This window comes from Drosophila persimilis, unplaced genomic scaffold, assembly GCF_003286085.1.
Source record: "Drosophila persimilis strain 14011-0111.01,24,50 unplaced genomic scaffold, DperRS2 tig00000002-arrow-pilon, whole genome shotgun sequence".
Classification (NCBI taxonomy): Eukaryota; Metazoa; Arthropoda; class Insecta; order Diptera; family Drosophilidae; genus Drosophila; species Drosophila persimilis.
Genome location: NW_020825289.1, coordinates 19,641,696 through 20,676,144, shown reverse-complemented (window position 1 = coordinate 20,676,144; position 1,034,449 = coordinate 19,641,696). Strand labels below are relative to the sequence as shown.

Below are 1,034,449 nucleotides of genomic sequence, written 5' to 3'. Positions count from 1 at the left end.
TACCCCGTCCAGAGAACCTGGTTTGGCGGGCAGCACGCCGCCTTGGCATTAATATGTGCCCTCGCAACTGTGTCACGGTGTCGTTTAACTTATTAGCCTCAGTGTGGGTCTCAGACGAAACCGAAGTCGAAGTCTCAGCCTCACTCAGGGGAAGGCCAGCCCAGGCCCGGCTCTGTGGCCTATTTGCATTAGCCGCAGCAGTTCATGCGATTAAACTGATGGCAGGGTATATGAGCTATGAGGTAGCGCTTAGTGGCACCAAGAAAAATCAACGAAGTAGAGGATCAGCATGGGCATCCTTCTTATAGCCTCCTAACTGTTGATTCCACACATTTAAGGCGTGGAAAAGCTGATAGGAGCCTGCGTTGAGCGGGTTCCGCTGCGATAGTAAGTGTGGGTTAGAAAGATAAAAAGAAACATGGTAATGAGTCAGGGCTTGAAAATCATTTCCCCTGATATCCCTTCTACTACATTTCCATAGTGTATCTTGCCATTCGTCGCTCGCTCAATTAGCTGCAAAGAAACTTTCGCCAGGCACTTTTTTCCGCCCTCCATGATGGGGTTGACAAGTCGAGCGCAAAAAATGTCGGTTAGCCGAACCGAGTAAATGTTGGCTCGCCTTGCCACTCGCCTCTCCCCTCTCCCCGCGCCAAGTGCCAGGCGAGACGATGTGGATGGGGCTGAGGGGTGGGGGGTGGGGGATAGATCCAGGGGCGTAGATTAAATAATTCATTAAGGAAACTCAACTGTCGTCGACTGCGGCCACATCTTCTTCGTTCTTCGAGATGTTGTGATAAGCCAGGGGTAATTAAGCGCCCAGCCGAAGGGCCGAGAGCCGTGAGAGGCATGAGGGGCGTGAGCGCCCTGAGTGTTGGCCGTAAAATTTGTTGCACGAAAGTTTTCGCGCGCATAGATGACATGAATTTAAATAGAAATTAAATTAAAATGAGTCGCAAAGAGTGCGGCCGAGGCAATCAGCGCTTAAATTGTGCAACAAATTTTGGTTTTAAGAGTGGTGTTGGGGGGAGGGGATTGAGGGAGGGATTTATTTAATAGCCGCGCGAAATTGGCACAGCTTGTAAACACACACAGAAACCCATCAAGAGAGTGGGGAGAGTGGACCAGAGCAGAGCAGAGCAGAGCCGAGAGAATGTGCCACTGCAACGGCAACAGCAATTAAAAGGCCGCCAGACAATGTAATGCATGCACATTCATGCACGATACACACTTGCTGCCACTTCATACATGCATTCGAATGTCATGGAAACTTGTAAGGCAACCCTACACCACTTACCCTACGGCCCAACAGCCCAACGGCCCAACAGCCCTACAACCCTTCTCTTTTCCCTCTCTCTCTCTCTCTGCCGCCGATCCCCTTCCCCGTCCCTGCCATCCAGTGCAGATTTATGGCAGCAGGAAAAGACCTTCTCTTACTGTTTGACCCTCCCCTCTGCCTGTTGGTCCCCCTGTCTCTCATCAGCTGATGTTATACGATACGTTTTCCACCGTAATCCATGTAACCATGTAACCGTCGATTTTTACATGATTTTCTGTGCATTTGAAGGTTCAAAAGTACCGATACCGACAGTCCAAATGCGGGCCGTCAAAAACCTATCGTGTAACATAATTTGTGTGTTTTTGCATGTATTAGCTTTCAGTTTTTTTCAATATACACATTTTGGAGATGGTCCATTGTTGGTTCCCCAGTTCTCTCTCCTTGGAGGATGTTAAAACCGCTGTAAATAACCAAGTTGCAGTTGCCTACTATTTCGTTGCAGTCGCACTCTTTGGCGGTGGAAAAGTGTTAAATTGAAGTGCATTTGTCTTGAAATAGTCATAGACATACCATCGATTGTGCAAAAGCTAATCAACGTCAAAGTGAATCGACGTATGGACCATATAATTGCTAAATGCAGCGCAAAATCGACAATTAATTAAGCAACTATATATGGATATGGTTTCCTCATTAGGCAACTATGAACAAGGGCAGACAAGTGCCAAGGTAAGGCATTCGCCCTATCTTTCGTTTCAAATATACCTGGTGAAAGGAATATGTAAGGCATTAAATTTAACAGGGAGCATCCTGGGAGATGGGGAAATGGAGCGGCAGCTAGACAGATAGTCTTTAATAGGATAGGACTCACACAAAGAGAGCATGCATTGATTTATTGCCTTTCGGGGGATCCCGATCCCGATCCCCTGTGACGCTCTGCTCGCCGGTGCATGAATGTCACTGCTGAGCCCATTGGACAGCAAACAGGGAATCTCGGATGAGGGCACAGGGAAAAGAAAAACAGTGAGCAGGGAAAACGAAAACACCAAACGGGGAGCATGGAGCAGGGAGCAGGGAGCAGCGAAAGGGTTAAATGGCATTGAACAGTGGCAGAAAGGCAGACCGGCAACAAATAACAGAGAGACACAAACAAAAGCAACAAAGAAAATACACAAAGAGAGCAGGAAAAAAGTGTAGCACAGAAATCAGCGCACGTTAGCAATTAATAATGGGAGACCAAGTATTCAGAGTCGCAGCTCCAGTCCCAGTTTCAGTCCCAGTCCCAGTCAGAGTCGGTGTTGGTGTCGCCTCCCGAGAACTCCGAGGAACTCCGGAGAGAAAACGGGCCAAATATTTTGGCGGACGGCCTGCGTATGGGGACCCAAGCGCCAAAAGAAAATCCCCAATAAAGAAATGCGGAAAATAAAGGATTGGAAGATACAAATGTGATGTGGGATGCCCGAAGCAGAGCGGAGAGCCCCCAAAAAAATAGAGCCCACAGATGTAGCCTGTCCGAAAGAGTTGTCGCCGCACCACATGCGATACAACAATGGTGGAAAACGCTGGAAAATGTATGGCAAATGCTGCTCAATGGTCGCAATTTCGGTTCATAAATTATCCTGGGGAAAAAAGCAATAGGAAATGTGGCTGAGAGAGGAAGAAGACTAGAAACAGGTAACACAAAAGCAAGGTGCAAGCAGTACTGCAGTCTTTGCGAACGACTGATTGCTCTTCCTCTGTATCCATAGCAAAATCTATAGGAAGATATTCTTCATTCGCTCTACAAGTGTCCCTGTACTCCAGATAGTTTAACCATGGATCCAACCAGCGGTTAATATTCTTCTGTTCAATAATGAAGTATAGTTTATTCTGCAGTTTCTTTCACTTTTGAAAGAAATCGTAGATAGCCAGATTAGGCACAGTTTTTCCTTACATTTTCCCTGGCTTGCCCTGCATTGCCTTCTACTCTACCGTTTCTGTTTTACTCCTCCATTGGCAGTATGCATTTTCATTTGTGCAGCTATTAAAGCCGTTAACCCCGCCACTCGCTGACAGTTGCATAAAATAAAAATTAAATGCCACGTACACGTCCCCACCACCCCCCCGCACACACACACACACACACACATAACTGTCATGTGTAATTATTAATTTCTAAAAAGCCATTCAAAAATAATATAATTTGAAAATGCGCTCGCCGGCGCCGATGTCGACGTGCCCGTGCTCTCTGTTTGAATGTCTCCTAATGTCCGTCCAGGGGAGTGTGCAGGACAAATGCTCAGTTACAAATGTTGTTAGGACATTAATTCATGTGCGTGTGCGTGTGCGTGTGTGTGTGTGTGTAGCTCCAGAACCGAATCAATATTCCCGCGGCGTAAAGAAAAATATGCCAAATGGCCAAAAACGGTCCCCCACCCGGGGCGCCCGCCCGCTCCCTCATTCTCTATTTGGGCCCGTTTTGATTTAAAAGCTCTCGCACATATGGAACTAATCCTAATTTAAATGTTTTTGCTGCTCTCCCCCTCCCATCCCCCATTTCTCACACTCTCTTTCGCTGTCCTGTCGATTGAAGCGCAACATTTAATTGTCGGAAAAACAGAACAGGAAATAAAGGGGATGGCGGCATACGAGATACCCTTGAAAACGGCTTATGAAAACTGAGTGCTCAGCTGCTGAGCTTTTTCAGCAGCGTAGTCTGCGATCTATTTAATGACAATTCGATGATGTTTAGTTTATTGTGGGGCAAAACAATAGCGAAAACACAGCTTTAGATGTGACCAAGAGTCAGTTGATCAATGCAAGACGGGTTCGGGTCGAGAATGGAGTCCAACCAAAATACAAGGGCAGGCGGGTCGAATCACGCAAACAGATGGATGCTGAACAGGAATAATCTACACAGTATATTCCTCCTTCTGTCCGTTGCAAACCTCTGGGCGAAATCATCAAATCCTCTGAAATGGTAAAAATGCTACAGAAAAAGAGAGAGAGAGAGAGAGAGAGAGAGAGCGGTAGCAAGAAAAGCAAATCGCTTTGCATAACAAATTCAATTAAATAAGCTAGTGCATGAATTAAAAACATATTAAGCTTAATTGGAAAATGAAAATTTGGTTAACATACGAATAATACGATGTATTAAGAGAATACAAAAATACAAAAAAAAAGCCAGCTATAAAAAAATGTTAAATAATTAATTGCCACCGGACAATGAGCACAAAGGATATTTAAAAAAAAAATTAAATTACTGCTATTATGTCAACTAATTTGGACTTTCGTTAGAATAAATTTTGAGGAAAAAATCAAATCAATTCCCAACAATGGATGGAAGTCCCCACTTGACTTGCCATGAATTGTGGCATGATTGCCATAATAATTCCGCATGCTGCCACAAATCTCCGCAATTCCCCAAATAGTTTTAAAAGCGCGTCAACAAAAAGAAAACCGAACAAACAAAAGGCAACAGAACTACAATATGTTCTGTTCAAACAAGTTAAATCAAATATATTGCTTCGATTTGTTGCAAGCTCCTGTTGTTGCTGCAATTGCTGAAATGGGTTCGCTTCTGTTTTATTTCTGTTTTTGTTGTCGGGGAAATTGCCAAACACAAAGTTCAACAGCAATTAAAATGGCCAGAAAGGCAGAGGAGTAGAGGAGTAGAGGAGCAGAGGAGCAGGAGTGGAAATGCTTTTGACCAACGACAAGAGAAACATTTGGGGGCTGCTTATCTTCTAGTTGCCGCTAGTTAACAAACAACCCAAACAACACCACACCAGCGAACATACGTACTACGGAAAGTCATTGCGAAAGGGACATCATTCCAGGGAAACTTTGCACAGAACTCGCCTTTCCGAAGAAGCCATAAAAATGTTGCTCATGAGGCGGAGAAATGGTACCCCTACATTGGGTAGAGTTGAGAAAACGGACAGCAGGATCTGAAGTACAGTGAAGGATCAAAAAGATGGACGGCCAGTAACTGCGTGGCGAACCCAATCTGAATCGAGAAAAGGCCGAAACTTGTATTGTTCATTGGAAATCCCCTATGATACAGTACTCCAATCGGGACCTAGTTTCATTCTCTATGGGAATGTCTGGCGTTCAGGAATAGCCCTGTTCGTTGATGGCCATGTCATCACTGTGCCTCTGTGTGTCTCTCTGTGGCACGTAAATCGCTGTAATAGAAACATTGCATTTTATTGCAGTTGTCTTCGTTCTGCTGGCTGTGCTTTCCTTGGCTTTTCCTCTGTTCTCTGTTCCCCTCTGTTCCCCTCTTTCCCCTTTTTTGTTTTTGGCCAATAACATTCTGATAAATGGTCAAAACGGCTTTCGTGTCGATGTCCTTGAGGCAGCAGCAACAGCACCAAAAGGAGGACCAGCTGCCCAGCACTCGGAGATATTTGTCTAAACAGGGAGAAAGAGAGAACTTTTCAATTTCCACTAAAAGTGTTTTCCTTTCCTGCCGGCTGCCGGCTGCCTGCTACTGGCTGCTGGCTGCTGGCTGCCTGCATCCCAAGCAAATCCCGTGTCCCCAGATCTTGATTTTGTGGCAGGAGTGAAGCCTTCTACCTGTCGCGGTTGCACTTGCCACAGCTTCTGCAGCTTATAAATGGTGTCAACCTTACGAGTCTCTTCATCATGGCCTTGCCGCCACCTCCTCCCATTTGTCTTTGGCCCTTTTGCTTTTTTTGGGGCAGAGCACAAAAAATAAACTTTAATTAAGTTAAGTACATGGCTACAGGCAATTTGATCGGGTTTTTGTGGAGGGTATCGTCCGGAGTAGTGGGTATGCACTAGATTAGTCGCTCCAGAACCTTGTCCGTGTGTCCTACGATCTCTGGCTAAAGTGCTGTATGAAGTTTTAGTTTTGGGGTAGCTTATTTATGAGATATAGATGCAAAGATTTATAGATAGTGTTTCTAAACTTTACAGATATGTAATGTGGTATGTTTGAGTGACTAAAACAGGGGTACTTTAGGCTTCGAAAGCATCCATTAACATTCCCTTTAGAACTTTTTTCCCTTTGTTGAAACCACAATGAATAATGCAACTGTCCAGCGGTCATTGCGGAGACACATTTGCATGGACTCGGCCGTAGTCCTGGGCTGAGTGGCGCCCCAGGACTGCGGTTGCACTCGCCAAAAGAAACACATGGGAAACACATTTGGCAAGAGCAGCCACGGGCAGCCACTTCTCCACCCGCTATTTGGTGTTCTCCTTTAGCCAACTCTTGTGCTGCGCCAGATTAGCATAGACATCGGGCTTCCCGGCACAGCCTACCGTCCCCAGAATGCCGACCAGGAAGCCATTTACTACCAGAGGAGCGCCCTCGTCGAAGTAGCAGGCGCCCGTGTCCGTGCCAGTGCCCGCAACCCCAATGGTGCAGAGGGTCAGCTCGGAGAGGCCTTGGATGGGGCTGAACTGTCCAAAGATCGAACGATCCGCTGCACACTGCTGCCAGTTGAGGATTTTCACGTTGGCCTGCTGCAGCTGCTGCGATCTGGGTGTAAGGCAATCTATCCAGAACAATCTTACCCGACCAAGAATCGAGATCATTTTGCTCCACAAGAGGCACAAGCTGCTCGACGAGGTGTAGCCCCAGCCGGAGACGATGCCCTCCGCACTGTCATTGGGAGTTTCCGAGGCCAGTGGTACCACCTGAACCCTATTATCGGTTAGGGTCACATTCTCACAGAGGTACAGCAGAGCCAGGTCATTGTCGTAGCGGGTCAAAGCGTAGTGCGGGTGGATGTGGACCTTACAGACGGCGATCAGGGATCCTCCAGTGCTCCGGGAGCTGGTGCCTACGCGCACTCTCAGCTGGGAGGTGGGGACCCTGTGGACACACCAGCCGCTGGTCAGAATGAGGTTCTCCATGATGATGGCTCCGCTGCATAGGGGTTAATTTTTGATCACGATCGACGCTTGCCAAGGAGCATCCTGAATCTCCACGGTAGTGCCACCAATCAGGCGAGGAGCGTACTGCCGACTAAGTACAGTCACGGGCAGTGCTGCCAAAAGGAGTAGTAAACGGCACATTTTCACCAAATGAATTTTCATTAAAAAATGCCCTTCTTTTATGGCAATTTTGTGGAATTTACTAGCTTAAAGCTCGAAGAATTTTGTACTTATTTGCTTGCCTTATCTCTAGGGTCATTCATCATATGGAGTTATGGTAGGAAGGAAGTTAAAGCTACTAATATCAGGGAATGTCAGGGTCAGTGTCAGTGTCTTCAATAAGAACACATTTGTTTTATGCTTTGTACACAAAACTCTTGATTGGTTCCAACTCGAAGGCTTTGAAGATAGTGTTACTTGAAACATATTCAAAAGCCGATTATTGAGTGTCTGCCAGCTGAAATTGAGCTGACCGAAAAAACAACTATCAGATAAAGTTTGTTTATTTCCATTTGCTCTGTAGTTCAGTACATATGTGCATATTCCGTTTCATGAACTTGTTAATCTATGTATATTGCCAAATCAAATTGTATAATTTATGCCACCGCAACAGATTCGTTGCTCTAAGACCCGATGGTCGGCAGCCATTACACTAAGCCGCTAAAATCATTCGTATATTTCTCGTTTGGTTTGGTGGAAAAAATCCTGTGACATAAATATAGCTGGACATTTCCATCATTCCATCAGATAGTCACAGTGCCTGGGTGTATGTAAATATTTGATTTGTCCTGAATCCGCATCGCATTTAAATCTCGGAAATGTTTAGCAAAACGGCGAAATAAATAGATTGGATCCCGCGATTGCCAATGGGTTAACAAACAAGCAAACATTTTGTTGAGGGATGTCTGCCAGATTAAAATAGATTACAACTGAATTATTTGATAATGCCCCAGCAGATGCAAGCCCCATGCCCGCCCTCGATTCGGATTCACTCTCACTGCATTTCAATTTCGGCAATGTGCAAATTATTTTCGGCTTTTTTTTAATCAATTTTTTTTTTTTTTTTTTTTTTTTGGTTTTTATACGCTATGAATCGTGTTTGCCCACTGAAAATGAGTATTTTTTCCATCAGCTATGGGGGTTTTTTCGTAGTTTTCCAGCACTCCAATTTCTTTTTTTTTGGTAACACGTTTTAATGGATTTATTTCGTGAAAAGTCAGGCAAAAAGATACTGCTATCGGCTTGAGAAGACTCGAAACTGTATATTCCTGCACATGAATATAGATGGTAGTTTAATTAATTTCCATTTAATGGGAATTTGGCAACGTTTCAATCCCATTTGAAAGTAAATGTCGAGCGTAATGTTAAATTTCCCATCCACAGTGATTAGTGAAATTTGGCAACGTTTGGGGGCCGCGTCATAGCGGAAATAGCCATATATATCCATCGATGGCCGTTTAGATTCAGAGCTCGATCCAGCTGCTCCTTCATCTCAATCAGAGTTTGGACCATACATAACCCAGCAAATCCTTTTCCGGCTCTGTGTCAGCGTTGCCAAATTTCACACCAACGACAATTACTCAAACAGTTGACAACAACTGGGCTCTGTCCTTGTGCCTGTCCCTGACCCCTGACCCAGGTCCCCAACAGCCTCTCTCGCTCTCTCTGCTGCACTTTCAACTGCAGTCAAAGCTCCTCATTCCGGGAGCAAAACAATCGTTGACAAAAATATTTGCATGCACTTTGCGTTTGGGGGGCACTTGCCTCAATCGCTGAATTGTTCCTATAGATGTTGTTTTTGCTGCTGTTGCTGTTGCTGTTGCAGCACTGCTGGTGTTGCCACCGGGGGCGGCGCATTAAATATGCAACACCTATGACAGTAACCCGCTTGACATTTAGATCCCTGCCACCGTGCCGACGTGGCGCCTTGCCTCCGTGCCACCCCTTCTGTAGCCAGAGCCTGAGCGTGAACTTTCGCAGTAAAGTTTTTCGGTTGGTGTCGGAAATCTGCCAGCAATTTGCTGCTGAATTTGTCACAGGAACCGACGACCCAAAAGTTGGCACAAGGAAAAAAATTAGGAAAAATTATGACTTCCGCAATTGTTGCAGGAACAAAGGCATCTAATGTAATGCGAAAGTGTGACCCGAAAGGAGGGGCAACTGTTGCTCCAGCAGCAGCAGCAGCAGCATCAGCAGCACCAGAATTCGCAAAAGACACACGAGCAAAGTTTTCAAATAGAAAATGTTTAATTTCCCCAAAGACTACGCCGATGCTGCCTGGTTTCCCCGGAAAACGCTGCGTTTTCCCCCGGCCCAGCGCCAAGAAAACTTTCCTATGCTCGCACATACCCACCTACATACACACATACACACATACACACATCTTACAATAGAGATGTATGTGTGTGTGGGTGTCCAGGTCCATTGCAACAGTGCAGCGCAAAAGTTTTCCTTCTTTCGGGTTGGAAAGTTGGCTAAGACAAACCCCGTCTAGCTGCTGCCCCACAGTCGTCCCCAGCCATCCCCAGGCAGGGCTTCCCGACAGTCGAACTTGTTAGTTTGCCATATATACACAGCTATATAGCTATAGCGCTGAAAATTATATTATTTTAAACTTTTCAAATGTCACCAGAGAGTCGGAAATTTCACCCTCCAACCCGACCCAGTCAACGCCAACGTCAGTGACACACTCCTCCATTGTGCTCGTTAATTAAACATGGTTCGCGGCTAATGAAGCGCTCAATAAATCGAATATATTGGAGGGGGAACAAGTGCAATTGAAATTAAATAGCACTATCTGATCGAAAGGGGTAATTTAATGAGCCGTTTATCATCCAAAAATCATTATCGAATGCCTGACTTAGAGATCAATCGAAAATTGTGGCCAAGTGAAAAGATCAAAGAATAATTCCATTCACTTCTTCTGCCAATGCCTCCCTGGGAGTCCATTACAATCCTAAAACTGTCGCAGAATGTTTCAATGCGATCAAAGCAGAACTTCAGACACTCGAAGGGAATAGGAGAAACAACACCAAAGGAAGCGCCACATAGAAACTGCCTTCAGTTATGGCACACAATCAAAGCAGTTGCCACTGCAACAGCAACAGCATCGGCGACTGGGGCTGGCACTGCCATTGCAACATCAACAGCAAATGGCACAGCAGCTGCTGCTGACGGGCATGACACGACACTGCACGGATTGGGCTATGTTAAAAGAGCTTTGACGACACCTCGACCGGGAGGAGGCATAGGAGGCATGCCACATCAGCAGCAACAGCAGCAGCAACTAGCTGGAAGGCAGCCAGGCGGCAGCCAACAAGTGTTTAGCATTTTGTTTCCAGTGCAATTAAAAAGCGCCTACGCCCCTGCCACACTATCCGCCCTCGAGTGTTGCTGTCGCTGCTGTTGAAAGGCCTCAAAAGAGACCCACACAAACACGGCGAGGATATGCCAGGGGGAGCTAAAACTAGTGGCATGGTGTGGCTGTGCATTCAACACTTGAGTTCTGTTTTTTAACAGCCGCCAAACTGACAGTAAACTTTTCTGTCCCTCTCTTTTTTTCTTCCGCTAACTGCGCCTGGGGATATGCACCAGAAATGGCTCGCGTCAAGCATTGCGTATACGTAATACATGATGGGGCAGCTGCCTGTTGAGCGTGGCACGGGACGGCCACTATCCTTGCTGAAATATGCTAATAGGCCTGGTAATAATATGCAATAATTATGCGATAGTTGTGCAACAATCAGGAGTTAATGGACTGGACACAGAGGGGGATGCGAAAGAAGGCTGCGAATGGAACGCTTTAAAATAATCTAAAAAAAAAACAATTTGCCTGGATATCCCGACTTTTCGATTCCCTTCTAGTGTAATATATTTTTCTGGGTTTCGGGAGAAAATAGCACTGTGTTCTTTAGATTGTAAAAGAATCATATTTGGGGGGGTAGCTGAAGCTCTTTAGCAGCTTCAGGTGTTCATAGAGAAAGTAATGGGTACATCGGGAATGTATATATGATGTATATTTGGAAACTCTTCCTTCTGCTTTCCGAAGACAATTAATTCCGTGGATCCAACATACCCTGCAATCGCTGCTCTCCTAAAAACACACATTTATTGCAAACAAAAATGTATAAAGAGAAGCCAATATGATTTACAAAAAATACTTTAATTACTTTTGAGAGGCAAATTCGAGTACATATAAGCGCCTTTATCCATTCCAGCGAGGGATATGAGCGATGACTGGTTAGAAAAAAACAACATTTGCTTTTTTTGACAAAGGCCTACTTTGGGGGAATCCGAAAACGCTTGAATTATTCAGAGCATGTAACTGATGAAGCAGAAACGAGACGACAGACAGAGAGACCGAGAACGAGAACGAGAACTCCAATTTTCAATGTTTGAGTATTTTTGAGTGCTACGTGCTATAGATATATGCATACGACTTTGCTTGTGCAGCAGTTGCCAGCCGCAAGTGCTTTTGTGTGTGTGTGTGTGTGTGTGTGTGCATGGCCTATTATGCTACCAAATGAAAGTGGTAATAAATTGGACAAGATGTTGCCATAAACCACACCACGACAAGCCACAGCAGAAGGCATCGAGACAGGCTCACGGCCTATCCGGGCCCCCACCCCCCTCCCCCTCCCCTCGCTTGCAAATGCAACGCATGCAACAAGAACAGCAACAAAGCCCAACAAGAACCAACATCATTATCATGTACGAAATGCATTCGAGAACCGAATCCAGCTGCTGGCCAACAGCTGACATGGCTGCTGTTGCTTCACAGCCAGCCCAGCCTGGCCCGGCCTGGCCTGGCCCAGCTCCAGTTCTGGCCCCCGTGCGGCAAGAACCTATCAACCACAACGCATTTATGGCCATCAGGATCCAGGATGCAGCATCGGGAGGTCACCTTACCCCACTTAATCTCTCCAAGTGACTTGCAATTGAAATTGAAACGAAAATATCTCAAAGTGAATATCATGTGGAGTGTAGAATGTGGGATGTGGGATGTAGGATGTACGATGTAGGATGGGTACCCAGGACGACACGTAAATGCTTCTAAATGCATCGAATAGCTTTGGCTGGATTTGGTCAAAGGAAGAGCGTTTCCCGTTTCCTATTTCCCATTTACCAGTTCCCATTTCCTGCTCTAAGTTATTAAATACGCAGAGCTTCTGCAGACTTGCAACATCCTGAAATTATTGTTCTGGCCTGTGATTCATATGCCAATTAGTTGTCTGTGTGCTTCAATTTCAAGTGGAGCTGCTTGCCAGTGGCATCACTATTCAAATAGATCCCATTAATCAAGGAAGGCTTACCGCTTACCGCTGCTGCCTGTTCTTTCAGAGGTCAACCAACAATGGGTTCCGCAAGACTTATCCGCTGTGAAATGTATTGGCAGAAGTTGTTTTTCTGGAGCTTTTTCTGGTTTTCAGTAAACGTGAACACTCACATATACTTTATTTTCTCAATACTTAATTTCATTACGTAATTAACAGATTTGATCAGACCTTCTGTTTCACCTGTTGCTCTAAATCGTTCAGTCCATCGATTCCATCCCCACTCTCTCTCTCTCTCTCTCTCTCTCTCTCTTTCTGGCTCTCTCGATATGCGAATCCCTCTAATTAGTTGTTATTATGGCCATAGTCTATGCCACTACCGGATGCGGTTCATATTCTGCTCTAAGACCAACTTGTGTTTGTGTTTTGTCTTCTCTCGAACTCAAATTGAGATTACAAATTTAATGCGTATACGAAACGCTTGCCAGAGATGAAACTGCTACTGCCAATGCCACTGCTGCTGGTGTTGTTGCTGCTGATTCTGATGTTGCCACTGATGCTGCTGGTGTTGTTGCTGCTGCTGCTGCCGTCTGTCCGTTAATACGCTGCTTTGTCTCTGATAGTTTTCCCAGTCGTCCTTGTTTTGTCCTGGCAAAGGGTGTTCTGATTTTAATCGAATGTTTGCAGTGCTGTGAAGGAAGTATTTCCAAGCCTATACTCCTATTATTCTTGACCAGCATCAAATGGCGTCAGTCTTTATTTGATTATAAATGACAATGTATCCTTTAGGGTATCAAATGCTTCGGCATTCGAATCTACTGTTCTGTTCTCTCTGTGTTTTTGTTGTTGTTAAATATTTGTATTTCGCCGGCTATGGCTATCAGAGCAGGGAAAACAATCAGCGCCTGGACAAAGTTTGTGAAAAGTTTTTCCCTTCACACTCGCTCTTCTTCGGTCGCTCCCTCCCTCTCCCTGACACACGCTCTGTTGTTGTATGTGATAGGATTTTTATGTAAAACATAATTGCAGATTAGTCGCAGCGGAAATGTGCAAATAGAAAAAAAATAAGCAAAAGCGCAAGAGAAGAAAAGGGAACAAAACATCAAATTGTAATCGTTCTGTTGCCGTTCTGTTAAAGAGGATTAAACATGAGTGAAAGAGCGTCAGGGATTTCTCAGCAGAGTCCAGTGATAGAGTGTGGGGTAGGGGTAGAGGGAGGGGGAGTGGGAGGGGGAGAGACTATGAATGAAAGAGTGGAAACAGCATGAGTGCCACTTGAAAATTGCCGTATGAATACGAATCCTGCAACTGCAACGGCAACTGGCTGTCAATTTGTTTGCCCCTTTCTGCCACTCTCCACTGCTGCCGCCGCTGCTGCTGCTGCTGCTGCTGCTCTCCCCCTTCTCATAGGCACACACGTAAAAGCAACAGTACACACACACAAAAAGGATATTTTCAATTAATTACCAACTAATCGAAAATGAAACGATACCTTTGACAGCTTTGGATACCCTACCATATGACACATATGTATATGCATCCAATTTCGATTATTTTCAGATAGATATATTGAACAGATCAAAAGAGCCGAAAATGGCAGGTCAGAAGGATGCTTTCATCAGCCTCAAAAACACTTTTGGATCGTCTGCTCGAATCAACAAAATATGGCTTCAAATTAAAACGGAAAAAGAGAGAGGGCTGAGGGCTCTTCCGCTGGTCAGGGGAAGGGGATATCGAGGGGGCTACGACACTCAATGGCAATAAGTTTCGCATATTTGCACAACAAATGAAGTTGAAAATGACTCCGGATAGGAGGAGGAGTTCTCTGGAAAGTACCTGCATTCTCCCCACATTTCGTGGCATCTCCAGCTCCAGCTCTGCCAGCTCTAAATGGAAACGTAAATATTTGAGCTGCAATCGAGATACCTGTGTCCGACCTGTGCCCAACCCCCAGAGCCCCAAAACCCTACAACCGTCGGTGCACTCAACTATTGGTTTGTTAAGCATTTCGTCCTGACCAAAAATGCTCGAAAACGTCTTTATTGAAATGCAATTGGGGAGACCTGATGGTAAAAGATGGTAAAGGCACAACTGAATGGCCAGGAAAAAGACATTTATTGGCCAAGCAGTTGAGAGAAAGATGAACAGTGAGAGCAGGAGAGGAGTGTAGAGAGAGACACAGAATCGGTAATGGGAGTGAAAGCCTTGCTAAAAGAGACTCCCGAAGCATTGCGAACATTTTAGGGAAATTAGTTGTCAAAAGAAGTAATTCTAAACTTATTAGGCATTGAAAATAGTTCCCGAATTCCTAACGTCTTAATCTCATAGTCCTTAACCATATTGTCCGTATTGGCCTTAGGTCCTTAACGTAATCCTTTTTGTATTGACTTTCTTCTTTAAAAGACTGATTGAAAGCAATCGTAATTTGAAGATGCTCTTAACCAATTAAAAGTCGTCATAAAAGCCATTCAGCTTAAATTTCAGTTCAAATGAATACTTGATCCACTTTTATTTGGGAAGCCTTTCCTGCCTTTCTCCTTGAAGTGAAAGCCTGTGGAAGCCTTTCAACTAGTTAGAGGACAGTTTTAGCCTTCAGTTTGTACTGGTTTAGGCCACTCTTTTCAACCGTTCAAAGGCCTCTGCTTTGAACCATTCGAATTCCGCTTTAATCCGGATCGAAATCGATGCCTCAACAAGGTTGCAAATGCCAAATGCAAATGGAGATGCCACTGGCCCACCATGATAACTATAATTATTACATTCAACAGAGCGCCGGATGGCCCCCGCTCTTCTGATGTCCTTGAGTCATGTGGCGACCTTATAAATTAGCTGCCAGGCGAGAAGTCAACCAGCAACGGCGTCCTGAACTTCTCCTATGTCTGCTAGGTCCTGGATCCTGGGTCCAGGTCCTCGCCGCTGGTCTAATGAACGAACGCACCACATAAACATAAATTATGGCCAGCCTCGGTGGAGGGTTCTTCGCCTGCCCTTCCCTTCAGGCCTTCTGCCCGTCCCCGTCCCCGTCCCCATCCCATTACCATCCCACATCCCACAGCGTCAAAGCCCCATTGCATTTTTGCGCAGCATACTTTTGGGTGGCGGGATGCGGCGCGTTGCATACTTTTTGGCGGCGCTTGGTTTTATCCTGCAGTAAAAAGCATTTTTGGCACGCTCTCGTTTTCTCTTTTATTTCACTTGCTCTCTTTCTCACTCTCTGTTCACCCTCTGTCTCTGTCTCTTTTACATATACATATATTTTTGTTAATATATTTTCACTTTTTTTATTGTGTTTTTTCCTTATGCATTCGTGTGTGTGTGTTGTGTGTGTGTGTTTTACTTAAAATAAATGTTACTCTTTAATCATAATATATGTATATATTCACAGTTTTGTGGGTGTGGGTGTGGGCGTTTGAGTGCTTAAGTGTGTATGTATGTATGTGTTCAAGTTAAACTAATATTTATTTATTTATATTGTAGGTATTTCCATATGCTTTTATCAATAACTTTATCAATTTTTGTGTACGCCGAAGGTATTTACACTGTGTGAAATAAATAATCGCTAACCACTAGTGAGGTCTATCAAGAATCTACAAAATAGTAGAATTTTCATTCTAAGAAATGCACATTTGTTTGCTGGATTCCGTGGGGGTAGAATAACTACATTCTTTGCGTTTGCAGGGGAGTGTATATGGAAGAGTGGGGAACTTTTAAGGAACTTACTAACTTAGAAACTAAATTATTTCCAACACTTAAAGACTTAAACAAACTCAACGAAACTCAACTCTATATATTGCACGATCGACAAAGTGTGGGAAAGTAGTGATTGCGGTAGTGGTAGTGGGGCCCGAAACAAGCAACACTTTTTGCGGCACACTCAACACTGGGACTAACTACAGCTAACCTATACCCTTTAACTAGAGGCACACGACCCCTATAACATAGGACGACCTTAGTTATAATCTCCTCCTATCCTCCTATCCTCCTATCCTCTTCCCCGATATATCCATATATCTATATAGTATACTGGTATACATAACATACTTATCATTTAGCTAATTTTACGGTTTAGTTCAAGTTTTTCCTGCGCTGTGGCCTAAATTGACTCCCAAAAGTATGTAACCGGGTGTGGAATTCTTGCTGTGTGTCTTGTGTGTGTGTGCGTGTGCGTGTGCTTGGGGGGAAACCTTAACTATTTAGCTCTCCTTTTGCTGTTTTTCCTGTGTGTGTAAACTGGTTCTAGAATTTTGAACTTAACTGTAGTTGTGGCCAAGTATTTATCTGCTGCTTCGGCTGCTGCTGACCAGCAGGGGCACCAACGTCATTGTCATTAGAAGGACCAGACTGGTCTGCTGTAGGTCCCCAGGGCCACCATTGCGCGCTTCGTCGCGACAGATGCCCGGATTACGGGTAAAGTCCTCGCAATAGGTCTGCGAAAGTGAGAAAAGATCAAGTTTGTCTTACGTAGAGCGGTGATCGCACTCACCTTGGTCAAACTGTTGGCATATTTATCGACCAGCTCCCGCGTAAACTTGGCCGCCTCATTGCCACAGATTCTTCGGGCCGCCATCTCCGAGCAGTCCACGAGCTCATTGATGGAGCTGCGAAGGGGGGATTTAGCTATAGGAAAGAAAGATCAGGAAGAGATCTCTACCCACCAGCAAATGGTTTTGATGTTCTCGTTGAGAGTGCCGTTTTCTGGATTCTCCTGATTCTTGTTGGGCTTCAGAAAGACCATTGTTTCCTTATAGCGAGTGGCGCACACCTCGAACTCCTTCTTGGCCATCTCCGAGCAGGGCACATGCTTTAGGTACTCTACATTGGGTGTTGTCAAGGGGGTATATCAAGCTTAAACAGATCTGTGGAGTATGTTTCTGGTCGCATCTTACCCTCCTGGAACTCTCCCTTGTTGCACAGATCGCGGATAAACTGGTTGGTGCCGTGGTAGAGCTTGTTGAACTGGTTCCTCTGCTGCAGATCCATGCAGCGTCGCGTGTAACTCTGGATGCACCGCACTCCTTTGCGTAGCTCGCTGCAAAACAATCGGAGAGTATCTCTGGATCGAATCGGATCGGAACTTTCTCCGGGAGCACACTTACTGGCAAAGTTTGTCCAGTTCCTCCTTCTTGGCGGGGCCAATCGAGAACTCTGGCGTTAAATGCAGCATTTCGAGTGGTTCGGCGCACTTGGTGAACTCCTCCTGGCCGCACTCCTCGGACCGTACCTGCACGACCAGCGCCAGCATCAGGACTGGAAATTTGAGCAGTGGAAAAACCAGAGGGAAAACCAGAGGGAAAGAGCGCCAATGCCAGAGAGTGTTGGAGTGGGAGACAAATAAACAAACAGAAACATTGAAATAGTGCTCAAGTTGAAAGCTAAAAGGCAATCTGAGACTCTTGGCCGGCCAGTGGGTGGCAGTAGCAGGAGCAGGAGCAGGACCAAGAGCACGGCTGGCTGTGTGGCACACACAAACAGTCAGTTGCAACAAAGTTGCAAATGTGCGTCAGGGGTAATAAAGTTAAGCGTAAGTGAAATTGGCATTTCATAAATTTTTCGCCAACTTTTTATTCCGGCATTCCGTGAGATGCAATCTATTCGACGCAGAACTGACAGATCGGGTCAGGTTTTGACGGTAAGATAACCCCCTCATCGGATGATTTTTCATACATAGCTCCATGCATATATAGCATTCCATAAGTTCTATCTATACTTTATATATATGTACATATGTATGTACATAGGTTCCCGTTCACTCACCCGACATCCAGACCAGAGTCCAGCTCCAGTTACAATTCCAACTGCAATGCATGTTCGCGACGATTTGTTCTTCAAGTTCCGAATGCAATTGCTGATACACTTTTGACGTCAGCACAACTGGTTTTGGTTATAGAAATAAATCAAGGGGAAAAGAGCTTTTTAATATGCAAATATTTATGACAAATTACAGCTTTGCGTCGTCTCAATGGCTTTGATATGTTGTTGGCACAGTTTTCATCTCTCATTATTCATTACTCATTTCTTCATTTACCCGATCGAGACGAGACGATCAAGACGCAGTAAAAGGGGAGACTCTGCTCTTCTCGGCTAGCAAATAAAACAGCAACAGCAAAAAAAAATAAAATAAAACCTGAAAGAAGAAAAAAATTGATCTAAAAATATTCTCGAAAAGCGAAAGCACAGCGTCAGAGGTTGTTTTGCTTTCGATCGGAGTGGTTCGTCCCGAGGTCTGGGGGTGCCTTCTAATATTCTTTCTTTCTAGCTGCGGACAGTATTTACACGGGTATTTTTACCCTTTCTTGTCGCCAATTATTGCTGCTAATGTGCCGTGCACAGGGCGGAATGTAGTTTCTGTTGGGGCAGATCCAACATTTCTACTTCTTCTTGAGAGAAATGGTATATCCCATACATAAATCATTTACGAAAAATAATAAAATTGGTTCACGAAAGTCACTTGGAAACTCTGAAAATCAGGCCTTGCAAATGCACTCACATAATTGATACGCCCCCACGCGTACCCATTCTCCTGCCACCACTGCACAACCCTCTCATGAACTCCCCTCAAATCAAGCCCTATTCAGTGCCCATTAGGAGGAGACCAAAAAATTAACAGCGAGTCAGTAACCAGCGAAAATCAGTGTTGATTTAAATGTTGGTAATGTGCTAAACGGTTTTTTCAATGTGGCATTGAAGTTATTATTTGCAATATGTAAATGCAAATAAATATGAGAACGATGAAAGCTGTGACAGATGCATTTAATGTCCATAAATACACAAGCAAACACAAAACACTTTTGAAATGCCTCGTTGAGGGGCATTTTATGCATGCCCGATTGATGGGAGTACATACTGTGGCAAAGGTCGGGGTTTTAGAAAAATACCAGCTATGGAAGTCGAGGGCTTAAATGCTCTTCGATAGCGATAAATTACTAAACTTTTGGATATTTTCGTCCTAACTCAAGCAAATTGGGCTGAGATTTCCAATGCATTTTTAGGTTCTATTTGTACAATGACAAAACTAGTTTTTGATCTGTGCAAACGAGAATAGAAGCGATCATGATTCCCATGTTGTATCTTTGTGGTAAGCTTCTGCTCAGCTCCAGCATACCTTTACCATACCCTATGCATTTATACGAAGAACAAATCTGCATAAATATACGGAAAAATATAATGCAACGAAACGCCCAAGTACGTAGGTAGTGAAAAATTAAATCAAATTGACTTTGTGCAAGCAAGCAGGCATTTACATCATTGTGCATTGTTTTGCACATATAATTAATCAATTTCATGTGCAACAGCACCAATACCAGCCACCACTAAAGCAAGAACAATAGAAGCAGCAATAACAACAAGTACAACGACTAAAACAACTAAAACAACCATTAAAAACACACTTGTCCAATGTTTCGATTGAAAGTTTGCCGCCACTGATCGATCGCATGATTTTCATGAATTTCTACTGCTGCAACTGCGTCTAGCTGTCTGTCCCACTGTCCGCCTTCGTCTAGTTCCCCTCTCTCTTGACTCTCCTGCACCACTCTCTCTCTCTCTCTCTCTCTCTTTTTCCGATCATTATGTGGATCCCAGCTGTTCCCTTCGCCTTGTAGTGGTTGGAAGCCGTTCAATTGAGAAACGAAAACAAATCACTTAGCGCTCGAAGAGGCAACGAACGAAGAGAAGAGACAAAGAACAACTGTAATTCGGCTTTTGCTCTGCCTGCAGATCGCCGCGCAAAATTTCGCCTTGAAAGTGGGGTGGCGAATGGTCGGTGATGCAGTTTCTGCAGCACGTGACGCAAGAATGCAGTCGGACGAGCCTCTCCCTGGCATCGTCATGGGATCGTGGAATCGTGGGGTCGTACGCTTGATCGTCGCCCCGTGCGAAATCAGGTTTTCTCCTCTCATTTATTTATAAGTTTTAATGATTTTGTTTGGCTTTTGATATGCCTTTGGTCTTAATTTATTTATTACTTGGAAGATTGGAAGATCGCTTCGCTGCACGAGAGACGAAACACCGCCAGACGAGACGACGACACTTTCGAATGGCACGGACAGCCGTGCGATGCAGTGCAATGGACAGAGGCAGAGGCAGAGACGCAAGCGCGCCGCGTTGTTCACCGGTCGAGTAACAGAAACGTACTATGCGGCAGCAGCAGAGGTAGCAGCAGAGGTCTTGGTCGCGACCAAGCGACCAAACGACAAGCGCCAAAAGCACGAACAAATCACAAGCCGAACGCCCACAAAATGTGGGCCCGAACCGATGTGGCGCTCGGGCTCCAAATGTTGCTGAGGTTGGGCATGTTGCTGGGGAACATTCGGCCATGTTGCTGTGAAATTGCGGGTGCACTTGAAATGAATGCAAATGCAACAACAGGTATTTCTTCGCCCAGCACCCTTCCTTTTCCTCCGAGCTCTCCGAGTGTCTGTCCATTCAAGTGCCCCTTTGTGTCCGGCTATCCGCCTATCCACCCATCCACCCATCCACCTTTCCGCTTGTCCGCTTGCGTGCAAAATGATAAGCGACTGGGCATTCGAAGGCCAATCTGCACTGATAGACGACTAAACGGGCAGCTGTTTCCATAACTTTCATACGATTTGTAGCGCCTCTGGTTCCTGTTTTCCAGCTGAATCTATATTTGCCACTCAATTAATTTAATTCGGAGGAAATAGGGGGACTTAGATAAGATTATCTACTAAAGAATCCACTGAAGCCACTGCACGTTTCCAATAATTCATTTTTTGTTTGGTTCTCTGAAATATTTATGTGTTGATATTTGTCGAGTGCCAACACAAAAGACACTCTCCTACACTTGACTACAGGTTCGAGTACACGTGTGTATATGTACACTCCCTTCTGTCCTTCCGTCCTTCTGTCCTCCTGTCCGTCGGTACTTCGGTACTTCGGTACTTCAATTGTTGCCTGAGTTTCTGTTCTGTTTGTTCTATGCCAATTTAGCGGCTTGTTTGCATATTTACTGTACACACTGTCTAAATTAGGCGGAGATTTCCTTTCAGCCATGTCCTTGGCACCTTGTTTGTCCCTGGGAAATACCCGGAATGCTAAAAATGGAGCAGCACCATCTCCACCCCCCTTGGATAGATAAACCGCTATAGACCCCGTCCGGGAAATACTACCTTCCATAGTGTAGTGTATGGTGGAAGTGCATTCCAAATTAGATGAAATACTTCCAACCAAAGGAATAGTGTGGGCCAGCAGTCAATTAGGAGAACAAAGGACATGGTAAATGTCAGCAGGAAGCCAGCCAAATGCTGGCCAGGAGAGACTTTTAATGAACATTGCATAAGTCAATTTCAATTGAATTTCATATTTTCAATGGCAAGAATAAAGGTCAACAATTATTAGCCTTTTGTCGAGGAAACGATACGAATTTTCAATTGAAAATGAACGAATCATTTCTGTCTCTATTTTTTGTTTTATATTGAACACATTTTTGTTCGAATTCTAGTGCATTCTTTGCCCTTCGGATGGATACTTTACCTGTTTTCCTATGAAATATTCCTATAAATTATTGTATATACGGAACTATAGAGGAGAGCAGCTCATATAAAACAAAGAACTTCAATCTATGCAGTTATTCCACCCAATCGAATACACTTTTAGTTTTATTGTCGTTAAGTTTCCATTTACACCACACGAATCGGCATAAGAAATATTTTCATTAATCAATATATGTAGTTCTTCAACTTGATTTATAGCCCTCATAGATTTAATTCCAACAGACTGTCTATCTATACGAGTAGATCCGTAATTCATTCAAGAGGCCACTCGAAGAGCGAGACTTATCAAACCCATTTCTCTGTCTAGATTAGATACTCCTACGGTTTATGTTAGTTAGTTCTTACGTTACGTGTTTCAAGTGATTTAAATGGAAATATTAGTTGTTCCATTTTGATTTCTTAGAAGATTGAGAGAGCGAAACGATTCCAATCACTTTTAACTTCCATTCTCTTCTAGAGAATACTATTATCTAAAAGATTGAATCCGTTTAGCCCCGCGCTGACTAAAAGCTTATCGAATAATAATATCTCACTCTCAACCTCCATATATCCCAATTATCTTAAATTATATGCGAGTTTGTTATTTTCGCAGGGCAACAAAATTAAATAACCACAAGGAAATGGGTTCAAACGGGGCTAAAAGCGGTGCTGGCCAGAAGGTAAGTAGCTTTAAGTGCTGCTCTGTGGATTATTTTACATTTTTACACTTTTACACTCCCAGTCCCAGTCCACTTCCAGTTTCATTTCATTTCGTTTCGTTTCGTTTTTGCTCCACTTTTTCATCCATAATTATCAGAACTTAACCCTCTGCTGGCCAACAACTAACAAAGTTGTGCAACTGCAACAACGCTTTTGTGTGTGTGTGTGCTTAGAGAGGGGGGAGTGTGGACCTGCGGAGGTCATTACCACTGGCCACATGCGTATAGTCTCAGGACGAAGGACGAAGGCGTAAGCTTTAAGCCATTGCGTATACGACAAACGAAAACAAAACTCGAGTTTATTTTATTTCATTTTCTTGGATCGGACGGAAGGACTGAAGGATAGCAGCAGGAGATGGTATAGAGGCAAGGGTCGGAGAGGGACAATAGAAGGAAGCCGATGGATCCAACACCTAGACACAACACACACACACTCACAGACACACACACGAACACACACATTTGGCTATCGCGCATTAAGCGTACCAACAACAATAACCCGAACAAACAGAAAGAAGGGATATCCGTTGGTGAACGAAGCTTTGAATACCCTTAAATATTGATCGTTTCTATGAGGTAGCCAGGAGATAAGTTCTCATAGAAACAGACGGACAGAGCAGATTATGAGATCGGAAATGCTTCCTTATTTACAGTACAAACAATTTCGTGAAAACCGTAATACCCCCCCAAAGGAAAGCGGACGACGACGGTGGAATTGGCCCCAAGTAGAGTGTCGGTGGCGGAAAGGAGAGTCTAGCTAAAAGTGGTCTATAGTAAAGGGTAGTGTAGGTTGTAGAGGATACTCTGGCCCGGTCCCCATCCCCCCTTTCACACTCCTTCACGCTTTGGCTTTTGTTCCTCCTCCCACTCTTGGGCTGGGCTGCTGCTGCATTAGTTTGTGTTTGAACTTTGCCAGTTTTCCCCATCATCATTGTTGTTGTTGGAGTTGTTGCTGTTGCTGCGATTGTTGTTGTTGTTGTTGTTGTTGTTGTAATTGTTGGTGTTGCTTTTATTTTTGTTGCTGCCATACAAAAGTCCCTCCCATGGACGCGCAACTGTTGATGTTTACATTTAGCGCTTGGATTTATGAACTCCGCATTCGGGGCACGTAGCATTTGGACAATTTAAAGTTTAGCCAACACACACACACACGCATACACACATGCCCCCTCCTACACACACTCTCCCATAAGCAGACGCTTTAAATAGGCTAAAACGCAAGGAAACTCGCCACAGCCCCCCTCGCAGCAGCCGCCAGCCAAAGGTCAATTGTTCTTTGGCAAATGGAAAGGGCAAAGGTACCAGGACTACGACTAGGGACAAAGAATCAACTCTTCTCGCAGCATTCACACACTTCTTAAGTATTTACGCTTAGTTTATTTTTATTTATTTAACAAACAATGAAAGCAGAAGGAGAACAACAAGTTGGCGAAATTAATGGTCTGCGCATAGGATTAGGCACCTCTGTTGAAGAGAATGAGCATGTTGACCGCTATTTGGAAAGTTCTACCTAAATCTTAAAATCCTTCTGAAGCTTTTGCCGGCTAACTTGACACCGGAGGCGATCTCCTTCACAATGCGAAAGAGTTATGGTTGTACTTGGCCAGAAACTCGGAGCGGCATGGTCTCGATCTGCCCTGGTGGTTCCCCAGCCGTTCTTCTGGGCCAGCAGAAATCCCGTTTTGAAATATTCATGTCTTTCAAATATATTTTCTTGTTTTCCAGCACTGTTTCATGCCCTTTTTAGGCAGTTGTATCTGCTAAGTGCTGAGGTTCTTGTCACCGCTACGCCTTTTTTTTTATGAAAATGTAGTGCTTAGTTTACTGGCTGCTACGAAACTATTAAACCGAAATACGAACGCCATCTCTCAATCTTCTTTCCATTCTCAGGAAATTAACATCACCATTTCGCGATGATCCCCACAAGAACACGCAGGCTTTCTACGGGACTACAGGGGCTGTTTCCGGGCTTCTGGATCCCGCACCCGTTCCCCAACCGCCTCGACAGCCTGCTGATTCTGATGTGCCGCCAATGGTTCAGCTGGGACACCCTGGTAAGTGCTCATAGCTCTGACGATCTCTCTCTCTCTCAATTAACGCCTTATTCCTCCATAAGCCATACGGGAAAAAGTCTCCACTCAGACGCTGCTGACGATTGCACGATCTCCCAGATCTTGGGCAAAAAGCAACTCACAGTTACATATATTAACGCAGGGTGTTGGTGGCTCCCCATCTTCATTCCTCCCCAGGTGCAAAGCTTTACTTGACTGACCAAAGTTTGCTATGCTAAATAATGCAAATAAGGCAAAAATGCGAGTACTCATCAGGGGTAAATCCCATCTTCAATCGTTTCACACCATTTGCTGGGTGAAATTTGGTTTGTTTTCTCTTCTCTTTGTTTGTCCACCGCTGCGGCAAAATCCCCCCATTCCATAGGCAGATTTGTTTAAAAGCCAAAGTACGGCTACAGATTCTCATCAGTTCGTTGAGAAGTCTTGCCAGAAACATGAAATCTGTGATCGCTTTTATTGTGCTCCTTTTGAGCGTAGTCGGAGCACTTCCCGCTCCTCATGTAGTAGTTGTTCCACTGCCACTGGGAGTGCCGCCACCGCTACCACCGTACTATCCACACCACCACCATCACCACCATTCTTCGCCAGGCTATGGCTATGGACACAGAAATAACTACTATGGATGATACCTCAATCGATGCGTATGCCCCATGGAAGGATTTATTTATTTGTAAAATAAGACTATTTCTAGACTTTATGCCCTTGAGGCTGTCACAAAATCTTGATAAGTGATGTAATATATTAATATTATGTTAACAAACAATAAATATTGTGCCACTTCAGTCATATATCCATTTTATATTCTTTTGTGCGTTAAAAACGATCCGTTTGGATCATTTTATGGACTCGATTCTATGTAGGCTAAAGCTTTATATAAAGCTTAGCTCTGGCTGGTTCCTCAATTGGACTTTGCAGAACGCAAGAGTTTAGTACAAAGCTCTCAAAGCTTCTTCTCAAAAAGCATCCCCTTCCATATGTGTAAATATGTACGTATGTACATACGTTGCAGCAACGACCTTGAAGGCTGCAACAAGCGCAACAGCCACAGCAACAGCAGAAACAACTACAACAACAAGTAGGAGCAGTTAGCTGCAAATCAATGCCGGGGACCGGGGAAAATTCAATGTCAGGGGCAAAAGCTTTTCGTGCAATTTGGCATTTGGCCGCTCCGCTCTTCTGTATCCGTTGCATACTCTGAGGCGGGCAACACATTACGCATACGTCGATGGCCAGTGCAAGCAGCGATTTATTAGAGAAATAACTAAATATAAAGGAACCATTTGGAACAAACAAAAAAGTGGATTCGGGGGCTATTGAGTGCTTCTCGCGAGCGAGAAAATTGCGACAGAGAAATGAGGCAAATTTAGCCGAACGAAAGAAAATTTTTGGTCGCCAGAGCAAACTGTTGCTGCTGCTGTTGTTGTATCTCTTGGTGGCTGGGGCACCAGGGTGCTTGCTGCTGGTGGCAGTTTGTGTTTGGTGGGTGACGGTGCCAAATGTTGATCATGACCGCGTAAAAATACGTATAAATATAATTAAAACCGAGAAACAGAAACAAAATCAAAGCAAACAAGTTCGCTTCACACGATATTCAAATAAAAATCCCAAACGAAAATTGTATAACGGCAGCGAGATGAACAGAACGATATTGCACTGGAGCTATCTGAACTTCAGGGATGTGCCGATGGACCTGTTCCTGTATGAGGATCTAGAGGAGGTGTACCTCAAGGAGAACTTCATTTCGGCGATACCCCAATGGCTGCTGAGCATCACGACCCTCAAGTTTATCCATCTAGCGGGGAACAACCTGACCGAATTGCCCAATGACATCTATATGCTGGAGAACCTTGAGTTCCTCGATGTCTCCAACAACGAGCTGAAAGAGCTGCCGCCCACCCTGGGTCTGCTGCTCCGTCTGCAGCAGCTGAACGTCTCCGGCAATCGGCTGACACAACTACCAAAGGGTAAGAGTACTAGAACGCCCCAAGAGCGACTCCGGTATCCACTGCATTGCCCACCCCACTGTCAACCCTTTCAGAGATGAGCAACTTGCGCAATTTGGAACAGTTGAACATATCCAAGAATCGGTTCCGCCGCCTCCCCATACAGCTGTGCGAATGCGTCCGCCTCAACGAGCTGAACCTGAGCGACAATGAGAACCTGCTGCACATACCCGAGCGCATCGCCAACCTACCGATGCTACAATCCCTCGCAGCTGATCGTGAGTACTTCGAATACAATACCAAGCCAAAGAGCGAGATGAGTATTGGGTACGGTTCTCTTGCAGGCTGCGCTCTCATCTACTTGCCGGCTGCTCTCTCCAAGTTTATGAACCATGTGCGCATATTTCACAACACGTCGATCAACTACTTGCCCATGATCTACGAGAAGTTCTATCAGAACTTCTACGACAATCGCCAGAAGTTCACACCCATGTAAGTCATAGATCCACCTCTACATGATTGCAACTTTACCTACCCTTCGCTTCAAATGCAGTACCATTAGCCACAAGGGTCTGTTCTGGGTGCGGGAGCTTGCTACATACAAACGCCTGCTGCTTCCGGTGGGCACGCGAAGAGTCTTCGAAGTGCCCTCCAAGGAGAACCGGATCACGCTCTACGACGACTGTTTGCATGCCATCCAAACGCTGAACCGTCAGGTGCCTGTCTACGAGAACAGTGCCCTGCACCGCCTCCTCCCCGAGCCTTATATGAGCTCGCAGATCAACAATGGCGCCATCGCCCGCTGCACGACTACCCAATGCTCGAGGTGTTTGTACACTACCTACTACTTCATGGTTGTCAAGAGGTGAGTGTTGATGCAGGGCCTGCCTGCGTCAATGTTTTGATCTGACACCCAAACCGGTCCCGAACGCTTTCTAGGTTAGGCAACCGAACCTTTCACAACCATAAGAACCACTAAACTGAAGTAGATTGGGGATTGGGGCCATTTTTGTGTATCTGAAACCATTTTCACATTGCATCTTTACAGATTTGGGAGCTCTTCAAAGCAACTTTTCACCTGTAACTTCTGTTCTCAATCTTGCGCCAATTTCTGGCTTGCAGCCAACAGCAGAAGATACTTTCAACTCCCCTGGAGAGTCTCTGATGATGACGACGAAGACGTCGACAACGGTCCTAGGAAGTAAATTTTGATGGAACGTCCGCCTAAATGTTGTACAAATGCACTCATATACGTACATGTAGAATTGTTTAGATACTATTGTACCTTTAATTAGTTGTGTAAATGTTGTGTGTTCTACTGGCAACCAGCGCCTACATACTCTTACTCTAAGCTTAAACAAAACTCTGCATTGGTCCTCGCTCATGCAGGTGGATATAGTCGTCAAGGAGACAGTGCGACGCCTGCGGATATGCTCGGCGACAATTCACTCCGTGTCGTCCCATTCTATAGGCATCCAGATATCGTTCGTCCAGCGTTCGATGGGGTCTAGCAGATGGAGGATAATAGATTAGAGATTTGCTTCAATTTGGACCTGGAAATTCTCTTACCTCAGCAGTCTGTGCAACAGCTGGGCATAGAGGCCACTGTGCTCGTGTACTTGTCCATTTTCGCAGATCAGACGCTCCAGACAAGCCGTTCCATTCTGCCCAATCTGCGACATATAGTTCTCGGCAAACTTGAACAGCAGAAGCTGCGGCTCATCCACAATAGGCAAAGCGGCAGGAGGATTAGCACCTTTTAGCTCACGAGCACTGCTCCAAAGATTCCACCAATAAATTGGTGTCTGCGGCTCGTTGAATTGATAATGGAAATTCATCAGCCAGACCAGCTGGCGCCAGGCCTTCTTCTCTTGAAACGGAACCGGAAATGCGCATCCAGTGACCAGCTATGCAGAGAATATGTATTACTTATTGATGTTACACTCTTCAAAAATATTCCTACGATAGTTCACCTTGATAACTCCTCCATTTTGGTAGATCAGGAAGCGTTTCTGCCTCCGGTGATGATGCCAGGACGTGAGATTGGCGCTCATGGCCCGCCCACTTTCCACAGCCAGCAAAAGCATCGAAAGAATCATTCTATAAAAAAGTTGAATACTTTAATTGTATATCCTATGTATGTGTGGGCAAATCCGTAAATTGTAGGTCAAATCACTCACATGAGATTCATTCTGCCGCTTTTCGTGCTGTCCGCTTGGGCTCTGGACAGCGTATACCATACCTCTTCGATTTTACGACAGAATTTTACATAAAAGAGAAGATCAAAGATGAAAGATGGAAGGTGAGAAAAAGCACGTGCTGTCGGTGGGTTTCCTGCTTTTGCATGTTCGACTAATTAGCGAACAACGCGACGTCTGCGCCGAAAGTAATTAGAGCCAGAACTTGTTACCAATCTGGCTGAGTAAATCAAAGGCAGGTGGTTCTGGCAGCCAACGAACAGCAGAAGAACAGCAACTCTCATAAGTATATATCCACCGAAAACTGAAACCAATCTCGTTTAGATCTCTGTGTAACTAATTGTGATGTGTGTTTACGTCCATTCGAAAAACAAAAACTTGAAAATTCAATTTTAATGTTTAGTGGAAATCAAAACTTAACCAAACCAAATATTAATCAACGAAAATTTATATGGATGTTTATATCAAGCTATCAATTTTTATTGCTTGTCCCCTAATTGGGTGACCTCAGATGCTAATTAAATAAAGAATACTTGGGCCCCCTAAGAATCGATGTTGTGGTGGGATGGGATCTACATATGCATCTCCATAGATACGGCGCTACCAGTTGCAAATGATTGACTGGATAGTGCGGCGCTGCCATGACGAGACCCCGCCATTGCCATAGCAGTGTTTGTTCCATTTATCGAGTAGCGGTACGGTGGAGAAATGTCGAACGAAAGCACAGTGCAATCTCAGCTGCATAGCATTACCTGCCATAGATTTGATTTTCTTTTCGACACAAATGTAACCAAAACGCTTCGGCAAAAGATTTCGCTAGTCAAAATTCTCTAAATTTCAAGTGTATTTTATCCCAAAGCCATCAAAATTATGCTGCGACTGCCAGGGATGCCACTGCTGCCGGGCGCACAGTTCTATGATGTGAGTAGGTCCTAGATCAGATGCATGACTCCTCCTCTCTTTTCTCCTCCTCGTAGTACGGCAAGCGTCGCCATCCCCGACAACAGACGCTTATGCACTATCAGGGCATACAGATGCTCTCCGATCGCCGGGAGCCGGAGCTGGTGGAGCCCAATGGCATTGTGGCGGATCCCAAGTGCCCGCCAATGCCCGCACAGATCAACACCCTGTGGGCACCGAAGGTGACTACGAAGCTGCCACCGTGGCTGGCCTATGACAAGCAGGTGCTCTGCTTCAACGCCTACTTCAAGGAGAATCTCACCGAGATTTACCATGCCCCGTACCAGGTGCGCAAGGTCAGGATCTACTTCTATCTGGAAGATGGCACTATGCAGGTCACCGAACCGAAAGTAGAGAACTCGGGCATTCCGCAGGGCTGTCTGGTGCACCGTCAGCGCATACCCAAGGCGCCAACCAGGGACCGGGAGTTCATCTCTATCTTTGACCTCAACGTGGACACCGATGTGCAGATCTTTGATCGCGTCTATCGAATCAGCGGCTGTGACATTTTCACCAGGCAGTTCCTCAATCGAGCCGGGATTCATGTGCCCGAGACGCAACAGGAGCCTAGTGATCCCACCACGGAGATACGCAAACGCTCTGGGTTAAAGCAAACATTCAGTGGTAGCAGTGCCGTGCCCAAGCGCCATTCCTTTGCCCAGTTCCTGGAGTTCGACAGACGCGTGCTCAAATTCCATGGCTACTGGAACGATCGGAGCGAGTTTGGTGACGTGCGGAAGCTGGAAATCTGCTACTATCTGGCCGACGATACCATAGATATAAAGGAGAAGTTTCCCCGAAACTCCGGACGCGAGGGACCCAGTACTTTCCTGAAACGAGGAAAGCTACCCAAAGAGTTCTCCGGGCCGACGCAGCCGGGTCAACAGACCTCGGTGACGCTGCTCAATGTGTTGGGCTCCAACATGCGGGATGTGCGCTACGTGGCCGATCCCTTGAACACGGGCCAGAAACAGGTACATTACTACACTGACCAGGATCTGCAGATTGGCGTCGTATTAAATGTCTTTGGACGCGCAGTAGTACTAACCGCATGCGACCAGTTCACGCAAAGCTACTACAAAGAGAAGGTGGGTGGGAGAGACCAGAGGTCAAGCCAAAACGATTCACACTTCACCTCATTTTCAGTACGGCATTGAGGATTTCACGCCTCAGTCCGTTCCAGAACGAAGTGATGTGCTTCCCCACACCCATGGTGGCGGAACAGTGCGTCGTCTGCCGCCCTACAACGGATGGGGCAGCTACGAGGACTCCGAGGGTAACTGCATCACCGTTGAGCCAAAGCCACCGCAGGCCGACTTCAAGAAGCTGATCAAGTACGACGGCTGCATCTTGCGCTTCGGGGCCAAGCTGGTGTCCGCCATACGCGACAATTGCGAACGCGTCTTTATTATTAGCTACTTCCTGGCCGACGACACTATCCAGATCTATGAATCTTCCCGACGAAATTCTGGCTTTCTGGGCGGTGAGTTCCTCAAGCGGGCACGCGTTGCTGTGCCAGGACAGGAGAAGTTCAGCGCCGCACGGCCAGAGTACTATCGGCCCAATGACTTTTACATTGGGCGCACTCTCACTCTAAAGGATCACATATTTCGCATCAATTCAGCGGATGAATTCACACTGCTCTACATGGAACAGCATCCCACCGAGGTGAGTGCAAGACAGCGAGCTAAGGCTCAAGGTGTTCACTTGATCTTCCCTTGATTCCTGTTTTAGTTTCCGGTTTCCGACATCCGTGCTATCATGCAAAAGATTCGCACTGCAGTGCGTCCAGAGTACAAGCAGTTTGTGCTGCGCTGCAAGCCCGATGGCAATCTTGGGGACTTTGCCACCGTAGACTTTGAAACTATGCGATCCACTCTGCTGTCGTATCTGTCGAAGGAGAGCCTGTTGAGTCACGAAATAGTGACCGTGTGTCGCTATTTCTCGGCTGAGCAGACAATGCCTCCCAGCTGCGATAGGAACCAGGTACGGGCCGCTGCCCAGCTAGAGCTGAAGCGAGCCCTGTGGAACAATGTGGAGGAGTTGTCGGGACATTTGAGCCACATTAATCCGACATCCAAGCAGTATATCAGTGAGGCCCAGGTCAGATCGACTCTGAGGGGCTGTCGTCTGCCGTTCAGCTTAGAGCTGATGGAGGACATATTGCAGGTGCTGCAGCGTAATGGACAGGGCGAGATCGAGGTGCGCGATATTCTGGAATTCTTCAATATGCGATGCGACCAGGTGCCCGACATAGCGCCACTTAACATTGCCTTTGAGCTGTGCCCCAAGCTGCCTTTCTTACACAAGGGCCGGCTGGTGGACTTCAACTGGTTCCTGGACTTCTTGGGCCTGGAGGAGGAGCTGAAACGCGCCAATCAATGAGGATCCATCGTCGGTGTTATCAAAATTGCATGTATATACAGAAAAATTCGTGGCAATAAAATTTTCGGAATGGTGAAATTTGTGCTTAAGATCTAGACGATTGTATCCTACAGTTTGGACTCTGTGAGCCAGTTAAAAGACTGTGGTTTGCGATCCGAGGATGGACTGATCGCCACATTGATGATGGTTGGCCTGTCCGTAAGCTGGTTGGCAGCCTTGATGGCCGTCTGCAGCTGCTCGATTTCCGTGCAGAAGTAGCCCTGCATGCCGAACATTTTCATCATTTCCTCGTATCGCACTTGAACCCCCAGCGCCGAAGGTGGTGTGCTGAAGGAGATAAGATTAGCATTGAGTACAGCCCAGATATAGTACGATAAGATCTTCTCACTCACATTTGGGTCAGATCGCCCTCGCTGCGAATGGCTTCGAAGGTGTCCTTGTCGAAGCCTCCGTAGATGCCATTGTTGTTGACAATCACAATGGTCACTGGCAGCTTGTACCTCACCATCGTCTCAATCTCCATGCCCGAGAAGCCAAAGGCGCTGTCGCCCTCAACGCAGAGAACCCGCTTGCCGGGAGCAAAGTCACGGCAGAACAGGGCAGCGGCCACTGCAAAACCTGGACCCACACCCATGGTGCCGAAGGTGCCAGCATCCAAACGATGACGTGGCTGCTCGTTTAGAAGCATGGAACGTCCAATATCCATTGTATTGGCACCCTCGCTGACGATAATCGTGTCCTTGGGCAACAGCTCTCGCAAATGATGGAAAACAGCGTAGTAGTTGAGCGGCGTCGAGGTATTTAGCGACATCTGCTGCACTGTGTCCTTGTTCTGCTTGCACTTGACGGCCAACTGCTTCCACCAGTCCTGCTCGTAGCCGAATCGGAAGTTCACGGCATTCATCTGCTCGAACAGCTGCTCGGCGAAGGGACGAATGTCCGATTGAATGGCCACCGACGAGATAACAGAGTTGTGCAGCTCCTCGGGGCAAATGTCTACTTGAATGAACTTCACATCCTTGTCGTAGCGTGGCGAGCGTCCAAAGTGCAGAATCCAGTTGAGGCGCGCGCCAAGCAGCAACACCACATCGGCCTTCTGCAGGGCCAGTGTTCGGGCAGAAGAGACGCACTGTGGAGCCGTATCAGAGACCACGCCCTTGCCCATGGGTGTGGGCAGGAAAGGCAGATTTGTGTTCTCAATGAAATGCCTTAGCGTATTCTCAGCGTGAGCATAAGCACAACCCTTGCCCACAATAACGAGCGGTCGCTTGGCCTGTCGCAGAAGGCGGGACGCGGCAATCACATCATCGTGAGGTGGATAGGCCACGGGGGGAGCTGGATGGGCCAATGCCTTGTAGATGCGGGCCTCGGGGGCCTTCGATTGCAAAATATTTCCGGGGAAATCCAAATAGGCTACTCCGGGCCGTCCATAGGTGGCATATCGCACTGCCTTCTCAACATGGAGGGGGATAAGGGCAGCGGTGGGAGGACGTGCTGCATACTTGCAGTACGGGCGAGAAAGCTCCACCTGTGGGCACTCCTGGAAGCCACCGATTCCTTCATGATCCTGATTAGTAGCTCCGCCAATGACGATCAGAGGCCAGCAATTGACCTGGGCATTGGCCATACCACCTGTAACCAATGCATTGTGTACATATGTGGGATTAGCAAATTCCATACCGAATTCCTCTGTTTTCCATACCTGTCACATGCAGGAGTCCGGGTCCAGAGACCACCAAACAGACGCCCGGCTTTCCCGTTAGGTAGCCAATGGCTTGAGCTGCATAGCAGGCGGCCTGCTCATTCCGCATACCGATGTACTTCAGTCCAGCGGCCTGGAAGGCCATAGACAGCTCGATAACGGGTATGCCAATGATACCAAACACATAGTCCACACCCTGTTAACAAAAAGCAGTGATAGATCATGGGATGAGTTCAAAGTTCGAGGATTGAATGCGATAAGATTTCCTTTCCTCTTAAGCTTTCAATTGCAAATCCAAATATGTACACAGTTTGGACAATCATTCATCGCTCCCTTATTTGTTCAGATAATAAATAAATAAAATAGTTTAGTATAGGCCAATTCATGTTCCAATTTATTTCCCTACATCAACAAAACATATTAACCAAAAATGCAAACACGTTTTCCATTGAAATGTTTGGAATCCGGTTAAAGTTTTATTGATTTTAATCCGGGCCCCCAACGAGATTATCGAAGGTATGTGCACCACCAGTATGTTTGAGTCGTGTTCGTAAACCTTTGGAACATTGTCTTTATCAGAAATCCGTTCGACTTTTATTAACAAGAATAATCAGGTAGCAAGAACAACAACTACTTAGTGTTTTTGAACTTTGCACAACAAACAGGTGCTAGATAAGACTCCGTTGTTCTTGCTGCTGCCACTTCCACTGGACCGACGACCCACAGTTATTTTAATCAGCGTCCATAGGTTAATATCTTAGATATGACCGCATGGAGATTGCACATTTGCTGCAGAAAATGCATCCCATCCCAGACTTGCGTGCGGGGGCAGTCTCGGCCTCTTACCTGTTGCTTCAGCGACTCCGCAATAATTTGCACTGCTTCAACATCGGCCATTTTGTGTGAGTTCTGTTTTTATTGTGCTAAAAAGTCACAGGCGCCGCGTTACTCCGCGTACTGAGCTAAAATTAGTTAAACAAATTAAATATAGTCCACGGGACGCGGTCAGTGTGACCGCGGATTTATCGTTGAAATATATCGCCCTGCCCTCAGAAACATACCGAAATTGAAGTCTCATTTGAAGAATATACCGACTAATTTAAGCTCTACATTCCTCGCTTTTGATATTCCCTCCAATATTACTAGCTATCTAGATCTCTCAGCCCTGCCCACATAATTTTATCCAATTAATGAATCTATTTTCAACTCGACAGGCTTATTTTAAATACTTGACTTTGATTTTTGTGGCTCAATGTTGGTTCCCAACAACAATAGTGTCTCGTATGATGAAAAACCGACCTTAGCCCACTAAAGCCCCCCTATTTAAATAGTTCAACTACTTGAGGTAAATGGCGGAAAATATTAACGATTGTAAATTCTTCTTGTAGATTCATGCAATCTTTCATCTGAACTTAAAAAAAACCACTATATTTTTCACCTGAACTGCGCTAACATTATTAAATTTGCAATATTTTCGGTGGAAAATTGAGATACCCCCTTGGCTTTTAATGGGTTAATAGTTCTCCGTCAAGGGTTGGAGACCATATTGCTCAATTTAGAGAGCAAAAAAATAAAACGTAATAGCGTAATAAAACGTAAGAGGAAAATCGTTCCTATTGCTCAATTTTTATATTCCGTTGAATAATGCTGACTAACTAAAATCTTTAGCTTCGCCCATATAATTTTAGTCCATTGATGAATAAATTCTCTACAAGATTGGCTATTTTTAAGTTCTCCTTTTTATTGTATTTTGACTACAGCAAGGCTTAAAAAAATGCAATGCCGTAGCTAAACCGTTGTTTGCAGCTATCGCCGGCACTTTCCACTTCGGTATCGGAAGAAATGTCTGTAAATAGTTATTAATTATAATTTGCCGAAGCAGCTGGATCAGGAGGTGGAGACGGTTGAGTCGAACACTTACCATATGAGGGATATGATACTCATCTATCATGATGAAAAAAGGTTCGTTCTTGAAATATGTCAAGTGAGACACGAAGTTAATTTTTCCCTCCATTTCCGGCCGCTTTAAATAGTCAATACATTTTTGGAATGTTTTAAAAAGATAGAATGTTGGGCAGAAGTGGCGGGGTGGAGCAGCAGCAACAGCAACGTTAGATGTTAGCTTCCTTCTCCCACGCTTTGCCGGCACAGGAGCCTGCGCTAACTGGTTGTTGGTACTGCATTTCCTTGTTGGCGATGCCGCAGCAGGAGGCCTGGACAATGCATCTGGTATACCCAGCGGTTGCTGCTTGTGGTAGCAGTGCTCGAGAAAGACTACATAGCCATTGTCTCCAAAAGCTAAAATAAGGAAAAGAAACCATGATTAAATATTGCTCCTTGCAAAGAACTGCATTTAAATACACACTTGTTGCTGCTGATGAGCTTGTCGTTGGATGTAGTACCAGCGGCTGGGTTCAATCGTGGCCGTCTGCTGTTCCTTGGGCTTCGGAGTGGGAGTAACTTTGCGTCCTTTGTGGGGGCGGAAGTGGGCGGGGCGAAGTTTTGAAATATTTTTGTAGCAGTGACATATCACAGAAGTCTGGATCCAAAACATTGTTGCTCTAGCTCTTATAGTCTTTGAGCACTAGGCGCTGAAGGGGACGGACAGACGGACGGACGGACAGACGGACAGACAGACATGGCTCAATCGACTCGGCTATTGATGCTGATCAAGAATATATATACTTTATAGGGTCGGAAACGATTCCTTCTGGACGTTACACACATCCACTTTTACCACAAATCTAATATACCCCAATACTCATTTTGAGTATCGGGTATAAAAAGTATTTGTTCCTCATGCAACATCTTGGTATTGTATAGTCTTTGATTCTAATCAATTAACTTATTTGCAGGCCCTCGTATCGCAGGAGGTGTTGGGTAGCCATGCCATCGACTCCGGTTTGTCCTTCGTCCTCGACAACATTCGTCGGCGAGGATATGGCCCGCGATTGATGTGCATCATATGCGATGGCTGCCCCGCCAATAGACTTGCAAAGACGAACGCCGCCCAGGAGTACCCTGTGCTCTGGGATGTCTTTCACCTGCGCAAACTATTCGCGGAGAAATTCGAGGGTCATTTCTAGCCAGGTGCACAGAATAGTCCGACATATGGAAGTCGTGCCTGCATATCGGCGGGAGTTTGACAGAGAACTGTATCGGTTCATGGCGACTGTCATGAAGCCGGGAACCGGCCCTGTCGACGTTGGATGACGTTGCCATGCGTCAACAAATCGGTCCTTTTCAGGACCACCAAAAATTCATAGAGATGGAAATATTTTCATTTATTCAATTTCACATTTGCAAAGGCTGGAAAGGTTCTTGGTAAATTTAATTATATAATTATATAATTAAATAATTCGGCAGAATAATTCCGGTAACGTTAACGGCAGGACGCTCATGTCTCTTCCGCGGCGCCGACGATCCAACCGATCCTGATTATGAAGATATATTAAACATTATAATAGACTAGGTATGTATTTATGGTATGGGTATACATATGTATGTATTTAAAACTCTCAGTTGCTGGGTGGAGCCGGACTCCACCAAACAAGTATGAATTTCGCGAGAGCAGTCTCACCCCACCCCCTCCCATGGACAGAAACCCCCTCCTGTATATAGTGATGGGAGTTGGGTGGCGCCTCCGTATCAGTTGGAGTTTACCTGGCCAACTCCCATCACAAGAAATCGTCTTTACAAATTTTTGAGAAATATGATTTTGAGGACATGATTTTGAGAGAGATGGGGAAGCGACAGATAGTAGCAAACATCGATGCTCCCACTAGGAGGTTGAAAATTTTCGGCCACACTGGAAATATTCAGAATGTTGCTAATTTTGGAAATGCGAAAATGTTCAAACAAAAAGGTTTAGCGAAAAAGGTAAAAGCAAGGCTTAAACAAAAAAGGTCAAGCTGTTTTAATGTTGCCAGCAACATAAGACTTAAGAAAACGCAAGTAAGTATGGAATGTAGGGACATTGTTGAACTGAAAACATCGATGTTTTTAGATTTCATTAGATTTACAATGGAAGAATCTTCTGGGCCATTTACACTATTATGTATGTATATGTTTGATCTAATGATGAAATTAGTTTAAAGTATTAACTGGAAGGATTTAAATTTGCTCCTTTCCCCTCAGCCTCAGCAATAGGCAGAACAAGGATAAAACATTAGGAAAAAACACAAGAACTAAACACTAAAAACCAAAAACTCAATAAGTAAACGTTGTGTAAAAGAGGTTTTAATAATAAATTTTATGTTTCATTTACAAATATTACAAAGTTTATTTTACTTTTAGCTATCGATTGCAAATTATCGATGCTGACAGCAACACCTAGATAAAATTTACCTTCAACAACAGATGGCGCTGTGGCGCAGCTGCTTATATGGGGAAAGAAAGATAAAATTTGCATCGACTCCGTGGCGCAACGGTAGCGCGTCTGACTCCAGATCAGAAGGTTGCGTGTTCAAATCACGTCGGGGTCAATAGACTAATTTTTTTAAATCATTTTTTTTTGGATGTGTAATTTAAGGGTAAATAAAATTAGTTTTCCAGACATTTTTTTAAATATAACTATCATTGACCGCCCACCCAATTCACTTGCCTGTGAAAAAGAAAGTGTGTTTCACAATAAAATTGCCTTCAGAAAAAAAAATAAAAACGAAAAAATGGTACTGCATCGGCCGGGAATCGAACCCGGGCCGCCCGCGTGGCAGGCGAGCATTCTACCACTGAACCACCGATGCTTGTGACAAACTCAGGTCTAAGCCTGTATGCATTCATACGTAGTATAATCGGCCTTGACAACCTGTTGGTTTTGTCCAATATGGGACACTGGACACCCTCCCCTCGGCAAGACTCCGTGGCGCAACGGTAGCGCGTCTGACTCCAGATCAGAAGGTTGCGTGTTCAAATCACGTCGGGGTCAATATGGGATAATCTTTTCCCCCCAATTTTTTTATATTTTAAACACACTATTTCAACAATATTTAAGATAATTTAGATAATTTATTGTATAATTTATAAGCAGCTTTGATTCGATTTACTACAAGCAACAACATGTACATAATGAGCATTAAGTTTTAACATTTAAAATCGCCAATATTCACGATAGTTTTAAATTTAACTTTTATGTTGTATATATATAAATACAGATATGAGTATATAGGTATTCGATTACTTGTTACGTACTCTGTATACGATAATATTGTAAATTCCCTAAATGGTTTGCGTTGATTTATTATCAGTAGTTGTTCCCTTATTGCGCGATGCACTTACGCATACACATGTATGTATGTAGGCTGTAAGGCGCATCATTAAAGTGCCATAAATTTCAATATAAAATTCAAAATAAACCTACCCAACACCAGCATTAAATTCTGTTCTATCCATCCTTCTTTTTATATATTCCTTCCTTTTTCTAGATAAACGTATTTGGCTAACAGGATTTTTCAACAATTTTTACACGAGTCAACAATTAAAATGGCTGCAGAATTTGCACTAACTATGAAAAATCAATCCTAAAAAAACATAAGCTTGTGGACCCTGTGTTTCTTTTTCTCTTTTCGTATGTTTTGTAGGTATTTTGTAAGTATGTATGCGCCTCAAAAAATATTGTAGGATTTAGTTTATTTCGTATTCCAATTCCTTGTTCTCTCAATGTCCCACCATTTCCAGTTTATTTGCTATTGACTAAGTTCAGGAATTCCTCGCGGGTCTTGGGATCGTCCCGGAACACTCCCAACATGGTAGAGGTAACAGTTTTGCTATTGATTTTCTGCACGCCTCGCATCACCATGCACATGTGTCTAGAAAAACGAAAAAAAAGAAAGAAGACACGAAATAATTAATCCAGATCTCTTCATGCATTGCTCAGTGGCTTTGTAGAGCATTCACAGAGCGGTGATCATAAGCATCGGTGGTTCAGTGGTAGAATGCTCGCCTGCCACGCGGGCGGCCCGGGTTCGATTCCCGGCCGATGCAGAAACTTCTTTTTTTTATTGTACTTTTTTTAACTTACACTCCTTCAACCACAACGGCAACGCCTGCAGGCTGAACGGCCTGAGTTACAGCCACTGCAATTTGCTTTGTCAGACGCTCCTGCACTTGCAATCGACGAGAAAAGATCTCCACAATACTGAAAAAGGTTGCAAATTTCGTACATTTTGATAAATTATAATATTCTTTCTAGGGTGTTGTGGTGGTCCGTCCTACCGTGCAAGCTTGCTCAGTCCCAGGATCTTGTTGCATGGCAAATAGCCGATGGACACTTTGCCGTAGAATGGTACCAAGTGATGCTCGCACATGGAGAACATTTCAATGTCCTTGACAACCACCATCTCATCATGATCCTCATCGAATACGGCGCCGTTCAGTACATCTTAAAAAAAGAAACAATACAAAATAAAGAAGGAAGACGAACAGAGGGGAGAAAAAAGACGCTGCTTCGTTCTAAATGACCCCGACGTGATTTGAACACGCAACCTTCTGATCTGGAGTCAGACGCGCTACCGTTGCGCCACGGAGTCGTTGCGTTCTTAGACGACAAATACCCAATTTAGAGAAAAGCACCACTCTCTGGGGCTTACACGTGATTTATGGCGCGCTTAATTCCTGTTGCGATTTATTTGCTGCATAACTGAATGTTAAGTTCAAGTGTGTGTGCGTGTGTCCATGCGTTGGCGGTGGCCGTGGCCATGGGCGTTGGGGTTGTTAAGGAGAGGAAGCTTTCGCAACACTCACTTTAAATGCTTTAAGTAGCCCATCCACCCACGCACTCCTAGCGTTCTCTCTCTCTCTGCCCCTCAACATACATGCAGAAAAGCTCAAGTTCTCTAGTGTGTTTCCGGATGGAAATCAAAATTTCCCCCTCCCCAAAACATCTTCTGGGTCTTTTAATGTCAGTTTCGCAAGTCACGTTGAAACAAAGTTAGATTTGGCTGGAATATCCACAAAATTCGAACTCTATTTTCGAAGGCTATTCACTTTCGCTTCTCTCATTTGGCTTTCAAACGGCCAACACACTCGCTCGTGCCTTTACATGCGATTTTATTTGACAAACTGTAGAACCTGATTTTCATCTCGAAGAACCGGTCCGCGGTAGCACGTATCAGTTTATTTGCAATGTTGTTTCGTTCCAAGCATTTGATTACATGACAAGTTCAAATGCAATTCCAATTTGAAGCGGAGAAACCGCATGAAAACGGTACGAAATTGGGCCATCCTATTATCGAAAGTACTATATAAGGCAACTATATGGTTACTCTAAACAACGGTTCTAACATATGTAGATCCGATACAGCTAAGGCCATCTGAATAAGGCCTAGCTACTGAAAGCAACAATGTATAACTTGTTCAACATAGGTTTCTACTGTATTACACCGCTATTTATGTCGTTCTCTATAGAATACTTCTACATTGATTGATAGCAGTGTGGTAGGCCCCATTACAACCTATGTCAGCCAATACGGCATCCCTAGCTTAGATTAATAATTCATAAATGTACGGCCAGTCCAGGAAAATAAAGAAGACACGTCCACATGAAAAGAATGTAGATCGATACTCGATCATTCTAAATAACTCAGGAGAATCTTTATTCGTGTTCGAAAAAGTAAACCATCCAAAATTATTCCTATTTCACTCTCACAGCTGTAGATTAACCAACTAAAGATTACCTTGCAATACTAAACCATACCATATATGACCTTTTTATGCTCTTCATGCATGTATGGAGCACTACTATATTGCTTTGACATAATACAGTAACATTCCAAGCACTCCCTATAGATGGTGGAACTGTAACTCAGGGGGACAGCAATTAGACTAATGCACTAACGGACTCAGGAATCCCCGATAAATGTGAAGCACCTCACAGACCAGACCAACCCAAACTCATGAATCACGGCACTGTCCACGAAACTAGTTTTAGATCGCACTTTTGGGAAATGCCGTGGAACGCATGACGCACACGGCACAGGATAAACAACAGAACGATCAGTGACCTGGTGCTAATTACCAGAAAGAGGACGGACAAACAGGTGAAACTCGTAAGTGTGGGGCTTCACTTACCCTCCAGACATTGGTCGTAGCCCTTGGTGAAGTACAGCATGGCCTTGGCCGCTCGCTCGGGGGTCTTGATCAGGCCCTGGCGATCGGGATTCTCGCCCAGGCCGCCCAGCAAAAGGCGGTAGGAGCGCGCCATGTCCGGCAGCAGCGCCTCTCGTGTGGGCGGCTTGTGGTCCAACTCCAGGTCGTGGTGGAAAGTACACTTCTCGTGGCCTGCAATGGCAGAAAGGAGAGAAAAGGAAAACTCAGGTTAGATTGCGATTGAGCCCATCATCATCATCATATATCAGTAAACTATGGGCAAGATAAGGAGGCAATGCCCCCCTTGGCGGGTGTGTGTGGGCATAGATGGAAATAATGAAACTGTTCTAAATCGAAGCACATCTCTAACCCTTGACCCCAAAACCATTCACTGGAACGCCGTATCAGTACGTATTCTGCTTATCGCCAAAGAGTTTTTTGTTTTGGTCTCCTCTCCGCCTGGCTATACTCAGACGCAGCCCCACCACTACCTGGCGTTGTCGATGTACGTGGTGTCATTGGTGTTGTCGGTTGTGTACCATCGTTTTCCGGAATGCTGCCGTTCGTCTTCAGAATCAGGCGGGGGCGATTTGTGGCTCCACTGCTCGGCACCAGCTCATCCGTGGGCGTGCCCACAGCGGATCCTGGCTGCGGAATAGCAGGCTGCTCCTCCGGCTGCGACAGGGCCCGGTCCGCCAGAGAGGAGGTGCCCGAGGTGCTACTTGTTGAGCAGACGCTGTTGTTGCGGCCGCGCGAAAGGATGTGGGCCTGCGGAAAGTTGGTATCGTCGATGGCGTCGTTCAATTCACTGGCACTCATCTCGGACAGTTGGCGTGTAAAACTCATCGTGAAACGCGGCGGCGGCGGTGGGGAGATTGGAGATGGAGCTCAAATATTTGTCACTTTGAACAAAAAGATGCGTCTCGATAGTAAATACACAAATTCTTTAACTTTTTCACTCGATTCTTTCTATTATACGTTGAACTTTGTCTTTAGCTTTGGTCTCCGTCTTGTGCTGGCGCGTTCGAATGCTCTGCTCCACTGAGTGGCTGCTGGAGCCCGCAGTGGCAATAAGAACCCCCAAAGCAGAGCTTTGAGCGCCAGAAAGCTCCCCCACAGCCTCGTAAGCTCCACGCAGCAGCAGAGCACACAGTCTCGCACTCCCACGGTTTTTTGTCCAGTGGCTGTCCAACTGCGCAGCTCTCTTCTCTCTCTCTCTATCGCGGACTTGTTGCTGCTGCTAAGAGCATGTCTCTCTGGGACTGGCGCCAACTGGAAACATTCAAGGTTCTTCAAGGAGTAGCATTTGTCTCCGTCAAGTGTTAAAATGTCAATCTACTCGACTCTGCCACACCACTCGATAGGAAGCCTTTCAACAAACAATTCCAAATTCCTTGCTCCATCCCATCCCCCCGAAACAGTCTGCCACATCATGACCTTCCGTGCCCAGCCGCGCTGCGATGATTTCGATGTGATTGGCGCCGTTCCGCGCGACTTGTCCGTCATCAAGAACTTCCTGAAGCGGGATTGCGCCGTCAAGCGGCTGATAGACATCGAAGAAGACTTCCTTCAGGAGTGTGTGGATCGTGGCGGTGATCCTTTGAAGCCCAAGAATCAGCAGCAGCAAAAGAAAACGAGTGGCAATGGGAGTGCGAATGTGAACGGGCACGACACGACAAAAGATCCCCAAACGGTCCCCAACTACTGTGATCCCTGCGAGCGGCTCAAGACATCGGTGGTGCTGGAGGAGGTTAGTCCCGAGTCTTTCATGCGAACACAATGCCTTATTCCATCTGATCCCCTAGTTAACGAAGCCAGCGACCACCAATCCGGTATACAACCAAATGCAGTCGACGTATTTCGACGAGGAGACCGTGATGGGCACTTCCCTGCCCGTAAAGTTCCGTTTCCGGCGCAAGGCCAACGGAAACGACGTGGAGAAGAGCAGCAACCTGATGTGCACCTCCACGAACAACACGAACGTTGTCGTCCTCACCAACTGTTGCGACATCATGGTGTGGCCTAGCCAGCGGGTAGCCCAGATGAACCGAGTACCCGTGACTATGATTTCGGGGCCCGGCGACCTCACGGAGTACATGCTAGAGGAGGAGACCATCATGTGAGCCCGGGTAATGGGACAGTGAGGAGCTACATATGTATAGACACATCCATTCCTGACTTCAGTGGCAAATAAAGTGGAAATCACTGGCCCGAGAATATCCCTCTCCCCGGCTACCGCCTTATCCTAACCTAAGGGTCCGGGAAACCTTCTAATGGCAAATGAGATGCTTGAGGGGCTTCAAATGAAAGCAGCCTATGCCGCGATGGTTAGAGTGTCTTGGTTAGAGTATTCCCTGCATAAAATCCGAATTAATCAATTTATGCCAGTCAAATCCCAATTCTAAGAGCAGCGCATACTAATTCGGTCAATCTTTGACTCTGTTCGATTCGTACTGACAATGTGACTGACTGACTGAAATTCAATCGGAGACAGTAACAGTACGGAATAATTCATCTGGAAATTGCTTAAGGCGGCGGTCTTGTTTACATAATCTCGGAACATAGCCCCCAGCTGCAGATGACATAGGCATTGGGAATTCTAGTTCTGATCTGGCCACAGTGATGCCTCCCTTGAATGATAATGAACGGGCCATATTGTACTTTACTTTTGCATCTTGAGTCATTCATAAAGAATGATCCATTCTAAGAAATAGCCTGTGGGAGACCCCTAAAATACTTTCCCTGAACCTCGACCGAAAACTCATAAATGTGATCTTTATGTAGGAGATGGGTCACCACTCGACGGGGTTGTCGTTTCTGTTACAGAGTCAACCTGTTGCTGTATGTTCTATGCAATTAAGTCATTATTCACATTTTTCAAAGGGCAGGGCAGGTGTTCCTCGCTCTCTGGCCCTGTCTCTCACCCTCTCTCTCTCTCTCTCTCTCTGTCTATCGATCTGCTTTACGGAACAAGGAATGCCAATCTCTGGGGGATTCTCAGTGGCTAGGGTTGCCACCGCCACCGACCGTGCATGGCATTTTCTGAGAGAATTTTTAAATGCTACAATTAGCAGTGCAGGTCTCTTTTTCATTTTTATACAATATTACTTCTTTTTTTTTGTATTGACCGCAATCGCTCAAATGTGAAGTACTGGCGACTGGGCCGGGGGCTGGGGCTGGGGGCTGGGACTGGGGGGCTTATTAGTCACACAAACAAAGAAACTGAAAACGGCCACAGAAATATCGACGAAGCCCACGAATCGAAACCGTTTTAGACTCTGCTGCTGGCAAAGGCCCGTGTGTTTGGCCGGTGCGGTGCGGTGCTCGCAATTAAACGATTTTTAACCTTCACAAAAGTAGTTCAGGTCTCCCCACTGCTCCCCCTGAACACTCTGCACTACACGCTCCCACTCCGATTGGAAGACCAAGACCGTTGGCCAAATACCGGATTAAGACGAGGAGTTTATGTCATATCTGCCATTGCCTCTGCCGTTGTGGCTATGGCTTTGGCTCAGTACTTGTACATGGCTCATGGCCCATGGCCCAGAGATCTTATCGCTGCTCTCATTGAACCTGCCGATCCGATCCGTTCGGCACCGATCTGCGGTAAGTGCGAAGCAAATCTTTCAATGTCAATGTCAATACTCGTAAGGTCCATTCCCATTCCCATTACCACTCCCGGGCAGTTAGCCAGTGGTATGCATATGCTCCTCCGGCATTCTGTCTGTGTGGTTTTTGTATATAATTGTTTGAAGAAGAGTACTGAAATTTGAGTTTTCAGTCTGCGGTATATGTAGTATGTGTGAAGACAGCGGTTTTATGTGTGGCACATGCAGCATCGCCGGAAATCGGAGTCGGCTCATTATACGCATCGGATTAAATTCCAATTTGCTCTAATCTATGCCTCGGATGGAGTGATGCAATATCTTGGCGAGATTGCGATCAGACGCCACCTGCAGCCTTGAACGCGTGACGTATCTCTCGGGAATTACTGGGAGATCAAGATCAGATGGGATCAGATCAACCATAGCTTCAGTTATCTAAGGGAGCTCGATAGAGGAGTATTTGCTACAGGAGCGGTATGCAATAGCTACAGATTGGGCTTAGATTTGGTTTATTCAGGAAATAAATTCAATTCAAACTCTCTCCGATCTCTGACTCAAACAGGAAGAAAGAGTTAAAGGTTCATCCCCATCTCCATCTCTGTCCTTCCACACTCAACTCACCGTTGTTTCCGTTGCCCAAGTTGAGCATTTCCAGTTTCAGCTGTTGACTGTTTTTGGTGCCTAGGACAGGAACGACGGCGCCGGCGGAAGCCGCTGTCGGGATCGCGGCGGCGGCAGCCTCAACGGCAACGGAAGCTGCATCCGCGGCGCAGGAATCCCCATTTTGATGGCTGCCATTTTGTTCACTGGATTGGGGCTTCATTTTGTTGGATTGTTTGATTGGAATTGGCTTTGGATAGTAGTAACTAAACGATATAGGTGTGAATTGATTTGGCTTTTTAGCGTATACGGCTAGGATGGATCACAATGATTGTTGGAAAACGAACTAAGAATTGAATTGTTAATTATTTTGATTTATTTATCGGCTAGTGTTCAGTGTCGCGCTCCTTTCCTTAGCATCTACCCGACTAAACGGCCAATGATTTAGTTATAACCTTTTTATTATGAAAAAATCGAAAGTTCTTTTGTCGGAGAGCAAGCGCGTGCGAGAGTGAGCGCGAATGCGAGTGCGAATGCGAATGGAGTGCCATGCCAGTAAGTTTTATCTCACTTTTGCGGTTGTTTTGTATTCAAGCTTCGCTCTGCTCTGCTCTGAGTAATGGCCGTGGCCGTTCGTGTCTGTTTGCAAAAGCTTTCGATTTGGTTCTCCCCGACAAGCTCCCAGTACGAAGCGCCCGCCCCCCGCCACACGAGGACTTCAGGAAATGCGAGTGCCCCAAAAGCTGTTTCTTTCTTTGCTTTCGGATGGGAAAAGTTTCAGTTTCTGTTTCACGAATTTAAATTCAATTAAAAACAATTCTGACCTGACAGAATAAACCCTTGAAAAAAACACACATACTCATTAAGCAAACGTGCAGTACTGAAATAATGCATTGATAGCCTGGAACCAGGCTGGAACAGCATTATTAACGACTCACACTGGCAATTATGGATACGGTTTGATTACCAGCCCCCCTAAAACTGAATTATAGCGGGATCATGTCTGAAATCAACTTAAACGGCAACTTTGCTGGCCAGTGTACGTGTAATGGCTTTTACAATAAATGCAGTTTATAGATTTTTTTTCCTCGCCTTAGTCTTAGTTTCCATCCAATCAATGATAATACAAATACAAAAAAGAGAAGCAAAGCAAAGCTGTCGGTGCGCATGCGCTGGCGCCGTTTCGCCGCCTTGAACAGCTTGGAAGCGATGTTAGTCATGCCCGCGAAATTATTAATAATATTAATTAGCCATTAATTGGACATTTACGTCTCATTTGCATGGCGGCCAAAAAAAAGGTTCAGTTTTGAGGTTTTTTCTGCCTGTTGCTCCGTTTTTAATGGCCATTCAATGTCATTAAAAGGTGGCGCAGCAGCGTGTTTAATTATTCCCGGAAGGAAGTGTGACTGCGAGCCGGTTGCCGTAGCCGCATTTACAACTCCTGAACCTGGCCGCCCACGCCCTCTTTGCCCTGCGCTTGCCGCTCCAGTTTCTCCTGCTCCATGTTCTCCAGCTGTGCGAGCGTCAGCAGGGAGATACCCAGCTGATCCTCGCGGCTGAATGGCTGGGCCATGCGTCGCAGCCAGCGCCTGGCCAGCTGCACAGCCTCCTCTGTGCTCAGGTTGCAGAAGCTGTCGACCAGATGCTCCTGTATCCATTTGGGCAAACGGGAGCGCTTGTCCTGGCGCGAGAAGCGCTTGTCTGCAAAGATCATGATGCCATAGTCCGTCTTCCCGCGCAACGCCCGACCCACACATTGCGCTGCATGCCGCATCGCATCAAAGGTCAGAAAGTCGTTCTCACGTATCTGAAACTGATCGCGCAGGTAGTCGAGGCGGGCCTTGAGAATGCGCGACTGCGTGTACACATAGGGGATGCCGAACATGAGCACAGCGCGACCATAATGATGGTCGAAATCCACACCCTCCGAGACCTTGCCACGCGCCACAGCCAGCAGCACGGCGCCGCGACCACAATCGCAGGCCTGAAAAACAGTACGAGAACGCATGAGAGCATGAAAGGCCAGTGGAAATATGGAAAAACAAACTAAGCACATGAGTTGGATCTACGACAGATCTTTGATACCAATGATCCAACCAATGCCACAGCACCCCTCTATGCAAGGGTATGGATGAAAATGAGAGCGAGGCAAGTGTGTCAAGCTCAGTGGAGGAGAAGCCATAGCAGTAGCATACATTGATCTCACCTTAACATAGTTCATCAAAGCATAGCTGGTCTCGGCGTTGTCCTGGGTCTCGATGAATAGCAGTTTGTAGCGTAGCAGGGTGTCGACAATGCCCTGATCGTACCAGGAAGCCACAACGGACTCCAGGTACAGATATGAGGTAAAGAAGCAGACAACGCCATCGGGAACTGTTTTAGCCACCTCCACTAGCAGCTGACCGTAGTTGCGGATGACAGCTGTATCTTCCCGAGTCTCGAACTTGGAGGAAATAGTCACCTGATCGTTGCCCTTGGATACAATCTGTGGAATATCAGCAGGTAGTAAATTTTTGTTTAATTGGCAATAAGGCTGTCAGCTATCACCATGGGGAGAAGGCAGGGGCGAGCCAGTGTCATGGTGAAGCTGCTCATGACCACGGGATCAAAGTCGAGTATCTTCGGGTACATGTCCATCGGAGACAGGGTGCCTGAGGTGATGACAACGGTTTGAAAGCGGGAGAAAACCGGAGCCATGGCAATGGAGGAGTCCAGACAACTGAAGTGCAGTATTGGATTCGATACGGTGGGTGTCTTATCGTCAAAGGGCTCTATGATAATGGTGAAGCCCTTGGTGTAGGTGGAAACTAGTGTGGCAAAATGTGTGATCTATAAATAAAGAAGACTTTATATGTGATAGGCAGCGCAGCTCGTAATTCGAATAATAACCCACCAGAGTCAGCGCTCCGTACTCCGTCATGTCGGTAATCTCGAGAGTGCGCAGCAGACTGGACAGACGTTCGGCACAGAAGCGCAACGGCTTGCGTTCAATGCATATTTTAGCGGATATATCCTTGAGGAAGCCGGCTGGGGACTCCTGCACCACGTGATGGACACGCAGTCGCGTCTTAATGAACTCAATGAAGCGACGCAGAAAGCTGAGGAAGTGGTCCGCATTGCGTATGTTGCCAGGTACCACCTCGGTCAGTACATCGTTGGGCAGAACAGGATTGGCCATAATCATGTCCGTCTCTCGTTGGACGCTGGCATCTTTCAGGCCCTGTACCATCCGCTGGTACTCCTCGTTGAGACGGTTTGTGTCCTCTTCTCGAATGCTGAAAGAAACTTTAAGGTAGAGTAGGGAAAGGAATAGAGTGGTCGGATTGGGCCTCACTCCTGCACCAATTTGGTCAGCTGATTCAACGCGTTCGTACTGCGCTCCACTGTACGTCTGTTTATCTTTACACTCATCGAATCAATGCAAACGTTGTCGATGTTGTGGGCCTCATCGAAGACCACACAGGACTCGCGCGTCATTTCCTTGGATACAACCTGCGCGATCTTCGGATCCAGCAGATAATGATAGCTGTACACCACAATTTGGGCATGGGAAATCTAGCAAGAAATATGATGAACCAATGTTAGAAAATGCTACCTTACTGTTTTGTTCACTCACGGCATAGCGGGCCAGGAAGTAGGGACACCAGTTGCGCGAGCGTCCATATTCCTTGAGATCATCCAGGCTGTAGATGCCAATGGGCAGGGTGGACTCCTTGCCCTCCAGACTGAAGCCCTCAAAGTACTGACCTGCAAGTCAATAAATAACAACGCGATTATGGCATACAGGTGTACTCCACTTACAGATGGGCGTATCGGTGTCCAACTCATGCTTATCGCGTATGTAGCTGGCCGTGAGGCCATAGCATTTCCCGTCCACAGCCTTGCCCTCGCGCTCCTTGCTTACCTCCGGATGGATGCACAAGTTCTTGCGAGAGCTCAGCACCAGGCCGGTCATGGCGGGCGGCTTCACACATTCCCGCTCATAGTAGACCATCAGATTCTGCAGCTCGGCTATTACTTTCTCGATTTCGGGCACTGTGCGGGAGCAGTAAATTAGCTTGCGAATCGTCTCTGGATGCTCTATCATGTAAGCCACAATCAGCGAGAGCAGCGTTGCCGTCTTGCCCGTGCCCGAGGGCATCTCCAACAGGCAGTGCCCCTTGGCGTCCAGGGTTCGCTTGAGTTCCAGCATGTACGCATACTGTTCCGGGTAGATGTATTCGTACGGGAAGTAGACGAGCAAGCCGTCAATACTGATCCTAAGGGTTGGATTTCCAATGGTTTTAGCAACAGTTTAGTTCAGTTAATCACAAATTTACTTCATGTTCCTGCTATTTCGATTCAATTTTCAATTTTTCAAACTAATGGTGGCCGCATGCCGGCTCAGCTGCTCGATAACGTCAACAATCAAAAATATCGGTGAATCGATACTTTGCATCGATATTTTATTCCTGTATTGTGCTATTGAGGAACTGCCACCACCTGCGATCACTGTCGCGTGAATTATCGAAGCACTGCCATCTCTAAGAAAGTATAATGATATTTACAAATTTTTTGAAAAAAAAAATATCAGCTTGTGCAGAACACTAATTGACTTATAACCAGTACACCAACAACTTCCATTCTTTGACTTGGCAATTTCCTGCTTCGCATAGGCGGGTGGCCAAATAATCCCACGCTACTCAAGGGTAGCAAGAGAACATAAAACCTCAAAAAAAAAAAAACACATTTAACAATAATTAAGCGAAAAGTTGAATCGAAGTCGTTTTTCTACACACAATCAATCACCCACAGTCTGCACATGGACGATCTGAACCCTTTAGCGGGCACAGCTCACCTCCTGGAAGAAGTAGACAGTGAGTGGCTCCGGCCGTTTGTTTGGATGACAATGAAATGTCTTAATTTCAGAGAAACTGATGGTGCTCCTGCGTGATGGTCGGACCCTGATTGGCTACCTACGATCGGTGGATCAGTTTGCCAACTTGGTTTTGCAGCGCACCATTGAGAGGATACATGTGGGCAATCAATATGGTGACATTCCACGTGGAGTGTTTATAATCCGAGGGGAGAATGTTGTCCTATTGGGTGAAATTGTGAGTAAACGAATCCAAACTTTCGAATAATTAATAGCCCGGATCTTGTAACATCCCCAAAACAGGATCGTGAAAAGGAACAGAAGCTGCCGCTCAAAGAGATATCTGTGGACGAAATACTGGATGCCCAACGACGCGAGCAGGAGCAGCGGCAAGAGAAGCATCGTCTGGTGTCTAAGGCACTCAAGGAGCGCGGCCTAGCCGTCAACGCAGAATTAATCAATGAGGATTTCTGCTAGAAAAGAAAAAAAGAAGGAACTAAAGTAAATAGATTAAGCTTAAAATGATTTTTCGTCACTTTGTATATTTGTACTGCATTAAAAACTATTTTAAAACCTATACATCAATTGCTATGTAACCTGTTCACCCCGACCCTGGTCTCGAGCCCGATACCACGCCTCGTCTCTCCTCCTCGAGCATAATGTATTTCTCCAGTATTTGGAACATCTCCACCTTGGCCTTGATCTTGTGCACCCGCGACAGCTGCCGCAGATAGGCAGCCACAGATTTACAGAAGTAATCGTCCTCGGTCTCTGTCATTGTTGGCACGGCCATAGTCGGAGCTAGTGACTCTTGGGAAAGATGCTTCCGTTCTTGACTCATGCTGGGCATGCAGACCATGTAGTTGATGTCGCCCTGGGTGGGGTGGGCTGCGTCATCGGCGTGAGGAGAGGTTGTTGTCGTTGAGTCCATTGTCTTGTGCTCACACTCTCCATCCCCAATGAAGTCTTCCTCGAAACTCTCCTGCTCGGGCTCTTGACCATCATCGGCCTCCACTAGCACCGAGTACGTCTCGGAGTGCGATGTCTGCACTTCTAGCTTAGTATCGTAATTGTGCTCATCGGTCTCCTCGTAAACATGCGAATCCTCAATCAGGGTCTCCGTTTCGGTCGACATCTTCATTAGTTTGTTTCTCCTCATGTCCACTTTGAGCCAACCAGTAGGCGTCTGATCTCTTCTGTTGCGCTCGCGCCGCTTTCTTACAAATTGCCGCAGAAAATCCATTTGTTTGAAGAAATCATTGCGGCCGAATTCGCTGGTTGGATGGAGACGCATCTGTTTAAGCTCCCGCGAATAGCGATCTCGTAAACAGGTCCAACGCCGCCGAGCATCTACAGTAGAAATTCTCAACGTTTCAGCCACTTTCAACCAATCCTCCTCTTTGCGCTGCGAGAGCCGAAAAGAGGGGAGCTGCGGATCATACAGCGAGGGTGTTTCACGAATAGTCTGTATCAGCTGGATATCCGATGCGTCCAGGGGTCGATGGTTGGAACTCATGGTTTTAAAATAATTTTAATTTTTTTAATGCGTTTACAGTGTTTTCGTTTTGGTTAGTGATGGTACCATTGATACTATCGATATGTCCATTTCATACTTTGCTATACTATTTTTGTGTGCGTGCTGTTAAGCGCATTTCAATCCTGACACTGTTAACTAACGTTAACATTGGAAATTTCAACCGCTATAAGAAAACAAGGAAGGAAGACAGGAAAGAATGTCTGGCATTTCATTGAGAATTGATCACGATGAAGATGAAACCAAACGGCTGCTAAAACCTTTTATTTTCTCAGCTGAATAGCTTTCGTGTGTTTAGTAGGTAAGATAACACAAATTTCAATTTGTTCCAAAAATCCTATCGAATATATAGTGCAGAGCAGTAAAGTGCGCTATAAAATTGAAACAGAAAGTTTCGTTGAATGCGTACTTAAAATAAACCCTAAAGTCAAAATTTCAGAAACATTGTGAACATTCCAAAAACAATGGCATTTCTTGACGAATCGCGAATCTTGAGGAAATATTGGAATATTTGAATTGCGGCCATCTGTTTTGAGTCAAAACTTCTGACTTAAGTCTTACTTTGAAATATGTTATCACATATCATAATATCGTATCACAAACACAGCAAGTACACATGCGTGCACACACACACATCTACGTTAAGTGTAACACCAACTGTGCAAGGATTGATTGCAGTTGAAAAATGTTTTCAAACGACAACGACAACGGAAGCGGACGCCAATGCGTTGGGAGGAACCGTATCGAGATCGGAATGGCGCTGGCAGAACCTCCAAGCGAAAGAAAATTCACAGGAAGAGGACGAAAGCATCACTTTGTTCCCCTTTCTGTTCGAGGCATCCATTCGGTGGTGCTGATCCTTGTGTTACTCTCACTTACAATGCAAAATTTGGCCCAGGATCCTGATGCAGAAACAGGAACAACTGGAGCCAGTGGTACTGAAAGTAATAATAAAGCTGATATCGTTTGGCGCGAGGGGTACGCGGGCGACGGTACGACTCACGAGCAGCTCGGACAGGACCACTGGCCTTCCGTCGAGTACAGTCCATACCTTGGTTTCGGCAATTATTCCCTGGATCTAACCTCTTCACAAAAAGCTCTGAGTCCCGTTAATACATTAACGCACTTCGCCTTGCGGTTGTTTTTGTCCGACCTGCCTCCCGGTAAGTACAACCAGATCAACTAGCACCAGAGAGCCATCCATTTGAGGCCCCTCCCGCCTTCCTGCAGGCTATGTTACGACGACGGCCAACAACAAGTTGGTTCTCGGCCCTAAGGTGTGGAAGAACGATTGGGCTGCTCTATTGGCTCAGTACTGGTTTCTGCTTGTTGTCGTGATATCCCTCCTCTTCTGTATAATTATCATTCCGTTTATTGGGTAAGCAAAGCCTCTACAAAGGCGACCCATAAGATCCTTTTTTCACCCTTTTGATGACATAGTGTTTGCTATTGCTGCTTTTGCTGCTGCTTACGTTGCAAGCAAAATAAGAGATCGAACGAGTTCCGGAGGCGTTGTCTTTGCAGCGTTTGCCTTGCCCTTCTCGTTATTGGCCTTATGTGAGTTTGGGTCGAGGTCGACCAGCCTCAATGGCTGCAAAATAATGTGCCTCCGATTACGATTGCCCACAGGCTTGGTCTTTTCATAATGTTTATTGCGAACAAGTTTGTGGATCGCGGACTAGAAGACAGCAATATGACAATGAAACGTGCTAGCAGGGACACTTGCACCTTTTTAAAAGATGTGGCTGATCACATCTACCATTTGCTGGTGTACAATTACCAGGAGCTGGAAGCCCACCTCGAAGATCAACTTAATAGTGAGTTCGACTCGGGAATTGAATCTGAAACGATATATCTTCTATCTGCCACCCTCCATCTGTCTCCATAGACGCACATGATCACATATTCCTGGACCTGGGGGATACCTCCGAGAGTACTGCGCTAGCAGAAATGGAGCGCATCTTGAACAACATGCCGAAAGCCCTTAAGATTATGTTGCAAGTGGAGGCCTTGGAGAAGGATATCCGTTTCTTTGGGTCCCAATTTAGAGACGGTAACTACTAGAAGTCCAGAATTTCTCGCACCGGATATCTGATGGATAGTCGTCGATACAGCTGTGCCCTTACCTTTTCGCCATTTCAGGTATGCGGGGCCAGAAACGAGATCTTAGCTACGCTGCTTATGCTTTGTGCCATTTGGAAAAATGCTATAAGTTCAACCATGATATGGGTGTAGTGACTTACGATGTTTCAAAGTGCCTGCATTTAGACCTGGTATTATATTTTCCCTACAAAGCATCCACAAAACCCAAATGTAATCAGTGTAATTTCTAGATTCCTAATACTACGATCTTTGTCGAAGCTATGAAACAAATTATTGAAGACAAACTTTATCAGATCCCAATAAGGGGAATGGCCCGCTTAAAAAAGGTTAAGGACATTATCCTTAAACAGATGAAACTCGTTCTTCCGCCAATATTTCGAAGCCTTACTAGATCAAGGATAATGTTTCTGAATGAAGCTATAGAAATCCGCGACTTGATTGATTCTATGATCAGCGATATTCACCTAAACACACTGAGGACCGCAAGGACATTTGACGACGTCTACGAAAAGTTTGGCGAAGATCGCAGGACTATTAACATCGTCATTTTTTTGTTAATCTTTATAGTAAGTCGAATGAGCTTATGCATATTTTATGCAAATTTGATGCATTTTGTTAAACCTGGTAGTCGAACAGTTTCGGACTACATTAGCTTTGTGGTGAAAGAATGTGTATGTAACACCGAGAAGAAAGCGTTTAGGACCCTATTAGTATATATTTTCGATAAAGCTATGTCTGTCTGTCCGTCAGTCTATACTTCCTTTTTGCTTGACGCCTAGTCCTCATAGGCTATGAGGGATAGAGCCCCCAAATTTTGTATACAGACTCCTGTGATGACACATGGAATTAAGTACCATCCTCGCCCACAACGAACGAAAATCTGTGGTTCTACTTGATAAAACGGCTAGTGTCGGATGCAGATGTAAAAAAATGTGTTTTTATTATATATATACATATATATAACTTTCCCAAACTGTTCGACCGATTTTAATTAAATTTTTCCCGATTGTAGATTATAGTAATCTTGATATCGGCACTGGTATGCGGCTTCTTAGGGCCTAACCGGACAATGCCAGGACCCCCTAGAGTATTCTCAAAGGGAATGGCTGCCTCATGTCTATTTATGTGAGTAATCTCTAGTTTTTGGCATACCGAGAAATTTGCAGCAACAGCCATATGTGTCACTATTTCAGCGCCATCATCATGATATTTTGTGTGTTCTCGTTCATCACGCTAGTTGGACTGTTCTACTTGATAATCGGTTTGATAACTTACACGAGCGCATGTGCTCCATTAAAAAATGATCAAAACATCTTCCGATATCTCGACCCCGTGATCGATATCAATCGCTACATGTCGGGGAGTACGGAAGTAAGGGAACCGTTTTCCACGCTGCCAGTGTCGGAGGCAATCAGGGCCTGCAATGCAAATGAGTCCGTATTTCAGCTGCTGAGAGCGAAGAATATTTACGACATAAAAAAGTTGTTAAATTTGGAAGTATTCGTCGACGGCTTTGAAGATCCCCCTCTGTTCACTGGGGATTTATCCAATGTGGAGCTCATCCTGGAAAAGGAGAAATTACTTCTCACTGACATGCGTGAAGGCAATTTGTCCGAATACCACAGCAGCTTATACAGCGAGCATCTTTGCACCAAATTTATCCATACGGATTTCTCCATAATAAAGAGCAAATCGATGGCATTTGTTTATGAAATAAACACAAAATATCTAAAAGGGTGGTCAGGCGTAATTGCTTACTACCTGGCTGCCGTAGATCTAATAAGATACGGAAATTATTTCTTGGACCCATTGACGAGTGCCGTAAAAAAATTATTGGAAAAAGTAAAGGAAATTGATAAGCTCATTCTATACGACAACAATAACTTTGGCGACTCTTTTAAAATACTGATGGACGCGGTTGAAAGGTCCGAGAACTTTATTAGGAATAAAGGCAACGATTACATCAACCATCTCGCCAATAACCTTTCGACTTCGGTCAACCTTCAGATTCAAGAATATGTCGAAAGAGTGATTAGGGAAGCGGAAAACAACGTAGGACACTGTAAGCCTCTGGCCTACATTTACCATCAAGGCGCTTCCTTAATTTGTGAACGTCTAGTCGATCCGATAGTGAGTACAGATTTCATCTGAATTCTCCACTCTGTTAATACTGTATTTATATTTTTTTATTTGAAGAACGCATTTTGGCTGGCCACTATTTTTTGCTGCATGCTTCTCCTGCCCGTACTGCTGGTAGCCCATTGTCTGATGTGCTTGTACTCTAAAATCTATCCGTCTCCGATTGTCGCTCAATTAGCAGCAGTAGAAGCAGCAAGGTAAGTCTTTCCCAGCAAAAATGGTTCATACTCAGCCGGATAACTAACTATCTCCCTCCGATCCCGTCCTTACTTCCTCTAGATGTCCAGTTTGCACAGGTCCGCCGGTCATGCTAGCGCCGGCAAATATTTTGTCACAAGATTTCCGCGGCAAGGCTGGGCTCACAGCTCCAGAAGAGTTGGACAGGCCGCTACAAGTTGTTCCAGTCAGAGCGGAATCTGTAGCGATCAGCAAACGTAAGAAAGACTAGGTAAACAAAATGAGAGATCGGCTTAAATCAAATTCTGCAGTGTTTGAATATTAAATGTCTTTTATCTGTTTTATAAAGCATATTTTTTAAGCAGTGAGACCGACACGGCCTAACTTACCCGGAGGCAGGTCGGACAAAAACAACTGCAAGGTGAAGTACGTTAATTTATTAACGGGATCTTTTAAATGTGAAAGCTATTCAGCTGAGAATATAAAGGGTGGTCTTAGCGGTAAATAATAATGGGTTGAAAATATCTGCTGCTGCCATAAATAAATTTAAGAAATAATAGCTTTGCCATAGCAAGTTGTGATCTCTATTGTTTTCAATTATCTTTCAACAGGACTGGTCTTCGACTCTGTCGTTTTTTCTATGTTAAACAAAATTAGTATATAAAGCAATTGCAAAATAGCAGTTCACATATTTTTTTGAAATATAGTTTTTAATTTTGTCTGTTCGCTCGTTTCATGTTTGAACTGGCGTATACCGTATGTTTACGGTATATCGGTATATAATTGGTATAGAAATCCAATATATGCAAGCATTTAGAATAGGCCAGTCAAGTTGAAAATTTATTTATCATCCATATAGTTGGTAATATTCGATGGATGATCAAAATTGAACAATAGGAACAACTATCCCTTTCGTTATTTTGTTTGACTATTTTCGTTAAAACCTCTTTTTACGCAAAATGCAATAAAAGCAAGTGTATAAAATAAACCAATCAATTAGAAAATAGATTCACTAATCGGACAAAATTATGTGGGCACGGCTAAATGTTCTATATAGCTGGTAATATTCCGCAGATTATCAAAAATGAGGAATATGTAAAACAGCACTTAAATTCGTTAGTATATTAACGACATATTTTTAAAATGAGACGGTATATTTTGGTATATTTCTGAGGGTCCGACGGTATATTTTAACGATAAGTCCGCGGTCACACTGCAGAGTAAAACCTTTAAAAAAAGTAATATTTATTATTTCGTCAAACCTGAGCAAAAAAAAAAATACATTTGCTCCTTATCACTAGGATAGTACTCATAGTACCCATAGTAATAATATTGAAAAAAAGTATAGTAAAGAAACATGAAAAAGCAGCTATATGGAACTCCGCGGGAGTCATCGCCAGGATTCCGCCGGCTATGTGCAGACAGCACGCAAAAGTCTTTTTTTGGCGGGAACTCGAACTGCTCTCCACTTCCAGGGAGCTTGAAAAAAACTGCCCTGCACAACAGGTAACTAACAGGAGTGTCTCGCCTATTTAAAGATGATTTCAAACACTTTTTCCCAACAGCCGGCATAGTTTGTCCGGGCGATCTACCCAATCGATACCCGGCATCCGGTCGGACTACAATGTTGTGGAGAGCTTTGGTTTTCCCCTGCCCGTCGTAGTGAACGAGGCCTTGACCTTTGTGGGATCTGCTGCAGGAGCCGTTTCTGCGAAGGTTGCCCAAAATGGCTGGGCTTGGGTACGGGCATAAGCACGGATCGAAAAATGATTTGGCTGGGTATTAAATTTCCGCTCTATTTCAGGTTGTGCACGGCCGCCGACTTTTAATTTGGCAGTACAAAGAGACGTCCAAGGGTGCCAAGCAACCTAGACGGGGAGTTGGCTTGTCCCAATGCCGCGAACTACAACTGCCCTACTCCGATTTAGGGTACAACAGTGAGTTGATTAGTGTATTCCAGACAGACGGCCAGCAAATGGCATCCTGCATAGCAGTTTCTGCAACGGGAGATGTGCGCTATTGGCCATCTATTGCCCACGACGGGAATAACGTGAATCTACCGATCCTAACCGGTCAGGACTTCGTTCAGATCATAAATCTACCATTGCAACAGGGCTACCTTGCTGTGACCTCAACTTGCACATTGGTATTTCTCAGCGTAGGCCTCACCAACGGCCGATACTCGTTGCACCACAAGACCATAAAACCGGCCACCAGTTTGCTTGGTGGCTTTGGCAAGAAATTTTCGTCCATGCTTATTGGAATGAACACGGGCAGCGACAAGGATCCGGTGAGGCTTGCATTTCCATCAAAAAAGGTTCCTCAAAAATTATAAAATATATTTTCCAGCTCTTGGTTGGCATGTGCTGCGAGAGAAATTCTCCTGAAGGTGAAACCGTGGTGGCTGTGCTCTCGGATCGTTCGATCCAGCGCTGGAGTTTGTCAAACAAAGGGAATACAGAACATTTACTCCACGAGGATGAAGAGGTGGTGCGCCGGATTCGCGAAGAGTTTAAGCAAAAGTTCTGGAATCTCCGTACTCCCGCGGACAATGTGGAAATCGAGTTGCATCTGCTGGACTTTCATATCGTAGATGACAAGGCTTACATATTGGCTGGAGCTGTTAACGCTGCCCACGCTCCACAGATGTGCTATGCCGTTGGTAAGTATTGAATTTGTCATTCAACATGAACAATACTTAATACTATTTCTAGCTGTGGCCAGTGTCCAACCGAACAGCATACTTTTGGAGTCAATCACACCCCTTAAGTTGAATAAATTCTACAACGCCAAGACCAAAGAGGATTGTGTCAGCCTTCGCTTCATAATAGGGAGTAGCCACATCTACCTCTACACCCCAAAGGTGGTCTATCCGTTGCTCTTGGCAAACACCGTACCCACAGCCGAACTTGAGGCGGAGAAGATTGAATTTCATTTGCACGACGATCGAATCCTATGTGCTGCCGTCTGCAGTCGACTTCCGCTGTTCTTTAGCCGCACACACGGACTGGTTTCAATCACACCCGGCGACTTTGATGCCAACGAGCTGCACAATATGAGCACCTGCAATACACCAGATCTGTTTGCACCAGCTTTGCTCGGTAGTTTCAGTGCACCCGATCAGTCTACACTGACCGCAGTAACTGGCAGCAGCAACAATCTGCACATGTTCGAACTGGATCCGGATGAGCTATACAGCGATCTAAGTGACGAAGTGGGCCAGTTAAAGGCTGCCTTCGTGTACCACCTGAAGCGTAATAACAACATGGTGAAGACAATTATCGGGGAGCTTCTGCGCACTGTCAATGAGCCCGATCAATATGGTGCACCCTTGGATGCCTACAAGTTGGATAGGTATGAATACTTGAATTTTGACTAAAATACTATAAGCTATCAGATACTTCCATTTCCATTAGAATTGTCATCACAATAGCGGAGGACTTGGCCGAGGATCTTCCAATCGCCGATCCACGCTGGGAAGAGGCTCTGGGCGATCACGATGGCAATCGTCATGCGTTGGGGAGCTCACGCTCTATGCAAATCATCAATCAGCTACGGGACAAAACCCTTGCCTTCGATCACTTTGTCTCATTTCTTCATGCCAGCGGCGTTTGGGAGAAGGTGATTATTATTGCTCTTCTTTTTGCTATTTTTTTTAATTTATCTTGCGTCATTCTTTTCAGCTCAATGCCATACCCTGTGGTAGTAATGTGCTGAAGCCGACCAGTTTTATATTGTCCGATATTAGCGAGAAAATAGTGGCTGCCATGGCACTCCGTTCCTTGCAGGCCAAACAACCAAAAATCATCGAGCATGCCATCGATGCCACTGTCGCCATGTGGGATGAGAAGCCCAATGGCAACCTAACCACCCAGGATATATTCTATGTGAAACTGTGCAAATTCCAGTTTGTATTCGAGGCGCTAGCCGAAATGGCTGACAATCAGATTTCAGCTCAGAGAGATACCACGGTAATGGTGGCCCAATTTCTCAACGATACCAATTCCATCGTCCTGGATACACTGGGCCAGGTGTTTATGCATCGTGAGCAGCAGGCGAACAACTTCACACCGCACAATGACAGACTGGCCGCCTGCGAAAACCTTCCCTGGACGGCCATGTCGGGAAGTGCTGGAGTTCGAGACACTCTCAACCGACTTATAGACCTCAGCCTGCGCTATGGTTCCCAGTGCATCAGTGAGACGGAGCTAAGCCAGAAGTTGTACCAGCAAATATACGAGCTAGTCGATTTGGTGCTTGAGGGGCGCAAGAACTACTTGGATAGTGTTCGAGGATCGGAGAAGGCTAATCTATTGCAGCAGCAGTTTGAGGCACAGCGCAGGGAACTCATCTCAGTCCTAAGTAAGTAGGTTTTCAGTATAACTGGGACGTATTTCATATACATTCCCTTTCCAGTCAAGGATCTTAAGTACGAGTATGCCGCTAAGTTGGCTGAAAAGTATCTGGACTTTCATAGTCTAGTGTTAATATGCGACTTGACCAATGACAAAGAACGTTTGGATGATTACATGCGCAAATACGAGGAGTTTAACTTCTCGCAGTTTGCCATCAGCTGGCATCTGCGGCAGAAGCGGCATGGCGAGGTATTCGAGCGCTTCAAGGACAACCCGATAGCGCTGGCACAGTTCATGCGTGACCATTCATCGCTGGTCTGGATTCAGCTGATATTCAACGGCGACTACGAGCGGGCGGCAAAGGGGCTGTACGAGCTGGCGCAAAACGAGAAGGAGATTGTGGCACGCAAGAAGTCAATGTTGTCTCTGTCCAAGCTGGCTGCTTTTGCGGCGCCCGACACCGACCTGACGTCGCAGATGGAGAAGATTAATGCTGATCTAAGGCTCATCGAGTATCAGCTGCAGTTGAGCCATGACGTACTTGAAAACTTTGGCCTCGACCCAGTAGAACAGAAAGTGCTCAAAGCTGAAGATATTATCGATGTAAGTCGATCCGTCCCTAGGTTCCCGTACATTATTTAACAATATTTAATAATCCCCAGTTATACATCGCCGATAAAAACGATAGTGCCACCGAAGCGGAGTTTGGCAAGGCCTTGGAACTGCTGAGCTTTGTGGAGCAGCCCTACGATCTGCGCCACAAGATCTGGTGTGCGGCCATACGCCGCGACAACTGGGTCGACTATGACCACAATAATTCCGTGGAATACATGCAGAAGCTACTATTCTACAAAATCATTGAAATCTCGGAGCTGATGGGCAAGGAAGGCGACAATGTTCTGCCGCCCATGGAGGAGTTCCTGGAGAGCACAGAACTAGATGACCTGCCGCAGAACAAGTCGTTCCAGTATCTCTTAAAACTGACCTACGAGTATGTGGCCGATATGTTCAAACAGCCACCAGACATGGAAGTCTAATTATGCTTTGCATATACAATCATTTACATTTATTAAAGTTTAAACCAAAAGCTGGAGATGATGTGTGGGTGTTTGGGCTTTTGTGAACCGCTGCCAGGTGTCCCTAAAAATTCATTGTACTAGCTACGATACGGACTCAACTTCACCGTGATGCTAGCGGTCTTTGGCCGCTTCTTTATTCATTACAGTTTGGAAAACAGATACTGTTTTAATTTTAAATTAACAAAATAGGGTATAAAAATGCCCATAACCCAGAGATATGTATAAGCAACAAGTCTTCAAATGACAGCAACACTGCGACTAATTTTTTGTTGAACTTTTTTGTTTAAACCTTGTTTTAGTCAAAATACAATAAATGGGAGTACTTAAAAGTAGTTAATCTTGTAGAAAATATATTCATCAACGGGATAAAACTATGTGGGCAGAGCTGAGGGTTTTAGTTAGTCAGCATTATTCAACGGAATATCAAAATCTAGCAATAGGAAAGATTACTCACTTACATGTTATTTTTCTGACCTTTTTCGCTAAAACCTTTTTTTAGAGAAAATGCAATAAAAGCAAGTGTTTAAAATAAGCCAGTCAAAAAGAACATTGATTCAGTAATCGGATATAATTATGTGGGCACAGCTGAGGGCTCTATCTAGCTCGTAATATCCAACCGAATATCAAAAACGAAGAATATGGAACTTGAATAAAAATTATTCGTCAGTATATTCCGGTATATTTGTAAAGTTCTGTCGTATATTTCGGTATGTTTCTGAGGGTCAGACAGTATATCTGTCCGATAAGTCCGCGGTCACACTAATCTCTACGGGCAGCCATTTTTTTCACGCTTTGTGTAAAAATTCGTGGAAAAAGCAGGAAAGTTTAAAAAATAAAGTAAAAAGGGCTGTAAAAGTTTTCTGATACTTGTAAAAGTATGCAATATTGAAATTTGTGAGTGTTCGAAGTGCGTGAAACCAACAATTGAACATGGAAACTGTTGTGGCTTTCAACAATGAGGTAAGTCCGAGGCAGGGCAGCCGCCGCTTGCTGATTGCGTGAGAAAAACTCGCTGCAAAGTACGCAAATTGTTTGAAGCGTGGTGGTTATACAACGCCAACCACTGATCCGATGCAATTGTTACAGTGAATATGTGCATACACAAAAAATAGTTATTTCTAGGCAATGCCCCAAATTTGTTCGTACAAGCGCAGCACAGCGCCGCCCAGGGTTGCATGTTGCCTTGCCCGTGATACTCAACCGTGTACTCGATTGCGATAACCACAACCCCATGCCCACTTGTTCTTCCCATTCTGTCCTTTGCAGCTCTCCGGACTCTATGACAGCCGACCGCCCATATCCAAGGCCAAAATGGCCGCAATTACGAAGTCGGCAATGCGAGCCATCAAGTTCTATAAGCATGTCGTCCAGAGCGTGGAGAAGTTCATATTGAAGTGCAAGCCGGAGTACAAGGTGCCGGGCCTGTATGTTATCGACTCGATTGTGCGTCAATCGCGCCACCAGTACGGGCCCGAGAAGGATGTATTCGCCCCCCGCTTCCAGCGAAACCTCACAGAGACCTTTGCCAATCTCTTCCGCTGTGCTCCCGAAGATAAGAGCCGCATCATTCGCGTCCTCAATCTCTGGCAGAAGAACAATGTCTTCAAGTCGGACGTCATCCAACCCATCTTCGATCTGGCCGACCCCAACCACCCCATTTACCATCAAATGCAAATGCAAATGCAAATGGGCGGTGGAGCCGGACCCGGTGGCAATGTGGGGCCTGGTCCCAGCAGCAGTGGCGCCCTTAGTCTGGCCGATATCTCCAGTGGGCCTAATGGCCTCAACACCTCTGGATTGAGCAACATGGACCTGAGCATGAACAGTGGCGCGGGAGACGACAAAATGGGCGGGGTGCCCGATTTATCGGTGAGTTGTTGATTCGGTACCGCGGATGTTGGGCTTGGAGAACACACTCCACACAACATACATACTAACCGAATCCGAGGGATTCCACGATGGGTATCCTGTATCCTTTGTGTATCCCTTAACGCATACTAACTCGCAATCTCTTCCAATCGTTGTTGTTCCGCTGTCTCTTGCTTCATGTCTTGCCAACCAACATCTTTCGTCCTCGTACACGCAAACACACGAAACACCCCAGATGGGTCATGAGAAATCCTACGGTGGCGGTGTCAGCAGCAGCAGCTCAAAGCGTCATCATTCGGATCAGCATTATATGAAGCGTCAATCGGGATCGTCGAGCAAGTCGCATCATCACAAATATAGCAAGACCTCGCACGAAATCGACTACGATGTGCGCTCGATCATGGACGACGAGGAGGACAACATGCAGCGGATGATGGCCGATGATCATCATCATCATCATGGCCATCACTGCATGGGCGACGACTCGCCCCCTACTTCATCCAATCTGCTAGACGTATGGCCGAATCCCAATCGATCTCATTCGCTTTTTTGTTTAGTTTTAATTTCTTGTATTAACACTGCCCGCCCTCTTCTTTTGCGATCTGTTTTGCTTAATCCCTGGTTGGTCTTTTGCAGAACAACAATCTCAAACAACTGCTCAACGATCCGAATGTGCTGCGACAGCTGCAGACACTGCAGAATTTCCAGAAGTTCAAGCAACAGGAGGAAAACCAAAAGATGCGCTACCAGGACGATGCCCTCCAACAGCATTTGCAGAACGTGTTGAAGGTATCGTATATCGTTTATCCCTGGGTTACATTCCCTGGTAATCTGTAATCCAATCCAGGGCACTGCTGGCATGCCCCCTGGGATGGGAATGGGCATGGGCATGAACCTCAACCACAGTGACGGGCAGGACATGAACAAGGACGTGGAGTTCATATCGGAGCAGCAGTCGATTGAGGTATACCACCGAATCTATTACTTTCTTTCTATCTTAGTTGTTTGTTTCGGCCTCGTGTATCTTTTCGATCCCCCCACCCCCACGGGAGGACTGCATTGTTGTCCGTTGCGTGGGTCGAAAGCATACACGAGTCGCCCATTCAACCTGCTCTTGTTGTTGTTCCTATCGCGAAGATACATACACACAAACAAACACTCCCGGAGTGGAGCGGAACGGACTGTGCTGACGTGCAGGTGAAGGTGCAGTTGAGTTTGAGTTTGTCCGCAAGAAGCGCCCAAAATGTTGTTATAACCGAGCGGAGCCGAGCGTAGCGGTCTAGGATTGTCTCCAATTTAAAATTAATCTCTAACTATATCTGCGATAAAATTAAACTTTACCACAATATGGCTCAACAATTGGTTCCACCCTACCCTTGGGGGGCTGAGGGACGTTATTGAGCCATAAGTAGATACGATACTATTTTTGCCACCAAAAGTAAAAAATAATACTACCCTCGCCTTGCCTTGCGAAGTTTTAAAGAGCGAAAAGTCATTGAAAAACACTACAAATATTTGAGATCAGAGCCTAAGAAACGAATAGTTGTTTTAAAGATTTAAAGATTAAAGATATGTTGTACAATATATGACAAAAAAGAGAAGCCAAAGGTAAGGTTTTTAAGAAAAACAATGTCCGGCGGACCCGCACCCGATGCTATAACAACGTTTGGTAAGTGTTCTCCTAAATATGTAAACCATTCAAAACAAAGAATCAAAAACTTGCTCGAAAACGCAAAATGCCAACGAAATGTCAAGAATCGTCGAATCGAACCACACGTCAACACACGCCAGAGAATGCAGTTTATCGTTTTTTTTTTTTTTCTCGTAGTCCTTCAATCGTCCTCGAATCACTCTCGATTCCCTCTACTAATCCCTAACTCCCCACTCCCACTTCGGCCTCTTCCCCACCCAACTCTTTCTTTTACGCTTACAAAAATGTTAACGTTTTTATATCACAAAATCAATTCTCTCAAACTTCTTGCCAACACTCCCGACTCCAATAGGTGATCAATCTGGATGGGGCCGATTCGCGGAGTCCAACGCCCGACCGGGAGAGGTACAAGCGGAGCCGGAGGAACAGCAGCCGCAGTCGTTCTCGCTCACCACGTGGACGAGGTGCTGGAGGCGGCGGTGGCGGCGGCGGGGGTGGAGGCGGCAATGGCAACGATCGACGTCGTCGCGGATCCCGATCGCGCAGTCGTTCACCTCGTTCCAGTAGACGCCGAGGATCGCGGGACCGCGAGCGCATGGAACGCAACAATCGGGACAAGGAGCGTGACCGGGAGCATGAGCGTGAGCGCCGCAAGAAGGGGCTGCCTGATATTAAAAAGGATCACCTCAGTGGTAAATATGGCGTCGAATTATTAGCCAAGAACCGTTCCCTGGGAACAGTTTCTGGAGATGATTTTTGGTCCCTTTTTTTTCGTTTCTTTTCTTCTTTTGTGTTTCCTGCTAATCCGGAAGAGTTCTCTCCTCTCTATTCCTGCAGCTCCTTGGCTCGTGTTGACGTGTGTGTGTGCGCGTGTGTGTTTTAGCTTTAGTGTTTGTTGCACTTGATTTTTGGCATAATTTAAGACTACTCCAACCCCAGACTAGACCCACTCTAGACTCCCCCTGTCCTGCGTTTTCGAGCAATGTTTTTGAAGATAATATACACATTTCATACGATACGATACGATACCTAATAAGATACAAAACAATACGTAAAACCATATGCCTTCATATATATGTGTTGGATGAATTCAACTAAAATGTGGCTTTAGGTTTTTTAAATTGAATGAAAAACTAACTCAACTGACACGCGCACCGCTCAACGAGCGAGCTACGGGGCCACCTACTCCTTCCCACACTGCTAGCTACTCGGCTACTCGTTGATATATTAGATCCGATCTATATGTGTGTCGTTTCCCTTACAGTATGCAGCACCACCTTGTGGGTGGGCCATCTGTCCAAGCTGGTCTACCAGGAGGAGCTGTCCGACACCTTTGGGGAGTACGGCGACATAGTAAGCATCGATCAGATTGTGCCACGCGGATGCGCATTCATAGTGATGAATCGTCGCCAGGATGCGCACAAGGCCATGCAATCGCTGAAGAATCACAAGCTCCAGGGACGGGCCATAACCATCTCCTGGGCCGCCGGCAAGGGGGTGAAGAGCAAGGAGTGGAAGGACTTTTGGGACCTGGAGCTGGGCGTTACGTACATACCCTGGAGCAAGCTGAGTCCGGAGACGGATCTCGACACCCTCGAGGAGGGCGGCATGTTCGACGAGGACACCATGCCCAGCTGGATTAAGCAGAAGATCAATCAGGCCAAAAATGTCGGCAAGGAGAAGAACACGGCGTCAACTCCAGAGACCGCTACGGCATCCGTTCCTGGCCCACCGCCAGGACTAATGTTCGGCATCGATACAACACAGCCGCCTCCAGTGGGACCCGTGGGTCCAGTGGGTCCACCCCCACCGCTCGGCCCCGGCGCACAACCTCCACCCGGACTCATGGGCATGGTGAGAGGCCAGTACCCCATGGCTCCCCCCATGGGGATAGGCATGCCGCCTCCGATGATGATGCCACCGACAAATATGCCGCCACCGATGATGATGCCGACGACAACCATGCCTCCACCAATGATGATGCCACCGGGCATGATGCCGCCCGGTTTTCCAGGTACGATTTTCCCCATAAATCTGCCCAACTGAATCTCTAATGATGAATTGGCATCTGGTATTTCCAGGAATGGGTGGACCCCCTCATCCTATGGGTATGCCTCACGGAGGGCCATTTCCGCCGCCCGGAGCAGTGCCACCTCCTATGGCCGGAAGCGCCCCACCCGCGGGCAACAGTGGTAATATAAGCGACGATCAAATGGACATTGAAATGGATCTAGAGGATGCCCCGCCCCCGATGCCACCACAGCAACAGCAGCAGCAGGCCAGCTTCAATCCGCCTATGGCCAATCCCAACAATGTGGAGGCAGTGGTGGCTGCCGCTGCCAACGAGATGTTCCAGAGGGAACGGGAGCGTTCCCGCGGCCCAGGCGGCGGCGGCGGCTCACGTTGGGGCGGACGCGATGACGTGGCAGAAGCTGCCGAACGCTGGAGAGCCGAAAACGGCGGTGGACCGGGGGGAGCTGGTCCTGGACCTGGGGCTGGACCAAATGTCGCATTCAATGAGGCGCGAGCTCGACTCAACCTGAATCCACTTGAGCATGGAATGCAGAGGCCAGACTTTATGGGCGCGGGTAAGTGGCGACTGCAACTAAAAGTATGCGTACGATTTTACCTGACTTCCATTCCCTTTTCAGACTTTGATAATCGCGGTGGACCGGGTCCTCGTGGAATGGGGCCACGCAGTGGGAACCTAAATGGAGGCGGAGGACCGGGTGGACCAGGAGGAGACTTCTTCCCGCCCAACATGAACAACAGCCGATTCAATCAGCCCACCAGCCTGATGCAAATGCGTATACCGCCGCCGGCGGCCTTTAATCAGCGTATGGGTGGACCCCCTAACAATGCTGGCAATGGCGGTGCCGTGGGACCAATGTTCATGCGCAACCAGGGCGGCAATGGCGGTGGTGCCGGCGGACCTGGTGGACCCGGTGGACGACAACAGGGACAGGGACCAGGTGAGATGAAAGAGTCAAGCAAAACTCAAAGCTCAAGATATTCAAGAGTTATTCAATGGCAAACCAATTCAAGACATCTACCTTCTATTGACTCTGATTGAAATTGTATTGCCATAAACTCGGTGTTCCACAAACTTTTTGTGTATTTCTTGATTACCTACTAAAATCAATATCCCTAACATGAAAATATGTTTCGTGAGAAATATGAGCACAGGCGATCAAAATTTTGACAAACCGTTGATACGGCTGGTTTCATCTGCTACTTCATTGAAAATCCGAATTCGCATAAGTAGACTGTGGCAAATGGTACTAGAATTGCAACAGCACGCTTTGCCCATTTTTCTTTTTGAAACACAGAAACAAAATCTGAATCCTGGTCCACTTATAGCAAGCTAATAAATCCGAGATAGCACTTTTCCGATAGCGATATGAAACAGTAGTGACAGAATCTTCACAGAAAACCTTTACCTTTTTACGAGGCACACCAACTGTAGACCACGGCACACACTTTGCGGAACATTGCCATAACCCATTGTGTTCCAATGGTACCATAAATGTGTGATATGTAAATAGATGTGGAAATAGCTAGAGGTTTTAATTAATTACTTAATTATTAATTTATTTATTTAATTAATTACCATTCGAATCCATAATCTGCAGGCTTCTTCAATCCCCGGAATCCCTTCAATGATAATCAACGCGGACGTGGAGGCCCTGGTGTGAATGCGAGGAATGCCACAACCGGAGGCGGCGGGCGAGGACGCTGGAGCGACGATGAGGATGAAGTCGGCAACAATTTCAACAAGCGTCGTGCCGGTCCTGGAGGTCCTGGCGGTAATCGCTTCCGTGGAGATCGAGAGGGCGACATTCCCGACGATCGCCGTGGCAACAACGCGCGTGGCGGGCGCGGACCAAGAGAAGAACGTGACCGTCCAGGTTTTGGAAATAGACGCGGCTCGCGAGATGACAGTAGTCGACATTCAATGAGTTCCACGGATGAAGGAAACAGCAAATCCATATCGGAAACGGATTCCAGGGAAAAGAATCAGGAGACGCCGCTGTCCAGCACTAATACGCTTTCAGTGCCAACACCAGCCCAAGCATCAGCTCCAGCCCCAGCAACTGCTGAGACGGCGGACACCGAGGAGGACTGGGACCGTGAGCTGCAGGACTATGAAGCGAGAATGGAGGCAGAGCAAGCAGCTAAGGCCGAGCGAGATGTACCAGATGTTACTCCAGTTGGTGCAGAGCAAAGAGCGGCCTCTGGGTCGCCGGTGGAGAATTTCGCAAGACCAGCGGAAGTGGCGAACGATTTTCCGGCACTAAAACAATCAGATGCTTCACCCGCCTGCACGCCCCTCTACGATGAGCTGCCACCACCCTCAGCCCCAACCCCAGCCCTAGCTCCCGCTGAGCCAGAAAGCAGAGTAGAAGTACCTGCAGAAGCAGAAGCCGAAGCAGCTCCTCCACAGAAACCTGAATTTATTCGCACAGAGGCTGTGCCCAAAGACGAATCCCCTTCAACTCCTGCTCCAGCTCTGGAAATACAAGATGAAGCTCCAAAAATGGATGCTACACAGTCAGAAGCTCCATTATCGGAGGAGTCATCCAATCCAGCGGTGACTGTCGAGGCTGAAGCATAGAAGACAGATTAGATCAGCAGAATCAAATTGCATCTTTGTGGTGAATTCTGATTGAATTCCCATCAGGAAAAGTGTAATTCATGATTTTCCTTACCCAGTAACTTATACATGTGTAAAATCCAAACATACGAACCTATTTAAATCTTTTCAACCTGAGATTTCGTGGCATTTCACGTACTTTAAGCTGAGTACCAGCAACGCAACCAAAATTTTTGAATGAATTACTCTACTCGTAAAATACAATAGGAACGCAAGGACCGGAGGGACTACGTGTTCGTGTACGCATTCATACACGGATATAGAAAATACTTAGCAAAAGCAAGAGAATGTGAGAGTTTGGAGGGAAATTGACAAAGCAACGCAGAAGCGGAAAGAAAATCGGCAATCGCAGAACTTGAAGTGTTTATAATTTTGTTATGTATTTAGTTTTAAGGGTCTATTTAACACTCGGATTGTTTTCAACGCGCAGATTCTAGGTACATAGATTCTAGTGTACAATTCAAATACAATTATATTATATCAGTACTATAAAATAAAAAAAATTTAAATGTGATTGCTTTTAGAAATGAATTTATCAATATAAAATTTTCATATACATATGTACATATGTATATTTGTTTAGTACTAACATTTCCAATATGTGATGTGTTGTGTTCAAAAAGAAACAGTGCGGCTAACAGCGTACTGTTAAGCGCAAAACCTAATCGATACCATCTCTACGTATAGGAAAAGCTACGTTAAGTCTTCTCTGTTAATAATAAATTTAATACAGGGTATAGAAACATCCATACGCAGGTTTTTTTAATTTTCGCTCTCTCAAAACGTGCTTTCCTGCTTCATTTATTACATTTATTACAGCTATAGTTTCAGTCAACATACAAGAAATGGGTTAACTTAAAAGTCAAGTCAGTAGTCAAGTCAAGTAGAAAATTGATTCAGGAATTCAGTATGGTTTCCAGTCTTCGAAGACGAACGATTAGCCCATTGCTTGCAAAGGGGGTATTTTAATATTCCAACGAAAATAATAAAAATGTAATAATTTTAGCGCAGTTCAGGTGAAAGATTTTAGGTTTTTTTTTAAGTTCACAGGAAAGATCTACAAGAAGAATTTACAATCAGTAATGTTTTCCGCCATTTACCTCAAATCGTTAGACTGTTTAAATAGAGGGTGGATAAGTGGGTTATATTGTTATTGAGGCACCAAAATTCAGGCAAAAACAATCAAAGCAATCGCCGTAGCATGAAAGCGAGTCAAGTATTTAAAGCAACCCAGTCAAGTAGAAAAATCATTCATTAATCAGGTAAAATTATGAGTTCAGAGCTGAGGGTTCTAGCTACTTAGTAATATTCAACCGAATATCAAAAATGAGTAATATGGAACTTGAATACAAATGATTCGTCGGTATATTACGGTATATTTCGAAATTTCTGGCGTAGTTTCGGTATATTTCTGAGTGTCTGACCGTATATATAATCTGTAAGTCCGCGGGCACACTGTTCGGGAGTTCGGTGTTAAAAAATACAAATCAAAAATTTGATTTTTTGTATCAATAAAATAAATAAATAAATATAGTAAATACCCAAGAAATTATCCACAACAATTTCAACTAAATATAATGTTATGCTAATTCAATGTAAGCATCAATGCAAACAGCGCAGTTAACCAAGTGTTAAAAATATTTTTCGGCTGCCAAAGAATTCACTCACACGCATACACAAACGTAAGCAGAGGCACTCACAAGCATGCACATACACACACACAGCGCAGTTGTGGGAAATGTGCAAATTGTATAAAATATCAATATAAAAGTAAATAAATGGAACATCAGAACGTGTGAAGAGCTTAGTGAAATAATCAAATATAAATCGAGTGTGGCTAAAAGCGCAAAGAGTAACGAAAATCGGCTGAAAAACGTGTGCAATTTTTGTCATGGCTTGAACTAGTAGTATAAGTATATTTGTGTAGGTGAGGAGTGTGAAAAAATATACATAGGTGTCCCTGTACGTGTGGCCCAGCCGCCAACAAACCAACAGCAGCTCTGCTCTGCTCTCCACCAGTGCTCCCACAAACACACGCACACATTCATGCGATGGAAAGAGCGAACGTAACCGCTGTCGATGTTGGCAGAGACAGCAGCATATCCTTGTTTTCTTTCCTGGCAACCTTCTCCTTTTCCCTCTGCCTGTGCGACTGTGGATGCTGTTCGAAAGCTCACCCTCATCAACATGACCCCTACCCCAAGAGCAAGTTTTCGCTCGGTTTTGCTTACACATGCACACAAACTCACACATTAAAGTGAAGCTACACACAAATGTTTTGGTTTATTCCAGGCGCTATTTTTGGAATACGAAGGTGATCGAGAACCCGGCATCATCAATGAATTGAATGCTTTTCGACTCGTACTTAACTTGTACCCATATTAAGTCATTATTCTCTTTAGTGCTTCGTAGATAACGTAAAAGTAAACCGCAAACCATTTTGGAGCATCGTTTATCAGATCCCCATCTCCACCGCACGTTATGCAAAAAAGCAGCCACAAATTGTATGCAGCAATTCGTACGGCATTTTTTGTAGAGTTCTTTAGCCTTTTCGCTTCGTGCTCCTCTTGTTGTAGTGGTAGAATTCGTTTCTAAATGCGAAGCGCGCGCGACCGAACAGCTGTAAATCTACACACACTAAGAAGTCTGCCTATTGGTGTAACTGTGCCTGTTCGATCTTGTTTTTTTTTTTTTTTTTTTGCCAAAATACACTCTTTATGGATCTGATCTACTCGCCTTTCGAGAATTTTCAGCAAAAAATTCATTTGGCATGAACCTTTTTCGTTAGTTATACACATACATAAATTGGTATATTAAATGGAAAGAGCTTTCCCATCAATTTGGTTACCCTTGAATTCCCCGTAAACGGTATGATGCGCATGCATTGATATGAGTTTGAGTGTGACTCTGCAAATGCAATTTTAAAGTCGGGCAACACCGGCACCATATTCTCATTAGGCCACGAGTTGTAAACTCCTTGTTATTATTTCAAGCCCAGTTTAGACTTCCACTAAAAAATGGCGGACCACATACAGTTGCCTGAATTATGGTCTCGTGTCTGGGTCTTGTTTATCTGTCACAGGATAGTCAAGACACAGCAACAGTGGCGTCCCGACGTCATCGGTAAGCGGAGCTTCCGCTGCCGCCTGTATGTGTTTGTGTCCATGTATGTAGATGCGCTCCACTTTTGGATGCTATTTATAAACATTTTTCAACCGTATACATACACACAGCCACAGAACAGTTCTGAATCTCTGATTCTGCTGCTCTGCTTCCTTGAAATCTGCATAGTTCCGCTTCCGATTGAGCTGCTGCTGCTCTGCGCTGGGACTGGCGCAGTCGCAGTTCAATTCCTAAACATGTATTGGCGCAACAGCTTTCGTGTGTGTTTGTGTGTGTGCTGCGGCTCCACGTTCCACTAGCTACTTTACCGGGCAGCATCCACATCCACATGTTGAAAAGCGTGCCCATTATGTACGTATGTCTTCCCTTCATCTTCCCTGGCTGTTACTGTTACGTCTGTCAGTTCAACTCCCTTTCTCCTCTTTTAAATCCTTTATCCGTCGTTGCATTGATTTGTTTACTTGAGTGGGTGTGCGTGTGTGCGCAGTCTGTATTTGCGTTATGAATGTTCTGTTGACATTGGCTTTAACTTGAAATTCGTTTAAATTGGAAGAATGAAAATTAGATTTTTTGTTTTATGCATTTAATCATGCTCTTAACACCACAGGTGTCGTTTTGTTGCCTCATGTATCATTTAATTGTCTGCAAATATTTAGTATTGAATGATTAGTGCCAGATAAGCCGCACTTTTGATTACTTTCACATAATTATGAAATTGAAGGAAGCCGTTGTAAGGGATGCTTTATTTGGGGAGCATTTTAGATAGTCGGCAAACGTCGGTGGCAATTTCGCATGCTGAATGTTAATTTTTTAAAGTTATGGTTCAAGTTGAATGTCAAATTCTGCAGAAATCAGCACCCCAAAGAGCAACGGCACATCTCACACATGTTTTTGTCTGTTTTAACAGAATAAAAAAATAACAGAATGCTAGCTGCATTTTCAAGGTGTATTAATATAGGGTGAGCATCTGCAGCGTGAAAAAAAACCAACGCATGATCAGGAATGGCTATTGTTCTGTCTGCTATTACAGTGACAGTGATTAATATGCAGCTTAATGCAAAACTGATTTTTCTGTAATTTAGTTAACTTTATTTATAAATAATCAGTATAGTCTGACCTGACCGCATTTTACCCGCCTACAACAGCCATTAGCCAGCCAACGCACAACAAAGCGAAAGTGCAATCAACAAAATAAAATGATTAAAAATAGTACTTTATTGCATATATGTACATACATATGTACATATGTACACATACATATGCATTTATGTACATTACGTATACATTTAAATAACAGTCGCGCCATCACTTGGCCACTTTGCTCTGGGTTCCTCTCGGAATTCAATGTTAACATTGTGCGCGCTCTCATTATCGCTCTCCTCTCCTCTGGGATTCTTTTTCCATTCTTATCACACATCTTTCTTCCCCTTCTCTTGTTGTTTGCAGTATAGAAGCCACTCAGCAGGAGGTACAAAATTGTGTGTTGTCATATGCACGAGATTTAATGAAATGCCGTCGCGCCGGCAGCAGCAGCGGCAGCACCAGCAACACCAGCAACAATTAAACCGAACCCATCGGCTAAAATCTAATAATTAAGTGAAAAGTGAAATGCAAAATCTGTTCGATAAAATATTATAAATTGATACGAAAAGCGAATCTAAAAAGCAATAAATATACAATTTACGACTGGAGTGGAGTTTTCGAATCGAACCACAAAAATGAAGCGGCGCAATGCAGACTGCGGAAAATTACGGCGTCCGATGAAACGCAACAAAATTACAGAGGGCATGTACGGCAGGTGAGTGTCCACAGAATGTTTAATCCTCTCATGGCAAGAATAAAGCCTAAGTCTAAATTACTTTAAATTATAAATGTGCGCTACCACAAAACAATTAAGAATTTTTTCATGCGCAGCCTATACAAGAGTGTGTGTGCTTGTCAGTTTTAGTGTGCCTTCTCCTCTCCTGCTCTCCTCTATTTTTGATTACACTAGTCAACAAAATCGATCTTTTTTTAGAGGTACATAATTTAATCTCTTATATCTGGTTGTAATTGTGAAAAAGCCGATAAATGCAGCTATAATTTGGACCTAAATATTTTTTAGTTTCAGCCCAGCGTCTGGGAAATATTAAGATTTCAAATGCATAATTTTTCTTGACATTTTTTCATATTTTATTAGTATTTTAGAGGTAATCCCGAAATCTATTAGAAAAAGTAGTCTGTTGCAGAGTGTTATTTATATGTTTGTTTACTTTTTGATTTCGCTTTATTGCCGTTGTTTTATGATGTTATGAGCATATGTATGCACATACATTCATACATGCATATGTATGTGTTTGTGTTGTATTTGGACGCTACTCGTTTTTGGCGCTTGTCCGTCTCCTGTTCGCTGCTTCGTCACTCGACGCGGGCGCCTCGTGCTAATCCCATTTTACAATTATTAAGTGGTTAATGGAATGTTCATTTTTGTATGCAGTCGGAGGAGAAAAGGGCTGCCAGCTCTCCTGTTTTCGGATGTGGTAGTGTAAGGATTGGAAGCAGAAGCGATCCGTGGAAATTAAAGCCGTTCAATTTTCTACTCTAGGGAATGGCTTAAAGCTGAAGCTAAATTTCTTAGCGGATAAATGCCAAAGAGTGCCATCACTTGGGAGAAAGAGACTTTAGTCCTATAGTTAATTATTATAATTATTAAAACTTTTTTGTCTTTTATCCCATTTTCCATAGCACGACTGTTTTGTACATGAAATTTCTAATTCTGTGGGCCATTGTGATGGTGGCCGATTTCATGTTCATGTTCCGTTTTGAGTTCTTGTGGCCATTCTGGCTGCTCCTGCGCTCAGTGCACGATTCCTTCAAGTACAAGGGCCTGGTAAGTTGTGGATCACTATATATGTGTGTACATAGTTTAATATATGTTCCGATTACTTGTACAGGCATTCTCCGTGCTATTCGTCTGTATTGCGATAACATCGGATCTGGTCTGCTTATTTTTCATACCCGTTCACTGGCTGCTCTTTGCGGCCAGCACATACGTCTGGGTGCAGTACGTCTGGCATACAGGTGCGTCATCCATCTCCGGCTATAAAACAGGAACAGGCAGCAGCTATGTACATACTCGTTTACTCGTTTCTTGCAGATAAGGGTATCTGTTTGCCGACCATCATACTCTGGATGTTGTTTGTCTATCTCGAGGTGGGCATTCGATGGAAAGACAGTCGCCACATGCCGCACTTGGATCTCTGCAGGCCGTTCGCGGCGCATTGGTAAGCTCCGAAGGGTGGAATCCACACCCACTAGATCCTCTGTGTTCATATATGTAACTTTTCCAGCATTGGCTATCCGGTTGTCACGCTTGGATTCGGCTTCAAAAGCTACGTGGGCTACCGCATGCGTCAGCGCAAGCAGCGCGAGGTGGCCAAGGAGAACGAGTTCTACATGCAGCTCCTGCAGCAGGCCCTGCCTGCCGAGGAGGCCACCGATGAGGCGGCGGCTGCGTCTGGAGCCCCAGCATCTTCGAGCACAATTGTGGTCGCCAATGGGTCGGTCACAACGGCGGCGCTAGCCGCCGCTGCAGCCGCAACGGCCGCGGGGCATCCCAATGGCATTTTGGGATCTGTAACGCAAGCACAAAACCATCATGAGCATCATCACAGCGGCGGCGCCGGCGCCAGCAGCAGTTCAAGCAATAGCAATCACCATAATCATCACCATCACAACAACAATAATAACAATAGCAGCAACAGCAAGGATACCAGCGCGAATGACAACAACAATAGCACAACGGCGTCGTCGCCATCGTCAGCCGCTGCAGGGGCAGGGACAGGAGCCTCGACGGCGGCGTCATCCACACCCTCATCCTCCTCCTCGTCGACAGGAGGCAAGCAATCGGCGACGGCAACAAGCACAGGTGCAGCAACCACTTCTACCACTTCTGTTTCATACTGCTACCTCTCTGCTGCTGCAACCACAGCAAGCTTGGCGGTGACACAGAATCAGCAACCGGGAGATGCAGCAGCAGCATCAGAACACCCATCTTCTACTTGTACTTCTTCTACTAGCTCCTCTACTTCCACTGATGCCGATGGTTGTTGTGGTGGTAATAATACTTTACGCTGCTTTCTGACGTCCCTTCCTCACCACGGCAAAAATAAACCAAAATCCATTAATCTATGTACCAGTACTAGTACCAGTAACATTTCTGATTTATATTTGTGTATGCGCATGACTTACGAATCCATGAAGAATAACAACAAATTGAGGCTGAGCTGAACTCACCCACTAACTGTCGTGTCCACTAATCCACAGCAACCAGTCGGCAAATCAAACCTTCATTTCATTCTTCATATCTTCCATCTTTCTACCTAACCGAAAAAAGCCCAAACCCCAAATGGGAGGGAGGGAACAGCGCGCAGGAAGGCCAGAGCGACTAATTATCCTGCCTGCCGACACTCCGCACCACTCATTCAAGCTCAAGCCCCTAGCTCAAATTCGCCCGCATAAAAATCAATAAAGCGCTATTATGTTTGATTTCAAGCTTAATATATATATATAAATGTATACCCACTAACCTTTCTAAATATACACTTGCAGCAACCTCCAATGGTCACGCTGGGGGAGGCGGCGGTGGTTCAAGGAACAATCGACGCAGCACGGACAAGGATAAACATCGGAATAAGGTTGACGCTGGTGATAATGAGCACAACAATGGTCCGCAGCAGCGGCATGGGGGTAAAAATAGCAGCAGCAGCAGCAACAGCACCAACAACAACTATCACCAGGTCGATGGCAGCAGTACAGCAACAGGAACGTCAGCTGCAGCAGCAGCTTCCACAGCAACAGCCCCATCAAGTAATAGTAAGGATAAGGATAAGGATAAGGAGAGGTCAGACTGGGATAGTAGCACCAACTCTTCACAACAACAGCCACAGGGGGGACAGCCAAAGGACAAACACGGTGAGTACACTACTGCACGTAGGAGCGGAGCTGTGGGAAAAACCAAACTGATTTCGCTTTTTGTCTGATGTCTATTCGCAGACAAAAAGGCCAACAACGTGATGCCTAATGGGAATGCTCTACACGCCGAGGCAGAGGAGGCGGCCAGCGTGGAGCCAGCTCCGCAGGTTGAGAAGGCGCCCAAGGGTATGAATGATTTGTGGCAATGGGCTAATCCAATGGGCAATCCATACAACTAATCGCACTGATACCTTTATAGGTCGTCGCAATCGCGGCAAGAAGGATAATGCGACCAAGGACAATCACAGCCAGCAGCAGCAGGTTGCTCAGCAGCAAAAGGAGAAGGACAAGGATAAGGAGAACACGGCCAGCAACAACAACAATAATGATGCCAGCTCCGTATCTTCGTCGGCCAGCTCCAGCTCGAGCAATGCCATTGCGCACATTGCCAGCAAAGTGGTGTCCAAAATATGCGAGACTTGCCTCAAACTGGAGGCCGATGTGAAGAAATATCGCGCCGAAATCAGTCACATGAAGCAAATCGAGAACGAACTCCGCCAGAAGCTAGACACCAATCTCACCAGCAAGTCCAGTCTACAGGCCAAGCAGAAGGAGTGTGAGGAGCTCGAGAAGCGCAACCAGGAGCTGAACAATGTGCGGCATGCGGAAGCTCTCAACCTTCAGACAGTGGAGCGGCGCCTTAACGAGGAGCGACGGCAGAAGCAATCATTGGACGCCCAGTTGGCCAACGAGAAAAAGGCACGCAAGGCAGCCGAGGAGAAGGCAGCTCGTCCCGAATGCAGCTCCCAGTGCAAGCAGCGTCGCCAGCAAATGGATGATGAGCTGAAGCGATTGCGGAACGACCTCAAGCTAACGGAGGAGACCAAGCAACTGGCCGTAGAGCATGGCCTCAAATACGAGCAAGAGGTATGTGATACAGAACCTTCCTTAATAACCAAAAAATGTACTCTAATAAAACATATCCTTTCATGTCTGTGCTACTGATTAGTACCGCATGCTGGAGGTGAATGTGCGCAACCGCGAATCTTCGCAGCCCGATGCTGAGATGCTTATGAAAGCCCTCGCTGCCATGCAGGAGAAGAACTCGATGCTGGAGAAGAATCTATCCGCAGAGACGAGAGTCAAGCTGGACTTGTTCTCGGCTCTGGGCGCAGCCAAGCGCCAGATTGAAATATCCGACAGTGAGTACTGAAGTGACGATTTTATAGGAGCGCATCAAACTCGAGTTCTAATAACGATTACGATTTCATTCAGACCATCGTCGCTCCAAGGAGGATGAGGTCATCGATCTCAAGGCCAAGATTGCCCAACTTCTGGCCGTGATGCCAGACACAATGTGCATGAACACGGGCCCCCATGGACCGGGCAGCAGTATTCTGCGCATGAATGACACTCCGCCACTGCAGTCGGGCCCTGGACCGTCATCGCCGATGCTCAGCCTAAGCGGCGCGCAGGAATATCAACAGCATCAGCAGCATCTTCAGCAAAGGAGTCAGCTGCAACAGCAACAGCAACAGCAGCAGCAACAGCAACAGCAACAAAACAATCAGCATCAGCAGCACCTGCAGCAAAGGAATCAAATGCAACAGCAGCATCAACAGCATCTTCAGCAACGGCATGAGCAACAGTTGCAGCACCAACAACAACAGCAGGGGGTTCCCCCCTGCTCCCAGCAGCAAATGGTGCCGGTGAGTGTGGCTGCTGCTCTCCAGGTGGCTGCTGCGAATGCAGCTGCCGCAAATGGGAACGGCAACAATGGCAACTCCACACTGGATCCCAATGCCAGCGTCTACACGCCCAAGACAGGCAACATGATGGTTGTGTCGCCTGTGGGAATGAACCCCAACGGCACGGATGCCTGACGCCAGCAGAAGCAGCAGCCCTTGACGGTGTCGTCGTCGTCGTCATCGTCTTCGCATCTGCATCTGAGACGACAACTCTGAGATTATATTTTACATGAGGGAGGGAGAATACGCCGCAGGCCGCCGCAGCCGCAGCCGCAGCTGCAATCGCATCTACTGTCGAAGCCGCAATTGCAGTCTCAGCAATCCAATCGGCCAATGAACACGAGCAGAGAGATCCCCGGGCACGACCCGAACCGAAGGCTAAAACCGAACCGAGGCAGTTCGCCTGCAAATATCTGAATGTCCGTAATAAGAATAAGAAGAATAAGCAGTTTCTTACAAACACTGAACACATCCCCGCGCCACATTAATCACATTAGAACGAACCGATTCCTAACCTTACCACACTCAAATTGGCATTCCAATTGAAATTATCCAATGGTTTACTCTGAACAGCCACTGATCCCATCTTAGTCAAGCCACTGCTTGGAGTCAGTTGCTCCACCCCACGTCCGCATCCATATCCGCATACGCATACACATCCGCATCCGCATCCTCTCCACTCAACACACACGAAACACACCTTTGGGAGAGTCTGGCTCGCCCTTGAAATACGGAAAGTAAAACATTACTTTAACAAAATGATTAAAAACTTAAATCACATTTAAGAGAAAGCATAAGAAACACACAGAAATTTCTAAAAATAATAACAAAATGAAAAACGCGATTCGTATTTTTAATTGATGATCGAAGTATGGATCCGATCCTCTGAACCATGTATTTTTCTTTTTACCAAACGCTGTGAGAGAGTTGGACGAACCTAAGTGATGGCCTTTGATAAGGGGGACCTGTACCCCCCGACTCAATGGAATATTTTTGAAGTCTGCGCCTTTGATTTATTATCTCATTAAATTATTTTTTGTTATAAAACCTTAAATGTACGCTATAATTTAGAATTTAATCTTTTTGAAACACCCCCAACATCCACAACAACACAACTATCAAACAAAACTATTTTCTATTTAAGTTTTAATTTATTTTTGTTTAACTTTTTTTGCTGTTCCTAAGAAAAAAATCGAAAAAACAAAACACATTAAGAAGAAAACGCTAAGTTCATTAACGAAGAAGTAAAACGACGAGACGACCATTTTGTTCAATAATAAAAGAAGAAACAACAAGTTTTATTTGCTGCAAGAAGACAGTACACATAGATGAATACATATATCATTTTTATTACTTTCGATTTTATTATTATTTTTCTAACACACATACTGCTCCCCTTCGAAGAATATTTTCTATTATTTAGGAAGGCCTTATTTTCAAAAGAATTTTTGTGTTGAGCTAAGCATGACTCACACTATTTCAGCCTACATAATCTTTACAATACATAGTAAGCCTGACCAAAAAAGTCAGTGGACGGGTGCCTTGCCCTTACAGATTTTATTTCTCCCATAAAATACGAGTAAGGTGAAACCTAAAAATTAAATCATGATTTACGGCATGCTGGTGACACTCTCGACGGCAGTCTATACTACGGTGGCCACCCTTTTGCAGTTTCAAAGTGAGTGTAGAAAGTGGAAAGATGATTTGGTTCGAGCGTATGAGCTGTCTGACTGTCTGATCTGATCCCACAGTGACCCTAATCAATTGGATGATGTCGTTTAGTCTTTTCATCTTGGGTCTGTTCTGCAAGCCGTATTTGATAGTTCCCATGTTGGCAGCTGGGTTCTTCATGGTGCGCCGGATCTTGCTGCGGCGGGCAAAGCGGACCCAAGCCTGGAAATCGCCGGCTAACAACGAGTCTGGGTCGTCCATGCATTACTCAAAGAAAACCCCACCATCACGCGACACGGAGAACTCGCTGCCCAATAGCGTCGGTGACACATCCCAGAAGTAGTCGAGCAACGGATGATCACATGATTCACACGGGTTTATAAAACATATAACATACGTCTGAAATACTGCATACACATTCCATGAGAAGACTCATACATGTGCACGGGTGTGGATGGATCCTAAGACTAAAGCAATTAAAAAATACTGCACTGTACAATCGTTTCATCCAAAAGAAAACTAGGACTTGAGCAGAGTGGGGATGTCTACTTTGCGCAGAGCGTCTCTTGCTTTGAGGAGCATAGTGTTGTGCGGTTGGCCAGTGAGTCCGGCCAGGTGATGCATATACCTGTCAATGTTGCCAACGCTCGGACCGGACGGTTCCAGCGGAGGCAATGGGACACCATTGAGGGCTGCAACCAACTTCTGGCGCAGACCTTTCACGTACGCCTCCAGTCGCACATTCTCCTCCTTCAGTTCGGCCACCTCGCCCATCACCTTGGCATACCCAGCCTTGGTGTTGTCCACGTGCTGCTCCAGCACCGCATTTTGCTGTTCCAGATCCGTTTTCGTCTTGCGCAGCGTTCGCAGCTCGTTCTCCGTGCTGCGATTGTGCTCGATGAACTCGTTTGTGTAAATGGGTATCTCACCTGGCTGAAGCGGACGCGGTGCGGCGACAATGTTGAGTGCTATTGTTGCTGGAGTTTGCGCTTGTGCTTGTTGAGGTGGTGGTGGTGGTGGTGGTGGTGTTGGAGTCGGCGTGCGTTTCACCTGGGACAGCGGAACATCATCTGGGTCAGGAGAGTGCTCGCTTGGCCTCTTTGTTGCTGGGGTCTTCGCTTTCGGTTTCTTGCCTTTGCCGACGGCGACATCGTTGTTGGCTACAGCTTTGGGTGTCTTCTCCTTCGAAGCACTGTCTCCTTTGGTAGCTTTTTTTACCCTGGCCAACTCTTTAGCCACAATCTCGGGGTGGTCCTTGAAGAATAAGTGCATCTGCTCTTGGTATCTACAGAAAAATCGAGAAAACCCGATCAGAAAAACATCTGGTAGCTGATCAAAGATCGTCACTTACAAAGCCTTGTCCTTGGCAGCCGCTTCCATGTACGGAACCTTGCGCTCTTCCGGCAGCAGGTGCCATTCCTCACCAATAATCTTCGTGTGCTCCAGGGCCGTACGCTGCGGCTGCTCGCGGCGCAACTCCTCTCGTCTGTCGTTCATGAATCGCACGTAGCCATTCAGTGGCATTTTGGGTGCTCCAGCTACATTGATGCGCCGCTGAGTGAGTTTCTTTATCTCGGGATCCATCACCATGTCTGACTGCGGGCCCTTGGAGTTCTTATTCTTTTTATTTCCCTTGCCGGCGGTCGTTCTCTGCAGCTTCTCTCCTTCCTCGTTGTGAGCTTCTATGGGGGCCGAATCCAGCGACTGTGAGGCTATGGGTCGTGTTTCGGGTGATCCTACGGCTTCATCTGGGACCTCCTTGCTAGGTTCGGTCATCTCTGTTTCCTCTGGTTGCCTTTTTAGGTCTTCCATGGAAAAATTTATAAATAAAATTACACCTTTAATTGTTTATGCCTCAATTTTGGTTCTATATCGTCTCGTATGATGAAAAACCGAACTTAGCCCACTTAAGCCCCTCGATTTAAATACTTCAGCTACTTGAGGTAAATGGCGGAAAATATTAACGACTGTAAATTCTTCTTGTAGATCCATGCCATCTCTCCTCTGAACTGAAAACAACACGAAATCTTTCACCTGAACTGCGTTAAAATTAGTAAATTTGTATTATTTTCGGTGGAAAATTAAAATACCCCCTTGGCCTGTAATAGGTTAATCGTTCTCCGTCAAGGATTGGAAACCATATTCCTTAATATTGATGTTCCGTCAAATATTATAAGCTAGATAAAACATTTAGCCATGCCCACATCATTTTTTCCAGTTAATGAACATATTTTCTACTTGACTGGTTTATTTTAAATACTTAAATTTATTGGATATTGTCTAAAAAAGGTTTGTGAAATAAGTAGAATATGAAAATTATATATACAGATAAGAATATATTGAGATTTTCAAAAAAAAACGGAACCTATCGACCAGTTCGATTGAAAGAACGTTTACATGGAACTAGTTTAAATCTGAACCACCGGTTTGCGTTTTAAATTAATAAATATATATACAGTGCGTTGGTGTTATAGGAATGACTCATGGAGGTTTCATCACATATGGGACTTTAGTCGTCATATCGTAGGAAATGGGAGTCCAATTAGCAAGGACACTAGAAATTAGAGACTATATGTACTGTATATGTTTACGTAGGAATCGGGTGACTCACCTATGCTATTATTATAAAGTGCGCACCGTGAAATATGGCGTGTTCAAAAGTAATGAGATAGTGGCGCGATTCTGATTATCCACCAACCCACTCCAAGTCTTACATCATTTTGCTTTATGCGAATAATGCACTATAAAGAACTCAGGCCATTATTTTGTGTTGTGGTCTTTTATATATTTTGAATATATTGTAGTTGTTATTTTTTTTTGAATGTTTTCGCATAATTTTTTGAGCACATTTCAAATGATTAGCCTATGTGGTTAGAGTGTGTTAAACATAAATGGAAACTTACGGATTACCTACGAGTTTCAGTTAAATATCATTTACAAATAGAGCCATCGATGACGAAATTCTTTCTATACAGCTTATCAGGTAAAACACTTAAATCTTAGGGCGGCCGGCCAAAATTAACAATACATATTAGAATAGAGAGAAACTTTGTGGATCCAACAGATTTTTCAATTTGAAAAACGAATATTCCATTCCCAGTTTGGGAGCTTAGATCAAGCTGGGGAACAGCTCATCGAAATTGCTCTGCCAGGGAAAGTCCTCTTCCGTGTCTGTGGGCAGAGTAAGGATCGTGGATGTGGGAGAGCCCAGTATGGACTCGTAGCCGTGATCGGAGGTGGCTGAGTGTAGAGACAATGCGGGAGATTTGGCCAATGGGGAAATGGCTTTGATGCGCGGACAGAGGAACGACTCAATGCGATTAAAATCGCACTCGTCGTCCGAGTCGTCGGTGGCATTCACGACGTTGAGATAGACCTGCGATGGGGACGTTGCTGGCGGCGGACACTTCATAATTACATCTGTAGTGTCATCCCCAGCACTGACGCCATCGCAGTATATCTCCTCAACGGCCTCATTGACGGGAACTGCATCTCCATCCATTACGATGGTTATTGAGTTTGTCTTGGCATCGTAGGTGCCATAAACTGTATCCGGAGTGGCCTGCACAAGTGTAGCGGCCGCCGCTGCTGAAATGGTTGCTGTAGTCGTCTTAATCGTCTTCGTCTTTTTTGGCGCTGCTGTGGCTCGCTGTGAGTTTCCATTTATCTTCAACACCGGCACATTCAGGCTCTGTTTGGGTTCGTTCGCGTCTAGGCCATCAGCTCTATGCCCGCCGGATTCCAGGCGCTCTGTTGGGGTCCCCACCATTGATCCAAGCAGTCGCTCTTTTTCGCCTGAATCTTTGGCAGCAGTTGGGCCGCACGCTCCAGAGCCAGCTTCCAGGTCTGCTGTGATATCTGCGAGCAGACTTTCGGCCAGTTCTTCAAGTCGCCGCGCGTCGAACTCTTCATCGTCGACGAGCAGCATGTCTTGTAGAGTAGGCAGAGAGCCACAACCTTCCAGAGCGAGGCTATGGTCTTGCTGCTTTTCAGCTGTTCCGCCAACAGACGCGCTGACGACTGTGTGTCCACTAGTGTACCCTGCGGCAGAGGGTCAGCATTGGATGCTGCGGATCCAAGGATTGTGGACGCACAGCCCTCAGCGCCTGTGTTGGCATTGGAGCTGTTGCAGGTGATGTTTTTGGCGTGCTGCTGCTTCTGTTGTTGTTTCATCTCATCAAGTTCCTGACGCAATAGTTCTACTTCTGTGTCCAGCTTTTGGTTTTTGGCCAGCAACGACTCATTGATGGACTGTAGACTTTCGCATTTGTTTTGTAGTAATTCTGTTTTGTCAGTTAGCTCCTTGATCTCGTACTCCATTTCCTCCATGCGAGCCTTCTTGCGGTCGCGTGATGTTTGGGCTGCAACGCGATTCTTTAGCTTCCTGGTGAGTGAGAACAAACATGCGATTAAGTATTGATTTCCGTACCGCGACCCATCGATTTTTACCACTTACTTTCTCTGTACTTTTTCCTCCCAAGTGAGGTGATCCAGGCGACGCTTCTTGGCCTTGGGTGGTGAGGCCACCAAAGATTCTTCCTCCTCCATGTTATCGTAGGAGGACGAGGCGTACCCCGAGCTCGAGCGTGTGGGCGAGGCCGCCCCCTTGAGCAGAGCCGCTGTCAGGGGTGCGGGCCGGAGCTTGGGCAACGTATTCGTGGATATAGCCACGGGCGTGTCCACCGTTATCAAATAGGCATTCGCGGTCGGTGCCATATTTTAATGTTACTCGGACAAAAAAATAAACTGTTGTTTAGAGTGCAACCTTTTGAGAAAGCGTTGCCGAAATTAAATTTGCATGGTTTCCGTGTGTTGTGCTCGGGCACCGAATTTTATCTGATTTTTGTTTTGCTTAGATCGTCTCGTTTGCCGTAACCGCGCTTCTCAGCCTAGCCGTCTTCAACTTCTTCATTTCCTCTGCCTCAGGCTTTTCGGTCTCAATCTCATGCAATTTTTTCATTCACCTTGTAATGCTGGACTCTGTGTGCTGGACTCTTTGCTTGCGTGTTCTTTTTTGGGTGGCTGGTGGGCCTTGGGTGGAAAAGCTGACGTGGCTGTTTTTGGTTGGTATACCGAAACATACGTTTCATTTTCAAAACATACCGTAAATATACCAATAAAAAAATAACCTTAGCCCACTTAAGCCCCCTCCATTTAAATAGTTCAACTACTTGAGATAAATGGCGGAAAATATTACTGATTGTAAATTCTGTTTGTAGATCGGAGCCATCTTTCCCCTGAACTTAAGAAAAACCACGATATCTTTCACCTGAGCTGCGCTGAAATTAGTAAATTTGTATTATTTTCGGTGGAAAATTGAAATACCCCCTTGGCCAGTAATAGGTTAATCCTTCTCCGTCAAGAATTGGAAACCATATTGCTTAATTTTGATATTCCGTTCAATATTACTAGCTAAATAGATCTCTCAGCTTTGCCCACATAATTTTATATGATTGATGAATCAATTTTTTTCAAGCTTAACTACTTTTAAGTACTCGCAAGGGCGGACTATCCTGGCTTATAGAGAAAGCCACGCAGCGAGGACACCGACAAATGACTGGCCTGGGAAACAGTTTTCTTAGAGAATCTTCAAGATTTTCTTCACAAATATTGTATTTCAAAAGAGTTTTACAATTAAACAGAAATTAACCGAATGTAATCACCGCGGATCCGGTGAAGGCTACCTTGTCGACATCTACGTGATGTACGTGATTGGCCACATTGACTACTCGGCTGGCTTTAGGAAGATGGTGTTGCCGGTTGCCAGTGTGGATCCCAGTTTCCAGACCATCATCAGAATGGGGAAGTTCCAGGGTTCCAAGTGCCAAGAAATCACCTCCCATGGGGATGATCTTGCCATGGTTCTTACCGGCCCAGTCGGAAAAGTAGCGCAGATTCTTGATTGCCGTTGGGAGATCCATTTCCAGCGTTGGTCTGAGGGCTGAGGCAGGGCGGAGCAGGCCACAACTGCGCCAAAGGGTGCCACTATGTTGATGTTTCTTTGCTGACATTATTTCTTGCGCCCCTGTTCGGCCTGAGCTTGTTCGGCCTGTTCTTTCACAGCTGCAGCCACTTCATAGATTGTCCCCTTATGCTAAAGTTGTAAGGAAAACAAAAGTTATAGAAGCCAATATATTGATAATCACCAGCTTTTACCTTCAGTTGGTTAATATAGAATGTGTAGGGAATGTTTCCAGTAATCGGATCAATGGCCACCGGCCACATGTCCGCCATTTCTTCTTCAGTGAAAGGCTCTCCCTCCTCTGACATTAACTTTTCGAAATACTCTTTGGTAAGATATTTTTTGTTTTCTGGGTCAAGCACCTGAAAAGCCGCATACAGCTTTTCTGCTGACGCTGGCTCCATACTGTGGGAGGTAGAATAACGATGCAAAATGCAATTATTCGTCCTTTAAGTGTTCTTACTGGTTATTCATAAGCAGTTGGGAGACATGAGCCATAAATTTTGGTAGCTGCAATTCCCCGGGGTACTCTATCGACTCAGTGACGGCAATTATATCATTGACTTCCTTCTCGGTCGGCACACAGCCCATAAATCTGAGAACATTTCCCACATTGCGAGTGTCTATGTATTTATCACCATGAGTATCAAAGACGCAAAAGGCCTCCGAGATCCGAACCTCAAGGTCGTTGTTCAAAGCAACTGTAGTATTTAATAGGGCTGATTAAAGTAAGAGAGAACCTAGGGCCCCCGATTACTTACCGCCAATTTCCATGGTGAAGGTAAATTTTAATACTTATGTAGATTTTGGTTTGTTTTCCTTAATTTTTTCACTTTTAATTTTTGATAAACTTTGAAATTTGTTTATTTTTTTTGCTGGGTTTGTAGTGTTGTTATTTTGGAGCACAAATTTTGAATAAATTTACATGATTTGGCGTTTTGGGATTCGAAATCAAGTGTCCCCGCCAACTGTCTCCGCCGTCGTAATCACAAACTCTCCATCAACATACGATATTTTCACCAAAAGTCTTTAAATCTTTAAAAAATGGATATGCCATGCATTTCGATAGTGTCCTTGCAATTTAATTTAACTTGTCAATAATGCAAAATTAGTCATAGTTTTTATCCTTTTTTGAGCTTAGTCGATTTGATGGCGCGATTTGATTGAATTTTAATAGATTTCGACATTTGAATCTGGCGCGCTGGCTCCCGATGAATGACGAGAATGATACGATGATTACGTTCAAAGTGTGACCACCGTCACCAAAAATACTATTTAAAAGTGTGACCGAACGGAATGACGAATAACTCGCCAAAACTACCATAGCGCGTTTCATTGCGTCGCGTCGCGTTGTTTTGTTTTTCGTTCGGTGTTTTTATTTTAATTTATAGTGCCTTTTTATCAATTAAAGTTCTCAGTTAGAGGAATGCAGCCAAGCAAATGAATTAATGGTGTGTAAATTTGTATTCCAAGTAGTTTTACACTTATATTCACTGCAGTACAACACAGTGCATTTGTTTTGTTTGTCGGTGTGCATACTTTCCTGTGCATGTGTGTGAGCAACAGGTTTGTAGTTTGTATCGATAGTTTCCTTACACTGGAATTTTATTTCTGACCGATAGTCTCGGGCATCTCTAGGCGCTTGTTGCCAAGCAACATTATTCAAACACCAGCAACATCTGCGGGCGGTTTTAAAGAAAATGTATCTCACAAATGTATCTCGGCCGCGGACAAGGAAACAACATTGTTTCCAAACTTGTTCAAAATAAAAAATATCACCTGCAAATATAAAATCAAAAATATATACATATATCTGATATATCAAGGTATCAGCATCCGTAGGTAATATTCGAGTCTCCGTAGTTTCTTGTTCGTGTCGCGGTTGCGCGCTTGATTCCAGCGGGAAATTCAAATTGCAAATTGAATGCAAGCCTAAGAGCCATTAAACACTTCGAGTGATTTGCTTCCCTTGCCCCCTATCGCTGGGAACCCGTTTTTCTCCACGAGCGTCGCGTCTCGCAGGTGTGTGGCAGCGCGCGCGTCTCAGCGTGTTTTCAAGAGGCACGAAGCAGCGCCAATACCAATAACAAGTTCAAACTTGGCTATATTATCACAGTTAACAAGTGGGACCGCTCCGGCATCAGCATCAGCATCTGAATCTGAATCTGTGTGTGTCTGTTTCGCGCGCGCTTGTATTTGTGCTGTTTGGAAAACGCGTTTGCGGTTTTCATCGCCTCAAACCAAAACAAAAAAACCAAATAAAATGGAAAGTGTCCGTGCCAATCGCCTCCCAATACTGCTGATCTGAACGAACAACAACAAAAGAAGGTGCGAACTTTGAAAGTTAATTTGTGCGGCCTCAATATTGTTTATCTTGCGTTGACAGTTTTCCAATTTCTGCCCAATGGCAGACGGCAGATGGCAGTGACCATTATTCGATTCATTCCCATGCAGAAAGTTTATTTATGGATAATTATTGCATGCTCATCGATGATTGATGGCAATTAGGTGTTGTGTGTGCCCAGATAATTCCATTTTGCGGCAAGTCTGCTTTCCACAAGCACGATCTTTTCCTTATAAAAACCGAAATCGCTTGTTTCGCCCTCTGGTTCGGCTTTTAAACGTGCCATCTACTGCTTTTTTAGCCGCCTCACAGACGGCTTTAAACGCTGATGATGAATTTCACCCATGAAGTGAAATGATGGCTTTTGTGTTTTTCCTTTTTTTTTCGGTTTTCCATCTTTGCGGTTGTTGTCCCCGCCCCGCCGCTGCTCTGCTCCCTTGTTAACTGCAACTGGTCTGGTCTGGTCGTGCGCCGCCTGATTGCAGTCGAAAGTGGCTTTGGGCTTTGGGTCTGGAGCGGGGTTTTCTCTAATGCAACGTGAAGTTTTCGCCAACCGCCAGACGACGACGGCGACGACGACGACAGGTGGCTGAGCGATCGGTCCACTCCAACAAGGCTTGAACCGCAGGTCGCCGTTGCGCAGCGCCTACGTGCCCCGTGTGGCAAGTGGCAAGTGCCTGAACCACCACCAGTGCCTAGTACCTAGTACCCAGTAACCAGCACCAGCACCAGAACCAGAGAGTTCTTGCCTGTGGTTGTTGGGGGGCTACCTTTCGGTTTTCGTTTGCCGCGATCTGGTGGCATGCCATGCTCTGAAAAACTCGTTTCTCCCCGCCTGTTGTTGCCTGTTGTTGCTGGCATTCTTTGTTGGTGAATGTCAGTGCTACGCTGCTACCCGCAGAGTTCCCTCTGTAGAGCAGAGCCTCGCCTCGGTTCTTCCACTGCTGCTGCTGCTGCTGCTGCTGCTGCTTCTCATTGGAGTACATTTTTCGCTTGAGAGGAACTGAACTGAATGGTGCTGCCGTGCTTGATGCCCATTTTTTCGCACAGTTAATTTTCTTGCGCCCTCCTATTCACTTTTCATAATTCTGTCGTGTCCGTGAGTCAACGTTTTGGATACACTATTTCCCTACGTTTCATATTCATAAACATTTATGGGAAACCTGAGTCCAGAAACCCCTGTTTGTTCCTACGGCAGCGCTTGGGCACTGCGAATTATTAATGAAAGAAAGTCTTTCAGTAGAAAACATAAACAGCGTGCGCAGCTTAGCAAGAAAAACACTTTCATGACATGACGCACTCCTCAAGGCTGGATAAAAAACTTTAAACTATTTCAACGGCTTTTACTGTAACTGGCGAAAATCATAAGAGAAAAAAGCTTGCCTTGGCACGGAATGTGCACTGAAAATAATTATATATGTATGTACCTGCCATGGGAAAGTCCGACGTTGATTCTTCGATGAATGTCAACAATGCTGCAGCAGCAGCGGGGGGACTCCTCGAACCAAACGGACTCTCGATGGCCTCCACTTTGGGAGCTGCAGTCTCTGCCACCGCCGAATAATGATCGTGTCTAGCCGGGAGATGTCTAGCTGGCGCTGGAGATGTCGTCTAACTGGATGGCTTTGTCTTTGGATTTTGTTTGGGAAAGGAATGGCGACTGCAGCAGTGTTAGGATGCTCAAAGTATCTGACGACTGTCTGGATCGATTTTACTTTGGGGTTTCATATCCATTTTCATAGAATTTCGATGACTAATTGCAGTGCCAGGGCCTTCTACAAAATTATTTCCTAAACTATGCATAAAAATATCTTTCGATAGAGTAGAAACTTTGAGTGTTTGCCATTGTTTGTTGTTTGCATGGTAATTTGATTGTATTTTGTATTACTTTGCGTGATGCTAATTCATGAATTCTCGTTTAATTCTCGTTCCATCTTGCAGCTTCTTGCCATTGCGATGCGTTGCCTGCGAATGGATGCTCAATGACAAATGAATTAAGGCCCCAAAGCGAAGAGGCGATCAGAGTTTAGCGAAACATTCCCGCAACACAGAGAACAGAGCAGAACAGAACGAACATTGAATAGCCCCAAGCGAATATCAGCGATCGAATGCAATGGCGAAGCAAACCGTTTGTGGTTAGCTGTAGAATATAGAAAAACGATTTGGACCAGCGTAGAGGAGGGGACAGCAGATAGAAGTGCAGATTAAAATGCCAATAATAACAGCCACAACCACGACGATAGCTGGCGGTGGGGGAGCGGGCGTGGCAGCCAGAGGCGTACCAATGGCCAAGACAGCAGCAGCGTCGTCATCGTCTGCCGCTGATTACCTAATGCTCCAACAACATCAGCAGCAACAGCAGCAGAAACAACAGCAGCAACAGCAACAGCACTTTAACAATCACTTCTATCAACAGCCGCATCAACAGCAACAGCAACAGCAACAGCTGGCGCCTCTGAATGCTTCCCACCAACTCTCGCACTCACATCCACATCCACATCCACATCCTGCTGCTGCCAGTGACAGTGCCAGTGCCGGTGCCGGTGCTGGTGCTCCGGTCTCAACTAGTTTTGCAGCATTTAACGGAAACTCGAATCTGAGTTCTAGCCTGGCCAACGGAAGTGGCAAGAAATTCATTTGCAACAACAGCGACAGCGTCGATGATAATTGTGAGGCCGCTGCAACAGGCTCAGACGTGGCTGGTAACGGCAATGCGGATAAGTCCGCAATGGCGCCACCCGGCAGCGTCCACCACCTTCTGCCCCCGCCGCCGCCGCCGGCAGTGAAGAAATCATCCGCCCTTGCAACAGGCACAACGGCAGCCGCAGCCACAGCCACAGCCACAGCTGGGAACTCTGCCTCTCGCGAAGATGCTGCCTCGCTGAACAGCCAGATGTCGACGGTGCACAATCAGTTCATCGCTGGACTGCCTGGAAATGGGATAACCAATAATGGAATCAACGGAGGCCCAGCAGCCATAGGACGACCGCCAGGCCACCCGAGCAGCATTCTGAAAGGCAGCAAAGGTAAAAGCCACTTAAATGATAGCTAACTAATTTATGGGAACAACAAGATCAATCATGTACATAATTAGTCAGTGCAGAGAGACTGTGTGCCGCCGAGCTGTGCCCTAAGCTCTGTCCCCAAATCGAATTGCCATTTTCGATTCGCCTCATGAAATATGAATTTTAATTAGTGCCTCTCGAGACACCACCACCGAAGAGTGACTCATTTCCGCCCGCCGCCAGCACACACACACACATGGCCTCCAATTTCCCCACGACCACTTGCAGTGCCACTCCCACTCCCAGTCCTACTCCCACTTCCACACCCACTGGTACTCCAATTTCCATTCGTTTTCAGTTTCAATTTCAAGTTGAAAATGCACTTGCAGTGCCATGAAATTGGTTGCGATGCCTCTCTGACGTGACGAATGGAAATTACCGAAAAACTGGAACAACGGATGAGAGGGGAGGTTGGATTGGAGCTAACGGCAACAACAAATGTTCTGATGTAAGCCAAAGCCCACTTTTGCTGGGACCTTCTTCTTCTTGGGCCTTCTTGTGCTGCCCCACCGTGTTGTGGGTCTTCTTTCTTAGCTGCTTCTTAGAGGACTAAGTATTACACCCTCAATATAACATTGGGTGTTTCTGTTGTGTGCCTGCTGTGGCTGCTGCTGCTGATGCGAGTGTCATATCATACTCTACTCCCGTTACATCTAATCCACTTGTCATCACTTTCCCACACACACGAGTCACGAGTCACGAGCCACGGAAGCCCCTGGTGAACCCCAGTCGATCCATCCATATCATTGTGGTGCCAGAATCAGCCTCAGTTTCAAGCTCAGAGTGAATTCATAGTAAGACCACAACTTCATGAATGAATGAGACACGCAAAGAAGCGAAAAGCTGATTCAGAAAAGTGGCTATAAATACGAGGAGGCAGAGATGCGATGGAGGGTGCGCGGAGGTAGCCTCGTTTCTGTCGTTGATTGACTTACTTTACTCTATTCGCCCGTGCTCTCGATGGGCACTGTGTCTGAGGGGGCGCACTTAATTGGTGGGTGGTCTAGAATCTACATACCTGATGTGGGAAATTAATATTTATAGAGCAGGCCACACAGCCGATAAACTGTAGGCTGTAGGCCATTAAGTTGTAAATGTTTAGCCCAATCGTTGCTGGTCTACTAAAAACGTCCGTATTGGAGATTATTTGGCTACGATTTAACACAGGGCTGCCTAATGGATAACAGTCAGGCTATGAAACACTTTAAGCAGGGGTTTTTGGAAAATGGTATGTATTATGTGAATAGGTTCTCCCATCATTATGAATATTAATAGAACAATACGTATATGGCATGTGTGTAGATTGAGCTGTTTTGTGGCTAATAGCTTTGTGAATCTTCAGACAAAGCTCTGCATATCCGAACAATAACCTTATAAGAGCACAAAACTTGGCCCCACATCTAAAATTAGTAACACAAGCGATCTCCGAACGAGTTCAATCTTATTTTCTATGCAAACTAAACCCACTCATCTCATTCATACATATATCCATTCGAAAAACATATATGTATGTATGTATGTACAACACCAGCTGCGTGTGGATGGAGAGTGGAGTGGAGTGGAGTGGGGGGAGTCGTTTTCGGAAGTTGGGCAAGTTTGTGGTTTAGTATCTTGTGGGCTCCCTTCCATTCTGTCATCCCATTGTTGGAGCGGCCGCTGTATTTGGCAACAACTTTTCGGGGGCAACACCTGTATCCAAAGTACCTCGAGGCGTTGGGTTTCTTTTTTGCAACTCAATTAGTGGGGAGACGAGGATTTGATTAGACGAACGCAAAGCTCTCTTGGAACGGGGATGTTAATCTGGCGGATGCCCGCGGAAGCAGAGTGTGAGACTCCTTCTGCAAGTGGCGGCAATGAACTACTCGCGTAGAGGAGGCGAGACCCTCAGCGACCCTCAATGTTGTTTTCTTCTTATCATTTACGCCTCACGTCAGAGGCAATTAGCAGGCAGCGTGTAGAACCTTCAGGCGGGGGCTTTGGAGTTGCAGTGCAGCCTGTCCCTGCATCATATGATGCGATTATTAATTTCTTGATTACGACAGCCAGGCAGGGGACCCGGGGAGATCCACTAGTTTATGGCGTGCCATGTAAGCCAAGTTAACGAAGCAGCAAAGCCAATTAGATGCAATCATTAGGCGAAGGCACCCATAAGAAGGAAGAGAAGGAGTAGAAGGAGTCATGTCACAAATGACACACAGCATGCCCGACGTCGCCGCCCTTTTTCCCTGCGAGAACAAAGACAACGTTGGGTTCATGCTGCCCCCAAGTGGGGCACACATACGTCGATGACATCAATTGCCACGCATGCGGCAGTTGTTAATCTAAAGTTGCAAGTTGCAAGTTGCAAGTTGCAAGTTGCAAGTTGGAAGTAGCAAGTAGCGGACTCTATTCAAACCAATGCGGGCGGAGTAATTCCTGAGTGTAGGTCCAAGCAAATTACGAGTCTTGTTCTTGCTCCCCCACAATGGAACCCCGTCGTATGCTCAAGTGGACATTCCGTAACTTGGGGGAAACTCCAGTTCCAGATACAGCTTCAGCGTCATCTTCAGTTCAAGCAGTCTAGCGGTCTAGACGGGATATCCATAGTAAGCAGTGCTGGAGTGGAAGAACAAGCGGCTCATTACTGCCTCTAATTTATGTTCACGTTCACGTTTATGTTACTCGGGAATTATACAAATTAGTGCTGTAGCGGAATGGGTCTTTCACTTGGCTAGACTTTCAAAAGATATGTTTGTGTTGCTTAAAGGAACATACGTATGATATATATACGACACTCCAGTTAAAGAAAAACTTTGACCGATTTTATAAACGATTTCTTTGACTTCTTCATGCTGTTGTATGATCGTGTTGAAAGACACACGACTCCCGGTGACAGCTTACAAGTGGCGATATCCGAACAGACACGAACTTTGAAGTCAGCGGAGTACGTCGATCTTGAGACTGTGATACTATTTTTGGAGATCGGTGGAACCTTGAAACAGTGGTTCAAGTGGATGAAGCCAAAGTGGGTAACATTGGCAATTAGATAATGGCGTTTTTAACAGCATTTAGGTTCAAAATGCGAAATAAAGAGCTGAGGCCACGACTCCGTAACGAACTGGCCAAGTCACGCCCCCCTACCTTGTCCGCTTGGCCCGCTCTCTGACCCACATTCGCCCAGTCCCCTCTTCCCCACGCCGCTACGACGCGTGCGTAACTCTGGGTTTGACTTTTGTTTTCTGTCAATGGGCCCCAGAGTCAATGACCGTCCGTGTACTGCCGTTCAGCTTTTATGTAATTTGTGTGCACTCTGTTGCAGATTCCGGGGGATTGTCGGTGTCTGTATCTGTGTCTGGATCTGCTTCAATGGTGGCACAGGCCGCACACATGTTCGTCGAAAGTCTGCCTCTGTTCTGCTCTGTTCTGATCTCTTTGTTTAGAGTTCTGTTGTTTCTGTTTCTGTAGTGCCATCATTATTTTTAGACGTTTACCAAAGCATTAATGCATTAGCCAATTACCGATCCGATTGATCTCTGTACAGAACTAAACTGTTCGAATTTCTCTCACTAAACTTCAAATGCAATTAGCCACAATCTTTGGTACCGATCCGTATGCCAATCATTATCATCATTATCATCGTTCTGGCAATCCCTGTAATTATGAGTAATGGATATTCTTTGTTCGGCTAAAGAAAGCCTCCAACTTGAGGCTCTCGCTTCGTTTTCTTCTTTACTTCACTCTTTTTTTTGGGATCCATTCAGGCCAACATTCTCAGAGGATGAGTCACTTTTATGAGCTGTCGTACAAGGCTTACGATTTGTTCTCTGCCCTGGAAAGCAACAATCAAGCAACATCTCTGAGGAAAGTGCTTCAAGAAGAGATTCGAGTGTACATAGATTGTTGAAATAGATCAGAGAAGCTGAAACTTAAAGACTAGAAAGACTAGACTGTTCCCTATTATACCTGTAGCTCCAATCCCCTTCTTATAGTATGATATAGTTGTTCGTAAAATAATCATTTGCACGGCCTTATCTACCCATGAACGTATGCAAATATACCTTTAGGATACATTTTCAGCATAGATAACAGCGTATATCTACGATAGTAACGTAACGGCGAATGTGTGTCGGAGCTATGTAAATATTAGACCAAAAGAGCAGTAAATATTAGAGCAAAAGAAGGTGGCTGGAAAGCAATAGCCATGAGTGGGTGGATGTGGGAGTGGGTAAGGTAACTAAACTGCATTCCATTCGGTTGGGCATCCCTAGTCGAAGTATTAGTTGAACACATACACACACACACACACACGTGCGTACAGCTGTGAATAGTATTCTGTGCTACATCTGGCGATCAAATACACCCGGCCCCTCTCCCTTAATCGCTCTTCTGCTCGTACAAATATTTACACAATGCAGTGCAAGCAGTGGAGTTGCGAACGAAAGCAGCGCAATAGCAAACGATGAACCAAAGCGACGGTGGGGGAAGGAACTGGGAGGGAGTCAAACTGTGCCGCAGCAGCCGCCCAGCAACTTCCGCGCTGGCAAGGTGTATCTAAGTAAGGTCCACACCTTGCCATACACACAGCACTGCTTAATGCCTCACCTCATATAAGTCTAGCATGCACGCTGGGAGAGACTGCTTGTTCTATCCGTCTCCCTCGTTTACAATTTGTGGCTGCACTTTCTGAGACTCCATACTCGCACACATTCACACACACACACACACACACGCGTTTTGCATCTTCAGACTACAGCTATTCAAACGAGCTTCCCGCTCAGCCTCTCCCACTATATCCCTCTCTCGCTCTTACCATTGAGAGTAAAAACTAATCTAAGAGAAAGAAAAAGCAGAATAAAGCATCAGAAGATGGCGCGCTTTTACCGTTTAGCAGTGTGTCTGTCGCTCGCTTCTGTCTCCCTTCGTTCCCCTACCCCCTTCGTTCTCTACCCGGCGGCCTGTTCTACTTGCCTGTGTGTCTGGCATGGCATAAATATTCATCTTTCTATTCAAATGATTCGCAATACTCGTATGTTGTATGTTGTTGAATATGATGGCCAGAGGTGGGTCTTTCGGTCTCTGGGGCCCCCGTCATTCGATTAGCCCTATTCCACGGGTGCATCTATGTTTAGTATACATATGGAGTACAACTGAGGGGGCATGCACCTTAAAAGGGGTTAACGATGAGTGGTCTGGGGCCCGGCGACATTATCGATGTATATTTTAGCATAATTATCATGCCAGCATCATGACTGATTCGATTATGCAGAGGCGTGCTTTGAACTAAGGTTTTCTAAAATCCAATAGAGTTTTTCTTATCATGATCTCTGCTCAAACAGTGTAACCTTGGAAAATTGCATAGGCCATTTCATTTTTCCGCTTAAAGGGGCCCAGTCAGAGTTGGCCATAATTAAAATTTCTCCATTACTCATCGCCGCATCCAACCAGAGTGGCGACTCATTGCGACGGGAGCTCCGCTCCGACTACCCACAACTCATCCCATGCTATGCCATACCACACGATTCCATACCACTCTCTCTGGATGTGGAAAGTAGGTCATTAGCCTAACTAGAGCCTGCCTGGCAACTGTAGTCGTGCCCTGACCACTGAAAGCACAGCACCACACAGCACCACAAAGATGCTAATAATAATTATAATTCCGGCTTGCCCCAATCGAAAACTCTTAACGCTTCAATCAACCGAGAGTCGTCGAATGGATGGGGCAGTGTCCAGTCAGTGGCAGTCAATGGCAGCATCAGTGTGGAGGGGGGGGAGGCTTCAACAAACTATTTTCGGGTGGCTGGGCAATCAGCTCTGTGACTCTTTTTCCCCAATTGCAACCTGCATTTGGGTTCAATGAACGATTTGAGGTTGGTTGAGGCTCTAACGAACTGTTTCCCTTTTTCCATGCAGAGAATCTCCTGCAGAACACGTACTACAACGGCGAGGCTGGTGACAGCAGTTTGGGCAGCGAGTGCGGTGGCGGAGATGGTAATCACGAGGATCCTGGCGACGGCCTGGGACCACTGCCTCCTAAATGGGAGACGGCATACACCGAACGTGGCGAACTGTACTTCATCGAGTAAGTAGAATGCTATCAGATCTAAATCGTGCTCTTCAACTTACGATGATCTCTGTCCCATTACAGCCACAACACTGGAACCTCCCACTGGCTGGATCCTCGCCTGTCCAAGTACCAGAAGAAGTCTCTGGAGGATTGCTGCGAGGACGAGCTGCCTTATGGCTGGGAAAAGATCGAGGACTCCATGTACGGCATGTACTTTATCGATCATGTGAATCGCAGGACGCAGTACGAGAACCCTGTTCTGGAAGCCAAGAGGAGGGCTGCAGAGCAACGTCAGCAGCAGCAACAGCAACAACAACAACAGCAACATCAGCAGCAACAGCAGCTTCAGCTCCAGCAGCAACAACAACAAAACCAGCAACAGCAGCATCAGCAGCAGGAGCAGCGTTCCAAGACTCCAACGGCGGTGGATGCAGAGGTGGAGGATGAAGCGCCAGTGAAGCTGCTCTATAAGTTCACCCGCAATCCCGCAGAGTTGCAGGGCCAGCGCATCAACACCACTTTGCTAAAGTCCACCCGTGGCCTCGGTTTCACCATCGTTGGGAGCGATGGCAGTGCTGGCGGGGATGTGGAGGAGTTTCTGCAAATCAAGACCGTTGTGCCGAATGGTCCCGCCTGGTTGGATGGCCAGCTGCAGACGGGCGACGTCCTGGTCTATGTGAACGACACCTGCGTCCTGGGTTACACGCATCACGATATGGTCAACATATTCCAGTCGATACTGCCCGGAGAGAGGGCTGCCCTGGAGGTTTGTCGCGGCTATCCGCTGCCCTTCGATCCCAACGATCCCAACACGGAGGTGGTGACCACCATGGCCGTGGCCGTTGCTGTGGATGGACGTGACTCCGACAAGCAGCGGCGTCTCAACATGGATGGCAACTACAACTTTCTGGATCTGTCCGGCGAGGGGGCCGGCAAGGCAAGTGGCAGTGGCAGTGGCTTCATTCTGATGAAGAAGCCGGAACTGTACACCTTCTCCATCATGAAGGGAGCCATGGGCTTCGGATTCACCATTGCCGACTCCGCCTGCGGCCAGATCGTGAAGAAGATTCTCGATCGCAGCTGCTGCACCCAACTAATGGAAGGCGATGTGCTGCTGGAGATCAATGGAATCAACGTTCGGAACAAGCCACACTTCTATGTGGTCGAGCTACTGAAGGAGTGCAGCCAGACGACACCCACAGCAGTGAAGATCCAACGCACGCCCCCCGACCAGCCTGCCAACCCGCTCAGTCAGCTGAATCAGCTCAATCAGGTGGGGAACGTGGCCAAGTTGCGCAAGAACTTTGTGGGCAGCGGGCTCTTCCGCAGCAAGACCCCCACGGCAGACCTGTACAGCACCCAAGTCAAGGAAGTGCTGCCCATGCGGCCGAAGACTCCACTGGTGGACACACGACGTGCCAGGGTCCAGACGCCCAGCAATGAAGTGGACGGCGGTGACGCACCGTCGGACGAGACGGAGGCGAGAAAGCCCCTTCAGATGCACTCTCAGGGCAAGTCGAACAGCAGTCTGCAGGAGCTGGACGACATACCTTTCATGGATCCCTATCCCAAGATGGTCAGTCGGCTGAGCGAACGTCTGGCCGAGGCTTCACTTCAGGCGGATAGTGGAGGCGGCATCTATGGGCTGCCTCCCAGCATGCAGCCATTGCCGTTGCCGCTGACGCACCACGAGTCCTGCTACTGCTACGACTGCCAGGCCCAGCGCTACCGTCCGGGCTACTTTGTGCAGCCGCAGCACTCCACGATCTCGGGAGGAAGCGGCCAGTACTCGCCCCTGCAGGCGGCCCACATTCAGAACGAGCGGATACAGCGGCGTGTCAACGAGCTGCTCAGCGATCGGAGGCGCGTGGGCTTTGCCAACCTCGATCCTCCCCAGCAGCAGATGCAGCACTCGCCCAGCTGGCGCAACGGAGCCCTACTCGATGCCTCCGAGGACGCGGACCAGTGCGAGCTGACCGAGGTGACACTGGAGCGTCAGGCTCTGGGCTTTGGCTTCCGCATTGTCGGTGGCACCGAGGAGGGCTCTCAGGTGACCGTCGGCCACATTGTGCCGGGCGGGGCCGCAGATCAGGATCAGCGCATAGCCACCGGCGATGAGATACTCAGCATCGATGGCATCAATGTGGTAAGTGGCAGTCGCAGTGCATCGTGTGACTCCATAAATTCCTGTGCTAATCTGTTTCCCCCAGCTAAAATCTTCGCATCACAAAGTCGTCTCTTTGGTGGGTGAATCTGGTCTGCGTGGCCAGGTCACGATGATCCTGCGGCGACGACGGGGTCCACTTCTGCAGCAGGCTCCTCCGCTCGTATCGCAGATGCGACGGTATCCCTACGATGTTATTGTCAGCCGACATGAGAACGAGGGCTTTGGCTTCGTCATAATATCCTCATCGAATCATTATTACGGCTCGACCATAGGTAAGGCGGTCTCATCTAGTCTAGTCGCTAAATCCCATCCTAATCTCATCTCAATTTCCCTCGGATCCCTAGGAAAACTGATTCCCGGCAGTCCAGCGGATCGTTGTGGGGAGCTCAAGGTGGGCGACCGCATTATAGCCGTGAATCGGATCGAAATAGCAGGCATGTCACACGGCGACGTTGTGAATCTCATCAAGGAGTCTGGTCTGCATGTGCGTCTCACCATCGGCTGTCCCCTGAAGGAAGGCGGCCCCAGTCCCGGTGGAAGCAGTGCTGGTATGGGCAGCAATACACCGCTCCAAGCATCTCCCAGTCTGCTTAAAGCGCCATCACTGCCATCACATCAGCAACAGCAGCAGCTACCACAGCAAAATCAGCAAGCCATCCAGCAGCAACAGCAGCAGCTGCAGCATCAGCTCCACCACCAACAGCAACTGGAGATGCCCATGTCAATGCCCATGCCCGGACAAGGGGGCTACGTGGAGCGACCCAGCAACAATATTGCGGCCACTCTGGCCCTGCACCAACAGCAGCCACAATTATGACTCTGAGATCTACGAATCCGGCTCTACAAGAGCTTTCTCTAGTGTTAGTTCTCGTGCTCGTATGAATCGGAAGGAGACTTGTTTGTAATTAGTACTTCATTAGGTAAACCCAAAGACTGAATTTAGTAAGCCTCTGTAAATCTATCACTTTACGAATCTCGAGACGTCTCGTGAATGCATCTTCTATACCAGTTTTTATTCGAAATACCATTCAGTGGCGTAGGCTTAGACTATATCCAGACATAGGCATATCGGATTGTGAGATATTTACTGCATTTTAAACTCGTATTCGAAAATTAGATTGTAAATGTAAAAATGTAAAGGACTTCAATATTTTATTCACAAGTATTTTATAAATCCAATTTAGACTTATTTAAACGGTATTTGTTTGTATTTAATTTACTGTATATGTACGAATATATATAATATGCTTAAAAGAATTCTTCATTTGTTTTTCAAAGATCAGACGCAATGGAATGTGATTCATCGGCAGCTATTGCTTCTTGTTTGAATAAAAGATGTGTACATATGTGCTTTGCAAATTGCTGATGATACATTTTTGAAATAAGAAAGAAATAGTGAAAGACGCTCGTTACAAAATTCAAGAGATATGGCCACAAAATATCAAATATTCAAATATTTATTGAAAATTCAACTGAAATGCGATACAATGGGGATTTAACCCGTGGGTTGTTGATGAAGCGAAAACTAAAGATATCTCCAGTCCTGCAACTCTTCTCCACGCTCTTGGCTTATCCACTTGTGGTATGCGGGATCCTTGGCCAGTTCCCGATCGATGGCATCAACTGTGGCCTGGGCCCGACGTTCATAGGCACGCTCTCTGCGAGCGGCAGCACGCGATACCGATTTGGCGGCACCGTTTTGCTGGACGGCTGGGTAATGGCTGGCAGACCCGCCTGCTCCGTCAAGACACTTGGCGTCTCCAGGACCCGTGTGGAATTCGCGTTGGGTGACCGTGACTTGATACTTCGTCTCCTGACAAAGCGCTCCGCGCGAATTAGAGTTTTGACCCCTATTTTGTTGCTGGGCAGGGGCATAATCTCCAGATTCGCCTTGATAGTCATTGTTGGGATATGACTTGTATTCGCACTGGTATTGATATTTGGTGTTCCATGGATTTCTGCGACTCATCTTGAATTCTGCGCAGGGAGGACAGGACAGTGATGAGGATTTCACTATATGTATGTATAAATCTGTAATCAAGGAACCAACCAAAGCTCTTTTTACACGACTGTTCACTTCCAGCTTCCTCAGAAAAATGAATTTTGGCTTCACTTCAACCGATTCTCCATCCCCACAACTTGCCGAGTGCGCAGTTTTATGGTACCCATACAGAAACGTAATATGTATGTGATACATACAAGCATAAACAGGCTGTGTATATGTTCATATGCATGTATGAGACCCTTTATTGTTTAGATCTCGGGTTTCTTTAGTAAATTTGAGCTTCGAGCGCCTCTGACTCTCCATGTCTGAGATTTATAAAAATATGTGATTGTAGTCGATAAGCAGAAGTCGTAAAGTAGTATAGAAGCAATTAAGAGGATCAATAGGCAAAGACAGAAACTACGCAGTAGAGTAGTCCGCTATTTAAATGTGTTGCGGTAGTGGTGGTGTCTCTGAGGGAGAGAGCAGTAGAAGGAGGATCAAAAAGGAATTGATGATAGAGAGCAATAGGATGATCCATGATGCAGTTATACAAGGTGGTCCACCCCAAGCGGGGATTATTTTTCTCAGTGACAACATACACAGCAGCAAGCTTTGTTTTGTAATTTGAGAGTACAAATAAGACCCTGAGGAAAAGGAGTGGACCCATGAATTGCATCATCGACTCGCTGCACTCAAAGCATACAAATTGTAAGAGAAAGAGCAGCACAGCTGCCCGGCCGGCTGTACACCCATAGACATGTATGTATGTGTGTATATACAAACATTGCGAGGAGTTTTTCGATTCAGCAGCAAATATGAAACCAAAAGACTCAATCATGATGTCATTTCCTAGTCCCCTAAAAAAGCCATTTCCTATAAACAAACGTACATTTATTTTATGGTCATTTATTCGTTACACAGACTCCACTTCATTCAGTTTTCCAGAGCGTTCTCCAAACTGTACACAAATGTTGTACTAAAAGCAGAGGAGCATTAGGGCTAATACAAGTACTAGTGTTGTTGAGGCTTTGTTACAAAAATAATGCGTCTGTTTAAATAGACTTATGCGTAAAATCGAATATGAGAGTGGGCAGCTTATATGGGCTTGATCTTGAAGTGCAGGCCGATGAGCGAGAAGACCAAACACTTGAGATCTTGCACCAGATAATAGAAGCAGCGCAAGCCCTCGGGGTCCTTTGAACGATTCACGTCCACCAATGAGCCAGTTTTTGAGGTAGTAAACGATATGTGCTCGTCGCCAATCACAATCTCTAGTTCCTGAAAAACGATGGGACGAGGTAAATACACTTTCACTGGCAGTCATTCAGGTGGTGGCACTTACCTGACGACCCACGCGATCTGGTGGCGGCCAGGGCAAATCGTCTTCCTGCATTATCTCAGAGTCAATTATGATGCGTTTCAGCTCTTCCATGACGGACTGGTGCACAAACGCTTCTTTGCGGATCATAGTGTCGTTTTTGTAGTTGGAATTGTTGGCGTAGCGCAGCTTGCCGTCCGGCCGGAACTCGAACTCGAGAAACTCGTGTCCGAACTTGCCCTTGTGTCCAACGTAATAGCGCAAATAGAAATCCTCGGAAGACATGATGGTACTACAGCTGTATTTGTGATGTTTTATTTAATGTTTTCAGGAAAAAACACAATTTTTCCAACTTTTGCTAAAACGCGGCCAGAGGTGGAAAACACCTATCGATACAGTCGCGTTTTTAGGGTTGTTCACAGCCGATAGGTGGTAATATTGGTCAGAATGATGGTGTTATGACATTAGACTGCGGCAACTTTGATGCGAAGAGATAAAATACAAGATAAAGCGCAAAATTTGTGTTCGAAACAGTCTCTAGACGCTATCAGTCAAAGAACTGAAGCACTGTTTGTAATAAAAAAATGTTTTGAAAGCCAGCAAGGCAGCAAAATCCGATGTGAAAAGTGTAACCATCGGTCATCTCTGCCGCAGTGGCGCTGCTTCCAGCTCAACTGGAAAGCCAAGCAAGTGCATATATTTCTCCCGCTGTCACTGCATGCTCTTCCCCAAAGACTATCCCAGTTGTTGCAGCTAGTCAGTTGGCACAGTCTAGTGTCATACGCCCATGAGCAAAGTCTAGTGTCATATGGCCATGAATGGCAGAAATGGAAGAAGCAGCATGTCATCGGCATCGATACCTCAACAACAAAACAAGGCTGAGTCGAAAGTTAGAGTTTGTGTTAAAATGTAACTTTATTTTGCTAAAATGAAACTGCATCAACAAGTAAACTACTAATAAACTACGGTAAGGAGATTCCGCTAACGTTACAACTAAAGCCAACCTCGTAATTTCCCCAGCAACATTGTGATCATTGCAAAATTGCAACAAAGTTGGTGGATTCGCATTTGTTTGCTTGTGTGGGTGTGCGGCCGCCGCTGGGACTCCGTTGTTGTAATGGCGTCTCGATTTCCATGTCCATGTCAAAGCGCATGGGAGAGGACATGTGGAAGGCTCTCGAGCGCCAGCTCCCCGGCGTATCTCGGTCAAAGTAATTTTACAAAAACACAAACATCCATTAATTTCAGCAGAGAGCCGGAGAGCGCATCGAGAGCGATAGAGAAAGCCCCGAAGTGAAAGTGCAAGGATATCAGAGCTCATGCGCCGCAATTGGCGGGAAACCAGAGCACGTGCAACACCATCCTGGTCGTCGTCCTTCGGGAAAACTCGGTCGTGCAACAAAGTTGCGCTCAGCTGCGACTCCAAAGCCTTCTCTCTTTACGAGCGCTTACTTCGGTGGTGGTTTGTTTTGACTGTCCGCCTCGAAAATCGATGACATTGAGCGCAACATTGTTGTATGCCTCTCTATGTTGCATCCACTCCCCATCTTCATCTACATCCGCCTCAGCATGCCGATGTGCCTCGCCTAGTAATGCTCACGTTCTGGCTCCTCCTCCGCCTTCCATAATATGTAAAACACAAACAAAACTCTCTCCGACTCTCGCTCACTGCCTGCAATTTTGCATCGCTCTCTTTGGCCGTCTCTCTCCGTCCGTATATGCCGGCCCGCTCTGGTCTCCGTCTCCGTCTCCGGGTGTTCCAGCGGCCGAGTCGCTGCCTCCATTTACAACTTTGTTAACTTCGGGCCTTTTGTGTGTGCAGTTGGTATCGAGGACAGTAACCGGGACGAAGTTACTTTGTTGCGCGCTAATTGATTTTTCCACAATCAGTTTTTGCTTCCTTGTAAAACCAGCAAGTGGCCATAAAAAGCCGGAAGAAAGTCTGCCATTAAAAGCGACCTTTGAATAGAAGCCAAAAGGTGTGTGGATTCAAGGGGACTATAAAGATGAGATTTGTGTGAAAGTAAGAAAAGTATTTCGGTATGTATCTATGGTTCTGGGACATATGTATTCGTATATAAGTACATCTGTGCGTGTATACGACGTACATGTTACTGCAAAAAGTAACTGGAGTATGTATCTAATAGAATCAGGAGATATACCATGTACTTATCCCTGGGGAATTATATCAAAGCATACTTTTAAGAGTGTCTTCCTATAGGGAAATCTTATAGATATGGGAACGGAACCCTTTCTAAAGATAGTATTTAATACAAGCACAACTCTAGATAACTGAGATGTAAGCTATCAATTTTCTAACTAATTTCCTCCTTTTGTATACCATTTATTTCCAGGCCATGTAGACCACCCCGAAACCCTTCCATAGTACAATCAGGAAAAGCCCTACATGCAACATTCCATCGAATGAATAAGCAATTATGGATACATGAAACGTTTCACGATTTCACGAAGTAACGCGAAGTCAACATGTCAATGAACCCCAACCCCAACCCCAGCACCAGTCCGCAGTTGCCACTAGTTCAGCCAGCAGCAGCCTATGCTATACCATGCAACCGTAACCGGGAGAGAGAGGTGGTGGTTAGAGGTAGCTCCTCGCAGCGGAATCTGCTCGAGTTTGTGTGCATCTGCGTTGCGTGCATCGCCTGTTATTACAACAGCACCCAGTGCGGGCTCGTGTTCGACGACATCAGTGCGATAAGGGATAACAAGGACCTGCGGCCCCACACGCCACTGCGTAATGTGTTCCTTAACGATTTTTGGGGCACGCCGATGCGCAAAGAGCAGTCCCACAAGTCCTACCGACCGCTCACAGTGCTGACGTTCCGCTTCAACTACTTGCTGCATGCACTGGAGCCGTTTGGTTACCATCTCGTCAACCTGCTGCTGCACTTGCTGGTCTGCCTGCTGTGGCGTCGGGTCTGCCGGCTGGTGCTCCGGCAGTGTGCGGCCGTAGGCAGTAATGCACCGTCGTCCTCGCTCAACACATGCGCCTTTGTGGCCTCGCTGCTCTTTGCCATTCACCCGGTGCACACGGAGGCCGTTACTGGCGTCGTCGGCCGCGCTGAATTGCTCTCTTCCATCTGCTTCCTGGCCGCCTTTCTCAGCTACGCGAAGTCCGTTGGCGATTCCGGCTGCACTCGGCGCACCAATTGGCTGGGACTGTTCTTCTGCTTTGGCAGTTGCCTTTCGGCATCCATGCTGTGCAAGGAGCAGGGAATCACCATTGCCGGAATATGCGTCGTATACGAGCTGTTCGTCGTGCATCAACTGCGTCCGCTGCACTTGTGCAACTTTGTGCTGCGCTTCTTTGAGGAGCAGCCCGAGCAGCAGTCCCCCAAGCTGGGGAGTGTGTCGGGCGCTCGTCGCTGGTCGTCGTCGACTCTGTGGAAACGCTTGTTCTTTCTGGGCGGCATCACGGTGGCCCTTTTGGCAGGGCGTGTCTATGTGATGGGCTCACAGCTGCCCATTTTCACGCGCTTCGACAATCCAGCTTCGGCGGCAGATACGCCCGAACGTCAGCTCACCTACGGCTACCTCATCTACCTAAATTGCTGGCTTCTCCTGTGCCCCTCTCTGCTCTGCTGTGACTGGACCATGGGTGAGTGCAATACCTCATTAAAACGAGTGTCTTATTAACTGATTCCATTTTAGGCACTGTTCCGCTGCTGGAGGGATTCTCGGATGCTCGTAACGTGACCACTCTGTGCACCTTCCTGGCCCTGGGAGCGCTGGTGGCCAAAGCCTGCTTCACCCGCAATCTGGCCCAATCACGGACGCTGCTCATGTGCCTCGGGTGGATGGTGCTGCCCTTTCTGCCGGCCTCCAATCTGTTCTTCCCGGTCGGTTTTGTGGTGGCCGAACGCATTCTCTATATGCCATCGATGGGCTACTGCCTGCTGGTGGCCTACGGCTTCGAGCAGCTGCAGCGACGTTGGTGCCTCAAATGGAGAATCGTGGGGCAGGTGGCACTCGGCGTTTTACTGCTTTCCCACGCCCTGAAGACCCATCAACGTAATCGGGACTGGCGGACGGAGTACTCTCTGTTCATGTCCGGCGTGCACGTGAATCAGCGCAATGCCAAGCTGTACAACAATGTGGGACACGCCCTCGAGAACGAGGGAGGGTACGAGGAGGCCCTGCTCTACTTTCAGGAGGCGGTGCGCATTCAAACGGACGATATTGGTGCCCACATCAATGTTGGGCGCACGTTAAATAACCTCAAGCGGTACGCAGAGGCAGAGCAGGCTTACGTGAAGGCCAAGGCTCTCTTTCCGCAGGCCAAGCCTGGAGTCAGCTATCATGCACGCATAGCCCCCAATCATTTAAATGTTTTCATCAACCTAGCGAATCTCATAGCCAAGAACCAGACACGGCTCGAGGAGGCCGACCATCTCTACCGCCAGGCCATCAGCATGAGGAGTGATTACGTTCAGGTGAGATCCCTTGATCGCCCCTAGACTGACAATTGTAATATACTATATATTTCGCTTCCCTGCAGGCCTACATCAACCGCGGTGATATTCTGATGAAACTCAATCGCACAGCCCAGGCGCAGGAGGTGTACGAGCAGGCTCTACTGTATGACAGCGAGAACGCGGACATCTACTACAACCTGGGTGTGGTCTTTCTGGAGCAGGGCAAGAGCCAGCAGGCCCAGGTGTACTTCAACAAGGCCATCGAGCTGTACCCGGAGCACGAGCAGGCGCTGCTCAACTCGGCCATTCTGTTGCAGGAGCTGGGTGGCGAGGAGGCGCGTAAGGTGTCCCGCTCGCGCCTGTACAAGGTGCTGGCCAAGGATGATCACAACGAGAAGGTCTACTTCAATCTGGGCATGCTGGCCATGGACGAGTCGAGCTTCGAAGAGGCGGAGCAGTTCTTCAAGCGAGCCATCCACCTCAAGTCGGACTTTCGCAGTGCGCTCTTCAATCTGGCCCTCCTGCTGGCGGACACGAAGCGGCCCCTGGATGCAGTGCCGTTTCTCAACCAGCTAATACGCCATCACGCCTCGCACGTCAAGGGCCTCATCCTGCTGGGCGATATCTACATCAATCATATGAAGGATCTGGATGCGGCCGAGAAGTGCTATCGCAGCATCCTTCACTACGAGCCCCAGAATACCCAGGGCCTGCACAATCTGTGCGTGGTGTTTGTCGAGCGCAAGCGGCTGGCCAAGGCGGCCGCCTGCCTGCAATATGCCCAACGACTGGCTCCCGCCGAGGACTATATTGGTCGCCATCTGCAGATTGTCCATTCGAGACTGCAGAAAATCAACAAGTTACCTGAGTCGGCGCCAGAGCGGCAGCTCGCGTACGAGGACTACGACCCGCACGAGTTTAAGCTCCCCCAGGATCGCGCAAGCCCACACAAGTCTCGCAAACGATTATAGCAAGAGCGGGTATAAGTCAGAAGAAAGATATTATATGTATAATGTATAAAGAGAAAACCGCAACTTAACTACTTTATGTTGAGTGAAAAGTATCGCATTATGTGAAGGGTTCAGAGTCTGATTAAGGATAAAAGATATCCCACGCTATTCCAGAGTACTCGCTCCTGTACTTATTAGTTATTAACAAAACCATCCGAGGATATTTATACAACTATTGGTGTATTCTTTGTACACTTCCAATGTGATGGAGCCGTCAAATGAGTGAAAATGGTTTAATTTTTTTGTAAATACGAATCTATGATTTCTACGATTATGTGAATGGCCTTGACAGCTGGAAATTTGCATTTGACATGCAACAGATAAAGTAAATGTACTTAACGATATTAACATATTTACGAGTAATAAATAAAACATTACCTAAGCTACACCAGAACTTCCACGGGTTTCTCTGAATAAAATAATATGTTAAATATGTATTGCATTGTTTTTTATTATGTATTTGGTGTGATATAGAGTCGTAAAGTAAATACAATACATAAATACTCGCAGAATCGATACTTCTTGGGGCCTTAATCATATTTCGAGCTCAGCAAAAGTTAGTATGCTCTCTTACCGGCTAATAGTAATCGCATTGAATATAGTCTGCTCCTATATGCGGACTATCGAATTGATCAATGATATTTAACTTTGATGACATCTACATACATGTCTCGATATCGCTTACAATAGAACTTACAGGGCGTTTACAGGGCACACATTTAGAAGTACAAAGTTACACGAACTCAACTACGTACTATAATTCTTCGGTATAATTCTTTACAAAATCGGTGAGCAAATTCTGAAAAGATGTTGTACGTAACATATGCATTAAGTACATTATCGTATCTATACACACACACATATATCAACGTTGTCCTACTTCGAGTGACTAGATTTCTGAGGCTATCATCAATAATGCGTCTTTGTCTTCCACGACGGCATGATCCACGATCCACGATCCATTATACATCTATACATAAGGCAGCGGGACAGGTCCTGGGGCTGGGTTGGCTCACTCGCAGGCTATTTTGCCATCAAAACTGCTGAGGGCTATGGCAAAGGCTTGCATGGCGCACAGGGGATAGCGATAGTCCATGGTGAAGACATCCTCCGAGGTGCGGCCGAACTGCATCACAATGTACTCGGGATCGGAGTCGTGCACCAGCTGAAAGTTCTTCACCGACGCCTGGGTGACGCGTCCATGGAAGTTGAGCACATACGACTGCGTCTCGTCGTTCCACACGGGCGTCTTGTTGTGCAGCTCCACAATGTTGTCCATATTCTGCAAAGATTGTTCAATTCCTGGGATGATACATAAATTCGGATCGGATCAGTGAAGAGTCCCACCTTCATCTTATACAAGTCGAGAATGCCCGTCTGCTTGGGATCCGCTGAACTGATCTTGACACGCTGATCGTCCTCAGTCATGCCCGGCAGTATCACAGTCATGTTGCGGGGTCCCTTGAATCCCAGGATGTTGGTGTCCTGTTGGAAAGTAAAAATCCTTTAGGATTGCAACACCTCTCTGAATGTTGTACTCACGTAGATGATGACGGCCAGGTCGAGACGCGGACTGTCCGTGCTGTCCTTGTTGCCACTGTCAAAGACCGTGAAGGATGTGCCAAAGACATTGGATCGCAGTTTGCCGCAGAAGCCATCAGCGCTGCGGGACAGGTCCGTGGGGTCGCAGCTGACAATGTAGTTCGATGTCTTGCTCTTCTTCCGCTTGCGACCTGCAAAGGAATCGGAAGATTAAGCAGAGAGTTCCCGGAGTGAAGGAGTCCATGGTTGACCCACCTCCCAGCAGAAAGATCTTCTTGCCGTAGTCCCGCTCCAGGTGCAAATAGTATATGGGGAACAGGCCGCGATCCATGCCCTTGCGATCCCGTGTGATGCGACATTTGTACAGGACTCCCTGGGGCGCTGGCTGCATCACGAACTGATCGATGTTACCGATCACATCGCCCTCGGACTCCCCACCGGCTCCGTTCGATGTTTCCATGCTGCTGCCGTCCAGACCCGCCTCCTTGTAGGGCGAGGAGGCCAGTCCAACGGGACGGACAGGTGCCGCACCGGCTATGTTGCGGTTGGTGTAGTCATCCTCGTCCAGGGTGTCGTTGAAGGACGGCTGGCGGGTGGTGCTTGGCCGCTGCGAATGCGTGGAGTTGGCGCTGTGCGGGGCGGTCTGTTGCTGCTCGATTACCGTCACGGGGCTGCTCTCCTCGTCCTCCAGCTCATGCGATGAGATCTCCTCGATTAGATCCGCTGTGGATGGAAGAACGCACTCATTACCTCCTACATTTCTGATTGGAGCTAGGGCTGTCATACCCTCCTGGCTGATGGTACTCAGGGTTCGCATGTTGTTCGAGTGATTTCGAGTGGAGTTCATGGCAACTGTTCCACCGACGGGGCTGCCGTTGGTGAGTATCTGGTCGGGATTGTGTGGCGAGCTGATGAACTGCATCGGTCCGTCGTAGGCATGCAGCTCGCGGCTGTTGCTGCGCATCCCGGACATGGGTCGACTGATCTGCAGATCACTGGCCTGGACCATGCCCGGCGACGCCCTCTTCTGTCGGATGTAGGCCTCCATCAGCTGGCGCTGTAAGCAAACGGACGATAAGATTAGCTACTTTCAAATCTTATCTAAGAATAATTTATAGATGGCTTCGATTGTGACCTTTGATAATTAGAGAAACCCACAGATGTGTACCCTGTTATATGGATCCAGCATTGCAATTACCATTCTTGATTTACTAAACGGCAATTTGCACATTTGTTTTTGAATTCAACATTTTGCATATCCAATTATTTGTGGCAATTCTCTCCTTCCCTGCGAGCATGCCATGCCGCGCCAAATTGCCGAACAACATGTACACCCACCGACGGCGAATCGGATACATGGCTGTAATAAATGCCGCGTATTTACATATGCATGGACACCCCTAATCCCCGTCGCAGCGAGTGCAAAGCGAGACCAGAGCTGCAGGTAATTGTCTCTAGGGAAAAGCGTGCGGACCCATAGCCCAGCCATCATCCAACGTCAGCAGCCCCCAGTTGATTGCTTGCGAACGGGTATGGGTATGGGTATGGTTTGGGGTATGGGTATGCAAATGGAACCCAGCATCATCATCCCCACAAACATCGGTGGGATATGGCAATGATTTCATTAAAGACTTAAATTTTCAAGTTCACGTTTACGTTTACTTTTGCCAGCACACGTACGAGTATAGCTGGGAAACCGTGGCGCATTTACGGCACCAATGCTCAGGGATCCACGCCCAACCATTACTCAAGGAGGAGGAGCAGGGGTAGATCAGGGGCTCCTTTCTAGCTCGTTTATTGATTGACGTAAATATGTATAAGTAAGAGTACTACAAGAAGTTAACGTTGCTCAGGATGCTCTCGATGGTGGCGTTCACCACGCGCTTCTGGGGCGCCGGCTCGCACTGCAGCTGGAAGAAGTCGGGCAGATCCTGCTCGGACTCGAAGGCACTCGTCTGGTTGGGACTGATCCAGAGGTCCATGCGATCGTAGATGACGGCCGTGAGCCCCATCTGGATGAACGAGTCGATGGAGACGCGGTCCTTGAGGTCAGCCCCCCAGGCCAGGACCAGCTCGACCTGGTCCTTGGCGCTCTGCACCAGCGCGGGATTGGCCTTGATGGGTACGGTGTTCGGGGCGATGCCGGCTAGATCGAAGGCCTGCACAAAGTTGATGGTCTCCACGACGCTGGTGCGGGGATCCGAGTAGTAGTCATTCGTGCTGCTCGAGAGGACCAGCACGGGGTACATGTTCTGCTTGAAGCGCAACAGGGAGCACAGGTCCACGTCGAAGCTCTTCAGGATGTTGAGCCGCCCGCAGCCGTGCTGCTGCACCACCTCCAGGATGCGGTCCACGAACAGGTTCTTGTCGATCGTCTGCTCGCTCTCGTACTCCCCGTTCGCCTTCTGCTGCGGCCACTTCAGCTCAATGTCGAGGCCCACGCTCTGGTTCACGCGCTCGAAGAAGTCCTGCAGGGTGGGGAAGAGGCGCTGCTCCAGCTGCTCGACGTTGTTGTGGGCCGGGTACTCGACGATCTTGTTGCCCACGATCTGGTAGGTCTTCAGCTCCTTCAGCTGCTCGTAGGTGATGTCCTTCAAGAGGACCTCGGTGAGGTCGTCGCGGCTCGTCGGCGTCTTGGGGTGGATGCACACGTGGATGCTCCAGTCGTGGTGTATGATGGCCACCAGGTCGCTGGTCAGCTGCACATCGAACTCCACGAGATCGGCGCCCAGCTCCACGGAGGCCAGCATCGAGGCCAGCGTGTTCTCGATCAGAGGCGCCGCATTGGAGGTGACCGTCAGGCTCTTGCCCAGTCCCCGGTGCCCGATCTCCAGCCCCGTCCAGTTGCCCCTCCAGTAGTGGGCGAAGCTGGTGCGCAGATCGAAGCTGTGGTTGGCCATCGGACGGATGAGCAGGTACTCCATCCGCAGCTCTCCCACCACGCGCTGCCACAGGGGCGAGATCAGGCTGAGGGTCACAGTGCCCTCACTGCCCGTCAGCGATGCGGGCTGCAGGTGGGCGTAGCCCAGGAGCCGCACCAGATCATCCTCCGTCTGTTCTGCATAGACCTCCACGAGGAAGGCCACCTTCTCCAGTTCATCCAGGGCCGCGTGGTACATGAGGATGTCGGGGGCTGCATACGGCACTCCGTATTCCGGCTGGGCCCGCAGCTTGCTGTCGGCGTAGGCCATGCGGACGTACTCGATGTTGGCGCGAGCGGAGCTCAGGATGGGCGACAGGGTGGCCGGATCCACGGGCTGCACGCGCAGACGCAGCGCGCCACGCCCGGAGTCCACGGGATCCTCCTCCAGGCGCAGGGCGTCGCGGAACACCTTCAGCTGTAGAATGCTCCCGGATTCCTGGAGCCAGCCCAGCGTCAGCTGTCGCTGGCCAGAGATGACCCCAAACTCGTCGCTCCGGTTGCCCGGCAGCTTGGTGACGTTGAAGGTCCTTGGCAGCACATGCGACTCCCAGCGACGGACTTGCACGTTCCCGGAGCGGCCCACGGCGGCGGCAAAGTAGCGATACTCCACGCTGCTGTTCTGGGGAATCTCCACCGATCCGCTCCACACGTTGTGGATGGCCGTCCGGTTCAGGAGCAGGGCTCCGCTGGCCTTCCAGGCGCCCAGCACCTGCAGATTGCCGACGAGGGCGGGCCGCTCGTGGACTGCCAGTTGGGCTGAGTCGGAATCGGTGAGGGTGAGGGTGAAGTTGAAGAGCAGCGGGGCATTCCGCTTGAGCGGCACGTAGCGGCGGGCAGCGTAGTACTTTTCGTAGTAGGAGGTGTCGCAGAAGGTCTCCACCGGCAGGAGGCAGACCATGCTCAGCCAGGTGATGGTCAGGGCGACGAGTGTCCTCGACCAGGACGCGGACGCGGACGCGGACATGTCTACGCTCGACGGCAAACGCGTTGCAACTGCCAGTCAGCTCTGAGTTTGGCGGAGAGCTCTTATCACAATCGCAATCAGAATCGCAATCGGAATGGCGGGATTTATGGCAACGCCAACATCACATCTGAGTGGTCAAGTGTGGCGACGCGGCGACGATAAGGTTCCACTTGCCACTCGGGACTGACTGATTATCAGATTTCGAGCCGTCGCGTCCGACGAGACCAGGCCGTTCCTATTCTCACGCACGTGTGGCCTAGACTCGTGCACAGCTCTCTCGGATGCAGATGCAGATACAGATACAGATACAGCCAGAGCCACAACTACAGCTACAGCTACAGCATCAGCATCGGCATCGGCTTCAGATACAGATACGACATGCTCAGGCAAGAGAGCTTTTCGGTGGGGGCTGTGGTGCCTACGTCATCAACGAATTGCTTCTGGGGGGCAGTTTTTAAACGAATTTGATTTCGAGCGTTGCGCAAAAGCTTCACCTTGCTCTAGGGGGAAGGGCGGTGGGGATCTCTCATCTCTCATCTGTCCCCCTCTCGCCATACCCTCTACCCCCTTATGTGGTGGCTGACCCACAATTTACATGGTGAAAGTTTGTCGGCGTCCGTGTAATTTATCCGCTTCGCTCAATTACAAATTTCGTAACATGCGGCATGAGGCCGAGCGGTGGAGAATGGGAAATGGGGGGGGAATGGGGCAAACTGTGGGAGAGCCACCAGTTGCTAGTCGAGTGGAAATAATTCCTGATTGTTGTAAAGTAAAACAAAAAAAAGCGAGTACAGTTCCCACAGTAAGCAAGCGATCCTGGCTGGGTCTCGGACCTACAATGGTGGACGGCGCACCAGTCCCGAGGGGCGTGTGGGGTCCCGACGGGCTGGAGGGGACAACCTGGTAGCCCTTTTGAAGGTGGGGGCGACCAACTGGGGGCCTGGGGGAACCACCTCACGGGGCGTACAGACGAATCTCGCCGATAAGTTTTAGGTAACTACCTCGCCGAGGTAGGTCGCCAGATCTCGTTTTCGGGGTCCTACCCCTGGTTCGAATTACCACGGAGGTCTTTACCCAGCGAGGATATCGCTGAGAGTGCCGGGCTATCGCCGGATAACACTTACGGGACCCTGGGGAACTACTGGGATCATGCGGGACACAAACAGACGTCACCGGGAGCGCTTAGGCAATCGCCGGATAGCGGCCTCGGGATCCTGTTGGGCTACGAACTACTGGAGGGAATCAGCAAAGGTACCGACGGGCATCTGTATCGAATACGGATCACCACGTGGATGGGGGAAAAGGGGGACTAGGGCAGGAGGCGTAAGGATGGAGAGAGAAGACGAGGCCCCTGACATCCAGGAAAACGCAACTTAATTGGAATGTATAACGGAATCCGAAACTTAGGGTCCTTCCAGGGGAAAGACAATGGTGGGCGGAAAAAATGTTCCCTCACACCACAAAACGACGGCGTAATCAGGCTAGTCTCAAGCGTTGCTCGACTCGCTGCAATCACAATCAAAGCCACCCCGTGACTCCTGTCACGATGAATCTCCGGTCTAATGGTAATCACCCCAGCCGACTCGTTCCTTCAAAGAGCGGCGAGACTCGTTACGCACACGACGTGTATTTTGTTTTTGGGCCCGAACGTGTTCCACAGCTCGGGCTCGGATGCCCATCGCTGCTTTAAAGTTTCAACATTGCTCGGTTTTTCTTTGCTCTGTTTTCGTTTCGTTTTATGAGGAAAACGCGATTATGTGAAAATTTGAAATCAGCTGGCAGAGCGGAAAAGCCAGAGGAGAGGGACAGGCGGAGGGAGACAAAGTAGAAGTAGAATAACACAATTCCAGGACACGTACAGCAGAAACAGGAAGCCGAAGAGGAAATGCTGCGCTTAGGAGGGGCTTGGGAGGCTGGGCAGGCAGTCGAACGGGGTTCGTTTATGGCTTGACATAAATAAGGGATGGAGGGCAGGGAATCCACAAAGTAAACCCCAATGAGGGCGAGACGTCACTCCGCCTTCGTCTGCCTGATCCATGCGATCGTGTATCATCGCAAAGCCGACACACTTGGTGCTTTATATTCATATTGTCTAGAGACCCAGAATGTGCATCTCTTTCTGTGGCTGTTTCCGTGAAGTTCCTGCAAGTTGTGCGGTTCTATTATCTTTCGATTTTCCAAACACAATAATGTGCTTCAGCAACTTTTGCGCTTTGCTTGGCGCATTTATTTTAATTTGAGGCCAGACAAATTTGCGTATGCGTAACGTAATAAAGAGGTCTAACACTGAGCCATAAAAGCCATGCCCCGTGCACGCGTGTATGTTGGCAACACACAAAAACCCACCACCGAGCCCCTAACCCTAGTGTGGGGCACATTAAAAGAAGGTCAACATCTGTGCGGCATGCTCTTTCGGGGGTCGCGTAATAAAATGATTACTCATACGCCCCCATGCCCCGAGCCGGAAAACAAGAAAGAAAATTGAGAGCGTCAGCAGCCAAAAGCCAGCCAAGTCTTTGTCTCCCTTTTTGTGGATACCCTACCAGAAGGCAATTCAAATGTTGAATGTACTCCTGCCACGCAGCATCTGTCTGCTTGAAGGCGGATAGTCCTCTTCAGGACTTGCCAGGGTATCCAGACCATCGGTGCCCCCGCACCTACAGCTTTTCTTTCTTGTTTTAGCTTGTTTACTGTTTGCTGTGTGCTGGGGAAAACCAAATCAAGCCCTGAATCAGCCAGAAAGAGGCTTTTTTGTCGAAAGGATTATGTATATGCGTGTATTACAGCGGCTTTGGTGAGATGCCTGGAGGGCATTGGAGCATCCGCATCCACCCGCTGTTCTAAAACTTACATTGATTTCGGCAGAGGGGCTGTTTAGCCAACTATTAAATGCCCCACACGGCCACACACGTACCGGGGCACACGCAAAAGCGAATAAGCGATGGCCTGGAAAACTGCTCCTCAATTTCCAGGCTGGTCAACACCCAGCAGTCATCGACACGATCCGGCCATTAACCCCCGAAGAGAGATGCGGGAAAACTATTACGAGGGACAGCTTTTCGTGCTTCTTCCTTTGACATTGCCCTGCAGTCATGGCCCTGGCCGCTGGCCCCTGGCCCCTGGTTGGTTTTTTGGCCCATATTGACAATCATTTACGTGCTCGCTTCATTAAGCCATAAGCCATGGCCATGTCGAGCGAGTCCTGTTTCCATCCCCAATAGAGGCAATGGCCGAAAAGCCAGGAAGGGCAAGGTGGTTGTGGTCCCCCGATTTGGATAAAGAGATTGGCGCCTTGCGGGCCATGGATTTGGGGAGCAATCAAAAGCGTTTGTTTCCTGCTTATCTTCTGCCCAAAATAGTCCTGTTTGAAGAGCTGGCAAGACAAGAAAACCGTTATGATTTGTCATAGCCAAAGCTAGCAGGAAAGCGGCGTTTCCTCTGCACTGAAAACCGCCGTGAGGAAGTTTTCAAAAATTGATGCATGCAACAACACAAATGAGTAAATAAAGGATGTGCAAAATTAAATGAAATTTGCAAATTGAAATAACATTTCAAATGATTTCCTGCAGGGGAAATATGATTGCAAAACACATACAAATCGCTGGCCCATTCGCATTCGGACCGAATTTGGTTTTTTCTTTCCCTTTTTGGATTTTTAATTAAATAAGGATTATGAGATTGCTTCACTCTTTCGAGCGATTTTTCCGCAGCCTTTCGGCTCCAGGGCGCACGTGGGCGTGGCACGTGCGCGTGTGTGTTTTAGGTTTAAACGTTTAAACGTTAAAGCCATGCAAATTCGATTTCCGGCTCAGCGGCCATAACATTTGCACTGTGACCTGCAGGGAGCGATCCACAATTGGCGGAGGGGTGCCAGGGGAAGCCATTAGAGGAGCATACTCTTTTCTCTTGGGGCGATTCTGTATCGGTAGATGTGTATATGGTCATGATTAGATGCACATCCTTCTCCGGTCCTGCGGTTGCCATCGAGTCAACTGGCTTTTGTGCTTCCGGTGCTGTATCCTGGCCGTATCCTTCTTCGCAGAGGCGAAGGCATCGCCGCAAATGGGAACAAGAAAATTGCTGCGGTCTTTCCTTTGCTCCCAGCTGTTGGCGTTTCTCTTGTTTCCCCCTCTCCTCTGTGCTCCTCTGTTCTCTGCGGCTCAATGTTGCTGGCAAGTGGCTTTGATTTCATTTCTCGAGTGAAAATTCCTCTGCGGCCTGCATGGCCTGCGCACAAAAAAGTTGTTAAGACTCGGCAAAGCCACTTTACGGGCTCACAAGTCCTTCTTCAGTCGCACACTCCCCCTTCACTCGAGTCCTTCAGGGCCCTGCGCGTGTGTGCGTGTGTGTGAGTGTCGCCAAATACACGAGATCCTCCTCGGGCACAAATTAGTTACGTTTTTAGTGTGATTTCCCCCTTTGCAGGCGCTTTGTATGCAAATTCCGAACAATAACGAGAGTATCAACAAAAGCCAACACACACACAAAAACAAATGGGAATCATATAGGATATGCTGCGACTATGGGACACCCTTTACAGGGAGAGATGAGAATACCGAGACAGCCCTCCGGGAGAAGCATGCAGTGAGAGCGAGAGAAATATATGCGTTTAGCCGGTCGACGTGTCTACCGTTCGTGTATCGTGCGAGAAATGTGTATCAGTAAGAGAGAGAAGATCCGCAAAAGTAGAGACAGCAACTGCCCAGCAGAAGTAGTCCGTTATTCCTTCGATTCGTATACGCTGAGAGCGAAAGAGAGTCATCACAGACGAGTGCGTCGCCTGTATATTGTTGTTGCTGAGAGAGCAACGGCATGAACCGATTGCGAGAGAGGCGGAGCAGGAGATCAAGAGATAAGAAAACTGCGACTGCACTGCTTGACGCACTAGAAAGGCAAGGCACTCGTAGGCAATAAGGTAAGGTAAGAAAGGCAATGGAAAGAGATCCGAATTCTAATGGAAACCCGACTTAAACGTATACAACCTCTAAGGTCGGTTCAGTGCACCCTGGCTCTCCACTAGTGGCAGGGTATTACAATGAATCGACATTGACTGCGGCTCTGCGCGAGTGTGTGTGTGTGTGTCATATATGTGTCAGTATGCATGAGGACCACAAAGCACGCAGAGAAATGAGGCGAGGCAGGGGCAAGTGTGTGAACAAGTGACAAGGAACAGAAAACAATCGCGCGCCCCACACGCTGCCACCTTGAGGCATGCCCCTTTGTTGCAGCTGTGCAGCAGTGTGTACATGGGTGGAATGTAGGTCGGAAATTTCAAGAAGTTCCCCAAATACAACTTTAGACGTTTCAATTTGCAGAACAATAACTGAATAACTGACATCTATCGAACAGCTAAACAGAAATTGGCAACGCACTTCTCCCTTGAGGCTTCTGTGGAGAGAGGAGCCACTAGTTTCCCTCGAAAGCAATCTACTGACAGCTGAGACTTGTGGCTGACTTTTCGCCCAGTTCGTTTTTCCCCACCGAGTTGACCAAGTTGTGGGCCACAAAACTTTCCGTTCCGTTCCGGTGCCCGGCTGCCAGGGTGCCGGGGTGCCAGGGTGCCAGGGTGCCCGTGAAGTCAAAGTAACAGAGCCTTCGGCACTGTCGGGGCTTTGTTATGTTACATATTTGTGGGTTCTCCACGGGGCATGTGTTTGTGTGTGGCAAGGGGTGCACAAACAAAGAGCTCCATGAATTCACTCGTTAGCACCCAGGAAACAGGGTACGGTACACCCACACTCCCAGACTTGCGCCATCTGCTCTGGGAGATCCAGCAAACACCCGGAGGCGCCTCGTACTCGTACTCGTACTCGTGGAAAGGTTAAATCAGTTTGGACTGTGGCCTGTGACTGTGCCCGTGTCCTCCTTCTGCTCCCGAGAGTCTCGGGACTCTCTTGATGCACGGAGTCGTCTCCCCTCCCCAGTGGGTGCTTGGCGAGAGCTGTTTGCGGAGCCCAAACAGGGCACAGCTGACAGGTGGGCCTGGCTTTTGTTGCCATGCAAGCATATCCGGTGCGGCTCATAGGATGGCTTGTCTGTTTGGACAATGGCCGACCCCGACCCCGACTCCTACCCAAATATGTAATAATGGGAATAATTAAACGAATGTTTGCCAATCGAATCGGATATTCATTTCCTAATTAGGTCTCGCAGTAGAATTACCTCCAGCATCCTCCGATCTTCCGACTTTCCACCTTGTATTTCCTGCCATAATCTGAAATTATGGCTTTGGCTAACGATTTCTCTGCATTGGAGTGGCGGGAAAAAGCAACAAATTACAGCCAGCTCATATTTCTAAATCAAATGTGCTATTTTTCCCATGTTCCGCGCGTGGAAAAACCGAGCGAAAAATGTAAAATTGAAAAAGTTTTCCCTTTGCAACTGGGCGAAACAATATTTTCTTTATGGGAAAAACTGCTCATTGTTCGGCGGGAAACGCGAGTGCCAACCAGCTATTATTTCCATCTACTATATGAATTCAATGGGGTTTTCCCGAGCGAGAAAAGTTCGGGTTTGGGGCGTCCAAAAAGTTGTTGAATTTCGCGCAAGAAATACTTTAATTAATCATTATGTTCTTAGGCCTTTGCGTGGATTTAAACAAGAGGAAAGGGAAAGGGCATTGAATGCGTAAAATTCACCTGAAAGGCCGTTTCCACCGGCATTTTCCGACGCCTCAAAGAGAATTGCATTCGCTTTTGGGGCTTAAAGTCGGCAGCAAAAAAACTGCGGCTTTTTAAACACACACATCGTATATTTTCTTTATATGCAGATGAAGTATCTGCCAGAATCCGGCCAGACCCATCTGGTTCGTGGTCCGTGGTCCGTGGTCCCTCGTCCGGGCTATTGGCAGTAGTTTTCCTCATTTTATTTCTTCGCCTTTTTATGGAAATCCTCGTGCCACACACGCCTGTCTGTGTCAGATCTGAATTTCCATTTCTTGCTCTGACTTTGCCACACATTTATTTGCTACTTACCAGAGACCATTTTCCAGTTTTTCCTTTTTCGCTTCCTCTTTTCCCTCTTTTCATACAAAAATATATTCCAGCCACATACCAAAAACTGGTTCGAGATAAAGTTTTTCCGTTTGTGGGGGCTACCTGCCCGGGGACCTGCCACAGGACTACGCGCAGAGTTCCTTAAGGTGACACAAATTGTGTGGCATAAAAACAAAGTAAGCCAGGAAAATCTTACAAATGGCAAGAAACTTGAGACTGAGAGATGGATGGATGGATGGATGATGAGAAAGATGCACACACACACACACACACACGCAGCAATGGGCAAGGAGAAGTCCTTGCTTCAACAGGGTTATATTGATTCAGTGAAAGTTCATTCGAAAAGAACTCGCGAATGTAGGGAAAAGTTTTTGTTGAATAAAAGAAGAAGCGCCAAAGAAAAAGTTAATACTTGCATCTCTATATATACTCTATACTCTATACTCTATATAGATTTGTAGGACCCTCTTTATCACAGTGTCTTTTAAACTCAAAAAAACTCTGAAATTTTCTATACTTTTCCAAGAATTATATATGCCACAAGTACGATCAATATGCAGGGTATCTGCCCCCCTTTGCTGCATTAATTATCGTTTTATGTGTGTAGTTGAGAGGATCGTAAAGTGGAACTTTTGCAATCATTGCAATCAATAAAATAAACTGCCAATAAAACGTACAAATAAAAATAAAACTACAAATGGCTCGTTTATTGCACTATAAATTCTCAATAAATTCGATTTCCGAGAACTTTACGCAGTTGAAGACAGAAAAACAAATCTGTCAAATAATTCGCTGAAAAATGGCTTAAAGCGACCGCAGAAAAAGGGTCGTGTCGTTTCGTGTAACCTTCTTAACTTAATCGGCTTTTGTTCGAATTTACTTTTCACTCTCCTTTCGCTCCTCTTTTTGGGGAAACCCGGAAAAGTCAAAGAACCGCTTACCGAACTCTTTACACACATAAATGTGGGGCGGTGGGCGGTGGGCGAGGATTGGGTTAAATCTGCTTCGGCTTTGGCATTCTGCAGGCAATTGGAAACTTGCAATATAAATGCCTCTCTCTGTGCCTTTGATTGTGGTAACTGGGAGCTGGGAATGCCAGTGAAACTTTCTCCCCCTCCCTATCCCTATCGTTTTCCCTCCGGAAAGACTGAACGGACCGGAGCCCGGCCGGATGGGCGAGCCATCAACGAGCCACAAGGGACTACGAGAAGTTTGTGTCTGTGGGGGCCTCAAGGCATAAGCTCTGGCAGGCAGCCTCTTCATTGATTGTGGGACACATACTATATATGTAAAGCCTCCTGTCATCGGCCAAATTACTCGATTGAATATGCAAGTGCCCCTTCCTCCGGCAGCTGTTGTCCGATGCATCTGGCGGCCCCAAGGGACAGTGTTTGTTTGCTAATTCCCTGCCAATTACGATGGAGCATTGTTTTGTTGACGTGATTTGACCAATTGTTATTTAATTAGAGCCTTACAGCCTTAGCCATTCTCCGCTGGAAAAGAGAGGGAGAGAGGGAGATAGAGCTACATTTCCGCTTCTTCTTTTGGGCTGAAAACTGTTGCCTACTTTTCAGGGCTGCCTGCCGAGTCGAGTGCATCTCTTGAATGGCAAAAAGTTTCCTTTTCATCTGCATGCCATAGTCTTGATTACGTATCCTTCGGCCGGGACAGACGGACACGGCTTAGCAGTCGCATTAAGAGCGCTTCTGCTGGCGGGGGGCGGGGGGCGGGGGGGCCTGGGCGTGGGCATTCATCAAGTGCTGACAGTTTTGAGCAGACAGCAATTATTTTAATTGCATCAGGAGACGACAGGGGGCAGGAGGCTGTAGGCTGTAGGCTGGGAGCTGCGGGCTGGGGGCAGGATACTCATGTACGAGTATGTGTGGGCGTGGCGACAGCTGTGCCTGTGGCTGTGGCTCCTTCACTAATTAGTTGCACTTTTCCAGTGCTAATTGGACATTAGACGTGCTTTAATCGAGTTGTATCGAAGGTCCATTAAAGACCTCCCGCTAAACGCGACAGCTATGCCATAAATCATGCAAATCAGGACCTAAGTAAACGCTGTCACTAAAATATAGTTTGATTGATGGGCCCAAGGATAATCGGTGGCTCAGAGACTCTCCGTCCGAAAGGCAAATATGCACGCGGGACAGCCTCTACAAGGATACCGTTGCCTTGGCACACTAACTCCAGCGATGCGGACGGAAAGTTTTATCAATAAAAACTCCTCGAAAGTCGCTTGGCTGCAACATGCAACGCTTTGTTGTTGCTGCGACTTGCACTGCTGTTGTTGTGGCAGCTGCTGCAATGCCAAGTGCTCGACGCTGTCATGTCGAATGTTCTCCACTGTTTGCATCCGCATTAAAAAGGGAATACAATTTAATTTACACTTCTTTCCACCGATAAAAGGAGCCAGGGAATGGGAAGGGGAATACCTTTCCATAACTCATTGTCTCTGTATTTGTGTGTGTGTGCACCAGATTTGAATAGTTTCCAATCGTCAGAGGGGCGGCATCCTTGATGGAAGCAGCAGACCTTCACAGTGTCGATATCGTGTATTCAAGGAAGGACAAGAATTCGATTAAAATATGCAAATGTCATTAAGTCGAAGGGGGTTTTTGGGAATGGGGATGTACAGTGTACACACCCTATAATCTATGGTGGAAAAGGAGACACTCTATATAATAATGATTTCCCATGCTCAAATGTCTAATAAATTACTCCGACCGTTATACCTGCCCCCGACCAGTGGCAAGTTCGATCCGTAATTAATGGAATTCCCCTCGGGTCATATGTCACTGGGAAATCATTAATTCTGATTCGATATTTCTGATAAGTAATCAAGTTTTTCTGTTGTGTCTATCTGTCTGCAAAGAGAGACACGACTAGAGGCAGGGAACCAATGTGTTTGCTCTTGCAACTGAATAAAAAAGCGATTAAAGCCATGACACACGACATGTGGCACGTTGAGACTTCAAAGGGGGGGGGAGGGGCGAAAGGAGGTGGTTCTCGATGTCAAAACAAACAGCAGAACAAACGCCACGCACAATCGATTGAGCACACAGAACACAGACGCAGAGCAGTAGTCGAAGGGGGCAAAAAACGATCTGTAATGGAATGAAATGCCTCAACTGGGGAGAACATCCTTGCACTGCTCTGGGTAGTCCCTTCTGGCAGTCCCTTCTCCAGCCATGCCTCTGCAATGGTCGTTCGTCAAAGACCTCTAAAAGAACAGTCCCCACTGCAGGTGCAAAGTGGTTCGGTGGCGGAGGGGGGAGGGCGCAGCGGGGAGCGGGGAGATGTGGCCTAGCCAATCCAGCTAGAACGCTGATATGCCTGAATGGTTGCATGAATGAATACATGAATGAATGGGTACCCACCGCCCTGCCTCTGCCACCTCCCACTCACACACACACATGTGGAACATTCGATTTTTCCTCACTCGCAGGACTTTCCAATGAATGGCACTGGCCCGTTCTGGGGTTTCTATTCAACCTTCTTCCCGCACTTTCGGCGCTTGTAATTAAGGTGAATGTTTAAGGCCACGGCGGTTCCAGGAAGCCAGGAAGCGGTACACGCGTTCCTAATGGCTGGCCATGGACTTGGAACCAGGACTTGCACTTGTTTCTAAACGAAATGAACTCGAGTCAAGGCTAGAACGGAAACATAGTCCAAAGGGGGTAGAAGGTGCTGGGAATCTTGTAGTTCTGAGTCAGGAATCATTGTCTTCCCTCAACTACCGCTCGAAATGAATCTCAACAGAAGACAAGTACAATATTTGTTCCCAACAGAAACAATAACCCAAACACTACCGCTAATTAGGCTGGGGAATAGAGGCTGGCCTGGCTGGTTGGCGGCCACAAAGTTCTCCGTTTCGGCCGCTTTAAGGTTAACCGCAATTAGTGCCAGAAGAGCCAGAGAAGCACAGAGAAGGGGGCGAGGGCGAGGGCGAGGACGAGGTGTAGGCCAGCAATCACAATCATCTGCTTGCCGCAAATTAGGAATGCCTGGCCCGGGGGCGTGCCCTGGGACACCGAATTAGCCACGAGGCAGGGCAAAACGACGGCCTGGTTGACGAGTGAAAGTCACAGGTAGAAGAGGGGGAGCGGCACATGCCCCAAGATGGAGCACTTGAAGCGAGTTAATTGTTGCCTGCTTCGAGGGGCAATCAAAAGTTACTGACCGGAACGCTCCAACGCTCCATAAACACACAAATAAAACGGAGTATAAAACATACATTTCTTTGCCTTTGAAATGGTATAATTTCCAGAGTTTTAACCGCAGCCTGCGGCTGCACCCGGAGCGGACAAAGCCCCATTACGGATGTCGACAGCTCGCCGGAGAGCGCCGGAGAGTGGCGCTGAAAGCGTAATTAAGAAGAGCTTAAAGCCCAATGCAGCGGACAAGCCCATTCTCCAGAAGTGGTTAACTATGGATCCCGTTTGATGGATCGCCCCTCTCGGGAATCCCTCTCGGCTGGACGCCATTTTATTTGGAATGCCTGCCACCAGCCACCAGCCACCAGCGCCGAAAAGTCGACAGCAATAAATGTTTTATGGTCATGGCCTGGATTTCCATGGTTCCAGGGCTCCCCTCCCCCGCAGCAAACGTCTCAATTGGAGAAATACAAACAGTCGACTTTCAACAGCAACAACTACAGTCGTAGGGCTGTTGAATGAGGGCTGAGGGAAACTGTAAAACTGTCCGTCTGTCTGTCTGCCTGTCGAGTGTTCGATGGAAAATCGAATACGTATACGTATGTATATTTTCGGTGAAGGGGAACTTGAAGGGTGGCGAACACTCACTGATCGAATCGAAGTGCGCTCTGGAGGGTATACTCTGGTTCCAGGAATATTTAATTGCCTTAATTCCATTTTGGAGATTCTTTTGTGTTGCCTTTCGATTTCCACTAAAACTCTCCACTCCAGAGTGAAGTTTAATTAGACCCAGATGAAAATGAAATTTTATATGATTCTTAAACGCTGCGTTTAATTAAATTTCCAACGAGAGGCAACCAGTGATGGCAACCAGCAAGTGAGAGGAGGGCAAGGAGCGACCATCCAGGCGTTTGATGAACATTTAATTAGCTCCAAAACTCCCCGGAGACTGCTTTTTCTAGGGAATTCAGAGCCAGAAATAAACACTGGACGATGCGAGGACTGTCCCAGGAGTTGTCATCACTTTGCTTTGGTCTGGTGAGCGCATTGGCATTGAGGCAGTCGAAAACTTTGCTTTTCACAATTAATTTCGATAAACAAATGCGAATCAAGTTAAATAAATACAGATATTTGCTGGTGACAGCTGGAGAACGGAAGGAATAACACGTGCCTTGCGGCTGGCAATGCGGGAAAGGTCGGAGATTGCCATAAATATTGAAACAGAACAGAACCGAACATATATTGTGTGAATGTTTAGTTTTGTCTCTTTAAATGCACGATTTATATGCAAATTGAAGTGACGCCAAGGTCCTTACTTCTCCGAATCTCAATCTTTGAAAGTTACACAAAAAAAGGCACAGTGTCGTAAAACTGACGACTTGTGCAAGATGGCAGCCAGAAATAATCTGACTATTAAGGTCCTTTCGGACATTTTCATTTCGTGCGACAACAGAAAGCAGCATAAAGCAGAAGACAGAGCGCAGACAGCAGAGCACGGAAAAACGCAGGAAAATGTGAAAATCTCAGTCGAGTGGAGGCCCTCAAGTGCCACCCAGAGCAGAGGGGAGGGTCCCGGAAGAGGGAAGGATATGATTTTGTAATAAAGCAAAGTAAGTCGCGGCGACGGCGACGGCGACGGCGACAAGCATTCCCCATGGGCCACATGACGTATGAGTGATATTAAATAACGTTATTTTTATTAAGGCCACTTTCCCGATTCAGTTCAGTTGACGACTCTATAGTCTATAGCCCCTCTGGGCCATTTCCATGCAGGCCCCCACACAATTGCACTATCGGATTCCTGCCAGTGTTCGACATAGTGGAGCGAGGCTTTTATTAATTTTTGCAATTAACGTTCATTGGTTTATCGAAATGGAAATCCTTAATCCTTTCCGCACTCTGCCTTTATTAAATTTTAATTAGTATCCAATTTGAAAAAGACAAAAACAAATACAAACAGCCGGCGGGGTGTTGGCCAAATGGAATTTGCATTAATATTAGAGCGGACCGGACGAGTCATAAACAATTCAGAGAGACACATAAATTAATGGAAAGCAACAGCATTGGGCAGGCACGTGTCCTGGCAGGTGTCCCGGCCCCGTAATTGGCTCCGAAATCCATGGCTGAATACAAATACTCGAGTGGTCGAGCTCCTACCCGACTAACCGACTAACCGACTAACCGACTAACGACCTTGTTAATTTGCAGAGCAGACAAACGGCTTAAGCCGGGATTGGATTGAAACGAAGTGAATGTCACTTTCTGCACAGACTGCTCTGTGGGTTTCCGTCAATGGCTTAACCACAGAGTCACCGCAACCACCGACCGAGCAACCACTCAATCAGTGATGGAAGCTGGCTGTCAGCTGCAGCCAAACCGCATATGAAAAGTCGATTCAAGAACTGCAATTTCACATACTTTTGCTCTGGAATTTCCTGCAATAAATTGCTAAATTCCCATCGTTGCTAATTGCCGTCCAACAGTGTGGGGGAACCGATGGATGGATGAGCCCACACGGATGACAAACCCTTGTCGAAAGCTCACCAATTTAACACGATTTATTCATATTTTTCCACAAGAGTGGAGATAGAGAAATTTATGCCGAAAGTTGGAGCCTTGCAACGTGTAGAAACAGTACCAATTCCCAAAGTTGTAATTAATTTTCAGCAGCCCCGCTCCTAGTGACGGTTCCTAGTCCTCCAGGGCCCTCGCCCCGGGCTGCATATGCAAAACTTTTCCTGGCGTTGGGGCCTGGCCGGGCTTTTGTGCCTGATAAATTGAATCAAGTTGGCAGCGCGTCTCGCAGGGAAACGGCAATTAATAAAATCTGCAATGGAAATGCGGTCGCCCTCGCACTTTCCCCTCTCGCACTTTGGTGTACTGAAAAATGTCGCAATAGTGTTTATGGCGTCACTCCCATATTTTCCCCCTAAAAGTTATCTCCCTCTGTGGAGTGCTTCTGATGGGCAGCTCTCGTGCAGCTTGACCGAAAGTTTCCAGTTGCCGGAGCGAGATGTGAGCCTGCCATTTGAGAGTGCAGTTGAGCTCTTAAGCTGCCAGCTGCCGACTGTCGACTGCCAACTGCCGACTGCCAAGTGTAGTTAAAGCCAAACGAAAAGTGTCAGAAGCAGACGCAGGACGCGTACCCGTAAACTGAAACAGGAGACGAGCTCCAGCCCAACCCGGAGATGGGGACAAAGCTTTTAGCCAGAAAATTGATTGCTAGGTATTAGTACGTACAGAAGTTGTGAGCTCTAATTGAAAATGAATTGCTTTTTGGGCAAGGAGCTGCCCGAGACTTCTCCTCTGTGTGCAGTTTTCCCATTAGGTAGTTTCCGCTTATTCACGTAACTTTTCTCGCACTCGCATCGCCGTTTATTCCCTGCCCTGCCTGTTGATTTCTGAGAGATTTTCAGCGGAAAGACGTCCGGGGATTCGAGGCGCTTAGGTGCGAAGAGTTGCCAAAGAAAGTCATCTTTTGGCGCTTTCCGCATGTGTCCCGGGGGGGTTTTCTTTGAGCTGCTGCTAAGCCTCCATCACACCACCAACTGCTCATCGTTTTCCCGGACTTTAGTCAAAGAGAAACCACGGAATTGTTCATCAAATAGTTGCGAAAATCTTGAAAAGTACTTCAATCCAGGGAAAGTATTTTGACCACCTTTGAATCAGTTGCTAAGAACAGGCTTAAGTGCCTTTCGGCATTGGGCATATTAAATATTTGAAGCCCCCAACTTTGATGGCTGGCATTCGATTAGTCAGTCGTCTGGTGGTCTGGTTCCATTCGACGACCCGACAGAACTCTCCACTCCACCAGCATTTTCCGTCCCCACGATTGGGTCAAGAACCTCGGCCTGGGGCCCGAAGCAACAGAGCACAAATTACAGGCCTGGCCTGAAACCGCCAAAAGGTAAAAGCCAAGAAGGCCAAGAAAGCCAGTTAACACCCACACCCACGCCCCCACACACACACAGCCACAAAAACGGAGAAAGTGAAGGTGCGATGCGTCATTTCCGTTGTTTTTGGGACTCCTCGTGTTTGATGGGGATTTCGTGTGAGGCAAAGCTCGGAACAGTTCGCGGAACAATAGAGTGGTCCTTGCGCTGGGGTGAATTATGTTCACATGTGGCAAACCATCCAGTGACTTATCACTCCGCTTTACCACGACAGAGCCAGAGCTCCAGAAGCCATCGATTTTATACCCCCCGCCACCATCGTAATGACATTCCATGGGACACCAGCAGACATGAAAACAATACCAAATATTGTTTATACATATATGTATTTCTAGTTCTCTCTGTCTGTCTCTCGGCCCGTGTCCTGTGTATCCCCTTCTGAGGGCTTGTTGTGACAGTTGCCCCTGGTTACACAGGACACAAACAACCGTGTGCGGCGAGGGGTCTCGTTTTGTTTTCGGGAGTAGTCCCGGCCAAAGGCTTTATTAATCCTTTGTGTATATTTAGCCACCGCTTAAAGCAGTTGAGTGCCACACATACATACATACATACCCGTGCATCTTCGTGTTGATTTACGAGTATACCATCGCATTCCAAGTGCAAAGTGGCTCCACTCTGTGCGTTTTCCACTTTTTATTACACCTATAAATTTGGGGGTTTACTTTAGCTCTAGCATGCATAAAATATGCTTAATATTAAGGCGTGTGAATTATTAGAAGTGTGAAAGCAGATCTGTATTCGTACACAGCCCTGTAATAGAGTTTTGTTATACCCGATACTAGATTTGTGGTGAAAATGGATGTGTGTGTAACGTCCTGAATGAATCGTTTCCGACCACATAAAGTATATATATTCTTGGTCAGCATCAATAGCCGTGTCGATTGAGCCTTGTCTGTCTGTCCCTATGAGCCCTTCAAAGACTATAAGAGCTAGAGCAACGACATTTTTGATTTTTATTGAATAATTATTATTATAATTATTATTCCTGATTTTTATTGAAAAATTATTATTTTTGAATTTTATTGAAATACCATTAATTTTGGATCAAAACATTTATTATATAATTATTATTTTTGATTTTTATTGAATAGTTTTGAATTTTATTGAATAATTATTATTTTAGCTTCTTAGTGTATGTATGCATAAGTATATCTCCAGACTGCATAATCTGAACCAGATCGTGTAATTATTATAGCCTGAATCAAGAATACAATTTCCTTCTCTCTCGCTCTGTTTATTTCAAAATTTCACCACACCCCTCTCCGCCGCCGCAAAGGACGAAAATCGTTACATCCCCAGATCTCAGAGACTAATAAGGCAAGAGTAACCAAACCACTAAGTATCGGGTATAAATGTAGAGTTGCGGTCTCCGCAGCAACTCACAACGTTCCCCCTCGTTTTTAAATCTGCTTTAGCTTCCCCATCAAGTTTTCCTTTTCGATCATTATCTCCTTCCCTTTCTCTGTTTTTTGATATCTTAATATCCAAAAAGAAGAATCGAACATTTGCTCCGCGTAATTTCATTTGGAGCTGAAATTGCTTGTAATTGTTGTACGAGTATGTCTTCGTGATGTCATTCCATTAAGCAGCCGTGAACAGCTGATACATATTTTATAAGCAATCTCAGCCCCCAAGTGGAAAATCGAACCAACCAAACACTTGGCAACGATTCGATTTATGTCTGTGTGGGGGCGGGCGTGCTTGCTGGTGTTCTAGGCGCTTCTTTGCGGAGCTCTTGCCTCTCCAGCGCCTTGCCACCCAACATAATTAGGGCCAATGACAGTCGTCGTATTGAGCTGCAGCAAATGCAGCAATACCCAGAAAGGACGGCACTCGGGTGGCCTGGCGGTGGAGCGAGCCGCTCAAAGGCTTTACTCGTAGAGGTTTCGGTGAGTTTCGATTTATTTGGACGCCGTTGCCCAGGCAACAGACGGGCCAGGTGGCCAGGCAGCACACGTCACAACAAAACACCTCGACAATGGCCATTGAAGCACTCGGGGCCTTAAATGGCCAGAGTTGTGGACGAAAAGTGGACAATGCCTGGGATGTGATGAGTGGGCGGTCTTTGGGCTTCCAAAATGTATCAATGAAAATTCCAACTTTCCCAACCAATTGATGATTCACTCTGAAGAGCGAGGATGTTGAGAAAAGGGTTGTTTGAAGAGGATTTTTAGTTGGTCCATCGTTCTAGGGAACACGGTATTTACACCGTAATAGAAATGCGCCCTATACTCTTCGAGTACCGCTTCACCCAGGGTAACACATCTATACTAGATACATATGTACATTTTATCGGATTATGTATCGGATTAAGCTCGACCTAAGCAGGAAGTCAAATCGACGGAGGCCCTTCTTTCAGCAGTTGATAAGCTTCTGATTGAGTACGTAACAACATGTACATATGTATGTACATATAAGAACGTTTTTAGAAAAGGTCCGTCGATGCGTATTCCGCCTATTATGCCTGATCGGGAGCAAAGCCAGGGTACTTTTCCTGTCCTGTGCGATTCAGAGCTGGCCGGCATGGGCTTATTCAGAGGCGTCAGGATGGTCTGACCAGCTGGACCGGTTGCATGCTATAACATCGTTGCAACCCTTCGAGCTGTATATAGAGCGCTTCAAGGGCGATAAGAAATTTGCAAAATAAGATGAAATAAATCTGAGCGGCTGAGCATTGGCGGCTACCACAAGGGAAAAAGTTTTCCACTTTCGATCGGGATAATAGTAAACACCTGGCTGGTTGGTGGTTCTTGCATGGAGAGGCAAGTAGAAGAGTGCATCCAAATAGATCTGAAAAGTATCTATGTATGAACCATATACTTCGTACTTGGACTTTGTACAGAAGGGGATATAACGGCAGCCTTTTCACTTGCAATTATTACTTGATAAATATAGGAAAATTCCATGATTCTCGGCACACCAACCTGTTGTTCCATTTTCTGATTGCGACTGCTAATTGCGGACATCTTGCAGCTTTGCTTTTTCTGGATCTACAGTAACACGCTTCCTTCCTTTCTCCACTTTTGTGTTGGTTATCACTTAGCGACGAGATATATATCGCGATATGTGTGTGTATTCCTGTGTGAACGAATGTAGCAAAACAAAAACCGAAACGGGGGTCGACGGCGAAGGGGATTGCATCTGGCAGAGTGCCGCCAGAGCATGCAAAAACGTGAAAAGAATCAGGCGCTCACCCAGACCCGCACACCTGGTTCGCCTTGTAGCTGTAGTTTCAGTTGTAGTTGGAGTGTGGTTCTCCCGGCGACGGCACACGCGACAAAAAACACAACCCCGAAGCGTGCAGACCAGCTGTTCTTGCACTTCTCTCTCTCTCGCTCTTGTCACGATCAATTTATGTTCTTCTCTTCGTGTTGCTTCCGCCTTCGTTTGCTTTCGATTTCTAATACACGTTTGATGCTAATGCTCAATTTTGTTATCGCACCTTCGCGTTCTGTGCACTTTTCGCGTGTTGCCAATTTTCCGTGTGAGAGTGTGATGTGTGTCGTCTGCATTGAAACGTAAAATTTTGGCGCCTCTTTTGGTAGTGCCCGGGCGAAGAAGTATACCGTGCCGTTGTTGATTTCGGAATGACGACGATTTCAACAGCCAAAACGCTAACAAATGGAAACGAAAGTAAGCCCGAACCAGAAGCCAAACGACGAGCGCTGTCGCTGTGGTTTCTGTTGTTCTGTCGTTTGCGAGAGCGAGGACGAAACGAAACGGCTCTCTGCTCAACGTTTCCTGTGCTGCTTTCTCACCCTCATGGTTCTGTGTTGTTGGATTCGCCAAGGCAAAATATCTAGAAGGTAAGCCAGCTCGTGGAGAGCGCTCAATCATGAATGTTTTAGTACACAATAATTTATATAATTATTTATGTTAGAATATGTTTTTTTAGTTAATGTGTGTGTGTCTGTGATGTCGGAGCAAAAAGAAAACTAGAATGCTAGACTGCTATACCTCATATTTTATATACCTTGACATTCTCTTCATGTCTGGTTCTCTTCGCTCTCTGTCTGGCACCTTTGCTATCCTTCCCTCCTCTCCTCTCCTTCCTCTTTCAACCATGCCATGCCCGACAGATGTGCAGCTGGCGAGTGAGTGCAGGAGGCTCTTCTTGCACTTGGATTTATGCTGTCTCTGTCTGCTCGCAGGCATTGCATTTGGATTATCAGACACACAAACACATGTAAGTCGACATGCAGGAGGAGGGAGAAGGCAAGATCAGCCATCTCTCCAACAGTTGCGACGACTTCTAATCGCAGTTGGCATTTAAGCTGCTTTTACACGATAGGTTTTCCACCGCGCAAGCAGTATACAAAAATGAACCAAACGAAAGTGGGAATGTTTTTTGCAACCCCAAAACCCGAATCGAATGGATTTAGGAGGGGGCTCAACTTTTGCTGATGCGAAAATGGCAAATATGAAATATTTGTCTATAATCTTTAATCTTTAACTTTAAGCTTATCCTAGAATGATGGGAAGTACAATTAAATAACAAATTCATTAAAATGTGTATGTAATGTGATGTATAACTGCTCTCACAGAACAGCATACGTGTTATTTCGACTCAAATTTTCCTTGTCATTTATGAGGTTTTCTAGTATTAGAAAACGTGGGATCACGGTTCCGGCGACTCTCACGATCTCAGAGCTTTTAGAAATAGTTCTAGAAGAACCTGTGCTTCTTCTTCTTCTTTTCCCCCTCCGCTGGCGGCTGGGGATCCACAGACACCTGACGCTTGGGCATCAGAGGCGGAGGCACATCCGCAGCCTGGTTTCCATTCGTATCCATTGGCGACAGTGGGCGCGGTGCCCGCAGGATGGACGTCAGGGGAGGAGGACTGGCTCCAGAGCCATTCATAGCTGGGTGGGTCAACGACTGCTCTTGGCCATCCTCCTCGATGCGGTCCAGTCGCGAGCCGTGCACCGATGCCAGCTCCGAGGGGGTCTTCAGCTGACTGCCGCCCTCGTCACCGAACTCGCTGGCCATGCCCATGCCGATGGTGGCCCCCACCTTGGCGCTGGCCCGTTTGAAGTGATCGCTGAGCTTGATCTGCACCACGTTGATGAACATGGAGGTGAGGGCCAAGCCGAAGATCAGGTATATCATGCTGACCATCACATAGAAGGGATTGCTGGGCACCAGGTCGCCAAAGCCGATGGTGGACATTGAGATGAAGACGTAGTAGAAAGAGTCCAGCAATTCCCAGTCGGACTCCAGCATCACGTAGCCGGCAGTGCCCAGCAGGATGTAGGAGATGAGCAGCAGGGAGGCCACCGAAACGGGCAGATTGAACTCATCGTCCACTTCATAGGTCTCCGGGTACGGCGATGTGGGTGTCTCCGGGTGCGATGTGCCCAAAGACCTGCCCGCCTCGGCATCCGCCTGTGACTCGGCCTCTTCCTCCGCCGACTTGCCGAAGAACATGCTAGGCCGCCGCATGGCCATGTCGTAGACCGTATTGAAGCCGGTCATCGCGTCACGGATCTGCTGCTGTTTCCGGATGCGGCGGCAGGAGCGAGTGTAGTACACCCGGCGCACATAGGCCCACAGGAACTTGACGCAGCGCGTGAAGAGCTTGCCCAGATCGGCCAACACGATCAGGAACATGGGAATGCCGATGATCGCATAGATGATAGTCAGGGACCGTCCCAGCTTTGTCTTGGGTGTTATGTGGCCGTAACCTGCGGAAGAGCGAAAGAAGAACATTAGTTGTATAATCTCAGATGCATATCTGGGTAGACTACTATATGTAGATACTAGAATTCTCTATGGAGCTATGGTATTAAAGGATTGCAAGGAAGGGATCGCGATATTCCCCCGCATCCGAGGACCCCCGTTACCTATGGTCGTGATTACGGTCCAACAGAAGATAAAGCAATTGACAAAGTTCCAGGACTTCTGGCCCGGATACCGACGCAGTCCCATCTCGGCCAGCGTATTCAGCTCATCCTCGAATTTTCGCAGCTTCTGACGGGCCATAGACTTCCAGTCATCCTCTCTGGCAAATATAAAGCAAAAGGGTTCACCACTGGACCACTGGAGGAATAGGGTAGGATCCGTGGTTTCAGTACCTCATGTTGTGGCTGACGGTCCACAGGTTGTCGATGAAATCGCGCTTGACCTTGCGCACCTCGCACTTGTAGATGTTCTCGGAGGCCCCCTCCGTGTAGCGGAACATAAGGCCACCGAAGCCCAGCAGGAGGGCCAGGCAAATGCAGTGCGAGATGCAGGTGTTTCGCAGGCATCGCAGCTCCTCCATGCGCCGCGGGTAGTCCATCTTGAGGCGTCGCCACTCGTGCCGTGCCTCCAGCCAGAAGTGGGACACAAATGGACGGGAAATGATATTGTCGGGCAGCGGTTCTGTAGCCAAATCTTTCACGACAATGCTTTCCACTTTGTCCACCTTCTGCTTTCGCTTGAACAGATTGCGCAGGCGTTGCAGGAACGTCGCTTTGGGTTCCACTTTCGAAATGGTGTCTTCGGTTGTGGACAATTCTGGTTCAGGTTCTGCTGGGGGCTCATCCGATTTGGTTGGGACATCGATTTGTTCCGCTTCCTTGCCCCTTTCCAGGCTGGCGGATCGCTTGGATCTCAGTGGCCTCTCAAGGCTGGAGCTGCGTTTGCCCTCCACCTTGCGTCCCGGCTCGAGCTCGGCCAGACGCAGGCTGGCACTCCTTCGCACTCCCTCCCCCGCCAGGGTCTGGGCCAAGGCTGCCTCCGCCTTGGCCGCTCTCTCCGCCGCCTCCATGTACTTCTGCATCAGCTCCGACTGCTGTTCCGCCTCCGAGGGTCGCGCCCTGTAGGAGTCTGTCTGGGATTCCCCCACTTCGACATATTCGTGCTTGCGACTGATCTCCGCCCGCTGCTCGGGGGTCTTGGAGCGCCGTTGAGGTCGCACCGGCGACAGGGAGTTGTTTCGACTGACGGTACGACGATCCTCCGGTTTTGGGAGGGCTGACGGTGGCGGAGGTGGAGCTCCTCGAATGGGGGCAGCCACGTAGCTCTGTGGCGGCTTTATGGGCCTTCGCGTGGGTATCTCCTCTACCGCATCCGCTTCGGAAGAGCTGAACTGCGTGGAGGATTCCTCATAGCCGCTGCTTCGGTTCCGACTGCGTACCTTTGGCGTCTCGTGCCGCTGCAGGCGCAGACTGTGGATGAGCCGGCGACGCTCTTCGTCGTCCTGTGGCAGCTGGATGCGATCGCTGAGCTTGCGGTAGTTTTGGAGCAGTCTCTTCCGTTCCTCGTTGTCCAGCTGCTGGCGATGGCGCTGCTTGTGCTCCCGCTTCTCTCGCTCGAAGAGCCTTTTCTCGGCCTCGAAGCGCCTGCGCTCGTCCTCGAACCGTTGCAAGTTCTGCTCAAGTCGGCTGAGCGTGTCGTTGTGGCCACCACTGGCGGGGCTCGGCTGCGGGATTGCTATGGGGGTGTAGGAGCTGCCCGTGGTCAGCTCGCTCTCGCTGGACTCCTCCTTGTGGCGGGGCGAGGACAGGCTGCGATGCTTGATAAGCTGCACGGCGTCCGGACTGCTCAGCTTTTCTGCCTCGCGGGGCTGCGATTGGCTTCTGCTCGCGGCACTGGCAAATGTCTTGTCCCTCCGACGCAGGATCTTGCTCTCGTGTGCGGACAGAGTGCCCGGCGGACGTATCTGCATGCGCACCATCTGCGGTGAGGGATCAGGATCAGGACCAGGACCATCATCCTCCCCCACCCCCACCCGCTGGTGCTGTGTAATGGGTGTCTGCTCGCGCTGGCTGCGTCCTAAGCGGCGACGGTGGCGCTGGTGCTGCCTGGCCTCGACAGATGCTGCGGCTGCCTGCGCCGAGTCCATATCCATGTCCAGTGTGCTACTTTCTCGTTCTATCTTTGGGTTAGCTCTGGCTCATGTCGTCTATTTATAACTGGTTCATATTTTCATTTTCCCCATCCAAAGCAAAACGAATTTCTCGATGTAATTATATCACTTTCGGGGTGCAATTTCTTTTTATAGTGCCTCAACGGATCGTTCGTGTACACTTGATCCGCGTAACGGAAATTGCTGCAACTGTAAATGAATTTGGAATTGCTCGATATCTTTTCTAGGTACATACATATATGTACATATAAGAATGTATCTACATATACGGATGATAGATGTTCTAGAATCGTCACTTTTCTCGTACACTGGCCGCAGAGACTCGACCACGTCTGGTATCGCACTGCTGAGAGCATGTGGAAGACTCAAAATCTTCAAATTGTTTATATATATTGTCTATATTTTTGGTTGGTTGCCACAACAGCTGTTTGGCTTTATGTGAATTGTGAATATATGAATTCCTGTCTCTCTAAATATTCTCTCTCTGAATATAAAAGTACAATTTTGTCCACTTATTCGCTCAGCGTCCGAATTTTGTGGATATATTTCGTAATAAGGTAAACTTTTGAAATTACTCTATATATTAAAATATAACTCCTTTAAAAGAAAACAGAACCAAATACCATAATCTAATGATATTAGACTGTCAAAGCAGGCAACTATAAAACCATTACAGTTTGTTGCTATGAAACTATTTGGCCTGGCTGTCATGAAAGTAATATACCAGTCTGCTATGGCAACAATAAAGGTGGTTGTCTGCTATACACTCTTCTGGTTGATATAAAACCTGTTGCGCGCACATCAACAATACATTTTCAAGTGGCGCCACTTAAGTTATTCCGTCCAACAGAGAGCGCATGGAAAAAAGTGACGTGCAACGAATTCAAATTAGAGACGTTACCAATAACAATTTAATTTCTTCGTTCATGAACAACTTTTAATACATTCAAGCAGTTTACATAACATATTTCACTAAATCAAAGCAATACATTTCCTTAATAAAAGAGAATGAAGGGATCCAGTAATGGCGGAAGGCCGTGCCCCACTCTCCGGGTGTATAGTAGCACACCCCGGGGGACATAATGTATCCGATTTATCTATGCGTTCAACTCATTCGATTTCTTCTGAATTCTCAGCGATTTGTTTAGAATGCCAAACTTTTGTTTTGCATGGGGGTTTCCTTCCGTTTTTCTTTCGTAAACTATAGTTTGCTGATTTTTCGTGGGGATCAAAACGAAAGTGTTACAAATATTGAGTAATATTTTCCATGAAATGCGAATTCATGTTCGATCAGTACCACTTGTGACGTCACTGTAGCCATATAGTAGCACATTTCGCCACTCGAAGGTATCGAAATAAAATGAATTTTCTGCTGATTCTGATTTTCATCAGATACTTACCAGAGAACGCCCCTCTCGCAACGCCCAACTGGTTGATGACGGATCGTATTCGCTTTTATGGAATTTCGCTGGGCACCAGTGTTTGTTTATTATTCGCAATTTCATTCAACATTTCTGCCTTCGTGGTTTGTTTTCCCAGTTGAGCATGCACCATAATCGAGATTCTGTTTGGCATTTGCCGGGCCCGAGTGGCAAAGTCCCACAAATCGGTATTTTAATCGGAGCAGCAACAGCTTTACGATTCCCAGACATACATATATATGTATATTCATTTTTATTCGAAATTATGAAGTGTGTCTGCCTGCTTATTGATTACTTCAGAGAAGGGGGTGTTTACATCCCCTGAAGATCGATCTGAGTGTAGTTTTCAGACATTTCCCATTCACGAAACGTCTTTCAGCATGAGATACATATATTTCATGCTGAGTCAGAGGTACCAGGTTGGGTAATACTCGTATGTACCTATGACATTCGTGTGCCTAAAAATACACAAATATTTCGAGCAGCGGTTCTCACGTGTGCCACGGGGCGTATGATAAAAATCTATACGACTTTACGACGATGAAGAGGACTTTCCACAGACAAGTTTTGTTTACATTTTGTGCCAATTTTAACAACTTGATTGCACTCGGAACACTCATAATATTCGCAATTTCGGTTCACTCCATCCCCTGTCATCGTTGAGGGGCGAAAATGACTGTGAATTTGTGTTAATTGCTTTTGCGGCAATGTGGGTGGAAAGTGTTTTCCACACTTGCAGATTTATTATTTGTCTCTTCTTTTGTTGGAAACTTGTCAAGAGCGGAACACAAACTGGCAGATTTATTCGCTAGAAATAAATATTTCGCCGAACGAGAAAGAAACAAGCCGGAAAACAGGAGGACAATAAAGTCGAGCCACGAAGCATGTCGATCGAATAAAAGGTGCCATTAAATCATTAACTAACCGCCACATGAATACATATTAAGCGTAATGCCCCCCGCCCCCCTTGGCGGAATATTTATTCGGAATATCTGCGCGGACAAAATACTTTAATTTTCTCGGTATATTTATGAGTAAAAGTGAAAATAAAATAAAATGTAATTAAGAGTGTGTAAGGAGACGGCGATTCGGGGAAATTCTTGTACAAGGTGCGGGCTATTTATAAGTCCCAATTAAGAACGATGACAATTTTCCAAAGAATTCCGCACCACCGCCGCCACGAGAGCCTCTCTAGAGAGATCTCATAACTGTCTGCGCCAGAAGAGACACAAATTTGTTATCTCACATCGCCAAAAAAACATTCGAAACTATTTCCATCTTTTGTGTCACAGATTTCTAGCGCTTAATGAAGAGGAATACATATACCCGCACATAAATAAATAGATTCTTTGCGTGGGCGTTTGTGCACCTACAATGCCCTTGTAGCCGCAAGTGCCCCACACCCCACACCCCCCTACCCCTACCACTCACCTATGGTCGTGTAGATGGTGCAGCTGTAGACCATCGCGTTCCAGAAGGACCAGGGATCCGTTTTCTCCGCCATTCCGTTCCGCAGGAGCGACTCGACAACGGACGGATGGTTGTTCATGATGCGCAGCACTTGGCTGTCAAAGTCAGTCTTGGACAGCTGAAAATAGCCAAGTTAACTCTATCTATCTTGTTGAGGGGGATATGAAGCATCTCTTACCGTGCTCAGCTGTGTATTCCTTGTCATGTCACGCATTTCCTCGAAGAACTGCTTCTGCAGTCCCTGCAATTCCAGTTTCTCGAGAGTTCCCTGCCGCACTGCAATAAACAGATTTGACAGAGCTTTAGACACAAGTTTAAGGCGGCCTTGACCCCTGCGGGAAGGCCGAATGAATGAACTTTGCCGTCGCAATCGCTGTGGTCGATTGCAAATTGGCAGCACTGCCAAAACAGCACTTTCAGCAGTAAATCAGAAGGATTTTCCACTCGAGATGGGAGTCCCGCCTGACTGGGAGTCAAAGGCATTCCAGAAAACAGAATGCGGAGCATAGCATGTTCCCCATTCGGTCACTGGTCGAAGGTGGGGGGCTCCTATTTGGGACTTCTCCATCCGCCTGTTAATCATCTTCAATTGGATGTCTGAGTTGTTTATACGATACGATACATCTCCCCTCTCTCCTGTGTGATTCACTCGGTTGTATGCAATCTAATTGATTGTTCCCTCACCTGCTTCAACGTCGAGCGCAGGTACAGATACTCGTACAGATACAATTTCGAGGCGTTGAGCAGGCCAATTTGATGGGGGCTTGTTTTATGATTACAGTACAGCGGAATCATTCAACATGTGTGCTGGTCTGGCAACTGTTTGCTGTTCTCCAAACAATTCAATTGCCAAGAGCTTGATAAGCAAACAAAGACGTTTAGTGCACTCTTACTTCCGGACCGGATCGGGATCGCGATGGGTTAACTGCAGGGGGACTCCTAATGGGATCAACCCGATGATGATGATGATGATGATGATGTTGATGCTGATGATGATATTCTCACCTTCGACTGCTTGGAAGATCAGGGCACCGCCCACGCTGTAGAGTGCGAGGACGAATATGAGGAACATGTGGGTGAACCAGCTCCTGGACCACCTGCTGAACTTGTTGTAGAGGCCGTAGGTGAACTTCTCGCCGAAACTCATGCCGGACTTGGTGAGATCGAGAAATCCTTCGTATCCCTTGGTCATGAAGTTGCCGGAGCCAAACGGATTCGCCACTGGCGGCCAGTACGGACCGTTGCCCGTGTAGTTTGACTGCGAGGTGTACGGCGGCTGGGCGGTGGGCGGCATAGATCCCACGGACATGCCCATTGCTGACCCGCTGTTCAGATTGTGGATATTTATCCGCGGTGGTCTGTGAGCCCTTCGCGACGCTGGCGGTGTGCTGGGTGTGGGGCTCTGTGTCTGAGACATTTTCCACAGATGGGTTCAAACTCTTCCTACTATTTATATGATTTATGATTTATGAATCCGTTGGTTTGGGTTTGGTTTTGCACTCTCAAATCATTCGACACTTTCTTCACATCATTTCACAGTTTCGGTCACTCTTGCTGATAGAATTATTCCATCTATATGTATTTATATATTTTGTATTATTTTTAAGATTATAAGTAGAATTGCCGTCGCGATTCTTGGGCGCCGCGCATTTATTTATTCTCTTTTTATTTTGAAGGCGGCTACCGCTTCCGTCCGACTGGTTCTTGAATTCAATGGGGACTGAAGCGAGCATTCGGCCAACATTAGTGTCGTGTTTGGGGCTGGCTACTGCCTGCTGCCTGCTGGCTGCTGCCGGCTGCCTACTGCCTGCTCTGGGGATATGTGTGTACGACAATGACGACATCGGGCCAGTCGTGAGCTCACTCGGAGAGGAGAGTCTTCTGGCCAGGGAAATCGCCGTCTTAGCTGCTCACTGATCTCCACATGGGGGCTGGGGGCAGACGATATTTTGCCCCGCGCTGATTGTATTATAATTGGGGCTGGAGATCCGACTGAGCCACCATCGGGCTGGAAGCTGCTGCAAGTAAGTAACGTGCTTGCCATTGTTAAATGCGTAGTTCAAGCGCCACTTAGTCGGATACAGACGTACACATGTACCTACATAAGTATAAAATAAGATCCATATACTAGTGTTATTTATACAAATGTTTTCTCATTCGCATTTGCTTGGCTTGACACTAATGAATTTAACATTTTTCCCCCCATAATTTATCATCTTCGAGACTTTTTCTCGCGCTTTTTGTTTTTTGTTTTGTTTCCCAAAAAATTTGCATAAATTTAAGCCACCAACTGTGTTCCGTAGACGAATGGACCCATGGAAGGGTTACTCACATGTTCGTTTGCGTTTTCGGAGAATTCTTTGTAATACTTAAATTTGGCCGCTGTCATTTGGCCAACAGTTTTCTGAGAAATGGAAACACTCGAGAAGTGGTAAGATTCAAAATTAAAAATTAAGCGAATGAGAAAGTGATCTAATTTGCAGGCCAAGCAAATGTATAAAAAGCCAGTAATTCGGTATTTTTATTGGGATCAATCATCATAGAAAACATTTGAAATGCCAAGACAAATAATATTTTAATTTTTTTCTCTCTTCTGGCAATTTGTTTGCTTTTATTCTGCACATATCTGTTGTTTCTTTGCAAATGAATAATTGGGCAGTTTATCAAGAGCAGCTGTTCCCTCTGCTTGCGAAATAAGCCTCGTGGTGTTGGATATATCTACATAGGTATCTGGAAACTGGGAGTTTACTTTGAGATATGTCTAGACAAAGAGTGGTAGTGGTAATAGTATCGATTGCTCAGTCAATGACCAGGACCAACGTGGAGCTACTCAGCTTTTTCAGTAGTTCATGACAAGTCAGTTGGATGGCATCGATGCAAGACTGTGTCACATTGAAGACCTATTCTCGGTCCTAAGTGAAAGGTAATTCCAGACTATTTCAGCTCTAGAACACAAAGATCTCTACTAGCTCATGGACCCCTTGATGGAGCTAATACACTTCATAAGCTGGTGCTGCAACTCCTCCGACCCTATATTGGCATGGATCAATTGTGGGGCATGGTAAAACCAATGTCACTACACTCAGCAACGATCAGGAAGGCCGGGAACTCGTCCAGCTCTATCTTACAACATTCTGCGGCAGCCTCGCGATTAATCACGGCAGAGGACGAGCGAGCATGCAAATCATCTGCATGGTGCTGCTGTGTTACATCCCAGCCATAAAGAAGTGCTCATTGAATATCTGCTGGATTTTTTCGTCTTTCATCACTTGGCTGCAAAAAATATTGCACATAATACTGGTACCCATTGTACATGAATATGGGCGGCACCTTCCTCTGAAAAAGAACCAATAAGATCTTATTCAATAGTTCTTTAATTCAAAGATACGGAATTCAAACCTCTTTAAATGGCTTCACGAAGATCTCATTCAGGGCATTCTCCATTTCGCCCACATAAAAATTGGGATAGGGTTCGCCAAACTTTAGTTTGTAGTTCGATATGAACTGAACGATCCCATCCATCTCATTGTGAGGATAATCGTCTATTAGACTCCTGCGCCGAAAGGAAGAGTCCTCGGGTACATCACTCAAAAAGTCACATTGAACGGAGGTTATTTGCTTGTCAGACTCCATGGGTGTTTCCGTCTTGGAACAGTTTAACAATCAATGCAATAGAATCAGAGGCCTATTCTGTTCGGGGATTTGAAGGATAAGAAGATCTTATGTAAGATCCAACTATTCTCGACATACTTGATCTGAGTATGCACTTAAAACCGCATTCCTCTTACATTAAATGTGTCCGAGAGCCAGATGTTCAAAGAGCCAAACGAGGCAGACGGCTTGAACTTGTTTGCTATAAGATTTCATCCCTAAGAATTTATCATACCATGGATGCACTAATTTCTTACAGAATATTGACCTTCAGAAACTAAGGTATTACACTTTAACAGAACTATGGATACCAGGCAATCAAAACTGTTGATAGGTTGTTTATTCCATTCATTCACTTTCAAACAATTTGCTTTTGGGCGCTCAAGTTTGGTGGGACCTAATCCACAATGTCCTTTTTCAGCTCAACAATGTCCCTACTCCCTTACGTTTCTTAGGAGTACTAAAGTACCCAATCTTGTAGAAACTTTATTCATCAATGGTCAAGAATTATGTGGGCAGAGCTAAAGTTTTAGTTAGTCAGCATTATTCAAGAGAATATCTAAATTGAGCAATTGGAACAATTTTTCTCTTGCGTTTTATTAGGTTTGAAACTTTTGTTTAGACAAGAGGAAATTAAAGAAAGTATTTAAAATTAGCCAATAAAATAGAAAATTGATTCATTAATCGGATAAAATTATGTGGGCAGGGCTGGGGGTAATATTCTAGCTAGTAATCTTCAACGGAAGATCAAAATCGAGGAATATGTATTATAGAACTTTAATTCGTCAGTATATTTACGGTATATTTTGAAAATGAGACGGTATATGTTGGTATAGTTCTGAGGGTAAGACCGCATCTGATTTTCTTGCCACCACGTCTAGCTCACACACCTCGCAATTTTTATACTTTTCATAGTATTTTCTAGTATTTTTTTAAGTATATTTTGACCGACCGCCTGAAATGATAAAATAAACTCAATAAATACAATTTAACTGAACAAAAATGGAGGAAAATGAATCCCCGACAGACTCTAGGGTCTCCACAGTGGCGGCAAATGGTGAGGCAGCCGACAAATTATGGTCGGCCCGGAAATAACCGTAATAATCAATGAATCTTGTGTTTCAGGTGACGATGATGACGCCACAAACCAGCATACATCAATTGAACAGACTGAGATCCGTAAGATGCAGAACGAGTTTAATACGCAGCGGGCAAAGATGCGGGAGCTGTACATGCAGAAGGAGGCCGAACATGCCCAGAGCATGGCCGAGCGCAAGAAGCTGCAAGATGAGTTGGACGAGCTCAAGACGCACCTGATGGTGGCGGATCTAAAGTCCGAGAACGAGATGCAGCTGAAGGACATCAAGGCTCAGGAGGAGATATCGTCGCTGCAGCAGTTGGTGCAGGACACAATCGAAGAGTCGTCAAACTATAAAAGTGAGCTGGAGCGCATTAAACTGGAGCTTAATAAATACCAACAGCAACAGCAGCAGCTCCAGCAGATACAAGTGCAGGTCCAACAGCCCCAGGCTGAGTCATCTGGTGGCTTGGCCCCGCAAATGCTGAATCAGGTTAAGAGGACGCTGGGGTCTGTGCGAAAACTGGGAAGCGATTCGCTAAACAGCAGCTTTCAGCAAGAGGACGACAGTCTTCGAGGGTCGAGCAACAAGGGAAACGGGAAACAATATGTAAGTCCGCCCAAACAGCAGCCAATATCGCTGATCAATGTCTCTTTTGCAGGCATCAGAAGATGCGGAAATGCTGCATTCCATAGTCGAACAACTGCAGGAGGAGATGAAGGCCTTGAAAGAGAAGTTGCGGGAGCAAGATGGCCAACTGCACTCCAAGTCAATCGCAAAGGCGGCCGTTGTCACCGATATGTCTGCCATACACAAGTCGACATCCATGGATGTGGCAGAGTCAAGCTGCGAGGCCTGTAGTGTGGCACAGAAGACAGCTGAGGACCTAACTGCAAACATTAAAAAGCAGCAAAAGCAGGTGGATCTGCTACAGAAACAGCTTGTGGAGGCCCGTGAGACGTTGGGTAGAGAAGCAGCGCTTCGCAAAGATCTGGAGGATCAGTGGCAGGAGAAACGCGAGGCACACAAGAGTGAAGTACAAAACCTGCGCGAGAAATCCACGGCCAACGAGCAGCACCTGCTGGACATGCAACAAAAGTTTCTCGACACCAAGGATGCGGTGATGAGGCAGCTGCAGCGCATCACCGACGATCGGGAGCGTGTCAACAAGCAACTGGAGACCCTGCAGGCCGACAACGACTTTCTATCCGGTCGCTACCTGGCCACGTCCGAAGAGATCGAGAACCAGTACATAAATCTGCCCAACACAGTCGTCGAACTTCAGGAGCTCATGCTGCGCCAGCAGAGCGAGCTGATTCAGGCCCGCGTCAGCAGCGAATATGAGAAGCAGAGATGTGTCAGCACTTTAGACGAGATTCAAATCCTACGCGCCCAGCTGGAGGAGAGCAACAACGAGCGACGGACCTACAAGCGGCAAACGCAATTAGATATCAAGTCCCTGCAGTAAGTTTTTTCGGCACACTCAAGTGCGCTGCAAATGGTTACATATACGAAATCACATTCGCAGGGATCGTCTGACAGAACACTTGCTGACGGTGCAATCGTACGAGACGACCAAAACACAATTGGAGCGCAAAGAGGCTGAGCTTAACAAGCAATTGTCCGAGAGTCGGGTGGAGATCATTGAGCTGCAGGAAGCCAATGTAAGTAAAGAGCTTTCATATCCACACAAATACCTCAATCCCATTTCTCCTCATTTACAGGAAAAACAAAACAAAACCAATGCGGACTACAAAACAAAGATAAAGACTCTGCAGGAGGAGCTGTCTACCATGGAGACGGTGCAAAAAGATTTTGTGAAATTATCTCAAACCCTTCAAGTGAGTTTCCATATAAAAACATACGTTTATTGACTTAAAAAATATAATTTTCAATAGATATCGTTGGAGGAGCTGCGGCATGCCGATACGGAGGTGCGCTGGCAGGACGACGAAGATGTGAACAACTGCCCCACGTGCCACGCAGGCTTTACGGTGATGGTGCGGAAGATCCACTGCCGGCATTGCGGCCACATATACTGCGATAAATGTCTAACGAAAACGGTGCCATCGGGACCACGCAAACGGGTAGCCCGAGTCTGTGATATCTGTCACACATTGCTCACGCCAAACACCGCTCCCTACTTCAGTCAGGGACAGCCGCCGCAGCAGCATCACAACCAGAATCCGAACCACAGTCAGGGCCAGCAGCAGCAGTCCAACTAGGCGAGCAGGGGAAGGCTGGGTTCAAAGCCTATATTTATTGTGTATTATTTACGATTATGTGTGAACTAATTTAGTTTTTTCGATTACTATTTAGTTGGTATATACTTCTGGACCTTATTGCTCTTTGTTTGTGCTCCGATATTATGTTACCATTATGATTACGATTACGATTCTAGGTGCAACCTTTCCAAGTCATATCCGCTTTCTGTTTGTTCGTCGATGCCAGATAGATGTAATCCTTTGTGCTCCACATTAGCTTTTCATTATTGAATTGAATTTAACTCAAAGCAAATATACAAAATAAAATCAAAATACGTTTGCTCCTCGATTACTTAAACCAACCTTTCCTGCAATAGATTTAGATATAGATTATAGTAAATGCGAGTAGAATGGTGCCATGCAACAGATATACGAATAGTTATTTGTGTTGTGTTCTTGTTTATTCAAAGAATCCAAGCAAAAATTCCCAATTTGTTAACATTTTTTGTATTTTGTGTGTCTTCATTTGGTTTCAAGGAGCTAGGATTGGTTTTGGGTATGTATATTCACTAAATATTTATAATTAATAACAATTTAGGGCATGCCCATATAAATTCCGTATGTACAAACAACTCTCACTTCTACTAACAAATAGTGACAAAATCTAATACTGCAATCTCCGCGCATTCCGACGACGGCACAGACGACAAACCACAATTACGGAGACAAACACACACAGTACGGGTACGGAGGAATCACATTTTCGTTGGGGAAGCAATTACGAGTTTGTTTTTGGCACATAGTAATATGTCTCTGAAAGTAGAATGGAAATTGGATTGCAATTAGCCCGTCAGTAGATAAAAAGTACGTCCACGTTTCAATACCCACCTCACCATAGAACACGACCTGCTATCAGAGCCACTATGGTTACAGCTGCCACGCCCACAACACTGAATAGGCGAGAGGTGGCTAAAGTGAAAGAGGGAAATACAATCCTTCCATTAGTCGTGGTATATATAGCGAGTGTTAGATTTGTAGGCACAGGGGATACTGCTAGAGTCCGAATTTTGTTGTCTTGGTTTTTAGTGAATTTCGATTAGCAGCTACCCTTGAAAGCCATTCATTCGCATGCAGGGATTTGAGTATGTGATTAGATAATACGAGCACTATGCGAGTATGTACAGAAAATTGACAGACAACTGAGAAGAACAGATTTGCAAGACGGTATACAAATATAGAGTGTGCGTGGATTCTTCAGTTATAGTATGAGAGATTATCCTGGCAGTGGTGCCTCATCTGGTAGTGGTAGTGGTAGTGGTACTGGGATGCTCTGGGGTTAGACAAACATGCCTCGACATTCACCAAACACACATCAAACAACAATAAAGAGAAATGCAACCCAATTGTGGACACTTACGCTGAAATCTGGAACTTGAGGCGGCTTGGAGGACAATCTATAGTACATTCACTTTGATTTGATTTGAATTTTGACAAAAAACACGAATGCGTAGACGTGGACGTAGATGGCATATGGTTTAACAGACACTTTTTGGGCGATCGTATTCCTTCTTCCTGCTGTGTTGGTTGGTGCTTTGACTGTGTTGCTGTGTCGTTTGTCGATTACTCTTGTCGTTTGTTCGCGATGTAGTAGGTATAGTTACAGAGATATAGCGAGATAGCGGGATAGATAGGTGTGTAGATAGAGAGCCTTTTCTTAGCCTAGAGATGAGCAACATTTATGGATGGATGCTTATACAAATATATCAATTTGATTTAAGGAGACGATTGGTGATTGAATTGATTTGATTGATGTGTGATGTATAGCATTTTGGGGATCTTCATTCTACTGCGGCTCTTCACCTGCTCCACCGCCGACATAGCCCTCCGAGAGTTCGCGTCCGTGCTTGCTCAACCACTCAATGATCACGCCATTGGACCAGCCGAATCCTGTCTGAACGCCGTATTCACCGCCACCGCCATGGCCGCCAAACTCCTCAGCATTGTACTGCAGAAAACAAGAAGATGCTTGGGATTTTTGGAGTATCACACAATATGCATGGAAATCACTTACCTTCTCGTACATGTGGAAGCTGTCGGTGTAGGCCTTGAAGTTCGACTTGACCCAGCGAAGGGCCCACTTCTTGGAGAGCTCCTTGGCCGCGGGTGTGTTCAGATTGGCCAGTCCCTCGACCACGATATACTGCATGGGCGCCCACACATTGGGGAAGTCCCACTGCTCGCCGGTGTGGTAGAGCGTGTTGGGCACTCCGCCCGGGAATGTGTCCAGTTTGTTCTTCTCAATATAGCTCAGCACCGAGGCCGAGATCTTCTCCGTATCGGAGATGTTGTACGCCTTCACAAACAGAGGCGCTAGATTGCTGGGCACGAAGTAGTCGCGTGGCTTCTCATTGATCATATCGTAGTCCAACCAGCAGCCTGCCTCCTCGTTCCACAGAACATCCTGGATGCCCTGCAGGAGTGTCTGGGCCTTCTTCTCGTATTCGGTCATCTTGTCCACGTTGCCGGCCTTTGCGTGGAACTCGGCTATCAGCTTGGCGTTCCAGTATAGGATGGCATTCAGGTCCACGGGTACAATGGAGCGTGTCCGCAGGTGGCTGAGATTACCGACATTGGTGCCATTCTCATTGATGAACCAACGGGAGCTGAAGTCCATGCCAGACTCGGCGGCGGACTTGAGCTCGCTGTAGTGATCCTCCTTGGCCTCGGGCGTGTCGAAATTCTCTGCGGTCTCCACATCCTCGCGGTAGGACTCGGGCCGCGGACCGGTCGACGAGTCGCGGTAGACGGCCAGATTGTGACCCTTGACCTGGACCGAGTGATTGTTCACAAAGTACTCGAACTCGTGCTCAAGCACCTCCAGGGCGTTGATGGCGAACAGATCGTCCTTGGTGAAGTCCACGTACGACTTGACCATGCCGGTCAGCAGCGGGGGCTGGGAGCGGCCCCAGTAGTAGACTCGTCCGCCATTCGGAATGAAGCCGATCCTCTGCACAATGGACATGAAGTTCTCGATCATGCCACGGGCCGTGTCTTGCATCTCGCTGTGCAGCAGTCCGCGGATGATCCAGTACGAGTCCCAGTAATAGAATTCTATGAAGCGGCCTCCCGGAATGATCACTGGATTCGGCACTGGGATGATCGAGTAGTACTCGGGATTCTTCATCACATCTTCGTTCATCTTGCGTCCCAGATCCTTCCAGATATTGTTCAGCTCCTGGCCCCATTGCTTCAGGTCTGGATCACTGATCAGATCAAGAAAAGCGGGATTCGCCTTCCAGTCTGTCGGTGTCCAAATTTCCAGCTCCGTGCCCTTCGGGCTGAAGTAATCCTGAAAAATATAACACAATCTTCACTGTGCCTGTGCCTGCCATCACTCGAGATTGGAGTGGTATCCGTTCCCAACTTACATCCACAAACTTCTGCAGATCCTCGCGGCTGGGCGTCCGGTTCTTGGCCTCCATCAACAACTCAAAGTCCGCGAGGGTCTTGGCCGGCGTCTGCTTGAGTTTCATGTCCACAAATGTCTTTGAGTCCTCAAACAGCTTGGCCATTTGAATGGTATTCAAAAGGTCGCCATAGCAGTAGATTTCACTAGAAAAAGAGGCATTTATATTGTATGATTTGCGAGCTCTACAAATAAAGAACAGATGTGTTTCTCTTCTAGCAAATAATATTATTTGGCCCAGACCTTCGTAACAATAGCATTAGAGGAATTTGGCTTGAGTTCATATTAATTGAATGAACGATATATTTTAAATATAGCCTTCCTTTATTGTGTTGAGTAGCTGTGTAGTAGCGGCAATGGCTACCATTAATTAGTGACGTCATTAATTAGTGCAAATAATTTACAAATTAAACTGCCACAAAAACAACTAGAGTCCATCCAGGTGGCTGTCGTTTTCTGGTTAAGTGAACAGTGAACAGTGGAACACCTGTCTAAAATATCATTGTCGAGATCGTATCGTGTAGTATATCTCTCCAGATCTGTTAAAGTTAATGCCCGAGCACGAGTCTGTGGCTAACACGACGTCACGTTTAAGTGTCTGTCTGTCCGTCTGGCTGTCTCAAGGGAAAGGAAACCACTCAAGCAATGGGAAAGATCATGTAATGTAATGTATTGTAATGCTTTGCATACGTTATTCGTAAGCAAAGATTAAAGATCACAGAGAGAGAGTCCGGAAACTTACCAACTTTCAAAATTATACGATTCCACATCCTTGGGAATGGCATTGGCATTGTCAATGCGATAGTCGATGAAGGATTTCGCCTGGGACAGAGCCCCAAGGCAACTGCATATCAGCAGGAGCAGCTGGATGGCCACTAACCTGGTCATATCGACACTACTCTTTTCAACTCTTTTCACTTGGGTTCTCTAATTGTAGGATATTGTAGTGGGATCTAAATGGTGTTGTATAAGTACAGAGTGCTGCAGTTCGCTGGCTGATATATTCAAGAGAACTTCACTTCAGGGAATATAATATATGGTATATATGTATATACATATATTGTATCCCTAAATTCGACCTGCCACACGCGAAGCACGAGCACAACCAGCGCCAGTCAGCGCAAGAATACTTCTAACTGTTTCCCCCGTTTCCAATTTTATAAAAAAAACGACGACCTACAACGATCTACGACGACGACGGGCGATCGATCCACGAACGACTCACGAACGATCGTTGGAGCAAGGTGGGAAACTGGAGGAACGGAACCACCGCTCGTGCCGCTTTGGGGGCGCGTTCAATCTATTTATAAAATCGTTAAAGTGGCCCCAAGCCGAAGCCGAAGCAGAAGTAGAAGTAGAAACCGAAAGCGAGTACCGTATTCAAATCGAGTGTATCATGTAATGCAGACCTAACCTATCTGTGTATCTGTCAGATTCATTTGCTGTCGCCTGTTTGCTGCACCGATATTGTTTAATCTTTAGCTTTTCCTTCAATTAAAAGGGTTTTTGGCACACTCAAATATTTTGCATACTACAGATAGCTGACGAATGAATGATTGAATGAATATTCATGAGAGTAACGGCAGAGCCTTGAAATACATATCCATATCCATAAATACAATTCCTACAAAGTGGTGCCCTGCCCTGCCCGCATCAATTGATGGATTATGGAGCATAGAACAGAATAGAATGGATTATATATTTTGTATGGTTTAGTTTTAGGACGTTCCACTGTAGTGTCGAGGCTTTACAGATAAGGGACGTCTTTCTTTTCTTTGTTTTTTTGGCACTTTTAGGCCTAGTTAAAATGCTAATTAAAACCCATTAAAGTCACTTCAATTGTTCCACTTTTAAAGATAAAGCTGCAACGTTCTCAGCAGCGTTTATCAGGAATCCAGAACGAGCTATAAAAATGGAAATTTCTTGACAGATTTTCCATATTATTCAGAGCTACCTTGCTCCCGATATGAAGATACAATTAAGGGAATAACCCGCCGATTCTACTCCACTTTTGCTCCAGTATTTACTAATTCACTAATAATATCTTAGTATGCACATATGTATGTTCAGCTCTATAAATAGTATGGGATCGGGCGATCGGGCAGCCGACACGACACGTGTCTGGCCACACAAATATAGCAATGAAACGGAATTGCGACGTTTCGCTGGAACCTGATGACGTCTCTCTTTCTTTGTGGGTGGTTTGTGGTGGTGGCTGTACCACTAACAAGTCTTAATTGAACTGATTTGCTGAATAAGGATTGCATTTGTGACATATGTATAGCATATGGATTTATGTGTACTCTCGTTAACGAAAATCAAGATCAAAATCTCTAAACTGCGTTGCAAACGTTGCAAATCTAAAGATTCATATAACAAAGAAAAAGGCTATACTCGGCAGCAGATTGGGATCTGGGTTTGAAGATTCACCCAAACTACAGATATTCTGAACGAAAACGTTCTTCTACGATATTTTCCTGATCAATAACCGGAAAATTGAACAACATTTTAAAGTGATTTATTGCATATTCGGAGACTGAACTCGACACCAACAAAATCACATCTCGTTGGGTTAGGCAGCATTATGATGGATCGCATTACGATGATATAAGAGGCCCCCGGCCCCCCCTGCGGAGTCTATGGGCATCTCTGGGGGATGCGGAGAACAGAAAACAAAAGGCAGGCAAATGGAAAACTAAAAATGCCAGCAAACGGCACAATTGTGCTTTATGGGAGAGAGAAACAGATCCCCGAACAGAAACCATTGTTTCGCTACGTTTCTGTGACGACAGCGCACCAGCGGACCGGCGGACCGGCAGACCGGCGGACCAGCGGGAACAGCAAACAATTGCATCTGAATCAATGATGTTGCACGTCACACGGGCACAGGTGGCACTGGCCATTAGCAGTCAAACCTATTCGAATCGCAGTTAGTTTGAGTGCAGATTGTAGTCACAGTAGCGTTACAGCCAATGAATCACAAGCAAAACGGAAGCAGATATGGGGCTACCAAACGTTGAAGAACAAACTAGTATTAGTTCTCAGTTCCGAACAGACTTGATCAATATTTGAACGGGTGTAATGGCCTTTTTTCAATCGATAACTAAGGCTCCGAACCGCACCTGCTGGATGACAAATGGAAACAAAACCCCAACTCTTCTACATACATATGTATTTATGTACGTGATAGGCGTTTACAAATATTGTTAAATTCCATTTTTTGAAAAGGGAGCTTCCGATTCCGCATAGCACAAAAAAGAATTTTGTTTAACGATTCCGGATTGGCATTCTATATAAATCATACGAAATGCAACAAGAGACTCGACTCCCACAGATAATTATCGTAAAACTATTATTTTTGAGGGGTTTTTTAAGTGCGTGCATAAAATAATGAGATATTTCTTGAATGGAATCGGGTTCGGATTCGGATTCGGATTCCCTCACTCCCACCATTCATCTGGTTTTTTATTATGTTTACTATGGTCATTATACATCTTTTACGATTGTCGTCATCGGGCTAGCAAGTGCTAAATGAAAATGACGTCCCGTTCCCAAAAAGCCACCTGTTCCGATTGAGAAACGAGCTGCCAATTCTCGTTCAAGGACAATCATTAATCATTATGTGGGCCATGCCATTCACAATTGTATGTTTTATTTGACTAATCATTATAATAACTACAATATACCTCAGTTCAGTTCAGTCTCGTTCATTCAATATGATTTGTTTAGGCGCACAAAAGACACGAAAACTGGAAAAGTAATTAAGAAGCCCCGTGCATCAGGTGGAATTAACTTGTTTTTGCCAGTATTTTTTGGTGCTCCCGAAACCTTCGAGAGGTCATTGATGTGCCGCCAAATCGCCAAAAATTTGCCAAGAATTTTACACAAGAAACGCCTTGAAAGAGTGTTTTGCAGAGAGTTGATTCTGTTGGGAACTCACAGTCCCAACAACTAAATGTAGTGGCCTGGCCACTCAACTCGAGTGTCCCGAGTGGATGATAAGCCGATAGGCCTTTATCGTCTTAATCTCCGATTTGCGATTGTCCGGACGTCATTGACGAAAGTTTGTCAAGGTAACTTTTAGATCTTGAATTCAATAATTTGCCAAAGGTGAAGTGGTGGAATTATTGGAATTTCCAGGGCAAGACCCTCACGCTCTTCAGGTTGATAGGAATTCCATTTCCACAATTGCCAATTAGAATTACTAACTCAAGTTCGGGGGCAACTGATAAACGATTAAGAAAAACTGCCTATCGATGGAGGAGTTGGGGAGGGGAATAAACGTGTTTCGGAAATCAGGAGGAGAGGCAGCAGCAGCAAGTACTCCGTACTCTTTCCAGTCTGTCTGGATTTGCGCGACACTTTTCGGTTCATAATGAGTCTACAAAGAGTCTTCATTAACATACACTCGGATCGTTTAAGTCTCCGAAAAGGTGGGGATCATTGGATCATTGACATTTAGTACTAAACAAAATACAACACGAGTAGCCGTTTGGAAACGAGATCTAAGCAGAGTGTTGGGGGAAAACAGTAGTAGTATCAGCGAGGCGAATAGGTGGAAAAACTGTCAGCGAACTGTTGCAGGGGAAGAACAGAGGAGCAGCAACCACAACACAACAAATTGTATGGAAAATTATACGATAATTGCTGCCACTGCTCCGCCTGAGAGTTTAACTCAATTACGAAATTAAGTTTCAATTCAAAAACGAGGGGGAACGTTGTGAGTTGCTGCGGACACCGCAACTCTACAGTTATACCCGATACTAAGTCAGTATGGCTTTCCTCCGGCAGACGCCGCTAATATTAAACGATACGACAAAGAGTGCGTGCGAGAGAGACAGAAAATCAGTCTGAGCGTGATGTCACGCGCTGCGTAGCCACTGCAAATTGATTTGTTCCTTTTGGCTACAAAAATTATCTGATCTGATCCAGATTCAGCAATCTGATAGATATGGTCGTTATCTATGATTCTCCGTTTTTAGTTTTCTCGAATCTGCAATATTGTGGATGCAACAGATTTTCGTCCTTTGTGTGGGCGGAAGGGGGTGGGGCGAAATTTTGAGATACACGTTTTATAGTGAGATCTAAGAGAAGTGCGGATTCCAAACTTGGTTACTCTAGCGTTAATAGTCTTTGAGATTTGTGAATATCCCCAGATTTGCATCCTTTGAGGGGGCGGAAGGGGGTGTGGCGAAATTTTGAAACAAACTCGTCTCGGTCTGATATATTAGGAGTGTGGATACCAAATTTGGTTGCTCTAGCTTTTATAGTCTCTGAGATCTAGGCGCTAATGTTTTACTCTAAGCAAAGCCGCCTATGCTACCTGTGTGTTAGAGAGAGACAGGGCGAGAAAAAATGAAATTGTTTTCTTGATGCTGGCTATAATAGTAATACGATCCAATTCAGATTCTGCAGTCTAAAAGATATGGTCATTCTCTACGATTCTGCGTTTTTTGTTTTCTCGTATCTTTAAAATTGTGGATGCCACAGATTTTCGCCCTTTGTGGGGGCGGAAGTGGGCGGGGCAAAGTTTTGAAATATTTTTGTAGCAGTGACATATCACAGAAGTCTGGATCCAAAACATCGTTGCTCTAGCTCTTATAGTCTTTGAGCATTAGGCGCTGAAGGGGACGGACAGACGGACAGACGGACAGACGGACAGACGGACAGACGGACGGACGGACAGACGGACAGACGGACAGACGGACAGACAGACATGGCTCAATCGACTCGGCTATTGATGCTGATCAAGAATATATATACTTTATGGGGTCGGAAACGATTCCTTCTGGACGTTACACACATCCACTTTTACCACAAATCTAATATACCCCAATACTCATTTTGAGTATCGGGTATAAAAAGTAACAATTATTTATATTATTCTTTGGTTTGGAATGAGTTTTCACTTTGTTCGCGCATATCACACACTTTTGTTATTGGCAGTCCGCCCCGATGTGTGCGAGTTTTTATAACTCTCACATTATCTCGGTTTTGCGGCACTTGATTATTATTATACTACATGTATTATATACTATATGTGTATGCAGGCAGGGACTATATATGTACAGCTCGTACGAGTAGTAGTATTTCTTTCTAATCAAAATTCACTGCTCGACGGATAGACAGCTCTCCAGCTCCTCCGGGAACAGATGTTGAGCGTTTGAGGGCAGCTGTCAGACTGCCTTTAAATGAGATTTACATACATTTTTCCCCAGAATCCCCCGGACCAGATCTGACCAGAACAGATCGGAACAGAGTCGCCGAAATCTTTAACTGTACCCACTGGTTAAATAATCTTCTCAAACTTTCAGCCGTTACTCCGAATTGAAATGTGGTTCGTTCCTGGCGAAAAGTTATTGTTAAATAATTTCAAGTGAAGCGTAAATTTGCTTGTTTGCTGAATGAGTGATTGGTGGATTATGAAAGTGTTTTGCCATTTCCTCCACACTCGGTACACGTCGTAGTACTGTTCTGAACCGAATTGCTTTCAGTACTTGACACAGCTTTAAGATCGTAAATACTTCAGTTAAATTTCCTATAGCTCTCCTCTAGTAATAAATAAGCTACACCGATAAGGTTCAATTGTACTTATGAGAAGAGTCAACGTGGTAATTAAGAGCCAGTACTAGAACACGTACTATTGTTGGTAATAAATTTCTGATAATAAATACGAGTATTTTTGATTTAGTAAATAAGATTAATTAGTTCAAAGATAGGATAGGGCAAAGAATGCGCATAAGGAATACTCTATCGGGAGAAGTGAAAACATACTATACCCCCAGTGAAGTGCCATTCTTTCAGTATAGAGTATACAATGTTCGATCGACACACCAGCAGTGCCATAAACCAATACTTTTACTAAGGTTAGCCAAGGTCAGCCGTCTCTTTAGTGGCAACCGCAGAGCAGAGTACAATGAACGCATTCGATCTGCCTTGACACTCACCTGGCTCTATGCCGAATACTCCAACTTCTAATCGCAATCAGATTAGATTTAATCAACGCCCCAGAGAACCGCTGAAGGCAGCCGCGCCCTTTGGAGCGCAATATAGTGATGAGGTGATGCATACGAGCTCTGAGTATTATCACTTTTCAACTGAGACTGGGAATGGAGGGGGATCTGTCTGAAAAATATGCCCTGGTGTCTGTCTGTCTGTCTGTCAGAGTCAGAGATGATAACAAGGGTGCGCTGATAATAAGCGTATTGTTGCAGTAGCTGGACCAACAAAGTATGCTCCTCCAGTGCGGTGCCCTATGGCAATCGATGTGCCAGGGGAATTGAGGAGGCATGGCATAACCTGTTCCCCCATTACATATGAACTGGACACACCGCCTGGAAAGAGCCAATCATCGATCAGCTGCGACGACCACACGGAAAATCCGTCAGATCCAATGCGAAACGTGACTAGAGGCAGCTGCTTATACAGTTTAAACAATTCCCTGTAATGAGTATATATTCTGCATGCATTTATGAGCAAGTAATTGAGAGAAATCTAGGAATAATGGTAGCTATCAACGAATATAGAGACAGATTTGCTGTTAAACAGGGTTTGATGTGACTAACAAACACTTTATTAAAACTATTCATCACTTGAATACTATAGATAACAGTACTATAGATGCCATACATCCAGCAGCAGAAGCAACATACATAAGTGCCAGGACCATTCCTTATTGGATCACCAAATATTGGTCTTAACGAGCTGAGCTCGTTATGTCTCACTAGCACTGATCTGTTTCACAGAATTACGTCTACATTAAGTATACGTTGATTACTGGAAATTAGAACTGAAGCCGTTAAATCTGTTGCATACTGTTGGGCGGGTAGCAATGTAGAAGATGCATGTAAAAACCATATACATGTCAAGTGTCAATTCGTGGCGTGTAATAAAATAAATACATGTACATATATGTACATATTTGTGATCTATGATTTGCTGCGCTGAAGAATTAGATTTTAATAATTAAGTCTTTACCAGAAAGAATAAAAACAAATATGTACTGTAAAATTGACTGGAACCGGAATTTTAAGCGTCGCTGCCAACTTGAAAATGCAAACGGATGGAATTCGTCAAGCGTCGGAACTGGAAAACTGCAAAGTACGAATGTCGATAGTCATGCAATCAGCTACCTGTATTACCGGATTTTCCAGGGCAATTTAGATTCGTAGGAAACAATGAAGGGGCTCGCCTATCAGAAGATGGGGGCGCGTTGTTCTGATAGCACTGATAACACCAGTCCTTAAGTTCAGTTCTTACAACTCAAAGTGCACATGCATTTCTTCCAGTGATTCATATTTCCCACACCTGTTGTACGTCGGGTACTTTTTGCCCGTTGCCAACTAAAATTCCAAAGGTGGCACCAACACAAGGTCGTATGTGACATCGGGTCCGACACGTGCTTAACAACTCTGCTGGCTAAATATTGATATATTTTTGTACTGCTTTTAAATGCATTTGCAGTGCACATTTGTCACGAAAGTGCATGGAAATTGTCGAAAGTATTACACTGTTTACACGTCCACTTAACGCTTATACCCGCTCGAGAACTGCTGCTACCAGAAACGAAACCCTTTAAACCTCAGCTATAAATGAAATAGTACGAGACTTAATCTCTTCTTCTTGGTGTACGAGTATTATACCATTTACTCTCTTTTCCATTTGGAGACCACTTGAGAACACAAATATCGAAAAGCAAAACAAAATGAAAACAGTTGTCAGCTAATCGAAAGCGAAGTTTAAATACTCTCCAATAGCTGCATCGAAGGGAAGTACTTAGTTTTAGTACACAGTAGTACATCCTTACATCGATCTCTTTGGAGATCGAAGATCTTTTGGCAGCTACAGATTTTGTGAATATTGATCGACAAAACTTCTGATGATGACAACAAATAGCCTTTCATAGGGTATACAAACAACGCATAGGACAGAGGAAATTTTGGCCGGCTGGCACCACCAGTGTGCGTAAGTAAGCGATAAAACAAAACAAAAGCGAAAAACAGAATCGAGAAAAACAAAAACTATGGCATTGGCACCGAATCACAGAATAGCAAAATAGCAGCAGCAGCGATTTAAAATAAAACTATAAACTATATGTATCCCTATGGGATACGATACCGATTGGCGAGACATTTTGGCCAACTCCTCCGCTGGCCCGGGGGCAGGACAGGGGAGGAAAGTGAAAGCACTCTTCTAGACAGCAGAGCAGATGGCTTTCCTTGGCAATCGAATGCACATTTCTGCAGTTCTGCCAGCTTATGCAACCGCAGAACCGTATCGAAAAAAAACATAATCACACCAAAGAAAACTACTCACCCGTTTCCGTTTATTTTGTGATTGGTGGTAGGACCCGTTTGAGCAGCCATGGTGCGGATAAGGATGGTTTCTGGAGTTGCGGCGAGCAATTTGCAAATAGCCGCAGCGCAGCGAGTGGCACACACAGATTTTAATTTGGCTAAAATATTCTTGCGTTTTGTTTTTGTCTTGTTTTTCCTTTGCCACTGAACTTCGATCACTTTATTGCTCCGTTTTGCCGCTTTAGCTTCTCTTCAGCGTTAGCGTTTTTGGCCCACTTGTTGTTTGTCCGAGCTTTTTTCGCCACCGAATGACGATCGCGCTAACTTACGGTTTATTAAATAGTTTCGCTTCTACATACAACCTCTCGCGTGCTCTCCACACCACACCACATTAGCATTACATATCCAAAAGTGGCCCCACAGGCAGAGAGAAGAAGAGAGAGCAGAGCACATTGGTTGGTTGTGTGGTTTTACACTGTTCAACAAACTCTTGAGCGTCGTGGCTTGGCTTCAGTTATCACTCTCGAAAAGGGAAGAAACGAAAGCCAGCCCATGTCGGATAGTATAAATATACCAGCTGTTGTCGAGTGGGAGAGAAAAAGAGAAAAGAGAGGGGTCCGGTTCGTTCTCATCGTGTGTGACGAGCGTCACGAGTGTATATTCCGCCCGCCGGTTCTTTTCCTACACTGTACCCTTTTCCTCTCCCGATATATGAATACTCTTCGTTCTTGCATAAAATTTCGTTGTTTGTACTTCTCGCACTCTGACGGCCTTCGTGTTTTATGCAATTTGCAAGAGAATCTGAAATCTGACGTGTTGACAGTAAAACAGCAAGAAAGACCGACCCCCTAAATAAAATGTTTAGGAACATTTCACAAACATACTATATATTTATGTCACTTTCAAGGTGCCCTTGCCAATTGCTGAGTACCATAAGTAGGTACCTTTGCCAGACAAACCGGTTCCGTTCCAAAAATGATGTGATGTGAGTGTAGAAATGTTGTCAAAACAAGACATTTTTCTCTCAAGATATCAATGTACAATGTACATGGTACAAACAGCCACGCAGCGCAAAAGAGAGACGCAAAAGATAAGCAAAAAGTTATCGGAACAACTCCATTACCAAGTGCGAATCACATTATTCAGAAGTTAAATATAACATATCAAAGGGTTCCGAATTCACAGTAAATCAGTTATCAAATCAACTCGAAAAAAAAGGTAAATCTCGGTAAGTCTCAGAGAGTGAGAGCAAGGGAAACCAGTTTTTCAACCTTTCAGATATTCACCACAAAAGCATATACACATAGTATAGTCGAAGGTCCAGACACCGCTTTATATATAGGACATACATACATACATATGTACATAGTTTTTTAAAAGTGTTCAAGTGTTAAGGGGCTCGTCAAGAGAAGAGCATACACACAAATCTTTGCTTAAATTTTGAGATAAATATTTCATAAGAATTATTTATATTTCACGTGAGCAGATACATTTGAAAACAATGTGGCCAGGTTTTCAGTGTATTAAACTTTTCCTTTCGCTATTTATTCCATTCCTGTACATCCATTTATCTATAGTCCATATATAAGTGTTGAGTTGATTGCCCTAGGGCACTTTAGTCTCAATTGTCTGCTCCTGCTCCCTCGACACTGGGAAGAGGAGGCCTGTCTTTTAAGAAATTCTAGTGGCCGGATTGAAACTGAGGGTAAATTGAATCCAATTGAATCAGCCCATACCCATCCCATCCCATCCCATCCAGCCTGCGCGCAGATTTGCAATTGTTTTTGAAAGTGGTGCAAAGCACAGGAACGGAAACCCTAATTTAATCGTGTTAATTTATTCCAATTTAAAGAAACAGAGAAAACGAAAATATTCCCTAATAGAATTGCATTTGAGTGCTGTTCTGTGCGGGTCTGGTGTTACATTCCAGAGGTCAAGCTGTTATGCAAATGGAACAATAAAGCTAAATGGGAAAGTGTAAACAAAGTTAACTTGTTTTTTTGCCCGCTTATCTGCGTAGTTGGTTTTTGGGGGCTCGTCAGTCTATAAAGTGCAAATCTGAACGATATTCACATATAAGATAAGGCTCCGATGATTACTCATCCATACGGTATTGTACTCTCTAAGCTACGAGTAATGTAATCCGAATCCCATCCAGTAACATGATCGGCCTACGTTACCACCAATCCTAAACGGTATACTGTAAAAGCTTTATCGAGCCAAGCACCATTTATTGTTTGTTTATTCGTCTGCCAGCCATATGGTTTGCCATGCGATTACATGGGCGAGTATGTAAGTCTGTTCAGGTGTCTGGTCTGCGATATAAATACACCAATAGTACGAGTCTGTGGCGGAATGAGCAATTAATCGACTCTTATCACAAGAATTGGCACTGCCTGGCACTTTTTTGCTGTTACTAATAGCACAATTTGTTTATCGCATATTATTTTCGTTCCGATGAAAAGCTCTGCTCTGTCTGCACGTGTCTTTAAAAACGGAGACGCAGGAGCGCGGCCAACCGGCGAAACGGAACGGCATCGACTAACATTTGAAAACTCCAAGCGATAAAAGGGGATACCGAAAATAAATGACGCAAAAGAAAGATAAGTCGCGCAACCGGCGCACCCTGCTAGGAGGGGGTGTCCAGGCGGACGGCCCCAGAAGGTGAAGTCATATAACCATTTATCCTAAAAGTATGCTTCATAATTGATCCCAGATTTGAAATGGAAATAGTTAATAATTTTCACATGTTGTTCATATATTTTAGTGCCTCGTCTTGTGCCTCTGCGGTGAAGTCATTGCTCTAGAACTTTTGGTGCTCCGGTTTGGTAGGTTTGGTTTTCGCGCATGTGACAAATTCAAATAAATCCGACACATGACGCCATAAATGACGAAAGCACAACCAAAGAGACTGAGAAGGGAACGTCTAAAACGGTCGTTGAGCGTTAAAAGTACCCTAGGAAATCAAACAGACTTTAGCAATATTCGATAAATCATCGATGCTTATCTACTCTACGTATTTACTTAATCTTCTCAAACTGACTAGAGCGATATTAAGTGCTGTGTCCGAAACTAATATACCCTCTTTCGCTCCCTCTTAAGCTTTCGCTGTGCTTGATGACATCAGCAGCAGCTTTTGCTAAACTCTGACTCATAGAAGTGCCGAGAGAAACTAGTTACGAAAACTACCCTTGAAACACCGAAGTCGTCATACACTCTTTCAAGTCTAAAATGACTTATATTTTTTTTTAGGTGTACCATATACATATATATATGTACTTATGCTATACATAATCATGGAGGAAATGATTTTATTAGTCAACCTACTGCAGCAAAAGGCATGCATATGCATGCAGAAATCAAAAATAGTTACCGGCAGGTACAGTCGTCTACTTTCTGGTAACCAGAAACAATGATCGCACACCACAACACAATGCCAGAGCGAAAGCTGTTGGAGCTTTTAGTCTGTTTTCGCACTGATGCCGCTCTCTCACCCATTTGGGTCGTGTGGGGCTTACTTCGCCGGCAAATTAGCTCTATGACGGCAGTTCCAATCTGAATCTCAATAAGCGAACAACGTAAAGTGAAAAACAGCAATCATGACCATTGGTGAGTACCTTGGAGTGAGTGTGGGTGGAGTGCATAGAGCTATTGGATAATGGAATATTATTAATTGGGTAAGCGTTGACACAAAGAGACACAGCGGCAAGTGGAATACAGAGAAACTTTTGGCCCAACGCCCAAAGCAAAAGCAGAAGCAGAAGCAAAAGAACTGTGTCAGTATTCTCCTAGAATCGAAAACATCTGAAGTAAACGAAACATATAAATCATCTGGTGGGGAAGATTTCTGATTGTTAGGTTATTTTTTATAGTGTCAATTGATTTATGCCCTGGAAAGATGTAAAGTAGTTTCGCGGGACTGGACTGTGGAAAACGTAGGCAACTTTCACCTTGTCATCATCCAGATTCAATTATCGTGCAAACGAAGAAAACATCTAATTTTGTTGCCATTCAAATTGTCCGAAAATCATACATAGTATACAGCAAATCAGACTGAGTCACACCTTGAGTCTTCGCCTTGAACTCTGGCAATAATCAATAAGAATGTGCTAGGGAGGAACCAGAACCTGGGGGTCAGACAAGCGAGATGCACCTAAATGATGTCATGGGACTAATGTTGCTTAGGAAAACTTTTCGTGTAACAATCACACAGATCCAAACAGATCCAGTCAAATGTTCGTATCTGTTCGAGTATGGGTTACAGACACCATAGACCTGGCTCACCTCACTCTTGAGCTATAAGCTGGGCTCGGCCGTAGCTTGAGTGCTAGAACGGGATAGAACATTTCAGAAATAACGAACAGCAATCGGAATGACATCACGCCGAATGCCGCTAATAAAGAAGCGAAAACAAAAACAGACGCTAAACATTCTGAGAAACATTCTATATCTGTCGTGGTATACATATAGAATATATAAACATAAAAATAACAGCGAATTCTTTTGCGGTACAGCCTGTTCCAGTTCTGATATTTCTGATAGATTCACTCTGTGGTTTGTGGCAGATATTTGGCGATCAAACCTCCAAACCTTCCCACCACTCAGATGTGGTTACAGGTACAGCTGCAACAAAAGCTAAAAGAGTGCCTCTTTTTTTCACAGAAATCAACACACCCGATAAATTGGAGTACCAGTTCTTCCCGGCCAGCGGTGGAGTGTTCACCTTCAAGGTGCGCTCGCCCAAGGATGCCCATCTGGCTCTGACCCCCTCCCCACAAGAGAGCGGACCCATCTACGAGATCTTCCTGGGCGGATGGGAGAATAGCAAGTCGGTGATCCGCAAGGACCGCCAAAAGCCCGAGTTGGTGGAGGTGCCCACGCCCGGGATTCTGGACGCCGGAGAGTTCCGCGGCTTCTGGATTCGCTGGTACGACAATGTCATTACTGTGGGTCGTGAGGGCGATGCTGCCGCCTTCCTCTCTTACGATGCCGGAGACCTGTTCCCGGTGAACTTTGTCGGCATCTGCACGGGCTGGGGTGCCAGCGGTACCTGGTTGTTGGATGGTGAGTTTTGGGACTGGAGGTTCGCAAAATGGCCCTGAGAGTAACGATCCTATTCTCTTACAGACTCTGCCCCATCGGCCCCGGCCATGGGCTTTGCTGCTCCAACGGGCAGTGGTCCCGGATGCTGGGTGCCAGCCGCCAACGGAGAGGTGCCACCAAATTCCATGCAGGGAGGATTCGACGGAAGCGAGCAGTTGTACATTGCTCGCGCACGCCATGAGGGTGATCTGATTCCCGGCAAGCTGCATCCTTCGCACGGGGTCACCTACATTGCCTACGGAGGCGGCGAGCACGGACACGGCGAATACGAGGTCCTGTGCGCCGGCGGCGGCCAATGGGTCCCCGTCGAGGCTGGCAACATTCCACCCAACGCGCTGCCCGCCGGCGAGACTGCCGAAGGTGAGCCCCTGTTCATCGGCCGCGCCACCCACGACGGCACCATAACCGTGGGAAAGGTTCAGCCCTCTCACGGCTGCTGCTACATCCCCTACGGCGGCGAGGAGCTGGCCTACAAGGAGTTCGAGATCTACGTCGCCAACTAAATCTGGGATACCCTTTGGGAATCTCGGAATCTCTGAGGAAACACGCACTGAATCACAATTGTTTATCTGCGCGGCTTACAGTTCAACTGGACGCATAAATTATGGATTATATTTATTCTTGCATTTCTATTCAATATTGTTAACGAATCTCGAATCGACGTCCGAAAGTTTATAATTTTGTTCGCACAAATTGCTAAAATAAACATTGTATATGTTTAAGAAAAATAAAAAACACGCCCTAAAGTAGGCAACTACATGTTGAATTGTCTCTGATGGAAATGCTTGGACGGAAAACTGATACTTAAATGAGAAATCGGGGTAAATATTTTCTTTGAGATCTGTCCCTAACGACAAGAGATTGTTTACGAAAGAATCCTTGGATTGGACTGTCGTACTTCTGTGGATGATAATTGAAATGCTTTCCAATGAAAGAAGTTATGTTTTGCCCCTCGGATTCCATTTATCTATGAAATACCAATGAAAGTATAATTAGAACGAAAATTAATTGACAAATTTCTTATCCCCTAATTTAATGGGTCTATAAAGTTCCTTCACCGAAGAGCTAAGTGATGGGCAACAGAAATCAGTTTGAAATTGAGATACCGAGACGAGAGTCCCATAAATATTGCACATTCAAAACACTTTCGAGTACATAATCTTCAATAAATTTGTCAGTCGAGTGGAGGAGCTATCAGCATACCTACCTAGATAAGGATAAGGATAGGGATAACGATAGGGCCCATGGCCTATGGTAGGAAGGTATAAATACAGTGAGGGATTCGATCTCAGCCAGCATTACTGAAATGGGAAAACTATTGACACTACTCGTGGCCCTCTGCCTGAGCCAGGTGATCGGTGCTGAACGTGAGTGCAACTATAAGTCGTGTTGTATCCGATAATATCCTTTTAACAAATCCAGGCATCGTGAACTGCTATTGGGGCACGTGGGCGAACTACCGCAGCGGCAATGGAAAGTTCGATGTCTCCAACATCGACGCTGGTCTGTGCACGCATCTGAGCTATTCCTTCTTCGGGATCAACGACAATGGCGATATTAACTCCCTGGACACGTGGCTGGACTACGATCTGGGCTTCATTAGCCAGGCCGTCGGTCTGAAGCGTCAGAATCCCAATCTGAAGGTCCTCGCCGTGGTCGGCGGCTGGAACGAGGGATCCACCAAGTACTCCTCGATGGCCGGTGACTGGTACAAGCGCCAGAACTTCATCAACTCGGCCCTCAACCTGCTGCGTAACAATGGATTCGATGGCTTGGATCTGGACTGGGAATACCCCAATCAACGTGGTGGCAACTGGGACGATCGCTCCAACTTTGTGACCCTACTGCGAGAAATCAAGGAAGCGTAAGTCCACAGTCCCAATCACCTAAGAATCACCCTTTATCTGAAAACAACCATTTTCTCCTATAGCTTTGCGCCCTACGGCTATGAGCTGGGAATCGCTGTCGGTGCGGGAGAATCGCTGGCCAGCGGCTCCTATGAGATCGCCAACATCGCCCAGCACGTGAACTTCATCAACGTGATGACCTATGACTTCGCCATGGCTTCCGATGGCTACACGGGCTTCAACGCGCCCCAGTGGGCTGTGGAGAATGCCATCAACTTCTGGCTCAGCCAGGGTGCTCCTGCCAACAAGCTCGTCCTCGGTGTTGGTACTTACGGTCACAGCTACCAGCTGTCCGACTCCTCCCAGAACTGGCCTGGAGCACCGTGCCGCGGAGCCGGTAATTCCGGCCCCTACACTGGCGACAGCGGATACATGGGCTACAACGAGATCTGTTTGAACAACTGGTACACCGTCTTCGACTACAACAACGCCGCTCCCTACGCCTACTCTGGCGACCAGTGGGTCAGCTACGACAATGTCCTCAGTGTGCAGTACAAGATGGACTTTGCTCTGTCCAAGAATCTGGCCGGTGCCATGATCTGGTCTCTAGAGACCGACGACTACCGCGGACAGTGCGGCGAGTCCTATCCGCTCCTGAAGACCATCAACAGGAAGTTGCGTTGGTAAATGCTTTAGGATCGAGTACAAGTACTATAAATAAAGAAATTATGTATTGAAAACAATCTGGCTATTATTCTTGGTTCTCTTAATCATTGGGGTATCACGCACAAGCAATCCTATATGGCTTACTTCCCAAGTTGTGGGGCTTATTGGTTTTAGATGAGTATTGCTATCCCAGATGATGGGGAAACTGGGGGAACGGATCGAGGAATAGTTCATTGAATGCTTAAGACTGATTAATTCATAGTCATAAAGCAAGCATTTGTTTGGTTTCCAATCCAAAGTCTTGGTAATGGAAATCAATTGTCCGTACTTTGCTGATCTTTGTGTATATTTATAGTAATGGCCACGATCGTATGACACAGACATTCCATAAGCTGAAAGATCCAGCAGTTGTGACTCTCTCAAGCTGTGGCATATTTTGGGGGGCTACAGAGTCCAATCAATCTACTTGAGATCCGATCCCTTGAAAGGTGAAAGAGTACTTACCCTATCGTTAGCTTAAAGGCGAGTTTTGAATTACTGCCATGCCAAGCACGAGCTCAATTTCAAGATGCACTCCAGAGGAGACTCCAAAATGTATATTTATTAACATAATTTAATCTCAAATACATGGAGATATCGACGTTGACAGGTGTTTTGTGTCGATGGGCACTTGAATAGTTGAAATCTCGTTGGTGGATGCAATATATCAGGGAACTGTTTTGCTTTACGGCGATTACGATCACTAAGAGACTTATCTACGCCACAAACAAACTTCATGTTCCCGATAGATAAGAGCTCTTCGGCAATCGGAATCGGAGGCACTATATAAGCCACGCCAGAGCAGGCCCTAAGCCATAACCTCTTTAGAGCGTGCATACCATGAAGCTATACTCATTCTGGGCATTTGCAGTGCTCTGCCTCTGCCTAGGCCAAGTGGCCACCAGCGAGAGTAAGTTCGTTTGGAAAGGGAGCTGGAAGATCTCTGATCCTAACCCATTATCGATCCATCATCTCCTGCAGAGCTGGTCAACTGCTATTGGGGCACCTGGGCCAACTATCGTCCGGGCGATGGCAAGTTCACGCCCTCCGATATCGATCCCTTCCTGTGCACCCACATCAGCTACACCTTCTTCGGGATCGGCGATGGGGGCGAGTTCAAGTCCCTGGACACCTGGCTGGACATGGACGATGGACTGGGTAAGTGACCTAAGCTGCTGAAGGTGTTAGCTTTCCTCCTGGAGATCTCTCTATTCGCTCTTTTTTGGACGAAAAGGCTTCATCAGTCAGACCATTTCCCTGAAGCAACGGAATCCCAAGCTTAAGATCCTGGCTGTAGTGGGTGGGTGGAACGAGGGCTCCATTAAGTACTCGGAAATGGCCGCCGATCCAGGCAAGCGTGCCACCTTTATCTCCACCAGTTTGGCGTTTATCCAGCAATACGGCTTTGACGGTCTGGACCTCGACTGGGAATATCCCGGGCAGCGCGGAGGCAATGAGGAGGCAGATCGCGTCAACTTTGTCACCCTTCTCCGTGAGATCAAGGAAACGTGAGTCTACGATATATCCAGAAGAAATTAGAGCTCAATTCTTAGATCTCTCTCGTCTAAAACACAGCTACGATCGGTATGGCCTGGAGCTGGGCATTGCTGTGGGCGCGTCTGAAAAGTCGGCGAAAATCTCGTATGATATTCCGGCCATTTCCCAGCACCTAACCTTCATCAATGTGATGACCTACGACTTTCACATGGCTCTCGATGGCTACCTGGGCTTGAATGCCCCCCTGCCCGAGGTGACCGAGTCCATTGACTACTGGCTGGCTCAAGGTATCCACAACAGCCTGCCTTTTCCGACTCAGAACTAGCCTCTTAATCGGTACTCCTTTACTTTACAGGTGCACCCGCTGAGAAGCTGATCCTGGGCATTGGCTTCTATGGTCACAGCTACCAGATGGCCGATGCCTCACAAAACTGGCCTGGAGCCGCTTGCATTGGCCCTGGCTCCGCTGGCGTGTACACGCGAGAGAACGGATTCATGGGATACCACGAGATCTGCTTGAACAATTGGCAGACTGTGTTCGACCAGGAGAATGGTGCCCCGTACGCATTCCAGGGCGATCAGTGGATAGGCTACGATAATCCCGAGAGCATCGAGATGAAGATGAAGCTGGTCGAGTCGCGCAACCTGGGCGGTGCCATGATGTGGTCCATTGAGACGGACGACTTCCGCGGCCTCTGTGGAGAGTCATATCCCCTTCTGAAAACCATGAACCGCGCTCTCGGCAAGGAGGTGAGCGGCGGCGGCGGCGGCGGCGGCGGCGGAGGTGGTGGCAATGTGACACCAGCTCCCACTCCTGGTCCAACTCAGGGCGGTGGCGGTGGCGGTGGTGGATCTGGATCCCCAGCTGGAGATTGCTCCAGCGATGGTTATTTCCTGCACAGCAGCGACTGCAACAGATACTACCAGTGCGTCGGTGGCCTCCGCTACGATTTCGAGTGCACCCCGGGCCTCCACTTCGATGTATCCATCAACACCTGCAATTGGCCGGAAGAGGCCAACTGTCCCTACTAAAATTAATGCAAAAATACAACCAAATCAGAGTTTAATCAGACTATAAACAGAGATCTTTAAGTGGCCAAAAATACTGGCCGGACCCCTGCAACGATTGAAAGATAATCCCAGATTTATGACTAAACAAATTACGATTAGATTCCATGAACAAAAAAAAACACTTTCGACACTTCGTGCCAATAGTGCTCATAGTATTCAAAATTAGTCACTTGTCCACCGCCCGGCGATCCGGCAGGTCTAGTGATAATGCCTTAACAAGCCATGAGTCAATTTCAATATTGCATTATTGATAAGCGTAATAATAATGCAATTGTCCTCGAAACTCTAATATTTACCCCCTACAAGGCTATTCCATTGAAATGTATGTTACACATTTGGTACACATTACACAGTATAGTCTCGTAAACTGCTGTCACTATGATTCATACACGACATTCTTGGATTGCCTACTACCATCTGATATATTTTTAGCATTACCAGCAAGTTTCGATAAGAACATTTAGATCAAGTTTGCTTTGGACTCGACATTAAATTGAGAATACAGAATAGGGGCATTACAAGTATTTTTTTTTTAATTTCTATATTTTTAGTCTGCGAAATTTCAAGTTTTATTCTATTCTTTTGAAGTGTGCTCATCATGTGGTCACTTAATTGTGCGTTTTTGCTGATCATCTTTATGATCCACGGCTGTGCGGCGAAGGATTGTAAGTACAAGGGGGGAAAGAGAGAGGAGTAAAGGGGAATCCCAGAGAGTAAAGTATTGTTTGCGCAGTTAAGGTATTCTGTGAATACAATTTGGCGTCTTTCGACTATTTGGACGATAGCAAGTTCAGTAGCTGGGAAATCGATCCCAGACTCTGCTCGTATTTGGTCTACGCCAATGGCGTGGGTGTGGATGGGGAGACTGGTAAAGTGAAGATCACGGACAGACATGGAATATTAGAAAATGGTGAGAATACTAGAGCATTTCGATAGAACCGTATCTAAACACCACCACCAACATACTTAGACCTTCTGAGCTTCGCTTTGATGACTCGGAAAGAAAACATTAGGCGTTTGCTGGTCACGATCGGCGGATGGCAAGAAGAGTCGAGCGACTTCTCCAAGATGGCAGCGGACTCTCGCAAACGGGAACAGTTCATATCCTCGGTGATCGACTTCATATATGAGTGGCGCATGGACGGCATCCAGATCGACTGGCGCTATCCCACGCAGCGCGGCGGCAAGCCTGAGGATCGGAAGAACTTTATTTTGTTGCTCAAAGAGTTGAAGACGATGTACGATAAATACGCTCCACATACCGCTCCGCTGCTGTCAAGACACTAATCAATATTCCGTTCTTCCCTAGGATCGATGGGCATGAATTTATTCTGATGGTGGCAGTTTTGGGGCGAACGGACAAGAGCACCCTGGAATACTATGACATTCCCAAATTGGTCCAGCATGTGCATTATGTCAACCTGATGTTCTACGACAATCGGGATCCGTATAAGATGCATCTCAGCTACAACGCCCCACTCTCTGGCAAAAATGGCGTGATTGAATCCGTAAAGCTCTGGAAGAAGCTGAGCAAAGCGCCAGGGAAGCTGATTCTGAACATTCCCCTCTTCGTGCGCTCCTACATTATGGAAAAACACAAGACCACCGTCGGTTCTCCCTGCAAGGGTCCGGGCCTCAAGACAGCCCTGACCCGCAAGTCCGGCTTCATGACCTATAACGAATGGTGCGTACAGGCAGACACGTGGACGCAGAAATTTGACGAGCAGGCACAGGTGCCGTATGCCTATAGGGACGACCATTGGATTAGCTTCGAGAATAACCGCAGCATCACGGAGAAGTTGAAGCTGCTGAAGTCCCAAAATCTTGGTGGCGCAATATCCTCTACAATCGATGCGGATGACTTTTCGGGCAAATGCGGAAAGAAACACGCCCTGGAACGGGTGATACTGGAAACCCTCGACCCCCAGACAGTCCTGGTGGATATGGAGGCTCCAACAGAACCACCACCTTGTCTGAAAGATGGCGTGTTTCGCGACATTAATGATTGTCAGCTCTACTACGTGTGCTCAGCTGGCCATCGATCCGACTACGAATGCCGCTGGCAAGAATTCTTCGACGAGGCCAAGTCCGAATGCAGGCCCATGAAAGAGGTCAAATGTGAGGTATTGGAAGCCGCACTAAAAGCAAGAGAGTTACGCGCTAGTACCCGTTCTATGTAGAATTGTTTCATCACGGATGCTAATACCTTTCCGCCAAATTGATTCTTAAAATTGTGGAGTAGCCCATACCATCCCATACCAGATACTGAGCATATTATATCTAATATCTGAAAGAATTTGCGCTTTTCTTTTCAAACAACTAAAGGGTCCCACAATAGTTTTAGTCAAAGCTGAACGACAAGACAGCATATAGACATACTAACTTTACGACCTCATTCATGCTTCATTTGGTGCACTTCAAGATTTGTATACTTCTATTCTCTTCTATTTGATATTTTATCCAGAACACAGCATACGATGCGAGTACTGTCAGAAAAGCGTAAAAATGTTCATTGAAATATTTCCCAAGCAATCTGGTTGCCTTTCTTTTCTTTGCCTTTTAGATTCGATAGAATTCACTATAACAGAATCGCCAGGACGGTTATTCAGAAACACATAATACTCCAAACTTTTCAACTCGCCTGATCTAAAATTTACAGAATATAAAACGGGAAAGTTACAAATACATCGGTTAAATTGAATATATTTGTTTGTGTTGTTTAGATTATTAATCCCGTAAATTTCAAGTTTTAATCTTTTGAATTGTGTTCATCATGTGGTCACTTAATTGTGCGTTTTTGCTGATCATCTTTATGATCCACGGCTGTGCGGCGAAGGATTGTAAGTACAAGGGGGGAAAGAGAGAGGAGTAAAGGGGAATCCCAGAGAGTAAAGTATTGTTTGCGCAGTTAAGGTATTCTGTGAATACAATTTGGCGTCTTTCGACTATTTGGACGATAGCAAGTTCAGTAGCTGGGAAATCGATCCCAGACTCTGCTCGTATTTGGTCTACGCCAATGGCGTGGGTGTGGATGGGGAGACTGGTAAAGTGAAGATCACGGACAGACATGGAATATTAGAAAATGGTGAGAATACTAGAGCATTTCGATAGAACCGTATCTAAACACCACCACCAACATACTTAGACCTTCTGAGCTTCGCTTTGATGACTCGGAAAGAAAACATTAGGCGTTTGCTGGTCACGATCGGCGGATGGCAAGAAGAGTCGAGCGACTTCTCCAAGATGGCAGCGGACTCTCGCAAACGGGAACAGTTCATATCCTCGGTGATCGACTTCATATATGAGTGGCGCATGGACGGCATCCAGATCGACTGGCGCTATCCCACGCAGCGCGGCGGCAAGCCTGAGGATCGGAAGAACTTTATTTTGTTGCTCAAAGAGTTGAAGACGATGTACGATAAATACGCTCCACATACCGCTCCGCTGCTGTCAAGACACTAATCAATATTCCGTTCTTCCCTAGGATCGATGGGCATGAATTTATTCTGATGGTGGCAGTTTTGGGGCGAACGGACAAGAGCACCCTGGAATACTATGACATTCCCAAATTGGTCCAGCATGTGCATTATGTCAACCTGATGTTCTACGACAATCGGGATCCGTATAAGATGCATCTCAGCTACAACGCCCCACTCTCTGGCAAAAATGGCGTGATTGAATCCGTAAAGCTCTGGAAGAAGCTGAGCAAAGCGCCAGGGAAGCTGATTCTGAACATTCCCCTCTTCGTGCGCTCCTACATTATGGAAAAACACAAGACCACCGTCGGTTCTCCCTGCAAGGGTCCGGGCCTCAAGACAGCCCTGACCCGCAAGTCCGGCTTCATGACCTATAACGAATGGTGCGTACAGGCAGACACGTGGACGCAGAAATTTGACGAGCAGGCACAGGTGCCGTATGCCTATAGGGACGACCATTGGATTAGCTTCGAGAATAACCGCAGCATCACGGAGAAGTTGAAGCTGCTGAAGTCCCAAAATCTTGGTGGCGCAATATCCTCTACAATCGATGCGGATGACTTTTCGGGCAAATGCGGAAAGAAACACGCCCTGGAACGGGTGATACTGGAAACCCTCGACCCCCAGACAGTCCTGGTGGATATGGAGGCTCCAACAGAACCACCACCTTGTCTGAAAGATGGCGTGTTTCGCGACATTAATGATTGTCAGCTCTACTACGTGTGCTCAGCTGGCCATCGATCCGACTACGAATGCCGCTGGCAAGAATTCTTCGACGAGGCCAAGTCCGAATGCAGGCCCATGAAAGAGGTCAAATGTGAGGTATTGGAAGCCGCACTAAAAGCAAGAGAGTTACGCGCTAGTACCCGTTCTATGTAGAATTGTTTCATCACGGATGCTAATACCTTTCCGCCAAATTGATTCTTAAAATTGTGGAGTAGCCCATACCATCCCATACCAGATACTGAGCATATTATATCTAATATCTGAAAGAATTTGCGCTTTTCTTTTCAAACAACTAAAGGGTCCCACAATAGTTTTAGTCAAAGCTGAACGACAAGACAGCATATAGACATACTAACTTTACGACCTCATTCATGCTTCATTTGGTGCACTTCAAGATTTGTATACTTCTATTCTCTTCTATTTGATATTTTATCCAGAACACAGCATACGATGCGAGTACTGTCAGAAAAGCGTAAAAATGTTCATTGAAATATTTCCCAAGCAATCTGGTTGCCTTTCTTTTCTTTGCCTTTTAGATTCGATAGAATTCACTATAACAGAATCGCCAGGACGGTTATTCAGAAACACATAATACTCCAAACTTTTCAACTCGCCTGATCTAAAATTTACAGAATATAAAACGGGAAAGTTACAAATACATCGGTTAAATTGAATATATTTGTTTGTGTTGTTTAGATTATTAATCCCGTAAATTTCAAGTTTTAATCTTTTGAATTGTGTTCATCATGTGGTCACTTAATTGTGCGTTTGTGCTGATGATCTTCATGATCTACGGCTGTGCGGCGAAGGATTGTAAGTACAAGAGCGGAAAGAGAGAGGAGTAAAGGGGAAACCCAGAGAGTAAAGTATTGTTTGCGCAGTTAAGATATTCTGCCAATACGATGTGGGGTCCTACTACTATAAGAATTCGAGCAAGTTCTTTTCCTGGAACATCGATCTCAGGCTCTGCACGCATTTGGTCTACGGCACTGGCGTGGGTGTGGATGGGGAGACTGGCGACGTGACGATCACTGACAAGTATCTGCTGGTCGAAAATGGTAAGAATAGATAAATTCTACATGTGTACATGGGGGGATGTTATTCAACCTAACCTTCTCGGACTGTACCCTCAGATATGTTGAATGTCGCACACCGCCTCAAGCGAGACAACGTTAAAAAGGTAATGTTCACAATAGGCGGATGGCTAGAGGAGTCGAGCGACTTCTCCAAGATGGCAGCGGACGCTCGCAAGCGGGATAGGTTCTTCACGTCGCTGGTCGAATTCATGTACGAGTGGCGCTTCGATGGCGTCCAGATCGACTGGCGTTATCCCACGCAGCGCGGCGGCAAGCCTGAGGATCGAAAGAACTTTATTCTATTGCTGGAGGAGCTGAAGATAATGTACGTAGCTTTGAGCCACGGCACAGCTCTTGTGCAACCACTAATAGCTCCCGTTCTTCCCGTTCTCTAGTTGCCAGGAGCATCAATTTATTCTGATGGTGGCAGTTTTGGGGCGAACTGACAAGAGCACCCTAGAGTGGTACGACATTCCCAAACTGGTCCAGTATGTGCACTATATTAACCTAATGCACCACGACAATCGGGATCCGTATCAGATGCATCTCAGCTACAACGCCCCACTCTCAGGCGAAAACAGCGTGATTGAATCCGTAAAGCTTTGGAAGCAGCTGGGCAAAGCGCCAGCGAAGCTAATCCTAAACATTCCCCTCTTCGTGCGCTCCTACATCATGGAAAACGACAAAACCACCGTCGGTTCTCCCTGCAAGGGTCCGGGCCTCAAGACACCCCTGACCCGCGAGCCCGGCTTTATGACCTACGGTGAATGGTGCATGTACGCAAGCTCGTGGACGCAGAAATTTGATGAGCAGGCACAGGTGCCGTACGCCTACAAAGGCAACCATTGGATTAGCTACGAGAATGCCCGCAGCATCTGGGCGAAGATGCATCTGCTGAAGTCAAATAACCTGGGCGGCGCCATGGCCTGGACGATCGATTCGGATGACTATCACGGCAAGTGCGGAGAGAGCCACAGCCTGGGACGTGTCATCCTCACCGCCCTTGGTGACGTCAGTATTCTGGCTCCCGAAGAGCCCACAACGGAGTCAATGGGTCTCTGCCCGAAAAATGGGTTCTTTCGCCAACTCTGGGATTGTCAGCTCTACTACGAGTGCCGCAATGGAGAGCGCATCGACTACGAGTGCCTGGAGGGCTACTACTTCGATGAGTCCAGGATCGAATGCATGCCAAAGGCGATGGTAAAGTGTGATCAGAACTTTGTCACCTGGCGACCGGGCCAGCCGCTCTACAACTTCGAGAACATGCCTGTGAATCTCAAGATTGTCGAATAGCCCGATAAGTATTAAGTGTATCAAATAAAAAACATCGAAACGGATCAAATGTGGGCATGGTTAGCACTTTACTGAGGCGGAGTAGTTACAGCCGTCAGTGTGGGGGTCGAAGCTGAGCCCAGTGGGGCAGTCGAAGCTGTGGGTGATCCCTCCATTGCAGTAGTAGAACTTGGAACAGTTGTGGGGGTCACGTACAAAGCCAGTCGGGCCATCAGCCAGGCAGCTGAATCCCTCTTTCTCCTCCTCCTCATCCAACTCCTTACTCGGTTCGGGAGTCAGACCTGTGGGGGTGTCGCTGCCGAACAGCACTCGATTGATCGCGTGGACCAAGGGGTAGCGTTCCTGGCCGCAGGTGCCATGAAAATCGTCGGATTCCAGGGACCAGATCATGATGCCGCCCAAGTGGTGATCCACCACATACTGGGCCTTGAGAGAGAGACTGCGTGGATTCTCATAGCCCACCCACTGACGCTGCCTGTAGGCATAGGGAACCTGCTGGTCCGTCTCCCACTTCTCGGTCCAATCCTCCTGCTGCATCAGCTCGCAGAGCTCGTTGTAGCCTAGAACGCCCGGTTCGCGGGAATATTTTCCAGCAATTCCGCGTCCAATGTGCGGAGAACCCGGCTCATGGCTATCGGCCGAAGCCAAGGTAAAGGAGCGTCCATAAAAGGGGACACCGAGAACCAGTTTCTCAGGTGGAGCACCCGCATTCAGCCAGTACTTGAAGATGGCATCCACATTGAGCTGCTTCTGGCGTTCGCTTTTATCGCTGGCAGCGGGATACAGGGGGGCATTGATGCCGACCACCTCATCCCAGGGCCCATGAAGATCGTAGGCCATCACATTGATCAGGTCCAGATAGGGAACTATGGCTGGGATTTCATAAGATGTTTCGGCAGAGAACTGAGCTGATCCGACGGCGGCACTGAGAATATAGCTAAAGGGTTCGAGCCTGGGAAACGTGGAGTGCTCGTGTCAGACAGCAGAACAGTCTATGGAGATACATCCCATATACATTACCCCTCTTTAAGTTCCTTCAGCAAGGTAATATAGTTGGTGCGATCCTCGTTATCCAGGCTATGACGCTGACCCGGATATTCCCAGTCCAGATCCAGCCCGTCGAAGCCGTGTCGCTGAAGAAAGTGGACCACATCATTCACAAAACGAGCCCGCTTCTCGGCATCTGCGGCCACGATTGAGAACTTCTTTGAGCCCTCGTTCCAGCCGCCAATGGCCGCCAACGTTTTCAGTGTGGGATTCTTGAGCTTGAGGGCGTTGAAGCTCTTGATGTTGCCACGGCCACTGTTGTCCTCCAAGTCGAGATAGGAGTCGATGACGCGCAGTTGTCCGCTCTCCTCGATGCCCAGAAAGGCATATATTAAGTGGGTGCACAGAAACGGATCGATATCCTCTACACCGAACTGGCCTGTACCTGGTCGGTACACTGACCAGGTGCCCTGATAGCAGACGACGTGCTCTGCAAACGTTGGGATTAGGCATCGTTGGCCATCGGAGGGTAGATAGTGGGTACTTACTTGACACATTGCCTTGAGCGACTGACGATGCAGCCATCAGGACTGCCCCAAGCAGCAGCACTAGAATTTCCGATGATCGTATCCACATTTCTCTTTGTGAAACTCGTTCTGCATTGATCGAACTTTCCGTCGAGATTGCGACTTTTATACGAACGAGATTATTGATAAGGAGTGCAAGTCGTTGTAAAATGTATTTACGTTATTTACTTTAGCAAAGAACATAATCGAAGTGTTCATGTACTTGCGCCGGACAGCAAGGCAAACACAGGTCCAACACGATTACACACTTAAGGAGGTTGAAGGCCAATGCCTAGTCTCCGAAACAATAATAACTAAACGCTAGCGCTGGCCCAAACCCAGCGACGACGAAAGCCTCTAGAACTTCTTCAGCTTGGAGAGTTGATTATTGCGGCGCAGGGCCAGCTTTCGCAGCCGTCTCCAGTATTGCTTCGAATTGGGATCGAGCTCGTCCAGGGGTATTATCCGCTCTGTGTTAAGGGTCCACAGCCAGTCGGGGTATTCTGCATCCGGTTTGATCTGAAGGTACACCAAAACGATGAGAGCTTGATAGTCTCATACCCTCTCTGGGGCACTCACCTTGACGTCCTGGCCAGTCTTTAGGTAGTTACTGCCACACACATAGCCCACCAGTTTGTTGGCGTCTGTTTCTACTGGAATGACCTTCTTTTCCATAATGGGTCCAAGCTTTCCCAGCTTCTTCTTTTTCGCCGCTGCATTGCACGGATAAAGGTAGAGTTGATCTGATTTACGATTTCTGAGATTGAGGCTCACCTGGTGCCGCCGGCTTGACAGCGTAACAACGTGTTGATGTTGCCAGTGCTGGAGCGATCACACGCTGTCTAAGCATAGCTAATGCCGCAGTTAAGCTACTCATATTTATGCACTTCCGGTTTCGCTTCAATTTAATTGAAAAATAACCATTTAATTGCTGAAACTTCTGTTTTGTTGTATAATCTGCGAACGCGGCAACACTCCAGCCCTGGTATGCGAAGGTATGGCCACGCCACAACATAGAGATGGACACTCACGAGATATATCGCTAATCAAATTTAAACTCCGACATAAATTTGCCTTTTCCTTCTTTTTAAGTTAATACATTAAATCACATGCCAAATGGGAATATATAAAGGGAAGTAGTACTAAATGTCTATGATTCTTTTTGATCAGATATCCCCTAGTCAGTGAACCATCAATACTATCGGATAACCCCAATTCCACCTCTATGTCAGCGCCGGTTATAACAAATTACACAAGTGCAAAAAAAATAATATAATCAAAAATGCCGGGATTTCGAATGCCCTCCAACAAGACCCTGGGAAACATATGCGTTTACGGCGCTGTTGCATCCATATCAGCGGTCATGTACATGCGCTGGAGGATGGAGAATCGCGTCAGATCCTGTGATTACTACAAGCTGGCCATCAGTGCCCTGAGACACCACAAGGGAGCTGTGAAGCTGTTGGGTGAACCTATAAGAGAGTCGGGCATTGATCTTTCCAACGCAAATAATAACTGCAATGCAGAGAAGGCACAATTGGAGGTCTCAGTGCATGGCAGCAACGACAAAGGTAAGCTAAAGGACCAGAAGATGTACCTTTACTGAGAATTTTACCACTTCTCTGCAGGAACCCTGTACTTCTGGGCGACCAATCTACCAGACAAAGGCTGGCTGATTGACCGACTGGAACTGGAAACAAAGCGTAATCCAGATAAGCGTTTTCTCCTCAAGAAATCCGAAAAGTCCGAGCTAGACTATCTTCTGCCCGAGGCTCATAGCCCACAGCAGTGGGAGAATGCCACATTGCCCAATCCGCCACAACAGACAGAAGCCTCGCAGCAGGACAACGTAACGAAGAGGATTTATGAACAGCCCCTAAACGAACGACCACAACCACAGGAGGCAAGACACTGAAAGAGCCATGAAATGGGTTATAGAAATGTAGTAACAATTTCCGATTTAGTTAATTTATTCTCATTAAATTTTACTAATTCAAGCAATCTTAAATGTTTAATATTTAAGTTGTTTTAATTACACATTTATTGTTGTTGTTTTACAAAAATTAAAGTCTTTCGTTATTGAAAAGCTGGCTAAAATGTCAATTATTTTGCTTCCTATGCTAGTAATCGGGGAAGTGTTTGAGTTGAGTAAACTTGACGGGATGAATGTAGGTAGTACTATTGAGGTGTTACTGTGGACTCTAAAAATAGTTGAAACACATTCTATCGGAGGCGCAGTTCCAAGTGCAAGTGCAGTCCAAGTCAAGCACTCTTGCAATTGGACGGGACGGTCACGTGCCCACACACGAGCTGCTCATATTGTGTTTGTCTTGTCTTGTTTAAAATTAGAATAATACATAAGTCAAGAGTACTCGTACCGTACATGATAAAAACCGCGTTTAATGCTCATCTTAAACGATAAAGGCGACAATTGGTGGCGACTGACTGACTGTGACCCAAACGAGGCAACAGCGCATCGTTCATTGTCCAAATCCATTTAATTGAATCATCTCGGATCGTAATTAAATATATCTATATAGCTATGCATGTGCATTCATCGTTAGTTTAGTTATATATAACACATTGTAAATACACGTTGTATATATGCATGTATGTATATGTATGTATGTATGTTGTATATAGGCAAATTACAGACATTTAGTTTAAAGTTGTATTCGTGATCGTGTTCTGTTCCTTCTGTTCCTCGGATGTTATAATGTTAATGCTGCTGTTTCTTCAGTTACATATCTCGACGCTTGGCCATTGCAAGTGGAAGACTGTTGGGCCGCTTAGTCGAATGCTGCTGTGTCCCCTCCGCCTCCGCCTCCGCTTCCGCTTGCAGCTCCTGGTCTTATTGCGTTTTCAGCTCCTTGCCAATGCTGTACGAGACGATTTTGCTCCAGTCGATCTTGGTCCTGGTTATGGGCAGTTGGCGGCGCATTGCCTTGAAAGTTGTGTCCGACATCGTTTGATAATTCTCCGAAATGGCCAATTGGTACTCGTTTTCGGCCTCCTCGATGAGACGCATCACTTCCTTGGCCATCTGCTGCTCGTTGGTGACCACTACACTCTCGCGGCACTCCTTGGAGGACACTAGCTGAACGTTTCCGTCCTCGTAGTAGTGGACCTGCACCTTCAACACGCCCTTCAGCTCGGCCAGGCCACTGCCCGCCTGGAAGGTGACGTGCCACTGCGAACGCCATCGGCCGTTCCAGTAGTTCTTCGGCTGGAACTGGTGGTCCTCAATGCAAATGATTAGCGTGATCTGGTTTCCCTGCGACTTTCCAAAAACCGAGCTGACCTGCAAACCCAAAAATAACGTTATTGTGTGCTTTAACAATGGATTCGCTCCTTTACCCCGTGTCTATAGTGACAGGCAGTGTATGCAAGCGTCTCCAAGTCCAGGGCCGCCCTCCACGGCTCTGAATCGGCATCCGCCTCCACATCCTGGTAGTCGGAGGCCTCTTTCCGTAGGTGATCGTACTTAAAGGCCTTGTTTGTACGTGGATCATAGAAGCGACCGTTGCCTGAAAGATTATTTCGTTGCCTTATCAGTGGGTAAAGGAAAGTCTCTGGCTTTTGGTATGTATACTTCAGCAAAGACGAACACCCGAAAGATATCAACAAAGTCGAACTGTTTGGGGTTCGTGACTCACAATTAAGTATCAGCATTGCAGGCGAGGGGGGATGGGATCGCTGCTGCATGACTATGCCCATATATGGGCAGATTCACTGATGCCTGATACTAACCCAAATCGTTGAACTCCGATATAATGGCGCTATGGTTGCTGTTCTCGATGCGCACCGGTGTCAGCTGGTCCTTGTTGTACTGTGAGAAGGCGTGGCTGGCACCGTCCTTCAGCAGGGCGTCGTTCTTGAGGAGCTCGCGCACATCGTTGAACACCTCGTTGAACTCGCCGGGCGGAGCGTGCAGAATGAAGTCGGACACAATGCGCACCTTTTCTGCATCTGTAATCTGTGTTTGTTCCATAATTCCGTTGGTGATTCACGAAATCGGTGCAGGTGCAGGGGCAGGGGCAGTTGTTTGGTTTGTGTGTTCTTTTCTGCACTCCTCGTTGCTCGTGCTCTCGTTTCTATGGCCGGTGCTGCTGGGCTGCGTTTAGTAGTACTACTATACTGACAACTCGACTGTTTTTCTTAATGCTTTTCCTTTGATATGATATACAAAACTATGTGATCTTTTTTTCTCAAAATAGGACAACGATGACGATTCAGCAGGGCTGGAGAAACATCGATGGCACTATCGATGGTTTTGGAATTTGCGACAGATGGTTTTTCGATATATCGTTTGAGAGAAAATGAATTTAACCGCAGCGCACATAAAAATTAAAAAAACAAATACCCTAACGAGAAACTGTTATAAATGGCATTCAAGAATGTTCATAAATTCGATTTTAATATAATAGCTTACCGCTGCAGGTACAGGCGCATCTCTAAGAGAGTTGCAAGGTGAGCTACCTAGAGAAGGAACCAAATCGACTTAATTTACTATTCAGTCTAGTCTTGTCAAAAGTCTTGTTCATATTAAATTAACGAAATGGGGAGAATCACGCATCATCAAGAGAATGTGTTCATCAATGGCCCAAAATTGTGTGGGCAGAGCTAAAGGTTTTAGTTAGACAGCAGTTTCATTTGTTGACCTTCTTCGCTAAAAGAAACGTAGAAAATTGATTCACTAATCGGATAAAATTATGTGGGCATAGATAAATATTCTATATAGCTGGGAATATTCGACGGAAGATCAAAATTGAGGGAATCCTATTTGTTGAATCGGTAATGGCCCGGTTGACAACATTTAAATGCTTGTCGCTCACATTCAAAAAAGTTCGATTTGGCGCGCACCACTCGGTATATTTTGTATATTTCGGTGCTGTTCTGAGGGTCATACTGTAGAAACTGGTTTTCGCCGCGCTCCCATGTGGTTTTTTTTAGTGCTAAATGGTATTTTTGTCAATTATTAATTTCATTTTCAATGTTATATAAAAATCCAACAAATGCAAGTATTTCCAATAGGCCAATCATGTATAGAATTGATTCATCAATCGTACAAAAATGAATGGGCATGGCTAAATGTTTCATATAGATAGTATTATTCAACGGAACAAAGAATATGAGGAATGGGTCGTTTTTTGAATCGAATTTGAATTCGCCGCAGTTCGCTTTAGCAACAATGAGTCCCATTCCATACACAATGTTGCTGCAACATTTACTTGAAAACCGTTTTTGGTCAAAATAAAATACTTACAAGCAATTTAAAGAAGCAATCTTGTAAAAAATGTATTTATCTGTGCGATAAAGCTAAGTGGCAAAATCTATAAAGCTTGGCAATACCCGATTCGCCGCAGTTTCGCTATTGCAACAATGAGTCTCATTCCATACACAAATGTTGCTAATTTACCAGCAACATTGCAACTGTTTTTTTGTTGAACTATTTTGCTTAAACCTTGTTTAGTCAAAATACAATAAAAGCAAGGACTAAAAACTGGCCAGTTAAGTAGAAAATTTATTCACTAATCGTATAAAATTATGTGGGCATAGATAAAGGCCCGGTTGACAACATTTAAATCCTTGTCGCTCACATTCAAAAAAGTTCGATTTGGCGCGCACCACTCGGTATATTTTTCAAATGAGAGCGTATATTTTGAAATATTTCTGTGGGACGATATATTTTAACGATAAGTCCGCGATCACACTGCTATCGATAGGGGGCACCATCGTTAGTATACGATTGGTTTTCGAAAAACATCGACAGTGCAATCGATAGTGGGCACCATCGATAGTAGACGATAGGTTTTCGAAAAACATCGACAGTGCAATCGATAGTTCTCCACCTCTACTTCAAAAAACATCGCTGACATTTAATATTAATTTAATTTTCAATTTTATATAGAAATCCAATAAATGCAAGTATTTCGAATAGGCCAATCATGTATAGAATAGATTCATCAATCGTACAAAATTAAGTGGGCATGGCTAAATGTTCCATATAGATAGTATTATTCAACGGAACAAAGAATTGGTCGTTTTTTTAATCGAATTTGAATTCGCCGTAGTTCGCCGCAGTTCGCCGCAGTTCGCCACAATTTCGCTTTAGCAACAATGAGTCTCGTTCCATACACAATGTTGCGCATTCCATACACACTGTTGCAGCAACATTTACTTGAAAACCGTTTTTTGGTCAAAATAAAATATATTAAGGTAATTAAAAGAAGCAATCTTGTAGAAAATGCATTTATCTATGGGATAAAGCTAAGTGGGCATCTATAGCTTGAAATATAGGCAATACCCGATTCGCCGCAGTTTCGATTTTGCAACAATGAGTCTCATTCCATACACAAACATGTTGCTAATTCCATGCACACATACCCTGGGAGTAATGGATGATATAGAATTGCGGAAATGTGTTTCATCCCATGCTCTAATTAATGCAGAAACTAGTCAGTATCTATTTTAAACGATATTTTGCAATTAGTGGTCCTCTTACAGAGACAAAGAATCGCTACAGGGATCAGGTTTTATATACAAATAACTAATCAAATGCATGAATAGACCAAAAAAATGCAATCTAAAACAAGGCCTTTATTAATTACATTTGAAAGCAGCTTGGAAAACAGTATCTTTATATAATATTCACGAAATAGGGTGTACAACCGCTCATACCCTGGTTGACAACAAATGAGTCTGCAAATACCAGCAACATTGACGTCACAACCTGCGACATTGAACATTTTTGGTGAAATCGTGTTTTTGTCAAAATAAAAGATTTTTGAGTACTTAAAAGTAGTTAATCCTAATCAAAATTGATTCAGCAATCATATAAAATTATCTGGGCAAAAATAAGAGGTCTATATAGCTGGGAATATTCGACGGAAGAAAGATTAACCAAGAATTAGTCGTCATAACCGGTTCACAACAATGAGTCCCATTCCATGCACACATACCCTGGGGGAAATGGATGTTATAGAATTGTGAATACGTTTGTCTTCCAAGGGTCATTAGGTATCAGGATCGACATAAATATATACAAGATACTAAAATTGTACTTGAATATGTCTAAAGAATATCAATTTGAGAAAAGGTCTTAATAAATTGCGTTTGATCTACATATAAAATTAACGAAATAGGGTGCACAGAGGCCTATACACGCATCATGTCATCAAATACCAGCAACATTGCGACTGTTTTTTTTGTTGAACTTTTTCGTTTAACCCTTTTTTTACAATAAATACAATAAAAGCAAGGATTAAAAACTAACCAATTGTGTAGAAAATTGATTCATCAATGGGCTAAAATTATGTGGGCACGGCTAAAAGTTCTATATAGCTAGCAATATTCAACGGAAGAAAGAAAACGAGGAATATGTAAAATAGAACTTGAATTCGTCAGTATATTTGCGGTATATTTTTCAAATGAGACCGCATATTACGCTATATTTCTGAGGGTAGGACGGTATATTTTATCGACAAGTCAAACTGGTCACTCTGCAATTCACACTAGTGATGTAAATTTGAATGAAAACATCGATGTCGATGTCCATCGATGCATCGATGTTTTTTTACATCACTATCACTAGTTCAAAAAACATCGCTGACATTTACTATTAATTTAATTTTCAATGTTATATAAAAATCCAATAAATGCAAGTATTTCGAATAGGCCAATCATGTATAGAATTGATTCATCAATCGTACAAAATTGAGTGGGCATGGCTAAGAGTTCTATATAGCTAGCAATATTCAACGGAAGAAAGAAAACGAAGAATATGTAAACTTGAACTTGAATTCGTCAGTATATTTGCGGTATATTTCTCAAATGAGACCGCATATTACGGTATATTTCTGAGGGTGAGACGGTGTATTTTATCGACAAGTCACACTGGTCACTCTGCAATTTACTTTTGAACCGCGCGGTTGTCGCGGCGCGTCGATCGGAATAAATAAATAAAGCTGGATCGTGTTGTACGAAACTTTTTCGGCTAGATTCGGGAATGAAACGAACAGAAGAAACTGAAAATTAGATTTTACGATTAATTTACCAGTAATTTCGCGTTAAGTGTAGAACAAGTAATGAAGTAAGGAAAACAGTGCCTTGAAACACGAATGAGTTGGTAACAAGTACCAAATACGAAAAGACTGAAACCACGACACACACACAAACGCGCGCGCGCCTGCCTACAAGTGTGTGTATGGTAACCACTTTTTTTCTACCTGGTCTTACCTGTTTTGCGGTGTGTGAGAGAGCGGCGTCCGAAGAAGGGAGCGCAAAAGAGAGTGTGTAAAAAAAGATAAAAGTGAAGAAAATAAGAGAAAAAGCAGCAGATAAATCGGAAAATACCTGGAAAAATAATAAAAGCGCGAACTGTACGTGTTTGGTTCGATTTGTTTTGTTTCAATTTGTTCGATATTGATGTTTAGACGGTCTCCCGGCGGCTGTTTCTGCTGGTTGCCATGAAAATGCAGTCTAAACAAACGGTGGAACGTCGACGTCAGCGTTAGTTCGCACACACACACACACACACACACACATGCTCACATGCACCCATGCATTGAGAGATAGAAGCTAACAAAAGTGGAAATAGAAATACAAAAACAGCAGAGCAGAGCAGAGAGAACGTAAAAGTAAAAGGTGTGCGGTGAAGTAGTGGTAGTGATCGAGTGTGTACCGTGTGTGTACCCGTGTGTGTGTTCTAGTGGATAAATACTGGGGTGATTCACAAAAGAAGTGCTCAAAAGTTGAGATATGGCGGATGTCTGCTAAATGAAATTCCACAAGTGTTCAGCCAACTGCAATAAAATGTCGGTCAGCAATCACCTCAATCTAAACCCGAGTCCGAATCCAGCACAGCAGCAGACACACCAGCAGCACAAACGAAAATGTCGGGATCGGAGGCACAGCCAAATCCACATCCACAGCCACAGCCACAGGAGCAGGCTGCTCATGGCCGTGGCCGTGGCCCTCAGCATCATCTCACCCGCCCTCTCAGCCCAGACGCTGCCGGATAACAACAACTACACCGGCGACAATCGAAAGCCCGCCTTCAAGAACTGCGCGGGCTATGCGCCTTCCGTGAAGGAGGAGCAGCCCGAAAACACCTACGTCTTCATGGTGCAGGCCACGGATCCCGATCCCAACCAGGAGATACGCTACAGTCTCGTCCAGTCGCGCTCCGAACGACCCAAGTTCTTCATAAACCCCACCACAGGCGTCATTGTCACCGGCCACACCTTCGATCGGGACGAGCCCATCCACGAGAAGTTCGTGTTTGTCACCGTCCAGGCCACGGACAACGGCCTGCCGCCGCTCGACGATGTCTGCACCTTCAACGTGACCATCGAGGACATCAACGACAATCCCCCGGTGTTCAACAAGGCGCGCTACGACGAGTCCATGTCGGAAAATGCACAGGTAAGTGTGGACGACTCGAACTGTCCCGCACAACGGAGGACCAAGTACGCGGACCCTGGATTACTGCCGCTTGGTCTCTTCCTTCACTCTTTGTGTGCGACGGTCCACGAGTGACGTCATGCCACCGCCCCCTCCCCCCTTGAATGATGTCATGATATTTGAGCAACTATTTAATTGGCTTAGTGGCAATTTATGGGTCATTGCCATTGTCGCCTATCCGTCGCCCACCTGCCCGCACACACACAAACACCTCACAGAGGGTCCCGCGACTTCCAGCGATAATTAACAGCTCCGTGGGCTCTGTGGGCTCTGCTCTCTTCGGGCGAACACATCTTCTTGGGCGGAACAAGTTTTCCTGGCAGCAACAAGCAGCGTAGGAGGCTCTCAGACGGGTTTGAGTTCATTGCTCGCCCCGGCCCGATGCAGAGAACCTTGAAACCCTTTCCAACGCCCAAAGCCAAAGCCAAAGCCAGCCGCCTTTTCTCTCTGTTTTTCCACTAGTTTTTGCACGACGGAAAAACTGTCGCCAGGCAATGGAAAAGCTTAGTGGAAGCGAGAATAACGAATTGGTGTCCAATGCAAAGTACGACCGTGTACAGTTTGTCAGCAAAGTTTTGTGATACAATACAAGAAACCTGTGAAAATTCCCTTATAGTCTGGATAGTTTCTGATTCTATGCCGAGCCATAAATCTTGAGAATCTTTTTTCAAACACATGTTCCCCAAGGGGAATTAATGGGATCCACAAATATATATTATTCCAGGAAATTATCTCAAGCTTATGGAATGGAATACTATTTCCGCCAGCCAGTGATGCCATACAAATCGTTCGGGGGAGAACCCCATTTCCCCGTTTCCATTCCGCTTTCATTTCTGTGTAGTATTTTTAGAAAAGCTCTCTGAAAGCCGAGCATTTTCCTTTTAAAGGTTTCAGTTTAGGTTGCACTTTTGGTAAGGAGGGAAGCGCAGTGGATTTCGCGAAGGAAAGATGTGCCTATTCCTGATTTGGGCAAACTTGCAGGAAAGTGCGGTTTAGAGAGAGACCCCGTCCCCCTTAAACGTCTTTGTGATATTGTTCGAGGCCTTATACCCCATGTCTTTTAATTGCAGCCCGACGCGGTGATCATGTCGATTAGTGCCAGCGACTTTGATGACCGCAACAACAGCATCATCGAGTACGAGATACTGCGGGAGCGCGACTTTCAGTACTTTAAGATCGACAGGGAGTCGGGGATCATATATCTGAATCGACCGATTGACAAGCGACCCGGACAGTCGTACACGATCAATGTGCGGGCGTACAACATAGTGCCGGATCCGCCGCAAGACGCCCAGATCGAAGTGCGGATACGCATTGTGGAGTCCTCGATCAAGCCACCCACCTTTGTGGACCCCATCGATACGCCCATCTACCTGAAAGAGGACCTCAAGAACTTCTCGCAGCCCATAGCCACGCTGACGGCTGTCTCCAACATGCCGGACAAGCCTGAGGTGATCTTCGAGCTGATAACCGGCCGCACGGAGCAGACGAACGGCAAGAACACGTTCGTCTTCAATCAGCTCGGCAACGAGGTGACCATCAGCCTGGGCAAGCACCTCGACTACGAGGCCATCACGGACTACACCCTCACGATGAGTGTGCGCAACACCTTCGAGCTGGGGGCCGAGCACCAGATCAAGATCAAGGTCGAGGACGTCAACGACAACATTCCCTACTTCACCGAGGTCAAGTCGGGCACCATTCTCGAGAACGAGCCGCCGGGCACGCCCGTGATGCAGGTGCGCGCCTTCGACATGGATGGGACGGCGGCCAACAACATTGTGTCCTTCGAGCTGGCGGACAATCGGGATTTCTTCGCCATCGATCGGCACACGGGCAACATTACGGCCCTCACGACATTCGATCGGGAGGAGCGCGACTTCTACAACGTGAAGGTGATCGCCAGCGACAACTCCCCGTCGAGCCTGTTCGATAACGGGGAGCCCAATCGGGGCCACCAGGTGTTCCGGATCTCCATTGGCGATAAGAACGACCACAAGCCGCACTTCCAGCAGACCAAGTATCTGGCGGACAAGCTGCTCGAGGATGCAAACACCAATTACGAGGTGATTGAGGTGATGGCCGAGGACGAGGACAACGCCTCGCAGATTCTATACAGCATCGAGAGCGGCAACGTGGGCGACGCCTTCAAGATTGGCCTGAAGACGGGCAAGATCACGGTGAACCAACGCCTGGACTACGAATCGATCACCGAATACGAACTGAAGGTGCGAGCCTTCGACGGGATCTACGACGACTACGCCACGGTGGTGATCAAAATCGAGGATGTGAACGACAATCCGCCGGTGTTCAAGCAGGACTACAGCATCACCATCCAGGAGGAGCGAGCCTTCGACAACTGCATCCTGACGATCGAGGCATACGATCCGGACATCAAGGATCGCACAGCAGACCAGCACATTGTCTACTCGATTGTGAAGGACGACTACAAGAAGCTGCTGACCATCGACAACAGCGGCTGCCTGCGGCTCATCCAGCCCCTGGACCGCGATCCGCCCAACGGCCACAAGAACTGGCAGATTCTGATCTCCGCCAGCGACGAGGACGGCGTGGGCACCACCCTCAAGTCAGTGAAGGCGGTGACCATCACCCTGCAGGACATCAACGACAATGCCCCTTTCCTGGTCAACGAAATGCCAGTGAAGTGGCCCGAGAACCGAAATCCCGGCCAGGTCGTCCAGCTGCAGTCGAACGACTTTGACGACGTCCAGAACGGTCCCCCGTACACCTACGGCATCGACAGCGAAGCCTCGCCCGACATCAAGACCAAGTTCAGCATCGACAACGACTACCTCTTCGCCAACGTGATGTTCGACCGGGAGGAGCAGAAGGAGTACTACATACCCATACGCATCAGCGACTCGGGGGTGCCGCGGCAGAGTGCCGTGAGCATATTGCACCTGATCATCGGCGATGTGAACGACAATGCCATGACGGAGGGCTCCTCCCGCATCTTCATCTACAACTACAAGGGCGAGGCGCCCGACACGGACATCGGGCGGGTGTTTGTCGACGATCTGGACGACTGGGATCTGGAGGACAAGAGTTTCAAGTGGAAGAACGACATCTCCCACGATCAGTTCCGCCTGAATCCCAGCACGGGCATGATCACCATGCTCCAGCACACCGGCGAGGGGGAGTACGTGCTGGAGTTCACGGTCGATGAGGAGTCCACCTATATACCCTACCACTCGGTGGATGCCGACGTCACGGTGGTCATCCGGGAGCTGCCGGAGGAGGCGGTGGACAAGAGCGGCAGCATCCGCTTCATCAACATCACCAAGGAGGAGTTCATCTACGTGCCCCGGGACATGCAGTCCCCGGAGGCCCTATCCCTGAAGGACCGCCTCCAGCACTCGCTGTCGAAGCTGTTCAACACCTCGGTGTCCAATGTGGACGTCTTCACGGTGCTCCAGAACGAGAACAACACGCTGGACGTGCGCTACTCCGCCCACGGATCGCCGTACTACTCGCCCGAGAAGCTCAACGGAATGGTGGCTCAGAATCAGCAGCGGCTGGAGAACGAGCTCGATCTCCAGATGCTGATGGTCAACATCGACGAGTGCCTGATCGAGCGGCTCAAGTGCGAGAGCTCCTGCACAAACGAGCTGCACAAGAGCTCGGTTCCCTACATGATCTACTCGAACACCACCTCCTTCGTGGGCGTCAATGCCTTCGTGCAGGCGCAGTGTGTGTGCGAGGCACTGCTGTTGAACCACTGCCTGAACGGCGGGACACCGCGCTACGGGGAGAACGATGTCTGCGACTGCATCGACGGCTTCACCGGGCCCCACTGCGAGCTCGTATCGGTGGCTTTCTACGGCAGCGGCTACGCCTTCTACGAGCCCATATCCGCCTGCGACAACACAAAGATCAGCCTGGAGATCACACCACAGGTCGACCAGGGCCTGATCATGTACCTGGGGCCCCTCAACTACAATCCTCTGCTGCCGCTGTCCGACTTCCTGGCCCTCGAGCTGGAGAAGGGCTATCCCGTGCTGACGGTGGACTACGGCTCGGGCGGCATACGCATCAAGCACCAGCACATACGGATGGTGGCCGATCGCTCCTACCAGCTGGACATCATCCTGCAGCGCACCAGCATCGAGATGACCGTGGACAACTGCCGCCTGTCCACCTGCATGAGCCTGGGCGCCCCACAGGGGCCCAACGAGTTCCTCAACGTGAACGCGCCCCTGCAGCTGGGCGGCAGTCCCGTGGATCTGGCGCAGCTCGGACGGCAGCTCAACTGGACGCATGTGCCCACCCAGCAGGGATTCTTCGGTTGCGTGCGCAACCTGACGATCAACGAGCACACCTACAACCTGGGAATGCCCTCGGTCTTCCGAAACATTGACAGCGGCTGTCAGCAGTCGGTGGCGGTGGCCTTCAGCTTCGGCATCGATCGGAACTTCATTATTGCTATCATCGCCTGCCTGGCGCTGCTGCTGATCATCCTTCTGGCCGTGGTGGTGCAGAAGAAGCAGAAGAACGGCTGGCACGAGAAGGACATCGACGACATACGGGAGACGATCATCAACTACGAGGACGAGGGCGGCGGCGAGCGGGACACGGACTACGACCTGAACGTCCTGCGCACCCAGCCCTTCTACGAGGAGAAGCTCTACAAGGATCCCCACGCCCTGCAGTCAGGCATGGGTCGGGATCCCAACGACATACCCGACATCGGGGACTTCCTGGGCGACAAGAAGGAGAACTGCGACCGCGACTCCGGCGGCCTCACCGTCGACGATGTGCGCCACTACGCCTACGAGGGCGACGGCAACTCCGACGGCAGTCTGTCCAGCCTGGCCTCCTGCACCGACGACGGCGATCTCAATTTCGATTATCTGTCCAACTTTGGACCGCGCTTCCGCAAGCTGGCCGACATGTACGGCGAGGAGCCCTCCGACACCGACTCCAATGTGGACGACGAGCAGGGCTGGCGCATCTAGGAGAAAAAGATGACGTAGAAATGCAAAAGACTTTTTATACGCTAAGAGTTGTATGGATACTGACTGGTGTGGAGAGGAGGATGTGCAGGGGGACCGGGTGCCGGCCTAGCCGGGCCCAAAGTCGCCTCAAGAGCTACACATATGTATGTATGTACAAGAAGTATATATAGCCCATTTTTTTATATAGAAGAGTGGAAAGGGAAGGGGCACGTTGAGGACACGTTTTTGTTTTCTGTTTTGTAAATGCAAAAAGTGATCTTGATCTTACGTAAGCGTAACTTTATCTACATATATCTAGACTAGACCATAATCCTAAACCTAAGCAACTGCGAACAAAACACACAAATTAATGCAGAGTGCAGTGTATTCATTAAAAAAATCAAGAAGAAATCGATCCCAATTGGAGGAGGAGGAGGAGGAAACAAAATATTCCTATGAAGCGAATTCAGTAACAAATTGCATTTTACTTTGCATATTCCCAACATTAGTCCGTAGTTTATCTGATAGTTTATTATCCCATCCCATACATGATTTCAAGACAAACAAAACACTTCATTATATCAAAAGTTGAACTCAATTTGATAAGACAAGTCGATAAACTAAGCTAAATATTATCCTAACCTAACCGTTTACGTATATATCATCATTTATATAGAACCTTAGACCCGAACCCGACCCCATCAATATCAGCATAAGTTCTTAGGGTTGTCGTTGTCCCCTAGTACTACGTGTATAAATCAGCTTAAACATAAACATAAATCTAAATCGAATCGAGCTAGCGCGGGAGAACGGAGTACCGATTGTGCAGCCTATATCCATGCTATATAGGCATCGAAATATAGTTTATATATATAAGAAAATGTTCAATAAATCATTGCGATATGTATTTTTGTAAGCCTTTTTCCCGTATTCCCGTATCTAGAAGAGAGGAGTCTTAAACCATAAGGGGGGAACCCCTACTTTTTACATGCCAAGGCGAATCAACATTAAAGAAACAATTTATTTATATACGAGGATAGTACGTACTATATTAAACAAATGTATATCATTTACAAACCAACGAGAAAGCCACACAAACACACACACAATAATTGTGTAAAAAAAAACAAAAATAAAAATAATAAAATCGAAACATAGTCCCTCGTGTGTTATTCAGTTTGGCGGGTGAGAGATAAGCGCGAATACGGAAGCAATGGAGTGCTCATTGGAAATCGTGGATTAAATACCATACAAGTCGGAACAACAGCTGGTTTAAGGGGCTCTAGGGCACTCCACGTAGAACACAACAAATGGAATTGCTCTACACTAGACAAGTACCTAATACGTACATACATACGGTACCGGACTACTGGATACGTGGTGGTATATAGAGTATGCTCCGCTGGTTAATTGGTAAGCCATTGGCTGAGGGGGCACAGTCGTTGTTGGAGGAAAAGCGTCATTATCTTATCAGCGGAAAGTAGGTTACGCTTGCCTTTTGGATTTGTCCGTTCATCGCCCGTCGCCCGACAGTTCGGTTTGAACAAATCGATTGCGGCACAAGTCAATGAACAAAATTGGAGCAGTTCACGGGTAAATAAGCGGCAAATGGAAAATGGAAAAATTCTTGTTGTGTGTCTGTGTATCTGTTGGAGCAGGTGCTGCAGCTGCATCTCTCTACACAAGGGTATGACATCCGTTGCTGTTGAACTAAGATTAGCATGACTGATATGTCAGGAGTCGGCCCAGAGATCGCCACTGTACTGGCTTAGACGTACATTTGTGGGAGCAGCTGCATCAGGGACTGTCCGGCATTGCAGCTGTCGATCGAGGCTACTCTTGGAAGCTGGAAAATCTTCTCTACTTTGAAGTAAAAGAGTTGCAGATTCAGTGCCAGAAATCTGTTCCTTCAAGTTACTTTTCAATAGACTCTTAGTACAATATTTGAGTCAGAAAACTTCACAAAAAACCCATCAGACATTTGAAGCGCTGGGCCCCGCACTTCAACTTTTTGGACAAGATCCATTGGAATCGACATGGATGGATGTCAAGGGTCTATCAAATACTGAAATTTCAAATCAATTCAATGCATTCTCAAGTACAACAGCATATTTCGAGTACCAAAACAGAAAAAAACCCACAAATTTCTTAAAAATGAAAAAATTCTTTTTGCGGAAATGCCACACAGAAAACAAAAAAAAAATAGAGCTGAACTGCCGACGGACGACAGATGTCTTTTCAATCTTTGAGTTTCGGTTAACAAAAAAAAAAACTGCAAGAAATTTTGGGCCGGACATGCCGACGCTACGTGAGGGTTTCACCGGCAACATGTGGCATGGTAGAGGGGCTCGCAGTCGTCAGGTCGAGGGAGAGAGAGAGAGAGAGACAGAGAGAACAAATTGAAGAAAAATGGTTGAGTAATCAAATAACCTCTTCTGGCGGCGGCTACCTGTGCGCAGCTGCAGCAGCTGCCACCGCCACCGCCGTACACTCCTCAGGTGTGTATGGGGCCCGAGAGCATGGGACGGCATGGGATAGGATGTTTGGCCAATGGATTAACATAACAGACGAGAAGAAATGAAAAGAATCGGGGAAAAAGAGATTCAAGCAGTGGAGAGGTAGTAGAGGTAGAGGCAGAACAAGCCAAGCCAGGTCGAGAGCTACCTGTACAGTGTGGACTCTCTCAGATACATGAACACGAACACACACACAGGTGTGCCCAGACACAGATACTGCCTGCAAGTCTTGGCTCTCTCTCTCTCTCGCACACACACATGCGTACTCTCTGAGAGAGAGGTATCTCTCAGATACTCACGCACACACCCAGAGAGGCAATCTTTAACGGAAAAATGAAAGCAAATCTTTGTGCTGTGGCAAACTTGGCTTGAAGTAAAACCAGTATTTCCCAAGCGGCTCCAATCGAGGTGTGTATCTGTTGGATACCAGCACCTCTCTTTGGATTCTTGAGTGCAGATCGCAGAGCGCGGCCCCAGTTTGAGTTTGTTCATTCCTCGGACTCCAATCCACTCCACTCCACTCGACTCAACTCGTTCTGTCACTCACGACACCCGACGCCCGCTTCTTGTGACAGACAAAGATACAGATACACAAAACAGACACAGCTCCAGCTCCAGCTCCAGCTCCAGCTGCAGATACAGATGGGGATACAGGCGAGTAGTATTGATGGGGCACGTCTTGGCGTTTTACTACCTGTTGATGGGGAAGCCAAAGCTGAGGCTGCTGCCAAGGCCTCGCTTTGATTAATTACAGTGGAACGGAGTGGAATATCCATGGCTATGGCACCCAAAGTACTCATTAACACTCGCTGGCTATTCATCATAGTTTCAATTACAATAAAAACTAACCAGACAGGCCGACGACTACCTGGCTGCAGATTTCAGATTTCCTGCGAAAGGACTACGCATTGCAAATAACCTGAAATGAGAAAGACAATAGTTGAACCCAAGCCGATGCTGAAGAGGCGGGAAAAATGTTATTAAATTCCGCCTCTTTCCGTTTGGAATGTTTGTAAGCCGCAATATCTATTGCTGTCTAGCTGGCCTTTGCCAAACCTTCTTTTGGCTGGGAATTTTCATATAGATTTCCGAGTTTTCGCTAATGAATTCCTCCCTCTTCCGTCCTGCTTGCAATTAGCACTTCTTTCTCCTGGCCCCTCCTGGCTCCACTTGTCCAATTTGAGGTGCATTTGGCTCTGCTGCTGCTGCTGGTTCGCCTTCGGTTCTCCTCCAATGACCACAATACCCATGGGAAACTTTATTTGTTAGGTTGAATATTTCCTAGTTATATGCACTTGTATGATATATAGCATAGCGACCACAGAAACGGCCTCCTGCCCCCTCACCAAGCCACCATATAGGGCACTAATAACTCTATGAAGTCGCGTACGTGGCTTCTGTGCTAAAGCGCTTATTAGTTGGCCCGGCAGAGGATCCTCTCTTTCTCCCTCTTGTTCGGAATGCATAATGATGAGCGCGCAGAGCTCATAAAGGGAAATTTTCATAAAAGCCAGCAAAAGTCGAAGAAGACGATAAAATGCCGCTGACCATCGGGACGTGCCGCCATGCTCTTCTGTGGTCGATTCTCTTCGATTACCGATGCCCGGCACGTACTCGGGCCTGATTTGTGGCGATCAGCAGGGATTGTTTTGTGCTGTATTGTTGGTCGCAGAACGCAGAAAAACACTGGTGGCCAAAATAGAAGAGTAGGCCAGAGGGATTACCAATAATGGTATCGAAGGAACCGAGCCAAAAACGCAATTCTCGGAATGCAAAATTCCCTGTAAGCCAAAGCCAAAGGCAAAGCCAAAGAGCGGAATAAATAGAAATAAATAGAAGGTGAACAAATTCACACTCTGCCCGCAGACTCGGGTCTCGGCCACCTTCCATTCCATTCCATTCAGTTGCTCGCTCTGTGGCTGAAAGCTGGAAACACTTTGGAAAAATATTGCAATTAAGCAGAAAATATGGTCTTAAACTAGTTTTGCCACATTTGCGCTGAAACCGAAACGAGCGAGGCACCTGACAAACTAACGCTGAACCAACACCGCCACCACAGATGGGACATCTGCTAAAAACAAGCCTAAACAAAAGCAGAAAAGTGCCTAAAAAGTGTGCAAATATTCACTTGAGACAACTTGAGGCGTAGATATGGATAGAAGAAAGCTACTGTACAAGCTTTGAAATGAGCTATGAAAACAACAATATCGTTATCTGGAGAACTTGTTATGCAAATTTATAGAAAACGATTGAATCGAAGTCTTTATTTTACTAAGTTTGCTCCAAGAATGTGCTCCATTCCTATTGTAGGTTCATATGGGCATTTCCATGGTCTCTTTTTTCATGTTTTCCTTTACTATGCTCTCCTATAAGAAAGATGATTCTTGATACAAGTTTTTACTAAAAGTCTAAAAGCCTTGGTTTTTTGCAAAAATCTCTGAAACGCATAGCTGCCAGATATCGAGCCTAGCACCAATTATAGGGCTAATCCTAAAGCTACTTTATATTGGAGAAATATTTTTTCAATGAGTACAAATGTCCCGTTCGATAGCATGGAAATGCCCTAAGAGTCTGTTGGATCTTGAACTGTTTTGCTCTTGAAGAGGGCAAAGTTCTCTCCCATTGAGGTTTCTCTACCACTCATATATCATCCATCCAATGGCAACTATCAGGAGCTGCGAATCTAATCGATTTGCGTTGGCTCGAACATATTGTTCATAGCTGCACATTCATTAGGCGTGACATAATATTTGATAGAAACGAAAACGGAAGTAGAAGACTATTCAGGGGTAGTAAAAGTTATTAACGGAAGAACATATTTCATTTTTGTATATTTGCAGCGGCAGTTAAAGTTTGCCCGAAAATCAGTAAACCATTGAAGTGACAGTGCAGTGCAGTGCTGGGGGAAGTCCATCCATAAAGTAAATGCCGACCGCAGAAGGGTGGCCCACGCGGCATCGGTGGTGCGGGGTAGTCCAGAAACAACAGCTACAAAAACAAGAGGAATATGCCGAGCAAAGTAGAACAAAGGGGAAGTTCGAACTGGGGGGACCGACAGAGCGACAGAGCGACACAGCAATAAAATTCAAATGAAACTTCGCTGGAAACCCTACAAGAAATATGACCCTAATACAAATGTGTACGAGTGTGTGTGTTTGCCCCACGCACACAATACACACAATCAACCCTCCACGCGGAGAGGGGAGAGAGTGAGAGAGAAGCCCGAATTCCGATCAAAAGTGCAGTTCGGGGTTCCACAAAAACAACCCCCGAATCGGAGAGACAAAGGTGAAATTGTCAATGACAATTGCATGCTCGAGTTCGCATTGGGTTCGGTTTTGGGTTCGTGTCGGGGTTCGGGATCCTAAATAATTGATAAGGCAGCCCCTGAAATACGGACTGCATTCCGAAATTCCACTCGAGTGCGTTTATCTATGCGTCTGTTTTTGTGTGCAGATTGCACGATGTGTGCCCCAGATAGTGGCCACATCGTGTCCATAGTTTGATGAATTTCGAATGCTGATATGAGGCAAGAACTGGTATGCTTCGCGCTACAGCACTTCTCTTCCTCAAATCTCGACTTAGCATAAATATTTCTACAGTACACTAATAAATGTGCCAGCTTTGCAAAAAAAGAACTCCGAATTGTGGCTGTTCGAAGCGAAGGCACGTCCAAGCCCAGCAAAAGACATTTGAGCCAGCTAGAAAAGAGCACAGCTGAAAATGAGACAAGAACGGAAGACTAGCTTCAAGATACGAAGATTTAGACACCCTTGAAGATACATTTTCATAGGGAGTTCTATTGATTCTATCGAAATGATCCGATCTTATGATCTTTCTAAGCATACATACTCGTACTGTATGCAGAGATATTATATGTACGAAGACGCAGTCCTTTCGTTGCAAAAATCGTGTCAAAATTGTAATACTTTCTGCCAGGGTATAGTAAATATATAGTATCTCAACCAGCAGCAAACGGAGAACTGGAGCAACAAGCTGCTGTCGGCAATGGCGATGGCGATGACGTCGGGTCAGGCCGGGCCAACAAAAGCCAACAAAACAACAGCAACAGCAACAGCCAGCAGCAGCAGGCCACCACCACCACCACCACCAGTCGACATTTCCAATAAAATCAACCAAAAAAGAGCGGAAAATGCAGCCAACAAGAAGGCATTGACACAAAAGTTTCGGTTTACGGGCAAAAGGTGAAGACTGCCCCCCGCCTCCCATAGAAAGTGCAGCAGATAATGCAAAGCATCGACCCAGATCGGACTGGACGGGGTTAGAAATCCACTCCAAAAAGGAGCTAGTTGAGCAATGTGGCAATACGATATGAAAACGTAACCACAGCTGGAGACTAAGCGGCTTAATGAAGAAATCTGGCTGGAAATGCTGAACACATTACTCACTTCCCCATGAGCAATGGATGTTTCGGATCGGATCAGCGAAGACCACACATAGTGAGAATTAACGCCTGAACTGAACTGATGATAAAGACACGTAAAGTGCCTTCACTAATGCACTCGGATCTACTGCCATAACAGTTCATAAAAACATTTACCCACACAGCCAAGAAACAGACGAGACACAGCCGAGAGCAAACATAACAGAACAAAGGGGAAGTACGAGTTTATACGGCATAACCACGCCGTAAGACGATATCATGGCGGCCCTCAGAGCGGCTCGGTTCCGAGTGTAATAAACCACCAGGAGAGTGCCAGGCATTTGACAAATTAGTCGGTCATTTGGGAATTTCAGATGCATTAGAGGTACAAGAGGTGCAACAGTGGAGACGAGAGGAGAGTGCACACAATTCTATGTATTTTCTTTGTGTACCGCTCGCTCTCTCTCGTTCCTACCTTTAAGCCACCCAACAAAACAAACAAATTGCTTTTACAGCCCGCCTCTTGTAAGCCCTTCTTTCTTTTGCACTCAATTGTTTTACGTCCATGATGTTGGCGATGACGTTGGGTGACTGCAGAAGTAATTATTAATTGGATTTAACGCAATTTAAGCAATGAGTGCGAGTGCGAGTGCGTTCTCCCAAGTTAAGTTCAAAACTCATACAATGTAAGCAACAATCGAAATGCAGAGAGTAGCATCCTTGGCTATCGAGTGGACATCTTTTGTGGACATCTCAACGTCGTTTCTTCTGCTGCAACTAGTAAACCATGTCAGTGGCTACAATCTCCAAGGGTATTTATGAGGCAATCCAACGTTTGTTCTTTTGCTGTTTTCTATTCTCACCTTTGTGTTTGGTTTGCGTAAATTGCATTCTACGCAGCCCCAAAGCTAAGAACGGGGCCCCATACGGATTACCTCAAAGTGCAATTGTCTGTGAGGAATATTGTCCACAAAAGTGGCCTGACATCGTTACGAGTACCAGTAGCTGTCCCATCTTTCATGTTCGCCGTGGCCGCGGCTCGGCTGTGTTAATTTGGTGCTCGGCCGAACGTGCCGTCACAAAAGCTTGGAAAACGCAGCTGAAGTTCCAGCAGCCGGGGCAGCCACTGCGGCGGCGGCATCAAAGAGTGGGCCCAATCCGGGAGTCGAGCTCAAAACGGCTGACAGTGCATTTCCGCTAGCTCTCCGATGACGCTTCCGTGAGGCATTCGGCATGCGCATGCGCACGCTCACGCACACGCACAAAAGTCACCTTGGGGACACCGTTGGACTTATTTCGATTGCCTCCGAAAACGGCATTTAAACAAATTAGAAACTTTTGTGGCCGCAAATTGGGGCTGCTCTTGTGCCTGTCATTGAACCGGAAACTCAAAATTCGGTGCCCCACAACGGGGCAAACAAAACAAAAGAGAGAGACAAGTCCCACATCATTCATGGGAGTGCGTTTCGTTGAAGCAAATGAAGCGCGAAATTCAAACAAATCGCTTGAGGGGAAGGAGTACGAGATCACACACACCTACTCGAAGATGGAGGGGAGTCTGTTTTGGAGACAGATCTGATTCCGCTGCCAAAGCACTTAAATGTTTTCTATTATTATAGCTCTTTCCTGAACAAAAAAACATAGTGTAAACATTCTTTAGCGTAAACACAAGTGTTGTATAATATGTCAGTCGGCTGCTGCCTTGCAAAATCTCCCATCAAATAAACAGAAATGAAGCGTATCCCTGCGTGGATTCATGCTTTATTCCCAGCAACGCAGCGAATGTTTACACCACTGGAAAGGTGCCCCCATATGGTTGTAATTAGTTGGGATCGTCTGTCTCTCTGTCTGGGTTTTATGAGATACTTGTTACGTACTTGTTTTCTTTTCTCTTTTTTTTTTGTTATGCAAAACATTCATCAGAACTGGGGAAAATTAACATAATTTAGCTATTAAACAGTACTATTCTGTACTTTATGAATAGTTGTGGGTGTGTCCCAGCCATTGACAAGCATAAAGCTGAGCTGAGAGAAAATACCTATTCGTCGGGCCCTGGCCGAATCTATGGAAAAGTATAACCGAAAAAGGTCAATTACGCGACTTCCTCCGCGGCCCAGTCATTTTCCCAGGCCCACCCCGAACCCACCCAACCGGAGCGGAGCGTCATCCTCACGCGACTCCGTTTTACACAGTCGAATGAATTTGCAAGTTGGTAACAAATTATTTTTTCATACAACGAGTACGAGTATATGTACCTACATAAATATTTTTCTTTCTTTTTGGGTTAAAGTCAACGCGGGGGTTAGTTAGTGTGAGCGAGCAGCGCCCAGCACCGTCATTATCGTGATGAACAATCAACCTCGACCCCGGCACAGGGGGAACAGGTGTCATCCGCTTTGCTGTTTGTCCGTCCGTTTATCTAGAACTGCACCTGTACGATGGTTGCCATGGAAGAGCCACAAATAACCCTCTCTCTGAAGGCACATACTACATATATAGTTGAACATTTTCGAGAGTTTTCAGGGATAACCTACTCAAATTTCACCTTTTTCTGTTCCCTCGAACACTGCATACTGTTACTGTTAACTCTTAACGCCATTTGGGTAATTTGATCAACATTCTCGCATGTGCCCGTATGTACGAGCATATTGCAGACTGTTTTAAAAGCGTCAAGGCATTTTGCTGATTCATTTTCAGGCAAATTACACAATTTAAGCAGAAGTTGGCACAAATTGCTTTGCCAACTTTTCTTTTCTTCTTCTCTGGCTCTCTGGCTTTCTGGCTTTCTGGTCTGGTTTGCGATGGCTGATGGCGGATGCCTGATGAAACTTCCACGGAATAATTAAGAAATTAAAAAATTAGTTCATTATGTTGAATATGAATACGTTGCGAGAGGCAAAGCGGAGAAGAAACATTTATATGAAATGCAAATGAAGACGTTTCGAACAAAAGCAAAGCCGAAAGCGCGGGGTGCCTGGCCTGCATATAAGGTCGGAGATGTGATGAGATTGCTTACTTTTTGGCGTCTACCCACCATGAGACGGTTCCATTGTCCATTTTCACACGACCGCCTCTCATTCCATTCCTGTCTGGCGATTAATCAATCGCTTTCTGCTATCGATTGCAGTCGGAGCGATAATTATCGCTTTGGCTAGGGGCAATCGCATGACAGCACTTCTATAAATAGAACTAAGAAAACTTTTAACCTGACTGATGGAGAGGAGAGCACACAAGTACTCGTAGAATGTCACATCCCATCCCCACATTAAACTGAAATCATATCTTATCGCAAACATATGGTTATCTCAACAAACTTGCCTCCTGATAAGCCGGGCGTCCCACTCTCTGCTCCAGCGTTGCATGGGAGAAAGGTGTGCACCCACAGCGGCAACAACTCGTTGCCGCGCAGTTCATTCAACTTCGGCCCAAGCTCCCTACCCCAGTCCTCGGCCCCTGCCACAGCCCAGGGGCAGCTTGAGAGCAACAATAGAATGCAAAGCTCAAAGCCACTACAACAAAAACAACAACAAAAAAATGAGCTGACGGTTAAATTCGGACTTAGAGTCGGACTCGGGGACCTCTGGCCGCTGATCTGAACCCCGCCCTCTTGAAAACGGCGACAGCACAAAAAGCTGCCCACAAAAAAGGCAACGTCTAAGCTTCGGCCGAGGGTCAAACGTGGTCGACATGCAACATATGCCGTGTCCGTTCAGCGGAGCCTCGACTCCGATCCGCTCCGTTCCGATCCGCTACGATCCGCTCTGCGCCTTTCCATTCCAGTTCAAAGCCTGCAAATGAGTCACGACCCAGACGACGAACCAAACCCAAATGTTATTCTGGTTGAAAGTTGAAAATTGAGACACACACACACACACAGGGCAATTAGCTGCCGTTGCTCGCCGATCACGTGCCGAAAGCAAATGTAAAGCAATGCACAAAAGTTCCGTTTTCCTACTCTTGTGTCACTTACGTCCCCTCCCGCATCCCATCCGTTTCTCCTTTTTTTCCTTTACTCCTTTTCGGTGGCAGGCACACAGAATAGAAGGTAAGCTTGCGCTCTCTCTCTCGCAGCGCATAAGCGTATGCATATTGCAGCATTGTGGAAACCGGTTTTGGGTGCACTGCCGCCTTACCTTTCCTCCAATATACCCTCGTGCCAGGGGCTCTTTGTTCTCCCTCTTATAGATGTTGCTGTTGTTGCGCGTAATTAACAAAAATAATAACAACTTTTGCCTTTGCTTACTTGACAGTTTTTGCAATTCGCACAGCTGCCTGCAGAAATTTTGCAATTCCCCTCCTTCGCCTGCATTATATTTTGTACAGATTTTTGTTATGTACTGCTGCACTCAACCCCTGTTCCGTTCCGAGTGCTGATTGTCCGTCCACGTCCACCCCATGCGACATGTATTCCAGACAAATCGGTGAGCAGCTGCAGTTCCAATGGGTGGAGAATGCGCCGCCAGGTAACGGAATGTCGGAGACCTATGTGGTGTCTATGGGAAACTAAATGCGAGAGGGCAGTACTATACGTGGGTACGTCAGGGAGGGGATTGGAATTGTGAGTATTTATCCAGCTTCAAACCATTTCCTGCGGGCATTCCTTCGGATCTGTCAGAACTATCAGCGCATCAAAATGGTGTTCCAAGTAGAGATCTTCGCACTCCCCCGAAAAACGGGGTTTTTGAAGAGCAATCATGTTTCAAATGCATGAGCATTGGGGGTGTACAATAATCAAATTTTAAAGCCAGCCAAGACGTCACGGAGCTGTCAAAGTGAACCGATTTCTTAAATTCAATTAAATCTCTGCCCCTTTTCCAGGGGATCATGCTGATTGACAGCCGGCGTACTCCAGTTCCAGTTTTTAGGGAGTTTTCAACTCGAAACAACACGGGGGGAACATTCGGAGCGCCCGAAGTCCATTAACAGATCCGAACATGGCGGCCCATTGTTCGGTAGGGAGTGAGCGTAATCCCAAGATTTGCCAGCAACGCAATTCAAATCAAATTTAAATCAAATCAAATTTTTATTAAGGGTTCGTGCCTCGGAGCATACCCATTATTTATGTGAAACCAAAGACCATTCATAACCCAAAAAGTCTGGGTCCCAGGCTCAACCAAAGATTTCTTTTAATTAGAAAAGTTCAAATTATTTATGGGCTCTCGTTCGAGGGGGAGAGGAGGGTTTTGTTTACGCCAAGTCTAAGGCCACTATTTATTTATCCAACAAAAAGCTGAGAAATTTTAATACCAAACTTGTGGGATCTTCCCCGGTTCCACTCCCCCAACAAAGTTGCACCACGTTTTGAGATTTACAATCGCCCATAAATCTTCGGGCGGCGCTTTCCGCCTTCGGTTGCAGTTGCCCATTAAACGACACCCAGGAATCGGAGCAGGGTTGGGGTGGCATCGTGCCAAGTGCTTTCACTCTGAGACTCCATATATCTGCATCCCCATGCATCCCTATGCATCCCCATGCCCCATGCCATATGCATCTGTGAGTTCTGTTCTGTTTACTTGGCTGCCTGTCATAAAACTTGAATGCCTACTTTGGCGCTAATTTAGTTGACGTTTGATGCTCTCCTCTCGTCCAGACTCCCCCGCCGAATCCAATTAACTTTCCGTGTAGGGCTGTATAGGGCGTTGACGGGATGGGCAGCTACCGGAATGCTCCAAAGATGGGCGTTATCACGCCCCGAACGTAGTTCGTGCCTAGTTGCTCGTCGGAATGCCTATTTTGGGTAATTTGATTTGACTTAATGTCCATTGCCATCGGAATGATGACAGACAACGGGCCATTGACATTCTCTGGTCTGGTGAGTGACATCAGCATGAAAACGCCGAAAGGCAGCCATCTAGTTGTGTCACATAAATAAGTTCCAGCTTTCATGGCTCTCAAAACAAGCTGAGAGCTAATGAAGGGGCCTACAAGAAGAGGAATCTTTTACAATGATTTTTATTGGATTTCTGATTTTTGTTCATTGGATAGCAGAAATTCTATTAATTTCTTCAAAGAGAAGTGGCATATAGTACTTCCTGAAACTCTTTTGAAAAACATCCAGTGGTAATAATCGCAGGGACCACTTTTCTCTGATATACATAATTTGTGCAGGGAAATTTTGTGGTGAAGAGCAAAGTAATGCCAGAAATAAACCAAAGGAGAGCCAAGCGATTCTGCAGCCATATCTGGATGGAGTTTGCATTTAGCGCCGTCTGCCATCTGCTATTTATAGCCGATACTCTCCAGCCTGCGCTGCTATACCCCTAAAGTGGTCGGACGGAGAGGGAGAGGGAGAAGGAAAAGGAAAAGGAGACTGCCACGATCTCCAAGGGGTGGTAAGTGCTCAATGAGTAAACAAGCAAACAGAGCAAAACAGAGCTCCGGCGTCTGATTAGTGTCAAGACGAGCTATTTATGAGTGTCTCGATGGGATTAGCATTAGCCGGCACCAGCTGGGTCTGCCAGTCCCGACCCGACTGTCCCCGGGTACTCTGTCTCTAAAGTGAAGGCAACGTATTCCTAAGTCAACTCTGACCTCTTTTGTGGTGTGAGCAGGCCAGGCCTCATTTGATTGCCAACGTTTATGCTTATGGCTTAAGTCTTTTCATTTCTTTTCTTTTCTTTCCATTTCATTTTGGGCATTTTGCGAGTCTGAAAACCAGTTTTCCACTCCGGCCAGTTACCAGTTTTCAAGTTTACACAAGTTTACTGTTTGCCAGCAAGAAAGCGGCTGGGCTGCAACATTGAAGCTGCATTCGAGCCAAGATCCAAGAGCCAAGTCGCGACCAGACCCGGGCCAACAGTCGGCTGACTGACTAACTGCCTGCGACAGCCCCCGAACCCCGGGCCTCCAGCCCCACTCTGCTGCTGATTTTGTATCTTGCACCTTGTTTATGCATACAAATATTTCCAAGCTTGCAGTTTTTAGTTATTTTTTGTTCAGTCTCTACGAGTATCTTTGTTTTTCTCGTTTGTGGCATACATGAATATGGAGCTTTAATAAAAATAACTTGCTTATGAAGGGGTACGTATTGTATGTCTGTCACAATCTGGATCTCAGTCGCCATCTCACAGACTTAATGGACTCGTAAACCTCAAGGCAGAGATGGTCAAGTCTGATAAGGATAGGAATAGCAATTTATGGAAGGAATGGGAAGTACCTAAGAGAACTTCTGGGGAATCTCTGGATAAATATCCTCTCTAGATCCATCTAGCCATCTAGTATACCATCTCTTGCTGTCATACATGACACTATCGTCTCCACTTTTCTCATTGACACTGAATTATAATTGAGGGTGTAATTTTGCATGTCTCTTCGTGTTCGTGATCACTAATTAAGTTTACGAGCTTTTGAATGAATCGAAATTGTTTTGCTGCCGAGCGGCAATTATGCGATTCTCTGTACCGTACCTCTTTCTCTTGCGCTGGCCCCCCCGCGTTCGTTGATGATCGTTGGCTGTGTTTGGCTGATCTCGAGAGTTGACTGTGTCAAGGGCAGATATGTATATGTTAGCGAGTATATGTGTATGTATGTATGTACATATTTTAATTGCATTACGCAAGACTTGCATTCTCGGTGAACAAATGTGAGTTTGGAATGGAAATTAAGTTCCCCATTGAGATACTGAGAGAACACTGACGCATGATGCTCTACCACGTAAATGAGGTTCGCTTTTGTTGTTTTATTGTTTTCCTTTTGATTTGTAACTTGTGATTTATCAATGCCGCAAGCCATGAATCACACTTTGTTCATTCGATCCACCTCCAGCTTACACTCCTGTTGCAGTTACAGTTCCAGTTCCAATTCCAGTTCCTAAAGAGACCCACACCCACGCACACCCGTGGATACTCAAACAAACGTGACATTTACCGGGAAAGGTCTGTGGTTTATTTTACGAATAGAGTCGGGGAAACGGAAGTACGCAACATGAAAGACAAAGCAAACAAATGTAGATATCCAGAGAGGGAGAACTGATAGCGATGGTCACATACGAGTGTGCATGTACATACATACACATGTATGTATGTGTGTATATGAACGAGAGATGAAACCGAAAAAGGTGAAGCTTTTGCACGCCATTAGCACCCACCAAATGATATTCCCAACCGCATGCACGTGCAACAACACACATTCACAATCCACAGTGGGAGTATGGCCATAAATAAATGTCATAATGCTGTAAAAATGAAAACTTAAGTGGCACAGCACTGGGGGGACACGCGACCGCGACCCCAAAATGTACATATGTATGTACGAGTATATAATGGACATGGAATGGCAAAAATGAAATCTGCAACGGAATTGCGTGTAAAATGCAACGGGGAGAAGAAAGAGAAGAAAGATATGGCAAGATCTGAGTGCGTAGGCGCCGCCAAGGTAAGGCATGGCTTTCTAGAAGCATAACAACAATGATGATGTAGCAAAACAATAACTACACGCATGTATGTACATTTGTATGTATGCATGTGTGATATACGAAAGCTCCTTTGCTCTGCTGCTTTGGGTTCGTGTGCGTGTGCGTGTGCGTGTGTCGCAGTCACGCAAACGCGTTGCGACGTGTCGCCATCACCCACACGCCAATGCCAAACGAAGACAGAACAGACTCCACATTGTTTTCGTACGCTCCCAAAACCCGCTCAACTGTAACTAGAACCAGCACCAGAGCCGTGCCCCAAGAGCTACACCGTGTGACATGTGACTTCTTCAGACAACAATTCGCAAAAGTTTCGACACGCATACGATGCCGAAACAGCGTCGATTCCATGCAGAATGGAATCGTTTGCATAACGTAACCCCCAGGCCCAGGCAGCGCCAAACATGGTTTATGGAGCCAACAAATTGCAATCAACGCACACGATCGTGTTCTCATGGCAGAGATCAAGAATTTATGCACATGAACTTTAAACATTTACACTCCGAGCATAAGCCATGCGAGTATCTCCACAATTACATATATCACCTGTGTGTACCCGTCTCCCATGTACTCCCATCGCTGGCTTGGCTTTCTTTTCATTTTTGGTTAGATTTTCACAGATCTAAAAAGTTCATCGCAGTCTTTCCGGTCGCTGGTTCTTTTGTGTAGTGTTCGGGTTCGTGTTTTGGGTGAAAATGATAGTTTATTATCATAATTAATTCGGGTTAATGTTTATAGTTGGTCAGCGTTTTGCTGACTTTCGCTTATGGAGTATTTCTGTTCCGTGTGAGCGCTATTTTTAATAACGGAATTTTTAATTCGATAAGAATCCCGTTTCCCCAGGGGACACTCGCGCGGCTTGTTTGCTCTTGAAAAGAAATATTTGCCATAAACAGAAATCATAACTCCAGACACGAAAGTCATACAAGTTTCCAGGTCGTCCCGTCCCCAGTTAATAAATATCAGCGAAGAAGCGCTGGAGGGTTGACTTTTTTGTTTATTTTGGGACTTAACATCGGATAAACGAGGTCTTAACAGGACCGCCAACTTCAGAAAGGCCTTTCAGGTCCAGGGAGTGAGTAATGAAATCACGCAGCGGACGGGACGGGAGGTCCGCAGCCCTTTTCGAAAGTACGGTTTTATTTTTTGGCAGCTGCCGTCCCGGGGTTCATTACGAGCTCCTGGCAAGGGACGCGTGCGCCAAGTCAAACGCAGGATAACCCGTAAGTGTGTCCTTATGCCGAATACGTAATTCTATTTGTTTGTCTTCCGCCAGTAGGAGGATTTCCTTTTTTATGGTTACGCATTCACAATTTCCCCCAGACTTCAAACAGAAGGGAGAATCTGGAGCAGAATAGGGGGGTTTTTTGACAAAGCAAAGTCTGTTAACATTTTTTGTTTGTCTATGCTTTGCAGGTTATAATAATAATAAACCAAATAAGAGAAATAACTGGGAATTGTGGAAGGAATTCGATATTAGAACAGGAGAGAACTCCGAGAAAATACTTTCCTGGAGGCAGATAGAGAGAAACTAGGGATATGAGTTGTACAACCAGTTCCTCTGTCTAAGATTACCATAGTTCCACTTTTAGTCGAAACCACCCTTGTTTTAAAATATCTTTTCAAAGTGCCCTGCCCTGGGCCTGCGTTTTGTATTACAAATTGCTAAAAGTAATTCAATTTCGATAATGTTGTGACCATCTAGCCCTCAGGGGTGGCTTCCGCTACCATAAATTGTATCGCTTGACACTCTATAAACATGGAAATGGAAACGGCAATATATTTTGTAAACTTACATTAAGTGAAAAAGGTTTTGATTTGTTCCGAAATTGAGTGACACTCACAGTCTAGACGAGACTGCCATTGATAAATGGGAAGTACTGCTGCTCGACAGTGTAGATCATTTTGACCCAAATAGAAGTCTGTTCTGCCTCAGATACCGTCTCTGTGACACCCACTGCCACTCCATCCCCAACCCAACTCTCCCCCAAAACAGTCGTTTTTATGGGAGTTGTGCGTGATCTGAGCAATTATTACTTCTACTTCTCCGACTTGCAGGCTGTTCCCGAGTTGTCAGCGACAAATCTTCTCGGTTAGCCGTAAAATCTGGAGGCATGCGGCAAAGTGCTAATCGACAAGGTGGGGTGCCTCATAGTACTACACACGTCACAGGAAGAGGAAGATCTAAGGTTTTTTTTTAAATTAATTTTAATAGCGTTTCAGCCTCACAACAATAGAAAAGAGAACGGAATGAGCAATCTATGTAGAGGGAGCAATGGATATGCCAAAGATACTCGTACAAAGATGCACAGAGATACTGGCGTCGTATACTATACGACAATTGAGAAAGAAAACCACAAATTGGCGCCCCCACACGTAAAACGGAAACTTTCGTATCGTATCTGAGCGAAGCGAAACGATTCGGAACGATGGCCATGCCATCCAATAGATACAGATACTCGTACTTAAGAGCGCTGCAAACGGGACCCAAGCGATGACAACTACAAAAGTCGCAATTAAAGCTTTGGCGGCAGATGGGAGAAAAGGGCAGACGAGGCCAAAACCGAAAAAAGAGACATTCAATAGATAGATAACTGTAAATGTGGAACAGATAGACAACAGAGGGAAGGGCGGCACACGGACACGATGCCAATTGTCTTGCGTGGGGGCGTGGCAGTGGCAGGGGAACGGGAACGAGTAAAAGCGTAAGACAAATCAATCGAATGGGGAGCAAATTTCGAGATGCCAAAGCCCAGATATTGTTAAATATATAGACATGGACAAGCGCCTGCCTTTCGCTGGGAATACTGGAAAATTCTGTTGGATTTCTTTGGGACAAAAAGAAAACTTCCATTCGAGCAGAAAATCACTAATATCTGACTATCCAGAGATCAGAAAATAACCATGAAACGGTTTAAAAACAGGGTTCAGGGTTATATTATAGATACAACTTTGGAATACAAATACAAATGCGCACCCCACCCAAAAGAAAGAAAAATGGTAAAGATGATGATACTGATGAAACCCCCCAAAACCGTCGCAAAGTTTACAATTCTCTGCCTAATTAATCGATCAATTAATCATACGAACTTCATAAGCAATAAATCACAGTTTAGCCCCAATCGAGTGCCTCAGCCATGGACCAATTTTAAATATATACATATGTATGTATGTATGTATTGGATCGAATCGAATCGGAATCTTTGATTTGCTCGGCATACACTCGTAATTGAATCAATTGAGTGAGTAGGGGGCCCAAAGCAGAAGCCCATGCAGAACCAGAAGCCCCAGAAGAAGAACAAACATATTCATAATTAGAGCAGCGGCAAGAAATTCTAGGAAAAATTAATGGAATTGTTAATAATGCGCCAGCACAGATTTCCCAGAGGCCTGCATAAAACAGCCCAAAAAAAAGGGAGAATCCGCTGGAAAAGGGGAAGAAGTATAGCAATTGAAAGCTTCCCAAATTGTTCAGATTCTTCCCGGCTGCTTCTGCTTCTGCGTCTGCGCGGCCAATGCACTTTGGAAGTGGAATGAATATACTCGTATGCATATAATGTGTACTCGTATATGCTAATGGATCGATGGATGTTGGGAGCTCCCATTAAGAACACTTAAGCCTCGAATGCAGACTTGGAAATGACTTTTAAATGGTTCTCTGTCTTGAGAACGGCATTCTGCGTGCTTCCAGTTTTATGTCTTATCAAAGAGAGAGCGAGACTCTTATTGATTGGAAATATTGGAAGCAAAGTTCATATGCGTCATGACCAGCCCAGAGCTTGCTTGCCCTCTCTCTCGCCCACTCCCCACGCCCAGTCGGAGATTTATTATGCTGGATCCGAACGGAAGCAAGAAGAGCGAGAATGGGTGCCATGGCGGGTGCCGGAGGAAGAATGGCAGGCGAAGAATGCCACTTGAGCAGCCAACGACGCCGTCAAGCACTCGCATGATGCATATGAGAGCAGAGCTGGGAGAACTGGAGACTGGAATGACAGGGGGATCGGCATCGGCATCGGCATCGGCCTACGGCCCACAGAGTACGAGCACTCTTACGCCCAACAAAAGAGGAGGATCTTCGCGCCAGCCGCAGCAGAACAAGATCTGCTGCATCACTCAGCCTGCCTGGAATTGGAAATAATTGCCATTCCATCGGGATGCAACTCCGGCTCCGGCTCCGACTCCGACTGACGACTGTGCAATGGCATGAACCGAACCAAACCAAACCAAACCAAACCAAGCCCCAAGTTCCATGTGTCTCACTTCATTTACAACAAATGTTGCGTGTCTGGCAGGCACCGAAAGGGGAGACACGAGACGAGACGAGACGAGACCCTTCGGGGAGCTGTCGTATGTGACGAATTTTCATTTGATTTATGCACTTCCTCCACAAGTATTTGCATGGCATACCCGACGCACCGCCCTGATGTTTGCTTTGGCATCCCCTGCCTTCTCTATTCAGTAGTTTTACGACCAACTCAAATACAATTCGCCACAAAGTAAACACTGGTAGTGGCAATATGTTTCACATTCGAGATGATTCGAGCATAAACACATCTGTCAATCTCATCTCAATGAAATATGCGTTATACCGCATTTAATATATGATAAGCATGACCCAAGAACAAATCGATCTACGCTTTGGTAGTATGTAACTAAACGCTCATCATTAGAAGTAGAAGAAAAACTGCCTCCCAGCGATCCATTTTGATAGATTGTTTTGCTCCCTCCTTCCCTTCTCCCCCCGCGGTTACAAGAACATACGTATAATGGATGGACTATGTAAAAGCAGCGCCCCGAAAACATTTCGAGTATTCAGATTGTCTGAAGTGATGAACTCAAAAAGGAAACAAAAATTCAATCAATCTTTCTCTTTTTCACTGGGCAAACTGGGGACTCCACTCCAACGCGTGCTCTGTCATTTTGTCGATGTCTCCGCTCTCTCCTCCGATCCTCTGCGTTCGCGTCTGCGTCGGCGCAACGCATTCAATCACTTCATTTGTTTGGAGTTCGTCATCGTTTTCGTCTTCGTTTTCGTCTTCGTTTTCGGCCTCGGCTTGGGTAGGCACGTTCGTTGAGGCCGTAAAATGTTTTATTTACTCTGCACTTATGACCCCGATGCGGATCGGGTTAAGTGAATCTGATACCCATATACATGTACATGTACTCGTACATATACCCGTCCGTCGCAACGGAGGCTGTTGCATTTGCATTTGCATCTTCCACAATACCGAAGCGGCCGGCCGCTTTATGAGACTGTTGTCTGTTTGCCGGAAGATGGGGCTGGGGAGCGTAGCAGGAGCAGGAGGAGGAGGAGGAGGGGGTTATTGAATGTCATTGCAACCAAACAGAGAGAAATGTTGTGGCAACGTAGCTCCGCAGCTGGGGAAGCCGAAGCTCTCCGACTCGCGATGTTTTTGTGTCCAATGATGAATTGTGTCCCTGATTCCGTAGACACAGGCACAAACATGATCTCTGTCTGTGGCTAAGCACAGTGGCTGTAATACTGTTTCCCATTGATGAAAAGTTATGTTAAGGGAACTGGTACTCGTACATACAGATGTGCATATGCTCACAGCCCACTGTGCAGTTCCCTAAGTCGTTGGAGTTTTTGACACCAATTGAAGATGCCGATTAGTGCGAGTATGTACACTTAAAGAAAGAATCTTTAGATGCATAAAGTATACATATAAATATTTGTGTAGAAATATGTGAATATGCCTGTATCTTTTGTGTCTTTAATTGCAGAATTGTGGCCCTCGAGTGCAACCTTCGGTGTCTTGTCTGCCCGCAGATGATGCTGACACGCCGCAGTAAGGAGCCCGGAGCCCGGAGCCCATGCTAATGCAGAGATGAACACAGAGACGGCATCACTGTCGTCTTGGCGATGTGATTAATTGACAGTGGTGTCGCCTGAATTGCGCGGGTTTTATTGAAGGGATTACACGACAGCGGCAACGGCAGCGGCAACGGCAGCGACCGGGCCGACGAGTCGCAATTCCATAAAAACGCATCAGCCCAGTGCACTGCAATGGAGTGAGCAGTCGCATTGCTCGTAATAAGATTAATTACGAGCGTCTTGCTCCATCTCCAGACACGACTCTCGAAGCTCGGCGGCATACAGCTAGCTGCGTGACCACTTCACATTCATATGGCAGCGAGGCGAGGGCAAGGGATGTGGCTGGGCAACTCCTCAATTCAATATTTTGACATTACAAATAAAGTTACCATTTGCGAGTAGTGGCTCAGCTCAAGTGTTTCATTAATTTGAAAGCTTTTCGGGTACTTTATATTCATACCCCTCCGATGCACCAGGCAGGCAGGGGGTAAGTATTAATCCCTGCCGGAAATTAGCATATTTGATTCCTTAGCTCCTGGTGGCACGCGAGGCAGCCACCACTCCACTACCACTGGGAAATAGGGGAACAAATGAATAAGTGTGCTGATAAGGGGCTATAGGGTTATAATTGGAATTGAATGGAGACCAGACCAGACCCCAAGAGAAACTCATTCCATATTTATGGGATTTATGGGATCTCCCCTGTCTGCCAGGAAGCGAAAGTATGAAAAGTAAAAACAATTACATATTTTATTTTTAATTAACTTTTATCGTAGCCCGAGATGAATATTGTAGTACTCTGGCACACACATCTCTTCACAAGTCCCAAGACGAATTGGCAATGATGATGTCATTCCATTCCCGCAGCATTCATCTCCCATAAATCACCAGGCGAGGCGAGGCGAGGCGATCGCGAAAATCTTCAAGTTTATGCTCAAACATGCTGAGAGGCAATGACAGCAGTTGGGGCATCAGCATCGGCATCGGCATCGGCCACGGAGCCAGCATGCAATGCAATGGAGTGAAGTGGAGCCAAAGCCAGAGCCAGCTGCCACAGATTAGTCAGCGTCGGATTCAGATTCGGATACAGATTCAGCGCGAGTCTTCTCCGCTCGGCGCACTTTAATTTGCTTCGGGGCAAGCTGCTCGACTGGTTTCCAGCCTGAGGAGGGAAGGCAACGCCGGGCGGGGTTGTGGATGTGGATGTGGGCCACATGGACTAAAGATCAAGGTGAGTGGCGAGAGAAATGTTTGGCGAGTTCTACGATGCCCCCATCCCAGCCAGAACATTCATAACACCAGCATCATTATTACATACATCAGAATCACTTATATAAGGAGGGATATTGTCGAAACCAAAGATTTAACGGCTGTCGGCTTAAGGGTCACCAAACTTTCTTCTTTCATAACAGCCAACAAAAAAGCCAAGACCTGCCCAAGATGCCTTGGTCCGTCCCGAGGAGGAGGTATGAAAGGCGAAACGGCAAAAATAAACAGCAAAACAAGCCCGGGCCAAAGCAACAACTCTGCGCAGAGATTCTGAGGTTGGCAAAGGTTAAGGTAGAGGAAGTATTGGCCAAACCTCGCTGCACAAAGGGAATTTCTGGTGGTTGAGCTAAAGCAATAGATTCAGCAGGAACCCAAAACGAAAAGTAGCATTAGTATGCCCAAGACGTACACATGGACGTACATACATATGTACATCTGTCATGCGGCATGACTCACCTCATACGGCCGGCTCGACGAAAGCCGTGGCGTACATAAAGTGAAAAGGCCCAAACATGAGTAAATGCACATTCATGGATTTTTAAATGGGCCGTCGAAAATAAAGAAATAAACTGTTGGAACCACATAGGAGCGTGACTCGTTCCCCCATGCTTCTTTTAGTTTTCTGTTTTTTCTGCTGCGGCTCCCCAGGTCCCACCAAGTCGTTGGGCCGGCCGTCATTCATTCACGCCAAGAGCTGATAAGCTTTTTGTGGCACATTCGACTGGTTTGCATATCTATGAGGCCCACGGAGCCGTGCCTGTTGGCCTGTCTGTGGCACCATTTGATATTGGGAATGGACAACTGCAGATTGGGCTTCAACTGACATTATCACTTCTCACTTGGCATTTATTCGGCTGCAGCTGCATTCGGGGCGCACAGGAATTTGGCCTTATCCTTCACTAATTGAATCATTACACTAAACATAAGAACGATGACTCCACGTCTAGGACTGCTTCTCGGAGGTCCAGCCCTTGGGACGATCGGCCATAATGGTCCAATCGTTTTGGGCTATGTTGAGGCCGCCGTACTGCTTGGTGGGTGTGTCGGGAAAGAACTCCCAGCCCTGTTCGATGGACATCTTCTTGATGACACCAGCAATGCCTGTGGAAGAGACAGAGACAGCGTTGGGTGAGTATAAGCAAATGGGAAGAAACGCGGTAGCGGAAGCTCACCTAGGAAGAGACCAGCACAGAGACCGGCCACATGGTTGTGTTTCCAGGCCCCGAAGACGCTCCCAGCAGCGAATCCTCCCAGCAAGTAGTTAATTCTGCAATTAAAATAATCGTTACTCCGGGGAGTCAGTCAGTCCAAGCTTGTATCGCATCGCCCACTCACTTGTCATCCTTTCCGCGAGCATTGGTGGCTGCCAGTGTCGTGATAGTAAATGCTGTGGCCATACCTATCAGCGGGCCGGTGTTGTAGGCAAAGCGCCCCAGCGTGGGCAGGTAGCCCTTTGGCTTCGCCAGCGTCAGCACATCGACTGTGGACCAGGCCAGGCCGGCGGCGACGGCGTATTTGCTGGTGGCCACAGTCTTGCCAAAGGCATCTTCCCCCTCGGGATGATCGTAGTACTTGGAGCGCAAGATCGACATGGTGGCTGTTTACCACAAGGAAAAATACACAAATCATTAGCAACAAGCAAAATCATGGGAATCTATTCTACCCGCTGCAATTTAGCCACCACAGGGAGCGGTCTTCAGCGTTGCGGGACATGTCTGCAGCGACATCATGGACTATTCAATTATAATTATTGTTAAATACACTAACCTGCCGATATTTACGTAATTATTTCAGAAACGCAGCCAAGATTTTACTACAAACAGCTGATGGGCAGTGTGTACACATGCAATGGAAAAATAGTGCACGGAATGTGCTGTTAAGCGCTAAAGAGGCAACGAGGTGCTGTTAAGCGCGAAATGGAGCAACTTGTTTCAATCGAGCGGTTGATTCAAAATTATATTTAATGTTAAAGTGAATCTAAATGAAAAGATTTTAGAGCCCCCTCTCTAATATTAGATTCAATAATATCAGTAAATGAGCGTACATTTTTTCGTTTTCAAGTCCGGTTTATAATTTATTCTCTATACTAGCTTCACAAACGCTGTGGCACTAGTCCTTTATTCATAAGGTGCAATAGAACGCTTTTTATTAAGGTAATTTTTCATTCCCACGCAACGTGACGAGAGGAAGGGTATTATGCAAAAGTATTATACGAGTAGAGTGCAGAATAATAGACGATGCGATTTTCGAATTTATCGTATGCGCTTAGTTTAGTGGTAGACTAGTTCTTGCCTTGAGTTTCAACTAACATTATTCACATAAAATCAGGCGATCGAGGGCAAATCTGAGTACGTTTGACCAAAGTGGGGCACAATTTCTTGGAGCAGTTGGAGGGGGGCCAGTACATGTACATGTACGTGTTGGCGTTTTCGAAAGCAAAACGAATATATCAAAACATACAATACAATATGTATATATGTACAAATTAGATATCAAATTATTGGCAATTCTGTTTCATGTTAATCAGTCGTAATTTGCTAATTAGTTCACTCTGCTCCTGCAATAATTCCATCCAAATTAGGTCATCATCGATACAAATATTTGTATTTGTATATGTATGTAAGTATTAGTATCTCTATTGCTCGTCGTGCCCAATTATTTCGATATCATCAGCCAGGGGACTCTCGATTTCGGGTTTGCCCCAATTGCCATTTTGTTGATTTGCATCCAAATTAATCAATGATAATGTCATCTTACTGCTAAGAATGACCTGAAAGTGAGAATAGTCGAATAGTCAATTAGAAACGCGTATTCAGAAAGGAGAGAGTAGAGTGCTGCGCTGCTCTTACGGCTGGCTCCTCGGCGGATCCATTGAGCTCAGTGTCGTAGACCTCCTCGCGCTTGGTCTGGGCGTCGGCCACCAAAATCTGAGAATCGTGTGCCAGAGCGCCTTCCAAGTAAATGGACTGCGGCTCGGGTAGGTTTCCTTCCAATTTGGACTGGAATTGTGAAGAGTGTAAGCATTATTTTCTTAGCAAAGCACAATGCTAGTAGTTGGACAGCTATAGTTTCTATTGGATCTGTTCTGCGGGGGGGCTGGTGCTGGTGCTGCCGTGGCACTTACATGTTCGATTGGTGCTCGGAAAACAGGCGTTGGAGGGCGTCCGGTCCATTTGCGGCCGCCCTCGCAACTGGCTGTTACCTCCATGCCCAGTACCTGAGCCAACAATGGGTTATTTACATCAACAAATCTACAAAAATATATATTTTAGAGATATATTTTTACCGTTAGTTCCCGCTCAGCGCTCAGGTCCCGACGCTTTCGCTGTTGTTGCTGTTTGACTCCCTTTGCAGCCGGATCCGCACCCTGGTCGGTGGTGTTTACGTTTGCATGCCCATTGGAGGAAATGTTGTCCTTCTCCTTGTCCTTCTCCAGTTGATCTTTCGTTTTTTCGTTGTCGTTTTGCTAGGGATTGGGCATATGAAAAGTTCTGTTAGAGATGCACATAAATCTCCGGATTGGACTCAAGCATTTCTACAGCCTCAAACATTAAAAATCATAAATCGAGAAATTAATTACTTCAATTTGTGGTTAGGTGAAACGCAACGAAAAACTCAATTAGACGAAGGTTCTTGGTTAATTAACAGAAAGAATACGTAATTAGATATATTCAGGTATTCAGATAATCAGATATTCAGATATTGCATATGTATATCAAAAAATATTCAAAAAATGTTCAACGATTGCATTGCCGTGTGGGGACCCTTTGACGGCCTCTAACCTTATTCAAATCAGTTTCAGTATCACTCCTCTGCTTGTCTCGAACGTTCAATTGCTCATCGGCAGCGTCTATCAAACCTTGTATCGCCGTTACAACTATACAAAAGTTCGGGTTTCGTTTCGGTTTGGGTTTCGTTTATCATGGTATCACAGATTTCGTTTCATTACAAAACATTTCATTTTTCGATTGGTTTGATTACACATGAGAGTGAGATACATGGAAAACGTAGAAACGACAGATATGTGAATATTTATATATGGTAAATCCTATAGCATATAAAATGGCATGAGTACGAGTTTATTGGCAATGTGATGGTTTCAGTCTAGACTCTAGAGAATACTAGTATTAATTTCGGATAGAGATTGGCCAGATTGAATTGTAAAATATGTCCCCATCATAAGAATTTAGTTGAAATAGTTTAGACACAGAGGTGCAGGTATTACATTTACATTAAAGTTAGTTAGTAAAAGGAATCGTATCGTATCATATCGTATCGCATGCCGATAGACTGCAGACGAGCAAAATAACGAGTAGAACAGTGATAGAGCGGTGGAGGGAGAGAGAGAGAGTGAGAGAGAAAGTTCCGCTCCATGCAATAGTTACAGACAGAGAGAGTGGAGTGAGAGTGAGACAATGATATTATACACAGGGGTAAAGGTTAACGGTTAACATGCCGCTGCTGGGGGATAGAAGAAGAATTTTGATCGTGAAAAGGGGGAAGGGGAGCAAGGGGAACCATTCCAAAGGATTCAATTCAATTCATTTCATCTATCTACTTGAAACCGAAAAAACAAGAAGTAATCTATTGTTGGCTTGTACTTAGGTATGATCTTTGATCTGAATTTTGGTCTGATTGATTGATTGATTCTATGTGAATTGAATGTTGTTTTTGTTTTTGTTTTAGAAATTTGGCTGCCGCTTGAGAAACTTCATGGCAATCATCTTGAAAATGAGAACACAAAGAAACAGGATAAGTATTAATAAATGATATCGAATGGTGTCGGCGGTGGTGCCTGGCTGATTACGCTACGATCGTCAAAAATGATATAGAAAATGCTATTGTAATCTGTATCTGGGTCCCATATCGGAACAGTGCACTGTGGTGGTTGTTGTGACGATGCTAACCTTTGCCTCATACTGATCGGTGTTCATTTCGGCAATCAGCTTGGCCATCGCCCGCTCCGTATCCTCGAGCTTCTGGCGCAACTTCTCAATCTCCATCAGCTGCTCCTTCTCCATCTGCTCCTGGTGGTGCTTGAGGGAGATAGACAGATTGCTGGCCACCTCGGTGGCCGACACGCTGGCATTGTAGAGCTCCTCGTCGTGGCTCCGGCTCCGGCTTCGGCTCCGCTGTCTTCCATTCGTTGGGGCCTCATGCGCCTTCGCCTTAACTGCTGCAATTCCTATAAAATTTTCGTACGAGTTTTGCTTTGAGATTGAGATTTTGACGCCAAAAGGACAAACGAGACTAGAAAACTAATGTATTTACAGGGGGGGGAGGGGAGGTGGGCAAATCAGAACAAACTACATATATATTCATGTGTGGGGGGACGTGACTAAATCTGTGATTTCGTGATTGGTTTATGAGTTAGTAAACACTTACTTACTATATATACAATATACAACATCTAGAATACATAATAGGTACACATCTACACAATAAACAAACTATACATATATATCCGCAAAAAGATACTAAACCAAATGAGGAGGACATATTTCAAAACTCAAGAATGGGCGCGAAGTTTTCCTTCGCCATCATCCAATCGACTACGCAGTGGACTAGAACCGAAATCAAGAAACGAACAAAATTCTTCGGATCTTCTTATCCATATGTGGCTTACTTGTCTGGTGTTCTCGCCAGCCTTATCGCATATGTAGGCATAGGGCAGATGCAGATGCAGATACAGATGCAGATGTGTGCATGGGCGGAAGCAGAAAAGTACAAAAATGATTGGTTCGGTTAGGATCGGATCGACTGGTGGGTGTGTGTTTGGGTTACGGGTTGTGTGTTGTATATGGTGGATGGATATTTGGTCTGTGTGGCTGCTGCATTGTGGTGTGTAAGAACTACAAGAAGAATAAATAATAAAAGTGACTGGAACTAGTCTGGAAACTCACCCAATTTGGTGCCGCCCAAATCCTCCACCTGGCTGTGTTCCTGTTGTTGGCCAAAGACCTGCTGCCGAAAGCCGGTATCCGATGGTGCTGGTCCGTATGGTGCATTGGGGACTTGCTTCTTGAAAGCAATCTGTGTAGAAAAACAAGATTGGGACGAATTCTTTGAATGAGGATCTGCAGGATAAATCCTTACCTTCATTATCGTGTAGCCAAAGAAAACGACAATTCCGATTGTGTAGAGGGGCATTAGAAAGCACATGCTGCTGCCCCGCTGCTGGGGCTGTTGCAGAGCTCCGGCTCCCATTGGAGGACGCATTCCAGGAATGGGACCAGGCTGAATGAAGAAGCAAGACGAGAGCATTATAGGATATAAATTAAATTGGATAATCATTTAGAGCAGAATACACCATGAGTCCGGCAAACTTTTCCTAAAGCAATTGTTAAAAAACACCCATTCATGCTGTAACTTGTGGCATTCATATTTCTGTATCCGGCTCAATGGTTTCGGACAGGGGCAACATATAGTTCAATTCATTTATTCTCTGTGTTTGCAGTCCTCTTTTGTGTGCTACTCGTACAGATGAGAGCACAGACTACTATGAAATGAGATGAGATGAGATGGAACTGGCGCATTGAATTTGGCACAAGTTCAATATGTACTCGTACAACCCAACCCCACAGTTTTCTGTTCTCCCACTCATCCTTTACAGTTTTTGTTTCGTTTGCGCTGTCTTTTGCCTTCAGTTTGCGTGCAGTGTCATAAAAACAAAAACAAAACCAAAATAAAATAAACTTTTTCTATTTATAAATGACTTCCAACGAGAGCGATGATGTCTCATCCGCTCCATCGTCGATCCCATTATTACCATCGGGATTGGATGATCGAGTGTAATCATCGTTCCAGAGAACAATGCACAATGCAAGATGGATAGCATAACTCACCCGTCCGTCTACGATGCGCGGGGGCGGATTACTTGCTGAACTTTTGCGTTCAACAATGGGCACGGTGGATGTGGCTGGTATGGCGCGTCCACGCTCCCGCATCGCCTGGTATATGGACTCTGGATGTAGGTGGGCCGGACGCTCCTGTCGCAGACCTGGCAAGAACATTATTATATCAATTATTTCGGCTACGACTTTTCGGCTTTGCCTTTTCAAATAAAACAAACACAAAATGAGGTTAGGGTATGCGAAGAACAGACCCTTTATAGTAGGGATTTGTTAGGTAAATCGAATCGATTTAAAGTTAGTGAAAAAAGCCCTTTAAAAGTTAAAGCAGAAATGCAAATACCGATTTCGATTATTAACGGAGATATGGAGGGAAAGTGCTGTGCTCCAATGGAGGGAGCGACCTACTTATTTCACCCGTGTACAGGTTAATATGTTTCCGGTAGAGGTGGGGCCCAAACGGTACGGCAGCATCCGGCTTCGTTGCGTTCATGAACTGTTCCCTGTCGAGCACAACATCACAACAGCCTAAAACACCAAACAGGACAGGCGAACACACAAATACACACACACGCACACACAGACACAGAGGCGCACAGAGACAATAATAAATAAAAAGAAATAACTAATAAATTTTCGATTCTAATTGCGGAAACATTGCCACTCAACTCACCGCCCGGTGCCCCGCTCCTCTGCTCCTTTAAGTTCTGCTGCTGGGGGGGCGGCGGCGGCGCAGAACCGAACATCATGGGATGGAAGACCTTTGGCCACAATATGGCAATGCATCCAATGACGGTGACAATGATCAGGGCCGTCTTCTTGGGCGTCATACCCTCCTCCTCCTTGACAACGGATGGCCGTTTCTTCGTGGCTGCTGAAGGCATTTCGTAGTCGTTTCCTATTCGTTCCTCTCCTATAGTTAAAGCTAAAACCTAAGGCTTAAGTATTCCTGATCTGATTTGCTTGGTTCGTTGAATTGCTATGCTTTGCTCTCTGAATGCAGCTGCTAAATGTGGCTCCAGTTTGCGGTTAACTTTGACATTGGCTCATTTTTGTTAATTGTAGATTGTAGATGGGGTTTCTGTACGTTTAAAGCATTATCTGAAATATACAATACATAGACTTGGGGTACAATAATGTAGTAACACGCTCCAGTTCACCCCAGGTCGACGTTCACTGATCATTGATCTCGAATTAAGAATCACAATGCAAAGTCGTGTACATTAAAATATTGTTGTGGGACAACAAAAAAACAAAAAGACTTTATTACATAAATAGCAGTCCCGATATTTTTTATTTTTAGCTCGCACAATTCGGTCTTTTGGGTCCGTCTAATAATTTTTCATTATTTTCCTCTCCGTCTGCCCACAGAAATCACATCACAGTAGGCAGCGTTCAGTTTCGCTGCCACAATTAACGACCGCATAAATAATATTAAATGTTTCTCCAAAAACGTTTCAATTTCTTTATGGATATATGGATTTATCTGTGTTGCCCGGACGCAAAGGTTGCCCCAAGACTTGGGGAGCGAAAGATCTTACGCAAAGTTTGAATGTTGTTCCCGAACTGGCCAGCCAGGCAAATTTCTGAAACTATTAGCGAATTTTTAAAAACGGACGGCACGACTGCACGGCGCTCTCTGCCGTGTGTGTGCTCTTCTTCCTAATCGTCGGCGAGCATTGGTCCGTTATTTTGGCCGCTAAAACGGCAAAAGTCAAATAAAATAGAATAAAATCAAATAATGAGTGCGACAAAACGATTTGAAACGTGGGCCCCTGCACCGGGGGCATTTCTAGCTGTGGGCGAGCAGTGCGAGTGCTCTCTTCCCATTCCGAGCATTTTTGAATATATATTTTGTGTTTTGATATTTTTCCGTTTCCATTATTTCACAGCTTTCTTCTCTCTCTCTTTCTCTCTTATTATCACACACACGCGAACATTGGCACACCCATACTTGTATGCGAGTACTCATTTATACATATATATATTATGAATTTTCTGCGGGGTTTCTCCCAAACGTTTTCCATTTCCATTTCGCTTTCAAACGCACTGACTGCGACTGCGACTAAGCGAAAGTAAAATTGTTTGTACGCGCACTGTTTTAGCTTTGCCTGTCTTAACCGTTGGAGTCGTTGGACCTGGATTTTCGTGAGCATGCCAAAAGTACTCGTGCGCTTCGGAATGTTGGCTGTTATTTTATTTTTGGAGACACGGCATTGAAACAGGATTCAATGTCGCACAGCTTAAACCGTGTATTCATCATTTATTTTTAATACTTCGAATTTTTAGCGTCCGAGTTTGTTGTCCTTGGCGGTTTATTTGATTTTTTTTGCGAAGAAACTATACATATTTTGCTACAATATTTACCATTTTCGTTAGTGCATACATTGACTGTATTTAAATATTCGTTAACTTATCTAATTACTGCTAATTTAAAACTGCGAGTTTGTCGTTATGTTATGCGAATTTGAGCATTTTTGCATGCTATGGCCAGACTATTGATTTTTCAGCTTGATTTTTCAGTGCTGCCAGATCTTCAGAGACAATATCGACCAATTTACGGTGAATTTTGAAAATGAGACGGTATATTTTGGTATATTTCTGAGCGTATACTTTTAAGACGCGTTATGTACCCACCCTCTTGACCAAAGCACCCATGTAGAAACTGTGTAGAAAAGCCCCTTAGAGCCATATCCCAGGCCACATCGAATACCAATTCGTGATCAGCATCGAATTCCTGATCGTTTTCCATCAAAACCTCAATTTTTTCAAAAATGTCGGAAAAAATGCATATTAAATAGTAGATAACGGAACTTTTTCACACTGGCGCTGCCATGGGGCTTATATGAAAAAAAAAACGGGCAAAAATGTTTGAAACGTACACATTTTGCCTTCAGGTGTCGCCTTTGGTAATTACATGAAAATGTAGTTAATATGTAGCAAACGTGTAGTTCCCATGTAAGGTAATTAATTTAGTGGACATTTTTGTTGGTCTGTTTTGCTTAAACCTTATTTTATAAACAATCCAATAATGATGAGAACTTAAAGTTGACCAGTCTTGTAGGAAATTTATGTAATAATTGGATAAAATTATGAGTTCAGACCTGAGGGTCTTAGGTAGCTAGTAATATTCGACGGAAGATCAAAAACGAGTATTTATTGATAAATAACCGGTTGACGACAATGATTACCGGCAACACTAGTTTTCATACCCTAGAGAAAGGGGTATTATAGAACTGTGAACACGTTTGTCTTCCAAGGCTCAGTAGGTATCAGGATCGAGATAAATATATACAAGATACTAGTAATGTACTTGCATATGTCTAAAGAATATCAATTTGGGAAAATTTCTTTATAAATCACGTTTCATCTTCATATAAAATTAAGGAAATAGGGTGTACAAAGACCTATACACTCATCATGTCTTTAAATACCAGCAACATTGCGACTGATTTTTTGTTGAACTATTTTGTTCAAACCTTGTTTTAGTCAAAATACAATAAAAGCAAGTAATAAAAATAAGCCAGTTAAGTAGAAAATTGATTCATCAATGGGCTAAATTTATGTGGGCACGGCTAAATGTTCTATATAGCTAGTAATATTCCACGGAATATCAAAATCGAGGAATATATAAAATAGAACTTGAATTTGTCAGTATATTTACGGTATATTTTGAAAGTGAGATAAGTCCACGGTCACACTGGTCGCAATGTTTGTGTGTGTTATAATTTATAAAATTAACAATTTTTAAATAATACGCATATTCCGCTAAACGGTGAAATCTAGCATAGACCTTGGAAAAATCCTCAGAGATCGAGAATTGAGTTCGTTTTGGCCTGAAGTCTAAAGGAAAAGCGCGCCTGGCGTGGCTAGTTTTTTTTTATTTTGTCACAAAGAAAGTGGAGCAAACAATGGATAGCGAATCGTGGGCCTGTTCATCGGTGGAAAAGGATCTCGACCGAGTTGTTACCAAACTAGAGCAGCTGCGCGACAATGCCTCGGCCGATGTAGGGGATATTGCGATGCTGATGTCGGACTTGGTCAATGCCCTTGGAAATGCCGAGCAAATGGTAACGACTCTTAACTCGAGCACTCAGGTGAATGCAAATGCTCCCAGCGTAGACGACCCAATGGGTGATGGTGTGAGCATGCAGGTGGAGACGGAACCAACTGCGCCGCAGCGTCCCACTGATCGCCACATGGAGGTGATCAGAGGAGCCATTTTAAAATGTAATGAAAGGGTGCAGAAGCTGTCCACAGAGCATCGTGACTTGCACGGCTCGATTTCAAAGATTGGGAAGGCTATTGATCGTAATTTTAGCGCCGACTTTACATCCACCATGCGTGTCGATGTCCTGCAGGACGAGGAGAACCTGATGCTGCTAAACAAGGCCATTGCCAAGCACTATTGCCGCCAGGGCATGGACACGGTGGCCCGCACTTTGATCAAAGAATGCAAAATGACAGAGGATCAAGCCCAGGATGTGTTCGACTCGGAGCGGGAGTTCGCCGATATCTATAGTATTTGGATGAAGATACAGAAGCGGGAGCTGACCGAAGCCCTCAAGTGGACCAAGCGCTACTCACCACAGCTCATGGAGCGGCACTCTCTCATTGAGTTTCGGCTGCACCGCATGCGCTTTATGCAGCTTGTCTCGTATGGCGTGGAGTCGCAGAACGAGGCCGTTGTCTATGCCCGGACGAATTTCAAGAAGTTTGCCTTGCGCTATGAGCACGAGATAGCCAATCTGATGGCCAGCTTTATATATCTGCCTGCCGGGCTGGAGAACTCTCCGTACAAGCATTTCCTGGGCCAGGAAATGTGGACTGAACTATCGTTTATATTTCTTAAGGATGCCTGCCAGCTGCTGGGCATTAGTAAGAACTCTGCCTTGTCTGTTGTTGTGAATGCTGGATGTACTGCCCTTCCCGCTCTATTGAACATCAAGCAGGTGATGCAATCGCGCCAGGTCCTGGGAATGTGGAATGGCTGCGACGAGCTGCCCATCGAAATCGATCTCCAGCCAGAATTCCGCTTCCACTCAATCTTCGCCTGTCCCATCTTGCGTCAGCAGACCTCCGAGGACAATCCGCCAAAGAAGTTGACCTGTGGTCATGTCATCTCCAACGATGCCCTTCACAAGCTCAGCAACGGCCACATACTCAAATGCCCATATTGCCCCGTAGAGCAGAATGCCGAAGAGGCTGTTCGTATTTACTTTTAAGCTTATTAAGACCTATTCTGAATTCACCCTAAGATTATAAACATTTTGCGCTAGCGCTCGGCTCAGGCAGTTCGAGGACACGGGTTGGCCAGCTTTCCTTAACAATCACAACAGTTTTAAATATTTAGTTTGCTTAGATTGAAGTTTTTAGAAAAATTCGCAGGACGGAATCGAACTACTTGGGCCATGATATAGTGTGAGAATGCGACATATTAACAGGAGAGCCTATGCAAACCATTTAGATTTACAATATATCATGTATTTTAAACCAACAAAGAATGCGTTTTCATACAGAATTGATTTGAATTTTATTATAGTCCAATCACGACACACTCTAGTGCCTATGCTTGTGCTTGTGCTTTTCGCTACGATGCTTCGTAGGCGATGCCTCCTCCCGGCGGTCAGATCGCGACCTGTACGATGGCGACGGAGATCGTCGGGACCGAGAAGAAGTAGATGCAGGACTGTCGTATCGCGTACTGCGGGCGGATCGTTCCGTGTAGCGCTTTGGAGAATCGGAGTCACTCCGCGAACGATTGCGTTTGGACGATTTTGAACTACGAGAGTTATCCGGTGAATAGTCACGTCGCTTGCTATCTCCCCCGCTGTAAGGGGAATGAGACCGTTTGCGAGAGGCACTTCTGTATGGAACTGGACTCTGGCTGTGCTTGGAGCTCTTTAATTTGGTGTTCATGTAGCTCAACGGAGAGTCTACGACAGACTCTGATCTTAAATCCTATTTGAAAAGATTATAATATAAGCAAATGGAAGACTAATTGAAATGTTTTCGGCCTGCGCATACCTGTTTCAACAAGCGCTTGCGGTAGTGGTCTACTTGTTCCACGACCGTCCAGCCAACATCCACGCGTCGCTTACCCGACTCCAGTTCATCTTGGTATTGCATGGCCTTTAATTCAATGTCCCTCAACTGCTGTCGCTTCTCATCGCTGTACTGTTGCGAGCTGTCATCGTCAGTGTCCTCATCCGAGCTAAAGAACTTGGGCGGGTCGGGCGGATCTAGTGTGTCCCATTTGCTAGTCGTTATGGCTTGGGCCTCCACCTGCTGAGGATCAACTGTCTCCCATTTTGAAGGTATAAATCCAGGCAGCTTAACATGCGACTTGGCCTCCTTTTCCAGCGGCACACCATCGAGGTCTTCATCAACTGAAATTCCGCATAGAATAACATCGTATTCTCGATTACCTACTCATAAGTACTTACAGGGTATGCCATCGATTTCATCATGGTACTCCTCTCTGTTGGGCGTGTCACGCTCAGGAGTGAGAGACTCTGGCAGAGCCAGCTTCAAGGCGCTCTTGAGCAAAGCAGCACCGTCCAATGGAACACCATCCAAGTCCTCATCATCTTTATCGTCGCCAGATAGTGGTGCTCCGTCAATATCTTCGTCCACGGCCTCCTCAGATCGTGATTCCTCCATTTGTGGAGAACTGGGCGGGATAATGTACTAAAGACGAATCCACAATGAAAAACTTCATCGCAAACAAAGGGGGAAGGATTATACAAACCTGTTTGCCCAGGAATTTACATCTGAGCTGAGCCAAAAACTCTTTCGGATAGATGGTCCATTCCTCCCAGGTGCGTATGACATTGCAGACTCTGGACTTGAAGCCTTCCGCCTTGAGGCGGCTGTCAATATTCAGGCAATAGGCATGGAGACACTCAAACACGTCCATCAATTGCTTTTCCACGCTGCAAAGTACAGGAACAATATAAAGAACAACTTAAAAGCAAATAAATAACTGATTAACTTACGATTTCCGAAAGAACGAGGCATTGGAGACTTTCACAGTGCAGTTGTGCAGTATATCAGAGATCAGGTATAAACGTGCAATTTTCTTCGACGGAAGCGTATGGAGGCTTGCCATAGACTCGGTAATGCATTCGCATATCTCATCAGCAGCATCAGCATGTTCAATACAGAAGATCATGGCATCCCCGATGCGAGCACGTTCGGGTACTAGGTGTCTGATGAGATCCTCGAGTCGATCGCGTTGTGCATTGGACAGGGCTCCCTTGCTGACGACTGGTGCATCGGGATCAACAACTAGTTCATCGGGCATGCCTTGGGTATAAAAATTAGCCACTGGTGGCTTCCAAACGGGTCCATTCTTGAACATTCGGAACTCCTTCTCTCGCCACTCGCCGGGCGTGTCCCCTTGACACAGAGAGAAGAGTTTCCAGCGGTAATATATGTGGGCTGGACTCTCGTTATCAAAAAGGAACGAGAACAGCGAATTCTCCATTTCGCGAATCATTACCGATGCCTCGAACAGGGGTCCTTCGCGTATAACAAACTCAATCATACGATGGATAACGTTAAGCACAGCTCTGGAAGAAGAGTTAGGAGTTTTGCTCAGATTAGTTTCTATAAAGACCATACACTATCATGGGCCGCTCTTACTTCTCTGTAGGTATGAAGACTTTTACTATTGATTTGCTAAGAATCTAAAAATACAACATTTTAATTCGGGACTATTTGATGGCATGCCTCTTGCATGTGCTTTTTTACCCTCTCCATATTCTCCTTTTCCTCCTCACTGTCGTACTCTTTGTAGCTCTTTTTGGGTAACGTATCAGCCTCACTCGCGGGCGGTTGTGCATTGAATGGTAGTCCCGATGGCGGCGGGGGAAGGGTCAGCTCCATTAGCGCTTGTGGAACAAATATAGGCGTGTTCATTATGGGCACCGTCTTACCCCAGCCCAGACGCATCTCATAGCCCATGATGTAGCGGCCGTTGAGGGTCCGAAGTGCCCTTTCGGCGTCCCTGCGGCTCATGTAGGCGACAAAGCCGCAATTGCGCCCACGCGCCTTCTCCTCATCGGAACGTGGCCACATGATCTTGATACTCGCCAAGGGACCATAGCGCCCGAAAGTCTCCATAAGCTGCTGCTCAGATATCTTCGGATTTAGGTTGCCCAAGTAGAGGTTGGTAGTATTGGGATCCCCGGTGTCAAACGATCCCACTTCGCGCGCGTTGCTTGCTGCCTGCTGAGAGCTGGTGGAAGCACTACTACTACTGCTTTGTGATGCCGCCTGCTGCTGTGGCTGCTGTTGCTGTGCTGGAGGAGCCTGTGATACGGCCATGTGCTTGTACTTGTGCCGCTCCTCGCGTTCTTCTTGGATCCTGAAAGAAATTGGCATAACCATGAATGAATAAATGAATCGTAGTAGGAATGGTAGTCGAGCTTACTGTCTTAACTCCTCCTTAAACAACTCCAAGTTGCTTTTCTTCTTCTCCTGATTTTTCTTTTTCAGCGGCTCCTTTTTGAGATCTGAAGCCAGCGTCTTGGCGTATTCTTCGATTTTGTCGGGTTCCTTATCCAAGAGCCTCGACCAAGGCTTATACAGTTTTCCCTTCTCCGACTTGTCCTCACGCCTGGAGCCTGCATCGTAGGTACCGGCCTTCACCCACACCTTGGACGAGGGGGTGGGTGCTTCCTGGAACGTTTCCACGAACTCTTTGAAGGCCTAGAATATCAAATTGTATATCAATAGAGAGGGAGAGAGAGAGCTACCTATGCACTTACATGTGCCGCGGCAGCCGCATCCTCCTTTTTCTTCTGCTCCTCAATCTCTTTCTTGGACAAATGCGGCTTCGAGAATGTGCCCACTGTGAAAGCCTCTAGTTTTTTCTCGCTTATTCGCTGCAAATCAGAGTGAAATGTTATAGCGTGCAACTGAGGACTGCAAATGTGCCGTGCGGCGATGTTACCTTCGAGGCCGCTGCATCTTTGGGTGCTTTATTGGTTTGTTTACTCATTTTTATTTAAATACTTTTTCACGGATGCAGAGGTACAGAGAAGAACACGAACGATAGGCAGGCTATCGATTTTTTTGCTAGAGACTCCCATCGCTATCGCATTGTAAATTTCTATTATTTCTACAATAAAATTGAATAAATTTAATAATAGATGCTGTAATTTATAAATGCAAAATGGATATCTGCCGTTTGTGTTTGCGCGGAATCGGCGGGGCCCAGATGTGTCTACAGATCTTCGATGTGAATGCAACGGACAACAAAGTGGCCGAAGTGCTGCGCCAGCATTTCTGGTTCGAGGTGAGAACCATACTTCCTTTCCTATACTATACACACAATCATAGATACTACATCTAAAAACAAATGTGTATGGTTCTGGCCAGGTTCTGCCCAACGATGAGATATCAAAAGTTATCTGCAATGTCTGCTGGACCCAGGTGTCCGAGTTTCACCAGTTTTATATTTCCATACAAGAGGCTCAAGTTATTTATGCCACCACCTCGAAGTTCAAGCAGGATCCCGAGGCGGTGAACACATCCTGGCCGGAGGAAGTACTCATGCCAGCCGATGTGCTGTCTGTGGACAATGATGTGAGTGCTCAGATAAATGTGAATCCCCTGGATGAGCTAGAACTAGGCCAGACTCTGTCGCCGGAATCTCCAGTCGACAGTAAGCTGGACATCAAAACTGAGCGGCAATCCCCAGATTTGGAATTTGGCCTTGAAGAACCCAACAACGATGATGGCGAAGACGACGACGACGACGATGATGATGATGATGATGGCGATGTTGACTATGAAGATGAGGAAGACGATTTAATTATTACGAGAAGTGGCCGCAAACGGAAAGCGAGGGAAGGAGTCGCCAAGCCAGCCAAGACGAAAAAGATTGGACAGACGGGAAACAAGAGCAAAGCTAAAATTAAGAAACCTAAGCCAGTGAAAAGAGTATTTAAGATGGAACGCTTGCCGCCGTTTTGCAAGGAAGATGAAGAACTCATAAAACGATACATTGTGATGGGCTGTGAGCTGTGCATATTTTTGGCTGAAGACTTCGACGGTATTCGGGAACACTTCAAGGAGAAGCATCCAGACGAACGGCCCTACATCAAATGTTGCGGCCGGAAGCTAAATAAGCGCTGTCTCATACAAGAGCACGCAAGAAGGCATGAGAATCCGGAGTATATTAAGTGAGTGCTGGGCTTTCGATTTCTTATCCGTAGACAGTTTTAATTGGCTCGGTTCTCATTCCGTAGGTGCAAGGACTGTGGCAAGGTGTTCGCCAACTCCAGCGTATTGCGCGCCCATTGGCTGGTTCACCATGTTCCCGATGAGGAATGCGACTTCCAGTGCGAGGACTGCGGAAAGCGCTTCTCCCGCCGTAATCTCCTTGAGCTGCATAAGGGCTCCCACGTGCCAGTAAACGAGAGAAAGTTCATTTGTCCCGAGTGCCCCAAGCACAATGCGTGAGTATCTGTTTACTTTGGATGCATTTACGAAGAAAACCATATAGCATACGCTCCACTCCACAGCTTCGCAACGGAATACCATATGCAGGTGCACATCAGCATGCAGCATCGCAAAGCGGCGAATGTGTGCCATGTGTGCGGCAAGAGTATTAAGGATAAGGCCGTCTTTGAAAAACATGTTCGCCTGCATTTTGAGGAGAGTGGGCCACGCATCAAATGCCCGCGACCAGACTGCGAGAGTTGGCTGAAAGATGAGGATAACCTCAAGCAGCATTTGAGGCGCCACAACGACGAAGGCAAGCTTTTCATTTGCTCGGAATGTGGCAAGAGCTGCAAGAACTCTCGTGCGCTGATCGGCCACAAGCGATACTCCCACTCGAATGTGATTTACACCTGCGAACAGTGCGGCAAAACGTTCAAGAAAGATATAAGCCTAAAAGTGAGAACACAATGCGTAAAATGGCTGTTACTTTTTCTATCATTTGCACCACTTTTCAGGAGCACATGGCCCAGCACACTGGTGAACCTCTGTACAAGTGTCCCTTTTGCCCGCGCACCTTCAATTCGAATGCCAACATGCATTCGCATAAGAAGAAAATGCATCCAGTCGAGTGGGACATTTGGCGGAAAACGAAGACGGGAAGTTCTCAGAAGATTCTGCCAAGTGCACAAGTGGCCCAGATGTTCAGAGACGATGCCGATGCAGCAGCAATTGCCAATGACTACACTACAGCTTAGGTTTAGAATTGCTTTAGGAGCAAGTTACAACAGAAATAATCTTGGGTTTTGATTTATCTTTGTTTAAAAACCAATTATACGTAACCAAATTGCGAGCAACTAGTGTCCTGGACAGAGACAACTAACGATTAACCCACTGTCGACCAGTGGATATAAAAATGCAATCTATGAAAATTATGAATCTTGAAGAATTTTAGCGCATTTCAGGTGAAAGATAGGATGGATGGATCTACTAGAGGAAATATTATCATTAGAATTATTTACCGTCTAACTCAAGCTGTTCACCTGTTCAAATAGAGGGGGCTTAAGTGGGCTAAGTTTGTTTTGTCATAAGTATATTTACGGTATATTTAGAAAATGAGACGGTATATTTTATCGAAAAATAACAACAAAGCAGCTTGCTTGCGTGGAACAGAAACAAATATTATATCTCTGCAAAATGAATGTAAGTGTGTTTCGTTTTAGCCATATCATGCTCTCAAATGTGTTAAATGTTCGGTTTTCGAAAAAAAGGAGTCTGAGATTCCCATTGACATCCATACTCTGAAGTTGCAAGACTGGCTGATCAGCCGCAGGATTGTGCCCAAAAATATTCAACAGGAGATCAAGGAAATTCACACTAAGATCAGCAATGCCCTCCAGGACATGCCGTCTAATGAACAGCTCATTAAATTATTGTCGAAAGCAAGTGAGTAGCTTGTGCCCTGTTTTTATTTTTTATCAGTTTATTAAATTTAAAGAAGGCTAGAGAACCCCTCCTTAGACCTTAATTTCTCTCAATTTCTACATGACCTACTGTGCGGGTATCTCTTGATATTGAAGCCTGAAGATAGTGGCGTACATCACGTTGCATAGGGTTGGCGCAAGGACTGAGCCTTGGGGAACGCCTCATGTCACCTGCTTCTCCACGGTGCCGTTGTCGGTGTGGTATAGCAGCATGCAGTCTCTGAAGAAGACCTCGATGATGGCTATCAGATAGTCTGAGATTCCTATCCGAGTTAGGGCCCTGAAAATGACATGGAACGCGCAAGGTGAACGTCGCCGAATCGAAGGTGTTCTTTATGTCGAGTGTCACCTCGAGACAGTACTGCCTTCGTCATCCAAGCTACTCGGTTCCTTCTATAGCTTTAACAGCGATATAACCTACATATACCGACATATATATACCCTACATATACCTACATATATACCGACAACAGGTCACCTGCATCTAAAACTGCCTTTTGGAGTTTCCTGAAAGTGCATCAGGCAGATGAGGGTTGTCGGGTATTTTTTTACCACCACCTTGTAGGCAAGGCCATTGTGCTCTGGTGTCTTCATCCATCAAATTCGTTACAGATATCAACTATTACCATGTGAAAGAGATAATTGAAATCCTCAAGCAAACGGAGAAGGATACTAAAAGCGTTTTTGGCACCTACGGCAGTCAGCGTATGAAGGATTGGCAGGAGATATGCCGCCTGTACGAAAAGAACGCTACATATCTGGGCGAAACGGCTCAGATATTTGTGCGAAATGTAAACTTTGAGATACCTGGGGTGCGAAAGCAAATGGCAAAACTGGAACAACTTACCGATGAAAGCCTTAAAAGAGCCCAAGACATGCACAAGCCGGAAGGTCAGCTACTGGCCGAACATGCTGCCTTGCTGGAACAGCTGGGGGTCAAAGGAGACAATCTACATGCGGAGTTTATCGAGGTTCTTGCCGGCCTGCCAGACCTCTACACTAAGTCCCTACAGGATATTGGCAAGATTCAGAACGGCATCGACATGTATGCCGAGATCAGTGGGCACAAGCAGTCGCTACCCATTCTTCGGCATCTGGTCGAGTTTGGAAACACCACAGTGTATCAGTACATTCACAAAGAAGCACCCCTGGCCGTTGAAGAGCCTCCCATAAGCCTAGACCTCAGTGAAGGCATCGCCTCCAAGGATGGAGAGGGGGATAACGCTGTTACCGAAATTGACTTTGGAACGGATGACAATGGCGGAACATCCTCCACCGTTTCGGCGGAAATCATTGACTACGGTGACTTTGGAGGTGTAGATCTTCCGGAGACCGATGGCGGTAACATCGATTGGGGCATCGAGAGTGCCCCAGCATCGGATGCTGTTGAAATCAACTTTGACATTCCTGTCGAGGAGTATGGGATCGTGGTGGAGGGCACTGGCATGGATGGTGGCACGGCCAAGGGTAAGCTGATAGCTGATATGGGTTTCTCATCTCTCCACCAGCTGCTAATCCATTCCAAATCCATTGCAGGTGACCAAGCCTACACACTTCTAGACTCGCCCAACTATCGGGATCGTTTTCTGGACGAGCTCTTCGAGCTGGAATCGTTCCTGCGCCTGCGCCTCTATGAGCTCAATCAGTTGGAGTCCTCGAGCAACATTATGTACTCGCTTATGGACAGCATTGCCACACACGATGCTGATAGCATAAAGAAGATTCTCGGTTACATCGAGAAAATCATCCAGCAGACCTCCGATGAGCAAACGCGCCATCTATTCCAGCTAAAGCATTCGTCAAAGTACGCGAATCTACTTGCCACCAAGCTCCAGCAGATGACCAAGGCCGTGGAGAAGCTCCGATCCACGCGCGAGGGGCTCAAGCAGCGTGCCGTCGAGCTGCGGGAGCAACGGCTGCAGCTTAATCCCGTACTCGAGGAACTGATTGCCCAAACCCGTACTCTACAGACACACATCGAGAAGGATATTTCGAAGCGTTATAAGAATCGTATGGTTAATCTAATGGGAGGCGCTAACTAACCATATGCTAGGCGCTACGGGCAGATCTTGGGAATTGTTAAATGGTTATTAAAATAAATATACATCAAATGTTGGGCAGAACAAAAACAAACAAAAGTGCGTTTTATTTCATTTTTTAAAAGAAGTTTATTCACTTTTATTTTGCTATTTTTATTAAATATACAAATTGTATTTATATCGTGTTCTTTTTTCTTTTAATTGCCAGTTGTTTTTTTTTTTGTATACAGAATACAAATCTAATTTTAGTGAAGTTTTGCTGTTGGTTGCTGTTTGTATTGTTTGTTTGCTGTTGCTGTTGCATAAAAGTATCCTTAAACATTTAACGTTTCGTTTTAAACTTTCACTTAATGGTACAATTCTTATGTTGCTGGATCTGATGGATAATATGTAAAACAAGAACAACGCTATCCTGATTAACTTAAATGTTTGGGGGCCTGCCTGTCTTGACTCTAAGGAAATTCTCGAAAATAACTCAATTTGGAGGGGCGTAGAGTGGATTGGTGTGGACTGGAGTGGAGGGAGGGAAATGCTATGGGGTATGCATAATACATAGCTCTAGTCATACAAGGATTGGGTGTAAAAAGCCACAAGATGCTGAGGGTATACATTGGGATATATCAACTAGACTTAGGCACTAATCTAACAAAAGTGTGGCTGGCGGTGATCGTCGGAAAGGCTTTACAAGTGTAATCGTAATCAATTCATTAACTAAATAGAAAATAACAAGTACTATCGAGAGTACAATTAATTATACGGGAAGGGGGTGGTGGGGCCTCATGATATGGTTACAACTTTGTGTGGCGTTTGGCCCGGGCTATGAGCGTCATTTCTACTAATGTTGTGGTTTTCGTGATGCATGACCCAGCGACCCGACGAACCGACCCAAGCTCAAATAAATCTCATCTACAATATATAGGGGGGTCTTTCTGTGTGTCTCCGGATTACATATGTAGATATCGTACGAGTATGTGTATCGTATCGTAGTGTAGTGTATGCATGGATATAATGTTTGGATTGTTTTGATTATACATCAACGTACGTATTTGTGTGTGTGTGGGTGTCTGTGTTGCATGCAACATGCAACTGTATGATGCATTCATAGCTCGTATGGTAAATGTTAAATAAGCATAAAATTTGTTCGAAAGTTGCTCGTGGTCTGCCGTTATTGTTAGTAGTTTACTTAGACATTAGTGTTTATATGTTTCATATAATTTATATATGTATACGTAGTTATTATTTATAGCTTTTTTTATTCAATTTTTCGCGTTTCTTTCGCTTACGTTCTACTATTTATATGTCTGTAGATATACTATATATATATATATGTATATCCGTAAATATACTCTTACTTTTGTTTGTTTATGTACTTGTAAATGATTACATTTATACACGTATCATAGCGCCGGTCGGATTAGAATTCTGAGCACTTGTCGCTCTAATCTGTATTGTATTGCTCTAGATTCCAAAAATCATGTGGATTACCCTTATCTACAACTCTCTCTCAATCGCATCGCAAGTATTCGCGTCCATAATTTCACATTCACCTACTATCTAAGCGAACTTGTTCCGCTTTCGTGTCCTGTCCTGTTTTCTAATGTCTCTTGGTTTCCTCAATGAAACACATCGCCTCTCTTGGCTGGTTCCTCCGTCCACCAGCGATGATGATGGTGATTGCTCGGCTGCTGCTGCTGCTGTTCCTGAGCTAGAGCTGGGTCTGGATCTGGAGCTGGAGCTTGCTGCTGATGCGGATGGGAATGCTTCGCCTGTCAATCATTTTTCACTGGATAGTAGATTAGATCTGGCTGCTGTCCGTGAGGGGGCATTTGCTGCATCATTCCGCCCATCATCGGAGGCAGGACGGCCTTTGACTCGTCACCTAGCATAGAGTAGCCTACGCCCACCCCGACTCCTGTTCGCTCGTAAACGTTGCCATGCGTTGCCGCCAGGGGCAGTAAGTGGGGGTGCAACGGCGGCTGTTGTGCCTGCTGGCCATGCAAATGATAGGGCGGAAAGCTGTTTTGTTTTTGCTGCTCACTGACCAACTGGTCGCTCATGTGCTGCTCATAGGCTCCCCCATACACGGCGCCACTTCTCATCAAGGCTCCCGGATAGCCTCCTGCACTGTGATGTTGCTGTTGCGCTGCTTGCTGCTGTTGCTGCTGCTGGGCCGTCGGCTGCTGCTGATGCTGGATCAAGTCGAAGTTGTACTCCATTGTCGCGGGATTGTCAATGAGATTCGTGAGTATGCTGCCGATGTTGTTGTAATTGTGGGGATCTCCCGGATTGGACTGTCCCTGCGGTTGTTGCTGTTGGGGCTGCTGCTGCTGCTGAGGGCTCTGACTGAAACCTGGCGCTGGCCACATATGCTGGAAGCTCATCATATCACTAGCTAGAGCTGGATCTTGTTGGGGCTGCTGTTGTGGTTGTGGCGGCGGCTGCTGCTGCTGCTGCTGCGGTTTGCTCACATTTTGTGACGGCTGCTGTTGGGCTGGCGGCACATTCATTGGAAGCCCTAGAAACTCGGCCGAGTCTACAATATAGAATTTGTTATCCTTCAACTCCTGCTGGTTGTTAGGCGGATTACCAAAGTTCATGTTGCCCCAAGAGTCTGCGGTCTGTTGTTGCAGGAATTGTTGCTGCTGCTGCTGCTGTTGTTGTTGTTGTTGTACTGGCGGAGGTTGCGGCGACTGCAGTCTCGCATGCTGCGGGGAATGCGACGGCTGCTGGTGCTGCTGTTGCAGCTGCTGCGTTGAGGGATGGTGGTGCAATGGCGAGCGCTGGCTATGACGGTGTTGCTGCTGCATCATCAGCTGGTGCTGGTGGTGCATTGGCGGCATATGGTGAGGGGAATTAAAGTGCTGCGGTTGCTGCTGCTGCTGGATCTGCGACGAATGTGGAGGATGTGCAGGATGAGGACTCTGAGGTGTGTGACTCCTCAGGTGCTGCTGCTGTTGCTGCTGATATTGACTGATCAGCTGGTGCTGCTGATAGCTTCCGGCCGCTTGGCCAGCCTCAAAGTGGAACTGCCCCTCCTGCCCGAAGCTATTCATTCGCTGCAGGTGCAGATCAGCCGGGCTGGCACGCAGCTGTTGCTGCTGCTGCTGTTGTTGTTGTGTTGGAGGTGGCGTTGGAAGTTGCTGATGTAAAGCATTTGGTGGTGGTGGTGGTTGTGGCTGCTGCTGTTGCGGCGGCGGTGCTTGTTGGCTTGGCGGCAGTTTCTCAGCATTAAAGCTCTGATTGTAGATGGAATTCTGCTGAGATTCACTCGTAGAAACCGAGTGCTGGGACGTAGAGGCCGTCGAGGACTGCGAGCTGTTGCTGCTGACCATCGCCGCATTGAATTGATCCTGCTGCAGACATCCTGGGGTCGTTGAGACTGGGGGTGGTGGCGTGGGCGTTGCTGCAGCTCCCTTCTGCTGTTGCTGTAAGGAAGCCCCTGCTGCGCCTGCTGCTCCCTGTGACTTTGCCTTTCCGGCCGTTGACTTTTTGCTGGCTTTCACAGGCGGCGGACCTGGCATATCCGGCAGAGCAGCCATTTCAGCTGGCGAAAAGAAGGAAGGAAAGAAGCAAGGAAAGCAGTTAGAACAGAACCCTTCGAGGCGAAACAGATGCATTACCTTCTTCGTTAGCTTTGGGGAAGCGCTGTTTTCCCTTCTTAGGCGGCGGCGTTTGATTTCCATGCATTGTCTGCTTGTGCCGCACCAAATGCGTCTTCCATTTGAAGGTCTGTGAAGGGTTAAAGATTTAAAAAAAGCTTCAGAAGGATCCTTGGACGTAGAACCCACCTGATCGCAGTAGTTACAGCAATGCGGTCGCTCCTCCGAGTGAGAGGGCAGATGCCTTTGCAGCGACTTGGCCGACCCGAAGCGCTTACCACACAGCGTACACTTGCACTCGGACACATCCACATGCGCGTTGCTGTAGTGCTCCCTGAGTGCGGGATATGTGTAGTAGGATGAGCCGCACATGTCGCACACATAAGTGCGTTTCACCTCGGTGTGCAGCTGCACGTGCCGCTCCAGGTTGGCCTTCAACGTGAAGCGATTATGGCAAATGTGGCACTCGAAGAAGTTGTCTCGCTTATGCACGCGTATTATGTGCTGGTAGAGGGCATTCTTTGATGTAAACTCCTCGCCGCAAACCTCGCAAATGGCCCCGTCCGCCTTGTGGCCAGTCTCCTCGAAATGCTGCTGCAGCTTCTTCTGCGGAAACTTTAGCCCGCACTCGCCGCACGGAAAGGCTGTAACAAAAAACAGAATTTTAGATCAACAGTTTCACATACAGCTTCCATTCAAAATAAGGCTGATTCCATTTCAAGGGACTGGACTCCACTCCTCAGGAGAACTTGGTGAAATTTACATTCACGCCGACTCACTTTTGAAATCCTTCTTGCTGTGCGAATCGACATGGGCGTGAAACTGCTGCTGTCGCGAGTAAGACTCGCCGCAGATCTCGCACACGAACGGAAACTCCTTTACGTGCATCGTCCGATTGTGATGGATTATTTCCTGAGAAACAAACAATACAAAAGTTATTAATTGGTCAGCACAGAATCACAGAACCCCCGCCCCCCTCATTCATCCTTTATATTTATCTTTTTATATTGTTACCTCTAACGTGTTGCCATTGGGTTGGCCGCAATCGTGACAGAAGCCTGGATGCATTTTGTAGTGATCCAGCAGAGATTTTCGCTTGCGATAGGACTTCGGGCACAAGAGGCAATTGTAGATAGGCTTATCCTTTTTGCTACCGGGCGTGTGTCCCCCACTGCCGCCACTTCCGCTGCCATGCTGAGAAGGTGGCGCTTGCAGAGAGGTACTGCTGCTGCTGCCGCCATCGATCAGCTGCTGCTTGGCCGCATCCAGCTCATCCAGCTTGGTGTCCAACTCGTCGTCATCCTCGTCGGGCGACAGATCATTGTCGTCTAGCTCTAGCGAGGAGTTCATCTGGCCACAGACATTGCTCGAAACCGGAGATTCGTCTCCCAGATTTGACAAGGCAACAAGTGCAGGCATCTGACGATTGTTCATCATCGAGACCCCATGCTGTGGTAACTGTCCCTGCATCATTTGCTGCTGCTGGTGCTGCATGTTTACGTGCTGCTGCTGCATCATGCCACCCATCATGGAGAGGGGATTATTGCTCGAGTTGTAGTGATTTGGATGCTGATGCAGCTGCTGAATCTCATTGGCGTGGGTCCCAGAGCTTCCTCCACCCGACATGATGATATGTCCCTGCTGACTGTTGCCCTTCAGGTCTCTGCTCTCCAAGGTCATGGTCATGGGCAGATGAAGCGATGGCTTGCCTGGTGCTATTTGCTCCTGTACTGATCCCAGACTCTGTCCCTGCCCCTGCCCGTGGAGGGATATTGGCGGGCAGTGGAGATTGCCATTATTGTTATTATTATTGTTGTTGTTGTTGTTGTTGCTGTTGATGCTATTGCTTGACGTAAGGCCGTTGATCACAAGATTTGCACTGCTGCTGCTACTTCTGCAAGAAAGGGACATATTAGCAAGTATTCTGGGAAGCAGGCTGCAGCTCTACTCACAGGTGATGCGAATGATGACTATTGTTCTCCAGGACAACCCCGCTTACTTCGATTCCATTCCCATTACCATTACCATTCCCACTCCCACTGCTGCTGCTGTTGCTGCTGTTGCTACTGTGGCCGCTCGCACTGTTTACGCTGCACAGGGCACTACCGGCGCCAGCGAGCATGTCATCTATCTCCGGCTCCATTTCCAGACCATCGATAAGACGTCCTGCGCCTACACCGTCGTCAATGAACTCTTCAAACTTCATAATCTCTTGAGCTGCCGACGACAGCTGTGATTCCGTTTCCGATTCCAGCTCCGAGTCGCCAAAAGAGATGGCAGGCAGCTGTGGGGGCAACTCTTGCTCATGCTCCTGCTCACGCTCCGGCTCCTGCTCCTGCTCCCGATTCTCATCGTCGTGCAGCTCCTGTTGCGCCTGAATCTCTTGCTGCTGTTTTTGGATCTCCTGCTGCTGAATCTCATTCTGCTTCAGTAGGCTGACCAGTTGACGACGCTCCCGCTGTCTCCGCCACTCTTCCAATCGCTGGTCGCGGAGCTCCTTCAACACTCTCGTCGAAGGCGTGGTGCCCAGCAGCCGTCCATTCTCCACAAAGTTCTCATAGAACTGTTTGAGGAAGGGCTTGTGGTGCTGACTCAGCGCCAGGCGCAACAGAGTACGGAACTGAGCCTTAAAAGCCCGCTCACTGAACTCCCCGGTACTGTGGTGATATCGCAGCGTATATTGGCTGTCCTCGTGGAAGACGTAGCCCTCGCCTAGGCTGGATCTCTCCTCTTTCCTCCTCACACTCGACACTCCCACCCCCAGCGCCACAGCCACGTGCATGTTGTTGGTTCGCATTCGCTTGACCAGCTTACTGTCGCTGCTGTTGCCATTGGGGCTGCTGCTGGCCGCGTCCTCATCCAGGTGATCCTCCTCATCTTCCTCGGCTCCAAAAGTTGCCTCGTACTTCCGTTTGACCAGGAGTGAGCCACCGCCTTGTATTAGATCCAAAGGATCACCAGGCCCAAGTGCATCCACATGGTTGCCAGCGTTGAATTGCAGGGAAGACGAATTCTCTGTGTCCGCATCATGGAGGAATTCCTCCTCCTCCTCGTCGTCGAGGCCCAGAAACTCCTCTTTGCAAAGGATTTTCTCGAAATTCTGGTTCAGATCTGTAGAACCGGCCTCCTCTTCCTCATCTTCTTCCACTTGATGCTCCCGCTTGATCTCTGCATCGGCCCCGGCCCCGGCGCCGTCGAAACCGCCACCGCTGTCCGGCTCCTGCTTCTCCTTTTTCTCCTTCTTGGTGGACAGCAGCAGCTGCTGGAGCTGTTCGCTCTTCGCTAGCTCGTGGTGGGTGGCCAGCCCTCCGCCATTATCATTGGTTATGTGACTGAATAGATTCCTGACAACTTGGTCGCAGGCGTCCGGATATTTGCACTTGAGCGTCTGCAGCAAAAATTGTATAGCATCGCACCGCAATGCCGTATTGAGGCTGTCCAGTAGATTTAGTGACTGATCCACCTGGAAGAATCAAAGAATATTGGAGTTTGTAATATTTCGTAGAAGTATCATAGCAGAATCGTTTTCGCTCCACTGTGCTTAAATTATTGCGCTAGTAGAAATAAATTACCAACTTCCGTCCTGTGCCGCCCATTTTCATGGAAAGCAGAAACTTGGGGGAGGAGATATAGGGGGGTGGTGAGGTGGTGTTTGTAGAGTTGCCACATAAATTCAAAGTAGTTTTGTCCCAATTAGAACATAACATCCATATTTGTTTTAATTAAACACACACACACACAAACCTACACTTGCCAAAATAACTGTGATCACATACAATTAGAGATTATGATTTTCTAAACAATTTAATGCCATTAAAGCCACGAGAGGGAGAGTGGGGAGAAGTAGTAGCAGAGAGAGAGAGAGAAGCGCTCGCGTCGTCAATGAAACGGTTAGACAGCACGGCGACAGAAGCAGCGACGCCGGCTGCGCTGTTCGCGCAAGCGATTAGTGCAAAGCAAACACACGACCACAACGAAAACCAACGAAGATGGCAAAAATAAAGAAGCAAAAAACAGCAACAGCGAAGGTGGGGAGACAGAGAAGAAGAGGCAGGGAAATTAAAACAGCGAACAATTTGTGCTACTTTTCCCCCATTCCACAATGTTTCCACTATATATGCATGTGTATGTGTGCATTTATCTCTCTAAATGTATGTGTGTGTATGTATGTGTTTTTGCAGCGATTTGTAGTTGTTACAAGCACAATGTGGGGCTCTCTGTTCGCTACACGTTCCTCTCGCACCATCCATCCACCCACTGTATGAGAGAAGAAGAAAGAAAACAATACAGAATTACGGAAAAGGGAGTATTGGTGGACAGGGCTAAAAGCAAACGACGACGGGTACACACTCCTGAAATACTTTGAATACCCTTTGTTTTGTATTTATTGAATGATTACAAAAATTCATTGATCCAACTTGCAACTGGGTGGCAACGCTGCAACTCTCGCGTTTTATTTGTCAATAAAGTAGTTGTAAATTTAGATCGCAGATAGCTCTCACACACACATGCATACGCATACAGTTATAATCACATTTTTTGTGTGTGTGGTAAGAAAACGGAAAAGCGGAGGGAGAGAAAGAGCGCGCGAAGAGAGTAATGGGAAACGAAAATCAAAATACCACATTTAATTACATTTTATTTTTGTTCTTATTAAATGATCTCTAGTGTGTGTTTGCGTGTGTGTGAGTGAGAGAAAGAGACGTAGTGCACTTGATGTGATATACATATGTACATATTTATATGTACCTTAACCACAAAAATAAAATACGATGCACCTTTCTTTAGGATAAGAATATCATTCAACTCAATATAAATAGGATGAATGGAATCTCTTATAGGGTATTCAATAGTCGACTTTTGTGCGATGTCAGCTGTATTTTCCATCTTGATTTATGCCGCTTTAGTTGCAACACAGAAATATTTAGTTCGTTTACAATTGTTATATATGTAGGTTCATACAAACACATGTACCTGTTCCACAAAGCGCACACCCACACACCAACACATCCAAAGATAAATAGAAGCGGACTGACTACATATGTATCTTCAAAATATTTCTAAACACGTGAGTACATCCCCACACACACACCCAGATAAACATTCATATACTACTTACATATATAATATATTATATATATAGAAGAAACAGTCAAAATGGGGGCAGCAGGCGGCACAGGGAAGGGCAAGAAAGTGACGTTGCATGCATTTTTAGCTAAATTTATGTATGTTATACATTTTGCTTTTCCTCCCCCCCTCTCATACACACAACCAAAAGCTTTTAGAGCAGCACAAATACATAGGAATGCATCCAAATAGTTTTAGTAATCAAATAAAAATAGCTTTTACACTGTCTTTTGTCTTCCTCCTTGCCTTAATTAAAGAGTATTATTAATGAAATTGGCACAGAGCGTACGCTCTTTTGGTCTGCTGCTTCCCAGTGCAGCCCCATAGTTCGAAACTAGAAAAGGATAACTATTTTAACCCTCATAGACCTGCGTCCGGCTTTCAGACAGCATTCACTCATGTCGTAAACCCAATTAATAGCGATAAAAAACTTTAATTGCGTTTCTAAAGAGAGAGAAGAGAAGTAATTAAAACGCTGCAAGGGAAAACATGAGCTGAACTGCCATTCAAGAGAAATTTAGTTTCAGAGAGAATGCTATTTTATGTGTTTCAGGAGTGAGTGCATTAGTTCTTCATTAAAAAAAATTCCCTAACTTCTTTTTCCACCACCAATGGAAATACATGTACACAAATGAACAATTTTGCCCCACTGTGCAATGCTGTTTACCATTCTTCTTCTTCTTTCACTTGTGCTTTGCTTCGTACATTCGTACCGTGTTGTCCATCTCACTTCCACTTGCATACGGGAGCGAGCTACCACAAAAATTTATATGCATGCAGGAGGAAGAGAAAGGGAAGAAGTAGTGACTCCCTCCCGCTTTTCGCTCACACCCCTCTCACAAATACTTTCTACGAGGAACAACACAAACCACACACACACACATTCACAAATCCAATCATGCTCTTGCTCTTGGGGCTCTATTTCTATGTATGAGTGCGAGATGGAGTGTTGTGTGTGTGTCTGTGCTTTTAGATTTAGTAGTATTTTTTATGGTATTAGTATTTATGCAAATGTAAGTTTGTTTCTTTGTATGAGTGTGTAATCCATGTAAACGTTGTTATAAACTAATAAAAAATAAAAATAAATATTTCCTCAAATATAACGAGGGAAAACAAAACAAAAGTGAATAATAGCAACCCAGTAACAAGAACCATATTGAAATGGGTCGAAAAATGGGGAGTAGCATAGCACAAAAATATAGAGAGAATGTCAGAGGGGGAACTACAATTCATTTTAGAGGCAAATAGAAAAAACAAAAATAACATTATGTGGCACTCGTTGAAAGGAAGAAGGGGATAGAGAGGGGAAAGGGGAGCCGAGAAGAAGGGGAAATGGGAGTGGTATGCGTTTTGCCTTTGAATGGGATAGTGGGAGTGCGATGGGGATGGGTTGGGGTCTGGTTTTGTACTGGGGTGGTATGATGGGGGTTTAGAGATAGACTCGGCGGAAGTTCACAGACACACACACACAGAAAGCTTAATATGTGTGGGTGGAAATTGTGCAAGAATTCCCCCATCCATTTTGAATGGGTTGGGTAGGGAGAGTCTGCTAGGGGGCGTTTAAAGCTTTTAAAATAATAAACGGAATAGAAGAACAGCACACAGAAAGAAAGCGCCCACACAGCACTCTTCTTCTCTTTCAACTCATTTAACTGTAGTAGCTCTCTCTCTATCTCGCTCTTAAGATGACCGCAATTCCCGCTCAAAAATCCATTAACCGCTTATCTTTGTTTACTTCAGGTGTTTCGCATTCCTAATTGGAGAGTAAAGCAAAATGCTAAAACAAATTCAAATACTCCGTATTCTCTTTTTTTTGTTTTAATCGAGGCGACCTTTTAACATTACAACAAAAGCAAAGGCGGCAACAAAATACGACCAGTGCACACTGTACCTCACTTCATTTGTTATCTGTCGTCCTCCACCTCCTACTCTTCTATCACACGCTCTCTTTGGCTCACGCTCTCCATCTCACTGTCGCTCTCTTCTTTGCCTTTACACGTTGTTTTTCTCCTCTCTCTCTCTCTCACACACAATTAGACAGTCACACAAACACATTTACGGTTGTACCTATGTTTCTGTGTATATAATATGGTGAATGGAAGGAGTAAAACGGGGGCTGGGGCGTAAACATTATTTAATTACCAGTAATTTAAAATCCAACTGTTTAGTTTTGTTATCCATTTTGTTGTTGGCTTCTGCATTTGGCTGAATTTTATTTATACGTTTCACTTACACACACAGGCACAGAATCTCACTACACGCAAACAGCTACATATACGTGCATATGTATGCGTGTTTTTTTTATTATTTCGATTTTTCTTTAGCCCGTGCTTCGCGTTTCTTCGTGCTTTGCTATGGCTCAACTTTTTTTCTTTTCTTTTTTTCTGTTATTTCATTCTCCTCTTTTGCTTTTGACTTTTTGTACGTTGACGCTGGCAGCGCTGCTACCGCAGACGGCTACTGCGGATGGCGCTGCTGCTGCTGCTTCTCGCTCTCGCTGTATTGACAACATTGAAAAATTCCCATTGGTTTTTTTCACATTTTTCTGCTTTCCTTTCGGATTTTGATCCACAAGCTGAATTTGCCGATTTTATTATTGCATAAATCAAGCACATGAAATATAACTGTGCTTCTTGCAACTTTATGTGGCACTAACACACACACACACACACACATAACACACACGCGCGCGTTCAATGCCTCTGCTGCGTAGGAAAAAAATGTTTTTTCAATCTTCTCTCCACGCGTAACCCGGTGCGCACACTTAATTTACTCGAAACGTCATCAGGGAAAACCGTTAATCAATTTATTAAAATTTACAATTGCATTTTTCCACAGCAACGCAACAATTCCCCAACAATTCTCCCGCAATATACAAGTACATAAATATATATTTATATATATATATACATATAAACGAGGATGGGAGTATGGAGTCTACTTTTCTACACATTTGCTACATAATGGAAGGAAAAAGGGGGTATGGACAACAGGCAAAACGGCCCAGATAATGCAACGCATGCACGGTAAAATCCACCCTTTTTGCCCAATATACCTTGAATATACCCAATATACAAAAATTCGATTTTGTCTTCAAGGTATATTGTCCTCACAAGTGAGATGAAGATGAGGTGGGGGCAGTACGAAGCTTGCAATTTTTTCTTGTTGTCCATACACCTTCCTACAGCCCATTACGACTCAAGTTTTCGTTGCACGTCGGTAAGGCGTCTGAGCCTCAGATATATACCAAAACAGACCTAAATATACCGAAAAAAACGAGTTTAGCCCACTTAAACGTCCCTTATTTATTTAGATATATATATTCATATGGGCGATATATAATACGATGTATCGATAAAATATACCGTCCCCCCATCAGGTATATACCAAAATATATCGTATCATTTCAAAATATACCGATACAAAAAAAAAACTTAGCTCACTTAATTTGCCTTTATACGATATACATCGGACGGAATCATCTTGCTGAATTAATAATATTCCGTAATTCTATTCCGTATATATGTATCATAACCGATATAATTACATTATGTGGGCATTATACCGGAAGATGTTTTAAAAATAAACATCAATGTGTTTTAATCCCTGGTTTAATAATCACATATCGATGAGCTGTCATCCCTGGAGACAAATCATTTCAATAATAGCATGCGATGAATATCGGAGGATGACTATAGCAAGCCAACCGCCCGTTGGACCACCCAACAAGGAGGCGAGCCTTGACAGTAGAAGAATTGGAATCGGATTCAGACATCGAGGTGTGCTTGGGGGTTATCGGACAGCAGCGTCGGCCATTGAGAAGTTTCTCATGGTTCTGGAGCAGGACATAAAGAATGGCAAGCGGATCGACAGGAAGGCCATCTAAGGAGCTCGATGCAGTCGTGCAGAACGTGACGACGTGGGGCGTGGCCAAGGCGCTTTGCTTGGGCGACAGTACGCTGATCTTCAATCAGTAATTAGGATTCGACATGGATTCAGAGTAATAAAATATTTATTTCGCATGTTTGCATACATAATTGTAACATGAACTGATAATCGAAACTTCAGAGCTAACATTTTTTAAAATCGACACACTTCCAACAGCATTCGGGCCAATCTACTGTTGTGTCTACTCCATAAGTCTCACACTCTGCAAAAAGAGCTGGGTGTTGGCAGCTGAAATTGATAAATTAAATTAACACAATGAACCTGATATACTCTCAATTGTACTTACTACAAAAAATCAGAAGCTGCTGGATGGTGCTTATTAAAAAAAAAACAGGAGTGTAATCCACACACTCGGCTTGATTGCATTTGCCATCCAATGTTTACATAATCAAGAGCACCTGTTTCATGAAGTTCCCTAATATCACATATAGTTCTACTATTCGTACCATTTGGAAGCAGCTTTGTCCTCGTGAAGTAATAAGTCGCAGCATTTGCACCGGATACGACCAACATAATAACGAAGATAATTTTCAGGAAATTCATTGCAGGCAGGGAAGACAAGTCGGCAAAACACTCTCTAACTGAATGAACGGCCTAAAGCTACCGCTGCTTTATATATAAAAAAAAAAGAAAAATTCTGCTGTATGGGAGTGCACTTGCGGTTCCCATGAAAATTAAAGTTTGGCTGCTGCTAACTGCCAAAATTATAAAGAATCGAATGGAACAAATGAACCTGTTCTTATGGCATTTACTATATATAATTCGTACACTTCCGACGAATACAAATACTTTTACCCACAGCCCGCCGCAACAGTAATTCCTTCATAACTATAGACATGTGTACGTACATATGCGTATGTATATAAATTGCTCTTGGTAGAACGCGTGAAATGAAACATATTTCTTGGATGAGTTTTCAATGACTGCTCTGGTGCTCCTCCACTGTTACTCAACTGGTGAAATGCATATAATTAATGCAAATTATCTATGTGTGGCCACTTGGCCTCGTTGTAAAAAATAAAAAATCGACTCATTTGTAACGTTTCTCAGCATGCCCCTCCATTTACTTCATACCATACCATACATATATTAGTATGGACTCGAATTAGTAGATATATTTTATTATTATTTTAAATCAAAAGTGAAATACTAAATTCGTTTAAAACTTCCCGTTAATCATCAATGTGGCCGATACGATTTTCCTGTGTGCATTTCTGCATGTTGTGCCTCCTGTTCTTGGTAAGTACAGGGGGTTGCTCTTTTCATTTCTCCATGAAACACTGCGCAAATCAACACAATCCCAGATTATCCGTCAAAATGCGTCACAAGCAGCACCGGTCCAGCATCTGGCGCCGCATTCTCAAGGCGCACAAGAGTCACTTAAGGAGCCTGACGTTGAGTTTCAGTGGACAAATAGAACCGGATCTGGATCTCGGTCCAGCTTAGGACTGCTTACTAGCCTGAGCAGTAAGGCCTCCCAGCAAGTGAGGATAAAAATCCCACCGATAGTGCATTCTCCCCGAAAAAAGAACCAGGACAGTGACAAGCGGGTAAGGAGCCGGGACAAAAAGCGACCTATAGAAGATGTTTCCAAGCAGATATTTCCAAGCCTACCAGAAGCAGCGCCGGCCCATCGTTCGCAGTACTCTCGAGACTTTCACGAGTCACTCAAGGAGCCTCAGGTTGAGTTTGAGGGGTCAAATAAAACCGATGATAACACGGACCGTGTGGAGACACGGAAATCGGGATCTGGGATCAGCATGGGCCTGCCCACTGGCCTGCGCCATAAATCCTCCCAGCAAGTGAGGAAAAAAAACCCACCGATAGTGCATTCTCACCGAAAAAAGAACCAGAACAGTGACAAGCGGGTAAGGAGCCGGAAGAAACAGCGACCTGTAGAAGATCTTTCCAAGGAGATCTTTCCAAGCCTACCAGAAGCCGCGCCGGCCCATCGTTCACAGTTTTCTCGACTCACTCACGAGTCACTCAAGGAGCCTCACCTTGAGTTTCAGGGGCCAAATAAAACCGAGAATAACAAGGACCATGTAGGGACGCGGAGATCGGGATCGGGGTCCAGCTTGGGCCTGCCTACTGGCTTGCCCCATAACTCCTCCCAGCAAGTGCACCCACCGATAGTGCATTCTCACCGAAAAAAGAACCAGAACAGTGACAAGCGGGTAAGGAGCCGGAAGAAACAGCGACCTGTAGATGATCTGTCCAAGGAGATCTTTCCAAGCCTACCAGAAGCTGCGCCGACCCATCGTTCGCAGTACTCTCGACTCACACACGAGTCACTCAAGGAGCCTCACGTTGAGTTTCAGGGGCCAAATAAAACCGAGAATAACAAGGACCATGTAGAGACACGGAAATCGGGATCGGGGTCCAGCTTGAGCCTGCCTACTGGCCTGCCCCGTAAATCCTCCCAGCAAATGAAGGAAGAAAAACCACCGATAGTGCATTCTCCCCGAAAAAATACCCAGAACAGTGACAAGCGGGTAAGGAGCCGGAAGAAACAGCGACCTATAGATGATCTGTCCAAGGAGATCTTTCCAAGCCTACCAGAAGCTGCGCCGACCCATCGTTCGCAGTACTCTCGACTCACACACGAGTCACTCAAGGAGCCTCACGTTGAGTTTCAGGGGCCAAATAAAACCGAGAATAACAAGGACCATGTAGAGACACGGAAATCGGGATCGGGGTCCAGCTTGAGCCTGCCTACTGGCCTGCCCCGTAAATCCTCCCAGCAAATGAAGGAAGAAAAACCACCGATAGTGCATCCTTCCCGAAAAAATGAGGAAAGCGACAAGGAGGGAAGGAGCGATGGCAAACAGCGCCCCATAGAAGATCTTTCCTTTCGTGCCGGGAAAGAGGTAACGACTAAAAGAAGACCAAAAGAACTCACCATACCATTAGCGCGCAATATGATGGGCAACTTGGCCAGGCGAATGGATAACCCCTGGGCTGTAACCTATGGCGATGTGTGGCACGACACTCGTCTTGCTGTCGCCCATTTCAGTAGAATGCCCCGAATTCATCTGGCATCGTCGCCACGCGTTGATTACTATCCCGATGATGCCAAGCTTGTCAGCGTGTGCAACACTAAGTCGACCCTGTATTATTCTTACCATTTCCGATGGATCCAAAAGACGTCCTGGAAATGGGTGGCACGCCATGTCTACGAGAAGCCCTTCGAATTCAGACGGATTAGCTTAGAAGCAAGGGACGCCGCTAACGACGAAGAATGCCACAGCATTGGCAAAAAAAGGAAGACCACGGTCCTTGAACATCTTGATTGCACACTTAAGGCCTATCAAGAAATGGAATACCGTATGCCCCAATATCCAAAGCGTCAGGACGGATAATAGTTTAACAATCCGCAAAGAAAAAAAAAAAACGTAAATGCCAGACCTCTGATCCATAGATTACATCCGTGTAAAACAGTTTACTAAGATCAATCTTGGTACGCTTTTCTCGCGGTTTTCTATCTTTGAAATTGTGTTAAATTCTCTGTATGCTCGTTATTTCGTGATAATCTTATAACTTCTATATGTATAAAAATGGAGTGAAAAATGTACCTATGGGTCATGTTTCATGGGTCGATTTGGATCAATTTTTTTTTAGTTCGTATTTACCAGGAAAAGGTTTGCTAGATTTTTGCTAAATAAAAAAAAATGTATATTTTTTTAATAAGGCTTTTCGCCTGGGTTCTTTTCTCCATCCACGAAACAAGCAATTGAGTTATTTGCTTAACTAAGTGAAATTGATTTTATTCGTTTCTCTATGGAATCAGATTCATTCAGGCAACATTAGCCATAAACTAACAGCAAAGTAAGTAAAAATATAAGGCATACTAATCCAACGTAACAATTATTTCGTTTTTATTTGTATCTGCATTTTAGCCAACTAAATTTCTTTCACTTTGTCAGATAATTTTCGATAGGATCGATCTGCACGAATATGAAAATTTCAGCCCCTCAGAGCTAACAATCTTTATATTCTACGCATTTCCAACAACATTCCGGATACTCCAGTACCGTGTTTATACCATTCGTCTCGCACTCGGCGAAAGTGGCTGGCTGTTGGCAGCTAGAATGAAGGAAGGAGAGGAATGGAATTTTTCAGTAAGCTAGGAACCGGAAGTATAATTCGGGGGCTTACTTACTAGATAAGGTGGCCATGTGTTTTTCCTATATGCCATACGCACGAATAAATGCCACAATAATCTTTTGACTTCTTACTATACCCAAGGGCTACAGTAATATTGTCCTCATCCACAAGTGCGCAATGGGTTTTGTTTCTTTCCCACCGTCCAGGGATAATGTAACTGTATGTTTTATTTCTATAATATCCTCCATCGTGCCTTATGATTGTTTTGGGAGGGATCCAATACCAAAGCCCGGCATCCCTGTAAGCAATCAAAGTATTTACGACGGCAAAGACGACCATAAGGAGGATGCACTTTATGAGAATCATGATTACGGAACGGACCAGCCAGACAAGACTTCTTCCAACTCAATAAAAGATTCTACGACGGAAACTGCCTTTTATAGTAAATATTTAAAAAAATTTGTGCAACACTTGCGATTTACCTGAAAATATGAAACAAAACCAAGGCTCAGCCGTATTCCGCTTCCCCCTGAGTCAACCGTACGGATGGGTGCCTAACATTAACCAACTGTCACAATTATTCCGAATCGAATGGAATATACATATGTACATATAATCGCAATATTAGCGGATGCAGTTCTTATGGTCTGGTCCTTTCTAAATTTATGCCTAAACGTATTGAAATTGAATACTTTTTTACCCAATTGACATATATGTTAATATCATTAACTTTGATCTGAAAACCTATTTAAATAAGCAAAATCTCCCTTTTTGTTTTTAGTCATAGTCAGAATGATGATTCTTCACCACAGTTTTTCTAGTCAGAAAATGTTCAGAAAATTAGCCCAATCTCGGCTTGTGGTAGATTTTGTACATGAGAAAAGCAGTTTAGCTCCTTTGATAAATCCTACAAAAACATGCACGCATATCACATCATATATTTATGATCACCATGACCGCATTCAGTTTTGAAATTTTATTTCACGTTCTTCAAATACAAAATAAGGATCGCCCTAAAGTAATTTGGGTATAGTATGTATGTAGCTGTCTACCAGTCTACCTAAGACTTGGGTTGTTTGGCCTGCTTCTCCTTCTTGGCGGCTTCGGTTTCGGCCTGCAGTTTATTGTACTTTTCGATCAGCTTCTCCACATCGGGCTTATCCAGCACACTGTAGACGGTGGTATTATTGACACGCTGCAGGGTGGCCATCTCCACCTTCTCTGGAGTCAGCTTAGTGGTGTCCAGAGTCATGCTTAGCACCTTTACGGCCAGATCTTTCGCCTCCTCTAGCTTAATGGATGGTTTGTCGGCCAGTTCCTGTTTCAGCATGGATATGGCAGCGCCGAAGTTATTGCCAATGCAAGTAGCCTTCCAGCCACCGTAGTTGCCGCTGGGATCAGACTGGTACAGCTGATAGCCGTACTTATTGTCCCAGCCCATGTAGAGAAGAGAAACGCCAAAGGGACGTTTGCCGCCGTACTGAGTGTAAGCTTGCTTGATGTCGCACAAGTGGGACACCAGCTGCTCGCATGGAATCACCTCTCCATAGCTGAATTGGTAGCGTTGGGCTATCAAACGCAGCTCGGCGGTCAGCACATTGGCATCGGATGTGATACCGGCCACAGAGCAAACCATGTTCCTGTTAGTCAGTCATTTTCAATACTGTTTATAGATATAGACAAATGCCACTCACTCGTTCAGACGATAGATCTTCTCCGATGGTATGGCACTGTCCAGCAATTTGTTGGTGCTACGGCATTCAGCGGCTAGCAAAATGCCATCTTCGGCCAGTATGCCGAGACAAGTGCCGGCATGGGAGATGGCCTCCATTGCGTATTCGACCTGGTAGAGGCGGCCCTCCGGCGAGAAAATCGTGGTGCGGGAATCATAGCGGCGCGCCTAAAAAGACGAATATGTATGTGAGTGTAAGCTCAAGATACCCGCATTTTAACAAGTCAAATGCACATGAATGATGCACAACCGGCTGCGTGTGGCAGTTACTTACCATTGTCAGTTTCTAGAAATTTACGAGTTTACTTGCAAAATTGAACACAAGAAATTTACTTGTCATTCAATGTAAGGTTGCCAGAAAGTCTGCTTAACGCGTCCCACTAGAGCTGGAAGAACAATCGATGTCACTATCGATACAGGGCTGCATAATAAAAAAAAGCAATAGATAATTAAAATAAAACCTAATTTTCTTTAAACAGAGTTATTTTTGTACAAGCACAAAATTCCAAGCTGTGCTCCAATTCCCACTATTTCATATATCTGTAGTTGCAGCATAGTGGCAGAGTTGTATATTTTCTTATCGCTCATCCCTAGTTTGACTTCACTTGCTTGCGAATACGCGCGAATTTTTTAATTTTTTTTGTTTTTGTCTGAATACTTATTTGTTTGAACGTTCATAGAAGGGGCTACAGGCTACAATGGGAGACATTCTTAGCGTAAGTCAAAATCGGACTTTTATTGTTGACTATGCAGTTCGATTAAAGTCATACTTTTTAGAACTGTGACCTTTTCAAGAAACTGGGGATCGACAGCTCCAATCAATGGCTTCTCTACGACGAAAAACTGGAGAAGTTCTTTAAGTACCTGTCTGTGAGTATTACGGACTCCAACATCCTTACTGAGCAGGAGGTTCTGGAGCGCGATGAAATGCAGCATCGCGCGAACTGGCTAACAGGGTCGGAGCTCCAACTTAAGCAGCAGGAGATCGAAGCGGAAAACCCTGGTCTGCTCACCCATACGCAGCAGGATGTGGATGCTCTGAGTGCGGTGGGGGCAGCAATTCAAGAGGCATCAGCCGACTATGCCTCACTAATTGAGAATATGGCGTTAGTGACCCAATGTCGCAGAAATGCTGTCCTATTAATTCTACATGGTTAATCTTTGCAGAAACACCAAACAAACTATAAATAATAACCTTATCGAGTTGGAATGTGCCGCTTCTGCACTGCAAAACACGGAAAAGATTCTGTTAAGCGACTGCCAAGAAAAGGCCAAGCAGCTGGAAGAGCTGCAGAGTGAAAACTGCAAGCTGAGCAGCGAGGCCAAGAAGGCGTTCATATCAGAGCCGATGCCACAGCTCTTTATGCACCAGCTGCCGCTGGAGCATTACTTCCTCAAATGCGACTCCTTCATGCAGTATTTTACGCTCTATATTAAGGAGAACTTCAAAATCCAGAAGAATAACGAGTTCAGCACTGCTGAAGTGAATATCCTGCATGAGAAGGAAAAGTTAGAGAGCCTCGAGAGGGGGTCAGTAAGGACTGTAATGATAGATGTCATAAATTAACGATTTCCTTCCTTGCAGCATCCAGTATTATGCCCTCGCCTTCATCAAGAAGAAGGCTAAGGCCAAGGCAACTCAGGCCATTATAGACCACCTGGATCTTGGCCAGATCCATTGCCTGAGCGTAGCAGATATGATACGGGAAACGCATGAGTTGCAGTTACTCAACGAACATCATTTGAAAAATATCCACGACACACTCATGAACGATGTGACCAGCCTCGTCCAGCAACACACCGAACAGCGCATCGAGCTGGTCCTGTATGAAAACACCAAAGAAAAGTTGCAGCGGGCCCTGCGACGGCGTGAAAGCGACCAGCAACTGACCAAAATCATATCAGATGCCTTGTCCAATGCGGAGCTGGTTTGGATCATCATCCAGTTGGACTTGGAGAAGAAGCGCAATTCTCTGGATAATTTCTCCGAGGCACTGTGTAATCAGGCCCAGGCTACCTGGCAACGAGTTCAGACTATGTGCTCCATCAACACCAGTCACCAAGGCATCTGTTCCCAATTCTTGCAGGAGATTGCCAGCCAGCTTGCGGCACATCTTGGCCACAATATTCAGGCTAGCGAGGCCAAGAGTTGTCTCTATGAGTATGAAAAGTTTGGCCGTCTACTTTCGTACGCTTTTCAGAGCATGCTTAACAGAAAGTCCTCTGTCACCGCCCATGATCAGCTGTCGGAACTGTGAGTAAATGAAAAATTCTCGTGGATGGTAGTCACGTACTATTCATTTCTAGCAAACGTCTGGAGCAAACCCTAAGCCCCTACGTCTATGATTCCCCCCTGGAGCAGCCCATGTTAGATAATGTTCGCTATTTGTATGCAATATACAGTGTTACTCAGGAACAGACTCGTCTCGATGAGAAAGCACGACATCTGCGAACTGAATTTCAGGAGAACATCGTGGGGCGCATGGTAAGTTGGGTAGTCCCAACGTCTAAATATCGCTGATTTCTTGATTTCAGGAGAGAGACAAGTTCTGGCGCTACAAAATGCTTCTATGGATATGGTTCCTCAGGGAGCCCCAGCGCATGCTCTATGCCATCGACGAGGTGAAGAAGGGAGCGGCAAAGGTTGCCGCTTTAACCAGCAACCTGCGCCGACCCGGCGGAGGGCTTCAGCGCAAATGAATCCGATCATTGCCATTTAAATGTTAATGAATAAATTATGAATTCTTTTATACGGGATGCACGATATGAAATTGAAGGTCCATAAGCAGATACACGAAATCCATCATGCAGACGCATTAATTGCCGGCGGCACGCGACAACGTTTCCAAGCGATTGCTATTCAAGAGCCGCCAAGGAACAACAAGTGAAACCATAAAACCATGTCTCTTGCTCGCTTAACCTAGACCCATTCACATTCCCATTTCCATTCCCATTCCCTTGACGATGCCTGTTGGCCAGTAATTCGCGGGCCTCGTCCCATTGGCCAAACGAAATCGTATAGGGGTTCGGTTCGTGCCTGTCTGCCGAAGGGGTTTCATGGCCTATAAAAGGACGAGCAGCGTTCGCCTGTGGCTCATTCGATGTTCGTCTTCCGCGACAGATTTCTCTCAAAATCCTTCGGTAATTAACAACTGGAAAACAGTGAAAAAACGTAAAGTGTTTCAAAGATATGAACTTTAAATTGTTCAGAAAACACCCAGCTACTGGCAATCAAGTGTCCTTAAAGTTTAAATTTAAACGTTATATAGATCAAACCAACAAGTTCAAATCGGCGTAGTTTTTGTTTAAAGCATCAAGTGGATAATGAAATGATTTGCGAGTCATTACGCTTTGTTGTTGCTATAATTTGAATTAATTTCAAATTTGTATGTAGCCTCAGGGCCCTTGAAAGTCGAGTAAAACTCGCAATGTAATGCAAAATGAATTCAAGTTTTGGCTGCGAAATTCGGGTTGAATGAGTCAAATTGAATCAGTTTAATGGAAGGAATTGGAACTTTCCACTTAGTGTGTGTGTGTGCGATTATGAGGAATAGCCATTCATTTGGGAAACCATTCTTCCAGTTCTTTGGCAGCTCCACAATATGCATCTGTTGCTCCGAATCAGCGTCCATATTCTCTACCTGATGCTGGCCGACTCCTTCAGCACCCACAAAAATGCTAAGCGCAACGAGATCGATTCCTGGGAGGACCTGAACAAAGAGATTAGCTTCGATACGACCACCACGGTGGTTGTCAACGAAACGGGCGATATTCCTTCCAAGATCTTCGAGCGGTCAAGAGATCCGAAGCACCACCAGATGGGTCGCATGACTGAGACCGAGGCCGAATTCAGCCAGATGCGTGTCTACAATGTGGGCGTGCTGATGGCCTCCCACTTGGGTAAGCGACTTACCAGCTAGGGATTCGATTGATTCGGCCAGCACTGCCCGCAGATTCACCATTCGATCTGGAGCGCTGCGGACCGGCCGTGGACCTGGCCTTGGATCAGATAAATAAGGTCTTCCTGCGACCCCACAACATTACGCTCGTAAAGAAGAAGGCCAGGTGAGTGGACAGGGTCTTCTGCCTGCCGCCGCCACTCTCCTACCACACTTCTTCCATGTCTGTCTTAAGTTATCCATCCTGCTCGGGCGCACGGGCACCCGGACTGGCTGCAGACATGCACTTCCAGGACGACGTCATCGCCTTCATTGGACCAGCCTGTGCATTCGCCCTTGAGCCGGTGGCTCGTCTAGCCGCCTACTGGAACACCCCCATCATCACGGGCATGGGGGATCAGGTACGCGTAAGGCAAGACGACAGTGTAGCGATTTGCGTGTGGAGCTCGCACAGCATGCCGCTTTCAATAATGCGGAACTGGCTTAGTCCCCCCTCCCACAAGCTGTTTGAGGCAATCACATTTAGCCCTCTTAATTGTCGTACGCTTGACATTGGCAATTAAATGGTGTTCTGGGCTCTGGAGGGGCAATCGCTCAATGGGTCTTTAATTCGAATTTAAGTTTTCGGTTCTCCCGTGTTTTCGATAAAGCATCGCATTTCCTTTCTCCCACTTTTGCTGCCTGCGTCAGCCCCCATCCTCGGAGGGGGAGCTGACGGTGACCTCTGGCATCCTGGGCAGAATACACAAGTGGAAGAATGAGAATACGGTAAGTGGATGAAGTATCTGGCAGGAAGGTATTACTGCAACTTCTGGAACATGTACTGGAGAGATTTGTTGTTTTCAATGTCTTGGGGATCCGCGAAGCAATAGCAGGATTGTATATTCGTTGTAGAATTTCCAGGGAATGTTCAAGGACAAGTCAAAGTATCCAACTCTCACCCGCATGTCCTACTGCCAGTGTAGGCTCATTCTGGTCTTTGCCAGCGTCTTCCGCCAGTTCAATTGGAAGCATGTGGCCCTGCTGGTGGACAGATCGGAGCTCTTCTCGTGGACGGTGGGCAAGAATCTCGAGTACGGACTACGACAGGAGGGACTGCTGAGCTTTGTCCGTGAGCTAAATGGCAATGAGGAGGAGATCTATGAGAACTATCTGAGGGATGCGAGCATGTATGCAAGAGGTATACGTACATAGCACATCATGCTTTAAACTGATTTGTTCACCTCACTTATCGATCATTTCTTCTCACAATTTCCTCTATCCACCTCGATCCACCTCGGTACACAGTCGTCATATTATCGGTTCGAGGGATTCTGGTGCGAAAGTTCATGTTGGCAGCCCACAGCATGGGAATGACAAATGGCGAGTGGGTCTTCCTGGACGTGGAGATATTTCAGAGTGACTACTGGGGCGACAAGGGCTGGGAGATGAAGGACGAGTACGATGCCCGAGCCCGCAAGGCATACGAGGCCCTTTTAAGAGTGAGCCTCCTGCAGCCGACGAGTCCCAAGTTTCAGGACTTTGCGGACAATGTCCGAGAGAATGCTCTCTACGACTACAACTACACGTTTGGCGAGGGCGAGGAGGTGAACTTCTTCATTGGGGCCTTCTATGATGGAGTTTATCTCCTGGGCATGGCCCTAAACGAGACACTGACCGAAGGAGGCGACATCCGGGATGGGGTGAACATCACGCGCCGGATGTGGAATCGCACCTTTGAAGGCATTACCGGACACGTGCGCATCGATGACAATGGCGATCGGGATGCGGACTACTCGATCCTAGATCTGGATCCCATAAACGGGAAATTTTCAGTCGTTGCTCATTATTCCGGTGTTCACAAGTGAGCGACGGGCCCCTCGTATAGTCGAATTCGATTCACCAAACACGCTCTTTTCTAGGGAATACGCTGCTGTGCATGGCAAGAAGATACACTGGCCGGGCGGACGTGAGGAGCCGCCGCCGGATGTGCCGCCCTGTGGCTTCCTAGGAAATTCTCCGGACTGTCATGACAATGGTATGGCCTCCCCATCCCATACTTGAGAAAGGTTTAGATTATTAGATTCGAGATACGTAAATCTCTCCGATTCCAGAGTCCACCATTATGTATTCCATATTTGGACTGTTCCTCTTTCTGGGTCTCGTCTTCCTCGTCATTTGCCTGCTGCAAAAGTAAGACTCCCTCAACTTGGTCTATCTTACCGGTGCTTAAAAAAAATACTCCACTCCCATTCTGGCATTCTTGCATTCTTTTAGGCAGATGAAGCTTAGCAAGGAGCTGAACAATATGTCCTGGCGGGTGAGACCCGACGATGTCCTCATCGAAATGGGCGGCATGTTCGGTTCCAAGGGTGGCCTCCAGCGCCTGGACGTCGAGAATATCTCGCTGCAACAGTTCGGCATCCACTCCGGTCGCGCCTCCATAGCCAGCTTCACCTCGCTGCCGCCGCAGGTGTACACGACGATTGGCCAGTTCAAGGGCGAGCGCGTGGCCATCAAGAAGGTGAATGTGAAGAAGGTGGAGCTGACGCCCCAGCTGCTGTGGGAGATCAAGCAGGCGCGCGACGTGAGCCACGAGAACACAGTACGGTTCGTGGGCGCCTGCATCGACCTGCCACGACCCACTGTCCTCATCCTCACGGAGTACTGCTCCCGCGGCAGCCTCAAGGATGTGCTGGAGAACGAGGCCATCGAGCTGGATTGGAACTTCCGCATGTCCCTCATCCATGACATTGTCAAGGGCATGAGCTATCTGCATAACAGCGACGTGGCGGCCCACGGAAAGCTGCGCTCCTGCAACTGCCTCATCGATGGCAGGTTTGTGCTCAAGATATCCGACTTTGGCCTGGCCACGCTGACCACGCCCTCGGACTTTGTGCGGGATCAGAATTACTACTTGAGTGAGTGAATCCCAGAGGTGCCAGAGGTGTCTTCGCCAAACCGCATTCCATTGTCCTTCCTTATTCTAGAACTCCTTTGGATCGCCCCGGAGCTGCTGCCTCTGACGTCCATTCCTGGCTGCAGTCCGGCCACGCAACGTGGGGATGTCTACTCGTTTGGCATCATTCTGGAAGAGATTGTGAACCGTGGCGGACCCTACCAAGAGGCGCGCCAGCAGATGGATGTCCACACCATTCTGCACAAAGTGCGGCAATGCAATGGATTTCGGCCGCTCATTAGGGAACGCGAGTGTCCACCCGATCTCCTGGAGCTCATGGAAAAATGCTGGGCAGACAACCAGGAGGAGCGCCCTGCCTTCTCCACGATCCGCAGCAATATTCGCACCATAATGAAGTAATCACTTCCGAAATCATCCGAAGCCAAAGATACACCTAATACAGTCCCAATCTTCTCTTTTGTGGATTCCAGGGGCTTCTGCGAGAATCTAATGGATGACCTGCTGAATCGCATGGAGCAGTATGCCAACAATCTGGAGAGCCTCGTCGAGGAAAAAACGCGCCAGCTGAGTCTGGAGAAGCAGCGCACGGAAGAGCTCTTGTACCAGATCCTGCCGCGGCCCGTCGCCCAGCAGCTGATGGCCGGGGATCTGGTGGAGCCGGAGGAGTTCAGCAGCGTGACCATTTACTTCAGCGACATCGTCGGCTTCACGGAGCTTTGCGCACGCAGCAGCCCCATGGATGTGGTAAACTTCCTGAACGATCTATACAGCACCTTCGACCGGATCATCGGGTTCTATGATGTCTACAAGGTGGAAACCATTGGCGATGCCTATCTGGTGGTCTCCGGCCTGCCCGAGCCCAACGGCGATAAGCACGCTCGTGAGATCGCCCTAATGGCCCTGGACATTCTGCAGGCCGTCAGCTCCTTTAACCTGAGGCATAAGCCGGAGTACAAGATCCAGATTCGGATTGGAATGCACTCCGGATCCGTCTGTGCTGGCGTCGTCGGCAAGAAGATGCCGCACTACTGCCTCTTCGGGGACACCGTGAACACCGCCTCGCGCATGGAGAGCACCGGTCAGCCCGGCAAGATCCACGTATCCTCCGCTACCAAGGCCATTCTGGACAAGTTCGGTACCTTCCAGATGGAGCAGCGCGGCGATGTAGAGCTCAAGGGCAAGGGCACCATGACCACCTACTGGCTGAACAGCACCAGCGAGGCCGATGCTCGACCCCCGACTCCTCAGATCCTGAGCACCGACGAAGTACCATTCCCACTTCTCTTTGCCGGCATGGGAAAGTGAATGTGAATCTGATCTGATCCAGTCTTCGTTTCCACCGCTATCTATAATCCACATATGATCTCTGATGAATCAGTATTATCTACAATTTATCTCCAAAACATTTGATATTCCCTTCCCTTGAATATAATAAATAATCACTTTTATTCTTTAAAGAGTTTAGTGTCTTGGGTATGAGTACATACAACGTTATACAATATTTAATGAATTAATTTCCATAGTTTCAGGAATTTTTCCAAACATTGGCGCTTTCGAAAAGCCATCAACTTTTGGCGCAAAACTGATTTGAAAAGCTCTACCAAATATTTCTACCCTGATGAACCACCAAGCAACCCCCCAAAAAACTCGGCTGAAAACGGGGCTGCATATGCCATCAGCTGTTCGAGCTGAAGGAGCTTTTCCGGTGGGTCGGTGGGTGGGTGAAGAGATGGGTTGGAAATATGTCGGCATTTGCGCAGAGTCGAGGAAAAAGGAATTGTCACAAAAACAAAATTGAAAAGTGATAAAAACAGGAAACAGGACCTAAAATTACTGAACCGGAAGAGCGGAGAAAAATGAAAATCGAATCTAAGAATGTGCGACCAGCATCCGGAGGAGCTTTGGGGCTTTAGGATTCCTTTCGTTCCGCTCCTGGCAGCCATGTAGATGTATAAGTGCGTAAGTGCAGGTGTCTACACCCATCCTGGAGCACCGTACACACACCGTACCGTACACACACAGGGAGATACCTACTATAAATAGTGAATCGCGTAGAGTAGCAGCCGTAGCCGTACAACCTGTAGCGAAGAGTCCCAGGATGAAGGTGCTCCGACTGCGAATGGCGAAGCTGATGCTGCTGGGCGTCCTGTTGGTCAATCTGATATTCCTGTACTACACCTGGAACACGCTCCTCTGGCGCCGCATTAGTAGGGTGCTAGCTGGTGACGAGATGGAGCCCAAGGCCGCCCCTAAATTGACGCCCAAGGAGAAGGTGCGCAACGCCAACAAGCACATAAGGAAGAGCATCACCATCGTGTTCTATGGACACTACAACTTTGAGCAGGACCTGCGGGCGAGCATCGACAGCATACTGGACGTGATACCCAACATGCCCATCCTGGTGCTTCAGGAGGGCGGCACCGAGTACGCCTATCCACCGGTGAGCTATGAGCGAAACCTCACCGCTGGCGAGGATCAGACTGTGACCTTCCTCAATCTGGCCTTCGATGTGAGACACACGCGACAGGAGCTCGATCCGTTGGCCGCCATTCGCACCAAGTACGCCCTCCTCATGCCGGACAGTGTCCGGCTGAACAGCAAGAATCTGCTCCAGAAGATCCTGCGCGAGATCAACACGATCGGCGTGGCCGGGGCCCAGGCACAGCCCAAGGAACAGCGACTGGCCGTTCCGCCGGAGGAGACGGTGCGCCGCATGGTGCTGGTCCCCTTTGCGGGCAATCTCAAGTCATTCAGCAGCTGTGCGCGGATGAGAATGGATCTGCCCAACTGGACGCTGGAGATAGTGGCAACTAATGACAGTCGGCGCTGCGATTTGGTAGGTTGTCATTCCAACAGGATGATCCTAGCTCTGACAGTCCATTTCCGTTTCCCTTAGTTTCTACAAAAGCACGCGATCCTGTTGGATGTGGCCGCTCTGGGTGCGATGCCCGAACCTTTCGCCCTGCCCTTCCCAGAGATGCTGTACATACAGGCAAAGATTGCCAATTTATCGGTGGGTACACGTCCATGAAACATCTCTGCACTCCCATTCCCATTGGTTATCTTTGCAGACCACCGTATTCTCACATGCCTTCCAGGAGGGAAGACGTCTCTTCGCCTCGTTCCACACTAAGCAGCGCCGCATGGAGCTGCGTCGCCGCCAGTTCCGGGAGATGTACAAGCGGTTGCAGATTAAGAGGATCGTGCGACGGGCGTACACGGTGCTCGGCAAGCCACCGGCCAGAGAGAGCAGCTGGCAGTTCCACCAGGGCGTGCTGGATGCCCAGTTCTCCAGCTCCAACATGTCACTGCCGTTGGTCACGGACATCGATCTCTTCGGTTGCGAGCGTACCACAAAGTCCTGCATCGGCACCGTGTACAACAATCGGCCGTTCTACTCGTATCTGGACAAGCACACCCCACCCTGCTGCCTGGACAAGCTGCGGACCACTTTCAACCATGTGCTGGAAGAGTTCGAGAACGTGGGCATACGCTACTGGCTGGACAACAATGCACTGAAAAGCGCCGTGGAGACCAACGCCATCTCACCGGATGCCTACGACATTGACATCAGCTTCAATGTGCACGACCTGGAGCGCTCCAACGCGATGAAGAAGTCGCAGAGCAAGCCGTATGTGGATAACGAGGGCTTCTACTGGATCAAGGCCACCGACGGACACTACTTTCGCGTCCAATTCTCGAAGCCCAACCAGGTGGGAGTCAATCTGTTGCCCTACGAGATCAAAGGCGCCGAGGTGCGAGCCAGTGGCTTCTTTGGCTGGAAGGCAAGCACATTTGCAGCGGATTTTCTCCATCCCATGTCCACGGTGCTGTTTCTCGGCAAGAGTGTCATGTGCCCCAACAATGTGCTCGAGTATCTGGAGGCGAAGCACATCAAAGTCCAGTCCCAAGATATGGCCATGGACGACTAGAAGTTTTAGAGGATATAGAAGATGTCTAGTTACAATTTAGTTAAGGTTTTAGCATAGATTATGGCAGAAGACCGAAAAATTTCAGATGGATTTGATTAACATTTAATTTAAAGTTTTGATTTAAGATCTTAGCCCATAACATTATATTGTACAATTTTGTGATCTTCTGTTGTGTTTCAGAGTTCCTTTGGTTGATAGATCTTTAAGGACGGACATAAAACTAACATAGGTCGCACTACGAATCTTTTAAAACCAAAAAACTCTACATGTTTTAAAGTGAAATATACAATCAGACTCGGGAAGAGGACTATCAAAATATACATTATATTATAAAGTGGATATTTCATGTTGAGCATTTAGCTGCGCACTGTGGTGGCCGCGTCAGGGACGATGTTTCCTTCGGGCAGCTCCCGAACTAGGGATAGTAGTTTCTCCAGTTTGGAGATCTGCAGTGTGGTCTGATCCAGATACAGCTGCTTCTTGGGCGGCTTGACCATCACGCGAAGATTGGGCGATAGTTTAAGCGAAGTGGTAACTCCCCTGGTCAAAAGATAGATTAAGGTGAGTTAGGAGAGGGATCGGGGTACTACTTACTTTTCGTCGCCAACCACAATGAAGGGTATCTTCTCGTTGAAGGAGAGTCGGGTGAGCTTGTTCTTACGCTTGGGCACCACCGCCTGGATGCAGATGGCCTTATATTTGTTCACATTCAGATCGAAGACATGGACCTTGCCCTCGGTGGTGACAGCGGCAAAGACGGTGCTGGAATAGGGGGCCCACTTGACGTCGCCGACAGCAGATCCAAGATCAAAGATGAAGAGCGGATCGGGACGCATGTCCTCCCACACCTTGACGCGCCAGTCGCCGCCGCAGGACACAAAGATGTTGGAGTTGAATCGATTAAAGTCGATGCGGTAGACGGACATGTTGTGTGCGTTGTAGGTCATCAGGTACTTGGAGCTGAAGGCCGTGCTGCACTTGTAAATGTAGCCGCACTCGGTGCCGACCAGGAAGATCTTCTGATCGGTGGGGTGGAAGATCATGCAGCTTCCGCCGCTCTTGAGGCTGACCTTGGTGCCGTCGGGCCCATCCACAAGACCGTCCTGCAGGTACAGTGTTATGATGGTCGTCACCCAGAGCTTGTTCTGCATCAGAATCCAGTTGAAGACCCGTCCGTCGGAGGACACCGAATAGAAGTTGATCTCGCCATCGGTCATGTCCGGGCCCCACTTGATCTGCCACACGCACTCTCCATGCTTGCAGTTCACGCCCTTGGAGATGTACAGCGGATCCTTGCAGCTGTCCCGGAGATTGTAGACGGCCACGTTGCCGTCGTACAGGCCAATCACCACTAGGAAGGGGTATGTGGGATGGATGTCACAGCACATGATACCGCAATCGGTTTGTACTGTAGAGAATCAGGAATCAAGGATTAACACAGATTAACAAGCTCCGAGCTCTGAGAAACCTACTGATGTAGTCCGGAAAAGAGGGATTCTTGACGGTAAAGAGGCAGAGGTAGCCCTCGTTTGTCTGCTTCATAAAGTCATCTGAATTGCACGGAAGATGAGGATAAAGGACGTGGTTTTACTTTGTGTAAAGCTCTACTCACGTGAGCCAAAGCAAACTGCAAAGAGATCGTAGTAGCTCGGATTGAACAGGATATCGGTGACATTCATCTTCTTGGTCTTTTCGTATTGGAACTTCCATAGGGGCAGCAGGTTGCCCTCGCCCTCGCGGTACTCATCGGCCGGATCCTCCCAGTAGCGATAGTCATGAGCAATGTCGTCGTAGATGTTCTGGTTGATCATCCGCTCGAGGATCTGCCAGCACTTGAGATACTTTTTGTTGAGTTGCTCGGCAATGGCCGACTTGTCCTTGAACTTCTTCGAGCGCATTCCCCGCTTGCGGTCCTCCTTCTTGGCGGTTCCGTCCTTGGACTGTGCCTCAAAATCCTGCAAATACGAGTCGTAGATGACCCACTGCAACACATTGCCACCGAACTGCGAGCGGGGCGGCGGTATCGTCTGGGTGTCCACACTCTGTAAAGGAAGCGAAAGGAAGAGCGTGTTGAGACATGGTTCCGAGGGATGCGACTGATGGGACTGTGCAGTTAGCTCACCCTCGTAGGATTCGTGTAGGTGAGGGCAGCGCGCTCACAGTAGTTGAACTGGTTGATCAATTTGCGCTTCTTGCCGGAGGCTGTGGCAGCGGCCGGCTGGGCTCCGGCGGTCTCCTCATCTTCGGCACGAGTCTCCGCCTCTTCGACGCCCTCATCGGCGCCTTCGCCTGTCTTGGCCTCCTCCTCTTCTTCCCCCTCCTCGCCCTCCTCCTCTTCGGCATCCTTTTCGGGTCCACTCTTGGCGTCGTCATCGTCGTCGGCATCATCGTTTTCGCCCTCGCCCTCACCGTCCCCGGCGGATGTGTCGCGTTGCTCCACCAGCGAATAGTGGGGCATGGGCAGGGGATAGCCAATCTCGTCGGACTCCTCGATCTGGAGACGGGCCTCCTCCGAGTCAACGTGCAAAGAGTTTCCGGAGTAGCTCAAGAGGGTCACCGTATTGCCCGGTAGCGGCGCCGGCACATATTCCCCTTCCTTGAAGCTGTAGACCACCAGATTGTGGATCACGTTTGTGTTGGTGGGCGTCAGCACCTTGGTCACCTCCTCGGCCAGCTCGGCCTCCGTCAAGTCCAGCTGATCGTCTGGCTTGAGGAGCTGGCGCGATCGCATCCAGGCATCAAAGTCATCGGCATCACCGCCGCCGCCATCGGCCTTCGCTTTGGAGGCTCTGTTCTGCTTGACGGAGAGTGTGGCGGTGGGGGACGGGTACAGGGGACAGGGGTTAATTCACGAAAGATCAGGTCATGGACAGGTGGAAGTAGGGAGGAGGATTGTGTCAGGTCAGGTGGTCTGTGGTGCATGCAACATTCCATTGATGGTGCCTCGCAAAATGTTCTAAACGGGAAGCGGGACGAGGAACAGGATGGTCACTCACCTGCCTGCAGCTCTGCGGGGGAATATCTTTCGGTGTGCTACTAATGATGGAGTGCACTACGGTCTACGTTAGATAGGTGCTGTCTATGTCTATAGAGGGCACCAAGCATGAGGCATGCAAATTGAAACATGATACGAGTATTCGTGGTGAAGGGCCTGCGCCGCAACCGTTACCTCATCGTCATCGCTATTGCTGGCACCATCAACATCCTCCGGCGGATCGGTGGTCTCTCTGGCAGCAGAAGCAGCAGCCCAAGCAACAGCACCAGCACCAGCACCAGCACCAGTAGATTCTGACATACTTTTTCGACTAAAACTGAATGTGAACTGAGAGATGGAGGAGGAGGAGAGCGATCTGTCCTACTTTAAGCTACTACTACGAGTTGGGCTTTTGAAGAGAGAGAGATAGTACGAATAGATTGTATTTACAGATTGTACGGATAGATATGGAAAGATATCGGTTAAATGCATTAAAGACATACACATCTCTCAAAATTGTATTTACAAGTGCCTTCTCGGCCACAATGCATTTCAGAACGTTTCTTTCATTGGATGGGATATTCATTCTTCCACAGAGGAGATCATATTTACAGACCCACAGCAGTCATCGCTCTGAAACGCACTGTACTTAGACACACACTCCCACTCACGCGCACACAGTACTATACACAGCTCTACGCACACACACAGCTCTACGAATTGCTAGTGGGGATTACAATCAATCTGTGGGTCATATACCGCCATGGCTTTGTTGGCAAGCTTCCACATCTTGGCCAGAAACTGGATTCGATTCGATTCGATTCGAGGCGGGGAGCAAGGAAAGGACTCGTCTCCCAAAGCGGAACAATATAGTGTCTGTCTGTCCAGCGAGAGCGGCGAGGAAAGACTGCCAGCAAGAAAGGAATGCTACTGGGGGGCCACTGAATTATGCCCTGCCCGATAATACGGCAATCCTGATGACGTTCGCCATGTCAGCGGCCTCTTCACGACAGCCGAAAGCGAAAAACTTTTGCGTCCTGACGTCACAACAGGATTGGGGGCGGGCGGTGGCGGAATCAGAATAAACAAATTTTGCACACAACTCGATTAGTACGGGCTTCGTGGGAGGAGGGAGGAGGGAGAAGGAGGGAAGGGAGCTCCTCCCTGGTGTACATCCCTCCTTGGGAGACATTCCAAGTTACATATTTATTTTGATGTGCATCTAAATGAAAAGGTGAGCCTAGCGTCGTATTCGTGAGTGAGTGATTTATTGACTCTTTTATTGCGTTGCGTCTGATGAGGATTCGACACTCATCAGTCCCGTCCCCCCAATGGCCCCTTTTGCCCCAACTCCGGAACGCCTTGGACCAAGTACGGGTGTAGTGGGCTAAATAAATTGGTAGCTGTAACCAAATTGCACGGCCTGGGCTGGGGCTGGGGCTATGGGCTGGCTGGCACGCACATGGATTGCGCCGGAAATTGCAAATTATGTATCGTGACAAACTTCCATCAGGACTGCCATCCGAAGCGGAAGGCTTTCAGCGGAACTTATTAAAAAGTAAGCGCAAAACGAAATTTAAAAAGCAAAAATAGAAAAAGGACAAGACAAGGCCGTAAAGAATTCCGCTCTGGCATTACGTTGCCAGCTCTCGAGGCGAAAGGATGTGTGCGACCAGCAGCAAGTCTCAAGTGAGGTGTGTGGTGTGTGGTGAGGAGACTCTATATCTAGAGTGATTGGATCTGGGATCCCTGATGCTAGGTACGTTACCTTGGCCTTGGTCTGCTTGCCATCGCCCTTGGCTCCTTTTGTTTCCGGCATGGCTGACTACTCCTCGTTGCGGTATCGTTTATTTATATATTTTTTTAAAAAATGATTATTGGCTTGTGCGATTCAGTACTGGTTTGTTTTTTTTTGCTCCCTGACAGTAGTCTGAGAGATATCTTGTGTGCGTATTTCACTAAACCAAAGCAAACTAAACGAAAAACTAAAACTTTACGTAATTCTATTGGCAAAGGAGGGAAATGTGTTGTGTTGGGTTGGGTTGCCCGCAATTTGTTGCCATTTGTTTATTTCAGTTTCTATAGAAATTTGGCCGAAGCCACACGCACCAGGTTGCGGTTACCATTTGCATATCGATTGCCGCCGGGGTCTCGCCCGAAGGTTAGTGCCAAACCCAAGACGGGAGGCAATGTATTGACCAGCCAGGATATATATTGATCTATCGGTTTCTGTGTGAAGTCCTTTGTGTTCTTTACTTTCGAATGCATTTTTATTATACGACTATATACCGATCGGTTGTACATCATTATCATTACAAATATGGCTTGATTAATCTATGTACCACGGACTTGGCTTCAATGATGGCGCTTTATGTTTGCTGCCTCAGGCTTTTCACATATCGCACTGGAAGTTCCGGCAGATAAACGGAGACAAAGAACATCGCCGGCCCGAACAATATCATGCACATCAGCCAGTAGAGCAAGCCGAAAAATGTAATGGGGTCCATATGTATATTAAGCTATGATCGATCGATACTAGTGTCTTCTGTGCGTGTAAATTGTAAATAAATAACTAATATCACTAAACACCGGACTTGAATGTGGAGATTGTGCTCCGATGCTTCTAATAGGTTTACAGATATTGCTGCAGGTCACTTTAGATGATGATAACTTATCCAACGTTACGGCAATGCTGACAAAATTTCGTACAGATCCACATACGTAGGAATATATCTTCAAGCGCGCCACCTGAAATGAGATATGAAATCAGTTAGTGGTCCAATTGGTCCAAAGCATTTTGCGAGAGTTTCGTTTGCGGATCTTACAGCGTGCTGTTTCCTGCCCTGTTCGACGGTAACTGCCCCAGCTGCTCCACTGAATCACGCACTTTATACTCGTATATTTGTATGGTGGCCTCTCATATGCGATGGCTCACACCCAGTTGTTGTGTATTTTTGGGGCTATCCCCGGGCAAATCACATTCTAAATGTGGGGACTTTTTCAGCTGCTCTTGACGCCAGTTAATTCGTAACTGATCCCCGGACAGGCCTCCTCCTCCCCGAAGCAGCCCAACAGGTTCTAAAGTTCCAGTTCTCGCTCAGAACTTTGAGCTGAAAGCGTGACTACGAGTGTACGCTGAAAACTCATACAATGTTCAAGGCAAAGCAGAGCCAGATGGATCTATGACAACACAAACTGGTTTGTTTGCAGGCCCCACAACGTCCAGTGAACGATTGAACGTTAAGCGATTGTCTTTTAATTTAAATTTAAATTGAACGTTTTGATGGAGCCACAACACTGATCGTTTCTGGTTGGTTCCACACAATCTTTAATGGCAGGCATTGAACGTTTATCAGTGGTCAAAAAAATTGTCATTCCAATGGGTATATTATGTTGGAAAGATTACATATGGAGCAGTACGCCCATGTACAAGGACTGATACGTGATGGGAAAAGAAATTATAAATATCTGTAGGTAGACTCAAGAAACAAGAGTTATTTTCTAACCGCCCTAGATGGAAAGGGTACTGCCCTATTGATTTCAATCTTTATCTAATCTAAATTTACACAATTGTTGATATCTCTCCACTCAAACTATACAACCTTTAAGAACTCCTAAACTGCGAAAATGACGAATCGTTCCTTCTACTCTGCCTTGTAACAAGTTCTCCCCCAACTTACATGATATAGAAGTAGTTATCACTGTCCTTGCGTTTGGCATCGCAATGGTTGGTTTTGTTAATGGACGTGGAATTCGTGGAACTGGTATCCATGTGCTGGGAGCTGGAGTTCCAGTTCCGGCCCCAGCGATTGGTGCTCTCACTACCATGTCCATTCTGCTGCTGATGATTTCCGAGACTGTTGTTGCCCTTGCTGGATCCGGCGAAGAATGACTTTACGCTATCCATGATGCGACCCTCGTTGCGGATCTCGCTTTCTTTGTGTGGATCGTTTGGATTTGTGTGTGTGTGTATGTCGAGCCTCCGCAGAAACAGTCGAAAATTGATAAAGCTAAAAATATATATGTATATACACCATAATTTATTTATTTTGACTGAATCTTGTTTTTTTTTATGTTAGTCGTCTCGCTCGAGCCTGTGCGGGTGCGGCTGTTTCCAAGTGTTGGGACTCATTTGTTTGCTTATTTTGGGTGTCGTGTCGTACGATCTAAATTAATTTAATTTGTGATGCAGCTCAATAACAGGTCGCTTATTGATAAGATTTTCAATCAAAAGTGTGTGGTTGTATCTACTATGACGATGGTGCAAGATAAAGGAACACCATTTTGACTTTCATTGTTCTTTATGCACATGTAGGTATTTATGAGAAAGTACATAAACTGGAGTTCAGACAGCACAAAGCACAAAGAACAGAAACAGCCTGAGGTGCTGTTCAAACAAAGTTCGATAAAAAGGCACACATTATAGTAGAAAGTAAGTGGAAAGTGCGACTTAATTTAAATCTACGAGCCATAGCTATGTACACCTATATTATGACTATACATGGCGTGTGGGTATAGTGCCGATCCAGTACATATTATCAATTAGCGGTTCAGAACAGTTCACTGGCGGCGCTGATAGCCGTATCATGAGAATCCAAAATAACTGAAGCACGCGCATTCTTTGGGATCGGATCCATGGGAAATAGTTTTCATGGTTAGTTAGTTAGTTGGTTAGTTGGACGTGGCAAGATTAGGAGATGGCCATGGAAGCATATAGCAAGGCATACTGGGAGACGGGACTGATAAAGCCATTTATGGGCTGACAGCCGACCTACCTCACACTCAATTGCCGTTGTAACACGATAAAACACTAACTAGTGACGTGACTAGTTTCTGTCGCGGATGGTTCACTTCAATTGCAATTGCTTTGACACTATTTCGCCCTGCCCTGGACTTTTTCCAGCAGAAAGACTGAAGCACCGAAGTTCGAACCGCTTTGCACAACGCCTGCGATCGCTTTGAACTGAACGATGAAGTGAGGTCTTGCCGCCCGCCGCAGTCGACTCGACTGTTTAATAAATTTGAAAATTTCAGTGTTGCTATTCGTTTGTTTGTTGGTATTGGTGATCTCCGAGGCGGTTTTTCTAGTTTGTTTTGATCGATGTTTCTTTTCTGTTGTATATATATGTATGTATAATACCCATGTACGTATCTTTCGGCCGCTTTGTTTTGGCCTCTCCTACCTGTTAAACCATGGCCGTTCTACCTGAATTACTTGAAGAGTATATAGAAACCTTGCAAACGAACTTCCGTCTTTGTCTGTTTTCTTTCTCCCACTCTAGTTCTCTTTTTGTGATCTCTCTCCCCTTCTCTCTTTGGGTTTTGTTGTGCTCTGCACGCATTGATAAGAGTATATGTGCGGTACGTGCGAGTGTGTGTGCATTTTACAACTGTTCACACACAATGTTGTAATGTTTTTACATACAGCTGCTGTGGACTTTAGACTTTCGAGTTTTCGTCTGTCGTATATATGTACATACTGTAGTAAATGTTTATGTGGAGCTATGTACATATACATATGTATGTGCATACCGACAAACGTAAATATGTATGTGCTTACTTTACCGCGTTGGAATGCAATCGCAACTAAGCAAATACCCTACACAATTTCCCACTGAGTTTTCATCTGAAACATGTTGCATGATAGGAACGGAATTATATGATTCACTCACCTAATAAACTAATTATAATAATAATAATTTATATTTTATTTTAGTTTTATCTCTGTTGGCGATCAAAAACGAAGCGCCCAGAAAGCGATTGTGCCATAATTAAAGAAACGAAACAGATAAGATTTCAGTTCAACTAACAAACAAATTGTAATTCAAATGAGCGGTAAAATCGATTAATTTATATTGGTATGATAGATTTTGGATTTACTTTACGCCAATGCATTCACCAGATCTCCGTTAGCCTAGTTTTTACTAGGAAAAGGTGTCAGCACGCTAGGTCACACAATTGATAAGAACCGATTCCCTGTTAGTCATGAAATACAGCAGCACATTAATCCGGATTAGTCGCTGGGAACATATTCACCGGAATCGGAATGGCTATTTTGGATTGGCAAGTCGTTCTCCTATGGAGTGTACTGTACCTCCTAGCTGGCGGCACTACGGACAATTGTAGGTATACCTCCGCGTGCGCTTACAGTGTGACTTGTGCAAGATGAACCTCTTCCAGTGGCAGAAAATGAAAACTGCTTCTACTGTGTGCCCATTGACGAGTGCGGGAAACTGTTTGGAATCCTCCAGCAGGGTAAAAGTGCGCCATTTGAGGAAATCCGCTTGATATACAAATCCGGCTGCAATGATCATCGCGGTTTGTTCTGCTGCGATAACGATCCGAAAGGCATTGAGGAACTCCAAAAACAAAACTGTGGTGTACCTGAAGCCCTTCCAGGGGACCTCAACTTCCGCGTCGTTAATGGCAAGGAAGTGAAATTAGGCTCCAGACCATGGATGGCACTGTTCTTGACCAACCGCTCCGACAATGCCGAACACTTTTGTGGTGGCTCGCTCATAACGCAACGTATGGATACGATACCCTCCTAAACAGATAGCCACAGATTCACTATAGTCACACAATCTCTTGCAGGATTTGTACTCTCGGCAGCGCATTGTTTCACCAAACAGGAGTATGGGGACATGTGAGTTATATGTACAATACATAAATGTTGTATTGGCTTCATGTTCTATCTGAAATTGATATTGATCTTGACGCAGAAACTCCGTGGTGGTTCGCTTGGGAGAGCACGATGTGCGCCATACCAGGGACTGCAGGACTTATGGGGACAAGGAGATTTGTGCCCCACCGTCGGAGGATTTCGCCATAAAACGGATCATTTCTCACGAATTCTTCTCGTACAGCTCCAAGTATCACGACATAGCCCTGGTGGAGCTGGCCTCCCAGGTGGAATACAAGAGTGAGTTCTTTCGAGTATTTGATGATCGGTGATTTCCAGAGCCAGGCGATCTCTTCTTGCAGTACACATCAAACCCATATGTCTGCCCCTGAACGCCGAAATGCAAAAACTGGCGGAAACCCTAGATTCCTTCAGCGTGGCCGGATGGGGCAGACTTAATGCCTATTCCGTTCGTGGCTCCGATGTGCTCATGGCCGCCGATCTGCAGCGAAAACACCGCAAAATGTGCACCATCAAATTTAGTATGTGGGTGAAGGAGAGCCAAATCTGTGCTGGCAGCAGCACCACAGCACAAGATTCCTGCCGCGGCGACTCCGGCGGTCCCCTGGGGAGTCTCGTGAATTACCTCGGTCGACCCCGCTTCGTTCAATTTGGACTGGTGAGCTTTGGCACCGACGATTGCCAGAATCAGGCCGTCTACACAAACGTTGGATTTCATCTGCCGTGGATAACCGAAATTATGGCGGAATAACCAATGATTCGTATAGGTACATACATTTATTTGTAAAAAATACAAGATTCTTACAGTAAAGGACTAATCAGACCACACAATGCTCTCGATCCAGTCGGTGAAGAGGTGGACCTTGGTATAGACGCTCGGGAGACCCTGGGTGCCGCACACCAAGCCATAGGAGACGATGCCAATCACTTGTTTCAGGCACGGATAGAGCGGATGCTGCACAAAGATGGGTCCACCCGAGTCGCCGTTGCAGGTGTCGGCGTTGCTGGTGATCGATCCGGCACAGAACTGGGTGCGTGTCTCGATGCCCTGCTGGAGCCGCTCCAGACACTGCTCGTCGCTGAAACGCTGCAGGGTGACCTTCAGTAGGTGCGACGACTTCGTGCCCTTGTCTGAAGTGAACCCCCAGCCGGCGGCAGTCAGTTGGCTGTTCTCGTCGCCGCTGCTAGGTGGCAGGCAAGCGGGTGCCACATGTTCGTTAACGACTGCCGCCCTGTCTATCTCAATGATGGCAATGTCGTTTTTAAACCCGTCCTCGTCATCGTACGACGGGTGCACCACGTAATTGACTACTCGGAAGTCCTGAACTTGGGCATCGTCTGTGGTGCTGTTGTAGTCCAGCTCCCCGAGACGCACCACAAATTTAGGAGAGTCAAAGTTGGGATCAAGTCGTTCGGCCTTCGATCTATATATGCGGGGATTATTATCAGGCACATTACTGCCTCCGCTGATCTGCTACTTACTCGCTGGTTTCCAGACAATGCGCCGCAGTCAGTAAAAATCTGGGATGCACCAGAGCTCCTCCGCAATCCCAATTGATGTCGGCCTTATCGTTACCCTTTGTGCCAATCAGCGCCATGAAGGGGAACTCCTGGCCAGCCGCCTTCGAGCCGCCGACAATGAACGGCGTTGAACGACAGGAGGCTCTTGCCTCGTTGAAACGTTTGCACTCTGGTGAAATATCGTTTAAATATCACCTTGGTTATCACAGTTGTTGTTTACAGCTCACCTCGCTCAAACGGATGCGTTTCATCGGCCGGCTTCTGGCTCTGGTGATCCAGCTGTATTGGACAGCACACGATATCGTTGAACTCGTCACAGTACTTAATATCCGCTCCTATCAAGTGATGGTTGTAGAATATCACGGGACAGTCGGTGGCGGTCAGCTCCACGCACTCGCCTGTCCCATTGTCGCAGAACTCGGCCCAGATACGGGTCGAAAGAAGAAGCAGCAGCCAAAGCTGAACTCCGACTAACGCATCATCCATTTCCGACTGCGTCTTGAGCGAAACTGAGAGTTGATCACGAGGCGAGCAGCTCTTCGACCGCACAATACAATGATCGCCGAGAGCTTTCATCTCAGACAACTTCTCTGTTGTGACTCATTCATGTGGTTCGAGCTACCAGGAAGAAACACCTCCATAAACCGGTACACGTTCATATAGGATTATTGAATAAATATTTTAAAATCGGCTTAGACTTGGGAGCTTAACTTATCAGAGAATAATTTAAGCTATAAATGGTATTATTACTTACAAGATATGATGATTAATGCGAAAACCGGTACACGACAAGATCTATTAATACTACTATATTTAACTTATGCTAGAGCTGGGTATTACGTCTGGAAGGGCTTCTATATCTAGTTGTGGCGCATTCCCATACTTTGCATATGCTGTTGCTGTTGTTGTTGCTGCTGCTGTTGCATGTGCTGCATGTACATTTGCTGCTGTTGGTTGAGCTGCTGTTGCTGTGGATTGCCACCACTACCCAGTGGAACACTAGTTGTTTGCGCCGCATTCACTTGTTGCTGCTGCATAGGTTGTTGCTGTTGCATGGACTGTTGTTGCTGCTGCATGGGTTGCTGCTGCTGCATCATGGGCTGTTGCTGATGCAGCATAGGTTGCTGCTGCTGTTGCATAGGTTGTTGCTGCTGATGCATAGGTTGTTGTTGCTGCTGCATAGGTTGTTGCTGCTGTTGGTGTTGAGGTTGCAGCGGGGATTGTGTTTGATTTGTAACTGAATTGGCATTGCTTTCGGCGCTAAAATAAAGTGAGAATAAATATTCACGTACTTTCCTTTCTGGCAAAATGCTTACATCTTCTCCGCGTGGATATCCTCCAGATTCAGATACGATATAAAGCGCAGACGCATCTGTAGCAGGGGGCGCAGTCGTTTAATGATTGCCTCCGATTCGTTTTTGATAGTGTTCCCCACATGGATGTACTTGATGTGGTAGCTGCATGCGATTAGATGTTGATTAATGTTCAATCATTTTAACAGAAATGTATAATATTTACAGGAAATCGCATATCTGATCCACATATTGCAGGGGTCTAGATCCGCTATGCTTATCGACGACCTCCAGTATCTCATAGAGCAAGATCGCAATGCCCGCCACAGCATTTGGGGTCTCTAGCTCAATGCGTTTCATGAAAGGACCGAACACATGGCAGAGATAGAGCAGCTGCTGCTCTGTGTGGACGCAGGGTTTCAGCTTCTCCTTGATATTTCTGGTCATGGCTGCCAGCTTAAAAACCCCCATGTGGTGGAAGACCGAATGGGCCACTGCCAGCACCACAGCGTAGCTCTTTTCCAGCATGGCCTCGCGCACCGTCTTGAAGTTGAACAGCTCGAAGGCATTGAAGCGATACGTCCAGTTCAGCATGTTGGGTGTGTTCAGCATTTCCTTGAGGCGGTCGTAGATGCCGGTCCAGTAGGGTTCCGGCAGGGCAGCCATCACGATGCCCACTGCATTGATGTAGCTGTGGATCTCCTTCTGCGGAATAACCGCATAACCACTTACTATCACGTCGATTAGGTTGTTGGCCACCAGAGCGGGGGCCACTGGGAGACCCAGCAGCTCTACACACGTCACATAGAGCGCATGGGCGGGAGCATTGGGGAACTCGTTGAAACGCCAATCCGTGGTGTAGAACACGTTCTTCCCGCTGATGGCTGTACAAAGGAAAGAGAGATTAGCCTGAGTTAACTAACCTTCATTTTAACTTACTTTCTGATAGTCGCTTGATTAAATTCATGTAGTAACTCAGTTCTGGGTTCCAGAGCAAGTCTTGATTTTGGAGAAAGACTTTATAGGGCTCACTGACGCTCCAGTTTGGTGGCCGAATATCACTGAAGGCACCGGTAATCGTGCTCACCAGCTTCTTTTTCAACGGTGGTCGCTCCCGCAGGATGCGCTCATAGTAGTGCAGGGTGTTGTACAGATAGGTGATGGGTCTATCTGCAATGAGAGCCGCCAATCGTTAGTTCTTGTTTGGGGCTGCAGTGGCAGAGGGTAGTGGGTACGCACCATGAAACTTGTAGAGTATGCTCAGATGATCAAGTATGAAGCCCAAGATTTGGTGGACATTCGGAATGGTGAGCTCAATGAAGCGATGCACGACCACATCCAGCACGGGCAAGAAGCGCAGGCAGACATTGCTAAAGTATACTGGAAGGGCAAGGTGCGAGGCAGACTCGTCGAGGGCAAACTTTTCGGGATACTTCTGGTGGAAGGAAAGATGCTTGTCCTGCCTAAAAGAAACAGAGAGAGAATTTAAATAAAGTTTCCCTCCCTGCCTGGACGTTGGAAATCTCAAAATCTTACCAGTTGCTCTGCTTCCAGTGGTCGGGATTGTTGTCTTTGCAGAATTCCTGCACCCTATTCCGAAGTTCGCTGGCTTTTAGCAACAGCAGCTGAATGATCAGGAAGCAGACCTGCGCCTCATTGCCCTCGTGGGTGCGTAGGGCCAGGCAGAGCACCACGCGGTCGATGGTCACCACATTGAACTTCCAGATCATGTTGTTGATAGTGTCCACGCACTTGTGGATGAAGTCACGGCCATCCGAAGAACTGGCCACCTCTGCGACCAGGTAATCGCAGAACTTGCGCAAATGCGTTGTCAGTGCCCGGGCACTGATTCCCTCAAGGATCCTGAGATAAGTTCAATGTAATGAAGACCGGAAATATCGGCGTTTTAAGCTTACTCACTTGTAGGCCACCGGACTGATGCTCTCCGTTTCCCAAATGATCTTGAAGAGCAGGCATAAGAACAGGGGATTTGTAGTTGGGCGCAGGAAGTGGGCAATGATGTCGTTCTCGCTGGTCATCGATGTCCACGTGCGGTACTCCTCCTCCACGGACTTTTTCAGCTGCTGCTTGTTCTCCGGCGGCTGGGCGTTCTGTGTGAAGTACTCGTTCAGGGCTGGCGGGAAGCAGGCCAGCGACTGCAATGACCAGGAATGGGGCGTGTGCTGCATTATGTTTGCCAAAAAGTCCTTGCACCAGCTCTGCATCTCGTCGCCGCCACCATGCACATGCATGGAGCGTGCCAGCGTCAGGATGAGCACACGGTTCAGTTCCTCGCTCTCGTTGGACGCCACTGCTCCCGGCGACTTGTCGTTAAAGTAACGCGAGAACTGCGGCTGAAACTCCGCCGATCCAATGCTAGTAATCAGGCGCAGGCCAGTCGATTCGAAGCTACATTTTACAATTGGTAAGAAGTGATTAGATCTTCCCCATTTTATTTACTTACAATAGATTGACTTACCATAGATTGAGCTGCATTTTATTGGTCTGCGGCACCGAGGAAAGCGAGTGGAGAAGCGACAGTAGCTGGACACGGTAGTGTGTGGGCACATGGTGCAGGCGGTATGAGAACATTTCCATCAGAGTATGTAGCATAGCCCAGGCGTGGTTCTTGAACACTGTGGGCATTAGTTGGCCTGGGTTTTGGGGAAATGCGTACAATTTATCACCATCAATATCAATTCTATCTGTTGCTTAGCGAGAGAGAACTCACTCAGGAATCCCTTGACGCCAAGCGACTCGATTTCCGTATAGACTAGAAGTCTCGCGTATGTCTCGAGCAGCGCTGCTGCCGGCACTTGACCCTTGGTTTGGGCCTGCTTCAGCATTTGCGTGACGAAACTGTGGATCAGCGACATTTTGCTGTGCACTGTGAGGCTGTCTAGCACTGCCACCGAAAAGTTGACGGCTGGTATCTGGGCGCCATTGGGGGACTTAGAGGTTCCATTGAGGGCCTCCAGGAGAAGACCCATGGGTCGTCCGAAATACTCCTGATTGGTCGAGTATGCATTGCACACAAGAATGATGCGGAAGTCGTTGCCCAGAGTCATGTTCATCATGGTGTTTGGGGAGACCAGGTGCTGCAGGAAGCTGTGGAAGGATTCAACGGTTACTGCCTGTTTTTTACGACAAGACATGGCTGCTTACTCGTGGTGATTCTTCAGGGCAATGGGCAGCGGTCGAGTAATGTTCATATTCTCCACACGGGCCTTCTTCATTAGATGGATCCACACGCAAATTGGGGCCATTTGCCGGACCATAGACGATTTGTTGATGTCCGGTAGCTTAAGCGGCTCCTGCTCCGGATACAGCAGATCGAAAAGCCTAAACACGGGCAGAAAGTTGGTAATCTGGAATAGATTCGCAGTTGAATTCTGTTCGTTTTTTAAATTCTGACACTTTTCCTACGGGATTCTTTTGAATGCTGCCTGAGATGAATTGCAGAAGGATCCACATCAACTGGTCGCGTCCCTTGCGTAGCTCCAGCTTTGAGAGCTGCCGGGGAAGATACACATAGTAAAAAAAAATGTATTGTTCGTTCAGTGAAGCGTACCTTCTCGTGCAAAGACAGTACAATGTGCATAAAGCTGACAAACTGAAAGAGCACAAAGTAAATCAGCTGCGAGGAGAGATGTAGCCAGACCCACTCGTTGGATGTGATCTGTTCGTCGGAGGAGTTGAAGCCACTGCCTGCAGTGGTGTCATTTGACTCAGTCATTTCCATGGCATGGATGATCAGGTTGACCAGCTGCTCCTCCAGTGCATTGTACCGCTGCTTTTGGTGCTTTTGCAGGTTCAGCATTTGCGAGACCATCTCGCGCGAGTACGGCTGCTCCAGCACATAACGCAGCAGGGGCCGCTGTTCCTCCAACAGCTCCGGCTCGTAGGGGAGACTGCCCTTGAAGTTGAACTTCAGGGTATTGTGGTCCAGGCGCCAGGAGTTCATCATATGATCGGCGTAGCCAAAATGCTCCACAATGGGCAGCATGTTGGCGTGTCCAATGATCGATACCATCTGGGCCGTAGTGCGGAACTCCTCGACAAAATCAGTCATCAGCTTGTTCAGCTTCCAGTGATAGGGAAACGGCCGCATTATCTCGTTGGCAACGAAGTAAGCCGGCAACAAGCAATTATTCCGATCGAACAGGAAGCGCAGTATCTCCTCCACGGCTAGTAGCTGCGGCATGTAGGTCACATTGACGTTGAGGGGGAACCACTGCGCCTTGTCCCGGCACACCTTCATTATTTCGCGCACTCCCTTGTAGTCCACCTGCATGATCACCTTCTTAATGAGCCGAAAACTTTCTATCCAAAAGGTCTTGTGTTCGTAGTCCAGTTTTTCGCACATCAAGACCTTGTCGCAGAGCATCCAAGCTGTTATCACATGCGCGTCCACCAGCTTTACCAGCGCGGCCATCATTACTCTCATATGGTAACTAGACGCGCTGGCGGCCCGCAGCAGATACAGCCGCAGTACGTGCTCCCGATGCTCCTGCGCAACGTTTCCGAAGGCCGTAACTGCAAAATACATTGGTCAGACAAAACAAGACCACTGGTAGTCACTCATACCCAAATCATTGGAGAAATTTTTAGCCTTGTCCTCTTCGCCATTTGGCTTAAAGACGATGACGCTTCCAAAGGCCTCGTCGATCGAGTCTACTTTCTGTAAGAGGCAAAAGTATTAGCTCTGCAGATTTCCTTCTATTCCGGTGCTCCGGGCCTTACCAGGAAGTCGTTTACGGTGTCTATTATTTGCGTTTCCATTTCCATTTAAATATTTCGCATTTCTCGCCGCATAAACAAAATTCCCGACTGGCCCCGGCTCTGGCGACAATCGATAACGCACGCCAATTGATGTACGATAACGTTTGGTGGCCAGCCCTGGTGCACAGCTGCATGTAAACTTTGGCTGGAATTTTCCGTCTGGTCGGTGAAAAACAATGAAAAAGGTGCTGGTTACAGGTGGAACTGGCCTTGTGGGCAAGGCCCTAGAAGCTATCATCAAGAAACAAGGACCCACGGAAGAGGAATGGTTTTTTGCTGGGTCCAAAGATGCCGACTTGACGTGAGTATAGTGGGAGTCGGCACACGTTAGTGAATAAAGCAAACATCTTCATAGGAATCTGGCAGCCACGCAGGCACTGTTCACAAAGGAGAAGCCCACGCATGTCATTCACTTGGCCGCCATGGTTGGCGGCCTGTTCCACAACATGAACAATAATCTGGACTTTTTGGTGAGCAGCACGGGCTTTAAACATGCCAGCAAAATCTAACGTTCCTTGGTCACAGCGAAACAATCTGCTGATCAATGATAATGTTCTGCAAACGGCCCACGAGCAGGGATGCATCAAAGTCGTCTCATGCCTGTCCACTTGCATATTCCCGGACAAGACCACATATCCCATAGATGAGACCATGGTCCATAATGGTCCGCCACACCCTTCCAATTACGGATACTCCTACGCAAAGCGACTGATCGACATTCAGAACCATGCGTACAACGACAAGTACGGACACTTGTACACTTCTGTGATTCCCTGCAACATTTTCGGTCCCCACGACAACTACAAGCCCGAAGTGAGTCACGTCATACCGGGCATGATCAATCGCATGCACAAGCTGATCACGGAGCAACCCGATACGCCAGAACGCGAGAAAGTCTTCACAGTTTTTGGCAGTGGCAAGCCTCTGAGACAGTTTATCTACTCCCTGGATTTGGCAGAGCTGATGATTTGGGTGCTGCGGAACTACGACAGCGTCGAGCCAATTGTTCTGAGTGTCGACGAAATCCAGGAAGTGACCATCTTTGAAGTGGCCCAGGCAATAGCTACAGCATTCGAGTTTAAGGTGATGAGATAGGAGCACCCCAGGGGGAACTTTAATAATAATTTATTTTCCTAATTTAGGGTAAACTTGTCTGTGATACAAGCAAGGCTGACGGTCAGTTTAAGAAGACGGCGTCCAATGCTAAGCTACGCAGCCTACTGCCGGAGTACACCTTCACGGACTTTGAATCGGCTATTAAAACATCGGTAGAATGGTACAGAACCCACTATGAACAGGCCAGAAAATAGTTCTGATGAGAGGCTGAAACCGAGTTTCCTAATGCACAAGCAACAAATGTAAATAAATTCCTTTTTCTTCAGAAATTTAAGGCGATCAAACTCAGTATTTATATCCAACAAGCGACTGTAATCAGTAACAAAAGCACACGGTGAGTAGCTCAGTCTTGCCAGGAGTCGCCATATTTATTTTTATTCGGACGTCCAGTGGCTGCTTCTGGTGCTGGCTCGACAAGACGCTGCCGAACGGGCGCCTGAGGCTCGTAGGGCTTTGAGTATGGACTTTGCTGATGCGTCGCGTACCCCTCTCGATTCTTCTTGCGCAAATCTTCGTAAGTTTGTCCTGGCTTTGCCGGTTCCAAAGGCAGCTCAGTGTCCATCATTTGGCCAGATGCTGTTATTAAAGGAAGTTTAAAACATTTACAATGAAATCAGTCCAGATTACTCACAGTCCAGGCTGGGCCGGTATATGTCATCTAAGCCAGCCAAAGTCGGCCGTGATTCAGTGTCCAAGTTCAAAGCTGTGCTGCGTGAAGGGTTGAGTCCCTCATCGGTGTACACATCAGCGGAGCTGGGCGAGAAGGGAGCCAATGTAAATGCTCGGGTCAGACTCTCGTCTGGCGAGATGGTGTTGATGACACCACCACCCTGTCGGCGCTGGCGCAGGACTTCGCCTAGGCGGGAGTTCGGCAGCCGCATTATCTTTTCAGCGCACTTTTGCTGGTAGCTGAACTTGCCCACAAAGTAGCCCAGGATGACACCCATGACCACTTTGGGAACAGCTCCGTATTTGCCATTGCCCTGCAAGTAGCCGTTCTTCACACCAAAGTAGGCCAATAGCCCCAGACCAGTGCCAAATGGCAGCGAGCGCTGGAGGAAGGATTCGGTGTTGCACTCACGTAACGCCTTCACCTCCTCCGCGGAGAACTGATAATCTGCCTGAAAATTAACAATTGAATTAAATAATTGATACAAAAAAAACCCATTGTACTGACCAGTGGGTGCAGATTTTGTTGCTGAGGCGATCGGGAGCCATCACTCAACGGCGAATCCATGATGACACAATTTAATGGAGAATTTATGAAATAGTTTGTCGGTATAGAAGATTGGGGGCGGCCGGCTCAGGTTATTTGCCAGCCCTGGCAAAAAGCGGAAGCAGCACTGTCTAAATGCACGCGCTGTTTTAGCTCTTTTCAATTATGATGTATTAATGCGGAAATGATATTGTCATTTTGTAGTCAACCTTAAACACAGACAAAAGGCAGCGCAAAAATTGTCAAAAACAGAAAACGCATCTAGATACTGTAACAGATAAAATATAATAAAAATTGCTAGTATTTTTGCTATATTCGCGTGCAGGGCTGATGACAAGCACAACAACTAGTGCCAGGGATGCAACACGCACGCAGATTATGACATTTTCGCTGTCAAGTAAAGTTACAGCTGTGTCGTCTGCTGGCCCGATCCAGAGCCTGTTATTGTAATTAATTAAAGTTTTGTATTTTTTGGAAATGTTCTCCGCCACCACACACTCTGTGGTAAGTGTGCATGTGCGCGCCGCACGGGCCACCAACCACCGCCCGTTGCCGCTGATCCGTTCATCACTGACGCTCGTTTCCTCTTACGTTTAATGACAGCCCTACCTCTACCTTGGCAACTTTAGTAGAAAACCACACTATTACACTGTGAAGCGTACCAAGCTGCCAGGAGGAGCTGGGGCGGCGCGCCTTTTTGCTGACAAATCAAAGTCGTCCACACAGCCAACGACGACGGGCAAGTGCCATGAGCTCGTGCTGGAGTTCAAGAACCTGCTCAGTCGGTCGGGCGCCAACATACAGAGCATGGTGGAGAAGGCTGTCAGGCTGAACGGAATTCTGGACACGGTGCTGGTGAACGATGCCTTCGCCAAGGTGACTCGCATGCTGCCCGCCATCGGAAATGTTCACGTCACGTTAGTGGAACCAGTTACACAGATCACCCATGATCAGCAAACAAATTATCAGTTTGATGTCTCTTTGGACGGGGCAGCAGGCGCCCAGTCTATAGGCGCACACGTGTAAATCAATCCATCCATAACTCCACTTGTTCCTTGTTAATCTGTAATTCAATTTCAGCAAAATGTATCCAATCGTAACGCAAAGTCTTCTAAATCCGCTCTTCTCCTACCATCAACTGTGAGTACCAACGAGGCAGCCGAGGACACGGGCGCTTGTTAATTTTCATTTTCCAACAGGAGGCAGTTACGCGGCTTCAAGACAGATCGCTCCATAGATGCGGAGCAGAAACGAAATCCAACGATGACGTCCAGACTGAAGAACGCACTGGGGACGACATCACAAAAGCTAGATGGGGAAACCAACCTTCAGGGGGAGAAAATGAGAAAGCTACTGTCCAAAGCCGAAGGACACGGAGCCACCCACAACGCGGTAAGATGCAGGGCAGTCTTGATTGGCTAGCTCTTATATTCGTTGAATTTCCAGGAGAACCTGAAGATTGCATTTGCCGAGGGGTATTTGGCCGCAGCAAACTCGGAAGATTCACCAAAAACGGGCAAAACAATGAAGTATCTGAAGGTATTATTTAAGTTCGGCCAATTAAATATTTTGGCACATTCCCTGTCCGTTGGAACCTCGTCGCCTAATTTCTCAAATAATGCCCAGTAATTATCACACAGATATTTCAGACACTCATCGTTGTTGTCGTTTTTATTGGCATATTCCTGAGCTTCTTTACCACTTCGAACGGTTCCGTCTTTCGGTAAGTCGTCGCATTAATCCAGGCGTCGCTAGAGCAGAATTAATGTTGGTCGCTTTTAGTAGCATTCAGCTGGGTAACCAGGTGGAAGTTGATCCGGAGGAAATCAATGTCACATTCGACGACGTCAAGGGCTGCGACGAAGCTAAGCAGGAGCTCAAAGAGGTGGTTGAGTTCCTCAAGAATCCCGACAAGTTCTCGAACCTAGGCGGCAAGCTTCCAAAGGGTGTGCTCCTGGTTGGACCTCCAGGAACTGGAAAAACCCTGCTGGCACGTGCCGTGGCAGGCGAGGCCAAAGTGCCATTCTTCCATGCCGCCGGACCTGAGTTCGACGAGGTTCTCGTTGGGCAAGGCGCCAGACGTGTGCGAGATCTGTTCAGTAAGTACGATTTGCTACCTTTAGAGACTTCAATCTAATCCACACTTTCTGCAGAGGCGGCCAAGGCTCGCGCTCCGTGTGTGATCTTCATCGATGAAATTGATTCGGTGGGCGCGAAGAGGACAAACTCTGTGCTGCATCCGTATGCGAATCAAACCATAAACCAGCTGCTCTCCGAAATGGATGGCTTCCATCAAAATGCTGGCGTCATTGTGTTGGGTGCCACCAATCGCCGTGACGACCTGGATCAGGCTCTACTGCGTCCCGGTCGTTTCGATGTCGAGGTGGTGGTATCCACACCAGACTTTACTGGCCGCAAGGAAATCCTCTCTTTGTATTTAACCAAAATTCTGCACGATGATATCGATCTGGATATGCTAGCACGGGGCACCTCTGGGTTCACGGGTGCAGACCTGGAGAACATGATTAACCAGGCGGCATTAAGGTGAGGTAGATTTAACGGGAATGGCCAGTGAGTGGAACTAAGAATGATATCCCTTGCAGAGCTGCCATCGACGGAGCTGAGACGGTTAACATGAAGCACTTGGAGACAGCACGAGACAAGGTACTTATGGGCCCCGAGCGCAAAGCTCGCCTGCCCGATGAGGAGGCAAACACCATTACGGCCTACCACGAGGGTGGCCATGCGATTGTCGCCTATTACACAAAGGAGTCGCATCCCCTGCATAAGGTAACCATCATGCCCCGCGGCCCGTCGCTAGGACACACCGCGTACATACCGGAGAAGGAGCGATACCATGTCACTAAGGCCCAGCTGCTGGCCATGATGGACACCATGATGGGCGGACGTGCTGCCGAAGAGATCATCTTTGGATTGGACAAGATAACCTCGGGAGCCAGCAGCGATCTCAAACAGGCTACCTCTATTGCCACACATATGGTCAAGGACTGGGGCATGTCTGAAAAGGTGGGTCTGCGTACGATTGAGCCAAGCAAGGGTCTGGGCACCGGGGAGACCCTGGGACCAAACACCATTGAGGCGGTGGATGCCGAAATCAAGCGCATCCTCAGCGATAGCTACGAGAGGGCGAAGGCCATTCTGAAGAAACATACCAAGGAGCACAAGGCGCTAGCCGAGGCTCTCTTAAAGTACGAGACTCTGGATGCTGACGATATCAAGGCAATATTACACGACAACCAGACGTAGTTTCCTCTTTTAACGATTGCCCTTGGTGGGCATGGAGCTGAACTGCAAACAATTTTTTAGTTAAACCGCAAAACTAAAAGAAAAGATATAAAACTAGAACGGGACGCTGACGGACAGTTAAGAAATAAAATGTTATACATATTTTAGTAATGTTTTCCATCATGCACGTAGTATAAAATGTAAATTTTAGTTTGAAATAAATATAAAATTGAAGTCATTTCATCAGTTGTGTAGTCCATCGATAACATTTTCGATACCAAAACTGCACAAGTATATCGATATTGTGTCCAGCCCTGCGCAAAGGCCAGCTAATTGATTGAACGGGACCGTGTTTTTTTCTTCTTTTTAATAAATTCCTAAAGTGATCAAATAAAATGTGCGACTACAAGATATCCGAGCGCGCATACACGAAGCTGATATTCCATGCGGCCAAATATCCCCACCAGGCAGTGAACGGTCTGCTTCTGGCCGAAAAGACATCGAAAGGGTCGCTGGTGGAGATCGTGGATGCAATACCGCTGTTTCATCAATGCCTGCACGTCGCCCCCATGGCCGAGATTGCCCTTATGCAGGTGGGTTGCGGGCTACGCAAGCATAATTGCCCATTTCCGCGCATCGTGACATGTGTGGTGTGCTCACAATTGGGTCATTTCAGATTGATGCCTATGCAGAACAGGAAGACCTCGTGATTGCCGGATACTATGCGGCCCCAGAGAACTTCTACGACAACCAGATAGATAAAGCGCCGGCCGTAAAAATCGCTGACAAGATCCAGGAGAACTTCAAGAACGCCTGCCTCGCTTTGGTGGACAACAAGCTGGTGACTTTGGAGCATGATCGAGCCGCCATTCAGGTCTACAGCTGTGCGGGCGACTCTGCCCGATGGTCAAAGGCCAAGTTCACACTGTCGCAGTCGGCACAGACACTGGAAGGCGTCTCTCTGCTGCTGAAGCGAGGCGCCATGCGCGATGTGATTGACTTTGACAACCACCTGGACAACCCGGAGAACGATTGGACCAACGAATTCCTCAACCAGTCGCTGAACGACCTGCAGAAGCTTTACTAGTCACTGTCGCCCCGCCCCACTTGGTAAAAGGGTACCGTACCCCTATTGTAACAATATATGTATGTTATAGTTTAGCAAATTCGCATTCGAAAAAGCACAGAGAAGCAGAGCCGGAAATTCAACCTTGCAATTTAATTTATTGTAATTACAATTGGGTTTCAGTAATCTTTAGAATAATGCATATAAGTTAAATAACATTCAACTAATTAATAAATAATCAATTCTTTCATATTTCTGTCCCAGGAGTATACGATACGTCGCGTCGCGAGTCATTGTCCGTGTCCGTCTGTTACTTCAATTACGAGCATTCGTATTGCCCCGTTCAGTCCTGTCCGACTATGCTCCTGTGATGTTGTCCCACTATGCCCCTATCCCGTCTGAAGTTTGTTAGTAAACCTAAGCGCGTTTACAATTAATTTAAATCGAGAATAAATTCAAAATGAATAATATGTATATAATTTTGCTCTTGGTTTGCTTCTGGCATGTAAATTTAAATATTTTACAACAATATTGTAATTGTAATATCGCGATTGCTGATTATACATAGGGTATACTGTATACATAATACGTATGTGGATATATCGGAGATCAAGGGTATCGTATCGCAAAAACGTTTATTAATTTCAGTGTATTGTTCGAGTATATTTTTTCCAAACGAACTCTTGAACCATACAATATGTACGAGTATAGGGAACGTAATATAACGATTAAGAGATTATGGGAACTGGAATTGCAACTGGAACTGGCTGACATCTGCATCCGTCTTAGTATTATTTGATTCTCTTCTTGCTATATGTATATCTGTAATATCATTTGCAGTATTGATTTCTGCCTGCTTTTTTTTTGCATAGATTTGTATATTCCTCGAACAATTCACATCCAATGTTCGCTTGAGGATGGCCAGATGGGGATGCGTGTTCGTGGTATGGTGTGTGCCCGTGTTACTCATGTGGCTATACGAGGGCGGGCGCATTTTGATTATATCCTAGCTATACAAGTGCGTCCTGAGCACGCAAGAATTATCATTTTGTGTGTGGCTGATGTTGTATTCGAGTCGCAGGCTTGGTTGGGTTCTCGGTGTTGTGTCTTGTGTGCCGTCATCACATGCTATGTTAGTTGATCTATAAAAATGCAATGCGGATAAGTTATACAAACGGTAGCAAGGCTGCAAGATTGTGGGATGCGTATCAGAAAACGGAGTGAACAACACCCAAACTGAAAAACGGTTTTGCAATTTAGAAATTTCTAGGATGAGTAAGCCCCACTGCCCTGCCCCATTGAGATCTCGTGTGTATGTATTAATGTATGTGTATGTGTGTGTTGTCTGTAGATCGGGTGTAATCTATTACGTGGCAGACGATTATATCTAGAGCTTGTAACCTCTGATATTTACCATTCCCGAGGACAGAGAGTTGATGGCATCTTCCACGGTCGGCTTGTGACGATCGATTTTAGATGAGTTAATGGGCGAGAAGTTGTCTACGATTGTAAGCGTGAACGAATAATACATATATACAAATAGATATAGAAACACAAAAAGCGATTCAAAAGCAAATCTCAAGTGCCAATTACCGAGATCACCACTCGAACTGGAGTCCGTAAAACTGGGTGTGCCCTCTGTCCATGTGGGAGTGGAGCCCTCACCTGATGCCGGCGGCGTCCAGGCCAGTCCGCCGCGAGACCCATACTGGCTGCTCGAGGATGTGTCCACCGCCAGCAGTGTATCCAGATGCACCTCAGAGACGCTGAGCACACAGAGCAGAGAGATTGAAAAGATTGGAACGATCAATAGAAACAAACCAATCAGCGGCTTACCTCACAATATCCTCCTTGTAGGAGCCTCGATAGGCGGGTCCGATGTTCATTTTGCGGTCCAAGTACTGGGCCTGCTGCTGGTAGTACGCCTGCTGCTGGGACTGCTGATGATGATGGTGATGGTGGTGGTTGTGGTGAGACCTGCGCCCCATCGATGATGTGCTGTTCTTGTTCGAGCTGTCCTCGGAGATGTCGTCGAAGGCAGGGGGAGGAGTCGAACTGCAGGATGGAGTTGTGCCTAGCGATACAATGAGCAGAGCAAACCAGAGGAGAACATACAATGAGTGGCCGGCCGGAGAAGAAGTAACACAGAAATAGCAATAGAGACTGGGGTGACTGTGACTGAGAATGAGTGTGTGCCAAGCGGGTGCAAGCGTGCCTAGGCGGAGCATTTACTGCTGTCCCCCAATCGATGACCCCCTCGTGTCCTGGGAGCCTCGGGTGTCGCTCTCGGGTATCGTGGATGGAGCTGCTTTGGGCGCCCGTCTCTTTCCTCGCTTTATTGGCTGCGGCTTCGGGGGCTGCTTCTCGATGCTCGCTGGAAGAGGCGGCTCGGTAAGCTTGGGCTGTGGCCGCCTCGGGCGGTGCGTTGATTCCAGCTCCCGCTTCACCTCCAGGAAGGCACTAATCGACTGCAACAGATTTTCCTCCTGCGTGTCACAGACATCGTCGCCCAATGCCAGATCCGCGTAGTGCAAATAGCGGCTGCGCTTCTGACGCCGCTGCAGCTTATCCTGAAGATCCCGCCGGGGCGAGCGCTGGGAGGGAATGCTGCCCGAGGATCGAGATCTTGCAGAGCGATAGCTCTCGGGTCGCAATGGGTGGAATCCTCCCATAATTGAAGCCGCTGAGGAGCGCCTACTGTGCGACACGAAGCTGTTCTGCCGCTGAAAAATGTCCACGTGGTTGAGCACACGCGGCTGCTTTCGTCGGAAGCTGCTCTCCGACCGGGCTGTGGAGTAGACCGACTGCTGGGAGTCGCGTCGTATCTGAGAGGATCTTCGCAGAAATGTGACCGACAGTGGAGGGATCGCGATCGCCCCTGGTGGTGTAACGGTAGCAGCGGGGTCAGGGGCATCGAAGAGGTCATGCAGCTCGAGCCAATCCTGGACGTTACTGGGCGAGCGACGGTCGCCAAAGCGGGGCATGGTATCCCTGGGCACCTGCAGTGTGTGGATCTGTGTTGGGGCTGGTGGTGGATTAGTGTGCTGTTCTGTACCTGGCGTCGAGCGGTCCTGTCCATCCCGGCGACGAGGAGATCCTCGTGGGGGCACTGGCGGTGGTACCCGAGCCTTCAGATTGCTGCCACCCCCTGGAGTCCGCTGTTTGACGGGCGGTGGCATCCTCTCACGCTCACGCTCACCAAACCCACTCCCACTGGTCGTTGATGATGGCCCGGCACTAGCCGCTCCGGATGCCGCTGAAGCGCTGCCGGGCGTGGGCTCTGTGGTGGGCAGCTTAGCCGGCTGGTGGATCTTGCCACTGCTGTGGGAGTGCGAGGCATGCATTGCTGTGGAGATGAGATCGAGGATTAGGATCGGGGCGAGGTCAATAGACAACCGTACGCGGGGAGGGGATATGGGTTTCCACTTACGCCTGGTGGAAGCCTCGTTGTCGCTGTCAATGGAGCGCTGTATGGCCTTGGAGAGGCTTTTTCTCTTCGAGGGCGAATGCTTAAGCGCTAGAAGATGCAAGCAGAGGGTGGGATTAGAGGCGAGAATGCTACAAGGGGGTAGGTGGTAGGTGTCAAAAAGCACAGCCTCCAAAGCAACTACGCAAAGCCAAGGAGCAGTACGGTTGCCAGGGTATGCCAGAAATGGACACTAACGTGACATTGAGAGACATGCTTTTGCGTCCGTTTCGAAATCATACAAAATATAGTAAATGGTGAGTGATTAATAATATCAAAAGATAACTAAACCGTAAACCGAAAACTGAAGACTGAAAATTGTACAATATTTCCTTTACCTATATAACTGGTTACCAAGGTACGAAATTTTCTGTGATTTCCCTTGATCTCGGGGAGATCCACTATATGCGTAGGGTACGTAAGTGTGAGAGTGTGAATGCATTCGAGACATATTCAAAAAAAAGAAAGCAGAGAATAGAGCGGATATTGGATTTTGATATATGTACGTATGATTTTCGATCGCGGATCAGATCGGATCCGGAGTCTACGCAGGCCAAGGTGTACCATATTGCATTTTTGCTGCTGCACATCAATCGATCAATCAAAATTAGCAACATACTAGTGTACAGTGTGTGTGTATTAGTGGGTGTCGGTGTCAGTGTCAGTGTGGGTGTGGGTGTGTGTTTAACTATATATCTACGGAAAAACATCTAAGGACCCATCAATCAATTGCCCACAAAAATGCCATACAGTACGAGTACTCAGCCGAGAAGTATTTAGACGCGCTCTCTGCCCACTTACGGGAGGGTATCTTTCGGAACACGGTCTTAGCCATGAAGTTTTGAAATCTTTGAGCATAGAACGAGGGCCGGCAGACCGAGACGGTTTCCTGGGGAAAAGAGATGTCGGATTGAAATGCGAGCTACGCCTTAATCCCAACCACACCTCACCCCATCATGTATGATGCTTTTGAATGTGTGCTCCAGCTTCTTCTTCAGCCTGTAGGATTGCAGAATGTCGATGATTCCGATGTAGAGCAGGAGACGCTCGCCCTTTTCGCTGCGCGCCGGTATGCCACCGGGCCTGAAGATGAATGATCTGATCAGATCAGAGATCGCACAGGAGATTGAAAAATAACTTACGGAACATCCTCCTCGTCGTCGATGGGTTCGCTCTCCGCCTGAATGCTCTCCATGGCCGTGGAATGCGCCACCAGACGCTGCCGATTAACCGATCTGTATGCCACACTGGGTTAGCTCTTGAGTTCGTGGGTTTATCAGCGTGGAAATGGGCGGAGTACTTACTTGTTCCGACTGATGCCCGTGGCAGCGTCGCGATCCTTGCCATCCGCCTCCTGGCCGTCCAGCGGATCGTCCACATCCACGTCAGAGTCCTCGGCCAGCGGTGCCCTAAGGGGCTTCCTGGTCTCGCTCAGTTTCTCTTTCAGCGCCACATCCAGATTGTGCACGCCCAGGAGCAGCGAATAGTCCATGATCTTGAACGACTCCAGAACCGTGCAGTCCCGCTGAATGGTCTTGATCAACGCCGAATAGGTCTCGGCCTCTAGAAAAATCCCATTGGGGTGCTGCTCCATGAAGTCGAGGTCCTTGTAGGTGGGCGACTTCTTGGACCGCTCCGCCTTGTTCGCCTTGCGCTTGAACGTCGATCCCTTCAGGTCATACTTCAGGTGCATCCTCACCGACGAGGGCAGCAGATTGTTCATAACCACCAGGCGTATGTTTTTGGCATTGCTCGTCTGAAGGCAGTATAATCCGAAGAACTTTGGCAAAAGCGTGCGCGGATTTTGATTGAGATTCATATAGTAACTGAAATGGATTAGGACGAACGGATATGGTGAGTTAGCTATCTATTACGCCAAAATCAAAAAAAAGTCGGTACCCACCCAGGCAGTAGTTTCTGTAGGAATTCACCCTCCTTGTGTTGCACCGTCTTGATGATGAACTCGTCGTCGTTCGTCAGGTAGAATATAGAGCCGGAAGCACCAGGATTCGACAGTTCGCGCAGCGGAGAAGTGCACATGGACATCTGGAAAAAGAGTCTCCGTCAGTGGGAAGCGCCGGCAAAAGGGCTGCAGCATCGTTCTCACCATGAAGTCGTCTGGTTGGATGCCAAACAGATCGCGAAAGTAACGGAAAGCTATGGGGGCGTAGATCTTATATCGAAATTCACTGTAGTGGTGGGCAGGTGTAAGGCTGGAACCCTCTGGCGGAAATGTGATGCTCTCGATCTCCCAGAAGTCCATCATTAGCAGATCCCGCTTGGGCTTCGATGCCAGGCTGCCGACCTGTTGGGAAAATTCAGATGATATGAACACCCTGTCGACCCTTTGGATTAGCTGAATAAACGCTGGATAATCTCACGGTATGCTGGATGCCAAGTTGTATGGAGCCCATAATCTGCGATGTCTGTATCTTCTTGTACGTAATCTCGCCGCCCTCGCCAACACGTCTGTGCCCAATCTTTCGCTCCTTGTCCGCCTTGTTGTTGTTGTTGACCGTGCGCAAGGGTCGATTGCCCAACTGAAAGTAATTGAACCCATTATTGTACACGATTTACGAGAAATACGAGTGTATGGGGTGCGTTGCAGATATACTTACCTCGGGCGATGAGTTACCCACATGGTCGTTGGAGGCTAGTTTGGAAAAGCAGTTTATTATTAGCCATGTTTCATGTTTAATTCAGCCCGTGACGTATTTTAGGCCAATCACCGCTGGACAAGCCTCTCCCCTCCCCCACCTTCCCCTCGCCATAGCCGCGCCCTTGACCGTCCCATGCACGCAAGAAACTTTCCTTTGTTATCAACTTTCGCCTGCCTGTCCATAGGTTCGTACAAATATGAACCTATGAGGTCTGTCATTGTCCGTCCGCCAGTCAACCAGTCAACTAGTCCGCCTGTCCCTGGCTGTCAGTCTGCACGTCAAATGGCGGAGGGGAAGGTGCTGCTGCTTCATTCCTACGCGCGAGACACATGCGCCAGGGGCGCACACTTCCATTTGCCATTCATTGATTTTTTTTGTCGACTTTCTTTGGCCTTTTGTCTAGTGGAAACGAACTGATAGGGGGTACTGATGGGATATTTACCATTGCTAGGATCCACTGGCTTTGCCTGCGATGTGGAGGAGCTGTCCATGTCGATGGTGTTGATGGTGTCGCCATCGCCAGAAGCCATCGTGCCTGGCCGAAATTCTCTTCTCTCTATTTCCCCTAACCCTTAACCGTTAACCGTTAGTAGTACATGCTGCTTTGGCCTTGCTTCGGATTGAAACTGTATTTGGAGCTGCTTCTATGTTGGCCCTCGATCCTACATATGTATATTGTTATCCAATCCACTGGCCAGAGGACAGCAGGAACCTTGGCTTTTGTCTGGCTATGCTATGGCGTCAGTTTTTTGCTAAGATGTTGATTCCGCTGCTTCTGCTGCTGCTCAGGCTGCTGCCTCTGCTGTCATTTTCACTGCATACTCATGGGCAGCCTGGAATGCCCTTCCAGCCTGTATGTGCGCATGAACCACGAGCCCACTCCGCTCCAGGGCTGCACACCCACAACCCAGAGTTGCATTCGGAGGGAATTCAAACACCAAGTTTGAATTTCTAAATTAGTTTTCTTCCGCCTTTTCGAAGGAGTTCAGTTGATAAGAAGGCGTATGGTTTAATGCACTTTTAACGTTTTCTTTTCTTTTTGTTTTCTTTATTAGCGTTTCTGTACTCAATTAGACCTATACATCATATATAACTATTATATATATATATATTTATTTATGTGGTAAATATGTATATGAATACAATAATTTGTTATGTTTGTGAGTGTGTTGCTGTGTGTGTTTCTCGGGTTTGGGTTTCGCATGGAGTGTGTTTTGTTTTTTTGTGGTGTCTAGTTTTTGCTTCGTTTCGTTTCGATTCCCTTACAATTACATGCATTTACAAAATAAGCGCTTTTTTTAAAAATACCGCAAAAAATTACGTTTATCCGTTAAAATTCTATTAAAAATGAAAAGTCGTTAAACACGTCTATACGAAACATAAAAAAAAACAAATATAGCCTACACTACACCAAAGGACACTACCAAACTAACTGCTTAGAGCTAGGGATGCGATCGACATGACCACGGCGACCGTTGTCCACTTGCGTTGTATAGTTGAGGCCTTATCTGCTGGGGTTATCAGTGGTTAGTGATCATCGTTCCACGTGGGGATCGCACCAGCTCCGTCTTACCTCTACTTACCATAGAAAATAGTCTCCCGGCGCTTGGTGTAGTTCGTGCCGATCAGGATAAACGCACAGGTTATCGGTGTGGGGGATTCGAGTTGATCTCTAGGAATGCGCGTACGCACAGTCATGCTGTAGAGGCCACTGGGGTCCTGGTCCAGCTCCGTTAGCACCAAATCCAGTATATGGGTGTCGAACCTGCACAAATAATACAGAGAATTTTATTAACCGTCGCATGCCGCTCTCCAATAGATATATTCTTACATGACCGACAGTATCGGCTGTGGAAAGACGTGTTGAACCGCACACATTATGTCCACATCCGACTGTGGGCCGCCCATTCGTGCCTCCAGCATGAAATCCGACTCAGGAACTGCCAGCAGGGAGATGGTGAAAAATCGTGAAAATTAATCAAGTGTCAGACAAAACAAAGAAATATCCCAAAGAGAAACATAAAAGAAGAATATCAACGACAACAGGCGGTTACTGTTCCGTTCCGGCTGCCGCAGTGACTGCCACCTGACACGCATGCAAATATGAAAGGGGAATCACACGTGGCAAAAGCTCACACCTATCCAAACACGGTGAGGGGAGGATGGGGCAAGGGCAGCAATCCAAGTCGCCTCTCTATACCCATACCCACTCCAACACCTCCTCCCAGCTATAGCACCCGTGACACCGTGACACCCACCGATTATTTGTAAGCGGGCACTCCGCTTGTCCGTGGTCTCAAAGGTCTGCACGGCACAGGTGTACTCCCCCGTCATGTTCCAGTCGGGATTCTTTATCGATATAACACCGGGACTGCCCTCCATGCTGAATATTTTGGTGTCTATCTTCGACTTCATGAAGCCCTACAAGGATAAGTCGCAAGGAATTTTATGTTAATTAATTTTTGCCGCCCTCTGAGCGGAGGAGGTGGAGGGACAATGACTCACCATGGCGAACCCCTTCACAGAGGGTATCCATTGGTAGATGGAGTGATTGTTGAACAGCCACTTCAGCACAAATCCCTTCTCGCTCGGCTCTATTTCGTACTCGCAGTCGAGTACCAGAGGATCGGGTTCGTTATCACGTTCGAGTGTGTAGGTGTGCGGCACCCGCAGATTCGTGATGCGCACCGAGTGGGTGACTACGTGTTTGTCGGAATCATCAAAACAGAACGGAGAACGGATTAGTGACCGGAATCAAGTGGTTTTTGCGATAATCCCCACACTCGCGAGTCTGCATCCGCGCACTCACCTGTGAGGAACGTCAGCCAGGCCAGCAGCGTTGCGCACAGGACCCTCCCGCCCGCCATGTGCACTGCCTAATCTTCGACCTGGTCCGGGTCCGGAGCCGGGTCCTCCTCGTTGTTGTCGTTGTGATGCTCTTGGACGCTCCGTTGCTGCTCTGCACTCAGGCTGCAATCGGCTAATTCTGGACGTTAATTCTTTTTGTTTTTGTTGCCGTTGTGGGATGCTCCTCGGTCCGGGTCCGGGTCCAAAGCCGCCTAGGCACGGGGACAGCCACAGCCACCATTTGGGCTGGGAATCACACTTATTATCACCAACATCTCATCACAGAACAACAGTTCGACTGGAACCCGGGGGACTCTTGGTGGTTGTACAACTAGGAGGGTGAGGTGAGGAGGAGCTGTGCTGTGCCGTGCTGTGGCGTTGGCGGGGGTGGCGTGGCTGATACAAACTTTTCTCATACAAACGATGAGCTCAGCACTACGAGCGGCCCCAATGGTGGAGTTGGAGTGTGCACATCCCTGGCGGCTCGCCGTGTGCTCCTCTCTGTCGCCTGCTGATAGCGCTGCACTTCGTCCACCTTCGATTATTGCACTTGCAGTTCCATTTTATGGCTGGCAATTCAAAACTTTCCACATATACAACACTTTTTGTTGGTGAAAAATCGACTTTTTGCTCTGTGTGCGAACGGAACGTGTGCGATTGTGTGTAGAGTATAAGCAGCGGACGTGAGTGTGTGCGTGTGGGGGAGAATTGTGCCAAAACGGTGTGGAGTTCGTACGGAGTAGTACTCGTATTCACGGCGTATCCACCGCGACCTGCGTGGTGTACTATGTTCTGCTGGATACCAATAGTGTTGGTATCTTCTATTTAACTGTTGTCCTTTTTCCAGCGCAGCTTTTAATGTTTTAACACTGGAATACAACGGCCTACGGCCAAAGAAGAGCTTTTGGTGAGCAAGGTTTTCAATCGCCTCTCTTTGTGGCTGTCTTGCGCTGAGCTGAGCGGAGCGGCTGCTACTGCGCATGCGCTTTATTTGACAGTTGACAGCTTTTACCGTTAGACCACTGTCGTTTCTCGACTGCAGCCCTGGCTGCAGCGCGCGCTCGAATTCGATTATAAATGGAGAACTGCCTTTCGTTAGTATGTAGTGGTTTATTAAATTTTCAATAACATCAGCAAAGGTCTTAGAGTCTAATTAATATTTAATAGTATTTCTCTTTTTGTTACACGCACACATAAAGTACTACACATGTAATATGTATAGATACGTACTATGTATGTATGTACCTCTAGAATTCACTTTAAAAGTATGCTATAGATGTGCAATGGATCAGATTTACACAGTTATATATATTCCGATATACATGTAAGTGGACTCGCAACTATAGCGTTTGATTTGGTCGCATTAAAATCTTGTGCTCTGGCATTCTACTACTCCTACAGATACTGATCACTACTGGCTGTCGGACCTGGCTAGGTGCTAAGGCTAGGGACTAGGGTGTGTTAAAACGTGCTTAGATCGAAACAGAAATCACCGTGGAATGAAATATACATAAGCCAAGCGGAAGGGGTGGTGTGGTCCTAAGATCCAAAGGAATCGAGAGTCAGGACCTAGTCACTCGCCTCGTCGTGACTGACCGCGCGACGGTGCTGGTGGCCGATGAGCGTCTCGATGCGGAAGTCCTTGGCATGGCTCTGCTTGATGGACCGCAGGTTCGCTGGCTCTCCGTCGTAGCGGCTCCTCGGACTGGACGTGAGAGCCTGCACTATAGGGCTTCTGGAGGCCTCGGCATGCTCGAAAAGCAGCACATCCGCTGGCACGTCCAGACGGTTCGTGCACGCACTGTCAACGGAGTCCGATATGTGCGAGTCCTCCTGATCGTTCTCGTTGGCGCTCTCCACATCGATCTTGCCCTCGCATGAATCGTCGTCCGCCTCTGCCTCCGCCTCGGTCTCTGCATCAGCCTCCGCATCGTCGTTGTACACATTGAGATCCATGTAGCCACCACCGGCCGGAGCACTGATCCGCTCACCGTACTCGCCATGACCGGGAATTCCAGCGGCGGCGCTGGCCATAGTCGCCACATCAAAGGGGTAGGGACTTTTGTACTTGCTGGCTCTACTCCCAGCTCCGCCACTGCTGTGGGGCAGAGCATCCACGGCCCCGGCATCCGCTGCTTCCACAGCACGTGCGCGATTTATGAAGGAGAGGCGATCGAACTTGTTGCCGCCACTCTGGCTGTTCTGGTAAAGGGATGCCTCGGCGTTGGCGAAAAAGTTGAACTTCTTGTCGGCCCGCAGCGCCGTGTCGAAAACATCCGCGGGCGAGTGCATCACGTCAAAGTCTCGGCTGCTCCCGTTGAAGTTTGGCACATTGAAGTGCACGGGGACCAGGGGCACAGGCTTGCGTATCCAGAAGGGGGACAGGGTGCCGAACACCGCTGGAAAGGAGAATCGTTGCATTGTGGGGGCCCGCTTGTACCGCTTCCGCCGTCGCAGGAAGCTTCCATTGTCGAACATGTCCTCGGCCAGCGGGTCCAGGGTCCAGAAGTTGCCCTTGCCCGGGTTGCCCGGCTCGCGCGGTACCTTGATGAAGCAGTCGTTCAGACTGAGGTTGTGCCGAATGGAGTTCTGCCAAGCGGGGAACTTGTCCTTGTAGTAGGGAAAGCTGCAAGTAAATGGAAAATGACGCTTACGATTTTCCCGCTCGATCGACTGTTGCCGTCGGCACATGCCCCAGTTGCCTCGGTCGGACAGGAGGGACTACGACTACTTACCGCGACATGATAAAGTCACAGATCCCGCTGAGAGTCAGCTTCTTGTGCGGCGACTGGAGAATGGCCATGGTGATCAGGGCTATGTAGGAGTACGGTGGCTTCACCAATGGACCGCCTGTGTTGCCGCAGCCATCTCCGCCGCTACCACCAATGCCCGACGGCTCCTCGCTATCGTCACATGCTATGGACATGGCATCCACAGCGGCGGCGGATCGCGAGGAAGCACTGCCGCCGCCACTCCGCTGACTCTTGTGCAACGGCGGCGACAGAGAGACGCTGTCGTGCAGAGTGTGCATGGGATCCGTGCTGGTGTGCATGATAATCGTATGTCTAGATTCTATATGGATTCTATTCTTGGTTCTTATGTGGTAGAGGACGCAACACTTTCGCTTTGATGTTTACTCAGGAACTGTGTTCGATTTTGCTTATTCACTAGATTCACTTTGCGTTTGAATTTGAGTTTGAGTTTGAATTGGAGTTTGAATTGAGTTTGATTTCGATTTCCAATAGGCCATGTCACTACACTAGCAACTCGCACACTGTTTCGTTTCGTTTCGTATCCGTTTCCGTTTCCGTCGGGGCTTACTGATAACTGTACATGACGCTTGGGGAAACAAAGACTCGAAGGCTCGAAGCTCGAGGATACACGGATGGATACACGGGTCCGGTCGTCGTGTCTGTCTGAGGCGGAATCCGGTTGCCAAATGTTAACTGAATCGCAACGAAAACGAAAATCCTCTCGCCCAAAATGTTTTTCTACATAACTCAAACATTTATTTTATGGAAAACCGCTGCCGCTGCCGCTAACGCTTCCATGGGCTTTTGTGTCGCCGCTGCTGTGTTTTCGTATCTCGAATAACTGTGATTCTACGACAACGCGACGTCGCGTCGGCAGCATCCCTGCAGCAGACAGCCTCTCCGTCTCGCTCTGGCGGGGGATGAGATGAGCCGTAAACCAATCTATGGCCCAGCAGGCTATCCCTCTCTGGCGTATCGCTGCTGGGCTCTCAGTCTCCGTCTCTCTCTCTCTCTCTCTCTCTTTCTCTCGCTCCCACTATCGTTATGCTGTCTCTCTCACGTAATTTCATAAAATGGTGGAGAGTCCTCGTCCTGGTTTTGCTGCTTTTCCTTCTGCAAATGTGAAATTCGCGACGGCAAATTGGCAGGCGGCAGAGAGAGAGACCGACTGCGACTCGGACTGCAGAAGCCAAAACTCATGAGGAAGGAGCGGGTGGGGGGGGTGGAGGCTGTAGTAGGGATGAGGTACAGGAGCAAGGGCTAGGGTTAGAGTCTGAGGGGAGGATAAACATTTTGCGCAAATTTTAGATACCTTTTGCAGCTTTGACGTCGTGGCTCTTAATAATGTTTCATTATGTCAGCCACATGGAGGTACCGCCCAGCCGTCCAACTGCCTTGCCTTCCCTCTCAGGCATCCATTTACCAGCAAACGCCTACCCCTCCCTGCCCACATTCAAATGTTAGCATTTTTATGTGCGAATGTTTTTCTAACCGTATGTCGACGTTTCTCTCGATTTCTCTCATTCTGCGGGGGCTCTCGTTCTCAGGTCTCCTCAGCCCGCATCCCCGCCCCCGCCTTCGGGAATGCGCCATTTTCGCCAACATTCTCCAACACAATAAGGGGAGCGTTGGCGCAGGAGGACGGAACGGGACGAGTGGCTGCGGGAGGATATTCTGTGTACATGTGTTTGCTGCATTTGTATCTATGTGAGTTTTGTATTATTTCTCCTTTTCATTTTCGCTGTTATACCCCGTTTATCGCAGATCCCAGTGGGGATATGCTATTTTTAATGTATTCAAGTGGGTATGAAATGTGCATATATTCTCGATCAACTAGACATCATTTTAATTGACATATTATAATCCATTTTTTATAATGTTTAAATGATTTACAAAACCATTGATATCATATTAGTAGTTAGTAATTTAACCTGAATAAAGCCAATAAGGTAGTTTCTTTCATGTTCGCTGTTTCTGACAGTTTTGGGAAAAAAGTGAATTATCTAGGCTATTATCTAACTATCAACACTGAGAGATAAAGTATGTAATAGTATATTTAAATACACCCGTATTTAAATTAAACATTTGGGTTTTAGATACAAACATATTGAAATTAAATATAAAATATTAAAATATTAAAAAAAACTTTTGATCCAAATAAAAAACACTTTAAAATAAATAATTTATTTTATATTCAATTTGTTGGAGTTTTAAGTATAAAATATTTTTAGATAAAACAGCTGCAAATAAATGGCATAAATAATGCAATTTTATTCTTGGTGAAGAAATAAAAATTGCAGGTTCTTTTATTCATTAAGATCATTTTTAGAGGCAGAATAACGTTCCAAATGTTTTGCGAAGAATTTGTCCAATTAATGGGTATTCTTTAGTCGGTATATCGACTATAGGCTAGGCCTTTCACTCGTTTTGTTCCCCAGTTGTTAGACATTATTGTTCTTGTTTTTGTTGCAGAGTGTTTACTGTTCAGTGTTCACTGTTCAGTGTTCAGTGCCTTCTCCCTTTTCAAATTAAACATTCAGTAGTCACTTTTATTTGTTGTACTTTGTTCAAATTAGTTTTCCAGTTTTGCGGAAGTTACACACACACACACACACACACACACACACGGACACACACACACTCACACACACATGGGACAAAACACCAACGCACAAACACAAAGCAGAGAGACACAGAATAATGGCCGCCATGGCATCTTCTCATTGAGGACAATATTGATATCGTTTTTTTCACTTGGCATCCATTTTCATTATTTCAATTCTGTTCAGCTATGTCTCCCCACCTACCCCTCTGCTGCCACCCCTATCCCCCTCGCTATGAAACCCCTCCTTATTGCCCCCCTTCTCTTACATTCTGTTACACTAACGAATCAATGAGTTTTTGGCCAGCTCGAGAGAGGGGCGTGGCATTGCGTTTTGTTATGTATCTTTATCCGTTTGGAATTGTATTGGTATTAGATACATAGATAGAAAGCTAGGTGTGGTGGGAAGGGGCCAAAAGAATGGAGGGGCAGGGGGGATTAGGAATTGTGGCCGTTTCCAATTTTGTTGCCGAAAATTTATTGCGGCATTCCCTTTGTCTTGTTTATGCCCAAACAAATGGTCTTATATGTGGATTTCGGGGAGACTTTTTTTTACCAAATCAAAAATCAGAATCGGGTCTGTTCACAAATTTCCTACAATAGAGGGAGCTTACTTCGCCGTTTCGGAATAAATTCCACAAGTACTTTATGTAGTGGACCCAAAATAACAGAGATGACCACCGTCTAAAGGAATAAGTACGGGCACTGAATCTAAATCGATCTTGCAGCTTTTTATTGTTTCAATTATTCCTCGTGTAGCTTGAATTACAAAAAGTGTGCAGGTTTCGATCTACATCTCCACTCCACTGGCTATGTCGATGGTGTCGTAGATCTAATCCATCTAATCCTAATGACAGCCAGCTTGCATTTATCAAGAATATTTCCTCTGTCAATCCACTTTCCATCGTTTAGCCGCATCCTTTATACCAGTTTCCATGGCAATTAGAGTTTTGCAAACTGCAACCCAACTCCTCAGCGTAACCATATCCATATCCATTTCCATCGACAGCCATATCCCCTGTCTGTCTACGGTTAATCATCGCTTGGGCACAGCATGAGTCCTGAGGTGGAGGACGGAAGATGGAGGACTTTTTGGCGGCCAGTTGAGCGTGAGGATGCGGTGCACTCAAGCTTTCGCCGGCGAACAATTAACTTATGGGCAAACAATAACGCCCAGGAATGCACGCTGGCAATAACCGAAGCCGCACAGGGAAGAGCCACAGCCACAGCCACAGCCACATCCTGCTCAGGCTGAGCAGCGGCGACAGCGGCATGATCCAGCAATAATCCTTCTTTTGTCAGCAAATTTATTGCACGCAAACAAACGACCAAAGGACATGCCAGGAGCATAAAAGGGAGTGAAAATTTGCGAGGGGCTGGCTGCACTGGCTGAGAAGGATACTCGGGCTCGGATTGGGGGGACTGGGATTGTGGATTGGGCTTGGATGAGCGCAGACTTTGACAATACAAATTTTTATTGCGAAATCTGCAAAAGGCAAATAAAAGATTTGACACTTGAATTGCTTTGACTACAAGGAGCAGTACCAGGACCCAGTCAGGACAAGGACAATGGCTACAGTGACTCCTCCTTTCTGCGGACAAGGGAGTCTTGGCTGCCCTGCTACTAATTTGAGCTCGAGATGCCGCATCCTGTCGCATCGATGGGTGTCTGGCACCTGGAGAATCGCAAAGGCAAACACACTCGACGCGGCCTCCGACGCGGTACTCGTGAGGGGCGGCTCCTGGCTTAATAGCTTCGCTTCTTATGTCATTATTAAATCTTTGAAGTATCTGCAGGATGGATGGAAAACAAGCAGTGGGCTTTGGGGAGTGCGAGGGGGATGGGGAGGGGGACGGGGGAGGGGCAGAGACACATACAGGCACTTGAATACTTGAGTGACGCTCAATTTGATGGACAAGGACATCAGGAATCAGTCAGCACCCACCCACACGGCACAGGAACAATGGGAAAAATCACAGCAGGCAGCGAACAAATTGCGCAACTGCACCGCAAATTTCATCCTTCATCAGGACCCAGGATCCAACCTGCCAACAAGTGGAAAGCACAACAATGGGTTCTACATCTCCGCGTGTTCCCCTGTTCCCCTGTCCTCCTGTCCAAGCGGGTATATTTCACGCTCGATTTATCCTCATTGAGGGGTGGGTGCGAGTAAGGGTACACGGGTTGTGGCAGTAGCAGCAAGTGCCACACACACACACACACACACACACACACACAGAAAACTCTGATGTTTCGTGCCTCATTTCATGCAGTTTTGTTCATTTGATGTGGCTGCGGATGCGGATGATGATGATGAGGATGAGGATGAGGAGGATGATGCCTGGTGCCTTTGCCTCCGCCTTTTCCTAAGCCTCTTGTTTGGCAGCAGCGGCAATAAAAATCGAGAGCCCTGCCTAAGCCTCCTTAACGCCTCCTTCCCTTTTCTGGCAGGATGTCAATTTCTCAATTCATAAATAACCAGAAAAAAACCGACAACTTTGAAAGGCCACGTACTTAATACCCTTTAGATGGCGAAAATTAATAGATATGTGATTGTGATTACGATACAGTTTAACTAAGAAACACTTGGAACTACAGGTATTTGAGTTTGGGCTGGCTTATCTTTAGGAACAAAAAAGGCTCCGATTCCTTCGACACCAATAAGATCTAGTTTGGATTATTTTTGATTCTTCTCTGATTTGCTTTGATCCCACACAGAGCTGTGTGTGCTTCCATCGAATTAGTCGGCTTTGCTTGTTACTCAATGCCTTGGCCAGCTTAGAAGCTGGCGAGGCGCAGTCGGTCCCAGTCTCAGAGAAAATATGTCTCGTCATGCCAAAAACCTTCAATTGGTTATTGTATTATGGGACATTACGTTTGGTCCCATTGTATAGTCTTTGATATTACCTGCAGAGAAATAAAAATAGTGTGTGCCAAGTCTGGCCAAAAATCATAGCACCCTTTGCCAGGGTACAATGAAAACCCAAAGCCCTTTCAATGTGTCAGCACAAGTGTGGAAATTACAGCAGGCGTGGATGGGCTGGAAAAGTGTGGGTAGAGTGGGAAAGTGGGCATCGATGGCAGAGCAGAGTGTGTTATTGTTGTTTATTTGCTGCTGATGCTGCTGATGAAACCGCAGCCAAAGGATATCCCCACCCCACCTATCCATTCCTCCTCTCTCGCTGCGGGATCTGCTTGAGCTTTTGAATTGCTCGGCATCCTCTGGCGTGGCGTACTTGGATCGCATTAAGTTGATTTATTATGCAGCGCAGAATTCAATTAAGTGGGATGATTGTCACTTGTCCGTATGCCACGAAACGAAAGCCAGAACGTTGTGTCCAGGACGTTGGGATTCACTGCATTTTCCTCCGATGTGATGTGCCGTTTGCTCTCTTAACTGTTGGGGCGTGGCAGCTATTTGGACAGTTGGTAATGCCCATCATAGCCATCGCTGATTCCTGCCCATGCACAAACCATAAAGGATAATCGTTTATTTGTTTTGGTTTCGAGGATTATGAAGTCAGAGTTAGTTGGGATTTCCACAATACTCGGGGTATTCCCTTGGGGTTGATGGAGTTGATAGAAGACCTTTGAAATGTTGAATTTGAAATGCTAAAAAGGTGAGGCAAATAATGGGATCTATCTAGAGGGAATATATACTCGTATGGGGAATATCTATAAAAGGATATCTGGCATGATCTTTAGGTGGTGCTTCATCTTAAGCCCTTACAGAATGGGAATGATTTCTTAGTGGAAAGTATTTTCTCCATCAGATAGACCGCCCCCCGCTCCCTGTAGTACCAGGAGTGGGAAATCTCCACTAATTGCTCATCCGTAGACATGGAAACAATCCACAAAAGAGACAACACATCACACTTGAGCGGGAAGTTTAAATCAAACCAGAAAGAATCAAAACCCAAAAAAGAGGACACGCTTAATAAGTTCCCAGCGGACACGTGTGGCAGGCGTACACCTCGCCTCGCCCTGGAGTGGGTGTTGTGTAATTCACACTTCCTGCCCAGGACAACGGGGTCCAGAGGGGTGGCGTTTTATGTGGAATTTCATTAAATAATCGTTAGTGTAAATCAATTGGTGAGATCAAAGCGATGATGTGGGCGACATGGCGACAAATGAAAAGAAAATAGAGGACACAAGTCCGTACACAGCCCGTACATGGACCCGTAGAGTGCAGATATTACCAATTTGGGTGCTGTAAATAAAATGTGCACAGCAAATATTTGTCGGCATTGATGGAGATATCGCAAACAAGTTAACACGTGCCCGAGTACCAAAGTATCGCGAAGTGTGAACACGTGCGGGAGAGGCTATCAGTGTCCAAAATCAACAATATTGAATGTGCAATCTGCAATCGTTGTGGGAATGAGTCTGGGGATGGGGGGAGACCTGCAACTGAACAAAAAATCAGGCGGATTCGATTGGGTATCCACCAGGAGAGGCCCGGGCCCGCCTCCCACACTGCCGGAGTACCCATATGGAGCCAACAAATCTTTATTCCCATAATCGCATTAGCCCGTCAGTCTCCCCGTTGCACACTAAATCGAAAATTGTCAAGCCCTCGTCCCAACCAATCCAGCTAACGATTCGATTGTCATTGTCCTGTCGAGCAGGCTGCTTGAAGGAGTGCCCGTGTACAAGCGTTTGAAATTTAATTTAACGCATTTACATGCAGCTTAAGATCTCCCGCCTCTGCGCTGGCCTCGGGGCACTGGCACAGCAAACAAATCAAACGTATTTAGAAGAGCGAACAACTCAAACAAAGGGATGCGGATACGGCTACGGCTACGGATACGGATGATATTTCGAGACTCGACTCGCTTTTCGGCATCCATCCCCCGGCCGGTCCGGCTGTGACCCTGCGCACATGCACACACAGGGAGAGGAGAAAGGGAAAGCTGAGAGCTGAGAGCTGGGAGATGAGAGGGTGGTGGTCTGGCTGCGAGCGAGTTGGAAAAACTCAATATTTGAATAACTTACTACCGTGTGGAGAGCAAACTTTTGAGGCAGCAGCAGCAGAAGCAGTGGAGTGGCAGAAGGTGGGGGCACTTGAGGCAAGCTAAGGACATTGGCGGGTCGCAAAAGGACAATTATTTGCTTACGCGTTGTCATTCAAATTGAGTTTTAATGTAGAGCGGCCCGTAATCCACTAAGTCTCGTTCCAAAAGCACTCTGCAGCGGCCTGCTCCCTGCACCCTGCACCAATCAGGGGCTGCAAGTGCTCCGCTCCGAGTCCTGGGCCTTGTGGTCCTGCCGCTTCATGTGGGCACCATTATTTGCTCTATCACGTTCACGTACTGAAGTTATGAGGACATTATACATCCGTAGTAAACACAAATATCTATAATCCGTGCCCCAGAGGCGGGCATTCCGTGCGTCATGCGAACTTTAGCTGCAACTTTGGAGGGCTGCCTGCTGCCTGCTGTTCCTCATGGAACACATGTACGGCCGTAATTGTTTGTAGATGTCCTTAAACGTCGTGAGAATATTCAGTTGGTTTTCCCTCCCCTCCCCTCCCCTCCGCCACGGCTGTCCTCCCTTTTGTTTTATGTATCTTTGGAGGAGATGTGTATGGTGGAGGAGAGCCTGTTGCGCCTCGGCTTTCAGCTCTGATGATGGGTTCCGTTCCTCAATGAGTTTTCTACAAGTTGAAGTTCGCACAGGTCTCCGATTCGGATGATCGGAGGGAGGTCGAAATATGCAGAGTTAATGCAAGTGATCTGTGTGATGAAATAAATCAACAGAAATTCTATTTTCTAACCGGCAAAACAGGTATCCAGCTACAATTCAGTGGTATCGCCAATTAAGGATTAAATGTATACAAATCTACCATTGCGAATGTCGATTCATATTTTTTTAGAAATGGATGAAAAGTTGGTTCTGGGGGAATTGTGGAGCAATCGTTGTGTGCCTTGAAGGCGGTATCCAATGGCAACAACATTGCCGCACGTGGCCCCAATAGACACTACGATAAGAAGAGCCTATTCCCCATTGACCATTCTCAAAACGCATGCCCAGACTTGTTCCAGCAACAATATATAATTGTCCTGCTTTTAGTTTTGGTGATTCTTCTACAGTCTAAGCAATGGCTCCCACATCTGTACACACTTTCCCAGAAGGTCATTGCAATGGGGCCGTAATGCAGCCGTATACAACAAACTCTTTGAGAAGCGATACAATGAGAATCTCATGCTGTCGTTCAGACTGCACTGCTGGCTTTAAAGGATATGCGGAGAAGGAGCTCGAAGTGGAGGTGTGTGAAGATGATGATGAGCAGGGTCCAATACCCCCAGATGTTTCGAGTGTTTTGACTTTTATGTTTTTTTTGGTTCCTTCTTTTAAACGAGGCATTACAAAAACATAGAGAAAGAAAAGGTACGCCCCGCTTTCGTGGATATGGGATCCCTAACGCCTCTTGTAAGATGCAGTCATTGCATGTCAACGTCCAATATGAATACAAATATATACACAGTAGATCGAGACACTTTAAGGTCCCTTTTAGGTCGTAAGATTGATTGCTTAGGCATGATTAAATTGGTAAATTTTGGTATTGTATAATCTTTGATAGACCCTATGGCTTTGTAGGGATCATCCAACAAGATATCCAATGAACATACCCCAGAACGAAACAGAGTGTCTAAAATTTAGGGGGAATCCATCCAACTGGAAGGCCTATTCCTATGAAGGGATTCCTATGGAATCGCTTTCAACAGCATATCTACGCATATACAGATCAGAATTTCATTACTGTCTCCTATTAAAACGGGACTCCTTTACTTCGCTCACACCCATGTATGGGTGGTCCTTTGCCTCTCTCTCCGTTTCCCTGTCTGAAGGATGCAGGGTAGATGGTAGGATGGAACATGGAGGAACAGGCACAATTTCCATATTATTCCAAATCTTTGTGTGAAGTGTTTTTGCGCAGAAAACTGTAATTCTTATTCATTTCCAGGACGCACTCTGGAGGAGGGCTGCTAGACGATTATTAGCAATTTGATATAACTGCATGTAAGTACAACACGAGAACAAGTCAACAACGGATTCGCACACACACACGTGCACGTGTAGCCACTTACATAAGAGTCGTCCCTGTCCCTGTCTCTCCCTCTCTCCTCGCTCTCTATCGCTGTGCGGAAAATCACTTCAGTTAACTAAATGCGCCGACTGCGGCGCAGCAGCACACTGTTAAGAAGGAGCAGCAGGAAGGGAAGGCTAGAGCGAGAGGCCATGACTGCCGAAAAGCAGCAGCCATTGCGTGGGGCGTGGCCACAGCGGCGACCAATGGCTGTCCAGCAGCGCATCCTGAAGGATATGTGTACATCCTGCCAGCGTCGCTGTCGCTGCTGACAAAGAGGAAAGCGGTTATGAGGAGCAGGCATCGGGGGGGAAAGTTAAGCTCATTTTCACTGCTCTGTTTCTCGTTTTTCGCCTCTCTCTCTCTCGGGGCCTGCTGCCTGCTGCCTCTCTCTCGAATTTACTTTACTAACAAAACATGACTGTTGGGAGGCAAAAAGGAAATTGTTTTATCAAATGGGTTTCCTTACGCTTTTTTATTATGAAATTAATTTCCAACATCGTTCCGCAGTCGTTGACGTTTGCTGCCCTCCCTCCCACACCCCACCTCCCCCGCCACAGTCACAGTTCCCATTTGAGCTGTGGCCATTTTCCAGTTCCATTTTCCACCCGTTTGATGCCCGCTCTTTGAGCATGTGTTTACTCTAGTTTTGCTTTGCCTTTTTCCTCGCTTAGAAATTTTCTATTCGCCTTAAATGGGGAAATGTTTGCGTAGCCCCTCCTTCACTCCTCCTCGTTCGTCTGGCAAAGGCATTAAAATGCAAATCTTAATTATGAATTTAAGATTCGCACACAAATTAAATTCATTTGCCACTCGAATGACAGAAGTCCAGAAACTTTTATTCAACTGCTGCCCTCCCCCTCACCCTGCCCACAGTTTTCATTGTCCGAGGGGAATGGAATCTATCGCAGGAATCCACATTTAGTTCGATGTAATGAAACGAGTAAAATATTTCATTGGTTTCCTTTTTGGTTTTTGTTTTACTTTTGTATAGGATATTCTTACATTTGTCCACATTTATTTGAACGCAGAGATGAAGTCTTTTCCGACCCCATATCATGTCATAATTAGGATTTACACTTAAATATAGATATTGTATATATCTGTATCCAAGCATTAATCGGCTTAAGAGCTCAGCTTAAAGAACGATCCCTACCAAAGGCTTTTCCAAACATTCCCTTCTCTTTTCTACAGATTGGATCAATACATATGTACATATATCGTGCGTCGTGCGTAATCAGCACTAGAATTTCGGTTTTGACGGACTGCTGCTCAACCCTTGGACTAGTTGTAAGGCGACCTCAAACATATCAAGTAGCTATTCTTAATGGAGAAAGGATTCCCACCCAAACACTCTTAGATCTTCAGCTATTGAGTTTTCGACTTTAGAATCTTCGTCTGCTCGATAGAAACACTAAGGTAGTTCCTATTCTAGGTTCCTATTCTGCTTTAGGTGTGTGCCATATGTTGTTCTGTTGTAAGTGCAACGAAAGAAATCGCTAAAATCGATGGGCATTTGTAAGCAACACTTAGGAGGCTTCCCTTCCGCTGGCAGAGTGTTTCTGTTATGTTCAGCATGGACCTGGCCCGGGCTCGAATCGCCGAATCGAAATTAATAAGGTGTTATGGACAATAAAGGTAAAGACAGAGGACTCTCGCCCTGCCTCCAATATCCATGTTGTGACAATCTTCAGGGGGAGTACGCGTACGCGTGGTTTCTGCCGGTCAGGCGGTGATAGGGTGGTGTAATAACAGGCAGCGAAAGTTGCTCAATGGGAAGGAAGCACCTCTGTCAGGTCGATAGTGCACTCTGCTGCATGCAAAAGGTTAACCAAAAGAAACCACAAGTTTCTAAGACACGCGATTAACACTGAAACAAACATTCGATCTAAGATATTGCTTCAAGTGCACTGTGTGCCAATGTGCGCCGCAATCCCCTGAAGCTGAATTCTGCTCACTAGTGTAATCGATACGAAAATCATACTCAAAATAGAATGGCCACTAAGTCAGTTAGCATGAATGTCCGCCAACTAATTGTGAAATCAGTTTAGGCGCACTTTTCCATCGGCTCAAAACGGGCGCTGCCGCCGCGGAACATTCAAAAATCGTAAAAATCGTAAAGCGACAGCAATTCGAATAAAAATAAATTAGCATATTATTTCCCTCGATTTAATGTCCGGCCAGTGAGTGAAGTGTTTGGAGCAGCAGCAGCCGATCCAAGACATACGCGATGGTGCAGTTCCTGGGCAAGGCAGGCGCCGCTGGTGGTCAGTGCTAATAGAATTTGCCCCTATTTCCGTGAAAACTGAGTACTTGGCCTTGAAACGGGGGTCTGCATGCTCTTGCGGGAGCTAACCTCATAGAAATCTTCGCAAGCCGAACAGATATTGATCCTCCAAAACCTATTCTATTCCTATCCCTTTCTCAGAGCTCATTCACATGGTGACCCTGGACAAGACGGGCAAGAAGTCCTTCGGGATCTGCATAGTGCGAGGGGAGGTGAAGGACTCACCCAACACGAAGACCACTGGGATATTCATCAAAGGCATCGTACCCGATAGTCCTGCCCACCTGTGCGGCAGGCTGAAGGTGGGCGATCGGATCCTCTCGCTGAATGGCAAGGATGTGCGACACTCCACTGAGCAGGCGGTCATCGATCTCATCAAGGATGCGGACTTCAAGATCGACCTGGAGATACAGACGTTCGACAAGAGCGAGGAGCAGGCCAAGACCGATCCGCGCAGCAATGGCTACATGCAGGCCAAAAACAAGTTCAACCAGGACCAGGTCCCCGTTAACACTATGGGGATGGGCCAGAGCATGGGGCAGGGCCAGGGCCAGGGCCAGGGCCAAGGCCAGGGGCAAGGCATGGGCATGAACAGGCAGCCCACGATGCAGAAGCGGAACCAAACCTTCACGGCCTCCATGAGAAACAAGCACGCGGCAAGCAACTATGCGGACGAGGACGATGAAGACACCCGCGACATGACCGGACGCATCCGCACGGAGGCGGGGTACGAGGTGGGTCTCGAGTTCTACCCCCAATAGTATAGTCCTCGGATTTGATCCTTTTGTCTGCCCCACAGATCGATCGTGCCTCTGCAGGCAACTGCAAGCTGAATAAGCAGGAGAAGGAGCGCGACAAAGAGCAGGAAGACGAGTTTGGATACACGATGGGTGAGTCTGCTCACCACCATTTCACCAATGCGGCGCGTGCAGAAATCCTGTCCTCCCACAGCCAAGATCAACAAGCGGTACAACATGATGAAGGATTTGCGCCGCATCGAGGTGCAACGTCCGGCCAGCAAGCCGCTGGGAATCGCCCTGGCCGGCCACAAGGATCGACAGAAGATGGCCTGCTTCGTGGCGGGCGTGGACACCAACGGCACATTCGCCAGCGTGGACTTCAAGGCCGGCGACGAGATAGTCGAGGTGAACGGCAACGTGCTGAAGAACCGCTGCCACTTGAACGCCTCTGCCATATTCAAGAACGTGGAAGGAGAGAAGCTCGTATTGATCACGTCACGACGCAAGCCCAACGACGAGGGCATGTGTGTCAAGCCCATCAAGAAGTTCCCGACGTCGTCCGACGAGGCAAGCGATAGGTCCTCTGGAAAATAAATTAATTTTAATTCTCTGTTGTTTCTCCTCCGCCACAGACCAAGTTCATCTTCGACCAGTACCCAAAGGCGCGCTCAGTTCAGGTGCGTAAGGAGGGCTTCCTGGGCATCATGGTAATCTACGGTAAGCACGTGGAGGTGGGCAACGGCATCTTCATCTCGGACTTGCGCGAAGGTTCCAATGCAGAGGCGGCGGGCGTCAAAGTTGGCGACATGCTGCTGTCCATCAACCAAGACGTGACCTTGGAGTCGAACTACGATGAAGTGAGTAGCACCGGGCCCCCAGTCTCTTCTCTAACCAGACTAATTCCACGTGGTCTCAGGCAACGGGGCTGATCAAGCGGGCCGAGGGCGTTGTGACCATGATCCTTCTGACACTCAAGAGCGAGGACTCCATACGCGCCGAGAAGGAGGCGGAGGATAAGAAGAAGGAGGGTATGCAAGTGCAGAGGAAGCCCGGACACCATTAACATTTCTGCTCTGTTCTCCTACAGAGGCCAAAAAGGAGGCGGAGAAGCCGCAGGAGCCCGCGACAGCCGAGATCAAGCCAAACAAAAAGATCCTCATTGAGGTGAAGGTTGAGAAGAAGCCGCTGGGCGTCATAGTGGCTGGCGGCAAGAACAACCACGTCAAGGTAACGCACGGGTGGGGTGGCAACAACACTTGCTAAGCCTTGCTAATCTCTTTTGCAGACTGGCTGTGTCATCACACACATCTACCCGGAGGGAGCATTGGCCGCGGACAACCGTCTCAAGATCTTCGATCACATCACCGACGTCAATGGGAAGCCGGTACACGTTGCGAACATGACCACGCTGAAGGTGCACCAGCTGTTCCACGTGACGTACGAGAGAACCGTCAATTTCACCGTCTTTCGCGCCGATCCGCCCGAGCTGGATAAGTTCAACGTGGAGCTCATGAAGAAGGCGGGCAAGGAGCTCGGCCTCTCCCTCTCGCCCAACGAGTTTGGCTGCACCATCGCGGATATCGTGAGTGCTCGAGACGCTGTGAATAGTGCAAGCTATAACACAAAGAATCTCTTGACTTTGTAGGTACAAGGCCAATATCCAGAGATCGACAGCAAGCTGCAACGTGGAGACATCATTACCAAGTTCAATGGCGATGCACTGGAGGGGCTCACGTTCCAGGTGTGCTACGCACTCTTCAAGGGCGCCAATGGAAAGATATCGATGGAGGTGACTCGACCGAAGCCCACGCTGCGCACCGAAGCGCCCAAGTAATAGGCAGAGTCGAACACTCGCGAATACATCCTCCAGAGCTGCGACAGCAGTCCATTGAATAAAAGATCCGACAACTCTTAAGTGAAAACAAACTTCGTTCCGTTATGGGTTTATTTTTAAGGAAATTCCTTAGGCTATAGAGCTTGCATTCGATGCGATACGGGGCCACAGGTCAGCGCATTCCTTGGCCACAGGCCCGGTGATGGCCGACCCCTTCATTTCGCCCTTGTTGTTTACTATGACCCCGGCATTGTCTTCAAAGTATATAAACACCCCGTCCCTCCTGCGGAACGGCTTGCGCTGCCTGATCACCACGGCAGGCATTACCTACAAGAGAACATGAAACACAAATCAGTAACCAGCAAATAAATCAAACCACATGAGCATTCGACGAAAGGTGTGCGTTAGTATGCCGGCTCAAAACATTTTCACTGAAAGTGGTTCCACTTTGCAGCTCAGCACATTTCTCACACACCGTGCATCGAAGAAACTGCAATGCAAAAACTCACCTTCTTCCTCAGCTCTGGCTTGCCCTTCTTGACGGTGGCCACAAACATGTCACCGACGCCAGCAGCAGGCAGACGATTCAGACGACCACGAATGCCGTGCACGGCAATAACATACAAGTTCTTGGCACCTGGAATGCAACAAAGAAGCTGGGCATTAGCGGACGCCATTCGGATGCGATATTATTTTCATGCACACTTACCAGTATTATCAGCGCAGTTCATGACGGCGCCAACAGGCAAACCTAGGGAGATGCGGAATTTACCTCCCGCGGTACCACCACGTCCTAAACAACGAAAAGCACAAATAATTAGTCAAACCACTTCATTGCTCTACACTTATGCTCGTTGCACATTCGTTTTACGCGGATGGCCCATATTTAAGGCGCTTTAATTGGATTATTTTTATAGTTTGTACCTCTCTTCGACATTTTGCAGCGTTCGGGAACAGGAAGTTAAAAGAAAGAGAAGTCTGACGTCTCGTATATCGATAAGAAATCGAACTTAGCCCACATAAGCCCCCTCTATTTGACGGAAAATATTACGGATTGTAAGTTTTTCTTTTAGATCCATGCCATCTGTGTTCTGAGCTTAAAAAAAACTCGATATCTTTCAAACTGCCCTGAAGTTATAAAATTTGCAATTTTTTCGGTGAAACATTAAAACACCCCTTGGTTTACAATGGGTTAATCATTCTACGTCAAGGGTTGAAAACCATATTGCTCAATTCGGATATTCCGTTGAATAATGCTGGCTAACTAAAACCCTTAGTTTTGCCCACATAATTGTATGCCATTGATTAATCAATTTTATACTTAACTGGCTAATTTTTAGTCCTTGCTTTTATTATATTTTTTCTAAAACAAGGTTAAAACAAAATAGTTCAACAAAAAAAGACATCGCAATGTTTCCGTTAGTTTGATATGAAGACGAAACGTAATTTATAAAGACCTTTTCTCAAATCGATATTCTTTAGACATTATTAGTATCTTGTGCATAGTTATCTCGATCCTAATATCTACGGAGCCTGGGATGACAAACATTTACTCAACTCTTCATATCCATTTCCCAAGGGTATGAAAACAAATGTTGCCGGCAATCATTGTTGTCAACCGGTTATGACGACTAATTCCTGGTTATTCTTTCTTCCGTCGAATATTCCCAGCTATATAGATCTCTCAGTTTTGCCCAGATAATTTTGTTTGACAGATGAATAAATTTTAATCAGGATTAACTACTTTTAAGTACATGCATGATTTTTGTTTTGACAAAAACACGGTTTCAACAATTCTTTTTGGCTGGGATGACAGACATTTTCTCAATTCTATATCATGGAACATAACATTAAAACACCCCCTTGGCTTACAATGGGTTAATCATTCGGTCTCATCTTAAAAATATACCGTAAATATACTGAAAATATATTTTTTTTAACCTGGTTTGAAATATCGTAAGTTTACGAACAAGTATCGATATAATCTATCTTTCGATATTTGGAACCTGGGTGCTGCCAGACATTTGATGGAATAGATGTAGTTCTTAATATACAAAACCACTAACTAACTATAGAGTATAAAGATGTCACAAACCATCTTTCTGTATTAGAACCCAGGAATTTAGCAGACGAGTACTAAGATAAAAAAATCTTTACAATTTACATGAGCTGGCAGCCCTAACTAAATAGACCATATGGCAACCTCGAATGGAAGTCCAGTTATTTCTAAAGTTTCCAAGCGCGTCCCTTTAAAAACTAGCACAAAAGAATAGAAAACAACGGGAAAAACAGCTTTGAAAGTAAAGTTTAAAGTAAACAATAGTAGCGCTTATCATTTAATTTTGGGCGGTTTTTGTGCTTAATTATTGTGCTGGCTCTCAATATGGATACACGTGAACAGCTCAGCCTCGTAAAGAAGATTGTGCATTCTGTGCTGGTGTCGTCGCCGGAGATAATGACGATCCAAAAACTAAGTCGCGACTACAAGGAGATGGAGGGCTCAGAAGTGCCGCATCGGCAGTTCGGCCACAGAGACGTCGAAACTTTTCTCCGCTCCATTCCAGACGTCGTTACGGTATGAATCAAGCCATGTTTTCGTAGGACTCTTGTGCATAATCAAACTAATGTTCAAATCACATTCAATCAACAGGTGATCGGATCTGGACCTATGGCTCTTGTCCATCCACTGGCAACTGCAAAGTCGGCGCACATTCAGAAATTCGTCAGCCGCCAGAAGATTAAATCCAGAAAGTCAAAATTTCATGCTGGACAGAAGCAAACGTTTTTGTATAACCCGAAGCCATCAAATTTGGGTTTTATCAACGAGTCTGTAAGTAAGGCCTCGTCTGTGCAGATGCACAATCCGGTCAATACGTTTCGGCCGCAAATGTATCCACTTGTGCTGCTCCCAAACGGGCAGTTCTTTAATCCCGCCTTCCAGCAGCCTCCTGCTTACTGTCACTGGAAGAACGCCCAAACCAATTATCCAATGAATGATTTCAATCGCCCTCAAATGAGAGTGCGTCCGAGTTTCAATCAACCCGTTCTTCCGCAGAGAATGCATAACATGCATAACTATCTGCAACCCATCCGAAATCCAAATCTAGATCAGCGTCCACACCCACCAAGGCACACTTTGACTGCAATACAAAATCAACCGCCAATACGCAACCCAACTCGAGAGCTCGCTCCGTCTGCGCGCTTTGATTCCATAGTGAATTCATTCAATAATCTATCACTTGCTAAAGATGATAATGTCCCAACTGGTGAGGTGAAGAAACAGGAGAGAACTGTGACTGATGAGAAGCAACTGCCCATCGAATCCTACAGGTCCGACGATCATAAAGTCCTACCGAATGTCACGGTGCCTGAAAAAGATCCAGTGTCCGAAGCGAAGCAACTGCCCACCGAACCCTACAGCTCTGACGAGCATAAAGCGCTACCTAATGTCAGTGCGCCTGAAGAAGAACCAGTAGTAGAGCTGGGGGAACCCGATCGTGTTGTGCTTGAACTCGCCAAGCCGAAAGTGGCTGTGTCCGACGTATACGATTCCTCCAGCGATGATTGCAAAGATACTGATGCCTTTCCAGCGTATGCTGTGGTAAAGTTTCAACAACTATTTTGCAATGTTATATTTCGCTTAGAGGTTGCTTCTCTTCTCTTGTAGGATCACCGTGTTCTCAGTGTCGACTATCCGCGCGACGCGGTTCGCTCCGATTACAAGTTGTCTCGTCTCGACTTGGAAAAAACTCTCAAAGTGGATGAGCGCTACTGCCTACAGCTTGTGGAGGTGACCGATCCGCATAGTTTCCACTTCTGGATATTCGACGACTACGACCTATATCATACCTTGTCGCACAACATCCAGTAAGGAAAACGCTTTTTTTGTTGCTGAGTTTCTCTTACTTGCAGTTTCTTCTTGCAGGAAATTCTACAGAGACTTGGCTTCAACGACGTTCACGATGCCGAAGTACCTGTTGACACCCGGCCATCTGTGTGTTGTCTGTCCCAGCAATACATCGGTGTGGGAACGCGCCAAGATTGTCAGCCAACGTACCGACAATGTACGAAAGACAATCGAGGTAGAGTTAATCGATACGGGCATTGTCGATACCGTCTATAAAAAAGACGTTAAATTTTTAATGGAACAATTCGCTAATATGCCGCCGCAAGGAATGGAGGGGCGCCTGGCTTATGTGTCTCCGGTTAAAAGTCTGCACTGGCCATCGAAGGTTGTCAGCGCATTCAAACATCAAGTGTACAACCGCAGACTCTTCGGAAAAGTGGAGGCCATCAAGGTAGGATGTTAACCGAATAAGTTGATAGATATAAAAATGTATATGTTTCAGAACAACATAGCGTATATGGTGCTCGTCGATGAAGATTATGTAAATTTGAACCTTTCGCTGATAGACTCCGGCTTGGTGCGTCGCCGCTTGACGGCTTAGCAGACAATTCTTTTACATTAATTACCTAACATTTATATCTTATCTCGTTTTTGTTTTTTGTTTTTTTTTTCGACATGGAATGTCAAATTTGTTTCTTAATCCAGAATTATTGTAGTTTGTAATGAAACGAACCGTTTGTTTAATTTTAAGGCAAACGCTGTCCTGCTTTTCTTTTTATTATTTACGTGTAATAAAATACTAAGTTACATAAATCCCCCGACAAGTCGCCGTCCTTTGCCTGATTTATGCTTGAAAGTATGACAAACAAGGACGACTCAAAGACGAACCACTTGCGTTGAGAACTCACGCTCGTAACCAAATATTATTGTATTCCTGAACGGAAATTCTGAATCAATGGAAAATTATGATCCTGACCAGCGGCAGGCGGCAATAAATACATAATTGAAATATAACCGAAACTGAGGCTTTATAACAATTCCCTATAAAAGACAACAATGTCTATGTTTTGTATATATATGTCGTGTATATAGTTGGTTTCTTGTTTGTTCTTCCTTCTTTTGTTTTTTGTTTTTGTCGGTTGGGGACCGCTGAAACGACGGCACCCTGAGGTTGGTTTTCTTTTGAATATACTCGTATTCTTCTTTTGTTTTTTGTTTTTATTTTTTGTTGAGGCTTCTCTACTACGTTGTGTGTCGAGTGGTGTTATTTGTTTGTTTGTTTTTTTGTTTTGTTAGTGAGTGAAAAACTAATAGTTCAACTACTAATGCGCATTCGTTAAACTTGCTTAAATACATTTTGTTTTCTTGTATATTGCTGAGTTATGTTGTTTCCATTTTGCAATGCGTATTTAAATATGCTATATAATCGCAATAATACATAATTGTTTGTTTGTTTGTTTGTTTGTTGGTTGCTCGAGTACATAATAGCTACGCGCATAAATATGTGTGTTTGGTATGCCTTCACGATTCGCTCCGTTTCTTTATATCATAAGTTGATGCGTGTCTGCGGATCTGTTGGTCAGTCGGTCTGTATTTCGACTGTCTCTTACCCTGTTCCACTCTACAATCTACAGGTGTGGTTGGTGTCTGTCTCTGTGTGGGTGTCGGTGTGGGTGTATGTATGTTCTGTAGTAGGTCCATAGGACTAACGCTGTAGCAATTCACAAAAGTCTACTCACTTCGTAATCATTACAATATCGTGGGCATAAAACTTAAATGTAGATTCCCTATAAGGTATGTCTCTCTCTGTGTCTGTATTTTTGTTGTTGTTGGTTGCATGTGTTTTTGTGTGTGTATGTGTGTGTGGCAAACTCTTCTATTGCGGTATGTGGGCTAGGTCTGTGTGGATCTGATTCTGATTCGGATCTGTCTGCTGAGTTTCTTCTCTATCATATAATTTATATTTGTATGTAATTGTTTTTTTTTTCGATTCTTATATTAAAGTCATCACAGTTAGCGGAGCTGAAATTATGAATAATTATTGAGGACATTTTTGTGTAATTGTTTTGTTCTTTTTTTGGATTTTTTTGTTTTGTCTTTTTTTAATGTTTTCTACTAAATCGCAATTGCATATATAGAGTGTCTACCGTAAATTGATTCTTTTTAGTGTACTCTTCTTATCGCTTCTTGGGGTTTCATTTACTAAATTATTATATACGCATGTGTGTGTGTGAGTGGTGTTTTGTGTATGTGGCTGTGTGTGTGGGTGAGTGTGTGTCCTGCAAAATTGCCTTTCAGATGGATGCCCGATGCCCGCCCGCACCGCTCTTCATCACCATCGTCATCGTCTTCGTCATAGTCATCGCCATCGCCATCGCCTCGGCTCAGTGTCATGGGGTGTTGCCCTCGAACAGGGCTCGAAACTCCCCGCTCCGAGGCCTGGGCAGACCCTCGCGTATCGTTTGAACCGGCTCAGCAATGCTCGACTCTGACCCATGCAGTAAATTCTCCTTGAGATCCATGTCACTGCTTAGAATGGTAAGGAAGGAAAGGAATACAGAACGATGCAAGTCAGATCACATGGTCATTTCACACTTACTCATCTTTGCATTCATCGGCCTCGGCAGCCAGGGCATTCACCACGGCCGTGATAGTGTTCGACTCGGGATTGCTCAGCTGTTCGTCCTTCTGCTGCATTATGTTTGGATTCTTGCCGATCTTGTTCAACCGCTCTGCGGCCACAGTCTCCATGGTCTTGCGCATCAGCGGATACTGATCCAGCACGCAATTGAAATGATCCACGCTCAATGAGAATAGATTGCAATAGGTTTCGGCTCGCACGCTGGCCACACGACGCGCATTGGTCAGCAGACAGATCTCACCGAAGTAAGAACCGTCCGATAGTGAGGTGGCAACCTGCGAATCAGACAAAGAATTAGCTACATCTTCTGCGATATGCGGTCTGGGCAGGCAGGGCATTACCTCGCCGTTGGCCATGACAATGTCCACCACGCCCTCCTGAATGAAGTACATTTTTGTACCGATCGTACCCTCCTTTATGATAATATCACCTGAAAGACCGGAACGTTAAGAGTGGGACAGTTTAGAACAGACTTTGGATCAATCACCTGGTTGGAAAACTTCGTATTTCAGTTTAGTAACTACGTCGGAAACGAAATTCGAATCGGCATTAGCAAAAAAAGGCACTGACGCCACGAGGGATCTGTGAAAGGTGAAAGGAGAACGATTGTAATACAACAGACTGAGATGCAAGAGAACACAACAAGAGAGGAAGAACAACTCGACGACGACTCGACGGCTGAATGTAAATCTAGTAGAAGGAATAGACTGGACCGGTCACAGATCGCCCACCTGCAATTGTAGTTGATGACATCCTCGCGCAATTTCTCGCTCAACTCGCCAAGGATCAACTCTTCATCGAAGAATTTACCCTGGTACCGATGCTCAAAGTATTCCGTGATGCGCTGTCGCATGTCGCGCGGCAGCTTGCGGTAGGCCATGTACTCCTCCACCTGTTTGACCTTCTCACGGTACTGCCGCCTGCTGGAGTCCAAGCTCTGGATGAGATTGGTCGCATGACCCAGGAACAATGCGTAACACGTGGCGCCGGATATCATCGACAGCATGGTCAGCCACATGTCTGTCAGTGATTGAGGTGGAAATCTGCAACAATAGAACGTATGATTAAAGTTTTCATCACGAAAAGAGTGGGAGTGGATTTGGTATGAGACACATACCTGCCGTAGCCAATGCACAGCATGTGCGACATAGCCTTGAACAATGCCCACGAATACTGCTCCAGCCAGTAGGATTCCTGAAATCGAATCGAATTAGCCACCCGATAGACCGACTCTGCTCGATTACCGGTTCACCGATTCACGATGGGGTTGTACTGCACCTGCAACTCGTTGATGGATACCCAGGAGTTTGATGGAAAACCCTGCAACATTGGCACTAAGAACTGCAAGCAACCGCTCCAGTGTCCGATCAAGAGCATCATGCAAATTAAATTGAAGATCCTCATGAACACCGAGGCCATATTGAGGAACTGTAACCAGAGTTTACAATCAGATAGAGTGCCACCAATCAACCAGAGAGGTCCGACACCGCTCACTAATGTGTTTGTGTGTGTGGGTGTAAGTGTGTCAGTGTTTGTGTGTATCTGTGTGTGTGCGTGTTACATCTTGAGTGAGTTTCACATTTAAACAAATTCAAACGGTACGGCAAACCAAATGTCTCGGGTAAACGGGAAAGAAAACCCAAACAAAGAATAGAACTCATTGGGAACATTGTTGGAATTTGCGTATTTGGTGAACTTTAGCTTAAGCTTCCAGCTACCGTTAAATATAACAGTTATTGCAGTTATGCCAATCAAAGCAACTAAAACAAAATCGAAAAACCACAGCCATTAAACAAGAATTTACGCAGTCTAGATCCAGTCCATATCTTGCAACTGCACACTTCCCCTTTCCGGCTCTGCTCTGCCCTCAGATATCCTTAGAGATCAGAGATTGTAGCAGAGCAGATCCGTTCAGATCGGATTCAAAATCGGGAGAGTCGCAGAGGCAGGAGGTGGACCTTAACGCAGTCATAGACGCAGTCGAGAACTCGCTATCAATATATAATAAAAGGAGTAGTACATCTGCTGATAAGGTAAAATAAGATAAGATTAGTCTAATGTTAGGCAATGCAACAGTGTCCAGTGTACAGTGTACAGCCTGAGCAATCAATCCAAACTCAATTCAAATTCAAATTCAAACCATTTCTACGTTTCGAAATTAGTGCAAAATCAGCTGCTAAATTATGGTACAAGGTGCTCCATCTTTACTTTGGTTTTTGTAGTTTTTGTTGTTTTTTTTGTTTTTTGTTTTGTGTGTATTTGTTTTCAACACTAAAGCCGTTCAAACGTTCAAATTATTGAAAACGAAACTGGGTATTTTACAATGAAAGCGTTTGTTGGCTCTGACTTTCTCAGTTGTTAGTATTTGTACTACGTAATTTCTGTACAAAAGTAGTAGTTTTTTAAAAAAAACAAACGAACAAACCAACAACAAATTTCAAACGAACATAACCAACCAAAATCATAACAAATATAGAGGAAGAGAGAGAGAGAGAAAGAGAGCAGGAGCAGAGTTGCATTCAAGAAATCAGCTTCTGTGTGCGTGTGTGTGTGTGCGTATTTCGGACACTTACAGAAACCGTTACGACGCGCTTTTGCTGAAATCCTTTGTACAACAGAAACAAAAACAGGAAGAAAGGGAGGGGAGGGGAGAACACAACCAAAAGTACAAATCAAAGCGAGTAAACCAAAAAACCATAACCAGAAAAGAAACAGAAACAAAAACAACAGTAGAAACAGTAGCAGCAGTAGCAACGGTAGCAGTACAGTGGTGTCTGTTAAAAGTAATTGACAGAGAGAGAGAGAGAGAGTGATAAAGAGAGAGTACAGAGTGGGGGAGCAGGAAAGCGCGCAGCACAAAAATGGCGCCAAACAAAAGCAGAAAGCATTGAGCAGAGTGTCGATTAAAGGTGAGAGGTTAGGTTGAGTACGATAGATACGATACGATAGGCTTAGGATGTAGAAAGCGTTTCGGCATGGGCCCGCAAATGTATGCTATAGAATACGAGTATTACGTGGCTAGATATATAGTACAGTGTTCGTGTTCGATCTGATTGATCTGTTGATCTGTTAGCCCGCCTCAGCCTCAGCCTCAGGCAATCAGCATACAATCATCCCACAACTGTTGCAGATTTATTGATTGACTACTTCGTCTGTGTGCGTATGTGTTTTATGTGATGTCTGAGCCTGGGCTTCGGAATCTGTAATCCATAATCCGTAGTCCGGTATGTGGCAATGCGGTGCAGAAGCAAGAGCAGCAGCTGCAGCAGCAGCAACAACAAAAACTTTCTAATGGTGCAGCTTATGGGCGTTTTTACAGTGGGATCAACAGACTAGCTGGTGAGGCTGCTACTCTACTTCAATGGATATATTGGATATATGTATATAGTCGTAAAGCAAAAAGCATTGATCTTCACTGTGGAAAACACCGCTTCAGATTGATTTCTCCTGTGATCTGTCATATTTTCAGGCTCTTCACATCGCTAGAATAGAGGACTATACTTTCAGTGGCATGCCCATGCATGGAATCAAAATCTACGCTATCTAATGTTTCCTCAGGCGAGAGTAATATTACATTATCCCACCCAATTCGTGTGAAGAGCGTGAAAGAGCTTCGATTACGGACCGAAGATTTTGCTATCGATTTTCAGCGCTAGATATTATCGATTACTGCATTTGTTCTCTTTGTTTTTTTACTGTTTATGCATCAAATGAGAAATAGAGAATATGTATGTCAATATCAATCAATCAATCAATGTGTATATAAAAAGGCAGTCTCAGAAAATTTACAGAACGTACGAACGAACGAACATTACGATAAAATCAAGCAAACATGATCAACGAACAATCGAACAATCGAACGAACGAAATGATGCACTAAAACTGAATTTGAATGGCTCAAACATTCCTCAAAAGTGAGTCATGTTGCGCCGATAATACATAATTATAATTGGAATCAATCAAGGCTTTTTGTTTTTTTTTTTGTTTTTACCAACGAATGTATATTGAAGTTGTTGTGTTTTGTTGATTTTTGATTTTTGTTTGTTATTTTTATTGGATGGTGGTTTACCTTGAGAATTAGGTTGCTTTTTGTCAAGCCATCTTTGTCTTTTCTGTGCATTCTCCCTCTGCGATCAGCACTTTTTTTCTGTAGATTCTGCAGAATCTAAAAACCATATATATACACAGGTATTTTAGGCCCTGATTCAGCTTATTGGATTTTGTATACATAATTTATTTTTATTTCATTTTTGATCTCTTTACTGGGAATCTTAATCTGATTTTGATTTTCGTTTTCATTTTCATTTTCATTTGGCAATTCTTTGTTGGATACTTTTTGGTAAACATTTCATTTCTTTTCTTTTCATCGCTTCCGTTGAGCGGTTCAAAAACAAAATAAACATAAATCATAAGGTATGTGGGTTACCAAGTTAGGCTTGGTATATCCTTTAAGAAACTGTATTTGTACGTATCTCAAAACGGGGGTGAGGTGTGGTGGAGTGGGGTCTAGGGTTTGGATTGGATTGGGGTTATTCTTCGGAGAGATGGGAGAGAGGGTAGAGCGGGGAGAGAGCGGGGATAGAGAGGAGAGAGAGTCAAAGACATTCCTTAAACACCTGAGAGTGCCGGAGATGTCCTTCGATTCAAAGAAGTTGTACAAAGTGCAATGAAGAATTGGTTTGAGTGCTTCAAAGTCAGCAAGAAATGAACAGAAAATCGAATATCAGATCAACAGAAGCGGTAAATCGAAGACTCAACAGAAGAAATGTGGAAAGAAAGCAAAGGGGGATCTTCCCGTGAAGTCCTCAAGCTTGCCTTAGAGAGCGTTAGATGGTCAAAGGATAAGTATTCGATTCGATTCGATTCGGTTCGATTTGTGTGTGTATTTATGCTTGTTATGTGTGTGTAGTGTTTGTTTGAATGTGTCATAGATAGGATGTGTGTGTGTGTTCTTGCAGTATTTTGGCCTAGGCGGGATTTTGGATGGATCTGGTCTGGGACTCGAAGCGCAGCAGGCGCACAACACGAAACGAAACAAACATCATTGGTAGGGGGGGATGGGATACAATACACAATTGACAATTGTATAATATACAAACTGAGTTGAGGATTATGGTACAACGACTGTCTGTCTGATTTTTTGGTTCTATGTTCGTTCGGTTCGGCTTAATAGACATTTAAACGGTATTACGGTTAGGAGGTGGAACGGTACGAGAAAAAGTTTCATATTACTTGGTAAATAATCGAACGCATAAGGTTTTAAACGGAAATCAAAGACACAGAGCTTCCAGAAAACATTTCAAATAAAATAGTATCGTACATAGTTTGAACATTTCTTTACGGATATACAATACATGCGGATGGATGCACGCATGTGTATGTGACACATATTCATTCAGCAAAGAAAAGTGAGCACTTCGTGGACTAGTCCCCTGACCATCGACCCCTGCCCTGCCCTGCCCTGCCGTGCCCTGACGACTGTGCTAGGTGACATCTGTGTCACTGGGAACCTACACATACACAGATCCTAGATCCTCGAAATCGAAATCTGTTGTGGTGTGGTGGCGAGTGAACGAGTAAGGAGTAGTATTTTGCGAGTATGCTGATCTTACGGTCGAGAATTGGGTCGCAACCGAAAAGGATACTGAAAAGGAAACTTAAAAGGAAACTGAAACTGAAACGGAAACGGAAAAGGAAACTGAAACTCTAACTCAAAGTGGAACTAAAATGTGAATGACGAAACTCAGGAATCAGAGATACTCGTACATACATACATATAATAATGCATAATACATAATGCATATGATATGTAATATCGTACAATGGCATTGTAAAGACATTACAAAAGGAAATCAAGAAAGTAGGGTAGGGTAAAGTAATGAAATATCATCGTACATACATCGTACATACATACATACATATGTTATGCAAACCGAAACAATATAGTAGAAACGGTAACGAGAAACGTTTCGAAACGTTTGGCAAAATGTAGCCGTGAGTACTCACATAGACCTCCTCCCATTGGGATACGTAGCGCACGAGGCGGGAGAGCCGGAGCAGGCGGACGAGGGAGAGTAGTTTAGCTAGGCGCAGGATGCGCAGGGCGCGTCCGGCATGCAAAATTTGAAAAGAATCAGAGAAATCCTGCAATTTCATAATCTTAATCAATGTGTTGCGTACTGCTTCTCAAAATACATGGACACTTACTTGATTGAAAATTAAAAATATATAATCTAGCGGTATCGACGAAATCAAATCGAGAAAAAACCAAGTTCTTAAATAGTGTTTAGCTATAAGCTTTGGATCCAATATTACTTGTTCAGCGTTGTCTTGTTGCATAATTCCTAAGAAACATTCGGGGCGAGAGATCACATCATTGTTTAGAACAAAACAGAATGAAGCACAACCACAACCCACAACCACTCGGGCTCGAGGCCTGAACCAGCCCGAGGTGGGTGAGTGTCCGGAATAGGGTTATTTACATACATATGTGGATAGTAGTAGTAGTAGTAGTAGGTTCGTAAGATGATTATGTGCATTACCTGTTCTAAAATTGACTACAATATCTATTAAAAAAATAGTATCACTTAGGCAGTTGAAGGCAATCCATCGTGTGCTCAGATCATCGTTGAAGAATGATATTGCGACTGGCAGGATAATAAGATTTGCTACTAATAATAAAAGCATGCAAAGGTCCCAGTAAAACCTGTCGATCAGATCAAATCAGATTTGAATACAGATTAGCAAAAGGATAACACAACCATTAAACGATCTTTTTAATCCCTCATCCGAGCACAACTCACCTGAATGAACTGCACGGGTGTATGACCCAATGACCGGAAGTTTTCTGACGTATGCGCTCCTTGACCAATGCCTTGCGGCTGCCAAATAGTTTCATGGCCAAACGATTGTCCGTCGGCTGGAACCATGATTGCAATTGACTTTTTAGGAAATTCGCAGAGACTTTTTCCGACACGATCGGTATGTTCGGCATCGGCTCCTCTTTCGGAGTGCCGTACAACGACACGTCATCAAAGTGTACCTGCGGAGGCGTACAAAAACCATTAATCAAATACATCCAGAATCTCTCGCAATTTGCCTGAGTCTACAGTCTACAGTCTATAGTCTGTTAATGGCGGGTATAGTATATGTTGTGTTATATGTGCGTGATCAGTCCTGTGCAAATATTACAAATAAAACCTTTGCTCTTGCCATTTCGGTTCCTTGGTCGCATATTAGCAGTGCCTCATCATCGAAAGCGGTGACCAGCGAGTCGGTGCAGGTGTTTTCAAACGAAATTCGCAAATCGTTCTCATTCACATTCAAGACGGAGCAGTACGAGCAGCGCACCGATTCCTCACTATCGCCGCTCAGCAAACTGAAAGGGGGGAGGGGAACATTGTTACAATATATTGAACACATACACATACATATGTAGTACATATATATAAGAGCGGCATATGGTCGACATGCCGACCATATAATGAACGCTCCTCAGATTTCATTTTAGCTGGAATTCTTTCTAAACAAAACTCTCCAAATACGCGAAAGAGACATCCGACCCGAATATTTCGAAAAATACTTTGTGGAATTCCCGCCAACTGTATTACATTCCCGCTCCTCGGACTGCTCTAGAGTTCTCAGAAACAGACAGAATATCAATGTTAACTTTGAACACTTAATTCCGATTATCATAAAACATAACTAAAGCCCTGGAAAATCACTTCCTGAATGTATTCCGTTGAAAATGATCCCATAAGGTCGCGGTCCCCAGAGATAAAGTGAAAGTATGCTCCACACTATACGCGGGATGTCAAGGTGGTTTGGGGTGGGGTAGGTTAGCACGCCGGTTATTTTTGTTCCTTTATGTCGTTTTTTGTCGTTTTTAATTATGCCACACGCACGTTGCAAGGTTTAACAAAGTAGAGTGCGACAGAGAGTGCGCCTGGTCTGGTCTGGTCTGGTCTGGGTTTGCCTGGCCCATTCGATGCTGATTGCCAAGGTTTTCCGGCACCGGCACCGGTACCACCACCACTCCCCACTTCCCACTCCGCACGACGCTGTGGAAATGTTGTTGTTTGCTCTGCTTGCGTTTTTTGGAGCACCGTCGCGTCGCTGGCAGTCAGTGGCAGTGGCAGCGGGGGAGACTGAACGACAAATCGCGTGGTATTCAGCGCGGATCTATTGTTAGGAGACGGAGACGCGTGCAGTTACGTTACCCTGGTCGGGTCGGGGGCTATGAATGTTACGGTTATTCATACGTCGTATTCGGTTTCGGACTCGTAATCGCATTTGTATGTATTTCTATTTCTATTATTATTATTATTTCACTTTGGCATTTGTACTTTTTTTGTACTTTTTGCGCCTCTTCACACTCAATTGATGGTGGTTTTTATATTTCGAAATGGGAAAGTTTCATTTTAATTAAGCCTGATGAATGAAGCTGATTTAATTTAATCTTCGCCCTAATGAATTTATTAGTTATCATGATTCGGAAGGCAGACCAGAACAGAACAGACCAGACCAGACCGTTGAGAACAACCGCAGAACGAGCTCTAACATTTCCCAGATATTGGATTACACATAAATTGGTGATTACGTTACGATTCTTAATTGTGGTTTCACTGTCTGTTTTTTACATTTTTTTACATTTTTTTGGTTTTTTTTTTTGTTTTCACTGTGTGTTTTTTTTTCTGCCGTTCTGTTGGCAACTGGAAACGTGCCGCAGCAGATGTTTTGTCTCTGATTTAACGACGACTTACACATATAGGGTGTTGGCGGGGACTAGGCTGGACGAGTATGGGATGGGGTTCGGTTCTATGAGTACTCCACGTTGTTACAGCGGCAATCTTTGTGCGACTAGCGGCGGCACGGGCCGAGCACAGTGCTCACAGCTGGCCGGCCAACGCCGGCAGAGCACTCCGAGTGGCCGAGCGTCGTTTCGGGATCGCCTTCGGGCGTCCTCGAGAAGCCGCGGGAGGTACGGTACGGATACGGAGATCGCGAGAGACGGAGATGCAGACGCCGACGCCGACGCCGACGCAGACGCAGACAGAGACACTTTGCTTTCGATTGTACGACGAGACGAGTATTACCTCGAACATCAATTGCTGGCGATCCAGATCGGATCGGAGCGGGTCGTATCGGATCGGATCGGGATATGATGCAGTCGTTTCGAGAGAGCAGAAAGACCGAAATTGGCTGGCAATTGTCTAATTAAATGAGAGATAATTGAGAGATTGACACCAGCTTGTGCACTTGGCGATAGTTTCTTCTCTTCTGATTTCCCGTTGCCTTTTACTGTTACTGTTTATAGTTTTTCTGTTTTTTGTTTCGTCAGGGGCAGAGGCTGGAGCTGGAGCTGAAGCTGAGACTGGGCTGCCGCTGGATGCTGCTGCTGCGGCTGCGGCTGCTGCTGCTGCTGCGACGACAACTTGATAACCTGTTCTGAACCCCGCGACGCTGTTGCACAATAAATAAATAAAGAATTTGTGTAGCTTTTTAATTGATTTCGCGGCGCGACAAGACGAGCGGCGACGCAAATTATGGCTGGATTCTTCGCAGAAATTGATGCCAATAAAAGCACACACCACCACAGAACACAACGATCCGGCAAACTATTTGAAAGCGAAACATAAACAAACAAACGATCCGATCCGATCCGTTCTGATCCGATACGATACGTTTCGATTCGATTCGAGAATTTCGTTTAGATTTCATGCAAATGTATGCGCTCCGATCCGATCCGCTCTGCCCTGCCCTGCTATCTGTCTGGTCAGCGGAGATGGCAAGAAGGCAAGAAGGAAGCGAAGCCAGACGCTAGGTCTGGGTCTGGGTCTTGGTCGCCTCGCGTCGCGTCGCGTTCTCTCTCTCTCTCGCTCGTTGCTGATCTGGTGCAATAAATTACAAATATTATTGACTTTGCTGTTTATTCTGGCCAGTTGCCGTTGCCGGGCAGAATCGAATCGGTATGATAATGAAGCTAGTTTTCCGCATCGTTCACAAAAAGGAATTTCCCGTTTTCCGCCCTTGCCAGCGATACTCGATACGTGATACTCGATACTCGACTAATATCGTTGGCTAGTCGCTTATCGCTAATCGATAGCTACCAGAAACCAAATCCTTTGCTGCGTTGTCTTTTAATCGCGGGTGCGGGTTCGCCGCTCGAATAAAGTTCACTGCTCGACGGCCATTTAGAAGCTTATTGCGCGGACTGAGCCGCGACCAACACGAGCCAGGCCCAGACTCGGGCAGAGATGGCATTATGCAAATAGCGGCGATAAGCCCAGTACCAGTAACCAGCACAGAAAAAACCGGTAAGAGACAGTCGTCTCGCGAGTCGCGACTGTGGCAGCGCTTTGCATGCGTAATTTTCCACTTGTAAGTTTTGGAGCAATGGCAATGGATCTCTCAATCTATTAGCTATGGGATGGGCTTGTGGGGGGTCTACAGCACTATGAGTACTCACCGTTCGCCAAGCTTGCTCTTGTGCCGTCGTATGTGGCGTCGGTTAAAGCTGTTCGTGCACGAGGTGGACGTAGGACGCGACGGATACGGATACGGATGATGGACACCGAAGTTGTGCAGCTGCAGCGACGCCTTGAGATTGGCCGGTGCTGTGGCCGAGGCCTGATGGATGTAAGGATAGCCGTGGCCGTTTCCAAGCACTCCCGCACTGGCTACAGTGATGGTCGACTCGCCCACAGCCTCATTGGCCGCCTCGGAGGAACCCTCCTGCTGGGACCCGTTGCTGGAGGAGTGGTGCGTGTAGTCCGTGGGGGCGCTCAGCTGGCGATTGAACTCTGCCTTGCGGCGCGTGAGGTCTGTCAGGCAGTACTTGTTCAGGTGTCCGTTGCTCGACACCGAGCTCTTGGGCGATGAGGCCAGATGGTGTGCTTGTGCTCCCGCGTAGTGGCCGTGTCCGTGTCCGTGTCCTTGGGCATGCAGCTTGTGGCATGAGTTGCTGCTGACGCTGAGCTGCTTGTTGCCGGCGCTCTGCAGCAGATTGCAGTTCTTGCCGCTGCTTATCTTGGCCGCCAGCGAGTGCGGCACCGGTGGACTCTTGCCCGTCGTCGGAATGGTGTTGCTGCCGCTCCCGCGATACTCGCTCTCGCTCTTCACGGACGCTCTGTAGGCCGGGAAGGTCTTCGTCTTGCTCTTCAGCGATCCGTTGAGGAGCAGCTGTTGCTGGCGTGCGGCAACCGCGGATAGTGCTGGCAGCTGTTGGGACTGCTGCTGCGGACGCCCAGTCGTCGCCGTCGAGGATGAGGATGAGCTGGCCGGGGCTGATGCTGAGTGAGGATTGGGCGTGGATGTGGACGCGGATGTGGATGTGGCCTGCGGCTGTAGCGAGTGCTTCTTCTCCACCAGATACAAGTTGAGGTACTTGTCGCCCGGATGCAGCGAGTTGTCCGACACCGCGTTCGACTTGGAGATGATCTGGCCCTTCTTCTTGGCCGTGCGCGTCTTCAGCGAGAGGTTGCGCAGCTTCTTGGACTGCTCCTTGATCTTGTTGGTGCGCAGAAACGACGGACTGTTGGCGATGCACTTGAAGATGTACGTCTCGTTCACCAGCTGCTGCTTGTCGCTGCCGCTGTAGTCGTACTCGCTGTTCAGATTGAGATTGAGATTGGTCAGATGGCGTCTTTCCCGCTCTCGATCTCGATCACGATCCCGATCCCTGTCACGCTCAGGGTCCGGCTCTGGATCTGGCTCTGGCTGTGCTAGCTGCTGATCACTGTAGTGTCCCTTCAGCAACGATGCGTCCGCTCCCGCTCCCGATCTTGCTTCAACGGTTGGAGCTGCACTCAAGCTGCGCGTGTACTCGTGGCAGGCATCGTAGAGCGCCGAGTGGCCGCCAGTACTGCTCACGCTGTGCGTGCCGCAGCTGACCGGACTGTGGCTGTCGAGGATGCGCAGTCCACTGCGGCTGTCGCTGGAGTTCTGCTTCGAGATGCCGCTCGAGAGCCGGCTGCTGCTGCTGCGATGACGGTGCTGCTGCTGCTGCTGCTGGGCCCGCTGCTCATCCCCCGCTGGCCCGGATCCGGATGACGCCTGCCCGTGACTGAGACTGGTCAGAGACTGCCGCACCAAGTGCTGGTGCGAGTGCGAGTGGCGCTGCGGAGGCTGCTGCTGCTGCTGATGGTCGTCGGGGTACAAGTTGTCGCGGCTAGCTCTAGACTCAGCAAAATCCAGCATCCGAGGCGGAGGCGGCAGGAGGGCAGAAACAGAAGAAGGAGAGGCGGAAAGAAAGAGGAGACAAGAATGAGAACGGGTAAATGATGCTGGAACGAATGGCAAGAGTCGCCGCAAACACACAAATTTATCTATTTCGAATTGGCAGATATATGTGCAGCATTTGGGGGCGGGGCGGTGAGGTATGGGGGGGGGTTCGTACTGGACACGGGGTGTGGACAGAGGCAGTGATAGTGCTACGCTAAGTGAGCAGGAAACAGTGTGGAAAACCGCGACATACAAACAAAGAAAATTGTTAATTATAGATATTGATTGTGCAACATGAGAGGAGGCGGAGTCGGAGGAGGATCGAATTCCCCGCAACGAGCATGTGTGTATGTGTGTGTGTGTGTGTGCGTGTGAGTTCATCATGCAGTAGACACTCGATCCGGCCCACAATACGACAAGACTGCACGCCTCTGGTCCAGCCATCGAGGCCCCACTATGTTACCCGCGATGTGTGATACAATTTATAGAGACATCTATATAACAATGGTCATGCTCATCTGGTTTCAGATCGCGCGAACAAATTCAACTAAATTAATGTACAGCAGCACGCATGCCAGGCAATACATAGATACAAATAGCTACAGAGGCATAGATACAAGCGTAGATGCAGATGCAGATGCAGATATACCGATACCAGAATGATATACAATGTATGTATGAGCGCGTGCCCAAAATGGAACTGAACCGGTGGCCGGCGGCCGGCGGCGGAAGTACTCTAAATCAAATTTGCCCTAAAAGCTAGCGAAGGCGATAAGATAAGGCTGCGCCAGGCGGACCCACCCGGCTGATAAAGCGTGGGAGCAAAAGGCGACTACAGTGGCGCAGAACGGAAGCTGCGGATACTAAAAGCATTCGATGATGGTTTGTTCCGCTGCGAAACGGATTTGGCCCACAGTGCCTCGGGACGGGGGAGGGGCGGCAATCAATGCGATGAAACGTAAGGAAAACTATTGTTGACAGAACTAAGCAGAACCCTCGACGCAATGTCTGTGTGTGTGTGTGTGTGTGTGTAGATCCGAACAAAAGGAAAACAATTGAAGCGCTCCAAAGTGTGGGTGTGTGTGTTTGTGTGTGTGGGCCTCGAGCAGTACGCGATGTTTCTGGGTACGGATTTGGGACCGGCTCCCGATGGCAAAAATCGAGGGGAGTGGGATAGGGATGGGGAAGGGCAAATGTTGTAAAGCAAATATGTATATTCGTAATCCCCCCCCGCCGGAATCGAGTGAAATCAATTTCAGTCAATTAGGTGCTCCCCCCATCACGCCATGGGCGCAATTATCTCAATCTGGATTTGCATTTGAATCGGAATCAGAATCGGAATCGGAATTGGAGCTGGCATTTCTGTAAGCACAAGTAAATATATTTCAAATATTTGCACGCCAATGCGGCACCCCCCTCCCCCCCTCCCTCGATGAGTGTGCACTTCACAGATAGACAGCTCAGTAGCTCAGTCGTGCACATCCGTTCGTAAGCTATGGGTGTGTGTGTGTGTGTGTGTGTGTATCTGAGACCTAATCTGGCCGAAAGTCCATTTCGGTTAGAGCAGCCCAATCAGAGCAAAAGCATCGAGGGCTCTTGGCCCCCGGGGAATTCCAGCGCTGAGAGGCAGGCCGCAGGCCCCAGCACATACATAGATGAAATCTGTGGATAGTCTGGATAGGCAATCTCTGCTGCTGCTTTCCACTCGTTGATCTGATGGCTTTTTTCATTTCATTTGGTTTCGAGTGTTTGCCACCTGTCAAGTGCTGCAGTCAAAAGTATATGCCCCTCTCCTCTCCCACTCCTTGCAGAGAAACGGGTGTCCGAGTCGCCCCCCAGTGTCCCCCATTTTTGGGTGCTGAGCAAACAAATAAGACAACCTTGTTAAGTAATTGTATGGATGGGGCTCGAAACGAAAGCTCTGCGGCAAGGGCACAGCCACAGCCACAGCCACAGCCTCAGCTAAGCGGCTGCTGCTTGTCCAATGTCAACTTTGGTGCATTGGAGTGGTCTTCCAGCCGGGGGGATTAGTGGAGCACGTGCTGCCCAGCCTTGGGGCCGCACAGCGAGGCGGCTGTCGAAGTAGCACGACTCACAATATGCCTCAATTAATAATTCAAAAGCCAATTGAAGGCATTAAGCGTAAGTTCCTAATTGACCCGGCTGCGTCGCTGCCTGCATTCTGCCACTTCATTTATCGATCTTAAATCAGTGGAAGCTGTAAGCCCCCAAATAGGGGGATCTACAAACATATAGTACACATACATACTGGTAGCCATAACTTAGTATAAATGTACATGTGCAACTCAAATTGCTTTCGCTCCTATTTTTCATAGTCGATTTAGTTTTGAATGAACTTTAGAACTATTACCTGGCCCCAATCTCCACCCGAGCACCAAGCTCGGGGGGAACTATTTTTAAATGGATTTTGGCAAATATTTAGGGAAATGAATTCAATATGCAATATTTAATGACGCATGAGCTAGCTGGAAACTGCTGCAGGCAGGCAAAATCAAACAAAATTGAAAGCAAATTACCAAACATGCCACTCGAAACACACACACACACATTTCGCTGTAAACAAATTACGAAAATTTCCATTTTTAGTGCTTCAATGTTTACAATTCTGCCAGTCCACAAAAGGCAGCCTCTGGGCGGGGCGGTAGTTTATTTGAACAGAACTACATTTATCTGTGATTGCTGTTTGAAAATGTATCGACTAGGCGGGGGGCAGGTAATTTGGGATACATTAAAATACCTATTGAGTGTTTTATTCTACTGTTAAGACAAATTAAGCAAACGGTTTCAAAGAAATATAAGGCAAGGGGAATAAATATATGTAGTTATTCCAAAAGCTAGAACGCTAATGGCTACAGTTGGAACCGAAACAAGGAGCAATGGGACAATCGTACAGAAAGCCACGGAATATAACACTGCGCACAGTCTCGTAGTGAATTCTGGAGATTCACTAATAATATTAGGATCCGACATATCTCAGTTTCTGGTATCTAAGACCATAATAAATATGGTACACTGTCAATCGAAACGATTTTCAGACGACCTTTGTGAATCAGATCTGGCCGGTTTTAGCCATTTGATACACATTCAGATAGTCAGACTCAGGTCATCTAATGTCATTCAAATAAAGCACCAATCTGGCAATTATTTCATTTGGGACTTGAAAAGATTTCCGGCTGGACAGCCAAATGACACACAAAACTCGATGTGAATAATATCATTTTTGGCTAACCAGAATCGTAACAATATAATCCATTAATTATACGGAGAGCTGAGCAATTAATAAACCTTTTTTTACGAGCAAACAAAGAAATGCTATATCATTTCCATTTGTCATGCGATTCCAAAATATAATTTCGAAAAAGTTCGATTAGATTTATAAGACTACATACAATATGTACATTTAAAGGAATATGAAGGCTAAGAGGTATGGGTCTGAGTCTGGGTTTGGGTCAGGGGTGTGTGGTGTGGGTTGCGGGGATTATAGGGAGGGCTGGATCTTAAGCAGGCATTGTTATAAGTCATTAAGCGATGCATTTGGAATTCGGAGTTAATTTGGTTCTGGAAAGGGTTGTCGTCGTCGTCGTCGGACTCTGCTTGGAGAGGGGTAGAGGGGGGAGCAAAGTGCATCAAAGTTAATGAGTTTACTTTTACTTGCAACAAGAAATTGTGGAGCTCAAGAGTTTCAAACTTGCGAGTGTGTAGCGGGGGGGTGGAGGGAGGAACGAGCAGCAAAGTTAATAGCATTAAAAGTGTATCTTATTCTGTATGTTGCAGTTGTAATTGTATTGGTAGAAAGTAGCAGAGCAGTAGTATTAGTAGTAGAAGTACATAGTAGTATTAGAGAAACTACAATATATGTATGTATATTTATAGACAAAAAGAGAAAGGCAGTGACTGGGAGTCAGTCAAAGAGAGAGAGAGAGAGAGAGAGAGAGAGGGGGAATATTCGGAACTTGGTCGGCGGTACCTTCGCTGATGATGTCAGGGCAGCTGTCGAAATTTTTGTTTGATCTGATTTCGCTTCTGTTCGTTCGGGTTCGGGTTCTTGTTCTTGTTCTGGTTTGTTTTTTTTTTCTTGTTGTTAATGCTTACTTTATGGTTCAACTTTTTGTACTTTTAAGCAAAGTTTTCTGTAAAACAACAATAACAACATTGACACAAAATAAATCCCAGTTATTCACATGGCGAAAACGAATGCAATGCAAATAAAACAAAACCAAGGAAACAAACCGAAGACAAAACCAACTGAGCGAAACAAATAACTAAAATGAGATTCGTTGATGGGAGATAAGAAATTAAATTCCTGCCTGTGCATGTCTATGCAAGTCTGTGCATGTCTATGCGTGTTCGCAACTACATATGTAGTTGAATTCGAATTATCGAGCTTCCTTTTGCACATCGATAGGAGCAACAGCAACAATAACAGCCTGCCTTAGGGCGCCGACGCTTTTGATACTCTATCTATCGATATATACATATATGTACATATCCTTCGATAACTTGCCACTAGAGAGTGTTGTGTTTTTGGGTTAGTTTATCTTAATACTCGTATTATTTGTTTGGATTGAAACATATGGACGGACATGATATCTCTTCAAAATCACACATCTGAAAGAGTATAAAAAGAACGGCCGTTGTGGCCTTCTGCTGGTCGCTGTCAGCGTATGTGTATCTGCGTGAGTGTGGGTGTGTGCCGTGTCCATGTGAATAAGCTGTGTGAAAGCAACACAACAACGAAGTCAGCAAGCACTTATCGATACGTACATACAGGCACATAACACAACACATCACAACACATAAACAGAACAGCAGCCGAAATTCGGTCAGTGGTTAAATCATTTCGTTGAAGTAAAAGCAAAAGCACACAAACGCACACACAGGCAAAGCACAACTGCAATTTCAAGTACAGTGGCGCCCGGCTGTATGCAACGAAAGTGCTTTGACACTATTTTCCAGCGTTGCATTGTGTGTGGGAGCGTGTATGGCTATGCACTGTGTATGCTGCTGGCGTGCCTGGTGTGGCCATCCATTGTTGCTGCTATTGTTCGCTCGGCTTTTAATCTAGTTTTTGTAATTGCATTGACTAGAGTGACGGATGATGGGACCTCCTGTGGCCTCTGGCCCCTGACCAGGCATGTGAATGTGAACGTGAATGTGAATGTGAATGTGCTCTTTCAGCCGGTCAAAGGAAATGCTCCTAATGGAGGACAGTGGAACACTTGGCCATTGCCCGACCGACATTCTGCTGCGCACTCTCCCACATACATAAGCACACACACAAACATACACGTGAACAGTAACAAAAACAACAACAGCAGCAGCAACAACATTTACAACAATAACAGGGTAACGGTAACTCAAGAGACAAACGAACAATGACACCATCGACAAATAACAAAAAAAAAAACAAGGACAAAACGAAATCGAACAACACAAAAAATATGAACAGAATTACATACATCTCATCGAAATTTATGAATAATGGTGTGCGGTGCGAGTGTGGGCACAGGGTGTCACCACTCTGTGGTGATCCTTCGTAATCATTCCTTATCACACGAATCACCCCAATGCACGCACTCGCACAACTGTACATTGATCGTGCACAACACAACAACAGTACAAAGGACATAGACATGGAGAGGGCATACGTGGGTATATGATGGATGGGTTTTCTCATACCGTTGATCGTTGGTAAAGGTTCCGAATGCTCCAGGACCGCTGACTCGGCGCTGAGTGTGTTTCACGTGCATTTTCTGTCAACAACGCCGCCGTCACGTCGCCACCACTAGCACCACATCGAGTAACGGTGAAGTTTCGCCACTCTCTCGCCACTTTTGACTTTTACCCGCTATCTGCTATCCGCTATCCTCTAACCGTTACAGTTGCCGCTAAACTCCTGATGTGGTGGCTGTTGGTGCCTTTTGTTGGGGCTATTCCGTCCTATAATGGACGCCCCGCGATGACTGATGCAATTCTTAACCCTGTTATGGGCATTTTTTAGGTGTTTATGTGGGTGTGTGTCTGTGTGTGGAGTGGGGGTGCAACTTCCGTTTCGATTTTTGGCATTAACTAACACAGGTCCAATGCCAAAATAAATTGCTTTTCGTTGTGTGTTAGTCTATCTGTTTCACTCTCACTGCATTGCCTCCTGCTTGTTGTCCTCCTTCCGGGGTTTGGGGTTCGGTTATTTTGGTGGGTTCTTGGGTGTTAAGTAACGTAGGGTTGAATGTCTAAAAAGTAGCTCCTAAAATAGTTAACAGCACTTGCTTGTATTGCTTTCGGTTTTGCACGTTTCGCTTCGCTTCGTTTCGATTCGATTCGTTATTCGTTATGCGGGTGTTTGCTTGGAGGTTATGTGTTCATATCATGTATATCTGCCGGCTTGTACAATGTATAATAATACCATATGTTGCTATTTATAGTTTAGTTCGGGTTGCAGCGTTGTTTGGGGTTATTCGTTTGTACTTTGGATTATAAATGTCGTTTTTCCTCTACGGTATCGTTATTGTTTTTGGTGGTGGTGTAGAAGGTGATGGTGGGGCTGGAACTGGAGCTGGAACTGGAACTGGAGCTGAGGCCGAAGAACAAGAAGGGCTGGATTGGGTGGGCGGGATCAAGATCCGGATCCGGATCGGTGAATAATTTATCACAAAAAAACAACAACAACCGAGCCGGGGGATGATGGAGCGTTGTTACTTTGGCTTAGTTTCCTTACTCCGAAATGTATGCTATGGAATGGTAATGGGGGTTCGGATTCCTCCTTTTATCTTCTCTCCTCTCCACTTTCACTTCCTCCTGCTCTTTGCAATTTAATGTTTGGTCATGAAAGTTTAATGAACGCACAGCGGGCAAGGTTTGGCGTTTCTGGCGTTGCGGTCGCTCTTTGGAGCGATGGAAGTGAGTCAGGTTAAGGCGTTTCGGTGCTACTCCCTCCTCCTCCTCCTGCAGCTGTGCGGCCCAAAGTTACGTCAAGGCAGGCGCCACACAGGAAACCCAAAGCAGGTAGTTTTCCTATATATATATATATGATGTGTGTGTGTGTGTGAGCGCGTATATCTCCTTGGATTCTAGCACGAGCGGCACGACACGCGAGCGAGAAAGGATGCGGCTGGGCGGGGGCAAGGACCGGACCGGACCGGGTGGGGTCCCTCCTTGGCACGGCTTGGCGTGGCGGTGTCCTTCGCCACCCAATTAATGCATTAATCGACCTCGTTACTTATTCAGATGCAATTTGAAAGGCCTAGGTCGAGTAGGACTAGGGGCCGTGACTCTGAGTGTTACTAGAAGTGAGAGTGGGAGTGGGAGTAGTTCTGAGGATGCTCGGGCTCGTTTAGCGACATTATAAAAATAAATCCATATAGGTAGATATATAGATTGGCGTATATGTTCGGCTACAGCTAGGTATCTTGTATATATCTTTTAGGTGTATATATTATATATGTATATATTGTATAAGAGAGGCAACTACTTGGTAGTTTTAGTTAGTCGTTAAGTGCGTTAATGTTGCGGCTACGAGTATTTGATTTGCTTCCTACTTGCGGAGACGCACGTCTCTCTACAAACTACGAGGTTAGTTCCATATTACTCTACGATCCAATCCAACGATTGGATTGGGGGGTACTCTCTATCTCTATCGCTATCCTTATCCTCCCAGCAGTGAACAAACGTCAACGAACTACGGTTTATACGGTTTATGTACGGTAGTAGTCTTTATAGCATATGTTATATGTATTGCCTATCGTTTACGAGTATATGTGTAGCACTTTTCTTTGGTATATATCGAGTGTCTTTGTATATTTTTAAAAGTAATCTTTATCCTGGTGAAATTTGGTTTTTGGTTTTTGGGGTTTGTTGTTTAAGATTTGCTCAATTTCATTGTTGCAGGTACATTGGTTGTTTTCTATTATTACTTCCTATACGTAGTTTTCTCCTCTTTCCTTTTCGCTTTCTATGTAGTTTTTTTTTTTTCTTTTGTTTGAGGCGTTTCCAGGGGGCCTCTGGCGTTGATTAAATAATTGTGCACGTTACGTCGATTTTCGTTTCATTTTTGGATTAACTTTCTGTTTTATTTTTTGTTTTTTTTTAAGACTTGTGCTTTTGTTTATTCCTTTTAGGCTTTTGTTTTGTCTTTTTTGCTAGTCGTTCCTTTATTTGATTATGTAATTATGCTTGGTTTCTTATTGGATATTGAACTGTACATGTGTCTGTGTGTGTGTGTGTGTGTGTTCGTGTGTTACATGCGATTTTTTTCAGCTGCTGCGGCTGTTTGTGGTGGTTTCGTGGGTTGTTTCGTGGGTTTGCGATAAACGTAAGTGGGTTCGTCATCAACATTTTCGCACATACACACGCCCACAAACACACACACACACGGACACGGCGCACTGTACGTGTGTGTGTGTGTATCGTATTCTATTGAATGAATGAAACTTTAAACAAATTATTTAGGAAACACACACACAGACAACAAGCACGCATAGAATCACAAATATCCGGGAAGACAGGCGAGGCGAGCACACTATTAACAACAGTCGTGTCCCGAAAAACAGACCACCCAAGATAGTGGGAGATGAAAGAGAGGGAGAGGGAGAGCAGGAGGAGAACTTAAAGAAGAAGACGAAGTAGAGGTGAACTGAACTGTGAAGAGCGGGAGTGGGTGAGTGGGTGAGAGGGAGATTGTGAATAGGGGGAGTGGAGTGGGGGAGGAAGTGCACAGCACACGTTAAATCAATGCTTCTTTTGACCTCTATTACATTTCGTTCTTCCTGCTCTCTACCTCCCTGCTCTCTGCGTCTGCTGCTACCTGAAACTTTTTTTTCAACGCAACGCCCGTGTTACGGCACGTTTATCAAAAGCGTGCTGTGTTTTCGCACCCAGATGCCAGCTATACACCACTCTCCATAGAGAGAGCGAGAGAGAGTTAGAGGTAAAAGTGAGAGGATACACTCAATTTCCGACTTATTACATTGAAATTTGATTCGATTTCTTTGGGGGGTTGGGGTTGGGGTCGCGCTTCGTACTGCTTATCACAATTTGCTGATTTGGTTATTCCTGGAAAGTTTCACTGATCTATGCCGTCAGACAGCAGCGCACTTAAACTTTCTATTGGAATCTCTTCTTTATGTAACGAACGAACGAACGGTTAACGATATAACGGCACTCGCTAGTGCTTCTGCTACTGCTGCTGCTGCTGCTGCGACACGAACGAACTCAGCGCGACAAGTGAAACTTCGCTTTCGCATGGCACTGACGTGCGCCGTGAGCCTGTGAAATTTCGCTGAAAATCGATAAGGACAGGCAAAGTCGCAAAGGACGGCCCAAATGCAAAAGCAAAGTCACACAAAAACACAAAAAGCACATTCTTGTGTGTTTGTGTGTGGTTGCTAGAGTGAAATCGAGAGCATGCCGTGCGTGCGTGTGTGGGTGGCGTGGCAGTGAAAGTGCACATGTCCTTAGCACACTGCTGGCCAGGTCACATTGAGAGAGGTTTCACGATGCTGTACTGTACTGTGTACCTCAGAATGCTTTTTCATCCTTTTTTGATATAGATATACATATTATTATTTAAAATTTCCTAGCTCTATGCCGTATATAGCTCTAAGGCTCTACAGCTTTCGAAGATCAAATTATGTTCTGAATTAAACTTTCCATCATCATCAATTACTGCCGCCAGTGTAACGCACACCATTTTAGCTGAGAGAGCGCGAGTGCGCATTTGTGTGTCAAGCCTCGCTCTCCGCGCCTCTCGGCACTCTCTCCGGGCAGAAACCTAACCCGAAGCCCCAGCCGAATCCGAAATAGAGAATGAAAGGACAGCCGAGGCGGCCTTTGTTTTCTCGCTCTGAATGAAAGTCCGTCCGGCTGTGCCATCAGCTGGGCTTACGGCTGAGGCTGTGGGTGTGGGTGGGGCAGTAACAATTTCTCAATTGCGCTGCCACGCGAGGCGACGTCCTATGTCCAGCGTCCGAGTAAACAACTACCCGTACATGTGCGCGCGGCTGTTATAATGTGGCAGCGTGCACATGTTCGACCGTAAGGATAGAGAAGAACAGAGCGTGTCCTTACAATAAGCGGTGGCCGCAGACGGACATTTAATACCACGAATACCACAGCTTAGCAACAAACAACATGATAGCTATGAACACGAGGCGACACTCTCCGGTGTGGTGGCTAGCGGCGGCTGCTCCTCCTCGCACTTGGAAGTTTCCAAAGAAGAAGGTCCTGCGCAGCTTGAGCGACGGCAGTGGCTGGCACTGACCGGCGAACCACTTCCGGGTGTTGCCGTCGCTATCGCGGGACACGATGCAGATCTCGGCAGACAGCAGCTTGTCCTCGCCGTGCGACTGGAGGTCTGCGATGGGTATCTGGGCCGTTCGCTGGTTGTAGGCATAGTCCGCCTGGAAGAGAACTTCGTTGCCGCCGCTCCGGATGTACACGTTGAAGTCGGACACATCCGCTGTGGCAGACACATACCAGCTGAGCGTTAGATTGCCGGCTTTGCTGCTGCATGGAGTGGAGAAAGAGGAATCAGAGTGTCAGTGACTGAAAAGTTGTCGGACAGTAGGTTTTGTGCTTACGTCTGAACTTCACGGAACCGGACATCTGTCAGCTGCTCGTAGTCGGTGCCCGTGTACATCTCCCTCTCGTCGTCGGCGCACTGCAGTAACTCGTCGTCCAGCTCCAGGAGGTACTTGTCCTTGGCCAGCGATGGTGTGGTGCAGAGGATGCTCCGCAGGTCCTCGCTGGGTGTCGTCTGTTGCAGCATAAAGTGCTTCAAGGGACGTGCATTGCAGCCGCAGTGGAGTGGATTGCCGGCCACCAGGATCTCACTGCCGTTGCGCATGCTGCCAACCAGCGAGGCGGACACATCCTCGAGGCTGTTGTTGGACAGGTCGGCGAATGTCAGCGACTGGACCTTCACCAGATTGGCAAAGGGCATGTGGTATATCTGGTTGTGCGACAGATCGAGGCGGCTCAGGTTCTTGGGCAGGTCGAAGATGTGTTCCTCTGACTGGAGGTTCGTGAGCTCGTTGTGCGACAAGTCTAGGTGCTTCAACGAGGTAAAGTTGGAGAGGACGCCTCGTCGCAGGTCGTTGATCTGGTTGTGGGACACATTCAGGTGCAGCAGCTTCTTGGTGCCGAAGGTTATATCGTAGGTAAGGACGGGCATCTGGTTGTAGCTCAGGTCTAGGTACTGCAGGTTGTACGGTATGTACTGGTGCGAAGGGAAGGTCTTCTTGGTGACGAAGCTGATGCGGTTGTGGCTCAAGTCCAAAGTCTCCAGGCTAAGCAGGTCATCCAGGACGCCGTTCGTCTTGTTATCCAGCTTGGTAAGGGAGTTGTGCGACAGATCCAAAGTGCGCAGGGAAGGCAGTCCAAAGAAGATGTCGTTCTGCAGGTGCTTGAGTCCGTTTGAAGACAGATTCAGGTTGAGCAACTGCAGCAAGCCATCGAAGGCGCGTTTGCTGTGGGCAAAATCGGAGATAAAATCGTTCGTACACCGTAGAGGAAGTATAATGAGGTACTCACCTAATGTCCATGACCTGATTGCCATGCAAATTGAGTTCAAATAGAACCGGCAGCTTGCCGAAGGCACTGCGCTCCAAGGAGGATATATTGTTGTTCTGAAAGCAGTTCGAAATATACTCCAAATGACCATAATTTCCCTACAATTAACTAACCTCTAAGTACAGATACTGGAGCGTTGACATGCCCGCCACTGCCTCCAGAGGTGGCCGGCTTATGCCATTGCTCTGCAGCTTCAGCCGCTGCACCACCAGCAGCCCTGTAAAACTCTGCGAGTCCAGGCTGTCACCCAGCTGATTGTGGCTCAGGTCCAGGTAGATCAATGAGTTCATGACCGGCCATGTGCCCGCTGGGATTGACGTAATGTTGTTGTGACTCAGATAGAGCTCGTTCAGTGAAATGGGCAGCTGGAAGAGCTTCTCCAGACGATTGTTGTTCAAGTAGAGCTGCCGCATGCTGGTCATCTTGGCCATTGAACCACGCACCACGGACACCAGCTCGTTGTGACTGAGATCCAACAGCAGCAGTGTGGGAAGGGTACCAAAGGTGGAGGATTTGATTTCCCGCATTCTGTTATAGCTCAGATCCACGGTCCGGAGCGAGAAGAGAGTCTGAAACACCCCGTTGAATATGATGGAGATATTGTTGTGCGACACATCGATTGTGTGAAGCTCGTACAGCTTGGGAAAAGAGTTCTTGGGGATCTCCCAGATGTTGTTGTGCGAGGCATTCAGCACTTTCAAGCCCGTCATGTTCTGTATCGGTATCTGAAAGACAAACAAGATTAGTTACCAAGTCTGGGTCTATTCAAAATGGGTTATTACATGTGCCAGGCTGGTCAGACCATTAAAGCTCAGCTGGAAGGTCGTGGCAAAAGTATTCTCGTCGAAACTGCGGCGCGAGAAGTTGGTCAGGCGGTTGTGGGATAGGTCGAGCGTGGTTATGTTAATACAGTTCTCAAAGGCGGCCGTTTCAATCAGTTCCAAGGCATTATGCGAGACATTTATCACCGCCTGGTAGATGTCCTTAAACGAGTTCTTCTCGATCTTCGTGATGTTGTTCTCCGCCAGATCCAAGAGCTGAAAATATACAAGTCCATACAGTTTACTCATTCTTCGGTTGACATTTTGGTTGGGTACGTACCTCTACATAGTTCATTTGGGTAAACATTTGATACTCAACCTTCTTCAGCAGATTGCGGGCCAAGTCAATTGTTCCAATGCGGGCCACCGACCCGAATGTACCGCGACCAATCTCCGTGAGCATATTGTCGCTGAGAAATAGGCGGCGCAGAAAGCGCATGCCCCGGAAGCTGTTCGCATCCAGACGCGGTATGCGATTGTGGGCAAGATTGAGCACTTTTAGCACGGAGTTCCTGGCAAACGTTCCGCGGCTCAGCTCGTTTAGGGCATTGTGCGAGACATTACACCAGCCCAGTTTTGTGAGATCGGAAATGTGTTGCGCCTCCAGTTTCTTGATCCCGTTGTGACTTATATCCAAGAGCTCCAATTCCCTGAGATTCTTAAACTGATTTCGTTTTAGGTTCTCCAACTGATTCCCATGCAGGTCGAGAGTTTTCAGCTTGCGCAGAGGCTGAAATGTCTCAATGGGTAGATCGCTCAGCAGTCCATTGGTCAGGCGCAACGTCTCCAGTCTATTGGTGATCTCTTGGCCAGCGAAGAGATCTTTTGGAAGCTGCTCAAATGCATGTCCTTTAATCACAAGTTTAGTGGTCTTTCCCAGTATCTGAAATCACAATTATTGATCGACCATATTTCATGGTATTTTCGACTCCTATTTATATTTACGCCAAATCCCAGGGGTCCAACATGGCTCAAATTGGTGCCCAACAAGTGGAGCTCCTCCATTGTGTTGTTCACGCCATAGAACACGTAATCTTCGATGGTCGCCAGAGGAGTCTCCTCAATGATCAGGATGCGGGCTTTGATATTGGCAAACATAGGACCGTACAATCGAACTGGCAGAAACAGGCTATTAAGTATTCGAATTGCAAGTAAAAGAGTAGTACGCACCAAAGTTACCCCTGTAGATGGTCAACTCCTCGACGGGAAAACCGAAGGAGGCCAAGTTCTGCAGAGCCACGGAGAGCGTAGCCAGGTTGACCTTCTCGCAGCGCACAAAGATTCCCTCATCGCTGCCCTTAATGCAACTGCACGGATAAAGCACCTTGGATCTGGTTCAAATATTCGCGAAATTATTTTAAATTTATTATTAAGAGTTGAAAGACACCTACTTCTTGGGACACTTGAACTTGGGCTCGCCGTACACATACTCAGCGCTGGCCACGGCCAACAGCTGCAGCAGTATAAGACTGCGCAGGCGTAGCGTTACCATGATGAGGTGTGGTGTGGTGTCGTCAGCGTTTCACTTAGCCCATGGCCAAGGCAAAAGAAAGTTTGTTGCTCAAGTCTTTTGTTTGTCCTTCTTTCAAAGCTTAGATTCCTCTTTCCGATATTTCCCAAAGGCGCCAATAGTTTTTAAGCTAAGAAGAATTTCCTAGATTACACAACGGCGAACAAAGGTAAATTATTCATTGTTTCGACTCACTTTTACTTTTTGCTCTTATCGAGCAACAGGTTTTGTTGTTAGTCGTTGGACGAATGCCGTGCAGTGGCTGTGAGCAGGGTGTTTTGCCTCCGCCTAAGCGGAGCGACGCCTTCAAGGCAGGCCAGTGAGTCATGGTGCGAGGCCCAGAATGGTAATTTTATAACAATTCAATTTATATATATTTATTATATATTTGCAAAAGCGCGCATTTATATCGATCGACTTTCAGCGATTTGGCAGCCCCACGCTTCTAGCAACGATAGTTTGGCCAACGGTATATTTATGGTATATTGGTATAATGGTATATTTTATCGATTTCATCTATTAAACTTCATTTTTATAGGTAAATTTGAGAACAAATGGTATGGAAACTTCAATACGCAGGTTTCTTGAATTTTCTCTCTCCCACAAATCGTAATTCCGTGCGCCACTTATTCCAATGGATTGGATTAAGATCCTATTCACTCATTCACTTTCAAACAATTCGACTCAGGCGCTCAAGTTTGGCGGGACTTCCTCTTTTTTTGTAATTTGCTCTCTGTTTTGTGATGGGATATCCTCTCTTCGTGGAGGGATTTTTTCTCGCCACAATGTCCCTTTTCAGCTCAACATTCCGTACTCACTTAAGTTGCCACTGTTTTCTGTTGCTTACACGAAATGGAAGGACTTAAAAGTAGTCAATCTCTTAGAAAACTTATTCGTCCATGGGATAAAATTATGTGGGCAGGGCTGACAGATCTAAATAGCTAGTAATATTCGACGGAATATCAAAAACGAGGAATATGAAAAATTCGTCGATATATTTTGAAAATGAGACCGTATATCATTTGTTTGACATTTTTCGCTAAAACCTCTTATTGGGCAGAATCCACTAAAAGCAAGTATTTAAAATAAATCAGTAAATAAGAAAATTGATTCATTAAACGGAAAAAAATATGTGGGCATGGCTGAGGGTTCTATCCAGCTAGTAATATTCGACGGAATATCAAAAACGAGGAATATGTACAGTAGAACTTCGTCAATTTGTCAGTATATGTACGGTATATTTTTTAAGTGAGACCATATATTTTCATATATTTCTGGAAGCAACTCTGTTGTGACAAATCGCTCTGTGGGAGAAGACAAAACGGCGCAAAATAAATACAGTTTTCGCAGTCAATATCAAGAGTTTTCCCTGTAAATTTAATAAGACCACTGTAAGTAAAAGTGTTCCCAACCAATGTTTAATTAGTTCAAATGCACCAACTAGTGAAAGGCAACACTATTTTGGCATTTTTCGACTCACATAAGTGGGCATTATTCACGTTGCACGCCTCGCCGACAGGGAGAAATACTGACTTCGCCCGTTTTAGCCGCCATCGTGAAAACAGCCAATCACAGCGCTTGTTACTCACACGCAACAAAAATTGTGTGTACATACACGTCTATGTGCGCCTGTATTGGTGTTGCGGGAGAACGCGAGTTACTTGCGGCTTGGTTGATTTTGTTTTTGTTGCGCGGCAAGAAGTGCGTAAATATTCATAGCTGTCACACTATACAAAGAAACGCTCCTTTTCTAGTTCTAGCACACAATGAGCTACGCCGCAGACGTCCTGAATGCTGCCCATCTGGAGCTTCACGGTGGTGGCGACGCAGAACTGCGCCGCCCCTTTGATCCGACCGCTCACGACTTGGATGCCTCTTTCCGTCTGACACGTTTCGCTGATCTGAAGGGACGTGGCTGCAAGGTGCCCCAGGATGTACTCTCGAAACTGGTGTCGGCTCTGCAGCAGGACTACTCAGCACAGGACCAGGAGCCGCAGTTCCTAAACGTGGCGATTCCACGAATCGGCATTGGCCTGGATTGCTCTGTCATTCCTCTTCGCCATGGCGGACTTTGCCTGGTGCAGACCACCGACTTCTTCTATCCGATTGTCGACGATCCATATATGATGGGCAAAATAGCCTGTGCCAACGTGCTCAGTGATCTGTACGCCATGGGCGTAACCGATTGCGACAACATGCTGATGCTGCTGGCCGTGAGCACAAAGATGACGGAGAAGGAGCGCGATGTGGTCATCCCTCTGATAATGCGTGGCTTCAAGGATTCCGCATTGGAGGCCGGCACCACGGTTACTGGGGGCCAGAGCGTGGTCAATCCCTGGTGCACCATTGGCGGCGTGGCCTCCACCATCTGCCAGCCGAACGAGTATATTGTACCGGACAACGCTGTCGTTGGAGATGTTCTGGTGTTGACCAAGCCCCTGGGCACCCAGGTGGCCGTCAATGCTCACCAGTGGATAGACCAGGCGGAGCGCTGGAACCGCATCAAGCTGGTCGTATCCGAGGAAGATGTGCGCAAGGCCTACCACAGGGCCATGAACTCGATGTCGCGCCTAAACCGTGTGGCAGCTCGGCTCATGCACAAGTACAACGCCCACGGGGCCACCGACATAACAGGCTTCGGTCTGCTGGGCCATGCTCAGACTTTGGCGGCTCACCAAAAGAAGGACGTCTCCTTCGTTATTCATAATCTTCCAGTGATCGCAAAAATGGCGGCCGTTGCCAAGGCCTGTGGCAATATGTTCCAGCTGCTGCAGGGCCATTCTGCCGAGACTTCCGGAGGTCTGCTGATCTGCTTGCCGCGCGAACAGGCCGCCGCCTACTGCAAGGACATTGAGAAGCAGGAAGGCTACCAGGCCTGGATCATTGGCATTGTCGAGAAGGGCAACAAGACTGCCCGCATCATCGACAAGCCCCGCGTCATCGAGGTGCCTGCCAAGGATTAGATGTTTACTTTTTACTTGTATATGTATGGTATCTTAACGTAGCTGCCCCTCAGTTGTAAGGGTCTTTGTTTTTATGGAAAAGCTTACAGATTTAATGGACTTCGCATACCGAAATACGACTGTATAAAATAAAATACTTGATAATCGTATCGAGTAAATGCAGCAAAGAAAAACCTGGTTTATTCGCTATAAATGTAAGATAGGGATATAAAAGCCGACGCCGACGCCGTCGCCACGCGCATTTGGGCGGTCTCGCTAGAATTTTGGCGCGAACATGCATATGTACGTTTTCTGAGTGCAGCAGATAAGAGTAATTTGTGTTTGCTTTAGTTTAGAAGGTCAAATGTCATGCCAAGAGCGAGCATGCCACAAAAGAGTATACATGTTTCGTGGCACAAAACAAGTATTATTTTCTATCTTTTATACGATTAGCATTAGACGCCGTCGCCGTCCGAGCTGAAAGCTTTTTCGGCGAGCTTTGGAACTGAGAGGCAAGAGCAATGGATGCGATGCTCTTGGAGCCCCAGCCAACCAACCAGCAACAGGTTCGTCTCCGTCTCTCTGCTTCAATCGAATCGTATGGGGATCGGTGGTGGCAAGTGCGAAATCGAAAGCTTGTTTTGGACACAATCCAATACCAAGGAGTCCGATATCGATATCGACCATTCACGTTATCGAGACACCAAAGCTCCGGCGGCCGCCAAGTCAATTGAGAGCCAAGAGACGCGCGCAGAAGCAATTCCGTTGCCGTTAAGTTGTTTTGTGCTTGGAACGATCGAAGCAGATCCACATTCAGTGTTTCTCTCTCTTACGCGAAGGCGAATTTCCCAAGACAAACGCGCCGCGCATCGCAGCAGTTTTCTTTTTTCCGCCGAACTGTACACAACATCAATCGTACCGTTTTTTGGAGTTTTGGAAAATTGCACAGTGAGTGCGAGTGAATGTATTCACTGCTTGTGTTTTGTGTTTGTGTGTGCTATTTTTTCGATGGAAGTGTGGATGTGTACGTTGAGTGGGCTTCATATTGTGGTCTATTGAACTGGCAGACGAGCTTCAAAAGAGACAGCCCAGCCACACACTGGTGACAGTGGGGTGGAGGAGGAGAACAAACCAACACGCACATACTCTCGGTGCAAACGAGTTTTCCCTACGTGTCGTCGTCGTTACTTTTTATCCGCTATGCGCACAGACACAAACATACATAGATGGATGGATGGATGTTTGTATCTATTGTTGTATGGTGTTTTGTATGAGGAAGTACTCGAACGGGCGACCGACTCTCGTGTTTGGCAGCAAAGTGAAATTTCAATTGCGTTCGTTGAAAGAAAAAACGCACTCTATTGTATATCCGCATCCTCACATTCTGCCAGCCAGACGGCGGCCAGCTATGTATCTCTAGACTCTAGAGATACACTACACACGCCAGATGATTCATGTACGGTGGGCACTCAAGAACAGAACACCAGACCCGTACAATGTTCAAGCACGGACGGCGCAGTATTCAAATTGAAAGGCGAAAAGCCAAAAAGCACAGTGGCAGTGAACTATTTATAGAATTATTTGTTTTCATATACTCGAAGCCGTACAAAAATTGCTCAGCAAAAGTCCGAAAGGCGACGACGACGAATACGTTGCCTGGCATTGTACTTTTGGCGGTGATGCTTGGTCAGATCTGCCTCTGAATTTCCTTCGAATGGTCTATAGAAACAAAACATCTATATTAGCCAAGTTCAAACGGCGCCTGATCTTTTTGAACTGTAAGATGCGTGGGTGTCGGGGAGAAGCGTCACCAGCATGATGATCAGTCACGGACAGAACATGCTCCATATAGAAAATAGTACATACAAATGTATGTATGTATGTATTATGTATACACTTCTCGCCTACGTTTCAATTTGATTTTCGGTAATTTCGGAACGACAAGAACAACACCTTCGCTTTTTATTCCCCCGATCTCAAACTTGTTGTTCACTCGCTTGCGATTTGTTTATTTTATGTTTGCGCCGTAAATCGCCCCCCTTACGTATTCCCCCTCCACCCCATCTATTGGCGATTGGACAGAAGCTCTATGGCGTTTCGCGATCTCGATCCCGATCTCGTAGCGCCCCGCCTACTCCCCCATGCCCATGCCCAGAGAGACAGGCAGCAACATGTTTCCACAGAGCTTCTCGTTTCGAATACATGAGATCATTTTTGACCCATGTGTGCGTCTGTATGCAAAAACCTCCACTCTACTCTACTCTCCTCTCTTCTCCGCTCCTCGCAGTTCTCCGTGCTCCGTACGGTTTTAGCTGTTGTCGCCATAACACACACCAAACTGAGACCCAGAGCTCTGCTAAAAACGTGCTATGATCACTGGTAGGTGGGGCGGAGGCGGTGACGGCGGCATCAATTAAATTTGGCCTTTTATTCATATTATTGTATGATATTTTATGCATGATATTTTGCTTATGCGAGTGATTTTTTTGTGTCTCTATTAGCTCTCTACTCTTGACCATATGGCGAGCGTTTCCTCAGTGCTGGATCCCCGTGATAACGTGATTTATTTAGCTTCGTTTTGATTGGACTGCTTATGTGACAGGCAGAAGGCAGGTCCCCGTCCCCAGTGCAGTGGTTGTCAGGGCTGTCTGTCGAGTGGTGCAGTGCAGCCTCTGGGACTAGTACATATATGACATCATCGCCGGTCATCATTCTTGTGTGTGATTGACGAATTTTTTTGCATCACGCTCATTCGCTCTCCCACTGTATCTGTATCTCTCATTAAGTGAATCTCTCTTCTCAAGGTTATCGCTAAAACGCAAAACGAATCTTTAGGATATATGTATGTACATGTGTACATGTATAAGGTTATACATACTTTATGTGCATATGTATGCCTCGTTTTCTGTCCCAGTCATACGTAAAAGGAGTGTAAAGGACACGCTGAAAGTGAAAACCAGTTTGACATTGAATTTCTGTGACTTTTTGGCCTTTGAATGTGTGAATGTATGCGTGTGCTTTTGTGTGGCATTTCGGGAATCGAATCCAATGCCGTTTCGTTGATACCCTGGCCAATGGTATTACCTTTTTGTAGCAGGTAGCTACTGTCATAAGTCATAATTTGGCTGAAATGCAACCTATTTTAAGCACGAATACAATTTTAAATTGGGCTCTTTTAGATCAGCGATCGGCAAGGCCCTATCTTATGTGCATAGGAAAGTGCGCTGCTGCTGCGCTGCCCCTCACGTACACGTGTATAACAGTTGTTGGCCCCAATACAATATTCCGTTTTGCCTGCTGTCTACGCACACAAACGACTCCAAGACATGTGAATATGTGCGTGCCGATCACTGTTTTAGAGAGAGCATTGGGAAAAGTTCCCTTGTTCTCTCTGAAGCCTAAGAATATTGCAAAAATGGTACATTTTGTGGCATTTATAATGGGATTTCAGATTCGTATTATCTGCCACTTAACTGCTGTGATTCTTTGATCTACCCCACATGCTTTGTGTGTGCTCAAGTGATGCCCACTTCAGATGAGATGACTTAAGCCTCCATTAATGCGCGAAAAGTTCTCACTTTGGAGGAATGCCGAGTGCCGCCATTTCGGTGCGGGCATACTATGGGTGTAGGCGGGTAGGCGTAGGCGGTTGCCCGAGTAAACAGATTCAGAAATGTTTGAAATTCACGAGAACTGCCTTGAATCAACCTGCCTGCCATGCGGGAACCGAGATCCGTGCTTACGTGTACTACGTGTCTGTCAGACACCCACGGCGCCTCTTTCTCTCGGTTACTCACACGTAGAATTTGAATAATTTATGAATGGATTGAATTGGCTTTCGTTTCAGCAAAAACACTAATTGGAAATGCAGTACTCGAGCAGTTCGGAAAATTATTCATCCTCGTTGAGGGACACGCCCGCAAAATGGAACGGAAAGGTAAATACAATCCATACTTTCGCATTCCTATTCATCTACGTTTCCTCCACAGAACGACAAGAATTATGCGTACAAAAAGTCCTCATATCAATACTCAAGCTCTGGCGACAATAATATGTCCTATCAGGGCAAGTCCCCCGATCAGAATATAGATCAGTTGGACGCTTTGCTGGAGGACTTGAAGCAGGAACGCCAGATCACCAACAGAGATCGCGACCTACTGCCCACCAATGGCACTTCCTATAGAACGCTGTGAGTTTTCCCTTGGAGATATCCTATGTCTACCGTTGCTACTCTGCTAAAGCATGTCTCTACATTCCAGGGAACGCACTGATCCCGCCGGGACGGTCACTAGGACAACGCGTGTGGTGAAGACCACGAAACACTCGGGTCAGGGCGGGTCAGGCCAGCAGCCCTACATCGATGATGTGGAGACCTTCAATCCCACCGACTACAGCACTCTGCAGTCGACGGCCAAGTACTCGAGCCTGAAGCGGGACGATTACCAGACCAAGGAGAAGCCGTACACGCTGTGTAAGTCTTTCGAAGCAAATAGGGAATAAAGTGAGGCGTATATTCTTACAATAACTTTTTGTCGCCTTTACCAGCCCATTCACCCATAAGTGGCGGTCAATACGAGAGCAAGTCGAAGATCTACGAGAGCAACCGGACGATCAACAACAATGTGGAGGTGCTGCCGAGCTCCGGCATCACACAGACCCTGACTAGTGGCACTACCATCGACAAGGAGCTGCAGGACATCGCCCTGAGCGATGGCATTTTGCCGGCCCCTGGCACAAAGGTGACGACCACCGTGCGTACGTACACGTATGAGATACCAGCTGGTCCGGGTAGCGCAACCAGCACCATAAACCGCAGTCACACACTCAACAACAGCAACACGAACACCCTGAGCAGCAGTTACAAGCTCCACGAGAGCCACAACTCCAGCCAGAACTTCAGCCAGTTGTTGCCGCAGCCTCATCCACATCCACATCCGCAGCCATCGCAGGTGCCCCAGACGGTGGTATACAACACGGAGAGCTACTCCACGCTGAACAAGCCCGACCGGCCGCTACTGACCAACCAGTCGTACGAGATTCGCGAGCACAAGGAGACCACCACTCGCGGAGTGAGTCCCCAGCCGCGACAGCTGCCGCTCGGAACGGGTCCGGTAGGCACACTGCCGGGCAACAATAGCCGTACTGTGGTATACAACATCCACAAGACGGACAACGTGAACACGATCAACGAGCTGCCGCCTCAGCAGCGCTATCCCCCCCACAGTCCGGCACATAGCCCCAACTACGCTCAGGGTCCACACAGCCCACCGCTGCATACGTCTGGGCCAGGTGGCGTCAACCGCTACTACTACAAAGAAACGGAGACCTCCAATACGGTCAACACGATCCACGGTGCGCCAAATGGCGGTCCTTATGAGCCGGGACTGCCGCAGTCTGCTCCGTTGAAGCAGCTGCCGCCCAGCACGGCCTATCCGCAGCCACAGACCGGTAATGGATATCCGCCGAACACGAGCTACACCTACAAGTACTCTTCCACAACGAACACGAACAATCGTCGTGGTCCTGGTGGCGGTCCGGACTATGGCTCTCCTTCGCCCTTCCCTGTGGACGGAGTGGAGTATCCGGTGGGCAATGGCAATCCACCCCAGCGTGTGGACGATCTGATGCAGTCGTTTGGCACTGTAAGTAGACTGGAATATATCTATCTTATCGGACCTCTGCTTACCTGATTGTTTATCTCTTTTCCTCTCTCCTTTGCAGACTGATCATGTGGATCGCGGAGACCTGGAGACGCCCGTGCGCAAGAGGGAAATCGAGACATCCGTGGCCTCGCCCAACCAGCAGCATGTGCCGTCCGTTAACAAGCTCGGCAAGGAGGTCTACTATCCTCCCGGACACGATACCATTGTCATGAAGCGGGAGGAGATGCATGCCGGTTCTGCATCTGGTGTAAGTATTTGAGTCCCGTCGCTCTACTGAAGCCAAAGGCTTACAAATGTGTGCTCTTCTTTGTAGGGTCGCTGGGCCAAGGGCTCGGGAATGTACGAGTACGAGTCCGGGTCCAAGTCAAAGACGAAAACCAAGTCCGGCGGCGCTGTGGTGCCTTTGTGCCTGCCCCTCTGCTGTGCGATGCCCTGCTCCATCATGTAGAGGAGGAGCTGGGGCTGGCTCTCCAGCAACTGGAAGTCGTACTTGTATATAGGTTTTTAATATTGCCGTTAATAAGTCTAACGCTAAATCCTGCCCCGCGTCGAATTTGTGACTGTTTATGCTCTCTGCTGTCTAACTTCTATTGGGTTTGCTTATCCATTGGTGGCTCTGGCTCTACATGTTGTACTCGTCAGTTGTTGGCCAAATCTTATATGTATGTCTGTCGTCTACCCACATTATGTTATTGTCTATGTATATACTTTAATTTGTATTACGGCATCTGAGGATTGTCATATTGTTATATCTGTTATAGATTGCTCGAAATTGTTCAACTATTGCTCAAGCATTTACCAGTGGAAAACCCAAAGTCGAAATTGTTTTAACTGAATTTTTATGTCGCATACGATAACTAATAAATGTGCCCCAAGCGCCACTTGAATACCTACTAATCGTATACCTAATAAACGTAACTCCGACTTAAAAGGTAACCCAGTCGTTACAGAGCCATAAATACTATCTCTAATACACGTAGTAACCATAATAATAAAACGATATCTAACAAACGAATCAATGAACTCTCTGTTTTATGGATGGGTTGGGGAATGGAATGGGCAGCGAAACCATTTGCATTTGTTTTTTTGGTATAGTAAAAGTTTTTATAAGTTTATTTTGGTATAAATCGTTTCTGATCTCGATTAACAATTTGCATATCACAAAAGTAATATCTACATTTTCACCTTTTAGGAATTGGTGTAGGTGCCTTTTGAAGAGAATAGAATAAAATACCATAGAAGAGCCATAGAAAAAACAAACTTAACAAAAAACACAAAACAAAACAAAAATTAACAAAAAAGTCTATAAGTATTCTTGAGCACTTTGAGTATTTAAGGGAGGAGGGGGCGATTATCGCTACATTCTGTGACTGTGGTTGGATTTTCGAATTGGAGCTAAATTATGGATTAAAAGTATACTACATAGAGTTCTGTGAGTATATTGAGTGGAGATACTATGTACTACCTACCATACACACAATATGTGCGCTAATGTCTAATGTCTTCATCGTTTCGGCATAAACTTTCCTTTTTGGGGGCTTCTCTAGTAAAAGAGAGAGAGAGAGATTCTACTATTCGAGAAAGTAATGTTGTCCTTTGTACATGCACAATAATAGATCGTTTTGAAAGGTCACGTAAGGTTGGTTACGCTGTCTTTTTGAGTTGGGGTCTCGGTCTCCCCATTTAGGCTAACTCTTGCGCTCGGAGTTCCTTAGCTCTGCTAAATACCACGTGAAGGTCGGGAACTCCTTGATGCTGTAGATGCCATACTTGATTGAGTTGATGCCATCCATTTCAATCTTGTTCATGCCATTTTGTATATTCTCATAGCTGCAGAGGTTTTACAAGGAATTATAATTTTTCTAAATTTGGACACTTCTTCACTCACCGCTTGGGATTGGCCTTCTCCTTTTGATGCTTCAGCATCTTGTAGCGCGCAATGTTCACGGGGTACCTTGATATGAATAGATTCGCATGCTTCAATCTGTTGGACATATCATCGTCCTCGCCGCCCCAGCCGAAGAACGAGTTGGAGAAGCCATTCACGGCCTGGAAGTGCTCACGCGTCATGGCAGAGACTCCGCCAAATATTGTTCGGTAAGGCAACCTGGCACAAAAGCGAGTTATGCAGGAAAGATCAGGAGATTAGCAATGGGTTCCTTACTTGAAATTAAGCGTGTCAATCGCAACCGACATGTGCCGCGGCTGACGTGGACAATTGTAGAGATTACGATCGTCCAAAGGCAGTAGATCGACATCGTGAAATATAAAACAATCCCACTGATAAAGCTTTAAGGCCTCCAAGTAACCGATATTCATCATAGCCGCGCGATTGAAGGGCTTCCCGTTGGTTTGCTCAACAATGAATATGCGATAGGCGATGCGCTGCTTCATTAGGAACGGGTGTATGTTGCGGAGGAAGACGGAGAGATGGGCGTAGCGGTCGCGGAAGGGCACAACAATGGCCACATGGTGTTGTGGGTTGCAATTGTCGGGCTGGAAAGCTCCGCCAGGGCGCAGCAAAGGGCCCAGCTCGGCCTCAATAACATCTAGAGATTCCAGCGTTGTGTTGGGCGTGACGGGTCCACCTAGAAAAGCATTTCTTTAACCATTAACCTGCCATTGCACAAGACAGACCAGACTGAGAATATATCATACCATCTCGGGGATCAGGATCAGTGCAATTGGCATGGAGGGCGGACATGGTTGGTTTCATTGGCAGGGGCTTGTGTGTGCTCATGTTTGTGCTGTTGAAGTTCGCAAAGGGGTGCGATAAGTCTTGTGGAATGGAAGTAAAGTTTGCAATCGCAATCACAGTCGTTGAGGTGGAGTTCTGAGCGTTGTGCAGCTCTCGCTCCTTCGATAGGGCCAGGGGCGCAGCAGGCAGCCGGATGCCCCCACTGCTGGCGTTCCTATGTATATGCGCATATTTGTGCACGCGCCGTATGCTGTAATTGATATAGCCAGCAAATGAAAGTGCTAATTGGCTTACTCCGCTCACCGCTTGCTCACACTCACCTTAGTTTGCTCAGGGACGTACCGCTAGCTCCGTCAGAGCGGAAGCCCACAAAATTCAGCACCAGCAACAAGCATATTGCGCCGGCCAGGAAGCGGATGAGATTCGCCTTTGTAAATAGGATCATGGTCCATGCATTGCATCATTCCGTGATTAACTTGCTTCCTCTCCGCAGTGGCATTTTCAGCGCAAACGGTCGTTTTTATTGTTAACAAAACAAATTTTCCCCAGCAGCTGATGTTTTCGCTAAAAGGTTAAGGGTTGCCGGACTATCGACGGCGTTCGCGCTATCGAGTGCACGCGAAGATGCTGTGGCAATCAACTATCGATAGTGTTCGTTAGGAGGAATGGAATTCCAATTTGAACAAATTTCGTTGTTTATTTCGCGGATCTCAAAAGTATCCTTAAAAACAGTGAGTTTACAATGCAAATGGGTATTGTAAATGGGCAATATTATAAAGCTGTCTTAACCGTTCTTTTTGCCCCATCTCTTGGAATGGGTCTTTCCTATTAAGATTAAAAAACAAGTTACAAACACAACTGATGATTTATACTAAATACAGTATGAAGCACACAGACCAGACCACTATCATGGCAATGGCAGTCGGATTGCCTCGTTGTCCTTTATGTTGACCACCCTGAACTGGTTTTGGTATGTATACTCTATGCGTAGGATCTTATTGTCCCCGATGCTGGGGTCATAGAAGCCGGGAAGATCGCTCTGTAAGTACACGAATAACATCAGTTATATTCAATATTTCATCAGGTTCTGAACAAACCTTTGAGGAATCGTATAGCTGCAAGGTACTGTCCCTGACCAGACACTGAATTGGTATAGTGACATCAAGCGACAGCTCGGGCTTGAACTGGGTGCTGCTGTTCTCCGTTGTGCAGCCATATACGGCTCTTGTGACGACCAGGCCCGTCTTCTGCAGCTCCTCGGTCATGATGCGATGGTAGGTACTCTGCATAAGATGGACGGCAGCACTGGCCTCCTGCCGCTTGGCCAACAGGCGCTGCTCGTTCTGCCGTTTTGTCCGCTCCACTTCGACGCTCTTGCGCTCGGCATCCATTGGGTCCATAATGGTCTTCTTAATCAAGAACCACGCAATTACGGGGGTCACAGAGGCATAAAACACAGCGGCGGGCACTATCTCATCGCTCAGGTGGATAGGAAACACATAAGACTGATTCGATCGTAGTATCCTAAAAGCAAAAATCAAGCGAAGCCATCAATGTATTATAGTCCAAAATGCAGGACACTATATTGTACTCACTTAAATTTAAGGATAACTCCAGAAGGCACACCAATCGAGACAGCTGCTGTCACAGAACTGTACTTGGAAATCTTCTTCTCCAGTCCATATTCGCCCATGAAGCCAAATGTTCCGACCCTGCAATAAGGATTTCGTGTTAATCAACCCGATCTGCGGATGTGAGAGCTACTTACTTCACGGCCAGCTTCAGCTTCATCTCATTTTCTATCATCTTGCGCGTGTAGGAGAGACCAAAGTAGATGTGCGGCGAACCAATTACAAAGGATGAGCTCAGCGCGTACTCGTCCTTGCTGTGGTCGATTTGTGTGGACATGGACGACTGGGGGCCCGCGTTCAACGTCAGGCTGCCCACTGTGTGCTTGTCCAGCTGCACAGCGAGCGTGGAGAACAGGGCGGGTATCACGCCGTGTTCCCGGAAACTCATGTTGGTCCCGCCGTTGAGCGTCACCTTAGGGGAAAGTGTGCGTCCACCTGACAGCACATACTTTAGATATATTGCAGGCTGGGCTGGGCTTTGGTAAACTGATTACTTACCCTTGAGACCCACTAGGAAGCCGTTTCCCGCTCCAGCACAGACCTCCAGCCAGCCCTTGTTCAGGAGTCGACGTCCAGCTACCACAAACCCGCCACTGCCATTCCCGTTGGAGGAGTACAGGTTGCCGCTCATAATGATCATGTCCTTGCGCGTCAAAGGGGCCTCGATGGACTGTGCAATGCTCATTGACCCTATCTCAACGCGGGGCATTTCCGTTTCATCGTAGGGCGCGAATATTTCCGTTGCATTCACGTTAATGGTGATGTTCCCCCGCGGATTAGTTCGCTGTTGCAGGCGACGTTCATCAGCAGCTTGCGCAAGGCGTTCGTACTCTTCCCTGATCTCTGTCGGCGTCTTGGTCCGGTGGACAATCTCCCAGCCCTCGGTTCTCAGGCCCTGTACGCCCACCGAGTCGTATATGGCCCTCTGGTGGGGATCAGACAGCACCTCGTACGCGCGCTTGGTGCGGTTGAACATAATCTCCGCCTGCTTCTTGCTGTCCTCATTGTGGTGCTTGTCCGGGTGGTAAATGCGGCTCTGCTTCCTGTAAGCTGTATTAATCTGCTCTGTGGTGGCCTAAAAACAAATTGATAAGACTGTGACGTGCGAGTGACGATGCACTTACATTTCGGGGCAAATTCAGAAATGTGTAGTAGTTCTCCTCCAGCTCGACGTCAGATTCATTCTCCGAAGCCATGGCGCAGGCCGGTAAATACTGCCCCTGTTAGGTTAAGCGGTGCTTGGTAGTCAGACAGAATGGCAGCGCACGCACCTCACCGGCGTTCTCTGTGTTAATTTGTATTTCAAAATTTTTGGATAGCTTTACGCAATGATAGGCTGATATACATGTGTTGGGAAGGTCCGATAGTTTATGGTCACACTCACTCAAACATCGGTTCAAATAATCGAACATGCTATCAGCCCTGGGTGATATCGATAGCCGAACTTGAATCGGACCTCCATTACCGGTTGCCAACAATGAGTCTCTTTCAATACTTTTAAATTCTGTACTTAAATAACATATGGTGATGATTGGAACTGCATTTCCCAACAATTGACCAGGAAAACCCACCAAACCATCGACTTTTCCTGGATTTGCACACCTTGTTTTGTGCTCGAGGATAGAAGGTGTCACAATCGAGAAGTAACACTGATATATAAATATCACAGCAGCGATTCTGCATCACTCAAACATCAAAACTTATTGTATTTTAAATAATCGAACCTGCACAAGCGAATGCTGTCAACTCTGGGTGAAAACCAGTAAAACCTATCGTTCCGTTGGTGACCGATTACTTTTTTCCAGCCCTCGCCACATACGGGAAACGTGCTCGCCTGACGAAATTTTGCTTTTTAATTTGACATTGTGTAATTAAAGTAAATACCGAAAATGCTGCGTGTTCCTAGGTTGTTGCCACGTCTCGCACGCCAAGCCGGCGTTGTGCCCACAAATGCATCGGGAGCTTCTAGCATCTTCCGCGTAAGTACCACGGCCGCCGTCTTTACATAATAGCCGGAGCGGCATGCTCACGCTCGGCTCGTTGCGGGTCATGTTTTGCGCGAACATTCTATAAAGATCGATGCATTCTCTCCTCTTTACAGAGCCTGCCAGGTGCAAGCAATGGACTGTGGGGTCAGCAGCGCTACAAGTAAGTGATCTTTAATTAATTTACATTTACAATGAAATTAAAACGAAAAAGAGAGTGCCGACTGACCGACCGGTCCCCTAGGTAGTTGTGTAGTTGTGCTTATGTAATGGAACCTGCCAAAAAGATTTTAGCTTCCAGCAGACACTCGATGTTGCATCACAATGGATGCCAAGAGTTCAGCTCTTGATTGTTGGAAACATCTGGAGCTTCTTGCTCGAACAGAGATAGAGGCGCGGCCTAGTCGCTTATCTAAGCTCTTTGCTGGCGTTATCAATTTTCGGTTTTTCACCATCTGCTCACGAGCAATCCATATTTCACTCTTTTTTTAGGTCTGGCGAGGTCAAGGGTGCAGTTATTGGCATCGATTTGGGCACCACCAACTCCTGCCTGGCCGTCATGGAGGGCAAGCAGGCAAAGGTCATTGAGAACGCCGAGGGAGCCCGCACCACGCCCTCCCACGTCGCCTTCACCAAGGATGGCGAACGCCTGGTGGGCATGCCAGCCAAGCGTCAGGCTGTGACCAACTCTGAAAACACCTTCTACGCCACAAAGCGCCTGATTGGCAGACGTTTTGACGATCCCGAGGTGAAGAAGGACATCAGCAATCTGTCCTACAAGGTTGTCAAGGCTTCGAATGGAGATGCCTGGGTGTCGTCCACCGATGGCAAAGTGTACTCCCCCTCACAGATTGGCGCATTCATCCTAATTAAGATGAAAGAGACGGCCGAGGCCTACTTGAATACACCTGTAAAGAACGCCGTGGTGACTGTGCCCGCCTACTTCAATGACTCGCAGCGTCAGGCCACCAAGGATGCCGGACAGATTGCCGGTCTTAATGTTTTGCGTGTAATCAACGAGCCCACAGCAGCGGCCCTGGCCTACGGCATGGATAAGACGGAGGACAAAATGTAAGTGTACCTTGGAGTTCAATGCTTTTTTTATTGCTCTTGAATGCATTGTAGATGGTTTCATTACTTTCACTCTAAATTTTCAGCATTGCCGTTTACGATCTGGGTGGCGGCACTTTCGATATCTCCATTCTGGAAATCCAGAAGGGAGTCTTCGAGGTCAAGTCAACCAACGGCGACACCCTGCTGGGTGGTGAGGATTTCGATAACCACATCGTAAACTTCCTGGTGGCCGAATTCAAGAAGGACACCGGCATTGACATCCGCAAGGACAACATTGCTATGCAGCGCCTGAAGGAGGCGGCCGAAAAAGCCAAGTGCGAGCTATCCTCTTCCCAGCAGACCGACATCAATCTGCCCTACCTGACAATGGACTCTGCCGGTCCCCAGCACATGAACCTGAAGATGACACGCTCCAAGTTGGAGAGCCTTGTGGGTGATCTCATCAAGCGCACCATTCAGCCCTGCCAGAAGGCACTGTCCGATGCCGAGGTGGCCAAGTCAGAGATTGGAGAGGTCCTGTTGGTTGGTGGCATGACCCGCATGCCCAAGGTTCAGTCCACCGTGCAGGAACTGTTCGGACGTCAGCCATCGCGCTCCGTCAATCCCGATGAGGCGGTGGCCGTCGGTGCAGCCGTTCAGGGCGGAGTCTTGGCTGGTGATGTCACTGATGTGCTCCTGCTCGATGTCACTCCCTTGTCGCTGGGCATTGAGACCCTTGGCGGAGTGTTCACTCGCCTGATTTCGCGCAACACCACGATCCCCACCAAGAAGTCGCAGGTCTTCTCGACAGCCAGCGATGGCCAGACCCAGGTGGAGATCAAGGTGCACCAGGGAGAGCGTGAGATGGCCAACGACAACAAGAAGCTGGGCTCCTTCACACTGGTCGGCATCCCACCCGCACCCCGCGGAGTGCCCCAGATTGAAGTGGTCTTCGATATCGATGCCAACGGCATTGTGCACGTTTCGGCCAAGGACAAGGGCACCGGCAAGGAGCAACAGATTGTCATCCAGTCGAGCGGCGGTCTGAGCAAGGACGAAATCGAGAACATGATCAAGAAGGCCGAGGAATACGCCAGCGCCGACAAGATCAAGCGCGAACTGATCGAGATCGTCAACCAGGGCGAGAGCATAGTGCACGACACTGAGACCAAGATGGAGGAGTTCAAGAGCCAGTTGCCCGCAGAGGAGGTATGCATAGACAAGGAATAGTTAGGTTTCGATCTGACTGATCCGATTCGGTTTAATTGCAGTGCGAGAAGCTTAAGAAGGAGATTGCCGATCTGCGCACGTTGCTGGCCAACAAGGAAACCGCCGACTTGGAGGAGGTCAGGAAGGCCACCAGCTCGCTGCAGCAGGCTTCGTTGAAGCTCTTTGAGATGGCCTACAAGAAGGTATGTTGCCCAAATATATGTGACCTGTGTCTGTCTAATCAGTATATCAATTGATTCTTTCTTTTGGCAGATGTCCGCTGAGCGCGAGAGCAATGCTGGCGCCGGATCCACCGACAGCGCCGACAGCAGCAGTTCAGGCAGCGACGCTTCTGGCGAGAAAAAGAAGGAAGACAAGAACTAAATTAGGCAACCATAGTCATAGTTGTTCTCTTATTTAGTGATAGCCTTCCCTGGATTTTTATTAAGATTTACGTTTAACATAGTTACATCATATTCCTTTTCCAAATCATAAACCACAATCACACGTGAACAACCGGCATAGCGTTTACCCAAAAATGTGAAAGAAGTGACAGAACCCAGAAAACGAACACCATCCCATCCACAAATGGGAGCCAGCGATCAATTACATAAAGTTTTTATTGTTTATTATGGAACCGATCGATGGATTTCCCCTACCCATCTGGAGCTGCGCTGTCCTTTCAGTGCGTGGCCAGTGCGGTGCTGTGTTCCCTGTAAGATTTCGCTTATTTTTACGTTTACTCTAACTAAATTCTAGTTGTACGATAAGGAGCACAGCACAAATACGGCCGGAAAACGGCCACGCGACTGAATAAGCTTTACGGACACGGACAGTTGGACGCCTACTTCAAGCTACATTTGGTCGTTGGTTTCCAGTGGACAACCAATCGACACTGGGTAAAATGCAATTAAATTTAACAATCGATGTAAACTTAAAATACAAAACAAATATTTACAATATACAAGTATATATGTTTTAATTGGGTTTTGAATTAAATTCATTCAAAAATTCCTGGGAGGAGACTCTTTAAAATAGATAAATAATATTAGGACTATGAACTTATTTGTACAGGATGATACTACAGGGGGTCTTTGATCGCAGTGCAGATCCTTAAGCTATATCTAGATCTATGCTATGGTATCGTAAGCTATGGCGAATGGCATGGCGGTGTCTACATGGCCCCGCTCTGCAGCTTGTAGAGCGTGTAGTAGAGGCCGCGATTCTCCAGCAAATCCTTGTGGGAGCCGGTCTCGCAGACTACGCCGTTCTCAAACACAAATATCACATCCGAATGGACGACTGTGGACAGTCTGTGAGCTATGCTGATCGTTGTGCGACCCTCGGATGCGGCATCCAGAGCATCTTGGACAACCTACCAAAGAATAAAGCGAAAGATAATGATTGTTGAGAGCTCAGCTGAATGAGGGATGTACCAACCTTTTCACTCTCGGCGTCCAGTGCCGAGGTGGCTTCGTCGAGCAGCATGATCTTGGGGTTCCGTATGAGGGCGCGCGCGATGGCAATGCGCTGCTTCTGACCGCCGGACAGCTGGGCTCCCTTCTCTCCCATTCTCGTGTCGTAACCCTAGGAGGAAATCACGTATTTTACTTGAATCATCAGGGGGGGAGGGGGGGGGGGGGGATGTGGATTGCGGATTCTGGATGCTTACCAGCGGCAGGTTCGCGATGAACTCGTGAATATTAGACTTCATGCAGGCTGACATGATCTCCTGGTCGGTGACAGACCTCGTGTTGTCGCCATAGGCAATGTTCTGCCGGATGGTGCGGTCGAAGAGGATCGGCTCCTGGGACACGATGCCGAGCTGCTGGCGCAGATTTGACATCGAGACGTCTCGAACATCGTGCTCATCGATGAGGGCGGCACCCTCGTCCACGTCATAGAAGCGCTGGATCAGCTGGATGCAGGTGGACTTGCCGCACCCGGAGGGACCCACCAGGGCCACCTTCTGGCCCTTTTTGACTCCCAGTTCCAGACCCTTGAGCACCTGGATCTCTCTGCGCGTGGGATAGCTAAACTCAACCTTGTCGTAAGTGACATTGCCCTGGCAGTGCCACGGTTCGCGCGACACTCCCGGCCGGTCCACGATCATGGGCTGGCGCCGCAGGAAGGTGAAGATCGTCTTAGCGGCTGAGATTCCCTTCTGCATGTTGGGGGCAAAGGCCAGGGCGTTGGCAATCGAAGCCGTTCCCATGATCAAAGCCTGGGATACTCTGAAAGGGAAGGGAAGGTAACTTTAGGACTGGTCCTCTCTTGTTCTGCACTCTATTTGGGCACTTACTTGAAGACATCTCCGAACATGATGCCCCGATTTATCACGCACCAGGTGCCGTAGTACATGCAGGCGGCATACGCAAAGAACATCAGGGAGCGAGCGAGGCCGTAGACCAGGCCGCGGAAGTGGGTGTTTTTCTTCGCTTTCTGTGGGTATAGTGGATAGTCGGATATAGTCGATTAGGGATCGAGTCGGGTATGGTTCCAGCCTGGTGGCCACTCACATTTACGGACGGGATGAGCATGCCGATGTATGTCTGGTGGAACATCTCCTCGCGTCCCAGGGAGACGACGGTGCGGATGTTGGAGACTACCTCGACGGCCAGCTTGGTGCAGTTCTCCATGGTCTTGGCCGTGCCCATGTTCTCTTCGGCCATGAGCATGCGCTGCATGTAAAATGCGATGAGGATGAAGGGCGTGAAGGCGAGGGCGACCAGACCCAGACTCCACTCGTAGTACATGGACAGACCGATACCGAGGGCTAGCGTGGAAACAGACTGAATGATCGTGCCGATTCTCTGGCCAGTTGCCTGCGCGAATCAATTGGTGAAGAAAGCAATCAGGAGAGGATTCATTGTGGAATTGTGGTACAACTTACGCCTTGGACAGCGGCGGCATCGCCGGAGAGGCGGGCGCACAGACTCCCTGTGCCGTTCGCCTTGTCATCGAACCAGGCCACTTCCTGTTTCAGCATCCTCTCGAACATGAGGCCGCGCAGGCGCTCCGTGAGCCGCTCTCCGGCGATGCCAAAGAAGTAGATCTGCATGAAGGTAGCGATGCCCACGACAATGCCGGCGATCAAGAAGTAAAGACTGTACTGGTTGCTGTTCTCGCGGACGTACTCGTCGTTGTTCTTGACTGAGAGCACCTGCAGGATGCTGCCGAAGAGTACGGCAAAGATGGGCATGGCACAGCCCATGATCACCGAAGATATGCAGCCGACGGTGACCTGCGCCCACTCCGGCTTGTTCATCTTCATCACCTCCGCCATGGGCTTGACCTCGTTGGGGTCCTTGACCTTCTTCTTCTTCTTCTTGTCCTTCGCGACGGCCTCTAGCTCCTTCTCATCGTCCTCCTCCAGCACCTTTATCTCCTCCTCGTCCTCGTCCTTGATGACGAAGTTCTTGTAAATGTCCCCGCTGGGGCTGAGTACGGTACCGTCATCCTCGCCCAGCTGGGTGGTAACCAGATTGAAGTAGTGGCTCTTCAGCATCATCAGCTCATGGTGCGTACCGCTCTCCACCACCTCGCCCTTATTGATCACGACGATGCGGTCCGCCCGGCGTACCGTCGACAGCCGATGGGCCACAATGACGGTCGTGCGTCCGGCGCTGACCTTCTCCAGGGCTGCCTGCACCTTCGCCTCACTGGCAGTGTCCAGGGCCGAGGTGGCCTCGTCCAACAGCAGTATCTCCGGGTCGCGAATCAGGGCCCGTGCAATGGCAATTCGCTGCTTCTGGCCTCCGGACAACTGAGCTCCGCGTTCGCCCACCAGCGTATCATAGCCGCGTGGCAACTTTTTTATGAACACGGCCGCATTGGCGGCTTCGGCCGCCGCCTCAATATCAGCCCGAGTGGCGTCCTCGCGTCCGTAGCGGATGTTCTCGTAGATCGATGTAGCAAAGAGCACGGGCTCCTGGCCGACGACTCCAATGCGGGAGCGCAGCCAGTTGATGTCGATGTCTCGCAGGCTGGTGCCGTTGAAGAATAGATCGCCGCCGGCGGGGTCGTAGAAGCGCTGCAGCAGCTGGATGCAGGTGGACTTGCCGCAGCCGGAGGGTCCGACCAGGGCCACCGTCTGGCCGCGATGGATCTTTAGGTTGAGACGGTTCAAAATGGGAATCTCGCTGCGCGTCGGATACTGGAACTCGACGTCACGAAACTCGATGGTCGTGAGGGGCTCGTTGAGGTTCTTACCTTGATGGCCGATGGGATTGATGGTGGGGATCTGCTCGATGATGTGGAAGACCTTCGCGCAGGCGCCCTTGGCAATGCCGAATGCCTCGATGTAGGGCGCGGCCATGCCAATGTTCATCGAACCCATCATCACCGAGAAGAATACGGTGATCATCGTGCCGGCGTCGTAGCTGGCATAATACGGATCGTGGTACCCCTTGATTACCAGCCCCACGCCGTACCAGAAGGCCAAAGCGTACGAGGCATAGATGAAGAACCAGAGCATGCCGAAGCCGATGCCGGAGAACATATTGCGTTTGATGTTCAACAGCTTGGCGGCCACAACGCGTTCCTTGTAGGCGGACACCTCCTTCTCCTCTCCCTCGAACGCCTTTACCGTGCGAATCCCGGACAGGGCGCCCTCGGCCACGACTGCTGCTCCAGCGTACTGGGTAACCTCTTGCTTGGCCAGCCTGGAGGTCGCCACCGACACCAGTCCCATCGCGACGAAAGTTAGCGGCAGGCTCGTAAGGCACACCAGAGACAGCTGCCAGCCTTTGACAAAGGCCAGCACCAGGGATCCCACAAAGGACACAAAGTAGTGGACGAACATGACGACTTTTTCGGCGAGACCATCTTCCATTTTGGACAGATCCCTGGGGGAGAGGGAGAGATGGGAGGGAGAACAGTGAGCGATTGATGGGGGGATGGATGGATGGATGTTTGGGGAGCAACTTACTCGTTCATACGGCTGGCCACTTCGCCGCTCTGGTTGAAGTCATACCAGCTCATGTCCTGGTGCAGGATGGAGCGGAAGAACTTGGAGCGGATGGTCAGAATCTGCGAGTGGGCGGCGTAATTGAAGCAGGTGATGGAGAGATAGGAGCACACCAGCATCACAATTCCAATGTATGTGTTCTGCAGAGAGAACTCCCGCACCTTGTCGAGGAGCAAGTCTCCCTCGTCGTCACCGTCACGTTGGTACGTCCTACCCTCATCTGCCCCGGTCAAATCGATAAAGTTCTATAGGATGTAGGATTATATAGAATGCGTATGAGAGATGGAACCACACAAAAACTACTGCCACTTACGTTTGCCAGGTTGCCGAAGATTAAGCTGTTGGCGGGAGTCGTGAGACCAGTGGCTACGGCGGACAGAAGTCCGATGACATAGAGCATGCGGTCCTTGGTGGTGGCATAGCGGAACATCTGGAAGTAGCCAACCTGTTTGACCTCCTCTTTGTAGGAGCCATCGTCCTGCTCCTCCTCTTCCGCCTCGTCATGCTTAGAATTCTTTTTTTTCGTCTTGTTGGGAGCACTGCAATAAAGGGCGACGCGCACGCCAATCATCGGTCATTAACACAGTCCTTTCTATTGACGCCATAACCGCTTGAACATGAAACTATCAGTGGCGTGGCCCTATCGCCTGGCGATTGCAAATTCCTTATCTTCGAATGACACCAGTATCAACTCATATCAGCCGCCTACTACACGTCCGCATGCCCATATCAAAATGGCGACATACGCGCGTCCATATGTAGAACGTAATATAATATAATATTATCATGCTGTGCCGCAGACGTGCTTTATTGTGCTTTTTGTTGTTTTCTAAATTTATTGTTTTAGACATCGATGAACGATACGATACCCTAATCATCGATGAACGAATGAATGTTAAAAACGAGATACATTGCCTAATTATATAGTTGGAAATTAGAACTATCACTCTATATCACCGCACTCAAAAAGATCTCAACGAATCGTCTAACATTTGAATATTCAGCAGATCTATTAATGCCTGGAATCTATCGAAAACATTGTATTGGATATTGGATGAACAGAGAAGTGACACACTTGAGGCTTGAGAGGGTATCAACAAGGTCGTCACTTGATTTTTTTTATTATGGTATAATTTGCAATGTCATCGTTGAAGTGCCATTTTGGTAAAGGTTAAATACTTCTTTTAAATTTCTTGCACACAACAATGGCAAGGCAGGGGTATACATATTTCATATAAAAAAAAATTATAGAAGTGCTTCCTTTCATTATACTGGGAGAAACTCATCTCTTTCGGAGAAACTAAATGATCGCTCAGGTTCGGTTCTGAATGAGTAGATACTCTTCAGTCTATTTAACCACTGTTCTATTTGTTGCACAGTTAATTTTTAATTTCTTGCAGAATTGCACCAATGATTCACTTTTGCACTTTGAATGTCCTTTGATCTTTTCCGTGGCCCTTATTCCAACTTACAAGCTCTTTAAGTCTTTGTCCTGGTCTTCGAATGCTGCTGATCCCAGGACGATGTTCGTTTTGTACTGCAAACGCGATTTGTCATCGTCGTCCTTGACGATGACGCCGTTCGAGGCTGTCATCCTTTTTTTGTACCGAAGAAAAAGCCACACTATATCGATTTAAATATCAATCCGTTTAAGGTATCAGAGACCTCCTCGTAATCCTAGTGGTACCGCTGAGCGAAAGAGACTATTAAAATTTGTGCCCAGGTGCGGTCATTTATATGTATATTCATAATGCTCCGAGCAGTCAAGAGCCATATAAGCGGGCCTTATCACGTCTGATAGTGCTTATCGACCATGTTAATTGAACGAATCGAAGTGCCCAATTCTTAAGACTAACGGTGATTCTGGTCTGCTGGTGAAATGCCTGGCCAGCAATGCCATGGAATGAATGAAATACCTTAGAACATAAAGACGCGAAATCTGAGTGATCGATCCCATTGGAATGCCATTTGCTCCACCTGGTGATGGGGTATTCTTAATGGCAGCAGTTGGCAACTGTCTACTTTTTTATATTCCATGATCAATTGGTGGGATTTGATGGGATTTCAGGTAAATGCACTAAATCTATTGATTGCATATACAAAACTACAATCGATCTTGGCATTAAAGCATATAGTGTGAGTATATCTTCAACTGGTATATGTACATATATTTTCTAAGGTTTCATTGTGAATCCTGAATCCTGAATCCTGACTTGTCCAGCAGTAAGCCCATTTATATTTATATAAAAAAGGTCTATAAAATGTGGGATAAGCTGATTCATCGTACTAATGAGTAATTGCTGCTTTGATTCCTTTTAATTTGGGGAAACAGTTCGCGCATGATCCACCCTCAGCTATGAATTAGTAATAAATGGAAAAAATTCGTATAGTTATCGAATGATGAGAGGTGGACAGAGTGCGGGGCTGCCGGAGATAGCAGGACAAGTAGTATAGAGTACGAACACACCAAAACTGAATGTCTTGCCCTTATCGGGCCTTCCTCACGCGCCCGAATATATTGTACAAATCGAATTATGACGTGGGCGCGTGAGAAAGACGAACGATAGCATTACTCTGCAGATTGAATGGTACTGTTCGGTGATTCGGCGAATCCGATTGTGGAAATCAGTCGGTGGTAGACAATTAAGCAAATCCAGTAATGATAATTTATTTCTGATTTCGAAACAGGCATGCACTTGAGACCCCCTGCGAGAGGCTAGCTGGCACTTCTGAATAATTGCTGATTATCTCTGGACGACATGGGTACTCTGATTCAATTGCCGGCAACGGATTGGGGGGAGGCCAGCTAGGAGATCCTCATGACCATGCGCAAGGCATCGCGATTGATCTTGGCCTGTTTGAGAATGTGACCCTCCACAAAGATGTCCGACTCGTACTGCAGGTAGTTCACGCATTTGTCCACGTACAGGAGTGACTCCTCCAGCCGGTCCTTGGGTGACAGACTCGTCTCCAGGGACACGCGACGTGTTTGCTCGGCAATGGCCGAGTGCAGCTCGAAACAAAGCGTGCCGAGCGTGCGTACCTCACCTGTGGATACACATAATAGGATAGAATCACTTGAGATAACGCCCCCGCATACGCTGCAAAATATCAGTTATGGCCCTTACATGGCGCAATGGTCTCGTATAGTTGGACGAGATCCCAGGCGAACTGCAGCTTCAGTGCCAACTTGTCGTCGGGCATTACCATCAGCTCCTGCTGATCCTTGGCCAGGAGCTGGACCAGCAGAATCTTAACTTCACTCATGTGGTAGTGCCGCGGCGGCAGCCACTTCTCGTAGTGCTTCAGGTATCTGTAGAAGGGAGAAGAGTGCCGAGTTGAGACAACTTTGCCATCTGGAAATTACTCACTTTAAACCGTTTTCGGCCGTTTTCTCCATGCTCTGCAGGTCCTTGCCCGCACGCTCCAGGATCTGGTCTATATAATGCTTCTGTACCTGTTTCTGGCACTCGCGGCACCTGGAAAGGAGCACAAGGTTATTGGAGTATTAAAAGGGAGCGCACGGTACGGCGATACGCCGTGACACTCACTTCCAACTTCCATTCCAATCGTCGGTTTTGCTTGGCAGCATCAGACCATCGCACCGTCGGTCCTCACACTTTATGGCGCTGTAGTTGGTGCCCAGCTCCGTGACATCGGTACAGCGATCGCAGGCGCACTTGAAGAGCTTCGTCTGAACGAGATGCCGCTGTCGATCAGCAGTACCCCACATTGCGTCTGAGTAGCAGATGCTCAAGTGAGAGTTTTTCTTGATCTCGCGCGGGGCCCACAGGATGCAGTGTCCGTTCTTGTTGAAGCTCTTGGCCAGATTCGGCATGCAAGAGTGCTCCGTGAAGGAGGCCGTGTAGAAGACGGCCACGTGCGGGGGATCGGAGGTGGGGACTTCGTGGCCATTGATCTGGAGGGCACCCACTGCTCTCATGACTTCCTCCTCGCTGAACTTCTCTGTCTTGAAGAACCTGGCCGGAAACCGATGATTAGATTAGAATCGCATCATGAGTCTCCCCAAATGGTGATACTCACTTGGGTATGAACTGGCCAATGCTGGCCAGGTCTGCCTTCCACTGGTTGGACCCACGCCTGGTCGACTCCAGGGACTCCAGCTCCTGGAACTTGCTCGCCTTCTCCGGGCTTGTCTCACCGATGAGCAGACAGCGCACGGTGCTCACGCAGGTGTACAGCGGATGGGAGCCGTTGAACTCGTGAACGTTGACCTTCTGACCCCGCTCCTGGGTAAGCTGACACTCCGCCCTGTGCTCCCCGAGCGATTTGCACTCGGGTCCACACAGGGGCCATCCGCATAGGTCACAGTCGATGTGATCCTCGGGCTCGATGCTGTTCAGGCATCCCATGCAGACGGGCGGCGTGATCTGTGCTGGTCCTCGCACCAGCGGCGCCTCCTTCAGTATGATCTCGTAGGGCTTTATTGTACGCGTGGCCACCAAGTGTCGTCCAAGCAGATCATTGTGGGCAATCTGAAAATGAATGTGAGGTTGAGGTTATGTCGTAGCGGGGCAGGAAAGTTCGCGAAAACCTGCCTTGAATGGGTGGCAACTGGACTTGTGGGCTTTCCAGTCCTGCTTCTGGTGCTGCACGCTGCAGTAGGAGACCTGGTTGCAGTTGGAGCACTTGCTCTTGGTCGGCTGGTCGCACACATTGCAGGGATTCATCGCTGACGACATGGCGCAATCGATGAGCAGTGGACAACTGATGCTGTTCCACTCACAGCCTGTATACGTAAAAGTACGGTACGGTGTGCATCCACTGCTACACGATTTGCCGAGTCTCTTCAAAACTGTGCCGAGCTGTCGGGCATTAGAAGAGCACATCTCACATCTGTATGCCTGTACATTGTGATGGTGATGGGGGCGGGGGGACCGGGACTCTATAAATATCCCACTGTGGAGTGTACCAATGCTGTGCTAAAGGCAAACAAAACTCATGTGTGGATGAGGCACCGACCCTAAAAGTAGCCTTCAAAATATAGAATACATCTGTGACGGCGCTACGGCCGGGGTATGCTCGCCGCGTTGGGGTTCTCTGGATGTGGTAGCTGAAAGAAAGTCTCGTGGTTCAAGAAGGCGAGGATTAAGCAATACAAAAATAGAGTTGATTTGTTCTTAATGGTACAGAACTTAGTAGGGGCTCAGATCTTCCATCGGGGTGGCCGCAAGTGGGTGGTTCGAGTGATCGTCCGGCCGATTTTGGTCTAGATCGCGAAGGTTTAAGTACGCTCCGAGAAGATTTGTTGCGGAGGTTTAGGGCGCTCCGAGAAGTTGGGAAGCTTGAGTACGGTCCGAAAGAATTGGGCGACGGAGGATAAAATCCACTCCGAGAGGGATCGAAGGGCGAGGAGGAAGTACACAAATTAACCGTATTTTGGAAGAGGCCCTCTCAGAGCAAAGGGCCCAGAACCTGCAGCAGCGGCTGCAGTACTTGAATCAAGTACAATACATTCAGGGACCACCGCCACCGTCGCAGTACTTCCTCCAGCCCTCCTGCAACAGTATCAGCCAGTGCAAGCAGCAGCAGTACCAGCTGCTGCCTAAGGACTAGCAGCCCGAGGCTTCGTCGGTAGCGAACACGAATACGGCAATGTTGAGATGTACAGTAAAGTTTTCTGTTATTAATTATTAGTATAGGTATAAGAAATAAAGAAGAAAATAAATACTTCAAAGGTGTATATTTGCTTACAATGCTCCTATTGTTGTAGCACAAAAGAGACTACGGCGTCATAGGTCCCATGTTTTCCCCGTTTTCAACTTAAAGTCCTCTCCTTCCCATGAGTGGTCTTAGCGAAGTTTAGTTCTTCCGAAACAGATTTGATATTTAATTAATTTCATTTAAGTTTCAACAGCTGGACTAGGCCCGCACCTTGCACAAACATTTGGACATTTACAGCAAACAAAACTCATGTGCGGATGTGGCACCCACAATTAGTAGTCTCCAAAATATATAATACAACTATGACGGCGCTACGGCCATATGCTCCCGTTGGGGTTCACAGAAATTTGTTAAACCTCTGGATATGGTAGCTGAAAGAGTTTCGTGGTTCAAGAAGGCGTGGATTAAGCGATACAAAAATAGAGTTTAGTAGGGGCTCGTATCTTCCTTCGGGGTGGCCGGTTTTCGTCTAGATCGCGAAGGCTTAAGTACGATTTGTTGCGGAGGTTTAATTGCGCTACGAAATGATTTGTTGCGGAGGCTTATGAGCGCTCCGAGAAGATTTGTTGCGGAGGTTTAGGGCGCTCCGAGAAGTCGGGATGCGGATGTTTAAGTACGTTCCGAAAGAAATAAGCGACGTAGGATGGAGAAGGCTGATGATGATCGCTCTGGCGGAGGTTCTTTTTCTTCCCGAAAACCAGCAGTTCCGGTGCCTTGGCTATGCTATGGATGTGCTATGGGCACACTGTGGATATGGTTGTATATACACACACACTGTGTATGTGGTTGGTTTTATGCTTCTTCTGGCTTTCTATTTGATTTTTTTTTTTTGTTTATTATAATTGTAATGGCAGGTTTCAAGAATTTTGTGTCTTATTTACCAATAGTCCTGGTTGATGGATGCATGCATAATCTGATTTATTTTCCAATTCAATTAAATCATCCTACTGCATGTGCAATCGTTTGAGTGCTCATCTCGGCAAGGAGCGGGCCTTGCCTCTCCATCTCTGTCCCTGGGTCAATTATAGCTAATAAAACTAGAAAGGTGTATGCGTATGCGAATGCAACGGCGATAGCACTTCGATCATCATCAATACATAAATACAATTTTTACACAATTTATATAGCCTCCACCCAGCTATACACTGAGGTATATAAACTAATGGCGCTTCTGTCTGCGCCTAAACCTTGATTGTGGCCTGTTTTTCGGCTGGCATGTTGGATCCGCCCGCGCTATCGATCAAATCTCACTCTCATCCGTTGGCTCAGAGGGCTCGCGCACCGTCACAAACTTCTGCAGGGTGACGTTCTCCTTGTTGTTGTTTGACTTGCTGCCGCCGACACTGTTCCGCCGCTTGCCCTTTTCGCGCGTCTTTTCCGGCAAGCCGTTGACCTGGAAATTGTCACTTTGGAATGGTATCGATATTGGTATGCTGTATTCGCTTTGAAATGCAGTGGTTTTTTCCTTCTCCTCGTTATCCTTTCCCCTTTCCTTATTCTTATCCCGATCTGCTGGTGCTGCTGCTGGTGGTTCCGCATTGGTTTTGACATTGTAGTTCCCTGTAATAGCAGAACGAACATAAATAAGTAACTACTCTTTGTGACTGAGTTGTGACGTTTCTAACCTTTGGCTCCAAACATATCCGCGTGCTTGAAGCTGCTCCGATTGCGCTTCCCTCGCTTGCGCATGTTGAGCCGCAAGGTAGTCACGCTGGTTCTGCTGCGCTTTGATTTTGGGGTGTTGTGCTGCTCAGGGATGGGGGTCCTGGTCGTCTCCACGGTCTGCTGTGGCTGCGGCTTTGGCGAGGGGCCGGGACTCACACTTGGACTCGGGGTGGTGCGGCGTCCTCGGCTGCTTTCGGTGTCGGAATGATTACCCAGGTAACTATTGGCCGTTACATCTTCCTCTTCAGCCTCTGGCGACTCTACGTCATAGCACTCATCGTCCTGGTCTATGATTTCGATCTCTTCTTCGTCGTCGTCGGAGAGAGCCTGTCGCAGCAAGATCTCCGGTCCGCCGCCATAGATGCCGTGCAGGAGCCGCCATGAGCGGGCATTAAGCTGAGCATAATCCGATCCGATCCTCACACTGCGGATGGTACAGTTGCTATCCGTGGAAGAGGCTATTCCCTCATTCTTGATGGGGCCCGGCTCCTTGGAGGTCTTACCGCGGGAAAAGTTCTGCCAAGACCGCAGCCAGGGCATGTCGATGGCAAAAATGGCAGATGAGTCGAACTCGCTGTGAAGCCCGTTCAATTTGGTAAACTCGCTTAGCTCATGCTGCTGTCGCCTGGAGAGCGCCTCAGCCGCGCGCTTGCAAATCTCGCACTCAAAGAGAATGTTCACTGGCGGTCCACCGCCGAAAGTTTTGCACAGAAAGTCCCACAGGGGCTGGGAAATCGGCACTGCAATCTGGCTGATCATAGGCATTTTGGAATGTAGAACGCCGCCATGGGGACACAGCATTTCCTGGTTATTGATGGGACCCGGCTCGGAGAAGGTGGCCAGGCGGGAGAGCCACTCGCGCGTCACATAAAACTGAATGTCAGAATCGCAGAAGGGGTGTGAGTTGGACAGATGTTTGGCTTCCTCGCGGACGAGCTTTATCAGGGGATTGTGCTTTTGGTAGAAAAGTACGTAGGCCTGGCAGTTCTGCACCACATCGGGGCTCACCACAGTCACGAACTGGTCGTCGAACTCATACCAACGGCCGTTCAGAGTGTTGCGTGCATAACACGTGTAGTGGCCGCCGCCGACGGTGCCATGGTGGCAGATCACGGATGAAAGATTGTATATGGGCACCTCGCTTTTGCACTGCTTGTGCACGTAAGGCCGCATATCGAAGCCCTCCATGGGAAAGATAACGTGCGACGAGATCTTCGAGCTGTAGGACAGATCGTGTCGGAAGCGCTTCAGGTGGATGCACAGCACCTCGGGCAGGTTGATTACACGCGAGTACTTGATACCCGTTCGCAGTTTGTTGCATCGCGAGCAGCTGTAATGAATCACATGACGGATAATTGAGCAATTGGAATACACTTACTTCACTAATGCAAACTCTCACCTGTACATGTTGTCGCCTTTGAGCTCGTCCGCACTGAAAAAACTGGCCATGCAATCGTAGAGTGTTACCGAGGGTCCATACAGCCACGATCTAAACACGCCCCACATCCACGCCAACCAGCCGTCATTGGTTCTGCTTGATGTTTCGGCGGCGCTCAGACTCTGGACACTTAGGCTATGCGTTTGGTGCAGCACATTGAGGAAGTCTCTTGTGGGAATAGGCAGTGAAAGATCCTGGAATGTTTCCTGCCGTGAGGACACCCGATCGCAGGTGAGGCATTGAACGGCGGAGAGCAGTTTGCCGTCAAACACGTCACTGATGATGGAACGCGCCGACTCTATTGGTGGTTTTTGATCTGACGACGTTTCACGTTTTTTCTGTTTACGCTGCTGCTGCGGCTTTGGAGGAGCCTCTGGAATCGCAGTGCCTGAACCGATGACAGTTCGGCTTGGCGTAACAAAGAATTCGGTGTTTATCATGACTTCCCCCGCGATTTCGGACATGCTGCTCTCACACGTTTCATATTCGCTTTCAGAGCCTGTCGCCGAATGCGAGGAAGGCGGCACTTCATCCTCGTTTTCGTCGTCAGTTTCGTTGGGCTGTTTATTCTGACGCTGTTGCGATTGCCGCGACTGTGGAGAAACCTGCTCCGTGAGTTCCTCATGCAGCTGATCCATGAAGCAGCGAAGGAACTCCTGCGTGTCATGCTGCTGGTAGCCACGAAATATCGGATGCACCGATCGTATGCCATACAAAATGCCACGGGGGGCGATGTATTCTGTAAACAACACATTTTGTATAGCACTTTGTTCCATCTATCAGAATCAATGACGAATCTACCTTTGGGGTCTTCTATCTCCGACCAGATTTCCTGCATCAGGCGAATGTAGCTCTTGGCCAGACCCGCTGGCTTGCAGATTCGGGCATTCGCTCTCTGATCCGCAATGTACTCCACCAGATCGCTGCAGTTGATGAAGTAGTGAGTCATGGGCGGCAGATTACTCAGCGCTTGGAGTGCCGAGTTCATGTAGCATGTGTTGGCAATGTTTTGCAGTCCGACGAGGCCTGTCCCGGAACCGACAACATCCTCTTCCATGCTCTCGTCTTTCTGGGCAAGCGAGTTCAACGATCCACTGAAGAGCGCTTCGTGGGAACTCATGATTCTTTCGTTTAAATACGGGTCATGGTCGGCATCTGCCATAGCGTGTCCGTTTGCGTACTGCAAGAGGAAAGGACGAACAATTTCACACGATTGTCAATGTCACAAAATCGAAAGTCATGTAATAGAGTTCACTTCTGATTGGTCAAAACAATGCGAACGAAATACAGTCCAGCTCGTGGTCTCACACACTCACCTTTTGTGGCAGGTCCGACTCCAGAGTACGATTATTGCTTTCTACATGTGTACTTTGCGATTGTGTGTTAAACCCAAAACTCATTCTACTTATTCGCTGTTTGTATATTTTTTTACTATATATTTGTAAATTTTATATTTTGACTGAGGAATTTGGATTTGAGTAGGGGACTAGAGGTGTCAAACCAACGAGGGCACTATCGATAGTATCGATGTTATGGTGCTAGCCGCTAAAATCGATGGTTTGACAGGGGTATAGGGGACGGCCGGGCAGCTACCGATGTGGCCAATCGATGTGTAACAATCGCAGGTGATAAAGTTACAAAGTTACTGGACTCTGTGTCACACAATTGAATAGTCCCACGACAGTTCAATCAATAAAAAGGAATTAAATTTGGTTGTTTATGGTCGTATTCGACTACACTTCAAGACCACTATCGATTGGTGCTATTATCGGCTGCTTAAAATTCAATGCATCCCTGTCGCAATGTGACTTCAAAACTGTACGTAGCAAAACATCGACACCAATGCAACCACGAAATGTGTATACAAAGATTCTAAGATTCATTTTCATGTGTGATAACGGCAAAGTGTTTAGTTCAAGACCGTTTTATTAACAACGTAAAGGCAAGCTTCGACCACAGAAATTGCAAAATGGCCTGCATATTATAGTTTTGCTGCTGCGGCTGCTGGAGGCTCTGGCACTGCTCTGGTCTAAAACGGTAACAGCCCTGCCTTTCAACATCCATCCCCTTGTGTAACAGCCCTGCCTCTTAGCTGCTGCTCCTGGCTGGTGCAAAAGTCAAAATAAAAAGGATCAATGTGAATAAGAAATCAGTGAAGCATGAATTCGTGTTCAGCTACGCGGCTGCAAAACATTCGATTTGGGGTCGATGCTTATTAGAAAATATTCCAGTTGAACCCGCTTTTCCAACGAAAACTGAGGCCCGAAATGCTTTCCCATTTAATTATAGTTTCAGCTAATCGCGGACAGTTTTGCTCGCCGGATAGGCAGCTCAGCTTGTGGGTCAATAGAAAAAGTTGAAAAGCACTCAACTCAACATGACTCTGGAAACGCAGCCTGTAGGTGGCGGCCTGGGATCTGGGATCGCCGGTCTGTACGATTTGGAGGAGACACTGGGATCGGGCCACTTTGCCGTTGTGAAGCTGGCGCGTCACGTGTTCACTGGGGCCAAGGTGGCAGTGAAAGTCGTTGATAAGTCAAAGCTGGATGAGGTCTCTAAGGCGCATCTGTTCCAAGAAGTCCGGTGAGTAGAGTAGACCCTAAAAGAAGCCAGGGGTTGTCGTGTCAACTAATGTGCAATGTGTGACCTTGACCCACAATAGCTGCATGAAGCTGGTACAGCATCCAAATGTGGTCCGATTGTACGAGGTCATTGACACACAGACCAAGCTGTACCTGGTGCTGGAGCTAGGCGACGGGGGAGATTTGTACGATTACATAATGAAGCATGAAGCCGGACTCAGTGAGGAGCTGGCGCGAAAGTATTTCCGGCAAATCCTACGTGCGATCACGTACTGTCATCAGCTCCACGTTGTACACCGGTGAGTTCGCATTCACGCCCACTGATAATACAGTCCACCGATCAGCAATTTACGTAACTTTTCGCTTCGTTCCGTTTCGTGGCGCGGCGCGTCACACGCAACCCACAGGGACTTGAAGCCTGAGAATGTGGTGTTTTTCGAGAAGCTCGGCCTCGTCAAGCTCACCGACTTTGGGTTCAGCAACAAATTCTCACCCGGCCAAAAATTGGAAACCTTCTGCGGCAGCCTGGCCTACTCCGCTCCAGAGATCTTGTTGGGTGATTCGTACGATGCACCTGCAGTAGGTGAGTGTGTAGATTTGGTTAATTTGGACTCTACTCTAGCTGGTATTTGGCTTTATCTTTTAGATATTTGGTCGCTTGGTGTCATTCTGTACATGCTGGTGGTCGGACAGGCGCCATTCGAGAAGGCCAACGACTCGGAGACCTTGACCATGATCATGGATTGCAAGTACACTGTGCCCACGCACGTTTCGGCGGAGTGCCGCACTTTGATTGCTTCGATGCTGGTACGGGATCCCAAGAATCGAGCGACTGTAGAGGAATTGGCCTCTTCGGACTGGCTGAAGCCAATCGACGAGCCGGACTCAACATCCACCGAGCATTTTCTGCCTTTGGTCAGCCGCGAGCAACTCAGTGAGGAGGATCATGCCTTTATCATACAGAAAATGATCAACGGAAATATTGCGTCCAAGGAGGAGATAGTGCAGTGAGTAGATACCGCACAAGACCTGGCTTACTCCTGGCTAACCTTCGATTTCATACGATGCAGGGCTCTCGACAAGAATAAGTACAATCATATAACGGCCACATACTTTTTGCTGGCGGAAATGCGGCTGCGAAGGCGGCGAGACGAACAGGCACAGAAGCAGAAACTTCTGAATGAAGCAAGCATGAAGTAAGTGATGAATGGTAATGGCGTTCAAAAGGAATACACACAATTTTTTTAAATATCCTTTAATAGAGTGGAGGATGCGAGCCGCAAGCCGGTAGCTGAGAAACCCAGTCCCACTGAAGCCCCCAAGGGTGTCCCCATCAGCATCAACGTGACGCCCGCAGCCCAGTTAGTAAACGACGGCGGCAAGCCAGTAAGTTCAATACTATTTCTATTGTTTTCTGGAACTTCACTGCATTCGCATTCGTTTAGGACAAGCGGAGTCGCAAGTGCAGTATTGTGCGGGAGGAAGACGAGGAGGAGTCTGCCAGCGAGGATTCTGTGGTTGGAAATGACCTAAAAGTGACCACATCGCGACTGGAACCTACTGCTGAAGGACTCGTCAATCGAGCGGTGCAGGGCCGTACTGCCCCTACCGCTGTCCTCGCCGCAGTAGGAGTGCCTCGAAATTCACGCACAAAGATAGTCGTAGCCGTAGATGCTACGTTGGCTCAGAAGCTCAAGCAAATGGAGAAAAGTGCCAAGATAGACGAAGACACCCTGAGAGGCCTGAAGGAACTGGAGATTGGCAAGTTGAAGCCCCTGCCGAGCAGCAGTAAGAATCCGGTGCTCAGTCACCGTCGCACAAAACTTAACAAAGGCACGCCGTCGTGCAGCAGCTCAGAGGCCTCCGACGATGACACAAAGACGCGAAACAAGAAAAAGATCAATAAGTTCGTGGGCGATACTCCCACACGGTTTCGCATGCACCGGCGGGACTCTCACGATGACTCCAGCGACTCGCAGGATCAACTCTATCCGCCGCCTGGTTCGGCCAGCAGTGCGACAAATTTCATCTCGAAAAGCAGTGGCGTAAGCGGCAAGAAGGAAGGACAAGGACAATGCAAGGAGGTAAGTAAATCTCCTACCGACCAGCCTCTTCCTCTGTCTATCGAAATTGAAAATTATATTCCAATTGCAGCCAAATAAATCTGAAGAAACACGCAAATCTCACACACAAAAGAATAGAAAACAGCCGAAAGACCATGTAGACAAGCATTCACAAGCTGAGAAGCAGCAATCGGGGCTAATAGAGGGCACGACAGCCACATCGTCAGCCACAAGAAGGAGGCGTATGCGCGAGAGTCAGTCGCTGGATCGTATCACAGAGGCTCAGGAATACGAGCTGCGGTACCGCAGCTACGCCGAGGGCGAGGCTGCGACGGCGTCCACATCAACACAACATATCGATCAAAGATATTTGCAGTCCAACTTAAACACCAGCACATTCTCCGTTGCCGAAACAAAGGAAGAGTACGATGATGATGAGGAGCCCGAAACGAAGCCCAAGACCGTAGCTGCACCGGAACCTCATGATACCAAGGACCAAATCATGCACAGATTGAATGCAGCCAAAGCTACGCTTCAGCAAGAGCAATATTTTAGTAATAACACCAATCTTAGTAGGCACTTGAACAACAACAACCATAGCCAGAGCAATAGCAACAAAAAGAAATCCAACGACGAAACACCAAAAGATATTTATAATCTGAATTCAATCGAGGAGATCGATCTGATTTTGAAGGATAAAAGCCTTACCAAAGCAATACATGTTACCGGCTCTAAATGCTTTGTGACCATGAAGAAAATTCGGCGGCTGGGAAAGTATTTTCCCGTTGTGAATTTCTCTTAATAGATGCTGAAACGGAAACATAAACAAAAAACATAAATAGAAATATAAATAGAAACAGATACAAGTTACTTCATTGCAAAGTGCATTCTAAATATAAAACTTGGTTAAGCGAAATATATTACGTAGCAAATATGCATGTATTAATTGAACAAGTAAAGTTACCAATATATATATTAGAAATATCCAAAAATCCCAGGAATATGTCTTGAAAAAAGAGCTCATCCTCTAAACATATTTTTAGATGGACGGATGGACGGAGAGGAAGTGTAAGCCCTGTAAATTTATTTGCGTTTTAAAATCAACTCGTGCCTGCCCATTTGTGTGCCCGGGTTGTGTTATATTTTAAAGCTACATTTTATTATTTAAATTAAATTAAGTAATTTAAACTTAAATTAAATAAAATTAAATAATTAAATAAACTTGCATTATCACAGCAAAAACGTGGGTGAGATTTGCGTCGGTTTTTACCGCCATTCTGGCCATCTCCGATTGTGTTGCCGGTTGCCATGATAACAGACTTCTGCAATTACTTAACCGATGTCTTATTTTTAAAATAAACTACATCAGAACTTTGGCGCCAAGAAGTAGTTCTCCGACACGGGCAGCGTGAAATAAACTGGTTCTTCTGTTAAAGAATCAGTAGCACAGAGAACGATTAGCCCGTTAATGACCAGTGGGTGTTGATACACACACAAATTAAAAACCTAAATATCGTGGCTTTTTCAAGTTCTAAAGAAATATGGCATGTATCTAAGAGAAAAATTTACAAATCAGTATCATTTTCCGCGGTTTAACTCAAGTTGTTATCCTGTTTAAACAAAGGGGGCTTAAGTGGGCTAAGTTCGTTTCGGTCACACTGAAAGTCAGACCAGACCGTGCAAGAAAAAATTGAACAAGAAAATCTTAAAACAAATCTAAGGAAATGAATTTTTGCGAAAAGAAAATTAAGTAATTCCCAATAATAAACAATAGAATCTGTGCGGCAACTGCAGCCCCGAACAGCAATAATGTTGCGCATCTATCAGAACTCTTACCGGTAAGCATTGTTACGTCTGAAGGCTGCAAAACCTACATTCGCTGTTTTTGGTGTGCCGATTTCGTCATCGCCCCACTCTCTTGTCTTCTAGGCGTACCGCAAAAAGGGCTGTTGTCTACTCCACGAAGGTTGCCTGCTGTAATCATTCCACGCTATGCAGCATCACCAGCCACCCACGTCGTCCGCCCCACAGCCAGCATGCCAGTGGCAGCGGTAACGGGCGCTACGGTCGACATGAAGAATTCTTGCTAGCCGGTAATCCAGCGAGGGGCTGGTCGATTCCGCCTCTGTCTCGCGGCTACGGCATGCTGGTGGTGCGCATTCTGAGGGGAGCCCTCAAGCTGCGATACCTCGTGCTGGGTGGTGCCATTGGCGGTGGCGTATCCCTAAGCAAAGTGAGCTCACGCTTCATTGGCGGTTATATAATATGCAAAGTGATAATTATTTTATCAAAATGCGATCTTGCAGAAATACGAGGACTGGAAGGATGGCTTGCCTGACATGAAGTGGCTACAGGACGCCATGCCTCAGGGCGAGAGATGGAGCCAGTTCTCGAAGAATCTCCTCGAGGTCGGTGCAGTGGTCAAGAATGCAATCGATATCGGTGAGTACTAGGCTACTGATCTCCTCCCTGCCCTGCCCTCTCTGCCTTTCCCAATCTCTCTTTCTCTCTCTCTCTCACTTTAAATGGTCATGGTGGGGGCGGGGGCAACACCGCTCGTATGCTTCCATTATACACTTCACTTGGTTCGATTTGCACATCATTGCACGTTGAATGATACTGATATTGGGGTGTTTGTTGCTTGTAGATCCGGAGCTCAAGCAGCTTGGCGAGGATAAGTTGTCGGAATGGCGCTCGTGGTTCGACAGTCGCCTGGACGATGCCATCGAAGCAGCTGACTATCAAGGAGTCCAGATTGTCGAAAGTAGGTTACACACACATGCACACACAGACCTCCAGACATTGATCCAATTTAAAGTGAGAGAACCCAGGCCTTTGTAATCGAAACTTATTGCGAACTCTATTACAGCCAAGGAGGACCTGGCGTCCAAGACAACTGTCGCCGCCTTGGGTATCACCACAGACGAGAGTCGCAAGAAATTTGGTATGCTTGAACAAAGCCCTCACCACACAGAAGGATATTGGGAATAACGCTCTTACTCCAACAGAAATGATGCAGAACCAGGTGGAAACGCTGCAGACAGAGATCATGAATGTACAGATCAAATACCAAAAGGAGCTGGAGAAAATGGAGAAGGAGAACCGGGATCTGCGCACACAGTTTCTCTTGCTCAAAACCAACAAAAAGACCTCAGCAAAGAAGATTAAAAAGTCGCTCATCGACATGTATTCGGAGGTATTGGACGAGCTGACCGGCTACGATACGGGATATACCATGGCAGATCACCTGCCGCGTGTCGTTGTGGTCGGGGACCAGAGCAGCGGCAAGACCTCGGTGCTGGAGTCCATAGCCAAGGCTCGCATTTTTCCCCGCGGCAGTGGTGAGATGATGACTCGTGCCCCCGTCAAAGTAACGCTCGCCGAAGGACCCTACCATGTGGCCCAGTTTCGCGACTCGGAACGGGAATACGATCTGACCAAGGAGTCCGATTTGGCTGAATTGCGCCGCGAGGTGGAGTTTCGCATGCGGGCCTCTGTGCGCGGTGGCAAGACCGTGAGCAATGAGGTCATATCCATGACAGTGAAGGGCCCTGGACTTCAGCGCATGGTACTGGTGGATCTGCCGGGCATCATTTCGGTAATTATTCGAAACTCCGTTTCTCCGTTCCCCCAGTCTGAAGTGTAGTGTGTTTTCTCTCAGACTATGACAGTGGACATGGCCTCGGACACAAAGGACTCTATTCACCAAATGACCAAGCACTACATGAGCAATCCAAATGCCATCATTCTCTGCATTCAGGATGGATCCGTAGACGCGGAGCGCAGCAATGTCACCGACTTGGTCATGCAGTGCGATCCCCTGGGTCGACGAACCATATTTGTGCTAACCAAGGTGGACCTGGCCGAGGAGCTTGCCGATCCCGAAAGGATAAGAAAAATACTCTCTGGCAAGCTCTTCCCGATGAAGGCCCTTGGCTATTACGCTGTGGTGACAGGCCGCGGTCGCAAGGATGATAGTATAGAGGCCATACGTCAGTACGAAGAGGACTTCTTCAAGAATTCAAAGCTCTTCCAGTGAGTACACAATTCAATTCCTCGGCAAGGCTATTGTCTGAAACTAATGTCCCTTCACTTATCCCTGCCCTGCAGTCGGCGCGGCGTCATAATGCCCCACCAGGTGACCAGTCGAAACCTGAGCATGGCAGTCTCAGATCGTTTCTGGAAAATGGTGCGGGAGACCATTGAGCAGCAGGCGGATGCATTTAAGGCAACCAGATTCAATCTGGAAACGGAATGGAAAAACAACTTCCCCAGGTGAGAGGTGACCATACGATCTTTAATCCGTTTAACGAGAATTTCAATTTATATTTAGACTGCGCGAATCTGGACGCGATGAGCTGTTCGATAAGGCCAAAGGGGAAATACTCGACGAGGTGGTTACGCTCTCCCAAATCTCCGCCAAGAAGTGGGACGACACACTCAACACTAAGCTCTGGGAGAAGCTCTCGAACTATGTGTTTGAGAACATTTATCTGCCCGCTGCTCAGTCAGGTTCTCAAAGTAATATTTTGTAGTAGTAAGCTCTTAAGTTGTAAGCCAACGCCGTCGCAAGTCGTCATCGTCGTTGGGGGTTCCCCCGATTCACCTGCCATGTGCTTCGTCTCTCTGTGTATTTGTTTGTTGCTGGAAGCAGTGTTCCTGCCTGAGGTCTGCCCAGGGGGAAGCACATCCCCTCCCTCACGTGTGTGGTTGTGTCTGTGGATGTCGCACCGTTTTAGCTTGTTTAATTTTGCACTTATCACGCCCTGCATTCGCATTCGAATTCCCGCGAAGGGAATCACATGCGTCGAAAATTTCAAAACCGGTTTGATGGCTTCTCCGATGCTGCCCAAATTCCAATTGAATCATGCGTGTAAATTTACTGTGTGCACTCCCCAATTCTGGCTTCATTAACACCGATTGCCTCTTCCCTTCCCAAGATTCCCAAGTGATTCAGCAGCAAGCTTTGTCGGAGCAGGCTCATGTGCAGTCATGTGCGCTGTGCGGTGCCGGAAAGCGTAAGATGGGAAGATTTACGAGCATCTGTAACGAAACCAGATTTTGGGAGCCCACAAACGCGTTTTGGGCCGAACGTTTCTAATTTGTTTTGCATTTTATGACGGATCCGTTAATTTGCCCAATGATTTCCACAATTCAATAATTAAATCAAGTGACGGTAATCGATTTGGGATCTGTGTTTGAGTGCTTTGTGGCTCTGTTTACCATTCTATCATACTTGTTCCCTGTTGCCTCTTGCCTGTACCGATAAACTAATCTCTGATTATTTTCCGTCCCTTTAGATTCCTTTAACACGATGGTGGACATTAAGCTTCGTCAGTGGGCCGAGCAGGCACTGCCAGCCAAGTCCGTGGAGGCCGGCTGGGAGGCCTTGCAGCAGGAGTTCATTTCCCTGATGGACCACTCAAAGAAGTCCCAGGATCACGACGGCATTTTCGACCAGCTTAAGGCCGCAGTGGTAGACGAGGCTATTAGGCGGCACAGCTGGGAAGACAAGGCCATTGACATGTTACGCGTGATACAGCTGAACACGCTGGAGGATCGCTTTGTGCACGACAAGGCGGAGTGGGACCAGGCGGTGAAGTTCCTGGAGACCTCCGTCAATGCCAAGCTCGTGCAAACGGAAGAGACGCTGGCGCAGATGTTCGGACCCGGTCAAATGAGGCGCCTCACCCACTGGCAATACCTCACGCAGGATCAGCAGAAGCGGCGCAGTGTCAAAAACGAACTGGACAAGATACTCAAGAACGATGCGGTAAGTCATGAAGTAGTACATGCATCTGGAATGGAATTCTATTAGTAAAATAACTTGGTGTGTACATCCTGCATCCTTAGAAACATTTGCCCACCTTGAGCTACGACGAGCTGACGACGGTGCGTAAGAATGTGCAGCGGGAGAACGTCGATGTGGATACAGACTACATTCGTCAGACATGGTTCCCGGTGTATAGAAAGTAAGTGATGAGATATAATGTTTTACATTTCTTCGGTATTTATTTTGCTTTCCCTCCTTCAGACACTTCCTGCATCAGGCCCTGCAGCGGGCCAAGGAATGCCGCAAGGCATATTACCTGTACACTCAGCAGGGTGCCGAGTGCGAGGTAAGCGGGAAACATATCACATTCAATTTCATTATATATATATAACCTCTCCCATACCATACAGATCTCCTGCAGTGATGTCGTGCTCTTCTGGCGCATCCAACAGGTCATCAAGATAACGGGCAATGCGCTGCGTCAGCAGGTGATCAATCGAGAGGCAAGACGGCTGGACAAGGAGATCAAGGCGGTGCTGGATGAGTTCAGCGAGGATGACGATAAAAAGGCCCATCTGTTGACCGGCAAGCGCGTGCTGCTGGCCGAGGAACTGAGTAAGTGAAACCCAAAATCGATTTTCATTCAAACATTCGGACGTTCTTATGGCCGCTTATTTCGTTGGACAGTCAAAGTGCGGCAGATCCAGGAGAAGCTGGAGGAGTTCATCAATTCACTGAATCAGGAGAAGTAGGAGTAGAAGGGTGCCATAACCAAAGACACTGGCCGACGACTCGACGCGTTACTTATTTAATTGAATAATTTAAGCTAATCTCCTGGAGAATCGAAATGCAGCTGCAGCTGATGGAAACCACATAATAAACCCCCACAAGATTGTTAGTTTGTATTACTCAAATCGTTTTTATTGTTTTCTTGCACTCGTATGATATCATCATTTATTTAAATGTAATACGAAATAATAAGGCTTTAATTGTAATTCATAGAAGACGTAAACGTGCTTGAGTATGTGCGGTCCGTGTGGTGTGTATCCGTATATCCGTTTATCTGTCTCTTCAGGTAGTATATAAGTCTGTTTGATTAAGAGCACACCGGCAGAAGGGCACTTGTTCCATATTCATAGATGCCTCATCGTTTGTTTATTTGCTCTGTCCACAATCAAACGAATGCAGCGTCGAAGTGCATTCACCCCACGACCGGTCGCTCGGTTTGATTGATTGATAAATGTATATGTATCTACATCTACTCGTATGTACAGGCTAGGCTAGGAAACAACGGATAGTACAACCACAGAGCTGCAGTATCTCTTATAAAATAAACAAATGCTTCGTCTGTTACTAGCTTCATGAACTTCATGGTTCACATTCTCTATCATATCATACATCATGTTAAATAACTGAACAAACGATTCTTAACTTGGCAGTCGACTTGTGGCCCAGCCATAGCCATGTGCACACAGCTGCTTACAGCTATCATAATAATATTAATAATGTTTTAGGCTCTCCTCTCCTCTACTCTTCTCGCTTATGCATTGCATAGCCGCTAAATTCTAGTTCAACGTTGTCAACTCCACTCCACGGATCTAAAGCTTATAGAAAGGCGTAGTAACTACTGCACCACGCTGCACACGTACTGTGCTTGTTGTTGTATGGGTGTATGTGTGTGTATCTGTGTGAGGCACTCGATAAGGCTGAAGGCACGAACATTACACTTAGTCTAATCTTAACGTATCAAGTACTTGCGGAACGCCACGCTTCAGGGCTGTTCGCTGTCACCTGCTCAGCGCCTCCGCAGTCTCCACCCCCATCGACATCGACATGGACATGGACATCGATCTTAACATCGAGTGATTGGCAATTATTGTTGGATCCGAGCAGCAGCAGCAGTGGCGCGCGCGCCCGTGCTCGTATCAGAAGTTGTATCTGTTGTGACGTCGCCGGACGCCTCGTTGTCTGGCGGTTAATGCTGTCTATGCTGCCGGCAGGGGGGTGATCTTCTCGTTGCGTCCCTGCTCCCACCTGGCCACGTAGGTGAGGGGGTAGCAAAGGAAAGCGGACAGCAGGATGAGGCCACCGGCAAAGTAGAATGCCATGTCGTAGCTCTGGGTCGCTTCATACAGGGCGCCTAAAAGTTAGGACGGATCACATTCAGTACATGACGCTATAGTCATTTGGAGCGGAGTGGTTAGTGGAAGACGATGACTCACCTGCAATGGGGGTGCCGAAGGTGGCCGCCAGGCCCTGGAAGAGCATAAGGAATCCGTAGGCATTGGTCAGCTTCTCGAGTCCAATCAGTTCGACGGCAATCAGCGATCGCAGCGCCGAGAAGCAGGCAATGCAAACGCCGAAGAATAAGGCAAAGATCCATTGGCTGGTGGTATTGATGACCACTCCGCTGAAAATGGTTGCAAGTCCGCCGGCGGTCAAGGCGAAGTTGTTCAGCCAAAGTGGCTTGACGGCAGGAAAGGAGCTGATGGAGCCGCAAACGATCCTAGCGAAGGTGTTCACTAGGCCAATGGCAGAAAGTATAGCGGTGCCCTGATCCTGGGTCATTCCCGCGTGGACAGCACGGTCCTGCACGAAGCTGAAGGGCACAAAGAAGCCCATCATTGTCAGGAAGCCACTGACTGCCAGGCACATGAAAGACGCGGACTTCAGCAGGCTGGTGTCCAGCATGGTAGCCAGGGTGCGACGCACCGCCTCCGGGCAAATGTGGCATCCCTTCTGCCGGTCCTGCAGCATGTCCTGCTTGGTTGGCAGGCGCGTGACGGACATGTGGTAGGCCAGCGAGGTCTGGGACTGGTATTGCGGGATCCTGGTGAGCGAGCCGGAGAAGAAGATGTCGTCTCTGTACATGGGCCTCGACGAGGATGTGGCCTGTCCGTGATGGCCATCGTTGCCGGCGGCGGCGGCTGCGGCACGCTTGGCCAGGTCCTGGGGCCGCCGTCCGGAGACGGTGTGGCGGCGAGCCTGAATGGTCACTGACTTGGCATCCGTCTCCAACAGGTTATCGTTCTCTGCCTCCTCCTCGTTCTCGCCCACCGTCGTCAGCTCCTTGTGCAGGTTGAAGGTCAGCTGCTGTGGATCCCCGTTGGGTGTCGTCGGCTGCGACTTGCGCAGCGCCTTCAGCTCGGTGCCCTTGCTGCCGGCCGCCGTGCCCGAGGGACGACGCTCCAGGTTCATGCCCTTGAAGATCTCCTGGGCGGTGGGGTAGTGGTTGCGCTGCGAAGCGCCCATGTATGTGTTGTGGGCAGAATTGGGCATGGAATAGGCGAAGCGACCCTCGGGCAGCGGCTTGGTGAAGGCCGCCTGGTGGAGCTGGGGCGTGGGGGCCACTGTGTTGCCGTGGCCGTTGAGCTTGCTCTTCTCCTGCTCGTCGCCAGCCTCCTCATTGGTCGCCGACAGGGTGATCGGCTGGATGGGTCGGAAGGCCAGACCGAATAGGGCGCAGGACATCACAATGATGCCCTGAATAGCCAGAGTATGGCGCCAGCCCGTCTCAAGCATAGTCTTGGTCAGAGGCGCAAACACGAAAGTGCCCACGCCGGAGCCGCACATGGCGACGCCTGTTGCTAGGGCACGCCACTTCTCGAAGTAGAAGCCAATGATTACCACCGCCGGGATGTAGACCATGCAGAAGCCGATGCCGCCCAGCACGCCGTATATGATAAACAGGAACTCCACGCTGGTGGCGAAGTACGAGAGCCCGAAGCAGATGCCAGCAAAGATGGCTCCGGTTATGGTCACGGCGCGGAAGCCGAACCGATTCGCCAGGGCGCTTACAAAGGGACCGGCCATCAGGTAGCATCCACTGAGCAGCGACGAGACAAACGACACGTACGCCTTGCTCACGTGGAACTCTGCCATGAGCTGCTGCTGTATCAGTGGGGAGCAGAAGACTATGCCGTCGATTACGGTGCAGCAAAGGAAGGAGGCCACCATCACCACCCAGGCCCAGCCGCTGTCCGGTGGCACCACAACAGCCGCCTCTTCAATTTGCTCCTCATCCTCCTGCTCTTCGTTCTCTGCCTTCTTGATGGCGATGTCCGGCTGCTTGGGCACCAGGGAGCGGGCCGATGTCAGCTCGTCCTGTGATTTCGTTTGCTGTGTGGCCATTGCTGCGCTGTGGATGGACAGGAGAGAAGATCACAGAAAAAGAGAGAGAGAGAGGGAGGATCAGTAAAGATCTCATAGATATAGCCATCTGCCATATTGCCATTCTGGTGTTACGCAAATGTTTACCTAATCGAAATGGCCTTCGCCTTTGCCGTGGGCCGCATTGCGTATACGCCCCCCAATGTCAGTCAATTCCTCATTTCCCCGAAATATTCACATGGATATATCTATTTTTAAGTGTCACGTGCTCCGATACCCGCACACAATCGAACAGTTTCGAGCTCTATGCACCTGTCCGTGTATCCACGTAACATATCTGCGAGATAGCCGATAGCCGAAGGTGTGCGGATTGTGAAAGCAAAAGCCTTTTGCTTTTTATCAGATCGACGTCAATCGGGGAGATGGCAAGGCCTGAGCGAAAGGGGGGTATGGTATTGTCGGGATGTCAAACGTCAGGCCAATGCCAGGGCTATACGTGTGTACATATGCCTCTAGCACTCTCGGAGTGCGTCAACAGCCGTTCGGCGATTGTCTTGCCACAACACAAATATGAAATGGAATTTTCAATTATGTATTGTATCCAAATTCATCGGAGGAGTCTCTCAGACTTAAGATCGTTCTGTATGCCAGTCACACATAGAGTACATCTCTCGGCATATACTATCTATACCATACTCGTATGTATCTGTCGGAGTAGAGTGTGGGTGGATGGATTTTGCCTTTTCTTTTTGTTATTTTTCCACGTCTTGTTTGTCCACCTTCCGTGCATCTTGCGGCCAACAAACTTCTGGCCTTGAGACCTGCCCCGTTGCCTTTATCTAATCTGATCTAATTGTTGGGTCAGCAGTTGTTGTAGCAGTAGCTGCCAGCGTAGATCCAGCTGCCAGATCGGCCGGAAAGCTTACAAACACTCTGTAAGCAAGCGCACGCCGAGGTATCCTAAATGATCCCCCTGAAATCCCACGAAATGACAGGGCAATCAAAAAGTGTAGTGCAAGTGGCCCCGGGAGTACCCGGATAATACCGTAGATAATAGCAGAGATTGCTGCTGGCCTAAAGTTTAAAATCAGATAAATGCCGGATAAACGGCTGCTAACCGAGGCAGTGGCAATGCCGTCTGGGTGTCTACGCTCCATAAATTAATTGATTACACCTCCAGATTTGGTCTTATCGCAGCGGATTTGCCTTTGGCTGCTCTAGATAGAGAGAGACTCGTACCTGGCAACGCCCATGGCACCGGACTGGACCCACCACGTGAGCAGAGCACTCTGATAATTTCGTTTCCTTTATGGCCGAATTTCGGGTATGCCATTGACCAAGCCGAGCCAATTTATGAGATCCCATAAAGTAGCGAGTGCTGAGATAGGCCACACAGAAACAGAAACAGTCGCCGGTAACCATTGTGGAACTCTTGTTTGTTATGCAATCCAGAAGTGTGGCCTCCCCCTCCCCAACCCTGTCCAACCCAAGCGCCACCTCAAACAAACACACCCATCGAAGCCCGATCCACGCCTCGTATTTCAGATTTTGTTGTTTTCAGTTTCATGCCTAAATGACCACGTGGCAGATGGAGGGTACCGGTACCTCGTGGCACTGCTGGGATGAGGAAGCACTGCGGCTCGAGGCACGGCACTTGGAGGAAGAGAAGCCCTTCAAGTATCGAACCATAACTGGCTTGCAACAGCCCCCAGACCCCAGCCACAACACCAGCCATAGCACAGTGGAAGTGGAAACGCCTATTAATAGACCCTAGCATTTACTTGTTGCCCGCCCGATCCCATCCCATATTACGGCCAAAGCCATGTCGAAAATGTTTCTTGAGGTACAAATTGGTGCAGGACGCGCCCAGACAAAGTCTTTCCTAAGTTTGCCCTATGGCTGGGGGTATGAATACTATCTTCAGGGGTCTGGGTCTGGGTCTGTCAGCGTTTAATCTATATCCTGCGGTATAAAAATCGATTTTTATTTTTCTTTAATCCGAGGGACCTGATTCCCTTGGGCTTGGTAAGAGTATTCCAGTTTCGATCTACTGAAAATCCTATTCTCCTATTCATTCGCACTCTTTTCTGTTTTGTTTGCTCTGTGGGTTTGGCTTTGGCCCCGCATGTGCTGGATAATGTGACACGGCGGCTCCTGGCTCCTGTGACCTCCCGCTGCGAGCAAACAGTGCCTGCCTCCCGCCCATCCATCATCCGTGAATGGCAAAGCACTTGGCAGAGCAGGAGGTGGTGGCCAGTGAATGACCAGGGGGACGGAAGGTCGACAGTTGTCAGCGCCAATTGTGACTGTTGACAGCGTTTAAATTGATGCCCGATGTCGATTGATCTAATAAATGTTATAGGTGGTAATCCGCACATATGGTGTCCAAGTGGAAGGGCAGGGGCAGACACTGAGGAGAGAAAAGGCACACAGATAGAGAGACAGACAGACAGACCGACAAACAAACGGAAGGACGGACAATCAGTCTAAGAGGGAGACGTAGATGTTTTCCTTTCGTCGGGTTTTACTTGAGGCATGGCATGCACATCCATGACTCCGAGTGCGAGTATATCCAAGTATTTGTATCTTTATCTCTGTCTCCCCTTGAGTCTGCCTGTGTGTGAGTGTTTGTGTGCCGCACATACATATGTGGCACTATCCCGTCTCTTCATCCATCCATCTGTCATATGTAGTACATGGCTCTTTTATTTTTAACATGCAACTGTAGGCGTCCCATCCCGTCCGGTTCTTCGTCGAGTGCAGTGCGTGGCGGACCCATTTAGATGGTATGTTGCCATTGCCATTGCCTTCAAGAGACAGGTTCCACATCACATCCAGCTCTCGTTGCGGAGCGCCGCAATTTGTAGGTACAAGTGAAGCAATCGTTATACTTTATGCTCAAAATATTAATTAGCTGGCCAAGAGGCAGGTCCGCCCCGAAATGGTGCGAGCGAGCGCCCCTTAAATGGCAGCACCTCGAGTGCCTCGAATGTCTGGAGGAGCAACGGATACACCGATTCCAACAGACAGACAGACAGACAGACACATCACACCGAATCGTGTATGCCCTGGAAAGCTAGATAACTCTTAGCAATCCCACACTCCACTCCAATCGAAGTGTTCCCATTTCGGAACTCATTTGGAGACACTTCAGAGCAGCTGCTGCTCAAGTCAAGTTCATTGTACGGCAGGCGGCCTTTCACCCAGAGCGGGTCCAAGGAGAGTGCGATATCTTATAGTATAGTTCCACTGGAAACTTGTATCTTTCGGGGCTTCTGTTTGTCGCTGACATAGTTCTCTCTATCTCATGCGGGACGACAGACAGACAGCCTATACTATCTGCCGCCCGGCCAGCTGTTGGCGCGTTGACCACACACTATCGGCACGAACAAAGGCCCCCGCGACAATTAGTGGAGCGATCAATGATCGTATGGAGGGGTTCGCTCGGACGGGGTCTAGGGTCCGTGGTCCGTGATCGGTGATCGGTGGGTCCACTCTTTTGTCGGAAGTAGAGCATGGTGTATTCATAATCAATTAACATGTTTAAATTATGGAAAATAAGTGTAAGTCGCGCAATTACGAGACTATTCCTATGCCCAAATGCCTTTCAAATGGAAATCGAGAGTCGTCGATCGGGCATTGGGGGGCATCGAGATTGGAGGAGGGTAGCAGGTCGTGATTTGTTGTGTGTAGTATGTAAATTGATATTTATACACTCGTTTATTGGGTTATCTGCACGTGGCTTTGCTTTGTCAGGCACTTCCCCATACATACATGACGCACAGCCTCCAGCCTCTGATTCGGATTCCGTTTCACATCTCACATCTCACGGCACTGTTTGAGTTTTCAACTGACCCCGAATCGGGCCGATCTGATCTGATTTGATCCGATCAGACCCCGACATTGGCGCCAAAATGTTGTTGCCTTGTGTTCTGTTTGCTGTTTTTCGCCTCGGTTCGGTTTCAATCCCAGTTCCAATTCCAATTCTCCCATCTGATAAGCAGAGCAAGGAAGCAAACAGACTGCCACTGCAACTGCAGTCAAGAGCTGTCTTTAATCAGCTGTACCCGCAAATATTGACAATCGGATTATCTTGGGTGTGTGTGGAAAAATTTCCAAGATTCCCAAAACACTTGGTTGTGGAATCTTTCCTTTCGGAAATCTCCGAACTCTCCGAACGACTTAGCCCGGCACGGCACGCAAGCGCACTCAACCGAATCGCTGTGGAGTGAGAAATCCGAATCCCCAACCGCAAGAATTCTTCAAATTTTCTGTTTTGTGGATATTTGGCAATGAGTGGGGCATTGTAAATGCAGAAAACATGTTTACCGAATGCCTAATATCAGTATAATTCAGATTTCTATTTCTTTTTTTTCTGGCTCCTAATTAAAAGCAAAATTCGAGTATCGAAAAGTAGTTTTCAACATGCCAATCTCTTGGCCAGACCAGCGCTCTTAATATGACTCTGTCTCTGGCTCCGACGCATATTGATTAATTACCAAGAAACGCAATTAGTGGTTGGGGGGGGAAATTAGGTCATTGGCATCTTGCAGTTCTAATGCTTCTCACGCGGGCGTCACGGCCCATTGATATGGCTATTGATATGGATATGAATATGGATGTACTGGGGTTTTGGGTTTCGATTGCGTTCGATGTGCGGACGTGTGGGGGAACATTAGCCATTAGCACTGTTTTGTTTGCTTTTTACCGGCAACCGGTTGTCCAAATCGAAATCATTTGGAGCCACGCGAAGAGAACCTTGGGCGAATGCCAAAAACTGGATTGGATCGCTGACTCACGAGAGGGACAGGCCCCGCCGAGATCAACTCTTCGGATTTGCATTTGAAGTGGTTCTGCAAGCCAGCCTGTTCTTCTGTATCTTGCAGATACTTACGGGTGCTAGCTCAGAGACTTAGTAAGTACAATCGATCTAATGTAAGCTCATTTTCTTTGTTCAAGTTCAGGGAGAGGCAACGCAGCAGAAACAAGGCAACAAAGACACGGCTAAGAAATTGCGCCACAAAAGGCGCTCGAAAGCCATTTGCGTGTGCGTTGTGCTGCCGGTTCCTGGTATTGGGGTAAAGTAAAGCCTCATCGTTTCCCTTTTGGCCACAGCCGAACTCTACTGGTGACTCTACTGGAGTTCTGCCTCACGCTGTGTGCTGTGTTTTTGGCCACAAACCAAACCCGTTTTGAGCCAGGCCAGGCGAGGGCCTAGTGAGAGGGCCAAGAACGCGGCCAGATGGGCGTTTGGTTCGGTTCGCGCTGCATCAGTGGTTTGTCTGTGAGCGATCTTACCTCTATGTTTCCTCTACGTTGCGGCGTTGCAGCCCTCGGAGTTTTCTGGGGGACTCGAGTGCGATTACGAGTGTTCTAAAACAGAGTTCTGTTCTTATTTTTGGCGCGCTGCAAAGAATTTTGTGTGTGGTGTGAGAAAACGAAAGTAAGCGGCGGGGCGGTGGCGGTGGCGCGTCGCGGGGACGCCGACACAGTAAAAGCGAAAGTTAAAAGTCAACGGCAGCAGCACCAACAGCAGCAGCAACAACGTGCGGGACGGACAGAAGAAGAAGAAGCAGGATCGGCCTGAAGCGAAACAACACGCCGCTTATAAATACTTCTGGCACATATGTATGTACGCGGTACATATATGTATCAGTATCAGTAATTATACATATGTCCGCCTCTATATGTACATATATGTATGTAGGCGTGTGCGTACGGGTCGGTACTATACATATATGTGGAGCATATAAATGGGCGCTGCGCTACTGTTGTGTTCTGTTGTTGCTCTGGTGTGGCGTTGCTTTCTTCGTGTTGTGCTTTGGGTTTGGGGTTCGAATCGTGTCCGACTATTTGCTACTATTTGCTTTACTTGTTTCCTTTTCGAAATGCTGCCGCACGGGGGCCTGATCTGATCCGCCTCTTAAAGCGATGCGAGCGACGCGACGGACTGAAGATAACTGAGGGGAAAATCAGAATGTGTTGGCAGTATAAACCACACAGCACAAAAAAAAGCAGCAACAGCAGCGGTGGCAGCAGCAGCGGCAGTTTATCAGCCAGAGAATGTGTGTGTGTGTGTGGTGCTCAGTTTCTGCTGAATGGGGAATGGTTCGCTCCGATCAGGTCAGAGTTACAGACCAAAAATTCCCCGAGAGCCACTGCAGCACGAGCTTCAGGATGATGGCCAGTAGAAAAAAGAGTTGGAGAGAGTGACAGTGACAGAGACAGAGACAGAGACAGAGACATAGTGAAAGAGTGAAAGGAGTGAAAGAGAGCGCGCTTGCCGGTTGCATGTGTGTATTTGTGTGTGTGTGTGCGAGACTGAACTCTCCGAACCAAAATGGCACGAGAACTTCCCGACGTATACGCAATGCAAAGAAGCAACTAGTTGCTGCTTCTGCCTGTGTCTCTTTTTCTTTCTCTGTTTCTTTTTTGTTTTTTTTTCTGCTTCCCTTTCCTCTTGTATCATCATTTGGGAGTGTTTCTCGGTGTGTTCTCTCTTCATACCATACCCCGCTGCCGTAGAGCACAAGGGTATATTGAACATACATATGTACATGTGTGTCAGACAAATGATAGGTACAATTTTGGATCTATTAATAAAACAAATAAAACCGATTAGCGGGTATTTTAAAGTCGGAATGTTGATTCTTTGACTCTCTCACTGGTTAAAGACTTTTCCAGAGAAAACATCAACTTCAAAAACATTGTTTTTTCTGCCTCAAATTATGCCAAGCAAACAACAGTATGTGTATGTGTTCGTGCTTCTCCTGCTGTGATGGGCTGTGCTGGTGTTGGTGTGCGGCGTTTTTGGCTTTTTCCACTACCAAAAAGATAAACTCGAAATTGTGAATGGAATCCATTCATATTCTGGGTACTTCAGCACAGCGGCTTTGGCTCTCCAACAGGTTACCGGTGTCTTCGCCGCACTCCACGCGCACAACAAAGATGGCCGAAACCGGCAATTGGGCAATTGGGGAAATTGTTTCCACAAATTATGAAATAGATAAACTTTTTGGGTGCGATACAATTAGTCGGACGCAGAAACGGAGAAAAACCGAAAGTCATACATATGCCGTGTTGAATTCATTAAAAGGGCCATACCATTAACTGACAGTGGTAGACGGTTTTTTTTTGTGTGGCGGTTAGAGCAAGTGTACTAGCATGGGACTATGAATATTCTTTATCTGTCTGCCACTTATCCGGCTAAGCTAGTTTTATCTCGAATATTCTCGAACTTTATTCGCATAGGAAAGACGCAGGCGCCCCTTAATGAATTCTTCGCGGAGTACACGTTTAGTATCCATATCATTTCGGCTCAATTTTCTATTTCTCGTATTCATATCGCGGCAACGAATCATCCAATTTTTCGGTGACTTTGAGTTTTGATTGATAAGCCGCCACACTGCCCCGCCGGAAACCCCTTGTTGCAGTGATAAGCATAAATTATATGACCATGGGTGCCTGGAACGTCATAAAAATATACATTAGATTAGACAAATTAAGTATTTTCAGTAATGGCACCTAAAATCGTACCTAACCTAAGTGGATTTGAGTTATTTCCTAATCTTCTCATTGATTGAACCAACAAAGTGTGGGTACAATAAATATGTACATGCACGATGTCACCAGAAAACATAAATGTGTAAAAACAATATTTAAATATATTTATGCTGTGCAATATTCTGACGCATCGATCCTTTATCAGTTCAATGTCATTTTACAATCATGCGTAAGCTGTTTATGCATTAAATCGTATTTTAAGCTCGGATTCTGGACGTTGAATCGAAAACAACTCAGCAGCCCGATGCTACCGAACGACAACGACAATGATGAATCATAATTTGGTGGGGCTTAAAGAATTTCGGATCAGGATCCAGAAACTTAGTTTAAAAACTGGATTAAAGACGACTTTATGTGCAGCTCTATAATGGTCTAAATAACTTACGAGTGCATTTCATTTTAAATATGTATTTTGAAGATTGAAAATCTGTTATTTACAGAGCTGCATTCTGACAAATCTTTCTTTCATATCGATGATCATCGAAAGGCCTAGACCAGTGCTGAACCACGCCCGTATTTCATAATACTATTCTACACTTATGTTTTTTTTGTTTGACCTTTTTCGCTAAAACCTTTTTTTAGGGAAAATCCAATACAAGAAAGTGTTTAAAATAAGCCAGTCAAGTAGAGAATTGATTCATCAATCGTATAGAATTATGTGGGCAGGGCTGAAAGATCTATATAGATGGTAATATTCGACGGAAGAAAGAATAACCAGGAATTAGTCGTCATAACCGGTTGACAACAATGAATCCCATTCCATGCACACATACCCTGGGGGAAATGGATGTTATAGAATTGTGAATATGTTTGTCACCCCAGGCTCCGTAGGCATCAGGATCGAGATAAATATATACAAGATACTAAGAATATTCATGAATATGTCTAAAGAATATCAATTTGAGAAAAGGTCTTTATAAATTACGTTTTATCTTCATATAAAATTATCGAAATAGGGTGTACAAAGGCCTATACACGCATCCTGTCTTCAAATACCAGCAACACTGCTGTTTTTCTGTTGAATTATTTTGTTTAAGCCTTGTTTTAGTCAAAATACAATAAAAGCAAGTACTAAGAATACGCCCGTTAACTAGAAAATATTTGCATCAATGGCCTAAAATTACGTGGGCGAAACTAAACGATTTAGTTAGCCAGACACTACCCAAATCAAATCAAATGGAATATTGGAAATCGACTTCTAAGCAGCTGCATTTCGAAGTGTTTGGCAAATGCGGCTTTGAGGACGGGACTCTAGTTGAAATCTCGGGGCCAAGCAATAGCGGTAAGAGTCTTGTGATGCAGAAGCTAATAGCGCACTGCTTGGCTCCCTACAAGTACGGAGGCAGGCAATGGAGCGTCGCATTAATCAGTCTCAGCCACAAAGTTAATACGGAGTCATTGGAAGAAGCCGTCAGAGTAGAGCTGCGGGATTGGACTGGATCTGGATTGGAGGATGTACCCACTGAGGCCGAACAGGCGGAGATATCGAAGGAATGTGCCCGTAAAGTTAAGTTCATTAATTGCTTCTCAACCGAAGACGTGATAAACAGCCTCAGACAAGCTAAGTGGTCCCATGTGGCAGGCCAGAATATCGAACTGATTGCCTTGGATACTCTGAGTGAGTTCTACTGGCTAGACTTTCGCACTAAGAAAGAAAAACTCAGCAAATACAGGTATTACAAGCAGTGGCAGACAAGACTAGGACAGGCCTGCAAGGATGCTTTTGTTTGCGGCATGTACACGGTGGACAGCAGTTTTCTGGAGAACAGATATGGAGATTCAGGACTGACTATGAAAATTAACTATTCTGTAAAATTAACCAAAAATCGCGGGAAGCATACACTGAATGGCAAGCCAATTTCGTTTAAAGACAATGTGTGAAATCGTGTGATAGATATTAAAAAATTAATATTTTAATTATATTAAATATTAAAATCAAGGAATTGCGCAGCTTATGAGAACCATATCGTGATTTTTTTAAGTCAAGATGAAGGATAGGATGGATCTACAACAAGATCTATTGGTTATTTATTCCGCGGTTTAACTTAAATTTTATCCTTTTTAAATAAAGGAGCGTAAGTGGGTCTTCTAGAGGTGGGAAAAAGTTTAGTTATGGTTGCTTTTTCGATTTATCCCTGTCATCCCAACTATCACCACTTATTACTAGTAGTGTCATAAATTTGGCTGAGGGAAAATAAAAAAAAATCCTTCAAGCAAGTACTTTAAACTAATTTTATCATTAGCTCAAACAGTTTAATAATAGTGGAAATATAGCCTATAACATGCTGCTAGTGGTAATCTAAAACATCGATGACATCAATGTTAACATCGATGTTTCTCCACTCTAGCTGACAACCCTGCGACAAAGTTTTATGAGAAAAAAATATTAATTAAGTAGAAAATGTGGTTTAAGTTGCTTATTATTGCAACGTTCGTTGCGTTGAGCAGCTGCGAAATCGTTATTGGCCAGGACGAGCTGGTGGATGAGGTCTCAGGGCTGTACACAATCGAAGGCCGAGTTTCTCCACCAGACACTATTCTGGGACCAGGGCAAGGTGCAGGCGGTGCCCTAAATAAAGATGAGAATAAATGGCAAGTGGATGTGACAATAACCATCAATGATGGCGAGTACAAGGGTTTCGTGCGCGAAGATGGCCAGTTCATCATCAGCGGAGTTCCTTCCGGCAGCTATGTGCTGGACGTGCATCATCCTGACGTGTTCTACGAGCCTGTAAGTACTACTGTACCTGTAAACCTAATAGACATTCCATACTGTAACGAGTCCAATACAATATCTTTTTAGGTTCGTGTGGAAATCAATCCCAAGGGAAAGTTCCGTGCGCGCAAGGTGAACTTTGTCCAGCCAGCGCAAATCATGCAGGTGGCCTACCCTCTGAGAATGAAGCCACTGATGCCATTCAAGTATTTCCAGGCACGAGAGCAGTGGAAGGTGGGAAGCGATAAAGGCCAGACTTGAACAGAACCATATATTTTATTTTATTTATATTTTCCTGCAGATAACCGACTTTATGTTCAGCCCCATGGTGCTGATGATGGTTCTTCCTTTGCTGCTCATGCTGGTGCTGCCCAAGATGATCAACGACCCCGAAACTAAGAAAGAGATTGACAACTTGCAGTTTCCCAAGGTAACTAAAATGCAATGTTCAAATTGATATTACTGATGCAATCGAATTGCTTTACAGATGACCAACGATATGCCCGAGATCAGCGAAATGTTGACCTCATTTCTGACGGGTAAACAGCCCGAGCCCAAGGAGAAGAAGCCGCTTCCAGCCAGCAGGCAGACGAAGAAGCGTAAAGATCAATAAGTGTTCATGTTGAATTAAATATAAGTTTAAAGAGCCAGCCCGCACTCGAGTAATAGTCAATGTCAGTTCGAGCAAAATACAACATTTTCATACCAATTCAACGATTTTTTATTTAAGAAATCCAACCGTCTTGGGCCGCTTAGGTCCCACGCGCTCCTCCTCCTGCTTCAGCACCTTTGCGAGCAGCGTGTTTAGTTGTTCGCCAATCGACAGGCCGAGATTCAGGCAATTGCGCATGGTATCTCTGTGCATAGCGCCGCCGCCAGTCATGTGGGAGCCGGAAAGGAAGGCTGCCAGTATTTATTAGCAAGAGTTTCCTAGGATTGGGCTAGTCTGCATCTTACCTTCTCCATTCCGCATCGATACGGATACAACTATGCTGACAGTGCTGCAAGCCTCCTCCTCCGCTGAGGGATCAACAAGGCAATAGTCGCCGATTTTGCACACAGTGACCAGCAGGGGAACCGTATCAATGGTTAGTCGTGTGCAGTCGTACGGATTGTCTGATATAATGAGATCCGTGACGCCGGCATCCAATAGGGAGGCAGTTACTCGCGGCAGTTTTGTGTTGTGCAACGCTGCCTTGGCGGCCAGGGAAACGGCGTCGTGAAGATTTCCACCGCACTCGAGTATCTACAAATAAAAGCTGCATAAAACAAGGACATGGGGAACCAGCATTTACATACCAAGATGTCAATATAGAGCTTCCAGCACTGCTGACCCGGTATAAGGCACAATGTGCGATAGTCAAAGGCTAAAGGGGATTCGTAGGCATTTTCCAGAGCGAGCACTAGCTCCTGGGCCAGGTCTGAGCCGCCGCGACCCTCAAACTCTGGCGTGGCATTAGCAGAGCTGGAAAGATAACAGATTTATAATGCAGTCGGAGTATAGCAAAGCTATAGCTGAACGTACCAATCCACAAAGAACTCGAGTTTACCGAATTCCGGAGTCAAGGGATCGGGCACATCGATTTCTGTCTTGATGCCCACGAGGATGTCCGTGTTGGCTAAGCGGAGACGAGCCGATCCACTCGCATTGCTCACCAGCCCAGTCTCCAGCTCCATGGGCCGGTAATCCCGACGAGACCGCCCATCGCAGCGAAAATCCTCCTGGCATAGGACCATTCACATTAATTACAGGGCCCATTACTGCTGGTCGTAACCTACCTCTACGCCATGCAATATAAACGTTTTCTCGGCTTCGCTAAGTGCAACGTACGCCATAATCAAAAAATTATTTTAAAACTCAACCAAAACAAGCATGTGCCACTGCTGCTATCGATAGCCGTAAGTAAATAGCTATCGCGCGTGACTATCGCACATCTAGCACCACTTGTCAAAAACAAGCCAGTCATTTCGTGCCGCTTTTTCTACAAAAAGAATTGAATTGTAAATTGAACTGTAAGAACTAGATAAACAACAAAAATGGTTTACGAGATGGACTTTACCGATACACCCGTCAGCACTGGCGTAAGTAGCAACCCGAGTTTAACCCAAGGCTCGTGATAACTTAACGTTCCTTCAAACATTTGCAGACCACAATCATGGCCGTCGAATTCGACGGAGGAGTTGTGATTGGAGCTGATTCCCGTACCAGCTCCGGACCGTATGTGGCCAATCGTGTCACCGACAAGCTGACTCGCATCACAGACAAAATTTACTGCTGCCGTAGTGGCTCTGCCGCCGATACCCAGGCCATCGCAGATATTGTGGCCTACTCGTTGAACTATCACGAGAACCAGACCAGCAAGGATGCCCTGGTCTTTGAGGCTGCCTCAGAGTTCCGTAACTACTGCTACAACTATCGCGACTCCCTGCTAGCTGGAATCATTGTTGCTGGCTGGGATGAGCAGCGCGGTGGTCAAGTGTTTAGTATCCCGTTGGGTGGCATGCTTACCCGCGAGCCCTGCACCATTGGCGGATCGGGATCCAGTTTCATTTACGGCTACGTCCGAGAGCATTTCCACGAGGGTATGAGCAAAGAGGAGTGTGTGAAATTTGTCAAGACAGGTAAGCAGCGTAGGACTTCCATACGAATTGGAATTAATCATATTTCACCCTCTTAGCGGTTCAACATGCCATCTATCATGATGGAAGCTCTGGCGGTGTGGTGCGCGTTGGCATTATCACCAAGGAGGGTGTGGAGCGTCGTCTGTTCTATAACACCGAATCGGGCGAGTCCGAGATATCGGGCACTGGCAGCAGTGCTATTCTCGCCCAATAATCGAATAGAATGGATTGAAAATTAAAGTTAGATCTGCTTTGAAGGCGTTGAAAACGGTCGTCAGAAAAATAAAATTTGGTTTTTGTCATATGTAATTATATTTGTGTTTTTGTTTTGGCTCTTGCGGCAGTACAAAAGATAAGTCTCTGAGTGCTACATGGTAATATAATAAATAGTCGAAAAAGCCTTAATCCTAATACATAGCGCACATGGCACTGGTCTATGCTCACAACCCGAATACTATCCATCCATCGACGCTTTGAATAGCCACCAGGGCACACAAAGAGTGGCTCACTTTCGAAGCTATTTCAAAGCGTCGATTATCACATCATAAATGCCCCATCCCCTATCCTAGACCAATCCCACGAGATTCAAGAGTTCAGTTTGGCACCCTCTTCGGCGGCATCAAGTGTAGTCTCCATGGACTTGGAGGAGGTACGTTTCTGCATGCGGAAACGGTAATAAATCTCCGGTGCCCAGGCCAGGACCACTACTAGCAGGAGCAATATCTGGGCGTACAGGCAGATGACATAAGAGTCGGCGTAGTCGCGTACCCATCCAAGCAGTTGTCCCACTGTTATGACAATCACGCCCTTTGACATCATGCTCAGCCCAAGTCCGCCGGCCAACTTATCCGAGCGACAGTGCGCCGATATGGTGAGATTGTTGTTGATCACCGTGGCAGACTTCATCATTCCCATCAGTATGGACATGGCAATTATGACGCCCAGGTCTTGACTCTCCGCCAGCACGAGACGTGCAAAGAGTAGGCCAGCAGTACCGAGCAGGAACACCACTCGGTAGGGTATCCTCAGGTGATCTGTAATGCAGGGCAGCAGCAGGCGACATACGATATCGGCACCAGCCACCACGGACATGCAGAAGGCCACCGCTGTGCTATTCAGACCAGCTGTCTGGCCGAGAAAGTCGGGATAGATCATGGTAAAGTTGATGGTGGCCGTGTAGACCAGCGCCATGCCAACAATGATGCTCCAGAACACACCGTCCTTAAGGAGTTCCAAGTCCATGGCTTGGACCAAGCGGTTACCCATTCGTCGGCACAGGGACTCGCTCTTTAAATGGGCTTCATCCATCTTGCTTTGGGTCGCTACAACGACAATCTGCAAGGGGCTCGTTTGTCCCTTCTCCCCATCCGTTTCGGCCAAAAGGCGAATGTGTCGGCGGTTATTGTGTTTGACGGGAGGATGCAGGGGTTTCAAAAACATGGCACCAAAGAGCTAGAACGAAGAGTATAATTGGATTTAATTTACGATTGGATTAAATTTGTCGTTAAAGACGTACCCCGGTCAGGGAAAGCGCAGACATAGCCAGGACTGCAAAACGAAAGCCGTGGTTATCCAGGAAATATCGTACAACGTGAGGTATGAGCACTTGTCCAACGCCAGCACCAGCCAGGGAGACGCCCACGGCACGGCCCCGCTTGTTGCTGAAGTAGGAATTGATGGCCATAAATGTGGAAGGCGAAATAAGTCCCAGGCCGAAGCCCACAAAGAAGCTGTAGCCGACGATAAAATGCCAACTCTCTGTAGCAAACGAGCACAGCGCCAGGCCAAAGGAGACCAAAACGCAACCGGTGGCTGCCACATTGCGCGGCTTAAAGCTCTTGATAGCCGGCCCAACGAACAAGCCCGAGAAGTTCAAGGCCAAGCTGTTTAAATTCGTAATCAGCGCCGATGTAAAGGTGTCCTCATTCATCCGACGCAGCTCCCCCACAAAAAGTTGCCCAAATACGGACAATATGGACTGATTCGTCATCTGTGAAGGCGAAGAACGAACAATGGATTAGTTTATTTTAAATTCTAAAACGCAGTTGACGATTGCTTACATTGATGACGGCCACAGCTGCCACCACAACCCATCCCCAGCCACCGTCTGGAACAACACGGCTTGTCTGCACATCCATCTCTGGCTAAATTCTCTCCGAGTTGGCTAATATAATGGCTTTAGCAGCTGAAAATACGAAAACAGTGAAGATAAGCATATATGAAAAACGTTTGTCTTGTTTATGGCATTGATAGAGCGTTCAGATAAGCAGTCCATCTGATCTGAATCGGACTTACACGTCTATTCGCCTGAAGGTGAATGATTTGTGTGTTCATTGCTCATAAACTGCGTGGCCATTGCGTAAACAAAGCTCGGCGTATTAACAAATTAAATTAAATTGCTTAAATTAATCCCAAAGTAGCGACATTTTCAGTTTGGCATTAGTATGACCTAATTCGCAAGCCAACAAATATACTAATAGCCCTATGACATTAGAGTTTGCTAACTGACCACCTCCAAAAACAGAGACAGATCTGTAACACTTTTCAGATCCAATTTTGCTGTCACATCATCATCATTTTGTCACAGAAAGTCTCTTAATTCTTCGAATGACGTGTTGAGAGGACCTATGAACACTAATTTTGCGTTTTGTCTCTCATGCTGTCTCTCTTTTCACAGCAAAGTTAGCAAAGTCTAGTGTCATAGGGCCATAAGACATCTACCTTATTTTAGTTGTTTTGTTTATGTTCTTGGGCAATCAAATTCGCAACATAATTAATATGAAAAGTAAAAGTTACTGATCTTGAACCCATAGCTTCATTACCTATGGAGCTGATTAGAACTAGTCAATTTATTACTATTACAAAACCTAAGAAATGCATACATATATTTCTCTCGGTCACACGCCAGGTTTTTTTCTGATTTTGACATACGGTCTCACTATATTCAACAATTCAGTGACAGTATCAATCAGCTGTGCCATTTTTTTTAGTTTAATAAAAAACTTTGTACCACATTTTCGTTAATTATTGGCAATTAGAATCACAATGCCGTGCTTTCTATGCACTCATCGTGTGGACGACGCCATTAGCAATATAAAGTTCGATTCCGTCGAAGCTGACTCGCTCGGATTAAGGCAAATAATTGAAAAACACTTTTGGTTGCGGGTAAACAAAAACAGAATGAGCCGTCTGTGGCTTGACTTAAATTTCTAATGAATTTTGCGCTGAATTGCAGTTTAATGATTCTGTCGATGGCTACGTGTGCGGATCATGCTGGGAACAATTGTTGCTGTTTCACAACTTCTATTTAACCGTGGAGAATGCCCACAAAGCCCTGACCGAACTGGAAACAAAGCAGGCCGAGGAGAACGTCGCGGAGAATCAGACCACTCCAACAGCAGTAGTTGCAGCCGTTTATGGCGGTACTGTAAAGGATGAGAACGTGCAAAGCGTGGCAGCTGCCGTGAAGCGCAGGCGGGGTCGTCCCCGCAAGACCCGGGCTGCTTCAAGTGACGAAGAATTTCAGAACGTGCTGGAACAGATCAATTTGAACGAGATTAAAATTGAGTACCCCGAGGCAGATCTAACAATAGCTGATGTGCTGGAGGATCAGGAGGAGCAAGACTTTGAGTCACGCAGTGGCTGTGCCACGGAAGTTGATGATATTGAGGAACCTAAACCGAAAATCACTCGAAAGGTTCGTGGAAGGGGCCGCGGTCGTGGCCGAGTTCGGCTAGCGGAGAAGCCAAAAAAAACCCTCGTCTATAATCTTCAGAAGTCTAGCGAGTTCAATGACTACATCAGGCAACACTACAAGATGCAGTGTCATGTGTGCAGTGCCCCCATGGAGGGTTTCTCTGAGATGCTGGTCCATGTGCGAGAGAAACACAATCAGCGTGGATACGCCGTCTGCTGTAACCGAAAGTTCAGAAAGCGCGGCGTACTGGTCGATCATCTGCGACGCCACGAGGATCCCGACCTCTTCAAGTGCAAAATCTGTGATCGCGTAATGGGCCAGAGGCGAAGCCTTGAACTCCACATGCGAATGCACGACGTCAAGTCGCAGGGCCGTCACTACCAGTGCGATCATTGTTCCAAGAGCTTCTACAGCGCTGTCGTCTGCGAACGACACAAGCTAACGCACATTCCCAAGGAGCAGTGCCAGGTGAAATGCACCAACTGCGAGAAGACGTGAGTCTCCCTGAGGAGAGTTTCCTTTCCTTTTATTTATCTTTTATTATATTCTGCAGCTTCCCCACCAAATATACCATGCAGCAGCATTTTAAGCTCGTACACTTGAATTTATATGCAAAGATTTGCGACGTTTGCGGCAAGTCCATACGTGGGCGGGAGGCTCTCGCTCGCCACATGGAGGAGCACACGGGCGCTCCGCAGGCTACCATCGAGTGTCATCTGTGCGACTCCAAATTAACCACCAAATACGGACTGGCGCGTCACATCAAAATGATGCACACTGTCGAGAACCTACAGCCGATGCAGTGCGAGCTGTGCCTCAAGATTTCACCCAGCCTCCAGGCCCATCAGCACCACATCAAGTACACCCACAACACGGCCCGCAATCACCAGTGTCCGATGTGTGAGAAGGCCTTCAAGCGACCAAACGAATTGCGGGTAAGCCAAGGGAACGTCTTTCTCTGTTTGATAGCCTTTGAACCTTCGCGTCTTTTTTAGGAGCATTTGACAACGCATACGGGCGAAGTTCTGTACACCTGCCCGCATTGCACACAGACCTTCAACTCGAATGCCAACATGCATGCCCACCGCAAGAAAGTGCATCGCAAGGAGTGGGAAGAGCACCGTCTCCAGCGCTTGGTGCGAGGCCGGAAAAAAGATTCGATCATTGCAGCGAGCGTGCGAAAGACCACCGAGGCCAGGGAGGACTTCAGTGTAGATCAGACCACTGCTGTCGAGGCTCCAGCCGCCAACAGTCTTAGCGTCTTGGAGGAATGTTAACAAAGTGACATAACACTCCGTGGCATAATAAAAGTGAACATTAAATTCAAAGAGCTGCTAAAAACGTGTTGTAATATGTTTAATAGAAACCCCATACCCTGTAAAGGGGGGCTGGGCGATTGTTGGAGGACAGCCGGCTGTAACCGGTTTGCGGATTGCACCCTGATCATCTCGAACTGGTATAACGGACATCGATGCTGTCTTATCAGCGATTAAGGTCGAATCTGGTAGCGCGAGCACATATAGCACATGGTTCAGTCTGAATGCTGGCGAGCAGTCCAGGCGCTTCAGCTTCAGACACTCAAACCAGTTTGAGTCGGTTTTTAAGTGGAACTGCCTCCTTATCAACGGATTGGCATTATCATGCTCGGTTCAAAGGTACCATGAATCGGCGTGTCGTGTGTGTTTATGTCGTTTTTCTAGTCTCATGCAGAATCTGAAATCTGTGCCATACAAAAATGACAAAACAATAATTTCTTCTATATTGTTTTTGTATTCTTCTGGTAACCTCTTGTTTACCGATGGAATATTTTTCGATCCCCCTGATACTTTTCAAACAAATTCAAAAGTCCCCGAGATCTCTGACCTCTGAGAGGGGGTTTCCCTCACGAAACGTCTTTTTGTGAATCCCTTTCAGCCACTCAAAATGTTTCCCAGCTATAAATCTGTATACTAGTATTACTAAGAATAATATTAATAGAAAGGGGAGAGGATCTCCACCACAAACGAAAAACTCCTTCTGTCATGTTCCGTGTTATTTTGCAATAGAACCAAACGAACAAAGAAAGGAAGGAAGAATTTTTGCAATCAGATTTGGACTTACTTGGAAATTATAGACGTATTTTCATTTGCATAAAGTAACCGAGAGCAGACACTATTTACTTTTCCAAATCTTGTTTGTTTTATGTCCACACTATCACCTCTTAGAGTTCTTTTAGCTTTGATGATGCTTATCTCACGAGCAAATATTGTTTGAGTCGAGTGCCTGTCCCATATGCCTTTTTATAATGTTGCCGAATGAGAGCCGAGTCTGAAATAGAATACGAGGTACAATAAATAGAGTCAAATTGAATTTCGCAAGACATTTTGGCGCCAAAGTATCGATTAGTATCGATTGCTGTGATCACCTGGCAGCCCTGGAAGCATTAACATAAATATATCCATTCAAAAACCAAATTAAAACAATTTATAAGATAATTATTATTATTTAACATTAAATATAGATTTTTTTAAAATTACTTTTGATTTTAATTTATTTTACGAGGTTATGTGTGCGACTGCTGACAACTCTACACCGCACAGCTGAGTGCAGTTGTCTCTTTCGCTCACACAAACGTGAACGTGTCAACGAAGGTGTTTTCCTTCGGATTTGCTGTTATTTCTGAGCGTCCTGAACAAACATTGGCCAGAATGGTGGATGATAGCACTAGGAAAACACTGAGTAACATTCCACTGTTACAGATAAGGGCTGGGCCACGTGAGAAGGATGTTTGGGTGCAGAGGCTGAAAGAGGAATATCACGCGCTGATTATGGTGAGTGGCGAAACCACACCACTCCTATGCATGTACAAAAAATTTCAACTGTGGCGCCTCTTGCAGTATGTGAAGAACAATAAGCAGTCGGGCAGCGACTGGTTCCGGCTGGAGTCCAACAAGGAGGGCACCAAATGGTTTGGAAAATGCTGGTACATGCACAACCTCCTAAAGTACGAATTCGATGTGGAGTTTGACATTCCAGTGACATACCCAACGACGGCACCCGAAATCGCCCTGCCCGAGTTGGATGGCAAGACGGCAAAGATGTATCGCGGCGGCAAAATTTGTCTAACAGATCACTTCAAGCCCCTGTGGGCACGCAATGTTCCCAAATTTGGAATTGCCCATGCCATGGCTTTGGGAGTGAGTTGAAACCAATGATATATCAAGTCAAGCAAAGGTGTGGGCTCTAATCAGTAACAACTTCTTTTTTAGCTGGCTCCCTGGTTGGCTGTGGAGGTTCCAGACTTGATCGAAAAGGGCATCATCACATACAAGGAGAAATAATTAAAGTTTTGTTTCGTTACGAGAAACGTGAGAGCAAGAAAATGAACATATGCAATTCAATATGAAAGTCATTTTATCTTTGCGTTTATTTAGTCAAAAGTCAAATTGGAAAAGATCATGCTTCGTCTTAGTCCTCGTCTCGTTCCACATCGTCCTCGTCCATTCCATCGTCTATCGCGTAGCCTAAGTGTGTGTTTATGTGGTAAGAATTTCATTTGGTTGATTTCATTTCAGTTATTTGATCTGTGAGCTTGTTCCTCGTACTCCTCCTCCTCTTTGGATATAACCCTTCAGTTCATGTGATTGTTGTTGTTGTGGTTGTTGTTGCGTTGCGAGGACTGACGCCAGGTGTCCGACCATATTGAGCTTGGCGAGGTGAATGGATCATACTGAGTAGGCAGACTCTCGCCGTGTCCGGTTACCGCAGCTGCACCTGATCCGATTCCTGCTACTCCTACTGCTGCTGCTGCTGCTGCTATCTCCTGTTGTTCTTGTGCAATGTTGTGCGATGTGGCCAGCATCTGACTATTGTTGTAGCCCGTTGCAGCAGCTAGACCTGGTGGCGGACGCACAACATTCACCACACCCGTTGTCTGAACATCTGGCCAAGCACCATAGCCCAGCGGCGACCAGGGTGAGTTCCAGTTGTTGCTCTCCATGTTCGCCAGCAACAGGAGTTTCTCCTGCTGCAGCTGCTTTTGCTGCTGTTCCTGCTGTCGCTGCTGCATCTCCAGTTGTTGGGCCTGCTGGAGCAGCAATTGCTGCTGCATAATCAGTTCGCTGCGCTCCCACTGGGCCTGCTGCTGCTGCTGCAGCCTCTCACGCTCCCTCTGCTCGTATAGATCTGCAACAAAAATGGGATTCGCTATACATTAACCAAACATATGTTGTGTGTGTGCTTGTGGGTGCTTACCATCTACGGGAGGCAACTCAATCTCGGCATTGGCAAAGAGCGAATTGCTGGCGGTGGCCGATAAAGGCTCCCACAAAGATGTCATCGCTGGCGGCGTCGAGGTTTTTCGGCTTCCTCCAATCGGTCCGAGATCGCTAGATTGTGATGGTACTTGAGAGGATGATGCAGCTGCACCTACTGCTGCTGCTGCTGGTAGTGGAGCCACATGGTTTTCTATTACTGGTACTGTTAATGGCGGTGCTGCCGGTGCCGGAGTCAAATTTATTCCATTGTCCATGGTCGCAGGCTGGCTACTGGCTGTTTGGAGCACATCCCTGAACGACACACGACTGCTGGTCTCCCAGGGAGAGGTGATGCACTTGATGGTATCGGGCGAGGCTGGTGGTGAGGCACTGGTAGCCGATTGGCCAAAGTTTAGCTGCTTCTGGCGCTGTTTTCGATCAGATTTCCTCACTGCGACCACAGACGATGTACCATTCGTTGCCTTTTGTTCCTTGCGGCGCTCCCTCTCGCGTTCTCTCTCTCGGCCTGGAGTCTTGCCCAATTTCTTGGCTGATCCATTTTGTTCCTTTAGCACTCGTTGCTCTTGGGTCTTGATGAGGGGCTTGGGCGATATATTCTCCTGCTGAGGAGGACTCGGGGCTGAGGGCTTGGGCATCGGTTTCTCCTGGACCTCCTGGACGACTGGGGTGCATACAGGTGATGGCTCTGCTTTGGAGGATGGCTCTGTTTTGGGTAATGTCTCTGCTTTGGCGGATGGCTCTGCTTTGGGTAATGGCTCAGCTTTGGGTAATGGCTCTATTTTGGGGAATGGCTCTGCTTTGGGCGATGCTTCTGTTTTCGGCGATGGCTCTGCCTTGGGCTTGGGTGCAGGAGGCACCACAACCACGGGTGTCTGTCTGAACTTCTTCTGGGGCCGCACTGGAGCTGTTGGCTGCGGCGGTGATGGCGTTGCCGATTTCTTCACGGGCTTGATGGATTCCACTGGCACTGGCGCGGGCTGGGGAGGATTGAGGGTGGGGGTGACTATGGCTTGTGGCTTTGGTTTGGGTTTCTGCAGATGCTTGCTGAGGGAATTCATGTCCATGCCCCAGGTTGACCAGGACGGCTTGGATTTACGCGATGTTGTCGTAGTCGTGGGCGCAATAAATGTCCGCTTGCGCACTTCCTTCACTTGGCCTCCACCATTCCTGGCCCGTTGCTGGTGCTGGTGAGGGTGGTGGTGCTGATGTTGTTGCACTGCCTCCGCTTTGGCGGCCGCCTCCTCAGTCTGCATCTTAACGATATTCCGCAGATTAAAGGTAGGCTGGACGGGCCCCTTGTAGCGGGCCGCATCGTACGCACTCTGCTGGGTCATGATGGCCTTCGAATCAAATACGGCCGCAACCAAGACCAAACAGAAGCTGGCCAACAGCACCACAAGCGCAGCATTTCTCAGCGAAGTCTCCCAAGCGGGTCGCACCAGATGGGCGGCACATTGCTCCACACTCTCGGACGGCATCTGGGCCAGCATAAAGTATCCGATGTCGTAGGTCAGATTCGTGATCAGCGTCAGCGTTCGCCTCACACGCGACGTCGTCAGGTCCGAGCTGAATGCAATCTCCACCTTCCGCGTCTCGTTCTCGCCTAGATCGAAGCCGGCACAATCCATCACCTTGAAGCCGTAGTCCTCGCAGGGCAGCGATCCGATCAGGAATCCCTCGATCCTCATGGGAATGACACCCGCATTGCGGGCCGTAAAGCTGCGGACGGTAACCACAGCCTTGTCGCCGGACTGGCAACCCTCGAACTGGTCGGGCGGCACATCAAAAAGCAGTGGTGTCAGGGAGCCTGGACGACGGTTGCCGAAGCGGAACTGAGATTGCACGGCGCGGGCCTGGAGCCAGACAGCCTCGTAGAGCGTGAGATTACTCCTCACATGGAGTAGGGTGCAGTACTTTTCCGGCTGATAGGCGCTGAAGGTGATTGGAATGGTAAGACTCGAGCCGCCGGGCAGCAGGATGGGTCCGCCAGCTTCGGGCAGGGAGAAGACCTCGCGATCGGTGAGATAGCAGCTAGTGGAGCTGACATCGATCACCTCGTGAGGCAGAGAGAGCTGGGTGCGTCTGGCGTAGGCCGGGTCCGACAGGAAGTAGTCGAGGAGCAGCGGCTGCTGCGAGGGATTGGTCAGGGTGATCCACTGGCGCTGCACCTGACTGATCTCGATGGCCGGCGTGGGTGGTATCGGCTGGAACTGCACCAGCTTCGGCCACTCGACGGCAATCGCAAAGTCCAACTCCAACGGCGGGAGCTCGTCGCTGTGCAGCGTCAGGGTCAGAGCCTGCAGCTGTCGTTTGAATTGCCGATAGAGCTCTGTGCGTTGGCGCAGCTCGACACCGTCGTACAGGAGATTGTTGTTGATGCTGCTGGCGCCGCCCGGCTCCCCACCAAACGCTCCGCCACCGGGTATGCTGGGAAAGACGGCCTGATCGTTGGTGGAGTCCCTGATGTAGCACTGGCTCTGACACATGGCCGTTGGCTCAAAGTAGATCCGCCCTACCTTGGTCAGGGTCTGAGCAGCGATGGTGGTGCCCTTGGCATTGAAATCCTTGAACCGTAGGCCCGGCTTCGCGAAGCTGATGCTCTTGACGTGTACGGGATGTGTGAAGCTGGAGCGGATGCTCAGCACCGCAGTGCATATCTTTCCGGGGAAGCAGTTCTTGAAGCTCAACTGTTCCTGATCGATGTCCAGCTGTCCCATCGAGGCCTTGAACTTCACGGGCACACGCACCACCTCGTACGGAGTCCACACCTTGAGGGTGCCCTCGGCCGGGCCGTCTATGTAGGTTTTGACGGCCACCTGGAAGACGGCGCTGTCGCCCTGGCCTAAGTACCGGCAGATGTGCAATCGGGTGGCCTCGTTCAAGTCGTCCTGCGAATTCTCAATATCCTCCGCCAACAGGCAGCCAAAGAAGGAGCTGTGCGAGTAGACAGTCTTGGGCTCCTTGAAGAACCAATTGGTGATCTTGATGGGCATGGGATTGTCGTTGCGCAGGATGACATAGCCATCCCGCGACATCTCGGCATATGGCACAGTGCCCAGATCTAACTCCAAGCTGGGCACCTCCGGCTCCAGCTCTCGCTCGTGCCTCTTCTGTGGTATACGCAGCACAAACGGCTGGGCGGAGATGTGCAGCCGCCCACTGCAGGAGACCACTGGCATCTCGAAGGTGGTGACATTCGTATCGATCCTGAGAGAGGACTTGAACATTACCTCATCGTTGAGCAGATTGAGTTTTAGCAGCTCCACAGAGTCGCCCGGCTGCAGTAAAATCTGCAGTGGATCACCCATCATAGTCACCTCCAAAAGGGACTCGTTGATCGGCTCGCTAAGACTGACATTGTAGAGGATCAGGGGCATGGCAAAGTTGTTGCGCACTACCAGCGAGCGTTTCCTCTCCAGCGGAGTGGCTCCCTCCGAACCATCGGAGTTGGAGACAGAGCCCGTTAGAAATTTGGTGACATTGCCATCGAAGGACAGGCCGCCCTTGAAGATCTCTGCCCGGACTAGAACCGTGAAAGGTTGCACTGGCTCCGGGCTGGAGCTGGAGCTCTTGCTGCTGATGACCAGCAGATCGTTGATCGTTTCGCTGCTCTCGAACAACTTGGGGTCCAGCACAATGCTCGTGCTATTGGGATCGAAGAAGAGGCCCGGTATATTCCGCAGATAGCTGCCGAAGAGCTCGCGGCTCTGATCGTTCTGGTCGTGCATATCCAGCTTGAACTCCATGGCCTCCGCGTTGTGGGTAGCCACGCGGCCAAAGTCCGCCAGAGGATTACGTGCGTAGGGTGTTTGCTTGGGCAGGATCTCGAACTCGACGGGTATGACCAGGATGCTCTCCTCGAGCTCCTCGAGTTCGGATATCTTGATGCGTATGTAGGCGCTATGGTTGCCAGCGGTGCGGCCGTGGAAAGATATCCGTATGACTGGCTTCAGCGTGTGCGGCGGTATTTCCCAAAGATTCTGTGGTCCCTCGGAGCCACCGCTGGGCAGTTCCAGCTGGAACTCTCCGCCACTGCTGTAAATCTGTTTTATGGATGATGGTAGTATATCGATTATAGAGATCAGTATTTTGAAGTATTGCACTTACCTCGAGTATCTGTAGCGGACGCTCGTGGGGATTATACATGTGAATCTCTGGGGTTAGCGTTGCGTTTATGGGCGCCTTGATGCCCACCAGCGGCTTCAAGCGATATGGACACTCGCTACCCTCGCCGCGTACCTTCATCTCCGCACGGCCGAAGGATGTGTGTATTAGCAGATCCGTTGATATGGCACCAAGCTGCCTCGGCAGGAAGACCACACTGAATGTGGTGTTCCCCAGCGGCGGCACCTCGCGCGTTCCAAAGAAACTGCTGTAGAAGGCCGGACTGGGCCCCACCACAGAGTTCAATTGAAGAGTGCGATTCGTGTGCTGGTTAAACAGCGTCACCTGCTTCGTACGCGCCTGCCCCACAGACCATGTTCCAAAGTCAAGGTGGGGCGGCACAATCCGCAGGTCTCCCAGCATTTCGCTATGGTCGCGCGTGTGCGGTTCCGGGAGACTGATGAAGCTCTCCTGAAGTCCCTTCAGCATTTTTTCACTGCTGGGCTCCAGCTGCATTTGCATTTGCTGGTTGTTGTTGCCACTGACTCGGGCGCCGAGGAGCACGAACAAAGCTGGTATCAGCCTCAGGACGAGCCGCAGCGGAAAATGTGTGTACATTGTGTGTGGTTTGTGTTGCAGTTGCGCTGCTCTTGCTTTTCCAGTTGCTGTCCAGCTTTATTTCGGTCGTGCTTTCCTCTGCGTTGGGCTTTATTTATATTATTCAATATCGTCGCTATTATCGCCTATTTTCTGGACTCGTATTATCAGCTGTCTGTGGTTAGTGATGGCAGCACCGCTTGCCGATAAACGATATTATCGCATAGCTATACTATTTGCATACTCATGCAGCTGGAAATTATTTTCTTTGCTCAATTATTTAATTTTATTATGGTAAATTGTTGGTGGAATCTGGTAAATGTTCAGGTATATATTGTTGGAGATACTAGCAGTATCATCAGCAATATCACGCGTGCATCTCTAGAATTAAAATTATCAGCTGATCTTAATTTATTTAGTAGTATACTTTTAGGCAGTTCTCGATTATTGAACATTCGCTCGTTTATGTTATTCACTGATAAGAAAAGTAAGGTCCGTTCGTACGATATATCTACATATATATTGTATATCTATCTTTCTATATTCTGTATTTTCTTGGCTAGTATAATGTGTTAAAAATTAATGTTCGTCGAAATTGAGTTGGTCTATCGGTATATAATGGTATAATTTAATTTTTATTAGTTAAAGAACATTGGGTATAAAAACTTTCATACCCAGGTTTTTTAATTGTCGATCTTGCAAGTCGTACTTCCGTGCATCACTTATTTTACTGGATTGCATTCATGTGTCGATGTACTTTCTTCGTATCACCTATTTGCTCGCTCTATTCGAATCGGATATTGAATCGGTATGAATTGGTAGCAGCAATTGACTATTCCACACACTTACGTTGTATGTTGATTATTTATTATTTAAATTCAATTATTTAAACCTCAAGTTGGTATCCTGTTTAAATAAAGGGGGTTTAGTGGGCTAAATGCGTTTTTCATATTTACGGTACACTTTGAACACAGAAGAAATTTTCGGTCACCGAAAATAATGAAAATTTACTAATTTTAGCGCAGTTTACGTGAAAGATATCGTTGTTTTTTTTTAGTTCAGAGAAAAGATGGTATTGATCCCCAAAAAGAATGTACAATCAGTAATATTATCTGCTATTTACCTCTCGTCGTTGAACAGTTTAAATAGAGGGGGCTTGAGTGGGCTAAGTTCGTTTTTTCATCGGTATATAGAGGACAGTAATAATAACAGAAAACAGAAAAAGAAATTATACAATCCGAATTCGAGGCAAAAGGCGTGTCGTGCTCTAGTCTAGGAGAGGCAGCGTTAATTTCGCGATGGCTATGTTGACGCGCCTGACCAGCAGTGGCACCACAACCGTGGCTGGCGCTCCTGGCTCCCCGAAGGGTCTGCAGCGTTTCCAGAACTATATCGCTGCATTTCTGTGGCCAGGGACGCAACGCCACCAGCGAAAGTCGACGCAGTTGGACGCCATTGACTGCTTCACCAACGATTTGGTTAGCCGTAAGACTCAGAAATGGGAGGAGCTGCGCGACAGTCTGATGAACAAGAAGCAATCGGCCGCCCTGGAGGCTGACGACAATAGCAATGTTGCATCAGGAACTGCAACAGCAGCTGGAGAAGGAGTGGGAACAGCTAATACCAGCTTCAGCCAGAACGTGGGCCTCATGTCCAAGGGCATGATGAGTGATCTGAAAGCCCTGCGTTCCCCGCAGCTGGGCCTGGATATTCGTTCGCTGTCGCAGCCGCAATTGGACAACCTTCTCATGGCCACTCTAGAGATCAAGAACAAGCTGGACTTTCTCTATTTGATCAGGCAGTGCATTCGTTGTAATCTATTGCCGTCCAACGAGGTGTTCATCTCCTGTCTCAAGTATTTGAGTACACAACGCAAGCTCCAGCAACTGGAGGCCCTGGCAGATATCTGCCGCCTGCTCAAGCATCCGTTTGCCCACACCTATGCCGACCTGGCACCCTTTAAGGCTATTGCCTTGTGGAACAATGGCAATGCGGATGTCGCTCTGATGACGCTGCATCGCGGATACGGCGTGAGCATGACCACCGAGGAAGGACGCCGTATGATTCGGACCGCCTTTCGCACAATATCCGAAGAGACGCTGGCCCAAAAGAGCGAGGCGGTGCTGGTGTCTCTCATGGACGTTGCCCGTGCCATTCATCGCGAACACAAGGACATCTTTGTGGTGGCCTGTGTGTGGAAGCAATGCTTTGTCAGCGACTGGTTCTGTGACCAGAAATCAGCGGGCGAACTCTTGGAGCATTACAAGGAGCTGCAGGAGCTAGTGGAGCGGCGGTAAGAATAAGCAGACATTCCATAAGGCATCAACTAATCTTATTTTGTTCATCTACAGGGCCAGTCCCCTATGCTCTTCATTCCTGGGTCGGAACAATGTGGACGCAGTGCACCGACTGATTGAAGTCTATCTGCAGCATCAGCAGCGCTCTGCCTGCGCCAGTTGCCTGAGTTTGCTCTTCAACTACCAATGTGAGTCTGCACTACTTCCGGCCGACTATCACTAATCACCATACATTTTAGATTTGCGCAAGGATCTGCGCGCCTGTGCCGAGATAGTCAAGTCCTGCAGCGAGCTGGAGATGCCACTGAATGAGCTGCAGAACGAACAGTTCCTCAGTCTGTTCCTCGACCAAAGCGATCCCATTGACAAGGCCAACGGAACGACCGGAGCCGCCAAGTACAAGACACCAAAGTCCTTCCAGTACAAATTCTAGGCCGTCGTCGCACCATTACAGTTCTAGTTCTAGTTCATATGGCCGTTGTCATCGTAGATGTAGCACAAGTTACGACCCAAAGCAATATGCACCATCCTCTTCTCCCATAAAGCAGAATGTATAGCAGAATGTCTCAGTGTCTCTTTAATAAATGTTATTGAATGTCAGTTTCAAATTTCGCTGGCATCGGGCAAGTTTCCCTCTGGCAGCTGCGCCGGCTGGAGACCCATGCATTCATAGCAGCGCGAAATTAAATGATTGCCACAACGATGGGCTTGGCACTGCTGGCAACGCGATCGCGCCTTTGTCTCCCTCTTGTCCTTGGAACAGGGCTTACACCGACGATGCTTGTCGCCATACCGACTGCACAGACTCACACCCTGAGGCAAGGCGGCCTTCTCCAAACTGATTACGCCCACGTCTTGAGACCTCTTAGCCTCACCGCAGACCTCGCTGATCAGTCGCTGTGTGGATTGGCCCAGGATTTCGCAGATCTGAAGTCGCATTCCCAACGTGGTCGTTGTAGAGCGTCTCTGAAGTCGCCTCTGGAGCCGCTGCTGGCTAAGAAACAGACCCAATTGCCGCTGAAAGTCACGCTGCTCCATTCTGGCATCACCTTTGAGTGATAGTCGCAGGAGTATCCATGCATTAAAGGCTGCTGTGTTGAGAACAAGATGCAACAGATTGAGGAATGTATGGGACTCTTTCTCCAGCGACGCAGGCGTTGCGAACTTAGTGCTGTATCGTTGCGAGTGCTCATAAAACTGGTGACAGGTCTGTTCGGTGTGTCGAAAAAGCTTGACGGCATCCACTTCGGAGATGAGACCACAGCACAGCAGGGCTTTTTTTTCGTGTGGAACTAGCTTGGACGATCGGTTGTAAACGGTACTCCCACAAGGCCACAATTTGGGCCAGTCTGCGGCTGTAGTCTCCATCAGTCCTATCGAGCTCAGCTGAGATTCCATTAGCTCCTGGCATTGGGATAGACTCAAGTAGCGCGATCCCAGCGTAACATTTCTTCCCGTGGTCTTGTAGTCGCAGATCAGCTTTTCGACTTCTTTGTGAATGGACTGTGGCTGTGTGGTGGCCGAAGCATTGGCCATATACAAGGTCTTCGCATCGCAGCAGAGGGCCAGTGTTGCATCGGCCACAGAGCAGGGAACATCATCGACAGTTAGCCAGCTGCTGCAGCCGTAGTACGTTCGGGAGTTGATTATCAGCCTGTGCCAGAGCTTCTTGCCCTCCGCCCAGCTGTTGATTTCGCTAAGAGACTCCGATATGTACTCGAACCGTTGGAACGTCATGGTGGCCCGAAATATGGCATTGCCCAGTTCCACAGTCCACAGCTCATCCAGGGGCCCATTGAACTGGCCATTTCTGAACACACCACATAGGTAGGTCAGTCCGAGGAAGGAACGCATCTCGACCACATCTATTTGACGCTGGTGGAGGGATTGGGCAGTCCGCTTCCGAAACTGTTCGTTGACATGGCGTACCAGGAAACGCATCATTTCATCGTCGAACAGCAGTATCCAGGACTCGACGGCATTGGAAACGGTGACGGCGGGTCCCTTGCCACACGCCTCGTGCACCAACAAAGGGGGCTCCTCCGCAGCGGCCGTCCTATCTGCAGACCACCGCTGTCCGCTGGCTGATTTAAAGAACACTTTTAATGAGGGACGTCCTCGTCCTCGCTTAACGACAGCTCCTCCCGATTCCGCTGGCGTCGCCACCACCGGGTCCAATTCATCTTCGTTAATCAGTACATCGTTCTCCTCAAACAGCCATGGGAAAGGGTCTGCATCGGCTGTGACCTGCAGGGGATCCGAGTCCTCGGCGTTCCATGGCGGAGGGGAGTCATCCCCCTCGGGGAGATCGTCCGTCTCCTGCATGTCCTCATCATCATCCTCGTCCTCGCTGCACTTTATATCCGCCAAATACTCTTCGTCCACAGCGTATTCCATTTTGGTAATTTTGTTATATTTTGTTCTTTGATAATTTTGAATCGTCTTACAACACTAGGATTAAATAAATCGGCACTTTGTTTTATTTGATTGTGATGCTAATTACACAAATTAGTTCATTAAAATTAATGATAATTTGTTGTAGTCATTAAACGTTTATTTACAGCATTTAAGCGTTTAATGTAGAAATAAAAAATCTGGCAGCGTTTTCCAATACCAACAGATACAGCAATCATTCAGCTCTGCTCTCGTCTCTCTTTCTCTTCGTGTGTATTCGGGTTTTTGTTGCTGCCCTGCTGCTGGCGTCGTTGTCGAGGAGGTTAAAATTGTTTAACAAATCAAATAGTGCAATTAAATACAGTTTACAGACGTTTGCTTGACGCCGGTGGAGCGCGGAGTGGATGTTGTTGATGCGCGCGATGAGGTTTGTCAAAATAATTCGGCTAAAAGTGTCAATTTGACATGTTATATGTCATGGTCTCTGGCCATCCGATAGCGCATAGTGGCCAGCTATCGATACTATATTCGATTGGTGAAACAACTATTTAAAAGATTGCCAAGTGAATGTTGTTAGATTTCCAACACACAATGAAAACTGAAGAATCAAGTAGGCTGCAGGGAATGCCGAGATTTTGGGCCATAGTATGCCCCCACTTTTGTGTCCTGTCATTTAGCTGTGCATTCAGCTAAAGTTAGTTTTATCCAGAAGCCCGAGCTGTGAGCACAAATATTTTTGTTAATCGTCGAGAAAAAATCTATTAAAATATTTTTCCAAAAGTTAAACACACAACAAAATAAATTTGTGTTGTTTTTTTTTTGTGCCTGGACTTAAACTCAATTTTTTCTGTGACGTTTCACAGGCTTTTTCTTGCTGAACGTGCGCGTTGGCCTCAACAATGATTTCGCCAGATCATGAAGAGGTGAACCTGGTGCTGGATCACCAGGTGCGCAGGAACATCAAGAACATGTATCAGGCGAACCTGATGGATCTGCCGAACGGTCGCGAACGCTTCGTGTCCGACTGTAGCATGGACAATGATTCACTGCCGCATGACCAGGAGTCGATGAATGCATTAGACACCCTGTCCGCCGATGGCATTGTGGAGGTGGAGGAGGATCCCACCTCCGACCATATGGTGGCGATGGACAGCCGTGAGCTACAGAACTACCACGAGATGATGGTGGAAACCGACCACGACCACCACATCGATATCAATGGATCGCTGCGCAAGCGTCGTGGCAACCTGCCGAAGCACTCGGTGAAGATACTGAAGCGCTGGCTCTACGAGCACCGCTACAATGCCTATCCCAGCGATGCCGAGAAGTTTACTCTGGCGCAGGAGGCCAGCCTGACGGTGCTGCAAGTATGCAACTGGTTCATCAATGCGCGCCGGCGCATTCTGCCCGAGATGATACGACGCGAGGGCAACGACCCGCTGCACTTCACCATCTCACGGCGCGGCAAGAAGGTCAGCCCCAACTCGTCCGCCAGCAGCTCGGGCATGCCCCAACAGGGTGCAACCCAGTCGTCTGTGGCAGGCAGTCCTTCCTCCGAAGTGGTATGCAATCCATCCATGAATACCATACCCCAAGGAGCAGAGTGTGACTCATATGTTTAATCTTTGCAGTTTGTTGGCGCCACAGAGGAAGTAGATGGTGCTGCCGACGCCCACCAGGGAATCGCCAATGTCCTCACAAACTTCGACCAATACGTGCGAACGCCGAGCGGCCAGATGGTCAAAATGGAGCCGGAGTACGACGAGAGCGTTGTCTACAGGTACTGCCGCAGAGCACATAGTGCTGCCGTAGTCTATTCGATCCTTCAACTTTGATCCCTCCCCCACCTACTCCCCCAAGTTGGCAGCAGGCCGTTGCAAACAACCCAATGGGCTTCCAGAGTCTCCACTCGTCACTGCAAGCAACCATTATAGATAAGATCCAGGCCTTTCAGATGCGGAAGGCTGCCGCGCTGGCCGCCAGCTCAACAAACGTCGCCACCAGTCCCACCGGTGCCATAAAGCCTTTTACCAGCACATTTCGGCAGATGCCGGCAGAGTTTGAGGAGGACAAAAAGCCAGGTCCGATCAGGCGCGGACGTAAGCGCTCGGAGGTGGCTAACAAAACGCTTCAATCCGAGCAAAAAGCAGCCCAAGACACTGATCAGAAACAAAAGGATGCGAAACATGTAAAACCGGCCAAAAGAAGCAAAAAGAATGCCCCTAGGTACAGCGTGGAAGTTTCAAAGCACATTGGTGGACTCCTTATCTTAAGCCTAACACTTGGGTACCAATGTGGCTAAACACTCCTTTCTCATCCACAGATCCGAGGGCGAGGAGAGCGCTCAGGGATACGAGTCGTGCGAGCAAAACAGCGAGCGAGAAGTGCGCTTCGAGACCTCCGACGACTGGCAGTCCGTGATGAAGTAAGTAGGGCCTCCACTTTTGAGTGTTCGCTTGTACTTTCATGTTCTTTCGTTTCTCGGTGCAGAACCGTTTTCACCACGGAAGAGGTTGCTACGAGTAGCGCCGCAGCCATCAAGGAAACTACTGCCAACAGCCAAGAGGCGGCCGTAGATCCGATCATAAAGCGTGAGCGTAAGTTTCAGCATTCATTATAGCTAGATTGTGAACCAAAGTAAACGGATTGGAAACCTTTTCAGCCAAGCCAAAGGTTGTGGTCACTAGGAACGACCTACTTCATCACCTCGGGGCCCCGGCCACAGTAGTGGACACAAGCAGCTCCAATCAAAAGGAAAGGTCCTCAGAGGAGTTATACACCAACAACGAGGGCGGCAGCAGTCAGACCCAGTCCACACCGCCACCACAGAGTAAGATCAGAGGAAATGTATGCTTTTATATATTTATATACTTACTGCTCTGATTTCCCCTGCAGATCTAAGTCGAGAGAAGCGTGACAAATACAAGTGCCTCTATTATCTAGTGGAGACAGCTATGGCAGTGCGTCACAACGATCCCGGACAAGAAGAGGGCTTTGCTTATCTGCGCAATTAAAGCCCCACGACACCACAGGCAACACAACACCCGAAGAATGTGGTGCTGTAAATACACGTTATATTATTTTGTTAGTATTCATTTTTAATGCAGTTCCTGCAACCAAATTGGTAAAGCTAATCATTAGCATAGCCCAAGAATCATGTAAATGGAATAGGATTCACAGACAAATGGTACAAATCATTAGATAAATTTTACATCGCAACGCAATTGGGTGAATATCAGTGCAGAAAAGGAAACAATGAGAACACTGAAGCATCTAACCAAGCACTTGCTTAACTACTATGATTATGTGTAATATGGATTTCTGTTTAGTTTTTATAATTACGTTTATGATAGTTACGTTACAATAATTTCCAAATAAAACCAAACCGAAGCCGCCTCCAGCGGTGCCATACAAATGAATGTATTTAAATCGCGCGGCCTCCCTATGAGTATTTTTCAGTATTTTATTTTCTCTTTGCTAAACTACTGAAGTATTTTGCGGCTTTCCCCATACGGTCAGTCGCGTATTTTGTTTTTTGTTTTTTTTGCAAATAAAAAAATGCCCCAAGCGATTTTTAATTGTTTAATAACGAAAGCCCCAACGTGTGCGGGACGTGCAATAAATACTATGTATTTAATGATATAGTGACCTCCAAGGGAAAGGCTTTAACCTATAAGCTATAACCAATACGAAATAAGAGTTACGCGCCGCAGAATCCGCAACCAGACAGATTTTCCACACCCCATACCGCTCGCTGCCAACAACTCTTTCGATTCGATCTTTTGTCGTGTGCAGTTGTTTGTGTAGGAATTACAACATGAATAAGTTCAATTAAAGATGTAATATGTGTAATGTGTAATCTGGCTGCGGCACAGAAACGACAGACGCACGCAAAGCAATAACTACAAGTGTGTTTCCTCACATCGGCAGTGTGTGCCACACCTGCACCAGCACCACCGCACCCTAGGATCCCCACCTCCCTCCACCATCCCATAAAGCCTCCCTACTCTAGCGTCTAGCCCTCATTTAGAGCCTGGCGACGGAAGAAATCAGGACATGCAAAGAGCATTCCAATCCGCAGTGTGGGTAAGTCTCTCCCTCTCCTCGGTTGCCTCCGTTTTTATGGGGTGTGGAGTGGGCAGGCCTGTACTGCCTGTACGTGTGTTGGCATCTTTTTGGGTATTTGCACTTTTACTTTCGGTTTTTGCACTTTTCCTTTGTTGTTGGCTGCGGCAGTAGCTGTAGCTGGCCCACTTCTACATACCCCGACACACGCCACTGTACACTCCCATTGCTGTTGCGTTTTTGGGGCTATCGGGGGGCCACTGTCTACGGCATTCCGCCCTCCCCTGTGTCGATCCCCCGGATAATACAGTTTGCGTTGCCCAGCTTCTGAACTCTGGATTCTGGGTAGCGGAAGCGATATACGAACCAAACAGTGATTTGAGCTCGTAATATATATGTACATACATATATGTACATATATGATTTTTGGTTATTTAATTTATGGCTTATCAGCAAAATGCTTGAAAGTCAACAAAATGGCTCTCGAAATACTCTTATCGTTGAAGCTGTTTTAAGGAATACCGATCTAAAATCCACTAAAACAAAAGTTGAAACAAATTTGAGACATTTTCTTTGTAATTTTGTTCATCTGTGAAGCTATTTCCAAGGAATTTGTTACCTGAGACCCTCAACAACCAGTTCCTAAGTAATTTCAAGCTAGGTTTAAGCTTTTGCAGACCTGAATTCCGATATATGTATGTACGTCTGTTTCGAATGAGTATAAGAATCAATTTCAAAACATTTTCCATCTGGTTTTTTTTAGTTTTGGTTTGTTCTGGTTTGTTATCCCCATTGGCCTGTTAGAGCATTACCATCGTCGGCGATTGTCTTGCTCCTAGGTCTTATTTGTATCCCAATTTTTAGGTCATACCAATTGCCAAATGGAGTCTATTTTTAAGCACGTGCCACAGCCTCCCAGCTAGTATAATGAAGATGCTCATAATGATGCTGCTGTGGATGATTCCACTGATGACGATGATGACACACTCCTACAATAAGTAGTTCGAGTGCTTTTGGCAGGGGACACAACAACATTTTAAGCGACAATTTGCAGTAATTATAAATATGAGAGAGGAAGACCAATTGTGGTGGCATGTGCTTGTGTTCACACCAACGACGACGACGACGACAACGACACCTGCCCCCAATCCGCGTCGGCCGCCGCCGCCGCCTAGGCCCCCCTGTGTGCACGTGTGTCCCTCTCTCTCTGTCTATGGTTTTATTAATAAATCGAAGCAGGCGGCCGAGAGCTGTTCAGCCAAGGGTCAAACGGCGCTGCGCAGTTTGCGGCATTCCCCACTCAGGCAGCAACCCACTCGGGCAGGCACCCAGCCACCCACCAATCCAACCCCATGCTCCATGTTCCCATGCCCATGCCCATGCCATCATTTTGTTCTGTTTGGTTCGGTTCAGGTCTCATTTTCAGTTGCCTTCTATTCAGCTCTCGTGCGCTCTATTTTGTTTGGCCCCTGCACACATGCACATTATCTGGCGTCTGACGCTCTCTTTTTCTGTCTTTTTTGATACTCCCTAGCAGCCGGGTATTGTGGTTTTGGAAAGTGGTTTGAGACTGCAGACGCAGACACTGAAGGCAGCCCTCGAACTTTCCTCTTCCTATACACGATGGATCTGTCTTGGGAACGAAGGAATCCATTTATCATAGACATTTCATAGAAAATTAATATTAAATTATGATTAAACAAACGTTTTTCTAGGGTATATCTAAAGCTACTACGCCAATGGATAGACCTCTATCTGCTTTGTGGTGCGGCTGCGGCTGCCACTCTGCTGTTGCCGCTGCCGCTGCTGCTGCTGCTGCGACTGCTGCAGCTGTGCCTCAACTTGTTGTGCCACTAACGTAACGCATCACATTCAGTTTGCAATTATCAACAAAGCGCGCGCCTTCACCCGGCTAAATCGTAGTGCCAACCGCAAGGAAATCTCTTTGGCATGGCCATAAATAATACAAAATTTTGTTTTTTGGGTTTATTGCCTCCACATCTTATGTGAAAATATACCAATTTTGAATACTGAAATGCTGCTGACACGACGGTATGTGGCTGGAGTGGTGCTAAACGAAATCATGACGGAAGTGAAATAAAACGAATGAAAACAAAAATCACTGGAGGATTATAAATATTTGATTGGGGTCAAGTCAAGTCGGATTTGATATGGGGAGTGCCTTAAATATCACTTGCAAAAAGTCGTTCGTAGGCTTTTCCATCGATCCATGTATAATTACATTCCATTCCACAGTTCCTGTCCTCTCCCCGAACCTCCCCCTTTGGCATTTCAAGGTTGCATTCCTCCCAGTGGAAATTGTGGAAAATGATGAGTGCCTCTAACAAGTTTCTTGTTTCCCTTTCAATGCGGCACTATGGCAAGAGCAAATGAAGACCAGAACAAGAACAAAGAGAGAACCGGGAGAAGGCTTCTTATCTCCAACCATCGCTTGACCACAGAAAACAACAAAACACCACACGCGGCTGCCAATGCGATTTGTTTTTGATACCCTTTCAAACGATTCGGGCTATTGCGACTGTGACTACACCCAAAAATATAGAAATGTGTATAAGAAAATGTTGCAATCGAATCGATTGCTCGAAAGAATTGCATACGAATATCCACCTGAACTATGACTAATCAAAGCCCAACTCATATCATGCATAGCATATGTGAGGGTATCCTATCAGTCGTTGCGGTTTCCCCTTCACTGAATTCTCTTCTCTTCCTTGCCTGCTGTTTCGCTGCCATCCTTAATGCAAATGATCCAGACAGAGACGGGGAGACACAAAGGCCGCAGTCTGTCCCGTTAGCCCATAGCTAAGTGCACAGTGACCGGTGGAATTAGAGGGGGGAGAGAGAGTGAGATAGAGATAGCGCGTATTGTCTGTTCTGTTCTTTTGCCCGCTTGTCAGTCGCCGTCTTTGACGATTTGTTTGCATGTCATTCATCGCCCCGCTTGCGATTTTTTCTTTTTTTGTATCGGTTTCGTTTTCATTTCGCTATCTGCCCTTTAGGTAGAGGGGAAGGGGGAGTGCGATGGGTATACATATAATACAAATTCAATTGGATTGCGTTTGACGGAGCAAAACACAAAACATAATATTATGGTAATCGTACTTATTAGGGTTAAGGCTGCCGATGGGGAGCTGTTGCACCTTCATTGGGGATTTTATTTTTATTTTTTTGCTTGTTTTTTTATTGATATTCTTTGCCTGAAACGAACATTTACAGGGATATGCATATGGGCCTAACACTAGAAATTAGGATTATATTTTTTCTTTATACTTTCTTTGCTTACAACGAGTGATAGAGAGAGATCTGGGGGATCGTAAGAATAACGACATGTGTACTTAGCAGAGATCCAAAGAGATCGTAAAGTTAAGGTATGTATTGTGTGGACAGTAAGGCTGATTACAATTGATCCTGTAGGGATGTTCTATGTGTCTTTGATAGTAGAAAATAATTTATAATAATCCATGAGATAAACGATAAACAAAACGAATCTTAATCCATTCTGTGAGATCAGTCAGACCTGAGAAAGGAACTACAAAACGATTAACTATTTAACTAAAGGAACTACAAACAGATTAACTAGTGCGTTGAGTGAACCAAAAACCTTTTTGCCATTTCACAGCTGTCCAAAAGAGAGTGCCATCTTATTCCATAATTAAAGCACATTTGTGATTTAGGTTTCTATAGATTATAGCTAACACAAGGGATGATCTTCCTCTTGGGTCTCCTACACATAGCCACTGGACTCCAGCTTCAGGGCTCCCTCATATGTGGGCAGACCCGATCTGTCAATGATTTTGCTCATATCCAGGCTGATAAAGCCGTTCTCGTTGATGTTGCTCAAATCCTGGCTGGCAGCAGCCAGCTCCTCCTCATTCCGGGCCGATGACGTGGCTGCCACAGATGCGTTGTCATTTTCATCGTTGACATCGGTGATGGTTGTGGTGGTTGGCTCGTTGATTGCTTCCTGTGTTGCGGGTTGGGCATTCCCATTTGCCTCATCTTCTGGCTGGGATTCGCCAATCATGTGGTTGCCGTTTCCATCCTCGTTGTCGCAGTTGGTGGAGCAGGGGCAGGGACATGTTGCCAGCTCAGCACTTGCCAACATTCTATTTTCGTTGGCATCCTCTGGCGGCACTTCGCTGCTCCTCATGGAGCCCACATTGAGGCCGCTTTCCACAGACAAGGCACATGGGCTCACCTCATCTTCCGCTTCCGCCTCGTAGCGGAACTTGCCACACAGCGGACAGCCCTGTCGGTAGTGACTGTGCTGGTGGCTCTGCTGCAGGTAGCGACGCCCCAAGGTGTTCAGCCCGAAGCCCTGCTGACCACCGTGCTTCCTGCCCTGCAGGGCCAGAGGTACCGCTGGTGGTGGCGGCACTGTTTCCATTTCCAGGCAATTTCCACGTCGGGCGGCAACCGCAGCCGCACCTGCATTCCACATGCTCTCCATTTCCGTAGCATTCCACATGCTCTCCACCTCCGCCCGCTGCAGGGAGCAGCAGGACTGGGCGTTCAGCGCCAGCTGCAGTTCCTTGTTGACCGCGGCTCCGCATCCAGCTGCAGCTGCTCCTCCTCCTCCTCCTCTGATTGCCCCCGATCCACTGGCCATGGCATCCACACTGCCATCGGGCGTGCCACGGCTGCAGCCGCCGACCGGCCCGTGGGGATGGTGGTGGGTGCTGATGTCCAGCGAGGATCGATAGCCGGGCGGGGGCGAGATCCGCTGCATCAGGATCTGCTGTTGCTGCAGCTGGAGCTGCTCCAGCTGCTGCTGGTGCTGCTGTTGTTGCTGCAGCAACTGCTGCTCGTGCAGCACCACCGCATCGTAGGAGGGCGGCGGCTCGTGGTGCAGGGTCGGCATAACGGACAGTCCGTCTGTGGAGTCGCCCAGGAATAGTCCAGATGTCTCGTAGCACTGGAATGAGGTGTGGAAGGACATTGATTAGAGGATGGGTTATTTCTGATGGAATCTGCATCCTAGAAGGAGATTCGCGGATCTCTACCAGAACTGGTTGCAATTTACTCTATTAATGGAGGACAAATGAAATTTCGCGTAAATTCACATGAAAAAGTTTAAATTGCACACATCATAAATTTATTTCACTCTGTAGCAGCCCTCTGCCTCTGCCCCTGCACCCCACCCCTACTCTCCACTGTCCACCAATTCCTAGCCCAATCCCTCCTTCTGCTGCTGTCTCTAGCAATTCCTATCCCAAGCCCGCCTCCTCCTGCTGCAGTGGGAGGACTGTCTACAGTTGACATTTTTGCGGCAGGACAGGCTAACGTTGATTTACGCGGCGCCTTCTGTTCCTCCGTTCTTCTTTCTGGCCATCTCCCAGTGGGCCAACAAACCACAATGAACTGACGGATGGCAGTGGCAGTGGCAGTGGGTTCTCGTGGCTTGTAACTTAATAAAGCCCTGGGCCAAGTGAGTGCGGCTTCTAATGGCGGATTCCAAGTGCCATCGCTGCCGTTCCCGCCCCCAGCCCCGCTTCTTTGGCCCTTGGAAGCGGCGCGGCCGGCGCCCCGTCGGTGGCAGCAGCAAAAAGCAATTGTCGCGCCTTTTTTCTGCTGTGGTCAAGTTACTTTGTTGTCGTTGTTGTTGTTGTTGTTGCTGATGTGGCACCTGTTAAATGTGCCGCATAAATATCCATTACCCCTCATGCCTACAATCTTTTGCTGCCCCACTCTCTGCTTACCCCATGCCTCTTTCTGTGCCACTTTCTGGCTTACATTCTTGAAATGTCGCCTTGAAATGTTGGCTTAAACTTGAAAGAGGCCACTGGCGGTGGGGGATGGCCTGTGGGGCTGTGGGGCTACCAGTCTGCCAGTCTGCCAGTCTGCATCCCCACGAATGTCTAGCAGTCTACTAATTTATTTATACTTTGGCCAATTGGCCGCTGATTGTGATTCGTGGTTCCACAGCAATTAGGATTTGACATTCAAACTGGAGAGTCATTAAATCAATGAATTGAAGATTAACCAATTTCAGGAGAATATTTGATGTTGCCAGAGGAACGGAACCTATGCGATTGGGTATTATAGACTCTTTCACAGGCCAGCATTCACATATCAAATGGCGAAGTCCCATAGAATCCACAGCTCTGTTCCTTTGAAACATTCTTCATCCTTCATTAGAGAAATTCTCGCCAGAATCCTCAAAACCCCACAAGAAAATACTTATACCCCAAACCCGATCCCAAGCCCATTTCCCTCCACTCGTATTTCTTGAATTAAATTGTTACACATTTCTCTGGTGCATTCCGTTCAATTGCAACATCATTCCCCATTGGAGAGTGGCCTTTGATATTGTAACCGTTGGCCTTTCACCCTCCGGGGGTGGTGGCGGCATGGGCATGGCATGGGCAGCGCAAAAGAAACTTACCTGCTCAACGCTATAGATTTCCATATTGGGATCCGTCTCCAGCCATTGATGCTGCTGCTGCCTGTAGGCGGCCTCTGTGCGCTTTTTGATGTTGCGGTGGCAACAATAGCAGACGACGCACAATATGGTTGTCACCAGGGAGAGCATGGCGCTGCAACAACCAACAAGCAACAACAGAAACATGAAATATGTTACAATACAAATGCAATGTAATTCGATGCGCCACAGATACACATCCATATACAGCCACAATATTAATAGATACATGTATAAATATCGGTTTGCCTGCAAGTGTGTGCTTGTGTGTGTGTATGGATGAGCAGAATGGAATGGAATGGAATTGATTACCCCAATAGACGATGGCCATAATAATGATAATATTATTACCATTTTTGGACATCTATTAATTCTGCTGTACAAATTGCACAAATACTCATTGTGGGTGTCCTTTTTGGAGCCCTCTGCTCGCATATTGATAACATAAATTCCTTAAACAAATTATTTGTGTCCTCTGCCTCTCCCTCTCTGCCCCTCCCTCTCCATCCACATCTAGCCTGATGGATTATTCCCCATTGTTGTCATTCTATTGTTATTTTAATTAGAATAATGCAGCTATTATAGTTTGTTATTGTAGCCTTGGCTCTGGTGCAGTTCTGTGGACTGTAATTTGTGTATTCAACGATTGAAATTAATTTTCTCCTCGCAACCAACTGTTGACTTCTTAGCTTTGAAGTTTGATTGAATTGATTTTGCTATCGTTGTGTGCTCATCGATCGCCAAAATTTCGTTTACTTAATGGATTAGGTTTCCAATGGTACGGTCCATTGCGGTTTAAACACACGAAAACTAGGCGCTGATTAGGCGCTCTAAAATCATGCGATATTAGAATATAAATAGCTACAAAAATTAATTATTGAATGAAGTAATCGATAACTGAGTTTGAACGATAGCTTATGTGATAATCATCGTCGAATGATGTGAATGACGTGTATCTATCTCTATATCTATCTATCTATCGTGTATGTATCTCAATAATTTTCTAAGATACTTGACAGTTATAAAGTTTGTATCTTTTATGGCATATGAATTGAGAAGAAGCCTTCATCTTCAACAAACAACTGAATTCCATTACGCTGATGGTTTTTGATACACTGTAAAATGCACATAGTTTTGAATACATATTTTTGTCCCCCCCCCCCCCCCCCCCCCCACCGAACCTTTGATTTGAATTCTTTGTCGCTTGTCGCTTGTCGCTTTTCGATGGCCTGCAGCTCCGATAGTAATGGCCTGAAGGCTTGACTTGAATTTACCATCACGTTTATGTAGTATTTCTTTGCCAATAAATTACCATTCCTTTCGTCCCCTGCCGTGGAATCGTTGAAGTATCATCATCGTGATTGCCAGTTATCGAATTTCCCTTTTAGCCTCGCTGCTGAACAACTTATGTCCGATTATAGCCAGTGATTTCCCCCGGCTAATGGTTCGCTCCGCTCAAATCTGTTACACAGGGCAAAAGTCAATGACGTCACTTAATCCACTTTAGAATGCAACAATATGATGTCCCACTTGTCTGTTTGTGTGTGTGTGTGTGTGTGCGGTGTGTGTCTGTCCAGTCCAGTGTTTTTTGCTGGCTCATCCACTCTCCCAGTACCCGCCTTGTCCTTCTTTGAGCTGTTCATTTTCCTCGCTTCACGCAATTTCTCGCATGTCAACAGTTCATTAGGGGGCCTCCTTTTAGTCCACCCAGTGTTTCAAAAGGGCGGGCGGATAGAGACAGTCCTTCCCCTTTCTACTGATTTTTGTATTCCAGCTATTTTCAATGAATCGCTAAAGACAATCGATAAAAATGTAGTTAAAATAAAGTTTTCTTTCGCTTGGAGGCGCGCGTGATGTTTACAGACATCAAATATATGCAGATACATATAAAAGATATCCTATAAAAAACTCTGTTGACAATTCCTCGTTCTTGGTCCTCCTTTTTTCGGTTAACCCAATTCCCTGAAGCAGACAGAGCTCGTGTTGCACACAAAAAGTGAAACGTGAAGGATGCGGTACTGCTACTGGGGTACGGGTTTCCTCCAAAAAATAAGAAGGAAGAGCGGAGCAATGGATAAGCGCAATTATAATTATGATTATGTCCAAAAAAAAAAAAAGGAGGAGGAGAGACTGAGACTGACATCTTGCTTGCTTGCAGCCGCATAAAATGTTGATGTTTATTAATTTCCAGCTCCGACCCATAAATCAAGCTTGTGGCATGATCTATGAGTGGTGCTGCTGCAATGTTCTCCTTATTATCCATTATCCATCTAAAAGAATGTGTCTACAATTACGGGAATTACTGTAACCATTTAAATTTAATTTACGAGCGTCTTTTTCATGGAAATTCTGATGGATGGTGACTTTGATGCATGCCCCAAAAAGAAGACTGTAGAATGTTTGATTAGTTCAAGGAATAAGGGATCCTGCATCCATCCCCGAAGTTCTTCCACATTTCTGACAGAAATCACCAGTGGAGGGAAGCGCGCATTAATATTTCGTAAATAGTGAGAAAAACTTTGCAATACCTGATATGTCAGACACTCTCCCGCATTTCCCCCGTGGCACAGACCGTACCTTCACTCCACCTTATGAATGTGATGCATTCCCTTCTCACTGATTCAATGATTATGGGGTGTGTGTGTGTGCTCGTAGATAGGAGCATGCGACTTACCCGCCCAGCAGCAGATTCACGTTGCCGTTGACAACATTTGCATATGTCTGGGGTCCGCCAGCTCCTGCTGCGCCCCCTCCGCCACCGACACTGCCTGCTGATCCGGATACACCACGCTGATGATACAGACCCAAGCCGCTGCTGTAGTAGGTGGTAAAGGATGATGAGGATGAGCTGGTGCCATGCTCCTGCGACTGGGACTGGGACTCCTCGCTGCTACTGCTGCTGCTGCTGCTTGGAGCGACGGATGATGATGATGATGGGGCAATGGTTGTTATGGACACGACTGTTGAGACCGCTCTTGTTGTTGCATTGGGCGGATTCTGTGGAGTGACCGCCGCGAGCAGCGTTGCATAACGTTTCAAAGACATTATTTCACTGGAATCCGATAAAGACGCGAGGCAATTGCATAACGATTAGCTTTGAACACACATCACAAGGCCATTAGCACGCACACCCAACACACTCACACGCACACGACACGGCACACTCTCAGCGGGAGAGTGTTCTAGTGCTAGGTGCTCTAGCCCTAAGCAAGGACAAGCACAACTTTTGCGAGGTCTAGCCCTCGCTCTGTTCAGCGCGCGCAACAACACTAACTAACATTCGATTCGAGTGACTAGTCCTCACAGTGAGAGTGAAAGGAACAGCAATAGCGACAGCGACAGCGACACCGACAGCAACGGTAACAGCAGCAGCAGTGCGATCGATGGCCAAGGCAACTGATAAGAAAACTCCGTTACTCCTTTAGTTTGGCACGCGGTGGAGCCCGTCGTGGCGCCGTGCGTCTGTGCAAATGCTTTGGTTGCGCTGCTGCAACTGGGGCCCGGCTTGAGGTTGACTTTGCTGGCTAGCTGCGAGTGTCAGCAGTCAGTGTGCGCGCTGCGCTGCTCTGCCCTGCTCCGTCCCGAGCTTGGCCTGGCTTATCCTCTGCTCTACGCTCTGCTTGGGCTCTGCTGCTCGGCTCTGTTGTGTGCCCGACGAAGTTGCCTGGGCAACCGAAGCGCGTCATCAGCCTTCGGCTTGTGCTTTGGTTTTTGCTTGCCTCGGCTCTGGCTCACCCAAGGTGTAGGCATTGGAGGGTAAGGCAGTCTGGCTCTTCGGCTAGTCTAGTTACTCTCCCACTCCATCTCTCGTTGTGAACGCAACTGCGAATAGAGACTGCTGCTTTGGATATCCATACCCTTTATGAATATACCTTGTGTTTGGGCTCCTGCTTTTCTGCTTCTGTTGGTTTCTTTTGCCTTCTGTTTGCCTGTTACATGTTGCGTTGCCCATTTTTCTTTTGCTGCAGCTGTCCCGCTCTTTCTCTGCTTGTGGTCGTGGGTGGCAGAGGGTAGTGGGGCTGACAGGAACAGTCAACTACAAAGGCCAAGCACAGCTATTTGTATTGAGCTTTCTTTTGCGACTTTTCTTTTCACTCTCACTCTCTCTCTCCTGCACTGTCTGTGAGCGATTGTGTGTGTGTGTGGGGTTCCTGCACGTTTCACATCAAATTGAGCGCCAAATTCTTTTGTACGACTCGTACGGCTGTCATTATTGTTGCTTCTCCTGCTGCTACTGTTGCTGTTGCTGTCGTTGTGGCAACCGTGCATGCCATTTAAACAACACTACACTTGTCGCCAACTGACATTTTTCACGGCATGCGGCCATAAATAATAATGCGCCTCGAAAGTCACACTGCCAGTCCCACATATTGTGGCAGGCATCAAAGGTGGAATAAGTTCATGTATGTATGTATATAAAATCACGCAATAGAAAGTCCAGAGAAGATTACCACCTGTTGATACTGTTCAGAGGCAGCTGAAAGAATTACAAATATTCAGTCTAGAAATATTTTCTCTGCTCCGTGTGTATCCACTTATCGTGACTAGATAAATGTGTGTATTTTTCCAACCACCGGCCATAAAATGATGCATCTGTTGTACATTTACAGTCACTTCAATGCAAGCAATGTTGAAATTTGAAATATTTGAAAATTACCATGTTCCCCACCAAAAAACAAATGTTGAAAATTTGCATTTTGGCCACGTTTAATGGCCATATGCAATCATCATTATAATTGCCAGCCGCTGGCAACTAATTGAAATTCATGTGTAATTTGCGCAAATTTGCTTTTAATTTATTGCCTTGCACACTCTTACAGAAGCCCAAAACTTGAGTGCGTAGGTGTGCCCAATATTCGGGGGCGGCAGTGTGCTGTTCCTGTCGACAGCTGCACACAGTCGCACAGGCGGCGAGCGGCGAGCGACGACTGCTTCAAGAACATATGTAAATAGTTGCACGCCATTTTTACCTTCTCATTCGCTCTACCTTTATTCTTTTCTCCATTTTTTCTGTTTCTGCTTTCTCTGTTTGCTTTGCGCTTTTTGTATGTGTGTGGTGTGTGTGTGTGTGTGTGTGTGGGCCGCTTTTTTGACGACGGCTTTTGGAAAGTAGAGGTGACGAAGAGCGGGAAAGGCTAGTCGACAATCTTGAAATCCGTGCGACTGCGACTATGGCGGCTTAACAGTCACACGGCGTAACGGTCCCTATAGTTGTTGCCTACACCTCGAGTGTCGCGCGCGCCCTGCTCAAGAGCACGTCTCCGTCGTCGTTTGTTGTTGTTGTTACTTTTGGCGGCCGTGAATGTCGCCAAAGTTGTTACAATTTTAGTTTTACCATCTCAATCTGTGCGCTGGCATAATTTTAGATTTGTGTGGAGGAAAATTTGTCAATTCAGAAGAAGACAGGCGGCAGGACACAGGACGCAGGACGCAGGAGAGGCAACTGGCCAGCAGCTGAAAAGCTGCGCCACTTTTTGTTGTTTGTATGTCACGCCTGAGCCTTTCAACAGTTGGCAGCAGCAGACGGCGGCAGTGGCAGGCGGAAACGTGACTCATTAGAGACGCGGATCCCGTACACACACACACACATACAGACACATACAGACATGAGATGATGATGATGGATAGTTTTTGGCGCTTCTGGTCATTCAGTGCGGCACTGCGCACGCGCCAAGGGTAAGGCAAACCGAATTGCGGGGGAATCCCAGGGAAACAGTGCGTCGCCGCTGCAATGTATGCTACATTTCATACAAATATTTTCGACAGGCCGCAATTAGTGCACATGTGTGCGTGCGTTTGTCGTATTTCTGTGGCAACTAATGAGGCTGTCACCGTCGAGCGACAGCAATCCTTTCTTCTTGCACCACACACACCGCTCTCGCCCTCCCCCCTCGTCACTGTTTTTTAAGCATTAATTATGTACGGCCTGTTGATTTATTATTCACAGCCTTCATGGTTAATGAGGGGAAATAGCGGGAGGGTGGAGGAGGGAGGTGGAGGCAACGGGTAGGTCAAGCCAAAGAATAACAGCATTGGCAACGTGACTGCCAGAAAGCAGGATATCACATGCTCTGCAAGATTCCTGCTATTTTTTTTTACCATAACACATATGTATGTGCATGTGTTGCATGTCCTGGGAAAGTATTTCATATTTTCACATGAAGCCTTAAGCGATCCAACCCCAGCATCGATTGCCACAGTCGCACGCAAAGGTTACAGGTGTGGGGCGCAGCCAGGGCGTGTGCTCCGCCCTCGCCCCGAATCCGATACGGTGCCAGGCACCAGTCAGCCAGTCAGCCAGTCACTGGTGGCAAGGTCCTGTCCTCGTTCCCTCCACTATGGAAACTTTAAAAGTGCCGTTTTTCTATTACGAAAACGAAAATCCTAGAATCTTAAAATATTTGTGTTTCTGGGTCTCTTACTTACTCTTTTGTTAAGTAATTTGATTTGAAATCGATAAGGAAGCATTAAACGTGATATTATGGCTATGGAAATATGTAAATAAAAAAATATGGGGATGTGGCTAGAGCTATATGAGGTGGGATATGGTGTGGGAGTGCAGAGGAAGAGGGTTTCTCCCGAATCCTTCAAATGTATGTGTGTCCTACCTATACCCATCACCGCTGTATCTTCCTCTCCTCAGAGTCATTACAAGGGTCTTTAAACTTCCAATGCCAAAAAAAAAGTAGCCTGCTTTTTAAATTCAATTAAATATACCCGAAAAAAAAATTTCTAGTTTATATGGATCTTTATAAAGATGACTGCTCTTCCACAAAACGAAAGCTGTATGCAGTGTAAGAAATCCTTTCATTTGTTGGCTGCCAAAGGGAGAGCCCATTGTGCCTTTGAGTTGGGGGAAAGTCGCGGAAGACAAACAATTCGGAGCTAAATGGCATGTGGCATGTGGCAAGGGCTCTGGGCTTTGCTTTGGGGTTTCCTTTGATTTTATCGCTCGTCAAGCCCCCAAGTTGCGAGCATTGATTAAAGTTCGAGGTGTCCTCGTTACTCGAGCGAAGTAGAGCAGACCGGAACGGATAGACACGCCCATTGTGGCCCCCCATACCCCTCAATCCCTTAATATGGTTCCTTATTGTTTGGTTTTGGTTCCTTGAACCTCGTTTGCCGTGAGGTGATGTGATGATGTCAGTCGCTGGGTGAATGGATGGATGGGGCACTTACATACAAACGTCTGCTTTGGGGGCCCAATTATTAACCGGATATCCATCTTAATTACAGCCTACGTTATCTCTTTAAGATGTCACTGGCCGTGTCGCTGCGCCGGGCTCTTCTGGTGCTCCTCTCGGGCGCCATCTTCATCCTCACCGTGCTGTACTGGAACCAGGGTGGCAGCAAGACACAGGCGTACAGCGAGGCGTTCGAACGCCCCCACAGTCACAAGGACGGCTCCTCCTTTCCCATGTGAGTGCAAAATATTAATTACGGAGATGATTGCCCGACTGAGGCCCATTCCTCTTCGTTTTACAGACCCGTGGAGAAGTTTTGGACATACAAATGCGAGAATGACCGATGTATGCGGGTGAGCTATCATCCTGGGAAGACCGGCAAACGTGTCTCCTTCATCACCTGCTCGATGACCTGCGGGTACGTCAACATCTGGCCAGCACCGACCGTCAAATCATTGGTCAGCGCCCACACAACCAGCTTCTCGGTGGAGGTTGTGCAACTGGAGCAGGACACACCGCATCGGGAGGTGCGGAAGCAGCTGCAGCTGGCCTTTGACTGTTTCCTCAAGGATCTGCGCCAGATCCAGAGACTGGACTACGCTACCAGTCCACCTGAGACGGGCGAAAGTGAATCCTCATCGTGGGCATCGCAGAACGATGTGGTAGGAGCCGCTATTTCTGGGGAGAGGCGACCAGGTGTTCTGGAGAGTCTGGTGGTGAAGATCAGCGTGCAAAAGTCCGGAGATGTCAGCTTCAGCCTGGATAACGATGAGAGCTATGAGCTGACCGCCATCAGTAAGAGACGGATTGTAGCCCGATCTTAGCCACGTCTAACATCTCCCTTTTGTTTTTTTAGCGGAAGGCCACCGCCTGCAGGTGGAGATCACGGCGAACTCGTTCTTTGGGGCCCGCCACGGCCTCTCCACGCTGCAGCAACTCATTTGGTTCGACGACGAGGATCACCTGCTGCACACGTACGTCAACAGCAAGGTGAAGGATGCCCCGAAGTTCCGCTATCGCGGCCTGATGCTGGATACCTCACGCCACTTTTTCTCGGTGGAGGCGATCAAGAGAACGATCGTGGGAATGGGTCTGTCCAAGCTGAATCGCTTCCACTGGCATCTGACAGATGCGCAGAGCTTTCCGTATATCTCGCGCAACTATCCGGAGCTGGCCGAGCACGGGGCCTACTCGGAGGGCGAGACGTACACGGAGCAGGATGTGCGCGAGGTGGCCGACTTTGCAAAGATCCATGGCGTGCAGGTAATACCGGAGATCGATGCACCGGCCCATGCCGGCAATGGCTGGGACTGGGGGCCCAAGAGGGGCATGGGCGAGCTGGCCGTGTGCATCAATCAGCAGCCGTGGAGCTTCTACTGCGGAGAGCCACCGTGCGGGCAGCTCAATCCGAAGAACAACCACACCTACCTCATCCTGCAGCGCCTCTACGAGGAGCTGCTTCAGGCGACGGGGCCCACGGACCTCTTTCATCTGGGCGGCGACGAGGTGAATCTCGACTGCTGGGCCCAGTACTTTAACGACACGGATCTGCGGGGCTTGTGGTGCGACTTCATGCTGCAGGCGATGGCCAGGTAAGTGGCTTATTCCCTCTTATAGCCTAGCACTTTTCTAGCGATCTGTATTCCCTTTTCTGACAGGCTGAAGCTGGCCAATAATGGTGTGGCCCCCAAGTATTTGGCCGTCTGGTCGAGCGCCCTGACCAACACCAAGTGTCTTCCAAATAGTCAATTCACGGTGCAGGTGTGGGGCGGCAGCACTTGGCAGGAGAACTACGACCTTCTGGATAATGGATACAACGTGATCTTCTCGCACGTTGATGCCTGGTACTTGGACTGCGGCTTCGGCAGCTGGCGGAGCACAGGAGAGGCCGCCTGCTCCCCCTATCGCACCTGGCAAAACGTCTACAAGCATCGGCCCTGGGAACGCATGCGTCTGGACAAGAAGCGGCGCAAGCAGGTGTGTTCCTACAGGCATTTCTCAATTGGAGGATAGCATTATCTAATCTCCAAACTCCTTTCAGGTATTGGGCGGCGAGGCCTGCCTGTGGACGGAGCAGGTGGACGAGAATCAGCTGGACAATCGGCTGTGGCCCCGTGCCGGTGCCCTGGGCGAGCGCCTGTGGTCGGATCCCAGCGATGATCATGATCTGGATATTATGGCCCCGGAGGTGTTCCGCCGCATATCGCTGTTTCGCACCCGTCTCGTCGAGCTAGGAATCAAGGCGGAGGCCCTGTTCCCCAAATATTGTGCCCAGAATCCTGGCGAATGCATTTGATACTACCTTTAAGATGAGTAAATCCCAATCCAAACACCCCCGATCCCCCAATACTCCCGACATGTGCGTTAGTTAGTTTATAGCGAATTGTTATTTTATATAAGAAAGGAAGAAGGACGCGAAAGATACAACCAAGCTTCGCAGAAGTTGTGCGGCAGTTTACAGGAGTAGCAGGAAGCGACTGTATGAAATGGTTTCTGGCATAAACCATGACTCGAATTTCTTTTCGATAGAAAACACATTCACACACCCACACACATACTTAGTACAATTCAAATCGAATTATAGCGCACACATTATATAGACAGACATACATACATATGTAGATCGGATACAGGCAGACATGACCGATATAGGGAAACGATTACCATTAAGCGTTCATAGTTTTTAATTGTAGATTTCATACGCATCAATACACACACTCACACTCACAACCACATACAGACATAGGACTAAATTCTACATGTATGTATACATGTAGGCTTATAAGTATATAGGATCTTAGAACCACTAGAATTGAAAAATGACAAAACTTTTTTGATATTTTGAACAAGCTTTATTCGCAGAACATCAATTATTATGTTTAAGGTGACAGCAAAATGATATTTCTCCCCACTTGTTTCTTACATTATTTTTGATTTCACTAATTTCACTATATTTGTTTTACTCTAAGTTTTAATTAGATTTAAATTAGATTTTCAGTGATATAAACAATGTGACCTTAAGAAAAACTAAACAAAAAAGGAAAAAACAAAATGCTAAAACGCAAGAAACTTAGAATTTAAAACAATTATTAACAATTAATCGTTACGACAAAAATTTTTGCACGCATTGGCACATAATTGATAAAACTAGACAATTAGTAGCTAATTTTAGAATGTATACTAAAATGGGTCAAATGGTTGGGGCCACCTTCACAGTGTTTTGGGTTTCGTTTTCTTTTCGCTATATCTACATTCGGAATGACGTTAATTCCCCATGTTACCAACATGTTTTCGTACTTAAGATAGACTTTTGGCATCAGATCGGACCATCATGAATATCTTTTAGTTTAACCTTAACTTTTGCTGTAACTTCAAGTCATGTTCGGAAATAAACTAAAAGTCAAAGTAAAGCAGGTGCATGTCCGTCTTTGGTGTTTCCTGAACTTGTATACTGTATATATTTGTATATGGCAGCAGCTATAGGGACTGCCTTTGCTGCTTCAACTTTGCCTCATGGCAAGTTCGCCCATTGAATCCATAACCCAAGGCAACAACTTGCTTAAACTAGTGTTTCGTTTCTCCACTTAGGAACAGTCTTCCAGAGCGTGACACTGCCATCAGAAGAAACCCTGAAGCCGAGTGTTGAGGTGATCCGACAGTCAGGATTCCGGACCAGAAATTAATGAACAATTGAAACCGAAGAGCACGCCTGGCTGGAGAGCAAGGACTGGACCAGTTCTACAAAAGATTCATACATTTGAATATATGTACTTGTAGTTCCTAAACAAAATCGGTAATATTGATGCTGTGGTATTGTTCCTGTGTCGCCAGGCGAGTGTGCGGCGTGGGACGCAGACAGATCACACACTCTTCGGTGCTGAAAGTGGGGATTCAAAGAGGAAGGGATGCGGAGCGATGAATTTGGGAATGCGAATCATTTTTATACAAAATATAATACTTTAATTTGTGCTCTTACGGCTAACTACGTATATCATGCGATACTTATGAACAATAGGATATTTTATGGCGCTTAACGTGTACTGATGTATGTACAATTGTAGGATAGGAGGAAATCTCTGTATAGTGTACATAGATCGGTGTGTGTGTTTGTGGTTTGTGGCTTTTGTGTGTGTGGTGATCGATCATTCATAGTGTCCGGTGGGTACGGGACTTGTTGAGGTCAGTCTATAAGAAAACGATAAACAGAACAGGAAAACCGAAATCAGGAATAAGGAATGATAAAGAACTGGCGCTTAGGGCGTACTCTGGCATAGCCCTGCAGATGCCCTACTATAAACGATACTCTGCAGGGCTATGGATATATCTATGGTATGGCATGTGTGTTAGCAGATTAAACGAGCAGGGGGGTTAATTGAACAGAAGATAGAGAAAGGAGAAAGCATCTACATGAGCACTGCACTGCGTATACGCACCGTAGACTTTCGGTTCGCGATCTCTGCGAGTAGTCTTTGGAGGCGCGATGCCTGGAATGGAAATTAATTGGTTAAGTGACAACAGCGACGACAACATGAAGAGCTACAACTAAAACTAAAACAGAAGCAGCCACATCTGCTATACGTATAAACTTATGTACTTATAGTGTCATGTGTAAAGCCCAAATGAATGGATATAGTAGAAGACCGACAACACCAATGCGTTAGGATACCAAATGTGAGTGCAACACTGCGCGCCTATAGCATTTGCCAAGACCCACCTGCGGTTCTTGATGGAGCTACTCCGATGGATGTTCCGACTCTCGCGCCAACGAATGAAGCGATGCCTTAGCGTCTGGCGCACCTCCGAGTTGAGGAAACAATAGAAGAGCGCCACAAAAAAGCCCTATTAGAGGATTATATCATAGATTATTCGCATGATTCCAAGAAACGCTGTAGCCATACTTGTGTGCTGATGAGAAATGCCCGTATGGCCTCAAAGAGATTGCGACTGATACCCTGTTCGGGGCCAGTGAGGACCAGCAGGTAGGTGATCCCAAAGAGGGGAATGAGCACTAGAAGGGCCTTGGATGCCTTGTAATACTGCCGCGTCTCCAGGGTGTGTGCCGAACGGAGTTTGGTAATGAGCACCTTAAATAGTACAGAAGCTTAGTGGCAGATCTTGGGAAACCTTGAGGATTGTACACTCACCCACATGATGCGTATGAGAAATACCAAGTTAACAAGCAGAGCCACCGAGGCGGGCCCCTTGAATATCCAATCAATGTGAGATTCTCGCATCCATCCGCAGTCGATTTCCAGCTGAATCCAGAACCAAAGAAAGAATTAAGATAAATGGGATGGTATAGCAGTACTCACCCCATTGAAATGATCATTCTCCAGATGGGGGGCAAACGCTTTGGCTATGGCCCAGGCCATAATGAATATAGCGGGACAGCCCCAGCCAATGAGGGCATAGATAATAAAGCTGATGTTATCGCTGGAGAATGTTTGCACCACCAGGGTGTACAAATAGAGGCCTGAACAGGGAAGGGAACCGGCTATATATATCACACTCGTAACTACGGATATTCCCCTCATGCAACTCACCTTCGACGAACATCCAGAAAAAGTTGGTCAAGTAAAAGTATTGCAGCATGATGACTAGCGTAATGCAGCCAGCTTGACTAGACTCCGTGGTTATCTGAGACATACATAGTGCATATATCTGTACCTATAGCATATAGCAATCTGCTTACCACTTGCAGGAACAGCGTGAGTATCCACAGCAGAGCGGAGGTGATGTAGGTGAGGAATAGATTCGCATGAATCGTGTTTCGCAGGCAGCGCAAGTCTCTGGCAAAGATGGAACTGGGTTTAAGTACAGGATCATTTATTTGTTGTGTATTGGTGGGACTCACTTAAAGCTAAGGAATACGATGAGGGCTACCACCAGGGTGGCAAAACTGATGAAGTATCCACAGGCATAGATAATGGCCGGCAGGTCCACGCTGGGGGAGAAATCAGGAACCATTGGCACGGAGCCTGACTGCTGGTGGCAGCGATCGTAGTCCGAATAATGATCCCAGGTCCCATTCTCGAAGCAGTATCGCGTGGCATTCTCTGGCAACATAAAGGTAGATCTAATTAGAGTTCTCAACTAGCATTGGAGTATTGGATTGTCTCTGCGATCAGCCCTCACCTGTGGTATCGTAGTGCACGCCCTTGAACTCCTCAAAGCAGGGCAGCACGGCCAGGGTGGCGGCTTTGGTGCGTGGCCAACACAGCACCGAATCGAATGCGCTGGGACAGTGTAAGATCTGTAAGATATAGCAGATGGTACAATGTACATATATTAATGAAGAGGAAACATCTGTGGGAAGGATACTCCAGACAGAGTTTACGACAGACATTCGATTTCCCTTACAAAACGAAAACGACCTTTTCCTATATCGGATATTAAAGATTGTACATATTTCTGCAGTGCCTCTAGATTGTACGCAAATCTTTTCTATTTATCAATTGAATTTCCCAGCACAGACATCCATAGATATAAAGCACATATATACATATGTACATATATAGTAGGTGGTATCTACTATATCTAAACAAAAATGTTGCCTTACCCGCCGTGGGGTATGGGTATCTACGAGGTTATTTATATATTTCCAATTGCGTGCTATAAATTTCCATATGTATTGGTATATACAAATATATGCTATATTAATATATAACATCAGTAAATTCTCTAAATGCAGAAATGATTCCCAACAATCGAATGGGTGGCCTTTCATTTGATAGACATATGTATGTATATTTAGCTTATTAATTGATCTTATCAGTCGAACAGCACGAGTCTATACGACATCACGGGCTCCACATGTCCGGAAATTGAAAGTCCATTGAAAATTGTCCATTCTAGTGATAAGCTGGAAGCTACAGTGTTTTTTCCTTTTGGTTTCGAGCTTAGCCACGCGACAACACACGAGATGTCAACGACCAAAGCAAACAAACGATGAATAGAGAGTGATAATTATACTATATATTTGTATTCATTCATTCATTCATTTATCTTTGGAACTGTTCCATAGGTCTCCATTCGTTTTGCCAATTAAAAGCTCACAGAAATTCCGCATGCCGCCTCAAGTGGGTTTTTCCTTCCTCAGTTTCATTTTGTATATATTCGTGGAACAGAGCAATATATATATAAATCATTTTCTGTTCCATTTGCCGGAAGCTAAATTGTTGGCTAAAGTTTTTCGATCGAAATTATGGAAAGCCTTTCATCGGTTCTACATAAAAATATTATGAATACGCTAGAGACTGGAGGATTGGAAGATTGAAAGATGGCTACTTTACGTTAGAAAAAAAAGAAACTCATTAATTAAGAAAATAGATTGAGAAGTGGATTGAAAAGTGTTTTGATACCCTGATCAAGTGATAGATTTATAGAAAGTTGCTTGGCTAATGGAATTTTCAATGATATCTGCATGAAATAAACATATTGCGAAGAGATTCTGGATAAGCCGATAGATTGAAAGGCTTAAAGATGGAAAAATGGATTTTTTCTTAATTATACCTTAAACAATACTCGATTGAAAGACTATTATTAGGGGAACTTTCGATTATCCTAAACCACACGCAACCTCCCTTTCTACGGAAACTCACCCGCTTGCCACCTGCCGCTGCTGCTGCTGCCGTGACTGTGGCCTCCAGTTCATCCTCCTGTTGGCTCTGCTGTTGGCATTGTTGCGTGCGATTGATGAGCAGCGCCCCACTGTGCGGCTGCTGGGCGCCAATTAGGGCGCTCGCCCTCTGCAGCATATCCAGCGAGAAGTTGGCTATGACATTGGCCAGGTTCTCCGGCGAGGCGTCATCCAGGCTGTCCACCAGAGCCCGCAAATCGTCGTCAGCCATGGGCGGTGGGTGGAACTGGATCCTTCGATGATTTACGGTCTTTTATTAGCAGATGAGGAGGCTACACAATGTTGCAATATGAGTTCTTCTGTTGGTTAGTGGCTCCTGCGGCTCCGGCTGCTGCTGCTGCTTACGAGGCAATCCTCTCGTTTCACGAATTCCCGCACCTGAAGCTGCAACAGAAGCTGTCAATGGAGGCGTCTGTGGTCCTGAACTCTAATCCCACTTCCACTCCCACTTTGACTCTGTTTTCCTCTGTTCTCTCCGCCGGGCGCTGCGCAATTAAATGCGAATCTGTTCAAATAAAGCGCCACAAGAGTGTGGAAAAAGTAAACCAGCGTTCTTCGTACGATATTAAGATATCTTATTATCTGATAAAATAAAGAAGCGAACCGAAAAATCAGAGGGAACCAGACCAAGGCGTACAATACATAGGAAAGATATGCTATACATACATATATTTTACACTCGGAGAAAATAAATAGGGAATGGAGGAGCAGGCATATATTCCGTACCAGGACTCAACGAGGTCAGACTTTGTGTTAGACTGGAGATGGAATTCCCATGACTAGAAACTGTTCGATCTGAAGGAGTTTCGAATTGTTTTTTTAAAAGCCTCATTCATATATAGTATATGGCCATGTCTAAATATATCTGCCCAGAAACCTTGGCTCTTCGTTTATACAAAATTACGACCATTAAATCTTTTCAAATAATACACCGTGCATGCCGAAATCTCGTGACTAGATGTGAAAGTGTGGGAGTGGAACTCAGATAAACGCCAGATAAGTTTATAGCCATCTTTATGGATGACGGAACCAGAACCGCGTTGAGTAGGAAAGGGGGAAATCTGCACCGGGGAGCTGACAAATGCACATCGTTCCACTTCATCTGTCTTTATAGTTTTTTTGTACGCTTAACACACCTGGGACCCCACCTCAATGTTTTACAGGAAATTACTCTGCAAATTGTCGTAATGGAGATTGATTGTTTGCACGCGTCTCGTGCCCATGAACTGATTTTCGAGAGTGATTAAAATGGGACAATAGACTATAAAAATGGGACTACGATTGTACATTCGATTGAACGAGATAATCACACGAAAACTAATCGGCCTGTTGGAAATGAGTTAAGGTAGTCACAGAACGAGTATTCAGCGTTCAATTGAAGGAACCATCAATTTTATCTTCCCTTAAGTATTTCCTAAACTTTTCCTTGCAACATTACGATATCTGGCCATGCATAAGCCCCTCCGCCACACCGTCATCGAGAACTTTTTCAGGTACTAAACCAAGCAGAAATAGAAGCAATTAAGATTGTCAAGGGACCAAATGGTAGTTTTATCTGTATAATTGAGATAAAAGATGCTGTGACAGATGTGTGTAACCAAGACTCATGTGCGTCTCTCACCTGGCAACCTGCTGTACATAGCATGCCCCATAAGCAGCAGCATCGTGCGGATGGGGATGGGGATGGGAATGGGTATGGGGGATGCTACAGTGATTAAAGCAACGAGTGTCAAGTTATTTATTAATGAACAAATACACTTTGCTCTTTGCGTGGCATGCTCTTTGCTCTTTGCCTGCTCTGGAGGCGGTGTAGAGCTTTGTCAATGTCACAGCAGGGGGATAAACATGCCACGGGCTGGTATGTCATTGGAGATGGGGGGGTGAAAGTGGAGACTGCACGCAATGCACTCACTGCCTAATTATAGTCTATATTTAGTCGCCCCATAACCAGCTTTGATCTGTGTGGCAGGCCCAAGGAGAGGCTGGCAGAAACGTTGGCAGGGGCAACACATTGCTGTCTGCCTGCCACCTCAACTATCCACAGTGGCCGGCACGCGTTCCGCCACCTCCGCCTCCGGCCCATTGTATGGTAGATCAAATATTTGACTTCAGTCCCCCCGCCCGACTGCCGAAATGGCCAACATCTGGCGTAAAAGAGCAAAAGAGAGTCACGGACCAGCATCTTAAGAGAAGGAGGAGCAGGCCTGGAGATTTATTTATGAGATTGCTGGCAAACAAGCGCAATATTTGGACGAGCGCGTGCGTGTGTGCCAGTCGCAGATCTTGATTATCATCCACTGGAGTGATCATCATTTCATTTGAGGCCTCAAATTCCGGGTTGCGTCTCATTTGTGGCCTCTAATGCGCAACAATTAGCCGCCGGAACGGGCAAATAAACAACAGAAAATGTTGGGTTTAATGTAATTATTGACCAGCTCCAGTCTGTTCAGTCGAGATCGGTTGAGTGCAGCAGGGCGTATGCGTTATATCTTCCGCCCCGCTGCGCCTTCGATGGTTTACAAAGTGTCAAAACAAATTGAAATGGATTGCCATTCGGCGCCGGTGGCTGGCAAAAACGGACATGCAATCCAGCGGCAGCCGCCTCATCAGAGATAGCGGAGGATTTCGCCACCGCTTCTCCCGGAATTTCTCCCAGTGTGCTGGTACTATCGGGGGGCGTATCAATTAAGTGTCCATAAGCCAATGCCATATGTCAGTCGAAACGTAAAAAAATTATTATAGAAAAGTAAATAACTATATTGAAAACGGGCACCGGGACGTGGAGGCAACTTTATGAATGAACGGACGTGTCCAGCGAAGCGTGCAGCAGTTTGAGGCAGCAGCAACGACGATGACGACAATGACAGCAGCTGGCAGACGAATCAAATCGTATCGAATCGAATGGCAAGCGCATTCAAGCGCGTATGGTATCGATGTTATGAGGTTTTCCCCCGTATAAAGGCATATTAATAGGAATATATTTCCTATGGGCAACTGCTGCCCGCCTGCCTCAATCCACAGACAGTTTTGGTGGTCATCTCCGTGGGAAGAGAAAACAGAAACAGAAAGTCAAAGCCAAGAAACACACACACACACCCACATATATGTACAGGTGCACACGGAAAAGTTTACAAATTAAAATAAAATTAAAAGGAAAGGAAAATCAAACAGAACAGAAAAAAACGCGAAAGAAAAAACTGTAACTGGGGGCTTACGGGCCGTATGAGCAACAGGATTCCCGAAGAGCATCAAGAATACGCCGCGTTGCCAGACGACTTCATTTCATATGCTTACTAATTTTATTGCCTTACAACGGGCCTAAAAAATTCCCAAGATTCTTTTTGAACATCCTCTGGCTGGGGGCGTCGCTGAGAAGGGCAGGGATTCTGGATGGGGGAATTGTAAAGTTGTCTGGTGGCTGCGGGGAAAAGTTGTTTAAAGTAACCCAAGAATACGAAATAAAACAACAATATTTTCCTTTTCATTTGCAATTTTCCGACAAGTTTTTCGAACAGAGACTGCGGGCATTTTAATGCCAGTTGCAGTGTGAGAGCACACACACATGCCAGATAATACCACCCACATACACACACACACACACACACCCACACACTGGTGTAGGAGATACATAAACATGAATATAATTTCAAAAATTCATGAGTTTCATGCTTTTAAAGTTTGTTTTATCTGTTTTACGAGTACAAGCAGACAATCTCTGCTACAATGAAAAGCGAGAGGAGAGCTCCAGCTCCACCAGTAGAAGCAAAAGAGGTAGCAGTGGGTGGAGCATTTTCATCGGTTTTCATCCGCCCAGCATTAAGAAAACTACCCTTAACGTGGGTTACCAGCAGTCAATATTTATTAAGAAAAGGCAATTAAATAACAGTCCAGGGGGGGGGGCTCGTTGGGGGGGAAGAGCTGTACCAGAGATGGGCTCAGAAGTGGGGGGGTTAATGACTACATAAAAACTGCATTTAAGGTGAGAGCCGATCGAACGCAAACTCACCTGAAACGTGGAGGAGGAGGAGGAGAAGCAAGCTTGGAGTGCACTCGACAAATCCATTTGCCAATTGGCAAACCCCCTCTCTTACCCCTTTCCTACCTGTGCACCCTCTTTACACTCGAGTATAATTAAATTTTCCTATTTACCCAACAATTCCAATTCAAGAACAATTCTTAGCATTGTTTTTGTGCATTTCGAACAGTGTCTATTTTTTGTACGTACTGTTTATTTTTGGTTTCTGGATGGGGCGTATGGGGGTATAGTTCGGGGGATGTGGTGCCGCTGGCTGTTGCATTCGTTTATCTTTGGTCAACAAAAATAAAGAAAAACACTGTGGCAGTGGGCGGGGGGCTAAAATCTGGAATATGCATGAGATTTGCAGCACAAATATTGCAATTCTGTTTGCTCGCCGGAAGAGAATTAATTGCTAGAATAATCCCATTCGGAGATAGTTCAGAGGTTACTGGATGCTCCAGAGGTAGGGAGATGCAGGTTCACAGGACACGTTTCCCCCCAATCACGTCGGTGTTCCACACTCGTCCCTTAGAGTCGTAAATATGCAAATGGAGCAGGATTTGCATATACGGGGAGTCTGAGAGTATTCTCCGACAAAGTCCAGTGAATGCGAAACTAGAAACATCCACACGCAGAAATGTTGTTTTCGGCACTTGACGAGCAGAAAAATGGACGAATGTATGGATAATCTGACGGGCTGGCATCTTTGGGTCTAATCAGACGTTTATTCTTCAATTTAAAGTCTATTTGCGGACCCGGGCATTGTCTGCTAATGGAGCAAGCTGCTAAGTGATCGACGCCTGCTCGGATCTGTTGGGTAGGTACCCTGGTGTTCTTCGCGAAGATGTCCGGGTAGGGGAGGGTCGGCACTTGGTCGGGTGTTTGCTTGATTCGTTATGCCGTGGGTGAGGAATGGATCTTATTTTTTTGGTCTGGATTCACTTTTTGTTTGTGGCTGTTGTTGTTGCTATCTTGAGGGTCATGGCTAGGCTCAAAAACTAACTGTTAAATGCCAAAATTAGCGACCCCTCCCTCGCACTCACATGGGGTTTTGATTTGATTTGATTTGATTTTTGTTGTTGTAGATGAGCTTCTGCTTCTGGCCTTTTTTTAGACTATTTATTTCTTTTTTAAAGCTTTAAACGTTTATCGCCTTTTTATCATTATCATTTATTTGTTTGCATTACTTAACACACACACACACGCGGAGACATTAGGGAATGACACATTTGAGACTTGGGGAAAAACGTTTAGTTTGGAAGAAGAATACAACACCACACTTAAAGCATCATGTTTTGGTTCCTAATTAGCCACCCGAATCCGGAATAACAAAATCAGTGACGAAAACAGAATTAAAGCCCGCGGCGCTTCTGCTCAGGCTTGGGGATGCTGCGGAGGCTGCGCTGGCAGATAATCAAAGCGCCAACGAGATTACGATTACGAACTGTGACCAAAACAGCGACGACAAAAACGACTCCGACCACACGCGGCCAATGGCGGCCAAAGACAGTGCCTTAATGCGGCCCCACTGAAAATGGAAGGCAGAGCTTTGCCAACGGTAAAGAAAAACAAGAGGGAGAGAGAGAACAAAGAAAGAGAGCTACAGACACGAACAGACAAGACACTGGGCAGAGGATACACCGGTGGCGGCCCACCCACAACAACTTGTGGCTATATGGCTGAAAAGCTTTGCTCATAGAGAGAGGTGCAAAAATGTGAGCATGGTAGAACTTTTGAAGGTACGTCCATACCGCTCTTCGGGGAGCTTAAACATCTCATATAAGCTTCAGGTTTCTGAGTTGTCCCTACCTTCTGTGGCTCTACCATAAACGAGAGGCGCTCTACCGCTGAGGGAGAGCAGAAAAGCTCTCGCTGAGACCGGCATTTTGTGTGGCATTAGCATTCCAATAGCGCAATAGACAGTCGCCGATTGCAGCGAAGCCATAACCTGTCAAATGCAATGGACAATCAAATTGAATGGGGCTATCAATGAGTTTTGTCCAATTTTCCAAGAATTAATACTTTTGATACCCTAGTCATTGGTGATAAAGAAATGTGACTGGTTACTGTTAGCCAAGGGAAAGAGAGAAAGAGAGAGAGGCAGAGCAATCTCTGGATCGGTTGAGCTTTCCTGGCGATTGACCTATAATTTATTAATTGTCAAATAATCACACAATTTTCTTGTATTCTAAAACTACATGGCATCGCGCTGTCGATCAGCTTGAACATTGTATTACTTTTTAGATATTTAAATGCATTCGAGACAAAACTTAAACTGACACCAAAGTAGATGATTATATTGGGCGCCACAATTCACACACAGGGGGCGACTGCACTGCTGGCGGGGGACACTTAAAATCCAACGAGAATTGACGTAAATTTCGAACGCTCAAATTGACACGCACATCGTCCCTATCATGACCGAGCACCGGCGGCAGGATGCCGCAGAAGAACTGCGCGTAGCTCAGGTGGAACAGCTGCGGTGCTTTGAATTCGCTCTCAAATGCATAGGGACGATATTCGAATTTCTGGGAGTTGTGGTTCGGCCCAAAAAAGGTATCGTAGGCTAGCTGGAGGCCATTGAGATCGGCCAGACGTTCCTTAAGCGACACTGCTGGCGTTCGGGCAGCGCATTTGATGGCGTTCTGGAAGCCCTTCGTCTCGCGAATCTGCAATCCCACAGGCGACTCATTGCCATCGGCATCGAAGAGAATGCCCTCCTGTTCGAAGGCATGGGTCAGCTCATGGGCCAGGACACCGCCTATCAAGCTGAACTGGAAGATATGGTGCTGGCGGCTATCGAAGAGGGGCCACTGCAGAAAGATCAGGGGCACAGTGATCGTGTTCCGCTCGTTCTCGTAGAAGGGGGAGGTACGGGCCTTGACCACATCATCGTTGACATAGTAGCGGTGCAGGTCCAATCGGGAGTGTGGAAGCCGGAGAGCATCGTGCTGGAGTCGGGTGCGCAGACTCAAGGCCTCGAGGATGTTCCCCAGAAAGAGGGAGTCCGAGAAATTGGCGCTTTCATAGTGGCTATCGTAGAAGGTATGTGACGTCTCCTCTGGAAGATTCCCCACTCGCAGCTTCATAGCCCCCAGCTTTTTCATCACATAAGACAGTTGTTCTGCACTTAGCTGCAGGCGATTGGCATTCAAGTAACTGCCGAACATAATCTTGAGGCTATCGAAGATCAGCAGCAGCTGTTTGGTGTCCAACAAATCCCTGTGCCTGTACACATGGCGTTTATACAGGTAGTTCATGCCCAAGGGGAGCAGGGCCCGCATGTGGTGAATGCATGTCTTGGGGTTGCGCATGGCTGGTGCCGACTGCTTCAGCAGAACGGTGAGACGCAGTCGGAGATAGAGATTAATGGTGCTTCTACTGGTATTGCTCAAAAGCTGACCAAGCTCACGCAAGTAATCCACATCGCTGACCTCGAAAAGCACCCCCTCCAGATGCCCCGACAACAGCTCATGAAAGTAACCTTGCCAATTGATCTCTGGTATGTTCTGCGTGAGATCGGCCAAGGACCAGGACTGTACCAGAGGCTCCTCTTGGCGGTGCTTAGCTTCCAGTTGCCGCAGCTGATCCACCAGCCTGGAGATTCCTTCTACGCTTCCAGAGTGATTGCGTTGAAGGACCTGCAGGGCACGTCGCTCGCTGTAGTTGTTACTGAGAGCGGGCATCTTGAGCTGCACCACCGGACGCAGCGAATCGTTGGTTTCGACATCTACGCGCTCGTCAAAGAACACTGCATTCAATCCGTGTCTACGGAACTTAGCCGTTTCGAGCGCCCAATCGTTGGGCTCCAGCGAATGGAGATCTGCCTCTGACCAGTCTATCTCTTGATCCTTGGTGCAGGCCTTGTAGTAGGCTCGCATCTGGGCCAACAGTCGCGCCGCTGGTTCTTCATTCAATACCAAATCACTCTCGATGAGCTCTCCCTCACTCTCCATGAACTCCACCATGGCCTGGGCGTACAGATCCTCAACCAGTTGGAAGTTATCCACATATTTGGTGCCATTAGCTGCCGAATAGTTACCGCAGGCATAGTTCCAGAAATTCCTGCAGGGATCTTCAGATCCGTTGAGGTTCTTATGTATCTGGAGAGCCGTGAGCATGTTTATGTCCACAAACGCTTGGATGGGAGCCAATTCCAGCAGAAGGAAGGAACACAGCAGATTCCAGCACCATTTCATGTTGTTCACTCGCTTGCCACTGAAATGTGTATGAGAATTGAAGCTTATCTCCATGCTCGGCTGACCATGACTAAAGCATGCCAGACGGCTTTATCTGTTCTGCTGAGGGGGTAACGCCCAGCTGGAGCTTGGACTAGGGCTGGAATGGATATATCGCTATATACAAACAACTAAAGCCTTAGGCCTGATCGATGCAAATTTGCAGTGGAAAAACCCGCTTTCTGATTACATTAATCCGAGCTTAACGTTTATTGAATATGTTCGTTAATTACAAGCAACGTTTTAGTTCACAATCTTCAAACCGTAGCCAAGGCAATAGAAACAGTTCGCGGTATAAAACAGATCATCGTTTTGGGGGTATTCAGAGACAGCCTCTGGGACTACCCCCCAACCATTTGACTAGGCTTCAGGCCTACACTTAACCAACTACTTAACCGACTTGTATGATTTATAGTGTTCACTTCTTGAACTTTTTGCCTTTGCCTCCTCTGGGATTTGGATTTGCTCCCGTCTTTGACTTCTTCAGCTGTCCGATCTGCTTGGACTTCTGCTTCAGATTGTTCTGCCTTTTGATGGGTTTGCCCTCCAGCACGGGCACATCGTCAGCGTCGATACGCGGGGCCTTGGCCAGTTTGGCGTTTGCTTTGGCACTTGCTGCTGGCTTAGCTGTTTGCTGATTGACTTTGGCCTTCTTGTCCTTTGGCTGGAACCTTTTCGCTTCGGGCTTGGGTGCTGCTGGAGACTGCTTTCCAGGAGACGCTTTGCCATTGGACTGAGAAGGGAACTTCTTACCGGCATCCGGTTTGGATGGTTTTCCCTTCCCATTAGCCTGCGCTGCCTTGAACTCCTGCTTCTTTTGGGCCTTCGGTAGTCCGTTCTTCTCTAGGGGCTTCTCCTTCTTTTGGGCCTTCGGTGTTCCGTTCTTCTCAAGGCGCTTCTCCTTCTTTTGGCCCGTCGGTGCACCGGTCGCCTCCTGGGGCTTCTCGTTCTTTTGAGCTTTCGGTTTACCGTTCGTCTCTTGGGGTTGCTCTGGCTTTGGGGTCTTGGCCACCTTGACGGGCTTCTCGAATACCTTGGCCACATACTTCTTTTTGTTCGCCTCGAGCTTCTTTTTCTTCAGATCCAGGTCAATATCTGTGAGGCTTGGCTTGCCGGCCCGCTTGCCCAGAAGCTTGCGAGGAGCCTTTTCCGCATCCGCATTTTCTTCTGCATCCTCAGCCGCTTCCTTAGCTTCTGCTGCTTCAGTTGTGGTCTCGCCTTCGATGGGTTCATCGAGCTGCTTCTCGTCCTCCTCCTGCTGCTCCTTGGTTATGGGTATCGTGTTGGAGAACTTCTTCAGCTTGGCCACATAGAAGCCGTCCATGTTGTGGGTGTGTGGATAATAGCGCTTGGTCAGATTCAAGCTGGGATGGAACCGATGCTGCCGGAACTTGGTGAAGCCCTCAACGCCAAAGTCAAGTCCAGTGGGTACCAGCTTAACGTTGCGCTTCTTCAGCGCATAGTCGATGACCCACTCGTTTTCCTCGGGGAGCACAGAGCAGGTGGAGTACACAATGATGCCACCGGTCGATGATTTGGCATCCACACAGTCGATGGCGGTGAGGAGAAGCTTGCGCTGAAGATTGTAGCAGCGTTGCACGTCCACATCCGATTTCGTCGTCTTCACACTAGGATCCTTGGACACGACACCAGTTCCAGTGCAGGGGGCATCCAGCAGGATACGATCGAAGCCGGTCATTATTTTACGGAACTTGGTGCCGTCCTCGCAGCTCACGACAGAATTTACAACTCCCAGCCGATGGAAATTGGCCACAACGGCCTTGATGCGATCCCTGTTGGAGTCGTTGGCAAAAAGCACGCCAGAGTTCTTCATGGCGGCCGCAATGTGGGAGCCCTTCCCGCCCGGAGCAGAGCACATGTCCAGAATGCGTTCGTTCTCCTGCGGGGCCAGCGCCATCACTGGCAGCATCGAGGAGGCGCCCTGGATCATATAATAACCGCCCAGATACTCCGGAGTGGCACCCAGCGGCACCTGAGAGTTGAAGATTACCAAGCCCTCTTTGGTCCACTTGCCCAGGGGATCCAGATTTACGCCACGATTGATCAGGGCGCCGGCCAGCTGCCGGCGGCGTATTTTCAGCGTGTTCGTACGGATTGTTAGCGGACGGGCCACCTAGAAGGAAGGATAAATTGGTTAAGCTTCATTCCAGTCTCCTGCGGTGATGGTTACTCACCTCTGATGATTCTAGGTATTCCATGAGCTCGCTCAGAGGGAACATATCCATAAGCTTTTCCATAAGGAAATCATTGTAGCTATAGTACAGACAAAGATCCTGGCGCAGCCGATCGATGTACTCGCTGCGGGAGCGATCAGCCTGACGATATTTCTTAAAGTCGGACAGGACCAGGGTGACGTCCTTGATGCGCTGCTGCACGTCCTGTAAGGTGATTTCTTTCTCGGCCTCCTCCTCTTCGGTCGGCAGCTGAAACACATCCTGATGATCCACTGTCATTTGCATTTCCTCTTCTGCCTCCTGGGCTTCTTTGGCCTCGCGTTTCTTCAGCTTCTTATTGGCGCGTTCAATGGGAAGCTTGTCATCGTCATCATCATCCTCGTCGTCGTCCTCATCATCATCGCTACCACTACCTTCTTGGGCACCTTCATCACCGGATATATCAAAGTCGTCATCAGAGTTGGCCTCATCATCATCGTCGGACAGATCTGCCAACTTGCCAACTTTAGCATCATCTTCATCGGAATCTTCTTCAATCTCCTGCTCGTCGTCATCTACGTCTTCAGCCGATTCCGCGTCTGAGTCATCTTCCTGACCACTTTCCGCCTCCAAATCAGCGTCAGAGTCCTCCTCCAACTCCTCCTCCGAATCTGGCTCCGGCTGTGGGAGCTTTTTCAATTTCTGCTGCTTCTTCGGCTTTAGCCAATCGTCATTTTCATCTGTGAAGCCCTTGGTAGCAGAAGCCTTTTGTAGTTTGCCGGCTGGTACAAGCTGTGGAACCTCCTCGTCTGAGGATGCCTCTTGAGGCTCCACCTCATCCTCGGGCTCGCTGTCGCTATTGTATTTCTTTTGTCGTTGAGCCAGCTGCTTTTGCTGCCCCTTTGCACGCTTCTCCTGTATCTTAGCCTTTTGCACAACCTTCTTCTGCTCACGCTTGACGACACGCTGCTTCTGGCGGTGAGACAGCTTCTTATCCTCCTCTTCCTGGGGAGCTGCACGATACAATTCTTCAAATAAGCAAACTCTTCAGCGGGGCATTTCAACATTACTTACCAAAAGACTGCTTGCGAAATACGGGTGCGCCCTGTTTGCGCGCCTTGCGGCCAGGTCCCTTCTTCGGTTTGTCATCGAACTCAGCCTTGCGACCCATACTTTTAACTAAATTTCTTTAATTTTTGAGCAGAAACAAAATAAAAACGTGAGCTCTTTGATTTTGCTCCACGTGCGCCGCTCAAAAGACAGCGAGTACTTTGCAACACTACAACAGAGCGAACCGACACTGTTTGTGCTGCCAGCTATAAAACTGCTAGAAGCCGTGAAATATTTTGAATACATATATGTATATAGATAGAAAGAGTCTATTTACAGCTACAAAGTGTAATTTAAAATTAAATAGTATGATATTAATTAAATCGGCAATTACTCGTTAATACTGTAACCTAGTTAACTTAATCTAGCTATTCGATTGTAGCGGAAATAGCCAGATTAGGAAAACAGCCGTCTCAGCACTGACAGGTAATTAGCAGTCGGTATCGGGATGTTGGCTGAAGAAAAACAAACGAATCGTGAAAATGCCGAAAACTGCAATTTTTTAGCATAATTAAGGGATTTTGTGCACGCACCATGGACATTGCCGCAATTGACCTGAGCGTGGAAGCGCTCATTGGCTCGTTGCTGGCTCTGGGCGTGCTCTTTGCGTTCTGTCGCAGCATTCTGGCCGAAGATGTTGTCATTAGCATATTATCGGGGAAGTCACGTCATAGCTGGAAATCAATAAAAATCATCGAGCAGGTGCGTGTGCTCACTTGTTGCCAGCACCCCTCTGCACACATCCACGAGCACTGACAATTTCTCTCAATCGCAGGCCTGCTTCTGTAATGTATGCGAGATTTTGATGACACCCTCGGCAGGACTCTTCTGCGACTGCTGCGGCCTATGCACGCACGCAACGCCGGTATGCCAGCGCCAGGCGGACAGAGGATATCGATGCAAGGATAAATGGTTGCGCAACGAGACCTCCGTGCGGCATCTGTGGGTCCACGGCAATCTGCCGATGGGAATCAACTGCTCTGCCTGTGGTGATGAAGTGGATCATCATGCTAGCACTGATCCGGGACTGTATGGATGGCGCTGTGCCTGGTGCCAGCGCTGCTACCACGATGACTGCTACAAGGAAATCAATGTCAAGGACGAGTGTGACTTTGGCGAGTTCAAGGACATGATTTTTCCGCCATACAGCTTTGTGGCCGCCCGCACTCGGGACTCAATGCGCCTGCATCTGGCCAGTATAACACCGCCCGATATAGAGAACTGGGAGCCTTTGATTGTGATAGCCAACACAAAGTCTGGCAGCAGTACGGGCGCCGATGTTTTGTCCCTTCTGCGTGGCTACCTGCATCCTATGCAGGTCATGGAGCTCGGCTCCCGCGGACCCCAGGACGCTCTGCAGTGGGCAGCAAAGGCTAGTCCCCGCCCCTGTCGCATACTGGTGGCCGGCGGAGATGGGACCATTGGTTGGGTGATGAACACCATCTACGCTTTGAATATAAAGCCCCAGCCCTCGGTAGCCATCATGCCGCTGGGCACTGGCAACGATTTGTCGCGAGTGCTTGGCTGGGGAGCGGAGCCACCCACTGTTCTCGACCCGGTACAGATCCTGCGCAGCATTCGACGCGCCCGCTCCATCAATCTGGATCGTTATGACCTGCAAATCGAGAAGCTACACTATCGACTGCCCATTCAAAGACATCCCACAAAGACCGTACACGTGTATAACTACTTCAGCGTGGGTGTGGACGCGTACATCACCTACAACTTCCACAAGACGCGCGAATCTCGATTTTATCTTCTCAGCAGCCGCATTTTCAATAAGGTAGCTTTCAAAGAAGTGACCAGGTTCAAGACATATCAAGACATCAACCCATACTTTGCAGCTGCTGTACTTTACATTTGGAACGCAGCAGGTCATGCAACCGGGCTGCGAACGAATTGAGGAAAAACTCACCTTGTACCTGGACAACAAACCGATCCAACTGCCGGAACTGCAGGCGCTGGTCTTTCTCAACATAGACTCCTGGGGCGCCGGCTGCAAGTTGTGTGAGCTGAGCAACTCCAATGGCGATACGCGAATTGTCAACTCTATATCCGATGGAGTGATGGAAGTGTTTGGCATCGTCTCGTCCTTTCACATCGCCCAGCTGCAGTGTAACATAAGCAAACCAGTGAGGATTGGCCAAGCCAAGCAGATTAGGGTAAGTGTTCTGTGTTCTTATGGGGAATTCCGTGTTTCACTCTTCGCTCTCAGTTGCAAGTGAAGGAAACCGTACCGATGCAGGCAGATGGAGAGCCCTGGATGCAGAGTCCGGCCGACATACGATTGCAGGCACGCAGCCAGGCTCGTGTCCTCAAGCTGGATCCAATCTCCACCTAATATTTGACCCCCAGACTAATCCACATTGTGCCAGTCACCGTAATCTCCCCTAACGTACTTATATATTTAATGAATGTACTTGACTCGAAACCGCATTCTATTTAACTTTCGAATTGTTTTAAGTTGAAAAGTTGCAATCGCATTTGAAAGCACTCCTAATGCTAGTCCCAAAATAAACAGGAATTGTGTCAGAAAGAATTTCACTTTATTCTTGATTAATAATGCTTTTAAATGTTGACTGGTGTAGCATGCAGTCGCTTGATGCATGCATAACAGCTGGGTCTGTAGTTATCGAAAGGGCGGGTAAGCAACGAAATCATAGTTTCTGCGGCGCGTGGAGAGCTATCTAGAGCATGGTGAGCTCCATGATGGCATTGACTATGTCGTTGCTGTTGTTCTTCAGCGCCTTGATGGCCTTCGCTCGCGTCGTGTTCGCCTGCGTTATGACCAGCTCAATGTCCTTTTCATCGACGCCAGTGTCATCGACCTCCTCCTCATCTTCCTCGGCAATCGGAGCCACCGATGTGGTGGCACCAACGCTGTCGACGGCGCCGGCAGCCTCTGGGGCCTTGAACTTCTCGGCGGCGGCGACCTGAGCCTGCTGGGAAAGATCCTCAATCTTGGCCTCACCGAACACGATGTAGGTGTCGCTGTGGGGATTCTTGTAAACATCCGGGTTGTTGATCACGAACAGGATGTTCTTCGACTTGCGGATGGTGACACGGTTGACGCCATGGATCTGCTTCAGGCCCAGCTTGAGCATGATCTTCCTCGCCTTCTTCTCGCCGCGAGACTGCTTGGCCTTGGACACCAGATCAATGGGCAAGCCAGTGGCTCCGCCACCCAGCTGGGTGGTGCCTGCACCTGTCTCCTCCAAGCCGGGCATGCCATCGGAGTCGCTGTCGCTGCCGTCATCCTCGACGCGTACATCCTCGACCTTGGCCTCGGCGGAGGTGGAGGGAGCCTCGTTCTTGATTTCAGTGAGTTCTGGCATTTTTATCTGTAAGCAACCAAATGATTCATCTATTAGCGTTGTATCATCAAACTAATCACTTTAACTAATGTCTAGCCCAGCATCTGGTGCCGGCAGAAAAGAGGCAAGAAAACCCCCAGCTGGGGGTCATTATCAGCGCTGGTCATTGATTTTTCTATGAATATTTAAACGTATAAGCAGCCAGCCAAGCAAAAAATAATTCTATGTATTGATAGTTAATACGGTTGGCTATAGTATTTTGCATGCAAATATTACCTTTACAATGTGATGGTTTCTTAAATTACAGAATTATTTACCTTTGGAAAAAGTGCAGGAAATGAAAAGAGATGGGGCAATCGAAGATCGGAGTTATCGATAAAATATACTGAAAATACCCCACAAATTTCAAAATATACCGTGAATATACTGACGAGCTCAAGTTATATTAAACATATTCCTCGATTTTGATATTCTGTGGAATATTACTAGCTAGATAGAACCCTCAGCCACGCCCACAAAATTTTATCCGATTAATGAGTCAATGGTCTACTTTACTGGCTTGTTTTAAATACTTGACTTGTTTTCCTGCTGCGGCGATTGCTTTGATTGTTTTTGCCTCAATTTTGGTTAAACAAAATACCGATGAAAACCCGAACTTAGCCCACTTAAGCCCCCGATCTTTAAATAGTTCAACGACTTAAGGTCCATGGCGGAAAATAATTGTGTTTGTAAGTTATTCTCGTAGATCTGTCTTATCCTTCGTATTTACTTATAAAAAAAACGACGATATCTTTCACCTGATCTTCGCTAAGACTATTTAATTTTCATTATATTCGCTGGAATATTGAAATACCCCTTGGGCTACAATGGGTTAATCATTATTCGTCTAGATTTGGAAACCGAATTTTTCGATTTTGATATTCCGGAGAATATTACTAGCTTTAAAGAACATTTAGCCATGCGTTCATAATTTTATCTGATTAATGAACCTATTTGCTACTTGACTGGTATATTTTAAACAGTTGCTTTTATTGGACTTTGCCTAAAAAACGGTTTTAGCGAAAAAGGTCAACCACAATTCCACTAAATTAATGTTTGTACATGGTAAATACATTCTAACTACACATTTGCTACATATGAAATACATTTGTATGTAATCGAAGGCGACACTGTCAGTGTGACCGCGGATTAATTGATGAAATATACGACATCTGGCCACACATCGTTCAGCATGTGCCATTCCTTTGTTTTTGTTTTTTTATGAGCTATGGATGAGCTGGATGCCCAAAAAACTTGGACGGACGAGGAACGTCTGGAGCTGGCTGCCAAGTTAGATGCCGAGCTGGATGCCTTCATCGATGGTCTGGAGAAAAAGCGGTATGAGGAGGGCTGGCCCGAGGATCGATGGCAGGAGGAAATGGATAAGCACCCGTTCTTCATGAAGAAGGCGCCACAACCTGGCGATGATGTCCATCCCATGTTCGAGGGCCTGCAGAAGCTCAAGTACGATCCTGAGGAGAACACACGCGACGAGCTGGCACTCAATTACAAAGAAGACGGAAACTTCTATATGAAGCACAAGAAATTCCGCATGGCCGTGTACAGCTTTACCGAGGGAATCAAGTCGAAGTCTGACAACCCCGATGTATTGGCCGTACTGTATAATAATCGCTCAGCGGCCCACTATTTCATCAAGAACTACAGATCCTCCTTGAGCGATGCTCAACGAGCCTTATTCTTCAAGCCGGACTACACAAAGGCCCGCTGGAGGGCAGCCCAATGTGCTTATGAACTGGATAAGTTTGATGTGTGCACGCAGATGTGCGAGGAACTGCTGGAGGTGGATATCGACCACAAGGAGGCTAAAGAACTGCTGCACAAGAACAAGATGAAGAAGGTGACTGCGATGATAATTCCCGATGTTCGCCATATAAGCTCTGGTTTTTCTTTCAGCTGGAAACGGAACGCAATCAGCGGAAAGAGGCTGCCGAGTCCAAGCGTCGTCTGACCCGATTCCAAAAGCTTCGGGACGCCATTGAGCAGCGTGTTATCAAATTCGACGATCAAAAGGTAGGAAAAAAGGCCAACATTACCGAGGAGTTGCTGCGTCCCAAGTTCCTGCCCCTAGAGGACCACCCAGTGCATCTCGACGACGATGGCAGCACTCTAATCTGGCCTGCGGCCTTCTCCTACCCAGAGTTCCTCTTCAGCGATTTTCAGCAGCAGCTGCCGGAGACCGCCACCATGATGGATTGCCTTACGACGCTATTTGCCGAACCACTGCCCTGCGACAAGTCGCATAACTACCGAATGGGAAATGTGAATGTGTACTACGAGAATCGCAAAGCAGCCTGTGTCCACAAGGTGGAACCCGAGAGATCGCTAAGCGAAATTATCAATGAGAAGGGCTTCTTTGTCTCTGGAGGAGCCCTGCTCTTCTATGTGGTACCGAAAGATACGCGGGTTGAGCAGGAGTTTTTAAATGAGCAACGACGGCCAATGGTCTACAGTTGAGGCTATGACGAAATAAAGGGTGTCCACTATTGACACATTAAACAACTATTTTGCTCTCCCTACTCTGACTCGAGCCAGATTCTATTAAAATGTTTTTTTCGGTTGCAGCAAAAACTTTTTATTAAGCTTACATCTTAGTCACGGTACAATTGAGCGTTGGTGGGGCTATATAAGCATTTATTAAATAGGACTAACCAGTTTTTGATATGTTATGCGAAGCCAAAAAGCGTAGTTCCAGCAACACACCGCCCCCAAATATCTGGGAAGGTGCGAGCCGAGTGTAATGTTACATTTTATGATTAGGTTAGAATATAATAAAAACTTGTTTAACTAAATTTGGTTATCTTTTCAACAACGAGGAGCCTAAATGAGTCAACAATATCGGATTTTGTATAATTCGTATAAAAGCGTTTCTGTAAATTTTCCTTAATTGAGCATATTCGTATGTATGTATAAATCGTAGAGTAGACAATCAATTCACAACAGTAATACTAGGAGCGCTCCTTAAATGGAACTGGATATGATTCGTTAGAGTACTTATGACAAAGCTGGATCAACATATAAGGCTATACTATATAGAATAAGTGCAACGTTGGAAAGCGTATTACATACATGGATAAAATAATATTAAGCTGATGATATCAGCTTCTCATCAAAACAACACAAAGCTGGAGAGATCACAATCACAAGATAACCTATAACATAAATTAAGCGATACTTTAAACAATTAAAAGGTGTGTGCTTCCACAGTGACGTGAGTAGATGTTCCTGCGAAAGCATTCCTTGATAAAATTAACTTAACTGCATAGTTCCTACGGCTGCGGCGATGGCGAATTCCTCTGCAAGACGTTGTTCAGACGCATTTTCAGCGGCGAAAAGTCAATTCTCTTGAAACGAGGCAGAGAGGCAAACTTTTTCATGCTGCCCCCAGACGGCTGCAGTTCATTGGACGTAGCCACCGACTGAGTCATGGGCTGATGGGCCACAGGCTTAGTCTTGTTCGGGGAATTTCCAAATTTTGCCAGTGTGGCATACTTCTGGAGCAATCGAGTTGCCTGCTCGGCCGCCTGATAGTGGTTCTCGTACTCATCCTCCAGTTTGGGCTGGACAATGCCCCCGTTCATGGTGGGGTATCTTGGCTGTCCCGGGGATTTATCCTCAGTGGACTGACCGTCATCGAACTTGAAATCAATATTCTTGAGCATTGTTAAGTGTAAGAGCTCCTCCTCTATTCCTTCCATATTATTGTTGTTGTGATTGTTGCTGTTTGTGCTATTGGGGCGCTTTACCGGATGAGTCACGGCATAGACTCCCTCGGAGATCTTGTGGGCGGCAGTCTTCTTCGTTGAGATTTTAGTCTTGGTGGATAATGATGATGATGTTGCTGTTGCCGATGCGTTGATGGCCTTCTGACGCTGTTCGATGATTTGCTGTGGCGACGATATATAGAGATTCTCCTTGCGTTCGCGACGCAACTTGGAACTAACAAGGTGCCTCAGGCTTGGGCCATGTTCGGTGGGACTTCGCCGCTTGGATTTAAGAGTATCGCAACTGTTTGGATAGTACGAGGGCACCTTGTCGTCTACGCTTATAATGGACTTCCTAGGCGTCTGGTAGTAGTCCTCCTCCTCCTCCTCCTGATAGCTGTGCTTCTCTTTAGGTGTTCCCTTTTGCGGCAAGGCTGGCAAAGGAGATTCGGTGGGTGTGCTGGTGCTGAGGCCAATGCCTAGAGGTTGGGCCTCTAGCTCCTGGGCGGCCTTGACAGCCAAGAGATTCTCATACAAATGCTCGGCAAAACCGGACGCAGCTGCTGCTGTGGTGCTGTTCAAGGAGCTGCCATGCATGGCCTCGTAGATGTCACTCTCATTGGCAGCCGGAGCTACCAATGTCTTGGTGGGTTGGTCCTCCGTGTTACAGCTGCTGGTGGAAGAGCAATAGGAGCCCGTGGAATATCCAGACGAGGTGGAGGCAGTGCTTCCAGCTGGCTGCGGCAGCACCTCCTTCTCTATTATTTTCACGATGGGCGCCATCACACAGTATCCGGTGAGATCGTCCACCATAATCTTATTTTTCTTCACACGATTGCTGTGCGGCACTGCACCATGGGATCCGATCAGATTAATGGTTGATGTATTACATGCGGAAAAGTTAAAGTTATTCGGCAGTTGCTCAGATACATTTAAGCTCTCCAGGGAGCCGGATTTGCTCAAGTGTCTCGTGATCTGTGCGACCAACTGATCCCGTGAGATTGGTTCAATGGCCGAGTCATCCAGACTGATGTTCAGCTCAACGCTAGACTCGTGGCTTTGCGTGAAAATATCCTCCCCAAAGGTGTCCAGAAAGTTGAGCTTCGAAAGGTCGGGACTTGAGAAGCTATTCCGCTGGGATTTGCTCAGCTGGGAAGTGCGCTTCAAGGGCAGAGCCACCTCTGGAGTCGGCGCATTTTCGTAGAGGGGCAACTGGTCGTCCTTCGGCTGCTGGACGGGTTCACTAACACTGCCGGAGCGTTTCTGGCGCGTACTCCCGAAGAGGTTGTCCAGCATGTTCTTGTATTTCTTCTTCTTGGCTAGCTCCACTTCGGGGTTGGTGCAGGATCGCGGAATATCGCCCAAAGGAGAGCACTCAAATGTGTTTATGCGTTTACGATATGGGTGCGTTGGTAGGGGAGGTGGCGAAGGCGTCTCCATAACAGCTGGCTTCATCTCCTCATATATGCCCGAGGCAATGGAGGCGCGCGATATTCGGCTTCCGTCAAAGATTTCCTCATAGATCTGCGAGACACGCGCCGAGAAGTGGCTGATGTCCAAAGCATCTGGCAGATTTGGCAGTGGACCCAAGGCACCAGGACCCCTACTCAATCGGCGCTGCTCCAGGAAAACCTGTCTGTACAGCTCCAGATTCTTAATGGACTTCTTCATCCACTTCATGTGGCGCCGACAGGACAACTCAGTTTCCAAAGCAAAGTAAATGAAGCATTCGCGCCGATTTTGGGTCCAAAACAGCCCGTACGAGTGCTGCTTGGTCCGTGAGGTGGCCAAGCTCATGCTGACGCCGGGCACATTCACCGAGACACTCAGCGCTTTGGAAGATGCTGGCGGCTCTTCATTGTCCGCAGATCCCTGAAATGTGAGGCGAAGGAAGCAGGGCACACATTTGATGGCTTCGATTTTCACTTGGCATCGAGTCCACGTCTTATAGCGCAGCGCCATTGCGCGCTTATCGTGTGTATCCAACTTGACGTCCATACACATGGAAATCTCGTTGTGGTCCATCTTTGCCACCAGTAAAATGTTCTGTGCTATGGGCGCAGGATGCTGTTGTGTGGGTGGGTGTGCGTCGAGTGGAAATAAAAAGGTGAACGATTTAATTACGGTATTAGCAGATTTTACATGTTTTTTTTTCGAATGGGTGGAGTCCAGTGTGACCGCGGACGTAACGATAAAATATACTGTCCGACCCTCCCAAATATACCAAAATATACGGTCTCATTTTAAAAATATACCGTAAATATACTGAAGAATTCAAGTTCTATATTCCTCGATTTGTGTAATCCGTGGAATATTACTAGCTGTATGGAACATTTGGCCATGCCCACATAATTTTATATGATTTATGAATTAATTTTCTACTTGATTGGCTTAATTTAAATAATTGCTTTTATTGGATTTCTTTATATCGTTGAAAATGAAATTAATAGATTGATGAAATTGACAAAATGAAACACAATTATATACCGTAAATATACCGTCGGTTCAATTTTGACCTCAAAAATACCAACGGACTATCAAAATTTAGCAATAGGAACGGTTTGATTCGCTACCGGTATATTTTGGTATATTTTATATATATTGGTATATTTTATCGATAAGTCCGATATCAACTGTTCAGCATTTTTGGCGGCCATTACAACGTGAAATTTTGTGGAAAAGATTTAATGCGTAAACAGAACGGCGAGCAAATAACACGTTCGCTTAACCATTGATAAATACGAATAACGAACAGCATTGAAGATGTCTACGGGAGCTGCAAGAGTCTACATCCAAGTCGAAAGCGAGGCCGAGCAGCAGGAGCATCTGAAGCAACAACGCAAGACACTGAAGCCGCTGCACGGCAACGTCAACGATAAGGAGAATCTGTCGGGACGCGCCTCCATCGTGGATCAACTGAGTCGCTTGAAGGCCGGCGTCCCAATTACGCCCAGTACCAAATACGGCAAACGCAAATGCGTGGACACGGCAGCAGCTGCAACATCGACTAAGGATGCCGATACACAAACTGAGGCTCAGGAGGATCCGCAAAACGACGCCGACAAACCCATCACAGCAGACGATCTCACCAGTGAGTGTGAGCCCGGGGAGAACTATTACAAATTGTTGGCTGAACAACGGCGGGTTGCCTTGGAGGACTCGCTGACAGAGAACCGACATCTGCATGAACGCATCGAGGGGCTGGAGGAGGAGATGGACACGATGCGGCAGGAACTAGACGAGGCAAAGAATCTGGTGGAGGTGCTCAAGGAAATTTGTGACGAGGACACCAGCGAGGTGGAGGAGGACGAGACTGAAGCCGCTCAGAACTAATTGCCTGCCCATGCTGCTACCATGTGCACATGTTTTGTTTATTTAAAATTATACAATTAGTTGTAGTTAACGAATTCCTTCATTTTATAATTTACCCATGTATGTTCCCTAACCCAACGGACTGGTCTCAGTGAAAGCCAGCAATATATTTACCTGTTAATTGCCAGTTATGATGTTCCCAATAAAACGTATTTCCTAATATGAACCGCTGTTGATTGTAACAATTGCCAAATAAATGAATATTTTAAAGTTTATTCAATAGGAAAATACATATACATAGAGTAAACCTATGTGCTCCTATTTCAGCCAATCACTGATGATTTCCTCGCTGTCGAAGTTATCCACATCGAACTGAGAGGGGAGATAAGTTGCTAATGATTGGGAAATTACATTTGGACACAGCTGTACTTACTGCAACAGCCTCCTGGTAGGTGGGCACGCTTCCACTGACGTCCACGTCGTTTACCACAGCATTCCTGTAAGCAGCATCCGCCTCTGCTGCTGCTTTGCGTATGGCTGCCTCAGAGTCGTTCGCCTCGGCCACACGAGACTCCTTAATGGACGGTGGGTCATTCTTCTGTGCATGAGCACCCTCTACCATGCCGTGGATCGATTTTAAGTGCTGGCGCAGCGCATAAATACGCGAGTACTCCGCCCCGCATTCACTACACCTGAATTTTCCACTAGTAAGCACCTTGACAGTGTCTTTTTTTTCAGACGAAACAATAACCAGGGTACTTTTGCTGGCTGGATCATTCTTGTGGGTTTTCATGTGATTGTTGACTGCATACAGCGTGGAAAAGGGACGGTTGCAAAACTCACACTCGAAAGGTTTGGTGTGCGAATTCTTATGAGCGTTCAGCTGCACCGATGTGCGGAAGGACTTTGAGCACATATCACAGGAAAACTGGCGCTCCGCGTCATGGATGTGGAGGTGATGTGTGTAATTTGACTGCAATTTAAAGCTACATCGAAAGGATAATTATTATTTATGATTTTTATTGTATTCTGTTGACTCACCGCTTGTTGCAGACAATGCACACGTAGGGACGAATGTCTGTGTGGGAGCGCAAATGCAGGGTGAGGGAGTATGAGACACGAAACCTTTTGCCACACGCCTCGCAGGCGTAGGGCTTCTCTCCTGTGTGAACACGTTCGTGTTTGACCTTTTCGAATGGGCGATAGAATACCTTGCCGCAGTACTGGCATGGAAATTCTGGTCTACTTTTGTCGACGGGATCTTTTTTCGACAATGAAGTAGAAGGCTCCGCTTGTTTCTTCTCATGCATCTTTAAATGCATCCGGTAGTTGGTGGAGTTTTTGAACTGGCGATTGCAAGTGCCGCACACGAACTTGCTCGGGGCTTCCGTATGCATCTTCTGGTGAATCGTCTTGAGGCCGTAATCAAATCTGAAAGAGGATAGCACTGTAAGGAGGGCAGCCGTTTTTGGCTTATCTGAGCACCTACTCTCTTTGACAGATCTCGCAGAAAAACAAATCCAGTCCGCTATATTCCTGAAGGGCGCCCACAGGAAGGGCATCCTGAATTCGCTTGAGCTTGGGCTCGTCGTGTATGCGCATATGGAACTTGAGACTCTTTTGCGTGTTGAAAACGGTATTACAAATTTTGCAATTAAATTTTGGGTAATCTCCGTCGGCAGTTGCTCTTGCAACTTTGCGTCGGGTGGGCTGCCTGGGCATGCTCGCATTTTGGCTGGCTACATTGCCCGCCCCTTCTGGTGGGCACACATGATTTTCGGCACTGCTGTGGCTCTCGTATATGATGTGGCAATCAAAGCAAAAGTAACGTTCCGACTCTGCATCGACCTGCTGTGGGTCATCTATCACGTCCCAAAGCGGCACATCTGCTTCCACTATTTCCTCTTCCTCAACCAAATTAGTCTCCTCGGTGCCGCTTGTTTGGAATTCATCCCTGCCGATGCCGCTGAGGCAGGAGCCACTATGATGGTCCTTGTTATATGCCTCTTCGTTCTCGTACACATTTCCACAAAAATTGCAATGTAATACGCACTCCTGGGAAGGCATGTTGTCGTCCACGTGCCTGGTAGTATCGGTTGATGGGTCCCCACGTTCGATGGAGGCTGAATGGGAGGAGAATTTCACTGTACTGTGAGTGCCATCAATCTCTGGCAGTTTATACTCACACGACATGGCGTTATTTGCGCTCAAATAGTTTATTTACTAAAAGTTAAACATCTGCAGTTTACCTAGTGGACCTATCGACCTATCGTTTTCTGTCCACGATCAAAAATCATATGCCTCGATTTTGATATTCCATTTGATATTACTCGCTAGCTAGGAAACTCAGCGCAGAACACATAGTTTTATACGGTTGATGAATCAATTTTCTACTTAACTGGCTTATTTTGAATACTTGCTTTTATTGGACTTTGCTTAAAAAAAGGTTTTAGCGAAAAAGGTCAAACCAATGAAACGTAAGAAAACGTAAGAGAAAAATCGTTCCAATTGTTCAATTTCTTTATTCCGTTGAATAATGCTGCCTAACTAAAACCATTAGCTCTGCCCACATAATTTTAAGCCATTAATGAATACTTTTTCTACCTGATTGACTACTTTTAAGTACTTTCTTTTATTGTAAAGTGTAGGTAACAAGGTTTAAGCAAAAAATGTCAACAAAAAAACAGTGGCAACGTAAGTGAGTGCGAAATGTCACGTCAACCGGAGTTTGGGCACAGGTATACCCTATTTCGTTGATATATATATGAAGAAACGGTTTTTCCAATCTGTTTTAAAACGAAATTAATATAGAAATGATCTCAGATTGTTATGTTTTGGACATATTAATACATATACATATATTAATATGTCTCGATGCAGATACCCATTCTTGGTTTCTGTAAGAAGACCAAAACCTTCAACATATCGTTGAAATAGCTTTGCAACAGAAACTGACTAGTTGTGGCCTTTATTGGTGCATTAGATGACAAAAATTTTCTGAATTCTATAACATCCATTTCCCAGGGTATGCAAAATGTTGTTCAATCCGCGCAATGTTGTGGAACAATGCTGCTCGATTTCACGGCACATGAGTCTGGCCCATACAAATTAAATGTTGCCAGCAACATAACACGTTAGAAAACGTAGCTGAGTGTGGAATTTAAGGGACATTGTTGAGGGGAAAAAGGACATTAAGGCGAGGAAAAATCCCAAAAAAGTCCTACCAAACTTGAGCGCCAAATCCAATTGAGATGGCAGTGCTTCGATAAATCGCGACAGCTGATCGCTAGTGGTGGTTATACAATTTTTTAACATTTTAAAAATATACCGAAAAATTCCAAAAAACCGAAAAATACTTGAAAATATTCTTCGTTGTTAATCTTCCGTGGAATATTACTAGCAAGATTGATCTCTCAGCTCTGCCCACATAATTTTATACGATTGATGAATCGATTTTCTACTTGATTGACTTGATAACGTTTAAAATTGACAAAATATACCATTATATACCGATATACCGTAAATATACCGTCGGTTCAATTTTTACCTTAAATGTTACATGATTACTACATGAAATGTTGCAGAGTATGTAGATATTACAACGATAGTTTGCGGGCAAAATTCTAAAATATAATCGGAATTCAATTTACTTTTATTTGCTATTTATTTTCTACAATTTAAAACCACTCGAGTTTAGTTTGTTTGCTTCTTGATATGTACCTGTAACATGAAAATCATTTATGAGGCTTAATAAAACACTGGAAATTTCTATTTCCGCCTTCAGCCTGGGTGTAGAGCAACAAAATCAGAAATTATGTCAACTCTTGCTAAGCATTAAGCATGCGAATGCGGGAGAGCTACAGACGTCATGTCTGATTTGGATCTGGCGAGTCGCCTTCTGAATGCCAACTCGGATCAAGTGAGCACTGGCTGGCTACTTTAGGAGCGATCATGAATAAAAGTTGGGCAGAATTACGACTAGGAAAACCCTGCCCTGCCGCATAATTGTGAATTCAACTTACACATGGGGAATTCTTCCGACGATGCAGCAACAACAAGCACATGGAATGCCGCCACCTGCCACCTTCCGCCTGGCGACGGCTTGCAGAAGAGCCTCGATCAGTCGAATGAAATTTGAATAAAAGCTCGCACAGATCGAGCAGCAAGTGGTGCATGCCAATGAGCTTCGGTGGCCGCGCATCACTCACAATAAATAGATGTCGACATTCTGTGGCCTCCACACTCACAATGGATCCACTCAAGAGCTATCTGCTGCTCCTGACCACGGCCGTCTGTCTGACGGTCTGTGTCCTGGCCACGCCCACTCTCAGCAAGTCCAAAGCAGTCGCCCTGAAGCCGATCAACCTTCCGGATCCAAGCCAACTCCTATCCACTCTGTCATCCAAGCTTGTCAAGCCGAAGCCCGCCTTTATTTCGGATCCTAAGCAGCTTCTGGAGGGCCTATCTTCCAAATTTGTTAAGCCAAAGCCCGTTTTTGTGAAGCCCGTGATTGTTAAGCCCGTCGTTGTGGTCAAGCCGGTGCTTGTCGGTGGTGCCGGCGGAAGTGGACACGGACATGGTCATGGACACGGACATCATGGCAAAAATAAGTTTACAAGTTAATTACAATTTTAGAAATTTATAATTAAGAAGATTTCGAGCTCCGAATAAAGTAAGATTTAAATATAAAAGTGTCACGGCTATAAGCTATGTACTTTCACGGGTATGCAAGATAAAAAAAAACTATATTTAGAAACAACAATTCAATTCAATATAATCTATTTTAACAGAATCAGCTCTAAGAATCCGACCTGGATTCAGTCGTTCAGTTGGCTTGAAAAGTGAAAGGGAGGAAACCTTCGAAGGATTCCAATAAGCGTATCTCGATGTGCATAATGATGGGTCCTAATGAGTGCCTTTGTGAGCAAATTGAAAGGCGTTGCTGAGAGCAGGCAGCTGTGAAGTCGAACCATCCTGTCGCCCACAGGACGTATGCGCAATTGCAATTGAATGCGAATGTTCCTCGGACGGATGAAGGACAGCGCTCGGCAGGCAACGCACATTAATACACAGCTGCGGGCCAAGTGGCGATACGAGTGGAAGCGCATTTTAATCAACCTAATCATAATCATATGACCATAACAGACATTTGGCCACAAATACTCAGAGATGTAACCCCATAATTTATACAGTTTTCTTTTCTTGTCGCTTGCGTTGTCTTGGGGCCGTTGTAATCAGCAGCAGAGTCGGCCAATACTAACCGCGTATTATGCAAAACCCAACAACCAACCCCCAACCCCAAGCCACGACCCCAACCCAAACCAAAACGTAGCGCCCAACACAGACACAGATACAGACAGAGAGACAGCCCCAGCCACAACCCAACAGCCCAACCACGCCCATGACAGCAGCCCTAGCATCCGATGGATGCAAAAGGGGTATAAAAGCCAGTTGGACAGAAGTTTTGCAAACATTTTGACACCGTTTGCGGACTCCGACAGAGTTTTGTGTTAGAATCCATATCCATACTTGCAATATTTAGGAAGTGAACGCGCAGCTTTCTAAGCTAAGGGCTCTCAGAATGGTAAGTAGATGGGGTGGATCGATCCACCATCGGGACCGAGATCTAGTGGGATGGGAACGGGATTGAAAGCTGCGGTTAGAGAACCCAGATCTATCCTATCGATTTAATGCTCGATCGTTTGCGGTTGAATGGAGATTGGGCTGGGGGATTGGCGTTAGTTTGTGTTTGTTTGTTTGTCTGTGTTTGTGCGGTGGTTGCCGCTTTGGCAATTATTTCTCAGAGCTGGCGTCGGCTGGACTGGATCTATTTTTAGATTTAGCTTCAATTACATCGCCACTAGAAACGAGTTTAGCCGCCAGAGCGCACCAGAGGAAAATCCATTGAATCGACCGTTTGGCTATTGAAAATGTTTTGAAAATGCTATTTATGCACAGGTCGCGGCTCTAAAGACATCAGTTATATCTAGATTTCTTAAGTGGCCATCCAGAGTCCGAGTCACGAACCGAGATGTGTCTGAAGAGATACACTTACGGTTCGCTATTCTCTCTCCTTACCCTGCATATCGTTTTCGGTCTGACCTTTGCGTTTCTCCAGAGCGCCGTGAAAGTGCTCCAACGTCCCGGCCCGGCCCGGCCCGACCCGGCTGGTATTTGGCATTTCCTTACAATGTGCCTAAGTACGAGTATTCTCTTTTATCATTTGCGTGTCCGCTGCCCATTTAGATCTGAAAGCGGCAATTAGCTCTGTCCGCCCCGGTCTCAGTCCCGCCTCTTGTCTTTCTTCGTTTGCGTTTCTCGTGCAGCTTAATCTCGTTCGTTCAAAGTCAATCTTCTGGGCTGCATTTCATAAGGTTGCATAAGCTGTATGCACAACAGCTTGTCCCAGGTACAGGTACAGCTACTTGATTGCCAATCGCATCGAACAGCTACCAGCTCCCAGTCCCGTTCTCAGGGCAAGTGTTCTATTCAGGGAGATACCATACCGACATCATTGAATCATACTTGTTCCATATTACAAGTTTGTTGACACCCCGCCATCGTATACGTAATATTTGTATTCCAAAAACGAAACCTGAATGTGCAATACATAAAAAAAGTAGTATATATTATATAAAGTGGCAGGGGAGGAGTGAAAAGTGGGGTGATGGATGACACACGAGCCGCGGGGCAGAGTGCGAGCGCAAGCGCACAATGATCGTAAATCTAATTGTGAACAAGCCTACATTGTTCGTGTATGGTACTCTGTAGGCATAGCTACTACTACAATTTATGTACATATATATATTGAGTCTCGATCTGTCGCTGGCTCTGCGGGTGCTGCGGGCGGACAGTCGGATGGACGGAACGGAACGGAACGGACAGAACGGAAACGGGCAATAATTTGCGACGCAAACGTTTTACACACGCTTTTACAGTGCATTTACGAGTACTTAAGAGTAGTACCATGAAGATCATGGAGATCTCCAGCGGGAGCTCGAATTCCTGCTGCTTCTGCACTTTTAGGAGTGTCGTGTGGGCGGACCTGCTGCCGCCCACATGGAGAGAGTTTCTTTTAGCTCGTGATGCTTCTGACGCGCTTCTTTTGCCTGAGCGCATGACTTACAGTGAAATTCTTCAATTTCAATTTCAGTTTCAATGAGTGCGCTCGTGTTTGTGTGTGTATGACACGGTAAGCCCAGCGTCAGTGGCCAGGGGCGTCGTCTGATCGCCGAGTGCAACGGCAGGGGGCTAAACACTGCGATAACCCAAGCAACGACCATGACTGCAGCTCTCGCTTTTGGATGGGGGACATGGATATGGATGGGGCCTTATCACCCCCTGGCTACTTCCTTTGTTCGTCTAAAGACCCCATTAGAGGCGCTTGTCTCCGCCTGCGAGTCTCGGGGAACGAAGCGGCGAGTGGGGGCCGGATTTGGGGCCGCATTGTCTGAGAGACACACATACAAAAGCAAACACGAAACAAAACGATATAAACCGCTGGCACATGCGTGCTTTTCGAGCAAGAAACGTTCTATATACAGGCGAGGGGTGATTCGAGAGTTCTTCCTTATGGAAACCAAACAATTTCAAGCTTAGGGTGCCAACTGCACCTTAAATTTGGGATATTTTCTGATCGCAGACTGCAATTGATTGCTAGGCTGCTGGGCATATTGTTCAATCAACCCTCGTCCCCTCACATATATGTATGGATGGCTGTATGTGACGATGTATCTGTGTGATGTGCATGGGCTCTGTCCGTCCGGCGCTCTGCCAGAACGGTCCCAGCATTTTGACATTTGAGTTTTGCAGTTAGTCTGCTTTCGCTTCTCATGCGGCTTGGGGTTTTTCCCATTTCTTTGGCTGCGGTGGAAAATCCTTTAACGTTCGGTGCACTTTTTCGCGATCCGATCGTATACGAATCTGAATCCGTGTCGTGCCCATTGCCTTGTCTACAGATATCGAATGATATATAGATTTAGCGCATATTTGTTTTGTGCAGGGTGAATATTTTGGAAAATTACCCAGAATCGCGTATGCATAGGGATATATCCAAATATATGTATGTGAATAATCGGTGCGAACGTGAGAATTGTGCGGCCCCTGCGACGCCAACGCCGACGCCGACGCCGACGCCGCTGCCACTGTCGCCGAGTGTCAATTATGTGGAAATATATTTACAAAGATATATGCAGACATATATATACATATATGTACGTACGTGTTTGTTAGTGTGTGTGGTGATTCCCTCCTGGCACTGAATGTCACTAAATGCGCCCGCCCGCCCCCACAACAGGCAGCTTCTTTATCGCGAGTGATAGAAAGAGAGAAAGAGTGCACGAGAGGAGGAGTGTGTAAGTGAGTGAGAGTGGTTTCGTCGCGCTCTGTGTCTATGAGTGTGAGTGTGGCTGTGGTGCGTGTAGATCTGTCGCGTCCCCCTTCCCCACCCCCCAACAATCATTCAACAAACAATTTTCATTCATTGCTCCCCCGCTCGGTCCAAGCGGCGATTCTGCTTTGCCTCTTCTCTGATCTGCTCTGATCTTCTCTGCTCTGCTCTGCTCTGTCCCCAAAGCCACGCACAAACCGACATCAGATAAGAGGAGAGAGAGAGAGAGGAAGAGAGGAAGAGAGCAAAAGAGAGCCACGCGGCGTGTGAACAAAAAGTGCTCTCGTCTCCGGCGACCATAGAACAGTGGGTTGCATAGATAGTGCCCGGGCCACGCCCCCCTATGACGCCTCTTAGGCGTTATCAGCGCACACATAAAGACCTGACCAAAATCCACACAAAATGGCGATGAACCCGAGTGCCAGAGAAACACCGCAGGCCTGAAACACTGAAACTGCCGTCGGTTCGGCTCCCACAAACCACCATCACCCCCACACCCGGGTGTCCGCCCCGGGAGGAGCGATAAGCAATCGAAAAGTTTGGAGCCCATAGCTCGCATCGAACCCGAAACAAGCGCCTAAGGTAAGCCGGTTAGACATTTGTTGCGCCCTTTCAAACGCCAAGACGGAAGCATTTAAAAGCCTATAGAGTCCATACCAATGGCCTCAAAAGTTCTATCCCTTAATCATCAAAGCGATCAGCTTTTGCTTAACCATTTACGAGTAACTCGGTAGGGAAATTCTATCAAAATCAACGTGCTAGAGCTTTATGTGGCATGAGAACAATATGCCTGTAAAGTGTATATATACTCCTCTTAAGCTTCGGCTTCCCCGATTCCAGCCTTTCTTCCATGTTTGCGTATATTTTTAGCGGTCTCACACCCTTTTTACAAGTTCAGTCTGTCTTACGCTCGGACCCTGCTCCCCGGACACCGGGGTTGGCCTGGCCTGGCCTGGCCCACTTTGAGGTTAATAACATCTCGGGTCTGGGTCTGAGGCCATGTACGATTAATTCGTAAATAGTCGCAGCCGGTGGCCCTGTCCCAGTCCCTGTCCCTGGCCCTGGCCCTGCATTATACGCGGTAGTACATACGTACCTCAACTCAAATGACAAACACAAATTTGTGTGAAAAGAAATTGTTACAAGGTCAATAGTTTGAGCGAACGAAGCGAACGTTGGGAGGAATATTTACGGGTCCATTTACAAGCGTTCCCCGCTTTCCCGATCCAGCACCTAGTTCCCCTAGACATTATATTTTTGTTCTCTTTTTGATTGTAAATATTCAGACGTGTTTATTTTTATTAGCGCATATTTGGTTGTAGTTGAAGTTGCCGACACGTCTCTGTGTGTGTGTTTGTGTGGGTGTGCGAGTCAAGATTCTGTGGCGGTGATTTCCGGTTCCGTTATTTAAATCTGTAATGGGTGTTCCACCACCACCACCACCACCACCACCAACACCACCAACACCAACACCACCACCATTCATTCAATTTACACTCATTGATCAGATCAGGTTCGTGGTGCGTGGGAAAGCATTGCTCTACCATTGATCGTTCTCTTAAAGCAGAGCAGGTCGTAGTATAAGAGATGGGAAGCGAAGCGAAGCCCACATTTCCTGTGGGAAATGTGTACTCTTATATGCATTTCTTTCGTAGCATCGTAGCATGACCTATCCCTCTAAAAACTTCCTGGAAAACTCATAAATACAGTCATTATATTTCTCAATCAAATTTCTTGTTGCATACCATTCGGAGCGTGGAATAGTTTGGATAGGAACTTTCCTAACCGGTTACGGTAGATATGAATATATCTATCTGCCTTTCCACTCTACTACCATACAGCTTACACTCACAAAGAGTATTAAATAGATCGTTGCATGTCTGCGACCTGTCGAGCAACTTGTATAACAACATTACCATATCTGGAATTACCATCATAATAAGTAATTCATTCATTTGAAAGGGCATACAAATATATGTCGGGAGAAAAACATCCCAGCCTGAGGAATCCCTTCAGACGAGTGCATACTACCTATGTATATTTGATCCATTCATCGGTTGCCTTTACTATATATATATGTACTTTCCTGGAATGACTCATCGTCGTTCAGAATAAGTACAAGTCCCCGCCCCCCATTGCTGGCTCTGAATTATGCAAATTACGCGACTAACCACTAACGACTAACGATTGACAACACAGGAGCGATAACTCAATATGGCAGTGACCAAATTGGGGCATTAATTGGATTCGGTTCTGTTTAATAATATTATTAGCGTCGCTTGAGGGGAATGTCCAGGGAATGGCGGCGGCCCTCGGGGCTGCGCAAATCAGATTAATCGAGAATCCAATGCAATCGTAATTGGATGACGAGTGACGATCTACTCTCGATCTACAGTACGGGGACATGTTAATGTTTGAATTGAGATTGAGACACGTGAAATGCGATTTTCTAATTGGGATGGAATCTTTTCTCTAGTTCGAAAAGGGTGTAAAGTGCAGGTACAGTTCCGGGTGGCACGGGAAGTCACGGGTCGAGTCACTGTTCGCCTGAGTTTTGGGCCAATTTTCCCACATGCCGCCAGTGAGACAATGGACTGCGATTGCTCTGCAATTACAGGTTGGAGATAATTGCGTTGATTAGCAATCGAATAAATAAATGATTAATAATGCAGAGGGGAAATCCCTTTCCCACAAACCCTCACCAGCAGGCGGAGAACAGTTACAAGTGAAAGAGAGCGCGCAGCAGCAGGCAAACGGATCACTTACACACACACACACACACGCGTGCACAGATGCTTGGGTCAGATACTTGTATCTGTGAGTCACTGAGAGCGCGGTATCTGTGTGTGTATCGACGCTGCCTCGCTCTGGTGGTGCTGCTGTTGCGGCTGTGGCTGCTGCTGCTGCGGCTGCTCTTTCTGCTTCTGGCTCGCTTATAATACAATGTTACCGCCGAACGCCTCGTAGTCCTTAAAGACGCAGCAACAAGTAAACATCGAATCGAGAGCCGCCGAACAGCTTGAACATTCAGATACAGATACAGTTTCCGAATACAATTCCGATTCCGATTCAGTTTCCGATTCCGATTCTCGCTGTAGTGGCAAAGTGCGGCGGCAATAAATAAGAATCAAGTGCCCATTGAGATACTTCTCTGCAGAGAAACAGAGAGAGATAGTGTAAGTGACAAAGTGGGGGAAAAGAGAGTGCAATCATCGTCAAGTTATACACACGTTCGTGCAACCTGTAGAACGCGTGCCGTGTTGGAGTACCATGCGGTGCCGGTCACCAAAAAATTGATTCTAAAAAACCACAAACAAACCACAGCCCCGAAATTACGAAAATGTAATAAAAGTTTTAATATTTAAACTGAAACTGAAACTCGATTTTGGAGCAGCTTTCAAGATTGCCAGCAATTAAAAAAAAATTACGACTAAATGTACAAAATAAAAAAGATCGAATTTAAACAAGTGTGTGGTGTGTGAGTGGAAAATAACCGCGCTAATTCGCGTTAAATGATGGAAAATTACAAAAATCGCTATGAACTTTATGCATTTATACCGATTAGCCAAGAGAGTGACCCATCGCTTAGGCCATCGAAAGACCCCATATCCCACGGGCCATACCAAGTACCAATTGCTTATCGGATCCGCTTTAATCTGTAATCTTGTGTGCTCAGGTCCATACTCAAACCGGCCGTTCGTCTGTCCGAGCGTCCGACTGTTGACCGAATTGCCATAAGGCTAAAAACGGGAACGGAACGGAGCTACCTGCTGCTGCTTCATCGTCATCTTTGCCGCCCTGGTCTTTCTCTCGCATATAGCCTCGCATATCAATGCTGGCCCTTGCTGCTCTGCTGCTGTTGTTGTTTTTGTTTGTTTCGCATTGATGTTGCCACCTTGCAACAGCAGCAGCAACACAAAGCCCACACAGACACACTTAACAGTCTTGTGTGTGAGTATCTGGAGTCTCGGACCTTTTTGTTTCATTCTGTTTGGTGTGTGGCGTTGTCAAGGGTGCGGCAGAACAACTTTCGTTGATATTCGATCGATATTGATCCGCAGATGATGTCATAAGTGATGCCACAGCACCGAAACAGGGACAAGGGTCCGCTGTGGCTGTTGCTGTTGCCGTTTTTTTTTTCTTTTGATCTTTGTTTTTTTTTTTGTTTTGACGGAATTTATTGGAATGTCTTGGACATTTCCTCGAAATCATCAAAATCGCCGGCGCGGCGTCTCTATTGCTGCGTCTCCTTCTCCTCCTCCCCTCACAATTGTGCGTATGCAACAGGAAATATATGTACATACATATAGTGTATGTTATGTGTATGTATTGCAGCACATAAATATCGATATATATATATGTACATATGTATATTCGATATGTGCATTTGTATGCTGGTATTTATTTATTTTTTGCGTGCAAACACTTCCGACATTTTAAATGCAGCAAACGAAGCGATCGGACCGGCTAAATAAATCAACATCAACAGCGGCAACAGCAACAGCAGCGGCAGCAGCGGCAGCGGCAACGGCAACGGCAACAACTACACTGCAGCATTGGCCACACAGCCGAAGTGGCAGTGTGTTGCGAGCCATATCAGCCGCCTCTCTGTCCTCTCCCTCCCCTCCCATTTGGCCATTCAATGCATATTAAATGATTTTAATCAACAAAAGTCGGCAACAGCAGCAGCAACATTAATAACAATAAATGACAATCAGCGATCGGGCGGCAGTATACCAAATGCCATTTAGCACATGAGCATCTGAGGTGCACATTTATTTATAATGCAAATGATCTTGAATTGGATCCGATCCCCTGTCGAACAGCGACTTTAATCGAATTAGTACATGAAAATCCAAAAAAATCGGAATGGAACTAATTTCTGGATATTCTGTAATATTTTAGATAAACCCCAAAACATCTGCGGCAAAAGCAACTTACTATAAATACAAATATAAAGAAAACTTAGTCCAAACAAAACTGTGTTACACACACACTGTACAAAGTACTTAAACAGCAAACAAACGCAAGTACTTAGCCAAACATTACACTCCAGCATTATACAATAATTGGAAAACCAAACAAACCAAACAAAAAGCAAACTCCGCGCTCTCAAAGAGATCTGAGACCCCAACCAACGAACAAACACGAACTCAAACTCAAACAATCATCGCAGACAGAGATTGTACTACGCAATGAAGAAGCTGTCACTAAATGTGAGTATCAATCGGGTTGACATATACATACGTATTACGTATACATACGTGTATGTGTGTCCACACAGATGGGGGTAATGAAATGCACTTTTCAAGTTCAGAAAAACGGAATACTGCAATTCTGGGAACGGGGAACGGGGAATCATGGGCAAGCGAGGGGACCGCGTGTCATGTTAATGAACTTGAAAAAAAAAGACAACCGTTCGGGAGGCAGGAGGCAGATCATAAGAGCAAGAGCCAGATCGTGATGATCGCAATGACGAAGTTGCCTCTCCTTCGATGACTGTTGAAGTTATTCTGGAACCGTTGTGAAACCGAAAGCAATTGGAAAAGTTGAGCTGAAAGAGCGGCACAGTCGATCAATTGGCAGGAAAATTGAATGGAGCCATCGCTCCAGATCACGCCATTGATTGGAGATTGGAGTCTGACAAATCAATGATTCGATGCCACAGCTGAAAGATGATCATAGTCCAGGCCATGCCTTTGCCATGGGTTGGAATGACGACCCATAAGTGGAGCATAGAACGAGTTAAGCGAAGACTCTTAGGAGAAGGATCTTGATTGGATCTTTGGCCAATGGGTCAATGGATTGACCTTCGCCTTTGCGGATGGCCAGAGGTCTGTGTGCGGCTGAAGTGGCTCTAATTGAATTCGGCGATAAATCACTGCCACGCGCCACCTCTGCCGCATCAAGCAGATCGCACGTCCAGATCCTCCTCCCTCCCCATCGGGCAGGCCGAGAGTGCCCGGCTAATTGAAAAGCAATTGTGGCCCGCACTCAGCTATGCTCGTATTTATGTGTGTGTGTCTTTGAGTGCGCGTGTGTGGGTGGCTGAGTGGATGCGCACTCTACGGATACCCAGCCGACTTTGATGTTGGCAATTCAAGAGGCTACTGCTGCTGCTGCTTCTGCTGCTTCTGCTGTGGCAGTCATTGCCCATATATCATACAATATGCACATGTTTTTTCGCCATGCATATAAATATATATATACATATGTATATTTTAAGAGGCTTACATATGTTTCGTATCTGCCAACTGTTCCCCGACTGTCATTTGGCTTATTTCCTGCAGTTCAATGCCCCAAAACTCAGTTTATGGTTTCGTTTGTACGAGTATGTTTATTTGTTTCTTTTTAATTTTGTACATGTTTGCCTTTGGCTGTGTCTTTGGGACCTTAACCTGTGATACCTTTAAAGAACATAGCAATAGATCAGTATTGAAGGAAAAGAAAAGTCAGTGCCATCCTTATATCCATACCAAATATTGAACGAAAGGGGTAATGAGGCCAAATGTTGGCCAAATTCTCGCTATCATGGCCAGCAGCAGGCAATTCGAATCGAAATTGGCTGATGCAACCATCGGCCACCGATAATCATTTTACGGCCTGTCTGCAAAATAAAATTAATTTTTCGCCTTTTATGGTCTGTGCCCCGCCGCCTGGGCCCTCTCCCAACTCGGTATTAAATGCGTTATATATAATTATTTTATGCTGAACAAATCAATTATTGTTGGCAATAAAGATCGTTAAATATTTAATGGGTTCTTATGTCAGCGGGCATATAAACTCGCATAAAACGCCATAATAAGCCATGAAAATGAACAAATAATTGACAAAATGCCATTAAAACTTCACAATAAACAATAACCACACATACGAGTATTAACGACAGCCGCGAAACGGGGGCCCGTCGAAGATAAACAGTGCGGTGTGGGGTCTCCGTCTCCACCGCGCGACAGGTTACCAAATAAGTATATATCCGATACCAATCCGAATCCCGATCTCGATCCCGATACCGCGATCGAGCCGGGAGAGCTGGAGCCGGGACATGTGTGTTTTGGGGCAACGGCCACATTTACAAATGTTAATGATTGATTTTGTGTCATGTAATCGACATAATAGGCTAAGCAGCAGGTGGCAGGTGCCAGAGCCAGAGCCAGAGGCTGGGGGAATACCTGGGGGTAAGGTGAACACAAACTAGTTTTCAGGCATTTATCCAATTTAATTGACGTCAAACAACCACTCGAAGCATCGTCACACACAATTTCTTCCGTCCTTGGCCGTACGGGGCAACAATGTTGCTGTTGCCATTGCTGTTGCTGTTAAAGCCGAGTTGTAAGTGACCTTATTGGAACTAAAAGAATTGGCCAATACTCGCACACACATACTCGTACGAGTAGTCGCATAGCTCAAACGGAATGCGAAAAAGCCCCAAAATCGAAAGATTCTCATGACTCTGTGGCATTTCTCGCATTCCTGGAATCCACGAGTCGTGTGCACAGCAATTGTGTTTCTATACTCTTCCAATGGGGTATTACAGTATCGGTCAGAAAATAGCAGCACAAAAAGGAAGGCATTATTCGACACAATAGAACTTTCTTTCAGGTGTCGGAAATAAATGAGTTTCGATTCTTTAGATATTAAAAGCTTATATTTCTTGATTTGCCATTGGATTTCTATATTCTTGGAGCCAAGGGAATCTCATGCTTCGGCTTTGCAGAGCCTCTTCTCCTTCAGCAGGGCTTGTGCGGCCACATTCTACATTAATTTATTGGTCATTCCGCATGTCTTCGCTTGGGGCTTCGTTGCAATTGATTCCTTTCTTCGAATCGGATTGGATCGGATCGGAGTGGCTCGCACTTTGCCTTTTTTTTGAAAGTGACTCATTTCCGCTGACGCTTGACAAATGTGGAATGGAATGAACATGATGTACATATTGTATGTATATGTATCACACTCGCACTCGCACTCATACCAATACTTGTATTTGCCAAACATTTTAGCCAAATCGTTAAAATATAGGTCGCCGCTTTTCCATTTTTGAGCTTTGGGCTTTTTTGTTTTCTTTTGACGTCAGGAAAATTAGCATGTGCAAAAATGCTGATGTTTCCATATCTAAGATACATCTTTGATCACTTATATCCTTATGCTTTTAATATCCTCTCGAAAAGCTTGTCATTTCCTTTTACTGTACGCTGATGCTCCACGATAATCAGCTTAAACACTGGAAATTACCGAGTGCATGTATGATTGTGAGTGAGTGCGGATTCCGTGAATTTGAAATCGAAATTCAGCCAAAAATAAACCACACCTTGCGGTCGGCCATCATCGGGAGATTGGCGGATCGGGAGATGGGAGACCGGGGAATGGGGAATGGGGGATCAGTGATCATCCCCCATTCCCCGCGGACAGATGAGGCAGGCAGGCAGGCAGGCATCCAGCTGCGTCGCGTAATGGCCCTATCGAGAGCTTCAGCGCACACGCTGGGTTACGTTTCATTAATTGCCCGCCAGTCGATTCGCGGATCCATAATATTCAAATTCGAATGCAATACCCCATAAAGAAGGCAAAAACTTAATTATGTGATTTATAAGATTTTCGATTTTATTTAAAACAAAGCGTCCAACCACAGCAACAACAACAACAACAATCGTATTGAAAATTGGCACAAAATCAGCAAAAATGCGATCAACATTTTTGTATTTGTTGTTGTTGTTGCTGTTGTTGTGGTTGCTGCTGTTGAATATTTTTCAAGTAATTTCCTCAATGGACTTGTTTATTTACTCGTACTTATACTCATACAATCGTACGAAATTCAGGCAGCACAGCACACAAATGCACTCTTGTATATCTTATGAGAGTGTGTGTAAGGAGAGTGAAACGTGTGACATGCTTCTGTGCGCCCGTGCCTCAAATGTCTGAATCTGCCGCTGCCCCTGCCCCTGCCACCGCCTCGGACTCATTGGAATCTACGCTCCGAAAGCCAGAGAGCCAGAGTTGGGGCTGTAGCTGATGTACATGTGTATGATAATATTCGAGTGCATTTGGAAAACAAACTGAAACCCGTTCGCCATGCTAAATTGTTTTGCTTTCAATTAAACTAATAAAATGCCAATTGCCATTCGCTGTATGTATGTATGTCGGTCTGTCTGTCAGAATGTTTGTGCCAAATGGTCGCCCAACTGGCTGGCACGACGGCGGCGACCACAACAGACCACAGCACAGCAGAGCACAGTAGACCGACCAACGTCGGCAATGTGGCAGTGGCTGAGGCAGCCAAGCGAATGCATTTCTTGATCGAATGTTTTTGCCATTACGTTAGCAAAACCGAGAGCTAGAAGAGCTAAACTAAGGCATAGGTCGATGGATGGAGAGTTGAAAGAGGAATTAGATTCAACTAGAACTGAGACAACGCGGCGTATGAGTGATGAAGGATGCTATGATGCCTATATCATTCGCTCTTGGAGAATATCCTAGTATATACTAATCTTGGTATTGATTGATTTTGTTCTATCATCAGTTTTATAGTATAATCATTGCTTAATGATCATTTTGTAGTGGAACTTATTGAACAAATTAATACAATGCACTCCCAAATGTATGCAATGGATTTTTGGGGATACACAGCCTCGTTATCATCAACTGATTATGCAACAGCAATTATAAAACAATTAAGAGTGGGAGGGAAGAGATTACCAAATGATAACCAAACAGATCATCATATAATAGTCATAAAAAGCAAGATACGCCTTTTCTACTTCTACTCATTCTACGCAGAAATACTATAAATATACATAGATCTCTCTATTTAAACTCCGACTAGAGTGGAATCTATTGCTCTGACACTCTGATGCACTCAGAAATTTCCATTTCCATTTGCCTCGACTAGTGGAAAATTTAGTTGTTGCTCTCTGATTAATTCACTTTTTGACGTGATCTGGCAGACATAGACAAAGATGGAGAGAGAGAGAGAGACAGAGGCAGAGTCACAGCAAGAGAGGTTGGCTGTGGTGGAAAAACTAGTTTGGCTATGGATCGTCAGCGTCATCGCTCCATATGTCATTGGGTATTCCGCCAGCGTTCTGCCACACACTCCCCAGGACAAGTGGACGCAGTGCAGTGGTGGTTTAACGGCTTTTGCGGCACAAACTGGAAGCCACAGTCGCCGCCACTCTGATCGGCTGATGAGCAAGCACCGGTTAGGCATTCGCATCACGTATACGCCTGGGTGTTCCACTGCCAAACGAGTCGCGTCTCGCTCTCCCCCGATCCCACACAGACACAGACACGCATTGGCATGTGCACTGCCAGACTCACTGTCGTCGCTGGCTCTCTTTGTGTCTGTGTGCCTCAGGCAGTGGCAGTATGCGGCGGTGGTGTGTGTGTGCGCCCGCCCGTCTGATAAGAGCATGAAGCAGCAGCAGCAGCAGCAGCTGCGATGGCAACTGTATGGCGACTGTGTGGCACAGCACCTCGACAACCTCAACAACCTCAACAACCGATGGCGATCTTCAGTGTTATTTTTGTTGGCAACACGAGTTGATTGCTCGCGCATGTCTCACTTTTTCTGACGCTTTTGGCTCTCGTTTCTCGCTCTTTGGTGTCGTGTCTCGTGTCTTGACTGACTTTTGTCACTTTGTTGTCGCTCTTCAAACATCTTTTGGGGACTCGAGTCTCGTGTTTGCCCAAGACTTAGCCCACCCGCCCGGACCAACTGAGAAGTGAACAACCGAGCGTGAACCAGCCGAGGGGCCAATTTCCTTCTGGCAGATGCCAATCTATTACGAAACCCTTCGCCATTAATCTCAATAATATCAATTGGATATACACACCCATACACACTCACACAGAGCCACACTTAAGTGCACTATCAATTGACTGGGAGCCATGCATCGCTCTGATATCTCCAGTAGTCGCGCTGGAAGCCATAGAAAGGCTCTGGATCAGCGCACTCGACAGCAGCAGCACCGCACTGCAACAGCACCAGCAGCATCAGTCAATGTGAGCGAAACAAAATGCATAGTCTAATGGGGGCTTAGGTTTAGGTTCAGGCTAAAAATCGTTAAGAATATAAGTCTGCAGACCCCACAAAAGATCTAGTGATCACATGCAGAATCTATAAAAGACCTCAACTTCCAGGTGCTTTTAGATCCCCAAGATAAGTTTGAATCAGTGCCTTTTCATGGAATCCCAGACTCATCGTTGTACGAGTATTATCTCTGCAGTATCTAAGCAAACTGATAGCCATGTTCCATGTGATCTCCAGCTAATATATTTCTTTGAAATTCGTAATGTGTGAATTAAGATTTGCAGGAGAAAGAAAGAGTTTACTAATAGCCGTAGAGGTTTCACGATTTTAGAAACGTTTTCTTCAGTGGATACTGGCTTCAACCGGCCAGAGTAGCTCTCATACAATATTACGCGTTTCTTTTCGCTGTTTTCCTGTTTTGCATTTTTCTGCCACACAGCACAGGCGATACCCAGAGATTTTTCATGAATAAATGAATATTAATTGAATATACTCGAGCATACCGCGAGTCTCGCCCCCCATGCAAATTGCTTCTTGGGGAGTGCAGGAGACTCTCCTGCATGTCCATCAAATTAACAGCAGCGTTTAGTGATCCACGCAGGCGCAACGGCCGCAACAGCAGCAGCAACAGCACTTGCCACTTGCTGGTGTGGTGTGCCACTTTGGTGGATTGGTGGTACCAAGCAGTCTCGCCATCGAATGTTTGCTGCCGTTGTTTTTGCGTTCCTAAGCACATTTTAGTTTCGCTGTAAAAAAGTGTCTTCATATGGCCATTGGCAAACTGTTGGCCCGCACGGGGGAGCACCGAGCGAGGGGCACAGCACTGAAGAGCAGCCACTGGGGGGGCTGGGGCTCTGGGGCTCTGGTTGGGGCTGGTAGTTTGCGTTTCGGCTTTCGGCGGCCTGCCATGCTTGCGTAGCCAAGCGTTACACAGACAGACAGAGAGACAGGCTATATCGCAATATATACATATATACGAGTATGTACCCACTCTCCTGAGCAGTACATATGTACTTATGGTGTGCATGTACAATGCACGCGTTTGTTTGGCCACAGTTTTGCAGGAATAGCATTGTCGCTGTCACTGTCGCTGTATATCTATCTGTATAAGCCGTATAAGCCATGGTATACACACATGAGTATATCTTCCGATAACACTTCTCGCATTCCAAGACAATTCTAAGGGGGTAAGCTGATAAGAAGTCCCCAAGCGACAGCCAGCTGGACTTGAATCTATTCTTTTAATAGAGCAAAATAATTAGGAATATGAATCGACTATAAGATGACCCCTAATGAGGGTTTATTCATACACAGTTCTAATATTAAACGAGTGCTAGAGTGGAGTTAATGTTGCAGGGCGTAAAGAAAACACTGTTGGTATTTCCAGTTGATCTCTTGGCTCTCTCTGGCTGTCTATTACAACGGATAACGATTCTTCATCTTCATCGAAACTTCAGTGCTGTTGGGCATTGTTAAAAAACGGTGTTTAGTAATGCTGGGAACATCCCCAGAGACCGCCTGAGACATATACCCTTCGCGGTGTGTGGTAGCCGGGTACTACAATAATTATAAACTATTGCGCAAAAAAGAATTCACAGTCCGTTTGTCTGTTATAATTGCCATTATTATTTTTGGCTCATGACTTCATTCAATGTCGCCTGGCCGGGGCAGAAACAAAAACATCGGATCGGCCACACCAGCACCAGCACCAGCAGCAGAACAGACCCAGGCAGCACAGCAATCAAATCAAAGTTGAATAGTGAACAATCAGACAACAATCAACAACATGGCAATTGAGAGCCAGAGGCGTGCGTGCGACTCGCTCCAATGATTCAGTTATATGTATACACATACATATACATACATACTTATAGTATATTCACGTACAGATTGAGTGTGGCATTTGAATAATGGGAAGAGTTGTATGTAAGGCACGGCACACTCTCGACTTGAATTGATACAAAGCGTCGGCCGACAAATAAAATCAATTGGCAGCTAATCAAAAGCCAAATGCAAACAAATTGCCAGCACAAGCTGCCAGCCATCCAGTGACGCTGACACAGACGTTGACGTAGACAGCGACAGCATCAGCGGCAGCATCAGCGACAGCAACAGCAACAGCGAAATCGACGATAACGATGATGATGATCGAAGACATGATCGAAGATCGATTAAGGCAATCGCGTTCGTTGGCTCCTTTTTGTGGTTTCTGTGGTCAACGATGAAGTCATTTATTTCATTCATTCATTCAACAGTGCCATTCAACAGCTCTCCTTCAACTTTCCCTTGCCCTACCCTTGATGGTCCCGCTGCTCCACCAACCGCCCTCCTGTTACATTATCTCTGACGCTGGTCGCATATCGATTATACAATTTATGCGGCCGGCAAAAGAGCGTTAAAAATAAATGCATGCACCGAAACCCAAACATGCCGCAGATGCCAATGATGCCATAAATCGTGCAACTTGAAGCCAATTAGCACTGTCCAAGTCGAACTGGAAATCGAACCCGATACGGTACGATACGCTCTGAACCCATGCCCATGCCACCGCGGAACAAACCACACAGTATGTACTGTGGAAATCCGACTACTGAAGAGCTTCCTCATGCCACAGCCCAGCTGTTGCACTTTACACGATGCGACACCAGCTCGCGCACACACTGCTGTGACGTACCGTACTCGTGCTCCCGCAAATAAAAAAAACGCGACACTTGGCCACAACTTGCACTTTTCACTGCCTTACACGTGCGCTCTTCCACAGCTGCTAATTAAGTCTATTGATTGCTCGAGATGAAAGCTGGAAATAGGGGGTAGCAGTTAAAGGTTAATTATGATGCCGGATCGAATTCATCTTCAGTGTTGATCGACAGCCTACTTTTAGGGGCTTGTAGGGGCTCCCAATTAATAGTCACTCGAAAATAGAGAAAAGACTCATTAAACGATCGAATCGTTGCTCGAGATACAAATATATGCATGTTTATACGTATATATGTATGTATGTTATTGGCTAGGCCATTTGGCAAGCGACTGATGAACTTTCTTAGAATTCCCATTCGCATTCCTCAATGCCCATATACCATATACCCATATACCCATTCCTATAAATCAAAAGCGAACTGAAAATGCGCTCAACTTAATTGAAGACATCAACAAGGCAATAAAAAATCAATTTTACTTAAGAACAAAACAGATTCCCAGATTCGACAGCCGAAGCATCTCGCGACTTGATTTTTTACTTGATACATATGTACATATATGCCATGTACATAAATGAGAATGAGCATGAGAAGTGCTCCTTTCATGTTGGGGCTGCTGCTGTTGCTGCTGCCAGAAATAGTCGTCGCAGCGTCGTGCTGTCTGGGTTTTCATTCAGCTTTTCCATCTTTCAATCGCCGGGTGCTGCGGAGCCTGCGTACACAAGAATTCCCCATATTTCATCACCAAACCAAACAAACAATTGGCTCAATGCGCAAATAAACAAATTTGTAATTTTAATCAAATTATTCAATAGTTTGGTATGCTCTCCTCCTTTTCCGACTTGTAATTGAGACTCTAGAGAACAAGAGTGACAGCAGAGAGAAGAGAGAGAGAGAGAGAGAGAGAGCCCGCAAATGAATAAAATATGCAAAGTAAACAAATTTTACGAGTATTTGGGGGCCTGTCTGTCCGTCATACGCAGCTGTGTGTGGAATGGGAATGTGAATGTAAATGTAAATGAATGGCCCTCTCTCCTTCGGGCAGCCGCCGAGCCACGAAACCACGAAACTTACATCATAAATAAAGCGAGCCGACAGATTGCAAATAATGCAATAAACATTGAAATTGTCTGGCTATTTATAGAGCTGTCCTACGATAAGATCGTCTGCAACTGCAATTGCACCTTTGCAGACAGAGCAGACAGAGAAGGGGTTTACGAGTATTTTTAGCCGCCAGTCGACTGTCAGGCGGTGTCTATTTATAGCGGCCAAGCGATGCCAATCGCTGCAGTTGCATGGGCTGGGGCCTGGCCCCGAGGCTGCCCTTGCCCCTGTCTTTTCTCTCTTTCTGTCCCTGTCCCTGTCCCTGTCTTCCAACACAAGTGGCGGCTCCGTTTCAAGGCTCGGCTTGGCCCATATCTGAATACCCAGATGGCCAAGAGGGCCTCTCGGCTAATTGAGGTCCCATTTTGCTGGTTGGTTTCTTGATCTACAAGTCAATATAAGTGGGAATCTATTTATAGTACATTTCCGGTTGGTTCTCGCCTGTTTGCTTATCCACCTCTCGATTCTGGTTGGCATTTGCAGATGTGTTCCCGCAACATAAAGATCTCGGTGGTGCTGTTTCTCGTCTTGATACCAATCTTCACAGCCTTGCCACACAACCACAATCTGTCGAAGCGCAGCAACTTCTTCGATCTGGAGTGCAAGGGGATCTTCAACAAGACCATGTTCTTTCGACTGGATCGCATCTGCGAGGACTGCTATCAGCTGTTCCGCGAGACGAGTATACATCGGTTATGCAAGTAAGTTAACGATCCCAAAATACCACCCATGTACCTATCGTATTATTAACACAACCCTGAAGCAGAGATCTCCCCAAAATAGCGGTCCGATCGATTTCGAATCCGATTTGCCTGAAACTGAAAGCATTTCAAGGCGAACGAAATGGAAAATACATTTTCTTGGAGTCGGATTTCAAAACTGGGGCAGAGACACCCTGACACAGATCAGATGGGAATCAGGGCAAAGAATGGTCCTTGGCTTAATGCCTTGATGCTGATGCTGATTGATCTATTCTAAACATTTTTTTTTGGAGGCCTTTCCTTTCCGATTCTGTTCTTTGACTTTCTCGACTTTCTACATCTGTGGTTCTTGTCTATTCGATGCAGGGCCAATTGTTTCGCCCACGAAACCTTCGGGGACTGCCTCAAGGTGCTGCTGATCGACGATGAAGAGATATCGCAGCTGCAGCACTCTATGAAAGTTATCAACGGATCGCCCTATCCCTTTCACAAGCCTATATTCAAATAGATTACTTATGTTTCTCCTTCCTTTCTGTTTCTGTTTCTATTTCTGTTTCCGTTTCCGTTTCTACTTATATTTCTATTTCCGTTTCTGCATCCGGTTCCGGTTTCGTTTTCCTGCTTTTATTTGACTTGAGTTTGCTTCAATTACCATTATGTTTCATTATGATTTTCGTGTTTAATTTTAGGAAAGACTGCTTTGATTCAAAATGGTTTGGCGAGTGCCTGAAAGTGCTGCTCATACCAGAAGAAGAGGTATCGAACTTGCAGCACTTTCTGAGGGTAGTGAACGGTTCGCCCATATCCTTCAACATGACGCCGGGCCAAACATAACTCTAAGATCCTGAACACCCCCACAGAGATCAAGAGCCCGAACAAAAACAAACAAATTTAATAATTTAAAACGCCCAAATTTAATTCGTACTTATTTATTACTGTAGGCCTTACAGTTTATACTATATGTGTTTTTTTAAAAACGAATTACTTTTATTAATTTATTGAGAACGTTATGCGTTTGTTGTAAGTACCATAAATCGTAGGGAAACCACCGCATGGAGATGGAGAGATGTAGAGATGTAGAGAAAGTAACGATAGAGAAAGAGAGAAGGAGTGGGTGGGTGGGTGGAAGAGACTCTACCGCCTGGAATCGAAGTATTTATCTATAAGTATTCCTAGCTTGTTTTATTATTATTATTATAATTAATATTATTGCGTTATGCGTTCTGTATATACAATAAACAAAAGATATCCATTGTTTTACATCCATGTAGAGTAGAATTATTATTTGTATTTTTGTATTTTACTGTAAAATCAGCATTTAATTTTACATCTTACACACGATAATCCGCGGAAACAAACCCCCTCCCCCTGAGAGTAAAAGAGAAGGCGCACACCTAACACACCAGACCGAAAGTATTTTGCAAATGTATTACAATTAATTTTGTAACGATTAAGCCCCTAATTAGAATAAATCAGAGAAGCGAGTGGAAATATACATATACATATGTATCTATATATGGGAATCTATATCCGCATATACCCAACACTTATCCGCACCCATACTAAACTACTAAACGCTTAGTCTTAACGCTAAAACGCAATTTGTGCAAAACACAAACAAAAAACCTTTGGTAAAAGCACACAAAAAAAATGAAGGAATACATTACAAATGTAGAAAAAAAAACGGAACGAAACATGTGAATGTAAAATAAACGAAATCATCATTCGCTGGCTATTGAGAGAGGAGAGCATCAAAATTGTGATAAATGAGAATTAGAAATGCGAAGCAGACCAGCCAGAAATCCCAGAACCAAACAGAAATCACAACCAGAACCAGAAAGAGAGCGGAACTGAGAACGAGAGAGAGACCATAGTCGGAGACGGCGAACTACGCGCGCGTTTTACACGCGACTAAAAACGCTCGCTTACCGTTTTTGTTTTGGTACGTTTTTATTTTATTTTCAATTAACTTTTGTTAAATTTTTGTTTTTGAGCTGTCGCCGTTTTGCATTTTTTTACATTTTCATATGCATACATCGGTTTGACGAAAGTTGACAATTTTTGACTTTTGAATTTTGGCTCACATTTTTTTGAGCGTGTCCAAAAATTCCCTTAAAATACCATCCATATCCGATATCTAATATGTCCACTGCTCTTTCCGGAACAGGCAAGAATGCTTCGGATCGCCCTTCTTCAACGCCTGCATAGAGGCTCTTCAGCTGCACGAGGAAATGGACAAATATAACGAATGGCGCGATACCCTTGGCCGAAAGTAAACGGGCTCTGGCACTGGCTTTGGCACTGGCACAAGCAGCTACTTAATTCTATAACCTAATCATACTATGTACTACTACTATACATCTAGCCACGAAAGTGGCAGAACCAGAATACGATACGGCACGAAACAATGGCATCAAGGAAACAAACGATCAAACGACCCGAGAAGATGACGAGAAATGTCTAAAAACTTGAAATACCTATCGATTAAGCGAGAGGAACAAAACAAAACCAAACAGAAATGTTGCAAAAAATATTAACTAAATATAACTACGACTATGAATACATATATATTGTATGCAAGTGGCGGAGAGTAGAAATTCGAATTCGTTTTGTTTTTCTTTTTTGGTTCTGGCCGATCCAGCCATCGATTCATCGATCCGTACAACAGTCTCGTGGAGCATTGAGTTTAGTTATTAGAGTATTATGATAGTTTCTTTTAGTTCTTCCATAGAAAAACCAGCAAAGCAAACGAACAAGTGAACAAACGAACAAGAATCAAAATGTCTGATGTAAATAAATTATTTGTCTTCTTTTTAAATAATTATATGCGTATGCACTTATTTATAATGCTTATATATTTTGTACATTTCCTTCATTTGGTAAGCTTAAGTTATTAACCTGTTACGGCAATGAGTTTTACGTTCTACCACCACGCGATAAACCTATACAATAGTAGACACTTTGTAAGAGTACCAGCAATCCCCAGAGAATCCACGCAATAGAATCTTAAAATTCAAATCAAATCCACTACACGACATAATTCGATGCGATTAAGCCTACCATTGCATATGCATAACTATTAATTAATTTAAACTTGTTTGGATCTAGTCGTAAAATATAAATAAAGATTGTATATTTCAAGAGGAGTCGGAGGTGATTTTAATTGCGGTGCAAAACTTTATTATAAATTCAATATACTCTCCAAAATCAACATTTCAAGTGACAAAAAATCTCCATTAGTATATCATAAATGATGCTGCAGCACCATCCCATCACTTGAGGTGAATGAAATGCCATGTGTCGACTGCAAGAACAAGAGGAATATGAGTTTAACGATATTTATTTCATATTTAAAGGCATATATACATGAGTTGAAAAGAATAAAGCAAAGCCCATTACATGTAGGTACATATTAGGATTATTTACAGTGGGAGAGTTGTAGTTTTTTGGAATTTGTGATAGTTTAGTAGCAAATTAAAGCATGCGGGTTGGGTTGGACTTTCGTGACCAATTTGTGTGCATTTTGTGGCTTAGGCGAGGATTGTTCGAATCGGGATAATGCGGGAAGACGCTGACAGCGGTTATAATTTTGATTTAACATAGTAAACCTTACCTGTGTCGAGCACTTCCTCAACCTGGCCACCCTCTGGCGCCTCGGCAAACAATTTGTCAGCTTCGTCTTTTGGGATGACGAATTCGGAATTGTGATTGGTAATGTTGGTGCTGCAAACACAAATCAAATCGGTCATTATCGGGAGATAACGTCATCGTGCACTTATAGATAGCACAAAACTCACCAAGAGATTGAGTGGTCGCCCACACTGCTCTGGTGGATCAGAGTCTGCCAGAACTTGTGGGTCTCGGCAATGATCGAAGTCGCGAAATCGGCGTTCTTCGCATCTCCGTTGAAAGCAAACTGGTTCTCTGGCTTGCCATCGGGGATTTTGTAAATCTATCAGGTTGGGAGTACACCAGGTTAGTAAGAACAGGAAGATGTACCCGCTGATGGGTCCTACCTTGAACCACTCAACAGTGGCACGCAGCAAGCCTGGGAAGTACTGATCCACATCGGAAATATCGTTGACCTTCGAAGCCAGCGGATCGTTCACATCAATGGCGATGATTTTCCAGTCAGTTTCGCCCTCATCGATGAGAGCAATGGTGCCCAGGACCTTGACCTGCATGACATCGCCCCGCTTGGCCACGCGATAGCCAATTTCAATTACATCAATGGGATCGTTGTCACCCTTGCAGCCGGTCGAGGGCTCAATGTGGTCGGGGTTCTCCCAGGTCTGCGGCAAGGCACCGTAGTTCCAAATGTAGCCCTTGTGGGGGAAGCAGTTGGCCACAAAGCGCAGCTTGCCCTTCTTGATGTCCTGCTTAATGGGGTTCATTGGCGTCTTCAGGCTGATCTATATTGTTGGACACGCAATCGTTGAATTATGTCTAGCCAAGATTTGTCTTTGCTTACCTCCATCTTGGCGTTGGTCCAACGTGGAACCTCCACCACCATGTTGTAGATGGTCTTCTCCTCATTGGCGTACAATGGAATGTCGTGCATCGGTGAGATGACATTGCCGCATTTATTTTCTGTTAAAAGCAGAATAAATTATACCTATTAACAATGACCCACGGGACACGCAATCCTCCAAAGTTGATTGATAGTCCCTGTCTGAGGTGGCATCCAGACAAAGTTCACACCCATATCTTTGCGTAACAAATTTCATCATCCAATTTAATTTCCCCAAATTCTGATATGAGCGTATATCTATATGTATGCAAACTGATAAGTTTAAACAAAACCCGAATCTAGGTATTCCCCTTTTTCCGTGCAGCGGCGGCAGCGCTGCCAACAGCTCTTTACTGATAAAGCTATGCGTTAAATAACCAGAGTCCGGATTGACTTGTTACATAACGGCCTATATGTAGCTATGATTCTACATTATCCGTAGTTTATGAATGATCTTCTTTTCTCGCACAGATGTCCAGCGATGGCACCGTCTGGGAATCGCCGCCGGGTCACATTGACCGGCCATAGTTCACACACATACAACTCATTTTTCGTACTCACTGAAATAAAGGCTGTAGCTGGGCGAGTTCTTGGCTCCCTTCTCAGCGGTTTCGTACTTGGACATGTCGACTTTTAGCGTTGGCAGACTATTTAGTTGAATATTCCTTCGGGACACTGCACCAGTAGCTTTTGCTGACGTTTGGAGAATGTTGTGAAGGCGGCCGACCACTACACGTGAATTTCTTGTAAGTGCCAACATTTTTTACCATTGCAGCCCTGCACTTATCTTTAAAATATACCGCCCCACCATCAGAAATATACGAAAATATACCGTCTCATTTAAAAAATATACCGTAAATATACTGACGAATTCAAGTTATATTATACATATTCCTCGTTTTTCATATTCCGTGCAATATAACTGACTAAATAGAACATTTAGCCATGCCCACATAATTAAATCCGATTAATTAACCTATTTTCTAATTGACTGATTTATCAAAATATAGCAATATATCGTCTTCGTTAGTTTTGCTTGCCCATTTTCGCTAAAACCTTTTTTTTTTGTTTGACCTATTTCGCTATAATATTTTTTCACGCAAAATCCAATAAAAGTAAGTATTAAGAATAAGCCAGTTAAGTAGAAAATTGATGGATCAATCGTATAAAAAGTATCGTATATTCGACGCAACATCAAAATTGAGGATATGGTTTCCAATCCTTGACGGAGAACGATTAAACAATTATAAGCCAAGGGGGTATTCCAATTTACAACCAAAAAAAAAGAAAATTTAATAACTTTAGCGCAGTTCAGGTGAAAGATATAGTGTTTTTTTTTTCTCAAGCTCAGAGAAAAAATGGCATGAATACAATCGTTAATATTTTCCGCCCTTTGAACTATTTTAATAGAGGGGGCTTAAGTGGGCTTAGTTCGGTTTTTCATCATACATCATCATCATATTGTTGTTGAGGAGCAAAAACAGCAATCGCCGTAGCAAGAAAACAAGTCAAGTATTCAAAACAAACCGGCCAAGTAGAAAATTGAATCATTAATCGGATAAAATTATGTGGGCAGGACTGAAAGATCTAGATAGCTAGTAATATTCCACGGAATATTAAAATTGAGGAATATAGAATTTGAATTCGTCAGTATATTTACGGTATATTTTAAAAATGAGACGGTATATTTTGATATATTTCTGAGTGTCGGTCGCATATTGTCGTCGTGTTTCCTCGTGTTGGGGAAAATATTAAATAAAAGTGTTTTTGTAGGTTTTCTTTGGCGTTGTGTGCCTAAACTCAAGCTGTGGCGTGGTCCGCATCTGAAAAAACCTAAGTTAACATCCCATACGACACAGCTTTGCTTCTTTTCGGTTCGCAAATCGAAGACCTTGGCAACAAGTAAATTTCCCCTCTTTCCGACAAAATGCAAAACTTCAAGCAGAGAGGTACGAACAGAGGCAATCAGCGCCGACCAAGACCAAACCATGTTGGTGAAGCTGCTCCAGTTGTAAAGCCCGCAGAGGTTTTACCTCTGGACACAAGTAATGATGACAACGCCTGTGTGGTCTGTTTCAAGAACTTTGACATATACTCCATTGGTGATTGCGATCATCCTGTTTGCTATGAGTGCTCGACGCGAATGCGGGTGCTGTGCCAGCAAAACGAATGTCCGATTTGTCGGCATGTTCTGTCCAAGGTAATTCCGTCTTTCATTCACCATCTGCACCTGAAATAAACAATTTTTCCCTTAAAGGTTCTGTTTACACTGGAGAAGCTACCGTATCGGGAGCTGGAGGCAAATAGCCGCTCGGACTTCTACAGTAAAAAGTATCGCATTGGCTTCTGCACAGCCGAAATTCAGCAAAAGTTCTTTCAGCTGCTCGATCATCCTTGCCCAAAGTATGTACTTATTTTTGCTCAAGGTGATTACCCTCCTCTGACTCCTTTGCTGTTGCCCACGTAGATGCGAGGCGCCTCCATATCGGACGTTTGCAGGACTTCGCAATCATGTGCGGAGCGAACACAACTTGCATTACTGCGATCTGTGTGTGGAAACTCTGAAGATATTCACCTTCGAGCGGCGATGCTACACCCAGAGCGAACTGAGCTTGCATAATAACAAGGGCGATCCAGACAATCGCTCCCACCGCGGGCATCCGCTGTGCGAGTACTGCAAGAAGCGATACGTGGACAGGGATGAGCTGTTCCGGCATTTGCGACGGGAGCACTACTTCTGTCACTTCTGCGACGCCGATGGCTGCAACGAGTTTTACAATGACTATAGCGATCTGGCTGACCATTTCCGGCAGGAGCACTTTCTCTGCGAGGAGGGGAAGTGCGCAACGGAGCAGTTCGTCGGAGCTTTTCGCAATGAGATTGAGTACAAGGCCCATGTGGCCAATATGCATGGCAAGTCGCTGAACAAGCAGCAAGCCAAGCAGACACGCACTCTACAGCTTGAGATTACACTTGGACCGCGCGGACGCAGCGGGCAGAATGAACAGGGCATAGCCAATATGAGATCGCGGTGAGTGGGTGCACAACCCGAAGGCTGTATATCTAAATGTTTTTGGTATTTTAGAAATGATGAAAACCACGACTATTTGGATGATTTTCCAACGTCGACATCGCAGCGCGGGCATGCTGTCAGCATCGATGCTGGCAACGAGGAGCAGTTTCCAACGCTACGTGGCGCTGCCACAGGTCCCAGCGTATCGTTGGTAAGGCCCCCGCCGCCTTCGATGCGCAATCTCAGTGGCAGCTCTGGACTGGCACGGACAAAAGAGAACTTTCCAGCCCTTGGCGGGGGCATCAGTAGTGCTGTAGCAGCTAGTAGTAGCAGTCTAGCGGCCAGAGCTGCTCAGTCCCAACATCCGGTGGCAGCTGTCTTCAAGAAGTCGGCGAACGCTGTCTCTGGTGCCAATCGATCTGTTCCGGCCAATAACGGAATGCTTTTGCATGTATCAAATCGTCCATCGGCGACAAAGAAGCCAGCGACTCCGCAATTCGATTTCCCCGCTCTGCCGCCCGGCAAAGGAAAGAAGAACATGCGCAATTTGGAAGAGGATATGCTGCCTAGTACCTCTACCGTGCCCATGACGAACCTTTCGGCCAAGCATCGCACTCTGGTCGATGACTATGTGTCGGTGGCCAATCCGAACACCTATCACAAGCTCCAAATGGTTCAAAAAGAGGAATCCGAAGCTAAGGCACGAGCGGAGGCAATGAAAAAGAACGCTCCAAAGCTAACATCAGCCGAGTTTCCCACCCTCGGACCATGTGCCAGCACCAGCAGGGCGGCCGCCTCAAGGCCAAGCAACGGATCGGCTGCTTCCTTAAATTGGTCCAAACCCACATCGGAGAAAAAACAGCGTGAGCTAGAGAATCGCAAGGCGAAGGTTGCACCTCCACCAGTGCTGCCGATCCCCAAGAGCGTTCCAAAGGCCAGCAACAACAACCAAGAGCAGCAGGCAAACAAAAAGGATAAAAAACCAAAGGACAAGAAGAACAATCAGGAGAACCAACCGAAGGGCGGCCAACCTAAGCAGAAGGAGAAGAATAATAATAGCGAACAAAAGCCAACAACCAATGGCACTGCATCGACTCCGGCGCGTACTCCACCTGGACTCGGTGCTGGACCACCACTCAAGCCGCCGCCTGGATTTATCTCAAATGTTAAAGTTAACTCGGTCGCCAAGTTACCCAATAACCTGACATTCACCAGTTCGCTGGGCGAGTCCTATGACATTGTACCAATGTCATATTCCTATACCGATCCACCAGATACCACAGCCAGGAATCAGGTAAACCCATACAAATTACACATATAAATGGCTATATCTTCTAATTTTACTTTGCGTCTTTAGAATCTGGTCGACAAGTTCAGAGAGATACTTAAGACGCCAGAGGCACTGAACGAATTTAGATCGTTGTCTTTCAAGTTTCGTGATGGCTCCTGCAATGGTCAAGCGTACTATGAGCACTGCCAGTGTGCAATGCTGGATTCATTTCACGCCCTGTTTCCGGAACTCCTTGTGATGCTGCCCGACATAAGCAAGCAACAAGTAACCGCCTTAAATTATGAAACCGTCCAACTGGAATTTGATCCTCTATCTTCTCGTACTTTTGCAGGAGCTCTATTTGGTGTACAAGCAGAATTTGAGCCAAATATCACCCGCCCAGCGCAAATCTCTACCCAGCCTAGAAGTGTGCGCCGTATGCAAGCAAGTCCTTTTGGCTGGCGATATGGGTATCCATCGGAAGGCGCATGAATTATCGCAGAACTTTCCCAAGCTAGGAAGCACATCCCCGAATCTACAACGTAACTAAGAGTAAACAGCAGAGGACAACAAAAGCTTTATCCTGTATATTTTTTATGTATATATTTGAATGGATCATCCACTCGACACGCCCCTGAATATGTTGTATATGAAAATCAAAATTTAAAGATAGTCCTTCTATGATTTGGAACAATAAGTGGACTGTTTATGTGACGTTGCAAACGTTTCATAACCCAAAGTCCTGGCAGTAATTGCGTTTTTAAATTTTAACTAGTGAGCTTGTGTGTCTGAAATACCCGCAACCGAATACAGTGCAAATCAATAAAGTAATGGTAATCAGCCCACAGAAATTAGTGTGTCAACCAACATAGGGTCGGATCCTAATCAAATGGTAACAAATGGGAAGGGAAGTTGGCGATAAGCTTATCATTTAATCAATATTTGCCATTTACATTCCCTGCCTTTGCAAAATATTGATAGGATAATGATAGTCAAACATTTCTATTTTATTTTATCCAATTTAGTGATTATATCAAAAGAAGAAGAGTAGGGAAAACCATTTTGAATTTCGATTGTTACCGCGCTACGACGCGCTAGACCATTTTCCTTCAACATTCGGCGTACGCGTTAAGCCATTTTAACAAAATGGAGCGGCGCGAGGATGCACTTCGGCAGGTTTCTGGATATTTTAATTGTTTTATAGGGAAATAAATTACAAAATTGGTTGGTTTCAGGCCATCGATGATAATGCCAAGGAAACGGATCGTTGGCAGACATACAAAACCGATAATGAGACCGCCATTCGAAATTTAGAACTGTTCGCCAAGAACCTCAGCGTGGAGGTTATGGTGCCCATTGGCAGGAAAGCTCTGATGCCGGGCCAGCTCATACACACAAATGAGCTACTGGTGAGCCACAACGAAGGATACTTCTCGGCATGTTCGGCGCATAAGGCTAAGGAAATATGCCAGCATCGCCTTAGGCTGGCGGAGGAACGCTTGAAAAAACTTGAGACCGAAGCTAACCTGTGGCAGTAAGTTGATCCAATAATTGCACTTGGCAGAGCTCAATCCTTACGATCGTATTTCAGAAACAAATTGAACGCGCCACTTGCGGAGGGCGCTATGGCGGAAGCTGGGCAGGTGGAAATCATTGAAGCCTACAACGAGGAAGCTGAAATCAAGTGGAAGGAGCAACACAAAGAAAATACGCGCAGGATGAAACAAGCGGAGCGCAAGGAACGTGAAGCAAAACTCAATATGTGCGAAGATAAGTTACAAAAATTGGAGGAACTCGACATAATAGAAGAACTGGGTCTGGACCCTGACAGTGCAGATCCCGAGATGCTCGAAGAGCTGCTGACAAAGATTGGAGACAAACCAGCTGAAAGGAAAGCCACGGAAGAGGAGCCCATTAATTTAAAACTTACTGAGGAGGAGGAATCCCAAATTCGGAACACAGACCAACAACTGGTGCATCAATTAATGTCTGGTGAAATAAGGCAAAGTTCGTCGAAAAAACGTGTAGCAAGAGCTCCAAATAAAAGTGATAACGACACCAAGAGTGTGAATAATGGCAAAGTTAATGGCCAAGAAGAGATCCAGACTGTTGATGATAAAGCTGATGTCCAAGAAGAAAAGGCGCAAACTACTACAGAAAATGTATCCTTGTTGCCCAGTGTAGAACGTGAAGACGAAAGAGAAAGTGTGGAAGATGAACCTGTCGACCAGGAAGAGGAGGTGCATACCATTCGAAATCAGATATCGCTGTTGCCCAGCGAAGAACGTGAACCATTCCTGAGGTCCCAGCTGGAGGTTCTAAAGGCGAAAATGCGTAAAATACAAAGAGTTAAATTTATAAGCGAAGAGCTGACTCATTTAATGAATGTGGTTGTCACGCTGGAAGATGACCTCCAGGAGTTGATTTTTGAGAACGATCTGGTTGAAGCTAGCGACGATGAGGAGGCTTCCATTGAGGAGGTGGACCCTAAAAAGCGGCGTATTTCCTTTGCTTTATCAGAGGAGAAGCTTGAATTCCATACCCACGAACCCGTTGCCGAAATGTTGCCAAAGGCAAAGCAGCGGGCCCGTGAAGTTATAAAGCTGGATGAACCAGCGATTCAGACATTTGCTGCAGTGCATCAAGAGAAAGTAAGCAACAAGAGCTCGGAGATATTGCAAAAGGTTCAGCAGAACGTTGATTATGTCCAGGAGAATCAGAGTGCCCAAGATTTTGATTTGCTTAACCGAATACTTGAGGAGTCAACTGGACGCATCAACACATTACACATCAGCTTCAAACATTCCGATGCGGTGCCTGCTGCGATGCCTGAATGCCTCGAAGGAACGCCTGGGACGCCGGCAGATTTCTACGTGCAGTATGAGAATGCGTTGGCTAAGGCACAGCCCACTTTTCCCATATACGTGAACGGTTTCGAAGGCGAGCACGAACTGAAAGTGCCCATACTGAATGAAACTGTGCGCGAGGGGGCCTACGAGGATCCTCGAGCTCAGGTAAGGCATATCCACAGGCCAGCTTAAGACAAATCGATAACCACTTTGTTTTGCAGTTTTCCAAGCCAGATAAGAGTGCTACCGAAGCCGTTGATGAACCGTTATCGAAGTCAATCCTGAGAAACAAATCTGCTGTTGAGCGCGAGTCCCACATAGGCACAAAACAGACGAAGAAGGCAAAGAAGGGCAAAGTCAACAGGCCAAAGAAGGAGCGCACCCTGGACGATGATCTGCGCGACATGAGTGCCTATCAGAAGGTGATGCACGACCTGGTGGAGACTAAGGAACCAACTGCGCCTGACCCCCTGCCCAAGGAAAATTTCATAGACGCGCATACCCCCAAGAAGCGAGTCAGCCGCTTCAAGCAGCAGCGTTCGTCGCTCCGCAAAACGTAGCAAAATAATTGGAGTTTCTTCAATTTACTTTCTATGTATATTTGTTCAAGTTTAATGTGGTGATCTATTACAAACACAACGACAAACAATAAACAACTACTGGTGTGGTGTACATAAATTATTAAATTAAACACTAGACGCTAGCTAGTCCGTTTCAACGGAATTTATTTTTAAAACATTTACAGTAGATATCAATTTACATTAGATTAGATTTAAGTCGAGAGATGTTTTTGATTACAATTTCAATGCATGACGATGTGGGCGGGTCGGGGGTCTGGAGTGTGATTTGGGAGAGTACTCAGCGAAAGCTGATCTGTGCGCGATCGCTTAAAAGTATTTAAAGTTAACTACTAATACATACATAAAGTACAGATCTTATACATAGGTGCCGTACCTAGATACATCTACATCAATATGTAACTGATAACTGTTTCAATTGCTTTATTTTTGTTTTTTTGTGTTAAGTTGTGTGGGTTGGGTTCCGCCTTCGAAAGCCTCGCAGACATTCTAAATGTCAAAGTCATCGTCAAATAGTTAGTCTTCCAGCCCCAGAAACTCCCGCTCCAGAGCGGCTCCCATCATATTCCATTCGCCATCGTCCTCATCCTCTTGATTGTTTTCACTGTTCGAGTCCGAACCAATTTCCAAATCTGACGGCAGCTCCTCCCCTGAAAGAAGCCAAATTGAAGTTAAGGAATTGATAAATTATTGGTAAATTTTAATTATTTGAGAGCCAACCTCGTCGGAATTTAGCGCTTGGAATCTCATCGTCATCGTCCTCTTCGTCTTCGTTATTGTCATCGCGCTCGCGATCATCCTCCTCAAAGTTAGCTAGAGTCGGCGCTCCCATCATCACATCTCCAGTGCGCATAAAGAAATCGTGGGCCCGATTCGAATTCTCGTCCTCACGCTTGCGTTTCAGCAGTTTCTTGTCCATGGGTGGATTTTCTAAGGTTCAATATAATAGTCGCAAATAAATATAAATGTTCGGATAGAATATTTTGGAGTGGGGCCTTACCAAAGTTGACGGGTCCTTCGTCACTGGACGAATCAGACTCGAAGAACGTATCGTAGTCTTTATTCATGTCCGCAATCTCCGCATTTGATAATACCAGCAACGGATTTAGGGTTTCCCGAAAGTTTCCACTCTGCTCCTCCTGTTGCTTGCTGCTCGACGGGGATATCTCCGATCTCTCGCTGTAGTTGACCACATGTTCGGGACTGTGGCAATGGGCGGGCGGCTGTCGGCCTTTATTCCGCACTTTGCGATCCAATGGAAACAGCTTCTCCTCTACATGTTCCCAACGCTCGGCACAGGTCCACAGCCAATTGGCATTGACCACTCTGATGTTGACCTCCTTCTTGGCGGCATTTACCTTGTAGGTGCCGGCATTAACGGCCACCAGATGTGTGCTTTCCTTACTGATGTTCGGCTGCACTTCGGCCCCCAGGCTCTTGGCTATGAAGTAGGCACGAGACTGTTCCAGTCTCATTTGCGTTGGCACTAAGCCAGAAAACACAAGATTCTTTCCGCGCAGCACTTCACATCGAATTTTAGGCACAATAATCTTCAAGTCTGGTATCTCCATGGTCTCGTCGTAGATCGCATAGAAGCGCTTGTGTATGTTGCGCAGTATTACCTCCAAATAGAGTAAGTAGTCATCCGGGTCCTCAATCTCAATTAGTTTTCCTTCGTCGTGGTTGACTTTGACGATTGGACTTGTTGAAGTGGTGGCCGCATCTTCTACGCTAATTTGGTTCTCCTTATCCGTTAGACTAGTAGACGACTCCACCAGGTCATTCGTTTCGTTCGCCTCGGCTGAAGCCTTTGAGTCAATTTCCGTGTTGCCATCAACTTTAGGCACACTTGTGCTATCCTTGGAATTTTCAGATACCACATCGTCTACCACTATGTCTTCGCTATCGCTGGCTGGCTTTTGTGGATCAGGCGTGCCAGATGAACTATTATCTATAAGCGTATCCATTTCCGTATCCGCCTTCCCGTTGAGCTTGTCCGACAACTCCTTTGATTCTGTGATAATTGTGGTGTTGGTCACCTCTGCATCTTTTGCGTCGCTTTCCTGCTCTACTACGTCAACGGATTCTTCATTTCCATCCTCATCTTTGCTTGTGCTTGATACAGTATTATCGCCTTTATCGGGGTCTTCAGTTTTTATTTCGCTCTCCACATCTGCCTTATCTTTTTCCTCTTCTTTTTCAGTCATATCTGCAAGAAATAAATCCTATAATGGTGTTTGCTGATGATTTGGATCCGGAACTAACCTTTAAAGTCGACTCCTTCTCCATCCAACTCGTGCTTGGACAGTCCCGGCGGAGCATTGATGTCGCCGGTGTGCTGGAAGAAATGGTAAGGCTTGACTTGGATCAAATTAGACGCCATGTTCCAGACATCCTCTCGATCGTCAATGATGCACACCATCGAATCACCATTCGGAAATAAAGCCCTGCAAATTTTCCATTAAATTATTGCCCATAAAACATATTCAGGGGCTTCCACTCACTTTAAGTTGTCCGTCTTGCTGGTGGCATTGAAGCATTCATCGCGGGACAGTATGCGGTGCGAGAAGAACTTGCCGTCCGGGTCGAGCAGTTGAGCAATCATGTGTGCATAGTTCCGGGCGCCGAATGTGCAGATGTGTAGCTCGTACAGCTGGGACATGCGCTCCAAGAACTCGGCTGTGCCAGGGCGCAGTCGCGTGTGGTACCAAGGCGACTGCGGGCCATATAGCTGGAAGTGATAGATACCCTTGATATTCTCCGGTACGGTGTCGTTGGTGGTATGGATGACCGTCTGGTCGAGATCAACGAGAAGCACCAACTTGCGGTCAGCAAGAAGTCGCCGTGTGTCGTCATGGCCAAGCTTCTGGGCCAGTTTTTGGGTGACTTTGAGGTCAGGCATGGTGTGCACCATCGGCACCGAGGCCTCAGAGGTTTGGCCCTTTCGGAGAGGGAAAATTATGAAATTAGTTCGTGTTACTCAACTGGGAATGTTCAAATTTTGACACTTACATTGTCATCCTTTCGCAAATCGGCTCCGCAGTCTGCGCACATATCCTTGATGACGGTTGTGTGTATGCATTCCGACAACTCCAGAATCGCATCCCTGCAAAAGCAAATAAAAACAAAACCATGCTCAAAATGTGTGTATACCCCCATCTGAGCGACGTTGTGCATAATTGCATTCCACCCACAACCCAAACCCCAACCCCACACCAATAAAAACAACAGCAAAGCCCCAACAGAGTTGGGAAAACTCACCCCTTCACTATCATTTCGCCGTCTTTACGAAGCCGCTTTTTGACAACTCCGGCCCGATTTGATTTGTATTTTTGGACTGTCATGTTGCCGGCCTTTGAAGGCTTGCCGTCGTCCCCAACTTCCTGGTAGAGAAACAGGATTTGTGCGGCCGACACGAATTGCCCTTCGCGTACGCGCCATTTATTGATTCGTATGCGTGTCTCTGTATCACTGAGTGCTGCATTTACAACAATGCCGTTCGCGCTTCCGCCGCCGCCGCCGATACCGCCACCGCCGCCTCCATCATCACCATCCTTGCTGCTATTGCCTGCAATCCGGCTGGAATGCGCAGTTTCTTCCTGGCCAAGCTTCTCCATCTTGTATTTACAATATTTTTAATACAAATATAATCAAGATTGTTCAAATCTCTGTGCCATTCTCTGTGAATACGTCGACATAAATTGACATTCACTGGGAATCAGCTGATCAAAGGTGGCGCTGCATCCCTGGCATGCAAACGGCGCTAAAATTATTCACGTTCTCAGAAAACTCTGCTTCGGCTTGTGTTTTTGTTTGTTGTTAGGAAAATAGCGTGCAAAATGAGTGAAACAAACTCTAAGGAGGATCTGAAACGGAGCGCCCCAGCGGAGGAAGATGAACAAAATGCTGAACCTGCAGGAGAAAACGATGCCGATGGTGAAGATTCAACCTGGATTGGGCCAATGCCTTCGGAACAAAGTGCTGTGCCCGCCAAGAAAAAGAAGGGTAAATAGTCAATGTTCTGTCAATTGTTTGATTGCTTCTCAATGAAATGGTTATGCTTTGTGCAGTGCTGCCGTATGAACACATCTTCCTGGAGAACCTGCCAAACGCCGAGAGCTATGAACGGAGCTACATGCATAGAGACGTGATCTCGCATTTGGTGTGCACGAAAACGGATTTTGTGGTTACCGCCAGCTTGGATGGGCACATTAAGTTCTGGAAGAAAGGAGAGCTGGGCATTGAGTTCGTCAAGCACTTTAGAAGTCATCTGGGTAGGTGGACATGTAGTTTCTTTTGACATTCATGTTCACAGCGTACGGATATTTATAGTGCCAATCAAGTCGTTGTCTGCAAATGCCAGTGGCACATTGCTCTGCTCGGCTGCGACCGATCAAACAGCCAAGGTCTTTGATGTGGTGAACTTTGACATGATAAATATAATCCGCCTAGGCTACACTCCCCAATGTACCGAGTGGATAAGCGCTCCAGGAGATGCCGTCCAAGGACTGGCCATGTAAGCTGGTTCATTGAGAGCTGAAATGCTCAGTGGAGTAACTTTAATGATTATTTTATATACAGCACGGATGCGGAAAGCAACTTTATACACATTTACGATGGACAGAGCGGGGGTCAAGTGCTGCACACCTTGGAGAAGATGCACGCGGCCCCTGTGGTCGCCATGTGCTTTAATGTGGCCATGGAGACGGTTATATCGGTTGATCGTAAAGGTATATTGGAGTACTGGCAAACCCCAAAGTATGATTACAGATTTCCCCAGCGCCTGGTGAATTTCGAGTCCAAACTGGACACAAGCCTCTTTGAGTTTGCCAAACAGAAGACCCAAGTAACTGGCATAGCAGCTTCGCCGGACGGCAAGCGTTTCGCCGCCATTTCCACAGATCGCAAGGTTCGCGTATTTCAGTTTAATACGGGAAAGATGATAAGAGTATTTGACGAAGCGCTCTCCACGTACACGCAACTACAGCAGACGCCGCACGCATTGCCAAACATGGAGTTTGGTAGAAGGTAAATGCTATAATTTTTGATTTAAATATTAACATTAATGGAGGTTTTTTTAGAATGGCCGCCGAACGCGATCTGGAGAAGACGGCGCAAAATACAACACTTAACATTCTTTTCGATAGCACTGGCAACTTTTTGCTCTATCCAACCATGCTGGGCATAAAAGTGATCAATGTGGTAACAAATCGGTGCGTAACCATTCTGGGCAAGACGGACAACATACGGCCCCTGCAGGTGGCCTTGTTCCAAGGCAGGGTGAAGAGGCAGAAGGCTGCAATAACGCTCGAACAAGAGGCGAGCGAAAACCCAGCGTTGCACAACTATTTTAATGATCCAACAGCTTTTTGCACAGGTTACAAGTTAGTTTCAATGTTCGTCACAGACTGTCCGATTTACTTATACGTGTCTCAATCGTTTGCTAGGAAAAACCGCTTTTACTTGTACAGTCGAAGGTTGCCCTCGGATCTGCAGGATGTTGACCGTGATATATTCAATGAGAAGCCATCGAAAGAAGACATTATTGCAGTGCCCGAGGCCACAGGTATTCACATATTTCTCTTCTATTTAGTTAAGTGTTCACTAACAACTTTATTTTTTCCCTAACGCAAACACTTTTTCAAGACGAAGGTTATACTTACTCATATGTATGCCCATTCAAGATATATATTCATTCAAACTGCTTAATCATTTTAGTCGTGCAACGTATATATGAGAACGTGGTGCTACACACCACCAAAGGAGACGTACATATAAAGCTATTCTTTAAAGAAGTACCGAAGACAATCGAGAATTTCTGTGTTCATGCGAAAAATGGGTAAGATCTAACATATACTTAGTCTTTACTTTCTTTTTACACGGTCTGCATTATCCAGGTATTACAACGGGCATATATTCCATCGTGTTATCAAGGGATTCATGGTCCAAACGGGTGATCCCACGGGTACTGGAACTGGCGGTAAGTCAATCTGGGGTCACGATTTCAAGGATGAGTTCGTACCTAGTCTGAAGCATGATCGTCCGTATACGGTTAGTATGGCAAACGCTGGCCCCAATACAAATGGTAGCCAATTCTTTATAACAGTCCTGCCTACTGTAAGTATTTCAATATTTTTCCCAACTAGTTGACACTTTTTAAACCATAATTCTTTGTAGCCTTGGCTGGACAATAAGCATACTGTTTTTGGTCGGGTGTACCGAGGCATGGAAGTCGTTCTTAATATTTGCAACACAAAAGCGAATCCCAAAACGGACAAACCCTACGATGATATCAAAATAATATCAATACATTTAAGTAATTAGGCAAATTTTTAAATAATAAATGTGTGCTTTTGTCCCTCAAAATATTCTCAAATTCAAACACAAGATTTCTAATTTTCTAATATTCGAATAGCGTTGTAATCCTACATCTTCGAAAATCTGTATGCCCCTCTCACTAAAGACATGTATCATTTTAGTTTGTCTAAAAAGAAGAAGTTATATCTACAATTGGATCCTATTCAAAATCTGTTTTTTCAGCTCGTCAGTTAGCAAAGACTAGTGTCATACGCCCAGATACTAATAATGTACTTGAATATGTCTGAAGAATATGTATAAATTTGAGAAAAGGTCTTTATAAATTACGAAATTATAAATTATTAAATTATCGAAATAGGGTATACAGCTCCCTATACACGCATCTTGTCTTCAAATACCAGCAACATTGCGACTGTTTTTTTGGTTGAACTTTTTTGTTTAAACCATGTTTTATACAAAATACAATAAAAGCAAGGACTAAAAACTAGCCAGTTAGCTAGAAAATTGATTAATCAATGGCCTAAAATTACGTGGGCAAAACTTAAAGTTTTAGTTAGCCAGAATTTTTCAACGGAATCTCAGAATTGAACAATATGGCTTAATCCTTGACGGAGAACAATTAACCTATTATAGGCAAAGGGGGTATTTCAATTTTGCACCGAAAATAATGAAAATTGACTAATTTTAGCGCAGTTCAGTTGAAGGATATAGTGTATTTTTAAGTTCAGAGGAAAGATGGCATTGTTCTACAAGAAGAATTTACAATCGTTAATATTTTCCGCCATTTACCTCAAGTAGTTGGACCATTTAAAGATAGGGGGCTTAAGTGGGCTAAGTTCGGTTTTTCATCATAACCTGTTGTTGTTGAGGAACCAAAATTGAGGCAAAAACAATCAAAGAAATCGCCGCAGCAGGAAAACAAGTCAAGTATTTAAAACAAGCCAGTAAAGTAGACAATTGATTCATTAATCGGATAAAATTATGTGGTTGTAGCTGATGGTCCTGTCAAGCTGGTAATATTCCACGGAAGATCAAACACGAGGAATATGTAAAATAGAACTTGAGTTCGTCAGTATATTACGGTATATTTTTTAAATGAGATGGTATGTTTCGGTATATTTCTGGGGGTCGGAAAGGCCACACTGACCAGCTGTTTTTGCATTGTTTTATTATTCCTTTTGTTCGTAAAAAACTTTATTAACATATAAAAGTAATACAATTAGATAGCGCTATTGATCCCAATATTATTACTGACTCCTGTTGTGGTGTTTTTTATAATATAAGATCAAAGTGAAACGAATACTATTAGTTAAGGTAAATAGATTTGTATTCAGCTATAAAATTGTTTATGGCCGAAGAGAAAATAAAGAAAATGCAAGTTTTCGATTATTGATAATCTATAAACTGCAATGAATACGTACAAGAATAGTTCTGAGCTCTGCTTCCGATTGCGAGCCTGGTTTGTGGCTCAAGTTTACTAACGTACATATACATATAAGAACATAGTAAATATATTTATAATTCGGTATAACCCGTATTATGTGGAGACTAATTCAATTCTTATCGGCGTAAACCTAATTGACTATTCATTTGCCTTTGAGTTAGTCATACATGAGCTCCTCTATAGGGGAGCTCTTTAGAGCTAACCTCCTTTCCCTTTGTTCTGATTTCTTACTATCAATCAAAGATAAACACAATGTAGGAGTTTTTAATTGATAACCAATATTCTGGTGTCGTTTTAGCGGATAATAAAAATGAGCTAAGTTTAGTGACAACCAACTGCCATGCCTCAAAGTGATTCAGTGGATGCCCGAAACGCTGCTCAGTTCATTTTGTCGAATGCGCGACAGGGGAATAATGCCTATCACATGCAATATGATATGTGTAAGTACAGCTACAGCAATACTTTGCTGGGTTAACTCGGTCGCATTTTAACTTCAGCGCGAGCACATTCTATCAACTTGATAACCGAGGACTTTCTTGCCGGTTACATGCAAGATGGACGAATGTCTGTGGTGCGACGCTTCTTCTGCCTCTTCGTTACATTCGACCTGGTGTTTGTGTCACTGCTGTGGCTCATTTGCATAGTGGTATGTCATTGATTGTGTTAAGCAAACGCGGTGACAGCAACGATAAGCTTTGATTTATTTCGATTTTCAGATTGATGGCGATAATATATTCCAGGCGTTCCACAAGCAAATTGTGGAGTACACAATCTATACTTCGCTTTTCGATGTGGTTGCCATAGCGCTCTGTCGATTCATAGTCCTAATCTTTTTCTATGCCATGATGTACATCAATCATTGGTCCATTATAGCAGTATGTTCATATCTATGGAGATTGGTGTTCTGATACTGATAAGAGAATCCTTCCTTGCAGCTTTCAACGAGTTGTTCGTGCTTGTTCCTCATCTCCAAGGTTTTTGTTTTCAATGTAAGATATACCATACTGCACACCCAAAGGGAATTTTTAAACAAGCGTGACCTTTATTTTGCCTACAGTGGCTGCAAGCCAAGCAACAAGTTTTCGAAGTCATCCTCATAATCACATCATTTATACTGGCCTGGGGCGAAGCCTGGTTCCTTGACTGTCGGGTCATACCGCAGGAACGACATGCCCAGCACTATTTTAGGTGTAAGTGCAGTTCGGCTCCCTTCTTCCTTCAAGATGTTAATTATTGCTATTCTATTGTAGCCCATATTTCGAATGATCGTACACCTTTGGTACAGCCGTCAATCTTGATTGAAAATGAGCGACCGCCACAGAGTGTGACTGATTTTTATTCACCGCTAGACACCGCTCGCCACTCTGACGAGGAAGATGAAGAGGTAAGCTATTCATGTATGCGCATTCTAAAAAAAGGTTTGAATAAAACATAGTTCGCCTGGCGACTATAAAAGATTCTGACCGATTCATTTTGACGGTACCAAAAACACTGTTTCAATGTTTTCGGTAGTTGTATGGCCACAAATAGCAATTGTTCTTCCTGTCAACTAACTTGCCCCTGTTTGGTACCGTTTCAGGATGAGGAGTATCACCAAATGGCCTTGGATTGCCTGCGCAAAGCCTATCAGATCATTGAGTCCAGTGACTGGAAAGTGGAGAAAGTAACCCACAAGGGCGACACCATTCACAGCATGCAGCGGGAAAAGACAGGAAAAATATACAAACTGACGGTGCGTTAGACTCCGTTTTCTCAGACTGATGTGTTAACAGGAATTTATTTCCTTTTGCAGGCCCGCATCAAATATCCCGCCAAGGCTCTTATGGAAACTCTATTCTACCGCATTGAGGACTGTCCAAAATGGAATCCGGCCCTACTGGAATCCAAAATAGTGCGCGTAAGTGCATGAACAAGACTCCAGAGAATATCTCTGATCATGTACAACATATCTTTCACTCAACAGAAAATAAATTCTTACACGGACATTACATACCAGGTGTCCACCGGAGGTGGTGGTGGGATGGTAAAGAGTCGCGACTTTGTCAACTTGCGGTCGTGTCGTCTGTTTTACAATGGCCAAATCTGCGACGACGATGATGTGGCAAAGTTGAGCAGCGACGATGACGATGACGACAACAGCACCCTGAACCGCTCCTGCGAGGGCAGTGTTAGCACCATATCTGATGGCGACTCACAAACGCCCCTGCCCGGCAGTGTATCCAGTTGTCGGGCAAAGTTTCCCAACGCATCTGTAGGTCCCTCAACGCCCTTCAATACACTGGGCAACAGTCTGGGCGCAAAGAGTTTGGGGCCAGTTGTAAATTTTGATGAAGACCCACCGCCGTTGGACGAAGATGAGTTTTCAGATGCCAAAGAAAAATTGGATGGCGAGGCAGATCAAGAGACCGTGACAAAGCCCAGCAGCGTTGGCAAGACGACAGATAAGGTTTGGATGAGCGCAGCGATTAGTGTGCAATACGCTGCCGTTCCGCCCACATCCAAATACACAAGGTGAGGCTGCACAAAAAAGGGAAACATTATGTGATAAATTCATTCTCATAACTCAACATCCAATTGCAGGGGCGAGAATATTGTCACCGGGTTTGCATTTCGGGAAATCGTTGGAAAATCGGACAGCTGCATCGTGGAATGGGTACTGTGCCTGGACCTAAAGGGGTACATCCCTCGCTACGTTCTGGATGCAGTGAGTAGTCGTTAACATTAGTCATTGAATGCCGGCCATCTCACATGTTTTTCCTTTCAGGCACTCACCTCCTCCATGACTGACTACATAACGAATCTGCGCAAGCATGTAAACGAGCTGCGACAGCGGGGTCGTGGACGAGTGCCGCGGATAAACTAGCCCCTCGAGTGGGAGCGTGCAACCGAAATGGGCGGAAGCCCATATTCAAACTGTATTCTAATTGTAATCTAACTGCATCTCACGAGTGTGCTTGCGTAGAGTGGCCAGCAAACGATCATCTGTAGGAATATTTCAATAATTATAGAGCAGGATCAAGTTCATTGCAGTATGTTTAATGATTATATGTATGTATCTATATGATAATGCGTAAGTTTTATGCATATGCACGGCTTATAAATGTAACATTTTACATGATTTTATGTCTCGGATTTCCCCATTTAGTCGCAGCTGCAGCCACAGCCGCAGCATCTGCCTGCCTGCTGCTGATATTGTATTAATCGTAGGCTTGAGATCACTTCTAGGAGGCGCAGTCGGAGGGCGTGGTCCTATTTGCTATCGTTCTGTGGAAACCACATGGGACACGCCTCCATGGCCACCTCGCATACGGCACTCATCTTGGCATTGTCATAGTCTACATGAAAATCAAGAGTCAAGTCATTTAATGATCCCAAGGAGCAGCACCGACACTTACCCAAGCCGTTGCGCTTGCCAAAAATGCTGCCATTGAAGGGTGGCTTCCTGTAGGCCGCCTCGCTGGAGCTTAGCAGAATGGCTGTCGCCAGGATGGTCACCAGCAGCAGAGTGAGTGTGAATCGGAGAGCCATTTTGAAGTCTTCAGTGAGCGTTGTGGGCAGTGTTTGACGATTGGTCCTGTTGTGAGTGCCTGAAGCGAGCGAATGGTTCTGTGTCCAACCAAGCAGCGGTCACTGCTTTTATACTGACAAAAAGGTCCGGCTGGCCCAGGATATGATTCCTTCCTAATTGAGTTACGGTGATAATTGAAACGAGATTGCTTGGGGACTTGTACCATAAAATTTAATTGCTGTTCATTTATATACATTGGTGTGTATTCTAGATAAAATCTCAAACTACGTCTGGGCGTTCCACTCCAACACCTTGTTGAACTCTTTCTCCCCGCATCCAATGGCCACCGACTGCTCCATGCAGCTGGTCTGCCGCTTTAGGTTGTCGATCATGTAAAGCTGCTTCTTGTAGGCATTCAAGAGGTCGCCTCGCTGCCGTTTCAGAGCCTTGATGCGGCTTTCCTTTGTCTTTAGTTCATTGCGGTGCGAGTCCAATTCGTCGCGTTGCTCCTCGCGTATCTTATTGAGGGCCTGGCGGGCGGACTCGGCTTCCTCCTGGGTGCGTGTCAGACGGTTCTCTAGATTCATGTTGCCCTGCTTCAGCACCTTGTTTTCGCGCTTGAGTTGCTCCAGCTCCCGCTGCTGGCTGGTGAACTCCTGCTGGCGCTCCTTCAGGCGCCTGTTGGCCTCTTCGCACTGCTGCTCGGCCCGCTGCACCTGCTCCGACAGGTGCTTGTTGGAGTGCAGGCTCTGATCCCGCTGACTCTCGGACTTGCGCATCCCCTCCAGGGCCTGGTCTAGCTTCTCCTTCTGGCGGTCCAGTTCACTTGCATGCTGGGCATGATCCTCCTCGAGTATGGCTACCTTTGCCTTCAGGAATCTGCGGAAGGAATCTGTGAGTAGCTCTCTTTATAGCCCGTAAGCTGTATCACTCACTTGATAAAGTTATCCTGGGTCAGCTGCTTCTTGGCCTGGCCATTGACCACAGTGGTGCTCTCCCGTCTCTTGGGGACCTCCATATCCATTGTGTCCGACTGTACGCTCACGTTGTCGAGCAGTATCATGTCCAGCGAGGTGCTATCACTGAAGTTGGGGTTCCGGTACTTCACGATCGTCGCCGTCTTGCTGCTCTGGCCCCGCGTGAACGTACTGAACTTGCTGTCGAAGCGGGCCGTCGTGGGCGAGGGAGTCCCCGTGGACTTACCCTTTTTCCAGTCCGGCGTCTTCGAACTGCTCAGCAGAGTGGACGCGGGTGCCGGAGGCGGTGGCGAGTTCCTGGCTGATGGCGAGACAGATCCCGCTCCCATTGCCTTTGGCGCCAGCTTTGTCTGGGCACACTTCTTCTTCAGCAGCGTACTCGGCCCCTTCTGCCGGTGGAAGGTACCATTTCGCGTCCTGGTCAGCCCAGCTGTGAGGCCTGACGGTCCCTGCGCCGGGTAAATGACGTCGGCCATCCCGGCCGGGGTCAGGGTCAACAAGTTGAGCTCCTGGTTCATCTTGAAAAGTTCCTTTTCGCGTGACAATAACTCGGCCATTGGTGAATATTAGTCGTAGGACGCACTCAGTACTCAGCTCTGCCCTGTCCCTCGCTAATATTTCAAACAATTATACCGATAATTTTCACAAGATCTCGTACACATAGAATTTATCCCCGAAACTAGTATTCCTGGGCTCTCCCGTGGCTATATCGAATGAGTTGTCGCCCGATGATGATGTGATGTGTTCGCCCCGAAGTAAATAAATCTCCCTGCCGCCAAACCAAAACAGTGACAGTTACCCCTGGCTACTTCTGGGAATGGCATTGAGTCCATGACAATGGGAGTTGTTGGGGGTTGTTTTTCCCCGTTTGTTCGATGGTCCGACGTGGAGATTGTTGCCCCGGCGGACCTTCCCGCACGAAAACTTCCACTTCCATGAACCATTGCCCGGGCTTTGATGAACTTAATCAAATTTTTGGCATGGAAGTGTGTGGGTGCCACAAATTCACAGAAAATATCAATCAATTTAAAGCGTGGGCGGAATCTTTCCATATGCTAATGCTCTTCAGAATTTGCATGATGTAATTCCACTATGAATAGATTTGTAAGAGCTCTGAAATAAAAGAATTGAACCATGAATTTCCCCTAGTCTTCGGTTCTTCTTATAGCCATATGTACCTGTCTCCTCCCATATTTCTCCCTATATGATTGTTCATTGTGAACATTTCATCCATATGAAATTCTCTCACGTTTAAAAACCATAATTCTCCACTTCCACTGAGGATCAACAAGAAGAACACGCATAATAATCATAAATATTGGTATAACTAAAAGTATAAACAGAAACGCACGACTTCAAGGGAAATGCCCAACAAGAGGACAACCATTCGAACCGTACCCTTCTTTATGTGCCACAGCTACCTGTACTTGTAACCGTGCCTCTATTTGTGCTCGAAGGGAGCTGGGATCCTGAAATGTAAATGTAAATGCAAGTACAAGATTTATGGAGAACAGAAACAAATCAAACAATAAACAAGTAAGAAACTGTCCCCTAGCAATACAATATTCCCGAACAAAGCTGATCAGTCGATTAGTATTACCCATGACTGTGGCTGTAGCTATTGCTATATATGCCGTCATCAAGGTGTTCTGGTGACAGCCCACACATTTACCATAAAATTGCACCATGGACGGTTGCCAAGTCGGTTTTGAGCAGAACCTGGCTGGCTGGCCCCAAGTTTAAATGGAGCTGTGGCCAAGCATGACGACGCTCTGGCCTGATGTGGGGCTGAAACCTTTGTGGGATAGATGTGGCAGAAGATGACCAGTGGCCGACTGGACGCCTGAACCTCTAATTATGCGAAGGGGAGGCACTCATTAGAAAGACGATCCCGAGTGGTAGGTGCAGCAAAGAGAGCCACCAGAGCGTGCAGCTGAAAAACTGCCAACGACACCGAGGCAGAAGCAGAAGCAGAGACAGACACAGAGATAGAGACATCGATAGCCAGACTTACTTAGACTCAGTCAAGACTCAGGCTGGTATTGGCTATAAGAGCGTACACTAAGAGACAACTTGCCAAACACTCCGAAAAACCCAGGCCAGGGGACTCCGAAAAGACTCTTGGCAAGACCGGTTGTTGGCCCGCCGTCTTGCCTGGGCTCTTCGGAGTGCCGGAGTGTGCGCCTCGACTCGATCGGCGTCGGCTTTGGGTCTATCAGTCTTGGCCAGGTTGGTGTGCGAGAGACATCCACATTGCTAACGAACGCGGATCGCACGACAGATCCGATCCGACCCGACCCTCGCCGCTCCGCTCCGATTCAATGCTATCCCATCCTCGTGTACGCGAGTGCCTCATCGATCCCAAGTTCTGAGTGCGTTTAAAGATTCGAAGAATAAGTGTTTACCCGGTTCTAATTGGATCGTGCAAACCCATTGGCAACGCCAACGGAGATTTTTAAATTTTTTGGATTTTTGGAAACGTTGCTGCCGTTGTCTGTTGTGTGTTGTCTGTCGTCTGGGGTTTCTGATTGTTGCTGCCCTTGGGAAGATATTACGCTCGACGGGTGGTTGAACCGAGGGAGCTCGAAAATTCGTGCTGAATGATTTGTGAATCGTTTGAATATTTCGCGTCGTTTTGGGGCAAGTGTAAAAGTCGGAGAGTTTGTGGAGGTTTCTGTCGAGTCTTTTGTCTTGCCACGGGCAACGTGCAACAGGCAACGGGAAACAGTCAACAGGCAACATAATAGCGGCAGCAACAGCGGCAGCTCGAAGTGCATATTTGCAACAACCCACTTAAGAGTCTCTCGCTCTTTCTCGCTCTCTCTTTCTGTCCGTTTCTCTTCGGGATCTCTTATGTGTGTGCTCCTTCCACAGCTTTAACATGTAAAACCAGTGCTGGCCACCAAAACGGAAAAAATAAATAGAGGAAGCTGAAGCGCAAAATTCATTTAATGCCAATAACAAGAGCTAAAACTCATGTGAAACGAAAATACCCTACAAATATTTAAAATTCATCATCATTTTGGCCAACTCCAACCAGTTTGAACCATAGCGAAAACAAACAGCAAACAGCCAACGAAAACCGCCACACACAACCAATTGGATTGGATTACACAAGAAGGGCGAAGTTGGACAACCTGGACAGAGGTGAGTGTTGGCCAAAAGCCAGGCCGAACCGAACCGTTAGTAGCCACAGTTGCAGGCCACACAAATTCACATTCAATATAAACGTACGATATCGAAGTTTTGCCAAAACAAAAAACCTCGAAAAGATGACTTCATAAATCGCCTTACGCTGCGGATCTGCCAAAAATCCATCAGCCAAACCGGTTCGCTATTTTGTTTCGTCTGAAAAACTTGATGAAAATAGGATTGGGAGAGGAGGAGGAGCTTCAGCTGGAGCTGAAGCTGAAGCTCTGAAGCTGGAGTTGAATTTGTTTTCTGTGCAAATTAAATGTACTTTTTGCTGCGTTTCTGAGCAAAACTGTCCCCATCCTATCTGCATTGAACCTGTTTCCCAAGGTTGGCGCTGGCCAAAATTGGCTGCCAAGTTCGCAGATGGTTACATCATCCGCTGTCTGGGGACAGGACACAAATATGGATGGGATGCATGTGGCATGCCTCAAATAGAAGCAGCAGGAGGGGTAGCTGCAGTGGCTGCAATTGCTGTTTGAACAGCCACATCACGGACATCCGTTTTGTACCCGCTTCCCACCTCCATTTCTGGATGTGTCCGGCATAAGTAATGTGTCATCGCGTTCGGGAGTACAGGGGTTACGGGTGGCAGAGAGACCAAAGTCCATTCACATTTTCCAAGCACATTGTGTGGCCAGATTCTGTTGCTAATTGGCTGACCAAACAATTTCCCAGTCTCCACTGCTGTGCGCGTACAACATTAATCATTTACCCGAGAAAAGCCAGGGTTATGGCTGAGCTAGGCTGAGCCGAAAGATGGAGCTTCTCCCTGTCGAACTTTTAGCACTTCGACGGCACATCTACTGCCCAGGCGGATGGGGTCATATAGTAATTATGTTCGTTTCGAGATCGTGTATGCTGGGTTGGCGTCTAAAAGAAGCAATTCGAAAATTTGATTGATGGACATTGAGTGAGGATGAGGCTGACTCCGAACACTTACATCATCCGAACGATGGGAACTTGGGTTTGTGGAGTGAGCCTTGCCTTTCCCTTTTGAGGCATCGCCTATTAATTGGTTAATTTGTGGTTTGTTAGCCATCAAAATATTGACTGGCCAATGTAATGCTCTAATGTTTGTGTTGAATGCAACGCCTGTTGCTGTGCCCCCGCAGCATTCTGTCTCCGGTTAGTTCTCTCATCTGTGGGCTGGCTGGCAGCCACAACATTCTCAGAATGCTTTGTTTTGCCTCCGAGTTTGAGGAACGCCAACGCAAGCGTAAAATGTGTTGTATAATTAAAAGGCGAATCCGCGAGTGGCGCGGGCTCCAGAGCTGTGGCTGTGGTTGTGCTGTGCTTGAATACCAGTTTCTTAGCCATCGTGTAGTTAACTTGTTTATATAACAACTGCTGCGAGTGACCTTGAAGGAAGCACAAAATGAAATAAAGACGGAAAAAATATGTATAATTTTTGGTTTTGTATATGACTCTTTGCGATTATGTGATGTGTGGACTCACTTAAGAGAGAGGCAGACTCTTCTCTGTTTCGTCTCTTTAAGGGGAAAACAATGATGACGAATCTTCCACTGGGAGAAGGTTCATGAACTGAGCTCGAGACACCGTGTGGGCTTTGCGAAGGTGTGCTGAGGGGGAGAGGCAGCCTAATAATTGATTTATAATCTTTCGCATCGAAAACTTTGGCCGGAGAACAGCGAAAGAAAGCTCCGAAAGAAATGTGGGTTCATTCAACCGAATTCAAGATCTTTACAGCGTTAGATTTCCCGCTCGTTCGGCGTTGCTTCTTTTCATTTTTGCAACATATTGATTTACAGTTGACACGAAAGACTTGGGCAACAAACTTGGCTTCATCGGCGGCCCTGTCTTCCCATGCGCATTACTCATGCGACACGTTGGCGCTCGCCGCTAATTATGCAAAACCCAAAATGCCGCTAGCGAGAGGCGTGCCGTGCCCCCCGCTTAGCCATGAGTCACATGCCCGATCTGCTCCCTGGCGCGGCCTGGACAGTGTGCAGCAAATGTTGGTGTTTGTTTTGGCTCAAAATGAAAAGTCGTCTGGCTAGTTGCCCCAGTCCCTCCTCCACCCCGGAGTCGCAGTCGGAGACGGAGGCAAACTCAAGCTGACTTAATGCAGGCTTTTACCTTAGACAAACCCCACGCAAAAACCCCTGAACTGAACTGCAATCGAATAAGAGCTGTAGCTCCAGCTGTACGGGTATAGCTCGACTCGATTCCGCAAACACTTTCAAATCCCAGCTTCAAATGGGGTGTGGCTAATGCTGACTCTTGAACTGCCTTGAGCGGGTCTAAGTTTAGCCGAAATGGACAAGGAACTGTACTGTTCGTAATGTGTATCATGTTTCAGAGATACCCGAGAATTAAAGTTAAATAAAGAAAATATCCACTCGCTTATGCCAAAGAATGAGATCATTTTGTACTGCAAATGAGGAGGCCGTCATCAGTGAACGAGGCAGGGGACACTGGGATAAAGTTATTATGAGAAGCATGGGATGAGGTCGCACGGGCACCAAGTAATCAGCATCGCCCGTGTCTTTGGGTCATCAGCCCAGCGATTCTCTCATCGGATTTAAAGTACCCCACAATAAATGGGTTTTAATGACGAATTAGTCGAATGAGACTTCATGCTAAGCTCGTTGACCAGCGGCAGCGGCAGCAGTAGCCGATGCCAATGTCGCTGGGAGCCTCCATTTTAAGTACTTCTAGACAGGCCTGAACAACAAACAGAAACAGAAAACCTAAAGCTACAGCAAAAACGGAACTACAAAAACGAGTTTTTGATCTGCCTTCAGGCAAGGCGAAAACAGAAAAAAAAATAAATAAAAAAAAAACAGCGGGCAACAATGGGCGCCAGACAAAAAGGCAAAGGCAAAGGCAAAAAGCGCAAAGTAAATGGCTAAAACTGAAATATTGTAGACCAGGCCTGATAAAAATCAAACACATTCATGTCTACAGCTTAGCCCGAGTCACGTTCAATGCGAATTTCTTTGCCGTTTGTTTCGTTCGTTGTAGTATTTGTTTTCTGTTTTCTTGTAACCCACAAAATTAGGCGTCAAAAAAATACTTTGAGGCTGAGGCACTGCTTGAGGCTGGTTGTGGGTTGTGGGTGTCCAATAAGCATTTTGCATATTGCCAGTCAGTGGCGGCTGAGCCAAATTGGACATCTTGACAAATCAACACGGCAAAGGAAAAAAAATTGGCAGAAAACTTACATAACCGCCGGAGAGACAGAGCAGACGAAATTGGGCAGCGGCTTGCGTTTGGTCTCACCCAAACTTGGTCACACACCGCCCGTCCGGTCCACCTGTCCGTCCGAGATGTGGCAAGATGTCTCCACGCTCCAGTTTACGGCACAAAGCTGCGTTTGGCAACGGCCAGAGCCGAACCAGGGCAGGTCCAAAGCATTGCACAAGGACAACAGCACGCACCCCGAAAGAAGGGGCCTTTCCATTTTGGCCACAAAGGTGGCGTGGTCGATCATTTAGCCGCTAACGATGCGCACTTTGCCACAAAATTCTCACTTTGTCTTAATTGCAGAGTAAATTAACTACTGCTGCTGTGGTTGGCCAAATCAAAACCTATAAACGTGGCCAGCACAATGGGAATTGGCGTTGGCGTTTATTGCAATTGGCCAACAGCGAATTAAAGCATTGTTAGCTCATTTGCGCATTGTGTTGGGGACTGAGAGACGGCAACGACGACAGCGACGATGAGACAATTGCAATGACCTTGACGCAACGCCAGGCCGTAAAGGGGGTAACAAAAAATAGACTTCGTTCCGATTCGTTGGCTGCGTTTGCTTTGGACCTGAGACGGGAGCTGAGACGGGAGCTGGAGCCGGAGCCTGAGCCTGGCTACCTGCGATCGTTCAATCCCCAATCAAGTGCCAGCTAATTGTGATGTCTCCACATTTGAAATTCTAATTCACGGCCGAAGCCCCTGCATACACAAGCAGGTGAAAGTCGATTCTTCAATTGCCATTGATCTTTAGTGCTTGATTAGCACGCAAAGTCGATGCCACAGAGAGACAAAAGCCACCTGCGGCGGCCACTAGAAGTTTTTGGGTAAAAGTAAAAGCTAAGAAACAAAAAACCCAAAACTAAAGCCAAGCCTGACCTCATTCAAACTGTAAAACCAAGAAATATATGCGTGTGGAGAGACAGAGACTGCAGCGCATTTGACCCTTTTCCGTTCGAGCCGACTCGTTAATTACCATCATTAAGAACAATGCGGGATAATCAAACAATGGTGGCATAGGCATAGGCAGAGGCCAGGCCAGGCCCAACGCCTGCATCTTCCAGTCAAGACCTCGAGGGCCATAACATAACCAGCCCCAACTTACTTTCTATGGCAGCGAAATTGCAGCGAAATTAGCTCTACGCATCGCTATGCTGATTGATCATATTACAGGCTCTGTGCCGACCCGAATACGAGAGTTCGAGAGATGGTCTTGGGGAGATTTCTCATTTTTATGGCACTTCCACTCGTACCGTACCTGCCCCTCCCTTCTTCCGCCCAAAACACACACACACAACACACGGCAAACCGCAACGCAACCGAAAGTTAGGTTCTCAGTCCGTCCGGTCTCTCTGTTTCACTCTTTCTTTACCCGCTTGCTCGTTTCAAATGGGTCAGCCATGTTTGTGTTGCGGTTAATACAGGTATATATACATATATATATACTATGTGTGCTTAACACGGTTTTTTGCATGTATTTTCCGTATAGCCGTTGGCAATTTGCATCGTAGCCAACATCTCGAGATGGGAGTCGTTTGATATTCTAATTGTAAGCGGCTGCTGCTGTTGCCCCTAATGAAGTCACCCATTTCTCGGGGTTCGGGGTTCGGGGTCCCTCAGCTCTTTCGTTTGATTAATGTGCCCGCACACACAGGTACTCGTATGTGGAGCAACCTAATTTGTCTGAAGAATGAATTGATCCATAGGCGGCAGCGAATAATCAGATATTAGTCTTGCCTTGCCCAAAAATTAAACGGCCAATTAACATTTAATTTTCGAATTTCAACTTGGGCGCAATTTAACGCACAGTTACGCGCTTTTTTCATACCCTTCCTTTAATGTCTTAACAAACCTTTTTTTTCGGCTTTTCCCAACAATTTTGCTCGAGCAGAAAGCTGTAAAACTTAAGCATGCATTTCAAAACGGCTCTCTTTGTTTTTGCATACTCGCGTTGACTATTTAAAAACAAATAAATTACGTTGGCTGTTCGAGGGAAAATGGCAGCACGCGAGGTCACTTTGCCGCCACATTAGCAGGGCACTCCACACACACACACATCAACGAAAATGCAATTGTTTAAACAAAATAAAAGTAAAACACTACACAATGTTGGCTCTTCGCTGGCACGCAAAACACACACTTAATTTATTCAGTTGCACGGACCATTTTGTTGGTTTTTACCTCGTATTTGTTTACGTTTTTGTTGCTTGTTTGATCTCCGAAATGTGTGTCAAATGGATTCAAATCGACACAAAATATCCGTTGCAGTTGAGTGCACACGCACAAGCACGCATGCTTTGTGGGGATCGGAGAGAATAGTCAATGAATCATGGCACCGGTAAAGGAATTACGTACATCATTTCCATTCTGAAGTTGTTATTCATTTCCATGAGGAGAATACAAATGGAAGAAGGAACTTCAATTTCCTGTCTCAGTCGATTGTAATTCAATCATTTCATTGCTGAGCTGATCCCAAGAGTCGTGAAAGTTGTACTATTGATCCAATTTGTTGCAATTTCCCTTATCGCCGACGAACGTAATTGAAGGTCAGACAGAGCTCTGCTCTCCCATTTCCAATGGCACTTTGGCATTACTTTTTGTTGTAGTAGTTTTTTTTCCCCCGAACTGGGTAACGAGAGCAGATGCCAATCAAAGTCATTATTCATAATATTCGTTGGCGTGCTTAGCCGCATTTTCCAGCTCATTTTTTGTTGTTGCGTTGCCTGCATGAGCTGCGTTTTCAATTTGGAGTTTTTTTTTCCACCGCTCTGTGTCTCTGCTAGAGCAGGTTGCGTCATTTTTGCTAATTTTAGCTAATTTATTGCAATGCCAATGGAAGTACCGAGTCTGTATTGCCATTGTGGGTTGGGATGGGATGGGATGTGAGGTTGTTGCTGGCGTCAGTTGGCAATTTGCATTCAGCTTTGAGCGACGATCCAATCCGATCCGATCCGCTCCACTCCGAGCCGCGATCTCAATCTGTATTGAAACATTGGCTTACTGTTGAGGAAGTGTGGGCCTCCCAGCAGTGACAAATTGGTGATTGTTGATTAATGTGTGTGTGTGTGTGTGTGTGTGTGTTCAGTGCATATTTTTAACAATTTATCATTTCCATAAGATAACTATTGACCCAGTTGCAAGCTTCTCCCCTCCCCAATTTCAATAACAAAACAAACCCCTCAAAGAGATTACAGCTCTTGGATAATAACTGATCCAGACGCAGAGCTGCAGTCGAGTGCGGGCCGTGTGACATCATTTCTGGCTGCGTTGCCGTGAAATGAATGAAATGTGTTGGCAGCAGTAGCTGCAACAACAAATTATTGCCTCCTCCGGCCATTATCGCCTTGCCTGTTGGCCATCAACGTAAGCCGCATGTTGTTGTTTTGGGTCGCCCCAGAGATAATCATCTAACTGGCAACAGCGGAGGTGATTTTGATGTGGATGTGTCTTCCTGGCCATGACTCGCACCCAATGTTCTCACACAACTGGGTCCGTGTGTCCGTTTGCAGGAAGCTGAAAAGTGCTTATCATGAGTGCAGCGTGCCCGGTTGGTTATTGATATGTGTTTAATTCCCCGTAATATGTACCCCCAGACCAACCAACCTCTGCTTCTGTTTGTGTTGTAATAGCGGAAATCACAGTCATGCCACAATGAGTCCCCGGCATGAGTTGCACTGACGGATGTTTGTCTATCTTCGGCTCAGTTGTGGGGGGTACTTGAAGATGCTTCTGGGCACTGGCCTCCAGCATCACCTCCTCCTCCTTCCCAGCCTCTGTTTAACCGTTGTACACAATTTATGCCGATGTTAACCCATTTGCAAGATCCGCGCACGCGATGCTGGTTCCATTGGAGCCGAATTTCGGCTGGGCTGTTGACTTGACCCAATTGGCAAACAGAAAGTTTGCCCGCCGGCAACGAGCCCAAGCGAAACCCAACAAAAATTCATTGCAGAACCGCTGTACGAGTTGTATGTTGTATGATTTAGCATAATCGGATTGATATACGTGTATTGTGGGTGTGAAACCGGTTATCACGGATATCTCTAGAGTCTTGAGCACCACATTAATCTCCGTCTTTCTCTCACCTTTTCAGCTCGCACCATGAAGTCGGGCACACAAATGGACGTACTGTACACGGCGCTGCACTTAATCGTAAGTATTATCCAGGGTCCAAAATCCGTAGCCTCATTCTGGGCCCATTGAAATGGAAAATTGGCAGACCAGGCCAGGCAGAGAGCCGAGAGACCGAGCAGCAGCTAAACACATCAATCAGCCAGAACCCCGAATGACAATTGCATGCCAATGCGATTAACCTGGATATGAGGTGGCCAGAGACGGACCGCCAGCCGGCCAGTCCCGACCCGACTCTCTCTCCGTATGCTAAACGCGATTCGGTCGCTCCTGCTCGCTCGCGCCTGTTGCCAAGTTGCCAAAAGTGGCACAACACTGGACCCATGCCTAGCTCCGCTTGATTCTGAGCCGCTTGGCCCCGACTCAACCCCAGCTCCAGAGTCGACTTTGACTGTATTCAGGTTCAACTCTAACCCAGCGCAAGAGGCTGGCGAAAGTTTTCGCCATCCGCAACTGCAAGGCAGCCTTAGAATCGTGAGAATATAATGTTTCCCCATATCTGCCTGCAACACGAAAACGAAATTTCTGCTGCATTTCTATCCACTTTAATTAAAGAAGCTTACCTACTGCCGGGTCTTGGCCGGATCAGGCTGGGGCTTACTGTCGGCTTGCCGTGATTTACGTCGACGCTTTATGGCCGGCCTGCCACGGGGTCTGAGCAGGAGACCGGGGGTCAGGCTACTACTATCCCAACTATGCTAATGAGTGTCTTGTCTCCACTTTCTTTGCAGACAATCGCAGCTCTGACGACGCACGCAGCACAGATACCAACGGCAGTCAGTGAGTACAGACAAATCTATCCATTTATAAGTCTTGATAAGTTCTATTGACTCCAAATCCTGAATTATGGGAAAGCTGCTGCTTGTTCACCCATTGGTTGAACAGATATCTGGAAACGAATACATAAATCATTAAGCTGGAATCTTAAGTGTTCAAATGAGCTCTACAAGTATTACCTAATTAGTTATAAGCACAGCACCACTCGGCTTAAAAGACCGCATTCCTCTTTAATCTGCCATTGTTGTTCGGTAAAGAAACAGCGTTGGGTTTTTCGTGGTGTTTTGTCTTTGCCGTTTGTTTGGTTGCTAAATCTCTTGACTGTTGGCCAAAAGTGTTGCCAGCACCAGGCACATAATCGCATGGCAAACAAGAGTCCATTCATGTGGCGCCTTAAGCTGCCTTATTGAAAAGCGACAGCAAACATTGCGGCATGCTTCCTTTCGGCTTCGTAATACGGCTGTATCCCCTAGATGGCCGACTCCAGCGACTCCAGATAGTTGAGGACCAGCTGGTAGGTGAGCCTGTGGTTAGCACGGCTCCTGCTGCTCGAAACGGGACGGCAGCCTGCGGGATCGTTGCGTCCGGGTCAAAGTGCTTGGTGGAAGCATGCCTGGAACGATAATAGAATTGTGAGGACTGGCGATGCTGGTTGGGTTTCTACACTTCATGAAGTGTAGTCTCCCATTCCGAGAGTCCAGCGTCTTCTATTCGGTTTGCATAAAACTGAGGAGACGGCATCGGGAGCTGGCTGGCCAAGGCGAACGCATTTCATCATCTTCATCGTGTGGCAGCTTCCGCTTGGGCCAGTCGTGGTAGAGCCAGCGGATTACTGGCATAAATTTCTAGTGGGAGCAGAGATCAATGATCAGTTGGGGCTGACCTCAATCTCGCTGTTGACTCCCACATTATCCATTCTGAGGATTTTAACGAAGTCACAAATCCGAACGAGCATCAGAGTCGGCAATGCGGAAATGTTCCTATCACGAAAGAGCTCTTCAGAACCGATTTAATTTGATTTAATGTGGAACAAATCCGTTCTGTCCATTCCACGTCTGCCATTTTCTTTTCCTTTTTGTTTATTTCTCCGCCAATCCCTTGGAAAACACGAGCGAAACAAGGACAGCAATACTTCGAGCTTAGTGAATATTGCCAGCGCTGCTCATTTGCTCATAAAAGCGCGCAGTTTACTCATTTGAGCTCTTTCTTGTTCTTGTTACATTTGAGATCTGCGCTTGGTAATGCAGTTCTTCTCCTCAAATTATACATAATAGAAAGCCATTAAATGTTTTATGCGCTGGCCGCAGTCAGCAGCAGGAGAGGAGGCTCCATAAAAACCGGCTCCAGCCACGACAGCGACGACGTGGCCGTGTTGCATGCAATTACTTTGCCCAGCACATGCTGGAATAGAACAGAACGGAGGCAAGTGATGCGAAATGCTGTAAGGTTCGTTGAACCACAGTGGAGGCATCACATCGCCTCGCATCCCATCCAAAGTGTACACACAGCCAACTGGCAGGGCGAACGTGCCGCAGCGGAGCAGAGCTCTTCCTCGGACCAGTTGTGTACCTTCTGATGGGCCACGAAAGAGTGCAAAAAGAAGAGCCCAAGCATGCGAGCCCGGGAGGTGGAGGTGTCAGAGCAACAACTCAGCATGGAGTTCTTGGCAATGCAATGGCTTTCTGGTCTGGTTTGGTCTGTTTTGGCTTTGGCTTTGGCTGGGATTCGTGAGCGCTGGCATCGAGCAGGAAATGCCAAGAGCAGAGCCCAACCTAATCCCAGGCCATGTCTGCTGAAGTTCAAGGAACTTGCCATCTTTCTAATGGCCGCGGATCAGGCCAGGCCCACAAGCGCTTCTGTGCTGTGTCTTCCCCCCGGTGAGTTGGCGCTGTTGTTGCCGCTTCAATGGCTTTTCAATGTCATGAACGTACCGTTGTTGTCGCTGGTTGTTGGCTCTTCCGCATGCTGGCATAGCTTGGAGCGCACTGCGGCTCCAACCTCCACTAAATACTGCTCCCATGGGCATCTGTTGTGCCATTGTCTTGGGTTTTTTTTGTGCGCTCATGTCTTGTGCTAACGGCTCTTGAGGTTGGTTCAGCGCTGAAGAGAAGCAGCTGATGCTGATGCAACTGCAACCGCATCCTCATCCACATCTAACTGTAGTTTGCCAGCTGCACAAACATTCCATTTTGGGAGCGTGCCTGTCATGTTTATCTGAGACTTCATTGCATTTCATAATTTCCTTTTTTTCGCTTGCAGAGGATGCACAGAGCTCGCTAAGCGACGCCATTGCGGCAGCCGAGGCGGAGTCCGATGGGGGCTCACCCACCTCCAAGTCTGCCATCGAGCCGACCGTGCGCATAAAGTGCCTATCGGGGTCCATGCTGATCACAATCAAAGATGCCCCGCCAAACCACGAGACCGGACTGTTCAGTGGCATGATCTACCCGAAAGGCCTATCCAAGAACTCCACATGCCTCAGCGAGTACAGGTGAGTGAGAGCCGCGTGCAGATCACAATTTAGATTAGATCGTTGTAATTGCTAACGCTTTTGTCGTCCCCCGCAGAGATCACGTGGGCTCGCTGCGGTACAAGCTGCCTCTGCGTAGCTGCAACACGATGCCCAAGGAGACGGTAAGTCACAGCCGATAGCCTAGAACGGAGATGGGTCTTCCATAATGGGTGCCAATCAGCCAGCAGACCAGACTCTAACTTGCTCTCCCACTCAAGCAGATGTCCACGCAAACTCGTTCTGCCTTTTTCGCATGCAAATAAAAAAGCATTACACCTATAAGGCAACTCCGAGTCATTGGTTACAAGGTAAAATCCATATGCCAAGATGATTAGTCAATTGAAAGGTTGATGTGACGCTCAACACACGCACTCAGTGACTAAGCTAATGGTGGCTGGATCGCTTGTACAGCGTCGAGACTTGTTAACTAAAATAGCAGTCATTGGGCACGGCAGATGGCACGAAGAACCTAATGGATATGGCATCATCATTTTATATTAATTCTTAAGGCCTTTAAAAAAACTATCATGTGAAGCTAGATTTCTTGAGATGTCATAACATAAAATCCGATCAAGCGTACTATTGATCAGCACAGCCCGAGCGAGCGTGAAAACCGGCCTGCCATGTCCCTGTAAACGATATCGAATGATCCCAAAGACGGCCCAGATGTGCCATATATATTTCAGTCAGAGTTTGTCCAGCTAGCTCTAATGCTTTTATGGCTTGGCTTATTTATTGGCTCATTCGATCGATTCATTCGATCACACAACGAACTGCCTTTGTGCTGGGATCTGCTGGGATTTTGAAATCTCAATTAGCACTTGGCCCGGCTAAATGAGGCTGCAGCTCACGCATCAGCAGCACAGCAGAGGCATGTTTATGGTCTATACCTGAAGCTGGAGCGAGAGCAGAGCAACAGCCACAGCCTCACACGCTTATAAAGTCCGTTTGTGATACATGTTTAATGTAATTTTCCCAGCATTTATGGGGCCAGCATTTTGTAATTTACTGCTGCTATTGCAGCTTCGACTGCTTTTTCCTTTCGCTCGATTGGATTGACACAATTTTTGAAATTGCAAATGTTAATTGCAGTTACGACAAGCGGATCGATTCGAGCGATGTGGCAATGCATCACAGTGTGCGCTAGAAGACTGGTATATACTTTCCACACGCACTGTACCTAGCTGGCATGTTCTTTGGGACTGCGACCCGAGTCTCTGTCTCTGGTGTTGTCATTGCTTTGTCCTTGGCCAAGCCGCCTTCCCGTATTGACTCAAACAATTTGCGCAGAGCATTCAATAAGCCAGAATCGATAAGATAAACAAGGTACAAAAACTGTTTGCCACGGACCAACAGCAGGAAAATCAACAGACGCAGTCAAGGCTGGACTCAAGATATGTACTTTTTAATGTTTGTCATTAAAGACGATGAGCGGCTCTGAGCCAGCATGCGCTCGGCTAATGGCCACCGCTTGGCTGGCATCCTGCCTGTCTTACGTCATCTCTGCTGAGACGATGAGCTCAGCTTTCCAAGTGCAAGATGAGGGATGGCGAAGAGTCGCGTGACAACTTGCCACAGCGCTGCCATTGACTGGTGACTGCCACCCCGAACTGAGGGTCGGGGCCCAGACGATCCGTGCTGTGCGCTGTGCGCATGTCAGGCATAATTAAATCAGCTACGAGCAGGTGGCCTCACAGGGCTGTGGGAGGAGGGGCTCTGAAGAGAGAAAAATAATTTTAATTAAAATTTGATTACCGCCAAGACGATGAGCTCTCCGACACCGTCGCCAGCTCAGAACTACAATTTCATTGCCAGCTTACGAGTACTCTCGTACACACATCAAATCACAATTTCTCATGGCCCAGCAAGTAGCGATCCAATTAGGGACCCCTCCCCACCATCATCTTCCCGGTCGAAATCAATTTGTTCTGACGCTGGCAACGTTGGCGGTCGGCAGTGCGGCGTTCATTGGCCGCCAATGCCGCTGGCTAGATGGCCGTGAAAAGGCCAAAAGTGTTCAACGACATGTAAGCGTTTTATGGCTGTTATTGATATTATAATGCGGCTGCTGCTGCCGTGTTTGGAGTGAAGGTCAGTTGGTCGGACGGAGGCAACTCCCACGCATTCCAGCTTGAACCTGTTTATTCAGGCCGAAATATCTTACAGCTCATCGGGCATTTACATCCATATATTGTTCGCGTTCGCTTCCAAAACGCTCACATCCATGGCTGTCTTGTGGAGCGGTGGAAAAGTGTCATAATGACATAATAGCTCTTTCTACCGTTAGATTCTTTTGACGCTTGTGCTTGAAATCTTAAATGTCATTTTATTATGCTTTTTATTGGCCCATTGTCTTGTTGACGCGCTGCTGGTGATGATGCCGCGATGCTGAGAACTTATACTTATTCGTAAACCTAACTGTCAACGGTTCTTGGTTCTTAGAGGCTAAAAGAAGCCCGCACACATCTCTCCGCTCCCCATCTCCGTCTCTGTCTCTGTCTCACAGCTTGTTTTAAGCCAGACAATGGCAGCGACGGAAACGCTTCAGAACCAGCGTTGGGCAATAAATCGCATGGGGTCGGACTTAGCCGGCTTCTTAATGCCTTTCGAAACAACGCTACCAATTAAGAGTGCCCCCTGTCAGAGCCCACTTAAATGAAGAACTTCCGTGCCCAAATCTGTAGAGGCCCAATTACAGAACTTCCGAGCCCCTCTTCGTTGTTTGCCATTACCTTACGATGAAGTGTATGTACCGTCGCTATCGAGTATGTGTACTCGATTTGTTGGTGTGGTGTGGCGTTGTCAGTGGAATTAGCACAAGAACCAATGGGCAAATGGGCAATGGGCAACAACCGTTAACTGCGGACAGAGGAATCTACCAGGGATGGAAGCATAAAAAACCAAAGTTGGATGCCCTATTGCCTACGAAATGGCAATATTTCGGGTCCAGACAGCGGAAGTATATTCACGCCCATTGCAATCACAATTGCATCATGCCAGGGCCCACAACTTAAATTCATCACGCAAAACGTTGCCAATTTTCGAGGAGATAAGGCCCGCAGATCTCGTGTCTTGGGCCTGGCGGCGAGATGTCACACTTGGTTGATCGGCTCTAGCACCATTCTATGACAACATCAGGAAGTGCTCCGCAGCCCACAGTCTACGTATTGTTTGTCTTGGATCGCACATTAACTTCTGGCTGGCGAGGCTCCAAAGCGATTTCTGGCTGCAGCGGAGCGTGAATCTGAATGCATAATGAGAAGGGGCTGTGCTTGGTAGCTGGTGTTCTCCAGTCACTGATATGGCTTCTTGACAACAGCCGGCGCGCTGGCCAATGAGAGATTCAGTACAAGTTTCTAATGTTTCGTTTGCCAGCGAGTTTGCTGTCCAAGTCTTTTGTCTTGGGTGATTTTCACTTAAATGCAAGAAAAACTGGCTTATACCCTGGGAACTGATCTACACATAAAAGTTCCATTTTCCATCAATAATTTGATTATATTTCCTTTCTAGGATGATGGCGGCATTGAATTCTTCAACACAATCGTGCTCCAGCCTCACTTGAAGCTCATCACTGATCTGGGCCGTGGCTATCATGTGCGCTGTGCCTATAAAAGCCGAGACGCAGCCATCAAGCCCAAGAAGCATCTGCGCAAGCACTCTCAAAAACCCCAGGCCTTGCGCAGCGAGGATCGCCGGGACTATGGAAGGTCCTTGGACAAGCAGCGCGACGATGAACTGGACGAGGAGGATGTCTACGACGTGAATGCCCCGCTCGACGAAGAGGATGTCAGCAATAACGAAATACCTATGCCCGGCTGCCATATGAAAATCTACAACGACGAGCACAAGATAGCCGACGACGTAAAGATTGGTGATCCGCTGACCATTGTCATCAGCATCGATAGACAGCAGATCTATGGTCTCCACGTTACCGACTGCATCGTGCGTGACGGCTTGGGTTGGGGAGAACAGCGACTGGTGGGAGAGGATGGGTAAGTGTAAAGGAAAATATATCGAGTAAAAAATGTTCTCACCCACATCTTGTTTGATCGTGCAGCTGTCCCATGGACAATGAGATCATGGGACAATTTAACTACACACAGGATCGTTTGGCCGCTAATGTGACCTTCCCAGCCCACAAGTTCCCATACACCACTTCCGTCTACTATCAGTGCAATGTGCGGCTCTGTGCGCTGGAAGATCCGACCTGCCAGGAGGCGCCTCTGTGCAGTGGCAAGCGACCAAAGCGTCAGACTGCTGTCGATAGCAAGGACGAGGAAGGCTTACCAGCCACTATCGAGGTATTCTCCGGCCTCTACGTCAACGAGAACGAGAATGCCAATGACAGCGACGATGATGCGGTCTACAAGGAGAAGGTAAGACCACTCATAATACGATCTCCACCATTTCTGAACCCTCATATCAATTATAGACTCTGGAGGACGCTCTGTGTGTGTCGCAGCGCACCTTTGCCATAGCCATTGCCATTGCGGGCCTCATTTTGATGCTGGCCGTAGTCGCAGCAGTGCTGTGCATCATGGCACGCCGCAGCACGAAGACGGTATCCAACTCCGGCAGCTCAATCTACAGTGGACCCTACACGAACACCGCCTTCTCGCACAGTAGTTAAACGCAGGCCGGGTCCCCCCTCAATGTGAAAATTCAAAATTCAACCTATCCAAAATTATGCAAATGGAACACTCAAAGTGTTTAAAATCAGTTATCAGGATGAGATTCTGTCGCGCAGGGTGCCGCTGCGGTAGTCAACGTCAACTCCGTCGAAGCAAGAATGGGAGCAAATTAGTCTGTAAGGTCACAGGAGCAAGCGGTCCTTAGGTTAAGCGTAGTCATAGGTTTGCAAAATGTTTGTGCAGAGATTACCGGGCAATGGCTATTGCCCTTTAATGTCGCAGAGTTCTTCGCGTCGCATCGGTCACAGATGGAGCGGGAACTCTGTTCCGCACAGTCGGTGTTGGACTCGCCCTTCTTTGAGAGACTCCACTTTAAGCAGTGGTGCAGTCATTAGCGTGTTTCTTGACATCTCATCCCTCTTTCACACTTATTATGCTTACCCTACCTACTACTATAATTTAAACACTCGAACTAACAACGAATGCAGCAGCCGACGCTCAGGTGATATTTGTACTCGTATCTACTTAATACTTTTAACTGCTACACGTAATTTATTAATTTATCGGATCGGATGGGTTGCCTTCCTGCCAAAGGTCCACCAGAAGCACAAGCAAATCCACACATCACGTTCTTAGTTGAATTTCCTGAACAACTTCTTGTCATTGTTTAACTTAAACTACTGCACTACACTCTGGACTAGGGCAGCAGCAGCAGCCCTTATTAGAATGCAGCCGTCCCAAGCAGAAATCTACTAGTATACTTAAATTACAATAAATATCTTTTAACCATTCTCAAAGTAAGCTTAGGACTTTGTACTGCTTCAAATGGAGCATTCCGAATGCAATGCCGATGGAATGCTCTTCTGGAGCCGTTCAATTTACGCGTACGCATAGAAATGGCAACCAATTTAAATCTTAAACTGCGTAGTTTACAACTAAGTTAATATAAATCGTATTGAACAATAAACTCAAATTGACCATAAACAATTGTAATCATCAAGTGTCAGCTTTTGTTGTCCATGTCACTCTTATTCAGGGACACTCACTGGAGACCAGAGTAGTCTCTGCTGCTGCTAGAAGTCAGTGCAACTTTGTGTGTGAACTGTGGTGGGTGTCCCCAATGATTATTACTATTATATTCCTGTTGCTACAACTGCTGGCGAGTCTGTCAATGGGATCTTTGAATTGTCCCACTGACGAAGCGATTCCACCGCAGTTTCATTTGGTGCGAGAGTGTCAACGGGCTTCAGCAGATGATGCACTATCTCTAGAAAACACATCTTCCTTCGAGGACTGCGCCAACTTGGCCCGGGAATTGCACGGACTGGCCCTAAACTACGCTCCAGGAGGTCCAACACGACACAGGAATAGGTTTATTCAGTCGAATCATGGCAGTCATGGCAGAAACTTGCGCAGTCGATTGACGGTATTTGAACAGCCCGCAGAGTTCTTCAACTGCCATGTACTGCAGTGCCCGCAGAATAGCACCTTTGGGGGTATGGTTAATGACAGCCGCTTCGACTACTACAGCTTGCATGGCAGACCAACAACTCTGCGGAACTATAGCTGTGTGCCAGAAGTCGGCTTATTTTTGGTGTACACCAATCCCAGCAGTTATCTGAATGCATCCTTGGAGTGTAGCAATTCCAGTGAGTTCTCCGGGAGCCTGGCGCACATTGCCTCCGAATCCCGGACGCGGGCCTTGTCACAATGGCTGATGGACTTCAACAGGAAGTCGCGCCCAGTCCTGGAAGCAAAGCCTATGCCAATGATTTTTCTGGCCTATGTGGGACTTGCGTTTAATCGCACGACCTCCCTCAACGCTCATGATTTTCGTAATGCTCAGCACGAGAGCTTGATGTGTTTTCTTTACAGGGCATGGGATGTTGGTCAGCCAGCTCTTGGGTAAGTATAGACAACGGTTACAGTAGACTCCAGCAATTTGTTCTTCCACAATTACAGGCAACAGAAGGCCAACGAGAGTTGCGTTGCATTGACGCCGCAGGGCACCTGGCATGCACTCAGCTGCGAACGCGAGCTACCTTTTATTTGCGAAATATTTACTGCGAGTCCAAGGAGCTGGAAGCATGAGGCTGAACTGGATATCGGCCCGAATTCTGTGGCAGAGTGTCGTAATGATTGAGTCTGTGGTGCAACACTGTTATTCGCAGCCGTTTTATTCACTTAAGCCGTTTTGAAAACACAAAAGCCAAATGTATTAGTATTATGTAGTGTCAGCCCACCATCCGCACTCTATCGAACGTGAATCGCAATGTTTGAAGGTTGTAAAACAAATACAGTGAACACCATCGCAGCTGGAGCTGAAGTCCTCCGGGTTTAGTGGTACTTGTAGTTCCTGTGGTGCTTCAATTTGGTGTAGTTGATCATATAGAAGAACGTCATGCTGGCCACGGTCAGCTGGAAAAAGGGTGCAATGCCAGCACGCTTGGGAAAAACGTACTTATGCTGCCAGCGCCACCAGGCACGGCTGACGGCACCAACCATTGCGTTGGGGGTCTTGTTGCGGCGACCGAACCAGGAGCCCAACTCGCCCAATTTCACCTGTCCGAATGGGACATCAGCTGCAAGTAAAGATAGTTAATTATGTAAATTACTCTGAATCTCTCATATCCGTGTCAATGTGCTCTGCTCGCACTTGCCTGCCGTGCCGCAAGAATCTTGCGCTGAAAATTACGTAACTTTGAAAAATTGCTTACCTTTGCCATAAAAGCGGGCAGGGTCGTATGGACCATGCACCTTGGGGTTGTATTCAGCTGGATAGTCACCGAAAGCCATCTCGCTGTGTTAAAAAAAATATATTTTATATTTTTCTTATGAAACGAAAAATGATGGCCTGCTACTCACAAGTGTGACAATCGAAATGTAGGGATGTAATCGATATTACGACTGTGTTGTACTTTTCATCACTAGAACTAGATCACTCTTTGAGTTCAGATTATATTTTCTGGCTTGTTAGCAGTGCTGCCAACTTTTTTACAGAAAAAGCTGACAGCAGAAAAAAAACGAAAGATTAGCTGAAAACTTACAACAAAATCCATAAAAAGCTCAAGTATTGGTGTTAGAAATTTTGAATTAAAGTGACATTTAATATGTATTTTATATTATTTTCATTAACTCATCCGCATTTGGTCTTCAAAAAAAGCCAGATCTGACGGGAAAAAGCGCCATCGGCAGCACTGTTTGTTAGTTAAATATTTTTATCGTTGAACAGTGAAAAAACTAAAAAGATGGACTAATAAATTATTTATCTAACATTAAACACATTTAAAATTATTCGTTATCGATGGCAATTGAACCACTGTTCGATTCACTTCATCGAACTAGTTCGGTCAGGAACCACGCAACTCCAGTATATACAGAAATCAAATACGATTTTTTTTTGCATCCAGCCTGAAATTCAAATCAGAAACCAAGTAAATAAATATTAAAAGGAACAATAAATAATGAAAATGGAAGATCTCTTGACGAAGGGTTCGTCGTCGCCGCAGGAGGAAGACGACGAAGATGAGAAGGCGGAGCTGAAGGCAAAAGTCGCAATTGCCTCTGATGAGGGGGTGGAGAACGCTGAGGATGCTGTGGAGGAGTGCGCTGAAAAGGAAAGCGCGGGTGGAAAGAAGAAAGGCACGCGCAAAAAACGCTCCCTCAACTGGGAAGAAGCGGAGAGGGGACTGCTGCTGGAGGTTATCAAATCAAAAGTGGCGTTCGTTGAGAACCGTAGTGTGGATGCCAAGAGTATCAAAGCCAAGCGTCTGGCCTGGTCCCAAATCACCAAACAGTAAGTGTAGATTGCGCAACACAAATGTGTATTACTGTACATATACTAAGGGACATTTCCATTGCAGATTTAATGCGTTGAACTTTCGGCATCGACTGCTCGAGCAAATTCAGGTGCAATGGCGCAGCATGAAGAACTCGGCGAAGCGCGAGCATCAGCAAAAGCATCCCAAGTCCGATCCCCTGGAGGGCATGCGTATGATTGAGTTTATGGAGGAGCTGCAAAAGGATCCGGTAACCGCGCGGAGCCAAACCCGCGGGGTCAACACCAATGGCGCCACCGTAAGCACACTCAAGAAGGAACTACTCGATATTGACGAAGATGAGGATATGCCGCTGGCCGCCTTGCCAAACTCGACGAATGCCAGTGAGGACACGTTGCAGACATCCACCATGGCCATACCATCGCCACCCCCCTCCACCGCTGGCGGTGATGGGGACTCGCAGCAAGAGAGCGCTCCTTCACAGCCGCCCACTCAACGTCGCAAGCGTGCCAAACCCAAGTCAACGGTTAATAAAAATGATTCCGGGGATATGGGAGAGGACAACGAAAAGGTAGCTCCAGTGCGAAAGCGGCGACAGCGCAATGTAAGTTGGAGGATTGTCCAAGCAGCTATGAACACGAGCAATGCTAATAACGAATCGTCTTCCCCGGGACAGCTCTCGCAGGCTCAGTCAATAATATCAGATGAAAATGAAGCGTCCACAACCGTTGCGCCTAGCACAACGCCCCAGCAGTTCTCGTCGGCGGCAACAACGGTTCCCGAAACGAATAGCCCGCCAGCCGCCCCGCATGACCTCATCAGCAGCACGGATATGGAGCAAAAGTATAAACATGACCTTTTCAAGCTGCTGAAACAGGCCCGTCTGGCCGAGATAGACTATGCACGCCGCGAGCACGAACAGAAGTTGCGCCTAGAGCAGATGGAACAGGAAATAAAAATGGCATACTACCGGCAAGAGCAGGACTTGAAGCTTCGACACATGCGGGAAGAGCACGATATAAGGCTCCGGCAACAGCGACGAGAACACGAGGCGCGTCTTGGTATTTACAGCCTCAAATGCAGCGGACTAAATGGAAGCATACAGGAACAGATGCCCCTGCCCTCAGCGAAATGCAACGCCAAAATGGACTACAATAATGTCCACATGGACGGTGACACTGTCAAGCCATCGACCAGTGCAGAGGGGAAGCTGGCTCTCAGTGCAGCCTGCAATTAGTGGGCGTGGTGGGGGGGTCAGACACACGCTCGCAATACGAATTGCCAGAAATTAGCCTGTAAGTGTATTTAGAGGAAAACATCATCCAATACTTTAAAATTTAGCTTGAAATACGTTTAGCGAAATGTAGCCCGACCAAATCACGGTCAGATGAATGATTTCGAAGACGAATGAATGAATACGAATACTCAAAAACTACACTCAAGATGCCACTCGGGCGCCGCCTGCCACGAAAAATGGACTGTTTTTTTGTGCATTTCGCACCACACACAAATACGAGCATACAGACAATGCATTTTCAATATAGTATTACATATATATTTCTAAAGATTAAGACTCCTCAAAAACATGATCATTTCAAACGCGGTTGTGTCGTACGAAACAAAAATACTCAAACACACTCTGAATAAGTTCCCTATTTGCAAATCTTTAAAACGCATACGACGCCCCAAGTCAGTCAGTATTCTTTATTGCCACTGTATTATTTTTACTTTTTACATTTTTTATTTGTAAGTTTTTTTTTACAAAACTTACAATTTAGACATAGGTACGTGTCGTAATTGTAAATCCCTGTATGTCTGTTCATACATTACCGGAGAATCTTTTATAATTCTTATAATCATAAGTTACTGTACATCGTGTTCTATAGCGCAGTAATGTCCTGTCACTTTGCTTCTGCTTAATAAAAGGCATGATTAAGGCGAGAGCGAAGTAAAGTTAAACTAGATAAAGAAAATACAAATACATAGTGTGTAATCAACTCTTCGAATGTGTTTTAATAGCTTTCAAATCTCTGCCATTATACTCAAAATATCCAAAATTTGTGTATGATGGAGCTTTTTTTTAAATTGTACGTCAGTATATAGGGGAATTTCGAGTCTTTCTTTTAGTTGTTAGTTTTACTTATTATTTACTATTTTTTTAGAATCGTACAGTTTTTTCGTAGTATATAGCAAATTTTTCGCAAAATGAAGAACCTTGACGGAACACTTGACTATATGGAAAATGCACGGTTCAATTATTTATACGCGCCTGAAATTGCCCGTTTGGAAAAGGAAACCAGCTTTAAGCACACCGAACTGACATGTGTCGTGATGATATATCACAAATTTGTGTTGGAGAATGGCGAGCGCGCAAAATTCATGACATTAATGCAGCTCAGTAGCCTTGTTGAAAACGTATTTGGAGTTACTGATCAAACGATTAACGCTAACGTTGTCTCACGGATAAGTTTTGATCCGGACTTCGATCATCCAGACTTTTCCGCCGATCGCCACTGCAATTTGCGGTCATTCATTAAGCTCTTTGACATTTATTTTACCGACGATCTAGAAAAACGTATGGTTTTTTGTTTCTCAGTGAGTAAAATCCAATATGTAAAAGTAAGTGGAGTGGTAATATGACTACGGGATATATCTATAGGTATATGATAGGACTGATTTCAATTCTCTGGATCGAGAGGTTGTCCAGCTCTATGTGGATAAATTCTTCGAAGGCGACGACGAGGATGAGGTTTTTGAGTTGCGTCAAGTAAGACTATTGCTTGACTATATAATTCCCATACCATTTCACGTCTGATATATTCGCAGGACATGGTGGAATTGATTTTCATAAAGTTCGACCAGGATAAGGACACTTTCATATCGGCAGAGGAATATTACGATGTGGTGCGCCAGCAGCCCATGCTGTTGGAGTTCCTTGGTCCCGTGTTTCCCACAACTCGTCAAAAGGACATTGTGGCTCATTGTGCCAATATCATGTCCTGCTATGCTGAAAACGAGGGAAATTATGAATGATTTATGCATTTACATATAACCAAATTAAAGTAATAAAATTTGAGTGTAACAGTTATTTGACTACCTGTCTTAGCTGAAATATAGAGATGGCATGATACAGAACACTAATTGTCCTAGTGTCATAAGACCACTAACCATACAGTATATATGTATATGTGCCAGTCCATACACCGAACATGTCGCAAACGAACTTTTTGGATTAGATCCCGGGTCTTCGACGCTGGCGTTTGTCTACCGCCGTGTAGTTATGAGCCAGCCTGCTTTATCTCATCGGCTTGGACCGGGTAAGTTTCCTTTGCTTCCCCCTTTTCATTTGGTTGGTTCTTCATTTATTTTTGTATTCCTTTCAGCTCTATTGGCCGAGACCCTCTCTGGCCACAATCTGCTATGCCATTTCTATCCGATTTCCCCGTGCCAGACGGAGTCCTATCTAAGAATTATCGAGGCGCATTCGAGACAGACATTCGAGGTTTGATATATTCGCAGGACATGGTGGAATTGATTTTCATTCCTTGGTCCCGTGTTTCCCCCAATTCAACAAAGGGAAATACGTGTCCATATAATAAATAAATAAAATTAAAATAAATAATTAAAAGATTTCAACAATGAATTAAAATACGAAAAAATTTCAAAATTTGCACAAGTACTACTTATATTGCCAGTTTCGAATGCATCATGTGAAAGAATTTTCTCCGAAGTGAACTAATAAAAACAAATACAAGAAATAGATTTAAGAATATAAATGTTTCAAATCTTTTATATGTAAGACAAGGTCTAAGGAAGAACAACGGTTGCGAGAATTTTGAACCGAACACTGAAATGCTGTTTAAATATCCCAGCGACATCGTTAGTGACGATAGTGATAGTGTTAGTGATTAGTATATTATTAAGACTTTATTATTATTAATAAGTCTTATTAAGACTTAAGATTATTAAATGAAATGAATGAGTGCGCACCACTCGTAACCAGTCGATAGTATCGATAGTCGAACTGGAATCGGGTAAGGCTCTTTTACGCGAATGACAACTCTGAGTCCCATTCCATGCACACATACCCTGGGGGAAATGGATGTTATAGAATTGTGAATACGTTTGTCTTCCAAGGCTCAGTAGGTATCAGGATCGACATAAATATATACAAGATACTAATAAGGTACTTGAATATGTCTAAAGAATATCAATTTGAGAAAAGGTCTTAATAAATTACGTTTGATCTTCATATAAAATTAGCGAAATAGGGTGTACAAAGGGCTATACACGCATCACGTCTTCACGTATATATTTCTGACAGTCGTATCGATAAATCCGCGGTTACTATACGGGTCTAAATTTTAGTAAACAAAAATCACAATAATTATGGCCACTGAAGAGCATCAGCGTCTGGCTAACATAGTGAAGAGCTGTCATGAGAGCCTGCGGCAGCTTACGAAGGATCATGGGGCCCAGGTGGCCTGGCAGGAGCACACAAGCCCACAGAATACGAAACGTCTGCTGGAGTACGCCAACGCAATGCGGGAGCTAGCTGGCATATGGGAAAGAAATGACAGCAACATGGAGCTGCAGGCACGCAGCCGCATCAAGTGGGCCATTGACTACATAACCAAGTACTTCTTCACCGAGGGAATATACATGCAAAAGCGCCAGCGGGAACTGAGATTACTAGAATGTTACACCAGCGAGCAGCAGCTGGGTGAAGTGACGTGCGAGTTCTTGGAGGAGCCACCAGACAGGTTGCGGGTACTGGACGTGGGAAGCTGTTTCAATCCCTTTGCCAATTCCCCGCATCTGGAGGTGACAGCAATTGATTTGTGTCCCGCCACCAATGACGTCCTCCAAGCGGATTTCCTGAAAGTTGATGTGTCGCCAGGACTCGCAGAGCCAGATCTTTGCGAGGGCAGCGTGAAGAGTCTGCCTGCCAACCACTACGAGTGTGTTATATTCAGTCTTCTCTTGGAGTACATGCCCAGTGCGGAACAGCGCCTTCTTTGCTGCCGGAAAGCCTACGATCTCCTACGCCCCGAAGGTATACTTGTTCTCATAACGCCCGACTCTCAGCATGTGGGCAAGAACGCGCACTTGATGAAGAACTGGCGCTACTCATTGGCCAAATTGGGCCTCCTCAGGGTACGCTTTGAAAAGTTGCCGCATATCTCCTGCATGGTGTTCCGTAGGGCCATAAGCATAGACCTTTCTCGCCACTGGGCGAGCATTCATCGAGAGGAGGGCATGTGCGAAGCCATAAAAATACCGCAGGACGAAAATTAGATAAGACAAGAGTCTGGCCGGCCATCTGTGTGGTTGTAAATATGTCCACGTCTACTTATTTATGACTTAACTTATCTGTGTTAAATGTGAGTTAATAATAATGGTTGACGATTTATCTATATCGTAAATATTCAAATGCTATTGCTTCTGCAACTGTGTACCAGCTGGCGCTGGTTCCGATTGTGGGAACAGGGACGCGCCGCTCTGACGCTTCTTCATGGCTGTGGAGGCACCCTGCGAGATTTTCATTATATTGGGGGGCAGGGGCTTCTTACGGTCTGCCTCCCATTCGGCGCGATGCAGGCGCTGGCGATGTTTGTACATGTTGGCATTCGAAAAGAACGTCATTGGACAGTTGGGACAGGTGTAGAGGACCTCTCCGGTGTGAGTGGAGGTGTGCTCCTGCAGGAGAAACAGAAGATGGATTAGAAATACGATGATAGAGGACTAATTAGTCGACGTACTCGTAAATCTTGCGGTCGCTTGAAAGCCTTTTCACACATTCCGCACTTGAACTTTCGCTCGCAGAGATGATTGTGGTAAATATGTCGCTTGAGAGCTCTGGAGTTGGTTGAAGTCTTGTTGCAAATGTGACAGCGGTGCTCACCCCCCGGCGGCTCATGCACCGTATTCATGTGCTGCTTAAGGCCGGACAGATGCCGCAGCCAAGTGCCGCAAATCTCGCACTGCACGGGCTCCGGTTTGGGACGGGGCTCGTCGGAATGTTCCAGCTCATGATGCTTTTTGAGATTCGTTTGGGAGCGCAATGTCTTGCCACATTTATCGCACATGATCGCAGTTTCAGGGTCATGCATATAGCGCAAGTGCTCCTTCAGCTTGCGCTCTGTGGGAATTCTGGAACAGTAAAAGAATAAACATTAAGTTTGGGTTTACTTTAAAGTCGTAGTTCTAATCGTAACTAACTTCTTATTGCATTCTGGGCAGGTGAATTTGTAATCGGACTTGGCCACATGCTTGGATACATTGTGATATTCGATAGCTGCCTTGGTGGTAAAGGTTTTCGGGCACTTTTCGCACTGATAAACCCGCTTCTCCTTGGGATCCGTACTGTCGGACGGATTCGTGTGCGATTGCTCGTGTATTTCCAAGGTGCGGGAGTCCTGAAATACTTTTCCACATTGGGAGCACATAAAATGATCGGGGTTTTGATGAACCATGACATGTTCCGCCAATGTTTTACGTATCGTAAACTTCTTTCCGCAGCAGCTGACGTAGCCCGATTCGATGTTGTGCGAGAGGCGGTGATGCCGTCGCATGTCGGCAAAGTTCTGGACCAGGAGATTGCATATTTCGCAGGACAACTTTTTGAAGAACTTGATGATAATTTCATCATACTCATTTTGCTGGAGCTTGCGCCGTTCGATCTCCTCGCGGCTCATGCGGACAGGTGGGACCAAGGGCTTGGGACGCTTTCTGTACTTCTTCGGCTTGACTACGACCCGCTTGGGTATCTCAGCGTAACGCTCTTCTGGCTCAAAGTCCGGCAAACTGTTGTCCGAGTCTTCATCGCTGGTGTCACTGGAGGAGCTGGCGCTGTCTTCCGTTCCCAGCACAGCCTCTGCGGCCACAAAGTCATTGTCATCATCGTCATCTGAGGCCAATTCTTTTTTCAGTCGTTCAGGAGACTCGAGCTTGGGCATAGGTTTCCGGCCACGCCGCGTACTTCTTCTCAGTTGGCGCTTTTTGCTAGATCCGTTTCTTTCGGATGATCCGTTTGAATCATTTAGGAACTCCGCCAGGGGAACGTCTCCATCTGAATCACTACCAAGTGCCTGCTCATTCTTTATCCGACGCTTTGGATTGGTGGGCCAGTCCGAATTTCCACTGGGCCTTTTCGTAGCAGTTTTGTGTCCATCAGTGTCCACCGGGTCCTCTAGAAACTCCAGCTTGGTCAGAGGCTCCAATTCGTTCACCTCCACCTTAACCGCGCTGGGGGCAAAGAAACCCTCGGACAGGGCATCTAGCTCTGCCGCAAGCAGGGGGTTGATGGCCTCTGTCTCGCCACAGAACTCGATTGGAATACTTTTCGAGTCGCTCTGCCGCTGCTGGTGCAGAATGTACACTCGCTCATGGAACTCATTGAAACTGCTCACGTTTTTCCAGCAGTCTCGGCAGATCACCTCCGAATTATTATCCGCAATGGGTAGCTGGGATAGAGGGTTTAAAGATGAGTCTTTATATTGGAATCGGAATCAACTGTCCAGTAACTTACCTCAAAGAACAGGAAATGTTTGTTAATGGTCTCCCTTATGCTGAGACGCATCCCTTCATCGGAAAACAGTCCATAGGAAGCATCGGAGGAACCCAAACAAAGTACACAGGCTGTCATGATGCTATACTACCAAATGCATGCTAATACAATCTTTCTACGAGTCCAGCTCCATTCAGAAATTTGTTTATAAAAATTCTCATAAAATCACGCACTATGGTATTTTTTGGTGAATTATTTGTCAGGTGATAGCGCGTCTTCGGAAACGCAAAATCGATAAAATAAATAAATCGAAATAGGAGTGACAAAAATCAGCTGTGCGCATTTTATTAAAACAAGCGAGCAAAAATTACTAGTTATCCGCATTAATTTAATTAGTATACATTAAAAAATTGTAATGGCTAAACGTAAGAATAAAAGGACCCCAAGGCGGATACATCGTCATCGGCACAAAAACGGACTGTCTTCACCCAAGACCACGCGGATGCTGCTCAACAAGTCGGCCCTAAGAACACAGGTAGATAATTCTCGCGCCGAAACGAGAATCACGGTGAGTGTAGCCATAGAATATTAGAATATATTATTATTAAATTAAATGCATAGTTTGTTGTACGAGACGCGAATCGCGATTAACCCGCTTATCCCGCGTATGTTGAGTGTTGTGTTGTGTTGTTGTGGTACCTTTGTCAGTGCGCAATCGCCGTAACCAAGCAGCACCGAAAAACTTAAGTACAGACAAAAATTGAGCAAGTTCCAGAAAAACCTTGACACGAATTAGACCATCGCAGACAAGCAAATCGAAGGCAGAAAAAGTCGTTATCAAATCCAAGTTGCCAAAAGCAGTTACCAAAACCCACCAAAAATCAGCGAAAAATGGAAGAGATCTGGAAGAAAGTCTGCAGCCACTACGATGTGCCCGAGCAGGTGGCCAATGAGTGGTTCACTCGCATCCAGGAGCATCTGAGTGACGACAGTCCCTCGCGGGCCTACCACAACTGGAACCAGATGATGCAGCGCAAGGAGTCGCACCTGGCCGAGTGCACCAATCCGAACATTGTGCTGGCTGCATTCTTTCAGTATTACCACTTTGATGGCAACCGCAGCTGTGTAGAGGAAAACTGCGAGGTATTCCAGGAGTTCTGCAAGGAAGCCACCATCGAAGATGTGAGTAAGAGTCCGACATCATTTGACGATGGGCTATAGCTTGAGTGTTGCTGCGTGTCTTAAACAGGATGATACCAAGAGTCTGGTGTGCAACCTGTTGGGACGCAAAACTCCCGAGAACGAAGTGCACTGGTGCCACGACGATGAAGCCAATTTGTTGCAGGATGTGGATTTGGTGGTGCTGGCGTAAGTATTTTTCCCTTCCCCGAAACGAAACGAAACGAATTTGTTGCTTATTTGCTCCACCGTCTGATGATCCACAAGCTCCTCACCGGAGGAGTACAAGCACTATACAACGCTTCTGCGTTCCGAATACGCAAATCTCGATGATGCGACATACAAGGCCATGCGCATTAAGGTTCTGGAGACACTATTGCTTATACCATCAATATATGCAACTGGGGAGTACCACGACAAGTACGAGGAGCAGGCCCGTGCCAATATACGCAGCGAGATACTCGAGTTGAAGAAGTAAGGCGTTTGCGCGACTTGCTCAGATTTAGATTCCAAAGGGCTCTTTATTTGCTGCTTAGCTGTGTACTTAATTGCTGTTTATACCTCATTCGAAATGCATGAAATTACTACACAACCAAGACTGCTCGAAGGACAGAGGTTCCTTGACAGATTGGGACGTCTTTTTTTAACAGTCCCATGCATGGACTCTAGATAAATTGTAACTTAATTCTGAACTGAATTCAAGTTTAATCAAAATTTGTCTACTAGTTCGATTTTATGCCAATCTATACGTAAGCCCTTTTAATATAATTACTACCATATTCCCACAATAAACATGATAAATATGTATATCAAAAACTATTCAAAAGCACGCCGTTTTACTAAAAGCACATTTTGAGAACTTAAATTTGAAAACCTCTTGGGTGAGGGGCACACAGTAAGTAGGAAAAGTAACACTGGATTACTTTTCTTTTTTTTCTTTTATCAAAACTGAGCTTGAAATTTTTCATAATTTGCATTCCCTTTCACCAGGCTCATCAAACACAGCAAATTACAGAAGCCGCCAGCGACAGAACCGCAATCCCGCCAGTAGGTAACTTTACAGAGCGTTCTGCGATGCCATCAGCAGACCAAACTGCTCGATTCAAGAAGTTCACAGATGATCGGAGCAGGGTGAGACGGTGGATGGAAGCTTTGAGGAAGTATTGCATTTTGATTATTTCAGAACTCTCCCAAGCGCTTACAGCCGAACGCACAAAAGAAAAAGAAGAAAATGGATCGCAAATACATCCAGAAGCTGCTGAGCTCGATCAAGAAGAAATACCGGATGAACAAAGGTCCGCACTTTAAGCGCAGGTTGGAGTTTCGAAACGATCCGCCGGCTGAGGCAGTATTGCCCAAGCCCAAGTTTTATAGACCCCCGAAGGTAAGGTTGAGATTGTGTTGGGACTTTGACCACTTATTCACATGCAACTCAGGCGAATGGGAGCTCAACTCCAAATCAAAATGATACCATTGAGGATGGAGAAATAGTTGAGGGACTAGAAATCACCGATGATGATGATGACTGCGTGCTACTGGAGCCCCCAACGGCCTTCATAAACATCGATGATGATGAGAGTGATGACGAGCCCTCTACCAGTGACAGAAGCTTCAAGGCTTGCAAGCGTCGTGCTGAATTGCTCGCCTCATCACCTCAAATACTGTTCGAAGACTGCCATCGCCAGACAGCGCTTTTAAGGACATCGAAACCAACAAACCAACTGCTTTATTCCACCATGGCCAAGAAGGCCGTGCCAGAGGCTTCCTACATCGTCTCAGACGATAGCTTCGAAATGGCCAGGCCGAAGACAAGCCTAACACATGCCGATTCTGTCATTGTTATCGATGACACTATTACGGAGGAAGACTTCATTCCGTTGCCACCCGATGATCCAATACGGAAAAGCTCTAAAACGAAGGGAAAGAAGCGGAGTAGCAAGCGAATGAACGACAGCCTGTTCACCTCTGCGGAAAAGAAAGAGCTTGGTAAGTACAATAGGAACACCTTCAACCCCTCAGAGGAATTGGAAGAGACTGACAACGAGCCGAAATCAAACAAGAGAGCGGTTATAATCGATGGCAGCAATGTGGCCTTCGCGTGAGTGTTTCGCTACGACACACACGTGTATGTATGCTAAAGAATCCATTTTCAATACCCTCACAGACATGGAAATTCCAACATATTCTCCTCGGAGGGCATCAAATATTGCCTGCAGTATTTCGATAAAATGGGCCATAATGCCAAGGCTGTGATACCGACGTTCCGCAAAAATGCGACCAAATCCTCAAATCCCGAACTTCTGGATAAGCTGCACAAAGAGGGTAAGATCGTATTTACTCCATGCAAGAACTTGCCTGGTAAAATGTCCATCAGCTACGATGATCGGTAAGCTGTAGATTGATTTTGTATTTCCCATTAAATCTCCATTAAAATACTTGGTTTCCTATCCTTCAGCTTCATATTGCAGCTGGCGTACGAGTGGAATGCAGCTGTGGTGTCGAATGATAACTACAGGGATCTGATAAATGAGAATCCAGCATTCAAGAAGATTGTGGAGACTCGCGTTCTTGGCTATTCTTGGTGCGACAACATATTCATACTCCCAAAGGATCCGTATGGACGCTGGGGACCGACACTTGATGAAATACTAAAATGTTAAATCCTTTCTTATATGTATTTAAATTCGTTCAGTTTAGTTAAATAAGTTATCTCATTGAAGCTATTTACATTTCATGTCTCGTTGGCATTTCTGTGGCTCCATCTTTTCTTTTTTGAATCCCATCAAGAAATGAAAAGTTGAAAAATCATCAGGGATACGTTTATTTCAGCATTTAGTAAATTGCTTAATCAAAAATTAAAGAAACTTTTATTCATACATAAGAATTACTCTTAAAATTTCTTGTATATATGTATAAGCGTGTATATTTAAGTATGGAATACAATTTATTATTTCGGAATCGAAAGTTTTTGTTACAACACCGGTGGCTGACCGTTCACCAGGAACGTTGTGGTGGTTGTCGTCGTGGTGGTGGCGAGAGTTCCCGACTCGTAGACTGGCGGTGGCTCGTTGATGCCCACCTCCAGGTTGGTGGCAATGGTCAGTGTGGAGGCTGCATTGCTGACTCCTTGCTTCTGTTCGCAGTATGCTGCCTCATCGTAGCTGGGCGGCAGATCCAAAGTCTTTGGCAGCACAGTAATCTGGTCGTTCTGGTCACCTACACTGACGCTGCTGATGCCAGCGGCACAGCTGGAACTGCCATTGCAATTGTTGTTCGTCACACTGATTTCCATCTCACGACGGGCTGAAGGAAGAGAAGGAAGCGAGTTCAAAACCACATTTAAATTTACACTTGCCGCCAAAGCTCTTTGTTAAGAAGCTTTCAGCTGTAAAAACGATAGCTTTCGCTGTTAAAACGCTATATTCAAGGTGTTAACCTAACATGGCATATCGCTGTTACGTCAGCTGACTCTGCTGTGACGTCACCCGAGCAGCTGGCGCTTGGCCGCGTTTCTAAATAATTTCATTGCTTCTATAAAGTTTCTGCTTGTTGTTTACGTACGCGGCTGCAATACCAGCGGTGCCACCTAAAGCGCACAAAATCTAGTAAGTGAAACTGTTTGCACAAGTTCGAACCTTTCGATCGGCTCACCTTCATTCACGTTTATATAATACGCGTTGGCGCCTCGCACAAGGTGAAAGTTAAGGTGCATGTGGCATACAGAAATCGAGAGATATGTAAATGAAAATGTTTGCTCTGTGCTGTTTGAAAGATGCAACAGGTTTAAGCGCACCAATTTGAGCTATCAGAGGGCCGCCACGAAAGTGTTCCAGTACAAAGTGCAAAGGCTGAAACTAATGAATGAACTCTGACCCTGACTCATTCGCAAAACTAATTTCGGGGTAATTTGAAGTGAAAGCCCTCCCCAGAGCACAGTTCAGGGGCTAATCGGCAGTGACAACCTGTTGGCTTCACACCTGAGTGGCTTCTCCCGCGCTGGCATTCCAACAACCGAGACACCACACAAATTTTAACACTTTCTTCTTCACATTCCACAGCACAGAAGCCGCTGCCATAGATGTCGTTGCGTCGCGTTCTGGGCTATGGCGCCTTGGGCGCTGGACTGGTCAGCACCGGCCTCAGTCTCCACACAAACGACTACGACCCGAACTCCCTAGGGATTGTGCGGCTGTCGCGCTCCGCTGCTGCCGTCGTGGATGTGGCTCTGACATACAAGCGAGAGCTCTACTACAGGGAATGGGACAAAGAGACGCCCGAATACAAGGCTGAGAAGAGTCGGGTGCACAAGATAGCGGCCGAGAAGCTGCTGAAGCTGATATGCACCAATAAGGGGGTGTACATCAAGGTCGGGCAGCACATAGGTGCCCTGGAGTATCTGCTGCCCAAGGAGTTTGTGCAGACAATGAAGGTGCTGCACTCGGATGCGCCACAGAATCCAATCGAGGACCTGTACAAGGTTATCCGACAGGACCTGAAGTGCAATCCGGAGGATATATTCGATAGCTTTGAGCGGGAACCGCTTGGCACCGCCTCCCTAGCCCAGGTGCACAAGGCTCGCCTGAAGACCGGTGAGATAGTGGCTGTCAAGGTGCAGCATCCGTATGTGAAGGGCAACTCCCGCGTGGATATGAAAACGATGGAGCTGGCGGTCAATGTGCTATCCAGAATATTCCCCGACTTTAAGATCCACTGGCTGGTGGAGGAATCCAAGAAGAACCTGCCCGTCGAGCTGGACTTTCTCAACGAGGGCCGCAACGCCGAGAAGGTTGCCAAGCATTTTGAGAAGTACAGCTGGCTGCGCGTGCCCAAGATCTACTGGCATCTGAGCTCTACCCGTGTCCTGGTCATGGAGTATCTGGAGGGTGGCCATGTCACGGACCTCTCCTACATTAAGAGAAACAAAATCGACGCTTTTGCGGTTTCCAATCGCATCGGCCAGCTGTACTCGGAGATGATCTTCAAGACGGGCTTTGTACACAGTGATCCGCATCCGGGAAACATTCTGGTGCGGCGCACACCTCAGCACAATGTAGAGATCATCCTGCTGGACCACGGGCTGTACGCTAACTTGACGGACAAGTTCCGCTACGATTACTCCAAGCTCTGGCTAAGCATACTCAATGTGGACCGCAAGGCCATGCGGTTTCACAGCGAGCAGTTAGGAATCAAGGGGGATCTGTACGGACTGTTTGCCTGCATGGTGACAGGCCGTCCCTGGGAGACGGTCATGCAGGGCATCACCAAAGTCAAATATTCCAAAGAGGAGGTGAGTTTATCCAAATTTTCTCTCCCGAACTCTAATGTTGATGATTTTTATCTCCATTTGCAGAAGAACACCCTTCAAAGCAACACGTCCATGGTGCTACCTCACATTTCGGATGTCCTGGAGCAAGTCGATCGCCAGATGCTGCTCATCCTGAAGACGAACGATTTGATTCGGGGCATTGAATCGACGTTGCGCACACAGAACCGCATGACCGCTTTCTGGGTCATGTCCAAGTTCTGTGTCCAATCCTCGTATGCCGAGCAGAGGACCCGGCTGGCCAACTCCCGTTCGCGTGCCCTATGGCTGCAGCTGCGCGAGCGCTGGGAGCTGCTCAAGCTGAACTGTTACTACCTCTACCTGGGACTGATTAACTTTGGTTTCCTCGAAGCACTCAAGCAGGTCATATAGCACTATCTGAATTAAAAGTACAAAACTGGTGACAAATTACCTCGCTGTCTCTGCAGAGCCAGGGCCCGGACTTGCGCCTCCCGCTTGCGTTTCAAGGCACTCTAGGGGGATGGGAGTAAGCGGAGGGTTAGCAGGAGCAGATCCCAAATCGATCTCAGCTTACCATAATCACAACAAGCGGTAGAAGGAAGATGAACAGAAACACCAGGGTCATATACATCACATAGTTAGGATAGTAGTACACGTAGGGACCTTCCCACGTAGCGGTATATCCGCCACCATTGCTGGCCCACCCAGCAGGAGTTGGGCTCACAGTGGCATTACTAATCGACGTAGTAGTGGTCGTCAAATTCGCAATTGTGCTTGTAATAGAGCTAACCGTACTGTTTAAAGCAGGGGCCATATTCCACTCGATATAATTTCTTGTCTATCTATCTATCTATTATTTTGCGTAACACTAATCGAAGTGTATCAATTGCTTCAAAGGCGACGCGGCGGAGCTCGATCGAACTGACTAACTAGACTGGCCCAAATTGATGGCCCCAACCGGGCATGGGTCAGACCTGCGCACACCCGCCGCACACCCGCACATATTTGCTTTGTAATCATTAGCTGATAAGGTGACAAAGGTAGCAACCCGAGCCAGGGGCTTACTTACGGCTGGTTGTGATTTCTGCTCTGTTTTCCGTTTTGTTTCGTGGCTGGCAATTTATCTAATGAGGCGATATGATAAATGTGCGCAAATAGATATATATCTGTACATGGACAACCGTTTATGCGCGTATGTGTGAAACACTATTGTATGTACATATATATTAAGAATATATTTCATGATTTATGGCGAGCGGGCACTCTTCTCGGGCACCAGTTCAGTGGCCCAACTCTGGCAAATATTTATGTTTGTTTTCAAGAACAACCATCCCACAACCCACTTACCTGGCTCATCCTTGAGGCGCTGCGACATCGTATAGGAGCGAAAGGTTATCATCAGCACCTGCAAAAGATACTTGATAGTTGGGTCAACCAGGAGCAGCAGTGGATGGACTGTAGTGTCCACTTACACGCAGCAGGAAGATCAGGAGGCCAAGGAGGCAGAGGGTGAGAAGCATAGCCCCAAGATTATCCATTATAGCCAAATCAGTTAACACTCGGTTGCTTTACTGGCTAGTTTTCTGTCTGCCGGATGAGTGCTCCGTGATTCACACTAAAGCCTTTGGCATATGTCAAGGCTCAAGATAAGATATGGCCCGAACCGAACTTGATTACATTTTAAGCGTTTGATCGACTTTTTAGCGGCATTGTCTTGCGGCCGTGACTCCCCTAACTCTAACTCTGGCAACGTCACGTAGAATCGCGATGCGAATCGTTGAAGAACTGATTTCCAAATGGCCAACACACAGATTGTACTCATCGTGTTATCATCGCCAGATTGCTCTTTTATTCTTGTGCGCCGTGCCTTTGTTTATCTCATGCCGGAGCAAAAGCCCACAAAGAGATGACGACGATAGGCGGTCTGACATTTGTTACAGGTTAATTAAAGCCAGTGGCCGCTTGTTTGGAATTCCGGCCAAAACGCTGAACTCTTCCTTTGGACAACCCCTGACCCCGGGACAAATATTGAGACTTCATTGCATTTCATTTTCCAACATATATATTTCGAATGGGTTTACTTTGATTTGAAATCAATTGAACGAATAATAAAAAGCATCACACGAAAATTCTTAAATACTTAAAGACTACCAACATCAAGTTTTTGCATATGTATCTCTACACAGATCTGCATACATATGTATGTATATATTTTATTGAATTAACAAAGAGTTTTTGTTTTTGGTTTGTCCATTATTATTTTTATGCAATGCATTCTCTCATAATGTTGAAATTGGCACAATTGATATACTATATATTTATTCATTTACTGATAATAAATAAATCATTTCCATTATCCACTGTTTTTTTTTTTTTTAATTTACGGCAATATAATTTTACTTGTTTGCTATACATCTATTTAGTTTTCGTATCATCTGCGCACACAGTATGCATAAACATCTATATATACATATATATGTATATATATGTATCTATATATATGTATGTCCATATACATCATGTATGCCATTAATTTTATTGGTATACGTTTTTACTGTCGGCATGTCCGAACTTAATTGAAATCAAAATAAGAAATTAAATGAAATGCAAACACCCCACGGTGTCCATGCGCATACAATTGGCAGGCACTGTAAAAGGTGTCAGTGGAAATGAAAGGTTTTTGTTCATTTTTCGACATTTAATTAGCTGTGGCGTTCGATTTCGATTGCGTTTCCTGTTCAAATATGGGAACGAAACTCTTATTATTTATTTATGTAGGTAGAAATTATATATACATGTGTGGGTGTATGGATAAGGAAATGGTTGGTTGCATATGCAATCTGAATCGCTCTGCCATAAAAAAATCACACACTCTGAATTTTAATTTTAATTTTTATGCACATATATTCAAATGGGAATGTTGTCCAAGCCCCACTCCTGGGCAGGACTCATAAAAAATTCATAGATGTGCTTTGGGCGGCTTTCTAAGTGCCGCCTAGGAGACCTTGCCTCGTCCCCGGAGTCTATCCCACAGAAGGGCAGCCGGGCAGGAGGGGACTTTTGTCAAGTTTTGCACATTTCGGAATCGCTTTTGGCAAAGAGAAAGATTAATCCAAGCTGACATTTTAATTAATTTATCCGACTATTTCTTGTTAATAGTTTTGTGTTGATTTTGCATTTACAACGTAAACTAAAATGTCAAACATATAAGGCCTTAATCAAATAAATACCTACGAATGAATCTCACAGACAAAGAACCAAACCACATTGTACATTTTTGGGGAAAATGTTGCAGAAACACACGACACAAATCAATTTGCATAAGGATGGAACTTTCCAACTTTTGAGATTGAGAGAAAACTTTGCTTTTCACTGCCCTGTAAACGAGCCGAACATGGGGTATATTGAGTGCAGAAAGCAGAAGGAGCTGTCTGCATTAAATGTACGTAAATACGTAACTAAGTATAGCATCTAAGAAATAGGTTGTTCTGTTAACAGGTTGTTATGAGATATACCTGATATACCCTTATATTCCCTTAAATTTAAAGAATTGTTTAAGGCGAAAACTTTCTCTCTAAAGTTCTGATACAAGGGCACGGTACGGTCGAGAGTCTTTCCTCTATGGTCGTGAGGCTGTGTGTTTAATTTGAAATTCAAATTTATGAAACTGCAGTAGAAGCAGAGCAGTGCTTGATTTCCCACTGTCCATATATGTGGCCGGGTGCGGGCGGCCCATTCTGCCACTTCACTCCAAAATTTGTGGCATTTTCTTGATGCTTTAACAATTAGATAGCCTACTTTTTGGGGCGCCACGAGCACACACATACACACATGCATATTTTTTTGGCTCTACTTTTATGTGGTGCCGGATACGAGCATGAATGAAAAAGGAGACTGCAGGAGACGGTGGCAGCTGCTCGGCTGGAATCAAGTTGTTGGCACAATTAGTAGGGGCGTGTCGGTTGGAGGCGAGGAGGGGCGTGTCAGTTGCGGCTTTCATTATCGAAACGTGCCTCATTTCGTCCATGAATGTTGAGCAAAATTAATTGCCGCCAGGCAGGAGAACGGCCCCCTGGCACACCCTCCACTGTCTGATAAGGATGGCCCGAAGTTTTGTTTGAATGATTTCATTAAGATTATTTTTGCCAACAAAGGATCTGGAAAATTATACATAATTTATAATTAGCAGCGACCGAATGCCGTCTGTTTGCTTTCGGGTGCCCTGTTTATGGAGATTCTATTGAAAAGTTTAATTATGATTTTTGTGTATTTTTTAAATGTTGCCAAAAGTTTCGTATGTACATGGGCCATAAATGGGTTCTTCCTGCCTCAGTTTCGAATTAAAATTGAAGTAGGACTCAAAGCCAAAGTGCTGGTCGGTCTGCGAAGCAGGAAGAGAGGGGCAGCCCCGGCGGAAAATGTTGTACAATAAAAGTTTAATGAATTACAATTCACGCTGGGCGGTGGGCGGATGCCGTTGGCGTGGGCTTCGGTTTCGGGTGTGGACTTGCCAGCTGGTAATCCATGGGACAAACAGCGAAAACAGAAAACGAATCAAAAAGCCAAAAGGAAATGAAAATATGTCGACGGAAATGAGCATTGACGCCGTCCGATGACTGTGACCCAGAGTGCTGCACACCCAGACGGCCTTCCGCTCTTGTCTTGGTCAGAATCTCTTCCTTTGGTCAAGTAACATGCGCTGATTTTGCCAACGGAGTGGGCGTGGCTCAGTCTGGGACGGAACGGGGCCATAAGATGCCATTTCATCATTGTCAACAGCCGCAGAACGATCCAGCGGACGAACATCGAACAAACAATAAATATTGTTAACAATTTGTTTGCTCTGGCTGGGGAAATACGAATAGAAAGCCACTGCAAATATTTGCCCACGCCCGGGGCGGCCCAAAGCGGAAATCGTTTCCTCTAAGGAGTCGCACAGAGGCAGAACGAGGCAGAACGAGAGAGCGAGTAAGAGTGGGTAGCCTTGCAAAACCCTTCGGGGCAATAAATTATCATCATCAGCAAATGGCAATGTGGTTCCTCCCCCTGCTACTCCTTTCCCCACCCTCAGCAGACGTTAACAGTTTCCAATTGCCATCCGGCCCTGGCAGTGCTCCCAATCCTCGGGCCTAAACGGGTACGGCGCGGTGCGGTACAGCACGGACTGGTTGCTCCCGTTCTGGCCACGTAGGTAATGCGGCATTAATTAAATCAAGCATCATTAGGCAGTGGAGGGCGGAGGCGGAACTTGTGGGCGTGGCGCGGTTTGGAACTTAATGGGAATTATTGCATTTGGACTTGCAGCTGCACAGTGGTCAGCAGCACTTAAGCTTTGCATACTCAATGGATTGATTGATTATTGTAATGCTGCAGCAATCATTAATTTGTTCTATATTTGTAAACGGCAAGCAAAATAGGTAACGGATAAGTAATAAATGGCTTACTCGCTGTTCGCTCACTGACTGGTTCACTCTCAGTGTAAAATTACAAACGGAATAGGCGAGTAACGGATCCTCTCACTCGATCGTTTTCCGTCTCGCTGCATGTCACTCGCCCGACAGCTCAATGACGGCATTTGGCTGGCTTTCATTGAGCGATTTACGAAACTAACTTTTGCAATCAATTTGTGGCCACTGCCCGTCCGTTAAATCGAAAAAGCACACACAGGCACAAACCCGCCCAGTTCCTGCAGTCGTTGCGTAAAATACCATTTGCTGGAGCTGCTGCCTCTGTCCAAATGCGCATTCGAGTGTGTCTCGGTGTGTGTGTGTAATGTGCTCAATTGGCCATGCGAGAATCTAAGGTAAAATGATTTTTCAATAAAGCGACCCTGCGGCCAGGGCTTGCATAAGTAGCATACAGTCAAAAGCAGACTGCGAGAGGAGAGGGGAGGACAGCTATTTTTCGCCCTTTCGCTGTTTTGGAATCTTCTTTAGTGCATTGTCTCTCCGAACGGAATTTAGTGTGTGTGGGCCTGGCAGCTGGCCAGCAGTGGGAGAAGGAGAGCAAGAACATGAGCAGCCGCTGAGCTCGCGCTGCTGGTGGATGGTTGAACAACGGCGAATGCACTTGGCATACTCTCACACACACAGCCGCACACATCCACAAAGAGGCTCTATCGGAGCCTCTCACACGCAGCAGCCGTGTCGGCCTCGAGGGGCTTAGGCGGTGGAAGGCTCAGTGTGCGGACGAGCAGCCTCTTTATTGCCTCCGCTTGTAGCAGTCATTATTCACTTGCCCAGGGATTTGGCTGCCGCGAGCTCTTTAAATTTAATTTTCTAAATGTAATTCGATTCAAGTTGCTTTCACCGTTGGCCGTTTTTCCAGTTTGCTATTTTGCTATGCCTTTGCCCTCGCTCTTCCACTTTGGACTGTAGGCCGGCGAGAGGAGGGTCAAGCATTCTCAGAAAAAAAAGTGATGAAACACTAACAGAAAGTGCATGTTTTGCATATTGCTTTGAGCCCTCAACAAATATGTGAAAATGTGAAATTTCCTGCAGCCTGTTTTTGCGGGAAAATCAAATTTGCCGTCCTCTCCGCCGTCAGCCCCTGGCGGCTTTCATTTGTTGGCAACAATCGTCCATGAAAACAACAACTAAGCTTGACTAAATGCAATAAACTGACCAAGTACCGACCATTGCCACTGTTGCGGTGGCAGTTCGCAAACCAAATCCGGTACGTGCCACTCCCACAGCCCCAAATGCCCGCTTCCATGCCCCACTGAGCTCTGCCAACTCAGCTGAAATTTCAGCTCTTTCCAATTGTTGTTTCCTTTTTGGGGATACTCGTATACGACTATAAAATGCAATTTGCTCATTTTTGCATAACAGCCAACCATATTTCACTCTCCTCTCGCTTCGAGGGGTCCCCTCAACTCTTCACAATCAGAAATTGTTATTAAAGAACGGATTTAAGCCCCTAGTAGGAGTCGGTAGGGTTCTTGGAAGGATCTCTGGTTACTGTGTGGCAGGTGGCAGTTGGACCAAGCTCTTTGAAAATACCAGATGAAAGGAAGGTTGTCAACGCTTTGACAACCCACCCGTGCATGTGTTCACATGTCAAAGAATGCGCTTATCATACCCGGAATAGCTCTACGAAATTCACAAAATTCCCCCAAAAATACGTCCGCATGCTGGCCCCACTCTCACCTGAATTTACGTAAATGGACGCTCGGTCCCGGCGGCATCCAGCAAACTCAAATCGTTGAATGTTTCACAATTTTGCAACACTTGGCTGCAAGTGGCGTTAATTAAATCAAAATCGATGGCCACACGATGGTGTCCGGACACCCCGACGGGCTCTGGCTCTGGGTGGGCTGCTGGTGTGCCTGGGGATTCGTCCTGGGGCAGGTGGCAGTTCTGCTGGCAGTCCACTGCATAGCACAATGTCTGCTCGGGCCCCTGTCGCAATTGATGTTCCCTGGCAAACAGCATCTGCAGCTCCTCCACGCTGTAGTCGTAGTCCTCGTACTCATCGTCCATCAGCGACTGCTCCGAGTAGCTCTCGTCGTCGTCATCGCAATCAAAGTAGCCGCTCTGTTAACGATGGAGTGAACGAGTGAGTGAATGATTGGCTTACGCTTGTTCCATAAGGATCACCATCCTCCATCTTACCTGACAGTCCAGGCAGCGGCAGTTATCACAGAGGCTGCAACTGAGGCCCAAAATGTCGGCTGCCTCCTGGTACAGTTCGTAACTTGATTTGGCTTGCGTTTGCTCCTTCATGGAACTCTGATGTTGCTGCTGCTTTTGCTGCTCCCCCTGCTGCTGCTGCTCCTGCTGCTGCTGCTCCTGCTGCTCCAGCTGCGGGTAGTTGGTCAGTTTGTTGTTGTCCTCATTATGCATGCTCCAATTGTTCAATTTATTCTGCTGGCGGGCCCCAGCCCCAGTCCCAGCCCCGGTCCCAGTTCCACCTCCGCCTCCAGCTCTGGTTGGGGCTGGTCCAGCTTCCTGACTGTTGCTCTGATTTTTCAAGTGCCTGCCATTGTTGTTCCGCCCTTGCACGCCTGAGTGGCCCACAAATGATGATGCTGTCGACGTGCTGGCCGCTGAGCTGGGCTCCGCCTCATTGCTGTCGAGCATGGTAAATGAAAGTTTATTTAGCTTTTGGTTGACTAAACTAAACGCGCATCAAACGGCTGCAAGTGGAGCGGAAGGAGGCCAACGAATATGAAGTGGGTGTGCGAAGAAGAGCTGTACATTTGCTCGTATGTACATACTGCCAGCTAATGCAAATAAAGTGTGGAGGCTGGCATGGGCCTGAAAATCGCGTGTGTGAGAAACGAAACATATAAAACTTTCAAATACCCCCCGGCCAACACCACTATCCAGGGAGCATTTTCACTTCAGGCCATAATAAATTAATCCCCGGGTTTTTCCAAAGAGAAAACACCTTGGCCGCGGACAAGGAAGCTCCCGACCGGAGGCCATTAAAGAAGACCCCGAGCTCTTATCGGCATTAAAAAAAAAACTGCGGAAAACTGCAAATGCAAATTCTTGTAAAGGAAAAAGTTTTTGAAAAATGTCGCAAGTTATTTTGCAGCACAAGTTGATGGAGTCGTCATTCTTGTCGGCGTCGCGAAAGTTGATGAATGTGCGCTAAAGAATTTCACTAGTGATGTCGCCCTGTAATGAGACTGGCTAAGAGGCACGGGCCCAACACGGGGCGGAGGAGAGAGCATTTTTTCCCTCTGTTGACGTTTACTAATTAAATGTGCACCGGGTACTAATAAATCAAAGAAGAACCGCCCCACCAGGACCACGCCCTCTGAAACTGCAATTAATGAAATTTTCCCGGCCGTGAACGAACTTTGACATCATTATTGCAACAGGGGGGGATAAAGAGAGTCTGTGGCTGTGTGCCACAGGGAAGAGACACAAAGCGGGAGGAGGGCGACGCGCCACGAAAAGTTTTCGGTTCTTGAAAGTCGTGTGAGTGGTGATGGAAGGGCGAACAGGGAATGCAGCTTTGGCGGCAACTTTTCTCTTTTGGGGCCGCTCAAGTGTTGCCGTCTCGCATGCGTGCCCCACCCCCCCCGTAAAATATGATTATTGCACTTCAATATGTACAGTTATGGGAATCCATTGAGGCGTTCTGGGCCGGGGCCGGAGCCGCAGCCGGAACCGGAGACGGGCTGGCATGTTAATCAACTTTTGCGGATGGAGATGGGGGCCCACCACCCCTTAAAGCCGCTTTTGAGCGCCACTGCGTTCATATCGCTTGATGTTTATGGCTACGCGTTAATTTTTCAATTTCGCAAATGGCCGCATAAAAGAGCAGAGCCAGCGTGCAAATGCAGGGTGGCAGCAAGTTTGCTATGCGATGGGGGTCAGAACTTTTGACTTAATGAAGAATGCAGGAAAGTTTCGCTGAAACAAAGTATCTGCCGGACAGATAATTGAATGCAGGCCGGAGCCGGACAGGTCCTAGGAAAGTTCGGTACAGCATTTAGCGGGCCAAATGGCCATAAAGATGGCGCCAAACGGAGACAAGAAATGACCCCAAATGGAGGCCATAAGAAGTACACACAAATAGTGGAGATGACCCTTGATCGGGGCCATGATTAATTGAGAAGTAATCGATAAATAATGATAGTTTCCAGCAGTCTAAATTCTTCATGCCACCCATACATAGTTCCATTTATGTATGGGGCAGGGCAGTAATCGATAACTAACGATATTTTTGTTCATTTCCAATGGAACTTATTTCATTTTTCATCTTTGTGGAGTTAATGAGAAACCACTCTAGCGGCATGTGGCAGCAAACTTCGACGAAAATATCGTTTGTCCAATAAACTAGAAACTCCAAAAAGCTTGCCACGATTTTCAACGCCGCAAGATGCCCTACAACATTTATGAGAATTTATAAGTTTTTGGCCCAGCCAGAAGATGGCCTCACCTACAGACAAACACACACATACATGAATCCATGGCTGTAATACATACCCGATGTCTTCTCCTCCGTCATCCTCCGCTACTGGGGCGGCTGCTGCCGCAGCGCTCCGCCATTTTTCTTCTTCGAGAAATTTGAGAAACTTTGTCTTCTTGGCAATAAGCGTTGATTTGACATTGGTGCATTTCTTCTTGGCCAGCAGCGGCTGGGTGGCTGTGGGGTGGACTGGAGCACCTGCTGGGGGGCATACACCACTTGCACTTGCCACCGCCACCGCTACCGATGTGCTCTCGAGCGTGAATTCGCACAGGCTTCCTCCAGTTGCTGACAGGCAGCCATTGTTATGGACGCTCTCGTGGATAGTGTTGTTGTTGTGGATAGTGTTGTTGTTGTGGATGTTGCTGTGAGTGTGGGTGACATTTTGGCAGGCATTGCCGACACTGCAATTGAACAGTTTTTGCAGGGCCGTTGCTGCCGGTGAACACATTGTGGTTGACATTGATGTAGCGACAGGATTTACGTAGTTTGAAGCGCATCCTCCACCAGTTCCCGTTCTCGCGGCCGTTCTCCCTGCCGCTGTTGTGGCACTGCCAAAAGTTTTGAATTTATGCTGCACACCCACACCCGCAGCACTCGTGGAGCAAGTTGCCTCAATTGGATTCGCTGGCGCTCCTCCCGCTGCTCGGCCCTGGCTGCCATTTATTTCACGCTTTGTTGCCGCATATGTGCCCAAGTCCTGCCAAGGCAAGATAGAGTAGGAGACACGGTTGGACAGTTAGGCGGAGACGCAAAAGAGACAAAGGATCGTGATGCAAGTTTAGGACCCACATGCGGGCTCTACTACGGAAAACTTACCCCATATGCATTATAGCTGGCATTAAGCACATAAATGGAGTTGCACTGATAGACCATGTCGTCCATTGTTTGGGCTAGAGAGAGAGAGAGACAGAGAGGAGGAAAGCATAATAGCGCAAGAGAGAGTGAGATTTTCATAAAATTATGCAAATGTAACAGTCAAATCAAACAGCAGCAGAAGGCGCCTCCATGGTATACCAACAATAAGGTAAGGCAGTTCGAGAGAGCGGACTCTGCTCACGAACTGAACTGCCTTACCTTACTATTAGCATACCTTTGGTGCCTCTATCTCCCATCTCCATCTCCTGCTCGTCTTCGGCTGAGGGAGGGGGAGTAGAGCAAAGTGAAAATTTAATTTAAATTCTTATTGCTGCTGATTGTTCATGTATTGGTGCTTTTATTTATTGCTGCCTTACACATTGAACTTTCAATAAATTTGGTTTCTGCTGCTGCTGCTGCTGCTGCGCCGTCACAGCTCTGCGACAGCTGGCGTCCGGGCAGCGGTTTCTGGGCAGAGGCGGAAAGTGTTGATTTCTGTGAAGGATGATGGATCCCGTCCAGCTCCCGCTGCTGTTGGTGGTGGCAATCCAAGCTACAATTACCACCGCTGTACACGTCCAATTGAAGCGGAAATTTATGCGGCTGCTGGAGCGTGTAAACGTTGACGGAGCGTTTATCCTCGCCACCGCTGCTGCTCTTCTGCCTCCTCCCGCTGCCGGAGCTGAGCCAGCTCGTTAGCCACAGGGATTGGAAATCTTGAAACGAAAAAAAAAGAAAAACATAAGCAAATTGTGCTCCACTTTCTTTTGTGTTTTTTACCCCCAGATTTTGTCCGGTCCACGCACATTCAACTCCAGTTGCGGCGATGCGGAGGCATCGAAGAGAGAACGACTGCCTGGGCCGGCATGATAAAATTTCGTTTGAAAGGCAAGTTCATTGAAATGAACAGCCGCCTGCCGCAGTCCCAACCCGTCCCCCCCCTCCCACCACGTCGCCAACACGCAAAATAATCAAAATAATCCTTTTTTTGTTGGGATGGCTCTGGGCTTAGTTACGGAATCCGGATAGGACCGGACCCCACTATTGCTGGCTTTGGAGAGATTGTTGTTGTTGGGCTTAGTCCGGCGATTGTTTTCAGCTTGCAACAATTTTCACAATTGCGCCCCAATATACGCAATTTAATTATTGTTGCCGGTTGTCGGTTGCCGGGACAATGCGCCCAACGCAACGCATAACCATGAATCATGAAACTGTAATCCCTGGATGAGTGTGAACAATAATTGAAATGAAAATATGGCTCCGCACAATTGAAACGCCTTCTATTATTAGGTGTATGTTTTTAAGAGCTCAAGCTTTTAGCGCAAACGGTTCCGGCAAGGTTTTTCCTGAGAGCAGCGGACTTTGTTCCTCTCAAGGCAGCCTAAGCAATGCAACGCAGCTCCTGGCACGTTTGGAGTGGCCCCATTGGAGGCAGTAGACAAATGAATTGATGGGAAATCTCTCTGCCTCCAATCACCATTCCTTCGCAATTCGATCCTTAGTAGTTTCCCTTGCACTTGTACAGAATGTCCGTATATTTGAACTTCAATTTGTAAGGCGTTTAACATTTGTGTCCTTCTTCCCTGGACTCTTGTTGCTACAGACACACCTATAAATCCTGACGGCCACAGCTCTGGCGACCCCATTCATCAAAGTGTCAAAACAGCTGGTGAGCAAAAATCTTTTGTCATTTCCCAGCAGCCAAGCGGAAAGAGAGTCATGGTAGTGGGCGTCAGGACAAGAAAAAAACTTATGCATACGTGTTGGGAAATCAACAGAAAACAGAAGGAGAGGGGAGAGAAGAGAGAAAGGATTCGGTTCTGTGTTCTCCTTTGTGCTCGCTCGTTGAGCATCTCTAATGAGCGGCAATAAAGCAAATGTGATGGCAGGTGACGGACGCCCACACACACACGCACACATATCAAACAATTTGCACATTATAATTGTTGACACACTGTCCATGTGTGCGTGTGTGTGCGTGTGTGTGTGGAAGGTGCGCTTGTGCGTGCGTGTCATTAGTGGCAATCTGCTGGGAGCCAGAAATCCTGCTTTGATTCCATTTTATTTTTCGCCACCCACCACCCACCACACACCACCCTCCTCGTCTACTCAGGCTAATAATAAAACTTTTATTTATTTTGGGATTTTCGTCAACTGGTCGAAAGGCAAACAAAACAGGCCTACAGCAATAATAATAAGCCCCCAAGTAGAGCGAGGAATGGAGAGGCAGCACCAGAACCCGTGCCAGAACAACAGCCAGAAATGGAAAGCCAACCAGAACCAGTGGAGCATGGCATATTTGTCATAATCAGCGTTTAGGCATTGGCATAAATTTGAATGAGTGCGCAGAGAAAAGCAGAGAGTGGGAGAGTGGGAGAGTGGGAGAGGGACATATTATCCTTATCATATATTAGGCGCAGCACCACTGTCCCACTCCCCCTTCCACTCCCACTCCCACCTTAAAGCCACCAACTCTCCGCCAGAGATGAGCATCACTCCAGCGTTCACTGTCACAGTGACTGGCTCTGGACAATAGTGATTTGATGGGACGGCAAATTACCCGCAGAACAGGCGACTCCCATTACGTATCACAGTTCATGGACAGACCCCGACCTGCGATTGACAGCACTCTCACTCGCACTGCCAATGGGCAATCTCTTTGAGCAAATATTTGACAGAGCATTTTCGAGCACTGCAGGCGGTCGCGGAAAACTGAAAAATCAGGAATGCTGCCAGAGCAGAGTGTGCTGGGGAAGTCGCTATCTGGTCATGTCCATATTTGAGCAAGCCAGGGCGAAAGCGAAGCTTCTGGGCCATAAATTTGATGCGTGCATAAAAAATGTTATTCGATTTCCTTCGACACACATAAATATCTTTGCCTGGGTCACGTACGGCCAGGTGTCGGCCCTGGGTCCGCTCTCTGTTCTTGTCTTGGCCATATGCCCAAAATTCTTGGTAACAGGATGCCTCGAATGTAATGGAATCGAGTCCATAGGCTGCTCAGAGCTGTTTTCGTGTATTCTATGGTTTGTCCTTGTTTTGTTTTGTTAAATATTTATTGCATTTTGTTGATTTTGCAATGCCGAAATTTTGCCAAAACGCTTTCCACATCTCATAGAGGAATATTTTTATATTCCATTGTATTTTTTTGGTATTTTTCCGGTCTGTTTTGTATGCGATTGCATAATAATATCGTTTGCGGAATGGCCCACAATGGCAATAAATTAACATTTTATATGGCATGTTCTACCCTCAGTTGGCGCCTCCACTATACAGTTGGCTAAGCCTTTTATGGCGCGATTACCGAGATGAAACATTTCTGGTATTCCAATAAGCAGTTATTCAAAGCGGTACCGAAGTCATCGCCTCAATCGGGTAAGGATGATGTATGGATCCGAAACCGAGTATCCATGAGAAGTGCCTTATTGAATGTTGCATACTTGATGGCGCAATGGAATCCTTCACCATGTATAATTGGAGAACGAATGCAGAAACCAAATACAACGTTTCACCACTTGTTTATTTATTTTAATTATGAAAAACCTACAGCAAAAGAGCAGGCAAACAAGCAAAACAAATCAAAATGTAAGCTCTTAACGGCAGGATAACCAGGAGGGAAGAACAAGCACCAGCTCTGGTAAGCTCCGAGGCATCTGAAGAGCATACATATTTTACATATATTCAGCTTGTTCTTATTTGTGGACAGCTGGAGAACACTTCAAGTGGGGGAGCACACGAATACATACGAATAACAGGCGAAAGAAGCCGTTAGAGCTAAAGGAATATTCCAATGGCTTCCGCAAAACACACACATGCCCTAAGCAAATGTTTTCTCCTGTCGCGAGAGCGTGTATCCTCCATTATCCGTTTTTGATTGGAGAAACACACAAGAATTTGGCCTAATTAGAGTCGAAATGTCAAAATATTTACCCTGCTTGTGTGATTTGCCCCCGAAACTGGACATCGCAGATATCCATTGGGGAAGAGCAGGCAGGGAAGTGGCCTCAAGGAGACAGTTCTCTTTCAAGTTTGCGGGCGGCACTTGACTTGCAATGAAAAGGCCGCAGCAGAGAATGGAAAAAGAACACGAAAACAGAATCGTGAACAGCAAAGAACAAGGCAGAGAACATTAAATTCAAATGGTGATGGCTGCAAAAGAAAGAAAAAACTGGCTTCAAGTACATGGCCATTTCAGCTTTCTCCTCCTTTTTCAGGCTCCCCTCCCCCTCCCTGTACCAGTGTAAACACATTCGAAATCCAATGGAATAGAGAGAATATAAAGATTTAAATCCCGGTCTTTCCACAGCAGACAAAATGTTTGCCACCAATAACAGAGCCAGCAAGGATCCCAGCAGACGCCTTCACCCAAGGTATACTAATAGTACGGTTAAGGTAGAGTCCGGTCTCCGGGCAGTATATTTTATTGCTCGGTTGCAGTACTGATGTCACTGGAGTATATAAAACCGATTTAGTAATCATACAATTGCAATTAGCTAACTGCCTCGCCTTGCCTTACCTTATTATTATTACACCTTGACCCCACTCAGCTGAGCCAACAGCTTAAGAGAGAGAAATAGAGAGAAATCTGAGTGGGATTGATTTAGCTGTTCTTTGATATTTCCCCTTCAAGCAGAATTCGCAGCGCCGCAGCAGAACTCGAAACAGATTAGCATGCTTACAGATAACTGTATTTGTCCCACGTCCGCCCCTCCTTTCCAGCGGTTCGCTCTCCTCCAGAGCAGTGCAATAATTTCTGGTTAGACTCTCACTAAATGCAAGCAAATTTTGTCATTTGCCGGAGACGTGAGCTGATTGCGTAAGGAGTTTCGGGGATTGGACCGAGACCATAAACGTCTTCGCCTCCTCCCACATTAGTGGGGGCGGGCCGGACTGGATACTGAGACCAACCAGTGATACACAAAAGTTTTCCAACCTGCTAAACTCTCTGAGCAATTTCATTATGCCTACACCACTCGAACACACATACAAGCGTATTACATAAGCATGCATACATATGTACATATATATAACTCTAAGGAGATGCATTAAGTGACAGAACTTTAATTTCTGTGTCTGAAGCCCGACTTCCCTTTAAGGGTCTCGAAGAAGAAGAGAAAAACAAAGACGCAGATCCCAAGCACGTGCCGCCTGCTGCCGCCAAGTCCTTTATAATAAATAGTTGAGTCACTTAAGGGGATTAATGTTGAAATTAGTTTATGCCAATAAGATTAGCCATGACATGCCAAATGCCAACTGAATCTATTTATGCATAGTTGGATTTTCCATTAGCTCCCCGAACGCCCACACCGCACATACCCACAGTACACAGTAATTGGAATAACATTATCATTTTTCTATCATATCAGCGTGCTATCAGGGACTTCCATTTCAATCCCGACAAGGCAACATTTCGACCAAAAATGAAATTCGTTTGCTATTTGATATATGTATACACATGTATAAAATATCTCGAATTAGTCTCTATCCATCATATGCTCTATTTTGCTCTCTTCCGCTCAGAAATGCAAAAGTAAACAGTAAGCAAAGTAAACAAATGGATAATGAAATAGCTGTATATATATGTACATATGTAGGTTTATTTGACTCTCCAAAAATATGTTGGGCAGCGCAGTGTTCGATCCACAAACAGTCTGCCTCTGACGTCTCTCTCTAGCACACAGATTTCTCATTTTGATGACTCCAGAACTAAACTTCCAAGAGGGAATCCACTAAAACATAAGAGTATGTACCTTTTAGTCGATCGAAAGGGGTATTTTATGCTGTGGCGCTTCTTTCTGGTTTCATGATAAGAACGGAACTCTTATACCAGAATTTCTTTGCTGTTTTTCTGGCTACCTTTTCATTTTACTCTACCAAACAGTTTTGATTCTCTTCTTTCATATTTATTTCATACTCCAACACGCTCATGCTAATTGATAAGTCAACACGCTCTCTATCGCTCTCTCTCTCTCTCTCTCTCTCACTCTTTCTCGCTCTTTCTCGCTCTTTCTCGCTCTTTCTCTCTTTCTGTGTTGCCCTGTTCACGAACACATGCTCAAACTTTGCCGGTTCTGCTGCTTGCCGACACACAGAAAGCTTCGTATATAACAGAAGAGAACAAACATTGTGTATTTCAGTGGCGTTTCAGCATTCGGCTAAGACGCTTTTCTAGTCTTTGGAGGTATCCCCCATACGGTTTGGCGCTCCAGCACCGCACCGCACCACTCCCTCCGTCCTCCTGTGAAATGGCCTTCGAGGTGCTGTTGGCCCTTGGGGCGCTCATCGGTTTCTTGCTGTACAAATGGGCCGAGCCCCCGGTCAGATTCTTTTTGAAGCGGGGCGTGGTCCATGAGGCGCCCGTTCCACTGTTGGGAAATATTCCGCTGGCCGTGCTGATGGGCAAAGCCTCCTACCTGAAGCACAGGTATGGTAGATGCAAACAGAGATACCATGAATGATAACTTGATAAACTCTCTCTCCAGCATCGCGGTGCACATGCGTCTGAAGCAGCACAAGGTGTACGGCGTCTTCAACCTGCGCGACCCGCTGTTCTTTCTCTCCGATCCGGAACTCATCCGGCAGGTGGGCATCAAGAGCTTCGACAACTTTGCCAACCATCGAAAGGGCCTCGGCGACGCGGGCGGCGGTGCCAACGACAGCGTGCTGTCCAAGAGCCTGCTCTCCCTGCGCGACCGACGCTGGAAGCAGATGAGGAGCACATTGACTCCGACCTTCACCAGCCTCAAGATTCGTCTAATGTTTGAGCTGATTCAAGTCTGTAACGTGGAGGCGGTGGCCTACATCGAACGAAAGCTGGCAGAGGATGGAGCCACAGAGCTGGAGCTAAAGGATTTCTTCACACGCTATACGAACGACGTGATTGCCACTGCTGCGTTTGGCATCCAGGTGAACTCCTTCAAGGACCCCAACAACGAGTTCTTCTCCATTGGACAGCGGATTGCGGATTTTAGTCTCTGGGCTGTCCTCAAGGTGATGCTTTTCATCCTGCTGCCCAAATTGATGAAGGTATGCGCTGATCTGACTTTATTGTAGATATCTCACTGATCCCTCTTCAATGCCAGGCCCTTCGGGTATCCGTGATGGACATGAACAATGTGGACTACTTCAAGAAGCTGGTGTTTGGTGCTATACAGTACCGTAAGGAGCACAACATCATACGCCCCGACATGATTCAGCAGCTGATGGAGGCGCAGCGCCTGTTCAGAGCGGAACAGGAGGCATCGCAGGAGACGACCACGCAGGAGGATCGTGCCGAGTTCAACGATGAGGATCTGCTGGCCCAGTGCCTGCTCTTCTTCTCCGCTGGTTTCGACACGGTGGCCACTTGCCTGAGCTTCACCAGCCACGAGCTGTTGATGAATCCCGAGGCGCAGGACAAGCTGTATGAGGAGATCATGGCAACGGAGGAGCAGCTGGGGGGCAAGCCCCTGGACTACGACACTCTCATGGGCATGAAGTACATGGACTGTGTGGTCTCCGAGTCCCTGAGGATGTGGCCACCGGCATTCGTCCTGGATCGCATGTGCGGCTCGGACTTCGAGCTACGCGACGAGGAGGGAAAAGTCGTGCTGACCCTCAAGAAGGACGAGCTCATCAACATTCCCGTCATTGCCCTGCACCACGACCCGGACAACTTCCCTCAACCCGACGAATTCCGCCCGGAGCGCTTTGACGATGACCACAAGCACGAGATCAAGCCGTTCACCTACCTGCCCTTCGGCATCGGCCAGCGCAGCTGCATCGGCAATCGCATGGCCCTGATGGAGGTCAAGGCCCTGCTATATGGCCTGGTCCGTCGCTTCCGACTGGAGCCTGCTGAACGCACCACGACGGACATGATGGGGAACATTGCCGGCTTCCGCATGATGCCCCGGGAATTGTTTTGGTGCAAGTTCGTGGCCAGGGTGGATGGAGAGGCAAAAGTCCAGGAGTAGTAATTAATGAATGGCCCCAAATGGGCATGCAAGGGGGCCCACTGCCCTTTTTGACTTATAAATAATAATACAATTGAAAAACACAAAAAAACGAATAAAATACCCTGGCAAAGGGTAGTGCTTGAAGTGCAGAAGAGGGTTGTACAAAGAAGAAGAACGATGAGTCCACAAGGGTATGTGAGGATTCGGCTTTCCGCCCTTCTTTCCTGTTCGCTTTGTCGTTGACAAAGTTGACAAATTTGTCGCGGCAATGCTTCACTTTCCACATTTTTCGGTTTGTTTTATGTTGCTCCTTTGGAGGAACGTGTCGCTGTCCGAGATTCAAAGTCTGGGGCGGGCGATGCGCCCCGTCATAATACTGTCAGGGCGTGACGGGGTCCCCAGCAACATCAGCAGCAACGACAGCAACGACAGCAACAAGAGATGCGGCATGGGATGCGGTCGTACCGCAAACAACAAAAGCAGCACAAAGAGAGAGAGAGAGAGAGAGAGAGCCAGTAAAGTCATGTGAGTGTCGTGCCACGCCTTGTTTATGGGTGGAGGAGAGCATAGGTCAGAGGGAAGCGGCAACATCAGCAGAACAAACACACACGACACCCACCCACGTACGTACACATAGGACATTAAGGATTATTTATTGGGAGTTATTTTTCAGGCGGCATTAAATTTTTTGCCACAGTATGAATTATATTACACTTGTGTCATAAACTGTACCGTGAAAAGAGAGAGTGGGGTGGCGAAAGTAGCGACGGAGACTGACAAGCATTCTTCACCTCACGCTCCCCCGCCATTGGCACGCCATCGATTGACTCGGAAAAGTATGCTGTAAAGCAGGGCAAGATAATTAAGCCCAATCTTTGCTCAATGGTCGTTCCTCCCGTGTAGGCTAACTGGAGGCTCGAGGTCCATGTCGTTGTTTGGGGAGTTTATAAGCGATAGGGCGAAATAAAGCTAGATAATTTCGCCAGACAATTGTGATCCATCAAATATTGTCGTAGTTCTCGCCAATGTGTTTTTCTATATTCTTCTGTGAACGCATTGAATGGCGGAAGAGAGGACTAGGGATCATAAACCAAGCAGCAGTTCTCTGCTTGCCAAGATCCTTTTCATATCCCCATCAAATTTAATTGATGAAGTTTCTGTCTGGTCCCTCCATCCTTTGTATGTGACCCCCCTGGGCCTGTGACGCTCATTTGACGACCCTGGAGCTTGGGTCAAATCCTGGACACGCCTATGGTCATTAAGCTGGCACCCGAAAGCAATAAAAAAGCAAAGGCAATTACCAGATATGGCCGTTGAGTACACCCTCACACTCACACACACACACACAAGCAATTATTCACACAAAGTAACACACGTAATTAGTTGCATACAACCGTGGGGCAGGGGTAGGGGCCAGGGAAGGGGAAGGGGCAGGGTGAATACTTTCAGCGCGGCTAGAATTAGTTGAATGTTTTTTTATTGGCCACCTTGTTGTTTCTGGGAGATTGAGTCGCATGTGGGCGGGCGGTAGTGGGTAGTAACCTGCAACAAAGCTGCAGGCAATCCTTAGCATACTAAAGCAGGAGGCGAAAGATGAGTGTAAGTGTGTGTGTGTAAGTCTACCACAATATTTGCTCAAAAATAAGGCAAAGGGAAAGGCAAAAGTAAGGGCAACGGCAGTGTCAGTGGCAACGGTAAAGTGGAATTAAAGCGAAAACCGAAAAGTTTCGGAGATGCTGCCGGGGATAACTAAGCAAACGTTTTGCGGTTCTTTCCCCGCACCGCTCGTTTTATGTGGAAACTTTTTGAGCTTCCCAGGCCGCCGACGCGCCGACGGGCATTTCTCTGGCAGCTTCAAGCTTTTGTCTGTATTTGAATGTTGCCCTGTCCTGTCATCGCTGTGCGTGTGTGTGTAATCTTGAAATGCCAGCGTAAACATCATAAACTGTGGCGACACACACACACCCACACCCACGCACACGCACCGAGGCACAGAAAGTTCCGTTTCTATTTCTATTTTACTTTGTTTTGCTTTGTTCACAGAAACCTTATCAATCAATTCAGCGCACACTCTCCCACACACACAAACACACAAAGAGAGAGTGAGAGAGAGAATGAGGGGTGAGGTTGAGGGATATATCTGGGATATAGAGCAGAGGTCATAAAGAAAGTTTGGCGCCACGACCGCCAGACGCCTGCAGAAGCATTACATTCTCTCATTCTGTCCCGACTAGGCGACGACCGTCGGCAGACACAAAAAACAACGAACAGAGGAATAAAATAAAAATGTGAAATGTGGCCAAGGAGCAGATGAGAATGGAGTGGGTGGATAGGGAGAGTGCAGAGATATAGGAAGAGTAGGAGCAATGACGGCGATACAATGATAATGCCAAGAACAATAACAAGCTACGAACAAGGCGAAGGCGAAGACGGAGAAGCAGTCGAAGGCGACGGCGAAGACTTCTGTCCTGGGAACAGACGGCGGAGCAGTCGAAAGGCGAAGGAGCAGCAGAAGTAAACGGCAATGCCGAAGCAGCAACCAAAAGAAAAAGCACAAGGACAATTCTGAGCATTAACAATTTGGCAAACTGTCGCACTGGAGTGTTCCCTTTTCCCTTCTCTCGCTGGCACCAACACCCACCGCTGCTGCTGCCGCTGCTGCTGCCGCTGCTGCTGCGATGCGTTTTGCGATAAGCACGAAGCGATAACATTTAGAGCGTATGTGTGTGCGTGTGTGTATGACAAGTGTTCTGTTCTCCATGGCTCCCCATAGAGGGGAGCGTCTAATAGAGATGGGAGCGTGACATGTTCTAGGCGATGAAATTCGACTCGAAACATCAATTTAAAGGCCAAATACATAGAAATGGTAATGCAGGAAAGAGATTTGATTATCATTATTATCTATGAGCCTATAAATCAGATACGATATTTGTATAATGATTAAGCTAAACGAGTATGATCGGGATGGAGACACCAGCTCATATTGAATCCAATTAAATGGCATGTCATTGTTCCATTCCATTTCCCCCAACCACTTGAGCATTTTTACAGTTGTTCCCGCATTTTGGTCTGCTCCTTTTCTACTTATCCTGAGATACGTATATTGTATATAAATAAGAGGAGCACGTCTTCCCGTCTGCGCCCGGAGAACGTTGTTAACGTCTCTTGAATTCGGTGTAAGCAAGTTTTCCCCCATAAGGAAACACACAGAAAGCACAAAAACGAGAAAGAAAAGCATAATTTGAAGAGTGCTCGAAGGGAAAGTTTCTTGTGTCGTTGGCAAGTTTGCGAGGACAAGTTGCAAGTTTGCCATCTCGCCTAAAGCCCAACCAACCGCCGACATAATGCTGCCTCATGCCGTATGCACCTGCATCCGGCTCCCACCGTCCGTATGTACGATTATAGGTATGATTTGTATGTGTGATTTGAGAGCGAATGCAATTGCCTGTGAACAGAAAACAAAACCACAAAGTACCCCGCAAAAGTGTGCTACGAGCATCAAGAGATTCTCCCATCTGCTGACGAGTATTTATTCCCCCGCGCGTGAAATTTAATTAGCGAAGCGACGACCATTCTAGATATTCAGTGCGGAATTAACAGAGGGAAACAGCTTGGAATGCGGCTCCGACCCCACTTCCTGCGAAGAGCAGAGCTTGGCTGAAAGGAATCTCGAGTCCCAGAAATAGCTGACATCAGCATTACATCCGCTCCGCTCTGCGCTCTGCGCTCTGCTCGCTCGAAACAATGCCAACTGTCCAAATGCCTTGGAGTTGCTCTTCCGCTCTTCCGCTCTCCCACTCGCTTTCCCTTCCTGTTTTGCTCCTCCAACAGCTGACGCCCTGTCTCTGTCTTATCCCTAACATCTCACCTAACCTTTAATGAGGCAAGTAGTAGCTGGCTGGCGGCAGGTGAGAGAATTCTGCCGAAGGGGAGAAGTGCAGAAATGAAAGGAAAGGAAAGGCAAAGAAAGGGAAGGGAAGGGAAGCGTAGGCTTAACTTACTTTTTAGAAAATCCGCCAGCGTCGTGAAGTCGTTTATTTCAACTGCGTTTTCAGACGTAAATGAAGTTAAGTTACCGTTGGACCGCCCGCTGGCGGTGTCTCTTTCTCGTACTTCAACTTTAACTTTCTTAATTCTCTTTTCGGCTTTTGCTTCTCTCGCCTTTGGTGTCGCTGCTGCTGCTGTTGTTGTTGTTGTTGCTTCCTCTCTGTCCTACAGCAGCAAAAGTGCGCATACAAATTAAAAAGAAAGAAAACGCTATTGCTGATAGATAGGGAGAGTCGTCAGAGGGGCAGATAAGAGAGAGGACAAAGAGACAGATAGAAAGGAGACAGCTCTGGTGAGACAGATTCTATTTTGTTGCTTTTTGGTGTTTAGCACCTGGAAAAGGGTTCGGGAATGGTCGAAAGATACGGCGACCCACTCGCAATTACATGCAGATGATTTCTGTACGAATCTGTGGGACATTTCTGCCTGCGGTCCCCCCGGGGACGGCCGAATCTCCAGGCTAATTCGAATCTTTGAAGCTAATTCAGATTAAGTGTTATTTTGGGGTCCTCTGCAGCTGGCTCCGCTAATGTGCCTGTGCCCCGAAACAGCAGGCGATGCTCTCAATGCCCTCGTCTGTGTTAATGTCTCTGTGCAGGTGTGACAATAAGTACAGTTAATGACTGGCCAGGCGACAGCTGAGTGTGAGTGCCGTTACTTGTACTCTTGCAGAGGATACTTGAGGAAAGGCATCAGCCACAGGCTGTTGGGGACGACTAAAATCGGATCACTATATCATGCCTCTGCCATGGTATAAAAGTCTTCATTGAAACGATCGCCTCGCAGGCGTATCTATGGCTTCAGACTACAAAACTTTAGCTCCTTTATGGTTTTACTTTAAAGCGAAGTGCCAACCATCTTCTGAAATCATTTTGTGGCTTTCAACTTACATTTTTGGCTACGGATATTGCGCCAGCTGTTGGCAGCTGCACTTTAGGCCAAAAGGCAAATACAGCTAATTTGGTCAACTGTAAAATGCCACGGGGCTAGGTAATATTGGGTATAATATCTCTGGCCAAGGCCAGAACAGCGATGGGAGAGCTACGATAATAAATAAGAAGCGTTGGTTCCCCTCGCTGAAAGGGAAGCTGGGGGAGCACTTAATAGTTGCCTTGCGTATCCATTAAGTAAACATGACTCGCTAAGCTGGCGATGGGGCATGGAGAGAGTGATAGGGAGGTAGGTAGAGAGAGGGAGAGTGGGGCTTGTAAGTGTATAAGAACTGCGGCCACGGCCACACTGTCAATATATGTACAAGGGGGGATTGTTTGGCTTTAGAGCCTGTACAGAACCGAAAAAGCAACATCAAACGACGGGAACAGCCGAAAAAGGAGGAAGACAAACGAAACGAATTTTGTGTGTCTTTGTGTGTTTCTTTTCTTCTTCTTGTTATTATCCTTGTTGTTTGGCGCACGAATGCGTATAAACGCTGAATATTTAATAAATGCAAAAAGGGATGTGATACACACACACACTCGTGAGTGGGTAGAGTTTCCGTGCACACAGAGGCCTGGCCGCCTCAGAGAATTGCTTTTGCTCATTCGCTGATTATAGCTGATGGGGCAATGGGGCAGATCGGGGAGCGGCGGCAATGTTTTGTAGTGGAAACTGTGGGGCACAAAATGCTTTTGATATTTTATTCATGCTTCCCCAAAGCTCCCATTGCTGTCAATTGGTATTAGGACATCATAATTTATTGATGAACGAGAAGCAAACGCAGCAAAAGCAGCCAATAGAGGCGCGGGAGCAACGACAACAACAGCAGCCACTGGGGAGTATTGTAAGCGGCTTAGACCATTCGGCCGATCCGGAAATCGTTTATAATTCGCATTCAGTGTCGGTCGTTTCGATTCAAAGCCAAAGAGTCAAGCGCACAATTAACGAGCATTCAGCACACCGAGACGCACACAAACGAACCGTTGCCTCACTCAATGGATGGCTCACACGACGTATACGTAATATTTGGGATCTACAAAATCAACCGCCAGCACGTGCACTGTCCTCGCCGTACTTGATTCAACTGCCACATGCCACAGAGCTGGGATGCTGTCTGGCCTGCCGACGATTCGGACTCCGATTTCGGAGCGATTTGTGCGAGCTGCATGCAACTCGTGGCACTGGGCCACTGGCACACGCAGCCAGCGCGCAGGCGCGGTGAGAGTCTCCGTTACCCACTCCATTGCACGTGCCACTGGGACAGGACTACTCGTAGTGTGAAAATGTTTCAGAATTAATATGCAGAAGTGTCCCTGATGACGGCGCCTAGACGGGACTTGCCGTCGTCATTGATAGATTGTCGTAATGAAATGCAAATTACTTGTCAATAATTTTCTGACAACTTGCAGTTCTGGGAGTCCTTTTGGAGGTAAAAGCCCCCCATCTATGCTAAAGCTAGTTATCAATGGGGTTAAATGATGTATGGGATGGGCAGGGTGCCCCACCTCCGGAGTAAAAGTCATCAGATAATGGTCGGAGAGCTTAAATAGCCCTTGAAACGTTGTCCTTTAATGGGAATAGTTTCCCAATTAAATTCGGCGAATCCTTGGCAAGAGATAATCCAAAAACAAAACAAAGGTAGCTGGACAAAGAGACGTCCAATTGGCATTTAATTAATGCTCGAGGCATATTTATCCCCCTCATTCGATGCCGGATATCGGGTCAGGCCTAATAATTTGTCCCCTTGTGGCTGGTGTCGAACGAGTCAGAGAGATATTTATTTATGCGAATTCCATGGGGCAAGCTCGTAAATCTCTTGCCCCCTGCGCGACTGCAGATGCATGGCCGAGTATTTATGGCAGCGACTATTACACACTTTATTATTATTATTAATATCGGTCCCCGTTCGCGTACAATTGAGTGGAGCACGGCTGCCAGTGCCATAAATTGCGTTATCCCTCGGACGTGAACGGGAACTGGGGGGGACATCGACACAGGGCATCCACGTGGCGGATCGCTGACGGATTTTAATTGAATTCAAGCCGCAACAGAGTGTGGAATAAATCAATTCGATGCGCCGCGTGGAATGCGAAAATATCCACGGATTGTATTGTCTAAGCAAATCGATAATTGAGGGCAGAAAATTGCAATTTCATTTCAATTAAAACAGGAGTGGAGCATTCTTCCAACTGTTGGCAGCTGGACCCATCGATTGAATAAACTGATGGAAACCACCTTTGACATTGTACCGTTCAACCATTTATTGAAGCTTGAAAATCGCGTTGCATGTCTTGTGCATATTTATGTGAGGGAACAGCTGCGTTGCCTCATCCCCTACCCTGCCACAAATTCTCAGAAGGCGTGGGTTTTGGATTCAGATTTGCATTCAAAAGGTTATCGTAGTCCACGCCTATGAGTTTTGCATCTGGCGATAGGTGGCTGCCCATGGGGGCATCGTGTTCGCAGCTCCTGACCCGTTCGAAGCCGCTGCAGAGATTCTTGAAATCCTGATCGGACCCGCAGGTACAATCCTCGGCCGGGATGCGCGCTATCTTGTAGGCGGGTAATTTTTTCTTATACGAACAGCTGTAGGCGCAGACCAGGGTCTGGTAGTTGTAGCTGAAGTGCTTTGCACTGAAAATGGCACACCCAACGCGATCGGCCAGCCCCGAAACAAGCTGCAGGAAGTGTCCTATCTCCTGGCTGAAAGATCAGAATCAGTATCCAGCACAGACACTCCCACAGAACTCCCGCACTCACCCGGCGGCTGACTTGCCCGATATCATGCTCTGGGTATTCGCGTACTGGTACTGCTCGTACCAGGCCTTCAGCTGGGCCCGGACTATCTTGGTGGGGTCCTGGGCGCTGGGAAACTTGTTGTAGGCCATGTTGTAGCCGGTCCCTGCATACTCCAGTGTGGTATGGCATTTGTGGACCGGCCCAATGGAACAGCGATAGGCAGCGAATCGGGCCACCTCGGCCAGTTCTTCGTGCCACTGCATCTTGAGCATGCGGCCGGACGGGGGCAGGCCGTGGAGCTTGCCCCTGGCCACGATGTTGCGGTAGATGTTGTGCTGCTTCACAATAAAGTTTCGCATATTCTGCGATACGTTGAACATGTTCCCAACGCAGCCCTCTATAAATTGCTGCAGAAAGGATACCGCGGATACTTGGGAGGCACTCCAGCACGAAGCAGATGAGTCTTACCTTATTGCTGTTGCAGCCAATGTGCTCTGCGCCTCCACAAGAGGGCAGGGCGCAGTAGTCCGACTTTGTTTTGCTCGGAGGCTTTGCCCGGCTACAGTACTTCGGCTTCTTCTGGGCACGGACCTCATTGAGGGCACATAAAAACAGCAGTCCGGCTGCGTACCACAGGATGGAACTGCAGATCTTCATATTCGGATCGAAACTAACTGGAACGAACCGATGAACGTGCAAAGAAATACGAGTAATTTCAGCTGGATCTTAAGCCCCATCGAATCCGATTCGATTCGTTTCGATGGCGTCAATCAGGCCTGAAGGTTCTGCCACCATAGCCGTACCCCGTATGGATCAATTTTGTATTCTTTATTTGATCTGTCTGTCGTTAAGGATGCCTCGCTGGAGTCCTGAACAGCTGGTGCTTCTTTAGTGTTGTCTGATTCAGTTTAGTCCCTTTCTTTGCTCTCTGTTCCAACACCTGACGGTAGGTAGCCTTCCTGGATCTGGCCCCGGGCTTCGATTGCAAGGCAAATTTCCTGTAGCGAGTGGCTATATCCTCGTCGAGAGGGTAGTCCTCTGAAGCGCTCTTTGGATCTGTTAGGTCACAGCAGTCGGACTCGTCGCACATGAGATGCTCTCTCTCGGAGCACAGGGACTGGTAGGCGTCGTTGACGCCAAAGCGACAGTGTTGTCCCGGGTAGTCGCCCGTGGGGTAGATGGGAAGGCAGTCGTGGTAACAGCTGTAGATGCACTTCGTCATGTGGTAGGTCCAGCCATCTTTTTTATACAGCGCCATGGCACAGCCCAAGCCTTCGACCGAGGCTGTGATCATCTGCAGGTAGTGTCCCACATCCTGTCTGGAGCTCAAACGGTCAGAGAGGAGGGGGGCGGGTTTTTGAAGGCAGCACACTCACTTGGTCAGATTGTTGCCACCCAGAATGGTGGTTAGATCCACGTATATATATTCGTCCTTCCAGGCCCTCAGCTGGGATCGAAGCACCTTCAGATGGTCCTGATCGCCGCGGAACTTGCTGTAGGCCTCGTTCTGTCCCGGCATCTGGTACGAGGGCGACCCGAAACAGGTGTGTCGCTCCAGCTGACACTTCATCACACTGAGCTCTGCCAGCCAGGCCAGTCGCTCGTCCCAGCGGACGGTTAGGGTGCGTCGCGATGGAGGCAATTTGCGGAAGGTGCCACGCGCCACCTGATTCCGGGCCACGTTGTGCTCCCTGACGATGAAGCGGGCCAGCGAGTTGTCAATCCTCAGCAGCCTTGCGCCCGGCGGACACTTTGCGCTGTCGAATGCCTGACAAGGATTCGGGGATATCAAGCGAGGACAATTGATGGGTCTGCAGACTGCCACTCACCCGTGAATGCTTGCAGGCCAGGTGGGGTCCCGTGCCGGCAACGCAGACATCCTCTCCGCAGTAGTCGAAGACTTTCTCATTCTTCGCGGAAACGCAGCAACGACAGAGACAGACACAGATCGAGATCCAAAGACAGAGAACTCTGCGGGCTGGCCACGTCCCATCCATGGTAACTGATGGCTGACGGACTGTGACATGTTCCCCGCCGCATTCCATGTCGCTTTCGACCATGGAAATCGCCATTTTCCGCAGGTGGCGTGTCGGGGTAAACAAATTGCGACTGCAATTGCCTTCGCTCGTCAATCTGACAGCATGTTTCGTGTGTCGCACATCTACGTTGGGGTCCTTGCCCTCGTCCTTTTCTGCCTGTTCTCCTGCGCCCACGGCTGGGACTACTGCCAGGAGCATTGGTGCTCTCGCCCAGCCCTGCAGCACGTGGCCTGCAACAACAACGGCGTACGTGGATGTCTTTCTGGCCCCCCTCGAGTTGCACCCAACTCTAGCGCTCTCTCTTTTTTCCGCAGAGTCTTGGAGCGAAGTGCAAGAGCGGCGCCAGGCTGATACCAATGAGTGCGGATATGCAGCAGTTCATCGTCCGCCAGGTGAACCTCTACCGCAATCAGGTGGCCTCCGGCGCATTTAGAAAATGGCCGCCCGCCGAGCGCATGGCCACCGTCCAGTGGGACCCCGAGCTGGCAAAATTGGCAGAGTTGGCGGTCAAGCAGTGCCACCTTGCCACCGACAACTGCCGCAACACCAGGCGCTTCAAGCACGTAGGCCAGATCGTGGGACACGTCATCTTCAGCGCCAATCGCTTCAGCCAACGCCAGCTGATCGGCCACAAGATCTACAATTGGTTCAATCAGTACAAGAAGGCAACAGCAGGGCTCGGGCTGGGACTCCGCAAGGACATCACCAGCTTCCGCCAGCTGATCCAGGAGCGTGCCACCCACATGGGCTGTGGCGTTCTCCAGCAGCAGCGCCACCGCTGGCAACAGCAGTTCATTGTCTGCAACTTCGCGCGGCAGAATGTGCACCACGAGCCAGCCTATGCCATCGGCCACAAGGCGGCTGCCGGCTGCCAAACGGGCACCAATCCCCAGTTCCCCAATCTGTGTGCCGTGGAGGAGCCCTTTGATGTGAACGCCGTGGATCGTTATGTGCCAAAGCCGACGCTTCTCATCAAAATGAAGTACAGTGAGGACGGCATGGAGTCAATTTCAGCCAAGTCCAGGCCCAAGCGTGCCTAAACATTTGACTGACGTTCTATTAGAGGATTCTCACTCAAATACACATACGTGAATACCCATCCGGGGTAATCTATTTCCGACTCTTTAATCGATAAGGGGTCCAAGTCCATTCAACAGCGTGACTAAACACCCAACCACAGAACCAGTTCTTCCATCGATTTGGCTATAGATCACCTCTTTGGGGGCTGGGGTCTTTGGATTCACTTAAATATTCAATTGTTTATTGGGTTATATACAAAAACAGTCACAGAAAAGTTAATAGGAAACCTCAAAGTCCTCAAGACTCCACGTCTAGCTCAGGTTCTCCTGGCGATTGGGTTCGATGGTGACGCGGGCATAGGGACTGCCAGCCCCGACCTTCCGCCGCATGGTGACGCCTTGATGCGGTCGCAGACCCATCACAATCAGGTAGATGCCCACGGCGCTCAAGGCGATTAGGGTGAGCACGACCACCCCGTAGGCCCAGCGCGGCCAGGTGTCGCAGCTGAAGGCGTCGTGGCGGGCCGAGGACAGAAGCATGCCGCGGATGCGCGACGGCTTGAGGCAGCGTCCGCCCGTCTCAATCCAGAGCTTCTTTAGCCAGACCAGCTCGCAGTCGCAGTGAAGCGGGACACCGTTGAGATCCAGCTCGGTAAGCTTTGCAAAAACCGGCGAAAGCGAGGAATTAAAAGAGCGCAGAAGAGTCCCACGAAATGACATCGTACGGAGGGAGGGGACCTTTGGTAGCGGACCGAAGGCGTCACCGTCGAAGTGGCTCAGGCGCCGGCTGTTCTGAAAGCTAATCGACTCCAGCAGCTCGAGGGGAACCAGAGCATGGGCAGCCACTCCCTGCAGCAGGGACATGTCCTCCACAAACAGCTGCCGGACTTGGGTGAGATTGGCCGTATCCTCGGGCAGCAGCTGCTCCAGCAGATTGTCGCTGATGTCGAAGTGGAGCAGCGTCTGCGGCAGCTGGCCGGGCACGCGCTGGAAGAGATTGCGCCTCAGGGAGAGCTCCTTGAGGGGCGCCCCTGACGGTAATCGGAGCTCATTCAGTTTGCAGGCATCGAGGCGGAGAGTTGTCAGCTTCCAGTTGATCCCCAGGACCGTGTACAGATCTCCACTCTGCAGCTGCGTGGTCTCGTTGAGCTTCCGGTTCCAGGAGAGGTCCAGCGAGGTGAGCACCAGCAGGGGGGCAAACAGCTGTGCTGGCACCGAGTGCAGGTTGTTGTGCGCCAGATCGAGCACCTGCAGATGGGGCAGACCGGCGAAGGTCTGCGCCTCCACCTGCGAAATGCTGTTCCAGCCCAGGTACAGCTCCCGCAGGCTGCTCAGCTTGGCGAAGTTGTTGGCACTCAGTCGGCTGATGTTGTTGTGCATCAGGTTGAGCTGGTGGAGACTGTCGCTGTTGAAGACTGGCGCCTGGTCGAGGGCGTTCCACGAGAGGTCCAGCGTGTCTATGTAGAGTGGCAGCACCTCTGAGAGATCCGCTGTGCGGTACTCCTTGTAGCTGCAGTCGATGCGCAGGGCTCTCATGCCCCAGGGCGCGGCACTCACATTGTTGCACTCGCAGGAGAGCCGCGAGTCGCGCTTCGACTCTGGGTAGCAGAAACGATCCAGTGCATCGGCGTCGATGTTCTCCGCCCCACAGGCGGACACCAGTACCACCAGCAGCAGGAAAAAGGCCACCCTTGCCCTGCTTCTACACGTATTTCTGACTGCGATTCTCCCCATGATGAAGGTTCTTGGCACACTGAACGCTACGACTAATGCTCTAGAGCTTCCAGTTCCCTTGCGACACCCACTTCCATATCTTATCTTCAGGGGGGAAAAGCTCGCTGAGTAAATTCGTTCGATTTTCCCATAAATTGCCGAGTATTTCCTTACGAGTTAGTCACTGAAATTCATTTGGGTATCGTAGTAAACAGAAAAAATTGCCGGGGCAACGAGCGGCAAAGGCATTTGAATCTTTGATAAGATAAGCAGAGCTTTACCCCTTTATCGTGCTCTCTCGTCGCATTTGTTTCATTTGAAGCTTTTTGTTATCTCCTGCTATCTGTTTCATTAATCATTTCCAGCTCTCATGCGTGGGAGTTAGGTCTGTGACACAGATCCACAATATTGATGGATTTATAAAACCCTCATTTCACACACAGAAAAGTGTTCCCCCACTCTCCAGCTCTTCTGTTCTCAGAGAACAGAACAGAGCACACATTTTATTTGAAAGTCTTTTCGGCAAAAGTCATGCCTAATCCCGGACAGACGCGGATGGCGGAGACTTAGTCGTGTCTAGCTCATTGCATCCCAGGCTCAAGGCTCAAGGCACCAGTCTACAGTCTCAAGTCTCAAGTTCAAATTGTAATTTCGCTCAATGGCATTGGATGGGATTTGGCATGAGTCCTGGATGTGTTCAGCGGATGTATTGTACTTATGTCTACTCTAAAGTTGAGTGTTGTGGTTCTTGTAACCTGCCATGGGCTGTGTCGTCGTTCGAGCTCCTTCAAATATTCCAACTGTTACAATTAGGTTTTGTATAAAGAACCCTCCTTCTCCTTCTTTAACGACACCAGCAGAGTATTTTCGTGCCGCTACTCCCCAATGTTGGTTCTTTTCCTACATTTTTCGATTGCTTCGACTATTCTGACAATCGTCTGGGCCTTTGGCAGACTTTCCGTCGTGTCAATGGCGAATTGATGAGGCTTACATAACTCCACACACTCGAAAGGCACACACACACACACACACTGGCATAGATATTTGCATAAATTAAAGACTTTCAAGTCGAAGAACTCGAACCGCTTTCCTTTTTGACTTTCCTGTCATAGAGTGGGGGGGGAAGAGCAAGGGCGGGCGGTCGACCAACACATGTAAAGCATTTAATGAGCTGAGGAGCCTGCAGCTCTGCGCGTGTGTGTGTGTGTAATTGTATTGAATATGCCAGGCACATGTTCATGTATGTGTTTTGGGGTTCGTTTTCAGCCCTCAAGTCATTATTACCAGCAAAAATGTATTTTTAACTAAAAACTCATTAATTACATTGAGAAGGGGCTTAGCAGTGCGTGTGTTCTGGGATGGCGATGGCGATGGCGTGTGTGTGTGTCTGGAATAATTACGCCATTACGAGCAATTTAATTAAAGCCCAATTTTCGCACATCTGCAATAATGGATAATGGAATTGTTAATTAATAGGCCAAATCAAAACCGGACCGTAGCCATCAATTCAGGTCGAAATCGGGAGGGGTGGCTGTGGCTGTAGAGCCTGGAACGGTCAAAGGTAGAAGTGCTGAGCAATTTCCGTTTGGGGGTCAGAAATTGAAAAATAAAATCCGCTCTAAACGTGCCGAACATGGCAATCGCGGCCGGGCCTGGTCGGTTCTGTTCTGTTCTGTTCAGGCGGCCATGGGGCCTCTCGGTGGCAGAATATTTATGAAAATTTTAATATTAAATTGTTTTCTGATGCGCTGCGTGGCGGATGGAGAGGGAGTGCGAGTGCGAGTGCTGGCAATCAATGGCGGAAAATGGAATTTCCCACTGCTGAACATGCAATCATTAAAAGCGCTTGATTATCCGCAGGCAGGCAGGCAGCAGGCAGGTCAGGATGGCATTGTCCCTCATCGTCTGTATCCTGCAATTGACTTTAATGATGTCCTCCCTCCATCAGTCCCCCAGGACTAACATCCGACTGTCACAGCAAACTGTCATACTCTGTGGATGTGTGGCTGTTCGGGGTGTTGGGTGTCTGTTGTTTGCTCGTATGACAGTTTATGGCGCCCTAATTGAATCGCTTGTCATCCATTTGTCTAATAATGGCGCATTAATTTGGTATGATGCTAAATGCGTCCAGGCTGCAGTTTCCGCTTCCGGGCAATCATCCAAGATGGAGAGGATCCTCCTCCTTAGCCTGATTATGTCTGGATGTGCTAGGAGCGGTGAGCCATGCGGCATGCAGCAGTGGTGGGCACGTTCTGTATGCTAAGCATTTCAGTCATGCTCTTTTAACTCGGGGCCACACCGCCACAAAGTATGCAACAAAAGCATGCAGCAGACACGCGCACACACACACACACACACACACACACAAACACAACGCATCCACACACACATCTAATTGCCTTTGAAAACGTTTCAGTCACGCAATTTAAAGCTCGTTATTTAAGCAGGCATGGCATCGGCCGAATCCATTAGTTGGGCTTGAAGGGCTCACATTAACTTGGCTCAGACACACACACACACATGCAATTTCTCCTGTGGTTACCATTTGGGCTCGCCCTCATTCCGTTATCCTCTTTGCTGCGCTCAATTAAATCGACAAATTTAAAGAAAATTATTGTCTCTAATGGGCAGACGTGCCCACAGAATGCGACCTTCGACCGCAGCACCCCCCTCCCCCCCTGGCTGTAGGGGATGCCCAATGCTGTGTATAGATCCCACCGATAACAGTTGAATAATGAACAAATAATGGCTGGAAACCATCTTGTCTGCTCAGATATTAAGTATACGCAGGGGACCACAGCGGGGAAGGAGATGGGAAGAATGACAAAGCAAACGAACAATGGAGAGCACATAGAACAAAGGAAAACTAATCAAATTACCAGTGAAACCATACGCAATGTAGTATAAAGGGATGCCTGGTAATATTAGTATTCAATAAATGTTGCTTTCCCTTCTAGTCTTCTTTTGTTTCGCCAACAACCCCTGTTGCCCTATTAAGGCCAGATGCAAAATTCAAGTTGCAGTTTTGAATAATCATTTTCAAACTGTTCAAATTTCAGGCTTTTTGCCTGCAAATTGGAACTCTTTCACACGAGACAAGCCATCTCCCAGGCAGCAGACATTGTCGTTTCACTCACAGCATGTGTTGGCCGGGCCAACAAGCGACCTGCTAGTCATACGGAGTGTTTGCTTTTCTTCTTTCATTCCCCTTTTTTTTTTGCCCAAGTGTTGGTTACATGTTTTGTTGGTTTTAGAGGAGGACAATGGCATCTGCTGGTCTTCGGTTTCGGCCCTTACTGCTGCCAGTCCAATTTGATTTGTTTGCTGCGGATACATTCTTGTACATTGCTCTATGGCTGCACTAATTAATTTTAGCCCCTCTGTGCTCCCAATGGGTCAAAGCCAATAACTCGGTCAGATAATATTGCATTGCGATGCATTGATTGAAACTCAATTTGGGCTTCGAGGCCATAAATGTCGGTTTTAGTTGCACATCCCGCCTCAGAAGCTATCGGGCTGTCAATCCTGGTTAGCCGTAGGTACGAGTACACGTACACGAGTGGGTCTGCTTCAGCCAGAAAGCTGAAGATTTATTGCCTGTTGCCAAAAGCCCACAAAATTAATGTACTTCACAGTTGAGTTTAGCTGGGGTTCGACATCGACAGCGACATCGAGAGCGACCTCTGTGCGGAGAAAGAAGAGTGTAGAACGGAGAGTGTACTGTTGTCCTTAATGAAGTTGTTAATGCGAGTCTGGTGCTGTCCTGTCCCGGCTCGTTCCTTCCTGCCCCATATGTGGCATGTACTTTCCCAGCATTCCGCAAAATACACACGAAAATCTAATAAGACGCTTATGTCTGCTGTCGTTTCGGCTGCCGTTTCACACCCTTTCCGCCCCCACATTTCCCAGCATAAGCCATTAGCCAGCACCGACAGAACACACCGAGGAGTAGCTGGGACAGTCATCTTGTCTGTGCCTTAGCTTGTTTCTTTGTAATTTTATTACCCGGCTTTTTTACGGTCAGTCTCTTGACTGGAAGTGGAAGCCCCCACTAGTTCTTCATCTTTTGCCTGGCCAGCATTTATTTTTATGTCCTCCACTTGATTGGATCGTAAAGCTTAGTTTCTGGGCAATACCACTCGGATGGGACCCAATCATAATCGAGGACCGAGAAAGAGTTCAGCTTGAATCTCTCAACTGAAGTCATTAATTGTCCGTTCTGGCCAGGTCACAGAGGCCCTCTAGAACGGGAAAATTAAATTACTGTCCGGCAGAAAAAGTGTACTGAGGACTTTATGCCCCTGTCTGCAGCTCTTTGTTTCGGAAGCAGCAGCAGCAGCAGAAGAAGAGGGACACGAAACGAAAGCCAGACAAACTGCAGCAGCTCGTGCAAATAAATGAATTTTTCATTTATATATTCTGTGGAGCGAGTGTTGGCAAAGGGAGGCTGGGGTGGATCGCGGCACGCATTGAGAGCTTGCTTAATTAGATGAAGTGAAAGCGAGCGCCCCGAAACAATCGCAACTGTCATCCTGGGCCTGGGAAGTGGGTCAACGGCTGCCAAGCCAGCCCGTGGCTGTGGGCCATGTCCATGTCCTGGCATATTTTAAGAGCGACACAATACAAGGCAGGAGGGGAGAGGAGCGGCCTGCATCAGGCAATAAGTGCAGTCTAATTTGATTACATGCTCAAAATCTGAAGTCCTCCAGATAACAAAAGATGCAGCACCAGCCCCAGTTCCAGCCCCATCCCCAGCGACAGCCAGAGCTGAAAGAAGCTGAGGTACCCCGTGTGGCGCCTCATACGCGTGCACGCAGGAGGCGAAGGATGTGTGTAATTGACAGCGCAAAGCACACTTGACAGACCCTCTCTTATTCACACTAGTACACTGGCACACACACACGAGCACGCCCCCCTCCCTCCCATGTAGACATGACCCTGGAAAGTAGGCAACACTTGTCGGTGGGCGGCCTGGCACTCTCGAACCTCTGAGATTTGTGTTTACGGGTAAAATGAATATTAAGCATCCGCCTCGTATGAAAAGATTTTCGTAATTTAATTGAAACGTCGACATCGATTGCATGGGGGCATTAATTATATTACAAGGAAGGCGGATGGTGGAGGTTGGGAGGGCGGAGCATCCCAAGGCAATTTTCGATAATTGAAATTTTATGTCCACCGAGGACTTCATGAAATTGCACATAAAGCAGCACCCAGAACTGTCAATAAAACTGACATCCAGTCGGGGGCTAAGAGCATTTGTCCTGATTATTTATGTAACGGCATTCCGTTCGGGCCACCAGATTTTGTGTGCCTCCTCGGCAGGCTTTGTGTCTGCCTAAATAATGTTTAATGCACAAGCCAGATAGATACGCTCTCAAGATACATCACATATGCTCAAGTTCAAGAGCCAAGGACACGCCTGCAGGATACATTTAGCCTGGTTCATTGACTGGCAACTACAGAGGGCGGTGGCGGAGGAGGAGTGGTAGAGCGGCTGGGAAGATGAAAGACATTATGGCAGGTGAATTTATGCAGCAGTTGTTGTTCTTCTACCTCCTGTTGATATAGAAACGGGCACGTCATAAATATTTTTATGTTCCACTCCCGCTTTGCTCAGCTTTTACTGCACTTGACAGATCTCCTCCACCTGTGTTGCCTCCTGAACAAAAGCCCCTCCCCACTCCACGCGAACATATAAATCCTCGCACATACAGACGTATCTAACAAGTTTTCAAATTGCCCAAAAACAAAATAAAACCAAACCAAAGCAAAAAAAAAAAAGATATATTTTTTATTTTTATGATGCATTTAAAACTTCTTGATTTTAGCAAGGAGAGAGGGAGAGGAAGAACCACATCAGATGTAGGAATATGTAACTTATTTAATTTCCTCCGACCCGACCAATGCCACAACGCCCCAAAAAGTTCATTTAAAGTTTTGTTGCAGCCATAAATTCTAGGCCCAAACCTAAAATATAAACATCTAAAGCCGTGTGTGTGTGAGTGTGTGTGTGTGTGTGTGTAGGTATCCAACAAAAAAAGTTAGATATGGTCGTAAATCTAGCATTTGTCAGTCTCCTTCGACCAGAAGCTCTGATGGCAGCCACAGCACTGAAAGAAATGTACGAGTATGTAGACATCGGAACATAAATATGTATACAGGAGTTCATAGAAGAAATACAAGACCTAAGTCGATCTGCTTCAGCTTTATTTAATCAGCTTCTTTCACGTTGTTTTCTCCAAGTGTAGGCCGGGAAACGTGCATCTCTGCCGTCCTCTAATTGGCCTTTTTATGCACACTGGCACACTCGACATCATTTCCATTTCCAGGGCCATTTCCGTGCCAAAGCAGTTTATCACTCCAACTATGCGCATTCGGGGGGTTCCTCGAGCCTCTGCCTCCCTGCACCACCACCATCACCACTCAGATCCAGCTCCTGGTGCATTGCGATTCAATATTACGTGTAGTATTCAAGCTACAGTCTGCTTTCTGGGTCTAGCGATTGCCGCGGGGCTAACGAAGCTCTTCATGTGTCTTTTACCCCTGCTGCTACCTCTGTGTCGCACTCAAAAAGTGCGCAATCAAAAGAACATTCAGGCGTCCAGATTTCCCGCTTTTCCAACTGCAACAAAGTGCTAATCTAGAGGAGGGGAGTGCATACCACCCCATCCCATCCCATTCCATGCCTTCTTCCCCGCCTAATCGCCATGTGCGGCAGGCTTAACTTGTCAGCTTTGAGTGTCAGCGTTGAGCCTCGTTTAGCCTTTGAGTGGTGGAGACGTCGTGGGGGACAGAGGGGGCAGGGGACAGAGCCGAAGGCAAAGGAGTATGCTTCAGTGCCTCCTCCGCGTGCTTTGGTGCGTAACACGGATGACATGTTATTAGTTTCATCAGCGAAATGGTTGCGAAACTTTTTCCCCGTTGCCATTGCCATTCAATTAATTGTGACCCAAGGCGGGCATCCTGCCGTTCTGCGGATATTCCAGCAAACCGGAAAATGGTGAGTGATCCAAGGGGGTTCAGGTCAGAGGAGCCTTCGCTATGGTCTGATCCAGCTGTCCTGAGGCTTATTAGACTGGACTCAGGCGGATTAATCGTTGGTGGCTGGCTCCTTTTTGTACTCGCAGGATTTCTAATCGCGATGGCAGTTCGATTAATGTGGTAATTCATCGATTTAATTTGCAATCAAAAAAGGCAGCTTCCTTTTTCATGGCTCTCTTGGCAGTGCTTTAGGGCCTGGCTTAGGGCCTTCTGTTTTGAGTATTCATAAAACTGGGTTGACTCTTCGATAAATCGATTAATTAGAGAGCTGTCATCAAAAGGGGCTTTTTCCTCCGCTCCCTTCAAGCCGTGTGCATATAGAGATTCCTCAGGCAAGCCAAGCACAATTGAACAATAATGGAACAGCCTCATTAAATGCTCACACCAATGGCACCCACAGCAACAAAGACAAGGACAACGACAGCAAACAGGATCGTAAGTTAAAAGAAAGGTCGAACTTTGCTTTGCCCCTCTCTCCGCCTCTGCCTCTGCTTTGCTCTGCTTGGCTGTGCTTGTTTAGAGCTGCTTTCGCCTTCATTGTTCGACAATAAAAAGCTGTTGTTCATTTTTATGGAGTAACGCCTTGTGCCTCCATGTCCCTGCTGCCTGGCTCGCCAACAGCCTGGATGGAGCTAAGACGGGCCTGCCCAGACGTCGTCATTGTCCTTGCCGCCATTGTCACCAGCCATTATTGTGAGACGACACAGGAACCAGGGGGGAAACAACAAGAAGGCACTTGCCTTATAGTTATAGCCGCCACTGAAGGATGGAGTATACATGAGGCCAACACGAGGGTGAGAGTGGGGTGCGCGTGGGCGCGGCGTTGTGGCGGGGGAGTCGGTGGGGTGACGCACATAATGAGTCTGCGTGGCAAGTACAAAAGTTTATAAATATGATGGAATAATTAAAACTTGGCGCCAATTTGGGGGCGTTCCCCAAGTCAGAGGTGGCCAAAAGGCTGTTTGCTGTGGCTGCCTTGCCCTTTGGGAGGTCTTTTCAGTCAGCCACAAATTTTTTTGCCATGTTCTGCGGGTCTCCTGGTTGCGGGGTATGCGGATGGGATGTGAGATGTGAGAATTTGTATGCTTTATGTTTTGCAGATGCTTAGAAAAGTTTTTGTTTTGTTTGGCTTTGCTTTTCCTGAACTTTGTTTCGCCTACCTTTTTTCCTAACCCCATCGTTAGGCCCGCTGCCGGCCCAGCGCCCGTTTTCAACGCTTCCTTGGGTGCTTCTTCTTGCTCTGTTAATTATGCAACATTAATTAAGACCTGATGTGAGCATAGAGGCTTTAAGCAGGTCACATCGTCGCAGTGAGACGCTTTAAAGACACTCTCTACGCTCGAGCGTCAAGTGTGGGTTCCCATTTTCCGTTTCCCATTTCCCATTCCGCTCCCGCACCTCGCATTGCATCTCAACGCTTCAGGGTCCATTCAAAGCACACCAGGAGCAGGAACCATAATTATGTGCACATTTATCAAAGCCAGGCCACGTCTCCGTCTCCGAATCCGTATCCGTCTCCGAGCCAGCCACTCAGCAAAGTTTATTTGCAGCTAACAGGGACCCCGGATCCCGACTCCGACTCCGACCTCGACTCAGACAGGGACATGCGGAAATGCGCTCCGCTTGGCATTTGGTTCAATGAACCTCAGTGACAGCAGGAGCATACCCGGCTGCAATCGCCAGCAGATGAATCTGCCAGCCCACTGAAACTTTAAGTTTTCTCATCCCCTAGAACCATACATATACGAGTAGCCAAAGCCATCGCATCCTTCAGCTCCATACTCACTTTGGGCAATAAAAACGTAAAAAAGTTTAGCTCCGGCTCCCCAGCAAAGAGTTACGAGTTTGGGCAACGTGAAACATATTTTGCACTCGTCGGACTCTGTAACACATGTTGGCTCAGTTCATTTAATGGGCGCCAAGGTGAGCCCAGCTTACCCCTCCCCGCTCCACCCCATTCAGGAATGCTGGCTGGAATGGATTCCAGAATGCCAAAGGAGAGCCACAGAGCGAAGCTCTTCAATTTGTTTGAATTTGTTTCTTGAAGCGAAGTGAAAAAGTTTACAAAAATAATCTCGAGAAAGAACACGAGGTAAGCTGCCCAGAACTTGTCTCCTGGCTCGTGTTGTGCTGTCCTGTTTGTGCAGGTGTTGCTGTAAATCCTTTTCCCTTAAATGTTGTGGCTCTTTCTCGTGTGACAGGCCCAGACGTGTCATGATGAATGAGGGAGGCATATTTTCTATGTGTCTGTCATCCCTTTGGCCTTTGAATAAATGCAACCCACTGCCAGGGCTGTGCTTGGGCTTGTGTTCGGTCTGACATGGCCAAGACATGTCAATTTCCAGGCTGATGCATCCCACACGAGCAACACCCAAGGCGAAAAAAAGCAACGAAAAGGTGAATAAGGAAAATAAAAAGGCAAACGAATTGCGTTGCTGAAAAGCCAAAGATTTTCATCCAATTTGCAAAAGTGGCGCCTCGCATTCGGAATACGCATACGGATACGCATACGCAGCGTTGGCTCGTCGATGCGGCACATGAGTGCTACACTGGCAGGAATAGTTGCAACATCAATTGCTCACAGACCATATGGAGGCTTTCACCATTTCTCCCAGTGCCGGGCGAACACGGAGGATGGGGTACGTGCCTGCTGCCAAGTCAAACATTACAACATTACGCGCTTTCCAATTCACCTGTGAAAATCATTTTCTTCGTCGAATCGAAAAACAAAGTCAGAGACGGGACGGCACGGCAACGTGCGGATTTTTTTGTCGAATTTGGCTTGTCAAATGTTGAAGGAGACGTGACAAGCATTAGCTACAGCTACAGCTACAGCTACAGCTACAGCTACAACCTGTGCCACGATAATGTCGATGTCGCCGTTGACGCCTGCCTGCAGGTCCTTTAGGTCCCCGTCCACGGCTCGGCGAAAGGTGAATTCCGGGGCTCTCCTGTTCTGCCGTGTAGTTTGGCATATCATTTCGTCGCCAATTTGAAAATCGTTGATATGCATGCGAAGCAGCCGACCTCAAGAGGTGTAAACAGAGGGCAGATGTGGCCGGGGCCGGGCCGGGGCAAGAGGCGGTAACGCTGGCAGTCGGGCGGGGCGGGGCAAATCAAATTGGTTAGCGGGGAGATCTCACGTACAGCTTATGTATATATATATGTATATTCTACATCTGCTCAGGTACGAATCAGTATTCCGAACCACCGAAAGTTTGCTCCTCCACAAAGTGCTTTTTGATGTTTTCGCCCCGGCAGACTCCAGACCCCAGAGGAACCTCAACTCTTTTAGTGACTCCAACTAACGAAGTAACCATTTGACTAACTAACTAAATTGATGCTAATGAAAGTCACACAGCAATATGCAAATGGAAATTGAAATTGAATATTCGAAATTAAATGCTTTTACTGGCAGTCGATTTTGTTGAATCAGGAATTACTTCAAATAAAACTACAATTGATTCGCATTTACATTTCATTGAGTAAGTTGCACAATTGGCACTGGGACTTGCCTTGCTGGAAATGCTCTAAATAAATGGCATAACATTTTCCCTATTTCCCATTCAATCGCACATGAGAGCACTTTCCATCCTCCCCAGATAGAAGATGGCTTGAGAAATCACATAAAAATACACAAAGACAGACAGACAGACAAACTCACTTGGAATGCTCGGGGCGCTTGTTGTTGGTGGCCCCAGAGAGCAAGGACAACACCAACAACAGTGTCTTTTTATTGCCATATATTCGAACTTATGGCAGACAATGCTGACATAAGAAAACGAAGGCATTTTGTCTGTATTTTATGCTCCCAAATTGTTTCTCAAATGAACAATTTTAAAATTTCCACATTCAATAAATTTACTGCGGGATGTCTACAAATTGCCAGCGGGTGTTGCTGGGGGCTGTTGAAAATGACGAAACTTTTTGTCAATTGACTCGACTTATTATTAGCATTATCACCTATTGGGCTACACACCGGGAACGCGGAGAGGAAGAATCTACCCAAATATTAGATACTCTTGAGGAACTCGAAGCTCTTCCTTTTAGGGGACGTCAGCGTCTTATTAGCTACAAGTTGTACCTCTAAATGTATACCAATCGAACTCTATAGAGAACTGAATTTACTGAAAATCTATTTTTGATCTGCAAATGTCGTTCTCCGATCTAACTCACCCAAAAATTAGTTAGTCCTCCCAACCAGCTAGTGCATATGCCCCCTGGGGGTACGCAACAGTAAGCTGGAGAAAAATGCAAATGACTTCCAATGGCAGTGAAGCGCAAATGGCGTTGAAATTGAAAATCAAGATGACTTCGTCCAACATCAGAGGAGTCTGGGCTGGATTGGGATTGGGGGCGAGACGAGACGAGAGACGCCATGAATACAGATGCAAACACAAACACACATAAAAGAGCGACTATTCAGGTGCGTGGGGGTGCGTCTAAGACATTTCGATTACATTTTGAGTGGTTCCACTCAAGTTTCCTCTGCTTTTTCTTTAAATTGCTGCATCCGCAAACTTTGGTGCCCTCATGAAATATGTAGACCGGAAATGACTGGGATGGGACACGGGCGGTGTACACTACACGGGTAGAGGTGAATGCCGTACCACACAAAAGGTGGCGCAAATTACTGAAATATGCATGCGACTCGCCAGGCCATTATCGGGGGCTTCCTTTTCTCGGAGAAGTACCACATCCCGTTCCAGCTATGGCCATTGGAAATACGTGCCAGGAATGCCCAAAAAGATTGCCTCGACCGGACACACTGTTTGAGTATTGGCCATGGCTTTGTGAATGGCATTTGGTTCCTCTTCTTCTTGTTTGGCTTTTGTGGTTTTGAAACTGCACGCATTTGATTGCGTTATTGAAATTGACTGTGCTGGCTTCATTACTATAATGTCCTGGGCAGTATTGTCCATTCCAGGTGGGTCGGTGGATAGGTCACATTGCGGTCGCTTTGGCTGGGAGTGTACGTGGAATTCAATTATAAATGCCACAAGATTCCAGCTATGGCTTGGCTTATGAATATAAATCTGCTTACTGTGTGGGAGCCCACGCTTAATTGCCATTGGCATATGCTCAGGTGACAAGGGAGCGGGTGGCGGGCGACCCTGTTTCGTAATTATTTACTTGATGATTTTGCCTCTGGGAAAGTTAAATTGAATGAGGATTATGTGAGCTTTTTAATTAACAAAAGGCGAGTCCTTGGCTGATCCTTAAGATTTGAAATTTGAAACTGTACCTTTCTTGGCTACTGCTTAGATTTAAGGAGGTAGAGTGAGATATCGCGCCGTATCGATATTAACGACAACTAATCGATTCAGTGATAGGACAACCCCGAAAGTGCAGCCCTGGGCGGCCGTTTTTGTTTGATTGATTTTTCGAGGACGTTGAAGCAAAACATCAAATGCTAGCTCGCAATGCAAATATAAAGTTGATAGATGAAAACATTCGCCCCGTTAAATTGCGAACAAGTAGCTGATTGAGGTCTGATTAAAATTTGTCTTAGGAAACTTTAAATCACTTTCAGGAATACCACTAACACATTCATCGGCAAGGTGGCAACTCTTCACAAACATATGATTTGGCAAAACAACTTTCTTTAAACAATTTTAATTTTATTAATTTTTCGTCGCACGATGACACTCGATTTGGATGCAAATAAAAAGGATGACAAGATTTTGATAACAACCATCCAGCAGGAGTACAAAATCCTGGCTGAATAGTAAGTTCCCAATTTGTTTCCTTTACATCTCTTCTAATCATTTCCATTTCCAGCAAAATGATTGAGTCGGAGAAGTTGGGTGGAATATACACAATACCCAGCTTAGCGAACTCCTTGCGTTAGTATAACTACAAATCTTCAATATTCCCCTTATATATTTCGTTTCTTTTAGAATGGTTTGGTGTCTTCTTTGGACGCCAGGGTCTCTATTCAGAAAGCGTCTTTCGTTTCTCTCTTCTGCTGCCCGATCGTTTTCCCGATGATAAAAGTCTTCCAGTTAGTTAGCCCAGACACAGAGATAAATGGGTTTTACTGATCTATTCCTTTCAGACCGTAATTTTTCAGCAGAACATCTTGCATCCCCATGTGTGCCCCTACACCAACAGCCTGGACATCAGTCATGCCTTTCCAGAGTGGCGATGTGGCGAAGATCACCTTTGGCAGCTTTTCAAGTACATGCAAGCGATATTTTCGGATCCCATCGACAGTATTCGGGGCATTGAAATGGACAAAATAAAGAATCCAGAGGCTGCCGAGCTGCTGCTCACCAATCGGGAGGAGTTTGCCGCCCGCGTCCTTGAGAATATCAAGGAAAGCAAGGAGCATATCTATGACCCTCAACCAACGGAGGATCCGCACTATATAGTATTTGAAAAGTTTCAACCAGATGTGCATGGGCCGGTGTTGGAGCGAATCAAAGCAGGCAGGAATAATCAGACGGATTCCACTCTGCAACAGACGAATGGCGGCACTGCCACCGGGCTCTCATGGGTGAAGGAGGGCGAGTTCAAGCCATTGAGCATTGAATAAAAGTAATATGTATATTTGTATATTAGTCCTGGAACCAATAATCGTAGTTAGAATGTTGTCTCAATTATATTCCATTAAAGTTTAATGTTATACTATTTAACTACTGACATTCCTCGCTCATGGGAAAGCGTTGAGTCCCTGCAACCCAATCATTTTCCAGCTTTAGTCGTTCTCCGTGCCATTTAAAATGTGTTGGAGACGCATCTCCGGCTGGAAATTCAAAGTATTGACTGAGCTCAATGGCCAATTTAGAGCGAACCAGGCCAATGCCACCCACTTGGGGCGTTGCTGGGTGATAAACCCGTCCATTTTTGGGGTCCATGTATAATTTGTGTGGTTCATAGGGCAATGTTAGGACTTGTCCAGCATGGGCATAGCTAAGAACTTCCTCGTCGCCATCTGCCTTCTTCAATTGTTCGGTGAATACAAGCGGCGTGTCATCGCAACGTATAAAGTTGCGTTCGCGTCCGCATAGCGAGATGTACGGGAAGTCGCTGAGATAACGCTGCGTTTTGTTCAGACGGAGGCGGGAAAAGAAGAACTTGAGGAAATCCTTCTCCTTGAAGCAACTGGTGAAGTTTTTCATTCTAGCATCGTCCAAGAAGAGCTGATGTGAGTATATCATAATTAATTAAATGCCAACTAATGTTTAATGCGACTTACCATTCCTTCATGATCAATGTAGTAAAAATATTCGCGTATTTTCGGCTCTGGCGTCTGACCCTGAACATAGTGCAAATTACGGGAAGACAGTAGGTTAGGGCTGAAGTATTTCAGGTTTATTAAATGTCTAGGCTGTGTTTTAATCATATTTTCAAGAACTGTAAAATTTTAGAACGCGAAAACAGCTGATTTCATCAGCTGTTGATGTGTATGTATGGGTGTGTATTGTGCGATGGGGAAAAATGATTAATTTTACGGCTATTTTCCTTTCTTTTTGGAGCCCCCACCGGTTGCTTTTTGCATGCGCCCAACTTGCATATCCTTCAACTTAGCATCCAGTCTCTTTTTGGCATTTTTGACATCCTCCTCGTGACGCACTGTCTTCGCCGGCTTGGGGTGCAAAAACTTCTTTCGCTCGTCCCGCTTGATTTCCTCGCCACAGCCATGAACCTCGGGCAGACCGTGCTTGAAACAGAACCGCTTCTTGCAGTGCGGACAGTCCTGGCCCATTAGGCTCGTTTTGGTCTTGCAGCGCGCATAGTCGCAGAGGTTGTCCACCTCCTTAACGGCGGTTAGCACATCGTCCAGCTTCAGATCGACCACTTGGCTCGGGATGCGCTCCAGAAGCTCCAGTGTATCATTTGTACCGTAGTCGATCCGTTTGCCAGGCTTGGCGGGTGGAAACAGAGGCGCTTCGTCCGCTTTCGCCGAGGTTGAGGGGTGGTTGGGATCGGCTGCCAAGGGCAATGGTTTACAATTGAAAAACCAATGCTGTTTTAGTTTATGACTTACCAGCCATAAGGATTTATTCTATTTTTGACCAGGATTTAGCTTTAAAACATTTCGTGAAATCAGATTTGTTGTTCATTTCGTGGATCAGCTGGTCTCCAGCTGTTGTTGTATCGATAGTCGACTAAAAACATCGTTGTACTATCGATGGTTTCGTAAAGTAGTTGGCGGGTTCTTTTTTATTTTTCGTCCAACGTGCAAAGCAAAAAATTATAGGATTCTTCATTGTCAAGCAGGGGAAAGTCAGAGTCAAAGTGCAGGTGCTCAATTGGTATCATCAATCCAGTCGAACAAATCGTTAGTGAAAACATCGATAGTTGTAGTCGACAGTAGTTTTTGTTGTTGTTATTGCCGATTACACTTGTCTGGACAGCACACTCAAAATTTAATTTATTTGTTATTGCCTGCTCGCTACGTTGTTCTACAAGTTCTTCGCCATGTCTATCTACGCCAAAGTTGAAAAAGGACCCGCGATTGAGGTTTTTGCCTTGACGCAAGCATTTAAAGACGATTCCAACCAAAACAAAGTCAACCTATCAGTGGGCGGTAAGTAAATACTAATTGCTCGTGCGTATTCTGGGTCTCAGTGTTTTTAGCACTTACGTACGTGCATACTCGTGCATATGTGTGCAATCAAAGTATTGTGTAGGGTAGGGGGTCTGTGTAGCGTAGTCGCGCTTGTCCAATTTGCTATCATTTGTTAGCGGCCGCCCTGCAGCCCACCACCTCCTCCTCGCATGACGTTGGCCCCCTCTCTGCTGGAGGTCATTTGGAAGTCACTTGGCATGTGAATTGTTGTGATTCTCTATCCTTAGGGTGGGGTGGGGTGGGCTGTCATGACGCGCTTACACTGAAATTCTTCTGCCACACTATTCCTCATACATTCATGTCACATTTTTTGATTGAAACCGATTGAGAGAGTTGAGAATTGTGCTTTCTAGGATCCATCACTTTCCTTGTTTTTCTTCTCATTGACGTCAGATGGTACAGTATTTAGTTATGTACTAGTGTGCATAACCATAACGATAAGCCGCTTAGATTCGAACTTTCTTTCCATCAGCTTCGTACCACAAGCTGTAATCTCATCATCAAGGGCAAGGCCGCTGCTGATTTGGATGGATGCCATTTCACCTTTTTTTTATATTTATGGCTGTTTTTGCCTGATCCAGCAGTTCCCAATTCTTATATTTATGGATGTTGTTGCATAATTTAAATGACAATTCCCCCAGCAAATTGTTTGCTTTTTTTATTTTGTTTTGTAGAATCTTCCAAGTCAATAACCTATGGCTTATTCTCATGTTAATGAGACCTGTCCGAATCGTTGTACACATTTATGTAGCTTGGAACTACATATACTTCATCAACTTTTACAATGCTGAAAGCTAAAAACTATTAATAGATTTCTTCATTTATTGTTTGGTATTGCTGGTTTTACTGTTTTTTAATAATTATTATTGTTCTCTCTCGCTTTTTATCACGCGCTCCTAAAAAAAACAATTCCAGCCCAATTACTTAAATTGGTTTCGAATAACCGACGAGCTTGTTGTTGCATATGGTATAGAAAATGGCCTAGAAACAAGTGCTTTCACATTATCGGATTTCGTACAGCATTACCCCTTGATTACCCATACTAAGTCCGTTAAGATAAGATTTCACATAGTACGAAAGTCAGCACTTTGAACAATGGATTCTCTCAAAGACTTGAACAGGAACTCGTCTTACTGTTATTATTATTACTAATAAGTTTTTTTTATTTTCACTACAGCTTACAGGACAGATGCCGGTGTGCCTTGGGTCCTGCCTGTGGTGCGAAAAACCGAAATAGCAATCGCCAGCGATGAGTCTGTTAACCATGAATATTTGCCGGTGACTGGTGAGTAATTAAAGGGTTTAATCCCATCTAGAGAATCAATTTGAACCACAATATCTATTTTTCTCAAAGGTCTTGACCCATTCACAAGTGCGGCAACGGAATTGGTTCTGGGTGCTGACTCCATAGCCATCAAGGAGAATCGCGTAATTTAAAAAGACTAAGTTTTCGTTTGAAATTATAATTGAAATACTCTTCTTGTTCGCAGGCTTTTGGGGTGCAGACTATATCCGGAACAGGTGCTCTGCGCGTGGCTGCCGAGTTCCTCCACACCCAGTTGAACAGAAATGAAGTCTTTTACTCGAATCCCACATGGGAGAACCATCACAAGATATTTTCCGATACTGGTTTCACCTCGTTGCACTCCTACCGCTACTGGGACCAATCCAAGCGTCAGTTGGACTTCAACGGCATGCTGGCTGATCTTGACCAGGCTCCTCCCGGAGCAGTGATCATCCTGCATGCGTGCGCACACAATCCCACCGGAATTGATCCCACCCAGGAACAGTGGAAGCAAATTGCCGATCTGATGGAGCACAAGAAACTGTTCCCTCTGTTTGATTCTGCATATCAGGGCTTTGCCAGCGGTGACCCAGATCGCGATGCTTGGGCAGTGCGGTATTTCGTTTCGCGAGGCTTTGAGCTCCTAACTTGCCAATCGTTTGCAAAGAACTTTGGCCTGTATTGCGAAAGAGCTGGCAACTTGACGGTGGTGCAGCAGCACGCATCCACTAAAGCTGCAGTACACTCCCAATTGACTTTGATTATCCGCGGCATGTACTCCAACCCACCAGCCTATGGTGCTCGTATCGTGTCGGCCGTGTTGAACAACCCTGCGTTGCGTCAAGAATGGATGGACTGCATCAAGCAAATGTCAAGTCGCATCCGCGAGATGCGTTCACTGCTGCGGGACAAGCTCGTTGCACTGGGAACACCTGGCAACTGGGACCATATTGTCAATCAAATCGGCATGTTCTCGTACACGGGCCTCAATGAGAACCAAGTTCGATACCTCATCAAGGAGCACCACATCTATCTCCTAAAGACAGGTCGCATCAACATGTGTGGCCTTAACACGGGCAACATTGAATATGTGGCCAAGGCCATACATGCCGCAGTCACCGCTGGATCGAACGCTTCCTGTCCGTGTGACAACAAATTGTAATAAAATGTAACTTGGGTAATATGTAGAATGTGCACCGGATATACAATGATCCACTGAAATATGTTAACCTTCGGCATGAGAATTATTGTTGTCTGCACCATTAGCATTTAACAGCTGTCCCAACTACGAAACATTTAAACCCGGCCTTTATATACAATGTGTATACTCTTTTCCCAATTTGATTATAAAATGTACACGTTTTTGCACATTTAGACGTCCTATTGGTTAAACAATGTTTAGCATAATAACTACTATTTACTGACTTGTGTGTAGTACTTAGTTACAACGACAATAACATAACAAAAGTATTCAGAAAGCGCGTTTCATTTTAAGTGGAATCAACCAGGACACATTGAAACCAGCCATTCCTAACAAACTAACATATTCTGTTGAATTAGCGGAATTTTCAACAAAGTTAATGATTTTTGTAGGACTATACAATCACTAAAAGACGAGGCGAATGGGGCCTGAAGACTATTTACAATATATACCAATATTCATACATATCTATCCAAACATTTTTTCGGGCTTACGGAAACTCGATATTATTGATGCTAGGCTGGTTTTAATGGCTTTAATAACAATTATCAAGTTACTAGCAAGCAATATTGTCAAAAATGTATGTATATTTTGTCGCCAGGTGGCTCTGCTGCTATTTGTAGAGTGTAGATGTCATGTAGCATACAAAATAAATAAGCTGTTAAGAACTTACATTTTTCGTATATACAAAACATACAAAATTCGGAAGATTGATTTGAGATTTCTCAGATGCCCTGACATATAATAAATCACTAAGCTAACTGTCTGTCTAGTGTTTTACCCATCGTTCACGATGGCACCGAAATACCCAAAGAACTGTAGTGTGGCTTGTCGGCCAGGAAGGCCTAAAAGTATGACATAAAAGTGACATATCATGAGATAGAGGCATCCTTGCACATTAGTTCCACTTCAATACATTCAATTTACATGAACACACTAAAAAAGGTTTGCTCTCGTTGGATACCCCATAACTTATCAATCGCTCAAAAAAAGGCTCGCGTCGATTGGAGTAAGGAAATGCGTAAAAAGTTCGGCCGAGGTGCTTCAAAAGATGTTTATAAAATCGTGACAGGTGATCAATCATGGATATATGCGTATGAGCCGGAAACTAAACAGCAATCGACCGTGTGGCTGTTTCAAGATGAGCAAAATCCAACAAAAGTTGTTCGAGCACGAAGCACTTCGAAGCAAATGGTCGCCTGTTTCTTCGGGAGAATGGGTCATGTGGCCACTGTTCCGCTAGAGAAACGTAGGACTGTCAATTCTGAGTGGTACACGACCATTTGTTTGCCGGAGGTCTTCGGAGAAATTCGCAAAACCAACTTCCGAGCACGAATCATTCTCCATCATGGCAATGCGAGCTCGCACACATCTCGACAAACAGGTGAATTTTTAAGCAGTCAAAACGTCGAATTGATGACTCATCCTCCCTACAGTCCTGACTTGGCACCCAATGACTTCTTTTTATTCCCTAACATCAAAAAAAAACTGCGTGGTCAACGTTTTACGAGCGCCGAAGAAGCAGTTGAAAAGTTTAAAAACCATTTTTTGGAGGTGTCTCAAGAGGAGTGGAAAAACTGCTGTGACCAATGGTTCAAGCGAATGCAAAAGTGTATTGATCATCAGGGGGAACATTTTTGCAAAACAATAAAACCATTTTCATTTAGAAATTGTTGTTCTTATTTCCTATTCCCGAAATATAAATAGCAACCCTCGTAGCACGTGATTAGTAATTGAGTTTTTTAATGTTTGCGAGCCCGGTATCCGAGCGAGTTTCAAACCCATCCCTACTTTACCGAATATGGAAGCTGGATCCAGCACGTGCTTCGTGTCGGATACCACCACCACCCGCTCGATCGGTATAGGTAACACTAAGACCATGGCCGGGAGTTGGTCCTAAATGCATATGTAAGCTAGTTCATAATATTTCAGATTTGTATAATTAGTACTATCTTTGATTTATTTTACCGTCAATATCTAATTGGACTTTGTGCTTCATAGAAGTATGTTGTCGTTCATAGAATCTCATTTATCGCCTAGGAGGTCGATAAGTTTTTAATTAAACAATGCATGTGCTAATCCAAGAATAGGCTTACAATCCAAGGTGCAAGTCTTGGCAAATATTTTGATAATAACCTATTTACAGAATTGAAAAAAATAACTTAACCTTGGTCCAATGATACGAAATAATAATTCAATTTTAAAATATCAGTGAAAATAAGCGGCACGTGTAGCAAGACTGCGATAATTTATTGGTAGGACAAGTCTAGACAAATACATCTTACAAAAGGAATTTTTTCAAATTCTATAGTGATTACAGATCCCATTATGACTGGGAAGTGAGCCTTTTAAAGCTCTCGCCTGATGTTGATAAGATATGGTATGTCTAGTAAATAGCTGTGACTGGCACAACATATTGTTAAATTCGTTTGATAGCGAAGATTAGCTGTACTATAAATGGTTTCCATAGCTTTCAGACGGAGGCGTGGCAGTTCTTATCAACATTAATGTACGTATATAGTATATTGAGTGTCTGGCATTAGCTGTATTATAAAAGGTTTCCATAGCTTTCAGACGGAGGCGTGGCAGTTCTTATCAACATCTATGTACTACTATATAGTATAAAGAGTGTCTGGCACTTACCAACAATCCCAATATGTTTTTCGATTCCTCTCACATACAATCTACAATCTAATCTATGGGACTGTCAGCTGAAAGCAAGCCGATTTTTTATATTAGTATTACATAGAAAAATACTAAAGTAAAATATGGACTAAACAACTGCCCAACCAAACAAACATCTTATAGTACATAGTATGTACAAAATATGTATTCCTCTTCAATACGCAACATGCTTCTTGTTGGGTCTCGTCTAACATATAGATAACGCGCCCCCTGTTATTGCCACATTAATATAAAAATAAAAATCTAAAAGACTCTGATACACAAGCTCCAACACATGTATGTATGTATGTATATACATGCATGTATACATATTTGTAAATATATAGTTTTTGAGAGCGAGAGCCAATCATAAAGTCCAGCTGATAGCGACGATAACAGAGAGCGCAATCGTCGGGTCGGCAACGATGAGAGCTCTCAGCCCGAATCAGTGCCCGAATCTTCATTCCATCCCGCCACATTAATTTTGAGTCGTACGATTCCCCCCGATATAGAAGTAGACTCACCGGCTGTTAATATAATAAGCTTCAGCTTCGTTAACATCGCCGGACTACACACGCGCCGAGTTCAAATGGGTGAAGCATTCTAGTCGCCTCCACAACACAAAACAAAAAGAACAACAACAGCTCTATCAATCGTCTTGCGATTGAAAAGTTTCCATAACATCGAACTGATATGTATGGGTGGGAGACGTCACCAATGATGCGATGCTCAATGGTTTTTGTTTTTTGTTGGATTGCGACCCATGTATTTGAAAATAGTTCTAGAGAGGGTTGATCAGGAACATAATAATAACATCTACCCTGCAGGGCCCTGTGAGAATGGTTTAGAAAGTTTTTTCTGGATTAGGCACATGTCTGCTCAGGCAAGAGAGATTTGCTTGAGCTAAAGGCAGAATTTACAGAGTCCAACGTCTAGAAGCACCGTGAATATAATTTCCCACTTATGTGTGTTAGTGGAGCATGGAGAAATGGAATAAACCACTCACCACTTACGACTGATAAAGAACGGCAGACTGGAGTAAATACTGGAATGTCTGCTCCGTGAGCCTCTCTCTCACATCGGCCAGCTTCTTTGGATTCGGCCTAGCTTTGGGGGCTGGTGAGAACAGCTGTGACGCTCCCCCCACCGACAATGGTGGCCGGCATCCAGTGACAACAACACAAACCAAAAATTGGACGTTTGGACAAAGTTCAGAATTTGTTTTTGTGTCTATGGTGAAGAACAAATTTCATTACCGGTTAGGAGCACACGCGCAGGCACAGAGGCAGAGCCGAAGAGAGGCGCCGTGATTGGGAGAGGCAGAGAAGATAAGCAGGCACCAACCCCACAACTTGGTATAATTATTTAAGGTAGAGCCAACTCACTTTGTGGTGGCCTATGCAGTCTGCTTAGGTCCCTCGCAGAGCGGAATATCTATAGACTCTATACCCATCATATTTATACCATGTCGGCAATGTCGAAGCTGCGAGACTGCTGCTTTCAAGTTTTGGCGAGAAGCTCAACCGGCCCGTTGAGTTGGTCGTGCAACTTTGACGTGAGCGGTTCGCCGAGTTCCTGGGAAAGAAAGCAAACAGCACGCCGTTGTAAAGTGCAGTGAACAAATTCGACTTCGCGGTGTTCTACCTACCCAAAAAAAAATAAGAGGAAGAGTGTACAAAACACATATAGGAACCGTGTGCATTTGTGTCCCCAGAGCCTTCGATCGAAAGGCTGTCCCACAGATTTCAATTGTTTTGAGTGCTGAAACGGCGATTTCTTGACCGTCGCACTCCCCTTTGGAGTCCCGTTGGATAACAAGGATAAGCGCAGGGCGCTTTTTGTGCATTTTTTTTGGAAACGTAAGTCAAAGGTCACCGGCCCCAATCGTATTGCCAGACAGACAGACAGACACCTGCCCACGCAGGAGTGCGCCGCCACAAGGATGTGCTTCGATGTGTCGATATGGATTTCACTTTTTGATTGTAATCGATCTCATTTAATTGCATAATTTCTGCTTAATTTTCTTTTTCGCTCGGCCTCGTCCCTTCTCCCTTCCGGCTCTCGCCACCATCTGCTGCAATTTACATCAGAGCCCTCTGCTCTCCCTTCCTCTCTGGCAGACATGTGTTAATTACATTTTATTCTATTCCATACACACACCACACGCACACAGTCCCAATCACTGCGATAGAGACAGATATAGAGAAAGAGTGAGAGAGGGGCACACGCAGCCGCTGGCTGTGTTTTATTTTTGTCCTCTTTTTACTTTCTGCCCAATATTTATGACCTTCTTATGGTTTCGCTATTGAGTCGAAACGTGTTTGACAAACAGACAGACAGACATAGGCAAATGTATAATATAATACATTTATATACACAGACATGCTTCCGTTCGAATGTGCAATTAATAATGGGGATATACTCGTACAGTGAGAGATCTGTGGAGTGGACACCCACAAATCTAATTGGGTTTCATTTGCCTTCCTTGGCAGGGCATCAAGTGTGGACTGAAAGCTGGACCCGGGACCAGTCAATGTCAAAGCTTCTATCAGCTAGTCGACTTGATAAGGTCCAGACAGTTAGCGTAACCAAATATAAAAGCTTTCCAGTGTTACATTATAAAAACCTAAAAGTGCGGCATGGGACTGAGACTAAATGTAATCGATGGGCGGAAGTACTCACTATTCCGGCTGGCTCATCCATTTATGCGCAATTATTGTCACGGCTCCGCCATATTTTGCGGAAAATCAATGCCCGGCCCACATTCAAAACGACTTTGACCTTAGCGGACTGTCGTTCAAGATCGTATGTTCAAACAGCAAAAAAAAAAAAACAAAAATTAGCACGCACGTTTGATGAGTAAAAGTGGGGGGAACAAAAGCAAATCGTTTGAGTGGCAGTGGCCCCTTCTAATATTATTATTATTATTATACAATGCACATACATACATAGTTTGTTGTATTATCATTATATTATTACATAATCGTGTGATGACCGTGCCTGGGCAGGCGAGTAAACACATTCGGGAGCTCGGGTATGGAGTGGTTTGCCATGTCAACAGCGTTTCGTACAATTGCTTGAAATTGGTCTCGCCCAGGGATTGCCGCACCACGCGAGCATTGAAAGGGCACGGCACACACGGCAAACAGAAGCAACAGGATAATTGAAACTGTCTGTATACATTGTCAAAAGTTAAACAGAAAATTTACAGAAACAAGGGAAACAGGAAACGAAATCAATTACAGTGAAAGTGATCCGCCAAAGGAAGCTTTCACTGTACTCTGATTTGTATTTTTTCACGGCAATTTGTTGGGCAAGCTTTTATTTCTGATGATAAAATTCTTTTAAGCTCGAGTATTCAAAGGAATATTTAGGAATCCGGTTTTTTAGCTTCTTAGCTTCTTCAATTGCAGAACAAACAAATTTGAAGCCCAAAGGAATGCATATATATGTATATATTTTATAACGGATCGATATTTAGACTCCTTATCGCACTTCCTTTAAATTATTAAAAAACCAAAGCGAAAGAGCTTCCGATTATACGAGTACCTTCCTCATAGCCTTAACGATAAAAAAAATCCCTGAGATAAGACGAACGATTTACCTTTTGGCTTTATAAGTAAGACTATATAGATATTGAAAGGTTGAAGTGATTGAGCTCTATAAAATTACTGCCTCAATAAGAGATAAGAGCCGATAAGAGAGGAAAGGTACCTGGATACCTGCCCTAACTCGACTTCTATCTCGATCCGTCTTCCATATGTATGTTCGTGCCAGTCGCTAAATATCGCGCTATATCACTGCCACGCAATCCTAGAGAATGTTACACATCGTTATATAAGAAGCATTGCATTGATAAGGAAGCATTTCATACTTGCAAAACACATGAAGCAACATATTTTTTCATTCAAAATTTATTATAGTACAGTAATAATAAAAACGGCAGTCGAGTCGAGTGGCTGTTCCGTTCTACCAAGCACAAGGTGACATTGAGGCTTATCTGGGGATTCGATTTTAGTTTTCCGAATAGTATTTGGAGTGAGTATTTGATTGATAGTTATAGGTGGCCGAAATACTAGAACTGGGTGGAATCTTTTTGGTTGTTAATTATATAATCGTGCATTAGCTCTGTACGAAGGAACGAAATTAGCAAATTATATTGATGTTAACAGACGAAATTAAATTAGAGCTGTCGATCGACATCGGATCACGTCCATCATGACTATTTATAGGGTGCCCCCAGGAGTGCACTCCCACTGGGAATGATAAAATGGATGGCCAGACCTCCGATGTGTTAATAAAGAAGTCTTATCATCCGCTCATTATCTGCACCTGTGTCGCCTCATGTGTAGGCAAACAGTCAATACATGTGTCAACAGTGGTTCTAGATAATCTATGGACCCCTGGTGCTCCCACTCGCCATTCCCCCCATAGTGAGTCTTTTGGAGAGGCATGGGGTTCACGTGCGGGCACAGTCCGCCCCGTGGAGGAAAATATATTTATGTTTGGCCAAATGTAAAGTGGATCTTTATCAGAGCACATAGTGCCTAATCCCATTTCGCTAAAATCACCCGATCACTCGGTCCAGTTCCAAATGCACTTCAAAGTACATATGTATGTATATATATTTTGGCGACCCACACGAGGCCCACTTTCTGTTTGACGCAGACGAGCCCCCATGATATACTTGAAGAATCGGAGCACAAGAGGAAGAGATAGAGAGAAAGAGAGAGAGGTAGACAGACAGAGTACAGACAGGGTCGGCTATTTGAACTTGTTCGGGGCCTGAATCTGAAATGCAAAAAAAAGCGTGTGTTTGCCGTCTGGCCAGCAGCAGCAAAGCCGGTCACTGGCGCACCCCTGTGCCCCCCTTCCCGTCGGTCTACAAAAACCCATATAAATCGTTGATAATGAGCAAAACAAGCTTTTAGCTAAAAGTTAATGGAAAAAGAAAAGCAAAAATAAAAATGTTACGAGGCATGTGCGAACGCACTGGGGATACTCTTTAGATGAACTGCCAGACGTTCCCTTGATTCGTTTTTATTTGGGTTTATTTTTATACTCTATGCTAATTTGTATTCGCCTTATGTGTAAATATATAATACAAATGTTAAACCATTAATGGACTTAAGTGTAAATATCTCGACTGTAATATACCCTGGGATCTTGCTACAGAAGTAGAGGAATTTGATTTCAACTAACAGTATGACTCGTGGGGCACAGCCACTCCCATATACCCTTTAGGTATGAGTGTATATTAAATATTGACACATGTATTAGCACAATATGTCCACTATAGTACGCAATAGAAAATAAATAGGCACTTTCGATGTATCAATTAGGAAAATTCACGGCACATCATAGTTTGGGAGCTGTTCACCCGATTCTACCCAGACAATCGGGTTAACATATTCAAGATTGTCATTCCAGTTGTTAGAACTCGCTTTGGATTTTGCTCACGTGAGTCAATCCACTTTTCGCTGGGGTTTAGTGCGCCGACAGCTCGTTATTTAAATGGAATAATACTTGGAAATCACACAATCGGCGAACTTTGAGCCGAAGATTAGGCTGCAGCTGGAGCTGGAGCTTGAGCAAACATACAAACATTCGTAGATCAGAAGGAATGAGAACAGTTTGAATTGAAACAATTTTAGGCGAGACCTTCCTTCCCCTGTGGCATGTTGTTTGTTCGCGCTTTCGAAAGTAAAGTCGATAACCTTAAGGCATTTGGAAATCGAGCACAACTCGAAATCAGCTTATTAGCAGATAATTGAAGCACCAAATGCAATCTCTCGATCGTAAAATACAACAGACTGCGAGTATTATATGTGAAAAACATTATTCTCCTCTCGCCCCCGCAGCAACGCTCGGATCATCATGTTCATACCAGTGGCCCAGTCCGCCTTCAAAGCGCTGCGCAGTGCGCAGCCGCGCGTGCGCCTCTACTTCGTCAGCAAGAATGCCTACTCGAGTCAGGTGAGTGGAGGGAGGTTCATGGGGGTCGCAGGTCAACATGAATCACCGATATTATGTGTCCCCACCAGGTGGAGTACAAGCCCATTCGATCGGTGCTGGTGGCCAATCGAGGGGAGATTGCCATTCGCGTGTTCCGCGCCTGCACAGAGCTGGGCATCAAGTCGGTGGCCGTGTACTCGGAGCAGGACAAGATGCACATGCATCGCCAGAAGGCGGACGAGTCCTACCTGGTCGGCAAGGGTCTGCCCCCGGTGGAGGCCTACCTCAACATTCCAGAGATCATTCGGGTGTGCAAGGAGAACGACGTGGATGCCGTGCATCCCGGCTACGGCTTCCTCTCCGAGCGCAGCGACTTTGCCCAGGCCGTGATCGATGCTGGCCTTCGGTTCATCGGCCCCTCGCCCAAGGTTGTCCAGAACATGGGCGACAAGGTGGCGGCTCGTGTGGCGGCCATCGAGGCCGGTGTGCCCATTGTGCCCGGCACAGATGGTCCCGTAACCACCAAGGAGGAGGCCCTCGAGTTCTGTAAGATGCACGGACTACCAGTCATCTTCAAGGCGGCATACGGCGGCGGCGGACGCGGCATGCGAGTGGTGCGCAAGATGGAGGAGGTCGAGGAGAGTTTCCAGCGCGCCAGCTCAGAGGCCAAGGCAGCCTTCGGAAACGGCGCCATGTTCATTGAGAAGTTCATCGAGCGTCCGCGTCACATCGAGGTCCAGTTGCTGGGCGACAAGGCAGGTAATGTGGTGCACCTGTACGAGCGAGACTGCTCGGTGCAGCGTCGCCACCAGAAGGTTGTGGAAATCGCTCCGGCTCCGCGCCTACCCATCGAGCTACGTGACAAGATGACAGAAGCTGCCGTGCGGCTGGCCCGTCACGTGGGCTACGAGAACGCAGGCACTGTGGAGTTCCTGTGCGACGAGTCAGGAAACTTCTACTTCATTGAGGTGAACGCCCGCCTTCAGGTGGAGCACACGGTCACAGAGGAGATCACCGGCATCGATCTGGTGCAGTCGCAGATCCGCATTGCCGAGGGCATGACTCTTCCAGAGCTCGGCTACACCCAGGAGAATATTCAGCCCCGCGGCTATGCCATCCAGTGCCGTGTCACAACAGAGGATCCCGCCAACGATTTCCAGCCCAACACGGGACGCCTGGAGGTGTTCCGATCGGGCGAGGGAATGGGCATTCGTCTGGACAGTGCCTCGGCCTATGCCGGCGCCATCATCTCCCCGTACTACGACTCCCTGCTGGTCAAGGTGATCGCGCATGCAGGCGACCTGCAGAGTTCCGCCGCAAAAATGAACCGTGCCTTGCGCGAGTTCCGCATTCGTGGTGTCAAGACGAATATACCCTTCCTTTTGAACGTGCTGGAGAACCAGAAGTTCCTGAACGGCGTCTTGGACACCTACTTCATTGACGAGCATCCGCAGCTCTTCAAGTTCCGACCCACCCAGAATCGTGCCCAGAAATTACTCAACTACTTGGGCGAAGTGCTGGTCAACGGTCCACAGACCCCACTGGCCACCACCCTGAAGCCCGCCGAGGTCAGTCCTCATGTGCCCGCCATTCCACTGGGTAAGTTCTAGCCTGATCTGTCCTAGAAGACCCTTGGGTCCATTGCATGTGCTTTATACGGGTTCACGCTTGCTTTTGTGGCTACCAAAGGGAATCAAAGTCTGAAGGAGGGGCTTCTATGCGATGCATTTAATGCAAAATAAATGCAACATGTACAAGTCCCTCAATTGATCTTCAATTTCAATGAAAGGAAAGTTACTTCGAATTGATTCAATTAAAAGGCATGCACGGTGGATTTTGTTTCTTTTACGTATCCTCTTGTGACAATTTTGTTCGCTTCTCCTACTATATGCTTTAATCGAACTTTATGCTTTTACTCTTTCAAAATACTGCACTGCAATTTTTGTGTTACATCTGTTATTAATCTACCAAATATTGAATCGTACGCAATGCAATCGTAATCGCAATCCAAACAATTGGGGGAAAAAAACAACCAACAAATATCACACACCTCCAATATCTCAACAACAATGATTCAATACGCACAACAAAAAACACGATATGATATGCCCCACACGTCCATAAACGAAACGTTCTCATGATCCTCCTCATACACCAACCCAACCGAAGACTTGTCGCCGGAGGCACTAGAACGTGAAGAGCGTGGCGAGGCCAAAGGTATGTCTATGCTGATGTTACCCTTAAATATACGGAACATCCAAAAACATTCATCATGGCAGTGGGTTTTCATCAGAAAGTATTCAAGCTGTTGGTATTGTTATTCTATCATAGTATCACATTAAATGTTTGGGCTTCACAGCTTTATGTTTTCTTTTTTTTTCGCATCCAGTTAATTGTTTTATTATCGCTTCTGGGATAATATATGTATTCCATTCACAACACATTAAGTAGAAAAGTAATTTCTGAAATATATTAATGAATACCAGTTGCTTTATTTTAAAAGCTTAAATACAAATTTTAATTCGATTTAAATACATTTTTTTGTGGTTCAGCTAAAGATGTAATTTTTATGGAAACATTGTTTGTCTGTTAATTTAATCGCTCATTTCTGTAGCCTTAATCTAAAGCCATCGAAATATTTAAACATATTAATACTCACATCTCGGTGAAGGGAATATGCGACCATATCGTTTTGGAAGTGTGATCCTTTGACTAATGTTTTGAGTCTCTTGCACAGTTACGGAGCCACCTTGCGGTCTACGCGATATTCTGGTACGCCAGGGTCCCGAGGCCTTTGCCAAGGAGGTTCGCTCCCGCAAGAACCTGATGCTGATGGACACCACCTTCCGCGATGCCCACCAATCGCTGCTGGCCACGCGTGTACGCTCGCACGATCTCCTGAAGATCTCGCCCTATGTGGCCCATAAGTTCAACAATCTCTATGCGCTGGAGAACTGGGGTGGCGCCACCTTCGATGTGGCCCTGCGCTTCCTGCACGAGTGCCCCTGGGAGCGTTTGGAGGAGATGCGCAAGCGCATCCCGAACATTCCATTCCAGATGCTGTTGCGCGGAGCCAATGCCGTTGGCTACACCAGCTATCCGGACAACGTGGTTTACAAGTTCTGTGAACTGGCGGTAAGGATCTGAATCCTCCCTCATTCATATGTGCCTAATTCCTCTGTGTCTGTCGCGCAGGTTCAAACCGGCATGGACATCTTCAGAGTGTTCGACTCCCTCAACTATCTGCCCAACTTGATCCTAGGCATGGAGGCGGCCGGCAAGGCTGGCGGCGTGGTCGAGGCAGCCATCTCCTACACCGGCGATGTGAGCGATCCCAAGCGCACCAAGTACGATCTCAAGTACTACACCAATCTGGCCGACGAGCTCGTCAAGGCTGGCACCCATGTGCTCTGCATCAAGGATATGGCGGGTCTTCTGAAGCCCGAGGCAGCTACGTAAGTCGAGGAAACTGCCCGAGACTTGTGTGAACCCACAGCACTTCTGACGTCTTTCCATTGCAGACTGCTCATCACCGCCATTCGTGACAAGCATCCCGATATTCCAATCCACATCCACACCCACGACACCTCCGGAGCTGGAGTGGCGTCTATGCTGGCCTGTGCGCAGGCTGGCGCTGATGTGGTTGATGTGGCCGTTGACTCGATGAGCGGCATGACCTCTCAGCCGAGCATGGGAGCAGTGGTTGCCTCGCTGCAGGGCACGCCTCTGGACACAGGGGTGGATCTGCGCGTTGTGTCGGAGTACTCGGCATACTGGGAACAGACCCGCACCCTGTACGCTCCCTTTGAGTGCACCACGACCATGCGGTCGGGCAATGCCGATGTGTACCTGAACGAGATCCCCGGCGGTCAGTACACTAACCTGCAATTCCAGGCCTTCTCTCTGGGTCTGGGTGACTTCTTCGAGGATGTGAAGAAGGCGTACCGCGAGGCGAATTTGCTATTGGGTGACATTATCAAGGTCACTCCCTCGTCCAAGGTGGTGGGTGACTTGGCCCAGTTTATGGTTCAGAACAACCTCACTGCCGATCAGGTGCTGGAGAAGGCTGAGGAGCTTTCGTTCCCCAAGTCCGTGGTGGAGTTCTTGCAGGGACACATTGGCATCCCCCATGGTGGATTCCCCGAACCTCTGCGCTCCCGCGTTCTCAAGGATATGCCACGAATCGAGGGACGTCCGGGCGCCGCGCTTGAACCTCTGGACTTTGACAAGCTGAAGCAGGATTTGAAGGAATCTCATCCCAATATCACCGACCGCGACGTCATGTCGTCGGCCCTCTATCCCCAGGTGACCAACGAGTACCTGTTCTTCCGCGAGAAGTTCGGACCCGTCGACAAACTGGACACGCGCATCTTCCTCACCGGACCCAAGGTGGGCGAGGAGTTCGAGGTGACGCTGGAGCGCGGCAAGACGTTGAGTCTGAAGGCCATGGCCATGGCCGCCGATCTCAAGCCCAATGGAGATCGCGAGGTCTTCTTCGAGATGAACGGCCAACTGCGCACAGTTCACATTCTCGACAAGGAGGCTGTCAAGGTGAGTGAAGACTCCAATTTACGATGGAAAATTACTAACACTTCCTCTAATTTCTGTGAATTCTCCCTTCAGGAAATCCACGTTCATCCCAAGGCCAACAAGGCGGTCAAGAGCGAGGTGGGAGCCCCCATGCCCGGCACTGTCATTGACATTCGCGTCGCTGTCGGCGATAAGGTGGAGAAGGGTCAACCCCTGGTTGTACTCTCGGCCATGAAGATGGAGATGGTAGTCCAGGCACCACAGGCGGGCGTTGTCAAGAAACTGGAGATCGCAAACGGCATGAAACTCGAGGGCGATGATCTGCTCATGATCATCGAGTAAACACCTCATCCCGCCCAAGCTTTAGGGCTTACAATGTCCATTGTCCATGCTGCCAGCGCACACCTATTGTAACATTAAGTCGAACAGTGATAATCCTAGGGATTCTCGTCAGTTGCCACCAAACCACCTATAGCCCTGACTGTGCATCTACTTTTTATATATGTATCTGTATCTGTAGCTGAGACTAGTTAGGGAGCACAGGTTCTCGCTGTGTGTGTTCTATGTATATTTATGATAGTTCTTGGAACCGTCACGACCGTCATGTTTTATACCCCGCCACACACTTTTAAGTACCGTTAAAATTAAACTTGTACGATTTTTGAATTTAAGATTTGCGAAAACTGTCAAAATTCACCTCCTCCAATACATACGTAAGTGGTTATAAATGTCAATATCTATATTGAAATAAATGTTAAACAAATATGATTTGTTTGGGTCTCGTTCGTGTAAATATTGCTACTGCAACTGGTTGCTTATAATTAATTAAACAGAACTGATTACCAACTAACTTATGGCTACGGTGTTTCAGTATGCAATTTAAAGAACGTCATACGAAATTCTCTAGAATCTAACAACAGATTGCAGAGAAGGAAGAATAGGACTCCGCCTGAATAAAAAGGGTTTATACTACAATTTCCATCTTACTACACGCTCTACATGCACTTTACAATAAATTCCAGAAAAGCCAGCTCCTTGTTCATTTCAGTGATCCTTTTGAAATGCCTCTGTACGTAGGGAGTAAGAACCTCTACCATGTTGCTGTTGTTGTAGAAGCGTGCTTTAGGATCCAGCAGAGCATCTCCAATTAAGTGCTTAAGGATTACATTGCCAGCGTGGGAGTTTCGCGAGTTTGTGGTCCAGGCCTTAACGTGCTGTAGCAGCGCCACGCGCTGGTCCACATTTAGTTGATCCACCAGCTGACGGAGGCCGGCTTCATCACGCTCTCGCACAAAGTGGATTATTATGTCGAAGGTTGTTTTAGGTTTGTTCAAGTTCAGCGCCAGGACAAAGGCCTTATGCAGCTGCTTCTGTGCATGGAGGAGGGAGTGCAGGGTCTGCTCCTGCTCCAGGGTCTCCTGACGCTTATCGAGAGCCTCGTTGCGCGTGGCCTGCGTTACATCGCCAAAGCGTATCAGCTTGGAGTCTGCTCCTCCTGTGTAGAAGAAGCGATTACTTCTACCAGAGACCGCTAAGGCCCAGACACGATCGCTATGCTCATCGAGGGACTGGAGGCTAGTATTGGTCTTGATGTTCCACAGCTTGAGGAGACCATCCGAGGCGGCAGAGATGATAAACTTTCCGTGGTCCAGGAACTCTGCTCTTAGAATTGTACACTCCTGATCAAAGCGTTTAATGCAAGTAAAATTGCTGATCGACCAGAGGCGGAGCGTGCAGTCGGAGGACGACGTGAGCACAACCTGGTCGACTGGAGAGAAGCGCACACTCCACACACCGCGGGTGTGGCCACGTAGCACTCCCAGCAACGAATTGGAGTCTGCCATCCAAAGCTTGGCCGTCTTGTCCTGCGAGGCGGTAGCCAAGATTTTGTTGTTCACTGCATAGGCAACACAATTGACCTCCTTGTCATGGGCCAGCGCTGAATATCGCAGGTTGAATGTGTAAGAGTTGCGCTCCTGCTTATCCCTGGTCAAGTTCCAAACTTTCATGCTCCCGTCTTGGCACACAGAGGCAAAACCTGTTGCTCCATTGTGGGTCATAGCCACACATCCGATTGTTGAGGTATGGCAGTTTGTTTGCTGCGTTAGACCTTCCAATGAGCAGGCCTTCTCATGCTCGAGCTTCCACAGTCGAATGCTACAATCTTTGCCCACAGAAATGAGCAGATTGTGAGAGGCCGCCAAAGCCATGACTGTGTCGGAATGTCCGACAATCAGTTTGCAGTTCATATCGTTCTCCGTATCGTATAGTTTAAAGTGTTTGCTGTTAGTGGCCACAGCCAAGTAGCGGTCGTTGTCTCCCAAGAAGCACATATCCAGAATCTCATCGTTGTAGCCGACCAAGTGCTTAATGGGTTCAATACTGGAGCCATCATAGACGATTATATTCTGTTCTGTGGTGACCAAAGCCAATTGTTTGAGGTCGCTGCAATGTAGCAGACGACTGATTTGAAAGTCCGACTGTGTCAAAAGGTTCTTTATCTTCCAGGATTCGGCATCCACCTGCTGCAGATTTCCTGTTCCGCTGGCCACAATTATCTCCCGGCCCTCGTTTGTGTATACGACTCCCTCCAGCTCATCAAACAGTGGTAGTACTTTCAACTGCTTGCTTTCCACCTGATCTTTTAGCTTCCAAACAATCAAAACCTTATCTCGGCTCACAGTAGCTAGCTCATTGCAGTCTGCTTCGTTGCTCTTGAAGCTCAGGCCGGTCACCTGCGAAAGATGGCCTCGCATTTTGTGTAGCAGCGTCTTCGACTGATAATTCCAGCAGTAAATCGTGTTATCCGAACCCACAGCATAGATCTCACGTCGCAAGACATTGGGATGGAATCGCAGGAGCCAGCATGGACCAGGAAAGTCTTTCAGAGCACACAGGCAGCTGTTGTTGCCGAAATCCCACAGTCTCAATGTTGCATCCGCTCCACCGCTTGTGCATACAAGCCTTCCGCAGGGACTAAACTCGATTTTGATGACTGGCCCCTTGTGTTGGGCCTTCCACAGCTTTACAAGCTTACAGGTGGTCAGTAGCCAAAGGCGCAACAGTCCACTGCGATGGGCAGTTACCAAGTGCTCGTGCGACAGGGCAAAGCAGGTGATCGCATCCTCCTCCACGTCGATGTCTTCCAAGTTGGCCGGCTTTTTGTTCTCTGCAGGCGTCGAGCCAATCCCGAAGCTCTGCAAGATTTGCGAGGTCTTGACGTCGACTTGGTTGACACTGACACCGTTCAGGCAATAGAAGTGCTGGCCATCCGAGCTCCACGCAATGTCGCCGCCGCCATAGAAGTTTGTGTACTGGGCCTCCGCCGCGTAGCTAAACCATACATTTATCGGTTATTTTTGTATACATTTATTCAAATATTCTCTCACCTTTTTTCACAAATATTCGCCAACATGTTTCTCGTTGTTTATAAATAAAACCGCGTGCGCGCTGAATGCTAGGCAAAAGTAGAGCTGGAGACCAAAACATCGCTGAAACATCGATATTTTTTCAATTTTTTGCTTGAGATAAGCCCATTATGGGTATGAAATGAATATAATAAAAATTGTTTGTTAAAAACCGAGTAAAATGATTTCAGAAAGATTATTTTGGTAAAAAAACAACTTTGTAATATTTCTTAAAATTAAAAAAAATGATTTGTAATTATGAACGCTTTTAAAGTTTATCTAATGTAATCTAAAAACATCGATGCCTGCAATGTATACCGATGAAATCGATGTTTCTCCTCTCTAGGCAAAAGGCGTCAAATCATTCTCCAAGTTCCATTAAAACAAATTTTTCGCGAAATAAACATTTACAATTTAAATCACAGCCATGAGTACAATTGGAACTGGTGTAAGTAGAAGATGATAATGTTTGAGACTGGGCGGTTCCTATTTGTACGCATTTGTATTGCAGTATGACTTGTCGGCATCGCAGTTTTCGCCGGACGGTCGCGTTTTCCAAATCGACTATGCTTCCAAAGCCGTGGAGAAAAGTGGCACAGTTATTGGAATTCGTGGCAAGGACTGCGTTATTCTTGCCGTTGAGAAAATAATAACCAGCAAATTATATGAGCCCGATGCCGCGGGACGCATTTTCATTGTTGAGAAGAACATTGGCATGGCCGTGGCTGGGCTGGTGGCCGACGGCAACTATGTGGCTGATATTGCCCGCCAGGAGGCAGCAAATTACCGTCAGCAGTTTGAGCAAGTGATTCCTTTGAAGCACCTGTGCGACCGCGTGTCGGCCTACGTCCATGCCTACACTTTGTACAGCGCAGTCCGCCCCTTTGGACTGTCTATTATCCTGGCCTCGTGGGATGAAAATGATGGACCCCAACTCTACAAAATTGAGCCATCAGGCTCGTACTTTGGGTACTTTGCCTGCGCCAGTGGAAAGGCCAAGCAACAGGCCAAGACTGAGATGGAAAAGTCCCGATTTGTCGATTTGAACACTGAGGAACTAGTTAAAAAGGCTGGTGAAATGTAAGTACTTGTTAGTTTGCTTCAACGTTTAGCTCAATATTGACTGCTCTTGAAATTTCAGAATTTACCGCGTTCATGATGAGCTGAAGGACAAGGAATTCCGTTTCGAAATGGGTATCGTGGGCAGTGAAACCCAGGGTATTTATCAAATCAATCCCGCGGTATTGACTGAGTTAGCCAGAAAAGCCGGAGAAAATGCTAATAAGGAAGATGACAGCGGTGATGAGGCGAATTAATTTTTGTATGGCAGTGAATCTAATTCTGGGCCCAAAAATGTAACATTAATATATTTTATATTCGCCTAATGAATACATATATGTGGGTTAAAACGAGCCTTTTTGTAAAATAGTTTCAGTGTAGTTTAGTTTTTCCTCTTTAGGTAACTCACCTTGCAACCTACTTAGAGATGCGCTTTTTGTATCGATAGGCTGTATCCATTAAAAAGCGATAACGTTACCTATCGTCTGGTTTCTGGCGCGAAATATTATCTCCCATCTCTAATTTTACGACCAACCTGAAAAGATAAACAATCAAATTTAAAACATTATCTCTAATTGCAAAATGACTACACTAATTGAACAGTTGATCGCAAAGATGGGCTTGCGGGAAGAGCCTAATGTGTTGGAGTGAGCTACACTTACAATAAATTTTGAATGAATATTTAAAGAGTCCTTTTCAGGAAAACCACAGAGTTAGTTCGTTTACTGGAGCTGCGGTCGACAAATGTGCCACTGCAAATAAACGAGTATGGGAAAATCGTCCTGTGCGCTGATCTAGCTTCGTGTCTTCTGGGCATTGGGTTTGACAAGGAGCAGGCATTAAAGCTGTCTGGCCTGCGGAAGAGCCATTACCTTAACAACAAACGTATGTTTGAGAAGCTACTGGATCTGAATAAATTGGTCAGCGTAAACGATATATGTGTGCAGCTAAGCCTCAACGAGGTGACTCGCAAAGCCGAGGAGTTGATGAATCTCTTCAAAGGTTTGGTTTCTGCTGAAGACACCGACATTGACACTGCTCACCCACAATACGCCGCTATGGCCGTTTTCCTTGCCTGCCGCCTGCTAAAGAAGAAGGTTTCAAAGCCAAAACTAATGCCCTTCAGCAACCTGCGCCCAACCCAATGGCAACAGCTCGAACAGCAGTGGGAGCAAATGATAACCAAGCATTACAAGGAGAACAAAGTGGTCTCCCCAGGTGATCTGGATGAAAAGCTTAAACCAAGCCAGCAGGAGAATCTCACGAACGGGTCGAAGAAGTCCCTGAAGCCCGAGATCGAAGACTATGAGAAATGGAAATCTAGAATGCTGGCAATGGCTCAAGCAAAGCTGAGAGAAATGGAGGCCTCAAATGACCATCCAGTAGAGGTATAGAGGAAGCAAATGCCTTCATCGATGAGATTATACTTCCTAGTGAACTTGTTGTACCCATTTGAAAACCAGTTGTATCTGTTAGTAAAGTTAGTTTATAATATATTTCTTTCAATTTAGTTTTAATTATAGAAATTATAATTTATAAACAAAATTGTCAACAGTGTTTAGTACACATTTTAAAATTAAGAAATTTTTGAAAGTTTTTGATCTGTTAGTTTATCTGAACTTATTCGACTTGTTTTGACAGTTGATTGCAAACTATGACTAGTCTAGGCATACTTCTTTTTTTTGTTCTCCATGTGTGCAATTATCAATTCGCCAACGTCGATTAGATTACCATTGGTATCGTGTGCTGAAATTAAATGGACTCTTATAATTGAATGTTACATGAAATTACGAATATCGACGCACAATTATAGATGATTGGCTCCACTAAGTTACGTGTCTCAGGCCAAGTTTGCAAAAGATCTTTTAAATGCTTGTAGAACTTCAACCAGATCTCACGTTTCATTTCATGCATTTGCCAGGTTGCCGAAAGATGCGACTGCATCGAATCGAAGAAGGATAACATTGGTGTGGCACCCTCGATAGCAAAGTAATAGATTTTTCCATCGATCTTGCGTTTCAGTTTGTAGACAGCATGTTTATAAGGACGATCGACACCAGCCCGTTTTATGTGTACTGTTTCCAATGGCTAAAGGAAATACAAAAGTATACTATGTGTTGGCCAATTCAAGATATCTGTTCATAATACTTCGACTTTCTCCAGTAAATCGCTTTCGATGATGCCATTTACAAACATTTCGTCTGGAATGAGAATGATCAGTCGGTGCAGTCCAAACGTGATGTTATGTGTTTCCTGCAAGGGGAATATCTCAATAATAGTTTTAAATTAATTTATAAACAGAGTGCATTACTTCATAGACTGCCATGCGGTGTTGAAGGCCTTCGCCCTGTCGTTCGGGCAGCGAAAGGTTCAAATAGCCGTGAAAGTAATTCGATGCCATTCCCGAAGCATAATCGAGTCCATGGGGTTCCCTTATCCAGTGGGAATAAGATAGTGTACTGCCTCCAAGACCGCTGAATAGCAGCCAGTACAGCGGCATTTGGGCCAAGTACATGGCCGTGGGAATTAGCGATTTGTAATTTCCCGTTGCAGAAAATCGAATGAATCCTAGGACAACGAAGCCCAGAAATATGAAGGTGCTGCTTTTATTGTATATAAACGATCGTCTCAGTATAACCCACAGACGATCCTCTGGCAAATAGTGTCGCGAGAACTGAAAATACTCAATTATGCTGAGAGCCAGGCGCCGAATGAGGTCCGCCAGGAATACCACACCGATAATGCGTACGGAAGTGTCTGTATAATTCCAATTGTTCGTTTAGTGCATTAAATGATTTCATTTTACTCACCTAGGTAACCGCCAAACATTTCCAAAGCTCGAAACTTCTTATCTCTCATTACTCGTATCCGCGCAGACCGTTCTTCTGATAGTGCCATGGCTTTTGACCATGGAAATATACCAAAAATATACCATATAATCTTCGTTTTTGAAATTCTGTCGAATATTACTAGCGATATATCGATATATATATATATCTAGAGAGAACCACTAACTATACAGTATATAGATGTGCCAGTTCATACAACGTCACACCACTAACCATACAGTATATAGATGTGCCAGTTCATACAACGAAAGTGTCACACACCGGCTTGCGCTATCCGTACCCCAGAGTGACGTCATCATGAGAGAGAGAGCGCAGAGAGAACATCTTTGCATGTGTTAGTACACACGCAATATGTTTCGACAAAAATATGTGACGGGAATCTGCAAAGCAAAAATTTAGATGCCGGTCGCACCTTGAATACTCTCATGGACAATACCCATACATTTTCTAATTCAATTATAAAGACAACATTAAGACAAGAGTAATTTTAAAAATCCTCATGCAATATATGAATGTAATAATCTTTAATATTTATGTACATAGGATATTTTATATACTGTATGGTTAGTGATTGTGTCTAAAGCAAGGTTTTATGGAATGTCACGTCATTTCTTACTTGTAGCTTGTCAACCAGAGTATGGCATTTGTATAAACTATTTCGTTAATTTAATATGAAGACAAACAAAATAAATAAAATATATATGCAGTGGTTGCATGGATGAAAAATTGTACATTACTTTTTGATTTGCCGACACGGAAACACTCCGTACTTCGTTTTCCATCCCACCATATTCACTTCATTGTCTTACACAACCACCTGCTGAATTCCAGGGACTTCCCCGAATTTTGTATCACTTTATATTTCCGTCAAATCATCTCCCAATTTAATTTAAAACATATGTACATATTCATGCTGTCGGATTTATTTGCGGTGCTGTATGTAGGTACGTGCGAATGTTCAGAGAACAGATAACGTATATAAAAAATGTGTGTACATACATATGTATGAAAGTATAAGTGAAGCCCATTCATTTTGATTTATTTACTTGTTGTTTTTTTTTTAGCTACTAGATCTAGGCGCGTGTAAACAATATAATCACGAGCCCCACCTCTTTTTACATGCCAGAATTTACCGGTACGCGACTTTAGAGCACTGTGCGGCGTCTTCGTAGCGGGTTTTTGAATATATTTTAAAAAGGTTTTGGGTAATTTGAAGAAATATTTCAAGGATTCGATTCTATTCTATATATATATATATATATATGTATATATTCACCTTATAATATTTATATTCTCTATGTCACTTCTAAGAACAAAAGCACCATGCACCTCGGGGGTAAGAACTGAATTAATTCTTTATTCCAGTTTACCTGGTAAGGTAAGCTTGGGGTGTCGTGTGGATCGTGAAAGATGGATCGAGCATCGCTGTTTTTCTGCCGATGTTTACTGATGTTTTCCGATGTTTTTGCTGCTACCGATGTTGAGTGATGGATCGATGTTTTGCAAAACATCGGTAGTTTAATTTCATATCTTTGCGTATTTGTCTTCTGTAAGCAGCAACACAGCAATACCAAAGTAAGTAAACATATTTGACTTAAAATGAATCAAATTTACTATAGATGGTATACATTTGTTTAAATATGAAACTGCGAATGCCGTTAACATCATTCGAAGGCAACCCGTTGTGTGTTTGGGAAGGGTACTGTTCAGTCACAGACATATACCTTATTAATATTATAGAATAGACAGTACAATCTCGTACACAAATACTCATAAATACAATTGTCCATGTCACTTCATGTCAATGAATATGACGACACGAAAATTACATGAGCAACTAAGAATAGACAATTGCACTTGTAAACTCGAACCCACCAAAAAGGGTGAAGCAATAAACTATTTACTCTATTGCCGCCAAGTACCTAAGTAAATGCTCTGAAATGTAACCCCCGCACAGAGTAAATGTACCCTATCTAAAAATACACTCATATGGAGCCTGTGCCTTCCCATACAATACGAGTACCACTGCTATCTATATAAGGAGATCCATTTGTTCAATAAAACTCAGTATTAGAAACAGTACCACAACTGCATGTCACTAATTTTCCCATTGCAATCATCAGAGGCTTTCGCCGTCTCTTCAGATCCTGATTTCGCGGTCACACATCGATGCATCGAAGAATAAATCCGATGTATCAATCCAACATCGATGTTTGATTTTGACAACATCGATGGACATCGACATCGATGTTTTCATTCAAATTTAGATCACTAGATGGATCGCGTGCTCACAGACTGTTAACGTGGGGAGTTAACAGCGCTGTTGCTCGGCGATTTTTTTTTATATGATTTTGTGGGGAAGAAGGAGAAACCCTTACACTACGGTCACTCTAAACGGGACTCACGCGGAATTGATGGCAGTTTGTCACAACGATTTCAACATAATGACGTCATTCTGTTCTTCTTCTTCATTTTTCTGTCATTTTGACGTCATTTCTGTTTTTCTGTCATTTTGACGTCATTTTTTAAAAATACCGGAAAATACCGAAAAATACTCGGAATAATCCTCGATTTTGATATTCCGTGGAATATTACTAGCAAGATTGATCTCTCAGCCGTGCCCACATAATTTTATCCGATTAGTGAATCAATTTCCTTGATTGGCTTAATTAAAATAATTGCATTTATTGGATTTCTATATAAATTTAATTTAATAATTCTATTTAAATTGTAAAATGAAATCGTAGGATCAATTTTGACCTCATAAAATACCGAAAAGTACCAACAATAAACAATTGCAGCTCTGGTCACGTTAATCAGATGTTTCTGGCAGTGCTGGTAAACCTACCCAACTTAGCCGTTTTCCATTACTGCAGAAATTCGTCAGTATTTACGGTATATTTTGATATATTTTATTCCAGAAGGCTCTTATTTGTAAACAAAGCAAGCATTTGACCTTTATTCGCTTTATTTAAAAAACAAGAGTTGTATTTGTATTTGTTTGTGTGTGATTAAATCTAAACGAACAGATGTGAAAAAAATTGAACTCTAGCCAACCAAAAATTAAGATCTCTGTTTTTGTGCATCGTCAGGATATGTTGCACTTTGCCTTCTAGCCTCCTACTCGTGATTTACCGTTGCCGAAAATATGGAATCTCAAGCGTCCAAGACGGGCGACTTTTTCTACGGCTGGGATCTATTGTTCAAGACTATCCGGGCTGATGTCAACAAGAAGGCCGACGTGCTGATGGCACTGGTGCACTTTCTGCTGACCAAGCACTATAAGTTTCGCTGCGTGGGAATTGGCGATGATGTGAGTATTATCCACCATGTCGAATGCGATGATTGAATAATGCTTTCGTTTCCTTTAGAAAACACTGTCGGAGGAGGAGGTGGGAAGTGAGCTGCTTCCTGACAACTGGAACGACGATGACACCAAGTACTCGCTCCGCTATGAGCACGAAAAGGTGCTCTATCTGCTTATTGCTCACATAAGCGAAGAGGACTTGCTTATCAATTTATTGGACATCAATACCAAGAAGGTATCCAATATTTGCATCGATCCCGAAAACCTGGTGGCCGCTGTTAACGGAAACATTACCACACTGGTGCCAACTGCTTCGGAGGTTGTCGACCGTATCCGCAAGGAGCTGTTGGACCCGGTGTTCAATGGAAATTCGCGCGAAGTGACCACTCAGACCATCACAGAGACACAACGATCCAGTGCACCGGATCCACTGCGCATAGGGCCACCAAGACATGGCGGGTAAGGCAGTAGCACATAGCTGAATATCCCGCACTCCTAGTACGATCTCTGTCCCCTTTAGATCATTTATGCCCGGAGGATATGAGCCTCGCCCTTTTGGCTTCCCGGACATCGGTCGCGGGGACCTGGACCCACTCGGTCGCGGTGGTCCTGGTAATTTATTCCCGTTCCCCTCGCATCCCGGCATGCCTGGAAATGGTATCTCATATCCACGCTTCGATCCGTTTGGACCCATCGATCCGAACTTACCCAACCGCGGGCCCAATCCAGACCACATGCGCCCACCCAACTGGGACTCGGATTACTATATGTAAATGGAGTACTCGCAATGAGGAGCAACAAAAATCAATAGTTTATAATCCATAGTGCAGGTACATATGGAGTACTTATTTGGAATGCAATGGGATTTAGATTGGATTTCCTTGAAAATAGTTTTATTACGGTTCATACACAAATACAGAATATTTCGATATACAATAAAATTCAATTCAGCCTGCAAATCCAAATAATTCCTTTTGTGATACGATTGCTGGCAAAAGAAAAATGTACAAAAATCTTAACTGAACTTAAGGACTGATGCTCCAGATCTCTCTCTCCTCGATCATCGCTATGTCATGGCTATTCATTTCGTATTATAAAGAAATCAATTTGTGTTTTTGTTCATTGCAAGTGCCAAATGTAAAGTGCAACATAATCTCAAAACATCTACAGAAAAATACATCCAGCGAAATGTCTGTCGTATAGCTAAACATTAGAATGGTTTGTGGTTGGTGTTGCTTTGCTTACGCCTAGGCTAATATTATAAGTATTACCAATAATATTTTGCTAAATTAATGTAATGTATATAATATTTCATGCTCCTTGCTGCTGGTTGACTTAAATTAGCGCTGCTGTCGCCGCCGGGCAGGCATGCATCCAGCGGATTGCTTAGCTGTACAACTAATCGTAATGTTTTTTGTGCCTTGGCTGCTGCTGCTGGCTGCTCCATCCCAAGCCGCGCGGCGACTGCTTATGTGCAAATGTGTGTCGTGTCGGTCTCTCGCCGGGTGCAGTCCCTCGCATCAGTCCCATTCCCCGATAAACATGCGTGGTGTGGGCACATATCCGCGCGTGGGCAGCGGTAAATGGCGGCCATAGATGTGATTGTATGGTGATTCAACAAGCTCCGAATCTACAAGAAGCACAGAGATCAAAGGTTACAAAGCGATTCCCAAATAAAATAAGCATTCCCTGAATCATTTAAGCAGATATTAATGTGTATGTACAACGGCAGTAGTAGCTGTGGCTGTCCAGGAGTCTAGGAGTCCAGGTAAGAGTTAGTAAACATTTCGTACAGTTTAGTTCTGTTCACCGGGTTCTCAAAGTTGGCGGGTTGGTGGTGGATTGGGCAACATAAAAACTATGTATAATATATATGGTATGGTGGTATTTATATGTACAGCAACCGATCCGAAGGGGTAACCCACAAAACAAGTAACAGAAATCGACGTTGTCTGTGCCAAAATAACCTCATTTTCAGTAAACGTAGACGTATGCGTATGCGTTCGTTCAATAGTCGAGTATTTGAATTTTCTTCAGGCTGAGACTGCGCGGCTTGCGTGGCTTTAGGTAGCCATAAATGGACTCCATGTCGCTGATGTCAAGGCGGCTGGCACTGCGCCCAGTTCTGGCAGCTGGGGGAGGTGGCGGTCCATGCAGCAGTCCATTGGCCGCCGCCTGGGCATTGTTCGCCGTTGGGTCATGTATTGGTGATGCTTTTTTTGATGCTGCTGCAACTGCAACTGCTGCTCCTCCACTGGCATTAGTGGTCATTGTTGCTGTTGCTGTTGTTGTTGCTGATGCTGCTACTGCTCCACCGCTAGATGATGCTGTTGTGGTCGCTTTCGCTTGTTGTGCTTGGGCTGATGCTGATGTTGCTATACTTTTGTTTTTACTATTGAAATTATTTTTGCTTTTCAAGATGTCGTCATTGTTTTTGTTGCTGTTCGTTAACTGTCTTTTGTTCTTGTTGCTGCTGATGTTGTGGCTGTTGTTATTGTTGTTGCTGTTGTTGTTGTTCGTTGCATTGTCATATCGTCGTTTGTCAGAGTTTTGAAAATGTTTCGCCTCCTGCTGCAGTCGCTTGCCGCCCCGCCAACTGGGCGATGGCAGCACCGGCGCCTTGTGCTGGCTGCTCCTGTTGTGGTACTGCGTCCTGGCTGCCAAATTGAACCTGCCATTCGCATAGCCCCTGTCGGGGTCCATTGAGCCGCGTACCCGATCATAGATGTTGGCCGCCGACGGCGCCTTGGCCACAATGCGCTTGCGCCCGCCGTACATATACAGGGAGCCCTCTTCGTTCGGCTGCTCGAAGAAGCTCTCGGTGGACTGGGACTTGGTGCGCGAGCTGGCCAGCACGGCGGGCGCTTGGATCTGGCGCAATTGTGCTCGATCCACGTACATGTCCACCGTCTCCGGTCCCCGGCTGTAGCCCATGCGGGCTGTAAGGTCGTCGTCAATGTCAAAGTCCATGTCGAAGTCGTCGTACTCATAGCAGTCGTCGTACCGCTCGTCCTGGGTCAGCAGTGTGCTTGCCGTCATCGTCGTCACCGGGTCTTCCTCCTGCACATGCTCCAGCACCGAGACGTCGCTCTCGCTGCACCACTTGACCACACCGGCCTGCTTCTCCACCAGACTGCCGCTCAGCCTCTGATGCCGGCGCAGCTGCTGCTGGCTGAGACTGCGCAGGGGCCGTGGCGGCGGCACGGACCCACAAAGCGGGGCCAATGCATAGCAGCTCACGCAGTTGCAGGCACCGGCAGCGCTCTCAGCCACCGGGCGGCGGGTGGAGAGACGGCGAGACACCTGGCGACCCACCGACTCCTCCAGGTTGTCGTAGAACGGTGGATGGGTGGGGTGGTTGGGCGCCTGGTGGCGCGCATGCCTCTCGCACTGATGCATGTGACTGTGATTGTGATTGTGATGGTGCTGGTGCTTATGATGCGGATGTGCGTGCGGAGTGCGGGTCTGTGGTGGCAAGTGGTGCTGCTGCTGCTGCTGCTGGTGGCTACGTGCTTTGTTGGGTGTGCTTTGTGTCTTGGTTGTTGTGGCTGTTGTTAGGTCCGTTGGCAGTGACTGTGGTTGTTGCTGATGTTGTTGTTGCAGCTGCAGCTGCAGTTGCATTTGCAGTGCGTGCGATTTGTGTTGAGGCGTGCTAGCCACGCCCTGTTTATAAATACCTATGCCACTCTCATAGCTGCGCGTCTGCCAGATCTGATGGTGATGATTCTGCTGCTGCTGCTGCTGCTGATGGCCAGGATGGTGGTGCACAGCATGGGCAGCCGCCGCGGCGGCCATCAGCTGCTGCTGCTGCTGTATGTGGTGTGGATGCATGCCCGACAAGTGGTTGTGTATCATCGAGGTCTTCTTTTGGCTGAGCGTGCTCATGCCTCCGTTGCTGTTGTTGTTATTGTTGATGATGTTAATGTTGTTGCCATTGCCATCCCGCTGATCCTTGAGTCCTTGCCCCGAGCCCTTCTTGCCCGACTTGACAAAGTTGGGCACTCGTGCCCGCAGTCCGCAATAGTAGGGATCATCTGTTGAATTGGAAAGTGCTGCTCAGTTTTGCTTGCCGTTTGTGGAATATGCATGAGAGTCTTACCGTATTTCTTGTTGTCCTTGCCCTTGTCCGACTTGCCGCGCGACAGTTTGATGCGTGTTTCCAAATCAATGTCATCATAGTCCGGCTGTGAAAGAGAATGGAGAGTGGAATCAGAACGATATTTAGCATGGGACTACGGTTATTAGTCAATAATATTCCGCTGCCTGAAGACCTGAAATGCAGCCCCAAATTGCGCAAGGTGCGGACGGCGCACATAAACTCCACATAGCTCCGAGCCCCTTTTTCAGTTGGCACTGACGCGGTCGTTGGGCTCAATTGGCAATCCGCCAGCAGTCGAGCAATGCGAGCAATCGAGCAGCGGCAACAGCATTCCGCGCATATTAATTACACGCGATTCGTTTGCAGTTATTTCTTGCTGAAATCCGAATATTATTGAATGCAACGAAACGGCCGTTGCCCAGTGAAGCTCAACGGCGAAATCTTCGCCAGTGGCCTGGTATGTCCACGTCTAACCACCTGCCCGCCGACCAGCAGACACCAGACACCAGACAGAGGGCAGAACTGGAGCCGTAGAGGGAGACGAGTGGAACCGGAGACCCATTTTGCAAGTGGCCGCGTTGCGCATGTAACCAACCATGGGCAGGCAGGCAGCTCGTTGTGGCGGCGGTTCCACTACTTACCAAGTTGCCACACTTCTCTCCGGTTTGCTTTATTTGTGTTTTAACGCTGCCAAATTTGTACCCAACACTTCAGAGCAAACGATGCATGGGCCATCGTTGGGGGGATCTCCCTCTCTCTCTCTTACCTTTGGAATCAAATCGTGTGCATAGACATTGTCCCTGGGCGGCAGCTTGGGCGGCTTCTCGCTGCGTTTGTGGGCCAGTTGTTGCGTCTGCAGCAGCAGCTGCTCCCGCGTGGCTGCCACATGTCCGCTATTGCCGTTGTTCAAGAGCTTCCCCAGCTGCTGCTGGTGGCCGCTGCCAAATCCGGAGCTGCCCGAACTGCCGCCGCTGCCATTGCCAGCCACGCTGTAGGGATCCTCATCGGGTATGGGTATGCGCGGGCGATTCTTAATGTCCACAATGGGGCGTTGCACTATTGGGAATAAAAAGGAGAGCGGAGCGGCGTTAGAAGACTCAGGCACCAGATTGTTGTTGTTGTTTTGGTTTTAAGTATAACGGGACCAAGCAGCTGATAGAACTTATCGATCATCGTGATTGGGGTATCGGAACTAGTTATTTTGATGGCCGATAAAAGGAGCGAACCTGGAAGTTTTCTACTGATGCACTTTTTGCTCGGTTTTCTTTTGTAGACTGTGATATTAAAAGTAACTTCTAACGCAACAGCATGGCTAAATGAACACTCGTGTAGCCTGACAGTGCGAGGTGTCAGTGCAGAACACGGCGGGAAATAGTGTCTTTTTGGCGGGGAAAACTTGTGTTCTGGCGTAAAAGTGTGCTGTGCATTAACTCACCTGGTGGCAACTTGCTTTTGAGCATATCCATGGCTACCACATTCACAATGAGCACCCAAATGGGGCACTCCAAGACATCGCTCTCCGATTTGACAAAGGCCACGGCCGACAGGCACTGCGTCTCCAAGCGTCGGCGATCTGGATAGGCACGGCGCAGCTCACGATTTACATTCGATTGGAACTTCTTCATGTCGAAGAGCTGTGGAGAACAATGCAGACAGACCAAAATTAGCATTTGCCAGTTGCAGTTGCAGTTCCAGTTGCAGTTGCACTCGTAGATGAACGGATTGAACGGATTTATGGCATGTAAGTGGGCTCCTCACCTTGACTATTTTTTCGGATTCGAGCGCCTGATTGGGCAGCTTCAAGATTTCGGCACCGATGGAGGTCTCCTCATTGGGACTGCTGGCGGTGCTCTTGACGTACACATTGCTCTTGGCATAGCGGCGGACGAGTATGTTGCCAGCGTCGTCCATTTTGATCTTCACGCCCTGCATTAGAGAAAACCACGAAACGAAAGTTGCTTAAGTACTTTTGAAATCTTTATTCTTCATTCTCGGGCTCTTTCGGCTAATGGATGTTTCTTGTCACATTTGGTTTGTTTGTTTTTTTTTTTTATGGTCGATCGCACAAGCTAATTTAATTAAGCCGTTGTAGCTTTAATTGTGCCGTAAAAATCCCTTCTTACCTGCCCGATGACGCGCTTCATCTCGTCCGTCTTCTGGTCCCGCATCGGATTGTCGAAGCCGCACAGGCCGATTCTGCAAAACGAATGGAGAGGGGAGACCCAGTTGGGCAATCATTAGACAATCATAACCACATTTTATTAATTGCGAATCAATCAGCTGCCGCATTAGCCAAGAGACATAACAAAACAGAATGAAAAGCCAGCAGGCGGCAGTCGGCAGGCGGCAGACGGCAGGCAGCAAAATGTTGCCAAAACTCTGCCACACTTTGCGGCGGCAATGCGCGGCGCCATTCACTTTCTGGAATTGAGGTTGGCCTATGCCGAGGAGGTGGTGACTCACTGTCGTGTCTGTGCCGCATTTTGTTCCATTAAACGTTTGACAAAACATTGCATTGGCCATGGGCCTGGGTCTGGGCCCGGGACCCGGACAGAACGTTCAATCGCCTGACAATGATTTATGCCACATACTCGTACCCGTACATGCTGCAAAGTGTGGCAGCTGTAGCCGAAAATGTTCATAGTGAACATTTCATATTTGTGTTTCGCCAAGGCCTTCATTTTTCTGCCAAAAGGAGCTGAGTCATTAGTGGATTGGTTTATCGACGGTTCATTGACTGGCCTGCACTGCTTGCTGCCAGGAGAACTTCAAAGTGGTCCAAGCAGTTTTCACATATTGGAGTCCCTTTCTGTCATAGATTTTCGAGGCATAACTTGAGGAAATCTTATTATTGAACTATGAATCGTATTGGTGCTGGTACCCCTGGCTGCACCAACTGCAGCTTTGGCCAATGCGAATGATGAATGTTGCTTGGCTTTCCTCTCACTATCTGCATCTCTGTGGCTTTGTTTTTCGTTTGCTTTGCTGCTAAGGTCGCGCCGCCGAAAATGTCGGCAGAAAATGCTAACAAGAAGCGGCAAGAGGAAGCCGCAAAGGTAAACCCAGCAGCAGGCATCACGGAGCACGGAGCACGGAGCCGGCAGCCCCAGCGGCAAGACAATGAAACCAAGCTAATTGTAATTGTCGTTTGCATAAAAGGCCACGGCATGAAGATGATGATGATGATGCTGCTGCTGCTGCTGCTCCTGTCTGCTGCTGCTGCTGCTGATTCTGCCTCTATTTCTGGCCAACTCACTTGACGCCGCTCTGTCACTATTATGTTTTATGTTAATTTGTATAATGAAGCGCTGCCAACCCAGCAAAGCGCAACATCAGAAGCAGCACCAGCAGCAACAGCAACAGCAGCAAGAAGTAAGAACCACAAGACAGCAAGCAGCTACAATCGCCGTTAGCATCGCGCACTGACTGGCATTTGGCCATGTGCTTTAGTTCTGCCCGTAACGTCTGCCGCTCTGGCGTTGATTTATTGGCTAAATGCTTGTAAAAACCGTTGAAATGTGTGTCAAAGTTTTCCATGAAATGAAATCGACATGGACGGGTGCTGGCGCTGGTGCTGGTGCTGGCGCTGGTGCTATGGCTGCCGCTTACTGCTTGCTGATGTATGTTGTATGCCTTTCAAGGTTGCCTTGCCACCACTGCCGCACACAGTTCGAGTATCTGCCAAAAGCGGATTTGCAGTTCTTTGTTTAGTAAATGCTTCGTTAAATTCAAGCCATCAAAAAAACCCCAAAACAAAAACCCAAATGTTATTAAAAATTGATTGCCCCAAAGGGAGGGCGAAGTGGGCTGGGAATAGCATAAGGAATGCCAATATCAGGCCAGAACTAGAGTCGTCTACATACAGAGCATGTCTTGTCCGCTCAACATTCACTTCTATATGCCGATATCTTTATATACTGTAGTATAATCGTACATATCGGTTGCAAGGTCGTCTGGTCTCAGGAGTACTGGACCTGGCCTGACACGCCTAAATGAGCTGAAAGCGAGAGTGGTACCCAACAAACTGGAAACTGTTTCGATTTTCGAGTTCAAGTTAAACGTGTGCAGTGGGTCAAGCTGGAGGACGAGCTGTGGCTGTTGCTGTTGCTGTGGCTTCTTCGAGGAAGCACCACCACCAGCTCCATGTCCATGTCCATGTCCATGTTGTTGCAGTAACCGTTGTAGCGGCTGCAAATAAAACTGCAGTTAACGGCAACTGGTTTCGTTTCGAACGGCTGTCGTTGGGAACAGCTTTTGACCTGCGGCTGGGGCTGGGGCTAGTGTGAGGCAAAAAATATGTCCAACCGGTTCAGATAAAAAAACCATAGCAAAGACATATGTGCATACATATGTACATATGTATGTACATAACAAGGTATATAGATATATAGTAAAAGTAACCAAACGAAAGACAAACCCAACCACAAATCGACACTTTCCAGTGATCGACTAACTAGTTTGGCTCGATTTGGCTTTAATTAGATTATGGCTAATTATAGGCAAGATTTATAGCCCCGCCAATAGCACCAGCGCCAGCTCCAGCCACTTCTCGATCATTTCCCGCTCCAGTTTCAGTTGAACGGTCACACCTTTAAATTGTATCTCGAAGGCCGCCACAATTTGACTATTGTTCTTGCCCTGGCCTGCCCTGACAAATGTGGCACGTGTGCGGCTGCCGCTGCCGCTGCTGCTGCTACAATGACTAGAAACTGTTAGTTTTGCAACGGCTCTGGCAGGCCGAAAACTGTCTTTTGTCTGGGGCCCACAAGTTGCGATCAAAAGCTCTCTCGAGAGGGAGCTCCAACCTTGGCTCGCCTCCGGGTCGCGCCTTTTTTGCCTTAGTTTTTTCCGCACGAAACATGCAGCACAGCACAGCACAGCACAAATAAAGTGTGTGTTGCAATCGGAGCACAGCTTGATGTTATGATTTGATTTCCATTTGATTTCATTTCATTTGTCCCCCGGTACTCCAGAGCAGCAGTTCCCAGCAACATGCAAATTTGATTGGCAACGCCCACGCCATGAAGTGTTTCGCAAAGTACAGAAAAATAATAATACTCGTAAGGCTAGAGACGGGAACCGATGCTTGGAATACCCTAGAGGATACCCTCGTGGAATGCCCTTCCTCTCTGAATCTCTGCGGCAGGACGGCTCTTTCCTATGCCTCTTCTAGGTATCTCCAAATGCATATACCCTCTCTCTCTGGTAGGGTATTCAAAACCAACTGAAACTGTCATAAACTGCAAATTGTGTATTGGCGCCATTTGAATTGTGGCCAAAAGATACGGTCGTGGGGGCAGGCTGGTGCGGGGTGTGTCTAAGTGGTCCGACAATGACCACACAAAGGATTGGCCATTAATTAAAAGCGCTTGTTTCAGCTCAAAGTGTTCATTGATCGCTGGATTGTCTGTGCGTGTGCGGTCTGGCAGAGCGTTGAGCCCACGCCAGCCACAGCCACAGCCACAGCCGCAGTCTGTGGCAGCATCAGTCTAATTAATTAATTTACATGCAGCAGCTGTTGCACATAGATGTGGCGAATGGATGCGAGTTTTGTCTATGTGCGGCATGCAACACAAAAATGGAAGCAAACCTCGTCTTTAATTAGCAATCAGTAGCGATAGGCCCCTTCGCTATCGGGCAGGGGGGAGACTGCGAGGGGAGAGAATGTATGTATGCTCATTGTTATGGTTATTTTCTATGTGTCACAATCTTCCAAACTGCTCGTCAGAGTCGTCTAGTGTCCGTCTCCTCTGTTTTCGTACCCTTCCACCCATTTGCATATCTGCCAGATTTCCAATGAAAAGCATTGCGTGTGAATTAAAATTCTGTATGCATGGAGTAGATGATGGCTCCTGCCTGCCCGCCTGCCCGCCGGCCTGCCAGTCGACACATTCGGAGAGATACGACTGCTAGTGGCACCAACTAACAAGCACTGACAGCGGCTAATTAAACAAACAAGATGCTGTCGCTGCTGCTGCCGCTGCTGGCCCTAGGACAGGCGATAAACCAAAGACAATGGCAATGACAACTACAAGGGTCTGCTGCCAGACCACAGGCCTGCATCGCCATAAATTATCTTTCGCCTGTGCCCGTTGTTTGTTTGTTTGTGGCTGTTGGGGGGGCTGCGGGGGCATGTCTTGGCGGCAATCGAAAATTGATTAACCCGACACTCTATCCGCAGCATGCAAATGCAGTTTTCCAATTTCCAGCCGCTGCTGCCTGTTTTTCCTGATTTTTCGAGGCATATTTAACCTCCAATTGACACGAACAAGCAAAAACATTTGCAAAGAAGCGACAGACAGAGAAAGAGGGAGCGAGAGAGAGAGAGAGAGATGCACAGAAAATGACAGAAGACAATAATAGCGGAAGACCAAAAGCTCATTGATATAAGGTTTGGCGTACACTCATTGCCTCTCTCTCTCTCTCTCACGAGGCCTCAAGCTTTATCGAGAGAGCCAGCTGCTGTCACGCCGCCTCTGCTTGCTGTAAAACACCTTGCGGGAGAGCAATCGAAACGAGTGGGAGAGCAAAAGTGAGACCGTTAGAAAGATGTGCAATGACAAGAGCAATTTGCATTGGCAATCTGTGATGACCTCGTCACGAACCAAAACAAATGAAAACGAATTGAATGGAATGACTTTCGTTATTATTTTCAATTTCATTTGTTTTCCCTCTCCATCTCCCTCTCCATCTGCATCTTCATTGTCTTCTCTCCTTCGGACCAATCCTCCAGCCCCTCCCCTTGAGTTTTTGTGCGGTTGACATTTGGTCTGGCGGCAGCAACTTTATTTTTGCGGCCCCAACCACAAAGGAAGCCGCCACTGCCACTGCCATGCTGCCAGGCACTTGATGCCCTTTTTGGGCCATACCAGATCTCCTCTCCTCCGTCTTAGATGTCATTGCGACCCACACATTGCGCATACGTAGGATCCATTGGATAGAATTTATGCTCCCAAAACTTCTTGACATTTGCGATTATGTGTGTGGTGGGGGGGCTGTGGCGCAGAGACGGAGATGAAGCTGTGTTTGGGGCCGCGGCAGAACTCCCAAAATTGCCACAGACACAATTGAGCGTACGGCATTTGGCATTTTCCGCCATTTTGTGGCACGCAATAGCAATATTTTTGTTTCTCTTTTTGAAACGGAATATGTTAATAAGGCCCGACAATTGCATGCCCCCCTCGAAAAAACCTCTTGGCAGACGTCCAACCAAAAAAAAAAAAACAGCCGAATTCTTGGCATAAATTGCTTTCGGCCGAAAACGGAAATCGCTCATTTCATACAAAAAAAAAAAAAAAAGAAATAAACCCACGAGGAGTACGGAGCATGGAGTACGGTGCAATTATTATAGCATTTTCACTCGGCTTTTTCGCTTTTTCTCATGCCACAAATTGTTTCCACTAAGGTCGGCATTTTGCAATGCCCCTGTCCGTGCTCTGTGCTCTGTGCTCCATGCCCGAAGGTTCTCTACTCCAGCGGACAGCCTCTTGGCGGAGTGAAGTTCATCTGAGGAATTAAATTTTAATCGCACGCCCATCAATTTGATGGGCGTTTCATTCATTGCCCATTCGAGAGCACAGCAACAGCAATTAATTATTGTGCGAGTATTACAGCAAAAAGTATTAGTCAAAGGGGAAGGCCATGTGCCACACACATCCATCGAGGCATCGCCCTAGAGGTCTCCCTCCAGAACATTTCTTCGCCTTGAGTGACAAACTCCCCAGCAAAACCATCATACCCTCAGCCACTCGGTGACCGTCGAAGAGCAAGAAGATGGGGCAGCGTCTCCAGCTTCTGCTGGGGATTTTCTTTGCCAGTGGGTCAAGGGCACACATCACATACTTTTGCCAGTGCCATAATTATTTATGTCTTTTCCATCCCATCCTATTTTGTTTTTTAGCCAAGTTCAAAGGCATTGTTTGCTCATGTTTAATATGTTTTCGTTTTGGCGAGTTTTTGTTGGTTTTTCTGTTGCTTGTGGCACTGTGCCTTGCAATGACCGTTAATTATGGAAGTGGGGTGGTGGTGCGGGGGGGACTGGGAGGGGAATGGGGACTAACTACTCACCGCATGCCGTCGAAACCGTCGTCGGACCCATTTATGGTCAGCACCGGGGCACGTGCGTATGCCTTGGCCACACGTCGATTCCGCTCAAAGACAATTACTTTGGCCCAGATCTCATCATCGATTTGGGTCCATTTGTCCAGCACTTCCTGTATGTGTTCCTGATGGAAGAGATGCAATATAAGAGTTTTAAAGATAGTTGTCGATAGTTGAAACAGAAGCTCTAGTGAAAGGTTTTCAATGAATAAATGGGATTCCTTCGGGAAATCTCACCAAAAAAAACCCCTAACTGCACAGAAATGAAAGAAAAAACAGACCGACCGTCACTAATGCTGGCAATTTTCACTTTCCATCGTGATTTCTATCTCTCTCCCTCTCTCTCTCTCACTGTCTGTCTATCTAGCGGTGTGTGTGTGTGTGTGTGTGTCTGCCTATGTGTTTGCCAAAGTGAACGGCCTTGTTGGGCGCTTGCGTTTTAAGTTTGTTGTTATTTTGCACTCACTTTACTTTTACTTATTTTGTTGTTGCTTTTGTCGCTGCCTGCCATTACAAGCGTCCGTCTGTGTTTGTGTGTGTGTCTGTGTGTGTTTGCAGTTTGTTAAATAAAAGTTAAAATCAAATCGGAGCAAATGCTGACACGAACAGCGAGCCAGACCCAGAGACAGACTCCAGCCCCAGCCATAGCTCGCGATTCGTGGTGCTGCAGTAAGACATATAAAATTATAGACAACGATACGGCTTTTCGTTGGTGGCCGCTGCACTGCTTTGCACTGCACTACACTGCACTGCACTGCACTGCAGTTGGCGGCGGTTGGGTTGGTTCGAGCTGCTCTGCTCTGCACTGCTCTGCTCTGTTTGAAGTCTCTTTTTATATATAGTATGTACACGAGTCGAGTACTTATATGCATAGATATTTCAAGTGCTGCAAGCTGCGTTTGATTGCAGCTTTGTCTGCTATGCTCGGCTATGCTCTCCTCTGGGCTTGCGTCATGCTTAAGTGCACTTTGAAAATATTTTACATTTCTGCCTTAGATCTGTGTCTATAAACCGGGCTTACAGTGTGTGTGTATGTATTTGTGACTGAATTCCATGAATACTACTATTCCAATAACTTGATCAACATCGAAAGAGGCACTCTTTGAGGGAGTTTCAGATACAACAGAAGAAAAACCAACCCTTATCAGCCGCATCATGCCCATGCCATGTATTTTGTTGCTGCCAATAGCAGTGTCTCATCGCCTTTCATTACCACATATGATGTATGCCCTGTTTGCATATTCAAAGGAAAAATCCAAACCCAACGGCCTGGCAGTTTCCCTCGAGACTCGGCCTGGCCGACGCTCAATTAACCCGAGCAAAGAACCGTCATAAACAAAGCCATTAGCCCAGTAACCAACATGCCCACAATTTCGGTCATATTTTATTTCATATTTTTTTTCTTTTGGGTTATAATAAAAATTAAATATGAAAAACCAAGCACAGTAAACATCAAATGTCTGGCTTTGGCTCTGGCTTTTGGCCACAATTCTACTTCTTTTTTTCTCTTTATTTTTTTGGGCAAAACTTGTCTAGGCAGGTCTCGAGCTGGGGCTCCGTCTTTGGCTTTTGGCTGCGTCTTTTGAGACTCAGAGCGCTAGATCCAGCATCAGCATCAGAGCTTCATGATCAGAGGCGCGCACACACATTAAAAATGCAAATAAATCATGTAGTAAAACTTGTTAACCTTTTCGGATGCTCTGCGTTTGCGTACTTGGATCGAGGCACACTCGGATTGAGACGAGTGCTGCTGGCGGCTTGGAAGCACTTTTGATTTCATTTTCGTTGTGTTGTTCTTTGGGCAGATTCACTTCAGGTTTACACTTTGCCAAGAATCTTGTAGGCTCAAGTGTCGACCAGAAACTGGTTAATGCTCATATTTCTAGGCCGTGCAGAGCCAGAGCCCACAAAACAGACGACCTCAAAATGCCGAAGTTCATCTGAAGTTGTTTTGTGGCTTTTAATTAGTCCTGAGTTGCAACAGAAACAGCCACTGCCATGCCATGCCACATGCCCAGCGCGTGTTCTCCTATACGTATACGTAATGCTGATTTTTGGCCAGTCTGGTAACAAGTTTCGTATGGCATTCGATTCGTGAACTAAATCGAACCCCAACGAACGGGTTTGCATTCATATTAATCATGATTCGGGCGTACCCATTAGCATATGAAAGAGATTAAGGCCAGAAACAAGTTAGAACAGCTCTATCTACCCCACAAATACCCTGTACCCTGTACCCTGTACCCTGTGCAAACATGACATATGTTGGTCGAAGAATATCTGTGATTCCGGCAGACCGCATTTTCGGGGCGTAATTAAAGTCTATTATTCTGTGGCACACTGATCGGCTTGCAACACGTGCAACAACGAACACCACAGCCGACAAGCAGACGAAGCTGAGAATCTTTGTGGTTTTTTTGCCGCTGCTTGCACTTTTTCGTGTAAAATGTTGTTGAACTTTTGCAGTCACGACTCTCGAGAGGAGGCTTGAGGAGCCTCTGCTGCTGGTGGATCCGAGTTGACATTTAATAAAATGATTTCTATGGTGTTTTTTGCGACTCTTTGGGAGCGCTCTGTAGATACAATCGCCTCAAATTATTATGGTCTTGATAGATTCATTTTTGGTGTGTTCTTTTGTGACAGGTTGCATCTCAATGCCCCCACGAGTCATGTCCGAAAGTTCATTGATGTGTTTATTATTATCCCCACTCGTATTTGTGTTTGGTTAACCCACATCCACATTTTCGGCCTCATCTGCCTGCTGATAGCCGCCGATGGGGACCCAAAACCCTTATATAATTTATGCAAATTCCATGCAAAAGCAGCGCTGGAGTGACTTTTCGAATGGAGTCGCCTCGGGGCGACTCTTTCGTCAAAAGGTAAATCAATCAATAAATGAGCAGGAAATTCAATTGGTCCTGGGACATTGATGAAGTGCGGCATCCATAGAAAACCCGAAACCAGAAAGAAACTACAAACAAACAAAAAGCAACAGCAGCAGCAACGTTTCCATTGAATTTATTCGAATCTCAAGCCCCCCATGTGTGTGTGTGTTAGTGGTTTTTCCTGCTCCGGCGTTGAGCCAACGCCAACGGAAAATCCTGTTGTTCAGGCCTGGCCAAAACCGACACCGACACCGAAACCAGGTGAACGGGTGCCACAGCAAGCGACAAAAGCGAAAACCAGCCAAAGAAAAACTTTCATTTTCACAAAAAACAAGACACAGCCACAGAGAATTCTATTCTGCATGCAGCATGGGGCATGCGGCAGCAGCAGCAGTTCGTTGCCCAAGTCTTTTGTTTTGTCTTCTTATGGCGATGGCGATGGCGATGGAGATGTCTATTGGCGGTGCGAGTGTCTGGGGGATTTCCCAGACCATAAATTTGTAAGCAATATTGAATATACATAGCACAGAAACGAAACAAGAAACAAGCAACAAGCAACAAGACCAACAGGCAACGACAACTACAGGGATTGCCCAATAAGTGCCCCGAGCAAAAGGCAAATCAAAGGGCCTCCCTCTTGAAAGGGGAGCAACGACAAAAGGAAAATTCAGACATAATTTGTTGCCGTTTCCATCATGGGAAATACAAATTTTGTGAGACGCCTTTGTGTGGCAGGGGCCCGGGCTAAACGGAATTATATAGATGCCACGCTCACGCTAATTGCAACACACAGTCGGCCAGAGAGAGAGAGGGAGACGGAGAGACAGAGAGGCAACAGACGTACGCTTTTCACTTTTGGGGTGAGGCCGGGACCTCCGCTGGCTCTGGAATCGCTGATGCAAACCGAAATTTATGCAAATCTCCATTAGAAATAAAACATCAATTTAATGGGCGGCCCTTTGGTTGGTTGCTCGAATGAATAAAGTGCAGTTAACCCGATGGCGGAGTGTGGAGTGTGTGTGGGCCGTGACTGCTTGCCAAAAACCAAAGAAAATCACTGAGAAAATCAGTTAGAGAAGCTTCAGGGTGATAGAGGACCAAGCAGCGCACAATAAAGCTAAAGAAATAACTAAAAATCGTTGAAAAAAAACAATAGATCATTTCCGATAGCTTCTAGATAGCCGAAAACATTTCAAAGAGCGCCTAGGCATCTCTTTCAGCTTGGAATGGATTTGGTCTGAAAAGCCCACACAAGCACACACGCACACAGAAAACTGTTATGCTCACTCACACTCGCAAAAAGTATCATCAATGGAATTCCCACACACAAGAAACACAAAGAAAACACAAAGAAAAAGAAATAGTAATCGTAATCGCAATCGAAGCGAGAGCTTCTCTGTTTTTGGTGTGTGCTGGCAATGCTGTGATTTGTGCTCCTCTTTGTACTGCTATCTCCCTCCCGACAGGATCTTCATTGTGGCTGTGGCTCATCCGGAGTGTCCTTTGTTACTGCCACTGAATATTCTGCGCTATGCTTACCGCTCCCTCTTCGTTGTTTGCGCTGGCAACACTCTGGCTCTTTGGCTCTTTGGTGTTTGTGCTGGCAACGCTGCCATCTGCCTCTGTGGGGCCTGGCGCTGAGCTCGTGCGCTGGGCTTGTCCCAACATTAGGGCTACGCTACCCATAACTATTTTTTACTGCTGCCACAGCCCACTGGCTGTTGGCTGTTGGCTCTTGGCTGTTGGCTGTTGGCTGTGTTGGCCATTTGCTGCGAGCTGTTCGCCTTTAGCTGTGCTTTTTACTGCCTTGGCCCATAGGCAAATTAAAAATGCACAACGCAATGCGATGGCCTAACGGTAATTAATGCAATTGGTCAATACAAAAAACACCAACAGCAACGGCAAAGGCAAAAGCAAAAGCAAAACCTCAGCTTAGTGCGTTTCATGCTGACCTCAATGCGGCCTGTGGCTTGGACGTCGTCGCGCACGTGTTTAGAATGAGCCACAGCCACAGCCACAGCCGCAGCCACAGGAAAATAGAAGCAAATCATAGAAGCCCCCAACTGTCAGGCGGAAGTCAGTCGGCAGCGATGGTCGTGCCAGGGCCATACAATATGCATGGATGTTGCAGCACTTTTTTGGTATTTTCTGTAGGGTGGAAGATTTCCGTCATTTGTGTGGACTTACCTTGTAGAGTTTATCCTTCTGATACCAGACATCCTCCTCCTCCTCCTGCTGGGTGAATGTCTGGTCAAGATTAAGATCGTCGCGTGAACGTGATAGAATTTTACGTCGCGACACCATCTTTGTGGTTCTGTAAAGAGAGACAGAGTGAAAAAGAGATGAGATCTCGAGTCATAAAAGGTTGTGAATATTCGCATTATTTGAAAGAACTCGAAAGTTCTGAAGGAACCGCCACCTAACTGTAAATAACGGCAAACACATCAGCAGAGATTCTGACAGACAGGCCCCAAAAAAAAGAAAGAAAATACCCAAAATTGCAAAGCAAACAGAATTATGGCATCCCTCGTAACCCAACGTGGATGATACCCATGGAGTTCAACGCACTCCACTCATTCCCCTACCCTGCCTACCATATTGTTTATGACCTGGACTTCCTTTTCACAAGTCATCCCGCCTGCAGAGAAATCTCTGAGCATTCCCACCTGAACTGAACGGGCTTATACGAGTGCAACATACGCCCATGTCCGGGGTCTCTATGTCCATAAATTGATGTGTCTTTAGAGGCCGAATTTATGTGTAAAACATGCAATTTATATTGAAATTACTTGTTTGTGAACTACGCATCGTGGTCTCCGAACCCCATTCCGATTCCGATCACTCGGGCGGGCTATGATTCAGACGCAGAGCGAGAGCACGGAAGAGATACCATCCAAAGCACGTTGACAACAGCCGCAATAAAGGTAAATAATGAAAAAAAATCACCTGTAAGCTGCAATAAGGAACTTGGACTTGAGCTGAAACGCAGGATACCCTTACTTGAAAGAGTAGTACCCTAAGAGGAAAATTTGTCCACCAAATACTAGTATATTTCTACCTAAAGTACTCGAAAATCCTCAATATTTTTTTGCTTTCCACTGCTTCTAAGCCGAATTTCAATTGATTGACCCGTAACCTGCTTGCATTTATTGGTTGCTTTTATCTCCACTGCTTGTTGAAGTTCAGTTTAGAGCTGCTTACACTGCTTGTCGCCCTGCATGTACCCGATGGAAGTGTGTACAGATTCAAGTCGTTTGTTTTTTCACGGCTCGGTTTGTCAAGTTGTTGAAAAAAACGCTCATTGCATAATAAACATCTATTGGGGCGGCGGGTAGGGGGCTTGGGGCTTGGCAGGCGACGCGTGTAGCGACAAGAAAGTGCTCTCTCTTTCACTCTCTCATCTGTTTTTCTTTGTCGCTCGTGTGCCTCGGCATGCAAATGTTTTTTCGGGAGGAGGTTCGCTAACCTGTTGTCATATCTTTGGCCGTCTTTTTTTCTGTTATTAGTGTCTATAATTGTTGGCTTTCTTTTCGCCAGAAACTGTGTGAACGACTGATTGACGGCCGGAGTGTCTGATTGACTGACTGACTGGCGGCGTGCGGGAGTGCTACAGTGCTGCAGTGCTGGGTCGGATGCTGCTGCAAGGGCCTGGCCATAAATATTCATCGCCTTTTGCACAATTGTCAACGATCGACGCCATTTTTTGTTTGCGCCAACACAAAGATTGCAATCGCATAACAAATGTTGGTGCCTCTTGCTGCAGCTTTATGCGATTTATGCAACAAAAGCCGTTAAATTGTATAGAGTATCAGCTCTGGGATTGAGACTGAGACCGGGACTCTCCTGCCGCTGCCGCTGCCGCTGCTGTTGCCATTATTGAGTTGCATTTTCTTTTGTGTCTGCCCCCCCCTGCTGAAAGTACGAGCATTGTTATTTATAGCCAGCACAGGGCGACACAGAAACGAGCCCAGAAATCAGTGTATCTGCCGTGTATATAGAACATATAGTACATATGGCATACATGCTCGAAACAAGAGTTCCTCAGGCTCAGCACGTACATCGCACACAGACGTGTTCTAGTTTGTCTCCGGGGGCGAGGAGTCGCGTAATTACGTGAAGTGCATTTTGAGTGCCGCATATATGGGATCTCGTACATCATGGCTGATCCACACGGATACGCGAATGTCTACGGTTTAGTTTTGGTGCATTCTCCGACACATTTGTGTCTTTAGAGATGAGAGTGCCCAATGCAAGAATGGATAGGACAGATGATAAGCACCTAAAAGCAGAGGTATCCAAGGGACAGAATTACTGAGGCACGAAGAAGGCATTGCCAGACCTAAAGATTGCCGAATAAAAGTAGGTACTACTTTTTCTGGAATGGATATCTGGATATCTAAAGCAATTGGATATTCATAATGCCATTAAAATCCCCACACGGATACGCGTTTATTCAATTATAAATTCCAAACGAAAAACACCAAAAAAATATAAAGGAAACCTTAATGCCGCCGCATTCTTTATGGGGCACGTCAAATTAAAACACTTAAACGGCATTTCTCAGTGTTCGCGGAACAATTCTGGATAAATAACGCTGACATATCAAGAAAGTTTCTTTATATGATGGACAATTAACGGCCCACAAACGGCCCCAGCTGAAACTGCAGCTGAAGTGGAGTGCAGTGCAGTGCAGTGGAGTGGAGTGGAGTGGAGTGGGCCCCAAGTGGTGCTCGAATATCCTGCACACTCATAGCGGATGGAGCGGGGCAGAGCGAGACCTTGTGTTTTCGTTACTGGACTTTTGAAAACGGAGTAACTGCCGTTGCCTGGACCGCAGCTAAAGATGGCGAGATGGGGCTGCAGATGTGCCCCCGAGGCTGTGGTTGTGGCTGTGTCTGTGGCTGCCACTTGATGGCCGTAAAATAAAGTCATCGAGAGAGTCTTTCGGCATTTGTCTGCCGTGTTGACTTTGCTGATTTGTCTGCTTGATAATTTCCCTGATCTTTTACAGTTATACAGGTTGCACTTTGCCAAAGCAAACATCAATCTACGATTGAATGACTTATGTGAGAAAATGTGTGTTTGCGACCATTAGGCCAGCAATTTTCAGCCATCCAGCATTCACTTTCCAACCAAAAATAATAAAATATTTCTCTCGCGCACGCAAAAATGTTCAACTTTCACAAAAATAAAAAAAAACGAACACAAGAAAAACTAAATATCAATCGGCGGGCAGAAAACTGCTACTTGAAATAATTTAAATAATGCCAATTGATGATTATTTCTTAATACCCTGCATCCAGGGGCCAGGGGGGGCATCATCCGATGAACTCAAATTTAAATTTCAAATTCGTTGAACTTTCACAATTGTCCAACAAATTGATATTGAATTATAAGCAGAGATTTTCCACCGATTTCCGATGGGTTCAATAACTTGGCTTCTTGCGTTTGACATTTTGCCAAACGAATCAAAATACGAAAAATACCCGTAGAAAGTAAAATTTACGATAATTTCGATGGATAAGTGGATTTCAAACATCTGTGGAACGTAGCAAATTGCAAAATTAAGTAGCATTATTTACTGAGAGTAGAGTTCAGCAAAGTTGAAGTGTTATTATTTATCTTGAATGTTGGGGTACTTCCCGCAAAACAACTTTATTAGATATTTCAACAATAGATCTCTCCTCTTCTGCTTCGAAACGATCGTCATTGACGGCTGCCCACACACACGCTGCAGAAATAAGCAGTGAGGTGACGCAATACTTTCAAGTTCGTTGTTTGGTGTTCTCATAAGAGATGTACAAATGTATATTCATATCTATGTGATAAGAATTCTGTTTTTTCGCTGCTTAAACACCAATTATGATGACACCTTGCGTCACCTTGAACAATGCACTCCCGCCTCTCGCGTTCTGCTTTTGTTCCTCCCATCACACTGCATTGCTCTGCACTCTCCCACTTCCAGAACGCAGACACAACAAAACAATTGCCAGAAAAGCTCTCAGTAGCTTTAGTGTGGGTACGCAGTTTCTGTGCTTCCGCATGGCTTTGCTCTCTCTCTCTCTCTGTCCTCCGCCGCTACAGCTGCATGTCTCTGCATGCGTGAGAGCACACACACCCACACCCACTCTCTCAGCTTTGATGAGCAATAATCATTTATTATCGCTTGCTCAACTTTAAGAACATGCTTTCACCGTTCTTGCTCTCTGGAGCACAGCTTTGTGTGTTTGTGCATGTGTAAAGTGCCGCAAAGCCTCGTTTAAGCAGTGCTTAAAACTGCATACCTCTGAGAGAGAACTCAGCTACCTCTCCTACGCTTCTATCAATGATGAGTAATAATGCCTGTTGTTGTTGCTGCTTCCCTGATTGACAAGCGGAAAACTCGTTTCAAAAACTTTCTACAGAACTTTCCTCCACGCAGCTTAAATGAAAATATGCATAACTTAATGGCAACATTCACTGCATATTCAACTACAGCCCAGACGGCACGGCACGGAACGGACAGACAGACAGCGGCAATAGCGCACTTTATGAATGAAAGTCCACGTCATGAATTATTGTAGTTTTTACGATAGAGTGGAGTCGGGTCGGCTCTCGGGGGCCATCAATAAAGAATTTTGATGATGACAATCGCACTGACAACGCTAGTCGCATATTAATTGAATCGAATGGAAATGGAGGTGGAGGTGGACGTGGACGTGCACGTGGAAGTGGGCCCGGGGTTGGGTATGTAATTCTAATGCAGCTCTAGGCTGCCGCCCCTCCTCCCTCCAGCCAGGCAAACGGTGTGGTGTGCCTTGCCTGTCAAGAGGTCGTTGGCTGCTGCTGCCGCTGCTGTTGTCTGAGACGTCTCCGGAGTGCAAATAGTTTTCAGTTCGTTTACCCCCCACCGATTGCATTGTTGGAGCCGCGGAGAGTTCATCAATTTGCGAGTGCGTCACGAGACTGCAAATATTGTATGAAGTGTCTGCCCCATCGGCGGTGTGGCAGCTGCTTCAGTAGTTAGAGTGTGAATCGTTAGTGGATGATTTGTTTGATGTTACCTCAACGACTGTGGGGCCACAAATCTGCAAATTCATTTGCCAACTTTTGTGACTGCCTCACAGAAATGTCAGGGTCAGACATGATAAATTTGCTTTCCTTCAGGCCTGTATGGGTTTTATTTGTTTTTGTTTTGTTTTTTGGCAAGAAAGTATTTTTGGCACCCCTAATGGTTCCCATTATGTAACCAGAAACTGCTTGAAAGTCGATAGACCTAATGAAGCAACAACAAATTTGATACTTTCGCAGATGGAAGCGAAGAAGAACCGAAGATTTCGGACCAAGAATGCGTGTAGAGTCGGCTTGATTGATTGGCCCAGACGGCAGAGGGGCCAAGCCAACAGAGAATAGAGCCCGAAACGAAATGGCTTTCACAGGGGTCAAGCGAGAACTGAAAATATGTACATATCTTTGGCCAAATTAAATTAAGCAGTCATTGACTTTTGGCTGGCAAGGAGACGAAGAAAGAGGTTCGCTTCGGTTCGGTTCGGAATCGATATGTGTTGAGATAATAGCCCTGCTGGGAAGACTTCAACGGAGTTTCATTATCCGCTTAATTTTACATAAGGAACGTGTCGGCACATTGTCCATTTATCATCGCAGATACGGATACATTTCATGATATACTTGCAGACTTTTCCTTCAATATAAGTACACCCCCTTTGCGCCGAAACCAGTTCATCATATTTCTTCAACACTTGTCTGCACGCGGCATTGTCTGCGGCAAATGCCTCAATTTGCATAGCGTGAAAGTGGCGTGGAGTGAGCCGTGCCCGTGCCCGTGCCCGTGTCCGTGCCGTGCACTCGGATACGGTTCAGTTCCTCGTTTGGGGTTAAGGTTTTCATTATGCGCTGCGAATTATGCAAAATTGCCTAAATCGGGAAGCGAAGCTAATAATGCAAAAATCAAAGCACTTAACTTTGGAATCGCATTGCGGAACTTGTTGGCCAGGCATTTAACACCTCAGCGCATCGGCTCAGTATCGGAATAACATCATCAAACCATCGACGGACAACGGTACAACGAAACAACAGTACTTTCTGCATTTCGATTTCGCAAATATTTCCCATCCATGGCACGCACATCTGGCGCCGATCATTCAGGCAATTATTAAACCCGAAAATATGTTAAATCATATCGTATATGCATTCATGAGATACTTTTCAAAGTCATGTAACTGTCAGCGCTTTGCGCAATCCCCAAAAAAACCAAAACGAACGAACGGATGCATAGATGGATGGATGGATGGTTGGATAGATAGACGGAGATGGAGACGAAAGGCCTCACATAAAAAACCTAAAAATTAACATTTCAATTTTGGTAGATGTTCGAATGGTTTAGCCTTTGTCTCCCTCTCTCGCTGTCTCTGTCTTTGGCGGGTTTTGATTGATTTTTACTGCTGCCGCTGCCGCTTGCCACTGCCGCTTGCCGTTGCAGGCACTTTCAAAATGTAAATTTACAAATCGCTTGACACCTTTTGAAATCGTCTTAGGGCATTAAATCAAATGATTCGAAATAACCAAAAATACGCCGAACATTAACAGAAAACTCTTGAAAGCCGCAATGGTGGAAAAGGCAGTAAAATTAATGGAAAAATATAATGTGTTCACTGTACAGCGTAGACACTAAATCTGTTGGCAAAGGACTTGTAAGTGGATTATAAAATGTGATTATTTCCTGGTGTTTTTTTTTGTTTCTTGGTCGGCAAATCCATCCTAATTTGTTTTCGGTTTTCATTCAAGCACACACGATGCACAAAAAGCGATAAAAACAAGTTGACACTTTCGTTTAATTTTAGTGAATTTTTTCCGCATGTTTTCGTTACGTTCCAAGTTGTTGGCCTGACCAAAACGCGAGACCAGTGCAGCAATTCCGCTGGCCGAAAACATGGCTAAAACAGCCTGGCCAAAACATGTACAGCTTCAACTAGAGTGAAAAGAAGAGACAGCAACAAACACAACAGAGACGCAAAAAAAAAACACCAACGGAAAAACACGAAATTCAACAAATAAAAAAAGTCAAGAAGGAAAGGCTATGCCTAAGAGGCCGAAAGATCTGATACCCTTGAAAATATGTATGTAAAATATTTTGTAATAGTTTTGGTTGGTTTTAAGATTGATCTTTTGTATTTGGAAACCTGTGCGAAATGCTTTAAAGCCCATAAATATCCCCCAATGCCTCAACAATAATTGATTCAGGTCCTACTCAGATCTTTGTAAACGTCTTATCACAGTGCATATACCCTCTGTGTAGAGGGTATGCACAAAATACAGAAAAGGAGTAGAAGAAACTGCAGCTTTTTTTTTGCGCTGCTTGCTTCTGCTTTCGTTTTCGCCTGCACGCTTCAACTGCTTCGAAATGCTTTCCCCTCCATCTCGCTCGCACCAAGCGGGCCTAGCGACCCGTGGGAGGAGAGCAGCGAAGAGCCTGCTCTCTCGCTCTGTAAACGAAGCAATTTGCGGCAGACCTATGACAGCGCCGTTGCACTACATTTTCCACAAGCGAGTGAGTTTGAAACCGAAACCGAAAATGAAAATGAAACCGAAACTCGATTTCTTTTAGCAGCCAGCGAGAGAGAGGAAGAGAATGAGAGTGGTACTTGCGTTACGTTGACCATCATTAGTTGGCTTAATAAACGACAAAAGCTCTTACTCGATCTTACTCGATGGGTCTCTCGGTCTCTCAGTCTCTCTGTCTCTCGGTCTCTCAACCTTTCTACCATTTCTTTCTTCATTCAGTTTGGGGCTTATCAAATGCTTATAATCAACAAATCATCCAAGTTTTCACTTTTCAGCTGCCGCTGCTTTGTTGATGATGACGTCGAGCGGAAGTTTTGTGTGCTACAAACAATCAGAAAGATCATAATATTTTCATTCAGCTGATTGAGTCAGGGCATCCCCATCCCAAAGCCTGCTGCCTACGCGAGAGTGGCTACAAAAATACAAAAATCGTATTTAAAATGCAATTTATTTTCCAACAATGCCAAATAATGTTTTAATAAAGACAGACGCCTTTGTCTGCGTTGGGGCCTGGCTTCTATGGCTCTTTTGGGGCCGCTGTGCGGTTGCAGCCGAGGCGTTAAAGGCCATCATCTCCCATGTATCTCTATACCTATCTATCCACAAGTATCTATCCATCTGGCTGGCTAATCACCGACAAGCACCGACACGTGCTCTCCGTATCAGCATTAATGTTTCCTTCACACTTTTGTGGCGCCACAACATTAACGGCTTTATTAGCTCTTATACTCGCACTCATACTCTGGGTAATGGATCTCCAAGCTCGTCTCTGCTGAATGTTGGCACTCCAGCCCAACATTTTGTGGCCACAAGTCTCTCTTTCTCTATAAAGAATGCTGCCTGCATGAAATTAACCCACTTTGGAGCTAATGAACAGTTCCCATTTTGGCAATAGGCAGCGAGGGAATGCCAATCGATTGGAATACAATGAAAGAGAGCCATTGACAGCCAGCTCATGAAATATGCACAGCGCGAAAAGAACTGGGATGGGGGGGGTGAGAGTGAAAGAACGGTTAATCGGTCACATGCTAATTCCCTGCATACCCGATGGCAAAGGAATCTATCGAAGACACATTCCCTTCCTTTTGGGATTTGTACAAAAGTTACAAAACGAATCTGCGATTGCGCGACCTTTTTTTTTCTGATTCGTTGGGGACTTCCAGCAATTTCGGCTCAAACTCATTTGTTCATTCATTTGTTGCTGGTGTTGCTGGTGTTGTGAAAATGTAAATGAAGTCAACTGCTGTCTGGTCTGGTCGCTGGCTGAATGAGTGACTGACTAACTGACATTTCCCATTAGGTATTGTCTGCAGGTTCTGCTGAACTTTTGCCCAGACAGATTTCAGCAATTCTTTGAGGCAGCAGCCAGCCTCCGAGGAGCACCGCATTTTAGAGGTCTTTTACGCGATTGTTTACATTTATGGCTGCATAATTGGGTGCCATGGCAGCGGCACCAGCCACCAGCCACCAGCAACTGCTCTCCTCCTTGGTTTTTGCACACTAATTGACTCCCACAACAAAAAACAACAGCGATACAACGATACAACGCTGACGATGATGATGATGTTGTTGATGATGAGAAGCTGTAACTGAAGACCGACCCGAAGGCAGCCAAAAGCCAATGTGGAACTGCCAACTCATTCCGACATCGACTTCCTTCCTCCCTTCTGCGAGCTGCGATCTTCGAGCCGAGTGTCGGGGCAATTGTCGCCATCGGAATCGGAATGGCAACACCTACTGCACTTTTTAGCTGAATCTTTTTAATGCATTCGCTTTCGAGGGCGTGCTGACTGCTTGCAAGACAGACAGCTCATCCATCTGGCCGTGTCTGGCTGATATTCAGGGCCATCTACCCTGCAGAGATATCCCAGACTTACAGATCTCCAGAGAAACAGAGAGAGCGCGCGTGGAGTCCACATAACACTGGACCGCTAATTCCGCATTAATAGTTTTAATTGGTGGCAGCAAATCAAAACTATTTTGGAAGCTTAAAGCATTATCATATTCAAATACAATATGAATACGCAATCAAATGCGAGGAAACACGAAACACACGAAAAAAAAAAAAAGAAACGTTGTCAACCTTGAGGGAGCCAGCTTTAAGTTGTAGTTTTGGGCTCGGTTTCTGTTTCTGTTTCTGTTCGCATTTAAATGAAAATGAAACCCCGAGGCAGAGGCAGAGGCAGAGGTAGGGGCTGAGGCTGAGGCTGAAACATGGCCTGAAGTGTATCAAAAGCAGCTCAAAGGGGTTTGGATTCGTTTATGCTTCTTTTGCTGCGTCTCAATCCCCTCGTCGAAGCGGCTAGGGTATGGAAAAGACAAAAACGCGTAAGCAGGAAGTCCAAAGCCGTGCACAACAGTTAGACCATAAAAGTGAGAGAGCGAGGAAAAAGTGCGATTATGAATGGCATTCTCTCTTGTCTCTTCCTGGCAGGCGGAAGGCTGTGAAGGTGAGACGGCGGGCTCAGGTGTGTGTGCAGGTGTGTGCCAGGGCTAGGGTTTCCTCTCTCCCTCTCTCCCTCTCTCTTCTCTTTGCATGCGTGTCGCGGGTCTTGGGATCTTTCTCTCTCTTGTACTCACCTTTTTGTTTTTGTTTTTGTTTTTGTTGTGCTCAATTACTTTTTCCCCTGCTGCTGGTGCTGCCGCCGCCGCTGCTGTTGCAGTTGTTGTTGTGTTGAAACTGTTGCAAAATTGCTGATATTTTCCCAATGATTACGTAGCCGTGGCAGACGGACGACAGAGACGGACAGGAGGGAGCTGCGTTGCCAAATGAGTTTGAGGAAAAGTGTTTGCCCCCCAAACTGTTTCGTCCCGTTGTTGTTGTTGTTGCTTTTCTTATTGGTATGCAGTTTTTGTTTTTGTTTTTTTTTTATTGCTGTAACAATAATTTTGCTATTATTATTTATATTGATTTTTGTAATTTTTGCTACAATTTCATTTTATAACGATTTTATAATGCCAAACGCGTTTCTGCTTTTCACTTTGTTAATTTCACTTTTTCTCTTGTTGTTTTTGTTTTTGCTTGTGTTTCTTTTTTAGCTTGAAATTTTTGTTGGACAACAAACGAGTTTTAGCAATAATTTTCAATATTTAATTTGGCATTTAATTTTTGACAGCCAGAAACGCGTATTACCCACAGTATTTATAGGTCTATTAAACCCGTCTAATGTTCGTTGTTTACCGTTGCCCGGATTTGGATCGGATCGGATCCGTGGCTGGCACACACACTCACATGGACACACACGAAAATTTCTAATTTCAAATATTAATTAAATCAAAGGTTTTGTTGTTGTTGGTTTTATTTTTGATGGTTGCTATCGAAGCTTTTTTGTTCGAACGCACTTCAATTGCATAACGATCGCGCACAAAATTTCGTGAATGTGGAATGACGATGATGATGATAACGATGATAATGATGATGGTTGTTGTTGTTCACCTTCTGCTTTTTCTGCTACTTCTTTCTCTTTGCCCTTCTTCTTCTTCTTCTTCTTCTGCTGCTTCTGGTGGTGCTGGTGCTCTTTGACTTTGTTTTGCTTTGCCCACACGAAGAGCGAGAGAGGGTGGGGGGGAGGAGAGAGAGTGCTGCTTTGCTGCTGCTGGCCCGACGGACGACGACTATCGATCGAACGGGGAACCCAAACGCACTCGGGGACTGTCGCGACTCGACTGAAGACCTGAATGGAGCTGAAGTTGGAGCTGGCTCAGAGCAAAGCTAACCGTAAGTTTGGTTACGTTGCTGCCCTGCTTGCTGCCAGCTTCGGTATTTCTTTTCTCTGTGCTGTGTGTGTGTGTGTGTGTGTGTGTGCTTTTGTTGCCTTTTTCGTTTTTCGTCGCCTTGCCGCCTCATGGCTAAGTTGCCTTAATAGCATTAAGCGTGTCCAAAGCTTGCCGCGATCGAAAGCTCTTGTTGTAGCTTAAGAGTGGTCTCTCTTGCTCTCGCTCTCTCTCTTCGTTTCGGCTCTCTTAAGCAGCGGTATGTGGTGCACTGCTTGTGGTCAAGGCATTTTTTTGCTGCTGACACTGACAGGCCATAATTCTCATTGAATCTCATTTACATTTCGGCGGTCATCAATCTCTCTTTCTCTCTCTTTATCTCTCTTTTTATTAGCTTAGCTTTCTACGCCTTAATTACATCATCAGAAGAAGACCTCTCTCCCGGTCTTCCTTTTTTGATCGTTTTTACAAATTAATTTGGTTTTATTTATCATTTATCGTTGCTTGAAAGCTCCATTCGCCGACATTCGACAGCGTATAACGGTGCTTTATCCGTCTATATTTGGATGCTGATTTTTGTTTAATGGACGATGCGCTGCTTATTCTAATGGCATTCTGAAGGTCAAGCCAAATGTCAGAGTGCCTGCCCCGCTTCCACCTCGATTTGCGCAGAGATCGTTCCATGGAATGCATGTGACAGGCAATTAAAAATGTGTAAGAAATAAATAACGCTTGAATGTTGAATGCAGCAAGTGCACGCCACGCCCCACGCCCCACGTCCCATGTCCCACGTCCCACTCCGGGGGCGAAGAACATGTCCGAACCTGTTTGACTGCACAAATGAAAACGAGCCCCCCCCCACCCCCATCTCCCCCCTCCCCCCGGGCAGGTTTCAAGCGAAACCGAAACCGCAACCGAAACCGAAACTGACAGCCAGGCAAAAGTGCACCGATTCCATCAAAATGAAATGAAAATGTTCGCACTGCTCTTCCCAGATGGCGATCATCATCATGATCATCGTAATGATTGACGAATCCAGCAACAATGATGGGAATGCTGCTGTCTAGAAATCTGCGGCGCGTAAAATGATGGATTCAGTGGCAGAAGTTCGTTCCCTAAGTCTTTCGGTTTTCCCCCCCCCTTTTTCAGAGGGTATTCCAGTTTCAGTCCCACAGAAAGGAAGTATAGCCGTAAGGCCTTCATTTGAAGATATCTGCCTGAAAGTCTACGATATAGTTTGAAAAGGGTATTCATAATTCGCTGCTCCACAAGCCCTGCCTCTTGCATTTCCCCCACTTAATTTGCTGAAACGAATATGACTTCATTGCTGAGAAGAATGTTGCCCGAAATCCAAGTACTCGCCTAGCTCATTCCCAACTAAATGGCACTGTCTGTAAGAAGTTTTGACTACTGCCTTATAAACATCTGAGCTTCAGTTGGGTGCTAATTATGAGCCACAAAGCAGCCAGCAATCAAGTTTAATTGCTGCCATTATCAAATTATGAACACTTGCCCACTGTCCGGGTAGATGGCATCATAAAAGCTGATGGCACTGTCCCTCAGTCCCGCGTGGGCGTGGGCGTGGGCGTAGTTTCCCTCCCAAAAATATCTTAGTATGCAGCCCACGGGGGGGTTCGTTTTGCACTTGTTACAGTTTGGTAATCCATACTCAATGAGACCTCATATGAAATGTGTGGCATGCGGCATTGCATAAGGCAGTTCACAAAAAGTGAAAGACACCCAAAAGCTGGGGACAGAGAGACAGAGAGAGAACACAATCCTCATTGTTGGCACTCTCGTGTGGCCCTAACACTATTTTTATTGAAAGGAAAGCCAATTAAAGTCAAGTTCAAACAGCCGCACCTCCATCGGGCCTGTGTTTGTATATTTTTTGGTAATTAAAAATTATTAGGGCCTCCAATCGAGCGTTGCCAATTCGCTAACCAGCTAAAATGCCTTTGGGGTCAGTATTTTTTGGGTATGCGGAACCACCTGTAGATATGGGGGGTGCCGCGACAATCCCACTTGTGTTTCACCATAGTCGAGTGCTTACTGTACGACGAGAGCCAGAGCCTTGACAAACACGAAACATGATGAGAAAACCCAAAAAAACACACGCACAAAGTTCAAGTCCAACCAGGGGGCAACAGAAGATACGATTTGGAGGGAAAAAGAAACCCAAAGAAGACCAAACAATGAAACAGAAACATAAACAAAGGGTAAGAGCACAAGCAATCAGCCCCCAAGAAAGCCAAAGAGCTCAAGAGAGGGTGAATCGTTCAACCTGGGAAGGAGTTTTCCCAGAGCCAAAGGTCTCCCAGCTCCCCTGGTCTATAACAAAAGCTGGCCTTAACTGTTGACTCATTGAAGCCGAGTACGTACATGCTCGTAAGTGTATGCCGTAATCATTCAATTGGCAGGCAAAAAATTCCCTTTTATTCTTGGACCAAAGAAAAACAAAAAACTTGAGAAACAAAACGGAAACACTGCCAGATCGGTGATCAGAAGGCAGACCAGTTTCTGCACAATCCAATCGAATCGAATCCAATGCCCGAACGGAGAGGAGAGGAGAGTTCTGCTATGGCCATAAGTCTCTTGGCTCCAGATCATCGCAATCAATGTCGCCCGATCAGCGCCACTTGGTCGCCTTTTGTTCAAATCGGAATGAAATAAATTGTGAATTATGAACTTGACGCCAATATGTCACACACTTGAAAAGCACTCGAACCAATTCGAGCCGAGTTGAGCCGCCAGAAAGGTGTTGGAGACTGGGGCTGGGGCCTGGCTCTTGGCTCTTGGCTCTTGGACGAATGTTGTTCGACTGTTTAGTTTAATTAAATCATTTACCAAAATGATTGTGCGCTATTTTGTGGCTATTTTCTTGGATGTCATTGGACGAGTCTCCCCCTCAATGCGAAGGTTATGGGCATTGCGCAACCTGGAGCAGCCGATCCCATGCCTGGTATGTAGGTCAGTGCGAACCTCCTAATGTGGCGCATCTCTCTCGCTGTGGCATGCCGCAAACGCAGGAAACGGGTTTGGTCGCCTGCAAAAAAGAAAAAAAGGGCAAGGCAAAGTCACTTTCGCTTGCCGCGACCTTTGACAAGCGGCTGCATCTTGTGGCCACAAAGATTGGCAGAGACTTTCCCTGTTTGGGGCAGAGGCAGGGCTGTCTGGGCTTCCTGTATAAAGAAGAGAAGATTTATGAGGGCCCACCAGCAGACTACCTTTCGGGGTCTCAGTTCCTGCTTCGATCTGGGGTCTTTGGGCAGCTCCGAAACCACAGCTGTTGGTGCGCCAGATCTCTTATGTCTCGTATGTGAGTAGGTAAATTCCTATCTGATTCAAAGCCTTGTCACGTGCCCCCCAAAAATGTTGTGTTTGAAAATGATATCGTGTAATTTGAGAGACAATGCGGCTGTGGAACAATTCATTATAAAAACCGCTGACAGCTGCGCCTTGTTAAGTGATATTCAATAGATTTAAAGCCGCCATCTGGGGTGGCGTTAGAGGGGGGGAAAGCGCGTGCTCTTTGGGCCAGGATTTGTGCCTGCCTTTCACCTGCAGTTGCACTAATTGTTGCACAACTTCTAGCCCCTGGATGGACGGCGGGGGGGAGGAGAGCAGATCTAGAGTCAAGTGCCCTGGCACTCACATTTGGGCAGTGGGCGGGAATTACTTTTGCCTTTTTGCCGCTGCTGGCGCTGCCGTTGAACTAATTTCTATGGCCTATACAAATAAATTACAGCCCAAAACGAGTGTCTGCTGGTCTTTTGTGTGGCGGCTGCGAGTGAAAGGCACCCCCGGCTATTACCTAATCCGGACGGGGGCATAACTCGGGCACTCGCGGACGACGGCATGACCCGATCCATCCTACAAATTTTTATTGGAATTTCACATTTTGGCGTACAACAATGGCAATGGCGGGGGCAGGGGGCAGGGTACAGTCACTGCAGCTGCAATTTCAGCTCCAATTTCAGTCCAAGTCGAAGTCGAAGCCGAAGCCAATTAATTTGCCAATAATCGACCGAATATGGCTTTTAATATTAATTATGCAGCTCCAATTGTTGCCACGAAATGGAGCTCATTAGCGGGGGGCTCAACAGGTGAAGGGGCGGACGAAGGCAGCTTTGGTTGGACTCCCTCCCAGGCTTTCGTTATTCATTGATGCAACTACTGGAACTCCGCTTAAAAGAGATCTCTGGCTGGGCCATCAGGCCTGTCGTCTGGCTGTTGCATTTCTGGCAGCTGTCCGTCCGTCGAGTGTTCACTGTGGCTTTGCATATGCCCAGAGTGCGCTGCCCTGATAGATTCATTTGAATCTCTTTGGTATATTTCTTTTTGCTCAAGGTTACGTGTGGAAAATTATATGCCCCAACGAGGCAGAAGTTGGGTTGGGCGCGAGAAGTAGTTAACCAGCAGCAGTGGCAGTGGTGGCAGTGGCAGCAGCAGCAGTGGAGGCAGCCACCAGAGCCGACAGTTTGCTGATTGTCCAGACTCGGTGCTGGGTGCGATGGTGCAACATGGAGCGGCAGGCAGCGGCAGTTGCGGTTAATTTGCTTGTCATTGCCCAGTTGAGTGGCTGAGCAGCAGCAGCGGCAGCAGCGGCAGCAGCAGCAGGCGTCTGTGGTCTATTTGAATACAAATTTAATTTGAAATTGAGTCGGCTGGCCCCAAAGTGCTTTTCGGGGCACTTCGGACGTGCCGTAAATTAGCCAGGCAGGCAACAAAAGCTCCTAACTGCCGCTGTTTGTCCGTAATTAGAAAGTAAATCCACATGGTTATGGCCGACCTTAGTGTGGGTCCCGCAAATCGGCCCAAAATATCCGCCTTTGGCCAATCAATTTATATCAAATTTAACCTACTGACCCGACCCAACCCGACCCCATACGACCCCCAATCGGATCCCGAACCCCCAGCCAATGCAGGAGTTCGAAGCCCCAAAGTCAAATAATTTTGCTTTAATCAAGTCGAAATATTTTCCATCCACCGGTCCATTGTCCGGCATCACGAATACGAGGTACCAGCCAGATAACTGCCGCCAGGGCGGGGTGTGGATCGGCCAGGGGTTCGATCCGGTCTGGGGACTGGACTATATAATGTACTACCACTAACCCGTGCTGGATTGGAGCTCGCCTTGTTCAGTTATTTTTGCGCAATTATTGGCCCCTTAAAGAGACACAAAAACCATGTGCAAAAAAGCCGTCCGGCAGCTGTCTGCCTTCCTCTCGTTGCGGTTGCTTTTCAGCGGCAATGCGGCGAGGCAATACTTTTGCTTTCGCTTCTAGCAAACTGCCGTCTTAGTGGTTGCCCCGTCTTAGTGGTGGCCCCGTCTTGGCGGTTAGCAGCGATCGGCACTTGTGTCTGCTCCAATTTGCCACGCTTGATCTCGTCTCTGATTAGAGCTGGACAGGAGATCGGGACGGGGCCAGATCTGAGCTAAATAGTCGCCTAATTTATGTGGCGATGGCGTAATCGTATCGCCATCATCATCATCATCGTCATGTGAAAATTTGCGCTCTCAGAAATGCGTTCACAGTCGTTCGAGTTGGTTAATTTATTCTGTGCCGGCCACCAAGGTTTTTTGGCTTGGGCGGGCTCCGACTTTTAGGCCTTTCGGGCCCCCCCCCCCCCCCAAAAACGGTCATTGATGTGTTCATTTCACACAGCTTGATGGATGCTCGAGATCCGCAGCAGATCTCTGGCTTTTTGCATGTATTTCTGTTGTGTCCGTGTCAGAGTCAAGTTCGTTGCCAAAGTCTTTTGTTGCTGGGCAAACAAATTAGTTAATTAGAGCGACTTGCAGCACACTTTGCCATTTGTTTGGTCTTAGCTCGAGCTGCACCGCGTCCTAATGAAGACAAATGGACGCGTCCCCCACACACATTCGCTATTTGCTATTTAAAATTAATCAAATCTCGCATACAGTCTTTAATTAATGCCGATAAACGGGTCGCAGAGACGAAGTCGATGCCAAAACCGAGCTGAAGAGAAGCTGCAGGTTCTCTCGGCCAAAAGGAGACAAACCAGTTTCCAGTTTCCATGTGAATGCGGGTGTCATCTGGCTCATAAATCTCCCGCTGCCTGACCTTGAGTCCATCCCCATACCCATCCCCATCCCCATCCCATGGATCGCATTCGCATGACTCCGCTTTGATGGTTTCTGTCTCGCTATCGGCGACATTGCTGTGTCCTGGGAAGAAAAGAGAACTTCCCTGGAATTTGATTGTGCCTCCCCGCGTGATTAATCGCCGACTAATGTCGAATTCATGTGAGGCCACCGATGCACTCGGCCACCAGTAATCCGACAGCAGGGGAAGGCAGGGGAGGGGGCCTGTGGACAGGGATCGTTAGCGTGGGCAGCCGTTGCCGCTGACCTGCCACTATCGCTGACTGTCAATGGGATGTGGCGGGCGAGTCAAAACACACGGGGAACTGTCATGCTGTCAGCCCATGTCACCCCGCTGCTGTGGCGGGGGAGCTGCAGCGGGAACTGCATATGGAACTAGTTCCAGCTTAAGCAAAGTCAAGTAGAGGTGACCTTTAAGGAGGGAGTATAACTAAATAAGACTGAAACAACCTGTTAAATACCCAAAGACATGATCTTTTATTGAAAATGGAACCAGTTTTCAGAGTCAAAATTAATGTAGTTGAGTTTTAAAGTCCATTCCAGTCTCTCTTATCGCTAGTCCTTTATTTCGTACCCCCTCTAACCTCCTAAACTACTTGTAGTTCCAACTGGAACTAGTTCAAAGCACCATAGGTTCAAGGCGGGGTATCAGTGCTATGTTAATCTATCGCCTGTGCTATGCATAATCTACAATCTGCATATCTTTGCCAGCAACAACTCCATATAATCAAGAACTAGGGGCTGCGCTGCCATTAATTGCCGCACTCGCCTTTGTTTTGGCATTTAATTAGCGATCGCAGACCGGGCGGGATTACAGCGCAGACAAATTCTCGTGGCCAAGCACTGGCGGTGTCTCTGCCGCTGGCTATGGCATGTGCATTGCAAAATAGCAAGCGAAAAGGCGAAAAAAAAAACGCTAAAATTAATATCAAATCGATAATGTTAAGGCCCGTAACAGAAACAGGTAAAACGAGCTGCCAAAGCGATCCAGCGTCAGACGGCGACAACGGGAACTAAAGCTTTAGCCCCGCCATGCAACAGCGCACGCCCAAAGCTCTCTCTCTCTCTCTCTCTCTGGCTTGGCCTCTCTTCAGCTGCGCTCGCTCTTAAGCTCTGCTGCAGTCGCTGCATAGTTTGTGAATTGTTTTTGTGTTTAATTGCTGTAACCTGCTGATCGCTGTCGGGCTTTAAGCTTTGCATAGTTTTAGGCGGGGCTGGACTTTGCATGCAATGTAGTCGAAAGCTTAAGCGGACTGGGCGTGTTTGTTGTTTTTGGTGGAGGAAAGAATACTCGTGAGTGTGTGGGCTTGACGGGGGAGGAATACCTATAATGGAAAGGGTAACCCATAAACGACGATGTAAATTGTGATTGGGAGTGGAATGATTGATATGCATGCCTATAGATTCCACAAACCAGTTCCACTATGATCTATAATCTATACTATGAGAAAGAGATATTCAAATACTTTAGAAAAGACATGGTGATATGGTAATGGTCTATAATGCTCTAGTACTTATGATAGATTGAATACATAATCGTTCTTAATGATATTCCTTAGAAGAAGATATACTCTGCCATTCCATCCTTAAGCCCTTGTTCATATATTTACTGATCTGATCCCTTATTTCCATTCGATTCTCCTGCCACAGAGCTGATTTCTCTCACGATAAATTCAAGATTATTGAAGATTTTTTGGCATCGATTGGCCTGGAATCACATCTCAGACTCATCCTCGGGCCACAGCTCTGGCCTCCATTTCGCTTTCGTCGGACTCGGGCCTGTCGCTTTCTAATATCAGTTCCAGAATGCCACTGGAGAAGAGTGGGTAAACAGGCAAAGTGTGTCAGATTATTTTTAAAGGCCCCCCTTCGGAGCATTTAAGAACGATTCAATTAACTCATGACCCGCATTGGCCGGAGTGGCTCTCTGGGCTCTGGCCCAGTGACTGTGTAAACACATGTTCTTGCAACCGATTTACAAATTTACGATTACTGTCGATTTTTGTTTCCATTTGCCCGAGTTTTGTTTAATGCGCTTTTTTATTGCAACACCAGAGCGCGAGGCCCAGCAGCAGAGAGCGCAGAGCTGCCATGCCACCAAGTGGAACAAAAGGAATTCAATGGCACAGAAGTGCCAGAAGAAACAGAAAAAAAAAGAATGGAATCTCAAATTGCATTTGGTTAGTCATGCGCGAAATAATGGAATAGTAGCTAGCTCCGTAGCTCGGAAATAAATACGAATATATCACAAATAATAATAATTACTGCTCGAGTTGCCAGCTTTTGTGCGGTGCTGCTGTTGCTGTTGCACTTGTGGCAGCTTGTGGCATGATGGCATGGATAGCCTTTGTGCGATCTCCCCCTAGCCCCTAGCCCCTATCCGCCATCCGCCATGCTTTAATTCTTCATTCATTTTTCATTGTCTTGCTGGTGATTCTGTACAGCTTGTACCACTGCCCAAGGACGCATCAATGCGTCAGAGATTGGTTTGATTTCTGCTGACAATCGACCTCCACAAAGGCTGAAACACAGTGGAAGTTCCCGCAGGCGGACACTCCAAGATATGCTCAACAATAGCATGGTGTCCATGGAGTGTCCTTCAACTAAGATAAAAGGCAGGTTCAATACACATTTAATGAGGCCTTGTCCCTAAAGGGTCCACCTTTGCAGAGTTTCCACCGTATCGGAACCTGCCGATCGGAACCTTGTCCGCAAATCTAGATGTGATTTCGTTTATCGCAAGTTAAATATTGATCAGAACTTTCACCGCAACAGTCCCGAGACGATGATGATTCAGAGACAAGCAGATACCCGAGAGCAGACTCATAATTGAATGGGTATTCACGTGGGCCCCATTCGACTTGTGGTTAGAACTCGCTCGTGGGCTTCCCAGGGCCCGGACTGCCAAAGAATCAGGTCGCAGTCGAATGATTACAACAGCCGAATGGTACACAGATTTGTTTTTTGGCAATGCCCAAGACAACAATGACCCCGCATTGATCATGAACAATTTGTTCTAATTTTGCACACAAAACAGGAAACCCCATTGGGGCGGCGGCTCCAGGCAGGGTCCATGACCATGATGATGCAGCGCATTCCAGATGCCCCCCGCCCCCTCCCCTCGTCGCCCCTGGTGGAGCTGTCTGACCTTGTTGCTATTTGCATAACGGCAAACGGTGACTTAATTGCCGGCCCAAGAGTCGACGATCTGGGAGGTTCGAGACCATGGAGCCATAGAGACTCATAGAGAGGGGCCCAGCTGATTGCCTGATTAGGTGAGCAGGAGGTGGGGGAGGAACATGGTGCTGCGCCTGTGATGCGGGCGCCACGAGGCCCCCAATCGAATGCCAATAATTGAGCATGCCTCATAAATAACGGTTGTGTGCCTGCCTGCCTCCCGTGATCCGCGGCAGGAGAGGCAAGTTGTCAGCAACAAGTAGGACACGGAGGCGGACGCGGATGCGGACGACGAATAAAGTTATTAACAATGCCTCAGCGTGTACGTGTTCCTCTCAAAATGGATGAACGTGACAAATACCAAGAAGGCATCTGCATTTGGCCCTACACCGAGAGAATCTCTCAGCGTTTCCCCCAAGTCATTTCTGCCCCAAGAACATCGGCTTCCCCTCAGTGCACCGGCCTGGCCAAATGTTTGTGTTGCCAACAACAGGCACTACCACAACATTGTCCATCATATCAGGTCCCGGAGTGGGAGTGGGAGTGGGAGGGGGTCTGAGTCCGAGTTGAAAAAGGGCAAAGCATGCCACAGCCAACGACGGGCTGCCTGGCTAAGACCGTTAGCATTTTATTTGGCTAAAATTGCTTTTAATTTATTGCTAACGCCGCTGCCAAGTGGGGGGAATGTTTTCATGGCTGATTCTGAGTGCTGTGCCGTGCCGTGCCGCCTCTCGAGTGGCACTTGCTCTAATTTTCCACACATTTCAGAACCAATCAGAGGGCCAGGCAGCCAGTCTCCAGGCAGGACCGGTGGCCGGTGGCCGGGAGAGGCCCTGAAATCGAAGCCTCTGGCACATAGTTCACATCATAAATAATGGCCGATGGCAGGCATTTTAATAAATCAATTAAACTATGGCTACTCAAGTTGCGGCGCGACGATCGTTTCCCGCGAATCTCCATTACTCCACAACTCCACAAGCCTGTGGCACAGCTCCAGGGCCTGCCCCAACCTTTGGCTCTCTGCCCAGCCAGGAAGTGTGCTGTGTTCATCGATGTTAAGTGCAATCTAAGGACTGAGGAACAACCTGTGCAACCCGCAGCCGCAAGAACACGTGTAACATGTAAGGCCTGCCTCTGCAAGAATCTCTGGCACGTACATGAAAATATTACACAAGATAAGGGATTGGAGCTGGAGCTGGAGCTGTTGCTGCTGTCCTCATGGATATATCCGCATTGTAATTGCGAATTAGAATGCCCCGCGAGAGCGAGTGCAGCGTAATTAATGCCGACCACAGTCCACAGACGGGGGCAGCCTGTCAGACCGACTCAAAATCAAAATTGTGACAGCTTCCACCCACGCCCCAGGGCCACGGAGCAGCAGAGCCGCTCAGGCCCAGGCCCAGGCCCACGCCCCATGCCACATGCCGCATGACAGCGAATGCAATGCAATTAGCGGCCGACTTGACCATCAAAAGTTCAATATCACAGACAGAGACTGCTCCAAATCGAAGGAGTCTTGGCTCAAGCCTCCAGAGAGCCAGCCAGAACTGGGTCAACGCGCTGTCAGAGAGATGTCAATGGCTGGCCCGATATGCAAACCATATGGCGATGCTGTGGAGGAGGAGCACCGCCGAGGTGTTTGACATGCTTTGACAGGCCCCTGGCACGGGCCACACAGCCCAGAACCAGAAGCCACCATGCAGCCGGGGGCTGGGGGCTGTGGTGGGAAGGTGCTAAAATATTGGGAAATGGTTATGCATTTGGTCGCTAAATGATCGGAGAATGCACGGGTGCCATGCACAAAGAAGTCTTTGTTATGGGGCTGGGCCCTGCCTTGGATAAAAGAACCATAAACACTGAAATAGAAACACAACTTTTCAATTGCTCCACACAGAGAGGGCGTGCAGTGGGGCCCTAAATTACCACATTATCAAGTACAAGGGGCTGGCGGCACGATTGGCCGGCAGATTGGTACATGACCCCACACAGCAGGCATTGGAGGAGGGCGAGAGTGGGAGCCTCGATTTTCCTTCTCGTTCGCGGACGATTTCGACACTTTCAAGATTTTACTATAAAAATTTGCCATAAATTTGTTTGTGCGCCGCTTTCCTGCCGCTTTCCTGTTGTAGCCTGCTGGCCAGAAACCTACACAAACGCATGTCCGAGGGCCTGATGATATGTACTTTCGCAAACATAACTGACATGTTTGGCTAAGAGGCAATCGAATAAATTCCAGCGCCGAGGAAGGCCAGAAGGGCAGGCCAGCACGTGTCTTGTCTTGGCCAAGTCAAGCAAATGAAGTTAACTCAATCACGGCAGGAGAGGGAGAGGGTAGGGCAGGGCAGGGCAGGGCAGGAAGGGTCCTGGGTGTCGCCCAGAGAACACTCGGGAGTAGTAAAAATGTTAGAGTAACTTGTATGAAATTTATCAAGCGGCTGCTACTACCTCTCGACATGGGATGGGGGACAGGCAAAGGGCAGGCCCTGGGACCTCGAGTTGGCTCTGATGCCGCTGCTGCTGCTGCCACACGCTCAAGGGAGCAAAGTGATATTTATGCCAATTGTTGGGCCAGAACTACATGCGTGTGTGGGTCTTAGAAGTGCCAGTAGATGTAGTCGCTGGTCCCCGGTCTCTGGTCTCCGGCCTCTGGATAGTGGCTCTGGGAGCCAGAGGAAGGGCTCTTGTTGTTACTTTTAAAGCAAACACAAACGGACACAAAAGGTGAATTCAATTTATTACGAGAGCATTTCAAACTCCCGGGGGCAAGGTTGAAGTCGGATGCGGACTCGGACTCGGACGCGGACTCGTTGTTGGAGGCTTATCAGCCGATGGAATCCTTTGTGGTGGGCTGTGGCAGGAGGCTAAATGCAATTATGTGTATTTTATGCTCCGACTGGCTTCATACTTTTGCCTGATTGACAAATAAATTTGCGATCCATGCGTGACGATACCACTCCGTAACGAGTTCCACAGCTGAAAGTGTTCTTGGGGGAGCCTCCAGTTGGAGCTTGGAGCTTGGAGCTTGGAGCTCGGTGCCCGATAGCCATGATAGTTTTCCATTTCATTGCCAATGTCGGGCTGCTCTCTCGGGCCGGTTAATTAAGCCAATCAATGTTTTCACTGAAGTGCAAGTAAATTTCACCTTCCTCCATCTTCCAGATGCATTTTCCATTTCCATATCGACAGCCAGCTGCCGAGGCAGCAGCGCCAGCAGGAAGAATCTCTTTGGACAGCATTTGTTTGATGTTAGACAGTCTCCTGACTTTGACTGTGACTTAGTCGCTGTCTTAGTTCTCCTCTTAGTTTGTCGCTGACTTTGACTTGGTCATTAGTGGACCTGGTGCTCGTTGTCAATGTTTTCGACTTGATTTGTTTGGTTCTTCCTGCAGCAGCGACAGTCGGCCAGGCCCAAACTGGGGATGCCTCTCGATGCCCTGGAGGGGCCGCGGGTATCTTGGGCTTGGGCTAATCTGCGCTACATACAGGCTGTATCTGCCTTCTAATGGGTATCTGCGGGTCGGCACGCTTTCGCTGTGGGATTTTTTAATTAAATTTCTGCATAGTTTTGCGTAAGCAAAATCACAGTCAAAAGCAGCCGCTGCCCACGTAGCTGGCGGCCAAGAATTTATGGACAATGCAGCTGCTTCAATTACGAAGATAAGTCCTGCCCCAACCCCCCCGCAATCTGGGACATCGTCCCACCCAAATGTCTTTGCATAAAAATGTCGAATGTCGTGCGGCATTTGTTACTTATTACATGTTGAGAGGGGCTTTGACTGCAAGTCGGACGGCGGCTCTACGATATCGATATGCTGTGCTCTGATCAGGCACACACACAGTCCATGGGTTGGTGTACGTGCTGTGACCTTCAACTTCAATGGCCAGCAGTTGGCAGACCTTGTTAGCCGATGGAGCTCTGTCTGTGTCTTTTACTGTATTTCTTTCGGCGGCACAATCGCGATCACTTTTGGTGATTGCAAAGAGAGGCAACGCCTCCGTCTACGACGTCATCAACGGCGGCAGGCAAGCAACACGCAACTGACAGCGACAGCGACAGCAAGACACCCCCAACAAAACAACACGACAATAGACCCAGAGACAGGCTCAAATTTGTTGAACGTTGTCCGGACTACGCTCCAGTCCCCCAATCAGAGGGCGACAAGAGTTCTAGCCATCATTAAATTCGAAATAAAATAATGCGCCTGGGTCCCCCTGCTGTCCCCCCCTGCCGTCCGGCTCTGTCACGCTTCCAGGTTCCAGGTTCCAGGTTAATAACTCTGTTGGCCGCCTGCTATCGTTGTCAACGCATCTCCGTCTGCCGTGCCGTCTCTCGTCCTGGTGCCTTACCAACTTATTGCTCTATTTTCGCAAATAGTTTTCGATTTCAGTTTCACTTTCTGGCTGCCCATTTGCTGCCCATCATGTTAACAAGGGAGCAACGCCAACTCCAGCTCCAGCTCCAATCCCATGCCATGCCATGCCATCCCATCAACTATGTAAACGAGCCCCAGAGGAGCGTCCATAAACAACTTAAACGAGCAGATATGTGTCTGGGCGTAGACGATTCTTCTGCGAGTGGGCAACGAGTGCTGCCAGTGGAGAGTCCTTGGAAAAAGGCCTGAAAATGGTTCGATGGAATTGTTACCCAAAAAAGTACCCACCAAAGATGAGTAATACCCCGTCATCATCGGCGGCTTATAGTCGATGGTGTGGCCCGCATGCCGAAGAACAGGTACTACATGAAAGCCCACACGGCTTCATCATTATGAAATATCGATACCCATATGTGTGACGTCAGAAGAGCAGCAGCAGCATCAGCAGCAGGGGCAGGGGCACAGCAGCAGGGGCACAGCAAGGTCATCCCATGACATTGCCGCCAGTCAGCGGGAATTCCTGTAAAATAAAATGAAACAAAAAGCCAAGAACCGATTGCTACATTTTATGGCATATACATATATCGTATATTTATTGTGTTTTATTGCACTTGCGGTTGCCAAGTCGAGATCAGGTTGAGAGCTAGAGATCTCTCTGTTCTGCTCTGTTCTGGGTATCGATGGGTGTACGAATATTAAGGCGTTCTGGTTAAACTCGTTTTCGATTTCAGTTGACAGAATGTCTTGCCTTTTTTTGTTTCGTTTCGGATTTTAAATACATAACGGTAAATGTTAAATACTTAATGCAAATTCCCCGATACGAATCGAGCCAGTTTGCCAGTTGATAAATATTCGAATAGAGCTGAGCAAACACTCGAAGAGTAAACGTTTGTTGAACTCTCAAGATGCGTGTGGATGCTCGAACTCTGAACTTTGTAGTGGGAGCAGTCTATCGAACTGTTATCGAAAGCAACTCGTCCAAAGCCTGTTTCATATTTCTCGAAAAAAACTAGTTTAGTGCCAGAGAATTTAAAATCCACTAAGCGGCGAGCATAAAACTTAATAATTGTATTATTTTGGCAAATGTCCGAACCGGATACGGGGGTTGGGTAGAGAATAGAATAAATTGTTGTACATTATGTCATAATGCTGCTGGCAGGGGAAAAACAAGTTTCTGTGTGTGCTTTTCAAATGATAATAAAAGTGAAACCGAAAAGTGAAATTGACACTAAGCAATCGATTACCCGATAATAATGATCGATTGGGCATTTATGCAAATTATCTTTTAGCTAAATGCAGCATAGTTTTGGTTAATTCAATTAACGTGTGGACGTTCCATTGCCGGCCCTAGGCGAAACGCCGAAACAATCATTGCCAGACAGCAGTTCTTTGTCTCAATTGTATGGTATTTTAAGCGCTTGTTTCACCGGCAAACCGTTTAGGCCAAGAGGATTTCGCTACTTGTTCGGGCCTACGAACGTTGTCGAGCAATTAACGTCGCTTCGAGTGAGAAGAAATCAATTAAACCATTCAGCAGAGACAGACCTCAAGACCGCAAGCGGAAGTAAAAGTTTGCCAAAAATGCCGCTAACTGCATGAGAATCGAGCCATTTATGACAGGCCAAAACGGTTCGGTTCGGTTCGGTTTGGGTGGGTTAGAGCGCCATTAACATTGGATTCGCCAGATCTGTGCATGTCTCGAGTACATGTTCCATTAATCTTCCGCCACTCCGCGATTCCATTCACGAAGCTCGAATCAAATGCCAAAATGCTATACAGCGCACACCCGTTTTCAATTTTCTGCAAATTAACCAAATAGGAAATGCCACTAATTGCTGGACAGCCAATACACTTTTGGCTGGATTCCTTTGTCTTTTCTTGCGATCACAGCCCCTGTACCACGAATAGGGTATTGCCCACTTCGACTCGATCTCGTTTCTGGTTCAATTCCGAATGCCCACGCCCACCCGACCATCGATTTGCAGATCGATCTTCGCTTTTGCCCCTTCAACGCCACAGCAAAAGGAGTTGGACCAGGAGGCGTGGGTCTCTCTCACATATGGGTATTTGATTTTGTTTTTTGTTCATTTAATTATGCCATTAAAGAGCAGCAGATTAATAACAATTAAAGCGGCCACAGTGGCGCATTCATCAAACAGCTGGAACAAGTTTGGCCGATGATATGTTGGTGCCATCAGAAAAGTAAAAATAAACACACTTTTATTTTCTACAAACTACACGCAGGGCGGGACTTGAAGAATTCATTTAAAACGAAGCTATCCCCAGCCAGGGGATAGAAACCAAGAGTTGGTAACCTTTCGGTTTCTTTCGGTGGTTCCATATGAACCATAAAGATTGATATCATTCCCCGATGCTGGATCCGTGCGTTAGTCTTTGACGTAAGCCCAGAGAGACAGTGGCAGGGGCAGGGGCAGGCAGAAATATGCATAAAATTCAGAAAACAGGTTACAATAGAATTTTCGGCTGCCATAAAATAAAACTGATTGTCGCTGGTTTTCATATGTACGATCGTTTTGTATTGTATAAGATTGTGGCTGGCTGGCTGTCTGGCTCTCTGGATGATGGTTATTCAAGGACAGCCTGTTTGGGGGCCCACAGCATTTGCATACTCATATGGCGGCTTAGAGCGACTTACACACAGTACACATGTCTTTAGTTTGGCCAAGTATATGTTATAGATCAGATTTAGCTACCAGTATGCAGATTTGGCTTAGAACATGCTCATGAATCGATCGAGAGAGAGAGAGAGTGTGTGTGGTGCGCCTGCACCATAAATCATCTGTCTATAAATAAGTCAAACTTAATGGAGGTCCCAGCCAAAGTCCCGATAACGCGCCACAATCACTCACCCATGTATTTATAGAGCTGCAATTTGAAATATGGTCAATGGCAGATGCCACTGGGAGTCCTCGACCGCAGGCCGGACAAATCCCTAACGCCAGAGCATCCTGGGCATATTTATCGCCTGCTACTTGTAATTGCCACAAATTGTATGACATTTTTATGCCCCTCTGTTGTTGGGGCATGAATAATTGATTTACACGGTGTTTGTGTATTTGCCCTGCCATGCAATAAATTTATATTGCATTCGAGCATATGGCCACAACAGTGGCAGTAGCAGTCCTTATCGTTTTCGCTTTCTGGCCCCCAAGTGGGCACATTAATCAGAAGCCCCCCCGCTCCCCCTACACCCGGACTACCAGAGCAATATTGTAAGCCGGCGCCCACGCCAGGGCTCTGCCCCATGGGGGATGCACTCTAATGACTTGGAGCTTCCTTCTCTCTATTTGCATCTCTGTGTGGCAATGGCGGCGCATTTATAAATCATGCAAGCGGCAGTGGGGGCACCATATCGATGCCAATCGCAACACGCGTTGAAACTGCAATTAGCGCAATCTCTCGCCTTAATCTTAGAACATTAATTAGTTTATTTAAAGTGACTTGAAGTCGAGTGATGTTGATTTCAACTTTATTGCATAGACGACAGCTTAATTGCGGTAATTATGCATTAGCCCGCATTGGAATGATGTTTGATGTCACCCTGTCCCACGGCGCAGAGGTGATGGCCTTCGTACTAGTTCTTGTTCAGTTACGGTATTTGTGGAACTAGTACGAGCCTCATTTTGTATCGATTACAAGTGCTGGGTAGTCCTTTTTTGAAAGAGAGAGCTACAGTCCAGTTCCAGCATTAATGAACTGACGAAATGGAACTAGTTCTAGCTTCAGTGGTCATCGATTACAACACTGGACAGCAGAGGACTTCCGATAGTTGCCAAGAACAGTGCTGCCCCATAATCAATGTATATCGATTACATTGCTTGCCAGTGCTGCCTCCGTTGATATTTGTAACTATTATTCATAGTTTTTCTTTGCTTTTTTACTTATAATTTATGTTAATTTCTGTAACTTCTTAATTTTCCACTCGTCAGGGGCCTTCTGATCGAGTGCATTCAATTAAATGAGCTTCTACATTTGCTTTAATGGCATATTTAAAGCCGACATTTATTATAATTAAACTTACATCGCCGCCTGCAGACAGCCTTCTCCGATCCGACTGGACGGATGCTCATTCTGGGGCCGACTGTTTCTGCTTTCGGTTTCAGTTGCCACCGCGCTGTGCTAATTTCGCCAGCAACTTGATTAATAAGCTGCCATAACGTGCTATCACAGAACAGCAGCCCCGCTGCCGGGGCCATTCATCTTCTAGACAAAGAGCAGAGCCAGGTCCGGGCCAGAACGAGGCTTGGAGCCGCCTCCTCTTCCTTCGATGCCTTCGGTGTCTTCGGTGCTGAGTGAGGTGCTGAAAACGAATTTCATTTGCTACAACTTGGCCTTGAGCCATGAATTATGTTTGCAATTACTCTTCGGGTTGTCATGCCCCAGCACTGGGGAACTGGAGTGTCCGGGTGCTCCTTCTGGTTCTATTTCTAATGCCCGTGGGGGCAGGCGAAGGGGCGGCAAGTAAAAGTGCAAGTTGCCAGTTACGATTATGGAACTGTGCCACTTGCTGCACGGCCTGTCTTCTTTCTAATGGGGAGACGTCGGAGCCCCCTGGCAGTTAATTACAGCTTGTTGGCCGTGTTGCAAGTCAGCGTGTTGCCGATGCAGATGATGATACCGATGCTGCAGTGGCGATGCTCCTACCTGCACCTTGGCACGTTGCAGCGTGTGAAATGAATGTTTGTTGTCAGAGCGTGGCGCATGTTGTTGATATCATCGAACAAGCCAGCCAGTCAGCCTGCCAGCCAGCAAGCCCCCCCAATTATTGCTCTCCCTGATCGCGGATAACCATCGGATTTCAGCATTCTTTGTCCGTTGACATGTGAAAAACTCTTCGTCTGAGTCACCATCCATCTCCTCCGTTAAGCCAAGGCCAGGCCTAGCGCTGCTCTGGAACTAATTAATGCCAATTACCGCCGCAGAATTGGCCAGTCCGAGTTCTGAACATGATTGTTGCCGCCTCGGGCTAATTGAGTATCAAATTATGGCCAAAAGTGCCTTACATCGGGTGCCCAAATGTGTTTGCTCTACAGTTTCCCAGGCGCCAAGGCCCCCTTCGACACGCGGAAATCGCCGTCAGTTCAATTAACACTCCCCAAACGAGAGAATAAACCTCTTTCCCACCAATCGCAAACGACGGAGGTGTCTGTGCTACCGTTTCGATTTTAGATTTTTGTTTCGTATTTCGTATCGGAATCGTATCTCTTGCTGGGCGTTAAAAAGCTCTTAAATTGCATTGCGTACCGTGCATGCCAAAAAGCCAAACCTGTACCTGAAACCGAACAGCATTTTGTGAAATTACTGTCCGAAGGCCGTCGGAGCTGGTCTGACCTTTACTTTTGGTGTCTTTCCAGGCGGTGTCGTTGACATTTCTGGCGGCTGATCACTTTTCGTATCAACTTGTTGATGATTTAGTTTTAATTCGCGTTGCGTCACAGCTGAATCATAAGATAGTTCCGTTCTGCGAAGGATCGATGCTCGGCGCCCACCATGACGTATGCGCAATGCTTATCAATCATACGCCACTTCGGCCCACACCATTCACAGAGACCAAGAATTTGCCTCTCCTTTGCTTTGTGTGTGTGTGTGTGTGTGTGTGTGTGTCAGCACGAATTAACGATTGCGATTTAAATCGCACGATCATCCCGAGTTTTGGCTGTGGCTGCGCCATGCGGAAATTGTTTGTACAACATGGGCTAAAACAAAGGCGCCTCCGAACATCGGCCAAAACAATTCATTATTAATTTTGTTATTGTTATTTCAGCGCCAAAAGAGCGACCAAGTAATTGAATCTTCGCCTAAGACCGCTTTTGGCTGCTTTTGGCCAAGTTTAAACAAACAGCCGCCAGTACGAAGAAGAGCAAATGTTTCTCCCCTTCCGATTAGCAAACTTCAGCCGAAATGCGGTGCGGCTGCTGCTGCTAATTTCTCAAGTCTCAAAATAAAACCAACAAAAAATGTTGGCCAAACGTTGCCCACCCCGTTTTCTCCCACTTGTGGCCCAAACGGTTTTCGGTTTTATTTTCGTGTGTATTTTTAATGTAGCAAGGTCGTTCGTTGGCCGTTCGTTCGGTCGCCGCAAAAGCTATTTGTAATGATTATTAAAACAACGACCCACCGCTCCCCGGCTCTCCCCACCAGCATATTATCCGAACATTCCCATTCACCTGGCCATTGTCTACTGTAGCCACAGCTGTTGCCATTTGCCGTTTGCTGTTTTGGCTTTAATTGAAATAACAAAAAACAGTAACAAGGCAGTGGCTGCAAAATTATACTGGATTACAACAGGGCCGGCCAGAGGGAGGCATTCTTGGGCAATTATTGCCACACATCGCAGCCTTTCGTTAGGTTTCATTTTGTCCAAGATCTAATGTGATTGAATACCCATGAACATTGACTCTGACAGCCGGACACTTGAGGAGTTCTATTTAAAGCCGCAATCCGTCGGCATTCCTTCGGTGTTAGCTCAGCGCCGACGACTACTGGCCAGTAATGCCAAGAAAACAACCAATTTGCCAGCATGATAATTGAGTTGTGAAAGGGAAATCCATCCACAATTTCGGATGGGTACGTAAACACACTTTTGGGGTGCCGCCACACCCCCATGATTCATTCTGCTTCCATTTCAATTTTAGATTTTTAGCAAATTGCATTCGACTCGGGCCCACCATATAAGTAAAGTGCCATAAACGGATAAAAGTCTGGGCCTGAATTATGTCGCTCGTTGAGTTAATCAAAAGAAATCCCAAGCCAAATAAAGTAGCTTGAACGGAGGGGAAATACCCAGCGATACATCCGCCACGGGAGCGGCAGCGGCAGCGGCAAGGAAATCAATTCAAATCAAATCAGAACTAATTCACACGCTCAAAATGGTAAAATCAACACAAAAACCCAGAAAGGAAGGCTCTGTTGGGTTGTATAACTTAAAGATACCCTAGAATATCAGATGAATATAGTCTTTCAATATGGTTGAAACATGTAAAAACATTTTCTTGGATTATCTTTAGAAACAAAAGTGATCTTTCGAGATAATATCTGTATGATATAATCCGATTTATTCTGACCTTTACTGTGGGGGAGAGAAGAGTGCGTCATGCCGCTCTCCAGAGAGTGAGCTTCGCTGCTCGGCTGTCGACAAGCTTCTGAAAAGAGCGAAAGCCAAGCTTCGGTTCGGCCCCAGCCTCGTCTTGGGCGGCAGCCTCGTGCCGCCTCGGCCGCTCTTCGGCTGTGGTGTGCGCGCTTTTTGGTGCTTTTCTGGGCTGTCTTGCGGCCTGGCACACCGTTACTTCGCCAGTTGAAACACACAGCTTGCGGCGAGCGGTTCTTGCGCGCGCTTCTACCACGCCTAACTCCCCAGCGAGCGACTTACTAACCAACAAACAGCAGAGCCTCAGCAGCCAGCAGCAGCAGCAGACGACGACGCGTCTGAGTCGCGACAGCAGAGTTCTGAGAGTGCTGTGCAAATACAAAATATAACAAAGAATATTAACAAAAGACAAAACCCCACGTATTATTTAAAGAGTGTAACGCAACACAAAAAAAAGGAAAAGAAAATAAAACAATTGTGTGGAGAAACCTGGTCCGGTGATTGATTGGTGGTGTCTCTGGTTGGTGGGCGTTACGAGCCGAGTTCTGAATCAGACTCAAGAATCAAACCCCCCAGCACACAAGAACAAACAGTGAATATTCGGATACAAGTGCTACGACGGACATTGCGCATACGCCGCATTGCACATTGCAATCAGGGTGAGTAGGCGAGAGAGACAGAGATCTCTTCCAGGGGCGACCTTGGCATTTGGCTAAATTGATTTAGTCGCTAATTGAAACGAATGCAGCACGCTCGATCGGCCGGAGAAGATCATTTGATGGGCAGCCGATGTGCTCAGGCATTTGTAATTAGCATTCGGCTGTGTCTTATAAATAAACATGGCTTCTATCAGTGTCTCAGTGTCTGTGTATCAGTGTATGTGCTAAACGCCAAAGGCCATAACCAGCTGTCCATGAGTGTGAAATAAAAGCTAAAGAGAATATATACCATATACTACTATATACTGTAGTATATAAAAGTGAGCATATCTGGCAGAGCACCATGTATTTGCATGTTTTACAAAATTACAAAATCAAGTTCGTTGCCTGAGTCTTTTGTTCGGGCGGCACAAAAGGTTCTGTGGACATGGAATAGAAATAGAAACTAAGCCGCCTGCAACAGCACCACTCATTTAAGTCTGTGGAAAACAGTTCAAGCAACAGCCTTCATCGCGGCCCAGTCACTTTTGTGGGGGGGAAAACCAGTTGTGGCCCGCAATGCGTGTGCTTAATTTACACGCAGATTAGCATTTGCATTAATATAATTTCATATCTTTATTAACCGAAAAATGTCAGCTCAGCCGCAGCCTCAGCCGCAGCCTCAGCCCCAGCCCCAGCTTCGAAGTCGAAGAGCTCCTGCCTTGGACAGAATTTATGAGCGATACAATCGCGGCTCTCGGCTTCGCCCGAAACACTTGATGCATACAAAGTTCCCCAAAACTAAAGGAAAAAAAAAAGATATAAGAGATATAAGATTCGCTATAAAATTGCCCTGTCGGTTTGCGCTACACGTCATGTGATTTGTATCTGCTGAGTGTTCTACCCTTTTGGCCAACTATCGGCCAAATCTTGGGGGGGGTCTTTGGCCTATGCGCCGTTGAATCATAGCATCTGCCAGAGTTCCATCGAGAATGGGGAGCGAAGCGAAAGACTTATTTGCATGCCAAATGAAAGCTTAATTAGGCCACCAAAAGACACAACACATTTGTTTGGCTCTGGCTCTGATGGCCTACATTTGATGGCTGCTTGGGCTGCGGGCTCGGGCTCGGGCTCGGGCTCGGGCCAATGTCTTCTCATTTGTCTAGTCCGCTGTTAAGTCTTTTGCCCCTGAATTATGTCCACGCCACAAACAGATCGCCACAGATCGGCTGTGCTAGAATTTTACACTCAATTATCCACGCAATTGTTAATTATGCGTTTGATTGTGCCAGCGACGGCTCTATTTCAATTTGAAACCGAAACTAATGAAGTCTAATTAAGAGCGAAAAACTCGTACTGCGGGGCGGCCTTTGTTGAAGTGGTTATGCGTCTTTTCCTGCTCTTTAATTATATTTATATACAAAAGCGAATACCGAACGAATGCATTGTGCCTGGGCTGGCACATTGATTGGCAGAAATCAGTCTGAAGAGTTTTCATTTCTATGATGTAATTCGGGGCTGGAGTGATTGTTGAATCTTTGGTCTGCCTTTGCTCTTTGGTGAATCACAAAACATGGCCAAATGCCAGCTGGCAACTGTCAATTATCCACTGCCAACTGCAGTTGAAGCCAACGAATTAGCATAGCCAAATTGTAGTCGCACTCGAATCGATGACTAATTGAAGCTCAAGATCCATAACGAGGCACTTTTAATTAACCGAATCTACCCCCGTCATCTGGCTCCATCTCTTGGCATCTCTTCTAATTCCCTTATTCCACATAATATTGTTTTAGGCACTATTTTATGCGTTGTTCAAGAACGTTGTGTGGCCCGGGCACTTGCTTGGGCCTAAGAATAGACCGGCCATCGAGCCCCGAAACGTGCCTGGCCACGTACAAAGAGATTTTTGCAAGTAATTTGAACATTAAAAACAATGTCGGAGCTGTATAATAATAATCACTCGATAGCAACAGCAAAAGCGGAAGTCAAAGGCGATGTTGAAGCCACACGAAAGTGCTGTGCAACAACTCTTTTTCTTTTTCTCTCTCTGTCTCTGTCTCTGTTTTTGGGTTTTTTGTTTTTGTGATTTATTTTTGTGTCTTTGACGCCTTCCTGGCACGAAATACTTTGGTGAGAATTGCAAATTCTCAGCGGGCAATGGTAGAGAAATAAGTGAAAATATTATGAAAGCCGTGGCGGCAAGTGAAAATCGGAATTTATAATTTTCGTGTGCCGATTTTTCAACCGCAAAAAAGGTGCCCCAGGCAGCTGGCACTGCCACTGCTGTTGCCAGTGTTGTTGTTTCAGCCGCTGATGATGTTGACGGTGATGCAATCCGCTCGACATGCACATCAAGTGACAGAGCAGACATTGCGCATACGCCGCATTGTGCAGAGTGCCCAAAAAAACTCCCGCCCCCCACACAGATGAAAGCCAAGTCGCGCCACGGAGGGCGTAACCCAGTGGAGTGGTGCATCTGCAAAACAAGAATTGGAGCACAAGACTGCAGCAAGATAGTACAGGGCTTCAGACAGATGTTTTTGATCGAACTTTAGCTCAAAGACAGGAGAGAATAAAATCCAGATTAATCCAGTACACTCTATAGGGCATATGCCTACTATATAAATATAAATAAGCAGACCCCCCGATGGTTATGACACTTACACGTGCCCCGTCTGGCCCTGGGTGTGTGTGTTTCCCACTTGAGTTTCCATGATGTTGCGTGCCCTCCCATACATCATCATCGTCTTCTCATTCTGCTTCATTGTGATCATCATGTAGTGCAGCAACAATATGTAATTTTTGCTTCTTTTTTTTTGTCGCCATGGTCTCGTGGAGAAGACTCTGCGGACGAGGAGGTGGCAAAGTGCCAACTCATAAATATGTAAGCCGCAGACGCCACTGTTTTTGTTGTTAATGTTGTTGTTGTTGTGTTTGCAACAATTGAACAAACACCCGCACGACAGACATTGTGCAAACAATTCAGAGATCGCTTTTTGTACGGGAGTACGCGCGCTCTTTTTTGTTTTTCTTTCATTTAAATCATTGTGCCATTAAAAGGCGATCTCGCATCCATCGCTGGCAGTTGAAACGAAAATTTTAAATTTAAATTTGTAATATATTTTTTTTGGATTTTGCTTCAAACAGTCAACAGACTTCCAGTTAATGCAAACAAAAGAGTGCTCTCGTGCCTGGCCCCATCATAATTTTGTGTCTGCCCTGCCCCGCCGTTTGAAATGCACCAGAAACTGGCTAGCAAATACACATTTTATGGGCGACAAAAGTAAGAGCAAAATATTGCTCCCGAACGATGATAAATGCCAAAAATTAAACCCGTTCCAGCCGGACATGTAACGAGCGTTCAGATCCGTTCAGATCTGTTCAGATAATGCGTTCGGTTCGGTTCAGCACTTTCAAGGTTGGGGCGTCAAGAACTTGCAGAAACACACAAACAGAAAGGCAAAAACCAGACCAGACCAGGCCAGACCAGGCTGCAATTGGGTGCGGGTCTCCGGTTGACAAGTCGGACAGCGACACGCGCTAAGCTCTGAAAGGCCCCCAAAATGCATCTATGGTAAGAGCACTTATATGTATGTATGTATGTATGTATGTACCTATATATGTAGTGTGGCACATGCCAGAGCCAGAGCCAGAGCCAGGGCCCCAGTTGCGCAATTGCAGTGAGCGCCATGATTCATAGGCCCCCAATTAGCTCCAGTCGCACCGCAAGTAAGCCGCTTAGCGAGCACAGACAAAGGAGTTGCTGCTGCTGGTGCCAGCTGCCAAAAGACTTCCTTCTGCGCCACGGCCTTGGGCGTACTGGTGCCCCGTTCGTTCTACGATACGCGTCGCATCCGCACGCACAGAACAGTTTCAGCGCTGCTGCTGCTAAAAATACCCGCCAACGACCTTGGGGTGGCTCCGCTCCGCCTTACATAATTAATTGCAATCGGGTTATGGGGACTGCGGAAAGGCACGATCTGAACGGAGGGAGAGAGGCTCCCTTTCCAATGGATTACAGGGTATGGATTCATAACTAAGCAACTAAGCATTCTTCCGCTCGAATACAACATACCCTTGATCTCCGGGAGTACCGTGTATGATCAGCGGATAAGATAAATCATTTTTGGGCATGTTAAAAGAAGCTTTAATTGTTAAATGCAGTTTACGCTTTTGCTCGAACCAAAAGGCCAGCTAGATAATTAAATTTCATGCCCCCCACATCACTCTCTCTTCCTCTGTGGCTGTTGCTGTGGTGGCTCTTCTCTGGCGGTTGAATGCGATCATCGCCAAAAAATTAACATCACGTTCGGCATACAAAAAGATTTTATATACTTATTAGCAAAATCCAGCCACCAGCAGCAGCAGCAGCAGCAAAAATGAAGTTCTCTGGTGGATGGGGAAACGGGATGAAAAGAACGAAATGTTATGCGTATATATTATACAATATACATAATACAGTCGAAGCGGACAACCGCTGCTTGGCATTTCGACCCATTGACGTAGGAAACCCGAAAACTTAATCACATCACTCGAAAATAGCCGATGAAACAGACAGAACTGAATGATACTCGTACGGCCTTTGGGGTTTCTACTCGCTCTACTCCATGAGGCGAAGAGGTCAAAATCGTGGCTCGGCAATGATATATTTGAGAATCATTAGCCACTCACTGAGTCATGAATGAAAGTGGAGGAGCCATATGGGCGTACGATGGCCGATTCCTGAGGCATTCCAAGGGTTATGCCACAATAGCCGCCCGCACAAATGAATGTGAGAACTTGGATTTGGCACAGTTTTTTCCATCTCCATCTCCAGCTCCATCTCAATTCAAGATTCAATATTTCCCATCTATTGTAGTGCAGAAACTAGAACAAAGATTTTTCAATATCCCATACACGTCGGGGCTTGTGGGCGTGTCTACATTGGCTTACAGAATATTATTCGCCATAAATCTAAACCTTGGCCAGAACACAAAACAGACCACAGACGGAAAAAACCAGTTGTGTTTTTTGGAAATTTCGCTCTGGCCAAAACGGATCTTCGATCGCTAAGTTCTTTGGAGACAGCCAAGTGCGTGACATTTATCAGGTTTTATGGCCACTCTGTCCGTTAATTAAAGAACCAACGCCAACGCAGTCGACGAGCAGGGCAAATAGAAAGCCAAAGCCAAGAAGGGGTCGGCGGCTTCAATGGACTGGGACTGGGATTGGGATTGGGATCTCGCTAATCTTTGATTCCGAATGCTAGACGGGAACGGGACAATCGTTAAACCCAAGCCTGCAGTTCTGGGTAATTGAGAAAACAATTTCAATTGGGCCACGGCACGCCGCTCTGGTATTGGATCTGCATTAGAAAATGCAATGCGTGTCGTGCCCTTAATTTGACCACGCTCAGAAATGTCGCATCTAAGATGCGGCATGGAAATGGGAATGGGAAGTCGTGGAGTTTTTTTACGGGGTTCATCGATACAGCTTAATGGGCAATGGAACTGGAATCTGTTCCAGGCCAAGACTCACTTTCATTGCCAGTCGATGTGTGTGACACACATTTATTGGTAAATCGCATGAAGCAACAATTAATGCCAATCACGTGTCCGGCCGCCACTACACCTGACGGACGGGCCCACAGCACGGTAGAGCACTACTGGATTTTGTCACAAAACGTTGGCAATGGTGCGACGCATAAACAAATCAGTTTGACTTTGAAGAAAACCCCAAATGGCCAATTGAAATGCCATGCAAGTGGCTCTGACCTGACAGGCAAACGAAGAAGAAGAAACCAATTGAAAAATGCAAAACCAACTGTCCAACAAAGTGTTTAACAACAATCAAGGCATTGTCAAGGCATCGGCACTGGGTGTGAATATCGGGACTCAATTCAATTAGAGGCGGTGACATTGGTGATTCGATCAATCAAAATCGACTCGGATCGGCCAAAGGAGTAGTGTTGTAGTGCTGTAGTGCTGTAGTGTTGTACCCAAGCGCCGATTGTTCCATTCCGGTCAGTTTTGTAGAGTTCATTGGCTCACAGATTGATTGGACTGATTGCTTAATAATCTGTGGAGTGCGTGTCCCCTTCGCTGGAGGTAATCACTTCGCACCAGAACCTCGGCCAGAGCCCACAACTTAATTGTCCATAACTAGAAGCGTCGCTCGTAATTATTTATAATAATTTGTTTGGAAAATGTTCTCTTCTTTCCAATCGGCAGACAGAGGAAACGCCAGCAGCAGACACACACAAAGATGATTTCACGCCGCAAGATCATATCGCGTTCCCTGGACAATTTGGACGCCATCGGGCAAGATGAGCCGGAGGAAGACGTCTGGCACGATCGCGAGAAGCTGTTCAGGGTGAGTTGTAGCTTGTAGTCTGTCTTAGAACTAGCGCTTATCCTTTGACCTATCCCTGGCAGGATCACATCAACGAGGTTCTGGCCAAGTGGGAGCAGATCGACGATGAGATCTGGGCCAAGATAATCGTCTTCGAGAAGAACCGACGCGTGGCCAAGGCCTATGCCCGCTCCTCTGTGATAACCATTAACGGATCCAAGAACGGTTTCGACGGAGTGCGGTGAGTAGACCCCTCCGACCATCCAAAGAATTTTTTCCCTAACCTGATGTCTCCTCTAAACAGCATCGGTTTGAATGGCTTCGAGAATCCCATGCGCGACTCCGAGACGAAGGTCATCAAGAAGTCCATTGGCGATGGCTTTAAGGTCAAAATGGACGAAATAGGCAACATATTCATCAAGCGGTATGGCAAGAGCAACATCTTCGTGAATAACACATCGTCGGGCAACGAGGAGACTGTCATTGGCGGCGACATCATGCAAATGCCGCAGATGTCCCTCAGCGGCGGCACCTCGGCCAAGCTGTTCGACATGAAGAAGTTTCAGACGAACATTAACCGCGAATTCGCTCGCACATATCCGGAGAGGGGTCGCCTGGAGCGGCAGTGCCTGTCGGCCGTGTCGCTGGTCAAGTCAAACAACAATCTAATCAACACTCCAGTCTGGATACTCGTGGTCAACGTGGTGGCCATGGATATGCTGAGGAGTCGCCTTCAGACGATGCCCAAGTCGCTGGACGCGCTGGGCATGCGGGTGCCACTGACGCAGAGCAGCGAGGATCCCTACTCGACGATCGAGAGTCAGGTGGGCCTCATCTACCCGACGCCCGCCGCATCCGATGACTCGCAGAACTCCCAGCACTCGAGCCACTCCAGTAAGGGACGCCGCAGCGTGTTCAGTGCCGCCTTCCTCAACGAGGGTCCCTACGTGCCCAAGGTGAGTTGCTCTGCATGGGCCTAACTCTCCAATTCCTACTCACATGGGCCCTTTCTTCTCTCACCTAGCCGGACTACGAAGCTGGCGGATCCCTGACACCCATCTATGCGGACAAGAAGCGTCAGAAGAGCAGCTCGCATCAGCGTAAGAAGCAGGACGATCCCTACTACTGCGGGCTTCTGGCACGCATTCCCAACTTCATCAAGTCGTCAAAGCAGCCGTGCAGCGGGGCCAGCAAGCCCAAGAAAGAGACGAAGATCTCACGCAAGATCTCGGCCCAGCACCTGCAGCAGCAGCATCAGCAGTTCCTGCAGCCACCGCAGCCCATTCCCATAGCCACCTTCCACCACTCGTACTTCCCCTACAAGCTCTATCCGCCACAACATCGTCTCTCGCAGTCGCAGATGTCGCTCTGGGATGCCCGCAGTCTGATCAGCGCACATGGTGGGTTAAACGAAAAATACTTTATGCTGGGAATCTCGTCTAATTATGTTCTCTCTTCCCACAGAATGACCAACACGGATGGCCCTAATTTATTCAACGTGTAGCATTAGTTTTACAATTATTTAGTCAAAGCTATCGATATTGGATCAGTGGATCGGGGGATTGGTGGAGTGCATTTCGGTCAGTTTTGTGATAAATGATGCGAAATGCAGCCATTTTACTACAGATTAACAGCAGATTACTTTTAGGGAACCAGAGAGATTTAATGATTATGCAATTTGTAATAACTAATTAAAATTTTGCCATAGTTTTTTAAATCGTTTAAGACTGAGAGAATGTCCTAGAGCCCAATTAGGCGCGAGAGAAGGAATAGCAAGATGGGGAATGATTCCGTCATAAGCAAGTGTATTGCTACTTTAGGCAAGTCCAATTTATTGTTTCTTTTTATTATTTTGCTGTATATACATTTCATATGTAAATAAGTTCAAATAAAATATCTATGTAAAATAAATTTGAATGCATTTAATTTGTTGTTTAATTTGAATTTTCTAGAGAGGAGACGGTATATAATGGTATATTTAGCCAGTTTCATCAATCATTGTTATATAAAGAAGATGGTGGAAAAGAAGAAAGAAGAAAAGAAGGAGGAAGATCAGAAACGTAATATGTAAAATATAACTTGAATTCGTCAGTATATTTACTGTACATTTTTTCAATGAGACCGTATATTTTGGTATTTATTTGAATCGAGTAAAATCGGTAATAACCGGTTCACAACAATGAGTCCCATCACTAACCATACAGTATATATATATACATATATCCCATTCCATGCACGCATACCCTGGGGGAAATGGATGTTATAGAATTGTGAATATGTTTGTCATCCCAGGCAAAAACAATTTATTTCTAAAATATTTTAATATTATTCAATATTATTTATTATATTATTTTTAATATTTCAACGATATTTTGAAGCTTATTGTCTTCTTATAGGGACCAAGAATAGGTATCAGGATCGAGATATATATACAAAACACTCATCATATACATGAATATGTCTAAAAAATGTCAATTTGAGAAAAGGTCTATATTAGTTCCGTTTTATCTTCATATCAATATTTATACTTTCATATACAATTAACAAAATAGGGTATACAAAGACCTATACTACGGGTTACACGCAATATAGCGACTCTTTTTTTGTTGAACTTTTTCGTTTAAACCTCTTTTTACACAAAATGCAATAAAAGCAAGTATTAAGAATACACCAGTTAAATAGAAAATTGATTCATCAATCGTATAATATTATGATGGCATGGCTAAATGTTCTATATAGCTAGTAATATTCGTCGGAATATCAAAAACGAGGAATATGTAAAACAGAACTTGCATTCGTCAGTATATTTACGGTATATTTTTAAAATGTGACGTTCGGACGGTATATTTTATCGATGTATTAATCGAATCGAGACGGTGTTTTTGTTAATTTGTGCAATAATTATTTATTTTGTATTTTGCAATTTCCACCTTAAAAAAAATATATATATATATTTTGTATTAAATAAAGTCCGCGCGTGCGGAAACCCCTGAAGACCATGGATAAATTCGTGCAACGCAAACCCTCATGGAAAACGAAAACTTACGAGGCGGTCGTCGCCGAAGCAGCGCAGAAAACGCAGAGACTGCAACATCATGCGCCACCAGTGCGTCGTCCGTTGCAGGAGCACCCGGCTTCGAATGTCACCCCGAAGCAACTGAATCAGCCTCAGAACACAGCAGGTAGGCTTTGTATTTTTGTTGTAATATTTAGTAATCTTTTTGGATACGGAGCTATCAAAATTAGTAGTAACTAAAATATATAGACAATGTGGCAATTAGATCCAGAAATCGCTAACCAAATTTGTTCTTCTTGGATAGATACCATGCGTGCCTCGGAGAAGATGCCGGACGTGCACACTAGTGCAAAAAAAACGTCCAAACCTTCTCCCGTGGCCCGCCCGGTCGTTTCGCAACCGATGACTCCACGTTCGATCAGCCAAGGGCCTTTTGTGGAGACAAAAAATAATGTGACAACGCCCACGTCCAGGCCGGTTGGACCCTGGGCACGTCTACAGAATGATCTCAACAGCCCCAGCGCTTCACTTCGAGTGCGTGCCATTCGCGCTCTAAAGTAAGTAGTACCTCCATCAACGTGCTAGAGAAATTTATTTCCTTCTTTTGTCCTGCAGAAGTCCCACCAGAAACGCATACAATGTGTTTGATGTGCCGCATACCGAGCAGAGTATCATCTCTGCTGACGAGCGTACTCCCAAGCCACCACCTTCCCTCCAGGAGGTCATGAGCTCCGTTGTAGTCTACGTGGATGTGCGTTCCGGCAACGACAACCGTTCCGATGGTGTCAAGTCGATCATAGCCGACATGGGGGCTCAGATCAACGATCGTCTACTGCGGTGAGTACATCGCTTCGATCCAGGTTGAATTTCCAGCTGAAAGCCAGTTCTCGCTCTTTTTCCCTAGAAACACCACGCATGTGATCTTTAAGGATGGGTTACTCTCGACTTACAAAAAGGCCGTGGAGTGGAAAATACCGGTTGTCTCAGTATTGTGGCTTGAGGGCTGCAAGTCGCAACGAAGGGTTTGCGAACCCGAAAAGTTTCCCATCACTAACATGCACAAATATGAATATCCTGAGCTCTACGGCAAGATAACGGTGAGTGAAGAGTACTTTTTGGGCGTCGAATACTTAGATAACAAGCTTTTGGTTGGTTCCCTCCTCCATTTGATATCTATTCCGAGTCAGCCCCGTATGTTCCCAACTTTATCAATCAAAATTGTCAGCCAAAAGGTCGACGTGCTATTTGCAAGATATTTGTGAGGCGGGGGAAAGTTAAGAGAGCGAAACTCGGAGGTAATCAATAATGTTCAGTTTATGGCAGTGTTCGAACAGAAGCATTAGCTCCACTTAATGGGTAATTCAGGGCTTAAATGGTTTCCTTTATTGGACACATAAACAAATTAATAGTGTATGTGGAAATGGTTTAGCAGATAGCCGCCGCGTAGTCTTATCAGCCACTTGTGTTGATGACCAAGATTGGCTGAAGAGCCAGCCAACGACGGCTGTGACTGTTGCTCCGTGACACTTTTGAATATACATCAAAATGATTATTTAATCCAAAGAAATACCGAAGCAACGCGGGCCATCGGCCGTCTGAAATTGCACGTACCCCAAACATAGAGCGCCGACTATTGGGAACTCTTCGTGTCTGACAGATTCTTATCAGTGACAACCATTGTCAAGCGGTTTGTTGGTGCCGTGCGTTATCTAATTTAATTTGCGCGAGGTCTGAGTCGCTGCTTATCATAGGTATCGTAGGGCCAGGGCCAGGAAGTTGAACGGGCCAAGGAAGCCTGTCCAGGAGAGATGAGAGGAGCTGATCGTTTGCATACATCAAGTTTTATTGCTTAAATGTTAGACGGTTTAAAAACATACGAGTCACTGGACGCTGCTGACAACTTAAAACCTAATTCTCATGCACGTCTGTTTGTATTCTTTCCGAGAATAGTACAACAAATCTTCACGTCATTTACATAACTCGCTGGAATGCGTTCGTAGATGCAGATGCACTGCAGCCCAGTCGTCAGGCATATTTATAGAACATTAAACTCTAAGTTAGATTATTAGATTCACGATTCACGGGAAACTGCTTGCTGGGTGGCGCGAGGCAGGAGAAACGTTCCACGTAGCGCTACCTGGGCCAAAGTGCCTCTGAGATTTGTACAATGCTGCATGCACGCACATGCGAGTCTGGTTCTATTTACATAAAAGGAATAAGCGTTAAGTACAATGGAATCCTTGCATTACACTATTTTGTAAGTCCTGCGGTGGCGGTGCGAGGCAGGCATTTTGTAGTTTAGGTATGGGATGCCCCCCTCATGAGAGCGCCACCTCAAGGCACATCATTATCAGAAATCCAGATACAGTGCCCCACGTGGCAATCGTTCCATTTCCGCTGGCATGGGCCTCCGGCAGGATGTCATCCGACACAATGTAGATCATGGCTCCGGCCGCAAACGACAGAGCATACGGCAGGATCAGGTTGGCAAACGTCACCGCCACGGCGCCCAGCACACCAAAGATGGGCTCCACCATCCCGGACAACTGTCCGTACCATAGCGCCCGGCCCACACTGAAGCCGGCGGCATGCAGGGGCAGACTGACGGCCAAACCCTCCGGAAAGTTTTGAATCCCAATGCCAATGGCCAGGTTGCGGGCGCTCTCGAACGTGGATGAGTTGGAGGTGCCGATAGCTCCGAAGCTCACGCCCACCGCCAGTCCCTCGGGAATGTTGTGCACGGTGATGGCCACCACCAGCAGCATGATGCGCTTCCATTGCGAGAGTGCCTCCTGGGCGCGCTTCTCCTCCTCGGTGGTGGTGTAGGTGCACTGCTCCATCTCGTTGATGCTGCCCTTCTTGCGGCGACGTGACTCTCCGCTGTGCTGCACGCTCAAACAGTCGGAAAAGCTTTCCAGACTCTTTGAAGCGAGGCGCTCGCCGTTCCCATTCCGCTTCAGGTCCTCGATGGCAATGTCCGCCTTGTCCTTGCTCGACTGCGTCATCTGAATCATCATTTTGGTGCTGTTCAGGCCCAAATAGGACATCAGCTTGTCGCAGCCGTAGACGAAAAAGGATCCGAGCAGAAATCCACCTGCCACGGGTACAAACGAGTACACTCCGTACAGGTGCGAGCTCTCGGCCATTTCGATAGCCGGCTTGAGCAGGGACCAGAACGAGGCGGCAATCATCACGCCAGCCGCAAAGCCAAGCGCCGCGTCCAGCGACCTTCTCTGCGTACCGCGCACAAATATCACAAGGGCGGCACCGGCGGCCGTCAGTCCCCAGGTGAGCAGGGTGCCCAACAGGGCCTGAGTTACGGGTCCGTAGCCGGGAATCATTCTGTGCTTCTGTGCTAGTCGCTACCTGGTATTGTGATTGGATCTACCTTGTCGCGCTTCTATAAATTGGGTATGTACGCGTTGCGATTGAGGCGACAGTTATCGGAGTACTGGCAGTTGGGAAAACAAGTTTCTTAATTGTTTCCCTAGCTGTCGCTCCACAGCCAGAATCTTCTTGTCTGTTAATTGTTTACTTTCTCGTACAACAGATGCACACGCCCTCGAGCCAAAGTGCCACGTTCCGTGCACTGATTCGTGTCTAGTATTTCAGCAGAATAAACAAAGGGCTTGCAGCTGGTGAACCGAACGTTAATAGCGTAGTTTTGTTTTCCAAATTTCCTCCTTCTGTGGCGTAGTCCAGTCGTGAATGGGTGAGCACTTGTTGCTTATCGCTCACTCGAGGAAGCCTCCCGGAACAGATGTGTGTGTGTTGACAAGAATTTAAATGGGAATGCGTAATACTGTTGGGTTTACTTAGTTTAAGAGAAGAACTAATTGAGCGCAGAGGAGTGGGAATGACTGAGCTGACAGCGCTGCCAAGAGCAATTTTTATAGGGCAGCCCCGGCTGAGAGGCTGGCAGCTGTAAAGCTATCGATAGTATCGTAGCTGTCTGCTCTATGTATATCGTCTCTAGTGGCCTATACTTGGTGATGGGAATTTTTCGAACGATTATTTCTTTGGCGTCTGTTTGAACTTCCCACAACTATCATTTTTGTTGGACGGACATCTACTTTAGTTGAATAAATGAATTGTTATTAAAACCCTATTCTTAAAAAAAACCCATAAAATATCGATGACCGGAGAGTATCTTCCCTTCTTGACAGCCAGTGAGCGCTCAAGAGATAAGCGCTAAAAAGATTAAACAAAGCCAGTAACGGCACTGATATCACGTAGTTATAAACAAATAAAACAGTGTTTTTAGCCAACGTGTGACTGACAGAGTCAGTTGCGCCAGCATCCGCCGCAGCAGGAACAATAACAAAGAGGGCATGAGCTCCATCGTAATTAAGCTGACCGACCGCACTTATTTATTTATCAACTCCTAAATCCTTTGCAGCGTGTTCGGTACATGCAACCGGGCTCGGAACTTGCCATACGTCCGTCAAGACGCCCAGTAACTCCCACATCATCGAAGGAGAGTGGCCCAGGATCGGGCAGCAAGCGAACTGCCTTGGGAACTCCAACCACAACGGCAAAGGTACGATCGTAAGGAAAACGCCCCAGTAATCCTGTTTAACCCTAGTACTTTTGTTGCTTTGCAGAATGACATCAGCCGCTTCTTTAAGGCACTCAACCACAACAAGCAAATTGCCGGAGATGACGCGGTCGAGTCGCCAGCCACTAAACTACTCAACAGGTTAGTTAGGGCTTGTCATCTTTTGAAATTGATGTCCCATAACCGATTCAATTTCCACAGGATAGCCAATGGCAGCTATACGCCGGTTTCTCAGCGTCCATCTGCATTGCAAACTGGGGATAGATTGCAAGTGCAAGAAAAATCTTATGACAGTGGTGAAAAACTGCAGGCCCAGAAGACTTTGAACTTTAATGAGAAGCCAGGCAGCGATGAGCAGCAGCCTGCCAAACCACAGCACCGCCGTAGCACTGCAGAGGCCTCTCCTGTGGCCACGCCAGTACGCACCAGTCGTCGACGCAGCTCTGCACATATTTCCATGACCAGCAATGCGGATGCTTCTCGGCCTCCACAGCCAGAGCAACGGGTGACTCGCCGACGCAGCTCTGCACATATTCCGCTGGCAAGAAATCAGGATGATGTTCCGTCGCCTCTAGAGCCACGCACAACGCATGGCTGTAGCTCAGCTCACAAACCCATGACAAGCAATACGGAGGCTGCTTCACAGACAGAGCCACGAATGACACGTCGCCGCAGTTCGGCTCATATTCTCACGACTATTAATGTGGATGATCCTCCGCCTGCAGAGGCAGAGCCACGTCTGAAGCGTCGCCGCAGCTCAGCCCACATTCCCATGGCCAGCAATACGGATGCAGTTGCGCCTCCACAGCCAGATTTACGAATGACACGTCGCCGCAGCTCATTGCTTCAGGCTGCTAAGGAGCCTCTGGAATTGGCCCCGCAAAATATATTTGCATCAATTGCCGAGGAGCTGGCCCCAATACATGAGGACAAGAATTCGATTGCCGAAGAACCTGCAGGGGATGCAACCGAGTCAAATTGTCAGACATCATTGATAACCAAAATGAACGAGCGCATGGCAGATGCAAAAATCCTTAACAAAACAGATTTCGTACAACATTCTCTGGAAATAAGCGTCGGAAATCCTTCTCCGTCGAGAGTTCTCTATCAGGCGGACAAGCGAGGCACCCTGTACACCTCAGAGCGTATGGACATCAGCAAGGAATTCCAGGACGTGAATTTGACTGCCAGGAAATCGATGTCCAATGTGACTATGCAAACGTCCACACTCTTAGATGAGCACTCGACCCCGCCGATGTTCAGCTCGACTCGCCTGCCAACCAGCAGGTCCAGCACCACCGTAAATCGAAGGCGCACCCTATTCAACTTGGACATGGAGGTGATTAACGAGAACATAAACAGGCTGAACTCATCCCATCGACTGTCGCTGTTGCTGGCCAATCAGGCCGAGTTGGGAGAGTGCGGCAAATCAGTTGTGACGGCAGAAAAATCTCGGGCGGAGGCGAATCCCTCGAATGAACCAAAAAGGCGTCGACTATTCACGCCCAACGAAGTGGTGGTGACCTCACCCCCAAAGACAAATAAAAAACAGCGTTTAAGCTGTAGTGGAAACAATGCATCCACCCAGTCGGGGAAAAAGCTTCGTCGTTCATTGGCCGTTCCCGCCTGCCCTTCCTCCGAATCCAGCTGCCTTAGTGCTCATGTTGAACGTGAAAGCACCGACAAATTTCTCACCCCCGATGGATCTCTAAATGGTGCTAACGGCATTGATACTTCCTCCGGAATGAATGTAGCAGGAATGGAGAAATCGGCGACCAGCAAACGCCGCTCACGTGTAATCCGCACACTGGTTCACACGAACATGCATCAGGGGCAGGTCCAGGTGATTCAAAAGGTTGGTAACACTGTGGAGACACCAACTGAGCCCTAACCTTGGTAGCCTAACCTCTGTAGTACGAGTTGGGTGGATAAACATAAACTCCCACTAACGCCCAACTTTAGTCAGTAGAATAGACTATAATACTAACGTAGCTTAGCTCTGTTTGTAAATTCTCGTTAATATGCATATTCAATAACCATTAATCGGCCATAATAATTATTTATGAAACATAAACAACACGCAGTAAATTTGCAGCAACCTTCACCTTCATTTGTAATACTCGTTTCCCACACTCAAATAAACCGTTTCCGTATCCGTATCATAATCACCGGGGCCCTCTTTAATCTTACCCCAAATCAACTGAATTCGTTGCCTTCAACCTTAGGCCATACGGAAGTTGCGTGGAATGCGGCTGGATCCCACTGTGACCAATCGGACCACTCATTTGGTTAGCCTGGAGCCGCGCCGCACGTTGAATCTGCTTCGCGGACTCATGCGTGGCGTCTGGATAGTCAACTTCGGATGGATCCAGGACTCGCTGAATGCCGGCAAATGGTTAAATGAAGAGAAATACGAATTGAAGAAGTTCTCGCGTGCCATTGAGGTGAGTCTAGTGAAGAGCGTGAAGGGGTGAAGAGCTAGTAACTCCCTCTACTCAAATCAGATTTGCCGCACTGAGCGACAGGCCTTTGGCATCCACTACCACTGCGAGCTGTTCCGCTACATGGAACCCTTCTATGTGTCCTCCCTTTGCCGGCCCATAGAGTTCAACAACATGAAGGAGCTACTTTTGCTCGGCGGCGCCAAGATGACGGAGAATCGCTTTAAGGCAAAGTACATTATTGGCGACAAACGACGGGTCGTGGACGATCGCATTTATCTGACGCCCTACTGGGTGCTGGATAGCATCACTGCGATGCAAATCCAAAAGTTCAGCAAATACCTAATGAAGAGTGCTATTGTAACGCCCAGTGGCATACGGTATGAAGATCCACGGTCGCGTTCTACCCCCCGAAGCGACTACAATTTCGTAGATCCCCCACTGGTAATGGACAAATAGACACTTTATTTTGTTTTACCTTTGGTTGGTCTTCAAAAGGAAATTCTATAAACTAAATTATCCAATGAGTTCAAAATGTACACTACAATTAGGCCATTTTTAAATTAAAACAGACTGAATCCATACTGTCAAGTATATTTTTCTTGATAATTGATAATCAAATATAGCCGAAAAATAATAATTAAAAATAGAACAAGTTTCATTTAATCGAAAGATTCAACAACTGTGGCCGGAGAGGATGGAAATTAAACAAATATTTAGTCTCTTCAATGGCAAAAATGTCCACTTTATTGGAACGATTGAGGTATATTGTGTTGTCAGTGTTATTTCATTATTCATTTCTTGTACGTTTTAATTCGATTCAGATTCACTTTGTACTTTGAGGCATCGTCGGCAGGGCGGGCGGTGCATGGTGTGTGGAAGAAAATGCGTCTGGGCTGGGAGAAAATAAAAGCGCTGCTGAAAATCAAAAAGCAACAAACCAAAAAGATGTTGAAAGGGTTTTGTCTCGTTAAAAGAATAAATACAAAAATAGGGTTTTTATTTTTTGTAAATAAAGTTATCGCTTCTATTCTGGTTCTTTTTTTTCATGTATACAAAGTAGTTGTGTGTGTGTGTGCAAAAGGAGGGTAAGATAAATGATACAAATCAAAGAACAAAGGTTAATTTAATCGATATAAATGCTACGCGCGCTCGCTACTCAAGACATCTAGATATGATGGCACATCATATCCATACATAGTAAACTAAAGATCGATGGAGGGAGGATGGTTGAAGGAGGAGTGGTTGTGTTTCGTGTGCGCTCCTGCCAATCCACCATCGCATTCAGGCGGCTTCGACAGCGTTCGTTGACATTCGTATCCTACGAAACTCTTTTCGATGGAAAAAATTAAACTTTTGCTTCTTCTGGAACTTCATCTTATCGTTCATTTTGCTCAGGACAGGGACAGGTGTTCTTGCTATACTACTGTTGCTGTTGTGCTTGTTGCTGGTATTGTTGAGTGTGGGTTGTGTCTGCATTAGGTTGTTGATTATATGCTTGCTGCTTCTGATTGCGCTTGTTACTGCTGCTGCTGCTAGTGTTGTTGAGTGGGAGCAAACCAGCTACTTCTTGCCCTTGGTGGCCTTCTCGGCGGCCTTGGTGACCTTGCCACCGGAGGCATCCTTGAAGTTGACAGACTTGATGACACCGACAGCAACGGTCTGCCTCATGTCACGGACAGCGAAGCGACCCAGAGGAGGGAACTCCTGGAAGGACTCCACGCACAGAGGCTTGGAGGGCACCAAGTTGACGATGGCAGCATCACCAGACTTGATGAACTTGGGGTTCTCCTCGGTGGTCTTGCCGGAACGACGGTCAACCTTCTCCTTGATCTCAGCGAACTTGCAAGCAATGTGAGCGGTGTGGCAATCCAACACTGGGGTGTAGCCGTTGGCGATCTGGCCAGGGTGGTTCAGCACGATGACCTGAGCGGTGAAGTCGGCAGCGCCCTTGGGTGGGTTGGCCTTGGAGTCGCCAGCAACGTAGCCACGACGCAGCTCCTTGACGGAGACGTTCTTAACGTTGAAGCCAACGTTGTCACCGGGAACGGCCTCGACGAGGGCTTCGTGGTGCATCTCAACAGACTTAACCTCAGTGGTGATGTTGGCCGGGGCGAACACAACAAGGGTACCGGGCTTCAGGACACCGGTCTCCACACGACCGACGGGTACTGTTCCAATACCGCCAATTTTGTAGACATCCTGCAGGGGCAGACGCAGGGCCTTGTCGGTTGGGCGAGCTGGGGGGAGGATAGCGTCCAGAGCTTCGATGAGGGTCTTGCCGTCAGCGTTGCCATCCTTGCGCTCCACCTTCCATCCCTTGAACCAGTTCATGTTGGTAGAGGGTTCCAACATGTTGTCGCCGTGCCATCCGGAGATGGGCACGAAGGCGACGGCGGCTGGGTTGTAGCCGATCTTCTTGATGTACGAGGAGACTTCCTTCTTGATTTCCTCATAACGCGACTCGCTGTATGGTGGCTCGGACGAATCCATCTTGTTCACACCAACGATCAGCTGCTTCACACCCAGGGTGAAGGCAAGCAGGGCGTGCTCGCGGGTCTGGCCGTTCTTAGAGATACCAGCCTCGAACTCGCCAGTACCGGCAGCCACAATCAAGACAGCGCAATCAGCCTGGGAGGTACCAGTGATCATGTTCTTGATGAAATCTCTGTGGCCGGGGGCGTCGATGATGGTGACGTAGTACTTGGCAGTCTCGAACTTCCACAGAGCGATATCGATGGTGATACCACGCTCACGCTCGGCCTTCAATTTATCCAAAACCCATGCGTACTTGAAGGAGCCCTTGCCCATCTCCTGAGCCTCCTTCTCGAACTTCTCAATGGTACGCTTGTCGATACCACCGCACTTGTAGATCAAGTGACCGGTGGTCGTGGACTTGCCAGAATCGACGTGTCCAATGACGACAATGTTGATGTGAATCTTTTCCTTGCCCATGTTGGATTATAGGAGAGCTGCAGTTGCGTGTGTGTGTGTGGGTGAACGGGTACGGTTGTGTTGGACAGCGTGCAGCAGGTAGAATTTCGAAATCGGGTTGAACAGGAACGGTAACGTGGGGAAGAAACAAATGGGTAAACACATTTCGTTAGCAATTGGTTAGGAATTGTATTATTAATTAGTTGCAGGTTTAATGGGCACAAATAAATTTCGTTGTCTACAAATAAATCCACTAATCGGCATTCGTACTTTCGACTTTTGCTTGCGTGCTGCCAGCGCAGCCACTCAACCTAACCTCACAATCGCCGCAAAGCCAAAACGTGTTTTTTGCTCATCGCCTCGGAAGCAGTTTGAGGTTAGGTTAGGTGCAGCGCCGCATGCGATGGGAAGTGGTGGTGGAAAAAACCAGCCAGAGGGGGGAGGAAGCAGAACAGAGACAACTAATTGTTGAACAATGAAAGTACGCATACCCGCATACACATAAATATATGTACATGCAAATTTACAACAAAAGAAACAACCTATTTATTTGAACCATTCTAAAAGCAAACTCGATTTTTTCAGTGGTTTGGTATTTATGCTATCGTCAAAGTTCTTCAGTAGCAGAACTGAAAATAATCATCATGGTAAATCGAGTTGCTAAATTGAATAAATATGCGCAAGGAAATTTCCAGCAAATTTAATCGCGTTTGTATTCACATGAACACATGTGCCTGTCCATGCGTTCGTGTGTGTGATGCTCAGTTGCCGGCCGGAGCGAGCGAGGGAGAAAGCAAAGAAAAATGGCGACGACCCATACCAATGTGAATGTGACTCTTGCAAAGGCAAATGATCGCCGCGGTGGCACGAAAGAGAAAGAAAATTTTCAAGAACCGAATGCATTGCGAGTCTTTAAACCAGACCCAAGCATGAGGTCAAACCAAATGCATCGGAAATGTGCACCTTATTTCACAACAGCTGGCAATGGCAGCGTGCAGAGTAAGATTTTAGAGATTTTCGCTTGTTGCTAGGAAAGATATCCGGCCACTTGAGTCACACCATGAGTCGCCATTTTGAAATTCTATGCATATAGAGAAAGCGGAAAAATACGCTTGCGAAAACCACGTTTTCGGCACTCTGTTTCAGCGATGTTTTGTGCTTTTACTCAGCAGAACGAGTATTAATTGATGGAGCAATTAGCGGCACTAATGAACGACCCATCGATGCCACACATGCCAAGTGGGCGTGGCGAAGAAAATTACAAAAAAATTACACCATATTGCGAACTAAAATTACGCATTTTGGCGAAAATTGTTGAAAACAATTTGAAACGGTGCAGCAAGGGTCGTTGCATTGGTCACAGCACTAATTTTCTTCAAAGTGTGCACATTGCCACGTGTTTGCTTTTCGCATCACTATGCCTCCGTCAGCACCTTTCACTTTGCCAGCCTCGTTAGAGGTTATTTTTTCAAGCACACACAAATGCACCAGAACGCACATATTTGTTTATAAATGTTCATTTACTGCAGTTTCGTTGCACATATTCACTAAATCCTCTAACATATACTTGTATATACACCACAATTAATTCACTTTGGATCCAGAAACTTACTCTCGAATAAATTGAATGAGATATCACAGTCTATGCGTTTCCGGCGACAGACTTGAACAAAGTGAACGAGTGTTCGGCATGCCGGAAGCCAGGAAGCCTCGCTGGCATTTTATTTATCGATAAGATATACCGTAATATACCGTCGCATTTTCAAAATATACCGTAAGTATACTGACGAGTTCATGTTCAATTATACATATTCCCCGTTTTTTATATTCCGTCGATTATTACTAGCTAGCTAAGACTTCCATGTGTGAACATATAATTTTCTCCGATCAATGAATCAATTTTCTACTTGACTGGCTTGTTTTAAATACTTGAATTGTTTTCCTGATACGGCGATTGCTTTGATTGTTTTTGTCAATTTTGGTTCCTTAACAACAATATGTTGATGAAAAAACGAGCTTAGCCCACTTAAGCCCCCTCTGTTGAAATAATTGAACTACTTGAGGTAAATGACGTTAAATATCAAAGATTGTAAATTCTTCTTGTAGATCCATGCCAACATTGACGATATCTTTGACCTGAACTGCGCCAAGATTATTAAATGTTCATTATTTTCGGTGGAATATTAAAATACCCGCAGGCCGGCATGTCAACGCCGACCGGAAACGCAAAAAAATACCAAAAAGTACCCTTAACTTGTTACTAAATTATTGTTTTGTGCTGTTTTAGACGGTGAAACTAATCGCTTTTGTTAAGTCAATCTGAATTTTGTCCATATGCCGGCACAATTAAGTTTAATTAACAAATGTCAGGATTTCCGCGCATTGCGAAATAAGCGCTGAACCTTTCGGTATATTCAGCACTGCCTTTCTTTGCTATTGGTCACACAGTCAATAAAGTAACGAATAGCGACGTGGCGACCGACGGGAAGGCAAAATCAATCGCTATAAAGAAATTTACCGGTCTAGTACACGGCTACATAGCACAGTTAGTCTAGTCGCAGCAGGCAGTTGCCGAGTCGAGAAATATATTTGCTTCAGATTGTAGTACTGACTAAACATGATTAAAATGCGGTGTCTGGCAGCTGCCGTGCTAATTTTCGGCTACATTGCCACTACATTAGCCGCCGAGAGTGACGTCCTGGACCTGGGGGACGACAACTTTGCATCCACACTGAAGCAGCAGGAGACGACATTGGTTATGTTCTATGCCCCCTGGTAAGTGCGTGTGTGTGGGGTAAGGGGAGCGGGCGTGGCAGGTCGGGAGTGCAATTACCTTAATCAGCTTGTTGCGTCTGCTTTTTAATTAAATTGCGCTGCGGTGAATCGAATCAAAAGTACACGTCAGCGTTAAGAAGAGGGTCGAAACAGAAGAAAAAAAAAAATCAGCGACTACAAAGTCGGTATCAGAGCGGCCATTTTAAGAGACGTAGGGTAGAGGGCAGGCAGCTTCAACCAGCGAATGTGTCAATACAACTATCTCTTTGTTAGCGTATGAGTGTGAGTAGATTATTAGGAGAAAACTTCAAAGCTATCATTTCCAGATACGAGTGCATACGGGTTTTTGTATGTGGGCTTGCCGGCCGGTGGCCGGTGGCCGATTTCCATCTCCCCGGAGAGCAGTGAAAGAGTTTTTAAATTACATTTAATCCCCGCATCGTTGGGCTTATCAGCTCTGGAACATAAGCAGTTTAATTAGACGTTGTTAGCAATAAGAGTGCATGATAAGGCAACCCAACTGATAAGTATACGCACCCCATGCTATAATTACAAACTATTCGACTTTTTGGGTAACATGTCTTCCTGTTGTCGTGATAAAAATGATGAACTAGCTAAATTTGTTCGAGAAAAGACTGTGACGTGTCCTAATAGACTTTTTCTGTTCTTATAGGTGCGGCCACTGCAAGCGCCTCAAGCCTGAGTATGCCAAGGCGGCTGAGCTCGTCAAGGATGATGATCCACCAATTAAGCTGGCCAAGGTTGACTGTACCGAGGCTGGCAAGGAGACCTGCAGCAAGTACTCAGTGAGCGGCTATCCCACACTGAAAATATTCCGTCAGGATGAAGTGTCGCAGGACTACAGCGGACCACGTGAGGCCATCGGCATTGCGAAATACATGCGCGCTCAGGTTGGACCTGCCTCTAAGAATGTGCGCTCTGTGGAGGAGCTCGCCAAGTTCCTGGACACCAAGGAGACCTCAATCTTTGGTAGCTTTGAAGACATTGACTCCAAGCTGGCGAAGATCTTCCTCAAGTTTGCCGACAAGAACCGCGAGAAGTATCGCTTTGGCCACAGCAGCGACGAGGAGGTATTGAAGAAGAATGGTGAAACGTAAGTGATGCCATCTCAAGACTGCAAATGCGTTTATTATACTTAATACAATTTGTTACGCCTCAGGCAATAAAAAATAGCTATTAAGTTTTGTCCCTTATCACAAATAAGCAAAGTATTCGATGGCTCTTGTCTTCCGTACAGCGATAAGATTGTGCTGATCCGTGCTCCACATTTGAGCAACAAGTTTGAGGCTTCCACAATCAAGTTTGAGGGAAGCACTGAGTCCGACCTGACCACCTTCATCAAGGAGAATTAGTAAGTGATCTCTTTTCTATATCCTCCCCCAAGCACACTCTTAATTTACGTTCGTTCAATCTATGCAGCCATGGCTTGGTTGGTCATCGTACCCAGGAAACTTCACGGGACTTCCAGAACCCCCTGATCACCGCCTACTACAGCGTCGACTACCAGAAGAATCCCAAGGGCACCAACTACTGGCGCAACCGTGTCCTGAAGGTGGCCAAGGAATTTGCCGGCCAAATTAGCTTTGCCATCAGCTCCAAGGACGATTTCCAGCACGAATTGAACGAATACGGCTACGATTTTGTTGGCGACAAGCCCATCGTTTTGGCCCGTGATGCCAAGAATCTCAAGTACTCTCTGAAGGACGAGTTCTCCGTGGAGAACCTACAAGATTTTGTTGAGAAGCTGCTGGCCGACGAACTGGAGCCATATGTCAAGAGCGAGCCCGTCCCAGAGTCGAACGATACTCCGGTCAAGGTGGCTGTAGCTAAGAACTTTGACGATCTGGTGATCAACAACGGCAAGGACACGCTCATTGAGTTCTACGCCCCATGGTGCGGCCACTGCAAGAAGTTGACTCCCATCTACGAGGAGCTGGCCGAGAAACTGCAAGACGAGGATGTGGTCATTGTCAAAATGGATGCCACGGCCAACGATGTGCCACCAGAGTTCAATGTGCGTGGATTCCCCACACTCTTCTGGCTCCCCAAGGACTCGAAGAATAACCCCGTAAGCTACAACGGGGGTCGCGAGGTCGATGATTTCATCAAATACATTGCCAAGGAGGCGACCACAGAACTGAAGAGCTTCGACCGTGACGGAAGGCCCAAGAAGACCGAGCTCTAAGCTCCAGGCTCTAATCTTAACTCTTACTGCTGACTGCGTCGTTAATGTGGTGTAGTGGCGGTGTAACTAGCATTTCCATATTTTTGTAAAAGTCGAATGCATTCTCTTCAAATTCTTGATGGGACAAAAATTGTATTAAATTATATATAGTAGTGATGATGATAACGCAGATGAACACAAACCCAACCCCATGAAGATGTCACAATAAACTTAAAACTTCATTTATCTACTCAACAATGAAATGAAAAATTATTTTCTTTAGTTCTTATGAAGTGTTGTGGGGGTAAAGTCCTCCATGCGCTCGTCCAACATGATGCGAAACCAATCGGGAATGAAGGTATACAGGTTCCTGCCAAGATACGATGTGTACGAGATCTCCCCCCGGCTAGCATCAAACTTCAACAGATACACGGTCCTGGGGCAGTCGACTACCGACATAAAGCCGCGAATCTGGTCCACCAGCCGCAGTAGGAAATTGACACAGACATGCGGTGACCAGGCTTTTTCCTGCGCAAACAAATTAAAGTGTTATTTCAATCGGAGCATATTGTATATATGTACTAACGCAGTCCTTCCAAAGTTGGCGCACAGATAGCTTGTTAATGGTGTGCGCGATGGTGTGACGGTTAACATTAGCAACGTAAATGTTTTCGATGCCCACCAGAAAACACTTGGACCACCACTTGAGGGCGTCGCAACGGTTGTGCGTAGCCCATTCATCCACGCTCATACTGTCTTGGCGAAACTGCAGCTCCGTAAAGACTAAATTTGAACTAGCAGGCGAATAAGAGCAAATAAATTTAAACCGATTTTAAATGTACATTCCCGTACTTACCTTCTGTCACTTCCTGTGCAAAAACCTTCGGCCAGAATTGGTGAATCGAAAATAAAACGTGTGCCATTTATGCTGAAGGAAAACACTCCGTTGTATTGTCCAGTCGGTTCCATTGGGTCGCATGGTTTCGGCATTGCATTTGCATTCTCTGAAAAAAAAATAAATACTAAATAGTAATATTGGATGGTTAATCCAATGCCCTACCGGATAGGAAGTGCCTACGAAGCTTTGCGAGCCAATCAGCATTCAGTTCCTTCATAGGAGAAGTTTTTAGATCCTCAGGAACCACGGGGCTGATGTAAATCGTGTTTCGATACTTGGTCACGGCGAGGGTCCAGTTCTCCTTCATTTCGTAGGGAGTCCTCAAGATTAGTTCAAGAACTTCGGTGGTGCACACAATGTCGTAACTGACTTCCACCTCCAGTTTGGCGCTTAGATGGGATGTCCCAGTGCTCTCCATGTACAATAGTATGTTGTCCAAGCCTGGCTGCGATAAGAGTAAACTTCGCGGAGGACTCGGCTCAGAGTCCCCCAGGTGCACTTGGAATTTGTCCATTTTTGGAACGACTACGTAGCGCAAGCGATTTGCATTGTTCTCAAATTTTCCATATGGCGATAAGCTGAAGCCGCCGTGAGCCACTGGCTTAGAAAATTCTGGAAAGTCACATCGGTCCGCTTTGGTAATAACGTGAGGTTTTATATTTAATAATATTTCATCAGAAATCATCATGGATTCATCTGAAAACGCAAGATTTAATTTTCCTAAAATTGGTTTTACCGTTGCTTAACAAAAAAAAGTGGCATCGTTAAATACTATACGCATACTTGCAAACATATTAATGTTTCTTCCAATATACAACTTTCGTTAATCGTTCAAGGTTGCAATGTGTTGTGTAAACAGGCTTTTAACTTTTACAAATCACACTGGTTCAGCAATTATTTTCGAGGCTCTACTGTGCTTCCCACTACACTCACAACAATTTGGCGCAACGCCGGTTTTGGGGATGCCAAACGTAAACAAACCGGATGGTTGCCAGACTGCCGCACACAGATGTTCGCAATGAACGGTGTGGCAACCATTGCAAGGTGCGCTGCACGTGTTTCAAATTCGCGTGTGTTGCTTGTTCATTCCCGGGTCTGAGCTCTGAAATTAATTCGAAAGCAGTTAAAAGTAGCTCGAAAGAAATAACAGTATCCGAATACAGTTGACCGGCTACCAAGGCAATGGAGGTAAATGCCAGCAAGCTACGATTCTGTGCACAGCGACTTCTGCAGTTGACTGCCAACGAGCCCCAAGACAATTTGTTTATTCAAAATGTACAGAAGTTCATCAGAAAGAAGGTAAGTGTATGATCATATTTTAATAAAAAACAAACTTTACAAACCTTTGCTCTACTTTAGAAATATGTGCCTCAAGACGTGGAACGTCTGTTCTGCAGTCTCAGCGAGCAACTTGCGTGTCCGACCTACACCGTTCCCTTGGCAGTGAGCTTTGAGGAGCAGCTGTTGCTACTTCTTAGCATGGCCCTGCGATGGGACTCGGCTGGAGACGATATCCATCAATATCATAAGGAGTGCATCGCCCTGTCAAAGCTAATGGACTTCTCTGTGGATGCGCAGAGGTGAGTAGAGGTCCCTGTATCGGATGACCAGTTTCAAAAGCACACATTCCCTCTGACATCCGTATAGGTTTGCAAAGAGCTACTTCCACAACAAGCCAGCACCGTTCGAGAAAAGCCAAAGTAATTCCAGCAGTGTCCCCAGCAAAAGGGCAAAGAACGCAAAGGCCAGCCAAAAGTTAGATGAACTGGAGCTCTTGAAATGTTGCTACCAGTTGCTGCGAAGTGACACGTCCTACTTCCGTGAGTTGTGGGACTGGTCCGGCTTCATTGCCACCTACTCGCACCTCGAGACCCCCTGCCCGATGATACAACTCTACTGCAACTACATCATGGCCATGCTCACGAAAATGAGCCCCACACAGCTAAATGCCCAAAATGCCATGATATCCACAGAAGCACAGCTCCGATTTGAACGCGAGAAGGAACAGTCATGGGCCGTAGCCAGGCAGGCCGAGGGCTGCTGCTATTCTAACGAAGACGAAACGCCTGAACAGATGCTGAGCCTGAGCCCCAACCAGAGTGTGACCAACATTGAGGGCGTACTCTTGCCGACATTCAACAAGAAGAATCAGGAATTCTATGGCAGCACTGACGGCTGCTACGATCGCATTGTAAAAGTGGATTCGACGGTTGTAAATCTACGGAGCATTGCCCTTGGTGTCGCAGCGGCCAAGACGATTTGCCTATCCGGTCCTGTGGGCTGTGGCAAGACGACGCTTATTGAGTATCTGGCCCGCAAGACGGGACGCATTTGCCCCAAGCCCAAGGAGATTGAAACTCGCGAAAAGGCGCTGCGAAAGGCTGAAGAGGAGGACAAGTTGTTGACACCAAAAAAAGGAAAAAAGGGGAAAGAAAAGAAGCGGAAACTGGAGGAGGACCTTCCCATCGACCAGGCATTGCTGGATCTGGGTGAAATGTCGCAAAAGCATGGCTTTCTACGGATACAGCTGGGCGACCAGACCGACAGCAAAATGCTATTGGGCCAATATCGCTGCACAGATGTGCCTGGGGAATTCGTTTGGCTTCCTGGTGTCCTCACGCAGGTGAGAAGGAATTGATTAAACTGAACGAGGGTTCTATTATATGAATGATTATTTGCACTTTTAGGCTGTCATGCATGGCTACTGGCTGTTGCTGGAGGATCTGGATGCCGCCACCCAAGACACCTACACAATTCTGAGCAGTTTGCTGGAGAGGCAGTGCCTGAGCGTTCCCGGCTTTCGCGACTCTGTGAAGATTGAGCCAGGTTTCCAATTGTTTGTCACAGTGCGGTAAGAGTCTATGGAGCATTCAAAGCATCTTTATCCTAAACATTTTCTCTGTTTTAGGACCAACAAATCGGCCAGCAATTCGGGACAGAAATCGCTCTATTCGCTGCTGGATAAATATCTGTATACGATCAACGTTCTGCCGCTCTCCCGCAACGAGCTGTGCAAGGTGGTCAGCACAAACTATCCCAAGCTGGCGACCGTCGCCAATCGAGTGGTGGACGTGTTCCTTACCTTCTCCAGTGGCAATCACATGGCCGCCGACAATCTGCGTCAGCAGGAATCGAACGACAAGGCGGACAACACGGAGAAGTACGTGGCGCTGCCCTTTGAGCAGGTCACACTCTCATCCAGTCCCAACTCGGGCCGCCTGGTCTCGACCCGGGATCTGGTCAAGCTGTGCCAGCGTTCGAATGCCCAGTTCTCGGTGACCAGCGCCGAGTGTGCCTACTTTGTGTTCCAGAATGCCGTCGATGTATTCTGTTCGTATCTGCCGCAGAGCAGGGAGAAGATCACGCTGATCACGAGCATCGGCGCCAAGTTGGGCATCATTCGCTCCAGATGCGAGCATTTCGCCAATGAATACAAACCGGATGTGGATTTTGGACTGGAGATTATCAAGATCGGACGTGCCAGTCTTCTGGCCAAGTCCGAGCTGCTGTCCAATAATGAGAATGGGGAGCAGCTCTCAGAGCAAGACCTGAAGCGACAGAAACTAACCGAGCAGACCAGGAGGGCCATCGGCCAGACCAGCGTCAAGCGTGCCACCTTCTCGTTTACACGTCTCGCCAGCTGCATCTTGGAACGGATTGCCGTCAGTGTGAGCCACTCGGAGCCCGTGCTGCTGGTGGGGGAGACGGGTGTGGGCAAGACCTCCTCCGTGCAGTATCTGGCCGAGCGCACTGAACACAAGCTGGTCGTCGTGAACATGAACAACCAGTCGGATGTCTCGGATCTCGTGGGCGGATTCAAGCCCGTCGAACTCAACTATGTGCTGTCGCCGCTGCGCTGCGAATTCGAGCACTTGCTCTGCGAGACCTTCAATGCCGAGAAGAACATGCAGTTCCTCCGGATCTTTGCCACGCATTATAACAGCGGCCGGCACAGTGTCATCATACGCACGATGATCAGCCTGTGCCATCAGGTGTTCAGGAACACGGATCTAAAGAGCCACCAGATGGTGCCGCGTTGGCGCACGCTTTGCGAGAAGCTGCAGAAGCTGCAGACACAGCTGGACAAGAGCATTAACATTTCGTTTGCCTTCATACCCGGTTCCCTGGTGAACTGCATCAGCAAAGGCGAATGGGTGCTGCTGGACGAGATCAATTTGGCATCGGCCGAGACCCTGGAATGCCTGTCGACCATCCTAGAGCCAGAGGGATCGGTTGTGCTGCTGGAGCGGGGTGATTTCACGCCCGTCAAGCGGCATCCGGACTTTCGCATCTTCGCCTGCATGAACCCCAACACGGACATTGGCAAGAAGGATCTGCCCGTGGGCATACGCAATCGATTTACCGAATTCTTTGTGGACGAACTGACGACGGACGCGGACCTCAGTCTGCTGGTGAGTGACTATTTGGCCAACACGGGCATCCAGCGGAAGTCCGTGCACAGCATTGTCCAGCTCTACAAGTCACTGCGTCGCCTCTCCGAGCTCCAGCTGAACGATGGCCTGGGCAATCGTCCCGTCTACTCTCTGCGCACCCTGTGCCGCAGTCTGCGCATCTGTGCTCGGAATCTGTGCGGCTCCATTGAGCGGAATCTGTACGAGAGCTTCTGCCTGAGTTTTCTCACCCAGCTGGATCCGGAGTCGCATCATGTGGTGCTGCTGCTCATTCGGAATGCCCTGCTGAGCAATGCCAAGGCCGTGCTTAGCAAGCAGTTGCCCCGATTGGGAGAGAACTATCTACAGTTCGAGGGCTACTGGATACAGCTGGGGGGCCTGGAGCAGCAGTCCTGCTCCCACTACATCCTCACGGAGAGCGTCCAAAAGAATCTGCAGGATCTCGCGCGCATCATATCGATTGGAAAGCTGCCCATCCTGCTCCAGGGACCCACCAGTGCCGGCAAGACTAGTCTTATCGACTACGTGGCCCGCCGAAGTGGCAATCGCTGTCTGCGCATCAACAACCACGAGCACACCGACCTTCAGGAGTACATTGGCACCTATGCGGCCGATCTGGAGGGCAAGCTCACTTTCCAGGAGGGTGTCCTCGTGCAGGCCATGCGTCAGGGTTTCTGGATCATCTTGGACGAACTGAATCTGGCCTCCACCGACATTCTGGAAGCGCTCAATCGCGTGCTGGACGACAATCGAGAGCTGTACATTGCCGAGACGCAGACACTAGTGAAAGCCCATCCGAATTTTATGCTTTTCGCCACACAGAATCCGCCGGGACTCTATGGCGGTCGCAAGACCCTTTCGCGTGCCTTTAAGAACCGCTTCATTGAGCTGCACTTTGCGGATATTCCACGCGTGGAACTGGAAACCATACTCGAGAAGCGGTGCCTCATCCCGCCCTCGTACGCCCGGAAGATGGTCCAGTGCATGACGCAGCTGCAGCACCACCGCAAAAACACGTCCAAGCAGGTGTTCACACTGCGCGACCTCTTCCGCTGGGGCAACCGATATACGCACGCGGACAAGTCGCTGCACGATGATCCCCGATACGACTGGAATCAGCATCTCGTCGAGGAGGGATACCTGGTGCTGTCCGCGAAAGTGCGGACCTCCGACGAGCACCAGTTGATCGAGCGGACGCTGTACGCGAACTTCAAGAAGACCATCGACCATCAGTTGCTCTTCGACATCCAAACGTCGAGCGAGAGCTGCTCCCCCGTGAGCAGGCGCATCCTGCAGGCCATACGCAACTTCAAGCTGCGCGGCGACATCGTGTGGACGAGGAATATGACGCGCATGGCCGTCCTGACGGCCAAGGCTCTGGAGTTCGATGAGCCTGTGCTGCTCGTGGGTCCTACGGGCTGTGGCAAGACCACTGTCTGCCAGCTCCTGGCCAGCATAGCCGATGTCCAGCTGCGGATACTAAACTGTCACATGCACACGGAGGGAGCGGACTTTCTGGGCGGTCTGCGACCCTGTCGCGGCCAGGATAGCACGCAGCTCTTTGAGTGGGCTGACGGCCCGCTAATCTACGCGATGCAGGAGGGCTCCTACTTCATGGCCGACGAGATATCGCTGGCCGAGGACTCGGTGCTGGAGCGTCTCAACTGCATACTCGAGACGGAGCGCACTGTCCTGCTGGCGGAGAAGGGGGGCGTGAATCCCGACTCCGACTCGGCCTCGGACTTTGTGGTGCAGGCCAAGGCGGGCTTCCAGTTCCTGGCCACCATGAATCCCGGCGGGGACTTTGGCAAGAAGGAACTCTCGCCCGCGCTCCGGAATCGCTTCACCGAGATCTGGTGCCTGCCCTCCGACAACAAGGCGGACCTCATCGAGATCGCCCACAACTGCATGTCGCGACAGGACAACGGATCCAGCCGCAAAGTGGCCGAGTACCTGGTGGAAATAGTCCTCCACATGCGCCAATCGAACGACAAGTTTAGGTTCTCTGTGCGCGACATCCTCGCGTGGGCCAACTACATTGCGAGCAATCGGCACCTGAGCTTCGCCGAGCGGGCCATCTTTGGGCTGGAGACCATCTTCCTGGATGCCCTGGAAATGCTGCTCCACGAGCCCCAGGCCCAGGTGGAGCACCTGAAGCGACGTATCATCGAGGAGGCCATCAAGCAGGCTGCTCTGATCCTAGACGAGCACTTCACCCTCGAGGATGTGACCCAGAAGCGGGGCGATCAAGTGGAGATGGACGCCGCTAGCTTTGGCCTGCGACCCTTCTACATTGCTGTGAACCAGGAGCGCTTATCGCCCGCCAAGCAGGATGCTCCCTTCTTCTTTGATGCCCCCACCACCAAGCAGAATCTATTCCGTCTGCTGTCGGCGCTGTCACTGCAGAAGCCCGTGCTGCTGGAGGGGCCGCCGGGCGTTGGCAAGACATCGATTGTGGAGAGCATCGCAGCGGCCATTGGCTATCAGATTGTGCGCATCAATCTGTGTGAGCACACAGATCTGGCCGATCTCTTTGGCACCGATCTGCCAGCCGAGGATAATTTACTCGAGTCCAGCAGACAGGAGGCGTCGAAGGCCGCCATTGGCAGCTTTGTGTGGCGCGATGGCCCCCTCTTGGCCGCTCTGAAGGCGCACAATACCTGGATACTTCTCGATGAACTGAATCTGGCGCCACAATCGGTGCTCGAAGGACTCAACGCTGTGTTGGATCATCGTGGCGAGGTGTACATTCCTGAGCTGAACAAGAGCTTCCATTTGGCTGGCAGCACGCGCATCTTTGCCTGTCAGAATCCCCTCAAGCAGGGCGGCGGACGCAAGGGCTTGCCTCAATCCTTTCTCAATCGGTTCACCAAGGTCTACCTGCGTAAGCTAACCACCGAGGATCTTCTGCATGTGGTTCAGGTCAAGTACGGCGCCTACTTTGAGCAGCTGGGCAGCCATTTCCACTCGCTTTTGGACCAGGAGGCGAACCCTGTCCAGGGCAACCTCTTTGACCTGTACAATGGCAAGCGAACCGAGGAGGAATCGAGGAAAGCCTTCGATTTGGCCGCTCGTCTGGTGCGCTTTTCGGAGCAGCTGGACGGAGGTGTGGCCACCATGGAGTTTGCCTACAGGGGCGGACCGTACGAGTTCAATTTGCGCGATATCCTGCGCTGGTGCGACCTGCTTCACAATCCGCAAACGGGCTACATCATCAAGCCGGCGGCGACTCAAGCCACCTTTCGGGTCGCCTTTCGCGACTTTCTTCTAACGCTGTATGAACGCATGCAGCTGGTCTACTATCAGCGGATGCGCTGTGACCAGGACAAGATCTACATACGGAATGCCTTCGCGAGTGTGTTCCAATGCGATGCCGATCAGCTGAATGCCGTGGCCGAGGATGTGGCTCTCTACTGGACGGCAGACAGGGTGTATCTCAATGATGTGGTGCTGCAGCGAGAGCAGGACGACAGCCCAGACATGGATATGGCTGTGCAGCAGCAGGAGCACACTGCTCCCCTGCTGCTCCAGAGTCAGCGACAGTTGCTCAAGCAAATTGTCGAGACGGTGCACATGGAGAAGCCTCTGCTGCTCTGCGGGGCCACGGACAGTGGCAAAACAAAGCTGATTGACGCACTGTGTGTGCTCTCGAATCGGGTGTGCAATACGGACATCATCGATGACTCTGTCACGGGCAGCTTCCAGCAGGTAAATGCAAATGGAATCCGCTTTCAAAAGTCTCTTCTAACGCCTTCCTTTGTTCATAGATCGATCTAAATCGACATTTGGAAGCCATTTACAAGCGAGTGGAGACTCTAGTCTTCGCCTCAGTGCAGAAGGCATTCGTGCAGCGTCTACAAACAGACTTCGTGGAGCAATTATGGAGCTGCTGGAGCAGGTACAATATGCTGACCAAGGTGACAGAAGGTGAGTGGACAAAGGGAGAGGAAGACTCCACTTTGGGCTAATGAATGAATGAATTGAATTGAATGCCTTTCAGTAGAATCCCAGCAGCACAGCAGCGTGGCCGATGAGCTGCAGTTTTTCGGCGTGCGTCTTCATGCGCTCGGGCAGATCATTCAGAAGCTGGAGGCGACACCGCAGAGCTGCCAAGTTGAGTCGTTCCAGCAGATGGGTGAGATCGGGTCGCAGTTCATGTTGCTCCAGGGATACATCAAGAGTGCGGAATCGCTCAATACAGGCGGCTCCTTCGAGTGGGTGGACTCCCGCATTGTGACAGCGCTGAAGTGTGGCCAATTCATGTTGCTGGAGCACGTGAATCTCTGCTCCTCGGCTGTTTTGGATCGCCTGAATCCGGTCTTTGAGCCAAATGGAAATCTACTGATTGCCGAAAAGGGCATCAGTGCCCAGGACACCGCTGAGGTGGTCGAAAAGTCACCGAACTTCCGAGCCTTTCTCACCATCGACCCGAAGAATGGGGAGCTGTCGCGGGCCATGCGCAATCGATGCGTGGAGCTGTCGTTGTGCCGGAACGAATACACTACGGACGACATGCGGGCCTTTGTCCACGGCCAGGGCGTCCACCAGACGGAGGCCATTGATTGCATCCTGGACATACATCGCGCCATAAGCGGACTGACCGAGTTCAACGGATACTCCATCTCGCACCTGACACAGTTGGCCTTCCTCAGCGCCGCCTATCGACGCATCGGCTACCACCTGAAGCGGGCCATCTACGTGGCCGCCATGGAGGTGTATGTGTACGCGGCCAGCACGGATCTAATGGGCTACGGACTTTCCTTCTACCAGAACAAGCTGCGCGAAGTGGTACTCGCCCGAACGGAGCTCTACAAGGGCGAGTCAACAGAGGGAAATGAGGAGGATCTCCTCAGCGATACCATCATAAGCACGGGAAATCTCAGTTCCCTAAAGCTAATCAAACTCCAGGCGGTGGCTCTTAGAGTGCTGCTCCGCGCATTATCCCTGGAGGAGACTGAGTTTCCGCAGCAGCAGCTCGCGGCGCTTTTCCATCGAATGGCTTCGCTGGACTTGAGTGAACTCAATCTGAAGGAGGTGTGCCGCCACTTCATCTACATGCTCTATGAGTCGTCTGCCTCTGGAGACCTCCAGATGCGACATCTCTACCTGCAGCCGTGGCTCACGGAGCAGTCAACGGAGGTCCAAGACTTGGCGAATAAACTATACGCCTGCTTAGGCGAACAGGCTGCCGGGGCACCAGCAGCTCCTCTGTCGAATCTCCCATGGAATAGGAAGCTCTTTCCCCGTCTGCGCGACTATGCAACGGCGGGAGAGCTGGCATCGTCTGCTGATTCCCTAACGATCAGTGCCTCCCTTCTGGCACGACTGTTGCTCAGAGACGTGCCCAGCCCCAGCCAGGGAAATTCTGCCACCAGGGTGCAGATGATGGACGCCCTGCAGTATTCGCAGGCTCTGCAGGAGCAGAAAGTCACAGAGAAGTACGCAAATGACTTCCTCTCGAATCTGGCGCGCTTCCTGGAGGCGCTGCATCAGGGATTGCTGCAGGACTTGGCGTCAGCCCGCTTGGATCTGCCACAGTATGCACAGCTCGTGACGAGGTTCCACTGGTTCAATCGCCTGCTGGCCACGTGCCGGCAGCAGAAGCTGCTCTACAACAATGAGATCTTTGTGCCGCTGATGCACAAGCTGGTGCTGCACTTCCAGTGGCTGCAGAAGCATCTGCTAGCTCCCCTATGGAAGGACTTGAGCGGACAGCCAGCACTGGCGCAAAGTGTGCAGAAGCTGCTCGGTTATGTGGAGGAGACGAGGCGTCCCCTGAATATATCCTGCAAGATATACAGCAAACAGTTTACCCAGTTCCAGCCCCACTATCTGGATAGTCAGGTGAGTAAATCGGCCTCCCTGGAGATCTCAAAATGTAATTATTCTTTTGCGTAGATCAAACTGCATTTGGATCTGGAGCAACTGGAGAGGGACCTGAGCGTGGTGCCACGTTACGGCAATTTGGAGGAGACTGTCTGGCTTAGACGATGGCTGGTCCTGCAGTCGGATGAGGCGCACAAGTGGCGCTCGTTCCAGCGCTCGCATACGCAGGGGATTGCACTGAAGGCATTCGAGCTGAGTGAATCCCTGATGGATGCCAATGTTGGGCTACAATCCTCGCTGCAGAAACTCCAAACTATACTCAAGGAGGCCACAGAAAACACTGAGGAGACCGGACTATCCATAGACATGGATCTTGACGGCCTCAAGGCTCTATTGAACGCGGAAGAGCAGGAGGAGGAACAGGTGGAGCAGAAGAGCCAAGCAGATATTGGTTCGCCGCAACTTTTGATGGCTGCCCTCAGAGAGTTTTTCATGGAGCGCCTGTTGACGGGCACGCTGCGTGAGGACTCTGAGGACCAAGTGAATCCCATGTACACGGACCAGCTGCTGACGCTGAACAGCCATCTGTGGCAGTGCCTCAACACGCTGAACAAAGTCACGCACGTGCAGATCCGTAGTGCCTGGAGGGAGCTGTGGCAAGAGCTGGATCACTTAAAGGATTCTCAGGACTTTGCGTCAGTTCTAGAGAAGATGGGTGGCAGCTACAAAGGACTGCGCACGTATCAACGGCAGTACCGCAACGCCCTGCAGTGCTACCAACTGGATAATCTCTCCACGCGCCTCGACTGCGTGCGCGGACCCTCCTCCGATGAGGAGAAGGAGCTCTCCAGTCGATACAGCTACCAGGGTCCCGCTTTGACCAGTGTCCTGCTGTCGCTCATCTGCCAGAAGAACGGCCAGCTGCGATCGGTGCCTATCAGTGATCTGCAAACGTGGCGCTCTTCGCTGCAGCAGACGCGCCAACTGCTCTGGGGGAACGCCCCGCTGCTGGCTCCCCGCTACAGTGGCCGGGCCAACAATAGCCGCCAGACCCTGGAGAGTGGCAGCCAGCTGCTGAAGGAGCTGGACTACGTGACGCAGCTGAGTGCCGGAGCACAAAAATCGGACGCGGGCTTCGAGAACTGCAGAGTGGAGTTGCGCGCGATGCTCGGCCAATTGCAGTCGAGGAGCGATGATGCCAGCTTTCCAGAGGATTCACTGACAGCCGCCTTCGATGTGGCCTTCACAAATGCTCTTGTGGGAGCTCTCGAACTGTGCCTGCTCACCCACGCCCCGCTGATCGATCCCGTGGAGAAGAATCGCCTGAAAAACCAGTACATCACCGAGGACATTGCCTGCCTGCGGAACCTGACCACTTCCTACGACTTTATGGGCATCATTATGGACTACCGCCACTTTGGGGAGGAGATCCACACGGAGCTGGTGACGCGCCTGAAGGCGGCACGGCAGCGACAGCAGCAGCTCTCCCAGAAGCTTGCCCTGCGACCCGAGCAGTGTCTGTACGCCGGTCTCGTCCAGGATCTGACGCACTTCCTGCAGTCGAACGGCGACTGCCAGACGCTGTACAACATGCTGCGCGTCGTTCGCTCCGATTGGATTGGTTTTACGGGGGCCCAGGCGGCCTCCAGTGGCCAGCAGAAGAGCAGCAGCGAGACGCTCGGCAAGCTGCAGCTGTGGCTGGCCAATGCCCAGAGATTCGTCCATCACACCCTGTCCCGCTACACCGCCTACTACCAGGACTTTGTGGAGCCCATCAAGTGCGCCGTCAATCAGCTGCGGTTCGGCCTGGAGACGCTCAAAGTGATATTCGCGCGTGTCCAGAAGGCGGGCAATGTGGCCCAGGCGGAACAGTTGCAGCAGACCATCGGCGAGATTGTGCAGTTCCCCTCCCAGCAGCCGCTGCGTATACGGAACAGCCACCTCTACGGACTGCTCGCCGAGCTGCCGCACTCCGAGCACGAGTACTTCCGCCTGCTGAAGGCCAAGCTGAGCGAGCTGCGCAACTACATTGCCCTGGCCTCGAGCATCGACGAGGAAAGCTTCGCGGCCTACGACGACGCCTTGAGCATCTGCAACCAGACCTGGCAGCAGGAGGAGCAGCGTCGGTGCCAGCTCAAGGCGGAGGCGGAGAGTCTGTACGTGACCAAGACCCGGGGCGGTGTCGACAGTGAGGAGCTGGTGGAGCTGCAGGAGATCGAGCAGAACTTTCCCACGAATCTGGAGGAGGACTTTGCCGAGTTTCTGGCCCAGCCCACGCTCGAGCAGGTGCTGAAGCTCGACAAGAAGGCCGACAGCAAGGCGAAATTGTCGCAGATTGTGGCCGAGCAGGATTACTCCTTCCTGGCTCGCAATTTCATCGAGGTGATGGCCCGCCACACTCCCGTCTACTACCGGGAGCAGCCAAAGGACATAGCGGCAGCAGCAGCAGAGCTGCATTTCCTGTCGCCCTACCAGGCCCGCTTTCAGGTCTTTGCCCATCTCCACGGCCACTACAGGACCGCACTGGGCGCTGCGCTCGACGAGCGCGCCTGCAATGGCCTGGCCTTTGGGCTGGCCCTGCAGCAGCGCCAGCTGCGTGACATCGATCTGCAGGAGGAGACGGGAGCTCAGAAGCCGTACGACTACTACAAGGACTCGAACATAGCCGAGGTGCAGGGCTGCATGGACGTCCTAGGACGCATCGACAGGCGCGTGGTGGAACAGCTGGAGCTGTACCCAGAGCACGCGGGACTGGCGGATATCCGCCTGGTGATTGCTCGCATCCGGAAGCTGCCCGCCCACGCCTGTGTGGTGCGCTTCAATACGGGCTTCCAGCTGCTCCGCCAGAAGGTGGCCCTCTGGAACGAGGTGGCGCACCGCAAGAACAACCTCGTCGCGGAGGAGACCGAGGTGGCAGAGTTCGTGCAGCGCTGGACCAAGCTAGAGCTGCAGCACTGGCGCCAGTGTCTCAATCAGACCGCCGAGCAGGTGGAGCTGCAGGCGCATCGCTACTGGTTCTTCATCTACAACCTGCTGCAGCAGTTCATCCAGCAGAAGAAGCTGGACCAGTCCTACACGGACATCAGGTTTGCCGAGCAGCGCTTCGGGCAGGATCAGCTGCTGGATGCCCAGGACTTGGGCGAGGCCAGCCGCGTCGAGCTGCCCCAGATGATACGCATCCTGCGGCAGTTTGTGGAGGCCTCCTCTTATGGTGACTTCCACGTACGCCTGCAGCTGCTGCACGGCTTCGAGATGTATCTGCACAACGTGGAGCGGGCGGGGAAGATTGAGGGGTTGCCGCCACTGATCGCCGCGCTGCACAACCTTCAGCTGTACTTCTCGCAGTTCGCGGGAGAGGTGGCGGAGAGCGTGAAGGCACGACGGGCGCCCATCGAGAAGAAACTGCGTGAATTCGTGAAGATCCAGAGCTACAGCAAGGACCTGAGCTACTTCAGCATGCGGAATAATGTGGCCAGCGTTCACCGGAACCTCAACAAGTTCCTCAAGGAGTACAAGCTGGCGCTGCTGGCGAAGATCAGCGAAGTCTTCCAGCCGAAGGACGCTACCGCTAAGGACTACAGTTTCGGCAACGACAAGGCCAAGAACCAGAGACACCTCAACAAGATAAAGTCCCTCCTCGCGGACCAGCCGGCCTGCTTCCTGGCCAGCGAGCAGCTAAGCGACAGCTTCTCCATCCGCTCGGAGCACGTGGCCGACAATGCGCTGTTGCAGCGCCTGGAAAAGCACTTTGCCACCGCCCGCCATGTGGTGGAGGAGACGCTGGCGCATGTGCCCTACGGCGAGCTGATCACAGAGCTGGACGAGCTGCTGTCCGCCCAGCTGGAACGCTGCGAGCATCTACGCGCCCTAAATGTGGACCGCAGTAAGGAGCGGCCTCAGCAGAAGCTGCAGGCCAAGCAGATCCTTCAACAGAAGCGCAAGGCGCTGACGGACCTTTTCAAGACCCTCCATCGGCTGGGTATCAGCTACAAGACGGGCCTCATGGAGCTCTCGCTGCGAACCGAATTCGAGGACTTTAGGCTGCCGCCCTACTGCATCCGGGCCATGCTGCCGCGGCTCCATCCCAGCTGGCAGCATCTGAACGAGAACCTAGACCTGTACTTCATGAAGAGCGTATTCAAGCTGAAGCTGCTGCAGAACATCATGCTGACGCCGCTCTCGGAGCTGGGGCCGCCCAATATCGAGCGTATCAAGGGCTTTGCCGTGGACATGTTCCTGCTGGTGCAGCAGCAGCGCCAACAGCTCTCCGATGGCACACGGCAGCTGCACGAACTGCGCAACGCTCTGGCCAGTCTCCGGCAGGTGGCCGATGCCAGGGAGCGAGCCGAGAGCGATCTCCAGTCGCTGGACTTCTCCCGCAGTGCGGATGTGAGAGCAGAGATGAGACAGAAGCTTTGCCAGATCCACTATGTACTCAGGCAGTGGCAGCTGCTTCTTAGCTGTGCTCCCCCAATCCTCTCATCGGCGGAGGTCGATGAGCACCGGGCCCTGGATCGGGCAGTGCCTCTGGCCCAATCGGAGGTCCTGCAGCTATCCGGCCAGATCCTGGGGAGTAGCCAGAAGCTGCTGCACGAGCTAAATTCCAGTAGCCTCGAGTACGTGTCCACCGACAAAATGGAACACTACCAGAAGGGCTACCGTCAGATTCTCGTGACCATTGAGAAAATCCTCGCACTGCTCCGAACCGAACAGAATGCACTTCTGCCCGTGGCTCAGCCACTGGTAGAGCTGCTGTCGAGACTTAAGGCGGAGACATCTACTGAGCTCTCGCCGGAGGAGCAGGAGCCCATCGATGTGGCCAATGCGGATACGGAATTGGCCAACATTGCCCACTGCGTCCTGCTGTCCCTGCAGAAGATCTATAAGCAGCACGCCCAAGCGCAAGAGAACGGCAAGGAGCAACAGGAAGAGCAGCAATCGGAAGCTCTGCAGGAGCAACATCTGAAGAAGTGTCTGACCAGCGATCTGGCTACGGACTGGCAGCTCCTGAGCCTGCCCCGCGTCCTCGAGAAGCTCTCCAATGTGCTCCTGGTGCTGAAGCACGCCCATCCTAGCGCCGAGAAACTGCTGTGCCTGCGTCGCGCCGTGTCACTGATCCCCATCCTGGACCAGTATCAGCTGCTGGCTGACTACCTGCTGCTGCAGCAGCTGGGCACGCACAAGGTATCGGCCAAGATGATGTCCGTGATGTTGACCATATTCGTGGAGATCGGCAGCAGGGGATTCTGTGTGCCGAAAGACCTGATGCAGGACGAAGAGGGGCAGTCGCAACAGGACTCGAAGAACGGCGAGGGCTTCGGCCTGGAGGATGGCACAGGGGAAAACGATGCCTCGGACAAGATCGAGTCGGAGGATCAGCTGGACGATGCCAAGCGGCCGGAGGATCGCAAGGACGAGGGCGACAAGCAGGAGCCCGACTGCAAGGAGGAGAAGGGCATCGACATGAGCGACAATTTCGATGCCGAAATGCAGGACGTGGAGAAGCCCGAGGAGGACGACAGCGGCGAGTCCGAGGAAGAGGAGGAGCTCAACAAGGAAATGGGCGAGACGGAAGAGGGCGCCGAGAAGCTGGACGAGCAGATTTGGGGCGACGACGAGGAGAAGCCCGAGGAAGAGGAGCCCGAACTGAACGAAGAGGATCAGGGCAAGGGCAGCAAGGACGAGAAGGACACGCACAACGATCTGGATACCAAAAACGAAGCCGCCAAGGAGGATGGCCGGGATGAGCACGAGAAGGACGGCCTGGATGCCACCAACGAGCCCGGTGACAGCGAGGACAAGCGCAAGGAACAGGCCAAGGACATCGAGGACATGAAGGATCCGGAAATGGACGAGGAGCAAACGAATGCCATGCACAACGAACTGGAGGAGCCCCCAGAGCCAGAGGAAATGGATCTGGGCGACATGAACAACGTCGACGAGGGCCACGACGAGGCGGAGGAGCCAACAGACGAGAATCCCTTCGACATCGATGCCATGAAGGAGAACATGCAACCAGCCGAGGATGCCGACGGCGATGCAGAGGAAGACCCCAAAGAAGAGGACGCCCATCCGGAGAGCGATGACAGCGACTCCGAAGAGGAAACGGAAGCGGGCAAGGATGCTGCCGATGCTGGACAAAATGGTCCAGAAGACGAAGGTGAAGACGCCTCACTGGAGGATGAAAAGCAGGAGCCCGAGACCCAGACACGGGGCGAACTGGAACCTGAAGAGGAGGAAACCCCTGCCGATGCAGAGGATCCAGAGGAGGGTGAAAAGCGCGAAGAGAAGCCGGAGCAACACGCACAGTCGCAGGACAAGTCCAGCAAGGAAGAGAATGTGCAGTCTGTGCCCGAGACCGAGAAGAGCAGCTCCGCGGATCAAGTGCAGCAGCCCCAGGATCAGGATGTTAAGCAGGAGCAAAAGATGGACGAGCAGGAAACGGGCGAGGAGAAGGATGGCGTGGGCCAGGCCGAGAACGATGTAAGTGCGCACTCGGAATATACTTCAGCGTAAATAAACTCCTTCGCTTATCAACCTTTGTAACCCTTTGCAGACCAACGATGGCGGCCACCAGGGCGTTGCCGAGACCCAGGAGACTGTGTCCCAGGAGGAGCGCAAGAACGAGAAGCAGACGCAGGAGAAGCGCAAGCAGGGACGCACCAACGAGGAGCGCACTCTGGGCAAGCATCAAAGATTCCCTGATTCGAAATTAAAGTCTAATCTGATTCATTTTTAACAGGAGAAGCGGAGAAGAATAAATTGAAGCAACTGAAGACCATTGATCAGATGAAGGAGTCCAAAGAAACGGAAGAGTCCGAGCAGCAGCAGCCGGACCAAACGGATCCGGCCGAGGCAGAGGAGTACCAGCATGTCAAGGACCCGAAGAACAGTGACAAGACGACCTTGGACAATGCCACCGAGGAGCAGTCGAAGAAGATCCAGCACCAGGAGGAGGATGAAGTGCCTAACGAAGAGACAGAAGCGGAGAATGCCGATGAATTGATGGAAACCGAAGAGCCAGCACCCGACCAGGAGGAAGATGCACAGCTCGAACAGCTAGGAGCGGAGAAGACGGAGCAAAAGTCCGACAAACCCTCCAAAACCGAACAGTCGAAGGATCGCCTGGAGACACCCGAAGGCATGGAGATCGAGGGAGAGGTAGTGCCCACAATGACAGTGCCTCGCAGTGCTGAGACGACAGCGCATAGCAAGTGAGTAGATTCGACACATCTGAATCCCTGAATACCCCTGATGGCAATCTCTGATTGAACAGCATCGAACTGCTGATGGACAAGAGCGCACAGGCTGAGGAGCTAAGTACCGGACAGCAGATGGAACTGCGGCAAATGTACCAGCAGCAGTTGACCACATTCCGCGGCGTAAGTTTGAGTATTCCTCTGCGTAATCTCCCTTTTAACCGCGCTCCCCTCTTTATACAGACGCAACCGCAACACGAGGACTACGAGAACTGGCAGAGCATATCCAGTCGCATGACCCAGAATGCTCGCGAGCTCTGCGAGCAGCTGCGCCTCATATTGGAGCCGACGAAGTGCACACGACTGAAGGGCGACTATCGCACCGGTCGTCGTATCAACATGAAGAAGATCATTCCCTACATTGCGTCCCAGTTCCGCAAGGATAAGATCTGGCTGCGACGCACCAAGCCTGCACAGCGGGACTACAAGATCACGATTGCCATCGACGATTCCAAGTCGATGCACCACAACAATTCCAAGACGCTGACCCTGGAGGCCATCTCACTGGTCTCGCAGGCGCTGACGCTGCTGGAGAGTGGACGCTTAAGCATTGTCTCGTTCGGCGAGGCACCACAGATCATCCTTAACCATACGGAACAGTTCGATGGCCCGCGATTGGTGAACGCCCTGAACTTTTCCCAGGACAAGACGAAAATTGCCGGACTGTTGGACTTTATGCGCACCGCGAATGCCGAGGAGAGTGGCTTGGGCGGAGACAATGGACTCTTTGAGAATCTGCTGCTCATCCTCAGCGATGGCCGCAACATATTCAGCGAGGGCGCCCAGAAGGTGAAGAGTGCCATCAAACTGGCGCGACTGCAGCGCATCTTCTTGGTGTACATCATCATTGACAATCCTGATAATAAGGTAATAGGACCAAACAAGGATTTCACTGCACTATGTACTAATCACACACTCCTTCTAGAACTCCATTCTGGACATACAGCATGTGGTCGTGAATGCGGATGGTTCGGTGAACATCAGCTCGTATCTGGACAGTTTCCCGTTCCCCTACTACGTGATTGTCAGGGATCTGAATCAGCTTCCGCTGGTGCTCAGCGAAGCCATGAGGCAGTGGTTCGAGCTGGTGAACAGCGAGTGAAGGGTGGTCTATAGGGTGGAACTATAGATTGGTCTGTACAGAATGCACTTATCATGAAGATATCTATGTTTTCCTTTATTGACACGTTTTTAATAGGTTTAAGTAGAAATGTTACTTCAGTAGATAACCTTTATGAAAAGGCCGGCCAGATTCGCGTAGTTTTATAAGCAAAGACCGCTATCTTATCATTAATATTAACTTGTAGAGTTTGCAATAAAACACCACCAACACTTCGACTTATCTGTGAGTTATCTACAGTTATCTTTGAGTGTCATACAAGTTCGATGCATTCGCACGAAAAGTTTCTTTTATTCAAGTAAGACCTTTGACGGAAACAGACTTAGAAAGATGGCCCTCCCCAGACCACCCAAATTTGGCGAACGCCGCATGATGTTACGTAGACAGCTGGTAGGTATACACATATACCAAAAGAATCCCCACATCCTGTTTTAAATAGTCAACAGAAACGCTGCCGGAAGCAAGTGGAGAGTTCAAACCCACGCCCACGATATCAGCTCCCCGGCTCATTTACGTATTCAATCATGAGACTTTTAAAAACGATCTTCATGAACCCCGAATTGGCAGCGCGAAGGATGTACAAGCGCTGCGCAAGACATTCGAGAAACTCCAGTGCCAGATAATAGAAATAAAGGATCCTACATTGGCTGCGGTAAAGGAGAAAATAAGTGAAAGTGAGTAGTGCCGAGAAGCACTCAAATTCGAATATCGTAATAATTAAAAAACAAATTTTGCAGTCGAACGAAAAAACTTTGAACAGCAGTCTGCATTGATCATTGTCTTACTGAGTCACGGAGGTGAAAACGAAATGATCGTGGCATCAGACAACAAGGAGTACTCACTGCACAAGGACGTTCTCTTGCCACTATTTAAAAACGAGACTCTCAAAGGAAAGCCCAAGATCCTCATTGCGCAGGCATGCAAGGGCGAATTGGAAGCGGATGCAACTCTAATGAAACACAGTCCCAACGAGTACGTCAAGTGCTTTAGTAGCACCGAGGGCTTTAAGAGCTATCGCAGGCCGTCCGAAGGGTCCCTATACATCCAAACTCTGTGCAAGTGCATGGATGAGCTTGCGACTGAGAAGGACTTTTTATCCATCATGGACGAAGTGAACTTGAAGGTCGACAAAGACTCCAGTGCAGAGGGGTGAGCAGAGACTCTAAGAGGGATCTTCTTTTTTAACAATATACAATTTCTTATTGTTTAAATCTTCTAGATACCGGCAGTTACCTTGTTATACCAAAGCGATAAGTAAAAAGTATTACTTTAGGTAGGCGCCTTCAGTCTGGATACCCATAAAGAAATTGCGGATCGTTATAATGAGACAATCACTGGGAATTTTAATTACTTAGCTTCGATTTAAAGATCAACATTAAGAGATTATACATCAATCGTTACAGTATCGTTGGTCACGTTTTTGTAATGGGAGAAGACGACGAGCCAAAAGTATATTCCAACAACTGGAAAACAGGTAGTATGTGAGCAGGAGCAGGTGCTCGAGAATAAAGGAAACTCACATGTATAAGTTATAATGATAGGCAGCATAAACTCCCCCTTGGGTACCCAATCAAAGCAAATGTAGATGACATAGGCGATCAAGATGACATAGTTGGTCAGGCTGGTAATGAGGAAGAAGATCAGCAGAACGGATGATTTCTGGAGGCTGTGGGGAAAGAGGTAATACTAATGATGTTATGCTAGAGCTGAACCTACGAGCAGAGCCCCGCCTATCAGGAAGACACAGCCGATGCAGTGACAAATAGCCACCGCCTGCTCAATCCTATCGATGAATTGATCTGCAAAGATTAGGGATAGGTTTTACAGGGGTTGATTGACTGTGACATTAAACTTACATTTTGCGCCAATGGTGGCGATGGTTAAGTTAATAACAAAGTCTAAACAGGCGATGATTATGCACGCCTTGCGTAGTGCAATGCAGTAGCAGCACCATTTTAAGCGTATCATGGAGATTGTTGTGCTATCGGTTGAGAAACAGACTATATTTTCTAACAGACATTATTTTTCTGACTGATAAGGTAAGGACGGGTATGATTGACAGGTGAATCACGTGCTAGAAATAGTAACTTCCGTCTACAGTTTATGTAGGGTTGTGCATTGTACATTGTACATTGTAGCACATAGCATCTATGGTACAGAAGAGGCAGAAAAATGAATTAACAGACAAAAAAACACATTCTACATTGAAAGAAATATATATCGATAATATTTTCAATTTTGAATGCGCCTAAATTAACCTTTACAAAGAGAATACGTTAAAATTTGATATTGATGAGATCAAACATCTCTATATAAAGAGGGTCCCGCCCAGGGCCGCATAGAAGGAGTAGGCTACAAGCCAGCAGTACAAAGAGATACCTGTTTAGGGAAAAACGATTAATTGAGCCAGAGCCAGGGCCAGAGCCATGGAATACTTACAGAACAGTATGAAATAGGTTATCAATACAAAGTACCAAACGGCAAGAATTACATCGGCTACGAACAGGGGGATCAGGTATAGGATCATTGCTAAGGTCATCAATATGTATGGGATCATGAATTTGGTGCTAAGCTAGAGAATGGAACCGATTCAGTCAGGCCATCTATCTGTTTCCTATGTAAGGATCTAACATACCTTAATGGAGCCGAAGACCATGCCCGCGCAACTAACCAAATGTACTATGAATAAGAAAATAGTCAGCTTGTGGCACAGATCGGGAGTCCCTAGAGAAATGGTAATGGCAGAGTCAAGTTTACTTATCCTCTGATACTGTCCTGAGTAACTCACCCGTTCCGGCCATTATCATTATGAAGAAGCCTCCTAACACGTCAGCAATAGCATGGACTAGGCCTGATATGATCGCACCCAGACGCAAATCCACGAAGCAGCAACAATTCTGTAGATATATCATTCTGCAGGCGGCTTTTTAGTAGTGTATACTGAGAAAATCCTTAACTTTGATTTGTTGAGTTGAGTTCTGAAGTTTTGCGAGTAATGTGTACTTAATGTGTGACAGTAATGATAGAGCATGTTATATCGAAAGAAGTTTTATTTGATGAGAAAACATGATTCAGAAGTAACAAAAGTTTTCCGATATTTATCTTAAAATAGCGGTACTAGTGATTAGTCTCTGCAGCTGGTTCGTGAGGGGGGGGGGGGGGGGGGGGGGGGATGGGACATATTTCAACGTAGACCTCCAGCAATGACGATTGCAATGACCGTCCCTGGCCTACCAGCAGTAGCTGTACGAGTATGTTCGGATTTTCGGTTACGTGTTATACAATAAATTACAAGTAAACAACGCAATCGGCAATTAATGCGTATACTTTTGGCAAATAGTATCGAAAAGAGGCCGGGAAGTCCAAGAGAGTCGACTCGGAGAGCGTGGAGTCTCCAAACAAAGCCGCAGAACGTGATTGCCGGGCCTCTCCCTCGGTCTGGAGTACTCCCTGTGTTTGCCTTTTCAATTTCGTTTTCAGTATCCAAATATACAAAATGGGCACAATGCGCTCCGATGGCTTCGATGCGAATCATCGTCTCTCCTGCCCCTGCCCCTGCCCCGCTCATCGTCTTCTCATTTGTATGCATCGTGCGGCGCTACAAGTGCGGATTCAGCTCGGACGCGTAACGGCGATTGGGAAGCCATCGAAAATATTATGCAAAGAGACCCAAGGGGCTTATGAAAACGTTGTCCGCCATCTGGGGGAAGCTCCACTCATATATAATGCCCGATTGACCTGCCACAATAGAGTCATTCGTGAACAAACTATCGACGAGAGATCAGCATGAAGCCCCAGATTGTCCTACTCTTCCTGGCCGCCAGCCTGGCTCTGGCTCTTGCCCGTCCGGAGCCGCCAAGGCCCCGCTACGGAGCTCCGCCTCCACCTGCCCCACAACAGGAATACGGTCCACCACCACCGGCCCAACCTTTGCCTGTCTACGGTCCACCAGCAGCCTTCTACGGTCCACCCGCTGCCCCCGCAGCCGAGGCCATTGTCACCAAGAACGTGTACGTCCATGTGCCGCCAGAGGAGCCGGAATTCTATCCAGCCGCTGCCCCCATCCAGACGGCGGTGCCCAAGAAGCACTACAAGATCATCTTCATCAAGGCCCCTAACCCACCCACGCCAGTCCGCCAAGTGCTGCCCCCACCAGTCCAGGACGAGCACAAGACCCTCGTGTACGTGCTGGTGAAGAAGCCCGAGGAGCAGCTGCCCGTCATCCTGCCCTCGCCGGCCCCCACCGAGCCCAGCAAGCCCGAGGTCTACTTCATCAAATACAAGCAGCAGCAGAAGCCCGCTCCCCAATACGGTCCTCCCGCTGCGCCCGCCGAGGAATATGGCGCCCCACCCGCTCCCCGTGGCCTGGAGCAGTTCTAGTCATAAGTCGCAAAGTCCAGTCCAAAAATGTAAATATATAATTTATGATTTGCAATCGAATGCTGCCATTAAATACGGTTTAAAAGATAAAGAGCAGAAAATGGAGTTGGGATAGGTCTGGTCTGGTAACTCGGGCATTAATATTCTGGATGGGATCTGATCAGTTAAAATGGATTTCGAATGCTGTCACCATGCCATAATTATTTTATTTTTAGCGAAATGAACTCATTGCATTCTATATGAGTGCGGCCATCAAAGATTCCCTTTCTGGGATAGGGAGAATTAAAAAAAAAATGAGAGAGCGTTTTTTTTTTAGTTTAATAAAAAGTAACAGAGCAATAGGCCCTATGTTTTTCTCAATACATCATAGAACGAGTAGACCACCAGCCAGAAGTATAAGCCTAAAACTGAAATGAAAGGAAGCTAAGAAATCCTTTATCGCCTTCATCTTACCCGCTTGGAAGACATCGAAATATAAATACTCATAGACGATTTCATCAGTGTTTAGATAGTAGTAGATAAACTCGACGATCAAAGCGACCAGCCGTATAACGCCTATCCAGAGATAGGGCAGTAGAAATATACGTAGTTGCTGAAAGAAAGAATTTTTACTTCATAATTTTCAATAAATTAATGACCCACCATCACGGCCCCAAGCAGAAGAAAGACGCAGCTTATGACATAGACGCCACTCAGAATGAGAGTGGCATAGCCGAGTAGGGTATCATCTGGAAGGTAAAACACGTACACTATAGTATATAAGAAGATAAACCTTTGCAGACTTACACTCCACAAAAAAGCGATCTATTCCCCGTATGAGCACTTCAACGATGGCTATCAAGATGCAGCCGCACTTGAGGTCCATGCAACAGCAACAATTATCCGCATAGATCATTTTCGTATAGCTTGGAATTGAGTTTGTTGCCCAGGCCTACCATAATCGTGCTCTAGTTGGGTAATTACCTATTTTTTCCAGGTAATTTTTATCACGTCTCTTGTACTTACAACACTTGTGGTGTGAATAACAAATGAAGCACAATTAGGGTCATTGCCAGGTCAGGGAATGTGTCAAACTGAAAGGCTTTTCCATTTTGATTTTGTGTTTATTTGTTAGTTCCGTTTATGGATAAATGTCTCACAACAACTATATTACAACTAGGTTAATGCAACGCGATGTAGTGATAGATTATAGATTATAGACCCTCTCCGTACTCGTATTACCTGTTCATAGCCTCTCTATGCACTTACTTAACACTCCACCGAAACAAGTGGAAACAGTTCTGATATGGGGTATATGCGTACCTAGTTCTATATGTAGTTTTCCAATATTGATTTATTTGGGCACGGAAATACGTGGTAGTCCATAGGTTTATGTTGCTTAATCGCTTCTTTTATATCATTAAGTTATCATTATATACGGGTAGTGTTTTCATGTCTTTTTTAACTCAGTTCTTTTTGCGCAACGTTTTGGTGCTCAGTAGGTTGGTTTGTTTGAATCTCTTCTCAAGTCTCGTCTCATCTGCGGCAAGATATTGATACAAACGATCTGGTTTGTGCTCAACTGAAATATAACAAGCTATGGGGATACATAGATCCCCTTTATAGATAAATATATGTGTAGAGTAGTGAGTATGAGATATAGAGTGGAAAGGGAGTTGATCGATGGCTTGAGGATACAGAAGTGGGCTAATATAATTATTAATTGGTAATGGCTAGAATCGGTGAGGCATTCGCAACTTTGAAACTCAGGAACTCAACTATGATTATCCTTTTGGTTATCTCTCTTTTCGTTTTGGCTACTAAAACACGATTAACTTATGGGGCGACAGCCAACTAATTAGTAACCGGTAACACAATTCGTAACTCGAATCCCCTAGGCATCCTCGCAGTCATCCTCGCAGTCCTCCTCGCCCTGCACGAACAGGCGATGGTTGCGCGCCTCCAGAATAGACCAAACGATGAGCGGTGTGCAGCCGAGCACCATGCAGGAGCCCATGCAGTAGAAGCAGATTTCATAGTCCCCCGATAGGTCTCGCAGGAGACCAGCCAGCGGTGGCACCGAGATGGCACCAATGCTCTGGAACATACGCACCAGCCCGTAGCTGGAGCTGATCCGGTCCGTGCCGAAGACGTCGGCCAGGAGAACGGGCATCAGGACGTACCAGCTGCCCAGGCAGAGGCCGTAGACGGCGGCGGATAGTCCCACCAGAATCAGTGTCTTGGCAAATGGAATGGTGAGGACCGCCAGGCCGGCGCCCAAAATGCTAAAAGATTAATTAAAGCCAAGATTTAGTGAAGCGCAGATCTTGATGAGAGAGCGGCAAATACCACAGGGTGTAGGTCTTCTTGCGATCGAACAGCTGCAGATCGGATAGCCAGCCCAGGCCCAGGCGCCCACAAAGATCCAGGACAGCGCTAATGGCCACCAAATAGCCCGCCTCGCTTTTGTTGTAGCCTATGGAAGAGGAGAGTCATCAATGCTGTTAGGATATTAGGTGGAAGTGGAGCAGTTCTGGGGCACACACCTATGGAGATGACATGGGCAGGCAGATAGTACAGCATGTAGGGGCAGCCCACGGACATCAGGGTGACGGAGAGGGTCATCAGGATGAATCGCGGTTCCTGCAGCAGACTGATGTCCAGATACATCTCGATACGCTCGCAGCAGGTGCGCGGCAGCTGCTCCTCATCATCATCATCGTCGTCCTCGTCGTCTGCCGCACCATCGGCATTGATGCTCTCTACCAGCTGGGAGTTGAGGATGCCACCGCTGTCCGACAACTGCTGCTGCTTCAGCTCGCTGAGGTTGCTCACCGGCGTGGGAATCTCCATGCTCTTGCTGAGCCCGCGACTGACCACGCTGGGTGGCGACAGTGGCCTCTCCAGGTGGGCCTGAATCTTCGAGATGACCTCGTCGTTGGCGAACACATTGCGTCGCCGACGACTGCCGCGATTCGAGTCCGTACCGGAGTGCTTGCGGTAGACCCAGGTGGAGTCGGTGCTCAGGTCCTCGACGGAGTGCAGCAGACCGGAGCTGCGCACCTTCTTCATGGGCTTGATGAAGGTGGTCTCGCCAATGATGTCCTTCACCTCGTCGTCGCTCTCCTGCGCCGACTTGTCGTCTTGTCGTGCTGGCGAATGCAACAGTAGTGAGGGCTGCTGCCCAGAGCTCCTATTGCACTCACCTGCAGCTGGCTGCTTGCTGGTGTAGTAGTTCAGATGGTTCTTGGACTCTTCGAGGAACAGGTGCTCGATGAACTTGTCGCTCAGCTCGTTGTCACCCACCACCTCGCAGGTGTCCAGGTATGTGGAGGTGGTCAGAATTCCCGTCGTGCTCGGGTTGATGTCCTCGTTCAGCGGCTTCTCAGTGGCCTCCGGCGCCTGGGCCTGCCCCAGGTCCGTGTACGCGCTTATCGGACGATAGAGCATCGCCGATACACAGACGTGCAACATGCAGCCCCCCAGGATGAGGAGGGTGGCATGGAATCCGCATTTCTCCACCAGATGCTTGATCAGTACCGGTAGAATGAAGCTGCCCGCGGCTGTGCCCGAGACACAGATGCCGTTGGCCAGGGCGCGGTGCGTGTCAAAGTACTGGGACACAATGACGATGCCTGGTGTGGTAGAGAGACCTCCGCCAATGCCTGTAGTGAGGGAAGTGATTAGGAAACTGCAAGGAGGCCACAAGGAGGTTTCTCACCCCAGGTCTCAAAACTCACCCGTCAGTATGCCGAAGGTGAAGAGCAGGTGCACCAGGCTGGTGGCGAAGTAGCTGAGCATCATGCCCATGGCACAGAAGATGCCCCCCACAAAGACGACGGCCCGGCACGAGAACCGCTGGCACAGGGCGCTCGAAAGGGGTGCGAGGACCAGGCACAGAGCCGAAAGAATTGCCGGTATCCAGGATGCAACGGTGGCCGTCGAGCTGGGAAATGTCTCCATTATCTCCACGTAGAGCACTCCGTAGGATTTGACCAGTCCGGCCACCCAGAACTGCACGGAGAAGGCCCCGAAGACGATGAACCAGCCATAGCCGCCGTCGGGAGGCTCCAGGTTGCCCCCACCGCTGTCCGTTGTCGTCGTGGAGGAGTCGCGATCCTTGGCCAGTGGCTTGCTGCGTCGCTGGACGATCCGATCCCGCTCCTTGGCTTTGCGGATGCATTTGCTCTTTGCCGTCTGCGATCCATTTCCGTTTCCGGTTCCGTTTCCGTACTGCTGCGTCTTTCGACTGCTGCGCAGCTCGTGCGATTTGGCTATCAACGGCCTCGCCGTGATACTGGAGACAGTCAACAGGTTCTCGTTGTCGTCCTCCTCCAGCTCGGAGATCTGGTGCTCCAGCAAGCTGGCGTGCAGGGTGCGTGGGCAGCAGGGGGCGTCCAGGGTGAGTGTGGCGGGTCGCCGGGCGGGCGACGGCGACATCGACATCGAGGGCATGCACAGGGACTCCATCTGCTTGACATCCAGCTCGGCAAGCGGCACCACCACGGTGGGAACTGTGGGGAGTGGTGCGGGTGGCGCTGACACGATCGAGAAGAGGGATCCGCACTCGATGCCAACGCCGCCCTCTCCGCCACCCGATCCCAGTGCCACACCGGAGCCGGCCGCTGGCTTCGTGTTGAGAATGAACCCTCCCGACTCGTACTGGACTCCACCAGCTGGGTCCGGTTCACTCGCGCAGTAAATCGATCCCCTGGAACCCTAGAGGAAAAGGAAAGGAGCCGAGAGTAGAATAGGTAAGATATAAAAATGTGCAATTTCTACCAGAAATGGAACTTACATTTCTACATTATAGATCACGGGCCCGCGGAACTCATACGAACAGAGTTGGGAAATCCCCCCCATCTTCTTCTTACTTTTCGGCAATATTATAAACCCTTCTTCAAGGCTACAAAGAGTTGATTAAATGGCCATAAATCTAAAAGTTGTTGACAAATTGACTGCAGGCGGGGCAAGGAAGAGTCTCATTTAGTCACATTTGCGTGGTGAAGCGAAATGCCACGAAAGCACGCGATCTCCGGACGAGGTCCTAGACCACAAGCCAGACGACATCGCTGCAGCGCCCTAATATATGCAATGGGTTTGCTTTGCTTTAATTGAGTTAACTTTCACCCTTCGCAGCGCACCGCACTGTTCCCGGTTGGTGATTCACTCCTCCTGCATTGGATATTGTAATTACCCGCGGACTGGGAAGATTTACCTGCTTTTTCGTGTACTTTGTGCTTGTTAAATCGATGCAACAACCAGCCCGAGTTGGGTGCAAGTGCATGCTGTGTTGGCATGACGTCTGGGAATTTTCCATTTGTCTGTGGGGGGCACCCGCTCCTTGCCAACAAACTGCCAGTTTGTTCGACTCTTCAGGGTCAAGTGCAAGGCGAGGGTGGTCGACAGCCGGAAACCGAAGGCATCGATGGTGCCACGCGATGGTACACATACCATGCCTCTGTGATAAGATCTGAACGTATCTTATCTAACCTTCAAAATTTTCAGTGCACGCGAGAAAGCTTACGGCGTCCCCAATTTGTCAATCTATGAATAGTGTACACGCATCATTCTCCCGCTCATAAATCGAACTGGAGAACTAGGCAAACACGTATTAAGTATCCGACAGGTAAGCCGATGCGAGTGGGAGGGCCTTTATTAATACAAGGAGTGCGTGGGCCTTGGTAGGTGAGGTGTCAGTTTCCCTGCCATGGCAGATGTCGATTACTCGAAACGTGCCGCTAATGAACTACGTGCCACATCGATGGCGGAAAATAACCATGTAGAATGGTTGCGTAAATAATGGGCACACAACAGTAAGCGCTGAATGCAACAACGTCAACTGACTAGCAGCACTAATAAGGAGGAGTCAGTATGACTCACACACAGCATCCCAGCGAGCCAGGAACCACCCCCAGCCCAGTGACCTTGTCGAATGTCAGATCCTAGGCTTCCATTGTGCTCCCGCTGTCAGCTGTAATCCGGCCTAAATTGTCAGGACAGTGGAGGCTTACACCCCCATTTGTTTTCAATTTCGCAACATTTCAAGGCCTTCGTGGCCCAGCCTCAGTGAAAAGAAAAACTTTCCCTCTGCCAGGGCTAGTTGCTTATGTGGCACAGATGCGGTTGCACGATAAGCGGTCAAGGCAGTGGGTGGCTTACGCACACAACTTGTTGATGGGTGAAATGGCAGCAGCAGCAGGCAACAGAAGCGCAGTTCCTAGCGTTCTAATTGGGTACTTTTCTCCCACTCTTGTTACCTGGAAAGTGCTTGCAGTGGCACTCCAATGTCCATCCAATCTATAGCGATATTCTTGGGCTGCACCTGAAACTATATACCACGCTGGAGGCTTGGCAGGACTCTTCTGCAATCATTGAGGGTGTGCTGATTGAGATGGATCACTTGTGAGCCTGCTGACCTGCTGATGATGGCCAGCATGTGGCCATATGTAATGTTGACCCATTCTCTGGTTGGGTTACAATGTTTACCTACGACACGGGCTTCGGCGCATGCTCACCAAAGCAGCCCAGTCACCCTCCACTGCCACTGCCACTGCTGCTGACACCGCCACCGCCACTACCACTGCTACCAGCTACCTCAATAGCTTTGAGCTTGGCCCACTCCACAGATGGGAGGGAGCTGTAGCTGTTCCACTCACCTGCAAATTCCAGTCACGCTGTAGGGATGACATTGGCGTCCTTTACTGAACCTGAATCGCCTCTGATGTTTCTCTTGTTGCTCGCGTTGTTGTTGGTGTTGCTTGGGGCGTTGTTGTTGTACACCCAAATGCATTGGGTTGTCTCTGCTGTGGGACCCACCGAGTGCACAAATACCGAGCGGAGCGCGGGCCTTCCCCGGTTGGCCCAGTTTCCTCTGAATCTCCCGTCTGCTGCACCGTCTGTCCACCTCCGTTCCTGTCGTCGTGGTCCTCGTCTCGTTTGGCACAGAATCGTCTTTGTGGGATCTTCTGGTAATGCTGTTGGAAAGCCTGTCCTGTCACTGATGCTGGGAGATGAGATGCTGGTGGCTTCCAGGAAACTTCTATGGCGTCATCTTTCAATTGTTGCTTCGTGGTGTTTGCACTGTTTTGTGGTCGGAGCAGCTGTTTCCGGGGTTTCCTTGTCTCTGTCTCTGTCTCTGACTCTTCCGTTTCCGCTCACGAGCACAAGCGCACACTCTCCGTGTGTAATTTTATGTGGGCGCGGGTGTGTGTGTGTGTGTGTTTGACAAAATGACAAATGCAGTTTTTGGAACAAATCGATATACGTGCGAAATTTCACTTGATTTCACTTAATAGTAACTTTCCGATTTACGCAATATAAAAATTCCACTGGTAGAATACTGAGCGCTGGCTTTCGTTGATATTTGTATCGTTCGCTGATTAAATTAGTTTTCGACACACCAAGAGTCCTTTGAAAATTATCACTCAGAGACGTCTGTTCCTTTCTGTTCTTTTCCCTCGAAAGTTCTGCTGCTCTTTGAAGCTTGCGATGTGATGTCCTTTGTCCATATCCTTTAGACTGATTTTGAGGTGAGTTTCCGAGGAGAGAGAGAGAGTGATAGTAAAAGAAGAAGAAAGAGAGAAAAATCCATTTTATTCGTTTTGTTTTGCTAGCCATATTTTGCCGCCGCCGCTTGTTGCCTATGCTGGCAGTCGGAGGAATAGTTCCTGGTTGAGCGGCTGATGAGTATACAGTCATCACTCGCTAACATTTCCATTGTTGCCACCGCCCAGAGTACTTTGTAGTTTATTTTAAGGATGCATGTTTATTGAAAAATATTCAGACGACTTAGCGCTCTGTACTGATAGATCACAGTTCCAAGGAATATAAAATTGATCAGCACCGACAGTAGAAGGGCCAACATAATAACTGTGACTATCCAGTCAATAACCATTGTATACGCGGCGATTCCCATCAGGATGAGCATTACCCAGGGCACAAACAAGTACCGACGATTCTGCGGAATAAAATGGGAGTTTTTGAACAAAGTGTGGTTTGTGTGTATCATTAATGTAATCTTACGTTCAGAGCGCCAACAGCGAGCAGCACTGAAGACAACGAATATGCAATTGAGCTACATGTCCAGAAGATCTTTACGCTTTGCTTGTGGGAACCTTTCGCGGCGAGGAACAAACATGCGGCCCATATACCAATCACTGTCGAGAAGCCTCCAATGAAAATCGTCAGTACTCTGACAGTATAATATTTTCTCCAAAATGCACGATGTACAATATCCAGTTCTGACATCCTTGAATTTATCATTTTGAGTTATTTAACAATGTGCTTGAAAAGCCAATACAAGTTTCAGTTAAGTGGATTTGAATTTTCGCGTCATCAGTGCTACCCATCATAAGATTGAGTTTTTAATACTTTTCGGTATATTTACAGTATATCGGTATATAATGGTATATTTTGTCAGTTTCATCAATCTATTAATTTAATTTTCAATTTTATATAGAAATCCAATAAATGCAAGTATTTTGAATAGGCCAATCATGTATAGAATTGATTCGTCAATCGTAGAAAATTCAGTGGGCATGGTTAAATGTTCTATATAGATAGTATTATTCAACGGAACAAAGAATTGGTCGTTTTTTAAAAAAAAAAATTTGGGAAATATTCGGTATTTTCCGGTGGTATTTTAAAACATGAAAATTTCGTGGAAAAAAGAAGAAGAAGACGAATTCACAGCAAAATCACAGCAAAATCACAGCAAAATCATAGCAAAATCATAGCAAAAGGAAGAAGAAGAACAGACCGCGGACTGGGGGTGGGGGTGAACAGCTGTTCGGCTAAAACGGCAACTGGCGTCTGGTGCGATGGAAAAACGTGGGGAATGGGGCATGTTCTCGCGTCGGTCCGATGCGGAGGCTCATCTCATCGAGATCACCCGCGTGGATGGCAGCCGTCGTGCTTTGTGGAAGGGGGGTGGAGAAGCCGCGTTCCCTCGTCCTCGAGACGCGTCGCGGGTGCATTACTTGAACAGAGTCGCCTCGGACTCCATAAGCCGCGCCACGATGGACGAATCCGAGCTGCAACCATAACCGGGAGCTCACATTCAAAAAAGTTCGATTTGGCGCGCACCACTCGGTATATTTTTCAAATGAGACCGTATATTTCGGTGATGTTCGCCGCGCTCCCATGGTATTTTTGTAAATTTCATCAATATATTAATTAAATTTTCAATTTTATATAAAAATCCGATAAATGCAAGTATTACGAATAGGCCAATCATGTATAGAATTGATTCATCAATCGTGCAAAATTGAGTGGGCATGGTTAAATGTTCTATATAGCTGGTAATATTCGACGGAAGAAAGATTAACCAAGAATTAGTCGTCATAACCGCATAACCGACTCATAACAATGAGTCCCATTCCACGCACACATACCCTGGGGGAATAGATGTTATAGAATTGAGAAAATGTTTGTCATCCCAGGCTCCGTAGGTATCAGGATCGAGAGAAATATACACAAGATACTAATAATGTACTTTAATATGTCTAAGGAATATCAATTTGAGAAAAGGTCTTTTTAAATTACGTTTCATCTTCATATGAAATTAACGAAATAGGGTATACAAAAGTCTATACACGCATCAAGTATTCAAATTCCAACAACATTGCGACTGTTTTTTTTGTTGAACTATTTTGTTTAAACCTTGTTTTTGCCAAAATACACTAAAAGCAAGGACCAAAAACTGACAAATTTTGTAGAAAATTTATTTATCAATGGCCTAAAATGATGTGGGCATGGCTATATGTTCTATATAGCTAGTAACAACCCACGGAAGATCAAAAACGAAGAATATGTAAAATAGAACTTGAATTCGATATCGATTGATTGAGTTTGTCGATAAGTCGATCACACGGCATGTAAATAAAAACAGCAAAATATTAAACAAATTTACACTTGCAGCTCCTATTCCTCCGGCTGCCAGCTCCGTCTTCAATGAACCTCTAGGGCCCGGCCCGCTCAAAACGACATCAAAATGGATCCTGTGGTGTTCTTCGTAGTGGTGACGTCCCTCTACGGCGTCCTATATTTTTTCGATCGCTTTTTCAAAGTAAGTCCCCAAGTCAAAGGTGAAACTCTGTACCAGAATGTGCCCTATCTTTGACAGAGCTGCATGCACTACCCATACGATGCCTTTCTGAAGAACACCGGACTGTCTGTGAACTTTATGAGCCTGCACTGGCACACGAACGCTTTCAATCGGGCGCTGCTGCGCTGGGGATCCGCCGGCAACAGCTGCACCCGCAACTTCATGGTCACCAGCTTCAATGTGGGCGTGCTGTTGACCTTCTCACTGCTGCCCATCGGCATCATCCTGCTCATCATCACGATATTCAGTGGCGGCGAGGCAGACTCCTCAGCCCCGTATGCCTCGGCCATGCCAGTACAGCTGGAGATTCTGCTGCCTGGCGTCAACCTGCCGCTGGAGGAGATCGGCTACTACATTACGACTCTTGTGCTTTGCCTGGTGGTCCACGAAATGGGTCACGCCATGGCGGCTGTGCTGGAGGATGTCCCTGTGACTGGTTTCGGAATTAAGGTAAGCCGGCAAAGCCGCAAATGAGTATCAAAAATTACTCTCGAGCATCCCAAACCGTTTTCAGTTCTTTTTCTGCCTGCCGATGGCCTACACAGAGCTCTCGAACGACCACCTGAACAGCCTGCGCTGGTTCAAGAAGTTGCGGGTCTTGTGCGCGGGCATTTGGCACAACTTTCTGTTTGCCGGCATCTGCTACCTGCTCATCTCGACGATAGGCATCACCATGTCCCCCTTCTTCGTGTACAACGAACATGTGATAGTCACGGAACTGACTCGGAAGTCCGCGCTGCGAGGAGAGCGCGGACTGAAAGTGGACAATCTCATCACCCAGGTGAACGGATGTCCAATAAGCAGCGTGGAAAGCTGGCACTCCTGTTTGTACAGTTCCATGAAGAAGAGGGCAGGCTATTGCGTTAGCGCAGACTTTATCCAGCTAAACGACGAAAGCAGCGCCATTTCTCACCACAGCGTCGATGGACAATTGCAATGCTGCGACGAGCTGAATCCCAACGTCAGCTGCTTTGAGGTGGTGGAGGATGTGAACGGCGATGTACCTGTGGAGCTGCCCCAGCATGTTTGCCTCAACGTGCGTCGCACACTGGAGGAAGTCACCGAGCACTGCACATCGGGCCTTTGCTCGGAGGGATTCTGTCTGCGTCCGTTGATGCGGAACATAACAGCCATAATGACGTTCAAGCGTCTGAATTTAAATGGTGAAAAGCTGCCGCCGGTCATCTATGTGGGTCATCCGTGGGATGTGTCTCGCACCGTTGAGGTTTCAGCCTTCGTGCCGCGCTACAGGTTCCTGAGTGCCGCCTGGCCGGACGCCTGGTTCCTGCTGCTTAAGTACAACGTGGTCTTCAGCATTGGCCTGGCCTTAGTCAACGCCATTCCGTGCTTTGGCTTCGATGGGGCTCACATCACCAGCACCGTGATACACAGCTTTCTGGTGGGAAAAGTGGACCAGTATGCCAAGAGGGATCTCATATCGGTGATAATCACTAGCGTGGGCTCCTTGCTTTTTGGCCTGGCCCTGCTCAAGGTCGCCTGGCTCAGCTTTCTCAGGCCCCTTATGTAGAAACTGGAAACTGGAGTTCAACTCCACTTCAAGACGCTAGACTGCTATTTTCACTTTCATACACAGCGAAATGTAGCACCTCAAAGATGATAGCTTTTGTCATAGTCGTTAGTTTTACCTCGTATTTATTTTCGTATTGTTGTCGAGCTCAAAAATAAAGTCAACAGGCATTTTCCTCACTTTCCCTCCTCTTTCACTCCGCTCAGCTGCAGGCTGGTCTTCAGCTCAGTCAGGCTCCTTCGCCCGTGCTGCATCAGCATCTTGATGGCCACCTCGTCGCTCTGGGAACGGTTCGTCTGGAAGTCGTGCCGTGCCCAGGCCCGCAGTTCTGCCTGGCTGTGTTTGTCCGGCACTTGGCGAATGGTGCGAAAAATTTCCCGGTATAGCTTCAAGACTTCTTGCCGCAGCATAAACTGTGTGGTAGAGGAACGCATGGCATGTAATACTTCTACTCCCAGATGATTTAACCGCTTACCTGCTTTAAAGTGAGGGCTACTTTTGGCACCTTTGTCATCTTCGCATTTCCTTGGCTTACTTTGGCTTGTAGTTCACACAATTTTCCTCTTTTCTTAGAGTTTTCTCTGCATTTTCCAATCAATTGCAAAATCAAAACATTAACAGATGGCTCCACCAGCTGTTTACTTTGTTAGAGATGATAGCGATGGTTTCGATCATTCGACAATCGATTATTATTGTTTGATAACTTGATTCAAACTGAAAAATCATTTAAATTTTACTGCTATCATTCAAATAAGTATAAATTAATTATTGCCGCATTGCAAAAACTATATAATTGAAATATAAATAAAAAAAAAGATATTTCCCGAATTGACCCCGACGTGATTTGAACACGCAACCTTCTGATCTGGAGTCAGACGCGCTACCGTTGCGCCACGGAGTCACATGAAATGATCCTGTCCCAATAGACGAGTTGAACCAACAATTCTCTATTATTCCTAATCTATTTATAGACAAATACATTCAGAATTATTCAATAGGGAAATTTTAGATTAAAAGATGATAAAAATCTCTTATCTGTAGAGGGGCATTGAAAATACTTAAAATTAAACACTTTGGGCCACGAGGCAAAATGCAATAAATTGGTAAAGGTAGCCAAAAGTTTGCCACAATTAATGTATAAATTGCAATTTTCATCAACTGTCGCTAATGACTAAGTCAAAGGTATTTCAAACGTTCATATGTTTAGTTCGACCACGGGCCTCCGGAGAGGGGCACGCACGTAGGAAGCACAATCTAACAATAAATCTATCTGGCTCTTGTTCAAATTAATTTAAATTCATTGCATTAAATGCTACATTTATCTATATGATTGCATTGTTTCTTGAGTGACACGGCAGCTGCTTTTGGTTCCCACTGCTGTGTCGTTGATTATGATGTTCTACTTAAGCGATTCAATTGTCTCTTAAGGGACTGGCACCGAGACCGACCGGTACTGGTACTGGTACTATCGAAAGTGGTGCTTGGTGCTTGGTATTGCCTGATGGTAAGTTTTCGCCTATAGCCAACTGTTTTGTGCCCGTGCCATGGTCATACCCATACGCGTATTAATCGTTGTTCGCAGATGGGCTAAGACTGCTTCAGGGCTCTGCTTCAGGGCTCTGCTTCAGCTTATGATTCAGTGGGATCCTATAGAAGATGAATCCAGGCCCAAAAAGTGCCTCTTTTATGTTATATGATATATGTACATATTTCCATATGTATGACCTTTTTGGATGTCAGAACTATTTTCTGTCCACATTACTTGCATTTTCCCCCAAGATTAATTTCCCACTGAAATCTCTCTGATCTCTCTGCTGGCCATGTCAGCGGACATCACGAGTATTTTGTGCAAAATTAAAACAGAAATTGGACATAACATACCCGTGCATTTCCGAGGCAGAACAAAACGAAGGCAGGTGAAATGATGCAATTTATTTTTAACTGTAAAGCACAGAATAATTATGCAAAGACATAAGAGCCACAAGAGCCACAAGAGCCTCGAGAGCCACGAGAGAGGCGGCAAACATCTCCTTAGTCATCACAGAGACAGAGCGGGGCGGGTGGGGGCCGCAGCCCAGCCATACGTCATCAGCCAACAGACCCACAGCTGCGCATACGCAGACACCCAACAACAGCAGCGCCGACGAAGCAGCAGCAGCAGCAGCAGCACCAGCAGCAGCAGCAACAGCAGCAGAGACAGTAAAAATCCGCATGCCGATGGCTGTGCGGCGTCATATGTTCCTGAAGCGCGGAGGTTGTCGGTTGTTCATGCGGTTGTCGGAGCGCGCCCCAAACGGTTTTTGAGAAGCTTCTGAATCGGAAACGGTTTAATTTGAAACATCGCCAAGGCGTGTGTGTGCTGCATATGTGTGGAAAGTGAAAACGAAAATGAAAATGAGCATGGTGCATGAGCTTCCTTGACGTTAGCGCTCGTTTGCTCGTTGTAACAGCGGAAAATCCAAAGAAAACGCACACTCGAATCACAGTGAAAAGAATCGAAGGCGAGAGCGAGAGTACGACACAGAGGAAAGGCCAATTGTGAGTGGGTGAGGAACGGGTGAGGAGCGGAACATACCAAAAATATAATGTTGAAAGTATCAGGCTATTTTTGGAATATACTCGTATATTTGTGTTTCCCACACGCTGCTGCTGCATTGGATTGGAAAATTTTTGCCCCAAGTAAAGCAACAACAAAACGCGAAAACCTTAAGAATTATACATATTATAAAATGATAATGATTTGGAAACCATTGTGCACATTGAGTTGCATTTCGTTTTCGGTTTGAGTTGGATATTGAAATGTTTTCGAAAAGTTCTCAAAAGCAAAACAAAGCGAAAATAAAATGAAATGAAATGAAATGAAACCAAGAAGCAGCACAAGGCGAATCGCGATGCAAAGTGAAATGTTTTCAATGGGGCAAGGCAATCAGGAATGACGAAGATCGGGCAGATATATTGCGAGCGAGATATGGAATAAAGAACGAATACATTAGCCTTTAACAATGGAACAGTTCCCAACTGGATATTGGATATGATTTGTGGGATAATTCTTGAATACCACTCCTGAGGGTGGACCTACTATGTACATATATAGATCTGATATTTATATATGGTCAAAAAAGTGTCCATTTCCGGGAAATACCAATCTTTCAACTTTCAAAGAAAGACATATGCACACTCGTATTCAGACAGGACTCCAATTACTTTCCCTTTAGTTGGCGAACAAATTCGTCTTTTTCCGTCTGATTTCTTCTGAACTCTACAGTACAGATACGTCGTCGATGATTTGTTGTTGCTGTGCTTTGCGCTTGGATTTGAATATAAAGTTGAATTTGTAGTCTTGTGTGTGTTATGCGATAGGATAGGTGGTAGCGTTTCGTCGAGGTATTAAATTACAAGACACCAAAGTGCGCGCCAAGCGAACATGCTCACAAACACAAAGGCAGCACAACACTCAACCACACAGATACACAAACTAATACACACACACACACATATATACATACATAAATGTAGATGGGGAGATACAAAGATACTCGTAGAATACGGTGCGGTGTATAAATATATCGTGCATGCGTATCGTATCCAATGGATGCGAAACAATATGCAAAGCAGAGACCCCAAGAAAGAACCGAAAAAGTACGAGTAGCTGAAACTGTGAGACGCTGCGACTCTGTAATTAATTATGCTGAATGGGGGATGGGATGGGATGGAATGGTATAGGATGGAGCACACGAGTACGAGTACGCGTACGAGTATCCCCCATATCCAGTGATTGATGTACTCGAAAGTTCAGTTGTTTACAGTGGCAAGATCAATGACTTGGCCAGCTATAAATACGTGCTTCTTGCTTGCAATAGAAGCACCCTCAGTAGATATCACGCGGATCCACTTTGACCCTTGTCTTCTTCAGTCTTGTGTTCCAGCCACGCCCCGTCCACCTCCAGGCCAAGCCGAAATGTCCGCCAAAACGTCCCCGTCTAGCTCCCGGGATGCCAGCGTGGGTGTCGCCGCGAACGTGGCCGGACCCGTGCAGATCAAAAAGGAACTCCCCAGCGATGAGATCAAGGTGAGTGCAAGTCAAAGATGACCACAAATTATACGCCAGTGTGTATTGCGTTTTCTTGAATTGGTTTCGAATTGGTCGGCAGAAAAGGTGAATAGCACCCACACGCAGAAAACGAGTAATTCTCATTATTATGAGATTACTATCCTATTTCCCCATTGTTCGGTAATTGGACTTAATCAAAGACTTACAGTTTCCCTTTTGCTGAAATCCTCACATTTCGTTTCGTTGATAGTTTTTTTTTCGTTCTAAAGATACCAAAGATTAATTGAAGCGTTTAAAATATGTTATTCACATTGCACATCATTAGAATTCGAGCATTTCCAAGTAAATACTGAAAAACAAGAATCAAAGTCAAACCATCGGAATCGTATCAGTTTTCAATTTGCAATTCCAATTATTCTGCGGAAAAGGATGATGATGATGGCTTATGTTGGAGAGCATTTAGAAAAGTGCAACAAAAAGGCCAGTCCACTGATGGGAGTGCTGGGAGTGCTGGGTCCGGCATTTGTAATTGGAGTTCGCATCGAAGTTGCAGCCAGCGATTACGATTACGAGATTTCGCCAACAATGTTCGTCCATGGATGTAAACTGAGCGCGATGGGTCGGAAACCCTATATTGATGAATTTTTATAATCATTTTAACGAGTGAGTGCGCCAGTGAATGACTGAGCGGCGGAGTTGCGCTGAGTCCGAATCCGAATCCGATTCCGAAACCGAGTCCAAGTGGGTTGCATATTTACGCAGAAAGGCACACCGCCCCCCACTTCCACCGCCACCGCCACCTCTTCCCATGCTGGGCTTATCCGCCAAATGAGCAAAATTAATTTAATGCCACAGACGGGGAGCCATCTACCCGCAGAGACGGCCACGGGTACGGAGAGCAACGACAATAACAACAGCTACAGCAACAGCAACAGCAACAGCAACAAAAACTCTCCCACAGCAACATTTTTGCAGCACGTGAAATGTGATCGGTGAATCGAAATTATTGCCGCCGGTCTGCAGTTGCGCGCAATGATACTTATTATAAAGCATAATGAAAACAAAAACAAAATAAAAAAAAAATACAACAAATTTTTATAATGAATGAGCTGCTTGAGAACCCAATATGCGCTGAGCTGAGCGTGCCCACGGTCGGGTGGGTGGGTGGATGTATGGATACTCCGCTTAAATGTTTGTTAAAGTGGGCCTTTATTACCTGGAAACGATTTGTTATCGTGCGATTACACTGAGGAGTTGTGGGAGTAGGTCTGGGCTAGTTTGAACTAGGTCAGAATCGAATCAGAAATGTTCACCTGGACTTCGAATGGTTCTTTCAGCCAAGTCAGTTGGTGCTTACTAATAATGAAACTCTCAGACGTATTGATTTGTATTTGTTTTACCTTGGGAACCCCTTCGAGATCGATATCAATTAAAAATATTGAAATTGATCCCTTCACCATGCTCACCTGCTCTGAAATAGTGTCAGTTTCTTGTATAATTACAAGCTGCATTTGCTGCAAAGGCACCGAAAGGCACCGAAAAGTTGTGGTATGTACATACATACAATGTATAATGGATCCAGGGGACGCCGAAAACACACACAATACAATTAAGCAGCGGCGAGAGGAGCAGGAACGCGCCTCATGGGTGCAATTCGATAGGACTGTGTAAGACGATATCCTTCAAGGTTTCCGCTTTAGGGCGCTGTCGTCTCGCGAAGCTGAGGCTGGGCGTTATGAAAGAGGGATATGGGGTACACAGGACATCAAGGGAAAGAGGTAGGAGTGAGTGATGTGATTGATAAATGGAAACAATGTGTGTTGCCTTAGGAGGTGTTCATTCATAGAGAATGAAGAAGGAAGGAATACACTCGATAGATTGCCTATAATTAGGATATCCACCTAGGGGTATAACATGTTTGGGCCAGAAATCAATGGCAATCATGAGTTTAGCATTATTCTGTCTGTCTAAAGGGGTAAATTTAAACCAGATCTAAAGTACGAGTGAGTGATGTGATTGATAAATGGAAACAATGTGTGTTGCCTTAGGAGGTGTTCATTCATAGAGAATGAAGAAGGAAGGAATACACTCGATAGATTGCCTATAATTAGGATATCCACCTAGGGGGATAACATGTTTGGGCCAGAAATCAATGGCAATCATAAGTTTAGCATTATTCTGTCTGTCTAAAGGGGTAAATTTAAACCAGATCTACAGTACGACTATTTTAGTTATTCCCAGCCGCAGGGGCATCAGTCGATTGAGCACCTGCACATCCAGTAGTTAAGTGCTGCTGGGATCGTATAGCCCCAAGGCAGGACGCAGGACATTCAGGATTGGGTTACCCACACACACACACACACACACACAGTAGGAGGGGGTCGGGCGCAATGACATCGTGGGCCCGGCAGTGCCAGTCAGCCACTCAGCCTTCCCCGGCGGGTGGGGGCGAAGTAAGGTGGAGCAGCAGCGCAGCTCGAATGACGCCGCAGCAGCAGAACTTTAATAACAACGCCGAAGATTGAATTACAAACAAAATAGAATATGATAAATTCTACACAAAACACCAGGAACCAGAGCTCAAAGCTGGGGCTGGGGCTGGGGCTGGAGAGGAGAGGAGAGAGAGCGACAACGATTCGTAGTACATAGTTGCCCCGGACACAAAGAGCGGCCGTAACATGAGGCACCCTGTGTGCCTGCCTGTTGAAGCACCCACAAGAAGCATATGACGTGGCTGCCAGTAGCAAGAGGCAAGTGACAGGCAAGTGGCAGGCGACGTGCAGCAGCAGCAGCAGCAGCAGCAGCAGTGGAGGCTCAAATTAATAGAGCGCTAAATTAATTCGAGCCACCGATGGGAAAACAAAGGATCCAAGGGAACACGACTCTAGGCAGCAGCAGCGGTCCTGCACCTGTGGATGGACTCCACTTCCATTGATCCTATTGAGAGTAGTCTGTATGATTGGCAGGGAGCAGCGAGGAGATAGGGATTCCAGATAAATACCATCTTAATGATTTAGTGAGCATATAAAACTAGTTTCGATATAAATAAATCTTTCTGCCATATGCCCCTTCTGGCGTATATCACAACATATATAATATACTGGGTGTGCGCACATTAAAATAAAATAAAATATCAAGTTGCAAGAGAGCAACAACAGTAAAGAAAAGAAAAGCAATACCATAAAAAAGAGAAGAGAAACTGAAAACTGGCGCAGAAGCAACAACAACGCCAGCAGCAGCCAAAGGCCAAGTATGTCATGTAAGAATTCGAAAGAAGGACGCGCGTCATTCAATCCTGAGGTATCGATATTCGATTACAACCAACTAAAAACCGACTGACTTTGTGCTCGACTCCAACACACACCACACACACACACATAGAGATGTCTGAGAAAACTAGCGTAATTCTAGAATTTGTTGCCATTGGGTGTTGTTTTCCCTATAGCATACATTGTATTCGTATACTCGTATTTTTGGGGTGGTATGGCGATGGCGATGGCTTTGGCGGTGTCGGTGTCGACGCTATTGCGATTGGGTTCGGTCCGGACACCGGCTCTGGGTGCTCTGTTGCAGTTTGGTTTAGTTCGCTTTAGTTTTAGCTCTCGTCTCAGCTCAGTTTACTGGGTTCAGGGTGAGTTATTATAAGCGTATTGGGTTGCTCTCCCTCTCCCTCGCCATCGCCCATCGTCCCCACTGTGTCCCTCCCACTCTGTGTGTCTTCTCTCTCAGTTGTAGTCGTTAGCCATTGCCAGCCTCGTTGTCGTTGTCGTTGTCGTTGTCGTGTACTTTACATTATTCTATTAGGTTTCCTTGCCAGTAACCGTAGACGTGTATTAATGTGGCCGACTCACATAGCCCGGGGCCTCCAGTGCTGTAATGCAGTGGGGATAAGCAGCCCACTCGGATTACCTTAGATAGGGTTTGGGCCGTATCTAGGTCAGAAAAATGAAGTAGGTTTTCTTACAGAAGTATCCTAGGGACCGATCGATACGAGCTTGTTCCCGTTGAGGCATTCCTTTGGCGATTTTTGAGTGTTTCGCTCAGTGTACCAGTGCTACTCATTGCCAGACAGAAACTAAGCACTCGGTCCGCAGTTCCCGGTTCTCGGTTCCCGGTCTCATACTCGTCAAGTCGGTTCATTACGATTCATAATAAAAATGAAAATCTGATATGTTTTTGTAAGTTGAGATTTTGCAAAAACGAAAAAAAGCTGAACAAACTTGAGCCGCGCCAAGCGAGAGCCCTAGCCAAAAGCAGACAGAGAACGGAGAACAGTCAGTCGGAGCAGAACGTGTACGGTACGGAACGGTTCAAGTATTGGAATTGGCAAATGTATCCCCACAAGATATTCCAGAAATACATAATTACGAAAGAAACAAAAAAAAAAACAAAAAAAAAACAGTGAAATGAAATGAAATGAAATGAAATGAAAGGAAAACCGACTCCGCCGAGATCTTGTTGCACAACAGATGTGGATGTCTGAAACTGGAATTGTAAATGTATGTATGGAATGGTATGTTATATACTCGAACACTCGAATATACCACAGAGGGCAGGCAGAATCAGATCCAAACTCCAGCAGCAACAGCAACAACGGCAACAACAACAAACGGCATACAATTTCAGCTTTTAATTAATTGATTTTTATTCGCATTTCGGTTTAGAATTTCACCCGACTGCAATGAGCTGGAGCTGAAGCTGGAGCTGGTGCTGTGGCTGGTGCTGTGGCTGGAGTTCCCTGCATTGGATGTTGTTGGGGGCTGTGTCTGTCTGCTTCTCCACCTCGAATACCAGCCCGTTCATCCGTCCGTGAGTCTGTCTGTCTGTTGAGCAACTGTCAGGCAGCCGGAGCAGGAAAACTGAACGAACGCACAAATCAGAAATTAAAAACCGAACATAAATTAACAGACAAATGATACTAAAAGCCGAGACAGAGCGCGGTTCCGAGAGCGAGATGAAGTTGGAGATGGAGATGGAGACGGAGACAGAGATGGCGCATGGGATAATGAGGGAGAGCGAGCGGGCGAACGGAAAGGTAAGGACAATCCTCCAGCGCTGCGCTCCTCCGATTACCGCACAGTTGGTACTCCGAACTGCGAAAAACTGAACTTGAGACAAGCGTGCGTCGCTCTCTGTCTTCTGTCTTCTGCCTTCTGCCTTCTGCCCCCTGGTCTCTGGTCACGGATCTACACGATTCCCCATTCCCCCTGGGGACGAGGTCGCACCTGAGGCATGTAATCGATACGGCCAGGCAGTCGAGTCGTCGTCCCAGAGATTTTTATCGTGCGAATTGTTAATACTCTTTTCACGGCATCGGACAAAGCCTGAATGCGTCTGTCACCGATACTCGGCCATGCCTTTAGTTGCTGCGGATTGCAGGGAGCGGGGTGCGGAGTGCGGAGTGCGGGTGCAGTGCGAGTCAGAGGGGGGTTGGTAGTTATTAGACGACTTGCATTTGTCAGCAAGTTGGCAGCACCGCTTAATTTGCACGCCGTATCGGGTGTCCCATCGGACAGCTATTCCGGGGAGTGGGGCTATCACTGGTCTATTGGCTCGTGGGATGGTATGGGATTGTAGGGAATGGTGACTCATCTGGTTGCACTGTCCACCTCCGCCTCCGCCTCGGCCTCCGCCAATTGGGGAATCATCTTTCAATGTTCTCAAATTTGTAGTCATTTTCCTTGAATACCACCGAGGCTTGTGTCGACATGGCGTATGAACAATGTGAAATTCCTGAGAAGCACCAAAGGGCAGTGTCTCAGGCGATTGGCAGGCGAATTATTAAGATTTTCTGAAATTGAAGTTCCCTTTGTACAGATGTACAGTTTGTATACCTCACTGCCACTCCTCTGGCCGCAGACAGCAATGGCTAAAACTTTAAATACGAGAATTTCAATGTAACCCGATCCCGAGGTTGTGCAGCTCTCGCAGCCTTGTGCGAAATGTTTCGTGTTCAGCTTCCAAGAATACATACATACATATATGTACATGTAGGTGCATATCGTGCATATGCATGTACAAAACTCGCAAAAGTGGACACAGAAATATCTCGTTGGGTTGTTTCAATTTCAAATGAGTATGCCCAAAAGAGACAACTTCAAAGGCAGGTCCAGACTAAGACAGTTTTTCTGTTAAATTTTAAAGAAGAGGCAACACAGAGACAGCTAGCTATCCATGTCGTAGCAGCATCCGTGCCAACACCCTTGTTGCAAATGCCACCCACCACGCCCCCGCCCCAAAAACCAACATCCAGCCCGCTGGCCGTAATGAATTCGTTCGTTTCTCGTACGGCTATTGATATCCTTGCCGGAGAGCAAGTGGGAGGTGGGAGTGTATGCATATGGGCGTGTGGGCGTTTGGCGTGTGGGCGTTTGGCGTGTGGGCGTGTGCTTCTGGGATACGTAAACACTATCGATTACCCGGTCACTGCAGTGCTGGGCCCATGCGTGCATTAATTGGACTCTTAAAGTTTAAAGGTCACCACGATTGGAGGTTTAGAGTATACCTTTCAGAAATGACCCCGATTGAAGCAATTAAACAATGATAAGACTCTTCAGTCAGCATTCGGTAACTCGACTTTCCTTTCCTTGTTTCTTTTCCCTTGCTTTGAACCAGTCCTTTTTCGCGACTCAGTGAAGACACCTGCCACCACACAATGATTGGGGTATTGGATTGCGCCAGTTACAGCTGCATGCCGCTTATCGAGAGGTTTTGGTCAGGCCACAGTCAGAGGGAGCATCGAATGTCTCTTGGGGAGCTGGGGAGCACGAAACTGTGGCATCAATTTCTAGAAACTCATCGTTCTGCCTCTGTCTTGTTCCAGGAGTTCGCTCACAGCACCATGAATGAGCTGCTCGGATGGTATGGCTTCGATGGCGTCGACGTGGATCGCCTGGACCTCACCGCCAAGACATCGCGTCTGCTTCAGAGTGCCGCCGCTGCGGCTGCGGTGGCCAGCCAACAGCACCACCTGCACCATCAGGACCAGGAGCACCAGCACCAGATGCTGGAGAGGAGGAGGACTGGTTTTCTTCGGAGCAGTCGCAGCTCCCTTGCTGCCGCGTATCATAGCAACAACAATAACAACACGAAAAACAATACCAGTAGCAATGGAAATGGGAATTCCAGTGCCGGAGCCGGTGCCGGTGCCGGTGGGAGTGGGTGTGGGCGCAAGGGCGGCGTTCAATATTGCAACAGAACGACGACGACTCCCTCGGATCATGATACGCGCAGCTCGCGGGAGGATGACTCCAAAAGTCCGAACTCAATCGGCAAGCCGGTCACGACAGTGGGGATGCTGACCACAGAGGAGAAAATAGGTGAGTACCGCCTAGCACAGAGGGCGTGCCCACAGTCAAGTAATTCGAGATCCCAGCTGCCAAATTCGAGTACGAGTGCGGGCGAAGCTCTGAGTGCCAGGCTGCAGTCTGGCCAAAATTAGAGTGTGTCCGAGTGTCCCCCCACTCATCTCCCTACAGCTTCTAGTTGTTGTTGAGGATATTACAATTATGGTTTGCGAGGGTTTTCGAAGCCGACGAGGGTGCTAAATCTTTCCGTGTCTATTGCTTTTTGGAATTTGATAAGTCGGACTTTTCATCTCTGGCACACCGTCGGCCCCACGCACCCCACGCTCCACCCATTCTCGTTATGAGCATTTCGGAGAGCAGGCAGCTTGAAAACTTTTGATAAATTCCCAACAAAATTTTGGGGGCTGCGCTGGCGGTGATGCGGCTGCCTGCATTATCGAATAACAGATTCATTAAGCTCCAAATATGGCTTGCACAATTTCGGAAAGCAAAGTCTTTCCCCACCGATGCAAGGAGCTAAATGAATTCTGAAGGATGCCATGGAAAATAGGAGCAGTGGGTGTACCTTTCAGGAGCCTTTAGCATTTGCGAAGCATCTCTACCTTTGCTAATGTTGAATCTTTCGTTTATCTCCGTTGCAGACTTCAACAACTGTTGCTGGTGCCATCGACCGATTGCCGAGAACGCGCCAGACTATCTGACCAGCAGCGATGGACCTCGCTATTGCTCGGAGTCCTGCTTCACACAGAGCCGGAGGGCGTGCTTTAAGAAGGCCAAGACCTGTGACTGGTGCAAGCACGTCCGCCATGCAGTCAGCTATGTGGACTTCCAGGATGGGGCCTCGCAGCTGCAATTCTGCTCGGAGAAGTGCCTCAACCAGTACAAGATGCAGATCTTCTGCAACGAGACCCAGGCCCACCTGGACATGAATCCTCACCTGCGGGACCAGGGCTTGGAGGCGGGCAGCGAAGCGGGTCTCATCACGCCCGATCTCTGGCTGCGCAACTGCCGCAGTCGCTCGGCCTCGCCAGCCTCCACGGTATCGGTGTCGCCAGGGCCTCCAGCCGAGAGGTCGGCGGGGGCCACCGCCAAGCGAATCTCGCCTAGCGTTACCCCGCCCAGCAATCCGAGCAAACCCTTGATCTCAGTGGCGCCCGTGTCCAAGCTGCTGGCCCAGAAGAGTCCCGCGCCAGCTGCTGCAGTCCCTCCACCGCCGCCACCACCCCAGCAGCGGCACCACAACTCCTTGGTATCGGGTCCTGGACTAAAGCCTGGTCGCCGCAAGCGTCCGCAACGGGGTCCATCGTCCTCCTCCGGTTCGGAGACGGTGGCCAGCATGCTCCAAAAGCAGCATCATCAACAGCAGCAGCAGCAGCACCAGCCGACGCTCAGCGCAGACTTTTCCGGATCCAGTGTGCCGCTGCCGCCATTATCCCCCATGCCAGAGCCGGCCCATCCCCACCCACAACAGCAGCAGCCTCCCACAGTGGTGCCACCCCAGGTCCTGGGCAGGGGCCCAACTGCCATACCTTCCAGCTACTTTGCCCCACCGCCCAATGGGCATCCGATGGGACTTCCATTTGGAAGGCATCCCGCGCAGCCGCCACATCACTTCATGCCGCCCCCGCACGGCATGATGCCTCGGGGATTTCCTCCGCCCTTTGGGCTACCGATGCCGACACAGGTGCCAGAGCATCTTGGTGCTTTCGCGGCAATGATGGGTGCGGTTCCGCCCGTAACCGTGATGGTGCCATATCCAATAATCATACCGCTGCCCATACCCATACCCGTGCCCCTGCCCGTCATGGACTTCTACAAGGCGCATCTGACACCCGAGCAGCGGAAGCAGTTCGACGAGGAGCGTGCCACGACGAGTCGCAGGGAGGACCAGCCACAGCCACTGGACTGCAGCAAGGCCAGGAGTGATAAGGATCTGGATCAGGATGGGCAACCAGAGGAGGAGCCGAAACCTCCACCAGAGCTCAAGGAGGAGCAGGTGGAGGAGGACGAGAAGGAGAAGGAGAAAGACGAAGATGTCGATATTGATGATGACTGTAATGATAATGATGATGATGAGGATAAGAAATCCATACCAAAGACAACCTCTGCCGGGAACGCTTCTTCAGCTTCAGCTTCTGCTTCGCCGTCGCCTTCGTCATCATCGCCAGCCACTGATGCGACCGCGCTTGAGACACACTGCATTGTCCGGGATGAAACCCATTCGGAGGCCGACCAGGACAACCAGAAACTGCCCAAGCTAAAAATCACGCGTCTGCAAACCAAACGGACCCTTATCCAAACCAAAGAGCCAACCGCGTCCACATCGTCTCCAGCTCCACCGTCATTTCCAGCGACACCTTCGGGCAGCAACGTTTCGTCCGAATGTAGTCGACCGCTGCGCAAGCGCAAGCGGATCATTGACTGCGACTTCCAGAAGATGGCACTGCGGGAGCTGGAGCCGGGCGATGGTGGCCACAACCAGGACAGCAGTCCCACAAAGGACGAGGACGGAGAGTGCAATATAACCAATAGCAACAACCATGGCAATGCTAAAGCTAAAAAGTAAATGTATTAGACTTAATAGTAGACTTTACAAAATATTAGTACGTATTTATCCATGAATGGCGTGTGTATGTGTGTAAACTGGACTTGAATATATGTATGCGAAAGCGCAATATAGAGAGCGGAAGGCGGAAGGCACAAAGTGCTCGAAGAGTCAGAATGAAATTGAAATAAATACAAAATTTAAATTATTAATTTGCAATGTGTATAATTGTGTGTGTTTCCACCTAGTCTACGCATAAAAGGATAACGTTATCAGTCCCTGAGCAGCTTACAAGGTGCTCTGCTGCATGCTAAACAAATATAACTCAAACTGAAGGTAGCACTTGTGACTACTCTGGTAGCACCTTTTAATTGTACAGATCCCAGAGCGAGATCTGGCCGTCCATGCCCGCTGCCGCCATGATGGGAGCCCGCCACATAGCCACCGGCTGCTGGGAGTAGGCCAGGTCCATGACACCGCCCTGCTTGTGCTGGGTGAGCACGGCCAGAGGTCGGAGACTCTTCCAAGAGAAGATCCGAATGCGACCATCCCAGCCACCGCTGGCAAAGACCTTCTGGTCGGCGCGAATGCGAACACAGTTGACGCCCGGATTCTTGATGCACAGCTCCGAGCCGCGCTGCAGCTGCATGGATGGCCGCTGGTAGCTAAAGGTGGTCAGCTTGTCCGCTGTAAGTGAAGCGGAGAACTAGATTTAAAAGTCGCTAGTGAACCTCCGGCATACACTTACAGGCACCGCCAACGATGCCTCTATTCGTTATGGGGTCATAGTCCACTGCCATGGCATCAGTCGCCAGCTCGACGACATCCACCATAACACCAGAGCTGATGTCCCACGTCAGAAAGTGCCCAGACTCGTAGCCGGCCAGTAGGAACAGTGAGGAGGCGCAGTCGAAGGGCTTGAAGCAGGTGACGCTGCCCAGCTTGGGCAGCTGCGGATCGTCAGGCACAAGCATTTGGGTGGGGGCAGCCGAGTCCGTCACATGCAGCACTCCAATGGACGACTCCTCGCAGGGATAGAACAGAAGCTGCTCGTTGGTGTTGCTCGTATTCATATAAAGGGCTGAACGGCAGTACCCCAGATGATTTCCCAGAATACTGTGCTCCTTCACATAGCTGCTGTTGCCTATGGAGAACATCGTGACGGTTCCACCCTTCTCCTGGGTCACCAGTCGGTCGGACGTGTGATGCAGGCTTGTGATGGGCTCGCTGCCCACTTCAAAGTGCAGAGCCGAGCGATTTGTCTGCAGCAGAAACGTGCTTGAATTGATTTGGCAATTTGTTTTTGTTTTGCACGGAACCTACCTGTAGATCCCACAGGAAAACGCTGCCCTTGATGGTGCCCGCCAGGAGACGCTCGTTTTCCTGGAAGCAAACCGAATTCACGGCGCCCATGTCCGGGGAACGCAGGCTGAACACAGGATCTGGTGGTAGCACAGCCATAATCAAATCGTTTAACAAATTAAATTTGTAAGTGCGTGGTTTACAGTGTTTTGTTTTTATCAATATTTACAATTTACACGACCCGAACTACACGGCAACCACTTGCTACATGATAAGGAAAAAGATGGTATGGACGAGAGGCAGAACGGCCCAGAAAATCCAACGCATGCAGGGTAAAATCCACCCCTTTTTTCTAATATACCTTGTTTTCAAAGTATATTGTCCTTACACGTCGAGGTGAGGTTCGTGCGCACCTTGCAATTTTACGAAATTTATTCAAAAAATCCCCTAACTTTGGTATTTTGTGCGATATTTGTAACTGAACTTTTATGATCTGCTGAGTTTATTGATAAAAAAAAAACGGAGCTCAAAAAGCAATTTCATTGAATTTAACATTTTGTGGTTCTTTTAATTCAATCGAATCAACTGAAATGTTAACGATTTAATTATATCGATAGCAGTGTGCGACGCAAATGCAATAGAGGGCGCTGTGGCTGGCGCGCAACACAGCAAATTCAAATGGTGTGTTTTTTGAACAGTTGGTTGTCTGCGAATTAGAGCCCATCGGAAATGTTATCCAGTTGACGTTCACTGGAGCCTCTCAAAAAGAAAATAGGCTTAAATCTTAACAGCGAAAAATCATTAAGCCTCTAAATGCGCGGACTATTAAAAACATATCGTGCACCAAAGGCTTACCGGCTTTATTGGACTTTGTCAGCAGCGCAGTGCTTGTGTCGGTGCCTTCAACGTTAAGGCACAATCATAAAAGACTCGCTTGTCAGTTGTACTTGGGCCAGTGGTCAGATTGCGACCAACGAAAACGGGCCAAAAACCTTCCAGAATGTGAGTCTGTTGGCTTAGGGTGTATCTGTGTGTGTCTGCCGCAACAAAGATCGCAAAATAAACATGATATAAGCTCGTTAATCAATGCTAAGTTGACAGTTTTAAGTGGTTTTAGGGAAATAACATCACCAACGGCAAATAACTTGAGACTCCTGTAGTGCCGCAGGCTCCATATGATTTACTGACCCCGTAGCTGTGCGGATGCGGTCCCAAAAAAATGCGCTATATTTTAATTGAGTGCAAGAATTTATTTGACATATGTACATACCTATATAGCAGATATTTGGCTGGTTAGTTCTGCAAAAATTGAGTATTTTTAAAGATTTCAGACCCACCCACCTGCATGACCTCTGCCTGCATATCTCTTTTCGGATGCGATGCCCTTTACTGACAACTGCCACCGCTTGACTTGTTTACTAGACATCCAGACGAAATTGTAATTTGATTTGAGAGCAACAATTTAACACGTTTCCTGCATGCCCTGCCCCCAGTCTGGAAACAGTTTAAAATGCGGCTACAAGTTCATTTAACGGCAGAGCAAATCATAAAAAAGGGTTCAAGCCTGTATGGCCATTCCAGCTCATTTGCTTTCGTTTCAGTTTTTTGTGTCTCCTCCAGGATGATGGGACGGGGAGGCAGGAGAACGACAAGTCCATAAATCTTTTTGCCACAGAACCAGGCACCAGGCCCCGAATGGAGCCGAAGATGAGGACCCTGCTGGAAGTGAGGCGTTTAAACTATTTATGCATGTTGGGTAATCCATTTGAAATGGGTCAACGACTACAACAACTATAACAACGCTACGGCAACGGCAACGGCAACATCGACAAGAACAAGAACAAGAACAACGAGCACATAAAACTCCTTAAACGTTTCCAATAACCCAACCCAACCCAGTTCGGAGTTGAAAACATATTGGCTTGTTACCTTAATGAAGTCATAAATTTTCGCTATCGCATTCGGGGCATCTCCTCAGAGAGTAGAGCCCCAGAGCCCCAGAGTCGCAGTCCCATTTGGAGTCCCAGTTCAAGCCCGAAGCTACAGGTTTCTAAGGAATTTCATTTCCATTTTAGGATAGAAGACCAACTGTTTTGGCACACATACGGCCCGTTCTGGCCAATGCTCGATAGTTAATCAGGCTTAGTTTGATATATGCTGACAGAGTCGCTCTCTGGTGTAGGCCGCCACTCAGGCCCAGGCTCAGGCTCAGGCTCAGGGTACGGCACGGCCCAAGAAAGGACACAGGGACACTGTCTCGCGATCATCGTCGTCTGTAGGGAGGACAACCCGCTGGGCACGTATTCCGCGTATTTGCGAGGCAGGCTATGGAAATGAAGTTATCACGCGACAAACAATGTCGAGACACCCTCTTCCGCCCCGTCCCTCCACACCTCTCCCCCGGACAGCTGCCGGTCCGGACCGGGCATCCGTGTGCTACCAATAACTTTATATGGTTGTCATTATTAGTCTGAAATTAAATGGCTCTGGCCACAGAGGACGACACAGAGGACTGCCCGACTTATTTATGTGCTACCTTAATGGAGCTTCATCTACTTGTATATGAGACGGCGATCTGTTCTACGCACTGACTCCATCCCATCCCATCCTCATCTCGCATCTCACATCTCCTGCCCCCATCCTGTTGTGTTGAGTTCTTATTTCGCATTACTTTGCAATGCCCATGAATCACTTTATTGGGAAGACGGTAGGATATGCTTCTAGGTGTTGGTATTTTGATTCGCCAGCTACGATCCCCACTGGAGAACGCATTGGGTACGAGGAATGGATCAGGAAGAATGAAGGGGCGATCGTTGGAAGAGTAATGCCCAGAGAAATGAAGTGAGTTTCAGTGGAAACTTGAGAATTGGTGAGATAGCTCCTGAATACTAGAATAAGTTTAAAAACATATTAGTTTAACACAATGTCCTTCTATCTACATAGGCTCACAAATTGGCTCTAAGCAGGTGGCCCTTTCGTTCTATAGAAAGTGTTTGCCAGTGGCTGATGCAATGCAAATCCGTCCGAATCCCGACCCGACCCGACAGATTCCCCCGAAAAGAAACAGTTGGAAACTCCGAGCGGGCCTCCATCAATTAAAATATCGACGTCTATCAGCATTATTATAAATCAAACGATAACATAAAACTGACACTAAAGGCGTTTCGCCCATTTTTCATGCAGGCCGGGCCGGACTGCGGCGACGACGAGATTAAGGCCTCGGATATGGCATCGGTATAGGCATCGGCATAGGCATCGGCATAGGCATCGGCATAGGCATCGGAGATGGTGGCCAAACCTAACTGGAGTCACATTTTTGGGGCATTTGTGCTTGGATCTGAACTTTGTTTCGTATTTATGCAAATTATTCGTTGCAGACGGGAAAAACTGGTCCGGTCCGCAAAGTGCTCTCCGTAATTGATCAATTTCCGCTGAACAGGCAGACCGGATCGATCCGATGCGGTTCGATTCGATTGGATCGTTGGGAGATCGCTGAGAGGCTGGCAGACCCGCAGCTTCCATCGGAACGGATAATGTGATCTTCCACTGATTTATGGAGTCAGTCGGGGGCTTGGCTAATGAAATGGCACTTTAGATAAAATATTTTGTGGCCGTTTTGTCTTTGGCCCAATGGTCAGCCACCCACCATGACCATCTAAGGGCCAACGAGTTATGACACCTGGGGAAGGTGGTCACCCACATATCGGCGCTAACATTGGACATTCCACTTGATTGCCTCTCTGGCTCTGGCTCTGGCTTTGGCTCTACCTCAACCTCTCCCTCTCGATGGTCCCCTCCTGCGGCAATCAGACGCACTCAGCAAAAGTGCCAATCAAGCCCAGGACACAGGACACAGGACACAACAAAGGGATGCGTTCGCCTGGCCATAATCCTGGGTGTGAACGTCAATGGAGGGACCCTGCGGATGGACACGATGGCTGTAGCCTGAAATCGAAACCTTGTCTCTGGGGTGTCAATAACATTGTCCGAGTGACTGCCTCTGGGCATGATTGTTGGTGTCGCTGTCGCTGTTGCTGTTGCTGCCTCCCATTGATGATGTGAATGCGTTTTCAGCTCCATTGAACTGGCAGATGCGGCACAGTGGAAGACCGGACACTGAAATGCTTTCACTTGGGCTCCAACCTGGAAAGCGTTGAGTGTGCTCCACTGTACGCATGAAATTCCAATTTAATTGCGTGAATTAAAGTTGTAAATCATTATGCTAAGTGCCCTTTAATGTCTGAAAATGCAGCTCATTTGCAAGTGCAAGTCCCAGGCAGCACCAGCAGCAGCAGCAACAGCAACAGGAACAGCATCAGCCAGAACATCAAGCTGGGCCCCGAGGCCATGCAATCATCTCTGATGGGAGCTCAGAAGGAGCCAATGGACACGGACGGCCGGGGCACAAATTGCTGCTGGGCTGCCTGTTGGCTGGTGGCTGGTGGCTTCCACTACCAGAGGGAGTACTTGCCGCGGAGGAGCTGCCCAGGATTGAACTACTTTCAATTATCAATTATTAAGTTAATATCTTCTTCAGGCCGCAATTTGATTGCATTGAGGTGTCACTAGCCACTTACTGCCTGCCGTCATCATGGAATAGAGTTAATGTTTTCATTTGTCTGGGCTGTGGACTGGATGGATGGTGGATGGATGAGCAGTCAGCCCCTCCAGCACGCTGTCTCTTTGATTTGTGTATGCAAATGTGGGAAACCATATTCGATTCGATTTCCATTCGAATTCCGTTTCGATTTCTGATCGTAATGAACGGCGCTCGTAAGCGATTCCGTTTAATTAAAGCGCCGCTTAACCGACATCGAATGGGGAAATCAATTTATAGTATGCCTGCAACCAAATTGTGCTGCCAAAAGCCCGTCATCAGCAGCACGGGGTGGGGCGAGGCCATCGTCAGCATCGCATACGAGTATCTGTAATTACGAACAGGGGACCGGGGCTGGGGCTGGGCAGGCATCTGATAAACACCTTAAATATGAGCCTGTTAATTACTGTAATTTGTTGCCAGCCCCTGGTCGAAATGAGCCACTAAATGAGACGACAATCGCCACTGACGCCCAGGAGGATTAGTTGACCCAGTTCCAGGGGCCGGAACCGGCGACAGCTGTTGTTGTCCGTTGTGGTGGCATGCCACATCAATTATTCAGGGCCAACAAACTTGCAACTAACCAGCCGAAAGTACAAACAACTGAAAACCGAAAAGACACACAGCAAAAGCATGAATTATTGACAGAAGTAACCACAAAAATACAAGTAAGCCCCGCGAAAGTTGAGCTCTTCTTGGAAGTCCCACACTTTGCTACTCGAAAGCGGTAGGACTCTATGCGAAAGGATACAAGTTGACTTGCTTCTGATCCTTTCTATTCTCCATTATTTGCAGCTCCATCTCTACGGCACAACCTGCTTGTGCAACTATTTGTTAGTGTCCAAAAGACGGCCATGGCTTTATCATTTGGCTGTCACGGAGATGGTCTTCGCCAAAGGGCATGTGAGCTTCGATGATAATTTATTTTGCCATCTGTGTGTGGGCGTCGCTGGCAGCCCGATGTGGCAACGTTGAAACATTGAAGTGCGTATAATTCATTTTGCGGCTGCTTGAGTGACCAACCGGGCTGAGGCACAATCGGTGCCTGACTGACGCTAACACAAAGTGGCTGTCGCTGCGGCTGACTGACAATGCCTGGTTCTGGGCCCGAGCCCCAGCCATAGCCACAGCCAAATCCAAGACGGAGACCTGGCCCAACTGCAGCTGTCAGTCAAAGGCTCTAAATGGGACGCCAAGTAGCTGCAATTTCCAATGGCATTTTGATAAATGGCGTTAAAATATTCCGCATGCACGTTGTCAGTTTGATTTTCAATTGTGCCACAAGCTGAAAGTGAAACTTTGGCTGCTCCCCTAATGGACCTTACGCATGCCTTTCTTAAACAAAATATTAAAATTCGCCCGATGGCTCATTAAACGCACAAACATTCGCAAACCGGTAGAGAAACAGAAACAGAAACAGGCTGGGAAAGCATTCGGTGCGGGCCCGAACCCGGCCAGCCAGCTATTTATGAGATAAAAGCACTTACGATTTCATTAGCCAACTGTGCAGCAAAACAAAATCACAGCAGAAAGATATATCGGTAAATTAATATCTGCCTGCCGTGAATTGACAGACGGTAGTAAAAACGAAACTGGTCCCCGCCGGCCGCTCAGGTTTCACTCGCCTTCTGAGGGGGAGGCCAACAAGGAGTTGTCCTGCAACTGTTTCGGAGGTTCCAAGCAGATCCCCTAAGGGGCTGGCTAGGACACCATCTACTCCACCCAAGATGCCTCGAAAATCTAGATGATCATTTCTTTGAGTGATGTCCAACAGGTTCTTCTCCTAGACAAATCCTCGCTCGTCTGCTGCAGCTTTGGCTGATTTTCCAATTAACTTGACTCGACATCAATGGGGACGCCTTTGGTGGCTGTGCAGCTGTGCCGCTGGCGCTGCCAACTGCTGCATTGATTTGTCAAATTGACAGCAATAAATCCATCATAACCAGTTACCACTGACAGTTAATCATAAGCACCGCTGACAGGTGGGTCCAGGCCCCCAGTCCTCCCGGCTTCGGCTTCGGCTTTGGCTTTGGCTTTGGCTTTGCGTAATGTATGCGAGCTGCCAATCAGTCGATTGTCTTGATGTATGCGCACATTGGCCAAGCTGCAATCGACTTTGGGCACGGCCCAGACCCCAGCCACGGATCGAGCCGTGCAAAAAGTTGCACCAAATTAATTAAGCCCCAAAGGCGGCCAGCCAGCCAGCCACCCACCCACTCAACCGCCCGACGGCGACGTGGGACGCCTCTAATGCCTAACCTTGTGCGCAACTGACACTTTGCTAAATGCCTACCCCCAGGCACGATACCGAATAGCCGCAGATATGCTAAGTAGGGGTATCGTTTGCGCCCCTTCCTTCGTGCCCCAGGGGCACTAAATTTATTTAAATGCATTAATTTTTATTTATAGCCTCGGTCCAAGCCATATTGCAATTGCATGGAGGTGATCTGCATGGAACCATGGGAAAATCGCTTTCAGTCCCAGCATAATGACAGTTATTTATCAATGGGCATTCGACTGTTGAGTGTTCGATGGTTGGTGGTTTCGAATTCGCGAATTGAGATCTCAGAATTGGGATTGGTTTGGGCGGCTTGTCCGTCCCTGTTATCCAGGGGGATGTAGCTCAGAGGTAGAGCGCTCGCTTTGCATGTGAGAGGCCCCGGGTTCAATCCCCGGCATCTCCAAGTATTCTTTTTTTTTTTGCGCCTGTCTTTTCTTTTTTCCAAACATTTTCTGCCAAAGATCTAGATCTTAATCCCAGTCTTTCATATTCAGTTAATTAGGCACACGCCGGTGACCGGGCCAATGAATATGGAAATCAAAATCTTCGTGTTGCCATTGACAAGTACAAATAAATGAAAATCGTTAAGTCCGACCGGTTATCTTTGGGCTAAACTAAGCGTTAAGCGTAAGACAAATTCAGTTACTTGCTGTGCCCGGAGGCCGGGGACTTGGACTTGGTACTGCGGAGCCGCATTCAAACTCCATGCGTAATTAGCCGCGGCATCGGCGATTTATCATCAAAATGTGGCGGCCATAAACAAATGCAGCTCACTCCGCGCTGGCGCCATTCGCCGTTCGGCATTCGGCATTCGCTTATTTCAAATTTCATTCGCCTTTGGTTTTTCATTAGGCATTAGAGAGATATTCCACAGACGGCAGCCGCAGCCGCAGCCGGCAGTCGCAGCAGGTGAAGATGTTTACCCAGTTACCGAGCATTCGGATTCAGATTTGAGGTTGCGCAAAGTGTCCGACAGAAATCAATAAAGTATCTCTTGGGGCTTGTGCAAGCCCCCGTCGCAGATGTCATTGGATCTGACAGCAGTGCATAATGATGTTATTCGATTGCGCCTGGACTTGGGGCTACTCTGAAGCTGGAGCGCTGTGTAGGAGGACCTGAGGATCTCCCGCCACAAATATGATAATTTCAACGCTGACTTCTATATCACGTGTTCTTGCCTGGTCGCGTTTCGTATGCCACATGCCACATGCCATTTCGCACCAGAACAGAGCTGGCCAGGCCGGGCCAGGCCCCGCCCTCGGCATGACCGAGCCCGTCCAAGCCGCCCCTTGGAGCCGAACGACGTGTGCATAAATCTTGCACGCATATTCAACTTGATGATGTTAAATGGCATGGCATGGCTGTACTACGGCAGTGCCGTATGCAGGCACCAGTTTCATCCTGTCCTTCTGTGTGTGTGTTTGTGTGTGTGGAATGTGCCACAGCCACACACTGCTGCAACAACATGGCGACATTCATAAACTAAAACCGAACTAAAGAGACTCCTCGAGGGGCAAGGGCAACGGCAACGGCAACGGCAACGGCCACCGCCTGTGGGTTTCGGGCTTCGGGCTGGACAAAACGTTGTGCCCAAAAAGCAAGACAGAGGCAGGCCGAACTTTTGATACACTTCCGTACAAAACCATACTGGGCAATCAATGGCCAACAGCCAAGAAACCCAACAAGCCAAAGTGCTTTGAGCAAGTGCATCGCCACGATTGGCTTTTCTCAGTCACCTTTAGGGGGTTTTTTTTTCAATTTTTTTATTATTATTTCTTGGCATGTTTTCTTTTTGCTTAACGGCGGCAGATTTGAAAAGAATTTCTGCTCGCAAATGAAATTGTTTCCTGTTAAAAGCTAAAAAAAAGGAGGAGAGAAAACCAACTATTCCGAAAGGGAGGAGAGGCCTCGGACATGGATGGATATGGCTGTGGATATGGCTGTGGATATGGATATGGACGGCACCTGTCGCAACGATTGATGAAATTAAAAGGTACGAGTATAAATAACAATCTTTTTAATGGTCTGGGATTTGGAACTTAATTTTTTAATTAAACAAGCCACAGAGGACAGCCACAGCGACAGCCACAGCGACAGGGGGGAGCAGGGGGCAGGGAATGGTGTCCGAGACATTTATGCAAAGCAGAAGCCACTTGGCCACTTGGCTGCTTGTGTGGTCTGTCTACGGTCTGCTGCCACCGCCAAGGAGGAGCACCATAATAACTGTGTTTGCCTTCTGGCCCGGCCAACACTTTTACTGCCGCCACAAGGAGGTCCGGGCGAGTAGGGCGAGGGCCTAGACCAGGTCCCGCACGATAACATGTTAATCCCCGGCCCCCTCGGCTACAGGTCCGGCAACGATGTCAAATGTCAGCACATGTGATTTGTCACTGGCCGGGGAGGAAGGGCCAGGCCTGGAGGAGCAACGAGGACTGCGTCGGTGGTCGGCGGTGGCCTGGACAAACATTTGTCACTGGCGGCAGGGACCACCTAACTAGTGTCACAAGACAGTGCCAGGAATGTGGCACTGAGAACCTGCAAGGAGATCTCCTTTCACCCAATCCGAAAAAAACAGTTTTCTTTGAATTTATATATACGTTTTATTTATACCATTTCTCTGCACACATTTGTAGAATTTTTGGAGAAATAAATCGAGGAAAACTGAGCAGAACTTTTACAAAACGAAAATATTGTATACAATATATTGTTTAGGTTGTTTTTATTCAATTATTAGTGTTTCGTTACTCGTTTTAATACAAAGAAATGCAATTAAATAGTTGCTTATATATTCATATATATATATATATATATATAAGAGATAGTTAGATAGAGATAGAGAGACTGAGAGATATAGGGAGAGCGAGCGTGGTTCGTGTAGAGAGTGTGAAACGATCGTTTGCTTTTATACATAAATAATTACATTTAATGCTCGGCTTAGGAATAAAACATATTACAATTTACAATGGTAGCAATGTTAACTTAGGCGTATGATTAATCAATTAATTAAACATAACTAGTACAAATAAAAGTGCAAATGAATTTACAAATGACAAATGACAATCCGTTCCGATGCGATCCGTTCCGATCCGTTCCGATCTGATCCGTAGGGTTTAAATAAATAGTTTCTGCTTTTGGTGGTAACAGAAGAATTTTGTTATATTACAGCAACGCGCATGTGTGTAAGTACAGTAGTTCGATCCGAGTTCTTCCTCAATGCCTAGTTAAGTATGTGATTAATCGCTCAATCGCTCAATCGGTCAATCGTTAAATGGGCTTCTTGTCTTAAGTACACACTAATTAAATTTTCACCTAAGCAGTTTGCTTTAACTTCTTCGTGTTTTTGTTTTTGTTTTTGTATTTGTTTGTGGGGCTTCCTCCTTTTTACATTCATATATATCGAGTATAAACTTGATGCTTCAGTTTTTTTTGTTTCGCTTTTACTTGACTCCTTTCCGCAGATTTGTTTGAATTTCGCATATTTGGTTTGCTAATTTGTTTGAACTATTTACTTTAAATATTATAATATAAATATACGAGAAACAATTTTCGCTCATCATTTTTCCATTTTCGTCTTCATATATATATAGCTTTATATACGTATATGTATGTGTGTGTATATGTGCATGTGTTTGCGTCTGTATGTAGAAAAGCAGCTGTTCTGTCTGTTTTGTTGCTATTTTGATTCGATTTGCTTAGCTTTAGTTTTAGTTTTAGTTTCATATTCAGTTAATAAATATAACGTGGCTTATTCAGTGTGAATTTTGGTGTCTCTCGTGCAGTTCCTTAAAATGTTCCATTGATCTAGGTTCGTTCGCCCACCTCCCACCCCCCTTCGCTCTCATTACATACAGTATGCCCTCCCCTCTGACAATTTCAACAACTTTCTGCATTTGATTAAAAAATTCGGTTTATTCTGAATGGAGCCCCCCCCCCCACAACCCCCCATAGATCTGTCCAAATTCGTTTCGCTGGGTGCCTAGTAAAATTCTTTAATATTGATTTATTGCTTTCTAAACGTTATTTTTTTGTTTGTTATCGGAAGTGTTTTTCTGTGCGACCTTGCTCACGCTATCGTTATCGCTATCGCTATCGTTATCGATTCTTAGTTTCTGCTTGCGTATGAATTTAAAAAACGTCTTCATGGGTTTTTGCTTTTCGTTAAATTTGTTATTTGTTTTCTAATTGCAATTGGTTTTCGTTTCGTTATAAAATTTTGAAAATATATGCATATATTTATATATATATTTATCGATTTTTGTTTAGCATTTGCTTGTATTAATTCTCATTGCTAATAAATTTAATTGATTTAGTAACCAAAGGTCAGCTGCAAGCAAATGCAATTTCAATTTCCATTTCAACAGTTTGTTTTTTGCAGTTAATTTTGAAACATCAATCAATCATCGATTATCGCTATCGCTATCGTTATCGTTATCGTTATTGCTATCGCTACGGCTCTCCTCATCGTTTCATTTCGTTTCGTTTCGTTTCGTTAGCTTATATAGCACATACTCGTAAATAAAAATCTTATTGTCTTTTCATTTATAACTATGTAGCAGTTCTGCGAGTTCTTTCCATTCGGCCCTCCGCCCTCCGCCGTCCGCCGTCCACTGTACTCTGTACTCTGTACTCCATTGGATGATGTATGGCCTGAGTAATGGTCTTCCTGGTCTTCTTCGCTTCCGCTTCCGCTTCTGTAGTGTGCTTTAAGGCGTGCAAGTGCAAACTTCTGTCTGAGCTGAGGTACTGAACAGTAAGCAACTCCGTATAGGCCCATACGAGTATCGATTGCTGTATATATATGTATCAGTTCATTATAAATTGCAGTTTATTCATCCATAATTTGTTGTTTGTTTTTTAATCGTGCCTTAATTCATTCGAAAACTGTTCTGAGTGCAATCCAATCTCTAATCTCCAAAATGATGATACTACGCGAACCTCCGCTGGCTGTGCAGCTGCAGGCGTCGGCGCTCGTTGTTGATCTTGATCTTGGCGATCCGTATCGACTCGGGCAGCACGGACGTGGGCGAGGTGGCCAGGTACCCGCTGACGAAGGTGAGGCGGCTGTTGCTGGTGGAGCCGTTGCCGTTGCCGTTGCCGCTGTCGCTGACGTCCAGCTCCCCTTCGAAGAGATCGGGATAGACGCTGATATTGTCCAGGTTGTCGATGTCGATGTCCCCCGCCTCGTTGCGCACGTAGGTCAGCTGGTGGTAGGGCGTGGCCATCAGCTTCTGGGTGGACTTGCGCAGGGACTTCTTGGTGGTGCTGGTGGTCGCCGCCGTGACGGTCCCCCCTCGACTGGTGTCGACTGTCGGCGAGGCCTCGGTGAGGGTGTTGTTCAGGTGGCTATTGATGTTCTTGTACACGCTGAAAATCTTGTCTATGAGGCCATGCTGCTGAGGCGGCGTTGCCGTCATCCTCTCCACAGTGGTTGTGGTTGTGGATGCGGAGAGTCTCCTCCTGGGCGTCGTCGCGGAAGGTACTCGCGTGCTGCCTGTCGGCGGCTGCAGTGGCAGCAGGAGCTTGTGCTGCTGCTGCAACTTATTGTCGCCCTGCAGCCACTGCCTGTGGTTCTCCTTGCTGCCACCGCCACCGCCACCGCCACGATGCCTGCTCAGCTTATGCGTGCTCGGTGCAAGATCAGTCTGGCTGGCGAGAGTGGTGGTGGCTGCCGTTGTGGCCGACGCTGCTCTGGCCAGCTCCTGCTGCAGCGGCGTCTGCTCTATCACCAGCTGGGTGCCCGCTGTCGAGGTAGTTGTGGCTGCCGTTGCCGCTGTTGCCGCCGATGTTCCTTTGGTTTCATAGTCCGTCGTGGACACTGTCTCCGCGTCTTCCACCAGCTCTGCCTCGTACTGCAGCAGCAGCTCGGTGTCGTTGCCGCTCATCTCTGTCGTGGTGGTGGTGGCCGAGGAGGCCTCGCTCTCCAGCTCCGTGATGAATGTGGACCAGGCATCGTAGTTGCTGCTGCTGCTGCTGCTGCTAATACTGTCGTCTGATGTTGCAGTTGTGCTGCTGCTGCTGCTGCTGCTACTTACACCCGCAACATCTGGCGTAAAGCTATCAATGGTGGACCAGGTGGGCCAGGGCTCCAAGGTAGTGATGCTAGTGCTGCTGGCATTGTAGGGATCCTCGTAGCCCATGCCGCTGCCGCTGCTGCTGCCGCTGCTGCTGCTGCTGCTGCTGCTGCTGCTACTGTAGAGGGAGTCGTCGGAAGATGTTAATGTGGCAGCCGTGACTGGCGGCGGCTTGGCCTTCGGCTTGCCCTTTCTTCGTCTCCCCTTGCGCTTGATGGACAGTGTGGCTGTTGACCATTTGGTTGCAGTGGTCGTTGCGGATGCGGATGCGGATGTGGATGTCGATGTTGCTGCCGTGGTGGCAGCTGCTGTGGCTGCTGCAGTCATTCGTTTCGTTGGACTAGCTGTGACTCGTTGTTGCAACTGCTCCTTGCGTCGTCGCTTCTGCTTCTTGTCGTGCTGCTGCCGCCTGGCCAGCAGCGAAGGATCATTGTGATGGTGTCGCACCTGATGTTGCTGCTGCTGCTGCTGCTTCTGCTGCTGCTGCTTCTGTCGATTTAATGCTAATCTCCTTTTGTTAGTGCTACTTAGACTATTACTACTATTGTTAATAATAATGTTACTGTTATTATTATTATGGCCATGATGCTCCTGTTGCGGCAGCAACTTTTGATTTTGGTTATTCGATTTGTGGCGATTGTTTTTGTTGCTGCGCGACGGCAGTGGCAGTGGCAACGGCTTGCGGCCATTACTGCTGCCATTCCCATTGCTGGCCATCATCTGGCTGGCGGCCATCTCGCGCCATTTTGGTAACGTGTGCTGATGGAAAAACTGCTCGGCATCGATCTTGTTGAACATGTAGCAGGCATCGTTGACGGTCTTCTTGGGTCCCACGGGCTTACCTCGGTGCGTGAACCCGACACGGCGCTGCAGGTCGACAACGGACCGGAACACGAAATAACCGTGCACGATCGTCTCGTTGAAGTAGCAGGTATCGCGCAGTTCCCTCTGCAACGGAACAAACGAACAGATATACAATACAATACAGTAGAGATTCAACAGAGATCACACAACTTCCGCACTCTTCAGTTGCGATTTATGAGCCGAAATGCGGAGGAGCATCGACAGCCCTGATGACAGCGACATCAGGGTGGGGGGGGAGCTGCTTGCTGTTTATTTATAAAACACTTGAGATCTCAAAACGACAGCCGAATGAAACGCGGCTTTCGACTTGGATGTCTTGCATACCCTGTGGAGCCGAGAAGCCGGCGAGGGTAGACTCGGCTGAGCCTAGAGGTGTTTGGGGAACCCTTTTGGCTGGAAGTTAGGGTAACCCACGGTCGACAGCCCACCCAACGATTCAGGTGGCTGTGCCACTATCAGCAGTCCCATCTGATCCCATCTGATCCGGCGATTCGATGTGGCAAACGACGCAGATGGCAGCCGATCCGTTCCCAAGCAATCAAGGCTTGTGCCATATTTAGCGATGGCTCCCTCTGTTTGCACGCCGAATATTTATGGCGTTTAATTGCTATTTTTGAGTAGCTTCTCACCATCTCGAGTCGAGTGATCTAGAGCCGAGAATAGCAGAGTGTCTCTTGTGTTGGGTAAACACAACGATTGTTCTATTTCGAGAGGGGATCGGATCGAATCGCTGACTCAGGTGCGGTGCCACACATTGACCTTCCCCGACAAATGCTCGTTAGAGCTCCATAAAGTGTTAATATGTGTGCTTAAATCGCGGCTATTATTTGCACAATAACTCGGCATAGATTTGCGGTCATAATCGCAATCGAATGACAAGTGCCGGGGCTCTGACCTTAGGGGTTCTATTCCATTGTTTGTCCAGAGCTAACTGTACCGAGTGGCAAAGGACATTGAAATGTTTTCGCCATTACAGCATGGGGCAGGGCATTGGATTGATTGATTGGACGTATCTATCTATCTATCTATCTATCTATCTATCTTTACGAGTGGCTTTCAATGCCGGCTGGCACAAAAGTGTTACAATGTCTCGAAAATTGTTCGATTGTTCGATTTCCTCCCGAATCTTTCAGTTCCAGTTGCGGTTTTGGGGCTGCACGCACGCGAGCGTGCCCCCAGCTGGGTGCATACCAGCCAAAAACTGTGCCAAATTGTGCCCCGTAATTGCATATGAAATTGTTTCGAATTTTGAAATTACCAAAAAATATTGTAATAAATATTTTGTTTACTCTGCCTGACAGAATTGGTGCAGCAGCCGAAGCAGCGGCGGTGGCAACAGGTTTACGAGTGTATCGGACAAATTCGAGCAGTGATCTTGCCTCCGACTTGGACTCGGACTCCGACCCGGACCCGGACCCGATCTCCCCTGGCCATGTGTACGGTATTGTGTATCCAATTTGGCTAAATCGCTCGAGAGAGCATTGTTATATCGTTTGCATAAAACCATTATGTGGAACATGTCATAAATTATAGTGTTTGCACAGTTAGTTTGCATAAAAACAGATCGTGATGGGGGGAGGGGCAGTGGGGGGGGGGGGGGGGGGGGGGGGGATCTGCGTTGCAATCAAAATTGTTGCAGCGGGCCTTGGCTATAAAGAGACAAAACAAATATGATTATGGCCATTGCGGGCAATTTGCTTGCACAAGAGACAGCCCCCTCCACCCCTCCCCACCCCCCCATAGACATTATCTATCGTGGAATTCCTTTTGATCTTATCGCTATCTGGGGGATGTACCCCAAGGGCTGAGTCAGGGAATCATCATCCACGTCGGATCACTCGATCGCGGCGTGAGGTCGAAGGTCAATCTGTGTACTCACCATGCCAACTAATCTCCAATTGTCGTTGAAACACAAATACCTTTGGGTTTCTTTTGCGTACAGTGCTATTTTGAATTCGTTGTTCACATAATCCGGGAGGCCGACTATCGTTATATTTTCTGTAAAAAGGAAGTAAACCACAAACGATTAAAGATTTGTCAATATTTGGCTGGCTAAAACATGGTTAATTAAAGGCAAACATCAGCGTTTAAGCGGGCCAAAAGGTTCGCATCGAAGATTTCCCAAAAAGCATTGCCCAAAATGGGGAGGCAAATGCCCCAAGTAGCGCCAAGGTGCGCCTCTCTCGCCGCTATTTATAAACCAGCAACAACAAAGTAAATCCAGTGCAGTGCAGGGCATCCATGCCCGGTGCGAGTACGAGTACGAGTACGAGTGTATTGTACATATCTACGGCTCGGCATGGCCTCGCCAGGCTATTGAACTTCAGGGCAGGGCAGGGCAGGGCAGGGCGGAGGCAGGCAGGCAGAGGAGGCGGAGGCGGAGGCAGGGCTGGGCCGGCCACAAAAGTCACTAATAAGTAAAGCACTTGAAAAGCCAGAGAAAAAGGCAACATGAAGAGAAAAGCCACTCGAGTTAGATTGATAGGTGACTCTGGGTTCAGCCCAGAGTCTCAGTCGTCTCCTCAGTCATCGTCGTCTGTCGCTGGCCGTCTGTCGCTGGCCGTCTGTCTGCCGCCCTCCGTCGTCTGCCTGCCTTCTGCCAGTAATTAAATTTATGCACAGAAATTCTTGGCAAAACATGGGGTCTGTGCTTGGGGCATGGGGCATGGATCTGCTGGAAGCTCTCATATTTCATAAGCCCGGCCCGAGGGCTGAGGGCTTGAGTGACTTTGTGCTTCACACCTTTGGCCGCCGGTGGCAGCCACTTGTGGTGCCCCAGGCTGGCTCCTCCAGGCAGCTCCTTTTGTTGCCTGCCCGTGATTCATGCGCCCTCTGGCTCTGCCGCTGCCCCCGGCTCTGCCGCTGCGACAGCTTATTGATTTCATTAGTTTGGCGACACATGACAGCGGAGTGGTGCAGCATGGAGTGCTGCATGGAGCACTCTCAGCGAGTTTGCACTTGTGAGTGCACTTCCCCGCCTCTCCCCCTTCAGTCTTCTGTTTGTTTATCCCCCTCTATCCCCCCCCCCTATGGGGTCTACGGCCCACGATGGGAGCAGGAAGTACAGGTCCAATCGCGATGGGCAACGGTACTGCTCTGCCATTTGCGGTCTTTGCGGCTCCCATTAGATCATCGCAGAACTCGATTACGATTCTACAGCCCTCCCCTCCCCCCGACTTTGACATTGAAAGGGCCCCCCCCCTCCACGCTCCAAACATCTTTTCCGGGGGGAAAAAGCCAAAATGTTTATTTTTAAAATCTAAACATTTCGTTTCGAAAACTTTTCTCAGAGAGAGAAAAAAGCCCATCAAATGCATTTTAGGCTCTGGAATTTTTATGGATCTTCGCTTTTGGGGTTTGTTTTTCAGTCCATAAAAAGCTTCGATTGGGTCGCATTTTTGCCGCAAGTTATTAAAAGTCAAGTCTTTCCGTCTTGGCCGGGGTTTCTAATTAAGTTATTAGTCATGGTCGAATGGAATGTTCCTATCGGATCGGATCGGATCGTATTCGTTTCGGCGTTTCGGCGTTGAGGCGCTGAGGGCCGAGGCCCGAGGCAATAGATGCTATCGATGCTCTTTATGGAGGCGTGATTTACATCCCCAGTTTCTGGGCCGGAGATGGAATTCCAAGTGGTGCCCATTCGAAGCGGGTATTTAGGGCAGTCATTGACAGAAAGCCAGAAGACCACGATGGTCCCTTTTGCGAATATCCCCCCTCGGAGGCCTCGGAGGGCCTCCAGCTGTGCCAGGCCATAAAACCAACACATATCTTGATGTATATTGTCAAAAGCATGAAACAAGCCCATCAACATGATCCAAGACTCCAAGGGGGAGCGGGGTGGAGCCCGGTGGAGTACGGAAAACACAACAAACAGCCAAATGCTAATCAAATATGCAAGCAATGAGCTTCATCAACATAAAATTAAAAAATCATAAAATGCTAAACTGCACAGCATGAACAAAAACCAAAAAACCGAAAATCCAAATAAAATAAAATAAAATAAAATACCATCCGCGGAGTCGTGCCACGTAATTGCGGCACATGTACGAAATACCCTCGAGAAACAACAACGACAGCGACACATTTTACGATCCACATGGAGATGGTCAACCCCCCCACCCCCCAATCAGGTTCCCCCCCCATGCCTGCATCTCCATTCGATTGGTGGGCGTTGCCTGGGGGCCTGTGATAAGCATAAATCTCTGCTTATCGATCTCTATGATAGCCCCCCCCCCCACACAGCTTGGCTCATACTTTCACTCGCTTTGGGAGGGCTGGGGCAGCGCTTCTAGGGGGGGGGGGGGGGGGGAATATTATCCTTGGGCATGGACTGGGCAGTCCATTGACCTGCCGGTCTCTCTCGTTCCTGGAATGTTGTCTGAGGCAGCGACTGCCTTCCCGGAACGGAACCTTTCCGCTGACGACTCCACTCCGAGGCGTCTTAGATTACGTTTGCCCTGCGATGGGGGGGGGGGGGGGGGCCTTTTCGCACCCTCGGCCACAGTCACAATAAACATTCTGCTCTACGATTTGTCACAAGCTGCAACTATCGGCATCGCCATCGCCATCGCCATCGCCATCGGCTGGCTATCGTTGCAAGTTGCACTCCTCGCTTATGGCCGTTTTGTCACGTTTCCTGGAAGAAAAACCGTTTTATTTGCTCGGTGCCAGCATTTCGGTTCGGTTTGTTTTGTAAGCCGAGAGACCAAGCTGGGCGAAAGGAAAACAAACTTCAACTTGAGGCAACTTGAATGCACCATGCCCCGTCCACCGTACCCCCCCCCCCGTCTGTGTTGCCATTCATTTATCAGGCCTCTCTGGCCTGCCCCAGCAACAGCCCAACAGCAACTCCAATTTGAACTGCACTAATGCTAATTGCATGGGCACGCCCAGCCCCCAGCCCCCAGCCCCCCGGCCCCCCAGCCCGCAGACCAACTTCAACTTCAATTCCCCTTCGAATGCCACCAAATTAGCGCCATTTAATGTGGAGCGTACTCGGGCTTTACGCACGATTCTTCCACTGACGCCACTCCCCTGGCAGGGCATCGCTTCGGTGGGGCAGAGGAGTCGAGGCCACAGTGTCAATGAGTTAATTAGCGCACGATTTGTCGCCCCCACAATGGCGGGGCAGGGGCCAGCACTTCATGTGGGTGGCTGCCACCGACACTTGGGAGAAAGAAAAGAAAAAGAAAAATCTCTGCTTTTATTGGAGTCATCGTTTCCCCCTCATTTCTGGGTCACACTCGAACCAGACCCAGACCCACACCCAGACGTCTGTGTGCGTCTTTTATTTGTTTATAATTTATGTTTGAGTCCGATTGAATTTTGTGGTTCACCAAATCAAGAGAAAGCCATTAAAATTATGGAAAAAGAATTTCTGATAAATGTGATTAAAAATAGCCATCAAAAAGTGAAGGAACCGAAATACGAATACGAAATTATTGCTCCATTCCCAGGTGGTTAAAGAACCCACAAAATGAAGAGATATTTCATAAACGAAGAGTGGCATCACATTCGTGGTTAGATCTGGAGGAATCGCTGCGATATCGTCGGGAATCGCATACACATATCCCATGCGATAAGTTTTGCATGCAAGAGCCTGCGGTGCAGTATCGATGACAAGAGCAATGCCACCGCCGGTCCAACGAAAGGAAAACAAAGTGCTGCCGGGCGGACCACACACGCAGCCTGCTGGGGTTATTTACAGTTGATTGCTGCTGCTGCCGACTGCTGCCTCCAGGCGGATACCCTTTCGAGGGGCGACTGTGCCCCATTCGTGGGCAGTGTATCCCCCAGGTCGGCCTTCGAGCTGGTTTAAGCCCGCCTTTTGTTTATTTAGTCGTAACTGTTGTTGCGGTTTCGCTTTCATTGTTGTGCCAGCGGCCAGGGGCGAGGAGTGGAGGGATGCCAAGGAAAATAAATTGAAACTGGCATTTAATTAAGTTAAGCCAAAGCCAGAGGAGAGCAGCACTCGCTGGCGATTTATTATAATAAATAAATACGAGTACCCGGCTGGTGCGAGGGGCCGCCATATATCACTGGGAACTACACTAATTGCGGTTTTATCTGAGCAAGGACGTTGGCCAAAACCCCACAAACTCAGATCGAAGTCAAGTCAAATCAAGTGGAATCGAGACCCAGCCCCAGTCCCAGTCTCAGCCCCAGTCCCAGTCCCAGTCCCCAGTCCCAGCCCCAGTTGCAACATGTGCAACAAAGTCCGAGTGTGGCACTGGATATACTTTTTATTAATTAAGTGCAAACGTAGTCACTTACAGGCCGTTTAAACTGCGTGTTAGCCAACTTGAAATGGCCCCGCTAATGCGCCAACAGGTAAATCGAAAGAAAATCCAAAAATATATGCACATGCGCCTCCAGCAACAACAACAACAACAAAATTGTCAACCCGGGCGCATAAATTTGCCCCCTAGGCCCCCCTCCCCTCCCCGAGACACTTGTTTACGCCTTTCGGTTGCACGTTGCAACAGTGGTAGGCCGTAAAATTTAGCTGGCTTCCTTTTGATCGTAACTCGCGGAGTTATTGTGACAATTTGGATTGTTTCTCCCCTTGGTTTCTCATATTTTTCTCAACATTTTCCAACCATCCATCTGGCACTCTGGGTAGGTGGGGGCAGGGGCAGGGATACACTCGCAAAACCATTGATTACTTCACTATAAATTAAGATATAGTTGGCCAGAGATTTACGGCGACAGGTGTTAATATCCCCATCGATTGGCCAATCATCGTAATTCTCCTCCGAAGGAAGTCTCGCGTGGGCGCAGAAATTAGTCAACTAATGGTTTAACACGAAGATAAAGCCATGTTTATGGACACTTTTGCCCGGTGTCCAGTCGCCGCTGTCCGTGCATAAATATCGCGAATTAATTTTGCAGCAAATTTTGTGCTATAATGGGATCTCCGTTCACTTTTGGAATGGAAAGGCTCAAGGGATTGGTGTTGGGTTTTTGGGAAAGGGAATTCCCATGAATTCCTAGATCTCGAGAGGGGACCACCCAACGGATCGACGGGGCGTGACTCTGCCACTTACAACACAATTATCCTTAGAGCAACACGAAAAAAAAAGGACTGGGCCGGGGCCGGGGCCTGCTCTGGGCCTTTAATGATGCCATTCATTAACTGAAATGACCGAGGCATCCCACCTTCCTGCCCGAGGGGGCAGCTCTTGATTTACGCTCGCCCCTTCGGCTCGTGGGCCGTAAAACAAAAGTTTAGGACCTTCCTATGATCTATGCAGGGCGCCGTCTGTTTTTTGGCCCAGAGCAAAAGTCAGACATGGAGAGCATAATAAAAACGTCATGTCCTTGTCCGCTTGGCCTACGACTGTGTGCGTGCGTGTGTGTGTGGCCACCAGGATCTTTCGTAGGTGCCAAGTGCCGGCTGGACTCCGTTCCCTACTTTTATTGTCTGTCATTTCTGTTTTGTTCCTTTTGTTTTATTGTTTTTTCGCGCGTCATTATTTCGCCTTTAGCATTTGTTTGTTTGTTTTCCAGTGCCCCTGCCCTGCCCTGCCCTGCCCTGCCCTGGCCTGCCCGGGGCCCTCGCTGGTCCTGCTCTTGGCCATCCATCTTGGCCCTGTCTCCCTCTCTCTCTCTCTGACATTGAGTGACATTGCTGGTCGTCCCTGCTTCCGCCTTAATTAAGGCTTCAGGTGTAAAGTGCTCATAAAACAGGGCCCACAGACCGGGGCACCACTTAGATCTTCTACTTTTGAGCAAATTTCAGTTCGATTCTGTGGAAAATAAACCTGATTTGTTTCCATCTGCTTCTCTGCTGTTTTGGCTTCATTCCTGCCTCCTTTTGGCTTTCATAATTTGCCCTAATCTTCCGCGCCTGAAAGTCAATGTCCTAAGACCTTTTTTGGAGGTCTTCATTATGTTTTATGTGGCCAAAAAGATCTTTGGGGCGGCGGCTGTGGCAGCCCTTTAATAAGCCGCTAAGAAGCGTCCCTCTATCAGGTAGGGGCAGGCTATGTTCATGGCTATGTTAGACCACAAATGAAGTGCCAATTGAATGCACACTCCCCGTCCACCCATCCACCCATTACCCTCCGCAATTACCAGCACTACAAATGTACGAGTCGCTGGCAAGGTGTCGGCAGGCACGCATTGTCATCTAACAGATACTTGGATGCCCCAGACGGGGGCAGGGGGCTGGGGGCTGGGGCCTGGGGCCTGGGGATTGCGTGCCGCTCTTGGAACAAGCCGGAGACACGCAAGGCAACCCCGAACCGCCTCCTGCCATTAACAACTGCCCAAAATACACAGGTATTTTATGATTAAAAGCTCCATTTGCATGCCCCGAAATGCCAAAAGGCGGGGGGGTGGGTAGAAATTGCCGCTTGAGTCATGCGAGGGGGGCATGGGGCAGGGGCAGGGGCATGAGGCAGGGCCGTCGCCTCATCATAAGCTCATTAAACGGTAGTAAGACGAGTCGATGCGATATACACAGACTGCAGGACCCGTCCGACATTTGCATAGCTGCACGCGATGGTGCCCCTCTGTCCCCCCCCCCCCGCCCCCTCTCTGGGAGTTTACGTAATTGGAAAGTGGCGTCAGAAGGGAGAGGGAGCTGGGCTGGCAAATCAATTGATTTATTTGTGCGGCACGACAAATGAATGCATTTCCGTTCTGCCGCAATGGAATGACAGGCAGCCAAAAGTCGCCAGAGATTGCGGCATTTCCTACTCAGAATTTGAGAGGAAAATGCTGGAAATAGACTCGGGGAAATTCGGGGAAAACAGCACATTCCACGACAATAGATTTATGGATCTGATGGCGCTCTTAAACTGGGAGAATTTCTGTACTCCGCTTTGTTTCAGGACCTTCTACTCCACCCTTCTGCAGTCCTATCTAGGGACAGCCTATCGCGCCACTCAATGGCCGTGGCCTCGAAGGGTTCTTCGCAGAGGAATTAAGTTCAATTTAAGGGGTATTTAGGGATCAGCATCTGACGATCGATCGCCGCGGCTTAGCCGAGCGGAGGGGGGACAAAAAAAAGGTTTTTTTTTTTTTGGGAGTGACGAAAGATCAGGTCCATTAGGCCGTCTGCAGCAGCCGCCAGTTAATGGCTGGAACCCGAAAAAGGGCCACAGTCGAGGAGAGAGAGAGGGGGAGCGGGAGCGGATTGATATGTGTGTTTCGGGGGCCACTGATTATAGTTTTGTGGTTTTTAATATTCATGTCGATTATAAGGCAAGATCACAGTCGGATAGCGATATTTGTTTGATGAATTTATTGCCCCAGTGATCACCGATCAGCGATCACCGATCAGCGATCACCGATCAGCGATCACCCGATCATCGCTCGATCGGCGGCGTTTCGTTTTATCCGTGGCATTTGTTTAATGGGTTTCTGGGCCTAGAGCTCGTAAAATGCACAACTTAACGGTGTGCGGCATGGAGTGTGCTATGGTTATGGGTCTGGAGGCTGGGCTCTGGACTCCGCTTCCCTGTGCGCCCGTGGTGGGTTTTATTGATTAGAACATGACCACAAAGAGACTCAACTGATAAAGAAAAGGAGCAGAACAGGGCAGGGACTGGGGCTGGGGGGCAGGGTGACAAATTGATTCACGCAACTGCTTCTCAGATTTATTCCCACGCAAACAGATTCCAAGAACTTTTGATTTCTATGGGCTTCAGGGGCGAAGGGGCGAAGGGTCGTAGGTTGAAGTGCGTAATTGCTGGCAGCCAGGCAGCTCCTTGCTCCCATCGCTCATTGCCGAAAGAAAGTCTCGGGGGGCTTTGAAGACGAGCCGCATTGTTATTCAAATTCGATGAGACACTCGACAGGGCCCGTACGGCCAGCGAGAACTACATCAAATTGGCGCTTAAATATTTTCCGAGCGGGCCCCGAAACTGTGGGAAACAACAATATTGAAACAGAGTTCAGAGGAGTTGGAAAGCCAAGCGTATTTTACCTTTTCCCCCTTCTTCGGGGCTGGCCTCAACTGTAAACTTGGCCAGCGACTGGCAGCGAATGATGGCCACTTGAGTTTTTGAAGCGTTAAGTGGAAATCAATGGCGAGACTTTTCCAAGTCTCAGTCTCCCATCTCCCTCTCTCTCCCTCTCTCTCTCTCTCTGTCTCTCTGTGTCTCTGCCTGTTCCTCGTTTCGACTGACGATCGGCAAGCGGTACACTTGTTCAGCTTTGTTGTTGACCATGTTTTCTAAACCCCCTCCCCTACCCTCTGCCCTGCCCTGCTCTGGTCGCGCGGTAGGTAAGAATCGACTCAAATCGAATCTCTTTTGGAATTTTTCCTCGTTTTTCTGCTGACTCTGTCGGCGTCTCTTGGAAATTTGTTTGTGCTGGACAGCGGAAATGCATTTATTTGCTGACGTCTTCGACTGCAGCTGAAGAGGGGCCCTCTTCGGGGCGTTAATTGATGAATCTGCGCGACGATCACCCCCTCCCCCCCCACTCCCATCCCAAACCCTGGTGCTATTTCTTGGAATCTCTTTCACGGCTTGATTTCCTTTCCAAGTCGAACTTTTCTGTCGGTTTTCCATATTATATTTTTCGGGGTTTCTCCCTTTCTGCCTTTCCCTCGTGTTAAACACATCTATTTATACTTTAATGATGTTTGTAATGATGGTGCTAAATATTTCCCACATTATTAGCACCTCTTCGTCGTCTGGGAAGCAGCACGGCGCTGGTCGAGTCATTGAGGGACTTGGAAAAAGGATTACACACGTGTGATCTGTGCATTTATCGATGGCAGAGATTGCACTCGTTTATAGAGACATTCCTTACGATGCCGCACACGGCTAAACATTTTTAATGAAGTACAAGGCAAACACGACTCCGGCTCCGGCTCCGGCTCCTCCGGTGCGGCTTCTGAGAGCCCTCGTTTGTATTTGATCAAGAAATTAACGGTTTCGTTACTTGTTACATGAGCAATGGCCGCCTCGCATCCCATGGGTTTTAGGGTTAGGTTTAGGTGTTGATTGGGCAACGCCCTGGCGAGGGCAGGGGCAGGGGCAGGGGCCGGGACAGGGGTAGAGCCTGCAGCTGATTGCATTCTCAAATTTATTGCCGCACATGATGAGCCATAAAATGTTTTATGGCCCCCGAGTCCTAGCCCGCCCAATCCTCCGCCCTCGACCTCAACAGTTTTCTCCTTCTGAAATTAAATCAAGTGATTTATTGACGTGTGGGCCAGGCCCGCTTCTGTTTGTGGAAAACTGGAAAAATGCCCGCTGTTGGGGTGGTGAAAGTCCCCCCCCCCCTCGCCCCTTGATTGAGATGTCAAGATTCATTAGCAAAAGGGTAGCCCTTCTCCTTTTTTTGTTGGTTATTTTCCAGCTAACTCGGGATCGGGCTGGCCATAAATAAATTTCCCTGGGAAATTCCCACCCAAACAAGTGATGTCCAGTCGCAACCCGCAGCTTAGTTTTGTCGGTGAGGATAATCCCCGCCTCAGGGTCTCTCTCTCCCATAAGGCGTGCAAATCGACAATAGAACTTTTCGCACATTAGGCCTTAAGTGGTGTCTCCGCTGCTTTGAGTTCCAGCTGGAACTCGCAACAAAGAATTATGTTTTTGCACCTGTTGTTGAGGATTTTCTGCTGAACCCCGAGAACCCGGCTCGTCCTTTGTCCCCTGCCGCAGCGTCCTTTTATCCTGCTGGGTGGCTGCCTGGCTCGTGCTGGTCCTGGGCCCAGAGCCTGGCCGAGTGAAAGTTGCCCCGAAGCGTAGCAAATTCATGTTTCTTTTCTCTCTTTTTTTTTTGTGTGCCATAAATTACGCATTTTAGGCTGCAAAGGCAGGTAAGGTTTTTTGTACAAAAAGAGGGTTCCAGGTTTAAAGTTAAGGGAAGATCAGAAGGAGGCACTGGGTGGCATGCCCGGGCTAAACCCTTTGCTTCATTATCATTCCAGTGACAGTCGAGGAGATATTATTAATAGCTCAACAGCCGAAAAAGTATTCCACTTGTCATGGCTGCTGGCAAGAGAGTGTGTGGGGGAGGGGGAGGGGGACTGGGGTGTGTGGAAACAATAACAAAAATGTGAAAATATTTTGGTGTAAAGAAAGTAATTGTGAGGGCATTTCCTGCAGACGAGAGACGTGTCTCGGTAAACAAAAAATACAGCCAAAAGGGTGGTGGGGGGGAGGCTAAGTAGTAAATTTATTGCTATATACTTACGTATCTGTGAAATGTCTGTCACTGAGACTGTTCCTGCCGCAGCTAGGTGTATGGCTTTGTTGTGTGCACACTGTGACATTATTACGTAATCTTCTACTGTACATAATGCACCTGAAATCACCACCTGGAAGTAGAGAGAGAGAGAGAGAGAGAGTGTGGCATTAGTTAGAGTTACCCTCTCGATGTGGCCCCCCTGCCACAATTTATATTGGGTTCCGCTATCGCACTATCTATCTATTGTATCTAACAGATACATGGGGCAAAAACTGAAACCTAAATTGCATAGCAATGTTTACACCTTGTCACGACAAATACCCCCCGCCCTCCCCCCCTACATGTTGTTTGCTCTGCCACTCAGAGGAGTGCCCACTGTACCCTCTCTGCGGCGTATATCGGTAGCCGTCGCCCCCTCCTCCTCCCCCCCCCCCCCCCCCCCCGTCTGTCAATCGGTAATTTATCATGTTTGATTCGTTGTCTTCTTTTGATATATTATTACATTCATTAATAATCGCGGCATTTGATTTAATGAATTTATAGTTTCGCCGTCCCCCCCCTCCCCCTTTTTTGGTGGGGGATTCTATTGTGCCAGGTCAGGTCGTAAATCATATCGGGCAGCCCGGATTTACTAGCGATATATGTATATATATATAGAACGTGCGTGGCAGACACTGCCAGATCGTATTTCTTCCATTAATTCCCAGCAAATTCTCAAGAATTTGTGCCTTGTTATCTTTGTAGGAAATGTACGGAAAAAAACTAAAGAATTTACTATAAGAAATGTTTTCAATTTTCATTCAAGTTTCACGGGGGAAAATCCATCTGTGTGCTATCCACAGATAGGTGCCACACCTTATCTTCATTCATAATTTCATCAGCCCACAAAAAGAAACAGAAAACGAAACCCTTTCTGTGAGGGGGCCCTGCGTGGCGACGCTTTATTTATTAGAACTCTGTCGATAATTACAAAATAATGCGTTTTGCCCCGTGCCCCGCGCCCCCGCGATCCGCGCACTCGAAACGAGGTTACACGGAGCATAAATTCAAGACGAAGAAGTGGGCGATAGCATTACTTTGTAGAGTGTGCGCCTTGATAAGATTCGGCAGAGCTACTCGGCTCCCCAAAAAGGGCCTTGCAACCTGGCTGGCTAATTGAGGCTGTGGGCCTTGAGGGCCTTATTTTATGGGCTGTAAAGGCAAGGGACTCGCCCTCTGGACTCACAATAAAAAACAGCAGTCTCTCTAACTGATTCGACATTCATTCGGCGATTAATGTACATAATTTTAACCCATTTACTGCCAGACGGGAGCAGTAAACTAATGCCTCAATAGGTGAGTGGCTGCTTGGCGATCAATTGATTGGGATGACATTGGGCGTCGGTAATCCCCGTGTAATCGCGCTTCACTTGACCGATACGAGGCGGTGGCACACGGCTCTAGCCCGAGCACATTTCCACTGACCGCGAGTATTGTTCGCGTTTCGGTTTCACTGGCGAATGCAGCGGCAAATGAAAATGAAATCCATTGCAGAGGCACACAAACACACACACAGAGAACACACACACACACACACGCGATGTACTTCCGCTTCCGCTGCGACAATAAATTTTTGTATATATTTGTATTTTATTTTTTTTTTGCACCCTGCGGCACGTATTTGGGCATGGAGCGTTGAGGGTATTCGCTGGAGTATTCGTAATCGCGTAACGGCACTATCGCGGGGCACACAGGGCAGACACAACGTTGAACGTCGATTGAATTATCGAGACTAAACCGAAGCGAAACGTGCGACATATTTGGTTTTGTGTTTTTCTTCCTTACCACACGGCCAACAGCAGCAGCAGCAGCAGCGGTGGCAGCGGCAGCAACAGCGGAGGCAACATTAGCAGCCAGCAACAACAGTTTCAAAAGTTTCGTCTCTCACTTTTCGTGTGTGCGAGTGTGCGAGTGTGTGTGTGTGTGTAGCGGCCATTGCTGGCCGCCGCCTGCAGCTCTGCAGTGCGATTTTTATAGCATGCGAGAAAAGGTGCCTCAACAACAGCAGAGCCAACAGAGCTAACAGAGCTAACAGAGCCAACAGAGCCAACCAGCTGTGGCCGCACGAACCTGTTGTCGGTCGCTGTTGTATGACTGCTGTTAGCAGGCGGGTTAACAGAGGCTCGATGCAGCGGCTGGAATTTGAATTTTAAAGGCAAGCCCATCCTATGTATGTATACAGGGTATCCAAGGGTATCTTGCAGGGTAAGGGTAATTGCAGGTCCCGCACATCCTCTAATTAGTTTGACCCACTAATTAGTACACCTAATCGAATTAGTGACAGCCCATTGTCCTTTCACTCGTCCTCTAGCCGTTCAGCATGTCGCTGCTCAAAGTTTCTCTGTGGACTCTCCTCCTAGGAGTCGCTGCGGCCCAGCCAGGCGGCCCCTTTATCCGCCAGCTCACCCTCGAGCTGGGCATCAAAACACACATCTACTATGGCCTCTCGGGGGGGAGGCTGGAGAGATTACCCCTTCGGGGCCATCCACCGAGGATAGTGCTCCAGGGAAACACCAGCGAGCAGCTGAAGACCCGCCACGATGCGCCAGTGCTCGTCGTAACCCCACTGGAAACCCATCTGGCTGCCAATCTGGAAGCCTTGAGGGTGCTGCAAGTGTATCTCCAGGATCGGCAGTTCAATGACATCCTGCTCATGGATGTGGACCGCCATCCGCAGAGCGAAACCATCTATCGGGACCTTTTCAAGGCCTATTGGGACGCGGGATTCGCCCAGGTTCTGCTGTGCTCCCGTGAGCATCGACTCTGGACAATGAAACCCTTTCCCCGGGTGACAATCAGCCGCACAACCCTGCGGGAATATCTCACCGAGCGAAGCAGCAAAGACCTGAAGGGCTATCCTGTGCGAGTCCTCGTCACCAACGATCCACCGCATTCGTTTGTCAGCGAGGAGCAGTCGGTGGCCTCTGGGGGCCGCTACCAGGGGAGCGTGATCAACAGCTTCAAGCTGTTTGCCGCGCACTTGAATGCCACCTTCGAGGCGGTGCCCTTTCCCGAGCTGCGGCGCTACTCCACGCGGGAGTGCCTCGAGCTGGTGGCGTCCGACGAGGCGGACGCCTGCGGCAGCATCTTCGTGATGACCTTGCGCTACCCCACCAGCCAGCCGGTGCGTCTGAACCGCGTGGCCATCATGGCGCCCTTCGGCAATCCCATCGAGAAGTTCCGCTACTTCTTTCGACCCTTCGACCCCCCCGTCTGGCTCTGGACGGGCCTCAGTGTGGCCTACGTGGCGCTGCTGGGGGCCCTGCTGCATCGGTGGCGCTTCGGCCGCTGGGATGTGGGCCAGTACCTCCTGCTGGCCGTCCAGAGTTTGCTGACCCTCAGCCTGGCACTGCCGCAGGGAGGCTCGGGAGGCGTCCGGCTGCTGCTGCTGCTGCTGCTCTTCGCCACGGGCTTCGTCCTGTCCAGCCTGTACGTGGCCCAGCTGTCGACGATGCTCACCACGAAGCTCTACCAGCGGCCCATCGACTCCGTGGCGGACCTGAAGGCCGCCAACGTCAGCATCCTGCTGCAGCAGCACAACCTCCGGCCCAACTCCGTCTACGGCAGCTCCGAGGCGCTGCGCGAGCGCTTCCTCCTCGCGGAGGAGTCCCTGCACAAGCAACGCCGCGACGGCCTGGACCCCCGCTTCGCCTACGTGGACTCCGAGGACCGCATGGACTTCTACCTCTACCAGCAGAGGTTCCTGCGCAGGCCGCGCATGAAGAAGCTCTTCGAGCCGGTCGGCTACACCTGGGCCGTGCAGGTGATCCGCCAGAACTGGCCCCTGGAGCGCGTGTACAACGAGCACCTGCAGCGGCTCTTCGAGACGGGGCTGCAGGCGAAGCTCGTGCGGGAGGTCCACGAGCTGGCGGTGCGCGCCGGCTTCCTGAGGTTCCTCCCCACCCAGGAGGCCGGCATCGAGCCGCTGCGCCTCGAGGACATTGCGATGGCGGCCATGGTCCTGGCCGGCGGCCACGCCCTCGCCGGGATCTGCTTCCTGTGCGAACTGCTGGCCGCCTCAATTAAGCGAATGGCAGGGCAATAAAGCGGTAGCCACCCCTCAAAGTGTATCGAAATTGTGAGGCGATTAGGGTCACAACAAAGCAAGGGACGCATGTGGCATCCGTTGGTTAATGGGGCAGCACCAGAAGCAGCAGCAGCAGAGGGGAGTGTCCCGAGTGCAGAAGTGTGTCATGTGGGTGGCGTCCTCGGCGGAAGTTGCCGAAAATGCAACTCATTTGATTGAACATTGATTGACAATCTCCCTGAATGGCACACAACAGGAAGCAGGACTGACAGTCGATGCTTTCTGCCTCCTGCCTGTGCCATTGTTCGCACAGACAATGGCTCGCCGCCTTTGTTGCCTGGTCCTTGTAATCCCCACCCGATTACGGGCCATTGTCCAGGCCGATTGACAGGCACTTGGCGCTACGCCTGGTCTCTGACGAGGGATCGGATAACCAGCTCCACAGCTCGTAGTTAAGACCCTTAAAGTCGTGTTCAATTATGATTAATACGTGGGAACGATGGACAGTGAAGTGAATGCGATTTCTGGGGATTAATTCCATATCTAACATTCAGTCCAAGGTTCAATCGACCACAATTTCATCAGAGGGCCTAATTCTTCCACTTCTACCAATACCCTCTAGCGACTGCTGTTGCCAACTGTCGCGGTAGCCAATTTCGATCCTCTTTTCGGGCCATAAACACATCTAACGATGAACGTTGAGGAGGCCCTTATCGCCGTGACGTCGCCAGGGAATGCGCCACCCAAAAGATTGCCCAGCGATTAGATTTCCAGCCAAAATCGCGCACATCATGATATATATTTCTAGTCTGTGGCGGAATCGCGTTGTCAAGTGATCCAAAAACTGTACCGTGGATAGCACTTTCGTTCCGCATCTTCGAGGTGGCTTTTTGGGGCCTTCAAGGGTCAAAACCGCATCTGCACCGCGCATCAATCTTCATTTGGCGAGGAGTACCGCAAAAAAGTAATTAATTTTCTTGGCCGTTGCGCCTCATCAAACTAATTGGCCAGCAGCGTGGGTGGTCTTTTGGCCAACAGCCACAGCCGCCAACTGCAAGAAAACAAGCTTATTGTCTGGCTAATGGCTAATGGCTAGAGGCGAGGCGGAGCCCCAGGCCCCCAAGGCCCCCAACTGCAAAACGCTTACCGTTTACCGTTTTGGCCTTTTGCTGCTTAATAAACTTAACAATTTCATTTTTTTTTCGCTGGCATTTTGTTGCGTCTTGCGTATTGATTGCTGCGTTGACAGCCTCCCGCCCCCACCCCCACCAGTTTGGAGCCCACTTGAACTTTGTGGCAGTGGCTCCCTAATCGCCGGAACGAGGCTCCAACTCCTAAGCGCCGGGCATTTGCCGTCAATCAACCACTCAGCGGGTGGTGCCGGGTGAGAGGGTGTGGGCAATCAATAACAATGACTGATTGCGATTAAAGCGGTTGGCCCCCACCCCCCGGGCGGTGCGAGCCTCCAATGACGGGGAAAGGGCAGGTTGGAGGTTCCTTCCCAGGCTTTCCCCCCTCCCCCTCGTCTTTTTCGACCATTCAGATGACCAAGCACTATTCCTCCTCCGCTTATCACCCACATAGAAGCCACACAAAATGACGCGCAGAGGAGCTCCGCTGTCGCCTCGAATGCACAGATTTATGGCCACCGAAGCGCAACGGTGCGAAGCCGCCAATAAAGATTGGCGGCCCCTCGAATGCCATGAAATCAAAACAAATCATAAATAAATCGGAATGCGAATTCCTGCAAAAAAAGATTCCATGACTGAGGGAGGCGCTATCTGTTATCGGTTATCGGCTATCGGCTATCGGGTGGCATCCGCTTTGAACTTTGCTCCCGAATCGTATATTAGGCAGGTGCACAGCTCCCGCCGTTATCGGAGCAGGATCTTGTGGTGGGCGACAGGAAGGGAGAGGGGGGGGGGGGGGGGGGGAGGCACGCGTAACCGCAAGACCCCGAAATGTATTCCTACTCAGATTCAAGCAGCCGGAAGGGTGCACTGTTTCGCAGTTTGTAAACAGAAAACCGCAAAGCCAACAAAATATACCCCCCCCCCCCCCCTCAGGCCACCCCCCCCTGCCCCACCTGCCACGGGCCAGACTTTTTTTTTTGGTCTGTGTACACAACGCCGTCGGGCGATTCATGTTTGACAAGTCATAAAAGTGATTAAAGCAAATCCAAACGCTGGCATTACCCTCTCCCCTCCCCTCGCCACCCCTCCCCTCATCGGTGGGTCGATTCATTTGCTAATCAAAATGCAAATGTAATCAATAGAGCGGAAGTCACCTTGGGGCCAGAGAGACCTGTAATTTGGTTATTGTCCGTAAATGTAATAACATAATGGATGGCCATAAAGGGGGGGTGGGGCGCCATTCAATCTCTGTTTCCCCCCTTTCGGGGCACGAGTCTAGCCGTGTGCCACCCGCGTGTTGCATGTCAAACGACATGAAGCCAAAGGTCTCCCCCTCTCAGCCCCCCCCCATGTCCTTGCTGGGACTGCCCTTTCGTTTGCCATTTTTCCAGCGGAAATGTGCGCCAAAATGTTGGCGTGCCTCCTTTTTCCGCCCCGTAATATGTTGGAATATTTGAAAATTCCCAAACAGCCTTCCAGTGGGGGAGGAGTGGTGGAGTGGGGGGCCAAGAGTCCTGGCAAATGGCGCCGGCAAATGCGTTCATTGAACTGCCGGCCCAACGATGAAATAAAATCAACAGAAAACACATTTAAAAGGAAAATAAATATGCGGCGGATAGCTGGCGACAGCCAGAGGAGCTGCTGCCCGGATTTATGGGGTCGTAAGACGGAAGCGGAAAGACGCGCAACTTGCAACTGACACAGAAATCCACAGACGGGCGGGGAGGGGCGCGGGGAGGGAGAGGAAGCTGTCAAAGGGCTGTGCAACCCTTGCGGCCACTTCTGCTCCTTATCCCTGTTTCTGTTTCTGTTTTTGCACTGGCAAACGGAAACGGAATCATGTTGCCTTATGCCACAAGACGCTCCACTCAGCTCCTGGGGTGAAACTGATATGCCACAGCCACAGACCGAGCCACAGATACTGTATCTCGTGTATCCCCCCCCCCTGTTTAATGTGCAGAAAATTTCAGATTTTAATCATCCATTCGCCGGCTATCGAATACTTTGTGGCGGCATTACTTACGCCTCGATGGGCGTGGCCAAATCTAAAGTAATTGCCACAGCTGGTTGCATAAGCGGGCCACCACAACAGGTCTATAATCGCTGCCCCAAAGGGGTGGGGGAGGGGGCAGGCAGTGGTTGCAAAAAGGGGAGACGAGGAGAAGGAATTCCTTTATCATTCAATGATTCGAAACGAGAATCGCTATCAGTGACATTGCCATCATTTGTTGGCCATAAATTTGTACGTTCAAAGACAGTTTAGGCCCCGACTCGGGCCTGTCAGGCGGCGTCACTCGCTTTGGGGGCTCTTCGAAGTGAAGTGAAAAGTGAGAGCGAAGTGAGAGTGAGATTTGGCTGTCAGCGGGGCCCCCCCCTCATCACACCTAATACGGAGGTAAATCTCCGGCCGTCAGACAGTGACGAGTGACATTGGCAAGGTCGGAATTCCTGGAAATTGTTTTCAGTCTAAGAAAAAGGTCTTCAAAAATAATAGAAAAATTCAAAATTAAATGCTCAAAAGTCTTCCACTAAAACTATACATTTTCCTCCACTTTGGGCCTGCCTCTCTAGTGGGTGTGGCTGTGGCAAATGCCCCAATTTGTTGCGCTTCATTGCGCGTGGAAATTATGAGTTTTGCTTTTGGCAAAATCTCATTAAATATCGGGTTCTTTTTTTTTGTTTTGGGCTGAAAAAGGATGCCGTAAATATGGGTTTCGCGGGCTCCAAATTGAAAAGCTCACTGACCGACGCCACAACAAGTGGCATGAGGGGCACGCGGTGCAAGGGGGCACGCGGGGCACGGGCCAGTGGCGTTTTAATTAAACTCCGAGTTTTATGAACACTTCTTTAATGGCTGTGCATAAATTCAGTGCGAGTTTCCGGCTAGAAGAGCAGTCGGCGACAGCCTGGCTCCCCAGTTTGGGGACACACCGGCTACGGAGGTACAGAATCAGGGCATAAAACGCACGGCAGGCGGCATTCGGGATCATAAATGGAAAGTGAATTTAATGCCAATCATTAAACAAAGTTGTGAAACCGAAACCCGTCCGATATCTTTATCCCAACTTTGTAGCGTGCCGTCTGGGCCGTCTTATCGATGGCCCGCCGGCCTATAGGGGGTGTCATTCAACCCGCTGCAAGAAGTGCCACTGCAACGGGCAGGGCAAGGGGTATGGCATGCCTCTAAGGTGTATCTTTATCTGGTAGATACGCAGGGCTTATGTTTATGGCACCCACACACACTCGTGGTTTGAACAAGCACCAGCCGTAGGCCCACTCAACGAATCAATATATGAATACTCCTCCAAGTGCCTATGAATCCATGAATCACAATTGATTTACTTTCATTTAAAGCTTGTTCTTCCTTCGATTCATCTGCAATTCATTAACTTATTCATGTGCCGTTTATTCAGGGTTTATTTCTGTTGATTATCGCCTTAAGCCTGATCTCATGGGCCTGGACTGGGCCTTCCGGAATCCGGATGATTTATTTGCATATGCAACATCGAAATGCACTCACAGTGGGCATAGTCCCCGCCCCCGTGCCCCCCCGTTGCCCCACCCACATGCTTTTAAGTGGCCGACCCTCGAATTTTCGGCTTTCGGGCCTCCTTCAGCCCGAACTGTCACCAAAGTGCTCCACATATTGTTTGCTTATCCAGTTTAATGGATTTTTAATGAGTCTCAAGCGGTGCTTTTGAGCGGCATTTCGTCGGAGGGGGGCAAGGAGGCCAGGAGGCCAGTAGGAACAAGTTTCGTAAAGTTTATTCGCAATCTTTTAACTGATAATTTCATTGAGGAAAGCTCCCAGCTCACAGCTCCCAGCTCCCAACTCCAATCAATCGTCCTCCTCCGTGAGCTCATCGTAGAAGGAGTTCACGACGAACATGCAATAACTGAGGACGACTGAAACAATGAATGGATGAATCGATGCGGGGCCTGTGGTCGGGGCTCTGCCTCACCGATTCGTATGATGGCTATGCCGCTCACCAGGGCCGTGACCATCGTGCAGATGAGAACCACAAAGTTGACCATCAGCCAGGGGCCAATGTAGCCGGACTTTTTCTGGATCGAGAAGAGATTGGATGTTGGATGTTGGGTCTTGGGGCTGGTCTGTGTGGGCACTCACCCTGATGGCGCCATAGATGAGCATCAGGTCGTTGAAGGCCATCAAGTAGAAGGTGCCCGTGAAGCAGGCCACGCACGTGAGGGTGTCCATGGTCCGGAAGAACTCCACCACGTTGTCGGGGAACTCCCGCCGAATCACCATGTACAGCCCGTAGCTGCCGATTATGAGGTCCGTGGCGCCGAACAGGCAGCCCGTCAGGATCACGCCCACTCGAAGGGGTATGCAACACAAGCACTTGGCCAAACGCATGGCTTACGAAATATCTGGTTCGATTCGTACTAAAAACTTTGACGCCTTTTGGGATGCACACTATTCTGTGGCAAGTTCTGGCTGCTCTGCCTCCCAACAGTTAGTTCTGGCCATAATCCCGGGTACTCCACTCTGGAGTGGTTTGGGTGCGGGTGTGGCTATCTTTGGTTCGGTTTCCAGGAATTCCATCGAGTTGCGTTCGGTGCCGTTCTCTTGATCAATTCACAGACACGGAAGCGACGCAGATACCAGCCGCTGATAGCAGCCGGCCGGGCAGGGCCACTCGACGAGTGCCACGGAGTCATGGCTGAAATATTTGGCCAAAGTCTGTCGCCGCCCTTGCGAGTGTTGAGCCGCTGAAACACTCAGTGCCGGCCGTGTGAGTGCACCGTGTGGTGTCTCGGCCAAAGTTCAATCAATCGGAGTCTGAGGGCCCTCCTGGCTGACCGATCGGTTTTCAGCACTCCTGCTGATGGTTGAGAGAGTACGAGGTACAGTCGCGCACGCGGCGCACCTGCTATTGGCGTGTGGCAGGCTCGTTCAGCGTTTATCGCGAAATGTTCGCCTTTTTGGGTGTGTGTTAATCCAAAATACAACAAATTACTTGACAAGCGGAGCTAATTGATTTGATTCTCGTGCCAGCCAAACGACTGTCGTTGATGGCACTCGCGGGTACCCTGCATTGCAGGCCTTGGGCTCTCAGCACAGAAATCCAGGGCTTTAGGCCTCAATTCCCCCTTTTGACCGCTTTTAAGGGAATCTGGAGATAGATGGCTCTTTTGGTTCTTTTGGTTCTTTGCTTTCGACACACAGGTTGCCACATCGCGTGGCCCCCTTGGGGCCTGCTGCAGATAACACAAAATGCGTTTTGCAATAGGTCTCCCCCCTCCCTCCGCCCCCCGCACACACATGAAACAAACGCCGTGCAATATACAATATACAATATATATATTCTGTTTGCAGTAGAGACAACGCTGGGCTCTGGTGCTGGCTCTTGCGTGTTACAGGAAATAAACAACAATGCAGTGTTGGGGCCCGCTTTGTTGGGGCTTTTATAGCGGTCTTCCGTCGAAACATCCAAATCATGGCGCACCGTGCGAGTGCCAGCGCGAGTATCTATGTATCTTAGGGAATGGATATGGCATATGGCAGAAATCATCATCATAAACTCCGTCTCTGGTTCTGTCAACACAATCCACAATCACACAAAAAGAGACCGCCTGCCTGCGCTTCTACACTGAGCGGAAGTTTGGTTTTTGATAAAAAGGCAGCCCCGAGAAAGGGAGCGTGGAGCGGGGAGCGTGCGGCGTGGTGCTCCCCCAAAAAATGAGTCTCTAGATTCCTGTGGGGCTTTTGAAAGTTAGACAAAGCGTTGCCAATGTGGGTCATCCCTCTGCCGTTGACGCAAGGGATGCGGGGTATGACAAGGGAGGACCCATCGTTTCGGGAGCCACCCAAGGGGGGCTTATCTAAGTGCGCAAATGTGTGGAATTTCGCTCAGTGGAATGCTCGGACTGTCATTCAAGGGGGGGCCTTCTATCGAAGATAGAACAACAATCGTCGTATCTACCATTATAACAAATAACAAATAATATATGAAAAATAACTGTTTGCTCTAGATGTCAGCGCCTAGCGCCAGGTGCCACAAACGGGGGCGGGGTTGGCCTTCTTCCCCTTTGGATACCCACATGCCAGCCACAATTGGGTTGTCCGTATCGATATCTTTATATATTAATCAATAAGAGCAGCCATCAGCGACGTACGAGCATTGAGCGATAAGATTAGGAGTGGGTCTTCGCCTGCCAACTGCTGGTGGGTGGGTGGTGGGGCTATGGCATGGCTATCCCCGCCAGCAAAGCGAAGCTTTTTGGCCAGCAAAATGATAACATTCCAAGCTGACATTTGGCCGAAACGAAACAATTGATAAATCTAATGTTTGTCCAGCATTTATTACGAGCAAGTGGCCCGCCACTCAGCCAGTGCCCCGCATGCGGCCATGCGGTCATAATATTTACATAAACCAAAGGGGAAAACATTTGCCAAGCCAATTTGTTATTTCGAATATTTAGAAGCCATTCGCCGCGGTACGTTGCCGTTCGAATGGTTTGCCGAAACATCTGCGCGCGCCGGCAAATGAATTTTCTTTAATTTATTTCCCAGTTTTTACAGAGAAAGAACCCCCGAGATAAGCTCTTAGTCCTGGGGGGCTTCTTTGCCTCACCCGTCGATAAAGGGTGGCAAAGGCTTGTATAGACCTGTCATAAATATGCACTCCGAAGGTGGTAAACAGGCATCCCATGGAACTCGAAATCTGTCTGCGAAAGACCAAGAAAATTGCCTTATTTGCCCAGACATTAGCCAAGTCAACAGCACGCCGGAGAGAAGCCTCTTAAGGCGGCCAAATAGGAGCTGGAAGCTAGGACGGACAGCAGCATAAATCAAAGAGCCACTGGCCATGGCATACGGGGTTTCCATGGAAACCCTAGCCAAAGGGGGATCATATCATATCATATTATGTCGAGATAACCAGATTCGAAGGGACTGCCAGCGATAAGACGGACACCTGCCTACCCGAAACGAATCGGGCTTGTCGGGGTCACCAATCGCCGCCTGGAAGCACTCCCCTTCGAGAACTATCATTTAGTGCTCGAAAAGGAAATTGTTTTTCGCCTCTTTATCTGCAACAAAAAACTGTTTAGCGATTAATCAAAGCTTGTCTGGGTGATTGCAAGAAACACGTTTCTATCGCCGAGCACGTTTCCAAAACGCGACAGAAACTTTCCGCTGTTGACCCAAAACAAAGATTATTGCGCAGAAAGCATTAAAAGTCGAATCGAAGCGATGTTTTGGATACACTGTAGGTCTATGGCGGAGCAGAATCCCGGCCAAAAACTTGGTTTCTTATCAAACTTACATATAGCTCTGGGTATTTATGGGGGTAATTCTTGGTACCCTCTGCTGTGCTCTGCTCTGTTGCTGCCTCCCCGCACATCTATTGACAATTCAATTAACGTTTTGAAATAATTTCACGATAAGCGCCATAAAGCAGGCACCAGAGCCCTGGAATTGGGTCTAGAATCGAGTGCACGAACACCCGGGCACCAGACCATTGGTTGAGGCACGATCCTTCTGGTATACGCCAAGGAAAAACCTTAATTTCCATTTAATTAGACCGTATAAATCAGGTCCTATCTCGCCACCGCCATCTGGGCATAAAAAGTGGAGTTGTGCTGGAAACGAAATTCAGTTGCGCTCAAAGTTTGCTTCAGAAATGTAGGAAATTCGGGAGAAAGATAGTGGAAAGTGAAATCCCCGTGTTATCTGTTTGCGTGTCTGGATTTCATTGATGAAACGATGATTCTCTCAGCCTTGGGGAAATGCCAGTGCCTCGAAAGACATCGCTCGGTGATAAGATAGATAATTACGGAGAGGCTAATTCGGGAATTAAAGTCCACAGTCATTGCATGGCGAAAGGTGTTTCGTCATCCGTTGGCACTCGAGGTTTTGTGTTTTTTGCGTTCTACGGCTAGATATCGGGTGTTCCATCGCCTGGCGCCAATCAAGACTCGTATCAAACGCTATCAAAAGCCCCCTGCACTAAGCCACCATAAAAAGCGCCGCTAATTTGGCCCTTGATTGCCCATTTATTTGCTCGGCACACGCTCCCCGAATCCCCGTGTAAACATTAACCCCTTGGTGTTCCACCTGTGCATTAGATATATTAAAACTCGGCCCAACCATCCGTCCTTCCGTCCATCCATCCATCCATCCATCCACCAGGCTATAAAGGAGGCCTCTATCCCCAGGCCTACAGGCAGTCCATTCCATTCGGTCGAGTCAGCGGCAGTTCAGAGGCCAAGGCTCCATCGAGAGGCCATAAAACTGTGATTTATCTGCGAATCAAGAACTAAAACTAAACTTGGAACATCCGCATCACGTAAGAATTGTTTTATAACCATAAAAAACTGCAATGAAATCGAGTTAAGAGGCCCACAGCCAGCCTCCCAAAGAATAAAATAAATTTGAAGGCGGAAAGGCGGACAAAATCCTCTCCGCCTGCACGATATCAACCATACGCCCTGTGCCACCGTCTCTAAATTTATTCAAATTGGAAATCTTTGAAAATACCCAGTGGAATCGAGTGGAATTCTTGCCAAAAATAATTACTGCCGTCTCAGAATTTGCATAGTCGAGTGATCACAAATGTGTTGTTTAAGAGGTTCGGTACATGCCTCGGGCATGAGGCATACACTCGAGAGGCGGCAGCCTCCAAGCCCCAGGCCCCAGGCCCCAAGTCCCCCTCTGGTCTCCAGCCACAACCTCCGCTTCGAACGGAGTGCCAACGCATGCCAAAAATACGTTCATTTTAGAACAAACAAGTAAATAAATGATGCGCGCAGTCATTACTCGTGAATGCTCTCGGGGGAAATTCCATGGGAGGCGATGGGAGGAATTTCAAAAATTTCAGTTATTTCTTTTCGGCAATACAGACGACACACGGGGACCCCCCACCCTCCCTGCCCCTGCCCTGGGGGAATCGATTGAGACAGAAAGAGAGTGCACGGTGGGGCGAGGGGGGGGTGCAGAGGTGGCTGGGGTAAAAAACAGTATAATTTAATTAGCGATCGCTTGTCGTTTGGCATTTTTTCGTATAATTATTTACTCGACATTTCCATTGTAGTTGCCCGGAGTTTCTTTTCGCGGGCCCAATGTTTACCCAATCAATCGCTGATTGATAGCGACTCCTCTGATTTTTAGGGCATTTCCCCGCTTCCGCTTCGAGGGTGGGGCAGCCACAGTGTTATCGCTTCGAGGCGCCCCTGAAGGGCGGCTCATGAGGCATGCAAATATTTGAATTCTAAATATCAAAGCATCCGCAGGGGCCGCGAATAATGAACTCAGGCGGCAGTCACGGCCGGCGGCGGTCAAGGATGGGGGAAATGATGGAGTCATCGGAGGCCGCCCCCCCAAAGATCTGTGTGCTAAGGGGGAGGAGGGGCAAAAAACACTTACCATCAGGAGGTAAATAATCTTGGCATAGACCGTAAGCTGTGGTAACCTGCAAGAGGAATAGAAAGATAACAGATTAAAGAACATTCAAGACATCAAATGTTGAAAGGAAACAAGGAAAAACTCTTTCTACTCTCCTTCGGGCTCTTAAATCTTGCATTCCAAAGGCAACCCCCCCCATTCTGTGGCCATTATTGGAACGGAGCACCCACTGACCCCCCCCCCCCCTCCCCCCACCATTTATGACAGTTTTCGTATGTGGAGCACAGGGCCCCACCTGAGGCGCAGATAAATCACTTTTTTGCGACAGGAGAGAGAGAGAGAGCTGAAACACGCCATAAATTTGCTGGAATTTATTACGCAATTAGTTCAAGACTTGTGGCCGACCTTGAAGCGAAAGTGCAGCCAAAAAGGGGGCCCGAAAGGGGGGACATCTGCCTGGCCATTCGCCCGAAGCCGACCTTGGACCCCTTGTGGAAAAAAAACCTGCATTAATAGAACTTTATGTCCAGCGTGAAAGTGGCCACCAGACGACGCCGCCCGCCCCTGGGCCTCCGGTAGTAGTTGGTGTCGTTCAGGCGAAAGAGGCCGGGCCGCAGATAGCCAGGAATGCTGTGGTTCTCCAGCTGGAAGTCGCGCAGATCGTAGTGGGCCTGCGGGCGGAGAAAACGTGGCTTTCGTATCGATTTTTCAAGAGGCAGAGGCGTACGTACGGGCTGGATGGGACAGCGGGTGGCAAGGTGGCCGTACCTGAAGACATTGCGGAGCCACACTTTCATGAGGCTCGACTGCAGCAGCTCCCCGAGGGTGCGGCAGGTGTCCAGGTCGTAGCTGAAGAGCGTCTGGTAGCCACCGCCCACCCGCTGCTGCAGGGTGATGGCGGTGCGCAGCCCCTGCCGCAGCGTGCGGTTCAAATGGATGTCCAGATTGAGGTTGCCCTGCGGCGTCAGCCAGCCCCTGATGCTGCCGCAGAACTCCGGGCTGTACTCCACGCTGACGTTGGTGAAAGTGCTCTGCAGATGCTCCTCTTCGGAGGGGAATCTTCGATCAGCAAGAGCCAGTGACAGTTTCCCCGTCTCCGGGGCTTTACTTACTGTAAGGATGGGCCAGAGGCGCCTCGTGGAGCAGGAGCAGGCACAGGAGGAGCATTGCGGACTGTTTGACTGCTGATTGGTCACTGATTGGTCGCCGGGCCAGCTGGCTTTTGGTTTTGCACTCATTAGTGAGGCACGAATGGACTTCTAATGAGTGAATCAATCAATCAATCAATCAATCTGCTGGCCAGCCGTATCCACACTTTGTTCGAGTGGCACAGCTGTCTGCCGCATAAAGAGTCAAGTTCAGTTGCAACCGGCGGCCAGCACTGAAAGTTGTTGCATGCCACATGTGCACCGCTAAGCGGCGTTTAATTGGAAACACAGTTGGGTGTTGCTTTTGACCGGTCCTCCGGCTGTGCCCCATGTGGGGGGCATCAACTTTCAGCAGCCTTGCGGACAGCTGATGGACATCCAGCCCGAATGCCAAGCAAATATTACGCATACGTCGTGTGCGCCCCCCCTCGCACGCCCCTCCAGCTCGCTCTAGTCTCTTCTTGCCACTCGCCTTAATTGCTGAGCCGCGTGGAACGTTTAATTGCAAATTATTCAAATGCCTCTGCCGCAGCGGCAGCGGCAGCTGTCATAACCAGTCGCCGGCAGCAGCTGCCACGCCCCCCCCCCCCCCCCTGGCTCCGCACCACTCATCCTTCCGACTTTGCAATTATGTCTCAAATTAACACAGCAGCACAGCCCCCCTCCCCCCAAACCCCCCCACAGGCTGGCCAGAAAGGAAAAACTATCCCCGCTACACCGACGCCGCAGATACCCTTCCCGATCTGCTGTTCCTTTGGCTTACTTTAGACCCTGCCAACCTCCAGCCAAAGGCCCAATACCCCCTCGAAATTCGCCACTTTTTGCGGCTGCTGCTGGCCGTTGTTGTTGTCAAACGAAATTAGGCGTGAAATGTCGTTTGAACTCCGTTGGAAAATACTCGTAACAACACAAGTGTGGCCACATTTATGGCCCACGTGCGCCCCTTGTTGCCCTCGGACCATATTTCCCCTCCATATGGATATCTTTATCTGTTTAGGCCCTGGCCAGTCTCCATTCCCGTCTCTGGGGATCCCTTAGAGCCTCCCCCACCCCGTGCCGCCTGCCGCCGCCGTCTCAAGTTGCATTTATATGCAAATAACTAAAATTGTTTTCAATTTGCCACTGTCCACCGTTCGCCGTTCGCCGTTCGCCGTTCGCCGTCGCATTCCTGTGAGCCAACTTGCAGCTAATTTTATGGCTAATTGTCTGTCGGCCAGCCTCTGGTGGCTGCCACGGCTGCTGGCCGCATTGATTGCTGATGAAGTTGTGATATTTGCGATAAAAAATATATGTGATAGGCAGGAATTTCTTGATTGTCAGAACGCCACACGCACAAGGACAGCGGCGCCAGGAGAGCCCCATTCTGGGAGGGGGGAGGGGGGTTGGGCGTGCCATTAGCGGCAAATGTCAAAGCGTTGGAAGGTAACCCAGTTTCCAAAAAGGCCAGGAGAGCCCTCAAATCCGGCAATGCGGCGGAAATTCTGCGAAATTTCAATGAAGCCCTCAGTGCTTGATCTTTCGACCCTTGAGGGGGACTCTGACACAGTTCTCTAAATATAAGTCTGGAGTCGTGTTCCCTGGAAAACCTCGCCATCACGAGGCCCACACGTACCCGGCTTTGGGCAAACAACAAACACTAGAGGCCCCAGCGATCCGAAGATCGAAACGAATCGAAAATGCGCCGTACCCACGCCGTACCCGTCGAGCGAGTGGCATGCCGTGTGAAGGTGATTTCTATTTTTAATCGGGAATGTAATGCTATTTTCAATCCCGTTTCGGTGTCTGGTCCAGCTCTGGACTGGATTGATGAGAGACCTGGGGTGGGCAGGGCCACAGGAAACCTGGACTAGGGGTTGCTTAGAGGTCATAGCCCTCCCCCAGCCCTCCCCACTTTACGATGGCCAAATTTCAGCGATTTCCCCTCATCAAACCCCAGCATCATCATCATCGCGTATCATCTCGTTGAATTGTCGTCTAATAAAGTGCTAAAAGCCCCCCGACAGCCACTGAAACAACAACACATGTGAATGACAATGACCGATAGAGGGGAGGGCGGGGTGGAGGGAGATTAAATGCCTGGGATAGTGGCCGGGCCAGTGCTGAGGGGGGAAGCCAGATAGAGAGAGAGAGAGAGAGAGATCTCCACTTTACAGTTAGCAAATGTCGATGCAATTCAATGCCAAGGAGCGGGGGTGTCTGTGGCCCTCCCCCGCTCTCCTCCGGCACTCCGCCACTCTGGCCATCAAGCTGGAATCTCCCCCTCCAGCACTCAGGCAGTCTCCCCACTCTCCCCTCTCCGCCTGGCCGCTCTCTGAGCTCAAGACATGTCCGAACACGTCTGCGCCATACCCTCGCCGAAAATGTTGCAGGTTTAGGCTATCAATGCTGCGGCAGTCGCGGTGGCGCCCCAATCGAGCACTTCGCCCCAAGGGGGTGTGGGGGCTACGCTACCGGGAGCCCATTAAGTGGTTACTAAATGAACCCGTATTGGCATTGAAAAGTTTCCCATTTAGCCTTAGGCCCCTTTAAGACCCCCGGCAACCCGTAAGCCCCACAAGCCACCGGCAAATCGTTGCCTTAGTCATACCCATTAAATGTTTGGGTAGCTTAGGTCAGGAATGCAAAACAGACACAGAAACACAGACAACAAAGAATTTTGATAAAAAAAAAGTACTTGTAGTACTTTTTAGTGGATGTCCTAAACCCGCCCAGAATTCTGGTATTTATACGATAAATATTGTGGTTTTTGGTATGTGGGTTTCTGCTTTTGTGTTGGGTTCCTCTACAGAAGCATCCTTTCACTCTGATCTTTCCCATGATCGTCTCGGCGGCCCACGTTTCCATCTGACAAATTGGCAAACAGACAACACACGACACGGCAAGACACGAGACGACACGACGTGCACAATTCATGATCAAGTGTAGTCTTTTTGACATTAATATGACAACTGCAGCCAGAATACGAATGGGGCATAAAGGAGCCACGGGACCCAGAGAGAGACCCCAAGAGAGACCCCAAGAGAGACCCAAGCAAGGAAATCAATTATGCGCACGAGGCACAAAGGCAGGCTCCAAAGTGGCGAACGCCTGATGAATGTCTGTCAAATTGTTGACAGGCCACGCTGGCTGGCTGGCTGCGTTGGACACAATGGACACGGAATGCGGCGGCGGCAGGGGGGAAAATGGCATTCTGCCGCACACTCGAGAGGCGACAAAGTTGCCATCCGGACGACGACGACGACGACGACGACGATGGTGATGTTCATTCGTGGAAATATTTCATGCCCCAACGCTGTCTGTCTCTGTCTGCCTCTGTCTGTCATCTAATTGAGTTGTTGGCCAGAGCCCCGCCGCGGCCCCCAAAGCGAGAGTTGGGGCTAAATATTTATCGGCATATTAATGCAGCATATTTCAAATGCAAAGTCGACTCTCATCTGGCTGACTTACTTCCTCAGTGAGCGAGTGAGCGAGCGAGCGAGCGCCTGGGAAACATGTTTATGCAACTCCACTCCCATCCATCCATCCATCCAGCCCCGCACTCTCCGTCCATCCATCCACCCAGCCCGGCCCCGCACTCTCCGTCCATCCATCCACCCAGCCCGGCCCCGCACTCTCTTCCATCCTCCATCCACCCATCCATCCACCATCCGCCGTCTTATCAAATGATTTTATTTATGCTTTGGGCGCGCATGTGTGCGATAATTGGATTATTTACTTTCGCGGCTTAGCATCCACTGAGGAAAATGGGTAAAAATTGTCGAGTTTTCGCTTTCTATTAACGCGCACAGATTGGAGGAGCGTGTGGAGGCACTCAATTTTCGAAAAATCAATGGCCAGATCCTTGAGGTGCCCAAAAGGGGGAACGACCCACTAATCAAGCGTGTTCCCCTTCCTGCCCCCCCCCCCCCCGTTCCAGCTCCTGCTCCACTGGGGGGCTCCTCCACCTTCGTTGCCTTCGTGGGGCATTAATATGTATGAGCGGGTGTCAGGAGGCAATGCCACAACGCGTTTGTCAAACATTTGAGACATGCGTCGACCCCCCCCCCCCCCCCCCCCCACCCCTCTCCGCACTGCCACACCGATGTTTGACCCAATTATCGGGGCATTATAAAGTCGTAAAGCGTACCGGAGCGGGGGAGACGTGTGTGCGGTGCGGTGCGGGGATCTGGACTCCCTCGCTTGAAATTCATAAATCACAAATCACTTAGGCGCCCCCGCAACCCATAGAGGGGGGGGGGCGCGTTGGTCATGTTTTTTTGCGATATTATTGACAAATTGTGCAAACATTCGCACACAATTAATAACGCCCACGTGCGGGGCCGGAGAGGGGGAGGGGGAGGGGGCGGGGTAACAAAGACAAAAGACAAAGACATGACAACATAATTCCAGGAGTCGGGAGCCCAGGAGTCCCAGCAGTGGCACAGTGGCAGCCATTGAGGTGAATAGAAGCCACTGTGTCAGTCCCCCCACTCCCCTCCTCTGCACCATTGGCAAGCAAAGCACGTAAGAGAGAGAGAGAGAGAGAGAGAGAGAGAGGTCTGGCTCCAACCGTGAGTTGGCAACTTTTGTTGGCCCAAAGGCCTGGACAACATTTTGATTGATGAAAGCAGCCTGCAGTCTTCCCCCCCCCCCCCTCTCCATCCTCCCCCCCTCTCCGCCCTCCCCCCTCACCCACTAAAGACGCAAATTTATGCCGGCTTAGCGGCTTAGAGGCCCACAGGAAGCCACCGCGACGGACATTTCTGTTGACAAATCAATTAAATGCTAAATTTAGAGATGGACAAACAGTAGCAGCCAACCGCCACCTCCCCTCCAGTCCACCTCCCCTCCAGTCCACCTCCCCTCCAGTCCACCTCCCCTCCCAGGCCAGCTGCTTGGCTTCAAAGTAGGACTCTGGCCAAAACCAGAACTTGTCGACGCTTATCGAAAACATTTATCCGGCCTGTGCGAATCGTAAAGTGTGAAAACAAATTGCCCAGAGTCCCCCCCCCCCTCCCCCCCCACCCCCTCCACCACGACGGATAATTGCACTCGATTTGTAATTCAAGATTAAGGGCACTCCGCACTCCCGAGACCCGGAGACAGCTCGTCCGTTCTGTGGCCGTAATTTATGTACAGATCTCTTGCCTGTTTCGGGCCCGATAATCGCCTAAAATGTGGGCCATGAGTTAAGTGATTATGTAAATTTGTTCGCTGTCCGCTGTCCGCTGTCCGGCATAACCTTCAATTGCTGGCGGAGATTGGGTTTGGAAACAGGAAAGGCCAAAGTAGGGATATACAATATATATACATGTTTTTAGGATCGATTTTGTACTTACATCGTATTTACTTGACCTCATTTTACCCATTTATTTTGCATCTAATTTGCATTCGTATTTCGTCTACGTTTTCCCGTTAAATTCAAGCCACGCGTCCATTTAGAAATCGATTTGAACACTTTTTCTTTTCTTTTCTTTTCTTTTCTTTTCTTTTTTTTTTGCACTATTCCTGGACTATCTTTGATGTGGCGTGAATGGAAGAAGGAAGATGACTGCAAGAGGCGAAAGCATGAGCGTTACTCGGGCGACACGTGGCACGTGGCAAGCAGCAGCTGACTGACTGAAACCGAAACCGAAACTGAAACCGAACGAAGAGGCAGGCCCCCCAAAATATCGCCCCCGCCCCCCCCCCGGTTCAGGGGAGGAACCACCGAAATACGGGACGGGCCATCCGATTCCCCGCCTCCCCGCCCCCCCCCCCCCGAAGACTGTTACTTTCAGCTGGGGCAAAACTGTTTACGATTTACGATGCCCCGAGAGTCCGGAGAGCTCTCTCTCTCTCTGCCACACTCTGCTGTGTCCGTGCCACGTTTCGCCGTGTGTTGTTTTTGTGGGAAAAATCGTTAGGCAGCAATAAAAACAACCAAAAACTGCACGGAATCGCTTGGTTAGACGGAAAGCCACGTGAAAAATGCCGGAAACAGAAATCGATTTGCAGGCAGGAAAAACCCCCACGGGGCAGGGGGCAGGGTGCAGGGGCCAGGGAGGTGTTATGTGTGGTCCGATGTGCTTTAATCTTTTGGTTTCCGTTCTCGAACGGAAAGTCCGGAGCAATTATGTCACACGCGCGGCGCTCGAAAGTAGGCAACGATTACGGGCGCGTTTTCGGGTCCATTCCGACACTTTTTTGAAGGGCAAAAATATGGTTCGACTTTTGATGGGTTTCCTGCTCCTCGCTGCGTATTACCCTTGCTGCCACACTGCCACACTGCCACTCCGGCTGCCACTGCGCTGCTGGTGCTGCTGCTGCTGCCCGACGCGCTGAAAATTCACGTAACAATTGATTTGTGTGTCAAAAATGTCACAAGTGTCAAAGGCGCGTGGCAGCGGTAGTACTAGAGAGAGCACACACGTGCAGCAGTGCCCACCAGAGAGAGAGAGAGAGCGAGAGAGAGAGAGTGCGCTGCTGCGCACAGAGTAAGCCAAGGTGTAGCTTTCCTGCTCCTCGACTTCCGCAAGAGCGCTTTCGGCCAAGACCTCACCTTGTGCGGATATACCTTGGCCAGAGCGAGCTACCAACACGTGTGTGTCCCGACGATCGGAGAGAAGAGGGCCTCACCCCTTAAGCCCTCGAAGGAGGCCCTTTCCTACCTTGAAACCATGTAAAAACTTTAAATTAGAGTCCCAGTCGGTGTATTCTGGTATTCCAGCTGGCTAGTCCTCACTGTGGTCTTGGCCATCCCCCGTCGAACCGGCGAAAACCATACTTTAAATCCTCAAAAGCTAAGCCAAAAAGGGGACCCGGTCCCGGTCCCGGTTCGTTTTTCCTCTATTCCTGGGGATCCTGGCTAAACGGCTTAAAAGGCTCGAATGTTCAAGGCGAAAATAGGGTTGCTACACACACACACACACACACACAGAGACTTTTTGGCTATCCTCTCTTATTTTTATTAATAATTATGATTTATTTAAACGCGAACACGCTGTGGCCTCGAATCCATCCGCGCCGCGTTCGAGTGCCTCGGTTTGTTGTTGGAAGAATGCGAAGAGAGGCAAAAACTGGCCGCGACGACCGCCAGGCAGAGTGGCAGGCAGCGACAGAGGCAGCGGCAGAGACAGCGAGACCGGCTGACTTCTGCAGTGGAGTGTGGAGTGTGGAGCGTGGAGCGTGGAGTGCGGGTGAGGCGGCTAATAAGTAGAAAAAGAGAACAACAAGAAGAACCGCAACGAGCGAGTGGCAAAGTACATCGATTTGGGGTGAGGTCTTCCCAGGTCTGGGTTCAGGCCCCTGGGGAGTCCCACAGTGGGGCACCTCACCTCATCCGAATACACCTTGACTGCAACAGGAGCCATTCGGTTGAGAAAGCTCCAGCAGCGACGCTGACTGCGCTGCAGCGCCGCATGTTGTTGTCGATGCAACTTTTGCAAGCAAAAACAAAAACAAAAACAAGAATAAGTGGACTGAAAGAGAAATGAAATACTGCTCTTTTAACGCCTTGCGGAAGCAGAGAAACAGACCGAGAGAGAGAGAGAGAGAGAGAGCCCGCATAACGGTCTATGGAAATATAGCATGCGATAAATTGTGGTTCTGCGCTGCTAGGAAAAGAGAGTGCCAGCGAGAGAGAGCGGTGCCCTGTTTGGGGGGGTGGAATGCCATTTATTGGGGTGACCATTGTTGAAAAGAAGAAAGCTTTTGAAAGCTCTGAAAACCGTTGAATTATTGTCCCTTCAAAAGCCTGAAGGCTGGGTCCGTTTTCCCTTGAAATTTGTTCTGCAAGCAGTTCAACCTGAAGCCTGGTTGCAAGCAGTGCGCCGCTGAGACCTGAAAACCCTTCTGCCATCTCGCTCTCGCATGCGATAATTGCCCGCCACTCGCACTCGCATGCAAGACGGCTCTGACAACAGGTTTGATTTGGTTGCACGAACAGGGCAGCAACATGTTGCAAGTCCGTGGCAGCACTGGGGGCAGGATCCAATCGACGATGATCATCATTAGCCACACGCGAGGCTCGAATCACGCAATGCCCCGTATCGGAGCACCAGAGAACAAACAGCCCCTCGATCGCTGGTTAGTAATCGGTTATTCGAGTGTCATTAATCATAGATCCTTATGGAGTGATGGCTATTAATTTGGAAGGCCTTGGCAGCCCGGCGGCACCTTAATGGTGTGAACACGCGGCAGAAACAAATTGCGAAACGACAACAGTTGCTCCGAAGGGCACCGCGGCTAGCCACCCGCTCTAAGCGAAGGACAACAGGCCAAAGCAAACAGGCAAACAGGCAAACAACAACAACAACAAAACCATCGTTAAAAAAAGTTACACGCCTGCGCAGCGGGTGGCGCTCGCATGTAATAAAAACAGTGAAAGAGGGGAAGGGAGGAGAGAGAGAGAGGGAGAGGGAGAGAACCTACTCACATATCGAAGCTTTCGATCAAATTGCCTATCAGATGGCTGGATCGCAGGGTTCCAGGGTCCCAGCCGCAGGCCCATGGATCCCCGTTTTAATAAGCGCCCGTAAAATGCAGCCCGCGATATCTGAGCAATAAATAAATGACAATTATGAATTGTTCCCCCGCCCCCAAAAGCCCATTCCGGTGAGGAGATCTGTAGATGGAGATGCTGAGGCGGCGCTCCACGTGGAATGCCTAGCTCTGGCAGCTCTGGCAGCGCTGTCATCGTGCCAGGGCATTAATTCGTTGTTTATCGCACCTTGTTGGAGCTCATCAAAGGGGGTGGGGTGGGGGTAGGATCGAAATTCCACAGATACTACTTTTGGCAATGGAAAGATAACAAAGCTCGAGTAGAACCTTATCAATAAAATCTGTTCATATACAGACATATATAGCTCCATAAAAATACCATTTGCTTTTTGGGGCTTGTGCTTTAGGCGGTAGCTAAAAATAGATAATATTTATAGCTGGTAGTTGGGTTCGGTTTTGTTTTTATGAAGAACTCAAACAACAGACCTCAACCCTATAGAGAACTGGGGGGGAAGTGTGCCGAATTGTGCCGAATTTTACAGGAAGAATGGAAGGAAATCTCCCCTCAACCACGTCTTGTAGATTCAATGCCAAAGCGTTGCTCCACTTTTCTCAATCAGAAAGGTCAAGCCACTCAATATTTAAGTAAATTTATTACAAATTTTAACTTTTTTTTTAATCATTTTGGACATTTTGTAATTATTTCGCCGAATATATATTTTCATAACTTGGTTATTGTTGTATTAGAAAACTCTCATATAGAACTAATTTGAGACCAAAAATTGCAGCTGTAAAATAAAAACTTGGTTATTGTTGTATTAGAAAACTCTCATATAGAACTAATTTGAGACCAAAAATTGCAGCTGTAAAATAAAAACTTTTCTTGGTTTTCGTTGAAATTTTTGGTGTAGTTTTTGTGGCTTAAGATAAATATTTTTGATAATGTTTTAAAAAAGTTTTAAGGTAAAAAAAACCCGTTTTTATGAAATCTGTCAAACTTTGGACCCAAATCTTAGAAATCAAGCAAATATGATTATTAATAAAAATGTGCAGAGCAATGATACTTATCGAAAAGACACGGGCAGGGGCAGGGGCACGGCCAGGGGACACGGGACACGGGACACGGGACACCGGACACGGACAGCATACAAAACGCCATTTATTTATCCAGCGAATTCCGCAGGCAAACGGGCACTTCACTTTTGCCTTTTTTTTGCAATTGCGCGTACCAAAAATGTCAACGAAAATACCACAAAAAAAAGGCCAAAAATTTGGATTTAGTTCGGTGCCAGGGGCTAAACACTGTACCCTAACCAAAGAGCTGCTATATGGCCTAAAGCAGGAGGCTTGCGGTGAGAGGGAGGGCAACACTTTCCAGGGTACAAGGGAGGGAGGGAGGACAGCACTTTCCTGGTTACAAGGGCTACGGATGGACCTACCTGTAAGGCATATTTGCTGCTCTCAAAGTAAGTTCCTTAATGGCAAAAAATTTAATTGAAATTACACAAATTTAAGTTCATAAAAAAAGCGACTTTGGCTTTGAAAAATGTTTGAAAAAAATCATTGAAAAAATGCTCAAAAATCAATTAGAGTGTCCTTATTAGGAGGAAGAAAATTGGGTTATGGCAAGTCCTTTTCAAAGGACATTAGAGCATCGAACGAAGTGGGTCCAACAATAATGAAAATAAGTGAGAAAATTGCTAAAAATATGTGGGTTCTGGGATTAAATTAAGGCAAAAACAAAAAAAAACCGAACCATAAATGCTACTTCCGAGACCTCGAATACGATTTAAAAATCTAAAACTCTACTTTAAGCGAGGGCCAAAATAATAAAGGGTTTTGTTTCAAAGACTCCCCACCTTAAGGGCCTATAATTCCTTGGTATTTTTGGCCACGTTAGAGTATCCCTCGCTGCGGCTCTTTTTCCGGCTTGTTATTGTCAAATTCCATGCGTATAAAATTTGTTGTTTTTTTTCACAATTTTTTCTTTGCAGCTCTATCTGTATTTTCATATTTTCTGTACAAGTTTATAGCAGTGCCTGTTGATTTATGCAAATTATTAAACGTTTTCTAATAACTCATTATGCCGCGTAAACAACGTGCCGCATGACTTGACAGTCCCCCCAGAGGCAGGGACAGAGACAGCGACAGCGACAGAGACAGCGAGAGGCAGAGTCGGAGTACCATTTCCATTACATGTTCAATTGGTTCCAGTCTCTCCCTCTCTCCCTCTCCCTCCCTCTCTCCCCCTCCTAGGGGCTACTTCGGGGCAACTACTGTTGCGTCTTTTAGTTAACGTTTTTTTGTTTTCTAACACTCGTTGGCCTGCCTTTGTTGTTGCTGTTGTTGTTGTTGCTTTTCCGTTGTTGGCTGTCAGTTTTCGCATATGTCTACCGCCGACTGGGAAAAGTTTCGTAGCGCTTAGCTAGATGTCAACTTTAAGGCATGCCAAATGCAAATATGCCTTTTGTCCGCTTTGTTTTCGATGCCCGGTAATTGGGTAAATATTTTGCCTACTGTGGATCTTCATTTGCATAGATTTCAGTGTACTTTGGCCCTGGGGTTTTCTTGGTTTTCTTGACCCATCCCATGCGCAAAGCTTTTACTTTTATCGACAAACTCCGTTGGGGTCTGGGGGTCACCGGAGGTGATCGCCAGCGTAATGCGCGAAATTGCAGAGTGCCTGGAAATCTTACGAAATCGACGCAAAACCATTCCACATGCTTTTGCGAAAAGTCTCAGTCAATACATGGCTTTTCCCACTGCCGAGCAAATCTTATACAATATGTGGGCTCAAGCCACTTTCTATGGCCTTAGACCACTCAGAGGGCCACTCTTTGTGGGCACTATCTAGGGTGTACTCCCCCCACATCTTCCAGTCTTCTCTCTGCACTCCAGATCAGCCCCCAGGACTGACCCACTGAACAATGAGAGCCCTCCGCCTGGGCCAAGTGCTTTGGCCCCCAAAGCGGCAGGCCAGAGACCCACAGATGCAAATCCAGACACATTGCTGGGGTCCAACTGTTTGCATTTGCATTTTAGCACTTTGGCAGACAGCGGCCCAAAGGGGGGGGGGGAGGTCTGTTGGTATTTGTACTGATTGCGAATGCAGAGTCACAGACCGAAGGAAAAGCGGGTCCAAACAATCGGACTCATTGGAGTTGGCCCTGGAGCTGAAGTTGGAGATTTCTATATGTCTTAATTCCACTGCCACGCCCACAGCACAGAACAAACGAGATTGCTCACCTGTTGGTGGGGTTTTCCTCCCCCTCCGCCCCCTCCAGTGTGGGTTGAGACGCGTATCTAATTACAAGAGAGGAAAAAACAGGCGAAAGGAGCGAACATGGTGGGGGGGGGGGGGGGAGATGCATGCATATAGACGCTGATTTCAAAGATAAATTGCCGACGACAAGCCAGAGACTCAGGGACTCAGGGACCTGTGCCGTTGGAGCCTTCCAGTGATGGATGTATTTATGCGCTGCTGCTGCGTCGTTGCCGCCAACGCGACGCTAGTAAAAATAAACAACAGTTTATTGGCATTGCCAGCCCCCCAGTCCCAGCCCCCAGCCCCAGCCCCAGCCCCAGTCCCAGGCATTTTCATTGTTTAACAACACGCAGTCTGCAGTCGCGAAAGGTGTCGGTTTTAGTCTCCAGAACCCTCCAGCCGCCTGCCAGCAAAAATATTTTTAGCGGAATTTTTATGAGGAAGCGATTTTTATGCCCTTGCCACACGGCGCTCGGATTGGGCGACATTTGATTTATGTTCTAGCTCCAAAAAGGGCTCAAAGACTTTTCCACATATCTAGGGAGTATCCTTGAAGCCCTCAGGCAGCCACAGGGGGGGACAAGGGGGCGAGGGGGGCGAAGGGCGAATGCATATTGAAACAAAAAATTAAAAACTACACTTGACCTCCGAAGTCAGTCGATCGGTTGGTCCCTCTGTTTGTGGAGGCTGACCATTGCTCAAGTGCCTTTTACAGGGGACTGGAACGGGGGGAGGGGGGGACTGGGGTCTGGGATTCGTTAAGTAAACATGCCACGCTACAACGCGCTCCTCAAAAACCTGGCAGTGCACCCATTCTTGGACCCATTTCCATTCCCATTCCCATTCCCATTCGCTGGCGAAACCTCATTACGATCTTCATCATCATCGACATCGACAGATTGTGTCGGCTTCGCTTTGCATCTTTTGTTCATTTTAGTTTAAATATTGCCTGCCTCGGACCCTGCCTCTGTCCGTCTGCTGTCCGCCATGAAGAAGCCGATTCCCAGCTGGCATTTCAGGCACTTTTCATCTTTTTCAATCAATGCCTCCAACCGGGGCCCCTAAGGAGTCCGAGTCCGAGTCCGAGTCCGATCCGTGTTTAGCGCTTAAAGGGCGCCTGTCCGAGGGCTTCTGGTCCTCAATATTTTCGCTGAATGTCTCAAGAAGCGCGTAAATTAATCCCCAACTTAATTGGTTTTTTTTTTTGTTGTTGTTTCTTTTGCACTCGAGGGTCTATAAATAGGTTTTGTGTTTGGAGGAAACTGTCATTTGGCAGGGGCCAGTGGACCGACTTCTGATTGCTTACTTAGGGCCACCCATCCAACCCATCTCCCAGTCCCAGTCCCAGTGCAGTCCCAGGCCCCGGCTGGGCACAAGTGTTTTTTGTGGCCGGGGCGGAAATGCTAAGCAAAATTTACAAACCAGCCAAAGTCTTGGCCAAAAACAACAAAAAAAACCTCCAGCTAAAAGTGAGTCCACAGTCTTCCCGTCCGCCGTCGATGGCGGCGCGCGCACGATAACAAGATTAGAAAATAAGATTTATCTCATAGATTGATAGATTCGATTACACGCAGCGGCCGGCGATCGAAGACGGCGACTGGGGCGGGCGTGTGCTGGGCGGCGTGTAATTACAACAAAAGCAACAGGCAACAGCCAACAGCCAACAGCCAACAGGCCCAAGATCGAGCAAGAACAAAACTAGCTGCGGGAGCAGACAGGCCACGGTCCCAGCACAGTGCCTCCAGATGGGCCAAATGGTGCCCCTTGGAGCACCTGAAGATGCAACCCCTTCAACGATTTAACTGGATTTTTGATTCCCAAATATCTTTGACCACTGTGCCAGTTCTGGCGGCAGGCAAACTCTTTTTCTCTGTGGCGTTTTAATGGACTTTTAACTGGTTTTTGGAGCCGGGCTGCTTGGCTCTGTGGCAAGGCAGCTGCACCTGCAACAGCTATCGGCTGCGGTTCGGTTCGGTTCGGTTCGGTCCGATCTGGGATCGGGCGTTGCATATTTACTAATTTAATAATTCAAAAGCATTTAAATTCCTAATCATATCCAGCAAAGCGGCCGCCTGGCCGCCTGGATTAGCCCGGGTCCATCTGTGCCCCCTCCTGCCCCATCCCCATCCCCCCCGATCCTGGCCAGCCGCAATTTGTGAAAATTTCTCACCATTTTCATGGGCACTCCAGGGGGGGTAGCGGGTAGCGGTGGTGTGTTAGATTTCCACTTTACTGTCTATGCAATTTGTTGGCTAACTAGATGGCTATCTCTGGCCCAGTGGTTGGGCGGTTGCCGGTTCTTTTGGGCCTTCTGCTGCTGAGCATTCATGTTCTTTTCATCTTTCTGCCTGCCTGCCTGCCCCTGCCCCTGCCCCTAGCCCTCGTTGGGATTCTGGTTTTCTTGTGCATCGCCTGGCGTTAGTGTTTTGCGTCTTATTAGAGTCTAATTGCATTGGCCGTGGGTCGGTGTCGAAGCCGGCAATGAATGGAAATGAGCACGATCATGGCTCCAAAGGGTGCCGACCCCCAATGAACCGCTAGGCGGCCCAATTGAAGGGACCATCCCATCGATTGATGGAAAATATAACCATAAAACACAGAGGGAAAAACCCTTTAGACAGGGTACGTAAATGCTATGCCCCGAAATTGCCCCAATTTGAAGTAACTCTCTCGAAAAACTATGACCCACTAAATGCCACCAGCGCCAGTGTGTCTGGAGGCGAGCCACAAGGACGCCAACAGTTCAAAGTCCATCAAGTTTTTGGGCGGAAAGGAGCCCAGGGCCAGAGCACAGGACTTGGCGTCATTACGTATTGAGGCCCCCTCCGACCGCGATGAGCAGCCATTTTGTTCTATTTTTAGTCAAGGACCAAGGCATCTATAAACGGAATGATAATTTGAACTTGAAAGGACTTGTCGGCGGCAGGAGGAGGAGGCAGGGAGGCATAGGCCTCCCCTTTGTCTGGCTACTGGTCCTATTTTCTGTTCATTTGTGAAACTTTTTCTGTGGGCGACTCGGTGTCTGCCCGACAAAGAATCGAGGTCGGATGGAGCCAAGTGGGGGGGTGGCAGGCAGCCGGCTTGGGGTCTTGTGTCACGTTTCAATAAACTTTGATTGGCGGCAATTATCTGGTAGCATCAGCCCGGGTCTCCCTTTTGGGCATTGTATTATTTATGAGTCTGTGATTGAGCTGGTCCTGGGCCTGGTCCTGGGCCTGGTCCTGGGCACCCGCAGCCAATTTGCTGTCCCTTTTTGCTGCGGCAGGATTTTTGGGAATTACCGTGCGATCGTCTCAGGCACAGGGGGCTTCTGAAGGGGTTATAACGGGGGCTTTAGAACCAAGGCGTTAGATACTCCCCCCTCGAGGCGGTGGAATGTGCGGAAAGCTTGAGGGGCATCGCTTCAGAGGTCCTGGAGATGGCTTAAACTAAAACCAAAGTTCGTTGAACCCCTAAAACCCACACCCACGTGCCGCCTGCCGCCTGCCCCTCCTGCAACCCCCCTGACAGCGGAAATGCCACACGGCAGACATGTCTGCCAAAAAAAGACCAAAAATACTAAAAAACGGAAGCAAAAACTTGATTAAAATTTCATGGCGACGCATTTGCCACAAGCAAAAGCTGAAGACGGTGCTAAAAGTCACATTTAAGAATGCCACAACAGCCAAGAGGTGCAACGGGGTGCATTTGGGGCGAAAAAGTTGTTGAAACTTCATGGATTTATCGCACCCAAAGGAGTCAAGGAGCCACTCGCTCCGTCTTGCAGCTGAGGGAGGGAGTCTCTGCAGGAGGGAGACGGTCTGCCAAGGGGCTGAAAGGACAAATGGAACTGGAAAATGGGTAGTAATGGCCGCCCAGGGGACCGTGAATTCCACTCAGCTTCTGCCATTCGATTCAATCTCTGCCACGCCTTAAAGACTGTCTGCTCTTGACGTTTTTCGGTTAGCTTATTCGCTTATCATTTGGAGGGAGGATTTTATATAGCTGTTTTAGTCGGAGGCCCACAAATAAATCATTTGCCTCAAAAGCCGAAGAGAAGCGCTTTCGTGGCAGGCAGGGGCAGGGACAGGGGCAGGGTCTGCCCCGAACCGAGAACTCCGCTCCATTGTGCGGCATGTCAGAACCACACAGAACTGTCACTTAATCCCGGCGCAGTCAATAAGCCAGGACACCTTTTCAATTTTCGTATGAATTATGACACTTGAGTGTGGAGAAAAAAAGGGCCACACACACACCCAAACAAGGACAACTGCAGCACGTGATGGCCGATTCCCTCTCGATTCCCAAATGCCGTTTGCCCTGCCATATGACAGCTCTATAAATATGATATACGGCTCCTCCTTCTGTGGCGTGGAAAGTCACGTGCGATTGACAGACAGCATCGGCCATTGGCAGACATTTGTTGTTGCCAGCGCCAAGGATCCAATTAGTTGGAGGACCTCCTGACTGAAGCATCGACGGGGCGGAGTGCCTCTCGAAGTACAAGGGGCAAGGGGCAACAATTTGGCCAATAAAATCTTAGATGGGAAATGCCCAGCCATTGCAGAAATGTTTCCAGTGTACATTCGCCCTCGAGCGATCGATGATCTAGCCCCAGCCGGTGCCTCCACTGGATCTCAAGTGGCAGCGGCAAATGCTTTTGGCGTCCGTTAGTGCCGCCTCAGCGAGGAGGTGGGGCAGAGGAGAGGAGACACATTTTCTCAGTCGATTGCCAGGTAATGCGTTCAAACGGCGCCTGGAGATAAAGAACCTCTCTCCCTCTCTCTCTCCCTCTCTCTCTCCCTCTCTCTGGCCGCTTTCCTTTTCCACTTTAGACATCTGCCCGACTTTTGTGATATGTAAATTTAGTTCATTGATGATTTTTAGTTGGAAATGCGGGTCTGGGATGGCTGTGACTCACCAAAGCTGAATCATTGGCGGCCGCAGCTGCAGCGCACACGGCACCCCCGCCCCCGCCCCCGCCACGCCCCGGCCTGGACCCGTGCCAAGGCCACAGCATCAGCTGCTGTTGCAACAATGCCGCACAAATTAGAGCAAAGACAAAGGGAAAAGGGCAAAGGGCAAAGGGAAAAAACTGCATTAAGGCGGCAAATTGCGGTAGCAGAGAAAGGTGAAAGTGTGCCACAGGATGCATGCAACCAGGTAGCAGCGGTGGACAATAAATTATGGGCGAAAATTTCATGCCAAATTATGGGCCACATGGCATTCCGTTACGCCCCCTATTTGGTTGGTATTTAAAATTGATTTAAATTCGCCTCAGAACGAGGTTGAATGGGGGGGGGGGGGGGGGGAGCCGCTCGTAAATCCTCGGCGACCTTTTCGCAGTAAATTTCCCGAGAATTTTCCGTTCTCTGCATGCAGGCCTGCAGTGATTTAGTGGCCATTTCCCCTTGAGCAGGCAGGCCCCAAGGTGAAGGTGAAAGCAGGGCCCTAATGGGCTCTATAACGTGGCCAAATGAAGGCGAAAATGTACAGCACTTTCCTGTGGAATGAAGGTGGAAATATAAGAAGAAGATAGGAAATTTACCTCCACCCCAGGCCGTGTCTCCACCAACTTTGAATCCACTCGAAATGCATTTCGTTTTCAAGTTTTATTCCCATAAATCATCCATTTGGCTTATTAGCCAGATCAAAACAATATATCTCTGTGGCCACAATTGAAAATATGATGGGAATATAGGTTATGGATTGGGTATGGATAATATATGGGACCATTTTGATTAATAGTCGACCGAAAGAGTCCTCCACAAAGGACCAAAAGATAAACAAGAATGAGATCGGGACCCCACACAATGTTGAAAGGAATTTTGATTTATCTGAGAAGGAGAGAGGGAGAGGGAGAGGGAGAGAGGGAGAGAGCGAGAGTGGAGGCGCATAGAGAAATAGAGGGAAATTAGTTAAGGAATTCCCAGATGGAAGGAAGGCCCACAGGTGCCTCGGGGCTACTAATTGAGCTCGCTTATCGGCTAACACACACACACACACACACACAACTGGCAAATTGAGTTTTCAGCCAGGCTTGGGAAAAAAAAGGAATTCCTGGGCCTTCTGGGCCTTCTGGGGACCCGTCTTGGGCAGGCCCAGAACCAATTCTTCGGTTCGTTTTTAATTAAGTACAACAACGCAGCAAAATTGATTTCCAGAGTTTGCTTATCGCCACGTTAAGATCTCTAAGAGATGCGATGCCGGCACGATAGGGCACTCGCCGCCCCCCTGCCCCTCGCCGCTCTCTCGCCAGGATCGGGGAGAAACGCTCTAGAACTTGGCGGGAGAAGCCAGAAAGCTCAGAGATGGCATATGGCATAAATTATGCTAGAAATTTATGAGGTTCTGGCTAACCAGATGTCTATCGGTCAAAGCCAGACACAGAGAGAGAGAGAGAGAGAGAGAGGCAGAGAGGCCGTGCCACAGAGAGATGTAATTCCGAGGGGCAGAGTGCCACAGAGCTTTGTGATTCCGAGGGGCAGAGTGCCACAGAGCTTTCTGATTCCGAGAGCCATTGATCACGGCGATGATAGTATAAATTCCAATTAAGTTATCTCTGGCCCCGTGGCCCTTGCAACGGTAAACGGCACTACCCAATTCTAGCCGTTCTTATCGGTGGCTCTGGCTCTGGCTGTGGCTGGGGAGCTCTCGGGCGAATGTCTCTATAAAGCCATCATTAAAATTATGGCAACGACCGGCGACCAGCTCCTAATGAAATTATTAAAAATGCATTCAACTCTGAGAATGAGAGCCAGAAATATCCATAATATGCATATGAACGCGGGGGGGTGGGGAGGGGGTAGGGGGTTACTCCGGTCCGACATAAATAACTAAACTCCGGCGAGGGGGCAGGGGGTAGGCCCTTCCGCTGGAGCCAAACTAATTATGCATTCATTTTGTTTGCCAACAATTAAGTCGCCCGGAGGCGTGGCGCATATTTGTGCCGGGACATCGGCAGGATCCTTGGCCCCTCGAGAGTCTCCACTGATTTATGAGGGGGCAAGGCACTCGCAACGGATGGAGTGGAGTGGAGTGGAGTGGAGCCGCGATCATGTCAGCCCATGATGACCCAGTTAGCAGTGGCATTTCGTGGCTCAAAGAAAGCCAGAGAGCCACCAAAAAATACCCGAAAAAACACTTGACTGCCGCCGTCAGGTGGGTATCTTTTGGTGGAGTCCAAGAAGGAGTCGGAGTTGGACATTCAAACTGGTTCGACAATCAAATGGCCATTTGTAAAAGCCAGAGCCCGAGTCAGACACCCACGCAACAATTACTTTCTAAACGAAGAAAGAGATCAAATTTTTGCACCAAATTAGGCGCCAAATCGGTTCAAATTGGATGCCTGCCGCATGCCGCATGCCACATGCTGTGCCCGCAAAGAGTTGCATTTCAGGGGCGTTTTTCTAATTTCTTTCAGCGACAGGCAGCCCCAAAGAATTCCAATGAACAGAGTAATGCAGAAAACGCCTTATCCGGTCCAGGCTATCGCCGTGGCAGTGGCAGCGGCAGTGGCAGGGGCAGGGGCAGAGAACTGTCAACGCCAGGCCCAAGTCCAAGTCCAGGCCCAAGTCCAAGTCCAAGTCCAAGTGGTGGCCCACCCAAGTGGCTGGCTTCTGCGGTGCCTTCATTTGACAAACGCTGACAGCAGCGACAATGCCCCAACGATTGCGGATGCAACTGGCCATCGGCGGCGGGGGGCCGGGGGGGTGGGGCCGGACTTGATTTCTTATTTGAATATTTATTCCAGCCGCCTGGACATTGGCCGTGGTCGCCATCGATCGTGACAATCGCCAACGCAAGTGCAAGACTCTTCACTTCATGTGTCGCTCCACATCGACGGGGGGGGGGGGGGGGGGGTCCACCAGCTCCCTTCCGTGTGCTCGTACACTCAGAAACCAAGGGGAGGGGAGTGGAACAGCCTCTGGAATAGCCCCTTTGGACAGCGGATGGGCCTCAAATCGAAGCCTCTCTCTGGCTCCCTTTTCCTGGTGTTAGTTTTTCTTTCAGTGCACTTGGAGGCGATTAAAATTGACGTTTGTGGCGCTGCATTACCCCCCCCCCCCCCCCTTGCCCGCCGCTCAACACTTTCTTTGGCTAAACGTTTTCATTATTTATGAATTGATCAATTTGTTGCAAGGCCCTGCTGCATCAGCGGCGGCCATCACGCTGCATCGTTTGGTTTGTTTGCGTTGGCCATTAGCGTCCCCCCTCCCCTCCCCTCCCCGCCCCCCATAGCCCCTTTGGGCTGCAGCCAGACTTAATTTGTTGCGGCGCGTCATCGGCTGCAAAATTATTTACCCAACTAATTTATGCAGATTTTTTGAAAACGTTTCAAATGAGTTGGGCAACGGGGGCCGGGTCACGGCTGAAGGTTAAGTGAAGATAAGTGAAAACCGATATGCCCTGGGGTGCACCCGGGGGCCTGCCTGGGGGGGAAATCCATGAGAGAAAGACTTTCCACAGATTTGAACTGGAATTAAAGTTCAGGGCGTATTTTCTGGCTTTTTTTGGCCTGCCCTGCGGGACCTGTGACACATTTATTGCTTCCCAGAACTGCCCGATGTCCTTGGGCACCCCCCCCACCCCACCCACTGACCCACGATATATATCATTGACACACATCTGACAATGGGCCGGACAGTTATTTGCCTTTTGTTTCTGTTTCTGTTTATGGACACGCGATGCAGGTGCGGCAATTAAAGAGTCGATCCAGAGGGCCCTTGCCGTACCCCCGCAGAGCTAATGAAACCAGCCAACTATTTGAACAATCAATTAGCACACAGACGTTAATTTAGGACAGTCCAAACTTGGCTGTGCAAAGGCGATGATCAGTCGGCGACGGCTTCGTAGATGGGTGTCACTGGACACTCGGATGGACAGGAAGGAGGGCCACGAGACACAAGACTTCCTCTGCCACATCACCAGCCATGGCACCGACTGCCGGCCCTGGGGCACTACCCTGCTGCTGTATTCATTTTCAACCACGTTGCGGTCAGCCTCTTCTTTTCCATTTCCTTACTGTTTCAATTCAATTGAAAAACCGCAAGGGCTGCAGGCTGCTCCTTTGTTACCACAGGACCCTCACCGTTAACCGGAAGCCAGGGCCAGAGCCAGAGCCAGAGCCAGAGACAGAGCCAGGGCCAGAGCCAGAGCCAGAGCCAGGGCCATGTCCAATGTCTGGCTCGGGGGCCAGCTTTTATTTAACATGACGCAACAGAAAAGACGAGAAAGGACTCGCACAAATGTCCTCCCCCCCCCCCACCACCTCGGTCACCTTTCACCTCTCGCCACGCCCTGTATGGGTTATGGCCGCTGGCGATGACTGGTACGTTTTTCCCATTGCCATTGTTGCCATTCTGCCAGAAGATTTCTGCCTCATTAGAGGCATTTCAAACCCACGTCGAGGGCAGCCAAGTCAGAGGAATAAAAGAACCGATTAGGGTTCAGTGAATCAGTAACCGATGGCCGCCCTTACGCATTCGGAATTCGCCTTAAATCCGTTTAGGGTGGCGCATTCCTGTTGCCCCAATAACTGATAAGGACTTGCCGGAAAGGAAAAGTTGAGCAAACGAAAAAAACGAAGCCCGAGCCAACAATCAGTCAAGATACTGCCTGATGGTATTTCCTTTCGGCCAGCTTTTGTTCGGCAGCTTATCGGATGCGGAGATTGCGGACTCGAAATTCCGATCGGGTGACCGAGTACCGGCGATCAGTGATCACGGATCGAGTGCGGATGTTCGCACTCGGCTCTGGCTATCGCCATCTGCCAGAAGCAGAGGAAGCCTACCATCGAGGGCCAAGATATTTCGCACTTGGCACAGCCAATTATCGCCGGCGATAACCGGTTAGAACCCACGACGGAACCGTGACCTACTACAAAGGAAAAACACACACCCAAAAGCGCACAAGCCCCGGCAATCGCAATGCTGCAATTGGTCAAGAGTGCGGTCTTTTTGTGGCATTTACTGGGGCACGGGGGGCACGGGGGGGGACCTACCTAAGCCCCGCGCCAACAATCGGTCCGGTCTACGGTTTACATATCGAATCGCTGGGCTCTGATATATCGGGAGAGAGTAAGCCTCTCGCACACCCTCGGTGCGTGTTAGGGGCTCTCTGGGCTGTCAGTCGGGCCTTACCGGGCGGGTCTTACGAAGATAAAAGTTTCGTTTTATTTTTGGATGCGTCTATTTCTGGGTTTCGATCGGTCACGGGCCGGATCGTGGGCCCGCTTAAGGCCTCCAATCGCACATGATTTATGGATCCTCCCAGGAAGCCAGTCCCGTATCCCCATTTGGCTCGATTCCGTCATCCGAGAGCCGCGAAGAGTCCAGTAATTTATCAGCAAATCCACTTATCAGCTGGTCGCTGACATCACTCTCTACGACCTCGTCATTAAGGCGCAATTGGGTAGCATAAATACCTTCCTCGACGGACTATCGATTAGGCGATTAGATGTGGGGTCTGTCCACCCCGGGGGGCTCGCTAAACGGAAAGCGGAAGGCGGTCAGCGAATCAGCGATTGGCCCACATCAGGCCTCCGTCTGGCCGATATTTCGGGTTTATCTTTGCCGGGCTGTAAATACTTTTACCATTATCGTCGGGAGAGAAAGGCATCGTCGCTGTTGCCTGGCTAGATTGGATTTTGTGATGCTAGGTCAAGGACACGCCGGCCAGCATATCGTATATCCAGATAAAAAAGGGGATCCAAGAAAAATGTTTTCGCATCGAGAATGATTTTTATTCACCGGAAATGCCTTTTTCGAAAGGAAACAAGCCATTTCCGAATTATTTTGCACCTAAAAATGGCACGAATCCACTATCAAAGAGGCCACACGTGGGGAAGGGTTCACGGGTAGATAGCGTAGAACCCGCTCGAGCCGGTTTCTATCTGCCATCAGGGTCTTATCATCTGGCTAATTCCCTTATATATATATGTATGCCTGTAATGCCACTCGAGATCGGCTGTCGGCCGCTGCTTCCGTTTGCCGGGACATCTTTATAGCCCCAGACATCGATCTCCAGCCCGGGCATGCCATGTCCTTCGGCGCTAGAGCAGTCCCTCGCATAGATCATGCCTGTCAGCGGTGGGCTCTTTTGCCGCAAAACGGAAGTCGCTGGCAGCTGTTAATTGGCCAAGTCTATAAAAGTGCGATCCTGTTGTCTATCAATGGGCGCATAAATCACTCGATGCGCTAAATGGCACTGACATCCTTTGATATTCCCCCGACTGGCAGCAAGGACATCAATGAACTGAGGTTTTACCAAGAAAAATTACATACCTATTAGACCTGGCAAATGGCAAATGCCAAAGGCCTCAATTATGCACGCCGCGTCACATAAATTGTCCTGGACTCCGCTCCTACCTGGCCCCTGGCCCCTGCCCCTGGCCCCTGGCCGTGGCCTATCTGTGGCAGCCTTTTCCTGGGCCCTGGCCTGTTGTTTTTTGCAACAGCCCCGATAGGATTGTACCGCCCGAAGGGCTAGAAGTGTTTTATCTGGCACTCTACGTTCTTTTACTTGCAATTGGACACGCTGATAAGACGGCCAGGATCGTGGTCCTGGGTGGCATTCCAGGCGAGCCCCGCATGGATTCTGTGGCCCTAAGACCTGCTCGTTAGATCGAACAACAGCTTACAAATCGTTAAGACCATGTCCATCCGCGTTAACGAACTTTTACTACTTTCTAACTGGATCGGCGAGGCGGGGCGCGGCGTGGCGGGGGGGCGGTGGGCTCGTGGGTGAGTCAAGGCCTATGCTAATTCCCCCACCACTTCCCGGCCATAATTCAGGCGGTTTATGTTGGGGAAAATATTCAGCACAACATTGTGACATTTCCCAGGCCGGCAGCTCCCAGGAGTCGCCGCTGGGCGTCGCCTATAAAATGTTGAGGAAAAACCTGAGCAACTCTCGGCACGGGGAAATTATTTAAAAATATTCTTTACTCATTCAAAACAGGCATCCAGCGACGACTGCCATGAAGTCATCATCCGCGGCCGCATCGAGGCTGATATGATCATCAGATTGATATGCCTCAAGCCTCGGACGGTGGACGGTGGACGGGGACGGGGGACTGGGGCGGCAAACAACAAAATAGTGACACATAAACGAGTGCCGGAGACTGGATTTGAATATGTTCGGGCCATTGTTCGAGGGCGTCAATAGAACGGGATATTGACACCTCACTGGGACGAGGGGGTAGGCGGAGGGGGGCGACAAACCTCTCAAGATCGTTGCTTGATCCAAAGATTCCCATAAGAAGTACCGCATAAACCTGATAAATCGCCCATCGCTCGTCCATTAATTGTGGAACTCTAATCCCAATTGAGATCATCTTATATGCTTTCGAAACAGATCCAAGCTGGATTTCCGTTTTGGCAAACCAAGAAACAGCGGTTCCCTTATAGATTCCTCTCCTGAAACCGGACAGACACTCTCTAACGGTTAACCATGTTGCATATAACTCAAACCGAAACCTTTTTACTTTATCTGATTGGGGGGGAATAAATCAAAATGCCTCACGCCTAGCCCAGGGGCAGCCGGAGATCGAGAGTCCCCCAGTCCCCCAGTCCCCAGTCTCCCGAGGGTAAGCCGGCCAGTCGATCCAATCAAAAACGCATTAAAACCAAAAGGCCGACAAATAAACAGCAACAATTTGTCAAAGTGGCAACAACAATCAACGCCATTTAATTAGATGCCATTGATTAGGAGAACCCAGTCTCCACTCTGCCCCACTCTGCCCCACTCTGCCTCGCCCTGGGGCCCGGGGAATGCGCATCTTCGAATGCATTTTTGTAATTTTTTGTGTCTTTTTCCTCCCAGCCACTTGAAAACTCGTCGAGCTTGACAAATTTGACAGGCTTGATTGAAAATGAAAAGTTGAACACAAAAGCCTGTTCGACAATAGAAAGGGGGCCCCAAAAGAATTTCCGCCGCACTCTCATTGAAAGCCCAAGCTCTCGGCCAACAAAAGATGGTCAGCAAGGGCGAAAGACTGAGTGGAAGTTCGGTGTTCGGACATTTGAAAGTCTGGGACTCGTCTGGGAAAGCAAATGTCAAGTAGTTGGCACTTTCAAAAATATATTAAAACGAGGGGGCACCTTGTGGGTAGCAGCTACGGACGCGACTCTACATTTATACCCGAGATCTACATAGGCGTTCATCGGGACGGACAGACAGACATGAGTATCGGGTGTACAAATATAAATTCCAACAATAGATCTGTATGAGATAATGAGACATGAAAGCATTAAATATTTGTGATTGTTCTTTAATTTAGCTCGAGAGATTGCTGATCTCCTTTTTTTTGTTTTTTTTATGGTTATGGGTTAAAATTTTATGCAAGAATCAATTGGTCCCCCGTAAAATTATTATGTTGGCATCAAATCGCAAACAGCACCCTGCTGAAAATATTTATATTCATGCGCTATAATGATGCATTAAAAAGAAAAATATTCTCTTTTCCCACTTACCCATAAACTTTCTGTTATTTGCTCATATTCTCCATTCTGATGACTCCGAAGTTACGACAAAACCGCACCGAAACCGCCAGCGAAACGCACAAAATGATTTCCAATAATAGCACAAATTAGAGCCATTACTTTATTAATATAAGGTGAGGCACAAGAGGGCGGAAGTTCGTGGGGACACACGTACCAAGAGAGAGTCAGATCAGCACTATTGGGAATGCCTCACCCTATTACGATTTTCACTTGGAAGGAGAGCACTCATTCCTTTTCGATTCTCTTCTTCACTGCACAATCCCATCCTTGAGTGGGAAAGGGACAAAACTTGACGAATTTTCAAGCACGCACGAACACACAACAAACGAAAAAAAAGCGGGAGAACGAAAAAATTACACATTTTAGATTTTGCCACATAAAAAAAAAGAAATTATGCCAAATAAGATGTTCTTCTACACATATTTGTATCAAATATATAAAACAAATATAAATATATCACACATTGATGCACTTTTCTTTCGACGAGCTGATTTTCTGCGCCCCCGCCCTTTATCAAGCGCATTATTTTGCTTTAACGCACATTTTCTTCTACAAAAACACTTTTTTTTTTACACAAAAATTCACTACACACCTGCGGGACATTTTCCCTGTAGTATTTTCCACCATTTTCCGCATTTTCACGGATTAAAACGCGGAGCCGACTAAAGAACGCACGCTTGGCGCGGGTGAAAAAATTTGAGTGAGAGTGGCTCAAGTGCGTTCATTCTTTGATCTCCTTCTCCTCTTCCTATTTGCTCTCTCTCCCACGCTCCCTGCGCGGAGCTTCATCGTGCTTCTTGTCTACTTCCTCGGCTACTGAAAACAGAGACCAAACCCGTGTGGTTGTGGGAGTGAGATGGAGAGACTGGTGGGTGAATTACAGTGCGCGGTGTAGGTGCAGCGCTTGGCGAAATTACTCAATTTATTTAAAGTAATTGATCTCTCTGTAAAATTACTTAATTTAATTGCTCTCGTTTTGCAGTAATAGAGGATGAAGACAAGGAGTAGAGATGAGCATAAACAAAAGTACTCCAGAGACCGTGGGAGAGAGACCAAATAGAAAGAGTAGGAGAAGGAGATCAAAGAATTAACGCATTTGCATCGTTCTCACTCAAATTTTTTCACCCGCGCCAAGCGTGCGTTTGCAAGTCGGCTCCGCGTTTCAATCGGTGAAAATTCGGAAAATGGTGGAAAATCAGACAGGGAAAATGTCCCGCAGGTGTGTAGTGAAGTTTGGTGTGCAAAAAAAGTGTTTTAGTGGAAGAAAATGTGCGTTTAAGGCAAAATAATGCGCTTGATAAAAGGGCGGGGGCGCAAAAAAGGCAGAAAATCAGCTCGTCGAAGGAAAAGTGCATCAATGTGTGATATATTTATATTTGTTTTATATATTTGATACAAATACAGATGTGTAGAAGAACATATTATTTGACATAAATTCTTTTTTTTATGTGGCAAAATCTAAAATGTGTAATTTTTTCGTTCTCCCGCTTTTTTTTTTCGTTTGTGTGTGTGTTTGTGCTTGCTTGAAAATTCGTCAAGTTTTGTCCCTTTCCCACTCCACGATGGAATAGTGCTATGAAGGAGAGAATCGAAAAGGAATGAGTGCTCTCGCTCCAAGTGAAGTTCATAATAGGGTGAGGCATTCGCAATAGTGCTGATCTGACTCTCTCTTGGTGCGTATGTTCCCACGAACTCCCGCCCTCTTGTGCCTCACCTCATTTGAATAAATTAATGGCTACAATTTGTGCTATTATTGGAAATCATTTTGCGCGTTTCGCTGGCGATTTCGGTGCGGTTTTGTCGTAACTTCGTAACGTGAATCTCTCCATCAGAATCGTACGAATCGGAGCTGTTTATTGTTGTTTATTACTATTGATACTTGTATAATTACAATACGGGATTGTGAACGCATCTGCCTTTCACCACAAATGGAATGCAGCCCTGTACTCATTTTGAGGGGTTATAATTTTTGGGTACAATGCAATCGAAAAACAAATATGTATCTCTGCTCGTCTGCGTTTTTCCCATTGCCTTCGAGATCGCCGTCGGTTTGTGGCAATACTCGTAGGTGAGAATTTATGTAGATTTTTTCGGCTGCTGCATGCAGCTGCTTGGCCCGGCTATTTGTCAAATTGTTAAGTCTTTAGTCTATGGGGGATTGACAGGTGGGGTAACTGGTCAACTAGCTGCCGTTTCGACGTGGCTTCCACCTTGCCCCCGCGACGGCCAGCCGAAGCCCAAAAACCATGCTCTCTGATATGGCAGAAATATTTCATGTCTGTGACGTGCCAGCCACCTAAACAAGCCGCTTAGCTGTACATTTTTCCATATTTGCAGCCACATTTTTTCCAGGTGTTGGCAAATATTTGAAATACTTGTGCTACCATTGAAAGCACAACAATGAAATGTGATTTTTAGGAGCCAAAGATATAAGCAGAGAGCACCCATTGGGGTCACCAGAACTCCTCGTTTTCACTTTGCCCACGCGATGATCTATTGAGTGGAAGGCATTTCTCGCTTCCCATAAAAATGCTTAAAGACTTTAACCCATTTTAAAGGCCGCAGCGAAATTGGAACCCAGAAAAAAGAAAAGTTGTTAAAGAACACAATGGCAGAACAGAACAAGGCGGCTCCCAGGGAAGGTGCCGCCGGCAATGAGGAAGGTCAGTGAGTGGCTAATTACGGAACCGAACGGAGTCGGAAAAACACCCGCAATCTATCTTTAAACGAGCGGAAGATGCAACGAGTCACAGCTACAGTTAGCATTCCATCAAGGCGAGTGCCACAACGAGTTGCCGTAAGACCTGGCCAGTGAGGGGGAGGCGGGGGGAGGGGATCGGCTAGGAGTGGGCGAGTGTCTGCTGGTGTTGGTGTGTGGGGCCTGGGCGTGGCCAAACATTGACAAATCATCTTGACACCTCTGGACTGTCATAAAAATGGGTTACGGACATGATTTGCAATGCAATAAACTTAATTGAGTGCGCGTCAGATTTTAATTTTAACCGAACCCCGAAAACCGGTTCGAACATCGGAATTCCCCATACCAGACATTGTATATACCGTATACTATATGGCATGAAGCACACAAAAATGTGTATGGCCGAATCGAAATAAACCAAATAGTGAGTGAGCTGGTTCTAAGGCGCGAAAGTCGTAAAACGTTATTTTGTGATGCCCTCATGGTTCCTTTTCGATATTTGTTTTAACGATGCCATTAAATTCCCCCCTTTTACGAAGACAGATTCGTGGCTGGATTTAGTTATTGCATTATAAAATGTCGCGCCGTTTAAATGGCGCCAAATTGTTAATAATCGACGCATACATCATTAAAGCGGATTTTGTGGCTTTTGTGGTTTGCTACATATACCATAATAACGACCATATATTCGCATTGATTTAATCATAATTTTTTGGGGCAAATGCTTCAGGGGTTTAAGAATTTTCTATAGCTACAACAATTTCTGTACTTTCCTTTTCCATCTGCCATCTGCCGGCTTCTCAAGAAATGTATTTAATTTTCAACAATTAAATAAAGCCGCCAACTAATCTCGCGTAATGGCTGGCTGTCATCAGAGTTGGCAAAATCTCAGCGTAAGCTGCACTTGAAAAATGGTTAAAAATCAACATGAATATGAATCTCTCAGATACAGTAGTGCCTGTGGCTGGGACTGGGACTGGGGGCTGAATAGGTATTTCCGTCACTTAAGCTGTGGCTTAAAATGTTTCTTCATTAGAATAAGTGTCATAAAAATAAACGCATAAAAAAGCATCTCTCAGATGCCCGACCGTAAGCGGATCGAATCATTTTCCCATAAACAGCCAGGGGCTCAACTAAAATCTGCTTAAATTTCACCTGACACGCTAATTTGGCTAATAAACATTCAACTTCAGTCAACCACAAAATTCAAACGAAATTTTCGAAGGCGCCAAACCATCGATCGGGGCCGAAAGTCAACAAAAAAATAGATATAATGGTATTTGTTGTATACAAGAAAGTAATAAAATTAAATAATTTGCATATAAGACCGACATTCCTATAGCCAGGCTGTTCCTGCACTGCTCCTCGGGTGATAAATTCGACGCTACTCAAAACCAGTGAGCTATTTGCCGTTGAAATATTTTGACGCCAAACCGAGACATATTCTCATGCAAATTTTTGTATCTCATTTGAACCCCAAACCGGCTGATCTGCCTAGACAGAGGTGTAACATTCAAGTTTTCGAACATAATTTTGAGCTTGAAATTTCATGGAAATAAACAAAATAATTCACTTGACTCTGGCGAGAGGCTAGCTATAAATCGGAATCAAGCTATAGCCATCGCCGTGCTCATTAAGATGTCTGTTCTTCCAACTAGATATCCGATCAGATCTCCCAGATCTATACCCAAAACGAGCCAAGGCTTGATGGAGGTTCTCAGTTTTGGAGAGCATCTGGGAGGTGCCACCGACAGCGCCTTACAAAAGTGGCAAGTGCTTTGCGTATTTAAATTTATCGCTTAACAAATTTATTTTTTGTTAAACAAATTTATAAATTATTACTCTGAGCGTATAATAAAATTTCATTAGCGACTCCGTCTCCGACTGCGACTCTGGCGTTGGCGTTGGCGTTGGCGTTTTTCGCGGCGCCACTTGGCCGACCCTGCCCACCGCCTTTTGTTTTGGACAGACCAGACCCGTCGGAGATTTAGTAGAAAAGCCAGGACCGACAGTCGACACTGATCACTGGTCGCACTTGCGGGTAAAATTTGCATACGTCGCCTCAGCATACAAAAATGTTGGTTAATTAATTTCAGACACGCCATACATCTCGGATGCTTTGCATAAATTAATATGAAATCTTTATTTATTTATGATTTATGATTTATGCGGTGTCAACATGCCCCCTGACATGCTATCAAACATCGATATTTTCCCTTAGCCCCCAAAGCATCTTTTGTGATGAAAATTGCCGAAAATCGCCCACGCGTTTTGCCCGCGACTCGGCGGCGACTTTGGCCGCTCCAAACGGATTGAGGTCATAGGCGACGTTCGATTTACACATTGTTCGAGATTCTTATCAAATCTAACATGATTTTCGTATTATGTGTGGAATTTTGTTGTTGTGGTTTTTTTCCAATATTTTTCAGTGGGGAATTCCAATTCAAATTGAGTGTCCAAAAAAATGCTTGAGGGGGGATATCAGCCAAATATGCTTTCCGGTTGGAAGGACAAGGACTAGTTACCTATAGATCGGTTTATGAGACATCATTTTAGCTAGTTGTGGGCAGGGAATGGCAGATGGAGTCTTACCCATAATCTTACCTTTAATTTGAAAGTCTTTGCCACTAGCAGCTGGGAACACAGGAGGGGTTTATTTTCGAAATAAATACCACAGGTTTGTATTGTACTATATGTGTTTCATATTTATTATTTTGAATTCGTATCGTTTCATCGTCATTCGCAAATTGCTCGTTATAATTACTATTATGGTTATTATTGATCAGCAGCCCGTTATCGTTATCGTTATCGTTAACAACGTTAATATTTGCATTATAGTTATCAATATTAGGTTGTTGTTGCTGAGGCTGCTGCTGCTGCTGCTGCGGCTGTGGCAGGTTTAGGCTACGAAAAAGCTTCTTTAGAATATGTTTTTCGTGCTCCTCCTCGATGGGAGAGCCATCGTCGACTATATTATTAGCATCAATATGATTGCGATTCTCCGCCACAGTTTCGATAACTGTTTCCGCTTCCGCTGTTGCCCCTGGCTCCACTTTCGTAGCGGCTTCATCTGCCACACTGTCAATTCGATCGTTGGATTGCTTAAGATTATTGTCAATATTCTGATTGAACGCGCTCTGGCTATGGCTATGGCTATGGCTATTTGGACTATCGAACTTAGTGCTAGTCTCTAAACTACTAGAATCAGTCGTGCTACTTTTAGTACTCATATTATAATGCTCGTTACTGTACAAGTAGTTGTAGTTGTAGTTTTTTGGCAAGGCAGGTATTGCATTATTAACATTATCGCTATCACTATTTAGATATAGACTAAGATCTACGTTTAGATTACGGCTTACGTTTAGGTGTGGTGGTAGCTGCAGGGTTTGCTCTGGGCTTAGGGTTTCTAGGTTTCTATTAACATAGGGTCTTGAGTATTCGTTTTGCTCCTCCTGCTGCTGCTGCTGCTGCTGGCGCTGCGAGGCCATCTCCACCAGCTGCATGTCCGCCCTTGTGGCCGCACCGGAACCTGCTGATCCCGTGGCAGCGGCAGCGGCGGACCTTTTCCGCCTGTCCCGCTTACGACTGCTGGCCGCCAGGATGGCCACCAGATTGAAAGCGGAGGGGGCCAGCGAGGCCGCTGTGGCCGTCAGGGCCGTTGTGGTGGCCGTCGACGAGGAGGACGACGAGGAGGCGGACGACGAGGCCTTGGGCAGGTGCTCGGTGTCGCGCTGCTCCTGCTCCCACTGCTGCTGCTGCTGCTTGTGGCGGCGCCGCTCCAGCCGGCGGCGTCGTCGCCGCTCCATGAGGGTGGCGTTGTTGTGATGGTGGCGCACCTCCAGGTTCTTCGGCTGCGGCTGTTGCATGGCCCCCACTGTGGCGCCGCCGCTGTGGTGCTGCCGCTGCCGTAGGCGGTGCTGCTGCTGCTGCTGCTGGCGGTGCTGGCGACGTTCCCAGTTTCGCTTGATGATTTTTTGCTCCTGCAACATGTCATCCAAGTGGTTGTCTTTCTTCTTCTTGTTGTTGTTGTTGTTGTTGCTATTGGCTTGGTTGTAGGACTTAAGGCTATTGCTGTTGTGGTTGCTGTTGCTGTTGTGGGCTATAGAAGAACTATCGCTAGTAATACTGGTTGCTGCCGAAGATGCTGCAGGGCGACGCGGCCTTCCACGCACGCGTTTCGTGCCCGACACTGGCACTGGGCTCAACATTGTGGTTGTGGTTGTGTGGGGGGTTGTGCTGGTGGTGGTGGTGGTGGTGGTGGTGGTGGGGGTGGTTGTGGGGGCTGTTGTGGGTCTGGCTGTAGTGCTGCTGGTTGTAGTACTGGGCGTGGTTGTTGTTGTAGTCGACGTGGTCGTCGTTTTAGTGGTTTTGCTGGAAAACTTGTGTTTCCTGGGACCCAACAGCGCCATGTTGCTGCGGAAATGCTCCGCCTCCGAGCGGAAGAACAGGAAACAGGCATTGCGCATCCGATTCGGGCGCTCCAGGTCCCGCGGACCGATGGGCCTAAAGTTGCGCTTGATCCCCACATGCAGCACCGGATTGTAGGCGTGCGTGAACTGATAGTAGCCGTGATCCAGTGACTCCCTGAAGTGGCAGTCGTTTGTGGCGTTTCTCTGTTCGGAGAGGGTCGAGATAGGGAGAGAAAGCAAGGCCAGAGCTGCGGTTAGTCGGGTTTGCCAGAGACACGGGGGGGACGGGACGTTCTCTAGGCTATATCTGGTGGAGACTCACCTTTCCAACAAGTCTGCCTTGATGAAAGCACAGATAGTAGTCCACATCCTTGGCATAGATGGTGATTTTGAAGTCCACGCTCAGTGCATCGCCCACACTGTCCATCGTGAAGGATTCTGTGGAAATTGAAAAATCAAATTTAATTAATTATTGGCAAACAAAAGTTTTCTATTGTGTAAATAGTCAACGGCGGAGCACTTGAGCCGCCTGCAGATAACCCAATTAATTGAAAGGTTCTCCGATAAAGTTATAAAAGGCGTTGGGCGGTTGATAAGTGCGCCATGTGGGACGCCGGTTGTTGGGACATTTAATGAAATCTATTAATCAACTGCCGTTCAGTCGTTGAACTCCCTCTCAGTGGCCGGGGTGGGGGGCTTAACCCTGAAAAATCTCTAAATTCTTAGGATCTGGGGGGGGGGGGGGGGGGGGGGGGGGGGGGGGGTGGGGGGGGGGGGGGGGGGGGGGGTAGAGCCACAGCAAATCGATCAACTTGCCTAAAGCCCAGGCACTAGCTCCACTGATAAGATAAAATACCCAAGTGACAGTTTTCTGTTTCCTCACCGAGAGAGAGGGCATTGCTGAGGCCCGAAGAGATGCTTCAAGGCCCTAGTCCCAGTCCCAGCCCCGGACCTTTGCCCCTGCGGTCTGCGGCCTGGCATGCCGTCTTGTCGCTTTCGGTCACCCATCAACCTACTATGAGGCGGCTGCTCCTGAACTTCACAGACGAGAGACGGCTTGGCAAACCGCAGAAAAAGCAAACAAATTCCGAAATAAATTAAAAGACGCACTGGACGGCGCTTGGGGCGGCTTCGTGGCGGTTCATAACATCAATCAAATATTAAATTACCAATAATTTAATTAAGCACGCCATATGCACAGACACGGGGGAGAGGGAGAGAGAGGGGGGCAGACAGAGTTCAAAATATATACGATGGGATGTACTCTCTCGCACACTCTAGTATAAATGCCAATTTAATTTAAATGCCAATGGTAATTGATGAACGAACTCGGGATTGTCTTGGTGGGGGGCGGTGGGCGAGGAGGGGATACTTACGTGCCAGCGATATGTCCTCGGCGGTCACTTTGCCGTGCGCGTTGATGTGCAGCGCACGATCGTTGTGTTTCTTCAACGTTAAAACATATTCGTCCGTTTTCTTTGCGCCTGTTTTGATCCCAAGAGCAAGCATTACCTGCACGGAAGAGGGAGAGAGAAAGAGAGAGAAAGTATGGCGATTAATAGCTGATTCGCATCTGGCGACTAATCCCAGCCCAGCAGTCCAGCAGCCCGGCATAACGAAACCCTTTTGGCCCATAAATTTCCATTAATACGAGGAGCTTTTTATTATGGAGCCTCGCCCGACTCGGACACATGTGGCACGGCCGGCCCAAGGCCTTTAATGGTCCAAGTTGGGTCGTTAAGCGGCCTGCACGGCCTTGAAGTTAGAGCCATCCCAGTGGGTGGCCCCGCCCTCTTTTCCGATTGGCTGGCCCCACCCACTGGCTGGCACGGGTCTGGCTCATGTCTCTCTTGGCTGACACGTTTTCCACCTTTGACCAACTGAATTTCACCAAGACCATTAATGATATCACGCGTAGATATGGCATATATGCAAATCAGCAAAACAAGCCGCCAGCCAGACAAATGACATATCGGAATGGATGGCGGAATCGACTGTTTATCGGGTCTACGGAGAGCGCACGGCACCAACGTCCCGGTCGTTGGTTAGTTATTTTCGGGTAAATTGCTATAAATACCCCCAGGGCTTAGTGGGGGGGCTTTAGGAGCTCCTAAGGAGCTCCGAACTTATGGCCCAAGTGCCGGGGAGGCGCGTGCCCGTCGTGGGTCCGTGTGGAATGCCAGATGGAACATTCCTCAATCGCTTGTCAGAGCGGCAGAGCGGCAGATGGGAGATCGGAGATCGGAGATCGGATGGTGGGGGGCAGTGTTTGCACTACTCAAAAGCCGAAAATACTGTATCGTTTGACGGGCGACCTTTTCCACAGTTCAATGACGCTTTGGTGCGTGTGTGAGTGTCTGTGATAATCATAATAATAATTATTATTATTTTTATGGTTAGGCTCAAGTGGAGACCCCCACAGCCGAGAGCCCCAGAGCCTCAGAGCCACAGAGCCACTCCAAAGTACACACAAACGCTCTCGTATCAAACTCTGAATGGGTTTCCCCCACTCCACACACCCATTTTCGATTACACACACTCTCAATCTTTCGATCTTGTTATGGGCCAAAAGCACATAATAATATTTTGACATTTTCTGATAATTATTCAGAGTGTCGATGGGGTTTGAAGAATCCCAGATGGCCGAAACTGGGTTAAAGGGTCGACACCATTGCGGTTTCCCCCCACATAAATTAGTTGCCCACGATTATATATACAACAAATTATACGCCATAAATCCGCTAAGCTTTACAATTACCCGCAGTCGTAAAAATGCAAAAAAAAATAAAAAAAATATTATTTTACATAAGCGGCAATTGGCGATTGGCGATGGGCAGACTATATAGTAAATCAATCAAGGGCTACTCACCATCAGTATAAAAATAGTCCTGACATTGGGCAGCGTGAACTGTAGTAACCTGAAAGTAGAAGAACGGAACGGCTGTAGTAGGGCTTACGATACCCGCTATAAATAAGGAATTTCGAGAACTAAGTATGATTCAAAAATACAGCAAAATTTGCATAAATCCTACAGCTTATTATTAATGATTATTATTGATTTTATTGATTTGTTTTCAACGTTTTTTTGTGCTACGGACTTCCGTCTCGGGTCTGCTGGGGCTTGAACAACAATTAAGTCATTTCATCATGAGATGATCGTGAGCTCTTTAAAAGCAACCATCTATGGGACTCTATGGAGAGCCCTTCCAGTGGCTCTGGCTCTGGCTCTGGCTCAATGTCACCCCACAAGTGAGCACAAGTGGCCGGGCTTTTGTTGTTTTTCTTTTATCGATTCAACTGAACAACGTTTTGTGGCCGGGAAAGTCTTGGCACAAGTATTCTGCATATACTGTTTCACGAGCCACTAATCCCCGCCAGGTCCATGTCCAGGCGCTGCCGAAAAGGTCATTGATTTCAGCTTAGCACTGAACTACAAAGCCAAGAACAAAACAAAACGAAAACCGAACGGAGAACCCAGAACAGAGAACACAGAACTCAAGACCGAAAAGGGTAGTTTCTTGAGACGAAGGTCTTTTTTGCCCCGGCCTGAAAAGTGAAAATATAAAAGAATCAAGCTCAAGAAATCAATACAGAGAGGGCGAGGGTCGAGGGACGAGGGACGAGGGCAAAGCCAGCCCCGGGGAGGAGGAGGCGCATTCAAGTCCCATTGCAAGTCCCTGGCCATTTGCCCTCTCAGTGGGCCGTCCCCGAAAAATCCAAATGCCTCGGGCCGTGTGGCGTGCGATTTTTATCATTTTTCAATTTCACGGCAGACAATACGGTCCATTTGAAATGTGCACACACACACACACACACATGAATACGAGAGTATGTGGCCCCCGGGAGACTTGGCTTTCGCTTTGGCAAGCAATTAAATCAGCTTTTGGGCTCCCCGAAATATGAAAAGTGTGGAGGAGTTGTTGGCCATTCTGCTGACTGATCTCAATGGTGAGGGGCCGGGTAGGGGGAAAGCTCTGGCTAGGCAACCGCAAGGGAGCCGGAAAGCCGAAACCGAAAACAGCACAAAAGCCCATCCATGTGACCCGCTGTGGCTGTGGCTGTAGCTCTATGCGATTCCCATGTATGTAATCCGATATCGCTCCTCTGTCTGTGCTTTACTTTTGTCTGTCTGTGTGTTACGCCTTACAATGCGACTCATAATTACCTTATTTGGTATGCAGACAGGGCACATCCCCGGCAGATACGGGAGCCCAAAAAGGGACCCTCCAGCTCTTGTCTGGAATGTGCCCTGAATACTGAATAGTTTTCTTAGGTTTTCCTTTGGCTACGTGCCATGGCTGGGGACCTCCCAAAGGCGAGCTTTCACACAGACACGGCTCACCGACAGCCAAAGGTCGGGCTATGGGCGCCTTGAGGCGCAGCTTTCAAAAGCTCACCAATACTAGTGCCAGAGCTGTGCGTGTGTATGGACTGGTGCCTCTTGTGGCGACGTCTACGTCACCGAACCACTTTTAAAAAGTGCAATCTAATCAATTGGACATTTTTTCAGGCCTTAATTAGTTTGTCCATTCGATTGTATGGGTATTTTGATTTGGAAATAAATAAATCAACTCTGCTGAATGGAAATTAAAATTAAAATTAAACTCCAAGTGTTTCGACCCGATCCCAACGACCGATAAATGTGCTAAGTGAAGCCAACTTGTCAGCAGCGAAAACTCAGTTATGTACCTCCGATGTCTTTAGATCTATCCAGTGCCCAGTACCCAGTACCCAGTACCCAGTATCCATTACCCAGCACCGAGCAAACTTGTTTGGGTTTCGCCTCAGAGAACGGGCACGTGTTGTCGCTGGACTTTAACACTTGTTGATTCAACATCCACAAAATAGTAACCGCTTTAAATGTGAATTTATATATATATTCGCGGGACTGCCATCTGAGGAATGCGGCGGCGATTAGATTAAGCCCAAGTATTTGGACAGCCAGTGGACAGTGAGTTGGCGAAAAAGATCCCACAGATAAACCCCAAAGAAAGTGATAGACGATGTCCGACAACATGGCTTGGATTCCTGCGGCCACTTATGCTCTCTGATTGCGGCCACGTGTTCTCGCGGGCACCTCAATCAATCATGTAATCGCCTCGACACCCCTCCTCCGCGGGGATACCAAGTGTGAAATTCCGTGCTGCCAATTGTGCGTGTGAGTGCGATGCAGTCTTTCCTTTTGTTTTAGGGGTTGCAACTGGATGTCACTCAATACCCTGGCATCATCCACCTTGCGCTTTTCGCCGAGCCAGCAACAACCCTAAGCCTCATCCCCTCTGATGCTCCTGCGACTCCTCCTCGTCCTCGACCGACCGGCTGCAATTGCATTTGCTGCGACTTAATGAACAGCGGACAGAGGACAGCGGACAGCGGAGGGTGGTTACACGTTCTTTAGTGACTTTGACAGTTGCCAGTTGCGCACAGGCGGTGTGCTTTATATGAAAATATTTATATAATGCTTGCAGCGGCAGTGGGAGGCCGGATTCGCACGATCTTGGGTGTGGGTAATGCAAGAATGCGACTGCCAATCTAGAGTACATCGAGCAATACCTTGCCTACTTTTGGCACCCACTCAGAGGTCCATCCATTCGAGAACTTGTCTCTCAACCCTCCGCCCCCCCCCGTAAAGCACTTGAACTTGCAGCAACGCCCCAAATATAAACACAATATAGACACAACAAAGATCCGACGGGGAATCGGGAGCCCGTGAGAGTTCAACGTACCCCAGCGATAAGCTAATGTTGTTGCCTGTCGCTAGATATACGTACAATATATGGAAGAACCGGAGCACAAGTCACGCCAAATGAGTTGATGTGCACGGAGCACAGTGTCAAGGCTGAGCGTTGGAGGCTGCTGTGGAGCTGTGGGGCTGCGAAGGTGCGACGTGCCGCAACACAAATCTCGACTCATTAGCAGCCCTCACTCTGATGCTGCTGCATAATTCCTGAAAAAGGCGTGAAGCGGAATGGGCCCGGCCCTGTTCGAGGGGTGGGATCTAATGCGATTTTCGTCGCAGCGACAGCGACAGCTGCTGCTGCTGCTGCTGCTGCTGCTGGTCTATTGGGTGATAAGCCGCTTTCAGAGCCCTTTCTGATAAGTAGCCAGCCCGTCCGACGACGGGCTACTTAAGTGGCAGCGGCCGGAGACTTTGTTGTGCTAGGCAGACATTCAGCAACTTTCCCAAAGTGTCAACAGTGAGCAGGCAGGCCCAGACGGGCCCCGAGGCGGGCCCCAAGGCAAACATGCGGGCAAGTGCATTGATTGAATGTCTAGGGACTGTGCGAGTTGCTCAAATATGACACCTTTTCTCGAGGCAAACAACAATAATTATGCACCTGAGATGCACTATCGATATATCGATTTATTGTCCGTTTTGTTATCGAACAGAAATGCAGCCATAAAAGGCGCCTTTACATTTGATAAGCTCTGATAAGGCGCTCAATAACTCATCCATAAACCAAACGCTTAGCCCCCATACCCCCAGAGGACGGATTTCTACAAAAACTTTCTAATTCCGGGGCGAGAAATTCATCAAAATCTGTTATCGATGATGCCGTCCCCCCGGTCAGGGCCTAGGCCTCCGCCGTTGACTGTGCAAAGTGGGTGTGTTTGTTGTTTTACACAACCGTAAAACAACAACAACACGGCACATTGTAGGTCAGGTGCAACGTCAAACGTCTTTGGCCCTAAGCAGGTGTTTGGAGAAGAGACTGCAACGGGGACTGCGACGGGGACGGGGACTGCGACTGGTTGTAATTCATAATGCAAATATTTGCATAAATCGAACAATTTTACAACCGAGTACCAGCTGGTAGATCTACGGGCACCCATCGCTTCTCTCCCCCCATGAAAATATGCCAAAAGAAAGCCAAGTTATCAGCGTGGAAAACTTTAGTTATAGTAAAACCAAAGCCTTTCGCGTGTTCTGGCAGCAAAAAAAGAAAAAAAAGAAAAAAAAGGAAAAGCAAAATAAACAATAAACACTTGACGGTCGTCGCATTGTTATTATTATTATTATTATACTGGTGTGTGTGTGTGTGCGTGTGTGTGTGTGTGTGTGTGGGGCTACTACTACGCGTAGTACGCCGAGGCGTATATTTTGAACGTGTTCGTTGATAAGATAGTGGGTGCCCGGCGCTTGGGCGTTTGTACGGCTTGGCGACAGTCCGAGATGGTCCGAAATGGTCCGAGATCCTAGCCAAGCCGATAATCGAAGCCCTGTGGATGCCACCTCAGAGGAATGCGAGAAACGCTCGATTTCCCAGTCGTTGAGCCCAGCTGCTGCCATGACTAATCGCCAACGATATATGTATGTACTATATGCTCGGTAAAGGGGGCCCTCCCCCTCCCCTATGGAACGTGACTTGGAGCCACAGCCTGTGGCGTCATACGCCTATGTTCCTGGCATTGCATTACTCAATTTTTGTTCTGAAACCAGAGCAGAGCAGGCATACAGCTTTTTGCCAACCGCGCGTAAACCTAATTATAAAAAACAAAAACTTTTAGACGCCAGCAAACTTTTCAACAAACTTGCGGGGGGACACGTTTAGCCAGTGGCAGATCTTTCCCTTGGAATGCTGGCAGGCTGAACAGTTACAAATGGTTGATTGGGCCCGATTCGGTTTCAGTTTCTGTTTCTGGGCTCGATGTCAAGTGATTGCATTAATCAAAGCTGCACAAATATGTGCCGAGTCATAAATACAGGCGGCACAGCCGGGTTTATGATGTTTTTGCCATTAGAACATGTGATTTGGCGAATCGTACAATAAATTTCAATAAAACTCTTGAGGAGAGTGTGATAGATTAATGTGTATAACGGAGATTGTTGCGAGTCTAGCGCGGCCGAGACAGGGCCAGAGGCTGGGCACGCTCCACCACCCTAGGCTCCAGAGGTGCTGCTCCATAACGGGCTGGCGGCATTGGGGCTTATCACTCTCCCTCTCCCCCAGGTGGGTTCTATTCTCGAGTGTTATCTGCCCCCTATTTCCGTTTAATTAATAAAAGAAAAGAACAAATTCGAACTATCAAATCAAATATTGTCTCTTTGGCTCTTATCGCCCCTCGAATGCGTTGCCATTTGGGGCGTGGCCATGTTTGACTTGGGAAATTTTGAACTTGTTTTATGGCTGCCCTGCCAGAGGTGCCTCGGATGGGGTGTGAGATTAGAGACAATTAGTTCGAATTAGTCGGTGTGGGGGGGGCATTAAAGGTTTAACTTGGTTTACTTTTTCCCTGGATTGGAAACTCTTTTGGGCGACTGCTCCACGCGTTTTCAGCCGAGGGTTGGCCGCGCTGGCAGTTGATTTAGAACTCAGGTAAATGTCCTGAGATCTGAACACGCCACAAGTCCCCGACGACCCTCGAAAGTTTTTTTATTTTTCGAAAAAAGGGGTTGTACACACACACAGGCGCGCACTGAGAGCAGTACACACACACACACATGGAGCGACTGATTTATCCTGACAGTTTGCATGTGTTGGTGCCATAACAAGTTATAAATGGCAATTATGGACCTGAACCAGATACAGAAACAGAAACCGAAACCGAAACCGTATGCGATTTCATATTTCATGTTTCAAACATATAATTGTGCTTTTGAATTGTTTTTTAAGTGAAATAGCGCTTGGCCCTTATAAAGGAGGGCTGCACACACACACACACACGCACACAGATGGCGTATATGTGTGCGAAACACAGGTCATGGTATTTGCGGATTATTCCTTTGATTGGGTTTGCTTTTTGGGGGATACGACGTACGGCGTGGTTTTCTCTTTGCCTCCTTTTGCACGTGGTTGCACCACAAAAGATACAAATCGCTTAAGCTCTGAATGAATTCTCACTAAAAGGTGGAACGATACACGTCTCATTTATTATTTTATAATTCCATTCCATTAAAAAATACCTTCTAAGAAAATTTCACAACTGTCTGGCCTGGCCCAAGAATCAACTTTTCTATATCTAAGGAATTTCACATTTTTACGATTGCGAATTGCGATCATTCTGGGGAAATTGAATCACTCCGCTGCGTTATTGAAATTGTACTTACATTGTATATTTCTGGCCGCATTGTAGCCCCCAAATTTAAGGGTATAAATTATAATCCAACATGGGTTTGTGCGTAATATCTTCGGCAGTCGTACATGGGGCTGGGGCTGGGTCTGGGTCTGGGGCTGGGTCTGGGGCTTTCTGCTGTGGTCGGCGAACAAGACTCCGAGCGGAAATCAAGCTTCATATGATTCCTCGGGGCCGAAGCGCGGCGTCAACAAAAATTTCCACACCGCACAAAAATGCAATCGAATCCGAGCGGCAATTCTCAATACACCTTATTTTATGTTATTTTATTTCTTGGAATTTTTTTACCGCTGCACTTTATGTTATGTACAATTATTATTCCGATTAACAATATGTACATATATATATTTTTTATATTGCACTTGCGACAGCGACAGTGACAACTTTTGTATTTTATTCGAATTTCTTTTTGGGTTTCCTTGGCACTGGCACTTCAATAGTTTTACAATTTGTTTAATTTTCGTAAATCCAATCAGCTTATCGTTTCACATAGAATGCACTGTTTCACCTCTGGCTAATTAATCATTTGATTGTAACGTTAACTGATTTGTTTGATCGGGCTTCGAACACAACAGTTTTATTTAGTGGATATATTGAAATATTTTTTTATTATTTAATATATTCGTTTGATTATTCTCCTTTTTTTTATCAACATGTACTTGTGGGGTTTATCAGCGGACTTATTTTTCGTTTCTGAATTTCGAAAAAAATCCGACACTCTTTTTTCTTTTCTCCGGTTTTGTTTCCGCGCCCGCCCGCTGTTGTTTGAAATATGCCCGTCTTCAAAAACCGCTGGTGCTGGATATTGTTGCCCAGCCACATGTGGCCAGAAAGCATGTTGCCGGCTCGATGCAACTTATCGCAACGTGCTGCGGCTCGAGTCTGTTCGTCGACGTCCCATAAAGGCAGAACCATAAAGATACACAGCTTTTTGTTCTATATACTTTATTGTTTATTATTTTGGCATTATTGACATTATTTTTCCAAGGAAAACCTCTATATTTATTCCCTAATTGCCGCCGTTGGTTGAGTGGTTTAAAAAAAACCGCGGGCCTATCGATATTAATATAAATGCATACGATATATCTGTTCGACACGTTGTCAACATGCTGATAGAACACATGTTGCGAGGCCTGAGCAGCCACAAGCAACATTCAATGCAACATTTTTGATTAATTTACTAGAGGATAATTCAAAAGAATTTAATTTTATTAATTATTTAATTAAGTTAATGAAAAATTTAGAAAAATAGTCCCATGATATTCATTTTTCTGTATTGAGGGCTTTTTAATGTTTAATGAACAGACTCCCACTAAAAATATTTGGGTGATAGATAGATGGATTTCTTTGGGATGTGTGTTCCCTTCTACCGAAGGAAATGTTTCCTTGGGATGGGTCGGGACATGCGAGGGACGGACTGGTGTCTGGAATTCCCCCGGGAATGTGGGTCACCCCGCTAGATAATGATCTATGCGCCAGCACCTGCCCCACTTTCGAAAACAAGTCACCCACCCACCCAGTCGCTCACTCACCCACAAGACCCCATTCGCATGGGTATGCACCGGGAATGCCAGACGACTGTATTGGGCAAGGTCCAGTTCGCCAGGCCATTAGCAAAGTTGCCGCTGCATTTTGATATTGATCGATTAGCCCGACCCGTTGTATCAGGCACTTTTATTGATCATGCCGTAAATCAAATGTATGTACATACATATGTTAGTTGCCAACGACCCAAAAAACAAGAATCACACAAGAAGTTATGCGCCTAACTAGCCACTCATTGAGATTACATTAAGCAATATTTGGGTGGCTTATCAGGGCCCACTAACTGGAGAATCCTGGAGCACCGTTTCGCGAAGATCTGTGAAGCGCGACCTGTCGGCGGGCACAAAGCAGGCGTAGTTCCCCGAAAACGACGGAACCGTACGAGTGTTTGTGGACTTTGGTCGTGTACCAATTTTCAATTAACTCGATACCTAGATAACTGCACAAGTTTTGTGATAGGTTCAATTAAAGGCACACAAGGGGCGCACAAAACTAGAAGAATCTCCGGCCATGAATGGAATCCAGTAGCGTTGCCCTCTCTTATCGCAATAAAAACGAAAGAACACCAAAAATTCATCAGCCAGGTATTTTGTTTACGCAAATCTGTGACGCATCGCATCAGACCGCGAAAAACTGCCAAAGAATTCCACTAATGGTGACATTGCTTGGCAGAAATTCGCTGGTAATGGTTTTATAGCGCAGGGCTTTACTTTACAGGTCCATAAACATGATGAAATTGATAGCACGTTGGTATCCCAACATTACGTTGATAAAATCTGGTCCGACTCGCAGCAAGCAGTAAAAGATTGATTTCAAATTGAGTTCGAAGCTCGAACCTATCGCCTAACAGTGGCAACCTCTCTGTTAGGTCTGTGGTCTGTTCAAACATGTTGCAAGTGTTAGCAGAGTCCAAGCAGTGCAAGCAGTGGAGGCCAGTGGGTTCGGCTTCAAAGAGTAACTGCATGTCTCCCTTGAAATATTATTTCCATTGTTTTAAAATAACATTTTCGCCATTTCCCCAAAATGTTGGCCCACAGTCCACGTCTTTATTGAAAGGGAAGCTCAAATATGACTTTTGGCGGCAGGGTTAATGAAGATTTATGGGGGGGCCAGAAGAAAATTAGCAACTGATAAGGACAGTGATAAATTAATCAGGCGAATGAGATTGATGCACTTTCGCCAAAGCAATTGCGCCACATTCCTCTAGACAATCTCAAGTGTGCGCCCGATAATTGATAGCAGCTGATATCTCATACGTTGTTCTCTTTCCAGCTCCCTGCGTGGCCCTCCACCGAAGGTTAGTACCAGCCAAACCGCACACTTTTGGCCCAATCGATGATCCGAGCCAGGAATTCCGAGTAGTCCTGCAAGGGATTCTTATTGTGCTGGGCCGGCGCAGCAGGACGTGTCCGGGCTGGCGCCGTGCCATGTGGAAAATGCACAAAATGGCAAAGGGAAATATGTGTGAAATTTTCACGGGCCAAACAAAGCCAAAAAGAATACAAATTCTAGTATTTACTGGCCTGGAGGGCCGCGTCAGGTGTCCTACGTCCAGGGTCCTGTGTGTGTGGCACATTGACAAGTTAATTTTTGTTGCCTTTTTCCAGCAAAACGCTGGGCCAGCGCTGATTTATGAGTCTGTGGGTGTCCTTCTCCTCAGAAGTCTCGTCATATCTGATGCGAATGTGTCACACTCACGACACCCAGCGAAAGAGTGTCTCTGCGTCTGGCTGTACCCCTCCGGTTGTCGCCCCCTGACCCCAGCGCATCGAGTGCAGGGAAAATAAAAACCCTGAGAAATATTTTAATTAAAATTCACTGCCCCAAAAAGAGCAACGAAACGTAACTACCAAAACCGCAGCCCCAGACAGGATAAAAACCCAAGAGGCAACAGCCACCAGCCACCAGCCTGATCTCAACTGATAAACGCGAAAACCAACAGAAACAGCAAAAACAACAACAACAACTGGCCGAAAGGTAAGCCAACGGCAACGGCAACGGTGGGCGTTGGTAAAAAAAAAAAAAAAACGATCACAAGAAATAAAACACAAAGGAAGCAAATGCGAGGTATGCAAAGATTTCACAGCCACGACCAAGGGATACCCAACGGAAGGGAATTTTGGACTGGCAAGAGACTCCTTTCGCGTCCCTAGATCAATCTTCGATCCGCTCTCAGTGCCTTTTAAAGGGTATCAAAGCCAGAGCCAGCCCTGCGTTCCAAGGAACTGCAAGCGATTGTCTGGATGGCGATGAGAGCCTCAATGGAGACGCCGATGGTGTTGCTGATGGAAGCCGGGGACAATGGCAGGCCGGCACTTCATCGATGGATACCCCGAGGGCAGCAACGTCCCCAAAATTTACCGCTTTCCATATCGCACGCATCTTTATTGTCTCGGTCTGTGTTCAATTAAACAAACAACACGCTGGAAACCCTTTTTTGGCAGACCCCTATGGGTCAGGTCAGGCCAACTGTCGGACAGCACAGTGGCCACCGAAATTGGGAGTGCTAACAAGAGTTTGTTAATGAAAATGTACTAGACAACCCTCCTTTTTCAATGAAGAGTGCCCTCTCCATTAATTTATGCGTTGTGCCTCATTGGGTGCCCATTGATAGCATGGAGTGAAAGTGATCGGAGATACTGCTGTTCGCATTACGCGTGGCTGACTCCTTCCAGAGGGTTTCACGACTGATCCGCTAAGCCACCCCTATGGGCAGATGGGGACCATCCATACCAAGGGATGCTAATCATTATTCAGGGAACAACACGAACACGTGTAGATCGCGCCGTGTTTGGCCAAGAAATTAACAATTGTCGGATCTCCAAGTGAAAACATTGGACATTCGAGATACGAGATATACCAAATTTATGCGTGTCAATATCGAAAAGTATGCGGTTTGGCACTCAAACAAAGCGAGGCGAAAATAGCCATCAATGGCCAAATCTGAATCTGGCAATAATGAGTAAATAAATGTTTGGGGTTTTTGTTGGGCTGGCCAAAAATAATGGCCAGGAAATTAGTAAGACAAATATTGGAGAATGTCCAAGAGAGATACGCGCTCCAAACTTGGCCAAGATGTTCTTCGTTTTTTTGGAGCGTCTGGCGCCGTTCGGTGTGCAATCTGTGGCTCGATATTTATGACAATTTACGACTTCTGTGAATCAGCCCCATCAAAACGAGCTTCAGTATTTTCGCAACGAATTAACGCTCTTTTGGCAAAAGGTTAAGGCCAAGGCGAAAAGGTTAATGTGTTTCTAAATGCCTTGCTAATTGACGAGCGGTATTCCACAGCAAACAAAAGGCTCCAGACTGCGGAAAAACGTTGTCGGAGGAGCTGGGGTTTCCTCTGCCCGTCGGGGGCCAGCTTTAGGCATTTCTCCTCTGTTTTCTCCCTGCTTATAAAATGTATGAATAAATTATATATACATAAATGTGGCTCCGAAACAGACCCTCCTACCACCAAACGAATGCCAGATATCTGTGTCTCAATATGTATATTTTTTTGGGATCCATTAGCTTACTAGTCGCTTCATTACATGGCCATTAGGGGAGAGCTGCCACCAGACCGTGCCGCAGATGATGGCTTGTAATTTGATGCGCAATAAATTTGGCGGTTCCCACCAGGTGAGAAGGTGGAAAATATACAAAAATAACACTACAGACCCTAAGCCAAAGCCATAGCCAAACATTTTCATTAGGCGGACGCATGACACCCACAAACGGTGGCGATGCTGTTTGCATGCTTATAAGAAGCGGGCTCATAATTCATTGGGCCAACAGGCCCAAGACCCCGTTGAGTCTCTGGGCCAGAGGTCTTCCGAGGCAGCTGCTGCTCTTGGCCAAGAAAAGTCCCAGTGCCGGTGAATGAAATATTTAAGGCTTTGCCGAAACAATTTGCGGCTCTGTGCGAAGTGCCAGATCCAATCTACCCGGCCCCTCCCCACCCCTCCATTTGAGTACTCAAAAAAACCAAAAAAAGATCCCGCAGCTGACAAATTTCGCGCTCCTCCATCTCCCCAAAAAAAAAGAAAAAAAACCAAAAATATTAGTATTTATTTTTGCCATTTTGGAGCTCAAATCGGCTCCATTTCAATGAAGAGCGAGGGGTGGGGGGTGGGGGGAGGCTTCACCGATTGCATTCCTCAAGTAATTAGTAAAGTCTGATGACTGCCATGGGAATTTCATTTGGCGATTATTTGCATCTCAACTAATTAGCGGACAACAAAAAAAGAAGAATAGTACAATATTTGTGTGAAATTCTCGGAACAGGATGTAAATAAACACTTGCGTGGGGAAGGGGGGGGAGCGATACCCGATAATGATGATCTTTCGGCACCCATGAATCCTCCCCCGCCCGGCAAACTAATCAAGGATGGACAGCATCAGCCCATGGCCAGAGCTGTTCGGGGCAATCAAGTGAGAAAATTAAAATTACATGACCATGGAGCCATGGAGCCATGGATCGCATGGATCGCATGCAGTGGCCCGCATTTAAAGGTTCATAACTTCCAAGTCAATTACGCCTGCTGGGTTCTCTGGAGTCCAGATGCCTGGGATGTGAATTAGAGAAATTGCACGCTCAAGTGGAAGAGAGGACCGCACCGGACCGGACCGGACCTCAGGTCTGGCCTGGACTGACTGACATAACTCACGAGTGCCAGACGCACAGGCACAGACACAGATACAGATACAGTGTTGCAGCCTCCGCATAAACCGCTGTTCGGTTGCAGGTGAACTAGACAAGCAGGGGCATCCTCGAGAGCCACTCCACAAATAAAGGGACTACTGTGGGAATCGTACCGAACAGAACCGAACAGAACCAGCATCAGCGAATTAATTTGTGACGCGCGCGCTCCACACACAGAGCTCCTCCAATCTCCATCGAAATCTCGAGGCCAGTTCCCGATCCTCCGCCTGGAGGCAATTTGGAGGTAGCCCAACTCGTGACTGCACCGCGGCACAGTGTCTGGATCTCTGGACCCCAAAAGCCTGCCCTCCAACGCGCACAGCGAGCCCGTTTCAGGGGCTTTCGAACCACCGTGCTCACCGTCGTCATCGTCGTGTGGCAAGTGGCTGCTTGACTGCTGTTGCAAGCTGTTGCAGCTTGTGCTGCAGTCGCGGCTCCAGCTTCTTCTTTTGGGGGCATCTTGGCGGCTTTGGCGCTGGTGTCAAACGTTTTGTAATCTGTCACGTCGCATCGTTTTAATATTTCTGCGCTCATGGCCCGGCTACGGGGAAATGCACTCGGTTGCGTGTAAAAATAGGCGTAACCCTTTGGTATTTATGGTCTGGTAGTAGTAGATGGTCTGACCGACCAGACCGCGACGCAGAGTAGAGTGGAGTGGTGTGGAGTGGAGTGGACTACGAGTCTCCAGGAGGGCGCTCCCTGGCTGCTTTGTTTGGTTTTCAGCAGCCAAGAGCCGCCTTGGGGCCTTGGCAGCAGGTTCAAGTGCTTCTTACCCAAACACCAACTACATTCGAGGCTCCAGCTTCAGCTCCAGCTCCAGATCCACTCTTTTATTATCTAAATCATTATTAGTTTGACCTTCAGCCCCGGGGTTGAGTTCTCTTATCTTATTAATTATTTGCTGGGGGGACTACTGTGCGTCTGACTCATCAGAGGGGTTTTCGGAGCGGATTAGCGGGTCCCAGAGATACAGAAAGAACCCGGAAAGACGGATCACCCTTCGCTTGAGCGATCCTCCGTTATATATAAGTATATCATTTAATATACAATTATCCACTCCACTAATTACCACTGCTCTAAAGACCTCCCGGGCACTGACCTACTAAAGAACCGATTCCAAAGCTTCCCACAGGCCCGACTCGTCCTCGCCTGGGCCTTCGGCACGCATATCAGCGCGTAATTTGCTAACCCTACTCAAGACCCATAACCGGGGCCAGTCATGCGGTTGCGGCAGATACAGTAGTTAGCCATTGCAGAGCCTGACAACCGTTAATCAGGCGCCACAAATCAGCAAGAGACAGGAGAGAGGGCGATGGGAATGGGAATGGGTCAGGCTCTGCCTCTGATTGGATGGTGTCTATTTATGGTTGTGAGCTCCAAAATGGCGCTACTTGTGCCCAAGACATAGGTGCAGCTACCCGTGACTTTTCCATTGTCTCTGCGCGAAAATATTGACACTGTCTACCGCACTTTGGGCTGGGAATCCAGTGGAGAGTCGAAGGGAAAGGGAACCGGCAATTTACATTTGCATATGCGTGAGAATGATTAAGCTAAATACCACCCCCACACCCCGTTTACCCATGGGGATCTGTGAGTGGGTGGCGGCGAGTGTTAATTGCCCCAGACTCAATCAGGTGGAATGGAATATTTATGAGCTTGGGCTGGGGCTTGGACTGGGGCTTGAGCCGATTAGACAAAGTCTGGTATCTGGTATCTAATTGAATCTGAAACTGCGTGTGAGTGTAAAAGCGGAAACTATCAAGACTGGCTTCAGATTCCTCGATTATCATAGATATTCTAATTGCCCCCTTCCCACAGTATCCTTGCTTTGTCACTGCCACCCCCCATCACTATCCTTAAACTCCCCTCATCAACAGCTATCCCATTTCTATGTCTTACAGATGATACCCCACCGATCATGCCCGACTCTACTGCTATTCCTGATCACTCAGGGGGATGTGATCGCCAGTGTAGGTCTGTCCCATATCATAGGCAAGCTGAACGATCATCTGCGGATCTCCACAAACATTTTGTACTGCAACGAGCACCAAAAACTGATCAATTACGAGTCCGAATGCCTTCGCACAGCGGGGATCACCAGAATGATCTACACCTCGGCGGCGGCCGTCAACTCCTCTCGTCTGCAGCGTCATATAGGAGACGGTAGCCAGCTCTTTGTTGTGATCAGCACTGAGCCGCCATACGATCTCTTGCGGACACTGGATCTCCGCTTCCAGAATGCCGACTTTCTCATCGTCATCGACAGGCGAATCGATCGGGAAATGTGGCTGGCCTACGTGCAACATGCCTTTGAGCTGGGCTACGTCCGCCTTTTGCTTCACACCACCCCGAATGGCGGCGTCTATGGCAAAACGCTGTTTCCCAAAGTTCGGATAGACCCCACTACTGTGGAGCAGTACCTGCAGCACAGGGCCTCCATGCGGGACCTGCACGGCTACCCGGTCCGAGTAGCGGCCTACAAGAACGTGCCGCGCAGCTTCATGTACGTGAACTCTTGGGGCAGGATGGTCTACGCGGGCTTTTACATGCGGTTCGTGCGCGCCTTTCTGGACTCGAGGAATGCCACCTTCATTCCGGTTCACACCCCAAGCGATTCGCCCGGGAACTGTACCCTGTCCCTCAGGAACGAGACGGTGGACCTTTGCGCAGACTCTCTGGCGGCCAATCCGGAGATGTTCAGCCTCACGTATGGCTTCAGGATCGCCTATGCCAATGTGATGGTGGCCCACGCAAAGAAGCTGCTCTCGTACCGCTATTTGGAGGCTCCGTTCCAGATCAGTGTCTGGCTCTGTCTGGTGACCTATGTCATCCTGATCGTCGGCTTCCTGAGCTGCATCCACTGGCAGCAGCACCGACGGTGGGACTTCAGCAAGTATCTCTTGGAGGTGTTCAGTTCGCTGCTCTTCGCCGGCTTCAGTCTACGATCGATTCGGGGACGCGAGCGCTACATACTCTTTGGAGTGATCTTCATGACCGGCTTTGTGTACTCCACCATGTACCTGGGACTGCTGAAGAGCATGCTCATCTCGGAGGTGTTCGAGCCACAGATCAACACCTTCGAGCAGCTGGTGGCGAGCAACACCACCCTGCTGGTGGACCCCTACGATCGAATTCTGTTCGCAAAGTACAACATGCCGGAGGTGCTGTGGTCCGTCGTTCAGACGGTGACATTTGAGACGTTGCTTTACCATCGAAACCGCTTCGACCAGAACTACGCCTACGTGCTCTTCACGGACCGGATGGCCCTGTACGAGACGGCCCAGCTATTTCTGAGGCATCCGCGTCTGCGTCGGATACCCGTCAACTTTGCATTCCTGTTCACCGGCATTCCCATGCGCAAGAGGTGGTTCCTCAAGGAGCACCTGAGCACCGCCTGGTACCATGCCTTCGAGAGCGGACTTACGCGGAAACTGTCCGAGGATGCCAACAACGAGGCGATGAGCGTGGGACACCTGCATTACCTCATAACGGAGCACTTGGAGGCGAAGCCGCTGGACCTCGATTATTTCGTCATGCCCGCCATCGCCCTAGCCCTCGGCTCTGGCCTGGCCATCATCAGTTTTGTCATCGAGTTGACGGCCTGGCGCATGTGCCGCTCCCGACCGCAAGTCTAAATGCAGATGATGAAGATGCTGCAAGATGATGCTCCTCCCTTTCACTTTGTTTGATGTATTCTTGTGTTTGTTGTGGCATGTTTCAGCACATTCTTGTCGGCTAGAAGTAAAGCACAGAGTAGTAATTACTGTTTTAATCGTTGAAAATAAACCAATAAACTCAGAGGCTACCCCTTAAGTGCCCTCCTCAATCGATGAATGAACTTTACATTGATTTTCTTTTATTTTTAGCCCCTTCTGGCAGCAAAGCATCGCAGGTGAGTAGTCTTTTGCCGTCGATGGTTTATTCTGAAGGACTATCTTGCACTTGCAGTCATGTGTGGGCGTAGCCTCTTGATCTTTCTGCTTCTCAGCGTTCCAGACTGTCGCCTGGAACTGCCAGAGCTCTCAGCCATCATTTCAGAGCTCAATTGGGGACTGCAGTGCAGAACCAACATAATCTACTTGGAGCACACGCAACCCAACGATCTGTACGAGGCGATCAGAAGCACTGTCCCCAGCCTTCTACTCAGCGGCAGCGCCAACCAGTTGACGGGGGAAATGGTGAGCAAGCCCCTGCTGGTAATTCTCCCCCAGCCAGGCGATCGTATCCTGGAACGCTTCGCCCAATTGCCGACGGCGATGCAGGAGGCCGACTATCTCCTGGTGGGTCAGAACAGCGCCGCCCATTGGCAGGGCCTGCTGAAGGGATTGTGGAGCCAGGGCTATCCCAATGTCCTGGTGTACAACGGAACGGCCATGGAGAAAGGTACCCTGTACACCAGCGAGGGCTTTCCACAGCAGCGACTCGGCAGGACGAATGTGAGCCACTATCTATGGGCCCGGCGCCACTGGTTCGACGACTTGGGGGGCCTGGAGGTGCGCGTGGCCCTGTACAACAATCCGCCCCGGACTCTGGTCTACCCAGAACACGGAGTATATGACGGCTATGCGTTGATGCTGCTGCGTCAGTTCCTGGCCCATCGCAGGGCCACGTTTGTGCCGGTGCTCACGCCCCACTATAGGGTTTACTCGGCCAACGATTGCCTGAAGCTGCTGCATCTCCAGCAGGTTGATATATGCGGGGATCTACTGGCCTACAGCAATATTTCGAGCTTCACGGCCAGCTACACGTATCTGTACGGGAACATTCTGATACCAAACTCGCCGCCCAGGTCCAAGGGCATCTACACTGTGGCCCCCTACAGCGCCACCATGTGGATGACTGTGGCCGCCTACTTGGTGCTGCTCCCCAGCGTCGGGAGCCTCGTGTACTGGCTTCAACGGAGAACCATTCGCTACGGGAAGTTCGTCCTGGACGCCCTGAAGAGTCTGCTCTCCTCGGGCTTCCAGCTGGGCGAGATCAGGGGCCTGGTGGGGGTCGTCCTGTACCTCACGCTCGTCTTCACCGGCTTCATCTGCTCCAACTTCTACCTGGCCGCCTTGGGCAGCATCCTGGCCACGGGTCTGTACGAGCCGCAGATCAGCACTTTCGAGGAGCTGGTCCAGCAGAACATCACCTTCATCATCGGGGACTACGACAAGACCGTGCTGCAGACCTACGACTTCCCCGACATCCTGTGGAACATCACGCGCGTGGTGCCCTACGACTTTATTACGCGGCATCGGGCCGTCTTCGACACAGATTACGCGTATCTGGCCCACAGCGACCGCATTGTGCTGTTCAACTTCCAGCAGCAGTTCATGAAGAAGCCACGGATGCGACCCCTGCCCATCGAGCTGATGCACACGCTCCCCGGCTTCCCCATGCGCCGCCAGTGGCTGCTGAAGCAGAAGCTCGGCGAGACGCTGCTCAACTGCTTCAATAGTGGACTCCTGGAGAAGCTGGCCCACGACACCAACAGGGAGACGATCCGCATCGGCTACCTCGGACTCATCAGATCCGAGGAGTACCGTGCCAGGCCACTGGCCTTGGACTTCTTCTCCATGCCCTTCTACATGATGCTCACGGGTCTGGGCCTTGGCTTTGTCTCTCTGGTGGGGGAGCTCTTGGTCCACCTCCTCGCCAGGGGGAGAAGAGCGTCCCCTCAGGTGTGAAGGTAAGCTCCTGGATTGATTGTACGAACGGAGGAGTGTATCTGATACCGACTTGGACTTTATTTTCAGTTCTTCTTTGGCTTACCCCTCCCCGCAAGAGCATAAAACCACCCCTGGTCCCTTGCTGACTGCCGCTTCAAAATAAATAGCACTCGAGATATTTCCAAAACATTTGCCAGCCAAGTCGCCAGCAATTTCCCCGAGCGCCTGCAGGCATGCAACACGAATGATAACACACACCCACAGAAGAGGCAGGGTGGGATGTGGCTGCTGACTTGCACAAATATTTGCCGAAAAAGGAAGAAAGATGTCGCTGTGTCGCTGGGACCGGACTGCAGATGTCTGGGGGGGCTGCGTGGGTGAGTTTCTCACCCTCTCAAGCCATTTGGCACTCCCTTCCCCCACTTTAAAGTTCGTTGACACTCGCCTCCTTTTCGGTTGGCACATTTTTCGTGTGCCGCTGTGGCGCCATTAAGTATGCAGCAGAAATGTGGCGACAATAAAGTTTATGCTCCCGGCGCCATAGCCAAAAAAAACGAAAGAAACCCAGTATAAATAGATGGGATAGAAGGGGATAAATTGATGGCCATGCCAGGGACTGGAGTGCATTTTGCGTGGGCAGCTGCAGAGATGGGCAACCCAGAGATGGCCATCATCATCAGCAATTGTACATGAATGTCCATGTCCCAGTCCATGTACTCCACCCACCAGCGACACACATTTCACACGACGCATTGAAAACCCGTTCTGGAAGGAGCCTTCGCCTTAATGATGGGGCGGGGCTCCTGGGTCATGTGCGTGCCTCGCATCCGTATCTAAAGGGCCACGATAAACTCTCGCCCTTCATTCGCTTTAATTGCGGCGATTCGTGGGTTTTCAACGCGACTCAAATCGATTTCATCTGCCCGATCCCTGCCCGACTCCGATCCCAATCGACTTTAAAGTAAACATTTGTTTTATCTGGGGGCGGCTTTTAATTAAGATTGCGTTCGCCGATAAATGGCAAGTGTTGCATGGGTTCCCACATCCCCGTACCCGTACCCGTACCCGTCCGAGGAATTGCATTTCGATTGAGGGTGGGTTGGGCTTAATCGAACCGCATTTCAACATATCGATTTTTATGCCCCGTCTGCCTGCACAGTTTCATTGGACTCATTAATTGTTCCATTCCATTCCGGGCTGACAATATTCAGATTTCACCTGATTTTGGCCCTCCATTTCAATCCGTCTGCACGGCTATCAGCCAGACATCCCGACCCCGACACAGACAAAGGGCTCGCCGACAACAATTGAGTCCTCAGTGTCCCCCCAGTGGCTGCATGCGCAGTGATATCCCTGGCCACGGGTACACCTATTGTTTGTCACTGGCTAATTGAAATGGCCGGATGATTGCGATTCAGGGGGCCGTGCAGGGCGCAGGGCAGGGCGCAGGGCAGGGCACAGCCAGCCACAGTTAAACACTATTATTTAAATCAATGCCCGCGCCACTCTCGGACCTCTCATATGAGATGGCAATTTATGAGCCGTGCCTAATTGTCTGCTCCGGACTTCAAAGTGGAGTTAGCACCGAGTCGGCGGCCTGCCTTGGAATGCAATTATCGCGCTCCAAGTTATGCTAAGATAAATGGGCACCCGCTCTCAGCCAGTGGAAATTGGCCACACTTTCCCCCCGTCGTCCCCCCGAAGAGGCCATAAACTAAATATAAAAAAAAAGCACAGCTAAAATATATGAAAGGAACTGACAATTGGCAATTTTTGGTTGATTTTGCAATTTATGGCAGCCAAGGGAGGATGGGCTGGGGCGTCGGCATGACCAAAAGACCCATATACCGATCAGGGGCATGGACCTGGACCCCCAAGGGAGCTGGAGAGCCATTCAGAACCGAGGCAGTTGAGAGCTAATGCTGCGATTAGGAGCGAACTTCTACGAACTGTTTCCGAAGACCGATATACATAGTTAAATTACCAATCAGATGGGGACCTTCCGCTTCAGCATTTGATGGCACTTTCCCTTTATGGCTGGGCCACTCTTTGGGTCAGTCAGATGCTAAAAATAAAGAGCGAAAACCGAAAACCGAAAAAAAGGCAAGCAGACACGACCAACGACCACGAAACGCTGTCCAATTAAGCGCAACAAACAACTTTACGCCACATGCCACACCAGGCGTTTATCGATACGATACGATCTGAGATCCTCGACCAGACCCCGTCCGAGCCATTGTAATGGCCAACGATTTGTCGCTGTCCGAGCCTCGCGGTCCATTGGCTATAATGACAATCGTTGATCGTGCGGCCGATAAGATTGCACATCCAGATAGCATGTCGGCCGGTGCTCGAGGGCCAACGATGCGACAGCAGCCACATTTATGCTAATAAGTTGACATTTGACCACCATGGCGAAATAATGAAACGATCAGGAGCCGTCAATATGACAGGTACTCGTGCCCCCAAGCAGGGCCCTGCTACCATGGGAGTCGCACAGATCCAAAGCCGGCAAAATACTGTACAGTGCTCTCAACTTTGCATTTAATTCTATATTTAACGTTTGCTTACGAATATTATCCATACTTATACACTTTCAGGGTCCCTTTTGTAGGGCGGGGTGGGGTCTAGCCCACTGTTCGGGCGGTCTTGACACAGGAGCAGAGCCGCTGGCACCGACGGCTCCACTGGTCACTAATTTCCAGGAATTTCACGCGCTTTTTGCAGCCAAATGCAAATTTTTACCTGCTCTTATTGTATCTTCACACGATCTCTGCCGACTGCTTGTTAACTACCATCATGGCCAGCGGCCATCAGCACTGGCCTGCCCTCTGTCCATGTTGTAAATGAATTTTAATTGTAGTTCTGGTTATTTTGGTGGTCTGGTTGTCTTGTGGTCTGTTAACGGTATGAATGGCAATAGGATTTACTGATGTGTTGATGGAAGGTGCCTGAAGATGGCTTAAACAATCAGTTGTCTTGGCTAAAGTAGGTGTATCGATTGTCCCTCTTTCGATTGTTATATGGTTGGTAATATGTGCGGTGATTCGGTGTTTCATGGCCCCCGGAATTGTGTTCGTTTCGCGATTGATAATGGCTCTGGCGCCAGTTGTTGCTGTGATTGGAGCCATTCCAGTGCGGCTTGTTCCATTCAGGGTCGTCTCCATTGCCACTTCCATTTCTTGGGCTTTTCCATTCCGAATTGTTGTGGCGGAAATTTCCATGGTACTGTGGCCATCCATTGGCACGATCGTCTTGCTGAGGGCGTCTCCAGCCCGTGTCGCGATCTCTGCTCCTATCCTGATATTGCTGACGGCCTTGCTGCGGCCACCCATTGCCGTTCGACCGATAGCCGACCTCTGGCTGATGGCGTTCCCTATCCTCCACAAGATACCTACTTCTGCTAAGATCGTGGTAGCCGTTGTTGCTGTTCCAATTGCTGCGCCAATTACTCTGACGCGAATCATCTTGGCTATTGTCATAGGGTCCTGTAAATCCAATCATTCAATGGATTATCCTATGCGCCGGCTACTTCTGCTACTGCTCTACTCACTCTGGTACTGATACTGCTGCTGTCGTCCACCTGCATTGCCGTTCCAGGCCGGCCGCCTGTTGTAGTGATTCGCATAGCCTGTGTCATGGCTTGGCTCGTCCACATCCGATTTCAGGTTGCCCAGGCGTAGCAAGGAGCTCAGGTAGTTTTCGCGCTCGATCTTGTGGCCTCGTGCCGCATCAACGGCTGCAATTGAGGGATTGGTAATTAATCTGTGCCTGAATTCGCTGACCGTTGATCCCACGCACTCGCGATGGCCTCCAGGGGCGACTTGTTCAGCATGGTTATCATGAAGTAGCAGATCAAGTATCCAGTGCGATTCACGCCGTGTGTACAGTGGACTCCGATCAGCTTATCTGCGGTGGAGGAGGAGGAGAGAGAGAAAGCATTCAGATGTAGTGGTGCCATACCGCATTAGCCGCATGAGCTGCATGTTGTCGCAAATTGCTACAAATTTCAAAAGTGAACACGGCCACAGGAATGTGCTCCGAGCACTGAGCTCTGAGCACTGCGCTGTTCCCCTCCACACCCACGCAGTCAACAGAAACCGGCCTGCCAATTTGGCATAAAAGCAGAAGCGACCTGGGCTAAATCTAGAAAACAGCGCGCTCTGCCAATAATAACATTGGCAATAAATTTCACAAAAACATGTCAGCAGGAGGGTACGAAGCGGGGACACGAGGCAGACAACCCACCAGGTCGCGGTGGCTTGGCTTTGTGCACTATGCGGGTGCGGTGCCAGTCGGAGAGCTGCCAGTCGGAGAGTACGTCATGTTTGGCTTGCATTTAAGCCAAACGTACAGACAAAATAAAGTTACGAGAACGGGAATGGGAACAGGAACGAGACCAAGCAACAGACAGAGACAATTGCGCACTGCCCATGGCACAGTGGGATGGGCGCCTGCTTACTCGCATATAAGACCATTGTGATGGACAAAAGAATAAACTCCACTAATATACTTGTTCATACCACTGTGATCAGACCTCTCCGACTGGGCCCTGTTCCTCTGGCCTGGCCGTTGACAAGTCGCGACCACCTTGAATTTGACTTATTTGCCTGATTTGTTTCGTTGTAAATTCGTTGGCAGTCTTCGCGTATTTATTTATTGTTTACTCAGCGGCGCCAGATCGGGTTTTAATTATCCCACAGCTGAATCTGATGGAAGAAGGTCTGCGCGACCGAATCGGTTAATGCATTCTGGTTAGCATTTCTGCATATTTGTGCCGAAGCTGTTCGCACATACATTAGCGCTAGACTAGATCAGGGGATATATGCACGCCCCTGCCGCAAGATCTACACTGCAGAAGGGACCCAAGGTAGAGGAACTGCGGATACGATACCCTAGGGTATGAAAATATTACATTCCCTCATCTTTAAGGGGCATAGACATTGTGCCTGGTTGTCTGTCCTGCCTGGTTGCTGGTAGTCACGCGTCTTGCCGTTTCTTCGGCTATGAAAATTTAAATGAAATGCGGTTTTGTGTGTGTTTGTGTGTGCGCGAATGCCTTTGTGTATAATTAGAAATGCCTTTTCCCTTTTGTGTGCGGAGGCATGACTGAGCTCCTCCATAAGTGATTTGTTTGCCCGGCTCCCGACTGCCGAGTCCCGACTCCGACTCCGACAGACTGCCTGGCTGGCTGGCTGACTGACTGATTGAGTGTGCGCGCCCACATCGGTGTGCGCCAGTGCACTGCTAAAGGGTTAAATAGGTTTTCTCTCCTTCTGGCGGCCACTTGGCTCTGCTGTGTTTGCTCTGCGCTTGCTGGCTGATAGGAATCTATGGAGGCAGTGCAGCCTGGGCATGCAATGGGAATGGGAATGGGATAGGGATAGGATACGTGGTAATTGCATGTGCGACGGCAAGTCGCTTTTGATATGATTTGTTCACATATTTTGCGACTCTAATTGTTTCCACAGATATGCATCGCATCTGCATTGTTGCCGGGAAAGCGTTCCCACGGCCGCCTCTCTCTGGGGCAGCACGTGGGCCGCAGGCGAGGCGCTGCTAAGCTGGGCTTTCCATCCACTCACCATTGTCTTCATTCAACTCGAGGAAGTCCATAGCATATTGACAGAATCTGCAATGGCAAGAGGCTTCAGTCAGTAAATGATTAAAACATTCAATCAATTGTAATTACTTTTGGGCCAATTTCGTTGGCGGCGTTGCCTTTCCGGGTATCATCAGCTTCTGGTGCCTCACATCGTTCTCTGTGAACGACTGCGGCCGGTAGTAGCGGTCTGTGTTGGTCAGATCGATGATCATGCCCAGATTGGGCACCGACTCCATCACCGATTCGGGCCCCAGTCGCAGCTCCTTGTCGACTTTTTCATTGAGATTCTGTAAGGGCAAATACAAGGAGTATTCCACATATATCGAAAGTCATATTACATGCGAAAAATTGCTCAATTTATGCGCCTGCCCCGGGGCCAGGCAATTAATAAGCAGGAGGTCCCGCGATCTCTGTGGCGTTATTTAATTAAGCAAAAACAATTTAATTTAATATTCATGTGGGGTGCCCCACTCTTTCCGCAGGATCGAGTGCAGACCAGCAGTGCGGAGCATCATGTTCCAGTTGCCACTTTTATGCATAATTACGATGCACAAATTTTTGTCTGTTGTTATTTATTTTTAGAGGCTCTGGCGCTCGCTTGGTGGTCCGCTGGTCCTGGTGCTGGTGGGCCCTTTTCAACATCCATCAATCGCTCCTCCTGGCAACCGGTTTGGCCCGACAGAGCCCCAACACGGTGGGGAGCGGGGTCAGGGGGAGCTAACTCACCTGATTCAGCGGCACCTTGAAGGCTATGAATCGCGTGCCGGGAACACGCTTTCCGATGGGACTGTAATCGAGCCATCTGCAAGCGCGAACACCAGGAAAACAAACGCTGATTAGTCGGAATATTGGATGTGGAGTACCCTTCAATTATACCCACCGATCTGGTACGCCTCGTTTCATTTGATGACGTGTATAAACAGCAGATTAGCTTTAGCTAAAATTAAAAATTTTCAAAATTTTTTTTAAATAAATGTAAAGACACAAAATGCAGGAATTACAGTGCTGCCAGACAGTTCGAAAACATATGTTCTAGAGATGCGCTATCGGCCACAAAAATATTTGCAAGTAACAGTTTTAGAAACTACTCTCTTAGACAATAAAATAGCTCTTCGTGAGGCGTGACTGGCGAAGGGTGACAACATTATTTATTGCTTTGACAAATTCTATCTCTAGAGAAATACTAAAGTGTAGTGGAATACGGTTATCATTGTAAATTGCTTAAGCGATTATTTTACCAGTCACTGTTAGAGGTCGCTTAGTTAACATACCGCCTGACTGTTAACTAAAATGTGCCAAAAAACGCCTAGCGCCTGAACAGCTGAGTGGAACCTTTGGACTTTCTGTGATTCCGTTTAATTAATTATATTTGAAGCAACTAATTAACGTCACAAACGTCTTTCTTGCAACCCCACAGATCGTCTTATTACCGAGATCAACCATGTTTGCCAGCAACACTCGTAACTTAATGCGCAGCAGCTTTGTAAGACACTGACGCTGACGCTGACGCTGGCGCTGGCGCAGGCGCTGCTGGATGAAAATTATTAAATAACTTTTTATTTGCAGCTGCAGCGCTGCAAGAGCACTTTGGTGGTGGCCGAGCACAACAACGAGGCTCTCAACCCAATCACCCTGAACACCATTTCGGCGGCCAAGAAGATCGGCGGTGACGTGACAGTTCTTGTGGCAGGCACCAAATGCGGACCCGTATGTTGTTTTTGTTGCCTCTCTCGATGCTTTTGCATAATCACATCTAATCACTTGTAGGCCTCCGAAGCTCTGGCCAAGGTGGAGGGCGTGACCAAGGTCCTGGTAGCCGAGAATGCCGCCTTCAAGGGATTCACACCCGAGTCCCTGACGCCCCTGGTCGTGGCCGCCCAGGCGCAGTTCAAATTCACCCACATCCTGGCTGGAGCCTCAGCTTTTGGCAAGAACGTGCTGCCCCGCGTGGCCGCCAAGCTGGATGTGTCGCCCATTTCGGAGGTGATCGACATCAAGTCCGAGGACACCTTTGTGCGCACCATCTACGCCGGCAATGCGATCCTCACCCTCAAGTCGAAGGATCCCATCAAGGTGCTTACTGTGCGTAGCACCAACTTCCAGCCAGCGGCTACCAGCGGAGGCAGCGGCGCTGTGGAGCAGGCCGCAGCCGGCGACTACGCCAGCAGCTTGTCTGAATTCGTCAGCCAGGAACTGACCAAATCCGACCGTCCCGAGCTGGCGGGCGCCAAGGTTATCATCTCCGGCGGACGCGGCCTCAAGTCCGGCGATAACTTCAAGCTGCTTTACGATCTGGCCGATAAGTTCGGCGCTGCTGTCGGCGCCTCCCGTGCCGCCGTCGACGCTGGATTCGTGCCCAACGATCTGCAGATTGGACAGACGGGCAAAATCGTGGCTCCGGACCTATACATTGCCGTTGGCATTTCTGGCGCCATCCAGCATTTGGCCGGCATGAAGGACTCGAAGACCATTGTGGCCATCAACAAGGATCCCGAGGCACCCATCTTCCAGGTGGCCGACATCGGCATCGTTGCGGATCTCTTCAAGGCCGTGCCCGAGCTGACGGGCAAGTTGTAACCGCGCCACGTGTTGTAGCATAAATACCCGATCAGATTCTATGATCCAGAATTGAGAACTATTTGTTGCATTTATTGAATTTTAATGTTAGTCCGCAGAAGCTTCGTCCCCCCTTCCCTCACCATTTGTATAATAATAAACGATTGTAAGTCCTATCTATCTCTGAGCCTGCCCGTCTGTCAAATTGTATCAAGTGGATTATAATCGAAACGTTTGTTATCAGTCCTGATGGATTGTGCAACAACACAACAACCCAGCAGACATTCTGTGGATGGATATTTCCTGAGATTTTATATATATACATATGTATATGTGTCATTCTTAAGATCATGTCAGGTCTGATAATTCGCAGGCATTGAAAATCAGAAGATCGCACGATTTGAAAGCTTTTATCGAAAGCTTCAAAGCTTGTCAGAGCTTTCTGCACTTTATGGGCGGCAAATTCAAATTTCCTTTGCATTCAGTTCGTAAATCGTTGATATATTTTCGGTATTATCGTGCTTACTATAAAACGTAAGAACATAAAAAGCAGAATTAGGCCAAAAACCACACCTATCACCAGCGTCGTCCACTCGAGCGGATTCAAGCTGTTCGTCGTGGGCAGGACATGGGTATTGATGCCGCTCTGAAAAGGCAAACCACAAGAAAATATAATCTTCAGTGAATGTGAATGCAGTGACTGCAGCGAAGAGCCTACCCAGCCACCGTTCTCATTGATCCAGGGCACCAGCTCATCCTCAATCACCTCCGAGACGCTCTCCATCAGCTTGGGCAGGTACTCGGGATGCCCCTGCCGCACACAGTCCACCGACAGGCCGCCGGCAATGGCAAACAGCGAGATCACCTTGCTCCAGGTGATGTCCGCCCGGAACAGATCCCGACCCACCGCCCCTAGGAGCAGGCTGACAGCATCGGGTGTGTGGAACTCGCCCCCAGGATTGCGACAAATCTGACGGGCGACGCCGTTATAGGCACGGGGATGCATCCGTTCCAGTTCGTCGCCAAGCTGCAAAGCGAATGGGATCAGTAGAGCACAATCTTTTTAGAGGATACGCACCACCTGAACCGCTGGAAAGACATCCCGCACAATGCCCATGGAGGTGGAGCCCAGGATACTCCGTATTCGCTGCAGGCCCAACTTCTTGTTGAACAAACCAGATCGTCTCAGGCGTCGCTTGATGTAGTGCCCGCACAGACAGCGGCCCTGGAAGAAGACACCAGTGGGTTGTTAGATGGAGCATTCGAGCCCTCTTTGTGTCCCCACCTGCGTTATGATGTCCTGGGCGGGAATCTGTGCCGCCTTCCAGCCAATGGTGTAGGAGAGTTTCCTGGTGACAACGTCGCTGACATTGCTGAGGCGCCGCCGGGTCGTCTCGCGTTGCCCCACCTCCAGCAGCGAGGCGGAGTGGAGCGTGGCCGGGAAGCTGAACTTGCGCCGATTCTGGGCCTGCAGCAGGCGTTCGCTCTGTGTGGTGGCCATGGGGAAGCCGTGGCTGAAATTATCGTTATTCGTGGGATACGAGGTGCCGGGCATTGTGTCACAGATAGTTAGATAGAGTGAGGAGAGATCGCTTCGATCGATCGAGATCCTGGAGGGAAACGGCTCATAAGTATGGCAAGAGTTGGCATCGTAAATCAAATTCGATCGCCCAGCTAATTGACGTCACCGCTACACAGGCCTGGGGCTTATTTGGCCTGCCTTAATGATCCCCCTCGATGTGTGGCTCGAAGTGTGTGTCTTGTAAATTCAATTAATTGCATTCAATTTGGCCAATCTCTCATGGCTGCCCCTGGGAGATGCATGGATATCGATCGTATCGCTGCAGCCAGAGCTTCCTCAATACCACAGAAACCGGATTCATAATTGCCACAGTAACTGGTGTCTCAGTAAACTCAGTAAAACCCCCTGCAATAATCATCTAAAGGGACAGCTTCACGGACATTTGTGTGCCCAAAAAAGAGAACAAACACTTCCCACACCACACAAGACACAAATGCTCAAGATTAGATCGAGTTCGGGGCTCGATTCGTGGCCTTTTGATTCGATTATGACGCTCATTGATGGCTTCTTGCCTGGGCCAGAGCCAGAGCCAGAGCCAGACCATTTCGGGCACATATCGGACAGATTGTCGGCTCGTTAAGTTTGATTGGCTCCGCAATATGGCCAAAATGTTGCTATGCGGCAACCTGTGTCGGCCATGTCGCTGCAGCTGTTTTGCCAGATGCATTTGTGTGTTGCTGCTTCTGCTTCTGCTGTTGTTGTCATTAGTTTGTACGCAAGCGAGATGTCAAATGGCAAATGATTTGTGCAACAAGTGACCAGAGGATGGGTATCGTCTGGGGAGTACTTGACAATTAGCTTTACATAACCTGACCCAATCCCCCAGTCCGGGGGCTCGTGACCAAGGAAAGTCGGCCCAAAACATCAAAGTCGTGTCAAACATTCGACCATTAAAAGTAGCCGCATGGAAAGTGGTCAAAAATACCCAAAAGAACGCTTTGGTTTCGATGGAATCCGGGTCAATCGCCAGTCACGCCCATCCCCACCAGCAAATGGAGCTTATAAAACCACTTTCGCCCTGGGCCCGATCAGTCAGTGATCATCCAGAATGTCAACCAGTGGGACGCACCCAATCATTATCCTCCTCGGGGCGCTATTTATTCGCGGAAGTCGTGCGGATGTGGCCCACTTCTTTGCGTCAGCCCCCACGGATCTGGGCGGCTATCTGCATGGCCAGGTGCCCTTCCAGCTGGGTCTGAATCCCGCCGCCTTTTACGGACCGCCTGTGCCCAATCCCGTCACTCCTGCACCCGCTCCCGTGGCCCCAGCGGCCACCACCGAGTTCAGTCTGCCGGAGATCATCGAGAATCGAAGTGTCAAGTTCCAGGGACACGGAAACGGACAGGGGCAGGGACAGGGACATGGTAGCTTCATACCCCTCAGCCAGAACTATCTGCCGCCTGCCATCGAGGAGCGCCCCAGCTATGAGAGTCCCAAGCCCAGGTAGGTGTGGCCTCCATTCACAGCGAAGTGAATCTTTGATCAATATTCTCTTTCTGCAGCGAGGAAGGCTATCCGGCCTACTACTATCCCCAACCGCCTGCCACGCCCAGTCCGCCGACCACCACTGCACAGCCCATCATCGTGCAGGATCCGGGCGAGGACATTGAGACCATCCACTCCCCTGGCTACGATTACCATGCCCCAGCCCAAAGACCCTCCACGCCCGCGCCGTTGTATCTGCCGCCCAGCGAGAGCAGTGCTGATCAGCAGCTCCGGCTGCGCCTCAAGGATATGCGATGCCTGCAGGCGGGCTTCTTTCGGGCGGTCCTCAAGCTGGACAGCTTCCTGGGCGCCGCCCCCACGGTGGACCACGACAGCGACGACGTCCAGGACAAGCGGTGCGAACTGAAGCTGGCGCGCAGCTTCCTGCTGCTGGACATTGCCGGTGCGGACTTTGAGCGCTGTGGCGTCCGCTCCTGTGGCCAGGATCTGTGCCTGCGTCTGCGATTCCCCACCATCAGGGGACTGCGAACCGGCGGGGACTCCATTCTAACGCTGCACTGCAAGTCCCAGGAGCGGGTGGCCGTCAAGACGCATGCCCTCAAAATGGGCGTGGCCAATGATGTGTGGGTAGATCCTTCGATGGAATGCCTTGGCGATCCTCCAACCTCTTGATCCTTCTCCTTTCAGGCAGGCGCGCAGCGTGGGAAACTATGCCCACGGGGGCAATCAGAACGCCTTCCGCACCCACGTGGAGCTGCTGCGGCGTGGCAGCAACGGCTACACCCGCCACCTGGAGAGCAACGGAGCCGTTCAGCTGGGCGAGGAGCTCCTGCTGCGGGCCCACGTCCTGGCAGGCGACGGTGCGTGAAGGTAGTAGAAACTTGCGGAGCCTCCGGTTAACTCTCAATCCCTTCACAGGCTGGAACTACACCAAGCTGAGTGACGTCCAGCTCCAGAGGATAGCCGCTGGCGGGGAAGTTCTCAACACCGTCCAGCTGGTCAGCTCCCGGGGATGCCTCAACCCCGCCATGCAGGCCATCTGCAGCCATTCCCCCGTCATGGAGCCGCCTCTGGGCCAGCGTTTCCACTTCAAGGCCGTGATGTTCCCGGGTATGCGCAGTGGCGATGTCCTGGTTATTTCCATGCGCATCACGGGCTGTCTGGAGCGCGAGGACTGCCAGATCACGGCCCAGGACTGCCTGCCATCCGTGGGCCAGCGCCGAAGACGGAATGCCGCCCTCGGCACAGCAGGAAATGGCACAGAGATTTCGGAACTGTCGCACTTGACCTTCCGTGTGGTTATGCCCGGCGCCGAGGAGGAAGTGCCGGCCGTGAAGGACTCGGCGGGGCATAACCTGGGCGTGGCTGAGGTGTCCAAGTCGCTGGCTCTATTTGGGAGTGTGGCATTTGTGGTGCTCCTACTGGCCGTGGCCATTGTGGCGTTGTACAAATTCGGCAGATAGAGATTACGATGGAACATTTGATGTTACCTTTTCATTGGGTTTTTTTAGATAAAAGCTGTACTTTCGAGTGAATTCCTTCTTTACCAGTTCCTCTTCTTTGTTCCAATTCTTTGTTCCCCCATTCTGAGGAGAGACCCCATCCGTGCAGTCCAACCGCCAATCGCGGTGGTGTCTATTGCCAAGAAAATTGACTTATCGCCTGTACGGCATCAGCAACGGGCAGCAATGTTTTGACCATATTGAGCATTAAACAGAAATTAGCACTTAATAAAATCTTATTTATGTTCATGTCGCTTGTAATTGGACAGGCCCGAGAATAAACTAAAACTAAAACCCATACTATTTCTATGCCGCCGACCAACTACTGGCCACTGGCTGTCCGACAGGCTGTCCGACTGACTGATTTCCAAACTGCGCGCGCAATTCGCAAATTGTGATCTCTGATTTAGATTATGGCCAGAGCCAGAGCTAGAGCTAGAGCCAGAGCCAGAGCCTGAAACGAACTCAAATTTTATCACGTTTTCACGCTTCGAGTACAGTTAATGAAACCAAACACCACACCGCTCGCAGTCGACTGATTTTGGACTTTTGGCTTTGTTATTTGGTGCAATTTGTAGTCATTTTCGTATGTTAATCCATCGTCAGTCAGTTTACGCTTAATGGGCATGAAAATCGCAGCCAATTAGTGGTACGATTGTCATCGGTAATGCTATGTGGGGGGTAGGTATCTAATTATTGCCTGGGGTGCAGCAAATATCTAAATGGGGAAGCACTTGCGAGTTGGAGCCTATAAATACCAGCAGAAGGTGGATCATTCCAATTGTGGAATTCCCATTATCCCTTCTGCTCAATCTTCTCAATCTGACCTGCCCAAAAACGGAATATTCCCACAGGCCGGCCACAGATCATCAACAGCTCAGGTGCGCAGTTCCATCCATACCATACCATTCCACCACTCCATCCACAGCGGGGGAATGCAGTGTACTGGGGCTTGGGGCTAATTAATAATCCCGACACGTTCCAGGCCGAGTAAGTAACATCGCTGCGCAGGCGCAGGCGCAGGCGAAGGCGCAGGCTACTTTGTCTTTGTCGCTTAAATGGCAGGCAAAATGTTTGGGGCCCATAAATTAATGTCGTCCCCAACTGGCGCTTAAGTTCGTGTTTTGTGTTTGGAGACTCCAACATACATACACTCCACTCCATCCTTGACTACAGCTGCAGTTCCAGCTCCAGCTCCAGCGCCAGCTCCAGCTACAGCTCCAGGTCTGTCCGGGGTATTGGTCTTGGGTAAGCCGACAATTTACACTTTTCATTCAGCAGCCAAATCGGCCAAATGGCCAGTGCAGTGCCTGGCCTAAACAATTTTCATGTCGGCCTGGTCTGGTCTGGTCCGGTCTGCTTAAATTATCGACTACTTAGTGCCCAATTTAGCAATGCCTAATAAATATTTATGAACGCACTTCATTTTAGTCAGTTTTCAATGGACAAGAGCTATGCTATGCGGCGGACATTGTCGGTTCTATGAATGGACCGATCAACCACATACTTTGCTGATCATTAAGCGATAGTCGGGAGAGATTTGTATATGTATTGATTGAGGGAATTTCACAGAGAGTTGGAACAATTAAGAGGGTTTTTTAAGTTCCTTAAAGATTGGATTGATTGAAGTCTTCAAGGGAGTTGGCTCCTTTAGAACCATCTTTCACTCGTAGAAATCTTTATGGTCTAGACTGCTCCACCTTCCCATCGCATGCCATCCCATTGGCTGGGTAGCCACAAAAACAAAAAATCAACATCTCGGACAACTCATTAGCAACTTTTATTAACCAAAAGAAAAGTGTCAAATGCTTTATCTCGGCGACTGCAACGATTGGCCCGATCCGACGCCGATCTCTGGCTGCCTTAAGTTGTTGACTTTTTTTTGTATGTTTGTTGCTCATTTTATTGGTTGTTGGACTTGTTTTTTTGTTGGTCTGTTTCGTTTGCGACTCCTTTTCCACCTCTGTGGCTGTGTTGTGTGTGTTTCTCTGTGCGTTTTTAGCATTTCGGGCATGTTAACATTTGTGTTATTGATTTTTTACAACATTTGACAGTTACGCAGGCGCTGGGCAGCGCAACGCCGCCGCTTTTGATTGGAATTCGGAGTTTTTGCTCCAATTCGGAGTGCCATGACAAACGATTCGGAGCAATTTGACTTTCGTTTGCTTTGCTGATTGGTTAATCAAATCAGAGGTTCATTAAAGTGCCAAGTCGTATCTAATTTCCCTCCCCCTCCCCCATCCCCACTCCCGCTCCCACTCTATAGAAATATAATATTATATCTTAAATGAAGCGAAATAAAATCCACAAAAATACTGCCAGCCGCAGTTTTGCGGTCTTGACAGATCAGCAATAAAAAAAAAAACAAAAAATAAATAATGGAAATGAAAATGAAAATGGGCAAATTAGTGGCTTACAACAGCGCTTCTGTTTCGACGTGTTGCTGCTGGCGTTGGCAATTTGAAATTTACACCGTTCCGTCTGTCGGGTAAGACATTACTCGTACAGATACAGATACAGATACAGATACTCGTACAGGTGGCAAACATTGTTCAGATCATTACTTGTTGGCTTTGCACTTTTGCAGTTAGCCGATCTGCGTCATTCAAATCGAACGTGAACGGCGTGTACTATATGGTGTGTGGCTGGGGGCACGGGGCAGCATGGGGGGCAAGGTGGGCTGTGGCGTGGTGTGGTGCCAGTTAATTGCAATGTTCCAGACGGGGTGGGAGGCGGGAGGGACAAGGGAACAGAGCTACGTGCCGCCACTTCTGATCTAGTGAGCCACATTAATCACATGGCCTACAACCCAAAACACTTGTACTTTACGATCTTGAGATGAGTGCAAGTGAGGGAACAATTATAGAGCTTCGTTTCTGGGGGCTGGAAAAGCTGTTTGCTTATTGCTATTAGCTCGTTTCCATTTTAATCTCTTTAAATAACATTTAATAAGATAACTAAAAAAAGAAACAGCTTACAATTTTTATGGGAAAAAAGGGATAGTCTCCGGGAATTGTTGAATGAGCAAATAAATATATAAATAAATCAAAGTTTTCGCAGATAAAAGTTTAGGACTAATAAAAATCTTATAAAAAATTCAAAGTTCTATCAATAAACATTTGCTATACCACTAATTGTCAGCAAATGGCGAGGCCCCAAAGATATAAAAAAAAATCTTAAATCATTTGTGGCAAAGTCGATTGCTCTATTGCCATCTCTGTCTGTCTGTGGTGTGGGTGGAGGCGGTGGCGGCCCTCGTTGATTATCCCCACACACATACACACACGCACCACACACACTCTCACAGACACACAGACACAAAAAAACGAAATTTAATTAAATTACAAAAAAAAACCGCGCTGGCATGACCTCTTTCTGGCTCCCACAAAAGAGTGCGTTCAACCTGAGAGCACCAGCAACAACAACAATGCGACAACGGCAACAACAACGACAACGACAATATTTAAGCAATAATTAGCTAATAAATAAATGACTGAACCACACAGGCCACAGGCACCACTCCCTATGCCTCCTTCTGCGGCTTACTTATCGCTGGAAGTGGATCGCATTGATACGGATGTTTATCTTTGACTGTCGGATGCGCAATTGGAGCTGATAATGGGTTTGCGGTACTGGTTTCGGGTTTCGGTTTTCTGCTTGCGATGAGCCATATTGTATTAAAGGAAGAACACTGTTCGATTCCGACAGGTTGAACACAGCTTCAGCATGGAAATTACTTGATTATTTATGCGTTACGCGTTTTTGAGGGGGGCAGCGGTGTGTGATATGTGTGAAACATTCACGGTCGCAGAGTTTTGCCTGAAGGCTAGCAGTGGTGGAGGGAGGGGTATCAAACAATTATCGTCACCGATCACCGGAAACCGAAAGTATAGCCAAAAACGTCAGAGGCGTAGTTAATATGCTTATAGATGAACCACTAACCGATTTCAGTACTTCCGAAATGAAACAAAAAATAGTTTCGACAGCGGATAAACGCCAGCGGCCGAACACGTCGAAGGTTGAAAATGAATTGAGCCCCAAAACAAAACAAACTGCCCGCCAACGATAGTATCGATAGTACTCACCACCAAAACATCTGTTGCATTTGATGTCTATCGATAACGATTAGAAAAACATCGATAGGTGGTCAATCATCGATGAAGAGTACCGGCTGTTCTGCAGGGTGACCATTTACGGTATATTATTTATGGTTCGTTATATTTGGACGTCGAAATATATACTGTACACATTTCCCCTTCAGGTGTCGCTTTTAGTAATTACATACAAATGTATGTAATCAAAATCGAGGAATATGTAAAATGGAACTTGAGCTCGTCAGTATATTTGCGGTATATTTTTTAAATGAGACGGTATGTTTCGGTGCTGTTCTGAGGGTCGTACTGTAGAAATACTGGTTTTCGCCGCGCTCCCATGGTATTTTTGTCAATTTCATCAATCTATTAATTTAATTTTCAATGTTATATAGAAATCCAATAAAAGCAAGTATTTCGAATAGGCCAATCATGTATAGAATTGATTCATCAAACGTATAAAACTGAGTGGGCATGGCTAAATGCTCCATATAGATAGTATTATTCAACGGAACAAAGAATATGAGGAATTGGTCGTTTTTTTGAATCGAATTTGAATTCGCCGCAGTTCGCCCCAGTTCGCTTTAGCAACAATGAGTCTCATTCCATACACAAACATGTTGCTAATTCCATGCACACATACCCTGGGGAAATGGATGATATAGAATTGCGGAAATGTGTTTCAATCCATGCTCTAATTAATGCAGAAACTAGTCAGTATCTACTTTAAACGATATTTTGCAATTAGTGGTCGTCTTACAGAGACAAAGAATCGCTACAGGGATCAGGTTTTATATACAAATAACTAATCAAATGCATGAATAGACCAAAAAAATGCAATCTAAAACAAGGCCTTTATTAATTGCATTTGAAAGCAGCTTGGAAAACAGTATCTTAACATAATATTAACGAAATAGGGTATACAAACACCCATACCCTGGTTGACAACAAATGAGTCTGCAAATACCAGCAACATTGACGACACAACCTGCGACTATTGAACATTTTTGTTGAAACCGTGTTTTTGTCAAAAATGCAAGTACTTAAAAATAGCTAATCTTGATCGAAATTGTTTCAGCAATAATATAAAATTATCTGGGCAAAAATAAGAGATCTATATAGCTGGGAATATTCGACGGAAGAAAGATTAACCAAGAATTAGTCGTCATAACCGGTTCAGAACAATGAGTCTCATTCCATGCGCATATACCCTGGGGGAAATAGATGTTATAGAATTGTGAATATGTTTGTCATCCCAGGAAAAAAATATTTATTTTCAATATTATTTAATATTATTTTCATTATTTCAACGATATTTTAAAGCTTATTGTCTTCTTGTAGGGACCATGAATAGGTATCAGGATCGAGATATATATACAAAACACTCATCATATACATGAATATGTCTAAGAAATGTTAATTTGAGAAAAGGTCTTTATTAGTTACGTTTTATCTTCATATCAATATTTATACTTTTATATAAAATAAACAAAATAGGGTATAGCCTATATACGGCTTACACGCAACATAGCGACTCTTTTTTTTTGTTGGACTTTTTCGTTTAAAAGTCTTTTTTTACAATAAATACAATAAAAGCAAGGCTTAAAAACCATCCAATCTTGTAGAAAATTGATTCATCAATGGAATAAAACTATGTGGGCATTGCTGAGAGATTTAGTTAGTCAGCATTATTCAATGGAATATCAAAACTGAGCAATATGAACGACTATTCCCTTTCGTTATTTTGTGTGACCTTTTCGCTAATACCTTTTTTTGTTTGACCATTTTTGCTAACACCTCTTTTTACGCAAAATGCAATAAAAGAAAGTGTTTAAAATAAACCAGTCAATTAGAAAATGGGTTCATAAATCGTATAAAATTATGTGGGCACGGCTAAATGTTCTATATAGCTGGGAATATTCGACGGAATCTCTAAATTGAGCAATATGGTGTCCAATCCTTGAAGGAGAACTATTAACCTATTAAAAGCCAAGGGGGTATCTCAATTTTCCACCGAAAACAATGAAAAATTAATAATGTTAGCGCAGTTCAGGTGGAAATATAATTGTTTTTTTTTTAAGTTCAGATGAAAGATGGCATAAATCTACAAAAAGAATTTACAGTCGTTAATATTTTACGCCATTTACCTCAAGTAGTTGAACTATTTAAATAGGGGGGGCTTTAGTGGGCTAAGGTCGGTTTTTCATCATACTAGACGCTATTGTTGTTGAGAACCAACATTGATTCAAAAATAATCAAAGTCAAGTATTTAAAATAAGCCTGTCGAGTAGAAAATATATTCATTAATCGTACAAAATAGAGTGGGCACGGCTAAATGTTTTATCTAGCTAGTAATATTCAACGGAAGAAAGAAATCGAGGAATATGTAAAATGGAACTTGAGCTCGTCAGTATATTCACGGTATATTTTGGTATATTTTATCATCCTCGGTCCAAATCACAACAATAATATAATATAATAATAAAAAAAATAAAAATATATAAACCACGAATATTCGATGCAAAAACAATTTGTGAAGCTGGAAGCGGGTGATGGGATAGTCAGCGCCACTTCAGATGGAATCGTGCTCAACAAGATACCAGCGCTGATCCGTACCACGATGAAGAGAGCAGCGACATCGACCACATCAGCAGCAGCCTTTGGCACAAGTAAGTGAGCCTCAGACAAACTATGTATCAGAACTAGCATTAATCCTAGCGTACAAATCGACAGCTCCGCTGAAGAACCCCAAGTATGTGATTCAGTCTGGATCGGCGGCGGCTGGCATTTCGCCGTGGCATTCTGTGACGGCCATCAAAAGGGAATCCCTGGGAATAGCCATCAGCTCGCTGCCGCCCAACACCATCATCAAGAGAGCCACACCTGCTCCGAAAAGCAGCAGGAGTACACTGTCGAGTCTGCTGGGCAGCCAGGCTACGCCTGTGGCTGCGGTGGCACCCGCTACCCGCGTCTCATCTGCCGTGCACCAGGCTGTTTTCATCAAGCGCGAATTGCCGCAGCAGCGAAGCATGCGAGCCGTCACCTTGGGCCTGATGGAGAACGCGACCATGCTGCACCTGGGTCTGGCCAGCGAGCATCTTTCGATACTGAAGCGCCACATATGCCGAAATGCCGCCGTCACCCACCTGGACTGCTGCATAGCGTTGAGGAAACTGCGCCAGAACGAGTCTTTTGCCCTGCTGGCCGAATGCTTCGAGCTGAGCGAGTCGGATGCGGAGGAAACGTTCAAGCGGACCATCATCAAGCTGGCTCGCTGCCTGCGACCCTTAATCTGCTGGCCGGACGCCAACCACTTCCTCAGCAGGCTGAAGCACACGCCGCTGGACTACCGGTCCGATCTCATGCATCTGCGGTCCATGATTGAGTGCGTGGAAACGGACGTGAGTGAGGCATTGGACTTTAGCTGTCCAAGCTACAAGTTCATTCTCTGTATCAATACGAATGGTAATAAAATGCATTCCAATGTGATACCAATATGTAATTTGAGGATTTTCTGTGCCCCTAGGCATCATCAGCTACATATCCAGCGCCTATCCCGGCCAGTGCGACGATCTGCAGCTGTTCGAGGCCAGCAACTTCAAGAACATCGTACCCGACTATCTCACGCTGTGTGCCGACCCCGGCAAGGCAGTGCCACGCTCCCGCCAGCCAGTGTCTGATTCCATATACGAAGCAGACGAAGATGACGATTGCGCATCGCTGGACGAGCAGAGGCAGCCGGTCAGCAAATATGACGCTCAGCGGCTGTCGGGACAGTTGGCCAGCCAGGAGTCATTGTCCGTTGTGGATGGTGCCCTCGTCTCGAAGCGTGCCCCGTCAGTCCAGCTGCCGACGATGCGTCTCCAAGAGCCGGCCTGCCGTGCCCAGATGCGCGCCACAATCGACACCCTGCGAGAGTACAAAATGCTGCACCACAGCTCCATTCATCAGAAGTCGATGCTTGGGTACCTTAACGAGATGCTGATTGTGGCAGCCGCTCTCTGCAATCTGAAGCGGAAGGAGCTCTCCTCCTAGGACTATCAGGTTGTAGGATTTGACAGGCCTGTTTTAAGGCCTTGTATCTTGTATTAAAATCTACTCGTACTCGTACTCGTACCAGTAGATAAATGGCGAATTTTTTCTTACGCTGTTTGAGGCTCTGCAATTGTTATTGAATTGAATATTTGTTGACCTCTAATTCCGGCGAGTTTCTAAGTAGGAATTTGTTTGGACAGCTGAATCAATTCTTATTCTTATTCAATTAACGAAAACAGTTGCTCGCTTGTACATAATTCTTTTTTTTAATTTTGCTTTATTTACTGTGGAAAAAATACGCAAAACTAAATACATACTCAACGGAAAGTTGTTCAATGAACTACAATGCAAAATATTATAGCTTGAAAAGATGTCTATATCGTATATCGTGGATATATGTGTATATGGTACATATTCTCTTGGCTTTTCTACGTCAAAAGTGGCTTCTCTCTAGCGCTGTCCTTTATCGCGCCTGCTTAATGGATAATAATTAAAAACTTGCTTAGTTAATAAGTGACTCGTACTAAATAGTTAAACATTATATATGTTCCTCCTGCAGCTGCTCCTTGTGACGAACCGTTTTCGGTTGTTTGCTTCGTGTAAATTTATAACAAGTACGGGTGGCTTTCGTGGACTCCGCTCAGAGCTTCTGGATGATCTCGAACTTCTTCTTGAGGTCGACGCTCTCGTTCTTCGGATCGTACTTCTTCTTGGAGGCAAGCTTGGCCCGCATCTCGGCCACCGTCAGTGGGAGGTTCAGGCTGCCCGCCCGGTTTCCTGCCGCTCCCGCAGCCGCCGTCATAGGAGCTGTTGTCTGGGGCGCTGTCATGGCTGTGGGAGTGGGCGAGGCTGTGGGCGAGGCCGTGCCATTTGTGTTGCCATTGGAACTGCTGTACACATTGCCGTTGCTGTTCATGGAGGCCACCGCGGCCGATGGTGGCGGCGGCGTGCTCATCAGGGTGTTGTTGTTGATCGGCGACGGCGATGACGGTTTGCTACCATTCTGCTGGGGAGAAGCGACGACGGCAGCCACCGGCGGAGGAATGCCCCTGTCCACCACATCCAGGTCGCTGGCATTCATGGTGCTGCCGCTCTGGATGCTGCTGGCATTTGAGGATCGCTTCATGCTCACCATGCTGATGCTGCTGATGTTGGCGCTGGCACCGGGCATCTCCTGCTTGGTTCCCTCATAGCCATTACCGTTCACATTCGGATTGCCATTGCCATTGCCATTCGTTGGTTCGCTGCAATTGGAAAGGGCCGATGGCGAGGGCGGCGACACATCTATGGGCTTGCCATCCACATCGATCAGCAGGAGGCGCACCTCGTTGGCAATCGCCTTGATCCGGGCCACCACCTGCTTGTGTGTCTCGCTGCCAATGGAGACACCGTTCACCTCCAGGATGCGATCGCCCTCCTTGAGGCCAGCAGACTCTGCCGGCGACTTGGCGTCCACCTTTCCGATAAACTGTCCCGGCTTCACCTTCTCCGAGTGCAGGTTGAAGCCATAGCCATCGAAATCGGGTCGCTTCACTATGTGACAGGTCTTGGTCACACCCGGCGGCAATGTGGGTGGCGTGGGTGTCTTCGGTGATGTTGGTGTCGACATTATGGCTGTGGTACAGAGACAGAGAGTTGGAGAAAAAGTTAGTTTGGTTCTCAGGCATGGAATAGTGTATTTATGGATTCTCTAGTTACTTGCGCCTCACTGTATTGGCGATAGCGAAATGAGTTGTGTTTTGTTTTCTTCAAAGTAAGGCAAGGGATACCCTGCAAAGCAAGCTAGCTAGGGGTATACCCTAAGCACTCACAGAAAGACCCATTCATTTGAAATATACCATAAAGGACAGATGGAGAAGCCCCTAGTAAATGGACAAAGCATACTATTTCCAGGGTAACGTAACCTGAGTTTCGTCTCGAGAAGTAAAACATTTGCTGATAAAAGGCAAGATTTCGTAATGAGCTTTTTGTCGAGAGGCTAGGAATTCAGTCGTACAGTCAGGCTTCCATTAGAGGGGCCACAAAGCATGGATACATATCTTTATGGCAATCAGCGGCACTGACTGGCGACTGATAACGAATTGTTTCATTCATTCAGCTTTTGGGCAGGCAAGCCTTATCGCCTTATCGGGTGCCCGTGCACCCGCCCTATGACCGACTTGGTAACATTGACAATATGCTGACCCACATGGGGCCGCGACCCTGCTCGATGGCAGTGCCGAATCCTCCCCACTCTGATCGTATGCTACGTGTTTATGGCTACATGGGGCCATTCGTATCTGGAGGGGGACAAGTGCCTGCCATAATTACGGCTGCTTACCAAATAACTTTATGGCCCGTGCTCAAGTTGGGGTTTTGTGTGTGTGTGAGTGTATTGTCGATCCAGTTAGAAATTCCACCTGCATGCGCTCATGGGTCAAAATTGATTTTTCACGCCCGCTTAACGAAGGGCAACGTGATTTTTCGCCAGAAACTTGGAAAAGCCAGACATTCATGACATTCCCCATGACTTCCCATCGATAAATGTGCCCAAATGGATTTCCCCCCCATAATTGAAATCTCCGCTCCATTATTAATTACCCGTAATTTTCAAAGATCCAAAGCCACTCAACGGATACGATGTCGATGCGACCCTGAACTTATGAAAAAAAAAATAAATATATATACTTCAGGCATTGCAAATTACAAAGGAATGATTTTTGTTCCGCCTTTGCTTGAACATTTGTTTGCTTTTTACTTATTTATTTTTTATTTTTTGTCGGTTTAAAGTTGAATCATCGCTTTGGGGAGAGAGAGAGAAAGAGCCCGCAAGATTTACGAATGTTGGCATTAGCCCCTTGATGAGTACGCGACTTAATTTATTGGAGGGGCACATAAGAAGAGGATGCGGCTCGTGTTTGGGCCTGGGCTCGGGGGGATGACCTTGACTTTCCCGCCACTCGAACTTCCATTGTAAGCGATTTTTAATTCAAACACAAAGGTAAACAATGAGCCGCAAAAAAAAACAATATTCAACAATGAGAGCGTTCACGTGGGGTCCCCCAGGGCGGGGCAGGGTAGAAGATGCTCTCAATGGGGCAATGTCGGAGGGAAATAATAATAATAATAATAATTGCTGGACACAGTCGCATGTCTGAAAACGTTTTTGTTGATTTCGATTTCTATTTGGAGGCGAGGCGGGCGCAACAGAAAACGTCACAAAAAAATCAACAAGCTAATCGTTAAATTGAATGGAACATCCACTGTATACTCGCTTTGTTAATAAAACCAAAAAAACAGATGATCATTAAAAAAATCATAAATCAAAGGATTACTTTTAAGTTTTAATTAAATTATTTTTAATATTTTTTTTTTTTAAATTTTACTCAAAATTAAACCATTTTCAAGGCATAAATTCTGTTTAATATCTAAAAATATTTTGTCTAAGGGAAGTATTTTTTTTATTTTTTTTTTCTAAATATTTTGTTATGTAAGCTTGATAAGGTTCTTCAAAATGATGTACTCTTGCGAAACTGTTCATATTTCCGTTTGTTTTGGCCCTTCTGCTCGGTCGGATTCTATAATTGATAATATTTGGTACATTCATAATTCGGTTTTCTGCTCCGTTCCGTCAAGCGATTTCCCGTTGTCCCTCCACTCTGATCTGTCGCTCTACCGTTTCTGGCCATTGGCCGAGCAGCAGGGAGCTCGCCGAGAATGGGGCAAACTTTAATTGAATTTGCAATCAAGCATGAAGTACACACGCACACACACACACAGGTATAAATATTTGTACATAGATACAATGGAGAATAAGGCATCTCCTTCAGGCCCCCCCTTGTACGTTTTGGTGGGGAGACGAGACAGACAGCGATGGAGGCTCCATTGTGACAGCAGCGGCAGCAGCAGCTTGTTTGTTGACTTAAGCGGTTTCTCATCATTAAAGCAAATTAGCCGTTAGGCACTTACAGGTAGATGATTTCGATTGTTGATTGTGTCGCCCCCTCCGCCACCCCCACCCTGGGGGATGATCCCCACCTCCAAAAATACAGGCAAAAATACGTGGCGGTGACTTTTCCCAGTGCGGCATATTTCCAAGTAAATTCTAATTAAATTTTGTTTTATTTGGAAATTTCGCACCGAATTTAATTATAGTTTCTAGGCAAATATGGTAGGTCTTATCTAAGCAGAGGAAATGATACAAAACAAACAGCGGAATTAATGAGATAAAGATACTTTTTCTAGCAGGTTCCGTTGGGGTTTAGCTACAGGCTATAAGGTTGGTAATGAATTAAGAATGAGTCAGTTGTGGGTGAATTAATATGGCCATAAAAGATATCGCTTCATGGGAACTGATTTGTAATAAGATATTCTCGAGTCGGACGAGTCATCTCTTAGCGATTACCTCTCAAAAAGGCCCCAAGAAGTGCTGTGATTAGAAAGCCCTTCTGAAGGGAGGCACCCGCCTAGTGGTGTCCGTTCGCTTATGGGAAATTTGCACTGAAAAAAGATCGTACATTCGTGGAACAGGGGAAAGCTCTCACCTTTGGTTGCCTCTTGATCCATAGGGAATAACCTATCGTCGATCCCAGCGAGAGAGAGAGTTGATTCCCCACCCTGTTGTCTAACTATGCAATTAGCTGTCATAAATAGCGAGAGAGACAATGCCAAGCTCGATTCGTTTTGGAGTATTATGTAAGCCCTTCACATTACACGAAATGATGCATCACGAGCCACACTTAAAGGCAGTCCAAAAGTAATGAAAAATATCAACTTATGGCAATAATAACTCAGTCCCAAAACAGCTAAAGAATTTCAAAGATAATTGCCATTGTTTGTTATAAAATTAACGAAATATGGAAGAAGAAGTCTACGTAATAATTTAAACAAAAGCTGACGACATTCCTGTGTGTGCTGAGATTTCTTATACAATCGAGAAGGCAAAGTCAAAGTCGAAGAAAAGGCGAATAGCTTTCACTATCTGGGGCCGATCGAAGATCAGGAAGCCGCGAGATACTCCTACTTGTTGTATATATGGGAACTGACATTATCTTAAGAACATAATACACATTTTAATTTCTGTGTTTGACTTTATCAAATATTTTTGTTGCCTGCCAAATAGATTCCCATTCTCAGGCGCTTATCTTATCTTTTCTTGATTTTAATTAAGAATTTCTGTTACCTTGTCTCCGCCATATTCATGAGTAATTATGCGCGTTATGCTCGTAACTGGTATTTTTTCAGTATTTTGGTTTTTTTCTGGGTTAGATGACGTCAAAAAGAAGGTTTTTTTGGGGTTCATTTAGCACCTCCAGAGATGGGACGCAGAAACGGATGTGGTGACAGTTTAGAGCCCTGTTTCTGTTCATGAATCACTTGGGCACTGAGAGAAAACTCATTAGCAGCGGCGGCAGCAGCAGCAGCCTCCTCCTCCCCAGATCTCGGGGCAGAGGCGATGCGTGCGCGCCTCATGAGTGACTGTCGGTTGTTGTCGCCCCCCTGCTCGGGCGCTTGGGAATTGTTAGCAAATGCCTTTTTGTACAGCTGGGAAAACTCTTTGCGAAACTGGTTATGGATTTATTATTTATTCTTTGCATAGCGAGAGTGCCCCACAGTGCACACGGGCAGGTGGGGGTATATTAGACAGAAGGCTGCTGAGGAAACTACAAAAAGCAATCGAGTGCCTTTTTCCCAGGGTACTTTTGAAGTCGAGCAGCCATTCGATGGCTCACAATTTTTCTATTATCCAATGACAATGGCAAAACGCTGTAAATGTGAATGACGCCGACTCTGACTCTGACTCTGACTGTGACCCCTCCGTGGCCCCCAGTCTCCGAGAGAAACACCTGCATGGAGAAGACACTTGAATGCTTGGTCATAAGCATTCATCAGGCCCCGCCAATGTCAAACGGGCCAAGTAAATATTTGTGTTAGTTTCTCGTGTATAAAATGCATAAAATATCACATTACATGGCGGATAGTTTGCACAAGTTTATGACATTCTCTCAAGGAAATGCTGTACTCCAGCCGATAGATTGCAAAGAGCTGGCTACAGATGAGATTCCTTTAAGGAAAGAAATGATACTCTTTCGCCGAACAAAGTGGAAAAGTGAATCTGGCCATTACCCTTCCCGTTTCATTTCATTAATGATAAAAAAGAGAAAACCCGTACCTGGAACGCCCAGAGGCAATCATATATCATTGTTCCCGGGTTTCACAGGTCTTCTCGCATAACGGATACACGAGTACGTATACCTTTCGGCTGTACTTCTGGGCGGTGTCTGCGACAATCAATCAAAACATTAATAAGCAAATAAACAACGGAGAGAATTACGAGTTCTTGTAAAATTCAATGAAAAACTGCAAGAAATGAAACCACTGCAATTTGGTAAGACATACATATTTCTTGATGTTCTTTCGCTGAATGCTAGGCAAAATGTATCTGACAGTACGTGTACACACACAGAAAAGCCCTCAACGATACACACCGATACAGGCACTGACGACAGATACAGATACTTTTGAGAGCCCACCAGCAAAAAGGAAAAATAATAATAATAATAAAAGGAAGGTATAAAGATCGTCCAAGAGAGAGAGCAGCCGAGAGATGGCTTGAGAGAGAGAGAGAGAGCCACTTGGATGCTGTCGTCTCTCTGGGCCTGTAAGAACCCGGTCCTAACCAAAATCATTTTGAGCTGCCTCAAATATTCTTCGTGCGTTCCAGCCGGCGAATATTTCAGTTAAGAGGACACCCTTTCGCAGGGGGTATCTCTCACATGGTAGATATATCTTCTGTAACTCCCGAAATATGAGAATACCCAAGGAATCCTTTGAGTAGAAAAAAGCCGATTTTATAATTTGATCTTTCATCTTTTTGGAACATTTTTCTAGGGCATTTACAAGTCGGTTTTGTAGAAGAACAAAATTCAGCTTCCTTTCTTGTTTCGTCTGGGATTTCGTTTCATTCTTTTTTTTTTTTTTTGGCCGAGAGCTTGAGAAAATAAAAATTGATTCTAGAACCTGTTTTTTTGGCTCTGCCGCGGCGTATGTTCGTCTCTTCTGGTTGTGGCTCTTTGTGCTGGCCTTTTGAAATATCTTTGGGCTTTGTACTTGTTTTTGTGGCAGCAGCCGCTGTTTTTAGGCGTTTCTTGAGTTTGTTGTTGGGATCTTGTTTGGGTTTGGGTTTGCGTTTTGCGTTTGGTTCGGGGTCTGGTCTGCGTCCAATCAACAGAGAAAAAAACAAAAAATGACGGAAGAGAAATACTTAAACGAGCGATCTCTGGAGCGGACTATTTGGGGGCTTTCGTTTTCGTTTGTCTGGGATAGCCATTTAATAACGTACATATTTTTATATAATTTATACCATTTTGGTCTTCTATTTTTCGAAAGTTTATCACACAAAAAAAAAGGCGAATCGAAAAGGTAAGATTTCGTATAAATTATCGCATTGGATTTTTGGTAGAGTCGTTTCGTTGCATCTACTGCGTCGTCCGTCAATGGTTTTCTCAGACCTTGAGAATATTATAAATTAACAATTGGGAAAAAATTATGATGATTGCCAGCTTAAATAGAAATAATAGTACACAAACAAAACAATGCCCCGACCAAGTGTGCAAATTGTTAGCCAAACACAAAAACAAACTTTGAAAAGTACATATATAATACAATCTTTATATATGTATGTGGAAACATGGTGCATGGAGATCTCTGCTGCAATTGTGGAGATTTTCGCATGCCACTGAATGGATGTGGGAACGACTGTACAGCTGTCTGCCTAAATATGATAAATAGATACAGGGGTGTGCAAATTCCTGGGAAAAGATCTATCAAAAGATCGTTTGAGATGTTTTTGGCATGGATTTTCAAGGCTACGAAAGCTAGGGTTCGATGATCACTCTTTGGGCTGTTTAAGCGGAATTCGTAGATGGTATTTCTTCTAGGAAAAGACTTAACATTTAGGTGTGGTCTCGACCAAAGATATTCTATGCTCTCCTCAAGAACAGGTTGATTTTTCGCCTGCACAACGTCTGGGGGAACGTGCCAAAAAGAGTCGATCTGTAACTGTGTTAAATGCAAAACTTGATCGTTAAATACCAAAGCAGGAGTCATTAATCGAATTAGCATAGCATTGGTGGTCAGAAGAAGCCGAGAAGATCGTCAGAGGAAAAAAAAAACTCCCCAGCTCCACTAGGAAAACCGTGGAAAAAGAGCGAAGGCCTGGGGGAAAACCAGAAAAACACGCGACAAAAATGCACAACCAGCGATCAGGTGAAGTAAACCGGTGAATTGATAGCCCCAATCCCCCCCCCCACCCCCCACCAAACGACTCAAACTAAAATAAAGACAAAATCTAAAACCAAAGCCAACCAAAAACATAAAAAAAAAACCATCAAAGAAACCTGCTCTGTGACGGGGGGACATTGCTGGAATACCAGAGTTGACGCAGCCGCCGAAAGGGGAAGATGAAGAAGAAGGAGGTGGTGGTGGAGGAGGAGGAGGTGGACGAGTAGAAGAAAAAACCCGCAAAGTTGAAAGCGAATTATGAATAGCAAAGCAAAAGCAAAAGCAAAGCCAAAGCCAAAGCACAGAGAAAGAGACAACAACAAAAAAGAAAAAATGGCATGCAAGTTAACGTACCCAATTCCATTGAGCTCTTATACGAGTTGTAAACAATCTTTGGTTTTCCAAAACGAAAACAATTTCAATCTTGGGCCTCCGCCTAATTGATTTCTAAGATGTACAATCTCAAGCGCCCCCGCCGCAATCCCATTCTTTGACACTCGCCTAAATGGAAAACCAATGTTTGCCCACACCCGGCTTCTCATAAACAATCTCACTCCCGGCTTTCTGCAGATCCTGCACTTTAGGCCTTTTACAGTTCTCTCTTTGGATGACGAAATCTAATACTCGGGATGGCGAAATCAATTGAAATGTTTATAGAAAAACGATTCCCGAAAGGGATCAACGATGCAAAGATCAGAAAGTTCAAATCAGTCTTGATCCAGCAGCGACACCGCAAAGTCTAGCTAAATATTAAGATCGCGCAATCCCTTGGCCCGGAATTCCTTTGTGACCCTCTACTTAAATCTATATCAGTGAAGTTCGAAGTAAAATAAAAACTTTTTAAAAACACAATCCGCTACCGCTATTGTTTAATTGGCGCCCAACGTGGGGCAACGTTGTATAAAAAACACCGAATGATAAAAGTGTTGCGTCGTGCCGAAACCCGAAGGACAATTAATTAATGGAATAAATCCTTCAAAATTAAAAACGCGGAGTGACTGTGTGATATAGATAAAAAAAAGTGAGATAAAAAGGAAACAAACCGGAGCTTAGGGTGTGCAAAAACAAATACAAATACAAATACAAATACAAATACAAATACAAATACAACGCAAAATACAAATAAAACAAAAAGCTAATCAAGGCAATTCGTAAATACAAAAAAAACCAAAGAAACCCAAAGTTTTTAAAAAACAAAACCAACAAAACCGACAAAACCAAAATACAAAGAAAGTGAAACGATTAGCGAAGCCAAAGAAGGAAGACCCCCAGAAGACCCAGCTGAGCAAAGAAATTTAAGAAGGAAGACCCGTTCGAAGATCTGCCAAACTAAGAAGGACGACCCCTACCGGATATTTCGTGAGCAAGAGTTGTATTAATAAATATATAAGTTCAATTAGGATATATAAGATTATAAAAACTAACATATAAGAAAAATTAAAAGTGGATCAGCTAACTTTAGATTTTGAAAAACTAAAAATGATTAACTCTCAAGCAAGGACCGATCTCACAGCAGATCTGGTCAAACAATTGATAGCACTTCAAATTTCACAAGTACAAGAGCAAATTGTAAATTTAAAACAGCAAATAGAAACTAAATCCGATCAGGTATCGGATTATCAGGCAGAAACAATAGACGAGACAATAAGAGACGACACCACATTGAAGGTAATAGAATCCCTACCAATTTTTAATGGTGGATTAAACCAATATGTAGGATGGAGGGAAGCTGCAGAAACTGCAGTGAAGTTATATAAGAAAGGAAGTAAGCAATATTATATTGCATTAACAATTTTGAGAAACAAAATAACAGGACCAGCACATGACGCACTGACCAACCACGGGACAGTTCTAAATTTTGATGCCATACTTTCACGGCTTGACTTTGTTTACAGTGACAAGAGACCTATTTACATAATAGAACAGGAATTAAGCGTTCTCCGACAAGGGAACCTTTCAATTATAGATTTCTATAACGAGGTTAACAAGAAAATGACCTTGTTAATAAATAAGACAATAATGACTCACGGAAAGGACAGTGAGATCACCAAGGAATCAAATAAAAAAATTAGAGACAATGCCTTACGCATTTTTGTCACTGGCCTAAACGGCGGCATTGCTGAAATCCTATTTTCATTGAATCCCCCAGATTTACCGAATGCCTTAGCAAAGGTACAGGAATTGCAATCTAATAACATTCGGGCCCAATTTGCCTACCAATTCAGCGGTCCCAGAAATTCAGGGAATAATAATTTTAATACCTTAAGATTCAACCAACGACAACCTAGGACTAACAGTTCACCATTCGACCAAAAAAGGGATTTGCAGAGGAATAACATGTCTTGGGGACAACCCTATTTCTTGGGTAATAGACAACAAAATCAGGCCCCAGAACCAATGGAGGTAGACGAATCTATACAAATCCGGAACCGACAGAACAGCAATCAATTCAGGGGAAATAATAACAATAGAAATTATCGGGAGAATACTAACGGTTATTTTAGGAGAAATAATAACAATTATAGCCAAGCCCAGCATTTTAGGGCAAACGTAGTCCCGAATAATCAGTCTAACGACAATCCAGCGCAGAAACGAAAACTAAACGAAATGTCGGAACAACCGGCTAATAAAGCAATGAGGATAAATAACATTGAGGAGGATCATTTTTTAGATCAGCCCCCGAAGTAGGTCTGCCCTACCTAAAAAGAGTAGACAAAAAAATAAACAGAGAATTAAAAGTTTTGATAGATACGGGAGCAACTTCCTGTTATATAAAAAAAGGAATTTACGACAATAAAAATGAATTACCAATCTATAAGAAAGTTGCTACAGTGAATGGGTTTTCAATAATTAAATATTTCCATAATATAACAATTTTCAACACAAAGCAAGTGTTTTATGAAATAGATGGAATGGAGGCAGATTTACTAATAGGATTTAACCTATTAAAGAAAATCGGAGCGGTTATTGATACAGGAAAGGGGACTTTAAGTTATAAAGACAATGAGGAGAAACTAATATATGACGAGGTCCTTTCTTTAAACAAATTAACCTTTATAGAAGGAAAAACCATCCTTCCGTTGAAGGAATATATAATAAAAAAATATTTTGAAGAAGAAAAAGAAATGAAAAGCGATTCAGTAAAGGTAGAAGGAAGTTTATATAGCTTGGGATCAAAAAATCCTGAGCACGCCGACGAAGAATTATCCGTCAATAGTTTGGGATTCAAATATCCTGAGCCCGCCGTCGTTGAATTATCCGACATCCAAAGTTTTAATAGTTTGGGATTAAAATATCCTGAGCACGCCGTCGTTGAATTATCCGACACTAAAAGTTCGAATAGTTTGGGATTAAAGAATCCTGAACACGCCGTCGTTGAATTATCCGACAATAAACAATTTAAAAGTTTGGGATGCAAAAATCCTGAACGCGCCGTCGTAGAAATATCCGACATTCAAAATTATGCAAATTCTGAATTGAAAAAAATGAAATTGTATAACACAATAACCTACAAAGAGGACAATTTAGAAAATCTCAGAGAGAAAATGGTATCTATCATCGAAGAAGACCATGCCAATATAAATTTACAGTTACCGTTCAGAACGGATATAAAAGGAGAGATTAACACTGAACACGATAGACCGGTATATGGCAAGCAGTATCCATACGCTTATTCGGTTAACGATTTCGTTAATAACGAAATAAGTAAAATGTTAGATGAAGGTATAATCAGACCTAGTAAAAGCCCATATAATTCACCGGTAATAGTAGTACCAAAGAAGGGAGTAAATGAGGACGGAACTCCTAAGCATAGATTAGTAATAGACTTTAAGAAACTTAATGAAAACACTATACCGGATAGATACCCTATGCAAGATCCTTCAGTAATCCTTGCCAATTTAGGTAAAGCGAAATATTTCTCGGCCATTGACTTAGAGTCAGGTTTCTATCAGATTTTAATGAGGGAATCAGATATTGAAAAAACATCTTTTTCCATAAATAACGGCAAATATGAATTTCTAAGAATGCCTATGGGATTGACGAACGCTCCCAGAATTTTCCAAAGGGCAATGGACGATATACTTAGAGAACAAGTTGGGAAAACTTGTCACGTTTATATGGACGATATAATAATATTTTCAAAAACTATAGAACAACATTATAAAGATCTAATTCATATAATTCAGATATTGCAAAACGCTAACATGAAAATTTCACTTGAAAAGTCTAAATTCTTTCAATTGGAAACCAAATTTCTGGGATACATTGTTTCCCAAAATATCATTAAAACAGATCCAGACAAAATCTCCACAATACAAAACTATCCAATTCCTAAAAATATCAGAGAGCTACGTAGCTTCTTAGGACTAACAGGGTATTACAGAAAATTTGTCCGAAATTATGCCACAATTGCCAAACCTTTAACAAAATATCTGAGCGGAGTAAATGGGAAAGTTTCACGAAGGGCATCCAAGAAAGCATTAATACAGCTGGATGAACCAGCAATTGGAGCATTTAATAATTTAAAGGACAGTTTAATAGCACATATTGAATTAGTACAACCAGATTACAATAAAAAATTCACATTAACCACAGATGCATCGGACATAGCAATAGGTGCAGTTTTGTCGCAAGATGGGAATCCCATAACATTTATTTCTAAAACTTTAAGTAAAACCGAGCAATTATATGCTACTAATAAAAAAGAATTATTAGCTATTGTATGGGCATTAAAAAATTTGCGAAATTATTTATACGGAGTGAGTGGAATTGAAATACATACAGATCACCAACCTTTGTCCTTTGCAATGTCGCAAAAAAATCCAAATGTTGAAATGAAACGTTGGTATTACTTCATAGAAAGTTTCACACCAAAAATCATTTATAAGCCAGGCTCAACTAACGTAGTAGCGGACGCGTTATCTCGGATTAAAATAAATCATATGACAGATAGTGATGTCGACCAGACAGAATCAGAATCAGACATAAATACTCAGCATTCAGCAGAGAGTAGTTTCGAAAACGTCATTCAAGAGACTAGCAAGCCTCTAAACCAATTTAAACAGCAGCTACTATTAGCGCAAGGGAGATTCACAGTTCATGAGTTAGTAAGAGTTTATGAAAATACCCGACATATTATTGAATTTGATACGGTTGACAATCTGCTAATCATTTTAAAAGAATTTATTCAGCCTCACTTAACCACAGGAATACACTGCACTTTAGAAGATTTATACCTTATCCAAAATAAGCTAAAGGAAAACTTCATAAATAAATTTCTCTTCACAAGAAAGTTCCTCCAAGATGTAGTAAATTCAGAAGATAAAGCTATAATTATAGAAGAAACACATTGCAGAGCCCATAGAGGACTAGACGAAAATTACAAACAAATAACTAAGCTGTATTATTGGCCAAACCTGCACAAAAAATTAAAAGAATATATAAAAAATTGTGAGATCTGTAACAAAAACAAATATCGGAGACACCCTGTAAAAATTCCAATTGGGGAAGCTCCCATTCCAGCAAAAGAAGGAGATCAATTACACTTAGACATATACTATGCCCAAAACCTAACATTCATAACTTGTATAGATTCTTATTCCAAATACTTGGTGGTCAAGGAAATTCAAAGTAAATTAAACATTGAAAATAAGGTAATGGAAATTTTACAACACTTTCCGTTAGCAACATCATTAATGACTGACAACGAACCAAGCTTTACTTCAGCACAATTTAGATCATTCATACAAAGAAGTAACTTAACTATTTATTATGCTGATCCCAGACACAGCACCTCAAATGGTCAGGTAGAAAGGGTACATTCCACACTAACAGAAATAGCGCGGTGCATCAAGGATGAACTAAATCTAACAGATTATTCAGAAATAATAATAAGGGCGGCACTGAAATATAACCTGACGATACATTCAACGACCAATCAAATGCCATATGACATATTGTATAACAAAATAGAACACAAACATAATCCAATATTACTTAAGGAAGCTCAGACCAAAATGCTTAAGATACATAACAAAGATAGAAGAGAAAAAGATTATAAAATAGGAGAAGTAGTCTATGAAAAGAAATTCGGGGAAAGAAATAAACTTCAATCCCGATACAAAAAGCAGGTAGTTAAGGAAAATCGACCGAATAAAATTATAATCAACAATAGAAACAGAATTATACATAAAGATAACATCAAATATTAAATATTTTTTCCAGAAAATGTATGCGAATATACTAATACTGACTTTTGTTATATTGACGACTGCGGAAGTAATTGACTATACGCATAGTGACTATCTATTGCTCAAAGACGACAGAGACGTTTACACTTATGAAACATACGCTGAACTTTTCCATATTACTAATTTGAGTTTTTATAGAGAGATAATTGATAAAGAATCCAAATATGTCAACAAATCAATTAATTCAGACGATGAGTGGGAAATATCAATGGACTTAAGTCTATTAAAATTAATGATTTCAGAATTAGTTCCAAAACGGAAAGAAAGGGGAATAAATGAATTAGGTACCATTTGGAAATGGATAGCAGGCAGCCCTGATCATGACGACTTTTTGAAAATACAAAATAAAGTAAATGAATTAACTGAAAATAATAATAAACAATTTGTAATAAATTCCAAATTTTTCAAAGAAATTGAATTGCTATCAAATTCATTAAAGAATGTCATCTTCAATGAAGAAACGATACTGAGAAAGCATCGTTTAAAATTAATAACTTTTGACCTACTAAATTTAGTTGATACCATAACCCTCTTAAAAGTAAACATTTTCAATACAAAAATTTTAAATAAAAACGAAATAGAGGACATTTATAAGCATGAAAAACATAATGTTGAACTGTCTGATCTGTTGGACATTGCAACGGTTAAAATAATTCGAAATGCAGATTTAATAATCATTTACATAAAATATCCTCAAATTAAAGATATTTGCAAGTTTTACCATGCAAGAGCCATCTCACAAAATGATGGAATGTTAGTTATAAGTGAAAAAGTTTGTGAATGTAAGGAGAAATACTATTTAATGAATAATTTTAAAAGTGAAACTTTTAACAATTACGCACAAATAAATTTAAAGAGTACCTGTTTCACCAATTTACTTAATGGCTTTAAAGCCAACTGCACTAAAAAAAGGGAAAAAAAACAAAGAAATAGACATCATTCAGGATGGTGCCATATTAGTTTCAGGCAAAAATATCGTAGACAATACTACTTTGTTAGGATCGTATCTCCTTATATTCAACAACACAATTGTAATAAATAATATAAGCCACATAAATGATAAGGGTAAAATTCTAAAATATATATCGCATCATAGATATAGCGATTTTGAATTAGTTGATTATATACAATCAAATGATAAGCAATTTTCTTTTGATAATGTTAATATTTTAAATCCCCTTATAACATTAGGTAATACGGCCTTACCATTAACAACATTATTTTTAATCATTTTGATATTGTTAATGTTATTTTACTTCTGCTATAAATTAACCAAATTTGTACTTATTAAATCAATAAGAATACCGTCAGAAGAAATAGTGGAAAGCAACATTCAAATACTGTCAGAAGAAATTAGAGCTCTATCAGAACTTCAAAATGTATCGGGACGAAACATTTAAGAATGGGGGGAGTTAACGTACCCAATTCCATTGAGCTCTTATACGAGTTGTAAACAATCTTTGGTTTTCCAAAACGAAAACAATTTCAATCTTGGGCCTCCGCCTAATTGATTTCTAAGATGTACAATCTCAAGCGCCCCCGCCGCAATCCCATTCTTTGACACTCGCCTAAATGGAAAACCAATGTTTGCCCACACCCGGCTTCTCATAAACAATCTCACTCCCGGCTTTCTGCAGATCCTGCACTTTAGGCCTTTTACAGTTCTCTCTTTGGATGACGAAATCTAATACTCGGGATGGCGAAATCAATTGAAATGTTTATAGAAAAACGATTCCCGAAAGGGATCAACGATGCAAAGATCAGAAAGTTCAAATCAGTCTTGATCCAGCAGCGACACCGCAAAGTCTAGCTAAATATTAAGATCGCGCAATCCCTTGGCCCGGAATTCCTTTGTGACCCTCTACTTAAATCTATATCAGTGAAGTTCGAAGTAAAATAAAAACTTTTTAAAAACACAATCCGCTACCGCTATTGTTTAATTTGCATGTCGCATTTGAAAACGGCCTTATGCAATTTGCCAGAGCGGGAGAGACAGAGAGGGCAATAAATCAAAACAATTATTATGTAAGGCTTGTGGCAGTGGCGGCGGCGAGTGCAGTGCGAAAACAGTTAGCGCAGGGCCACACTTTTTCGAGCTGTGCCACAAATAGAAATGAATTTTAATTTGAATTTCGTTTATTTATTTATGGCGTTTAAAAGGCAGTCCAGAGATTCCCGCCTCCCTTTCTCCCTGGCCTCTTCTCTCTTTCTGCCTGCGCTTCCTCTTTGGCTTGCGTGTGCGAATTGTTTATTTAATTTTAGTTATTGAAAATGCAATTTGGATTGCTTTCAATTTGGCCAGTGTTCAAGCTAAATGGGTTTTTATTAACAGCATTAAGTCGTTAACAAGTATTTTGTGGATGGGATATACGGTTATACGACATCATAAATAAGCCTAATGACGTAATTTTATATATTCTGGCGCATTCTAGGCTTAAAAACCATCGGTAGAAAATGTTTCATTGAAACTCATCGAAACTCAATGTCCCTCCAACTGTCTCAAGATCGTGCCTGCTGGCCAATGCTTCTACAACTGTATCAAGGCTGACCACGACCACACACCAGTGCAAATTTCATCACAACTTACCGTTTGTTCAGGCAAATAGATTCCCTTTCAGTGTACGCTTGTTTTTGCTGCTCTTCTTTCGCCTCCTCTTCTTCTGCTGCTGCTGCTACTGCTGGCTGCTGCTCTGCTTGAAGCTGCTGTTGCTGTTGCTTTTTGTATGCAAACGCTGTCACACAGCCACGACACACACGCGTTGTTGTTGCTTTTTAAGCCTTGCTTATCTTTTAATGAAGGAGCTGCTGGCAGCGACGCGACCGAGAGAAGCGAAGCACACGAAACACACACTCTCGGCGGTGTAGTAAAAATAACTGTTGATGTTCCACGACCCGAGAGAGCTCCGCACGCGAGAGACAGAGAGAGGGAGAGTGAGTGGAGTGGAGTGGTTGGTGGTGGTTGTTGCGCGCTCGATCCGTTGGGAACTTGTTAACGCTTTCGCGGGCGACTCGTAACTGATTTCGGCCTCAGAGACCTCCGCAGGTGAGACCCGACCCTCTTCGGAAACCCAGGTGAGCGCTGGCGCTGAGCTGGAGATCGTTTCAACATTGGTGTAGCATACTTTTAGCTGGCTTTCAGATTTTACCTTTGTTTTTTCTACCCATGTTTTACCTTCGATACCCTTGGTTCAATGCTTTGGGGCCCTTCACTCCATTGAATTCTATACACACCCCCCAACCGTATTAAATCCCATTGTCTGTCCCCCCGTAGCTGGGGGCGAGGCAGGAGGCGCCTTATCAGCGGTAGCCACTGTGGTTTCCAACTGAACGCGTTACCTGTATGGAAATCAATTTGGGCAATGGCTGGTAGGCACAGCCTCTCTCTCACCAGCCATATGCGGAAAATCGTTTTTTTCCCCAAAACATACGAAATCGGATTTCGTAGAACAATAAGCGAAGCCTCTTCTTACGTTACTGAGCCTGCAGAAAGTGATACAGTGGCACAGAGTTGCCTTGAAAAAGTAATCAAAACATGCCGAAATAATGAAATCCATCTGATAGATGGCAATGCTGGAAATGTGTGGGTGTGCGGCGGTCAACTGTACTTGTGTCATAGGTTCGACAGCTGACAACTGTCATTTTCGGGTGGGTGTTGGTTTCCACCTGCACATGGAATTTATTTAATTTCCGCATGACCATTGAAGTAAATTGACTTCCAGCCCCCGCATCGCATCCTTGCACATGTGGCAGTGGAACGGGACGGGATGGGATGGGATGGGGCGGCAAACAAAGGCGAATGGTAGTATGCACTGTGCACAGTGGCAATGCCAATGCAAATTTAACCATATCTTCCAGATAAACATCGAGGCGAAATAGTCAAAGTTCCGTTCTGTTGGTGCTTTTTTCGGGGGCTCTTTGGCGACATTTCGACGCTCTGCTTCGTTGCTCTTATCGTTTTAATTAGTTTTTGAAAAAGTTGCGACCGATGGAGGAGCACACCATTCAAGCTCTGCCGCTGCCCCAGCCCCTGCCCCTGCCCCTGCCCCGGGCACATGTGGCAGACAGGGATGGAGAGAGCACAGGCAATTATGAGATTGCTAATAAGTTGCCACTTAGGAGTCCGATTGCATTTAAGGAGCGACTCCTTTTACATTTAATTAAGGCCAGTGAAGGGCGCCACCTGCTCTGTTTTCCTGTTTATCTTTCGTGGGGCCTTCTGTGCGGGGGGTGGTGTGGTGTGCGCTTAGCCCTTTTCCAATTTGCATGAATATTTATAGGAAATGGCGCGGAATTAAATGCAACTCCCCAAGAAACGTCGCCGGATTAGGCAGAATACCTCTGGCAGCCAACAAATTTATATGCAAAACAACAAAAACAAAATGCAGAACAAAAATAAGTAAGAAGCGAAAATGCAATGGCGGCTGGGGCGAGGCTGTCGAGAGATTTGGCAAAAGTTTCGTGCACCTGCAATAAAAAAGTTTCTTTTAATCCTCCCGGGGATTTCGTAATAAATGATTTAAATTGCATTCCATTCGCACCCAATGAAAGAGAACGAACACCCCGAACATCCCAGATATCGAAGAGAAGTGATGTGGAAAACATATGGGGAATCCCTTGAATTTACATTTACAAGCGGCAACGCCCTTTCGGCTCTTTTCAGATCTTAAGTGGAACGAAAACTTGAACGGGTAAACTCAAATGAACTTTTTGTGCTCAAACCGTGCAAAAATCGTTCAATCTTTTTAAGTAAAGTACCAGGCGCACAGCGTCGAGCAGCCGGCGAGCGGAACCTATTCGAATCCGCTGGCCAATCGCATAGCTGTCTATCTCTGTCTCGCTCTGTTCTTTGTCGTGCTCTCGCCCAGCAGCGCTGGCCATCCCTTTCTCGCGCGTGGCATTTGAAATTTTACGTTTTGTTTGTACTTTGAAACGATCATGCGGGTCTGTTCATATCTGGGGAGAGTGGGAGAGAGCTCTGTTTCTCTCTCCTGCGCCCCTGGTGTACACATGGATCACTTTATCGATTTTACGAAGAAGCGAAAATATGCGATCGATTGTGATCTCGAAATCGGAATATTTTTCGTGGCGAAAACGTCGCCCAACAAGCATCAAGAAAATACATCAGAATAGAGGAAAAAAGAGACAAAAAATGTACTTGGAGATGCCGGGGATTGAACCCGGGGCCTCTCACATGCAAAGCGAGCGCTCTACCACTGAGCTACATCCCCCGATGGACATCGAAGGGCTAAATGCAAGCACAAGACACGCGGCCGACAAGTGGCGAGGCGCAGACAGATTGTCTCTCAGGTGCGGAATAAAACATGAACAAACTCTCCTCATTTCGTTTATTTCAGTTGTTTCTAGTATATACTTATTAGATATACAAAATTCTTGTGCACCCCTCTCACCTTTAGCCCTGCCATTCACAACACCTTGTAGACTTTGGACCGCGAAACGCTCAACGGGGATGTAGCTCAGTGGTAGAGCGCTCGCTTTGCATGTGAGAGGCCCCGGGTTCAATCCCCGGCATCTCCAAGTACATTTTTTGTATTTTCTTCTCTTTTTAGGAACTTTAAATATGTTTAGAGCCGGAACGCGCATCAAAGAGGGAGTTGTGAGTTGTGTGTGGCTGTGTGGCTGCTCTGGAAGAGTCGGGCCAGGGCCAAAACGACTTGATTTATGCGCATCGAGGCGGCAATAATGAATTATTTATACCGATTTACGGCTGCCAGGCAGGTCTGCATGTCAATTGGCAAAAACACACTACGGCTGCCAGACCAGGAAGGCGGACAGGGAGAGAGAGAGAGAGCGAGAGAGGGGAAGGGCATATCCAAAACTTGTACGATTCTCTTGGCCTGTGTTTGACTTCTGGCCGGCATTTAAGCCAAAGCCACAATGCAGTCAAGTGGTTAAAATGTGTATACCGTAACGTAACTCGTCCCCCCCCATCCAGCCAGGCTGCCATGGGCGTTGGGGCATGTCTAGGCGCTGCGCTGGTGGTGCTGGTTGGGGCTGCAAAGGAAATTGCCTTGTTCTCACTTTTGCAACATTTGCTCAGTGGAAATTAAAATTAAATTTTGCATGAGCCGCAAGTTGACTTGAGCTGTCCTTCCTGTGTACGAGTATGTATATCGTAGGCCGCCTGCTGGGCCATACAGCCATGCCTGAAATGGATATGGCCAAAAATTGTGTGTGTGCCACAGAGTCGGGCTCCTCGACAGGCAATTGATTTTGTTGCGGTTGCCTGGCTGTGCTACACATGTCTTTGATTTCCTTATTGGTGTTCTGGTGGTGACCCTTTTTCTTGGGGCTCCCTCCATTATCAATTAGCAAGAAGTCCAAAATCCAAAATCCTAAATCAGAAATGCGAAATCCCAATGCCCAGACAGACAGGCAGACAGGCTCTCGCATAAATAAGATTTGCCATGTCTCATGTTGCATTGCATTGAAATTAATTACCATAACGACGTCTGTTCGTGTCAGTGTGTGGTATTTATTTGCTTGCAATAAATATTTTATGGCACGGAGAGACCCTGATGGACTTGAAAGGCTTCAAGCTAGCTTTTGAATAAAATAAAATCGAAATCGAAATTGTCACACAGAATTTATGTAATTGGATAAACACCGCAAGGACTCCAGGACCCAGAACCAAAGCGAGACAGAGAGAGAGATTGTCCTGTCTGGACAGGCCTCGTTTCGGTCTGGGGCCTGGGCCCTGCTAAATAATTGAGGCAACAAACTAAACAAATGACATGGCCTCAATTCTGTGACGGGGCGTGTCAAGAAGCCGGGGGCGCCGCTCGGGGGGCCGGTCAGCAGTTATGGCACGGTCTGGTGGCCAAGTTATTGATTTCATTCAGTTGCAGCTCACTTTACAATGCAATCAATGGAAATTCCAGCTAGAACAATTTGAGGCATGATTGCAAAAGAGTGCCACCCCACAGGTATCCCTGGCATTGGGGCATGCCCAATGATAATACGGTAATGCGCTCAATCATATCATAGCTTAACCGATGCTCTCTCTCACTGTGGCTTATCGTAATCGCCTGAATCGCCGACCCCGCTCTAATTACCCAACCACAAATGGAAGTTAAGATAAGAAAAGGACATTCAGGGGCTTAGACGCACACACATTGGGGCGCCTTAAGACCCAGATATTAATGACATTAAATGGACATTCAAAATTCTCTTTCTGCTATCAACATCATCATCATCATCATCATCATGGATACTCGTGTCTGTGCGAGTGGTTTGGGGGCGAAAGTGAAAAATGGGGGGCAGCCCCTGTGTGGGAAATTAATAATGCATTCGATATCGTAGCCACTTTGCATTCAAATTCAATTGTGCTTGTGCGTGCAAATTCAATTCCCCAAAGCCCCCCAACAGCATCAAAGTAAATTATATTGCTGCAAAATTTAAATGCGAAACTATTTACGGATCGGTGCAGGGAGAAGGCCCGGAGGAATGACAATTGCAAGTGTCAAAAAAGGAAGCGCAGATGCCTAAGCCTCGGAATAGTCCTCCCCCCCCCTAAACCCGGACCACCGTCAACACAATCACGTTTCAATTAACACACACACCAGGCCTGGTCCTGCTCTGAGTCCTGGCTACTGGCCACTGGCCACTGGCTACTGGGTCCTGTATCCTGGCCATATTCATATGTAAAACACGCACGCAACGGCTGCTCATTGGGCAGGGTTTAATGGGCTAAGGAGGCCCGGCACAGGCACACATGCCGTTGTCCCCTGGCCCATGGGGGGTGAGGGGGCATCCATGGCCGCATGGACATCATAATTCTGGCCACAACTCCCAAACACCGCAAACGCCCAGCATGAGGGTTGCACTGGTATGTGTTGCACATAGCAGGTCCCTCGCCCCCCCACCCCCTAGGTCAGCCGGTTCTATGGAGCGCATGAACTAATTACGTTAATATGCGACAACGTTTTCATAGCCGAAAAATGCTGCATGCCCCTGTGGCAGGGAGCAGGGGGGGGGGGAGGGGGGCAAAATGCAATTGGATAACCGTCATTGGATTGCTGCAAAACGAGGTAGGGTCGTGGCAGATCTCACTTGCTTGACACTTGCTAAAGTTAGTGAAAATGTAAGGCCTACCCTTTGCCTCCTACTGTACTTCAGACATGCTCGATTGGTTACAGAAATTCTACGTCTGTTATTCCCCGAAAAACTCGTTTCGATGCTCGGACAGGAGCATTACCACGCTGACGGGGCTGCATGCCACCGCTGGAGTAAGTTAGAGTGCAACTGTTTGGCTATTAAGAATGCCAACACACACCCCGGGGGGGCACGGAGATGAGCGGACGTGCACTCTGAAAGCGTACGTGTTGAACGTCGGTTATCATACCAGGTGTAGTACAGAGTAAGCCCATCAGACCCCCCCCCCCCCCCGCGTTGCTTTTGCATTCATAAATAAGACATGCAACGGGGGAGACTCTGCCCCAACCAGCCACACAGGTTATCCTGTCCATTTGCCCAACAGGAGGCCCCCACACACACGCACGCCATTCGATCATTCCCTCAAAGCCCATCCAAACCGGGGCCCAACTCCCGTGCAGGGGGTGGGATGACGCCTGGGGGTTGATGCCGGTGCGTATGCGTTTGCAGAGTCCTGCCGTTGACAGCCACTGCTGTCATTCATTCATTAATGCATTTTCCTGATTTTCACTCATTTAACTCTATAGATTTTTCATTTTGCCTATTACGTGGCAGAGGTGCGGTCCGGTCCTGCCGTTTGGGTCAGCTTTGATGGGCCGCCCCTGGCATGTCCTGGCAGCTGGGAGCCAGGAGCCATGCTTCATTTACTTTGTTGTCGGTGGCCATTAGTTTGGACGCACTTTGGCCTGGTCCTGATCGGGGTCCGGCTCCCGTCAGTACGAGCCACCAGCACCAGGTGAACGTCTCTCTCTCTCTCTCTCTGTCTCTGTCTCTTGGGGAATGTTTCATTGCCGTTGGCTGACTTTGCGTTTCACATTGTCTGGGGTTAAGTGGTACATCGGTAAATGGGCGCCAGGGGGTGCCATGTGTGTGTGTGTGGGGGGCCGTTTCAAGCACAAACTTTCAAATGCATCAATATAAATCAACTATCGATCACGGAAGTCGTTTCAAAGCGGTCTCGATAGCCATTGAACTAGTTTTTCCTATGAAAAGAAGAAGAATATTTCCCTTTGCTTACGGCCAGTTATCGATAAGTTATCGATCTTATATCGATAGGCTACTTTTAAACGTGATTTAGGAATTTTCGAAGACCAATAATCGATAAACTATCGTTAATCGGCTCCTCCACGTTAATCGGCTCTCTACGGTATACTTTCATCGAATTATCGATCAAAAATCAATGCAATTAACATGTTATCAATCCAACAGTATTGTGTCTTCAGCAGCAATCAAATCAAGTGCAACGCTCCACTCCACTCCACTCCACTGCCCTGCCCCACGAGTAACTACGAGTTTGTCCGTGATTCTAGCACCTGACTCAAGTGGCGCTTGCTACTTGTTTCCCTGCGCAAACACAGACGACACTTCTTCGGCTGCACAGCTGCGTTTTATCTAGGACTCGATTTTCCAAGCGCTTAAGCAACAACAACAACAAGCGAAAGGACACGCTGCTCGGATAAACAAAAGTCGGAGTCCGAGTCGGAGTCCGAGTCGGGGTCGGAGTCGGGGGAGTGGCAGTGACAGCTCCCCACTAAATGACGCTCGAGGGCAACGACAAGGACCTCGGCGTAGACGCTAGCAGCGTCAAAAGTCAAAAGGCTATAAGGACGTCGACGTCGACTTGGTCTAAACTGAGTTTTTGGCTTTTCAGGTATAATTAATCTTGTTTAGCTCTTGTTGTTGCCTCGCTCAGCCTTTCTCTCTCTCTCTCTGTCTGCCTGTCTGTCACCCTGGGCTCCTGTTTGTTTGTCTTTTCGGAGGCCAACGGCAGTTCCTTGGATTGCCCTCTCGTCCCTGCCTTATCCGTAATGTATTTAGAACGAGTTTAATTTGCTCGCCAGCACATTTTTCTCTCTTCAGTGGGGGGCCTGAGGCCAGGTTAACTATTAATTTTCGGCCCCTGAGCAAGATTAACGAGTGCATGATTGCCTCAAATGGTCTGAGGGGCCCCGTGGGTGGTGGGTGGTGGCTTAATGCCAAAATTCATGGCATACTTCAAGGCGCTGCCGCCATTGCAATTTTGTCGCCATTTTGAAGTTGGGGTTTTACTTTGTTTTCCGCTTGAGTTGACTTCCCGTGAAAGGATGGTTACGCCGTCCTGCCGGTCCTGCCTTCGCCTTGAAGCCGAGGTAATTCATTTTACAGCTGCTTCCAGAAAATAGCCATACAACACCATTATCATATCCCCATCCGTTATCTTTCATCAATCTGCAATCCTTTCAGCTTTTCGCATCGAAATTTTTGGAGAACAAACCGCATTGATTTTCCTAATGGCACAAATACTCGGGGAAAACTCCTTGCCTCGCCTGGCCCCGGCCTTTCCCCTCCCCTCCCCTTCCCTTCGTCTCGTTTCATTTCCATTGTTTTGTGTCCAAAAAATGTTGCTCGTTTTCCCCAAAAACGTCTGCCGTTCTGCTGTTAAGTAAAATGTTTTCGTTGTATCTGAAATGCTGCCAAGCGGCAGCGGGTGGGGGTGGGGGTGGGGGGGCAGGGCAGGGCAGGGAAAATGGGGCCAAGGATTGGTTATTTCTGTGTTGTTTGTTATTGCAGCAAAGCTGAATGTGTTTTTGCAGTTGACACCTGAAATGCAAACACATTTGCCACAGCCGCTGAACAGGATCAGCTTTTGGCATCAGCAGCAGGAAGAGGACGGGGGACCAGGACCAGGACCAGGAATAGATGTAGGACCTGAAACCCAGCAGCAGAATGCAGTTGCACCAGATGCATCGTCTGTGTTGCACATGAAACCGTTCGAAAGGCAAGAGTTCTTGTTTTCATTTTGACTCTTGACTCTTGACCTGCTACCTGCCTATCCCTGCCATCTCCCCTGTCCTGTCCGGAGGTCAGTTGGTCTGTTGACCCACAGCAGAAATCAAAGCAGAAAACCAAGACCAAGGATATCCAATATCAGTGCAAAGATACGAATTCAATTTGGTCCCTCCTTCCTTATATTTCTTTAATTTAGTCTTAAACAAATTCGAACTTGGATCAAAGGGCACTTGACATGGAATCGCCATATTTTATGCTAAGTAACCGCCTCTGTCTCCCCCCCAACAAGGATCACGGGACTTTGGCATTGCATCTGTTTTGGCCGTGGCGTCAATCAAATTCCTTTGATTTCCATTTAGAAACTTTAAGAATAGTTGGATGGCTTTTCGCGCTTTGATTAGCTGCTATTTTCCTGGTTTTCCAAGCATTGTTCAGTGTTGCCGAAAGGCCACTGCCATTTGTTCTGTGCGGCTGCCTAATGCAGCGTTGCATAATTCCAGCATCAAATATTTAAACGCGAATCTTTTGTGCAGCTACCAGACGGTTTTCCTTTTTCCTTTTCTTTTTTTGTTCGCTTACTTCCAGCGAAAAGCAGCCAAGCAAACGTCTGAAGGGCAAACAAACTTTTTGCCAGCGCCAGTTAATTTAGTCAATTCAGCTCCACCGCTGGCCCCACCGCCAGTGGGGGGGAGGGGGGAGGGGGCTACTGGGAGTGCATTCCGTGAGCATTACGTTTCATTTGATTCAGATGCTGAAATTTGTATGAGCTGCATTTTAGCGGATTCGCCGTGCGAATAGTTTCACAAAATCAAAAGTAAATTTGACTCAACTTTTTGGAGGGGGGGATCTCTGATTAAAGTTTAATGCGGGAGGCTGGGTCTCTCACACACACACACACACACACAGACACAGATAATTGGTGTGGAGTTACAATTTTGGGGGACGTAGTCCTTGGCTTTGGTCCTTGGATAGTGGGGGGGATATGTGATATGTGGCCAGCCAGATCCTTTAGCTTGAAGTTTCGGCAATTAGCCGGATATCCGGTGGCCCAAGCAACGGTATCATCGCCTGGGTACCGCTGGGTGGGTGGGTTGGTTGGTTTTTTTTGGGGGGCGCTCGGTGGTTGCCGGAAATAAATGGGCTGGCAAATTTCGGGCACTAAATCAGTGCAATTTTCATATCGCACAACATTATTCACAGGTTTACGGGTGGGGGCCCCTCTCTGGCCCCTCTCTGGCCCTTCGTTTGTTTATTTTCAATGCAATTTTGTTGCACACACACACACACATACATATATATCTCCAGCTATATGCAAAATATACAATACGACTATGTACTCCGGCCACGTTCAGGGCTGTGCAATTTTGCTAAGCTAACTTTATGTCCACTTGTACATTTTCCGCATTTTCCAGACCCCTCCCACCCCACCGCCTCGTGCTCGAAGTGGCCATATTTCTACTTTTCCTCGACAAAAAGACGGGGAGGGGGGCGGGAAAAACGATCCAAAAGGGAAGAAGAATGCAAATTTATGGTCAGACAAAGTTGTGTAGACGTCGCAAAAGGTGGCAGCAATTATATATTGCAGAGCGTGCCACCAGGGATACGGCGAGGTGACCCGAGGGGCTAGGTGGCATCCTGGCATCATGGCAAAAGTAAAAGTGCCCCAAGGTGTAGCATGAAAATGATTAAATTTATTTGCTGCAAGAATCTGCAAGGCGGAATGGTAATGCAGACGTCGCTTCTTTTTTATCAGAGTTTTTGGGGGGCGCCTAACAGGACGAGTATTCAAGGAAATTGATTGAGGATTACGTTTCCTAAAAGCCTTCAAGAGGCTCATCGCTAGGCCATTTATGTACTTATTCCACTTGGGAAAACTTAATAGGTGGAGGAAAACTGTGGGCTTGTGGCAGGGGGAGGCTGGGCAACATTTCAATTAGGCGCACATTTTTGTGCTGATCAATTGGAAAAAAGTTTCAGCCGCAGAACAATGACAAGCGTAAAAGTTACAAAAACAGCAGGCAAAGAATCTAATCTATACCTATACATATACATACATATCTGATCAGCATCAAAGAAAATAAAAGTATCCATGGTAATGAACAACATAATATCTCCCGTCTGATGAAGAGAGTCGCCGTACTGCGACAAAATCGCACCGAAACCGCCAGCGAAACGCACAAAATGACTTCCAATAAGAGCACAAATTTTGGCCATTTATTAATTCAAATGAGGTGAGGCACAAGAGGGCGGGAGTTCGTGTGGACACACGCAAAAGGGAGAGTCAGATCAGCACTATTGCGAATGCCTCACCCTATTATGAACTTCACTTGGAAGGAGAGCACTCATTCCTTTTCGATTCTCTCCTTCACTGCACTATTCCATCCTGGAGTGGGAAAGGGACAAAACTTGACGAATTTTCAAGCACGCACACGCACACATATACATACATATGTCGCTGGAACTCAATATGAGGTGATCAAACGAAAAAAAGCGAAGCAACCAAACAATTACACATTTTAGATTTTGCCACATAAAAAAAGAATTTATGCCAAATAATATGTTCTTCTACACATATTTGTATCAAATATATAAAACACATATGTATAAATATATCACACATTGATGCACTTTTCCTTCGACGAGCTGCTTTTCTGCCTTTTCTGCGCCCCCGACCTTTATGAAGCGCATTTTTTTTTGCCTTAAACGCACATTTTCTTGCACCAAAACATTTTTTTTGTACACAAAACTTCACTACACACCTGCGGGACATTTTCCCTGTTGGATTTTCCGCCATTTTCCGAATTTTCACCGATTGAAACGCGGAGCCGACTTGCAAACGCACGCTTGGCGCGGGTGAAAAAATTTGAGTGAGAACGATGCAAATGAGTACATTCTCTGATCTCCTACTCCTCTTTCTATTTGCTCTCTCTCCCACGCAATCTGGAGTACTTTTGTTTGTGCTCATCTCTACTCTTTGTCTTCGTCCTCTGCTAATGCACAGCGAGATCAATTAATTAAATAATATTAGTTAAGTAATTTTACAGAGAGATCAATTACTTTGAATAAATTAACTAATTTCGCCAAGCGCTTCACCGACACCGCGCACTGCAATTCACCCACCAGTCTCTCTATCTCACTCCCACAACCACACGGTTTTGGTCTCAGTAGCCGAGGAAGTAGACAAGAAGCACGATGAAGCTCCGAAGCGAGCGTGGGAGAGAGAGAAAATAGAAAGAGGAGCAGGCGATCAAAGAATGAACGCACTTGAGCCACTCTCACTCAAATTTTTTCACCCGGGCCAAGCGTGCGTTCTTTAGTCGGCTCCGCGTTTTAATTCCTGAAAAAGTGGAAAATGGTGGAAAATCCATCGGGAAAATTGTCGCTCAAGTGTTTTAAGTGAAGTTTGGTGTAGTGATCCAGTCGTTATATACAAAAAAGTGTGTTTTAATGCAAAAAAGTGTGTGGAATAAAGGGCGGTGGCGCAAAAGAGGCAAAATGGCGGCATAAAGGCAGCTCGACGAAGGAAAAGTGCGGAAATTTGTGATCTATATGTATTTAATATACATACATATATGTAGACAAACATATTATTTTTGCATAAATTATTTTTTTTCATGTGCAAAAATCTAAAATGTGTTACTACTCCGTTGTTTTGCATCTTCTTTCGTTTCGTTTTTCGTTTTCGCAAAAGTACCCGAATAGAGCGTGGGAGAGAGAAAAAGCAAATAGGAAGAGGAGCAGGCGATCAAAGAATTAACGACACTCTCACTCAAATTTGTTCACCCGGTCGAAGCGCGCGTTCGCAAGTCGGCTCCGCGTTTCAATCGGTGAAAATGCGGAAAATGGCGGAAAATCCATCGGGAAAAATGTAGCACAGGTCTGTGAAGTGAAGTTCAGTGTAGTGATCTAGTGATTATGTACAAAAAAGTGTGTTTTAGTGCAATAAAGTGTAAAGTCGGGAGCGCAAAAGAGGAAAAATGGCGGCATACAGCTCGACGAAGGAAAAGTGCGGCAATTTGTAATAAATGTATATGTGTTTCATATATTTTATATACATACATACATATGTATGTGCAGAAGAACATATTATTTTTGCAAAAGTTATTTTTTTTATGTGGCAAAATCTAAAATGTTTAATTGTTTCGTTCTCCCGCTTTTTTTTCGTTTGTGTGTGTGTTTGTGCTTGCTTGAAAATTCGTCAAGTTTTGTCCCTTTCCCACTCCAGGATGGGATAGTGCAGCGAAGAAGAGAATCGAAAAGGAATGAGTGCTCTCGTTCCAAGTGAAGTTCATAATAGGGTGAGGCATTCCCAATAGTGCTGATCTGACTCTCTCTTGGTGCGTGTGTCCCCACGAACTTCCGTCCTCTTGTGCCTCACCTTATTTGAATAAATTAATGGCCCAAATTTGTGCTCTTATTGGATATCGTTTTGTGCGTTTCTCTGGCGGTTTCGGTGCGGTTTTGTCGTAACTTCGTACGGTAACTCTCTTCATCAGCATCGTACGAATCGGAGCAAGAATTTGGGTAAGTGGGAAAAGAGAATATATTTTTTGAATGCAACAACAATTTCTTGATTTGACAAATTATCGAATGTCGGGTATAAATGAAGAGTCGCCGCCGTAGTTCCGTTTTTTACTAGATTTATGGTCAGGGTCAGGCCGGACCCACTACTGAACCCTAATTTCCCACTTCTCAACCTTTTTGTGGGATTACAAACATCCTTAGGACATTTATTGACACGCAAATTGAGCAACAACAACCCCAATTCCAGGCGTTGTATCCCTTCTTCTTGGCCAGGTCGGGAATGGTAAAGGGATGGCCGCCCATGCCCCCAGGTGTGGCATGTCGGCGTGCTGTGTAAATATTTGGCTTTACACTATTTAAATTAACCAAAACAATTCTCCTTTGACCTCGCTACCCCCCAGTGAGTGGGTGTGGGTGTATTTTTAATTAATGTGATTAAAATAATTTAATTACCATTCACCCTCTCACACCGTTCTCTGCCGCACTTTGCTTCGAGGGGTTTTGTTTTTTTAAATTACCTTTAAGTGACAATTAAATTTTAATTTTTTCCGTGCGCCAAAAGGGACAACGGCAGCGACAACGAGACGTAAACATAAACGCCACGTTACGTGTTATGTACAGCGGGAAATGATTCTTACGATGCCACAGCAACAACCGTACCACATGTCTCATCAACGTCAATGTCCCTCTCTCTCTCTCTCTCTCTCTCCGCACGACATTCGCCAGCGAAAGAGACAGAGTGACTGCAGAAAGAGAAGGGTGGAGGTATCATTAACAGCATCATGGGGAAAGTGACTGTCCCTACATATCGTGCTACGAGTATCCGTATACTTTGTCAATTTCTGTCTGACATCCGTGGGGGGGGTATGAAGGGGATATGTAATAAAGCAATTTCAGTGTTAATTTTTAATGCCCTGACCGTGCAACCCCCCAGTGGCTGCTCTCACTACGCTTTATAGTGCGGCCAATTAATGTCAGGGATATGAGGGATAACCGCTGAAGGGTTAAGGATTAAGTAAAAGTGTCCCTCCCATATGCCGCATAAAGATTATCCATGGTTGGTGCATTGTTCCCGCCCCATTACTCAATAGATCTATTTTTTGCGACCACTGGGACTGCTGCGGCAACTAATTGCAACAGTTACGATGGACTGCGTGCTGCAATATGGCGCCAGGAGTCCGAAGATGGAGACCGAAACGGAGACAGCACGCGTTGGTGTGTGAAATAGACAACTTACGTGCCACTCTATGTATATGTATGTGTGTGTAGGTGAGGGTGGAGTGGGTTGGAGTGGGGATAGAACGAAAGAGTTTCGTTTCGACTCGTTTTTTGCACATTTTTCACTGCCACATGGCAGGTTCATGTCTCTGGCGCTCACTATTTCAGGGGGTTTTTTTCCAGCTTGCAGGTTTTTCAACACTGGCACTTGGGGAATTTTACGTGTGGCATTCACCTCTTTCCCCCCTGCCCTGGAGGGCGTGTGCTCCCTTTGTCGGGCTTTCTTTGCAGTTTGCGGTCCCTGCGGTGAGGTCGGACATTATGCATGTGGGCCGGGACCGGCCGGGTCGGGTCGTACATCCTACAATTTGCATTCCCAAGTATTTCCGCCCAGCTGCTGGTGATGACAATCCTCCATATAGCCTCCTCCTCCTCCGAATAAAAAATACACTTTTCTTTTTGTAATTTATTTGTTGTGTTTTATTGTATTTCATTGTTTTTTGTTTGTTGATGTTGTTCATTGATGTTTGTTGTTGTTGTTGTTGGGTTTTTTGTTCATGGTTTTCATTTCATTTTACTGCTAAATAACTTTAAATGTTGTATTTTGTTTCATTATCATTATCATTATCAATATCAATATAATTTCATTCATATACCAGTTTTGTAGTTGTTCTTTTTGAACCAAAACTTTCGCTTGCCTGCACTTCACTCTTCTACTCTATCGTCCCCCTTCTACGTCGTTGTTGTTGTTGCAGTTGCAGTTGCAAGACCTCGCTTTACCTTGCCTTTCTTTACATGTATAATAACTAAATTTGTTCTTTTATAATAATAAATATAATAATCATAATAATAATAATCATAATAATAATAGTTAATAATGATTCTGTTTATTAAATATTTTTAAAAAATGTTCGTTTTTTTTGTTGTTGTTTGTGATTTTGTTTTTTTTTTTTTATTTTTGTAGGAGTATAAGTATCATCGCTATCTTTATCAATATCCTCGACCACAATCTGGCCCGCACTTTCATTATTCTGCATTTTCCTTATTTTTTTTGTTGTTTGTTCGCTTAAATATCTATTATTTCAATTCATCTTTATTTTGTTGTTTTTTTTTTGTAGTTGTATATGTGTATAGGTAATTGTATATACTAGTTCATTAATGTATAATATAATATAATATAATATATTTGTTTAATACAATGTATATATACTATATATTTATATATATGTAGTATATAAAAAAAGTAAAACAAAACTACAAAAATATATTTTATGAACACAAAAACTAAACAACAAACAATGTTCTTCTGCTCCTTTCTCCTCCTCTTTTCGCGAATATCACAAAACAAAACAAAGAACGACAAAGGACTTGAAAATCATACACCGATAAAAACTTGACTAAATTATAAAAAAACAAAACATGAGGGAGTTGGGGGTTACGGGAGGGGGGTAGGGGGGGCGTAATCCCCTGCCAAGAACATAGCGAAAATTCGTTGATATCACCTGACAAAAATGAAAGAGAACTACTTTACAGGACACACAGTATACGGCGTATACACGGCCCGTGCTTTATCCATTTAGTGTAATCTTAAATTACGGTTTTACTCTACACCGAACCAGAGCCAGAACCAGAGCGGAGGCGGAACCGGAACCGGAACCGGAACCGGAGCTGCCATTTCGCTCTGGATCCACGTAGTAGCAATCAATTTTCATGTTTTCATTATGTTGCAACATTTAGTTTTGTTTTTTTTTTTTTGTTTTTGTATTTTTCGTATTGTAGTTTCAGTTTTTGTTTTTACTTTTCAATAAACACATCACATCATATTCACAATTAATAATCATAATGATCTAATATAGTATAAACTAAAGTTAACAATAATAACTATGACTTACAGTGAGAGGAGAGACTCTGCACATCCTGTAACTACGTTCAATATTTTCGACCTTCCCTCTCTAGAGAGCGAGAGAGAGATAGTCAGATATATATTCTATACGAGACTGCGCCATGTACAAGCCATGTCAAGTGTGTATGTGTGTGTGTGTGTGTGTCATGTAGTGTTGTGTAGTGTTTTGTAGTGTTGTGTAATATGATTCGATTAAGGCAAATAAAAGTTTCGTTTCTAGTTTACAAACTCGTGCTATGCTACCTGCCACGCGATCTACTCGTACACCCGTTAAGTACTCGGTTCTTAGACCTCGCAAGAAGTCCCTTATGGTACAATGATCGATCCTATAGGTGTCTGTATGCATGTTTATCTTAGTAACTACGATTTCCATTTTTCGTTTATTCTTATATTTATTTTTATTTTTTCTTTTCTCAGTTTATTTTCATATTTAAGAACATTTTTTGTTTGTTTTTGGTTTGCCATTTTGCAGCTTATTGTTTTCTTCATTTGTTTGTTATTACAATAAATGTTAGTAACTGTTTAAAATGTCGACAAGTTTTCTTTTAGTTGTTGAAAATCTACTAATATATATATATATGTGTGTGTGTGTGTGTGTGTGTGTGTGTTTTAGTTTATTTAATTTTATGTTTGTTATTTTTTATTTGTTTACAACTCCTCCACTTGCTGTTGCTGTTGGGTTTGGTTGTTGTTGGGTGTTGCACATAGATTTAAGGTCTGCTTATAATGGACGGAAACTTATTAGGCATTTTTTTTTCATTAGTAGGAAAGTACGAGGAAAGATCAGCAGGAAAGGATCGTTCCATTAACTATAGGCTTAGGCTTCGAAGAGAGAGAGCGAGAGAGCTGAAAGTGGACTACGTAACTACGAGTGAGAGTCGGAGAGAGACAGAGAGATGGAGAAAGTCATGGTTTGGTATGGTTTGGTATGGGAATGGATGAGAGAAAACAAATTTCCGTATATTATAACCAGCCCTTAAACGTACATGTACATAAATCTTGTTATTGTTGAACAATCCTTAGCTAAATGTCGATTATTATATTATGTGTCTTCCAAGCATGGAATTGCAATTAAAAATTATCTTTTATCTTTCATCTTTTATCTATGCAACGCCTGCTGGTGCATTTATCTGTGTGTTCTGTGTTTCGGTTCTTTATTTGATTTCCCATTTTCTTTCAATTATTATTATTATTATTAATATTATTATTCTCTCCTTTTGTTTCTTTAAAAGATCACATTTCATGTTTTAGTTGCCATTAGTAAATATATATATATATGTATCAATCAATATATTCTTGATTCATAAATATATGCAAATATATGTACTATGTGTATATGCATGCATGTATGTATGTTTGGTTTTTTTTTTTTTTTCTTGTATATGTATAATAAGTAGTTTCCATTCTGCAATTTATTGTAACTCGAGAAAACTCCCACAGAAACATACAAACGAAGATCCAAACGGGATCAAACAGGCGTGATCCAAAATTCTGAAATAAAATCTATAGATACAGATAATTTCGCATAGAAAGATATATGTATATTTGCAGAGTAGGTTTCTGGGGAATCTGTTTATAATTTTCTAGAGATTTTCAGCTAAACTTTTCCAAAAGAAAACAAAAAAAAAAACACAAACATTTGCTTTGCAGAAATGCCTATCGTTGCAGATTTGATTAAATTTTCCCTTTTTGTTGTGTATAAAAAATATGACTTCTCTTTTGCTGTTTGTTATTACAAAATGTAAAAAAAGGATTATGGTTTTTTTTTTTGCTTTAGTTTATCTGGTTTCTGGCTTCTAATACACACACATCTCTGGATCGTTTGCCTCTCGTTTTGTTGTTGTTGTTGTTGTTGTAGTAAATCGTTGTTGCAAAAATAGGACGTGACTGTACTTTATTTCCATCTTTATGGTAATCGTTATGATTATTGGTATATATATATATTAGTTATCCATGGCCTATTCGTATTCTGTTGTTGTTTTGTTTTTGTTTTGTTTTTTTGATTAATTTTGACTATTTTTCCCCCCCCTCTGAAGTGTCTGTCAGGCTTAACGTTAGGCTAATATTAACACTCCTCTTGATTATAGACTTTCGATTACTATTTTGTTGTTTTTTTTTGTTTTTGTTTTTGTTTGCCTTGAAATATGGAACACTAGAGTTTTAAAATAGTTTGTAACTAATTTTATTTCAACTGCGTTTCAATCTTCGCTTCGGTTTTTATTTATTTTTTATTTTTATTTCAATTTTTAATTGCTAATCTTTTTTTGTTTTTGTTTTTTGTTTTTCATTTAACAACACTAAACACTCTCTGTTTTTTTTTTATATATTTTGTTTTTGTTTAATTTTTGTTTTAATTTAATTTTTTAGAGTCTTCACTCAGTATTTTCCCCACTTGATGCATGCCACACACACACACACACACACACACACACACACACGGTAGAGTCTTTGCTTGAAGTAAGAAAAAGATCTTTTGGATTTGTAAATAGTTTCACTTTTTGTGTGTGTGTGTGTGTGTGTGTGTGTGTGTGTGTGTGTGTGTGTGTGTGTGTGGAGACTGTAATTCCAAAGTTTTGGTTTTGATTCGTTTTCAATGATTGTGTGGCGTGTGGCGGGTGGCATGTGGAATATTCTAGAAAAGTATCTATAACTGTGATGTGATGTGTGGAGACTTTTGTATTCAAAGGATTCGAAAGGAATTAATTACGTGAGAGATTGGTACAATACAAAAAGGCCCCCACCCCCACCCCCAGCCGCTTCTCTGGCGCTGCTCTGCCGCCTGCCAGTTAGATGCAAGTCGATGGCGCCACGACCGTGGGTCCTGCTGCTGCCGGCGCCACACTGATCGTGGTGGCCGGCATGGCCGTCACTGTGGTGGCCACCACTGTCCCCAACTGGGGCTGATAGTGATGGTGCCCCACATAGGTGGCGTGCGGCTGCTGGGCGGTGTACTTCAGCAGGTGGTGCTGCTGGGGGGCCGCCTGCAGCGAGATGAACGGCGCCGCCTGGATGGGGATGCAGTTCGAGTTGTAGTCGCTGCTCAGCACCAGAGTGGGCGTGGCATCGGTGTAGTAGGCCGGGGCCGCCTTCAAGTAGGTGGCCGTTGTGGGGGCGGCGGCATACTGCTGCTGGGGCGTCGGCATGGTGGCCGTCGATGTGGTGGACAGAGTCGTGGCCGACGAGAGGGTGGGCGAGGTGGCTATCGAGCAGGAGGACGACGACGAAGCCGACGAGGGGGAGTAGGGCGAGCTGCAGTGGTAGGTGATGTGTGGATGTGGATGTGGCTGTTGCTGCTGTTGCTGTTGTTGCTGCTGCTGCTGCGGCTGATAGATGCTTTTGTTCTGGTAGTAGTTGCCGTTGCTGTGGTAGCTGTACTGCTGCTGTAGCGGCTGCTGCTGCTGCTGCTGCTGCTGTTGTTGTTGCTGCTGCTGTTGCTGTTGCTGCTGTGGCTGTTGTTGCGGCTCAATGATGATCAAATTTCCAGCGCCATTAAAGCCAGAATTGGGACCGACAGCAGCTGCAGCTGCAGCAGCAGTGGCCTGCTGTTGCTGTTCGTTTGGATTTGTGATCATGGCAGCCATGATGTTGGCCGGCGGCAGGACAATGGGTATGTGATAGTATTTACACTGCTTGCGGCGGCACTGGCTGTTGGCATGATCGCGGCAGACAGCAACACGTTGATCAATCACCTCGACCTTGTCATCTGCGCGGCGTGCGTGGAAAGAGAACGGGACACAAATTAGTAAGGCACACACCACACATACAGAGTAAAGGCGGTTTGGATTGACTAGAAAACGGTGAAAGGTCTTTCAAAAAATATCGTTTCATGGCCGTATGAGAGCATGAGGGGACGAGGAGTGGGACACGGAGACATTCTATCGTAACAAAACCCTTGTGAAAGTCATCCGATCTTCGATCTCTACATTGTTTTTTTTTTTTTTATCATTTTCTCTGGTGTATTTCTTTGTGTGTGTTTGTAATAGATATATCCTTCGATTAAGCCAAAACGAAAATCGAAATAAAACCAAAAAATAACAGTACACAGAAATTGATTTTCCCAAAAAATTCAATAAAAAAAACGTCAGCCAATTGCAGCGGTAAAAAAATGAATGTTCGTGTTTTCCTAACTACAAATCAGAATAAAAGTCGGAAGTCGGAAAGGTCTTCTCAACAAATCTCTAGAATAAGAAAGCACTAAAAGCATATATGTATGTGAGTATAAAAGAAGGGAAAGTAAGGAGAAAGTGGATACAGGGGGTACAGAAGGTACAGAACATAAGGCACATGCACTTACCTTCAGTTAAATGAACGAATCTACAATTTAACCGACTGCACATAGATCTATTAAAATCTTGGCACACCGGGAGGGTGTCCAGTAACTAGATTATCGATTTTTGAGGACATGAGGTTGGTTTTTGTTTCGTGTCGGGGGGATATGTATGGCAGGATGCAAACGGTAACCGAATTGAGAGGAAAATCATAAAGGTTTTTTTTTTTTGTTTTCAAACATAATTTTTTGTGTTGTTTTTGTTGGTTTTTGGGGTTTTTCGGGGAATAGGTATTTTTTTTTTGATATATCATCGGTTTTTTCAGTTTCGAAAAAAAGAGAAGAGCAGAAAAAAGAAAAGAAAAAGAGCACAAATTAGTTATATTGTTATAATATTTGAAAATGGTTAATGGTTTTTTTTTTTTTTTTTATAATAAATACTTTTTTTTTTTTTTTTTTTTGGTTTTTCGGGTTTACAATTGCTTTGATGGTTTTTGGGTTGGTGGATGTTCCGGATGTTAGTCGTTGTTAAATATCACTAACTAACTATTTATGGTACTATATAATAACTGTAACTGGTTCGTTTTTTTTCGGTTTTCGGTTTTCACATGGGTATTTATTTAATGTTAATCTAGTTTTCTGTTCGACTTAAATACTGTAGAAATTGTAGTTCTCTAGGAGGAAATGCGTAAGGTAGAAATAAATCATAAAAATGGCATCGCAAATGAATCAAAAAAAAATGTCTCTGGACGGGTTTTGTGATTCCGCCGTAAGGGGCACTTGATGTGGGGCGGAGGGGGTGTTTGTGTGTGTTTGTGGATCTTAAAGGAAACTTAAACGCAGAGCTTAGAAATAAAGTTTGCCACGAAATAAAACACATTCGGGGAAGCAGCAAGTATTTTTTTTTTAATTTTTTTTATGTAAAACTGAGCGAAGAAAAGCCGGACAAAGCTGGAAAAAGCCCATAAAAAGCCTATAAGAAACCTCGTTTTTTTTGTTGTTGTTGTTGTTTTTTTGTTATATTCTGTTCTGCTCACTCACTCGGTAATGGAGGGGGGAAATACAAGAAATGTGATCTGAATCTTAGGTTCTACTTGGGGGGCGATACTAGAAGGCTGTAACAATTACATATCCTAATAGGCGGCACTAGAAATATAAGAGAAAAGAGAGAGAAGAGAGAAAAAAAAGAGAGAAAGAGAGAGAACGTATTACATACGTTGGGTTAATTTTTCTTTACCATCATTATGTCAGGGCTGCGAGTGCGACAGAGACAGAGACAGAGAGGAAACAAAAACCAAAGCTGCCGAAAGCCAAAAAGAAATTTCAAGCCTCACAAAGAGAGAGAGAGAGAGGGAAAACAATAACGAAAGCAGCCGAAAGCCGAAAAACTGCAAGTCGAGAATTCGAAATTCGAAAGTCGAACTTCGCTTGGAAGGCAGAGCAAAAGAGTTTGCGAGAGAGAGAGAGAGAGAGAGAGGAGCAGGCAAAAATCAAAATCGAAGAGAGGACGATCGATGCACACGAAAAGCTAAAGCTAAAGCTTAAAAGCTTGCGCCAAGCCGAAGCCGAAGCAGCACGCACAGAGACGAGCAGAAGGAGTGGGCGGTGGGGGAGGGGAGTGTTTGGGTTCGGACTCGACCTCTTTCATACCTAATTATGTAAAAGGTGCCGTTCATTAGCATCGGACTCTGAGTGTACAAGACGCCCCGTTCCGGTTGGGCTATGGAGAGAATACACAGATACATATACATACAATACATATATACATATACAGTAAAGGAGTAGAGCTCTGTCGATGACGAGTGTGTGTGTCAGCGTGTGTGTGTGTCAGGTGTGTGTTTGTTTGTTTGTTTAACAACTGCGCTAACAGCTATGACACAGAGGTGTGCCTCCTGACATCATCCTCAACGTCCAACGTCCAACGTCACTGGGCAACGCCTTTGGCAGTGGCTTCGCTCCGTGGCGCACTCTGCCGCCGGCGCTTTTGTCTGAGGGAGCGGCCGCCGAGCTTTTAATTTGATTAACACGAAGGATGGACATACAGCTACACTTTCTTAGCTTCTACTTGCTGCTGCTCCCAGTTTGTGTTTTATTTCCTTGACGGGGGCGGGGGGGTTCTTAAGATTAACAATCGGCAGGCGGGAATGTGGGGGGCGGGGGGGCGGGCTAGGCCTGTACCTGTCCACTGGCATCCGTGTAGATGACACAGGAGGCGTTGAGGGGTATTTTCTGATTTGCTATTCAGCCATGATTGTATTATTGTATCATAAAGCCGAAAAACATGCCGCAAAACGCAATGATAAATATTTATATATGGTATATGGTAGCACACACACACACAAAATGCGTATGCGTATGTGTGTGTGTGTGTGTGTGTGAATGTGGTGCAAGAGAACAAAACACATAATCGGTTTTAATTTTGGGGGTTTTGTATTTTTTTGGTTTTGGTTTTTAGTTTCGTTTTGGTTTTCCATGCAGCATTTCAATCCAAAATTCCGTGCGTGATTGCAGTTATTGATAAATTAAATATATGTCAATATTTTGTTTCATGCAAAAAAATGTGAGAGAATTGTTTATATTTGTTTATATTTTTGGCGCATGTGTGTGTTAGCATGTAAAAAAGAGGTAGAAAAATGATTGAAAAATGAATATTCTGTGTGTATAAAATCCATTGAAGAAATGAAAATAAATTAGTTGTTTTTTCTTTTCTTAAATATTTGCATTATTTAAAGTCTTAAAATTAGGCTGGCGAAACAACAAGCCACACACACGACTGGGGCAAGAACAAATAGTATCCTGGGGTGTGCAGAAGGACACGAATTAATAAATGTTAACATGCCATCCTTGGCCTGTACGTAATTAACTGTTTGCCTTCGGTTCGTGCGGCTTGTTGTTTGTTGTTGCAACAAAGGCGGCAGGTGGCACTTAAAACTATCGAGGATTATGGACAGTCCGCGGAGTGGGCAAGCAGCAGGCAAATTATAAAACAGTAGCATACTCTTTGGCGGGGGCGGGGGCGGGTTTGGGGTGGCAATGGCAGGAAATATGTATGTAAAAGCCAGGTTAGCGGCAGAGTTAGGTTCACGCTGCAAATAAAAAGGTAATTAGAGAAAAAAAAAAACAAGTAAAAACAACGAAAATGAAGCAGGAGACTAAAGCCGGTTGCAAGCAGCAAAACTGAAACAAAAAACTCTGAAATAAAAACAAGGCATTAAAAGTATTTAAATAAATATATATGTATATGCGCCAGCAGCAATTCGAAGCGCATTTCAAACTGTAGCCAAAAGCACTGTAAATGAGCCAAAAGGGGGCGTGGCAGGGAGCAGGGACATCACACACAGAGAATAATAATGCAAATACTTACTAAATACAATACAAACAAGCCTGCAAAAGTCAATAAAATCTCATAGATAGATAGATATACGATATTGAAAAGAGAAAACTTGGATAAACTTTCTTCGGTGGAGGGAGGTTTACCATTTTGCCTGTCTGTGTGTGTGTGTGTGTGTGTGTGTGTGTGAGAGTGAGTATTATGGGACTATATATATATATATGTATTTATTCTTGATCTTCCAGCACGGGCAAAAGTTGAAGCAGTTGTACGATACGATACGATACGATATATATTAGATGTTGTCGTTCTCAAGCATTTCTCGCACGTGTGTCGCTTCCACAAAGCAAAACTTCAACCTAGAAAGCACTTTTTGCCACTACAAAAATTATCTAAATATGTGTGTTTGTATGTGTGTGTGTGTGTGTGTTACATTTTTCTCACATCCTGCTGTGGCGAAAAAAAGAAAGAAAAAGTCAGTTAAAAAATACAAAACAACACAAAAAAAAATAGGACACATGTTAATAACATATTTCTTATGTGTGTGTATGTGTGTGTGTGTGTTTGTTTGTGTGTGTTTTTGGGCTAGGAAAATCGTACATCAATCTCCGATCGAAGCTGTTAAACGACAAACGAGAATCTACGAAAAACAAAATGTTATTAGACATACTTAGCATCTATTTATGTATATATGATTGCACTCTATATATGTATATATACTATATATAGCGGGAATCAGGGTGTAGGGGGGCGGGGGGCGGGGGCAGGTGCACCAGCTTACCTTAGGAGTGCGCTTACCATACCACATGCCACTTGAGCAGAAGCCATACTCGAGAGTTATATACTTATGTGTGTGAGCAAAACGGAATGTATGTATTACATATATACTTATGTAGATATATCGTTCTCCCTCGCGTGGGTGAGAGCGAGGCAGAGAGCGAGTACGAGAGCGAGAGCGAGCGATACAGAGAGAAAGATGCGTATATATAGAGGATGGAAAGATACAGCCACTGGTTTCAATACACATCATACTCATGTTCAAATCGGTAGAATACTTGCTACAAAAAAGTTCTGGTTTTTTCATTGAGCACATGCTGAAAAATTACACAACAAACGAATCAAGAAAATCGAATCGAAACTCATTAAAAAATCAAACCAAAATACTTCTCGCCGCAAAAACATCATCCAGCGATCGACAGCAGAGAGAGAGAGAGAGACAGAGCTACTACTGTACTTGATTTTTGCAATGAGGCCAAAGAAAAGGCTTCGAGGGAAACTTGGATCATTGGGTATATTTTGAGACCTTTGGAGGTCCTGAAAAGGGGCCCAAATCTGGGCGGAGAAACTCTTTCCCTGATTATGGGACATTCCACTTCTGTTATTGTGGGAAATCCAGTGAAAAGAGAGAGGAAGAACTGGTGGTTCTTAAAGTGTTAAAGGCAGAACCGAATAGGCTAGAGGCTAAGGCTTATTCCCTCCTCTTTGAACATGGAAAATGTTCTGAACTTTGTTCGTAAAAATGCCAAACTCCAACTATTCCATAAGATTTATTTTCCTGAGTATTTTCGGGGCCTTCAAACCAAAATCAGAGTATTTAATAGGCACGCGGAAATGATACATAAATTATTCGAAGCATTTTCTTTGAAAACATTACAAAAAGCGCTTAACTCTAGAGAGTATCTTCGGGTTTATTAAGCCATACAGTAATATTTCTCTGGCAAAAAGTGTGTTTCTACCAAAAGGATAAAAGAGGTGGCTAAAGTGGTGTGTGTGTGTGGATATATGGTCGAGCAGAGCAGAGAGCACACATTGAGAGCGGAGGATTGTTAAATGTAAAAGAAGCGTAAGAAAAGTACAAGTATTTTTGGCGGCCTCGCACGTGAGCAAAATGAGTAATACCAACTTAGGAATAAATAATAAACTATATGTTAAACAGTTAGAGAGAGAGAGAGACAACACACGGCAAAACAGTTGTTTTTTTTAATGGATTAGTAGTGGGTGAGACAGAGAGAGAGAGAGAGAAACGGAGAATGTTAGTTTCGGTTGTTTTTTTTTTTCGATCACTTTCCAAGGTTCAAGGTTCGAGGTTCAAGGTTCGATGTTCAAGTAAAAGAAGCCAACAAGTTGTTTTTTACGGTTTTTACAATAAAACGTATATAATATAATTTCAATATAATTTGTTTTTTTTTTGTTTTGTTTGTTTTCCTTTTATAATCGTACGACTAATGTTAGCACATACATATAACATATATTCATAGGTGTGTGTGTGTGTGTGTGTGTTTGTGTGTGGTTGTGTGTCTGTGTGTGTGTTTATTGCTTGTTTATAGGCGTGTGTATACATTATATATGTATGCATGTCTGGTTAAATATGTCATGAATTCAATTTGTTCGATAAACATCGTTTTGTTCTTCTTCTTCTTCTTATGCAACATGCATTTTTATATCTGCCATATATATATATTTTTTTTCCTCTTTTTTTTCTCACATTTGTGGTCGATGATGAAAGCAGAAATTACTCTAAATCGTATAGTGTTTCTCTCAGTGTATGTGTGCTACAAATAAATAAAAATAAATGGAGAGAGAGAGAGTGCGCCAATAAACTACGTTTTGCTACGTTTTGGACGGTACTGTACTTTTGTCTATCGAGAGAAAACAAGATCTAAAAAAAGAAGAAGCCTCTAAATGTGGTTTCTGTAATTCAGCAAAAAGTCCTCGCTTATCCCTAGTCTTTGTATTTGTATTCTTCTCGTTTTAACGGCACTTCTATATTGTATTTTGTAATTGAAGCAGTTCTTGTGTGTGTGTGGGGGGGGAGAGGCTCTATTTTTGGGTGCTTAAGCGGAGTAAAATATGTCTTAGATTCTGGAATGCATGTCATTTGTTATTTGTATTATCTTTGCGCCATGCAGTGGAGATTGTGTTCTTGCTGTTAGTTTTCTGTTGGGTACAACACACATACATATGTATATATATAGTATATATAGTAAATGTTAGGCAAGACATACATATAGAGGATATAAGACATAGATATTGGGAGTACAGTCTCGCTGCATGTTTAAGCATCGTTCTTATCGAGTATAGTTTGAATAAGCCAAGCAATTAGCTGGCCCACATAGGCATACATTCAGATACAGATAAATATGGTACGATATATATTGCTCAGAGGTTTACAACTATTATATAGATATATAGATCTCTCTACCGTTAGCGTACTCATTTTGCTTGCCATTGCCATTATACTAAGAGCTAAAACATATACAGATGTAAGAAGATGATGAAAAGGGTTCAGGAGGGGGGGGGGGAAAGCTCTAGGGGGCGTGGGGCGTGTATACGAGTGCTGCTCTGCCGTTAAGCGCAAGTGTATGTGTCTGTGTGTTTGTGTGGGGGGTGGTTTTTCTTGGTTTTATTCCGGATATATCGTAGTACTTAAAGGGTTGGAATGAATGAGAAAAGCGGCACAACGGAAAAACTAAATCAAATCGAATAAAGTCGAATACCAACACACAGAATAGGATATATATTTGTTGTTGTTGTTGTTTGATAGATAAAAACACGATATATATTTCAAATAAAACATTAATAAAAACTATCGAAACTATAAATTAGAATTAGAATTAGGATAAGAATTAGTGGCAAAAACACATTAAAAATCTGTTTAGAATTACTTCAATTAAGAACAATTTTACAGAGAGAGAGAGAGAGAGAGACAGAGATTATAGTATTTATCATAACATAATGTAAGGATGTTTCTTTTTTTTTTGTGGGCTGTGGGGTGCTGGTGGGGCGTGTGTGTCTAAGACTTAGGTGAGTGCGCGCAAGTCAGTGGCAAAAAATTTTATTTCTATTTTTTGTTTTTTGTTTTTCTTAATAAATTATTTATGTAATAACTACATTAAAAACTGGTTTCTTTTACATAAAATATATATAAATAAAACATAAAAATTACATATGTAAAGAAGATAGAAAGAGAGCGAGGGAGAGAAACTGATAAACTGATAATCACACGAGAGATCTAACTTAAAAAAACTTAATTCTGTTTGCCAATGATTTTATTCTTTTTAACATTTGATTACAGAAAGAACAAACATTTACAAATACATTGAAAGATAGCGATAAGGTGTGTGTGGGTGTGTGTGAACGAAAATGAAAAAGAAAAGTTTTACATACTTCTTTTTTGGGTTTAAATTTTTGAAAAACATAATGTTGATTAATGAATTAATTAATTTTGAAGGGTGGCTTAAGAGTGTGCGTGGTGTGTGTGTGTGTGTGTTAGAGAGTGATATCTGTGGTTTAGTGAGGCTTTAAATATACGATTACAGATCGTTCTTTCTTCTCTTACAGAGTCTGTATGGGTGTATGGGTGTATGAGCGGATGAGCGTGTGTGTGTGTGTGTGTGTGTTAGAAGAGTACAGAGTGTGTGGGGTGTGGGGTGTGGGCTGTGGGCTGTGGGGGTGTGTATAAATATAGTAGATAGTAGCAGCATACAGCACGTACAGCTATGATGTATGTATATCGTATAAGTAGTAGTATTTCTATATAACTAGACAATATTCCGTTACGTTATGCACAATTCTCTCGTTGCTCAACAATTTAATTAAAACAATTACAACAGCATTCACGATATTTATGGCCGCTATCTATGTAAACATTTAAGGAGAGACAGCGATAGCGAGAGCGCGCTCAAGAGATGACGGGGTGAAGAGCAATAGAGGAACGGTTACTGCATTTATGCGAGTGCGACTGCAACAGCAACAGCAGCAGCAGCAGCAGGCGGATCTGTATAGAGCTTTCGGAGAGCCAGCTCATCGAGAGAGCGAGAGCCAGCGCTCATTCTGGCGTGAGTGAGCAACAACAGCAGCAGCAGCTGGGATTGATTTTTTCGCCTTTGTTTGGTGTGCTGGCGGGGGGGAGGGGGGGTGTGCTATCACATTGCCTTTCGCCGATCTCCCTATTCTTATCTTCTTTTGTTTCTGTTTAGCGTTTGACTAATTTCTAACCAGAGAAGGAACTTAAGTAAATCTATCATCATCTTCGTCTTCGTCTTCTTCCTGTCGTGTGTCTCTGCTCTCTGAAAGCTTTTCGAAAGCTTCTCTTCTTCGTTGTCTTACAAGTCCACAGTGAGGTTTGTGTTTCCTTTCGTTAATAACTTAATGGCAAAAGAGTTTTCGTTCGTTGCAAGCTGCGCGGCATTTGTGTTAGTACGAGGGGGGCGGGGGCCGGGGGGGGGGGCAGGGCAGCATGCGCGCTTGTGTTAGTGGGGAGGGGTGGGAGAGCTTTTTCAAAGCCTTCTTGTGCGCGATCGAGGGTTACGATGGGGGGTTGGGGGCGTGGGGGGGTCTAAAAACTAAAGTCTAATCGTTCTACTTCTGAGGCACATATTTCTCACGTCTTCGATGTGTGACGGGAGAGCTTTTAAGTACAGTTGTGTCTTGTGTGTGGGGGGGGGGAGGCGTGGGGGTCCCTTTTTAGGACGTCTTCATCTTCTTGTAGGGATTCAGACCTGGGGCTCCCCCCTGGGCGGCCGCAGCGGCGGCAGCTGCTGCTGCTGCTGCAGCATACTGCTGCGCCGCTGCCGCCTGACTCGAGGGCATGGCATAGGCCGCGGCATATCCGGCGGCGGCTGCGGCCGGAGCGGACATTACGCCCGGATAGAAGTAGCCCTGGGCTCCGGCATACTGCATGGGCGAGGGGGCACGCAGCAGGGCGCCAGAGGCGGCCGCAGGCCCCGACAAGTACTGCGGCGCCTGGCCACCGCCAGCGCTGGCCGAGCGGAGGGGCGTGCCAGGCGCCATGGGCGTGGACATGCCCGAATTGGGCAAGGATCCCATCTGCCGCATCTGGGCCTGGGCATGGGCCTGGGCCTGGGCCTGAGCCTGCATCTGCAGCAGGGTGGCCATGGAGACGGCCTGCGGCTGTGGCGCCTGAACGGGCTGCGGGGCAGCTGCAGCGGCCACGAATCCCTTGTTGAGGGTCATGCCTGTGTAGGCGGCCGCCGAGTGGGATCCCGACTTGCCCGCCGCCGCCGCCGATGCGGCACTGGCCACCTTGAGGGCGTAGTTCTTTTGGGCCACCTCCTTGGCCAGGGCAGCGGGATCGGCATAGTAGCCGCCAGCGGCTGCCGTGGGCTGTGTGTGCGTGAGTCCTGCAGCGGCCGCATATGCGGCATAAGCCTGCTGAGCATAGGCCGCTTGTGCCTGAGCCTGGGCCTGGGCCTGGGCCTGCGCTTGGGCCTGCTGCTGCTGCTGGTGCTGCTGGTGTTGCTGCTGCTGCTGCTGCATCTGGGCCTGGACATAGGAGGGCGTGTTGCCGGCGATGCTCACGATGGAGGAGGTGCCGCTGTTGTAGGGCGAGTACAAATTGGCATAGCTGTAGGCGGGCATGGCATAGTTGATGCGCTGCATACTGGCCTGTGCCTGGGCCTGGGCCTGGGCCTGAGCCTGTGCCTGGGCCTGTGCCTGGGACTGATACGTCACTGTGGGCGCGGTGCTGGTGGGCGTGGGCAGTATCCCAGTGCTGTGGCCATTCATGGAGTACGCGGCATTGCTGGCCCTCTGGTAGGCATCGCCATTGTATTTGCTATAGCCACGAGGGGTCGAGGTCAGGGAGGCCCCACCTGCTGCTGGGGCCTGGTCTGCCTCGTCGTTGAGCGACTCTTCGGGCGGACTGGCGGACTTGATCCGTTGGCCGTTGGTCAAATTGTTATTGATATAGGACAGGTAATTGTTATTGTCCCCATTGGGCGGCTGGGGCACCGGCAGGGGCAGCAGGCTGCTGTCAGTGGGTGGGCTTGGACAGGGGGCGGGTGAGCTGCCACTGGATGAGGTGGCCACTGCTGCTGCTGCTGCTGCTGCCTGTGTCTCCTGTGCGTCTGGGTCTGAGTCTGTGGCAGCTGCAGCTGCTGCTGCTGCTGCTGTTGCAATTGTCTGTGTTGTATTACAATCGATGGGGGGGCTTGGGTTTGGCTTCGATGTTTCATTGTGCTCGTCAGTGTCTTTTGGAATATCATTCTCTTTTTCGTCAGCAGCACCATCGTCAGCTTTATCGTTATCGGTATCGTTATCGTGACTATCGTCACTGGGTTTATTAGTGGGTTCTGCTGCAGCAGCTGATTGATCGTTTGATGCGGTTGTGATTGATGGATTGATGGCAGTAGCAATTACAGCATTTACGTGAATGGCGTTATTGTTATTACTGCTGTTGTTGTTGTTGTTATTATTAATATTATTACTGGCTGTTGTTGTTGCTGTTGTAGTTGTTGTTGTTATGGCGCTACTTAACGCTAATTGTTGTTGTTGTTGTTGTTGTAGTAGTACTTGTTGTTGTTGTTGTTGTTGTGGTTGTTGTTGATGTTGTTGTTGTAGTTGTTGTTGTTGTTGTTGTTGGGGATACTCACATGAGACTGGAACATAGGGCTGCATTAGCTGCTGATACGTAGTCGCACCGGGTTGATACACTGGAATGCCAGACTTCTCTCCAGCTGGACGTTTGAACGGCACCATTCCAGAGAATTGCTAAAGTGAGAGAGCGAGAGAGAGAGAGAGCAATACAGAGAGCCATTAGTTTTCTCTTTGGACCTTCTTTTAGTTTTTTCTACATTCGTTTATATATGTGTATTGATACTTTAACAACAAATTGCTTAAAAACGAGCTTGATTTTGAGTTTTCTTGCTTTCTACTACAATTCTTCTCTTTTCTATGGCCAATTTTCGATCGTAAACGAGAGAGGGAGAGACATAAGAAATAAACGCTATATATATATATATATAAAAAAAACAAAACGAAAAAATAATGAATGAAAGCGAATTCGAAGCAAAATTTCCATGCGAAAGGTAGCGAAAGGGCGCAAAAAGCTGTGAAGGAAAAGCCTTTCTCCGTTCAGCTTTTTTTCTCCAATTTTTTGTCAGGCTCTTTTTTGCATTCAAAAGTTGCGTATTTTATGCAGGATATACATATTTTATGGTGTTTTTTCTTTGGTTGTTGTAATTTTTTGTTGTTGTTGTTGTTGTTGTTGTTTGTTGGAGTACTTACGAAGTTTTCATAGTAAAATGAACCAACCGTTTTAACATCCATCTTTTTGTGGCATTTATCGGATTGGTTTTTGGTTTTTGGTTTTGGTTGATTATTCAGTTAGTGAATGATATAATTTTTTTGATTTGTTGTTGTTGTTGTAGTTGTAGTTGTAGTTGTTGGGGTTATAACGGAATTTGTTGATTGGTTGATTGATGATCAGAGGGTTAGGCGCACACACACATTGATTGCAGATTGATTGAGCGAGAGAGAGAGTGGAAGAGAGAGAGAGAGAGAGAATAATCGAACGGAAGAGTGTGTTGTTGTGTGGAAGATCAAAAATGAAGAGGAACGGAGGGAGAGAGAGAGAGAGAGAGAGAGAGAAGAACACAAATGAAATTAGTGGATATATCCTTCGCACAGTTCAATCAATTATATTCATAGGTATATATATATACTTAGTCCTAAATAGTGTGCGTGGGTGTGGTGGATGGCTGGGTGTGTGTGTGTGTGTGTAGAGGCGATGATGGCGAAAGGATAATCAAGGATATATGCATGTTGCAACTAATTAACCAGCAAAAGCACTTAAACAATTAAGCAACAGCCAACGGCAGCGACTGAGCGACTGAGCGACTGAAAGCGATAGCTGTGGCAGTTGCAGCTGGCAAGTGGCAAGAGGCAGATGGAAAGGCCCAAAAGAAAGAAGACACGCCCCAGCCTTGGCGCATTTATCGGTTAAATCATTTTAATTAACACTTTTGTGCCACGTGAATGGAATGAATCGAGTGCTTGTGCTTGTGATTGATATCATGCCCCTCATGCCCCTCATGCCCCACGCTGTGGAATGCCTGTGTGTATGTATGCTGATTAGTGTGAGTGTGTGGCGGGTTGGGGGCGGGGTATGCTGATAATCAATGTTAATTGAGGGCACTTTGATGTGCAGTTAAGTGACTGAATAAATGACTAAATGAATGACTGAAGGTGTAGTGGGGTTTCGGTGGTTCGAAAGCATTCCAACGGATGTCAAACGGAAGGTTCAACAACAAAAAAACCAAACCCGTATTGTTGGGGGGCGGGCAGGTGGGGGGGGCGGCTAACAGATCGTTAGCTTAAGTGAAATATATTCTTCACCCGCCTAAAAGCATGCAACGTAAATGGAAAACTATTTTCAACAATCAACAAAACAAAAAAAAAGGAAGCATTAAAATCAGAGAATATCAAATGAAAGGCAAAAATCAACCACAAAATGTAAAAAAAACGGAAATCAAACGAAACAAAAGACAGAAAAACGGAAAACAGAAAACACAAAGTGAAAAAAAAGGATAAGAAAAAACAAACAAAAAAATACCAGTGGAAACAGATCTGTGTCCGCTGCCCGCTTCTTGCCCACTTCCAGTGCTGCTGTATGGTGATGGCCCATGACGGCGGCGGCGGCGGCGGCAGCGGCGGCGGCAGCGGCAGCGGCGGCGGCAGCGTTGTTTGTGGTTGTTGTTGTTGTTGATGTGGTTGCGCCACTGCAGTGGATGTTGTTGTTGTTGTTGTTGATGTTGTTCAGCTGTTGTTGCAACTGTTGTTGCTGTTGTTGTTGTTGTTGTTGCTGTTGTTGTAGTTGTTGCTGGTGGTGATGGTGGTGTGGGTGGTGGTGTGCCGTAACAGGTGAGGTCTGTGTGTGTGTGTGTGTGTGTGTGATTTTTTGTGCATTAAGAGAGAGTTTTCCAAATTCCATTATGAATTATAAATGGTTCCATAATATCGAGTGTCGTCACAATTTAATTTTTTTTTTTTTTTTCATATTTTTCCATTTCCCATCAATTATTTAATTTTGTGTCCAATTTTCGAATTTTTTCAGTTTTTTGTTTTTGTGTGCCATCCATCGTTGAAGCGTTTACAGTATGTGTGTGTGTGTGTGTGTGTGTGCGTGGTCGTGGGTGTGTGTGCGTTTTTGTTTTGTGCAAACAGATGAAAAATACATAATAGTAGAAGAGTACGGAAAAGTGTTTTGATATTCGGATAAGTAAAATAATAGAAACAAATCAAATTGTTTAGATATATGTATATTCGTACAATAATATGGCCATATTATTTATTGATAAATCAAGCAGAAATCAACAACAAAATTGAACTGATTTCCGCTTGAATATCGTTGGACCTTAAATAAAACTAAATATTTTTGGCCTGCAAATGTCATGGAAATTAATCTCGTGGAAAGCGTAACTCAAAGCCAGTGTTGTTAGAAATATATTTCAAATATAATTAAGCCTTGCAAAGCTGGCCAAAGAACGCATTAGATAGATAGATAGAGAGTGAGTGAGAGTGAGAGAGGGCGAGAGATAGAGATAGAGAGCATTCTTTCTGTCTTAAACTCTAGATCTTAGCTTAGAACTAACTTAGTTGTTTGCAATAAAAACCAACAATCGATTTGACTTTTGACACACACTCGTAGTGAAGGGGGGTGGTGGTGGTGGTGGGGGGGGGGGGGCGCTACCGATGCAGCGTTGCTGGAATAAGATTTGACCTGATTTTCCTCCACCCTGTAAGCCAGGGCCATATATTTTTGGTGTAGAGCCCAAGCTAATGCGTTTAACACCGCAATTGGGTACCTATGTGTGTGTGTGTGTCTAATAACTAAAACCCAAAACGAAACAGAAATAAAAACGAAAGGGCAAAAAACCTTAGCATACATTTGGGGGCACTGCACAAAATTTGCATTTAAATGAACTCGCACGTAGAGAGAGGCAGAAAGGGATAGAGAGAGTGAGAGAGAGAGACATGAGGCTTCTTTTTTTTCTGTTTTTGGTCCGCTGCTGCTGCTGCTTGTCCTGTCTCTGGCAATGAATGCTACAAATGGATTAATTCGCTTGGGCGCGACAACTTCGGTGGGCCACGGGTGTATCTGTGTATATCTGTGTGTGTGTGTGTGTGGATATTGGGGTCGAGTCTATAAAGAAAAAACAACAGCCGACAGGCCGACAGGCCGCCTCTGGCTCGGCATCAGACCTCTTTCTCTGTGCTGGACAATTCATTGGCATGGAAATCTCAGCTTTTAGTTAATTTTCCGGTTCAAACGTTATCCTGCCAGACTAATCCATGTCGTTCGTGTCCATGTCCTGTGTCCTGTGTCCTCTGTCCCGTGTCCTCTGTCCTGTGTGAATGGGGGCCACAGTACAGGTTGACATTTACATTTTTGGGGCAAAACAGAAGAACAGCAGGCGGCTGTTTCCGCAGTTTTTTGCTCGGCAGGTGGGACCGTCGATTGACATATGGGGCAAAACAAAGAAAACTTTTGGAGGGGTGGTGGGTGAGGGGTGAGGGGTGAGGGGGGGGTTGTAAATCATAAATACGGAATACAGTTTCGTGTGTGTCGGGGTCTGTTTTCTGTTGTTGTTGTTGTTGGGATATCTATAGATATTTACATGGTTATATAGGCTGGATGAGTGGATAACAACATTGAATAGTTTTTGGGTACAATAAATATCGACTTTTGTCATGCAAGGGAATACCCCAAATGAGAAATTACAAACTATTCAAGAGTGTACAATGAAACAGCAACGCTGCATCGATCGTTAAGGCTCTAAGACCCGTCTAAACCTGCCCCAAACTATAACCATTACCATCTCTAATCTCTAATCACTTAAGATACACGTTTTGTGGGGTTTTCATGATGGGAAAAGCTAGAGTACTAGAGTGGGGTTATCAACAAGCTACGGTAAAGCATGAAGGGGGGAGGCTGGGGGGTGTAAACCATTTTACAAAATAAAATACAAACGTGGAGAGAGGTGGGAGGGAGGTGGTAGGGAGGTAAGCGTTTAATTTCTTTCATTTTTCAGGGCCATAATCGCATTAAACGACGACGACCCATAAATACAATTATGCTCGTGTGTGTGTGTGTGTGTGTGTGTGTGTCAAAGGACAATTTTCATACAATATACACGTAGGGGGGAGGGGAGGGGGGAGGATGGGCTTCCTTCCGGAAAAGCCTCGATTGAATTACGCCTAAAATGCTGCAACAATTTTTCACTTTATGCGATATTATGCTGCAATTATGTGTGCCATCTACCTGGCTCCCCGCTGCCACCCCTGTCTCCCCTGCTGCCGTGCAACAACGTTGTTGCGTCAAATAAATTTCCAGCAGAAAGCAATTAAGTCGCGAATTAAGTACAACGGCATTGGCAGCCAGGACACGGACAGGGACACGTACACGTACACTGATACGGATACCAGCCAGGACCTGGCTCCGGCACACACGTGGCAATCACGTACGTGTGCTTGTGTCTCTCTTTCACGCTCTCTCTCTCTCTTTCACTCTCTCTCTTGCCGGCTGGCTGCGTGCTCAAAGTTTTAACGCGTTATAATAAATGTTAATTTTGGCCCGAACGAAAATCAACATTTATGGCGTGTTTTATGCGAGCCTCAACATATTTTTCCGCTCCCCTCCCGCTCCCCCACCCCCCTGCCACTCCACATTGGGGATTATATACCGCTTGCCACCTTTTATATTTTGTTGCCCAAAAATTATAATTTATCAGCATTTAATTATTTATTACTAGACAAACAAAAAGGAATATCTAAATGCGTACTTGTATTACGCGATTGTGGAATGATGATTTGGCCATTAGCCCGAAATAGGGATTAATAGCAACGTATGTAGGCTTAATATTTATAGTCTTTAGACTCCCCTCAGTCCCCCTTTAGAGCCCTGGAGGAGCCTACATATAGCCGTATATACCCAAAGGCACTTGGCACTAGAGTGGTGTAGCTGTCAGGCAGAGGAGAGCCCCCTCTTAGCCCCCTAAATGCCCCATAAACTATGATATTTGTCTGAATATTTCCAAAAGATTTTTCTACAAATATTTCCTCCGCTAAAACCTAAATATCTTCTCTAGAAGACTGTATATTCCCCAGCATTATATCGAGCAGAATTGTGTAGATGCGCGAATGCCCCTAATGGAAGATAAATCTGGCATAAATCTGCAGCTGACAGGCAGAGGAGAGACCCCTTATAGCACCATTATAACCTTATAATAGCCCAATAAACTATGATAGTTATCTGCATATTTCTAGGAGAATTTTCTACAATAATTTCTGCCTAGGATGTGCCCCCAAAACACTCTGATATTTCCTCTCTTAGAAGCTGAATATCTTCTCTAAAAGAATATATATTTGCCCGCACTATATCGAACAGAATTGTGTGGATTTTTTTGTGTACGCGAATGCCCCTAATGGAAGATAAATCTGTATCTGGCAGGCAAAGGAGAGCCCCATAATAGCACCATTATAACCCCAAAATCTATGATATTTGTCTGAATATTTCTAGGAGATTTTTCTAAAAAAATTTCTGCCTAGGATGTGCCGCCCAAAACACTCTGATATTTCCTCTCTTAGAAGCTGAATATCTTCTCTAAAAGAATATATATTCCCCCGCATTATATCGAACAGAATTGTGTGGATTTTTTTGTGTACGCGAATGCCTCTAATGGAAGATAAATCTGGCATAAATCTGTAGGTGGCAGCCAGAGGAGAGCCCCATAATAGCACCATTATAACCCCAAAAACTATGATATTTCTCTGAATATTTCTAGGAGATTTTTCTAAAATAATTTCCGCCCAGGATGTGCCCCAAAACACTCTGATATTTCCTCTCTTAGAACCTAAATATCTTCTCTAAAAGACCCCAGCATTATATCGAACAGAATTGTGTGGATTTTTTTGTGTACGCGAATGCCCCTAATGAAAGATAAATCTAGCCTAAATTTGTAGCTGGCAGGCAGAGGAGAGCCCCTAATAGCACCATTATAACCCCATAATAGCCCATATTTCTAGGAGATTTTTTTTACAAATATTTCCTCTGCTAAAACCTTAATCTATTCTCTATAGGAATATATATTCTACAGCATTATATCTATCTAGATATAGATAGAATTGTGTGGATTTTTCTGTGTACGCGAATGCCTCTAATGGAAGATAAATCTGGCGTAAATCTGTAGCTGGCAGGCAGAGGAGAGCCCCATAATAGCACCATTATAACCCCTTAATATCCCCATAACCTATGATATTTATCTGCATATTTCTAGGAGATTTTTCTAAAATAATTTCTGCCTAGGATGTGCCTCCAAAACACTCTGATATTTCCTCTCTTAGAAGCTGAATATCTTCTCTTAAAGACCATATATTTCCCAGCATTATATCGAACAGAATTGTGGAAATTTTTTTGTGTACGCGAATGCCCTTAATGGAAGATAAATCTGGCATAAATCTGTATCTGGCAGGCAGAGGAGAGCCCCATAATAGCACCATTATAACCCCTTAAGAGCCCATATTTCTAGGAGATTTTTCTACAAATATTTCCTCTACTAAAACCTGAATGTTTTCTCTATAAGAATATATATCCCCCCCCGCATTATATCGAACAGAATTGTGTGGAGAATAATCTCTATTTTCTACTACTACTTGTATTTATAACTATTTTTAGTCGATGGAGACAGATTTAATATGTGTGTGGTTTGTGTTAAAGCTAATGAAATTGTTGGGCATGCAGCGTGGAGCTAGTAATTAAATTTGCTTTAAATTACAAAGGGGGGTCATAGGGGGTCAAAGGACGTCGGACACTGGAAGTTAAAGCAAATTCAATCAACTATTTTCGAACTAGTGGACGGCCTAAGGCGAGTCCTTAAACAACAAACAACATACTATAGAGAGGGGTAGAGTTTTCTGGGGGGTGGGGGTGGGGGGTGTGTATCTATGTATCTATGTATCTATGGCATACTTGGTGGATTGTGTGTTAGTGCAGGAGTAAAGTTGTGTGTGTGTGTGTGTTGTTGTTGTTGTTGTTGTTGTATATCTCTGTTTGAAGTTAAAAGATAAACGAAAACAGCGCTAGTGAAAGGCAGCAAACATTGGAATGGAAAAAACAAAACAAACGTTAGGCGGCTTAAACAAAAAAGGGCCAAAGGGGGGGTAACACAAAAAGGTGTGTGGGGGGTGGGGGGTAGGGTGGGGGTTAAAGTATTGAGAAAATATATAGTATATAGCCATACCGCAGCTGCAGCAGCGACAGCGGTGGCGCGTGTTTGGGCCGCTTTTAATTGTGCCTGTAGGTGCAGGGGGGGATGAAAGTAGCGGCAGGGTTCACGGGCGCACCGTCCCTTAACGGCGTCCATGCATACCGTTATCGAGCCATCGTCGTGGCGGGCGACACTCTCCTGCGGGTGTGCGAACCGGCATTCGGATTCGGCCCGCTTGCAGGCGCCGCGCAGGAACTCGCGACACACCTGAATCGTGATCGTGATCGTGATCGTGGTGGTGGTGGTGGTGGGGGCGAGCGACGGGGGTGGGGTTGTTTGGGGGGCCGAGCCACACACACACACGCACACGCCACGCACACACATTATCATTGTTGTTGTTGTTGATGGTTGTTGGTTGGTTGTTGTTGATTGTTGTTGGTTGTTGAAATTCGCCGTTGATTGCAGATTGGTTGGTTGGTTGGTTGGTTGCGGGCGTTGGCAGCGGATAGCAAAAGTGGCAGCAGTTGTGGTTTCGGTTGTTGTTGGTGGTTGTTGGTTGTTGGTGGTGGTTGGTGGTGGTTGGTGGTTGGTGTGTTGGTGTGTTGTGGTGTGTTTTTAGGCGGAGAAGGTGTGTGTGTGTGTTTTTTTGTTGTTGTTGTTGTTTTGGAAATAATGGAAGGATATTCAGTAACAAGTTCATTTCTTTTTGGTTTTATATAAATATATATTTTATTTTTATTTTTGTTGTTGATTTTGCAGGCAAGTGTTTTTTTTTAGTTGCTGTTGCTTTTGTTGTGGTTAGAGCCAATATTTGGTTTGATTTTTGTTTAGTTTTTGCTTCATGCCGATTAGTTTTGTCAAATTTTTCAAAATTTTCGGTGGCACAAAGATAGATAGAGAACAACGAGAATGCAAGGATTAAGGGAAATCAAAAACACAAACAAAACGTCAAACAAAAAACCATAACGAGCTCGGTGGGGAGAGGGGGGGACTGTTTTTTGTAGAGAGAAAGAGAGAGGGAGAGAGGGAGAGTGTCTGCTGGGGATCTGCCTGTTAGATCTAGCCCTCAATTAGAATTTAGCAAAATGGATACCAAATTGAGAATTCTGGGGGGGTGGTGGGGGCAAAACAGATCCCTAGATCCAAAAGAAAAAGAGAGACAGAGACAGAGACGAGCTTAAAAAATAAAAAAAAACCAAAAAAAAATCGGAAAAACGAATTGTTAGAGAAACAAACATCAAGATTGGGTTGCTTCAAAAATTTGGCGTACTTTTTTTTTTTTTGGTTTGTTAGACGCGTATCTGTGTGTGTGTGTGCGTGTGTGTCAATTGTCAAATCAATTCTGGGTTATAGAACGTTGTCAGATTTTGTTGTTGTGCGAATTAGAACTCAAAACTCTGTACAATATCATTGTTTTAGCTCGCAATTTGTTCTTTTGTATAGCACATATTTTTTGTTGTTTTTTTTTTAAATATTAATACTAATTATAATTAAAATACACAAAAAAAAAACAAACAAAACACAAAACGAAACGAAATGGTAAGACATTTGGGCATTCATTGGCATTTCGTAAGTAAAATTGTAATTAAAACGTAAAACGTAACGTAACGTAAGCGTAACGTAAAGGCGGCGGCAGCACTCTCCTTGCGGCAAACAAAACTCACCTCTAGCCTGTCGGAACGTGGTATTTTCTGTTGTTGCACCTGCACCGCCTGCGGCACCACCGGCCCCAGCTGGGCGGACACGGCCGACGGATCGGGCCCCAGCAAGGTGGGCACCAGATGTCCAGTTGTGTAGTACGGACTGTACGAATTGGCCGGTATCCCGGACAAGTATGGATTTGTGGCCTGCAAAAAGGTGGCGACAACAAGGACAGCATTAAAGGGGGGCCCTCTGGGTGTGTGGGGGGGCGGGGTGGAAGAGGGGGACACTCACCACGGCTGGCACTTGGCCGGATATGACCGGCTGGCCGGGGGCAATGCCCATCTGTTGCATCAGTGCATTCTTGAGGGCCAAATGATTGCGTCCATTTATCAATAGCTGATCCTTCAGATGCTGTGGTGGATGAAAGTATTTGCACGGCGGTTTCTCACGATTACAGCGGCCCTGCAAAAGAAAAACACAACCACAAAAATTGTTAGCAAATTGTTGGCCAAAAACAGAGGGAAAAAAGAGGCCAAAGACAGACTTTGATTTCGGGGGGGCACTAATTTATGTTATGATTAACGCAAATTGTGGCGCTTAACCTCAATTCCTGTGGCGATGCCACCATCAGGGGCAGGTTTATTTGATTTTATTAGAAATATATTAAAGGGGAGAGGGAGAGACGAGGGACAGTCTCTGGGCCCTCAACTGTGACCCTTCGACAGGTGACTCATGGGGCATGCAACCAATTAACTGCATGCAAATGCGTTTGCAATTTCCCTTTGAGCTGGCATTTTTTTTGTTTTTTTTTTTTGGAAATTCATTTTTAATTGCACTTCATTTGCACTTGCGAGGGGGGTGGGGGGTGGGGGTAGGGTAAGCCCAAATGTCAACAATAATTATTATGACCAAAAGTCTGAGAGTGAGAGCTAATGCGCCCTGGGGCATGCAACATGCAGGCAGGCAGGCATGTAAATTATATTTAATTCAGAGCAAATGAAGTTAACAAATATTTGCACTCGAGAGGCGACTCCACGAATGTGGAGCGGCAAAAAAAATACAAATACACACACACACAATTCAGGAGTGTGTGTGTGTGTGTGCATAAATTGATTGTTTGCCTTGGACCAGGACGAGGACGAGGACGTGGGTCCTGGTAGCAGCTCTGGGTAGGACCTCGGGACCCCCAACAATTGGGGCGTTGAGCAAACAGAGCTGGCAACAGTAGCAACTCGGTTTTTTTTCGCTTCTCCTGCCACCACCCCCCACCCAGTGGTGGGGCTGCCGCTGCTGTTGATGGCATTTCAAATTTATGACGCAATGAAAGCTGCACAAGATTTATGGACTTTCCCGACAAAAACCGGACGCTAACTTACAAATAATTGTTGTCGGAACAATTTGCATTTCGGTATTGGGTTTTTTTCTTCTATTTTTTTTGTTCCAAACGAATATACGAATATTTATTTGATAAACTACTAAAAAGTGAGCCACCATTAACTTAATTAATTATCCAAATTTATGTACTAATATAGGCCCAAAATATTTGTGCAGCACACAAGGAAAATGATTGGAATTCACAAAATATTTATTGTTGACACACACACACACACTCACACACACACAGGCTGGCAATCAGGCATGCCACATGAGGAGGCAGGCACTTTTTTGGTTTATTTGTTGTCATTTAATGCTTGGATTGAGTTTACTTAACAGCCAACAACAGCCACAGATTGACTGCCATTTGTAGCTGTGTGGCAGTACTTGTATCTGTATCTGTATCTGCGCAAGTATCTGTGCAGCTGTCTGCCTCTGGCCTCTGGCTCGCTTCAATCAAATTGTAATGCAATTTGTTAGAGAGCATTTCACACTCGTTGTCCATCGAAAGTGGGCTAATTGCCTGCTGATTGGCTCAAATGTTTGATAAATGGCATTATATGGCAGGACGAGGTATGGCCTTAAAGGACCCTCTTAAAGGGACCCCACAATCGAACAAGACATTATTTTTCTGCATTTCTGGCAGACATTATCTTGTGGAAGCCAAGCCGTGTGGACCCCAGACCCCCCCCCCCCCCCTTGCCGGGTGGACACTTTTCTTCCGTTTCGCTCTTTCTCTCTGTCGCTTTTTTTTTCTTTGCTTGCCACACGCCACACTAAACATTTTCATGTCATTTCGATTGTAATCTGCATGGCTGCTTCTCCGTTTGCCCTCCGCCCTCCGCCGTCTGGTGCGAAAAAAAAAAACGGAAAAGCGAGTGTGAAAATTGCAAATGGTGTCCACTCACGCACGCGGAGAGAAGGAGCCAGCAGAGAGAGAGACAGACAGACAGACAGCGAGATAGACAGAGCGACAGACAGCATATTTGCATTGCAGGACTCTGAAACTGGCATCCTGCCGTAGCCGTAGCCGTAGCCATGGCCTCCTCCGCTGCAGATTATCCGCTTTAAATTGCAATGATTACTTTTCCCCTTTTTTTGGGGGGGTTGGGGCTTTATAGTGATGGCATTTCAGAGCCATTTTTCTTCGCCGTCTCGAAACAATGTCGCCTTGGCTCCACGAGTGCTGAGGGGGGGTGGAGGGGCTGTCTTGGGCTAAGGAATTTCTCATGTTTTCTCCTGCCAAGTGCAAGTCAGGTCCAGTCATGTATATCGTCGCGTATCGCATTGCCATTTGGCCAAGACATGCGTCTTGGATCCTTCGGCGCCAGGACTCTGGAGCACTCAGGACGATGTCCTTGCGCCGGCCCCAGGTCCTAGGGTATTAAATGTCATTTTGCATTTCGTGACAAGTTGGCTAATCTGACTCGAAAGTTATTTATTTCTTCTTTGTTGAGTGCAAAAGGAATTTTTCTTACGCTTTTTTCCTTTTGGATCCTAAGAGCATTTACATGGCTTTTTCCCAGCCCCCCTAGCCCCTCTCTTGACTCAATCTTGACTCGAAGTTTGCTCAGGCCCCCCCCCCCCCCTGGAGGGGGTGGGACGGGGGCGATAGCTACTTTTCTTCAATTTAGCCGCGATACGAATCGTCTTTGAATGTTAATAAAACGGATTTTTATGCAAATTTAAAACTGTTTAGTGGTTCGACTTTGGTATGCATTAAAAAGGAGTCCTGCTGCAGCAAGGGGGGGGGGGGGGGGAGGGATAGACAAAGAGTTGCTTGAAATGGTGGAAACTTTAAGGCAGTTCCAGGACGATTTGTAGGCCCAAGGTGCTGCCGATCGGTACAATTCATGATAAGCCACTTGGCCATCACATGCCATGTGTCCCCCCCTTGGCCGGAATGCAACGGAGGCAACTCCATTTAAGGCTTTACATAAAACATAAGCAGAAACTGTTGTTGCCCGGTCCAATGCCCCAAAAAAAAGGAGGATGGTAATACAAACTAACGGCAGTACAAGCTTTGGCACTTTAGAACTCACACAGGGACACACAGGGACACACACAGAGGGACAAACCGAGAGGGACCCACACATGCGGGAAGAGAGTTGAAAACTATTTGCCACACAGATACACACCACCACCAATAAGGCAAACAACAAATCGAGATAATCAAAAAGCAATTGCAGCCAGCAAATGATACCCAAAGAGACAGAGAGAGAGGGAGAGAGGGAGGGCAAAGAGCGGCTTTAAGGCACATATTTATTGTATTAAAAATGGGGGGAACAAAAAATTCCACCATTCAGGGCAATTTTTCCGATTTCCAGCCGATGGGAGAATATTTTTGTAAAATGCAAACAAATTGGCTAAAGGCAAATGGTCAATATTTGTTAGAACCGAGAGAGAGAGAGTGAGGGAGAGAGAGAGAGAGACGTATGGAGAGAGAGATAGAGATAGAGACGTAGATAGCCCCATGACAAAACAATAGCCCAAGGGGGAGGCGGGGGGGAGGCACAGACAATGGCAGGGGGGCGGGCATGGCCGTGCAACAGTCACTGAACTCGCCTTCAACTAGCCAATGCATATGGCAGGCACCCCCAACCCACCCCCACCCCCCCCTTTATCTCCCTGGGAAACAAAGGACGAGCCTCCCTGGCACGCCATGTTTTTTTTTCAATCATGCATCCGCTCGAGCGGCCGTTGCATTCAATGGAGCCTCCGCATACTTTTGGGATTTGCAACTGAATCCCACGGGCCTCCCAGGGGGGGGGGTGGGGGCCTCGTTTGGGCTTTAAACCCTAGAGGAACTTTTTGCGAATTAATTGAAAAATGTGGCATAGAATTTTTGGGGGCTAAGTGGATTAACTTTTAAGGGGGGGGCAGAAGCAGAGGCGTTGTATCGACTGCCATGTTTGCGTTTCATTTGCTCATTTAACCTCTTCGCTCTCCGCTCTCCACTCTCCACTCTCCGCTCTCCACTCTCTGGTCTTTCTTTGGCACCTCCAATCGCGCGCGGCATTCATTTGTCCGCTTATCAGAGCCGAAATTCACTTAATTTAATTAAAGTGCACGGCGCGAAAGAGGAGCCGGAAGAAGCAGCGAATGCCACTGGTCATTCCACCGCCATCATCATCAACACGAGGACGATGACGTCCAGGACGAGAGAGAGGGAGAGCGAGAGAGGGAGGGGTAGAGCCAACGACGTCATGGCTTCATTTACGCCTCCCGGTTGCCCGGTGCCTCGGCTTCGTTGCGCCCCCGAATTAATTTCCGTTTTGCAAACCAATTGAAAATCCAATTTTCAATACACAAACCATATAGAGAGAGAGGGGGAGAGAGAGAGGGGGAGAGGGGGGTGGGGCCTAGAGGGGCATACGTTTAACTAACGTCCAGTGGCAGTGGCAGTGGCAGTGGCCGTGCCACACACGTGCGGCAAAAGTTTGCTCACTTTTAAAGAGCTTTAAAAAGTGGCAAACGGATGGAGTCCTGCGGGGGGGGGTGGCACTGCGCCCGAAAGTAGGCAACAATATATGGGCATTAAACGTAAACCGACTGCAGCCTGCCTGCTGCCTGCCTGCCACCGGGTGGCACTGCTGTGGTCAGGTGGCCGTCTCCCCTGCTGGTCACTGCCTTGTTTATTTGTACACACACGGCCACCCCCCCATCCCGCCCCTTCCAGGGATATACACTCCCTCTCTGCCTCTGGCTCTCTCCCTCCCTCCTGCATGTGGCCACATAATGCACGCCACGGCGCCTGTCCCAGCCCTGGGGCACATTGATTTTTTGCCTTGCCACCCCCTCCCCCGCCCTGCCTCACAGCCATTCCAGGCGCAGGATGATCTGCTTAGGCGGCTCTTGATTATCCAACCGTTGGCGGGTTGGCCTTTCAATGGCATTCAAAGAGATTCATTTTCCCTGCATTCAATCGCAAGAAAAATTCCTGAATATCCTTGAGGTAGGAAAATATTGAATTTTCTTAATTTTTGAGTTTGAAAGCATTTTCATGCCTTTTCTTGAAACTTTTTGATGGCCTATGACCTGGGACATGACTTTGCCATTATCTTTGTGGCAATCGACACACGCACACGCACACTGGGGGCAGGGATTGGTGGCAACATTAAATGGCGAGTTTTTTGTATATGTTTTTTTTTTTTCTCGCTTTTTGATGGCTTTTTAACTGCAGTCATTTGCAAAAGACACACACACACACACACACACAGATGTGTAGGCAAATGTTTGCCTAGGACACACACACACACACACACACACACACTTGCACACACGACATGGCGGCGTTTCCGTTTCCTTCACGGAGGTTCGCGGCGACAAAATATCGCGTGACGCGGCGATAAAAAATAATCATCATAATGTTATACGAAGAAAAAGGAGGGCCAACGAGGGGGCCAACGAGGGGGGCAACGAGGGGGCAGAGCCCAGGGTGGGTTGTGGTAGATTTTTATCGATTTTGTGGCCCCCCTTATGGGTGGATGGCCCCATTTAATGCGATTATTTGCGATTTCTTGTCCGCAAATTAACGACCAGCGGCCGCTTCATAATAATTTAGTAGTCGCAGGGCCATAATAACAGACCGCAGAGGCGACTGTGGCATGCCCCAAGGTCGTGATGTAAGCAAATTGATTTCGGTTTGCCCTGAAACATATGTCGCCCCTCTCCCCCCCCCCCAGGCTCGTAAAAAGGGGGTCATGGGGGGTCTAAAACTTTTGGCAGGAGGCACTTGGCATTCAATAGTTGCATGCCACAGCATATTTTCCAAAGCCAACTAATTGAAAAGGGAAGCTCCATAGAGAGAAAGTTTAGGGCAAACAAAGAGGGGGAGAGAGAGGGGGGGGGGGGGGAGACAAACAGGGACACGAGGACACGCTTTTAATAAATCCATCACATAACCCGCATTATTAAAAAAGATCCAAGTCCTGACACGAACAAGCAAAAGTTTGCGCTGGCAAACAAACAGAGGAGGCAGGACTCGGGACGCAGGACGCAGGACACGGAGAGCACAAGAGACATGTCTAGAGACAGAGAAAGAGAGCAGCAACAAAAAGGCGCTTATCAAATTTCCACAAACGATGACAATCAAGGGGAGCATTGGAGCAGCAGGGGGGGAGGCAGGGGGTGGCAGGGGGGTTATGGCAGGACCCTTAGACGTGGCGCTGTCCTGCCGTTGGAGTGAATGTAATCGCCAATAAACTGCATAAAGCGGGCAGCGGGCGATGCCGAAGGAATTCAATAAATTCGCCAACAAAAAAAAAAAGGACGAAAAACCCCTTTGAGTGAAGCCCATAAATAATTCAATTGTCAACACGACTCCACGGCAATGCAACATGCGATAATGTTGCCACACACACACACACAGACACACACACACACACACACACACACACACACACACACACAGACACGGGAGAAAGGACAACTTTTATGGCAACAAAAGTAAAGTTTTCTTCGTTTTTGCAACTTTATCGATTTACACGAAATGAGGCTCGTTATTAGTTGCCAGGAGCATGTGTGGCAAGGAGAGGGGGGGTGGGGGGGGGGGGGGGGTCCATCCTGTGAGCGACAGTTGTCAATGACAGCCCTGCCAAAGAAAGGACTTTTTCAACTCAATTAAAGCCAAGGCTTTCCGCTCAAATGACTAATCCGGAGGCAGGTCCCCCCCTCCCCCTTGCCACAGATCTGGAGCCATGGGTTTTCTGTATTTCATTTCTAGGGTATCCGCCAGTCGCCAGTCGCAGGCAGCGGCCCCTTTGCGCCTTTTTTTTATGATTTGTTTCGCTTGCCACATTTCCGTTTTAAAGGACATCGTCCTTCGACATAGCTGGGGCAATTTTTTATTGTTAGAAAATTGTTTTCTCCGCACGAAACGCACGGGGGGAGGGGAGGGGGGAATTGATTTCTTGTCTTTATGGCATTGTCCCTTTTTTGCCAGCCAAAGGAGAGATCCTTCGACAAAAGCTGCTGGCAAATTTAATATGTTATCCTTCGATGTGAGTCCTGCCGAAGTCCTGCTGCTGTTGTTGTTTTGTTTGTTTGAAAAATATTGAATTTTTGCGCAGAAAATAAAAAAATAAAAGAGAGAAATAAGGGATAACACATCGTTTTGCCGTGTTTGCGGAAACCATCGATAGGGGGGCAAAGGGGGGTGGAAAGGGGAGGGCCGGCTGAAGTGGAAAATTGTCCCTTCGGTTGTGTCCGTTGTGTCCGCTTTGCGGTTAACTTGTTTCAGGCTTCCCTTTTCCTTTGTTGTGTCCTTCCAACATGTGTTTTCCGCCCTGCAATATGCCCAAAGATACACAGATACACAGATACACGGATACCCAGATACACATCTTGTACCTTAAGGTATTTGATTTTGAAATTGAATTGCATTTTACTTGCTGCTGCAGCTGCCTCGTTCTGTGGCAGCTTATTGGCTTGCCGCATTTCAGTAATATTTTTCTTTCAGGTGTCGGAATAAATTATGGACAAAACTTTTAACCACTCAAAATGCAGGAATCTCCGGGAATGCAGGCTATATTTTCCGCACAAATTTTTTGATATTTTGTCTTTTAATTGGACTTCAATTGAAAACAAAGGCTCCAGGGATCAAAGTCCGGATTTTGTCTCTAAAAATTTAAGACTTTAAATTTAAATACCCACCCGCCCCCGGCCACGCCCCTGTCCCACACCCAACTGTTGATATATTATGAATATTTACACATTTCTCTATTTTTCTGGCATTTTCCCAGGGCTTTTTTTTTCGGTGTTCAACAAAGCATTAGCCTCCTGGCCGCTTAGGGACCACCCCTGGCCACCCCCCTCCCCCCCAGAGGACAGGGCCAACACAAACAAACAAGGGGTGGAGGGGGGGGGGGGGGGGGGGGGGGGGATTCCAGGGGCAGACAGCAATGATGAGCGGCAGACAAACAAATGGCGAAAAAAACGTAGAAAAAACTTGAAAAATATTTTAAAAAAAAGTGTGGGTGGGAGGAGGGGGGGGGGGAAAATATAAAAAAATAAAAAGTGCGGGAGAGGGGCAGAAAAAAAATATATAAAAAAATAAAGAGTGTGGGAGAGGGGAAGAAAAAAAAAGAGTGCGGGAGAGGGAGGGGCAGAAAAAAAAACATAAAAAATAATATCATGAATGCAATGACTTTTAATGCACAGTTATTGCGCTGTCTGTGTGATGTGGCCTCCCCCCCCTCCTTGCCACCATTACATATACAAAATATATTTTAATATTGCATACTTTCTGGCGTTCGGTGCGCTTACATGACGCTGCAACGTGTGGCATGTGTGTGTGTACTCTTTTTGGCAAGCTTCATTGCCACTTTGGCCAACAAAAAGGGGGGGAGGGCGGTAGGGGGCGTGGCAGACAGAGAGTCGCCCCATGCCGCATGCCGCATGCCGCATGCCCCTTTGCCCCGTGTGCTGCACATACTAATAAGGCTAAGTGGCAATGACAAACACAAATGCAAAGGACGACACACACACACACACACATAGAGAGAGGGGGGGTGGGGTGGGCGACAACTGTCTGTTTTTGGGGCGTCTCTCGTGTGGCGCCACAAAGCGAAGCATTTTACGACTGTTGAATGACCTCATAAGCATGCGTGTTTATTTTTTGGTCCGCCTCCCCCGCTCCGCCCCGCCCCGCCCCCTCTCACCACACAAAAATTGGACATGTTCTGTGGCGCAGACTCTAATTGTGGCAGCTTGGCGGGTGGTGGGGGGTGTCCCTGCCCATTTATAGGCAACCTTCATATTCCGCAAATTGATGCACCCGTGCACTCGAGCCATTAGCCTTCCCTACCCCCCTCCCCCTCACCCCTCTTACTCTGCTTCTTCTTTTGTAATTCCTTCGCTGCAAGACAGTCTTCAAGTGCTGCTCCTCCGGCTGCTTCTCTCTTGTCGAGCCATCAAATGTTATCACAAAAAGTATTTTCCGAGTCAGCGCACACACAAAAACCAGCGCAGCAGAGGGGTGAGGGGGGGGGGGGGATGATGGGGCTGCCACCCGCAGCGAAAGTTACAAATAGAGTTGCCATCAAATTTCATATGCTTAACACGTGCCCCGCCCCAGTCCCCGCCCCCCACGAAACTTCTCCACCCCGCCCCCCACCCCTTCCCCCGCCTGTCAGCCCTTTCACACGTCGGCGTGGAGACTTTTTCTTGTCTTTTTTGTGTCATATTTATCTAGAATCGTCAGTCAGGATTGCATGCGTTGCATGCCACAGCCACAAAAAGGCTGCCCAGGAAAATTGGCTTTTCTGTCACTCGGAAGAGAGGAGGAGGGTGGGGGGAGGGGTGGGGAGGGGGGTTGGCGGGGGTCTCTGCCAAAAAACCCGTCAAAACTCAATTAAAATTAAGCATCCGATAAGGCAAACATTTGCCAGGCAATGAAAGTGAAACGAGGGGGGGGGGAGAGGGTGGAGAGGGGGCACCCCGCGGTATATCTGGCAAACGTTGTTGAAAATTTCCATGGCATACTTTCGGGCGCCAGCAGAAAAGTTAGCCCGTTATGTAAGGGGGTGGGGGGGGGAGGGGGGCCAGGAGGGCAGGGGGTGACCCAAAAACACAATCAAATTAGAGGCAACAGCAGCCAAAGATCGAAATTCGATTCTTATGTAAATCGAAACTCCTTGGAAAACGCCAGGTAAGCGACCGACAGCTGTGGCCACTCGACTCTCGCAGGACTCTCGCAGGACTTGACCCTCGGCTCTAATCTGCATAATTTGCACACATCTGACCTGGCCCTGGCCCTGGGCCTAGATATTTATTTCTAATGAGCTACGGGATGCCCGCAGGGTAGTTGCAACATCTGCTCGATGGGTATAAAAGTTCTGGACTCGCCCTACCGAAAGTTGATTAAAAAACTGCTGCAGACTGTGCCTGAAAGTGTCCTTTTTGAGTCCAAGCGGCAAGGGGAGGCCCAACCATAAATACTTATCGATTCCCGGGCATGTTATCGGTAATCCACTTATCACCGAGCATCCCCAAGGTCGACAGTCGGGCCCCCAGGATCCCCACAGGCTTGTGTTGTGGCTGGCCACAGCAGGCGGCAGGCGGCTTCAGTCATGTGGAAGTCGAATGAATTTGTCATGAGGACATCCCCCCCTCGAAAAAAAGTGACAGGACTCCAACACAGAGAGAGAGCGGGGCAGAGAGAGGGGGTGGGGGGTGGATGGGTGTGCCATTATAAATATAATGCCAATAAATGCTTTGGGTTTATCGATTGTTGCGCGGGGGTGGGGCGAGGGGGGGACCCAAAGAGTTGCCACACGCAGAGATCGCCCCAAAAGGCCGCAGCGGGAGACGCCTCAGAGGCCTGAGAAATCGAGTAAAAAAATAAAAAAAAAATAAAACCCTGACAGGTGTTTTGCCTCGGGGAGTCCTGCAGGACTGCCGCCTTAATTATGCAGGACAGGGTCCGAAAAAAAAGAAAATCTGCAGGAAGCAATTATGGGGGCGGGGCGAGACCCTGTAATCGGATAGTGGCACAACCCCCAGCGACGCCAGTGACTCATCCACGGCCCGATGACGTCAGCCCTGACAACCCCCCGAGGGGCAGGGGCAAGAGCCCGAGTCCAGGGGTTGAGACTGGTTTTCTCTTGAGTGAAAGAGCAATTGTGCTCAAGAGCACGAGAGGAAGAGAGCACGAGAGGAAGAGAAGAGCAGAGACGAATTCTTATACGAATCAGGTCTAAAGCAAACTTTTCTTCAACTTTAACTTGCCAAAAAGGCTATGGGGGGGCCTCATCTTTGCTCTTTTTGAGGGGGGGCTCTCGATTACCCGTAGAAACCACCGATTTCCACACACACATTGAAGTTTAATTAACAGCAGGAAAAACTTTGTGCCACACAAGCCGGGAGTCTCCAAAGCGATTGACAACGGAAAAGTGGGAAAAACTTGTACATTATTAACAGGGGAAAGCGGGTGGGATACCGGGGGCATGCCCCCAGCTCCTTTCAATCGTCAAGGGTTGGCCATAAGCGTGGCAGAAAAAAAAAGGGTCGCTGGGAATGTAAAACAAATTTGTTTATTGTTGAGACCGAGGCATCGGCAAACGGGATAAAGGATAAAGGATGATGACACCTTAACCTTTCACCGAAGCACCCATTGTCCTGCGGCCTGAGGACGGTGTCTGCCCGATTTATGAGCGTGTGCCTGCCCGGCCTCTTGGAATGCTAATTGCACGGGCCTTTGTCGCTAACGGGACATGTCGGACGGAAAAGGAACGTGCCGCATGTATTTCAGGTTTGCCGCTTTCTGCTTCCCATTTGGGACACTCTCTACCCGTTCTCTCCCCCCCCTCCTGTTGCTGCTCCTCCTTTGGCATTCATGCGGGTAATTTATGCAAATTTATTGTGCCTTTATCTGTTCGCTTTGCAGGCATTTCTTATGCTTCTTCGACGCGTGTTTACTGTCAAAATATCTAATCAATTAATAATGAAATTGCGAAAGGAAATGGAACGTAAATGAATATGAAAGAAGAGTCTTGAATGCTCTACGGAATGTGCCCAAGAAAGTACTTTTATTTGTGCCGATTCGAAGGCCCAAAACAGCCTCTTCTGTTCTTAAAGGTCCTGTCTCTCACTTGCTCATGAATTCCTGTTCCCCTGCCGCCAATTCCCTTAACATTTATCGATTTCCTTCGAGTCCTTAAACCTCTAACCCTCTAACCCTCTAACCCTCGCTTTTAGCCGCTAAAGAACAAATTTTGCCGTTTGGCTATTGGGACATTTGTTTTTATTGTTTTATTCAAAGACAACCCCCGCAAAAACCCCGCAATGACGTCATCAAAATGAAGGGGAAAAGCACAGGAAGTGCTTAAGCCACGTCCCAGAAGGGAAGGCATCTAGAGGGGACAGAGGGCTGTCAGTTCTGGAGGATCTCGTGGCCAACGCGTGTCCCATTTCGGAATGGATCCTCCTTTAGAGACCAGAAAGACCAGGCCCGACCAGCGGCCAGCTGCTAATTGTGATTTGTGTGAAACGTGTGAACGACCTTCGTCTGACCTTCCTCTTCCCTATCCCCTCCCCTATCTGGCGCATAGAAATCAAACAAACAACCGAAATATGTGCAGATCTAAACACGTTTTTTGGGCCTGGGCCTGGGAAGCGGCGACACACAACCCTTGAGATACATAACTGGACCTTCGCTCAGCCTCTCTCTGGACCTGGACCTGGACCTAAGGCATCTTTCAATATATTTATAAGCACATTATAGTGCATTGTTTGCTTCCCGTCCTTTGTCAAATGCCGAGGAGGCCAACCCTCAAGGAGTTTAGTTTTCCCTCAAAAAAGTAATCGTAGAACCAGAGTTCGCCACCCTTTTCGGCACATAAATTAATTTTCTTGTTCGCTGGACTTAAGATTTTCTTGTGGAAAGGTCCGTTAATGATGATCAGCATAAATAGTTTCCTCAAGGTCCTCCGCCCTGGACGTGCTTGGGGTTGGGGGAATTTTTATTATGTATGCAAATGATTATGAACAAATTCCGGTTAAACGATGGCACAAAGGGAGCAAGGGGAGGACCAGGGAAATGTCTTACAGGGGCCTCCATTTCTAAGGGGGGCGGGGGAGGGGGTGTCTTACCTGTAACGAGAAAGAAAAAGAGTGGCGGTTAGCCTTGGGGCTGGAGAGATATTTGAATGGATTTGATTTTCCCTCCTGGCCCTCCTCCCCCCTCCCCACCCCTTTATGGCCAATTTCACTTAGCCGTCCGTCCGGCAAATGCCAAACAATGAAGGGAATGGTGACGCCTAAAACGTCGGCAAACAAACGAATGACAAAAGAGTGCCCCTGTCGGTGGCAGTGGCAGTGGCAGTGGCAGGCCATACGGGCCATTAAATTCGGACTTCAAGATACATTTCCACTGACGCCACTGCTCGGCTTCAAGGTCATTAAACAAAATGGTGGAAGTGCGAACTTGAACGGTGTGTGGGGGGGGGGGGATGCCTGTTTTGAGCACTTTTCGCTGGCCAAATCCAAGCAAACCGCAAAAAGTCACGTAGCCCGAGATTTGCCCGAGAATGGAGGGAAGGATGAGTCGCCGGGACGTTGTTGCCTTCCGAGAGTCAACAGAAAATGCTCAAGTGCGAAAAAATGAAAATGAAGCGGTGTAGAAGAGAGCGAGAGAGAGGGAGGGAGAGAGAGAGAGAGGGACAGAAGGAAACCCTTAAAGTGCGACGGCAACGCTTTAAGTGGCGCACATGTGAGGAGGGGGGATCCCCACCCCCCCACCTATGGGACACAGGGGCGGCTGGGTAGGAAGGGCAATGAAATCTTAATGCCTTAATGGGCCACACAATCTAATTTACTTTTGTTTGTTTTCCTCTCTATCCGCTATCCACACCCCTGGCCTGCTCATTATTTCTGTTTTGGCTTCTCGTTTTCGTTGCGTTTTGTTGTGTTTTCACTAGAAATGATTTTGCTATGCATGTTTTTGGGTTTTGCCTTTGTTTTGTATGCCCTCTGTGGGCGCAGGGTATAGTGATTATGAGCAGAGCTTTGAGACGCGCAGAGAAGGAAGCAATCGAAGGAGTAGATCTATGCTGTTTCACCACCCCACCGCACCCTCGACTGTAAAGCATACGTTAACAGTGAGAGGAGACAGAGTACTAGCGCCAATTAACAGTACGAGAATATGTTAACAGTGCTAATAAGCGCTGAGCCACAGTCTAGGTTAACAGTCAGAGCGGATGTTAACAGTGCGAGAGCAAGAAAACAGCTTACCAGCGCCAGTTAACAGTGCGAGCATATGTCTCAGGTGATAATGAGCGCTGAGCCACTGTCCACGTTAACAGTCGGAGCCGATGTTAACAGTGCGAGAGCAAGAAAACAGCTTACCAGCGCCAGTTAACAGTACGAGAATATGTTAACAGTGCTAATGAGCGCTGAGCCACAGTCTAGGTTAACAGGCAGAGCGGATGTTAACAGTGCGAGAGCAAGAAAACAGCTCACCAGCGCCAGTTAACAGTACGAGCATCTGTTAAAGGTGATAATGAGCGCTGAGCCACTGTCCACGTGTTAGCAGTGAGAGCGGATGTTAGCAGTGAATTACAGTTTACCAGTAAAAGAACATGTTAAAGGTGAGAATGAACGTTCGGCCACAGAGCATTCAGAGCGAATGTTAACAGTACGACGGCTACTAACAGCGGCAGCTAATACTAACAGCAAGATCGCCTGCTAGCTTTAAAAGAGGCTGTTAACAGTGAAAGGCCCAGCGCTATGCTTCGGCATGTGTATAATCGGCATTTCTATAATCTTCGAGTGTATCAATGGCTTCGGCTTACAGGAACCTACTTGTTCCTTATTCTTCTATGTGGTTTCCGTTGCTGTTTCGTGTGTTCTTTGTGGCACTGCTTTTCGGGGCACGGTGCGGCATGGTATTCTGCCATTGCTAATGCCGTTAGCTTTGCCCCTTTGTTGTTGTTTCTGTGCCAGTTGTTCGCCGCTGTGCTTCGTAATCCTATTAACAATGGCGACTTTGTTGTCCTCCTCCGAGACCGCGTTCGCGTCAACAGCCTAGCCTATACACGCACACGCACACGCACGCACACATATACCGTTATGCGACGCCATTTTTCATATGCTTTTTTTTCCATTCTGCTGTTTCCGTATTGATTTTTATAGGTTTCTTTTTCTTTTTTTAAGCTCTGAGGAGGGCTAATTAGATTTAAAGTGCATTGAACTGCTCGAACCATCGATGCATGCTATAGGGCTTTCGTTCAAACATATGTACAAATGGAGTATTTCTTTAATATTAATTATTTTCAATAAGTATGGCTTAAAGCATGCCAAATTATCCCACAATTGAAGTACCACTCGTTTCAATTTTATTCCGAGCTAAAGGAAATCTCCACTCTATCCATCTATCTATCCATATCTGCCACTCAGGCAGCGCCTTGATGTGCCTGGGTATCTGGGTATCTGGGTATCTACCTTGACATCTGCTCCCCAAAGAAAAGACTCTGCCTTCCGCTTAGATACACGTATCTGCAGATTTTCTGTTAGGCCAAAAAGGAACTCTCGCTCTCTCCCCCTCTCTCCCTCTTCCTCTCCCTCTCTATCTTTGTGGCTGTCTCTATGTGTCTCTGTCGTTGTCTGTCGGTTTGCTCCTGTGCATTATGCTGAACATTTCCTGGAGCATTCTTGTAGAGCACAAAGACAGTTTAATCCCAGCTCACTATAAATCACACACACACACACACACACACACACACACACACATAGAGAGACAGACAGTCGGAGAGACGGCAGGTCGGTGGGACGGAGGGACGGTGGGCAGGGGAAGACATAGTAAGCTCCCAGGCGCATATCAAGTTGAGTTTTAAATATTGTAACCTCTTTTCTCTATTTTTTTTTCGTTATTTTTTTTTTTTTGCTGCCCCGGCTAGAAATTCCCCAAAGCTTAACAAGTTTTCACTCGGTTGAAGCTCGCAAAAACCAAAAGAGCATGAGAGCCGAGCCACAGGGCTAGTGGAAGCACTTGGCGTACAGAAATAGTTTTAAATTACACACGAAAGAGAGGGAAATTCTAATTTAATTTGAACGGCTTCGGGAGGAAAAGGAGGAGGAGGTGGAGGAGGAGGAGGTGCTGGAGAGTGTAGGAAATGCCTACAGATTGTATTGCATTTATTAACTGCAGCAACTAACCAACCCCCCACCCCCTCCCCCCACACAGGGGAGGGACACACACTAAGCCCTTCTTCACAAACTTTTGACAGACGCGACATTTTCTGCTTGTTTACCGCCTCAACTTTTAGCCCCGAAAAACCCAGACACCTGCATGTCAAAAATTCACCGACAGACGCAAGTTTTCCCCAGCAACATCGAGGGGGGAGTCTGGAGGGGGGGATGGAGGCACAAAACTTCTAATACGATCTTGGGAAGCCAACAAAGAATCTAATTCGATTGTACGAATCGTCCGTTATATGGTTTCTCCCGAAAATTGTACCCCAGAAAGATTTTCGTTGTTGAAAATTGACTACATTTAATTGGCCGCCACGCCACGCATCACAGGGGGAGAGTATCTGTGGCAGATATTCGCACTTCCCTTGTGGCATAATGATGCGACTTTTGCACTCGAGCTGGCGGGCGCACTTTGAATGCCGAAGACATGGCAAATTCGTCGCATCTTCAAGATTCTTTACCGCACCGACACACACACACACACACACACACACACACACACACACGGGGGGGGCTGCTCGACAGCGGCATTCCTTCTGCCTTGACACGCTTGAGAAATTCGCTTGCAATTATTTATAGAGACGAACGAGACGACAACTTGACTTGCCCCGCCCCCCCCCCCCCCCCCCCCCCCCCCCCCCGTCCCCCCATCAATGAATGAGTGCTTGAATGAATGAATGACGTCACCGTTCGCTCGCTCCACTTTTTGGGCAATTTAATAATGCAATTTGCCGAAATATGCAGAAATTTATGCGATGCATGTCGCGGCGGCTGCTCATAATTTTCGTTTCTTCCGTCTTTATAAATATTTATCCGAAATAATTTATTTGCATTTGGTTTTTGGCTTTTGTGACATATTTTTTGGCAACATTTTTCAGGCCATTAGAGAGCGGGCAACAGATAGAGGGAGAGGGAGAGTCCCCCCTCCCCCCCCCCGCTAACCTTTTGGTTAATTAAAAAACTTTCAGGCATTTGTTTAATTTTCATAATTTACAATGCGGCGGCAAAAAAAAACCCGGCTAGAAAAAATAGAAAGCGGAAAATGGTAGAAGATAAAATATGGGATGGAAAGAAAAAATGAGAGATATATACCGGAGTTCACTTGGGCGAAAAGTTTACCCCCCCCCCCACGCCCTTTGTCGGTCTTTATCTCTCTATATATCGCCTGGCCACTGGCTACTGGCTGCTGGCTGCTGGCTCCTGGCTCTTGGCTAATTAAACGACGCAACAAGTTAATTAGCAAGGACAAAAGGATGACTTTGGTCAGCGTCAAAGCATACTCGCACTGCTCGACTCCTCATTTCAATAATACAACTTTTATAATCCCTAGCATATCCCCCCCACCCCCCGCTGCCACACAGTGGCAACTCCCTTTCGACTTGCACAAGTTATTAAAATGGCTTTTGTGCTGTTCATTGGCCCAAATTGGTTCTTTATGAAGGCCCCCCCTGCTGCTGCTGCTGCTGTCCTGCAGCTATTAGCCATCACTCACTGCACTAGACCGTGTTTAGCGCAGCTCTCAGCCATCTTCATTAGCCTGAGAGATACAATCAACAAATGCACCCAGGACATACAGGACATACAGGACACACAGAGGAGAGCCATGTCGAAAGGAGGAAACAAACCGTGAAGACACTCATATGATAGCCCTGCATTCCGCCATTTTTCTGGACGTTTTTCGCAATTAACTAAAATGTTGGCCAGTGTAGGGTTCAAAGGGCAGCGATTGGGGGGCTAAGTGTTGTTTAGTGCTTATTTTAATTTCATTTCACTTCTTTCGAGTGCAACTAAAATTTCGCAATTAAAGGAAAGAGCAGGCGAGCGACAGATACAAAAGCCCTGCACTGACCCCTTGGGGGGGGTGGTGGGGGGTCAACTTTTCACGTGTGTCCAGCGCTTAGCCCCTGGGTTTATTACGTTTTTCAATTAGCAAAATTAAACTCGAAACGGAGAGATAGGACACCCTCTGGTGCACCCTCTATTTATATATAGAAAAAGAAAAGCCATGGATAGCGGATGCCAGGACTGCAGCAAATCAACAGCAGAATCAACAAAACAAATGGTGAGTGTGGACTTTGAGTGGGCTTCGAGGGGCAACATGTGTTATCGAGAGCTCCACCGCCCATTGGGGGGGGAGGTAGCTGTAAATCGATACGTATTCCACTAGGTATTGGCCTCTTAGGGATCATATCAAAGTATCTTAAAGCTCAAAGCCATAATTTCATTTCCTTTTTAATTTTTTTACTGCACAGCAGGACGAACCCAAAATCTGATCTGCGTTGGTTTGCATTTCCTTTTTTATTAATTTGTTCAACACTGGAAAGCAGTGCCCCGGCCGTCTGGGCCAAACGCCCGCCGGGCAGCGACAAATGCGTCTCCTGTCTGGACTGGAGAGCGCAAAAAAAAAGGAAGAAAAAAAAAGGGAAAAACCACCGAAACCCCAACGAAAACCAAACCAAAACCCAAACTCAAATTTCGTATCCCAACTCAACTCGAATCCTAAACGACTGAAAAGTATTATTTTTTTTTTTGCGGGCTTTTTCTCTCAATTTTTTACCCTTTTCTTTTCGTTTTGGGGTTAGAGGGTGGGGTCGAGAGGGTTAACTCTCAGTTTTCAAGTTTTGTGGCAGTTTTGCGTGTTTGCTTATAATTTTGTTTGAGTTGCACTGCCACGCCCCAGCCACCCCCTCTCCCAACGGGGAATAGTAGCCCGCTCTCGGGCCACAAAGGGCACAAAATTGTAATTACTTTTTCATGCTGCAATTAAAAATGGCGTAAATAGCTTCAGGCCAAAACTGTGCGAGTTATGAGTGTGTGAGAAAGAGATACAAGCATACTGCCACTGCAGTTTTGCAGGGGCGTTTAATTGCAGGGCGTAGCATTAACTGTAGATTCCCAAGATACGCAAAACGAGGGAAATGCATTAGGAGCGCCGCCGCACAGGCGACCCCGCAGATCGAAGGGAAAATCAACGACGATTGAACGTGATGAAACATGTCCGCTTTGGACACGACTTTGGGTGCCGAAGAAACGAATGCCAAGCCGAAGAGGTGCCGAGCAGCAGAAGGGCAGCAGTTGATCGAACCTGTCTGCTTTCGATTCGACTTCGGCTACTAGGGGAAACGAATGCCATGCCGAAGAAGTGCCGAGACGCTAGCAGCAATCGAAAGCAGAGCAGCTAGGCAGAGACGAACAGCAGTTGTGAGCAGAGCAGAAATCGAAAGCAGAGCAGCTAGGCAGAGACGAACCGCAGGTGTGAGCAGAGCAGAAATCGAAAGCAGAGCAGCTAGGCAGAGACGAACAGCAGGTGTGAGCAGAGCAGCAGTGGAGAGACGAACAGCAGTGGAAAGACTAGCTGCAGTGGAGAGACGAGCAGCTATGCAGAGACGAGCATCAGTGGAGAGCAGAGCAGCTATGGATTAACGAGCAGCAGTGCAGAGACGAGCTGCAGTGGAGAGACGAGCAGCAGTGGATTGACGAGCAGCTATGCAGAGACGAGCATCAGTGGAGAGACGCGCAGCTATCGAAAGCAGAGCAGCAGTGGAAAGCAGAGCAGCAATGGAAAGCAGAGCAGCAGACAGTTGAAAACCCAGAAATTCCCCTTGAAGACGCGCTTCGATCGCGTTTAAAATATTCTCTAGCATTAAAACCTAAATGATTCGAATGAGTATAGAACGAAAAACAAATCGATATCATTATGACTAAACCGTAACAAACTTTTATTCCTGTAATTGTGTTGTGATTCTTAATTGAATTATGAAAGTCCTTGACAGCACGGGGAAAAAACTATTGATTTTAACTTTTAATCCCTGGCAAAAACATTGCCAATCAAATTCACTTTTAATGACAGCCAAAGAAGCGGAGTAATCCACTGCAAAAACACACAAAAAAAAAAAGAAAAAAGAACAAAGAACAAGGAACAAGGACTTTTTTTGTTTTTGCCGTTGTTCTCGTCATCATTAGTGCAAATTACAAGCAATTAAATATGGCCAACACACACACACACACACTCAAATGAGAGGGGGGACAGGGGCAGGGGCAGGGGCAGGAATGCATTAAATTAATTGAAAGCATTAAACGTAAACAATTTATAAAGGTTGTAATTTGCCTGAAATGCCAGTCCATTCCATAGAAGCCCCCCATTTTCAATCAATTTGCAATTACTTAAAGCCCGAACACACGAGATTCTCATACAAATTTAGAGCCAGATAGAGAGAGAGAGAGAGAGAGAGACGTGCAAGTTGCAATAAATAATTTAGCAAACAGAAAACAGCGGAACAGCCCCAAAAGAGAGAAACACAGCAGTGCAGGGAGGGGCAGGGAGGGGCAGAGTGGGAGGTCCTTCCTGTGTCCTATGCACATGTCTTCGATTCCCCATGGAAATCAACATAATACAAAAGTACAGACAAAGAACACTAGCTGGAAAATAGAACTAAAGAGTGCACCATATCTGAGGCAAGCGTTAATTTTTGTGGGGCCTGAAGGATACCTGGCCGGCGATTCCGGCCGATTGCGGCCAGCAAAAACGAAGCAAGAATTCTACTTTGGCGCCGTGGATCCCACAAGGATAAGCATCTGGAAAAGGCCCTGTGCCAGCCATTGAATCATCCACTCTCTCTCTCTCTCTGTCTCGGTCTTTCTTTCTTTTGCCATTTGCTGTTTTGCGCATTTTAGTTGCCTTTTGTTTTGGCCACTTTTTTTGTTTGTTTGTTTGTTGTTGCCATGGCAACACACCGCGTTAAATAACAACAACGAATACGTTAAGTGGATTTGTCCGTGTGTGTGTGTGTGTCTAAGCCCACCCCCCTTTTTTTGTGGCACAATGCATGGTAATTATATAATTTTATTTATAGCACAGATACAGCTGGAAAATGCAATTAACTGTGCATCCTTTTTGGGTTGGCCAGGATACGCCTAAAAGGCAGGTACGCTTACGCCCAAACACTTTGCTTTTTGGCCATTCATTTGTTTCGTCTCTTTATTCCCCAAATAAATATATGAATTTATGAAACTATAATTCAGGGACCGCAGAGAAAGCACCTCGCCCGACTCTCCCCCCTCCCCCCAAGCAGCCGCAACAACAAAGAAATGGCCAAGGGAAAAAGGGGGAAGGGAAAGGGGGGGGGGGGGGGGACAATGCAGAAGGACAACGCGACGCCACACACGAGGCACATAAACAAGTTTGCATTACGCCGTGGAGTAATAACAAAAAGCAGCGCAAACAAGGGGGAGGGGGGTTCCCAGCCATATGGCCAGGACCAATGCAGTCGTGCAACCGTGCCACCGTGCCACCGTCCCGTCAGAAGTTCGCGTGCCAAAGTAGCAGCAAAAGCAGGAACAGAGGCTCTTTCCAGTTGGGAAAAAGTTTTGTTTGCATGTCTGCGGTACATTTCCGCGACAGGCACTGCCATCCCCCCGAATACAACCCCCCTCCCCCCCGCACCCCCTGTCGGTATGGGCCCTAACTGTGGCAATAAAAGCAGAAACGTGGAAAAGCAGAAACCCAGGGCGCTAAAAATTCTGCAAATTGTAGGGCTCAAACGGAAAGCAGTCCAATGGAACAGAACAGCTGATGCGGGTTCCAGAGGGGGGTCCAAGGGGGTTTCCAGGGGAGTTCTAGGGGATTTCCAGAGGGTTATAGGGAGGTTCTAGGGGGTTTTCAGGGGGGTCTAGGGGGCTTTCAGGGGGCTCTAGGGGTTTCCTGGGGGTTTCCAGGGGTTTCCAGGGTGCTCTAGGGGGTTTCCAGGGTGCTCTAGGGGGTTTCCAGAGGGTCTAGGGCGTTTTCAGGGGGTTTTCATAGGGTTCTAGGGGGGTTCTAGGGGTTTCCAGGGTGCTCTAGGGGGTTTCCAGAGGGTTATAGGGAGGTTCTAGGGGGTTTTCAGGGGGGTCTAGGGGGCTTTCAGGGGGCTCTAGGGGTTTCCAGGGGTTTCCAGGGTGCTCTAGGGGGTTTCCAGGGTGCTCTAGGGGGTTTCCAGAGGGTCTAGGGCGTTTTCAGGGGGTTTTCATAGGGTTCTAGGGGGGTTCTAGGGGTTTCCAGGGTGCTCTAGGGGGTTTCCAGAGGGTCTAGGGCGTTTTCAGGGGGTTTTCATAGGGTTCTAGGGGGGTTCTAGTGGTTTCCAGGGGATTCTAGGGAGTTTTCAGGGGGTTTCCAGAGGGTTGTAGGGGTTTCCAGGGGCTCTAGGGGGTTTTCAGTGGCCTCTAGGGGTTTCCAGGGGGTTTCCAGAGGGTTCTAGGGGGCTCTAGGGGGTTTCCAGGGGGTTTTCAGGGGGTTCTAAGGGTTTCCAGGGGGTTTCCAGGAGGTTTCCAGAGGTTTCTAGGTGCCTCTAGTCTTGCAGGCTATCGATCGCGCTTCCTGGTCGATCCTTTCTGGCCGTTCGATAAGTTCTTAGCCCTCAGACCCCCAACCGGCCCCCCCCAAGAAAGCCAAAGAGCCACCCTTTTTGACCCCAGGAGCCACAGAACAAAGCCAACTGTTTCGTAAAACAAAAACGCAACCCCCAACCCCCCCACCCCCCCTGGCCGCCGACACAGTCCATTTTCATTCCTCGGCGACTGGCGCCATAGTGTCGCCGCCCTGTGCCACATGTGTGTGTGTGTGTGTGTGTGTGTGTGTGTGTTTGTGTGTGTGTGTGAACGCCTCTACCACTTCCTCAGCCAACGCGAATTTTATTGTGCTCCCCCCAGTCCCCCCCTCCACCCCCTTTTGTGTGTATCCTTTTTCTGTGTTTTTCTGTTGTTTTTTCTGGCTTTATTTCTAGCCTCTCTCTCTCTCTCTCTCTCTCTCTGATTTGCCGTTAATGTAGCGATAGAGTCTCCTTTGCCCACCATAATTCCACTTATTTTTCTGTTTTCTTTATGGTTTCACAAAAGATAGAAGAAATCAAAGGATACTCGTAGTCCTCGGTAAAACATTTGAGATTTCAATAAGGAAAAAGGACGCAAAAGGACGCAGAAATGATTTATTTGCCAAGTCGATAAGCGCGAAGGCAGCAAAAGGGGCGGCGAAACTTGAAACGCAGTCTGTGGGGGGGGGGGGGGGGGAGGGGGAATACAATTTTACACAATAGATTGGGCATATCCGGCATGCCCCAAGCCATGCCCTCCCCCCCTCGAAAGAACATGTGTAGAAGTTTAATTTAATAAGTTTCCAGGATACGGCGATATGTGGGGGGGCAGTGGGGGGCAGAAAAGAACACAAAAATATGGCCAAAATGGTACAAAGAAAACATCTACAAGTTTTTCCAAGTCTTTTGAAGGTTTTTTCGTGTCCTTTTTTCCAAATTTTTGTTGTAAACTTGTTTGGAGGGGGAGTGGGGGGCTTAAGGTCACATAAATCATGCGTAAAGCTGGCATAAACTTTGACTCGGATTCGGTTGCCACATATGTTGCAAGCAAAAATTCACATAAATTTGAAATTCAAAACATTTCGAGGGGACGAAAAAGTGAAAGCCTAGCCTCCAATTAAATCATTCTTGGGGAGCCACATCATTAATAAGCCGCCTCAAAGGGGAGGGCGGAGAAAGGACACTTCCTCGTGGCGGAAGCGCTTGCCACAGCTTCCTGCGTGTGGCAGACAAGTGGCTCTGAATCGATGTTTTCTTCTTTTTGGGATTCGATTTCTTTTCGCTAATTGCCAGGACCCTTTTTTTTGTCTATTGTTGGACGCCAACAAAGGAAGGCTTCGGCAGTCCTTGAGAAATTTGTTTTGGCCTGCCATTCGAGGCTTTGTTGAAAGCGAAAGTGTTGATTTGTGCGTAACTTGAGGCGAAACAGGTGCATCCTGTCGGTGTCCCTGCAAAAGGGATTCGTCCTTGGTTCTTGCAGGTAGAAAAGTGCCTCCTCTTTGAGTGGGGCAACGTCTTGTGTCTTTTGTGGTAGATCTGGTATCCATCTGCTTGATAGTTGGATATCCCTGTTAGATTTTGCTGTTAGATACATATATCCGCCGTTAAACCAATAATGCACCATATTGTAAGCGACTCTCGGCTAAAAGCACTTTTGCCTGGCGGCAACGCAGATGTTGCGTCAATTTCATGCCACCCCGCCCGCCCCCCTCCTGTCCGCCGCGTTCTCATACCCTCACCGCAAGAGGCGGAGGCTGTGCGGCAGAGCCACTGGCAAAGGCTGTGTGGCAGTGGCAGCGGCAATGAAATTACAACTTGTCAACTCAATCAAGCGCGCTTTATGCAGCAATTTCCGTCACTTGTGTGAGTTCCCACTCATCCGGTGGCGCCACCACCCCACCTAACACCCCCCCCACCCCCACCGCTTGGAGACGATATTAAATTTGTGGAGCGACAAAGCTTTTCAGCTAATAATCCTTTTTGATTTCCAAACCATCACAAAAAAAAGGAAGAATTAACAAGGAGTTGCCGTTTCCACCGCGACGAGGGGCTTACCTGCGACGACAGCGAAGTCCTTCGGTTTAACAAGGACATCCGCCGGCGTTTCCGGCAACAGTTGCCAGCCGGCTTAAGGGGCTTCAACTTTAAGAAATGTACCCCAAAATGATCCGAAAACTGCCGCCGTCAGAGGTTCATCACTGGGGATAATCTCTCTCTGATTTGTGGTTGATGGGGGGTAGGGGGAGGGGGTTAGGGGGGTTGGATTCACATGAAAAATCCCCCTAATTGGCAGTGTTATCAATTAGCAATTAGCCAGCAGCGAGCGAATCTTCAATCTGGCTGCAGGCAGGATGTTGTTTGCCTTTGGCCGCCAGCATTTAATTGCACGCATCGATTGCAGCAGTCCCCCCCGCTACCCCTCTCTGTCTCTTTTTGGTCAGAAATAAGCCATCTAATGAACTCTCCACTGGGCGCCCCGCCGCCCCCTTTTTCGATTCTGGTCTAATTGCAAAAATCAACGGGGGACCCACGGACAACTGTGATTTATTCCGCACATGTGCGTGGCACCCCCCCCCCCCCCCCCCCCCTCCCCACACCCCCCCAAACCAAGCAGTCTTTTAGTTAATTACTCTCGCAAAAACAACAACAGAAGCAGAAGCAGAAGCAATAAATGAAAGTCGAAGGCGATTGAAATGCGGGCGACTTTTGAAATTTTATGTCTCTCGCGGACAAGCTTGGACTCCCTCGAGTGTCGTTTGAAGGCAGAGAGAGGGTGGGGAGAGGGAGAGAGGGGGAGAGGGAGGGGGGTTAGAGAGAGACAATGAAATGTGTTTACTTTCTCACTGGGGGCAGACCATCTATCGTATCCCTCTATCCATTCCTTTTGTCTTCTCGTCCGTCCGCCTGCTGCATATCTGTCTCTCTCTCTCTCTCTATCTCCGTCTCTCTATTTACGACTAAATTAAATGTGCATTAAATAACGGTTAACAACTGACAAAGCAAAAGCAAAAATAATGGCAAATGGCAAAAGTTAGAAGAAGGGCAAACGTTGAAATGGCCAAAAGAGAAGCCGTCTAAGCAGGCAGGCAGGCTGGGGGGGGGGGGGGGGGGGGGGCAGGGGGAGGAGGGGGCGGTCAAACACAGTAATTTGGGATTTTATGTGACACGCCAAAGGCGGAGGGGGAGGGCCGAAAGGGGGGGGATGGGGGACATGGGTCAAGTGGAGTGTAAATCACTGGGAATATCCACCACAACGAAGGCAGGACTTTCACCCACACACACACACACACACACACACATGGACATCGTAGATGCTTTTTTGGGATCATGAAAAACTAATAATGAATATTTTTCTTGATACTTGATTTTTTAAAAGTAATTAAAAGTGATTTCAAAATGCATATTGGCCTATATTAGATTTGTGGTGAAAGGTGTGGTGAAGGATGTGTGTGTAACACCCTGAAGGAATCGTTTCCGAACCCATAAAGTATATATATTCTAGATCAGGATCAATAGACGAGTCGATTGAGCCAGGTCTGTCCGTACGTCTGTCTGTCCGTCCGCCTGTCCGTCCCTAATGCAACTCACAACATTCCCCCTCGTTTTTCTCTAGGGGCTTTTCTTTTAGCGGCTTTCTCCACTCCCCCCTGTTTCTGGTAAGCAATAAATATCTGCATTTTACTGTTACTCGAAGGTCCTTCCTGAAGCTTTCTTTCCTGTTGAATTTTCGGCCATTTCCTGTGCCACTGTACCAATTGATTTTTAATTTAAATTCTGGACGTTTTATTACACTCCTGATCCGCCATTATCATCGCCCCAACCGCTGGAGATGTTAACTGTAATGTCGTCACGTTGATTTGATTTTACGGCGTCCTGTTTTAGGCAACAGGAAGGACCACGGGGGGGTGGGGAGGGGGGGTATGGCGCCCGTTTTTATGGCCTCTGACTCTGGGGTTTTGTGCATAATTTATGCATTTTCTCGAAATAAAACGGAGGCCAGCGAGCGCATAAGTCAAATTTAGAGCCCACTTAGTAGACCAATAAATACCTAAAATACCTAGGCTGCCCTTTCACCTAGCCCCTAATTTTATGACCTGCCCGCAACATTTCCTACCATTACTCCATGGCTCTTCGTCTTATTAAATTTCAAGCAACGATGCATAAAAATATAAAAAAATTGCAAGAATTTCGGAATATGTTGCAGACTCGACTCGACTCTTCATAAAAATTTGCTTTATATGCTTATACACACACACACAAGAGGAGGGGGAGAGGTGGGGGGGGGGAAGCAGAAGCCGCAACAAGAGAGCAGCGGGAGTGGCAGTGGCATAACAATATCCTACTCCCAAAATGCCAACAAGTATGATAACCGCAACAACACAAACAACAGAGAACACACACACACACAGAAAAGATACAGATACTCCAACGCACACACACACACACACACAGTGGCAGGAGATACAATCTGCAGACAAGAGTCCGAGGCGACAACAAAGGAGGCAAGACGAGAGAGACAGAGAGAGAGAAAGAGCAGGACACAGGAAGATGTTGTGGCACATTTTTCCACTAAGAGTATTATGAAATTTTTATATATTTTACAACTTGTCTGTCTGTCTGTCTGTCGCTCAGCGCTTGGGGGGGCTTGGGGGCTGGGGACTGCCTCTTAAACCTTTAAATTTTACTACAAAATCTCCTCTTTTTGAAGGCTGTTCTTAGCCAAGTTCAAGCTTCATTTTAAACCTCTCGTTTCTGGTGGCAAACACACACACAAAAACAAACACTTGATATGTTAATTTTCAAATTAGACTGCGAGAAATGGCACTAATTACATGGCGCGCACGTTACAACAACAGCACAACGGAGAAAGGAATAAAAAAAACGCAAGAAAAATAAAAGTAGCCACTTGAAGGGCTGCAAGGAGTCGAGTGGGGGACTCGGCCAGGACCAAGGCGTGGCCCTTCGAGCTACCCTGTGGTTGAGCCTTGGCTTGGATTTTGGATCCGGCTTGTATACCCCGCGTAATACCCTCTGCAGGGACATCAAAAAAGTAAATAAAATTAATTTTATACAGCTTCTTGAGAGGCGGCAGGGGGGGGGGGGGGTGACGAAGCAGGGCCTTGATTATTGTAAAACAAGCCCCCAAAGAAATGCGGCAAATGTCTGGCCTCAAGTGGTGTGTGGCGGTGGCCAGGCATTAAAACGAGAGCTTGACACGCGACGCGTTTGAATTTTACACGCAGCAGGCATGGGAGGCATGGGGGCATGGGGCATGGGGCATGGGGCAACAACAGGAGCCGCATTGTTTCGCACACCCATACAGGCGTAGCCCAAGTGGGCGGAAATATTAACCGCACTGTACAATTCTAATTACATTCTGCCAGTGGGGCAGGGGCAGGGGGCAGGGGCTGGGGCTGAGGCAGTAGGCAGGTGCCGCCGCACCTTACACCGGAGTCGCATGGAGGCCTTTAATTTTATTTATTTCCACACAACTCTCGAGTGCCTGCCTGGCGTGTGCGTACATTATGCCTGTACCTGCCCCCCCCCCCCCCCCCCCCCCCACATGGCCTGCACTTACGGGGGGTTGGATGGGCACAATCAATCCTCTGATGAAGTGGGGAATTCTTTGGGGGAACGTAAACATACCTGCAACGAGAGAGAAGAAGCGACAAGTCGATTGTTAGATTGCGGTTTTTGGTTGGGAATCGCTTTTGAGAACGTAATTTTAATCGATTGCAATACCGATATATAAGAAAGCATAAAAAATGGCTAAAATGGCATTCGAATAATCGATAATAATCGGATACATCTGTGGATTGACCACTTTTAGGGACTATCGATAACATGTAGGTTAGATTATCGATATAAATCTAAAAAACTACTATCGACTGATAATGAAGATCGAGGATAAATCGATAAATATTTAAAAAAAGATATCGACTGATAATTATATTCGATTTAATTGATAGGATCTATGATCTATCGATACATAAATTGTTCAGATCGATAACATATCATCGGACCAATCGATACATGACTATAAAAATCTATCGACTGAAAATTATAATCGACTTAATTAAACGAATCGATGATTAATCGATACATATCTATAAAAAACGATTAAATTGTTCGGATCGATAACATATCATTGGACCATTCGTAATATATTTATAAAAATCGTTTGACTCATAATTATAATCGATTAAATTCCACGAATCGATGATTTATCGATACATATCTGTATAAATCTATCGAAGTATAACTATAATCGAATAAATTGATCGAATCGATAATATATCATTGGACCGATTGCTAAATATTTATAGAAATCTAACGACTGACAATTATAATCGAGTAAATTGAACGAATCAATGACCAAACGATAAATATATATAAAAAAGTATCGAAGGATAATTATTATCAACTTCATTGATCGAATCGATAGCATATGATTGGACCAATCGATAAATGTCCATGGAAATCTATCGACGGACAATTATAATCGATTTCATTGATCAGATCGATGATCTATCGATACAGATCTATACAAATCTATCGAAGTATAATTATAATTGATTAAATTGAGCGAATAGATAGCATATGATTGAACCAATCGATATAAATTCCCAAAAATCTATCGACTAAGTATTATTAAATCAATCATTAAATTGTACAGCAAACCATTCGAATCTACAACTTCTTCAGGAACTTTCAATCCTGTAGGATTTTTTTGTTCCTTGTTGCTTGTTTTTTGCTTGCGGCATCTTCCATCTGTTGCCAATTATGCAACACTCAAAACAAAACAGTAAACGAGTGGGGAGGGTGGCGAGAGGGGGGGAAGTGATTTTGTAAGCCAGATGACAAATAACGGGACATTTTCCGCTTAATTAAACAGGTTCAATAAACCGAAAGCAAACCGAAAGCAGGCACCAGGGATCTCTGTCCCAAAAGCGGATGCGGAAGCGGCAACAGCAACCCTTTTTTTTTTTGCAGCTTCTTCTTTGTTCTCGTTTCTTTCTCTCTGTGTGTGTGTGGGTGTGTTATTGTTGCCTTTTCTTACATAATTGCCAGCATAATTCATACAAAAAAAAAACACACACACAGACGAAGAGGGAAAGGGGGAGAGGCAGGGGGAAATCATTGACTTTATTTCTGAAAGCATTTTAGGCCTGTCCTCAAAAAAGCACAAAGGAATCACTGACACAGAATATCCTTCTGGCACTCCACCACCCCCAGCCCCCTCCCTGCCCATCGTGCCCATCTTCTCCGCCAACATCAAGGCTCATCAAATGCACTCCCAGGACGGGGTCCACTTGCTTTTTAATTAAAATCCAAAGTCATTTGCATGCGCTTTGAAAGAAATTGCCATCCATTCATTGAACGATTGCTGGGGCAGGGGGCGGGGGGACACGCAGCGGGTGAGTGCATTTTAATGTAAGTAGTTGTGGGAGGAAGATGGGGGTGGTGGGACAGCGACCATTATAATCATTATCAATTGCCGAGCGCTGACAACGAGCTTAACAATGGAGCAGATAAATGGAGGCGACCACAAAACTGCTGCCTGCGATGCATACCAAGTAGGTCCATGGTGGAGCAGCGGAAGTGGAGGGGGGGGATACTTGAAGTGTGTGGCAGGAAGGAAGGAAGCAGCAGGCAGCGGCCAGAAGCGGAAACGGAAAGCCTTATTAAGCGGAAACATTTCGCCTTTTGGCTTCGTGCACTGCATGCCATCGGAGGAGCCAGTGGCTGGTGGCCTCTTTATAATTTATGCCAATATTTTTACAAGTGCCATTCCGCACCCCCGCACTCTCTGGTACAGTCAAATCAAAAGCAATTGCCAGGACGAGAGAGCGCACAAGGAAGACAACAGAAACGAGCAAATTTGCTTGCCCTCCCCGCCCCCCCGCCGTCCTATCCGTGGCATATAAATTGAAAAATTGCAATTGACGAATATGCAGAGGCAAGGCAGGACCAAAAACGAAAGACAGCGAAAAAAGGAGTGCAAGAGGAAATGCCCTCAAAGGATTTGCTGGTGGGCGGCTTTTGAAGTGTAAATCACTGGGGAAAAAGTAATGACAATTTTCGTGCAGCCCCAGTAATTGGAGTGGCAGAGGGGCCGGCGTGATGGTGTGGAAAAGAGTGTTAATGTGGAAATTGATATTCACCGAAAGACAGGCGGCAGGGGCCAGAAAGTACTTGCAGAAAGCCAGGTCTCAGAGCTAGTTTTGGGCTCCCCTTTGACGGGAGGTCCTCGCCAAGTTTAAGTACATTTTCGGATTTATCTGCCCCACCTGCCACTGCCACTCGTCTAATATTGCCACATAAATCAGTGCGGAAAAGCCTGCCGAAATTTGCGTAGATCGGCACAAAGCGGGCCACAAACTTTGCCCATCATTAACAAACAAAATATTGAACACAGGAGCAAAAGGCTCTGTCCCTGGCCCTCGACCAAGAGCTGATTCAGGAACGAAACCCAACAACAGCCAGAAGTTGCACTCAAGTGCCTATTTATCTTATTAAGACGAGGCCGAGCAGCTTGTTCTGGGATGGCTTCACTCCATGCCCCATTGTTGGGGCAGTGGCATCGCCATCGGCCTTAGTTCTATTCTCTGTTCTTTCTGCTCTGGCATTCAGTTTGCTTATTAGTTTATTTCTGCTGCTTGAAGTAGTTTCTAAGTTTGTGCCGGGTATCTTCTCCGGCTGCTGGTCCGTTTGTTTTGTTAATTTGATATAGGATCCTAGGGCATGCTGATGCTGTTGCTGCCGCACAGAGAGGACTGGTCCACTCCACTCGTACACATAAGGACCCCCACTGGCATCCGCCTCTCCCCCGCCTTTTCCCCCAAAAATGTGAGTGAGCAAACAAAATGGGAAATTCTCTTGTTGACATGCCATCATGGATGCTGAATGCCGAATGCTGGCTCATGTTCGGGTTTCGGCTTCTGCTTCCTGAAGAACTCAGTGACGTGCGGGGGGCAGTGGGGCGGGCAGTGGGGACACACCATGAATACGCTTAAAGTGCGGAACGGAGGGCTGCTGGGTCGAACATTTTTCGGTGGCTGTGGGGGCCTGTGGGGGGCCGCCGACTCTCCGCTTGGACTAGTTTGATTTTGTGCCGCCCCTGCTGTGGATGCAGCCTGAAAATGTATGCTAATTGGCTTTTGATATTGTCGTGGGTGGAAAAGTGGTGGCGTAATAAGTGCCAAAGCGATGCGGGCAGAAAAGACGGGCAGGGACGTGTTTTGACATCGTTCTGTGGTCGCAAAATGCAGTGGCTGGCTCCCAGCATTGAGTGGCATCGCCATCCCATTATCCCATCAAGTGGGACATATTCGTAAGTGGATTATGGCAAATGTAAGGAATTTGCAAGTTACAGCTTTTTTCTGGCCTCACAGAAGCTAGGGAATAAATTTAAATGTGTGGACTGTAAGTGGATTGCAAGTGGATCCTGTGTGGAACTTGTTTTTCAGCTCTTTGTTATGGTTTTTGTAACTTTTTAGAGGAGTGAGAGTTGTGTTTTTGTGGAACCCATGTGGAACTTGTTATTGATTGTTCCGTCCCATTATCCCATCAAGTGGGACATATTCGTAAGTGGATTATGGCAAATGTAAGGAATTTGCAAGTTACAGCTTTTTTCTGGCCTCACAGAAGCTAGGGAATAAATTTAAATGTGTGGACTGTAAGTGGATTGCAAGTGGATCCTATGTGGAACTTGTTTTTTTTAGTTCTTTGCTATGGTTTTTGTAACTTTTTCGAGGAGTAAAAGTTGTATTTTTGTGGAACCCATGTGGAACTTGTTATTGATTGCGCCGAAACAAAGTTGGACTTCATTTCTCCCAGAATTTATAGTTATTGCCTCCACTTTGACAGTTTCTTGATTTGTGGACTTTATTTGGAAGCAAACAAGCGAGAAGTACAAATATGAGAGGAATACCAAAGCCAAAGCCATGCTAAACTTTTTAATAAAAGCATCAAACTTTTCGCTTACTTAATTTATTAAGCTCCCGAGATTCAAAGATCCCCCAATGGCCACCCGAACAATCGCACGGATTCGACAACGCACTCCACACGAACCCCAGCACTCCGTCCACGTCCGCGCCATACACACTCGCACGGAGCCCAGACAAAGGCTCATAAATATCGATTTCATTCCATGGTTATTCCGGCTGATGAGCCGCGAGAGGTCCTTCCAACGTATCGCCTGCGAATCATCCACACGCCATGACTAAAAGTTACTAAATTTTCCGGCCGTTTGCGTCATTAATTTCCAAAAAAAAAAGAAAACAAGAAGAAGAAGGAAGGAAGGCAAGCAGAAACCAAAAGGAAAAAAGCCAAAGCCAGAGAGGGGGCACAGTTGGCAGGGGGTGTGGGAGTGGCAGGGGGAGGGGAGGGGGTGTGGGAAATGAAAACGAAACGGAACGCAAGCAGAAATAATGGAACAGAGCAAAAGTTTCGCGACCGAACGAGGAGCGACGAGCGTCGAGCGCCGATGGCCGTGCCCTGATAAGGATAATGGATTTGGACTCCATTCGCAGGCCTGGCGGCTGCCCGACAGTCATCTCTCCAGTTGAGCGAAAAGAAATTTATTCATTGACAATTGAGTTGCGGGCTGCTGGAAATTGAGTTTGTGTTTGGGCTGCCAACCAGCACCCCCCCCACCAGCCCCTCCACCAGCCCCCCACCAGCCCCCCACCAGCCCCCCACCAGCCCCCAACGACATTTAGATGTCGCCCATCGCCCATCGTCAGTTCATCCCAAGTAATTTCAAGGGCCTGCATATTTATTTGCACAAACGCTTTGCTTTATTATTATGTATTCCTCTATTCCTGTTATTAGAGCGCCGGAACGAACTTCCCAGAGAAGTTCTTCAAAAGTTCTTGCCGCCCCCCCACCCGCCCCCCGCCCACTCTCAAGTACTCAACGTACTTTCTGCGGTCAGGGGCCTTGGTATTTGAAATATTTTCTCGCTTTGAGCAGCATACAAAAAAATGTCAAGTATACTTTTTGGCTTACGAACGATGAGCGCCCCCTCCCCTCCCCCCCCCCCCCCCCCCCCCCTGTGCTTCTTCTCAAGGGGAGACGAGACTCTTTACATTTGAATGGTTTTTGCTGCGGTTAAGACCTAGCAACAAGCCAGGCTACGGGCTGGAAAACCCAACCAAGAACGATCTGAATACAACTCGAAAGATACGAAAAGAAACTTTGCTTGTTATCAAAATTTATGGAAATGATACCGAATGATACTGAAATGAACAAATTAACAAATGGTTGCACTTAAATATTCCCCTGCCGTGCAAGGAGCAAATATCCGCAATACTTCACATGGCCTGTTTCTATTTGGCTAAGACCTCGTTTTATTTTGTCTGTTGTTTATTTTTTTCGGCTACTTTCCTGTTGTCGTTGTCGTGAATCTAGTTCCTGGCAAATGCCACAAAAGATTGATTTTTTTTCCTTTCCTTTTTTGTTTTGCTGCAGCGCCTCGTTTTTTTTTTTTTGGCATTCGGCCAGCAGACAAGTCCAGAAAATGCTGTCCAAAAATACGTGGCTTTAATTTTTGTTTAACAAACAATTTGAAAGCCAAAATAGATACGTTTTTTTTCTGCATTTATTCTTAATTATCAACAGAAAGTTGTCCTCCACCTCCCACCTAGAAATCTATCTGGTCACACTGTGTCGCTTGTTGCAGCTTTCATTACCGACCGCCCCCTGCCCCCTGCCGCCTGCCGCCTGCCGCCTGCCACAACACACTCTCGACTCTCGACGTGCTTTATCATGACACGCGGCGTATTTCCACAGACATATATTCGCACACTGACAGATGAGCCAACAGCAGGCAAGTTGGACAGCAGCAGGACAGCGGCAGGACAGCGGCAGGACGAAACAGGACGAAACAGGACGACAGAGTCTGCTTCAGAACATATGACAGTTTAATTTACTTTTATTTTGTCATGGCGTCATGCCGGATGTCTGTGGATCGCATTCCGCACTGCACTGCGTTTGGGGTTTCTGTGGCTTCTTCACTCGCACCGAGACTCGGCCCCTGGACTCGGTTTAAAGTTTATGTTTCTGTCATTTAATTTCAATTATTTGCACAGCTCCACACAGAGTGGTGGAGAGTGGGGGTGGGGTGTGGGGGAGGGGTTTTTTTTGCGCCCACTTTTGGTCATTTTAATTATGCGCTCTGGTAATTTATGTTAAACTCGTGAGTTATTAGAATTTATGGCAAGCAAACGGCGCGTGAAATGCTAATGGCACCAATGCGATCCACAAAAACATATATTCCCCTACTTTAAGCTCTTTTGGCCCCGCCCCGCACTCCACTTGGCCTCTACCGAAAATGCAATATTGTATATGCCAAATAAATACACGAAAAAGCAATCAACTCTCCGCTTGGCCAGGTCTGTGGAAGGTAATTGAAACATCGCCTTGTTTTGGGGTGGGGTGGGGGGAGGGGAAGACAAAAGAAATGTAGAATTTATAGGAAATGTAGAAAAAATCCAGGACACCTGCATGCCTTCGAAAAATGGTGGAAAACAGCGACTTTCCGAACAATGACAGCGGCAAATCAACGCGCCAAAAACTGACAGACGACAAATGAGTACAAAAAATCAGTCAACCGATACCCCCTCCGCCCCCCCCGATTGGTGGGGACCGAACAGGACATCATGGCAGACAATGACAGCGCCATGACTGACTAACTGACAGTCGGACAGTCGGACAGACGAGGAATTTCTCTTGGAGTATTGCCATTTTCGTTGGGTTTTGCCTGGCAATATTTCCCGATAAGCAGGCCCCACACAAAACTTTCCAATCCGCAATTTCGGACCGAGTTTTCCCCCCCCCCCCCCCCCCCCGGTTTGGGGTTGTGTTGTGTCGTCCTTCTCCAGAGATTTGTTTTGTTTTCGTGCACTTGTTTACTGCGTCTTTTGTGCAGAGAATCGAGAGGAAAGTGGCAGTGGCAGTGGCAGTGCCACAATGCCAGAGTGCTGCCTCCGGCTAGGGCCGTGCCACACCACACCACACATGCTGCACGGAAAAAGCTTACTTACTTTCCAGCTATGGAGCTCTGGAGCTCTGGAGCTCTCTGGTGATGCTCTGGGGGATTTGCCTCTTTTCTTTTTTGCTTCAGAGCAAAGAGAAAAATGTAAATTTACATTAGACTCAAGTAAATTTAAATAATGCGCGTAAAATTTACTACTTTTCTGCGCATTTTTTCTACTTTGTGCCACCGCGTACCCGTCGCCCCTTTTCAGTTGTGCAACAAACAACAACAACAACAACAACAACAACAAAATAAGTAAAAATAAAGAGCAGAAAAAGCTTTAGATAACAGTTATGGCATCGCCCTTTGTTGGCTGCTGCTGTGGCGCCATTTTGTCGACAGAGCTTAGAAAATATGTTGACAAGCGTAAGGCTGCTGCAGGGTGGGGCGGAGGGGGGCATTTGGGGGCTCAGATTTCCATTTCTGTGACAAGTTATGCGTTTTGGGGAGGATGAAAAACCCATAACCATTTGGTAGAAACAAAAAATTTACCGCTTTGTTGGCTAAAACATGGATATTTGTATGGGGATCGTGTGTGGATCGTATGTAGGCGGCACTACAACCCAAAGAAAAGGGGATTCCCCGAGAAAGCTGGACTTTATCGGGGGCCATGTGTGGAAAACCTAAACTCCGTACCGCCTTCGAGTGTAAGTGGATCCAAACAAAGGATTTAATACTTCAGCTGTGACCTGTGGCAGCCCCAAAGCCCCCGCCCAACTCACGCCACACTTGATGGGAAAAGCCGCTACATCCCACAGCCCCCTTGTACCTATTGAGCCCCAGCCGCTGATCACAAAATCCACATGCATTTTTCATGCTTTGTCAAATAAACAGCATCTACATATAGAGCACACACACACCGCCACACCGCCACACCCACTCTGGAGACATTTTTTCAAACGGCTAGACGATGAAAATTCGTGCCTGGGTTACATTTTTACCCCAGGACAAAGTTTTACCAACGCTTTTTCTTGCCAATTTTCGGAAGAGACACAGAGATGCCCCGGAGTTCGAGCGGGAGCAGAAGCACACAGCAGAGAAGCTTGTCTAATAAAAGTCTAGTCGACATTATTTCGAAAGCAACCCTCAGCGAATTATACACAAGTTTGATCCATTCCGTGCCGTTCAGCACTGGGAGTGGAGTGGAGTTTCGGGGCGCGACAACCCCAGGATAAGGGACGACGGACGCCAATGCAATTTTCGTGCATGAAGCAGGAACGTGGCTTGAATAGCCAAGTAAGTCCCACATTATAAATAAATAAGCAGCTCGAGAACCCCAGAAGCCAGAGCCCAGGCAGCCAGCGAGGCACGACGGCAAGGACAAAGAAAGAAAGAAGCAAGGAAAAAGAATTGCCAACGAAAACTACCCTCTCGATAGAGAAATGATATTACGACAGAGAGAGAGAGAGAGCGAGCGACTGCGAGAGCGAGACAAGCATTTTAACAAGTCAATAACATGTCAAGTGAAAACTTTTTTAATATTTTCAAATTCGTGTCCTGCTCCCCCCCTCCCCCAGTAGACGCGTGCCTGACAGAGCAATTAATCAAAAATTTACCATAATTTTTTACGCTACTCAAAGAATGAATCTGTTGGCTCTGCTGCCACTACTGCTGCTGTGATATTTTCAGTTTGTCATGCATTTCAGATTTGTTGTCTTCTCAGGATGGGGGCCTGTCATGCTTTATTGGCTTACAAGGGCGGCTAACAGGGGTCCTGCGAGTGACAACTTTACAAGCGCCAGCTCCGCTTGGGAGAGAGCAGTAAATTTGTGTGGCCCTAAGGTCATGTTAAAGACACACAAAAGTGGCACGAAAATTATAACAAATTTAGTCCACATTCAAAAAATAAATATTTGTAGTTTTAGTATTTTTTGGTATATTTTTTTAGCATTTTTAACTCATTTAGGCGCGATAGAATTTTTAAAAATTGTAGTATTTTTTAGGTATATTTTTCCTTATGGTATTTTCAAAGTTTTCTTCTATACAGCTCTTATTAGTCCATATTCAAAGAAGATATAGTAGTAGTTTTAGTATTTTTTGGTATTTTTATCAAAATTTTAAGTTCTTTTAAGCGATATAGAATTTTTAGTATTTTTTAGGTATATTTTTCCTTATGATATTTTAAAGTATTCTTCAGTGTTCTTCTATACATCTCTCATTAGTCCACATCCAAAGAATAAATATTAGTACTTTTAGTATTTTTTGGTATTTTTTCTTAGCATTTTTAGTTCTTTTAAGCGATATAGAATGCTTAGAAATTTTAGTATTTTTTTAGGGGTATTTTTCTTTATGGTATTTTCAAAGTTTTCCTCAGTTCTCTTCTATGCATCTCTCACTAGTGCATATTCAAAGAATAAATAGTAGTATTTTTTGGTATTTCTTTTACCATTTTTAGTTCTTTTAAGCGATATAGAATTTTAAGAATTTGTATGACATTTTCAAAGTTTTCTGCAGTTCTCTTCTCTGCATCTCTCATGAACTATTTTTCCCACAATGCGTTTTCCAGCTCTCCTTAGGCCTTGCCTGTGGTGTCTTTCCTTCTTTGCTGTTCCTTCTCCCTGCCTCTGCGACGGATTGCCTTGCCTCTTCTCTCGGTCCGAGTATCCTTCTGTCATTGCGTCAAAATTATAATACGAATTCTTGTTCAACCATAAGCGGATTAATAGCCAGGCCTAGTCCTGGCCAGAGCTCAGATTTGTAGCAGGTCCTTGCAGCCAGTGCCTGCACCGCTCCCTCTCTCTCCCTCCCTCTCTCTGTGGCATGTGCCCCTTTGCACAACACTTTAGTTGATTAGGTTTGTGCCGCTTTGGAGTTGGTTCCACCTGCAGTCGAGTGGTCTGTGGGGCAGACGGGAGCAGCCAGTCGTCTGCCAATATTAATTCCAATAAATCAACAAGTGCATTTTTGAAATGAAGAAACTTTTGCACACTTTTTTTTTGGACAGCGAAGTGGAGAGCCCTCGAAGGAAACTTCGTTTGGGTGGGGCCCCGGCCGCGGCCCCCCCACTGTGACGGGAAAAATCATGCAGAAAATATTTGAAAAACTTTTCGCATTCGAATGTGTTTACTTAATGTATTAAAATGTTGCCGCTGCAGCGAGGGACGGGCTCGGCCTCCATTGATGAGTGATGGGCGGGCGGTGTGGGGGGGACGGGCTGTCTGTAAGACATTATACAAATGTGGCCGAGAGACTTTGTTTTATTAAAAAGCCAAAAGTGCAAACGTAAAGCAGAACTGCAGTTAGAAGAAAAGTTCAACTGTCATTTTTTTTTTTTTTTGTTTTTTGCTGCCAACTTTTTTGCTTATGAACTTTTTTTTTTGTCTCAAAGTGTGCGACGCGACTGCCGCTGTGTGTGTGTGTGTGTGCCATCATCATCATCGTCGTCGTCGGGGGCGGCACCGTTTAAAGTTTTCCCCCATTTTTCGACTTCATTTTTTTACTTCGCGCAAAATCTGAGTAAAGTTCTTCCGAAACCAATATGCGTGTGTCCTCTCTCTCCCCCTTTGTGTGTGTGTGTGTGTGTGCAGTCAAAGTTTACCCTTGGGGTGCAGGATTTCTCCCTCTTTTCCAGGGTCTTCTTTCCCTTCTTTTTTTTTTGTGCCAAATATCATTACTCTTGTCGTTTTGCTGCTTTAAGCGGTTTTCGTGAAGTCGTTTATGCCTGACGTCCATGAAAAATGTTTGGTAACCTCTTCAAGAACACCAAATATAAGAAGTTTGCCAGAAAAATGCATTAAATACTTTTCTCTTCCACACACAGAGAAATCACCGAGGGAAAATGTTGAAGGCATTGCATAAGTTTGTAATCAAATCATGTGGCAGCTCCTCCACCTGCTATTAACTTAATTAAAGGCCAACCAAGGCCAAGACTAGGGCTAATTCATGGCAAGCAATGCAGCAAATTTTGTGCATTTTGTTGACCGTACTGTGGGACTCAGATACACTCCCATATTGTGGCCGTGCGTCCTTCTTGGGTCAACATTTGCCGAGCCAAATCGAGTTGGAGTACTCCTCCTGCGCCTAATTAGTGGGTTTCTGTGGCAAGCAAGCCAGAGAGAGTGTGGCAGGTTCTAAGTAAATTATGCTTATGGTTGATCCAATTTTCTGCAAGGCTAAATGGCATACGACTGCCATTCATCCTGTGCATTCGGTGGATTCAGTGCATTCAGTGCTTTCCGAACAATGTGGTATTTGTTTAGCTAACAAACCAGTCGGATCCCCCCCGGATTTTTTTTGGTGCCGTCGTGTGGCGTTTGCCAAAAATCAAATGCAATCAGCGAAAACAAATAATGGCATAACGTGCCGTATTCGCCCATACTAAAATGGGTGTGGAATGTGTGTCGGCGGGCGGGGCAAGGGGGGAGGATGGAGGGCTGTGCAAAGTGCAAACAGAATGCAGTCGAGCTAATAAATATTGAAAGTGGTTTAAAGCAAATCGGCACAAAAAAATTCTGCAAAATCACAGTAGAAAAACAGTCGGGCAGGATAAATCAACGCGAGGAGTGCATTAAAAATGCATCGGTGTGAAAACAAGGAAAATAACGGCAGCAACGGCAGGCAATCACATTTAGTCCGCATGGAAATGCAACTTTAATTCGTGCCATCGAACATGTTTGCTTGCTAGATTAAAGCATGTTCGATCGTGTCGGCGGCGGCCGCTGAAAATAAAAGCAGGCTCGGTTGATGCGAGCCGAACCGAGCCGAACCGAAACGCAGACCGATCGACCGACCGAAATGAGCAGCAAGAGCGGCAGAGAGAGCGGCAGAGCGAGCGGTAGAGCAAGCGGCAGAGCAAGCGGCAGAGCGAGCGGCAGAGCGAGCGGCAGAGGGAGCGGCAGAGCGAGCGGCAGAGCGAGCGGCAGAGCGAGCGGCAGAGCGAGCGGCAGAGCGAGGGAGTGCGAGAGAGCGAGTGGAGGGAATGGCTTGCATTTACATCACGACTTCATGCAAGTGTGTGTGTGTATATGTGTGAAAGCTGCAGGCAGAGCCCAGTGTGCGTGTGTCCATGTGCTTGCTCCTGCTGTTGCCGCCTCCACTGGGATTTACTTTTCGTGTGCCCCCCCCGCCCCTGTTGGCACGCCGTAGAGCGATGCGCGTAAATTTAAATTAGCAGCAACACCAGGCACACAAACAAACACCCCAACACGCACACAGAGATGGGGCTCTCGGTCCCTTCGACTGAAATTACGCATACGCCACGTTGCACCACATTTTGACTACTTCATTACCATGTTTAATCAGATCATTGCGTGTCTGCCGCTTGCCTCCTGCCGCCAGCATCTGTCGCAGAGGCCAGTCCATCAGTCTCTGCCCCACGGGCCGGGGGCCCTCCCCTCTGGAAACCGCACTTTGTGCCCCCACTCCCCCTCCCCCGGCCAATCCCCCAACGTCGTCTGTTTGCTGCAATCATTTAAATGTTGTGCATTAATATTTCACACACACACACACACACACACACACACACACACACGGAGACACGGACACATGCGTTGCACGCACTGTTGCCCTGCCTCTGGCAGTCCCGTGACCCCCCCCCCCCCCCCCCCCATAGCCTGCCACCAGGCCATGGAGTAATTTCGTAGTATTAGTATTTTATATAACAATTTGGCTTAGCATAAATTTACGCATGTTTTTGCACGGTAAAACTTTGTTTTCCACATAATTGTTGGTGGCATTTTGTTGCTGTTGCCATTATTGTAATTGTTATGGTTTTCAGCTTGGAAAAGCGTCGGTCAGCGCTGGATATTGGTGGGATAATAAAGACGAGGCCCGTGGTGGGAAATTAAAGCTGAAAATTTGAAAATTCAGCCATGGAATTCCATTAAATTGGATATGGAAACGTTTCGAACATTTTGGACAATAAACGATGATTGGACGGCAATAGATAGGTTTTATTATCGATTATCGATGGACAAGGCCTGTCTAGAGCAGGCCTATCCTCTCCATTTGCCTGTAGTCCTTGTCATTGTTTGGGACTTTGCAGCGTTCACTCGGACATATGTATCCTCCGAGCCACAGCTTCCTCTCTCTCTTCCTCTCTCTCTCTCGCCGGTTGCCTTTTGTCTGATTTATGCGCATCAATAACATGCCCAAAACAACGGGCATAAATCAGGGACTAAGGAGCAAGGAGACACGCACAATGGCAGCAAACAAATATTTGACTAATTTCAAAGATACGAGAGAGCCAAACACAATGCCATAGGAGACAATGGCAGAGAGAGAGAGAGGGCAAAAGAGATGCCAAGGAGGAGTGGGGGGGGGGGGGGGGGGGGGGGGGGGGGGGGGCACGTGAACATAATTAGAAACTAGTCACTTTAATTGATAGTTAAAACAAACACAGAATAAACTGCATTATCCCTTGTCTCTGGCTCTTGCCAGGCGAAAACTTGGCACTTGCCTTGTTTATGAATGCCTTCGAGTGGGCCTCAAGCCAGTCTGGCTGTCTGGCTGTCTGCCTGTCAGCTGCCTGCTTATTTTAGCTCATCTATTTTGAATGGCAGTTGATGCAATTGTGGTCCAAACAGGAGTGGAGAGGAGAGGAGAGTGTGGCGGGGGGTGTCCTGGACGCACAGGAGTGCATGCGGTTGCCAGTCAAAATTTATTAGCTGCAGTTGCAGCATCTACCACGTATCTATCTATCTATCTTTTTACCCTCCCCCCCCCCCCCCCCCCCCCCGCACCCCTTTTGGCTGCGGTTGCACCTGCATCTTTGCCTCTGAGAGATTAATGATGTCTCTATTTGGTTTATAGAGTTGTCCAACCAAAAGAGTGTCCGAAATAGACACACGGAGAGGCTGAGAGAGACAGACACATGCTTGCCACATGGATACGCAACTAATTAGCTGTCAAAATGGTTTTATATCAACTTGCAACAGACGAGTGGCAGACTAAATGCTGAATAAATATTCGAAATTAGAGAGAGAGAGAGAGAGAGAGAGAGGCGGCCGGCTCTTTGAAATTTCGTATTTATTTCCAGCCAAAATACTGCCACAGACTCCTGGCCTCAATTTATAGATACAAATGTATCTGTATCTCTATCTGTATTTGCTTTGTGATGAAGTCAAAAAGTTTGCCCAGCGGCAAGGGGATGTGTGCATAATCGAGCGGATACAATCATTTTAATAGACACTCCGGTGTTATAATTTATATGCCAACGTTGCCCCACCATGTGGCGCCATGCCCTGCACTCGCCTTTATAAATGGCCTCTCTGGCCACCACATTCCTATGACATTTGCATATTTTTCCCAGTCTCTGTTGTGCCGCTTTTGTCTCTCTGAATGCCATTATTGTGTTAATTTTCAGTTTGAAATGCAGGCAAAAAACACACAAACAGAGCCAGGGGTAGGAAGAGGGGCGGGGGCAGGGGGCAGGACCAGGGGCAGTGGCAGGGCCGTACATATGTGCCCGAAAAGGGACAATATGGTAAATGGCAAAAAGTTTCGTACGGCTGGCAAAAACAATGTGGAATATTTGTCGCCACTGATAATGGCCATGATTACGGTCCAGAGGCTCCCAGGTGGTGGAGTGGAGGGGGGAGGGAGAAAGGTGTAAAGTTCTATCGAAACAGGACTTGTTCAACTTCTTTTTGGGGCAAACATGAAAGCCTCAAGCCGCTCTTCGGTTGAATTACGTTCATTATTGGGGTCTTTGGGGGCTACTCCAAATTTCCATTGCAAACAAACAAACACAAATGCAATTAAATAAATAGACACAATATAATTTAATTAACAATTCGTACAGAGCGGCCGGCAATCAGGAGAAACAATGGGAAATTATGGCGAAATTAAGTTGGAAAAATGGCGAAAATGGCGAAAAATTCAACGTAAAACAAATATGAAAATTATAAAAAAATTTAATTGCAGCAAAAGGGGGCATGAGTGGTTAATTTTGGTTGCAGGCATAATTATAGGGTGTGGCGCGTGTGTGTGGCGCGGACAATGGCGTGTTGCAGTGGGGAGATAAATATCAGCGATTAATTTGAAATTTATTGCAGGCATTTAATAATTTATTAGTGCGTGCAGGAGAGTCGGGCTTTGTGCCTTGTTGCTGCCGCTGCTGCCGCTGCTGTGTGTGTGGCAATTTATGTGTGGCATGGTGTGGCGTGGTGGCACCACCTTCTTGCACATTGCGCATACGCCGCATTGTACGATTCCATTTAAATTGCATGCCTGGCTGTTTGACTCTTGCCACACAGACACAGACACCGACACAGACACTACTTGCCGCAAAGTTCTGCGCGCCCCATAAATAAGTGGCTGCAACACAGCTCAATTCGAAAGTTGGCCCCCATCACCCCCCACCTCCCCACGGAAGTGCTTAACGGGTTGTTTATGCTGCGTCCAGGACCCTGCCACCTTGCACCTTCCATCAATTGCTAATCTTGGTCTAATTATTCGATACAGCCCCAGCTGTAGCCCCACCCCCCCCCCCCCCCTGTCCCCCTGTCCGCTCCACCAGATTTAAACAGAAAAAAGTTTTTAATTAAAAACTTTTTTTTTGTTTCTTTTTTTTCACCCTTCGTTTTGTTCGTTTTGTTCGTTGAATTTTTCACAATTTTTTTTTGAATTTGTCTGAGCGCAAACCGAAAGCCTTGGGGGGTGATGGGAGGGGGAGGGGTTCGGGTTTTGCCACCGCAACAGCCACTGGAAAAGCAACAGAAACAGAAAACTCGATTTGTTGCTGTGGCAGTGGCAGTGGCAGTGGCAACAATTAAAATAGCGCCACTGAGCGCCACTTCTGCTGCGGCCAGGGCGGCCAGGGCGGGGGGCGTGTCAGCATCAGCACTTAATGTCACATTTCATCAGGCCACCACCCACAGCCTTCCTGCGTGGGGCAAGTGCCCCGCGGGGGCAAATGCTTTCAAGTGTTGCTTTGCGGCTAATAAAAGAAATATGTTGCATACCTTGTGGCCAAAGGAAAACCGAGAGACAGAGAGACAGAGAGAGAGAATGCAGCAAGGCGAAAAACGCAAAGATTCTTTTGCTCGAATGAAATTCTCAAGATTTTTTCAATTGTGAAAAGGCCAAGAGGCGAATCCTTGCGATCCTTATGGGAGCAAAGGGTTCATTCCCTAGAAATTTCCCCGTTTTTCGATCAACTCCAGGCTGCATCCTTCTAATCCCTGCCGGCACTTTCTCCCTCCCCCGCGCTGCCTTGGTAATTCCCGAAATTTAATTACTCACTAATTATGCACAAATCCATCAGAATTAACCACAATTAAGTAAAAACTTTGTTGCTGCTACCCGCTGGCTCCCCCCCTACCATTTTCATTTCTTTCCGCTCTTCATTGTCCTGCCACTCGCTTCATTTCAATTATTCAATTTTACACCTTGTGGCATTTCACAGAACAAGCCAGGACTTTTCCTTCGACTCATCCCTCTCAAGTCTCGAGGGGGCAGCGGGGGTTGGGGGGAATTCTTGGGAATTTGGCAGCAGTTCTGTTTTCGCATTAATCGTTGTCGTCGAAAAGGACCAAGTTTTTCCCCCCGCGCGCCCTGGCAGGCGAGTGGCGTGGAATTTACAAGAAAACTCTCTAAATGAAAAATCGCAAAAATTCCAGCAAGAAACAAAATGGGGGACATCGACAGGAGCAGGACCAGGACCAGGACCAGGACTAGGACCAGGAGGGACGTCCTGCAATTGCGGTGACAATTGGAATTCGTTTAAGGAGTTATTTTAACAACATTTTGTGGGGTTCTGGCCCAAGAAAAGCGCCAGGAAATGCACTCATAAATATGGCACCGAAAAACCAAAGTTTTTACTCTTTTTTTTTTTTTGGGGCATCTTTCAATTGCTTAATTATGCAGAAGAATCGCGCAGGCAGGCATATTTGTTGAGTTTTCATTCTGGTTGGGGGTTTTATTTATAAAACACACACTCTCCCTCTCTCTCCCTCTCCCTCTCACTCTCGCTGGCCGCGGGCCAAATGAATTTGACTCGAAATAACATAATTTGACACGAATTTATGGTGCTCGCCCTCCCCTGTCCCCCCTGTCCCCCCCGTAAGCAGATTTCTAATTGAATTTCCCATGCAATGCCATTCGATTCCGATTTCAATTCCTTTGGTGGAAAAATGTTGTTTGAACTTTCTGGGCAGCGTAAAATTAACTCATTATAAAATTAATTAAACAATCGATGGCGCACTCAAACGAAGTACTGCGGGGACGTACGTATAATCATGTGTTTGCAATCAGTTTTCAAATCGCCCACAGCATCGAAGGACCAAAATGGTGGCCGGGCGAACAATAATGAAATCAATTTGTAATAAACCACATGGGGAAAAACGCATGAAAAACGCACACACACGGTGGCACAGTTGCACGGGTGGCACAGTGGCACGGTGGCAGTACTGTGGCCAAAGCAGCCACCGCAAAAGAGCTTTAAATTGTTGCATATTTGCCACACGCTTTAAAACCATTGACAGCGCCAGGGCCAAGCGGAGATTGTGTTTAAATAATTTAAATATTTATATGAAATTTAATTGAGAAGCTACGCGCTTCGACGGCCAGCAGCCAGCAGCCAGGGTTGGTTAACGCACTTATTCTTTCCTTCCATTCATTCATTCATTCGGTCAATCAGGCAATGAAAGGCGGGGAAACTCAACAAGAACAGAGCGGACAAGGAGCACAATGAGTGACGGCGTGGAGTGGCTGGCAATTGAGTTTCAGCTGGCCAGTGTTGGCTAATGGAAGGTACAGAAATGACACCAACAAAATTCCTGAAGATGTTTTTTGCAACTTTATGTGTTATATTTAAAACTTTATCAAAAGAGGGGTGGGGTGGGTACAGTCATTGTCATGTACATAAGGCGGGCTTACGTGTGTGTGTGTGTGCGTGGACAGGTGTGCAAGTGTTTGTGAAACACTTACCGCCCGCATGAGGAGCAACTTTGTAGACAAAACGTGCCACTAACAAAAAAAAAAAAAAACCGAGTGGATTGTGGCCCTGCCGACTAGAGGATGCCCCCAGAGCCCCCATGAAGCATATATGTATTCCGTTAGGCTATAGAGCATACCCCTCGCTACCCTATATAGAAAAAACTCACACACACACTTCCCTGAGGCTTCCCAGGGCGCGATGGCGATGTTCGTGCCCCCGCCACCTGCCACCTGCCACCGCCGTCGTTTCAAGCGCACTTGAGTCGCACATTTACGCGTGTAGCCCACACACCGCACTTTTTGCTGTCTATAATTTTCATTTTGTAACTTAATTAAGCATTTTCCTAAAGAAACAACAAATAAAGCCTCCCCCTGCACAGGCCTGGGGGGCGGGGGGGAGGCTGAAGAGCTTCACAGATCGAAGGAAGGAAAGGCAGGTGTTCCATATTCGGATTGGCTTTGGTTTTCTGGGTCTGAGGCGCAACGTAAGAGGATTCAATAGTCATTGGGAAAGGATAAACGATTGGCATTCGATAGTATTTTTGGTTTGGCTTTGGGTATTCCAATTATTTAGATCTCTCCATTTTCAATTCCAATCATAAAATCTCAAAATGTATTTAACTTTCAATTAAAATGGAATATTTTTCAATTTGAATAACTTTAGGCCTTCGTTGGGCAATAGTTTATTTTTAGTTAATTTAATATACAATTTTCATGCGGGGGGGCATGCCTCATTCAGCCTTGTAAACATGACAAACACACACACACACACACATGCAAGCCTTGGCTTGTCTTGTCTTGGGGCAAGGGGGCGGCAAGGGGGGGCAAGGGGCCAACTGACACTTGTCTGTGCTTGGCTCTGGCTCTGTTTGTTTTTGTTGTTGCCAGACATTGCATAAATGCCTTTTAAGTCGCTTTAATCTTCTTACATTTGCAGTTGTTTGCTGTTGCTGCATAATTAATTGGAGAAATAAAAATGGGGGAGCTGGATGAAGGACGACGACAAACTTGGAGACTTGACGAGTGTCAGGACTCCCCCGTCTCAGCCCCTGGTAGAGGGAAAGTGTTGCAGCAGCAGCATTCTGTTTACATTCCCCGGCAAAGGCATAAAAGGGACTCACACATTCACCGCATCAGCCCCCAGCCCCTGTCCCCGCCCCACCCACAACCCACTCTTCCTGTGCTTTGTAGCTGATTATTTTAATGAAGCATCTCTGGTCCCACCCCCAAGTGTGATTTTACTTACGAAAAGTCTGCGATAAAGCGGTTTAAACATACCTGAAAATATAAACGAAAGAAATTTATTTAGTTTTTGTTACGAAATCGAAGATTTTTGAGGGAAAACTGAGACAGGGAGGGGCGGACAAGAGCTTATGTTTGGTTTTCTGGGGCGGGGCAGATTATGCACTTCATTGTCATCACTTTTGGGGGGGGGCACCTGGCTGCTGCTCATCAGCTCAACGCCGCATGCCTCAAGGCCGCCACAACCTCCGCCAAGAGGCGGCATGGAAAGGAAAACGGGGTGGTATCTGACTCAATCAAAGCTCGAATCTCTTCACTGACTTTTCAGATTTCCCTACTTCGTTGGCGATTGATGTGCCCCAACCCCTACCCCTCCCCCTCCCCCTCCCCCTCACTCCGTAAAAAGGAAACCCGAGTCCAAGTGTCATAAAAGGAAATGTCCAACACAAATTGGTCTGCAGTTCCCAGCTGGGGGGAAACTTTAAAGCACCATCTTACAGAGGCCACAAAGTGGCAGTGTCTGCCCCCCCCCCCCCGTGACCCCCCCCCCTGTGCCCCCGACAGGGTGTTGTCTTAGCGGCAAAGCAGGAAAATCTCCACTGGGGCATCACTCAGCCGGGGTTGGGGGCGGACACTTATTTTTTGTTGGTAATCTAGTTGAATGGGCGTGGCGCTCGTCACATGTTGCATGCCGCGCAGCCCCCCGCCCCCTCGCCCATTGAGTTTTATGTGTTTGTAATTAGTTTTTCGCAACGGGTAAGCCAAGGGGGGCGTAACGGAGGGGGTGTAACGGTAACGGAAACGGAAATGAAATAGCTTGCAATCATTTTTCAAAAATTCTAAATGGAATATTTTGTAATTTCAAATTAGCGCTAAAAACGAGCTCGAAGGCGGTCCAGGGGGGAAGCCCGGCGGAGAGATAATCATAAACAACAGCAGGCGACGTCAGCGGAGGGGCGGAGGTTGGGGGGGTGGGGCTGGGGGGCGCTCATTTTTGGCCATTTACAAAATGTGCGTTAAGCATTTTTGCTTTCGTTTCCCTTTTGGGAGTTTTAATGAATTTTCCGTCCGGTTTTAAAGCTGCAAGTAATGGCCCCAGTGTTGGCTAATGCCAAAAAGGCGATTAAGTGTTGGTAAGCGGGAAAAAAGGGAGAAACTTGAAAAGATTTCCACGATTTCGTAGCCTGCCCCAAACAGGCCCCCCCCAGAAACTTCTGGAATATCATGAGACCTTCCCCCATGCCCCCCCCCCCCCCCCCCTGCTGTGCGTGCCTGCGTCATGCCGCAGACATTATCATCATCATTAAATGTCATTATGTAAATAAAATCAAATAATGGCCATCGATGCTCGGCCAAAGGGAGGAAGTATTCAATGCGGCCTAATAAAGTTTTCTGAGGGCCATGCCCCATAAATATGCGTCGACAATTCCCGCCAGGCGGCAACATCAGGCGGATTAGGCCAAAAAAGAAGGACTAAGCAAATACGAAATTAGAAGGGGGCCAGACGGGGTGGGCCAGAGGGGGGGGGGGGGGGGGGGGGGGGGGCCCAGACTCTTAAATGCCTCGCTGCGCGCAATGAATTTCTCATGAATTTATATTCAGGACGGCCTCACAGCCAAATGAAAGTAATAAGTTCCATGTGGATGCATCCACGGACTGGGTGAGGCGCCTCGCAAACGTGCGACAAACGACAATGATTACGCTTTGAGTGAGACAACAGAATGCAAAGAGTCTGCCACGGCCTCCTGCCACCTCCTGCCACCTCCTGCCGCCTCCTGCCGCCAGGTTAACTCCAATTCGAAGGCACATAATGCCACGACAATGCTGACAATGTCGTTTGCCGCCTGCCTCCTGGGCTGGGGGCCGGGGCTGCTTTGGCATTGCTTTCGTTTTCAATTTTCTCCAAGCGCTGGAGCTCCCGGCAGCAGCTGTCCAATCTACGGCTGTGCTCTGCCGTGGAAAACAATAAATATTAAAATAAAATACGTTACAGCGGGGCGAGGGCGAAGGCCAAGGCGAGCATCGTTTGGGAAATACTTTAAGCCGACTGACAGTAATTTGAACATGTAATTTGAATGTTGCCAGAGAGGCAGGAGAGGCCAGAGGCGGAGGCAGCAAAAGAAGTGGGTGTCAATGGCTGGTGGGGCGGGGGGTGTGGGCAAAATTGATTTGGGAACTACAGAAATATTTGTATTTCGCAAAAGTTTTCGCATTCCTTGTGGCTGGCCACAAAATATCTGTCAACTATCCAGGCCCAGACATCTGAAGCTCAATTTCATGGAACAACTTTACAAATTGCATAAAGCAAATGCCGCCGCCCATTCAATTAGGGGGAAGATACACAGAGATACAGATACAGATACAGATACACAGCAGGGAAAGCAAGGACTTGAGCAGGGAGCCATGGAGCACCCGAGACGAGATGCTGCTTATAATTTTATCAACTTGTATAAATATGACAAATCGCTTTATGACTTCTCACGCAGCAGGAGAGCAAATGGTTATGGACAGAGAGGGGGGAGAGAGAGAGGGGATTCTATACTAAAATAATCAAGAAAAATGTTTTCCACTAAATCAGCAGGAAAAAGGGAAAAACCAGGAGAACTTTGGCTTCTTTTTGGCTCAGGAAATGAAACCCGCAGGCGGCTGGCGACGACGACGGCAAGGACGACGACAGTGGATGACACTGTTCTGGCAGCCACCGGAACCGGGTGGGTGGAAGGGGGGGGCAGCCACACGGGCGGGGGGGGGGGTGTGCAATCTTTAACGTGCAGCTTATGCGCTTTTCCGACTGGCGACAGGACTCTACTCTGCAGCTATCGAGGATTGCCAGTGCCAGTGCCAGTGCCAGTGCCGTTTCCTTTGTGTCCTTCGCCCCCCCGCACCCCCCCAAGCCCCTTCATTTGCATAATTATGTTTCTCTTTTTTCCTCCCAGAAGCTCTGTCTGTGTGGCAGGTTTTCGTTTTCTTCATACGCAAGGAAACTTCTGGGTAAATTGAGCGTTTAATTTGCTGGCCCAATATTTGAGGGAAAGTTAATTAGTGCGGGGAAAAGCCAGAGATGGGCTCCCTCTGTCTCGATAACAAATCGTTTTTCATCGACAATCGGCGATAATTCAGCTCTACCTTGGGGGATATCCTCCCTCTGCCTCCCCCCCCTGTTGCCTGCTACACAATTTTGTCACTAATCCGGGCAATAAGATTGTTTAATTTTGCGCTAAACTTAACGCTTTTCTTTGCCTTCAGGCCTTTCGGCTTTTCCTTGGGGCAGCTCCCTTTCTTTCCTTTTTGGGCAGCTCCTCCCCCGCTGTTTGCTGTTATTCTGCTGGCGTGGCTTGTTTTTGTTGGCCCCGCACCCCCCCTCGTGCCACGGGAAGAGGCACGGCACAGACAAAGCTATGCAAATTGAGGCACAAGGGGCGGTACACCTGCCGGTCGTGGTCCTGGTCCTGGCTCTGGTCCTGGTCCTGGTCCTGGTCCTGGTCTCGTATGCTTTGGCATACATTACGCTACCTCCATCGTCTAGTAAATGTAACAATATACTAGGAATACGTATCCCCCCCCCCCACCGCCCCTGCTGCCTTCTTTATTTGCGCGTCAGGATCCATGTCCTCGTGTGTGTGTGCCTCATTTCGTTTGATTTCGTGCCTGTCCTGGGCTTTCTATAGATTCTGTGTGTGTGCCTTTCCCTTTCTCCATTTCTCCCTTTGTGTGTGATAATAAATTTGCCCATGGTCGGGGTCTCCTTTAGCCATTTTGCTGCTCCTTTCCTTTTTCTTTACCTTTTTTTTTCTCTTCATTTCTTTGGGGGGGTTTTTTTTTTTTTGTTGTATGCAAACAAAGCTCCTTCTCTGTTTCTCTTGCTTTCTCCTCGCTCGAGTGTATGCAAATATTTGAGTTTTAAGTGTGTTTGCCACACACACACACACACACAGACACACAGACACAGGGCTGAGGCAAGCAAAATTAAAAACCGAAACAAATGAAGCAGAAAAGATGCAAGAGTCCCCCTGCACCCCCTCCCCCCGCCTTTCGTAATTTCCTACCATTGCTCACATTTGTTCATTTTGTTTCAATAAATGTGAAAATTATTAAATTAAGTGAGTGCCCTTCCCCCCCCCCCCCCGCTACTGCCACCCCCCCCCCCCCCCCCCCCCGAACATATGTGGCAGCACTCTCATCCTTCTCGGGAAAGTGGTTTTATGTTTATAAGCAAATAAATTACTGTGTAAATAGGTTAGATTCCCGCCTCAACCTCTCTGGGGAGCTGCCACCTTCCCACTCTCAGCCACTTCTGCCACTTCATTTTCCTTGGAAAATGCCTGCCTGGGGCCCGCCAAAAACAACAACAACGACGACTGCTTCTGGGACTCTTTCTTGTGTGTGCGGCGGATCTTTGGGGATTTTGGGGCCTCCTTCTAATTCCGACATTGCATTTAATGTGACAATTAAATTTCATTTTGAATAAAATATCTGTATAAATCCTTGCGGGACCTGGCGGCAAATGTAAATGTGTTTTTGTTGGTCGTGGAAAAATCTCCCAAGAAAATTATTTAGTTAGGTGTGTAAAAAGACAAGGAGGGGCGGGGGAGGGTAGAAGTGGCCGAGTTTGAGGCAAATGTTAAAGGCTGAACAAAGCACAGATCAGAGCAATGTTAAAGATAACAGGCTGTTAACCGGCAAGGGAAAATGTTACACACCGAAGCTCCCACAGATCACTGCACTGTTAAAGTTACCAGGCTGTTAGCCTGAACTGTTAAAGGCTGAAGCTTACAGACCGAAGCTCCCAGAGATCAAACAAATGTTAAAGCTAACAGGCTGTAAGCATGCACTGCAAAATGTTACACTCCGAAGCTCCCACAGACCAGAGCACTGTTAAAGTTACCAGGCTGTTAGCCTGAACTGTTAAAGGCTGAAGCTCCCACAGATCAAACCAATGTTAACGCTAACATGCTGTTACTGGCAACTGTTAAAGGCTATAGACGCTCTTTATCGATTAAAGTCGACCAAAAGTAAATGAAATCCACTTTCTTGGCCAAATAGCAACGGTAGACAGCTCGAAAGGATGCCACTTCTCTGAAACTTAAGGCAAACAAATGTCTATTCGTCGTAATGTTGGTTAAGCTCGCATTTTCCCTTAGTTTTCCTCCTCAATAAGCACATTTCTAATCATTTCGCAACGTGACACATACAGCCACCTCAAGCGCACACAGACGCACACAGACTCCTGCCACTCTGCCACTCTGCCACTGCGGCAGCAACCGTTTGACACTTGCGAGAATTTGTGACAGTGGAAAATGATAAATTCCCACCCACACACCCCCCCCCCACACCCCACACCCCCCCCCACACCCCACACCCCCTGTGTTGGCAATGAGAAATTATCAAATAAACTGTAGAAATAATTACAACGACAGAGAAGGGAATGAAAGCACAGAAATTGTGGCCGCCCCACCGAAAAATGAAAGGAAAGTAATTAAAAAGTGCGAAAGAAAACAGCTACAACAACACCCCCCAAAAATGATGGAAAAGAAGTGAAAAATTAAAACGATAACCGGAGAAATTTTGTTGACGCTTTCCATTAAGCTTAAAGGCGGGCTGACTGGCTGTCAGCGAAAGGATTTAAGCCAGAAGTAATGATAATAATAATAATTATGAGTGAGAGACAGATTGTCACAAGTTCTCAGGAGTGGAGGCGGGGAGGAGCCAACCTTGCAAGGAGGTCGCCCCCAAATGGTAATGAGAACTACTTAAACGAGGGGGTGGCAGAGACACCATCCTGCCACTCTGCCATCCTGCCCTCCTGCCATCCTGCCATTCGTCTGCCTGCCTTTCAACGTCCTTACTCAACCACTTGAGGCTGTCTAAGGATGTGGCTGTGTGTCCCTCTCGAGTGTAAGGTAAACAGAAAACACACACACACACACAGGTGGGAGTAAGGTGACTCAAGGACACATTTCCTTGGCTTTGTGGCTGTCTGTGTGTGCCCGCCTCTTGAAACTATTATAAATGTTGACAATAATGGCTTTTTAAGCCTATTTTCCAACACTCCGGAAGTCTGTCGTCCCCCCCCCCCCCCAGACACCTGTGCGTCCATAAATGTCATCGGAATGAATTCATTATAGCAGGCCCGCCTCCCGTCTGTGGCATGTGGCATGTGGCAAGTGGCAGAAACGTGTGATATAGAGAGCAGGAAATCGTTTTGTTTGGCTTAACGATTAATCAACGTTTGTGATTGGAAAATGGAAAACTGCCCGGCCAGCCTGTTTTTAATTGGGCTCCAAAGCTTACACGCTTACACGCGTATTAACATGGCCAACAGGAGGCGGCTCGATTCGCGATTCATTTCGCTTCGAGGAAGAGGAATAGCCAGAGACAGCGTTAATCCATAAGCCAGAAAAGCCAAGCATATGCAAATCATGTTTGACAGACATGGAAAATGGGAGGATGTGGGGAATGGGAGGGTGGGGGGGGGGGGGGGGAAGTCCCCAAGACCCGGCAATCTATGATACATGACTTTGTGCAGAGATTATAATGCCCGCCGATTGTTTAATCGCTTGGAAAGTGATGGAAAAGTCGGTCACCCACTGGCTGGGCTGGGGTGGGGCTGTGGCTGTGGCTGGGGCAAGTGGAAAGCCATTCGAGTGTGGCACAGTTAATATTTCCATATGCCACAAAGCGATAATGGGATTAGGGCTCCAGCGTAGGACTTGGAGTTGCTACTGCCTTCAGCCACAGCTTCAAGGACATTCTCTACAAAAAGAGGAGTACTTTTAAAGGATTGCAATCTTTTGGGTCTCGAAACCTCTTTGGACATCCATTAATCGGACAGAATTGGATAATATTTGAGCAGAGATTCGTCCGTCTCATGGCAGCCAGCTAATAGTCGCTCTCGAAACGCCAACAGCCATGAGAAAAGCTTGTTGATGCAACACTTGAGCAATCAATAAGCCAGCAGCAGCCTCTCTCTGTGCGGCACAACAATGGCCAGGCTAATGCTTTTTCCTATCCAAAAAAAGCAACACCCAATCCCCTGTCCCCCCCCCGCCCAAACCAAGCGTTGAACCAACACTGAGTGATATAAATATGCGACCATTTCGAGGACAGTGCGGCGCCAGATAGATAGATGGATGGGGGGGCTGACGGGGAAGGGCTGCCAGGCTGCAAGGATAGTTATAAACAGTAAAAATGTCTAAAACGTTTGCCAATCCTAGGGATAAAAATCTCTACCCCCACGCACCCCCCTCCCCCCACCCCTTTGTGCCGCCCACAACAAACAAACGACAGTAAATCATTCTCAGCAGCCGAATGCCGAATGGGATTGTGCCAAGAGTGACGGCAGAAGAGGAAAGACTAGTTCCATTTAGATTTTTTATTGTTGTCGCCATATCTCTCTCCACGGCCCTGCCACCAGCCCCAGCCACTGCCACTGCCCCTCTGGGGAGGAAAGAGGACTGGGACTTTTGCCTACTTTGTGCTGCGACAGTAAACATACCGAAATGCTTTTTGAATTGTAAATCTTGTACCCATTGCGAGGAGGGTATAAGGATTTTGGAGGAATGCACAGAAAAATCAAATAAATACAGCGGCAGAGTGTTCGTAATTATTCTTTTGGAATGGGGGGGGGGGGGGGGGGGGGGGTTCTTGCTTTTAGCAAGGCTTACTCAACCCCAGGCCTGAAACCCAAAAATTGTATCGTGAAAACTGCGTTAACAACAGACTAGAGCTTCCACAGATCACAGCAATGTTAAATCTAACAGTCTGTTACCCGGCACTGGCAAAGTTAAATGCAGTACATAGCGGAGAACAGATCACTGTTAAAGCTAACAGGCTGTTGCCCGGCGGCACTGGCAAATGTTAAAGCCAGAACATAGCAGAGAACAGATCACTGTTAAAGCTAACAGACTGCTGCCCGGCGGCACTGGCACCAGAAACTTGCCCATAAAAGAGCAATGTTAAACCTAACAGTCTGTTACCCTTCTAAGCAAATGCTAAATTTAACAGAAAGCAAAGCCGTTCTGCACAAGAGACAATGTTAATTCCAGTAACATAATCAATATGCCGCTTCCTAGCCTCTAGCAGGGTAGGGTATCAAACACGTCGAACCGCTCGTGTTCAATCTTGTTTGCTTGTTTTCTCGCCACTTCGACTGACATCTCTGGATCTCTGGTGCTCCTCCTTCCTGGTCCTGGTCCTGCTCCTGCTACTGCCAATGACGTTTGTCGATGAGTTCCTCTTCCCGCTATCTCTGATGAGCGTGATTGAATTGATTTTCTATTTTTCTCCCTGGCTTTGCGCCTCCCACCACTCCCACTCCACTCTTGGCCATTGTTGCTGCGCCACTTTGCTGATGGATATCAATTGAAATGCTTAAACAGGCGCTTTGCGCATTTTCAATTTTTAGTCGCTCTCCACACGGACAAAAAATAAAAAAAAAAAAAAAAAGAAAAAGGGAAATAAATGGGAATTTATATATATAGTAGCAAACGCGTATCTGTGTATCTATGCGATGGCAAGATATTTGTTGATTTTAGCTTAAATTGTGCTGTCAGGCCAGAGGTTGGGGGGGGGGGGGAGAGAGAGAGTAGCTCGATATTGATTTCGCCCACACGCAAGTGCCTCAAAACGAAGCCAAATTGACGGAAGTAATCCATTGATTGCTACCGACTATTTTTCATCCCAATAAGGAATTTTCCTCTTGGATCTACGGGGTTTATTTATCTGTTAAAGGATCGCAAATATCTCTCCACCTTAAACAGGATATTTTTCAAAAATTTCTTCCTGTCTTTGCTTTTATTCAATAAAAATACTTAATTTCCTTTGGGCCAAGCAATTCCCCAGGAACTGCTGGCCATTCCTCATCTTTAAATATGCAAATTTTTGGGGGCCGGGACCCTGGCAGTGGCATTCTTTGTTCCCTCGATTCAAGCATTTATCGATTCCATTGTTGATTAGCATTTCGTGCCACTCCAAATAGTGTCCTTTGCTTCATTTGATTTTGCCCCAAGAGGAAGGCAAACAAACAAAGCAGAGGAAAGAGGCCAGACCCGATAAGGTTTCGTCAACCCCTGGAATGTGATAAGCACCTGTCCCTGTCCCTGCCCCTGCCCCTGCCCCTGGCCCTGCCCCTCTGGCACCTCTGTGTAATTTGATGAGCCTGAAGTCCCGCCATCCCAAAACTATTAAGTAAATTGAATATCTTTCTATATTTGGTTTATTTTCTTAGGGAGAAACCCAAACCCAAACCCAAAGCAGAGACAGGACCTTTAGCCGCATCCAAAAGGACTTCAGCTCTAAATTACACTAATGGACACCGAAATGTAACCGAAGCAAACTTTTCAGATGAACTGCAAAATCTGCAGTCGACAGAGACAGGGGGGTGGGGGGGGGGGAGTATGGAAATGCAGATGGAAAATAGAGATGGATACCCCATGTAGTCATCATCATCATCATCGTCGTCGTCGTCATGAGCCTGGGCTAGGCGCAGAGGGGGGGTCTACGGGGGGGGAGGCGGATGGAGACTGGTCTAAATAGCTGCGCTTCAAGTGTTGGCCACAAAATGTGTGCACAAGCAAACTTTTGACCATAAATTATGGCATTTATTCAAAAGGCAAACCCTCCTATGACTCAGACAGCCAGTCCGAGAGCCAGCCGGAAGTCCAAGGGGAGTATTATCCCCCCTCTACCCTCCGCCCCCCCTCCCTAGTTCATCCTTTCATTTATTAGCCCCCGAAAAACTTGAATCCCAATTGACAGACAGACTCGAAATTTGACCGCCAGGCAAAAGGCATAGAGAAATTGAAATTCGCTCTGGGATTGGAACGAGGGGGGGGGGTGTAGAGGGGGTGGAGGGGTGCTCGGGTTAACTGCCGCTGCAGCAGCTGTCATGTAAAGCTCATTTAACAATGGCAGGCAAGGCTTCAACAACGTGCCCCCCACACTACATCGGCAGCATCATCGCAGAGGCAGAGGCAGTGGCAGGACCGTAGAATGTGGAACGGCAAAAGCATAAAAAGCGCAAGTTGTGCCATGGCGCGTGCAACTTGAAGGCGCGCTTGCCGCATGCCGCAGCTTCATTAAAATTGCAGCAGAAACGAAAGAAAAGGATGAAAGGAGGCACTGTGGCAGTGGCAGTGGCTGTGGCAGTGGAGACGTTGGCAAACGAAGTGCCTCCCAAGATGGCCTAACGACCGTCAGCGCACAATGGAGCGAACAAAGCGGATGTGTAAGGACACCGCCATCACCACCACCCCCAACGACGACGACAACAACATGGAACACTCCACACGGTGGAGCCGCATTGCGGGGGTTCGAACAGTGGGGAAAAACCGCTCATTGAACCCCCATCGAAAGGGCAATCGATAGCTAATCGATAGGCGATCTGTAGAGGAGTCCAAAACCCCCCAAAAAGCTGCGAAATATATGCCAATATTTGCCTAGGAATTGAGGCCTTTGGGCCCACTGTCTCTCAGCCAGGCAAAGACGCGAAAGGACCTCCAAGGAACGCGACGAGGACATCTCGCGTGACCTGAATTATTGGTGGCATATTGCCACTCATTGACTTTGCCGCAACGCCGGCGGCACAAGGAGAATGCGCCAAATGGAAAAGAAGGAGACGGAGACGGAGACCGAGACAGGACTAGAAGCCGGCAGGACCTTTAAGAGTTTGACTCGGGCAAACAATTTGCTGTGCAGCCGCAAGTTCTTTAATCAATTTCCCTTCAAAAATGCAACAGTCCAAGACAAAGAGGATCCGCAGAGCTCTGTGGAGCAACAGGACGAAGAGTCCTTGCGACAACAGCGACAACATTGCAGTTTAATAATGTGTAAAGCCAGAGTTATTTGATATGCCCAAACAGTGGGCGTGGCAGGGCTGTATCTGTATCTATAGCCCTGGTATACGTGCCCCTCCTTTGTGCTGCAATTCTATGCTTTTCTTTCTTGAATTTATTGGGTTTTTTTTCGCCACAAAAATTGAAAATAAATTGAATGACGTTTTTATTGAACTCGATTTTCGTTGCGGCAAACGTGTCGCCTCTTAGACAGGCGTGGCAGGCACTGAGGTGGCAGAGACGTCTCAAGTTGTTGACGGTTTTCGACTAGCTTTAAGCCGGCAGCCTTTCGTCTTTGATTTAAACGGGAAATATACATTGTTTTCGCTGGATTGTAATCCCATTGCCATACATTCTGCCCGACGCGTTAATCCAATTTCAATCAACAAACACTCTGCCAGTCAATCAAAGTCGCTCGAGCTGCAGAATTATTGCCCCAAAAGAGTAAATATCTGCTCCGATCTGGGCCGTCTGGCAGCTGATTGACACTCGTATGAATATATAATCCTTGGGACAGAAGGAGTCCAACGAGTGGAAATCTTTTGGCGCATTTCCATATGCAAGTTTCCCGGCACTGCATTAACGGGTATATTTCTTGTCGCTAACTTTGCCGCCGCCAGCCCTGCCTCGTCCTTTTGTTTTGTGGCCCACGAAGGGAGGAGGCGAAAGTCTGGCGCCCGAGTGCAATTTGTCAGGCTCGTGACTGCTTCTCCAGGGAGGCAGACGGCGAGAGAGAGTACTGGCCGACCCATTGGGCTCGCTCTCCCTCCATCTTGGCCCGCTTCATTTGTTGGCTTAAGTAACTTAACAACTTTACGCTTGCAGCTCGCGTACGCGATGCGATGCGATGCGATGCGACTCCTACGGCAAGGCAGTCGTCCTCCTCTTGTTTATATTGATAATGTGTCATTTATTTTATTTAAGGCATGCCCGCCGCCGCTCGATTTGCAGTCACGTCCTGGCCTGGCAGGGTCGGAGACGGCAGCACCGAATGAATTGTGTTTCAGCAACTGCGAAATGGCTCCACACACACACACACACACACACACAGACATGTGCGTGTGTGCAAGGACATGCCACAACTTGCTGTTGCATAATGCATTAAGTGCTGGGGAGTCCTGGAAGTCGAGGAGCCGTCGCTCTCTGCTGAGTTATTGACTTGAAGTTTGTTGCGGAATTTCCAAGTGCAACGCGTGTAAGGCATAACAAATTAGGCGGGGACCACCCCCCCAACCCCACACCCCCATCCCCATCTCGGCAGGTGCCTGGAGCTCACAAAAGATACGAAATCTGTATCTGTATCTGTATCTGTGACAGCAGCGATCTTTGTCTGATTTTCTCCTTCTTTCGCTCCTCAATTACGAATATTATTCATTGCAATTTCCATTGACAGTCGTAAAGTTTTCTCTTGTCCCCCCCCCTCTCCCCCTTGGCCCGCCCCAAACGAATATGAATATAATTTGGAATTTTTATTTGGAATTTCTTTGGGTCTTTTCTTCTTTGGTTTGCTTTTGTCGCCATTCACTTCTGCTGCTGCTTATTATTATTATCGATTTCAATGCCAGAGAAAGATACTCGTACAACAAATAGAATTACAAATAATTGGATGACATTGAATACTTTCGAAAGGAAGGAGGAGGTCCATCCTCGTTGTCCCTTGTTGTCTTTCAAATGTAATTATCCGAAAGTATATCCGATACAGGATATTTCAAGCGTCAACTACAAGAAGTGGAATCCCAAAGAGAGAGGCGGAGGGGGAAGCGGAAGAGTTGCCATTTTCGTTTTTCTTTTGTGGGGCGGCATTTTCATTCTTTCTCATAATTTGCATGGCACGGGAACTTGACTTTTGTTGCCCAGAGAAAGAGAAAGGAAAGCGGAACAACGGGTGACAGGGCGCCACGGGAGGGGGGAGGGGGGGGCACAGAAAATATGTTGCAGCGGCACTGCTGGGGAAAATATAATAGAAAAATAAGGTGCCACACAATATGGCCGAGAGCTTTACAGTTGGTTAAGTAGCAAAAGCGCGCAGCGGCGAAAGGACGCGCAGGAAAAGCGCCGGATAAAGTGGCATAAGCACCAGCCAGCCCGCCAGCCCAGAATGGGCGGTGGTGGGGGGTGGCAAGGCGGTTGCCCGTGGCATTGTAGGCTGGGGCTTGGGCGCACAGCGCCAGAGCATGGCGTGAAAATTGTGTTGACAAGAAAATTATAAACCGGAAAATGTTTTATGTTGTGGCTATGCGATTTTTCTCATTCTCATTCTCAGTCTTCATCTCCTTTCTCCCCTTGCCACACACTTTCACTCCTTTCGAGCCCCCTTGCGCTCTGGGCTCCCTGGGCTCTCGAGTGCCTTTTAAAGTTTCACGACGGCTCATTGTGGCAGAATTAAATTGAGGGGAAATTGCCAATGAAATGATGCCAATTTTACCAAAGGGTCAGGAGGTCGTCAGGCAAAAGGCAACGCTTGGCCGAGCTAAAAGCAATTCGCGCTTTGGGATAGAGGCTAATCCGTACAGATTGTGCGTTGAACGAGAAACCCCGAATATCTAAACGGATAAGTCCGGATATAACTTATCCACTACGGATAGACATCTTTGCCACATAGATGGCTTTCTAGTGATTTTAGACCCAACCGGATAAGCACGGATAATGATATCCTACATTTTTAAAGCTATTTCTCTGCCAGGACAATCTCGGATAACGATATTCCACCTCCTAAAACCTGTTGGATTACATTTTCTGTGCACGGATAAGCCCAGATATACTTTATCCACTACGGATAGATATCTTTGCCACAAAGATGGATTTCTAGTGATTTTATACCCAACCGGATAAGCTCGGATAATAACGTACTTCATTTTAAAAGCAATTTCTATGCATTCGATTTGAAGAAAAGTGTGGCATACCTCTACGGATAAGTTCGGATAAATATTTCCAAATTTTCGCAAACGGATAAGCCAGGACAATCTCGGATAGCGATATTCCACCTCCTAAAACCTGTTGGGATAGGTTTTCTGTGCACGGATAAGTCCGGAAATACCTTATCCACTACGGATAGATATGTATCTTTGCCACATAGGTGGCTTTAAAATGATTTTATAACCAACCGGATAAGCTCGGATAATGATGTCCTACATTTTAAAAGCTATTTCTATGCCAGGACAATCTCGGATAACGATATTCCACCCGGATAAGCCCGGATAACGTTATAACCAACACTCTGGTGCCTTATGAACAGCTTAACTCGTTCTAAACTCAATATAAGGCACACGTTCAGCCTCGGATAACACACTTGCCACCGCCATTGACCCAATTTCCACTTGAAATTCTACTTTAAGTTGAGCTGCCAGTTGGAAAGTCTACAATGCGGCAACGTGGCTATAAATTAGTGTCGTGGCCGCACAGTAAAATAAAAAAAAAGAGGTTGTCAGGACGAAAAATGTACGTGCACAGGAGCCTATGGCATATATGTAGGCTTTGCCTGCTTCTCAGCCGCCATTATGTGTACAGTACATAGTCGGAGTGTGTGTGTGTGTGTGAGTGCTGGTGGTTACTTGCCTCTGGTTACGTTTAAGTTCGTTATGCATTTAAACCCTCAGCACGCACACACAGGGGACGACAAAAAGAGGTGAAAATGAATGCAAACACACTCTGGCCAACAATTACAACACTCAAAGGCAAAAAGAGAGAAGGAGAGAGAGAGTGAGAGAGAGAGGGAGAAAAGAAAGCGAGGGAAATTGCCCGGCAATTTTACTGCATAGTTAATTAATAGGATAACACAATTAATTTGTGGGCAATGAATGTCTGAGCTTTATTTGCACCCTGTACCCTGTACCCAGTACCCTGTACAGGGCCAGCTGTTGCCACAAACAGATGGAATATGTGCGAAAAAAAAGGACCCTAGATGTGTTTTTGGGAAATGATTGATGGCACTGAGGGCCCTGGCACTCTAATACATTCATTCATGGGCAAACAAAGGACCTGCATGCCCGGACCCAGGCAGTGGCTCAATTAACGTTGTGGCCTCTGTCGCTGGGGCGTGAAACGAAGAAGGACCAGCCCCGCCCCCCGCCCCATCCTGCACTCGACAGCAACGAGCTACTTACCAAACAGCAGTTTTAACTATTGTTTGCACACTCGACTCGAGTGGGCAGACGGGGGGCGTGGGTGGGCCCCGAACTTTAAGGCTTGAAACGCTTTTTTGGGGCGGCTGGGCTGGCGAAACGCCTAAAAGGCGGCAGCACAAAAATTTACAAAAACCTAATTTTTTTTATGCTGTCACAAAATTTGAGTGCCCGTCGAGGAGCGCGATAATGATGATTATGATTATGGCCAGGGCATTTTGTCAGCATTATGTTGTGTATACATAAAATACTTCACTTTAGGTGGCCATTTTTGTTCCCTAAAACAAAAAGCTTAATAAAGAAAACAACTACATTGTTCCGGGGGTTTCTGCTCTGCGGCCATTGTCCTGCGAGCTGTTTGAAACCCTTTTAGGCGCTTTTTTTAGGCGGGACTTAGATGTAGGTTCTTAAATAAGTTCTTAAATTTAGTATCAAATGAGCTTTACCTGCAGATTGTCCATGGCTAAGTGTGGCGCGGCCTAAAAATCACTCGAATTATACGGTTTATTGCTGGAACACTCTCTTAATTGTTCTAAAAGCTAAAGCTCGCTACTCGGGACTCAAGCACACACGAAAGCCTCAAAAGCTTGCTTTGATCGCGCTCGCAGGCATTAACAGAGACAGACAGAGAGAGAGAGACAGAGAGAGACAGACAGAGAGAGAAGGAGGGACAGCAGCCGGACTAAAGCTTCAACTAGATATAGTAGTGTGTATAGTAGATATATATATATATGTATATGGAAGCACAGAGATACCATAAAAACAAAATGGAGTAAAAGCACAAAAGCACAAACAACAAAAGCGAGACAAGATCAGTTTTATTTCTTTTTGAGAGGTGGGGGGGGGCCCTAAACGAAATCTGGGTGGGTTATATTTTATTTTGAGGTGAAAAATCATAAAGCTTACAATCTACAATCCACAAGAAGCAAAAGTCGGGGGGTATGGACTGGGGTTGTGGGGTGTGGGGGTTGGGGGTCATTGTTGGTGGTTTGGGGCATATACTGACCTTGATGCTGTCGTAGCAGGCGGTGACCTTGCCGTTCTGTACCTCCACATTGGCCGGTGGATGGGCGAACTTGCATTCGGTGTCCTGGCGCGAGCACTTGTTGCGCTGAAACTCCCGACAGACCTCCAGCTGGAGCCAGCGCGAGTCCTTGGCGTTGAACAGGCTGTTCATATTGACAACGTTGGCCATTTGATCGTTGTATTCGACAGATACAGATACAGATACAGATACAGATACAGATATTGTATGTATATATGTATATATATGGATAGAGATTTGTCTGTGTGTGTGTGTGTGTGTGTGTCTGTGTGTGTCTACGGCTCTAGGATAGCTTTCAAATAGACTTTAGCTTAGACTTTAGCTGGCGACTAGAACGCGTTGGTTTTTCTTCTGTTTCTTCTGGTTTTTCGTTGCAGTCTGAAGATCGATTTTACACACACACGCGCAAGAAACAAACAGATCTGATCAGCACTTGTATAGCATATAGAAGATGGCTTTTTTGTTTTGTCTTAGCGTTTTACACGTTTGCACGTTCTGCGTAGCGGACGGGCGGGCGGGCGGGCGGAGGGGGGCGTGGGATGGGGGGTTGTGGGAGGATGTAGCTGATAGCTGATTTCTGGGGCGGCGGGCGGCGTATATATAAATCTATGGATAGACGCAGCTGTTAAGATTTGTTTTTGTTTTTTGTTTTTTTTTTCTGTTCAAGCTGATTTTACATTATCTGAAATGAGAATAAAAGAGAGAAAACATATCTTTAGGATTGTGCCATTTGCTTTCGGGGGCAGATAGATACACAGAGAGAGACAGAGAGAGAGAGAGACAGAGAGAGAGAGAGAGAGAGAGAGAGAGAGAGAGAGAGTGTGTGTGTGAGAGCGATTCTAAGACTAAATGTATGAATGGTTTAAACTGATTCAAATCTCTGTTTTTCTTTGGGTTAGTAATGCGCATAGTGGTTGGTATTAAGTTCTTATGCCGAATGCAAATACAAAAAAGAAAAAAAAAAAAAAACAAACACATACACTATAAACCGATCACGTACACATATGAGATCGTATGAGGCAATTTTGTCTGTGTGTGTGTGTGTGTGTGTGTTTGCAAAATGAAATACACAACTTATGATATAATTGACTAAAAATAGTTTCACATATACTCGAATATACACAGATACATATGTATGTATCTGATGAGCAGCATCCAGTTGGCAGCAGCGGTTTCTGGAGCGTTTTGGCGGCGCAGGGAACGCAAGAAAAAAAAAACTACAAAAAAAATAATCAACTAAAGTGCACTAAATGTTCCTGAAGATGGAAATAGTATGTATATCCATGGCCAGCGGGTGCTTAAGCAACATTCAAGAGAGTGGGAGAGAGAGGGGGAGCGGCCCTTTTTCGTTGCTGTTTTCCGTTTCTTAAAGCAAAGAAATAAATTGTTCAACGCACTTACCGCTCGGATCGAGGAGAGAAATGTATTTGTTATTAATAAAAATACTGTAAAAAAAATATACATTGTTTATATATAGTAGAGAGTGAGAAAGAGAGAGAGCGAGAGACAGAGAAATGCTGCAAACACGGATTTAATCATCGATGACGTCACACTAATTGATATTTATCGCATTTGCTTTTTGTTTTCCTTTTCTTTTTGCTTTTGTTTTTGTGTGAGTTTTAATCTTATCTTATCTTTTGCGGCAAATGAATCAAAGTCTTTGAAAAAGGGAATTCTGGGGGGCTACTTCCCTTTGAATAACTTCCTCCAGGAACCCCCTTTAAAGGGAGACTTTCTACCCCCAAGAACCTTCCTCCTCCTCCCTATATTGCCCTGCTTTTGTCACTTCCTTTTGACAGCCACCAAAAAGCCCTCGTATCTGCCGCCACTGTCCGTAAATTATCTCCGACGACTCCATATGAAAAGACAATTAATAAACCTTAGGCACACACGAAAAGATACACGCACTTGTATCTATGTTATGTGTGTTTGTGTGGGTATCTTAGCCATTTGACTAGACTATCGAGGGTTCCGTATGATGTCAGCCGCAAATTGCTTTTCCGTATTTCAACTTGATTTCCAAACGATCCGAGTATATTCTATAAATTTCAACTTAATTTATGAGCTGAGAAATGTTAGACTCATCGACTACGTGGGGGCTGCGAGAATTCTTGTACACTTTTTTCGGTAAAAAAAAACCAGAGAAGAACAGAGAAGCTGTTGCGCCCACGCAAGCGGACGTGGATGGGCATCAGTATCTATCCATCTATATAGACTATAGCCTCAGATACAGATACAAATAGAGATAGAGATAGAGAGATGTAGAAATTAGCAGCCGTGTCATTGACGCAGTAGGAAAAGCAGGAAAATTTATGACCAGAAGCGTGTGTGGAAAAGCGCTTTACGAAAATAAACTTCCGTATCGTCTGACGAAAATTGGGCCAAAGAAAAATCGAATATCGAAAGATTGTTGCATCCGCCGACCTACAGGCCACCTTGAGAGCGCCTGAGGACCTTCTGCGATTTTTTCGGTTATTAAAATATCATTAAGAGACAAAAAAGATGCTGATGCAAAACCCCAAATCTCCTCCCCTCCCCCCCACGGTCCACAAAAACAAGTTCAACAAGTTTTTTGACTGGTTTTTTCGGTCTCAAAAAGAGTGTATGTTTTTTTTTTTTTTGAAGGTTAGACTCGCCGAAACCAGAAAGGGAAAGAGAGCGGGGGGGGAGGGAGAGCGACAGAGAGAGTGGAGTGACTCTTTTTTTTTTGTTGTAGATTGAAAACTGTTAATTTCTGTAGCTCTTAACGCATTCCCACTAAATATTTGTTCACATTCGCGTTCCATACGAAAACTCGAGTGTTTATGCAAGCTGAATCAATACCAGGCGGGGGCACGGGGCACGGCGGGGCACAGGGGGCACGGAGGGGGCACTGTGAGAAGCGGCACGAATCTGCATCTGGAACTGGGTTGCTCATAAAATAAATAATTTTACTTTTATTTACTTATTTTCGATAAGAAAATGGTGCCAAACACACGAGAATTTCCCTATAGATCGGTTATGGAGGATTACCACCGCTATCGCTGGCATTTAGAGGGATATCCCGTCATAAAGTTTCCATTTCCATTTACAATAAGTTATCCAACGTGGAATTTCAGTGCGAGAGCGGACTGCGCTGATAACAGAGAGCGCCCCAGAGAGGGAGAGAGAGAGAGGGGGAGAGAGGGGGAGGGCGGGCCTCTCTTTCTATCGTTATTTAGATACGCGACTCATGGTAGAATTTGTGCATCAAGTTGTGCCGCCTGTCTGGCACACAGAGTTAACCCATGCGGGCCCCCCGTTTGCGGCCATAAAGCCCCACATAAGCCGCCCTGAATACCTTTGTGGGGTGGGGTGGGGTGGGCCGGGCGACAAGTTAATGCATTTAAAGAAATAACCACGCAACCCGAAGCCGTAGGAAAAACAAAATAAAAACATCGGTCAGTAGCCGCTTTCAGACTTTTGCAACATTATACAACGCCACCAGAGGCAGCCCATCCGCACCCCCAGACAGCAGAGACCGCTGCACCTTAGGGGCATGACACACATATTTAACGATGCGCCCATAAAAAATAAAAGTGAAAGAAAATGGTAACAAGAAAAGCAGAAGGTAGGGTCGAAGCCCCAGACAGCTCTGAGGAAACGGGGAAGCAAAAAACATACAACCCCTGAGTGCAAGGGGTACTAAAGGGGGGAGGGGAGCACACACAGTTCGACGGCTGCTATCAATAAAGCCGATTAGATAAAAGAACTACACTCAAAAACCCTCCAGGTCTCGCTCCGAAAAGCGATTGAAATTGCACGAAGCTCCAACCATGGGTGCCGTGCCATATGCCATGACACACACACACACACACACAGGGAGCAGGGGAAGGGGCAGGGGAAGGGGGGCAGCGAGACCATAACAAATCCGTAACAGCAGAAGATTCAAGACAGAGATGTGGCCCCTGCCTTAAATGGCAAAATGCTAAAGATGATGATCATAAATGCTTATGTCATGCAGGTGGGTGGCCCCGCCCCCCCTCCCCCCTGAAGCCTGCCCCAAACATAGAGTTCGACTTGGCCAATTAATTCTCTTTGTGAGCCATTTGATGGGGATAATTCACCTGGACGTGGGCTGCTTCATTTGACATCTATTAGCGAAGCTTTTTGCCCAAAATCTCTCTTTCGAAAGTGGCCCACAAGAAGCGATTGCATGGTAGGCTCCCTGATATGGTATCATATGGGGTGATTCGTCGGGGACTTCATTTCATTGAAATCTTCTGGGAATGCTTGAGAACCCATAGGAAATCTGGTAACCGAAGGACTTTATCGATGCTTTTTTGGTCTTTGGGGAGTAGTATTTCCTATAAAGATTGTGGCTTTTCCCTTTTTGAATTAATCTGATTTTACAAATTTCAATTTCATTCGAAAACCTTGCCCCAGTCTTCGGTCTGTCACGTTTCTCTCGGGCAGTACAATATTTAAATTTTTCATTCGCATCAACAAATCAATTTCTTTGGACGTAAAACGCGATCATTATTCCGTAAATTACGTCAGAGGTCGGCAAATCTAACGCAAACGAGAAAAAGAGAGGAAACACACAAACAAAAAAGCCCAAAAAAAAAAATATTTGTATATATGTAAAACCGAATGAAGGAAATCAAAAACAAAATTCATAAAGAGAGAGAGAGAGGGAGAGAAATCTTGGGAGCAACAAGCACTTCCTCTCTCCCGCCCTCTTCCTCTCTCTGTTTCACACTTTTACTAGCTCTGCCCCTGCCCCCCCTTCCCTTCCCTCACTCTCTCTGTCTTTCCGTTTAACAATCTTTCACTCTCTCATATACTATTTTTTTTTTTTTGGCATATTTCATAAACTTTTGCTTATCTTAAAATACAAATACGAGCAGCAAACGATTCAAAATTTACGAATACGTATACGAATAATATTCGGCTGATGAAAAGACAGAAAACAGATGAGGGAAAAACTATAATTTGCCTTAAAAATCCCAAAATAGAAATCAAAAGAGCGCAAAAACAGGGAGAATAATTATAGAAAATATATAAACGAAATATTTGCCCAATAATTAAATTAATCTTTGAACTAATTTTTATAATCGTGCGGCCTTCTCTAGCCGCTCTGCTCTTTACCGAAAAGGTTAAACAATCAATTTCGCTTTCAATTGATTTCAATTGTGCGTGGCTCCAGGGGGAGGGGGAGGGAGCCTGGACCGGGGTCAGGCAAGGGTTAGAGATGCCCCAGCATTATGCAAAAGACCTGGCTGTTGTGTCTGTGTGTGTCGCTGCCACACATTTTGATGCACGAAAAAGTTATTTCTGGATTGCAGCAGCGCTTCCAAAATGTGGGGTGTGTGTGGGGGGGGGGGGGGGGGTCTTAGGGAGAGAGGTGCCGCTGCACAGCTGCAGATACATACGTCCGACCGAAAGCGTACAGCAGCTGTCGCTGGGGCTAAAGGAACCCGCCAGCCGCCAGCCGCCAGCCGGCAGCCCCAAAAACAGACCGAACACGTTCGAGAAATTCTTTTTTGGCATGTCGTCGACGACTGCCAGGAGAATTATGCTTAGGGTGTGTCAACAGGCCATGAATGATGGAAAAACTCTGCACTCGTGAGGGCCTGGAAAATGCTAGACCTCACGGGAAAGTCTTTCACATTTCAACGCCTCTATGTGGGATCTATCTGGGATCTGTCTGGGTGTATCTTTGCATCTCTCCAGCTCCCCTGAATCACCCTAACCCAAAAAAAGCACAAAGAGATATTTGTTATGTATTTTCTTTGCTCTTTCTTTTCGACTTTGTTTGCAGTCGACGCTGCGCCGCAGCTGCCGTTTTGCTTATTGAAAACACAAAAATAAAAACAACAAAAAAAAAACCCAAAAACGAAGAAAACTTTTTGGTATTTTTAGACAAAGAAACGGAAAAAAAAGACGAGAAGAAAATCCACCAAGCGCACATGTTTGAAAATATCAAAAAAGATGAAAACTAGAAGAAGCAGAAAGGAAAAACTAAAGGAAACGAAATGTTTATCAAAAAAAGCGAGAAATAAACCAGAAGCCATAAAGCCTCTTCCTGGAAAATGGTATTTTCAGTGTTGAGAAACGATTGCCACTATTTAGTGTTCAGTTTTTGTATCCAAATGCCATTTTCGAGTAGTTATTCCCCCCTCTCTGTAGGCCCCAAAGCCACACCATTCACTCTCGTTTTGTTTGCGCTTGCTCTTTGAAGACCTTTTGGCTGAACTCTGACACTTTTTGAGGCTGTCATCTCGCGTCAAATTGCGACTGTCTGAGCCAACACAGACCCACAGACTTTCAAACCAAAGACAATCGATCGTCGTGTCGGTATTTACGACCTATTGAGGTACATTGAAGAGAGCTTAAAGTACAAAAAAACTACACTCATATTTGTCAGTGTTGGCGCTTTGTGTTTTCGGCATGACTTTTGGCGAAAAATCGAATCGATTAGTCATGCCAAGTCCTCAAGTCCCATTGCCTTTCGTGGTGTATTTTCAGTCGGAGTTTTGAGTGGTTTTTGTTTGAAAAAGTGAATGACTTGTGGAGCACAAATGGACACAAATCACAATTCATTTGGCATTTTCCAATGCGATTTCTTTGACTCGAATTTAAGACACCTTTGCCACTTTTGCCCAACCTGATGATGATGATGATGGTGTTGGCCCAACTTTTCTTGGCCTTTTTCGCTGCTGTTGTTGTTCAGCAAAGCTAATTCAATTTGCATATCTCGAAGCCAAAGGAAAACGAAACGAATCGCGAAAACTATAATAACAATCTGTTCTGAAACTGAAACAGAAATCATATGGAGGAGGCACAGCCAGAAATACACATAAATTTAATGGCAGACTCGTAAAAACGTTGGGACGGGAGGGTCTAGAGGCTGGACGGGCGGCCAGACACAACAAAACCGCATAAAAAACGTGACTTTTTCATAAAATCAGCAACAAAAATCTATGTAATTGTATGTCTGATGAATACAGTCTACGCTGTACAGTATGTTCATGTTTTAATCGAATAAAAGCTATCGAATAAAAGGCGATTTAATTATGTGATTGCGTGTTTGATTCGATTGAATGCCAATCAGATCCATTAGCAGCTCCAGATATCGAATGGCAGCCACTGTGCGTACAGTGATGAGCCGCACTGTATGGCACCAGCACAAGGCATATGGCCTAGACCTTGCATTAGAACGAAAAAAAAGGCTTAATTTGCATTAATTTTAAACACAATTTGTGCAAGTCTTAATCCTCTTTTTCCCCCAAATTATTTTACACCATTTTGTTGGGTTTTGCGTTTTCATTGAACATTATTTTGGTTGATTTTTGCATTATTATTTAACAGTTCATTAGACCCGAAGCTTTAATTGATTTTTGGTTCATTGCGTTTCTGTGCATAAAACAGTTAATAGAACAAACATTTTATTTCACAAAATTTCCTAGCATTAAATCCTATCAACGATTTATTTGGCACTCTCAAAAATTATTTGAAAGTATTTTGATGTTTATTTTAAAGTAATTTTTATGACAAATTCCTTGAGATTTATCTGCCTAATGACTCAGGGAATGGATTTTGTTTTGTAGTTAAGAAATAAATCTCCGGACAAAAACAGGTTTTTGTTGAAAATTGAGGTATTTAAATTATTAAATTGAGCTATTTGCGGAAAATATGATTGATTTCAAGATTGATTGATGAATTTATGAGAATTACAAATTAATCTCTTCTTTCCCTTTCAGTTTATGGCTGGAAAATCACATTTAATACTTGGGTAAGTCCACAAAATCCTAAATTTAATTTTATTTACTTAAAAATATCTATAAAAACCTAAACATTTTTGGGAAATATTACAGAATTGCAGCAAGATTTGAGTGGGGGTTTTAATAGATTTTGCTGCATTTCTGTAATATTTTCCAAAAATTCTGCATTGTTTTATATTTCTTAAAAATTGAATTGCAATTTTTTTTTTAACTCCCTAACAATTTTTTCTTTACTCAACACTAAATTGACTTTCTCTGAGTGTGCGTTTTCTTGGCATTATAAAACAGAATATCCGTGAAAAAAAACCCGATAAAAACCCACAAAACACCAGGAAACACAAACAATCCACAAAAGTAGGAAGAAAGACTCAAGTCTCGATGGCCGAATTTGGAGAGAAGAAACAGAGAGAAAACCAAACCAAACAAAACAAAACAAAACAGTAAAAACAGAAAAAAACGGAGAAGATCTTTAGTATATAAACACCTTTCGGTAGTTCCAGCTGATGATGCGACGAGAGTCGTTGTTGTTGTTGTTGTTGTTGTTGCTGTGCTGCTGTATTTGAATTGTTGTTGGCTGTTTGTTGTTTCTTTGCGTTTTCGTTTTCTTTCTTCGTTTTTATTTTTTTTTTGTTGTATGTTAAATTGTATTTGTTAATTTATTTTGTTTGCTGCTGTACGAAACACGCGCGAGTTGGAAGATGTGATGTGGCTGAAGTTGTGGCTTTTAGTGTTGCAAGCAGCTGCTGGACATGACGTCATTAAAATGCCGGTACAACAATGGGGCAGGCAGGCTTTTTGCGTGGGACTTTCCTTGTACCGTCGCCTTCTTTCCTGTTCCTTCTCTCTATTTGCTGTCACACACACACTGGCTCAGGATATCTGACAGTGGCACACACGCACACACAGCACACCGACACGCGTAGAGACGGCGGTGGCACAAACACACACGCGGCGTGTCGTTGTATTTGTATTTAGGATTCGTTTAAGAAAACAAATATTCCAGCACTCAATTTGCACTTCAATCGACTTCTTTTCGTTGCCTTTTGGTGGTAAACGCGCGCGCTTTCTTGAATGTTGCACAATTGCCGGATTTTGCAGCTTTCGAAATTGTTATAATTTTTGTTGTAATTATTATTATTTTTTTTGTATTATATTTTTCCCCTTTTTTCTTGTTGACTGTTTTAATGCGGCGTTTGCACAAATTGTTCGATAGGCTATGCGCGCTGCTTGCTGTCTGGTTTTGGTGTCTTGTATCTTGAACTCTGGCTGCGGCACACTGCACTCTTCGACGCTTCGGAACAGACAAACTGTAAATTCCTCCCAACCAACGGCCTCAGCGACAGGCAACGACAAGCAGCGGCAGGAAAACGAAACGAAAACGAAGAGAGCCAACGAGCAAACGAGCAAACGAGCGAGCGAGCGCGTGCTTTGGCTCTCTCTCCCTCTCTGTCTGAAAAATACCTGACTCATGCTAGAAATTTCCCCTCTCTGTCGCTCTGCCGCTGTGCCGCTACGGGGTCTCTTATTGGATTATTACCGCTGTGTTCGTTCGCTGGAGTTTGGCCCTCGTGTTTGCGCCCCGAAGAGAGAAAGTGAACCACGAAGAGCAAGCGAACTAAGAGCGGTGGTGTGTTAAGAGAGCACTCACTTGGTTTTCTTGAGTTGAGTGATTTCTGCTGCTGCCGCCGGCTATGACGCGTACCAAAAGGTTAACTGGCCACGGGGACGGGACGGCTTTTTGGCGTAGGTTGCGGAACGTGCCCGAAACTGAGACTTGTTTTAGTGCAAATTTAAGCAAATCAATTTTATTGCCATTTGATGCGGACTTGCTAACACAATGACAGTAAATGACATTCTCCAGTGTTGGGTAATGGACGTTTAGGGCTTTGGCAACACTGAAGAAAAGTTCAAGTATTTTTCAATACTTTCCAAGGATTTCTGGTACTTGTGTGAATAAAACCCAAGGCTCTCCGTCCCAAAAATAAACTTGCACAATTATGAATTGGAACTTTGTCAAAGTCACCTTCAAATGTGTTCAATATGTCCCAAATCGTTTACGTAAATGCATCTCATCCATATCTATATCTGCATATAACCGAATGCTCGAGGGGCTGCACTGCACAGCCCAAAACGTACCGAAATAGACATTTTAAAGTGTCGCTCCGTCGCTTATAGAGAGCATACTGCATACATCATGACATTTCTGTGTCATAAATTTGTTGCCGCTTCGTTCTTTTTGGATTTTTGGCAGCGTCCAACACCTCCGCCCCCCCCCACACAGGCACCAGAGGCCCTGAAAGTCGTACGCATAAGGGGGGAGGGATGGGAGGGGGAAAGAAAAAGAATTTCTATCGTTTGTACACTCCTGTGTGGGTTAATCGGAATGAAAAGTGAATGGAAAACAACGATAGCTGAAGGAGAACCAGCAGGCAATACCAGCAGACATGTGAAAGCAATCCAGAGACAGAGAGAGAGCAATCAAACGAGATCGAGAAACGCCCCCGCAATGTTTCTATATATATTCCACTCCAGACCAGTCCCCCCCCCTCTATTATTAGATATTAGAAGTCGCTGTGTGTTTGTTTTTGTGTGCACTATTTATAAACGATTCGAAAACGGAGTTTTCGTGAGTGATCCGAGACCACATTCAACGAAGGAGGGGGGGCACTGTGCGGTGCTTGCCTCTGGGGCAAGTGAAAGGTTCGTAATGATAGGTGCCCCTCAAGAGTGGAGGCAATCCATTAAACACAAAAAATGGGATTACAAGCAATATTTTGTGGCCTTTATGAATGTAATCTTATTGAAAACCTTTTAGGAGGTTTGCATTGTAATTTTTGCATAAAAAACATTTCGGAATAAGTATTCCGAGTAATATATTTCTTCTTGAGGATGTTGCCCAAGGCCCTGGCCAGGAAACTCTACAGTTGGTGGCCCTCAGGCCCTCAAAAGTGACCTTCTAGAGGTCATTATCCAAACGAAGAGCTGCTGTGCTGTAAGTACTCCGATAAAAGATATCTACGACTTTAACTTTATGGACGGATGGATGGATGGATGGCTGGCTGGGATGTCTGCTATCGCCGAATGACATCTTTCTCTCTGTACCAAAGACGCCCACTGAACCATCTTGAAAACATCTTTAACAACACATTTATAGACGCTGCCTCAGCCTTGTGGGCAGCTTGCGTCTGCCTCAGATACAGATACAAATGCAAACCGAAAGATACTCGCACTCGTACTAGTACAAAGCGACGGTCTGTCGGTCTGGCGGTCTGTCGATCTGGCGGACCGAAACCGGTTCCAGGCAAAATCAAAAGTTGCGCAGACGCCGTCGTCTCAGCTGCTGCTGACCAAAGCAGAAGTTTGGGAATTGGAATTGGAATTGGAACTGGAACTGGAAGTGAGATTTGGATGCTGTGGTGTGGTGTAGAGGGGGGGAGGGTGTGTGATCGCTGGATGCTGGGGGACCCCTCGTTTTGGGGGAGCCAGCCGGCCCATGGAAACGGGTTTGCTTCTCGTTTCTGCTACACCTTTTGCGCCTGTTCCTCCAGGGTTTCGTTCCGTTTCAATCCGATTCGAGAGAGAGAGAACGTGTTTCAAGGCTTTCAGCAGGGGCAGGGGGAAGTGGGAAGGGGGAAGGGGGCATGGGCTGCGGCAGGGTGTGTTTGTGGCCAGCAAGCAGCATTGAAAGAAAAGGAAAAGGAGGTCGCTTTCAGACAAAGAGATCTTGGGAAAACAAAAGCCAGGCCTGGGGATTGGCTCCTATCCAAAGAACTTGGCCCCGCGAGCGAGAGTGAGATGAGTACACACATAGAGAGTGGGAGAGAGAGAGGGAGAGAGAGGTAGAACCAGGGAAGTCCCACCCTAATCTAATTAGAAATAACGGCGAATGCCAAGAACAAGATCATCGCATCGGGAGCACGCGATCGGCAAGAGACCGGCTAATGCATTTGCTCGTAAATTGGCATAAATAAAGCAAAAGTCACGTAGATCCGTGGCCAAAAAAGCAGCGGCAGAGAAACCAGTTTCCAGTTACACAGCCCAGGCCAAGAGAGTGGGAGTGCTGGGAGAGCGGGAAAGATCAGAATTCCAGATCAGATCATCCATCCAGCGGCGGCAACGGCGACAGCGACGATGACGTTGCCATCTTCTGAGTCAGCGGCGGCGTCGGCTCTCTTTGCAAAGAGCGCCAACAGCTGGGATCCCCAATGGAGAGAGAGAGAGAGAGAGAGAGAGAGGCAATGCGTGGGTGCTGTCAGAGGTTGACTCACATGGTGGGCCCCCCTAAACTCTCTCAAACATTGAGCGGTTTGCTCGCGGGTTTGCTCTTGAGTGGAAGAGAGCGCCTGGACTGGACTCAGGCCAAAGTGTTCCCACTTTCAACGAATAAGAAGTTGGGAAATTTATCAAGAGCATTAAACAAGGAAAATTATGATGAAATAAGACAGAACTAATTGAAGTACTATTCATGGTAATCCGTTCACCTTTTACGTAGGTCTCTCTAGACATAACCAGACCCTGACTTGCACCTTCTATTTCGTTGTCTTTCGAATTCAAATTAAGCAAATTACCGATAATTTCGATTGTTGGCACCTCCTCCTGCCTCCTGCCACCACCTAATACTTTATTCCTTCTCACTTCTCCTGCCCACACCCCCCCCAAACCCCTGCTTAAAGTTCTCCCACCCACAACAGTCCCTGCTGCAAGCCGCACCACGAAACCCCAGAGACAAAGGGCTGCCAGGGGGCACGCGGCACGCGGCACGAGGCATGGCAGTCTGACTGCAGAGTCGAAGAAATTACGCTGATTGAACACTAATTTATTTGTTTGTTTGTTTTAACATTTTCGGCGCATTCGATGGCGGGGGAGGAGCAAGCGGAGACGTAGACTCGCAAGTTGAAAAGTTTTCCCTGCTTAAGGTGCAACTCAGTCTTCCATGTGTGTGTGTGTGTGTGTGGCATCTTCTGGCTTTTTGTTGCAATTCGTGAAGTGAAGTTCTTTCTTTGTCTGAAGCCGCTTTCTCGCCTAATTGGCTGTAATTGAAATTGGTCTGACGGCGGGGCGCCGCGAATGGCAGTGGCATGTGGCAGGTGCGATCGGGAAATCGATTCTTAATACATGATTTGGCTACAGTAAATGTTTCCTACAAGGGCGTGCCCAGGACTTCACAAACGGGGCATGTATAGTACTTAATACGACTATTATCCTGTGTGCAGAATCATCCTGTGAGACACTCAAAGGCTAGTACTGTTGCCCATGAATCAATGAATGTTTTAACTAGCCATTCGACATGGCAAGACTTCACCTAAGTGGAAAGTTGTGCTTGGCTTTCTTCTGAAATCATTTCCGAACAAAAAATAGGCTTTTCTACCCCTCCAGTCTGGCCAGGATTTGCGAGGAAATAGAGCAAATAGTCCATGATATGACACCTTGGGATTGTGGCATCCTGGGACATTGGTATTTGTTTGCCTTGGAAGGCAACTTTGCTCGAAAGTTGAGCTCCTCCTGCCACTAACACAGTCCCAGCTCTCAGTCCACCAGCCACCTCTCAGTCCATCGAATCAAGGCGTCATCTGCCTCCACATCTAATGGTACCATTTTCATGAAAGAAAGAGGCCGATAAAGTCTTGCTTTAGAGATGCTTCCTACTGAGTGCCAGCAGGGCTTAGTGGAGAAGCCTCAGTGCCTGGTTCTAGAATCAGGATCCATTTCAACTACATATTCCTTAATATTTTTGGTAGAAGGAAGGGCTACCCCCTTGTTTTTTTCTCAAACCTGTGACGGCCACGACTAGATACTCCATGGACCATGGACAGTTTTTTTCTTGAGGACTCAGTCACTCTTTCTCTGTCTTCTCTGGCAAGGATATCCTCTTCTTGCACACACACACTCGCATAGTTGGCTGGCATCCACAAAGGATTTTCTTGTTGTTGTTGTTGTTGTAGCGGTGCGGTCGGTCCGACTTGTTTGCTCAAAATTCTGATATATTCACGTTTTGGCTTTTTGGCCACACGCTTTTTTTTTTTTTGTTTCTTTTGCCCGTGTGTGTGTGTTGGCAGTATCTTTTCACTCGTGCTTATACCCTGTACAGCAAGGGTATAGGGCCAGGGGATAGATAGAATGTCCGATCCATTAACGTTTTCTTTTCAGAGGCTGGGCACATCCCCTCCTGCCTCGAATAGGATCATTTTCCCCTGGTTTCCCCCCTTTTTTAGGGTCCTGAGGGTGTGTCTATAGGGTGTCCTAATGTCGCCATATCTAAGCTATATTTTTAACATTTTTTGGGGTTTTTTTCCCGTTTTTTTTCGTGCGATTTCCAGTCTGATGTGGGCGACCTTTTAGCGAACGTTTTCGCCATTTGCAGTTTTTCGCCTCTGGCAGCGGACAGGCCATCTCTCACTCTTCCCTCTCCCCCCCTCTCAGTGTCTCCTTTCCTGTGTTTTTTCTGCTGGTTAGGGGTACTCCTGCTGCCGTGTGTGTGTGTGTGTTTGTGTCCTGCCTGCGATCTCTGTTTGTGTTTTCCGAGTACTTGGTTATGGTAATCGAATTTCAAATTATTGCCACCAGCTATATGCGCTGTCTGCTCTATCAGCGGATGGATGGACGGAGGGGGCGGCTGGGCGGAGGGGGAGCTCCTTTTTGCTGTGCCAAAAGTTTTTCCTCTCTTTTTTTCTTTGGGTGTGGGTGTGGGGGTGTGTGGGTGGGCGTATTGGGTGACTTTTTTCCACACTGAAAGATGAATTTGTGTTGTGTTCCCCCCCCCCCCCTGTTGTTGTTTGATTAGTTGTTGTTGCCCCACACCCCCTCGCGTATGGGCGGGGTGTTTGTGTTTGTGTATTTTGAGGTTTTTCCCCACTTCTCCCCCCCCACCCCCCGCCTTTGTTTTTCCAACTTCTTTTTGTGGTTGTCCTCGTTGCCGTTTACATCCTGTTTTCGGCGAGTTTTGAATATTTTGCGGTGCCTGTTTTGTCATGCAATAATTTAATTGTCGGATTTGGCAGCTTAAGAGAGTAGCAGCAGAGGCAGCCAGCAGCCAGGGGGCACAGTCTGGGGCAGGTGTTGTCCCACTGTTTGTTTGTTTGTTTGTTTGCCTGTCCGTCCGTTCGTCCGTCTGTGTGTGTTGTTTGTTTGTTTGTTTGCCTATCCGGCGGACACTTGGCGATTTATTTATGTTTGGATTTTGGCTTGTTGATGCTGGCCTCTCCGCCCCTGTATTTCCGTTTCTTTTGACAAATTGATGAAATTAGTTGGCCCACAGGTTCTTGCGGGCCTAAAATATACAGAAATCTTTTCAAATTGAGTGAAATTCCATTTTGGAAAATTTTGCTGCAAATTCTAGTCCAAAAAACACACAAAATTTTAGATGAAACACACCCATTTAAAAGCGGCTTAATATTAACCTGTTTTTCTTGTGGAAAAAGAGACACCCATTAGGGAGGTAAAGGAAACCTCTCTGGGGGGTCAAATATTTCATTTCTGGATCAAAATATGTCTAAAAAAAGGTTTTTGTTTGTTTCAAAAGCCCCGTTTTGTGGGCCAGTCCCTATAAGGGCCTTGTAGCACCATTCCTTTGCCCCCAACTTGGCCAACACTCAATCGATGAATGGCCCCGGTTTCCACACAAAATTGGAATGGCTTAATGGTTCGCTGGAGTCCGTTCTTTGTACACTTTTGAAGGCCATTTGACGACTTTCAGTTACAGAAATAGACACTTTCCTTGACCTGCCCCGCGCGAGGGTGGCTCAGTTTCCGTGGCATTATAATTAATAATCAACAGAAGCTTAAAGATTTTAATTAAAAACAACAGCGGACTGGACGCGGCTGCTGCTGGTGTGTCTTTCCGTTGCACGCTTTGGCTTTGTCCTGTTCATTATCTTTGCTTTACGTTGGCAACCCTGGCGGCCCCTGGCAGCCACTGCCCCTGCCGCCGATCAACCTGCGTTGATTTCTTTTAATTTAGCCGCAACGACCTGCATTGAAACGCTTTTGTGTCGCACTCGCTGCATGTCCTGCATGCTGCTACCCCCTGCTACCCCCTGCTCCTTCCTGCTACCCCCCTGCTCCTTCCTGCTGCCAGCTTCGGCTCCAATTTTAGTTGCAATCCGTTTTGCTGGCAACTTGGCCAAGTTTCAGTTTCAGTTGCAATTACTTGGCGCACCTGAAGTGGACGACAGCAGCAGCAACAGCAACGACAGCGATGGCGATGGCGATGGCCATCCTGGGTCAAAGGTTAGTTTGTTTGTTTGTTTTCGTTGTTGTGGCGACTCCATTCCATCGTCCGCCATCCGATTGCACTCCTTCCTTCATAGGTTTTATTTTTATTTTTATTTTCCTTTTTTGCCAGGAGGATTCCTTTCCATTTTTCCCTCTACCGATTTTTCTGTTGACTCTGCGATTTCTATTTACGCTCTGCTCTGCTCCGCTCTGCTCCGCTACTGTTGTTTGTCGAGTTTCAACTGCAATTATGTGAATTTCCACCGTGCACAGCATAAAACATTTCCCCCCCTCCCCCTCTTTCGTCCTTCCCAGCTGATGCCACACCCCTGTACGGGCCAGGACTGCTGCAAGCTCAAAGTCAAACAGCGCCTGGCAAAAGTAAACAGCTTCAAAGTCAATAAGAGTAGGGTGGGGGTCAGAGGGGGAGGAGGGAAGTTGCAACTGAGATACCACTTAAGACCGCGCCTTTGGGCCCCCCAAAAAGTGTTGTCAACAGCCGGGAGTCTCAGGTCGGGATACTCCGTGTCATCCGCCATCACGAAGATACGATCAGATCCAGAGTGCAGAATCAATCAAGATGGATTGGATCTACTTTTGTGTGGAGCGATATTGCAATCGAATATTGAGTGCCTACACTGAGAGAAAAATGGCACAGCAAAAAGAGATACGACCATATTTTACAATAAATACTCGGTTTTTGAATAAAAGCATAGAGAAATTAAATAGATAAATAAATACATTAAACAAAAATAAATTTAAAAAACATAAGTAAATACATAACAAAATAAATAAGTAACAAATAAATAAATAAATACATAAAAAAATACAAAAATATATGTATATAAAAAAAATAAAGAAATACATATGTATGTATGTAAATGTATTAAAAAGTCTTTTATTTTTATAATCAAAATATAAAAAACTTTAAAATAAATACAATATGTTAAATTTGCTGGAAATATTTTTAATCAAAATATGTATACAAAAAATTAATTTTATTATGAAGTTGATTTATTTGAAATAGGGAAAATTTTTAAATAAAATATTTTCCTATTTAGTTTTAAAGTACATTAAACAAATGTCACTCTCGTTGCTATAAATTATATCCCCTTTTTAATAATCAAAATATAAAACATTTAAAAATAAATATAAATATTTATAATCAAAATATAAAAATATTTAAATTAAATAAAAAATTAATTTATATTTATATTTTATATATTTATTTATTTATATTTGCATATTATTTTTAAAGTACTTTAAAAAAGTTCCACGCTCCTTTCAAAAATATTGCTATAAATTATCTCCCCTGAAACCAATCGAATCTCAGTGTTTTTTTTTCTCTCGGTGTACCGGGCTTTATAGTGTAACGGGACATTTTTTTTTACAATTTAAGAATCAAGAAACCTGAAATTTGTAGATCGACTAGGCCTTGAGATTTTCTATTTATTCCACAGTATTTATTCTTTTGAGCCTCGTGAAAATCTATTTATTGTAGATATTTCCCTAAAAAGTACCGTAAAAAATTTAAGTTGTTTTTTTTTATTTAATTTTTTTAATTTTCAAAATTTTTTGGGGCTTTGAAAAATTAACTCATGACCAGAAGCGGCACTAGGAAACGGGTGAGTAGCATGCAACAATCGATGGCATACTGACGGACTAGAGATATCCAGGTGGATGCCCCTGCCACCCCATCGCGAAGGTCGAGCAAGAGGATCCAAGGCAGGAAGCCAGGGCAAGTCCTCAGTTCAAGCCTCCTGCGACGCATTTGTCGCATGCCGCCCGAAGGAAAAAGGGCCTATACGAAGGCGAAGGTCTGGTACCTCAATCCTCAGTTCAGGAAAGACCACGAGGCTGGCTCTAGGTCCGTTTGCAACGTGTGCCGCGAGGTGCATCCGCCGCGAGGATCCGACGAGCAGGCTCCGGTGAAAGTTCAGCAGGAAGTCCAAACAGAGAAAGTCTGCAGCTGCAGTTCCAGTTCCGGTTCCAGTGGTGATCAGACCAGCAAGGATTAAGTCCATTGAAGGTCGCTTTTGCCAGTCTTTAGACAATGTCTACTCGTGAGATCTGCTCAATAAACAGCGTGTTTTAGGGCGTGGCCTTTCGACGGTTCATCCTCTCGGGGGCGGGCAGGAAGCCCACTGTTTTTCCGCTCTTCCATTCACTTGGTGTCACGTAGACTCTTGGTTTGCTTTGACTGAGGGCCATTCCAGCAATCACCGAATAAAAAGCCTTTGGACAGTGGCTCAATTTTCACTTAAAACAAAGTTGGCGACAGGATGTGGCATGCGAAGTTGCTGCTGTTGCTGGGTTTTTGTAATCAGAGCAAAGCATAGACGGCAGGGGCTGGGCTTACGTGATTTCGGCCTTCAAAATCACGGATCGAGTGCAGCAAAAAAAAAGTAACCAAGAAGGAAGCCATCCTCTGGATACCCTTCCCTTTCGCCTCCTTCATGGCGCCAACAAAACAAAAAAATGCTTGCCAAATCAGCAAAACAAAAACTCGTGGCGAGGTGTAAGCGGAAACAAGTGTTCTCTCTGTGTGTGTGTGTGTGTGTGTGTGTGTGTGGCTCACGTGACATTTGTTTTGGCCAGGGTCCTCCTCTCCTCATTTGGCGACAAATCAGCGAAGCGAACGTACCTGAAACGAAGAAAATTTGGTGGTGGTGGGGGGGGGAGGAGAATTAGTTGGATACGTCTACAGATTGTATATTTAAAGAGCTTAAAGAACTAGTGTTGGTTCCGCTTGGGTAAGAGGTAAGAGCTCTCCAGAGAGAGCCCGTTGGAAGCCATGAATCTGACCATCTTACTGTGCGCCCTCGGTATGCTTTGCTCTCTGGCGTTGGGGCAGGACTCCTTCTATCTGGAGTGTGGCAAGAATATGGTCTACAACAAAGCAACCATGAGCTGCGTGTCCATGAAACGACCGAAGCAAGCGAGCTGCCCGCATGGCTTCAAATACAACAGATTCTCCCAGTGCGAACGCATTGCCTACAAGGCAGGGAAGTAAAGTAAGGCCCCCCGCCCCCCCCAAACCCTGAAATCGATTTCTGTAGACCTTTCGGTTCCGCTTGTGCCACCTTCCGTAGATCACAGTTCGCTCGAAGCCATGTTCCAGAATATACCCCTAATCATCGTTCTGTGCCTCTTCGGAATGATAGCCCAGGCCTGGACGAAGGAGACGAGCTGCCCCGTGGGCTACAAGTACAACAGCAAGTACACCCAATGCGAACGCGTCGCCTACAGGGGAGGGTAGAGAAGGGGGATAGGAAATAAAAGACGAAATCTTCACAGACCGGAGACCGAGCTTCCATTCTTTATTGGTCCTACTTCCCATCAGGGGCGTGGCACATCCTTGCCGTAGCCCCTATTGTAGCCCCACCATTCGCCGGTGTACGCGGTGGTGGCCTTGCTGGGCGGTATCTTCCGTGGCGGCTTCCTCGGCACCGGTGGATTTAAGAGACTGTGCCACCACTTGCGTATGGTGCCCCACTGCTGCTTGCCGTGGTACTTGACGCGCATGCACTGCTTGTACCGGGCATTCATCTTGTAGCCCCAGGGGCAGGTCCTATAGCTGCGTGGCTCCACCACCGGCTGGCACTCGCCCATTTCCACACTCCAGGCGAATCCCTCTTCGCAGGGTATCCACTCGGATGTGTCTACAAACGAGTAGGAGCCGTCCCAATCGGATTCCACAGGCGAGTGGATCATGGCCGTGGTGGACTCCACAGGCCAGTGCGACATGGCCGTGGTGGACTCCACAGGCCAGTGCGACATGGGCGTGGTGGACCCCACCATCGAGTAGGACACGTTCGACAACGACTCCATTCGAATGAAACTAATTTTCACGGATTTCGGAGGAAATGAAAGCCATTTTGGTACAGTTTCAATGGGGCTCTTATCTACAGTTTCGGCTATCAAGAAGGCATTAGCCATGCTCTAATCTAATTCCGATCCAGCACGACCTTCGCCTACGAATTCCAGCTCCAAAGCGGAAATTCTTCGGCGATCTTTAGGCTCTCGCGTTTCGGCTGGGCCTTGCTTGGAGCCTTGGGCGCTTTCCTGGGTTTCTTTGTGCTCGACGACACGACCTTGGTGGTGGCCTTGGGGATGGTCTTGGGTTTCTTTGAGCCAGGAGCCTTTGGGGGGGTCCTCGGTTTCTTAGGTTTTACGATTTTTCCCTTGGGCGCAACTTTCGATGGGGCCTTTTTGCCGATCTTTGGTTTCGACCAGCTCCAGGGGTGCCATTCCACGGCCGGCACTGGGTTCGCTTGACGCTGATCGGACTTTGGGTGGGACTGCGATTTTTTGGGGGCGGTTCTTCCTTCTCCGGCGCCTTCTGCTGGTGCGTCTCCGCCTTCTGCAGGGGCGTCTCCGCCTTCCGCAGGTGCGTCTCCACCTTCTGCAGGTGCCTCCCCCTCCGCAGGTGCGTCTCCACCTTCTGCAGGTGCCTCCCCCTCTGCTGGTGCGTCTCCACCCTCTGCTGGTGCGTCTCCACCCTCTGCTGGTGCGTCTCCACCCTCTGCTGGTGCGTCTTCGCCCTCTGGAGGTGTATCTCCTCCCTCTGGGGGCTTGTCTCCTCCCTCTGGGGGCTTGTCTCCTCCCTCTGGGGGCTTGTCTCCTCCCTCTGGGGGCTTGTCTCCTCCCTCTGGCGGCTTGCCTCCTCCCTCTGGAGGCTTGCCTCCTCCCTCTGCTGGCAGTGTGGTCCCACCTGGTGGTGGTGCGGTCGTGCCTGGTCCATCTGTTGTTTTTGTCGCATTCACATCCGGTTCTGAGGTTTCCTCCTCATCAGGGGTATCGATCCCGATATCGGGTTCGGAATCAGGCTTAAAGGTTGGTGCAAGTGGAAAAGGTGTCGGTCCCACCGGTATCACGTCGTCTTCCCACGGCATTTGGCCGCCTGGATACCGGGGCGTAGTCGGGGGCTTGGGCGCGCTCGTTTTTTCGGGCAGAAACCAACCAAACTCCTTGCGGATTGTGTCCGGGTGCTGTCGCGGCTTGTACGCCATCCGCACGCACTGGTCCTTCTGGTACGGATTGAGCCAGTGGAAGCCCCAGGGGCATTCGTGCCGCGCCGGCCCCACCATCTCGGGCCCGAAGATGCCCACAAGGCAACCCACAAGAGATACCAACGGTAAGCCCAATGTCCCGCTCATGTCGCTTCGGCCACCTGGCAGACATTGCAGCTGCAGGTCCGTTCTGGTCTCCGATCTGGTCTCGATTAAAGTGTGACCAATTAAGCAGCTAATGTAGGCACAGATACAGATACAGATACAGTACGCTGTAAAAACTTTGCCCATTTCAGGCACGGTGGGTGGGCCAAGTCGGTGGCAAGTTTCGTAACGACAGAGACAGAGATCAAAAGCCGAGGCGGAGTCTGACACCTGAAGGACTGGCAGAGTCCTTCATCTCGTTTCACCTTCCTTTTTGTTTGCTTGTGTTGTATCTTTCTCTGTGTCTTGTGCCGTTTGCCGTTCGCCGTTTGTTTGTTGTGTGCCACAGTCTGTCGCACGGAAACTGAGTGCACTCAAAGTGTCGCCTTGCAGCAACTCCTGACTTGGAAAGATAATCAGACGGGGGTGCAACTTTTGATAATGGTTTATCTGTGCCGGGCTGCCTTTTTATCTTTTACCTTTTTTTTGTTGGCTTCAAGTTGCCACCGAATTGAGTGACTTTCATCAGTCGTCTCCCGTCTCGTCAGCTCCATTTACAATTTCCTCGAAACCGAAGTTTAGGCACCCTGGGATCTATATCTTCCGCCTCCATTGCTAGAGGTTGCCCTTTGGTCATCTCAGTGTATCTTTGTAGTTGGCTACTTTCTCTCTCTCTTTCTCTCTGGTCTGCTCTTTTAAGCATTTAATTATTTGAAAAAATGCGCACACAGGCATCTCGCATTACCGAGGGGGGGGGGGGGGGGGGGGGGGATGAGGGGGCATCCGTCATCCGATGCTTCGTCCAAGGGGGGGAGTATGTAGTGAAAGTGCGATGCAACGATTGTGTAATCGATTGCCATTCGATAAACCCTGAAAAAACCCTTGGAAATACACGTATTATTCCAATTTGAGCCACTTTTTTGCCATTAAACCATTTAGTAATCCATTGGCTACAGTTTTAATCCCCTACCAGGGTCTTCTACCAGCAGCAGGCCTTGGAGGCTGATCCCCTGTCCCAGGGCCGATCAATACCTAGCCAACCTTCTTGCCTCGTTGCCTTCTCTTTGGCCTTGCGCCTCTACTCTTCTCGTCGCTTTCGTCGTCGCTCTCTGGTTGGCTCTCCTTCAAAGTCGGAGCTTTGACCAGTCTACGGCTGCCTGTACCGCTCTTTACGGGTGCATCTCTTTTTCTAAGGTCTTCTAGCCCTCCGCCAGGCATTGCCGGATGTTCGTCGACGCCTTCACCTCCGCTGGGCATTTCCGGTGGTTGTAGCTCGGCTACTTCGTAGTTTTGAGCTTGTCTGACCTCCGGATTTTTGCCTTCAATCCCCTCGGGCAGGCTTGGGGTCGTCCACTTTGGCTTTGTCCACTTTGATGTTTTAGATTTTTCCACCGAATCGTCCCACGGCATCCAGGGGGTGATTGGTTTCTTCGTCGTGGTGCGTAAAAACCATCCAAAAACTTTTCTTAGGACTTCCGGCTCCTGGACCGCTTGGTACTTCCTGCGCGAGCACTTGAACTTCTCCCGGCTCGTCCAGCTGTACCCCAAGGGACACTTGACGGGCCTCCGGGCCCGCCACAGGGACGAGTCTATCACCTGCTCGGGCAGCACCTGTTCGGGCCACAGGATCCCACCGGACATGCCGAACAGCTCCAGAGATGCCATCGGTCCGCTCGTCACTGGCCAGGCCCTGCCGCTGCAGGGCTGTGCATCGAATCTTGATTAAAGGGTGACTTATCCATTGTTCCAGCGAGGGATCAGCGTGACAGATCGTTTCCCCGATCAAATCGAGCGAATTTGAATGCACTCCTGCCTCGCCTCCTGTCTGCAGTAGCTACTGTCTGCTGTCGCCTGCTGTCAGAGAGCGTGTGGGGATGACGGGATGACGGGATGACAGACGTGGGAGGAGCGGCTGACAACATCGTCTGACAGTTTGGCTAACATTGAAAGCGGCAAAATGTTGCGGTGCTGCCTGCCAAATGACATGATTTCTCTCGGTCCCCCCCCCCCCCCCCCCCCCCCCTCGCTGCAACAACTTCAAGCCAGGAACTCGGGAACTGAGCGAAACTTTTACTTATCTACGTTGCAGCCACAAGAATCCCCATGCCACACGCTGTGCCACCCAGCCATCCATCCATCCATCGTCTTGAGGCAGATTCACGTTGTTCTTGCGTCTTGGCTTGGTGCATCGCTCTACACATGCCAGCACAGAATTCTTTGGGACTCTGGCCATGGCTTTGTTGCCACTTCATGCCTCATGCCTCATGGCTGCCTCTTGTGCGTGTTTCATTTTATTTTGTTGGCACAAAATTGGGTTTTAGTGGATTTTGTGGCAAATGATTTTTGCCGACTGCCGTTACGCTTGCATAAACTTTAATTTAATTTCTGGCCAAAACAGCGCAGCAGCCATCCATCGAGTGGCCAACAGAAATTAAAGCAAGAAAGCCTTCAACCTTCCTGCGAACCTAAAGCACTTAAGAATCCATGTGTATCTGTGCAATCCATGAGATATTTTTTTCACTATTTTCTGTGGCGTCTGAATCGCATTCAATCAGTATTTGCCGAGCTTCTTGGCACATTGAATTGAATATTTTGCGACACGGGAGACACACGCTTCCATCAATTCAAATGTGTCTGCCACATGAGGCACACAAACGGTCGCCACGGGGGGTAGAGGGGGGCGGACGGGGGGAGGGGGGCTGCACAAAAGTGCAATTGAGTTGAAAGACGTGCCAAAAGGGCGGAAACCCGAGCACAGGCCAAGGAAAAAGCCATAAAAATGGCTGAGAAACATCATCCCCCCTCGTGCAGGTGAAAAATTATAGCGTAAAATTCATATTTGATGACTTTTTGATTGCCAAAACCGAAAACTCTTGTCCGCCTTCAGCGGCAACCCAGTCCCAGGACCCTGCCTCAATCTCAGCCATAGATTCAGGTCCTTCTTCAGCCACATAATGCCTTGAAAAGTGCTTTCAATGGCGTCATTGTCAACGTTCTTCACCGCCATCATCATCATCATCCACATCCACATCCACCTCTGCATTCACCTCTGCATCTGCTGGAGCTCAAGCTGGAGCTGGAGCTCTGGCTCTGGCTGTTGTTGCATGTGTAGTGCCTGTGATCCAAAGCAATGCCAAAGCTCTGGGATTAAGTTGAGGCTTTGGGTAGATGATGGCTTGCCACAGCTCACAGCCAAGCGTGTGCCCGCATTCCTTCCTTTTTCATTTTTCAATACCTTGTGTCGTTGGGGGCCCTCGGGCGGGCTCTCGATGTGCTCGAGTTTCCTCTCTGACTGCGGATGGTGGCGGACATTCGTCATCGCACATCGTCCCTTTAAGCCGTGTGTCTCCGGCACCCAAGTCTCGCTAACCAGCTAATTTCAATTAAAATAAGGGCTGCGCGTCCTTTGGTGTTGACTGATGGCCGAATGCCGGTGACACTAATGCTCTGCCTCATGCAAGGACCTGGCCGGACACGGACATCAATGACGCGTTAATTGGCATTGTGTGGGCACCCCCCCTCGCCCCTCGCCCCTCTCCAGGTGTGCAATGATTTCTGCCTGATGTCATACAACTTTTTAGCCGAAAAAATACGGGAAAATACCAACAAATTAGAGAGAGGCGGAAATGAAAACATTTTGTCACACGTTGACCTTAATTACAGGACTCTTTTATGGCACCCCATTAAGGTAATACTTTAAAAGGACCTCGTTAAAGCCCTGATAAACGAGGGACAAAGGACGACGGACGGACGATAAGGGGAAAGAGGTATTTATAGAGAGCCAGGCAAAGAGGCAAAGATCTTTCTGAGGACCCAGGACCAATAGCCATGGCCGCTACTCATCGTAACCCTCGATAACCCTCCGATAGTAATCGCTGGCACTACTATATTCCCATGCCCCGGATATAACAATCAAATTTATCCGCTTTATATGGGGTTTTTTCTCCCAAGGAACTTCCTGTTGTTGTGCGCTCATTAAGCACTGCTTCGAGCTGTGATTTGGTTGATGTTCTCAAGTAATCAACCAAAATGCTGGGCCCTGCCGCCAGTTTCACTGCACTTTCAGTGGCGAGGCAAAACCGACTCCGAGTCTGGCTGGCGACTCTCTGGATGCTTCGAGGACAACAAAAACCCAACGATTTTTATATGCCATTTGCCGATTTTACAACTTTGCTGGCGCCTGGCTTATGCCGTACCCAAACCAACTGTGGCGCTCCACCCACCGCCCCCAGTTGGCGCCACGGTGGGGCACAGGCTTTGCCCTACAATCATGGCTTTTGTTTTTTGTGTGTATTTTTTTTTTGCCAGTCGGGGACGTCGCGTCGCGTGCTTGGGCCATTTTCCATTTTCATGGCATTCGTCGCCAAAATGGCGTTGCGTGCCGCCGCGAAATGTTTGTCGAAAATTTCTGGGAAAGCCAAGCCCAAAGCAAGGCTCGAACCAGAGGATACCCTGGGATAGAAGCCACCAATCGCAAAAAATGCAAACCCAGCGACATTTTCAGGCGAAAATCAATGGGTATGAAGGGTGTATTAGTGGCAAACACATTGAAATTTGTATGCGTCACAATCATTGGAGTCGCCGTCACAGGCCAAAGGACGAATCAAGTCATTTCTGGTGTAGCAGCGAGAATCATAAAAAGATTTATGGGGCCTTCAAGGCAACAGTCTACCACAGAGTCTACAATCCATTCCGATGGTTAGGTGCGTGCTGGCAAGCAAATAAAATAAATATTTGATGATATAGTGGCATTAGATGGCTACAAAAATCACCAAAAACATGGGCACTGGCATAAATCGTACTGTCTATAAGTTGGGAGGTGGACAAACCGTGCCAGGGGGTTGGGGTTGGGGGCTTCCCTTTCGGTTGCCAGGTTTTAATTCATTTTGCAACTGGAAACTGAAAACTTTCGGGGCGTGGCCACAAACTTTTACTGGGCCTGGGGGGGGCCTACTTTCATTGTGCAATCGGAAACTTTATGCAACAATAAAATGCTTCCAAAAAAGTGCAGGCAAAATGGAGGCAGAAATAAAACAAAGCGCGTGTTGACTGGTGTAGCCTACTTTTGGCCAAGGGGGTGAGGGGCGTACCCCCCCCCCCCCATTTAAACTCTCGACATCCGCGGCGACTTCCGCAAGCAGTCATCCCCGAGTATCCCTCATTGTTTGCCTCAAAATATTAAATTCTAAAAATAAAGGAAGTACCTAACCATAGTCAAGGAATCCCCCCCATCGCATCTCTCCTCCTCAAAAAATAAACCCCCGAAAAAACTATCGGAATTTGCAAAAAATTCTGTCAAATGTTCGGCTAGCCTCTGACGTCACTGACAGGCAAAACCATAATTGAAAGCCTTTTTTCAAACCTGTGATGGGGCACATCGATCAAAATATCCAGCTCTGGCAGGTTGCAAGAGGGACTCTGCTGGGATGTTGCACGTTGCAAATGAAATGTCTGTGACATCGAAATCACAAGGCGCAGTGGAGCCGCAAACTCTGACAGGCGGAACCAACCGATGGGGAAACATGCTGGAGCTTATGGGACAGGGGCTTTAGGAGGCTTTAGGCAGTAGGAGGCAGATCGAAACGGTGCTATGAGGCTTCGAAGGAGGAAAAAGACACTTTAGGGTTATATTTTCGTATGTTATTGGTGTCTAACGGCGGCTTGTAGCTGAGGGTGGATCGCAACTCAAACTAGCTTACGAGCCACGCAACGGTGAGCGGTGTGTGGATCGTAAGAGCGAGCAGAACCCAGAGAGCGAGAGCAGAGCTGTTAACCGAACAGCGATAACAGGCTGTTAGCTTGGGCTGCTAACAGCGCCCTGTTGTTGCCCTTTAGGAGACTTTAGGCAGTAGAAGGCAGATCGAAACGGTGCTATGAGGCTCCGAAGGGGAAAAAGACACTTTAGGGTTATATTTTCGTATGTTATTGGTGTCTAACGGCGGCTTGTAGCTGAGGGTGGAATGCAACTCAAACTAGCCTACGAGCCACGCAACGGTGAGCGGCGTGTGGATCGTAAGAGCGAGCAGAACCCAGAGAACGAGAGCGAGAGCAGAGCAGAGCAGCGATAACAGGCTGTTAGCTTGGGCTGCTTACAGCGCCCTGTTGTTGCCCTTTAGGAGGCTTTCGGCAGTAGGAGGCAGATCGAAACGGTGCTATGAGGCTCCGAAGGGGAAAAAGACACTTTAGGGTTATATTTTCGTATGTTATTGGTGTCTAACGGCAGCTTGTAGCTGAGGGTGGAATGCAACTCAAACTAGCTTACGAGCCACGCAACGGTGAGCGGCGTGTGGATCGTAAGAGCGAGCAGAACCCAGAGAGCAAGAGCAGAGCTGTTAACCGAGCAGCGATAACAGGCTGTTAGCTTGGGCTGCTAACAGCGCCCTGTTGTTGCCCTGTTAAAGCCCTGCTAACCCGAACAGCGGCGATCTATCGAAATATATCTACTCCCAGAGCTGCTGAAATGTGTGCGCAGTAAATTAACACTGTCCGTCAGGGGTACACATTTGTTCAAGCCAAGATATGTGCACTCACACACACATGGCTGGAAATGCAAATCCAAATGCAAATGCAAATTGCATTTGTTTGCTTTGTGTCATTTGTCGCACGAGGCAGGGGCAGCGGCAGGGGCAGGGGCAGGGGTCTTTGGTATGCTGCTGTGGTTGCCACAGACGAGCACTCTTGCAGATGGCAAATGTGACAGCTTGTTACAAAATTCATCAACTTATGAAATATAAATCACACACACGAGACAGATAGATCACATTTGTGTGTGTGTGTGTGAGTGCGTGTGCCTTGCCCTTGCCTTCATCTTTACTAAATTTCAATAATTTTCTGAAACTCAGTTGGCCTTTTTCCCCTGCACAGTGGGCCAGAAATGGTGCCTGGCATCTGGGTTCGCTCGAAACCGATTTGCCCCATCGTACTTGACTGCTTTCACAGTTTTTGGGGCGAATATAGCAGGCCTTTAAATCGAATCCCAACGTCCCCTCGGGTACCCAGCCCAGAATTTTCATTCCACTGATAGCAGCCGAACTGTGAACAACAAAACAGTAGAAGTATTTAAGGTTTAAGCAAGAGCAACAAAACTTGTAAGTAAAAAAAAAAAAAAGAAAAAAATTAAAAAATATTTATAATATTTATTTGTTGGTTCCTTTCTTTAGTTTGACATGTCTTCTGACGAATCACCCGCTGGAGGCGATGGAGGTGATGGAGCCGGATCTGGATCGGCCAAGGGCACGACCACGGCCGGAGCCGCTCTGATGATGGCCAGCCCCTGGCTGACGGTGGCCGCTGCCACCGCCTACACCACAACTGCCATGTGGGCCAAGCTACGTGAGATGGGCATATTCAAGAGTTTGCGTGGTCGCAAGTCTGCCGCCGCCGCCGCCGCCGCCGCCGCCGCCGCCGCCGCCGCCGCCGCCGCCGCCGCCGCTGCCGCTGCCGACGACGAGGATGCCGCCGTCGCTGGCAACGCCGCTGGTGATGCCTCGCAGACCAACGATGAGGTGCTAAAGCTGTTCCAGGACGGAACTGCCATCGATGGCTTGCTACTGCAGGACGAGGAACTGCAGGAGCGTGAAGAGGGTCTGGGACCCGATCGACTACTAGAGATGTCGCCCATTGGCTTCTAAATGGGTGGCCATTGGATGAGGACACAGAAATGCAACACTAACTACACACACACACACACAAACACATAGGCACACACGCACACACGCACACTTAATGTTTTACTTATTCTACCCCCCCCCCCCCCCCCCACACTCACGCACACAAAAAGAGGAACACAAACGAGCACTTTGAGAATCCACACACGCACACACGCACACGCAAACGCACACACTCACACACGAATGATAATTGTTGTAATGCTTGCGCGTTCCAAAGGGGATGGATAAGCAGGGAGGACACACACATCGCCACCCTCAAGGCCAACACAAATTGTTAGTGGTCATAATTCTGGCAATCGAAATTAATTGTGAATCAAACACGATGATGTTAAAGCCTCCTCGAATGACAACATGTATTCTTCCACTTCAATCTGCATCAATACATATAAACCATTTATTGAAAGACAAGCAAAGAGAGTGAGATTATTGGGGTGGAGGGGGGGTGGAGAGTGGAGGGGATCGATCAATCAACTCTCGATTGACGACGCCCCATTATGTCACACGGAAACCGGAGCACATGCAACCAAGCGCGCCCCAAGCTTGCACTCGCCATCACCATCCTGTCCACAGACAGCCACAGAGCGACACAGAGCGACACACAGAGCGCGACAGAGCGACACACAGAGCGCCACAGATCGCCACAGACCGCCCCAGACCGCCACAGAGCGACACACAGAGCGCCACAGAGCTCCACAGATCGCCACAGACCGCCACAGACCGCCACAGACCGCCACAGATCGCCACAGACCGCCCCATACCGCCACAGACCGCCACAGAGCGCCACAGACCCCCACAGACCCCCACAGACCTCCACAGACCGCCACAGACCGCCACAGACCGCCACAGACCGCCACAGAGCGCCACAGACCGCCCCAGACCCCCACAGACCCCCACAGACCGCCACAGACCGCCCCATACCGCCACAGACCGCCACAGACCCCCACAGACCCCCACAGACCGCCACAGACCCCCACAGACCGCCACAGACCGCCCCAGTCACTTCCTCTACCGATGGAGGATCAGGCGGGGATCTGTTGGGGCCTGGCTCATGGAAAAAGTGAAAGAAAAATGTAATTAAATCAATATTCGGCCCAAAAAATAATGAAATTCTAAGACAGGGCTGCTATGTTCCATTTTTTTCAGCCATTAAGGAAATTTCTCTCTCGTATTACTTATTTAATTATCAATGAAAATTGCGGCACAGATTATGGCCAGGCTTTTGTAATTGGTATTGCTATAGCTGCCACTGCCTCTAATGCGGTTGGATGTTGATGATTTTCTGAATGCAGCTCCACATCGATGTCGTAACACGCCACCAGACGTGCCTCCATGGCTGCATGGCTCGGTGCCGCCGACGAGCGCTCTAAATCAGTAAAATTCACCCGACAACTTTGCTATATGTATGGCCAGACTTTTTGCTGCCTGCCGTTTGTGGTCGCTACCCTAGAAGAGAGTCCACTGAGGCCCAGGCAGAGGCAGTACCAAGGATGTCCCCCACCTTTGGAGCCTGCAGACAAGGCATATATTTCAAGTCTGTACCTTTCTTTTGTTGTAGGGTATCAGCCGCTGCGACTCTACTTGTTTTTGCTGTCGTATCGAGCGATTTCCTTGACGGCTTTTCCTCAAGTGATTTTCGCTGCAGCTCGAGTTGAATTCAATATTTTATCTTTGGTTTCTTTTCACATAATAAACGCGCTTTTGGCATAATTGCTGCTGCGGGGATGGGGGCGGGTGCGGCTGTGGTCGGGGGGCGGGGGGCTGTGGGGGGCTGGGGGGTCTGTGGAGTCACTCGATAATTATGATGTTGCACTGTTGTTTTTGCTGTTGCCGTTGTCGTTGTGGTTATCGTCATCGCCTGCCACGATAATATGCCGTTTGCCGGAGCTCCAAACCCCCTCCCCACCCCCCCTCTCTGTCTCCCCCTCTCTTTCGCTGTGCGCTTTCATGTAATATTTGCTCACAATTATTGCGAGACGAGGCAGCCACATCGTGGCTGTTGCTGTTGCTGTTGCTGCTGCTGCTGTTGTTGCGGTTGCATGTGGCAATAACAATTTCGCTTTCGCTTTCGCTGCCGCTGCCGCCATACCCCTTAGCCATTGCCTGCCGCGGGTATGCACGCACCCGTGCCTCCAGCACTCCCCCTACTTTCGCGTTGGTTGGGTTTTAATTGTGACTCATTTGGCCAACGTAGAGCTGGATCTGGATCTGGTTTGGAGATGGCAAGAGTTGTCCCCGCCCCCCCCGACTCACTTCTATGGCTTCATTTGCCGCTCTGCAATTTGCAAAGATCCACATCTACATATCCATTCATCTATGGACGAGTGGGGGGGCATAGCTTTACAGGTGTAGTACAGTCATCAAAAGTACATTTTATTTTGTAAATTATTCAATTAAATAGTTTTACTGATGGACTGTTTCCGTGCAGCATATTTTTTGTCTGATTAAAATTAAAATCTCTTACGCAGGAAAGTTTTTCGCTTAAAGTTTTAATGGCCCCCCCGCCCCCAGGGGCCCCTCCCCTCGGGGCACCACGCACAAAAAAAACAACAACAAATGAGCGTTGGATTAAAAAAGTTTCCCCCTACCCCTTTCTCTTTCTCTTTCTCTTTCTCTTTCTCTGAATTCAATTTGAATTTAATTACTTGCAATGGCAAGTTTTGATACACATTGTGTGTGTGTGTGTGTGGGGGGGGGGGGTGTGGTGGGGGGTGGGGGTGTGTCTATGATTTGTTAAGTAGAGGCCCCCGGGCCGGGATCGGCTAATCAGATCAACATTATTAGCGGAGATAACAAGACAATTGCAATCCTTTTTGCCATTGTCTATAAGCGGTTTTCCTCTGCCTCTGCCTCTGCCTCTCCCGAGCCCTGACTTTAATCCGATTGCCTCCTTCTTCCCCATGTGGAGGGGGGGGGGGGTATCCTCTATAATTAATTAGTGGCTATGGAAATGTGTTTAGCCACAATTAAATCAGAAATTCGTCTTAAAGCAGCTTGAAGCTGGCTCTCTGCCTGCCCCAAAAGCTGGCAACGGGTAGACAGGTGGGGCGGGGCAAGGCGGGGGGCGGCATCGTCTAGAAACTTACAAAACATGACATTAAATGTAGCCCGCTCGCAGTTGCAGACACAAAAGCAGGTGAAAAGAGCGCGGAAAACTTTCCCAAGAAGAGATTTTCCTCGTTGCGTTGGAAGGACGCAGGACGAAGGTAGAAGGACCATTTAAATGCCTGCAGCAGACAGTGAAAACTTCTGGCACCTATGGGAATTTCATTTGTTGTTCAATTTTTAAGCAGTTCGCGATTTGAATTCAAAGCTCTTCGTATACCCCGTAATCGCTGATTGTACGGGTATGCTGGCCCTTGAAGTCCTCTTTTTGCTTGGCTTTAGTAGGAGGGTAACCAAGGGGTTCTTTCTTGAGGTTTCAGGAGCCCAGGAATGCCGCAGTAAATTTACACAATGAAATCTTAAGAGGTCCCCAGGGAGGTGGCGCAAGCAGGAAACTTTCTGCGCACAGTCAAGGGGGGGAGGGTGGGGGGGGGTGGGGGAGGGGCACACCTGAACAACACACGGCATATGCCATGAAAGGGGTGGGGTGGGGGGCGTGGGTAGTGGGAGGCCCTCGCCATTTGACCGGAAGTTCGACAAAGTTCAAATGACACAGAGATCCTTGGAGTTGGGGGCTATGGGGGGGGGGGGGGGGCTATGGGGGGCTATGGGGCTATGCTCTTACGTGTGCCACAGATATGTGGCACGGGTCCGAGGCATGGCAACGGCTGTTATTCATTCGCTTTGGCAAATAAATGAAGCGTACACTAAAACAAACAAATTCAATTGAATCACTCTCCTGGGCATTACAATTGAATGTGCCCAGGCCGAGGCCGAGGCCTCCCCATCCTTGCCCCACCAGCCTGGTGCGTGTGTGTGTGCGTTGCCCCCGCCCCTGGTCCCAGATGAAAATCGAATGAAAATGTTCAATTTGTTGCAAACAAAGAAGCAACGCCCTCGAAATGGCCAGAAACCAAAAGTTAAGGCCGAAAATCTGTTCTCTGCCACAAAGGCAGCACATTGGATGTTGCACTTGGCTGATTGCAGCAGTTCTTTATTTCAACATTTGTCGATATTCCTATTTTTTTTTGGGATTGCAATTGTGTTTTGGGGCGGTGCCCGGATTAGGGGGTTCCTCTTTTTTCTTGGATTGATTTGTATATTGATTGCGCAACTCTCCGTTTTGGTATTTAACCAAGTTATGGGCACTGGCAACAGCCAATTAACCCTTACCCAGGCCCCTGCGCCTGCCTCCTCCTGCCTCCTCTGCCCTGTGCCACAGTCTGTGGCGCTTTGTCTACGCGTGTCTGAGCACTTTTGGTCTTTTGGCTTTCCGATCGTTAAAAGTTTTATGTTTTACAGTCATTTGGCAATCTGGCCGTCTTGGCCGGCGGTCGGGCATTACCCTTGATTGATGAAGGCCATAAACAAACATATACATAGCCAGGAGGTTGGAAAAAAAAATAGCATTTTTTGGTCATATATCAAGCGACCCAAAAAACTGCAAATGAACTGCAATTATCAAGGAGCGGCCACCAGGCCAAAACAAGTGGAAAACACTTTTCAGTTTTTTAGTTTTTCAGTTTTTCAGTTCGCAATGCAAATCATCATTAAATAAATTACTCATAATTATCGCCAGAGACTAGTCTTTTCCAATGGGGGGGAATTCGCGCCGGCCATTTGTCTAAGCCCGAGTCAAATTTTGACTAATTTCGAGCCGGGGATTGCTTTTTGCATTTCCTTCTCTGGATTTTGCTCTCTCTCGTCTGGCTGCCAAAGTGGGCGGCCTTAAGTCGTGTAATTTTCTGTCAAATTTTGTATGATTTTTGGCTTGATAAAATGCCAAAGGCGCGGCGTGGCTCGGGCCTAGTCTTTGGCTTTGGTTTGAACATTTGCTTCCTGGTCAAAGACAATCAGCTAAGCCGCGACTCGGCTCAAACGGACGAAAACAATAAAAATATTAACAAAATTACCCTGAAAATTGTCAGTACCATCAATCCAGGTTTCATTGTTTTATGGCCATAAATAAGGGGGCGTTTTTCTAATCAAAGCTCTTTGCACAATACCCAGGAAATATTATCACTCTTTTGAGTAATCGCTTGACCCACTGATAGTCTCTGTTCTTCAAAGTCGCATCTTGAAACCCGTTTTCGAGACGATTAACTTGTTCTCATTAGCATTTCCATTTGACTTGGGCATCAGAAACCAAGGAGAGCTGTCAGGGAGAAATGCTTTCCACTTGACTGCACTTTTCCAGTGCAATTTTCGCACTCAAGTGGAGAGTAATTTGCGGTCGTCTTTGGTAACAGAACCGGGGACTGAGGACTGGGGACTGGGGACCGGGGATTGCGGCTTTTGGCTTCACTTTTCGCAATTCGCATTTTGCTTTTGCTTTTGCTGGAGGGAGCCAATCGGATAGTTGAAACAAGTCCATTTCGTAGACCAAAAGAAGCTGAATGATTGTGGGCACTGAGTGATAGTTAATCGGGGGGCGGAGGGGCGGCAGGCATGTGATATAATGATCCCGCAGCATGGGACAGCCGTCGTCACTCTCGGTCTTTCAGCGCCGTAGACTTTGTAAAAACCTTTCATTAACAAGACCAAAATTATGAATGCCTCACGCTGCGACGACTCTGGCGACAACTGTCAAAACAGGCCTGGGGGACCGCCGATGATGGCCCCAACTGGGGGATTTGTGTGCCTTATATAACGCACTCACAGTGGGACAAATGATTTACACAAATTATTTTGCAATGTGCGTTGGCCAATGGCTGCTTTAAGCTGGCCAAAAAGCTGTCTCGGCCATCACCCATCCGTCTGCTCTTCCTTCTCCTCCTGCGCCTCCTCCTGCTGCTGCCTGTCGCCGTGAGCCGTAAGTCAAACAAATCAGTCGTGCCAGAAGATTAATGGCGGCATTATTGTGTCGCCTGCACAGTCATCCACATCCTCATCGTCATCGGCAGGGGCACCATCCTCATCATCATCATCAACATCAACGGAATGGGCCTTTGGTCTTCTCTGGGTCCTTCCAGCCATCATCATCATCATCGTTGGCAACTTCATCATGCGGCTGGTCATCGTGCTGGCCCTGAGGACCTGCCGCTCTGTCCGTGTGGTGGGTGGTGGCCGCGTGACACGATCAGCAGCTGTTGCTTGGTGGATTGGCACTCACGCGAGCAGCACTGGGTGGAAAGCCCCACTGCTGTCATCTCGTCTGCATGTTGCATGCGATTTTTCTTGCAGTAAATAATTTTTCATGCCATCTGTCCTCCGTGTGTGTGGGGGCATGGGTGTCTCCCCCCCCCTCCCCCCCACCAGTCGTGGGCATGTCCTCTCCGTCCGTCGTATTATAGCCCATTGATCAGTTTGTTTTACTAGCTCCTGGTCGGCTCTCCCAGCTCTCGTTCGTCGTCTCGGCTTGTGTACATTTCGGATTATGAACTCTTTAAAACCTTCCACTCTGCCTGGATGTGGATGGAACAATCGATGCGGCAGTGATGGAAAGAGTTTCGGGGACTTGGTTGCCATTCCATTCCATTCCATTCGATTCGATTATGATGGATGCTCTGCGAGGGCAAAGCGTTTGGGGCTGCTCCACTGTTAAGGGGATAATCGGCAGCATACCCTTCAGGTCGTGGATTTTCTTGAGAAGTGTATTATTATGTTCTCAATGTAATATGCAATAAAGGCAGGGCCCTGCTTTTCAAGGACCTTTTCATGCCTTGTTAGTGGCCCGGAACTATGCAAATTTGTTTAGTTTATTGAGCTGCACTCGTGGGGGCAGCCCAGGCCGTCGAAATGCCTGCCTGACAAACAGTCGGCATTGTCCTCCGCCAGGACCGGAGCCGGGCCTCCGAGCCGGAGCCGGAGCCGGAGCTGCAATGCTGTAAAACTTTCGCAATGCCAGAACGGAGGAGAGCATTTAATTAAATTCCTTTGCACCTTTAGTGCTGCGCTAAAAATTCCACAGCCGACACAGGACTCGGCAGGATATCCTCGGCAGGAGCCCTGGCCAGGGGCGGTGGGGGGCCCACAGCCATAACAAATTAATCTTTGCGGCCTGCCTCCGGCTCCGGCTCCCTCCCGGCAGCCCCACAAATGAGGCATTTGATTTTAAAACTAGCAAAAGTTTCCGAGACAAAAAGAGGAGCCCCGGATTAGTAGGGGGCGGGGACGGGGACGGGGGGCGTTCTATGTTCAATCAGCCGCTGAATTATGTTGACAGGGCACGCACATTTGGCAGGCACTGTAGGACCGTTTTTGGGGCCATCAAGTTTGCAGTTCTCCTACTTTTTTTGAGGGGGCAATACCCCCCCCCCCCCCCACCCTGTTTAATCGATAACCTTCAGGACATGCAACACGATTTGACAGCCTGCTGAGAGGCGCCCCCAGAACTGACCGATTCCCGATCTATTCTTGGGTTCTTGCCGCTCTGCATCGATTACGCGGATTAATCTTTATTGACTGCCGCGCTGGCAAGGAGAAATCAAACTCGAATCAATCGCCAAAAGCCATGGGGCAAGAGGCAGGCGGCAGGCGGCAAGTGCGTGAGAGAGACGTAGACAAGCAGCAACTTTTCAATTTCTTTGCACGCACACCATCCATCTCGCCACCCAGTTCGTGCCACATCCGCTTTGTTGGCGGTGTCCTTGCCCCGGAGCAACGCTTTGTCGCTTCTCCTTTAAGCCACTTGCCATCTTTTGTCCTTTGGGGCAATCAATCCGTGTTAATGGCTCTGCAGCTAAATCAAAAAAACAAAAAAAATGAATGCCACGCCATGAAAGAAGGCAAGGGGGAAAGCCAGCCAAAAAGAAAGCTCAAACTTTGGGCAAATATTTTGGCACTCAAGCTGGCCCCCCATTTTGTGCCTTAAACTGTGCTGTAATCTGGCTCTGTGTGTTCGGGCCACATGCTCTGGCTATTTAATTATGTAGCAGTATCCCTCAAGTTTGCCGAACTTGTGCCTGCATCCTGCATCCTGCGGCCTGCAGGCGGCTCGAACGGAAACAACTTGTGTGCCGCAGTCAGCCCTACGCCCTGCCCCTACCAGCCTGGGCAAATGCAATTTGTATGGCCTTCAAGTGCGGCTCGTTATTGCCAAATTTAGAACTGCTCGAAATAATTCCAACAAATTTTCGTGCAAACGAGGCGGCAGCCATCTAAGAACTGTGCACCCGGCAAAAGTTTGTGGCAGCACAAGAATCCATTATGAGTATGTGTGGCAAGTTTCCCTACGATCCTAACTCAGGGCGGTGTAACTCTCCATAGATCCCACCGACACTTTTGTCGCCTGGCCGCCTATCTGCCACCCCCCCCTGCCTGCACGTGGACTACAAACTTTGGCGGCAAAGTTGTCCAGCAGCAGGGGCCGTGTCCAAAGCTGCGCTTGAACCGGTGCACACCGGAAGTGGTGTTGGTGGTCCTGCACCTGCCCCAGCCCCAGCCCCTGCCCCACCGTTGTGTGGCAAGTGCTGGCGAAGTTTAATTATGTAGAAATCGAGACACGCACTTTTGCAGCCAAAGCCATTAAACGATGCCCGGGCCAAGCGCCACGACACGCCCACTTAGCGACACCCCTACAACCGCCTACAACTGGGGCACGCAAAATTTCAGCGCGAAGGCGGATGGTTTGAACATTTCGCACTACATATAGTCGAAATCGGAGATTTATCAGCTAAATCTGTGCTCCAGGGTATGGAGGCCTTCGATACAGCCTTTCGTGCCACCGACAGACTGGCATCAGCTGTGTGGAGTCGCAGTCCTATGCGATTATAAATTCTGTTGCATGTCAGGGGTTTTCATAGTTGCTACGTTGCACGGCTAGGTGGGGGGGGGGGGGGGTCTGTTTCCCTGCAACGAGGTGCGAATAAATGTGCGGAATTGCATTAGGCTTCTAGAAGCTGCTCCCTGTATTCCTTTTGCCAAACACTTACTGGAGGAAGGACTTAACTCTTAAAAAAAAACGTGCAACTTTCATCCAAGCGCCACCGGGCATAAATTTTAATATAAAGAACAGCAGCAAAGTCAGTGAAAGCTGTGCGAGTCCTTCGTTCTTCCTTGGTGTGTGTGTTTTATTTGATTTTTCTCTCTCCGTCCGGCATTGTTGTGTTTCTGTTTCTGTTTATTTTACATTACGGACCGTAGGAGACAGTCGTTTATATCAATTAGCCAAAGGATCGGGGTCGGGGTCTGGGTTACAGCTTTTAAATGAGTGCCAGCCAGGTTAATTGATTTATTTGCAAAAGGTGGCAATCATTCGACGAAAACATGGATGCCTACTGCTTTGAGAACCTGTAAACGGGTTTGAAAGGGAAAAACAATTCGCGTTGCCAACGCAATTTCACACTTTGCCAGCTACAAATTGCAGCATCATAGTAGTCCCGGATAACTCTGCCACTGCCCCTGCCAAGAGCCAAGAGCCAAGAGCCGCCTTGGCCAAGATTATAGAGATGACGACGGGCAAGGAATTTTTATGATTTATGGGCGCCTGGCCCTGCGCCTGCGGAACTTTCCTTCATCCTTCCTGCCTTCCTTTTTTTCTGCCTTGGATACTCACCAAAAATTTGTTGCATTTTTTGTGGCTACCCGGCTAGCCTCTTGTTGCAATTCCAAGACCCCCCCCCCCCCACCGGGGGGCCGTTTTGATAAATGAGTTTCCCGCTTTTCTACGAGACGAGTGGGATCCTAATGGGGCACTCCATCCCACCATCAGTCATATCGAAGGCTAATTAATCCGACATCGGTCTCATAATCATAATCGATATTGATTGTGTCTCAGGACCTTGGAGATTCCCATCAAATGATATCGGAGAAATGTGTTGCCCCCGAATGATAGCCTGCATTCTGTACTTGTCGGCGGCTTTCAACATGCTGACGGCATTCGTCCTGCTGGTGCTGTGTGTCCTGGCAGGTGTCATCTACAAAATACCGCAAAGAGCCCAACCAGATCTTAGCAATGTGTCCATTTCACAGGTAGATCTAGGCCGGGAGGCAAGCTGAATGCCATTCTCTTCGTCATTTGGATGCTCATCCATATTCCCCTCATTTTGGGCGTCCTCCAGGTTAGTCCTCGATCCGAGCCGTTTCCCCGAGTCCCATGTGTGTCTCTTGCAGCGCAAAAGGTCTCTGATGTGGGCCTACATAATCGCCTGGCCGCTGTTCTTCTCGTGTGTGACCATCCTGCTGCTGCTGATCCACTGCTCGGTGATCGTTTGGTACGATTTCCTGCGCTTTTGTTGGCCCCTCTGGTTCTTTGTCGTGTGGTTCGGTGAGTTTTTCCCACCTCCTTGGGGGTTCTGCCCACCTTTTGGTAAGAGACATGTCCTTGCAGTGACTGCCATCCCCTCCTGGATCTTGGCCATTTCCTACCTGAGCACTGGCCATGATATTTCAACCGAGGTATCATCCACAAACTCGGCGCAATCGTAGAAATAAAGCATACAAGAAATGTATTTTTTTAGGATTTATGTCTGGGCAGGATGGGCAGGACGAGGCCAGACCACTTTCAACTGTTGCACGAGGCGCGGGCAAGGGGAAAAGGCATAAATTTCATGCCTCAATGAGTCTGTGGGGCGCAACAAAAAAAAAGTACACTGAAATTTTCAACTAAATTATTCATTGGGCGCGCAATCGAGCTGGAAAAGTGCAGTTCTCTCCTCCACCACATCAGCGAGTGTGAATATGAATGTGAGTGCCCCACCGCACGAGTGAATAGGGCTGGGCGGTGTGAGTGTCTTCTGTGAGGCTATCCAAAGGACTAAGGGTATTCCAGGGCCTTCCCCTAGAGCCTAGATGCAAAGGAGCCCCAGAGAGTGAGACCAAGACAGAGAAAAGGCCAAGGGAAACTGGGAATTGACGAGCAACGCGGCTGTTTATAGTTTTTTAATAGCCGCCCCAAAAGAAAGTGAGATTCAAGACCCTTAAATGGAATTAAGCTGCCATCTAAGTTGCTCTCCAAAAAAGCAGGCGAATCTAATCCATCAGGTAATTGAAGATTAAATTATTAAATGCTCCATTAGGATGGCTGCCTGGCTGCCTGCTCTTGAGCAAATAGTTCACTTGTAAAATGCACACAGAGCCCGGCCGGAGTTTGTCTTCTTAATTAGTGGACAAGTTTGAAGTCGAGTGCTTTTGCTCCTTGAGTCCTGGCTCTGGCTCTGTGTGTGTCCTTCGGTGGGTCTTCTGTTTGCTTTGTGCGGATTATCATTATTATATGGCAATTATGCGTCTCTCAGTCTTTTGTCAAATTTGAGTACAATCTTTACTCGGAATGCAAGCCCCCCTCCACCGCCCGTTACGTGGTGGGGTGGTGGGGTGGCTGCATTGAATCTGAATCGATAATTGTCCAAGTGGCAGTCAAGTACAGGCATGTCCCGTCCTTCGGCCACTAACAATATGCCGCAATTTAGAGGCAGCTGGCTTGATAAACGTCCTGCTGTCTGGTGGCTGCTGGTAGCCGCTGAGGCAGGACTCCAGCCGTCCATCCAGGCGGGCAGGACTCACCTTCAATGGACAAATTAACATTTCGACAAAGGCAACCTAATCAAATGTCACAATCACGCATGGGGCTGTCCCTGGCAGGAGACCAGGCCGAAGGGCCAGACCGAACCCTATCCCGGAGTGCCTGTATGTCCTGCCCCAGCCCCTGCCCCTGCTCTTGCCCCCGGGTGGCTCTGACACTTTTTGTGCTGCCCTTCGCATAACTTTCACTCTTGTCAGTTGCAAATTACACTGCACGTCTGCAGTGGCGGCAGTCGTGGGGGTGTCGTAATTTAAAGCTTATTTTGACACTCCACACCGCCGCCCCGCCTCCCCCCGCCCTGGGAGCAACACACCGGGCAACACAAACTCTGGCAACACCCAATTTGCATCTTTCAAAATCGTGTTTTGTTACATTTTGTGCATGCGCAAAAATTTGCATACGACAATTAACACTCCAAAGGCAGAGCCGGGTTGCCGGGTTGCCGGGAGACAGGACCTGCCTCACATGTGTCCTCGGCAGCAGTTCACGAAATGCAACAGACGCCGTCACCCCTCGGCACAACGTGGCGTATGCGTAATGCCAGCTTCTGTTCAAGACTGAAATGTGAGAGGCCAGAGCCGGTAGAGGCAGGGGGAGGGGCAGGGGGAAGGGGCAGGGGGAGATATGTTAATGGAGTTGCTGTTTGAGCAGCAATCCAACCTAATGAGAATCTGTAAATATTTGTGCATCGCATTCAAGGAGGCGGAGGAGGCTAAAGACTTGATCGCAGGAGTGGAAGGATCTTTGTTGGTGAGTCCTCTTGGCGGTTATCCCAACAACAGATCTCATAACCCCCCACCCGCCTGGGATTATCTTTAAGCAAATTAAGAACCGCAATCAGCCGCAAACAATTCACACAGAAACCGAAATCGAAGCGACGGGAATCAGGGCGGAGAGTCCTGTCACAAAAGGGTTGCAAGTGGATCTGAAGTAAGGGGATGGTGCAGGCGAGATAAGGGATATTGGGGGAGTCGAGGGGGGGTGGGGGGTGGTGGAGGGGCAACGTTGGCTGTTTGATGGCGATGCCAAGAAATGTCACGATAAGCGCCGATACAACGTGGCACCAGGAACAAGGAGCCGAAGGGGCACACACACACACACACACACACACACACATACACACACATACACACTTAATACGCTTAATTGACTTTCATGCATGCACGACTGAATGCAGCTACATGACAGCAAAAGGAGCATCATGCTCGCCGGTCGAGAGGGCCGAGAGGGGGGCTGCAGGGGGCTGCAGAGGGCTGCGGATAGCGGTCTGGCATGTTGGCCAAGCTGCTGCTGCTGCCGTTGCTGTTGCCAACTGACGCGAACTGATGTGACTGGTGGCAGGAGCATTACCGATGCGCAATCCTTTCCAAAATTAGGCACAGGCGAGACCCCAAAAAAGAGAGTAATCCCAAATGCCGAAACACGCAAAAACACCAGACAAAAGAGTCGAATGATCGACTGGCGGATACCCAAAAGGGCCTTCAAGTCTGTTACAAACAGTTCTTCAAATGTTGCCCCATCTTGGGGTAACTATATGCCCCCCGAGGAGTCAGGTGCTCACACGCCCAGTGCATCCCCTGGGGCAACGCCAAACAAAGGGAATACATCGAAGAGCGCTAAGCAGTGATGCCATAGAGGGGCTCAACACACCCATAATCGCACTCAAATCGCCTGCCCCTCCTGTGCCACACGTTCGCATTCAATCATCGATTCACTTCATTGAATCACTTATTCAGTGTTTTGCCGTTGCTGAAAATGCCGATGTTTCATGATTGCAACCCCTCCTCCAGCCCCCCGCCGCATGGTGTTTGGTATTGTGTGGATTTTGTGGCACTTCTCCGGGCCCGGCATGTGTCTGTGTTTGTCTGTGTGTGTGGGCAAAACTTGACAATTATGCAAGAATTTCCCTTCATGGTTTTAATCCAGTCACATTTGAGGCAAATACGGAATATGAGTGTACAGATTCATGTCAAATCCCCGCCAAAGAGTGGCCTGAACCCGTTTCGATACTGCCTCAGCTTTAAGCAGCAGACCTTTGCCTTTGCCCTTTCTCTGTCATGCCTGAAATCATTCTTGAGTGCATTAAGGAACCCCCTCCTTGCACTTCCTTGTTTTCTCAATGTCAGACGAGCAGAGACAGCCAGAGAGGGCCCTGAATCACTCTTATTTATTCACAAACAAAACATAAAGTATACATTTCTGGCCTTTGCAAGGTGGCAAAGGGTATACCCTTATTGGGGGTGGCCACAGCCACTGCTAAGGGCCTGCCAGGTCCTGTCGGTGAGGGTATTCGAGGCTCAGTCGCTGGTGCTTTCAACAAAGGACTGCACACATGTACAGGGTCCTGCAGCTGGCGCATAATGAGCGCGAAAACATCCTGTCCTCCGCCACGGAGCCAAAAGATTTGTGCGCTTTTAGCGATGGAGTATTCTTGGGAAATTCTTCTGCTAGCTGACTTTTCAACAGGGCCAGGACATGAATGCAACTGCGACTGTGTCCTCCTCTGCGTTTTGGCGACATGTGTCGCATTCTTTGCTTCCTGCCAAAGTTAAATGGATCTCGTAATTGTTGTCCTGGCCTCAGAGACGCTG

General features: G+C 47.0%; 176 protein-coding genes, 3 long non-coding RNA genes and 10 other non-coding genes across 303 annotated transcripts; 94 read left to right on the top strand and 95 right to left on the bottom strand.

Moving 5' to 3' along the window:
• Positions 1 to 6,120: 6,120 nt before the first annotated feature.
• On the bottom strand, positions 6,121 to 7,202 carry LOC6600924 (trypsin-1). Its single transcript, XM_026986253.1, has one exon. The coding sequence runs from the start codon at positions 7,139 to 7,141 to the stop codon at positions 6,467 to 6,469; it is 675 nt and encodes a 224-aa protein (XP_026842054.1). The 5' UTR covers positions 7,142 to 7,202; the 3' UTR covers positions 6,121 to 6,466.
• An 8,673-nt stretch (positions 7,203 to 15,875) lies between these two features.
• LOC6600978 lies at positions 15,876 to 20,580 on the bottom strand. The gene is made up of 7 exons (XM_002025838.2): positions 20,400 to 20,580; positions 18,190 to 18,306; positions 17,532 to 17,682; positions 17,322 to 17,464; positions 17,091 to 17,247; positions 16,919 to 17,033; positions 15,876 to 16,862 (listed from the first exon to the last, which is right to left on the bottom strand). The coding sequence occupies exons 2-7, from the start codon at positions 18,239 to 18,241 to the stop codon at positions 16,710 to 16,712; spliced, it is 771 nt and encodes a 256-aa protein (XP_002025874.1). The 5' UTR covers positions 18,242 to 18,306; positions 20,400 to 20,580; the 3' UTR covers positions 15,876 to 16,709.
• Positions 20,581 to 25,931: 5,351 nt separating this feature from the next.
• Positions 25,932 to 27,917, top strand: LOC6600976 (leucine-rich repeat and death domain-containing protein 1). Its single transcript, XM_002025839.2, has 5 exons — positions 25,932 to 26,681; positions 26,756 to 26,938; positions 27,005 to 27,152; positions 27,214 to 27,525; positions 27,709 to 27,917. The coding sequence occupies exons 1-5, from the start codon at positions 26,351 to 26,353 to the stop codon at positions 27,863 to 27,865; spliced, it is 1,131 nt and encodes a 376-aa protein (XP_002025875.2). The 5' UTR covers positions 25,932 to 26,350; the 3' UTR covers positions 27,866 to 27,917.
• On the bottom strand, positions 27,872 to 29,586 carry LOC6600977. Its single transcript, XM_026985387.1, has 3 exons — positions 28,634 to 29,586; positions 28,230 to 28,567; positions 27,872 to 28,167 (listed from the first exon to the last, which is right to left on the bottom strand). Exons 1-3 carry the CDS (start codon positions 28,757 to 28,759, stop codon positions 28,014 to 28,016), a joined length of 618 nt encoding a protein of 205 aa, XP_026841188.1. The 5' UTR covers positions 28,760 to 29,586; the 3' UTR covers positions 27,872 to 28,013.
• A 75-nt stretch (positions 29,587 to 29,661) lies between these two features.
• Positions 29,662 to 32,281, top strand: LOC6600979 (EF-hand domain-containing family member C2). Of its 2 annotated transcripts, XM_026985386.1 has the most exons (5): positions 29,662 to 29,779; positions 29,836 to 30,042; positions 30,106 to 30,906; positions 30,965 to 31,486; positions 31,553 to 32,281. In XM_026985386.1, the coding sequence occupies exons 1-5, from the start codon at positions 29,729 to 29,731 to the stop codon at positions 32,201 to 32,203; spliced, it is 2,232 nt and encodes a 743-aa protein (XP_026841187.1). In that variant the 5' UTR covers positions 29,662 to 29,728; the 3' UTR covers positions 32,204 to 32,281. The 2 variants fall into 2 exon arrangements, with proteins under 2 accessions (XP_026841187.1, XP_002025877.1); XM_002025841.2 differs by having other exon boundaries at positions 29,836 to 30,906.
• Positions 32,218 to 34,886, bottom strand: LOC6600980 (2-hydroxyacyl-CoA lyase 1). Its single transcript, XM_002025842.2, has 4 exons — positions 34,752 to 34,886; positions 33,906 to 34,101; positions 32,596 to 33,835; positions 32,218 to 32,530 (listed from the first exon to the last, which is right to left on the bottom strand). Exons 1-4 carry the CDS (start codon positions 34,800 to 34,802, stop codon positions 32,311 to 32,313), a joined length of 1,707 nt encoding a protein of 568 aa, XP_002025878.1. The 5' UTR covers positions 34,803 to 34,886; the 3' UTR covers positions 32,218 to 32,310.
• A 3,431-nt stretch (positions 34,887 to 38,317) lies between these two features.
• Positions 38,318 to 38,389, top strand: Trnaw-cca. The gene has a single exon. It is a non-coding gene; the product is annotated as a tRNA-Trp (tRNA).
• Positions 38,390 to 38,579: 190 nt separating this feature from the next.
• Trnag-gcc lies at positions 38,580 to 38,650 on the bottom strand. Its single transcript has one exon. It is a non-coding gene; the product is annotated as a tRNA-Gly (tRNA).
• A 110-nt stretch (positions 38,651 to 38,760) lies between these two features.
• Positions 38,761 to 38,832, top strand: Trnaw-cca. The gene has a single exon. It is a non-coding gene; the product is annotated as a tRNA-Trp (tRNA).
• Positions 38,833 to 38,892: 60 nt separating this feature from the next.
• On the bottom strand, positions 38,893 to 46,651 carry LOC6600830 (GTP cyclohydrolase 1). Of its 3 annotated transcripts, none has more exons than XM_002025843.2 (5): positions 46,217 to 46,651; positions 41,973 to 42,182; positions 40,119 to 40,284; positions 39,925 to 40,041; positions 38,893 to 39,712 (listed from the first exon to the last, which is right to left on the bottom strand). In XM_002025843.2, the coding sequence occupies exons 1-5, from the start codon at positions 46,416 to 46,418 to the stop codon at positions 39,583 to 39,585; spliced, it is 825 nt and encodes a 274-aa protein (XP_002025879.1). In that variant the 5' UTR covers positions 46,419 to 46,651; the 3' UTR covers positions 38,893 to 39,582. The 3 variants fall into 3 exon arrangements, with proteins under 3 accessions (XP_002025879.1, XP_026842007.1, XP_026842006.1); XM_026986206.1 differs by lacking the exon at positions 46,217 to 46,651 and adding an exon at positions 42,530 to 43,014; XM_026986205.1 differs by lacking the exon at positions 46,217 to 46,651 and adding an exon at positions 42,482 to 43,013.
• Trnag-gcc lies at positions 39,817 to 39,887 on the top strand. The gene has a single exon. It is a non-coding gene; the product is annotated as a tRNA-Gly (tRNA).
• Positions 40,361 to 40,432, bottom strand: Trnaw-cca. The gene has a single exon. It is a non-coding gene; the product is annotated as a tRNA-Trp (tRNA).
• Positions 43,353 to 44,207, top strand: LOC6600813. Its single transcript, XM_002025844.2, has 2 exons — positions 43,353 to 43,740; positions 43,796 to 44,207. The coding sequence occupies exons 1-2, from the start codon at positions 43,423 to 43,425 to the stop codon at positions 44,111 to 44,113; spliced, it is 636 nt and encodes a 211-aa protein (XP_002025880.1). The 5' UTR covers positions 43,353 to 43,422; the 3' UTR covers positions 44,114 to 44,207.
• Positions 46,652 to 47,499: 848 nt separating the features above from the next.
• LOC6600814 (general transcription and DNA repair factor IIH helicase subunit XPD) lies at positions 47,500 to 50,576 on the bottom strand. Its single transcript, XM_002025845.2, has 8 exons — positions 50,515 to 50,576; positions 49,997 to 50,454; positions 49,812 to 49,942; positions 49,530 to 49,750; positions 49,089 to 49,470; positions 48,743 to 49,024; positions 48,402 to 48,680; positions 47,500 to 48,179 (listed from the first exon to the last, which is right to left on the bottom strand). Exons 1-8 carry the CDS (start codon positions 50,517 to 50,519, stop codon positions 47,628 to 47,630), a joined length of 2,310 nt encoding a protein of 769 aa, XP_002025881.1. The 5' UTR covers positions 50,520 to 50,576; the 3' UTR covers positions 47,500 to 47,627.
• Positions 50,577 to 50,776: 200 nt separating this feature from the next.
• On the top strand, positions 50,777 to 51,627 carry LOC6600815 (U6 snRNA-associated Sm-like protein LSm1). Its single transcript, XM_002025846.2, has 3 exons — positions 50,777 to 51,051; positions 51,104 to 51,288; positions 51,354 to 51,627. The coding sequence occupies exons 1-3, from the start codon at positions 50,997 to 50,999 to the stop codon at positions 51,525 to 51,527; spliced, it is 414 nt and encodes a 137-aa protein (XP_002025882.1). The 5' UTR covers positions 50,777 to 50,996; the 3' UTR covers positions 51,528 to 51,627.
• On the bottom strand, positions 51,573 to 52,593 carry LOC6600816. The gene has a single exon (XM_002025847.2). The coding sequence runs from the start codon at positions 52,564 to 52,566 to the stop codon at positions 51,652 to 51,654; it is 915 nt and encodes a 304-aa protein (XP_002025883.1). The 5' UTR covers positions 52,567 to 52,593; the 3' UTR covers positions 51,573 to 51,651.
• A 640-nt stretch (positions 52,594 to 53,233) lies between these two features.
• Positions 53,234 to 54,648, top strand: LOC6600817 (prominin-like protein). The gene is made up of 4 exons (XM_026985650.1): positions 53,234 to 53,747; positions 53,815 to 53,962; positions 54,214 to 54,401; positions 54,473 to 54,648. The coding sequence occupies exons 1-4, from the start codon at positions 53,270 to 53,272 to the stop codon at positions 54,646 to 54,648; spliced, it is 990 nt and encodes a 329-aa protein (XP_026841451.1). The 5' UTR covers positions 53,234 to 53,269.
• A 1,925-nt stretch (positions 54,649 to 56,573) lies between these two features.
• LOC113565146 (prominin-like protein) lies at positions 56,574 to 57,345 on the top strand. Its single transcript, XM_026986219.1, has 3 exons — positions 56,574 to 56,817; positions 56,884 to 57,023; positions 57,106 to 57,345. Exons 1-3 carry the CDS (start codon positions 56,596 to 56,598, stop codon positions 57,272 to 57,274), a joined length of 531 nt encoding a protein of 176 aa, XP_026842020.1. The 5' UTR covers positions 56,574 to 56,595; the 3' UTR covers positions 57,275 to 57,345.
• A 977-nt stretch (positions 57,346 to 58,322) lies between these two features.
• Positions 58,323 to 62,451, top strand: LOC6600818 (nuclear pore complex protein Nup133). Its single transcript, XM_002025849.2, has 9 exons — positions 58,323 to 58,509; positions 58,569 to 58,743; positions 58,808 to 59,293; positions 59,353 to 59,665; positions 59,718 to 60,357; positions 60,420 to 60,624; positions 60,687 to 61,365; positions 61,420 to 61,961; positions 62,021 to 62,451. Exons 1-9 carry the CDS (start codon positions 58,361 to 58,363, stop codon positions 62,393 to 62,395), a joined length of 3,564 nt encoding a protein of 1,187 aa, XP_002025885.1. The 5' UTR covers positions 58,323 to 58,360; the 3' UTR covers positions 62,396 to 62,451.
• An 847-nt stretch (positions 62,452 to 63,298) lies between these two features.
• LOC6600819 (splicing factor, arginine/serine-rich 15) lies at positions 63,299 to 71,016 on the top strand. Of its 4 annotated transcripts, XM_026985005.1 has the most exons (10): positions 63,311 to 63,397; positions 63,704 to 64,306; positions 64,542 to 64,820; positions 64,943 to 65,095; positions 65,154 to 65,270; positions 66,310 to 66,649; positions 67,222 to 67,971; positions 68,039 to 68,545; positions 68,609 to 68,929; positions 69,590 to 71,016. In XM_026985005.1, the coding sequence occupies exons 1-10, from the start codon at positions 63,368 to 63,370 to the stop codon at positions 70,570 to 70,572; spliced, it is 4,083 nt and encodes a 1,360-aa protein (XP_026840806.1). In that variant the 5' UTR covers positions 63,311 to 63,367; the 3' UTR covers positions 70,573 to 71,016. The 4 variants fall into 4 exon arrangements, with proteins under 4 accessions (XP_026840810.1, XP_026840806.1, XP_026840808.1 ...); XM_026985007.1 differs by lacking the exon at positions 64,542 to 64,820; XM_026985009.1 differs by lacking the exons at positions 66,310 to 66,649; positions 68,039 to 68,545; positions 68,609 to 68,929; positions 69,590 to 71,016 and having other exon boundaries at positions 63,299 to 63,397; positions 67,222 to 67,371.
• Positions 71,017 to 72,130: 1,114 nt separating this feature from the next.
• Positions 72,131 to 80,570, top strand: LOC6600820 (macoilin-1). The gene is made up of 11 exons (XM_026986444.1): positions 72,131 to 72,206; positions 75,181 to 75,532; positions 76,459 to 76,603; positions 76,668 to 76,794; positions 76,871 to 76,997; positions 77,064 to 77,830; positions 78,325 to 78,687; positions 78,769 to 78,873; positions 78,947 to 79,614; positions 79,697 to 79,889; positions 79,963 to 80,570. Exons 2-11 carry the CDS (start codon positions 75,453 to 75,455, stop codon positions 80,568 to 80,570), a joined length of 3,183 nt encoding a protein of 1,060 aa, XP_026842245.1. The 5' UTR covers positions 72,131 to 72,206; positions 75,181 to 75,452.
• Positions 80,571 to 81,825: 1,255 nt separating this feature from the next.
• On the top strand, positions 81,826 to 82,605 carry LOC6600821. Its single transcript, XM_002025852.2, has 2 exons — positions 81,826 to 82,113; positions 82,187 to 82,605. Exons 1-2 carry the CDS (start codon positions 82,041 to 82,043, stop codon positions 82,447 to 82,449), a joined length of 336 nt encoding a protein of 111 aa, XP_002025888.1. The 5' UTR covers positions 81,826 to 82,040; the 3' UTR covers positions 82,450 to 82,605.
• LOC6600822 (high mobility group protein 20A) lies at positions 82,606 to 83,937 on the bottom strand. Its single transcript, XM_026985551.1, has 2 exons — positions 83,458 to 83,937; positions 82,606 to 83,391 (listed from the first exon to the last, which is right to left on the bottom strand). The coding sequence occupies exons 1-2, from the start codon at positions 83,916 to 83,918 to the stop codon at positions 82,626 to 82,628; spliced, it is 1,227 nt and encodes a 408-aa protein (XP_026841352.1). The 5' UTR covers positions 83,919 to 83,937; the 3' UTR covers positions 82,606 to 82,625.
• A 947-nt stretch (positions 83,938 to 84,884) lies between these two features.
• Positions 84,885 to 87,120, bottom strand: LOC6600824. The gene is given in 3 exon segments (XM_002025855.2): positions 84,885 to 86,178; positions 86,181 to 86,490; positions 86,563 to 87,120. Coding segments are annotated over 3 exon segments (1,533 nt in total). The 5' UTR covers positions 86,823 to 87,120; the 3' UTR covers positions 84,885 to 85,215.
• A 581-nt stretch (positions 87,121 to 87,701) lies between these two features.
• LOC6600825 (dynein regulatory complex protein 8) lies at positions 87,702 to 88,877 on the bottom strand. Its single transcript, XM_002025856.2, has 4 exons — positions 88,830 to 88,877; positions 88,532 to 88,769; positions 88,263 to 88,473; positions 87,702 to 88,200 (listed from the first exon to the last, which is right to left on the bottom strand). The coding sequence occupies exons 1-4, from the start codon at positions 88,840 to 88,842 to the stop codon at positions 88,117 to 88,119; spliced, it is 546 nt and encodes a 181-aa protein (XP_002025892.1). The 5' UTR covers positions 88,843 to 88,877; the 3' UTR covers positions 87,702 to 88,116.
• A 604-nt stretch (positions 88,878 to 89,481) lies between these two features.
• Positions 89,482 to 102,907, top strand: LOC6600860 (membrane-associated guanylate kinase, WW and PDZ domain-containing protein 1). 2 transcript variants are annotated; one of them, XM_002025859.2, is made up of 6 exons: positions 89,482 to 89,519; positions 92,354 to 93,438; positions 99,367 to 99,535; positions 99,602 to 101,666; positions 101,731 to 101,959; positions 102,032 to 102,907. In XM_002025859.2, the coding sequence occupies exons 2-6, from the start codon at positions 92,622 to 92,624 to the stop codon at positions 102,502 to 102,504; spliced, it is 3,753 nt and encodes a 1,250-aa protein (XP_002025895.2). In that variant the 5' UTR covers positions 89,482 to 89,519; positions 92,354 to 92,621; the 3' UTR covers positions 102,505 to 102,907. The 2 variants fall into 2 exon arrangements, with proteins under 2 accessions (XP_002025895.2, XP_026842249.1); XM_026986448.1 differs by lacking the exon at positions 89,482 to 89,519 and adding an exon at positions 89,956 to 90,396.
• A 95-nt stretch (positions 102,908 to 103,002) lies between these two features.
• On the bottom strand, positions 103,003 to 103,759 carry LOC6600861. The gene is made up of 2 exons (XM_002025860.2): positions 103,738 to 103,759; positions 103,003 to 103,664 (listed from the first exon to the last, which is right to left on the bottom strand). The coding sequence occupies exon 2, from the start codon at positions 103,654 to 103,656 to the stop codon at positions 103,213 to 103,215; it is 444 nt and encodes a 147-aa protein (XP_002025896.1). The 5' UTR covers positions 103,657 to 103,664; positions 103,738 to 103,759; the 3' UTR covers positions 103,003 to 103,212.
• Positions 103,760 to 104,564: 805 nt separating this feature from the next.
• Positions 104,565 to 105,315, bottom strand: LOC6600862 (protein mago nashi). Its single transcript, XM_002025861.2, has 2 exons — positions 105,017 to 105,315; positions 104,565 to 104,952 (listed from the first exon to the last, which is right to left on the bottom strand). Exons 1-2 carry the CDS (start codon positions 105,275 to 105,277, stop codon positions 104,770 to 104,772), a joined length of 444 nt encoding a protein of 147 aa, XP_002025897.1. The 5' UTR covers positions 105,278 to 105,315; the 3' UTR covers positions 104,565 to 104,769.
• A 582-nt stretch (positions 105,316 to 105,897) lies between these two features.
• On the top strand, positions 105,898 to 110,837 carry LOC6600863 (transmembrane and TPR repeat-containing protein CG4050). Of its 4 annotated transcripts, none has more exons than XM_026986021.1 (4): positions 105,898 to 105,959; positions 107,347 to 108,611; positions 108,665 to 109,446; positions 109,512 to 110,837. In XM_026986021.1, exons 2-4 carry the CDS (start codon positions 107,480 to 107,482, stop codon positions 110,397 to 110,399), a joined length of 2,802 nt encoding a protein of 933 aa, XP_026841822.1. In that variant the 5' UTR covers positions 105,898 to 105,959; positions 107,347 to 107,479; the 3' UTR covers positions 110,400 to 110,837. The 4 variants fall into 4 exon arrangements, with proteins under 4 accessions (XP_026841822.1, XP_026841823.1, XP_026841824.1 ...); XM_026986022.1 differs by lacking the exon at positions 105,898 to 105,959 and adding an exon at positions 106,032 to 106,203; XM_026986023.1 differs by lacking the exon at positions 105,898 to 105,959 and adding an exon at positions 106,858 to 106,971.
• A 285-nt stretch (positions 110,838 to 111,122) lies between these two features.
• On the bottom strand, positions 111,123 to 134,534 carry LOC6600864 (protein king tubby). 3 transcript variants are annotated; one of them, XR_003408432.1, is made up of 7 exons: positions 133,897 to 134,534; positions 112,767 to 113,037; positions 112,236 to 112,703; positions 111,981 to 112,171; positions 111,786 to 111,923; positions 111,295 to 111,720; positions 111,123 to 111,237 (listed from the first exon to the last, which is right to left on the bottom strand). XR_003408432.1 is itself a non-coding variant. In XM_002025863.2 (6 exons), exons 1-6 carry the CDS (start codon positions 133,936 to 133,938, stop codon positions 111,451 to 111,453), a joined length of 1,380 nt encoding a protein of 459 aa, XP_002025899.1. In that variant the 5' UTR covers positions 133,939 to 134,534; the 3' UTR covers positions 111,123 to 111,450. The 3 variants fall into 3 exon arrangements, 2 of the variants coding, with proteins under 2 accessions (XP_002025899.1, XP_026841303.1); XM_002025863.2 differs by having other exon boundaries at positions 111,123 to 111,720; XM_026985502.1 differs by lacking the exon at positions 133,897 to 134,534 and adding an exon at positions 113,179 to 113,233 and having other exon boundaries at positions 111,123 to 111,720.
• On the bottom strand, positions 113,752 to 116,017 carry LOC113565077 (glycerophosphocholine phosphodiesterase GPCPD1). Its single transcript, XM_026985501.1, has one exon. It carries the CDS (start codon positions 115,865 to 115,867, stop codon positions 113,810 to 113,812), a length of 2,058 nt encoding a protein of 685 aa, XP_026841302.1. The 5' UTR covers positions 115,868 to 116,017; the 3' UTR covers positions 113,752 to 113,809.
• An 864-nt stretch (positions 134,535 to 135,398) lies between the features above and the next one.
• Positions 135,399 to 143,432, bottom strand: LOC6600865 (potassium channel subfamily K member 18). 2 transcript variants are annotated; one of them, XM_026986066.1, is made up of 4 exons: positions 142,721 to 143,432; positions 141,894 to 141,991; positions 141,677 to 141,833; positions 135,399 to 136,656 (listed from the first exon to the last, which is right to left on the bottom strand). In XM_026986066.1, the coding sequence occupies exons 1-4, from the start codon at positions 143,130 to 143,132 to the stop codon at positions 135,638 to 135,640; spliced, it is 1,686 nt and encodes a 561-aa protein (XP_026841867.1). In that variant the 5' UTR covers positions 143,133 to 143,432; the 3' UTR covers positions 135,399 to 135,637. The 2 variants fall into 2 exon arrangements, with proteins under 2 accessions (XP_026841867.1, XP_002025900.1); XM_002025864.2 differs by lacking the exons at positions 141,677 to 141,833; positions 141,894 to 141,991; positions 142,721 to 143,432 and adding exons at positions 136,816 to 136,973; positions 137,047 to 139,105.
• Positions 143,433 to 146,337: 2,905 nt separating this feature from the next.
• LOC6600867 (rab GTPase-binding effector protein 1) lies at positions 146,338 to 149,007 on the top strand. Its single transcript, XM_002025866.2, has 6 exons — positions 146,338 to 146,423; positions 146,492 to 147,054; positions 147,107 to 147,909; positions 147,974 to 148,109; positions 148,170 to 148,286; positions 148,344 to 149,007. Exons 1-6 carry the CDS (start codon positions 146,369 to 146,371, stop codon positions 148,668 to 148,670), a joined length of 2,001 nt encoding a protein of 666 aa, XP_002025902.1. The 5' UTR covers positions 146,338 to 146,368; the 3' UTR covers positions 148,671 to 149,007.
• A 126-nt stretch (positions 149,008 to 149,133) lies between these two features.
• Positions 149,134 to 161,706, bottom strand: LOC6600868 (trehalase). Of its 4 annotated transcripts, none has more exons than XM_026985437.1 (7): positions 158,322 to 158,360; positions 152,858 to 153,068; positions 152,078 to 152,261; positions 150,721 to 151,998; positions 150,510 to 150,654; positions 149,538 to 149,618; positions 149,134 to 149,462 (listed from the first exon to the last, which is right to left on the bottom strand). In XM_026985437.1, the coding sequence occupies exons 2-6, from the start codon at positions 153,001 to 153,003 to the stop codon at positions 149,539 to 149,541; spliced, it is 1,833 nt and encodes a 610-aa protein (XP_026841238.1). In that variant the 5' UTR covers positions 153,004 to 153,068; positions 158,322 to 158,360; the 3' UTR covers positions 149,134 to 149,462; position 149,538. The 4 variants fall into 4 exon arrangements, 3 of the variants coding, with proteins under 3 accessions (XP_026841238.1, XP_026841237.1, XP_026841239.1); XM_026985436.1 differs by lacking the exon at positions 158,322 to 158,360 and adding an exon at positions 158,194 to 158,258; XM_026985438.1 differs by lacking the exons at positions 152,858 to 153,068; positions 158,322 to 158,360 and adding an exon at positions 161,431 to 161,706.
• Positions 161,707 to 164,949: 3,243 nt separating this feature from the next.
• Positions 164,950 to 167,132, top strand: LOC6600869 (C3 and PZP-like alpha-2-macroglobulin domain-containing protein 8). The gene is made up of 3 exons (XM_026985186.1): positions 164,950 to 165,020; positions 166,074 to 166,475; positions 166,539 to 167,132. Exons 1-3 carry the CDS (start codon positions 165,011 to 165,013, stop codon positions 167,015 to 167,017), a joined length of 891 nt encoding a protein of 296 aa, XP_026840987.1. The 5' UTR covers positions 164,950 to 165,010; the 3' UTR covers positions 167,018 to 167,132.
• Positions 167,133 to 167,820: 688 nt separating this feature from the next.
• LOC6600870 (acidic mammalian chitinase) lies at positions 167,821 to 169,104 on the top strand. The gene is made up of 3 exons (XM_002025869.2): positions 167,821 to 167,881; positions 167,937 to 168,378; positions 168,445 to 169,104. Exons 1-3 carry the CDS (start codon positions 167,821 to 167,823, stop codon positions 169,046 to 169,048), a joined length of 1,107 nt encoding a protein of 368 aa, XP_002025905.1. The 3' UTR covers positions 169,049 to 169,104.
• Positions 169,105 to 169,906: 802 nt separating this feature from the next.
• LOC6600871 (acidic mammalian chitinase) lies at positions 169,907 to 171,642 on the top strand. Its single transcript, XM_026985956.1, has 5 exons — positions 169,907 to 169,976; positions 170,048 to 170,224; positions 170,301 to 170,574; positions 170,642 to 170,850; positions 170,919 to 171,642. Exons 1-5 carry the CDS (start codon positions 169,907 to 169,909, stop codon positions 171,593 to 171,595), a joined length of 1,407 nt encoding a protein of 468 aa, XP_026841757.1. The 3' UTR covers positions 171,596 to 171,642.
• Positions 171,643 to 172,218: 576 nt separating this feature from the next.
• LOC6600872 (chitinase-like protein 3) lies at positions 172,219 to 173,930 on the top strand. The gene is made up of 4 exons (XM_002025871.2): positions 172,219 to 172,299; positions 172,368 to 172,544; positions 172,605 to 172,872; positions 172,944 to 173,930. Exons 1-4 carry the CDS (start codon positions 172,233 to 172,235, stop codon positions 173,812 to 173,814), a joined length of 1,383 nt encoding a protein of 460 aa, XP_002025907.1. The 5' UTR covers positions 172,219 to 172,232; the 3' UTR covers positions 173,815 to 173,930.
• Positions 173,931 to 174,157: 227 nt separating this feature from the next.
• LOC6600873 (chitinase-like protein 3) lies at positions 174,158 to 176,105 on the top strand. The gene is made up of 4 exons (XM_002025872.2): positions 174,158 to 174,474; positions 174,543 to 174,719; positions 174,780 to 175,047; positions 175,119 to 176,105. Exons 1-4 carry the CDS (start codon positions 174,408 to 174,410, stop codon positions 175,987 to 175,989), a joined length of 1,383 nt encoding a protein of 460 aa, XP_002025908.1. The 5' UTR covers positions 174,158 to 174,407; the 3' UTR covers positions 175,990 to 176,105.
• A 172-nt stretch (positions 176,106 to 176,277) lies between these two features.
• Positions 176,278 to 178,254, top strand: LOC6600874 (chitinase-like protein 3). The gene is made up of 4 exons (XM_002025873.2): positions 176,278 to 176,649; positions 176,718 to 176,894; positions 176,970 to 177,237; positions 177,308 to 178,254. The coding sequence occupies exons 1-4, from the start codon at positions 176,583 to 176,585 to the stop codon at positions 178,203 to 178,205; spliced, it is 1,410 nt and encodes a 469-aa protein (XP_002025909.1). The 5' UTR covers positions 176,278 to 176,582; the 3' UTR covers positions 178,206 to 178,254.
• On the bottom strand, positions 178,250 to 179,843 carry LOC6600875 (chitinase-3-like protein 1). Its single transcript, XM_002025874.2, has 3 exons — positions 179,741 to 179,843; positions 179,226 to 179,682; positions 178,250 to 179,157 (listed from the first exon to the last, which is right to left on the bottom strand). Exons 1-3 carry the CDS (start codon positions 179,826 to 179,828, stop codon positions 178,266 to 178,268), a joined length of 1,437 nt encoding a protein of 478 aa, XP_002025910.1. The 5' UTR covers positions 179,829 to 179,843; the 3' UTR covers positions 178,250 to 178,265.
• A 69-nt stretch (positions 179,844 to 179,912) lies between these two features.
• LOC6600902 (39S ribosomal protein L54, mitochondrial) lies at positions 179,913 to 180,706 on the bottom strand. The gene is made up of 3 exons (XM_002025875.2): positions 180,533 to 180,706; positions 180,338 to 180,471; positions 179,913 to 180,277 (listed from the first exon to the last, which is right to left on the bottom strand). Exons 1-3 carry the CDS (start codon positions 180,633 to 180,635, stop codon positions 180,116 to 180,118), a joined length of 399 nt encoding a protein of 132 aa, XP_002025911.1. The 5' UTR covers positions 180,636 to 180,706; the 3' UTR covers positions 179,913 to 180,115.
• A 223-nt stretch (positions 180,707 to 180,929) lies between these two features.
• On the top strand, positions 180,930 to 181,775 carry LOC6600903. Its single transcript, XM_002025876.2, has 2 exons — positions 180,930 to 181,329; positions 181,387 to 181,775. The coding sequence occupies exons 1-2, from the start codon at positions 181,041 to 181,043 to the stop codon at positions 181,671 to 181,673; spliced, it is 576 nt and encodes a 191-aa protein (XP_002025912.1). The 5' UTR covers positions 180,930 to 181,040; the 3' UTR covers positions 181,674 to 181,775.
• A 358-nt stretch (positions 181,776 to 182,133) lies between these two features.
• Positions 182,134 to 183,947, bottom strand: LOC6600904 (F-actin-capping protein subunit alpha). Its single transcript, XM_002025877.2, has 3 exons — positions 183,509 to 183,947; positions 183,116 to 183,285; positions 182,134 to 183,059 (listed from the first exon to the last, which is right to left on the bottom strand). The coding sequence occupies exons 1-3, from the start codon at positions 183,747 to 183,749 to the stop codon at positions 182,610 to 182,612; spliced, it is 861 nt and encodes a 286-aa protein (XP_002025913.1). The 5' UTR covers positions 183,750 to 183,947; the 3' UTR covers positions 182,134 to 182,609.
• A 3,732-nt stretch (positions 183,948 to 187,679) lies between these two features.
• On the top strand, positions 187,680 to 195,085 carry LOC6600905 (DE-cadherin). Of its 2 annotated transcripts, none has more exons than XM_026984991.1 (2): positions 187,680 to 189,184; positions 190,294 to 195,085. In XM_026984991.1, the coding sequence occupies exons 1-2, from the start codon at positions 188,537 to 188,539 to the stop codon at positions 194,197 to 194,199; spliced, it is 4,554 nt and encodes a 1,517-aa protein (XP_026840792.1). In that variant the 5' UTR covers positions 187,680 to 188,536; the 3' UTR covers positions 194,200 to 195,085. The 2 variants fall into 2 exon arrangements, with proteins under 2 accessions (XP_026840792.1, XP_026840793.1); XM_026984992.1 differs by lacking the exon at positions 187,680 to 189,184 and adding an exon at positions 190,135 to 190,204.
• A 22,322-nt stretch (positions 195,086 to 217,407) lies between these two features.
• Positions 217,408 to 218,190, bottom strand: LOC6600907 (NADH dehydrogenase [ubiquinone] 1 alpha subcomplex subunit 11). Its single transcript, XM_002025880.2, has 3 exons — positions 217,929 to 218,190; positions 217,766 to 217,860; positions 217,408 to 217,694 (listed from the first exon to the last, which is right to left on the bottom strand). Exons 1-3 carry the CDS (start codon positions 218,183 to 218,185, stop codon positions 217,537 to 217,539), a joined length of 510 nt encoding a protein of 169 aa, XP_002025916.1. The 5' UTR covers positions 218,186 to 218,190; the 3' UTR covers positions 217,408 to 217,536.
• A 464-nt stretch (positions 218,191 to 218,654) lies between these two features.
• Positions 218,655 to 225,062, bottom strand: LOC6600908 (resistance to inhibitors of cholinesterase protein 3). 20 transcript variants are annotated; one of them, XM_026985322.1, is made up of 12 exons: positions 224,986 to 225,059; positions 224,118 to 224,545; positions 223,853 to 223,972; positions 223,439 to 223,593; positions 222,690 to 222,830; positions 222,497 to 222,626; positions 222,220 to 222,240; positions 221,501 to 221,778; positions 219,880 to 220,059; positions 219,718 to 219,810; positions 219,443 to 219,592; positions 218,655 to 219,363 (listed from the first exon to the last, which is right to left on the bottom strand). In XM_026985322.1, the coding sequence occupies exons 2-12, from the start codon at positions 224,326 to 224,328 to the stop codon at positions 219,229 to 219,231; spliced, it is 1,614 nt and encodes a 537-aa protein (XP_026841123.1). In that variant the 5' UTR covers positions 224,329 to 224,545; positions 224,986 to 225,059; the 3' UTR covers positions 218,655 to 219,228. The 20 variants fall into 20 exon arrangements, 19 of the variants coding, with proteins under 19 accessions (XP_026841123.1, XP_026841129.1, XP_026841125.1 ...); XM_026985328.1 differs by lacking the exon at positions 221,501 to 221,778 and adding an exon at positions 220,376 to 220,470 and having other exon boundaries at positions 224,986 to 225,057; XM_026985324.1 differs by lacking the exon at positions 219,718 to 219,810 and having other exon boundaries at positions 219,229 to 219,363; positions 224,986 to 225,060.
• A 2,161-nt stretch (positions 225,063 to 227,223) lies between these two features.
• On the top strand, positions 227,224 to 228,965 carry LOC6600909 (E3 ubiquitin-protein ligase RMND5A). Its single transcript, XM_002025882.2, has one exon. It carries the CDS (start codon positions 227,356 to 227,358, stop codon positions 228,667 to 228,669), a length of 1,314 nt encoding a protein of 437 aa, XP_002025918.1. The 5' UTR covers positions 227,224 to 227,355; the 3' UTR covers positions 228,670 to 228,965.
• LOC6600910 (U2 snRNP-associated SURP motif-containing protein) lies at positions 228,959 to 232,467 on the bottom strand. The gene is made up of 10 exons (XM_002025883.2): positions 232,404 to 232,467; positions 232,219 to 232,335; positions 231,882 to 232,159; positions 231,200 to 231,815; positions 231,092 to 231,135; positions 230,443 to 231,018; positions 230,196 to 230,379; positions 229,891 to 230,134; positions 229,472 to 229,833; positions 228,959 to 229,405 (listed from the first exon to the last, which is right to left on the bottom strand). The coding sequence occupies exons 1-10, from the start codon at positions 232,449 to 232,451 to the stop codon at positions 229,004 to 229,006; spliced, it is 2,871 nt and encodes a 956-aa protein (XP_002025919.1). The 5' UTR covers positions 232,452 to 232,467; the 3' UTR covers positions 228,959 to 229,003.
• Positions 232,468 to 232,589: 122 nt separating this feature from the next.
• Positions 232,590 to 234,842, top strand: LOC6600911 (transcription factor grauzone). The gene is made up of 5 exons (XM_002025884.2): positions 232,590 to 232,748; positions 232,832 to 233,637; positions 233,704 to 233,913; positions 233,980 to 234,355; positions 234,415 to 234,842. Exons 1-5 carry the CDS (start codon positions 232,626 to 232,628, stop codon positions 234,652 to 234,654), a joined length of 1,755 nt encoding a protein of 584 aa, XP_002025920.2. The 5' UTR covers positions 232,590 to 232,625; the 3' UTR covers positions 234,655 to 234,842.
• Positions 234,843 to 234,873: 31 nt separating this feature from the next.
• LOC6600912 (CDK5RAP3-like protein) lies at positions 234,874 to 237,517 on the top strand. Its single transcript, XM_026985649.1, has 4 exons — positions 234,874 to 234,933; positions 235,120 to 235,342; positions 235,993 to 236,847; positions 236,917 to 237,517. Exons 1-4 carry the CDS (start codon positions 234,874 to 234,876, stop codon positions 237,420 to 237,422), a joined length of 1,644 nt encoding a protein of 547 aa, XP_026841450.1. The 3' UTR covers positions 237,423 to 237,517.
• A 1,135-nt stretch (positions 237,518 to 238,652) lies between these two features.
• LOC6600914 lies at positions 238,653 to 248,972 on the bottom strand. Of its 2 annotated transcripts, XM_026984800.1 has the most exons (8): positions 248,288 to 248,972; positions 242,971 to 244,481; positions 242,033 to 242,912; positions 241,798 to 241,930; positions 241,208 to 241,662; positions 241,040 to 241,148; positions 240,007 to 240,963; positions 238,653 to 239,952 (listed from the first exon to the last, which is right to left on the bottom strand). In XM_026984800.1, exons 1-8 carry the CDS (start codon positions 248,324 to 248,326, stop codon positions 239,189 to 239,191), a joined length of 4,848 nt encoding a protein of 1,615 aa, XP_026840601.1. In that variant the 5' UTR covers positions 248,327 to 248,972; the 3' UTR covers positions 238,653 to 239,188. The 2 variants fall into 2 exon arrangements, with proteins under 2 accessions (XP_026840601.1, XP_026840599.1); XM_026984798.1 differs by having other exon boundaries at positions 238,653 to 240,963.
• On the top strand, positions 246,007 to 249,440 carry LOC113565024. Its single transcript, XR_003408400.1, has 3 exons — positions 246,007 to 246,086; positions 248,984 to 249,171; positions 249,244 to 249,440. It is a non-coding gene; the product is annotated as an uncharacterized LOC113565024 (long non-coding RNA).
• Positions 249,441 to 250,139: 699 nt separating this feature from the next.
• Positions 250,140 to 250,646, bottom strand: LOC113565175. The gene is made up of 2 exons (XR_003408495.1): positions 250,380 to 250,646; positions 250,140 to 250,321 (listed from the first exon to the last, which is right to left on the bottom strand). It is a non-coding gene; the product is annotated as an uncharacterized LOC113565175 (long non-coding RNA).
• Positions 250,647 to 251,284: 638 nt separating this feature from the next.
• LOC6600915 lies at positions 251,285 to 253,626 on the top strand. Its single transcript, XM_002025888.2, has 2 exons — positions 251,285 to 251,332; positions 251,398 to 253,626. Exons 1-2 carry the CDS (start codon positions 251,312 to 251,314, stop codon positions 253,453 to 253,455), a joined length of 2,079 nt encoding a protein of 692 aa, XP_002025924.1. The 5' UTR covers positions 251,285 to 251,311; the 3' UTR covers positions 253,456 to 253,626.
• Positions 253,627 to 255,136: 1,510 nt separating this feature from the next.
• Positions 255,137 to 256,282, bottom strand: LOC6600916 (proteasome subunit alpha type-4). The gene is made up of 3 exons (XM_002025889.2): positions 256,207 to 256,282; positions 255,895 to 256,100; positions 255,137 to 255,840 (listed from the first exon to the last, which is right to left on the bottom strand). The coding sequence occupies exons 1-3, from the start codon at positions 256,207 to 256,209 to the stop codon at positions 255,261 to 255,263; spliced, it is 789 nt and encodes a 262-aa protein (XP_002025925.1). The 5' UTR covers positions 256,210 to 256,282; the 3' UTR covers positions 255,137 to 255,260.
• Positions 256,283 to 256,578: 296 nt separating this feature from the next.
• On the top strand, positions 256,579 to 258,682 carry LOC6600832 (augmin complex subunit dgt3). The gene is made up of 6 exons (XM_002025890.2): positions 256,579 to 256,648; positions 256,710 to 257,038; positions 257,100 to 257,462; positions 257,518 to 258,186; positions 258,240 to 258,417; positions 258,468 to 258,682. Exons 1-6 carry the CDS (start codon positions 256,631 to 256,633, stop codon positions 258,630 to 258,632), a joined length of 1,722 nt encoding a protein of 573 aa, XP_002025926.1. The 5' UTR covers positions 256,579 to 256,630; the 3' UTR covers positions 258,633 to 258,682.
• An 849-nt stretch (positions 258,683 to 259,531) lies between these two features.
• Positions 259,532 to 264,081, top strand: LOC6600833 (atrial natriuretic peptide receptor 1). 2 transcript variants are annotated; one of them, XM_002025891.2, is made up of 11 exons: positions 259,532 to 259,832; positions 259,886 to 259,997; positions 260,067 to 260,232; positions 260,522 to 260,599; positions 260,735 to 261,011; positions 261,119 to 261,674; positions 261,733 to 261,848; positions 261,925 to 262,003; positions 262,088 to 262,731; positions 262,801 to 263,125; positions 263,201 to 264,081. In XM_002025891.2, the coding sequence occupies exons 1-11, from the start codon at positions 259,535 to 259,537 to the stop codon at positions 264,033 to 264,035; spliced, it is 3,486 nt and encodes a 1,161-aa protein (XP_002025927.1). In that variant the 5' UTR covers positions 259,532 to 259,534; the 3' UTR covers positions 264,036 to 264,081. The 2 variants fall into 2 exon arrangements, with proteins under 2 accessions (XP_002025927.1, XP_026842251.1); XM_026986450.1 differs by lacking the exons at positions 261,733 to 261,848; positions 261,925 to 262,003.
• Positions 264,082 to 264,512: 431 nt separating this feature from the next.
• On the top strand, positions 264,513 to 266,721 carry LOC6600834 (fukutin-related protein). Its single transcript, XM_002025892.2, has 3 exons — positions 264,513 to 265,566; positions 265,627 to 265,743; positions 265,802 to 266,721. The coding sequence occupies exons 1-3, from the start codon at positions 264,829 to 264,831 to the stop codon at positions 266,660 to 266,662; spliced, it is 1,716 nt and encodes a 571-aa protein (XP_002025928.1). The 5' UTR covers positions 264,513 to 264,828; the 3' UTR covers positions 266,663 to 266,721.
• A 183-nt stretch (positions 266,722 to 266,904) lies between these two features.
• LOC6600836 (dynein intermediate chain 2, ciliary) lies at positions 266,905 to 271,536 on the bottom strand. Its single transcript, XM_026986779.1, has 6 exons — positions 271,405 to 271,536; positions 268,785 to 269,456; positions 268,275 to 268,704; positions 268,135 to 268,212; positions 267,257 to 268,070; positions 266,905 to 267,202 (listed from the first exon to the last, which is right to left on the bottom strand). The coding sequence occupies exons 1-6, from the start codon at positions 271,453 to 271,455 to the stop codon at positions 267,019 to 267,021; spliced, it is 2,229 nt and encodes a 742-aa protein (XP_026842580.1). The 5' UTR covers positions 271,456 to 271,536; the 3' UTR covers positions 266,905 to 267,018.
• A 351-nt stretch (positions 271,537 to 271,887) lies between these two features.
• On the bottom strand, positions 271,888 to 272,154 carry LOC113565222. The gene has a single exon (XM_026986781.1). The coding sequence runs from the start codon at positions 272,141 to 272,143 to the stop codon at positions 272,006 to 272,008; it is 138 nt and encodes a 45-aa protein (XP_026842582.1). The 5' UTR covers positions 272,144 to 272,154; the 3' UTR covers positions 271,888 to 272,005.
• Positions 272,155 to 272,325: 171 nt separating this feature from the next.
• On the bottom strand, positions 272,326 to 274,590 carry LOC6600837. Its single transcript, XM_002025895.2, has 3 exons — positions 274,412 to 274,590; positions 273,317 to 273,646; positions 272,326 to 272,384 (listed from the first exon to the last, which is right to left on the bottom strand). Exons 2-3 carry the CDS (start codon positions 273,541 to 273,543, stop codon positions 272,372 to 272,374), a joined length of 240 nt encoding a protein of 79 aa, XP_002025931.1. The 5' UTR covers positions 273,544 to 273,646; positions 274,412 to 274,590; the 3' UTR covers positions 272,326 to 272,371.
• A 978-nt stretch (positions 274,591 to 275,568) lies between these two features.
• Positions 275,569 to 277,110, top strand: LOC6600838 (serine protease grass). The gene is made up of 5 exons (XM_026986780.1): positions 275,569 to 275,758; positions 275,817 to 276,164; positions 276,231 to 276,282; positions 276,359 to 276,558; positions 276,621 to 277,110. The coding sequence occupies exons 1-5, from the start codon at positions 275,683 to 275,685 to the stop codon at positions 277,028 to 277,030; spliced, it is 1,086 nt and encodes a 361-aa protein (XP_026842581.1). The 5' UTR covers positions 275,569 to 275,682; the 3' UTR covers positions 277,031 to 277,110.
• LOC6600839 (serine protease snake) lies at positions 277,038 to 278,303 on the bottom strand. The gene is made up of 3 exons (XM_002025897.2): positions 278,028 to 278,303; positions 277,762 to 277,969; positions 277,038 to 277,703 (listed from the first exon to the last, which is right to left on the bottom strand). The coding sequence occupies exons 1-3, from the start codon at positions 278,284 to 278,286 to the stop codon at positions 277,094 to 277,096; spliced, it is 1,077 nt and encodes a 358-aa protein (XP_002025933.1). The 5' UTR covers positions 278,287 to 278,303; the 3' UTR covers positions 277,038 to 277,093.
• Positions 278,304 to 278,460: 157 nt separating this feature from the next.
• On the bottom strand, positions 278,461 to 283,897 carry LOC6600840 (mediator of RNA polymerase II transcription subunit 23). The gene is made up of 14 exons (XM_002025898.2): positions 283,836 to 283,897; positions 283,680 to 283,773; positions 282,664 to 283,628; positions 282,519 to 282,605; positions 282,258 to 282,460; positions 281,824 to 282,200; positions 281,572 to 281,746; positions 281,013 to 281,501; positions 280,629 to 280,955; positions 280,332 to 280,555; positions 280,032 to 280,262; positions 279,319 to 279,976; positions 279,117 to 279,257; positions 278,461 to 279,060 (listed from the first exon to the last, which is right to left on the bottom strand). The coding sequence occupies exons 1-14, from the start codon at positions 283,878 to 283,880 to the stop codon at positions 278,661 to 278,663; spliced, it is 4,416 nt and encodes a 1,471-aa protein (XP_002025934.2). The 5' UTR covers positions 283,881 to 283,897; the 3' UTR covers positions 278,461 to 278,660.
• Positions 283,898 to 284,028: 131 nt separating this feature from the next.
• LOC6600841 (probable GDP-L-fucose synthase) lies at positions 284,029 to 285,259 on the top strand. Its single transcript, XM_026984831.1, has 4 exons — positions 284,029 to 284,175; positions 284,230 to 284,344; positions 284,400 to 284,957; positions 285,017 to 285,259. The coding sequence occupies exons 1-4, from the start codon at positions 284,051 to 284,053 to the stop codon at positions 285,182 to 285,184; spliced, it is 966 nt and encodes a 321-aa protein (XP_026840632.1). The 5' UTR covers positions 284,029 to 284,050; the 3' UTR covers positions 285,185 to 285,259.
• LOC6600842 (OCIA domain-containing protein 1) lies at positions 285,260 to 286,360 on the bottom strand. Its single transcript, XM_002025900.2, has 3 exons — positions 286,168 to 286,360; positions 285,622 to 286,111; positions 285,260 to 285,566 (listed from the first exon to the last, which is right to left on the bottom strand). Exons 1-3 carry the CDS (start codon positions 286,225 to 286,227, stop codon positions 285,334 to 285,336), a joined length of 783 nt encoding a protein of 260 aa, XP_002025936.1. The 5' UTR covers positions 286,228 to 286,360; the 3' UTR covers positions 285,260 to 285,333.
• Positions 286,361 to 286,561: 201 nt separating this feature from the next.
• Positions 286,562 to 289,619, top strand: LOC6600843 (ATP-dependent zinc metalloprotease YME1 homolog). Of its 4 annotated transcripts, none has more exons than XM_026984828.1 (9): positions 286,562 to 286,710; positions 286,810 to 287,228; positions 287,287 to 287,346; positions 287,406 to 287,598; positions 287,653 to 287,745; positions 287,847 to 287,929; positions 287,989 to 288,305; positions 288,360 to 288,750; positions 288,810 to 289,619. In XM_026984828.1, exons 1-9 carry the CDS (start codon positions 286,684 to 286,686, stop codon positions 289,471 to 289,473), a joined length of 2,247 nt encoding a protein of 748 aa, XP_026840629.1. In that variant the 5' UTR covers positions 286,562 to 286,683; the 3' UTR covers positions 289,474 to 289,619. The 4 variants fall into 4 exon arrangements, with proteins under 4 accessions (XP_026840629.1, XP_026840631.1, XP_026840630.1 ...); XM_026984830.1 differs by having other exon boundaries at positions 286,563 to 286,710; positions 287,856 to 287,929; XM_026984829.1 differs by having other exon boundaries at positions 286,563 to 286,710; positions 287,992 to 288,305.
• Positions 289,620 to 289,801: 182 nt separating this feature from the next.
• LOC6600844 (ER membrane protein complex subunit 8/9 homolog) lies at positions 289,802 to 290,992 on the top strand. The gene is made up of 2 exons (XM_002025902.2): positions 289,802 to 290,045; positions 290,129 to 290,992. The coding sequence occupies exons 1-2, from the start codon at positions 289,848 to 289,850 to the stop codon at positions 290,537 to 290,539; spliced, it is 609 nt and encodes a 202-aa protein (XP_002025938.1). The 5' UTR covers positions 289,802 to 289,847; the 3' UTR covers positions 290,540 to 290,992.
• On the bottom strand, positions 290,657 to 297,406 carry LOC6600845 (phosphatidylinositol 4-phosphate 5-kinase type-1 alpha). Of its 11 annotated transcripts, XM_026985947.1 has the most exons (17): positions 297,087 to 297,406; positions 296,603 to 296,637; positions 296,366 to 296,524; positions 296,092 to 296,289; positions 295,888 to 296,030; positions 295,289 to 295,810; positions 295,127 to 295,231; positions 294,935 to 295,067; positions 294,786 to 294,873; positions 294,323 to 294,385; positions 294,183 to 294,200; positions 293,949 to 294,035; positions 293,574 to 293,864; positions 292,355 to 292,592; positions 292,112 to 292,284; positions 291,933 to 292,018; positions 290,657 to 291,660 (listed from the first exon to the last, which is right to left on the bottom strand). In XM_026985947.1, the coding sequence occupies exons 1-17, from the start codon at positions 297,172 to 297,174 to the stop codon at positions 291,652 to 291,654; spliced, it is 2,436 nt and encodes an 811-aa protein (XP_026841748.1). In that variant the 5' UTR covers positions 297,175 to 297,406; the 3' UTR covers positions 290,657 to 291,651. The 11 variants fall into 11 exon arrangements, with proteins under 11 accessions (XP_026841748.1, XP_026841752.1, XP_026841754.1 ...); XM_026985951.1 differs by lacking the exon at positions 291,933 to 292,018; XM_026985953.1 differs by lacking the exon at positions 291,933 to 292,018 and having other exon boundaries at positions 292,184 to 292,284.
• A 364-nt stretch (positions 297,407 to 297,770) lies between these two features.
• LOC6600876 lies at positions 297,771 to 300,319 on the bottom strand. 2 transcript variants are annotated; one of them, XM_002025904.2, is made up of 6 exons: positions 299,454 to 300,319; positions 299,150 to 299,343; positions 298,903 to 299,065; positions 298,476 to 298,584; positions 298,228 to 298,409; positions 297,771 to 298,152 (listed from the first exon to the last, which is right to left on the bottom strand). In XM_002025904.2, exons 1-6 carry the CDS (start codon positions 299,509 to 299,511, stop codon positions 298,073 to 298,075), a joined length of 786 nt encoding a protein of 261 aa, XP_002025940.1. In that variant the 5' UTR covers positions 299,512 to 300,319; the 3' UTR covers positions 297,771 to 298,072. The 2 variants fall into 2 exon arrangements, with proteins under 2 accessions (XP_002025940.1, XP_026841537.1); XM_026985736.1 differs by having other exon boundaries at positions 298,109 to 298,152; positions 298,218 to 298,409; positions 299,454 to 300,318.
• Positions 300,320 to 300,741: 422 nt separating this feature from the next.
• Positions 300,742 to 302,931, bottom strand: LOC6600877 (fork head domain-containing protein FD3). Its single transcript, XM_002025905.2, has 2 exons — positions 302,227 to 302,931; positions 300,742 to 302,117 (listed from the first exon to the last, which is right to left on the bottom strand). The coding sequence occupies exons 1-2, from the start codon at positions 302,541 to 302,543 to the stop codon at positions 301,061 to 301,063; spliced, it is 1,374 nt and encodes a 457-aa protein (XP_002025941.1). The 5' UTR covers positions 302,544 to 302,931; the 3' UTR covers positions 300,742 to 301,060.
• Positions 302,932 to 314,013: 11,082 nt separating this feature from the next.
• Positions 314,014 to 316,879, top strand: LOC6600879 (inactivation-no-after-potential D protein). The gene is made up of 9 exons (XM_026985895.1): positions 314,014 to 314,204; positions 314,366 to 314,958; positions 315,024 to 315,114; positions 315,176 to 315,531; positions 315,597 to 315,821; positions 315,881 to 315,992; positions 316,052 to 316,191; positions 316,250 to 316,546; positions 316,610 to 316,879. Exons 1-9 carry the CDS (start codon positions 314,168 to 314,170, stop codon positions 316,796 to 316,798), a joined length of 2,040 nt encoding a protein of 679 aa, XP_026841696.1. The 5' UTR covers positions 314,014 to 314,167; the 3' UTR covers positions 316,799 to 316,879.
• Positions 316,876 to 317,750, bottom strand: LOC6600880 (60S ribosomal protein L23). Its single transcript, XM_002025908.2, has 4 exons — positions 317,723 to 317,750; positions 317,508 to 317,591; positions 317,308 to 317,435; positions 316,876 to 317,125 (listed from the first exon to the last, which is right to left on the bottom strand). The coding sequence occupies exons 1-4, from the start codon at positions 317,733 to 317,735 to the stop codon at positions 316,928 to 316,930; spliced, it is 423 nt and encodes a 140-aa protein (XP_002025944.1). The 5' UTR covers positions 317,736 to 317,750; the 3' UTR covers positions 316,876 to 316,927.
• Positions 317,751 to 319,130: 1,380 nt separating this feature from the next.
• LOC6600881 lies at positions 319,131 to 321,341 on the top strand. Its single transcript, XM_026986836.1, has 5 exons — positions 319,131 to 319,373; positions 319,449 to 320,399; positions 320,466 to 320,665; positions 320,724 to 321,096; positions 321,148 to 321,341. The coding sequence occupies exons 1-5, from the start codon at positions 319,182 to 319,184 to the stop codon at positions 321,244 to 321,246; spliced, it is 1,815 nt and encodes a 604-aa protein (XP_026842637.1). The 5' UTR covers positions 319,131 to 319,181; the 3' UTR covers positions 321,247 to 321,341.
• A 39-nt stretch (positions 321,342 to 321,380) lies between these two features.
• On the bottom strand, positions 321,381 to 342,896 carry LOC6600882. Of its 13 annotated transcripts, none has more exons than XM_026986823.1 (15): positions 341,209 to 342,896; positions 333,755 to 335,461; positions 330,487 to 330,664; positions 330,090 to 330,328; positions 329,874 to 329,992; positions 329,494 to 329,630; positions 329,293 to 329,445; positions 327,356 to 327,451; positions 324,565 to 324,714; positions 324,404 to 324,480; positions 324,018 to 324,329; positions 323,774 to 323,868; positions 323,628 to 323,716; positions 323,245 to 323,561; positions 321,381 to 323,171 (listed from the first exon to the last, which is right to left on the bottom strand). In XM_026986823.1, the coding sequence occupies exons 1-15, from the start codon at positions 341,277 to 341,279 to the stop codon at positions 323,036 to 323,038; spliced, it is 3,876 nt and encodes a 1,291-aa protein (XP_026842624.1). In that variant the 5' UTR covers positions 341,280 to 342,896; the 3' UTR covers positions 321,381 to 323,035. The 13 variants fall into 13 exon arrangements, with proteins under 13 accessions (XP_026842624.1, XP_026842623.1, XP_026842627.1 ...); XM_026986822.1 differs by having other exon boundaries at positions 321,381 to 323,174; positions 341,209 to 342,895; XM_026986826.1 differs by having other exon boundaries at positions 329,293 to 329,430; positions 341,209 to 342,895.
• Positions 342,897 to 345,584: 2,688 nt separating this feature from the next.
• On the bottom strand, positions 345,585 to 349,658 carry LOC6600883 (chaoptin). Of its 2 annotated transcripts, XM_026985485.1 has the most exons (10): positions 349,621 to 349,658; positions 349,307 to 349,555; positions 349,086 to 349,246; positions 348,861 to 349,030; positions 348,196 to 348,798; positions 347,877 to 348,131; positions 347,208 to 347,819; positions 347,056 to 347,150; positions 346,104 to 346,991; positions 345,585 to 346,029 (listed from the first exon to the last, which is right to left on the bottom strand). In XM_026985485.1, exons 2-10 carry the CDS (start codon positions 349,405 to 349,407, stop codon positions 345,618 to 345,620), a joined length of 3,297 nt encoding a protein of 1,098 aa, XP_026841286.1. In that variant the 5' UTR covers positions 349,408 to 349,555; positions 349,621 to 349,658; the 3' UTR covers positions 345,585 to 345,617. The 2 variants fall into 2 exon arrangements, with proteins under 2 accessions (XP_026841286.1, XP_026841287.1); XM_026985486.1 differs by lacking the exon at positions 349,621 to 349,658 and having other exon boundaries at positions 345,585 to 346,026; positions 349,307 to 349,407.
• Positions 349,659 to 350,733: 1,075 nt separating this feature from the next.
• LOC6600884 (selenide, water dikinase) lies at positions 350,734 to 352,555 on the top strand. The gene is made up of 2 exons (XM_002025912.2): positions 350,734 to 350,816; positions 351,180 to 352,555. Exon 2 carries the CDS (start codon positions 351,192 to 351,194, stop codon positions 352,386 to 352,388), a length of 1,197 nt encoding a protein of 398 aa, XP_002025948.1. The 5' UTR covers positions 350,734 to 350,816; positions 351,180 to 351,191; the 3' UTR covers positions 352,389 to 352,555.
• A 621-nt stretch (positions 352,556 to 353,176) lies between these two features.
• Positions 353,177 to 359,053, top strand: LOC6600885. Its single transcript, XM_026985028.1, has 7 exons — positions 353,177 to 353,315; positions 356,215 to 356,304; positions 356,357 to 356,556; positions 356,627 to 356,838; positions 356,913 to 358,009; positions 358,089 to 358,277; positions 358,344 to 359,053. Exons 2-7 carry the CDS (start codon positions 356,233 to 356,235, stop codon positions 358,476 to 358,478), a joined length of 1,905 nt encoding a protein of 634 aa, XP_026840829.1. The 5' UTR covers positions 353,177 to 353,315; positions 356,215 to 356,232; the 3' UTR covers positions 358,479 to 359,053.
• Positions 359,054 to 359,144: 91 nt separating this feature from the next.
• LOC6600887 (beta-1,4-N-acetylgalactosaminyltransferase bre-4) lies at positions 359,145 to 361,173 on the bottom strand. Its single transcript, XM_026985030.1, has 5 exons — positions 361,049 to 361,173; positions 360,689 to 360,978; positions 360,195 to 360,618; positions 359,919 to 360,137; positions 359,145 to 359,860 (listed from the first exon to the last, which is right to left on the bottom strand). Exons 1-5 carry the CDS (start codon positions 361,171 to 361,173, stop codon positions 359,719 to 359,721), a joined length of 1,200 nt encoding a protein of 399 aa, XP_026840831.1. The 3' UTR covers positions 359,145 to 359,718.
• A 226-nt stretch (positions 361,174 to 361,399) lies between these two features.
• LOC6600888 (dnaJ homolog subfamily C member 11) lies at positions 361,400 to 363,687 on the bottom strand. 2 transcript variants are annotated; one of them, XM_026985029.1, is made up of 7 exons: positions 363,484 to 363,687; positions 362,858 to 363,434; positions 362,497 to 362,794; positions 362,324 to 362,440; positions 361,826 to 362,252; positions 361,626 to 361,767; positions 361,400 to 361,553 (listed from the first exon to the last, which is right to left on the bottom strand). In XM_026985029.1, exons 1-6 carry the CDS (start codon positions 363,553 to 363,555, stop codon positions 361,636 to 361,638), a joined length of 1,623 nt encoding a protein of 540 aa, XP_026840830.1. In that variant the 5' UTR covers positions 363,556 to 363,687; the 3' UTR covers positions 361,400 to 361,553; positions 361,626 to 361,635. The 2 variants fall into 2 exon arrangements, with proteins under 2 accessions (XP_026840830.1, XP_002025952.2); XM_002025916.2 differs by having other exon boundaries at positions 361,400 to 361,767.
• A 490-nt stretch (positions 363,688 to 364,177) lies between these two features.
• On the top strand, positions 364,178 to 367,568 carry LOC6600889 (heat shock 70 kDa protein cognate 5). The gene is made up of 6 exons (XM_026985027.1): positions 364,178 to 364,338; positions 364,461 to 364,507; positions 364,837 to 365,415; positions 365,502 to 366,606; positions 366,669 to 366,809; positions 366,880 to 367,568. The coding sequence occupies exons 1-6, from the start codon at positions 364,249 to 364,251 to the stop codon at positions 366,988 to 366,990; spliced, it is 2,073 nt and encodes a 690-aa protein (XP_026840828.1). The 5' UTR covers positions 364,178 to 364,248; the 3' UTR covers positions 366,991 to 367,568.
• A 22-nt stretch (positions 367,569 to 367,590) lies between these two features.
• On the bottom strand, positions 367,591 to 373,253 carry LOC6600890 (multidrug resistance protein 1A). The gene is made up of 9 exons (XM_026985026.1): positions 373,048 to 373,253; positions 371,889 to 372,114; positions 371,537 to 371,820; positions 369,500 to 371,453; positions 369,126 to 369,431; positions 368,909 to 369,048; positions 368,279 to 368,840; positions 368,047 to 368,193; positions 367,591 to 367,981 (listed from the first exon to the last, which is right to left on the bottom strand). The coding sequence occupies exons 1-9, from the start codon at positions 373,167 to 373,169 to the stop codon at positions 367,781 to 367,783; spliced, it is 3,942 nt and encodes a 1,313-aa protein (XP_026840827.1). The 5' UTR covers positions 373,170 to 373,253; the 3' UTR covers positions 367,591 to 367,780.
• A 965-nt stretch (positions 373,254 to 374,218) lies between these two features.
• On the bottom strand, positions 374,219 to 377,032 carry LOC6600891 (SET domain-containing protein SmydA-8). Its single transcript, XM_002025919.2, has 6 exons — positions 376,135 to 377,032; positions 375,620 to 376,071; positions 375,127 to 375,555; positions 374,947 to 375,054; positions 374,704 to 374,888; positions 374,219 to 374,623 (listed from the first exon to the last, which is right to left on the bottom strand). The coding sequence occupies exons 1-6, from the start codon at positions 376,423 to 376,425 to the stop codon at positions 374,382 to 374,384; spliced, it is 1,707 nt and encodes a 568-aa protein (XP_002025955.2). The 5' UTR covers positions 376,426 to 377,032; the 3' UTR covers positions 374,219 to 374,381.
• A 228-nt stretch (positions 377,033 to 377,260) lies between these two features.
• On the bottom strand, positions 377,261 to 381,790 carry LOC6600892 (ubiquitin carboxyl-terminal hydrolase 20). The gene is made up of 5 exons (XM_002025920.2): positions 381,680 to 381,790; positions 381,165 to 381,543; positions 380,325 to 381,102; positions 378,886 to 380,255; positions 377,261 to 378,820 (listed from the first exon to the last, which is right to left on the bottom strand). The coding sequence occupies exons 1-5, from the start codon at positions 381,761 to 381,763 to the stop codon at positions 378,501 to 378,503; spliced, it is 2,931 nt and encodes a 976-aa protein (XP_002025956.1). The 5' UTR covers positions 381,764 to 381,790; the 3' UTR covers positions 377,261 to 378,500.
• A 456-nt stretch (positions 381,791 to 382,246) lies between these two features.
• LOC6600893 (SNF-related serine/threonine-protein kinase) lies at positions 382,247 to 386,157 on the top strand. Of its 2 annotated transcripts, XM_026985936.1 has the most exons (9): positions 382,247 to 382,400; positions 382,653 to 382,946; positions 383,026 to 383,244; positions 383,353 to 383,528; positions 383,592 to 383,952; positions 384,016 to 384,141; positions 384,208 to 384,331; positions 384,391 to 385,029; positions 385,100 to 386,157. In XM_026985936.1, exons 2-9 carry the CDS (start codon positions 382,741 to 382,743, stop codon positions 385,808 to 385,810), a joined length of 2,562 nt encoding a protein of 853 aa, XP_026841737.1. In that variant the 5' UTR covers positions 382,247 to 382,400; positions 382,653 to 382,740; the 3' UTR covers positions 385,811 to 386,157. The 2 variants fall into 2 exon arrangements, with proteins under 2 accessions (XP_026841737.1, XP_026841738.1); XM_026985937.1 differs by lacking the exon at positions 382,247 to 382,400 and having other exon boundaries at positions 382,538 to 382,946.
• Positions 386,158 to 386,746: 589 nt separating this feature from the next.
• On the top strand, positions 386,747 to 391,793 carry LOC6600894 (dynamin-like 120 kDa protein, mitochondrial). Of its 4 annotated transcripts, none has more exons than XM_026986532.1 (14): positions 386,747 to 386,846; positions 386,938 to 387,241; positions 387,315 to 387,450; positions 387,656 to 387,772; positions 387,878 to 387,952; positions 388,017 to 388,606; positions 388,670 to 389,043; positions 389,119 to 389,283; positions 389,342 to 389,520; positions 390,309 to 390,781; positions 390,862 to 390,980; positions 391,043 to 391,127; positions 391,192 to 391,396; positions 391,469 to 391,793. In XM_026986532.1, exons 1-14 carry the CDS (start codon positions 386,818 to 386,820, stop codon positions 391,531 to 391,533), a joined length of 2,916 nt encoding a protein of 971 aa, XP_026842333.1. In that variant the 5' UTR covers positions 386,747 to 386,817; the 3' UTR covers positions 391,534 to 391,793. The 4 variants fall into 4 exon arrangements, with proteins under 4 accessions (XP_026842333.1, XP_002025958.1, XP_026842335.1 ...); XM_002025922.2 differs by having other exon boundaries at positions 389,342 to 389,529; XM_026986534.1 differs by lacking the exon at positions 387,656 to 387,772.
• Positions 391,674 to 400,868, bottom strand: LOC6600895 (monocarboxylate transporter 10). Its single transcript, XM_002025923.2, has 4 exons — positions 400,764 to 400,868; positions 400,190 to 400,297; positions 393,004 to 394,919; positions 391,674 to 392,921 (listed from the first exon to the last, which is right to left on the bottom strand). Exons 3-4 carry the CDS (start codon positions 394,910 to 394,912, stop codon positions 392,767 to 392,769), a joined length of 2,064 nt encoding a protein of 687 aa, XP_002025959.1. The 5' UTR covers positions 394,913 to 394,919; positions 400,190 to 400,297; positions 400,764 to 400,868; the 3' UTR covers positions 391,674 to 392,766.
• Positions 400,869 to 403,539: 2,671 nt separating this feature from the next.
• LOC6600897 lies at positions 403,540 to 404,187 on the top strand. The gene is made up of 2 exons (XM_026985059.1): positions 403,540 to 404,072; positions 404,128 to 404,187. The coding sequence occupies exons 1-2, from the start codon at positions 403,631 to 403,633 to the stop codon at positions 404,154 to 404,156; spliced, it is 471 nt and encodes a 156-aa protein (XP_026840860.1). The 5' UTR covers positions 403,540 to 403,630; the 3' UTR covers positions 404,157 to 404,187.
• A 653-nt stretch (positions 404,188 to 404,840) lies between these two features.
• On the top strand, positions 404,841 to 405,879 carry LOC6600898 (ER membrane protein complex subunit 7 homolog). Its single transcript, XM_002025926.2, has 4 exons — positions 404,841 to 405,185; positions 405,258 to 405,404; positions 405,472 to 405,600; positions 405,658 to 405,879. The coding sequence occupies exons 1-4, from the start codon at positions 404,856 to 404,858 to the stop codon at positions 405,781 to 405,783; spliced, it is 732 nt and encodes a 243-aa protein (XP_002025962.1). The 5' UTR covers positions 404,841 to 404,855; the 3' UTR covers positions 405,784 to 405,879.
• LOC6600899 (exosome complex exonuclease RRP42) lies at positions 405,868 to 407,016 on the bottom strand. Its single transcript, XM_002025927.2, has 5 exons — positions 406,950 to 407,016; positions 406,696 to 406,892; positions 406,470 to 406,635; positions 406,128 to 406,416; positions 405,868 to 406,073 (listed from the first exon to the last, which is right to left on the bottom strand). The coding sequence occupies exons 1-5, from the start codon at positions 407,004 to 407,006 to the stop codon at positions 405,892 to 405,894; spliced, it is 891 nt and encodes a 296-aa protein (XP_002025963.1). The 5' UTR covers positions 407,007 to 407,016; the 3' UTR covers positions 405,868 to 405,891.
• A 142-nt stretch (positions 407,017 to 407,158) lies between these two features.
• Positions 407,159 to 408,101, top strand: LOC6600900 (proteasome subunit beta type-6). Its single transcript, XM_002025928.2, has 3 exons — positions 407,159 to 407,252; positions 407,318 to 407,792; positions 407,849 to 408,101. The coding sequence occupies exons 1-3, from the start codon at positions 407,208 to 407,210 to the stop codon at positions 408,004 to 408,006; spliced, it is 678 nt and encodes a 225-aa protein (XP_002025964.1). The 5' UTR covers positions 407,159 to 407,207; the 3' UTR covers positions 408,007 to 408,101.
• Positions 408,086 to 413,649, bottom strand: LOC6600901 (monocarboxylate transporter 13). 2 transcript variants are annotated; one of them, XM_026985137.1, is made up of 4 exons: positions 413,590 to 413,649; positions 409,853 to 409,977; positions 409,309 to 409,782; positions 408,086 to 409,244 (listed from the first exon to the last, which is right to left on the bottom strand). In XM_026985137.1, exons 2-4 carry the CDS (start codon positions 409,928 to 409,930, stop codon positions 408,378 to 408,380), a joined length of 1,419 nt encoding a protein of 472 aa, XP_026840938.1. In that variant the 5' UTR covers positions 409,931 to 409,977; positions 413,590 to 413,649; the 3' UTR covers positions 408,086 to 408,377. The 2 variants fall into 2 exon arrangements, with proteins under 2 accessions (XP_026840938.1, XP_002025965.1); XM_002025929.2 differs by lacking the exon at positions 413,590 to 413,649 and adding an exon at positions 410,088 to 410,169.
• On the top strand, positions 410,818 to 412,820 carry LOC6600795 (transcription factor grauzone). The gene is made up of 4 exons (XM_002025930.2): positions 410,818 to 410,957; positions 411,028 to 411,983; positions 412,043 to 412,424; positions 412,485 to 412,820. Exons 1-4 carry the CDS (start codon positions 410,838 to 410,840, stop codon positions 412,764 to 412,766), a joined length of 1,740 nt encoding a protein of 579 aa, XP_002025966.1. The 5' UTR covers positions 410,818 to 410,837; the 3' UTR covers positions 412,767 to 412,820.
• A 460-nt stretch (positions 413,650 to 414,109) lies between the features above and the next one.
• On the top strand, positions 414,110 to 414,876 carry LOC6600796 (ubiquitin-fold modifier-conjugating enzyme 1). Its single transcript, XM_002025931.2, has 3 exons — positions 414,110 to 414,299; positions 414,366 to 414,665; positions 414,738 to 414,876. The coding sequence occupies exons 1-3, from the start codon at positions 414,177 to 414,179 to the stop codon at positions 414,807 to 414,809; spliced, it is 495 nt and encodes a 164-aa protein (XP_002025967.1). The 5' UTR covers positions 414,110 to 414,176; the 3' UTR covers positions 414,810 to 414,876.
• A 1-nt stretch (position 414,877) lies between these two features.
• LOC6600797 (transmembrane protein 131 homolog) lies at positions 414,878 to 420,614 on the bottom strand. Its single transcript, XM_002025932.2, has 3 exons — positions 419,853 to 420,614; positions 415,723 to 419,788; positions 414,878 to 415,653 (listed from the first exon to the last, which is right to left on the bottom strand). The coding sequence occupies exons 1-3, from the start codon at positions 420,465 to 420,467 to the stop codon at positions 415,100 to 415,102; spliced, it is 5,235 nt and encodes a 1,744-aa protein (XP_002025968.1). The 5' UTR covers positions 420,468 to 420,614; the 3' UTR covers positions 414,878 to 415,099.
• Positions 420,615 to 421,649: 1,035 nt separating this feature from the next.
• LOC6600798 lies at positions 421,650 to 423,343 on the top strand. Its single transcript, XM_002025933.2, has 3 exons — positions 421,650 to 422,739; positions 422,798 to 422,931; positions 422,983 to 423,343. The coding sequence occupies exons 1-3, from the start codon at positions 421,745 to 421,747 to the stop codon at positions 423,174 to 423,176; spliced, it is 1,323 nt and encodes a 440-aa protein (XP_002025969.1). The 5' UTR covers positions 421,650 to 421,744; the 3' UTR covers positions 423,177 to 423,343.
• Positions 423,298 to 425,196, bottom strand: LOC6600799. Its single transcript, XM_002025934.2, has one exon. It carries the CDS (start codon positions 425,138 to 425,140, stop codon positions 423,347 to 423,349), a length of 1,794 nt encoding a protein of 597 aa, XP_002025970.1. The 5' UTR covers positions 425,141 to 425,196; the 3' UTR covers positions 423,298 to 423,346.
• A 20-nt stretch (positions 425,197 to 425,216) lies between these two features.
• LOC6600800 lies at positions 425,217 to 428,552 on the top strand. 2 transcript variants are annotated; one of them, XM_002025935.2, is made up of 8 exons: positions 425,217 to 425,564; positions 426,001 to 426,699; positions 426,769 to 426,917; positions 426,998 to 427,363; positions 427,461 to 427,562; positions 427,628 to 427,734; positions 427,800 to 427,967; positions 428,033 to 428,552. In XM_002025935.2, exons 2-8 carry the CDS (start codon positions 426,037 to 426,039, stop codon positions 428,149 to 428,151), a joined length of 1,674 nt encoding a protein of 557 aa, XP_002025971.1. In that variant the 5' UTR covers positions 425,217 to 425,564; positions 426,001 to 426,036; the 3' UTR covers positions 428,152 to 428,552. The 2 variants fall into 2 exon arrangements, with proteins under 2 accessions (XP_002025971.1, XP_026840995.1); XM_026985194.1 differs by lacking the exons at positions 425,217 to 425,564; positions 426,998 to 427,363 and having other exon boundaries at positions 426,037 to 426,699.
• A 175-nt stretch (positions 428,553 to 428,727) lies between these two features.
• Positions 428,728 to 446,817, top strand: LOC6600802 (probable beta-hexosaminidase fdl). 2 transcript variants are annotated; one of them, XM_002025937.2, is made up of 6 exons: positions 428,728 to 429,223; positions 442,881 to 443,063; positions 443,130 to 443,623; positions 443,685 to 444,420; positions 444,487 to 444,805; positions 444,870 to 446,817. In XM_002025937.2, exons 2-6 carry the CDS (start codon positions 442,900 to 442,902, stop codon positions 445,122 to 445,124), a joined length of 1,968 nt encoding a protein of 655 aa, XP_002025973.1. In that variant the 5' UTR covers positions 428,728 to 429,223; positions 442,881 to 442,899; the 3' UTR covers positions 445,125 to 446,817. The 2 variants fall into 2 exon arrangements, with proteins under 2 accessions (XP_002025973.1, XP_026840755.1); XM_026984954.1 differs by lacking the exon at positions 428,728 to 429,223 and adding an exon at positions 431,042 to 431,254.
• On the bottom strand, positions 432,344 to 439,126 carry LOC6600801. The gene is made up of 3 exons (XM_026984955.1): positions 438,319 to 439,126; positions 435,609 to 435,759; positions 432,344 to 434,138 (listed from the first exon to the last, which is right to left on the bottom strand). Exons 1-3 carry the CDS (start codon positions 438,687 to 438,689, stop codon positions 432,948 to 432,950), a joined length of 1,713 nt encoding a protein of 570 aa, XP_026840756.1. The 5' UTR covers positions 438,690 to 439,126; the 3' UTR covers positions 432,344 to 432,947.
• Positions 446,818 to 446,891: 74 nt separating the features above from the next.
• On the bottom strand, positions 446,892 to 455,638 carry LOC6600803 (diuretic hormone receptor). The gene is given in 11 exon segments (XM_026984956.1): positions 446,892 to 447,013; positions 447,262 to 447,312; positions 447,543 to 447,667; positions 447,727 to 447,912; positions 447,973 to 448,301; positions 448,372 to 448,465; positions 448,521 to 448,617; positions 448,683 to 448,884; positions 448,964 to 449,081; positions 450,430 to 450,972; positions 455,529 to 455,638. Coding segments are annotated over 10 exon segments (1,494 nt in total). The 5' UTR covers positions 450,679 to 450,972; positions 455,529 to 455,638; the 3' UTR covers positions 446,892 to 446,970.
• Positions 455,639 to 456,606: 968 nt separating this feature from the next.
• Positions 456,607 to 458,720, bottom strand: LOC113565055 (phosphate-regulating neutral endopeptidase). The gene has a single exon (XM_026985238.1). The coding sequence runs from the start codon at positions 458,682 to 458,684 to the stop codon at positions 456,780 to 456,782; it is 1,905 nt and encodes a 634-aa protein (XP_026841039.1). The 5' UTR covers positions 458,685 to 458,720; the 3' UTR covers positions 456,607 to 456,779.
• A 182-nt stretch (positions 458,721 to 458,902) lies between these two features.
• Positions 458,903 to 462,116, bottom strand: LOC6600804 (25S rRNA (cytosine-C(5))-methyltransferase nop2). The gene is made up of 3 exons (XM_002025939.2): positions 461,972 to 462,116; positions 460,919 to 461,910; positions 458,903 to 460,857 (listed from the first exon to the last, which is right to left on the bottom strand). The coding sequence occupies exons 1-3, from the start codon at positions 462,066 to 462,068 to the stop codon at positions 459,142 to 459,144; spliced, it is 2,805 nt and encodes a 934-aa protein (XP_002025975.1). The 5' UTR covers positions 462,069 to 462,116; the 3' UTR covers positions 458,903 to 459,141.
• A 345-nt stretch (positions 462,117 to 462,461) lies between these two features.
• Positions 462,462 to 464,546, top strand: LOC6600805 (diacylglycerol kinase epsilon). Its single transcript, XM_002025940.2, has 4 exons — positions 462,462 to 462,709; positions 462,783 to 463,790; positions 463,852 to 464,169; positions 464,223 to 464,546. The coding sequence occupies exons 1-4, from the start codon at positions 462,542 to 462,544 to the stop codon at positions 464,346 to 464,348; spliced, it is 1,620 nt and encodes a 539-aa protein (XP_002025976.1). The 5' UTR covers positions 462,462 to 462,541; the 3' UTR covers positions 464,349 to 464,546.
• On the bottom strand, positions 464,537 to 465,615 carry LOC6600806 (nascent polypeptide-associated complex subunit alpha). Its single transcript, XM_002025941.2, has 2 exons — positions 465,598 to 465,615; positions 464,537 to 465,348 (listed from the first exon to the last, which is right to left on the bottom strand). Exon 2 carries the CDS (start codon positions 465,340 to 465,342, stop codon positions 464,695 to 464,697), a length of 648 nt encoding a protein of 215 aa, XP_002025977.1. The 5' UTR covers positions 465,343 to 465,348; positions 465,598 to 465,615; the 3' UTR covers positions 464,537 to 464,694.
• A 935-nt stretch (positions 465,616 to 466,550) lies between these two features.
• Positions 466,551 to 467,949, top strand: LOC6600807 (tetratricopeptide repeat protein 4). The gene is made up of 2 exons (XM_002025942.2): positions 466,551 to 467,218; positions 467,275 to 467,949. The coding sequence occupies exons 1-2, from the start codon at positions 466,589 to 466,591 to the stop codon at positions 467,833 to 467,835; spliced, it is 1,191 nt and encodes a 396-aa protein (XP_002025978.1). The 5' UTR covers positions 466,551 to 466,588; the 3' UTR covers positions 467,836 to 467,949.
• A 38-nt stretch (positions 467,950 to 467,987) lies between these two features.
• On the bottom strand, positions 467,988 to 471,228 carry LOC6600808. The gene has a single exon (XM_002025943.2). It carries the CDS (start codon positions 471,105 to 471,107, stop codon positions 468,648 to 468,650), a length of 2,460 nt encoding a protein of 819 aa, XP_002025979.1. The 5' UTR covers positions 471,108 to 471,228; the 3' UTR covers positions 467,988 to 468,647.
• A 531-nt stretch (positions 471,229 to 471,759) lies between these two features.
• On the top strand, positions 471,760 to 472,620 carry LOC6600809 (geminin). The gene has a single exon (XM_002025944.2). The coding sequence runs from the start codon at positions 471,846 to 471,848 to the stop codon at positions 472,413 to 472,415; it is 570 nt and encodes a 189-aa protein (XP_002025980.1). The 5' UTR covers positions 471,760 to 471,845; the 3' UTR covers positions 472,416 to 472,620.
• A 27-nt stretch (positions 472,621 to 472,647) lies between these two features.
• On the bottom strand, positions 472,648 to 474,713 carry LOC6600810 (zinc finger protein 2). The gene is made up of 5 exons (XM_002025945.2): positions 474,581 to 474,713; positions 473,884 to 474,517; positions 473,436 to 473,825; positions 472,828 to 473,380; positions 472,648 to 472,766 (listed from the first exon to the last, which is right to left on the bottom strand). Exons 1-5 carry the CDS (start codon positions 474,585 to 474,587, stop codon positions 472,713 to 472,715), a joined length of 1,638 nt encoding a protein of 545 aa, XP_002025981.2. The 5' UTR covers positions 474,588 to 474,713; the 3' UTR covers positions 472,648 to 472,712.
• A 1,929-nt stretch (positions 474,714 to 476,642) lies between these two features.
• On the top strand, positions 476,643 to 477,017 carry LOC6600811 (chorion protein S38). Its single transcript, XM_002025946.1, has one exon. It carries the CDS (start codon positions 476,643 to 476,645, stop codon positions 477,015 to 477,017), a length of 375 nt encoding a protein of 124 aa, XP_002025982.1.
• Positions 477,018 to 477,899: 882 nt separating this feature from the next.
• LOC6600846 (ion transport peptide) lies at positions 477,900 to 499,328 on the top strand. 9 transcript variants are annotated; one of them, XM_026985099.1, is made up of 4 exons: positions 483,819 to 483,959; positions 485,689 to 485,999; positions 496,093 to 496,310; positions 497,000 to 497,570. In XM_026985099.1, the coding sequence occupies exons 2-4, from the start codon at positions 485,979 to 485,981 to the stop codon at positions 497,142 to 497,144; spliced, it is 384 nt and encodes a 127-aa protein (XP_026840900.1). In that variant the 5' UTR covers positions 483,819 to 483,959; positions 485,689 to 485,978; the 3' UTR covers positions 497,145 to 497,570. The 9 variants fall into 9 exon arrangements, 8 of the variants coding, with proteins under 8 accessions (XP_026840901.1, XP_026840902.1, XP_026840900.1 ...); XM_026985100.1 differs by lacking the exons at positions 483,819 to 483,959; positions 485,689 to 485,999 and adding an exon at positions 477,900 to 477,978; XM_026985101.1 differs by lacking the exons at positions 483,819 to 483,959; positions 485,689 to 485,999 and adding an exon at positions 480,606 to 481,365.
• A 129-nt stretch (positions 499,329 to 499,457) lies between these two features.
• On the bottom strand, positions 499,458 to 501,548 carry LOC6600847 (inorganic pyrophosphatase). Its single transcript, XM_026985097.1, has 6 exons — positions 501,382 to 501,548; positions 500,782 to 500,900; positions 500,327 to 500,722; positions 500,108 to 500,262; positions 499,924 to 500,033; positions 499,458 to 499,614 (listed from the first exon to the last, which is right to left on the bottom strand). The coding sequence occupies exons 1-6, from the start codon at positions 501,443 to 501,445 to the stop codon at positions 499,583 to 499,585; spliced, it is 876 nt and encodes a 291-aa protein (XP_026840898.1). The 5' UTR covers positions 501,446 to 501,548; the 3' UTR covers positions 499,458 to 499,582.
• A 1,024-nt stretch (positions 501,549 to 502,572) lies between these two features.
• Positions 502,573 to 505,954, top strand: LOC6600848 (E3 ubiquitin-protein ligase ZNF598). 2 transcript variants are annotated; one of them, XM_026985998.1, is made up of 6 exons: positions 502,573 to 503,020; positions 503,078 to 503,223; positions 503,288 to 503,848; positions 503,906 to 505,127; positions 505,191 to 505,388; positions 505,456 to 505,954. In XM_026985998.1, the coding sequence occupies exons 1-6, from the start codon at positions 502,748 to 502,750 to the stop codon at positions 505,651 to 505,653; spliced, it is 2,598 nt and encodes an 865-aa protein (XP_026841799.1). In that variant the 5' UTR covers positions 502,573 to 502,747; the 3' UTR covers positions 505,654 to 505,954. The 2 variants fall into 2 exon arrangements, with proteins under 2 accessions (XP_026841799.1, XP_002025985.1); XM_002025949.2 differs by having other exon boundaries at positions 503,288 to 503,851.
• A 276-nt stretch (positions 505,955 to 506,230) lies between these two features.
• Positions 506,231 to 508,643, top strand: LOC6600849 (unconventional prefoldin RPB5 interactor-like protein). Its single transcript, XM_026985678.1, has 4 exons — positions 506,231 to 506,279; positions 506,339 to 506,637; positions 506,695 to 508,117; positions 508,174 to 508,643. The coding sequence occupies exons 1-4, from the start codon at positions 506,250 to 506,252 to the stop codon at positions 508,510 to 508,512; spliced, it is 2,091 nt and encodes a 696-aa protein (XP_026841479.1). The 5' UTR covers positions 506,231 to 506,249; the 3' UTR covers positions 508,513 to 508,643.
• A 286-nt stretch (positions 508,644 to 508,929) lies between these two features.
• LOC6600851 (RNA polymerase II subunit A C-terminal domain phosphatase) lies at positions 508,930 to 512,177 on the bottom strand. The gene is made up of 7 exons (XM_026985677.1): positions 511,792 to 512,177; positions 511,543 to 511,636; positions 511,035 to 511,471; positions 510,796 to 510,977; positions 509,531 to 510,739; positions 509,251 to 509,460; positions 508,930 to 509,180 (listed from the first exon to the last, which is right to left on the bottom strand). Exons 1-7 carry the CDS (start codon positions 512,145 to 512,147, stop codon positions 509,047 to 509,049), a joined length of 2,622 nt encoding a protein of 873 aa, XP_026841478.1. The 5' UTR covers positions 512,148 to 512,177; the 3' UTR covers positions 508,930 to 509,046.
• Positions 512,178 to 512,301: 124 nt separating this feature from the next.
• LOC6600852 (peptidylprolyl isomerase domain and WD repeat-containing protein 1) lies at positions 512,302 to 514,912 on the top strand. 2 transcript variants are annotated; one of them, XM_026985503.1, is made up of 10 exons: positions 512,302 to 512,535; positions 512,601 to 512,804; positions 512,863 to 513,046; positions 513,112 to 513,558; positions 513,612 to 513,914; positions 513,978 to 514,096; positions 514,177 to 514,182; positions 514,249 to 514,369; positions 514,428 to 514,647; positions 514,708 to 514,912. In XM_026985503.1, the coding sequence occupies exons 1-10, from the start codon at positions 512,370 to 512,372 to the stop codon at positions 514,852 to 514,854; spliced, it is 1,917 nt and encodes a 638-aa protein (XP_026841304.1). In that variant the 5' UTR covers positions 512,302 to 512,369; the 3' UTR covers positions 514,855 to 514,912. The 2 variants fall into 2 exon arrangements, with proteins under 2 accessions (XP_026841304.1, XP_002025989.1); XM_002025953.2 differs by lacking the exon at positions 514,177 to 514,182 and having other exon boundaries at positions 512,303 to 512,535.
• A 1,678-nt stretch (positions 514,913 to 516,590) lies between these two features.
• Positions 516,591 to 519,316, top strand: LOC6600853 (steroidogenic acute regulatory protein-like). Its single transcript, XM_002025954.2, has 11 exons — positions 516,591 to 516,732; positions 516,790 to 516,938; positions 517,009 to 517,167; positions 517,228 to 517,281; positions 517,350 to 517,482; positions 517,543 to 517,676; positions 517,872 to 518,024; positions 518,085 to 518,189; positions 518,256 to 518,803; positions 518,873 to 518,996; positions 519,057 to 519,316. The coding sequence occupies exons 1-11, from the start codon at positions 516,633 to 516,635 to the stop codon at positions 519,153 to 519,155; spliced, it is 1,758 nt and encodes a 585-aa protein (XP_002025990.1). The 5' UTR covers positions 516,591 to 516,632; the 3' UTR covers positions 519,156 to 519,316.
• LOC113565192 (neuropeptide SIFamide) lies at positions 519,313 to 519,893 on the bottom strand. Its single transcript, XM_026986579.1, has 2 exons — positions 519,688 to 519,893; positions 519,313 to 519,627 (listed from the first exon to the last, which is right to left on the bottom strand). The coding sequence occupies exons 1-2, from the start codon at positions 519,818 to 519,820 to the stop codon at positions 519,542 to 519,544; spliced, it is 219 nt and encodes a 72-aa protein (XP_026842380.1). The 5' UTR covers positions 519,821 to 519,893; the 3' UTR covers positions 519,313 to 519,541.
• A 116-nt stretch (positions 519,894 to 520,009) lies between these two features.
• Positions 520,010 to 521,780, bottom strand: LOC6600854 (testis-expressed protein 9). Its single transcript, XM_002025955.2, has 2 exons — positions 520,736 to 521,780; positions 520,010 to 520,679 (listed from the first exon to the last, which is right to left on the bottom strand). The coding sequence occupies exons 1-2, from the start codon at positions 521,332 to 521,334 to the stop codon at positions 520,085 to 520,087; spliced, it is 1,194 nt and encodes a 397-aa protein (XP_002025991.1). The 5' UTR covers positions 521,335 to 521,780; the 3' UTR covers positions 520,010 to 520,084.
• A 1,225-nt stretch (positions 521,781 to 523,005) lies between these two features.
• LOC6600855 lies at positions 523,006 to 540,226 on the top strand. Of its 3 annotated transcripts, XM_026986578.1 has the most exons (9): positions 523,006 to 523,149; positions 523,652 to 523,924; positions 531,276 to 531,334; positions 532,045 to 532,093; positions 534,350 to 534,581; positions 534,658 to 534,724; positions 538,113 to 538,594; positions 538,660 to 538,978; positions 539,035 to 540,226. In XM_026986578.1, exons 3-9 carry the CDS (start codon positions 531,284 to 531,286, stop codon positions 539,230 to 539,232), a joined length of 1,398 nt encoding a protein of 465 aa, XP_026842379.1. In that variant the 5' UTR covers positions 523,006 to 523,149; positions 523,652 to 523,924; positions 531,276 to 531,283; the 3' UTR covers positions 539,233 to 540,226. The 3 variants fall into 3 exon arrangements, with proteins under 3 accessions (XP_026842379.1, XP_002025992.1, XP_026842378.1); XM_002025956.2 differs by lacking the exons at positions 523,006 to 523,149; positions 523,652 to 523,924 and adding an exon at positions 530,138 to 530,221; XM_026986577.1 differs by lacking the exons at positions 523,006 to 523,149; positions 523,652 to 523,924; positions 531,276 to 531,334; positions 532,045 to 532,093 and adding an exon at positions 533,421 to 533,967.
• On the top strand, positions 540,221 to 541,388 carry LOC6600856. Its single transcript, XM_002025957.2, has 2 exons — positions 540,221 to 541,138; positions 541,196 to 541,388. The coding sequence occupies exons 1-2, from the start codon at positions 540,354 to 540,356 to the stop codon at positions 541,374 to 541,376; spliced, it is 966 nt and encodes a 321-aa protein (XP_002025993.1). The 5' UTR covers positions 540,221 to 540,353; the 3' UTR covers positions 541,377 to 541,388.
• Position 541,389: 1 nt separating this feature from the next.
• LOC6600857 (putative ATP synthase subunit f, mitochondrial) lies at positions 541,390 to 542,066 on the bottom strand. The gene is made up of 2 exons (XM_002025958.2): positions 541,951 to 542,066; positions 541,390 to 541,815 (listed from the first exon to the last, which is right to left on the bottom strand). The coding sequence occupies exons 1-2, from the start codon at positions 542,027 to 542,029 to the stop codon at positions 541,571 to 541,573; spliced, it is 324 nt and encodes a 107-aa protein (XP_002025994.1). The 5' UTR covers positions 542,030 to 542,066; the 3' UTR covers positions 541,390 to 541,570.
• Positions 542,067 to 542,670: 604 nt separating this feature from the next.
• On the top strand, positions 542,671 to 545,009 carry LOC6600858. The gene is made up of 3 exons (XM_002025959.2): positions 542,671 to 543,029; positions 543,097 to 543,616; positions 543,689 to 545,009. Exons 1-3 carry the CDS (start codon positions 542,698 to 542,700, stop codon positions 544,247 to 544,249), a joined length of 1,413 nt encoding a protein of 470 aa, XP_002025995.1. The 5' UTR covers positions 542,671 to 542,697; the 3' UTR covers positions 544,250 to 545,009.
• Positions 545,010 to 545,188: 179 nt separating this feature from the next.
• On the top strand, positions 545,189 to 546,100 carry LOC6600859. The gene is made up of 3 exons (XM_002025960.2): positions 545,189 to 545,607; positions 545,672 to 545,779; positions 545,839 to 546,100. The coding sequence occupies exons 1-3, from the start codon at positions 545,218 to 545,220 to the stop codon at positions 546,043 to 546,045; spliced, it is 705 nt and encodes a 234-aa protein (XP_002025996.1). The 5' UTR covers positions 545,189 to 545,217; the 3' UTR covers positions 546,046 to 546,100.
• Positions 546,101 to 547,372: 1,272 nt separating this feature from the next.
• On the top strand, positions 547,373 to 548,446 carry LOC6600959 (S-adenosylmethionine sensor upstream of mTORC1). The gene has a single exon (XM_002025961.2). It carries the CDS (start codon positions 547,402 to 547,404, stop codon positions 548,308 to 548,310), a length of 909 nt encoding a protein of 302 aa, XP_002025997.1. The 5' UTR covers positions 547,373 to 547,401; the 3' UTR covers positions 548,311 to 548,446.
• LOC6600960 (transcription factor grauzone) lies at positions 548,439 to 550,699 on the bottom strand. Its single transcript, XM_002025962.2, has 4 exons — positions 550,544 to 550,699; positions 549,235 to 550,478; positions 548,775 to 549,165; positions 548,439 to 548,712 (listed from the first exon to the last, which is right to left on the bottom strand). Exons 1-4 carry the CDS (start codon positions 550,658 to 550,660, stop codon positions 548,449 to 548,451), a joined length of 2,016 nt encoding a protein of 671 aa, XP_002025998.2. The 5' UTR covers positions 550,661 to 550,699; the 3' UTR covers positions 548,439 to 548,448.
• Positions 550,700 to 550,914: 215 nt separating this feature from the next.
• On the top strand, positions 550,915 to 554,561 carry LOC6600962 (probable ribonuclease ZC3H12C). 2 transcript variants are annotated; one of them, XM_026985406.1, is made up of 6 exons: positions 550,915 to 551,057; positions 552,692 to 552,832; positions 552,885 to 553,085; positions 553,138 to 553,799; positions 553,866 to 554,087; positions 554,157 to 554,561. In XM_026985406.1, exons 1-6 carry the CDS (start codon positions 550,938 to 550,940, stop codon positions 554,359 to 554,361), a joined length of 1,551 nt encoding a protein of 516 aa, XP_026841207.1. In that variant the 5' UTR covers positions 550,915 to 550,937; the 3' UTR covers positions 554,362 to 554,561. The 2 variants fall into 2 exon arrangements, with proteins under 2 accessions (XP_026841207.1, XP_002026000.2); XM_002025964.2 differs by having other exon boundaries at positions 550,915 to 551,090.
• LOC6600961 lies at positions 551,238 to 552,510 on the top strand. The gene is made up of 3 exons (XM_002025963.2): positions 551,238 to 551,704; positions 551,772 to 551,890; positions 551,969 to 552,510. The coding sequence occupies exons 1-3, from the start codon at positions 551,414 to 551,416 to the stop codon at positions 552,177 to 552,179; spliced, it is 621 nt and encodes a 206-aa protein (XP_002025999.1). The 5' UTR covers positions 551,238 to 551,413; the 3' UTR covers positions 552,180 to 552,510.
• A 2-nt stretch (positions 554,562 to 554,563) lies between the features above and the next one.
• LOC6600963 lies at positions 554,564 to 559,135 on the bottom strand. 2 transcript variants are annotated; one of them, XM_002025965.2, is made up of 3 exons: positions 557,560 to 557,799; positions 557,437 to 557,497; positions 554,564 to 555,004 (listed from the first exon to the last, which is right to left on the bottom strand). In XM_002025965.2, the coding sequence occupies exons 1-3, from the start codon at positions 557,797 to 557,799 to the stop codon at positions 554,673 to 554,675; spliced, it is 633 nt and encodes a 210-aa protein (XP_002026001.1). In that variant the 3' UTR covers positions 554,564 to 554,672. The 2 variants fall into 2 exon arrangements, with proteins under 2 accessions (XP_002026001.1, XP_026841208.1); XM_026985407.1 differs by lacking the exons at positions 557,437 to 557,497; positions 557,560 to 557,799 and adding exons at positions 558,333 to 558,390; positions 558,458 to 559,135 and having other exon boundaries at positions 554,616 to 555,004.
• LOC6600964 (uncharacterized aarF domain-containing protein kinase 1) lies at positions 555,213 to 557,435 on the top strand. Its single transcript, XM_002025966.2, has 3 exons — positions 555,213 to 555,306; positions 555,760 to 556,988; positions 557,052 to 557,435. The coding sequence occupies exons 2-3, from the start codon at positions 555,780 to 555,782 to the stop codon at positions 557,394 to 557,396; spliced, it is 1,554 nt and encodes a 517-aa protein (XP_002026002.1). The 5' UTR covers positions 555,213 to 555,306; positions 555,760 to 555,779; the 3' UTR covers positions 557,397 to 557,435.
• A 361-nt stretch (positions 559,136 to 559,496) lies between the features above and the next one.
• On the bottom strand, positions 559,497 to 581,738 carry LOC6600966 (probable nuclear hormone receptor HR38). Of its 5 annotated transcripts, none has more exons than XM_026986164.1 (7): positions 579,709 to 579,970; positions 568,148 to 568,486; positions 567,732 to 567,805; positions 566,930 to 567,612; positions 564,599 to 565,055; positions 564,134 to 564,520; positions 559,497 to 559,719 (listed from the first exon to the last, which is right to left on the bottom strand). In XM_026986164.1, exons 2-6 carry the CDS (start codon positions 568,149 to 568,151, stop codon positions 564,140 to 564,142), a joined length of 1,599 nt encoding a protein of 532 aa, XP_026841965.1. In that variant the 5' UTR covers positions 568,152 to 568,486; positions 579,709 to 579,970; the 3' UTR covers positions 559,497 to 559,719; positions 564,134 to 564,139. The 5 variants fall into 5 exon arrangements, with proteins under 5 accessions (XP_026841965.1, XP_026841966.1, XP_026841964.1 ...); XM_026986165.1 differs by lacking the exon at positions 559,497 to 559,719 and adding an exon at positions 561,132 to 561,142; XM_026986163.1 differs by lacking the exon at positions 559,497 to 559,719 and adding an exon at positions 581,672 to 581,738 and having other exon boundaries at positions 561,676 to 564,520; positions 579,709 to 579,919.
• On the top strand, positions 573,931 to 575,858 carry LOC6600967 (cytochrome P450 9c1). Its single transcript, XM_002025969.2, has 3 exons — positions 573,931 to 574,194; positions 574,253 to 574,796; positions 574,853 to 575,858. Exons 1-3 carry the CDS (start codon positions 574,016 to 574,018, stop codon positions 575,723 to 575,725), a joined length of 1,596 nt encoding a protein of 531 aa, XP_002026005.1. The 5' UTR covers positions 573,931 to 574,015; the 3' UTR covers positions 575,726 to 575,858.
• A 1,188-nt stretch (positions 581,739 to 582,926) lies between the features above and the next one.
• LOC6600968 (venom allergen 5) lies at positions 582,927 to 584,086 on the bottom strand. The gene is made up of 3 exons (XM_002025970.2): positions 583,898 to 584,086; positions 583,451 to 583,836; positions 582,927 to 583,393 (listed from the first exon to the last, which is right to left on the bottom strand). Exons 1-3 carry the CDS (start codon positions 584,084 to 584,086, stop codon positions 583,018 to 583,020), a joined length of 951 nt encoding a protein of 316 aa, XP_002026006.1. The 3' UTR covers positions 582,927 to 583,017.
• Positions 584,087 to 584,236: 150 nt separating this feature from the next.
• On the bottom strand, positions 584,237 to 585,501 carry LOC6600969 (venom allergen 3). Its single transcript, XM_002025971.2, has 3 exons — positions 585,259 to 585,501; positions 584,806 to 585,197; positions 584,237 to 584,748 (listed from the first exon to the last, which is right to left on the bottom strand). The coding sequence occupies exons 1-3, from the start codon at positions 585,499 to 585,501 to the stop codon at positions 584,277 to 584,279; spliced, it is 1,107 nt and encodes a 368-aa protein (XP_002026007.2). The 3' UTR covers positions 584,237 to 584,276.
• Positions 585,502 to 585,566: 65 nt separating this feature from the next.
• On the top strand, positions 585,567 to 586,581 carry LOC6600970 (venom allergen 5.01). Its single transcript, XM_002025972.2, has 2 exons — positions 585,567 to 585,714; positions 585,783 to 586,581. The coding sequence occupies exons 1-2, from the start codon at positions 585,571 to 585,573 to the stop codon at positions 586,506 to 586,508; spliced, it is 870 nt and encodes a 289-aa protein (XP_002026008.1). The 5' UTR covers positions 585,567 to 585,570; the 3' UTR covers positions 586,509 to 586,581.
• Positions 586,582 to 586,707: 126 nt separating this feature from the next.
• On the bottom strand, positions 586,708 to 588,236 carry LOC6600971 (leucine-rich repeat neuronal protein 2). The gene has a single exon (XM_002025973.2). The coding sequence runs from the start codon at positions 588,219 to 588,221 to the stop codon at positions 586,800 to 586,802; it is 1,422 nt and encodes a 473-aa protein (XP_002026009.1). The 5' UTR covers positions 588,222 to 588,236; the 3' UTR covers positions 586,708 to 586,799.
• A 12,633-nt stretch (positions 588,237 to 600,869) lies between these two features.
• On the top strand, positions 600,870 to 601,877 carry LOC6600972 (protein crossbronx). The gene is made up of 4 exons (XM_002025974.2): positions 600,870 to 600,972; positions 601,026 to 601,090; positions 601,145 to 601,248; positions 601,303 to 601,877. The coding sequence occupies exons 1-4, from the start codon at positions 600,887 to 600,889 to the stop codon at positions 601,780 to 601,782; spliced, it is 735 nt and encodes a 244-aa protein (XP_002026010.1). The 5' UTR covers positions 600,870 to 600,886; the 3' UTR covers positions 601,783 to 601,877.
• On the bottom strand, positions 601,805 to 602,690 carry LOC6600973 (UPF0598 protein CG30010). Its single transcript, XM_002025975.2, has 2 exons — positions 602,446 to 602,690; positions 601,805 to 602,389 (listed from the first exon to the last, which is right to left on the bottom strand). Exons 1-2 carry the CDS (start codon positions 602,590 to 602,592, stop codon positions 601,883 to 601,885), a joined length of 654 nt encoding a protein of 217 aa, XP_002026011.2. The 5' UTR covers positions 602,593 to 602,690; the 3' UTR covers positions 601,805 to 601,882.
• On the bottom strand, positions 602,613 to 603,501 carry LOC6600974 (DNA-binding protein SMUBP-2). Its single transcript, XM_002025976.2, has 2 exons — positions 603,238 to 603,501; positions 602,613 to 603,179 (listed from the first exon to the last, which is right to left on the bottom strand). The coding sequence occupies exons 1-2, from the start codon at positions 603,242 to 603,244 to the stop codon at positions 602,704 to 602,706; spliced, it is 483 nt and encodes a 160-aa protein (XP_002026012.2). The 5' UTR covers positions 603,245 to 603,501; the 3' UTR covers positions 602,613 to 602,703.
• Positions 603,502 to 603,592: 91 nt separating this feature from the next.
• On the top strand, positions 603,593 to 606,419 carry LOC6600975 (probable aspartate aminotransferase, cytoplasmic). Its single transcript, XM_002025977.2, has 4 exons — positions 603,593 to 603,780; positions 605,000 to 605,107; positions 605,177 to 605,250; positions 605,313 to 606,419. Exons 1-4 carry the CDS (start codon positions 603,672 to 603,674, stop codon positions 606,267 to 606,269), a joined length of 1,248 nt encoding a protein of 415 aa, XP_002026013.1. The 5' UTR covers positions 603,593 to 603,671; the 3' UTR covers positions 606,270 to 606,419.
• Positions 606,420 to 610,523: 4,104 nt separating this feature from the next.
• Positions 610,524 to 620,225, top strand: LOC6600943 (pyruvate carboxylase, mitochondrial). 2 transcript variants are annotated; one of them, XM_002025978.2, is made up of 8 exons: positions 610,524 to 610,831; positions 614,834 to 614,948; positions 615,017 to 616,526; positions 617,097 to 617,144; positions 617,665 to 618,062; positions 618,123 to 618,382; positions 618,449 to 619,478; positions 619,551 to 620,225. In XM_002025978.2, the coding sequence occupies exons 2-8, from the start codon at positions 614,850 to 614,852 to the stop codon at positions 619,797 to 619,799; spliced, it is 3,594 nt and encodes a 1,197-aa protein (XP_002026014.1). In that variant the 5' UTR covers positions 610,524 to 610,831; positions 614,834 to 614,849; the 3' UTR covers positions 619,800 to 620,225. The 2 variants fall into 2 exon arrangements, with proteins under 2 accessions (XP_002026014.1, XP_026842278.1); XM_026986477.1 differs by lacking the exon at positions 617,097 to 617,144.
• Positions 620,226 to 620,254: 29 nt separating this feature from the next.
• Positions 620,255 to 622,918, bottom strand: LOC6600944 (transducin beta-like protein 3). Its single transcript, XM_002025979.2, has 2 exons — positions 622,847 to 622,918; positions 620,255 to 622,790 (listed from the first exon to the last, which is right to left on the bottom strand). The coding sequence occupies exons 1-2, from the start codon at positions 622,870 to 622,872 to the stop codon at positions 620,453 to 620,455; spliced, it is 2,364 nt and encodes a 787-aa protein (XP_002026015.1). The 5' UTR covers positions 622,873 to 622,918; the 3' UTR covers positions 620,255 to 620,452.
• A 319-nt stretch (positions 622,919 to 623,237) lies between these two features.
• On the top strand, positions 623,238 to 624,276 carry LOC6600945 (proteasome subunit alpha type-3). Its single transcript, XM_002025980.2, has 3 exons — positions 623,238 to 623,312; positions 623,376 to 623,944; positions 624,006 to 624,276. Exons 1-3 carry the CDS (start codon positions 623,292 to 623,294, stop codon positions 624,178 to 624,180), a joined length of 765 nt encoding a protein of 254 aa, XP_002026016.1. The 5' UTR covers positions 623,238 to 623,291; the 3' UTR covers positions 624,181 to 624,276.
• A 120-nt stretch (positions 624,277 to 624,396) lies between these two features.
• Positions 624,397 to 625,519, top strand: LOC6600946 (origin recognition complex subunit 6). Its single transcript, XM_002025981.2, has 2 exons — positions 624,397 to 624,570; positions 624,624 to 625,519. The coding sequence occupies exons 1-2, from the start codon at positions 624,506 to 624,508 to the stop codon at positions 625,315 to 625,317; spliced, it is 759 nt and encodes a 252-aa protein (XP_002026017.1). The 5' UTR covers positions 624,397 to 624,505; the 3' UTR covers positions 625,318 to 625,519.
• LOC6600947 lies at positions 625,392 to 628,173 on the bottom strand. Of its 2 annotated transcripts, none has more exons than XM_002025982.2 (6): positions 628,049 to 628,173; positions 626,734 to 626,823; positions 626,235 to 626,680; positions 626,072 to 626,176; positions 625,729 to 626,011; positions 625,392 to 625,669 (listed from the first exon to the last, which is right to left on the bottom strand). In XM_002025982.2, the coding sequence occupies exons 2-6, from the start codon at positions 626,819 to 626,821 to the stop codon at positions 625,587 to 625,589; spliced, it is 1,005 nt and encodes a 334-aa protein (XP_002026018.2). In that variant the 5' UTR covers positions 626,822 to 626,823; positions 628,049 to 628,173; the 3' UTR covers positions 625,392 to 625,586. The 2 variants fall into 2 exon arrangements, with proteins under 2 accessions (XP_002026018.2, XP_026842701.1); XM_026986900.1 differs by lacking the exon at positions 628,049 to 628,173 and adding an exon at positions 626,986 to 626,992.
• A 1,656-nt stretch (positions 628,174 to 629,829) lies between these two features.
• On the top strand, positions 629,830 to 631,038 carry LOC6600948 (proteasome inhibitor PI31 subunit). The gene is made up of 3 exons (XM_002025983.2): positions 629,830 to 630,085; positions 630,144 to 630,538; positions 630,600 to 631,038. Exons 1-3 carry the CDS (start codon positions 629,921 to 629,923, stop codon positions 630,850 to 630,852), a joined length of 813 nt encoding a protein of 270 aa, XP_002026019.1. The 5' UTR covers positions 629,830 to 629,920; the 3' UTR covers positions 630,853 to 631,038.
• Positions 631,039 to 631,102: 64 nt separating this feature from the next.
• LOC6600949 lies at positions 631,103 to 647,473 on the bottom strand. 2 transcript variants are annotated; one of them, XM_002025984.2, is made up of 9 exons: positions 647,351 to 647,473; positions 642,246 to 642,403; positions 636,302 to 636,374; positions 635,937 to 636,104; positions 635,614 to 635,812; positions 634,945 to 635,234; positions 634,179 to 634,263; positions 633,757 to 634,113; positions 631,103 to 631,709 (listed from the first exon to the last, which is right to left on the bottom strand). In XM_002025984.2, the coding sequence occupies exons 1-9, from the start codon at positions 647,465 to 647,467 to the stop codon at positions 631,600 to 631,602; spliced, it is 1,557 nt and encodes a 518-aa protein (XP_002026020.1). In that variant the 5' UTR covers positions 647,468 to 647,473; the 3' UTR covers positions 631,103 to 631,599. The 2 variants fall into 2 exon arrangements, with proteins under 2 accessions (XP_002026020.1, XP_026842699.1); XM_026986898.1 differs by lacking the exon at positions 631,103 to 631,709 and adding an exon at positions 631,728 to 633,091 and having other exon boundaries at positions 633,128 to 634,113.
• On the top strand, positions 635,876 to 688,063 carry LOC6600950. 2 transcript variants are annotated; one of them, XM_026986899.1, is made up of 6 exons: positions 635,876 to 635,919; positions 686,074 to 686,215; positions 686,278 to 686,435; positions 686,499 to 687,150; positions 687,219 to 687,594; positions 687,659 to 688,063. In XM_026986899.1, exons 2-6 carry the CDS (start codon positions 686,108 to 686,110, stop codon positions 687,661 to 687,663), a joined length of 1,299 nt encoding a protein of 432 aa, XP_026842700.1. In that variant the 5' UTR covers positions 635,876 to 635,919; positions 686,074 to 686,107; the 3' UTR covers positions 687,664 to 688,063. The 2 variants fall into 2 exon arrangements, with proteins under 2 accessions (XP_026842700.1, XP_002026021.1); XM_002025985.2 differs by lacking the exon at positions 635,876 to 635,919 and adding an exon at positions 679,463 to 679,885.
• Positions 688,064 to 689,132: 1,069 nt separating this feature from the next.
• Positions 689,133 to 696,793, top strand: LOC6600951 (microcephalin). Its single transcript, XM_026986702.1, has 9 exons — positions 689,133 to 689,376; positions 689,515 to 689,767; positions 689,826 to 690,047; positions 690,115 to 690,307; positions 693,610 to 693,750; positions 693,815 to 693,909; positions 693,970 to 695,623; positions 695,994 to 696,212; positions 696,273 to 696,793. The coding sequence occupies exons 1-9, from the start codon at positions 689,193 to 689,195 to the stop codon at positions 696,666 to 696,668; spliced, it is 3,357 nt and encodes a 1,118-aa protein (XP_026842503.1). The 5' UTR covers positions 689,133 to 689,192; the 3' UTR covers positions 696,669 to 696,793.
• Positions 691,033 to 693,026, bottom strand: LOC6600952 (zinc transporter ZIP11). Its single transcript, XM_002025987.2, has one exon. It carries the CDS (start codon positions 692,549 to 692,551, stop codon positions 691,529 to 691,531), a length of 1,023 nt encoding a protein of 340 aa, XP_002026023.1. The 5' UTR covers positions 692,552 to 693,026; the 3' UTR covers positions 691,033 to 691,528.
• Positions 696,794 to 697,211: 418 nt separating the features above from the next.
• LOC6600955 (elongation factor 1-alpha 1) lies at positions 697,212 to 700,804 on the bottom strand. The gene is made up of 2 exons (XM_002025990.2): positions 700,756 to 700,804; positions 697,212 to 699,181 (listed from the first exon to the last, which is right to left on the bottom strand). Exon 2 carries the CDS (start codon positions 699,162 to 699,164, stop codon positions 697,773 to 697,775), a length of 1,392 nt encoding a protein of 463 aa, XP_002026026.2. The 5' UTR covers positions 699,165 to 699,181; positions 700,756 to 700,804; the 3' UTR covers positions 697,212 to 697,772.
• Positions 699,722 to 699,794, bottom strand: LOC6600956. The gene has a single exon (XR_048159.2). It is a non-coding gene; the product is annotated as a small nucleolar RNA snR61/Z1/Z11 (small nucleolar RNA).
• An 864-nt stretch (positions 700,805 to 701,668) lies between the features above and the next one.
• LOC6600957 (protein disulfide-isomerase A3) lies at positions 701,669 to 704,361 on the top strand. Its single transcript, XM_002025991.2, has 4 exons — positions 701,669 to 701,918; positions 702,592 to 703,032; positions 703,177 to 703,290; positions 703,359 to 704,361. Exons 1-4 carry the CDS (start codon positions 701,761 to 701,763, stop codon positions 704,122 to 704,124), a joined length of 1,479 nt encoding a protein of 492 aa, XP_002026027.2. The 5' UTR covers positions 701,669 to 701,760; the 3' UTR covers positions 704,125 to 704,361.
• A 5-nt stretch (positions 704,362 to 704,366) lies between these two features.
• Positions 704,367 to 705,686, bottom strand: LOC6600958 (protein cutoff). The gene is made up of 4 exons (XM_002025992.2): positions 705,164 to 705,686; positions 704,960 to 705,107; positions 704,690 to 704,897; positions 704,367 to 704,631 (listed from the first exon to the last, which is right to left on the bottom strand). Exons 1-4 carry the CDS (start codon positions 705,684 to 705,686, stop codon positions 704,383 to 704,385), a joined length of 1,128 nt encoding a protein of 375 aa, XP_002026028.2. The 3' UTR covers positions 704,367 to 704,382.
• Positions 705,687 to 706,092: 406 nt separating this feature from the next.
• On the top strand, positions 706,093 to 723,836 carry LOC6600925 (midasin). The gene is made up of 13 exons (XM_026985281.1): positions 706,093 to 706,300; positions 706,361 to 706,581; positions 706,649 to 707,624; positions 707,689 to 707,852; positions 707,910 to 713,121; positions 713,181 to 713,340; positions 713,417 to 715,257; positions 715,312 to 721,722; positions 721,796 to 721,922; positions 721,982 to 722,453; positions 722,516 to 722,621; positions 722,682 to 723,365; positions 723,424 to 723,836. The coding sequence occupies exons 1-13, from the start codon at positions 706,184 to 706,186 to the stop codon at positions 723,598 to 723,600; spliced, it is 16,668 nt and encodes a 5,555-aa protein (XP_026841082.1). The 5' UTR covers positions 706,093 to 706,183; the 3' UTR covers positions 723,601 to 723,836.
• A 102-nt stretch (positions 723,837 to 723,938) lies between these two features.
• Positions 723,939 to 724,771, top strand: LOC113565090 (caspase-3). Its single transcript, XM_026985648.1, has 3 exons — positions 723,939 to 724,008; positions 724,058 to 724,292; positions 724,356 to 724,771. The coding sequence occupies exons 1-3, from the start codon at positions 723,949 to 723,951 to the stop codon at positions 724,769 to 724,771; spliced, it is 711 nt and encodes a 236-aa protein (XP_026841449.1). The 5' UTR covers positions 723,939 to 723,948.
• Positions 724,772 to 724,882: 111 nt separating this feature from the next.
• On the bottom strand, positions 724,883 to 725,790 carry LOC113565089. Its single transcript, XM_026985647.1, has 4 exons — positions 725,475 to 725,790; positions 725,335 to 725,417; positions 725,185 to 725,277; positions 724,883 to 724,906 (listed from the first exon to the last, which is right to left on the bottom strand). The coding sequence occupies exons 1-4, from the start codon at positions 725,584 to 725,586 to the stop codon at positions 724,883 to 724,885; spliced, it is 312 nt and encodes a 103-aa protein (XP_026841448.1). The 5' UTR covers positions 725,587 to 725,790.
• A 28-nt stretch (positions 725,791 to 725,818) lies between these two features.
• On the bottom strand, positions 725,819 to 726,590 carry LOC6604416. The gene is made up of 4 exons (XM_026986445.1): positions 726,407 to 726,590; positions 726,254 to 726,342; positions 726,058 to 726,190; positions 725,819 to 725,997 (listed from the first exon to the last, which is right to left on the bottom strand). The coding sequence occupies exons 1-4, from the start codon at positions 726,528 to 726,530 to the stop codon at positions 725,927 to 725,929; spliced, it is 417 nt and encodes a 138-aa protein (XP_026842246.1). The 5' UTR covers positions 726,531 to 726,590; the 3' UTR covers positions 725,819 to 725,926.
• A 756-nt stretch (positions 726,591 to 727,346) lies between these two features.
• On the top strand, positions 727,347 to 728,015 carry LOC6600926 (extensin-3). The gene has a single exon (XM_026986478.1). The coding sequence runs from the start codon at positions 727,405 to 727,407 to the stop codon at positions 727,996 to 727,998; it is 594 nt and encodes a 197-aa protein (XP_026842279.1). The 5' UTR covers positions 727,347 to 727,404; the 3' UTR covers positions 727,999 to 728,015.
• Positions 728,016 to 728,343: 328 nt separating this feature from the next.
• Positions 728,344 to 728,893, bottom strand: LOC6600927. The gene is made up of 4 exons (XM_026985646.1): positions 728,785 to 728,893; positions 728,641 to 728,726; positions 728,452 to 728,590; positions 728,344 to 728,405 (listed from the first exon to the last, which is right to left on the bottom strand). Exons 1-4 carry the CDS (start codon positions 728,891 to 728,893, stop codon positions 728,344 to 728,346), a joined length of 396 nt encoding a protein of 131 aa, XP_026841447.1.
• Positions 728,894 to 729,087: 194 nt separating this feature from the next.
• Positions 729,088 to 735,435, bottom strand: LOC6600928. Of its 2 annotated transcripts, XM_002025996.2 has the most exons (6): positions 734,637 to 735,435; positions 731,718 to 732,696; positions 731,184 to 731,642; positions 730,524 to 731,129; positions 730,327 to 730,453; positions 729,088 to 730,262 (listed from the first exon to the last, which is right to left on the bottom strand). In XM_002025996.2, the coding sequence occupies exons 1-6, from the start codon at positions 734,667 to 734,669 to the stop codon at positions 729,872 to 729,874; spliced, it is 2,595 nt and encodes an 864-aa protein (XP_002026032.1). In that variant the 5' UTR covers positions 734,670 to 735,435; the 3' UTR covers positions 729,088 to 729,871. The 2 variants fall into 2 exon arrangements, with proteins under 2 accessions (XP_002026032.1, XP_026841516.1); XM_026985715.1 differs by having other exon boundaries at positions 730,524 to 731,642.
• Positions 735,436 to 735,715: 280 nt separating this feature from the next.
• Positions 735,716 to 736,227, bottom strand: LOC113565088. The gene is made up of 2 exons (XM_026985645.1): positions 736,003 to 736,227; positions 735,716 to 735,937 (listed from the first exon to the last, which is right to left on the bottom strand). The coding sequence occupies exons 1-2, from the start codon at positions 736,225 to 736,227 to the stop codon at positions 735,746 to 735,748; spliced, it is 417 nt and encodes a 138-aa protein (XP_026841446.1). The 3' UTR covers positions 735,716 to 735,745.
• Positions 736,228 to 737,880: 1,653 nt separating this feature from the next.
• On the top strand, positions 737,881 to 739,795 carry LOC6600929 (membrane-bound transcription factor site-2 protease). The gene is made up of 3 exons (XM_002025997.2): positions 737,881 to 738,046; positions 738,104 to 738,535; positions 738,600 to 739,795. The coding sequence occupies exons 1-3, from the start codon at positions 737,972 to 737,974 to the stop codon at positions 739,611 to 739,613; spliced, it is 1,521 nt and encodes a 506-aa protein (XP_002026033.1). The 5' UTR covers positions 737,881 to 737,971; the 3' UTR covers positions 739,614 to 739,795.
• Positions 739,722 to 740,211, bottom strand: LOC6600930 (LYR motif-containing protein 2). The gene is made up of 2 exons (XM_002025998.2): positions 740,089 to 740,211; positions 739,722 to 740,026 (listed from the first exon to the last, which is right to left on the bottom strand). Exons 1-2 carry the CDS (start codon positions 740,125 to 740,127, stop codon positions 739,790 to 739,792), a joined length of 276 nt encoding a protein of 91 aa, XP_002026034.1. The 5' UTR covers positions 740,128 to 740,211; the 3' UTR covers positions 739,722 to 739,789.
• Positions 740,212 to 740,442: 231 nt separating this feature from the next.
• On the bottom strand, positions 740,443 to 740,514 carry Trnaw-cca. Its single transcript has one exon. It is a non-coding gene; the product is annotated as a tRNA-Trp (tRNA).
• Positions 740,515 to 741,867: 1,353 nt separating this feature from the next.
• On the top strand, positions 741,868 to 753,728 carry LOC6600932 (sine oculis-binding protein homolog). 5 transcript variants are annotated; one of them, XM_026986182.1, is made up of 4 exons: positions 741,868 to 742,151; positions 743,527 to 743,682; positions 750,488 to 750,983; positions 751,613 to 753,728. In XM_026986182.1, exons 2-4 carry the CDS (start codon positions 743,572 to 743,574, stop codon positions 753,535 to 753,537), a joined length of 2,532 nt encoding a protein of 843 aa, XP_026841983.1. In that variant the 5' UTR covers positions 741,868 to 742,151; positions 743,527 to 743,571; the 3' UTR covers positions 753,538 to 753,728. The 5 variants fall into 5 exon arrangements, with proteins under 5 accessions (XP_026841983.1, XP_026841984.1, XP_026841985.1 ...); XM_026986183.1 differs by having other exon boundaries at positions 741,868 to 742,159; XM_026986184.1 differs by having other exon boundaries at positions 741,868 to 742,170.
• On the bottom strand, positions 753,725 to 755,030 carry LOC6600933 (guanine nucleotide-binding protein subunit beta-like protein 1). The gene is made up of 3 exons (XM_002026000.2): positions 754,840 to 755,030; positions 754,265 to 754,778; positions 753,725 to 754,203 (listed from the first exon to the last, which is right to left on the bottom strand). Exons 1-3 carry the CDS (start codon positions 754,975 to 754,977, stop codon positions 753,884 to 753,886), a joined length of 972 nt encoding a protein of 323 aa, XP_002026036.1. The 5' UTR covers positions 754,978 to 755,030; the 3' UTR covers positions 753,725 to 753,883.
• Positions 755,031 to 762,027: 6,997 nt separating this feature from the next.
• On the top strand, positions 762,028 to 762,099 carry Trnaa-ugc. The gene has a single exon. It is a non-coding gene; the product is annotated as a tRNA-Ala (tRNA).
• A 3,862-nt stretch (positions 762,100 to 765,961) lies between these two features.
• LOC6600936 (putative GPI-anchored protein pfl2) lies at positions 765,962 to 795,388 on the bottom strand. 2 transcript variants are annotated; one of them, XM_026986426.1, is made up of 4 exons: positions 795,375 to 795,388; positions 780,791 to 780,914; positions 770,511 to 770,629; positions 765,962 to 768,715 (listed from the first exon to the last, which is right to left on the bottom strand). In XM_026986426.1, exons 1-4 carry the CDS (start codon positions 795,375 to 795,377, stop codon positions 766,622 to 766,624), a joined length of 2,340 nt encoding a protein of 779 aa, XP_026842227.1. In that variant the 5' UTR covers positions 795,378 to 795,388; the 3' UTR covers positions 765,962 to 766,621. The 2 variants fall into 2 exon arrangements, with proteins under 2 accessions (XP_026842227.1, XP_026842226.1); XM_026986425.1 differs by lacking the exon at positions 795,375 to 795,388 and adding an exon at positions 782,010 to 782,267.
• LOC6600937 lies at positions 783,144 to 784,868 on the top strand. The gene has a single exon (XM_002026003.1). The coding sequence runs from the start codon at positions 783,144 to 783,146 to the stop codon at positions 784,866 to 784,868; it is 1,725 nt and encodes a 574-aa protein (XP_002026039.1).
• Positions 789,733 to 790,868, bottom strand: LOC6600938. 2 transcript variants are annotated; one of them, XM_026986431.1, is made up of 3 exons: positions 790,113 to 790,868; positions 789,946 to 790,048; positions 789,733 to 789,889 (listed from the first exon to the last, which is right to left on the bottom strand). In XM_026986431.1, exons 1-3 carry the CDS (start codon positions 790,359 to 790,361, stop codon positions 789,822 to 789,824), a joined length of 420 nt encoding a protein of 139 aa, XP_026842232.1. In that variant the 5' UTR covers positions 790,362 to 790,868; the 3' UTR covers positions 789,733 to 789,821. The 2 variants fall into 2 exon arrangements, with proteins under 2 accessions (XP_026842232.1, XP_026842231.1); XM_026986430.1 differs by having other exon boundaries at positions 789,733 to 790,048.
• On the top strand, positions 794,229 to 847,853 carry LOC6600940. 2 transcript variants are annotated; one of them, XM_026986428.1, is made up of 3 exons: positions 794,229 to 794,298; positions 840,710 to 840,734; positions 846,026 to 847,853. In XM_026986428.1, exon 3 carries the CDS (start codon positions 846,026 to 846,028, stop codon positions 847,757 to 847,759), a length of 1,734 nt encoding a protein of 577 aa, XP_026842229.1. In that variant the 5' UTR covers positions 794,229 to 794,298; positions 840,710 to 840,734; the 3' UTR covers positions 847,760 to 847,853. The 2 variants fall into 2 exon arrangements, with proteins under 2 accessions (XP_026842229.1, XP_026842228.1); XM_026986427.1 differs by lacking the exons at positions 794,229 to 794,298; positions 840,710 to 840,734 and adding an exon at positions 823,264 to 823,344.
• LOC6600939 lies at positions 795,705 to 796,868 on the bottom strand. 2 transcript variants are annotated; one of them, XM_002026005.2, is made up of 3 exons: positions 796,466 to 796,868; positions 796,085 to 796,398; positions 795,705 to 796,024 (listed from the first exon to the last, which is right to left on the bottom strand). In XM_002026005.2, exons 1-3 carry the CDS (start codon positions 796,518 to 796,520, stop codon positions 795,863 to 795,865), a joined length of 531 nt encoding a protein of 176 aa, XP_002026041.2. In that variant the 5' UTR covers positions 796,521 to 796,868; the 3' UTR covers positions 795,705 to 795,862. The 2 variants fall into 2 exon arrangements, with proteins under 2 accessions (XP_002026041.2, XP_026842230.1); XM_026986429.1 differs by having other exon boundaries at positions 795,885 to 796,024; positions 796,122 to 796,398.
• LOC113565243 (probable serine/threonine-protein kinase tsuA) lies at positions 827,036 to 837,951 on the bottom strand. The gene is made up of 6 exons (XM_026986979.1): positions 837,867 to 837,951; positions 831,687 to 831,735; positions 830,194 to 830,329; positions 829,140 to 829,255; positions 828,581 to 829,021; positions 827,036 to 828,481 (listed from the first exon to the last, which is right to left on the bottom strand). Coding segments are annotated over exons 1-6 (2,190 nt in total). The 5' UTR covers positions 837,869 to 837,951.
• A 221-nt stretch (positions 847,854 to 848,074) lies between the features above and the next one.
• Positions 848,075 to 849,796, top strand: LOC6600941. The gene has a single exon (XM_002026007.2). It carries the CDS (start codon positions 848,075 to 848,077, stop codon positions 849,794 to 849,796), a length of 1,722 nt encoding a protein of 573 aa, XP_002026043.2.
• Positions 849,797 to 852,295: 2,499 nt separating this feature from the next.
• Positions 852,296 to 856,324, bottom strand: LOC6600942 (RNA/RNP complex-1-interacting phosphatase). Its single transcript, XM_002026008.2, has 7 exons — positions 856,264 to 856,324; positions 856,110 to 856,185; positions 855,471 to 855,670; positions 855,364 to 855,410; positions 853,580 to 853,687; positions 853,332 to 853,517; positions 852,296 to 853,266 (listed from the first exon to the last, which is right to left on the bottom strand). The coding sequence occupies exons 1-7, from the start codon at positions 856,284 to 856,286 to the stop codon at positions 852,749 to 852,751; spliced, it is 1,158 nt and encodes a 385-aa protein (XP_002026044.1). The 5' UTR covers positions 856,287 to 856,324; the 3' UTR covers positions 852,296 to 852,748.
• Positions 856,325 to 856,731: 407 nt separating this feature from the next.
• Positions 856,732 to 858,126, top strand: LOC6600917 (electron transfer flavoprotein subunit alpha, mitochondrial). Its single transcript, XM_002026009.2, has 3 exons — positions 856,732 to 856,866; positions 856,950 to 857,090; positions 857,151 to 858,126. The coding sequence occupies exons 1-3, from the start codon at positions 856,825 to 856,827 to the stop codon at positions 857,958 to 857,960; spliced, it is 993 nt and encodes a 330-aa protein (XP_002026045.1). The 5' UTR covers positions 856,732 to 856,824; the 3' UTR covers positions 857,961 to 858,126.
• A 287-nt stretch (positions 858,127 to 858,413) lies between these two features.
• LOC6600918 (bcl-2-related ovarian killer protein) lies at positions 858,414 to 866,465 on the bottom strand. Of its 5 annotated transcripts, none has more exons than XM_026986222.1 (5): positions 866,412 to 866,465; positions 859,225 to 859,549; positions 859,018 to 859,164; positions 858,658 to 858,966; positions 858,414 to 858,585 (listed from the first exon to the last, which is right to left on the bottom strand). In XM_026986222.1, the coding sequence occupies exons 2-5, from the start codon at positions 859,492 to 859,494 to the stop codon at positions 858,421 to 858,423; spliced, it is 891 nt and encodes a 296-aa protein (XP_026842023.1). In that variant the 5' UTR covers positions 859,495 to 859,549; positions 866,412 to 866,465; the 3' UTR covers positions 858,414 to 858,420. The 5 variants fall into 5 exon arrangements, with proteins under 5 accessions (XP_026842023.1, XP_026842024.1, XP_002026046.2 ...); XM_026986223.1 differs by having other exon boundaries at positions 859,225 to 859,453; positions 866,412 to 866,441; XM_002026010.2 differs by lacking the exon at positions 866,412 to 866,465 and adding an exon at positions 866,016 to 866,380 and having other exon boundaries at positions 859,225 to 859,453.
• Positions 859,508 to 864,627, top strand: LOC6600919. Its single transcript, XM_002026011.2, has 4 exons — positions 859,508 to 860,964; positions 861,024 to 861,590; positions 861,655 to 861,827; positions 861,886 to 864,627. Exons 1-4 carry the CDS (start codon positions 860,570 to 860,572, stop codon positions 862,428 to 862,430), a joined length of 1,680 nt encoding a protein of 559 aa, XP_002026047.1. The 5' UTR covers positions 859,508 to 860,569; the 3' UTR covers positions 862,431 to 864,627.
• A 2,608-nt stretch (positions 866,466 to 869,073) lies between the features above and the next one.
• Positions 869,074 to 870,935, top strand: LOC6600920. The gene is made up of 3 exons (XM_002026012.2): positions 869,074 to 869,229; positions 869,294 to 870,025; positions 870,087 to 870,935. Exons 1-3 carry the CDS (start codon positions 869,079 to 869,081, stop codon positions 870,593 to 870,595), a joined length of 1,392 nt encoding a protein of 463 aa, XP_002026048.1. The 5' UTR covers positions 869,074 to 869,078; the 3' UTR covers positions 870,596 to 870,935.
• LOC6600921 (Na(+)/H(+) exchange regulatory cofactor NHE-RF1) lies at positions 870,839 to 888,105 on the bottom strand. Its single transcript, XM_002026013.2, has 2 exons — positions 887,696 to 888,105; positions 870,839 to 872,209 (listed from the first exon to the last, which is right to left on the bottom strand). Exon 2 carries the CDS (start codon positions 872,202 to 872,204, stop codon positions 871,236 to 871,238), a length of 969 nt encoding a protein of 322 aa, XP_002026049.1. The 5' UTR covers positions 872,205 to 872,209; positions 887,696 to 888,105; the 3' UTR covers positions 870,839 to 871,235.
• Positions 888,106 to 890,264: 2,159 nt separating this feature from the next.
• Trnaa-ugc lies at positions 890,265 to 890,336 on the bottom strand. The gene has a single exon. It is a non-coding gene; the product is annotated as a tRNA-Ala (tRNA).
• A 235-nt stretch (positions 890,337 to 890,571) lies between these two features.
• On the top strand, positions 890,572 to 890,643 carry Trnaa-ugc. The gene has a single exon. It is a non-coding gene; the product is annotated as a tRNA-Ala (tRNA).
• Positions 890,644 to 906,480: 15,837 nt separating this feature from the next.
• On the bottom strand, positions 906,481 to 991,732 carry LOC6604707 (muscleblind-like protein 2a). 6 transcript variants are annotated; one of them, XM_026985699.1, is made up of 8 exons: positions 991,475 to 991,732; positions 928,236 to 928,406; positions 927,965 to 928,147; positions 920,648 to 920,962; positions 918,687 to 918,804; positions 910,140 to 910,198; positions 907,989 to 908,073; positions 906,481 to 907,397 (listed from the first exon to the last, which is right to left on the bottom strand). In XM_026985699.1, exons 1-8 carry the CDS (start codon positions 991,661 to 991,663, stop codon positions 906,481 to 906,483), a joined length of 2,037 nt encoding a protein of 678 aa, XP_026841500.1. In that variant the 5' UTR covers positions 991,664 to 991,732. The 6 variants fall into 6 exon arrangements, with proteins under 6 accessions (XP_026841500.1, XP_026841501.1, XP_026841502.1 ...); XM_026985700.1 differs by lacking the exon at positions 920,648 to 920,962; XM_026985696.1 differs by lacking the exons at positions 906,481 to 907,397; positions 907,989 to 908,073; positions 910,140 to 910,198; positions 920,648 to 920,962 and adding exons at positions 919,321 to 919,362; positions 926,259 to 926,567 and having other exon boundaries at positions 916,759 to 918,804.
• A 429-nt stretch (positions 991,733 to 992,161) lies between these two features.
• LOC113565098 lies at positions 992,162 to 999,803 on the bottom strand. The gene is made up of 2 exons (XR_003408437.1): positions 999,743 to 999,803; positions 992,162 to 992,195 (listed from the first exon to the last, which is right to left on the bottom strand). It is a non-coding gene; the product is annotated as an uncharacterized LOC113565098 (long non-coding RNA).
• Positions 999,804 to 1,009,012: 9,209 nt separating this feature from the next.
• Positions 1,009,013 to 1,009,566, top strand: LOC6592920. Of its 2 annotated transcripts, none has more exons than XM_026985703.1 (2): positions 1,009,013 to 1,009,094; positions 1,009,146 to 1,009,566. In XM_026985703.1, exons 1-2 carry the CDS (start codon positions 1,009,068 to 1,009,070, stop codon positions 1,009,485 to 1,009,487), a joined length of 369 nt encoding a protein of 122 aa, XP_026841504.1. In that variant the 5' UTR covers positions 1,009,013 to 1,009,067; the 3' UTR covers positions 1,009,488 to 1,009,566. The 2 variants fall into 2 exon arrangements, with proteins under 2 accessions (XP_026841504.1, XP_026841505.1); XM_026985704.1 differs by having other exon boundaries at positions 1,009,032 to 1,009,094; positions 1,009,175 to 1,009,566.
• Positions 1,009,567 to 1,011,443: 1,877 nt separating this feature from the next.
• Positions 1,011,444 to 1,012,559, bottom strand: LOC6592914 (skin secretory protein xP2). Its single transcript, XM_026985644.1, has one exon. It carries the CDS (start codon positions 1,012,557 to 1,012,559, stop codon positions 1,011,444 to 1,011,446), a length of 1,116 nt encoding a protein of 371 aa, XP_026841445.1.
• Positions 1,012,560 to 1,019,791: 7,232 nt separating this feature from the next.
• Positions 1,019,792 to 1,030,767, top strand: LOC6592918. The gene is made up of 4 exons (XM_026985642.1): positions 1,019,792 to 1,019,957; positions 1,030,310 to 1,030,398; positions 1,030,451 to 1,030,604; positions 1,030,668 to 1,030,767. The coding sequence occupies exons 1-4, from the start codon at positions 1,019,792 to 1,019,794 to the stop codon at positions 1,030,763 to 1,030,765; spliced, it is 507 nt and encodes a 168-aa protein (XP_026841443.1). The 3' UTR covers positions 1,030,766 to 1,030,767.
• The last annotated feature ends 3,682 nt before the right edge of the window (positions 1,030,768 to 1,034,449 follow it).

Excerpts from the sequence above, each read along its gene's own strand:
- LOC6600924 (XM_026986253.1), bottom strand. The coding sequence starts at position 7,141 with ATGGAGAACCTCATTCTGACCAGCGGCTGGTGTGTCCACAGGGTCCCC.
- LOC6600978 (XM_002025838.2), bottom strand. The coding sequence starts at position 18,241 with ATGCATTGCAGTTGGAATTGTAACTGGAGCTGGACTCTGGTCTGGATG. Across the intron at positions 17,465-17,531 it reads GAACTGGACAAACTTTGCCA|CGAGCTACGCAAAGGAGTGC; the intron begins GTAAGTGTGCTC and ends ATTGTTTTGCAG. Across the intron at positions 17,034-17,090 it reads AACATCAAAACCATTTGCTG|CTCCATCAATGAGCTCGTGG; the intron begins GTGGGTAGAGAT and ends CCCCCTTCGCAG.
- LOC6600976 (XM_002025839.2), top strand. The coding sequence starts at position 26,351 with ATGAACAGAACGATATTGCACTGGAGCTATCTGAACTTCAGGGATGTG. Across the intron at positions 26,682-26,755 it reads GCTGACACAACTACCAAAGG|AGATGAGCAACTTGCGCAAT; the intron begins GTAAGAGTACTA and ends CAACCCTTTCAG. Across the intron at positions 27,526-27,708 it reads TACTTCATGGTTGTCAAGAG|ATTTGGGAGCTCTTCAAAGC; the intron begins GTGAGTGTTGAT and ends GCATCTTTACAG.
- LOC6600977 (XM_026985387.1), bottom strand. The coding sequence starts at position 28,759 with ATGATTCTTTCGATGCTTTTGCTGGCTGTGGAAAGTGGGCGGGCCATG. Across the intron at positions 28,568-28,633 it reads AAAATGGAGGAGTTATCAAG|CTGGTCACTGGATGCGCATT; the intron begins GTGAACTATCGT and ends TTCTCTGCATAG. Across the intron at positions 28,168-28,229 it reads CTGTTGCACAGACTGCTGAG|ACCCCATCGAACGCTGGACG; the intron begins GTAAGAGAATTT and ends TCCATCTGCTAG.
- LOC6600979 (XM_002025841.2), top strand. The coding sequence starts at position 29,729 with ATGCTGCGACTGCCAGGGATGCCACTGCTGCCGGGCGCACAGTTCTAT. Across the intron at positions 29,780-29,835 it reads CGGGCGCACAGTTCTATGAT|TACGGCAAGCGTCGCCATCC; the intron begins GTGAGTAGGTCC and ends TCCTCCTCGTAG. Across the intron at positions 30,907-30,964 it reads AAAGCTACTACAAAGAGAAG|TACGGCATTGAGGATTTCAC; the intron begins GTGGGTGGGAGA and ends CCTCATTTTCAG.
- LOC6600980 (XM_002025842.2), bottom strand. The coding sequence starts at position 34,802 with ATGGCCGATGTTGAAGCAGTGCAAATTATTGCGGAGTCGCTGAAGCAA. Across the intron at positions 34,102-34,751 it reads CGGAGTCGCTGAAGCAACAG|GGTGTGGACTATGTGTTTGG; the intron begins GTAAGAGGCCGA and ends TTTTGTTAACAG. Across the intron at positions 33,836-33,905 it reads CGGACTCCTGCATGTGACAG|GTGGTATGGCCAATGCCCAG; the intron begins GTATGGAAAACA and ends CATTGGTTACAG.
- LOC6600830 (XM_026986205.1), bottom strand. The coding sequence starts at position 42,836 with ATGAGTTTTACACGCCAACTGTCCGAGATGAGTGCCAGTGAATTGAAC. Across the intron at positions 42,183-42,481 it reads ACGTACATCGACAACGCCAG|GCCACGAGAAGTGTACTTTC; the intron begins GTAGTGGTGGGG and ends CTGCCATTGCAG. Across the intron at positions 40,285-41,972 it reads CTACGACCAATGTCTGGAGG|ATGTACTGAACGGCGCCGTA; the intron begins GTAAGTGAAGCC and ends TCTTTTTTTAAG.
- LOC6600813 (XM_002025844.2), top strand. The coding sequence starts at position 43,423 with ATGACCTTCCGTGCCCAGCCGCGCTGCGATGATTTCGATGTGATTGGC. Across the intron at positions 43,741-43,795 it reads CATCGGTGGTGCTGGAGGAG|TTAACGAAGCCAGCGACCAC; the intron begins GTTAGTCCCGAG and ends CTGATCCCCTAG.
- LOC6600814 (XM_002025845.2), bottom strand. Across the intron at positions 49,025-49,088 it reads AGTACGGAGCGCTGACTCTG|ATCACACATTTTGCCACACT; the intron begins GTGGGTTATTAT and ends CTTTATTTATAG. Across the intron at positions 48,180-48,401 it reads CTTTGATGAACTATGTTAAG|GCCTGCGATTGTGGTCGCGG; the intron begins GTGAGATCAATG and ends ACTGTTTTTCAG.
- LOC6600815 (XM_002025846.2), top strand. The coding sequence starts at position 50,997 with ATGGACGATCTGAACCCTTTAGCGGGCACAGCTCACCTCCTGGAAGAA. Across the intron at positions 51,052-51,103 it reads CCTCCTGGAAGAAGTAGACA|AGAAACTGATGGTGCTCCTG; the intron begins GTGAGTGGCTCC and ends TCTTAATTTCAG. Across the intron at positions 51,289-51,353 it reads TTGTCCTATTGGGTGAAATT|GATCGTGAAAAGGAACAGAA; the intron begins GTGAGTAAACGA and ends TCCCCAAAACAG.
- LOC6600816 (XM_002025847.2), bottom strand. The coding sequence starts at position 52,566 with ATGAGTTCCAACCATCGACCCCTGGACGCATCGGATATCCAGCTGATA.
- LOC6600817 (XM_026985650.1), top strand. The coding sequence starts at position 53,270 with ATGTTTTCAAACGACAACGACAACGGAAGCGGACGCCAATGCGTTGGG. Across the intron at positions 53,748-53,814 it reads TTTGTCCGACCTGCCTCCCG|GCTATGTTACGACGACGGCC; the intron begins GTAAGTACAACC and ends GCCTTCCTGCAG. Across the intron at positions 54,402-54,472 it reads CCTCGAAGATCAACTTAATA|ACGCACATGATCACATATTC; the intron begins GTGAGTTCGACT and ends CTGTCTCCATAG.
- LOC113565146 (XM_026986219.1), top strand. The coding sequence starts at position 56,596 with ATGGACGCGGTTGAAAGGTCCGAGAACTTTATTAGGAATAAAGGCAAC. Across the intron at positions 56,818-56,883 it reads AACGTCTAGTCGATCCGATA|AACGCATTTTGGCTGGCCAC; the intron begins GTGAGTACAGAT and ends TTTTATTTGAAG. Across the intron at positions 57,024-57,105 it reads GCAGCAGTAGAAGCAGCAAG|ATGTCCAGTTTGCACAGGTC; the intron begins GTAAGTCTTTCC and ends TACTTCCTCTAG.
- LOC6600818 (XM_002025849.2), top strand. The coding sequence starts at position 58,361 with ATGAAAAAGCAGCTATATGGAACTCCGCGGGAGTCATCGCCAGGATTC. Across the intron at positions 59,666-59,717 it reads ACAGATGTGCTATGCCGTTG|CTGTGGCCAGTGTCCAACCG; the intron begins GTAAGTATTGAA and ends TACTATTTCTAG. Across the intron at positions 60,358-60,419 it reads GATGCCTACAAGTTGGATAG|AATTGTCATCACAATAGCGG; the intron begins GTATGAATACTT and ends CATTTCCATTAG.
- LOC6600819 (XM_026985005.1), top strand. The coding sequence starts at position 63,368 with ATGGAAACTGTTGTGGCTTTCAACAATGAG. Across the intron at positions 63,398-63,703 it reads TTGTGGCTTTCAACAATGAG|CTCTCCGGACTCTATGACAG; the intron begins GTAAGTCCGAGG and ends TGTCCTTTGCAG. Across the intron at positions 66,650-67,221 it reads TAAAAAGGATCACCTCAGTG|TATGCAGCACCACCTTGTGG; the intron begins GTAAATATGGCG and ends TTTCCCTTACAG.
- LOC6600820 (XM_026986444.1), top strand. The coding sequence starts at position 75,453 with ATGAAGCGGCGCAATGCAGACTGCGGAAAATTACGGCGTCCGATGAAA. Across the intron at positions 76,604-76,667 it reads CCTTCAAGTACAAGGGCCTG|GCATTCTCCGTGCTATTCGT; the intron begins GTAAGTTGTGGA and ends TTACTTGTACAG. Across the intron at positions 79,890-79,962 it reads CCAGATTGAAATATCCGACA|ACCATCGTCGCTCCAAGGAG; the intron begins GTGAGTACTGAA and ends GATTTCATTCAG.
- LOC6600821 (XM_002025852.2), top strand. The coding sequence starts at position 82,041 with ATGATTTACGGCATGCTGGTGACACTCTCGACGGCAGTCTATACTACG. Across the intron at positions 82,114-82,186 it reads CACCCTTTTGCAGTTTCAAA|TGACCCTAATCAATTGGATG; the intron begins GTGAGTGTAGAA and ends CTGATCCCACAG.
- LOC6600822 (XM_026985551.1), bottom strand. The coding sequence starts at position 83,918 with ATGGAAGACCTAAAAAGGCAACCAGAGGAAACAGAGATGACCGAACCT. Across the intron at positions 83,392-83,457 it reads GCTGCCAAGGACAAGGCTTT|ATACCAAGAGCAGATGCACT; the intron begins GTAAGTGACGAT and ends ATTTTTCTGTAG.
- LOC6600825 (XM_002025856.2), bottom strand. Across the intron at positions 88,474-88,531 it reads CAACTGCTTATGAATAACCA|TATGGAGCCAGCGTCAGCAG; the intron begins GTAAGAACACTT and ends TACCTCCCACAG. Across the intron at positions 88,201-88,262 it reads TCTATATTAACCAACTGAAG|CATAAGGGGACAATCTATGA; the intron begins GTAAAAGCTGGT and ends TTACAACTTTAG.
- LOC6600860 (XM_002025859.2), top strand. The coding sequence starts at position 92,622 with ATGCCAATAATAACAGCCACAACCACGACGATAGCTGGCGGTGGGGGA. Across the intron at positions 99,536-99,601 it reads GGCGAACTGTACTTCATCGA|CCACAACACTGGAACCTCCC; the intron begins GTAAGTAGAATG and ends GTCCCATTACAG. Across the intron at positions 101,960-102,031 it reads TTATTACGGCTCGACCATAG|GAAAACTGATTCCCGGCAGT; the intron begins GTAAGGCGGTCT and ends TCGGATCCCTAG.
- LOC6600861 (XM_002025860.2), bottom strand. The coding sequence starts at position 103,656 with ATGAGTCGCAGAAATCCATGGAACACCAAATATCAATACCAGTGCGAA.
- LOC6600862 (XM_002025861.2), bottom strand. The coding sequence starts at position 105,277 with ATGTCTTCCGAGGATTTCTATTTGCGCTATTACGTTGGACACAAGGGC. Across the intron at positions 104,953-105,016 it reads CAGATCGCGTGGGTCGTCAG|GAACTAGAGATTGTGATTGG; the intron begins GTAAGTGCCACC and ends ATCGTTTTTCAG.
- LOC6600863 (XM_026986021.1), top strand. The coding sequence starts at position 107,480 with ATGTCAATGAACCCCAACCCCAACCCCAGCACCAGTCCGCAGTTGCCA. Across the intron at positions 108,612-108,664 it reads CTGCTGTGACTGGACCATGG|GCACTGTTCCGCTGCTGGAG; the intron begins GTGAGTGCAATA and ends ATTCCATTTTAG. Across the intron at positions 109,447-109,511 it reads TGAGGAGTGATTACGTTCAG|GCCTACATCAACCGCGGTGA; the intron begins GTGAGATCCCTT and ends GCTTCCCTGCAG.
- LOC113565077 (XM_026985501.1), bottom strand. The coding sequence starts at position 115,867 with ATGTCCGCGTCCGCGTCCGCGTCCTGGTCGAGGACACTCGTCGCCCTG.
- LOC6600864 (XM_002025863.2), bottom strand. The coding sequence starts at position 133,938 with ATGTCCGCAATTAGCAGTCGCAATCAGAAAATGGAACAACAG. Across the intron at positions 112,704-112,766 it reads GAGTACCATCAGCCAGGAGG|CGGATCTAATCGAGGAGATC; the intron begins GTATGACAGCCC and ends TTCCATCCACAG. Across the intron at positions 111,924-111,980 it reads ACCTGGCCGTCATCATCTAC|GACACCAACATCCTGGGATT; the intron begins GTGAGTACAACA and ends ACTTTCCAACAG.
- LOC6600865 (XM_002025864.2), bottom strand. The coding sequence starts at position 138,806 with ATGGATATGGACTCGGCGCAGGCAGCCGCAGCATCTGTCGAGGCCAGG. Across the intron at positions 136,974-137,046 it reads ACCGTCAGCCACAACATGAG|AGAGGATGACTGGAAGTCTA; the intron begins GTACTGAAACCA and ends TATATTTGCCAG. Across the intron at positions 136,657-136,815 it reads GACCGTAATCACGACCATAG|GTTACGGCCACATAACACCC; the intron begins GTAACGGGGGTC and ends GCTCTTCCGCAG.
- LOC6600867 (XM_002025866.2), top strand. The coding sequence starts at position 146,369 with ATGGAGGAAAATGAATCCCCGACAGACTCTAGGGTCTCCACAGTGGCG. Across the intron at positions 146,424-146,491 it reads CTCCACAGTGGCGGCAAATG|GTGACGATGATGACGCCACA; the intron begins GTGAGGCAGCCG and ends CTTGTGTTTCAG. Across the intron at positions 148,287-148,343 it reads AATTATCTCAAACCCTTCAA|ATATCGTTGGAGGAGCTGCG; the intron begins GTGAGTTTCCAT and ends AATTTTCAATAG.
- LOC6600868 (XM_026985437.1), bottom strand. The coding sequence starts at position 153,003 with ATGACCAGGTTAGTGGCCATCCAGCTGCTCCTGCTGATATGCAGTTGC. Across the intron at positions 152,262-152,857 it reads TCGTATAATTTTGAAAGTTG|TGAAATCTACTGCTATGGCG; the intron begins GTAAGTTTCCGG and ends CTCTTTTTCTAG. Across the intron at positions 151,999-152,077 it reads ATCTGCAGAAGTTTGTGGAT|GATTACTTCAGCCCGAAGGG; the intron begins GTAAGTTGGGAA and ends TATATTTTTCAG.
- LOC6600869 (XM_026985186.1), top strand. Across the intron at positions 166,476-166,538 it reads CGGTACCTGGTTGTTGGATG|ACTCTGCCCCATCGGCCCCG; the intron begins GTGAGTTTTGGG and ends ATTCTCTTACAG.
- LOC6600870 (XM_002025869.2), top strand. The coding sequence starts at position 167,821 with ATGGGAAAACTATTGACACTACTCGTGGCCCTCTGCCTGAGCCAGGTG. Across the intron at positions 167,882-167,936 it reads CCAGGTGATCGGTGCTGAAC|GCATCGTGAACTGCTATTGG; the intron begins GTGAGTGCAACT and ends TAACAAATCCAG. Across the intron at positions 168,379-168,444 it reads CTGCGAGAAATCAAGGAAGC|CTTTGCGCCCTACGGCTATG; the intron begins GTAAGTCCACAG and ends TTTCTCCTATAG.
- LOC6600871 (XM_026985956.1), top strand. The coding sequence starts at position 169,907 with ATGAAGCTATACTCATTCTGGGCATTTGCAGTGCTCTGCCTCTGCCTA. Across the intron at positions 169,977-170,047 it reads CCAAGTGGCCACCAGCGAGA|AGCTGGTCAACTGCTATTGG; the intron begins GTAAGTTCGTTT and ends CATCTCCTGCAG. Across the intron at positions 170,851-170,918 it reads TGACTACTGGCTGGCTCAAG|GTGCACCCGCTGAGAAGCTG; the intron begins GTATCCACAACA and ends TTTACTTTACAG.
- LOC6600872 (XM_002025871.2), top strand. The coding sequence starts at position 172,233 with ATGTGGTCACTTAATTGTGCGTTTTTGCTGATCATCTTTATGATCCAC. Across the intron at positions 172,300-172,367 it reads CGGCTGTGCGGCGAAGGATT|TTAAGGTATTCTGTGAATAC; the intron begins GTAAGTACAAGG and ends TTGTTTGCGCAG. Across the intron at positions 172,545-172,604 it reads ACATGGAATATTAGAAAATG|ACCTTCTGAGCTTCGCTTTG; the intron begins GTGAGAATACTA and ends CAACATACTTAG.
- LOC6600873 (XM_002025872.2), top strand. The coding sequence starts at position 174,408 with ATGTGGTCACTTAATTGTGCGTTTTTGCTGATCATCTTTATGATCCAC. Across the intron at positions 174,720-174,779 it reads ACATGGAATATTAGAAAATG|ACCTTCTGAGCTTCGCTTTG; the intron begins GTGAGAATACTA and ends CAACATACTTAG. Across the intron at positions 175,048-175,118 it reads CTCAAAGAGTTGAAGACGAT|GATCGATGGGCATGAATTTA; the intron begins GTACGATAAATA and ends GTTCTTCCCTAG.
- LOC6600874 (XM_002025873.2), top strand. The coding sequence starts at position 176,583 with ATGTGGTCACTTAATTGTGCGTTTGTGCTGATGATCTTCATGATCTAC. Across the intron at positions 176,895-176,969 it reads GTATCTGCTGGTCGAAAATG|ATATGTTGAATGTCGCACAC; the intron begins GTAAGAATAGAT and ends CTGTACCCTCAG. Across the intron at positions 177,238-177,307 it reads CTGGAGGAGCTGAAGATAAT|TTGCCAGGAGCATCAATTTA; the intron begins GTACGTAGCTTT and ends CCCGTTCTCTAG.
- LOC6600875 (XM_002025874.2), bottom strand. The coding sequence starts at position 179,828 with ATGTGGATACGATCATCGGAAATTCTAGTGCTGCTGCTTGGGGCAGTC. Across the intron at positions 179,683-179,740 it reads CGCTCAAGGCAATGTGTCAA|AGCACGTCGTCTGCTATCAG; the intron begins GTAAGTACCCAC and ends CAACGTTTGCAG. Across the intron at positions 179,158-179,225 it reads CTGAAGGAACTTAAAGAGGG|GCTCGAACCCTTTAGCTATA; the intron begins GTAATGTATATG and ends CACGTTTCCCAG.
- LOC6600902 (XM_002025875.2), bottom strand. The coding sequence starts at position 180,635 with ATGAGTAGCTTAACTGCGGCATTAGCTATGCTTAGACAGCGTGTGATC. Across the intron at positions 180,472-180,532 it reads TGTCAAGCCGGCGGCACCAG|CGGCGAAAAAGAAGAAGCTG; the intron begins GTGAGCCTCAAT and ends CGTGCAATGCAG. Across the intron at positions 180,278-180,337 it reads AGACTGGCCAGGACGTCAAG|ATCAAACCGGATGCAGAATA; the intron begins GTGAGTGCCCCA and ends GTGTACCTTCAG.
- LOC6600903 (XM_002025876.2), top strand. The coding sequence starts at position 181,041 with ATGCCGGGATTTCGAATGCCCTCCAACAAGACCCTGGGAAACATATGC. Across the intron at positions 181,330-181,386 it reads GCATGGCAGCAACGACAAAG|GAACCCTGTACTTCTGGGCG; the intron begins GTAAGCTAAAGG and ends ACTTCTCTGCAG.
- LOC6600904 (XM_002025877.2), bottom strand. The coding sequence starts at position 183,749 with ATGGAACAAACACAGATTACAGATGCAGAAAAGGTGCGCATTGTGTCC. Across the intron at positions 183,286-183,508 it reads ATCGGAGTTCAACGATTTGG|GCAACGGTCGCTTCTATGAT; the intron begins GTTAGTATCAGG and ends ATAATCTTTCAG. Across the intron at positions 183,060-183,115 it reads CCTGTCACTATAGACACGGG|GTCAGCTCGGTTTTTGGAAA; the intron begins GTAAAGGAGCGA and ends TTGGGTTTGCAG.
- LOC6600905 (XM_026984991.1), top strand. The coding sequence starts at position 188,537 with ATGAAATTCCACAAGTGTTCAGCCAACTGCAATAAAATGTCGGTCAGC. Across the intron at positions 189,185-190,293 it reads CCATGTCGGAAAATGCACAG|CCCGACGCGGTGATCATGTC; the intron begins GTAAGTGTGGAC and ends TTTTAATTGCAG.
- LOC6600907 (XM_002025880.2), bottom strand. The coding sequence starts at position 218,185 with ATGTCGATCTTGCGCTCCAAGTACTACGATCATCCCGAGGGGGAAGAT. Across the intron at positions 217,861-217,928 it reads GCTCGCGGAAAGGATGACAA|AATTAACTACTTGCTGGGAG; the intron begins GTGAGTGGGCGA and ends TTTTAATTGCAG. Across the intron at positions 217,695-217,765 it reads CTGTGCTGGTCTCTTCCTAG|GCATTGCTGGTGTCATCAAG; the intron begins GTGAGCTTCCGC and ends TCTCTTCCACAG.
- LOC6600908 (XM_026985322.1), bottom strand. The coding sequence starts at position 224,328 with ATGCCTTCAGCAGCCACGAAGAAACGGCCATCCGTTGTCAAGGAGGAG. Across the intron at positions 222,831-223,438 it reads CGCGCATCGTAGACGGACGG|CCTGGTCCCATTCCTGGAAT; the intron begins GTGAGTTATGCT and ends TTCTTCATTCAG. Across the intron at positions 222,241-222,496 it reads TTTGGGCGGCACCAAATTGG|GCTGGCGAGAACACCAGACA; the intron begins GTGAGTTTCCAG and ends ATATGCGATAAG.
- LOC6600909 (XM_002025882.2), top strand. The coding sequence starts at position 227,356 with ATGGATAGCGAATCGTGGGCCTGTTCATCGGTGGAAAAGGATCTCGAC.
- LOC6600910 (XM_002025883.2), bottom strand. The coding sequence starts at position 232,451 with ATGAGTAAACAAACCAATAAAGCACCCAAAGATGCAGCGGCCTCGAAG. Across the intron at positions 232,160-232,218 it reads ATGCGGCTGCCGCGGCACAT|GCCTTCAAAGAGTTCGTGGA; the intron begins GTAAGTGCATAG and ends TTGATATTCTAG. Across the intron at positions 231,019-231,091 it reads GTCTTCATACCTACAGAGAA|AGCTGTGCTTAACGTTATCC; the intron begins GTAAGAGCGGCC and ends CTCTTCTTCCAG.
- LOC6600911 (XM_002025884.2), top strand. The coding sequence starts at position 232,626 with ATGGATATCTGCCGTTTGTGTTTGCGCGGAATCGGCGGGGCCCAGATG. Across the intron at positions 232,749-232,831 it reads GCCAGCATTTCTGGTTCGAG|GTTCTGCCCAACGATGAGAT; the intron begins GTGAGAACCATA and ends GGTTCTGGCCAG. Across the intron at positions 233,638-233,703 it reads GAGAATCCGGAGTATATTAA|GTGCAAGGACTGTGGCAAGG; the intron begins GTGAGTGCTGGG and ends CTCATTCCGTAG.
- LOC6600912 (XM_026985649.1), top strand. The coding sequence starts at position 234,874 with ATGGATGGATCTACTAGAGGAAATATTATCATTAGAATTATTTACCGT. Across the intron at positions 235,343-235,992 it reads TAAATTATTGTCGAAAGCAA|ATATCAACTATTACCATGTG; the intron begins GTGAGTAGCTTG and ends AATTCGTTACAG. Across the intron at positions 236,848-236,916 it reads GGATGGTGGCACGGCCAAGG|GTGACCAAGCCTACACACTT; the intron begins GTAAGCTGATAG and ends AATCCATTGCAG.
- LOC6600914 (XM_026984798.1), bottom strand. The coding sequence starts at position 248,326 with ATGGATAACAAAACTAAACAGTTGGATTTTAAATTACTG. Across the intron at positions 241,663-241,797 it reads CAGCAAGAAGGATTTCAAAA|CCTTTCCGTGCGGCGAGTGC; the intron begins GTGAGTCGGCGT and ends TTTTTGTTACAG. Across the intron at positions 240,964-241,039 it reads CCCCAAAGCTAACGAAGAAG|CTGAAATGGCTGCTCTGCCG; the intron begins GTAATGCATCTG and ends TCTTTTCGCCAG.
- LOC6600915 (XM_002025888.2), top strand. The coding sequence starts at position 251,312 with ATGTTGTGCCTCCTGTTCTTG. Across the intron at positions 251,333-251,397 it reads TGTTGTGCCTCCTGTTCTTG|ATTATCCGTCAAAATGCGTC; the intron begins GTAAGTACAGGG and ends ACACAATCCCAG.
- LOC6600916 (XM_002025889.2), bottom strand. Across the intron at positions 255,841-255,894 it reads AAGATCTATCGTCTGAACGA|GAACATGGTTTGCTCTGTGG; the intron begins GTGAGTGGCATT and ends ACTGACTAACAG.
- LOC6600832 (XM_002025890.2), top strand. Across the intron at positions 258,187-258,239 it reads CATGATCAGCTGTCGGAACT|CAAACGTCTGGAGCAAACCC; the intron begins GTGAGTAAATGA and ends ATTCATTTCTAG. Across the intron at positions 258,418-258,467 it reads AGAACATCGTGGGGCGCATG|GAGAGAGACAAGTTCTGGCG; the intron begins GTAAGTTGGGTA and ends TCTTGATTTCAG.
- LOC6600833 (XM_002025891.2), top strand. The coding sequence starts at position 259,535 with ATGCATCTGTTGCTCCGAATCAGCGTCCATATTCTCTACCTGATGCTG. Across the intron at positions 259,998-260,066 it reads CTCGTAAAGAAGAAGGCCAG|TTATCCATCCTGCTCGGGCG; the intron begins GTGAGTGGACAG and ends GTCTGTCTTAAG. Across the intron at positions 260,233-260,521 it reads TCACGGGCATGGGGGATCAG|CCCCCATCCTCGGAGGGGGA; the intron begins GTACGCGTAAGG and ends TGCCTGCGTCAG.
- LOC6600834 (XM_002025892.2), top strand. The coding sequence starts at position 264,829 with ATGAAGGTGCTCCGACTGCGAATGGCGAAGCTGATGCTGCTGGGCGTC. Across the intron at positions 265,567-265,626 it reads ACAGTCGGCGCTGCGATTTG|TTTCTACAAAAGCACGCGAT; the intron begins GTAGGTTGTCAT and ends CGTTTCCCTTAG. Across the intron at positions 265,744-265,801 it reads CAAAGATTGCCAATTTATCG|ACCACCGTATTCTCACATGC; the intron begins GTGGGTACACGT and ends TTATCTTTGCAG.
- LOC6600836 (XM_026986779.1), bottom strand. The coding sequence starts at position 271,455 with ATGCCGGAAACAAAAGGAGCCAAGGGCGATGGCAAGCAGACCAAGGCC. Across the intron at positions 268,071-268,134 it reads CTCTTTTCCGGACTACATCA|TACAAACCGATTGCGGTATC; the intron begins GTAGGTTTCTCA and ends GATTCTCTACAG. Across the intron at positions 267,203-267,256 it reads ATTGTGGTTGGCGACGAAAA|GGGAGTTACCACTTCGCTTA; the intron begins GTAAGTAGTACC and ends TCTTTTGACCAG.
- LOC113565222 (XM_026986781.1), bottom strand. The coding sequence starts at position 272,143 with ATGGACCCCATTACATTTTTCGGCTTGCTCTACTGGCTGATGTGCATG.
- LOC6600837 (XM_002025895.2), bottom strand. The coding sequence starts at position 273,543 with ATGGATAGCGTAAAGTCATTCTTCGCCGGATCCAGCAAGGGCAACAAC.
- LOC6600838 (XM_026986780.1), top strand. The coding sequence starts at position 275,683 with ATGGCTATTTTGGATTGGCAAGTCGTTCTCCTATGGAGTGTACTGTAC. Across the intron at positions 276,165-276,230 it reads TGGCTCGCTCATAACGCAAC|GATTTGTACTCTCGGCAGCG; the intron begins GTATGGATACGA and ends AATCTCTTGCAG. Across the intron at positions 276,559-276,620 it reads CTCCCAGGTGGAATACAAGA|TACACATCAAACCCATATGT; the intron begins GTGAGTTCTTTC and ends CTCTTCTTGCAG.
- LOC6600839 (XM_002025897.2), bottom strand. The coding sequence starts at position 278,286 with ATGGATGATGCGTTAGTCGGAGTTCAGCTTTGGCTGCTGCTTCTTCTT. Across the intron at positions 277,970-278,027 it reads AACGCATCCGTTTGAGCGAG|AGTGCAAACGTTTCAACGAG; the intron begins GTGAGCTGTAAA and ends ATATTTCACCAG. Across the intron at positions 277,704-277,761 it reads CATTGTCTGGAAACCAGCGA|ATCGAAGGCCGAACGACTTG; the intron begins GTAAGTAGCAGA and ends CCGCATATATAG.
- LOC6600840 (XM_002025898.2), bottom strand. The coding sequence starts at position 283,880 with ATGGAAATGGAAACGCAAATAATAGACACCGTAAACGACTTCCTG. Across the intron at positions 280,263-280,331 it reads CATACTCTACAAGTTTCATG|ATAGACCCATCACCTATCTG; the intron begins GTGCGTACCCAC and ends CTCTCATTGCAG. Across the intron at positions 279,258-279,318 it reads GATCAGATATGCGATTTCCT|CTACCACATCAAGTACATCC; the intron begins GTAAATATTATA and ends AATCGCATGCAG.
- LOC6600841 (XM_026984831.1), top strand. The coding sequence starts at position 284,051 with ATGAAAAAGGTGCTGGTTACAGGTGGAACTGGCCTTGTGGGCAAGGCC. Across the intron at positions 284,176-284,229 it reads TCCAAAGATGCCGACTTGAC|GAATCTGGCAGCCACGCAGG; the intron begins GTGAGTATAGTG and ends ACATCTTCATAG. Across the intron at positions 284,345-284,399 it reads ACAATAATCTGGACTTTTTG|CGAAACAATCTGCTGATCAA; the intron begins GTGAGCAGCACG and ends CCTTGGTCACAG.
- LOC6600842 (XM_002025900.2), bottom strand. The coding sequence starts at position 286,227 with ATGGATTCGCCGTTGAGTGATGGCTCCCGATCGCCTCAGCAACAAAAT. Across the intron at positions 286,112-286,167 it reads AACAAAATCTGCACCCACTG|GCAGATTATCAGTTCTCCGC; the intron begins GTCAGTACAATG and ends GTTAATTTTCAG. Across the intron at positions 285,567-285,621 it reads ATACCGGCCCAGCCTGGACT|CATCTGGCCAAATGATGGAC; the intron begins GTGAGTAATCTG and ends CTTTAATAACAG.
- LOC6600843 (XM_026984828.1), top strand. The coding sequence starts at position 286,684 with ATGTTCTCCGCCACCACACACTCTGTG. Across the intron at positions 287,347-287,405 it reads CTCTTCTCCTACCATCAACT|GAGGCAGTTACGCGGCTTCA; the intron begins GTGAGTACCAAC and ends ATTTTCCAACAG. Across the intron at positions 287,930-287,988 it reads TCGAACGGTTCCGTCTTTCG|TAGCATTCAGCTGGGTAACC; the intron begins GTAAGTCGTCGC and ends GGTCGCTTTTAG.
- LOC6600844 (XM_002025902.2), top strand. The coding sequence starts at position 289,848 with ATGTGCGACTACAAGATATCCGAGCGCGCATACACGAAGCTGATATTC. Across the intron at positions 290,046-290,128 it reads CCGAGATTGCCCTTATGCAG|ATTGATGCCTATGCAGAACA; the intron begins GTGGGTTGCGGG and ends GGGTCATTTCAG.
- LOC6600845 (XM_026985944.1), bottom strand. The coding sequence starts at position 297,174 with ATGGCTTCTGGCGATGGCGACACCATCAACACCATCGACATGGACAGC. Across the intron at positions 296,525-296,602 it reads TGGGTAACTCATCGCCCGAG|TTGGGCAATCGACCCTTGCG; the intron begins GTAAGTATATCT and ends AATTACTTTCAG. Across the intron at positions 295,811-295,887 it reads CTACAGAAACTACTGCCTGG|TTACTATATGAATCTCAATC; the intron begins GTGGGTACCGAC and ends AATCCATTTCAG.
- LOC6600876 (XM_002025904.2), bottom strand. The coding sequence starts at position 299,511 with ATGGCGGGCGGGAGGGTCCTGTGCGCAACGCTGCTGGCCTGGCTGACG. Across the intron at positions 299,344-299,453 it reads CTGGCTGACGTTCCTCACAG|TCACCCACTCGGTGCGCATC; the intron begins GTGAGTGCGCGG and ends ACAAACACGTAG. Across the intron at positions 299,066-299,149 it reads CTGTGAAGGGGTTCGCCATG|GGCTTCATGAAGTCGAAGAT; the intron begins GTGAGTCATTGT and ends TTATCCTTGTAG.
- LOC6600877 (XM_002025905.2), bottom strand. The coding sequence starts at position 302,543 with ATGCACACCAGCACGGATCCCATGCACACTCTGCACGACAGCGTCTCT. Across the intron at positions 302,118-302,226 it reads TGTGACTTTATCATGTCGCG|CTTTCCCTACTACAAGGACA; the intron begins GTAAGTAGTCGT and ends ATTTACTTGCAG.
- LOC6600879 (XM_026985895.1), top strand. The coding sequence starts at position 314,168 with ATGGTGCAGTTCCTGGGCAAGGCAGGCGCCGCTGGTG. Across the intron at positions 315,115-315,175 it reads CGAGTTTGGATACACGATGG|CCAAGATCAACAAGCGGTAC; the intron begins GTGAGTCTGCTC and ends GTCCTCCCACAG. Across the intron at positions 315,993-316,051 it reads GGAGGATAAGAAGAAGGAGG|AGGCCAAAAAGGAGGCGGAG; the intron begins GTATGCAAGTGC and ends GTTCTCCTACAG.
- LOC6600880 (XM_002025908.2), bottom strand. Across the intron at positions 317,436-317,507 it reads GAACTGCGCTGATAATACTG|GTGCCAAGAACTTGTATGTT; the intron begins GTAAGTGTGCAT and ends GTTGCATTCCAG. Across the intron at positions 317,126-317,307 it reads AGCCAGAGCTGAGGAAGAAG|GTAATGCCTGCCGTGGTGAT; the intron begins GTGAGTTTTTGC and ends GTTCTCTTGTAG.
- LOC6600881 (XM_026986836.1), top strand. The coding sequence starts at position 319,182 with ATGGATACACGTGAACAGCTCAGCCTCGTAAAGAAGATTGTGCATTCT. Across the intron at positions 320,400-320,465 it reads CCTTTCCAGCGTATGCTGTG|GATCACCGTGTTCTCAGTGT; the intron begins GTAAAGTTTCAA and ends CTTCTCTTGTAG. Across the intron at positions 320,666-320,723 it reads ACCTTGTCGCACAACATCCA|GAAATTCTACAGAGACTTGG; the intron begins GTAAGGAAAACG and ends TTCTTCTTGCAG.
- LOC6600882 (XM_026986822.1), bottom strand. The coding sequence starts at position 341,279 with ATGCACGTGAAACACACTCAGCGCCGAGTCAGCGGTCCTGGAGCATTC. Across the intron at positions 330,665-333,754 it reads AAGAGCAAGCTTGGCGAACG|TTTGCTGAGCGGCGATAGTG; the intron begins GTGAGTACTCAT and ends CCCCCCTTTCAG. Across the intron at positions 330,329-330,486 it reads CCGAAATGGCAAGAGCAAAG|GTACACTTTGATGACGTGTC; the intron begins GTTTTATTTGTA and ends ACGCCTCCGCAG.
- LOC6600883 (XM_026985485.1), bottom strand. The coding sequence starts at position 349,407 with ATGGTAACGCTACGCCTGCGCAGTCTTATACTGCTGCAGCTGTTGGCC. Across the intron at positions 349,031-349,085 it reads CATCTACAGGGGTAACTTTG|TTCGATTGTACGGTCCTATG; the intron begins GTGCGTACTACT and ends TGTTTCTGCCAG. Across the intron at positions 348,799-348,860 it reads TTGGACCCCTGGGATTTGGC|ATACTGGGAAAGACCACTAA; the intron begins GTAAATATAAAT and ends TTGTGATTTCAG.
- LOC6600884 (XM_002025912.2), top strand. The coding sequence starts at position 351,192 with ATGAGCTACGCCGCAGACGTCCTGAATGCTGCCCATCTGGAGCTTCAC.
- LOC6600885 (XM_026985028.1), top strand. The coding sequence starts at position 356,233 with ATGCAGTACTCGAGCAGTTCGGAAAATTATTCATCCTCGTTGAGGGAC. Across the intron at positions 356,305-356,356 it reads CCGCAAAATGGAACGGAAAG|AACGACAAGAATTATGCGTA; the intron begins GTAAATACAATC and ends TTTCCTCCACAG. Across the intron at positions 356,839-356,912 it reads GGAGAAGCCGTACACGCTGT|CCCATTCACCCATAAGTGGC; the intron begins GTAAGTCTTTCG and ends CGCCTTTACCAG.
- LOC6600887 (XM_026985030.1), bottom strand. The coding sequence starts at position 361,173 with ATGATCCTATTTACAAAGGCGAATCTCATCCGCTTCCTGGCCGGCGCA. Across the intron at positions 360,619-360,688 it reads TGATCCTGATCCCCGAGATG|GTGGACCCGTCACGCCCAAC; the intron begins GTATGATATATT and ends ATGCTTTTCTAG. Across the intron at positions 359,861-359,918 it reads GAGAAGGCCAATCCCAAGCG|CTATGAGAATATACAAAATG; the intron begins GTGAGTGAAGAA and ends AAACCTCTGCAG.
- LOC6600888 (XM_002025916.2), bottom strand. The coding sequence starts at position 363,555 with ATGGCTTCGGAGAATGAATCTGACGTCGAGCTGGAGGAGAACTACTAC. Across the intron at positions 362,795-362,857 it reads CTTCCTAGTGGGTCTCAAGG|GTGGACGCACACTTTCCCCT; the intron begins GTAAGTAATCAG and ends ATGTGCTGTCAG. Across the intron at positions 362,441-362,496 it reads AAGCTGAAGCTGGCCGTGAA|GGTCGGAACATTTGGCTTCA; the intron begins GTAAGTAGCTCT and ends TCCTTATTGCAG.
- LOC6600889 (XM_026985027.1), top strand. The coding sequence starts at position 364,249 with ATGCTGCGTGTTCCTAGGTTGTTGCCACGTCTCGCACGCCAAGCCGGC. Across the intron at positions 365,416-365,501 it reads GATAAGACGGAGGACAAAAT|CATTGCCGTTTACGATCTGG; the intron begins GTAAGTGTACCT and ends CTAAATTTTCAG. Across the intron at positions 366,810-366,879 it reads TTGAGATGGCCTACAAGAAG|ATGTCCGCTGAGCGCGAGAG; the intron begins GTATGTTGCCCA and ends TTCTTTTGGCAG.
- LOC6600890 (XM_026985026.1), bottom strand. The coding sequence starts at position 373,169 with ATGACAGCCTCGAACGGCGTCATCGTCAAGGACGACGATGACAAATCG. Across the intron at positions 368,841-368,908 it reads ATGTTCGGAGATGTCTTCAA|AGTATCCCAGGCTTTGATCA; the intron begins GTAAGTGCCCAA and ends CTTCCCTTTCAG. Across the intron at positions 367,982-368,046 it reads TGGACGCCGAGAGTGAAAAG|GTTGTCCAAGATGCTCTGGA; the intron begins GTTGGTACATCC and ends ATTCTTTGGTAG.
- LOC6600891 (XM_002025919.2), bottom strand. The coding sequence starts at position 376,425 with ATGTGCTCTTCTAATGCCCGACAGCTCGGCACAGTTTTGAAGAGACTC. Across the intron at positions 375,055-375,126 it reads GATTGGAATGGAAGTTGGAA|GTGCCGCGAGTGCCAGAAAC; the intron begins GTGAGTGTCACG and ends GCTCCTTTCCAG. Across the intron at positions 374,889-374,946 it reads ACGGCCGAAAACGGTTTAAA|ATACCTGAAGCACTACGAGA; the intron begins GTGAGTAATTTC and ends TCCCTTCTACAG.
- LOC6600892 (XM_002025920.2), bottom strand. The coding sequence starts at position 381,763 with ATGAGTTTTGGGTTTAACACACAATCGCAAAGTACACATGTAGAAAGC. Across the intron at positions 381,103-381,164 it reads GGAGATAGAAGACCCCAAAG|AATACATCGCCCCCCGTGGC; the intron begins GTAGATTCGTCA and ends TGTTGTTTACAG. Across the intron at positions 378,821-378,885 it reads GGATATGTTTGGAGCCAAAG|GGAACTACAATGTCAAAACC; the intron begins GTTAGAAACGTC and ends CTGCTATTACAG.
- LOC6600893 (XM_026985936.1), top strand. The coding sequence starts at position 382,741 with ATGACTCTGGAAACGCAGCCTGTAGGTGGCGGCCTGGGATCTGGGATC. Across the intron at positions 383,953-384,015 it reads TCCAAGGAGGAGATAGTGCA|GGCTCTCGACAAGAATAAGT; the intron begins GTGAGTAGATAC and ends CATACGATGCAG. Across the intron at positions 384,332-384,390 it reads TAAACGACGGCGGCAAGCCA|GACAAGCGGAGTCGCAAGTG; the intron begins GTAAGTTCAATA and ends GCATTCGTTTAG.
- LOC6600894 (XM_002025922.2), top strand. The coding sequence starts at position 386,818 with ATGTTGCGCATCTATCAGAACTCTTACCG. Across the intron at positions 389,284-389,341 it reads TGGAAAAACAACTTCCCCAG|ACTGCGCGAATCTGGACGCG; the intron begins GTGAGAGGTGAC and ends ATTTATATTTAG. Across the intron at positions 390,981-391,042 it reads TGGTTCCCGGTGTATAGAAA|ACACTTCCTGCATCAGGCCC; the intron begins GTAAGTGATGAG and ends TCCCTCCTTCAG.
- LOC6600895 (XM_002025923.2), bottom strand. The coding sequence starts at position 394,912 with ATGGCCACACAGCAAACGAAATCACAGGACGAGCTGACATCGGCCCGC. Across the intron at positions 392,922-393,003 it reads CTTCGGCACCCCCATTGCAG|GCGCCCTGTATGAAGCGACC; the intron begins GTGAGTCATCGT and ends CCTAACTTTTAG.
- LOC6600897 (XM_026985059.1), top strand. The coding sequence starts at position 403,631 with ATGGAATATTGGAAATCGACTTCTAAGCAGCTGCATTTCGAAGTGTTT. Across the intron at positions 404,073-404,127 it reads GATTGCCTTGGATACTCTGA|GTATTACAAGCAGTGGCAGA; the intron begins GTGAGTTCTACT and ends CAGCAAATACAG.
- LOC6600898 (XM_002025926.2), top strand. The coding sequence starts at position 404,856 with ATGTGGTTTAAGTTGCTTATTATTGCAACGTTCGTTGCGTTGAGCAGC. Across the intron at positions 405,186-405,257 it reads CTGACGTGTTCTACGAGCCT|GTTCGTGTGGAAATCAATCC; the intron begins GTAAGTACTACT and ends ATATCTTTTTAG. Across the intron at positions 405,405-405,471 it reads AGGCACGAGAGCAGTGGAAG|ATAACCGACTTTATGTTCAG; the intron begins GTGGGAAGCGAT and ends ATTTTCCTGCAG.
- LOC6600899 (XM_002025927.2), bottom strand. The coding sequence starts at position 407,006 with ATGGCGTACGTTGCACTTAGCGAAGCCGAGAAAACGTTTATATTGCAT. Across the intron at positions 406,636-406,695 it reads CTCGAGTTCTTTGTGGATTG|CTCTGCTAATGCCACGCCAG; the intron begins GTACGTTCAGCT and ends TTATCTTTCCAG. Across the intron at positions 406,417-406,469 it reads AGCTCTATATTGACATCTTG|ATACTCGAGTGCGGTGGAAA; the intron begins GTATGTAAATGC and ends TTTTATTTGTAG.
- LOC6600900 (XM_002025928.2), top strand. The coding sequence starts at position 407,208 with ATGGTTTACGAGATGGACTTTACCGATACACCCGTCAGCACTGGC. Across the intron at positions 407,253-407,317 it reads ATACACCCGTCAGCACTGGC|ACCACAATCATGGCCGTCGA; the intron begins GTAAGTAGCAAC and ends AAACATTTGCAG. Across the intron at positions 407,793-407,848 it reads TGTGAAATTTGTCAAGACAG|CGGTTCAACATGCCATCTAT; the intron begins GTAAGCAGCGTA and ends TCACCCTCTTAG.
- LOC6600901 (XM_026985137.1), bottom strand. The coding sequence starts at position 409,930 with ATGGATGTGCAGACAAGCCGTGTTGTTCCAGACGGTGGCTGGGGATGG. Across the intron at positions 409,783-409,852 it reads CAGCTGTGGCCGTCATCAAT|ATGACGAATCAGTCCATATT; the intron begins GTAAGCAATCGT and ends TCGCCTTCACAG. Across the intron at positions 409,245-409,308 it reads CTGCGCTTTCCCTGACCGGG|CTCTTTGGTGCCATGTTTTT; the intron begins GTACGTCTTTAA and ends TCTTCGTTCTAG.
- LOC6600795 (XM_002025930.2), top strand. The coding sequence starts at position 410,838 with ATGCCGTGCTTTCTATGCACTCATCGTGTGGACGACGCCATTAGCAAT. Across the intron at positions 410,958-411,027 it reads AAAAACACTTTTGGTTGCGG|TTTAATGATTCTGTCGATGG; the intron begins GTAAACAAAAAC and ends GCTGAATTGCAG. Across the intron at positions 411,984-412,042 it reads TGCACCAACTGCGAGAAGAC|CTTCCCCACCAAATATACCA; the intron begins GTGAGTCTCCCT and ends TATATTCTGCAG.
- LOC6600796 (XM_002025931.2), top strand. The coding sequence starts at position 414,177 with ATGGTGGATGATAGCACTAGGAAAACACTGAGTAACATTCCACTGTTA. Across the intron at positions 414,300-414,365 it reads AATATCACGCGCTGATTATG|TATGTGAAGAACAATAAGCA; the intron begins GTGAGTGGCGAA and ends CGCCTCTTGCAG. Across the intron at positions 414,666-414,737 it reads CCCATGCCATGGCTTTGGGA|CTGGCTCCCTGGTTGGCTGT; the intron begins GTGAGTTGAAAC and ends CTTCTTTTTTAG.
- LOC6600797 (XM_002025932.2), bottom strand. The coding sequence starts at position 420,467 with ATGTACACACATTTTCCGCTGCGGCTCGTCCTGAGGCTGATACCAGCT. Across the intron at positions 419,789-419,852 it reads GTCCGCTACAGATACTCGAG|ATTTACAGCAGTGGCGGAGA; the intron begins GTAAGTGCAATA and ends TCCATAAAACAG. Across the intron at positions 415,654-415,722 it reads TGAGTTGCCTCCCGTAGATG|ATCTATACGAGCAGAGGGAG; the intron begins GTAAGCACCCAC and ends TTTTTGTTGCAG.
- LOC6600798 (XM_002025933.2), top strand. The coding sequence starts at position 421,745 with ATGGCTATGTTGACGCGCCTGACCAGCAGTGGCACCACAACCGTGGCT. Across the intron at positions 422,740-422,797 it reads CAGGAGCTAGTGGAGCGGCG|GGCCAGTCCCCTATGCTCTT; the intron begins GTAAGAATAAGC and ends GTTCATCTACAG. Across the intron at positions 422,932-422,982 it reads TTTGCTCTTCAACTACCAAT|ATTTGCGCAAGGATCTGCGC; the intron begins GTGAGTCTGCAC and ends CATACATTTTAG.
- LOC6600799 (XM_002025934.2), bottom strand. The coding sequence starts at position 425,140 with ATGGAATACGCTGTGGACGAAGAGTATTTGGCGGATATAAAGTGCAGC.
- LOC6600800 (XM_002025935.2), top strand. The coding sequence starts at position 426,037 with ATGATTTCGCCAGATCATGAAGAGGTGAACCTGGTGCTGGATCACCAG. Across the intron at positions 426,700-426,768 it reads GCAGTCCTTCCTCCGAAGTG|TTTGTTGGCGCCACAGAGGA; the intron begins GTATGCAATCCA and ends TAATCTTTGCAG. Across the intron at positions 427,563-427,627 it reads GACTGGCAGTCCGTGATGAA|AACCGTTTTCACCACGGAAG; the intron begins GTAAGTAGGGCC and ends TTCTCGGTGCAG.
- LOC6600802 (XM_026984954.1), top strand. Across the intron at positions 443,624-443,684 it reads CTATGAGCTGACCGCCATCA|CGGAAGGCCACCGCCTGCAG; the intron begins GTAAGAGACGGA and ends TTGTTTTTTTAG. Across the intron at positions 444,806-444,869 it reads ACAAGAAGCGGCGCAAGCAG|GTATTGGGCGGCGAGGCCTG; the intron begins GTGTGTTCCTAC and ends AACTCCTTTCAG.
- LOC6600801 (XM_026984955.1), bottom strand. The coding sequence starts at position 438,689 with ATGTCTTTGAAACGTTATGCAACGCTGCTCGCGGCGGTCACTCCACAG. Across the intron at positions 435,760-438,318 it reads GTGAATCTGCTGCTGGGCGG|CGCCATGCTCTCCCTGGTGA; the intron begins GTAAGTCGCATG and ends TGGTTGTTGCAG. Across the intron at positions 434,139-435,608 it reads AAATCTATAGCGTTGAGCAG|TGCTACGAGACATCTGGACT; the intron begins GTAAGTTTCTTT and ends ACCTCATTCCAG.
- LOC113565055 (XM_026985238.1), bottom strand. The coding sequence starts at position 458,684 with ATGAAATGGTGCTGGAATCTGCTGTGTTCCTTCCTTCTGCTGGAATTG.
- LOC6600804 (XM_002025939.2), bottom strand. The coding sequence starts at position 462,068 with ATGGGTCGCAAGGCTGAGTTCGATGACAAACCGAAGAAGGGACCTGGC. Across the intron at positions 461,911-461,971 it reads ATTTCGCAAGCAGTCTTTTG|CTCCCCAGGAAGAGGAGGAT; the intron begins GTAAGTAATGTT and ends TGTATCGTGCAG. Across the intron at positions 460,858-460,918 it reads AATACCTAGAATCATCAGAG|GTGGCCCGTCCGCTAACAAT; the intron begins GTGAGTAACCAT and ends CCTTCCTTCTAG.
- LOC6600805 (XM_002025940.2), top strand. The coding sequence starts at position 462,542 with ATGGACATTGCCGCAATTGACCTGAGCGTGGAAGCGCTCATTGGCTCG. Across the intron at positions 463,791-463,851 it reads GCAGCCGCATTTTCAATAAG|CTGCTGTACTTTACATTTGG; the intron begins GTAGCTTTCAAA and ends CATACTTTGCAG. Across the intron at positions 464,170-464,222 it reads GCCAAGCCAAGCAGATTAGG|TTGCAAGTGAAGGAAACCGT; the intron begins GTAAGTGTTCTG and ends CTTCGCTCTCAG.
- LOC6600806 (XM_002025941.2), bottom strand. The coding sequence starts at position 465,342 with ATGCCAGAACTCACTGAAATCAAGAACGAGGCTCCCTCCACCTCCGCC.
- LOC6600807 (XM_002025942.2), top strand. The coding sequence starts at position 466,589 with ATGGATGAGCTGGATGCCCAAAAAACTTGGACGGACGAGGAACGTCTG. Across the intron at positions 467,219-467,274 it reads ACAAGAACAAGATGAAGAAG|CTGGAAACGGAACGCAATCA; the intron begins GTGACTGCGATG and ends TTTTTCTTTCAG.
- LOC6600808 (XM_002025943.2), bottom strand. The coding sequence starts at position 471,107 with ATGGACCACAACGAGATTTCCATGTGTATGGACGTCAAGTTGGATACA.
- LOC6600809 (XM_002025944.2), top strand. The coding sequence starts at position 471,846 with ATGTCTACGGGAGCTGCAAGAGTCTACATCCAAGTCGAAAGCGAGGCC.
- LOC6600810 (XM_002025945.2), bottom strand. Across the intron at positions 473,381-473,435 it reads TGCATTGTCTGCAACAAGCG|CTTTAAATTGCAGTCAAATT; the intron begins GTGAGTCAACAG and ends CTTTCGATGTAG. Across the intron at positions 472,767-472,827 it reads CCTACCAGGAGGCTGTTGCA|TTCGATGTGGATAACTTCGA; the intron begins GTAAGTACAGCT and ends CTCCCCTCTCAG.
- LOC6600811 (XM_002025946.1), top strand. The coding sequence starts at position 476,643 with ATGGATCCACTCAAGAGCTATCTGCTGCTCCTGACCACGGCCGTCTGT.
- LOC6600846 (XM_002025947.2), top strand. The coding sequence starts at position 491,668 with ATGCATCGCTCTGATATCTCCAGTAGTCGCGCTGGAAGCCATAGAAAG. Across the intron at positions 491,782-496,092 it reads CACCAGCAGCATCAGTCAAT|ATGTGTTCCCGCAACATAAA; the intron begins GTGAGCGAAACA and ends TGGCATTTGCAG. Across the intron at positions 496,311-496,999 it reads AGTATACATCGGTTATGCAA|GAAAGACTGCTTTGATTCAA; the intron begins GTAAGTTAACGA and ends GTTTAATTTTAG.
- LOC6600847 (XM_026985097.1), bottom strand. The coding sequence starts at position 501,445 with ATGTCCAAGTACGAAACCGCTGAGAAGGGAGCCAAGAACTCGCCCAGC. Across the intron at positions 500,901-501,381 it reads CAGCTACAGCCTTTATTTCA|AAAATAAATGCGGCAATGTC; the intron begins GTGAGTACGAAA and ends TGCTTTTAACAG. Across the intron at positions 499,615-499,923 it reads TGAGGAAGTGCTCGACACAG|TCGACACATGGCATTTCATT; the intron begins GTAAGGTTTACT and ends TTGTTCTTGCAG.
- LOC6600848 (XM_002025949.2), top strand. The coding sequence starts at position 502,748 with ATGCAAAACTTCAAGCAGAGAGGTACGAACAGAGGCAATCAGCGCCGA. Across the intron at positions 503,021-503,077 it reads GTCGGCATGTTCTGTCCAAG|GTTCTGTTTACACTGGAGAA; the intron begins GTAATTCCGTCT and ends TTTCCCTTAAAG. Across the intron at positions 505,389-505,455 it reads CCGACATAAGCAAGCAACAA|GAGCTCTATTTGGTGTACAA; the intron begins GTAACCGCCTTA and ends GTACTTTTGCAG.
- LOC6600849 (XM_026985678.1), top strand. The coding sequence starts at position 506,250 with ATGGAGCGGCGCGAGGATGCACTTCGGCAG. Across the intron at positions 506,280-506,338 it reads GCGAGGATGCACTTCGGCAG|GCCATCGATGATAATGCCAA; the intron begins GTTTCTGGATAT and ends GGTTGGTTTCAG. Across the intron at positions 508,118-508,173 it reads ACGAGGATCCTCGAGCTCAG|TTTTCCAAGCCAGATAAGAG; the intron begins GTAAGGCATATC and ends TTTGTTTTGCAG.
- LOC6600851 (XM_026985677.1), bottom strand. The coding sequence starts at position 512,147 with ATGGAGAAGCTTGGCCAGGAAGAAACTGCGCATTCCAGCCGGATTGCA. Across the intron at positions 510,978-511,034 it reads AGCAAGACGGACAACTTAAA|GGCTTTATTTCCGAATGGTG; the intron begins GTGAGTGGAAGC and ends GAAAATTTGCAG. Across the intron at positions 509,181-509,250 it reads AAGCGCTAAATTCCGACGAG|GGGAGGAGCTGCCGTCAGAT; the intron begins GTTGGCTCTCAA and ends GGCTTCTTTCAG.
- LOC6600852 (XM_026985503.1), top strand. The coding sequence starts at position 512,370 with ATGAGTGAAACAAACTCTAAGGAGGATCTGAAACGGAGCGCCCCAGCG. Across the intron at positions 512,805-512,862 it reads GCACTTTAGAAGTCATCTGG|TGCCAATCAAGTCGTTGTCT; the intron begins GTAGGTGGACAT and ends GGATATTTATAG. Across the intron at positions 513,559-513,611 it reads AACATGGAGTTTGGTAGAAG|AATGGCCGCCGAACGCGATC; the intron begins GTAAATGCTATA and ends AGGTTTTTTTAG.
- LOC6600853 (XM_002025954.2), top strand. The coding sequence starts at position 516,633 with ATGCCTCAAAGTGATTCAGTGGATGCCCGAAACGCTGCTCAGTTCATT. Across the intron at positions 517,483-517,542 it reads TGCCCAGCACTATTTTAGGT|CCCATATTTCGAATGATCGT; the intron begins GTAAGTGCAGTT and ends ATTCTATTGTAG. Across the intron at positions 518,804-518,872 it reads CCCACATCCAAATACACAAG|GGGCGAGAATATTGTCACCG; the intron begins GTGAGGCTGCAC and ends ATCCAATTGCAG.
- LOC113565192 (XM_026986579.1), bottom strand. The coding sequence starts at position 519,820 with ATGGCTCTCCGATTCACACTCACTCTGCTGCTGGTGACCATCCTGGCG. Across the intron at positions 519,628-519,687 it reads TGGCAAGCGCAACGGCTTGG|ACTATGACAATGCCAAGATG; the intron begins GTAAGTGTCGGT and ends ATTTTCATGTAG.
- LOC6600854 (XM_002025955.2), bottom strand. The coding sequence starts at position 521,334 with ATGGCCGAGTTATTGTCACGCGAAAAGGAACTTTTCAAGATGAACCAG. Across the intron at positions 520,680-520,735 it reads ACCCAGGATAACTTTATCAA|ATTCCTGAAGGCAAAGGTAG; the intron begins GTGAGTGATACA and ends TTCCTTCCGCAG.
- LOC6600855 (XM_026986577.1), top strand. The coding sequence starts at position 533,703 with ATGCGAGCCCGGGAGGTGGAGGTGTCAGAGCAACAACTCAGCATGGAG. Across the intron at positions 534,725-538,112 it reads ACACGATGCCCAAGGAGACG|GATGATGGCGGCATTGAATT; the intron begins GTAAGTCACAGC and ends TTTCCTTTCTAG. Across the intron at positions 538,979-539,034 it reads ATGCGGTCTACAAGGAGAAG|ACTCTGGAGGACGCTCTGTG; the intron begins GTAAGACCACTC and ends TATCAATTATAG.
- LOC6600856 (XM_002025957.2), top strand. The coding sequence starts at position 540,354 with ATGATTATTACTATTATATTCCTGTTGCTACAACTGCTGGCGAGTCTG. Across the intron at positions 541,139-541,195 it reads GTTGGTCAGCCAGCTCTTGG|GCAACAGAAGGCCAACGAGA; the intron begins GTAAGTATAGAC and ends CCACAATTACAG.
- LOC6600857 (XM_002025958.2), bottom strand. The coding sequence starts at position 542,029 with ATGGCTTTCGGTGACTATCCAGCTGAATACAACCCCAAGGTGCATGGT. Across the intron at positions 541,816-541,950 it reads TGCCCGCTTTTATGGCAAAG|CTGATGTCCCATTCGGACAG; the intron begins GTAAGCAATTTT and ends CTTTACTTGCAG.
- LOC6600858 (XM_002025959.2), top strand. The coding sequence starts at position 542,698 with ATGAAAATGGAAGATCTCTTGACGAAGGGTTCGTCGTCGCCGCAGGAG. Across the intron at positions 543,030-543,096 it reads TGGTCCCAAATCACCAAACA|ATTTAATGCGTTGAACTTTC; the intron begins GTAAGTGTAGAT and ends TTTCCATTGCAG. Across the intron at positions 543,617-543,688 it reads GAAAGCGGCGACAGCGCAAT|CTCTCGCAGGCTCAGTCAAT; the intron begins GTAAGTTGGAGG and ends TCCCCGGGACAG.
- LOC6600859 (XM_002025960.2), top strand. The coding sequence starts at position 545,218 with ATGAAGAACCTTGACGGAACACTTGACTATATGGAAAATGCACGGTTC. Across the intron at positions 545,608-545,671 it reads GTATGGTTTTTTGTTTCTCA|GTATATGATAGGACTGATTT; the intron begins GTGAGTAAAATC and ends ATATATCTATAG. Across the intron at positions 545,780-545,838 it reads AGGTTTTTGAGTTGCGTCAA|GACATGGTGGAATTGATTTT; the intron begins GTAAGACTATTG and ends ATATATTCGCAG.
- LOC6600959 (XM_002025961.2), top strand. The coding sequence starts at position 547,402 with ATGGCCACTGAAGAGCATCAGCGTCTGGCTAACATAGTGAAGAGCTGT.
- LOC6600960 (XM_002025962.2), bottom strand. The coding sequence starts at position 550,660 with ATGACAGCCTGTGTACTTTGTTTGGGTTCCTCCGATGCTTCCTATGGA. Across the intron at positions 550,479-550,543 it reads AACATTTCCTGTTCTTTGAG|CTACCCATTGCGGATAATAA; the intron begins GTAAGTTACTGG and ends CCTCTATCCCAG. Across the intron at positions 548,713-548,774 it reads AGCGACCGCAAGATTTACGA|GAGCACACCTCCACTCACAC; the intron begins GTACGTCGACTA and ends TTTCTCCTGCAG.
- LOC6600962 (XM_002025964.2), top strand. The coding sequence starts at position 550,938 with ATGGCTAAACGTAAGAATAAAAGGACCCCAAGGCGGATACATCGTCAT. Across the intron at positions 553,086-553,137 it reads AGTTTTATAGACCCCCGAAG|GCGAATGGGAGCTCAACTCC; the intron begins GTAAGGTTGAGA and ends CATGCAACTCAG. Across the intron at positions 553,800-553,865 it reads GGCAGCAATGTGGCCTTCGC|ACATGGAAATTCCAACATAT; the intron begins GTGAGTGTTTCG and ends ATACCCTCACAG.
- LOC6600961 (XM_002025963.2), top strand. The coding sequence starts at position 551,414 with ATGGAAGAGATCTGGAAGAAAGTCTGCAGCCACTACGATGTGCCCGAG. Across the intron at positions 551,705-551,771 it reads AGGAAGCCACCATCGAAGAT|GATGATACCAAGAGTCTGGT; the intron begins GTGAGTAAGAGT and ends TGTCTTAAACAG. Across the intron at positions 551,891-551,968 it reads GTGGATTTGGTGGTGCTGGC|CTCCTCACCGGAGGAGTACA; the intron begins GTAAGTATTTTT and ends ATGATCCACAAG.
- LOC6600964 (XM_002025966.2), top strand. The coding sequence starts at position 555,780 with ATGTCGTTGCGTCGCGTTCTGGGCTATGGCGCCTTGGGCGCTGGACTG. Across the intron at positions 556,989-557,051 it reads TCAAATATTCCAAAGAGGAG|AAGAACACCCTTCAAAGCAA; the intron begins GTGAGTTTATCC and ends CTCCATTTGCAG.
- LOC6600963 (XM_002025965.2), bottom strand. The coding sequence starts at position 557,799 with ATGGCCCCTGCTTTAAACAGTACGGTTAGCTCTATTACAAGCACAATT. Across the intron at positions 557,498-557,559 it reads TACCGCTTGTTGTGATTATG|AGTGCCTTGAAACGCAAGCG; the intron begins GTAAGCTGAGAT and ends CCATCCCCCTAG. Across the intron at positions 555,005-557,436 it reads GGCTCTGCAGAGACAGCGAG|CCCGTCGTGAGATGGAAATC; the intron begins GTAATTTGTCAC and ends CTCTTCCTTCAG.
- LOC6600966 (XM_026986163.1), bottom strand. Across the intron at positions 565,056-566,929 it reads GACGGAGGAGAAGACATCGG|CAATGAGGCGGAGCCCAGCT; the intron begins GTATGTATTACA and ends CATGCTCGACAG. Across the intron at positions 564,521-564,598 it reads GCCGCTGCCTGGACTGTCAG|AGCGGCTACTTTGATTGCGA; the intron begins GTAAGATGGAGG and ends CATCGTTAACAG.
- LOC6600967 (XM_002025969.2), top strand. The coding sequence starts at position 574,016 with ATGGCCTTCGAGGTGCTGTTGGCCCTTGGGGCGCTCATCGGTTTCTTG. Across the intron at positions 574,195-574,252 it reads GCCTCCTACCTGAAGCACAG|CATCGCGGTGCACATGCGTC; the intron begins GTATGGTAGATG and ends CTCTCTCTCCAG. Across the intron at positions 574,797-574,852 it reads TGCTGCCCAAATTGATGAAG|GCCCTTCGGGTATCCGTGAT; the intron begins GTATGCGCTGAT and ends CTTCAATGCCAG.
- LOC6600968 (XM_002025970.2), bottom strand. The coding sequence starts at position 584,086 with ATGAAGATCTGCAGTTCCATCCTGTGGTACGCAGCCGGACTGCTGTTT. Across the intron at positions 583,837-583,897 it reads TTGGCTGCAACAGCAATAAG|CAATTTATAGAGGGCTGCGT; the intron begins GTAAGACTCATC and ends TCCTTTCTGCAG. Across the intron at positions 583,394-583,450 it reads TCGGGCAAGTCAGCCGCCGG|CCAGGAGATAGGACACTTCC; the intron begins GTGAGTGCGGGA and ends CTGATCTTTCAG.
- LOC6600969 (XM_002025971.2), bottom strand. The coding sequence starts at position 585,501 with ATGGCGATTTCCATGGTCGAAAGCGACATGGAATGCGGCGGGGAACAT. Across the intron at positions 585,198-585,258 it reads TGGCCTGCAAGCATTCACGG|GCATTCGACAGCGCAAAGTG; the intron begins GTGAGTGGCAGT and ends AATCCTTGTCAG. Across the intron at positions 584,749-584,805 it reads GGTGGCAACAATCTGACCAA|ACAGGATGTGGGACACTACC; the intron begins GTGAGTGTGCTG and ends TTTGAGCTCCAG.
- LOC6600970 (XM_002025972.2), top strand. The coding sequence starts at position 585,571 with ATGTTTCGTGTGTCGCACATCTACGTTGGGGTCCTTGCCCTCGTCCTT. Across the intron at positions 585,715-585,782 it reads TGGCCTGCAACAACAACGGC|AGTCTTGGAGCGAAGTGCAA; the intron begins GTACGTGGATGT and ends TTTTTTCCGCAG.
- LOC6600971 (XM_002025973.2), bottom strand. The coding sequence starts at position 588,221 with ATGGGGAGAATCGCAGTCAGAAATACGTGTAGAAGCAGGGCAAGGGTG.
- LOC6600972 (XM_002025974.2), top strand. The coding sequence starts at position 600,887 with ATGACACTCGATTTGGATGCAAATAAAAAGGATGACAAGATTTTGATA. Across the intron at positions 600,973-601,025 it reads TACAAAATCCTGGCTGAATA|CAAAATGATTGAGTCGGAGA; the intron begins GTAAGTTCCCAA and ends TTCCATTTCCAG. Across the intron at positions 601,091-601,144 it reads CAGCTTAGCGAACTCCTTGC|AATGGTTTGGTGTCTTCTTT; the intron begins GTTAGTATAACT and ends CGTTTCTTTTAG.
- LOC6600973 (XM_002025975.2), bottom strand. The coding sequence starts at position 602,592 with ATGATTAAAACACAGCCTAGACATTTAATAAACCTGAAATACTTCAGC. Across the intron at positions 602,390-602,445 it reads ACATTGATCATGAAGGAATG|CTCTTCTTGGACGATGCTAG; the intron begins GTAAGTCGCATT and ends TACTCACATCAG.
- LOC6600975 (XM_002025977.2), top strand. The coding sequence starts at position 603,672 with ATGTCTATCTACGCCAAAGTTGAAAAAGGACCCGCGATTGAGGTTTTT. Across the intron at positions 603,781-604,999 it reads AGTCAACCTATCAGTGGGCG|CTTACAGGACAGATGCCGGT; the intron begins GTAAGTAAATAC and ends TTTTCACTACAG. Across the intron at positions 605,251-605,312 it reads TAGCCATCAAGGAGAATCGC|GCTTTTGGGGTGCAGACTAT; the intron begins GTAATTTAAAAA and ends TCTTGTTCGCAG.
- LOC6600943 (XM_002025978.2), top strand. The coding sequence starts at position 614,850 with ATGTTCATACCAGTGGCCCAGTCCGCCTTCAAAGCGCTGCGCAGTGCG. Across the intron at positions 616,527-617,096 it reads TGTGCCCGCCATTCCACTGG|ACTTGTCGCCGGAGGCACTA; the intron begins GTAAGTTCTAGC and ends ACCCAACCGAAG. Across the intron at positions 617,145-617,664 it reads AGAGCGTGGCGAGGCCAAAG|TTACGGAGCCACCTTGCGGT; the intron begins GTATGTCTATGC and ends TCTCTTGCACAG.
- LOC6600944 (XM_002025979.2), bottom strand. The coding sequence starts at position 622,872 with ATGTTGGCGAATATTTGTGAAAAAAG. Across the intron at positions 622,791-622,846 it reads GCGAATATTTGTGAAAAAAG|CTACGCGGCGGAGGCCCAGT; the intron begins GTGAGAGAATAT and ends TGTATGGTTTAG.
- LOC6600945 (XM_002025980.2), top strand. The coding sequence starts at position 623,292 with ATGAGTACAATTGGAACTGGT. Across the intron at positions 623,313-623,375 it reads TGAGTACAATTGGAACTGGT|TATGACTTGTCGGCATCGCA; the intron begins GTAAGTAGAAGA and ends TTTGTATTGCAG. Across the intron at positions 623,945-624,005 it reads GTTAAAAAGGCTGGTGAAAT|AATTTACCGCGTTCATGATG; the intron begins GTAAGTACTTGT and ends TTGAAATTTCAG.
- LOC6600946 (XM_002025981.2), top strand. The coding sequence starts at position 624,506 with ATGACTACACTAATTGAACAGTTGATCGCAAAGATGGGCTTGCGGGAA. Across the intron at positions 624,571-624,623 it reads GAAGAGCCTAATGTGTTGGA|GAAAACCACAGAGTTAGTTC; the intron begins GTGAGCTACACT and ends AGTCCTTTTCAG.
- LOC6600947 (XM_002025982.2), bottom strand. The coding sequence starts at position 626,821 with ATGGCACTATCAGAAGAACGGTCTGCGCGGATACGAGTAATGAGAGAT. Across the intron at positions 626,681-626,733 it reads AATGTTTGGCGGTTACCTAG|ACACTTCCGTACGCATTATC; the intron begins GTGAGTAAAATG and ends GGAATTATACAG. Across the intron at positions 626,177-626,234 it reads ACCGCATGGCAGTCTATGAA|GAAACACATAACATCACGTT; the intron begins GTAATGCACTCT and ends TTCCCCTTGCAG.
- LOC6600948 (XM_002025983.2), top strand. The coding sequence starts at position 629,921 with ATGGAATCTCAAGCGTCCAAGACGGGCGACTTTTTCTACGGCTGGGAT. Across the intron at positions 630,086-630,143 it reads GCGTGGGAATTGGCGATGAT|AAAACACTGTCGGAGGAGGA; the intron begins GTGAGTATTATC and ends CGTTTCCTTTAG. Across the intron at positions 630,539-630,599 it reads GGGCCACCAAGACATGGCGG|ATCATTTATGCCCGGAGGAT; the intron begins GTAAGGCAGTAG and ends TGTCCCCTTTAG.
- LOC6600949 (XM_026986898.1), bottom strand. The coding sequence starts at position 647,467 with ATGGTGTCGCGACGTAAAATTCTATCACGTTCACGCGACGATCTTAAT. Across the intron at positions 636,375-642,245 it reads GACGGTTTCGACGGCATGCG|AATCGGCCTGTGCGGCTTCG; the intron begins GTGAGTAGTTAG and ends TTCGTTTTGCAG. Across the intron at positions 634,264-634,944 it reads CACACGATTTGATTCCAAAG|CCGGACTATGATGACATTGA; the intron begins GTAAGAGAGAGA and ends TCTCTTTCACAG.
- LOC6600950 (XM_026986899.1), top strand. The coding sequence starts at position 686,108 with ATGATTTCACGCCGCAAGATCATATCGCGTTCCCTGGACAATTTGGAC. Across the intron at positions 686,436-686,498 it reads AACGGTTTCGACGGAGTGCG|CATCGGTTTGAATGGCTTCG; the intron begins GTGAGTAGACCC and ends TCCTCTAAACAG. Across the intron at positions 687,151-687,218 it reads AGGGTCCCTACGTGCCCAAG|CCGGACTACGAAGCTGGCGG; the intron begins GTGAGTTGCTCT and ends TCTCTCACCTAG.
- LOC6600951 (XM_026986702.1), top strand. The coding sequence starts at position 689,193 with ATGGATAAATTCGTGCAACGCAAACCCTCATGGAAAACGAAAACTTAC. Across the intron at positions 693,751-693,814 it reads CTCCAACCACAACGGCAAAG|AATGACATCAGCCGCTTCTT; the intron begins GTACGATCGTAA and ends GTTGCTTTGCAG. Across the intron at positions 693,910-693,969 it reads GCCACTAAACTACTCAACAG|GATAGCCAATGGCAGCTATA; the intron begins GTTAGTTAGGGC and ends CAATTTCCACAG.
- LOC6600952 (XM_002025987.2), bottom strand. The coding sequence starts at position 692,551 with ATGATTCCCGGCTACGGACCCGTAACTCAGGCCCTGTTGGGCACCCTG.
- LOC6600955 (XM_002025990.2), bottom strand. The coding sequence starts at position 699,164 with ATGGGCAAGGAAAAGATTCACATCAACATTGTCGTCATTGGACACGTC.
- LOC6600957 (XM_002025991.2), top strand. The coding sequence starts at position 701,761 with ATGATTAAAATGCGGTGTCTGGCAGCTGCCGTGCTAATTTTCGGCTAC. Across the intron at positions 701,919-702,591 it reads GTTATGTTCTATGCCCCCTG|GTGCGGCCACTGCAAGCGCC; the intron begins GTAAGTGCGTGT and ends CTGTTCTTATAG. Across the intron at positions 703,033-703,176 it reads TTGAAGAAGAATGGTGAAAC|CGATAAGATTGTGCTGATCC; the intron begins GTAAGTGATGCC and ends TCTTCCGTACAG.
- LOC6600958 (XM_002025992.2), bottom strand. The coding sequence starts at position 705,686 with ATGATTTCTGATGAAATATTATTAAATATAAAACCTCACGTTATTACC. Across the intron at positions 705,108-705,163 it reads TCGTAGGCACTTCCTATCCG|AGAATGCAAATGCAATGCCG; the intron begins GTAGGGCATTGG and ends TTTTTTTTTCAG. Across the intron at positions 704,898-704,959 it reads TGCACAGGAAGTGACAGAAG|TTCAAATTTAGTCTTTACGG; the intron begins GTAAGTACGGGA and ends TTCGCCTGCTAG.
- LOC6600925 (XM_026985281.1), top strand. The coding sequence starts at position 706,184 with ATGGAGGTAAATGCCAGCAAGCTACGATTCTGTGCACAGCGACTTCTG. Across the intron at positions 707,853-707,909 it reads CAATTGTTTGTCACAGTGCG|GACCAACAAATCGGCCAGCA; the intron begins GTAAGAGTCTAT and ends TCTCTGTTTTAG. Across the intron at positions 713,122-713,180 it reads TCACGGGCAGCTTCCAGCAG|ATCGATCTAAATCGACATTT; the intron begins GTAAATGCAAAT and ends CTTTGTTCATAG.
- LOC113565090 (XM_026985648.1), top strand. The coding sequence starts at position 723,949 with ATGGCCCTCCCCAGACCACCCAAATTTGGCGAACGCCGCATGATGTTA. Across the intron at positions 724,009-724,057 it reads TGATGTTACGTAGACAGCTG|TCAACAGAAACGCTGCCGGA; the intron begins GTAGGTATACAC and ends TGTTTTAAATAG. Across the intron at positions 724,293-724,355 it reads AAAGGAGAAAATAAGTGAAA|TCGAACGAAAAAACTTTGAA; the intron begins GTGAGTAGTGCC and ends CAAATTTTGCAG.
- LOC113565089 (XM_026985647.1), bottom strand. The coding sequence starts at position 725,586 with ATGATACGCTTAAAATGGTGCTGCTACTGCATTGCACTACGCAAGGCG. Across the intron at positions 725,418-725,474 it reads CGCCACCATTGGCGCAAAAT|ATCAATTCATCGATAGGATT; the intron begins GTAAGTTTAATG and ends TAATCTTTGCAG. Across the intron at positions 725,278-725,334 it reads TGATAGGCGGGGCTCTGCTC|AAATCATCCGTTCTGCTGAT; the intron begins GTAGGTTCAGCT and ends CACAGCCTCCAG.
- LOC6604416 (XM_026986445.1), bottom strand. The coding sequence starts at position 726,530 with ATGATATATCTACAGAATTGTTGCTGCTTCGTGGATTTGCGTCTGGGT. Across the intron at positions 726,191-726,253 it reads TGGTCTTCGGCTCCATTAAG|CTTAGCACCAAATTCATGAT; the intron begins GTATGTTAGATC and ends TCCATTCTCTAG. Across the intron at positions 725,998-726,057 it reads AACCTATTTCATACTGTTCT|GTATCTCTTTGTACTGCTGG; the intron begins GTAAGTATTCCA and ends TTCCCTAAACAG.
- LOC6600926 (XM_026986478.1), top strand. The coding sequence starts at position 727,405 with ATGAAGCCCCAGATTGTCCTACTCTTCCTGGCCGCCAGCCTGGCTCTG.
- LOC6600927 (XM_026985646.1), bottom strand. The coding sequence starts at position 728,893 with ATGATCTATGCGGATAATTGTTGCTGTTGCATGGACCTCAAGTGCGGC. Across the intron at positions 728,591-728,640 it reads TTCTGCTTGGGGCCGTGATG|CAACTACGTATATTTCTACT; the intron begins GTGGGTCATTAA and ends TCTTTCTTTCAG. Across the intron at positions 728,406-728,451 it reads TTTCGATGTCTTCCAAGCGG|TTTTAGGCTTATACTTCTGG; the intron begins GTAAGATGAAGG and ends CTTTCATTTCAG.
- LOC6600928 (XM_026985715.1), bottom strand. The coding sequence starts at position 734,669 with ATGTCATCCCTACAGCGTGACTGGAATTTGCAG. Across the intron at positions 732,697-734,636 it reads AGCGTGACTGGAATTTGCAG|GGTTCCAGGGGATCGATTTA; the intron begins GTGAGTGGAACA and ends CTTTTCCTCTAG. Across the intron at positions 730,263-730,326 it reads AAGAAGACCTACACCCTGTG|CATTTTGGGCGCCGGCCTGG; the intron begins GTATTTGCCGCT and ends TTAATCTTTTAG.
- LOC113565088 (XM_026985645.1), bottom strand. The coding sequence starts at position 736,227 with ATGTCAGAACTGGATATTGTACATCGTGCATTTTGGAGAAAATATTAT. Across the intron at positions 735,938-736,002 it reads TCGCTGTTGGCGCTCTGAAC|AATCGTCGGTACTTGTTTGT; the intron begins GTAAGATTACAT and ends TTTATTCCGCAG.
- LOC6600929 (XM_002025997.2), top strand. The coding sequence starts at position 737,972 with ATGGATCCTGTGGTGTTCTTCGTAGTGGTGACGTCCCTCTACGGCGTC. Across the intron at positions 738,047-738,103 it reads TTTTCGATCGCTTTTTCAAA|AGCTGCATGCACTACCCATA; the intron begins GTAAGTCCCCAA and ends TATCTTTGACAG. Across the intron at positions 738,536-738,599 it reads TGACTGGTTTCGGAATTAAG|TTCTTTTTCTGCCTGCCGAT; the intron begins GTAAGCCGGCAA and ends AACCGTTTTCAG.
- LOC6600930 (XM_002025998.2), bottom strand. The coding sequence starts at position 740,127 with ATGACAAAGGTGCCAAAAGTAGCCCTCACTTTAAAGCAG. Across the intron at positions 740,027-740,088 it reads TAGCCCTCACTTTAAAGCAG|TTTATGCTGCGGCAAGAAGT; the intron begins GTAAGCGGTTAA and ends TCTACCACACAG.
- LOC6600932 (XM_026986180.1), top strand. The coding sequence starts at position 743,392 with ATGTACTCGAAAGTTCAGTTGTTTACAGTGGCAAGATCAATGACTTGG. Across the intron at positions 743,683-750,487 it reads TCCCCAGCGATGAGATCAAG|GAGTTCGCTCACAGCACCAT; the intron begins GTGAGTGCAAGT and ends GTCTTGTTCCAG. Across the intron at positions 750,984-751,612 it reads GACCACAGAGGAGAAAATAG|ACTTCAACAACTGTTGCTGG; the intron begins GTGAGTACCGCC and ends TCTCCGTTGCAG.
- LOC6600933 (XM_002026000.2), bottom strand. The coding sequence starts at position 754,977 with ATGGCTGTGCTACCACCAGATCCTGTGTTCAGCCTGCGTTCCCCGGAC. Across the intron at positions 754,779-754,839 it reads TTTTCCTGTGGGATCTACAG|ACAAATCGCTCGGCTCTGCA; the intron begins GTAGGTTCCGTG and ends TTTCTGCTGCAG. Across the intron at positions 754,204-754,264 it reads AGGCATCGTTGGCGGTGCCT|CGGACAAGCTGACCACCTTT; the intron begins GTAAGTGTATGC and ends CTTCACTTACAG.
- LOC6600936 (XM_026986425.1), bottom strand. The coding sequence starts at position 782,045 with ATGTCGAATCAGTTAGAGAGACTGCTGTTTTTTATT. Across the intron at positions 780,915-782,009 it reads AGAGACTGCTGTTTTTTATT|GTGGTGATTTCAGGTGCATT; the intron begins GTGAGTCCAGAG and ends CTCTACTTCCAG. Across the intron at positions 770,630-780,790 it reads GACAGACATTTCACAGATAC|AAAATATAACGATAGTCGGC; the intron begins GTAAGTATATAG and ends TCCTTTTTACAG.
- LOC6600937 (XM_002026003.1), top strand. The coding sequence starts at position 783,144 with ATGTCGCTGCTCAAAGTTTCTCTGTGGACTCTCCTCCTAGGAGTCGCT.
- LOC6600938 (XM_026986430.1), bottom strand. The coding sequence starts at position 790,361 with ATGCGTTTGGCCAAGTGCTTGTGTTGCATACCCCTTCGAGTGGGCGTG. Across the intron at positions 790,049-790,112 it reads TCATCTATGGCGCCATCAGG|AAAAAGTCCGGCTACATTGG; the intron begins GTGAGTGCCCAC and ends TTCTCGATCCAG.
- LOC6600939 (XM_002026005.2), bottom strand. The coding sequence starts at position 796,520 with ATGCTCCTCCTGTGCCTGCTCCTGCTCCACGAGGCGCCTCTGGCCCAT. Across the intron at positions 796,399-796,465 it reads GCCTCTGGCCCATCCTTACA|AGGAGCATCTGCAGAGCACT; the intron begins GTAAGTAAAGCC and ends TCCCCTCCGAAG. Across the intron at positions 796,025-796,084 it reads CCCGCTGTCCCATCCAGCCC|GCCCACTACGATCTGCGCGA; the intron begins GTACGTACGCCT and ends CTCCGCCCGCAG.
- LOC6600940 (XM_026986427.1), top strand. The coding sequence starts at position 823,309 with ATGAGTGCTCTCGCTCCAAGTGAAGTTCATAATAGG. Across the intron at positions 823,345-846,025 it reads CAAGTGAAGTTCATAATAGG|ATGATACCCCACCGATCATG; the intron begins GTGAGGCATTCG and ends TATGTCTTACAG.
- LOC113565243 (XM_026986979.1), bottom strand. Across the intron at positions 830,330-831,686 it reads GGACTATTTTTATACTGATG|GTAATGCTTGCTCTTGGGAT; the intron begins GTGAGTAGCCCT and ends TCTTCCGTGCAG. Across the intron at positions 828,482-828,580 it reads CAGTGTCGGGCACGAAACGC|AGCAATAGCCTTAAGTCCTA; the intron begins GTGCGTGGAAGG and ends AGCAACCACAAC.
- LOC6600941 (XM_002026007.2), top strand. The coding sequence starts at position 848,075 with ATGTGTGGGCGTAGCCTCTTGATCTTTCTGCTTCTCAGCGTTCCAGAC.
- LOC6600942 (XM_002026008.2), bottom strand. The coding sequence starts at position 856,286 with ATGAAACGAGGCGTACCAGATCG. Across the intron at positions 855,671-856,109 it reads TCAAGGTGCCGCTGAATCAG|AATCTCAATGAAAAAGTCGA; the intron begins GTGAGTTAGCTC and ends TTGCCCTTACAG. Across the intron at positions 853,688-855,363 it reads CGAGTTGAATGAAGACAATG|ATAAGCTGATCGGAGTCCAC; the intron begins GTGAGTGGATGG and ends CCTCCACCGCAG.
- LOC6600917 (XM_002026009.2), top strand. The coding sequence starts at position 856,825 with ATGTTTGCCAGCAACACTCGTAACTTAATGCGCAGCAGCTTT. Across the intron at positions 856,867-856,949 it reads ACTTAATGCGCAGCAGCTTT|CTGCAGCGCTGCAAGAGCAC; the intron begins GTAAGACACTGA and ends TTTTATTTGCAG. Across the intron at positions 857,091-857,150 it reads CAGGCACCAAATGCGGACCC|GCCTCCGAAGCTCTGGCCAA; the intron begins GTATGTTGTTTT and ends AATCACTTGTAG.
- LOC6600919 (XM_002026011.2), top strand. The coding sequence starts at position 860,570 with ATGTCAACCAGTGGGACGCACCCAATCATTATCCTCCTCGGGGCGCTA. Across the intron at positions 861,591-861,654 it reads ATGGGCGTGGCCAATGATGT|GCAGGCGCGCAGCGTGGGAA; the intron begins GTGGGTAGATCC and ends TTCTCCTTTCAG. Across the intron at positions 861,828-861,885 it reads CCACGTCCTGGCAGGCGACG|GCTGGAACTACACCAAGCTG; the intron begins GTGCGTGAAGGT and ends ATCCCTTCACAG.
- LOC6600918 (XM_026986220.1), bottom strand. The coding sequence starts at position 866,038 with ATGCGATCCACTTCCAGCGATAA. Across the intron at positions 859,165-859,224 it reads CCCAGGACATCATAACGCAG|GGCCGCTGTCTGTGCGGGCA; the intron begins GTGGGGACACAA and ends GTCTTCTTCCAG. Across the intron at positions 858,586-858,657 it reads TCAATGAGAACGGTGGCTGG|AGCGGCATCAATACCCATGT; the intron begins GTAGGCTCTTCG and ends TTGCCTTTTCAG.
- LOC6600920 (XM_002026012.2), top strand. The coding sequence starts at position 869,079 with ATGCAAAAACAATTTGTGAAGCTGGAAGCGGGTGATGGGATAGTCAGC. Across the intron at positions 869,230-869,293 it reads AGCAGCAGCCTTTGGCACAA|CTCCGCTGAAGAACCCCAAG; the intron begins GTAAGTGAGCCT and ends ACAAATCGACAG. Across the intron at positions 870,026-870,086 it reads TCTCTGTATCAATACGAATG|GCATCATCAGCTACATATCC; the intron begins GTAATAAAATGC and ends CTGTGCCCCTAG.
- LOC6600921 (XM_002026013.2), bottom strand. The coding sequence starts at position 872,204 with ATGTCGACACCAACATCACCGAAGACACCCACGCCACCCACATTGCCG.
- LOC6604707 (XM_026985696.1), bottom strand. The coding sequence starts at position 991,663 with ATGGCCAACGTTGTCAATATGAACAGCCTGTTCAACGCCAAGGACTCG. Across the intron at positions 926,568-927,964 it reads CACGTTCCGACAGGCTAGAG|GTGTGTCGCGAGTTCCTGCG; the intron begins GTGAGTTTTGTT and ends ATCACGATTCAG. Across the intron at positions 918,805-919,320 it reads CATTTTACTATGAAAACTTC|CAATTCTCTGGAATGGTGCC; the intron begins GTAAGTACTCCA and ends CTCTCACTTTAG.
- LOC6592920 (XM_026985703.1), top strand. The coding sequence starts at position 1,009,068 with ATGACCAGAAGCGGCACTAGGAAACGG. Across the intron at positions 1,009,095-1,009,145 it reads GAAGCGGCACTAGGAAACGG|GTGGATGCCCCTGCCACCCC; the intron begins GTGAGTAGCATG and ends AGAGATATCCAG.
- LOC6592914 (XM_026985644.1), bottom strand. The coding sequence starts at position 1,012,559 with ATGGTGGGGCCGGCGCGGCACGAATGCCCCTGGGGCTTCCACTGGCTC.
- LOC6592918 (XM_026985642.1), top strand. The coding sequence starts at position 1,019,792 with ATGTCTTCTGACGAATCACCCGCTGGAGGCGATGGAGGTGATGGAGCC. Across the intron at positions 1,019,958-1,030,309 it reads TGCCATGTGGGCCAAGCTAC|GTAGATCTAGGCCGGGAGGC; the intron begins GTGAGATGGGCA and ends TCCATTTCACAG. Across the intron at positions 1,030,605-1,030,667 it reads GTTCTTTGTCGTGTGGTTCG|TGACTGCCATCCCCTCCTGG; the intron begins GTGAGTTTTTCC and ends ATGTCCTTGCAG.